At 38.9% G+C, this 1,153,433-nt stretch overlaps 6 protein-coding genes and 1 pseudogene across 15 annotated transcripts; 4 read left to right on the top strand and 3 right to left on the bottom strand.

Moving 5' to 3' along the window:
- Positions 1 to 62,299: 62,299 nt before the first annotated feature.
- BMT2 (base methyltransferase of 25S rRNA 2 homolog) lies at positions 62,300 to 155,807 on the top strand. Its single transcript, XM_030308259.1, has 5 exons — positions 62,300 to 62,527; positions 79,229 to 79,370; positions 99,490 to 99,660; positions 140,529 to 140,643; positions 152,569 to 155,807. Exons 1-5 carry the CDS (start codon positions 62,368 to 62,370, stop codon positions 153,196 to 153,198), a joined length of 1,218 nt encoding a protein of 405 aa, XP_030164119.1. The 5' UTR covers positions 62,300 to 62,367; the 3' UTR covers positions 153,199 to 155,807.
- Positions 155,808 to 181,464: 25,657 nt separating this feature from the next.
- On the top strand, positions 181,465 to 213,475 carry TMEM168 (transmembrane protein 168). The gene is made up of 5 exons (XM_030308258.2): positions 181,465 to 181,721; positions 186,487 to 187,743; positions 201,628 to 201,770; positions 204,556 to 204,830; positions 210,356 to 213,475. The coding sequence occupies exons 2-5, from the start codon at positions 186,616 to 186,618 to the stop codon at positions 210,901 to 210,903; spliced, it is 2,094 nt and encodes a 697-aa protein (XP_030164118.1). The 5' UTR covers positions 181,465 to 181,721; positions 186,487 to 186,615; the 3' UTR covers positions 210,904 to 213,475.
- Positions 213,476 to 310,003: 96,528 nt separating this feature from the next.
- On the top strand, positions 310,004 to 316,476 carry LOC115501786 (annotated as a pseudogene).
- A 135,705-nt stretch (positions 316,477 to 452,181) lies between these two features.
- Positions 452,182 to 465,938, bottom strand: LSMEM1 (leucine rich single-pass membrane protein 1). The gene is made up of 4 exons (XM_030308257.1): positions 462,867 to 465,938; positions 458,579 to 458,707; positions 456,717 to 456,845; positions 452,182 to 452,782 (listed from the first exon to the last, which is right to left on the bottom strand). The coding sequence occupies exons 2-4, from the start codon at positions 458,700 to 458,702 to the stop codon at positions 452,652 to 452,654; spliced, it is 384 nt and encodes a 127-aa protein (XP_030164117.1). The 5' UTR covers positions 458,703 to 458,707; positions 462,867 to 465,938; the 3' UTR covers positions 452,182 to 452,651.
- Positions 465,939 to 466,852: 914 nt separating this feature from the next.
- IFRD1 (interferon related developmental regulator 1) lies at positions 466,853 to 488,698 on the bottom strand. 2 transcript variants are annotated; one of them, XM_030308255.1, is made up of 12 exons: positions 488,364 to 488,695; positions 484,482 to 484,586; positions 484,244 to 484,328; positions 483,333 to 483,457; positions 481,582 to 481,739; positions 478,598 to 478,648; positions 478,338 to 478,516; positions 478,143 to 478,251; positions 473,478 to 473,612; positions 469,594 to 469,722; positions 469,104 to 469,199; positions 466,853 to 467,362 (listed from the first exon to the last, which is right to left on the bottom strand). In XM_030308255.1, exons 1-12 carry the CDS (start codon positions 488,452 to 488,454, stop codon positions 467,273 to 467,275), a joined length of 1,353 nt encoding a protein of 450 aa, XP_030164115.1. In that variant the 5' UTR covers positions 488,455 to 488,695; the 3' UTR covers positions 466,853 to 467,272. The 2 variants fall into 2 exon arrangements, with proteins under 2 accessions (XP_030164115.1, XP_030164116.1); XM_030308256.1 differs by lacking the exons at positions 466,853 to 467,362; positions 469,104 to 469,199; positions 469,594 to 469,722 and adding an exon at positions 471,380 to 472,518 and having other exon boundaries at positions 488,364 to 488,698.
- Positions 488,699 to 583,095: 94,397 nt separating this feature from the next.
- Positions 583,096 to 696,843, bottom strand: ZNF277 (zinc finger protein 277). Of its 3 annotated transcripts, none has more exons than XM_030308252.1 (12): positions 696,727 to 696,843; positions 628,601 to 628,802; positions 621,075 to 621,163; positions 620,712 to 620,794; positions 601,728 to 601,819; positions 598,292 to 598,402; positions 596,489 to 596,621; positions 589,520 to 589,587; positions 588,285 to 588,381; positions 586,508 to 586,550; positions 585,371 to 585,545; positions 583,096 to 583,436 (listed from the first exon to the last, which is right to left on the bottom strand). In XM_030308252.1, exons 1-12 carry the CDS (start codon positions 696,815 to 696,817, stop codon positions 583,250 to 583,252), a joined length of 1,371 nt encoding a protein of 456 aa, XP_030164112.1. In that variant the 5' UTR covers positions 696,818 to 696,843; the 3' UTR covers positions 583,096 to 583,249. The 3 variants fall into 3 exon arrangements, with proteins under 3 accessions (XP_030164112.1, XP_030164113.1, XP_030164114.1); XM_030308253.2 differs by having other exon boundaries at positions 628,601 to 628,798; positions 696,727 to 696,842; XM_030308254.1 differs by lacking the exon at positions 696,727 to 696,843 and adding an exon at positions 683,898 to 683,994.
- Positions 696,844 to 697,087: 244 nt separating this feature from the next.
- DOCK4 (dedicator of cytokinesis 4) lies at positions 697,088 to 1,130,790 on the top strand. 7 transcript variants are annotated; one of them, XM_030308246.1, is made up of 53 exons: positions 697,088 to 697,445; positions 881,146 to 881,229; positions 883,674 to 883,714; positions 885,698 to 885,753; positions 890,790 to 890,886; positions 895,614 to 895,762; positions 902,273 to 902,357; positions 910,072 to 910,223; positions 929,676 to 929,757; positions 930,831 to 930,891; positions 934,927 to 935,059; positions 938,859 to 938,947; positions 956,821 to 956,946; positions 966,498 to 966,622; positions 967,444 to 967,606; positions 973,386 to 973,492; positions 988,000 to 988,156; positions 993,072 to 993,169; positions 993,278 to 993,361; positions 993,538 to 993,638; positions 996,182 to 996,263; positions 997,591 to 997,761; positions 1,002,408 to 1,002,600; positions 1,014,614 to 1,014,741; positions 1,016,915 to 1,017,049; positions 1,038,052 to 1,038,150; positions 1,048,588 to 1,048,682; positions 1,058,010 to 1,058,085; positions 1,060,130 to 1,060,230; positions 1,061,800 to 1,061,858; positions 1,069,509 to 1,069,657; positions 1,071,370 to 1,071,455; positions 1,076,559 to 1,076,585; positions 1,076,730 to 1,076,825; positions 1,077,682 to 1,077,742; positions 1,081,657 to 1,081,750; positions 1,089,535 to 1,089,683; positions 1,091,387 to 1,091,473; positions 1,093,251 to 1,093,355; positions 1,098,977 to 1,099,118; positions 1,100,526 to 1,100,692; positions 1,103,338 to 1,103,424; positions 1,110,904 to 1,111,080; positions 1,112,265 to 1,112,348; positions 1,115,880 to 1,115,999; positions 1,116,330 to 1,116,451; positions 1,116,777 to 1,116,897; positions 1,117,932 to 1,118,013; positions 1,118,140 to 1,118,249; positions 1,119,949 to 1,120,021; positions 1,121,784 to 1,121,897; positions 1,124,647 to 1,124,708; positions 1,127,905 to 1,130,790. In XM_030308246.1, the coding sequence occupies exons 1-53, from the start codon at positions 697,409 to 697,411 to the stop codon at positions 1,128,334 to 1,128,336; spliced, it is 5,913 nt and encodes a 1,970-aa protein (XP_030164106.1). In that variant the 5' UTR covers positions 697,088 to 697,408; the 3' UTR covers positions 1,128,337 to 1,130,790. The 7 variants fall into 7 exon arrangements, with proteins under 7 accessions (XP_030164106.1, XP_030164104.1, XP_030164109.1 ...); XM_030308244.1 differs by having other exon boundaries at positions 1,117,851 to 1,118,013; XM_030308249.1 differs by lacking the exon at positions 883,674 to 883,714 and having other exon boundaries at positions 1,117,851 to 1,118,013.
- The last annotated feature ends 22,643 nt before the right edge of the window (positions 1,130,791 to 1,153,433 follow it).

Here is a 1,153,433-nt window from a genome sequence, read left to right as displayed (position 1 = left end):
CTTTTACTTGTGTCTCATTTTCTCTCTTTCTTTATGGGTATTTACTTTTGTTGATAGTACACTAAATATCATTCACAGTCTTCAAAGTGGTTTCATCTAGTCCCATCTCTTCATTTCTATTTAAATATATATATATATATATATATATATATATATATATATACTTATGTATGTATGTCAGAAACATAATTATTCTATTCCTTTGAAGTTCTCTTTTAGAGCCTATGTTAATTGTGCAGTCTCAACTGACTACCTAAAACATTCATATTTTTATCACATATAAGCAAACAATGCCTTTACAAATTAAGATTTCTAAGATTTAGGTTCTCCTTTTGCTGCTGCAAAGCTTCCATTATAATGACGTTTTTCAGAGTGTGGTCCCAGGACCAGTAGCATCGACATCCTCCAGGAATATTTTAGAAAATACAAATGGTCGCCCCCCCCCCCCAACCCCCACCCATACCTCAACCCCCTGCCCATACCTACTGCATCAGCAAATATAGGCCTGGTGTCCAGCAACCTGTGTTTGAATAACTCTCCGTGTGATTCTGATGTCTGAGAACCATTGCATCATACGGATTATTTTAAGGTCCTTGAGAGCATGAATAACGTCTTGTCATCTTTCTATCACTCCCGTGAGTATTCAGTACTATACCTGGCATGCATTAGGTACTCAGTAAATATTGCTTATATAAATGAATCCATTTATTAGTCGGTCATAGCTAGGGTTAGTTTGGCATTGTCTTCTCCTGACTTCTCTCTTCTTCACATTTGTCATCCACAAAATGGAGGTAATATTATGAAGAGGCTTGAGTGTGGACTGAACATGACTCTCACCGGGCTCTGTCACTGTTTTGTCAGCACAATGCTGTCATAGTGCCCAGTGTTACTTTTAAGTTCTCCACCATCAGTGGTTTCTCAGGATGCTGGGAAGCAACTTGCATACCAAGCAGGAAGACCACAAAGAAACTGCAGGAAATGGAGCTGTGCAGGGCACTGCATTGCACTTATATCATCACAGCATCTTATTTCCCTCCCTAATGTAAAACGGGAAGTTTGTCATCAAATAAGCATTCAGCAGTTTCTGACACATTGTACCCATAATATAAAGCCAGGAAGATGAACCATGATATCTGAAACTGTAGGTATAATTCCATGCTCCAGAAGTAGTATTTGCCTGACTTGAGAATTATGTAAAGAAAATAGTTCTTGATTGTTTTTTTTTTCTCAAAGAGCTTCTTTGTAAAGCTATGAAAAAATACAGTATTTTTATTTCTGTATTTCATGAAATATTCACAGATAATGACAGTTTTGCTGAAATTATGTAGCCAGCCATTCCTAACCTGGTGCCGTTATAATTAATGTTTATTTGAAAATCCTCAGAGAAGGACAGAAGATACGTCTCCAGTTTTGTAATGATCAGAGGTTATTCTCCTGGCTGCTCTTCCAAACACCTGGGCTAACACCTATGTAAATCAGTTAATGCTAATGTGTGCATATTAATGAAGGTCAAGCTTTACCATTCCCATAGCTAATTTTTTTAAAAACTAATTTCCTCCTTTTGACAGTATTATTACCAACAGATTCTTATCCTTGCAGATCCAAACATAACACTATAGAAACTTCCTCCATTATGCTTCTAATCCCTCATCTGTCTTATTTTAAGATACTCTCAATTGCTATTTAAGGTAGTTTGATCTGATATGATGTGAAAAGCCTGCTATAGCACAAACAACCTGGATTGTTCTGGGTTTCTTTTTTCCTTCAGAAAACCTGGGTTTCAATCCTTTAGCTACTATCAAAGGCAATCATTTTTGCTTGAAGTATAATTTCCACATCCATAAAGGAAAGATGATGGCTTGGTGAAAGCCAAATTTAAGAAGTCAGTTGCTATGGCTGCGATCAAAAAACAAAAACAAAAACAAAAAATCAGAGCAACAACCAGAAAATAACAAGTGTTGGCAAGGCTGTGGAAAAACTGAAACCCTTGTCCACTGTTAGTAGGAATGTAAAATGGTACAAACACTATGGAAAAGAGAATGGTGTTTCTTCAAAACCTTAGAACCAGAACTACCATATGATTCAGTAATCCCACATCTGGATATATTCCCAAAAGAATTAAAAACAGCATCTTGAAGAGATATTTGTCCAGCCACATTCATAACAGCATTATTCACAATAGTCAAACGGTCAGTCATTGGTAGATGAATGGATAAACAAAATGTGATACATACATACAGTGGAATATTATTCAGACTTTAAAAGAAAGTAAATTCCAACAAACATTACACATAGGTAGACCTTGAGAACATTATGCTAGGTGAAATAAGCCAGTCACAAAAAATATAAATATGGTATGATTTCACTTAAATGAGGTATCAAGAACAATCAAACTCAGAAACAGAAAGTGGAATGAATAGTTGTTGCCAGGTCCAAGGGTCGGGGTTGGGGGGGGGGGGCAAGAATTGGAGAGTTATTGTTTAATGGGTATAGAATTTCAGTTTTGCAAGATAAAAATGTTCTGGAGATTGGTTGCACAACACTATGGATAAACTTAACACTAGTGAACTGTACACTTAAAAATAGGTAAGAAATTAAAACAAAAAGGTACCACTGCACACCTATTGGAATGGGCAAAATCCAGAACACCAATTTGTCACACCACATGCTGGCGAGGATGTGGAACAGCAGTGGGGTAGTGCTCATTCACTGCTAATGGGAACACAAGTAGTACAGTCACTTTGGAAGACGGTTCAGTGGTTTCTTACAAAACAGAAATACATACTCTTACCATACAATCTGGCAATTGATCTCTTTGGTATTACCCAAAGGAATCAAAAACTTACGTCCACACAAAAACCTGTATGCGGATGTCTATAGAAGCTTTCTTCACAATTGCCCAAACCCAAAATTAACCAAGATATCCTAAACTGTGGTACATCCAGTCAATATAATATTATTCCTCATTAAAAAGAAATGAGCCACCAAGCCATAAAAAGAGACGGAGGAAGCTTAAGTGCATGTTAGTTAGAAGCCAAACTGAAAAGCTACTTACTATATGATTCCTACTACATAACATTCTGAAAAGGCAAAACCATTGGAGATGGTAAAAAGATCAGTGGCTGTCAGGGGCCAGGGGAGGAATAGATGAATAGGAGAAACATAGAAGACTTTTTAGAGCAATGAAACTATTCTGTGTGATATTATAACGGTGGAAATTCATCATTATAAATGACATAATAAATTAAAACGTACAACACCAAGAGTGAACCTTAATGTGAACTATGGACATTGGGTGATGAGGGTATGTCAATTGTGGTTCATCATTGTAACAAACGTACCCCTCTGGCAGTGTCAATAATGGGAAAGTCTATCCACCTGTGAGGGCAGGGGTATATGGGATCTCCCTGTACCTTCTTCCTAATTTTGCTGTGAATTTAAAATTCCTCCAAAAGATGAAGTCTTTAAACTAAAGAAGAAAAGTTAAGATAAATTTTATGTTATGTGTATTTTGTCACAATTAAAAATAAAAATATAAATCAGCTGCTTTATAAAACTTACCTCGTTGAAAGGATTCTGTATCAATTTGCTATGGGATTATTATTATTATTATCCCTCAGTGTTCTAATCCTCCTAAAAATGTAACAATAAAAGTTTCATATAAGTTTGTATCTATGTATAGTAGTTCATTTACCTGGAAAATGCACTGCAGCATTAGATATGTTACAAATCTGCTTTCATTCCAATTGTCCCCCAGACTCTACACTGGAGACCTGAGTGAGTGGAGTAATTCTGTGAAAAAGAACTTGTCTCCAGTAGCAGAGAAGGGCTCTTTCTCTACTCTGCTAGTCGTTTTTTTCCTGCCAGGCCGAGGGAGTACACGGTACACAGTACTCAGCCCTGAAAACCCCTGAGAAAAGGAGGAGAGGGCACTTGGAGGAAGCAGGCCCCACAACCATGTTGACAGATTATTTGCCACAGTCTTCTTCCTCATCTCCTCCCTTGGCTTCTTACAATCCCCTTCCTTTTCCCCAAAATCTTGACTGAAAGCTTTGTGAATATATAAACCAGGGTAAGGAAGTGGCTTTTTCTCAAGGCCCCGAAGGCTACTACTGTGACAGTTCAGCTGTTCTCGGGAGAATTCAACAAACAGCCAGTTAGAAGTAGTTTTTCTGCTGTTTTTTTTTCTTTTCCTTTTTTGCCCTCCTGGTCATAAAGGAAAAAGCAAAGTAGTAAATCAGGCTGGGTCTCTTTCTTTCACAGGTGGGCGAAATCGTAAAGGAGATCAAATTTATCCTCTGTTGCGCCAGTTACCACGACCCACCATCACCACAGCTGCTGGCACTTTCTCTGTGTTGGCCCCATTTTCAGAGAGGCTCTCCACCCACGAGGTCGGCCTCTCCTCACTGCTCCATGTAGTCTGCATACAAACTCCAGGTTCCGAACCTTTGCCACCTCCATCTCTCCTCCCTCTGCCCCAGAAATCAAAACGTCCTCTGTACTGCATCTCTCAGACTGATGACAAGCCAGCTAAACTGCCATACTGGTTTACACTAGGTGTTGATTGTGGACGATGACTCATCTCCAGAATAATTTCCATTTTAGAGCATCATTCAATGCCCAAACATGAGGTATTCGTAAACCTAACATGAGGCTCCCAGGCACTGTATTATATCTGCCAAATTAAGGGACCAGGCAGCCTTTCTAGTGCCTTTCAAATCATGTCAAGTGATTAGCAGCCTGCTCTGCTATGTGAAGAGCCATCTTTGCTCTTTAAACTTTGCTTATGCAGTTGTTCATTTAATAACCAGTCCCTAAGTCTGTGCTGCTACAGGTGCTGACAAGAGTTCTTCAAGCATTTCCTTGGCAGCCCTACATGCAGCCTTTTACTTAAATGCCCACAAAGACACAGAAAGAAGAAAGAAACTTATGACTACACTAATATTAAGATGGAAGCCAGCCTAACTCTCGTACGTGGGAAAGAACAATATTAATTCTAAAGCAGAGTGAGATTGGTAGAAACACCTTCTCAGAGAGAAGCACATAGCATTTCCCTCTTTCAATCCATGAAAAAGATGTCCCAAGACAAAGGAGGGGAAATAATAAATAGTGCATTGCTTTTGAGGCATGGAGCCTAACATAGAGTTTAGAGCACAGTCAAGATTTTACACAAGTCATTATGATTCACGATAAAAAGTGTTTTCACACTTAATGTTGCTTTTCCCCCCACATGGGTCTGGTTCTTCAGGCTTCTGCATACACAGCATTCGTATATCTCTGGGTTTAAAATATAGTGCTGTATTTGAACAGGCTTTAATTTCTCCATTTTTATATTATACTTTTTAGTTACTCCTTTAAGTAAAATGATAATAAATTCAACATATTATTGCAAAATTTACATAGATAATTGCCTCATTTATGCATTCTCTTTTTTGATTTCACAGCATTTCACAGCTGACTCACATCGAGTTTAAAGCATGTGAACGCTCCCAGAGCTTAGTTATTTTCCAATATTACCACTAAATATTCTACTTCCGTAACTGATTTTCATTGGTTTCTGCCAGTCCTAGATTTTTAAAATAGTATCTGAAGTGTAGAGCAGTTGTATAATCAATAAAATTCAAGTAAATTTGTTTTTCAAATGGAGAGCACCTAAAAAGTGTGGTGTAAGTAAAAAACAAAAGCTGACCTCTGTTCTCAAGCAAATTCCACATTCAAAAAAAAAAAACTGTCTTTATCTGGAAGCATTTGAATCAAATTAACAATTATTGGAGACGACAGTAAAATGACATGAAAATTACCTGAATTATTCCATCTGGAGAAAAGAAAACAGAAGACAGTCATAATTTTAAGATATAAAAGATTATGTTTAAATGTATACCCAATAGCAAACTTGTTCAAAAATTTATCCTCATTTATAGATGAAGAAACAGAAGTGTTCATCATTGATCCATGCAAGGAAAGGAATAGAAAGCTTTCTGAATTTGAGGGGGTTTTTTGTTTGTTCATTTTAGGTCTTGGCTCCAACCAGTATTCCACTTCTCCATTTCAAATATATCCCCAAATAAAAAGAATGCAAAAAGTAAGGACATGAACAGAGACCTCAGGTTAAAATGACAAAAGAATAAAACAGAACATATAAATGAGTAATTCAAGCATAGCTGTATTTTCAAGGAAAAAAATTGTAGAAAATAAATCATCATATGACTACAAAGAACTAAATGTTCAGCAGCTGATTCTAATACTATGGAAAAATTTATTTTTTACAGCACTATGTCTTTTATTAAACATTATGTGCCATAGCCCAGATGTGAATCTGACCTACCTTTTTTGCACAAGATAGCCCAAGAGAATGCTAGAAAAGCTAAATATCAGGATTATGCAGAGCCAAAATTAGCTGAGCATGGATAAAAGTATGAAAAGAAATACCCCCAATTGCTAACAGTGGTTGCCACTACAGGATGGAATTCGAGATGGGGAAAATTAGAATTTTAAATTTTATATCATGCATTTTCTGCTTAAATACATTTAATTGGTTATAAGGGTTATATATTACTTTTAAAATTTAAAAATTAATTATTGAAACTTTTGGCCAGATGTCAAATAATGCTGCTCGTCAGTTAAAGCAATTTCTGACCTAGAGAAACAGCACTTCCTAATGACCCACAAATTCCAATCCCTGACTCCTACCGCTACCCTCTCTCCCTTCAGTTGGACACACGCAGCCCCCACAGAAAAGTCTCAGAACTATTGCCAAGCAGTCTATGGAAGAGTGTAGAAAAGGAAGAGTTGCAGGTAGGTGGATTTTTTAGACAAGCCGTGTATTCGAAGTAAGGGAAAAACCTGTGGGAACTATAACCAGATCCTGAATCCAGATTCCCAAACAGAATTTCTGGCTTAAATGTTATCCCATATGCCCCAAGGTTTTCCTGGTTTGCTTGGGTTTTTGCACTTCAGTTTTACACCCCATAGAATTTTACCAAAAACATCGTCTTTTCGTTTTGCATCTTTAAAATACAGATGCCTCTTGAAAGAGAAAAATGCTACCCCCTATGCTATTAGCGGATACTGTATTATTAGTAGTAAATGTTAGCTTAATTTTATGACCTCAAAACAGCCAGCTGAAGTTAGCCTTGCTGAGTGGAGAACAGGCATGTGGTTTGTAAGCATATTGGCTATGGGAGACCTGGATATCGAATGGAAGAGGACTGGGGACAGCAGACAGCATGTAATTCTGGGAACCACAAAAGAGCCCCTGAAGTCATAAAGGAAGACGGGTCTTTTGAGCATGAACGGGGGAGGGGCAGAGAGAGAGGGAGACACAGAATCGGAAACAGGCTCCAGGCTCTGAGCCATCAGCCCAGAGCCTGACGCGGGGCTCGAACTCCTGGACCGCGAGATCGTGACCTGGCTGAAGTCGGACGCTTAACCGACTGCGCCACCCAGGCGCCCCGGAAGACGGGTCTTAAAGGAAGGTGGTAGATACCAAAATACTGTGGGCTACTTAAAAAAGCACCCAGTAAGAAAAAATAAACTCGTTTTTCTCCTTTTACCTGCTTCTCCTCTGTCCTCTCCTTCCCTCTTTACTTCAAATACTAAACAAGTATTAGTATCACAGGTGAGTTACATATAATGGCCCAAATAAATATTGGGAGAAGCTCTCTCCTCCATCCCTCCACCCCCAATGTCTCCCCACCACTTCCCACAGCCTAAATACTCAATAGTTTGTCCACTGTCCAGGACAAGACTTGCAAAACAGCTTATTGAAGCCTGTCAATCAGAAGTACATTTGTCAGTGCTATTTCTCTGGACTGAATGTTTGTGTACCCCCCAAATTCATGTTGAAATCTAATCTCCATTGTGATTTTATTTGGAGGTGGGGACTTTGGGAGGCAGTTAGGTCATAGGGATGGAGCCCTCATGAAAAGAACTAGTGTCCTAAAAAAAAGGGACCCCGGAGAGGTCCTTGTGCCTTTCCCCCACTGAGTTTACAGAGAGAAGACAACTGTGTATGAACTAGGAAGCAGGCCCTCACCAGACACCAAATCTTACACCTTGATCCTTGGATACTCCAGCCTCCGGAACTGTAAGAAATAAATTTCTGTTGTTGTAAGCCATCCAGCTTACAGTATTTTGTTACAGCAGCCTGAACAGACCAAGACAGGTATGAAATCTGCATTGGGGAGAAGGAAATTACACCCCAGAGAGGCACACCTGACCAATAATAGATAGCTGATTCTTTCGCCAAGATGGAAATGAAAGCCCAGGTGAAGAGCTGAATTGCCAGGGAACACCAGGGGTCGAGTGGGGGACTGGAAGAGAGAAGAGACTGGGGAGGAAAGAGGGGCACTGAGGTGGGGAAGGAAATGTTATCAAGTCTCTGTTGTATCCTGTACAATCTGAGTTCCCTTCCCAATTCCCTTCTAAATCCTCAGGAAAATATCCACTCCTCATAATTGGAATTAACCCCCTTTTTGCAGGTAAATTAACAGAGTTGAGTGAGGTAAATGTAGAGCAAAATAAAGGCTTCTTCTCAGGACCCCATTTACACGTATAAAAGTAGGTATGCTTTTGACAAAATAAAAATTGTTTTGATAGAGTGGTGACAATCTATTTTTTTTTCATTTCCACTGTTATTATCATGCTGTTATATAATACATACATATTTTGTTTCCAAGAAAGGACTTTAAGTTCAAGAATGTACATACCAGAGTGGGGAAGTTCCTGTAAATTCCCCTTTCCAGCCTGGCCGGAGTCACATTTCCTCTGCCATAGACTCATATTATGCCTCCCTGCAGGTTTTAGAGCTCTTCAGAATGCAAACCCCACACAGAATCAGGGCTTCAGAGATGAGCCTTCTGTGCATCCTGAAGACAAAGCGAGCCTGCCAGTAGCAGAGAAGGCTGTGCCATGGCTACAAAATTCAAGCAGCACAGCCAGTGGTAGAGAACTCACTATACAGGCCATCAAAAATGGTTGACAAAGCTAGCTAAATGAAGCAGTGACATTTACGAGCAGTGTTTCTTGGTTTTCCAGCATGGTTTCTCAGTTCAGGGCTTCTAATACTTTTAAAGAGGACTGTGAAGATAAGTGATATAGCATATAAATTGAGCACTCTGAAAAGCCCTCAATTCAATGCCATGTATCCTAGGGTTACCTAGGAAATATGTACTAAAAGGAGGGGGACCTATATAAATTCAGCATTTAAAAATAGATTTCGAGTATCATTAAACAATTTTTAAAAGTCTGTTTATTTTTGGCAGAGACAGAGAAAGAGTGTGTGCCCATAAATAGGGGAGGGCCAGAGAGAGAAAGAGAGAATCTGAAGCAGGCTCCATGCTGTCAGCGCAGAGCCCAATGCGGGGCTCAAACCCACGAACTGTAAGATAATGACCTGAGCCTAAGTCAGACGCTTAACCACTGAGCCACCCAGGCACCCCTCATTAAACAATTTTGATCACCAATTTGCACTTACTTCACTCATGATTTCCCAGCTACTTCACTTCTTTCTTCCTTTATCAATGCATTAAAACAACACAAACATTCTGCTGAAGCAAAAGTTAAAACATTCTTACGGGCAAGTGTTATTTCATGAAAACAAAATACAAAGGATCTGGGAAAAACAAAGTTTATATAGCTTCTTTTGGGTACACATTGGTTTCTCTTGTAGCCTTTCTGAACCTAACCTCAATTTTTCTTTCATAGTTTAATTAACACTATTATTTGGAAACTTCACTGTCCATCTAGCTTATTTAGGTGGTGGGGATGATAACTTGAGTCTCCTAATGGACCAACGATAAAAACATTTGGAGATCACAGGAGTTGTAGAGTAATTGTTAACCCAGAGCCAGATTGCCCAGATTCAGACCCCAGCTCTTCCCCTCATTCCCTGTGTGACTGTGGCCAAGTTACTTCACCTCTCTGTGTCTTAGTTTCCTCATTTATAAGGTCAGGATAATAAACACCTGCTTTATAGAGTTGGATAAATTGAGTAAATGCACTCAAAATGCTTAGGACATTGCCTAACATATAGGAAGCCCTCAGTAAATTTGTTAATATTGAAAGGATCAAATGAACTTTTGTGGCATGTTAGGATCCCTAGTAGCCTGGTTTATTTGAGGTTGTCATTGGAAGGTAGGAGATCAGTCTGCAGAAAAGAACTGCCTTCACTTTCTTGATCCTTGGAGGACAGTTCAGCTTATAAATGGAAAAATATAAAGGTTTTTCAAAAATAATAATGATTTTATAATAATAATGCACAAAAGTTATAATTTACTGATGAGTCAATAAGATTAAATTATCAGTGAACTCTAGAGGAAAGAAAAGGAACAGAAACTTCATTCTCTACTAACCATGTGGATTTTAGTGCTAGAATGACTTTTTTACTTGTTTGCATAACTATAGCAAGGGTATAAACTTTAAAAGATTTCTGGTCTTGCATAACTTTTGGTTCAACCACAGTTAAAGGAAACAAACAGAAATACATGAGGATACATGATTACAAACTGCAATGAGAAAATATCTATTTATATTTCAACGAGAAAAGAATAACTTTTTTTTTTTCCAACGTTTTTTATTTATTTTTGGGACAGAGAGACACAGAGCATGAACGGGGGAAGGGCAGAGAGAGAGGGAGACACAGAATCGGAAACAGGCTCCAGGCTCTGAGCCATCAGCCCAGAGCTTGACGCGGGGCTCGAACTCACGGACCGCGAGATCGTGACCTGGCTGAAGTCGGACGCTCAACCGACTGCGCCACCCAGGCGCCCCAAAGAATAACTTTTAACACTAGAAAAATCACTCATTGTACCTGAAAGTTGAATATCCTACATAAGTGAGATAGAACCTCACACCTGCAGGTAAGACAGAGTGGGCCAGAGAAGCTGATATTATACAATTACATAAAACGACACTTGGCAAACAGAGAAAAGCAAAGAATGACTGCAAATGTTCCCTGGCTGATAATTTGATACTGCAGTAGGAGTTAAATACAATTAAAGAGGAAAATTGGGAGGCATGTGAGGAGTTCCTGAAATAGAGCTATGGGTCAGAAATATGAAGTTGCTTTTTAAAAGCATCAGAAATTTTCCAAACAAGCTGGATTCCCAAGTATGCTTAATAACAACTTTGGATGCAATCATACTAGTACTTTAGCAAAGAGGACTCATCTCTTCAGCTTCAAGCTTTCTTGCTGTCTCCGAACAAACACAATGGACTTCTGAAGGGCATGACAAAACCAAAATGAATGGGAAAATTATAGAGGTTAAGAAATCTTGTGATGTTCATAGGACTATGTTTCAGGCTCTTTGATTTTCCCAGGGATACTCAATCTTTAGCCCATGTCTCTCACCTTAAGGGAAAGGAAAACAACAATCCTTCATTGAAGGACTCCTATGCAGGCCCAGTCAAGGAAGGGCAAGGATCTGCTTACAACAGGTGACTACCAATTCAGTATGTCTCCAACCCTCATGAGAATTTTGCCTTTGGGAACCTTTCCTTGCAAGGAATTGCTATTTCCAATTGATAACCAGTTTGAAATACATTATATATAATTGCAATATTTATTATTTATTTTTTAAAAATGATGAAAAAGCTGGAAGTAGTCAAGTTCAAATAGTCTAAACTATGCTCCCGAACTTCAAGTTGACTTGAATTAAATGATGCCTATGGAGTTTGAAATAGGAAGTACAAGTGCAGTATTAGAGTGGATTTTAGTTAAAATATCTCAATGAAATCTAAAAGTCAAATGTAAGCAAAATAACAAAACATCTAAATACTAGAGTAGTTTTCTCTTTAGTGTAATACCATGTTGATGTTTTAAATCTACATAGTATCTTTAGGTTTGTGAACTATTCATCAACACTCTGTTCTCTATAATGTTTTGCCTATTTTAACTTAAATTTATAAATGTAGTATTTTAGATTTAAAATTTTTCCACTGTCACATTTTTGCAATTCTTTTAATCTGTCATTGAAGTTGAGGAAACTTCAAAAATATTTTCACACCAATTGACACCTGGGAAGATGGCAGTGTAGGAGGACACTGGACTCACCTCGTCCTGTTGATTGCTTAGATTCCACCCACATCAGCCTAAATAACTCAGAAAACCGCCGGAAGACTAGCAGAACAGACTCCCCTGAGCCAAGCATAGACAAGAGGCTGACGGAATAGGGTAGGAAGGGCGGAGAGGTGGTGCATGCTACAGGGACTGGTAGGAGGGAGCTGGGGCGGTAGAGGGGCAGCAAAAGCGGAGGGGCTGGATTACGTGAGTTATGACAGCCAGCAGGACTTAATATCTAGAATGGTAAAAGTCAACAGCTCTGCTCTCGGAGAGCAAGGAGGGCGAGAGGACACCAGGAGACAGTCGTTGAGCCCGGGAAGACAGAGCTCAGCTCGGTGGGGGTACAAAGGCACTGGCCAGCACCATTTCCCTCTCCCATCCCCCAGCCAAAATTTAAAAAGGGAACCAATTCCCATCACTGAACTTGCTTGCACGGTGCAAATGCCCAACACTGTGCTTCTGTGGATCCATCCCTCCAGCGGGCCTGCCTCCCTCCTGGTGCTGCAGGGCCCCTCCCTCGGGGGACCACCTACAGCAAAGAGCTAAGCCTACCCCTCCTGCCCCTGTGCACCTTGCAGATCCACCCTGGCTGATACGCCAGATTCCATCGAAGCAGCACCACAAGCCTGGCAGTGTGCAAGCAGCCCAGACAGGGGCCACACCACTCCACAGTGAGTCCTGCCCCTGAGAGAGGGGAAGATAAGGTACACACCAGTCTGACTGTAGCCCCAGCAGTGGGCTGGAGGCAGACATCGGGTCTGACTGCAGACTCGCCCACCAACACAAGTTACTCTGGACAGCACAGGGGAAATACCCTGCAGTTTAGAGCCACCGGAGGGACTACCCAAAATGATGAAATAGAAGAATTCTCCTCAAAAGAAACTCCAGGAAATAGCGACAGCTAACAAATTGATCAAAAATGATTTAAGCAATATAACAGAACAAGAATTTAGAATAGTCATAAAATTATTTGCTGGGCTTGAAAAAAAGCATAGAGGACAGCAGAGAATCTATTACTACAGAGATCAAAAGACTAAGAAATAGTCATGAGAAGCTTAAAAAATGATATAAATGAGGTACAAAATAAAATGGAGATGACCACAGCAAGGATTGAAGAGGCAGAGGAGAGAATAGGTGAATTAGAAGATAAAATTATGGAAAAAGGAAGCTGAGAAAAAGAGAGATAAAAAAAATCCAGGAGTATGAGGGGAGAATTAGAGAACTAAGTGACGTAATCAAATGGAACAACATCCATATCATAGGAATTCCAGAAGAAGAGAGGGAGAAAGGGGTTGAAGGTGTACTTGAACAAATCATAGCTGAGAACTTCTCTGATCTGGGGAAGGAAAAAGGCATTGAAATCCAAGAGGCATAGAGAACTCCCTTCAGACATAACTTGAATTGATCTTCTGCAACATATCATAGTGAAACTGGCAAAATACAAGGATGAAGAGAAAATTCTGAAAGCAGCAAGGGATAAACAGCCTATAACTTACAAAGGTAGATATATAAGAGCAGTGGAAGACCTACCTACTGAAACTTGGCAGGCCAGAAAGGAATGGCAGAAAATCTTCAATGTGAAGAACAGAAAAAATATGCAGCCAAGAATCCTTTATCCAGCAAGTCTGTCATTCAGAATAGAAGGAGAGATAAAGGTCTTCCCAAACAAACAAAAACTGAAGGAATTCATCACAACTAAACCAGCCCTACAAGAGACCCTAATGGGGATTTTGTGAGTGAAATGTTGCAAGGACCACAAAGTACCAGAGACATCACTACAAGCATGAAACCTACAGACATCACAATGACTCTAAACCCATATCTTTCAATAATAACGCTGAATGTAAATGGACTAAATGCAACAACCAAAAGACATAGGGTATCAGAATGGATAAAAAAAAACAAGACCCATCTATTTTCTGTCTACAAGAGGCTCATTTTAGACCTGAGGACACCTTCAGATTGAAAGTGAGGGGATGGAGAACTATCATGCTACTGGATGTCAAAACAAAGCTGGAGTAGCCATACTTATATCAGACAAACTAGACTTTAAATTAAAGGCTGTAACAAGAGATGAAGAAGGGCATTATATAAGAATTACAGGGTCTATCCATCAGGAAGAGCTAACAATTATAAATGTCTATGCGCCGAATATGGGAGCCCCCAAATATATAAAACAATTAATCACAAACACAAGCAAACTTATTGATAACAATGTGGTAATTGCAGGGGACTTTAATACCCCACTTACAACAATGGATAGATCATCTAGACACAGGATCAATAAAGAAACAAGGGCCCTAATGATACATTGGATCAGATGGACTTGACAGATATATTTAGAATTGTGCATCCCAATGCAACAGAATATACTTTCTTCTCAAGTGAACATGGAACATTCTCCAAGATAGATCACACACTGGGTCACAAAACAGCCCTTCATAAGTATAAAAGAATTCAGATCATACCATGCATACTTTCAGACCACAGTGCTCTGAAACTTGAAATCAACCACAGGAAAATGTCTGGAAAACCTCCAAAAGCATGGAGGTTAAAGAACACCCTACTAACGAATGAATGGGTCAACCAGGCAATTAGAGAAGAAATTTAAAAATATACGGAAACAAATGAAAATGAAAATACAACAATCCAAATGCTTTGGATGCAGTGAAGGCAGTCCTGAGAGGAAAATACATTGCAATCCAGGCCTATCTCAAGAAACAAGAAAAATCCCAAATACAAAACCTAACAGCATACCTAAAGGAAATAGAAGCAGAACAGCAAAGACACCCCAAACCCAGCAGAAGAAGAGAAATAATAAAGATTAGAGCAGAAATAAACAATAAAGAATCTAAAAAAAAAACTGTAGAGCAGATCAACGAAACCAAGAGTTGGGTTTTTGAAAAAATAAACAAAATTGATAAACCTCTAGGCAGGCTTCTCAAAAAGAAAAGGGAGATGACCCAAATAGATAAAATCATGAATGAAAATGGAATTATTACAACCAATCCCTCAGAAATACAAGCAATTATCAGGGAATACGATGAAAAATTATATGGACAACCTAGACAGAAATGGACAAATTCCTAAGCACCCACACACTTCCCAAACTCAAACAGGAAGAAATAGAAAACATGAACAGACCCATAACCAGCGAAGAAATTGAATCATTTATCAAAAATCTCCCAACAAATAAGAGTCCAGGACCAGATGGTTTCCCTGGTGAATTGTACCAGGCATTTAAAGCAGAGATAATACCTATCCTTCTCAAGCTGTTCCTGAAAATAGAAAGGGAAAGAAAACTTCCAGACTCATTCTATGAAGCCACCATTACATTGATTCCCAAACCAGACAGAGACCCAGCAAAAAAAGAGAACTACAGGCCAATATCCCTGATGAATATGGATGCAAAAATTCTCAATAAGATACAAGCAATTCGAATTCAACAGCATATAAAAAGAATTACACAACATGATCAAGTGGGATTCATTCCTGGGCTGAAGGGCTGGTTCAACATTTGCAAATCAATCAATGTGATACATCATATTACTAAAAGAAAAGAACCATATGATCCTGTCAATTGATACAGAAAAAACATTTGACAAAATTCAGCATCCTTTCTTAATAAAAACCCTCAAGAGAGTCGGGATAGAAGGAACATACTTAAACATCATAAAAGCCATTTATGAAAAGCCTACAGCTAGTATCATCCTCAATGGGGAAAAACTGATCAGGAACAGGACAGGGATGTCCACTCTTACTGCTGTTGTTTATCATAGTGTTGGAAGTTCTAGCATCAGCAATCAGACAACAAAAGAAAATCAAACACATCAAAATTGGTAAAGATGAAGTCAAGCTTTCACTTTTTGCAGATGACATGATACTATACATGGAAAAGCCAATAGACTCCACCAAAAGTCTGCTAGAACTGCTACATGAATTCAGCAAAGCTGCAGGATATAAAATTAATGTACAGAAATCAGTTGCATTCTTATACACTATTAATGAAGCAACACAAAGACAAATAAAGAAACTGATCCCATTCACAATTGCACCAAGAAGCATAAAATACCTAGGAATAAACCTAACCAAAGATGAAAAAGAACTGTACGCTGAAAACTATAGAAAGCTTATGAAGGAAATTGAAGAAGATATAAAGAAATGGAAAAACATTCCGTGCTCATGGATTAGAAGAATAAATATTGTTAAAATGTCAATACGACCCAAAGCTATCTACAGATTCAATGCAATCCCAATCAAAATTGCACCAGCATTCTTCTCGAAGCTAGAACAAGCAATCCTAAAATCTGTACGGAACCACAAAAGACCCCAAATAGCCAAAGTAATTTTGAAAAAGAAGACCAAAGCAGGAGGCATCACAATTCCAGACTTTAGCCTCTACTACAAAGCTGTAATCATCAAAGCTGTAATCATCAAGACAACATAGTATTGGCACAAAAACAGACTCATAGACCAATGGAAAGGAGACTCCAGAATTGGACCCACAAAAGTATGGTCAACTAATCTTTGACAAAGCAGGAAAGAATATCCAGTGGAAAAAAGACAGTCTCTAACAAATGGTGCTGGGAGAACTGGACAGCAACATTCAGAAGGATGAAACTAGACCACTTTCTTACACCACTCACAAAAATAAACTCAAAATGGATAAAGGACTTGAATGTGAGCCAGGAAACCATCAAAACCCTAGAGGAGAAAGCGGGAAAAAACCTCTCTGACCTCAGCCACAGCAATTTCTTACTTGACACATCTCCAAAGGCAAGGGAATTAAAAGCAATAAGGAATTACAGAAAGAGCCTGAATGTCCATCAACTGATGAATGGATAAAGAAATTGTGGTTTATATACACAATGGAATACTACGTGGCAATGAGAAAGAATGAAATATGGCCTTTTGTAGCAACGTGGATGGAACTGGAGAGTGTTATGCTAAGTGAAATAAGTCATACAGAGAAAGACAGATACCATATGTTTTCACTCTTATGTGGATCCTGAGAAAATTAACAGAAGACCATGCGGGAGGGAAAGGAAAAGAAAAAGTTAGAGGGAGGGAGCCAAATCATAAGAGACTCTTAAAAACTGAGAACAATCTGAGGGTTGATGGGGGGTGGAAGGGAGGGGAAAGTGGGTGACGGGCATTGAGGAGGGCACCTGTTGGGATGAACACTGGGTGTTGTATAGAAACCAGTTTGACAATAAATTTCATAAAAAAAATTTTCACATCTTGAATGGTAGTATTGCTCTTATTAATAAAGGGTCTTTAATATAATTGATAACAGAATTATATTTTTGAGGACCCCAGGCCCAGAGTACAAAATGAGTACATTTACATTTTATGCAGTTCATTACAGAATTCGGGGAGAGCGAGTAAACACTTAATGAAAGCAACTAAAATAAGTTGACATAATGATTAGTAATAGTATACATTTATTCTATCCTATGGATCATAACTTTATTCTGAGCTAAATATTTTAAATTTAGAAACTTTTATGATTAATGTCATTTGGTCTAAATAAAATTTATCAGACCAAATTAAAGTATCAATATGATAAGAAACTTTAGTAACCAATATTTGGCTCATTGCAGCTATCAAATTATTTAATCATGAATGATTTAAACCAATTACAAAGAATATCTTTCAACCATACATTTCCCAAATACATGTGTTGAAAAATAATAGTAATTGTTCAATGTCTTACTAATATAGTTCATATATTACTTGGGATCACCATCAGTTCCTCCTCCTAGGCACTTATCAAAGTGTATACAGCAAATGATTATTTGCCAAAGTACTCAAGATTCCTGAGGGCAAATTTAATGTTTCCTCTTATCTCTAGGGGAAAATAACATACTCCATGCAGAGAACTCAAAACAGTAATTGTTTACAAAACAGTAAAAAAATAAAAGCTAAATTGTTTTAAATCCTACTAACAAATAGCATGAAATGCTAAAATGTGTGAATAGAATGTCTCCTTTTAAGTGCAAATTCTGCTAGACTTAGACAATGATGTCTCATCAAGCCTTGATATTTTACAAGTAAGAGCTCTCTCAAACCTGTGCAGCCAATAAGCTTCCATCTCTATGTATCCTACACCTTATATCCATTAGATCTGGGTCAGAGAAGATCAATGTGTACCAGATGCAGATGGACAACTCACACAGGTGCAGTTTTTAAGATAATTCTGATTGGTGCTATCCTGAGGGTATGGAAGGAAGAGGAGGTTGCACGGAGCACAAAACCAACTGACTGGACCTGCATGGCTCTCAGATGCTTTATGATGCCACTGAGTGCACAAGGGCACACACAGAGGAGCATGAACAGAGGGGGCAGTGATGTATGTGCAAGAGCTCATTGGCTGTTGCCATGGAGGCAGCCAGTAATGGTGTATAGGGAACAAACCGAAGGACATAAAAAGAGATGACTGTGCTACAAATACTGAGAAGGAAACCTGCAAAATCCTCTCCTCTTATTGGCTATTACTATGGAGATAGCCTTTAAAATCCCCTAGGAGATGGAAATTAGATTCTGATTTAAACACACACACACACACACACACACACACACACACACACACACTACTCATAGTGGGGAGTATCAGCATGAAAAATATTTAAGGTATTCTCCACAACACTTGCTGACATATAGCAAGAAAATCCTCCCTAGGCACAATATTGGCATTATTTAATAATGATTAAGAATATCATTTTTCCTGCCCTGGCATCCATTTCAAAAAGTTATCCAGCTCATCCAATTTTATGTCTAAGTTGTATGTCAGATTCCCATACCATTGGGTCCCATCAACAGGTCACCCTTTCAAGTAATGAATACAATCCCCTGCTGCACAGAAAGTGCTTAAAGACCTTGACACCTGATGTTTGGCAGAGAGACATATTTCAAGTTTTATCAGCTCCTTATAACTTGAGTAAATGTTTTTCAGTGCTGCATTATTAACAAGGATCCTTGGTACCCTGTTATGTTAAAATATTAGTTGAGCTTTAACCTGCCTCTCATGAAGCATAAAGGAAATCGTTGTTTCTTAAATTATTCTCTTCCGCTTCTTTTCGCATGATAGTAGTTTGCCCTGACTCAATTACCAGAATAACCATCATCTCTTGAATCCTTTTCAGTGTTTCCTTTGCTCTAAACTCCTGCTATGTGTGGTAGCTAAGCTACCTAAGACTTAGGGTTATCCATGTTCCAAAAAATATGTAGAAATATGTAACTCAGTCTAAGGAAAATGCATAGTATAGGAAAAAACATGCCTTTAAGGATATGGAAATTAATCACCATTAGTTATATACCAAGAAAAGTACCGAGCATATTAAAAAGTTGAATAGTTGTGTATGTAAAATAAAATACTTTTTTCTCCTTTTCAAGGTAACAGAATGAGAAAGAGCTAGGGTTTGAACCTTCTAGACACTAAATGTTGAGATAGAATTGTCTCAGTGGCTGAATTCTTTAGGAGGTATGAAACAGGTGTTATGAAGGGTACAGTTGAAGTGGCATAGAGGGTCATTGATTACTCTTTGCAAGGACTGTTCTAGTCACAGAATGGAGCTTGAGAGAGAGTCACAGGTAGCAAAACTCTCTGATTTACTCCTGGCAACATTATATGAAATTCTACAAGCAAGAGAGGCACATGCTTTTATTGCAAAAGTCAAAATATTAATAGAGGTATAAATTACTATGGAATGTTCTGAGTCACCACTCTAGCTGGGTGAAAGGATTATGTCTTCTGCCAGAGGAAGAGAGCGTTAGAGAAAGGCCAAAACAACCCTAGACAGTACACCAATTCCCTGCAAACAAACATTTAACACAAATCCTCCTGCCCTCCAAAGGCATAGCCAAACAAGCCAGCCTATGGGAACTTAACTGAGTCCTCATTACAAGTCAGGATGCTCTAGAATTATAGATTTTCTTGGCGAGGATCAGTCTGTATTTGGAAATGGTAAGGTTCTATCTATGCACTCGGTGTCAGAAGCAATCCTGAACTCAGTGTACCTTAACATTTGTCAAATACATCTCTGCAAGCTGCCTACACAACTGTATGACAAATAAAAGAATACCGGAACTATTAAGATGATAGATGTCATCAGTGAGACAGAAAGGTGTGCTTACGTGGTCTCCGAAATGTTCCACAGTACCTCACTTTTGCTTTCTTTAATGCTTAAAAATGTGGTTTAGACTTCAAGCATTACTGATTTGGTATTTTTAAGCAAATGGGAACTCTGGTTCCCTGTAAATATTAAATATTTGTATTTACAAAGATCTTTTTTTTTTTTAATTTTTTTTTTCAACGTTTATTTATTTTTGGGACAGAGAGAGACAGAGCATGAACGGGGGAGGGGCAGAGAGAGAGGGAGACACAGAATCGGAAACAGGCTCCAGGCTCTGAGCCATCAGCCCAGAGCCCGACGCGGGGCTCGAACTCCCGGACCGCGAGATCGTGACCTGGCTGAAGTCGGACGCTTAACTGACTGCGCCACCCAGGCGCCCCTACAAAGATCTTTTTATAGCAGGATTTGACCTGAACGTTTCACAGGATGTGAAGTACGGTATCTCATTCCTTTGACCCTAGGCAGTATCCTGAGAAATTCCATTTGCAGAATGATTTTCCTGAGGGGGTCTAATGCTCTTATTTTAGGTTATTACACACAGAGATCATTCATTTTTTTAAGTTAATTGATTTTTCATGCTACAATTTTAGTGCTACTATACAGATCTTAAGTTGCAAGGAAGGCCCTCTAAGGATTACTTCCTCTAAGTAACATACGTGAACTTCCTGTAATTAGCCAGCCAATGAATGTGAGCACCTAGACTTTGGCCTCCAGATACAAGGAGTCTGACTGTCTGCGGGAAATTGTGATGAAAATATAACATTTATTTGTACTTGATTATGTTATTTTTTAAAAACATTTACTCACATTAGGATATTATATTTCAGAAGTAAAAATAGTGAAGTGTCAACATTCCTACAAATATGTTCATCAAATTAGTAAGAAAAAACATAAGAACCACAATAGGTGAGAATGGGCATGAATGAATCAGCAGGTCACATGAGGTGATGGCTGAAAAAAATGTCCAACCTCACCTGAATTCAAACACGCAAAATAAAATGCAATAATATGTTAGCATATTATAGTTAGGTTGCCCAAAATAAATAATGATATATCTTAATGATGACAAAATTTAGAACTATAAATGAAAACCATCTACTTTAAATATTAGATAATTTTGATTAAACTTTAAATGACTATAAATACTTGGGCATAATTTGGGAGCATCTTCATTAATTTGTAACAATCATAAATGTTAATCCAATTTTTCTGTTCCCTTCTCATTTAAATAAAATGTTGTTTTTCTAAAGTTTGGAAAGTCCAGCGTTCCTCAATTGTTGGAGTTAAAATTGTATTGCACCTTTTTTTCATTTTAATAGTTACCTATGATCTCAGCCTACCTTTGACTTAGCAAGTGAAGTAATTCCCCCAAGGTCTAACTCCCTTGACTTCAGAGTTCTAACTTTTCCTTCCTTACAGTATTTGACAGAAAGAAACTGGGTTGAATATGTCCTACATTTCCCACTATAACTTCCATATGACAGCATTTTTCAAATCAGCAGAAAAATTTCCTCTTCTGACCATGTTTCTTTTTCATGCCCATCCTTCTCTGTTTTTGAAGCCAGGGCTGGTTTAAATCTAAATTTATAATGTATACTTAGGCTCACATTGCATTTTCCCTTGGTAATAGGAATAGCAGGCCTTAGCTCACCTATTAATCTACTTGTTTGGTGGTTGTTATTTAAAAAAACATGCCCTTGGCATTTTGGAACAGAGTATAACATAATTTAAACAGATACATAAGATTATTTCCTTCTCTATACCAACTAAACTGCCCTCACAGTTGTTCAAAAGCACAGATTTAATGTACCACAACATTTTCCTAATTCAGCGCTGCTAGAAAACAAATTATAATTTTCAGAAATTTCTTATTTCTTAATGATATGACATATTAAGCTTTTGATAAAAAAAATGTTTCATATCCAGAACTGATAAAATAAAATATTTGTGACCCCATACTACCTTACAAGATGCTTTCAGTAATTAAAATCAATCCTCTATATTTTCAGCAACTAAATTACTTTTTTAATGTTTATTTATTTTTGAAAGAGAGAGAGAGAGACAGAGCATGAGTGGGGGAAGGGCAGAGAGAGAGAGGGAGACACAAAATCCAAAGTAGGCTCCAGGCTCTGAGCTGTCAGCACCAAGCTGGACACAAGGCTTGAATTTATAAACTGCAAGATCATGACCTGAGCCTAAGTCCAATGCTTAACTGACTGAGCCACCCAGGTGCCCCTAAATTATTTTTTAAATTCCTATTTAGATAGCACCTAAGGGTAAAATTAAAGATTCTAAAAGTAGTAAGTAAATTTGATATATTTTTCTGCATTTTTGGTTTAAAGGTTTTTATTTTGATGGTTTATTTTTCAAGAAAAAAAATCTAGTTTTGTTATAATACAGGAAAAGTATCATGTCTCCAGCCTCATTTACTGCTAACCCTTCCCTGCCCACTATTATATGACCTGCCTGAAATGCTCTTTGGATTTTTTTCACATTTGGCAGATTCATATCATATTTTAGGACTAACTCGAAGATCCTGTATGAGACCATCAACAACTAGATTTGAATCACTCATTGCACTATCTGTAAACCCCTAAGTCTTTGTCCACACTTCTTTTTAAACACTTAGCATCATTTATGATATGTAGTTCATTTCACATATGTCCATATCTCTTTCTAGAGTATGAGATCCTTAGGGGGAGGGAGCTGGTACAAAATAAATGCCACATAGGCGTTTAATGAAAAACTAAATCAAACCAGTAGTATTGAGATTAGGAACACAGGCAGAACTATAAGACATAGAAGGAAAGTGAAATACTTCTTCCTTGAAACAGGAGGAAAGAAGTTGTACGTATTGCTCCTTCATGAAGGTATTTTCTTTATTTCAAAAGTAAGGTGGGGTGCCTGGGTGGCTCAGTTGGTTGAGTGTCCGACTTTGGCCTAGGTCATAATCTCACCGTTCCCAGAGTTCAAGCCCCATGTTGCGCTCTGTGCTGACAGATGGGAGCCTGGAGCCTGTTTCAGATTCTGCATCTTCCTCTCCCTCTCTGCCCTTCCCCCACTTATTCTCTGTCTTTCTGTCTGTCTGTCTCTCTCTCTCTCTCTCAAAAATAAATAAACATTTAAAAAAACAAAAACAAAGCAAAAAAAAAAACCCTACAAAATAAGGTAAAAAATCTTGGGAAGAAAACTGATTCCTCTGATTATGAATTTGTGTCCAAGGCACCATAGAGTTTGGCCAAACTGCGAATAGTTGTGAATAGATTTCACAAGATATTCTCGAAGAAAGCAAGAATAAACAAAGAAGAATATGACTGAGAAAATTAGAGAATATGTTTACTAATGAATTAAAATAAAAACTTAATCAAAATTAGAGAATAGTTCAATGGGGTGATTAACATCCCATCATCCATCATCAGACTAGGCTGTCCTGAGGAAGAACACACTCAGCTTAATCCTATTTCAGGAAAAGAGATGAGAAACAAGCGTCTATGAAATTTTGAATGTCTGCAATATCCAAATGTACAGGTATCTTTTTCTTCTTCAAAGGTACTGAGTATCGTCTTTATTGTGGCTGAAACTTGGGAGTGGGCTAGAAAGGTAATACAGTGATTTATAATAAGAAACATATACTAGGTTATTTGTCCCCATCTCTGGTACAGAGCTCCTAAAATTCTTGGAATTTCCTAAGTGTGGAGAACCTTACAGATGTCTTCTGTTATGTTAATGAGGAGGAAAGCTCCTAGGTAACATAAGTGTGATTCTGAGACCCAGTGAGTAGAGGGTTGGCCCTTTTAGTCCCCCTCCATCCTCCACCTCTGGGGAAGGGGGAGGAGCTGGAGACTGAGTTCAGTCACTAAAGGCCGATGATTTAGTCAGTCATGCCTATGTTATGAAGTCTCCATAAAAACCCAGAAGGACAGGGTTTGGAGAGCTTCCTGGTTGGTGAACAGGTGGAGATTTGGGGAGAGTAGGAGCCTGGAGGGGGCATGGAGGCTCTGTGCCTTTCCCGCATTCTTTGTCCTATGCCTCTCTTCCATTCAGCTCCTGAGTTACATCATTTTACAATAAACCCGTGATCTAAACCCGTGATCTAAACCCGTGATCTAGTAGCAAAATGTTTCTCTTAGTTTGTGAGCTGCTCTAGCAAATTAATAGAAACCAAGGAGGGGGTTGTGGGAACCTCTCATCCACAGCCAGTAGGTCTGAAGTACAGCCAGTAGGTCTGAAGTACTAATAAATAACCTGGGCCTGTGATCGGCATCCTGATTTGGAGGGGTTTGTTGGAACCTCCAATTTGTAGCCAGTTAGAAGCACATGTAACAGCTTAGGCTTGGGACTGGCCTCTGAAGTGGGGGTGATGGGGGAGGGGCAGTCTTGTAGGACTGAGCCTTAACTTGTGGAATCTGATGCTGTGTCCAGGTAGATAGTGTCAGAATTGAGTTGAACTGTAGGACACCCAGCTGTGTCCTGAGCTGGGGGGAACACCCTCCCCCCCACAAACACACATGTTCCAATTGGGTCCAGAAACCCAAAATGAGAAGATTCTGGGTTCTGATTAGTTCTTATTCCTCAAGCTAGTGAGAAGTCACTGTCCAATACAAGCAATTAAAAGAACTAAACAGATGCTTGGATCAGAGTAAGCAGAGTTTGAGTAAACACATATAGACTCTTGCTCCTGCTCTTCTTCAGGACCCTTCAGATAAATATTCCTTCTTCTGTAAACCAATCTGTCTTCAGATATGTGTTAGTATCATTCATTAGGCTCTAGCTCTCACATTTAATCATATTTCAATGTTTTTCTAGACCCAAATTCTAATTTGGACTAATAAAACACCCATAAATTTGCTGATTTAATCAATCATGTGAAGGTTTTAGTCATTTAGCTCTTAGAATTTCATACTATTTGTCCCAGTTATGAGATCATCTCACACTCTAGCCTTCAGTAGTACACTGCCTCTCATTCTCAGTGGATTACACTCGTTGTATCTGTACATGCCTAATGTTAGAACTCTTCACAAAGACTGCAATTGTCAAAAATAAGGTCTTCAGGCACTTCTCATAACCATTACCCACAATCAATTCCATTCTCCCTGAAGGGGAAGATTTTTGCAAAACTTGGCAATACGCAAGTTAGGCAGTCTGTTCAGCAATGAAGTGTAGGACATCCAGTCGCCATTTTTTTTCAATGTTTATTTTTGAGAGAGACAGAGAGACAGAGAAACACAGAGAGGGGGAGGGAGGGAGGGAGTGGGGGAGGGGCAGACAGAGAGGGAGACAGAGAATCCCAACCAGGCTCTGTGTTCTCAGCACAGAGCCCGATGTGTGGATCAAACTCACAAGTTGTGACATCATGACCTAAGCCAAAACCAAGAATTGAATTCTTAACTGACTTAGCACCCAGGCGCCCTAAGACATCCAGTCATCATTAACTGAGGAGTCTTACAGGATTTATTTGTTTAGTTTGGGCTTTCTAACCCTTGGAATTTTCTGATGCATCATGGGGACGCTGTTTTCTGGTGCTCCAGATAAGGTAGCAGGCTTTTTTATAATATATGAGCTATAAGATCTACTAAAGATAAGTTATCTTAAAAGCCTCTCGGGGCGCCTGGGTGGCGCAGTCGGTTAAGCGTCCGACTTCAGCCAGGTCACGATCTCGCGGTCCGTGAGTTCGAGCCCCGCTTCGGGCTCTGGGCTGATGGCTCAGAGCCTGGAGCCTGTTTCCGATTCTGTGTCTCCCTCTCTCTCTGCCCCTCGCCCGTTCATGCTCTGTCTCTCTCTGTCCCAAAAATAAAAATAAACGTTGAAAAAAAAAAAAAAACAAACCTCTGCATCATTTCCCTTGGAATCATCCTGACCCTCTCATTCTCCATAGCCACATACAATCTTCAGAAAATTGTAATGGCTCTGCCCTCAAAATATGTCAGGATCAGACCACCTTACACTCCTCCCTTACTCCCATGGTGGTGTGGGCACAGATCTAGGCCACCAGGAGCTCTTATGCCCTGAATTACAGCTGCCTCCCAACTGTTCTGTTTCTGTCCTTTCTATGCTATAGTCTCTCCACAACTCAAAAGCCAAAGAGATCATTTCATTTTTTTTAATTTTTAAAAAATTTTTTAAAATTTATTTATTTAAATCCAAGTTAGTTAACATACAGGGTACTATTGGTTTTAGGAGTAGAATCCAGTGATTCATCCCTTACATATGACACTCGGTGCTCATCCCAACAAGTGCTCTCCTTAATGCCCATCATGCATTTAGCCCATGTCCCCACCCACCTCCCTAGCAACCCTCAGTTTGTTCTCTGTATTTAAGAGTCTCTTATGGTTTGCCCTCCTCCCACAGAGATAATTTTAGAACATTTGTCTGCTCCCCTCTGCTCAAAACCTTACAGAGGTTCTCTATTTCACTCAGAGTAAAAGCCAAAGTCCTCACAGGGGCAGCAAGGCCCTAAGTGGTCCACTTCCCACTCTACCTCCCACGGGACCTCCCTGACTCCAGCTCACTTCTTCTAAACTACATTGGCCTCCTTGCTGTTCCTCAAATATACCGGCCATTCAGTCACTTGGGCCCTCCATGTAGCCTGTGCCATCCACATGCCATGATTTTGTACTTCCTTCAAGTCTATGTTTAGTATCACTTACTCCATCAGGCTACATGAATGCACTGTTTAAAACGGCTGATGGCTCAGAGCCTGGAGCCTGCTTCTGATTCTGTGTCTCCCTCTCTCTCTGCCCCTCCCCCGTTCATGCTCTGTCTCTCTCTGTCCCAAAAATAAATAAAAAACGTTGAAAAAAAAAATTAAAAAAAAAATGCTCCAATCAAAAGACATACAGTGACAGAATGAATAAGAAAAGAAGATCCATCTATATGCTGTTTACTAGACACCCACTTTAGACCTAAAGACACCTTCAGATTGAAAATAAGGGGATGGAGAACCATCTATCATGCTAATGGTCAACAAAGAAAGCCAGAGTAGGGGTGCCTGGGTAGCTCAGTCGGTTGAGTGTCTGACTTCGGCTCAGGCCATGATCTCATGGTCTGTGGGTTCAAGCCCCGTGTTGGGCTCTGTGCTGACAGCTCAGAACCTGGAGCCTGCTTTGGATTCTGTGTCTCCCTCTCTCGTTGCCCCTCCCCTGCTCAGGCTCTGTCTCTCTCCCTCTCTGTCAAAAATAAATAAACATTAAAAAAAATTAAAAAAAAAAAAAGAAACCCTGAGTAGCCATACTTATATCAGACAATCTAGACTTTAAAGTAAAGACTCTATCAAGAGATGCAGAAGGGCACTATATCATAATCAAGGGGTCTATCCACCAAGAAGACCTAACAATTGTAAACATTTATACGCCAAATGTGAGGGCACCCAAATATAAGAATCAATTAATCACAAACATACAGAAACTTATTGACAGTAATACCATAATAGTAGGAGATTCAACACCCCACTCACATCAATGGACAGATCATCTAATCAAAAAATCAACAAGGAAACAATGGCTTTGAATGACACACTGGACGAGATGGACTTAACAGATATATTCAGAACATTTCATCCTAAAGCAGCAGAATATACATTCTTCTCCAGTGCTCATGGAATGTTCTCCAGAATAGACCACATACTGAGACACAAATAAGCACTAAGTAAGTACAAAAAGATTGAGATCATACCGTGCATATTTTCAGACCACAACACTATGAAACTCGAAATCAACCACAAGAAAAAATTTGGAAAGGTAACAAATACTTGGAGACTGAAGCACATCTTACTAAAGAATTAATGGGCGGGGCTCCTGGGTGGCGCAGTCGGTTAAGCGTCCGACTTCAGCCAGGTCACGATCTCGCGGTCCGTGAGTTCGAGCCCCGCGTCAGGCTCTGGGCTGATGGCTCGGAGCCTGGAGCCTGTTTCCGATTCTGTGTCTCCCTCTCTCTCTGCCCCTCCCCCGTTCATGCTCTGTCTCTCTCTGTCCCAAAATAAATAAACGTTGAAAAAAAAAAAATTTTTAAAAAAAATAAAAAAAATAAAAAAAAAAAAAAAAGAATTAATGGGCTAACCAAGAAGTTAAAGAGGAAATTTAAAAAGGATATGGAAGTTGATGAAAATGATAACACCACAACCCAAAACCTCTGGGACGCAGCAAAGGCGGTCATAAGAGGAAAGTTTATAGCAATCCAGGCCTTCCTAAAGAAGGAAGAAAGATTTCAGATACACAACCTAACCTTACACCTTAAGGAGCTGGAAAAAGAATGGCAAATAAAACCCAAACCAGCAGAAGACAGGAAATAATAAAGATTAGAGCAGAAATTAATGCTATCGAAACCAAAAAAACAATAGAACAGGTTAGTGAAACCAGAAGCTGGTTCTTTGAAAGAATTAACAAAATTGATAAGCCACTAGCCAGTTTGATCAAAAAGAACAAGGAAAGGACCCAAATAAATAAAATCAAGAATGAAAGAGGAGAGATCATAACCAACACAACAGAAATAAACACAATAATAAGTGAATATTATGAGCAATTATATGCCAATAAAATGGGCAATCTGGAAGAAATGGACAAATTTCTAGAAACATATACACTACCAAAACTGAAACAGGAAGAAATAGAAAATTTGAACAGACCCATAACCAGTAAGGAAATCGAATTAGTAATAAAAAATCTGCCAAAAAAACAAGAGTCCAGGGCCAGATGGCTTTCCAGGGGAATTCTACCAAACATTTAAGGAAGAGCTAAGCTCTTCTTGAAGCTGTTCCAAAAAATAGAAATGGAAGGAAAACTTCCAAACCCCAAATAGCCAAAGCCATCTTGAAAAAGAAAACCAAAGGAGGAGGCATCACAATCCCAGACTTCACGCTATACTACAAAGCTGTAATCATCAAGACAGTATGGTACTGGCACAAGAACAGACATTCAGATCAATGGAACAGAATAGAGAACCCAGAAATCGACCCACAAATGTATGGCTAACTAATCTTTGACAGAGCAGGAAAGAATATCCAATGGAATGAAGACAGTCTCTTCAGCAAGTGGTGCTGGGGAAACTGGACAGCGACATGCAGAAGAATGAACCTGGATCACTTTCTTACACCATGCACAAAAATAAACTCAAAATGGATGAAAGACCTAAATGTAAGACAGGAAGCCATCAAAATCCTTGAGGAGAAAGCAGGCAAAAACCTCTTTGATCTTGCCAGCAGAAACTTCTTACTCAACATGTCTCTGGAGGCAAGGGAAACAAAAGCAAAAATGAACTACTGGGACCTCATCAAAATAAAAAAAGCTTCTGCAGAGCAAAGGAAACAATCAGCAAAACTAAAAGGCAACTGACAGACTGAGAGAAAAATGTTTGCAAATGACATCAGATAAAGGGTTAGTATCCAAAATCTATAAAGAACTTAGCAAACTCAACACCCAAAAAACAAATAATCCAGTGAAGAAATGGGCAAAAGACATGAATAGACACTTCTCCAAAGAAGACATCCAGATGGCCAACTGACACATGAAAAAATGCTCCACATCACTCATCATCAGGGAAATACAAATCAAAACCACAATGAGATACCACCTTACACCTGTCAGAATGGCTAACATTAACAACTCAGGCCACAACAAATGTTGGTGAGGATGCAGAGAAAGAGAATCTCTTTTGCATTGTTGGTGGCAATGCAAGCTGGTGCAGCCACTCTGGAAAACGGTATGGAAGTTTTTCAAAAAACTAAAAATAGCACTACCCTATGACCCAGCAATTGCACTACTAGGCATTTATCCACGGGATACAGGTGTGCTGTTTTGAAGGAACACATGCACCCCCATGTTTATAGCAGCACTATCAACAATAGCCAAAGTATGGAAAGAGCCCAAATGCCCATCGATGGGTGAATGGATAAAGAAAATCTGGTATATGTATACAATGGAGTATTGCTCGGCAATCAAAAAGAATGAACTCTTGCCATTTGCAACTATGTGGATGGAACTGGAGGGTATTATGCTAAGTGAAATGAGTCAGTCAGACAAAGACAAAAATCATATGACTTCACTCATATGAGGACTTTAAGAGACAAAACAGATGAACATAAGGGAAGGGAACAAAAATAATATAAAAACAGGGACGGGGACAAAACAGAAGAGACTCATAAATATGGAGAACAAACTGAGGGCTACTGGAGGGGTTGTGGGAGGTGGGATGGGCTAAATGGGTAAGGGGCACTAAGCAATCTACTCCTGAAATCATTGTTGCACTATATGCTAACTAATTTGGATGTAAATTTTAAAAAATAAAAAATAAAACAAGTTAAAAAAAAGAATTGCTAATAGGAAAATATTTCAGTCAGCAGAATCAGTTAAAGATTCAGAGTTCAGATGTATGTAATAGAAACATGACTACCGTGATTTACAAAGGAGTTATTTTTCTCATGTAAAGTAAGCAATCCTAGTTAGTTCCTTATTTCTTATGCCTTTTCCCTCGTGACCCCTAGCATGGGGTTCCTTACTCACAACCTTGAGAGGGTTGCTTCACTTTTAGGCACTAGCCACTTTGTGCCTTTCCTTTCCTGTGACACTTTGTGTCTAATGAGTTCTAATTACATCTCACCAGCCAGAGCTAGAACACATGGCCATTCATGGCTGCAAAATTGTGAAGTGTCCATAGTTTTAAGTGGACACATTGCAGCCCTATAACAGAAAATTGGACCTAACGCATGGAAATGCTTAGAAGCACATATGGCATAGAGTAAAAGGCATATACATATTAGCCATTACTATCACCTTTGCCTTTTATTTAAAATTTTTTTTAATGTTTATTTATTTATTTTTGACCACAAGCAGGGGAAAGACAGAGAGAGGGAGACACAGAATTCAAAGCAGGCTCCAGGCTCCAAGCTGTCAGCCCAGAGCCTGATGCGGAGCTCGAACCCCCAAACCAGGAGATCGTGACCTGAGCTGAAGTCAGACACTTAACCGACTGAGCAACACAGGCACCTTGTCTTTTATTTTTTAAATTCAGAAAATATTCTGTGAGTATTTAGCCAATAAGGTAATCAACATATTATAATATGACTACATTGAGTTAATGTAGTTAATATATTAAAACTTTCATTTTTAAATTAAAGGATGATTAAAGTAGTTAAAATGAATTTGCTCTAAAGAACACAATTGATGATAGGATCTTAGAATTTAATTATGCAAAATATGTACAAATTAAATGCTACTTTGTTCTGAATCAGGCTCAAATTTATCCAGATGAAATCATACTTATTCTAAGTATGGAGTTTCTAGTATTAGTACTTTCTAGTATTTAGTACTTCATTCTAAACATGGAGTTTATAAAATTAAAAACTCTGTCTATACTCCCAGTTTTCCAAATGACTTCCTAAATTAATTTGTCTAATAAATGACTAATAGGAAACTAAAGTAATCCATTTATTTAAAAATTAAGTTTCTCTATACCATAAAACTTAAAAAAGAATATCATGCGAAGTGCATTTTCCTTCTTCGCATCTACGTTACAGGCAAGGAAGTCGTTTATTTCTTGCTTCAGTGTACCATTCCTAACAAATTTCTCGGATGTCATTCGTATCTGTAAACATTTTAAATATAAAGAGCCTGTTGGTCTAGGCTGAGGGAAATTTTGGAAATAAGTTCACAGCCACAAATATTAAGTACCATTCCTTTATATTACAGATATATAGGATGACTTTAGCGGTACAGAGAAAATTGAAAAAGGCCACCACATGAAAAAAGTCATCATTTTGAATTCATTACTATCTGAAACTGATCTGAAACCATTTTCTATCTTAGGTCAAGTCTGTAGAATGGGAAGCAAATATTTGAGAAGGAAATCAGCAACACATCTCAGAAATCCTGTGAGAAAACATTCAAGAAAATGTTTATTTCAAAATACTATGTTACTATATTCTGGTGGGGAATGTTCCTTACAAAGTTCTACTTCCTGGCTTTCCAGGGACTAGGGTCACTTCCTAGTCGCTGGTTCTACCCAACTTTCTGGGTGCCACTCCTAAAACAACAGTCTTTATTTTCAGCATGGTCACTTGAGGCCTGAAAATTGCCGCTCCCCATTATAGACCTATTTGGTAGAGATTGACAGAGTTGTGTCTACGCTGTTTTCTGTTATGAGCTGGGTGCACAGTTTCTGCTCAATTTTTTTTTTCCTGTTGTCCATGATAAAAGCAAAAAGGTTTTTAAAAAAGGCTAAAACAAAAATTCAGAGTAAGGCTAATGACCCAATTACGTTATGTTATCAGACTTTAATCTTGAAATAATACATCAGAAACTCTGTAAAACTGGTAAACCTGTTACCTTTTCCCCAAAATGTTTGCAAAATCGCAGTGTTTCAATCATTGTTAAAAATCCTAAGACTTTCAGAGTTCAACCACAGTAACAATGCTGTAAATAGCCGTAAATCTTTTTCTCTTTTGTCCGGTACAGTCATTGCCTACATAACATATGCATATCTGGTCTTTCCATTCTGCTTGAGGTAGAAATAAACTTTTGCAAGATACTGTAATCATTTGACACTGAATTTTGTAGAGATTCACTAAATAATACATATGTCTATATCTCTACTATTTCCAATTAGGACATTTGCGTGTGTGTGTGTGTTTAAGGGTAAGGGAAAACTATTAGAAATAATAAGAGAATTCATAAACCCAATGGATTACATACTTAATATTAAAAATACATAGCTTTTTCAATATTCAAGTAATAACCAGGTAGAAAATATATGGGAATAAATGATTCCATTTATAAAAACAATAAAAAGAAAACATCTAACTATAAACTTACAGGAAATATACAGAACCTATGTGCCTAAAACTTTAAAATGATACTGGGGAATATATAAAAAGATATAAAGAAACTACAGTACACACATGCGCTTGTATACAGAGGAGACAATATTGTAAAGATACCATTTCTCCTGTAGATTACTCAATAAGTTAAATGCAATGACAAAACACCAAAAGAATTTCTTTTCTCAACTGGACAAAATTATGCTAAAGATCATCTGGAAAAGTATATATGCAAAGATAGGCAAATTCTAAAAGGGAAGAATGAAAGGAACTAGCCCTACTAACTCTTAAAGAAATAGTATATCTTCCATAATCAAACAGTTTGGAACTTGAGAAGAAATAGATCAATGGAAGAGACACAACAAATAGAGCACACTTATGGAATAGGATAGAAGTGTTAGCTAATGAGAAGGTGGTCATCACACTGCAGTATGTAAATGTATCAAATCAACACCACTTGTACCTCCTAAACTTAGACAATGCTGTATGTCAATTACATCTCAAAAGAATAGGGGATGGGGGCTAGGGGAGAGAGAGTATAATAGGTAAAGAGATTTCCTTTATGTTAAAACTGTGTTTCAAACTATTGTGGAAAAACTTCCATATGATGAAAACTAATATCATAACTATAAACAAAGTCAAACAATACATAAGGGAAAAATATCTGTAACGTGTAAAAATGGATTAATCTCCTTAATTTAGAAATATCTCCTGTAAATCAATAAGAACACGATGATCATTTGTGAGAAAGAAAGAAGAATTTTTTTATTCCAAAAGAGAGCAAGAAAATGGTGCCTACTCTGGAGTATGACCAAAAAAATAAAACACAAACAAAAACAGAAACCCTGGAATTCTGAGTGAAGATGTTTGGAGGGAAATCAGAAAGTGAGGCTTTCACTTTCCAGTTTGTATCTTTCTCTGCAGTACAGATTTTTCTATCTTCCAAGTATTTATTTAGTCAACATGTCAACATATTACCTAGGTGACGGAATTATATGCCAGTATTTATTTTCATTCTTTTATTCACCAATATTAAAAATAAAAGCCAAATTATTATTTTAACATTTTAAAGAAATTGTTCAATATCGTCTGTAATTTACTCTAGGATGCTCCAGTGTAGATAGTCAGATATATGGGTTTCAGTTTAATTTTACCCTACAAGCCAGTAATTATCATCCAAAGTATCCTCATCAGAAATATACACTTCATGTGTTGTTAGGTACTGTGAGTAGCTCTAACTAAAGCCTACAATCCAAAGGCTGTTACACCAGCCTTTCAAGTATCTTTAACTCCAATCAACACCAGAGGCTTTGTTAGAGGCAGAAGTGATTTTTCCACTGGTGAAATGAATGGTATTCAAGATTTCTAGCATTAGCTAAAAATATTATACAGATATTCCCATTTTTGAATGAATAGCCTAGTATTTATGCAACTCAATATCCTACACCTTTTAGAGTAAAGACTTGGTTTAGGATTATGAGTAAACTATTTGGCTGCCTAACGGAAGACTGTGTCACCTGGCTGCAACTAAAAGGTTAGCGTTTTTTTAACAACAAAATCAACAACAAAAATCCTACCTCTTTCATACTTTCTCTTTTATATTCTCAGATTTCCGTTGCCTAGTTGTCTTTGATCTCTGTGAAATCATCATATAAAATTAGGAACCCTTAAGATCTTGCTCTGATTGAGCCATTCCTGAATCATCCTTTTCTTTCTTTCTGTTCTTAACTATTCAAGTATAGTTGACATACAATGTTCTGTTAGTTTAGGTGATTCAACAATTCTGTACATTACTCACTGCTCACCGCAATAAGTATAGTCACAATCTGTCACCATACAATGTCACAATATTATTGACTAGTATTCCCTATGCTGTACTTTTCATCTCCATGATTTACTTACTTATTTATTTATTTTAACATTTGCTTATTTTTGAGAGAGAGAGAGAGAGAGAACAAGTGGGAGAGAGGCAGAGAGAGAGGGGGACAGAGAATCCGAAGTGGGTTCTGTGTGAAAGGCAGAGATCCCGTTGCAGGGCTCAAACTCCCGAACTGTGAGATCAAGTCACACACTTAACTGACTGAGCCACCCAGGAGCCCCATGATTAATTTATTTTATAACTTGAAGTTTGTACCTCCTAATTCCCTTCATCTATTTTGCACATCCCTCCACTCACTTCTGCTCTGGCACCACCAGTTTCTTCTCTGTATTTAAGAGTCTGGGTTTTTTTGTTATTTTATTTTTTAGGTTCCACTTACAGGTGAAATCATATGGTATTTGTCTTTCTCTGCCTGACTTATTTCACTTAGCATCATGGAGGTATCACAATCCCAGATTCCAAGATGTATTGCTATAATAATCAAAATAGTATGGTACTGGCACAAAAATAGACACATAGATTAATGGGACAGAATTAAAAGCCCAGAAATAAGCCCATCCTTATATGGTCAATTAATCTTCAACAAAGGAGACAAGCATGTGCAATGAGAAAAAGAGAGTCTCTTCAACAAATGGTGCTGGGAAAATTGGACAGTAATATGCACAAGAATGAAACTGAACCACCTTCTTCTACTATACACAAAAATAAACTCAAAATGGATTAAAGACCTATAGGTATGATCTGAAACCATGAAATTCCTAAAAGAAAACAGGCAGTAAGTTCAGACATAAGCTTTAGCAGCATCTTTATGGATATGCCTCCTCAGGCAAGGAAAACAAAGGCAAAAATTAACTATGGGGACTGCATCTGGAGCATCCCTTTCACATTTCATTCTTTGTATAATAATTTTGCTTCTAGCAGTAAAACTGTTTACTTCCTACCCTGTCTTTTTTTTCAACTCTACATGAATTGTCAAAGAATAAACAGATAGGTCCATAAATAGATGTGACTGTAAAGTGCATTCTTCTATCTTGAAACTAAAATAATTTTTCAGTTATGTACATTCAATGCTTTCTGATAATTGGCAAAGAACCTGAATGGTACTGCATTCCAATGAGTTACTGACTCTATAGCATCAGAAAGTAGAGTGATAATATGATATATGCCACCCAGAAAAAGCAAGGGTTATATTTTTCCAAAATTATGTATGAAATCTAACATCTGTTAGAGTCATGCAAGGTGCAAAATAACTTAGTTAAGATATACAATAACTTAGAAACATCTAAATACTGTTGAATGTTGTTGATTAAATTTTAAAAGAGCTTAGCATTTTCTTGTTTTCTTTGACCGTATATTTTCTCTGAGCTTCTTAGTACCCCTCTCTAAAAACTCAAGGTATTTCTGCTATCCAATCTGCACACTCAACGCAATCCCATTACTCATTCTTAGTTCTCATTTCTTACTCTCGGAGTGTAGTTTTTTCTTTATTAATTCAACTACCAGAAACAAACATTTAACATATGCAAACAGAGGGCTCTCTCTGAGTTTCTACATACATGGGACATGATACACTTAGAGAAATGATTATCGAAGAGGTGTGTTTACAATCGAATTGAAATGGAGAAACGAAAACAATCAATTTTAAAATATGTTTTTTCAGTTCTTTGGGGAATCTCTATGATCAGCCTCTATGAACCTTTCCTCATCCATAAAATAGGGATGCTAAACCATCCAATCTAAGGTCTAATTGAAGATTTACGTACTCGTTTATGACGAACCATGGTAATATATCACCAGATAATAATGTGGCCTAGCAATTTGTTAGCCAGCAAATGTATCTCCCCTTTCATGCTGCATATCTAAACTTGGGTTTTCAATAAACATATTTTCCTATAGGCCTATAAGGTCTAGTTATGAGATTTTTCCCACTATGGTTGCAGGTCTCTAGAAGAATGAAGCCATAATCTCTTTAATTATAAAATCACAACACATGTGATATGATGGACATTGTGAAGAACCCAATCAAACTACTGGAAAGTATTTAGGATTTTAAAGGCAAAATAAAGGCAAAAATAATAGCCATTCTCTGAAATTGCAAGTGTCCAATACATTTAAATGCCCACCTTTTCCCCATAGATTTTAAACTATTTCCTTTGTGTGGCTAAAACTGAATTAAAAACTGACAATAGATCAGCGTTATGCTACACCATATAATGAAACACTGAGTAAGTACAATATTATACATTGCTATTATAAAATTCTATAAAGTAAATTATACTGTTGGGCTATAGATTCTGATAAAATGTGTTTTTGTTTTGTTTTGGCTTCGTTTTGTTTTTTTGGCTTGTTTGTTTGTTTGCTTAGCAACACGAAAAACTAAAAACCCAGGAATGAGAGTGACAATTCCTCAGTAAACCCAGAAATGATAGTGACAAATCCTTGCTCTGTCTCATGTTTGGAGTTGCACGATGTCTACCTTTGAAGAGAAACTCAAGTGGCACATGTAACATCATATGAAGCCAAAGTAGGTTTGATGGTACATTTTGAAATACGATGACTGAGATACTGCATTTCACTATCAGCTTTGCCATCTCTCTTGAGAATTTTTTAATCATTCAAGAAATCCTAAAAATCAGCTCCTATCTTATTTATAAACATGAAAGATCTCAAAATAAAAAGAAGAGGAAGACAAAATTTAAGGAAAAATAGTAATCTCTGGTCAAAGAATTCTAAATAGCTATTAGCTATAAACCTTAGTAATTAACATCATAAGTTTAAAATGAATAGTCAAGATTTCAATATTGATGTATTAGACTGCTCAAGCTGCCATAACAGAGTACCACAGATGGGGTGACTTAAACAACGGAAATTAATTTCTCACAGAAATCTGTGATGAAGGTGCTGGCAAATTCATTTTCTGGTAACAGCTCTATTTCTAGCTTGCAAAATGATGCCTTCCCTATGTGTCCTCACATGGTCTTTCCTCTGTGTGGACGTGCAGAAAGAGGGAGACAGAGACAGAGAGGTCTAGTGTCTCTTCCTCTTCTTGTAAGGACACCAGTCCTATGGGATTAGGGCCCCACCCTTATGATCTCATTTAACTTTAATTACCTTCTTAAAGACCCTATCTTCAACTACAGTCACACTGGGGACTAGGGATTTAACATAAGAATTTTGTGGGGACAGAATTCAGTCCATAATACTTGATATCCATTGGAAATCCCTCGAAATATTGGTTTCTCTACTTCGGATCAAGTTAGAAATAATTGGCATAAGATGTTCATTAATTGTGACAATCACAAGTTTATTCTTATTAGTAGGAACATCTCCACATTCTTATATTATGATTTTATCCTTTATCTCCAGGAAAGACAATACAGGAGCATTATAACATGAACTTGTTGGCAAATTTATGTTGAAATGAGAATTTAGCTACTCCTTTCTTTAAATAATGTCAGCTTCCTCTACTAGGACCATGCCTTCCATAATTCTTGCTATTTCATGAAGAGAGATTACAAAAATATAGCACGTATAGGGAAATTTATCCTTATAATAATGGTAACAGTACTGTAATATCAGGTAGCTACTATCAGAATAAATCTCTTGTAAATATTAATTACAAATTCTGAAAAAATATACATACACACTATTTGAAGGCAATGTATAATGATCAAATGCAAGCAGGAACTAGGGAAGAATTCAACACTTGAAAGAAGAAGGAAACTCAATGAGATGCACATTTATACATTTCCCCCACTGAGGATATGAAGCAATTAGAACATAAACAGGAAGCCACAGTCTTACTTCCTTAAATATCACAGGGCAGAATTTGGGGCTTCCAAAGTAACTGGAAATTGAGAGGATAAATCCAGAAAAGGGAAGGCCATAGAAGGCCAAGCTCCAAAGTCTTGATACAAACTACCTTCAAACCCTTGGGTAGCCCTCAAATTACTTACATTTAGGACTGATAGAAGGAGACCAGGAAAAAAGCAACAGCTAAAAGTTATTTAAAAAAAAAAAAAAGTGAGCAAGGAATCCAGCTATTGCCTACCTCAAGAAAAATGGACTTTGGAGTTTGAGTCAAGTCAAAGTGAAATGCTTTGTAAACACCACAACTTTCCACTGAAATCCCAGAACAATCATGATCATTGATAAAAAGACTACTTTCTAGGAATAAATCATTATTCTAAGATTAAGAGCAAAGCTAATCCCTAAGATAATGGGCAAAATCTTCCCCAACAAAGTATAAAAATTAAGCCTCCACAAGTTCATGGTGATCAGCCAGTAACTTAACTTGTCTGGTCATCACACAAAAACCAACACTTCTCTGAAAACTATAACGAAATCAAGAGTCTTGGGGGTGCCTGGGTGGCTCAGTCAGTTAAGCGTCCAGCTTCACCTCAGGTCATGATTTCACAGCTCATGGGTTTGAGTCCTGCGTCGGGCCCTGTGCTGACAGCTCAGAGCCTGGAGCCTGCTTTGGATTCTGCGTCTCCCTCTCTCTCTCTGCTCCACCCCCACTCATGCTCTGTCTCTGTCTCTCAAAGATAAATAAAACGTTAAAAAAAGTTTTAATAAAAAAGAGTCTTTACAATGCATCATTCACAATATCCCATGTGCAATCATAAAGTATTAGACATGCCAAGAAATGAGAGTGAAACCCCTAGTCAAAAGAAAACAGACATAATAGAAAGAGATCTCATGTTGACCTAGATGTTAAAATGAGCAGACAAGGACTTTAAAGAAATAATTATGAAGATGTTCATGACTTAAGAAAAAGATGATCGGGGTGCCTGGGTGGCTCAATCATTTAAGCATCCAACTCTTGATTGAGGCTCAGGTCATGATCTCAGCGTTGTAAGATCAAGCCCCTTGACAGGCTCCATGCTGGGTGTGTTGTCTGCTTAATATTCTCTCTCTCTCTTTCTCTCTCTCAAACAAATGAAACAGATTCTCTCTCTCTACCTCTTCCCCTCTCTCTTGCTTGTGCTTTCTCTCTAAAATAATAATTAAAAAAAAGAGATGATCAGAATGAGTGAATAATGGACAAATCTCATCAGAGAAATGAAACTACATAAAAGAACTAAATGAAAATTTTAAAACAGGAAAGTACAATAGGCATATGAAAAAGCGCTCAACTTCATTAGTCATCTGGAAAATGCAAATTTCAAACACAATAAAATACTATTTCACATCTTTAGAATAGCTAAATTTAACAGATGACAATACTAAATATTGACAAGGATATAGAACGACTGGAACTTTCAGATATTGCCAGTAGGAGTATAAAATGATGCAGCTGGGGCGCCTGGGTGGCACAGTCGGTTAAGGGTCCGACTTCAGCCAGGTCACGATCTCACGGTCCGTGAGTTCGAGCCCCGCGTCAGGCTCTGGGCTGATGGCTCGGAGCCTGGAGCCTGTTTCCGATTCTGTGTCTCCCTCGCTCTCTGCCCCTCCCCCGTTCATGCTGTGTCTCTCTCTGTCTCAAAAATAAATAAACGTTAAAAAAAATTAAAAAAAAATAAATAAATAAATAAATAAATAAAATGATGCAGCTACTTTGGGAAAAATTTTTGGCAGTTTTTTATAAAGTAAAATGTATACCTATCCTATGGACTAGCAGTTCCATCCCTATGTATTTATTCAAAAGAAATTAAGATATATGTACACACAAATATTTGAAAGCAAACGTTAATGGCAGAAACAACTCAAATGACCATCAATAGGTGAATAAACTATGATCTATTTATACAACAGGATACTACTCAACAAAAATAAAAGAATATACTCTTGTACAACATATTGTACAATAATAACTATGAAAGACATTATGTCATTTTAAAGAAGCCAGACACAAAGGAGCACATACTGCTTGATTCCTTTCATAGAAGCTCAAGAACAAGCAAAAACATTCCTATAGTGATACAATCAAAACGTGAATTACATATGATTAAGTGGAGACCAACTAGAAGGGGCACAATGTATCTTTCTAGAGTGATGAAAGTGTTCCATATCTTGTTTGAATTAATGCTTACATGACTGTATTCATCTGTTGTAACTCACCAAATTGTAAGTATATTTTACTTCAATAAAGATGGTTATCAGAAAGTATCTACAGATACCTTATAAAATTTAAACTTCTCAGTACCATCAGAGAATATGGACCTATGGGGGGCGCCTGGGTGGCGCAGTCGGTTAAGCGTCCGACTTCAGCCAGGTCACGATCTCGCAGTCCGTGAGTTCGAGCCCCGCGTCAGGCTCTGGGCTGATGGCTCGGAGCCTGGAGCCTGTTTCCGATTCTGTGTCTCCCTCTCTCTCTGCCCCTCCCCCGTTCATGCTCTGTCTCTCTCTGTCCCAAAAATAAATAAACGTTGAAAAAAAAATTAAAAAAAAAGAATATGGACCTATGGCATATACTTATTCTCCATGAAAATGTATTACTGTATATAGTTTTCTATGCAATCCAATATAAATACCAAATGTAGAAAGCAATAAGGAAAAAACAAAACAAAACAAAAAAAGGAATAAGACATTTTCCAATCTTACAAAATAGTGTTTACTTGGGACAAGGAAACTACCAAAAATATTTTCTGTTCCTTGTTAAGATTCTTTTTGCCTTCAGGATTCAAATTTACATTCTAGGTAGGAGAGAATTCAAATTGGTTCACTCCTTTAGAATGGATTCTGTGCCTAGCTAAGCAGAATGAACTGCTCCAACACAGCATTTTATATTGCATATTCATTTATCCTGAAATCTTGTAAGTTAAAAAGCAAATACTGTAGTGACACGTTGAAAGCTAACATACCCTGATAGGAAAAGTTGTCACTAGAGATGCATGGCTTAAAAAAAATAAAAAAGATTGAGTTATCATAAAACAATGGCTCTCAACCCTACCTGTACATTGAATCAGCTAGGCAGATTTTAAAATACTGTATACTAAGCCTTATTAAAACAGAATATTCTCACTGAAATATGAACTTCATGAGGAAAGTTTTTGGGTTTTTTTTTTTTTTTTTTGTTTTTTTTTTTACTTTGTTCATTCTTATACTCCCAGAGCTTAGAAAAGAGCCTGGCACATAATAGTATTTGATGAATGAATAAATGAGTAACAAATTAGTTATTACAAGTCAAGGAACAATTTTGGTCTTGTACATAGTGGCAGAATTCCTCTAGATGATGCAGAGCACGGCAGTACAGAGCAGTTATTTCACAAAAAAGTTTGATAATTTGTATTAATTTTAGCTGAAAATTATTAATCATTTATCAAGCATCTCCTATGGTTCAGGAATTATGCTCAGATTAAGGGATATGAATGTGAATAAAACATAGTCCTGCATTTGAGAAGCTCCCAGTCTATTGGGGATTAGTGATAAAGAGAAAGTTTAGCATGTAAACATTCATTAATTTATTCATTAATTCATTACCCATTCATTAAGCTCTCACTACATGCCAAGCACATATGTGCCAGGGTCTATAGTAGCAAACAGCAAATGTGATACCTGTCCTCAAGGAGCTTACTGTCTAGTAAAGAGAAAGATAGTAAACTTAGAAATAACTTGTGATCATTATTATGAAGGAAATGACTATAACGTTGTAATAAAGAATTTTGGTCAGATGGAGGGCACGATTTTGTATTGAATGGTCATAAAATACCTCCTTAGGGAGGAAATATTTGTGTTGCAATGATGAGAAGAATGCAAAGTTCATAGGAGGTTTCCAGCAAATGAAATAACATGTTCAAAATACTCAAGGTTGGAAAAAAATTGACATGTTCAAGGGCCTGAAAGAATCCAATGGCTAGAGCATAAATGGAAAGTAGAAAAAGTTGAAAGTAGAATAATAAGAATAATTTAATAATAGGTGTTAAATTCACAGCCTGGTAGGTCATGGCAGAGAGTTTGGATTTTATTCTAAGTGCAATATGAATCTATTAAATGATTTTAATCAATAAAATGGCACGATACAACTTACATATGTAAGAGTATTCCCTTTTCCAAATGGAAAATAGATTTTCTAGCCTGTTTATTTCTTCTTACATTCATAATATTAAAATACAGTAACCCAATAGCTCATAAGTATACTTTTTATAGGAGGGAAAGTGATTGGCCCAGTTCAGGTGTCTGCTCCTGTTTTAATCAACTATGACTGGAAAGTGGGGAGTTGTTTGGAATAAATATGGCTTCTGAAGGCTATGTTGAGAAGCCAAACTAGGTGTATTAAAGTAATACTATGAAGACTATGACTTGCTGAATGAAGAGACACAAGCCACCCACAGGGCAGTTGGCAGGTAGCTTCCTCAGCATCCGAACTCCTACTTTGGGAAAGTGCAAAACTTGGGGTCATTTTGATGGAAGGTACAGTTTCAATACACTCATACAAGAGAAGTAAAGTCACAAGATTTGTAATTTACAAATGTCAGAAATGGGGATGGGCAGGGCTAGGAGGTAGTGCAGCTGCCATGACTGGGGAAAGGGCAGTCATCTGTTCCAGGTCATGAGTGAAAAGGAGGTACAGAGCAGGGGAGTAAAAACCTGTTGCTTACGAGGTGGTTCGGGCAGAGGTCACTAACTTTTGGGGGGCTTTATTCTAAATGGTTACTTTAAGAGGTGCTCAGGAAAAGCAAAGCAGGAACTTTCGGCGGAAATACTAAACTCGGATCCTATTTAAATGTTCAGACTCTGGCTGTGAGGAGGGCTGTCATTATGTAAAATGCTAAGGCAGCAACTCAGAAAAACAAAAGTTGTTTTTCAAAAGTTTCAAAAACTCAAAAAACAAAACAAAACAAAAACCGAGGTGTTTCTTATCACAGATCCATTTTTGTGCATCAGCGGTCAAACTCATAGAAGATAATTTTTTTTAGAATGTAGGCAGGCACCTCTCAAGCCATGAAGGTATGGAAAGATTTTTTTTTCAACACGGAAGTAATATGATCAAATTCATCATTTAAAAAGTAACTCTGTGGCCAAAATGAACAAATCAGGAGACTATAGATGCTGGAGAGGATGTGGAGAAACGGGAACCCTCTTGCACTGTTGGTGGGAATGCAAACTGGTGCAGCCGCTCTGGAAAACAGTGTGGAGGTTCCTCAAACAATTAAAAATAGACCTACTCTATGACCCAGCAGTAGCACTGCTAGGAATTTACCCAAGGGATACAGGAGTACTGATGCATAGGGGCACTTGTACCCCAATGTTCATAGCAGCACTCTCAACAATAGCCTAATTATGGAAAGAGCCTAAATGTCCATCAACTGATGAATGGATAAAGAAATTGTGGTTTATATACACAATGCAGTACTACGTGGCAATGAGAAAGAATGAAATATGGCCCTTTGTAGCAACGTGGATGGAACTGGAGAGTGTGATGCTAAGTGAAATAAGCCATACAGAGAAAGACAGATACCATATGTTTTCACTCTTATGTGGATCCTGAGAAAATTAACAGAAGACCATGCGGGAGGGGAAGGAAAAAAAAAAAAAAAAGGTTAGAGTGGGAGAGAGCCAAAGCATAAGAGACTCTTAAAAACTGAGAACAAACTGAGGGTTGATGGGGGGTGGGAGGGAGGGTAGGGTAGGTGATGGGTATTGAAGAGGGCATCTTTTGGGATGAGCACTGGGTGTTGTATGGAAGCCAATTTTACAATAAATTTCATATATTAAAAAAAATAATATAAATAAATAAATAAATAAATAAAAAGTAACTCTGGCAATGGTATAAAGAACAGATAGGAATAGAGACTAAACATAGTCAGAGAGGTAAGTCCAGTTAGGAAACCAATAAGAAAAATTCCAAGTAAAAAAATTAGAAGAACCTGGACTGGGACAGCAATAATAGTAGCAATGGAAAGGCATAGACAGATACCAGACACATTTCAGAGGTTGAATGGACCAGACATAGTTATAGGCAATGAGGAAATGTGAAAAAGAAAAGATTATCACAAGATTTCTAGCTTGAGCAATAGGGTAAATAGGATTGCTGATAGTTGAGACATGGAAAACAGGAAAAGAAACAAAAAAGTCTGAGGGGGGCCACACTGATCATGAGGAGTTACTGTAAATCTAATGACAGATTGAAAGCTCAGGAAAGAGTTGAGAAATCAATGTTTGAGAGGAACATAGATGATAGTTAGAACTTTAGGATTGCATGAGATCATTCAAGATGATCATGTAAAGTGAGAAAAGATACGTAGCTCCCTAGGAAAACTCTAGCAGAAGAGCTGGAACTAGGAGAAAAATAAAGAGCAATCCGAGACATATGGAAAGAATGAGATAAACATGATTTAGAAGTCAAGAAGGAGCTTTACAAGGAAGGAAATGATCACCAACATCGAATTCTATTGGGAGGAAAAGTCAGCTGAGGGCTGAAAAGCAGCTAATGTATTTGACAATCACATCATGGTTGACCTTCTCAGAGCAATTTCAGCAGAGTGGTGTGGGTGGATGGCAGAGTGCAGTAGATTGAGAAGCCACTGGAAGAAGAGGAAGTAGAAGCTGTACTTAAGATCTGCTCTTCTCAGAACTTGTGTAGAAACTACTAAATATGTCGGTATATAATGACTTATTCTAGTAAAACTTATTTTATCACAGTGTTGGGTTGGACTAAACCTAAATTATTGACAAAGCTCTCAGTTGAACCACAGACTCCTGACTCTCAGATATCCAGAGCTCACCTAATTTTTTGATAAATTAATCCCATGACCTTTTAGCGAGGTAGATCCAGTAGTATTATACCTCATCTCTATTTGCACTGGTTTTCACGGCATTGTTTTTAAAATGATTTCTTCCACCATCCTTCCTTTTTATTCCATCTCAGATCTCAGAAATGTGACCTTTTTGCAAGCCCATTAACGCTTTGCTCATTTTCTCCAGTTTCCTATCTGTTGGGGTAATTGCTTCCTACACAAAACCCAGTCTCCTATTAACTGGCTCATTACCTTAAGTTAAAAGTTCAGAAACTTCTTCAGACTGAAATCACTGCAGTGTCCTGAAAAGAAACTACTTTTGAAGATGCTGACACGTCTGTAAGCCAAGACATTTTTTGGATTAAATTCACTGTTTTACAGATTCAACTTATTCCTTTTCAGGTTTCTGTTTGCACCAGTTTTCTTCTCTCACTGCAATGGTACATTTATTACTCTCCAAGTCATAACAGTGGCAAACATACAGAGCAGTAGAATATAAAACCATTTAGTGTCGATCACAGCTCTGTCTGTGTTGATAGAGCTAATTTGGTTCAGAAAAGAAATACTATTAAAGTTCCTGTAGTTCTCTCTCCAGTTGAAGACAATTAGGTTTATAAACATTTATACTCATTATTTCCATGCTAACTAGTTTTATCTTTGCATTTTCTAGTCTTACCTCACTGATGCTGAATGTCCTAAAAAACCTTTACTTCTCTGGATCAGTGAGAAAAACCAAGAGATATGAAGGGGGGGGGGGGTTAAAAAAATGTAATAAAATAAATGATATGAATTCATTATACCTAATGAGTAATTTAAATTCTTCTTTGGTAGTATAGGTAAACATCTTCTCAAATATACTTTTAAAAGGATCTATGTAAGTTCAAGGTCATACATCACTCCAAATGGAATGGTATCTTCCAAAAAAGAATAAAATGCCCTAGTGTTCAACTGTCCTTACTGTCAACTTTTATTTAGCACATACTAGATTGGAGGGCACTGACATAGAGATATGGGCCTTGATTTGTGTCCTCAAGAACTATACCATGGGTTGAGAAGACAGGACATGCTATCCATAGGAAAGTAAATGATAATATTAAATAGCACATTTTCAGTGAGAAATGAGCAGTACAGATAGTAAGACCTATCAGATTTAAAAAGGAAAGAGCTACAAAATCAATATGGAATAATTAGAAAATTTTTCATGAAGGAAGTGCTCCTTGTGCTGGATCATGGAAGAAGTATAAGATGTGGGTTAGCAAAAGGCCTGGGGAAGGTATTAGAGGCAGAAGAGACAACTTGATGATCCAAAGGAGAGGGAAGAATTGCTTAAGATTTGTTAGACCAATATGGTTGGAAGAAGGCCTGGAAGTGTCTTTTGTGTTCTGGGGGAAGTTAGCACCGTGTAAAAAGTGAACATACCATATTGTAAGAAGCCCAACCTACTCATGTGGAGAAGTCAGGTAAAGAGCTGAGGCCATCTGCACCAAACTCCCAACTGAAATAGGCAGGACGAACTTGCCAGCAATGTAAGTTGAGGCCATCTTGGAAGCAGTCTTCCAGGACTGGCTGAGTTACTCACCTGATTGCATTGCTGAGCCCTGCCTGAGTTTCAGAACTTTGAGCAAATGAATGATTAATATTGTTTTAAATCATAAAATTTTGGTGTGAATTGTTCCAGACGGAAGCTGGTCTGGATCATCCAGCGGAAGAACCAAGCAGCACGCGGAGATCTTGGAAGGCGGGAGGTTTATTTGACACTGGCAGGCTTGGAGGAGATCACTCTCTAGAGGTCTGAGACCCGAGCACAAACACGGGGGACAATTTACAGTCTGTTACTTCTGCAATAGTAGTAATTTGGCACACATGGCAAGTGGGGTAGGAAGAACCCAGAAGGGGAGTCTTCGGGTGGGGACTGAAATTCCCCTATCAGTCCTTTCGGCCATCTTGTAACAATTTTTCCCTATCATTCCCTCCTTTGATGCCCCTTTAAACAGATCTAGGCTGTATTAGAGGGCATCATATTTATTTATTATGGGATGGTCCTTTCCCTTAGTTCTCTGACTTTGGTTGTGACTACTCCCTACTGGTCTCCGAGGAAGATGCAGGTGTCTCCTTTCTCGGCAGCGAGGAGGTCAAGGGCCCATCTGTTCTGGAGGGCAACTCCTGCCAGGGAACTTATTTGGCTCTGCAAAGACACTAGGGAGTTGACTACTCGTTCCATGTCTTCATTGAGTTCTCAGGACAGTTTACGATATAGTCCTACAGAAGAGCCTATGCCTCCTATGCTTGTCCCTATCCTTGTGGCTATTCCTGCTCCTAGGAGGACGGTAGCAACACCGCTCATTTAGCCTGGGCCTCAGGGCTAAAGGTTTACAAATGGGGACCAGATTAGAGGCAACCAATACCAACAAAACATCTTATCCATAAAAGGAAGGTGAGCACAAACAGTGCTGTTTCCCCAGCTTTCTGGGACAACCTCTGCCAATCCGATGGCAAGGAGTATTTTATCGGACTGACTACATTCCTTCCTAGTTGGGAAGGCTTCAACCCATCCAGAGTTTGTACAGACTATCACTTGGAGGTATGTAAGTCCTCGGCGTGGCTGGATATCTGTGAAGTCTATTTCGAGGTCCTCAAAGGGGGTAGCTCCTATTCTTTGGACTCCTGGTGGAGGCTGTGATGCGGATCAGGCATTATTCTTATGAGGGCATGGGGGACTTTAACATGCAGTTCTTGTCCCAGGGAGAGCTTATCTGCCTCTTTATTGAGTAGAATTGTTGCCGCTAATGCCCTAACACATGGCAACCATCCTGCTGCAACTGGGCCCAGTTTTTTTGACAGGTATGCCACTGGCTGCTGCCAGGGGCCAACAATCTGTGTGAGAACCCCAAAGGCAACCTTTCCCTTCCCATGCACAAAGAGGTTAGTATCTCTACATCTGGCAGGCCAAGGGTTGGTGCCTGCCCGAGGATATCATTTATTGCTAGGAAGGCGGCCTTTGTCTCTTCTGTCCAGACAGGGGGTTCTTGATCTAGCCCTAGCAAGAAATTATAGAGGGGTCTTGCTATTGCCGAGAATCCAGGAATCCAGATTCAGTAGAATCCCTCAGCCCCCAGGTATTCTCGTAGACCCCTCTTAGTTTTGGGCTGGGATAAGGAGGAGATGACCATCCTTCTCTCTGGCCCTAGTCTGATGCCCTGGGCCTGGTTCAGTCCATGCAAAGGCAAACAAGGGTCGGCTCTGGGGGGCCAAGTGGAGGCAGAAGAAGGCATCCTTTAAGTCTCGGCAGGTAAACCAGCTGGCAGAACCTGGGATCTGGCTGAGGATGGTGTACAGGTTCGGGACCACTGGGTGCAAGGAGACAGTCACTTTGTCGACAACTCGTATGTCTTAAACTGGTCGGTACCCTCCTCCCGGCTTCTTGACTGGCAAGAGAAGGGTGTTGCCTGCTTGTGGGAGGGGGTATTGCTGCTGTCTCTGAAGCTGAATCCCTGGGATTAACTCTACAAGAACAGAGTCCTGATTGTGGGCAAGTCTGGGGGTGTTGTCCTTGGCCCATACAGTGGGAACGGCAGTCTTGAATTCGGGCGGGTGGCTCAGTTGGGCCTGGGCACAGAAAAGACTGCATTCTTCTTGTCTTGGATCCAATTGGAGGCTGGTGCATCCCGTTAGCTCAAAGGTTATTTGGGCCCCCAGCTTTGAGAGTATATCCTGGCTGTGGAAAGAGATAGGGCACTCAGGTAGGTAGAGGAACTCATGTCGTACCACGTGGCCCCCGAGTTCACATTGAAGGGCTTGGCAGAAGGGCTGTTGCATTGCCTGTTTCCCTGTGGCCCTGAGGATGGTTGCAGTCTTCTCACTAAAGGGGGACCACAGGGGAGGTGACCACAGAATGTTCAGCCCCAGTGTTGACCATAAAAGTCATGGTTTGGGCCCCCTACTTTCATTTTGACCATGGGCTCATGGGGGCCAAGAAGAAGTGAGCCCAGTCCCCCTCAATCTGAATCTATTCCTACTAGGCCTATAAGGTCTTTTCCTCATAGGGTTCTTCTGCATATCGGCTGGGTTTCTGAGACTTTCCCCAGTTGGGACATTCATTCTTCCAATGTCCTTTCTATTGTCCTTGCAGTCCCTTGCTAAGGAGGTTGTGGGCTTCCTCCCTTTTGGCGGCTGGACCTTCCCCATCTTTTTGTCATCCTTTTCCTTCAGAGCAGCGGCGAGGAGGCTGGCCTTTTTTCTCATCTTTTTTTCGGCTTCCCTCTGGGCAGTGATCTCCCTGTTCATGCAGACCTTGTTAGCAACCTCAATCAACTGGGTGGTGTTCATTCCAGCAAAACCCTCAAGTTTTTGGAGCTTCCTTCTGATATCCAAGTGGCTTGGGCCACAAAAGAGGTGTTTACCATCTGTTGGCTTTCTTGTGCCTTGGGATCAAACGGGGTGTAAATGCGGTAAGCCTCGCATAGCCTCTCATGATAATATTCATGGGCTTCTTAGCCCCTGCTCAGATCCCCCAGAGGAGAGCCTCTTGGTACTGGCGAATGTGGACTTGTCCTTGGGCCACTTTGTCAAGGCGACTAAGACCCTAACCTGTCCCTGTTCATTGCAAGTAAATCGCACCCAAGGGGGAAGGGTTTGGGCAAACTCTAACCAGGAGTTGATATACGGGAACTGATCAGGGTGACCTGGGTCTATGGTGACAACACACCAGAAGCGGTGGACCTCTAAGGTTCCCTCAGAAGGACATCTAAGGTTCCCTCAGAGGGCATTCCTACACCAGAAGTGGGCCATTCCAACTCACATAGCGTCCTTAACCTGCCTGGGCTCATCTTAATTCCATAGTCTCCTGAAAATCCCTTTTTGAAGTTCTTGATCATAGTTTTGAGAGCTGTGGATTTGCTCTGTCCTGACCCTATAATGTTCCCATGAGACGGAGTGGCAAAAACAGACAGAGGGGTAGGGGAGCACCCTCTAATGAGGAGACCAGTCAGATGTGCGTCTGGCCGTGTCCTGAAGGAACTTTGGTGACGCTTAGCTATGGCAGTCTCAGCTTTGTGACTTATGATCGGAAACTATTCTGATGCCGCCATAGACTGTGTGCCGTTCACCACGGAATCACAGATGGGCCCACTCAGACTCTGTGGGCTTTTGGGGACCGTAAGGGCGCCCGCCCGTGAAGCCACAGATTCAGTCCCAACTGGAGGACAAGGTTGGGCTGCACATTCACTCACGCACTCAGACCAGATGTTAATACATTCCCTCCCTAGGAATCTACCTGTGAGACCTCTAAAAGGTCTCCAGGAGGTGATCAGGCTCCCCTTTCACCCTGACGGGTGGGTCTGACCGGGTCAGGGGCCAGGCCTTACCAGTATCTGAGGTCGGGTCCATATCCTCACCTACCAAGTCTCCCGAGTCCGGTGGGAACGGCACAGCGGGGCTGGCCTGAGATGACCGAGCAGGAGACTGCCGAATATCAGACAGCTCGCGCCTTCTCCGTTGCGATTCCTCATTCGGTCACCACCTTGCTGTTTTTCCAAACCGGTGGCAACAATGGGCCGGCGCGGTTTCCTGTTCAGGGAACCAAATGTTACAGTGAAAGGGTGGGCCTATGCCAGCTGACCCCATCTTGTTCTGTGTCCTCCACCTTGAGTGACTATGTCCCCGACATGACTCCTTTTCCAGGAAAATCACGGAAACCTCAGACCGCGCCTCCTCCCCTTGAGTAACCTCCTGCTCACCCTTTCAAACTTCCTGATCAAAACACGCCCAGCGACCTGCATAACAGGACTCCGACCCTTCCCCAGCCAATCGGCCGAGGCCATGACCCTTCCCCAGCCAATTGGCTGAGGCCACAGCCATTACCTCACCAACTGCCCCTAGGCCCCAATAAAACCTTTGTGCTTTTGAAACTCGCTCTCTTTCCCTGGTATCTCACCGCTGTGTCGGTGCAGGTAGGGGATTGAGCTCAAGCTAGCTCGGATAAAGGCTCTTTTGCTTTTGCATTGGACTCGGCTCCCTGGTGGTCTTTGGGGATCACGAATTCTGGGCATAACAACAGAACCTCGTCTGGATCACCTGGTGGAAGAACCAAGCGGCACTCGGAGACCTTGGAAGGCAGGAGAAGGTTTATTTCACACCGGCGGGCTCAGAGGAGAACACTCTCGAGAGGTCTGATCCCCAGCGCAAGCATGGGGGACAATTTATAGTCTGTGACTTCCGCATTAGTAGTAATTTGGCGCGCCGGGCAAGCGGTGTAGGAACAAGAACCCGGAAGGGGAGTCTTCAGGCGGGGACTTGAACTCCCCTATCAGTCCTGTCGGCCATCTTATAACATAATTTTTTCCTATCAGAATAACCCTTTTTTCTTGAAATAGGTTAATAGCATGTTATAAGCAAAGTTTACCTGTGAGGACCTCTTGCTTCACTATTATTCTCATTACCAACTTTGTCTTCTCTTCCACTTCCCCATAAATGTTTATCTTGAAATCCTTGTCATATGATAACTGGTTAATTAATTTATTTTTTAAGTTCAAAGTGTGCCTTTGGATGTTATTTATCTTTTAATAAAGAAAGATAGGAATATCTTTAAGATGCAAGTGCTGAAAAGGATGGAGGGTAGGGGCAGGTATGTGATAAAGAAGAAACAAAAGAAAATGTGTAAAATCACTATACAGGACCCCAAAACATCCCATTTAAGCTATATTGCTTCAGGTTACCTAGTTCACAAATTTTCTTTGCTTAATTTCTCTGCTTACAGTATGATGTCACTTACTGAAGTTTTTTTTTTTTAAGACTTTAATTTTAAGTAATGTTTACACTCGTTGTTGGGCTTGAACCTACAATCCTGAGATCAAGCGTCACATGCTCTACCAACTGAGCCAACCAGGTACCCCAGGTAGTTTTTTTTTTTTCAATTGATAAGAGTTAAATACTGTCTCATATGCCAGTTTATTATAGGCTAAAATCAACTTGGCAAATTTATTATAGGCTAAAATCAACTTGACAGATAAATATTTTTAAATAAGTAACAAAACCTTTCTCCATCTGATGCTCTTCCTCAAACATGTGAAGTGAATCAGAGAGTAAAACAAAAAAAGTATTATATTTCCCTTCAACTACTCTAGCACTAGTTCTCTTTAACTGGTATGAAACCCCAATGGGAAATTGTCTTTAAAAAATATATTCTTCTAAAATTAAGTAGAACATATATTAATTAAGCACAAAAATCTAAGTAATATTTTCAGTTATTATAATTACCAACTATTTGCAATTGCAACACATTAAGAATTTAAAATTTGCCTATCTTCTATTTTAGAGTCATGATAAGGGACTAATATTCAAAAATTATTTGTTATCTCTCTCTTTCACTTTTATATATCTTCTCAGTTGACAGACAGTCCTTGCTATTTTCACACTAAATTGATCACTTAGCTGATCTACGTAGCAAAAGAGGTAACCAGTCTGTATCAAATTTCCACTTACTTTATTTTACAAATAGTGAAAAATTAGAATTTCCCTGGTCTGCATCCTCTTACTAGTAACTGCAAACTTTATAAAAATATAAACAATGTCTTTTTTTTTTTCCCTCACTGAAGCCACAATACCTAGTGGAAGTTTTGGCATATAATAGATGCTGAACTTATTATATTCAACAGGTTTATTGAGATATAATAAATACATAATAAAATGCACACATTTAAAGGGAACCATTTGATAAATTTTGACAAATTTGGACTCATAAAACCATTACCAAAATCAAGATAATAAATATACATCCATTATCCTCAAAAGTTGCTCATGCCACTTTTTTAATCCCTCCTACCCACTTCTCCTTACCCCATCCCCATAACCTACTTATCTACATTTTATCACTATAGACTAATTTGCGTTTTCTAGGGTTTTATATAAGTACAGTCATACAGTATAGTATTGTTTTTTGTCTGACTTCTGACATTCAGCATTAATTATTTTGATATTAATTCATGTTGTCACATGAATCAGTAGTTTATTTCTTATTATTGCTGACTAGCATTCTATTGTATAGCTATGCCACAATTTGTTTATCAAACAAATGTATACACACACACACACACACACACACACACATGTTCTTTCATTATTCTTGTGTAATTTTTTTTTAATTTTTTTAACATTTATTTATTTTTGAGACAGGGGGAAACAGAGCATGAACGGGGGAGGGTCAGAGAGAGAAGGAGACACAGAATCTGCAATAGGCTCCAGGCTCTGAGCTGTCAGCACAGAGACCAACGCAGGGCTCAAACTCAAGGACAGCGAGATCATGACCTGATCCGAAGTCGGATGCTTAACTGACTGAGCCACTGAGGAGCCCCAATTCTTGGGTAATATTTAGGAGTGGGATGGCTGAATCATATGGTAGACATAAGTCTAACTTTTTAAGCAACTGCCAAACTGTTTTCCAAAGTGGTTGTACCACTTAACATTTGTACCTGCATTGTATGGGAGTTCTCCTACCTCTGTGTTCCAGCAAATACTTGGTATGGCCAATTTTTAAAATTTTAGACAGTGGCATAGGTGTGGTTGTATTTCATGTACTTTTAATTTGTTTTTCTCTAATGGCTAATGATATTAAGCACTTTTTCATGTGCTTTTTTGCCATCTGCACATCATTTTTAAGGAAGTGTTTCACATCTTGTTCCCCTTGGTGAAGGAGGAAAGTTGTTTGTTTTCTTATTATTCAGTTTTGAGAATTCTTTATATATTCTGGATACAAGCCCTTTATGAGACATATGATTTTAAATATTTTCTCCCACTCAGTGGCTTGTCTTTTTGATTCCCTTAGCAGTGTCTTTCAAAGAGCAGGCAATTTTAATTTTTGTGAATTCCAAGTTACTAATTTTTTCTATTGTGGACTGTACTTTATGTCATATCTAAAAAATATGTGCCTAACCCAAGGTCATAAAGGTTTTCTTCCAGAACTTTTACAGTTTTAAGTTTTATATTTAGGTCTATGTTCCATTGTGAGTCAATTTTCATATATGGCATGAGACATGGGCTGAAGGGTTTTGTTTTGTTTTTTGGCATAAAGATGTCCAATTGTTCCAGCATCATTTGTTGAGAAGACTATCTTTTCTCCATTAAATGTCTTTGCAATTTTGTGAAAAAATCAGTTGTTTGTACATGTGTGGGCCTATTTCTGAATGTTCTCTCCTCTTCCATTGATCTACTTGTTTATTTTTATGTCAGTACCACACCGTCTTGATTATTGTGGCTATATACTAAATCTTGAAATCTCCAACTTTGTTCTGCATTTTTAAAATTGTTTTGGATCTTTTGGTTTCTTTGTATCGTCATATGAGCTTTAGAATCAGCTTGTCAATTTCTACCAACAGTATCTTGTTCCAATTTTGACTGGGATTGCTTTGAATCTTTAGGTTCAATGTGGGAAGAACTCACATCTTAACAATATTGAGTCTTCTGACCTGTGGCTGAGCACATTTTTAGTGAATAAAAGAAAACAGGTTGGAAGTTCAATTCTGAGTAATTTTCAAAAGCTTTAGATAAATTGGAAATACTGAATTTATTACAATTTTATGGTAATGCAGATGATATGATTTCACACAGAAAAAGTTCTAAATACCCCACCAAAAAAACTGCTACAACTAAACAATGAATGCAGTACATTTGAAGGATACAAAATCAACATACAGAAAAGCAGTTGTGTTTCCATACACTAACAACAAAACATTTGAAAAAGAGATAATCAATCCCATTCACAATAGCTTCAAAAACAATAAAATATTTAGGAGGAACTTTTACCAAGGAGGTGAAAGATCTGTACACTGAAAACTGCAAGACTTTGATGAAAGAAACTGAAGAAGACACAAACAAATGGGAAGATATCCTGTGTTTTTGGATCAGAAGTATTAATATTGGTAAAATATCCATATTACCCAAAGCCATCTAGAAATTCAATGTAATCTCTATTAAAATTCTAATGACACTTTTCATGGAAATAGAAAAAAAAAAAAAAAAACAAGCCTAAATGTGAATAGACCCACAAAAAACCTCAAATAGCCAAAGCAATCCTGAAAAAAGAAGAACAAAACCAGAGACATCACACTTCCTATTTTCAAGCTATATTACAAAGTTTTAGTAATCAAAACAGTATGGTACTGGCATAAAAATAGATACATATACCAATGGAACAGAATTGAGAGTCAAGTAATAAATTTCCACACATATAGTCAACTAATATTTGACAATGGAGCCAAGAAGAGTCAATAGAAAAGAAGAGTCTCTTCAATAAATGGTATGGAAAAAGCTGGATAAGCACGTGCTAAAGAATAAAATTGGACCCCTCATGAAAATAACTCAAGATGCAAAGACCTAAATTTAAGATCCCAAACCATAGAACTCCTGGAAGAAAATAGAAAGAAAAAGTTCCTTGACCTCGGTCTCAGCAGTGATGTCTGCTGAGTGCTTTTGATATGGCATCAAAAGCACAAGGAACAAAAGCAAACCACATCAAAACTAAGTTCTGCACAAGAAAGCATCAACAAACTGAAAAACAACTGATGGAATGGGAGAAAATATTTGCAAATCATATATCTGCTGAGGGGTTAATATCCAAATACATAAGGAACTCATAATTCAATAGCAAAACAAAACAAAAACAAAAACTAACATCCAATGAAACAAACAAACAACCGAAAAGTAACATGCCGTTAAGAAATGGGCAGAGGTGCGCCTGGGTGGCTCAGTTTGTTAAGCCTCCCACTCTTTATCTCGGCTCAGGTCATAATCTCACAGTTTGTGAGCTCGGGCTCTGTGCTGATTGCATGAAGCCTGCTTGAGATTCTGTTTCTCCTTCTCTCTGCCCCTCCCCTACTTGTCCCCCCACAACCCTCAAAATAAATAAACTCTAAGAAGACATGCAAATGGACAACAGATATATGAAAAGCTTCTTAACATCACTAATCATCAGAAAAATGAAAATCAAAACTATAATATTAAAGGATATTGGTGGCTGCCAATTTCCAGAAAGACCAAAGGGGCACACTTGGAGACTACCCAGTCTAGATCAACACCTAAGTCAGACCCAGCGACTACTCTACCTGGTCCATCCCCACTGACTCTGTTTCTTGGCTTTCAGGGCAAATGTTGGACATTGAAAGATGGAATTTCAGTCGCTGTAATAACAAAAGACCCACACCTCCACAGTCTCCCTCAACAGACCAAAAGATTCCTTGTAGCTTCTGCTTCATTGTTTTGCACTTTTCTGAGTGCACTTTTCACCCCAGAGAATATAATTAGCAGAGTCTAAGTCTTTTATCTGAGCCTGCATATATACTAGGGGAAATCTCCCAGATGTAAACATGATGCTCAAAAGGAGCTGAGTAGCCTCTGTGTGGCAAGATACATCTCACAAAGTGTTCTCAAAAGTAAAGTGAGTCACAGAATTACAGTGGTTTGGGGGCTGAAAGGGATCTTTTAAATTGCTGGTGTTTTCCAAATTTTAGGCCAATACTCAATAGTGGACCATAAAAATCAATGTAGTATGCTCCACATTTTTAAAAACTAAAATAGAATTGAAAATATCACCACGTATTATTGCACTTAGCAAATGAAGGTATCCAATGAAGTATTGTCTGGTGGAAATTTTACCCTGATATGTAAGTATCTATATGTATATATTTATATGTATAGTATATGTTTAAGTATCCTGAGCCCCAATGTAAAATGTATTACTTAAAAAAATTATTTCTTATTGTGTGTCATGGTAAAAAAATAATTGAAAAACACTAGTCAAATCTAACATCACATTTTACATATGAAGAAGAAAAAATAAAGTTTAGAGAAATCAAGTGATTAATGTTCTGATGTTTAATGAAAAGTTGAAATCAGGATGTAGAAAATCTCTTAGTCTTATGCTTCATTATAAGAACAACATCTATCACCTGGAAAAATACTTCCCATTTTCTATGTAGATATCTTCCTACATTAGTCCTGCTGTGAAAATTAAATGAATTTAATTAATTAGTATATCACAAAAATATTGTAAATTTTACCATTGCCTTTGGAGTTAGGCATTAATTAATGTTTTTCACTTGCTGTAGTTAATACTAGTTTTAACATGATTCTGCATATTGACTTTAGAAAGAGAGGGTAATCTGTATTATTTTAAAGATTTTTACGTTGGCAAATATGTTAACAACACAGGGGAGACATTGGACTAGTAGCTATAAACAAATTATTTAAGAAAGTAATTCTATTTAAAATAAATTGAAGGAATTTTAAAGTTGTAATCCACCATACTGAATGAAATCTATCACTGAAAATATTTCTTTGCTTGCTAGTTCTACTATTTTAATTAATAGAAGTATTAATATTAAACTAACATTTATAAATGTACAATGGTATACATCAATAGTGCAAAGAGACTTGATGTATCTTTTTGATGTATCTTTTTGGAAGATAGAGATACACTCCAAGCTGGCCAAATCTTTGGCTCATGGCTATTTAGAAATAGAATTTTTATTTTTTATTTATATTTATAGTTATATATTTTTTTATTTTAGAGAGAGAAGGAATACAAGTGGGAGAAAGGGGCAGAGGGAGACAGAGAATCTTAAACAGCCTCCAGGCTGAGCATGGATGGACATTGGGCTCCATCCCACAACCTTTGGATCATGATCTGAGCTGAAATCAAGAGTTAGATGCTCAATGCACTGAACCACCCAGGCACCCCTAGAAATAGAATTTTTAGAAATTCAGTTAAAATGAAGACTGGAAAAATAAAACCTAATTTGGTAATAAAGAAGGTCAAAGAGGAGTAAATAATAATAGGGTATAGAATAAAAATAAATGATCAATGCTTTAGATAATTTAAAGACTCTCAATTTCTTCTGTGTAGTCTTCTCCTACCTACAGGAATATTCAGTAAATAATGAAAACTACACTATGTAAAATATACCCAGAATCTTTTATTCAGTAACTTGGGGCCGTCACCCAGATTTTGATATGGATTTTAAAATTGTACTTTTCATTACCAATTAATATTTTTTTAATTCTCACTGAAAATAGAATGTATTTTTACATGTTGACTCTTACTGCCTATAGGAATTTGTTTCCCTTATAAAGAATATAACTGCAAACAAACAAGACAGGTATTTTTCTTTCCAAAGACATTTTTCCTATACTGAGTGGTTCTTTGACATAGGAAGCTTACTATGATGCACCAAATGTGCATGGGGAAGAGTACAAAAGTTGGTCTGGTAAAGCAAAGAATGAGGATGAGAAATTTAGTTATTAGGGGTTTAGTGCAGTCATTAGAAATGTCTCTCCCTCCCAGACTGGTTCGTCCTGCTCAGTGAATACTGTTTTATTCCAACATCCCTTTTTCCAACAGCCATTTAAAATATTCATGAGAGGGGTGCCTGGGTGGTTCAGTCGGTTAAGCATCATACTCTTGATTTCTGCTCAGGTCAGTGCCTCAGGCCTTGCACTGAGTGTGGAGCCTGCTTGGGATTCTCTCTCCCTCTCTCTGCCCCTTTTCCCTCGAACATGTGCACATTCTCTCTCAAAAATAAAAAAGCATTAAAAAAATGAAAGAATTAAAAAAATAGGGTATTTACAGTAAGTGAAATCCTGTCATCACATGGGAAAGGAGGTACTAATATTTTCCTGCACATAGGATATGTTTGTTGAGTATGGCACCAAACATACTTCCTGCAAAGAATCCCTTTACCAGCAATTAGGACAGATATTTTATTTACATGGAAAATCCCATTACCATCCTTCTGCTACCTTAACAGATAGAAAACTTTTTCCAATATTACTAATCACACCAGAGGAAAGTTTTAAGCTTCCTTTTACATACTGTGGTTAGTCCTCTTAAGAAAAGTCAGTATTGGTCATATTGGCCTTAGCCCTATTTGAACCCATGAAAATTCAGAATAAAATCCAGCTTTCCAATTCCTATTTCTTGAGTTGCTTCTCAAGAAAGCATCAAACTGAGATGCCTGGGTGGCCCCGTTGGTTAAGCACTGGACTTCTGCTCAGGTCATGATCTCATGATTCATGGGTTCAAGCCCCATGTCGGGCTCTGTGCTTGACAGCCCAGAGCCTGGAGCCTGCTTTGGATTCTGTGTCTCCCTCTCTCTCTGCCCCTCCCCTACTCACACTCTGTCTCTCTCTCTCTCTCTTTCAAAAATAAATAAACATTAAAAAAAAAAGCATGAAACCAAAAACAAACTTAAAATATGGAGCTCTTTAATTTGCTTAAAAAGTGACAAGTGAAGAGTCTTGAATAAGTTCCTTTTACTTGCTCTTATATTAATATTTAATGTTAATATTATGCCAACCAGAATAGCTAGGTAAAAATAAAAAAAAAAAACAGCAGAAAAGTACCACATGTTTCTTTAAAACAAAGACCTCTAAAAAATCTCATTAATGATTTTGTAAATTGTAATACTTATATTCAGTAAGGGTGCAGTGAAATAGACATACATACTGTTGGAGGTGACAATAAAGTGCTACTATCTTTCAGAAAAGGCGATTTGACAATATACATTAAAAACTTCAATATATTTGACCCTTTGATTCAAAAATTTGACTTTTAGAAATTTAGCCTAGTGAAATGTACGATTAAAGAAATGGACAAACATTTGTGTACCAGGGTGTTCATCACAGCATTATTAGGAACACAGAAAAACAACACAAATATACTATAGCTGGTAATTGGTTACTAAAGTGAGAGGCTATTCATATACTAAATTACCTTACATCTATCAAGAAATATCCCATTTGAAATAAAGATACACAAGCAAAGAAAAAAAATGTTAACAGTTGTTTTCTCTCTCAGTGATGTGTTTCCAGGTGACTTTTACTCTCCCCTCCCCCCCCCCAGCTTTTTTGAGATATAATTGACACATAATATTATGTAAGTATCAGGTGTACAAGATCTTGACTTCATATGTTTATAGATTGCAAATGATTACCACTACCAAATCAACTACCATTTCCATCCCATTACATAGTGACCATTTCTTCTTTGTGAAGAGAACATTTATGATCTTTTCTCTTAGCAATTTTACTTTACTCCCTTCTGTGTTTTCCAATTATCCTTCAGTGTACATATTTACTTTTAAAAAGGACCTTAAAATTCATTTGCTACTAGTAGCAGGGAGGAGAGTTTTTTATTCCTTAAGGACAATTCAGAACAAATGAAATTTAATGTCCTCTTCACTATGGTTGTAACTTCTAAATATTTCCACCTCTTTTTGCCTCCTGTATATGTTAAATTATGGAAAGAGCCAAAACAGTGTGTCATTTAAAGCTTCCCTTTCTTCCCAAATGAAAACACTTCAGATAAGACCACCATATCCTCAAGTTATTAGGCATGTGTGTGTAATTTCATAATTATAATTAGTTATTTTGAAGTTCATCTGTATTTGATCTGCCTCTTCACTGTGCAGGTAGGGACACACCTTCCATCTTTATATTCCACCAATCTTCTCGGTTCATTTACCCCCTTCCTGTTCTTCCTTTGTTCTGGAGAATGTGTACAATGCTTTGCTCTTCAGGGTCTTCGTTATTCAGAGGTGGCATATAAAAGTTACATAACGCAAGCTTTATTTGTATTCGTAAAATCACTGGTCAAAAAGTTTTTGCAACAATTTATGAGAAACATCATGTAACCAACAACTTCAGTTCAGGGGTACCCTACAGCCTAACACAATCCAATAAGAGTTCTCAGCCTGTTGAGCAGCAGCCTCAGTACCACCTCGAGAACGAATACAGTCTACCACTCCCTGGAGAGCAGCATTTCACCTTTCTGGGACAGAGATCAGCAACCACACTCCCTATGAAGGTATAGGTTGCCAACCCCACTTAGGCACACTCCCCACAGACTAACCCACCCACTTAAAGGACAGGAGAACACCCAAGCCGGTTTTAAAAGCACTCAGTTTTGATGCAAATTAAATCAGGGCAGGCTTCCTGTGACACCTGGGGTCCCCACATAAGTTCTTGAGGGCATGTGCTGTGGGTTCTCCATCTTTCTTTCCCTTTACCCTATTATCTTCTATTGATTTTCTTGGGCCTCTCCTTTCCTCATTTTCTATTTCCTTCGCCCAGCTCTGGCACTAGAGGCATTAACTACTGCCGGCCCGTGAATTAAGTCACCACTTGGTAGACTTCTCGTGCCAATGAAAGCATCTCTGCTTGGGTCCCTCGAAGTGTAAAATTCCTGTGCGGTCGAGTCATCTCAAAAGCGCTTCCCAGAGCCAAAGACAATCTACAAGCGACAAAGTACAGCAGGGGTTCAGGTAGAGGACCCTAACCGCTTCTCGCTAGAACGCAATTCACTTGTGATGAACAGCTGGAAGACGTGAGAAGGCTGGGCAGCCTAACGTAGCCCGAACTACAACTCAGACGCGCAAGCGCGTGGCTGAGAGCGCCTGCGCACAGAGCCCGGCGAGGGGCGGGGAGCAGAGAGGGGCTTTTGGGCCCAGCGCTCCCACTGCCTCGGCTTCCCTTAGCCCACAAGCCCTGCCTCCTCCAGCTGCTTGCGGTCCCAAACAACCGGGTGCGCCGCCAGCGCTCTCCGTCAATTGGCCCTTGGCTTTTTCCGTTTCCGCCCAGCCCTCCACAGTCCACCAATCAGCTTGTGCGTTTGGGTAAGGGGCCACCTCCGAGGCCGACGCTTCGGTTCCTCTGCCTCCTCCGGCTGCTGCCTCCGCTGCTGCCTCCTCCTTCCCCACCTCCTCCGTCAGGCGGGCGTCTGCGGGGGCCCGAGGGGCGGCGGCGGCAGCGGCGGCAGCGACATGGAGCCGGAGGCCGGCGACCGAAGCAGTGCTGGCAGGCACAGGGCCGGGCCCCCGAGCACTCCGCCGCCCCGGGAGCAGGAGCGGAAGCTGGAGCAAGAGAAGCTCTCCGGGGTGGTGAAGAGCGTCCACCGGCGGCTTCGCAAGAAGTACCGGGAAGGTAAACAGCGAGCTTGAGCGAGGGGGGAGGGGAGGCCTCATCGCCCCCAGCCCCTTGTCACCTATCCCCTCCTCCAAGGGGCCACCATTACAACCTGAAGGAGCCGCACGTCAGCCCCTGCCAGTGTAGCTCTCCCAGGCCCGGACGCCCCCTTCTCGGTCGAGTCTTCAGTGGCGTCTGGCGCGCTCCTCCCGCCCCTTTTTCTTTTAGGGCCCTTCAGGAGAGTTCCAGGGCTGTGCAGGAACTGAATCCCCACCCCTTCCAATCCCTTGCCCCCAGTCGGGGTGCTGAGGTTGTTGTCATTACACACAGAGACGCGCACACCCCCAGGAGAGGTGGCCGCTAGGCACGAGAGAGATGAAGGTAAAACACGAAGGCAGGTAAAATCTGTTTGTGCAGACAGATTGAAAGAAGCCTGAGTTGCCACTCGCACCCTCGCGCTTAACCAGCCCGTTCGATTTGCTGCCCTCAAAGACCCCTCTCCTGTGGGTTTAGCCAGGCGGTGAGGGAGCTTCCTCGCATTGGCTTCCAGGGCTGCGAAGTCAGCAGGCCTTTCTAGCTGACTGGACTTCGCCTTGTTAGAAGGGGGAGGGGCGCCATCCATCCCCTTCAACCCCCGCCCCCCGCTCCCGCCATTCTTCAAAAGCTTGATCTTAGTGTTTTTTTTCGGTGAGGTAGGAAGAGATCTGGGACAGGTTCTCAAAATACTATTTGGCTTTGAATAGTCTATGTAACCGCCAAGCCTCCTAAGGACACAGATGCCAGTGAAGCTGGCCATCGCTGGGGACCTAGCCCTATGGAAGATCTTAAGCAGAAGAAGCCTTTAATAGCTCTTGCTTCTGCCTGAGGGGTGTTTATAGTTGGAGTGTACGGTTAGCCTTGGTGTTTTTAAATACAGGCTTTTTTACAGAGCTGTTTTATAAGATCGGCATTGAAAATTCTGGTTTTTCACACGCTCAGGAGAAATTTCTTCTCAGTATCAAAATGAGGGATAAGCTACTTGCCCTCACTTTAGCTGAATTGCAAACTGGAAAACCTGCAGTCTTCTGGTGTTTTATACTTCTTTAAATTTAGGATTAGACGCAAAATTATGACAGCGAAGGAACTGGCATATAACATCATGTTACTTTTGATTTACAAACACCTTTCAGTTACTCGAGAAGATTAAAAAGTGTCTTTTGTACCTTTGGATGTAGTTAATGTGTTTCATTTTTCAAACTTTAAATTCAAAGTTTTCCTCCCTTGGCAACTCAAGCCTAGCTTTTAAAATAACTGCTTGAATAGTCATCCTCAAAGATGGCCTATAGTTATTGTTCAGTAGCTAGCAATAGAAAGAGATTTATCAGACAGAGTTAAGATGTTGAAATTTGTTTTTTAAAAGAATGTTTTAACCCCCAACCCACAATTTATTCAATAAAATGAGTAGTTGTCATGGCAACCATTGCATCATTCTTGATTTTCAGAGAATGCACTTACATAATGGCATTCACTGTAGATTGGAAAAATCCACTGGAGAAATGAAATAAATGGACACACTTTTATCATGCTATTTTGTATGACTTTAAGCAAATACGTGTTTTTAAAGAAAAAATGACTAGCATATAATTGTTTCCATTTTTACCTTTTTATAATATTCATTTATTCATAAATGAATAGGTTTCACTTAAATCAATACACTACTAGTTTGTCATCATGTCTTTAAGTGCTGTTTATACTTGATTAGTTCCCACATGTTGAAACATGTCTTTAAACATGAATATTAACCAAGGGAATATTTGTTCATAATAAGAATTGGTAGTTGGAAGTTACCAGAGCTAGAATAGATACATGTAGTTCATAAATGAATGATCTAGTGTGCTTCTGGGCAGGTGAAGCCCTGATGGGCTGTAGATATTTGAGTGATACTGTTCTTTTAGCATTTTAATGCCCTGAATTCCATCAGCGATCCAGAATTCTCTAGGCTTTATTCCATTGATACACAAAGGCCCATCAGTGAACTAGCAAAGTAAAAGATCCTAACGAGCATGCCCTTTCTTCTTTAATTTCTGACATGTAGGTCAAATCTTAGTTGTGATTGAACAAAAATCTGTGAAAACGCCATCTGTGGGAAAGTCTAATTATGCACATAATCCCAAGGAAATAATTTTTAGTGTTTGCCTTTGAGGTTTTAGTATTGTTACAACACTGGTGGTCCACAGTCTGTAAACATATTTTGCAAGTTCATCTGCAAGTCACCTGTGGTAATGAAATAATAAATAGCGCTTAGGTGCTAGGTTAGGTTACAAAGGCTTATTTAATCAGTAACTGTAATACCAATAACTATGGAAACTATACTCCTTTTATAACAATATTCCTATCAGAAAATGGAGTGATAATTCCAGCTTAGAATATTGGAATGTTAGACTAGAAGACACCTTAGCATTTATCATGGATTCCCAGATATGACTGATCAGTAGATTCATCGGGGGTGCCTTTTGGAAAATTCCTGTCTTCATCTTGGATATATAGTTTCACAGTCCTTATCACTGAGGCCTGGAAATTTGTCAGCCAGATTTTGGAGTGGTGATTTAAACTAGTTCCTTCCTTTTACACTTGAGTGTGTCAAATCCCAAAAATATTAAAACAACTTGCTTGAAGTTTGGATAGTTCATCATTAGTACTGTACATATTTTATAGGAATAATAGTTTTTTCTTCCCAGTTGCACACCTAATGGTGACCCCAGATGTTGGTGGAATGGGAGAGAAAATGGAAAGCAGGAAGTAGCCCTAGAATTTGTGTTGGGTAAAAAAGATGTAAATTGATGATAATGGAGTAATCCATGGGATGGGTATGATTAGCTGAGTTGGAACTACATGATGTATGGGGCTTTAGGGGGAGAGATGTCAGGGAAGAAAATAAGTGGGGGTAGAATGAAGAAGGAGGCAAAACATTCACAGTAAGGACAGGAGTGAGCACTGGATAACAAGCGTAGGGTTGGATAATGTAGTTTTCACTTCCCTTATATCTGATACTCGAATTGAAAATGAAGCAGGAATAACAATGAAAGTAAGATTTTCCTGTTGTGGTAGAAAAAGATTTCTCTCCATCCTTCCCAATCCATTTATCTACCTGATGCTTGTTGATGGGGATGAGCAGGCTTGGGGTTTGAGGGGGTAGTGGATAAAATGATAGAGACTAGCAGGTGGATTTAGTGTACTCTTTCTTGTACTGCTTTTCCCTCTCTACTCCATTTACTGCTTGTCCTTGGTCACCACTTAGAGATCCTTTGCAGTTTTTTACACATTGAGAATTGGAGATAATTGTCAGTGTTCTAGGCCATGCTGATGTCTTAAGTAGTTACCAAGAGGAAATGTTAGGGAAATGTCCAGTAGTGGTGATGAGAAGGGGTGTTTCTGGTCTCAGCCTTAGAGATAGGGACAGTCTTTTAGACTGAGTTTATATAAATGGAAACATGCTTGCAGATATAGGTGTTTTCTGTCTTTGTTGTACAGAATTTTAAAAATTGACATCCATGTAAACTAGAAATATTTTAAATGTATCATAACAGTTGTAGACAGCTTCTTAATGAGAAACAACTAGTTTTGCTTTCCAAACAGGGACTTCATTGTTTAATCAGATGTGCCTGGTGAGTACATACCTAATTGAGAAGTGAAGTAGAGGCATGTATATTTTCAGTTGTCTTTGTATTTTTTTTTCCATAATCCTATTCTTAACGATGATTATTATTATGCTTGGCATCTTTTTCCAAACTTAAGGTATTTTTGTAAACATTCTGAGAGAATGCAGTTGTTAGAAATAAAAGTGTCATTTCCGTTCCATTTAGTTTTGATTTTTTAACCCATCTGTGAATGCTTTTAGCAAATTTCATCAATTTATTCACTCTCTGAATTTACTTATTCTTTATGCCAAAACAAGTTAAGTAGTTAATTACATAAACCCCATGAAGCTTACAAGTCAATCAGAGAAAAGTAAAAATACATATTAACCTGTTAACAGTGGTATTCTCAAGGTCATGGGGTTATGGATGATCTTTATTATAGTTTCCTATATTTAAAAAAATCAGTGTTATTAGTAGCAATGATGATATTATAAAACTAGTTAAAACAAGACAGATTCTTACTGACACTGAAACAGAAAAGAACACAGATAAGGTTCTGTCGACTAAGTCCAGAAAAAATTTGTTTCAAAGATCGATGGAGCGCCTGGGTGGCTCAGTCGGTTAAGCGTCCAACTGCGGCTCAGGTCACGATCTCACGGTCCGTGAGTTCGAGCCCCGCGTCGGGCTCTGGGCTGATGGCTCAGAGCCTGGAGCCTGCTTCTGATTCTGTGTCTCCCTTTCTCTCTGACCCTCCCCGGTTCATGCTCTGTCTCTCTCTGTCTCAAAAATAAATAAACGTTATTAACAAAGATTAACAGTTGTGAGCAGCATATTAAGAGTGAACAGCTAAATTGTCTAAATTACATGTTTAATTCTTATTGATTACTCAAATTCTTCATAGTTGGAGACAAAGGGTGAGCTAGAATAACAGTTTACAATAGGCTGAAAAGTACATTTGTGATTGTTATTCTTTAGCAAACCCCTCAAACGAGAGAATTGGCACGGAGGAAAAAACCTTTGAATTAGAAATAATTTTAAACTAACACTAAAAGGTCTAAAAATGAAAGAATGAATGTAATGTTAGTGTTTTTCCTGAAACAAAGTTTCGAAATTGTTTTTAAAATTGAGATAATAGACTTTTTAATTGAAATTTCCTAATTTTTTTTCTTCTATGGCCTTCAACATTTTTTTAAAATACTGACCAACTCCTTAACCCCAAGAAACTTTGAACAGGTTTTCTTTGTTTTACTTTTTTTAAGTGACGTTTTACTCTATTTTCTTTACATTTTTTTTCAGTCTCTCATTCTGATATAGAATTAGAAAGTGCTGCTTTGTGATAGAATCTTTGTTCAGTCAGCAAAATAAGGTGAAGACTGTCCACAGAAGGGCTTGTTAACTTTGTCCTAGGAGAGTTTGAACTGCCGTTCTAGCAGGGAGAAAAAAATGAAAAGAGTTTAATGAGTAGTAACACTAAAAGATTAAGAGACTATTGACTGATAAACAGTTCACTGAGATGCACATAGTAGGTTAGCTATTTAGTTTTGTTATTTTTATTCATCTTTGTAGTAAGGTATGTTTTTAGGGGTTTTGTTTTTGTTTTTGTTTTTGTTTTTTTTTACATTTCAAAAGGTACAGTAAAAATTAAGTAGGTCCTTTTGGTTGGTGTAGATCCTTTTGATTGTTTTGTGGAAAAAAACTACAATAACATATGCAGTGGATCTTAGCCTTGGTTCTGCATTGGTATCATCTGTGGAACTTCATGGAACATAGGCATCTGTATTATTTAAAAGCTCCATAGGTTATATCATGGACAGAGCAGTGAAGGAATGCTGATCTAAAGTATAAAGTACTATAGATTAGAGTAGGAAGGAATCTGGAAGAAAGGACTTCACCTAGGAGACTCTTAAACTAATCTGATTTAGAGTTACTAATAGCATAAATAACAGTAATCATGAAAACAGAGAAAGTTATATCAAAGACTTTTTGAAGGTCTGAGTGAGCAGTTTTAGTGAAAGTAAAAGGGAAGAGTCAGAGATGATGTCAAGGTTTGCTGTTTGGGAAAATATAAGTACCCATTTTCATCCATTTTAGAAATGTATGTATGTTGGGATGGGGGCAGAGAGAACAGAGTAGACAGGCAAGTTGAGAGAGATGGTGTAAGGGTTTAGTTTGGAATATATCCTTTGCAAGTGTAGGATTGGAAGCCCTCTTTGTGGAAATTGAAGTTTGAGGGCAGATGAACTGCCCAGCAGAGTGATGATAATTTATAAATGAGGACAGATCTTAAAAAACAACCAGGTGTGTCCAATTTTATGTAAGTAAATGCTCCTCTTTCTACCTTAAGCTCCAATACCACAGTTGTGCTTGCCTTTATTGTATTTGTCACTTATCAGTTCACTAACCTGTCTTTCCATTAAACTTCGTTCTTTGAGTAGGACTCTGCCTTTTGTCTTTGCATCCCAAGCACCCTGCCTTATAAATTTAAGACACACTCAAAAAGAAAGAAGCTAATATAGATATTTCCAGATAGTTGAGTTCAATCTTTTATATTCATTCATATTTTTAAATTGTAAATTTTGGGTACAATTTTTTGTAATGAATTTATTGTCTTATCTTCTTAAGTACTTAGATTAATTTTACCCTTTTAGGGGTGCCTGGGTGGCGCAGTCAGTTAAGCGTCCAAGGCTCAGGTCATGATCTCACAGTTTGAGCCCTGCATCACGCTCTACACTGGCAGTGCAGAGCCTGCTTGAGATTCTCTGTCCTCTCTCTGCCCCTTCCTCGTTCATGTGCGTACTCACTTCCTCTCAATAGAAATGAGATTTTTTTTTAAAAAATTGTTCAGACTATCATTGTGAACATCATATTTTTCTATAAGTCAAACTGGAGATAGCAGAGAATATAGATATTGTAAAGGGCCTTGCCCTTAACATTTGTTAAGTATTTGTTGCATCAACTTGCCTGATTTTACTATATGCTGTGAATTCTTTTTCTCTTCTTATTTGCTACTCCCCTTTCCCTACCCACTGATTCCCACATACCAGTGTTAACCAGAGATTAAAAAAAAAAGTTTTGCCCACAGAAATATGAGAACTAATAAGGATATTTTAATGTGTGTCTGTTTGTGTTAGTATTAGAAGATGGTAATAATTTTGTGTATTAGTGTATATTTACTTATATACTCTAACTTCATAGTTAAAAATTTTGCAACCCCAGTACCAATCTCATAAATTCTGGGGGTGAAATTTGTACAAGTTGCAAAATCCAAACATCTGAGAACCACTGATAGACAGCACTAATTTATTGTGCTTTAAGTGTAGGTATATTGATGCCTATTGCAAGGGTTATTTTAGAATAGATGGCTAATCACCATACCTTTAAAGGGGCATCTGAGTACACCCTGTTCTCATTTATACATAAATTCCTCTAATTAATACAGAAATTCCTAGTCTCATTTATACAGAAATTAGTTCTCAGAAGGTTGTTCGTAAGTCCTTTGTTTACACTAAATAAGTAAACTCTGTAATTGTACCCATACCAGTAAAGTTGTTTTACAAGGAAATAGTAGATGTTGATTCCATTGATTCTGACTCTTCTTAATTCTTTTCATCTCGTGTGTGGAGATGTATTGAAAGAGTTTTACATTTTGAATTAACTACTTTTATCATAAATATGTTTATAAAAAGAGAGTGCCCCAAACACAGGATACACTGTTGACTAAATTGTATTTTTAGGTACTGAGTTTTATCCATGCAATATTTTGTTTTTTAATGAAATTTGACTCTTCAGGTTGCCCCAAGCCTTGCTGACCTGTATATTATTTCACCAGACATTTGAGTTTACAGTCTTGCACAGACCTGTGGTTTTGAGCCATCGCTGTACAGTGACTTTGCTTGGGGAGCATTAAAATACATGACCAGTTCCCACTCCAGGTCATTTAAATTAAACTTCTGGTTGATTCCAGTGTGCAGCCAGAGTTGAAACCACTGCCAGAAATCTAACAATGCGGTTGTAGAGACTAAGAAACTGCATTTGACTGACAGAAGACCATTTGTTTGTGGCAAGTAGAGTCAGTGTACTTTGCTCTGGTGTCAAAGCTTTGTTCATATCTGTGAAAGTTCATAAATCAAAAATTTGTAAAGAGAGGCAAGGCGGTATGGTGGTTATAATTATAAGCATGGCTTTTGGCACTTGACTGCTAGGTTTGACGTATACCCTTGAGAAGTTTACTTAATCTCTCTGTACCTCAGTTTCCTTATCTGGTAGAGTAAAATATCTTCCTCAATGGGTTGGTATTAGAATTAAATGAGTTAATATTTGTAAAGTACTTAAAACGGTCTGTGCAACATAGGAAGCATTAAATGTGTTAAATACATCATTTAAGAAATACTAGAGGTGTATCATTAGCTACACTGCCTGGGTGCATTTAACAGCCATAACATTGAAGATTGGCTGGTTCCTGGAATTTCTTTTTTTTTTTTTTTTTTTATTTTTTTTTCAACGTTTATTTATTTTTGGGACAGAGAGAGACGGAGCATGAACGGGGGAGGGGCAAAGAGAGAGGGAGACCCAGAATCGGAAGCAGGCTCCAGGCTCTGGGCCATCATCAGCCCAGAGCCCGACGCGGGGCTCGAACTCACGGACCGCGAGATCGTGACCTGGCTGAAGTCGGACGCTTAACCGACTGCGCCACCCAGGCGCCCCTGGTTCCTGGAATTTCTACCTAGATTGCTCTGTAGTCTCTTGTTCAGTCAGAATGGCTGTAAAAACAAAGGTTTTTTTGGCCCCCCCCCCTTGCTTCTTATATTTCTATTTTTATGTGAAAATAAAAAAATAAAAATCATTTCCCTTAACAGAGAAATGACTAGTCATAGCATATTGGGTGTAAGATGCAGGTTTTCAGGTGGTTCCTGTGTTTGAATCTCAAGAACTGCTTCAACACCACACACTGTGGATGTTTTGTTCCACTTTGGGTGTGTCAGTATATCAGGTGCTCAGGAATGCTGAGAAGCTCCTTTAACTCTATTTTTGTGAAACAGTCTGGTCCTAAACACTTTGTTAGCCTTAGAATGGCTGTTGAACTTGTTTCCATTTGGTCATGACTTTATCTGTTTACCTCATGTTAAAGGAAATGATCTTGAAAGGTTCTTCGAACATGAATTTGGTAATCTGATCATTTATAGGTAGTGTGTCTTACTGCCCATATTTGGTAATATACCTAAGTAAAAATCAAATAAATTTTTAGTTCTGAATTTCTAAAAGTTCAAGATTAGTTTTGATACTCAAAGTAAATTGGTTTTGATTTTTTTAAAGAATTTGATGGCCCTCAGGTTTAATAAAATACATTTTTTTTAAATTTTGTTACTTTTACTGTGTTCATGGCACATAATTTTTTTAGATGAAACTTACTGAGCCACAATTTATGCACAATAAACTGCACACATTTGAAGTGTGTAATTCAGTGGATTTTGACAGATGTGTACACCTATGAAACATTACTGTAATCAACATTTAGGATGTTTTTGTTGTCTCCCAAATTTCCTCATGCTTCTTTGTAGTCACGTCTCTCTCTCTCTCTCTCTCTCTTCCAGGTCCACTGATCTTTTCTCACTGTAAATTTGTCTGCTTTTTTTTTTTTAGAGTTTTATGTACATGGAATCATGTGATGTGTTCTCTTTTGTATGCCATGTGAGAACCACAATAATGCAATGTGAATCTTTGGTATCATGGCTCACAAGGGTGAACCACTAAGAATAATGACAAGCTATTCTTGTTTTAAATTGGCCTCAGATTTATACCTAACTAAAGTTCTTCTGTGCTTATCTTTTTAAAGTGAAATTAGGAGTTATTGAGAAAATAATATTATTTCTAATGTAGTTGTAAATATCAGATGGTTGTGGCATGTAAAAATGCATTCACTTTAGCACCATCTAGTCATTTTTTTTTCACATAAAAATAACTCATCTATTTAGTGTTGTTACCAGTAATTTCTCCTTGAGTTTAGGGCTTTGCCTTTTTTTAAAAAATGTTTTAATGCTTATTTATTTTTGAGAGAGAGAGAGAGAGAGTGAGTGAGCAGAAGAGGAACAGAGAGAGAGGGAGATACAGAATTCGAAGCAGGCTCCAGGCTTTGAGCTGTCAGCACAGAGCCCGACGCGGGGCTCTAACCCACGAACTGTATGATCATGACCTAAGCTGAAGTCGGATGCTCAACCAACTGAGCCACCCGGGAACTTTTCCTAAAAAAGCTAGGACTTTTCCTAAAAAATAGATGGACTGTTATCAAAGAATTTAATGGAGTTGACTGCACTTCAAGCTGCAATTTTGCTTTAGACAATAGTGTAAAAAATATATATATAAATAAATCGTGTGTATGTATATATACATATATATGTATATATACATATATACACACACATACACGTAGATCTATATCTGCTTAAAACAGTGGTTAAAATTTCTGGAAAATTGACTTTGAATCTGTTGTTTTTCTAAGCCTCTTATAACTCTTTTTTTTTTTTATTTTTTTGTTTTTCAACGTTTTTCTATTTTTGGGACAGAGAGAGACAGAGCATGAACGGGCGAGGGGCAGAGAGAGAGGGAGACACAGAATCGGAAACAGGCTCCAGGCTCTGAGCCATCAGCCCAGAGCCCGACGCGGGGCTCGAACTCACGGACCGCGAGATTGTGACCTGGCTGAAGTCGGACGCTTAACCGACTGCGCCACCCAGGCGCCCCATCTCTTATTTTTGAGAACGCTCTTTTGAAGTATTCAAATTGTACTTCTTTTTCATCACTACTATCTGTTGACAGTTGTCAACTGTAGTTTGAATTTTACTCTGTGCATAATTTAATTTGTAATTTTGGGGTTTCCTGTATCTTTTGAGCATGGTGAAAATTCAAACATTTTCTCTCCCATTAATGGGGCACTATGACTAACCTCGAGAGTTTATATAAGTTCTAAATCAAAATGTCTTTTGAACTAATGAATTAATGTGCTATTAATTTTTTTCCTATTTAGTTGTTACTGGCTTCTCATAGAAAGTAGTAGCTTGTATTTTTCTTTAGTTGTGACATATAATGTTTGTGGAGGTGAATTTAGTCAATAATTAGGATACTGTCTTGATATTAGAACCAGTCTTCAAAATAACTTGGCTCACTGATTTCTATTATTGAACTTGGTTTGGCAACCTAAGTTGGCATCACTTGTGTTTTAAATTATTAATTAGTTTTTTTAAGTTTATTTATTTATTTTTGAGAGAACACACACACACACACACACACACACACACACACACACACACACACGTCCAAGTCGGGGAAGGGCAGAGAGAGGGAGGATCTGAAGCAGGCTATGGGCTGTCAGCACAGAGTGGGATGCAGGGCTCCGACTCAAGGAAACTGTGAGATCATGACTGAGCCCAAATCTGACGTTTAACTGACTGAGCCACCCCGCACCCTTATTAGTTAGTTTTTTAAAATTAATGTTTAAAAATTTTAAATATAAGGAGAATATAATAAATAGAAGTCATGTTAATATGAACTTTGTTCTAGAATCTTGTAAGACAAATTGATGACTTTATCTTTTAGATAAAGCAGAGTTTTTTGTGTTTTTTTTAATTTTTTTTTTAACGTTTATTTATTTTTGAGACAGAGAGAGACAGAGCATGAACAGGCGAGGGGCAGAGAGAGAGGGAGACACAGAATCGGAAGCAGGCTCCAGGCTGTGAGCCATCGGCCCATAGCCCGACGCGGGGCTCGAACTCGCGGACCGCGAGATCGTGACCTGAGCTGAAGTCGGACGCTTAACCGACTGAGCCACCCAGGCGCCCCTAGACAAAGCAGAGTTTTAAGTGATCTTTAAAACTATGTATTTGAACAAAAGATTACTGATTTCTTCTCTAAATTTATTATTTTAGTTTGACCATAAAATGTTCATTAACTATTAATTTCAAGTTAAACTGGAGGACATATATATATTTTTAATTGTGCTTTCTAAAAATAATTTTTGATTTCTCTGTATTTGGGCAAAATGAAATGTATATATTTATTGTAGATTTACCTCTCCTTCATTCCCTTCCTTTTTTTTAAAGATACATTCACATTTTTGTAGGATGTCTGTAACAAGTAGGCAAAAAAATAGATATTAATCACAGTGATTTTGAGTCATCACAAATGCCAATATCATTGTAAAATCATTTAAGATTAATTATTAGGGGTGCCTGGGTGGCTCAGTAGGTTGAGGGCTGGACTTTCGGGATTGGCTCAGGTCATGATCTCGTGGTTTCATGAGTTCGAGCACTGTGTTGGGGTCTTTGCTGACAGTGTGGAATCTGGGATTCTCTCTCTTCCTTTCTCTGCCCCTCCCCTGCTCACGTTGTCCCTGTCTCTCTCAAAAATAAATAAATAAATAAACTTAAAGACAAATTGTTGGGATGAGCGCTGGGTGTTGTATGTAAGCCAATTTGACAATCAATTATATTAAAAAACAAAAAATTTAAAAAAGACTAATTATTAATTCATTGAGAGCTCTGATTGAGCTTAAATACTTAAGCATTTCTGGTTCTGTTGACTGGATCTTTGATGTAGACCTCAGGAAGTTTGTAGTTCCTGATTTGCCTTTTGGTAGTGAAAAAGTATTATTCTTTTAAATAAGATAGTCTTTTAAATATTGGTTGACCTAATAACTAAATGATAACCAAAAATTCTTAGAATCAAGTTTTAACATATTTTTTATGTATGCAATTTGACCAAGTTAGCAGAAGAATTCTGAATATGTATACTGGGCACTGGTCACCCTTAATTGGTTTTGGCTTTTAGGATCCAAATCATAAATTATTTTGAAAATATTTTGCTTAAAGGAAAAATACCATTATTTTAATATTCTAAAAACAAAGAATGGGCTATTATGAAAAAAAAAGAACTAAATTTACCCATTCTATTTTTGTTTGATGACTTTATTTAAACAATAATAAGCTTTCAAGGGTATTCTAGAAAGTAGAATTTTCTCATAACTGGAGGCTATGTTTTTGTTCAACTTTGCAACCACCATTTAACATAGTGTATTCCTAATAGACAGGGTTTTATACATTCTTGTTGAATAAATACATGATTTAAAAGTTCTGGGTCCAGGATACCTTACATAGGATATGGGGAACACAGCACATTCTTATCTTAGAGCATCTTGTTACATATCTTCTTTCCTTTCTTTGATGCCTGTGCTAGCTCATTAGCCTTGTTATTCTGGGTAGCATTTGAAATAGGTTTTGTTTTGTTTTGTTTTGTTTTGTTTTCCAGCAAATCCAATGAAAGAATGAAGAATATAGAATATATACAATTGTGTTGTTTAATCTCAGTTATATATAAGTGTACTACTACACTTTACTAAACACACATCTGTTTGAGTGTCAGCGTACTTGGGGAGAGTTTAGAGACTTAAATGTTAATGAAGACATCGAGTTGAAAGTTTTCTGCAGACAGTTTGAGTTCAATAGGCTTGCAGACAAAATTTGAATCCTTCCTCTAAGCTTCATTGGAGCAGATAGTAAGGTTTAAAATTCTACAAGAAATTGATAATATTGGAACAAAATTTTGTTAAATGTGCAAAACTACAGGTCTTCTTAAAAGCTGAAGGGCAGTAGGTTTCTGTGTATAAACAGTTATCTTTGCATCTCATAGCTAATAAAATAATTGTAAAGTAAATTGAATTTCACAGTGTACAGTGACATAGATTTGTAGTAGATGCCTTTGGTGTCCCATATACCTTACCTTGGTCTTCAGCTGTGGTGGGCAAACCCTGTGAGCTCAGAGGAACACAGCCCTTACAAAGTCCCACTTTAAATGAGTGCTGCTTTCTTGTCTGCTCTGCACCTTTCTCCAACACTGCTGGAACCCATTAAGGATATCCCCTTATTCAGTGCCTAAATGAAAACTAAAAGTGCAGGTTCTTAACAACTCTCAGTTAATTGGGGATTGTAGCTGATGCATAAAACATCCTTGCCTCCTGTCTTTTAGGTGCCCAGTTCCAGAGGCTTTCTGTATGCTTCTCTTATCCCTAGGAGCAAACTCAATAATGCCCTCTGTATTACCACTTTTTCCTTCCTAGGTTCATTCTCCCTATTCCCTCCACTCCTGTTTCCTAGGATTCTCTCCCAAATAAACTGCTTTCCCAAAAACCCAGGTCTTTTCCCTACATTGTATCTTCTGTAGAATCTAAACTGAAAAGTTGTACAGAAAGGAAATCTGGGGGCACCTGGGTGGCTCATTGAGCGTCCAATTTTGGCTTGGGTCGTGATTTCGCGGTTTGCAGTTTGAGTTCGAGCCCTGCGACGGGCTCTGTGCTGACAGCTCAGAGCCCGGAGCCTGTCTTGGGATTCTGTGTCTCCCTCTCTCTCTCTGCCCCTCCCCTGTTTGCGCTGTCTCTCTCACTTTTTCTCAAAAATAAATTTAAAAATCTTTAAAAATTTAAATTAAAAGGTATCATTAAATGGGGTGCCTGGGTGGCTCAGTCGGTTAAGCGTCCGACTTGGGCTCAGGTCATGATCTCACAGTTCATGGGTTTGAGCCCCGTGTCAGGCTCTGTGCTGACAGCTCAGAGCCTGGAGCCTGCTTCAGATTCTGTGTCTCCCTCTGTCCCTCTGCCCCTCCCCTGCTCATGTTCTGTCCCCCCCCCCCCGAAATAAATAAACAGCAAAAAAAGTTTTTTTAATGTATCATTAATCAAAATATTTGTTTTAAAGGCTTTACTTCCTGTAGTTCTATTTATAGAGTTGGTAAATAACTACATCTGAAAGATGTTGCTAATACTGAGAAGTTTTTCTTTGAGAATTTGGGAAATAAATTTGCCTGCTTGTTTTTAGTGGACAGTTATTGCCAATCTACTATATAACAAATTGAAAGCTCTCATCACCTCACAAATATTACCAGTTAATGAATATATTGTTCTATAAGAACATAACCCCCAAGAAGAGAACTTTTCATTCCTTTGGGGTTTACAGTTGGTATTCAGACCTAGAAGGAGACTGTGATATATACACCTTTTTAACAGTGTGTGTGAGGGCATGTTTGTACCTTTCTTGCTATTTCTTAATTTGGTCAAACTAGAGGGCTAATAGTTTGATTTTCAACTCAGTCCTTGTTGGACTGTGCTTAAAATAAAGTGTTTCAAATTTTGACTAAGTCTTGATATATTTAAACTTATAATTATTTTTTCTTTGTTAAAAAAAAAAGCACTTCTTAAATACTAGAATCTCATAGTCTCACCTCTGGAGAGAATTTGGGTAGAATGATTATCTTCAAATTTGGTTGTTTTATTTATATTTTTCAGCCTATTCTGCCAAACAATTGCCTACATTTGAACATGAAGCAAGAGAACCTAAATCTTACCACTAAGGACATTGAGTGAAGCTACTTTGATAATTTTTGTTTACTCTTTTACCCTTACAATTATGTTAATGTCATCTATTTGGCATAGCATCCTCATACCATTCTTTATTGGAACTCATATTGCTGTTTCAGATTTCATATTAAAAGTGAGAACTTATTTAATGTTTTTATTTTTTTTTTTAATTTTTTTTTCAACGTTTTTATTTTATTTTTGGGACAGAGAGAGACAGAGCATGAACGGGGGAGGGGCAGAGAGAGAGGGAGACACAGAATCGGAAACAGGCTCCAGGCTCTGAGCCATCAGCCCAGAGCCCGACGCGGGGCTCGAACTCACGGACCGCGAGATCGTGACCTGGCTGAAGTCGGACGCTTAACCGACTGCGCCACCCAGGCGCCCCTTATTTAATGTTTTTAAAACGATAGTAGCAAGGGGTGCTTAGATGGCTCAGTAGGTTAAGCATCCAACTCTTGATTTTGACTCAGGTCATGATATCACAGTTGTGAAATCGAGTCCCACCTCTGCTTGCTGTCTTTCTCTCTCTCAAAAAAACAAAACAAAAACAAAAAAAAAACCCATAGTAGCCAGAAGTAATATCGTGGCTCAGTAATATACTCAGCTTATGAGGTGCCTGGGTGGTTCAGTCGGCTAAGCATCCATCTCTTGGTTTTGGCTCAGGTCACAATCTCACAGTTTGTGAGTTCAAGCTCCACATCGGGCTCTGTGCTGACAGCATGGAGCCTGCTTGGGATTCTCTCCCTCTCTCTCTCTGCCCCTCCCCTGCTCATGCTTGCTCTCGCTCTCTCTCAAAATAAATAAATAAACTTAAAAAATATATATATATAGTCAGCTTATAATGTTTATTCAGAACATTTTGTAAAGACTTAAAACTTCAGAGAGGCTTCTAAGGTAGTTTCTCTAGCAACATTTTTGCCCTATAATTATAATTTTTTAAAATACAATATGCCTAGAACACATCCAAGTGAAGAAATAAAAATATTTATCTTGCTTGGTAATTTATGGTGCCATCTCACCTATCAACCCTTTTTTTATTGATTGATTGATTCGCTTATTTTTGAGAGAGAGAGAAAGAGACAGAGTATGAATGAGGGAGGTGAAGAGAAAGAGGAAGACACAGAATCCAAAGCAGTCTCAGGTTCTGAGCTGTCCGCACAGAGCCTGACGCAGGGCTTCAACCCACGAGCTGTTAGATTATGACCTGAGTTTAACTCGGCCCAACCGACTGAGCCACCCAGGCACCCATACCCCTTTTTAATATAGGAAACTGATCAGTATGTAGAGATCCAAGAAAATAACAGGCAAGAAGCAGGCTTAAGTAACTTTGTGCAGCAAGGTCAAATTGCCCAAGGGTACCAGGATAATTAATGTTTGAATACCCAGCCATAATTGTCCCCTACCAGTGTGTTTTTGGTTTATAAACTGATAACTCCTACTTATGTGTGTTAGTTTCATTCAGCTTCACAAATCCATCTGTTTAAATTGGTGAAAATTTATTTGATTATCAAATCATCATAGTTAAAGTGATATATCTATTTGCATAAAGGAGCTTTTAAAATTCTAGTTTAAACTTGATGCAACTTGACTTTATAATTTTGCTTATATTCATCTTTAAGTAATTTTAGATTACGCAGAAACTTTTAAAAGCCTGAGACATTTGTAAGTGAAGTTAACTTAATTCGTCTTTTCCCTTGTTTTTAGTGGGAGATTTTGATAAGATCTGGCGAGAACATTGTGAGGATGAGGAAACACTTTGTGAATATGCTGTTGCAATGAAAAATTTGGCAGATAACCATTGGGCAAAAACTTGTGAGGGCGAAGGTCGTATTGAATGGTGTTGTAGGTGAGTGTTTTTATGAACTAACATATTTGGTTTCTACTATATCGTTTAAAGTCTGAAATCCAAGTAATGCTTTGTATAATTTACTGTACCAAAATAGGACTGTTTTAAAACAGATTATTTTTTTAAATAACTTCTCCCCCTTGCCACACTTTCTCTAAGTTTATATCATTCATCCCTTTTTAATCAAAATGTTTTTCTTTGACATAACTTGAAGTTTTGTTTTAGCCTTTCAAAATTGTAGCTTTAAAAAATAAAAATAAAAGTATAGCTTTAAATGCATCAAATATACTTAAACATCAATACATTTAAAATATGAGTTTTAACACTTAACTTCATTGATAAGTTATAGTATAGAAATTTCTTTTTATAATTCTCCATATTTGGATTCAAGTAAATGTGATTTTCTGTATTTTAAAATTTGAAAACCTCTTAAAAGTGTCAAAATCCTGAATTTTGGATATATAATTCAGAGTATTCCAGCACTTAAATTTACTTTGGATAATGCTTATTTTCTCATTGTATAAATTTAAGACATCAAAATGAAATACTCTTGGTCATTTCTCTCAAGGTAGTAAAATTATTGGAACGGATATATGTATTGATTGAATTTATAAATGAATTCTCAGAAAACAAAGCATTATCTTTCTGCATGGAAAATGAATTTATGATAATTTCTGGTTTATATTTCATTGCAGTTATTTTTTATCCAAAATTTCTGTTTTAATCTCATTTAAAAGTTATGTCATAATGCATATTTCATTCATTCAACAAATAATCCAGAGAAAAATGCATATTTAATTTAGTTATTTTATTTATTTATTTAATATTTTTTTTTATATATATATGAAATTTATTGACAAATTGGTTTCCATACAACACCCAGTGCTCATCCCAAAAGGTGCCCTCCTTAATACCCATCACCCACCCTCCCCTCCCTCCCACCCCCCATCAACCCTCAGTTTGTTCTCAGTTTTTAACAGTCTCTTATGCTTTGGCTCTCTCCCACTCTAACCTCTTTTTTTTTTTTTTTTCCTTCCCCTCCCCCATGGGTTCCTGTTAAGTTTCTCAGGATCCACATAAGAGTGAAACCATATGGTATCTGTCTTTCTCTGTATGGCTTATTTCACTTAGCATTACACTCTCCAGTTCCATCCACGTTGCTACAAAAGGCCATATTTCATTTTTTCTCATTGCCACATAGTATTCCATTGTGTATATATACCACAATTTCTTTATCCATTCATCAGTTGATGGACATTTAGGCTCTTTCCATAATTTGGCTCTTGTTGAGAGTGCTGCTATGAACATTGGGGTACAAGTGCCCCTATGCATCAGTACTCCTGTATCCCTTGGATAAATTCCTAGCAGTGCTATTGCTGGGTCATAGGGTAGGTCTATTTTTAATTTTCTGAGGAACCTCCACACTGCTTTCCAGAGCGGCTGCACCAATTTGCATTCCCACCAACAGTGCAAGAGGGTTCCCGTTTCTCCACATCCTCTCCAGCATCTATAGTCTCCTGATTTGTTCATTTTGGCCACTCTGACTGGCGTGAGGTGATACCTGAGTGTGGTTTTGATTTGTATTTCCCTGATAAGGAGCGACGCTGAACATCTTTTCATGTGCCTGTTGGCCATCTGGATGTCTTCTTTAGAGAAGTGTCTATTCATGTTTTCTGCCCATTTCTTCACTGGGTTATTTGTTTTTCGGGTGTGGAGTTTGGTGAGCTCTTTATAGATTTTAGATACTAGCCCTTTGTCCGATATGTCATTTGCAAATATCTTTTCCCATTCCGTTGGTTGCCTTTTAGTTTTGTTGGTTGTTTCCTTTGCTGTGCAGAAGCTTTTTATCTTCATAAGGTCCCAGTAATTCACTTTTGCTTTTAATTCCCTTGCCTTTGGGGATGTGTCGAGTAAGAGATTGCTACGGCTGAGGTCTGAGAGGTCTTTTCCTGCTTTCTCCTCTAAGGTTCTGATGGTTTCCTGTCTCACATTTAGGTCCTTTATCCATTTTGAGTTTATTTTTGTAAATGGTGTGAGAAAGTGGTCTAGTTTCAACCTTCTGCATGTTGCTGTCCAGTTCTCCCAGCACCATTTGTTAAAGAGGCTGTCTTTTTTCCATTGGATGTTCTTTCCTGCTTTGTCAAAGATGAGTTGGCCATACGTTTGTGGGTCTAGTTCTGGGGTTTCTATTCTATTCCATTGGTCTGTGTGTCTGTTTTTGTGCCAATACCATGCTGTCTTGATGATGACAGCTTTGTAGTAGAGGCTAAAGTCTGGGATTGTGATGCCTCCTGCTTTGGTCTTCTTCTTCAAAATTCCTTTGGCTATTCGGGGCCTTTTGTGGTTCCATATGAATTTTAGGATTGCTTGTTCTAATTTCGAGAAGAATGCTGGTGCAATTTTGATTGGGATTGCATTGAATGTGTAGATAGCTTTGGGTAGTATTGACATTTGACAATATTTATTTTTCCAATCCATGAGCAGGGAATGTCTTTCCATTTCTTTAAATCTTCTTCAATTACCTTCATAAGCTTTCTATAGTTTTCAGCATACAGATCCTTTACATCTTTGGTTAGATTTATTCCTAGGTATTTTATGCTTCTTGGTGCAATTGTGAATGGGATCATTTTCTTTATTTGTCTTTCTGTTGCTTCATTGTTAGTGTATAAGAATGCAACTGATTTCTGGACATTGATTTTGTATCCTGCAACTTTGCTGAATTCATGTATCAGTTCTAGCAGACTTTTGGTGGAGTCTATCGGATTTTCCATGTATAATATCATGTCATCTGCAAAAAGCGAAAGCTTGACTTCATCTTTGCCAATTTGGATGCCTTTGATTTCCTTTTGTTGTCTGATTGCTGATGCTAGAACTTCCAGCACTATGTTAAACAACAGCGGTGAGAGTGGGCATCCCTGTCGTGTTCCTGATCTCAGGGAAAAAGCTCTCAGTTTTTCCCCGTTGAGGATGATGTTAGCTGTGGGCTTTTCATAAATGGCTTTTATGATCTTTAAGTATGTTCCTTCTATCCCGACTTTCTCAAGGGTTTTTATTAAGAAAGGGTGCTGGATTTTGTCAAAGGCCTTTTCTGCATCGATTGACAGGATCATATGGTTCTTCTCTTTTTTTTTGTTAATGTGATGTATCACGTTGATTGATTTGCGAATGTTGAACCAGCCCTGCATCCCAGGAATGAATCCCACTTGATCATGGTGAATAATTCTTTTTATATGCTGTTGAATTCGATTTGCTAGTATCTTATTGAGAATTTTTGCATCCATATTCATCAGGGATATTGGCCTGTAGTTCTCTTTTTTTACTGGGTCTCTGTCTGGTTTAGGAATCAAAGTAATACTGGCTTCATAGAATGAGTCTGGAAGTTTTCCTTCCCTTTCTATTTCTTGGAATAGCTTGAGAAGGATAGGTATTATCTCTGCTTTAAATGTCTGGTAGAACTCCCCTGGGAAGCCATCTGGTCCTGGACTCTTATTTGTTGGGAGATTTTTGATAACCGATTCAATTTCTTCGCTGGTTATGGGTCTGTTCAAGCTTTCTATTTCCTCCTGATTGAGTTTTGGAAGAGTGTGGGTGTTCAGGAATGTGTCCATTTCTTCCAGGTTGTCCAATTTGTTGGCATATAATTTTTCATAGTATTCCCTGATAATTGTTTGTATCTCTGAGGGATTGGTTGTAATAATTCCATTTTCATTCATGATTTTGTCTATTTGGGTCATCTCCCTTTTCTTTTTGAGAAGCCTGGCTAGCGGTTTGTCAATTTTGTTTATTTTTTCAAAAAACCAACTCTTGGTTTCGTTGATCTGCTCTACAGTTTTTTTAGATTCTATATTGTTTATTTCTGCTCTGATCTTTATTATTTCTCTCCTTCTGCTGGGTTTAGGCTGCCTTTGCTGTTCTGCTTCTATTTCCTTTAGGTGTGCTGTTAGATTTTGTATTTGGGATTTTTCTTGTTTCTTGAGATAGGCCTGGATTGCAATGTATTTTCCTCTCAGGACTGCCTTTGCTGCGTCCCAAAGCGTTTGGATTGTTGTATTTTCATTTTCGTTTGTTTCCATATATTTTTTGATTTCTTCTCTAATTGCCTGGTTGACCCACTCATTCGTTAGTAGGGTGTTCTTTAACCTCCATGCTTTTGGAGGCTTTCCAGACTTTTTCCTGTGGTTGATTTCAAGCTTCATAGCATTGTGGTCTGAAAGTATGCATGGTATAATTTCAATTCTTGTAAACTTATGAAGGGCTGTTTTGTGTCCCAGTATTTGATCTATCTTGGAGAATGTTCCATGTACACTCGAGAAGAAAGTATATTCTGTTGCTTTGGGATGCACAGTTCTAAATATATCTGTCAAGTCCATCTGATCCAATGTCTCATTCAGGGCCCTTGTTTCTTTATTGACCGTGTGTCTAGATGATCTATCCATTTCTGTAAGTGGGGTGTTAAAGTCCCCAGCCATTACCACATTCTTATCAATAAGGTTGCTTATGTTTATGAGTAATTTTTTATATATTTGGGGGCTCCGGTATTCGGCGCATAGACATTTATAATTGTTAGCTCTTCCTGATGGATAGACCCTGTAACTATTATATAATGTCCTTCTTCATCTCTTGTTACGGCCTTTAATTTAAAGTCTAGTTTGTCTGATATAAGTATGGCTACTCCAGCTTTCTTTTGGCTTCCAGTAGCATGATAAATAGTTCTCCATCCCCTCACTCTCAATCTAAAGGTGTCCTCAGGTCTAAAATGAGTCTCTTGTAGACAGCAAATAGATGGGTCTTGTTTTTTTATCCATTCTGATACCCTATGTCTTTTGGTTGGCGCATTTAATCCATTTATATTCAATGTTATTATAGAAAGATACGGGTTTAGAGTCATTGTGATGTCTGTATGTTTTATGCTTGTAGTGATGTCTCTGGTACTTTGTCTCACAGGGTCCCCCTTAGGATCTCTTGTAGGGCTGGTTTAGTGGTGACAAATTCCTTCAGTTTTTGTTTGTTTGGGAAGACCTTTATCTCTCCTTCTATTCTAAATGACAGACTTGCTGGATAAAAGATTCTCGGCTGCATATTTTTTCTGTCTAGCACCCTGAAAATCTCGTGCCAATTCTTTCTGGCCTGCCAAGTTTCAAAAGAGAGATCAGTCACGAGTCTTATAGGTCTCCCTTTATATGTGAGGGCACGTTTACCCCTTGCTGGTTTCAGAATTTTCTCTTTATCCTTGTATTTTGCCAGTTTCACTATGATATGTCGTGCAGAAGATCGATTCAAGTTACGTCTGAAGGGAGTTCTCTGTGCCTCTTGGATTTCAATGCCTTTTTCCTTCCCCAGTTCAGGGAAGTTCTCAGCTATTATTTCTTCAAGTACCCCTTCAGCACCTTTCCCTCTCTCTTCCTCCTCTGGGATACCAATTATGCGTATATTATTTCTTTTTAGTGTATCACTTAGTTCTCTAATTTTCCCCTCATACTCCTGGATTTTTTTATCTCTCTTTTTCTCAGCTTCCTCTTTTTCCATAACTTTATCTTCTAGTTCACCTATCCTCTCCTCTGCCTCTTCCATCCGAGCCGTGGTGGTTTGCATTTTGTTTTGCATTTCATTTAAAGCGTTTTTCAGCTCCTCGTGACTGTTCCTTAGTCCCTTGATCTCTGTAGCAAGAGATTCTCTGCTGTCCTGTATACTGTTTTCCAGCCCAGCGATTAATTTTATGACTATTATTCTAAATTCACTTTCTGTTATATTATTTAAATCCTTTTTGATCAGCTCATTAGTTGTTGTTATTTCCTGGAGATTCTTCTGAGGGGAATTCTTCCGCTTGGTCATTTTGGATAGTCCCTGGTGTGGTGAGGACCTGCAGGGCACTTCCCCTGTGCTGTGGTGTATAACTGGAGTTGGTGGGCGGGGCCGCAGTCAGTCCTGATGTCTGCCCCCAGCCCACCGCTGGGGCCACAGTCAGACTGGTGTGTGCCTTCTCTTCCCCTCTCCTAGGGGCGGGATTCACTGTGGGGTGGCGTGGCCCGTCTGGGCTACTTGCACACTGCCAGGCTTGTGATGCTGGGGATCTGGCGTATTAGCTGGGGTGGGAAGGCAAGGTGCACGGCGGCAGGGGGGGCAGGCTTAGCTCGCTTCTCCTTAGGTGATCCACTTCAGGAGGGGCCCTGTGGCAGCCGGAGGGAGTCAGATCCGCTGCCGGAGGTTTGGCTCCGCAGAAGCACAGAGTTGGGTGTTTGCGCGGAGCGAGCAATTTCCCTGGCCGGAACCGGTTCCCTTTGGGATTTTGGCTGGGGGATGGGCGGGGGAGATGGCGCTGGCGAGCGCCTTTGTTCCCCGCCAAACTGAGCTCTGTCGTCCGGGGGCTCCGCAGCTCACCCTCCCTTTGTCCTCCGGCCTTCCCGCTTTCTGAGCAGAGCCGTTAACTTATGACCTCCCAGACGCTAAGTCGCGCTTGCTGTCGGAACACAGTCCGTCAGGCCCCTCCGCTTTTGCCAGCCAGACTCGGGGGCTCTGCTTGGCTGAGGAGCCGCCCCTCTGCCCCGGCTCCCTCCCGCCAGTCCGTGGAGCGCGCACCGCCTCGCCGCCCTTCCTACCCTCTTCCGTGGGCCTCTCGTCTGCACTTGGGTCTGGTGACTCTGTTCTGCTAATCCTCTGGCGGTTTTCTGGGTTATTTAGGCAGGTGTAGGTGGAATCTAAGTGATCAGCAGGACGCGCGGTGAGCCCAGCGTCCTCCTACGCCGCCATCTTCCTGTCCTTATTTAATGATTTTTAATGATTGTCCACAGTGTACTAGTCACATCACAGGCACTGGGAGTACAACAGTCAGCCAAACAAAATCCATGCTTTCATGGAGGTTACGTGCTCATGAGGGTTAGAGGCAAGAAACATTACATAAATTAAAGATATGCTGGGTCAGATAATGGTAAGTCTCATGAGAAAAACAAAGCAAGGAAAAATAAAACAATTTTAAGTATGGTAGACAGGGTAGGCCTCCCAGAAATGATGCGTGTAAAAAACATTAAAGAAGTGAGACAACAAGCCCTAGCAAGTCCAGGGGCCTTGAGGTAGGACTGTGCTGACATGTTTTTGAAACAGCAAGGAGACTAATGTGGCTAGAGCGAAACATGAGAAGAAGAGTGGTAGAAAATAAGATACTGACCAGCTAGATTTCGTAGGTTCTTGTAAACCATGGTTAAAGACACTGGCTTTTATTCTGTGTGAGATGAGTCACTGGATGTTTTAAGAAGAAGAGTAACAGGATTTTATTAACCTTTAAAGTGTGTCAGGAATTCTTAAGAATTAATTACTGTGTTAAGATAGACTATAGGAAGGGGAGTATGTAAATCAGGAAATCAGTTAGGAAGCTAATGTGATAATCAAGGTGCAAAGTTATAGTGAGGCAGTTTTCTTAGAGAGTGAGAAAGTGAATGGACAGAACAGTATAATAAAATTAATGCTCAAGTGAGTATAATGACTCAAGAGAAGAGGAAGGGAAAGAGTATGCATGTTGTAGTGATTATAGTGATACATAAGTAGGGAGTTGAAAATATGAGGTGAGTGAGGAGGAGTGAAAAGGTGTTATCAGTAGATTGCGGACCCCAAGAATTGTGGAGTTGGAGAAAGAAAGGAGCCAGAACAATAGGAAATAAGATTCTTGGAACTTAAATGTTTGGTGCTTTCTGCTTGGTTCTAGAGAGAAAATCTGTCTTTTAGAAAATATACATTTTCTCCCTCAAGCGAAGAAATGCAAAATGAAATGTATTACCGAACCAGTTATTTCCCTTGTAACATGGAGTAATGACATAATCCAATCAGGAAATCAGCACCATCTCTATTTAAAACCATCATTCTTGGCTTTTAGCAGCACTGCTTTAAAATTAGTATTCGGGTATACCAAGCAAGCTCTCAGACTGCTTCTTAAATGGACTTTGATGTGTGATATTCTCATAGGAGCATTTGCTTATACTTTCCGTAAATAATCTGTGCTCACACTTCTCTCTTCTTTTTCCTTAGATGTGTGGTTGCTATCAATAGTTATTGTATCTACATGTGTTTGAAAAAGGTCATTTTTAAGTCAAACTGCTGAAAGGGAACATTCGTAAGAATTTAGGTCAAACTGCAGGAAAAGAACAGTGGCAAATATTGTAAAATAAATTTACTATGGAAAGTAATCCCATGAGGAGTTTTATAATGTCTTTACTTTAAACTTAAAACTAGCTTGAGAGAAAAGGCTACAAAACAGTTTTGAATTTTGAAACTTGATTTATCTATAATTTTAACTTGAGTTTATATAATTCCTTTCTCTATTGACAATTCTAAGAAAGCAGTAGTACTTTGAGAGCTAAAGTGGGCTTTTAAAAGAGTTTGACAGAAGTTTCTGTTCAGTTAGTTATACTTAAAACTTCATAAGAATTTGGTATGTAAGGTAAGGCTTACTGACATTACCCTGCTAAGATTTTGTTGGCTGTTTAACTTGAAGAATTCCACGTATGATTTCCTTTAAAAAATAATTTGATTTATAGCATGAAATACTAAAAACATAACACAAAGGCATAGCTGTATGATTAATAAAAATATTTGCTTTTTCTAACTCTTTGTATACACAGAGAAACAAACACAGTTTCCTGGATTTGCAAGTAAATTGCAGATAACATGATATTTCATTCCCACACATCTCCTAAGAATAGGACATTCTTCAGCATAAGCATAATACCATCATCACATTAAGATAATTAACAGTAATTTCCTCATTTCCTAAAATACTTAGTTCAAAAATTCAGATTTTTTTTATTGTCCCCAAAATGTGCTTGTAATTTTTTTTTTTAATCAAATTAGGTCTCATGCATTGCATTTGGTGGTTGCATTTCTTTAGGTTCTTGGTTTTCTTTCCCACAACATTTAGTTTTTTTGAGAAATGACAGTTTATTTGAAAAATATCCCACATTCTATATTTTGTGGTTTTTGATTCAAGGTGGTTAATAGCACTGTTCAAATAATCTGTATGTCCTTACTTATTTTTCTTTTTGGCTTTTTGTTCTGTCAGTTACCAAGAGAGATTTTCAAGATACCATTTTTCTCAATTTTTGTATAATTACTTGGCTCATCTTTAGATTATTTAATTTTTCTCTTAAAGTTCTCTGAAATTTCATCTTTTTCTGAAGTAGAAAGATTTATAGGGTTGCCTGGATGGCTCAGTAGGTTAGACATCCAACTCTTGATTTCTACTTGGGTCAGGATCTCACGGTTCATGAGACTGATGTTCTCTCTCCTTCTCTGCTCCTCACCCTTGTGCACACTCTCTCAAATAAACTTAAAAAAAAAAATACTTATGGTAATTATTATAAAGTCCTTGTTTGCTTATTCCAATATATGGTTTATCAAGATCTGTTTCTTTTGGCTGTTTTTTCTTTTGATTATGGATCATTTTTTTTTCCTGCTTCATTATATGTCTGGTAATTTTTAAAAATATATACTAGCATTATGTTTAGAAGAGACGGACATGATATTAGTTTTTCCTAGAAAGGGCATGCTTTTTGTTTTGTTTTGTTTTTTCCCTCTAACAGGCAGCCAGTGAGACAGGGACACACTTTGATCCATCAGGGGTTAAACTGAGTTGAAGTTGGATTACATAGTTGCATTTCACTTGTGTCTTCAAATGCTTTGAGGGTGAGTCCTGTTTTATGTATATTACAGGCACAGTCCTCTAGCAAGACTCTGGGACCTAGGTCCACAGAAGACTGCAAAGAATTTTCTCTGCTTTTTAGTCCCACTCCAAGCCTCTAGTACTTCCCTTGCCTTTTTCATATTTGAAAATCAAGACCTATGGAGGGGGGTGGGGGTGGGATGCAGGAATAGAACAGGGAGAACAGTCTTTGCATTTGGGTTTCTTAAAGATTCCAGTCTGTCACACCATTCTAAGCAACCATTAAAAGCTCTGCTGGTTTCCCTTTAATCAAACAAAATCCTTCTACCCTGGAAGACATGATCCTTTGCTGCCTATACACCTTTTCAACAAATGTACAAAGTGCCTGTGATCTCATCTAGGCCTTTCTTTAGTTCCTTTATACCTTTTGTATCCTCAGCTCTCTTGATTTCTTTTTAATACATTGTTTTTTTAGAGTGTATAGTTCTTTTTCCCCCATAGCTACAGCATAACCAGGGGCCCTTTGTGATTTTCTATATCCTAATCCAAAACTAGTTTTGTGTCCTGTATTTTGGATTTATTTGATTGTTTTCTCATGGAGCCATTTATCTACTTTTCCAGTGTCCTTTATTTCTTATAAACTGATCTAAAGTGTTGAATCAGGTAACATTATTTTTGACAGAATATCTGTTAGGTGAAACTGCACACTTACTGCATTACATTAGCAAGTTCTTAATTGTCGGGTTACCTGCTAAATTTTGCCATTTGGTGTAGGTGGTCCTTCCATTGTAAACTTATATTTTCCCTTTGCAATTAGCAAGTAATATGTAGAGGGACATTTTGGCTTGTGGATCAATCCTGTCTCCTGACAGTCTGTCAGCTAACAGGTTTACTTCTGTTTATTAAATAAACTATTTCATTTGGGATTGCAGAGTGATTTTTAAAATTTTTTTTAACGTTTACTTATTTTTGAGAGAGAGAGAGAGAGAGAGAGAGACAGGGTGCGAGTGGGGAGGGATGGAGAGAAAGTGAGACACAGAATCTGAAGCAGGCTCCAGGCTCTGAGCTGTCAGCCCAGAGCCTGACCCAGGGCTCACAAACCATGAGATCAAGAGCAGAGCTGAAGTCTGGTGCTTAAATCGACTGAGCCACCCAGGTGCCCCACAGAATGATTTTTTCAAATTGTATCATTCTTTTTATTTATTAGCTTCTGTAAATAAAACCTTTTCTTTATGAACAGGGAATGATTACGTGTTCTTCAGAAAGGCTGGGTAGAAATAAACATATACGTATCCCTAATTCTTTCTGTTTAGTCATCAATTCTTAACAATAAGGAATTGGTGTAGTAATTCCAATTGTGATAAGTATGTTTTTTGGTTTGGGGGTTTTTATATCACAGTAGCCTCCTGCATTGTTATTTATTCATTCTTTCCATCAGTCTTTGTTTTTTTTTGAGGGGGAGTATGTTCAAATTATTCCATATTCCATATATAGCTGGCTTCTGTGTTCTGAAATCACTTTTGAGCACTTTGTTACTATGTAGTACAAAATAACCCTTTAGTTTTGCCACCCAAGACTTAGAATCAAACTATTTCTTCATAGGGCCTGTTTCTTTTAGTGAGAAATGGCATTTAGAAATTAAATTAAGATCTGGGCACTAGATGTGCTGCTAAAGGACTTAGTTCTGAATAACATTAATACATTTGCTTTGTCCTATAGTTCACATAAAATAGTTTGAAAATTACAATGTCAATTTTACTTCCAAACTTTACCTAGCAGTAAAACTGACTGGATGAAGTTTAAAGTATCTTTGTAGTTCTTCTGTCTTTAGAACATAAACCACTAAGGGTCAGGATACTGTGTTTAAAAGTTACTTGAAATAGTTCTTTTGTATATGGTTATGTTCACTTTCAGTTTTATGGGTTTCCCCCCGATTTTATTTTGTAAGAATATAAAACATTTGCATGGTTCAGAAGTCAAGACTTTATAAAAAGGTGTATTCAAAAAAGGTTCCCTTCCAATTTCTTCATTTGTTACTTGTTTTATCCAAGTAACAAATTATTTTCAGGTAACATTATTTTGTTGTTGATTTTTTGTTTGTTTGTTTTTTGCAGAATTAACCAAATTCACATACACATACATAACCACCCATTATCTGTATTCAAATGGGATATGGTATATGCTGTTTTATACCCTTCTTCTTTACTTAATATGTCATGGAGATCACTGTTGTATTAGTCAGGGTTCTTCACAGAATGGGTTCCTGTGTATATGGAGGCTGATAAATCTTAAGATTCGCAGTGGTGAGTTGACATGCTAGAGACACAGGAGAATCAGTGGTGTAGTTCCAGTCCTAAAACTGGCAGGCTTGAGGCCTAGGAAGAGCTGATGTTTCAGTTTGTCTGAAGGCAAGAAAAAAATCAGTGTCCCTGTTCAAAGGCAGTCAAGCAGGAGGAGTCTTTCATACTCTGGGGAGGAGGGTCAGCCTTTTTGTTCTATGCAGACCTTCAAGTGATTGGATGAGGCCCACCCCTATTATGAAGGACAGTCTGCTTTACTCATTTGACTTATTTAAATGTTACTCTCATTCAGAACCATCCTCACAGAATCACTCAGAATGTTTGACCAGATATCTAGGTACCCCTTGGCCCAGTCAAGTTGACAACATGAATTGACCAACTGCAAGTAAATAGATACCCTCTTCATTTTCGTAAGTTATTTACAAGTTTTTCCTGTTAAAAATAGTGTTGTAATGGATAACCTTGTGCATATTCATTTTGTACATTTGGCATTGTATCTTTGTAGATTCCTGGATGTGCAATTGCAGAGGAGAAGAGTAAACGTATATGTGATTTTGTTAGATTTTGTCAAATCACCCTCTTTAGAGGTTTTATCATTTTGTAGTTCCGTCAACAAAAAAATAATACCTATGTCTTCACAGTCTCACCTACCTTTAGAAGTTTTGCCAGTTTGATAAGGTGGGAACTGATATCTCTGTGTGGTTTTAATTTATGTTTCTCTTGTGAGTGAGGTTGAGTATGTTTTTATATATTTAAAAATTATTTGCCCCTTGTGAATTATGTTCATGTTTTTGACACTTTATTTCCACTGGTTTTGGTCCCTTTTATCTTGATTTTTTCATAGCTTTTTATGACTTACAGATATGTGCCCTTTGTCTTCATTAATACCTTTTGCCATGCAGGTTTTTGGTTTGCCATGTAGAAATCTTTGTTTTTACGTAATCACATATGTATCTCTTTTATTGCTTCCAGATTTCTCTTACCTTAGAAAAGCTTTCCTGATTCCCAGACTATAAGAATTCCTAATAGTAATGCACTCATTTACTCACTAGTTTTCTTATAGTACTTGAATGATATCATTTTCTACATTTAGATCTCTGACCTATTTGGAATTCAGTCTAGTGTTTGTTGGGAAGTATAGATCTAACTTTTCCCCCAATATAATTCCCGTTTCTCTAACGTCATTTATGAAAAGCACCACCTTTTCTACAGTGATTTGGCATGACACTTATATGCCATGTTAGCCAACTATATGCTATGGTTGGTTCTTTTTTAGGACTTTGTTATGTTTCATTGTCTGTATCATTTAATCTATGTTATTCTGTAACATCTTCCCCTGCGCCACCACTGCTCTTCTTTCTCAGGGTTTCTTGGTTCTTTCCTTTTTTTTTTTTTTTTTTCATGTGTATTTTAGAACCAACTGGTCTAACTAAACTTGCAAAACTTTGTATTTTTATTGGGATTTCATTAAATTTTTTAATAACTGGAGAAAACTGACATCTTTGTAATGTTGAATCATCATGCCCATGAAAAAGATATGTATTTTTCTATTTGTTCCAGTCTGCTTTTGAGTTGTTCAGTAGTGTTTTAAGGTTTTCTGAATACTGGTTTTCTGAATATGTGCATTTTCTTGTTACATTTATTCTTAGGTGTTTTATCATTTTGATCTGTTGTAAATGTAACCTTCACTTCTGTTATATATTCAGATATGCTATTGTTTATATATGCACATATATATGGAGGCTTTTGATTTTTGTATTTTTACATCTATTGGTATTGGTTTATGATTGATTCTTTTGGGTTGTCTAGGTAAACTCATCTGTGAATATACATTTTTCTTTCTTTCCAGTTTTTTTTATTTTTCTTTCTTTCCTTTTTTTTTTTTTTTGACTAATACTTTTTCTCTTGTCTGCTACATAGCTGTGTCTTATTCATTTAGCAATATGTGCATTGTGTTCCCGTTAAAAACGTGGCTGGCTTTTTGGCTGATATATATGTATAATTTTACTTTTAGGAAGTGTTCACCAATTCCTATTTTACTGAGTGTATTGTTTTGTTTGTTTTTTTTTTTAGGAATAGGTGTTGAATTGTGTTGAATGTCCTTTCAGCATCTGTGGAAATGTATATGAGTTTCCTCCTTAAATTTATGAATATATATGTGAATATATTAATGGATTTAAATTTCCAGGTGAAAGGGATTTTTTTGTTTTATTCTGTTATACTTTTATTGTGTTGTAATAGGATGATTTTTATCTGTTTTTCTGTGGCTCTTACTGTGGTTTTCTTCATGACATAGTATATGTATATGGTAGTTTTGTGAATATTCCATGTGCACTTGAAAAGAATTTATACTCTCTTTAGAGAGCAGAGTTTGTTATGTAGATAAGATAAACCTCGTTATACTCTTTTTGGTTTCTCTAACCTTACCTAATATTCATTCACTTGATTGAGTCATGTATTAAAGTTCTCTATTGTTAGTTGTGTCTGTTTCTCCATGAATCCAATGGAGTTTCTGCTTAGTGAAGATGGCTGCTATGATAAATGGCACATAAATATTCATAACTGTTATATCTTTGGAAATTGTGGTCTTCAGCATTATAAAGTTTTCCTTTTTTTATTCATTTAATGCTTTTCATTCATTACTAACTAGCCTCTTCATCAACATTTCTCAGCCATCTCATGGATGAACTTCATCTTCTAGTAAATCCTTTAAAACCAGCTTGCAACTATGATGTTCCCTAAGTTCTTACATACAAAAAGCTGTTTTTCTATAGTTTTGTTACAAAATGTGCAGCTTGGCTGGATAAAAATCGTTGACTCACACTTTCTTTCCTTCAGCTTCTGAAAAAAAATGTTTCTCTATTTTAGTCTTATTTTGTATCTTCTTTCCATTTTCTCCCTCCCCCCCCCCCGCACCCCTTCTCTCCCCTTTCCCTCTCTACTGAACCATTTGGTAGTCAGTTGCAGAAATCACAAGACTTTCATTCCTAAATATTTCAAGGTGTATCATTGCACTTAGTTGAGGTAAATTCTCTAGCTTTCTCTTTAGTTAAAGTTTTTATTTAAATTCTAGTTAGTTAACATAGAGTGTAATGTTAGTTTCAGTAGTAGAATTTACTGATTCATCACTTACATGTAACACACAGTGCTCATCACAACTGCCCTCCTTAATGCCTATAACCCATTTAGCCCATTACCCTGCTCACCTCCCCTCCAGCTACCCACAGTTTGTTCTCTGTAGTTAAGTGAAACAAGTCGGTCAGAGAAAGACAAATATGATTTGACTCATGTGAATCTCTATCTCTCTCTCCTTTTTTTTTTTTTATGACACAGACATCTTATAAAGGTTTATAGACTCTCAATTTGGATTTGTATGGTTTTTTTCTGATTAGATTTTTTAAAAATGTTTTTTATTTATTTCTGAGACAGAGAGAGACAGAGCATGAGTGGGGGAGGGACAGAGAGAGAGGAAGACAGAATCAGAAGCAGGCTCCAGGCTCTTAACTGTCAGCACAGAGCCCGACGTGAGGCTCAAACTCACAAACCGTGAGATCATGACCTGAGCCGAAGTCGGTCGCTCAAAAGACTGAGCCACCCAGGCACCCCTCTGATTAGATTTAAATGAAGCATATTAGCAAGAATATTACTTAGGTGATATTGTGTCCTTCTCAGTGTATTACATCAGGAGACACATGATAACTGTTCTGACCTGGGTTTTTTTCCCTTTCAAGTAGATTTATTTTTTTGGTGCAATTTTAGGTTCACAGTAATATTGAGCAGAAAGTACAGTTCCCATAAACACCCTGCCCACACACATGCCCAGTATCCTCCCTGTCAACATCCACCCAGAATGGTACATTATATTGTAATTGATGAACTTCTTTGACACATCATTATCATTTAAAGTCCATAGCTTACGTTAGGATTTGTTTTTGGTGGTGTATATTCTGTGGGTTTTGACAAATATATAATGACAAATATTCACCATTATAGTATCATGCAGATGGCTTCCTTGCCCTAAAAATCCTCTGCTTTGCTTGCACATCCCTTCTTTCCCCAGTCACAGACTCTTTTACTCTTTCCATAGTTTTGCCTTTTCTAGAATGTCATAGAGTTGGAATCATAGTATATAATCTTTTTATATTGACAGCTTTCACTTAATAGGCATTTAAGTTTCCTCCATGTCTTTTCATGGCTTGGTAGCTCATTTCTTTTTAGCACTGAGTAAGAATCTATTGTCTGGATGTACCACAATTTTTTTCTTTATTCACCTGCTGCAGGACAACTTATTGCTTCCAAATATTGGCAGTTATGACTAAAACTGCTGTAAGCATCCATGTGCAGGCTTTTGTGTTGAAGTGAGTTTTTATTTGTGTGTGTGTGCGCACGCGCGCACAAATACCAAGGAGTGTGATTGCTGGATTGTATGGTAAAAGTAGAGTTAATTTTGTAGGAAACGGCCAAATTGTCTCCAAAGTGATTTTATCATTTTGTATTCCCACCAACAATGAATGAAGAGTTCTTGTTGCTCCACATGTTCACCAGCAGTTGGTAGTGTTGATGTTATTAGTGTGTAGTAGTGTCGTGTTGCTATTTTAATTTGCATTTCCCTAATGATACATGACCTGGAGCATATTCCATAAGCTTATTTGCTGTCTGTATATCTTCTTTGGTGAGTTATCCATTTCTTTTGCCCATTTTTAAACTGGGTTGTTTGTTTTCCATTAAGTTTTCAGAATTCTTTGTATATTTCAGATAACAGTTCCTTCATCAGATAATTCTTTTGCAAATATTTCTCCCAGTCCATGTCTGTCTTCTCATTCTCTTCTCATTCTCTCCCATTCTCTTTTGCAGAGCATTTTTTTATTGTAATTAAGTCCAGCTTCTCAATTCTTTCTTTGATGGATCTTGACTTTGGTGTTGCATCCAAAGAGTCATTGCCAAGCCCAAGGTCACCTAGATTTTCTCCTAGGAAGTTTATAAAACTCTCCAAGAGTTTTATAGTTTCGTGTTTTACATTTATGTCTATAATCCATTTTAAGTGTTGTGAAAGGTGTGATGTCTGTTTAGGTTCATTTTTCTGGTATGTAGTTGTCGTTCCAGCACCATTTGGTGAAAAGACCATCTTTACTCCATTATATTGCCTTTGCTCTTTTATTGAAAAATCATTTGAGTATATCTGTGTGGGTCTACTGGGATGTTTTGTTCCATGTGTCTAGTTGTCTATTCTGTCACCAGCACCACCCTGTTCTGATCCTCTATATAAAGTAAGTCCAATAGTGGTCAGTCCTCCACTTTTGTTTTTCTTCAGAAATGTGTTGGCTATTTGGGTCTTTTGCCTCTCCATATAAACTTTAGAATTAGTTTGTTGGTCTCCACCAAATAATTTGGCTTGATTTTCATTGGGATTGTACAGACTCTATAGATCAGTTTGGGAAGAACTGACATTGTGGCAATATTGCATCTTCCTATCTATTTTCATGGAATATCTCTCCATTATTCATTCCTTTTTGTTCTCAGCTTTTTAATTTCAAATTTGAAATGTTCTTTCATATCTGCACTTGCTTTATTATATATAATTAATACCAAAATGTTACAGTTTTTTTCTCTTTTATAGCTGTTTTTGAGTCTATGTTTTTGATAATTTTCATCCACTGGTTTTAATTGTTTTTCTCTTCCCTTCTATTAGAACCTTGTTTGGTTTTTGTATTCATTGAGCATTTATTTTATGGGTTTGTCTATTCTGTTGGAGTGTCTGTAGGGGTTTGGGTGGCTTACTTGGTTCTTTAATTCTGAAGAACCTTGTTTGATTGCCACAAATACAAAAGTAAAGTGCCTTTAATATATATTGTCCTCTTTTGGTCTGACTTAACATTTTTTAGTATATAGTTTATAACATCTCAGTAGGCTCATTATCCTTAATTGCTTAATTTTTTTCCTTTTATCACCAAACCTCCAGAGATACCTCCATTTTTTCAAAGTGCCTCCTTTCTCCCCCAGAAGCAATATCTTTTCAAGGCTCTCCTTTTTGGTGGCATTTACTTTTTGTACACTTTTGTAATTAGCCCCAGCCCCAGGAAATCACTAAACTACTGTCATTAGATTAGATTTCTAAATACCACATCTTTACATTGGCCTTGGAGTCTTGTGGGATCTGAGGCTTGCTTATCAGTCCAGTGTCACCTAGCCACCTTTCCCCACTATATTTGTGTTGGCCTCAGGATCTTTTTACCTGTGAGTCCATCCATCGGTTTTCTTCTCAGCACCTTACGTTTCACATATCTTGAATGGATGTCCATCTCTGCAGGATCCTTGCTGTGTTTATCTACTGTGCCTTTGCTCATGCTATTCTGCCAGAAAAGCACTCACCTCCCACCTAGCATTCTTCCTTGATTATTCCTACTTATATTTCTAAAGTCAGCATATATTACTGACTCTGATTGGGTTATCAGCTGTATATTATCTTTATCAGTTGTATTTTCTTTATTATTGTATAGTTGTTGTCTTATTCACTAATCTGAGCTCCTTGAGAGCAGCAATCCCTTCTCCAATTTGTTTTCTCATCACAGATGTGCCTGGCACATGGGGGCTCTGTATTCTTAATACTTAATAAATAATTGATTTATAAAGAATGGGTTTCAACTCCTATATATAAGAATTAAAACTAAATCTACATAGGAAAATTAAAGAAATATTTTTTTTAAGAAGTCTTAATAGTAATTACTAAGAAAAAGTGAAGTTGAACTAATAGCATACTGTAAGTATGAGGAGAGATGGGCATTGTTCCCTTAGATCATAGTTCCACTTGCAGAAATCAGTTTAAAATTTTTTTTTTAACGTTTATTTATTTTTGAGACAGAGACAGAGCATGAACGGGGGAGGGTCAGAGAGAGGGAGACATAGAATCTGAAACAGGCTCCAGCCTCTGAGCTGTCAGCATAGAGCCCGACGTGGGGCTCGAACTCACGGACCATGAGATCATGACCTGAGCTGAAGTCAGCCGCTTAACCGACTGAGCCACACAGGCGCCCCGCAGAAACCAGTTTTAAATTAATTCTTCAATTCTTCTCTTGCCATATGTTTCTGGAAATTCACCAAGCAGAGTCTATGGAGAAAAATAGTTTAGCTTTGTTCAAAGTATGAGCTATATGTACTAATAATGTGTTGTAAGAATCTAAAAAGAAAATTTGTTTAGATTCCCTCCTCCTTCAAGTAGCTTGGTAATTGTATCATTTATTGTTTTCACATGTAAGCTATCACATTGTAAGCTCAAGGGCCTGAACTAGGTCTTGTTAGCCTTTCTTTACCTTAAGATTCCTGGCTTTAATAGCTAATAAATATTTGAGTTGATTCTATGGTTTATGTTAGTTTTTCCTGTTATATACCCAGGCATGGTGTCCTACTACTCTAAAATTGTATTCAGTTTGAAGAAAATTGTTTATAAGATTATGTCAGTCATCAGTTTCTGGTGCTGGATGGCAACTGATCTGTTCTAAACTATATGAGCTTAAAATGAAACATCTTCAAAAAATCTGCATTTTACTACTGTAAGAATTCAGACAAACAGGAACGGTCTCTTGATGGATAAGAATAATTTCCAGGTGTTACAAAAACCACCTTAATGTTCAAACTTCTGTTCTGTAAATGTTTACCTATATGATACAGTACCATTTTTACCTGAACTAGATTTGTATTTCCTTCCCTCAGAGCAAATAAGAATATCAATAATTCTTAATATGTTGACATCCTCACTTAGTTTTCATAAACCAACAGGGATCTAAGAAACAACTATTGGGGTATCTGTCTGCTACCAGCAGACCTGGCTCAGAATTAACTGTAACGACTGGTCTTTTTGTATGCTGTCACTGAATAGCAGAGTTACCTAAGATTTTCTAGAGGAACTTAAGTTTTAGTTAAGAATGCAGTTCAGCAAAACATATAGGCACATCTGTACCCTTGAAAACATACTTTTTACTTGTTAAATATAATCTGTGATTATGCTTTATTGTATGTGCAATGCTACAGGTACTCAAACTTACCTCTGTGTGACGTTTTCACAGTAAGAATTTGTAATTGAAAGTTTCCCGTTTTGAATAATAAAGGCTAATGTTTTTCCATTTTATTTTATATTCCTGCCTAGTATTTTAAAATATAACTTCATTTTGCTTTGTAGTGTATGCAGAGAATATTTCCAAAATGGTGGAAAGAGAAAAGCACTTGAAAAGGATGAAAAAAGAGCTGTACTTGCCACTAAGACCACTCCAGCCTTAAGTACACATGAGTCTTCTAAACTTGAAGGTCATTTAACCAACCTCAGCTTTACAAACCCTGAATTTATAACTGAGTAAGTACAGTTTTTCTATTTCAATTACTAACGTCATCCTGGATAGCTCTATTAATAATGTAAAATAGTGTAATGATTTACAAAAAGTAGTGGGCTGTTTGCTTGCTCCCCTGATAATAGATTAGGCTGAAAAATGCAGATTTATAATATTAGTAGGTAGAAAACTAGCATAAAATTTTAAGGGATATCAGGAGAACTAATGGTTCTATAGGAGATTGTGTTCAGGAAACATAAGAAAGAATTGTTTCTTAAATGTTGTAATAATTACTCTTATGGTAATAAAAGAATCAAAACAGCAACATCCATTTTAAACTATGTTTAATTTAAAGTGGCTGTCTCTTAACTGAAAAATCACAAGGAATAATGGAAGATTATTAATGGAACCAATTGCCATTATTCTATTGTTGATGTGAAAATTTGCCTGCCAGTAGTTTATGTGTGCATAGGTACAAATTTTATTTAATAAATACATGAATATGTTTCCAGTTTAATTGAGCTATAACATTGTGTAAGTTTAAGGTATACAACATGATTTGATATGTGTAAATATTTTGAAATGATTACAAGTTTGGTTAACATCCATCACCTCACAGTTACAATTTTTTTCTTGTGATGAGAACTTTTTAAATTCTTTTTGTTTACTTGTTTTATTTTTTTATTTTTTTAAATTTACATTCAAGTTAGTTAGCATATAGTGCAACAATGATTTCAGGAGTAGATTCCTTAGTGCCCCTCACCCATTTAGCCCATCCCCCCTCCCACAATCCCTCCCATAACCCTCAGTTTGTTCTCCATATTTATGAGTCTCTTCTGTTTTGTTCCCCTCCCTGTGTTTATATTATTTTTATTTCCCTTCCCTTATGTTCATCTGTTTTATCTCAAAGTCCTCATATAAGTGAAGTCATATGATTTTTGTCTTTCTCTGACTGTGATGAGAACTTTTAAGATTCATTCTCTTGGCACCTTTGAAATATATAGTACAGTGTTGTTAACTATAATCATCATGTTGTACCTTACATCCCCTTAACTTCTTATAACTGGAAGTTTGTATCTTTAACTCAATTTCTCTACCCCACCCCCTACTGCCATTTCTGACTACCAGTCACATCTCTGTTTCTATGGATTTGGTTTTTCTTAGATTCCATATATAAATCAGATCATACAGTATTTGTCTTTCTGTCCCTGACTTATTTCACTTAGCCAAATGGCCTCAGGGTCCATCCATGTTATAACAAATGGCAGAATTTCATTCTTTTTTATGATTAAATATACATATATGTATATATAATATACACACACACAAGTATTGTAATCCAATTAATTATTAGTAGTATTAAAATTATTTATACACCTTAGTACCAGAACAGATTTGTAGTATCAAGTAATACTTTATTAATTTCTTGAAAATACTGAACTTGAATAATTCTAGAAACATTTTTGATAGACACTGAAAGCTAACCATGAAAATAAAATTAAATCAACCTCTTAACCATTTAAATATGTAGTAGATATCAAACATAGCATTACCGCTGGTTACTTTGATTTTACATAATGTTGAAAATACTATAAGCAGTTTTATTTAAAATTTAACATACTTTTGATTAGTTCAGTAGGAAAGGATGAAGCATCTTCTTTTCAAAGATTACTATAAAGCTTACAAAGCTTAGTGACTTACTAAACATCCTGCAACTCAGGTGTTATGAACATTCTTGAATATTTTTAAAATGATGACATTGTAAAAAAAATATATAGTTATACTGCTATCAAAGACAGGTACATATAGAACATATCAATCCTAGAATTTCTGTATGGTTCTTTTTTTTTTTTTTTTTAAATAAGTAGGCTCCATGCCCAATGTGGGGCTTGACCTCATGATCCTGAGATTAAGAGTTGGATGCTTTACTGACTGAGCTACACAGCCGCCCCACTATATGGTTCTTTTTTTATAGTCTCTGTTTTACTGTTGAGATTTCCTTATTTGTTGAGTCACTGTCAGCATATTTTCCTTTAACTCTTTTAACATGTTTTCTTTTAATTCTTGGAACATTTTTATAATAGCCAATTTGAAGACTTTGCTCCAGCATTTGAGCTCACTCAGTCATTTTTTATTTAATGCTGTTTTTCTTGAGCATGGACCACACTTTCCTGTTTTTCTTTGTATATCTAGTAATTTTTTGTTAAAAACCACCCAATATATTTTTGATAATATATTGTGGAAACTCTTGGTTTGGATTTTCCCTCAAGGAGGGGGTGGCAGTAGTGGTGGTGGTAGTTTTTTACTAGTTTGCCTGGGCTGAATCTGTGGGATCTGATTTCCTTGCAGTTTGCCTAGTATTGTTATTTTTATTTTTTAGGCTGGTTTCCTAGAGTCTGTCTGCTTAGCTTAGTGATCAGTGATAGCACAGGTTATACTCCAGTGCCTCAAGCCAGTTAGGCCTCCTCCACCCTCTCCCAGTGGATGTGTGTTGATTGGGGCGTGCTTTTAACACTTAGGCAGTTTTCAAGTGTGCCTCACCATTTATTTTCCATCAGACCCTCTTGGGTCTCCTGTGCATGTTCACTTAGCCTCCAGGTCAGTCAAGACTATGTGGAGACCTTACCTAGCACCTCTATGCCTTTCTCATTTCCAGGATTTTGTGGGTTAAATTTCTGACAAGTTCTCCAGTCTGCAGCTCAGCCCAACCAAAACTGCAACCTGAGGCTAGCATACCTGCTGACTTTCTGTTTGTTTTCTACTTTTACTGACGGTGCTCTGTGTGGGTTTTTTACCCTTTGTTCCAATAAAGTTAGCTCCTTCCAGCTGTGAAGCTGCTCTTTTTCACAGCCAGCCCTATTCTTGAAGAACTTCCACACCAGCTGAGCAAGGGGTGAGGGTGAGAAGAGTGGTTTCAGGCAAGAGCACCACAAATCCTCATTGTTCTTAACCTAGGATCAGTTGGTTCTCACGAATAAACATTCTCCAACTGGTTTGCCTTTGTTTGAGTCCCAAAATGGTTGTTTTTGATGATTGTGTCCAGTTTTATAGTTGTTTCTTGAGGAGTAGATTTGCCAGCTCTACCCTGGCAAAGTCCAGAAATTCCTGTCTCTGGTTTAATTTTAATGGAGAGAAATTAGTTTGGTTTTAAGTATTTTAAAGAAAGTATCCAAATATGATTGTTACACGTCAGGATTTACTTAGTATTGAAATTAAACATTGAAATGAGTTAACTAGCATGACTAGGCTTAGACTTTCTTTATTCTAAAAACTCTGAACTCTGTTATATACCATCTGGCCCCAATATGTGTATGTAGACATTACTCTTCCTGCTTCTCTTACCATTTTTGCAGCCTTTATTCTAGTCATATGGAACTGTTTAAATTCCCCTCGTGGTACATGCTTGGTCTCAATTTCTGGTTGCAAGTACAGTGTATCCGCTTTCTGATAAACTATTGCTCTATTATATTAGGCTATATTTGAAGCATCTCCCCTTCCTGAATTTAACTTGAACTTCCCAGAATTGATACTCTTCGGTACTAATATTAAACCTTCTTTATAAATAACTCTATTAAAGTACTTATTATATTAAAGTCCCTACTTAATATTTCTCTTAACTACAAATGAAATAAGATCACATGTAAATTTGCATGTAATGAATGTTATAGATGTAGAAAAATTATTGCTCAATCCCAGTTACATTTAGGCACATTTCTTTCCAGTCTTTTTCATAGACATTGTTTTTTACACAATAGAGACCATGTAGTATAAAGAATTTTGCAAACTGCTCTTCCTATGCTATTAAAACACTCATTCTGCATTATGTTTCACACAAAAATCTGCCACTGTATATGTCCAAATATAAAGTGATTCTGAATACAAAATAATACTCTGTTTTCCCAGAATGAATCATAGTCTCGTCTCATCACCTTTCCTCTCCTCTCTCTTTTTCTTTCTTTCTCTCAGACAGGTAGATGAAATATTCAAAAGTCAAATGTTTATTTATTTATAGTTATTACTATATGGAAAGATACACATCCTTTACCATCCAAATCTATTTGGCTTCTGACTTTGGAAAGCAAGTTTAGATAGTAAGGGTTATCTTTTTCTCAGTCTCATCTCAAAATATGTATTCAGATCATTGTGATTTCTAGGTGCAGATAACAAGGACTAATGTAGCAAAAATACCTGTTTTTTTGTACTTATATTTCATGAAAACCAAATGTTTGTTACTGCTAGAGCCCCGTTTTAAGTCCTCTATATCTCAAATTTGAGATGTGATACCTTTTTAATCTGGATATAATGTGATTGCTGGAAATTTTATCCCAAGTCCCAGTTAACACCCATTCCTCCTAAGGTAGCTATGTCCCAACTGTCTTTTATCTTGTACATATATACTTGTAATTGATACAAAATAAGTACTTACTTTGCTGCCTTTTAAAAGTATTTATATTTTTTGAGAACATTCATCAAATAGACCATATTCTGGGCCATAAAACACCTTAACAAATTTTAAAAGGTAGACCATCATGGAAAGTATTTTCTCAGACTGTAGTAGCAGAAAGAGAGCCAGAAAATACCAAAACATTGATAAATAACACATTTCTAATTAGAAATTAGAAAATTTCAAAATATTGTACACCAAATGAAAATGAAAATGCATCCTAGCAAATTCATGGCATGTGGTGAAAGCGGGGCTTGGAGGGAAATTTATAGTATTGAGTACATTTATTTTTTTGAAAAAGATTAAAATCAGTTCTCTAAGTTTCTACCTCAGGAAACTAGCAAAACAAGAACAAAATAGATCCAAAGTAAGCAGAGGTAAAGAAAATTACAGCAGAAGTCAGTGAAATTGAGAATAGGAAAGTGGTTGAGAAAATCAGTGAAACTGAAAGCTGGTTTCTTTGAACATTAATAAAATTGATAAACCTCAGACCAAGCTAACCAAGAAAAACAAGAAGGAGAAACACAAATTACTAATATCAGAAATAAAAGAGCAGCCATCACTACTGATCTCATGGACAGTAAAAGGATAATATTATGAATATTATGAATAACCTGTGCCCACAGATTTGATAATTTAGATAAAATGGACCAATTCCTTGAAAGACACAGTCTACCAAAACTCACACAAGGGGAAATAGATAATCGGAATAAGTCTGTATATGTATTAAAGAAGTTGAATCAATAATGAACAGCCTTCCAAAACACAGAGCACAAGGCCCAGTTAGTTTCACTGGTGAAATCTACCAAACATTTAAGGAAAAAACTGATACCACTTCTCTTCTGTCTGTTCCAGAAGGTAGAATCAGAAGGAACACTTCCTAATTCATGCTGTGAGGCTGGCAGAATGTAGTTTAAGATGTTGAACCAAATTTCCTATTATCCGTTCTGAAGTGAAACTGACGTGTTCCTGACTGACTGTATAAAACATGATTAAATATTGACTGTATTATTATCTGTATTTGGGGGCTAAGTTATGCTTTAGTTGGCTTGTAATGGAAACAAACCTAAGGTGAGAAGGAAACTGGAGAACTCCTCTAGTTGATGATGTTGCTTTTTAATATGATCTTTATAAGAAAACATCTACCAATTAAAATTGTAAAACTAGGGGCGCCTGGGTGGCGCAGTCGGTTAAGCGTCCGACTTCAGCCAGGTCACGATCTCGCGGTCCGTGAGTTCGAGCCCCGCGTCGGGCTCTGGGCTGATGGCTCAGAGCCTGGAGCCTGTTTCCGATTCTGTGTCTCCCTCTCTCTCTGCCCCTCCCCCGTTCATGCTCTGTCTCTCTCTGTCCCAAAAATAAATAAACGTTGAAAAAAAAAATTAAAAAAAATAAAATAAAATTGTAAAACTATTTCGGTGTATAATTACGAAATCTGTACTAAATTTTTTGCCCCCCCCCCCCCATAATGTAGCTTGGTTTTATGTGAAGTTACATTGTGTGAAGTCGTTTTGAGATGGTTTTTCTTCAGTACTACTTTATTGCTCAAAGGAAAGAAACCAAGAGGGCTCAATAATGTAGACTTTGTAAGAACTCAAATGCCCTTTTTTGAAGGCTAATATGGTATAAAGAATCTTGCTTTATATACATTATCCTTTTGTTGAACATTTAGGTTTTCTTTCTTACATTTTATCTCAGAATTAAGCATCTTTTTGTGCTTAAATTGTTATGCTTTGGGGATGAATTCCCGGGAATGAATTGCTGGGTTAAGAGTACAAGTGACTCAAGGTGGTTGTACATATTACTGAATGACTTTCCAGAAAAATAATACTAAATCCATTACTTCTGGCAGTATGAGTGTCTGTGTTGCCAAGACTTATTAGCATGGAGTATTTTTATTTTTTTAATTCTCTATTAATGTGATGGAATAAAATGACATCCCATTGTGTTAATATGCATTTCTAACAGATACATAAAATAAAACACCAGGGAAAGGAAATTTACAAAATAAAAGAAAGTCATATTAAATCAGGAAAATAACATTCACTCCATGACATTCTAGTATTTGACATAGCAGAAACATGGCACACATGCTGCCATTATACTTTCCAAAATCCATGATAGATGAAGCTAAGTAGATCTTTCCTACAGATCCTATACTTGGCCTCAGAATCTTTTTCACACAGCACTTAAAAAGCCATTACCAACTAGTCAGTATGAGAGAAGAAACTCCTCTGCCATTTATGTCCATTACCCTTGCTGTACATAGGACCATAGTTTTGACTCTGCGTTTCTTAGCAGCTGGGGCCATCTGTAGGACCATGTCTTTGTTTCTTTTTTTGAGAATTACTGTTTATGTCATTTACTTGCTCAAGTAAATCTGAAGTATTTATCAATTTGTATGATCTCTTTTCACTACTCAGTAACTTGATATTTAGTTATTGGAGTAGGGACTTAACATGTTTTATGGGTGAAAGGAAAAGAAGGAAGAAAGGACATATTTAGAACAGTACAATCACGTTTGTATAATTATCTACTTGGAACTTTGTTAACTGGTGGAAAGCGGGATGGAAAAGGTGGTGTCACTGAGTGAAAGGAAAGACTGTAAAGACTATTAAATGATTGCTCCAAAACCAAGAATCTTACTATACGCCTTATCTCTATTCTGCCTTAGGAGGTAAGAAACTGGACATATTCTTAAAAGGTTTGTGACAGAGGGAATATAATACTAAAGAAGACCTAATTAGATCTATTAATACTGGTTTGGGGAGTTCAGTTTATCACAATTAAATAGTGATTTTGAATACCGTTTTGATATTCTTTTTTTTTCCCTTAAGTGTTAGTTTCTACTCAGTTTTTCCATTCACTTAGTTTATTTTCTTGAGCTTTTTATTTTTAATTTTTTTAAATGTTTATTTTGAGAACGAGAGAGAGAGCAGGGAGGGGCAGAGAGAGAGAGTGAGAGAGAGCATCACAAGCAGGCTCCACACTGTCAACACGGAGCCTGACGTGAGGCTCCATCTCACAAACCATGAGATCAAGACCTGAGCCAAAATCAAGAGCTGGACAGTTAACCAATGGTGCCACCCAGGTATCCCTGGGCTTTTTAATATTGAAGGTTATTTTAGTAAGTAAAAGGTTTTATAGTGGTAAAGGAGGAAGTTAAATGTCTTCTGAATGTAATTCAGTACATAAATTAAAAATTTTAAGTGTTTCATTTGTGGTTTTTAATAGTGTTTTGCTTTTAGTTTGAAATGTATTACATATCAAAGTACGTATACAATTACAAATTTGAACCTGAAAATAAAATTCATTATTTTACTGAAATATTAATAGAGCAAAATTATGATTATACATATCAGATCTGGAGTTTTAGTAATATTATCAAGTCCCATTTAAAGCCATGTATATTATAGTGTTTCTGAGCTGTTTCTATGGAAACAATGTGTATTACCAATTCCAAATTATAAAGTTTTCCTCCATAGATGTTCTTGGTTTAGAATAATGTATCTTGAAGATTATGAATAAGCTGACTGTAAATAACCCATGCTTATCAGTTGCTTCTTTCTAAAAAGTCAGAAAGATAGCTCCTTTCCCAATTTTAGCACTGGCTCAGAGAATAAACTTGAGAAAATATCTAACAATCCTGGGTCTCCTTTTCTTTATAAAAATAATAGTCTATAATCTTATAGCTATTTGAAAAAAAAGTGGGAAGAGCTATGTATAAAATCCCCAAAGCTCTGAGCTTTCAGATAATGATCCAAAGTGCTAGATGTTGAGAATGAAAGTAGTGAGGATTATATCAATTCAAAACATAATTTGGATAATAGTTCAGTTGACAAATCATCATGAGAATACCATGATCTAGAATTCTATAACCTGACTGTATGTAAAATAAAATGATGACTACAAAATGTTTTCTATCAAAATAAATTCTGTCTGGAGAGATTCTTAAAGTAAATGTGCTTCCTTCCTTACTAAAACATACAGCATTCAAAACAAATTTTTTCTGTTAACCTTAGTTTATAAGATTCTTAATGTAGTTCTGTATACTGTGTGTTTTCAGCTATTAAACATTAGCATCTATCTAAAACAAGTTATTATTTTAGTAACTGGAATTGAATCTAATGTGATCTAATAAAAATATATAAAGCTAATGAGATTTACATGTGAAATTTAAGAAAGATAATTTAGGAAATGGAGTTTTCATTTTTTAACTAGCAAATTACTATTTTCTAATGAATTACCTAAAACCCTTCCTGAAACAAATATCAATGAATGTTACTCATTTTATGGGAGTGTCAGAGGCATGTGCTGTCATGTACTTATGAGTCTTAATGGTAATTTGGTGGTTATTGACAATCAACTTCTTCCATATAACTTCTCCTTATCACTGCAATGTTATCTTTCAAAAATGAAGACTTCATGGGTGCCTGGGTTGCTCAGGAGGTGGTGTCCAACTCTTGATTTCGACTAAGGTCATGAACTCACAGTTTGTGAGTTTGAGCTCTGCATCAGGCTCTGGGCTGACAGCATGGAGCCTACTTACGATTCTCTCTCTCTCTCTGTCTCTTTCAAAATAAATAAACTTAGTTTTCGTCTTAATTCATGTGCTGTAAGAACATGTCATCTTCTCAGTGCATTTACTTGTGCCTTTCTCTTAGCAAGCAATACATTCACTTTCTCTGCCTGTCTCTTAAGTGCTGGTCCTGGGGCTCTCCACACTTAGCATATCCTGCCATGAAAGCTTAATTTACTCCCATAGCTTTGGTTAACATATGTATGCCGATGATTCCAAATCTGTATCTCCACTTCAGATCTCTTACCTGAACTTCATATATCTAGTTACATACTAGACATCTCTGTGTTTGTGCCTGTGAGATACCATGACTGAGCTAGTTTTCTCCCCTTTCCTGCTCTCTGAACCACCAAAATCTGTTCCTCTTCCAGTGCCCACTGTTTCATTAAACGTATCTGTATGCCCAAGCCAGAAACTTTAAGATGTGTTCTTGACTCCTTCCCTTCTCTGACTTCCCACATGTAGTTAGTCACCAAGTCTTACTCTCAGTTCTAAGTATCTTAGATACTCTCAGTATCTCAGCTCTCAATATTATGTCGGCCTCTTATCTCTACCATCATCTCTTAGCAGGGTTACTGCAGTAGTCTCCTACTTGCAGTTTTATTCCAATCCATTCTCCACAGTACAACATGAGAATTGTGTTGAAAAACACAAATCTGATAATACCAACTCTCTTACTTAAAATTTTTCAGTGATTTCCCTTTTCCCTTGAGATAAAGTTCAAACTGCTATTGTGACATAAAAAATCCTTCTTGATTGACTTTTATCTCCCTCATTTCTCAGTACTTTTTCTTTTTAACTCTACAACTAAATAATAGCAATCTCCCTTTTATTCATGTAGAGTTCCAGCTCCTGCCCTGTTGTTATTCCTTCCGCCTAGAAATTGTCTCACAACCCTTCATTCATGCCTATCACCTGAATAATTTACTGTTTATTCTTATAGTATTTTTTTCTTAAATTTTTTTTTAACATTTATTTATTTTTTTTTTTTTTTGAGAGACAGATACAGAGCACAAGGGGGGAGGGGCTGAGAGAGGGACACACACACAGAATCCAAAGGAGGCTCCAGGCTCTGAGCTGTCAGCACAGAGATTGACATGGTGCTCAATCTCAAAAACCACGAAATGTGACCTGAGCCAAAGTCGGATGCTTAACCATCTGAGCCACCCAGGCACCCCTTACAATCTTAAACATCCAGCTTTCTCAGGAAGAACTTCCTTTACTCCTAGACTGACTTGATATCGTCAACAAAGCCACGTAGTCCTCTAATAGAGCAGGTCTGAAAGTATGGTCCATGGATCTCTAGGAGTCTCTGAGGCTTTTTGGGAAGAGCTGTGAATTCAAAGTATTTCCACATTAATATACTTGCTTTTTTTCCTGTGGTCATTTGTACTGACAGTCCAAAAGCAATGGTGGATAAAACTGCTGACACCTTAGCACAAATCAAAACATTGGCACCAAACTATATTAATAGTCATTGTATTCTTTACTGTGCACTCACAATTTCAAAAAAGGCCACTTTCACTTAAGACTGTCATGGAGGGGTGGGTGCACCTGGGTGGCTCAGTCAGTTAAGAGTCAGACTCTTTACTTCAGCTCAAGTCCTGATCTCATGGTTCCTGAGATTGAGCCCACATCAGGCTCTGTTCTGAAAAGTACAGAGCCTGCTTGGGATTCTCTGTGCCCCTCCCCTGCTTGCACCCTCTCTCCCAAAAATAAATAAATAAACTTTAAGAAAAAAAAAAAAGATTGTCATTGATGCAGCAGTAAAAGTTACGAATTTTATGAAACAACTTCTGAGCAGTCATTGCAAATCGTCTGTTTAACATGCCATGTGATGAGAAGTAAACAAAAAGTGCTTTTGCTGCATACTAAAATAAAACCATGATGTCATGATGATGATCCAGCTATTTTCTTTCCAGCCAAACATTAGAAACTTGTAAAAAAAAGGAAAGGAAAACACTTCTCACTAAATTTTTTTAGGAAATTGGTTGTTTTTTTAAAAATAAGTATAAATGATTTTATTGTTGCTATTTTTATGAATAATTTTTAAAATTGTCAGCTATAGTTTCTAATATGGTTAATATCAATAATTATAACACACATTAACAATGATTCTTTGGGGTCTTCAGTAATTTTAAGAGTGCAAAGGGGTTCTGAGACTAAAACTTTGAAACCCCTGCTCTAACACATTGTATTTCCCTGATTCTGTTCATGGTTTCTTTCCTCTTAGACCACACTGTAAACTCTGAAAATAACATCCACACTGCTTTGTGGATAACTCAGCTCCTAGCATAGTGTCAAACACACATTAGGCCCCCAATAAGTATTCCATTAAATTAATGAATTCAACAAGCACGTGTTGATTATTATTATCTTGCATATTGTTGAAAATGTGAATCTAAAGGTAAGAAAGGAGTTCAGAAATCAGGAAATAGATGTAGAAGTCTAATCTGCAATTGGGATTTTTTTTGATTGGTGGAATGACACAGTGCCATTTGGGTATACAGAATATCACCAGAATCAGTCTGGAGAAAGATGGTAGAGTAAAAAGGGAAGAGAGGAAAACCTTAATTATGGAACTTTAGGGAATGCTCACATATAACAGGAATGAAAAGGAAGCTCCAATGAACATAAGAATTGAGAAGGATAACCATCAATAGGATGCTGATTAAGAGGATTGTTCATTGGAAGTTTATAATAGAGTAATGATACTCTAAGAGAAGCGTGAAAGCAAGTAGAAGGGTTAAAATAGGGTATCTTTAGGGAAATTCAGATCATTTCTACCCAAGTGACACAATACACATTTTGTACCTTAAGTCTACAGAGTAAATTTTTTATTATCTTGCATCACTGAAATAAGAACTCAACTGCATTTATTTTTAATGTGAATACAACAGCATTAACAAAATTGGGGAATGGAGAAGAGTAGCACTTGGCTAAAGCCAAGGAAGAGAAGTGTGTGTGTTTGTGTGTGTGTGTATGTGTGTAGTTGGGTGGGTTGAAGAATAAATCATGTTTTTAGTGCTACAACTTTAATCATCACCTCCTTCTTATCTTTAGAAGGATCACTTTCTTAATAAATAACCTCCTGTTTAGTACTTCTCCAAAAGAAATACTTTTCTTAAAGGCTCTGCTCTTATTTCCCATCATTTGTATATAAGTCTTTCTCGTCCATAATTTTTTCCCTTAGTGTCTTAAAATTACTAATCATACTCAGAGAATAGATTTTCCTTTAGTTATTGCCATCCTGTCTAGTTAATTAGGATAACTTGGTTTCTTGGTATTAAACTTCAGAGAACATTTACTAATTTTATATGGGGTGTTGGAGAGTGATGCTATTTATGTTTTGCCTTTTTTTAAAAATTAAATCACTTGCATTTTGATAAATATAACTCCTTCTTCATCACAGAATTTTGATATGGAAGTATCAAAATATTGCTGTAGTAACTGTCATGATTAAGGATAGTCCTATGCAGATTTTTAGTAGGGATGCAATACATATAATACCAGTTTTCAGAGATTTTAGATAAATCTAGATACATTTCATGCTAGAGTATACTGAACATAGATGGAGACATCTAACCAAGACAATGAAGAATCATACTCACTTATTAAACGAGAAAGTCAGGGGTGCCTGGGTGGCTCAGTCAGTTGAGCTTCCGACTTCAGCTCAGATCATTGTCTCACAGTTCGTGAATTCGAGCCCCAACTCAGAGCCTGGAGTCTGCTTCCAATTCTGTGTCTCCCTCTGTCTGTGCCCCTCCCCTGCTCGCACTCTGTCTCACAAAAAATAATAATTATTAAAAAAATGTTTTTAAATAAAAGGGAAAGTCAGTTAAGACATAGTTTAACTGGTGGAATGTTTGACCATTAATTTGTACTATAAATTTTACTTTGTTACCCTGCCTATCAGTAGGGTGACCTTGTGCCCTGGTTTGTCTTGTACAGTGCTGGTTTATGCTTATTAATAGTGCTTCCTTTTATTTCAGAAGTGTCCAAGTTTGGACTATATACTATATGATGATCCTACCTATTAAACACAGAGCCCACCATATAACCATAGCTTCATTAGAAATATACAGTAAGAAGGGATAGATTTAGACAGTAGACAAAAAAGATAAGTAAATGGACATCATGACTTAGCTGATGACTTCACTTCTCCCAAGAAGTGAGAGAATTGGGTAATTTTTTTTCATGGCTTAGAAGAACAAGCAAACAGAAAAGAGAAAGACTGTTGGAATTGAACACAGACATTCAGTCTGAAAATCTATAAGTGAAAGTCAAAGAAATACAGTGGAGTGATACATCATGTGGCCTCAGCAATCAGAACACCTGAGCAGGTATATTTCTAGTCATTCAAAAAAATATATGCTGAGTGTTACTGTATTTCTAGTTCTTTGTGCCAGGTAACATGGAAAATAGAAGAATAAAGGTAAGATTTAAAAAAAAAATAGCATAATACTAAAGGTGATAAATATGTAAAAGTACTAGGTGGTTTAGTTTACATTTAATTCTTCAACTGCATACGTTTGTATTTGTTACTCATGGTTGCTTAATAGTAAATGCATTAGTTTGCAAGTGTAAGGTGTTCTTACAGCAAAATCATAATTTTCAAAGTTTTGCTTTTAAATATTAATAATAGTCAAACTAATGGATTTGTTTGCATTTCAATTTAAACAAAGTTCTTTTTTGCTGAGTGCAGGGAAAAAAAGATCTTGTGCTTTTGAGAATCATTGTGCCATGTTTTATCATTTTCCCGTCCAGGAGTATTATTCAAAACAAGTTTTGACACATGGAAATCATATTACAGTAGCAAGGAAAAATATGTGGAACAGATTAATTTTACTTAGACTCCCAGTGTACTAAGTGACACTATGCCTATAGACCTATAACCTCTTTTATACAGGTAGTTCTTTTTAATCCATATAGAATTCCTGAAAAATGAGTCAAATGAAATCATATAAGAGTTGGACAGTTAGAAGAGGGTTTTTATTCCTGTTCTCTTAAAAAAGAAAATTCTTAATTATACCTCATGCTTTTAAGCAGAATTAGTGACAACATATTTCTAATATGTTACACATGTTCTTTAATAATTATAAAATTGAGTATACAGTTTAATTTTAGCTTCTCAATTATATATCCAGTTGATATAAAATTGAGAGGTTAAAAATTCACTAAGCAGGCTTAATGAATTTTATCTTTGTCTCAGTTGTACTAAGACTGATAACTTAGTTCCTTATCACTGGCATTTTAATTTTCCCACTATGTTTAAAATAATGGACGTGCAATAAATTGGATTTAATTGACAATGGCATATGTGGGGGGAAACATGAATACCAGATTTTAGATACCTTCATTTAGTGTTATTAACAGTCTCCCTACTTTACTTACAATTTCATTCTTTTGAGAAAGTATAATTGTAACATTGTTTGAAAGCCATGGTTTGGAGGGGGAAAAATGTATGGATAAATTTGAAGGTTGCTGTTAACTGTAAAACAAAGAAAGGAATTTTACAACTCTTCTGATAGCTAGTACTCATGTCTGGGCAGGATCTCTTGTTTGAGACCTAGAAGAAAGAATAGGGTTAGTGTCTTTTGGCTTCTTAAACCTTCTACCATGAAGTTTATGGGGAAGCTGCTATTTAAAGAGATACAATAAGAGCTGAAATTCTATAATCAGTATGAAAGCCTGCTTCTTCTTAGGTTTCAACCCATTCCTTTCTTGACCTCTTCTGTTTCACCAGGCAGCAGCTGTTGTAGCCACAGGTGGCTGACCATTTGAGCTCATTCCCTTCCTTCTCTGGCTCTCTCCATTCTCTGCTTCACTTGGCCTTGGGAGACTACCTACCTGTGGATCTGCCGGTCAGAGCCGGCTTCTCTTTTAGATTAGCCACAGTGTTGCACAGAATTCTGATTTCCTTGTTGAAGTGGTATTCTTCATGTAGTACTATATATTCTATTGGGTATGTTTCCCATTCTTCAGTTCAGCAGTACTTATAGGAAGATATGTGAAAATAATTCGTAAAACATTTTCATTACATAGCTATTACCAAAATTGTATTCCAGCTGTGTAAATTTAAGGATAACAACTTTGGCTTGTTTGTCATTGACACCCATGAAATACCTGGCACATAAATACTCAGTATATATTTGAATAAATGAAAGAAAAAATGTGGAAACTATTTAATATTCTAATGTAGAATGTTTGAGGGTAATTGCTTTACTTCTGGAGAATATTTTAAAATTAAGAGCATGGCCTTAAGAACTTGAGAGAGAAAATGTGAACTTCAGGTGGAAGGAAACCTGTTTGAAATATGTAAGTTATCAAAGAACCTTGGATTCTTGCCCACCTCAGTTTTCCAAAGTAGTTTTTAGACTTGAAAGATATAGTTACATGTGTTAATTTTTGTCTGAAGTAGCAGTGATAAAGGTTACCGCAGAGAACTTTTAAGCTATAAATGTGAGTATAGAATAGTCAGGTATTTCAAAATGACATTTTCTACCTCATTCAGTCACTAAGCGTTTCTAGGCAATGTTTATTTACTTTAAGAACCATTTGGAGAGCCTGGGTGGCTCAGACTGTTAAGTGTCCAACTTTGGCTCAGGTCATGGTCTCACGGTCCATGAGTTTTAGCCCCACGTCGGACTCTGTGCTGACAGCTCAGAGCCTGGAGCCTGCTTCAGATTGTGACTCCCTTGCTCTCTGCCCCTTGCCCACTTGCACTCTGTCTCTCTCGCTCTCAAAAATAAATACTAAAAAAAAATTTTTTTTAGTAAGAACCAGGTAAGAGGAAAAGCCTATTTCTCCCAAGATCTCAGTACCATTATAGATTAACTCTAGGTTGATCTGAATACATATTCTCAAAGGTAGAAACAAACATGAAAACCTGGGAAAGTCTTTAGTTTGACAGGATTCACAGAATTCAAGTAAATTAATCCACTCTGTCATAAAGTCACAAGAGAACCTGTGTCTAAGGCCAGGTTGGACTGTGGTTGAGAACTTAAAGTGTCAGAGAATTCTAAAAGCATTAAATTGTTTACTTAGTTACTGGCCCAAGAGGCATCATAATTTTTCTCACCGGTGTAATTTTGCAAACAGTTGTACTAGTTAGTGTATACAAACTTCATGAGCACAGATATTGCAACTCTTTCATTCTCTGCTATAATTCTGGGGCCTAGCACAGTAACCTTACATATAAAGGAGCTTAGTAAATCAGCGAATGAATGAATTCTCTGTTAGAATGGACTGTAGAATTAATTTTAACCAAACCCTCCAATAGTACCAATCCCATGATTAATTAAACTCTGACTTTAGAACATAGAAATGACTTAATTGAAATGGAGAATGGAAGTTAGAAATGGAAAATTAATAGTACAGTTGACCCTTGAACAATGTAAGTTTGCACTGCATTCGTCCACTTATATGCAGATTTGCATATATACTTACAGTATGATAAATGTATTTTCTTTATGATTTTCCTTAATTACATTTTCTATAGCTTACTTTATTATAAGAATACAGTATCTAATACATACGCAAAGTATGTGTTAATTGACTGTTGATTTTATCATTAAGGCTCTGGTCAACAGTAGGCTATTAGTAGTTAAGTTTAGGGAGAGTCCAAAGTTATATGTGGATTTCCAACTTCCAGGGGGGTTAGTACTCCTAACACCTGTGTTACTCAGGTGTTAACAGTATTCTGTTTCCTTTGTTTTCTTTTTATCCCTAGAATATCTTTTCACTTCTCTGTATCATTAAGATAATGTTGGCCCAAAGTATTTAGAGTAGGATGGAGCCATAAATGCAACAGATTATAGATGATCCCAAGAAAAACAATTAAAATGTTAGAAGTAGAGGTTTTAAAAAGGAGGTGGGAGGGAGGCACCTGGATGGTTCAGTCAGTTGAGCGCCCAACTTCGGCTCAGGTTATGATCTCACGGTTTGTGGGTTCGAGCCCCGTGTCGGGCTCTGTGCTGAGCATTCAGAGCCTGGAGCCGGCTTCAGATTCTGTGTCCCCACCTCTCTCTCTGCCCCTCCTCCATTCATGCTCTCTCTCTCTCTCTGTCTCTCAAAAGTGAATAAACATTAAAAAAAAATTTTTTTAAAGGAGATGGGAGGGAGGGCTTCATACCTTCAGAAAACATCAGTAATCTAATATCTTTGTACCACTTGACTTCTTACCTTTGTTAATATAAGAAAATGTATCCAGTTTTAGCCAACTTATATTTAAACACCTTGAATAAGGATGAGGTCGGTTTAAGTAATTGCCATGTAACTAGGGCCTCATACACAACAGTGAAGAGGAAGAAACAAAAAAGGAAGTGGAGAATTTTTAAAGCATAACAGATTAGAGACCTTAAATAAGAAGACAGAAGAAGAGTCAGATAATAACAAAATGTTATAGTGGGAGAAAAGACCAAGTAAAAAGCAATCACCAATTCCAGAAACATAGGCATATTTATTGCAGGGGCAGTCTTACACATCTATAAAAATTATTGATAATCATGATGAGTGGCCCTATTGTCAAGAAAAGACTGTGTTCATTAAGTCATTTTTAAGAAGATAGATAAATCTGTAATAACTCTCAAAAGATTTCCATTACATAAAAAACACATTCTTACTCAGGCACTAGATCCTTGCCCTTAAAGAATCACAAAGTTGTGAGTCATTAAAAAGTACTGAAGTGGAGACTGTCAATAAGTTGTTTGTCATAAATAATAACAGATGAAATAGTTGAAATAAACAGTATTTAAAAATATCTTAATTATAATAGCTTCCCTGTGATGTTAACTGATATCTCAAGACACAATCACTTAGAACAGGGTCATTAGTTAATATAAATCTGCATTTCAGTTAACTTTATAATTTTGAATTTTTCCAACTTTTTGCCAGAACTGATATAGTCATTTTTTGCTTTAGTATAGCTAAAAAGTATTTTTATTAAGATACAAATATCAGATCTGTTGGGATTTTTTTGTATTTCCCTTGTATTTGCATTTTTACATTATCTTCAATCTTTAGTTTCTTTGCCAGGAATTTTAATAAGGCACTCTTTCATGGGGCTTAGTTTAAAAGTAGTAATTCAGTCTGTTCACTTACCTGGGAGCAAGGAAACTCTGTGTGTTGTGGTATGCTGCTAGCCAACAAATAGTAGAGATGTGCTACTGTAATTCCTCCATGTTGTGGAACTCCTTTTCATCCCTCAATCCTACACAACCATAGGAAACTTGATCGCTAAACACAGACTCTGAGGGGCTGTGTATTAGAGTTTTCCAGAGGAACAGAGTGTGTGGGTGTATATATAGAGAGAGAGAATTTAAGGAATTGGCTTCTGTGGTTGTGGGGGCTAGCAAGTCCAAAACCTATAGGATAGTCCATGTAAGAGGTGATGTTGCAGCTTGAGTCTACAGGCAATCTAGAGGCAGAATTTCCTCTTCTTCAGGTAACCTTGGTCTTTTTTTTTTTTCTTTAAGTTTATTTACTATGAGAGATCATGTAAGCGTGCAGGGAAGGCTGGAGTTGGGGGGTGGGCAGAGAGAGAAGGAGAGAATCCCAAGCAGGCTCCGCACTGCCAGCATAGAGCCTGATGCAGGGCTCGATTTCATCAACCAGTAGATCATGACCTGAGGCGAAAAAATCTAGACCTTGACGCCCAGGACGCCCAATCGACTGAGCCACCCAGGTGCCCCTGGGTCTTTTTCTATTAAGGCCTTCAGCTTACTGTACAGAGAGTAACTTGCTTTACTCAGTCTGCCAATTTAAATGATAATGCCATCTATAAAACTAACTTCCAGTGATCTCTAGACTAGTGTTTAACCAAATACCTGGGTACCATGGCCTAGTCAAGGTAACACATAAAAATAATCATCACAGAGTGTCCGTGTCAGTTCATGTATCAGTAAAGTTTAATTTGTTATTATAGAAATAAAAATCACAGATCAACAGAAATTCTTATACTGGCTTCTTCTACGGACAGATGATTTTATATTTTCTCCAGTTTTAGGAACGCTGTAATGGATGTCCTTTACAAATAGCCTTAGTTGTTAATGCTCAAAGAAAATACTTATGAATGTTTCATTAAAGTGTATGAGCTTTCAGAAGTAAATCCCTAACATATAATAAAACCTCATTAATTTGAAATTCATGGTTATTAACATCTCATCAAAAATTTATCTTTGCTATAACTGGAAAAAGGATTTTTAAACAAATAAATAATGTAAGAAGTATTACAGTTTTAAACATTTAAAAATGGGAACTTCAGGGGTGCCTGGGTGGCTCAATCAGTTAAGCATCTGACTTTGGCTCAGGTCGTAATCTCACTGTTTGTGAGTTTGAGGCCTGCATCGGGCTCTGTGCTGACAGCTCAGAGCCTGGAGCCTGCTTCCTATTCTGTGTCTCATTCGCCCTTTGCCCCTCCCCCACTTGTGCTCTGTCTCTCTCTGTCTCTCAAAAAATAAATAAATGTAAAAAAAAAAATTAAAAATGGGAATTTATGGCTTTGTTTTAAATGTCTACAATAATTTTTAAGTCTGCAGTTCTTTAATGATTTTACCATCTCAAAATTACTGTTGCCTTTCATTTGCATGTATGTTTTTACATTGGTGCTCACAAGTGTGTGTGTGTGTGTGTGTGTGTGTGTGTGTGTGTGTGTGTGTATACGTATATACATTCACTGGCAGGGTAAATATAGTATCTGCTATGGTCTTTGTTTTTAAGAGATGTATTATAATTCATCAAATTCTTGCTTGATACCTTCTGTCATATTATCCTTAAAATTTATAATACCCACACACTTATAGATAGCATTGCCTGTTTTATCCCATCCATACCAAGCATCCCAGGGGTAACCTCCCTTTCCACTTGCTCTGGAGGCCCAGTGTTTGCTCACCTCCCACTCTGACACTGAGCAGCTCATCTCATTAGAGGTGCCATAGAGGTTAGAATAGGTTACTAGCAGTGTGTGCAGGTGTTTGCACATATTTTCTCAGCCTAGTTTCTTCTCTCGGGCTCTGGAAAGTGTCTCTGTGCAGTCAGGCTGGGCCACTGCATTCAGTTGTTTAATTTGTGAAGTAATATATTATCTTAATATTTTTTTATTTGAAGGTTACCTTTTCTCTAAATCACAAAAGACACCATATGTAGACCAGCACAGCTCAGAAATTTTATCATTTTCCTTTGTCATTAGTGTGACAGTCATGTATATAAACTTTTTTTGATCTCATTAAGTACAAAATAATATTTTTTATAATTTTTGCAGTATGCAACTTTGTTTTTTAGAAAGAAAGAGTGGGGGAGAGGGAGAGAGAGAGAATATTAAGCAGGCTGCACGCCCAGCATGGGGGAGCCCAACATGGGGCTCAGTCACACAACTGTGACATCATCACATGAGCCGAAATCAAGTCAGAAGCCCAATCAACCACGTCACCCCAGCACCCCACAGTCTACAACTTTAGGTGTATTATTTGTTTGTGTATGTTTTTTTTTCTTATTGCTAGTGTGGGTTAATATTAATTGACTTTTAGTTTACTTTTAGCATTTCCCTCATTTATATCATTTTTTTCATTTATACGTAAAAGTACCTACTCATAAGAACTTCACTGATGTGTAGTGGCCATTGTTACATGATTGCAGTGATCACCATGATGGCAACACAAAGTTGTCAGTAAGAGCAGGAAACTGGACATTCCTGTGAAGCCATGGCTGAGAGCTTTTCACGTCAGTCTTTCTACCCCTCTCTGATCTCTGTATAAGGAGTTTCTGGGTTATCTGTTCAGGTTTTTTTTAGATGTTTTGCTTAGAAACTAGATCTGCATGTCATTCCCATGAAAATTCTATACTCCTGTCTCCAGGCTCAAAAGTTTCCCAGAGAAGTTCTGTGAAATAGGTAATACATAATTCAAAATGGAGTTTGTCAACAAAATAAATTTGGGAAAACATTGAAATAAATTAAATTGACTTTGTTAATTATAGAGTTACTATACAGTTAAATGCCTGTACTCTAAAAAGAATATATTTCCCCCATTTGCTAACATACTGACAAAGGCACACTGTGGAAGACTATTTCATGAAATATACTTTGGGAAAAACCATCCCTTTAATTATTAACTCCATGAGCCAATGACACTTGTCTTCTCTTTTCCTTGTTAATGCTCAACTTCATCTATTTAGTGCAGATTATTTAGACCATAAACAACTTTTACTCACCACACTTAATCTCCCTCCAATACATTTTTTAATACTAAGTGGTAAGAATGTGTCGCTAAATAAATGATTTTCTGATCAGAGTCAGAAGTTGTCTATTTTATCTACTTTTTCTGCTGTTTCTTGAAATGATTGAGACAAAAGACAGTTGGAATTAATGATTCTCATGTGATCCAGGGTATTTAGTATTTATTTGTCAACTATAAGCTCTAAAAGTTGGCTTTAGAAAACTTCATACATTTTTGACTCATGAATTCAAGGCATGATAGTTATTTATACATTAACTCTAAGTCATTTTCATCTTGTGTTTTTCCCTTAAAAAGATAGGAGATAGAAATCTATTTTTCCCCTTCCCCTACTTCAAACCAGCAGGGTGAATAATGCCTCAATCATTGACTTCAACCATTTTAACCATAGAAACTTTTTTTTAGAAGAAACATTTCATGGTCTTATCGAAGTTGTAGCCTCCCAGTTTCTCCCATGTCTGCCTTTGTTGTCCTTTGATTGGACTCTAGAAAAACCTGCAGCTCTGTAGAAGGCACTTTGTGAAAACCACTGTTGTAAACTACACACTTGGGTAAATATTGCCAGGTTCTCTTAGGTAATGAATAAAAAATTTTACTTAAGAGTTTACATCTCCCTCTTAATATGTCTTGAGAAGTTTAAGATGCTGTTATTGATACAGGCAGCATGCCAGAGAGAAAATTATGTAGGAAATAAAATCCTGTATTTCCTTATTAAACTACTTAACCAAGCAAGGTGGGACTTGAGGGGGAAGGAGTAAAGAAATATGATCTTGTACTGTAACTGTTTTTGGAAAAGAGAACAAAGACCATATTGAATAAAAAACACAGAAAATTTAAATAGGAAGTCATTTGAACATGCTATACCATTCTGCATATATTAAGATTTTTCTTAACACTTTTCTATTGTGTAAAGAAGGAAAAACTATCAAATAAAGTTAAACTATGTATTCTTGAGTTCTAAAAATGTTTTCAAATAATGACATTTTTAGATTCCCTGTATACATTTTTATAAAGAAACCAAAAAATGGTAATTTACTGAGGAATGTAAATGAACATTTCAAAGCAGCATTAAGATGTAGAGGATGTGTAACAGGTAAGTTTTTTAGCCAGATTTTGTTTTCTAATCAGTGTTTAATTGCCTGACAGAATGTAAATGAAAAGAGGTAGTATAGATATGCTGAAAATAGAAACCAGTCTAACAGTATTTCAGTTGTTGAAAATAAGTTGTCCTTTAATAAGTCCTTTGATTCCTAATAACCTCTTGACCTGTTACATAGAAGTAAGAACTAATTATACTTTAATAATATGATCCAGGGATATAGGACTGTGTACTTGAGCTGTTGGGAGTCCAGAAATTTTTTTATAGGCAACTGAGGCAGCTTTCTGGAAAGAAAGGAGGCAGGAAAGTATGTGTTTGGTAACTTTTCTCTCTCATGAAGACCACCTGTGCTCCTTAAAATGGAATTCCATAAGATATCTTTTCATATTTATTTTTTAAAAAAAAAAAATTTTTTTCAACATTTATTTATTTTTGGGACAGAAAGAGACAGAGCATGAACGGGGGAGGGGCAGAGAGAGGGAGACACAGAATCGGAAACAGGCTCCAGGCTCTGAGCCATCAGCCCAGAGCCTGACGCGGGGCTCGAACTCCCGGACCGCCAGATCGTGACCTGGCTGAAGTCGGACGCTTAACCGACTGCGCCACCCAGGCGCCCCTTTTCATAGTTAAAGTAAATCTGCATTTTACTTAGTTTAATGGTTTTCTGTTCCTTACAACTAAACTATACCAGATCAAGGTAGTGATTCTGTAAACCCTTGTCTTCATTATCACTGCCTGTGTATGGAAACTCAGATGATCCAAGTGGAGCCTATGAACTACACTGAATTGTATCAAAATGTGCTTTGAGTGTCATATGTGTGTTGTTTGTAGAGGGATGGGGAGCCATGGATTTCATCAGATACTCAGACAAATCCATTACTCAAAAAGATAAGGAACTACTGGTAGAGAGCATGGAGGCCCTTGCCTCCTAAGTGAGAGTCCCTTTCTGTTCTGTCTCCATGTTGACGCAGTAACAGCCTTTGGTTTATTATCTTTGGATCTAACAGTGCCATAGTTATGCCAGTTTATATCCTGTATCTGGCATATTGAAAAGGCAGCTCCTTAGAGCTTTGCTGCCATTAGATATATAATCTGATAGATGTTTATAAAATTTGGCCCTTAAATAAAATTCACTAGGTAGTAATTTTTTTTCTAATAAGTCTTAATTTTTGTTCATTTAATTACTTCCAGCTGGAGGTTGATATAGACGATTTTATTCAGGCAAGAGAGTGGTACTTTATTCTCTCAAGAACTGATCTGAAGTTTAGAATGGCCTTTGAAGGTCATCTACTACAACCCTTTCATTTTACATAAGAAAACTGAGATGCAAAAATAATAACTAAAATTTCTAAGGTCATTTGTTAGTAAAACATGAGTAAAGGTGGTGTTCTGTTGGTTATCTGTTTGCAGATTCTTTTTTATTATACCAGACTTTTGATACTGTTCTTTTTTTTTTCTTTTTTCTTTTTTTTTTTTCTTTTAACTCAAGTACAGTTAACATACTGTGTTATATTAGTTTCAGATGTATAGTGTAGTTATTCAACACTTGGATACATTACTCAGTGCTCATCGTGATGTGTACTCTTAATTCCCTTCACCTATTTCACTCATCTTCCCACCCACCTCCCTGCTGGCAACCATCAAGGTATTCTGTATAGTTAAAAGAATGTGTTGCTTTCTTTTTTCTTTGTTCATTTTGTTACTTAAAATCCACATAGAAGTGAAATCATATGGTATTTCTCTGACTTATTTTGCTGAGCACTATACTCTAGATCCGTGCATCTTGTCACTAATGGCAAGATTTCATTGTTTTTGTTTTTTGCCTGTGAAATATTGTATATATACACCACATCTTCTTTATCCATTTATCTATTATGGACACTTTGGTTGCTTTCATATGTTGGCTGTTGTAAAGCTGCAATAAAAATAGGGGTCTTTTCAAATTAGTGTTTCATATTCAGTGGAATTACTGGATCATATGGTAGTTCTGCTTTTTAATTTTTAAAGAACTTCCCTACTATTTTCCACAGTGGCTGTTCCGTTTGCATTCCTACCAGCAGTGTGACAAGGGTTCTTTTTTCTCCACATCCTTGTCAACACTTATGTTGACAATACATTTGTATTTTTTATTTTAGCCATTCTGACAGGTGTGAGGTAGTATCTCATTGTAGTTTTGATTTGCATTTTCCTGATGATAAGTGATGTTGAGCATCTTTGTATGTATCTGTTGGCCATCTTCTTTGTCTTCTTTGGAGAAACATCTGTTCATGTCTTCTGCCCATTTTTAAATGGGCTATTTGATTTTTGGGTGTTGGGTTGTATAAATTCTTTATATATTTTGGATACTAACCCTTTATTGGATATGTCATTTGCAAATATCTTCTCCCATTCCATAGATTGCCTTTTAGCTTTGTTGTTTGTTTCCTTTGCTCCGCAGAAGCTTTTTATTTTGATGTAGTTCTAATACTTTATTTTTGCTTTTATTTCCCTTGCTTCAGAGGACCTATCTAGAAAAAAGTTGCTATGGCTAATGTCAGAGAAATTACTGCCTGTGCTCTTTTCTAGGATTTTTATGGTTTCAGATCTAGTGTATGGTGAAACCAGAAAGTGATCTGGTTTCATTCTTTTGCATGTAGCTGTCCAGTTTTCCCAACACCATTTGCTGAAGAGACTTTTTCCCATGGGATATTCTTTCCTGCTTTGTCAAACATTAATTAACCATATAATTGTGGGTTTGTTTGTAGATTTTCTATTCTGTTCCATTAATCTGCCTGTGCCAGTACCATACAGTTTTGATTAGTACAACTTTGTAATGTAACGTGAAGTCTGGAATTGTGATACTTCCAGCTTTGCCCCCGTTTTTTTCAAGATTATTTTGGCTATTTGCAGTCTTTGTGGTTTCATTTAATTTTAAGGTGCTTTGTTCTAGTTCTGTGAAAAATGCTGTGGTATTTTAATAGAGATTGCATTAAATATGTAGATTGCTTTGGATAGTTGGACATCTAAACAACATTTGCTCTTCTAATCCATGAGCATGGAATTCCCTTTGAGTCATCTTCAATTTTCTTTCATCCGTGTTTTATAATTTTCATAGTATAGGTCTTTCCCCTCCTTGGTTAGGTTTATCTCTAGGTATTATCTTTGGTGCAATTGTAAATGGGATTGTTTTCTTAATTTCTCTTTCTCCTACTTCTTTATTAGTGTATAGAAATGCAACAGATTTCTATACATTGACTTTATGTCCTGCAACCTTATATTTATCAGTTCTAATAGTTTTTTTAGTGGAGTCTTTATGGTTTTTTGTATATAGTATGTCATCTGCAAATAGTGCAAGTTCTACTTCTTCCTTATCAATTTGGATGCCTTTTATTCCCTTTTCTTGTGTGATTGTTGTGGCTAGAACTTCCAGTAGTATGTTGAATAAAAGTGAACATACCATTCAGTATGGTGTTTGCTGTGGGTTTTTCATAGGTGGCCTTTATTATGTGTAGGTATGTTGCCTCCAATCCCCCTTTGTTCAGGGTTTTTATCATGAATCAGTATTATACTTTGTCAGATGTTTTTTCTGTATCTACTGAAATGATCATATGTTTTTTACCCTTTCTGTTGATGTGATATATCTTATTGATTGATTTGTGAATATTGAACCACTCTTGCATCACAGGAATAAATCCCACTTGATCATAGTGAATGATTTTTTAATGTTTTGTTGGATTCATTTTGTTAATATTTTGTCAAGGATTTTTGCATCTGTGCTCATCAGAGATACTGGCCTATAGTTTTCTTTTTTTTGTAATGTCTCTATCTGGTTTTGGCATCAGGGTAATGACGGCTTCATAGAATGAATTTGGAAACTTCCTTCTCTTCAATTTTTTTTGCAGTAGTTTGAGAAGAATAATAGGTATTAACTCTTCTTTTATAGAATTCACCTGTGAAGCCATCTGATCCTGGACTTTAGTTTGTTGGTGTTTTTTGATTTACTGATTCAATTTTATTATTGATAATCAGTTCAAATTTTCCATTTCTTTGTGATTCAGTTTTAGGAGGTTATATGTTTCTAGGAATTGATCCATTTCTTCTAGGTTGTCCAGTTTGTTGGCATATAATTTTTTATAATCTTAAAATTGTTTGTATTTCTGTGATGTCAGAAGTTGTTTCTTCTTTTTTATTTCTGATTTGAGTCTTTTTTCTTTTTTCTTTTTTTTTTTTTTTTTTTTTTTTTTTTTTTTTTTTAATGAATCTGGCCAGAGGTTTATGTTTCCAAAGAACCAGGTCCTGGTTTCATTGATCTGTTCTTTTTTTGGTTCATATTTTGTTTATTTCTGCTCTAATCTTTATTATTTCCTTTCTTACACTGGTTTTGGGTTTTGTTCTTGTCCAGCTCCTTTAGGTGTAAGGGTAGATTGTTTGATATTTTTCTTGCTTTTTGAGGTAAGCCTGTATTGCTATACATTTCCCTTTCAGGAGAGCTTTTGCTACATCCCAAAGATTTTGGAGTGTTGTGTTTTCATTTTCATTTGTACCTGTGTATTTTTTTATTTCTTCTTTGAATTTTTGGTTAATCCATTCATTGTTCAGTAGCATGGTATTTAACTTCTCTATTTGTGTTCTTTCTTGAGTTTTTTGTTGTGATATCTAGTTTCATGGCTTGTGGTCAGAAAACATACATGGTATGACTTCAGTTCTTTTTGAATTTGTTGAGACTTGTTTTGTGGCCTAACGTGTGCTCTGTTCTGGAGAATATTCCATGTGCAGTTGAAGTGTGTATTCTGCTGTTTTAGGATGGAATGTTTTGAGTATATCTGTTAGATCCTTCTAGTCCAATGTATCATTCAAAGCCAGTGTTTCCTTGTTGATTTTCTGTTTGGATGATCTGTCCATTGATGTAAGTGGGGTGTTAAAGTACCCTACTATTATTGTATTACTTTTGATTACTTTCTTTATATTTGTTATTAGATGCTTTTATTTATTTGGGTGCTTTTATGTTGGGTGCATAAATATATACAATTGTTATGTCTTCTTATTGGATCACTCCCTTTTATAGTGTCTTTTCTTTCTTCTTCTTTTTTTTTTTTTTTTTTTTTTTGGTAATCTCTTGTTACAGTCTTTGTTTTAAAGTCTATTTTGTCCAATATAGATATTGCTACCCTGGCTTTCTTTCACTTCCATTTGCATGATAAATGCTTTTCCATCCCTTTGCTTTGGTCTACATGTGTCTTAAGGTCTGAAGTGAGTCTCTTATAGGCAGTAATAGATTGGTCTTGCTTTTTTATCCATTCTGTCACCCTCTGTCTTTTGATTGGAGCATTTAGTCCATTTACATTCAGAGTAATTATTGATAGGTATGTACTTATTGCCATTTTGTTACCTATTTTATGATTGTTTTTGTAGTTCTCTGCTTCTTGCTCTTTTCTGTTTTTTTTATGCTTTTCTTTAGTGATATACTTGTATTCCTTCCTTGTCTATTACTTGTTTTTGATTTGTGTTTACCATTACGTTAATATATAATATCTGCATACAGCAGTCTATATTAAGTTGTTGGTCACTTAAATTTGAACCTATTCCTTCCTTACCCCCTCACACATATGTTTTAAGTATATGGTGCCCTACTTTGTATCCTTTTACTTTGTGAATTCCTTGACTGATTTTTATAAATAATAATAACTTATGGGGGGGCACCTGGATGGCTTAGTCAGTTAAGAGTCTGACTCTTGAGCTCTGCTCAGGTCATGATCTCATGATTCATGAGTTCGAGCCTCACATCACTGTCAGTGCAGAGCCTGCTTAGGATTCTGTCTCTCTCTCTTTCTGCCCTTCCCCACTTGCATGTGTTTGTTCCCTCACTCTCAATAAATAAACTTAAGGAAAAAACACTTTAAGGGTGCCTGTGGCTCGGTCAGTAAGCATCTGACTTTGGCTCAGGTCTTCATCTCACGGTTCACGAGTTTGACCCCTGTGTCAGGCTCTGTGCTGACAGCTTGGAGCCTGGAGCCTGCTTGGATTCTGTGTCTCCCTCTCTACCCCTCCCCTACTCGTGCTCTCTCTCAAAAATAAATGAAACTATTAAAAAAGAAAAGAAAAAACACTTTAAAAATATACTTATTTGTATTGCTTTCATGCTTCTTAACTTTTCTTACTTCTACTTATAGTGTTTCCTTTCCACTCAGAAAGTCCTCTTTAACACTTGTAGGGCTGGTGTAGTGGTCATGAACTCCTTAAATATTTGTCTGTCTAGGAAACTCCATCTCTCCTTCCACTCTGAATGAAAGTCTTGCTGGATAGAGTATTAGAGTATTGTTGGCTGCAGGTTTTTTTCCTTTCAGCACTCTGAGTATATCATTGCTCCTTCGGGCCTTCAAAGTTTCTGCTGAAAAATGAGCTGACAGCCTTAGGCGGTTTCCCTTGTATGTAGCTGTTTGGGTTTTTTTTTGTTTTTTTTTTTTCTCTTGCTGCTTTTAAAATTCTCTCTTTATCACTGCTTTCTCCCATTTTAATTACCATGTGTCTTGATATGGACCATCTCCCTGAGTTGATTTTATTGGGGGCTTTCTGTGCCTCCTAGACTGGATTTCTGTTTCCTTTAACCAGTTTCAGGAAGTTTTTAGTTACTAGTTTTTCAAATAAATTTTCTGCCCCTTTTCTCTTTTTTTTTCTCCTTCTGGGATCCCTGTAATTCAAATGTTATTATGTTTGATGGTGTTGCTTAGTTCCCTGAGTCTTTCTCCTTTTTTTATTATTTTTTTTCTCTGTCCTTTTCAGCTTGTTTTCCATGACTCTTTTCTCCAAGTTGCTGATTCCTTCTTGTGTTTCCTCTAGTCTACCATTTGTTCCTCTAGTGATACTGTTACCTCTTTTACTCTTTGTCTTCATCTATGATGTGTAGTTAATTCATGTAATTTTTATACAACACAATATGGAATGTGCTGTTATTAGTAACTTCTCTGTTTGGGTAAACAATACAGTGATTGCTATATTAAAACATATATCAGTTTGAAAAATACTGCCATATACATATATGTGCTTATTCATGGAGTGGTATTTAATTTTTAAGTCTTGGATAAATCTAGGAAAGAGCCATTTCAGATATTTCTTATCTTTTTCTATGAAATGTGATAAGAGGCTTATCTTTTTTGTTTGCTTATTTTTAAAAACCAAAGTGAGTTTTAAAACAGTGTTAAAAGCATAAGAAACAAAAGTTAACACTGTGGACTTAAAAAGAGAACTAAATACAGTGAAATCAGAAGACATTTCTACAGGCACTTTGAATTTGAGATTCTGTGGAAAATCTGTACTTACTTAGAAACATACCAGGGGTGCCTGGGTGGCTCAGTCAAGTGTCTGCCTTTGGCTCAGGTCATGATCTCACAGTTGGTGGGTTCAAGCTCCATGTCAGACTCTGCACTGGTCGCTCAGAGTCTGGAGCCTGCTTCAGATTCTGTGTTCCCCCCTCTCTCTCTGCCCCTCCACTGCTTGTGCACGCTCTCTCTCAAAAAAAAAAACAAAAACAAAAACAAAAAACCTTTGTATTTGCCATACTTTCTGAGTAGGATGACAGTCACCCATCCTTTTACTTATTCTCTGCTCTCTCCCCATTTTCTCCTGAGAAAAGTCTGTTGATCCTGCAGGTCCCAGCAGGGTTTCCCCTTCTTTTTCACCAGTGTTCTTTTACTTTTATAACATTTGTACACTCCTCTAGAATGCATTTGTTGCATTATATTTTGCTATATATTGGCATGTGTCTTCTTCATTGCACTGAATTCCTTGGCTCTTACTCAACTTGTTATCTCATGTTCTTAACCAGAGGCACACTGGTACAATAGGTATTTATTAAAAGTTTGTCATATTATAGATGTGTAAACATTTAAAGCTGTTTTTTAAATGAAACCAAAGGTCCTTGGCTTTTTGTGTGTGTGTGAAAGTTTTGCAATCTCTTAAGTAATTTTAAATTTTTAAATTAATATTAAATGGTCTTCACAATGTATTTATGATTACGGCTGTTTAATATAAACTTTTTTAAATTGCATTCCAAAATTTATTCTGTCTGATTTTAAAACTTGAGGTTTTAGGTGACAATCCCCATATTTTCACATCAAAAATTAGAACATAATCATCTGGCAAAATTGTTCTGTATATTCTGTGAGTAAAAGGTAGCCTGAAGTATAGTTTGGATGCTAAGATACTGGAATTTCCAGATCCTTCAGCTTCAGTGAGGGAGAGTAATTCCATTGGTAAATACAGAAAAAAATAAAATAAAATCTTGTTATCTTGTTATACTGTTTAAGTATTTCTTTTGTTAAGTGACTTATTCTTTCTTTGGTTAGGCCAATTTTTCAAATTCTAGATATTTAACCACCACATTAACCACCACTTAACTTGGAAATAAAAGGGGCTTTCCTCCAAATAAATTTATACTATGAAAATTTGCCAACCTAGTAATAATGCTTGTTGTTGAATTTGGAAGTATTGGTGCTTCAGATATAGTGGTATCAGAAATAGGGATATCAGTATTTAGTCTTTATCAATAAAAATTACCTGATGTAAAAGTAGTGCTTAAAAGATTGATTTATTTTGGACCGTGTGATTAGTGATCCCATAAGAATTTATTAAGGGTAATTCTTAGAACAGGGGTAGCTATACATACTATTAACATGGAAGAATTGTCTGTTTCTCTTGTGGTAAAATTTTAATTAGTGATTTAAGAGAAAACTGCAAATCTGTCATTTATCTGTTTTTGGTGTTTTAACTATTGTGTTTGCAGAACATTTCTAGAATGCCCATAATCCAAAAAGGATAGTGCCTTACAAAAATGTACAACAGATAGTTTTTAAAATATGAAAGAATGATTGAGGTAAATCAAATGAATAAGGAATAATGTGGAAGTGTAGGCGAGGTTAACCTACTGAGAATTTCTGTATACTTGTTAGATGGGAGTTACAAATTTAGCTCATAATCACCATGCATTTTCTAGAAAGGAAGTACTCCACTTCTTCAAAATAATTTTCTTTCAGTGTGTCATCTGATAAATGAAATGAACCTTTCCAGGCCTAGTTTATTTCACACTTAACCCTTAGGTGGGTTTATTTAGTCCCTAAGTAGAATTCAGAAGGATAATTGGACTTGAATGAGAAAAAAATTCGTCTTTATTTTCAGTCACTTATAATTAAAATTTAGTAGTTTTCTTCTATTAATACGGGCAGCTAAACCCATATGACATTTTCACTCATAAAAATTAAAGATTTGGGTGTTACAGTTACCATATATACCTCAGAATATTGATTCTCATTACTTTAAAGTTACCATAGTTATTAGATTCACTGCTACATCCTCATTATTTAATTTTACTTAAGAAACATGTTACTATATCAGTCTTTTAAGTATTTTGATAAACATGTTTCAGTGTGTAATTTTATTGTATTCCTTTGTATTTCAGTTTACTTTATTTATTTAAAGCATTATTTTGAAAAGGTATCCATATACTTCACCAGATTGCTAAAGGGATTTATGATCCAGAAAGTATTTTAGAATCTCTGACTTAGAGAAAGAAACTACACAGGGTTGTGTGAGGTTAGATTCTTCCTTTCAAAACTCATATTCATTCAATAATTGGATTATTTGAATAGTCACTGAAATTCAACATAAATAATGTTAAATTCATAAATATTTTTTTGTAGAGAAGTTAATATTTATTTGAAAACATTATTTAGTAACAATAAGCATGCATTTCCAGGGAGTTCTTATAACTTGTGTTATTACAGCTAGCACAATAGTGTAGTTTTTTTATTTAATATATTTTAATTATTTAAGGAACAATTGATTCTGAAGTTCCCATATTATATGTATTGTACATACTAACATATAAGTAAGTAAAGTCTGTCAGTTAAGATCACTTAAGGTTGGCTGTCTAGCCTTTTTTGGTGAAGAAACTTCAGTCATTTAATAGATTATTCAGAGCCTACTTTTGCCCTTAGCACACCTGATGGTTTCACATATTATAGTACTGTCATATCCATTAATAATAATAAAATACTACTTGTGTTCATTGAAATATCTTTTATAACTGTTGGCTCTCACAAGCTGATTTTATGCCAACCACTTATACTAATTTTATCTGTTCGTATATTCTACTTTAAAAGTTATAGAGTATGGCTACCTGGATATTGTAATTAATCTCTCAACCTTGAAAACATTTTTTTATTACATGTTGGGTAAATCTTAAAAATGTCAAAGAACTGATAAAGCCAAAATGCTAATTCTGACAGGAACCCAGAAGTTATCAGAGCTCAACGTTGCCTTTGTCCTGAGAGTGTTTGTCCAAACTGGCAAACTTAAACTTTGGTTTTCATGCTCCAATGATACAGTTGAAGCTCCAAAAAGCTGATTTCTCAGTTTAAGGGTGATCCAGAGTAAATCTACCCCATTCGCCCAGAGTGTGACAGGCCCCAGCAAGTTGAAACTACAGGACATCCCTCCAAAGCATACTCATAGTCCAAATTTACATCCCTAGGGTAATCCAAAAATCTTCAGACCCTAAATTTATTTAATTGAAAGTGGCCCTACACTGGTGGTACACCTGGTTGCTGGACAGAAGCAAAAATAAATACCTTTGCTCAAAAATCTTCATATGTAATATAAGAAAAATAAACAGTTCAGAGTAAAAACTAAGTAGGGGAGCCTGAGTGGCTCAGCCCATGATCTCGCAGTTTATGGGATTGAGCCAAGTGTCAGTTCCGAGCCTGCTTGGGATTCTGTCTCTCCCTCTCTCTCTCTGTCCCTCCCCTGCTCGTGCATACCTGCACACTCTCAAAATAAACTTTAAAAACAAATGTTGAGGGGTGCCTGGGTGGCTCAGTGGGTTGAGTGTCTGACTCAATTTCTGCTTGGATCATGATCCCAGGGTCATGGGATTGAGCCCTGCCTCAGACTCTGCACTGAGTGTCGAGCCTGCTTTAAGATATTCTCCCTTTCTCTCCCTCTGTCTCTCTCTTTCTCTCTCTCTCTGGAGGCAATAAGAGACTGTTAAATACAAAGAATAAACTGAGGGTTGATGGGAATGGGGGGGTGGGGAAAATGGGTGATAAGCATTAAGGAGGACACTTTTTGGGATGAGCCCTGGGTGTTACATGTAAGTGATGAATCACTGGATTCTACTCCTGAAGCCAAGACTACACTGTATGTTAACTAACTTGAGAATAAACTTAAAAAAAAAAAAAAAAGATTCTCTCTCTCCCTCTCTCTGTCTCTCTCTGTCTCTATCTCTCTCTGTCTCTCTGTCTCTCTCCCTCTCTCCTTCTCCCCCACTCTCGGGCTCTCTGTGTGAAATAAAAAAAATAAAATAAATTTTTTAAAATGTTGGAAATTTTAGAGTATATTCATTTTTTTTTAAATATACCTGACACACAGTGTTACTTTAGTTTCAGGTGTATAGCATAGTGATTTGACAACTTTATACCTTATGCTATGATCGCAAATATGCCTACCACCTGTCACCATGCAATGCTATCACAATACCATTGACTGTATTCCCCATGCTATAGCTTCTTATCCCTGTGACTTACATTCCATAACTGGAAGCCTCTGTATCCCCACTGCCATTTCACTCATTTTACCCATTCCCCCTGCCTTCTCTGGCAACCATCAGTTTGCTCTCTGTATTTATGGGTCCATTTCTGTTTTTGTTTATTCATTTGCTTTTTAGATTCCACATATAAGTGAAATCATGTGGAATTCATCCTTCTCTGTCTGGCTTACTTCACTTAGCTTAATACCCTCTGGGTCCTTGCATAGTGTCACAAATGGCAAGGTTTCAATCTTTTTTATGGCTGAGTAATATTCCTGTGTGTGTGTGTGTGTGTGTGTGTGTGTGTGTGTGTGTGTGGTGTGTGTGTGTATGTATGTGTACACGCCACATCTTTATCCATTTATCTACCAATGGAAACGGAAAACGGGTTGCTTCCGTATTTTGGCTACTGTACATAATGCTGCAATAAACACAGGGGTGCATTTTTCTTTTCAAAAAATTATTTTCATATTTGGGTAAATATTCAGCAGTGGAACTACTGGATCATATGGTAGCTCTATTTTTAATTTTTTGAGGAATTTCCTTACTGTTTTCCACAAGGCTACACCAGTCTGCATTCCCACCAGCAGTGCACAAGGGTTCCTTTTTTCTCCACATCCTTGCCAACACTTGTTATTTCTTGTTTTTTTGATTCTAGCCATTTTGACAGGTGTTAATAATAGCTCACTGTGGTTTTGATTTGCATTTCTCTAATTAGTGATGTTGAGCATCTTCCAGATGTCTTTTGGTCATCTGTATGTCTTCTTTGGAAAAATGTCTCTTCAGATCCTCTGCCCGTTTTTTAATTGGATTATTTGTTTTTTGGTGTTGAGTTGTATGCTTGAGGAGATGTATCTCCAAAAATATTGCTTGGACCAATGTTAAAGAGTTTACTGCCCAGGTTTCCTTTGGAGAGTTTTATGGTTTCATGTCTCACATTTTAGTCTTTAATTAATTTTGAGTTTATTTTTGTGTATGGTGTAAGAAAGTTGTCCAGTTCTATTCTTTTGCATGTAGCTGTCTAGTTTTCCAAACATTTCTTAATGAGATGGTCTTTTTCCATTGCATATTTTTTGCTTTGTTGTAGATTAATTGACCATTTAAGCTCGGGTTGAGTTGATTTCTGAACTCTTTTTTCTTACATTGATCTATTGTCTGATTTTGTGCCAGTAGCATACTGTTTGATTACTACAGCTTTGTAGTATATCTTGAAATCTGGGATTATGATACCTTCAGCTTTTTCTTCCTTGTCAAGATTGTTTTGGTGATTCAGGGTCTTTTGTGGTTCCATACAAATTTAGTATTTTTTGTTCTAGTTTGAAAAATGCTTTTAGTATTTTGATAGGGGTTGCACTGAATTTGGTATTGCTTTGGGTAGTATGGATGTTTTAGCAGTATTCTTCCATGGTTATGGAGTATCTTTCCATTGATCTGTTTTATCTTCAGTTTCTTTCATCATTGTTTTATAGTTTTCAGAGGACAGGTCTTTCCCCTACTTGGTTAAGTTTATTTCTAGGTATTTTATAGTTTTTGTTGTGATGGTAAATGGGATAGTTTTTCTACTATTTTATTAATAGTGTAAGAAACATAACCAATTTCTGTGTATTAATTTTGTATCCTGAAACTTTACTGAATTCATTTATTCTAGTAGTTCTTTGGTATAGTATTCAGGGTTTTTTATTTATACTGTCATGTCATCTGCAAATAATGAGAATTTTGCTTCTTCCTTACCAATTTGGATGCTTTTTATTTCTTTTCCCTGTGTGATTGCCGTGGCTGGGACTTCCAGTACCATGTTGAATAAAAGTGGTGAGAGTGGACATCCTTGTCTCCTTCTTGATCTTAGAGGAAAGGCTTTCATTTTTTCTACCAATGAATATGATGTTAGCTCTGGGTTTTTCATATGTGACCTTTATTATGTTGAGGTTTTTCCCTCTAAACTGACTTTTTTGAGAGTTTTTATCACTAACAGATGTTGAATTTTGTCAGATGCTTTTTCTGCATCTATTGAGATAAGATTTTTATCCTTTTTGTTGATGCTCTGTATCATGTTGATTTGCTGACATTGGAGCATCCTTGCATCCCTGGAGTACTTCCCACTTGATCATGGTGAATGATCCTTTTAATGGATTGTTCAATGCAAAGATTTGCTAATATTCTGTTAAGGATATTTGCAGCTGTTTATCAAGAATGTTGGCCTATAGTTTTCTGTTTTTGTAGTGTCTTTGGTAATTCTGGCCTTGTAGAATGAATTTGGGAATCTTTCTTCCTCATCAGGTTTTTGGACTACTTGAAGAGGAATAGATACTAATTTTTCTTCAAATAATGGTAGACTTACTTCACTTGTGAATCCACATAGTCCTTGACTTTTGTTTATTGGGAGGTTTTTTTTTTATTGCTGACTGAATTTTGTTACTAGCAATCAATGTATTCAGATTTTCTATGTCTTGCTGATTCAACTTTGGAAGATTGTGTATTTCTAGGAATTTATCCATTTTTTTTGTAAGTTGTCCAGTTTTTGACATATAATTTTCCTAATATTGTCTTTTGTTTCTCTTTCATTTCTGATTTATTTGAATCCTCTTTTTCCTGGTAAGTCTGTCTGAAGGTTTATCAACTTCATTTATCTTTTCAAAGAATCACCTCTTGGTTTTATTGACGTTTTCTTTCGTTGGGTCTCTTTAATCTATTTCTGCTCCAATCTTTATTATTTCCTTCCTTTTACTAACCTTGGCCTTTGTTCTTTTTCTAGTTTCTTTAGGTAAAAGGTTAGATTGTTTCTTGTGGTATACCTGTGTCACTCTAAATGTCCTTTTAGAACTGCTTTCCCTGTATCCAGATTATGAACCATTGTATTCTTGTTTTCATTTTGCTCCATATACCTTTGATTTCTTTATCAACTCATTGGCTGTTTAGTAGCATGTTGTTTAATCTCCACTTGGGTTTTTTTTTTTTCCAGTTTTTTTCTTGTGATTGATTTCTAGTTTCATACCTTTGTGGTCACAAAAGATGCATGATATGATTTCAATGTTAAATTTATTGAGACTTGCATTATGGCCCAACACATGATCTGTCCTGGAGAATGTTTCCTGTATACTTGAAAAGAATGATTATTCTGTTGTTTTTAGATGAAGTGGTCTGTGTTTATCTGTTAAGTTCATTTGGTCTCATGTGTTACTCACAGAGGTTTTTTTTTGTTGATTTTCTGCCTGTTTGATGTATCCATTGGTGTAGGTAGGGTGTTAAAGTCCTATTGTTACTATATTATTCTCAGTTTTTCCATTTATATCTTCATATTTGCTTTATGTCTTTAGGTCCTCCAATGTTGAGAGCATAGATAATTACAATTGCTACATCCAGTTGTTGGATTGACCCCTTTATCATTAGATAGTACCTTTGTGTTTTGTTAGTCTCTGTTTTAAGGTCTACTTTGTCTAATACAAGTATTGGTACCATGGCCTTCCCCTCCCCCCCCCACCTTGCTTCCATTTGCATGGAATTTCTCTTCTCATCCTTTCACTTTCAGTCTGTGTGTAAATCTAAAGTGAGTCTCCTGAGGGCAGCGTATAGATACATCTTGTTTTTTCTCCATTCCACCATCCTTTATCTTTCAGTTGATGCATTTAGACCATTTACATTTAAAGTAATTATTATTGATAGGTGTCTCCTTATTGTCATTTAGTTAATTTTTTCCTGGTATTTCTAGTTCTCTCTGTTCCCTTCTTCTTCTCTTGGTCTATTTGTGACTGAAGACTTTCTGTAGTATTCTTGATTTTTTTCCCTTTATTTTTTGTGTAACTATCATAGATTTTGGGTTTGTGGTTACCGTAAGGTTCATATAAAGCATCCTAAGTGTTTAACAGTCTTAAGTTAATGGTCACTTAAGTTAGAACACATTTTAAAAGAACTTTTTACTACCCCCCACCACATTTTATATATATGTTGCCATATTTTACATATTTTTATTGATAATTTTCGTCTTATGACCTCTTCTTTTCCATTTAAAGTATTCCCTTTAACATTTCTTATAAGGCTAGTTTAGTGGTGATAAACTCCTTTAACTTTTGTTTGGGAGACTTTCTTTCTCCTTCAATTTTGAATGATAATCATGCTGGAAAGAGTATTCTTCATTGCAGGTTTTTTCCTTTCAGTTCTTTGAATATAAGGATTGCCTTATGGGGTTTTCATTATATATAACTTTTTGTTTCTCTCTTGCTTCTTTTCTCAGTCTTTAACCTCTAACATTTTAATTACCACATGTCACAGTATGGACCTCCTTTATGTAACCAGCAATGAAGCATGAAACTTTTAAAAACATTTATGCAAGAAAGAAGAATGTCACATAAGCAAATGTGTAGTACAAAACTATATTATTTAGGCATGTGGCCATAGGTTAAGACTGTAAAAGAAAATGAATGAAGAGTATGATTACCATGAAAATCAACATAGTGGCTACCATTACATGAAGGGCTGAGGGATGTCATCAGGGAGTGTCATGCTTCCAGGGTGTAGGCAATGTTTTATTTCTTGACCTGGATGGTAATTACTTGGATGTTGACTTTGTGATTATTTAAACTGTAAATATGCTTGATGCAAATAAAAAATTAAGGAGCTAAACCAAAGAATTTGAAATGAACTTAGAGCGTACTGATAATTAATAAGTCCATGGTACTGCTATTGGTGGTTGTTATCATAATGTTGAATTAACTTGAATGATTTAGAATACTCCATCCAGATAGAAAATTTAATTTACAAGAAGCACTTTTTAAGAGACTATCAGAAATGTTTTGCTATCCAGTTTACCAGAACCAACTATTATATAATTTAATATGAGGAAAATTCTACTTTTACTATGTTCAGGAAGATCACTAGTGGATGAGCCACAAAAAATTCCATCTGTGGCATTAACAGCTAACAATATTTACCACTTTTTGAGCACTTGCCATGTGGCAAATATTGGTCAAGTATTACAAATGTGTGATCTCATTTAATCTTGGAAATAACTCATTAGTGTGGGTACCCCATTAGTGTGTCCCCATATTACACATGTCAAGGGCAGAATCTGGTTTTGATCTTAATCTCTCTGATTCCAGAACTCTTGTTCTTAGTCCCTATAATCTTGAGGCTAGGGTTATCTAATACTGTATATATAATGTTACTATTGTTCTAGATTTTCATTTATTCTAACTTGTTATGATTTGGGTATTCAAGTTTTTATCAGTTTAGCAACAAACGTCAGCTAAATACCAGGTATTTCTGTGGCCACTATCTACTGGATCTTTTGCTCTGTTTAGCAGCTTGGAACCTGTGCCACAGGAGTTTACTGGCCTTACTTCCTTAAACCTAATGTATTGCACTATTTCAAGTATTACCAAACTGAATTCTCAACTTTACACATTTTTTGTGTTCTATGCATCACCCAATCTACATACTAATTTGTTTCCTGAGTGGCTGTAGTACATGAAATTACCTCTTGAGCCCTATGAGCAGCTCTTTTAACTGGTGGAGTTGCTAGCTATTCCTTTCAAGAACTAACATTCATCTGGAGGTCATTGTCAGAAGTATTGAGTTTTTCTACAGATACAGAAAATGAAGGGCCTCTTCAGTTAACTTCCTATTATAACCTTAGACCCTTATAGCTCTTCTTCACATGAGTTTTTAAAATTTATTGACAAAAATATTTTAATTAGTTCATATTGTTTTTATGTTGCTATACACTGCCATGTACTCTGTGAAATGGTGAGTATGGTCATTTCTATAAAATGTTAGGACATGAAGCTCTTGGTAAAAAAATGTAATCCCTAGTTCTTGCATTCCTTTTCTGGAAAAAAAAAAAAAGTCGACCTTGTTACTTTGACTTCTAGTACCTTTTTCAGCTTAACCTTCCGTCAATAGTTTAATGTCTCCCAGTGGATCCAAAGGAAAATGGTAGCCAAATGTCAGGAAGAGAACCTGTACAGGTTTTCTCTACCCTTACATTTCAAACCAAGATTCTATTTTTACCCAATTATTCTCCTATATTTTCTTTATTTTTCCAGTATGTTCTCATAAATCTTGTTAAGGAAATTGTATTATCACTGGAAATGGCATATTGTCTCCCGCTTAATTTTATTATTGCTTTACTGTCTGAACACTAGGAGTGTGGGCTTGGGTCCAATAAAAAATCCACTGTCTTCTTTATTCTTAATTGCTGCTACATAGATTGTTATAAAGTTGGTTGCCTTCAATGAGTATCATAGTTATTTCTGATTTCGTTTACCTTCTTTTTCTACCATTTTTTGGGCATGAGCACACAATTAAAATTTTTCCTTCAAAAAATATGATTTGTGATTTCCTCTTTGATCTCTTGTAATTTACAGAGACAAATTAAACTGAAGTCCAAGGATATTATTATTGACTAATGAGATTTGATTTGTGAAGGCATTCTTTATCTGTAAGGACAATTTTCAAAGAGTGGTCTCGGGATTTTAGACACTTGAGGATTTCTGTGGGTGAAAAATTATTTTTACAATAATACTAACTTTATTTATTCTTTCTCTCATGAGTATAAAGTAGGGTTTTCCAAACTATAGGGTGTGTGATGTTACAACAGCCTGAACACAAAAGCCCATATGAGAATTCATCTGTCTTCTATTATGCCAGGCATTAAAGAGACTTGAAAAAATGTGAAACATCTCTTCATTTTTTATTATCTTTCTAATCCAGATTTTTCATTTAAGGAGTATAATATACATTTTCAAAATCCTATTGCTTATGTTAAATAAATGAACTGTTTTTTCACTATTCAGTTTTCATATGGTATTATTGGTACCTACATCCCACATGTACGAAAGGTCTGTAGGTCCTCAGTTATGTTTAAATGTGTAAAAGGATCTTGAGACCAAAACTTAGTCAATGATTTACCTTATCTTTTTCTCAAATGTTTGAATTTTTTTCTTATATTTGGTTTTATCCTATAAAAGGCAAACTGAAAATAATCTATTTTTAGGTTGCTACAGACCTCAGGAAAGATCAGATTACTTGATGTTGGCAGCTGCTTTAACCCATTTCTGAAGTTTGAAGAATTTCTAACTGTTGGCATAGATATTGTACCTGCTGTAGAGGTATGCATACTTCTATTTTGTTTTGAGACTTGAAGATCTTACGCATATACTTACCGAGAAAAAAGCAATGTCCTTAGTGAAATAGCAAGTATGTTTCCTATGCACAAGTTGATAAATTTTTAGTCAAAAGCAAATTCGTATTCCATGAAAATTTTTGAGCATTTAGTTGACAAATATGGTACTGGTTAAAATAATACTGGCTTTTATTTTGTTTCCTGGTTGTCTATTTTTGTAATCAAGAGACTAGTAAATTGCAAAGATTTCCAGGTAGCTATAAGGTTTGGGCTTTTTGTATTTATCCTTTTTTGAAGTGTACTGTGATATGGAGCCATTATGGAATAATGTCCAGAGCAAGGACTTTGGAGACCATCAAAACTTTATTAAATCGCAGCTATTTGTACATAGATGAAACTAGTAAAATTGTTTTAAAATAGATTTTTTTTTCTTCATGACATAAGTTGTTTGCCATTTTACTTTTGATAAAGCATTACATACCAAAAATTGACAAATTGAATTTAAAAAAAAAAGTCTTAATGTTTATTTTTGACAGAGCTAGGGAGGGGCAGAGAGAGACACACAGAATCTGAAATAGGCTCCAAGCTCTGAGCTATCAACACAGCGCCCGACCTGGGGCTCAAACTCACAGACCATAAGATCATGCCCTGAGCCAAACTCGGAAGCTTAACCAACGGAGCCACCCATGTGCCCCACAAATTGCATTTTTAATGTTTTAAAGAGAGTATGTGTTACAGTGTAAACTGGGTTAGGGATTGGTTTTCAGTCTGCTATATGCCTAGCACCTAGGAATGCCTGGTACATGAAGTACTCATTAAATACTTCTTGAACAAAATAATGGAATCTTATGTTCCACCTGGGGTTCCATCTCTGAGCCTGTTTCCTCATCTGTATGGTGGAGTTAGTGATGGAGCACATTTCATAGCACCATTGTAATATGTACTTGAGAAGAAGTATTTAAAACACCTAGCACAGTGCCTGTTACCTAAGTGAGTGCTAGATGGTTGCCATTATTATTGAAAAGTTCCTGCATGGAGATTCAACTTTCATTTGAATTTTTTCTTGAATTTTTAATGAAGAAATGCTAATAAAACTTACCATTATCTCTACTTCTGAAAGGTGGACAAATGTTTGCTTTATGGTAAAACAGCTGTTCTTAGCTTATCACTGCAGAGAATTCCTGTGCCTTCAGGAGCTATACTGTTAAAATATATTGGGCTTTGTACATGGATTTTCTTCTTTCCTCAAGACACACATTAGAGATGTCCTTTAGGGACCCATTTGCTCTAAACCTTGGGCTTAAATACTAAATTTGTTTATAGATAGGGCTATAAACTTTCAACTGTATAGTCACTGGGGTAGGCAAAAGAACTAACTATACAGAAGTTCAGTAGTAGCATCAGGCTTCCACAGGTCCAGAATGCTATAACTAATTTTAAGATGAAGGGCCTTTTACTTCCAGTCAAGATGGAGTAACCTACCTCAAACAACACAAAGTGGACAAAATACGCACAATAATTTACAAGTCATTTGATACCAGGTAATAAAGGACAATGATCAGTGAGAGACAAAAATAAATGATTTGAGCCCTACTATTGTACCATCATTTGGCCTTTAGAGTTTCTAGGACATGACCCAGAGAAGGAATCCCAAGCAGGGCCCAAATGTTTCCCTGAGTTGTGGAGACAGAGCTGAGAGTCCTGGGGAGAATAAGGCAGCTAGGGTTCATAGGAAAGAGTACCAATTATATGAGAGCTGCTCAGAGGGAAAACTCCAGAGACCTGGAGGGCCAAGAGTCCTCCTTGAGTTCTCAGCTGAGTACTGATCAGTATATGACATGAATGAGAAAACTACAAGAGACGTTAAGTACCACTCGAAAAGGGTAGAGGTTTTAGTGCCTGGCACTCACATAGGGTGGAAATAGTACCTGTTTCCATCAGCCACACTGGAAACCTAAAAAATCACAGTGCATTGGGTAGAGTACAAAGAAGAGTCTTGCCTGAGTACCGGGAAATAATTAGCTTTAGACTGAATAATGGTCTAGTCCCACCTAACAAATCATAGAAGACCCCAAAGGATCAAAGTGTTTCCAGGTAATTTAACTGCATCCCAGAACAAAGCTCAAGAATATTTATAGCAGTACAATGCCATCCAGCACCCAGAAAGGGAAAAATCCACCATGTTGGACATCCAATAAAGAAATAGGCAGCCATAGGACCCATGGCGAGGAGATAAATCAACAGAGACCAACCCTGAACTGACAGAGATGTTAAAATTAGGAAACAAGGACATTAAAATAGACTCAGTATGACTGTATCCTATATGTACAAAAAGTTTAGAGACACAGAACATACTTTAAATACCAAATGTAACTTCTAGAGATAGATACTATCATACTCTGCCCTCTTGATCTCCTCTTGGCTCTGTAGGCTAAGGGATCATGTGTTCCTTGTACCATGGCAATGTAATAGTATAGTCCATATCACCCAGAAAGGAGCTCATACTCCCTGTCTGGCACCTCAGTTTTTGTGACTACTGTCAGAGTAAATCTCTGTATCACCTGGCTCTGGTGGCCAGTGAAACCTAACACTCATGGGTCCCACAGAACTGTTATCAATGAGGAAAGTTCCTAAACAGCTGTCACCCCTAGGGCACAGCAAGAGGCATCAGACCCAGGAGCTCAGTCTTACTGTGAAGGAAGATTATTAGCTAATCACCACGACTGCAGCCTGAGTGGCAGACTTCTAATTAAACACAAGATGGGGCTGACTATAATCCTTTCCAGAGATTTCTGAGGGTGGGCACTGTCTTTGAGCTCAGTCTCTGCTGTGCTAAGTGCCATGGTCTCCTGGAGGGGAGCTATACACACATCTGTTGTGCCAGTTTTTGCAGCTGCCTCCTGGGGAACACCCCTTGATCACCTGGCTCTGGGATGGGGGTAAAGGACTTGCATTCTTGGGTCCCATGAGACCCTGGCAGTTGGAGAGATTGTTCTTGGCAGGTTAGCAGGCTCCCACCCCGAGAGCACTGCACAGACAGCAGACTGAAGCACATTCCCCAATATTTCTGTGAAGGAGACCTCTTTGCTTCTTCTGGGGCTTTAGCCTGGAGACCTATTTCAGGTTTGGCACACATTTAATGTCAAACAGACCTGCTCTCAAGAAACATAGGCTGAGGATGCCATCTTGTATTCCCCCTCTGCCTTGCTCCACCTCACTACTGTCACCCAGAAAAGACCTTACACACTCATCTGGAGCCCTGATCTCTTTGCCACCCAGGGGATGCCTCCAGATTGCCTGGTTCTCAAGGCCAGAGGGGGCTTACATTTGTGGTCCCACAGGACTGTATATATTTGCATATTTTTAAAACCTGATGCCTGAAGGTCTGGCTTCTAGTCAGCCTGAATCTAGGTGCTGAGATCATCCCCCACCAAGACACTGACAGGTCTTAACACATCCTCAACTACTGGGAGCTATTAAAAATGTAATAGGCTGCTTGGACAAGCATAAAGGTTTGAAAGACAACCAAGATCTGAGGCAGGGTTGAATAACAAGTTTCATCTCCTAACAAGACCACCCCTTCAAGACTGGCTTCAAGAGGCTATCGTGTCATCTGCTATATAGAAACCAACAGAGTCAAGTAAAATGAACAAAGAGAGGAATACATTCCAAATGGAAAAAAAACAAGTTACAAGTACAGGAGGAAAAAATTAATGAAATGGAGATAAGTAATTTGGATTCATTGTCAGGTAAAGTAATGGTCATGAAGATGCTCACCAAACTGGGGAGAAGAATGAATTAACACAGTGAGAACTTCAACAAAGAGACGGAAAATATTAGAAGGTACCAAGTAGAAGTCACAGAGCTTTAGAATATAAATACTGAATTAAAAAATACACCAGAGGCATTCAACATGAGACTAGAAGTAGCAGAAGCATCAATCAACTTGAAGACAAGGCAGTGGAACTCACACATTCAGAGCAGCATAAAGAAAAAGAATGAAAAAAGGAGATAATATTAAAAGCAACAAGAGAAAAACAACTTACTACATACAAATGAACTCCCTTAAGTCAAGTCTATAAGCAGATTTTCCAGCAGGAACTTTGCAGGCCAGATGGGTGTAGCATTTTATATTCACGGGACTGAAAGAAAAAATATTGCCACCCAAGGACTTTACCTGGCAAAGTTACCATTCAGAAGTGGAGAAACTATTACAACACTGATGAAAAAAATTGGAGACGACACATACGTTGGGAGAGCAAATATTGTTTAAACATCTATACTACCAAGAGCAATCTACACATTTAACATAATCCCTGTCAAAATACCAACAGCATTTTTTCATGGAACTAGAACAAAGACCCCTAAAATTGTACAGAACCACAAAAGACCTGAATAGCTAAAGCAGTCTTGAAAAATAAAAATAAAACTGGAAGTATCACAATTCCAGCTTCAGGTTATAGTCGAAAGCTGTAGTAATCCAAACAGTGATGTACTGGCATATAAACATAGACACTCAGATCAACAGAATACAATAGAAAAACTAGAAATAAACCCACAATTATGTCAATTATTCTTTGACAAAGAAGGAATGAATATCCAATGGGAAAAAAAGTCTCTTCAGCAAATAACATTTGGAAAATTGGAAAATTACATGCAAAAGAATAAAACTAGACAACTTTCTCGTTATACACAAAAATAAACTCGAAATGGATTAAAAACCAAAATGTGATACCTGAAACCATAATTAAGTCCTAGAAAAGACTATAAGTAGTAATTTCTCTTATGACATCAGCCATAATAACATTTTTCTAGATTGGTCTCCTAAGGCAAGAGAAACAAAAGCAAAGGTAAACCATTAGGACTACATCAAAATATAAAGCTTCTGCACAGTGAAGGAAACAATCAACAAAACTAAAAGACAACCTACTGAATGTGAGAAGATATTTTGCAACAGACAAATTCCATTAATGGTTAGTACTCAAAATATAAAACTTATACAACTCAACACCCAAAAAATAACCCAGTCAAAAAATGTGCGAAAGGTATGAACAAACACTTCTCCAAGAAGACATACAGATGACCAACAGACACATCAAAAGATGCTCAACATCACTTACAAGGCAAATGCAAATCAAAACTACAATGAGCTATCACCTCACACCTGTCAGAATAAATTGTGGAAGCAGCCCAAGTGTCCATCAATAGGTGAATGGTCAAAGTGGTGTGTGTATGTTTGTGTGTATACATACACACACACACATACATACATACAATAGAATATTAGCCATAAAAAATGAAATCTTGCCACTTGCAACAGTGTGCATGGAGCTAGTCAGAGACAGACAGTGCTAATGCAAAATAAACCAGTCAGAGAAAGACAAGTACCATATGATCTCACTCTTATGTGGAATAAGAAACAAATGAGCAAAGGAGGAAAAAAAGAAAGAGAGAGAAAGCAACAAACCTAGAAACAGACTCTTAACCATAGAGAACTGACAGTTGTCAGAGAGGAGGTGGATAGATAGGCAAAATAGGTGATGGGGATTAAAGAGCCACTTATGAAAAAAATAAATCATTTTGGGGATAATTGAGGACATTTGGGTATGTACTGCATATTTAAAATCAACAGTAAATGTCTAGGTGTGAATGGGAAAAAAAAAAAAAAGGAGAAAGGGAGTTTTCCAGACCAACAAAGCTAAAGGAGTTCATCACCACTTACCTGGCCCTTGAAGTTATGTTAAAAGAACTTCTTTAAGCTGAAAATAAAGAGCACTAATTAGTATTTTTAAAATATGAAAGAATAAAGCTCACTGGAAAGGTTAACATATAGTAAACATAATAGTTTAGTCACTTATCAAGTATGAAGATTAAAAGACAAAAATGGTAAAAAAAAAAAAATAAGTGTGATTATAATAGTTAAAGGGCACACAAGATTTAAAGATACAAAATGTGGTGTGAAAATGTAAAACATGGGGATGAGTAATTATGTTAAGCTTCACAATGGGATCAACCTTAAGTTGTCAACTTAAAATAGACTCTTAGAGATCTGATTTGCTATATGTAATCTCATAGTAACCACAAAACAAAAATTTATACTAAATATACGAAAGAGAAAGAGAAAGGAAAATAAGCATACCACTAAGACAGTCATCAAACCACAAAGGAAGAGAGCAAGAGAAGAAACCAACAGAGTAGAACTACAGAAAACCAGAAAATAATTATCAAAATGGAAATAAGCACACACCTATCAATAATTACTTCAAATGTAAATGTACCAACTTCTCTAGTAAAAAGACAGATTGGCTGAATGGATAAAAAAAAAAAACACTCTAATAAAAGGCAGAGACTGTCAAATTGAGTAAGAAAATGAAACAACAAACAAAAACAATGGCCAAATATATTCTGTCTGTAAGAAATGCACTTCAGGGGTGCGTGGGTGGCTCATTTGCTTAAGCTTCCAGCTTTTGATTTCCACTTAGGTCATGATCTCATGGTTTGTGAGTTCAAGCCCTGCATTGGGCTCTGCTCTGGCAGTACAGAGCCTGTTTGGGATTCTCTCCCTTCCTCTCTCTCTCTCTCTGCCTTTCCCCCTGAGCTCTATCTCAAAATAAATAAAACTTTAAAAAATGCACTTATAAACATACAAATAGATTGAGAGGCTAAACAAAAAGAAAGTTCATGTGGCTACATTATAATCAGACAAAGCAAGTGACAGAGCAAAGATTATTACCAGCAATAAAGAGGTTATTTCAGAATAATAAAAAGGTCAACTCATCAAGAGTACAGAATAATCCTAAACATTCATGTACCTAAAAACAGCTTAAATACATAAACCAAAAACTGATAAAATAGCAAGGAGAAACAGACATTTATAAAATTATAGTGAGATATTAATACCCCGTCTCAATAATTGATATAAAAATTACAGCATCAAAGAAGAACCCATCAGGGAAATTAGAGTATATTTTGGAATGAAGAGAAATAAAAACTTAAGAGATCAGAATGCGTATGATGTCACTAAATCACTGAAGCACTACGTAGGGGAAAATTATAGCCCTGTACACCTTTATTAGAAAATAGCAAAGGTTTCAAAGCAATGACAACAAATTTCCAACCAGAAACAGACAAAAAGGGCACACTAAATTCCAAGTATGAGAAAGAAAACCAAGTTATCAGAGCAGAAATCAAGGAGATAGAAAACTTGGAGATAAACACCTTGGAAAATTGATAAAAGGAAAAGCTAGCTCTTTTTTTTTTTTTTCAACGTTTTTTATTTATTTTTGGGACAGAGAGAGACAGAGCATGAACGGGGGAGGGGCAGAGAGAGAGGGAGACACAGAATCGGAAACAGGCTCCAGGCTCCCAGCCATCAGCCCAGAGCCTGATGCGGGGCTCGAACTCACGGCCCGCGAGATCGTGACCTGGCTGAAGCCGGACGCTTAACCGACTGCGCCACCCAGGCGCCCCAAAGCTAGCTCTTTGAGAAGTGATAAACCACTAAAACCACACAGAAGTATGTTTCACTTTGAGAAGTGATAAACCACAAAATAGATAAACCACTAGCCATACTAAGAAAAAGAAGTTATATCATTACTGATTTTACCAATATTAAGAGGATAAAAAGGAGATATTGTTAACAATTTTATGCCAATAAATTCCACAACTTAAATGAAACGGAAAAATTCCCTGCAAGATATACTACCAAAGTTTATTCATGAAGAAATAAATAACCTGAACGGCCCTAAATGCATTAAAGAAATTTAAATAGACAGTTAAAAACTTGTCCAAAAAAGAAAATTTCAGGCCTACATCGCTTCACTGGTAAAATCAACTAACAGTAAGGAAGAAATACCAATTCTACACAAACTCTTTCATAAAATTGAAATGGATGGTATATTACCCAACGTCTTCTAAAAGGCCAGAGACTTTCTTTATGAACATACATGCAAAGTGTTCTATACAAAGTTATAGCATGTTGAATGCAACTATATTTCAAAGCAGGTAACGTATCATGACCAAGTTTTGTTTGCAAGATTGGTTTAACTTCAAAAAACTATTTTTTCACCTTAGCACACTAATAAAGATCTCAATAGACATAGGAAAAACATTTGATAAAAATCCAAACATTCTTTCCTTATGAAAACTCTCAGAAGGAATTCAACTGAATTCCGTCACCCTGGTAAAGGCTGTCTGAAAAACCTACAGCTAACATCATACTTAATAATAAAACAAAAATGCTTTCCCCACTAGAACAAGGAAAGAATATGTACCTTCGCCACTTCTATATAGCATTCTCTGTAAATTCTACCCAGTGCAATAGAGACAGAAAAAAAAAAGCAGTAATAGGCATCAAGATTGGAAAGAACTAAAACTGTATTTATTCATGCATGACATTGAACATATATTATTCTATGGAATCTAGAGAGAAGCCAATAGAAGAAATGAGTTTAGCAGAGTTGCAAGATAAAAGATCAATATACAAGAGTCAACTGTGTGTATACACACGCAAACTCACCTACACACACTAGCCACAATCAATTAGAAATTAAACATAATACCATCTACAATAGCATCAAAAATATGAAATACTTAACATATTTATATAAAATATTTCACATAAAGCTGATAAAAGATGGGAGAAAACCTATATATTGCAAACTATAAGTTATTTTAATGTTTTTAATGTTTAATTTTGAAAGAGAAAACAATTGGGGGAGGGGCAGAGAGAGAGACACACAGAATCTGAAGCAGGCTCCAAGCTCCAAGTTGTCAGCACAGAGCCAGCCCTGGGGCTCGAACTCATGAACTATGAGATCATGACCTGAGCCAAAGTGGGATGCTTAACTGACTGAGGCACCCAAGCGCCCCAAAAACTGTTCATTATTGAGAGAAATTAAAGAAGACCTAAGTAGAGAAATATACCATGTTTATTCATGGAAGAACTCAATATTGTAAATACGTCAGTTTTCTCAATACCTATTCATAGATTCAGGGCAATCTTGATCAAAATCCTAGCAGGCTTTTTTGTAAAAGTTGAGAAACTTACTCTAAAATTTGTGAGGAAATTCAAAGAACCTAGAATAGCTAAAACAACTTTTTAAAAGGACAGTGTTTGAGAGTAACACTACCTGACTTCAAAATTTTAAAGGTACAGTAATCAAAACACTGCAGTATTGGTGTCGAGAGTATCAGTGAAGTATAAGAGAGGGCCCACAAATAAGACCAAATTTATGGACTACTAATTTTCAACCCAGATGGAAAAGATAGCCTTTTCAACAAATGGTTGGAAGAACTGAATATCCATATACAAAAGAAAAAACTTTAGTCCATACCTCACACCATATACAAAAATAAACTCAGATTATGTACTTCAATGTGAAACATACAGCTATAGAAGTTTCAGAAGAAAACATTGAAAAAAAAAAACTTCCTAATGTTGGGTAAGGAAAAATTTCTTAGATATGACACCAAAAATAGTCCATTATTAAGGAATAAATTATAAATTGGTCTTCATCACAATGTAAAATGTTTCCTCTTCAAAGACATTGTTAAAAGAATAAAAGACAGCCACAATCTGAGAGTATTTTTTTAAATATGAAATTTATAGTCAAATTGGTTTCCATACAACAATCAACAAAACTAAAAGGCAACCAATGGAATGGGAAAAGATATTCGCAAATGACATATCGGACAAAGGGCTAGTATCCAAAATCTATAAAGAGCTCACCAAACTCCACACCTGAAAAACAAATAGTGAAGAAATGGGCAGAAGACACGAAGAGACACTTCTCTAAAGAAGACATCCAGATGGCCAACAGGCACATGAGAAGATGCTCAACATCGCTCCTCATCAGGGAAATACAAATCAAAACCACCCTCAGATATCACCTCACACCAGTCAGAGTGGCTAAAATGAACAAGTCAGGAGACTGTAGATGCTGGAGAGGATGTGGAGAAACGGGAACCCTCTTGCACTGTTGGTGGGAATGCAGACTGGTGCAGTCACTGTGGAAAACAGTGTGGAGGTTCATCAAAAAATTAAAAATAGATCTACCCTGTGAACCAACAATAGCACTGCTAGGAATTTACCTGAGAGTATTTTCAAGTCCTACATCTGATTAAGAACTCGTGTCCAGAATAAAGAACTCTCAGGACTAATAAAACAGGTTTGTTTGTTTTTTTTTTAATGTAAAGCAACCCAATTATTAAGTGAGCAAAAGATTTAAATAAACACTTGACCAAAGAAGATATCCAGATGGCAAATAAGTACATGTAAAGAAGATAAATATCACTACCTATTAAGAAAATGCAAGTTAAAACCACAGTATACCACTACACACCTCTGTTACAATGATTTTAAAGTGTAAAAGGCTAGCTATCCCAGCTGTTGGTGAGTATTTGGAGGAACTGGAATTCACATACACTCCTGGGGGGAATGAAAAACTGTTTACTTTTGAAAACAGTTTTGGAGTTTCTTTAAAAGTTAAACATACACCTACTAGTATATGATCCAGCCACGCCTTTCCTGGATACTTACTCCAGAGAAATGAAAGCATGTCCATTGAAAGTCAAACAGGAATATTCGTAGCAGCTTAAGTTAGAATAGCCAAAAGTTAGAAATAGCCCAGATGTACATCAACAGTATGTGAACAAACTGTGATATATTCTTAATGCAGTAGCATACCTTACAGCAATTAAAAAGGAACTGTCAATACATGTAAAACAGTGGATGAATCTCAAGAAAATCGTACTAGGTGAAAGAAGCGAGACAAATCAACAATACATTATGGTGTCTTATTCCATTTATATAAAATTCTATGAAATACAAACTATAGTGATAGAAATCACATGAATGATTGCCTAGTGGTGAAGAAGAACAGGAAGGGTACAAGGCAGGGATTATAAAGGCTCATGAGGAAGCTTTCAGGAGGTGTTAGGTCTATTCATTAACTTAATTGTGGAATGGTTTCATGAATGTTTAAATGTCAAAAACTTATCAATGAGTACCTTTTAAATATGCTTGTGCATCAGTTAATACTTGTTTGTACATCAGTTATACTTCAGTAAATAGCAAATCGAAGAAAAACATACATCTTTTTCTGTGTAATAGAACTTTACATCTCACTTTGCCTAATCTGTAGTGCACATACATGACCGGCTTGTCCAGCTACTAGCAAGAATAAGGCACTAAACTATTCTATGAAAAGGGCAACTAATTTTTATCTAATTTTAAATTTTTATTCTGGGTCATTTTCATGGAGTTGTAGTATTCAGCAAATTATGCAGTGCTGTTTATTCCCTTAGTTGTGGTGTTTCCCATGGTCATTGAAGTTAATTTTAATGTGTTGTTTTAAACCAGGTATTAACTTTTTGATAGAATAAGTGTAATAATTAAAATTACTTTTAAGATAGCTAATGGTTTCAAAGACATTTTTCATTATTTCAAAATTTTTGGTGTTCTTCTTTTACCAATTTATAATGCCCCTTTCTTTTATTATCCTCTTTGATGTCCTTGAGTCATCTTTATTTCATGGTATTTCTTGTTTAAAGTTTTTACATTGACCTGTTTTTCATAACTGTAAATGTTGAAGTGAATGTAAATATGATTAAGTTTAGATAAATCATTCCTGTAAACTCTTACGCAAATTAAATTTCAAATTGTTCAACAGAAATATTTAGTTTTTTTAATGATGAATACAAGTTCTCCAGGCTTGATTACTCTTCAAGATTATTGTGAGTAAAAGTTTAGGTTCAGTGTCTGTACAAGTGGAATAATTTAGAAGGGAAAGGTTCAAAAGTAAAGGTTGGATTATGTAGAAATGCTGTGAAATAGTTCGGTGTAAAATCTGTGTAATAGGATGGAAGTAATTTTCAAATTCTTAATGAGTCCTTTTTTCCCTTTCTGCAGAGTGTATATAAATGTGACTTCCTGAACTTGCAGCTTCAGCAGCCACTCCAGCTTGCACAGGATGCTATAGATGCCTTTTTAAAGCAGCTGAAAAACCCTATTGATTCTCTTCCTGGAGAACTTTTCCATGTGGTTGTTTTCTCTCTCCTTCTTTCTTATTTTCCATCACCTTACCAACGATGGATTTGCTGCAAGAAAGCCCATGAACTGTTAGTGTTAAATGGTTTATTGCTTATCATCACACCTGATTCCTCCCATCAGAACCGTCATGCTATGATGATGAAAAGCTGGAAGATTGCTATCGAGTCCCTGGGCTTTAAACGTTTCAAGTATTCAAAGTTTTCACATATGCATTTGATGGCATTTAGAAAAATCTCCCTAAAGACCACAAGTGACTTGGTTAGTAGGAACTACCCAGGAATGTTATATATTCCTCAAGATTTCAACAGTATAGAAGAGGAGGAATATTCTAACCCTTCCTGCTACGTTCGATCAGATATAGAAGATGAACAACTAGCATATGGTTTCACAGAGCTCCCTGATGCTCCATATGACTCAGATTCTGGAGAAAGTCAAGCCAGCTCTATTCCTTTCTATGAGCTAGAAGATCCCATATTACTTTTAAGTTAATATCAAAGTAAAAGGCCCTTTCAGTCCAGACTCCTAAACTAATTGCTTACACTAATCAGAAATACTAACACGAACTCAGTACTTAAAACCTGGTTTGCATAGAAAAAATGCAAAGGTTTACAGAGTTTGCTATTTTTTTCTACTTCTGGATTTTAAAATTTATTCTTATATAGAAAGCTTAAAGTTTCATGCAGAGTGACTCCTGTCATAGCAGAAACCACTGTTACTTTAGCATTTAGCACTAAGATATCATAGAAAGGTACCTTTTTTTCTTTAGTGCTATTGTGAAAAATGAAGCGTAACTTGCTATGTATTTTCCCTTTTTTAATCTTTTCAGTGTTGACTTTAAACCATTGCAATGAGAAAAGATACGTAGAAAGCTGTAGCTTGCACTTTGATGACTCACAAGTTAAATGTGACACAGATAGATTGTTTTAGTTGTTTTGTGATGCACTTACTCTCTTTTCTAGCTAAATTGTTATCTGTTACAGAAAGCCATTTTCTGTTCAGTTTTGTCTGATGACCAGCATTTCTTCAACTTTTTAGAATTCATCTTTTTTTTCTCTCTTTTGCTCATTTGGCAGCAGACACTTGGGGAAAGATTTCTAATCTTTCTAGTCCCCCAAGTATTTCTAATCCCCCAAGTATTCTAAATCCATTAGTACAAGACAATAAACACCATTGCCAAAGTAGAATGTTCATATCTTTCATATTGATTTAGGCCTTGGTGTTAAGTGTATCTAACTGTGAGAATTCACTCTTTTTTAAATTTAGGTTTCATTTCCACAATTTTCTATTTAAGCAAGGGACAATACTCAATCCTGACCTGAAACACCTTGGTGAAAGGGTTTGCACTTGTCAGAGTTTATGTTCTGTCTAGACCAGCCATGTTAGGGTCCTCACCTTTCCATTAAGGAGGTGTGCTGCACTACTAGTCTGGAATTACATAGAAAAATTTTACATTAACCCTCTGCTAGTGAGCTCATAACATGGTTTTGACCTTTCGGTATTCTAATTTCTATCAGAATTCTAGCAGAAAATTTTCTTTGAATACATAAACCATTAGTTGGCTGTGGGAATTTTCCCTTTCCACAATAAGTGACTTTCTGTGTTTCTGAATCAGAAGCAAGTGATTAAGGAGAAAATTATGTCCAAACAAGACAAGATTAGTTTAAATAGCTGAGAACATTTAGTCCACATTGTCTTGTCAGCCAGCAATTGTCATGTAAACTATCATTTTTAAGAGTGCCACTGTGTGGATTTTTTTTCAAGTGGTTGATACATTAAAATTACCTCATACTGAGGTTTTTGCACTGAAATATCACAGTTTCAGAATTCATGGTTAATGTTGTGTGTGTGTATGTTTGTGTGTATGTGTGTGTGTGTGTGTGTGTGTGTGTGTGTATTTTTAAAGGAAACTTGCATTTTCAATAGTTGATCCTAAATTTCATAAACTGCACTTCTTTGGTAAAACTGACGTTTTGTGCTTATTGTGAGTTGCCGTAGTTAACTTTGAATGTCAAACTTTATTTAGAAATACAAAATTTACCCTTTAAGATATAAATGATTGCGTATATATGCCCAATATTTCAAATTAAATTTCACATTCTAAATTAATGAAAGTTACAGGATTGTAATTAACCTACAAAGGTCAGTTGACTAAATGTAATATCGATTACTCAAATATGCGAGAAATAACATGAAATGTTTCATTTACTTTCAATAGCTTAAGAGTCAATAATTAGGATTGACTTTTCTTTCCAATTAAGCACTATGAGTCACATCTTGTAGCTCCCACAAAAGAAGGAAAAAAAAAAACAGCGTTAAGGTAACACAAAACTGTGTTTTGGTAGTACCTCTTTTACCATACTGCCCATTTCCTTTGGTTTGGCTAAATACTATCTTAAGGGCAAAGAAAACAATGTATCTCATTAAAGTGCTTTGAAAGTAAATGACAACAGTGGTTTTGAGAGGCTGGTGTAAGTATGACCTTGGAGTCAGCCTTTGTGTTACAGCTAAAATGTTGGTGCTATAAATTCCTCTGATTGTTTACAGATGTTGATTCTGCTTATGCTCCAAAGTGTGCATGATGTATTTTAAGTAGTACTTTAAAGAAAAGTCTGTTTATAAAACCTACTCCCACTTAGTATAAATTTGTTTGGATTTATAAATATCATTTGTTACTGTAAATTCAGCTTCAAATTAGGTTGGTACAGAATTTAAACTAATACATTTTCCACCAAAGCCAATTAACGTTTAAGTGTTAAAATATAAGCAGTCCTGCGGCTTGCTGCCAGATTGTATATGTAATGAGAGGAGACGTTAACAGAGCCTTCTAATACTGTATTGGTACTCCCAAGAATGATTTCATTTGGATACAAGTTTTAAGGGGTCTCCTGTCTCACAACAGGAGTCTCCAAAAGAATTTGGAGTTTCAAAAATAATCATTTGGTTAGATTCTTCAGGATCATGACTAGATCAAAAGTGGTTTATATCATAGTTGCCAAACAGTGGGAGGTGGCATACCTGAAAAATGTATGTTTGTGTTTGTTGTATTTTTTCACTTTTTGTGAACAAAGCACATTTATTAAAAATTTTAAATTTTCTAATATTCATTGTGTACTGCTTGTAACCGGAAAATTTTGTGGTCTTTGACCCATCTTACTAAATGATTTTGGAATTGGGATGCAGTTTAGAATCTGAATCACACCTGCAATTTTCCAGCTGCATTCATCTACCCAAATTTCTTAATTACATAAATTCATTCACCAAGATCCAGAAAGTCAATTGACTACCAGATTGATAAGCAGCATGACAATACATGACAAACAAGTATTAACAAGCATAAATTCTAGTTCATTTTATGTCTACTTTCCTTGAAAATTAATGATTATATGAGAGAGAAGTGTATTAGTTATTTTAGTGCAGCAAATGGCTTTCTCATGAGATCAAACAGTTCTTTATGGAACAAATGTTTGAAATCTACTACACAGTATGCTGAGGAAACATCAGGATTGGGGTGGTCACAGTCCCCTGTTTCTGTGGAATTTATGATCTAATGGAGAAGAAAAGCATTCTACATGGTGTTAATACCTCCATCTAGGAATGATTGCCTACTGATAGATCTTTGACCCTGCTCAAGTCCCTTAATTTGTTTACCAAAAATGGAATACAAGAAAGTTTTAAACACAACTGTATAACAAATTACAAACACAATGCAGATAAGAGGGCTATATTGTTCATCTCTCTAGAAAAGTGCAAACTACAAACCAATTCTCTGATGGTAAAGGGCAGGTAAAAAAAAGGGGGGGGGGAATCAAGCTTTTACTTCATTTCCCCACATTTTTCTGAGCACAATGCTACAATGGTATTCCTCTTCAAGGGCCCACACACTAACATTTGGTTCCTTTTAGGTGTTACAAATTGTTAGATGATAGCAAAGGTGGAGACAAAATCTTCTTAATTACTAGTCCAAAACACAATGTTTTTACAAAGAATGTTCATATTATGAAAATTTGATATTTCAGTAACCTCCATGATGGTTCACAATAAAAATTTCATATCCACAATCCACTACCAATGAAAAGTTCCCCAAGATTATTAGTGGTGGCCTATGTTACACAATACTCCATAAAAAAGCTACAACAGCTAACAATTTCATTAAGGAACTCTAAATATTATAGAAGGAAGGCAATATTGGGTTTTCTAAGTCCTATTTTTCTTATTGGAGGAATTCATAACTACATAATTGAGAAGACTTTATCCTAAACTTTGATTCGAATGTTTTATCCTAAATTTAACAATGAGTTCAGTAGTTTTGTATGCATTTTTTCAACTAGAAATCTAGTTACATCTGGCACTGTTGAGTGGTAACTTATGGTCAACATCAGCAGTGTTCGACTTATTTTGTATTTCCCTAACACTCGTTCAATGAATAGAAAGCTATTCTGCTTTTTGCAATATAAAACACTGGTTATTAATGTCACTGATGTTTATAGTAATCAGAAACATTGACAACTATTTTGTCATAGATTTTAACTATTTCTAAGATTGGATCCTTTGGTAGTACCAAGATCATACATATTTGTGTGTTTCCTAAAGTAAAATCCAAAGAATTCGGTCATAGATACTGGCTGCAGATTTGTTTCTTGAATTTGTTATAAATAATTAGAGGGCTATAAAACAAATTTGTTACTAGATTAGAATGCCCATGTAAACCATAAAAAATGGTACTGAGACTTGCTCAAAAGACAATGCCAATAGTATTTCCTAAACCCAGGCCTATATGCAGCTCTTTAGGGAGAAAAGCCAGGCGAATATACTTGCATACTTTGTGTATAGGTCTTAACTACTGAAGGCAGTCACAAACAAGTAAATCCTTTAGTAGTGCCTAATAGTCTATAGTTCTCTCAGCTGGTGTGGAGAAATCAGGTATCTAGAAGACTAAAATGATTTGTGGACACATTTTTTATAAAGCTATTGTAGAATCCACATTTAAGTCCTTTATATTTGTTCCCTACACCTACATCTACCAATCCTTTCTACAGCTAATGCTACACTTTAGCTATGCCTGTTGTACCCAGGAAGAAGGATACAAACGTGTCCAAGGCCAGTATTAATTTAGTTCTTCAAACTCCTGTAACACATGACTGGATGACAAGAGTCTACAGAGACAGGTTAAATGTAAAAAAATAAAGTCAACAAAAAGGACCAGTCTCCCAATTGCCATAGGCCTTTTCATTAGGAATCCAAGAATTAATGTGTTTGTCAAAGGCAAGGATGGATGAACCATCCCCTGGAAATAAGGTAGATGGATGATTTCTGGGAAGAGGAGAGGTAGGCAGACCAAATTCCTGGAGCCTTCCTGCAAGAAAAAAGATGCTTAAGGAAACAGACCTGAGACAAAAGAGGGGCTCTGTATGGCTTGGCTATAAAAAACAGACCCTGATGTTTTCTAAACTCACTGAAGCATTAGCACAGATTAACATTCCAGAGAGATTACTGTGGAAACAATAAGGACCTGGGAATTTCAGAGTAAGAAGAAAACATTTTGACAGGAAAGGTGATCTTTTGGAGCTTGTCTAACCACAAGTATTACCAAGACGGGGGACCCTGGTGGCCTGGAGAATGGTTCCAGCTGGAATGAGCAGCTCTGGAATGGGAGTTAGGAGGTGATAAATCATCTCTTTGCTAGTGACTGGACACACAAAAACTGCTAACATCAATTTTATACTTCAAAAAGTCAAAAGATATTTTTTTAATGAAATGAACAAATGTTTTTCTCCCTAAAAGTTCTCAAGTGTAAAAAAGGAACATTTTAACATCACTCGTGTAGAGATAATATTATGAACAAATATAGGTGGATGATAATAACTTCTATAATTTCACTTCCCAAAGAATGTGAAATTTAGAAGACAGCGAGCTCAGATCTTGTAAAAGCTCATTTTAGATTGTATACGGTATTACTTAGGAAATAGAGTTGTTTTTGAGTAATGAATTTTCACTGATCAACTGGACCTTATGGTCCCTTTTACTAACTATGAGGATTATTTGTGAAATAGCTAGTTCAAGTTAGCGATACAGTTTGTAGCAGTGATTAAAAGCCAAGTTTTTTTTACCATTCACTCAAATACAGATTCATTAGTTGAGGCCTAATTACTGCATATTACACTGGACTAGGTACTGTAAGGAATAGATGCCTGTTGTGCTCTTCAGGGCTGACAGTGTAACTTAAAAAAAAAAAAAAAAAAAAGGTAAGTGCATTAGCTTTAATAGGAGGCAACAAAAAATTGCACAATAGCATACTGCATGGCAGCATCTGGTGGTACCTATCAATGAAACCTGTTCACATGACCTTTTGGCACAATGTTCATAACCAATCTAGATGCAATTTACTCAAATATGGATATCCCTCATCATGCAAGTGCCAAATGGCAATAATGTTGCCCCTTCCCGCCACTCCAAGTCAGCTTCCAATATTGCTCTCCTTAACCTTCTATGATAAAGCCCCAGGGGAAGAGGGGTTGGGGTTTGGAGAACAATCCTGTACCCATCCTTGCACCAGCTAGTCCCTCTACCTGGAATTTCTTCCTTTTATATTGGATTTGTAGGACTAGTTCATTTTTGTTAAGATCTTGGCTTACACGTCACCTCCTCAAGGTGTCCTTCCCAGTCCACATAATCAAGTAGTCTCTTCACATCACTGTAAAGCCTCTGCATAACTAATTATCTGAAGGTTATCTTTTTCCTTGTCTGTATATATGGGCAAGTCCCTCATCTAGTCTATATCTTCAGCTTAGCAAAGTGCCTTGCAACAAAGCAGGTGATCAATAAATACTTGTAAACGAATTCATCTTACCTTATAAAATGCTACGGAGAGGACAGGGGACCATGGCTGATAGTTAGTTCATGAAGCTTATGGGGTGATCTGTTTCGGTTAGTTTATTAATGTATTCTCAAAATCACGATGTAGGTCAATTTATACTTTAAAGAAGTCTGAATTGGCTTATATAAAATGTTACTTACATCGATACGTAGTGATTATAGCCATATAATTTTTCTCCCCTCTACTTACTCCTATCCATTTAAATTTGTTCTATCTTAACCTCAGATACTACTTTCTTACCATGCCCCTGTCAGTACTATCCAATCCCTACCTCCCTCTCATTGCCAATGAAAGAATTTAAGTTTGTAGACAATCATTAGCTACTACATCTAAGGAAGATTGAACTTATTGACCTCTTTGGTTCCCCAAGAAATGAGGCACTCCAGCAGTTTCTTAGTTCATGTAAGGGAAACATTATTCCAACTACTTTCCAGATAGGTTCCTACCAGTAACTACTATGGGATTTTGGGCAAATTCTTCCCAGGACCTGTTTCTTAATCTACAAAATTCATTTGCAGGGTTACTCATAGATTTCTAAAGTATCTGTAAAACAAATAACACAATCTTGTCACATAGGATAATACAACACGTAGTTTCTATTTTTTTTTTTTTTTTAGCAAACAACCATCAATAATAACCCTGTTTCTATTTTCTTAGTCCTGACTATACTGTGCTTTCCATGCACACTGACCATTTCATCTCCACCATCACCACCAATTGAAAATCCGTGCTATCTACTCCTTCAGCTCATACTAAGTTAAATAGTGTTCAATTTTCTCATCTTTGATTTTCTTCCGAACGAATTCCCAGGAAAGGACATAAAAGGTACCCAAACCATTACAACCTACCCTGCAAGATTTCATTGGAAATTACAAAAGAAATCTCAACACAAGATTGTCTTGTCTCTCCAAAAGATGAATACAAATGGGTAACCACTGCTTCAGTATGTTTGATTCAGCTATCTTATTAATCATGAAAGAGTTTCCATGAAGGACAACAGTTAATATGAAGTAGTTATTGGTTCACAACCCTCTTGAGAGCTTTCTGGATGTAATCTGAAACAGGCCCTGGATGTGAAGGGCAGGGAGAGACCAGAGAAACAGGCCACTCCAGCCTGGTAGGTGGCAGTTTTAATAAGCAAAGAGAGCTTCTATATAAGGTTTGTTGTGGGCAGCAGAAAGACAAATGGATCCCTGCACTGGCTCATTACATCTTCAAAGCTTATAAAAGGCCTTAACTGGGTTCAGTCATGTGTATCATTCAGGTGTTCTCAATACCACATCCTTATGTCAAGGCTATGTCCTTGCAGCAGCCTCTGGGAGCTGGAAAGGCAAGCAGAACCCACATTCCAAGGACAGGGGAGGGTGGGAAGAGTCTCTGATCACCCAGACCCTGTTCATGGGTCAACTGGCAGTCATATTTTTTTGATGACCTTCTCCAACAGGAATATAACCCATTTTACTTAAGCGTAGGAAGAGATTAGGATTGTTTCATCAAGTGGGAAGAAAACCCTTGAAACATAGTACAGTTTCTCAAATTCTGACTTCTCTAGCTCCACAAAAGCACACCTCCTATTGCTTCTATCATATTCCAAGTTATGAATATAAGCTCTTCCATGGGAATACTTGTCTGAATCCATCCACTAAAGTCTGACATTACAGAGGCCTTCAACACAAGAACAGATTGGAGACTTGACAATAAGTCTAGAAAACTGTAACAATAGCAACAGAAAAGACACATTTTTTAAAAAATACCATTATTCTAAATAAAGTCCTTTCAATAGTCATGATAACAAGCATCATTTATTAAGCAACTATTATGTATAACCTGAGTTGCCTAATCAATGTGGATGTCTGAAGCAATATATGTTTTTGAAGCTAGTTCCACAAAAACTGGGCACAAAATTGAATAAAATATGCTTATGTTAAGTGTTTGTATTACACTGTTGTAGGTATTCTTTTATGTATTGAGTTCTGATCCCCAGCTAAATCAGATCATGCCTTCAGGAGGCTTCCATCTAGTAAGAAAAACAAAACAGATACACGAAAATTGTAATGGTAAAAAGAGGGATGTCACAAAGAAATTGAAAAGGGAGTCAAATAATTTCTCCTTTAAGAAGGCACGAGAACCAGAGTATTACAGGTGAGTTTTATCAACTTCTGGGAGAAGGTTTTTTCTACAATTTATTCCAAAGCATTGAAAAAAAAAAGAAAAAGAAAAAGGGAACTTCGAGCTAGAATTGATTCAAACTTGGAAAGCACAGAAAATCACAAGTTATACTAATTTTCTATCGGTGCTATAACAAATTGTCACAAATTTACTGGTTTTAAAAAATAAAACATTATCTTACAGTTTTGTAGGCCAGAAGTCTAACATGGATCTCACCGGGCTCAAGTCAAGGTGTTGTATTCCCTCTGGAGGCTTGAAGGAAAATTCCATTTCCTTGCCTTTTCCAGCAAAAGACTACCTGAATTCCTTGACTCATAGCTCCCTTCTCCATCTTTAGAACCAACTCAAGTCTTGCTCATAGCATAGCTCTGAATCTCCTTCGATAGTGAGCCTCTCTCCTCTGTCTCTCCAACTGCAGCTGGAAAAGGTTTTCCCCTTTTTAAGGACTCGTGATCAGAATGGGCCAATGAGAATAATCCAGGATTATCACCCTAGCAGAAGGTCTTTAACTTAAAGCACATGTGCAAACTCCTTTTACCAAGTGAGGTTGTCTAGTCACAGGATTCATGAATCAGGAAATCTTTGGAAGGCCAGTATTCTGCCAACCTCACAGGCAATTTCAGCTATAACTATTAATGCAAAACTAGTAAATAAAATACTGAGGGAAAGAACAACTAAAAATCATATATTGACACAATACAGTAATACCAAAAAGAGTTATTTTTCTTCCAAGGATGAATTCAGGCAAGTAATAATGTAAGTCACTCTATTCACCAATTAAAAAAAAAAAAAAAAGCAATGATTATCTGGATGCTAAGAAAAGCATTTCTTTTATTTTTCTATTATTATCTTTTTAATGTTTATTTATTTTTGAGAGAGAGACAGAGCATGAGCAGGGAAGGGGCATAGAGAGAGAGCACAAGACACAGAATCCAAAACAGGCTCCAGGCCCTGAGCTGTCAGCACAGAGCCAGACACAGGGCTTGAACCCATGAACCATGAGATCATGACCTGAGCCGAAGTCAGGTGCTCAACCGACTGAGCCACCCAGGTGCCTCAAGAAAAGCGTTTATTAAATCCAACACCCATTCATAAATAAACTCTTAGATTAATAGTTGAAAGAAAGCCTTCTTAACATGACAAAAGAATCTACCAGAAACCTATAGAAAACTTCATAATGAAAAAACACTAGAAGCCTTTCATTAAAGGCAAAAGAATAACAATGATGCATAGATGCAATATGACTATTTGATGTACAGACGTAGTGTAGTAAAATGAGATAAATAAGTGAGGTCTAATACTGGGGAGGAAGAGAGAAAACCCATTGTCTATACATATCATTGACTAAAATGTGTAAGAGAAATGACAAAACTACTAGAAAGTTTGGCAGGTTAGCTTTCCTATACATGATCAAAAAACCAATTAGCTATTACCATGGAAAAAATATCCCATTCATGGTTGCAAAAATAAGCAACAACACAAAAAAGTAGGAAAAATACTTAGCAATAAACTAAATATTTAAAATATATATATTGAGACCTATACAAAGAAAAGACTAAAACTTTACCAAAGAACATAAGACTAACTAGCTACAGACACTGCCAGATTCCTGATGGGAAGACTAAATATCAGAGATAAGTCTGTGATTTGGGGAGACATCAAGATTTAGAAAATGTAACCAAAATCCAAATAAGATTTTTGTATTGATTTGATAAGCTGATTAAAATTTCATAAGAAAAACGGGCAAGAAAATTTTAGAAAAAGAATAGAGAAGATATTGATATAAAAACATACAAGAAATAATATAAATAATATGGCATAGATGCAAAAAAGATTAATAGAGCAGAATATAAAGTACAGAAACTCTCCAGTGTACATACAGGTATTCAGTACAGAACAAAAGTGACATTTCAAATCAGCAGAGAAACAATGGACAAGTCGATTGTGCTGGTAATAGACAATTCGATAAATGATAATATGAACAAAACAGAGGAACAGTTAACATAAGGGAAAAAATAAAATGACAAGGGGCTCAACTTACTAGCAATGAGTAAAAAGAACAAATTAAAATAATAAGTACTATTTTTCATCCATCAGCTTAAGACAAGTAAAGAATGAGAATATAAACTATTGATATGGGTATGGGTATAGGAATATTCTCTTTCACTACTGGTAGAAATTTGTTACAAATTCATAAAGCCCTTTTGGTGAACAACTTACCAATATAAACATTCTGAATATGCACTTTATCCAGCAATTTCTAATCCATAAGCATATCATCATGTTTGCAAATTTTACATTTGCACTGAAGCATAAATCTAAAGCAAAAAACCGGAAAGTCTAAAAGTCCTTCAATAGAAAAATAGCCAACATGAAACATAGTACATTGATCCCATACAATTGTTTAAAATTTTTTTAACAAACCAAAAACTCCACAGGAATCTCTGTGTCCTGTCTTGAGCACATCTTTGAGTGCCAAGATAATTGCTAAAAACACAAAGCAAGTCAAATAACAGCAGAAGTAACATAACAACCAAAAGACAAAATTATACATTTGTATAAGAACTCCTACTGATACTCATGGAAAAAGGGTAAGATCAATGATTCACAAAATTTAGTATGATTGAGAATGACCAGAGGCGCCTGGATGGCTCAGTCGGTTGAGCGAGCAACTTTTGCTCAGGTCATGAGTGCGTTCGAGCTGGGGATCAGGCTCACTGCTATCAGCTCCGAGTCTGCTTTGGATCCTGTGTGCCCTTCTCTCTTTGCCCCTGCCCTGCTCATGCGCTCGCTCTCGCTCTCTCTCTTTCTCTCTCAAAAATGAATAAGTACTAAGAAAAAAAAAAAAAAAAGAATGACCAAAGGGCATCTTCCTAGGAGATACTTCCATGAGATTGTGATTCAGTACGTCCGGGCTGATGCCCAGGCACCTGCCATCTTTAACAATCTCCTAAGCGATTTCAGTTTGAGAATCTATGGCCAGAATCTTGAGAAATCAGGACTCAGAAGGATACAGTGTCTCAAAGGGTAATACTGCTTTTTTGCAGTCTCAGTAGTGGCTTTGGCAATGCCCTCACTGAAAGTGAACTTCTGAACTATACTACTCTGTATAGCGTAAATTGTTTGCATTGTGCAAATTAGTATAGTTTGTGCATTTTAAAGCAAAACAGCAACAAAGACAGGAAAATACAAAAAAAGAGAGGTATCTTTAGTCACCTAACATAAAATGTAGGAGAAATCTAAAGGAAAAAATATCGTCATTTGGGCAGTCAAGGAAGGTTCCTAGAGGGAGTGGTATTTGAAAGGGGCTTGGAAGGAAAAGTTAAAATTCGAACAAATAAAACTGAGGAAGAAGTATTCTAGGTAGAGGAATGATACAGGAACACACAAGGGGGAAATAAGGGCTTTCAATTAGGGAATATCTCCGTTTTCATAGAGTTTAGGGCACTGAAGAGAAATTATTAGGAATTAAGAGTTTCATAGTTAAGGCAGTGTTTTTGGACGATCTTGGTTATCAGGCTAAAGATTTTGACTCTGTAGTGAAAATCAGTGAAAGATTTTAAGCCTAAGCATTGTGTAATAGTAGAATGACGGCCTACGAAGGTTAACTGGATACCCAGATGCACTGAAGGGCAGAAACCGGAAGCTGGAGGCTATTATCCTTTCCAAAAGAAATCAGTATGAATTGTGGTAGAGACATGGAAACAGAGGAAAATGGAGCCAGGGCTATTGAGGAGAGAATACATGAGGGACGGGTGAGGAGAGGAGTTGGATCTGAGAGGAATGCATTCAGGCAAGTTTAAAAGGTGGCCAGATTTCAGGAGAGCTTTAAGGATAGGCTTGGGAATCAGCTGCAGAGAAGTCAAAATTAACATCAAGATCTAATTAAGGGTGCAGAGGAAAAGAGGACCAAAGTGAACTTTAGAAAAAAATCTATTCAGGAGGAACTAGACTAGTTGTTAAAACAATTCAAATAAAGCAAAGAGATATAGGATGAGAAATCACTGGTCTCTCAAACGAAGGGAGAAGAGATCTGGGTCAACCACACCACCACCTCTCCACCTCTACCCACACTGGTCTTAAATGTTTAGTTCATTTTTCTATTGGCTAGAGAAGTGCTTGCCAAACATAACAGTTAATCAGGATCATCTGGGAACAAGGACGTTAAAGAATATTAGTATGTAAGCAGTAACTGTGCAACTTAACATTCAGTAGGTTGTATGTGGCATCTCAAAATCCATGTATATAAATAGTTCTTAGCCAGATATAATTTGGGTTCTGGAATGAAAGGAAAGGTAGCGAACACTGAAAGGGAATAAATCCACATAAGTACAGAATAAATAATTTTCATAAAAAGACTACAAAATTCGGGGCGCCTGGGTGGCACAGTCGGTTAAGCGTCGGACTTCAGCCAGGTCATGATCTCGCGGTCCGTGAGTTCGAGCCCCGCATCAGGCTCTGGGCTGATGGCTCAGAGCCTGGAGCCTGTTTCCCATTCTGTGTCTCCCTCTCTCTCTGCCCCTCCCCCGTTCATGCTCTGTTTCTCTCTGTCCCAAAAATAAATAAACATTGAAAAAAAAATTAAAAAAAAAAAAAAGACTACAAAATTCAAAGAAAACTATTACATTCTTGGGATATGTGGGAAAGTAACCATTGGATAAGTAGGAGAAAGGCAAAGCTGAACTACATTTCTTCACTTATAAGAGTCAAAAATTATTGTTTTGTCTTTGTTTTTATAATTAGATGAGACAAAGATAAAAGAAAGGATATTATATTTTGAGTATTTGTAGCCTTCCTTCCCTCTGTTTCCTAACAAGGTTTCTGGCACTGTGCTGAGCTCTGGGTATTAATTAAGCAGCTGATCTGAAAAATTAGAGAAGGGGAAAACTGAATGAAGCCCTGAGAGGCTATACTGATCTGTATAAAAATGAAAATGGCTAACAACCAAGAACTTACTAAGTGTCCGGCATTGTTCCAAATACTTGACATATATTAACTCATTTAATCCTCATAGCAGCCCTGTGAATGCTACTTCCATTTTACACATGGGACAGAATTACAGATAGAATCCCACTCAGACAGTCTAGCCCCAGAACTCTCAGTCCTACCCGCTACCCTCTACTGCTTCTCATAAAAAATATCAAACAGCTAAGCCAAGGAGTGAGGCAGAGAGGACAATAAACCAGTGGAACATTTCGGATGAGATATTTTGGAAAAGTGTATGGGGAACAGAAAAATAAAAGATATCAAATAGCTTCTTAAAAATTAAATCCATAAGTTAAAAATATGAACTGATAGAGGATACTTTTGAAACTAACAGAAAATTTTGATTCACGGGTCCCTATTTTGAAAACATACCAGTTACTAAAAGAAACTCAAGAAAGAATAAAAATTTGAAAGACCAATGAGCATAGAATATGTTATGATATCAAAGAATTATCCTTCAAAAAACAAACCACCTCCAGATCCACATGCTTCAGGATTTAGTTCCTTCAAACTTAAAGAAAAGATGATTTCCACACCAAATAACCTGGTTATTGGTTATTTAGGTTATACCAAAACCTAAAAAGATAATACTACAAAACAAAACCATGTACACTTCCCACTAAAAAATATATCAATATCCAAAATAAAATCTTGAATATTGAATTTAATAGTTCACAAAAAGGTCAATCAGGATTTATTCCAGAATTATAAAGATAGATAAATAGTAGTAGTCAATATGAGGTTAACATATGAGTGCATCAGAGGTTAACATAGCATAGTGCATCAATGAAGGAAAACCATATGAACATCTCAAAAGACCCTTAAAAGGAATTTGAATTCAAAACCAATATGTGAAATAAAACACACAATGTTAAATAAGAATGAAAGAATATATTCTTTAAATATTCCCTTTAAAATAACCATCAAGATTATGCTTAATAGTGAAAATACTACAATTGTTTCCATTAATGTTAGGAACATGCTAACAAGACCTACTTTCACCACTTACTTAAACAAAAATTATTACACAATACTTTAAAGCTGCATTCAAAAGTAAAAGGTGTCACAAATGGAAAGCAAATAAATGATCATTATTTTTAGAAAAAAGTGGTTAATATTAAAAAATGTAGTGAGATGGCCAATTTTTTTAATGGAATATATCTCCTATAAAGTAATACTCAGAAGATATAAAACAAAATTCAAGAAGGCCTATTCAGCATATGTAATAATAGCCTCTTCCTACACTGAGTCCAGAGAAATAATAGGAAATATGTTTTAAATCATTAATATAAGTAGAGTTGCCCTGAACATTAGAAGGTCTCCCGAGAACTATAAGCCCTCTTTAAGTACAGAAAATTAGGAAAACTTTTTCATCCTCAAAGTCTAAGCCAGGAAGACTCTGAAACCACAGCAAGAAGCTGCTGGGGCCAAGCAAGACTTGGAGAAAGTCAACACCATGAAGGATGATGAATCTAACAAATGGAAGAACTTGGAAACTGGTGATATGGAATAAAGTAAGCATTTGTGGGGCACCCGACTGGCTCAATCTGTGTGAGCATCTGACTCTTGATCTCAGGTCATGAGTTTGAGCCTCACATTGGGCGTGGAGCCAACCTTTAAAAAAAAACAGCATTCGGGGCACCTGGGCGGCTTAGTCGGCTAAATGTCCAACTCTTGATTTCAGCGCAGGTCGTGATCACAGTTCATGGGTTCAAGCTCTGTGTCAGGCTCCGTGCTGACAGTGTGGAGTCTGCTTGGGATTCTTTCTCCCTCTCTCTCTGTCCCTTCTCCACTCTCTCTCTCTCAAAATAAATAAGCTTTTAAGAAAAATGAGCACTCAGAACACAAGTTAAAACATGTCTGTTTAATATCCTCAAAGGAGAAAAATGCCATAAAATAAGAAAGAGATCATTAAAGGATAACAGATTATTTGAAAGATTTTTTTAAAAGAAAGAAAAAAAGAAAAAACAGAGGCCTAGGAAAACTTTATAAAAATCGCTTAAGAAGTAAATTAGTAGCTGTAAAATTAAACTGAAGAATTCTTCCAGAAAAGAACACAAATAAAGATGTAAAAAAATATGAAAGAAACATGAATATTAGATATAGCTCAAATGTATCTTAGAAATAGGAGTTTCCATATAAGAGAATAGACAAAAAATGAAAGAAAGGAAACACTGAAAAAAATAATGAACTTTTTCCAGAATTTAAGAATGATTAGAATCCTTCAATAAAAAAAGGATTGCTAAATAAACATATAGGGTTTTCCTAAACATCAGCACACAAAATTCCAGATTTAGGATAAAGATAGTTTCCTAAAGCTAAGAGAGAAAACAATTTACCTACAAAACAATGGGAATCAAATTGGTGCTAGACTTTTTATCATCATCTTTAGATTACAAGAATCTATGTAATGAAAATGCATTATTTTCAAAACTTTGAAGAAATACTAGCAAGAAAAAAATGTAAAGACAAAGCTCTCTGCTGACAAAAATGTAGTTAACTCACTGACAGTGGGACCACAAAATGTTTCTTTCTGGTAAGAAAATCAGTGGTATGAATTAAGAGCCTTAAAAATGTTCATATTAGTTAACCTATCTAGGAATCTATTCCAAAAGGATGGTCAGAAATGTAATATACCACAAGTGCAATGAGCCAAAATTATAGAATTTGATGACAAAAATCAAAAACATTATACATTTTCCAAATTAAGGAAAAGGTTAACTAACTCATGGCTCAGCCATATGATGCAGTATTTGCCATTCTTAACACAGTGTAAATGCTAATGCAATAAGTGCAAAAGGGTTCAGACAATAATAATGACATTTATTATCTGATTTAAGAATTTGGGATGTAAGAAAAAAGTGTAGTTAAGCTCTGGCAAACATGGCTTGTTGTCATCCATCATTCTTTCTTCTTCTCAAAAAGAGAACTCTGATTTTTACACAGGCATATGGCCGCCCCAAAACTTACTACTTTTCCCAGATTCTATAAATACTAAATACTGGACAGTGTGATATAAGCTGAAGTGTTTCATGTAACTTCTGAGAAGTGTCATTAATGTAGGGGTGAGGGGAGTACATATGCCTCTTGTACTTCCTCCTTTCTGTTACTGGAATTCAGAAGCGACAGCCAGAAATTAAGCAGACATCTTGCACTGTGAGAAAGAAAACCATGTTCTGAGTGGAAGGGGAACAAGAGAGAAGGAATTAGGATCTTTGACACCAAGAAGCACCATATCTGCTCTAGAACACCTACTTCTAGACTTTTTATGTGAGAGAAATAAACTGGTATTAAGCCATGGTTATTCGGCTTTGTAATACATACATCCTAAAATCTGGGCTCTACCCTTAGAGTTTCTGATTCTGTAGATCTGGGGTGGGGCCTGATAATTTGGATTTCTAACTAGTTCCCAGGTGATGCTGATGCATCTGGTCTAGGGACCACACCTGTAGAACCACTACACAGATGGAGATAATAACCCAGTTGTCCTCAACCCTTGCTTTACATTAGAATCACTGGGGGGAGAGGCAAGGAGGAGGGCAGGGAAAGTCTTTAATAAAACACACCATCTACCTGGCACTCACTCCAGAGGAGACTGACTTAATTGATCTGGGTTGGGCCTGGGTATTGGTATAGATTAAAAATCTTCAAGATGATGCGGGGTAGCTCAACTGGGTAGCTCAGTTGCTTAAGTGTTAGACGTTGGCTCAGGTCACAATCTTGAGCCCTGCATCAGGCCGTCTGCTGTTAGCACGGAGCCTGCTTGGAATCCTCTGTCCTCCTCTATCTGCCCCTCCCCCATTGGTTCTCTCTGTCTCTCAAATATTTTAAAATTAAATTAAAAAAAAAAAAACTCTGTTTGGGGCACCTGGGTGGCTCAGTCGGTTGGGTGTCTGACGTCGGCTGGGATCATGATCTCATGGTTCTTGAGTTCGAGCCCTGCATCGGGCTCTGTGCTGACAGCTCAAAATCTGGTGCCTGCTTCGGTTTCTGTGTCTCCCTCTCTACTCCTCCTCTGCTGGCGCTCTGTCTCTATGTCTCTCAAAAATAAATAAGACATGACTACCCAGGGAAGATGGCAGTGTAGGATGACGCTGGGCTCACCTTGTCCTGCTGATCACTTAGATTCCACCCACATCTGCCTAAATAAGCCAGAAAACTGCTGGAAGACTAGCAGAACAGACTCTCCGGAGCCAAGTATAGACAAGAAGCTCACAGAAGAGGGTAGGAAGGGCAGAGAGGTGGTGTGCAATACACAGACTGGTGGGAGGGTGCCGGGGTGGTGGAGGGGCAGCCCGCCTGGCAAGGCAGAGCCCCCCGAAGTCTGGTTTGCAAAAGTGGAGGGGCCAGACTCCATGAGTTCTGACAACCAGCGGGACTTAACATCTGGAATGTTATAAGTCAACAGCTCTGCTCAGAGTGGGAGGGCAAGAGGACACCGGGTGGGAGAGGTGTTGAGCCCTGGAAGACAGAGCTCAGCTTGGTGGGGAACAAAGGCGCTGGCAAGCACCATCTCCCTCTCCAATCCCCCAGCCATAATCCCAAAGGGAACCAGTTCCCCTCACCAAACTTGCTTGCACCGCCCAAACACCCAACGCTGTGCTTCTGTGGATCCATCCCTCCAACAGGCCTGCCTCCCTCCTGGTGTTGCAGCACCTCCTCCCCACCTGCCCACCCCCCCCACCCCCCCCACCACCGCTGCAGGGGACCACCAATGGCAAAGCTAGCTAGGCCTGCACTTCCCGCCCCTGTGCACCTTGCAGATCCACCCTGGCTAATATGCCAGATTCCATCAAAGCAGCACCACAAGCCTGGCAGTGTGCAAGTATCCCAGAGTCCTACCCCTGGGAGAGGGGAAGATAAGGTACACACCAGTCTGACTGTGGCCCCGCCCACCGACACAAGTTACTCCATATAGCACAGGGTTTCCTGAAGTGCCCTGCAGTTTGGCGCCACCCCAGGGAAAACCCAAAATGACAAAGCTGAAGAAATCTCCTCAAACAAAACTCCAGGAAGTAGCGACAGCTAACAAATTGATCAAAAATGATTTAAGCAACATAACGGAACAAGAATTTAGAATAATAGTCATAAAATTAATCGCTGGATTTGAAAAAAGCGTAGAGGACAGCAGAGAATCTATTGCTACAGAGATTAAGGGACTGAAAAATAGTCATGAGGAGCTAACAAATGCTATAAATGAGGTGCAAAATAAAATGGAGGCGACCACAGCAAGGATTGAAGAGACAGAGGAGAGAATAGGTGAATTAGAAGACAAAATTATGGAAAGAGGAAGCTGAGAAAAAGAGAGATAAAAAAATCCAGGAGTATGAGGGGAGAATTAGAGAACTAAGTGATGCAATCAAACGGAAAAATATCCATATAATAGGAATTCCAGAAGGGGAAGAGAGAGAGAAAGGGGCTGAAGGTGTACTTGAACAAATCATAGCTGAGAACTTCCCTGATCTGGGGAAGGAAAAAGGCACTGAAATCCAAGAGGCACAGAGAACTCCCTTCAGACGTAACTTGAATCGATCTTCTGCATGACCTATCATAGTTAAACTGGCAAAATACAAGGATAAAGAGAAAATTCTGAAAGAAACTAGGGATAAACAGGCTGTAACTCACAAAGGGAGACCCATAAGACTAGTGGCAGACCTATCTACTGAAACTTGGCAGCTAGAAAGGAATGTCAAGAAATCTTCAATGCAATGAACAGAAAAAACATGCAGCCGAGAATCCTTTATCAAGCAAGTCTGTCATTCAGAATAGAAGGAGAGACAAAGGTTTTCCCAAACAAACAAAAACTGAAGGAATTCATCACCACTAAACCAGCTCTACAAGAGACTCTAAGGGGGATTCTGTGTCCTTACTTTGCAAGGACCACAAAGTACCAGAGACATCACTACAAGCATGAAACCTACATACATCACAATGACTCTAAACCCATATCTTTCAACAATAACACTGAATGTAAATGGACTAAATGCTCCAACCAAAAGACATAGGGTATCAGAATGGATAAAAAAACAAGACCCATCTATTTGCTGTCTACAAGAGACTCATTTTAGACCTGAGGACACCTTCAGATTGAAAGTGAGGGGATGGAGAACTATCTATCATGCTATTCGATGTCAAAACAAAGCTGGAGTAGCCATACCTACATCAGACAAACTAGACTTTAAATTAAAGGCTGTAACAAGAGATGAAGAAAGACATTGTACAATAATTACAGGGTCTATTCATCAGGAAGAGCTAACAATTATAAATGTCTATGCACCGAATATGGAAGCCCCCAAATATATAAAACAATTAATCACAAACATAAGCAAACTTATTGATAAGAATGTGGCACTTGCAGGGGACTTTAATACCCCACTCACAACAATGGATAGATCATCTAGACACGGGATCAATAAAGACACAAGGGCTCTGAATGACACATTGGCTCAGATGGACTTGACACATATATTTAGAACTCTGCATCCCAAAGCAACAGAATATACTTTCTTCTCGAGTGCACATGGAACATTCTCCAAGATAGATCACATACTGGGTCACAAAACAACCCTTAATAAGTATAAAAGAATTGAGATCATACCATGCACACTTTCAGACCACAATGTTATGAAACTTGAAATCAACCACAGGAAAAAGTCTGGAAAACCTCCAAAAGCATGGAGGTTAAAGAATACCCTACTAAAGAATGAGTGGGTCAACCAGGCAATTAGAGAAGAAATTAAAAAATATATGGAAACAAATGAAAATGAAAATACAACAATCCAAATGCTATGGGATGCAGTGAAGGCAGTCCTGAGAGGAAAATACATTGCAATCCAGGCCTATCTCAAGAAACAAGAAAAATCCCAAATACAAAATCTAACAGCACACCTAAAGGAAATAGAAGCAGAACAGCAAAGACACCCTAACCTAGAAGAAGAAGATAAATAATAAAGATCAGAGCAGAAATAAAAATATAGAATCTAAAAGAACTGTAGAGCAGATCAATGAAACCAAGAGTTGGTTTTTTGAAAAAAATTAACAAAATTGATAAACCTCTAGCCAGGCTTCTCAAAAAGAAAAGGGAGAGGATCAAAACAGATAAAATCATGAATGAAAATGGAATTATTGCAACCAATCCCTCAGAAATACAAGCAATTATCAGGGAATATGATGAAAAATTATATGCCAACAAACTGGACAACCTGGAAGAAATGGACAAATTCCTAAGCACCCACACACTTCCCAAACTCAAATAGGAAGAAATAGAAAACTTGAACAGACCCATAACCAGCAAAGAAATTGAATCAGTTATCAAAAATCTCCCAACAAATAAGAGCCCAGGACCAAATGGCTTCCCTGGGGAATTCTACCAGACGTTTAAAGCAGAGATAATACCTATCCTTCTCAAGCTGTTCTAGAAAATAGAAAGGGAAAGAAAACTTCCAGATTCATTCTATGAAGCCAACATTACATTGATTCCCAAACCAGACAGAGAGCCAGCAAAAAAAGAGAACTACAGGCCAATATCCCTAATGAATATGGATGCAAAAATTCTCAATAAGATACTAGCAAATCGAATTCAACAGCATATAAAAAGAAGTATTCACCATGATCAAGTGGGATTCATTCCTGGGCTGCAGGGCTGGTTCAACATTCACAAATCAATCAACATGATACATCACATTACTAAAAGAAAAGATAAGAACCATATGATTCTGTCAATCGATGCAGAAAAAGCATTTGACAAAATTCAGCATCCTTTCTTAATAAAAACCCTTGAGAAAGTCAGGATAGAAGGAACATACTTAAAGATCATAAAAGCCATTTATGAAAAGCCCACAGCTAGTATCATCCTCAATGGGGAAAAACTGAGCTCCTTCCCCCTGAGATCAGGAACACGACAGATGCCCACTCTCACTGCTGTTGTTTAACATAGTGTTGGAAGTTCTAGCATCAATAATCAGACACCAAAAGGAAATTAAAGGCATCAAAATTGGCAAAGAAGAAGTCAAGCTTTCAATTTTTGCAGATGACATGATATTATACATGGAAAACCCAATAGACTCCACCAAAAGTCTGCTAGAACTGATACATGAATTCAGCAAAGTCACAGGATACAAAATCAATGTACAGAAATCAGTTGCATTCTTATACACTAATAGTGAAGTAAAATAAAGACAAATAAAGAAACTGATCCCATTCACAATTGCACCAAGAAGCATAAAATACCTAGGAATAAACCTGTAAAAGATCTATATGCTGAAAACTATAGAAAGCTTATGAAGGAAATTGAAGAAGATATAAAGAAATGGAAAAACATTCCATGTTCATGGATTGGAAGAATAAATATTATTAAAATGTCAATATGACCCAAAGCTATCTACACATTCAATTCAGTCCCGATCAAAATTGCACAAGCATTCTTCTCAAAGCTAGAACAAGCAATCCTAAAATTTGTATGGAACCACAAAAGACCCCGAATAGCCAAGGTAATTTTGAAGAAGACCAAAGCGGGAGACATCACAATCCCAGACTTTAGCCTCTACTGCAAAGCTGTAATCATCAAGACAGCATGGTATTGGCACAAAAACAGACACATAGACCAATGGAAAGGAGACTCCAGAATTGGACGCACAAAAGTGTGGCCAACTAATCTTTGACAAAGCAGGAAAGAATATCCAATGGAAAAAAGACAGTCTCTAACAAATGGTGCTGGGAGAACTAGACAGCAACATGAAGAAGAATAAAACTAGACCACTTTCTTATACCATTCACAAAAATAAACTAAAAATGGATAAAGGACCTGAATGTGAGACAGGAAACTATCAAAACCCTAGAGGAGAAAGCAGGGAAAAAACCTCTCTGACCTCAGCCGTAGCAATTTCTTACTTGACACATCTCCAAAGGCGAGGGAATTAAAAGCAAAAATGAACTATTGGGACCTCATGAAGATAAAAAGCTTCTGCACCGCAAAGGAAGCAATCAACAAAACTAAAAGGCAACCAACGGAATGGGAAAAGGTATTTGCATTGACATATCGGACAAAGGGCTAGTATCCAAAATCTATAAAGAACTCACCAAACTCCACACCTGTAAAACAAATAATGAAGTGAAGAAGTGGGCAGAAAACATGAAGAGACACTTCTCTAAAGAAGACATCCAGATGGCCAACAGGCACATGAAGGAGGAGCTCAACATCGCTCCTCATCAGGGAAATACAAATCAAAACCACACTCAGATACCACCTCATGCCAGTCAGAGTGGCCAAAATGAACAAACCAGGAGACTATAGATGCTGGAGAGGATGTGGAGAAATGGGAACCCTCTTGCACTGTTGGTGGGAGTGCAAACTGGTGCAGCTGCTCTGGAAAACAGTGTGGAGATTCCTTAAACAATTAAAAATAGATCTATGCTATGACCCAGCAATAGCACTGCTAGGAATTTACCCAAGGGATACAAGAGTGCTGATGCATAGGGGCACTTGTACTCCAACATTTATAGCAGCACTTTCAACAATAGCCAAATTATGGAAAGAGCCTAAATGTCCATCCACTGATGAAGGATAAAGAAATTGTGGTTATGTACATAATAGAATACTACGTGGCAATGAGAAAGAATGAAATCTGTCCTTTGTCGCAACGTGGATGGAACTGGAGAGTGTTATGCTAAGTGAAATAAGTCCTACAGAGAAAGACAGATACCATATGTTTTCACTCTTATGTGGATCCTGAGAAACTTAACAGAAAACCATGGGGGAGGGGAAGGAAAAAAAAAAGGTTAGAGAGGGAGGGAACCAAAACATAAGAGACTCTTAAAAACTTAAAACAAACTGAGGGTTGATGGGGGATGGAAGGGAGGGGAGGGTGGGTGATGGGTATTGAGGAGGGCACCTGTGGGGATGAGCACGGGGTGTTGTATGGAATCCAATTTGACAATAAATTTCATGTTGAAAAAATAATAAAAATAAAATAAAATAAATGTTTTTAAAAATAAATAAATAAAACATTAAAAAGTACGTAAGTAAATGAATAAATACATACATAAATAAATGAATAAATATCTTCAAGATGATTCTAAGGTGTATGCCAGGCTGAACACTGTAACCCTTTCCTGCTGTTTACAGTAATAATGAGACTGAAATACCTGCCTTCACCCACAAAAGGAAATGATATTTAGAAAGCTGCACTTGATATCCTAGAACTTGAAGCCAAAAGACTGAAGTTTAAGTGCCTGCCCTGGGTCGGTGTAGTTTCTCTGGACCTTGTTTATTTTATGTATAACATGATGATGAAGATGGTTACTTCATTTAGATTTATAGAAATCAAATTATATGATAGAGGTGAAAGCACGTTGTAATCTCAAAGTGTTACAGAGATATATCAAGGGAGGAGACCCAGCAGATCATCTAGGGAGATGCTGAGTTTGTTCGACCCTGGAACAGGATTGAAGAATTGGAAGAAATAGGAGGAAAACAAGAGAAAACATAGGAAGAAATAATGTAGGACTTATCTGTGACTCTCTGCCACAGAGGACTGAGAAAGATACAACCATCCATTTCTCTGCCACAGGTGCCACCTTCCCTCCTTCCCTTGATTTTTAAAAGATATTTTCAACAGCTGTTCCTAGTCTGAAATAATTCCTCTGGGTGAAATTTTTGGCCTGGAGCACACAGACCTTGCCTGCATAGAAACAAGTGTTGGAGAATGGATGTTCCTGCTATTAGGATCATTACACCGCCATCAGTAACTGCAGCTTGAGATCTCCTGTCACTGAAATGGTACCCAGGTGGCTGCTTTATATCCAGGTGTTTGGCTGTGGATGTGCTAGATGTCAGGAACTGACCCTAATATTTATAATTTGGGGACAAATAGTACCCGGCAAAGGGGTGTTTAGTTCATGCTCTGGAGGGCCTCAGGTGCCAGGCTAAGGAGTTTGGACTTTATTCTGTAGCCCGTAGAAATCATTGGTTTTAATCTAAAAAGTGACACAGAATGGTGCTCTGAGAATATCAGTCAGTGTGATGGATTAGAGGCTGGGTGAGACTGACGTCAGGATGACAAACCACAGAGGTTACTGAAGTAATTCAGGGTTAGGACCTCAACTATGGTAGTGGCAGTGGACTTTGAAAAGAAATGATAAATGCAAGAAATGTAGTGAATGAAAACAAAAAACACTTGGCCTTCACAACTGTGAGGTTCTTTTTTAGTCAGTACTGGCAGCCTTCAACAACGGAAGACGGATGAGAGTTACTACCCTCTTGTTTACTAATAGGTCGTGTCCTATAGTGAAAGCAAGTCTCAGACTTCATGCAACTACACAGATAAATATGCATCAACAAGCAAGCACACACACACACACACACACACACACACAACACTACACAAAAAATATTTTGTGTCAAAGTACTAAACAGCGTTCTAGACCCAGGGAGCCATTCTGAAGGCTGTTAGGGTGCTATATTCAGAAGACTCTTCCACGTGCTACATTGAGGCAGGAACAGAAGTACCTGCTCAGTATGCTAGCCAGCCACATATCCTGAACACCTGTTCTTTCCACAATGAAAAATTATTTATAATCTTTTATGTTCATTAACATACCTCTAGTGCAGATTAACAGTGATGGTGGAAGCACTTGTGCAGCCAACGTTAGAGTGAAGATGCCTGATTAGTCTTTCAAATGCTAATTACCCACCCTGGAGTGTGCAGATTAAAGTTAACTCTCAAACACATACACATCTCACTGAAGTATTCTAAAGTATACCGACAAGATAACAAGCATCAAAGATAGTTTCAAGGTCACAAGGCTGTGGATCATCTTTGAGGAAGATGAAAAAGCAGTGTTTTAATGAGGAGTCTTAGTGCTAAGGAACAGGAAACAGCTGTGGCTGATTTAAGCAGAAAAGAAATTTATTAGAGGATACTGGGTAGCTCAGAGGGTTTCTTGAAACGAAGCCTTGGACCTGCATGGTCAGAGTCTACAACCAATAACAACAGAGCACTGAACTGATGGGAGAGGGCTCTAGAGTTGATGTAGGCACACAGGCATCTTGAATTACTGATGCCACTCATCCTGAACACTGGATGTCAACCACCAGAAACACTCTCCCTACTGCCTCGGGAGCCTCCCTTGCCACACTCCTCCAGTTACCCCGGAAGCACGGCTTTCTGTTTGCTTTTTTTTTTTTTTAATTATTTATTTATTTTGAGAGAACATGCAAGAAGGGGAGAGGCAGGAAAAGAGAGCGAGAGAGAGAATCCCAAAGCAGGCTCCATGCTGTCAGTCAAGAGCCCAACGTGGGGCTCAAACTCATGAACCGTGAGATCATGACCTGAGCGGAGATCAAGAGTATGATGCTCAAGCTACTGAGCCACCCAGGTGTGCCATGGTTGCCTTTTTGAGTCCATAGCTCCCAGCTGGTACACATGATTGGTAGAACAAGTATGTGGCATTTCAGTTTCAGCTACTACTAGACTCCTCAAGTGGGGAGTTCAGATGGTGGGAATGCAAAACAAAAAAACAATATATATATGTATAAATAAATCTCCACTAAAGGTAAACTGAGTTAGAAGTGATGGCAATGTATTCAAGAAGAAACATCTAGCAGGTAGTTGGCAATATGGACACTGTGGCAGGAGTTTTTTTTACCTCAAGACAGGGCGGGGGTTCATTGTCTTGCTACTTTGAAGAATGTAGAGGTGGACACAAAATGACCAGCAGCCAAAAGTTTACTGGAGTAGAAGATCAGAAAGGAAGAATAGTATGGAAACGCTCTGTGCAGTGAGGGGGACTTAGAAAGTAAATACCTGCGACTATAGGCAAGGGTTTTGGTCATCGCCGCCTTCCCTTCCCCCTCATTCCTTCTCAGGTCATGCTCTTACAGGCTAGACAACTCTAGGTGCTGGGTTGTCCATACCTAATTGGCTTGTTTCCATTGTATGAGGTGTGGTCGATGGCCATAGGCTTCCTTGTGGGTCACACATTTTATTGTCTAGATATTTTTAGTCAGGTCTTTTGTCAGGTTCCCGAGGGAAACCTGAGTGGGAGTAGACGGTGTCTGTTACATTCTTAAGAGGGACCTTAATGCCTGAGGCGATTTGTTGTAATTAGCCCCTCCCAGTATTGTTCCAAAATATGTGTTTTTCCCCACCTGGGGACCTCAGGTACTAACCTTTCCTTCACTGCCTATTGTATCATATCTTTCCCTATTAGAACACTTGTTCTCCAGAGAGCCAGAGTTACAGATTTGGGAGATGGCTAGCGATTGCATTTAGAGTTACACAGGAGTCTGGACACAATCTCACACTTTTCATTTGCATATGAGGAATCTGAGCCTGAGAGTGCTTCATCACTATAGATGTGCTGCCCACCTCGACCCCCAACATCTATTAAATAAAAATGAAGAAATTCACATTCTATTAGCAGATACAGGAACAGACGACACTAACAGAAAATAAGTGGGAGAGAACTAGTGATTGTTGAAGTCCTACTGTGTACTATTACTTTACAAATAGTTATGTACCAACTATGTATCAGGCACTACTACATTGGGTGGATTTAATGGTGAGTAAAACCGGACATGTCCCAGAGGAAATGAAAGCATGCTGGGGTGCAGACAACTGAGGGAGTGTTCTGTGATGTCAAGCCGGAGGTAAAAAAAGAGCCAGACTACAAAATTTGTTGAAGGATTACAGCCAGACTACAGAACTTGTTGAAGGATTCTGAGCTTTATCCTAAAGGATATAAAACATCTAAAGATTGTAAGGGATTTTTCTACATGTATCTTCTCATTTAATCCCTATGACAACCCTGTAAGGTGGATATTATTAGTATCCCATTAACACATGAGAAAACTGGGGTTCAGGGAGATTAACTGACCTAAGAGCTACAAGGAGTAGAAAATGATGGGAGGGAGAGAAGGCAGGCAGGAAGGGCTATTCTTAGGGAAGAGTAATTCATACTTTTTAAGGGCCTACCTTCTGCCAGAAAAAAATATATTGTTTCCCTGTACATTCACAACACCTTTGCAACGAAGGTTTAGTTACTATTTATTTAATCAGAGAAACTGAGGTTGCGCATAGAGAAGGGGAACCAGGATCCAAATCCCCAAACCGTCGGGTCCACAGCTGTTGTAAAGCGCTGCCTGTAAGAGGCCTGGGCGTTTTAATGGCTTTTAGGAAGAGAGGTTGGTGAAGGAAGAGAGGTTGGTGAACATGTAAGGGACAGGGGGACGAATGGGGGGAGAGGGGGGGAGCTCAGCGTTGTCGGTGGCGTAAAGACCCAGGCGGTGATTTAAAAGGAGTCTTAATTAGGAAAGGAGGCAAGAAGGGCTTTGAAGGCGAGCCTAAGGAGCTTGCCTTTTGCCGGTCAGCAGACACAAAGCCATGCATTATGCCAGATACTAAAGAACAGCAAAGCCTCCTGCGGTATTTACAGCCCACGTGTGGCCGTCCCGCCCGTCCGGCCCCAGTTTCGGTCCAGCCCGAGGCGGCGGCCTAGAGGCTTCATAGGCACGGTTTACATGATCCTTTGTGGTCTTCCCACTCCCGGTTCGCGGCCGATTCCAAGCCCCAGAAGGCGAAGGACGCTGGACTCGGCCAGCACCCTAGGTGGGGTGTGTGCGCCAGTGCAGGGCCGGACGCACCTGGGACGGCTGTGGCGCGGTGGGTTTGGGCGGGGAGGAGGGCCGGGCCTCAGGGAGGAAGCGCGCCGCCCGGTTTGACCCCGGCGGCGTTCCGTACCGTCGCGGATTCGGCGGCAGGAACATGGCGGCCGCGGTCCGGCCGGTAACGGAGAAAGTTTCCATCGAGACTGGCCTGTACTAGTGCGTGTGGCCTCAGGCCCTCGACCCCCCTCCCCCCGCTCCCGGCGTGCCACCTTCCCGCTCCGAGTCTCAGGCTCAGCCCCAAGGACCCTCCCTTTTCTGTGTTGGCCCCAGAGCCGACTCCGTGGGTTGAGAGAGCATTGGTGGCGGCGGCCGAGTCAGGTAGGGGGGTCCGGGTGAACAGCGGGGTGGCGAGACCTGAGCACAGACACCGCCCAGGGCTCTGCATAGTTCGAGCCCCAAGCTCCGCCCAGCCGGTCTCTTGGGGCCGGGATTGCCATTAACTGCCCCGGGAGTAGTTGACGGTGGGGGTCGGAGGATGGAAGGTGGGGTGTGCCTTTCCGTATCCTCCGTGATTAACCAGTCAGCTGGGTCCGCAGTTGTGGTTGCCTTCTCCCAAAGTAGAGGGGTGGTAGAGAACAGGCGGACTCTTTCTGGAAGAATTGCTGTTGCTGCCCCAGTACTGAGAGATTTAATATTTAAGGTGCCATTTTTCTCGTATTTAATGGGCCCAAAGAGTTAACATGAATTCATAGAAGCAAAGCTCTGTAATTCCCCGCCCCTGGCTGTTCAGTATGGTTCTTTTAGCTTTTGAAGCTTCCCCCTAGATGGGACAGAAATAGTTTCTGAGTCCAAAGCTGATGCAAATGTTAAAGTGTGGCTTTGACTCTAGTGAGCCATTCCCTAGAGGGAGGACATGGAAGAGAACTAACTGGTTTGGAGGAATTTGGGTGAATTCAGCGGATAGAGTAATTCCAAACATTTATGGAATCTCCCTTAGCTCTACTGCTTTTGAGCCGTGGGATATTGGACAACTTCTTTATTCTCTTTGTGTATTAGTAAGTGTCCAATAACTAGCATTGTTATTATAGTTATTTCTGTATTAGACTTTATTTCTTCAGGTATTTGTTGAATACCTACTTGATTCCAAATTTCTGCTAGACACGGGTACACAGTAGTAAAGACAAACTTTCAGAGACCTTGTGATCTAATAGGGAATGCAGATATTAAATGATCAGTATTCTGCTATTATAGAGGAAGTGCAGGGATCATATGAATGGGTCAGGGGTGATCTCAGTAAGAAAATGATTTAAGTGACACCTGAACAGTAGGAGTGAGCCAGGTGTGAGGACTGGGTTGGGGATAGGAGGAGGGAAAGGAGTATACTTGAAGAGGGAATAGCAGTGGTGTAGTACAGAACTGAAAGGTCAGTGTGGCTGGAATACACAGTTCAAGAGGAAGAGTGGTAAGAGATGAGGCAGGAAAGTTATTCACATCCAATATGGCGAGTATTATAAGGCATTTTAAGGAATGTAGACTTTATTGGTTAAGATGATGGGAAGCCATTGGCAGGTTTTACATAACAGAGTGACCTAACAAATTTTTGGTTTTAAAAGGGATGCTTCTTGGAGCAGGCAAGAGTAGATACAGGGAGATATTTAAGCATGAGACAATGGTGGCCAAAATTGGGATTTTGACTTTGGGGATGGAAAGAAGTAGAAACATTTAAGATGTGTATAGGAAGAAGGATAAGACTTGGTGAGGATTAAATATCGGCGGTGAAGGAGAGGAGGGTTAGAGTAGTATGTGGGTTTTATAAAATAGACTCTGGGAGTTATTAGTGAACTTCCTCTATGCAAATTGACTCTTCTCTGCTCCATTTTTATCTGTCTGTCAAGTAATTTCTCATTGAATCGACTAATGGCAGACAAGTTGAAAAGATTGTGATGCTTTGTTGCTTTACTCTCTGATTCAGCCAGCTTGTCTTTTGAAGAAGGTCAGAATGTGGAAAGACTGTGTAAACTAGCCATTTAAAAATATGCTGCCATGGTGATTTTGGTTGCGTATATTCTACGATATGGATTTATGGGTACAATTTACGTTTACCTTTTTTTCTAGGTTTTACTCTAAGAGCAAACAGAGTTGGTGCTTTTATTTCTATCACATAGATTAATACATGTGTGTAATTAGGGAGAGAGAATAATTGAAACATGGAAATAGATGAGATTGCTCATAGAAAGTATATAGTGAGAGAAAAGCCTAAACTTGGGATTGAATAGCCAAAGGATGGATTGAGAATGAAGAGTCTGCAAGAAGACCTAGAAGGAAAGATCAATGGGTTAGGAAGAAAATCTGGAGTTTAGTCTTTGAAAGCTAAAGGGCAGACAGGTTTCAGAAATTGAGAGGAGTCAGCAATGTCAAACGTTGTTTGAAAAAAGTGCAGGATAATAAGTGAAAAGTACGCACTGATTTTAGGAACTTACCGCTCATTTTAGAATTTGGCAGAGCAATTTGTTGTATAGTGGGAACCATTGTTTAGTGGTAGGAGAAGTGCAGCAATCAAATAACATCTGTCAAGAGGACAGAAGATTGAACTTGGAAGAGAAGATGGGGATGAGTGAGGATTGTTTTTATTGTTTCTGGTTTTTGGTATTTTTTTTTTTTAAGTAGTTTATTTTTGGGAGAGGGGGAGGGGCAGCGACAGGGGGAGAGAGAATCCCAAGCAGGCTCTGCACTGTCAGCATGGAGTCCCACGAGGTGCTCTATCCCATGAACCTGAGATCATGACCTGAGCTGAACTCAAGAGTCGGGCACTTAACTGGCTAAGCCACCCAGGCGCCCTGGTATTATTATTATTATTATTATTACTTTTTAATGTTCTTTTTATTTTTGAGAGAGAGAGAGAGAGAGACAGAGTACAGGCGAGGGAGGGGCAGAGAGAGAAGGAGACACAGAATCCGAAGCAGGCTCCAGGCTCTGAGCTGTCAGCACATAGCCACCGAGGGGCTCGAACCAACAAACCATGAGATCATGACCGAGCTGAAATCAAGAGTCAGACGCTGGACTAACTGAGCCAACCAGGCCCCCCACCCCAGTGTTATTTTTAAAAAGAGCTTTGTAGAGCCCCTGGGTAGCTCAGTGGGTTAAGCATCCGACTCTTGATTTCTGCTCAGGTCATGATCTCACAATTCATGGGTTCGACCCCTTCATCCGGCTCAGCGCTGACAGGGCTGAGTCTGCCTGGAATTCTCTCTCTGCCCCTCCCCTGTGCACATATACTCTCGCTGTCTCTCAAATAAACTCAGATATTTGCAAAGCTCTTTTAAGTGCTAATGGATAAGAATGGGAGTTTGGAGAGAGAGGAGACAAGTTCTGGAAGAGGTAGAGGGAAAAACATAATCTAATATGGCTGAAAGATTTACCCTTATATAGGGAAGGGACATCCTTCTTTTCTTGTATCAGGAGATGTAGGTTAGACATGGGTTTGTAGGGTTGGAAACCCAAGTAAGCTCTCTTCAGACACCTCTGTCGGAGGCAGTCATATAGTGAGAATGCAGTGAGAAATGGGTGTCAGAGATTTGACTAGAAGAAGAGAGGATGATAGTCACAGAATGGGAGAGTGATTTGAGTGGCATCCATTTAGCCTGGTGTGTGATTTTTTGTTTTTTTTCTCCAGCAGTGTTCAGTTGTCTAAGCCCAGACTGTACCATCAACTGAGGATATATATGCCAACATAGTCACTGAATGATTATATAACATACGGGAGTGATGTTAAAAAGATACAATGTATTCTAGATTTTTTTCAGTGTCTTAAGCTTAGGGGAAAAAAGGTAAAACCAAAATAAGGTTTTGTCCTTCCAAACAGAGGAAGACATTTTCTTTAGTGTGTATGGTATCATAAGTAAGAAATGATTGGATGAAAATGTAATTGAGGAAAATCAGAATACTTAAATAGGATTATCTGTAAAAAATATACTTGATGAAGTAGAATTAGTAAGAAGTGGAATTAGTAATAGTACTTGGAACATCCCAGAGACTGTAAGATTGTCACTCATTGACATTCTTCTCCAGCCAAATGGATAATTAACATTAATTCCAGGTTATCTTATGTTTCTGTCAGGTCTTTTAGTGTCCTATTAAGAAAGTATAAATAAACTGATCACAAACAAGTCATTTTTTTGAATTTTTATCCAGTTGAGTTCTCCATGGATATTTAATGTGACTGTGAACTGTTGAATGGATCAGTTCTTTTGAAACAGTATACTAGAAAATTTGAACAGTTATCCGGCAGATAGTTAAAGCATTTTTGACCACTGTCATGCTTTAAGTGCAACTTTTGGGGGGCACTCAAAGATTGAAATAATTATCTGGGTCCTTTAACAAATAATTGTTAACTTTTTAAAAGTAAAATTATAAGGTTTTTAATTTACAATAAATATTGGTTAGCATTCCAACTTTACAATTTTAACTAGAAAGTTCAGGAATTGGTTTGCTACAGAGATAGCATCTAGATTTAGAAAGGAGGTTTGATAATCCAAGTAATTTAGTGGAGACAAAACTACAGGGAAAATTACAGATTAACTTTAGGGACTAATTTTAATACTTTACTTCTAATAAGCATATTCGTTAATGTAAAGACTAAGATTTTATAGCATGTTAGAGTTGCCTTGTAAAAAGATGTAGAGGATTTTAGGCAGATAGTAATGGTTGCTATTATTGGGTATTAGTGCTTTTCAAATTAAAGATGAGGATGAAGTCCATCATTCTTTTTAGCTGCTGAGTAGCTTGTGATTGTGCCAAATCCATCTGCTACAACCTAAGCCAGGTTGAATATCTCATATTTGCCTGTAGTTGAAAAATCAAATATTGAAGCAAGAATGGCTTAGTCTCTGGAAAAACAGTTTCATTGGTGGTGATTTAGTCATACAGTCTTAGCATATGTTAAGTAGAAAGCACTGCCATTTTGGTTTGAATAAAGTGAATTTTTAAACCAGAGACAGTTACCGTTAAGATACATGCAAGTCAGATTTAAAACTGGGTTTCAGAAGAAACTGTATATTTGATTTATTATTTTTTACAAAGAAGATAGGTGGAAAAGGTGAATTATATAAAATTAACACTGACATATATATTTTTTTCATTTTAGATCACTGTAAACAAAAATTCCACCAGAGGAAATGCGGAAATAGGAGTTACGGATACATTGGATTTGCTGGATGAAATACAAGCAGATAATTTTTGAAACGTGGGGAGAAAGCCCAAATTGCCAGATTACATGTGTAAATCACTGCGTTACTGCTTTAGTCATTGTCTCTATTTAGCAATGACAAGACTGGAAGAAGTAAACAGAGAAGTGAATATGCATTCTTCAGTGCGTTATCTTGGCTATTTAGCCAGAATCAACTTACTGGTTGCTATATGCCTAGGTCTTTATGTAAGATGGGAAAAAACAGCAAATTCCTTAATTTTGGTAATTTTTATTCTTGGTCTTTTTGTTCTTGGAATTGCCAGCATACTCTATTATTATTTTTCAATGGAAGCGGCAAGTTTAAGTCTCTCCAATCTTTGGTTTGGATTCTTGCTTGGCCTCCTATGTTTTCTTGACAATTCATCCTTTAAAAATGATGTGAAAGAAGAATCAACCAAATATTTGCTTCTAACTTCCATAGTATTAAGGATATTATGCGCTTTGGTGGAGAGAATTTCTGGGTATGTCCGTCATCGACCCACTTTACTAACCACAGTTGAATTTCTGGAACTTGTTGGATTTGCTATTGCCAGCACAACTATGTTGGTGGAGAAGTCTTTGAGTGTCATTTTACTTGTCGTAGCTTTGGCCATGCTGATTATTGACCTGAGAATGAAGTCTTTCTTAGCTATTCCAAACTTAGTTATTTTTGCAGTCTTGTTGTTTTTCTCCTCATTGGAAACTCCCAAAAATCCAATTGCTTTTGCATGTTTTTTTATCTGCCTGATAACCGACCCTTTCCTTGACATCTATTTTAGCGGACTTTCAGTGACTGAAAGGTGGAAACCCTTTTTGTACCGTGGAAGAATATGCAGAAGACTTTCAGTTGTTTTCATTGGAATGATTGAGCTTACCTTTTTTATTCTTTCAGCATTTAAACTTAGAGACACTCACCTCTGGTATTTTGTAATACCAGGCTTTTCCATTTTTGGAATTTTCTGGATGATTTGCCATATTATTTTTCTCTTAACTCTTTGGGGATTCCATACCAAGTTAAATGACTGCCATAAAGTGTATTTTACCCACAGGGTGGATAACAATAGCCTTGATAGAATCATGGCATCCAAAGGGATGCGTCACTTTTGCTTAATTTCAGAACAGTTAGTTTTTTTTAGTCTTCTTGCAACAGCAATTTTAGGAGCAGTTTCCTGGCAGGTAAGTGTATATATAGTTTGGTTTATTATGTCAGTACCTATGATGTGTGGTTAAATGCTTCAAGAGCTAAATTATTAGAATTCAAAAGTCGTGTCCTTTTCAAAAGGAGACTCTTTTTCCTGGTGCTTATTTTTGTTCATGGAATTGAAGTACTGAATGAACAGACAGTATAATTTAGTTTGTTCTCTAGCAGAGAGGTACCAAGATGTTAGGAATACTCAGCAAGTGACATGCCTCCTACCTTCTAATTGTTTTTAAACACTGATAAAGATCTTTACAATATTAACATTTGAAGGGTGCTTAGAGATTGCACTTTAATCCTTTCATTTCACGCCTGAAGAAACTGAAAGCCATCGAAGACATATCCAGAGTCACTGGTACTAGCCTTAACCATGTTAACTAGCTCCTGGTCTTTTTACTACAACACATTTTTTTTTTTTTTATATGTATAAAGCCATTTCCTATTTAAGTAAAAGGTGATTAGCTATATAACATTCCTAAGAAAGAAAAAATGGGTTTCTTTTTTGCAGCCCATGATGTTAAAAAAAAAAAATAAAAAGGTCTTTTGTAGACAAGGATACTCAAATTGCATGGTTGGAGTTTATAATATTAACAAGCCTAGTCTTCCATTCTTTGAACATTTATTGACTGCAGTGTATGTCAGATACTCTACAGGTTGCTGAAGATCTCAAGGTCTCTGTCTGAAAGAAGTCACAATGTCTAATGGGAGAGGGAAGAGGCAGGCATATAAATGATTATTACAGCGAGAAATGCTGTAGTTTGAGTACATCAGATTAGGATGTAGGATAAAAAGGAAGGTCACCTGTACTTGGTGCAATTTTCTTCTTCGCTGCAGTTGCTACAGAGTGATTTTTGGATGTGAGTGTTTAAAGGGAGATGTAGAGACTTGCCTGGGCATGGTACTTTTTTGTCAAGTGTGGGCTAGGGCAGGGAGCCAGTGTGGATGTCAACTAAATGATAAAAACATTGTGGGTGTTGCCTGAGACCATCTTCCTCATTTGCCAGTGCAGGGGACTATTAGAACCATGATCGTGATGATGATGATGGAGGATAATGTCAGAAATTTCTAAAGAGTTCTACTTCCTTTCCCTACCCTCTATCAGGTTAGCTCCTTTTCCAGCCTTCCAGCGCTAACTACTTTGTTTTTGTTTTTGTTTTTGTTTTGAAGTCAGGCTCATTCATGCTTGACACCTTTCCAGATCATCAAATCCTGCTAACCAATTATTTTGTAAGTCACTGTACCTTTCTTGTTTTCTTATACCAGTGGTCTTCTTATATCAGTGGTATGTGTACCACTGGAGGTACGCAAAAGCTTTCCAAAGACTATGTCAGCAAAAATGATTTTGAGAGAATCAATTTCCATATTCTCTCCTTCCATTCTATTCATTTTTAAAGTTGAATTACTTGAGACTGCTTCTCAATTTAGGCGTGGAGTGGTATCTCTTTGTGGCTTTAATTTGCATGTCTCTAATGACTAATATGTTGAGCATCATTTAATGTATTAGTCATTCACTTGTCTTTGTTGTTGAAGTATCTATTCAAATCTTTTGCCCATTGTAAATTGAGTTATTTCTCTTATGATTGAGTTTTAAGGGTTCTTTTTATATTCTGCATACAAGTCCTTTTTTAAAAATATATGATTTGGAAATGTTTTCTCCCAGTGTGACTTATCTTTTTTTCTTAATGACACATTTTGAAGACTACAACTTTTAAATTTTATGAAGAACAATTTACCAGCTTTCTCTTTATGGACTGTGCTTTTAGTACTCTAAGAAGTCTTTGCTCAACCCTAGGTCACAAAGATTTTCTTCTATAAATTAGTTTTCTTTAGTGATTGTATTGTTTTAGCTTTGATATTTAGGTGCATGATCCATTTGGCAGTAATTTTTGTCTATGGTATGACGTAAGGATCTAATTTTTTTTTAATAGGGCTTTCTAATTATTCTAGGAAAAGACTATCCTTTCCTCTGTTGAAGTGCCTTGGTGCCTTTGTCCAAAATCAATGAAATATAAATGTAAGGCTTTATTTTTGAGCTCTCTTTTTTGTTCCATTGATCTGTGTGTGTGACCACCTACTAGTACTAGGCTGTCTCACAAGGTATTTTCTAATTTCCCTTAAAACTTACTCTTCGACCTTTGGGTTATTTAAAAATTGGTTGTCTGATATGGCGATATCTGAGGGATTTCCCACGTTTCTTGGTTATTAATTTCTAATTTAATTACATGTGATTGGAGAACATAGTTTGTATGATTTTAGTCTTTTGTTAAGACTTGTTTTGTGACCTGGCATGTGTTTGATTCTGGAGAAAACACCATGTTCACTTGAAAAGAATGAGTATTCTGCTGTTATTGGGTAGAGGGTTCTATAAATACTAGCTAGGTTAAGTTGGTTGTTATTCTTCTATATCTACATCTGTGTTGATTTTTTGTCTGATTCCATCAGTATTGAGAAAGGGATATTGAAAATCCTCGGTATAATTGCCAAACTGTGGGTTTATCTGTTCAATTCTGTCATTTCTTTATGTATTTCGGGATTCTGTTCTAAGGTATCTATATTCATCTTTAATTACTATATCTTCTTTATAGACCTTTTTATCATTATAATAAACAGCCTAGTTGAATAGTTACAATACAGACCTCATAGCTCATAAAACCTAAAATTTTAACTCTCTGGCTCTTTACAGAAAGTTTGCCAACTCCTGTTGTAGGCCAGTGCTTCTCAGCCTTTAACGTGCATTGAAATCATGTGGGGATATTGTTAAAATTCTGAAGATTGAAATTGATTTTGGGAAAGAGCTTGAAAAAATTAAAGGTGATGCAGAAACTCCTGATCAAAAGTATACCCATTGAGTAACAAGGTATTAATTTAGCTATTTAAGAGCAACATGCATCTACCTGAGTTTTGTCTGCATTCCCCAATTAGTTACTATTTGGTCACTGCTGCCTATGATGTAGGCATTGTGTCTTTGATGCAGTTAAATTTTTTAAACTTAAATTTAATTTAGTATTTTGTGTATAGATTTCCCAAACTGTGCTCTGTCCAGTGTTCTGTGAGATGTTAATGAGTATACTCAGAGAAAAAGTGTTAGAAGAAAGAGAAACATTTCCACACTTACTTGACTGTGAAAATCTTGCCTCTACCCTTCATTAAGAGGTACCCCCAACCATACCTATAAACCTCTGTGTGAAACAATTTAGGAACACTCCACTGGATTTATAGAAGTTCTAACCCTTTTGATTGATGAAAGCATCAGAAAATTATATAGTGAAAGGCAAAAAATTTGAGTTTTATAAGGCCAGGACCGCTTTTGGCATAACATCATTGTTAATCCAAGTAAATTTTAAGTCCTATATCAAATTCTTTAGATTTTAATTATTTTTTAAAAATTGACCTATGTTTAACATTCCTAAATGATATTGATATTGATAGCTTTGTAACAATATAATATAAACCCATTTTTTCATATCCTTTAGTGGATTTCCACTGAAAAAATAGTTCCATTGATTGGGTGGGGGCAGACCCAGTGTAGCAGGGAAAAAAAAAAAAAAAAAGGAAGAAACCTTTTGAGGAGATTGGTCAGCCAAAGATAGGATCAGTGAAAGTAGAGGTAGCTTGAAATCAAGTGTAGCTAGGAGCAAAAGATAAGCACCTGGACTAAGATGATAGTCTTCCCTTTAGCACAGCGATTTTCTCCTAAGATCTTGTTGAGAAGTAAAATTTAAAGAGATCTTGAAATAAGTTGATGAGATGTAGAGTTGAATAGTGTTCTGATGTGGTGGATAGTCTAAAAATGTTAAAAAGATATTGAGAGAATAAAGGGAGCAGATGAAAATGTAGGATGATGGGGTTTATTGAGTTAATGACCTAGGAGCATTTGGAATTTATAAAACAGTTTCTAGTAGGTTTATTTTTTAAAGCATATTTTTTAGGAGTCAAATCTATGGTTATTTTACTACTAGAGGAGTAAAACCAAACAAACAAAAACATGAGATTTAGCTTCCTAGTGGAGTACAATTGTAGCTTGGACCCTAATTTCCAAAAATGGGCTTGGCCACTTTCTTATTTTAAGCTTTTTTGCATGTTAGTTTTGGGTTCTGTTACTTTTACTTAGCTATAATATAAAAATTTTTCTGTTAAGGAAAAATTTGCATAGAGTATTATTCATCCTTTTTAGTGTATAATTCTGCAGTTTTGACCAATACATATAGTTGTGTGACCACCACTACCACAGTCAAAATATAGAGGAGTTCAGTTACCCCCCAAAATTCCCTTCTGCCCCTTTGTAGTCTGTCCCTTTCTCAACCCCCAGGAGTTGACAACCACTGATCTGTTTGCTCTCCTTAGACACTTTCCTTTCACAGAATGTCATATAATGAAATCATACAGTATATAGCTGTTTGAATTTAGCTCCTTTCACTTGGCATAATTCATATAGATTCATCTATGTTGTTTATATTTATTCCTTTGTATTGTATTATATTTATTCCTTTGTATTGCAGCAGTATTCCATTATATGGGTATCTCACAGTTTATTCATTACTCACTTGAGTGATGTTGAAATTCGTTTTTGGTTAATATAAAAGTTGCTGTAAACATTCATAGGGTTTTTTGTTAAACTAAATTTTTATTTTACTTGGTGTGGGATTGCTCGGTCATGTCATAAATGTGAATAATGGGGGTGCCATGGTGGCTTGGTCGGTTGAGCATCTGACTCTTGATTTTGGTCGGCTCAGATCATGATTTCACAGTTCATGATTTTGAGCCCCGCATCGGGCTCTCTGCTGTCAGTGCGGAGCCAGCCTCAGATCCTATGTCCCCCCCTCTCTCTGCCCCTCCCCTGCTCACGCACACATGCGTGCAGGCTCTCAAAAATAAATATTTAAAAAAATAAAATAAACATGGATTATGTTTAATAAATTATCAAAATGTTTTCACAGCAGCTGTACCATTTTGCATTCTCACCCGCAGTATATAGGAGTTCCAGTTGCTCCACATAATAACCGGTGCTTGGTATTGTCTGTCCGTTTTTTTTTTTTAACCATTCTAATAGGTGTGTGGTGGTAATTCATTGTGGTTTTATTTTCAGTTACCCCAGTAACTGCTGATGTTAAGTATCTTTCTTGTGCTTGCTTACTATACTATGTCTTCTTTGGTGAAGTACCTGTTAACATGTCTTGGCAGCTTTTAAAATTGTGGATTGCTTGTTTTAATAGTAAGTTCTGAGAATTCTTTATCTATTCTAGATAGAAGTCCATTATCATATATATGACTTGCAAATATTTCTCCCAGTGTGCGGCTTATCTTTTCTCTTAACATGTTTTCTGAAGAGCAGAAGTTCTAAATTTTGCCACAGTCCATTTTATCAGTTTTTTTCTTTTAAGAATCTTTTGATGTCATGTCTAAGAAATCTTTGACCTCACTTGAATAGAATCTTAGCTAATCCTACATGGGTAGCTTGGTTTTTTGTTTTTCCTTAGTTTTACTGAGTTTAATAACATTGTCAGAATGAGTCAGTAGTATCATTCTAAGTCATTTACATTAAAAATCTGGAATTTTACCATTAACTTCTGTTGTGTTCTATTCATAATCTCATTCTAACTTTAAAATGGAACATTACAGCTGATGTTTCCTGCAATTTGTATTATGTTCATTGAATGTGCTGTTTACTTTCCTCTTTTATCCTTTTTTAAAAAAAATAAGTCAATAAGACAGACTTACACAGTACCACAACATTTGGTGCTAGTATTATTGCTCAGCTATAGGCTTTTCAGAAATTGTGATAATTGATAATTCACATAAGGATAAAAGGGGAAGAAAGCATCCAGATACCCAAGGAAGTATACCCCATGGCTCACTCTTATGTTTAGAGATTCTCTCTCATTATCATTCACATGAGATTTTATGTGCCTTTCCTTACCAACCATTGTCATTTGCAGATTCCATGGGAGTTTGAAGCAACTTTTTGTAGAAGCCTTTTGACTCAAATCAGAAAAACCATAATCATAGTTGATTTCTCTATAGGAGAAACAATGGCAATCACTGGGTGTGACAGATGGAACAAGATCAGCCCCGCATTTAAGGAAGGGATGAAATCCACAGATGTAGCAGTTACATTTCTAGCAAGATGGCAGGATCAGCCATATTACTTCACTTGGCTTGGGGAGCAGGGAGTTTTCAAATCTGCCAAAACTAGAAGTGCACATGTTTCATAATTTTTTGTTTTGTTTCATTTCTCTTCCTAAAGTTTTGAGCTATTTTCATCTAGATGGCAAAGGGTGGGGGGGGGCACAAATTCTTTTTAGCTAGAAAGCATTCTTTTAATTTGATGTTTCATCATTTCTGCCAGAACATTGTGAAGCAGGAGTACTTTTTTTTTTTTCTAAAACACCAACAATGGTCCTAATTTTGTTTTTCTTGAAGTAAAAACAAAGTATTTCATCTTTCCCCTGGATGATATTCCAGCTTTGAAAAATCTTTAAAAATTTTAATGACCAGAGAGAATGTTTTCCATTTTAATAATAAGACTTACCATTTATTAACTGTTTTCTATGTGCTCTACACCATTCTGTGTACTTTGTGTGTTCATTTAATTCTCATGACACTCTGAGATAGGTACTGTTATGATTCCCATTTCATAGATAAGCATGATTGAGAGGTTAGGAAACTTCCTCAAGGCTGCAGAGCTGGTATGAATCCAGGCAATCTGCCTTCACAGCTCTTAACCACTTTACTTAGTTCCATATATTTTTAGAGTTGGAAATGAGCATAGAGATTATTTAATCTCTTTATTTTGCCCATGGGAAAAGTAAGATTCAGTAGACTGAGTTTGATTCCCATACCACTGTTGTTTCACCTTTATTAGGGTTGTAGTGAAAAAAAATGTCTATTTTTGCTGTTTCTATTTTGAGATACTCAAAAGAAGAAAAAACATAAGATTTCTAATGCATTTATAGAACTTTAACTCTACATCAATATCTCCTATCAGCAATAGTCATTTAGGTGAAAAAATAATCGTCTTTGAGATTTCTGTTGGCGTGCTCATAATGACTTCATTTCAATTTGAAAATGCTTCACTGCAAATTACAGCTACCATTTATTGTACTAGCCATATTTCACATATTTCTAATCTGTAGTATAAGCTCACAAAATAAATATTAGTCCCCTTTTATAGATTGAGACTCAAAGTTTAATTAATTTGTTCAGGTACACACAGATGGTACATGGCTGAGCTAGGATTGAACCAAAGTCTAACTCCAAAGCTTGAGCCCTTTCCACTAGACCCTATTGCCTCTGTATAAAGAAATCACTTGACTTTAAAACTGTGAAGTAGCTTTCCTAATGTTCTTAAAATTTCCTGTACTGAACACATTTTTGGAGGTTGCCTATTATTTCTTAAATATGGGTTTGTCACATTAAAAGGCATAATACCTCCATTAATATAGTGTTTCTTAGTTGGAATTCCATTTTCCTTAGATTTCCATGTATACTGTTTACTAAATCTGGTTTACTTAATGTGGCTGCTACAAAAATACCTCTAAACGTTAATTTTATCTCTTACGTAAATGCCATATTTTTAAAAATGAAATTCCAATATTGATATCTGTATATTGCATAAAGAGATTTGGTTCCTATTTTCTGAGAAATTTTATGATATGAAATGGTTGAATATTTTGACCATGACTTGAAAGCCTAGCTGAATAGAGAATAGCTAGTTACTACTTTTATACAGAGGATATTACTTACAGTTTATTGGTCTGCTAGTATGTTCAGATTCTTTCTGCTTTAAAATTTGAATCATGTCCTATAGTTTGATAGTGTCCATAGGGTGATTGGGAGAAACAAAGCCAGAAAAGTACCTACACTTAAAAGTTTTCATTGGGTAAGTTGATCATATTTATTACAGGGAGTTGTTTAAAATATAAGAATATACCAAGAGTCACAAATGCCTTTTAGGTTGAAGCTGTAAACGTTTGCATGCCAATAAAATTGAAGCTTTCTGAAAATGGCAAGTGGCTAAAACATCCTAAATATATTTTTCCTCCCCTTGGACATATTTGCCATCTGTGAAGACTGCTAATATTTTTGTGTTGCCAAACTGCTCACTTTTATTTGTGTATGTTATCTTGATAGTATATTTAATACTGTTTTTTTCTAAGCTTGCTTACTCAAAATAACCTAATAAAAATGTTTAATGATTTTTTTGTTAAATTTGACTTTTAAAAATTAATGACAGTATAAATTACCAGTTTTCTAAGATTATAAAAACAGATCATCTGTTGTATGCAAACCATCTGTGATCAGTAAACCTCTAAATATCTGCTTATTTAGTTCTATTATATTAAATGTTATCAGTGTTGTATAACTGACATGAGACTGTTGAATAACATCACTATCAGTTAACATTTTAATTGGAATTTTAAATTATTTAATAAGGCTTCCTACTTGAGGTATACACAGACTGGCAATTGAAGTTTATCATTACTGTAGTTCATTGTTAAATTATAAACTGTTCAATGCAATGCTTTTTTCTAACGGTAAAACTATATTTTAATTTCACAATAAAAATCTTAGATTTATAAAATTCTTCAAGGTAATTCAAAAGAAGTCAGTGATAACCATTGGTATTGTATACACATGAATATTTAAACAAAGGGTAGTCTCTACCCTTGACAAGATTTGATAAATAAGGCCAAACTTAAATATTCCTGGGCCAGCTTTCGGAAATGGAAATTTCCATTCTTTTTACTGTAGGAAATAGGAAAGATGCAGAGATAGCAAGTTAATAAGTAGCCTTAACTAAAGAAAAATGTTTTGATTAAACAAAATGAGAATTGAACAATTTTTTTTTTTTTTTTTTTTTTTTTTTTAGAGAGAGAGAGAGAGCTCCTGCAAGCCAGGGAGGGGGAAAGGGAGAGGGAGAGAGAGAATCTTAAGCCTGACATGGGGCCCTATCTCAGGAACCATGACATCATGACCTAAGCCAAAATCAAGAGTTGGACTTAAGAGCTTATCCAGCAAAGCCACCCAGGTGTCCCAAGTTAACATTTTTTGATGGTATAACATTCTCTTACAATTTGCAGTGTCAAAGTTTAGTTCCCAACTCTAGAATATCAAATTCCTTATTTATGAATTATCTTCAATATGTATTTCTGTATGTCCTGAAATTTCCTAGTAACTTAGTACAAAAAAGCTGCTTACACACCTGAAGTTCTCATCCTTCTAAAATCTATCCTGATTTTAGGAAAAATGTATAGGAAATTTTTTTTAAGAGGGTGATTTTTTTTTGTAATTCTCTTTTTTAAATCCTTTAATTATGTCTGTATAGTAAAATAAATAAATCAACATACCTGCAAGAATTTTGAGTCGACCAGTTTTATTTGGCCAGAACATTTTTTTTTTTAAGATTTTTTTTTAATGTTTATTTTTGAGAGAAAACTAGTGGGGAAGAAGCAGAGAGAGAGAGAGACAGACAGAATCTAAAGTGAGAGAGAGACAGAATCTAAAGCAGGCTCTGTATTGCCAGCACAAAGCTGGATGTGGTGCTCAAACCCATGACCCATGAGATCATGACCTGAGCTGAAGTCAGGCAACTGCCTGAGCCACCCAGGCGCCCCAAGCCAAAACATCTTTTAATATGTGCCTTAAATAAGTGAGACAAATGCCGTATGATTTCACTTACATGTGGAATCTAAACAAATCAACAAAACTACAAGACTCTTAAATATAGAGAAAAAATTGGTAGTTGCCACAGGGCAAGTGAATGGTGGGGGTATGGGCAAAATGGATGAAAGGGATTAAAAAGTACAAACTTCCAGTTATAAAATAAGTAAGTCACAGAGATGAAAAGTATAGCATGGAGAATATAAATAATATTGTGAAAATGTATGGTGATAGATGGTGACTACACTTACTCTGGTGAGCACTGAATAAAGTATAGAATTGTCAAACCACTGTGTTGTACACCTGAAACTAATATAACACTGTAGGTCAATTATATTTCAATAAATTTTTTAAATGCCTCTAAAAAAAAGAAAATGTATGCCTTTAGGCAGCAATGCACTTTCCTTTAGAATCTTTACCACTATTTATCACAGCTGCTTCACATAATCCTGAAGGTGTTTATGACCCTTGCTATAAATGGTAACATAGTGAATTAGTTTCTTATATTACCATCTTGATCAGAAAAGTATGAGTTACATAAAGTTAAAGGTAGAAATAATAAAGTTGTCATATATTGGTCATGTTATTTAGTAATTTTTTTATATGAATGGCTGACAAAATGTAGAAGTAATCCTTTGATCAATTAAACCCCTGTACACAAAAGATTTTTTGTTATACCGGAGCAACATATGCAGTAAATGTTTGGAAAATAAGAAAGAAATGAAATTATTAGTATTTGTAGATAAGATGACTACCTGGCAAACCGAAGAGCAAACTGAAAAATCAGGTGAAAATGCTGTGGTAATAGTTGTGAGAATTGTACTGCATCTTTAACATCATAAACTCTCTCATAAAAGGTTGATTTTGTTGACAGAATTATCATTAACCTAGCCAGTATAAAAACTATGTAAATTCTCTTGGAATTGTATAATATAAGTACTATAAGAAGAAATAAATGGTGTATAGTGAGAATATATATGTTTAATACTATTCAGGTAGCAAATAATAACATGTAAATATAAAAAAACAATCAGTATCCTAGAAGTCAGTAATCAGAAAATGCAATAGAAATCATTCCACTCATAGAACAACAAACATGTGGTGCCTGAGTGGCTCAGTTGGGTAAGCATCTGACTCTTGGTTTTGGCTCAGGTCATTATCTCGCAGTTTGTGGGTTCAAGCCCCATGTGGGGCTCTGCACTGACAGCACAGAGCCTGCTTGGGATTCTCTCTGCCTCTCTCTGCCTCTCCCCCTTGCTCATAAATGCTCTCCCTCTAAATTGATAAATAGGCTTAAAAAAAGAACAATAAACATAAAATGCCTAGAAATAGATTTAAAAGAAACTTTTGACATTTTTACAAAGAAATAGAAAACTCCAATGAAGGCTTTGAAAGAAGACATGAATAAATGAAAATACACGTCATACCTTCTGGGATAGTAATACTCAACACTGGGCCCTGTGGACATGTTAGTGGAGGAAAGTTTAAATTTGAACTGCACTTCTATTTCCATCAAGAGGAGCAAGTCAGTCTAGAACTTCAGAGGTGGGGTCTCTGGTAAATTACCTCCCATTTTAAGATGACACACTGAAGGAAAAGTGTGAAGCTGTGTACATTACAGGGTGCTCATGAATTTGTATCCTGACCTTGTGTTCTGTTAGTGATGGGACCTGGATTAAGTGGTCCAATCTGGATTAAGATATGTAGTTGTAATAGCCCCAGCTCCCTGGAAGGAACCAACAAAAATCCTCTTGGAGAAAGTGGATTATTCTAAGCCTGAAATTAGTCCTATAATTATATATGTGTGTGTATTTTTGCATACAGTGTTCTGCTCATAAATATAACCAGGGACACACACACGTGGTATCAAGAGCAAGAAACAGCAGGACCAACAGATGACCAAAAAGTCTTGTGATCATGGAATTCTCAAACACAGAAAACCATCATATTTACAAAGCTGGAAAAAGCAAAGATAGTACATAATGGTAGGAAGTTGGAAGCTATAAAATAGTGACAAGGCAGACTTAAAAATAGCAAGTTTTAGAATCCTAAAAATACCTGAAAATTCATTGCGCAAGACTAACGTTAGATAAAGCTGAAGTGAGCATTAGTGAATTCAAAGATACATTTCAGAAGAAGCTATGCAAGAAGGAGCACAAAAGGAAAATAGGGAACACACAGAAGAGTATGTCTCAAAAAAGGATACAATGAGAAGGTCTCTATTTTATTGGAGTCCCAAAAGAAAGGAGGAAATAAAGGCCAAAGGAAATATTTGAAAGGACAAAAAGACCAGTGGAACAGAAAAGTGTACAAAAACAAATCCCAGAGTACTTGATTTATGATAGAAACATCACTGTAGAATAGTGTGAAATGGTTGAGATTTTTTCAGTAATTCAGTGTACAGTTAGAAAAAAGTGAAGTTGATTATAATCAAACAAAAATCAATTACATTTGGGTTACAGGCCCAAAAATGCAAAGGTCAAGATAATAAAGCCTTTAAAGGGTAATGTAAAATAATCTTCTTGACCTTTGGGTGGAGAAAGATTTAACTTACACAAAATGACATTACAATTAAAAACATGCTAAGCAAAAAACAGCATTAAGGGGAGGAGGAAGGCATTTGCCATATATCCCAAAAAAGTCTTAACTAAAACATACTGAGAGCAAAACAAAGCTGTAAATAATAAAAAGGCAGTCCCATGGAAAAAGGGGCAAAATAGTTAACACTTCACCGAAGATGAAACTTAAATTATCAAAGGGATTTAAAATAATAGAGAACTCAATACTTATTCTGGTTTTATTACAATAGAAAATTAAAAGGAATCTAGCAATAGGGATTCAGCTAATTAAAATTTTATACATATGATAGTAATGCCATTTCTTCTTTACACATGATGTAGAATTTATTAATAGGCTTACAATATATTAGAAAGTTTACAGAACATTATCCTACTTTGGTAAAAAAAATGAATATATATATTGTGTGAAGTCCGATAATATTTTAAAAAGCATGTGTAGAGGACAGTACTTGCAGTGATTTTAATCACTTATCCTTTTACTTATTTGTGTTTTCTAATGTTTCTAAATTGAGCATGTACTATATTTTATGTAATTGAGAACACACAATGTACCAAAAATAGGGTATTACATCTGTTTTTTAATTATGGGAATCACCTATTTTTTATTAAAATTCTGATGGAATCAATCATCTATTAGCATTAGAAAAATGTGTGTTCATGCACAGAAGCACAGAACCGTATATAATATGTCCAGCAGCAACATAGAAAGAATGTGGAATAATATCAGTGTTGTAAAGCTGTAGATCAGGACTGAGTGACTGTCATCCTTCCATTTTCTTTTCACTTAAATGGGTCCTTTATTTATTTGTTTATTTTTTATATCAGTGACTACCCAATCTTGCCTCCTCTTTTTAATATTTCTTACTGCCTGCCTTTTTCTCTTCGGCTTTTAGGATGCTTAAATACCCTTTATATATGACATATTATGTATATGCATATTTGTAACATATGTAATATATATGAATATATTTTTAATATATATTACACTCTTTTTTTTACAGTTTTGTATTTACAGTCTAGAGCTTTTAAAAGGAAAACTTAAAAAGTTTAAATATAAGAATGGGGTTCATTTTGATAGCTTTAGAATCTTAAGTTTTCTGTAAGATTTTACTCTCTTAATTTTGGACTTTTCACAGGAAAAACAAGCCCTTTCTAAAGTAACTTTTCTGATAAAGTAATGGAGTATATTATTTGAAAGGCAGCTATGCTCAGCACTACCACCAATGCTTGAGTATGTTATTTGAAAAGTGGTTAAGAGCATGTGGTTTTTAACAGGAAGGGATTTGTTTTCTGGCTTTTTGTGTCATATCAAGAAGGTTACATTTGTGTTCTCTTTTTTAGTTTGGGTGGGATATTACCTGACAAATTAAAAAAATATGATGTGCCATATTTGCTTTGCCACAACTTCCAGGAAGCTTCAAGATTAATTTAGGTTTCATTGCTCATCCATATATACTTCTCTGCTTCAACTTCTAACTGTTTTTAGGCTATTGATTGTTCTTTTCATCTTTTTTGGAAATAGGGAAAATATATAAATATGCATGTATATAAATATATGTACATATGCACACACATAAGTGCAGTCACACACTGTATAAACATGCTGTTTTAAATTTCTTTTAGACAACAAATGGGATCTTCCTGAGCATGTTTCTGATAGTTTTACCATTGGAATCCATGGCTCATGGACTCTTCCATGAATTAGGTAACTGTTTAGGAGGAACATCTGTCGGATATGCTATTGTGATTCCTACCAACTTCTGCAGGTATAGTAATCTAGTATAATTTTCCTAATATTTGTATGAATATGAATATAAAATGTGATAGCTCATTTTTTCAAATGTGTAATATTTTCAAAATATAATACTCTTGCAGTTCTTTTTAATTTACCCCAAATGTTTAAAAACTTGTATTTATTCTGGGTAATGATATAATCTTCAGGGTCCAGTTAAAAAAAATTTTTTTATAAATGTGATTAGCTTATATTTGAGCTAAAAATGAGAAGATATGATTGTTCTAAGAAAAGGTCCTACCCTTTCTTGTTTAGAAGAATGTCCTGTGAAACAACATGGTGAAATTTAATAGAATGTATACTGGACCTGAGAGCCCTAAATTCTAGTTCTGTGTTACCCTAGGCAAATCACAACTTCTCTGAACTTCAGTGTCCTTATCTAAAATGCAAACAGTAATTCCTATTCTTCCCATCTTAGAGGAATGCTATGAAGAGCTAATGAGAATATGAATGCAGAACAGTATGCCCGTTGGAAACTGGCATACAAATACCAGGAATTCAGGAAATTGGCAATGAAGTTAAACATATTTGTTTGAGGGGTGCCTCAGTGACTCAGTCAGTTGAGTGTCTGATTTTGGCTCAAGTCATGATCTCACGATCCGTGAGTTCAATCCCCATGCCAGGCTCTGTGCTGACAGCTCTGAGTGTGGAGCCTGCTTTGGATTCTGTGTCTCCCTCTGTGTCTTTCCCTTCAGTGCATGCACACGCTCTCTCTCTTTCTCTCTCAAAAATAAGTAAGCATTAAAAAAATTTTTTAAACATACTTGATTGTAGTTTTATTCCAAACATAATTCTTGTCCCTAAATGTGTAGCAAATTGGTTTAATCTGTAAAAATTGCCACATTAAAATATTTTTCATAGTTAAGTACCTTGGAAATAGAAAAAAATAGTTCTTTGCTTTTTTTTTTAATGTTATTTATTTGTTTTGAGAGAGAGAGTGTGAGTGTGTGTGCAAGGAGGGGATGGGTAGAGAGAGCAGGAGAGAATCCCAAGCAGGTCCTGTGCTGTCAGCACAGAGCCTGACCTGGAGCTTAGTCTCACAAACCAGTGAGATCATTACCTGCGCCCATATCAAGAGTCAGACTCTTAACCAGGCACCCCTCTTTGCTGTTGATGCGTTTTGACCACCAAGTATTCTTCATACTTTCCATGGTGGCTTTTAGGGTGGGGTAGGGGGAAGACTTGAAATAAAAAATTGATTTCAAATATTTGACATAAAAACCAAAAATAGACTATTTGTAGTAAACATTTTCCTCCATGTTAAAGGCTTTATAAAATTGCAAATTCTTGGGGCGCCTGGGTGGCTCAGTTGGTCGAGCTTCCGACTTCGGCTCAGGTCATGATCTCACGGTCTGTGAGTTCGAGCCCTGCGTCGGGCTCTGTGCTGACAGCTCAGAGCCTGGAGCCTGCTTCGGATTCTGTGTCTCCCTCTCTCTCTGCCCCTCCCCCACTCATGCTCTGTCTCTCTCTGTCTCAAAAATAAATAAACATTTTAAAAAAATTGCAAATTCTTTGAGAAGTAAAAGAAATAGATTTAAAAGGGCCCCATAAAGAAGTGACAGCTCAGCAGAGAGAATATGTGGAAGTAGTAATTTGCACAGATTTTTATTCTAATTTTTGTTAATGTGTTGCTTATTCTTTTACTTTTTGATTGCTAAGTGTTACAAATACAAAATAAGAACAAAATGCCTTATTATTTTAATGAAAACTAGTGTTATTTGAATATTACTGATAATACCTGCAGCAAAATGTAAAGTTTTCAAAATTACTTAAATTCCTTTTCTGGGTGGGAGTGATGATTTTTTTTTTCCACTTCAATATTGATATTATTTTGATTCTTGTAGCCTTAAGACTTGGTTTATCATCTTTACTAGAGTACCATTTTATGTTTGTTCTAGGATCAGATCTGTCTTTAGTTAGTGTTCAGTAGTATAAGGCAATGGACCAAAATTTTAATAATTGTTTTAAAATGCCATTTACTAACAGATAATTTCTTCTGTCATTCATGTTCCTTAAGTTAGTAGAACTTGAATGCATTTTATAAAGACTGTCTTTTTTCAATATAGAAATAAAAAACATATTGCTTCCTTACTTTGTTAAAATTTTTTTCTCAAGGAAAAAAGTTATTTCATTATAGTTGCCATGTGGGTGTTCTTAAAACACAGGGTAAAATCAATATAATCTTGCTTTTAGAAAGTCTTATTCGGGGCGCCTGGGTGGCTCGGTCGGTTGAGCGTCCGACTTCAGCTCAGGTCACAATCTCACGGTCCGTGAGTTTGAGCCCCGCATCGGGCTCTGGGCTGATGGCTCAGAGCCTGGAGCCTGCTTCTGATTCTGTGTCTCCTTCTCTCTCTGCCCCTCCCCCATTCATGCTTTGTCTCTCTCTGTCTCAAAAATAAATAAAAATGTTAAAAAAAAAAAGTCTTATTCAATTATCAGTCATTTGGAAAAAGAATATGAGTATAGAACAAAGAATAGTATTATCAACATTTGGATATCTTTTCCTAGCTTTCAGTTTGGTGATTATTTTAATCGTTAAAAATGTAACTTTTAGAAACTAGCCTTTGATGTTCAAGCTTAATTCTTAGCACTGTAGGAACTTTAGAAAAGATGATAACTAAACGGCATGATTTTTAAAAATCGTGCCGTTTAGTTATCAGCAACTATTACGATTCTTAATTATAAATGAAGAATAAGAATGTAATATAGAATGAACATTCTTTAAACACCAAAATCATCTTTTTTTTTTTTTCCTTCAGTCCTGATGGTCAGCCAACACTTCTTCCACCAGAACATGTACAGGAGTTAAATTTGAGGTCTACTGGCATGCTCAATGCTATCCAAAGATTTTTTGCATATCATATGATTGAGACCTATGGATGTGACTATTCCACAAGTGGACTGTCCTTTGATACTCTTCATTCCAAACTGAAAGCTTTCCTTGAACTTCGGACTGTGGATGGACCTAGACATGATACATATGTTTTGTATTACAGTGGACACACCCACAGCACAGGAGAGTGGGCTCTTGCAGGTAAATGCACCTCTGGCAATTTCACTTTTAGGAAGATAGACCTATTTGTGGAAATATACCCTTCACACTCAAACATTAAATTTCCAAAATTCTTCATTTTCTACTTCACAGTTTACTAAGTATACATAGGACTTTTTTTTTCTTTAGCATACCTGTTTAGCATAATATTAATAATCTCTATAAAGGTTTTGAGAATTATGTCTTGTATTGATTAGAAGAAAAAAGATCTGCTTAATCTGAGACTTATTGTCAGTTTCCCTTTAACGTATTTTCAGAATTATTAAATACAGTTACATTTTTCAGAAGCTGATTAATTTGACTAGTAGTTCTAAGTCTTTAAATGTTATGGGAGCTGATTTCTAAGTCTTTAAATGTTAGTTCTGCACACATCCAGTTTTGTTTATGTTAGAAAGCTCACCAGGATTTTAAATAACAGGCTAGGCGATATGGTGGGAGTAGCACTTAGGTCAGGAGACCTTGGTTCTGGCCCTGATTTTGCCACAACAGTGTTATTTTTGACAAGTTACCTAACTTCCCTCAGTTTCAGTTTTGACATCTGTAAAATGAGGGAGTAATCCTAAATCTCCCTGCCAAGGGTAAAATGAGATCTATTTTATATGTAAATTTGTTCATTGGGCTTTCTAACTAGATTAGAGACCATGTAAGTCATGGGCTTTGTTTTATGAATTATTTGCACCTAGCACAGATCCTTGCATGTACTAGGGATCCTTAAGTAACTGATAGATGGATGAAATCATTGAATCAATCATGAAAAAGAGTAATTTTCTTATTTTATGTTAGTAATAGTTCTTCTAGAACTTAATTATATCCTGCTTTTTCTCATAAATATTATAGATGTTTTATACTAAGAACATGTACAAATAGTAAAATAGTGGGGCGCCTGGGTGGCTCAGTTGGTTGGGTGTCCAACTTCAGGTCAGGTCATGATCTCACTGCTCGTGGGTTCGAGCCCCGCATTGGGCTCTATGCTGACAGCTTGGAACCTGGAGCCTGCTTTGGCTTCTGTGTCTCCCTCTCTCTCTCTGCTCCTCCCCTGCTCGCTCTCTCTCACTCTCTCAAAAACAAATAAACAGTAAAAAAAAATTTTTTTTAAATAAAGTAGTAAAATAGACCTAACATAAGTAGAAACTGATGTTCAGATTCAGGACTTACATAAACAAGTATTGTGGAAGGACAAAGGCAGAGCTCCCAACACAACTCCAGAAGAAAGGGAACAAACTCAAGGTTTAAAATAGAGCTGATTTTAAACCATCATGGTCTTACTAATTTTATGCCAGATTTATAACCAGGGTTTTATCATAAAAGTATTGTTGTAATTTTTAGTTTTACAAGTAAATATTTAATAACTTAATGGCTGTCTAGGAGTAAAGGCAAAATTTATTGGGCACATTTGAAGCACAGTTACTATGCTTGGTACTTGATATACGTTAGATTTAATCTTTACTTGAAATACTTTGAGGTAAGTACTGTCACCTCTGTCACGTCGTTTTTCAAAGAATAAAATGAAAGCTTAAAGTTGTTACCTATCTCTGGTCATACAACTGGTAAGTGAAGGCACTATGATTCAAATCCAGACCTGCTTTGCCCATAAAATATGTTTTTCCCCATTGTACCATGTGCTGCCAGAGACAAAAACCATTAAGGTAGAGAAATTGCATGTTTTGGTTAAGTACGTATTTTTGTTAGCATCGTTCATCCATTTTTGAAATACTGTAGAAGAGGGTAGTCAGCATCAAAGTTAGTTGAATATAGTTTGTGCAGTATTTTACTTGACCTTTTAACTTTTTAGAACTCAATGTAGAAAACCCCTTTTTAACCTTTATGACTATTTTAATTCTAGGGAAAGTATAGCATTCTGTGTACTTTTCCTTAGAGCACAGGAGAAAAAGTTCTATTCAATTCAAAAATCTTGACAGAAATAGAATTTCAGAGTTAAAACTACAGATTGATTATTGAAAACTTATTGCAAGGCTTATAATAATAAACTCTTCCCAAATCAAATGAGGAAAAAGGCATAATATTGGTGGTCATGCATGTATCCTTAGTTATTTTTAAGTATTTTAAGAAAGTAATATTAAAAGTAAGCTTGTATGTGTACATGAAGGATTTATTAGTAAAAACATTTTTCAGAAAGTTTCTATTTTTCCTCTTAAATCTTTTAAAATGTATTTCAAGTATCTTTTATTTTTTAATTTTTTTTGATGTTTATTTTTGAGAGAGAGAGAGAGATAGAGACAGAGCAGTCGTGGGGGAGGGGCAGAGAGAGAGGGAGATACAGAACCCAAAGCAGGCTCCAGGCCCTGAGCTGTCAGCACAGAGCCTGACTTGGGGCTTGAACTCATGGACCACGAGATCATGACTTGAGCTAAAGTCGTATTTCAACTGACTAAACCACCCAGGTGCCCCTCAAGTATCTTTTAAAAGATGGCTTTAGAAATAAATTCTAGATGTTCAGTTTACTATTTATATCAGCTTTTTCTTTTCATAGAAAAAATTATAGACATCAAGATAACTAACATAGTCATCAGTGTTCTTAAATTCATTATGAATTAGCAATAATTTATGAAGACTTAAAAACTCTATGGTATGGCTTTATTTTAGTTAAATGTCTAGCAGTTACATTCTGGAATGGTATCTTTATAATATTTTTTAAATTATGTCAACAGTAAGTTAACCATTATAGAATTCCTTTCTTAGCCAAGATTTATTCTTGTATGTGTAACTTTCTTTGTTGGAGACATTATTGTAAAAAGTGGAAAAACACAATGGAGAAAGCACCACTTGAGATGGCTTTGCCTTCTCCAAGAGGGGTAGGTGTAGGTTCATCCCTAATTCGGCAACTTTATACTCTCTCAGCTTGAGGCACCAAGCGCATAGGTAACCAGGTCGAACCAGGAGCAGAGGCAGAGCCTTCTTTTCAGTCAGTTCCTGCCCTGGGCTGCCAGAGACATAGCCCTCAGAAGCAGATAGTACTCAAAAATAGTACTGAGCACCCCTGCTCTGAGGAAAATGCTTTAATCCATTCCAACCCACGTGACAAAGAACTTTAAGCCCTGAGAATGTATTAATAGTTGTCTTTCCAAAAACCTGTAAAATAGGAAACATCATGACTGGATTTTACCTGAGTTAGCAAGTTAAGAGCAGGTCCAGAACTAAATACCATTCTGAAAAAGAAAATTTGTGTTTGCCCTTATATCACATACCTTTACTCAAAGTGCTTCTTAGAATATGTAGTCTTCTTACATTTATGGGGTTTCATAATATGAACCTGATATTTTTGCCTCTTTGTTTGAGGGTAAAAAACAATTAATATAATGACCAGAGAGAAATAAATGGAAAAAAAAAGTAGGTAATCTGTAAAGCAGTTTATCACAGATAAACAAAGTCTTTAAAAAAACAGTCTCAATTACTTTAACCGCATTAGATGGTTGTTAGCTGAGATAAATGTAAGTACTTTGCATCTGGGCCAAAAGCCAGATGCAACATAGATCCTATTTACAGGAGAGAGTAGAGCAAAAACAAAACAGAAGAGAAATATTCATTGAAAAGGCTTTAATGCTCCTTTAAATCTCTTATTGATATCTAAAGAGCATGTATATAAGAGAATTAGTGTAGAATGTGCATTTTAGAATATTTATTGAAATAGTTGTAGAAGGCAAGTTAGACAATGATGTTTTGTGGCAGATGGAATTTGTATAATAGCTCTTGTAATCTGTATCATTCCCTGATCTCTAGAGAAATTGAATAGAACTGGCAATAATGAAAAGTTAGTATTTCACCATATAATAAAAGGTATCTTCTGGAGCTCTCTGTGAAATAACACATTAGTAATATGTGGAGGGCATATATTGAAATAGTGCCTCTGAAATGATAAGCAGGAGTAGGATATCAATTCATGAAACAGCTTTTTCATTGTCAGAAGTCTAAGATACAGCAGGCTGAAAAGAAGAGTATTAATGATACATAAAGAATTTGTTATGCCCTGGCTTCAGAGGTCATATTACTCATGGAGTCCAAATTCTAAAGGATTCCCGCTCTCTCCAGTGTTGTCGTTTTGTTAGTTTAGCAAAGAGGATGGTTGCTCTAGGTAGAAATACGTATCTGAGGTTGTTGGAGCTTGTGCTAGTAAATTATACCATGTTAACATTTTTTTCTAATCATAAAAGTGACATATACTTAATGTGAAAATTGTGAAAAATACAGGAAAGTGTAACAAAAAATCCAAACACCCAGCAATAACCACTGCAGCTATTTTTGTAGATAGACTTCCATGTCATGCTTTTTCTCCTAGTATCATATTTTCTCATTATTAAAATGTTTCTATAAGTACCATTTTATTATAAAACTCCCTCAGACTTTATTTCCATTCCCCTGGTTGTTTCAGATTTTACACTCTCTTAGCAGTGGGAGGAAGATCTTTATAAGTAATTTTTGTCCCCCTTTCTGCCCTTTCCTTAGGATAAATTGCTGGAATTTGAATGATTGTATTAATATTAATGTACCATTGAGACAGAGCCAGGAGTAGGGTGAGTGAGGATGGCAATTGCCTAGGGCACAAAACTTTAAGAAGATGCCAAAAATTAAATAGTCAAGATAGATAGTGTTTTAGAGCAATCTATCTAAAAATCAAAATTAACAAAAAAATCTATGTATAATGAACCAAATGTAAAAACTACTAGCTATAAGGCAAATTTGCTTAGACCTTTCTGGGTATGTACATATATATATTTAAATCCTGTGTTGTTTTTCAGGTATAAAATGAATTTAAAAATCCATTCTAAACACACTCTTGGTACAGGTAGGAAAAGCGTTTCTTTTTCCTTAGGTAGGTGCCTACATACACAGCAAGGTAACATTAATTTATCAGTGATGTAGAACAAGGGTCGACAGACTTTTTCTGTAAAGGGCCAGGTGTTTTTGGCTTAGTAGGTCCCAAGGTCCCTATAGTAACTGCTCAGCTCAGGCATTATAGAGCAAAAGCAGCCATAGACAGAATGTAAATGAATGTTATTTATGGAAATAATAATATGAAATTTAAGTCTCCTATGATTTGCACTGTCACAAACTTTTGTCTTTTGATTTTTAACCATGTAAAAATGTAAAATCAGTTCTTAGCTCTCAGGCCATACACACACAGGTGGCATACTGAATTCGCCCAGGAGCCATAATTTGCTGCCCCTGATGTAGAAGATTAGCTTTTAATTCTTATCACTAAATATTAATTTTATCACTAAATTTTAATTTTTTCACTAAATTGAACCTTAGAAAACAATTTTCTTAATTATAACATATCCCTTCTTTTAATGTAATAAGGATTTTTTTTTTACCTGAAGTTGAAAGGTAAAACTTTTTTTAAAAAAAAAGAAAAACTCCTCTAAAAGATACTTTAAAAGGAAGTTCCATCTATTTTTTTTTTGCCTACATATTTAATTTCAAGAACTTAAAAAATATATACCAAGAGGAGCCTTCAGAAATTATTCTGTTGAATTTTCTTTTGTTCACAGGTGGAGACATACTGCGCCTCGACACACTTTTAGAATGGTGGAGAGAAAAGAACGGTTCCTTCTGTTCTCGCCTTATTATCGTGTTAGACAGTGAGAATCCAACCCCTTGGGTGAAAGAAGTGAGAAAAATCAACGATCAGTACATTGCAGTGCAAGGAGCCGAGATGACAAAGACCATCGATATTGAAGAAGCTGACCCACCACAGCTGGGCGACTTCACAAAAGACTGGGTAGAATATAACTGCAACCCCAGTAATAACATCTGCTGGACCGAAAAGGGACGCACTGTGAAAGCGGTGTATGGTGTGTCAAAACGGTGGAGTGACTACACTCTGCACCTGCCAACGGGCAGTGACGTGGCCAAGCACTGGATGTTACACTTCCCTCGCATCACGTATCCACTGGTGCATTTGGCCAACTGGTTGTGTGGTCTGAACCTGTTCTGGATCTGCAAAACTTGTTTTCGGTGTTTGAAAAGATTAAAAATGAGTTGGTTTCTTCCTACTGTGCTGGACACAGGACAAGGCTTCAAACTTGTCAAATCTTAATCTGGAACCCAAAGTGGAATATTACTGAGAGTTCATACTACCGGTTATCACTAACTTGCCATTTTTTGTATATTATTTTTTTATTTGTGAAAAATATCTTGCTACTTCTGTAGCTTGTTTCACTTTGTCTTTTCTCAAGTAATTATGGTATATGTAAGATGTTGGGAATAAGCATTTTATCCTAAAGTATGTAAGGAGTCATAAATGCTGATGCTGTGTACATGCATAAGAGATGTTAAAAATAACAATGCACTTTGAGGAATGTTTGCATATGCCTCCGATCAGAAAGAAAACACTTGTCGATGCTCTGCAGTGGCCAGTGAAGAATTACTAATGCCTTATTTTCTAGGCATAGGTTAGAGAATGTAGACCAGTTTGTTTCCTATTATAAGAAAACTTTCAATTTGCTTACAAAAGATTATTTTTTTGTGAACAGTAGGCTTGGGTCCAAGACCATTTAAGAATTACAAGCTCTTAAAAAAGAATAAAGGAAGAAACGAGTGCACAAATGTACTTAGAGTCTACCACATTCAGATGTCTTGCTTGTGGCCTCTTACCAGTTTAGCAGTGAAGCCCAGATCACTGTTTAAGATCAAAACAGTCTTCATGGAGGTAACTGTAAGAAGCTAGATGCCTACAAATTGCTCCTTCCTGCACTACCGTGGGGGCTCCGAAAGCACTGGCAATTTTAAGAGTTTTTCTCAGGGTAACAGTGTTTTAATGAACAATGTTTCCAGCTACAAATTTCTTCCAAATAAATTGTCTTCCCTTTCAAAAAGTAAACATTTAAAAGAAATTTAGCAGTTTCTCACCGATTTAGGCTATTTTCATTTTTCAGAAATGATTCTGATCTCTGTGGAGTTAATGCTATGTCATGAAAAATTATTTTTCAAATCTTCCATTAGTGATGACATTTTTTTCTACTGAAAGTCAAAGGATTGGAAACAGATCATTTTTTTTTCTTGTATACATGTAATGTATTATGTTAAAAAAAAGTGTTCATGTTGGCAATTTTTGTTATGCATAATGGTATGGTCGTAATTTTTAAAACTTAATTCAGTGTTTTGTCTGATTAAAGCAGGCACTGATCAGGGTATCCCCTAAGAGGTAATTTACCTCCTATTCCCTTCCAAAAATTCTTACATTCTAAATTTTCATATCTGAGAAATAAGGGGGGAGTGGAATTAAATTAGGGGATAATCTAATCTTTGTTGTTTTAAGTAGTGTGACTTCTCAACATTGAAGCCATTTTTCCAGCCTCAGAGAGGGGAAATAATGCCTCTACCATTTTCTACCTGGTGACTTGAAAATTGAAGTTTTTGTTAGGTAGAAGTCACTTAGTGTCAGGGAACTCGTATACCACTATCTATGCAGCATTGTTACAGTCCGATTATTGCTGTGTTTAAAATAAGACTTTCCTAATGCTTTCAATAAAATTAAAAATTAATTTTTTCATGTAATGTGCAAAAACAGTTACTGAATAATTTTAATATATCAAAAGTGATAGTCATGAAAATATCCATATATTAGAGTTCATGGTTGGTAGCAGGTTGATTTGAAGTTTTCCAATATTTGGTTATATATTTGTATCAACATTATCCAAATGAAATAGTACAGCAGAAAAGACACGAGTTAAAATTATGAGCTTATAGTTACAAAACAACGTTAAATAAAATCTTTTAAATTTCCAGGCCAATATTAAGCAAATTAACTTTAATTAAAGCCTGTCTCTTCACTCTGAGAAAGCCAGATATAAAGGTGTATATTCTGCATTCTTTATAACATAATCTCAAGATGGTACTAAAAATCAGATTCAAAAGGTAGCCTACAGATGACTTTACAGCCACAAAGATAATATTTTGATAGATAATTCTCTGTGACCAAAAAAGTTCTGAGCTAGAAATGTGACTTGACCCAATTTGTTAAGCACAAAGTTACAGAATATCTACTTTGATGAATTCTTCTCCTCAAACAAAAAACTATAAAATGACAAGAGGTAACATCCTAAATGAAAGCCACCATTTTAGAACATCAAAGTAACTGACAGTATGGAGAAAGTATTTATAGGAGGGATAAATTGGTTACTTTAACCCAAAGATTAAAAACTAGATCTGACAATTAATAAAGCCAATTTTCTTATGGCTTTCATTTTATATACCATATGTTTACGAAGAAGTTACTTGGAGTGGTAGGAATTATTTTAGAGCAAAACCATACCATCCCACTAAAAGTTAACATGGAGATGTTTATCAACCTAACAATGACTCAGTTTGTCTCCTTATGTGATACATTGCTAAAACCACAAAAGCACTATCCCCTAAAAAATGTCTTTTAAAAGAGTGTATACTGTTCTTCCTCTTCCTATAATTTTCAGTTACGCTATTATTTCATTAAAAAATTTTCAGTTTGCTCTGACTAAACTCTTCTCTGAGATATTTGGATTTATCTTTGCATAGCTTTCTATCTTGCTCTTAATAAATACAAAATTGTACAGAAGACCATTTTTATGACCATTGTTTTCATAAGTGTATTAAAAATTGCATTGCTGATTAAAATGCATTTATATATTTAATGCGTTAGTGAGTAGATTTTTTAAAAGTAAAATCTTCATTAGAATCTATTTGTAACTATACATTTCGTTTGTAAATTTTGGTCTAAATATATTTGCTGTTTTGGGTACTGCCTTTTTATATGTATTCTTTCACATTTAGAGCTTAGGCTCCTCCAAAGTAATGTTCTACATTACCTTTCCACAGGTAATGTGACAGTTAACATTATGCCAGAAGAAAACAGTTTAATTTTAAGAATGTGGTTAGGTATATTTCATAGAAAATGCTCAAAGGAGTTTGATATGTCAGTACCTTTGGGGCGCCTGGGTGGCTCAGTCGTCTGAGCGTCCAACTTCAGCTCAGGTCATGATCTCACAGCTTGTGAGTTCGAGCCCCACGTTGGGCTCTGTACTGAGCTCAGAGCCTGGAGACTGCAGCCTGCTTTGGATTCTGTCTCCCTCTCTCTCTGCGCCTAACCCACTAGCATTCTGTCTCTCTCTCTCAAAAATAAACATTGAAAAATAAATAAAAGATATGTCAGTACTTTTGAACACCTCTATTGGAAACATACTAGATTATCCTCTCTTTTCAGGGAGAGGCTTATACATCTTGATATTTCTGGTACACAGTTAACCCAGAAGAGTGTCTTGCCCATAATAGGAGGTATTCAAGAAATATTTTTGAGCGAATTTAGAATCCTAAAGAGAAATTAGGATAACTTGATTGTATATTACTTAAGGTTCTTTATGATTTTAAGTGGATATTTTATCTAGGTCCTCATTAAGTTGATAATTACTAAAGACTATTACAGAATCAGTGAAAGGAAAACATCTCACATTTTCTAAAATATATTTTTTCTTACTAAATAAACTCTATGCCCAATATGGAGCTCAAACTCGTGACCCCAAAGTCAAAAGTCCCATGCTGCACTGACTGAGCCAGCCAAGTGCTCCAAACATTTCACATTTTTAAAGAGTAGTAAGTGTCAAGATCAGAAAAGGAGAAACTCAGGTTTGAATGAAAACATAACTGATGTCATAAAAAGATGGCTTTTTGTTGGTTAATTTTTATTAGGATTTTTATATGATTAAGATTGAATCTTTGATATCCCATTAGAAACATATAGATGGTCAGAGACTTCTCACAAATGGAAATTATTGAAAGAAAGTCTGATGAACAAAGAAGAAATTTGGCTCTGCTCATCAGTGACAATTAGACGATAAAGTCAGAAAAAAATGGCCTATAAACATAAACAGTTTCAGAACAAGCTAGGGAAACTACAAGTGTCTCAATTTTGGAGTATCTTCCCTATTCACTAGTTGCAATATATAGATACAAAGTATGAAACAAGTAGTAATTGCTATGAGCAACTATTTTATTGATAGTAATTTACATTTATGTGTATTAGGAAGTATTAGACCAAAGTTGATTCAAAATTGAAAACGATAGATTAATCACTAAGTTTTTAAATATTAATACATAAAAACAATTTTAATTGATTAAAAAAAATCAAACTGAGGGTCCCCTAGGTAGCTCAGTCAGTTAAGCGTCCCAACTCTTGGTTTTGGCTCCGGTAACGATCTCATGGCTCGTGGGTTGGAGCCCAGGGCGACTCTGCACTGATGGAATGGAGACTGGGATTCTCTCTGCCCTCTTTCCTAGCATGCTCGCTCACTCTCTCTCTCTCCCTCTTCCTCTCCCTCTCTCTCTCAAAAATAAACAAACATTAAAAAAAAAATCAAAGTGACCAGTCATCTTATGTGATGACCTCTCGGCATTTTATAAGTAGGAACTTAATTAGAATAAAACAATTTTAGTAAACTTTTGTTATTGCTTTTGATCTGTACCTAAAAATATTGATCTATCCCAAATCGAAGGTTTTAGTAGTGTGCCAAGGGTAGGGAAGAACATGGTATATCTCCCTAGACCTCAATGTTTACTACATGTAAAGTAAAAGTATTCTTATATTAAAACAAACCAATGTGTTGATAAGCAAAATTTACGTTACTTTTTAGTGTAAAACAGAAGACTTAAAAGCACTTTTTTTTTTGTAGTTGGCCATTTGTTCTTCCCACCACAGCACACTGAAGACTCTTTGGATATAATATTGGATGCTAATGACACTGTGTAGAGAATTTTTTTTAAGAAAAAAAATTCATCTTCTGGCTTAGAAATACCCACAGCACATGAATTTTCTCAAAACAGTGTTGTTTCTGTATATTTGGAATTTCAGATGGATGCTATTTTAATACAATTTTATAATAGACATTTCTAGGTTCTTTGGAGACTTTTTGTAAATTGATTCCTTCTACGTAAGTAGGTATTGGTAAATAAAATGGGGTTAGGGTTTTAATTTGTGATCCACATGCACTTACATTAATACCCATTCTCCCCTATTTCTTTTTACATAATTAAAAGAAGTACTCCTCTTTTTCCCCAACACCTAACCTTCGGATTCCTTTCTTCTTTTCTACATAAAGCAACTAATTCATCACTAACAATAACAATGACAATGACTGTCATCTGTTGAATTATTTTTATGTTTGAGGCACTGTGCAAAAGCACTTGTTTACAAGATTTCTTTAAGTCCTCACAACCACCTTTTATGAGTGATATACTTTTATAAACGAGGAAAGTGATGCAATGAACCTAAGTAACTTACCCCCAATGACACAATCATGGCTAAGAAATTGGGTCTCAGACTCAGCTTTGAGCCAGATTTTGTTCTGAGGATCCCCACATGCCAAGAAAAGGAAGGTTTTACTCTCAAGTATAAATATCCCAGACTTTCGAGAACTTTTTTTTTTTAATTTCAGTTAACATACAGTGTTATATTAGTTTCAAGTGCACAATATGATAATTCAACAGTCCCATACATGGCACCCTGTGCTCATCATGACAAGTGGCCTCCTTAATCCCTATCACCTACTGAACCACCCCCACCCTCATAACCATCAGATTGTTCTCTGTAATTAAGTCTGTTTCTTGTTTTGACTCTCTCCCCTCTGCCCTCCTCACCCCCCGCCTTTGTCTCTCATTTTTTTCCCCTTTGCTTGTTTTGTTTTTTAAATTCCGCATATGAGTGAAGTCATATGGTATTTGTCTTTCTCTGACTGACTTTGTTGAGTATTTTGTCAAGGGGCCAAACACCTGGCTACAAGCACATAAGTATACCCAAGAAGGGCAGCTGGTCAATATAAAGACCTTTGATTATTAATTGCACTAATATCAGCCTCACTTTTTAGCCCCTTCCTTAATTTCTCAGCAATTTCTGATGCTGAAGTCTTTCTGGGGTGACTCGGACTGATCAGAGGTTCCTCCTCAGAAGTATTTTCTGTGGGGCTACTAGGCCACAGCTTGCTCCTCTCTGCCTCCCAGTTCACACTCTTCTGTCCATTTTGTCTTCTGTACCGAAATCACTGGTCTGATGAAAGACCCCCCCTTCTCTACATCTTGATGTTATCATGTTCCTTTACTATTAATTGTTCCTTTACTGTTAATTTAATGGGAACTGGAGATGATATAAAGGCATGTGTTCACTATCTTGAATTTGAAGCGAATATAAATTTCACTTTTACTAAAACATGGTGAAATTGACTTCTGGTTAGGACATAAAATACAAAAGAACTCTGATCCACTGGAAACATGAGAAAAAATCCAGATAAAATAAACATACTCTTTATTGGAGCTATTGCAGAGTACTATATATAAGCAAGTCTCAATGAAATAAATCTTAGAGAGGAGTTCTTCATAAGTAAATACAGACTGAAGCATTTTTTATACCTGGGGCAAATGACCGTCTGGGTGCTGGTGATTTAGAAGTGGAACTGCCATAGAAAAGATTTTGCAGAAAAGAGGAAACTGGCTGAACTTTTGATAACATTGTGGGCTGGTGAAATGGGTCTGAAAGGGCATTAAAAGCTTGACCCAACAAGCATGCCCCCTTACCCTGGAATTTTTCCAAGAAACTGGCAGTGGAGGAGGGCTCAGAAACAAAGAGAGTGTATGTAGCTTTGCACATGACACTTCATTGCCAGAGTTGGAACCACATTTGAATCCAAACTAAAACTGAAATACAACTCTCATTCCAGTTCAAACATTAAAATGATCAAGTTGCTCAGTCTCTTGACAGAGAAAACAGATAAGGCAGATAGGGATTGGGCTTAACTGAAGGTGATCTCAGTCTAATTAAAGCTGCAGCCAAGCTCTAGCTCAACTGAACTTGTGGAGAATTCTGAAGGATAAGTTCCTCACCCTAATCACCAGTGAATGAAAGGCATGCACTCCCTCAACGAACATGAATTAACATTTTACTCTCCACTGTACTTTTATGGACAATACAGAATATATATTTAAAAATTATAAGACAGGAAGAGGGGAAGAATTGGATCCATTATCAAGAATAAGCAATCAACAGGAAGTTCTAGCCACAGCAATCAGACAATAAAAAGGAATAAAAGGCATCCAAATTGGTAAGGAAGAAGTAAAACTTTTACTATTTGCAGATGGCATGATACCATATATAGAAAACCCTCAAGACTCCACCAAAAAACTACTAGAACTGATAAATGAATTCAGTAAGGCCACAGGATACAAAATCAATAGAAATCAATTGCATTTCTGTACACTAATAATGAAGTAGCAGAGAGAGAAATTAAGAAACCAGTCTTGGGGTATCTGAGTGGCTCAGTCAGTTGAGTGTCTGACTCTTGATTTCAGCTCAGGTCATGACCTCATGGTTTGTGGGATTGAGCCCCACATCAGGCTCTGTGCTGAAAGCACAGAGTCTGCTTGGGATTCTCTCTCTCCCTCTCTCTCTGCCCCTCCCCCACCCATGCACATGCACATGTGCTCTCTCTCTCAAAACAAATAAACCTTAAAAAAAACCAAAACAGTTTCATTTATAATTGCACCAAAATGAATACCTAGGAAGACACTTAACCAAAGAGCTGAAAGACCTGACAATTACAAAACGCTGATGAAAGAAATTGAAGATGACACAAATAAATGGAAAGATATTTCATGCACATGAATTGGGAGAACAACTATTGTTTAAATGTCCAAACTACCCAAAACAATCTACACATTTAATGTAATACCTGTCAAAATACTAACAGCATTGTTCACAGAACTAGAATAAATAATCCTAAAGTATGGAACCATAAAAGACTTCAAATAGCCAAAGTAATCTTTAAAAAGAACAACAACAAGGGTGCCTGGGTGGCTCAGTTGGTTGAGCGTCCAACTTCGGCTCAGGTCATGATCTCACAGTTTGTGAGTTCAAGCCCTGCATCAGGCTCTGTGCTAATAGCTCAGAGCCTGGAGCCTGCTTCAGATTCTGTGTCTCCTCCACTTTCTGCCTCTCCCATGCTCATGCTCTGTCTCTCTCTGACTCTCAATAATAAATGTTAAAAAAAATTTTTTTAAAGAACAATAACAACAAAAAAGAGGGAAACAAACCATAAGAGTATCTTAATGATAGAGAACAAACAGAGTTGCTGGAGGGGAGGTGGGTTGGGGAATGGGCTAGATGGGTGACGGGTATTAAGGAGGGCACTTGTTATGATGAGTACTGGGTGTTGTATATAAGTCATGAACCATTGAGTTCTACTCTTGAAACCAATATTGCACTTTATGTTAACTAACTAGTATTTAAATAAAAATAGAAAAAAAATAACAAAACTTAAAGTATCAAAATCCCAGATATAAAGATATACTACAAAGCTGTAGTAATCAAGACAGTATTGTACTGGCACAAAATAGACACATTGATCAACAGAACAGGATAGGGAACCCAGAAATAAACCCACATTTATATGGTCAATTAATCTTTGCCAAAGCCTGAAAGAATATGCAATGGGAAAAAGACCCTCTCTTCAACAAATGATATTGGGAAAACTGGAGAGCTACATGGAAAAGAATTAAACTGGGCCACTATCTTTCACCATACACAAAAATAAACTCGAAATGGATTAAAAACCTAAATGTGAGACTTGAAACCATAAAAATCCTAGAAAAGAGCACAAGCAGTAATTTCTCTGACATCAGCCAGAACAATTAATTTTCTTGATGTGTCTCCTAAGGCAAGGGGAACAAAAGCAAAAATAAAATATTGGGACTACATCAAAATAAGTTTCTGCACAGTACAAGATATGATCAACAAAACAAAAAGGCAACCTACTGAATGGGAAAAGATATTTGCAACTGACATACCCAATAAAGGGCTAGTATCCAAATTACATAAAGAACTTATACAACTCAACACCAAAATGACAAATAATCTAGTTAAAAATGAGCAGATGAATAGACAATTCTCCAAAGACAACATACGGATGACCAACAGACACATAAAAAGATGCTCAACATTAGTTATCATCAAGGAAATGCAAATCAAAACCACACTGAGATATTACCTCATACCTATCAGAATGGTAGAATAAAAAACCCAGGAAACAAGTATTGGAGAGGATGTGGAGAAAAAGGAACTCTCATGCACTATTGGTGGGAATCCAAAGTGGAGCAGCCACTGTGGAAAACAGTACAGAGGTTTCTCAGAAAATTAAAAACAGAACTACAATATGATCCACTAATTCCACTACCGGGTATTTACCTAAAGAATATGAAAACATTGCTTCAAAAAGATATATGTGCTCCAGGGTTTATAGCAGCATTATTTACAATAGGCAAATTATGGAAGCAACCTAAGTGTCCATTGATAGATGAATGGATAAAGAAGATGTTGTGTACACACACACACACACACACACACACACACACACAGAGGAATATTATTCATCTACAAAAGGAATAAAATCTTGTTATTTGCAATAACATGGAGGGATCTAGAGGGTATAATGCTAAGTAAAATACATCAGTCAGAGAAAGATAAATACCATATAATTTTACTCACATGAAATTTAAGAAACAGGACAAATGAACAAAGTAAAAAAAAAAGACAAGAAAACAGACTCTTAACTATACAGAACCAACAGATGGTTACCAGAATAGGTGGGTAGGGGAACTGGTGAAATAGGTATAGGAGATTAAGAATACACTCATCATGATGAGCACTGAGTGATGTATACAATTGTTGAATCACTATATTTTATGCCTGAAACTAATACAACACTGTGTATTAATCTTACTGGAATTAAAATAATAAAAAAAATAGAAACAATAAAAGGGGGTAAATATTTTTTAAAAAGAGTACACAGTCAACAGACACTTATAGGTTACTGGAAGACAAGAATGTTTAAAAAATTAAAGTGTGTTGAGAAATTTATAGGAAATAATGGATACAATAGGCAAAGAGGAAATTTCAGAACCAAATAGATATTCTAGGACTGATAAATATATTAGAAACAAAAAAAATACCTGGATTGCACTCATGGTGGGGTGGACAGTCCCTGGCATGGGATATCATAACATGTCAGAACCTCAAAAATGAGTGATCTGGCATGTGTTAAGAAGGGTGCACCAGGGATAGGGGAGAGAGGATAATGGAGACAGGCTACACAGGAGAGATTTATCAATATAAAAATTATTAAGGATGATAGGAGCATATTTTTCTGTTGAAAAATGGAATTGCAAACATGGAAATGTGGAGAACTATAATAACCTTTAAGATGTTGGGTTGGAAGAGGAAGTAGTTGATAGAGAAATTAATAGAGATGTAAATATGTGTAAACATTTATATATGCATATTTTTCTACATATAATCCTTAGTTTTGTCTGTAAGAGAGCTTGAGATTACCAGTGTCCAAAAAGCAATGAATATACCTATATCCCATATTGTGGCTTCTGAATATCATTCTCCACTAAAAGAAACCCAGGGCTCTTTGGAGAAATAACATTACTTGTTGCAACTTTTGCTGGAGTAGCAAAAGAACAAGATAAGCCTGGAATATCTGTTAGTTCCAGAAAGCAATCAATACTCAAAAAATAAGAGGTAGCTGTTAAAAAGACACAAATGTCAGTTTAAGGTAACTCCCAATGGCCAGAGCTGAGACAGTTTGAACAATAGACAATGATAGTAACAGATTATATCCAAATGAGTAAAACAGGAAACTATGTGCCCATTCTGATATACATACATACATACATACATACATACATACATACATATATACATACATAAAAACTTTGATGAACAGGATAGTTATATTAAAACAAAGAGACATAATAAAAAAATTAATAGAGGAGATAGAATACTAAAAAAGAAACTGATTAATTCAAAAGAATGTAGGAAAGGAGAACAAAGAAACAAAGAACCAATAGGACAATAGAAAAAAAATACCAAGATACCAGATTTAAACTTAACATTATTGGAGCGCCTTGGTGGTTCAGTCAGTTAAGTGACTGACTTGGGCTGAGGTCATGATCTCACAGTCTATGAGTTTGAGCACCGCATCAGGCTCTGTGCTGAGAGCTCAAAGCTGGAGCCTGCTTCAGATTCTGTATCTTCCTCTCTCTCTCTGCCCCTCCCCATTCACACTCTGTCTCTCTCTCAAAAATGAATAAACATTAAAAAAAATTATAAAGTTAACATTATTGATAATTATACTAAATGTAAATGGACTAATTTCTTCACTTAAAAGTGAGAGACTGTCAAACTAAATCAGTTTCTCAGCCTCACCTCTATTGACATTTTGGACCACATAATTCTTTGTAATGCACCATGTGCATTACAGGATGTTTGATAGCATCCCTAACTTCTACCCACTAGGTGCGAGTATCATCACCCCTTTCCCTTCAGTTATGACAAAAAAACAAAATTGTCTCCAGATAGGGGTAAATTTGCCCTGGGGAACAAATTCTCTCCTGGTTGAGAACCACTTCACTAGATGAAAAACAAGATCCAACAATATGCTATTTACAAGAAGTATATGTTAAATACAAAGATACTAAAAGTTTTAAAGAAAAAGGATGGTGAAAAGATGCAAATATGAATCCTAAGAAAGCTGGTATGACTACGTTCATATCAGCCAATTCAGAATTGAAATCAAAGAGCATTTTCAGAAATAGAGATATTTCAACATGATCAAAAGACCTACCTATCCAAAGGGCTTAAATGTGCATGCACCTAATAACAAAGTTTCAAAATATATGAAGTGTAAAATGGCAGAGACAAACAAAAAGACAGATCATAATCCTATTTGGAGATTTAAACACTGCTCTCTCAGTAATTGCTAGAATAACTAGAGGAAAATCACTAAGGTTACATAAAGTTTGAAGAACACTTTTAAAAAATTTTACTTAAATGCTATTTTCAGAATAGTACACCCAATAACTGCAGAGTATACATTTTTTTTCAAGTGCACCCAGAATATTCACCAAGATAGACCGTATGCTGGACCAAAACACAAGTCTCATTAAAATGCAATGACTGCAGTCAAAATATTTTCTATGACCATAACAGAAATAAATTAAAAGTCAATTATAAAAAGCCATCTAGAAAAATCCCCCAATACTATAAAGTAACATACTTTTCAGTAACTCCTGGGTCAAAGTCACAAGGGAAATTTAAAAATGTTTTTATTATATGTCAAACTTCTTTAAAATACTTTGTTTTTTATACCCCTGCTTTGCTGGTACTTTAAACAAATTCTAGAGTAAAGCCAGCATTGAGGCAAGATTATTTACATTGTCCAAACACAGAATATAGAAATTTATTTTTTACAGGTCAAATGATATCTGGAAAGAGTTTGTCGGTTAATATATGTGGTAAAGGCATATTTTAGGTAACAACCAAACCACAGAACTTTCTCCAAGAATATAGAAGATATATAAGAAACTTGAAAACACTTTTCAAATCCAGGGTTCCTGGGATCCCTCTTGTAGAGAATTATAGAACCATGAAGAATAAAATCTCCACCACATGAGTGAACTCAGACCTTCCTCACAAAGAGCCATTCTCCCTATCTCTTGAAAGAAGACAATGTTTCAACAGAATACCTGGGCCGACTTTAGAAAATGATTCTTCCCCTTGCATACAGTTACCACCAAGAGATACAGTTTAGCTTATTCTGGAACTTAAATTTAGACATTCCTACCATAGGAATGACAGCTTTTTCGCTGAGATAAAAGGCTTTCAGGTAAGAATTTCAACAAAATCCATGATTGCTTTTGAAGCACTTGAACTACTTCGCCCCAGGTCTTTACATTTGACCCTTCTGGATAATGCATGAATGCAACCATTTAACTTTGGGGTCATAATTGCCAACACTTCCGCTGGTTGCACTTGCTACAGTAGATTAAAAAGCGATTTTTCAGGTCCAATAGGCTTTCCACAGTCAAAAACAGGGGTACATTAAAACCATTCAACTGCTTTGCTTGCATTTTTGGGCATACTTTAATTTTTTTTTTAATGTTTATTTATTTTTGAGACAGAGAGCATGTGAGCTGGGTAGTGGCAGAGAGAGAGGGAGACAGAGAATCTGAAGTAGGCTCCATGCTGTCAGCACAAAGCTTGACATGGGGCTTGAACCCATGAACCGTGCGATCATGACCTGAGCCAATAGTTAAGGCTCAAACGACTGAGCCACCCAGGTGCCCCACTTACACTTCATTTTTAACCTCCCACCTATAGGAATGGAAAGCTTGAGAAGTTAATAAGTGTTATATTTACATTCTGTCATTCAGAAGAGAGGTGGAAAATAAATTTTAAAATTTCAATGATCCTTTATTTTATAAGCCAAGAAATTGTTTTCTTTGAGTATAGTGGGTATTATGATTGTAGAAAATTGTGGTTAACACTAGATTTTTGCAAACGGGGGGTTTCTAACTAGAAATTATCTTGTAATTTCAGCTATGATGTTAAAAGGAATGATTTCAGTGATGGATCTTGATCAAGTAGAAATTTTATTTTTTAAAAATATTTATTTATTTTTGGGAGAGCACAAGTGGGGGAGGGGAAGAGAGAGGGAGACAGAGGATCCCAAGTGGGCTCTGTGCTGACAGGCTGATAGCAGTGAGCCTGATGTGGGACTCAAACTCATGAATTGTGAGATCATGACCTGAGCTGAAGTCGATGCTCAACTGACTGAGCCACCCAGGTGCCCCAAGTTGAAATTTAAAAAAATCTACATCTAGACTTTCATAATAAAATTTCAGAGGAAAAAAAAGAAATCTAAAGTAGTTACATTTTTTTTAAAAAAAAAGACTGTATCTTTAAAGAGGCAAAATGTATACAAACAGTCCGTTTCAGTAACAGCAACAAGAAAAATCAAAGAACAAAAGAATTATGTAATCAACATGCTGAGAGAAAATAATGACCAACATCCATACCCAGCAAAAATATCCTTTAGGACTGAAGATGAAGTAAGGGCATTACAGGCAAAAACTGAGAATTTGCTACCAGAATATCTTCAGGAAGGAAGGAAGTGTATTTTTTTTTGGGGGGGGGGGTGCAGAAGAAAAGGATACCAGTTAAAGGACTAACTGTAGAAGGAAAGAATTTCAAAGAAAGTCAAGAGGTCCCTGGGTAGCTCAGCCAGTTAAGTGTCCAACTCTTAATTTTGGCTCAGCTCCTCATCTCATGATCCTGGGATTGAGACCCGGGTCAGACTGAGCCTGCTTGAGATTCTCTCTTTCCCTCTCGCTCTGTCCCTTGCTGCACATTCTCTCTCAAAAATAAAATAAAATCTTCAAAGAAAGCCATATAGAAGTGTGTAAATCTAAATGAACACTATGTTAAGCAATAGTAAGTCTTGTGCAGTATAAAATACAGAGAAAATTAAAATAAAGAGCATATGCAAAAATAATAGCATACTGGTTGTGTTTTCCTGTGGGAGGGTTAAAATACTAATTAACTAGTAATTTCTAGGGTAAAAAGTTGCATAAATCTGTTCCCATAAAATAAGGACTATCTTCAGACTGATAAAAGGAAAAAATGGGATAAAAACCATCACTGACTCTAAAAGAAAGCAAAAAAGGGAGAAAAACAGAACATAAAATAGGCATGATATATAGAAAGAAAGTAGATTTAAAGCCACATTTACTGTTTTAAGACTTTTGAGGAGAGAATCTGGGAATATGACAGAAAAGAGAGGCATTGAGTTCAACAATATGCCTTGTTCTAAGACTTCCTTTGTACAAAGTTCCCGTAAAGTTTGAAAATCACCATTTCTTAAATATTTTGGGAGCCCAGAGCACCAGCAGGCCACTCTTGCCTATCCTTTTCATCACCACCACGAACCTGCAAGGTAGGGTTTTTTTATCCCCATTTTAGAGAGGAGGATTGCCTGAGGTTGCTCAAATAGTAAATGACAAAACAGGATTCAAACCAGTTCAAGTTCATCCCAACCTCAACACACTTCCCAAAAGACACAATTTTCACCATTTAATGAACATAGGTTAGTCATGTTATTTAAATATATCCTAAGTTCTTAATTGCCTAGAAGAAACAGATGGACAAAAGTTTTGCAACAAACCCCACTTTAAAAAAATTCCAATTCCTGAGATTTCTCAAGCTACAAATAAATAGATCCTTAAAACAAATGTGCCAAACTTAGGCTATAGTCCTGTGTGCAGCTACTCATATTCAAAGCATTTTGGAAATGCTATGCATCCTATATTTTTCCATTCTGTGCTCCACAATGCATATGCATTTTGGTTTCTATTTGGGTCTCCATTTAATTCTGCTAAGAATATGCATTCATTTCTTGTTAAAACTAGAGTTTTCATTTCTGAAATGATTTATACTAGAAGACAATGTAATTACATTAGAAGACATTTTAATTTGCAAATTCATTTCCAGCCAAGATTTGTCCAAAATAAAATCTAATTTATGCCAAAGAATATCAAACCTGCTAATCAATTCTCTTTTAATGACTTCCCAGGAAGAAACTGATGTTGGCTATGATTCTTTACACCGCAGTTATAGTCCAACCATATTGCTTTTTAAAAGTATTCAATCTATTTTTATACACTTTCAGAATTAGGAATGCTTCATCTATTTACCACAAAATGAGAACTTTGTTGCCCAAATGATACAAAAGGAAGATTTTGATCATTCTCCTTCAGGTCACTTATTTCCGGGTATATTCACTTTTATTTTCTTCACTTTTTTACTGCTTATTTCCTAATACCTTCTATACTGATCTGTTCACTGTATTTTAATATATAATATAATGCTGAAGTGACTGTAGCTTGTCCCAAGACTATTGTAAGAGAACAAGTTGGAGAAAGAAAAGTTGTCACTAGAAAAATAAACAGATGACACACTGGCCCTTAAACTCTGTTTCTAATGGAAAATCCCATGCAATAGATGAAATACTACCAGAAAACATGAACTGCCTCATTAACTTTATGCCCAAGTTATATCAGCAATTGATTTTTAATGCCTATGTTCATCATATGAGCTTCTACCATTCTTTATATATGTATTTTAAATTAGGCTTTATAAGATGAACTAGTTACATCATCATGTGTACTACATTATCTATATAAAGCATCTCAAAGAATAATTCACAAAGAAGCAAAAAAAAACTGATGAGCAGCGTTGTTTTGTGGGACAAATTACTCATTATGAAATGTTGAATGCGGCAGCTATAATTGATATTTTATTTGAAATGACCTTAAAAATTGGCAACATATCAGGAAGATACTTTTGGAAAATGAAGATACCATTGCTTTCTTTGATTGCATTTCTATGGTGTCTTTCAGCCAAGGTTTTTTCTGGCAATATCGCAGTGAGGCCATCTGCATCACTAGGTATTTGTCACTGATAGAAAGATAACGGATTTGGAAATTGTTGCATGTCAGAACAAAGCAGATTAAAGTGAGCTGAATATATTAATTTTCAAAGTGGATTAGGGAGATGCCAATTCCACAGACTTAATAATTCATTGGGCTTTGTAGAATTTCTTGTAATAATTTTTTTAAACAGTCATTTTTTTAAAAAAAGTAGAAAATGAGGTTTTAAACATGGTTTTGTAAGTTTGCTCTTACTGCCGGGCAAAACTGTTAAGGCTAGCTTTGCTGTTACTGGAACTAAGTTAAAAATAAATTTCCAGAAGCCAGATTGATTTGGGAGATATTTTTGAATTTACCACTAGAGAATAGCTTAACACTGACGAACAGCCAACCTCTGTTGAAAGCCTTGACATATGTTAACCCATTTAATCTTTTCAACAATCGTATGAAGGAGGTACTATTATTATCGATATTTTGGTGGGGAGTAAATGAGGCAGGGAGATAAGCTAACTTACATAGGTCACTCAGTAGGAAAAGGAGTGATTGAACCTGGGTGGTCTAGCTCTGAAGCCTGATTCTAACCACTGGCCTAGGCTGTTGCTCTTTAATTGAAGTGTTCAAATTGAGGGCAGAATGCTTTCTTTCATTAAAGGCAAAGAAGAATATGTGGGGAAATTCTAGTATATGCAGGAAACCTTGAAGAATCTGCAAAATGGAGCCAATCACAAACCCGATTAGTGGACTGTCAGTGGATTCTTCTCTCACAAAATACTCACCCTGTAGACTTTCAGCCTCTGACATTTGAATTCCTGGTCAGGACTGTGATCATCTCATTTAACCCTCATAATAACCCTACAGACCACAGTGGATTATCTTCATTTAAATTGACACATGACATGGACATTTTGCAAATGAGGGCAGAGGACACCACAGATATTCTAAAAATAACAAGGGTTTAATATATTTCTACATTCCTTTTAAATAGTTTCTTATGAAAACTTTTACCTTAAAAACTCAAGACCCCAGAGGTGCCTGGCTGGCTCAATTGGTAGAGCATGTGACTCTTGAGCTCGGGGTCAAGAGCCCAGGGTCAAGTTTGAGCCCCATATTGGGAGTAAAGTTCACTTAAAAATGAAATTAAGTTAAAATTAAGAAAAAAACTTGAGACCACAGATAGTAACATAAAGTTATTCTGATAAATAATTTTTTCTAACATGGATAATACAGGAGAAACATGGGATAATGATGTCAAGAAATGTGGAAATCGGGTTGGATCAGAGACTATTTTTCCAAGTCCAGGGAATCTGAAATTGCAGGAGTAGAATTACAAACCTCATCAGGAAAAGGAAAAGTCCTCAACTGGGCTGGTGACCTGGCAGGACAAACATTTTTAGCTGTATTACAGAAAAATTAGAAACAAGAGCTTGTATCCAGGGCCCTGTCCCCAGAGAAGTGCCCCTTACAGAGCAGCTCTCCATTCCTGGCGGTCTACTGTCTCCTGCACTCACCCTGAGGGCAGCACCACAGGCTGTGATCGCGGTCCCTTGGCCTTATCTCAGCATGACAAGCCCTTGCCTAATTAAATTTTGTCCTCATTCCCATTCTACTGTTTTGTGCAATCTAGTATTCCCTGTGACAGATTCCAGTCACAGTGGGCTGCCTGCCTTGATAGGACATTTTAATCCCCAATTATCAATGACTTTTTTTTTCTTGGTGGTGGTGGCTGTTAGCGCTCTGGTTATCATTATGTAAGACAGTTTATAATGCAAAATAATAAAATAATCATAAGCATCATCAGATGAAAAATCTTTTTGTATAGCGTAACATCTTTTCTGATATTCCAATTCTCTACCTCCATGATTCCTTCTTCCACTGGTTTTAAACCTGGTGTGTGGGGGGAGGGCAAATATCAAAGTCACCTAGGAAAAGTTTTAAAGAACCCATACTCACCTGCCCTTCCCTTCTGCAAGACTATATTACGTTGATAACCACCATTCTTGAAAAATACGTAGTACAGCCTGTATTTCCTATATTCCTCAAAACTCTTAAAGCTAAACAAGAATTTCAATATCCTTAGGAATTTATAGACCATTTTTCTTTATGACTGGGAGGAGGGTTCTATGCTTAAAAGCATTTATGTAACAAGCTTTCCTTAGCATAAGTAAAAACATCCTGTTTTATATTAAGTACGATCACATAACAAGACGTATCAGTATATATTTTTACAGCAATTTTAAAGATTCTCTCATACCGAAATTAACAAAGCTGCTGTTAGTTTTTAAAATCTTGTTCAAAGAGAAAAAAGTAATTAAAATCTCCTTCTTTTGATGTACCAAAGATTATTCAACAGTATTCTCTGAGGGTTTTAATAGTAAAATTATTTCCACTTTGCTTTTGTATTTTAAGTAGTCTTCCCACCCAGCACAGAGCCTAGTGTGGGGCTAGAACTCACGACTGTGAGATCAAGACCTGAGATGAAATCAAGAGTCAGATGCTTAACCAACTGAGCCACCCAGGTGGCCCATATTTCCACCTTGCTTTTAATTCAAGGATATCTTAGCTCTATTATTTTAGATACATACGTCCTTTGTCATTTCCTATATCTCCAACATGGCTTTTCCATCCAGAAATTGGAAGGTGCTACCATGCTTAGGCTGGTGGGCCTCAGTTGAATGACAAATGCAGGTGAGACTGAAGAAATGTTGTGTCTGTTTGCTCCAACTGTCATTTCTTTTTCCATTATCTCTTGCTATCTAATTTGAAATAGCCACCATTAAAATTGCACCTCTCTCCCCAGGTTAGACACTTAGGAAATTGTTGGGAATCTCTTTTATTAGTTGCGGCAGCTTTGTTTTATTTACTTATAACTTATACCCCATGTATCTCCAACATATTTGAGGTGGTAAACAATAAAATTAGGTCAATTATGGAAATGAAGAGTAACCCTTCCCTTTTTTCCTAATAATCCCTCCAAATAATAGAAAGTCCTAGTCAACTTTGATTCAACCTTTGTTAAAATTATAGGAAAACATAAGCCACAATAACATTTGATTATTTCATGTTGGAATATTCCAGTGATCTCAAGCACATAGGAAACAAAGACACTGGACAGGTAAGGGAAAGGTTTTACTGAGAATTAAATGAATATGTCAGTTATTAAATTTTTGTTGCTCAGCACCAAATCCACCCTTTTTACTGTGTTACATGATGTCAGAACGGGGACTTTGCAAGCCAAATTTCTGCTTTGCCAGCTGGCTCCCTCTTAAGCTCTGCCAACTATAGTGTGTGGGTGTGTCTGTGTAGGTAGTGATGTTTGTGTATATGTGGTGTATGTTTGCAATGATTGATGTGTATGTGGTGATGTGTGTGTGGTGTGTGTGTATGTGGTGGCTTATTTATATGTTTGGTAATGTGTGTGTGTGTGTGTGTGTGTGTGTGTGTGGTGTGTGTGTAGATGTATGTGGTATGTACATGTGGTGGTTATGTGGTGGCAGTAGTGATGTGTGTGTTTGTGTGGGGAGGTGATAGAGGGAGAGTGTAAGTTGGAAGGAGAAAGAAGGAACCACTTGCTTTCAGTGTGCTTTCTGCTTCTGGGAGCATCAACCCAGAAACACCTCCTCACCCCAAGATGACACTTCCTTTCCATGACATACACTTGCAAAACCCTAACAACACTTCCTATAACCACACTTCCTCAGAGATACCCAGGACCAGTTGCCTGGAGACTCTTTGGAAATCTGAGATTCAGCTCCATTTGGCTTCTTCACCAAGTCTTTAAGTTAAGTTTTAATACATCCACCTTTTTCCTTTGTTTACCTAGGCCTACAGGGGGAAGCTGCTTCCTATAGTTGCTTCCTCATTTTCTCTTTTTGGCTTTTTGTTCACTTAATTCACTTTATACCTTATTCTTCATGTATACTCTCAGTTAAATGGCTAGTGTGACTCCTGTTTCCTGACTTGATCTTAATGGACACAATGGATTCCAGCCATGTCTCTCATTATGTTCACTTACATGAAAGAGTATGCCTCCTAAGCCACTCATATACTTTTCCTGAGCAATTAATGCAAAGATGTTCCCATGATATCCATTTTTTTAAATAAAATGTTTCTTTTAACAAGGAAGCATGTAAAACAGTTTTATTCATTTTTTTGACTCTTGGTACTTATTGCAAAGATTGTAATTTATATCCTTTGAATGTATAAATGCATTGTGTTAGACCCATGACTGCATGAATCATGTATGGGTCAGAAAAGCCCCACACCGCTAGGCTAATTTTTATATTTGATAGCTTGGAAAATAAAATGAAGACAATGGTCCTAGCAGCTTAAACATTAAGCCTAACCAGAAGTCTGGTTTCTTTAGTAATTTGCTAACAGAGTATTTAAAAACCAAAGCTTTAAAAAGTTGGTAGAAAGATGGCTAGTTGTATAAAGAAAAAGGTAATTATGTCAAGAGTCAATGATTATATTTTATCATGAAGGTTTTCTGGCAAGCCATAGAAATAGCATTTCTTTTATGAATAAGTAACACAAAGTTCATCTTTTCTTCCAAAGATTAGTCCATGTATAATGGGAGGGCACAATTGCCTAGGCTCAGGAGTTTTTAGGACTAACAGGAAACACAGACCAAGAGTGCCAAAAATAGGACGATACAAAGGTCAGAATTTTAGGGTAGAAAAGACTCAGATTTTGAGTTCAAAAACAAAGTAGGGGACAAATTTGCTTTTTGAAAATGTAAACAAAATTGATAAACACCTAGCCGGGCTTCCCAAAAAGAAAAGAGAGAGGACCCAAGTAGATAAAATCATGAATGGAATGGATTATTACAATCAATTCATCAGAAATATAAGCAATTATCAGAGAATACTATGAAAATTTATATGCCAATAAACTGGGCAACCTGAGAGAAATGGACAAATTCCTAAACACCCACACACTCCCAAAACTCAAACAGGAAGAAATAGAAAATTTGAACAGACCCATAATTACTAAGGAAATTGAATCAGTTATCAAAAATCTCCCAACAAATAAGAGTCCTGGACCAGATGCCTTCCCAGGGGAATTCTACCAGCATTTAAAGCAGAGTTAATACCTATTCTTCTCAAGATGTTCCAAAATATAGAAATGGAAGGAAAACTTCTGGACTCGTTCTATGAAGCCAGTATTACTTTGATTCCCAAACCAGAGACCCCACAAAAAAGGAGAGCTACAGGCCAACATCCCTGATTAACATGGATGCAAAACTTCTCAATAAGATACTAGCAAATTGATTTCAACAACATATAAAAAGAATTATTCACCATGATCAAGTGGGATTCATTCCTGGGATGCAGGGCTGGTTCAATATTTACAAATCAATCAGTGTCACATTAGTAGAAGAAAGGATGAGAACCATATGATCCTGTCAATAGATTCAGAAAAAGCATTTGACTAAATACAACATCTTTTCTTAATAAAAATGCTCAAGAAAGTCAGGATAGAAGGAACATACTTAAAGATCATAAAAGCCATTTATGAAAAGCCCACAGCTACTATCATCCTCAATGGGGCAAAACTGATAGCTTTCCCCCTGAGATCAGGAACACGACAGGGATGTCCACTCTTACCTCTGTTGTTTAACATAGTGTTGGAAGTCCTAGCATCAGCAATCAGACAACAAAATGAAATCAAATGCATCAAATATTGGCAAAGAAGTCAAACTTTCACTTTCTGCAGATGACATGATACACTACATGGAAAACCTGAAACTCTCCACCAAAAGGCTGCTAGAACTGATACATGAGTTCAGCAAAGTTGCAGGGTACAAAATCAATGTATAGAATGGTTGCATTTTTATACACCAATAATGAAGCAACAGAGAGGAATCATGAAACTGATCCCATTTATAATTGCACCAAGAGACATAAAATAGCCAGGAATAAACCTAACCAAAGATGTAAAAGATCTATATGCTGAAAACTATAGAAAGCTTATGAAGGAAATTGAAGACACAAACAAATGGGAAAACATTCCATGCTCATGGACTGGAAGCATAAATACTGTTAAAATGTCAGTACTACCCAAAGAAAGCTACACATTCAATGCAATTCCAATCAAAATTGCACCAGCATTCTTCTCAAAGCTAGAATAAGGAATCCTAAAATTTGTATGCAACCACAAAAGACCCCAAATAGCCAAAGTAATATTGAAGAAGAAAACCAAAGCAGGAGGCACCACAATCCCAGACTTTAGCCTCTACTACAAAGCTGTAATCATCAAGACAGTATGGTATTGGCACAAAAACAGACACATAGACCAATGGACTAGACAACCCAGAACTGGACCCACAAATGTATGGCCATCTAATCTTTGACAAAGCAGGAAAGAGTATCCAATGGAAAAAAAGACAGTCTCTTTAGCAAATGTGGCTGGAAGAGCGGAAGAGCAACATGCAGAAAAATGAAACTAGACCACTTTCGTACACCATACACAAAGATAAACTCGAAATGGATGAAAGACCTAAATGTGAGACAGGAAACCATCAACACCCTGGAGGAGAAAGAAGGTAACAACCTCTTTGACCTCAGCTGCAGCATTTTCTTGGTCGACACATCTCCAAAGGCAACGGAATTAAACGCAAAAATGAACTATTGGGACATCATCAAGATAAAAAGCTTCTGTACCGCAAAGGAAAGAATCAACAAAACTAAAAGGCAACTGACAGAATGGGAAAAGATATCTGCAAATGACGTATCAGGTAAAGGGTTAGTATCCAAAATCTATAAGGAATTCACCAAACTCCACAACCAAAAATCAAATAATCCAGTGAGGAAATGGGCAGAATACATGAATAGATAATTTTCCAAAGAAGACATCCATATGGCCAACAGACACATGAAATGATGCTCAACGTCACTCCTCATCAGGGAAATACAAATCAAAACCAGATACTGCCTCACACCGGTCAGAGTGCCTAAAATGAACCAATTGGGAAACTAGATGCTGGTGAGGATGTGGAGAAACGGTAACCCTCTTGTATTGTTGGTGGGAATGCAAACTGGTACAGCCGCTCTGGAAAACAGCGTGGAGGTTCCTCAAAATATTAAAAATAGAACCACCCTATGACATAGCAATAACACTACTAGGAATTTATCCAAGGATACAGGAGTGCTGGTGCACAGGGGCACATGAACCCCTATGTTTATAGCAGCACTTTCAACAATAGCCAAATTATAGAAAGAGCCTAAATGTCCATCAACTGATGAATAGATAAAGAAGATGTGGTTTATATATACAACGGAATACTACTTGCCAATGGAAAGAATAAATTCATGCCATTAGCAGCAACGTGGATGGAACTGGAGGGTATTATGCTAAGTGAAATAGGTCAGTCAGAGAAGGACAGATATGTTTTCACTCATATGTGGATCTTGATAAACTTAACAGAAGACCATGGGGGGAGGGAGAGGGGGGTTACAAATAGAGAAGGAGGGAGGCAAACCATAAAAGACTCTTAGATACAGAGAACAAACTGAGGGTTAATGGGGGTGGGGTAGAGGGGAAAGTGAGTGATGGGTATTGAGGAGGCCACTTGTTGGGATGAGCACTGGGCATTGTATGTGAGCCAATTTGACAATAAATTATATTTTTAAAAATATATTTTAAAAAGGTTACCTTAACAGTGGAGGGAAGAAGACAGTAGAAGAACATATTCGAAGTGCTGGAGAAAAAAATTACCAGTCAAGAATTCTGTACCCAGAAAAGTTTGAGAAAACATATATCTGCCTAAAAAGAAATAATAAAGAAAGTCCTTCCTACTGATAGGGAATTACTTAGGATGGTAATCTGACTGTACAAAAAGAAACCAAGAGCACCGGAAATGGTAAATATGTGGATGACTGTATTTGGTACATATTTATGTTTTTTCTTTTAATTACTTTAAGGACATAAGCTTGTATAAAGCAGTAATTATAACCCTGTGTTGCTGAGTTTATAAACTAAATTGATCTCTATGACAATAATAGTACAAAGAAGGAGGAAGGAAAAGAAGCTGCAATGGAGCAAAATTACTTCATTTTATCAGAACTAAGTTTATATTCACCTGACAGAGAGAGTGATACATTATGACATATATAATCTTTAGCACAACCACTAAGAAAATAACTCCACAAGTATCATTAAAAAAATTGGCAGAGAAATGTAAATATCATACTATACGATATTTGACACAGAAGGCCACAAAGGAGGAACATATAAATAAGAAATACACAAAGCATCTAGAAGGCAAATTGCAAAATGAAGACATATTTCCAGCAAAAGCAATAATTACATTACTGTAATTACACTCTAATCAAAAGGCAGAGATTGTCAGGCTGGATATACAAAGCACCATCCTGTTATATACTATCTATGAGACAGCATACAGATTCCAAGACAAAAAATTTGAAAATAAAAGGATACCAAGGTAGATGGAATAGCTACATTAAGACAAAATGGACTTCAAGAATTCTTACCAGAGACAAAGATATTTTACAGCAAGGAGTCTATATATCATAAAAATAAAGCAATTTTTAATTTATACTTGCCTAACAAGAGTCTCAAATCAGAAGAAATAAAAACTGACAAAATCCAAAGGACAAATAGACAAACAACTATAGAGATTTCAGTGCCCCACTTTCAATAATGGATAGAATGAATAGACATAAAAATCAAAATGGATCTAAAAGATCTGAACAACACTATCAATCCATTTAGCCTGGTGTAGATGGTAATAAATTAAGATGCACATAACCACCCATATTCCACCCAACAGAGAAATACAGAGTCATTTCAGGTACACATGGAACACTCTCCAGGACAGACCATATGGAGAACTAGTATGTCCTCTGACTTCAATTAAATTTGATTATAAATCAATAGCACAAATAAATGAGAAATCTCCAAATACTTGGAAATTAAATAACATGTTTATAAATAATCTAGGAGGCTAAGAAGAAATCACAAGGCAAGTTAGAATTTTTTTGTGACCCAAATGGAAAAAAAAGCACACTTAAAAATGTATACGATGTGGTTAAGGAAGTACTTAAAAATAAACATATAGCTCTAACTTACCAAAATCTAAAAAGAAGTGTCAAAAATTAATAATGTAAGTTTCTTCTTTAAGAAGAACAAAGAGCAAATTAAACCCAAAACAAAGAGAAGAAAAGCAACGATGAGCAGGGAAATAATGAGGAAGGAAAATTTCTAAACTTATTCAAAGAGGTTAATTGTACCTTAATACCAATACCAAAGACTTTACAAGAAAGGAGAAAAACAGGGTAGCATAAACAGACACAAAAATTCCTGACAAAATACTAGAGATTAAATCTAGCAACATATAAAAAAGATGACCAGTGGGATTTATCCCAATAATGTAAACTTGGTCAACAAATGAAACCCAACTAATGTAGTATAGCACATTAATAGAATAAATGCAAAAACACATGCTTATCTCAATAGACAGAAAAGTCATTCATCAAAATCCAGCATCAATTCATGATAAAAACTTAAACTACAAGTAGATTTCTTCCTTAGCCTGATAGAGGGAGTCTACAAGATGTATTAATTGCCTCCTATTCACCCTATTGGTATGGGAGGGATTCTTACCCTAAGGTTCTGGGGATGACTGAACACACAACACCTGGTCTTGACAGATGACATCAATGGCAGTTTATTAGTCACATATGCTCACTGCCCCAGAGAGGAGGACACTCCATGCCATTAAAGGCCAAATAGTACAGTGGAGACCAGAGTGAATACCCAGGAGCTATTAAGAGGCAGGCTTTGTAGTATTAAAAGGGTGAGTTGCCTCAATGTGCCTGCAAGAGAATGTGATTGGCTTGTTTGAATAATTCCATGGGCTGGCAGGGAACTGAAAGCTGAGACATAAGCATGAACTCCACCTGTTCTGTTTGATAAGGAGGACTGTTTAGCTGTGGGACTTTATTCATGGGAACAGGACAGGAAGAAGAAGTTGTGGTTAGGCCATTTGAGGTCCTCCTAATTTTATAGGATAAGACAGCACATAATGCTGAAAATTTTAGTCTTTAAATCACAAACAAAACAAAACACAAAACCCCACAACTCTCCCCGCGCAAAAAAAACAAAACACAACCAGATAGCTAACATAATACTTCCCAGAGGAAGAATGAATGTTTTCTTCCTGAAATCAGGAAAAAAGGAAGGGTATCCATTTTTACTACTTCTATTCAACATGGTACAAGAGGTTTAGCCATCATAACAAGGCAAGAAGACAAGTTAAAGTCATTTAGATTAGAAAGGAAGATGTAAAACTGTTTTTATTTGCAAATGACATCATGTTATATGTAGAAAAACCTGAAGAATCTATACACATGCACACACAAACTACTAAAACTAATAAATCAGTGTAGCAAGTTTTCAGGATACAATATGCACACAAAAAAATTATATTTCTATATGCTAGCAATGAACAATCTGGAAACAAAATTAATTCATTCACAGTATCATCAAAAAGAGTAAGATAAAAATACTTAGGAACAAATTTAGCAAAAGGGACACATACCTGTATGCTATGAACTTTGCTAAAAGAAATTAAAGACCTAAATAAATGGAGACACATGTTTGTAGATTGGAAGACTGAAAATTGTTAAAACAGAAATTCTCCCCAAAATTATCTATAGAGTTGAATCAAGTCAATGTCAACCCTATCAAAAACTCAGCAAGGTTTTGTTTTTGTTGTTTTGTTGTTTTGTTTTGTAGGAATGGACAAGTAAATACTAAACTTGTATGTAAATGAAAAGAACCAAGAATAGCCAAAACAATTCTGAAGAAAAAAAGTGAGAGGCCTTACACTTTATTTCAAAGCTCATTGTAAAGTTACAGTGGTCACAACAGTATGGCGTCGATATGAGAATAGACAAATAGATCAGTACAACAGATGAGGAAGTTTAGAAATAAACTTTTGCCTTTATAGTCAACTGATTTTTGACAAAGTGCTAAGCAATTCAATAAGAAAAGTCTTCTCAGAAACAATGCACAAACAATTGGGTATTCACAGGCAAAATATCAGCTTAGACCCTTAGCTGACACCATACGGAAAAATAAACTCAAAATGGATCATAGATCTAAATATATGAGCTACAAATATAAAACTTCTAAAAGAAAACATAGGAGAAAGTCTTGTGACACTGAGTCAGCAAAGATATCTTAGACATAACAACCAAAGCATGATTCACAAAAGAAACAGTTGATAAATTAGACTTTAAATTTTTAAATTTAAAACTTTTCCTCTTTAAAAAGTATCATAATAACAAGATAAGCCACAAATTAGTAGAAAACATGTGCAAATCTCATATCTGATAAAGGGTTTATATTCAGTATATATAAAGAATCTTAAAACTCAATCATAAGTAACCCAATTTTAAAATGGGCAAAAGGTTTGAACAGACATTTTATTAAGAAAATATATGAGGGGCGCCTGGGTGGCGCAGTCGGTTAAGCGTCCGACTTCAGCCAGGTCACGATCGCGGTCCGTGAGTTCGAGCCCCGCGTCGGGCTCTGGGCTGATGGCTCGGAGCCTGGAGCCTGTTTCCGATTCTGTGTCTCCCTCTCTCTCTGCCCCTCCCCCGTTCATGCTCTGTCTCTCTCTGTCCCAAAAATAAATAAACGTTGAAAAAAAAAATTAAAAAAAAAAAAAGAAAATATATGAATAGCTAATAAGTCCAAGGATATTCAACAACTTGTCATTAAAAAAATGCGAAGTAAAGCCACAATGAGATACCACTCCACACCCATCAGAATGACTAAAAAGAAAAAGACTATGAATACCAAGTATTAGCAAGTATGTGAAGAATCTGGCATCCTTTCAGGTTGCTGACTGGAATGTAAAATGGCACAGCCACTTTGGAAAACATTTTGGCAATTACTTCAAAAGTTAAACAGTAACTTACTATTACCATAATTAACTTACAATTATGTAGCAATTTTGTCCCAGGTATCTACCCAAGAAAATGAAACCTATCAGTATAAAGACCTATACATTAATATTCATGGCAATATTATTCATAGTAGCCAAATAATGGAAACAATCCAAACTTCCACTGGCTAGTGAATGGATCAACACAGAATATTTTCATCAAGGATCCCTGTGTTGTCTTTTTATAACCACACTCCACTCCCTATGCTACTGTACCTCCTGCCCCACCTCCTTCTTCCATCCCCTGACTTCCCCCAACCACCATTAATGTATCTTCCATTTTTATTTGGTGATTTCAAAAGTGTCATATAATGGAATCATATACATAGTATGTAACCTTTTGGGATTGGCTTTTTTCTCACTCAGTATAATTCCCTGGTGATTCATCCAAGTTGCTGCCTATCTCAATAAGCCATTCTTCTTATTTCTGAGTGGTATCCCATGGTATGAGTGTACCACAGTTTAACCACTCAGTGAAGAACATTTGGTTATTTCCCAGGTTGTGGTTATTAGGAATAAAGCTGTTATAGACATTCATTTATAAGTTTTTAAATATTTATTTATTTATTTATTTAGAGAACAAGCAAGCAGGGGAAGGGCAGAGAGAGAGGAAGAGAGAGAATCCTAAGCAGACTCCACACTCTGTGCAGAGCCTGACAGGGGGTTCCATCCCACCACCCAGGGATCATGACCTGAGCTGAAATCAAGAGCTGGACACTTAACCAAATAAGCCACCCAGGATCCCCTAAGTTTTTATTTCTCTGAGATAAATGCACAAGAGTGCAACTGCTAGATTGTATGGTAGTTTTAGGTTTAGGTTTTTAAGAAACTGCCAAACTATTTTCCAGAGTGGCTGAGAATTATCTTTCAAAGAGTAGTTCTGCTTATTGTTAACACTGACCATACAAGAGAAAGAAAAGGAAAGCACATTTTTATTCTAGCTTAGGTCTTTTATAGGAATAGGAAACTAGAATCCTACTCAGACCCTCTTATCATAGCTTAATTAATGAGAAAAGGTGACTGTACCATATTATGAGATATCTGTGAAAGAAAAGCATTTTATTCATAAACACAAATGAGTATTTCATAAGTACTTTTAACATTGACCTAGGAGCTCAATATCGGTAGTACTTACATGGTATATTGATGTAATATTTGGCACTGAGCAGATTCTCAATGTTTAGCTCAACAATTTTTAAATCCAATATGGGAAACATATTCCATATAGTCCCAATATGTAAACCTATTTATCTTGGTTTACTTTTACTAAAGAACAAGCTTTCAGAAATCTAGATGCATTTTATCTTCCCCCAAAAAGATAAACTGTAGCATGTGAGGTTAAAAAATAAAAATTTCAGATTTCTGAATTTAGAAGGTTCTAAACCTTGAGACATAACATTCCCATTATGAAATCATTACTGCACAGAAAATAATGTTGGCCCACTATATTCTTCTGAAATCTGAAATCAACAGGAGTTATGTGCAGAAGACATTCATGTTCTACCTGCACAAGGCCACTCCCAACCTTGAAGCTTTTCAGTTCATTAAGTATTTATCCCTTATAAACCATATTTAAAAGTCATCGTGGGAATCAACCTGCAAGCACACTATTCAGTATTTTCTTTTTTCTCCACTTACCGGCTGTTGAGTTTCCCACCCATTCTAGTTTAGCATTTTTATGCTTTCTCTACACAATTCTATCCAGCCGCATCTAAATATCTGAATGCAGGGAGATCACAGCTTCAAAGACATTTGGTACAGGACAGGTCCCTAGAAATCCCATTATCACTGTGAGGTCTGCTGGATCCTTTTGTATAAAGATCACTTCCAATCCTTAATGACATTTCCACCATTGGTCTTCCCAGGTTAGACTGCTACACTGTTTTTCTTTGTTCCTATCATCCTCATCCATTATCAATAGTAATTTTCCCCTGTAACATTTGTATTAATTCACTATTGTCATCTGAACAAAAATTTTATTTACATTATTTTTTTCTAACTAGCCTACTAGTACTCCTTCCTTTTCCATAATTACACCTTTCATGGTGAGTTTTTATTTCTCATTAATGTGTTATAATAGTGGCTTAAGTGAAGGAGTTATAGCTTTTCCTTATATTCAACAAATATAACACATACTCACAGAGTGGCTACTATTTCCACTGTGATCTCTCTGCAAAGTCTGTGGTAATAAAAATGGATATCTTTCCTGCCCTAATGGAACCTACAGTCTAATGGTGGAGACAGTAAGCAGATCATCACACAGGTAATTAATTACAATGTTAGCAAGCATGTGGAAAAATATACTAGGAATGTATATATAAAGGGACTCATTGTGGTGTGGCAGGAATTATAGACTAGAAAGAATGACATTCATCGTAAGATGTGAAAATGATTCGGAGTTAGCAGAACCAAACGGAAGACAAAGGATATCACTTAAGTAAAAAGCTTTAGCATAGTTAAGAATGCACTGAAAGTCAATGGGCCTGGAACTCAGAGCCAAGAGTAAAAATCTGGGGAGGAGAATGGGAGCCAGATCATGCTGGGTTTTGTGGGCTCTAAGTTTCATTCAATTTGCAGGGAATTCGAAAAATTTTTAAGCAGGGAATTGTCCTGATCAGATGTGCAGTTTAAAAGGATCACTCTTAGAAAATGAAAAAAAAGTAACCATTCTAGCTTAGAATAGAGGAGAATAAAAGTAGATGAAGGGAGGCCAGTTAGAAGCCTTTTACGGATGCTCAGGAGAGAAATGAAGGAATTCGTGGATGAATGTGTTGGTACCAAAGAAGAAAAATACCTTAGAGGTAAAGCTAGTAAGATGTGGTTTTAGCCAGGGGTGCCTGGGTAGCTGAGTCAGGTAAGCATCCGACTTCAGTTCAGGTCATGATCTCATGGTTCGTGGGTTGGGAGCCCACATTGAGCTCCGTGCTGAGAGCTAAGAACCTGGAGCCTGCTTTGAATTCTGTGTCTCCCTCTCTGCCTCTCCCGCACTTGCACGCACGCTCTCTCTCTCTCAAAAATAAATAAACATTAAAAAAAATTTTAATGTGGTTTTAGCTAGAGTAATGGAGTGGCTTGGATAGATTTAGGGTTTATGGCTTCAGTTTGGGACATATTGACTATGGGCTAGAATGTGAATTCCATGAGGACAGGTTTTTTGCCTATTTTGTTCACTGCTGCATCCCAGTGCCTGGGGAGACATTCAAGGGGAGATGTTGAATAGGCAGATTAATTATATGGATTTGTAGCTCAGAAGAGAGGTTTGGGCTGGAATTTAAAATGTGGGAGTCAGCAGAATATAGATGCTTTCAGCAGCCAGAATATCAAGCTCCCCTGGGGAAAGCTGAAGAGTGGAAAAGGCAAGATCAAGGATTGGTGTCCAGCTGACTTGTCAACAGCTCTCTGCAACACTATGTGATTGCCAATTCATTTAGGGATCATTCTCATCATGTTGAGATGAGTGAGACCCAATGTAGTCCACGCTCTAAAGGGGGCGTGGAGGTGTTTAAGGTCACAGTGTCTCCCATATGCATTTAGGTTGGGCCTGTCCTATAGGAATACTAAGCTCTTTGTTCTGTGTTATTATTCCTCTCTCCCTACTCCCTTTTTCAGGAGAAATGGGTGGGAATAAATTAGACAAATAGTTACAGTCTAAAATGCAAAATGATTGCATGGCTGAATTGTCATGGAATTTAGATTTTCTGCTTTAACCCTTCCAACAATCAGGTCCCAAGTCAGGCCAGTAGGATGTACTTTTAGCCAGAAAGGCATTTCTATGTCCTTTATAACTGAGATATTTTCTCTACCTGTCTGCATGACAAAGTCCTTCTTTCTTCCAGTTTTTCTGGAAGAAGTCCTCTCTCCTATTTCTCCCTCTTCTTAATGCACCCAGAGCAGAAAGATGTTTGGCAATCTCCTACATACACTTGACATATCAGTTAACTAAATTTACTGTGTGTGTGTAGTGGGGTGCCTTTAGACATTTTCTGTTATTCTTTTTACATGACATAGGTGTCATCAGCATCTTTGATATACTACTCATCTAATGAGTTTTGAATGTCTGCATTTATACTTAATTTCTCCTTAAAAATTGTTTAATAAAATTACATCGTTACATAGGATGACCATTGGTAAAGATGTAACACTTCTAAAACCCAGACTGGTTAGAATTAGTTTAGAGCTACTTTCATTTTTAGCATTACTTATCTCCTATAGAAATTAATTTTAAAATGTAATTTGTTTATTCTATCCATGTCTCAATGTCATTTTCCAAGACAATGTACTTGTTAGAATGTAAACTGTCTCAGGTAACCAATATAAATTATCACTAAAATGGAGAAACCAGAATCCACTGAGAGTTAAAAAAAAAATAGAAAAGGAAAAAGAAACAACCCAGAGAAACTTCTGCTCAATGTCCACAATTAAGCTTTTTTTTTTAATAATCAAGAAAAAGGATTTTTTTTCAAAAGAAAGAGATTACAGATACATTCTGTTTAAGATCCTCTCATCAGTACATGACCTCCTAAAATTTTCTAGTTAATAAAGTTCATGAAATAAATGTGACTATTATCATAACTGATTTTATAACATTAGTTGAACAGATTTTAAATGTTCTCAAATACTATTAACATACTCATTACATGATCTTTAGAAAAATACTGTTAGTCTAATGAATGCATTGTTAGCCCAGCGAAATGCCAACAGGTTATTCTATAAAATGGGAGTAATGATGCTTACCTCCTAAGACTTCCATCTGAATTAAATAAATTAATATTTAGAAATCATTCAGAACAGCCTCTGACACATTGCAAGCCAAATTAGTATTGGCTGCGACTGCTGCTGTGACTACTTATAAAGGAGTTCATGTTTATCTGCATTTGAGATACCCTCAGGGTGAGGATTACAGCTATGTTGGCATTACAATTATTATTATTTTGGAATAGGTTACGTTGGTTACTAAGCAGAAATTCTGCATATAAATCAAATTATTTTTAAGGGACTAGAAGAGCCACTATTCAAAAAACTTCCTTAAGCACTTAATTGCTTTTCCAGGAATGCTGACGATGCCCCTAAGAAAGTTAAGTTTCTCTTCTGTCACAACATTCCTCCACCAGCTGTTTCTGTTTGCCTCTGTGACAGCCTGCTTGAGAATGGGTTCCAGTATGAGTTAGAAAGGAGTATGTGGCAAGACCAGAGGTGGCTAATGACCTTGGCTAATACATCTTTCAAGCCTGAAAATGGTTTACTTTTTCCATTATCAGTCATTCTTACCTTTCCTAACATGATCACATGCTAGTTCTCAGCCTCCTTTCCCACCCTTATGATTATTCCCTGTGCCCACTCGGAGTTTGTCCACCTGACCCTCAGCCAGTGTTTGTCCTGGCCCCCCACAATGCTTCCTGGACTATCAGGTCAGGCTGACCCCTGCACTGTATCTCTGAACTGCTCTACCCTCTTGCTTGACTCCACACTCTTTATTCAGACCCTATGGTAGGTCTGTCTGTTGCTGGCTGCACCCTAGCATGAAAGATAGTTGAGGAAATTGCTGTGGACCCACAGGTTTCTGTATCTTTGATGAGTTAGGAGTCCTAAACTCCTCATGCTTCCTGCCCTGGATCTTCTTCGCCTCCCCGAGCATTTTATATAAGAAATCCGAGGAGTGATGGACATGCTGGTGGGTAGTTATGAATTATTGCTACCCCCTGCAAAGTGGTTTTATCCCTCTACCTCTCTCCATGTAATATAATCTTCAGTGAAGAGCTGAGTTAGTTTCTTTTTGGGCTCCCATGATAAAAAGAGACCCAGCCAGAGTGAATTGACCAAGTTTTTCCAAAAAAATCAAGATGAAAAGCTCTCCAATGTGGTTCAATTCCCCATCATGCACACCAGGGCAAACACTGGGGAGCATAGCACACTGGCCGGGTTTTCTGCCTCACTGCAGTCACAAACTAAAACAAGTTAGATCCACAGCCCCACTTCTAGTAAGAGCTTTACTCACTCCCATGGAATGATCCAAACTTAAGGATTATTGATGCTTCTGAATCCACATAGACCTATAGCTGTTGAGCCAAATCTCAAGAAGCAAGTAGAGGTCTTTTCCTCTCTTCCACTGCTCTTTAGCTGCAAAATTACTAGAGCCCACTCAACTGGAAAGAACCTACCACTAATTTTCTAAAGTGATCCAACCAATGGAACATTCAGCAATAAAAAGTAATTACTGATACATGAACCGACATTGATGAATCTCAATGTAATTATGTTGAGTGGAAGCCAGACAAAATAAGAATATACACTGTACAATTCCACTTACATAAAATTCTAGAAAATGCAAACTAATCTATGGCACAGACAGTGGTCACATGAAGTTGTGGAGGGCCCACAGAAGGAAAAGGAAGAAAGGATAACAAGGTAATACAAGGAAGCTGTTGGAGTGATGGATATTTTCATTATTTTGACCTTGGTGCTGGTTTCATGGGTGTACGTATGTCAAAACTTACCAAATTGTCCATTTTAAATATGTACTATTGATTGTATGTTAATTTTACCTCAATAAGACTATTTAAAAAGTGTACATCCATACCCAGCAATTAATATGGTGTAGGATATTACTAAATTTCCTAATATTAAACGAACTCTATATTACTAGAATAAAACTAATGTGGTCATGATGTATTAGTTTTTAATGTGGTATTGGACTCTGTTTGCTAATATTTCATTTTTGCATTTATCTTCCATTTCTTTAAATAGCTATTTTATAGTTGAACTATTGCATTCATTTTCTCAATTCTTTATGATCTAGACCTATTGTTTGTTGTATTTTCTGAATTTCACTCATTAGGGCTTGTTTTCTTATGTCTGGTGACTTTACACTGAGAATTTTTATTTGTTTTAATCAAATATACTGGAATCCTGGGGCGCCTGGGTGGCGCAGTCGGTTAAGCGTCCGACTTCAGCCAGGTCACGATCGCGGTCCGTGAGTTCGAGCCCCGCGTCGGGCTCTGGGCTGATGGCTCAGAGCCTGGAGCCTGTTTCCGATTCTGTGTCTCCCTCTCTCTCTGCCCCTCTCCCGTTCATGCTCTGTCTCTCTCTGTCCCAAAAATAAATAAAAACGTGGAAAGAAAAAAAAAATTTTTTTAAATATACTGGAATCCTGAAGGCCTTGAGTAGGAGATGCTTCCCCGGGATCAGTATTTGCCAATGTCAGGCAACAGGGAGCACTTCCAATCCGGGACTACCTTATCTTTCAGACTGGGATTTTCCTGTTTGTGGGTTATATAAATTCAATGCAGAGTGTAAATTCAAACCCCAAAATCACAAATCACACATAACCCTCTTATCACAAATGGATACGGTTAAAAATTCTCAGAAGGGATGTCATTCTTCCTCTCAGCTTCTCTTCACTGCCTATCGGATTTTTTTTCTTACACATTATTCCATGGAGGTCATAGCCCTTTCAACAAGTTATGACTGTATATGCATCTCCAGTTATGTTTCCTTGTTCTTCATGGACATAGTCTTAGCTTTTCATTTCCTCAACAATTATAAATCTCAACACACAAGATTCTAGGTATCAGTGTTTGTTCTAGGGTAGTCAGGTTTCTATGTTCACTTTCTCCCCTGATGTCAACTCACTGTTTTGTTTTTTTCTTTTGGCTCTTGAGAATTTACTTTCTTGCAAACTCAGCCATTTTTAAAAGTATTTTTGTTGTTTAGGACCTATGTGTATTTCAGAAAAATGGCTTTTCAGAAGATTTTACCCATAATAATGCTAAACATGGATCCCCTACTCTTTCTTTGGCATGAAACTTTCCCACTAAAATGGACCTCTGTGTAAAATATAATCAGGTCAGAAAACCATCAGTAGATGAGTACAAGTTCCATCCACATTTCTTAAGGTTATGCCATTGGGCTTTGTAAGATCCTAAGGACCTTTAGATTTTGGTGAATACTCTTTCCATTATTTTCTGGACTGCTGATTGTGGCCAGTGGGGATGGCAGATACAAATATCAAATGCTGATGGTACTCTAGCATGTTACCAAGGATGAAAGTTGTGACGTTTATAGTTCTGTGATTCTCCCCTCTTGCTCAGTTAGGTACTGGTCATTAGGATTTGCACACTTTATTACTCATTCACTGCATCATGACTAGTGGCCATAATCACTACACCACTGAAACAATGAACTCTAACTCAGAGGATCACAGAAGTCCAGCTGGCTTTCTCACAGCAAAACATAACTTTTGCTTTAGCATCACTGTGATTTCTATGAAATATGAAATATTCCTAAGAGGATGAACCAGATAAATCAAGTTGAGCTAAATAGTTCTCATCAACCTGCTATGAAGGATGCAGATCATGTGTGAGAAGCAACCCTGCTGGTTCATAGGCCAAAGTTTTCATGTTCCACCTGTGGTGGAAAACCCAAGCCAGAGAGAGGATCAAGACAAAGATCAAGGTGCTTGGCATGGTGCGATTACTAAGGACCACTATTAAGAGCCACACCTGTTCTTAGTTAGTAGGTCTTGAATTTTTTTCAGCCATTCCCAATGACCTTTCCGTGTGTGTGTGAGCGTGTGCGTGTGTGTGTGTGTGTGTGTGTGTGTGTGTGTGTTTCCAGGCTAGATCTAACCAGAGACAGAATACTCCCATCTGGAAAAGAGGGGAATAAAACCAAGGAGAGAGGGCATGGGGCTTACTTACTTACTGCCTATGCCCTGACCCTGCCATTGCCACACTTCTCCTCCTCATGGCTGGCCTCTTCATCTAGTGGTACTCAAATTGATGTATGCGTTAAGACCACAGGGGAACTTGCTAAAAATATTCTTTAAAGGTCCTTGTCCCACTTTAAAATTAGTGAGAAACTGAGGGCGGGGTCTGGAGTGGTTAGTAAGTTTCTCAGGTGGCCACACAGGTGGTCCCAGCACCACACATTAAGCCACTCTTAGGTTCTGGGCTCTAGCATACTGGAATTACTCTTGGCCCTCTGCTATTTGTCCACCTTGTTTGCCTGACTTCCTACACATATCTGTTCAGACTGATCTATTTGGCTCCCCCCTCCATTTCCCCTCCAACCTTTATCTAACTGGGTGTAAGTCCTTGCTTCAGCGGCCCTGCTTTGGAGCCTGTCTTTTGCATGCAGGCTGGAACTGCCCCTGCAGCTGATCCTATCTGTGCTGGCTGAGGAATCCAGCTCCTGACCCAAAACCAATGTGTGATTTTTCAGGCCTGACCATAGGCAATTACAAAGTCTCCACCTGGCCGGCCTCATGAGGAAACATTGCCCTCTCCACTCCAGACTTGGTGTGCAGCCAATGCATTAATGCCTCTGAAGGGAGTTTCAGTCAAGGACTCAAGTCCCTGTAGCTGGCCAGGCTGCTATGTATATTTGCAGTTCTAGCTCAGGCACCCTTCAGCCAAGGTGACTTTGTGGAGGGCTCCTTATTGGAGGAGGACCTTGAAGACACTTTCCTCCTCTCTCAGACCAAGTACTCTGTACTCCTCCACTCCTAGTCCTCATTTCCACCGCTTCTTCCCCTGTAAAGGCACACTGTTCTATGAACAAAATGGAACCAGGGACAATCTTCACCTTCTCTGGTTTTAGCCTCTTACAAGGTGGCCATAAGTGATTAAAGCCTTCGCTATTTCTTCCATTTTGGCCTATAGCCTTAACTGGCTACACTAACACCTAACAGCTCAGTTGTCTCTTCAGTTTAGCTAAGCTCCTGATACTTGAGATCCTGAGCCAAAACAACTTACTTTCAGAAACTGAGAGATGATATAATTAATTTCTGGTGTGCCAGTTTTTAAGCTGCTAATTTGTTACACAGCATTAACTAGCTAATACTATTATTTTTCTCACTTACCTTCTTGTGTCCATTTTGACTTTGAACCATTTCAAAGTGTTTTTCACATCTATTATCCCACTTCTTCCTAAATACAATAGCAAACACTTAGCTATAGGAAACTTAACTTGGTGCCAGGCACTACATTAAGTATTTAACAGACACTGAGTAAATTGCCACAACGCTGAGATGGCTCCTTTTACTACCTCTGCTTCATAGAGGAGACTGATACACTAGATGCTAAATAACTTGCCCAAAATTACATATATACGAAGTGCAGTTAGGATGAAAATCCTAGCTCCTACAAGAAACTAGAGCACAGAGAAGAGATGCTATTTAGACAAGGTCACAAGCAGGCCAGTATTGGAGGCAAAACCAGGACTCTGGCCCTGATTCCCCTCCATGAGGCTGGGATAACTGCTAGGGACCATGAACAGACTTGGAAACCATTTGCAGCTTCCAGCTTGGCAGAGAGACCTGCCCAGAGGTTTGGCAGCAAACCACTCAGGTGGCAAAGTCTTCTGCACCTCTGTGTCTTCATCTATACCCCGGGGACAATAATCTGACTGATGACATGGATCAGGTCTTCTCATGTGTCTACTACACCAGACAAAACTCACTTCAGCATGACAGGAAAGACAGTAAGGAATAAAGTACACAAAACAGACATAGAGTTGGGACTATTCCAAGCAGTGTCTCCATGGGAAGATATGCCACATGGAGGTATGCTACAACTGCAAAGAGAAGGAAGATTTTAGGCGGGTGGTTTTCTGGAATGAAAAGTTCACTAACTTTAGACCTATGAAATGGGCATTCATGAGGATTCGGAGAAGCACTGAGCTAAAGCTGCCCAATGTGGTATAATAAGGAACTGTATTTACCCATGTATTTACAGGATACTGTTGGAAGTGGGGTGCTTAAACTATTTTAGAGAACAAAGACTAAAAACTCTTAAATTCTTTACAGCACTTGAAATGCTCTCTGTGGAAATGAATTTGACAGGGCTCTAAAGGGGAGTTTGCAGAAAATCAGATTCCTTGGGGCACCCGGGTGGCTCAGTCGGTGAAGTAGCTGACTTCAGCTTGGGTCATGACCTTGTAGTTTGTGAGTTTGAGCCCCACGTCAGGCTCTGTGCTGACAGCTCAGAGCCTGGAACCTGCTTCAGATTCTGTGTCTCCCTCTCTCTCTGCCCCTCCCCTGCTCACGCTCAGTCTCTGTCTCTCAAAAATAAATAAACATTAAAAAAATTTTTTTAAAAAGAAAGAAAATCAGATTCCTAGGTTTTTCTTGCACATCCTGATTGCATAAATTGTCTGTGGTCCTGGGAAGCTAGTTCTTAAAGCACCACCAAGTGATTTTGTTTTGGGGATCTCTGCTAATTATAGTCATTCACCTTATACATTTATCATTATCTATTAGTTATTAACAGATACCTTAAGGACTTCTGGTCCCCAAATAATTGAAATTTAGAAATGCTTTGTGAAATTTCTGACTACTAGTTGTTTTCACTGGAACTTTACTGATTTATCAGTACTGCAGTAACACCAGATTAGTAAAACATCATCTGCAACTTGTATTCTCCCATACTGCACAGAACTTATAATGAGGACAGAGCTCCTGCAACTTGAAGACTCAGCCCCAATGCAGGCTCTCAAAACAGTCCCTAATCAGTAGAATTTAAGAAATAAATGCATATACTACATTACATCTGGATGTTCTGGAAATGGTCCTTGTGCCAGGCTCATGCCTTGTGTCCCAAATCCAATAGCTAAAGCTATACATTCTTGTCCTGACACAACAGTCTTTCTAGGTTCATTTTCAATTTCATCAATGGTATTTTTTGTGTGTTCTGATCCCAAGGGCTGAAACTCCACCAGTGAGCCAGCCATGGATCTTTTGAGATTTTTGGCTTGACCTCTGACCTTTACAGCTACAAGTTTCCCCTTTCTTCACTGATTACCTTTTATCGTCCATCAAGGTAACTTTCTGAATCAAATGCCACACTCTGCTGGCTCTGACTATTCTCTATGGCCTTCCCCCACCCAGTTCAAGTTCTGACAGAGACTGTATATCTTACACTCTTGGAAATCCCCAAATATACAGGTTTTTTGAAACAGTATCTTTGGCATATTTAAGAGATATTAAATCTCTTTTGTTGTAATCGCTTACCAAACAAACACTTCTGAACATTTAAGAAATGAAATGAGCGGGGTGCCTGGGTGGCTCAGTGGCTTAAGTGTCCAGCTCATGATTTTGCCTCAGGATCATAGGACAGAGCCCTGCATTGGGCTCAGCACTATCAGTGTGGAGCCCACTTGGGATTCACGCTCTCCCTCTTTCTCTGCCCCAACCATGTGCTGTCTTTCTCTCTCTCAAAATAAATAAATAGACTTAAAAAAATAAAATAATCTACTAAAATCAAAACCCTCACATTTTTAACAGAATTTTAATATTCTCTTTTTAGGGGAAAGCCCTTTGTATCTTATTCAAATTCATGAAGAATGGATGACATTTAAGATGTCTCATTATGCTTGCAACATACAAATATACAGTTTCTTAAAATGGCTTCCTGTCAAGTACATATGATTTCTCTTTGTCTGCTGTTAATGTAATTGACTAAACACTAGATTCCACTGATTATGCTTTCCCTTGTAAACCACTTACTTTATAGGCATAAGCAGCTGTGTTTATGCTTCTGTGATTTTCGGGTTTCATTATGAAGTTTCATCATGTGATTCAAAAGCCATAGGCAGTATAAGCACCCAAGCAGCAGCTGGCAACTTTTTACCGATAAAAGGAATATTCCATCAACACTTACATACGTTGTATAGAAGGATACTCAGATGCATATGTAAAACCATCGCAACCACGTTAACAGTGAGATGTGAGCAGAAAGAAAACACTATTAACTTTACAGGCAATCATTGATCAACAGTCAAAGACCTGAATTTAAACAAGAACATAAGCACTTCCTCTCCTTCCCCTCTCTCAACCGAGAACTACAGAGTTTTGTTTTTTAACCTGGGAGTTTGGTGTTAAGTATTCAATAGGGGTGGAACAAGAGAGGTAGGCAGAGAGACAGTAGAAGGAGAAAGGCTGACAGAAAAAGCAGCCATCAAGAGTTTGAGGTGGGGGGGCCCATGCATGGTTCAGTCGGTTAAGCAACAGACTCTTGGTTTTGGCTCAGGTCATGATCTCACGGTTTGGTGAGTTCAAGCCCTGTGTCTGGCTCTGCACTGGCAGCATCGAGCCTGTTTGGGATTCTCTCTCCCTCTCCCTCTGCCCCTTCCCCAGACTCCTTGTTTCTGTCTCTCTCAAATAAATAAATAAACTTTAAAAGAAAAAGAGAGAGAGAGTTTGAGGAGAAAATTCATGCAGAGAAATATGGAAAGGAGTAGCAAGGAGAAATAGGGGAACTAAGGTACAGGAAACAGAGAAGCAAAGAGGCCCACAGAGCAGGTGTTTGTTATCCAAGCCTCTATGACACTTTATTACAGTTATTTATTTCTACAGCCTCACATAGAAGAATACTGGAGAAAGAGCTGGATTAAAACCAAGGTTCTGCCATCTATTATCAGTGTGACCTACACCAATTCCATGACCTCTTAGGTTTCAGTCTCCCCATCTGCAAATAAGAGCAGATAATACTTAGCCAGGTTTTGGTGAGGATTTAATGAGACAACAAAGCAGTATTGGTAGCAAAGTATAGTGGTTAAGAAGCCAGGCTTTGTGATCAGACTGCTTGGTTTGAATCTCAGACTCTAGCTGGACACCTTTAAGCAAGTTAACTAGTTGGTCTGTGCTTAGTTTCTTATCTTTAAAACAGTGATCATAAAAACAATCCCTAGGTGCATGTGGTGATAACGGAAGCTCACTGGAAAATACGTGTAAAACACAGCAAACAGGTGGAACAGCGCCCGGCATTTGGTTAGTACTCAATAAATACTGACTGCTAAGGATAAGAGTTGGTGCACAAATTATGGTGTTGATGATGTCTCCGTCAGACAAGGGGGGACACCACTTTCTTTTTTTATCCCTAGTATCTTGCTGGCATATCACAAGCACTTACCAAAAGTGTTTAATGTGATCAGAAATGATAGAAAGCATTTCAACTTTGTTTTATGCACTCTGGTATTAACACTTACTTTGCCTTGTGTAATACTGACTGGATGGTTATCCAGAATTTCAACTGGTCTTTTCTTTGAAAAGCGTTTAAGTGCATAAGAAATATATGAATATCTTCTCTTGGTTAAAAAAAAAGTCTTGATAATACTCAAAACTGCTTCCAAGTTCAAATTCTATCCCAGGTCCCTTCCCAAAGGCAAACATTTTATGGACTTTGAAAAGTATTTTTCCACACCTTGTATTTGACATACATGTATGAATTTACATCTATGGACTTGGGTCATTCAAGTTTCCACCAGAGAAACACAGCCTTTTCATGTCCATGGGATAACAGTGGTAGCCTCTCATTTCCGATATTACTAATTTGTGTCTTCTGTTTTTTTTCTTTGTTAGCAGGATAGAGTTTTATCAGTTTTATTGATCTTTTCCAAGAACCAACTTTGGTTTTATTGATTTTCTCTATTATTTTTGTTTTCAATTTAGTTGATTTATGCTGCAATGTTTATTATTTCTTCTGGTTGCTTTAGGTTTATATTACTTTTCTTTCTCTAGTTTCCTGAGGTGGACACTTACAGTATTATTTACATTATTACTTCCATTCTCATTACATTATTGCATTATTATTATTTATTATTATTTCTTGTGCACTAGTCACTCAACACTATATAATGCCCTCTAAGCAATGCTTTCATGGCATCCCACAAATTTTGATAAATTGTATTTTCATTTTTATTCAAGGTATTTTTAAAATTTCTCTTGAGCCTTCTTTAAGCCATGTTTAGAAGTCTGTTGTTTCATCTCCAAACTGGGGGATTTTCCAACTCTTTCTGAAATTGATTTCTAGTTTAATTTCATTACAGTCTAAGAGCATACGTCTTTCAAATTTGTTGAAGTGTGTTTTAACTGGCTTACCAGAATGTCGTCCATCTGGGTGAATGTTCCATGTGAGCTTGAGAAGAATGTGTGTTTTGCTGTTGTTGGATGAAGTATTCTATAAATGTCCACTGGATATACTGATTGATGGTACTGTTTACTTTAACTACATTTTTACCGATTTTCTGCCTGCTGGAACTGTCAACTACTGATAGAAGGGTGTTGATGTCTCCAACTATAATAGATTTATCTATTTCTCCTTGCAGTTCTATCCATTTTTACCTCATATTTTGATGTTCTGGTTATTAGGCAAGTAGATAGTAAGGACTTTTAAGTGTTCTTGAAGAACTGACCCTTCTTGATCATTATATAATGATGCTCTCTATCCCTGATAATTGCCCCTACTCTGAATTCTGCTTTGTCTGAGATTAATACAGATACTCCAGCTTTCTTTTGACCGGTGTTAGCTGTGGTATATCTTTCTCCGTTGCTTTGCTTTAAATTATCTTTTTATTTAAAGTGGTTTCTTGTAGACAATATTTAATCGGTCTTGTTTTTGTATCCACTCTGACAGTTTCTGTCTTTTAATTGATGTATTTAGACCATTCACCTTCAAAAAGATTATTGACAGATTAATACTGATCAGTTGTGTAACTGGTTTCTATTCATTGCACTTATTGCTGCCACTATTGTTGTTCTTGTTCTTTCTCTTCTTTCTTTTCTTCCTCCTCTTCCTTTCTCTTCCTCTTCTTCCTGTCTTTCTTTCCTAACTTCTATGGTTTCTGCTTTTAATTGAGCATGTTATATGATTCCCTTTTCTCTTTTAGCCTATCAATAACACTTCTTAAAATTTTTTTAGTGGCTACCCTAGAGTTTACGATATACATTTTCAATCCCAGCCCACTTTCAAATAATAATAGTATACTGCTTCATGGATAGTGTGGGTACTTTATAACGGAGAATGCTTAATCCCTCCTGTCTGTCATTTACTTCACATACTCATATACCATTACCATCAAATACATTGTTGCCATTATTATTCTGAACAAACTGTATTGTTAGATAACAGATGTCCTATGTAATTTTCCTTCTTTCTGAGCAACTTTTTTTTACCATTTGCAAGCCAAGTCGATGGGCAACAAATTCCCCCAATGTTCATTTGTCCAAGAAGGTCTTTATTCCTCCTTCACACTTGAAAGATGATTTCACTACATACAGACTTTAAGGTTGGTGGTTTTCAGCTTTATTAGGATAGCTCTAGAACAGACTTTCGCTAAAAGCGTGGGTCTAATTCTTAAGGCCTGGCCTTTCTGACATGTCATCAGGATGCCTGGGGTGACAGCATTTTTTCTGGGCTACAGCTATAATGCCTCCCCAAGTTGCTCAATCTTTAGAATCTTTGTTTAAATCTCTCCCTCATTGTAAATACTCTCTGTGTAGTCTCACCTCATGCATGTTTAGGACACATAAACTTCCATGCCCCTCCCCCACACTGCTCCCTACCCAATTCCTACCCCACACATTGCAGTGATTTTTATCTTCCCCAAATTGAATTTCTTCCAAGCAGGACTTCCACACTCTGCTTGGACTTTATCTCACTGTGCCACAGTTGATTAATTGTTGCCAGGCAGAAAGCCAGGGTGATTATGAGATATTATCTGATGAGTTTTCTTTTCAGGGATCACAGTTTTATGCTGTTCATTGTCCAATAACTGAAAGCAATGGCCTCATATACTTTGTGCAGTTATATGATTTCTTACAGCATGAAAACTAATCTAGTGCCAATTACTCTGTAATAGTTAGAAGCAGAAACGTTCCTTATTCAATCATCTATTCCCAGTACCTAGCACAGTTCTTGGCATTCAGAGGCAATCAACAGGAAATCAGTACATGAATTAATGTGTCCATCAGTGAATTCAGGGAAGGAAGAAAAGAGGGTGAAGGGGGGGGATTAATTTTGAGAGCATTTGGGAAACATTAACTGGACAGCACTGTACTTGAGCAAATTAAAAGTTTTAGTATGGGCTCTGACTCAAACTCAGAAGAATCAAGAGTCAGACTTAATATCTTTTGGGAAATAACATATTCCATAATGGTTGATTCTTTATTTGTCAAATAATATATATTGAAAATCCCGAGTCAAGATTTCTGGTTTAAAATTCATCTTACATATCATGTAATCAATAAACTAGCTCCAAGGTAAATGAAAGCAAAATGGACTTTATAATATTCTGATTTAGAAGAATCGTAAGATTTCAGTGTTCTACTGATAGGTATTTTTTTAATATTAGCAACTAATAGGCTTTTGAAATCTTTTCAGTTTTGAGGAAATCCTTTTCAGGGATTTTTAAAAACTGCTTTCTATTTCAGATATATGTTTCTGAGTATTATAATCAACCAATTAATTACGTCATTAAAATAGATTTATTATCACTACATGATGAAGTAATCACTTTACTTTTTTGAAATAGATTATAGAAGAAGCATTTAACCAGTCTTATATTTATCCATTTATTTTTTATTTATTTTTTATTTTTTAACGTTTTTATTTTTGAGACAGAGACAGAGCATGAGCAGGGGAGGGGCAGAGAGAGAGGGAGACACAGAACCTGAAGCAGGCTCCAGGCTCTGAGCTGTCGGCACAGAGCCCGGCGCGGGGCTCGAACTCACAGACTGTGAGATCATGACCTGAGCCGAAGTCGGACGCTCAACCGACTGAGCCACCCATGCGCCCCTCCATTTATTTTTTAAAAATATACTTAGCCAAGACATGTATAAAGCCTTAAGTTTTCTGTTTAAAATCATTTTATCTTCAGGCTCTCTATATAATATCAGATGGTTTTCTGTCTTCAAGTGAGAGTTCTAGGTACTACAGTTCATTTAAATAAAAGCCATTTCATTTTTTCTGGATTTAATTTGATTTCTCAATTATCAAGCTTTGTCTTTTACATTGAAAATGCGATCTTGCTAATATTTTCTGAAAATGAAATGTATAACCATATTACAGAAAAGTTTTAAATATGATACTGTTATAGAAGAGAATAGGCAGGATAACTTTTCTTATGCTCAAGCATAAGCTAGTGAACTATATTTAAGGATAATAAAAATATTTTATAATGAAGAAAATAAGGAAAATGAGAAAGAGATTTGCAGATAAGGAATCAGGATAGAAGGGTAAACACCTCACCTGACTTTAAAGTCTTCAAATACTTACCTGTTATAAAATCTTGGGGCCCTAGTAGTGGGAGAATTTGTCAAAATTTTTTTTTGCCTTGAATTGTCAAAAACTTTTTTGCCTTGAATGAGATTTTATTTTCAAGTGAAGATTGAAGGATACAGGGAAAAGTATCTTCACGTGGTCCTGAAAGAAATAAGAATTATTCATTGATAAAAAGTAGATTTCAAGGAGAGAGTATATAAAGAAGAATAGCCTGGGGGCACTTGAGTGGTACAATCAGTTAAGCGTCTGACTTTGGCTCAGGTCATGATCTCGGGGGTTGGTGAGTTCGAGCCCCAAGTCGGGCTCTGTGCTGACTGCTCAGAGCCTGGAGCCTGCTTCAGAATCTCTCTGTCCCTCCCCAACTCATGCTCTGTCTCTGTCTCTCAAAAAATAAACGTTAAAAAAAATTTTTTTGAAGAAGAATAGCCTGAAGAAGAGAAGGTTAAATAGGAATGTGCAATATCCTTTAAAGGTATGTATATGTGTTAGAAAAGCTCCAAAGATAGATACTAAGTGTACCAAGACAGAGTAAAAAGATGAGAGAAGCCTGACCTAGAGACCAGACGTTTCATAAAACTGATAGCACAGGTAAACTTACTGATGTTGACACTCACTGTCTTACCTAATAACATTGCAAAAGCACAAGCAGATGTTTGATTAAAGCACTGAAATAATGCATAGGCTGAGACAAAACAAAGAAAACTGAAGATGCAAGCAGAGTCCATGTGTTGGATGTATTTAAACCATCACAGCTTAATTTTTTAACCAAAAATGTCGAATACCAATATCGCAAACACAATATTTGCAAAAGCACAGTTGTTGTAATATAACTTGCCAAATGGGAGCAGCAGACTAGCTGTTTTTTGTTTGATTGTTTTAATATTGTTGCAGAAAAAGCATGAGTGGCTCTCTTTTGGCATGCTAATACATGGTGGTCTTTAATTTCTCCTCTTCCTGCTTATTCTTTTCTCTTTTGTTTACTACTGTTCTTTAGAGTCTCCAAAAGGAAAAAGAAAAGCAAAAGAAAGACAAAGACGTTTGATTTGATTGTCTAATGGAAGTCTTTTGCGGCTTAGAATCTATTTTCAAACAAAATTTAATCAAAATATTGTTACATCTGGGTAAAGAAGTTATAATGATTTCTATTGTCTCTTTATTCTTTCTTGAATTTTCCACATTTTTTACAATGCTCATATACTAACTCTGTAATCATAAGCAAACAAACAGATTTAAGGAACTCATGGGTCTATTTCATTCCAGTTAGGCACTTTTTTTGTTTCACTCTCCCTTTGATATTAGATCATCACACCCTTATGAAAATCTAATATTAATTTTAAAATTCTTTAGAGCATTCTAAATAAATTGCTTGTCTTAAATTTTACTCATTATAATCTGAGCACCTTTGGCAAACAGAGGATCAAACACAACAGTCTGTCCCAGGTTTGGGGGAGGAGGGACAAGAAGGCTTTATGCTAAAGAGGGATGGATACTTGTAAGGATCTTCCGAACATTTTAAGAATTCCAAAAATAACATGGATGGTGAAAAGGAGAGAGAAAACTGAGCTTAGAAAAATTCTGAGTAGAGTTGAAGTGGATTAAAGCTAATCAGCGGTTTTGTAAGACTTTACATAAGATATTTAGCATCCGAGGAATTAAGAAAATCAATTATATCCTGATATATTAATACAAGGTAAAGGAAAATGCTAAGTTGAAATAACTCTGGAATTTTCAGAACTTATTGTTATTTAATAAATAAATATATTTATATATTATAGAAATATTAAGGAATCAATAATAAAGGAAATCAATCAGGAGGGGAGACACAGACAGAAATGAAGATCATAGTTCTTGGTATACATATTACGTATGGTGGATTGTTTCTATGTTTATTCTACTTTTAATTAAGGAATATTTATTATTTTTTTCCTGAAAGAGACGGTGGATGATTTTGTCACTGGTGAATCACGGAAGTCTTACTATTAAGACAAAGAACATTGTCCTGGAGTTCTATGTGCTGTCTTTGAAAATGTGCTCACCAGAGAATCAACACAAATTTTCTATATCATATCCTTTCTATACTCCAAAGTTTGTTGAGCAGTGTACAATGTTAAATTGTGAATTTTTTCCTTTAGTAACTGAAATATTATTCAGGATGTGTTTTGTTGGTATTTTAAACAATGAATCAGACACAACATTCTTTTCTAAGAGTCTAATAGTTTAGCACTATTTTTTAGCACTTTTTCTAATCGTTTAGCATAATCTTTTAACTACTTGGATAGCAAATATACATGCAAATATACAATATACAAACACCACTGTTAATGATTTGACTGCTATGTTTCAGAGTAGCCCTGCTTATTAATACAAAAATACTAAATACAAAAATACCTAGATATAAAATAGCATATTCAGACCAGTACTTTCTAACCAAGGTTATTTACAGGTTCCATTAACTATGTGGTATACATGCACAACATTACTAACAATCTAGTAATGACACATAAACAGAAATTGAATTGCTGTTACTATCTCACCAGATACTTCACCCACTAATGCCTAGAAATCTGTGTAAGTCTTGATTTCTCCAACTCACCTATCCATCCCAGAAAGCTTCAAGTATGTTGAAAGGAAGCTCAGGATTAATGGGTTGAGATTTTTAATGGTTAAAGGCACATATAAATCCTATTTCACCTACATTTTGTGTTAAATTGGCTTCAAGATTGGGAAGGTGAATATGAATATGCCATTGTTTTGTGCTGGACTAAGTCTATTAATAGTAATGCTATTGGCTAGAAATGTCTGGGGGCACTCACTCACCTGGGCCTGAATGAGTTTCCCACAGACCTCTCCCCTTTCCAAATCAATGTTACAACTGGATCCACCCTTGTGGTTCTTATGCACACAATGGCCAGGGGATCTGGTTTTACTGGAGTTGAGGATAGCAGTCAAGAGTTTTGTGGGCTTACTCTTTATGGGCAAATTTAAAGCATGAGACAGATATTTAAAGTATAGGGAAAAGACAAGTAACCCAAATGGTCAATTACAAAAATCGACCAAGGTCGATTGGTTTATCTGATATAGCCATCTTTGAAGTAGATGCCTCTTTGAAATGCATGTGTCCACAATCAAAGCTTAAGTCAGGCACTTGTATTACAAGATCATAAGAACTATGATCTCTTTAGGGCTCTTCACAAATATTCCTGTTCTCTCGACTTGTGGATAAAGGATAAGAATGCACTTCCTCTTGAATTCAGGTGTGGTGAGATGACTTGCTTTGGTCAACCAAATAAGATTGGAAGTGATCAGGTGATATTTTGTCACATTACGGTCTTCATCTATCTGTCTTACTACTTTCTCTTTTTGGGGAGGAAGGAGGAGTGCCGTGTATTATTGGGCCCACTTAAACAATGCAGTAAGAACAGTTTAGTGTATTAATTTTTTTCTTTAATAATGAAAAATTTAAGGTTTTAAATTTTCCTCTAAGTTTTCACTGGGTCTCAAGTTTTTGTAAAGTGTAATGAAGCATTCTTTTCATTGCTTTCTAAAAGTTTGTAAATTTTCTTTTGATTTCTTCTTTGATGTAAGGTTTATCTAAGAATAAAATATTTATAAAGTTTCAAAAATTTTTTTAATGTTTATGTATTTATTTTTCAGGGAGAGAGAGAGAAAGCAAGTGTGTGAGCAGGGGAGGGGCAGAGAGAGAGAGAGAGAGACAGTATCCAAAGCAGTCTCCAGGCTGTGAGCTGTCAGCACAGAGTCCGACCTGGGGCTCGAACCCATGAACTGCAGGATCATGACCTGAGCCAAAGTCAGACGCTTAACCAACTGAGTCAGACGCTTAACCAACTGAGCCAACAGGTGCCCCGAAGAATAAAATATTTACTTTCCAAGAGTTATATTTTTGGTCACTCTTTTTAACATATTTCTGGTTTTATTGGATGATGAGAAAAGAATGTGAACTATATTTACTTCTTTAATAAGGTTTTCCTTACAGTTGTAGTATAATCAGTTTTTATAAATCCCTTCAGGAATACATGAGACAAAATTTAGTTTCTATTAAAGAGCTAGAATACAAGTACAGACTCTATCCACTACATCACATTTTAAAATTATATATTTCCAATCATGTATTAAAGTCTCACACTATAAATTTATTTTTAAAAAGGTCCCTCTGTATGTGATAGATTTTGCTTTATATATTTATCTATGTTGTTTGACTCACACAGAATTTTGACTGTGCATTTTACATAAATTGTATCTTTTTCATTACAAATTACCTCTATAGTTTTAGTGTTTTTACTCTTATTATCTTATATCTTATATTGTCTTTATCTTATATTGTCTACATTTTTTAGTTTATCGAGTATCTCTTTTTCCACTCCTATATTTTCAACACTTCTTTCGTATTTTAAATGTGTTTCCTGTAAAGAATTTACAACTAGGTTTACTTTTTAACTTAATCTGATCTTTGCTGCCCTTCAGTGGAGAAAGTCCACTTATATTTAGTGTGATGACATTTATTTTAGTTTTCTATCATATATTCTACTTATTATTTATTTTACATTGATTTTCTATTTTGTTTTTATTTTTTATCGGATTGATCAAGTTGTACCTCACTCATTTTTTTGTCTTATTAATTTGAAAGTTATTCTATTTATTTTATTTTATTTTATTAAATTATTTTCCTCTCCTCTGGTCTTATAAAAGGCACATACATCTTTACTACTATTTGAATACAAGATGCCACAAAGACGCTATTTTTTCTACTCCCCCAATAAAATGAGATCTTTAAATAATTTCATTTTTCCTTATTACTCTCCTCCCCCAATAGATAAGCACTTTGACTTCCCCAGCCCTACCCCTTCCTACTCTTTACTAACTCTTGAGTTTTGCTGATATAACTTACCACACTTAATTTTAAACTATTATTAGAATATCCCTTACTGTACATCTCTTCTGTGTCTATGGTTTTACTTATAATCATCTTATCCATTTGAATTTCAATTGAATAGGTAATGCTTATTTAATATATAAACAATTAGTGTTCATCACTGCATTCTTATGTCTTTGATTTCCCATATTTAGAATTTTGATGTATTCTATGGCATTTATTCTTTGTTTTTGTTAGTCTTGTTAATTTCCACTTGCATATCCTCAAATATCATTACTTTGCCTTGACAAGTGAATAATTTCTCAACTATATATAAGATTTTCAGATTGAAATTCTTTACTCTCAATAGTCCCCAGATACTATTCTACTGATTTTTAGCTTCTAGTGTTGCAGTTGAGAAGTTCAAAGGCAGTATAATTTTTCTTTACTTTATGGCTAGCCTGTTCTTTTTGACAGAAAGTTTTAAATATTTTCTATTTGTCTTTGAAACTCAGAAACTTTCTATGATATGTCTAAATATAGGTCTCTCCTTATCAATCTGGCCAGGAATGTGGCGAATATTTCAATCTAAAAATTCAGACCTTGGGTCACCTGGGTGGCTCAGTTAGTTGAGTGTCCAACTCCAGCTCAGGTCATGATCTTGCAGTTGATGAGTACGAGCCCTACATCAGGCTCTGTGCTGACAGCTCAGAGCCTGGAGCCTACTTTTGATTCTGTGTCTCCCTCTCTCTCTGTCTCTCCCCTGCTCATGCTCTGTCTCTCTCTGTCTCAAAAAGAAAAAATAAATAAATAAACATTAAAAATTCAGACCTGTAGCTCAGGGACAGTCTTCCTCTTTAGCTTTCATTGTAGCCTTATCTTCATTTACGGATTTACTTCTCACCTGGAACTACTATTATTTCCAGGTTTACTTTCCTAGAGATACTAATTCTCTTACCTTTTCTCTAATGATTTATATCTCATTATACTTTTGTTTGTGCTTTGAAATATATTGTGGGTCAAATTGTGTCCCCTAAAAGATATGTTGAAGTCTTAATCCCCAGGACCTATTAAATGTGGACTTATTTGGGAATGGGACCTATGTAGATGGGACCTTTGTAGATGTAAATAAGTGAAGATGAGGTGGGCCCTAAATCCAATGACTGATACTGTTAGTGGGAGAGAAAAATTTGGAGACTCGGAGACACAAAGTAGAAGAAAGCCATGCAATGATGGAGACAGAGATTGAACGTCAAAGACTGGAAGCAACCACCAAAAGCTAAGACGAGGCAAAAAAGGATTCTTCCCACAGAACCTCCAGTAAAAGTATGGTCCTGTTGATTTTTTGGACTTCTAAGCATCCAAAACTATAAGAGACTACATTTCCGTTGTTTTAAGCTTCCAATTTATTGTAATTTGTTACAGCTGCCCTAGGAAATTAATGCAAGATAATTCTCCTTCTGGATATTCAAGGTCACTAATTCAAGTCATTTTATTTACTAAATCACTTAATTAAAGAATTATGTTTTGTTACCATTTACAAAATCCAGAGAGTATTTTTTTTATGGTTTCCACTTGGATCTCCTTTAGTCATATTGATATTTTATAACTCAAGTTTCTAATGCATCTTATGTAACAGCTCCATTTCACTAAGCATTTGGTTTTTTGGCCCAATTTTCTTTTCTTTATACTAGGTTCCCTTAGATGTTATTTTTCTTTCTTTTTTTTTTTTTTAATTTTTTTTTTCAACGTTTATTTATTTTTGGGACAGAGAGAGACAGAGCATGAACAGAGGAGGGGCAGAGAGAGAGGGAGACACAGAATCGGAAACAGGCTCCAGGCTCTGAGCCATCAGCCCAGAGCCTGACGCGGGGCTCGAACTCACGGACCGCAAGATCGTGACCTGGCTGAAGTCGGACGCTTAACCGACTGCGCCACCCAGGCGCCCCAGATGTTATTTTTCTTAATTGATTGAGTTCAGGTTTGATCTGAAGGTACCCTAAGTGAATGGTGGCAGGCAAAGTGACCTCTACCCCTGTGGGCTGATGATCATGATGGAGTAGGCAAGGGGATGGTTCCCTGCTAAGGTACTGGTGATAACTTCTGCAGCTTAACATTCTTATATCCAAACTTACAAGGGCAGGATAGGTTTGGCTCATCCATTCAGCAACTGCTTAATCTCCTGGGAATCAGGAAGACATGGTAGGTTCATGATGGACTAATGTTTCTTTTTCTACAGAGGGCTTAGCTTCTTGAGGTCATGCTCTTCTCAGGGTCCTGTGGTTTTTGGTCCTTATCTAGGAGTCTATCCTGCTCTCTAGGTGCTTTCCCAGCCAAAAGGAAGAAAACTTCTCTTTCTTATACCCCAGCAGTATTATTTTGTACCCAAAGTATTTATACTGCTTTAGTTCTAAATTTTGAAGTAGTGAGAATAAATAGAGTCAAATAGACATATGGATATATAAGTTTAACAATAAATAACTTGCTACTTCTGGCATTCTAGAATGGTTATAAGCTAAAAACCTTGAACATGGAGCAAGGATAGGGAACAGGTTACAAAAGAACACAAACATCTCACTAGAAAATATATAGGAAAACGTAAGAGTATTTAAGCATCATTTGGTTAACTTGATGTTATCTTAAACTGTCTTATAAATTTGGCCTCTTGTTTAACATAAAATAATTTTAATTCTATACAAATTCAGTAGCCTCTTTAGAATAATATGATTTGTCACGGTGCTGGGTGGCTCAGTTGGTTAAGCATCCACTCTTGATTTTGGCCTAGGTCATGATCTCAGGGTTGTGAGATCAAGCTCCACATTGGGCTCTGCACCAAGCATGGAATCTGCTTAAGATTCTCTCTCTCCCTCTCTCTCTGCCCCTCCCCTGCTCTTTATTTCTCTCTCTGGAAGGAAGGAAGGAAGGAAGGAAGGAAGGAAGGAAGGAAGGAAGGGAGAAAAATATGATTTGAAAATAAATCTCTGGGGTTTATTAGCTGTGGTATTTATGACCTTGGTATATGGTTTCTTAGAAAACAGTTTTTGGAGATCCAAAATGGCAGAGAAGTAGGGGGATCCCTACTTCGTTCCCTCATCCCTCAAACACACCAGTGTTGATGCCAAAGGACTTTGAACTCCAATAGTTCAGGTAGCAAAGTGACAGAGATGCCTCCAGGTACCCACTGGGACAACCTGGCAGGCCATAGGTGCGTGATTGTGAACTGGGAAAGATAAAATGGGTGGTGAAGGAATGGAGGAGAGGGAGCCCCTTCTGCAGAGAGACAAAGGGAGGAGAAAGAGACTGGAGAAGTGTAGGACTGTATCTGCATGAGAGAAAAACCAAAGACTGAGATGGAGAAAGATCCAATCTCTAACTGTGGGGCTTTCCCCGGACTGGGGCCGATTGCCCTGTTCACACACCTGGGGAGGAGGGGAGCCAGCCCCGGGCTCAGTAACTAGTTCAGAGGTGCAATCCGTAGTGGGAGAAAGCAATCCCATCCCTGGAGTGCAGTGGGAAGAAGGTATATAACCGACCCAAGGACAAAGACTGTCTGTATTCGCCAGCCAGAGGCAATATATCAGCGGGGCAGAGCAGCACCTCCCCGAAAGTAGGGCGGATGGAGTGGGAACCTTAAAGACATTGAGGTTTAAGCCCCAGACGAGCACCAGGGAGGAGCAGGAGTCTGAGGAGTGGGACAAACCAACGTGTTCACACCCATGACACTGTGAGGACAGCCTGAACAGAGTGGTTTGGGACTCCCGATCCGTGGAGCAGAGACTGGCTGTTGCCATTTTTTTTCCCATCATCAACAAGGTGGGCCCTCAGGGAATGGAGAGTGGGCCCACGGTGGAGGTGGGACTTGCCTACACCAAACCATACCCTTCTGAGCCTGGGAACTGCATATCTACTGGAGGAGGATAGATGCTGATGAAGAAAACAGCCCCTCCCCCAGACCAGCTCTGCCACTGGTTCCAAGACACCCAGTGGTTTTGCATTGCCTGATTTAATTCTCAGACAATTGTTATTATAAATAAATATATATATTTCCCTTCCTTTTCTCCTTCTTATCTCTTCCCTCCTCTAGTCTGGTAATTCTGGTTGTTGGTTTGTTTAAGCAGACATATTTAATCTATTCTATTTATACCTGTTCTACACCTCCTTCTTTGTTTTCCTTTCTCTCTCTCTGGATTAAGCCATATAGTTTTTCTGCTGGTCAATTTTATTTTATTTTATTTTCCTTTTCCCTACCCCTGTCATTTCTCCCTGTGTATGACATAAGGCTTCTTCCATCAGCACCACCTCCGTTGTTTATTTGTATCTGGTGTTACTGTTTTTTTGATTTTGGTTTGTGTGTGTGTGTGTGTGTGTGTGTGTGTGTGTGTGTGTGGTTTGTTTGTTTGTTTTCCTTTCCAGGGCTACTTCAATGAAAAAACCAAAAGCACACCTGATGGAAGGTCCAAAACATCACTACAAGTAGGGATATAAAGTAACCAAAGTCACAAGAACAGAGAGCAAGTAACACACTCCAAAAAACACCTCCTGAAGGGCCAGTTCCTAGACGTGTATGACCCCTCTTTAATATAGTAGTGCTTGCAGGTGTAGGGCACACAGCAAGCTTTTAACACACATAAGAGACAGAAAACTAGCCTAAATGATTAAATGGAAGAATTCTCCTCAAAAGAAATTCCATGAAGAAATGACAGCTAAAGAATTGATCAAAACAGATATAAACAATATAATTGAACAAGAATTTAGAATAATAGTCATAGGATTAACTGCTGGGCATAGAAAACAGAAAGAAAAAAGCATAGAAGACAGCAGATATTGCTGCAGAGATCAAGGAACTAAAAAATAGTCATCATTAATTTTTAAATGTTGTAAATGAGGTGCAAAATAAACTAGAGGCAGTGACAGTGAGGACCAAAGAGGCAGAGGGGAGAATACGTGAAATAGAAGATAAATTTATGGAAAAAGATGAAGCTGAGAAAAAGAGAGATAAATAAATTCTGGACCACAAGGAGAGAATTAGAGAACTAAGTGATTCAATGAAATGGAATAATATCTGTATCATAGGAGTTTCAGAAGAAGAAGAGAGAAAGAAAGGGTAAGAAGGTGAACTTGAACAACTCATAGCTGAGAACTCCCCCAGTATGGGGAAGGAAATGGACATTGAAATCCAGGAGGCACAGAGAACTCCCTTCAGATGTAACTGGAATCGATCTTCTACACAACATATCATAGTGAAACTGGCAAAATACAAAGATAAAGAGAGAATTCTGAAGGCAACTAAAGACAAACAGGCCTTAACCTACAAGGGTAGACACATAAGGGTAGTTGCAGACCTATCTACTGAAATTTGGCAGACCAGAAAGAAGTGGCAGGAAATTTTCAATATGCTGAATAGGAAAAATATGCAGCCAAGAATCCTTTATCCAGCAAGCCTGTCATTCATAATAGAGAGAGAAAAGTTTTCCCAGACAAACAAAAACTGAAGGAATTCATCACCACTAAACCAGCCCTACAAGAGATCCTAAGGGGACTCTCTGAGCAGAATGCTGCAAAGACCACAAAGGACCAGAGACATCACCACAAGCATGAAACCTACAGATAACACAGTGACTCTAAACCCCTATCTTTCAATAATAACACTGAATGTAAATAGACTAAATACTCTGACCAAAAGATACAGAGTAGCAGAATGGATAGAAAAGGTAAGACCCATCTATTTGCTGTCTACATGAGACCCATTTTAGACCTGACGACACCTTCAGATTGAAAGTGAGGGGATGGAGATCCATCTATCATGCTACTGGAAGTCAAAAGAAAGCTGGAATGGCAATACTTATATCAGAAACTAGATTTTAAACTAAAGGCTATAACAAGAGATGAAGAAAGGCATTGTATAATAATTACAGGGTCTATCCATCAGGAAGAACTAACAATTATAAATGTTTATGCACCGAATACGGGAGCCCCCAAATATATAAAACAATTAATCACAAATATAAGCAAACTTATTGATAAGAAAGTGATAATTGCAGGGGACTTTAATACTCCACTTACAACAATGGACAGATGATCTAGATAGAAAATCAATAAAGAAACAATGGCCCTGAATGATACACTGGACCAGATGGACTTGACATATATTCAGAACTTTTCATCCTAAAGCAGCAGAATACACATTCTTCTTGAGTGCACTGGGAACATTTTCCAAGATAGATCACATACTGGGTCACAAAAAGGCCCTGAATAAATACAAAAGAATTGAGATCATACCATGTACACTTTCAGATCACAATGCTATGAAACTTGAAATCAACCACAGGAAAAGTTTGGAAAACCTCCAAATGCATGGAGGTTAAAGAACATCTTACTAAAGAATGAATGGGCCAACCAGGCAGTTAAATAAGAAATTAAGAAATATGTGGAAACAAAAGAAAATGAAAACACAACAGTCCAAACCTTTTGGGATGCAGCAAAGGCAGTCCTAACAGGAAAATACATTGCAATCCAGGCCTATCTCAAGAAACAAGAAAAATCTCAAATACAAAATCTAACACACCTAAAGGAACTAGAAGCAGAACAACAAAGAACCCAAGTCCATCAGAAGAAGAGAAATAATAAAGATCAGAGCAAAAATAAACAATATAGAATTAAAAAAAAAAAAAACAGTAGAACAGATCACTGAAACTAAGAGCTGGTTTTTGAAAAAATAAACAAAATTGATAAACCCGTAGCCAGACTTCTCAAAAAGAAAAGAGAGAGAACCCAAATAGATAAAATCATGAATGAAAGTGTTTATCACAACCAATCGCTCAGAAATATAAGCAATTATCAGAGAATACTATGAAAATTTATATGCCAACAAACTGGACAACCTGGAAGAAATGGACAAATTCTTAGATGCCCACACACTACCAATACTCAAATGGGAAGAAATAGAAAATTTGAACAGACCCATAACTAGTAAAGAAATTGAAACAGTTATCAAAAATCTCCCAAAAACTAAGAGTCCTGAGCCAGAAGGCTTCCCTGGGGAATTCCATCACACATTTAAAGCAGAGTTAATACCTATCCTTCTCAAGCTCTTCCAAAAAATAGAAATGGAAGGAAAACTTCTGGACTCATTCTATGAAGCCAGCATTACCTTGATTCCCTAACCAGAAACAGAGACTCCACAAAAAAGGAGAAGTATAGGCCAATATCCCTGATGAACATGGATGCAATAATTCTCAACGAGACACTAGCTAATCAAATTCAACAGCATATAAAAATAATTATTCACCATAATCAAGTGGGATTCATTCCTGGGCTGCAGGTTTGGTTCAGTTTTTACAAGTCAATCAATGTGATACATCACATTAATAAAAGAAGGGATAAAAACCATATGATCCTGTCAATAGATTCAGAAAGAGCATTTGACAAAATACAGCATCTTTTCTTGATAAAACTGCTTAAGAAAGTCAGGATAGAAGGAACATACCTAAACATCAGAAAAGCCATATATGAAAACCCCACAGCTAATATCATCCTCAATGGGGAAAAACTGAAAGCTTTCCCTCGGAGATAAGTAACACGACAAGGATGTCCACTCTCACCACTGTTGTTTAACGTAGTGTTGGAAGCCCTAGCATCAGCAATCACACAAAAAAATGAAATAAAAGGCATCAAAATTAGCAAAGAAGTAAAACTTTCACTTTTTGCAGACGACATGATACTCTACATGGAAAACCCGACAGACTCCACCAAAAGGCTGCTAGAACTGATACATGAATTCAGCAAAGTTGCAGGATACAAAATTAACGTACAAAAATCGGTTGCATTTGTATACACCAATAATGAAACAACAGAAAGAGAAATCAAGAAACTGATCCCATTCACAATTGCACCAAGAATCATAAAATACCTAGGAATAAACCTAACCAAGGATGTAAAAGATCTATAGAAAACTTATGAAGGAAATTGAAGAAGACACGAAGAAATAGAAAAACATTCCATGCTCATGGACTGGAAGCATAAATACTTTTAAAATGTCAATACTACGCAAAGCAATCTACACATTCTTTTTTTAAAAATATAATTCATTGTGAAATTGGTTTCCATACAACACCCAGTGCTCATCCCAACAAGTGCCCTCCTCCATGTTCAGTACAATTCCAGTCAAAATTGCACTAGCATTCTTCTCAAAGCTAGAACAAGAAATCCTAAAATTTTTATGGACCACAAAAGACCCTGAATAGCCAAAGTAATATTGAAGAAGAAAACCAAAGTGGGAGGCATCACAATCACAGACGTTAGCCTCTACTACAAAGCTGTAATTATCAATACAGTCTGGTATTGGCACAAAAACAGACACATAGACCAATGGAATAGAATAGAGAACCCAGAAATGGACCCACAAGTGTATGGCCAACTAATCTTTGACAAAGCAGGAAAGAGTATCCAGTGGAAAAAAGACAGTCTCTTTAACAAATGGCGCTGGGAGAACTGGACAGCAACGTGCAGAAGAATGAAACTAGACCACTTTCTTACACCACACACAAAGATCAACTCAAAATGGATGAAAGACCTAAATGTGAGACAGGAAACCATCAAAACCCTAGAGGAGAAAGCAGGCAACAACCTCTTTGACCTCAGCCGCAGCAATTTCTTGCTCGATACATCTCCAAAGGCAAAGGAATTAAAAGCAAAAATGAACTATTGGGACCTCATCAGGATAAAAACTTCTGCACTGCAAAGGAAACAATCAACAAAACTAAAAGGCAAACAATGGAATGGGGAAAGATATTTGCAAATGACATATCAGTTATATAAAGGGTTAGTATCCAAAATCTATAAAGAACTTATCCAATTCCACACCTGAAAAACAAATAATCCAGTGAAGAAATAGGCAGAGGATATGAATAGACACTTCTCCCAAGAAGATATCCAGATGGCCAACAGACAAATGAAAAGATGCTCAATGTCACTCATCATCAGGGAAATACAAATCAAAACCACAGATCCCACCTCATACCGGTCAGAGTGGCTCAAATTAACAACTCAGGAAACAACAGATGCTGGCAAGGATGTGGAGAAATGAGAACCCTCTTGCACTATTGATGGGAATACAAAGTGGTTCAGCCTCTCTGGAAAACAGTGTGGAGGTTCCTCAAAAAATTAGAAATAATCTATCCTATGACCCCGCAATAGCACTGCTAGGAATTTATCCAAAGGATACAGGAATGCTGATTCATAGGGGCACGTGTACCCCAATGTTTATAGCAGTGCTTTCAACAATAGCCAAATTATGAAAAGAGCTTAAATGCCCATCACCTGATGAACAGATAAAGAAGATGTGGTTTATATGCAAAATGGAATACTACTTGCCAATAAGAATGAAATCTTGCCATTTGTAGCAAGGTGGATGGAACTGGAAAGTATTATGCTGAGTGAAATAAGTGAGAGAAGGACAGATACCATGTTTTCACTGATATGTGGATCTTGAGAAACTTAACAGAAGACCATGGGGGAAGGGAAGGGGAAAAAATACAGAGAAGGAGGGAGGCAAACCGTAAGAGACTCTTCAATATAGAGAACAATCTGAAGATTTATGGGGGGTGGGGGAGAGGAGAAAATGGGTGACGGGCATTGAGGAGGGCTCTTGTTGGTATGAGCACTGGGTGTTGTATGTAAGCGATGTATCATGGGAATCTACCCCAAAAGCCAAGAGCACACTTTGCACCCTGTATGTTATAAAATAAAATAAATACAGAGAACTGAAGGTTTATGAGGGTGGGGGTGGGTTACATGGGTGATAGAAATTAAGGAGGAATGAGCACTGGGTGTCATATGTAAGAGATGGATTACTGGGTTTTACTCCTGAAGCCAAGACCACATGGTATGTTAACTAACTTGAGCTTTTAAAATATCTATGTCTTTATTTAAATATCTAGCACTCATGGATAAGATGATAGCTTAACACCCAGGGTAAACAAGTGAATTTTGTTCTTAAAAACTATGATTTCCTTTTAAAAGTAACTTTTCTTTTTTTAGTTGTATCAAGATAGCAAGTTTTCCTATTCCTTCCAACTTTCATCAAAGTAAAAAAATGTATTTCTAAAGATAATAAATTATTAACAACACTAGAAAACAATATGGAGGATCAAAACTGTTGAGAAACACCCGAAAAATGAAAAGTAGACAGGGTCAGATCTCTAGAGAAAAAAATAGGAAATGATAGCTCAAAACGAGCCCTAAAGAAAAGATTGCTGTGGCTATGGAGTTAGTTTTAGAAAAGCTTCAAGTTCAGAGTCAAAAGACCCAAGGGATGAAAAGGAGTCACTTTGTAAACTTCAAGGTGGCCAAGTGGGCAGCTGCAATTGAAACACTGTCCACTCCCCTGCTTGCCCTTGCTGAGCAGAGTATGTCTTCTGGCTGTGGGACTCTGTCTGTTCTGGGGTTTTTTGATGGTGGATGGAATGGGAACTAGCTAATAAATGATATCTTCCCACAGGCTAAAATAAGAATTATCCCTCTAGTATCAGCAAGGCAAAGCAGTACCCCAGTTAGTTTTACTGTTTTACTACTAATTTTACTGTTTAACACACCTCCAGGAAATGAGTCCCAGAAGATAAATCATGGCACACCCATATCAGCATTATGCCTTGCTTTCTCCCACAATTACCAGAAGCAAGCTAAATAGAATAGCCAGATTGTCAGACTGAAGGATGAGAGGCAGTAGCACTTATTCACGTTTCTATTGATTCTATGTGAAGTTTATCTGACTAGACTAACATGCCAGACCTCCTCTATACCAAATTGTCCTCACACTTTTCCCACAGCTTAGCTTATTGTTAACATATCTGCTCCAGGATTAGGAATTCCTATTTGTTTCTTGTTAATAGTATCTCTGTGAATCTTGTAAAATAGGACAAAGGGATATCAATATCAGTGTAATCTGAAGTTAGTACAGCCTAAAGATGTTAAGAATGATGCTACATCAAATAGTAGAGTTAAGAAGCAGTTAATTTTTGTCTCATTTTAAAGCAAGCTTGCTCAGAGGACATAACGAATCCAGACTGTTCCCATCTCTATAACCACCTCCAAAGAGGCGTATCAGTTCTGTCTATCTGTTACCATTTATATATATCTGGAGGATAGTGTTCTGTTTCTTTCTAGCAGGAAACTAATCTGGGTAATGCATTGCAGCAGTCCAGAAATGCTTGGGCACAGATCTTCAGCAGAGCTTTGTCTGACAAAGAGGTCTTTGCCCTCTCATAGGGAAATTGGTAGCCACAAAATCAATTAGGCATGCATGTTAAACATTTGACTTTATGCCCAATGGGAGCCCTAAAGGTCTCGCTGCAATCTTGTTATCAATCCTAACTGCAATGTGTCTACTGACCAGAAGACAAATATTATTTAAGACAAAGAACAAAAAGTAATAGAATCAAATTTTCAGTTTGAGTAATCCTAATTCCTGCTCTTTTGGTTTAGCAAATTCCTTTTTTGAATTAAAGACTTCCTTCTACTATAACCACAAAAATGATAAATGTACATAATCCTCTATCTCCACTATATCAACATGTTTGTCCAGTGCAATTCTCTAGATGCTTTCCCCATCTTGTTTCCAGTTCTTATCAAACGATCTTTTAAAAAGAAAATTTGTGTAAGGAGAGTAAGGAGATTGGGAGGGAAACTGTGAATCTTAAGAATTAGTAGTACAGGGGCACCTGGGTGGCTCAGTTGGTTAAGTGTCTGACTCTTGATTTCGGCTAAGGTCATGATCTCATGGTTCATGAGATCGAGTCCTGCTTTGGGCTCTGCACTGACAGTGTGGAACCTGCTTGGGATTCTCCCTGCCCTCCCCTGCTTCCTGTAGATATGCACTCTCTCTCTAAAAATAAATACATAAGCTTAAAAAAAACAGAATTAGCAGTATAAAGGAGGAAAATAAAACATAGTATGGCTACATTGCACATGTTAGAGATAAGTAATGCTCTGTGACGCATGATAATCATCTGGTAAATTTAGAATCTAATGACAAATTGTAAGTTTAATAAAAAACACTCTGTTAAATGGCTGTTTATTTATTGGCTCTCCAAATTCCATTTTTACTTTCCAGCAAGCACATCAATTTTTTTTTCACACTGTACCAGACTTTATTAAATGCATACTGGCCAGGAGGATGCTGTATCTTGATGACTTCTCCAGAGAGAGCTGTGATGACTTCAAAGAGTGTCTGAAAGGACAGGTCTGTGGTCTCCACTGGAGTGGCACCCGAGGTCATGAATGTCTACTCCTGCAGTTACGGCCACTGATGTAGGGAGCCATATTCTGATGTCTGGAGGATGCAAATGACTCTCACAAGAGGATACACGTGTGGCAGCGAAGGTTACTATAACAAAGTACCACAGACTGGGTGGCTTAAACAACACAAATTTACTTTCTCATAATTGTGAAGACTAGAAATCCGAAATCAAGGTGTTGGCAGGGTTGGTTTCTTCTAAAGTCCCCTCTCCTTGGCTTACAGATGACTATCTTTCCCATGTGCCTTCATCCGGTCTTCCTTCTGTATGTCTGGGTCCCAATCCCCTCTTTCTTTAAGGACATCAGTCATATTGGATTAGGGCCCAATCATACGATCTCATTTTACCTTACTTTCCTCTTTAAAGGCCCTATCTCCAAATACAATCATGTTCTGGGGTACTGGATGTCGGAAATTTGGGGGTGGGGTGGGAGACACAATTTAGCCTACAATAGTAGTCTTTTCCTCTTTAGTGGAGGGTGTTCAAACAGTGAAATCTGCTCCATGTTTCAAAATTTGCCAGAGTCAAGAAGATCATTTATTACAACATTTATAAGAGCTGGGAAGCTTGTACAAACAGAATTTGCATCAGGATTAACTCTAAAACTGACATGACATCAATTTCTCAATCCCTAACTCCCACTTCATCTTTTACGTTGGTATTACAAGGTTAGGAGAAGAAAACTATGTTAGCAGAAATAAAGACTAGTTGCTTTTCTTCATGTCCCCAAATTTTCCTTTACTTTCCTAGATTCTCAGTCTCAGGACACAAAGTCCTTTCCATGTTGGCTCCCTCAACTTCCCTTTTCCTACACTCCAAGTTCCTTTGTACCTTTATCCATCCTATCTCCTTCCCACCATCCCAGCACCACCTCCTCTACTGTGTCCTTGCTTCCACAGTCAATCTTAACATCCAAAACCTTTTCCATCAATGATTGTTTCCCATTGCCCCTGTCTCTCCCTCACCAGGGAGGGACCACACGTCTCTCTTCTTCACTGGGTATTTCTCTTCGGATTGCCAAAACAAGCTTGAAGTTCCAGTATTTTTCAAGTAAAACAAAACAATTTCCCAAATGATGTGCTATCCCATCTCTTCACTGACAGAGCTCCTGGGATAACCATATACTAGAATTCATTTGTCAGTCATCCTCCTTAGTCCTGGTTCAGAAACTGGCACTGTTAACATTTTCCTGAAGCACTTTCCTCCTGTGGTTTGTTCTGGCCCCACCTGTTCTCACTCTCCCTCCACAACTCAGCTCTACATCCAGCCCTCTTGCACTGTGGCCTCTCAATATGAGATCTCATCTGCTCCCATGGCTCCGATATAAACCTTTGCTTAAATATTTACTGAATCAATATAATGTGCTTTGACCTAGAATCCTGACCCACACTGCCAGCCATTTCCTATGCAGCTCCACCTGGATGTTCACCTGGCACCTTCAAAACAACATGAGCAACAGTGAATTGTTCATTTCCCCAATACCCACACCCATTTTTTAACAAAAAAAAAAATTGCAATTTTTTAAAAACCAAGAGAGAAATGTAACAGAAACCTATAGATTAAAGAGATTTCAGGGGCGCCTGGGTGGCGCAGTCGGTTAAGCGTCCGACTTCAGCCAGGTCACGATCTCGCGGTCCGTGAGTTCGAGCCCCGCGTCGGGCTCTGGGCTGATGGCTCAGAGCCTGGAGCCTGTTTCCGATGCTGTGTCTCCCTCTCTCTCTGCCCCTCCCCCGTTCATGCTCTGTCTCTCTCTGTCCCAAAAATAAATAAACGTTGAAAAAAAAAAAAAATTTAAAAAAAAAAAAAAAAAAAAAAAAAAAAAGAGATTTCAGACACATATCAACTTTGTGGATCTTATCTTGAATCTGATGCAAACAAATTGGGGAAAAAATTATATTACAATCAAGGAAATATGAACACTGACTAGATACATGATAATATTATGGAATCTTTGCTAGATTTGTTTAGGAGTGATGATGGTATTCAAATTACGTTTTAAAACAGCTTCTCTTGGGGCGCCTGGGTGGCTCAGTCGGTTAAGCGGCTGACTTTGGCTCAGGTCATGATTTCGTGGTCCGTGAGTAAGAGCCCCACGTGGGGCTCTGTGCTGACAGCTCAGAGCCTGGAGCCTGTTTCAGATTCTGTGTCTCCCTCTCTCTCTGCCCCTCCCCCGTTCATGCTCTGTCTCTCTCTGTCTCAAAAATAAATAAACGTTAAAACAGCTTCTCTTTTTGAAATATATAGTAAAATATTTATGGATGAAATTATGCGATACAGGAGATTTTTCTTTTAAAACCTCTGTCAGAAAAAGGAGTATGGGGAGGTGCCTGGGTGGCTCAGTTGGTTGAGCGTCCCACTTCGGCTCAGGTCATGATCTCGCAGTTCATGAGTTCAAGCCCCGCATCGGGCTCTGTGCTGACAGCTCAGAGCCTGCTTTGCATTCTATGTCTCCTGCTCTCTCTGCCCCTTCCCCGCTCATGCTGTGTCTCTGTCTCTCAAAAATGAATAAAGTTAAAAAAAAAAAAAGAAAGAAAAAGGAGTGTGGTTTCATAGATGAAATAAGACTAACCAAGAGTGGAGTTGGTGATGGTCACAAAGGAGTCCTGCACATAATTACCTTTACTTTGGTATTTGTTTCTCATAATAAAGAAGTTTTACAAGTCAAGAAAAGGTTTAAAAATGAAATTAAGTTAAAAAATTACACTCCCTTCTCACTCCCCTAATTTTCTTGGCAGAGCTTTCCTCCATTGTTTTTGTCATTTTGTTATTCTTCACCTTCTCCTCCCCGCCCCCACCCCTCAGCAAACATACAGGAAATGCATTCAACCCACTTTGCTTTCCCTCCCAAGCATACTTGTTATCTTCCTTCTCTGATTTATCTAATCACCACCCGGGTTCACAGGGACTCATTTTTTCCCCCCATCTATAATAAATTTCGGGCTCCTGAACCCTGGTATTCCCAAGAGCAAAGTTTATTCTAACCAGAATAAAATAATATTCTAATTCCACTTGTTTTCCCAGACCATTACCTACGGACTTATTTGAGAAAACAGAACCATCTATGGGGGACTTGCTACCTAGAATGAAGCAATTTTGACCTTGGAATTGGTGGCAGTGAGACTGGGGAAAGTTTGGAACTTGATTCGCCATTTGCATTCCAAACTTGAGTTCTACTTTTCTAATAACTGTTCAATAGGCAGAGACAGCTGAGTGTATTGGTTAAGAACCAAACAGCCTCCCAGCTCCAGGGCCTCAGTTGCCTAAGTGAAATAAGGAAATAGTTGCGCTTACTCCACAGGATCGTTATAAGGATTAAATGAGATAACACGTATAAACTGCTTAAAATTGTGCCTGGTGCATACTAAGTGCCATATAAAATCAGTAAAAAAACATAATTCCTTTGCTAAGTTAGCAAAACCTTCTGTTAATAGGAACTGCTACATCTCATTGGTTTTTTGAATGTTCACATTAAAAAAAAAAAAAAACAAAAAAACACTGGGTTGTGAGGTTTCTCCTAAGTTTCCAAAGATAGGTGCATGCCCAAGAGATGCCTAAGAAAATTTTTGAGAAACAAGAAAATCAGGACCGCTCTTAAAATTGTTTCCCTAAAAGTAATAAGTTAGGCTTTATTCGTGTTCAGTATTCAGAGAGACCCTGGAGTCCTTATTCCTTCCACTCATAAGTCCATCCATATGACAGGAAAATGTCTTAAAGAAGGAGTAAGCATCCTATAATGCAATGGAGGGTAATGGGGTGTAACTATGATATTCATCCTCATTCATTAGCTTTCAGGGTGATACAGTGTATTACAGCTATGTGTGCTGGGAAAGGGAGTTCACAGATTACATTCTATAATCTTGATGAAATAAACTTCACAAAATGAATAAACAGTTTAAAAAGATGTCTGCAAAGAAAACAGAGAATCAAGACAGCCCTAATAAGGTAAATGCAGGCCAACAGTAAGAAAATGGCAGACGTGATACTTCTATTCCTGGTATAAGCCCTTGGCAGCCATATTGCAAGGTAAGAACAATGATGATGAAATTACATTTTCACAAGAAGAAAGAGAAAGAAGAAAGAAAGAAAGAAACCAAGAATATTATTTGAAATATTAGAATATACATCTACACTTGTTGAGGATAAGCCTCTAACTTCTAAAACACACAGAGCTCCTATTTTGTCAGTCAATAAAGAAAAAATGCATCAGAGAAGATAGATAGATAGATAGATAGATTTATATCCAAGTTAGTTAACATACAGTGTAGTAATAGTTTCAGGAGAATTTAGTGACTTATCACTTACATATAACACCTAGTGCTCATCCCAACAAGTGCCCTCATTAATGCCCATAGAGAAGATATAGTCCTAACAGTAAATGGCTTCTTAGCTTGAAAAAATGTTTTGTAGGAAAACTATGTTAGGTAGAACTGCTACTTTGACTGAAGACATTTTTTTAAAAAAATGATTCTAGGTCAATATTAGTACTTCAGCAAAATAATAAAGTTACGAGTGAACATTGTACTAAAGCATACAGCAAGGTATTTAATTATATAAAAAACGAGACATTGAAATACAGTATCTTACTAATATTTTGTAAAGGGATGAGGAGCTGATAGTGAATTTTAAAATTGTAATCAGAAGTTCACTGGTTACCTCACATTTAAGAAGGCTACAAGATTTAAAGATAGTAGACATTTCTCTTTTACAGGGACAAATTTGTTGACCACCTCTGTGATGACAGGTGGCTGTTAAGTAGTATGCTGGCCATCAAGTGTTTTCAAACACATAAACACACCTAATCTGCTGGTCCCTTAAAGGTTAAAAAAAGAAACAAAAGAAAAAAGAAAGGACCCGATTTAAGGAAACTCTTTCAAAATAAATTGTGCTATACAAATAGTATTTTGAAAATGTTTTCCATGCTCTGCACTCTTTGAGGCAAAACAATGTAATTTATCACTGACAAATTTTTATATCTGAACATTTAAAAAAATTATAAACAGAACTTTATAATTTGTTTTTAAATCTTTCAAATAAAGAATTTCATTGGCTTTTGAACCCCCATTTAAAATATATAAAAATGCAAAACTATCTAATTTAGTTTACAAAAGCAAGTGATGGGCATAACAGATAAAAATTCACTAGTCAAGTTTCAACAAAAGCCTTTGGTTCACTATTGAAAAGAAGTGAAAGTGAGTTAGTCAGTACATCCAATGATGTGCTTCTTCCATCTAGATCTAGAGTTCTTTAGTCAGTGTTTTTCCAGCAAAACACCATCAAAATGAACTATCAAATAAACTATCAAATATCCAATGATGTGCTTCTTCCATCTAGATCTAGAGTTCTTTAGTCAGTGTTTTTCCAGCTAAAGCACCATCAAAATGAACTATCAAATAAACTGAAAGAGATCCAAGCCTTTAAAAATAAGGACGCATTTCAATTACACTACTCTCACTAAAAATATTAATATAATTTTAATCACAATATGATGACATAATATTTTATAAGAACAGTAAGATATTTTATACCATGAATATATATAAAGTATGTCTTAAAAATAGTTTATTTAAGAGAAAGACAGATACCATATGTTTTCACTCATATGTGGATCTTGAGAAACTTACAAACAGAGAGGGAGGGAGGCAAACCGTAAGAGACTCTTAAATACAGAGAACAAACTGAGGGCTGATGGGGGTGGAGGAGAGGGGAAAGTGGGTGATGGGCATTGAGGAGGGCACTTGTTGGGATGAACACTGGGTGTTGTATGTAAGCCAATTTGACAATAAATTATATTAAAAATAGTTTATTTCAAATTACTTCATCATTTAAAAATGTATATATTAGTAAATTATGTATGATGTCCATAATATTAGTAAAGCACATGTATATGTGTATATATATATATATATATATATATATATATATATATGTGTGACTGTGTGTCTGTGTGTGTGTATGTGTGATATCCAATTAATTAAAATCAAATTCCACTTCTGGCAAGACATTGTGAGAAGTTCCACAGACCCACTCCCTAGTGAAATAGGTGAAAATTGTTTTAAAACAAAATTTAAGTTGGGAAATGGTTTTAAGGGCATACAGCAAATAAAGAAACATTTATTCAGGATTTCCTATAACTTTGTAACAACAGAATTTATGATATTTGAATTAATACCTCTGTCTCCCCTATCTCCTCACAGCTCAGTGAGACAAAAACTACTCTCCAGATGGGTACATAGGGTTCCCTCTCCACCACATCCCAGCTAGAGGGCTATCATCTCAGGAGAAGCAGGATGTCAACATTTCTCATCCTTCCCCAGGTTACCTACTACTGAAGCTAAGCTCTGGATGACTAGTTGAGAGGTGAGGGTTCCCTTCTTCCACCTATTACCTGCTGGTGAGATATAGGCTCTATCTTGTGTGCAGCATGCTAGCAATACAAGAGCCAAGATCACCCTTGTCATGACTCATTTGTGGTTTTTAATCAGTGGTTCCAAGCCAGGAGAGGCAAGCTGAGAAGACCTGAAGCTATTGCCATCACCTCCATTAAGCAGTCAACTCCTACAGTGAAGGTATCAGTCTGAGAGAAACGCAAGAATGTCCGCATCCCCAGCTCAAGCTCTGACACAAGAGTTTGCTCAGAGTGGGAACTGGGATATAAAAGAGCTCCAAATCTCTTCCTAAAGTAACTGACTTCATTTATAACAGACTGCAGAGAAGTTAAAGCCTAAGCATCCTCTCAAAAACATTGAAGGTGGTGGTGAAAGGCAGTTGGGAAGAGGTTGATAGATTCATTAGAGATAAAAAGCTAAACTGCACATCACATAGTTTGTCAGAGAGAACAGACAGCTAGGGTGAGCTATCTGGGAGAAGCTCTCCTGGGCTCAGTAAAAATCTCAGCACTGACGTGGAGTATCCCTTCAAAGGAGCCTGAATTTGACTGGATCAGACAATGATGCAATTTATGCCCCAGGACACGTTGAAAATTTAGAGCAACCAGACAACAGTACTAGCAATTAGGAGATGGGTATGGTCAGAAAGAAGACAATCTAAGAGAACCATCCCAAAACCCAGGGTAACTATTGCCTTCTCAAGTCTGCACCTTCCCCCTCACCCCTCACCCTGTGGAACAACATCAGAGACTTCATACTGAGGGAGGAAATAGACTTCACTAAAAAAAAAAAAAAATCCAGCCAGCCACTAAACAAATAAGCAAGTAACAATAACAAGCCCTGGTGTTGGTGAGGGGGCTAGTATCCAGAATTGCTACAATATATTTTCTACAGTGTCTAGTTTCTAACAACAACAAAAAAATACATGATCAATATCTTCAAAAATGCATATGATACAAACTGCCTATAAGACCAACCAGATGTTGGAATCAACAGACAAAAACTTCAAAGTAGTTATTATAAATATGTTCCAAAACTAAAGCAAATTATGATTGATTAAGGAAGGTGGTGAATATGGAATAATATACAGAATTGTCAAATCACTATACTGTACTCCTAAAACTAATAGAACATTGTATGTCAATTATACTTCAATAATAAATATTCTTTAAAAAAAAGAAGTAAAGGAAGGCATGATAACAATGTTGCATCAAAAAGACAACACTAATAGGTTAAAAATTATTTTGAAAAAAAAAGAATCCACCAAATGGAGAGTATAGTTGAAAAGTACAGTAACCGAAGTGAAAAATTCACTATATATAATAAAAGAAACCTACAGACCAATATCTCTAATGAACGCAGTCAAAATTCATCAACAGAATATTAGCAAAATTGAAACTAAAAATATATAAGAAGAATTATACATCATGACCAAGTGGGATTTATACTGGGTAGGCAAGGCTGATTTAATAATTGAAAATCTATTGATGTAAGCCATCACCTCACACTATAAAGACTATCTACAAAAAACCTATAGCTAACATCATATTTGATGGTGAGGAACTAGAAACTTTCCTACTAAGATCAGGTTCAAGGCAAGATCTGGTTCAAAGTCACATCTTTTCAACATCATACCAAAATCCTTGCTGATGCAATAAGGCAAGAAAAGGAAATAAAAGGTATACAGATTTGGAAAGAAGACATGAAAATGCCTTTGATTATAGATGACATAATCATCTTGGTAGAAAACCCCAAAGAATTGACCAAAAAACTCTCAGAATCAGTAAGCAATTATAGCAAGGTTGTAGGATACACGATTAGTATACAAAAGTCAAATGTTTTCCTACATACCAAAAATAAAGTAGATTGTGAAATTTAAAACACATTATGATTTACATTAGTACCCCCCAAAATGAAATACTTCAGTATATATATAACAAAATATATATAAGATCTATATGATGAAAACTATCAAACTCTAATGAAATCAAAGAACGATATAAATGGAGAGATATTACATGTTCATGGGTAGGAAGACTCAATATTGTCAAGTCGTCAGTTCTTCCAAACTTGATCTGTATATTCACTGCAATCCCAGTTAAAATACTAACAAGTTTCTTTTAAGGGATATCAACAAAGTGATTCTAGATCTCATATGGGAAGGCAAAAAATCTATAAAAGCCAACAAAATATTGAAGAAGAGCAAAGTTGAAGGACTTATGCTATCCAACTTCAAAACTTACTATAAAGCTACAGTAATCAAGACAGCGTGGTACTGACTAAAGAATAAACAAATAGATCAATGGAATAGAATACAGAGCCTTTAAAAAGACATCCCATAAGGGTACTTGACTATTCTTTGGCAAAGGAGCAAAGGTAATACAATGAAACCAAGACAGTCTCTTCAATAAACAGTACCAGAACAAGTGACATCCACGTGCTCCAAAATGAATTTGGACAGAGACCTTACATCCCTCACAAAAATTAAGTCAAAATGGATTATAGACCCAAATTTAAAATGCAAAACTATAAAATTCCAAGACGAAACATAGAAGAAAACTTAGATGACTTTGAAATATGGTGATGCCTTTTAGATACAGTACCAAGGACATGATCCATGAAAGATTGATAAGTTGGACTTCATTTATGTATATAATTTATATATTTATACAATATATTCATAAAATGGGTTAATAGTCATTTTAACTAATTTAAAATGTGTATGGGCAAAAGATCTGAATATAGATTTCTCCAAATAAAATGGCCAATAAGCATATGAAAAAGACGTTCAATATCATCAGTAATATGATAAACACATACAAAACCACATACCATTTCACACCCACTAGGATGGTTAGAATTAAAAAGTCAGATAATACAAGTGTTTGTGAGAATGTGGAGAAGCTGAACTCTCATACACTACTAATGGAAATGTAAGATAGTGCAGCCAGTTTGGAAAACATTTCGGTAGTTCCTTCAACAATTATACATAAAGTTACCATTTGACCTAACAATTCTGCTACAGAGTATATGCCCAAAAGAGATGACAACTGTACATTCATACAGAACCTCAAACACTTTTGTTTATGACAGCACTATTCATGATAGCCAAAAGGTGGAAACAGTGCAAGTGTCCATCAGCTGATGAGTGGATAAATAAAATGTAATATATTCTTATGATGGAATATTATTCAGCCATGAAAGGAACAAAGTACTGATACATGCTATAATGTGGATGAATCTTGAAGATGTTATGTTAGGTGAAAGAATTCAGTCACAAAAGACAAAATATTATATGATTCTATTTATAACAAATGCCCAGTAGAGGCAAATCTATACTGACAAAATGTACATTAGTGGTTGCATATGGCTGGGAGAAGTGGGAAAACGGGATAATTAAAGAATATGAAGTTTCTTTGTGAGGTGATAAAATTGTTTCAAAATTGACTCTGAAAGTGATTGAAAATATACTACAAACTATTGAATTATACATCTTAATTGGATAAATTATATGGTTTGTGAATCATACCTTAATAAAATTGTTTTTTAATAAAAGAGTGGAAATTATGTTTCATAAATTTTGCTGCTGACAGCACACAATCAAAAAAGATTGAGACCACTTATTAGATGCTCTTGATGGATAGGTATAATAAAAATATAATCTAATTCTCGACAGCTCTATCACTCTTTACAAGTTATAAAGTAGCCTCACTCATAATTGTGGTTGTTAATGAGCCAGTACATGTTCTAGTCAAGAAAGGTGAAACTCCACAGATCAAATTGAAACCAATTCCAGTCTCATTATATACAAGAAATAAACAGAAATAAACAGTATAAACTCTAATCTCTTTCATTCTAATTTCCTTCATCAAATGCCAATCTTGGCCAGGCTGTTACAGATCAGTAAGACAGACTTGCCTATTATCAGTTTATTTGTGTTCTTATCAGTCAATAGTTGGGCTTCCCCAAGCCCCGCCCGTCCCAGCTCCGCCCTTTGTCCTTTGTTTACATTATGTGCACACTTTGTGGACAACACTATCCTAGCATAGAGGTTGGCAAACCCTTTCCACAGAGCAAGTTAGTAAATATTTTAGGCTTTCTGAACATCAGGTCTCTGTCTCAATCACTTAACTCGCTGTTACCTTGTAAAAGAAGCACTAATTTGTTAATGAATTAGCATAACCGTGTTCCATTAAACTTTAGAATGAACACAGAAATTTGAATTTCATATTCTTTTTAAGGGAAAAATTCGGGGGAAAATACTATTTTTCTTTTGATTACTTTCAACCATTTAAAAATATAAAAACATTCTTAGCCCATGAGCCTTACAGAAACAAGTGACTGGCCGAATCTGACCTATGAGTCATAATCTGCTGACCCCTGCCTTTGACTAAGACTGAATAGAGAAATAACTAAAAAGGAATTTCTCAAGTGATTTTTAAGGTTTAAATACATTAATTTTCCTCACATATCCCACTTAGGCCTCTGGGTGGAGATTGGGAAGAAGAAATCAAAAGCATTGCACTGTGATTTTAATATTTAAAACCTCTTAAAAAAATAAAACCTCTTAAATCTAATTATGTACAATTAAAAATAATTCCAGCATTGACTGAAAACATAAATATAAACAAACAAACAATCCCCCAAGCTGCTTGGTAATCTGCTTGACAAGCCTGTAAACTGAAAATTGATTCTCATCCTCTTCAACTGAGTGAATTTTATAGTCACTGTAATGTTGAAAACTAGACACGAGGGGAAAAGATTATCCAACCATTCCCAGGGGTCAATAGCAAACACTTTCTTCCCTTTCTCTCTCTCTCTCTCTCTTTGATTTATGATCATTCATAACCTTACACTTCCAATCACTGTGTTACAGAGGTTGTAGCTAAGTAACATAAAACTAATTGCTTTGAAAAAGGTGAAAAAGTCAACCCATCCAATTATAATTTTACTTTTTACAAAGCAGTTTGACTGAATTTTCAAAAATTAACTGACACGAATTATCCATCACACATACACGTAGCAGAGACCCAAACTTGTCTTTTGTTTCTGCCTATCCTGGTAGCTTTGCTTCTAGTTGAAAAACTATATTTCCTTCTAAGGTCTTGGAAATCAACACAGATTTTCTAATTAACACTTACTCTCAACTTTACACATACCTATCTAGATCTGAATGTATACTGCTAGAAGATAAAGTCTATCCTTCTGATAGTTTTACCACTGTAATAGTGTGAGGAAAGTCTAGGGACCATAACAATCTAGAAGAAAGACAATTTTAAGACAAATTTTGTTTACTCTTTTGGTTAACTTAATGTGATATGAACTGCACACATTTTCATTTAACGCAAAAAGATGAAATGTTACTCATGGTAGAAAAAAACATTAACACTAGATGAAACTGATATATTTTCCAAATACAATCCAATACAGCCATAAGAAGGGAAATCAGGGGCACCTGGGTGGCTCAGTTGGTTGAGCATCTGACTTCGGCTTAGGTCATGATCTCAAGGTTTGTGAATTCAAGCCCCACATCAGCTCGCAGCTGTCAGCACAGAGCCTTCTTTGGATCCTGTCCCCCCTCTCTCTGTGCCCCTACCCTGCTTGCACTCTCTCAATAATAAATAAACAAGTTTTTAAAAAGAAGGGAAATCGTATTGATACATACTGCAAGGCAATCAGATTATGAATCATGTCATATTTAGTTCCACTGAGGGACCCAGTACATTTACATTTCTTTGGTGTGATAATACCTATGCCTCTTTTCCATGCGTTTACTGAAGTGTATTTTCACTTTCCTGGTATCATTATCTTTTTCTATCTTCAGTTTTTCTCTAGGCCTTTTGGACAAATTTAGAACAGAATGTGTTGTAACCATGGTGAGTCAGGGGTATAATCAATGCAAAATGAATGATCAGAATGGGTTTTTTTTAATGCTTACAATAATCCCTTCAGTATATTGTGATATCTTTATGAAAATGGTTAATGAGATTTTAGAGCTAAATGACCCCCAGTGGGAAAAATGCAAAATAAAAATTTGATGGGTATAAGTAGATGAGTTAAATCCAAGCTTTTCTGGGCTTCAGAAAAACTAACAGGGTCTACTGAATTATGAATTTCTTCCCTAGGCAAGTCAGGCTCTGACTTTAGGAATTTCTATAAGAAAACAACAATCTTGCATTATTTTCAGTCTGAAGCCAAAATATTCTTTTGAATTTTGGTTTAAAAACTTATATAACATCCCTACAGCCACCAGATACCGAGCTCAGGGATGTTGCACAAATTTAATGTAGATACATTTTAAGTACTCCAACGCTGGCAAAAATACAAATGGGTGTACATTTTAGTAGTTAATTGAAACCATCTCCAACTGTTCTAAACATTTGGAAAAAGACCCAGTCTCTGTGATTTAGCCATCTAATATACAAATGCCTGGGTATTCACACCCTACATGTGTTCTCTCGACCCATGTGTTCGAGTCATTTATAGTTGCTAGCAGTGATGCACACATCATAGTCCTGATAATAAATCAAGGGAAATAAAACCATTTGATGATGGTGTAAAATTATTACCAAGAGCTCTCAAACTCTTTCTAAGCAGGGAAACTGTATTTTCAAACAAAATTATACATGGGATTCCCAGAGCAGAATGTAGATTTTTCAAAATAAGTGCTTACTGGGAGACCTGGGGGACTTAGTAGGTTAAGAATCTGATTCTTGATTTTGGCTCAGGTCATGATCTCATGGTCATGAAATCCAGCCCCTTGTCTGGCTCTGCAGTGACAGCCTGGAGCCCACTTGGGATTCTCTCTCTCCCTCTCTCTCTGCCCCTCCCTTGCTCTCTCTCTCTCTAGATAAATAAACTTAAAAAAATAAAAATAAATAAAAATAAGAATTTACTTTGTAAAGTACATAAGCAGGTAAGATAGAGTCTCTAAATTAGTATTTACCCACCAAGGCCCAGCCCACTAGCTGTTTTTATACAGCCCATCCATGAAGAATGGTTTTTATTTTTTTAAGTTGCTGTGCAGTATGAAAAGAAGAAGAACATTCCATGAGACATGAAAAATATAGGAAACTCAGATTTCAGTGTCCATAAAGTTTTACTGAAACACATTCATGGTCATTTTTTAATCTATTGTGTATGGCTGCTTTCACATTACAAGGGCAAATTTGAGTAGTTATGACAAACACTTTATTGCCAACCAAGCCAAAATATTTTTATCTGGCCCTTTGCAGAGAAAGTTTGCAAACCTCCTCTATAAAAGAAAATGTTTTAACTCATTTCCTAAAAAGATTTTACAACAATCTGCATTCCTCTTACACGTGGGTAAGTTCTCCACTGTGCCAGTTATAAATGTTCCTGAGAATTACTCATCCCATCTACTTGAGGGCAAGTTTCATCATTGGTAAGTTGGGTATGTGACTGCCCAGCTTTGGGCAGTTTGGCCCTGTGGAGAATTCTGAATGCCTAAAGAACTTACAATCTAGCTCAAGAGAAAACAAATGTTCCTGGGGCATCTGGGTGGCTCAGTCAGTTGGGTGTCTGACTTCGGCTCAGGTCATGATCTCACAGTTCGTGAGTTCGAGCACCATGTGGGGCTCTGTGCTGACAGCTCAGAGCCTGGAGCCTGCTTCATATTCTGTGTCTCCTTTTCTTTCTGCCCCCTCTCTACTCACGCTGTCTCTCTCAAAAATAAACAAACATTAAAAAAAGAGAGAGAGAGAAAACATGTTATATTCTACATTCAATCAAATGTGAAACAACTCTTTTCTGTGGTTTCTATCAGGAAACCCTCATACTAGGCTTATATGTAGAGAGCTAATCAAAGGAAGTGTGGGGAAAATGGAAGAGGGAGCTTCCATTACAGCAAAGGAAATAATTTCAAAATGAATATCAAACCTCATGTTCTTAAAGCATTCTACCTGTTGCTTGGCCCGTCCCTTTATTCTTCTCTGTGCTCTCCCTTTCCCAATTCTGTCTCTAATGCAGAGGCATCAGGTATTTTTCTTCTGCCTTACTGCTACTGACCCATGCCTTCAAAGCCCCATTTTTTCACTTCAACCAGCTTATCAAATGTTTGTTCTTTCCCTAAGAGAAACTTTGATGTCACTTAAGATAATACTGTGAAGGAAGGAAGGAAGGAAGGAAGGAAGGAAGGAAGGAAGGAAGGAAGGAAGGAAATGGAGGAAGGAAGGAAGAAATGAAGGAAGAAAAGGAAAACAGCATCTCAATTGGGAAAGGGAAGGGAGAAAACAAGCATCCTTAGTGACAGCATCATGAGCAAAGGTTTAGAGACAGGCATTGGGCGGTGAAGCAACAAGGTAAACAAAAATGGAGTTTGGATAATAGAAGTTAAATGAAGTTACACCTGTCAGAATGGCTAACATTAACAACTCAGGCAATAACGGATGTTGGCAAGGATATGGAGAAAGAGGATCTCTTTTGTGCTGCTGATGAGAATGCAAACTCGTGCAGCCACTCAGGAAAACAGTATGGAGGTTCCTCAAAAAACTAAAAATAGAACTACCTTACGACCCAGCTATTGCACTACTAGGCATTTATCCAAGGGATACAGGTGTACTGTTTCGAAGGGACACATGCACCCCCATGTTTATAGCAGCACTATCAACAATAGCCAAAGTATGGAAAGAGTCCAAATGTCTATCAATGGATGAATGGATAAAGAAGACGTGGTATATATATACAATGGAGTATTACTCAGCAGTCAAAAAGAATGAAATCTTACCATTTGCAACCACGTGGATGTAACTGGAGGGTATTATGCTAAGTGAAATGCTTAGTCAGTCAGAGAAAGACAAAAATCATATGACTTCACTCATATGAGGACATTAAGAGACAAAACAGATGAACATAAGTGAAGGGAAACAAAAATAATATAAAAACAGGGAGGGAGACAAAACAGAAGAGACTCATAAATATGGAGAACAAACTGAGGGTTATGGGAGGGGTTGTGGGAGGTGGGATGGGCTAAATGGGTCAGGGGCACTAAGGAATCTACTCCTGAAATCATTGTTGCACCATATGCTAACTAATTTGGATGTAAATTTTAAAAAATAATAAAAAAAATAAAACAAGGTAATAAAAAAAAAGAAGTTAAAGGAAGAAAGATCAAACAAGCAAGAAATTATGGCCCAAGGATATGGCAAAGAAGACAAAATTTAGCAAAGAAATAGAGAATCATTGTAAGTTTTTGAGCATAAGAGTGGCATGATGAAATGAGCACTTACTGAATGTGGATACTGAGGCTAGATTTAAGGGGACACACTTAAGAGTGTGATGAGAGAATAATGTAATAGTCTAAGCATAATATAATAAGAGTCTAAATGTCAGTGGGAGCAATGGCAATGGAGAGAAAAAATGACTATAAGGATTTTCTAGAGAAAAATTGATGTGACATAGCTTTGGGATTGGAGAGGAAAAGAGAAGATTATAAGATTTGGGCCTGGATGACTTGAAAAATGGTAGAGACATTATCAAACATATTACTATTTTTAAAATAAATGTATAATTTACAACTTTCCTACTTTCATAATGGAATCCAGTCTTCTTATAGAAAAGGCACATACATATATACACAGGGAAGTTAAATTAAAACAGAGATCTAAGTTAATAGGAAAAAAGAAAACTGAGGGTGATATAATCCTCTTCCTGAGTACTAAATTTAGCTCTGAACTCCCTTGCAGCTGAGGCAGGTGGCTTCACAGCTGTGACTATCTATATCATTCTTTCCAGAGACCATCTCCTGCCTGGTAATAAATTCTGGAAGAAATCACACTGATCTTTACTGAGTATTATACAGGCATGTCTCATTCTATTGTATTCCACTGTATTGCACTTCTCAGATACTGTGTGTATGTGCGTGTGTGTGTGTGTGTGTGTGTGTGTGTGTTTTACAGATATTGCATATGAAGGTTTGTAGCAACCCTCCATCAAAGCAAGTCTATCAGCACCATTTCTCCAATAGCATTTGCTTACTTTACATCTCTGTGTCACATTTTGGTAATCCCCCCCTGCCCCATATTTCAAAGCTTTTTCATCATTAATGTATTGTTATGGTGATCTGTAATCAGTGATCTTTTTAAAAAATATTTTTTAACATTTATTCATTTTTTGAGACAGAGAGTAAATGGGGGGCGAGGGCGGTGCAGAGAGCAAGGGAGACACAGAGTCCGAAGCAGGCTCCAGGCTCTGAACTGACAGCACAGAGCCCAACATGGGGCTCGAACTCATGGACAGTGAGATCATGACCTGAGCTGAAGTAGGATGCTTAACGAACTAAGCCACCCAGACGCCCCTGTGATCAAGTGACCTTTGAGGTGACTATTGTAATTGTTTTAGGGTGCCATGAACCATGCCCATATAAGACAGAAAACTTAATCAATAAAGGTTGTATGTGTTCTGACTACAGATGTGGTAGAAATAGCAAGAGAACTAGAATGAGAACTGGAGACTGAAGATGTGACTAATTTGCTGCAATGTCATGGTAACATTTTAACACATGAGGAGGTGCTTCTTATGGATGAGCAAAGAAAGTGGTTTCTTGATAGATTTTCCTCCTTGAAAACTCTCTGAAGGCTACTGAAATGACAACAAAGGATTAGAATATGACATGAACTTAGTTGATGAAGCAGCAACAGGACTGGAGGAGATTCCAATTTTGAAAGAAGTTCTACTGTGGGTAAAATGCTATCAAACAGCATCACAGACTACAGAGAAATTACTCATGAAAGCATCAATCAATGAGGCAGACTTCATTATTGTCTTATCTTAAGAGATTGCCACAGCCACCCCAACCTTCAGCAACCACCACCCTGATCCGTCAGTAGCCTCACACTGAGGCAAGACCCTCCACCAGTAAAAAAAATTATGACCTACTTAAAGCTCATTTGGTTAGTAGTTTTTAGCAATAAAGCATTTTTAAATTAAGGTTTGCACAATTTTTTAACATTGTTACTACACATTTAATAGATTATAGTGTAAACATAACTTTTTAAATTTATTTTTGAGAGACAGAGAGAGCATGAGCAGGGGAGGGGCAGATAGAGGGGACAGAGGATCTGAAGCAGGCTCTGCACTGACAGCAGAGAGCCTGACTTGGGACTTGAGCTCATAAACTGTAAGATCATGATCTGAGCTGAAGCCAGACGCTTCACCGACTGAGTCACTCAGATGTCCCTCAACATAACTTTTACATGAACCAGGAGACCAAAACTTCCATTTGACCCACTTTATTGTGATATTCACTTTATTGCAGTAGTCTGGAACCCAACCTGCAACATGTCTGGGATATGCCTGTAAGAGATATAGTCTCAGTAGTAGTTCCTTAAAAGCTATAGAAAAAGTTCTTTGTATGACTGATGAATTGATCAATACTTGAGAGCATCTATGGGTGCAGTCTTAAGTCATAGTGCTGTGAAGCCTTTTCTAAATGAAATGAGGTTGATGTGGATCAAGTTTGGGGGGGAGGGTAACAGTCTGCTCATGGCCAGGACATGGAGCTGGGCTGAGGTGGAGAGGCAAGTCATAGCATATCCCTTCTTGCACTAGAGATACTCAACCTGAATTTTGGAGCAGAAAGGGAGATACAAAGACCAGGTCCAAGACAGAAGGAATATGAGGACAAAGTCTAAGAGTGAAGCTAATTTGCCATGTTTCTTCAGGAATCTCTGGTCATTTCCCTGTCTTCTCTGGGGTCTCATTGACATAGAACAGACAGTCTGTTACCTTGACAGGATCCTCACCAGGTTAACCCAAACCACCTTTCATTGCAACAGGAAATTATCATACGTGTCCTCTTCCCAATCTGTTCCTTGGCATGTGGGACGTGAAGGAATGCCAAGGGTGTAAGTGTGGAGGGAGGGTAGACCTGGGCAGTCACATTCCCTACCCAGAGTTGGCCAGAGAGGAGCATGACCCCATGGGAAATCTTAGAATGAGAGTGTTCTACAGTCACAATTTACCTCTATTTCAATTGTTACCATTAAAATGTTTTTAAACACATCCCTTCAAAATTTTCAGAAAAATACAGCAAACCCTAGGCTGAAACAGAAAATGCTTGCCCTCAAATCACCCTGTCCTTTCTGTAACAGCACTTATCACACTGTAATTGCTTGTTTTCTTGTCTGTCTTTCTGGCTGAATAATAAATAAGTTTCAGAGGGCAAGACCGTGTAACCTCATTCCTCACTATATCTCTGGCACCTATCATTTGTGTTCAATAAATACTTGTTGAATAATGTTGAACAAAAGCCTTCCCACATGTCTCTCCTTTAGCTATTTCTACTGTTCTTAATCCTGACCCAATTTCTTCCTAGGCAAAGAGACTGTCTCTCATTCGGACTTCAGAGGCTTGAAGCTGGAGGTTTGGAATCAAAATTATTGTCTAGTATTTTGTTTTATTAATTTTTAGTAGAGTTGTATTAATAATAAGGGTATATATCAAATATTATTTTCTCTCTAATCTTCTCTATTTCCTATACCCTAGTTCTTTCAAAAGAAAATTCCTGTGCTTTGTGGAAATCCCTACTACCCTTTTGCCTAAATTTTAAAGAAAACTAATGACAACATGGCATTTACTGAATGTTTACTATATGCCAGCTTCTGTTCTAAACACTTCATAAGTACGAAACCATTTAAAACTCTCCCCAATTGGGAGGGGAGGGTGGGTGAGGAGGGTATTGAGGAGGGCACCTTTTGGGATGAGCACTGAGTGTTGTATGGAAACCAATTTGACAATAAATTTCATATATTGAAAAAATAAAAAAATTTAAAAAAATTTAAAAAAATTTAAAAAATTAAAAATTAAAAAAATTAAAGTCAATCATTTACTTAAATAAAAAAGCAATTTCCTAAGAAAAAATAAAAAAAATAAAACTCTCCCCAATTCTATGGGGTAGGTAGTTATTATCTGCATTTACAAATAAGGAAAAAGAGACAGAGAATAATTTATAATTTTTTTAATGTTTATTTCCAAAGGAGAGAGAGACAGAGCGTGAGTGGGGGAGGGACAGAGAGAGAGAGAGAGAGAGAGAGAGAGAGAGAGAGAGAGACAGATCTGAAGCAGGCTCCAGGCTCTGAACTGTCAGCACAGAGCCCGACATGGGGCTTGACCTCACAAACTGCGAGATCATGACCTGAGCCAAAGTCGGACGCTTCGGAGTTACCCAGGGGCCCTGAGACAGAGAATAATTTACAGAGATGCCTAAGATCCAGGGCTATACATACAGCTGTGCAGATTGTACACCACACAACTCTAGTGGGCGCCATTATATGCCCTATACTGCTGTATGCAGTTGCTTTGCCAAGACCACAGAGCTGGTAATCAGTGCAGATAAGATTCTAACCCAGGCACTCTGGCTCCAGCCCCTACCTTTTTTTTTTTTTTTTTCAATATATGAAGTTTATTGTCACATTGGTTTCCATACAACACCCAGTGCTCATCCCAAAAGGTGCCCTCCTCAATACCCATCACCCACCCTCCCCTCTCTCCCACCCCCCAACAACCCTCAGTTTGTTCTCAGTTTTCAAGAGTCTCTTATGCTTTGTCCAGCCCCTACCCTTAACCATTACACTAATCTAGGGCTTTTTCCTTTCACATAATTTGAGCGAGCCCCTGTGGGGTTATGCTTGGAGTTGGCAATATCCACCCCTCAAAGCTCACTACTGGTGAGTGTCTGATTCCGTCAAGGTCACTTCTTTTATATTATTTGGGGACTACTCATTATCATGCATATTGTTTTTATAATCTAGTTAAACAGAACCTCCAAGTAGCTAGACCAGGTAGAAGCTGAAGAAATAAGAGACTTTTTTTTCTTTTTTACCTTCCCTCATACCTTATAAAACCTTTTTTTTTCTTAACGCTAGCAGGACGCCTGAGGTCTCCTGTACGTTCTTAATGCCAGCGTAGCAGAGAATAAAAATAAGCAGAGTTAGACTGTTCCAGGCCAGTGGTTCTAAACATGTAGTTACACTAGCAGCAGCAGCATCACCCAGGAGCTAGGTAGAAATGCAGAATCTCAGGCCCACCCCCAATATACTGTATTTTAACAGGATCCCCACGTGATCGATGTACACCTCAGGTTTGAGAAGGACTACTCTTGTCTCTTATTTGCTGCACTGTGATATAATCCCTTGCCTTCACCTCTTAGGTTCTCCATGCCCCCCAAACCTGTGATACTATTCCGTTAACTGCAAGAGCCTCGTATTCGTATTACGTGGGATTGCACAAAAGCAGGCTGTTCCATATTTGTGTTGGTGTGGGGCAGACAGAGCAGACTAGCTGAAGGAAGCAAGACATAGAGGAAATCAAGAGCTTGGTAAAAGCAGGAACTCAAAGCAAAAGATGAGGAGGAGAAACACAGGCCCCCAAATTTCCAGTAATGTGGGAAGGGGCAGGGTTGCTGGTTCCATGTATGGTATGGGATGATAGCTATTGTTAAAGGAAAAATGACTGTTCCATGCCATTCATGTTAAAGGAAGAAACTCCTAAAAAGTCGGAGAGGAGGACTGGGAACAGGTATCTCTAAATTCACATTCAATTCTCTGTATGTTCTATATGTCAAACTTGGTTACTTCCTCATTCTAAGGAAAGGCATAAATATTTCTAGAAATAAATCTTTTTTCTGAGATTTCTGGTTTCAGTTAATCTGTATTTATAACTAAAGTCTCCATATAATGAAAATCCTAACTTGAATAATTTTAGTAAAGATCTTTCCATTAACTTCAATATAAACAAGGGCAGAAGCAGGACAAGTGAGTGACATATTTGTGCTACAGCCCAGGCAATGAATGGATGCCTCAAATGGATAATGAGATTATATTTGGCATATCAGCTCTAAATAACTTGAAAAAAATCTATTGGAGTAAACCTGAGTTTGTCAATCAGAAATTCTAAAACATTATGAGCTCGATCAAGACTCATTTTCATTAACTAATTTAAAATTTTTTTTAACATTTATTCATTTTTGAGAGACAAAGAGAGACAGAGCATGAGCGGGGAAGGGGCAGAGAGAGAGGGAGACACAGAATCCGAAGCAGGCTCCAGGCTCTGAGCTGTCAGCACAGAGCCCAACGCAGGGCTCGAACTCACAAACTGCGAGATCATGACCTGAGCCAAAGTCAGACGCTCAACCAACTGAGCCACCCAGGCGCCCCTTAACTAGTTTAAACAGTACCCTTCCTCCCACCCCCGTGGGGAATCAAGTGTCATAAACAGTGCAAGTTTAAGTTTACGTTGAAGAAATGTTTGTTTTGTAAACAATCTGCTTGATTTCCATTTCAGAAAACAGTACTGCACTTTCTTAAATAAACATACACTTGCTATATGATCTGGCCATCCCACTCTTAAGTATTTACCCAACATAACTGCAGGAAGATAGCCATACACAGATAGTACATAAATGTTCATAACAGATTTGCAAGAGCCTGAAGTTAGGAAAAAGCAAAAACAAAAATAAAAACCAAAAAAAACCCCACAAATGTCCATTAACAGGTGAATGAACAAACAAATCACACACTATCCATACAATGAAATACAACTCAACAATAAAAAGCAAAGAACTATTTATATACATTAACAACATGGATGGATCTCAAGTTAAAAAGAGTACCCACTACATCACTGTATTTTATAAAACTCTAGAAAATGCAAACTAACCTGTCATGACAGAAGGCACATTAGTGGCTGTCTGGGGAGCAGGGGCTTGGAAAGTGAACTACAAAGGGGCATCACTTTTGGGGTGATGGGTATATTTATTATCTCTATTGTGGTGATGGTTTAACAGTGTATATGTAAGTCAAAGCTCATAAAATTGTACACCATAAATATATACCATTTTTGTCAATGAACCCTCAGCAAAACTGTAAGAAAAACATGAAACCAAAAACTGTTTTAAAAACAATTATCAGCCATAAATTAATCACAAAAACACTAAGTGCTGAATATGTTCAACATTTTTAAAGCAAAAATGAACCACACCCTCCTATTTCATAGAAATCCTTCCAATCAATCTTACGTACCAATGGAGCCTGTTTTATTTCAGCATATTCCAATACTCAGTGGGTAGACCACTGTCATTTTGGATGCTAGAATGCTTTCTTTGTGTCTCCATAAATTTTTTATTGAAATGGGCCTGAGAACAGAGGTCGTTCTCTGTGGTTGTGAGAAAAGAGATGCCCCCGCTTAAATATGGCATTTTGTTTGCCAAAAGTCTGGTTGAGTGTATGCTACATGCATTGCAAGCTCATTTATCAAATAAGATAAATCTGTGAGAGCACTTTGTAAATTGTAAGACACTAGAGAGGCAGAAGTTGTTACTGCCACTGCTTCTGTTGCTATTAATTAACCAGGATGGTGACTGGTGATTATGAATTCATTTGATCAATACAATTTGCTAATTTAGCAGACTCAAAGGGCAGAGTGAACCAATTCATTAATAATAAAGTTAACATGAACTGATATAGGAGTAAATGAGGTATACATTCCGTAGGCACACACCGCAAATGGGTGTGACCAGAACTGCTTCTTTCTTCTCTAAAGGAGTTATAATATTTATACATATATACACAGGTATGTGTTTGGGAGGGTATGTACATATGGCAGCCCCAGGGATTATTAAGACTATAAAGAAATTATAAAGTTAGGTATAAGCTCTGGTCAATGAATGCCATAAACACCTAACAGGAGGTCAAATAAATGACTCTGAAATGAGAACCCCTCTCATTGGGGTGCCTGGGTGGCTCAGTTGGTAAGTGTTGGACTCTTAATTTCAGCTCAAGTCATGGTCTTATGGTTAGTGAGTCAAGTCCCAGGTCAGGCTCTGAGCACACAGCGCAGAGCCTGCTCGGGATTCTCTCTCTCCCTCTCTCTCTGCCCCTCCACCACTCTCACCCTTGCTCTCTCAAAAATAAATCATAAACTTAAAAAAAAAAAAAAAAACCACTCATACTTTTCCACACATTACAGAGTATCATCTTTTTATTTTATGATTTATTTATTTATTTATTTATTTTGAAATTTACATCCAAATTAGTTAGCATATAGTGCAACAATGATTCCAGGAGTAGATTTCTTAGTGCCCCTCACCCATTTAGCCCATCCCCCCTCCCACAACCCCTCCAGTAACCCTCAGTTTTTTCTCCAGACTCTTCTGTTTTGTCTCCCTCCCTGTTTCTATCATCTTAAGACAAAGATATCTCACAATCTCCTGTGTTATAGAAGCTTCTCTTTCTACCCCCTACATTTTACCTTTCCTGTTTTGTTCCTGACTTCCTCCCTTTAATTCCCTCCGGTCTGCTGTGCTCTTGTAGGATAAATCAAAAGTTCAATTTTCTCTGCCTCTTTCTCTTCCTAGGCCTTTTCTTTCCTGCAGGGATAATCTATGTCAGTCAAATCTTTACACATCTCCTCCTTTCACAAAGTTTTCTCAGAGCAATGTCACAATGCTAAGTTTTGCTGTTATTTGTTGTTTTTCTTGCTCATTTTGAGGACAGCACACACAAAAAGATCTTTGAGTGCTTCCTTATTTGCACATTCCAAAGAATTTGAAATGAAAACACATTTTTCTGCTTCTTAGCTGAAGCTTTAAAAACCTGGAATTATCCCTGACTCATGCCTCTCTTACATTTCTGAGCCTGGAGAAAGTCTGGGATTATCTTTCTTACACCTGATTCACCTTCTCAATTCACCATATAATGGATTAAAAAAAAAAAAAAACAATCACTATAGTAATAATTTAATTAGTGGAAGCCTTATAGACCCCAAATTATGAACAACATAACATGATGATATAAATGTTGGATTTAGATTTTAAATAGCGTGAATGTTTGTATGGGGAAAAGAGTAAATGACTGGATTATCTGGTAGCACTGGTAAGAACCACAATACCCTCTTAGCCTTATAAAGATAGAGACTCCTCTCCCACAAACCCGTTGGATTAGCAGTATCTCTTTGGCCAGCCATGCACACTGCTTGCCGTGCTGGGAACTGATGACTGAAGAGGTCATTGTGATTGAAGGAAGGATAACCCAGGGTCCTAGAGGACCTTCAGGATGCTGAGATCTTGGTCTCCATTAGCATGGACTGAGGAGCACCCAGCTGGAGAGACTGCAGGATATACCTCCCACACACAGGGGAACCCTCCCATGGATGGAAGGAACTAACAAAACTTCTATTTTTAACGTGAATGTCTACGTATATGACTGCTCTTTGTTGTAAGATGCAGCCAAAAGGTAAAACATCTGACGTGATAGCACCTGTCCACCATCAACACAATCCACAAACCAATCCAAGTCCATGTGATTTTCCTTCCAAATATTCATTTCATTATTTCTCATTACTGGTATCCAGCCCACGCCTTGGTTTTATTCATGTGCAGACTATATAGCTATCTTAAGAAAGGCCTGCCATGTGACATTCACTTTATACACATTTTTATTAATTCTCACAGTAGCATTGCAAACCAACAGTAAAGCTTTTACAAATGACAAATGGAGGAAAGCTATTATTTTTGTCTGCCTAACAACCCCTGTCTTTCCCTCATCATCTTTTGGGACATTGCTCCTTCCCCATCCATTTGCCCAGTACTAATGGTAGTGCCCTTGCCCCTCCTCCCAGGCATGTTTAGGTCAACTACGAAACCACACACTCCTGGCCAGAGGGATGGTCCAGGACTGCCCTGAAAACAATGACACAACAACAACAACAACTGGCACTATTTCACAACTGGCAACTATTTCAAATGTTGTAACTATTTTAAGGCACTCAATCCTCACAACAACCCTATGACATAGGTCCTAATATTTTGCTCATCTATCAGATGAGGACATGAGACACAGAAAGGTTAGGGAACCTGCCTAAGATCACAAGCTAGCTCATAAATTCTTTTCTCAGAATTTGATAACTGTAGCTAAGGGAAGAGTCTGTTCTTGCTGGTGAAGGAACTAGGAACAGGTGAGTGGGCACAGTCACCAGTACCCATCTTCATTACTCTATAGTGGAAACCACCCTGCACCCTGCTCTTCCTCATAAAGGAAAAGAGTTCCCACAGGTTTTAAATCTCTAGTTCCATTTCTTGAATACCACTGCCCCCAGCCCCAGCTGCCTCAGTTCTTGTTTTCCCAACAGTTGGCTACTCAGCTCTCCCTTAGCTTTGGAAGTCAATCCAGTAATTGTCCAGTTTTAAAAATTCTGTTTTTAAACCTAGATTTAATTTTCAATCACTTGCTAGCAAATGATTACTGACCAACTGCCTTGAAAACAATGACACAGAAAAAGGAGCCTCAGAGAGGCTAGGCTTTTCTGATTTGAAAGCACCTGTCTATCCTGCCTGACCACATACACTCCTCACTGACCTGCTGTCCAAAGAATCACCACTGCAGCTTCTTCCGCTCACCACTGCACAGGTAGCCTTTCTTGAATATTGTTTTCATCATTCTCCAATTTCGCCAATAGTTTCCCACATTTTCTGATGTATCAAATGCACTGCCTCTGCCCAGTTTTCGATGGCCTCCAAATCAGTCCTCACTTAAATTGGAAAACCTTCCTGCCATCTCCCACCCATCAAGGACCTAGCCCAACCCATGTCTTTCACACTTCTGTTATTCCTTCACTCAAGCCCTTTCAAATGACAAAATCAAACTCATTAATGACACAGTTCAAGTCTTGCTCCTTTCCAGAAATCCTGATTAATCATTAATAATTTCTTCAACCAAGAGTACTGAAACCACTTTGTTTGGAAGCTAATTTAACAAGGCAAGTGGAACCAGTGTATTTGTCTTCATATTTATAAATAGTTTTATTTCATTTGTTAGCTATTTCATGAAAATACTGCTGATTGGGAAGTATAAAATTGGAGTTATTTTAAAAAAGAACAACTGTAGAATAGATTCCATTTTAAGAAATTGTGAAGCTGACTTCCTCGATACTTTTTTCTTTCAGTGAAATGGCTCATGTTTTAGTTTCTGTTCAGTGAAAAACACACCAGAATTCAGATAAAAATCCAACTATGAAAAAACAGCACTATGACTTTCTCCAAACATCTATTTCTTAGCTGAAATATATTGCCTTTCCTACAAGGAAGGTGTTCAAAGCCCTTTCTCTGAGTAAGGTGAGTTGCTCCCCCTTATGGTCTTCAGGGAAGCTGGGTTTGCATCCCTCACATCCCAAAACAATTCACTCCTTAACACACTCAGGAATACTGCAATCCAATTAGTAGCAAATCACAAAGCCCGCTAATGCCAGGATCCACAACCATCATTGTCCTTCAAAATGCTATTTATATCTCCCTTCTTCTGAACTTCAGTCTATGTAATTTTTTTTTTCAGTAAAAGCTGCTTGGGTCCTTGACTTGGAACCATTTATATCGAACTTAAGATCTCCACTTTTCCTAGGTAACACTCTATCCAAGCCTTGTTTGACTTGTTCTCTAATCCCCACAACATCCAAAAGTGATTTTTAAAAGGTAAATCAATAAAAAATTTAGAAGATGATATAGGAAATACCCTCATGCCTCCAGGATAAGAAAATGACTTCTTCAACAGAATGTAAAAAGTACTAATATTAGGTAGAAGCTAGATGTGAGCAGTGGAAGGAACACCCCCAGGCAGAATCCCACGGCCTTGATGTGGGGGAGGGAATGATTATAGAGACAGGAGCGGAGGGGAGACAAGAAGAGTGATAAATAGGTTGCACATTAGAAACCTGGGACACAACATCCAGATCCTGCTGCTTCCAAGACCTTGGGGCTGACAGACCAAGAGCCACAGGTGCAGAGCATGGCTCTCCATCCCCACTGGAGAAAGACTGCCATGACAGTTCTGGTACAAATCTTGTCAATGGTTGAAAATTATTGGAAACAGCCTCCACTAGAAACCACCCCATTGTGTGCCACAGCTCCTCCCAGCCCAGAAAGTCCCAATAGTGTCCAATCCCCAAACAACCTCTGGGCTGGTACCGTGTTGGAAACCTGCCTGCTCTCCCACCTTGAGAGTGTACTTCTCCTTTAATAAACTGTTTTGTGCTTGCTACTTTCCTTCTGTCTTTATTCCACTGCAGAATCCTCGCATAAATCTTTACCTAGGGAATCCAAGAACTGAGACTTCCATTCATACAATGCAGACACTCCTACTGGTAACACTAACAGCAAAGGGAAAAACTGACAAATTTGATTTCATTGAAATTAAAAAGGTATGTTGATCAAAAGACACATTTAAGACAGTAAAAAGGCAAGCCACAGACTGGGAGAAGATATGGGGATACATATAACTACAAAGCAATAGGAAAAATCAGCCCATTAAAAAAAATGAGGAGGAGCCTTGAAACAGCACTACACACACACACACACACACACACACACACACACACAAGAAAAAAAGAAAAAAGAAAGAAATCCAAACAGAATGTTAAAAGTGACAAATTTCATTAGTAATCAGGGAAGTGCAAATAAAAATGCAATGAGATATTATTAATCACCTACTGAAAGAGTGAAAATTCAAGACTCAGAATAACGTTTGTATAACGAAGTCTCATATACCACTGGTTGAGGCATAAACTGTTACAACCATTTTGAGAAAAATCTGGCATTGTCTACAGAAGTTGGAATATTTATTCTACGACATAGCAATCCATTCCACTCCTTTTGATATCTATCTATATACACATACACACACACACACACACACACACACACACACACACACACACATGTGTTTGAGCCCCACATCGGGCTCTGTGCTGACAGCTCAGAGCCTAGAGCCTACATGAAATCCTGTGTCTCCCTTTCTCTCTGCACCTCCCCCATTTGTGCTCTGTCTCTCAATAAACAAATAAACAATAAAAATTGTTTTTAAATGCACTGTGGAGCAAAGAAGTCGGAAAGAGAGAATTGTATGATTGTATTTACATGAAGTTTAAAACTCAGGCAAAACTAAACCATAAAAGGTAAGGATAGTGGTTACTTTTAGATGAGAGAATTCATTGAGATATATAGTTATGATCTATGTAATTTTCAACGTGTTATATTAAACTTCAGTTAATAATATATTAAAAATTATTGGTACTAGCAGTTAAAAATCGTTGGATTTCTCGCAACATTTTCAATAGAACAATTTGGCTAAAACCAGGTTTAAAGTTTTTACAGAAAGTGAAAATAAGGAAGAAATAGAGATAGATAAATGTTGAAAAGAGGGGAGCAACCAGTACCAGATCACCCAAACATAAACAATGGACCAGCCTATCTATGTGCATATTAAATTTGTCTTTATTTTCACGTTAGTGACAATCTCCACAAAGTTGCTCTACTTCCTATTATTTAAATTAACCAACCATAGTTAACCATAAACTGAATAATGAACATTTATAGCCCTATCTACAGAGACAAGAAGCATTTTCAGTTTGAGAGAGAAATGGCCAATAATGAAGCAAAAATAATTTTGAGTTTGCATTAATAGTATATAACTTAAAAATTTGTTTTTAAAATAGTAAGTATTGAAAAGTGAGTTTTCATGATCAATACAGTTTATCTTAAGTTCCAATAGCAATATGTCTTCAGTATTCCTGTTCTGTTTTGCACATTCTGGGTAAGATGATTCAGCAACACTTACTGTAATTAAAAACTTAATATAAATATAGGAAATATACTCCATTATAAAAGTTAATGCAGAGGCAAATGGAACAAAATAAATTTTCATTAAAAAAAGTAATTAATAAGAACTTTGCTGTCCATGTTCCTAAGTCTGATTTCCTCATGAGAATTAGTTTTTCAGTCTTCCATTTTGGAACTTGCTTACTTTCTTTTTATATAACACAAAGAACCATTATCATTTAATTAAAACTATGCCATTAAATAAGTGACCTTTCACTTCATAAGACTTGGTGCTAAGTTTGATTCAAATTCCAAGTTTAAAGCACTCTTAGCTGGAGGCAGAGGTATATTTGTGAGTCTCAGATTCAGGGAGCTGGCTTTAATGCAGCTTTTTGTGAATTAATGTTTTCTGCCTAAGTCATGTACTCAGACTGCACATCTTTAGGAATGGTGCCCCTTGGGAGGGATTGCTGAAACCCTAAGCCACAAATTTGATTGAGAGTATTAAATCAATCCCATGGTCACAAAGCTATCCAAAATATTTTGAAATGTTGATCAAATTTTCAATTCCATACAATCATAATTTATGAAGGTATTCTCCAAATGAAAGTTAAATCCATTTTGGAAATATGCCAAAAGTGTAAACTTATTAACACAAACCTTTTTTTTTTTAATTGTTATGAGGTTGAGACTACTGGATCAAAGGACATGATAATTTTCCAAGCTATAATTATACAGTCAGGTTGCCTTCCAAAAATATGAATACTAGGTTCTTTTCTGTGTGCTAGATTCTTTTTTATTTGGATTTTTGACCTTTTTCTTTTTGGCATCTTGTTGGTGGTGGTGGAGAGGGAGAAAGAGAGAGAGAGCAAGGGAGAGGAGCAGAGAGAGAGAGAGAAAGAGAGTGCCTTAAGCGGGCTCCATGCTCAGCACAGAGCCCAACATAGGGGTCCATCCCACAACCCTGGGATCATGACCCGAGCTGAAATCAAGAGTCAGATGTTCAACTGACTGAGCCACCTAGGCACCCCTCTTTTTGGTATTTTAAATTATACTTACAATGTTAAGATGAAGCCATTGCCACAATACATTAATGTATTTATCTCTCAAACACGTGAAGCAAAGTGTCTCCAAAGCCCCCTGATAAGACTGCTACAGAGATGCTAAAATAGCCCTGATTCTTGTTCCTTCTGAAATCTGGTGAGCAAATTCTTCTAATATGTTCATCTTTTATTGGTCTGTTACTTGCAACCAACAACCTCTAACTGAAATACCTCCCTACATGTAGGACATTTGCAGATAATTCACCTTTCCATTTGGACCTTAAGCCACAAAGAGTAAAGATGAATTAAGACAGACCTAAGACAAGGGAGTAGTTAAGATGGTGGAGCAGCATGGAGACCCTGAGCTTGTACTGTCCCTGAAATGCAGCTAGACCAGCACCAAATAATTTTGAACACATGGATATTGATCTGAGGATTAATGCAACAGTCTGCATAACTTGAGCCACAAAACTCAGCAGGTACACAGTGTAGAGAGGTGAACTGGGGGAGAGAAAATCCATGGAGGGTAGGGAGGGGTTTTTTTTACAGAGAACAGAGAAAGAAAAAGGGGAGAGTGTGGTGCACTGGGATCATGCAAGAAAATCACTCCCCCTGAAAGTAGCTGGAGAGAAAGAGAGATAAAGAGTGAAACCATTCACAGGATACTGAACTAGAAATATGTTCCCCAAGACCATTGATTGGAAGAAAGGAGAAGGTTTCAATACCACCAGGATTCTATCAACATTGGAGCAGAGTGTTTGAAGTTTCAGAGTTCAGTGCCTGGGAGTGCTCTGGTGAGGAAGTAGGGAGAATCCCCAGGAGAAGTCCATGTGCCACATGGGAAGAAGCGGTTACCATGCTTGGAGTGCATTTGGTAGAGGTCATAGCGCCTCCCCACAGGCAAAGGTCCCAGTGACCCTGTGACCCTGGAGAGCAGCCATGTTTGTTGGTATTGAGACAAAGATGCCAGAGTGCAGGGAAATGTGGCACCAGCTGTGTTCTGTGATTTGCCTTATTCTTTGAACCTCTGCCACTACACTATCACATGAATATTTTCTGTGGCAAGCAGGCACCCAGCCACTGCTCAGTGAGACCAACCCTCAGAAAGTCAGCATGGGTCCAAGCTGCAGAGGTCTCTGAAGTGTGGGGTTTTGTAACACAATGCCATCTGAGATAAAACTGTGGAGGGAGCTGATGCCTGGCAGACAAACAGCTTAGACATGGGTAGGGTAGAGGCAGGGAGTGGACAGAAGCCTAAGACAAAGGAGGGGTGCTTGATAGCGGGTCAATAAGAGTGCAAACTTCCTGTGCCAGAGACTAGGGAGCCGGGCGAAGCCATTTCTACCTCTCCCCCAACCCCACACACAGGGGTCCACCCCAGTAAGCTAAGCTAGTGGAGAATGGAGCTGTTACACCAAGTCCCACCAAACTGCGCCCTCCAAGCATATCCCCCAGAAGATAAGCATAAGTCACTCCACCTGCTTAGTGTACAGACTATAGAGTGTTTCATAGTTTCATGAGGGAAAACTGGATGTAACTTCATTTGGGTTTTATTCTGTTGGGCTCACTTACTTGTTCGTTTTCTTTGCTTCTATTCTTGCTTACATTGTTTTCTTTTTTCTTTCTTTCTCTTCTCTCTTTTTCTTGGATACAGAAAAAGAAAAATTTGTTTTTGTTTTTTTACTTTATCTTTTATTTTAAAAAATTTTTTACTCTATTTCATTTCTTTTATTTTATTCAATTTTATTATTTAATTTTTCAATTTTTTTTCTTACTTTTTCTTTCCTTTCCATTTTTCTCTATTGTATCAAGCTTCTTTCAACAAGAAGACTGAAACACACCTAGTATCTAGCTTCCTTTATTTATTTTTTTGTTTTGTTTTAAATTTTTTAATTTTATCATTTTTTTTTTTTTTTGCTTCATCCAAAATGACAAAATGAAGGAATTCACCCCAAAAGAAAGAACAGGAAGGTATGACAGCCAGGGACATAATCAACACTGATATACTAAATGTCTGAACTAGAATTTAGAGCCATAATAATAAGAATACTAACTGGGGTTGAAAAAAACATAGAAAACACCTTTCTGTGGAGATCAAAGAAATAAACTCTAATCAGGTTGAAATTAAAAATGCTATAACTGAGGTGTAATCTCAAATGGATGCCACAATGGCAAGGACAGACAAAGCAGAGCAGTGAATCAGCAATATAAAAGATAAAATTATAAAGAATAATGAAGCAAAACAAAAGAGGGAAACAAAGACAAAAGATCATGGTATAAGACTTTGAGAGCTCAGTGACTTATTAAAAAGGAAGAACATCCAAAACATAGGAGTCCCAGAAGATGAAGAGAGAGAAAAATGGGCAGAAGGTTTATGTGAGCAATTAAACTGGAAAACTTTCCTATTCTGGGGAAGAACATCAAAACCCAAGAAGCACAGAGAACTTCCATTAGATTCAACAAAAACCTACCATCAGCAAGGCATATCAAAGTCAAATTCACAAAATACACAGACAAGGAAAGAATTATGAAAGCAGCAAGGGGAAAAAAAGTCCTTAACCTATAAAGGAAGAGAGATCAGGTTCACAGCAGATCTATCCACAGAAATTCGGCAGACCAGAAAGGAGTGGCAGTTTATATTCAACATGCTGTATTGTAAAAATATGCAGCTAAGAATTTTTTATCGAGCAAGGGTGTCATTCAAAATAGAAGAGATAGAGTTTCCCAGACCAAACAAAACAAAACAAAACAAAGCCAACAACAACAACAACAAAAACTGAAGGAGTTTAAGACCACTAAACCAGCTCTGCAGGAAATTTTAAGGGGGACTCTTTGAGTGTAGTAAAGATGAACAAAACAAAAAAGACCAAAAGCAATAAAGACTAGAAAGGACCAGAGAACATCACCAGAAACTCTACAGTTAACATAATGGCACCAAATTCATATATTTCAGTACTCACTCTAAATGTAAATTGACTAAAGGTTCCAATCAAAAGACATGGGGTATAAGAATGGATAAGAAAACAAGACCCATCTATATGCTGCTTACAAGAGAGTCATTTTATTTTATTTTATTTAACCAAATATGAAAGATTTAGTTTTAGAAGACTCCTCTGCAATAAAAATACCACTTGTTCGACTTGTCAGAAAATCATATTGTGTAAAAAGAAAAATTGTATGGACTATCTAAAAGTCAACACTGTGGCATAACCTATTGTTTTATTTATTTATTTATTTTGGATTTTTTTTATTAATATGAAATTTATTGTCAAATTGGTTTCCATACAGCACCCAGTGCTCATCCCAACAGGTGCTCTCCTCAATGCCCATCACCCACCCTCCCCTCCCTCCCACCCCCCATCAACCCTCAGTTTGTTCTCAGTTTTTAAGAGTCTATAAGAGACTCATTTTTTACCTAAAGACACCTGCAGATTGAAAGTAAGGGGATGGAGAATCGTCTATCATGCTAATGGTCGTCAAAAGAAAGCTGGAGTAACCATACTTACATCAAACAAACTAGATTTTAAAATAAAGACTGTAACAAGAGATGAAAAAGGGCATTATATCATAACTAAGGGATCTATCCACCAAGAAGATCTAAAAATTATGAATATTTATGCTCCCAATGAAGAGAACCCAAATATATAAATCAATTAATCACAAACATAAAGAAACTCATTGATCATAATACCATAATAATAGGGAACTTTAATGCCCCACTTACAACAATGGGCAGATCATCTAAACAGCAAATCAACAAGGAAACAATGGCTTTGAATGACATACTGGGCCAGATGGACTTAACAGATATATTCAGAACATTTCATCCTACAGCAAAAGAATACACATTCTCCTCGAGTGTACATAGGACATTCTCCAGAATAGATCACATACTGGGTCACAAATCAGCCTTCAACAAGTACAAAAAGGTCGAGATCACACCTTGCATATTTTCAGACCACAATGTTATGAAACTCGAAATCAACCACAAGAAAAAATTTGGAAAGACTATGAATACTTGGAGATTAAAGAACATCCTACTAAAGAATGAATGGGTTAACCAAGAAATTAAAAAGGAAATTAAAAAGAACATAGAAGTCAATAAAAATGAAAACACAACAGCCCGGAACCTCTGGAATGCCACATAGGTGGTCATAAGAAGGAAGTAAACAGCAATCCAGGCTTTCCTAAAGAAGGAAGAAAGGTCTCAAATACACAACCTAATCTTACACCTAAGAGAGCTGGAAAAAGAACAGTAAATAAAGCCCAAAACCAGCAGAAGAAGGGAAATAATAAAAATTAGAGCAGAAATCAATGATATCAGAAAACAAAACAAAACAAAACAAAAAATAATAGAACAGATCAAAAAAAAACGGGAACTGGTTCTTTGAAAGAATTAACAAAACTGATAAACCCCTAGTCAGACTGAACAAAACAAAAAAGGAAAGGACCCAACTAAAATTATGAATGAAAGAGGAGAGATCACAACCAACACTGCAGAAATACTAATAATAGTAAAAGACTATTATGAGCAATTATATGCCAACAAATTGGGCAATCTGGAAGAAATGGACAAATTCCTAGAAACATATAAAATACCAAAAATGAATCAGAAAGAAATAGAAATAGAAAAGAAATGGAAAATTTGAACAGACCCATAACCCGTAAAGAAATTGAATCAGTAAACAAAAATCTCCCAAAAAAAACAAGAGTCCAGGGACGGATGGCTTTCCAGGGGAGTGCTACCAAACATTTAAAGAAGAGTTAACACCCACTCTTTTTGAAGCTGTTCCAAAAAACAGAAATGAAAGAACAACTTCCAGACTCATTCTATAAAGCCAGCATTACCTTGATTCCAAAATCAGACAAATATCTCACTAAAAAGAACTACAGACCAATTTCCCTGATGAACATGGATGAAAAAAATTCTTTTAAAAAAATTTTTTTAATGTTTATTTATTTTTGACAGAGAGAGAGAGCATGAGTGGGGGAGGGATGGAGAGAGAGAGGGAGAGACACAGAATCCGAAGCAGGCTCCAGGCTCTGAACTCCGAGCTCCAAGCTGTCCTCACAGAGCCCGATGTGGGGCTTGAACTCACAGACTGCGAGATCATGACCTGAGCCGAAGTTGGACACTCAACCGACTGAGCCACCCAGGCGCCCCTGGATGAAAAAATTCTAAACAAGATACTAGCAAACTGGATCCAACAACATATTAAAAGAATTATTCACCACAATCAAGTGGGATTTATTCCTGGGATGCAGACCTCGTTCAATATCCACAAATCAATCAGTATGATATATCATATTAATAAAAGAAAAGATCAGAACTACATGATCCTCTCAACAGATGTAGAAAAGGAATTTGACAAAATACAGCACCTTTCTTGATAAAAACCCTCAAGAAAGTAAGGATAGAAGGAACATACCTCAACATACCCCAACATACCTCAACATCTCATATATGAAGACCCATAGCTAATATCCTCAATGGGGAAAAACTGAGAGCTTTCCCCCTAAGGTCAGGAACACACCAGGGATGTCCACTCTTATCACTGTCCACTGCTATTTAACATAGGGTTGAAAGTCTTAGCCTCAGCAATCATACAACAAAAAGAAATAAAAGGCACCAAAATGTACAAGGAAGAAGTCAAACTTATACTCTTCGTGGATGATATGTTGCTCTATGTGGATAACCTAAAAGATTCCACCAAAAAAAACCTGCTAGAACAGATACCAGAATTCAGCCAAGTCACAGTATATAAAATCAATGTACAGAAATCAGTTGGCTTTCCATACACCAATAATGAAGCAAATGAAAGAGAAAACAAGGAATTGATCCCATTTACAATTGCACCAAAAACCATAAAATACCAGGAATAAACCTAACTAAAGAGGTGAAAAATCTAAACACTGAAAACTATAGAAAGCTTATGAAAGAAATTGAAGAAGACACAAAAAAATGGAAAAACATTCCAAACTCTTAGATTGGAAGAACAACTATTGTTAAAATGTCAATACTACCCAAAGCAATCTACATATTCAATGCAATCCCTATCTATCAAAATAACACCAGCATTCTTCGCAGAGCTAAAACAAACAATTCTAAAATCTGTATGGAACCAGAAAAGACCCCAAATAGCCAAAGCAATCCTGAAAAAGAAAACCAAAGCTGGAAGCACCACAATTCTGGACTTCAATATGTATTACAAAGCTATAAACAAGACAGTATGGTACTGGCACAAAAACAGACAATTAGATCAATGAAACAGAAAAGAGAACCCAGAAACGGACACACAAATATATGGCTAACTAATCTTTGACAATCAGCAAAACTAAAAGGCAACTGATGGAATGGGAGAAGATATTTGCAAATGACATATCAGATAAAGGGTTTAGTATCCAAAATCTATAAAGAACTTATCAAACTCAACACCCCCCAAAAAAATAATCCAGTAGAGAAATGGGTAAAAGACATAGGCATTTTTCCAAAGAATACATTCAGATGGCTAACAAACACAGAAAAGATGCTCAACATCAGTCATTATCAGGGAAATACAAGTCAAAACCACAATGAGATACCACTTCACACCTGTCAGAATGGCTAAAATTAACAACTCAGGCAACAACAGATGTTGGTGAAGATGTGGAGAATGAGGGACCCTTTTGCACTACTGGTGGCAATGCAAACTGGTGCAGCCACTCTGGAAAACAGTATGGAGATTCCTTAAAAGTTAAAAATAGAACTACCCTATGACCCGACAATAGCACCACTAGGTATTTATCCAAAGGATACACATGTGCTGATTTGAAGGGGCACATGCACCCCAATGTTTACAGCAGTACTGTCAACAATAGCAAAGTATGGAAAGAGCCCAAATGTCCATCAACTGATGAATGGATAAAGAATATATGGTGTATGTACACACACACACACACACACACACACACACACACACACACTGGAATATTACTCAGCCACTAAAAAGAATGAAATCTTGCCATTTACAACAATGTGGATGGAACTAGAGTGTATTATGCTAAGCGAAATAAGTCAGAGAAAGACAAATATGTGATTTCACTCAAATGTGGAATTTAAGAAACAAAACAGAAGAATATAGCAGAAGGGAAGCAAAATTAAGATAAAAAACAGAGAGGGAAACAAACCATAAGAGACTCTTAAATACAAAGAACAAACTGAGGGTTGCTGGCAGGGTGTTGGATGGGGGGATGGGCTAAATGGGTGATGGACATTAAGGAGGGCACTTGTTAAACTCAGCACTGGGTGTTACATGTAAGTGATGAGTCACTAAATTATATTCCTGAAATCATTACTACGCTATATGTTAACTAACCTGGATTTAAATTTAAAAAAAAAGACAGATGTAAGAGAAGTGTGAGTAAGTAAATATTTGGCTATGTTATTCCATTTCTTTGAAGACTTGACTAAGTAGGGATGAATGGACTTGCAGGGTAATATCCTCAAAGAAACTGGCATTTCTGATCCAGATGTATAAAGGCTGGGAGGAGGCAATACTAAAAATAATAAATAAATAAGTAAGTAAGGATTTGGATTGTCTGAACATGAAAGAGATTGGGGTACTCCTTGAGTATAAAAGTAGTTTAAACATGATAAAAACAAATTAGTGTTTTATAGAGTAGGCACTAAAAGAATACAATCTGTCATCTTAAAAGGGACAAAATTTCAGAATGATCAAGGCAAATAGTATAGTAGAAATTTTCATTAGAGAAATAATTCAATAAATTTTTCTGTTTTCTCAGTAATAGTACATTTTTGGTCTCCCTTTGGCAATTATTTATCTTTATATATTCAAAGATTCATCATCATTTACTTGAAAATAAAAATAGATTTGACTATTGTTAAGCAGAAACACCCCCAAAATGGAGTCACTTGCTAAACCCCACCTTCATACCTAACTTAATTGCAGTTTCAGCCTGTCCCAGGAGTGGAATTTGAAACCAATCAGTGTGGAATTTCCTGATCAGCATTTGGGAGATAATCTGCTTGATAAGACCTCCTACGCTTTCCCCTAAGGGAAGGTGACCTTGCCTGAAACAATTCTGTCTTTTCTTTTGTTAGTAACTTTCTTGTCCTGCCCCATTTCTGCCTATAGAAGACTTCCATTTTTAGGTGCTTCTGGGAGCACCCTTCTGTTTGTTAAATGGAATGTTGCCTGATTCATGAATTGGTGAATAAATCCAAATAGGTCTTTAACTTCACTAGGTTGGTATTTGTTCATTAACACTGCACATAGATAATATGAAAAAGAAAGAAAAAGGTTAGAATATTTATGGAGGCTAAACTCACAGAGAATCTAGAGTCTTTGAGGCATGTTACCCCATTCCAAGGTGCTTTCTCCACACTAGCCCCTTGCTTAAATCCTTTCATGACCTCCCATTGCTCTTGTAATAAAACCCCAAATTCCAAGACCTTGATATGGTCTGGCCCCTATCTGCATCTCTAGGTTCACATCACACCATCCCTGTCTGACCCTCTACACTCCAACCATGCTGTTTTCTCTCAGATCCTCAATCACCTTGCTCCCTCTAACCACAGTGCCTTTATATATGCTCTCCTCCTTCCCAAGATCATCCTTCCTCCACATTACAATGCCCCATTCCCAAATTAACTTAGCATAGACATTATTGCTCAGGGAAGGCTTACCTGCTCCAGCAACCAGGATAAACTCTTTAGCTCCTCACCCTCATATCACTGTACTCAATCAGGCTGTAAGTATACAATTATTTTTGTAATTATTTGATTTCAATTCTTTTCTACTAGACTATAAGCCACATGAGAGTAGGGACTGCATCTGGTTTTACCTGCCCTTTTATCCCCTGCAACTAAAGCTAGCTGTGGTATAATGACTTGACAAATTAAGGAAGGAACCAGTTCCCTTGGTACCAATGTCAGGAGCAGAATCCTGGGCTGGCGACTGGAAGTTTGAGTTTGTCTAACTTGCTCATTTTTCCTGATACCCAGATATGGGGCTGAGAGAAATATGTGCAGGGCAGCCTTCCATGGGTTTGCAGTTCTGCAAAGATCAATAGGACCTGACATAGGTGTAGGTAGTGATAAGGAACCATAAGGCAAACTGAGGGCAAAGCACAAGCTAGCAAACCATCATCCCCTCACTCCCAGGTGGGATCTGTGTGAAATTCCTCAGGCACTCCTGGCTGCCCAAGAACAAAGGAAAGGGCAGAAAACAAATGGTTAAACTGATGGTCTCCATCAGTTTACAAGTATCTCATCAGTGGCCTAATCTCCAGGAACTCCCTACTGTCTTAATGATAATGCTTTGCTAGAGGGAAAATTTTAGCTTGACAATAGCTAGACCTCCAGAAATCTGGGAGTCTTCTTTAGCACGTGGAAATCTCTTTAAGAAACTTGAATTTATCTCCTTCCATAGTATATAACCAGTCATTCTTCACAACTCCAGTGCAGCTCTTTCTGCCCACAGGTCCTGTTCCAGTGCTTTAATAAAGTCACCTGTTTTGGACCAAATATGTCTCAGGAATTCTTTCTTAGCCATTGACTCTGGACCTCCATCACTCCAAAACCCCATTAGGTAGCATTCCATGCAGCCCTCTCTCCTCACAGGATTTAAGCAGATCCAGAGTGTTTGCTGGTAACATGTAGATGACCTTGAATTATTGCTTCTCATCTCTCAGAGAAAGCATTGATGGGCTAACAGGTACAAATCGAACATGCTTTGAACCTCTCTAGTGATACTGGAAGAAGGAAGGTGATGAGAAGCACTGTTTTGACATGCTTCTGTGTTCTAATTTCTTTAGGTTCAAGATCAAACATCTAAAAATATGACTACAGAACATGTACCCCAATGTTTACAACAGTACTTTCAACAATAGCCAAATTATCGAAAGAGCCTAAATGTCCATTAGCTGATGAATGGATAAAGAAGATGTGGTTTATATATACAATGGAATACTACTTGGCCATGAGAAAGAATGAAATCCTGCCATTTGCATCAATGTGGAGGGAACTGGAAGGTATTATGCCAAGTGAAATAAGTCAGTCAGACAAAGACATATATATGTTTTCACTCATGTGGACTTTGAGAAACTTAACAGAAGACCATGGGGGAAGGGAAGGGAAAAATAGTTACACAGAGGGAGGGAGGGAGGCAAACCATAAGAAACTCTTAAATACAGAGGACAAACTGATGGTTGATGGGCGGTGGGGGAGAGGGGGAAATAGGTGATGGGCATTGATGAGAGCACTTGTTGGGATGAACACTGGGTGTTGTATTTAAGCAATGAACCATGGGAATCTACCCCAAACCCAAGAGCATGCTTTATACCCTGTATGTTAGCCAATTTGATAATAAATTATATTTTTTAAAAAAACCAAGCTAAAACAATAAAATAAAATGCATACGCTTTCATATATATATACATATATATGTGTGTATGTATATATATATATATGTGTGTGTGTGTGTGTGTATGTGTGTGTGTGTGTATATATATATATGTGTGTGTGTGTGTGTGTGTGTGTGTGTGTGTATAGAATAGGTACAGAGACTGGTTCCAAGCAGGCCACCAAGAGCAAAGAAGACCACCAGTTTAAGGATGCATAAGTACCTTCTTTATCATAGAAAATTGGATTAGCAAATGGAAAGGAACAGAAGTGGAATGAAAAATGCTTGTTTTAAAAATAATAATGCACAATTTCCAGGCTGGGGAACATGTGGGGATTTGGGAGTGTGGCATACCTGGAGAGGGCATGTAAGCTCCATGCCCTTTCCCCCTGCGTCACCCTATGCATCTCTTCCACGTGGCTGTTCCTGACTTCTATCCTTTTCTAATAAACCAGAGATCTATCTTTTATGCTCTTGAATGCCTCAAAGTTGAAGAAGTCTAAGTTCATCTTATACATGACAGAACTGAGCCTTCTAGGATATTTTCATATCCCTAAGAAAATTTACATCTGTCAGATTCCAGAAATTCAAGCTACGTTGACTCAGTCTCAAGAAGACATCTTCTTCACGGATATGACTGATAATAAAAAAGCAGTTGCCATACCATTTTACATCACCACCAGCAGTTTATGGGTGGATCATTTCTCTGCACCATTACCAACATTTGGCAGTGATTCCTCATTGCCCACCTTCCCATCCACACTCCTGCCCACTGCCATCCACAAGTGACATACCTCTACCCCATAAGAATCCACAATGTTTACATGATCTACCCACTCAGACACGAAGTGAGACCAGGGCCTGCAAGATGCACAGGTCTCCATGGCTCTGGAGGAGACCAGTCTTTCTTCCCATCCTCGAAAGCTTCACAATTTGCAGGAAGCTCCTGATATTAGTGTAACTAGGACTCCTGAGAATCCTCAGACTTTCTGCTCATCTTCCAATGCCACCACAGCCACCTCATCAAGCAAATCAGGAGTGGGATCCAATAACCAAGAAGAACTAAGATAGCGCTTCACAGTCTGGGCCAGCCGCCAAGAATGCACCATAGATGAGAATGATACCCAGGTATCAAATGAAAGAACCAATGACAAAGGCAGATACATTGAAGATTATCATCAAAGAGTATGAAGACCGCTTCACCGAGATCCTCCCGGGAGCCTCTGAGCACATGGAGGTGATCTTTGGCCTTGCTGTGAAGAAAGTGGATCCCATCAACTTCTCCTATGACCACCTTCTTATCAAACTGGGCCTCATATATGATGTGGTTCCTAATGGTGAACAGGGCATGCCCAAGCCCAGCATCCTGGTACTTATCCTGGGTATGATCTTTGTGAAGGGCAACTGTGCCACTGAAGAAAATCTAGGAAGTTTTTAATTTGATATGGATGTATTCTGGAAGGAAGTACTTTGTCTTTAGGGAGCCCAGGAAGCTCATCACTGAAGATGTCATGAAGGAAAAGTACCAGGAATAACAATAGGTGTTTCTATAGTGATCCTACACAATTTGAATTCCTCTGGGGCCTAAGAGCCCACAACGAAACCACCAAGGTCAAAGTCCTCGAGTTTCTGGCCAGGATTCATGGGACTGACACAAATTCTTTCCCATGTCAATATGAGCAGGCTTTGCAAGATGAAGAATAGAAAGTCTGAGCCAGAATTTCAGCCAGGCCTGCCTCTACATCTGTGGCCACTGCACATTCTAGTGCCAAGACTAGTCATTGCTCTTGCCCCCAGTGAAGCCTGAGGCAGATTCTCCACTTCATTTGAAAAGGTCTGTTAGTGATCATAGAATTTAGGTCTGAGATAGGGCAGAAAGGAACACAGTACATAGTCCTATATCTCCTATTTGAAATGTGTAAATTGAAATTTTTTTTTGGAAAATTTGTACTTTTTATTTTTTGATGTATGTATTTTTCAAATATTGTTTCTTTCAATGTAGGTTCAATTAACTTCAAATTCTCCAAGGTTACGAATGATATTGGTCACACATTTAATGCTGTAATGAGCCTTAATGGGAAGAGTTTTATTTTGTAAAAGAAACTGTGAAACTATCCATCTTATTTTGTCATCTAGAATAAGAACATGGCATTGCCTTAGGCATTTCCTTGGAACTATGAAAAAATTCTGCTTTAAAATAGTTGCGATCAAAAGGAAAAATAGAGAAGAAAATCTAAAAGATGCTCAAATCTTGGCATTCCTATTCTTTTTTTATTTCTTATTCCATAAAGTTAAAGGATACATACATGGATTCACTTAGCTCTTTCAAGAATGTATAATAAATAGATCTTAATAAATTAGAACCCATGCTTACTGGGGGAAAAAAAACAATGCAGAATTTTATTTTCTTTTGCAAAAATCTTGACAAAACATTGAAAATACAATCATGAAAAGATATTAGGTTAAGATAAACACAGCAAGTTTTCCTGATTCAGTAAATACAATAGCAGTTAATGTTCTTCCACAGTACAGCTATTTAGGTAGAATGCATTTTAACAATTCCAGACAGTACCATTTATGCCTGCACCTTTCCAAACGTACCTAGCAATTTGCATGCAGCATTTTTTTTCAAAGAGCAAGGGAAAAATAAACTAGTAGCTAAAAACAGAAGAGAAAGCTGTTGGAGTCAATGAGAGTTTTGCATTTGAATAGTTGGGTGTGAATCTTTAAGTACTATACTGATGGAATATGAAAAGCTTCTTTCTTATTTTAAGTAAAGATAACTTAGGGGTGCCTGGGTGGCTCAGGCTGGTTGCATCAGACTTCAGCTCAGGTCATGATCTCAAAGTTTGTGGGTTCAAGCCCCACATCGGGCCCTGTGCTGACAGCTCAGACCCTGGAGCCTACTTTGGATTTTGTGTCTCCCTCTCTCTCTGCTCCTCCCATGCCCATTCTCTCCTCTCTCTCTCTCTCTCTCTCTCTCTCTCTCTCTTTCTCTCTCTCTCTCTCTCTCAGAAATAAACAAATTTTTTTTAAAAAAAGTAAAGATAACTTGGATTGCCAAATATTTTTTTTCTCCTTAAAGCCCAGAAATTTGATGCAAAATTTTCATTTGAATTTCAGGCAAAATTTCAATACCATTTTGCTTTAAAAATACAATCACCAGTCTATTTCTCCAATCTGCAAGGTAATAACATGGAAAGACTTCTCTGAACTTTCATCTCTATTACCAATAATGACTGGATCCTGCAGGATGTATCTATATGAATGGTTTTCATCCAATCCATGAAACCAGGTTGCAAATGTATAAAATTTGTATTTACTTTCTTCTCTCACTAGATCACGGGCTCTGTGAAGGCAGGGATTATCCGAGTCATGACTGTGCTTGGTACTCAAGGCCAGGTGTACAGCAGGCAGGCCATGTACCTCCTTGTTTAGTCAATGCACAAGCAACTGTTCATGCTGAGAAAAATTATTAAATGATTGAGGAAAAACCTCTTCTGTATCTTCTAGAAAGGAACTGTATATAAGTATTTAATATTTAGCACGTAGCATTCATTTGAATCAGTCCAAGTGCCTAAAATGAAATTCATCCCCTGCAATTCTCAGGGCTGAGATTTGCAGATGTCCAGAAGTAGCCTTGTGTGGGGAGTGAGAAGGGCAGGAGAGACTATGGACTGGAAAGAAGGACTCTCTACTTGGACAAGGAGCCGAAGGTTGTGATGGAAACACGCACACACACACACACACACACACACACACACACTGATGCTTTAAACCTAGTAGGTCCACACCGCTCAAACGAATACAGTTTCCAGAGCTGGATGATACCTGTTATAACCTGTCATTCAATACACCCTTAAAACTATTGTGAAAGACTCATTCTTCATTCCAAAATAACCTGGAACCAGGCTGATAGTGGATTATAAAATGAGATCCTGCCCTTGGGGGCTTATGTGCTAGTAAGTGGCAGTTTGGTGCAGAATTTAAGAAGCCCATGCCCCAAGCCAAGGTGACAAAACAACAAAAGTAGCAAATAACAAACAGTCAGCACTGTTAATAGGAAAGAATCCCAAACTCAGACCTTACATTTTGAGAAATATTATCTTAAACCAGAACAATCTAGAACAAAGTGAAAAGAGAAAAAGCCAGGAACCAACATGCTGTAGAATAGAAGAAGGAAACTGATGAAGAAAGGAGACAAAATTCTGAAAAACGAAACCAAAGCAAACTATTAACCGTACTTTGAGGTTACCAGGACGGTAGTGTGGCAATCCGTGAGAAAAATGAAAACATCCCAGGATGAATCCTTCTTCCCTACCATCAGAGAAGAGAGACTCAGCCCAGCTAAAAGAATCACACAGACTCTTCTGTCAGCAGAAGAAAAGCAAAGAGAATGTAAGGAACAATGTTTTAAGGATAACAATCTTGACAACACACACAGGCTTGACCGGATGGGAGAAAAATGAGAATAAGGGAAAGTCCTGAGGCCACAGAACCTGTGAATCAGATAAGAAAGAGCCCTCTCAGGAAAAAAAAATAGACCCCAAGTTACAGAGTGACCTTTGTGTGGTTTTGGAACATAATTTCAAGTTAAAAGAACACAGACTGGATATAGCTTTCCAGGCCTGAGTCTCCTTTCCTCCCCAGGCTCTCAGATCTTGGTGTGGGTGTATGTTTATCCCAAAAGATTGAAAAAAAAAAAAATAATTAAGCCTATTTCATTATAAGAATGAATTTTTTTGGAGTAGCTTAAATTCTTCTCATCTGTTACAGCACTTACTTGCCACAGGAATCAGCCTCTTCAGGACTGTTGAAGTCTGTAACATCCACAAAATGCTTATTAGTTGGCATATTTTACAAACCTATTAAAGAAAGAAAATGACACCTCAACTGTATTATGTGAATTGCTAACACTTCATTAATGATGCCTAAATGCAATGATCACTTAGTGAACAAAGATGTAAGAAATTTTTATCTCAAAAGTCATTACTGTTTTAAGTTATGAGTTTGTTTATGGTGACTAATTGTATACTTATTATTATACAAACTCTATTTCCACGGTACAAAAAGCTGTTTTACAATTACAAGCAATCTAACAAATGAATCTGAATAATTTGATGGTAATGTAAGCATCCAACTATTAGTCTTTTTATCAGGCTCATTGCTTCGTTGCAGTAAGAAACCTAATTGTTCAGAAATATACAGAAGAAATCTTTTACACTCATGGTTACTAATTTTTTCAAACAATACCAGGTTGAATTTTTCTACTAATAACTCAATAAAAGCAAAGTAAGCTGCTTTATTAATTGAAGCCAGGATTTTAGCGGCCAGGGGTTATGACTGGATGGTTTTAATAACTCTGCACTCCACTGCATTGTCAGAGGGTATTCATTTAATTCTATTACTTTAGAGTGTGCAAAACCTACACAAGGGACATTTTCTCTTGTTTTTCCACATTTCTTTCTTCTAGAAATGTGAACGTTGTTGGTGGTATTCTATAACTTTCCATTCTGGCAATTATTAAATCTCAAAGTTAAGGTCAAATCTGATGCTCCAAGTACTCCTTAATTCAAATTAGAATGTTTCATGTTGAGGTGGCTTCTTATTCTTTATAATACTAATAGAGAGAGAGAGTGTGTGTGTCAGAGAGAGAGAGAGAGAGAGAGAGAGAGAGAGAGAAAGAGAGAGAGAAACAAAGAAATAGAACCTTCTTGTATGAGACATCTGAAATTTGGAGGGTTGCTTAGACTTTGAAGATAAATTTCAAATACTATAAAGTCATGGAAAAGGTCAATATGTGTGTGTTGATATGGAAAGATCTTTAAGACAAACTGTTAACAAAGCAGTTTGCAAAACAGTATTATATCTTCCTGTTTGGATTTGAGTACCTTTAAAGAATATGAATCCTCTTGTATTAACCACCTGCTTACACCTCCTGGAAGTGTATATCCAAAACTGCTACTGGCAAGAGGACTGGAAATCAGCAGTATAAGTAAGATTCACCTCTCATCCCTAACACCCAGGTTCTCTGGGTCTTTCTACCCCTTTCTCTGCCCCATGTCAGTTGCCTTTACTTTCCCTCTTACTGTTCTCACATGCTAAATATTGGTAAGCCCCAGAGCCTATGCTAAGCTCCTTTCTCTTCATTCTCCATTACTCAGGACCATGGCTATCGATATCCTCAAAAGCTGATGACCCTCAAGTCAAAATTTCTATTCTTTATATATTTCAGGAAATGTTGAATCAGTTAGCAAATTAGCCACTTAATATGACCACATGGTTCAGTAATGGCATCTCAAACTTAATTTGACAAAACAAAAAAATAGAACTCTTGCTTTTATCACTTAGTCCTTTTCAACTGAACAAATTAAACCACTCTTCCCCCAGTTACATAAGCCAAAGTCCAGGAATTGTCCTTGATTTCTCTTGACTACACCCAATATTCAATTTATCAAGGATTCCTTCTAGCTTTGTTTTTAAATTCTCATTTACCTATCCATTTTCTTCTATCTCTTTGACTAGAGTTCATATCTAATCAACTATCATATGTCGTGTGAACTTCTTATCAGAGTCCCTCTCCTCATTTCCCTATAGTCCACTTCTCCCATGGTACCCACAATGACCCAACTTTTTCTCTTTCTCTGCTTAACATACTCCAATGGCTTCTCATTGCCTCTGGGACAAATCCTTACTTTTTACCCTGGCTAGAAAGCCCACAAGCCTGGCCTTTGCCTCGCTCTATGACTTCGTCTCAGATTGTTCCAGCCCTTTTCCAGTAAGTTCCATTCACACTGGCTTTATTTTGGTACTCAAATAGACCAAGCATATTTCTCCTCTTGCATATTTCCATTACTGTTTCTTCTTTCCAAAATCTCTTTTTTTTTTTCTTGTCATTCAAACATGTAACAAAGACTAGTACTCAGAAGTGGAATGTTATCCTAACAACATTAGGACACTGTGGTGGCAGGAAGATTGGACACAAAATGTGGTGACTCTTGCTATGCTGCAACAAAACTTTTGGTGACAGTGTCTCCTGTGATAATTTGGAAGATTAATCATACGCCTATCATGCCTACAGCTCCAAGGGAAGCAGCTAAAAAAAGCCAGGATATCACTACGCATTTGCAGCTCCATGCCACTTTTTGGCAAGTTATTACAAGAGTGAGATGACATCAGGCAAGGACTGGCCAGTGTGCAAGAGGTAAAAGAATAGGGTATCCATACATCCAGGGCTTGACAAGGTTGGAGAAGCATAACAGGGTCTGCAAATCCCAAACAAGAGGAGACAAGATTGGTTTTGCTGACATCATTTTTCAAAAACTTTATATGAATGCAAACAAAGGAAAAAAGCAGCGATTCTCAAGTGGGCACAGTTTGGCCCACCAAAGAACAGTTGGTGATGTCTGGAGACACTTTTGGTTCTTGCAAGTGAAAGAGAGGGAACTACTAGCATCTTCTGAGTTGAGTCCAGGGATGCTGTTCAACATCCTTCATGGACATGAAAGCTCCACGTGATACAGACTTAACCAAGACCTGAAACCATAAAACTCTTATGACAAGCATAGGGGAAAATTTCTTTGAAATTAGTCCTGGCAATCATTTTATGGATATGACACACAAAGCATAAGCAACAAAGCAAATATAAAGAAGGGAACTGCATCGAACTAAAAAACTTCTGCACGGAAAAAGAAACAATCAACAAAATGAAAAGGCAACCTAAAAATGGGAGAAAATATTTGTAAACCACATATCTGAGAAAAGGTTAAAGTCCAAAAGTAACTCATACAAGCCAATAGCAAAATCACCATCACCGTCATCATGGGTAAAGGACCTGAAGAGACATTTTCTCAAAAAGGAAATTCTATGGGCACCTGGATGGCTCAGTTGGTTAAGCATCCAACTCTTGATTCAGCTCAGGTTGTAGGAGCCCATGATGGGCTCCGTGCTGAGCGTGGAGGCTACTTAGGATTTTCTCTCTGTCTCTGTCTCTTTCTTTTGCCCCCTCCCTTGCTCACTCACTGTAAAATTAAAAAAAAAAGATATTCTAATGGCCAATAATTACATGAAAAGGTGCTCAACTCTATTAACCACTGGAAAAATGCAAATCAGAGCGACAATGTGACATCACCTTAAACCTGTTAGAATGACTAAAATCAAAAAAGAGAAGAGATAAAAAGGACTGGTGAGGATGTGAAGGAAAAGGAACCCTGTATACTGTTAGGAAGAATGTAAATTAGTACAGACATTATGGAAAAGAGTATGGAGCTTCCTCAAAAAACTAAAAATAGAACTACCATATGATCCAGCAAACCCACTTCTGGGTATACATCCAAATGAAACCCAATCACTATCTTGAAGAGATACCTACACCCCCATGTTCATGGTGGCATTATTTACAATAGCTAAGACATGGAATCAACCTAAATGTCTATCAACAGAAAAATGGATAAAGAAACACACACACACACACACAGGAATATTATTTGGCCATGAAAAAGAAGGAAATTCTGCAATTTGCAACATAAATGAACCCTGAGAGCATTATACTAATCGAAATAAGTCAGGGTAAGATAAATATTGTATGATCTCAACTGAACCACAGAGACAGAGGACAGTTGGTCGTTGCCAGGCATGGGGGATCGGGGTGGGGGAAATGGCTGAAGGTGGTCAAAAGGTACAACTTCCAATTATAAGATGAATTAACTCTGGGGATGTGAGGTATAAGATGGTGGCTATAGTTAACAATACTGTACTGTATGTTTGAAAGTTGATAAGGGAAAAGATTTTTTTTTTGATAAGAGAAAGATTTTTAAAGTTCTCACCACACACACAAAACTGCAACTCTGTGAGGTGATAGATGTGTTAACTAACCTTCACATGGTAATAATTTTGCAATATATACATATATCAAATAATTACAATGTGTATCTTGAATTTACACAGTGTTATGTCAATTATATCTCACCAAATCTGAACTTAACTGGTTCAAAATGCCAGTGGTGCTGAGATTGAGTAACCCTACATAAAGATGTGTGGCAAAGATCAGATGAGGTTGGCCTGCCTACCTAATAACAGGTGCAAGAACTGTGTGGCAATAGATTAGACTGAAACTAAAGATCCAGAAGTCTAAGCTTTCTAAGTCGTTTCAACAGAGCTCAGGAGAATCCCACAGGATTACATCTGATTTGTCAGGAATTGCATTTTCCACAATACCAAAAGATAGTTTCATATCCTGCAAAGTGGGTTTGTGGCAAAAACAGGACTATTTGCAACTCAGTTCATGCTTAATTAATGGTCAGGTGCCATTCGTGTGACACTGATGTAACAGGTATAAAAATTAATGTTTCCTTTAGACATTTTCCAAATACTTAAAATTGAACAGGCATGTTAGAATATTATACTTTGAGAGTTTATGTGATACACCTTTACATCAATCATGTACTCAAGGTCTTCTTATTCTGTTTTATCATTTTTGTCTAGGCTAATGCTATCATGAGGCAATGATTTCTAAATTTCTCCCCCCAAATTTATAATTACTAATTTTCACCTCACATTTCATATTAGGGTTAAAACTTTAGATAACAGGGGGTGCCTAGGTAGCTCAGTTGGTTAAGTGCCCAACTCTTGATTTCAGCTCAGGTCATGATCTCACAGTTCATGAGTTCAAGCCCCGCATTGGGCCCTGTGCTGACAGTATGGAGCCTGCTTAGGATTCTCTCCCTCCCTCCCTCTTTCTCTCTCTCTCTCTGCCCCTCTCCTGCTCATCCACTGGCTCTCTCTCTCTCTCTCTCTCTCACACACACACACACACACACACACACACACACACTAAACTTAAAAAAAACCTTTAGATAACAGAAGGAACATATTAATTTACAATTCATAATTTCAAAAGCTTTTTGAAAACTATATTTGCCTTTCCATGATCTTCATTCTCATCAAACTCCTTATTTTCATCTGTAATAGACTTGATGATGGCTTCTTTGAATATTAAGGTACAAATGTGACAAGGATTTAACCCAAGGCCATAGTTCAAATAATAAAAGGCTCTTTTCCTTTCTTTGCATAAATTCCACAGGAAAGCCCTAACACAGCACACATCCTGAAAAACATAAACATCATGAGAAAAGTGGTTAATCATTAGGCTTTTTAAAAACAAAATCAAAACAAACAGAAAAAGACACCAGGAAGGCTAGTGGAGCATAGGTGAAGGAGCCCCACTCCGGGATCTCACAGATCATCATTTTTGTCCCACGAGTTACATCAACTAAGAGGGCTGTACTAATTTGTAGTCATGCAGGTTGTGCCCTGGAAACTCAGGGGCACCATTCACATGGTCTAAACTTAGATCATGCAAACGATGCCTCTCAGTGTTGGTGTCCTTTACAATCTGATAGCCCTGGAGCCCAGATTAATGAATCAGTTCCCTGGATCTGAGGTTCCTCATCTGCAAAATGAGAGAAGTGGAACAGTACCTTTCAGGCTTCTCAAGCTACAGACTTAACAGTGACTTTTTCCATGTGTTTACATTCCTTACATTCATTAGCTCTGCTTATCTTTTTAGAAAAATGCATACATTGGTGACAAATTGTTAATAATGTTAATATGACACTTTGTCAATCTATTTCAAGTGAAGTTTTTAAAGGCACGGTTTATGAAGTCAATGTATAGTATCATGTTATTGATTATAATAATTTTTAACTTACTCAGGTCTCCCTAAATTTCGTTCTTATATCCCAAGGTGCACCATTTCCACTGACTTAAAAACTAGTCAGGGAGATACACAGTGGCACAGACACACATAAAATAGGAAGAAGTAATAACAATATCTAAAAAATAGCAAGCAGAGATGCTAAGGAAAAGAATCATAGGAATCATTATGAGCCATTTATTTTACTTTTAAAATTTGTCAACTGTTGGGTTCAGAATGTCCAAAGAAATAGCTTTGCTTCTCTCACTTGCCCTAAATCAATATAGAGAATGTCAAGAATATTTTTCCATAGTCTCTCTGTACATTTTATTGTCAAGGACAAAATGGATAATAAATGCATACAATATTCTGATTAATATTCATTTACATAACGTGTTCATAAATGGTTATAATTCAGTCAAAGTCACCACAGGACATGCTGAATTCTCACACATTTATGAAGTGAGAAAAAGCTGTTAAAATGAAAATGGGCCACTGGAGTAATCTAAAAGCAATTGATGGCAGTAAAGGGCCTACTACCTGAAACCAGACCAGAAGAGGTGGCTTTGGACATAGCTTGCACTGGAAGTGAAGATGGGCAGATAGAGAAGGGCTAGAGAAGAAAGTAGATGATTAATCTGAGTGGAAAATAGGCTTTAATAACTCTTTACTTCTTTGAATAGAAAACTAATAAAATGTTTGAGAAGGCTTTGACAAAGCTTAGTAAGATAAAATACAATTGTTTCCCCCTCAAAACTTAATACACTAACTGTTTGTATTCCCTGGGGAAGAAAGTGAAGCTTGTCAGGATTTTTGCCTCCTAGGCTAAAATGTTAGGTATCTATTGCTGAATAACTAATTACTGCAATACAAAGATCCTGGCCCGGGCTGAGGTTCAACTAGGGAAAGATCCACTTCCCTGCTCATGTGGTTGCTGGAAGCATTCACTTCCTTGCAGCTACATGATTCACAGAGACTTACTTGTTTAAAAACAGCAAATGAAGAGACAGAGAGAGAAAATCTACTGGCAAGACAGAATCTAGTAAAATGTAACACAGTCATTATAGTGACATTTCATTGTTTTACCCTATTCTAATGGCTAGAATCAAGTCGTGGGTCCTGCAAGAAAAGGTAATAACACCAGGAAATGGGGATCATGGGGACCACCTTAGAGTCCATTTGCCACAGTCTAGCCTCTGGCCATCAGAGATTCATATCTCTTCCACACGCAAAATACATTTTCCTCTTCCTAAGATTCCCAAGAGGCTCAATGCATTAAAGTACGAACACAAAGTCCAAACTCTCATCATCTAAATCAGGTCCAGGTACAGATTAGGCTCCTGGGTACAACCTATCAAGTACAGCTCCTGAGAAACAATTCTTCTCCATAGGTACATCTGTGAAACTAAAGTTATCTGTCCCAACATACCCAACATGCCATGGTGGGACAGGTGTAGGAAAACAGCTCTAGACATTCCCATTCATAAAGAGGGGGAAATGGGAGGTAAAAAAAAAGAGTTATTAGTCGATAGCAGTTCAAAAATCAGTCTAGCTAGACAAAAGTTGGGAGTTCCCTTATTTAGTTTCAACAATTCTCCATGGTCCAGTCATCTGGGATCTTGGTTCTGCCCTTTGAATCATCTTTCCTTTGTCATAAAGGATAGCAAATGTTTACAGCCAAGTAGCTTTATCAGTCTACTTGCTGACAGGAGAATGTTGGGAGTCTAACAGCCTCCTTTCATTTTGTACTCTCTCTTTCCACCTAAATGGAAGTGTTTCTGCTGAAATAATTTTCTCAAAAATTTTGTGTGTCTCTCATGGATTTCAATGGGGGCTCATTCCATAAGACAAAAGCTACACCCACAGATCTTTCCAAGATAACATTTTTTCTATCTTTGTCTCCCATTGAGATGCATGAACAACAAACTAAAGCCTCCTAGAGTCCCTGATCATTTCTCTACTGCTTGCTCATATCCAATTTTTCCACCACAAGGAAGTATTAGAAATTCCTCATCTCTGAGCCTGTTTCTTCCATTCTCTTTCTCCTAACTGGAATGTCTTTTGTCCACTTCTAACTGTTGGTGCACACATGCATTGGTTAAGCTGCTTAGTACTCAGGAGTGGAAGTCAGATCTGCTCTCAACTCAGCTGCCTGTCAAAATATTGGGTTCTACTCTACCTACACAGATTCTTTCTAACTTGGGATCTTAGCAAAAAATATAACTTTGGCCCATCTGCTGCAAGAGAGCTATCTATGGGAAGCTTTAGGAAAGATAACACAGAATCTGTTTTCCTCTAATTATATTCGATTTTATTCTTGATTCAATTCATATCTTTGGTTTCTGGTTCCTGACCTCAAGTGCAGCCCTGACCATGCTCCCAATTTGGCTTCCCCCTCACTAACTTTAGAATACTTATCAGAGCTCAATACTTGCTTCTAGCTCAAATCTGGGCCAGATCTGAAGATAGCGCCCCTCCCAGTTTTTCTCCTCCTAAAGTCTCCCACCTATGAAAACCAAAACTCATCTCTTTGGAGCATCATGTCAGCTTTATCTGCACTCTACCCTATGTAGAGAATTTACTAAATCATTCATTCACTCAACTAATGTATCCTGAGTCCTTACCTTCTGTTATCTGCTTGGTACACAGTGATGAACAAGACATGGCCTCTGTCCTGAGTGACTGACACTCTAGTGAGGGAGACAGATGTAAGCAGCTAACAACCAAATGTTTACAACATGCTACAGAGAAGATTTTCAAACAAAGGCTTTCCGGACTGAGGAAATTAAAATAGTTTGCTGTGTCTGAATCAGATGTGAAGTGCATAAAGTCTAAGTTAAACAATAAAGCTAGGAGAATTAAAGGTGGGTGACCAGTTACGAGCTCTTAATTTTTCAAATTGAAAGAAATCTGGATCTTTTGTGGGCGGTAAAAAGCCACCAAAATTTTTTTATATGAAAGAAAAAATTTTCATTTTTTTAGAGAGAGAGAGCCTAAGTGTGTGTGTGTGTGTGTGTGTGTGTGAGAGAGAGAGAGAGAGAGAGAGAGAGAGAGGTAATCTTAAGCAGACTCCATGCTCAGCACAGAGCTCAACGTGGGGCTCAATCCCATGACCCTGGGATCATGACCTGAGCCCAGATCAAGAGTCAGACACTTAACCGACTGAGCCGCTCAGGTGCCCCTGAGAGTAAAAACAGTTCTAAGTACCATTTGGGAAAGATAAGTTTGGTAGAAGACTGTCAAAAGCTAATATAACAGTCCAGGTGTAGAAATAAAGAAGGAATCAACTTAAGAAGCATTTTAGAGATTTAGTTGACAGAAGGTGATAGTCTCTGGATGAAGGAAAGGGGTGTCTGAAATAGTTCTGAGGTGTTTCTTTTAGGTAAATTCCTGAAAGATGAATCAAGATGAGGAACAGAGGAAGAGATGCAGACTTGAGGAGAAAGGCTCAGGAATGTGGGATCTTGTGTGAAATTGGATATAGCATCAGGGTTAGAGCTCAAGTTATTTACACCACTCTCTGCTTAACCCAAGAGGCAGATTTCTCTCCAAGTCAGGTTTTAGGAGATCTAGGAAGTGAATGATAGAAATAAAGTGAAATCTTCATTCATCCTCCAAGAGATGAACAACTTGGATTTAAGTGCATCTCTTTTGGCACACATAACATGGTTTTACTAAGTGGTAAAAATAAATAAAATAAAATAAAATAAAATAAAGTTAAATTAAATTAAATTAAATTAAATGCACTTTTAAGATCCCAGTGCTTTAATCAAGCTGATTGTTTATGAGTTATAAATGTAGAAAAACATCTTAGTATAGGAAGCACTTGATATTTCCAAATAATGCCTTTTTGTTAATTACTGCTTATGTACAGTGACCATAAAGTCTCTTGTGGAAACTTAATTTCATAAAGGAAACAGGTTGAAAATACAGCCCAATTCAGAGGGAAATGATGCACACTGCATGAGAATATGCTATTCTTGAAAATATTGGTGTGTGGAAGAAAGTTTCATATTTACAGCCAACACTAGAGCTATTCTGGAAATAAGAATATCATTTATACACTATAAATTAAGAATTTTATTGTTAAAGCATTATAACAACATTGCAGAAGATTTGAAAAATAGAGGGGGAAATATGTAATCTTATTATCCTTAAATAAGTTACAAACTATTTTATATGTCCTCTTTTGCTTTTCTCTACATAAATGTATAGGGTATAACAGCCTACACTCTATTTCATATTTTCACTTAGTATTCTATGTAAGGAATTTCTGTGTTTCCTTTCCCTATCATTTCCACTAGTCACACAATCTTCTAACAAGTAGGTCTACCCTAATTTACCTAGCATGATATTATTGCTGGGTATTTTTTTCTTCCAGTATGTTTGTCATTATAGAGAATACTGCAATGAACATCTTCCTCAACAAGATTTTCCCCCTTATTTTAGTTTAGCTTTGTAAGGTAAATTCAATAAATTGGCTTGCTAGTTAAAATGCATAAAAGTATGCATCTTTTTATGGGTCTTGATTTTTACTGCCACATTGTTCCTTAAGAAGGTGGCATTATTCATCATCCCACTTGCACAGTATAGGAGTACCATTTTCAGGGTGCCTGGGTGGCTCAGTGGGTTAAGCATCTGACTCTTGGTCTTGGCTCAGGTCATGATCTCATGACTTGTGAGATCAAGCCCTGCGTCAGGCTCAGCACTCACAGAGCCGAGCCTACTAAGGATTTTCTCTCTCCCTCTCTCTCTGCTCTTCCCCCACTTGTACTCTCTCTATTAAAAAAAAGCAAAAAAACCACAAAACCCCACCATTTTTATTATACCTTCTCAATCCTTTTCTTTAATCTGAGTGGAAAACAACTTATTTTGCCTTTTAAATTGCATTTTATGATTACTAGTAACCACCAACATCAATTTGTCTCATGCTTACTGTCTGTATTATGCCACTAGAAAGTAATCTTGAGCACAGGGATTTTATTTTTCTCACTGCTGTATCTCCAGCACCTAGAAAAGTATATTCAATAGATACCTGCTGAATGGAGAAACTGTGATACCACTCTTAACCCAGGTTTCTCCTATCACTTTCCTCTACTATTTATAGTTTCCTTAAAAAATTATTTAATAGACAAAAATATAATCTACATAATATGACAAACTTGTTTATTTTTCATTTGCTATTTAATTCATAAATGAGAGAACATTTTGGACTGCGAAAACCTCAGCAATATGCTTGAATTCCTCCTACACAGTTTAAAGATGCTATTCTAGGCTGGAGTGTCCAATCTATTCTTCCCAGTTCATATAAAATTGAGATTAAACATTAAAATACCAAGACATTAGACTGTGCATTCAATAAAATCTTTGGGCCTGATGCTGAATCTGGTGGAATGCTCCAAGCTGGACATCAAAGTCTGAGTCAGCATGAATCTGTGGGGCTAGAGAGTCTTCAAATCCAGTTTGTGTGTTATCGTGTATGAGTTTATTAAACAAGTCAACAGTTTTTGTCTTCAAACTTCATGTGGGAAGAAGAACCATGAAAATAGTTTTCTTGTGTGGCTGGCTAGAAATAACAGCTTTGGAAACAGAAAGCGGAGTCATATCCTAGCTCCATCACTGATCAGCTGTGTGACTTCTAATAAAGTATTTAATCCCCCTAAGCCTTAGTTTCCACATTTGTAAATGACAATAATATTATTTGCCTTCTGAGGCTGTGAGGACGGAATGGGATCCACAGGGAAAGTAACAGCACAGTGCCTTACATAATGGAGAAACTCAGTAAAGCAGTTAGTTCCCTCCCTCTGCTCCTTTCACCTTAAGGTAGTATAAGGATTTCAGAGGAGTCAATTTGAATCCTAGTTCCCTCACTACCAGCTGTGTGCCCTTAGGCATTTTATTTCTCACTCTGTGCTTCCATTAACCAGTAGTGCCAGTCTCCTAGGTTTCTCGTGAGGACCAAGGGAGATAATTCATATGCAGTGTTTAGCACTTTGCCTGACAGATGCTAAGGGCTTAGCAAAAGAGTTTATTATTAGTAGTAATAATATCAATGTAAGTAAAATGACAGTGGAGAACAGTGAAAAGGGCTAATTTCTCCTTAAGCTTATGATATTAGACACATATCTGATGTAAAACAAAAGAAAAATTCTGTTCTTAACAAAAGTCTCTCATTTACATATTTGAGAGTGATGTCATCACTTTAGGAAACACAGATGATGCTATGGTTGGTAGGATTTGTACCTTTCTTCATTTTCCAAATTCTCAACACACAGTGCATATGCCCTCTACAAGCTGAAAAATATTTACTTAACAAAAAAACATGAGGCAGCATAAAATATTCAGAAAAATGGTTTATCGTACTGCCTGATGCGAACCAAGCAGTGCATTGTTTCTGGCCTAGAGTATTTCATGTATTTTACATGATGTCCTGTATGGCTGCTGCAAACATATTGGCTGTCAGTCACCTTCAAATAAATGTGTTGTGATAAAAACCAGCACATTAGAGTGCTACAGTGTGCACGTTTTTGAAAATTCTAAGCAATAGCCCCCCAGGTTTACCTTTGGTATGGAGGCAATTTTGCAGCATTTAATTGCTGTATGGCTTTCTTGTGGAAATTCAGGTTTTAGAAAGCGACTGCCAGATGAAAATGTCTCACATAGAACAGAAAGATAAAAATGGTGTCAAAGTACTTAAGGTTTTTTTGGATTTGGTATTGTTTCAGTGTGTGTGTGTGTGTGTGTGTGTGTGCTTAAGTAGCAAACTTTAGGCTTAGTTTCAACTACAAAACATATTTTTTGGGGCGCCTGGGTCTCTACCTTGGTTAAGCGACTGACTCTTGATTTCGGCTCGCGTCATAATCTTGAAGTTTGTGAGATCAAGTCCCAAGTCGGGCTATGTGATGACAGCTCAGAGCCTGCTTGGGATTCTGTCTCCTCTCTCTGCCCTTCCTCTACTCTCTCTCTCTCTCTCTCTCAATCTCTCTCTCTCTCTCTCTCTCTCTCACACACACACACACACACACACACACACACACACACTAAGATAAACATTTAAAAACCCAGATATTCTTTCTGACCCTTTTCTAATGTCATCCATGACATCAGGTTTAAGTTGCATCAGTCTCTCCAATGCCACTGAGAACAGACCAGTCCAAAGACACACAAGCTGAAGCAAGCTTGCAGTTCTGTGATCACACTTACACAGACCCCTGCACACTGCAGCCCCAGCCTCGCTAGTCCAGGAGCTCAGTAGCAGGAAATTGCAGTCACATTCTTTTGTATTACAAACTAGCTTACAGTTCCTTCTTGAAACAGTGACACACACTTCCTACAGGAGCAGTACAGGTAGAAAAATCACAAGGCTACCTCCAGCAACGGGTGTTTATGGTAATGGGCTACACCACCCCAAATTATACAAAAACTCATTCTTAAAATCTCAACCACTGTTATTTTCAATATTGTTCAATGCTACAAGTTATGTGTCACAATTTTAAAGTCTTTAAATAGATCTCCATTTCCAGAAGGAAGATGTATTTCTTTCTGACACTACTGATTCTAAATATGCTTATTGTATCTAACAGAGGCATTGAAACACCCAAAGCACTGAACCAAACAAACCAGGCACAGCTCATTGTATTCATGGAGGATTAAAAACAAACAAACCTCTTCATTTGGTCTCACTCCATGATGTGGTGCTTGTGCAACAAGTCTATGGAAGTCTATGGAGTCTATGGAGTCTATGGAAGTCTATGGAGTCTATGGAAGTCTATGGAGTCTATGGAAGTCAGAAGACAGTGTAATGCTTTTAGCTGACTCTATCTGTTGTTCCAAACCCACAGTGAGACAAAAAATAGAGACCTATATTCAACTCAAACCTCCAGGCCCAACTTGGAGCCTCCCTGCTGGGAGTCACTCAAACACTCTGTGCCTCAATTTCCTCCCCAGCCCTCCCAGATAAGGTGAAATGAGCCAGGATAAACTCCTGAGATCCTTCTCATTGTTGACATTCTTTGGTTCTCTGACTTTGCTGGTACAGAAGTTCTGGGCAAGATTTTGGGGGCTTGGCCCAGAAAGCAACAATTCACTCTTTCTGTCTACCCAAAACAAACAAAAATATAGCAGAAATGAAACAAAATAAAATTTAAAAACAAATAATACAAAATGAAGTGTAGGAATATTTACTGATATTTATACCTAATATTTATAATAGTTTGTGGAGGTCATCAATTACCACCTACTTCCCGAATCTGTTTTTCCTCATTCATCACTCTCTTCCATTTCTCTGAAATACTTAACCATCTTTATTTTGTGTTCGTCTTTTGGGCAAGTGGGTCTTAGCCTTCCTCTGATTCTCCTCCCACCTTTATGACTGTTGTTGATTTTTGGTTTCTCTTCTTTTCTCCCATCTTTAACTGTGTATTTACCATAAAGTTCAACTCCATTTTCTCTACTCTTCTTTCTGCATGTGCGCTTGCGTGGAAAAAATTATACTTTCTTATCTATTAACCTACCTTTTTCCTGTTAAGGATTCTCCAATCCCTATGCACAGCACAGGTTTCTACCCCAATCACATATGTCTAAATGTCCAGAGGACAGATATCTTTATATCCTGACGTACATCAGTGTAATATTTTCTTCTCCATTTGCCAAGAAAAATTCAGTCTGAATCATGTCCCCACTTCTCTCATTTTCACTGATAACACTATTCTTATCTCAAGCCTCTACTAGAAAGCTTTGGCCACCTTTCTGTAATTCTGCTGTGGTTAAGGGGGTCAGGATGCCTGTGTTCACATTTCAAGGTGAACAAGTTATTCCACCTCTCTATGACTCAGTTTCCTCATTTGTAAGATGGGGATGATAAAAATACCTACCTCACAGGAGACGTGCAAGAGATAAAATTCTGCTGTATTGCAAAGTGTTTAGCACAGTGTCTGCCATATACTAAGTTCAGTAAAAAAAAAATAGCTAACCAAGCAAACAAAAACACTGAAGTATATTAATGCCAGGAGAAACAACAAGCCCTACAAGAAAGGAAATGTAATAATCGTACACTATGCGTGGGACATCTGTGAATGATAACTGTGTCCTAATGATGCAAATACTAAATAGGGACTTAACCAAAAACTGTGAAATAATTACATCGGGAGGACTGAGACGGGGCATTACATGCAGAGTACATGCAGCTGGGAGACTGAGTATGTGAGAGAGAGAGAGACAGAGACACAGAGGTTGCCTGTGTCTGAAAGAGATGATTTAAGAGAGCTAAATCATCATCTCCCAGGGTAGAAAGCCAATATCTAATGTTTATAAAAGAAACATAAAAAAATAGTGATATAAGCATGTTATTGAGAAATATACAGGTAAATTCCAGGAGAAATCATTAAATAGAAAGACTAGAAACAGGAATCAGGGTAGGGATGAGATATATCTAAAGGCTACTCTTTGTTCTTTAAAAATCTTATAGTAGTATTTTACTTAAACACTATATCCAAATATTACTTTGATAAAAATAGAAAATTTTATAGTAATTCATTAAATCATGGATTATGTGTTTAGAGGTCATATGAATCTTGAGAAAATGCTGATATGTGAAGAAGGTATTCTTTGTGCATTTTAATTGCCCACAGTGAACTTGTAGTCTAAACTAAAAACACAAACTGATTCAGAAAATGGTTAGGAAAATTCATGATAAATTTAGAAACAAGGCATAAAAAAATGTACGGAAATCTGACTGCTTAGCCTTTTTAGGTATCATGAAAAGCAATCATGATCTCTGAAAAATATCCCTTATCACTGTTAGGAACAGAAATCCAGATTTAAATCTGACCGGCAATTCAACAAGCAGTGTTTCTTCATGTGGTGGTTAGGCCCAAGATGGTTTTGGTAATAGTGTCCAAAATAATCTTTGCAAATAATCTTTTCTATTTAAGCATGACACTTACCATTTTTATTGTTTTATAATATTTCCATAAGATATCATTGCCACCAACACACTTGGAACAATACTTGGAAACCAATTATTTGTAAAGCATATTGAATCTCTTTCAATCTTTGATTGAAAGCACAACTTCAGTACACTTTAAAGATATCCTCTAAATATGTACTGCCTAATAAATTTAGATGGGTTTGTTATTCTTCCCTAAAAACACAATGAGATCAACAAAATTTACAGTAATTAGTAGAAAAGAGGAATTCAAAATCTCCAGTTAATTTTTAGTAATTAATGACTTAGAAGATGATTTGTTAAGATGGTTAGGTGAAGTTAAGATGGTTCAGAGGACTGGGAGAACTTTAACTGGAAAATGCCTTGGGACTGATCTTTGCTTTTTTATGATCTATTCCAATGAGCTTTTGAATATTAATCATATCTCAGAAGTCGAAAAACCCCATCTCTGCTATTGAGCTCTGAACAAGGAGGGTGGCTTTCTGAGGAGCAATACCACTAAGATCCTAAGCAAGTTCTGGTTGGCAAAATGGAGGGTTTCGTCATAGAAGATACTCAGAAACAGTTCTTAAAATATACATTCAAGCACTTGGTGTAGTTTTTGTTCTATCTCTTTAGTATCTTCAGGGGCGCCTGGGTGGCGCAGTCGGTTAAGCGTCCGACTTCAGCCAGGTCACGATCTCGCGGTCCGTGAGTTCGAGCCCCGCGTCAGGCTCTGGGCTGATGGCTCGGAGCCTGGAGCCTGTTTCCGATTCTGTGTCTCCCTCTCTCTCTGCCCCTCGCCCGTTCACGCTGTGTCTCTCTCTGTCCCAAAAATAAATAAAAAACGTTGAAAAAAAAAATTTAGTATCTTCAGGAGGAAGAAAATAAGTTAATCAGAAGAGTTATTCTGACCTGAACATGTGAATGAATGAAAATCATCCGGAGGCCCTCAAAAAGGTGAGTGCTTCTAAAATCAACACTGGGAGTGCCAACACAAGAAATACAACAGGACTTGATGTGATTTCTTTTCACACTTGAGTTATGAGGATGCCGGTGAGCACGTTTCCAGAAACAACCATGAAACAAGTTTGTGTGCTCAGATGTTTCTTTCTTTTCCCCTAAGAGATGGAGTTTTGAAGTATTACAATGAACTAAGAATCATTTTGCACTTTGCTTTCTTGCCTAAAAGTCACACCATCTTGGTTCCTAACTCTCCCCTTTGTCAGACAGTGAAACAGTATTAAAAGAACTCTAAATCTGCCTCTGTAATCCCCACATTAAAATTTGCATTTGTTTTAAATTCAGACTCATATTTAAAAAGCTTTTTTCAAGGTTTAAAAGAATGAAATTCATTAACAAGGTGATACATTCATACTTAATTCTCCAACCTGACTCCTCGAAGAAATTGTCTGTGAGCTTTCAAAAGTGCTCATCCTGGGTCATAGCCCCAGAGATTCCAATGTACAGCCAGGGTATTCAAACTTTTATAAGCTCCCCAGAACAGTGTAACATGCAACCTCGCATGAGAAACCCTGCCCTGGAGAACAGTGCTCTCAACGCTACAGAGTTTGTATGCTTATCACTCTCATTCCATTGTACACTCCTTGAGCCGGGTGGATAGGTTTGGCTTTCTGTCTATGACTTTGAATTCTGTTTTGTTTTATTCTTTGTAAAGGTGAACCCAATAGAATGATGCTGCATAAATCATTTAAGGAAGGCCTACAAATAACACATCTGTTTGTGATCCAGTCTCACTGGTTTTTCTGAATTACAAACCAAAAAACCCTATTTTGTACCCATAACAGCTCTTAGTTCTTAGGATATAGTTCTTAAGATAGTTAGGATAATAATAATCAACAAAACTCAATAATGAAAATCATAATATATACTTTGTACTTTTCATTCCAGAAATTCAATTCTATTTTCAAAGACCATCTTATTACTACCCCTAAGAAAGACTCTTTGACAAGATAGTCAGAAATTACCAGCTGAACCTAAGGAATGTCAGGGTTGGATATCTGGTATATTTCTACTTGGTTTAGAATGTCCAGTCCTTCCTAAAATTGGAAGGAAAGGGGGAGTTTATTGGCTTGGACATATTAATTTTTAGAATTTTATTTTCATCCTTATAATTACATAGGAGAGCCTTATTTTAAGAGCAATGAAAAGTCACTGAAGTCTCTTTAGTAATGACATGATTTCCCCATAGGAAAACTGGAAGAGCACCAAGTAGAAAAACATGAATACCATTTGGGCTACTGAATTTGAAATGTCTTTGAGACACCCAAGTAAACATGTCAGTCAGTGGCTGCTCTGTGAGAAGAGAAGGAAATTTGCAGGCTTCTACAAAGAGAAGGTAATAGAAATTATGGGCAAGGTGAAGGGGACTTGGGAAAGAGGAGAATGGGAAGAATGATGAACTCAGACAACTCAGCCATGACAAGAGAGCAACTGAAGTGTAAAAAGCTGCAATAAATACACTTCTAACCCAATCTCCGGCCATACTTCTATTTATTCCCTGTATAAAACTAGAAGTGGGATTATTAAGTTAAAGAGCATTTGAAGCCTCTTGATTCAGACTGACAGCTTTTCAGATATACCGACTTTCCTCTCCCCTCACCAGCACTACGATCTTGGTCAACTTGGTTGATAAAAATGTCATCCCCTGTCTCAGGCAACTGTTTGGAATAATTCACGTTATGAAGCCTAAATGGTGTTGCTACATAAATGCATCCAAGAGACTCCCAAATGCAGAAATGTATTTAAACTGGGACTATGTAGCAAACATCATAAATACCCAACAAACCTGCTGAATTAAATTGAAATCAAAACATGCTATTTGTTTTTCCCAGTTTCTTTTAAGTGCAGGTTCCGGTATCTGCTTTCCCAGCTATGTTAAGGTCCCAAGGCTGCTCAGCTGGTTGGTTCAGGCAGAGCACCTCTAAGAATCTGTCCTCCAGCAGCCACTACCAGCATGCTGCTCAGCGGGATGGAAACTCAAGACTGGTGTGTCCAAATTTAGCTTGGAACTTCACAATCATCTTATTAAATGCTTTTAATACTGCTTAGAAAATGTGTAAGCAAAGCCTAAGATATTTCTTTGCCAATCAATCAGTATAAATTCACATATAAATTTACTGATGCGTACTCGATTTTCTGGTTACCCCAAGATTAATGCATCACACTCCTGAATATACTGTGATTAACTTCAAAGCCTTCAGGGTTCGCTGTCTAATCTTAATGTGACTAGATCAGGGTTTATTCCAATTGACATCTTTCTGGTTGTAGTACATAAATTATTTTTCTTAAAGGAGATTGCAGCCTCTTGTATTTATATTTTTAATTGAGTCCTTTTGGGATAGTATAGACTGAAAAGAATGTTTTACATGGACCACGTTTTAAAACTGGTTCTTCCTCTGTTACCTGTGGATCCTGTTACTGTCGCCAGCTCCCTACTACTCTACTTAAAAGGTCAATATAACTCTTTGTGTAGAAACTGAGACCCTCCAATCTCCACTGAATCAAGGTGATTGGCTTGGCCTGTTTTGAACTTGTTCTAGTCACTATATGTTGCTTCAAGTTTCTACGTTCAAGTTACACATTTGCTTCTAGTTGCTTTCTTTGGGGAGTGGGTACAGACTTCTGCTTGGATTTGAATACTGACATCACCCCTCAAAACCCACATGATCCCAGGAAGATTCTTCAACCTCTCAGCTGCCTTAGTTTCTTCATTGGTACACAAGTGGTAAATACTACCTATCTCACATTAAGTATTAAAAATATGAATTACTGTCATTTTGCATGGCTGGGTTTTTTTTTAACGTTTATTTATTTATTTTGAGAGAGAGGGAGAGAGGCAGAGGGAGAGAGAGAGAATCCCAAGCAGGCTCTGCACTGTCAGTGCCTAGCCCAACATGGGGCTTGAACTCATAAACTGAACTGTGAGATCATAACCTGAGCGGGCGGAAAAGAGTCAGAGGTTTTACCCACCGAGCCACACAGGTGCCCCACCTGTTTTTGCCATTGCTTGCTGTTGTTACTGTTTGTTTTATGGGTGACGGTGGGGTGGTTGGTGAGCAGCGTACCACTTACAACTGTATGCAGTTTACAAAACAGCCACAAGAATAGTGACCCATCCTTTCTAATTTGTCAGCCTTGCTGACTGAGGAGCTGGGATCTTGGTGCACTCTGGCTTGCCAAAGCAAAAGCAAGGCTCATGGGACTCTCTGGCACTCATTTCCCAGAGACCATAAGTACAGCACATACCCAGGAGTCCTCTCTGAGTATACATACCAGTAAACACATGAATCTGGGCATATAAAATTCAGCTCCCTGCCCCCTACGAAATAGATAAGCGGTAGAATCCCCTCCCCCTCCCCCTCCCTCTTCTCTCTCTCCTCTCTCTCTCTCTCTCTCACACACACACACACACACACACACACACTCACACACAAACTCACACACACACACACATCTGGTCGGACAATCAAGAAGGAATTTGAGAGCAAGTCTGAGGTTGGCAGGCCATTCGGAAAATTAGTGCAACCATCTCTGGACACTTGGAGGGGTGGGGATGGGGGTGGGAGAACAAGTAGGAAACAGAAAATGATACATTTACGGAGGTGAAAAAGCATGAACAGTACATTTTTACATGTTTTTAACGTACCATTTCTAAAGCAGACATGACATTGGAAACAGCATCTAGGGTTATAACCATGATCTACAGGGCAGGAAGGGCTTTTCGGGGACTGGAACCACCTAGCTGGCCCAGCCTGCATCCCTCACATCACTGGGACCTCGACTCTGCAGCCCCTGGGGTCCGGTCTTCGTGGGTTACCTTAGTCAGGAGCGTGTGCTGGCTGACCAGGGCCCCAATGCTGGCAGAGCAAGGACTGCCTCACCCACTGCCAGTGAGCCTGCTAGACAGGAACAGGTGACTCATATCTGACGGGGACATCTGCCCGAGGCAAGTGGCAGTGGGGGTGCGAGGGAGTCATAAGAGCCCCTCCTGGGCACTTACATCAGCATCACAAAGGGACCAGCTCACCTGGGGAGGGGCAGAAACCAGGGTGGGGGACAGCGCCCCTCTGGGAGGCCATGGAGACCCCAAAGGGCAGGCTCTGCAGGCGCAACCTGAATTCTAAACCACGCAAACAAAAGCTCTTTACTTGAAGCACATCCATGCCAATATTGCCAGGTATAAGCCTTACTGCTGCCCCCATTCTATTAATAATAAAAGACAAAGCTGTGTTGTTCCACTTTCTATTTTTTTCCTTGCTAGAAACTCCCTCCACCCCTTCAGGGGAGACTTGTCAATGAAAGGCTTCTTACCCACATTGCTTTCCCTGACCCCGCCCTGTCTGATCACCTTGCCCACTCATACCTTTGGGAACCTCTTTGAATGTCACTTTTGTTTCCCGCCAGAGCCCTAATTGGAAGGCCCATATTTGCCTGAAATTCTTCCCTTTTGGTTATACAGTCTGAAATTCACCTACTACCACTAAGCTACCTATTTAAAATGCAAATACTTCTGCATGGGTAGGCAGTCTGATCTACCCAAATTAGAAATGTTCCATCAAGTTGGGTTTTCCTAAAAAGCCAAGAGGGCAGTTTCAGAGGGAAGTTGTACAGAGGAATCCGTGCATCTTGGTGGACCAAGGTACTTGGGGAGAACAGCCTTGCCCTCCTACAGCCATGCTGTGCAGGGAATTATAGTTACTTCAGAAAGCATGGGCATCCAAGGCTCCAGCAGAAGGAAAGGAGTCCCAGGCTCAAAGCCTCCTTTCTTGTCTCACCAGACCCAGATTGTGGATGTGGCTTCTATGGTCAGGAAAAGAAACCACAAGTTATGATACAAACACTAACCTGTTACAAAGATTGTGAGCCAAAAATAATTATTGAAAAGCAAATTAAGACCTCACCAAAATCTGCAAAACAAAGAACAAAGACTCCATTCACAATATGCAGTAAAACATGATAACCTGTACTCCACCTGCCCTTTCCACACCTTACACACACATACCAGGAATGCCCCTTCAGATCTTCTCTCACACATCACACTCCCCCAAACTCGCACCCCAACCCAGAAAGAACAGGTCTTTTTTTGTTTTCTTCATCTGTATTCTCTGACTGGTCTGGACGAAAAGAAATGTTGGTTTTCATTGTAATTCCTTGATAATAAACTTTTGTCTAAACTGTCAAGAAATAAATGTGTCACTAGAGAAGAAAAGAGAGATGAGAGAAAACAGACTTTATTTTCTGATAAGACAAGGGTGTTGATTGTCCTGTCTTCCTAATGTTCTATTTCTTTATGGTTGGTTGCTTTGCATTTTTTCTAAAACACAAGACACACATTCCAACCTCCTTGTTAACATCAGAACAGTTTCCATTTTCATTTGGAGAACTACACAGTGTTTGATTTTTACAGTCCAGGAAGCTAGTGACCATATAATCATCTTCAGTTCCTAAAATTAAGCAGAAAGATAAATAAGCAAAAACAGGGACTATATTTACTTGTGGATATATTCACAAAGTTCTAGAAGAGAGTGCGAATATGAAGACTTGTGGAATCAGCGGCAATGGCCCATGGGAACAAAATAGCTTTTAATCAGGATTTTTAAAAAACGCATTTTAGAAGGAAGTGACAGGGAATTCAGTCACTCCTGACTTGGAGTAAAAGACTGACTGAACTTCCTTTGGATTAAATAAGGCTGGCATTACTGGATGATCCTAGGACAAGGACCAGAACTGTACTTTCTAGAAGATCATGCCACGCTGGAAGGACATGATGGATGTTCTACCATTCCAAGCAGGTAAGGACAAGCAGGTACATAATGTGTAGGTGCAGTTTCTCAGGATGTTCCAAACTGAAATCCACATCAATGACTTCCTCTATTCTCCACTGTCAGCTACCTCACTCACCCAGGGATCATTTTGGAACACAATACCATCAGTATTCCAAATTACTTTTTTCTCCACTGCTTTTCCTTTGTCTGAATCTTCTTACTAATTATTTAGCTTAAAAAATATATTGTATTCAACTTGTAAACTACCTTATATATTCAGGAATGGGAAAAAATATCTGTTGAGAGACAGTAAGGTGGAGAGAAGAGTGAAAAGGAGAGAGAAGGAATAGAGAAGAAAAGAGAATGGTAGTTTTCTGTGTTGCCTTTGTCCTCCACTAACACACAGCACTTATCATCACCGTGCTCAGAGCACAACATGCCTGCGAGAAAGAGAAAGGAAAGAATTATCCTCAGCATAGTAATCTATTCACATAACTTCAGCTGTCATATTTCTGTGGAAGATCCCACAATGTTTATCTTCAGTCACAAGCTTTCTCCTGGTTTCCTATCTCCGCTTGTCTGTCTAGTAGATTATTTCCACTTGGAGGTTTTACTGTCACTTCAAAGCAACCATTTCTAAAATCATATTAACTGGCTTCATTCCCAAACCAGCTTCATTTTCTTGCAGTCGCATTTCTATTAATGGCAACAAAACTTTCTAAATGACTCAGCCTAACCCCCTAGCATCATCATTGGTGCCATCTTCCTCCTTCTTCTCACCTCCACGTCATTAATGTTTTCATCTTCCTGATGAATATATATATATATATATGTGTGTGTGTGTGTGTGTGTGTGTGTGTATGTGTATGTATATATATATTCTCTCTCTCTCTCTCTCTCTCTCTCTCTCTTTCTCTCTCTCTCTCTCTCCTCTATTCCTTCCTTTCCATTCTTAACCCCATTAGCCCTTTATCACTTCATGGGCACCTGGAGTTCTAAAGATAAACAACTGCACAGTTCTATCTGGGCTCGTCTTGATGCAGGATATTCTGAACTCAATGCAAAAAATTACCAAAGGGAATAAAGAAGAGGTAAAAACTGTCATGATGATGATAATAATGTTCCTTGAGCACTTACTATTTGTCACGTACTTCTTAAAAGCTCTTAACATAGATTAACACAGTTAAGTCTCACAATAAAACTCTACAAAATGGATACTATTTGTACTTTCCTCATAATAGGTAGAGAAACATGACAGTGGAAATAAAATGTACATGGTGTTCTGGGAGTTAGAAGACCTGAGTTCAAGGTTTCAAAATCATTTTGTAAAATCATTTGGCAAAACAGATAAATCTATAAATTCTTTTTCTTGGAAATAATCTAAGATTCTATTTCATAGCTGAGATGTGAAATTTAGTATGACATAGAAAGGGAACCCTGGAATTCTCCAAATTCTTTTCTGTTTCCAGGGTCATTCATAAAGAAACAATGATTCATTCATTCAAAACATTCTTGAGCACCCACCATGTACCATTACCAGCGAATGGTTGTTGTGTCATTACATTGAGCCTTCTCATTTGTATTAGCTTTTCCCTAATTATTGCTAAAGTCTTACCTGAGGCAGATAACAGGCCAAAGAAAAGAAGAGCTAAAAAAAGGAAAGGGATCTTCATAGCAAGTCCTCTCAGAAGCAACGAAGTGTCTCAAAAAAGATAAACCAAGGTAAACGGAGGTGATTTCAGGATCAGAATCCCTGTACTTCGAGACTTTCCTGGATGAGCTGGACCTAATATGACTTGGTCTTTCTTAGATTTGGGGGGATCCAACTCCTCATAACTCCTGTATACTTCCTATTTGTTTAATCATATTATGACATGCATAAGCCCTTATTACATCTTTATAACACTTTTTACTCATCCATGTCCCTCCTCACTGTCTCAGTGACCCACCAATAGGACTTAACTGGGAGGCCCTCTTATCACCTGAAAGATCACTTGAGGGCTCCCTTAAAGTTGGCACTGCCTTTCCTGATGCCCACAGTACTCCCTCCCTACAGGAGCAGTGCTTTCCCTTACATTACGTATCTCTTTTCCTAGTGTGGACATCATGTTCACCAGCGGTGCCTTGAATATTCTTATCAGGTTGTTAGTAAATCTGAATCTTCACAGCCCCCAATCCACCTCCTGTCCTGCAGAGTCCAGCAAGCATTGCTGAAGATCATCGTGTGATTATGCTAATGTTTCATGTTCACATCCTTTCAACAGGGCCCTGGTGGTGGCTTTCCCATTTAGAGGGACAACCACAAGGAAAGGGATTATATTTTCTCTGACCCTGTGCCTACACAGTATCGTAACATAGTAGTACTCAGAGAAATTTGTTGAACTGTTGAAATGACCTATTTACCTACTTTTTTTGTTAGTCTTTTTTTCACTCCTCTCACGCCACTGGAGCCCTTCATATCAGAACTAACTTTATCCCTCCCTTTTCATGAAGATAACTTAAAATTCCCCTCTTATTTCTCCCTTTACTGAAAGTACTGAGCCATCACTTGCCTATTCCTTCTCACATTCTATCCACATTAAAATATCTTTATCTCTACTTCTATCCTTTTTATCTTCTGTTTCACAAGAAATAATCACTTTCTCCTTCAAAATCGATGTCATCTTCCCAGGCTCTTTCCCTAATTCTTTTCTATCATCTCCCTCAATCCTAAATTTCACAATCCTCCACCTGTTATGTAGACCACAAATACTTACAGACTGATATCATCTTGGGTCACAATTGCTTTAAGTACTTCTAAAGATGGGTGGGGAAGTTATGTTTAATGTTGGGCATAGGTGGTTATTGCAACCCTTAGCACAACATAAGAATCTGTCACAAAAAATTAATGATGAATTCTTCAAGTTACAGTTATTATTTTTATCATATATTTTTCAAAAATAATATATACACAAGAGGTTAAAAATTAACATATTATAAAATTGGGTTGTGACAAATAAGATATAATTATAGGTAAACTAGATATGGGCCACAAATTGTGGTTGAATTTTGTGCAGTAAAAATAAAAGAAACTTGGGGCACGTGGGTGGCTCAGTCAGTTAAGTTCAGGTCATGATCTCACAGTTCACAAGTTCGAGCCCCATGTAGGGCTCTGTGCTGAGAGCTCAGAGCCTGGAACCTGCTTCTGATTCTGTGTCTCCCTTTCTCTCTGCCCCTCACCCACTTATTCATTCTCTCTCTCTCTCTCTCTCTCTCTCTCACTCACTCAAAGATAAATTAAAATATTAAAAAAGATTTTAAAAAGAGAGAGAGAAACTTGATAATTACAGAAGTCATCAGGACAAAGCAATCTCAAGAAAGAAGAACAAATCTAAAGCTATTACATTTTCTGATTTCAAATAATATTACAAAACTGGGTGGGGATGTGGTTTAAATAGGTGACAGGGATTAAGGAGTGAACTTGTTGTACACACTGGGTGATGCATGGAAATATTGAATCACTATATTGTACACCTGAAACTAATATTACACCAAATGCTAACTAACTAGAATTTGAATAAAAACAGAAACTATATTGCAAAGCTATAGTAATCAATACAGTATAATATTCGCATTAAAAACAGACACCTAGGGGTGCCTGGGTGGCTCAGTTAATTAAGCATCCAACTCCTGATTTCAGCTCAGATCATGATTTCACAGTTTGTGAATTTGAGCCACACATTGTGCTCTGCACTGACAGTGTGAGCCTGCTTGGGATTCTCTTTTTCCCTCTCTGCCTCTCCCCTGTCATGCCCTAACTCTCAAAATAAATAAGTAAACATTTAAAAACGTTTTTAAAAAACCATAAAGATCAATGGAACAGAATAGAAAACCCAGAAGTAAGACCATGAATATATGGTCACTTGATTTATGATAAAGGAGTCAAGAATATACATTGGGGAAAGAATAGTCTCTTTAAAAAATGGTGTTGAGAAAAGTGGACAGGTTCATACAAAAGAATGAAACTGGACCACTTTCTTTCACCATACACAAAAATTATTAAAAACAGATTTGCATGTAGTACCTGAAACCATAAAATTCCTAGAAGAAAACATAGGAGGAAAGCTCCTAGACATGGGTCTTGTTGATGATTTTCCAGATTTTAAAGCAAAAGCAAAGGCAACAAAAGTGAAAATAAGCAAGTGGCACTATATCAAACTAAAAAGCTTCTGCACAGCAAAGAATATTATCAACAAAATGAAAAGGCAACCCACCAAATGCAAGAGAATATTTTCAAATCATAAATCTGATAAGAGGTTAATATCCATAATACAAAGAACTCACATAATTCAAAAGAAAAAAAACAATTCAATTTAAAATGGGTAGTTGACTGGCTCAGTTGGTTAAATATGTGACTCTTCACTTCAGATGTGTGAGTTTGAGTCCCATATTGGATGCAGAGATTACTTAAAAGTAAAATCTTTAAAAAAAAAAAAAAAAAAAAAAACAACAACGGGCAGAAAATCTAAAAAGTCATCTTTCCAAAGGAACATATAGATGGCCAATGGGTCCAAGGAAAGGTGTTCAACATCACTAATTATCAGGGAAATGCCAATCAAAATCATGAAGAGAGATCATCTCACACTTGTTAGGATGGCTATTATCAAAGATAAGAAATAACAAGTGTTGGCAAGGATGTGGAGAAAAAGAAATCCTTATGCATTGTTGGTGGAAAGGTACATTGGTGTAGCCACTATGAAAAACATCATGAAGGTTCTTGAAAAAATTAAAAATTAAACTACCATATGATCCATCAATTCCACTTCTGGGCATTTTCCCAAAAAAACTAAAAACACTAACTTGAAAAGTTTATGTCACTCCATGTTTGTTGCAGTATTATTTACAATAGCCATGTGTCTGCATGTTCCTATTTACAATAGCAATCTAAGTGACCCTTGATGAATGAATGGATAAAGAAGATGTGGTGTATACATAAAATGGAATATTAGTCATACATTAAAAAAAAGGATATCTTGCCATTTGAGATAGCATGAAAGGACCTTGAAGGCATTATGCTGAGAAAAATAAGTCAGAGCAAGACAAACATCATATGACCTCACTTATATGTGGAGTCTAAAACAATACAAGAGCATAACCAAACCAAAAAACTGAACTCCTAGAGAAATCAGATTGGTGGTTGCCAGAGGTAGTTAGGGTGAAGGTGGTCAAAAGGTACAAATTTCCAGTTATACAATATATAAGTACTGGGGATGTGATGTAAAACTTGGAGACTACAGTTAATAATACTGAATTACATATTTCAAAGTTTCTAAGAGAGTAGATCTTGAAAGTTCCCATCACAAGAAAAATAATTGTAAATGTGTGGTGATGGATAGTAAGTAGATTTCTTATGGTGATTAGTTTGCAATATATACAAATATCAAATCATTATGTTGAACACCTGAAACATTATGTTATATGCCAAATATATTTCAATAATTTTTTTGTTTTAAAAAGCAATTCAGTAAAGGAAGGCTCTATGATGCCAAATAATATGTCCCATGTTTGCAACTAAGTATTTGACTCAGTCAAGTTTTAACATATGGAAAATCTTTAGGCTTTCAGAGTTAGAAATTCCCTTTAGAATTTAGTGAAATGCAGGCTCTGCCTAGAAAAAAAAGAGAAATCCACCTATGCACTTATCCATAAAAGTCCACGTATAATGCAAGAAGTTTTCACAGGCTCCCCCCATCCCCAGCCAATTCCTTAAGGATCCATGAATCCCAGGTTCAGGACCTCTGCTGTAGAAGAAACCAGATAAAACAGGAAATAAGAAATCTAAGAGATCAAAATTCTGGACAATACTAGAGACTCAGAAGATGGTCCACAAGCTAGACATCAAGGGATCATGAACCAGAAAACTCATTAAGACTGAAGGATAGGGCATGGCTATCATCTTACTCTCAAGATACCAATTTCACATAACCTATGACCACACAAAAAAATAATAATCCAAAAGATAAGAAGTGACAAAGATGCCCCACCTCCTTACCTCTTCCTTCTCCAAATAGACTATCCACCAGTCACAAGACAACAACAACAAATCTTTAATAATCAGAAAACCTTACTATCCTATTCAAAAATCCCCTTATACTTTCTAAGACATCAGCAAAATCCAGGGCATGACCATTCTGAGGCTTTGAGGGCAGGTAAACGGACTGTAGTTAAAGTCTATTAGAAGTTTCATAAAAAGATATAATGGTTGTTGACAAAGGGGAATGAAAGCAAATATATGGGCAGGTACTGCCACCAGGATAGGGGTAGAGACTAGATTTAACTTACAACTGTATTAGTTAGGATTAGTTAGGTTTAGCTATGAGAAATATAAATTTAAAATAACAGTGACTTAAACTTGTTAGAATTTAATATGTTTATTATTGACTTATTTTGAGAGAGGGAGCATGCACGCATGCACCTGAGTGGGGAAAGGACAGAGGGAGAGAGAGAATCCTAAGCAGGCTCCAGGCTCAGTGTGCACAGAGCCATATGCAACTCTCCATCTCATAACAGCGAGATCATGACCTGAACTAATATCAACAGTGGGAAGCTCTAATGACTGAGTCACCCAGGCATCCCAATTATTTTTTCTCTCATAAAGACTGGAGGTTAAAATAAACAACTATTCAGGGCTAAATGGTGTTTTCATGATTGCCCATCTCCTCCCGTCCTGTTAGTTTATCATACTTAAGACATGGACCCACAATGGCCACTCAAGCTTCAACTATCTGCATTCCAGTTAACAGGAAGGAAGAAGTATAAGGAAGGACATATTCCTTCTCTTTGAGGATACTTCCTGAAGGCTGCACATAATGCTTCCACTTATATCTCATTGACTAGAATATAGTCATATAGCCATACCTAACTGCAAGAGAGGCTGGGAAATTTAGTCTTGATTCTGGACAGTCATGTGCTCAGCTATAAATTAGCAGTTTTACTACTAAGCAGTAAGGGGATAATGTATATTGAAGTAACTAAGTTAAGACTACAGATACTTTACATGGAAAACCAGAAAGACTCCACCAAAAAAGCTGCTAGAACTGACACATGAATTCAGCAAAGTCACAGGATACAAAATCAATGTACAGAAATTGGTTGCATTTCTATACACCAATAATAAAACAAGAGAAAGAGAAATCAAGAAATTGATCCCATTTACAATTGCACCAAGAACCATAAAATACCTGGAATAAACATAGCCAAAGATGTAAAAGATCTGTATGCTGTAAACTATAGAAAACTTATGAATAAAATTGAAGAAGACACAAAGAAATGGAAAAACATTCCATGCTCATGGATTGGAAGAATAAATACTGTTAAAATGTCAATACCACCCAAAGCAATGTACACATTCAATACAATCCCAATCAAAATTGCACCAGCATTCTTCTCAAAACTAGAACAAACAATCCTAACATTTGTATGGAACCATAAAAGACCCTGAATAGCCAAAGTAATATTGAAAAAAGAAAAACAAAGTGGGAGGCATCACAATCACAGACGTTAGCCTCCACTACAAAGCTGTAATCATCAAGACAGTATGGTATTGGCACAAAAACAGACACATACACCAATGGAATAGAACAGACAACCTGGAATTGAACCCACAAAAGTATGGCCAACTAATCTTTGACAAAGCAAGAAAGAGTATTCAATGGAAAAAAGACAGTCTCTTTAGCAAATGTTGCTGGGAGAACTGGACAGCAACATGCAGAAGAATGAAACTAGACCACTTTCTTACACCACACACAAAAATAAACCCAAAATGGATGAAAGACCTAAATATGAGATAGGAAACCATCAAAACCTTAGAGGAGAGAGCAGGCAACAACCTCTTTGACCTCAGCCGCAGCAATTTCTTGCTTGACATGTCTCCAAAGGCAAGGGAATTAAAAGCAAAAATGAACTATTGGGACCTCATCAAGATAAATAGCTCCTGCACAGCAAAGGAAACAATCAACAAAACCAAAAGGCAGCCGATGGAATGGGAAAGATATCTGCAAATAATATATCAGATAAAAGGTTAGTATCCAAAATCTATCAAGAACTTACCAAACTCCACACCCGAAAAACAAATAATCCAGTGAAGAAATGGGCAGAAGACATGAATAGACACTTTTCCAAAGAAGACATCCAGATGCCCAACAGACATGAAACGATGCTCAACATCACTTACCATCAGGGAAATACAAATCAAAACCACACTGAGATACCACCTCACAAAGGTCAGAGTGGCTAAAATTAACAACTCAGGAAACAATAGAGAGTGGCGAGGATGTGGAGAAATGGGAACCCTCTTGCACTGTTGGTGGGAATGCAAACTGGTGCATTTGCTCTGGAAAACAGTGTGGAGGTTCCTCAAAAAATTAAAAATAGATCTACCCCATGACCCAACAATAGCACTGCTAGGAATTTACCCAAGGGATACAGGAGTGCTGATGCATAGTGGCACTTGTACCCCAATGTTTATAGCAGCAATTTCAACAATAGCCAAATTATGGAAAGAGCCTAAATGTCCATCAACTGATGAATGGATAAAGAAGATATGGTTTATATATACAATGAGATATTACTTGGCAATGAGAAAGAAAGAATGAAATCCTGCCATTTGCAGCAATGTGGGTGGAACTGGAGAGTATTATGCTAAGTGAAATAAGTCAAAGAAAGACAGATATCATATGTTTTCACTGATATGTGGATCTTGAGAAACTTAACAGAAGACCATGGGGGAAGAGAAGGGGAAAAATAGTTACAAACCAAGAGAGAGGGAGGCAAACCATAAGAGACTATTAAATACAGAGAACTGAGGGCTGATGGGGGGGGGGGGGGGGAAGGGGGAAATGGGTGATGGGCATTGAGGAGGGCACTTGTTGGAATGAGCACTGGGTGTTGTATGTAAGCAATGAATCACAGGAATCTACCCTCAAAACCAAAAGCACACTGTATGCACTGTATGTTAGCCAACTTGACAATAAATTATATTTTAAAAAAAAGTGAATGTCAGCTATGTCAGTCTCTACCATGCTATAAGATGCTTATCAATATTCTTCATCTCTCTACAATACAGAGATACCATGTCAACATGAAAACAAATGGGGAAAAATCAACACAGTGCTTGTCTGGGGATTTTAAGAAGCTTTATATTTATAATATTGGATTTTATATAAGCTTCTGGAGGGAAGAAGGGGTCATTCCCAAGGAAGCACATCCAAATCAGATGGGAGAAGACCATGAGGAGACAGAAGCATGGGACTTTATGTGTATCACAAGACTACATAAGTTAGGGTTCTGACAGGACAGAAGGATACATGAGCAAATACTTTTAATAGAACACAGCCAAATGTAGTGAAAGAAATATACAGAGTGTGCTTTGTCAGTCCTGTCTGGTTCTCATCCCTACACAGATTCTCCCTCTGCATCTGGCACTATAATCAGGCCCTCGTTTAACCAATAGAAGATTGTCTTGGATCTTGACATTTTCTAGTAAAAATATTCAGATCTACATTGGCACTAGGAGTCTTATTTTGATTATGCATTTGGAGAAGGAAGGAAGTAGAGTCTGTACAGTGCAGTGGCTAAAAGCACAGATTCTAGAGCCAGACTACATGAATTTGAACAATGAAATCTCCAACCATGTGATCTTGAACAAGTTATTAACCTCTGCATGCTTCAGGCTTCTTCTCTCTAAAATGAGGTTAATAAGAGAACATCCCATGTTATTTGAATCTGGTTGGTTCCTGAATTAAAACAGAAATTAAGATACTACCTAGTATCTACCTCATGGGGGTGTGGCGTAAACAAGCTAATGCAAGTAGGATGTTATACAACATGGAACATTTTAAGTGCTATGAAAGTGTTTGCTATTGTTCTTAGGGCTGTATTTTACCCACTAGATAAGAGTCTCAGCACCCCAACATGCATCCGCCCTCCGGTGTCGATCTGGTGGCAGGGGGCAAGGATAGCTCACATTCTGGGCCTTCCCAGCTGGCTCTGTCTTACTGCTATTAACTAGGTCCTACTCAATGGGTCCCTCTCTGAAAGGACACTAAAGACAGAGGACATTTTTGACCTTTAAGAAGAAGACAAATGACATGTTTCAGATCTTTAATAGGTAAAACAGTAAAGTAGAAAGTAAAAACTTCAATTAGAAAGAACAGGTTAAAAAATAAAACTGATGCACCCAAACAAATTAAAGGCTTACACAGGAAATCCCTTTGTGGTCAGGGACTATATCTATTCAATTCACCAATATACCAGAAGGTAGCACGGTGCTTAACATAAACATTTTAATACATTTTTCTTGACTAAATAAATAAATGGTGAATACCTTAAGAAGTTCTGGCAATTTACTTCAATACTATGATTTAAGTCACAAAGAAGTGAGTAGGAACTTCAGGCAGTTTCCTTGTGTTTTCTCAGAGCTAGTCCTGCTTCCAAAAGGGAAGATAGTAAAAGTCCAAGTTGTCCAAGTTGTATGGAGAATATAAACATATCCATCTCTACACTCCCCTCTTTGCTTGATATAGTTTATAATTTTAAGAAAAAATAAAGTAAATAAGTTAATAGCTCAGATCAATAAGGTAGAAAAACAATAAAATACCTCAAGAGAAAGAAAAAAAAGGAATTTATAAAAGATTAAATTTAAAAGAATGGAATAAAAAACATAAAGGATTAAAATTGGCCAATAAAATCAAATGATCACAATCTACAAAGTCCCATAAAATGGGTAACAGCTTTGAATCTTTTTCTAAGAATAAAAGAAGAAAAATAAACACTATGCATAATAAGAAAAGATACATCTATAGAGGACATTGTTTAAAGTCTAAAAGAATACTAAACTTTCTAATACTGATTAACTTGAAAATACAGATGAAATTATATAAGTTATATTATATATTATGTTATATATAATATACATTATCAGATTGAACCAAATAGGAGAAAAAAAGCATAAATATAACAATAATTATAAAAATAATTGCAAGTGTTGTCCAAGCTCTCGCCCAAAAATAGGCTCTGGTCCCAGATGGTTTTATAAGTTTTACTAAAGATATAAAGGGCAGGTAATTACTATGTAATGCAAATTCTTTCAGAGCATAGAAGGCATGCAAATCTTTCCATATTACTCTATAAGAATAGCATAGCTTCATATCAAAAATAAAGATAGCTCAAAAATAGAATATTATAATTTCATTTTTAAATATAATCATAAAATTTTAAATAAAATGTTATCTAATTGAATCCAGCAACTTATATTTTCAATAATATATCAGAACTATCAGGGACATTAGTCATCTTTCTGGCTTACTCAGTATCTGACAAACTTTCTGTTGTTCAGGGAATTCCTAATCTCCCATCAAAGAGGCTGCCCATGCCATGTATTTTCTTTCCCAGTTTCTCCTTAAGTTTAAGTAGGAGGTGACATGACCTAAGCTTTGCCCATCAGATACCACCACTGAAGACTTTGGGTTGGACGCAAGTGACATGAAGAAGTAGGGACTGCTTAGAATCCGTTTGTTGGGCAGTAGAATCTATATCCAAGTACATCCAAAAATGATGGGGCCAAAGGGCATGTCTGCTGTCCACCTTAGGTAACAAAAGTTAGGGTGTCAGTGGTCAGTTGTTTCTGCAGTATGTCTTTGCTGGACCAGTTCTTGAAAATAATGTGAGACTTTGTTCTGGACCATGTAGCCTACAAGACTGATTCTTTTAACTTTCCAGAGATTCCAGGAGTTTCTTGATAGCTTTTAATAACTTGCTTTTCTACTTAACTAGCATGAGTTGGTTTTGTTGCTTGTAACAACCATATACTAATATGTTGACAAAGGATAATTTATTCAAGGATACAAAGATAACTTAATAAATCTATTGATGTGATTCACTATATGAACAGATTAAAGAGGAAAAGCTAAAGATTATACAACCCAAGACCATTTGATGAAGTTCAGCACCTCTTATTTACTAAAAACAATATAACACAAAATCTTATCAAGCTAGAAATAGGATTTTTTTAAATTCATACAGAATATTTACCAAAAACAGAGAACAAGAATCATACTCAATGTAAACACATTGGAAGTACTTCCACTGATGTCTCTAACAAGATAGAAATGTCCAACCTCACCAGGGCTATGTATTTAGCCATGAACGTGAGATCCTGTCCAACACAATTGGACAACTAAATAAATGAGATAAATAATAGAAAAGTAGTCAAACTGTCATTCTTTGCAAAGGAATATGATTGCTTACTTAGAAATCAAGAGAAACCCACTGATAAACTGTTAGATTTTTTAAAGGGGTTTAGTAACACAGGCAGATATAAAATTGGTGTATAAAATTCTATAGCACTGTGACATACTAGTAATAACCAATTGTTTTAATATGGTAGAAAAACTACCATTTGTAATAGTAAAAGAAATGTAAAATATATAGGATGTCACCTATCAAAAATTTTCAATGTTTATATCCTTAAAGGATATAAAAATATATTCAAATAAACACAGAGTTCCAACTTTTCTTAAATTGTTTCTTCAAATTGGTCTTTTCATTTAATATAGTTTCATTCAAAATCCCAAAAGGAATTTTGTTTTGTATATAGGTTGACAAGCTGATTCTAAAATTCATCTGGAAGAAAAAGTACCCAGTAATATTGAAAATGTTTGCACAGGAAAAAGAATAAGAGAGGAATGATCCTAACACTTATTCAAATATACTATGGATCCTTGACAATAAAAACAGAGTTGAACTGGCACTGAGATATACAAAACCAAATCAAGGAAATAGACCAAAGGGTCCAGAAATTACTCTTCAGATATATGAAATGGAATACTCAATGAAACTGATGTCTAAAATCCGTGTAGAAATGATGAACTCTTCTAAATATGGTGTGATAGCTAACTATACTTTAAAGTGGGGGAGAATTGAATCACTTTTCCTACCAATAGTAAATATCTAAGCAAAAAGGGATTTAAAAAATGAGAAAAATTTTAAAATCTTAGGAAGGGAAGGGACTTCTTAAGCAAGACAAAAAACCCAGAAACTACAAATAAAAAGGCTGAAATTTTGGCCTACGCTGAAACTTAAAACTTCATATGGTAAAAGGTACCATGAAGAAAGTTTTAAAAGGGGGAAGCAAGGACAGACTATCAGAGAAAAATAATAAAGAACAGATGGGGATATATATCTATAATACATAAAGAGCACATACTCATGAAAAGAAACTTACACTTTTTCACTTATTATTCCATATACTTCTATACTGTTTCCATTCTCAGCAAGAAATTTTTCATATACTGTTTCATAATCAAAAAGCTAAAAAGAAATTTTAAGGTGGCAAATATATCACTCTTCACCAAGATTGTCCATCTCAGCTTTTCTATTTTAAAATATTTCAAGTTTGAGACTTCAAAATCTATAAAAATATTCCATCTACTCAATTATTTAAGTTTAAAATAATCTTAATTAGAATGAGAAAACTGCACAGTATATATGTCTGTTCTTTGTTGAAGCATTAACGAAGTAAAATAACATTACCATTACCTGCAGTCAAGATCAATTTGCAACTTGGGCTGCTTTAATATTCTTAAACTATAATTCACAAATTCTAATAAATAGCTTATAAACAGCAGTGCTAAATCATAAAAAAAAAACACTTAGGATACCAGAATAAATTCGTGGCATTGTCTCTTATTAATATGACTGTTTACCACAAAGACAATCTTGGAAACAAATTCCCACACACTTGGTGTTTTGAAATAACAGAAATCTATTTTCCCACAGTTCTGGAGGACAGAATCTGCAATCAAGGTGATGGCAGGGTTGATTCCTTCTGGAGGTTCTGGAGGAGGACATGTTCCATGACTCTCTTCTAGCTTCTTATGGCTACTGGAAATCCTTGGTATTCTTTGGCGTGTGGATACCCTCTAATCTCAGCCATTGTTTTCACATGGCCTTTTCATCCTTTTCTCTCCTCTGTATCTGTGTGTCTCTGGGACATCTTTTTTTTCTGTCTTTTATAAGAATATTTATTTTTGGCTTAAGGTCTAACCCAAATTTAAGATGATCTCATCTCAAGATACTTAACTTAATTACATCTATAAGACCCTATTTCCAAATAAGGTCACATTCACAGGTGCCAACCTTAGGACTAAGACATGTCTTCTGAAGATACATAGCTTAACCCAACTACAGGCATCAAGGCAGGATAGATCCCTGGGCTAAGAAGACTGGAGAAGGCTGAATGCATGAGATGGCACCTGAGCCTTGAAGTATGTCCAAGAATTTGAGAACTCAAGAAGAGAACACAGGACTTTAGAGAAGGAGGAAAATGTTAGAAATGTTGGGTCTGGAGGAAGGGCAGTGTCAGGAAGTAGTATTTCTCCGGGAGATAGTTAGAGGCTCTACTAGCTTACTAAGGATGTGTCAAATTATGTTTGGATACTTAGCAGAAAGCCAGAAAGGTTTTCTAAAACACAGAATTAACTAGGTATATTATTCATAATAAAGTTATTTGTGTCTAGAAATAACAAAATCTCCACGTGAGGGTTTTTTCTTTGAGATTTTTACTTCTATAAATTATTCTAAAATGTTTTAGATTATTATTAATGGGAAAAATGAATTTCCATGGAAAATTAGATAAAAACTGGTTGCACTGAAAGCCCATTGCTTGAGCTAGAAGGTTAGGGTTATACATTGCAATGATGCACTTGGTTAATTTGCATGAACAGTTCCATCTAATTAGCAGGTGCAGGCCAGTTGATAACCTTTTGGTAACTGGCAGTGGGAAGGAATATCAACTCTTAAATCTGTGGGAGACGTTGAGGGTGGTAGTTAAGGACAATAGTTATTAAACAGTCTTGCTTCAAATCTTGGCTCTGCTCTTGTTCCTTTACTGGCTATGTAATTTTAAGCAAGTTGCTTGATTTTCTAGTCTCTATAATAGGAGTAATAATACCTAAGTCATATGTTTGTTGAGAGGGTTAAATGAGATGATATGTTAGTTTCCATAACAAAAGACCATAAACTGGGTAGTTTAAAATAACAGGGAATTAGCATCTCATAGTTGTGGAGGCTAGAATTCCAAAATTAAGATGTTGGTCAGACCATGCCTTACTCTGAAACCTGTAGGAGAGAATCCTTCCTTGACTCTTCAAGCTTCTAATATTTGCTAGTAAGCCTTGGTGATCCTCGGTTCACAGATGCCTCACTCCAATTTCTGCCTCTATCATCACACGGCCATCTTCTCCCTGTATTGCTCTGCTCCTTCTGGAGAATCCCTGGCCTAAGGCCCACCTACTCCAGTATGACTTCATTTTGGCTAATTATATTTGTAACTACCCTACTTGCAAAGAAAGTCACATTTTAAGGCACTTAGGATTTCACCACATTTTTGTGGAGGCACAATTCAACCCATAAGAAATGGTATGTGAAAATCCCTTTGCTCTCAACAAATAATCAACATTTGCTACTGTCTTGGAGGCAGAAGAAGGCAACAATTTTGATATAAACTGACATTATATTATCTTAGACTTGGCAGACATTTGGTAAAGGTTGTTGATGAGATGGTTTTGTATGTATTTATATTTTTACTTTAGGAATTTAAATAAGCAGAAAGTATCTTTTTTTGTAAATTTTTTAATGTTTGTTTATTTTTGAGAGAGAGAAAGAGAGACCACAAGAGGGGGAGGAGCAGAGAGAGAGGGAGACACAGAATGTGAAGCAATCTCCAGGCCCTGAGCTGTCAGCACAGAGCCCAAAGCAGGGCTTGAACTCACAAGCCATGAGATAATGACCTGAGCCGAAGTCCGACGCTTAACCTACTGAGCCACCCAGGCGCTCCAACTGAAAAAGTATCCTTAAGTACAAGAAGTAGTCCTCTACTTCTCTTATGTGGTTCAGAGTTTACAAAGATATTTTACAAGAGTTTAAATGCCAGAGAATAAATAACATACTTTTTAAGCACAGTTCTAAAAATGTAAAGGCACATACAATGTTATAAAACTTGTTTATGTTTACAATAAAAAGAAAGCTGAAAAAATAATCTGACATAATCCCACCTTCCTTGAGGTAAGAAGAGGCTTCTTCACCTTCTTCAGTGACAATCTTTCTATTAATTCTTCTAGTAAATTTTTTATAGTCCTAACAGATTCTTCCATAAGCTACCCTTCCCCATGTTGCTATATACTCAGTAGTGCTCATTTTCCATTTCCCAAAATGAAAAGAACGCCATTCCTTGTAAACATTTTGATAGTGATTTTAAAATACAAAAATCAAGGGCACCTGGGTGGCTCAGTCGGTTAAGCGTCTGACTTCAGCTCAGGTCACAATTTCACAGTTCATGGGCTCGAGCCCCACGTTGGGCTCTGTGCTGACAGCTCAGAGCCTGAAGCCTGCTTCGGATTCTGTGTCTCCTTCTCTCTCTGACCCTGCCCCACTCCTGCTCTGTCTCTGTCTCTCAAAAATAAGTAAACATTTATATATCCAATGGAATACTACTTGGCAATGAGAAAGAATGAAATATGGCCTTTTGTAGCAACATGGATGGAACTGGAGAGTGTTATGCTAAGTGAAACAAGTCATACAGAGAAAGACAGATACCATATGTTTTCACTCTTATGTGGATCCTGAGAAACTTAACAGAAGACCATGTAGGAGGGGAAGAAAAAAAAGAGAGAGAGGGAGAGAGCCAAACCATAAGAGACTCTTAAAAATCAGAATAAACTGAGGGTTGATGGGGGTGGAACGGAGGGGAACGTGGGTGATGGGCATTGAGGAGGGCCCCTGTCGGGATGAGCACTGGGTGTTGTATGGAAACAAATTTGACAATAAATTTCATATTAAAAAAAGAAGAAAATCAAAAATAAATAAATAGGTAAACATTAAAAAAATAATAAATAAAATAAAAGAATCAATGGGAGAAGTGCCAAAATTGAATTAAGTCATAAGATTTATCAAGATGAAAATCTCCCATTCAGAATTAAATGGCTGTAAGCGTTCTAGAATCCGTTGTTAAATACAAAGTCACTTTAATTATCAGACTAGGAAATATATGTGAGGAAACTTTTGTATTGAAATCTTATTATATTTCCTTAAATGTACTACTTAATGTTATATCTGGGACAAACTGCAACTTTAGACCTGAAATTTTTTTCAAAACCAATAAATGGCAAGAGACAGACTGCAAAAATTTGGGAAAGGTACACTGATGAAAAAAAAAATGTTAAATGAGCAAATTTAACCATATATGCTGACCTTAAGCAAATACATAATGGAAAAAAGCAAATGAAACTAAGATGGAAGGTAATGTGAAAAAAGAAGAATTACTGTCTTCTGATAGGAACAAATTAAGCATAAGAACTCAAGTAGAGGAAGATGGCCCAAAAAGTCTGGGAAAACCTTTTCCTAGCAAGATACCTCTCACAGAATGGGAATTCTAGGAATGTTAAAGGGGAGAAAGCCAGGCAGAAGGGGCTGGAAGATGAGGAAAGTGGCATCAAGAAGGAAAAATCAAGAAGGAAAAATATTTACATTCATTGGTTTTAGCAATAGTTAAGATACTAAGGCCAGTAAGGAGAACTGAAGACTAGACTGAAAATGATTCACTCTGTTCAAAGGTAAAGAACATTTTCCCAAATGTACCCAGAAGTTTATCTTTATTTAATCTTTGATGTCTGATGGAAGTTGTCAACACACAGCAGAGTGCACTTAAGCCAGAGACTTGGCAGATCTGGGTTATAGGCTTGTTTCTGTCTCTTACCAGTTCTCTCTTCTCAGCTAAGCCACAAAAGCTCTCTGGTTTCCAATGCAGCCATTAATGATTTGTTTCTCTATGCATGATTCAGTGTGCAAATCTAAAATCTAAAATTGTACGACTCTGAGTTTATGGATTTGTCCTTTTAATGGAGATGGATTCTGTGAATAGATACACACATGCACGCACACACAAAGTGATAGTCAAAATATTTCACAACCAGTTCAGCACCAACTAATCATGACAGAGGCTGGATGCAAACAACCAATATGGCCAGACCAGTGCATGCCTCCTGTGTATCAGCTCTACAAGGAAAAAGATGAAAACATGGGTAAGCTGTTTTGAGTGTAAAGGTGGCTTGTTCATAAATTCAGTAAACCAAATCTATATTTGCACCCTAAAAATGCAATCCATGTGTAACTGTTCACCTGGTAGTATCCTTCCTGCATTGTAGACCTAGGGAGCAAGAGGAAATATATATAGCTTCCGGGAAGGGAGTGAAGGAGGGAGGGAGAAGCTTCTGCATTTCAGGATCGTGATTCCTACATGTAGCAAAGGTTCTGATTAGACCATAGCCAGAACTTGGAATCGCTTAGCAAGCAAATACTGGTTCCCAACCTCTGACCTATACAGGCACTAGGGAACCTCTTGGGGAAAAAAAAATCTTAAACCATAAATCAAATTCAGATGTTCAGATTCCAAAGACTCATCTGATGAACCAGGCAAGAATGAGGGGAGCTGAGAGAATCTCCCCTTAGAGAAGGAAGAGTCTGGCATGAGGCCAGATTTAGCTAGAAGAGCAGAATGGTTCCAGATGCAGCTAGGTTCCAGTGTACAGCTTCAAGGCATTGTCCTGGGAGTAAGAACATGGCCTCTGGACTCTTCTGATAGGGGCTTCTGAACTGCCTCCAGCATCACCTCCTTTGTAACCTTGGCAATTACTTAGCATCTCTAGACTTCAGTATCTTTACCTGTAAAACAGGGATGCTAAGTGTCACAGACCATGTATCATAGGGTGGCCATGAGGATAAATGGAGGTAATGCATATAAAGCCTTTGGAGAGAATTTAATGCATTTTAACCATTGTTACCCTGGAAGTCAAGGTACATTTGGAACAGGAAACATGAGTTGTTTGTGCATAAACTGAAAACCCAACAATGATAACAATGATAACTGCAACAATCATGAGAACAACCTCACTATATATTCTGTATCATTTAGGGAGCCTGCTTAGGGTGTCCTACCCCCATTCTACTCAGTCTTGTCCCTCCTTAAAAGTATTTTTCTTTTTCCTTCCAAGAAGGTAGCTTGGGGTTGGAGAATGTTTGGATTTCTCTCCCTCTGGGAGGAGAATGTGAAGCTTTTGATTTAAAGGCTGAAGCCCCCAGAGCTGGATTGTCTGAGGGAAAAGAGCTTCTAGCCTTGAGCGAGGAGGAAACGGCTGACCTGAGGGAGATGGAAAACAATGAAGGAGCAGAAAGGGGTGCTTGTTCCCCATTCCCATCAGCACTTCAACTTTTCTAATTAAACAAACTATCGTCAGAGAAGAACATCTTTATAAACAGGTTGAAGAACTGGTTGAGAGGTGATGACAGGGTTGGAAACAAGAACTATCTGGAAAACAGTTGAGGCTACATGGCACTACCTAGGGTCCAAGTCACAAGTCAAGGATGTCATAGATGAAGAAGGCCTGGATTAAGTTAGAAGATGGAAGGAGGATCAAGGTCATACAGAATCAGGTGCCAGATCAGCAACCCGAAACAAGACAGGAGACAGCTGTCCAACCCTAGGTGCATCTGGTCTGCTGGCTCCCCCAACAATGGAGCCAATGAAAGACTGACCCTATGAGAGGGGTCCAGCTCAAGTTGATTATTTTGGGTTTTTTCCTATGTCATGAATTGATATAAAAAATGCCCATTTAGCGGGCACTGGGGTGGCTCAGTCGGTTAAGCAGCCGACTCTTGATTTCAGCTCAGGTCATGATCTCATGGTTCGTGAGTTGGAGCCCCACATTGGACTCTGTGTTCACAGCATGGAGCCTGCTTCAGATCCTCTGTCTCCCTCTCTCTACCTCTGCCCCACTCATGCTCACTCTCTTTCTCTCTCAAAAATAAATGTGGAAAAAAAATTCTTTCAGATGCCATTTATAGCCAAAAGCCACTAAATTGTTAAAAATGTCATAAGTAAGTTCTCAGAATTAATAAGTCAACTATAAACAAGTGTATGCTCTTATCAAGAGTTAAATATGCAGTTTGGGTGAGGATTTGGGGCCATTAGATATATAATCACAAAGACACTTTTGTTTTTGGATGAGAGGATTCACTTTTGGTTTTGAAATGCAAAAATTGCCATTTTTATTTTTTCTAGTCTACTCTGTGTCCTTATGTGATACAAGTTCACAAGTAAAAGCAGTTACCATGGCAGCTAGAGACCTTCCTTTCATAAAAGATAAAAGTCAGTAGTAATGTTTTAGACCCATTGTTTTCAACTCTGTTCCTTCTATAGATGTGCCTTCCCCATTAATTTTACAGCATTAAGATGACCCACAACACACTTAAACCCTTTCCTTTGAATATCAAGATGACTCAGCCACCCTGTCCTGTAAATAATAAGGTTTCGACATTTACAGATTACTCCTGTCAACTAAAAAGCGGTTAAAGTGAAAATTACACAGCCCTGGCAGACATTCATGTGACCTAAGGTTTGGGTTTTTTTCTTAGGATTTATAACTCTGACAGTTAATTTTGTGGGCCTCCTTTAAAGCCTGTCATTTAGCACAAATTGACATTTAAGCAGCTTTTTAAAGCTCTAGTATAAAAACGTTAAAACAGCCTGAGTTTTTTTCCTATTAACATCACCTATTATTTATTATCACAGTCAGAGAAGTGAATCATCAATTTCTCCCTTTCAACATTTTTTTAGGAATTGGAGGCAGTGGGGAAGATAGGACATCCTCAGTCAATTTTATTTCCTTCTTTGAAAAGAAAAAAAAATAAGCTTCTTAGATTAACATTAAAATCTTTTGTACAAAAGACACCACAAAATGAAGAAAAGATACCACTGAGTGTTGTGGTGCATTTAACAGCAGAGGGTTAGTGTCCAGAATATATATAAATTTATATTATATAACGTATAATATATATATATACAATTTTACATACAATATAAAATAGTACATTATAAAATATATATATAATATGCAAATATATATTTCTACAAATTATTAGAAAAAATAAACAACTCAATAGGACAATGGGAAAGAATATACAAGTAGCAATTTACAAAAGAGAGTTTGAATGGCCACATAAAGGGGCGTCCGGATGGTTCAGTCGGTTAAGCGTCTGACTCCTGATTTCAGCTCAGGTCATGACCTCACTATTCATGAGTTCAAGCCCCACAATGGGCTCTGTGCTGACAGCATGGAGCCTGGAGCCTGCTCCAGACTCTGTGTCTCCCTCTCTCTCTGCTCCTCCCCTGCTCGTGCTGTGTCTCTGTCTCTCTCAAAAATAAATAAACATTAAAAAAATTTTTTTAACTGGTCTCTGCTCTCATGTTGGCTGGCCCCACCTCCAATCCAAAAGCCATACCACTTTCCAGCCAAATGTCTCCCAGGCTTGGGCTTGGAGGGTGTGTGCAGGCTGTGACTCTCATCAGTCCAAACATGAAGAGATGAACCTACGGCTTACCTGGGGCCAGCAGGAAGGAGGCAAACCAGTAGCTGAAGGTTCTAGAGAAATCTTGGCCTGTGGAGATCCTTGCCCCCCTACTCTTTTGGCCGACTGGGAAGCTACAGAGGAGCCAGGCAGGTGCTCAAGTCTCCCTGTCTTGAAAGATGGGAGAATGACACCCTTTGCTACTATTTTGTTTTCTTTTTAGGGATTGTATTTTCTTTTTAACTCCAAGAGCATAGAGCTTAGTTAACCTGAAGGGATGCACATTTATTACAAAGGGCCACAGATGGACTTCAGTCACATTAGTATAGAACTCAGTCTCCTGGGGCACCTGGGTGGCTCAGTGGGTTAAGTGTCTGACTTTGGCTCAGATCAAGAATCTCCCAGTTCCTGAGTTCGAGCCCCACAGTGGGCTCTGCACTTACAGTGTGAAGCCTGCTTGAGAGTCTCTCTCTCTCCCTCTCTCTCTCTGCCCCTCTCCCACTCACACTTTCTCTCTCATAATAAATAAATAAATTTTAAAATAAATAAATAAAAGTTTCAAATGCATAAAAAAAGAAGAAGAAGAACCCAGTCTTCTTGGAAAGAGAAAGAATAAGGCCCTGGATGACAAATGTGGGGAGGCAAAAAGGAACTTGCTACATGTAGTTCCCACTACGTCATCATGTACAAACATCATAAGGCAGCAACACTGGTCTTTCATTACAGGATGAGGTCTCTGCATGCTTACTTCTCCCACAACATTGTGATTCAGGAGAATGGGTCTCTTTCTTTGTTAACACTGTATTTATTTTTGACAGAGAGAGAGAGACAAACGGAGTGCAAGTGGGGGTGGGGCAGAGAGAGAGAGAGAGAGAGAGAGAGAGAGACAGAATCCTAAGCAGGCTCCAGGCTCTAAGCTGTCAGCACAGAGCCCAACATGGGGCTCGAACTCACAGACTGCAAGATCATGATCTGACACAAAGTCGATGCTTAACCAACTGAGCCGCCTGGGCACCCCTGGGTCTCTTCTTGAAATCAGAAATTGCTTGGGTGGAAAACATATCCACAAGATTTGGGTAAGGCAGACCATTACTTGTTCAGTATTTCAAGCTGAGAAAGATGAGTTAATTCTTGAGGGAAATAATTCTATGCTTGTGCTGAATTCAGGTGCTTCCATTCAAAAAGCCCTAATAGTTAAAAACAAGGATATCAGAAAGGTTTGGGATATTATCTGTCTCTGATAAAGGAACAATACAGTAGGCAGATTAATAACATCTGCGAGCTGCCCAGCTATGGAAACAATGAGATACGGAATGATACTTAAGACCTGTCTGTGACAAAGAGCACAGTTGAATTCATCTATCTTAAGAAAAAAAAAAAAAAAAAAGATGTGAGGGTAAAATAAAGGCATTTTGAGACCATTTTTTTCTAAATAATTCTTGGGTTAAAGCAAAAATCCAAAATTACGAACAAAATGAACAGCAGAGTCCTACACTTCACATCTGTGGCATTCAGCCAAAGCAATACTCAGCAGGAATGTACATTCTAAGTGCATTTATTAGAAAACAAGAAATACAGAAAATAAATGCATTAAACTTTCAACCTCATGATAATACAAAAACAACCAAACCAAACAAAAAATTAGGAGGAAATTGAAAAAGATAAAAACAGAAATAGACTGAATAGAAAATAACCCCAAAAGACAGACTGGATTAATTAAAATACAATTAGTTCTTTGAAAAGCCCAATAAACTACACAAGCCTCTGGTAATTCTGATGATAGAGAGGGAGAGAGAGAACACCAGAAATAAGAATTAAAACATAGCCAAAGGGGGGGCGCCTGGGTGGCGCAGTCGGTTAAGCGTCCGACTTCAGCCAGGTCACGATCTCAGCCAGGTCACGATCTCGCGGTCCGTGAGTTCGAGCCCCGCGTCAGGCTCTGGGCTGATGGCTCAGAGCCTGGAGCCTGTTTCCGATTCTGTGTCTCCCTCTCTCTCTGCCCCTCCCCCGTTCATGCTCTGTCTCTCTCTGTCCCAAAAATAAATAAACGTTGAAAAAAAAAAATAGCCAAAGGGGTTCCAGAGTGGCTCAGTCCGGTAAGCGTCCAAGTCTTAATTTCGGCTCAGGTCATGATCTCGCAATTGTGAGATCAAGCCCTGCATCGCGCTCTGCACTGACAACGGGGCGCGTGCTTGGGATTCTCTCTCTCCCTCTCTCTCTCTGCCCCTTACCTGCTCACGCTCAGGCGCACGCTCTCTCTCTCTCTCTCTCTCTCAAAATAAATAAACTTAAAAAAAATTTTTTTAAATAACCAAAGATACAGATAATATTTGTAAAATCCAAAAAGTTGTATCTAATACTTATACCATTAAACTTAAAATTCTAGAAAAAAAGAATTGTTTGGGACACATAAATTATCACAATAATATTAACGACAATGTAAAACTGAATAAACAGCCATAGAAAAACCTGAAAACCTAATTAAAAAAAAAAAAATCTACTCTTTAAAAAAGGTATCAGTCCCAGACCATTTTATGGGTGAATTCTACATAACCTTTAAAGGGCAGATTTTTTTTTGCATGCTTTATTTAAATTGTTTCAGGACGTAGAATAGATATAAAATTCTTACTTATTCTATAAGTCTGGTATAACACCAAATTGAGTAAAGACTGCCCCAAATACCCTTTTCTAAAACTCATATAATGAAAGTAAAAATATTTTTCTTTTCTTTTTTTTAATTTTAATGTTTATTTTTAAGAGGGAGAGAGAGACAATGTGAGCGGGCGGGGGGGGGGGGGGAGGAGCAGAGAGGAAGAGAGAGGGAGACACAGAATCTGAAGCAGGCTCCAGGCTCTGAGCTGTCAGCACAGAGCCTGACGCAGGGCTCAAACTCACAAACCACGAAATCATGACCTGAGCTGAAGTCAGAGGCTTAGCCGACTAAGCCACCCAGGCACCCCTAAAAATATTTTTCAAAAATTATAAGTCAAAACTGTATTACAGGAATGATATCTCATGACCAAGGAGAACTTCAAAAGTGGCTAAATTGTTAAACAGTGGGAAATGTATTCTTTATAAATAGAAAAACAAAATCTATATAACTCTTGCAACAGAGGTTGAAAAGGAGTTAAAAAAAATCTCAAACCTATTTCTGAAATAATCTCACTAATCCAGAAATAACATGAGACTAGGGTGCTTTGTAAGAAATTAATGTGTCTTGTTCTCACTCCTCTAGACACATTAGATAGGAATAAAAGATAGTTTCACCCCTTTTCAAGAGGATAGCCAAGCCATGGTCAGGTTTTCCTTACCCCACACTGGGATGGAGCTTTTGTGTCTCCAAGTTAGTAAAGGAGAAGTCAGCTCTCAAGTACTGGCTACCCTGGAGATAATGAGGCTCTGATAAGGAGATCTGGTTTAACCAAGGGATTTAAACTAGACTATACAAGAGAAGACAGAAAAGGCTTTTGACTTGTGGAATTTGAAAGGCATGAACGGCTCTACTGAAAACTCAAATGGGGAAAACACTGCCGTTTTTAAAGAGGTGATGATTTGAAGGGTGGGGAATGGCTTAAGTCAAATGGAATGTCACTCTGGCTCTGAGTTGGCAGGGATCCTGTTGTTGCAGGGATAGATGTCAAGGCTTGTAGAAGCTGAGCCAGCAGGACTGAAACCCTGGATGTTTGCTGAGGGTTCCAAGTGCTCTGCAACATACTGTGCACTCTCATGTGGTTTATGTGCACACGCACACACACTTGTGTGCATATACACACCCATGTGTGATGTTCTGGATTTGGCTTATCAGTTGTCATGATGAATGCATAGTTTTCATGAAATATTTTTAAGACTATGAGAACAAGAGAATTTTATCAGATGGCCGAATATAAGATTAACGTATGGAAGTGACTGGCTTTCCTGAATGCTGGCATTAACCAATCCGCAAAATAAAGAGAAAAATATTCACTGACACTAGCAACAAAACCTATTACACCTGTTGGAATAAACATCATAAAAAATTCCAACCTTATGAGAAAAATGGATTGGTAACACAAATTTCCAGCATATTTGAGAAGCTTAGTCCATGAGAAGACAGAAATGCATCTGATTTAACTGAGAGAGGTCCTCCAGTTGAAGGAATTGTCTATGTGTAGACAATTCTTAATGCTTAAAAACTAAGTCATGTGACGGGTATCCGGGTGGTTCAGTCGGTTAAGTGTCCAACTCTTGATTTCAGCTCAGGTCATGACCTCGTGTCTTGCGAGCTCAAGCCCCGTGTTGGGCTCTGTGCTGACAGCTCAGAGCTTGGAGCCTGCTCCAGATTCTATGTCTCCTTCTCTCTTTGTCCCTCACCCACTCATGCTCTGTCTCTGTTTCTCAAAAATGAATAAATGTTTAAAAAATTTTTTTTAAAATCTAAGTCATGTGAAATAGATATCCTTGACAAAATTAAGAGGGGGGAGTAATTTGGTGATTAAGTTTTAAGGCTTAAGTTCGTTTGGTGCTAAATGAAAAGTACTGGTCACTGTTATGTCCACTCTCCATTATTCCAACAGAGACTCAAGTGAGGGGTGTCAGATGAGAGTAAAGGTTAACTCAGTAGATCTCAAAATGTGGTCCTCAGATCAGCAGCATCAATATCAGGTAGGAACTTGTTAGCAATAAACTCTCAGCCCCCACTCCAGACCTACTGAATCAGAAAGTCCATGGATAGGGTCCAGCAACTGTGTTTCAACAAGCCCTTCATGTGATTCTGATCCCCAGTCCACAGTCAAGTTTAAGAACCATTATACTAAGGCAAGCAGTCATTCACATGCAACCAGTTAATGGATTTAATTTAACCAGCTATTTCTTGTTTATGTACCAGCAGAAAGGAGGAAACATGGCAGAAAGGAGAACTTAAGAAAGATTTTGCTATTTCTCAAATACGTTCATGTAAATAATATTTAATAGGGAGTACAGAAGTGAAAATACTCCTTTTATTTTAAAGAGAACAGCCCTATTTTGGTCTCTGTTACTTCTTAGGCTTCAGAGAATCAGTGGAAGGACCAGGACGAGTCTTCACAGTGACAAAGCAGGCAATTTTTGATTGGTTATGACTTGAGGAAGATGCTCCTGGCCTCAAACACGTGTACGACCAGAGGCCACATAACTAAAAGTCCACTATCAGAGACTAACTTTTTCCCCCGTAAGTGAAGCACTTCTCCGAGTGTTCTTAAAAATTCAAATCCCCTCTGGAGGAATACACTTAAATTGTCACCAATCTGAATCAACCATGAATTCCTTAAAAATAGGCTTTTCTTCTGAAACCAGGGGTCTAGAAAGCATACGCAGTAAGGCCCTGGTCTGTCTGGGTGGGAAATAAAGCTGATAGGAAAAGTGGAGGCATTAGTCTTTGGAAATAAATTTCCACCTTTTCGTCCACTATGTACTTAACATTCTTCAGAATCTAATTCTGGTGCACCATTAGATAACTCCTCTATCCCCTCAATGCCTCAGATTCTCAGATGTTTAAAGTCTCATAAGTTTAGAGTTTTAAAAGTACTTGGCAGTCTTTAAGCGTTAAATATGTGGAGAGGAAAAAAAATCACATCAGTGTATGGGAGATAATCATTCTGGCTAACTTCACTCATTACTCCTATTATTAGTGCCAATCTAAAGACCATCTAGAGTCCTTGGTGAGATTAGAGAAGTTATTTGCTGGCACCCAAGTATTGTCTCCTGGTGACAGCTTATTTTACCCAGTGAATGAAAAGGTTGATTAAGTTATAGCCAAATATTAATGGATGCTCAAAGCCCTGATTTATTATTGTGGAGACTGAAGCCATGCCAGGTGGAGACAAGTCTTATTTTTCAGTAACCTATACCACTCATACTGTTTGGTTTACATATGGTTGTTTTCTTCAATATTCCTTTAAGATGAGAAGAAAGAATTCCTTATATTTTGTTATAGAACTGAGTTAAGTGGTTAATTAATAACTTGGACAGCAGCTTTAAACCACTTTCCCTGCCACCTAATGAAGAATAAGATGTCTCAGGATTTTCTTTCTATTCTTGGCAGCAGAGCTGCTGAAGAGATAAACAACCAGAGCAGCTAACATAAATCACGCTCAAGGAGATAAACTGCCTGACCTTTTGGGGAACCATTTACACTTGTATAACACTGAAACCCAACGCACTCAAAACACTTGGGGGAGGTTACTAGGCACACACATTTTTAAGTATTTAATCTTACCACTCATTAAGCGAGGAAATAGGAAGAAAGAGTTATGAATATACTCTCCTGGACCTAATACCACAGTAGGGAGAAATCAAAGAAAGCCAAATCTTTTTACACCCTAGTTTCATTCATTCCTCTCTCTCATCTTTTCCCTTTGTAGGCAGTTTTCTTGGTGGCAAAGGTGCTCTTGGGCAGCAATTTTTTGTTCTCCATGGTCACCCACACAACACAAATCTTGTTCCTCAGAAGCTGGCACTACCATTTACCTGTTGCCCAAGGCTAAGTCCTAGAATCATCCTGGACTGGTCTCTTTTCTTGCCCCCCTCCTCAGCCCATCAGATCAGCCACATCCTACCTCCAATGCATATATGTCAAACCCAACCACTTCTCAACACCCCTCTCTACCCCAGCACCAACATCTCTCACCTGGATCCTGTTTCTTCCCTTGCTCCCTACAGTCCACTCATCACAGAGAGTCTGATTCACCTAAAATATGTCAGATTTTATGACTACCCTGTTTCAAACTCTCCAGCAACTTCTGAGTATAATTACAATAAATTTCAAATTCTATCACAGTTCCTAAGGTTCTGTCTCTTTATCCTCATCATGTTCTCCTTGTCCCCTCAGTGCAGATACACCAACTTCACGGGTCCTCTCTTGGGTCCCTCAAACATACCTAGCTTATTAACTTCCAAGAGTCCTCTCCCAGAAAGCTCATCATCTGGATCTTTGCCCAGCAGGCACCTTTTTATTATTCAAATCTCAGCATACATATTACCTCCTCAGAGAAGAATTTTCTGAAATGCCTGCCCATGCCATAGCTCAGTCATTTTATCACCTTATTTGTTTAAATTTTCTTTGGATCACTCATCATACATGATGTTTTCTTATTTATTAAATCTCTATCTCTCCATACTGGACTAGAAATTTCATGAAAGCAGGGACCTTGTTCCCTCATGCTTTAATTCCTAAAGCCCAGAGCAATGCCAAGGACAGAATGACATTTGATACATATTTGCTGAAGTAATGAATAAATGAATAAACCCTTCTGACTCAACCCCCCCATAAAAGTTTCAATCATATATGTAATGCTAAGAACAATCAATTCAACAAATATTTTTATGTGTCTACAAGTGCCAGGCACTGTTCTAGATGTTTTGTTGGAGCTGGCTTCCACATATCTACTAAAGTTGAATAAAACACAGTTTTGATCATAATAATATACCAGTTAAGTTCCACTTGAATAAAAGCCCAACTTGAGTAGCATAGGTTACTGACATGAATGTTGCCACTGGGCTGCCAAGGACACCACTAAAAAGCACAATCTTATCATTGCTTCTGTAGAAACAAATCACAGAATGTCTTTCCTTAGGATGGTCAAGCAGAAGTGCATCTACAGATATGCAGCAGTAAGGAGACAAAGTTCAAGTCCTTGGTCTGCCATTTACAATGCATGTAACTTTATATCTCTGTGCCTCAGTTATACATCGTTTAAAGCTAAGAATATCAACAACTTTCCTGCCTACTTCACAGAGCTAACCATCAAAGAAATACTGTAACTAAGAATACTGCATTCTGAAGACGTATGTGGTTTAAGATTATAAACATGTATATGTTCATAAAGGATAACAATGAAACAATTTATGAATTATATTTACCACTTAGACTCAATTAAGTCACATTCAATACAAACTATTACTCATGAGGAGTAAAAGTAGTTAGATCTTTCCAAACACATTTGTTTATAATAGATTTCCCCAACAGAGCCTCATTTCCAGGGCCCCTTCCTTGCACCTGTCCTTGTACATGAATCCACTACCTAAGAAGTCTCTAGCATTTGGGATGTCCATAGTTATGAGCAACGTCTCTTCCTAAAGAGAAAAAACTGAGAACATAGTCCAGTTATGACTGCAGTGACACACTTAGTGGCCTAAAATTCCCCAAATTATTCCTTGCTGAAACTAAATATAAACCACCAAGGGTGAGACCAGTCAGAGAGAATAAGTCATGCTGAATCCCCAGTGTTGGCACAACATGCATATAGGCCAGGATAGTCCCCTTTGATAGAACGTTATCTATGTATCTATGTAGTTCTTAGGTCTCTTTGGATGCTGTGTAGATGCTCATAATCAATAAACTTCTCCTCCCACATAGTTTTTCCAGCTACAGATTTGATAAAATGGAGAGAAGAGCCATCTTAAAAGTCTAACTTTAGTGACTTTTTGACAAATAATCCTAGACAAAACTTAACAATATATTTTTAAGTGCTTTCTCTTGACTATCTTACCTTGGAGGCTCAATCTACTGTTGCTCTGTCTTTCCAGTTGAAAGTCATTCGTATTTCATCAATTATTAGGCACCTATTTCATTTGACAATTTCTTGAGGCTCCTTCTTAATTATTTAAATACTCAGGAATATAAACTAAATAAACTTGTGTGAATGTCCAGCTTAAAAAGCCTTCTAGCAATTTTCTCAGATATGCAGTTTGAAGAATTGCACCATAAATGTGCCACAAATGTGTAAAGAGAACAAAAGTCTTCAAAGGGGAAAATAAAAGGTAATTCCAGTCTAAGTATCCATTAGAACTGCTTGAGAATATAATCTAGATATTAGGACTCACCCTTCTTTCTATCTTACGCAGTTCATCCCAAGTTCATCCTCTTTAGCCTCACTCCATCTAGACCTTGCAGGGGTCCTACAGTAATACTGGTTTCTGAGTGATCAGAGTGTACAAGGAGATTCTTGGTGAAAGGAGAGGATAACTTCAGAATCAAGAACCTCGGAGCCTGCCGAATGCTGCCCCATTATGGTTTTGCAGGAGGTTTCAGACGTCGTCTCAATTTTGGGTCTGTGTCCAAATTCCAGAGCCCGTGTTGGGTGTCTGTTGATCTAAACATCTATACAGATTGGCAATCCTATGTGGTCCAGAATATAATTCAGAACTATGCATGTGTGTGGTTGTGTGTGTGTCTGTATGTGTTTTAGGAAGGAGAACAAAAGGTTTTATTAGAAATTAAGAACCAATGATCTCCACTATCTGTGTTCTTCTGGTTCCTACATTCTTTCTAGTTTGACTCACTGCCTTGCTTCAAACTCAGTCTTCAGGGTGTACCCAGATATAGAAGCACAACCTCACTCTGGCCTGTTTGGACAGCTCATCTCATTCCAGTCATTGTCTATCTTTATCCATCATCCCCCTGGGCACCTTCCTAGCCTCCCACTTCTCCTGAGTCTACTTTCTTCTTTGCACATTTTGCTACAGCTTTTGTTCTTGATCCTAATGTCAATTGTCGATATGCAAATTCATGGCTCAACCACACATGCTTATCTTTGACCCAGTTCTTATGATCCTACTCACTGTAAACACTATTTTCTCTCACTGATTTTAAGTACATTATCCTAAACAGATTTCATTCACTCACCACTCAGATACTATGAAAGGAAAGAAAAGTATCCATTTAATAAAAATTTTAAGTTTTTGATACAATGTGCTCTGTGGCCTGTTGATTTGGTCAGGAAAAGGACTTTTCACTAAATGTTCGTGGTTTAGACATAACATAAACCAATCATGACAGGGGTTTTGCATTAGCTATCATGGTCCATAAATAAATGCTTGAAATTGGACAATAGACTTAAAAAATAAGGAGCCCTCAGGCCTAACAGGTAACTATTGGGAAAAGCCCAGTATATTACAGCACTAGAGTGAGGATTCAGATGACCTGAAAGTCCTACCTGTACAGATGAACTATTTCATCCAAAACTCAAGAGGAAATGTACCTTTAAATTCAGTAAAAGATCATACATCCTCATAGTCTGATTTCTGGCTTTCATATAATGTACAAATGGTGTTATATACTGCCATAACTAGTAACTTTCCTGAAGATAGCAGCCATGTTATTAGCCAATTAAAGTTGAATAATCTAAACTGCATATATAATATAGATTACCTGTATTTATAAATATAATAATTTTCTTATTTTAGATAATGTCCCTGTATGTTTTAAGCAGAACTCTCAGACTCCCAAGATTCCTGTCCCCTAGTTATTCAATCAGATGCTAATCTAGGTACTGTTATAAAGAGATTTTTAAGATGTAAAGCCCCAAATCAATTGACCTTTAGAGGCAGAGGCTATATGAACACTCCTGACCTCATTGCACAAGCCTGTAAAAGCAGCATTTTCTCTGGCTGGTAGTAAAGGGTGAAGTTCCAGAGATGTGAGCGTGAAAAATAATTTAATGCACCACTCCTGGCTTTGCAGGTGAAGGGGCTGCATACAAGGACAAGAGAGCAGCTTCTAAGAGGTATGAGAGACCCCCCCACCCCCACCCAACAGCCGGCAAAGAAATGGCAATCTGAGTCTCATAGCTGAAAGGAACTGAATTATGTCAACATCCTAAATGAATTTGGAAGTATATTCTTCCCCAGAGTCTCTAGATTAGAGATCTCCTTTTCCCACAGGCCAATCCCTTGATTTCTGCCTGTGAGACCCCAAGCAGAGAACTCACAGGAGCCCCTGTCATATTTCTGACCTGCCCAACTCTGCTAATAAATGGGTGTCATTTAAGCCACTAACTGTGGTAATTTGTTACACTGCAAGAGATAACTAATATTCTATCCTTCTGGGACCTTACATGCCATGCTTCTTTTGTATCTAATATTTTCGTGCAGCTTAACACAAAGACTCAAAATTTGGCTTACAAGGAGAGACAGCAAGGCCACCAGGTGACTTTCAAGACAGGTCTGTTGACCATTCTGAAGAATGATCATTGGTTGAGTTACAATGAACTATTGTAGGAAAAGGACTCACTTGGCTTCAATTACAAGTCTAAGTAGAAGAATCAGCAGAACCAGCTAACTAAAATGACTCTAACAATCATTTTCTAGACTGGAATGCATATTAGGAAGTTTTAACAGAGTTGTTGGATGAGATTAAATGCTCAATTTTTGAGCAAACAACTTTCTAATAAAAGCAAGTGATTGTGAAAACAAAGAGGCGGAACTGCATTGAATGATTCCATGGAAACATTCAGGTAAATTCATACCTACGGGCATGCCAAAGTAGGTTTCAACATTGTCACCCAGCACATCTCAACATTGCTCAACTGTGTTTACCTTTCCCCAACTTCCTGCCTTCCTCTCAAGAGAATAAACATAATTGGGTGATGAGGAAATTGGTGGTCTACAGGGACCACAAAGAAAGTGCATTAATCAGAATTCCACTGGAAAAGCAGTACAGAGCTGCTTCAGCTCATAGTCTGGAAATAGCTCAGCATGATTCTCCAATTAAAAATTAATCAAGTGAGTAAGACCCTGCAATACAAAACAGCAAAAGAAAATTAAACATCTCCCCAGGGGAAAGCCCACAAGTCATAAAAAATTAAAATGTAGAACTGTGAATATTTACAAATATAATTTACAAACTTAAGGTTGTTGATGACTCATGCCCAGGGCAAGATCACAGGTCCTTAGAGAGCTTGAAAACTTTTCAGGGGTCAAGACAACTTTCTCTCGCCTGAGTTTACACCAGAACCACCACCTGGAGGATGATGGGGGCAGTTAATAAAACAAAGACTCTCAGTACCCACCCCCAGAAGTGCTGACTCAGAAGGTCTGGAAAGCAGATGGTCTAGCTTTGGTAATTGTGACAAGCAATCTGAAGGGATTCTGATGGGCATCTAATCTGAGAATCACTGTAATAGCTGCCAGCTTCACAATTGTCTACAAGTCTGGGGCCCTCACAGTGTAACACACTGTTCATTGCTCTGCTGCTTACTCAGAAAGTGAACTTGTATTTGTAAACACTCAGATGCTTTCCAATTTTTTTCCCAGTTACAAATGAGATTATCCCAAACAGAACTAACTTTTGGATAAACATTGGTGAATAAACTTTTCCCATTGCTATGTCCTTCATTCATTCATTAATGCAACAAATAATAAAAAGCTATTATATGCGAGGCACTGTCCTGGAGATTCGACACCAAGTAAGTAAGAAAGAGCCCCTGCTCTCAGTCTAATGACAGCCTAATGTCATTAATAAGCAGATGTAATACAGTATGATGAATGACAGGATGGGAAAAATACAAGCATCAGAGAAAGAGTTGTTGGCAGGAGGAACAACACATTCAAAGCCTAGAGTTAAAAAGGAAGCCTAGTATGGTAGAAGAGAGTGTGTGTGTGGATAGATGTCTGGGTGTGTGGACATGCACAATGAGTGTTAGAGGGAATAATGAAAGATGATATTGGGGAGAAAATGGGGCCATATTATGCCTCCTTAAAAATAATCTCATCTTGGCAAAGCAGGTTGGTAAACTTGCCCAGAACCATTATCCAACAGACTCTATACACATCAAGATAAAAACAGTAAGACTACATACTATTACACGGGGTGTTTTAAACCCATTAAAGTCTTCTAACAGCTCAACACTTCCTGATATAGCAGTTCCTGTGTAAATTCAGAAAGAATTAGGACTTTTTTCCCCTTTTTCCATTTGCCTAACAGTGTTCAGGAAAAGTTGTCAGAGAAGATAATTGATCTACAAAGACAGTATTGTGCACATTGGCATAGTGCCAATAATGTCATGCTTCTAACTGACAGTATTCGTGGAGTTCAGAAGTCATGATCCAAGTGTCGATGAAAGAAAACAATGTCTTCTAAATTTTACATATTCTTGGGGGTGGGGGGAAGCACCAAATAGGGCTGCAATTCCCTTTGAGTGGCTTGTTCTGAATTTAGGAAGCCATCTCATCTCGTTCAAGATAATGCTCTTCTGGACTAGAATGGAGATTTGAGCTGTAGTTCTAGAAATAAATAATTTGGAATGGGAAAAAGATAAGGCATATCATCCAATATGTATAAATGGAAGAGAAAGTGTGAGAGTAAATGAAACATTTGATGTAGCAAGAAGGAAGTAATTGGTGTCACTCAAGGGAAGAACTGATGCTGATATGCAGACCAATAAAAGTGAAGACTCCAAGTGAATTGACGTAAGCAAGAGATCAAGCTTAGTCCATGAGCTGGAAATATTTCACTTGCTCTTCCAGAGCAAATTCAGTCTTCAAGCTTCTCTTCCTTTCTCTCTGTTCTGGTGGCTGACTTATATGAATTGCATCAATGGGCTATTATCTTCTAGTTTCCAATTTGGGTTCAGCCAAGGGAAGGCACTAGTAGAAGATCAAAGTAAGGTAGAGGAGAGTGAAACTAGGTATTTGATTGCTTGGCTATGGTTTGATTCTTTCTCTCTACCAAAGGCCACAGCATCTGTCAGACAGACTCACAGCTGCATTCTCTCTCTGGGGTTCTGGTAACTTCTATCTTATCTTGCTGTTTCAAGGCTAGGATGATATGGCTCCCTATTATTGTTAGCCCTGTAGTGCTTCATTCCTTGCTGGTTCACTTTGACCTGAAACTTTGTAAACAGTTCTTTCATTGAACTCCTCTCCATTACTCTAAGTGAGCCATTTATTTCCTGTCTATATCCTGACTGATACAACCTGCTATGGACTGCATGCTTTTTATATTGGCAATGGAGAGTTATCCTGACTCTCAGAGGCAGTTAAAACAATAACTATTGTTATTAACAGTTACATAGAAATTATAGTTCACATATGCTCTTTTCTCATTCTCTACCCATGAATATTAAAACTGAGACCTCACCTGCTCTATACATAATGAATATACATAAACATAATGAATGGAATAATAATATACATAATGAATCTAAATGTAGATATTTTCTACCAGGTCTAATATTCTTAAGAATCCAAGAGCCCAGGGGCACATGGCTGACTCAGCGAGAAGAGCATGCAACTCTTGATCTCAAGGTCATGAATTCAAATCTTCAAATGCTGGTATAGAGGTTACTTAAAAATAAATGAGCAAATAAATATGGGGCACCTGGGAGGCTCAGTTGGTTGCATGCCCAACTCTTGATTTTGGCTTAGATCATGATCCCAGAGTCATGGGATCAAGTCCCGTGTTGGGCTCCATGCTGAGCATGGAGCCTGCTTACGAGCCTCTCTCTCTGTCTCTGTCTCTCTCTGTCTCTGTCTCTCTCTCTCTCTCTGCACCCTCCAGCCCTTCCTCCCTTCTCAAGCTCTCTCTCTGTAAAATAAGATATAAATAAATAAATCTTTAAAAAAAGAATTCAAGAGCCCAAATGTTGTATAGTCTTTTAAAGTTGAATGAATTACAATCTCATTATATAAACCGGCTCTATTTCCTTCTTCTGAGCTCCAGGTTCTTCAAATTAGCTAACACTCATTTTTCAAGCTTTCATGCACACTCACCTTATACAGAGAGCCAAAGGGCTTAAATCATTGAATATAAAAAAATTAGATTTATGCAATCCAAATCTCCTTCTACTCTAGGTATAGCAAAAATAAAACAATTGACCCCCTCCCCCCTCTCTTAAATTGCACACAATAAAGACACTGTCTCCTTTCAGGAGAGGAACCATCATCACTGAAAGGGATATTCCAGATGTGAAAGAATGAAATTTATGACCTGAAGATATGACTTAGCATGAATAGAACCTCAACTTCCCACTGAGTGGCTTACCCCAAATTTAGCAAGCCAAGCTCACAAGTTCAAGATAAAACTTGTCTAACCAAGTTTCAGACAAAGCGTCTCTAGAATGGAATGAATATTTGAGCTATAGTTCTAGTAAGAAATAATTTAAGGGTAGGATGGAGAGATGAAGGAGACTGTCAATATGTACAACAGAGAGAAGAAAGGGGTGCCTGGATGGCTCAGTCAGTTAAGCTTCCGACTCTTGCTTTTGGCTCAGGTCATGATCTCATGGTTCATGATTTTGAGTCCCACAACGGGCACTGTGGTGACAGCATGGAGCCTACTTGGAATTCTCTCTCTCCTTCTCTCTGCTCCTCCTCCACTCATGTTCTCTCTCTCTCTCTCTCGCAAAAATAAACTTTAAAAAAAAAGAAAGAAGAGAAAGCATGAGAGTAAAAGAAACATAATTTTTCAATAAGGAAGTAATGAGTGACATTTGAGGGTGTATCTTATCAGGGGGACAGGTATGTACCAAACTATTATAATGAGGGGACAGAAAGGAAATGAAGACAGTGATCAAAGCTCACACACACAAAAAAAGTGGGTGAAAAGAAGGAAAAAGATCACTGTAGTGACAGATTTATCTATAGGACACTATCAGCTCATTTTGCAGAATTTTATTTTTAATTGATTCAATTATCATAATAAATAATGGTTTTTGACATCGACCTACTCATGATTAGCTCATGATGAATTTCCAAGCATTCAGAAGTATACTTATGAAAAGGAAAGAACTATAACTTGTGCTACTCTGCACTAGTGCCTGGCAAACAGATGCCCAGACCATGTGCCTCAAGTCAATCACTCGTTCAACCAAGTGACAGAAAGGGCTTAAGACCAAGAGAAGGTTTTTCATGTTAAAAGAGACCTGTGTACTTTTGAGAGAAAAAAAAAAAAATGCCAATGGATAGAAGAAAGCAACCATGTTAAAACACCTGGATTAAAAGAGAGACATAGGAAAATGTTCTGAGGGGCAATGGCCAAAATGACACAGGAGCCTTCCCAGGACCTCTCCCCACTTGTTTCTAGGAATTGTTTCCATGCCTTCTTCTCTTCATTGCCAACAATCTTCCTTCCCCTTCAACTTCCCAGTGCTTCCTTTCCATTTCTTCTTTTCCTCACTTCACTTCTCTTATCTAGCCACAATTTAAAAGTGAAATAAAAATAATGCTAACTCTTGTAAAATTATATTAAGTTTAATAACTAGTCTTAAGGTAAAAGCAGTCAAATTAAATGTTTTATATTTATCTCAAACTTCTTTTGTATTTTACTCTAGAATAAATGTTTTTCTTCTGTGCAAAAGGCAATATAAGAAAAACTTCATCCAAATTTAGACTCCTAGGAAAAGAATTTGATTTTTGGTAGACAAGGGTGCAGTTTGTGGTGGAAAGCATTATGATATAGTCATAGTAAAACATGTGCTCCAAAGTTCAGCAGACCTGCCCTGAAATCACAGAGCCACCATTTACTGACTGTGGGACTTGACAAGTTTCCTCATCTACAAAGCGGTGCTATTATCTTCCTCTATAAAGAGGCCCTAAATTTTAAAGGAGGGTATGGTAAAGTTTGAACCTAGTACCCAGCACAGAGTAAACACTCAATAATGGTAGCCAGTGCCATTATTAGCTACTTATATGTCCTAAACTTCTTGGACGGATGAATTAAGCCAAGAAAATATTCACCTAGACATTTAACTTCTTACAGCCTTAGTTTGGTAAATTTGCCACCCGCATTATTCTCATTACGCTCATCTAAGTTTAAAAAAAAAAGAAGAAAAGAAAGAAATCGAATCAAATCCACTCTGTTGCTAATAGGCACAGAATTAACTACTGATTGCAGTCAACTGCCCCAAGATGTAGCAGTGCTGGAGAAGCAAAAGGTGCATGTATTGATTTGACAGTTTGAGAGGCAAATAAGCACATCAATTTTAATTTAACTTCCCAAGCATGTAAGCTGTCACTCACGATCATTGTTATGCCAATTGTCTGGCATTAAATATTGTTATGATTTCTGACATCAAATCCATAGGAGAACACAGTTTTAGAGTGACATTTCAGTGGAAAATCCCCAGTACTTTCCCTCTGCAGTCTGGGCTGGTGAGGTTTAATTAAACAGCCAAATTACAAGCTGCCTCAGAAGATTTTGTAACAAAATTGCTGGCTGGCCTCTAGTGATAATGGTGCTACAGACCACTGCTTATTGTCACATGAGCTTACTTGGATATGAGAGGATTGGTCACTGATTCAGTAATAGAAGCCAAGACTTTTTATCGCTGTCATTTCTGCTGTTTACATTGACAATGAAAGAACGAGATTTAAAGTCTCAGTTGTTCTCACAAACATGCCCAAACATGGGAAAGCATGCATGGGGAAGTACCCATACTTAAAAGGTCACACATCTGAAAATCTACTAAAGGTCACATAATGTACAGTCTTAAGGAAATTGAATTCACTTCGAAACACTAATGAAAAATATCGTTTGGTCTGGGCTCAAGCAAGGCATTTTTGAGCCTCCCTGCCCCTGGTTGCCAGCTCAGTCCCAGATGCTTGTAGAACAAGAGAGGCCAGCCAGTTCTTCAGTTCTGCTCATGAGTAGGGATTTAAATGGGGCATCAGGCTCCCTGCTTCAGCAATAGATTGCTCCCCAGTGATTGCTCTGGATTTTTAGAGCTAGAAAAGCTTATCTGAGGATTCTATCATTCCTTTCCACCTAGTGACATGAGCTCACAATCTTCTCCTTTTTCTTAAGTTTACTTATTTATTTTGAGACAGACAGATAGACAATCCCAAGCAGACTTCACACTACCAGCACAGAGCCCAACTCAGGAATCAAATTCACAAACCATGAGATCATGACCTGAGCTGAAACCAAGAGCCAGATGCTAAACCAACTGAGCCACCCAGGCGCCCTTAGCTCATAACCTTCTAATTAATATATATTCTTCAGCACCTTTCTTTATTCTATTTCACATATCTCTCTTTAAGTCTTTTGATGCTTCAGTCTACTTTTTCAAACTAGTATCAGTCCTCTCTTGTCCCCTATTTGGTCCAACTCTGCCCTTCTTTTCTTTAGTCACAGTGCCAGCAGCTTATACCGCTCTAAAGTCTATAAGACTATATGAATAAGCAATCTCTGGTTCAGGTTAGAGTGTGAAAAAATAACCAAAAGCAGATTTCTTTGTATTATGGTTAATGGGTTTAATGGAACTCCTTTAAAATATGATATCTGAGGGGCGCCTGGGTGGCTCAGTCGGTTAAGCATCCGACTTCGGCTCAGGTCATGATCTCATGATCCGTGAGTTCAAGCCCCGCATCGGGCTCTGTGCTGACAGCTCAGAGCCTGGAGCCCGTTTCAGATTCTGTGTCTCCCTCTCTCTCTGCCCCTCCCCTGTTCATGCTCTGTCTCTCTCTGTCTCAAAAATAAATAGACATTAAAAAAAATAATAAAATAAAATATGATATCTGAAAGCTTCTTCTCCCACTATTACCACTCAGGAATGTCTAAGGTGGTATTATATCCTTCTATTTACTTGGCCTCTTGCCTTGCAAATCTTTAGGATTAAAATGTGAAGAAAAATCAATGGGATATATTATTACACCTCTTATTTTAAAAATTTATAATCATGACAGTGAGAATTGTCAAGATGGTCTAGAAAGAGAAAATTTTGTCCAAGAATCTTACTTCTAGTACCAAATCTTTCACCCAATATTCTAGTGAGAGTCACTCAATTATTCAAGCAATACATGTGAGATCATTGCATGATTTGCAATGCAAGCAATACATGTGAGATCTCACATGATTTCACAATGACCTTTGACTGACAATGAACATTAAATTACCGTAAAACTTTTACCCATTAGTAAAATAGTTGCCCATTTAGAGCTCCAATGCCAAAAGGTTCCTATTTCATTTTCTCTCATAGTCATGAATATGTCACAGAGACAGCTCTGGAGCTATACTGCCTTGGTTTGAAACCACCAACTCTTTTTAACTGTGCAACTGCAGGCAAGTTTCTTAACCTCACTGAGCCTCAAATTCCTTATCGGTAAAATAAAGATGGATAATAATAACATTACTGAATAGAGTTCTCATGAAGATTCAACAGTTAATATGTGTGATGTATGAGAACTCTGCCTAGAACAAATTAAGCATTCTATTAGGGTTGGATACTCTAGGATATCTGTACCACAAAGGTAGGAACTTGGTCTCAGTCCTGGGACAGTGCCCAGCATAGAGTACATGCTCAATAAATATTTGCTAAATGAATGAACTAGAACATTCAAGCACAAAAATAGTTCGTAAAAATCATTTTTATTGGGGTGCTTGGCTGGCTTAGTTGGTAGAGTGTATGACTCTTGATCTCAGGGTTGTGAGTGCGAGCCCCATGGTGGGAATAGAGATTGCTTAAAAATAAAATCTTTTTAAAAATTATTTTTATTATTTTTTGTTTGTTTACTTACTATTTATTAAACGCCTATTATGTACATTTTCCAAATACATTTCTGTTAACGTAATCCATACGAACAAGGACAGAAAGTAATGGAAATATAGACTCCACCAACATTGGTTATGGTGACAAGTTGCAAATTCTGCCTGCATCTATTAATACTATAAAGAAACTTGGTCTTTAAGCAACTGCCTGTGGTTCCAAGTTGCAGGCCTAATTAACCAAATAAGAAAACATGTATTTAAGATTTTCATTAGTTTTCACTCCTAATAAGTACAACCTAAATGCATTTCCCCCTATTCTTCCTTGAAATAAACTTGTAATAGATTATTTCTATCTTGCACAAGATTCTTGGGATATAAAATCTAGTTGGTACACCATGATTTGCTCAACTATTGGATAGTTCTACAGTCATATGTCAGTAAGTAAATAATTGTGTGCTGATCATATACAGTTGAGTCAGAAAATGTATACCAGTTCAAAAGCTCATAATTCTGGGGCGCCTGGGTGGCGCAGTCGGTTAAGCGTCCGACTTCAGCCAGGTCACGATCTCGCGGTCCGTGAGTTCGAGCCCCGCGTCAGGCTCTGGGCTGATGGCTCAGAGCCTGGAAGCTGTTTCTGATTCTGTGTCTCCCTCTCTCTCTGCCCCTCCCCCGTTCATGCTCTGTCTCTCTCTGTCCCAAAAATAAATAAACGTTGAAAAAAAAAATTTAAAAAAAAAAAAAAAAAAGCTCATAATTCTATATACCAGGTTAATTTAAGTATGCACCTTTAATCAGTTTGAATGTCCCTCCAAACTGTCAGTGTTTTCTATTCAAAAATATGTCAATTATTTCTCATGTTTTATTCACTCATTAGAGAAAATATTTGTTGAACACTCACAATGAGCTAGGCCCTCTACTACATATTGGGGATAAAACGCCAATATAGTACCTGCCATCGTGGGATTTATAATCTAGTTCAATTTATAGATGGTAGTTTCGTATTTGTATTTTAAATTTTGTTATTTTATCTCATAACATTATATAATTTAATTTACATTCTATTATCATAAGAATAGTAAAATGAAACCTTAATTAAAAACTTCAGTGTATTTGACAATAAATTTCATATATAAAAAAATAATAAAAATTTCAGTTTATTCAACCATCAATTATTTCAAATCATATCTGAAATTAGCACAAGCCAAAAGAAACTATTAGTTTTGATAACTCATAAGCCTGATTATCTGTGTCAAGATAGGCTCTTACAATAGAGCTCCCAACTATTTTTATATTTATGGATTTGAAAGGAAAGAAAAACTTAAAGTTGGATTAAATGTAACAAATTCACACAAACTGGAGGGAGGGCAAGTCTGGAGTTCATAGCATACAGACCTATAGTCACACTGCTGACTGGGAAGGGAGTAAAACGGGGCTGCAGGTATTAGGAAATGTTCATGAGTTCTTTAGCAAATAATTAATCATTTGTCATTAATATATTTATTTGTACTATTCAAATACTATAAACATAGTTTATAAATAAGCTTTTGAAAATAGCTTATTGGACTAAGGGGCTCCATTCAAATAAGCTACCCATTTTCTTTATTTACATGATTAATATTCATATCCAACACGTTTCTTTAAATGCAGAGTTATCTCCTCACTCCATTCTGCAGGTCAGAATTATCACCAATTCCAATGAAGTCTGTTAATGAGGTGTTTGTTTTTGCAAAGAGCGCTATTCAAACCATTACTATACATCCCAAGTAGTTTATAGAGATTTTTTTATTACACAGTCAAGTATATTTACAGGGACAACATGCCCTTGTCTCCTTACTATTTCTCTTTGCTTATTTACTCAATGATTTATGAAGTGAAATACACTATAAAAACTCTTAGTAATTATGGGAAATTACTAAGTTTCCTCTGTATAGTATTTCTCATTATACTGTAACAAGAGTTCACAGAGAAGTCATTTATGTAAATATAGATTAAGACTGTGTCCAGGTGATGACAAAAAGCTTGGTAAACCCAGTCTAATTTCAATTAGTTCAGAAAAAAAGAAAATTGCCCAATGTTTGGTTGATCATATAGGCCAATGATTGGAAATCTTTTGGGATCGAAGACCACTTTGAGAATTTAATGAAAGTTGTAGATCCTCTGACCAGAAGAACCAGGCAAAGTGAAGAACTTATGGGGGGCGGGGGGGGGGGGGGAAACACATGATTTTTCACTTTTCAACCAGTGTATGTGCATCATTAGTCTTCAAATGCCAACACCTCGTTTTCCAAGCTCTAAATGTTTCTACCAGTATATTTATTAAATAAGTTCAACCTGACCCACAAATTCCTAATTATAACTTGAAATTAAGGGCATGCCCCAGAGTTGCTTTACTCCCACTCTTACCTAAAAGCCTTTACAATTCTAATGCTTAGAATAGTAAGGCTCCCAAGATATCTCATCACTGAAGTTAGTGTTCTGAGACCCTCTTGGCCCTTCTCAGGGTGGAGACCTCATATTAGTGATTCTATCTCTCCTCTTTTGGAAGTCTGCAGGTCTCCCATGGTCACTGCTCCCCACCCCCTTCTTGAATCTGACCCAGCACCCCCCACCACTTTCCCTTCCACATGATCCTCTTGAATTCTCTAAAATCCCTACACAGTGAACACTGTACCTTCAACATCTTCTCTGAACATACCCTTCTCCTCTTTGCCTTAAATGAAACCAGGCTATCTTCTAAGGGCATTACTTCCCCAGTAATCTTGTCAAAGAGAGGATGTTCTTCTCTCACACATCCACAAAGAAAAGAGTTAGAAGGTAGATTTTCCTCCATGCTTTCCACAGCAATCTCAAATCATTTCCCCCTCACTTCTATTGCTTTGAAGCTCATGCCAGCCAGCTATGATAACCACTCTACGTCGTCAACGTTATCACCTCAACTCCAAGTTATTGTCCTCCTTTCCTTGACAAGATTAAATCCTGGATTCTACATTCTAGATCAGAGTCTTTTTTATCACCCTTACTTTTGTAATCATTCTTAGTGATGGTAACATCCACATGGATGACCTATCTTACATCTCAGTTTAACTGCCTCTACTGCAGGGACTGTTTCTTCCACACCATCTCAGCCAGCCATTCCCATAACCATATTTTGGGTACTGTCATTATCTTTTCCACAATCTCAGTTTCAAACATCCCATTTCTGGCCACTAACTTTCATTTCTTTGAGCTTACTTATTCCATTAACAACAACCTCTTCCACTGCTACAACGTTTAATCTTGGCCTTTTATCTTTTGCTGAAATACCCATCCCCTGTCTTCAATTACCTTTTTTTTCCAACCTTATATGCTATGCTCCACTGGCACTATCAATCCCTTGACACACTCTCTTTAAAGTATACTATTCTAACAAAACCCTGATTGAACATGAATATCCATTTTTCCTGTGTCTTGAGTGAGGCTAGAGATAATCACTTAAATTCATGAATACAAATCTTATATGGGCACATAACACTTCTTGGAATGTCTACTATGTTTCCCTAGTAAGCTCACTTTTCCACTCTCTAAGACAATTATTTCAAACTTCCTCCCCTCACCAAAACCTTCTGTACTGTAGACATTAGATGGAAACTCTCACATCCTCACCTCCATATGTAAAACCTACCTGTGTCAACATCTGTTTCTCCTCCTTTCTTCCCATTACAATGGAAAATTTGTCACTCTGCTCCTCAAAGGTTAATCTTTCCTTTAGGTTCTAGAACCCCTCACATCACTCTTGCAAGTTAGTCAGTGTGCCCCTCATAAATCATACAGATTGGTGAGGATGCTTACAGGCTCATGGATTCCAAATGCCAGAAGAAGGATTGTTCTGTCTAAACTATAATGTAATCCAAACCCCACTATACTTCCCTGAAGTATCATATCTGGATCTAATTATGGAACTACCCCAAGAAAAAATCATATGTACCAGCCATGCAGCAAACCTGGAAACCTTGTTTCTCCATCTCAGGCTAGATATCCATTTTGTATAGGAATTAGCAAAGAAGCCCTGGATCCCCTATGACATGGGGATTGAGGCACCAAGCTTTCCTCCTTGGAAGGGACATAAAGATTTTAACCAACCTTTATAATATCCTATTCTTACTTTATAGCAAGACCATTCGTTCATATACTTTCTAAATTCTGCTGATACTTGTTAAAATCAAGAATTTTAGAGCCAGTGAGGAGATTAGAAATTATTCATTCATTCCCATTTCAAAGGCTCAGCAAAGCAGAGTTGATTAGGCTAACATCACACATTAGAAAGTGAACACAGTATCAGAATCATGTTCTCTAAGACAAACTATTTCCACTATGCTAATTATAATTGTGGGCTCCATGGAGTAATAATATTACCCTCAAAGTACTGTTTTGTGAGCATTTGACTAAGACTATGAAATAGATTTATGGATTCACCTAGTGGGTTCCATGTGGATATCCACATTAGCAGACTAGAAACCATTCACCAGTGTGTAAAAGTAACAATCCAGGAGTGGACCAACTTCTTATATTACTTCTTCTGAACAGTAACCTCTATCATGTCCTGACTGTGAAAGAACTCCCAATTCTAGATAACTTCGGCCTTAGGAGTTGCATTTATATAGTTGGAAATATCTGGAGATGGTATGCCTCAGCCTCCTCTTTGTTTTTATGCAAACATGGGGAATTTTTACAAATTAATTTCATATTTTAAAAATTAATAAAATAAAATTAGTTTCATCTTATAGTTCATCATTCAGTCACCAATTAAACAAACACATACTGAGCACTTGCTACTGTTGAAAAGAGTGCTAGACACTGGATTTACAGACACAACTGTGATAAAGCTCCAACTCTCAGGAACTCAAGATCCCAAATAGAGGCCCCTGTAACACTGGTGTAGTGTTGCCACCTTGGAGGGTTAGCACAAGTAACATGCTATTAATAACAAAGCACTGAAGTTAGTGAAATAGTTACTTTGAAAGATTAGAAAGGATTCAGTTGTCCTTATAATAACTTTGTACTCATTTACCAGCATCATGACACCCATTCCTGAGTAGGAATAGAAGGGGTAGCATTATGATTCACAAACTGCAGATAATCCACATCTTATCTTGCCTTTGCTGTGGTCCATCATTTGGATAAATCCATGGGAGCATGTCAACAAATGAAATTCATCTATCATGGGTCAAAGTAGAAAAAAGGGTTGACTAGCTCTAGCATGGAAGTCAAGTGGGAAAGAGAGACATGCAAGACAGTCTGTTAAGTGCAACCATATGCCCCTGGTATATGCACGGGAAGCTTTGGGCATGCAGACAAAGAGAAAATGTCAGAGAAAATTGTACTGATAGGAGAGAGAGGTGTTAGGATTAGAGAAAACCATGCCAAGGCATAGCTAACAGGATAAGTCTGATCAGGAAGGGCAGAACCAGGAGCTGGGTTAGAACAGCGTGGGCAAGGCACAATTTTAGAATTCTTGATTCCATCAATCTCAGAATGAGGCAGGGATGAGAGTGTAGGCTATCTAGTTAAACTGGAGAGACCTAGCAAGATTCACAGTCCAGTATAGAGGCTGCAACTTCCAGAGATACAAGTCCAGCAGGGGCCAGGCAGTATGCACAGCATAGCCAAAACCTTGGTGGCACCATCAGAGTTCAAGATTCAGGTTCAGCGTTTGGACAGAAAATATGGAGAGAGGCTCTCTGCAGCCATCACAGGGCACAGGACCACAAAACAGCAGGGGCAGGACGTTAGTAAAATCAAGACAGGACTGTCTGATCTCTGTCCTAAGCTCCAATTTTGGTACACGGTAGGTAAGGGCTAGTAGGTATGTGCAACTCCACAGAGTCAAGGCGGGAGCAGAAAAAGAACACAGGGATATCCCTACCTGGGTATTTCCCTACCACTGAAAATCTCACGGTATGAAAAAGGAGAAAGAAACATGCAAGCAAACAAGCACCAGAGATTCTGTGATAGAAGTTTGTATAAGGTGCAGAACAGAGTGCAGAAAAGAGGGAGTGGCCAATTCAGCCTGGGGAGTTTGGGTAAATGTTTCAAAATGGAGGTGACCAATGAATAGACTTGGAAGATTAGCAGGGGCTTGCCTGGCAGACCTTGAAAGGAAGTAGCAATTGGGAAAGACACTACAAGCAAACGAAGCATGAGCAAGAGTTAACTGGACACATGGAGCAGTCTGGAATGTCCAGGGACAGCATGTGCATGAAACATCTAGTCAGAACTGATTGCAGAATTGGTGGAACCAGTGAGCCAGCCAGACCTGAAGAAAGTGCAGAATGGTGTGAGATTGGGGATAGGGCTTTACTGCGTAGATCACTAAAGGATTTTTTTAATTCTTATTTAACAGCCTTATTGATACATAATTCACATACAATATGATTTATTCATCTAAAATATAAAATTAATTGATTTTTAGTATATTTCTAGATACTTCAAACTATCACTAAAATTGTATTTTGTGTGTGTGTTTACCATGTAATTTGGGGGTTTTTTTAATGAAATTTATTGTCAAATTGGTTTCCATACAACACCCAGCGCTCATCCCAAAAAATGCCCTCTTCAATACCCATCACCCACCCTCCCTCCCTCCCGCCCCCCATCAACCCTCAGTTTGTTCTCAGTTTTTAAGAGTCTCTTATGCTTTGGCTCTCTCCCCCTCTAACCTCTTTTTTTTCCTTCCCCTCCCCCATGGGTTTCTGTTAAGTTTCTCAGGATCCACATAAGAGTGAAAACATAGGGTATCTGTCTCTCTCTGTATGGCTTATTTCACTTAGCATCACACTCTCCAGTTCCACCCACGTTGCTACAAAGGGCCATATTTCATTCTTTCTCATTGCCACGTAGTACTCCATTGTGTATATAAACCACAATTTCTTTATCCATTCATCAGTGGATGGACATTTAGGCTCTTTCCATAATTTGGCTATTGTTGAGAGTGCTGCTATAAACATTGGGGTACAAGTGCCCCTATGCATCAGTACTCCTGTATCCCTTGGGTAAATTCCTAGCAGTGCTACTGCTGGGTCATAGGGTAGGTCTATTTTTAATTGTTTGAGGAACCTCCACACTGTTTTCCAGAGTGGCTGCACCACTTTGCACTCCCACCAACAGTGCAAGAGGGTTCCCATTTCTCCACATCCTCTCCAGCATCTATAGTCTCCTGATTTGTTCATTTTGGCCACTCTGACTGGCGTGAGGTGATATTTGAGTGTGGTTTTGATTTGTATTTCCCTGATGAGGAGCGACGTTGAGCATCTTTTCATGTGCCTGTTGTCCATCTGGATGTCTTCTTTAGAGAAGTATCATGTTTTCTGCCCATTTCTTCACTGGATTATTTGTTTTTCGGGTATGGAGTTTGGTGAGCTCCTTATAGATTTTGGATACTAGCCCTTTGTCCGATATGTCATTTGCAAATATCTTTTCCCATTCCGTTGGTTGCCTTTTAGTTTTGTTGATTGTTTCCTTTGCTGTGCAGAAAGTTTTTATCTTCATGAGGTCCCAATAGTTCATTTTTGCTTTTAATTCCCTTGCCTTTGGGGATGTCTCAAGTAAGAAATTGCTACGACTGAGGTCAGAGAGGTCTTTTCCTGCTTTCTCCTCTAGGGTTTTGATGGTTTCCTGTCTCACATTCAGATCCTTTATCCATTTTGAGTTTATTTTTGTGAATGGTTTGAGAAAGTGGTCTAGTTCATTCCTGGGACGCAGGGCTGGTTCAACATTCACAAATCAATCAACGTGATACGTCACATTAATAAAAGAAAAGATAAGAACCACATGATCCTGTCAACCGATGCAGAAAAAGCATTTGACAAAATTCAGCAACATTTCTTAATAAAAACCCTCAAGAAAGTCGGGATAGAAGGAACATACTTAAACATCATAAAAGCCATTTATGAAAAGCCCACAGCTAACATCATCATCAGTGGGGAAAAACTGAGAGCTTTTTCCCTGAGATCAGGAACAAGACAGGGATGTCCACTCTCACCACTGTTGTTTAACATAGTGTTGGAAGTTCTAGCATCAGCAATCAGACAACAAAAGGAAATCAAAGGCATCCAAATTGGCAAAGATGAAGTTAAGCTTTCACTTTTTGCAGATGACATGATATTATACATGGAAAATCCGATAGGCTCCACCAAAAGTCTGCTAGAACTGATACATGAATTCAGCAAAGTTGCAGGATACAAAATCAATGTACAGAAATCAGTTGCATTCTTATACACTAATAATGAAGCAACAGAAAGACAAATAAAGAAACTGATCCCATTCACAATTGCACCAGGAAGCATAAAATACCTAGGAATAAATCTAAGCAAAGATGTAAAAGATCTGTATGCTGAAAACTATAGAAAGCTGATGAAGGAAATTGAAGAAGATATAAAGAAATGGAAAAACATTCCATGCTCATGGGTTGGAAGAATAAATATTGTCAAAATGTCAATACTACCCAAAGATATCTACACATTCAATCAAAATTGCACCAGCATTCTTCTCAAAGCTAGAACAAGCAATCCTAAAATCATATGGAACCACAAAAGGCCCCAAATAGCCAAAGTAATTTTGAAGAAGAAGACCAAAGCGGGAGGCATCACAATCCCAGACTTTAGCCTCTACTACAAAGCTGTAATCATCAAGACAGCATGGTATTGGCACAAAAACAGACACATAGACCAGTGGAATAGAACAGGAACCCCAGAACTAGACCCACAAAAGTATGGCCAACTAATCTTTGACAAAGCAGGAAAGAATATCCAATGGAAAAAAAGACAGTCTCTTTAACAAATGGTGCTGGGAGAACTGGACAGCAACATGCAGAAGGTTGAAACTATCACTACAATTTTAGAACATTTCATTACCTCAGAAAGGAACTCAGTACTCTGTAGCTATCAACCCGCATACCTTATGTCCTTCACTAACCTTAATCATCTGTTAGTCTATTTTCTGTCTCTATAAATTTGCCTATTCAGGACACTTTATAGGAAGTGGAATCATATAATATGTGGTCATCTGTGACTGGTTTCTTTCATTTAGTATTCTGTTTTCAAGGTTCATCCATGCTATAGCACATATCAGTATTTCATTACTTTTTATGCCCAAATAATATTCTATATTAAAGTGTGGATATACCACATTTTGTTGATTCATTCAGCTGTTCATGGACATTTGGGTTGTTTCCACCTTTTGGCAAATATGAATAATGCTACCATAACCACTTGTGTACAAGCTTCTTTCCGGACGTATGTTTTCATTTCTCCTGAGCATATACCTAGGAGTGGAAGTGCTGGATCATATGGTAACTCTACATTTAATCATTCAAGGAGCAGCTAGACTGTTTTCCAAAATGGTTGCAGCAGGGCGCCTGGGTGGCTCAGTCGGTTAAGCGGCCGACTTCGGCTCAGGTCATGATCTCACAGTCCTTGAGTTCAAGCCCCGCATCGGGCTCTGTGCTGACAGCTCAGAGCCTGGAGCCTGTTTCAGATTCTGTGTCTCCCTCGCTCTGACCCTCTCTGGTTCATGCTCTGTCTCTCTCTGTCTCAAAAATAAATAAACGTTAAAAAAATTTTTAAAAAAATTAAAAAAAATCATTTCATAATCCCACTAAGGTTGTATGAGGGTTTCAACCTTTTCACATCTTCATCAACACCTGTTATTATCATTATTTTTTACTACACCCACTCTACTAAAAGTCAAATGGTAAAAAATTTTTAAGTAGAGAATAAAAATTTTAGTTTCAGAAGGATAACTCTAACATCAAGATGGGAAAATAATTGAAATAAAGAGTAGGAGTAGAGATAAAGAATTCTAATAGTTATTGGCTGCTTAGGAAAGATAAATAAAAATGGTACTATTGCTCCAATACTTTCTCTACAGTATCAGAGTCTTGACTTCATGTTGTTTCTTTTAAGAATTTTTTTATCCTAATCATAACAATTATCATGAAAAAAATGGGGGTCACTTTTTGAAAATATGCCCCAAAGGAGCCAATACTTCCCTACCTACCAAGTTTCCAGCCTCTTCTCCAGCCTTCATATTGCACCCCACCCCCATCCCCATGATACTTCTGGGCACGACTAGAGGCAGTTTAGTTTAAAATGCACTGGCAATTCCCAAGGGTTAGGCAATTGATTGCCTCTAGAATGTGGGAAAGAAAGAGGAGAGGAATCTAACATTCCCTGGTTTCTGCCTGGGGTGACTGGCTAGTAAAATAGCTCTTGTTACTAAGATGCAAAAAGCAGACCAGGAGAGGAGAGTTAGGGACAGATGAAGCATTTGGATTTAAGCACGTTAATGTTGCTGTGTTGGAGGGTATCAAGGGGGAATGGCTTGGAGGTAGCTGGATAGAAGTCCCCAAGGTTGTAGTTCAAAACATCTGTTTCAAAAGCTTAAACAACATGGCACACAGAAGCTCAATATTTGCTAATTTAAAATGCCTAAAATACACTGTACAGCTGGCTTTTTGCCATGGTAAATTGAGTTTGAAATTAAGAAACTGTCCCAGGTACTCAAAGGAAATTTGGGGAGGTGTCTCAGTAAAAATTAAATTAACAGCTATGTATTTCCCCAGTTCTCTTCTGTTCTTTACTGGTGATTTACACCATGTTTCAAAATCCAAAACCAATTACAGACTTCCCCAGATACCTGAATTCATTCATTCACTCAGTCATTCGACAGAAACTTACTGAGTATGAGGTACTATTCAGGGGCTCAAGATGGCAGTTTTTGAACAAAATAGAAATGGCCTCTACCCTCGCACCACCTGCCCCCCCATTCCCTGCCATGGAGTAAACTCCATGGTTTTTCTCACTCAAAAGCTATTCATTTTTCTAGGAAAGGCAATCATCTAGCATCTGGAGTTGACCTAGTTAGGAAGATTTTAATTCCAGCATCAAATAATTTTATATATATATAATTATATATATATATAAATTATAATTATATATATAATTTTATATATATTTGAAGCATAATTGACATATAGCATTATATTCGTTTCAGGTGCACAACATAATGATTCAGAATACTTTTAATAACTGTTTAAACCACCTTAGAAGAACACCTTTAAATGCTTGGCAGTTCTCGTAGGATATTAAGTTTCATGAACAGCATTAAAAAAATGGTTACAAAATGGTTTAAATCTCCAAAGGATGTATTTTTAATTTTCTAAAGCAAGGTAAGAGGTGAAAAGCCTTGTTTAAAAAAATGAAATTCAGATAAATGTTACACACAAGACTATAAACACCACAGCAAAGTTTGCCCCTGGCTCAAAAAGAAAAAAAAAGGAGAGAGAGGGCAACATTGATGTTTGTAAGATTTTTCTTTTATATAATGGTGCAGTTTCAGTGATAAAAATCACTAAAACTCTAGGTTGTTCCATTAACACCTTTTTAATAAAGTAATAGCACTTTGCTAAATTTTTATTGAAGTACAATTTACATATAACAAAATTTGCTAACTCTGAGTATACAACTTAATGACTTTTTTTTTTAAGTTTATTTCTTTGAGACAGAGGGCCAGAGACAGAGTGTGTGAAGGAGGGGCAGAGAGAGAGGGAGGAAGAGGGAGGGAGGGAGGGAGGGAGGGAGGAAGAGAGAGAATCCCAGGAAGGCTCCACTCTGTCAATGTGGGGAATCTTTTTTTTTTTTTTTTTCCTTCAACGTTTTTATTTATTTTTGGGACAGAGAGAGACAGAGCATGAACGGGGGAGGGGCAGAGAGAGAGGGAGACACAGAATCGGAAACAGGCTCCAGGCCCTGAGCCATCAGCCCAGAGCCTGACGCGGGGCTCGAACTCACGGACCGCGAGATCGTGACCTGGCTGAAGTCGGACGCTTAACCGACTGCGCCACCCAGGCGCCCCAATGTGGGGAATCTTATGTGGGTGGGGCCTTGAACTCATGAACCCATGAGATCATGACCTGAGCCTGAATCAAGAGTTAGATACTCAGCCACCTGGGTGTCCCACAATTTGATGACTTTTGACACATGTATACAGTGATGTACCCTTCAAAAGAATCAAGATATAGATTAGTGCTGTCCAACAGAACTTTTGGCAATGATAGAAATATTCCGTATCTGCCCTTTTCAATATGGAAGCCACTGACCACAATGGCTATTCAATATTCAAAATGTGGCTTAGAGACTGAGTACATGAATTATTACCTTTATTTAATTTTAATTAATCTTAATTTAAATAACTACATGTTACAAGCGACTACATATTAGACAGTGCATGGCATTTCCATCACCCCAGAAAGTTCCCATGGCTATCATCTAGCAATGTTGCTCCAGTACCCTCTAGTTGACAAAGCCTAGCATTACACTAACTGGCAAAGAGAAATGTTTACAGTTTGCAGCTCCACTGTTAACATGGCCAAGAATAGGAGAGAAAATAAATGACTTATCTGAAAGGTGTATGTTTAATTGTAATGAATTCCAATTTATCCATTTTTTTCTTCATGCTTTTCACATCTTGCCCTAGCAAACTTTGACTAATGAAAGATTGTAAATATTTACTGTTATAGAGGTTTTATAGTTTTAAGCTCTTACACTTAGCCCTATTATCTAACTTCTGTTAAAAACTTTATACAGGGGCGCCTGGGTGGCGCAGTCGGTTAAGCGTCCGACTTCAGCCAGGTCACGATCTCACGGTCTGTGAGTTCGAGCCCCGCGTCGGGCTCTGGGCTGATGGCTCGGAGCCTGGAGCCTGTTTCCGATTCTGTGTCTCCCTCTCTCTCTGCCCCTCCCCCGTTCATGCTCTGTCTCTGTCTGTCCCAAAAATAAATTAAAAAACGTTGAAAAAAAAACAAAATTAAAAAAAAAAAAAAACAAAACTTTATACAGTGTGAGGTAAGGATAGAAGTTACTATTTTTGTATATGTGTATCCAATAGCTTCAGCATTTGTTGAAAAAAAACATCTTTTCTTCCCTCCAATGAATTATAATTAACACAGTTTTCAAAAATCACTTACCATGTATGTATAGATTTATTTCTGGACACTTTGGTTTCCAAGCCTATCCTTATACCAATTAAACTACCTTGATTATAAGTAGTTTCATAGTAAATCTTGAAAACAATTAAAATGAGTTCTCTAACTGTTCTTTTTCTTACTCAAGAGCTGTCCCATTTTGCTTACTCAAAATTTGGCTATTTTAGGTAATTACAATTCCATATAAATTTTAGGATCAGCTTGTCAATTTCTACTGTTTTTAAATTTCCTAGTGAGATATTTATTGGGATTTTATTAAATCTATAAATCAGTTTGGGGTTAATTGACATCTTAATTTATGCTACATCTTCCGATCCATGAACATGCCATACCTCTCCATTTATTCTAATCCTAAATCGTAAATCCTAAAATTCCTCAGCAGTGTTTTGTACTTTTCCTCAGTTAGTATTCTGGGCATTGGAAAAACTAAAAATTCTTACCCCTTCAGGTTCATCAGGGATTAAACTCTCCCCTGGCCTTCATCTATTTTGGACCTTTTCCACAACTGTAATAATTTTTTTTTATTTTAACAAGCTTTTACAATTATCTGCTTGGAATTTGTGGGACCACTTCACCTCTGTATTATTAACAAAATCAAAGTTGGTAACATTTTATTTCTTTCTCTTTCCTTTTTTATTTTTTTTAAGTAGGCTTCATACCCAACACAGGGCACAATGTGGGGCTTGAACTCACAACCCTGAGACCAAGAGTCAGAAGCTTAACTGACTGAACCACCCAGGTGTCCCAGTTTTGTTTCTAATTTTCCAGTCTTTTCATCTTCATTTATTTCTTTCTCTTTTTTAAGTTTTATTTAAGTAATCTCTATACCAAACATGGGGCTCAGACTTATGACCCCAAGATCAAGGGTTGAATGCTTTTCTGACTGAACCAGCCAGGTGCCCCTCCTTAACATTTTAATACAGAAATTAACCAATCTAGAATAAAAATTTGAGATTCTTTCTAGTCCAAGTTCTATCAACGTTTTCAGGGTTTAAGCTGTTGAATATTATCTATCATGTTATGATGTTTGCACTACTATAACCTCTTAGTGTTAGCTACAGTCTGAAATGGGAAGAAAATAAACAAAATAAACAGTTTCTACCAAAGTTCTTATATTATTTACAAATTACCCAGATCATAACTGACTCGCTGACCAGGAAACTGAAAAATTGTAGTGATACTCTTGAAATGCTAAATTATAAAGCATAGAAATATCATCACTGGGGGGCACCTGGGTGGTTCAGTTGGTTAAGCATCCCACTTTGACTCAGGTCATGATCTTGTGGTTTGTGAGTTAGAGACCCGCATCTGGCTGTCTGCTGTCAGCACCCAGCTGAGTTCAGAGCTTCTGTTCCCCTCTTTATCTGCCCCTCCCCTACATGCACGCACTCCCTCTCAAAAATAAACATTAAAAAATGAAAAGAAATATCTGCAGTGGAAGATGAGATATTGAGGAGAGAGGGGAGTCCAAATAAATATTTTGAAATGTTATCTGAACTGTTTTATTTCTTACTTCCAGTAGTTCCTCTTGCACTGAAATTCCTCTCCTCTGTTTCCCCATTCAGAGGGTAGCAAGAACAAAGAACAAATTGCCTTCAGGTTTGTGCTGTTACAGCAGAAATGAAGCTTGAAAGAAATGAGTTAACATACTCAGCTTTTGGGGTACAATTTAGACTCAAATATTCAGGCAGAGACAATATTCTTATTTAACTATTTCATTTTATTAAAAAACATTTGACTAGATAATATATGTACCTAGTACAATATTCATAAAGTACAAAAGAGTTTACAGTGAATAAGGTCTCCTTCATTCCATTCCCTCTTCCCCAGGAAGTTCCCTCTCATATTTTCTTCTATGACTTTCATAGTTTTATTTTTTACACTAAGGTTTGATTCATCTGAAAGGTATTTTTTTCAGCTTTACTGAGATATTACTGACATATAATTTATGTAAATTTAAGGTGTACAACATAATGATTTGACACATGTATATATTGCCAAATAATTACCACAATAAAGTTAGTTAACACATCCATCACCTCACATAATGATCTTTTTTTGTAGTGATAATATTTAAGATCTACTCTTCTAACTTCCAAGTATGTAATATAATACCTAATTATACATCTGCTGTACAGATCCTCAAAATCTATTCATCTTATAGCTCCAAGTTTATACCATTTGACCAACATCTCCCCCTTTCTCCCACCTGCCTAACCTCTCCCAAAGACCATTCCACTATTTCTGAGTTTGGCTTTTATACATTCTACATATAAGTGATACTATATAGGAGTTGTCTTTCTTGGATTGAGTTACTTCATTTAGCATAATGTTCTCCATCCATGTTGCTGCAAAAGTCAGGATTTCCTTCTTTTTATGGCTGAATAATATTACCGTGTGTGTGTGTGTGTGTGTGTGTGTGTGTGTAGCATTTTCTTTATCTTTTCATCCATTAGTGGACACAGAGGATGGTTCCATGTTTTAGCTATTGTAAATAATGCTGCAGTGAACATGAGGGTGCAGATGTCTCTTCAGGATACTGATATCATTTCCTTCAAAAATATACCCAGAAGTCAAATTGCTGGATCATATTGAGTTCTATTTTTAATTTTTTGCAGAACCTTCATACTGTTTTCCACAGTGGCTGTACCAATTTACATTCCCACCAACAGTGCATGAGGGAACCCTTGTTTCCACATCCTCACCAACGCCTGATATCTCTTGTCTTTTTGATGATAGTCATTCTAACAGGTGGGAGGTGGTATCTCCTTCAGGTTTAGGTTTGCATTTACCTAATTATTAGTGATGTTGAGCATCTTTTCATGTACTTGTTGGCCATCTGTATGTCTTTTTGGAAAAATGTCTTTTCGGTTCCTCTGTCCATTTTTTAATCAAATTGTTTTGTTGCTATTGAGTTGGAGGGGTTGTTTATGTTTTGGATATTAACCCCTTATCAGATAGATGGTGTGCAAATATTTTCTCCCATTCCATAGGTTGCCTTTTCATTTTTCTGAGTGTTTCCTTTGTTGTGAAAAAGCTTTTGGTTTTATATAGTCTCCCTTATTTGTGCCTTTATATTTTCAGTGTTAAATCCAAAGAGCAGTGCCAAACCAATTACAAGGAGATTTTTCCCTATGCTTTTCTTCCAGTAGTTCTACCATTTTCCCAATCTGACATTTAGGATTTTAACTCATTTTGAGTGAATTTTGGGGAGTGGTATAAGATAGGGTCTGGTTTCATTCTTGGCATGTAAACAGGAAGTTTTCCCAGCACCATTTATTGAAGAGATTCCTTTCCCCATTGAGTATTCTTGGCTTCCTTGTCAAATATTAGTTGACCATATATATTAGAATTTATTTCAGGGCTCTTTATTCTGTTCCATTGGTCTAGGTGCTTATTTTTAGGATAGATGACACTATCATGCTGTTTTGATTCCTACAACTCTTTAATAAAGTTTGAAATCAAGAAGTGTGATGCCTCCCACTTTGTTCTTTCTCAGGAATGATTTGGCTAGTTGGAATCTTTTATGGTTCCATACAAATTTCAGGATTGCTTATCCTATTTCTGTGAAAAATACCACTAGAATTTTGATAGACATTGTATCGAACCTATAGATAACTTTGGGTAGTGTGGACATTTTAGCAATATTAATTCTTCCAACTCAAGACACAGGCTATCTTTCCATTTATTTGTTTTCTTCAATTTCTTCCATCAGTGTCTTATAATTTTCAATGTACAGATCTTTCACTTCCTTGGTTAAATCTATTTTATTATTTTTGTTGCTATATAAACGGGATTGTTTCCTTATTTTTCAGATCATTTTAATGTATGGAAACACAATTGATTTTTCTATGTTGATTTTGTATCCCACAAATTTAGTGAAATCATTTATTAGTTCTAACAGTGTTTTGGTGGAGTCTTTAATATTTTCTATATATGAAATCATATCATCTGCAAAACAAGACAATATGCTTTTTCCTCTCTGATTTGGATGCCCTTTTTTTTTCTTGCCTAATTGCTCAGGCTAGAACTTCCAGTACTGTGTTGAATGGGAATGCTAAGATTAGATATCCTTGTTCTGTTCCTGATCTCAGCAGGAAAGCTTTCAACTTTTCACTATTAGCTATGATGTTAGCTGTGGTTTTGTAATAAAACATTTCAAATGAGATATACTTATTTTCCCCATTTTTATATCATGATTAATTTCATGTTGTTTTGTTTTTATGTGGTGAGCAAAGGGTAATTTTAACTTAGAAAACACTTTAATCGCTTCCTTTAGTCACTCAAAGAATACCTACTATATAGCAGGCAATACATTAAGTATTGGAAAATGGAGATGCTTATTTTGATAAAATTTTTACTCAAAATTTATTCTATGACATATTATCTCTGGAAATAAAAAAATTTGTCAACAACTTTACCTATGAGGAGGAAATTTTATTTTTACAGTCTACACTTCTTCACTTTTTGAATTTTGTATCCTACGTCTGTGTATTACTTACTCAAAAAGTTTGGTTTGTAAAAAACTATGTATCCCATAAATCCTCAAGAAAATAATTTATAACATGTAATGGGTTTTTATATCTCTTTAAAAGTTGTACATTGTAGGGGCGCCTGGGTGGCGCAGTCGGTTAAGCGTCCGACTTCGGCCAGGTCACGATCTTGCGGTCCGTGAGTTCGAGCCCGGCGTCAGGCTCTGGGCTGATGGCTCAGAGCCTGGAGCCTGTTTCCGATTCTGTGTCTCCCTCTCTCTCTGCCCCTCCCCCGTTCATGCTCTGTCTCTCTCTGTCCCAAAAATAAAATAAACGTTGAAAAAAAAAAAAAGTTGTACATTGTAGCAAGTTAACAAAGGCTAACAAACTTTTCTGTTTATTCATCTTAAATTTTTTAAAGAAATGAGCCTATTGTGTACTTTGATTTGCCAACCAGCAGAGTTCAGTATTGGTTACAGAGGATCTTATGACCCTTAAACTGTTCTTAATTAACCACCACAGCTCCAAGGGGAAGACTCTAGTGTGTAACATTCTCCTCTACTTGAAAATCAGCCTACTTGTACTTAGCATCAGTTCTTCCAAAGCTCCCCCATGGCTCTCCAGCAAGTACTACTTCCCATGTTAATGTAGCATCTCAATCCCTGTGTCGATAGAAATTATGAGGCCATTTTTCATCGAATCTCTATGCCCTGCAGCACTCACCTCCATCAATGAGAGCTGTAGCTAGGAGGAACTCAGCAAGGTACTGAGGAAATGAATCTTCTGTGAATACTAAATATATTCAGACTAAGCAATGAAAGAACACCTGATTAGCTACTGTTTCAGTTGCTTAAAATGAATTAAAATGTTGATCACACTCAGGTTCTAAGAGAAAAGAGAAGACAGGTAAAGTATCACACAAGACACTTGTTCTGAGGGTGGTATAAAGGGGTAGTCTAACACAGAGGGTTCAATGCCAAAGGCTTATTTGGTTTGTGATAAATCACAGAAAGGGGTTCAGATCTCACTGAAGTGTGTTGAGGATTGAAAGAAGTCAACTTGGATCAAAGAGACTATTTAAAGGATTGGATTAAGACAGTAAGAGTGGGATAGAAAGGACATAGCAACTATGTTACACATCAAGGAGAAAGATCTAAAATACAATGACCAGGGGTGCCTGGGTGGCTGTCAGTTAAGTGTCTGACTCTTGATTTCAGCTCAGGTCATGATCTCACAACTTGTGAGATCAAGCCCTGTGTCGACTGTGTACAATGACAGCACAGAGACTGTTTGCAAATCTCTCTCTCCCTCTCTCTCCACTTTTCTCTGTCTCAAAATAAAAAATTAAACTTAAAAAAATAAAATTAAAATGGCCAGTTAAAATAAAGAGACCTGAGAACTGACTGGTAGTTAAAGTATAGAGATTAAAAGCAGGACTCAGGAACCAGTGAATGCTGGCTATTACTAATAATTTTGGCTTAGTAATACTCAGAAATATCAGATATTAGTATTATTAACAATATTGTATGGGAACAATGAGACAGGGATGACTCCCAGGTTGCTGGATTGAATGCCTGGTAAACAGACATGCCTTGCACTGGGCTGAAAATACAGAAGGGAAACCAGGTGCAGGTGAGAGGAGGGAAAGATGAAAAGGATGCTGAGTTACAGGGGTCTGGGGGAGCAGCCAGCGAGAAAAATGCATGTGTGGCATATGTGACAACTGTGCTCAGGAGACGGGATAGGATCTAGAAACATAAATTTATGAGCGGTCACAAATAAATGGTAGTTGACACCATCAGAGTAAATGAGAAGGAGAGGACAAGGAGAAACATGTAGAATGTAGAAAAGGGTAAGAAGGAAGACCAGAGAATTTAAAGGGAAACCAGGAGGGGACAGTGACATAGAATAAAAGAGGAGTCTTTGAGACAGAAGTGTCTGATCAGGAGTTCCTTCCTCATCAGATCAATCCAAGAGAAGTTTTGCCTAGAAAAGCACGGGTTTTGAGGTCTTCTCTAGGACCTCAGGCCCTAAGTATCCAAGAGCAACCTCTGGGTACACCTGAAACCACCCACCAGCCTTCCTGGAACTCTCCGTGGCAGCAATGGCCTTGGACAGAAAAGTCCTCCTGTGTTCTATTAGCTCAGGTCAGCCAGGGTTCATGGCTTCCATGAAGGAGAGAAGAATTGATCCCACTGTTCAGCAGCTGGCCCAGGTCTGCTTCACGTCAATGGGAAAGGTTTTAGAAAGCATGGAATCCTTCAAGGCTCACAAAACAACCTGCCTGTTAACAAATGAATTTGAGATTATAGCTATATGTTGAAGTATAAAGTTGACACTCTCAAACTCCTCTACATTATAGTAGTAGAGTAATGCCTTATTTGTGTAAGTGAATTTTCTAGATAAAATTTACTGCTGTAGGAAGTAAACCTTTAATTATAGCCATTTGTTATGTATATCTCACTAAGATTTTCCTACTTTTCCAATACACAATATGCTGGACATAATATACTCTTGCTTGTAAACTCAAGATCGTTGTTATGATTATTATGTGCAATGGTAAAAGATGGAAAGGATGAGAAGTAGCATTTATTATGTACTAATTTTGCATTGTTGTGCATTTATTGCACCATGCACCTGATGTAAAATACTTAACGTTCTCAATGATCCTATCCATTAGGCAGTGTTATCTCCATTCTACAGATAAAGATACTCAGAATTAGAAGGTTAAGTTGTCCAAAATCAACTATATATTTTAGCCAGAATTTATATTTAGTTGTATCTGATTCTAAACCCTTCCTATTCCCCTTCCTATGCTTTTCCCTCCAACTTTTGGCAGTTGTTTCCTACAGCTATTTCTTGCTGGGGGCTCCCTCAAGGACTGTTTACCCCAATGACTAAACAGGCCAGGTTGTTGAGCTTTTACAAGAGGATTTACCTTCTCTCTTGTTACAAATGACCACTTTCAGTATATCAGCTTCAGCAGTAATCCCTCCCTGATCCTGGTATCTTTTTTTTTTCCTGAAACCTAGGCAACTTGCCAGAGAAATTCAAATTACTAATTTTATTAAATGAGTAACATAATTTAACACAATACTTAAGAATGGCTTCACATCTCTCCTGTGAATTCTGTTTTCATTCCTTCTTAGACACTTTTCTTTACTGTCAGATCTGTGTCTGTGTTCAAGAAAGGTAAAGTTAACCAAGTCTAACTTACCAGGCAAGTCTAAATATTAGATAAATTAATGGGGCACCTGGGTGGCTCAGTTGGTTGAGTATCTGACTCTTGGTTTCGGCTCAGTCATGATCTCACAGTTTGGTTCGTGAGTTCGAGCTCCACTTCCAGGTCCTCACTGACAGTGTGGGACCTGCTTGGGATTCTCTCTGTCTCCTTCCCTTTCTGCCCCTCCCCTGCTCATGTACTCTCTTTCTCTGAAAATTAATAAATAAATTTTTAAAACTTCAATGTTAGATTAATCACTTAGTGTGCCCAACAAGAATTCCCTGCAATCATTTGTCCATATGTGGGCCATAGTGATCGGTTCAGAAAAGGGCAGGTACCCAAGTCAAGCAGTCAGAGCCTTTCTTGGGCTCTCTCTGGCTAGAACTAGCAGGAAAGAGATGCCCCTGTCACTGGAGCTAATACAAGATGGATTCAGGGCTTTCAACCACTCTCTGGAGACAGCTCACTGCTGTAGTAGAGAATAATTGCCCCTCACAAAGAGAGCAGAGACAGACAATGGAGAGAAAGGGGATCCAGACAGCCTTAGTTTCTGGACCCAGTTACTCCTAGCTCTGCAACTGCCATGATCTTATAGACTTACAAATTTCCTCCCCTTTATCTCAAGCTAGTTATCCATGTGTTTCTGTCACACATTACTAACAGACTCTTGACCAATACGTGCAGGCATTAGTCAACAATGGCAGTTCTTAACTTAGCAAAAGTTGCACATTAGAAGCATCAAGAGAGGTTTTAAAATCCTAATGCCCAGGATGAATCCAAAACCAATTATATCAGGATTTCTAGGGCAAGGAACCAAGCATTAGTATTTTTATAAAGCTCCCTAAGGGAGTACAGTGTGGATCTAGGATAAGAATCATTGTTCTGGAACAGCTTTTATTCTATGTAGTCTACCAAAAACCAACAACAAAGGGTGAAGCTTTGGAAACATTTTCATTGAAGTAAAATCCAAAAGAACAATTGTCATTATTCCCTGTTTTATTCAAGGTATACTGAAAGTCATAATTGATGCAAGAATACTTTTTTAAAAAGTTGTGTGAAGTTTAAAAATAGAATGTGGAGAGACAAAGTTGTCACCTTTTGGAGAAAACATGATTTCCACATAGAAATACAAGAGACCTTATAGACAAACTGTTAGAATCAGAAAGGTGGCTGGATACAAAATCAACACATGTATGAGGTGTCAATTCTCTTCAAATATATATAATCAATGCAAATCCAAAAGGACTTCTCACAGAACCCGACCAGCTCAACCTAATATTCACTTAGAAAAATAAAAGATCAAGAAAAGCCAAAATGAGTTTAGAAAGTAACAAGTGGAGGACTTGCCTACCAGATAGAAATTTTTTTTCTCTTTTAAATTATATTTTACACACATGTGCCTGCACACACACTTATTTATACCATGTATATCTACTCACACTCCAGAGATGAAAGGAGTGTGCATTTACCAACACAGTAAATAACAAATTAAAAACAATAGAAAGGCTATAAATAGGTCAACACATATCCAAAAACATGATAGGTGACAGAGGTAGAATTACAAATCAGTGAGGGGAAAAAAAGGACTAGTCAGTAAATGGTACTTTATATGGGGGAAAAATAGATCTCTGCTCCCACAATACACAAAAGATAAATTCTAAAAGGTTTAAAACACTCAATTTAACAGCAAAACTTTTGAATTTTAGAAAAACAAATAGAAAGTGTTTTCGTGGTCTTAGGATTGGAAAGAATTTCTTAAAAAGGATTTAAAGTACAAATTACAAAGAAACTCACTGGTAAATGCAGCACCATTTAAATTTATAACTTTTATACAACACAACACCCAAAAGAGAGATAAGTCACAAAATGAGAGAAAATATTTGTACTGTGGAAAATCAACAAAAGATGAATATCCAGGCTATCTAAAGAACCCCTACAAATCAAGAGGAAACCCAACAGAAAAACAGGCAAAGGATGCCTTATATTTCTGTTTGTAACTGGATTGCTGTGGCTAAGACTCCCAGTATTATGTTAAATAACAATGGTAAGAGTGGACATCACTCTTGTTTCTGGCCATAGAGGAAAAGCTCTATTTCCCCATTGAGAATGATATCAGCTGTGGTTTTTTTATATATGACCTTTAATATGTTGATATGGTATGTTCCCCTAAACCTACTTTGTTGAGGGGTTTTTATCATGAATGGATTACTATGGGCAGAAGACATTAATAGGCATTTTTCCAAAGAAAACATACAGATGACCAACAGACACATGAAAAGATCAGCATCACTGATCATTAGAGAAATACAAATGAAAACTACAATAAGATATCACTTCACACCTGTCAGAATGGCTAAAAAGAACAATACAAGAAATAACAGGTGTTGGCAAGGATGTGAAGAAAGGGGAACCCTCCTGCACTGTTGGTGGGGATGAAAACCGGTACAGCCACTCTGAAAAACAGTATGCAGTTTCCTCAAAAAGTTAAAAATGGAACTACCCTATGATCCAGCAATTGTACTTCCAGGTATTTATCCAAAGAATACAAAAATACTAATTCAAAGGGATACATGCACCCCAATGTTTATTATAGTGTTATCTACTGTAGGAAATAAGTTTGAGAATTCTGTATGCTTGCACCAATGGGTTAACAAGGCTTAGGGCAGAAAGCCCCCACAGGGCAAAAGTGCCCAGGGTTAGCTAATGAAAAGGTAGCCTTGTTAGCCTTGAGGCAGTGTGCTCCAGCAATCTTAAACTTTGGAGATAACAGCTAGTTAGCTGTATCACCTACAGAGAAACACTGTCTATCTGGTTTCTGGTGCCAGTATATCACTGTGGTTTAATCTCAACTTCAAACATTACTCGCCCCCCAAACATTTTGCTTCTTACACACACAAGTTAATAGTCACTACCTTATTGTTTCCTTCTACACTTTCCACCACGTATGTAAAACCTTGAGAGCTCAATTACATACACAGTCAAAACCCCTGTTGAAGGCTTTTTTCTCCTCCTGGACATTAGCCTTTCTCATTTTCATTTCTGAGTCCGCTCTCTTGCTGGACAAGAGAGAACTCCAGATTCAAAGTCTGCAACAATCTATAATAGCCAAATTATGGAAACAGCCCAGTACCCATCAACTGACAAATGGATAAAGAAGATGTGGCATATATATCCATATAAAGAAGATTCCATATATATAATGGAATATTACTCAGCCATAAAAAAATTTTGCCATTTGTAATGACATGGATGGAGCTAGAGAGTATTATGCTAAGCAAAATAAGTCAGTCAGAGAAAGACAAATACCATAAAATTTCACTCATATGTGGAATTTAAGAAACAAAACAAATGAGCAGAGGGAAAGAGAGAGAGAGAGGCAAACCAAGAAACAGACTCTTAAGTATCCAGACCAAACTGATGGTTATCAGAAAGGTGGGGGTGGGGGTTAAATAGGTGATGGGGATTAAAGAGTGTACTTGCTGTGATGAACTCTGGGTGTTGTAGCTAAGTGTTGAATCACTAAATTGTACACCTGAAACTAATATTGCACTGTATGTTAACTAACTTGAATTGAAATAAAAGCTTTTAAAAAAGTGAAAAACAGGCAAAGTTTAGTGGGAATGGGCAAGTCACAGATGAAACTCCATCAACAAATGTATGAAAAATATAAGTTTAAAATGAGATATATATTACTCCCATCAAATTAACAAAAACTTTATAAAATGACAATCACAAATTTGGGGGAGAACATGAGAATAGGAAACTCTCATAAGCAAGTGGTAGCATAAATTGCCGAAACATTTTAAAACAATTTCCACTTGTCCTAAAACCCAATGATTCTATTAGGAATATAGATGCTAGAGATACTATAGCACACTTGGACCAAGAGATATGTGCAAGCATGTTCACTGCAGCATAATTTGTAATAGGGAAAAAAAAGAAGGGAGAGAGAAATGTAAACTTATAAATTATGGCATATTTATGCTGGAAACTATACAACAGTTAAATGAATGAATTAGAGCCACATACACCAATATAGATAAAACTCAAAAGCATACTATTCACCCTTAATAATAAAATATTTAACAAACTAAGAAGAAAAGTAAAGTTTTTCAAACCATTTCAACCCATGAAAAACCCACAGCTAACATTATATCTAGTCACGATTGATTGATGCTTTCCCTTTAAAATCAGGGACAATGGGGCGCCTGGGTGGCTCAGTCAGTTAAGCAGCGGACTTTGGCTCAGGTCATGATCTCGCGGTTCGTGAGTTCGAGCCCCGCGTCAGGCTCTGTGCTGATAGCTCGGAGCCTGGAGCCTGTTTCCGATTCTGTGGCTCCCTCTCTCTGACCCTCCCCCATTCATGCTCTGTCTCTCTCTGTCTCAAAAATAAATAAACATTAAAAAAAATAAAAAAATAAATAAATAAAATCAGGGACAAGAGGGCACCTGGGTGGCTCAGTCGGTTATGCGTCTGACTCATGATCTCAGCTCAGGTCTTAATCTCAGTGTCACGAGTTCAAGCCCCATGCTGGGCATAAAGCCTACTAAAATAAAATTAAGTAAAGGTAAAAGTAAAAGAAGTAAAAGAAAGAGTAAAAGTCAAGTAAAGTAAAATAAAATAATCAGGAAGATGACAAGATATCCATTCTTGCTATTTCTACTCAACATTATACTGTAGGTTCTGCCCAAGGAAATTATGCAGGAAGAGAAGGAATTGAAGGAAGAGAAGGAAGAGAAGGATGAGAAGGAAGAGAAGAAAGAGAAGGGAGGAAGGGAGAAAGGGAGGAAGGGAGGAAGGGAGGAAAGACGGATAGACAGGCAGGCATCCAGATTGGAAATAAAGAAGTAAAACTATCTCTACTCATAAATGACATGATCTTGAATATAGGAAATCCTAAGGAATCTGCTAAAATCAAGTAGGACCAATAAACAAATTTAGTGGGGTTGCAGGATACAATATCAACATACAAAAATCAACTGTTTTTATATGCACTTACAATGAACAATCTAAAATTAACAAAAAAATTTCATTTACAATAGCATCAAAAAGAATAAAATACCAAGTAATGAATTTAATAAAAGGAGTGTAAAATTTATAATCTGAAACTATAAAACATTCTTAAAATAAATTAAAGAAGATCTAAATGAACAGAAAACATCCCATGTTCATGGATTGGAAGATTCAACATTGTTAAGATGGCAATGGTCCCCAAACTGATATATAGATTCAATACTTACTAGAATCCCAACTGGCTTCTTTGCAGAAATTGAGATGCTGATTCTTAAATACATACGGAATTGCAAGGGACTCAGAGTAGCCAAAACAGTAATAAAAAGAAGAACAAAGTAGGATCACACTTCTCAACTTCAAAACTTACTACAAAGCAATGGTAATCAAGACAATGTGGTACTGACACAAGGAAAGACACATAGATCAATGGCATAGAATTGAGAGTCCAAAATAAATCCATATGTCTATAGTCAAATGATTTTTGGCAAGGATGCCAAGACCATTCAATAGGAACAGAATGATCCTTTCAACAAATTGTGCTGAACCAAGTGGATAGCCAAGTGCATAAGAATGAAGTCAACCCCTCCTTCACACCAAATACAAAAACTAATTCTAAATGGATCAAAGACATAAATATGAGACCATAGATTCTTAGGAGAAAACAGAGAGGAATCTTCATGACCTTCAATTATGCAACAGATTTTGAGTGGGGGGAAGGAATAAACAAACTGGATTTCATCAAAATTAAAAATATGTTTTAAAGGATACCATGAAGAAAGTGAAAAGACAAACTATAGAATTAGAGAAAATATTTGTAGTTCATATATTTGATAAGGAACTTGTATCCAAAATATACATATAACTCTTAACAGCTTAATAATAAAAAGGCAAATAGCCCAACTTAAAAATAGGCAAAGTATCTGAACAGACATCTCTCCAAGGAAGACATAAAAATAGCCAATAAACACACACACACACACACACACACACACACACACACACACACACAAAGATGCTCAACATCATTAGTCATCAGGAAAATGCATATCAAAATCTCAATGAGACACCCACTAGGATGGCTAACATAAAAGAGTTAGATAATAACAAGTGTTGGTGAGGATGTGAAGAAATCACAACTTTCATACAATAATGATGGAAATATAAAATGGTACAGACACTTTGGAAACAGTCTGAGACTTCCTCAAATGTTTAAATGTGGAGTTATCATATGACCCAACATTCTATTCTTAAGTTCATACCCATGAGAAGTGAAAACATATGTCCACACAAAAATGTGTTCATGAGTGTTTATAGCAGCATTATTTTTAATTGTCAAACGGTGGAAACAACTCAAATGTCCATCAATGAATGAATGGATTAACAAACTGTAGTATATCCATATAATTCAATTATATATGGCCATAAAAAGGAATTAAATGCTGATACATGCTACAACATTGATGACCCTTGAAAGCATTACACTAAGTAAAAGAAATTAGACATAAAAGATCATATATTATGGTTCCATTCCTATAAAATATGAATAGGGAAATCTAAGAAACATAAAGTATATTGGTGGTTGCTTAGGATTGGGGGTGAGACTCTCATGGCTAGAGAGTTCGGTTTTACTTGTCATTTAAAATAAAAACAACCACATCACTGATTGTTATAAAATACTACCATCAGGGGAGCCTGGGTAGCTCAGTCAGTTAAGTGTCCAACTTCGGCTCAGGTTATGATCTCATAGTTCACAAGTTTGAGCCCTGCTTTGGGCTCTGTGCTAACAGCTCAGAGCCTGGAGACTGTTTCAGATTCTGTGTCTTCCTCTCTTTCTGCCCCTCCCCTGCTCGCTCATTCATTCATTCATTCATTCATTCTCTGTCTCTCAAAAATAAAAAATTAAAAAAAAATTAAATAAATAAGTCATAAGGATGGAAAGTACAACATAGGGAATCTAGTGAAAAATACTGTAGGGACACCTGGGTGCTCAGTCAGTTATGTGTCAGACTCGATTTTGGCTCAGGTCATGATTTCACAGTTCATGGAATTGAGCCCTGTGTGGGGCATGCTTGGGATTCTCTCTCTGCCTCTCCCTGTGCCCTTCCCCTGCTCTCTCCCTCAATAAAAAGGAGAAAAAATATATATTGTAATTACATTATATGGTGGCAGGTGGTAACCACATTTACTGTGTTAAGTGTGGCATAAAATACAGAAGTGTCAAATCACTATGACGTATATCTGAAACTAATATAACATTGTATGCCAACTATACTTTGTGACAAAAAAAATTTAATGATAATAATTTAGGCAGGAAGATACATTTCAAGATAATGGGTTAGCTTTGGGAAAGATGAAAAAGAAGTGAGTAAAATTACAAAGGGGGCTTCAACCACGTCTGCAATACTGTATTAAATATTAAAGCCAAAGCAGAATAATTATGTAAAACCATAATGGTCTTCTTTAAAATTTTTAATCCTTTTTGTTAGCTTTAGCAAGAGCCAACTTACTAAAGCAGCAATTATTCTAATTGCTACATTGATATTGCCAAAGTTAATCTTAAGAGAAACAGAAAGTCTATGAGATGCCTCTACTTTGTATCTTTTAAACAAAAATACGGACCTGGGTCTACAGTTAATGAGGATTTGCTGTACTTTACATCTTTTGATCTTCTTAATCTCTCTTTCAAACTCTTTGCAGTCTCTACCCTACTTTACTAAAGTCCTCTGACCAAAAATAGGTGTAATATAATCTAACAAATGTCTAACCAATGGAGTGATTTTCATATTATTTTTATCCAGTCCAGATTCTGACACTTTTCTCCCACAAGTAACCTGGACTACACAGGCTCAGGCTCAGTCTGACGATATTCTGCTAGGTTCTCTGGGTTAATGCCGAGCCACAGACAACAACTGTGGTACCAGCATGCATTCTAATCAAAAAGCTGTAAGATTGATGGGGTGCCTGGGTGGCGCAGTCGGTTAAGCATCCGACTTCAGCCAGGTCACTATCTCGCGGTCCGTGAGTTCGAGCCCCACGTCAGGCTCTGGGCTGATGGCTCGGAGCCTGGAGCCTGTTTCCGATTCTGTGTCTCCCTCTCTCTCTGCCCCTCCCCCGTTCATGCTCTGTCTCTGTCTGTCCCCCAAAAAATAAATAAACGTTGAAAAAAAAAATTTAAAAAAAAAAGCTGTAAGATTGAGAATTTATTTTGCTAGATTTCTAGGTCCCGCAATATAGGAATTACAACCCTTCCAAGAGTATTTCAAGTGCCTCTTGCGAACAGAGTCAAAAATCCACTCCAGATATCCTGTCACTATAGTCCAATAGTTTTAACGGAGTTCTTCAAAACTTTGTCTCTTCTCTCCCTCCCTCTCCCTGCCCCTGATTTGTGTGCCATAGTTCTCAGACAGAAGCCACAAGGCCCTGGCAGAAGAGACCATCAGTAGATTACAGATAATGCCTGAAATGTCTTTGCAACAGATTTTCCCAGTTTCAAACTGATGAAAAAGGACAATTTTTTTTAACTGCATTGGATTTCCATACAAAACCCACAAATTTGCCAAGGGACAAATATTTAGAAGATAATATTTGCTTTTAATAGACAGGATTTAAAACTCTTTTTAGAGTGCCACTAAAGTGTTTTGTTTTTTTTTTTTAATTTTTTTTTTCAACGTTTATTTATTTTTGGGACAGAGAGAGACAGAGCATGAACGGGGGAGGGGCAGAGAGAGAGGGAGACACAGAATCGGAAACAGGCTCCAGGCTCTGAGCCATCAGCCCACGAACTCACGGGGCTCGAACTCACGGACCGCCAGATCGTGACCTGGCTGAAGTCGGACGCTTAACCGACTGCGCCACCCAGGCGCCCCTAAAGTGTTTTTGAAAGTGTTTCTTTCATGGCCAGTTTATATTTTACATGAATGAGTCCTTGTCTCTTTCCAGTGACCAGAAATAAACCCCGGGTCAATCTGGAAACATAGAGAATGGAGTCACTGGGAGTGATTTATGTCACCATAAATATAATAGATATGAATTGTCTCCCAATTATCTAATACACATATTTCAAAATAAATCCCATTTGAGCCAACCCCTCCTCTGCTCTTAAGAAGACTGAAAACACATTAAATATTTGTGGATTATCAAGGTATCCAGGTCCGTCTAGTCAAACATTCCCTTTTTAGGGATGGAGAAAGGCCCTGGGAATTAGCTCTTTCCTGTTAAGAATTTAGCCACCAGTATCATACTCAGGCAGATTACTTTAGCTGATTTAAGCTAAAACTCCAGAGAGGACATGGGCCCCGAGGGAGCTGGATGAGATGGGTATAATTTGGTGGGAGGAGAAAGGGAAAGAAGGCTCCGGAACAAACCTTCTGTACAGGCAGTCCTGTGTGGACATGAAAGTAATCCTCATCCATCCCACACCTTTATCTCTCTATTTATGGGCAAAATGACAGTCTCACTGCCAAGGCCTTCCCCACTCCCTAATTAGCTGTCACATTCCTGTGGCTTCCACAGCAGCTCGTACAGATTTCCTTTGTAGCAACTAAGCAACAACGTATGCTGCAGAGACTCTGGCCCTTCTCCCTTTCTGAAAATAAAATAACTTTTAGATGTTAAGATCTCTACTGAAATAATCTTTGATTTAAAAATTAAAACCAATATATATACATGGTATAAATAATAGGTCCTGAACTTCTCATGAAAAGCAAGCATTTCAGGATGCCTAGCTTGCTCAGTCAGTTAAGCCTCCAACTCTGAGTTTCAGCTCAGGTCATGATCTCATGGTTTATGGGTTCAAGACCCACATTGGGCTCTGCACTGATGGTGCAGAGCCTGCTTGGGATTGCCTCTCTCTCTCTCTCTCTCTCTCTCTCTCTCTCAATAAATAAACTTGAAAGAAAGAAGAAAAGCAAGCATCTCTCATCCAACCCCTTCTGATTTCCAGTCCTGTTCCACAGAGACCACCACTTGAAACCAATTCTGGTTTGAGTTATTCGGCTTATTACCTCAGTATCTTTAAAGAATGTTCACATACTGCTGTTTCTTGATCAACTGGAGGCCATGTGAATCTGTGGACTTCCTGCAGCAAGAAGGAAGGATTCAGCTCATACCAGTACCCACCTTCCCTCCTCTTGTGTCCCCATCTTTTACATTTAGGTCACTACCTGTACTGCTTCTATCGCTTATCTTTATAATTTGAAAGAATTAAATTGCCATCTCTTAACTCCATAGTTTGTAACATGAAAATATTAACACCTCTACCCTAATGTCCACCTCGTTTTCCCCTCCCCATCTATTGACACTACCTTTTTGCTTTTCTGCTGTTGAAGCTGATACCATTTATCTTTTGTTCTGTATCTGTTGTGTGCTCTATATTTTTAAAATGTGGTTGTTTCGAGTCAAGTGGTTGCAAAAGCAGGGTATCAGAGCAGGGTCGTTTTGCAATTGTGGTTTTGATTTAGAGGCAAATTTTGATGTCGTCATTTGGACACAGCTTTATCAAAAGGTAAGCATTCTCTATTTTTTTAAACAAAAATTAGAAATGTATACAATAGGCTTCCCTAAGCCTCATACCACCCCTGAACCTAAAAGGGTGGGAAGATCTATATGACTGCGGATTGCTTGATTTTGAGACCAATGCTTAGAGAGATGCCTATTGGGCCACCTCAAAATGTCATCAACCTTTTGCCTTCCCCTACAGTCATTTTGTCGCGGCCTATATCTAGAGGGGAATACTGGAAGATTCAATTATCTCCTGAATTTGGGACAGGGTAGGCAGCCAATCTAAATAAAAATAATAGCAAAAACTCACAAGAGAATATGTCTAGCAATGTTAATAGCCCTATGGGGAAATGTAGTAAAACTGAAAAGAAAAATGCTTTATAAAAACGAAACCTTGCCTGAAAAAGCCAGGGCTAAATCCCCTTGATAAAACATAAACTGTAAAAAAAAAAAAAAAAAAAAAAAAAAAATCCTATAATCTCTAGTTCATCTCTGGTCTCCTTAGAAAGCTACAGAAGAGTTTTTGCCCTCTTTTTCGCGCATACTAGCCTACCATCAATTTAAGTGACTTCCTAAAACTCAGTAAAAGTGCCAGAGTCGCCACCATAACCCAGTCCCATGAAGCTTGAAAATTAGTATAAGGTAAAAATCAGTCTTGGATCCTGCACCACACGTTTTCATTCTGAAAAACATCACTGTGCCATATTTTAATGAACACACAATTCTGTAACACAGTTTCCAAAGTGTGTATCATGGTGAAGCTTCAGTGTACTTGACAATTTGTTAATTCAACTGGCCTCCTCTAATGTTCATTACTGTTTTAGATAAAAATGTAGTTTCTCCTCAGAAATGAAAGAGAGTGGACACCCCCTTGTCAAGATATCCATCTACATATGAGTTGCCAGGATACTTTTGAGAAAGAATAGAAGAGGAAAAGGATATAAAACAAAGAGTACAGTAGTTGTTTAAACAAACAAACAAAACAAAACCTGTTTCAGCTGGGCTTGAACATTTGAGGCAGTAAATTTGCATAAGACCTCTCAAACAGAACCTGCTGCTGCCTCAGCTTAATCTTAAAAACAAAGATTCCCGCCTAAATCTCAGGTGCCTTAAGATCACCTTGGCCAGCCAAGTCAGCTACATCATTTGGGTTTTAGATCTTGCATCAAACAAGAATTGCTTAACAGGCAATTCCATGACAGTCTCAATAGGACAGTCAACATAGAACTCAAGTGGGAGATGATACAGCAAACTCCAATTAGACTAAATATTCAACAACACGAAAAAGGGAGCTTCTAGATCAGAAAAGCAGAAATGAAAATAAAGAGGAAACCGCTTTGAAGAAATGAAAGTCCGAGTGAGTGCTTGCAATGACACTGAGCTGCCATGAGGAGGCTGAGATCGAGACATAAGTGAGAATGTCATTCCCTTTTGCTGGGCTGTGCAAGGGAAGTTGACCACTTCCAGGCAGCTGCTGAGAAACAGATGGAGAGGCTGCAGAAGATCCTTGTGGGTGGTCAGGAACTTTCAAGGAAAACAGTTCCCTCTGGATATCAGTGATGGTTGGCCTCTAGGTCAGGTAAGGTACCTAAAGTACTAAGACCAATTGATGTGGGAATTAAGGTGAAAGTAATCCTCTTAGTGACCCCAATAAGCTGTATTATTCAAGAAAAAAAAATAAGGGCAAGCAGAAAGCTCTGGCATATTAACCAACATGTGTAAACCTTTTACAACCATATGAGTCCCCAAGGGACCCAGAAATGCATCCTCATTCTATCCTGATGCCACAGCTCAGGATTTTCTTTCCTTCTCAAAGGGTTGCTATGGGAATCCACCTTTCTTCTACTCTGAGTGAGATTAGATACTCAGGTTTAATTGAATAAACTTATTCTCTGCTATGTACAATCTTGCTTCTATTCTCTGTATTCAAAAAATTACCAAAAGCTTTTTTTTTTAATTTTTTTTTTACGTTTATTTATTTTTGAGACAGAGAGAGAAAGAGAGAAAGCAGGGGAAGGGCAGAAGGAGAGGGAGAGAGAGAATCCCAAGCAGGCTCTGCATTGTCAGAGCAGAGACCAATACCGGGCTCGAACCCATGAACCGTGAGATCATCACCTGTACTGAAATGAAGAATCTGACGCTTAACCAACTGAGCCACCCAGGCGCCCCTACCAAATGCTCTTACGTGCAAATTAACCCAACAAAGTCAGAGTGAAAACTGGAGGTTACAATGGAAGGAAAATATATAGGGATGCCTTTTATTCCCTCTTATAAAAAACTGAAAAGATGTTCACCCACACAGCTTCTTGCTACCTAACCACTTGAAGTTCCCATTCAGATCCCTCAAACTTCCAGAAGGAATGGGCAGAAACAATTTTTGGAAACAATCTGTCAAATATCCACTATATAGGTTTGTCTTTTGCAAATTTTAGTACTTCCATGTGTGATTATGGAATGAACATGGTGCAATGAAGTTGTGCAACATGGGGGCCCTGAATACCTCATACTCCAGCATTCATTTAATCATTCATTTAGCAAATACTTTTATTGAGCACCTACTCTATGCCAGGCTCTGTTCTAGAAACTAAGAATATAGTAACACAAATGGCAAAGTTGCTATATTAATGTATTTTACATTCCCATGGGACACAGAGACTATAAAAATATATATATAATTTCAAATAGTAAGTGCTGTAAGGAAAAACTAAAGTTAAGGAAAATTGCAGGTCAGTCCAGAAGACAAGCAGGTAAGACATTTCTAGTAATAACTAAGCAAAAACCAGAATGATATGAAGGAGCAAGCCAAAAGAAACATGAATTTTATTAGAAATTTGATGGAGGATCACCTGGCTGGCTCAGACAGTAGAGCATGAATCTTGATCTTGGAATTCTGATTCAAGGCCCATGTTGACATGCAGAATACTTAAAAAAAAAAATGATGATGAGGAGGAGGAGGTTTGATGGAAAGTCATTGCAGAGCTTTGAGCAAGTGAGTGAAATGGCTCACAGGTTTTTTTTTTTAATGTTTATTTTTGAGAGAGAGGTGGGGAGAGAGAGAGAGAGAGAGAGAGAGAGAGGCAAAAGGAGAAAGAGAGAGCCTCAACCAGGCTCTGCACTGTCACCAGAGAGCCCCATGTGGAGCTTGAACTCATGAGTCATGACCTGAACAATAATCAAGAATCAGACACTCAACAGACTGAGCCATCCAGGCACCTGACTCACAGTATTTTTTAAAGGTCACTCTGGCTGCTACAGGAATAGAGTTTAGAGGGTCAAGGGAGTTTGCAGGGAAAGGAGTGAAAATGACAATGACTCAGGAAAATGGGACAGAGTGAAGGAGATATATGGTCAGAATCAGGATATATTTTGAAAATCAAGTGTAGGGCAGATGGATTGAATGAAGAAAAAAGAGGGAACAAAGATGTCTATTAGGTGTGTGACCTCAGCAATTACATGGAAGGAAGTACCATATACTGTACTGGGGAATACGAGAAAGGAGCAAGTATTTGTGGGAGAAAGAGAATAGTCAGCAGTTTTGCCTAAGACATTTTAAGTTTGAGATGCCCATTAGACTTCTAAATAAAGATGTCAAAAGGCAGATGATACCCAAATCTGTAGCTTAAAGTAGAGGTTGGAACTGACTGGAGATACAAATTTAGAGATCATCAATCATGTGTAACATGTCAACATTAGAATGAAGTTTCCTACTCTATCTACTTGACCCATAAAGCTTTGTATTCTATTTACTTTCCTACTAAGAAAAAGTACCCAAGGCAAGTTTAAAGGCTTTCTGCAAAGAGTGAAGTTTACCAATGTCTGAAGATCTTCCAAAAGCCATCTTTTAAGGGACCATTCAGGGCTTTTCCAACTGACCCTGCTTTTTGAAAAGTGGAAACTGCCTATGCCCCCGATCTACTCATAATTTTAGAAACGCCTTTGGCAGAAGTGTCCTCAGCTCACCCGCTTACCTGACCATTCTTAGAGCTATGGCTCAGACGAGCTTGCACTGGTGCTGTGATTTACCTAGCTCCATTTGACCTCCTTTCCACTTTCTATTTAGTATCCACACAGAGAATAGATTTATTACAAGCATTCAGAGATCTTGCAAAGAAATCAAGGGCAAAAAATCAGCAAAGACTCAAAGAATCAGGAATGGGAAAATCATCAGGACTTTCCATCCTTCTTCCTTTGTGGTTCTTTGTGTTTACTTTGTTTTTCCTTCTCAGGGAAGGAAACTTTCTCATGATTTACTTTGTCCTTCCTTCCTTCTTTTCTGGTCCATATGGAGGGATATGGCCACCCCACAGATAAACCCAAGTCACTTGTGTAATTGACTACAACACTGACTTTGAATCTTTTCACCACTCACCACCCACACCTCAGGCCTTATATTCAAGTCATGTGCCCTGTGACTGAAGTTCCACCAAGGGGCAGAGTGCATTTATCTACACTGTAATGTTAGGTTCAACCACTGACTTATTAGGTCAACAGAAAGAGAGGTCAAAGCATGCCAGTTTCAAGCCTAGACTCTAAAGGCTTGCTGTATTTCCACTTGCACCCCTGTGCTGAGCCATTGCTATACATCTTAATCTGTTCAGGCTACTATAACAAAACACTATAAACTGAGTCACTTATAAACAATGCTAATTTATTTCTCACAGTTCTGGAGCCAAGGAAGTTCAAGAGCAAGACACCAGCAGATTCGGTATCTGGTGAGGACTCACTTCCTGGTGTGTAGGCCAGGTCTTTTTGCTGTGTCCTCGCACGATGGAAGGTGCAAGAGATCTGTCTGGGATGTCTTTAGTAGGAACACTAATCCCATTCACGAAGTCTCTACCCTCATGACCTACTCACCTTTCATAGCCCCTACCACCTAATACCATCTCCTAGAGGGTTCGAATATGAACACAGTGGGGAACACAAACAGTCACATCAGAGCACCAGGAGTACATGCCCAGCCTAAGCCACTGGTTCTGAGATGAGGAGTAAAGGTGCACATAGCAGAGCTGCTCATTAGGCCCAGATTAAATCAGTCAAACATAAGCATAAACAAACATTGATGGTCATATGACTATGGGATTTGTGACAGTTTTCCAGCATTATTTTTTCCAAAGTTAACTGATACATGGTGCAGTTTATAGTCATTCACAAAGACTTATCTGTGTCTGAATCCCAACTGTACTTTCTGAGGAAAGAGACTACAGTAGACTCAGTTTGGGTTAAGTGTCCACCCCTCTGGCTAGAAGACATAGTTAAGGCTATTAGGATAAATCTGGCTTCTGAGTGTCACCCCTATGGATCAGGAGATAGTTCTCAGATAAAAGTTGGGGGTAGGAGGGTTATTATGTACAGAGCAGGCACCCAAAAGGAGTCTATTCTATTTTCTGTACAAAGTGCTCCCTACAGCGAGAACTGCCTGAAGGTAAACGTTTCCTATGACAAAAATCGTCTCCTGCAAGAAAGTTTCACAAGAAACTTAACTTTGAAGAAAAAAAAAAGAAAATAGCACTGTTCCTTGAAAGGGAAAGATAGAGAGCAAATGGAGATGTTTAAATGCTCTTAATCACAGGATTGAGGTAGAATTTGATCAATGATTGGCAAGGAAATCAAGCTTGAAATGTAAGGGATAGCAAATATTTTCAGCACTGAAATTCACTTCTGGGAATCTCATGGCCACTGGCCATTAGACGTGGAGCTGAGTGTGGCAATGGATAAAGAGTTGTCTCTTAATGAAGAAAAGGAACCAGCGTATAAAGGTCAAGTTGAGATATAATCACAACCATTTCAAATTTAGTGAGTACAGAGGTGATGGTGGTCCTTTACTTGAGTGGTGAATTTTAAAGCAAAACTATTACACTATAAAAAAAATGGATTATTCAAATTAGCTTCACGGTAACAAGAAAATTAATTTGTAAGGCTCTAAGTTGTTTTTTGCCTTAAAGGATTCTGTTTCCTTTAATCACTTTTTGAGGAGATAAAAAGAGAACTTTTAGATTTTGAATATTCAAATAGAAATGTTTGTAGTCGGGGCACCTGGGTGACTTGGTTGAGTGTCCAACTCTTGGTTTCAGCTCAGGTCATGATCCCAGGGTCATGGGATCCAGCCCCACATCAGGCTCTGTGCTAAGTGTGGAGTCTGCTTGAGATTTTCTCTCTCCCCCCCTCTGCCCCTCTCATGCTCTCTCTCCAAAATAAATAATTTAAAAATGTTTATAATATGCACATAGCTTCATTTGCATCTAATATTTAAATAACTGTTATTTTCCATTATATGTCACTTCTAGTGAAGAAATGGCTGATTATTTTACCTACTTACATAAATATAAGCAAACAGCCATATATATACATATATTTTAAATACTATGATTAAACTCACTATGTGCTGATATTTAAATTGTACAAATAACACCAGATAATAAATCATAGGCAAATGGATGAATAGATCTTTGAATACATGATGTAACTCTGAAAGCAATGCAAGATACTTGCCAAGAACCAATGCTTTATGAATGATTCTCTATTGGGAGCAATAAATAACAATCACTAATGATAATGAGGGCATTTGGGAGGTACATGGTATCCCACCAAATATTTGTCAGGCAAGCAATAAAAATGTGCACGAAGAATCTAATTTAAAGAAAGAGTTGCAAGAAAATTGAGAAGAAATAAAAAGCTGTTCCAAATACTTTATAAGATATCATATTGGGACCAGAGTCACCTAGCAGAAGCAGCTGTTCAGAGAGGTTAGGTTTTAATGAAAGCCTGGGACACCTGGTTTTTAGCTTCCTTTTTTTTCCCCTCAGCAAAAATCCCAGAGGTAAAGCAATTCAAATGGCTGCTACCTACTCTGAAGGTGGATTAGTTCCTCACCCCTTGACCTACTGAATCTGATATCCCAAACTAGACTAAGAATCTCTATTTTTAATAGGCTCCCCCAGTGATTCTGTTGTGAACCAGGTTTGGAAACCAGTGTTCTGGAGGGGAAAATTAAAGCTATTGTTGACACATTCAGTCCTCTGTCTATAGCAGACCTCAGAATCCTCAGGAAACAGGAATTGCCTTTTTTAACAGTTCATCAGACACATAGGAGAAGATGTTTCTATTTTTCCACTGCTTTTTTTTAATTGTTGAAAAAGTGTCAAGTGAAAAAGTGGATCCATCCAAAGACAGGAGTGATTTGGGATTAAACTGGTACAGGGCCTGGACAAGTGACTCTTTAAATTATTCATTCGGGACGATGATATGACCACAGACATGGTTTCCCTCTTAAATGTTTTTGTAAAACCATGCTGGTGCTGTTTGGAGTTTGGAAAAAATATACACACCACACTAAATTCCTAACTCCTTCATTCTCTGTTTATTCACCTTTTAAATTATATAGCCCTAACTGCACCATGTTGCCTACCTAGGATTATGCTAATGACAAACTGCTAATAAGTGAAAAACTAAAAAGACCCATCTTCCTACAGGGCTTTCTGACGAGCAATCAAGTCCGCACTCACTTCAAGCCCCACTCCAGCTGCACGACTCCCAGCAGCCTCTGCAGCCCCCCAGGTGCCCTGCCAGCTCCAAGAAGGCTGGCCCTGGTGGAGAGCGCATAACTGAGGGGTGGACAAAGGCAAGCAGAGAAGTCCTGCTCTTTTGTAAGGCTCTCCACTGAATCTCCTGTTACAATTTGGATCTTTCTCTTAATGTGGGCCAAGTCATTAAAGTCTGAAAAACCTATACTTGGGGGCCTAATGATTTTTAGATTTCCAGCATGGTTCCAAGGATAAAATCTGTATCTCTGCAGTGCCTGCGTGGCTCAGTCAGTTGAGCATCCAACTCTTGACTTCAGCTCAGGTCATGATCTCATGGTTCTAGAGATTGAGCCCCATGTCAGGCTCTTTGCTGACAGAGTGGAGCCTGTTTGGGATTCTCTGTCGCCCTCTTTCTCTGTTCCTCCTCCTCTCACTCTCTCTCTCTCAAAAATAAACATTAAAAAAAAATGTCTATCTTTAGGGGCACCTGGGTGGCTCAGTCAGCTGACTGTCACACTCTTGATTTCTGCTCTGTAATTCCAGGGTCATGAGATTGTTGGGCGCACACTGAGCATGGAGCCTGCTTAAGATTCTCTCTCTCCCTCTGCCCCTCTCCCTTGCTTGCATGCACTCTCTCTTAAAGAAATTCTCTATCTCTGACACTTGTACAGTTTTTAAAGGTAACTAAGAACAAATCAAGACAAATTCAGGACACTGCAAAAGGAAGAGGACAAAAAGAGAAGCCTACAGAATATCCACTCCTGGATTTTATGGTGTGATGCAAATAAAATGGAGAGAGGTAGATCTATCATTTACATAACACACACACACACACACACACACACACACACACACACACAATTTATGTCAATGTGGGGGGCAGGATATATAGTAAGTGGGAGGTTGGGTGTATCCCAGGAAGAAAACAAGAAACGCCACTGGGAGCAGACCACCCACAGTTCTGTTCGTATGAGGAACAAGAAGCCACTTTCTAAAAGTCTTCCTCAAGGAGAGGGGAGTAAAATTATACAAACTTCATCCAAGAACATTAGGTCAGTTTAGGAAGGGAAAGGAGATTTAGGGACACTTGTTTGCCTGAGTTCCAGCAGATGAGCCTGAAATAAAAGAAATGAAAAATAAAAGATTTCACTAAATTTTCAGTTAGGAATAGAACATAAAAAAAAAAAAAAAAAGGTGTTCTGGAAAAAGTTAAAAAGGTCCTCTGACAGCCTGTATAACAGAATATACAGGAGCTCAGGATCCCTTCATATCCCACTTCAGAGGAATGTGGAGCTCATTAGAGCAGGGAGATCTAGCAGCCCAGGCATGAAGTTGGACCCACCTCTTTCTGGAATAGAAGAGAGGTAGGAGAGAATGACGGGCACCTGAGTTCCTCACTGGGTGACAGGTGACATTGCCACACCAGGGGAAGGAAGAGTCGGCAAGGTGACAGAGAGGGCTAGTTCCCAAGCACATGCAAAGCATCTCAGGGTCTTCCTGAACTAACTGTGAAGGTCTGAGAATCGTACGAGTTTCCACAATTATAGATGGGAGCAGAGCTAGACAAATACCTTTTTTCTCGTATGTTTTGGCCCCATTGTAACCTGCAGGAGGGCACAGCCTGGGAAATAGGAATCATCCCATTTTAAAAGAATGTGATGACATCATCAAAGGTAACTCATATCTTGAACTAGCATGTAGCATTACCAGTGAGTTAAAGGAGACATATCTATGAGTATGTATGTGCATATACACATATGTACACATATGCATTATGACTGAGCTTATGTGTACTTAAGTGTATATACTCTTCTACATACCTTCTTGGGCAGACATGACAGATCTTGCTGATGGATTTGATGACAATCCAAGAGGTAAATCGCGATGCCCTTTACCAAGAAAGGGATACCAGGAGAGGAGTCAGATTGGGTCAGTGTGGAGCTATAACAAGAGTTCAGTTCAGGACATGTTCTGAGATAGAAATGCGAGTGGATACACGATGCATTCAGAAGAGAGGTTGGGTAGAGATATCAAACTGGGTGTCACTGGCACTTAAAGTCATGGCCCTACACCTGTTGGGAGGAGCACTGGGTGTTGTATGGAAACCAATGTGACAATCAATTATATTCAATATTAAAATAAAATAAAATACAAATACAAATAAAAGTCATGGCCCTAGATGAACTCTCCCATGTGGAGAGGACAGGAGAGAAAAAAAAAAAAAAAAGCATCTGAGAATGGAGCCCAGGGGAACTCCAATTTTGTAGCTAGATAGATGCAGTGGAAGATTGAGAAACTAAGCTCTATGTTTAATTCAATAGAATTTCACAGTACTGTGTTTCTCCAACTTTAGTCCTTGGGATACACTGTGGAGAAGGGGTTTTCTGATCAAGTCATTGTGGGATAATGCCATATACAGAGCTCCCCCGGGGGACCTCAGAGTACCAGACTTACATCTGCAGATGAAAGATTCGAAGATGTCCTACAATGAACAGCTTGGTTTTATTTAACAGTATTTCTGAAGTCAGGGATTCTCAAACACAGTCCTCAGACGAGCGGCAAGACCATCACCTGAGAACTTGTTAGAAATGTAAGTTCTCATCCCCACTCACCTGTAAACGATCAGAAGCTCTGGCGGTGGGACCCTGCAACCTTCGTTATTATAGGCCTGCCAAGGGGACTCTGATGTGTGGTTTGAAGACCAGTCCTACTAAATACTGACCCTTTTCTATTTTTGGCAAATAATAGTGTTTTCCAAAGTGATTTTCATGGAAAATATTGTTATTGCAAACTCTAGTTTTTACATTCTTAGGTTAACAAACCTTAAAGTGAGGAATTACTATTGAGGATTAAATCCACGATCTCACCATTTACTTGTTTGTGGCTAAATCAACGTGCCAACAAGTATTTCAGTATTTCAAAAGGCTTTATTTGCCAAGAAGCAATGTGTGGTTATCTACTGATCTAAGATACATCTAAAAATATTTTTTTACACACAAAAAAGTGATCTTTTTTGCCTCCCTCAACAGGTGACATTATCTAGCCCTGCATTATCCAGTAACTTAGCCAGTAGACACATGTGGCTATTTACATTCAAATCGATTAACATTAAATAAATCAAAAATGCAGTGCCTGACACATTAGCCACATTTTAAGCACTATCCACACGTGGCCAGGGGCAGTGCAGATTAAAAAATGTATTGAATATCCCTGATTTAGACACTGAGTAATTCCTCCCTCCATTATCCTTCAGTGTCTCGCCGTCAACAGTGTAGCAAGGAGAGCCACTGCGACGCCTGTGATCCTCGTTTCTCCAGACAACATCCGTCCTCACAAAGAAGACAGAGCGGATGACGATGAGCACACGTAAGAACGTCAGCAGTGTGGTACTTTAGGCTCGAAAAGTTCCCCTCATTTTTCTGCGCAGAATTTTAGCTGTCTCCCACTCCTAGTCCGTAAAAGTTCTCCACCTGCCCAGGAAACCCTCTCCACTCCACTCCTGCACCACCACCGCTGCTACTGATGTAAAGTCTTGTCAACCTCAGCACCCAAGACACCCTAGTCATCCAGCACTTTGCAAACCCTCTTCCACGCTCAGGCACCCACACTTCCTGACGCTTTCTCATCCCCTTCCCAGCCTCCTTTGCAGGCTGCATGCAGTCATGTGACCTAAGCTCCACCAATCGGTGCACCTATGAGAGATTGCAATTTGGAAGAAAGCAATGCAGTTAGGAGGCAATACCCAAGGCCCTGCAGAACACTGTGCTGGCAAAGATGAGGGAGGGTGGCAGTAGAGACAGGTAGCTTTCAGAGGCCGCAGTGGCCATGATCTGGAGGCAGTGCGCCATGCCCAGTGTCAGCAAGATCCCAATCCTGGCTCAGCATGGCAGGAGGGCCTCCAGGGGACCAACCCATTGAGAATAACTCCTATCTTGTTCCTGGGTGTAAAACGGCCAGGTCCCATTCTCTGGTTTCTTGGAAGTCCTGTCAGTTACTTAGTATCTTTTAATACATTCCTTTTGAGCTGAAATTTTCAAGAGTGAATTTTGTTGCTTATAAATAGTGTCTGTAGCAGAAATTCCTACCAAAGTTGGAAAGAATTATCTCCACAGCATTTATTCATTGATTATATGACTTAGATTCTCTGCCAGAGAGGAGATAGCAACACTTGCAGGACTCATTCTCCAAGGCCTTCCAATTCAGGGAAAGAGAATGATCAGCAAACCAAGAAGAAGGCGGCCATGGCAAAGGTACAAATGTGGCATCATGGAGGCCTAAAGGACAGGGAAGAGGAGGACAAGTTGAGAGAGTCTTCAAGAAGCTGAACCTTGATTTGTAAAAGATAAACAGGTTGTGCACATGCAGGCAGGCAGTAGGACAAAGGCAAAGACAAAAGCATGATGAAGGTCAAAAAGGCTATGAGAGTCTTCCTTATGACAAAGTATGGGGTTGGGTGGGGACAAGAGAGAGTCTCAGCAACCAGGAAAAAAAGGCTAGATAACCTAATAATAACAGCTAACATCACCTGAGTGCTTACTGTGTGCACTTCTCTAAACAGCTTACATGGCATTAACTCATTCACTCCTCGATACCACCCCAGGAGGTGGATAACTCTATCACCCTTATTTTACAGAAGGAAAAAACTGTTTACAAAAACAAAAACTGAGGCAGAGTGGTAAGTGACTTGCCACGGGAGCAGCAGAGAAGGACTTTTACCCTCTGATTCAGCTCCCGAGTCCACATGTGTAAGCACTCCATGTCACTAAAGTCAGGTGAGAACCAGTTCAGAGAGGAATTTATGTCCCATCCTAAGGATCTCGGATGTGACTTTCTAGCAGCACTGGAAGATTTTAAGCAGATGAGTGGAATGATCAGACTTGTGTTTGAGGAAAATGCAAAGTGTTTACAGAGCGGAGGGCAGCAAGAGGGAGGGCAGCTAAGTAGGAGGAAGTTGCTCCACTCCCTACACTCACACCCACCCCCATACATACATTTACACACACACACACACACACACACACACACACACACACACCCCTCATCCTGGGGCCTGCCACACAAACCAAGACAACACAAAGGGGAGCTTTTGGGGATAGGATCCAAAACCAAGGAAGAAAGACTGACTATAAGCAGAAAAGTTCAAAATGGACCTATTTTGGAGCCATAGCTCCCAACTTAGCAGCTTTGTGACCCCCAATAAATTACTTAACCTCCTCAAGCTTCAGCATCTCTATAGAAGTACAGAAACAAGATGAAAATCCCTATTGCAAAACTCAGAGTAGAGTCACATGTGTCCCCAGAATTCAGATTTTCTGCATTTTAAGACAGTAACATGTTGTCCATACCATATATTATGCAACATACCCAACGAGGTCTGACACAGTCTCCTACAATCAAGTCCATTAATATTTCTGCAGCAAAACATATGAATATTCACACCAAGTAGGATAAATCGAAACTATAAATGGTCTCACGTAAGTTCAAAGTATGGTTTCTTATCAAAAGATTTCAAGTCATGTCCATTTCAAATAGAGTTGTGAAAACCTGGAGGTTTTCAAAGCTTTTGGGATTTCAGAATTGCAGATACTATTTGCTTCAGAGTTTCTGTAAGAATTAAATAAGTAATGCATATGAAAGCACTTAGTATCTGTTTTCCCTCACAAGTGACAACAAATGTGACCCAGTATCCCAGTTACTCAGCCCAAGTACCTCAACTCTGCCATTTCAAAAACCCACCAAAGCTGGAGAAATCTTCACTCTTGCTTTTGATCATGAATTCTAATATTTATGGTCTATCAGCCCTACCACCAATCACAATGCCCATTTCACCATTCTTCGTGGGAATCCTATCAAGTCTTCACGCCAAGTGTCCAAGTTCCTAAGGTGAGTGCTAGAGACTGGCCCTGCCCTCCCACTCCCCTGCGAAGATCTGTCTGCAGGGCCACCCTGGAAGGTGTGAAGCTGGGGAAAATCACACTGTGGGAGACCTTGCCCTGTATCCACAATATTTTTTAGGGCAAAATATTGTTAAAATCAACAAAAGTAATCGTGAAGTTAAAAGACGGGGGAAAGTGCCAGAAGAACACATTAAACCTCAGTAAGGCAATGGTGAGTGAGGAAATCTTTTTGGACTGTATACCATGGACCGCACGCAGCACTGCTGGGCCACCGGCCCCACCGTAAAGACAGCATAGTTTCTGCCTCCTCTTCTCCAACTCTCCCTTCTGTTCCCTTGCCTCGATCAGAGTTTCGCTGAATCATCATCACTATTACCGTCATGATCCTCGCATGATACAGCACTCTAAAATTTACTTGGGACTCTGACGTATATCACCTTACAATTGGGACCTATGTCTTTATCCTTCTCTTCGGCCAGGCACTGCCTCCTCAGCCAGCCAGCCTACTCACAGCAGGTAATTTCTGTGAAATGCTGGTTGTTCTGGTTAGCAGAGGCCCTGGAGACAAAACATCAAGCCACACATATCAGTCAAGACACCCACAGACCAAACCACCAGCGCCATTTTGTGTGTTTGCCTGGTCTGATTTGCAAGGCCACCATGGGCTGGAGATCAAGCCCATCATGTGGAGGAATGTTAACAGACTGTCGGCAAAGAAAAGGAGAGAGGCTGTGTATTGGCAGTTCCATTGCCATTACCAAGAATAATGATCCCTAAACCTTGACCGAGCATCAGACTTACCCTGGAAAATTCTCTAAATCCAGATTTCCAGGCTTCATCCCAAAAGATTCTGAGACCACAGATGTGAGGGGAAGGCTGAGAATCTGTACTTTATTATGCTCCCCAGATGATTCTGATACAAAGGCAGTCTTGGGAACCACTGACCTAGAAAATCAGGAAACACAAATTACAGAAAAATCACTTGAAACATACCAAATTCTAATTTCTGGCAACTACAAAGCCGGTGATCGCACTGGAGGCAGAAAGGAAATGGCCTTGGAATATTAATACAAACAGCTATAATAACTATTCACTTTGGATAACCTTTAGATAAATGACATGGAGTCTCTGCAAAGGAAGCACAAAATTTAAAGATGTAAAGCCTAAAATGAGGCAGAGTGACAAATGAATATTGGTTATCTAGAAGAGGCTTCTAGGCAGCTTATATGAAGGCTTGTTACTGGTTCTTCCCCTCAGTCTCTCTCTTTTTGCTCCCACTCCCCTCCCCAAGTGGAAGCTGCCTTCAGTTGCAGGATGACACTTCAGAAATCAAATGGAAACCGAAAAATTACTTCTCTGGTTAGCATCTGTGTGGCAATATGTTTACTGCCTCTATTCAGCCCTGAGCTACTGCCAGGGAAGCCAGAAAAGAGGGCAAGAGCTCTATTCATCTAATTACTCCAGCAGAAGAAAAATGTGTTAATTAACTGACCTTAATAATTCATATATATCCCAACCGAGGGATCATTAGACTTGCGCGAAAGGCCTGGCATCTGAATAAAGAATCCTCAGAATGATCTCAGGGACAGCCTCATTTTAGAGAGGTGATCTATTTTTGTTTTCTCAAGAACAAATCTACCACCTCCAAAATGATTGAAGAACCTTTCTGCAAATTATGGGTTTGCTGTAATACCTTGATTCCTCCAATTTCCTCAGCCCCTCCGGGGAATGTAAAATATTTTTAGAATCACAACAGCCTAACACATTAATTGGATTTCATTATGCTGGCTGCTGATTGGAACGCTATACAGTAAAGGGGAATGTGACTGTGTGTGTCCTCTACAGACTTTCAAATCAACAAGAGGAGGGACAACGGGTCCCGCTTTTCTGGGGGGTTAATACAATCATTCAAATCACAGCCTCCTACCAAATATGCTGCTGCATAGAAACCAGCCATGAAATTAGTTCAATGAGCCTCAGCTCGTGAAGCACTCTAAGAAAGAGAAGGGAAGCTGATAATCTCATTCTCGAAGATAGTGGAACACCCCCAAGCAGGTATATTATTGACATTTGGCTTTCTGGGGGCTTAGCAGGCAGGGGTGGAGACCCATCATAAGTCCACATAGAAAGGAAGGGGGAAATGAATCATTCTGCATTTGCGATTGGGACAAAGTCATTTTCCAAAAGCGTTTATTAAACAATATACCAACATCATAGACGGAGGAGCATATAGATGGAGGCTGGCAGTCTGTGTTGCAGAGGACAAACAGGGATGGTGAATAAAGAATGGCAGGAGGTTCTTCAGCGGGTCAGCAGGACACGGTGGTGATGACAAAGATGGCGACTGGCCATGGTGGCAGGGGAAGAAGAACACCTGCCCCTGGCAGCGACTTCAGCCCATCCGGCCAAGGCCAGCACTGCAGTGTGTGTGCTGCAGCTGAGCCCCAGAGCCAGCAGCAGGGCCAGGGGACACCTGCCTCACCAACCAAGGCGACCTTGCCAGAGGCCCAGCTGGAGGTGGGAATGGGCTGAGAGGATGCCAACACGCAGGACCCCTGTCCATGGGATCCTGAGTGTTGGAGTGTGTCGCCCCCCACGAAAATTCATGTTGAACTTCCAATGCCCAGTGGCTCAGAATGCGACCTTATTTGGAAATGTTGCAGATGTAATCAGTGAAGACAAGGTCATACTGGAGTCAGGTGGACCCCTAATCCAATATGACTGGTGTCTTTATAAAAAGAACACCACGTGAAGAGACAGACAGAGGCCTGAGAATGCCATGCGAGGATGGGGTTCTACTGCTACCAGCCAAGGAGCTGTCACAAGCAGTGGGACAGACCTGGAACAGATCCCTCCCTAGGGCCTTCAGAAGGAGCATGGCCGTGCTGACACCTTGATTTCAGACTCTGGCCTCAAAAACTGTGAAACAAGTTTCTGTTGTTCTGAGCCACCCAGTTTGTAATATTTAATTACAGAAGCCCTAGGAAACTAGCTAACGGGCCTGAGGAAGAAGGTTTAGAGTGGGTAGGAGAGGGATTGATCCTCTGGCACTAGAATCCAGCTGTCGTGGTCCAGAGCCCAGTTCGGGGATCTTGGACAACTTGCTAGCTCTTTGAACCAATTCCTCCATCTATAAAATAGGGTTGTGTAGACAGTGCCTGTCTGTAGCATTTTTATGACAGTTAAATGAGATAATGCTGGTCACATGGCTAGCCCTGTGCTGACACATATTAAGCAATCGATGAATGTGTGTTAGCTCCTGTTAAAGGGCTACACAATCAAATTAGCAAAGTGTGGGTGACAGTGGACAGCCATCTGTAATCTTTTTGCTCTTAGGCTTTACTCTGTACACTGCATGAACTGTGGTGTGCTTTTTCTAGCATGGCAGCTCAAATTATTTATCTACATGGCTGATCCACAGACATCACAACTCTCCTCAAATCCTTTCCCTATCACTGCCTCGCTAGACGACCCCTAGCTTGCAAATCTTCCATCAGTCCATGTCTCTGCATCTCCCTTCCTCCCTGCATCTCCATCCATCTCTCCCACAGCTTTCCCTCCTGGGAGGGTGCCTTTTCTTCTTTGCCCTTTCTGCTGGTTTCACCCACCTCCAGCTAGAAATCTTTCCTGCTCTCTAGCTGCTCTGCCTGGAGCAACCTCCCATTGTGGGCCCTCCCCCCTCCTTTTTTTAAGCCCCTTCTCATCCTACCTTCTCCTCAAAAACACATCCACATCCAATTATAGTGAATGGAAATAGGAGGCAGGTTCCCACTTACACCTAAACATCATCAACTACCTTCTAAACCCAACCCACCCACTGCTGATAAAAATAAATCTTTAAAAAATAGAATGAGTCAGTTGAATCCAATCTCTCTTCATTGAACCAGAAAGAGCTCTGTCTCCACATCCTGCACAGACACACGGCGTGTGCAAGATAGGGAGGTCTGTGCGGGTAACTGTTCATGAAAGAAAGCTGCTGGGAGGTACTCCGGGCCCCCTCACCTTCCCTGCCCTGCATCAGTGTCTACTAGATGCTCCCAGGAAAAAGGCAGAGGCAGAGAAGCCAGTAAGTCATCTGCAAACATACAGAAGGGAAGCCAAGTCACACAGGCAATCCCCTATTTTCTCCACCATGCTACTCACCATGAATCAACCTTTTGGGATCTCTACCCACCTGTTATAGAAGCATCATCCAAGATGTGGGCTGCATCAAGTGCAGCAGTGCACAGATTTGTGGTGAGAGAAGTTCTTCTCTTTACCCAACATCTTGCTATCAATTAACAAGTAGTAGTAGATGATTCTTATTTTTCTCTGACAGTACCTATTTCTTTTGGGGAATTATTCTTTTTCTGTTCCATATGAGTCTCATGATGCAATCAAGCAAAACCACACACACACAGTGACAAAACTGACCCCATCCCCCTGGTAACAGTGATTAGTCAAGGAATAAGCACATGATCTACGGTGGACTAACCAGAGTCCTCCCCTATGGTGGCATATACACACGGGGACAGAGAAGTGCCTTTTCCTACTGGAGTTGCTAAACAGGGTGTTTGCACGGGACTTTCATTATCTATCATCCTCGCCACATTCAGAGCCAGTCTGCAGGAGGTGGCCAACCTATAGAGCAAAGGTAGAGGTAAGAGACTGACAGAGATATACACAAAGACATAGCAACATCATTTGAGCCTCTGGATCCAGTCAATCTTCAAGCCATATCCCCCACCATCAGAATTACCACCACCAAGAGTTGCAGGAGCCCTTTTTTATTAAATTCACCTGGACTTGGAGTCCTACCTCTTGCAACTAGAAATGACATTGAGCCTCTGGCTTCTCGTGAAAATTGATCCATTTTCTCCCCAGATTTTACACACCAAGGGAGGGCTTGGTTCTTCCAAGTCAGACAAAAACTCCCCTCACCCCTTTACCCAGAGCAGGGGCCAGCTTACCTTACATTAACCAACGAAGAGGACCCACTCCAATGAATCTTCAATTAAAGATCTGGTTCCATGTGATTCCATTAAGCCTACAGCTGTCAATTTTTCAAACACAACACGACAAAACAAAGGCTCAGAGAAGGCACCCTATGGGGCACCTCGTTATACACCTGGAGGCAAATAGATGCATGAGGGGGAAGCCTATCATTCCATATGCCAGATACAGCTACATCTCTGTTCTAATTCAAGCCTTGCAACACAGGTACACAGTTTCCAATCTGATCTCTGCTATGTTGAGGCCTGTTGATTAAATTTCCACTCAGGTAATTCTGGGAGAAGAGTTGAAGGCAAGTGTGGAGGTAGGGGCACCTGGCAGAGCACAGGGAGGATATTAATAGTGGCCAGTTACCTGAAGAGTGTGTGAGAACGAGACGGACTTTTAAGGACCCCTCTCAGTAGGCTTCTCCCCCTACTGAAGACTCTGCCAAGGGTATGGGGAGTTCCGAGAACCAGGACATTTAGGAGACCCATCTCCTTTCTGCAATCCAAGAGGCACTTAGCCAGCCCATCTGTGCAAGGAAAGGAGGGGGGACTTGCAAGCTTTCAGGAGAATGAAAACTTGGATGCATTGCTTCCTATGGCTCAGAGGTAAGGGAAGGAGAAGTCCCCAGTCTTGTGCCTCAGCTCCTCCTGTTACCTCCCTGAGAGCTTGGACATGTTTGTTTTCCAGCCTCCAGGAACATCTTCTGAGGGCTTTATAGAGTCCCATTTACATCCCTGGCTTCACCCTAACTTAGCTTGCGGTTTGCCTGCCATCATCAGGAAAGCTCTGGGCAAAGGCAATTCGATGACTGTGTAGACAAGATGGCCCAGGGGTCTTGGGAAATTCTGCTTCGTGGGGAAAACACAGAAAGCACAAGCACACCCAGGGGAGGCATTTGTGCTCTGTTAATCCCCAAAACATCTTTACAAAGAAAAATTAAAGGCAAATTTAGACTAGAGTTAAGTAAAGGATATTACAAACAGAAAATGTTATGGGTGTGCTAGGAAAATGAACATTTGGAAGTTCCTTAACAAAGCCAGTCTGAGATCTGTGTATCGTGTGCTCTGAATTATCTGCCAGATAGCTCTGGGACTTTCGAAATTAAAACTGAAACGGGGGCGAAATACCCTAAGAGAAATAAACCTCAAAGATTTTTTTCATTTTATTAAAAAATAATCCACGTCCGTGTGGTATCTAAAACGGTACAGTGCAAGGGAATGGCTCAAAGTGACAGGTTTGTGATTGAAGGCATCTATGAAAAGAGTGATTCCCCAAAGTGCCTGGCAGGGGGAGCTGTGCAGAGGGCATTTTCCTAACCTGAGACTTGCCAGGCGGAGAAAGCCGTGGTTCCCAGTGCCCTGGAAACCCCATTCAGTCTTTTCCTCTCTCTTCAGGGTCTTCCCACGTTTGCCATTGGCCTCCACCTCCCATACTACTGACACAGCACTGGCCCTGCCACTGCCACTGCCACTGCCATTCTGAAGCCATTTAACATCCTTAGATAGTGAACCATCACCCCAAACCCAAAAGCCGAATTCATGACCATGCTCCCTTCCTCCTGTCCTGCCTACCTCCCAACCAAGTCTACTTCTTGGCTTTGTTTCTGATAATGGCACCTCTGTTCTCTCAGTCGCCTCCACTGAAACCACCGAGTTACTTTTTACTTTCCCTCCATTCACCCTCCCCCTAAACCTACTGTGGAGTAAAGAATTAACCTCATGCAAAGAGAGGTGTGACCTTTGCCTTCGGGGCCCAAAAAGTGATCTCTAGGCCCTTCAGCTGTCCTTCATGATGAGAATGTCTTTGTTTACCTGGGGACCCTCAGCCATAGCAGATACTCTAACGGCATGATTGCAGAGCACTAGATAGGAGGTGGGTTAGGAAGTATTTCCCAAAGACGGACACAACAATATCTTTTACCCCACATTCTCTTTGGATCCCTGAGCTGACGGTGTAAGGGATCCAACTATTCCAAGGCTGTCACGTCGTGAGGAAACGCAGATCACAACGAGAAGCCCTGGGTTGCTGCTCCAGTTCACAGCCTCTGCCAGGTGCCAGACAAGTAAGGGAAGACACTGCCAATGATTCCAGCCCCCAGCCATCAAGTTACCCCCAGCCACTCACGTCTTCTTGGCTGAGGTCCCAGACGTTGTGGGACAGAAGAGAACTGATTCCAATGTGTCCTTCCCAAATTCCTGATCTACAAATTCTGTGAGTGTAATAAAATGGCGGTATTATGCCACTAAGTCTTTAGCCAATTTGTTGCCTTACACCACTAACTGATACACTTTTCCAGCCACACAGGTCTGGGCTGGGCTTCCATTCTCTGGACTCCCATGGCATCTTGTACTTTTTTTATTCTACCTTTCCATACGGAATGGTCATTGCCGGCTTGCTCATCTGTACCCCACACCGGGCATCACGCCATGAAGTCAGAGACTGCATTTATCTCTATGTGTCTATATCTCCTCAGCATTCTGCAAGACGCCTAGCAATAAATAGGGAATAATAATCATCCAACAAATCCCCCAATAAGATGATGCCACAAGAGCACTAAAAGAGCTTTTGACGATTGGCCAAAAGCATCACACAACAGGAAAAAAACAGTCCAGAATATGCACCTGGTGAATCAGATGGATCATCTTCTTGTATGAAAGGAAGCACCCCAGGGGCACCTGGGTGGCTCAGTTGGTTAAGCGTCCGGCTTTAGCTCAGGTCATGACTTCAGCGTTCCTGGGTTCAAGCCCCGCGTCAGGCTCTGTACTGACAGCTCAGAGCCTGGAGCCTGCTTCAGATTCTTTGACTCCTACTCTCTTTGCCCCTCCCCCACTCACGCTCTGCCTCTCTCACTCTCAAAAATGAATAAATGTTAAAAAAAAAAAAAAAAAAACTTAAGAAAGGAAAAGAAAAGAAAGGAAGCACCTCAGATCAGTGTGAGGGTTGACAAGAGCCCAAGCCCAATTCCACCACAAAACCAGCTTTCAAGGTGTGAATTTTTCATAAAAGGAAGGCAAGTCTGCACCGGAAGATAGACCCAGATAGCAGAAAGGCTAAAGGGTCAGGGCTTTGATGCTGGGTGGAAAATTATACTGGGAGTTTAAACCACAAAGGGACCCAGAGAGAGAAACAATGCCTCGCTGACCTTTATCTAAGGCCTGAAATTAATTATTAATCATAGATCCTGACCCACATCTACTGAGCTGCATCCTATTTCAACAGAGGCCTTTATGGTGCTCAAAAGATTTAGGAAAAGGGCCAGGGTGTCACTCTGGGCAATAATGAAGGGATCAGGAAGATTCACTCCCCGGATTAGGAAAAATTAACGTTTGGCTAAACTGCCAAGATTTTATTTAGAAAAACTTGATGGGAATGAAAACGTGTGAATTCCCTGGCCAAGTAAAAACCAGCAAAAACAAGGAATATTATCTGATCTTATTTCCTAAATAGAAGTAGGAATAACGGATTACAAGAATGTTGGCGGCATATGAAATAATGACCTGCCAACACAATAGCAGTAAACAAAGCAGACAAGGGAGGTTAGGTAATAGAATGAAGATTTCTTTAAAAAGAAAATTGGAAGTTCAATTTAAAAAACTATTTCCAGGGTTGTGTAGGTGGCTCAGTCAGTTAAGCGTCCCACTCTTTACTTCGGCTCAGGCCAGGATCTCAAGGCTTGCATTGTCAGTGTGGAACCTGCTTGGGATTCTCTCTCTCTCAAAAATAAACAAATGTTTAAAAAAAAAACTATTTCAACAGTAGAGAATTGTATGTTTTGACATTTTTCTCTCTTCGATGCTCTGGGCTTTCTTTCTCAAAACCACTAATATGAAAAGGAAGGCGTTAATAAAATAACCAATTCTGACGAATGGCAGAGCGGCACGCTTGCCGAAAGATATCATAATCAGAGAGGACTGGGGCCTCATCGAGGTCCAGTTTGGTGCTTTAAAAATTCACATCCATGGGGGCGCCTGGGTGGCTCAGTCGGTTAAGCGTCTGACTTCAGCTCAGGTCATGATCTCGTGGTCCGTGAGTTCGAGCCCCGCGTCGGGCTCTGGGCTGATGGCTCAGAGCCTGGAGCCTGCTTCAGGTTCTGTGTCTCCCTAGCTCTCTGCCCCTCCCCCGCTCACCCTCTGTCTCTATCTCAAAAATAAATAAACTTTAAAAAAAATTTTTTTAATTCACATCCGTGTTTGTCTACAGGAGTCTTTCAAGCTGAGAACCATGTCTTTTCTCTTCCCTCAAGCTTGAAGAGTCAAAATTTTACTAGCTTTTTAAACATGTAATACATTCACATGATATAAAATTCTACAGGTACAAAAGGGTAGAAGCTGCAACTAAGTTTTCCTCTAAGAGTGCTTTTTAAATGCCCAGTTTTATTCCGGAAATTTAGAATCTCCGATGCCTTATTTCGGACCCACAGCAAGAATAGCATCAGGAGTCATTTTCTGTGTTTGTACCAAGAAAAGAAATCTATTCAATCGATTTGTAGTGTTATTATTACAGTCATTTTGTGTCTTAATTCAACTTTTCTGAATTTACTTTCCCTCCTCACCATATTTTGAGACTTATGACCATGGCAAAATCCTACCACCTAGTGGAAAAATTCTCCATCCTTTGCTCTGAATCCTTTTTACAATTTAGAACACATTAGCTGTTAGCCATTAGCTACGTATGTAGGTCACTTTGAAAACTTTAAAGGAATAAACTGTTCAGACACTTTTAATAAATGAAAGATGCTGTAGATTTTGGCCTCAGAGGCTTCAGCAATGTTTCCATTTCTGAGACAAACAATAGTTACTGGGACCTGCAGAGATCTACTTCCATTGTTGAGACTTTTTTCATTTTTATATTCATTCAGTGTTGATAACATCAAGATATAGGCACCACTGGATGACATCAGGCACAATATTAATCTCTTGGACATGTTAAGGACGGTAAATTCACCTCCACACCTGTCTAGCAGTCATTGAAATTGAGAAAGAAGCATGTCTTTCACAGACTTGAGGGAAAAGACATGTTTCTTTCTCAATTTGAATGACTCACAGACAGGTGAGTACATGTGAATTCACCATGCTTTCAGTAGATTTTGAGGTTGTATTTCACAATGGCTAGACGACAATTCTATGTGTATTCACAGACAGGGATTTTCCAATGCTTTATTTAGTTTGACTACCCCATCACAGGCAATAGTTTTGAAGGCACAAAAGGTGATGCAGAGATTATGTACTAAGGCTCCGACCAATACATCAGAGAAGAGAAGGGGAGGAGAAGAGAGAGAACAAAAATAGTTAAATTTTCCTGAAACTTCAGTCCATTCTAAATCGGCATGAGTTGACACTGAAAGAAAATAAGATCTTTTCTCTTTTCTCCTTCTTCCAGATGGAATCTTGGGTTCAGGTCATTCAATCACTTGCCTCAGACAGCAAAGAAAAAACAAACAAACACCTGCCAATAGGGACAAAGAAGTAATACTCCCAGAAGTTCAAGGTCCTACCTTACATTTGTGATGCCTTGTCTGTTCATCTGTTTGAATATCCAGGTGCCTGCAAATCTCTTTTGGCATTTGATTCACTCATTTTGGGATTCCTACACCATGAGAAAGAGTTGTCCCATCTCCCCAGACCATCTTCAACTTTCATATTTCACACTACAGAAGTCATTCACCTCAAGTCCACCCCCCCCCAACCCTATGAGTGTCCTTCATATAAATGTATGTCTTCCTTGGGGTGCCTGGGTGGCTCAGTCAGTTAAGCATCTGACTCTTGGTTTCAACTCAGGCCATGATCTCACAGTTCGTGAGTTTGAGTCCTGCATCAACTCTGTGCTGACAGTGTGGAGACTGCTTGGGATTCTCTCTCTCTACCTCTCTCTCTGTCCCTACCCTGCTCTTGCTCAGGCTCTCTCAAAATAAATGAATAAACTTTAAAAAATAATAAAAATAAATGTATGTCTTCCCTTTTCCTCCTATCTCCTCAGTCAAGGAAAATATTGGTTATCTCCTGTCAACTCCCTCTCTCCCTTTTAAAATGGAGGCTTGATATTTTCTGGATTATCTTGTCTTAATGAGGAGGTAAGTTCACAAATACTTTCTTGTCTCTTCAGCTCCCATTTCCATACCACACTCTTAGTCACCAACACCAATGTCCATATTCAGAATTTATGTTCTAAAAAGTCTGAGCCAAAACTAACATTATCTCTTCCTTCTCTCTTTCTTCCATCAAATTTGGTAATTGAATATCCATATTGATAACTACTTGGCATTCGCATTTTTTTTGGCATTCCCATTTATGAATAAACTTTAGCATTCAGATTCAGATATCTCCAGGAGGAGTTCAATGGAAGGATGGAGAATAAAGCAGTTGGGAGGCTTGACTGAGGAGTTTTAGAGTTTATGACTGGCTCATAATAAAACCCTTTCTCTGAGAACCACCCTGCAAAAGCCATGTTCATACAATATGGTCCCACACCCCAGTTCAGCCATATGTCAATAGACCAAAAATAGTCACCTGGTAAAAACTGAGCCACAGATTCTCCTAGAAACTTGGAATGGAGTTCAAAGAGATTCAGGTTGTTTCTGGAACTGAGGACATATAAACTTACAGGCTATCATCAAGTTTTTACACAGTAAAAGATTGATCTGCAGAGAAAGAAGAATGAAGCAGAGACAAAAGAACCAGACCAGAGAAACTTCCCATCTGTTCTTCCTCGTTCTTAGGTCCTCCTACTTCCTATTGGAAAACAACTTTAATGCTTCATGTGGTGTGTGGATCTGTTGGTGGTGAATTCTTTCAGGTTTGTATGTCTGAAAAAAAAAATGTATTTCTCTTGTTTTAAAAGTTATTTCTGCTGGGTACAGAACTTTGGGTTGACAGTTATTGTTGTTTTAATGTTGGTACTTCACCAGTATTGTTTCACTATCTTCTCACTTCTCACTTTGTTTCCCATGAGAAATCTGTCATCCTTATCTTTGTTCCTCTGTATTTAACATTTTTTATTACAGATTTTGAGCAATTGGATTACAATATGCTTTCTTCATGTTTCTTGTGCTTTGGTTTCACTGAGCTTCTTGGACCTGAAGATTTTTAATTTCCATCACATTTGGAAAACTGGGAGCCTGTATTTATTCAAATATTTTTTCTTCTCTCCTGTGGGGACTCCAGTCACACAAAACTTAGACTCCTTGGAATCAAGATATAGTTGATGTTCTGTTTACTTCTGCTGGTTTCTCTCTCTTTTTTTAATGTTCATTTATTTCTGAGAGAGAGACAGAGTGTGAGTGGGGAAGGGGCAGAGAGAGAGAGAGAGACACAGAATCTGAAACTCCAGGCTCTGAGCTATCAGCACAAAGCCCAATTCCAGGCTCAAACCCACAAACTGTGAGACCATGACCTGAGCTGAAGTCCCATGCTCAGCCAACTGAGCCACCCAGGCGCCCCTGCTGGTTTCTCTTTTTGTTGCATGTTTCATTTTAAATAATTTCAATGGTTTTGCCATCAAATTCACTGAAAGTTTCTTCTGCAATGTCTAATCTGCTGTTAATACATCCAGTGTATTTTTCATCTCACACCCTGTAGTTTTCATTCTAGAACCTTTAATTTGGGTCTTTTTTATGCTTTCCTTTTCTTCAGCTTTTTAAACATATGGAATACAATTCAAGGCAGGAAACTGGGACAATGGTAGGGCTTACCTTGTTTGTTTCCACTCTCTAGAGATAATAGTCCTTCAGGGCCTGATGCCCATTATCTTGACACCACAACTGCATATATCTTGGGGGACAAGGGAACGATAAATCCAGTCCTAGCTACTTTGTCTTGATCAGAAGCAGAAACCCCTTCTTCCATTGCCAAAGGCCTCTTGTTTGGCTTTTCCTTGGATTTCAGCATATACTAGCCAATGTCTTTTGAAAAAAATTCTCTTTTGGCCTAAGCAACAGTATCTGATACACTGAACAAGTAGAACTCGTGGAGTTTCATCATAACAACAACAACAACACCTGAAAACTATATTTAAATCTCTTCACTGGGAGGTAACCATTCTTCTCCTGATCTTGGAAAAAAACTCAGGGCAATCTATGTAGAAGTTTTCAATATTAGTACCCTCCCATGTATACATCACTCTAAGAAGGGACAAAGAAAGCTAATAGCAGAGGACATCTTACATCTCTAATATAGGTGATAGATTGGCAGGAAATTTGGGAAGTAAAAAATGAAAATAGGATATATAAATAAGTAGCTACAATGAATTTATGTAATATCATAGGCTACACACATCTATAATGTGTTTTTAATTTCTAATCATTCAGAGGAGCTATGGAGAATCACCATATTCACCCATAAAATTACCCTGAGTGCCAGAGGCAGAATTCCAAACCACATAAATCTTTGATCTGACCTAATACATGTGGCCCTCCTTACCACAACACAACCATTAAGACCAAAGAATAAGTTGACATGGAATCAAAGAATGTCAAGAAATAGACACAAAATCAATCAAGATTAAACTAAAGGTAAGTGCTAATTAAAATAATTCGGAAGTAAAACTCCACCTAAGAAACTGATAATGAACAGATGTAGGAAAGGATTAAAAAGAGGAAATGCCAAATATATTTTAAGAGAGGAGCCAATTATGAGAAAAGAGTATGGATGTAATTTGGATCATAACAATGGATGAGGGTTGGTGAACCATCCACAGATAAGCTAGGTCTCTTAAGATAAGGCAGCCAAGTGCTGCCTACACATCCATGACTCCTTGAACACCACACTCCATTTTAAGCACTTTATTTGCTGAGGAACAAATGAAAATTGGAAAGAATCCAAGGAAAACTAAAAGTGATCATAGAAGAGCAGTTTTTTTAGGACAATCTAAATTAATTAAAGATGGAAAATCTAGTTAAAAGACAGTGAAAGCAAAGAAGGATGCATGGATGAAATTTAGTCATAAAACCAGTGCACAAATCCAAACAGGAAGAGAGTATGACAAGAATAGGAGGACAAAAGCATTAAACCTAGAAAAACCTATAATACAAAGACAGTTGGGGTTTGGGGCAAACAAACAAAAAGGTGTGAATTACAGGGAGCACAGCCTAGCTTTGTGAAGGAGAGAGGACTTACTGGTCAGGTATCTTTTTTTCTAAACTTCTTGAGTCAGAAATGGAGCTGAACACTGAATAAAATGCAGGAACACAAAGACTTTCTTGTCTCCAACACAGTTACAGTCTCCAAATCAGTTTCATTGGCAGTGAACCCATGCAGTTGCACAGGACCCTGTGCAGGACCATCTTGAAATTCTCAATAATTTACAAAGGGCCTGAAATTTCATTTTGTGCTGGACCCCATAAATTAGAGAGCTGATCCTGCAATAAACTCCAGACTATAAAAAATTTTACCACTACTCACAAAATGTCTTTTCCCTCCACATCTAAAATTACAGATAAATCTAGAGAGAGACTAACGCAAGAACAAGGACCATCCATTCAACTCTTTGCTCTGCAAGACCTCCCCTTCTGTCATACCTGCCAAGTGAGCTTTCCCCAGTCTTCCTTCCCCAAAATAATAAGCACAAGGACAATGGATTCCTCCACAGAGGTCACTATGTGTTAATAAAGTCTTTCTTTGGTCAAGTGATACCTCTAACCTTTCCAGATTAAATCACATTTGTTCTTGCAGAATCCACACTCTGTTTCTGGTGAGTAAAGAACTACATTGGTAGAAGGGAGAGCAGGCCTACAAGGCCTAAGATATTAAAGATTCCTTATCCCAAAATAGTATTAATAAGTAAGAAGATGTAAGAAATACACATGCACATAAACATATTCTAATAGCTACAAACTTTGATTTATATATGCAAAAAGTCCCTCTCTGTGCCAGACACTGTCAGGCACTGGGGATTCAAGGATGAATAGAGCAAAGTTTCTAACCTTATGGCAGTTATTGTCCAGTCATATTAAATGTGTTCAGTTTATTTAAGTCCAGATACTGAACAGGCAGTTCATTCTTTATCTGAAGCACAGTAAAAAGATCTGGATTGAACAGATATATGGAAATCATCTATATATAAATGGCATATGAAACCATAAAATAAGCTAACCCAGAAATAGCACGTAGAGACAGAAGAACAGTGGGCAAAGCCCCAGGGAATGGCAACTTTCAAGAGGGAGGCAGAGCAAGAGGGGCCTTGAATGGAAATAGAATGGAAACCCCAGGAGTATAGAAGGAAAATCAGGAGAGTGTTGACACAGAGATCAAGGGAGTAAACAGTTTCATGAAAGGAATGATCAACAATGTCAATTCCAACAAGAAGGTCCACTAAGAAAAGGCTTGAGAAATGAGCATTGGATCTAGCAATGAGGTCATCTGTTATTAAACCTTAGCAAGGACAGTTTCCACATATAGGTAGAGGTGAATGTCCAGTTGCAGTGGACTATAAAGACCGGACGTGAGGTCCAACTATAAAAGACAACGGGCAGAGCCCACCATTTTGAGAGCTCCTTTGAGACAAAAAGGAGAGTCAGAAATAAGGCAGTGGCTAGAGGAGATATTGGGAGAAGTATTTATTAGGAAAGGAGAGACTTAAATGGGTATCAGCCAGAAGAGGAGCTAGCGGAAAGGGACAGACTGACTACAAAGAGCAAGCTCCCAGGTTAGAAAAAGAGACTGAGATCAAGGACAGAAGGCAGTGCAGTGCACACTGATCTGAATCTTGAGGAAAAGCCACAGACGGGGTGAGGTTGTAGGTAGGCCTGTAGAGAGACAAGACAGTCATTCAGAGAAACTCTCCTGATGGCTTCAGTATTCTCTCTGAAGGTAGGGCAAGCAACCAACCCAGTTTCCTGGGAACAGAAGGCTTTCTTAGGACAGTTGGTCAGCCTATTGTCTGCTCGAGGGCATGCCTTCCCTCCCCGCCAAACCTTTCCAGCTCTTATTCTCAGGGTCACAGAATTTGGGTTATGCCCCAAATGGTTATGCCTTTTGGCATAACTATGTGTGGTAATCATATCTTCCCACTTAGCAGTAAGCTCCATGAGGGTGGCATGTCTGCCTGGTGAAAAGACACTTACGGAGTTTGATAAATTCTTACTGCTTTGTAGAGAGATACTTCCCAAAAGACCTGAAATAAGGTTACCCTGTGCAGACCTTCCTAAAAGTGAGATCAGAGAATTTGCCAAAATTCAAAACAACTATGAACCCCTCACCAGAGCTAGGAGAAAATTCCTTGGCATCGAACCCTGCTGTCACCTTTTTGCTGTAAATAAGAAAAATAACAGCCACCCTCCTTAATTAAACATTTACCAAGTACTAGGCATCATTTTGTCCAATTATTACAGCAACCTTATTGGGTAGGATTATTCCCATTCTATAAGTAAATGACCAAGGCTCAGAAAAGGTAAGTAATTTAGCCAAGGTCACACAGCTGGTGAGCAGCAGAACCAGATTCAAAGGTAGGTCCTTCATCTCCAAACCACACACTCTTCACCTCCGTCTAGGTGGCCTTCTAGCCTAATAGCCACTTCGCCCAGACGTAAGCTCTCAACTGTTCTATGTCCAATATAACCATTCACTGTCCCTTGGATATCACACACTGGACTTTAGCTCTTGCCTTCTTTCCTCCCTTCAAAGTGACCTCCTTCCTCTGAAATAACCTACTGCCACCAGGTGTCCCTCCTCTCCTGTTAGTGAGCACCACTTTGTTCTAATTGCAAATCAAGCAATGCAAGCAAACTGGAAAGACTTCCTAGCTTAATTCAATTACGCAAATTCACATTATTGAGCAATATGCTTTCCCCTGAGGAAGCCCAGATGAAAGAGTCAAGAAAACACAAGTACATAATGGCAAGGCAAAATCTGCGTGGTTCAGATGAAGTTCTAGGTTCAAAGGAGGAACAGATTGCATCAAGTTGATGAAAGATTCCTTTGTGACTTCTACAAGTAATATGGAAAGAACCTAGGTTTTCTACCATCTGTACTGACGGTTTAAAAATAGGTCCTAGATTGTACCTCAAAGGCTACCTAATGTCTTTTCTTCCTTGTTTATTTCTGAGTCTATAAGAAACCATTTTTGAGCCCTTAGGTGATTCAGAAGCTGACCCCAACTCATCAATATTAAAGAAGTTTGGGAGAGCAAGGATGTGGAATAGAATTATAATTTACTCTGTGGTGATATTTAAAACCACTTCAGGACATGGAAAACCAGACATTTTTAGCATTTGAGGAGCCATAATTAAAGTATTAACTGCTTTTTCCATTGTTTGGCCCCTTCGTTGCTCCCTTTGTTCATCAGACAATAAATGCTCTGTGGCTGCAGCTCTCCACATTCAGAAAGAATATTCCTGATGGAACAAGCCTGTTACAATCCATGTCTTTGAGGATTCATGCATGAATAATGCATTATGCTTTGAAATTTAAAAAGGGACATGAGAGTCAGAGGAAGCCAAAAAAAAACAAAGAAAAATTAGGATCATGACTTCCTTTCCCACAGCCCATGCCTTCTTATGTATCAGGGAAGACAGAACAGCCCATGTCTTCCTCCATCTGGGAAGACTTCAAGCACCGCCGTCTTGCAAGTGGGCTCCTCACTTCATACCATGGCTGCTTTCTCTGCCCTTATTCACCTTCACATCCTACTGCCCCCATTCCTGGTCTGAAAGCAAATGTCTACAAAAAAGTCCTTAGTATTTTATTGGCAAGACCAACTTTGAAGGGAAGAAAGAAGAAAAGCAAAGCAAAGCAAAACAAAAAGAAACAAAGGTAGAAGTTTCCTGGGGTGCCTGGGTGGCTCAGTCGGTTAAGCGGCCGACTTCGGCTCCGGTCATGATCTCGTGGTCTGTGAGTTCGAGCCCCCACATCAGGCTCTGTGCTGACAGCTCAGAGCCTGGAGCCTGTTTCAGATTCTGTGTCGCCCTCTCTCTGACCCTCCCCTGTTCATGCTCTGTCTCTCCCTGTCTCAAAAATAAATAAAACGTTAAAAAAAATTTTTTTTTAAATAAAAAAGGTAGAAGTTTCCTGGAATTTCCTTCCAACCAGTTATGTGACTTCCTAGAGCTCCAGTTTGATTTCTTTTCGATGGTGGGGGACATTCAGGGGCAATACAAATTAACTCTTGCAAAGACAGAAAATTTAACTACACTTAAGACCAGTTTTACTGTCTTTGCAGTTTGAAGAGATGTATCACGCTGAATTAACAGAGTCACTACTCATTCCCCACCGCGTGTTTTTGTTCCTCAGGTGCTGAGGACAGAATTCATCATTCACCTCACTTCATTGGCCATGACTATCACTGGTTTCAGTTAATTGTTGAATATTTTGGTATTCTCTTTCTTTTTTTTTTATCTCACCACCTCTGTAGAGTTGTTTCTAAGTCACGTATAACTGTCACATCAAGGAGGAGGGACATCTGACCATTCCTCAGCATTAATGCTAATCCCTAGGGAACATCCATATTCTGTCAAAGGACCCATAAAATGTCTTCAGCTGAATCTACTGAAGACAGGAGGTTCTCATTCAAAATGAAGACAAGCTGGACTCTGACATAATGAGCGTGGATGGGGCAAGGGCAGGGCCATTCTCACGAGCAGCCGCCAGCAGCACTATCTCAAGCAAAAATCTAAAATCTGAATCCTTTGTGTCTTTAGATCAAGATCAAAGACACAACATTTCAATGTATGTGAAAAGACAAACTGCTGGACAGTCTACCAGCCTGTTCAGGTTTTCAAGTAAGCCCATAGGTCATGCTATCACAAAGCTGCTACTATGAGAATAATCCTCTTCTGATCTCCTGGGGCAGGAAGTGGCTTCTCCTCAGGTGCCTTACCTTTCAGGGTTCCTGAGTTCTTACTCACATCTGCTATCAGGAAAGCTTTCAAGGGCTCTTCAGAGCCCTTAAGAGGAATAGCCTCTTAACCTGGAGCCTAAGCCAAGTGCAGTTGAGAAGGTCCGAACACGGTGGGGGGTGGAGAGGAAGGAAATGAAAAGTACAAAGTGTTCTTCTGAAGACATTTGTGGGTCCTTTGACAAAAGGTCATTAGTGTTCCCTGGAGATTAAAAATATTATCCAGGAGCACCTGGGTGGCTCAGTCAGTTAAGCATCTCACTCCTGATTTCAGCTCAGGTCATGTGCTCACAGTTGTGAGATTGAGCCCCGAGTCAGGCTCCATGCTGAGTGTGGAGCCTGCTTGACATTCTCTCCCTCCCTCTCTCTCTCTGCCTCCCTCCCCTCCACCCTCTCTCACTCTCTCTCTCTCTCTCTGCCCATCTCCCACTCATGGTGTGTGTGTGTGTGTGTGTGTCTCCCCCAAAAGAAATTAATAAACACTTTAAAAAATATCATCCACAAATGATCATGTCCCCCTTTTAAAAGTACAATTTATTAGCGAATTATAAACACTACAGAGCCTGAATAACTTTTTATCAAATTTCCTCTTCTCACCGGAAGCAATACTCCTCTGTGTTACAGAGGAGCATCCTAAAAATCAGGGAAATTGAGGAAGTGAAGAGAGGTCAAGACAACACTGTTAGTCATGTGCAGGACCAGAATCCAAACCCAAGTTTACTCCAAATCCATGATCTACACAGCCACCAATCCAAACTGAGCGCCAGACCCATCACCACAGCAACTCTATAAACACGTGAGCTTCCTATCCCACTCCCTGCCTTCTAGATCCAAATCTCTGAGAGTAGAGTCCAAGAATCAGGGGCTTTTTAAAGCCTCCCAGGTGCTCTCTCAATGGACAAGCTGTGAACTGCTATCTCCTGTTTGTGGTGACAGGTCGATACTGGTTTCTTCCTCTTATTTGCACATTCTCCCCCCCCCCCCCGCCCCCACCATTTCCAGTGATTACAATTTACTTGTTCTGTAGACCAAATAGAAAACAAGAGAGTATTTTTAAGTATTTTTTTCAGGCTGAAGTAATCATCTAACCCATTTTTAAGAAATCAGTCTCCTCTTGTGATTAAAAAAAGAATGTAAAGAAACCAGCCAAGCCGTTAGCAATACAACGCATTAAATGCTTCCGTCTGTTTTCTCTGGCTATTCGTAATTTAAAAGTAAGAAATATGGGGGTGTTAACCAAACCTTTCAGTTCAGGGAACAAAGTTTCTTTAAGCAGTCTTAAATGCCAAGGCCTGCCAGAGTGACATTAGGACAGAGTATTAGAATCAGGTGCTGAAGTATCGCTATTATACGCAATCGACGTAGATTTATTTGAACAGTTGTTCCTCATAAAATCTTCACGCTTATCAAAATGCCCTCCATCCCCAACCAAAGGTAATGTCCCATCTGACTTCCCCAGGCTGGAAAATAATTGGTTCCTAACGTACCATATGACCTAGGTGAGAAGCCAATTTGCAGAAGGAACCGCACTTTGGCTCCTCTTGGGTCCTCTGCAGCACCGGCTCAGAGAAGCCCAGCACAGCCCACACTACTGGGTACGGCATATACTCTCAATTCCCACTTGTTCCAGGGAATCAAGTTTGTTCTCCCTTGCTTTTTCATCACGTCTTTAAACATCGTTTTCACCTTCAAAAAATTAGAATAATATCTCCATAATGTTTTCCCCATAATTTTTTTTTTTTTCTGACAAGATTTTACCGTCACCAAGAATAAGGGGAAGCACAGGTGCCAATAAGAATATTTTCATTTTTCCTCTGTTTCAAAAAATACACTTCCTGACTCTGTGAAAAGATAGCTCCTGGTCCTTTCTCTTTTTCACAGCTTCTTTTGCACAAACTCATTCACAAAAGAGATAGATTGCCAATCTTTTCTGATCTCTCTTTTGCTCATCCTCGACTGAATTTAAATTGGGGTCATTACGTTAAGGTGGAATAAAACTATTTTATACACCCTAACTCAGAGAGGTCCTGTTTCCACTGCAATTATCTTTCTAAGCAATAACAGTGGGATAGAACACAATGTTTTGTGCCATATTTCCGAAGACACCTCTGCATGACATGCACACCAATAGTCTTCCCTTTGCCACAGGTTATTTTTAGTAAAACAATTGTTTTGTGTTATTTTTAACCCTCCAGGTTTGCTTTGTTCTTACCCAAAAGCCTTGCTTTGGAGATTGGTGTCCACTGGAAGAATCTCGGACAGACGACCTTGGTCTTTTCCGGAGAAATCAGTAATGTGTGTCCGCTCAATTGCAGCTCAGCAGCCACACTGGGAAGCTGGGGCCTCCTGGTTCCAGGTTACTCTGTGCCCCAGTGGCCTCCAGGTGTGAACAGCAGTGTGTGGTGGGAAGGGCTGGGCCAGGCTCACCTGCAGGTGGTTGTCAATGTAGAACAATTTGAGGGGTATAGGAAGGTGAAATATAAAGTGCATGGCCCTGGGGGCAGAAGATGTGCATAATCCTTCCATCACAGTAGAGCCCACCGTCAGGAAAAAAAACTTCTCTCTTAGCCTCTTGTGAACACATATAGAGTCTAAAGAATGATACAAAATGTTCTTTTCCTATCATGGCAGGTCTCAGATCAGCTGTCTCTTCTGTTTCTTTTTGTCCTGCTTTGCCTCACATTAGTGTACCAGCTCCCTCCTGCCATTGAATCTTGTGGTCAGGTTATTAGTGCAGGACAGACAGATTTCTGGCTTCAACTCAGGTAGGCAAATGTGGATCCTTACGCTCTTCAGACTAGCTTATTTGGTAAACAATAAACCCTCCTGCGTTTATTGATCACCTCTTATAGCATAGTAAGTTTTTTGCTAAAAAGCTCTTACCTTATCAGATGGGCCAGATGAGATAAGGATGCTATGGTCTTAAACAGTGCAGCAGAAAAAAGTATTTTGGCTTTAAGTCCCAAAGATTTAATGTAGAGGTTTAACTGTAGTGGGTTATTTCCACTATACCATACTTACTACTTTTAACATTAGTAATAATTACAGTAACAGCTAGTAGTTACTTTCTTTCCGATAGCTTTAAGTCCTTTACCATCTCTTTTAAGCCTCCCAACGCTACTAAGAAATAGATTTTATAATTATCCAATTTTGTTGATAAAGAATCAGAGGTTAATTTTCCCAAACTCATGGTAAATAGTGGCAGCAGAATTTGAACCAGGAAGCTGGGCTCCCCAGCCCCTGTCCCAGCTGCCATATTTGACTGCTACGTAGGCACAGGGTACCAAGTTTCAGTAATGCAAGATGAATACGTTCTCAAGACCTTATGTCCAGCATGGTAATGACAATCAACAAAACTGTATTGTATACCTGAAATTTGTTAAGAGGATAGATTTTAAATATTCTCACCCCCCCCCCAAATCTGCCCCCAATACACAGATGGTGACTATACAGGTGATTAATATGTTAATTAGCTTAATTGCGGTGCTCATTGAACAATGCATACATATATCAAAACATCAAGTTGTATACCTTAAATACGTACAATTTTTATATGTCAATGATAGCTCAAGAAAGCTGTTGAAAAAGAAAGAAAAAACAGACAGTTTCATTTAAAAAATTCTCCAAATGTTAACATGTACCATGGTTATTTTATACACACACACACACACGCACACCTTTCTGAACCTTTTTGGGTTTGAAGACATGATGTCCCTTTGTCCTTAAATGCTTCCATGTATGTTTCTTAAAAACAGGCCAGTCTCTTACATAATCATGATATAATTATTAAAATCAGGAAATGATCATTGACATAATACTATTATCTAATCTACAAACCTTATTCAGATTTTGCTAGTTGTTCCAATAGAGCCTTTATGGCAAATTAAAATCCCTGTGCTGAAGGAAAAAAAAAAAAGCCTACATGTGGACAAATAGCCACCCAATGTTTCAAAACAGGGTCAATGAGGGGCGGGGCGGGGGGGCGCCTGGGTGGTTCATTCTGTTAAGCGTCTGACTTCGGCCAAGTCATGATCTCGGGGTTCATGAGTTCGAGCCCCATCTCTAGGCTCTGGGCTGACAGCTCAGAGCCTGGAGCCTGCTTCAGATTCTGTGTCTCCCTCTCTCTCTGCCCCTCCCCCACTCATGCTCTGTCTGTCTGTCTGTCTCTCTCTCTCTCAAAAAATGAATAAACATTTAAAAAAATTATAAAAAAAAAAAAAGAGGGTCAATGGAAATCGTTAATCTGTGAGTCCAAATATCAAGAGCTCTGGTGACTGGAGTTTTCCAGGCTGTGACCATGGCTCCATCCGTCTATGTTGTATAGACAGGACAGTGCAGATTCCAAAGAACAGAGCCACAAAAGACAGGTGAAATGATTTATGAGACCCTACTTCATGCTATGAAAATTATAAATTTATTGGAATGAAGATCATTTGTTACTGGGCACAAAATACACCCACTGTAAATTGAAAGAAAAAAAAGAAACATAACAAGTACAAACAGATTCCAGGAAAGAAATGGGCATATATATATATATATATATATGGTTTGCACACAGTACATATATATATGTGCATATATACATACACATATATATGTATATATATATATACATATATATATATATATAATGCTTATTTATTTTGAAAGAGAGTATGTGCATGAGTGTGAGTGGGTGAGGGACAGAGAGAGGGGGATAGAGACAGAATTTCAAGCTGTGCTCTCAGCACAGAGCCCCAGGCAGGACTCAATCTTATGACTGTGGGATCATGACCTGAGCCAAAATCAAGAGTCAAATGCTTAACCAACTGAGCCACCTATGCTCCCCAGAAATGGGTAAATTTTTAAAAAGTTGTTGCTTCACTTCTTCTGTCATTTCTGCAATAATGTTACAACAAATCCTGATAAATTATTTTGCTACAACCCATCAACAATTCAATAAGGATTTCCCAGTGAACACAAATTTTAGATTATTAACATAGCCTATATAGTATTTATCAATTTAAGAAAGTGAGTATCCAGGACAAACGTTTTTGAGTGCAAAAATGTGTAAGTAAAATGTCTTGTGTTATTTGATTATTTAGTGTTATAAAATGTATGTATGTGTATGTTTTTAACTTGGGGGTCAACTGACAGGTCTTTGACCAACCCAAAATGACAGAATCACAATGCATTCATCAATAAACTTGTGCAATATATTTGTATTATATAAAAGATTTTCTAACACTGTGATTTTTGTGGTCAATTATTTATTATTATTATTATTATTACTATTATTATTAGAGAGAGAGAGAGAGAGTGAAAATCCCAAATAGACTCCATGCTCAATGAAGAGTCCAACGCAGGGCTTGATCTCAAAACCCTGGAATCATGATCTGAGCCAAAATCAAGAGTCAGATGCTTAACTTACTGAGCCACCCAGGGGTCCCAAGATTCATTTACTTTTTTAAGCTTATTTATATCACGCCATGTCTTAGATCATAAACTGTATACATTACCTTTTGTGCTAAAACAGAGCAGGTTCCAAATATTCCAAATATACAATTTCCTACTATAGTTTAGTAACGACCACAAACCTATCAGGTTTCTTCAAAATTAATCAGCAGAACATTGAAGGAATTTTTTTTTCATGAGAAAGGAAGCCAACTAAGCTTATATAATTTATATATAACAATACATTCTGTTTGTTCCCAAATCGAACAGAAGTTCTTCTAAAGTAGATGGTTTGCACACAGTAAGAGCTCAATAAACATTAGTTGAATACATTAGTCTCTCTCTTTTGACCCCCACCCTACCATTACACATATAACTACTGCTAGCGAATACCAGAAGGCAACTAGCTCTGAAATCTACCCACCCCCTGTCCCTGGGGAAATAAGAGTCAAAGTTTAATCACCTGAGCAAATTTTCTTTTATTGAAAAGAGTTAACACCTGGTTCCCTTGAAAACAAATACTTCAATGAAACCATGAGGCTGTCACAGGAATTCATAAAGATGCACGAGGCACCATGAACCTCACTGGCACAGGGAACTTGTTCTGGTGATGAAAGCTCCTTTTGTAAGAGAAGTTGTGTGTACAGAGCCAAATTCTCTGGCTTACTATTGGTTCTCCTCCATAACAGCCACCCTTAACCCCAATAAAGCAGAAGGACACAGCATACAACGAGCCCTTTTTCTGGTTGCTATCCCCAAACCCCTTTGCCTTGGAGTCGCTCCCAACCCTACAGCATTAACTTGGCCCCAGGGTTGGGATCACTAACCAGATGGTCTGTTGCCTGCAGAAATGCGCATGCTCAGTTCATAAGCCCGTGCACACCCAATAAAGCGCCAAGCTCAGGTGCTGGCGGCTGCTTTTAGATGCCCATTTCTTTAGTTTTGTTCCGCGTCCAGTTGATTGAGTCGCTTTACGATCATGCTGTTGATTTTCTTAAGATCGTCTATGTCCTTTCCCTCAGCTGTTAGTCTTCTCGACACATCGTCCATCTTGTTTCCAGTTTGAACTTCAAAACAGAAAACAGACTGTGTTACATTGATAGCCAGTGTGTTCCGTCGGGACCCGCTAGTGCCTTGTGTTGGGGCTTAGCCAAGTGCTGAAAGGCCCCCTTGGCAAGTCCCGTGCTCCAATAACCCACGCAGCCCACAAGCCCGGGAGAGAAATCGCCGAAGACTAAAGCTGTCTACCAACGTGCATTACTTTTACAATTTATTGGGCCCAGCCTCGACTACCTTTGGCAGCTCCACACAGATTTTGGCTGAGAAACTTCACGGTGAGCCACCAAAGGAAACCACCAGCTAGTCTCATTGGGAGCTTATCAGAGAAGTGATTGTTACATCGTCTTCTTAGAGCGCTCTTCTCCAGAGGTTTTTGGCTCCTCATTGGGAAATGAGGTTTTCTGGGTTTCAGCCTATTTTGACATAGCTCTGCTGGTTCTGAATTACCAGCCCATAAATGAACATGTAGTAATTCCCCTCGGACCATCCTAAGAACAGAGACTGTATTTTCAAAATAAACAGAACTCTTGGCAATAAAGTAAGCTATGGAGGATACTCCATACTCATCAGAGGTTAAAATTTCCAGGAAATGCAGCAAAAAAATCCATACTTAATATTTGAGCTTCTTATTATTTCCATTTTAAGCAAGTTTTTTTCCCCCAACTAACGTTGCTGGTAGCATGCCACGAGGCTTAGTGGATAAACTGATATGGGAAAGTAAACTAGATAGAAGAGCTTCCCCTTCCAGGCTTGGGACAAATGGTTGCCCAGAAGCTGCTTCTTCCCCATGTCTGCAAAACTATGCTGGATGAATTATGGTCTAAGACATGAAGGAAGGATCTTAATTGAGATTAACTACAGAGCCAGGCAGGAAAATCACTTGCTTCTGGGGAAAAATGTGAAACTGAAGTAAATTCATAACACATAATATCCTTTCCCCTCTTGGGAAACTCCTAGTAGAACATAAGTCAAACAGAGAAGGAAGCAGCAGCCGGGCTGGCTTGAGTGTGTTCCACGATACACTGATTCCAAATTAAATTCCAAAAAAGAAAAAGAGTTCCATGTGCAAAAATGTTAGAGAAAAATTTTGCACTGATCTGCCTCTTGGAAACTCACAAGAAGTAAAAAAAAACAATTTGAGCATTATCTAACTCAGCAATTATCAAACTCATTTGACCATAGAATCCTTCTTCCCTCAGGCAACAACAACATCTCAGGAACCTAGTATTCTCTGGAATAGACTGCTTGGCCACTAGAATTTGTTACCAGAGGCATGTATAGTAATCTACTCTCGTAGCCCATTATTCCTTTTTAGGACAGAGATTATGACGAAAACATAAGGTCCAATGGTTTAATAAGAATGTAATCAAGTATAAAATAAGTCTTTTCCCTCTTACATAAAAATACCAGTTATAAAGAATACAGGTTCTTTCACGTCAGTGAAAAGACTACAAATTTGCACTAAATCCCACTGAGAGCAAAATGGTTTCTTTGTTAAAGATGAGCACAGGCCAAGTTCATTTCCAGAGGCCTGTGCCAACTTCACCCTGAGGTTGAGTTAAGGTTTGTCTGAAAACCACAGGAAGTCCTTGTTTTATTTCTTCAACATAGGCAATGGAGGGCAGGGAAGCTTTGGAGCCAGACAGGTCAGGGTTTGAATCTTGGTTCTGCCTCTGATTAGCAGGGTACACATGGAGAGGTACATTTCTAGGTCTTAGTCTCGCTTCAATAAAATAGAAATACTAAATACTATCTTAAGAGGTAAAGATGTAAGATAATGAATTTATGTATCTGGCACAGAACAATAGCACAAAGAAAGACATTCTTCTTGGGGCGCCTGGGTGGCTCAGTCGGTTGAGCGGCCGACTTCAGCTCAGGTCATGATCTCACGGTCCGTGAGTTCGAGCCCCGCGTCAGGCTCTGTGCTGACAGCTCAGAGCCTGGAGCCTGTTTCAGATTCTGTGTTGCCCTCTCTCTGACCCTCCCCTGTTCATGCTCTGTCTCTCCCTGTCTCAAAAATAAATAAAACGTTAAAAAATAAAAATTTAAAAAAAGACATTCTTCTTTGTTCATATCTTCTTTCTCTTTCCTCGTATGACTTTGCTCTCAACATAAAACACCAGCAGCAAATATAACATAAATCATACTTATACAACAGGGGTATAATGACAGTAATAAAGTGCATGCTCTTTGAAGTCAGGCAGGAGTGTCTTTGGGCCCTGATTCGGCACTTATTAGTTGTGGACCTCAGGCACGGTGATTAACCGAAGCCTCAGTGTCAGCATCGGTAAAACCAGAATAATAGTAGATTGTACGACCTAGAGTTGTTACGAGGTTGTGAGCAAACAGACATCAGGTGTTACTTAGCAGAGTGCCTGGGAAAATGAGTGCTCGATATATAGCACTTCTTAGCATCATTACCTTTAACCTCATTACCCGTCGCTCCACAGAAGAGAGAAGTTCCTTTGGGTGGCTCTCCTGCCGATAGGGATATCTAAAATTTCCTGCTAGTTTAACTCAGTCATTACCCCAGATGGGTGTGGCAGAATGATATTTGGAGCATTAATTTTTGTTGGTATAACATTTCAGAATTCAGAGTAATGCATGGGCTTTTTCTGGCCCTGAAGATTCAGGAACAACCCACATCCAATGGACAGTCAGAGACAAGGGCACCATTATTGTAAGGATAGTTCCCATTGAAGCTTTTAAGTTGGAGAGGGCATGGACTGGGCCAGAGAGAAGCAGTTAAATATCCCACCTCCCCACCTGCCCTGACCCCAGGTTTGGGGAAGTTTGGGGAAGAGAAGGGGTCTGAGGCTGTAAAAGAGCCACACCCCCTGCCCACCTGTCTCCCCCCATCATCACCACCACTACGTCCTTTAATCCTGAATGAATTTAAATTAAAGGCCTTCCAAAGACATGGGCTCCACTTCTCATTGAAGATTTTTGAAGGCTACAGGGCCTGCAAAGCAGGAAAGGGCAGAAGAAATAAATGATGGTTCTCAGGACCCAGGGGAAAAGGCATGGTTCAGGGCAGCAGGAAGCTGAAATAAATCCAGATAATGGCCCACAGAGGTTAGCTGAGAGAGAGAACTGATGGCTTGAGGGGAGAGGGCAACCCACAGAAGGAAAGGACAGCACCCTGCCCCTGCCAAAGCAGAGAGGAGAGTGGCCCTGAGGCCTGGGGGGTCTCGCCATGTGGGACAGCCCAGCCACCACTCAATGGCAGAGGTCAGGCCCAGGCTGAGAGCAGGGAGGGCAGGTCGTCATACAGCCCGGGGGAGTGTCAAACAGGAAAGAGGCGGCCTCATCACCTCCCCAACACAGCCTCTGGGACCTTGCACAAGCCCTCAGTGCTTCCAATAGATTTCTGGGAAGTGAGAAAACCTGGGAAGGAGTTTGAAACCTGAATGTGACTCTATGGTAGAGACCTGAATTAATGGAGCAATTACGTACTGGATTAAGAAAAACTAGAATCAACATTTGACAGCCAGGGACTCCCAAGTAAGAAAGGAAAGTTATAGAGACGCCTGGGTGGCTCAGTCAGTTCAGCATCTGACCCTTGATTTTGGCCTAGGTGGTGATCTCATGTCAGGCTCTGCTTTGTCAGCCTGGGATCCTATCTCTCCCTCTCTCCCTGCCCCTCCCCCACTAATGTGCTTGCGTTTGCTCGCTCTCTCACTCTCACTCTCTAAAAATAAATAAATAAACTTTAAAAAAAAAAAAAGAAAAGAAAATTATAGAAATATTTAATGTCCTTGTTCGTGAACTTGTGGCACTGTAGGCTTACGTCCCCAGAATCACAGGGTCAGGCACTTGCCGTCTGCCTTTCCAGTGTAGCAGTGATTGCCAAAAAGCATGGACTCCTCACAGGAGCAAAGTTAAACAACCAGCAACAAAGTAAGAGCATTTAAGAAACGAGAACGTGTCAGTGGTACTTACCTATTAGAAAGATCACGAAGGAAACCAGTGCCAGACTGACAATCAGCACAATTATCAGCCCCATAAAAAATAGACTGTGACTTCCGTTTCCTGAGTTAGTGCCAACGTCTGGGATTTTCTCCTGGAGAGCTAACATGAAACAAACAAAAATACCTATGACAAAAACTCCTCAGGATCCACCTTGCCAGCAGAACTGAAAAGTCCCCCACTATTAAAGACCCGAGTAAGGGATACACCCGTTTTTCCCTGTGATCACCCTGGAAAGTGACTTATGTCATAGGAATGTCTTTGGACTTATGTCTTTGGTGCTCTTTGTGAATTTTTTCCCTTCTTCATCCTTGGTAGTCAAAAAAATAAGCAGGGTTTAGCACTCTCCTTGGAAAGTTCTTTGAAGATGGTGTTAATACTGAAGAGGCAGGACGTGGGTTTTCTTTGGATGGGTGGGAGAAGATATGTGTGTTAAGCTTTCAGAGTGATGGAGACTGTATTGCCCTCTTTCTGAAGTGACAGGGGAGTAAAATACAGCTGGCTGGGACACCTATGCTGAGTGGAAGGCTGAATGCTCTAGGGTATCTCCCAGAAATGCCTTTCACCATAGGAGTAAGTTAAGCTGACATCCATTTAAATAGAAAAATGGCCCCGATGTATCTGGGTTTCTCAGAGCTGTCTTTGGGATGAACCTGCTTGGCAAACAAGGTTCTTTTAAATGTTGTGCAGTTACACTGAGACTGCAACTATGCTTATAAAGCAGCTAAAGCATGAAGTGTCTGCATTTGGCCATCATTTTGTAAGGCCTGTTTGCCTAGGAACACCCAAATTAAATTAAATAAGCACTATAGGAACTTGGGGTCATGGAGACCATTAACTTCCTTTCTGTATTTTCTCCTACTTTGCATCGGTCCCACACACTGTGCTACTTGATAATAGCTAGGTGGGTGGCTTAGGTCCTGGGCCGTGTAAATACATCATGCGTCACCCCGCAACAACTTTTGCTTCCTAATCAAAGCAATGGCATAAGCTGGTACCCAAATACCTATTCCTGCGGAGATTTGACTGCAGTAGAAGCAGATGAAAGTCTGAACCCATCAAAATGAAGAAAAAAGCAAGACCTCAGTTAGGATTTAGAAGGAGAATAATAGATATAAATTTGGAATTACCTGAGTTTAGAATGGGAATGGAACAAACGACTAGTAGAAAATTAAGGCCTGTGTTTGAAAGTCAGAGTTGAAGCTGGAAAAATGGGGCTCAGAATGATCTGAGAGAGCTCGTTCACAATATGTAGGGAACAAAGTACACATTTAGTATTTAAAGGATTTTTGTTTTGCCTTTCTCCTCCTTTTTTAACCCTTTAATTGGGACCATTTGTGATTTTTAAGTAGAAAATGAAGTTGACTTCATGCCCCCCCAAAATTTAATGACTTCTTGAAATCTAGATGAATGTGTGGAGTATTTTCTCAGCAATGCACTGCAAAGTAAGACTTCTCCAGGAAAGTGGGCACCACCGTGACCTGGCCGTGGTCTCTGGAAGGCGCAACAGCAGCCAAGAGGGATGAGCAAACCTCTTGGAAGACCAGCACTGCAGTTTCCCTGCCCTTTCCAGGGAGAAACACTCCACAGAAACTTCTCAGAACTCTTGAAGACACATTCCAAATCTTGCTTAGGACCCAAAGAAGCCCATAAGCCTGTCAAATATTAAGAGAACTAACACAAAAGTTGACTAATAATAAAAAGCATTTCCAGCACTGAGCTGTTCCTAATGCCCACCCTGCCACCCACCACACCCACAGGTCCAGATTAGCCTTTACTATTTTTAGGGGGCCCAGAAGCCAGGAAGAGCCAGAAAGCCTGGGAGGCACACATACGGAGCAGATGCTGGGAGCCAGCAGGACAGAGGGTCAGTCTGTTTAAGTCATTTATGGAATCCACAATATAAAGCTTTCGATCTTCAGGCATGCCTCGAGAGCTGGTGTCCTGGGAATGATTCATAGTTCCTGGAAGAAAACACTGACACTAAACAGAAGGCCGGCTCTGGGAGCCCCACTGCACAAGAATCAGAGGCCACAGGAAGCTGGACAGGCACGGAAAGAACCACCTACATGCATTATTTCCAGCTGAAGGTCTAGAAAAGCTGTGCTTGTCCAGAAGAAAATATTTCCCTTTGGGGACAACGTTGTCCCTATTCTTTTTGCTTGGCTTGCCAGGAAGCTCAGACTCAATTGTGACACCCAATTTGAGCCTTTTATACCCTGCTTATCTGAATATCCTCTTTCCTTCTCCTCAGATTTCTTAATTCTCGCTATTTTCCCTGAGCCTGCTTTTTAATTTTGTAATTTATTTTATTTCATTAATTTTTTTAAGTTTTTATTTATTCATTTTGAGAGAGAGAGAGAGCACATGAGCATGAGTTGGAGAGGGGCAGAGAATGGAGAGAGAGAATCCTAAGAAAGCTCTGTGCGGACAGGGTGGAGCCCGATTCAGGGCTCAAACTCATGAAGAGTGAAACCATGAAATCGTGACTCCGGCTGAAGTAGGTTGCTTAACTGATTGAGCTGCCCAAGCTCACTGAGGTGCCGCAAGAAAACTATCTTAAAATAAATTACAAAATTAGGGGCACCTGGGTGGCTCAGTCAGTTAAACATCTGACTTCAGCTCAGGTCATGATCTCACAGTTCATGGGTTCCAGCCCCGTGTCGGGCTCTGTGTTGACAGCTCAGAGCCTGGAGCCTGCTTCAGATTCTGTGTCTCCCTCTCTCTGCCCCTCCCCCACTTGTTCTCTGTCTCTGTCTCTCTCTCTTTCAAAAAATGAATAAAAATTGAAAAAATAAAATAGTTTTCTTTTATCACATTGTTTATATTCTGGTGAGATGCCTCAAATCCTTTGGACAAGAAAACTATGTATAAACATATGGAAAGGTAAAACTAAGCTAGTCGGCCTGTGGCCCAAAGACAGATTGTGAGAGGGCAAGAGAATATTACCGCAAACCATCCTAATTGCATGAGGCTTTAAAACATAACTGCGATTTTTACATTCTCGCTCAATATGGTATATATGAGTCTCCACCTTACATGCATTCTTTAGCCATTAGATGCTCTGCCAGCATCTAGACAGTCCTCAAGACAAAACTCTTCGCAGGCTAGGGTGTTATAAAGAGGAACCGTGCAGCGGGTTGGAGGCTAAACTCTGGGACGTCTGAGGGCTCTTTCCTCCGAATTTCCTTAGATTGAGGCCACTTCCATAGTAAAGAATTTTAAAACTGAGGTTGACATTTAAGGTAATATTTTCTGATGACAGCACTTCCAGCAAACCTGAAAAGCCCCAATGGGTTTATTTATAAAGTCTGTTTTATTAGGTCTCTTCTAGCACAACAGAGAACGTGTGCCCTTTTAATTACATGAAATAAAGGGCTCTAGGAAGACAAATTCAAATTACCATCAAAACTGTCTCTTTCATGGTGATCTCTCTTCATAAAATGAGTCCAATGGTGACATAGGGACTTTTTGATGTGAAAGGGACTGTAGACACGCTCTAGTCTGGCCTCCTCCTTCCCACAGAGGAGGAATGGATGCTCAGCTGGTGAATGCCCAACACCATACATTTACTTAGAGGCAGAGCTAGCCGGAAGCAGACCTCTTGCTTCAGAGTTCACTGTGTCTTCCCTTTCCTCTCCACATCCCTCCCTCACCCTCTTCTTCTTTTATTTTTTAATGCTTATTCATTTTTGAGAGACAGAGCCTGAGTGGGGGAGAGGCAGAGAGAGAGGGAGACACAGAATCCAAAGCAGGCTCCAGGCTTCAAGCTGTCAGCACAGAGCCTGATGCAGAGCTCGAACTCATGGACCGCGAGATCATGACCTGAGCTGAGGTCAGACACTTAACCAACTGAGCCACGCAGGTGCCTCCCTAACCCTCTTTCAAGACTTGGCTCAAACCTCATCTCTCGAAGAATCAACCTGCCTTTCCTTTGTGCTTTTGCTGGATGCGGTACCTTCTTCCATCAGAACACACATTCTATTTTACAACATTTACTGCTTATATCTTTGACTTTCCTGGTTGACTGAGAACTCCTCAGGGTTCTTCAAGTACTCAGTATCAAATGTATAAGCCATGACTTACGTTAAGTTGGAACAACTAAAATATTTTATTTATGATTTGAAGCTCACCATTTACAAAAGAATTTGAGGCAGTTAATAATAAATGCAATGACAGAAAGAAACTGAGGCTAAAAATCCTCATGTGATATCTATCTGGACTCTGGTAAAGTCAATAAACTTTGTGCCTTCATTTACATGAAGCAACACACTGTTTACTTCCTGTTAACATTAAAAATCTTTCCTTTAATAGCAGTTGCAAAATGAAGAAAGATAGAGTTAGGAGAAAACAAATTCAGAAAAAAAAAAAGTTGCGAACACCTACAGATCTGAAAAAGGATCAGCCATTTACTAAACAGGGTAAACTGCATCCTGAAACATTAAAAACCAGGAATTCCCCAGTCATACCTAAAACCCACTAGTACTTGTAAAAAATATGCTCCTGAAACCCTAAGAAAAACATGGACTAATTAAACTTTTTATCAGTCAAAGCTAATAACTAAACAAGGTGTTCCAGGTATCCTGAAATTTTAATTAACAAAAATATGTAATTCTCAGAGTATTTTAGATTAGACATCACTGAAGCATTGATATTGATATTACTGAATTCCAAATATACTTCATGGAATAGTCCTAAGGGAATGACATGAAGTGATCATTTTTTAAAAAGCAGCAGCAGCATATAAAATAAAGGAGTCTTAGAGATCAATCAAGTCTTATCCTTTCACAGATAAAATCATAAGTAATGACTGATGCATGGTCACAGATTCTACTCTTCCAGAAATGCTTTGTATTTTATCATCTCTTATACTTTATTATCCCGAGTACTAATATTTGATGAGCAATAAAGGTTTTTATGTCACATCATAGAATCATCATTCCAGCCATGGCTTCTATTTTAGGTGTGGTGACTGGCACGTGGTTCATTTTTGGATCTCTGACTCAGTGTCCTTAAGCCTTAGCTTCCCCTTTAGGAATGGAATTGCTATTGCTCAAATCTCATACTGGAGCTTAATCAACGGTTACAAAGTGGAGGAACAACTAGAAAATCATAGCCACAAACACTAACCTAGGAGCAGCGCAGCTAATTAAATCTCCAACTGATTAGCCTTGCTACTCACTGAAAAAGGTGATTCAGTGCAACAACAAATCCAAAATCACTGAGGCAACAACTTAGAGTAAGCTATGACGTGCCCTGAACGTAAATTTCTTCCTCAGGGTAAAGTCATAATATAAATAGGTGCCATTTTCATGTACTTTTAAATGAACTACAACATGCAAATGAAAAATAACTAGCAAAGAAAATGGGATTGGGTGTCTGTGGTTCATGGCCACCAAGAGCCTATAAATGACTCTGTGAGTAAATGGATCCAGGATCACATGGCCCTGAAGCCAGGACCCACTGTTGTTGACACCAGTTGTTGCTATCTCTGGCATCTCCATATAAGGGCACCTGGGAACAACCAGCAGGGCTGGAGAAGCCAAAGTGTTACTAAATTCTGCATCACAGTAGCTCAACCCTCCTCCCTAACTCTGGTGTGCAAATTTGCTCACTATTCTAAGATTGACCAAAGCAGTATCCTTTTAACGGGGCCTTTTCTAATCCCTTGCACTGAAACACGTAAGTAATTTCATTTTCCTCCAGCTTAGATCATGCTCACAGCTCTTTTTATCATTTAAGAATTCTTTAACCAGCTACAAATAAATATTCCGACAAAATAGTTGTCTATGAAAAATTGCTTTGCTCTTTATTTTTTCCCCTGGGTGCTCGATATCAAAGCACAGAAATGACACACCGGTATTGCTTGCCACAAAATCCAAATTGTTATAATAGGGTTTAATTCAAAGCTAATAGGAAGCTTTATTGAGTGAGTCATGGTAATTTGTTCTTTAATTCCATTTCAGAGTCAGTGCCTCTTCACATTCAGGAATTAATTTTTTAAATCAAGTCTAAATCATTTCTATCAAAAGTTGAAAGCACAGAGCACATGCAACAAAAAACATCCCAGCCTCAAGAATCATAATTCGGTGTCGGTAGAGTAATAGCATGCAAATTACTTACAAAAAATGTGAGCTTTGACTGCTAGGTTACCAGAAAAGAAAAGAAAGAAAAAAAAAAAAATACTATTCAGAAGCAACTACAGTAAAACTTTCTATGAATTCTGTAGTCCTGTCTTTGCCTTCCTTCAGCGAACGGGTGCTCCTACAAGGCCCATAAACCCCGGCATGATGTCGGTCTATATTTAGTGTTAATTTAGCCAAGCAGTGTAAGATTTCCAAATACTTTTTATGCAATGTCTAAGGTTTTTAGTGACTATATTACTGAAACTATGCTTTAAAAAGAAAAAGCCACCATGCCTTGATTCAATTGGTAACTGTTGAGGTTGTTATTGGACCGAAGTTAATGTCCTTATTTGGCTGATGGGACCGGGTAAGCGGACACATTTCTAGCACTTCTGCCACGGTATGCTCCCACATATAAATATCCAGTAGCGGACCGGAGCTGCCATTCTGACAGGACTCCAGACCAACCAGAGGACTGCAATAAAGAGCGACAGAGAAAGGTTGTGATACTAACTGGGATGATGGCACGTCAGAGAACTCCGAGTGCTTCCAGAAGCTACAAAATAAGATTGTGAGTGGGAGATTGTATGGCTACAGACCCGCTGCAGAAGAGAGAAGCACTGTGTCTCATCAACTTCCCTTTCTACTCAAAGCCTTTATTTATTCTGAGTTTTTATGCATCCGCTTTCTCAGAAATGCCAGACTTTCTCTCATGGGGTTCCCTCACAGGCACGCCAAGGAGCGTCTGCCCTCTGGTGTACATGAGAGGAGCTACAGTGAGGACTGCCATCCTGAGTCCCATTCGCAGGCTACAGGGACAAACTATCCTGGCAGGACACTAAGGGCTGGGCAGTAATCAGATACGCAGTCCTTTCCAAACCTACCTTCCATTGCACATCTAGATGGACACATTTATGGATCTTTGAAACAGTTTGTACGTCAATCAGAAAATGTTTGCTTCACGGAACTTTCTTTACATTTATATTTAGTATGGACTTCGGTCTACATTTAGGGGAAAGGAATGCCATTTCCTTAAACTTCATCTGTACCAGGGGACCAGTTCACGGAGGAAGCAATATAACTAGTAACTGTCTCCTCAGAGGTACATTATACATTAAAAAGCTATGCCAAATTTCTTGAAAAATGAAAATGTTTGTTTGCTGTTATATTATCAGCCTGTTTATAAATCTCCTAGCTACCTGATCAGTCTCAAACCATCAAACCTCTGAAGACACAGCAGCCTCGTTTTGAATATGTACTATGTATGTTTTTCTCACTCCTGTAACCTTACAACCCTATCAGTCCTCCTTCAGGGATGAGGAGAATGTAGCCTAAGCAATTCCTTACCCCAAAGTCTGAATTCAACCATATTTTACACCAGGGAAAGGGATGAAAAGTTCTTACGGCTTGTGATTAATTAGACTTCTGGAGAAGCAAGTGAAAGCAAAGAAAGATGACATACATACCTCATTTTATCTATTACATACTTGAAAGATCACATCAAGAGTTCAGTCATAAGAAGAAAATAGGTATTCTCACCTGAAATAATCTGGGGGCACTTTTAAGTATTTCTTGATTTTTATTTCACTTTATTTTACCATATCTAGATTCAACTCCCAGAAAATTCAGTAAATGCCATCACAGCCTTGAATCATGGATGCTGGTTGCTTCAAAATTAATGCTTGAGCCTCAAAACATTAAGAACTGAGTAGGCAGGGACCATTTTAAATTCCTTTAAACCAGCAAGAATCAATCAAGAACCAAGGAATGAACTGGTTCATATGATATGAACTATCACATACCATTTTGCTACTTTTGAGAAAACTCAATTATTTTTATACATTGAAGCCCCAGTAATCCTTGTCTAGCAACTATCCATAAATTTCATGAAATGTACCCATCCATAAATTTAATATACAGATTAACTCATTTCTCTCTTCTTCCTCCTAAAACCCCATTAAAAAGGCAGAATAGGAATTAAAATTAGAAAACCACAAGGATGAAAATTGGAAGAAATAATACTGAACAAGATTCCAACAAATGTATTGAATACGGAAAAGAGAGTGGTCGTTACCCGCATGTGTAGAACGGCAGAACTCAGGCGGGCTTAGGAATTGGAGGCAAGAATGAAGTATGGAGCTAAATCCAGGCAGGTGATTTCATAAAGATTGAAAAACTGCATTATAGAAATCTACCCCCCCCCCAATAAATGATTTAATAAATAAAGCCAGAGGCTCAATTCAGCGGTTCTAGTTATTTCATGGAGTTCCAGGACAAAGGGTGTATGTGTGGGTTTTGGGGGGGGGGGGGTGGGCAGAGGGTAGGTGAGGGAGGCTGGGAAGGGTCAGGGCCCACCAAAGCAGTTATCGCTGAATTTTACAACTCTAAAGTGCCTCCAATTAACAAAATGAAGAAATAAAAATTGCACATCACAACAGTTTTATTACAATAGAGCGAGGTCTTCAAAATTCTGAATTTGATTTTCTACCTAAAATTTTATATACCAAGCCATATTACCTTTCAGGCATGCGGTAGTCTCAAAGTAATTGAGCCTCTAGGCACCCATTCCTTCACTGAAGGAAGTGTTCTCTATCAAGTAATCTAAGAACAAAGACACAGGGTCCAGAAAACGTGGACTCCAACCCTAGAGAGGAAAACAAATCCCAGGATGATGAAGTCTCAGAAACAGTTGTATATATACATGAATAAGAGAGAAATTAGTTTAGACTGAAACAGGTATACGGTTGGGCTTTGACCCTATGAAAAATTGATCTTAAAAAGTTTTACATACTTGGGACTGTTTCGGAAGAATTAGTGATGTGATGTAAACGTAAAACCAACACAAAATGTTGAGAATGGAAAGGAAGCACAGGCAACTCATTCAGGAATGAACAGAGATTATGGTCACTAAAATCGAAAGATGCCAATTTAATGGAAAAATACCAGAATGAGAAAAAAGGAAAAATCATCTATCAAATAGGAAGCTGTCAGATGTCTAAACATAGTAAGCATATTACTTAGAAATCTGAAACCAAGGCCCTAGGAAAAACACCAAAGGCTGAAACGGCCCCTGTGAAACGGAAAAGGATGGAGCAGGGAGCTAACTTTCCCCCTTACAATCCCTGAGGTACCATTCAACTATGTATATACATCATTTTAATAAAAATTTTTATTTAAAAATAGTATACATATACGAAATTGAAAATTTACGGGCGATAACTACTTGTAATCATTTTTTCCAGGATTCTGACCTACTTGGGAGTACAAGAAGGTGGCAACAGCAAACTCCAGTTCTGGATTCCGAGGCAGTTTTCCTCTGCACCAGAACTGAGAGATGGGACTCACGCTTGCCGCAGCTACAGCAACTCTACAGGCCAGACAATACGGTTTCAACAAGAAGCTACATCACATGTCCCAGGAGTTGTTGAGAATGTCGGGGAGGAAGAGCCCTGGTTTGGGAAGAACACCTTCACGGATCTGGGCTCTTCTCTAGTGTACAGGTTACCCCACCCCTGAAGCCTCTTATTACTGTTTTCTGCACTAAACCCAAAGAAATCAGTAACTAGAATCCCAATGAGGCGCTAAGTACTATTCTACAGTGATATACCCAATGACATTGCTACATTCTTTCATCTATCTTCATGCTTCCAAATATACAAGTGAGTTTTGTCTCTCTCCCCCTATCTAGGTTGGTTATTTTGAACTTTGTACCTCAAACCCATAAATGTTTCTTCTACTAGAAAAGAAGCACTTTTAGTGTGAAAAGATCTTTATTTTAAAATGTAAGACTATAGCAGATAAAATGTGTTACTGCCCTCAGAGGTCAAGGTTGGCAGCTTTTCTGGCATATGCTGAACTCCTCATGAACTCCCACTAGCTTTGGTCTCAAAGACCAAATGGCCTCTCAGAGTAGCTCTAAGGTCTCATGCTTCGTCAACCCCAGTGACAGAACTAAAATGATTAGGTCCCATTTAATAATTAAAATATAGCAGAATTCTAAAAGAATTAGCTCCCAAAACTGTATCCAAAACTCACTTGTCTAGTATATTAAGTACTTTGTATATTTACAACATTATAATCAATATTTTTGGACAACTACAGTATAAGAAATTTAAACTTGGGTGATAGGTTTCCTCATTATGAAATCAAGTACAGTAACATATTTTTGCTCTTCATAAATAGAAATGACCAAACATTACAAATACTTTATTTATGTTTACTGATTATATTTAGAGAATATTCAATAACCAGAACTCACCATTTGCAATATTGTACATTAAATTATAACCCCTGCTACAAAAGCCATCTATGTTAACCCAAGATAAAAACTATCTCTAGTTTAAATACATTAGAAATTACAAAAAAAAAAAAAAAATTAGAAAGTGATCTTCAAGTGCCAAAAATCTAGAAGAATTCTCCAACATCTGCTCTCTTATCTCGACATTTGCTTCGAGCTTTTGTTCGAGCTTTGAAGGCTGCAGAATTATACAGATGCTGAAATGAAGGAAAGGAAAATACAAGTGAATCACTAAAGCTTAAAATATTCTTGTATTTTAACATTTTAAAATCATAACATTTTAAAATCATAAAAATGTTGTCAAATGTGTAATAGCTACATGCCTTCATTCATTACTGGAAACAATTACAAATGATAGAATAACTTTAGAAGGTTATTTGGCAGTACATATCAAAGAGTCATAATCCAGCCCTGTATTCCCATGTAAAGATTTCATCCAAGAAGGGATTCAAAAGAGAAATGTATGTAAAGATATTAATATTAAAATACCTAATCATCAATTATGTGGCTATAAAAATGACTAACTATAGTCTATAAAAATATAGTTAAGCACTTCCCACCCACTAGTATGGCTATAAAACAAAAAAAGCCAGAATAAAAAGTGTTGATAAGGATACAGAAATTGGAACTCTCATACACTACTGGTGGGAATGCAAAATGGTTCAGTCATTGTAGAAAACAGTTTGGCAGTTCCTTACAAAGTTAAACACAAAACTACCCTATGACCCAGCAACTCCACTCCTAGGTATATACCTAAAAGAACTGAGAACAGGTGCTCTAACAAAAATGTGTACACAAATGTTCACAGTAGCACTATTCACAATGGCCAAAAAGCAGAAACAAGCTAAAAGTTTATCAACTGATAAGTGGATAATCACGTGGTGTATCCACACAATGGAGTGTTATTCAGCCACAAAAAGTACTAAAACACTGGGACATGCTAGAATATGGATGAACATTGGTAACATGATGCTGAATGAAAAAAGTCACACAAAAGGTCACGTTTTAGGAATCTATTTACATGAAATATCCAGAATAGGTAAATGCATGGAGACAGAAAGCATATCAGTGGTTGCCAGCAGCTTGGGGGGGTAGGGAGGGATGAGAAGGGAATGTTTAATGGATATAAGTTTCCTTTTGCAGTGATGAAAATATTTTGAAACTAAACAGAGATGACAGTTGTACAACATTGTTGAGTATACTAAATGCCCTGAATTGTACACTTCATTTTTTTAATGTTTATTTATTTTGAGAGTGAGAGAGAAAGAGAGAGAGAATGCACACATGAATAGGGAAGGGGCAGAGGGAGAGACAGAATCCCAAGCAGGCTCCACACGGTCAGCACAGAGCCCAATGCGGGGCTCAAATTCATGAAAGCGTGAGATCATGACCTGAGCTGAAATCAAGTTAGACACTTAACCAACTGAGCCACCCAGGCGCCCCAGTGAATTCTACACTTTAAAATAGTTTATTTTAGGTTATGTGAATTTCACCTCAATAAAAACATAAAAATATAATTAAGGATTTTGGAAATGTTAAGTGAAATTACATTAATTAGTATTTAATGTTACAAACTCTCTGAGCACCTGTTTTCTCAGCTTGCAAAATGAATCTGGTACTTACTAAGTAGGCTTAGTTATCTGATACAAAGATACTGTGTACTTATTCATAACTATAAAAAGTTAACAGAATAAAAGAAAACAAGAAAGGAAAATAATTTCTGTGCTAATAGGATTATAGATAAAAATTATTCATTGTAACTCCTGATACTCTAAATAAAGTGTCTACAATTTTAATACAGCTATTCTGTGTCTGAAACATCATAAAGCACTACAAGCCCATAGACTTCGCTAAATACCTATCACCTGGTAGAATCAAAGCCTCGGTCTACTTTTCTTTGATGCATTGAGTTCTGATGGAAACAAAAACAAAACCTACCCTTTCAAAACGTGAAATCTTCATGGTTTTAAGTGTTGCAGCATCAAGCATCACTGGGGGTCCAAGTTCAAATACATTACGAAGGAATTCATTTGACTTTGGTAAAACAGAAAGGTAAATAAAATCAGGCTCATTATCAAATATCAGCTCTTTTTTACTACATAAAGTGAAATCTGATTAATAGAAGTTATGTGGAGCTTATAAATAAGTACTTGGGCCACTTATTTTCCTCTTTAGGAGACTAAGTTGTTTCCAATGCCTCGAATCCAAGAAAGTTACATAAGCAAAAGTCGTCTACAAAACTTACAGATGCTCCACCAAAAAGTTGCCTACTTATCAATTCTACTTTAAAAAAAATAAATGCAGCTCTGTATCATGCTGAAAGCATCTCCATATCCAACTAACTTCAAAAGCCCATTAAGTGAACTACATTCCAAAATGCTCCCTAACTTAAAAACAAACATACAGAAAAGAGGTCACTCACACTCACCTGCAAATGGTACTGCATTCCTGAACCAAGAACTTCCTTAAAGGTGTCATAGGTATGTTTTTTGACCCAGCAATCAATATACATACGTTCAGGACCAAATTTAACAGTTTCTGTTGGAAAATCCCGTTCCTAGCCAACAGAAGAACCAAAAATTTTAAGAGGAATTAAGATGGCTTCACAAGATCCTACAGAAACACAATTTCTAAAGACACATTTACAAGTAAACAATATGGTTTAAACTGATAACTCCGATACCTCCACCCCTGAGATGTGAACAGACTACAGAACTTGTCTATTTATAGTAGACTTAAAGGCACAACCAAGTTCGGATAAATACTATTGGCAAAACCATATTGTTGTGAATGTCTTTAAATTTCAATAACACTCAACAAACTTGAAGAAAAAAATCAGGTATCTATATTGGTCTACAAATACAGGGTGAGGTGGGGAGAGAGGAGCAGGGTGCTGCAAGACAAGTCAGAAGACAAGATGCCCCACACACCGGGAGTGAAACTGAGAAGAAGCGGGGGTCAACGGAAGGAAGGGAAGATAAATGGAACTGACATAACAGACCAACCAAAAAGTAGAGTACCAGCAACAAGAGGGCTCCAAGGGTCTCAGAGCAGACTTACTAAAAAAATGAGAGGTTAACAAATGGAGTTTAAGACTTCAGAGATGGAACGATTTTTCCAGAAGACAATTTCTAAAGTACAATCATGAGTGGGAAACTAGTGAATCAAGGAAATAAAGGAAATGGAAGTAAAGACCATTGAAACAAATACAGGAAAGGGCCCTCCAAATGTAGGGAGGAGTCACCCAGAACAGGGGCAGAACTTGGGATGAAAAAAAACGGGCTGCTCCATTCTTTGATGAATCATGATTATGAAAGAGTAACTAGGAAGAGAACAGCTGATCACCACAGGGACAGAACAAAGGAGATGGAACTTGACCACTCCAATCAGCTCCCCGACATCTACCTAGCCCCCTTCCTTCTCAGCAGACACATTATATAATGTGATAGAAAAGAACATGAAATCTAGACTTACATGGGTGTGCCACTCACTGGCTTGTCATTTTGGCAACTAATTTAACCCCTTTGGGTCTGTTCCCTTGCCTGTAAAGTGGAGCCTTCAATACCTATACCACAGAGTTATGAGAAGTGTAAGATAAAGCATGTCTGTGAAGCACAAACTGCCTGGTCTGTCACAACAACTGAAAAAACACCCAACAGGGTTCTACTATTTCAGCCTTTCTCATTTCAGAAACACTGAGACACCAGGAAAGAGCTCTGTCTAAACTCATCTGCATCATAACCTAATCCTCTCCTAAATCTCTCCGATTCAAGGCAAATCATACTCCTTACATCATACTCTCAATCTATCATCATACCCTCAAACTAAAATTATAAACTTGTATTTTAAAATGCTCCCTTCTCCACTGGTTCCTTCTCCCATAAAGGGAGCATCTAAAACACCCAGCATGTAAAACAAAACAACAAAACCCTCCCACGATCCAGTGATCAACCCTTTCCCCTTCCAGTTACAGCCACGTTTTTGAAAAGAACAGTCAAATGGGGCGCCTGGGTGGCTCAGTCGGTTAAGCGGCCGACTTCGGCTCCGGTCATGATCTCGCGGTCCGTGAGTTCGAGCCCCACGTCAGGCTCTGTGCTGGAGCTCAGAGCCTGGAGCCTGTTTCAGATTCTGTGTCTCCCTCTCTCTGACCCTCCCCGTTCATGCTCTGTCTCTCTCTGTCTCAAAAATAAATAAACGTTAAAAAAAAAAAATTAAAAAAAAAAAAGAACAGTCAAAACACAACATCTCCACTGCTTCACTTTCCAATCCCCTTCAGTCAAGGTTTCCTGACATCACTCTACTGAAGCTGCTCTTATAAAGGTCACCCACCAATGACCGAATGACAAATCCAATGGACACTTCCTTCACTCTCTCTCACTTGACCGATCTGCAGCATGTGGCCCTGTTGATGGCACAGTACAATGGGTTCAAATTCCAGCTGTGCTACTTACTGTTCTTTCTGCCTTTGGTCTCCATTTTTCCTTAAAAAAATAACTGTGTTGCTCAAGTGTTATAATGGAACAGAAATAAGAAAACTTTGTATCAAGGCACCTAACGTATTAAATGCTTGCTGATTAAGACACACATGAGCTTAAAGAAAGATTTCCAGATGAAAAGAAAGGATGGGCAGCAACAAGCACACCTAAAATGGAGAACTCTCCTCTACAGCAGTTTAATCAGCTTCATTTAAAAGATCCATCAAGGAAGCAGGGTCCTTCAGAGAAAGCTGGGTTCCAGTGAAAGTTAAGAAACAAGAACACTTAGCAAGGCTGTGAGGACAGACCTTTCTTCAGCAGGTACAGTGAAGCAGAGCTGGAGAAGAGGGAACCCAGGCAAAGGGCAGGGGAGGAAGGGAAATCCTGAGGTGGAGAGGGGAGGGTGGAGAAGGCCTAAGGGGAGAGCACTGCAGGGAAGAATTATGAGGCAAAGAAAGGGCTTTCACTTGTAGGAGGTGCTGGGCAGGGGTGGGGGGCACATGAGAGGCCTGTTAAGGCTGGTGTGCACTGCGATCTGGCTTGTGTCTTAGGACAATCAGTGCTGCGTGCTGTGGCTGCTCAGGCCGAGGGGCTTGTCAACAGGGTCTGCTCAAATCCTGCTGAGCCTTACAATCTTTGATCCAGAAAGGATGCATCAAGACAGAAAATCTGACATCAGGTCTAATCCAGAAAACATAGAACACACCATTATCTTATCTTTGGCGGTGACATTATCCAAATAGAGGAGTAGTTTGTAGTTATTCAAGAAAATGCCTTGCTTAATTTGGGGACACCACCGCACTAAAATTGTACGATCAAAAGGATCAATTTTTAACATAGACGTCTGCTCGAGCTTGGAGGCTTTTATTTTTCAGATTCTAAAAACCAGAGTAAATATAAAATATTACTATAATGTAATTAGAGTTAGCATTAACTGAAATGCATAGATCCCTGAAGATCTCTATACTAATTTATACCCTAAGTTTTACTTGGATTAAAATGAACAAAATTCTTAAGCAGGCTATGCATGAGAATCACTGGAATATTTCAAAACTGGACCTGAATGGGATCTTAGCATCTTTATTTTTTTTAATTACCATTCTAAATTTTCATATACACGCCAGGTTGAAGACTCTGGTGACACACTTATTCTTAAATGAGCTGCCCTATTGGATAGTAAGAACCTGAGATATTTATCCTTTATGTGCAAGAAATATTTCTTACCTGGTCAAACCAAAAAAAAAGGAATAAAAGAAAATGTTAATGACTTTGGTATTCTCCACAGTAAAACTGCCCTTAACCTGCAGTTCCTCTTAACTGTGCCTTCTATTCGAATCCCTGAAGGTTTCTAAATCAATTTATTTGCCAGGTAGATTGAAACAGGTTAGAAGACTGTAGAAGGTACTCAAGTATCGGATGATTTTAAAACATTACTTAAATGCTGGGTTTTGTTATTTTAGCACCTAGGCTTCCTAGGCAGAATACAAAGGTCTTTGCTTAAAAGTACTGACGGGTAGGCAATAATTCACTATTCACAGAGAACACTGTACTAAATATGTATGTGCTAAGCACCACTGTTTAAATGATGACAAGTACAACAAAGGGAAATACACTTTGTATTTTTTAAACTAAGAAAAAAGTACCTTTATGCATCAAAATGAAATTTGCCTTTGTTTAAAAAATATATATATGTTGTTAAAAATACCCTCCAGGCTTAAAATGAGGAAACTATTTTGATCAAAGGTGAAGTTCAACCAACAAAATGACCCAACTGCCAAGTTCAGCCTAAAACGATCTCATTCAAAATGAGTAGGCATTGTAGCATTGAGAGACCTACCTCCACTGCCCTCAGGATGTCTCTGAACACGGACCGCTGCTTTCTCTTGTCTACTTTGGCACGGTGCTTGTTTCCATCTGTAGCCAAAGCCCTAAGCATCTGAGTCAAAGACTCCATGTCTTCATAAAAAAAGTCCTGGTCAGGAAATACAATTTTAGTTTGTTATTGGGTTCCTTTCCCCCGCCGCCACCACCCCAACCTTTCCTAGCGCTAACAAAGAACAGTCCACTTTGGAAATCACCCAGCAGTGGTAAAAGGAGCACCACACATCTCGGAGCTCTTTAGAGATCTTGGCACACAGGCACACGTTCACACATTTATAGCATCATGCGAAAATTTTAATCCAGAAATGGTGACTACAAGATGATACACTACCACTAACCAATTAACATTCCCCTCCCAACTATATCCAGATACAGTCAACACATACTTATTGTGTTCCTACCGTATTCAAGACATTCCTGGGATTTCAAAGTTCAGTGGAAGTCAGATACCACAAATATCAACACAGCTTCTATCCTTTGGCTCTTCAGTCCCCAAAGCACACAATCCCAGAATTACAAATATTCTTATTCCCAAAGTACAAGCTATCAGTAACGCTTAAAACACCTAATTTCTTATTTACTCTTCATTTTTCAAATAAGCAAGCATTTAACTCAGGTGTACACCTCATGTACTTAAGTTACTCAAGCTAAGAAGATATTTTAATCCCTTCTGAAGAAAAGCCACAAAATGTATTACTATCTGCTACTGTCCTGATTTGACTGTGAGTTTCCTTGTTATAGTTTAACAATGGCTATACTTTTAAGAAGTATCTTTGAGTGTTTTTATTCCCTATGTACATTTTATAAACACATTAAAAAATGATTCAAAGTTATTTAGCTGACCAAAATTAGAGCAGACACTTAGAGAAGCCAGAAGGTAAACAATCTCCAGTTCCACTTATTAATGGCTGTTTAATATTTTTTGCATTAGCTATAATAATTATTTAACTTGTTCTATTAAAATAAGTAGATCTTGGGGCGCCTGGGTGGCGCAGTCGGTTAAGCGTCCGACTTCAGCCAGGTCACGATGTCGCGGTCCGTGAGTTCGAGCCCCGCGTCAGGCTCTGGGCTGATGGCTCGGAGCCTGGAGCCTGTTTCTGATTCTGTGTCTCCCTCTCTCTCTGCCCCTCCCCCATTCATGCTCTGTCTCTCTCTGTCCCAAAAATAAATAAACATTGAAAAAAAAAAAAAAAATAAGTAGATCTTATTCTGGATATTCTTCAAATTGTATATATAATTGTTTAAGCTTAAAAAGCATAAATGCAATTTCTTTTAAAGTCTAAAATTAAAAATTATTAAACTGGTAGAAATTTTATTCTTTAAAATTTATTATTACTGGTGGAAAATTACAACTGATACCCCAACTTTTAAGTACATATTTTCTTATTGTCAATATTTTAGAGATTGTGTATTATTAACTATTTCAACAAGTTTTCTTCAAATGTTCCAAATCAACCTCCTATGTCTGAGTAACTGGAACAATACCTTAAGATTTGCATCTAGAAAATCTACTACCAAAGCTGATGAGGTTTTATTAAAACAGATGAAAGTCATGTTTATCTCTATGTATATAAATTCCAATGAATGTGATGCTTTCATAAAGTTTTACTTGTAGAAACAAGTACATTTCAGACACTGGAAGTTTCCTACTCATTTCACTGGCTACTCATTCTGTTATAGTATTCTCAAAAGAAAAATGTATGGAAAATCTTACAATACATATAGGAAAATAAACGAAATTAAGAAAACTCTAGATATTAACTTAACTTGTTTTAAGAACTGAGAACCACTGCTAGTCTGACCCACCGGGGACATTCGGCTATGTCCAGGGACATTTTTGGTTGTCATACCTGAGGAAGGAGCATTTGCTACGGGCATCTAATGAGTACAGGCCAGAGATGTTGCTAAACATCCTAAAATGCACAGGACCGCACCCGCACCCTCTTTCCAACAGAAAATTACACAGCCCAACCTACCAACCATACAGACGTTAAGAAATCCCACTGTAATTGATCTCTGCAACCGATAAAACTCAATCTAGTTACGGTATCAATCACTGAGTTCAATATAGTACTAACTTGGAAAAAACAAATGTTAAATATTGTAGGGAAATGTCTCCGAAACATTTGGGCATTAAAAAGAAAGAAAATATAGAACAAAAACAGTCCATAAACAGCATCCGAAAGCCAACTTATTGGGGCTTAGGATAACTATATAGTAAACTATATATCCAGGGACAAATGAAAATTGGGACTCTTGGGGTACAAACAAACACTTTAACTCCTATCAAATATAAAAAGAAAATAGCAGAATCATGATCACACAAAGGTGTGTGTCTGTTTCTCTCCTGAAGCACTTCCTTTGTCAGGTTAAGCAGGGTATAAAAATGGGAGAATCAAGGAAGGTCTATGCTATATTTTGGTATGTCTTCCAGGGTCAGCATGTTATTTGGCTCCCAAGATCTGTAACTCTGCCTAGTGAACAGTCTTGGTCTTATTGTAAGTTATTCTAGAGAGCTCCTAAAAGGCCACTACTAGACCACTGCCAGAGAGGGGAAGTAATACTCAGTTTAATCAAGAGTTAACAGTAATAGCTACCACTTATACTGTACCTGTCGTGTTCTCAACAACCTTATGAGGTAATTACTATTTTATTCTGCGTTTTAAAGATACTGATACTGAGGCATAGAGAAGTTGCCCAAATTATCCAGCTAGTAAGGGTAGAAAAGAGACTTGAACCTGGGAGTGTGGCTCCAGAGCACACACCTACCTATGTGGTTACAGAGCAAATATGCATAATAAACTAGAGAGAGCTCTCACAATTTCTAATTCCCCATGGAAACTTCCATTAGCAAAGGCTCTGAATATTTCCATGCCATGCATTTGCTACTAAAACCACAATTTAAATCAGCCTATGTATTCATCAACACTTGGTTTAATTTTTTGAACGCCCTACATCTACTCCTACCCAATACCACAAACTCACTTTCAAAAAGCTTACTTAACAAAAGTAGCAAACAAAACACTAGGTTCTATTCTGTAACTCAGTTCATTTTTGACCTTAGATAGGGACTTATCCAAACATGTTTAATCTGACCTGAGTTCTAGCTCTCTCTATCTCCTACAATTTATCAAACCTGGAGAACAAAGAAGATATGTGAGTAATAATAAATGTATGTTTACACAATTATTTTAAAAAATCCAACATGTATAATTTAAATTGTATTATTACTTTACTTTTAAGATACACTTCAAAGGAAAAAGCAAAGAAATTACCATTTATAGCCAGTAGAGTAAAAGAAAATTAAAAAACTGGGACATCTGGCTTCTATGCCTTGAGGTTAAGGAGCCATTAAGTAGCTCAATAAAATTAAATTGATTGCTAAGCTTGAGTCCAATTTCTCCTAAGTACATTCGTTCGCTGACAGCATTAATAACTTCTTTCCATTCTACCTGCTAGCTTTCAAAAAAAAAAAAAGGCGGGGGGAGGTTAGAGGAAGCCTAACAAAGACACTTCCTAGATAGAAGTTTTAAGAGCCTAAAACATTGTTTTGGTTTTTTTTCCAGTTTATTTTTATTTATTTTTTGAGAGAGAGAGAGCAAGAAAGCAAGTGGGGGAGAGGCAGAGAGAGGAAGACAGAATCTAAAGCAGGCTCCGCAATGTCCGTGCAGAGCCCGATGCAGGGCTCAAACACACAAACCATGAGTGCAAGATCCGAACTGAAGTCAAGGTTAGATGCTTAACCAATTGAGCTACCCAGGCGCTCCAAGCCTAAACATTATTTTTAAACACAGGACTAGAATGAAATGTGAAGAACAAAGGCGACAGAGATATTATTAATCCTATTTGGAATTATTCACTATTAAATAACACATTTAATTCCAGAAAAGGTTTCATTCCAGAAGTATAGTTGTTGTCTTTACAATAAAGAGCACCTAGTAAGTAACCAAAGGTTCACAACAGGGGATACAAACTAGGGTGCCAAATATCCCAGTTAGCCAGAGGTGAGAGGTTTCCTGGAACACAGGGCTGTTAACGCTAACCTTAGAACAGTATCAGGCAATCCAGTAAAGCTGGTCACCTATCACAAAATACCTTTGACAGCCAAATTGAGTAACAACATGACGAGCAGACAGTGGATGGGGAACTACAAAGCACATGTCCCAGTCTAAAGGTCCATGCTTGTTTCCAGCTTTGGCTTAGAGAAGTTAAACAACAATGATTAAATTTATCTGATCCCAAACCTATGTTGACTTAGTATTTCATCCACTTGTCTGACATTTATTTTAAGGCATCCATGCCTGAATCACCTGAATGTGTCCTGTGCCTGAGAAATCCAAGCAGTTCCAAACAGATTGTAGTAAACAACTTTCTCCATGGTAAAAGTGCCCCTGAACTTGAGTTCTATAGACAGCGAGGGTAAGTGCAATAACGCTCAAATGTTGCTCTACCAACCCCTACTGGTTTATGCTCTTCCCTGCCAAGAAGCAGGGCAATCAATCACTTGGTTTTCAAGCTGGCTATACTCCGAAGTTATCATCTAACTCTTAATTATGAAGATAATGATAGAATCACAGTCCTTGTGATATAATCTTTTTTTCTCTATTCATCAAATACTTACACTCTCCATCCCTCTGGCCAATTCAAACATAAGTGCCAAAGATTCACCAGCAGCTATTCTCATGTTTACATCATCAGAAGACAGGAGGCTTGGAAGTTTATGGAAATGCCTAAAAAACAGTTAGTCGTTACTATGTGAACACAGCCAATCATGTCAATGTATGTTTTCATAAAATATGAAACAAAGAATACATACATCTCAAGCTTTTTCTTCACTTCACTGATCGGGCATATGGTCAATAATAATGTCCATGCGAGAAGCGAGCTGATGTGAAGCACTGTATTAGGGGTGCTGCAAATAACATTAGTGTCTTTCTCTTTGAGGTAGGACTTGGTGAAGACATTTTCCAAACATTCCAGAGTTGAATACAGCTCCTAATGCATAAGAACATTAAATAAGGTAACCATCTTAAATTTGAAACAAGCGAATAACTGGGTCAAAGGTTTTCTACTTACAGTAATGTCATCTGTAGCAATAAAACAGCAAACACCAAAGCAAGTTGCACACTAAAAAAAAAAGTAAATATAGACATTAATGTTTGTAATTTTCTTACTATTTCTGTATCTTCCTGCTTTTATAATTCAATGTGAAAATTTTAACTACATGACTATAATGTTCCCAAGCAGAGTATAAAAAGAGAGAATATAGAATCAAGAGTTAAGGGAAGTGGATTTCAGCTCAAACTATGCTACCAAACTGAGAGTATGGTTAAGTTCTTCTCTTTCTCTCAGTTCTTCCATTAATCCAGCAGAAAGTTTTCAAACTTCCAATTCCAACTCAAAGAAAGAGATGAAGTTTGCACATTGGAGATTAAGAAGTCTACTCTACTAAAAACGTTTAAAACACATTAAGTTTGTTACAAGGCTTTTAAAACCATTTATGTTCATTTGTTTTTACGTAGACTCTACTATGAAAGCTTCCAAAAGAAATCATTTTTCCAGAAATAAGCACAGTAGGAGCAGAAATCTCCTCCAGTTTAATAACTCTCCTTGAACTTCCGCTTAAAGAAGGATCTCATTAATTCAGATCCCATTGTTTTCCAAGTATACTGAAAAGCGGTCAGGAATCCTGTCACTGCCTTTTGTTAGGGGGGAAAAAGGAACGATATAGGACTACAAAGGTAAAGTTACTTAATAAAATGGACTTGGGGGGCGCCTGGGTGGCGCAGTCGGTTAAGAGTCCGACTTCAGCCAGGTCACGATCTCGCAGCCCGTGAGTTCGAGCCCCGCGTCAGTCTCTGGGCTGACGGCTCAGAGCCTGGAGCCTGTTTCCTGATTCTGTGTCTCCCTCTCTCTCTGCCCCTCCCCCGTTCATGCTCTGTCTCTCTCTGTCCCAAAAATAAATAAACATTGAAAAAAAAAATAAAAAAAATAAATAAATAAAATGGACTTGGAAGACAAAACATATGCAACCATGTGCTTGTAGCATAAATGGGAGCCATTAATTTTCAGAACACTGCTCTAACAGATCATATGAAAACAATTTATGACTTGTGACATTTTATTATTGTCCACTTCCCTTTTCTCCACGTTTTCATTAAAATTCTCATGTTGTTCCAAGTGCCACTAAAGCGTTAAGTCTTTAAAGTCACCATTCGCACACCCAGGTTTCAGTTAGTTTGGATCTGGTAGCATAAGGACACTTGTGGCATTAATCTGCTTTGTGTCACTATTTTATTTTCATTATTTCACCCTGGTAAAAATTGGACATTGCTAAAGTTAAAAAGTAATCTAGGTATTATTCTCAGTAACAAAAACTTTCAATCTGTAATCCCTTGTCCTGAGCAAGCAGCACAGGCCAAGCCCCATCTCTCCTTTCGCTGCCTCAAAGAGAAAAAAGGTATATTAACAATTAGAACTGCCTACATCCCTCTGCTAATATAAGAATTGTCAAGGAATTTTTTAATTCACGGCAAGCATCAAGCATATTTTTTAAAAAAATGACAACAAACTCAGGCATGATGAAAATTAAGACATTGTTACAAGTACCCACCTAACAGGGTTTTCTGTCAAACATTTCAAAAACACCTCTCCAGTCCTGCATGATTTAAAAGTTGCATGAAACTACCCAAAAAGGGGGCAAAGAATGTCAACAGCATAAGCCGATATAGCCATTTTGGGATCACTAAATGCTAGAAGAGCAGAGATTCCTAGGAAGTCACCAAAATTCTATTTCTTTGCCTCTGGGGGCAACAGCCTCACTATACCCGGCTTCCATACAGCTGGTAGACCAAGGAACTGGCCGCTAAAGGGATATGCTCTGGCCTGAGCATATGTTCTCTTTTTCTCCTTCCAGCCACCATAGCTGCCATATGGAGGACCTAAAGGTAGGGCAGAGCCACAGGGTGGATAACCAGGGTCTCTGACTACTTACTTACACAGTGACATGAGCAAGAAATAAACTTTTATTAAGCCACCAAGATTTCAGGGTTTATCTGATATAAAGATCAATGTCAATTACTTTAAGTAATATTAAAGAGAAAGCTTGAAAACTCACTCTTAAAAGTATTAAAAACTTGAACTGGTTCTCTTGTTAGGAAAACAGCTTAAGATTCAAATCTACTAAGATTAAATTCTTATGATGCATTAAGATTCTTAAGATCCATTAAGATCCAAATCTACTTTCTAAACTCAGAAAGATGTTTGTGATTAATCACTTAAGCATACCAAAAACAAACAAACAAAAAAACAATTTAAAGTCAACTGTTACAAGTGATAAATTTCAAACAATTAGAGAATGAAAGTTTTTCAAACCCGAAAACTAGATGAGGATCTCACAAGTTACAGATTCCTACATCAACCCAAATCCACCCATGGAAATAGAGCATTCAGCTTTTCACAAGGACTTGTCGGCCACACCAAGCCAATTTTTTTTAACACCTATTACATTTCTTAAGAGTAAAAAATAACCGCCCAATAAACACTGTTAGATCACTTCTTTAAGTTCCAACCAAAAGAATTTTTTTTAGTGTTTTATTATTTAATGTTTTATTCTTGAGAGAGAGCACAAGCAAGAGCAGGGGAGGGATGGAGAGAGAGGGGAACAGAAGAATCGAAGCAGGCTCTGCACTGACAGCAGCCAGCCCGATGTGGGGCTCAAACCCAAGTCGAGGTCAGACACTCAACAAACTAAGCCATGCAGGCACCCCTCAAAATTACTCTTCAATCATCCTAAGTAACTCAATATAGTATTCCCTAGTAGTGTATGACCTTCAATTTCAAAGGTGTAGAAATCTATCTGGGCTATTCTATGGCATCAAAGAAAATTTAAGAAAACAATTGTTATGCTAAGTCTGTTCACTCAAACTAAAAGACAAATGAAAATAAAATGTTAATTACAAACCTGCTAGTTTAAAAAGTCTAACTTTCCTAGATCATTCATCAGAGTAACTGGCTGTCACGCCTAGATAAATTTATAAACTAAAAAATCACATACTTACAGTTTGCCTAGCCTGGATACTAGCTGTTCCATCACAAATTATTTTCTTTAGGATTGGTCCAAGAGTTTTCAAAACTTCTTCACTTTCGATCCCAGGGCCCAACTGAATACACAGAACAGATGCTAGTGCTGCAGCCGCACGCTGCTCATCACTCTTACCTACAGAAAAAACAACGGTGCAACCGTGAAAAAAATTACTTTGAGAAGACTAACTTATTAAGATAGCCATTTCCCAAATCTGTACAATTCCAAAATATCATCTACCATTTACAAAACCCATAGTACGTTCCAAGTTTTGACCTGAGCAGCACCCTAGTGAGCTCAAACTCTGGGAACAGACCTCACTCAAATCCTAGATCCACCACTTACTAGCCAAATGACTTATTTTCAAAACATACTTCGTCAGCAGTAAAATGGAGATCAATACTTATCTTAAGCGAGTACTATAACAAAACATGTTCTGTTTTACAAAATGACGTGTTTCAGCTGATTTGACCTTCCAAACCTTTCATGTACTCACAGAACTGTGCTCAGGTAGCCCCTGCATTAATCTCTGAAGCATTTCAGATGTACACAGCCCGTGAGAAAGCCTTAACCTTCAGGGTCCCCCCCGCCCCATCCCAATTTTTTGAAAATAAACAAGGGATTAAAACCATACAAAAACTACAGACACCAAAGGGTTTGGGCAGATTTTACATGCAAATTACTACCTGACGAACAAAAAAATTATAAAATAAGCAGACTGGAATGGAATTTTTAGAAGTCATCTAATCCAACTATCATTATAAGAAAACAGTTTCAATGTAAACACTTCTATAAAAGCCTTTGTAACATCTCAGAAAAGTGGGCTCTGCTATCAACTATACCACTAAGAAGTTATATAACCTTAGACCAATCTCCCATTTCCTAGGCCTTTTATTCTGTACAATGAGAGAGGTGGAATGGATGAAAGGTTTCCAAATACCCATTCATTGACAAAGCTTTCACGTAAGGTAAAATGAGGAAAACAAAGACATAAAGCTAATAAAGCTCACTCAATTTAAAAGAGCATGTGGGCTTCCCACATTCTGGTGCTAAAAATATTTTGTTAACAAAGAGATAATGATGGAGAGTCATTATCCTCACAATGTCCTCACTTGGCAAAATAATTAAGCTGGCAGCCCCAAGTCTTTTTAATTTTGGTGGTTCCTAAAGCTGAAGTCTGGTGATACTAGATTTAATCTTTAATGTCTCTCTTCACTCTTAAAAGTTCTAGGATTACAACAATATGAATTCCAGAATCTCTACTACAAAGTTCTGGAATTCAAATATCCCAAGGAATATCCTGAAAATGATGTCATCTGCGGGTATGATTGATGTTTTAAGTGCATGCAAGGGAAAATGAGCTACGCGATTATAATACTTTTTTAATTTCAGAAAGATGAAGTGGGATGGTTTTTTTAATAATGGCTTTTGTTGACATCTGACACAAGCTTTCAAGGCTTTCTTCTTTGAGAATGGCAATCACTTCTTGCAATACAAAAAAAGGATGACAATCCACCACAATTCTAGTGTTAAGCTGCCTATTACATAAATAAAAACAAAGTTTCTAACAAGTCTCATTTTGAATTTGAATAAGCATAGTGTGTATTCCTTGACACCTAAAGTTAAAAGAGTGAGCCAGTTTTCTATTTCCATTAACAAAGGTTACTGCCAAGAGGTGGCAAATTCCTTTTTAGTTCTGTGACTCTGACTCAAAAATAAGGACAGTACCTTTTTTCAGGCAGCGTTCAATGCTGTCAGTCAAAGTCATTCTTCTTTCCAGAATAAATTCATAAAGCATTTTTGAAGCCAGTGCATTTTTAATACCTTCAAGAGCTGCCTGCCTGGTCTTCGCACTATTTAAAACAAAATCAAAGATCCAGCTGGAGTGTACCATAGGTCAATGACTTACAAAAACTCCACTAGTCCCCTCTACATTTCTATTGACACATTTGTAAATCATTTTCTTATGTAATTGTCATCAAGCTCTAACCATTTTTCAATAATTTAATTTTCATATACAATTCATCTTATTACACAAAGATTTTAAGCTGCTTTATATAACATTTTTCTGCTTATTCATCTAATAACCACAAGTTTAAATGACCATATAATATTTTATAGTTTCAATGTGCAAGACATGTTCTCTTGTAGTACATATTTAAGTAAAGTCACACTTTTTTTTTCTTTTAACACTTTTATTACAAAAGTCTAGAGTTCATGTTTGCATCTCCAGGGCTTTTTAATTCTGTGTGTTGTAAGTCAGCTTTAGAACTACTATGAAATAAGAAAATTTAGCTTTGCTATTTTTCATGTAGGCAACAAAATTAGTGGACAAGAGGCTTAAAGCCGGGTTTAGCTGTTCTTTCAAGCTGAAAATTAACTGTTAATCCAATGAATCCATTTCAATTATAATCAAATACAGTTATGTGCTATTATGCTAGTATAATGACTAATCCGAGTCCATCTAAAGTCTACTGGTATGTTCCTATCCACATTAGAAGTCCAAAGGAACAAAAAACATTAAAACATCCAAAGTAAACAAATCAAGATCAGAGAAGTTCAGAGAAGTGCATACAATATACATGGTGGCTGGCCAGAATCCCTGACATAGAATGAACAGACTTTCCAGTAGTTCCTACCTCTTATCCAGGGTCAGGTCAATGAATCCCTTCAATTTGTACTCTAAGTCTTCTTGAGTTCCTTCCTCATCAAGGACTTCTGGTCCTAAGAAATAATATAAACTAACCATTGTAATTTAAGTTAAAAAAAAAAAAAAAAAGCAGATGGGGAACAGTGATAGTATGCTTTAGCTGTAAGAATTCTTCCACCTAAAATATCCTTTATCTAAAGTTTCAAATTTAAATTTAAAACTCATACCATCTTCAGCAAAGCTGGAAGGATCGCTGTAACCACTGCAATGGCTCATTGTTTCAATCGATGCATCCTCATCACTAAAAGGTTGAACATTTCGATGCTGGCCACCTATTAGGTAAAAGAGGGTGAAAGGAGATGATTGTGTTGCCATATATACAAATATTTAAGTTGGGAATTTTAAAAATTTACTTAGGAAAAATCCATTAATAAAAACCCAACCTTACTTAGGTGAAGAGATGATTATACTACAAAAAACATACTAAAATATTCCTAAAATAAGTCAATTCACCTGTTTTTCAGACCACCAACTGTTTACAATCTACATCAATTTCAGAAATGTCAAAAACTGGTATTATGGACGAAAAAACTATTTCCAAACATGACATTAAATCATGAAGACGATGAAAATAGATCCAGAAAGAGTATGAGATCATAGATCATAAGAATAAGAAAAGTATATTTTTCAAGGAGAATGACTGAGCTTAGTGAACAAATATGACAGTAAACAAACATGGTAAATGGATTAATTTTTAGGTTACCTGCCACATGAGGAAGAATTAAGACATTAAGGGATGGTAGTTTTAAAGAAAACGAGTTAAGAGTTCCGGAAAACAGAAGTAAAATAGAAATTTTGGTATTTAATATAAAAGCCTGTTATATAGTTCACCTCTAAATAAAGGTTAACATATCCAACACTTTAAAAACATCAGGGCTGTTACTAGAAAAATCTTTTTTAAAACTAGGATCTCTCCTCAAATTAACTTAAAAAAAAAAATAAATCCATAGTTAAATGGGGTTTTTTTGGCAGGAATTTGATGTTAATAAAAGTACTGCCCAATCATGAATTACACTGAGCAGTGAATCAAACTACATCCCAAATTCTGCCCCCAAAATGACTCTAGGTCACCTGATTTCTTTGAGCCCAAGTTCCCTTATCAGTAAAATCAAAGACTGCACCAAACATCACCAGGTGCGTATGTTCAAGAAATGTACCACCTTAAGAAAAGTTGTTGTTGTTATTTAAATCCTCTCTAACTAAAACCGCTAAATTTAGGTTTTTTTCTAGGGTTTTTTTTTTTAACCAGAACAGAGATTTGCCTGATTTTTAAATCAATATAAGATAGCAAGCGGCCTTCAAATTTGCTTGCTATCCCAAAGGAATAAACTTTGCCAATCAAAGTAGGAAAGCATAAAGAATAAGCAGTGAAGCCAAGATACCATAACATATTAATCAGAGTCCTTACGGCAGGAATAAACAAACACATAAACAAGGATCTATGACTTCATTCTCTATTTCTGGATCTATCTTCATTGTCTTCATGATGTGAAGTCATGGCTACGGTTGAGAGTCGTCTGAATAATACTAACATTTATTCAACAATTCGTATTTTTTTCCTTCTCATATTCAGTCTATTTCTAAACTGCCAAGAAACGTATTCCTATACAACATTTACCCCACTTTCTCTAAGTTTCAATCAGTTTCCAAGACTCCAGGGAAAGAGAAGTTAAACAAAGAAAAACCAAGAAAAAGAACCGTGTATGAACGCCTGATATCTAGATCAAACTCACTCACCTTGTGTTCCCAAGTGATTTTAATTAAGTAGCACTCTAGACACATATAGTCCTTATTTCTTAGGGGGCTTACTTACAAGGTTTTGTTCACCAAAAAAAATGCTCTCTTCAAATTAAGTGCTATAACAAGTATGCATACTTGTCAATTTTATCAGCTTCCTAGAACTTTGCATGAACTTAGAAAGAATTTAAATGGACAACCAATTAAAGTGATAGAAAAGTTGGTTATCTTTTAGTTGTACATGTTAAAATCTCATCTGAATCCCATCTCTTCTAGGTGTCATTTAAAAATACCAATAAGTAAGTGGCTTATAAATTAGTACAAGTTTGTGACAACTTTCTATCTCTTCTATTCGATTATTATTTATTCACTTGAGTAATACATTCACATGGTATCAAATTAAGGTTTTAAAAAAGTAAATCCCACCTGCATACTCCATTTATCAGAGGTGAGCACAGTTAACAAGTTCTAGAGTAAATTTCCAAAGACACTCAAAGCCTGAACAGTTTTATAAACTAATCAAAGAATTCTTTCCAACTTCAACATGCTAAAATTCAGTGTTTAAATATACTTTTTTTTTCAACTGAAAATAATCAGGCTGATTAAAGATCAGGAAACAGCCTAGAGGTAAAATTTGAAAGGCAATCCCCCACTGCCACTTGAGGTTATTCTGTTAGTACCAGGAAGAAAGGAAGCTTAGACAGGAAGTTTCACAGGGAATAAAAGGTTTGTTTACGATTCAAGGAAGCCATTAGTAACATCGTTACAAATTTTAAATGACTTTGGCTTGCAGCTCTGCACCATTTATTCCATCAACAAAAGGCAAGCTTAAAGGAGAATAAAATAAGGGCCTTCCAGACAGAATTCAGATTTACTTCAGAGGAGGAAAAGGTTAACAACAGAAGAGTACAGAAGTATCCTCAACTGACACAGAGCAATCATATGCCACACCAAACTAATTTTGTACTTTACATCTTGATCAAAAATGAATTTCACGAATATCGAAGGGATACAATCAAAATAAAGAGCGATATGAAGAAAAAAATTGCACTTATAACAATCCATTCCTATTGTCAATTATTAAATATTTAATACACGAACACGAGTTTTCGTGCTACTATAAATCCTATATGAAAGCGCTTTAAATGCTAGTTTCCAATCATCCTTCTTGTTAACAAGAAAATTGGGCTATTCACTAATGAACAAAGGCATATCATTCTGTGGGTCGGATTTGCAACTCTATTGACAAATACATAACGGCTGGTAGTTCCGATGGAATAATGTCTGAGAATATTCCAGTATTTAACTTCAAAATCTCCATCAAAAAATTGACTTCACCCAGTTTAACTTGATACTCGACTTGAGTTCAGTGGTGTCTCGTAGGACTTTCCGCTTTGAAGTCCTTTATTCTTACCCCTATAGTTAGTAGCACAGAATCATTAATTCATTGAAGCATCTACCCATTCAGGAAAAGCTTCACCTTTGCTGTGAGAACACAAAAACCTAAACTTTTGGCCAACTGTAATCAGAGCTCCTCGCCACCCCGCCTATTCCAGCCTCAGAGCACAGAACCTATAGAACGCAGCACAAAGGAGAACGCGACTTCTGCCCCGGGGATGAGGTCGCCTGGACCGTCTGGCCACAAGAGGAGGAGGGGGCTCGGGATTTCTGCAGGTGCCAGTCAGGGGTAGGAATAGAGCCTAGGCTGGGACAGTGGCCCCAAGCCTCCTACGCCTGCGCCCAGCCAGATGGGACACGCGGGATGCCCAGGAAGGCAGCGGAACGGGATGCCACACGTGCGCCTCTGCGTCACGTCGGCCCCACAGCTCAGGGTCCAGGCCTCGTGACGCAAGAACCCGGCCAAACCCGCCGGACGTTTAGCATTCCCGAGAACTCCATGTTGGAGTCGGGGGGTCAAAGACGACCACTGACAGCCCAGACGCAAATCCTAACTCGGCCCCACCCTCCGTCAGGGCGAGCTCTGAAGAGCAAGCACCAGCTTCTGAAAACAGTGCCTCTCCCGCCCAGCAACCCTTCACCCCGGACTCCGACCCACTCTCAGACCCTAGGACCTATTCGCCCCCTCCCCGCCCCCACGGCCGGTGCCTGAGTTCGGCTCGAAAGCCAGATCCAAATCGCGCGAGGTACAGTCGCCAGGGCACGCTGGGAATTGTAGTTCGCCAGCCAACTAAAGCGCCCAGCCAACACACATGTCTAAAGGGAAGGAACTACAAATCCCAGGCTGCCCGAGGTTAAGAGACTCGCTAGTCCGGCCGGCAACTGGGATGCCGGCGACGGGGATACCCCCTTACCTGCTGTCGCCGCCGTCGCTGCAGCTGCCCCTGAGCCGCTGCCACCACTGCCACCGCGGTGGGGAGTATTCCGCTTCTTATTCTTCGGCATCGTGGGACGCCCGGTGCCGCCTAAACTCAGGGCTTAGCAAAGATCAGCCGATGGAGCTGCACTTTTTACTCGTGCGTCTGTGCGGAGGGCGGCTAAGAGGCGAGTCTTCAGCTAACAACAGAGGCGAGAAGCGGCGGGGGTAAGAGTGGGCGGTGGCAGCAGCAGAAATCCCGGTGAAGAGCTGTGATCGGAAACGATACATGTTTCTCTCTAGCGCGGGAGCTAAGGCGGGGCGGGCTGGGCCACGACGCCTTAAGTAGCAAGACCGCCGCCTGTCGTCACCATATGTGGGCAGGACTCGAACACCCAGTAACCAATCCGTATAGATCTCCCGACCAGAGTCCTACCTCCGGCGGCTGACGGATGCTGACTACCAATCCCATGTCGCAAGTCTTCCGGCAGCGCCCAGGGAGTGACTCTTAGCTACCGCATTTAATTCTGGGAAATGTAGTAGGCCTTTGGGGCCGGGGAGGGGTTCGCCTTCTGTCTCCTCCCAACCGGCTTGCCTCCCAACTCATGACCCCTCCCCTGCTTCCCAGCAGCCCCGCCTTGGAAGAGACTGAGTTGATCGCGGATGATGAGCAATGCAGCGAGTATGCATGATGACGACGGCCAGCTTCCAACTGGGAGCCACGCAATCAGCTTAGCTCATCTTTCTCCAGAGGCTTGAGTTCTTCTGTTTAACCTTTACCCTGCTTCTCTGCAGTCTCGCTCGGGCACAGCCATACCCCTGCTCGAGAACACCCCCAAGGTTTTAGTTGTTGGATTCGTTTAGCGATCACCAATATCTATCATTGAGCTGTGGTTCAGGGCTGTGTGCACCTCCAAAAAAGGTGTGCTTTAATTTACTTAGTCGTGTAGTTTGTGTATTTCTTCTATTACAGACTAGAAAGATCTGGCGATTCAGTGTCGCAGGAGTCGTATTTCTACACAAGAATGTGTCGTTTAACAATTATAGCTGCCTGGTCAGTCTGGTTTCTGAGAATGTAACAGCTGGTAAAACAAACATAAACTATAAATACCAATATTGCAGTGTTTTTTATTTTCCAAGGTGGTCCTAGATATGTCTTCCTTGTTACATTTGTTATTTATTTACGACCTGTTATTGTCATGCTTATGACAGACCGAACTCACTGACTCACCTCAATATAGGTGACTCATCCCCCACTGCACCTCTCCTGAGCTCCTCTTATTTTCAACTGCTTGTAGCACATTTCCACCAGAATGTTCCACCTGCACCTCAATCCAGTATCACTAAAACAAGAACTGTTTCCCTCTTCCTGTCTGCCCTTTGTGTGTTCACAGTACTACTATCCTCCCATATGTCCAAATTAAAAAACTCAACTTCATACATGGTTCCCCTCTCTCATTTAAATCTCTCATTTATTGTAAAGCCCAAAACAATGGGCTTTACAATAAAACTCAAATTCATGACCCATTCTCCAGTCACACGTGGCCTCAGTTCATACCTGGACACTTAAAGATCTTCCAGTTGTTTCACCAAGGTTTCGTGCATGATGATGCTGCCAGATTTATTTATGTATCCCTGTCTTACTAATTCACTAATTTAACAATTGTTCAAAAACATCCCTTGGTTCCATTACTAATATGTTAAATGCCAACCCTCTAAGCTTGGCCTGGACTCCCTTTCCAGCTCCATCTCTCACTGCTGCCCCATATACATCCTGTTCTTCAGCCACACTGCTCTTGCTGGTCATTTCCAGGACACAACTCTGCTCTCCTATCTCCATTTTCTCTTTCACATTGTTCCATGTTCTTGTAACGTCCTTCCTCCCACCTTCACCTTACAAAATTTTAGCCATCTTTCAAGGTGTAGCTCAAATCCCCCACCTCCTTCACGAAGCTTCTAACCAGAATTGTTTCTTCCTCCTCACAACTCTCAGCACTCTTTGTAATGCTCTGTTGCCACTAATTATATCACCACAGGCCACACAGCTTTTTCTAAGATGCTCTTCAAGGGGCAAGAATTCAAGGTAGCTTTCATTTTGCTTAACCCTGAAGCAGCAAGTAAACTACACAGACCTTGTAAACCAGATAAGGACGCAGGTTGGTGGACATAGCTCACACTAATTTCCCTTCCGATGACTACACATCTGAAGTCTGGTGGCCTGGGTGCACATTGAGTGAGATGACCCTAGGTTGGAGAAGCACAGAACTCCATAACTTTTATAAACCCAGACTCTCCATCATCTGGAAACAACTAATACTACACATAAGGCAATAATCTTGCTACAGTGTGAGTCCATTACCCAGGCTTGATGTCCAGGTTCCAGACCTTGAACTTGTACTTTGCCTGCATGTGAGGCATCTTCCTTTTATCTGCATCCATATTCAAGTCCACTTACAGGCTTTTCTTGGGCAGGCCCAGCCACATCATACACACACTTGTTTTACGTTTAGTGGTGAACACATCTGTCATAAAATTGCCAGGTCTCCAAGAACAAGAACCTTGTTTTCATTATTCCTACTCCTCATGGCATATAAAGAAGTGCTATCTTTGTAATTACAGTCAATGTCTGTTAAATGAATGGTTAAGAAATAATCATTGACTAGATTTCTCTAGTTCAAGAAAAGGGAGATATATTACATGCATGGAAGATAACTTTGAAATTACGAACTCCAAGAAGAACTTTTGATAAAATCATCTTAATATATTTTTATATCTATAGTTACCTCAGATATGTACAAATACCAAGAAGATTTAGTCACTGTCCTCATTACACAGTGGTCCTTAACATATTGGTTTTACAACATATTTAAAGAAATTATGAGACTCCATACAACATTAAGTGAGTCACCAAATGACTACAAATAGCAGGAAGAAAGGGGAACCCAGGACACAAGGGCTTTTTCCTAGCCAGGCTTTGCCTGTTTATTCAGGAAAGAACACCTTCCCTGGGGATTTCTACCTAGGTCTCACTGGCCAGACTTTTGTCACCTGACAGTCCCTGACCTAAAGGGAGTCTAGAAGACAAGGTTTTTTAGCTGGAGTTATTGACAATCAAAACTGCAGTTCGGGGCGCCTGGGTGGCGCAGTCGGTTAAGCGTCTGACTTCACCCAGGTCACGATCTCGCGGTCCGTGAGTTCGAGCCCTGTGTCAGGCTCTGGGCTGATGGCTCAGAGCCTGGAGCCTGCTTCCGATTCTGTGTCTCCCTCTCTCTCTGCCCCTCCCCCGTTCATGCTCTGTCTCTCTCTGTCCTAAAAATAAATAAACGTTGAAAAAAAAAAAATTCAAAACTGCAGTTCTGTCGATAAGAACGAAGGGGAGATCCTGGATGTAGAGTAGGCATCTAGCAGTGTGTTCTTCATGTACTATGAGACAAAGTCTTCCCATGTTCTAACAAGTATCACATATTTGTTACCAACTTGACATTATGTGCTGTCTCTCACCTCTTACCAGTAGTAAGATGTATCCTCCTCCTAAAAAAACACAACCTACTACTCAGTTTAACATTCTGTCTAACAGATATCACTATCATGGTAAGCATACTCATTGTTGTAAAAATAGATTTTAAATTAATCTGAATTTGTCGGCACACCTGAGAAGAGTTCTAAGCTCTCACGGGGTCTATATCCTGAGAAATATGGTTCAAGAACAATTAACACAAATAAGACTTGGGTATTCAAACCTCCCTTGAAGGCATAAACATAAAAGGTTTTCTTTGAATGTCTTTAGTCATGGCTTCCTTGGGATTCTTTGCATGGCATTAAGCAGAATTAAATGTCTCCCAGATCCAGCTAAGACTTATCATAACCTAGATCCTACCTATCTCTCCCAACTCACCTCTCAACACCTAACAACACAGTCCCTTCCCTTCTGCCACGTGGAACCCCTGGCAGGTCTCAGAGCTCATCATGCTCAAGCTTCCAAGCCTCTCCCACTCCTTGCCCACTATGGCACATTGCCTAAAGTGTCTTCTTTACCACCTCAGACTACAAAGTTTATCCCCCCCTTAAGACTGACAGCCCTCCCTCACCCCTGAGCTTCCACGATTGCCATTCAGATCTCAGCTTAAGTAACACATCCCTGAAGAGGCCTCCCCTACTCTCTGTTCTAAGGTAGCCCCCTTATCCCACCTACCACCACCCCACCTATGTTATTCTCCTAAAGCACATCTCACCACCTAAGGTTTCTCAAGTTCAGTTATTGTTTTCTCTTGTAGAGTGTTTTCTCTAGTACAATGTTAGCATTATAAGAAAAGAGATTTTGTTTTACTCACTGCTGTATCTTCAGTACTGGTACTTAGTAGATGTTCAATTAATGTTTACTGAACAAATAAATGGATAAATAACTGAATGTCACTCCCCTGCCTGAAACATCCTTCTCCACAATCTCCCTTCATCCTTTAAGTCACAGATCCTGGACCTCCCTCCCCTCCCCTGTCAGATTTAAATGTCTCTCTTCTATGTTCCTATAGTGCTGTTCCCTAGAACAGCAGTAATTATATGTATTATAATTCTTGATTACTTGTCTGTTTCCCCATCAGACACAAAATGGGCAAAGTCCAAGATCATCATTACTGAATCAGACACCAGAGCTTTACAAGCACGTGCAGCACCTTTGTGCAAATTAGAGGCCAGCGCACCCAGCTTGATGAGTAATAATGAGCTGGAATTTAACCCCCTCTCTCCCTTCATCAGGGAACAACCTATCCATCTGTACACAGCGGCCCTGGTAGACAGTAGTTGTTTAATTCGGTGAGGGAGTGAATTTCCTCTGTATCTGGGCAATTTTCTTAAAGAGAAAGAAACTAAAGTTGGGAAAGAATGACACTAACAATTATCAGAAGTCCACTCTGCTGTTGGTGCTTTTCTGGTTTTTTCCTTTTTTTTTTTTTTTTTTTACCACCTTATTGAGGTATGATTGACATACAAAAAGCTGTGCTTGTTTGATGGATACAACCTGACGAGTTTGGAAGTATGTATATGCTAGTGAAACCATCACCACAATCAATGCCATAAACATATCCATCACCTCCAAAAGTTTCCTCCTACCTTCTGTGTGTGTGTATGTGTGTGTAATAAGAACACTTAATTCTAGGTTCATTTCACATCTTATATACTTCTTACACTGTATGCATGACAGATCAGTTTTAACATTTTGTGGATAAAAAACTGGGCTCAGAGAGGTTTTGTCAGTTCCCCAACGTTGTACCATTATCAAATAGTTTGTGATTGAAACCCGGGCCCATCTGATTCCAAGGTTGTCCTTGGCTGACCTGGGCCACATGGGGCCCTGACTGCTTCTTCCCAGGAGCCACAGGTTATGTATGTTGTTCCGCTAGGACGGGCCTATGTGGGCACAGTCTTGCCTTGTTCAGCCTTTTTTTGGTGTCCTTTGACCCCTACTATTTCTGACTGCCTGTTTGTTTGGCAGATTTAGAGTTTTCTGATATTTCTAGGCAATAGCAGAATTGTATTATCAAATAGTAATGTTATTCAATCAAATAATTTTTTTATGTTTATTTTTTGAGAGAGAGAGAGCATGCAAGCAGGGGAGCGGCAGAGAGATGAGGGGAGACAGAGGATCTGAAGCAGTCTCCGTGATGAGAGCAGAGAGCCCGACGTGGGGCTCATCATGATCCACAAGATCATGACCTGAGCCAAAGGCCGACTGAGCCACCCAGACACCCCTCAATCAAATAATTTTTTAATGCATTATCACTTGTTATGTTTTAGGTTATGTTGCTTTCTTAACAGTTTTACAAGTTTTGTTTTATTGCCAGGAATGGTGATAATGCAACACGCTAAATACGAAGTCCCTGTTTCTTTCTTTTAAGAAGAGATACAGTGGCAAAATTAGTTAAAGCTCCTAAGTTTCCAAATATATTTTGTTTGCCTTTTTTTCTTTTTGTTATGTAGGAGACATTTCTTTGGTTTGTCAGTTTTGAAATTGCATACACTTAGTCTAATGAAATTTCTGAAAAAAATAAAAGATAATAAGGTTGTCAAAGGTCTTCTAAGAAGAGAATGTTGCTTATCTCACGAAGTTGTGCTAATATCAATAATACAGTATAAGGCTATGAGAAAAGAGGACAATGAGCTGTAAATACTACAATATACACATGCAGACCATGTTTATCACAGGTTGTATTGAAGGGGCTTTGCATGGCAACAGCATATGTATGGATTTTCTTTTCTTTGAAGAGAGAGCTATCATTGGACTTTTTCATTTGGATGTCCTCTGATACTTCATACCCAACATAATCAAAATCAATTTTTTTCTCTACTGACCCCTCTCTCCTAAAATCCTCAGTTAGTTCTCCTTACCCCACTTTCTCTGTGGTAGCACCAATCTTCTGGCCAAATAACCAGAGAATCTTAAATTAAAAAAAGACTTGAGGTCATCTACCTCAAACTCCTATCTCATCTAGGAAACACTTTGGCAACATGACCAAGATCCTGATCTCTAACTCAGTCTAGCGGATCTCTAACTCAGGGTTTGAGTCCTGGCCACACTCCCTACAATGGATTCGTGAGCAAATCACTTCCCCCTCTGTGCCTTGGTTTCAATGAGAATAATACTAGAACCTATTTCACAGACTTATAATGAGGAATATGTGAAATAATACATGTAGAGCACTTAGCCCGGTGCTAAGTAACACATAGTAAACAATAAATGTTAGTCTTTAACATTAGCAAGCAGATATTTATTCATCTTAAATTCTGCCAGTGCTAAGCATTGCACAACTTTCAAGACAGATCATTCCAGTATTGCCCAGTTATCATTTTAAGAAGTCTCATATTTCTTCAACATTCATCAGGTGTCTGCTATGTATAACATGCAATGCTAGAACCTGAGAACAAAGAGATGAGTGAGAACAGTTATCTGGCCTCTTGAAGTTCCTAATCTATCAAGAGTTCAGCACCAAGTGGCCTGTAGCTGTCCTGCCATCACAGCCCTGTTGGAGGTGATACTGTTACATTCCCCAGGGATTTGACCAATGAGATCCTTCATCTACCCCTGAGCAACTAGTCCACAGGCTCCCCAGGGAGGGCAATCCTCTCCTCTGCAGCAAACCACTTTGCCCTTGTGGACATCCATTTCCTTAGGTATAAAAGGGAGTAAATAATCCTGCCTATTATGTCACTGGATCGTTGTAAAAATAAAATGAGATCATTATGTAGTCTTTGTAATCTGTCCGGTATTCTATAAGGATGAGATACTCCATGTGTTAAGTGAAAGAAAGAAAGTCTTCTCTTCATGATGCAATTGTAGACAACAATCAGCAAGGGAAGATCTTCTGGCTAGGAGCTGGTAGACAGGGTAAGAGGAAGAACTGCACCAAGCCTCCAAAACAGGCTTCGCAACAAGGACAAGACTAGACTGAGTCAACAAGGCATCCGCATTGCTCCTGAAAATCTATTTGGTGGCCATCTATTTTGTTGGAAGGTCAACCAGGTTTTAGATCCAGACAGACCTAGAGTCAACAATGCTTATCTACCACTTACTAGTCTAGTTGGATGACCTTATGCAAGCTACTTACTCTAAGCCACAGCTTCCTCATTTGTAAATTAGATTCTCTCTCTTGGGAATTCAGAGTTAGAATTTAAAGACATTAAGCGCCTGGACTAGTCCTTTCAGCAGAGGGGATGTGATGTCAAGGAATGTAAATTAGCTGTCTATCATCATGAAAAAACAAGAAAGCCAGTTCCCATAGAGAAAAGAAACAGACAGGACTATAGAGAGAAGCAGGGACAAGAGATGGGCTTCTACTTTCAGACAGCAGAACTTCCTAAGATTCAGCTGAATTTGGGTTCCGGGATCACCCCTGAACTTTTTTTTTAATGTTTATTTTTGAGAGAGAGACAGCATGAGTGGGAGGGGGCAGAGAGAGAGAGAGGAAGACACAGAAACTGAGGCAGGTTCCAGGCTCTGAAATGACAGCACAGAGCCCAACGCGGGGCTTGAACTCATGAACAGTAAGATCATGATCTGAGCCAAAGTTGGACACTCAACCTACTGAACCATCTAGGCGCCCCTCCCCTGAACTTTTAAAATAAACCCTTTCTGGGGTGCCTGGGTGGCTCAGTTGGTTAAGCATCCCACTTCAGCTCAGGTCATGATTTTGCTGTCTGGTCCAAGTTCAAGCCCTGCATCAGGCTCTGTGCTGACAGCTCAGAGCATGGAGCCTGCTTTGAATTCTGTGTCTCCCTCTCTCTCAGCTCCTCCCCCACTCATGCTCTGTCTCTCTTTCTCTCTCTCTCTCTCTCTCTCTCTCTCTCTCAGGAATGAATAAACATTAAAAAATATTTTAAAAAGGCTGCAGAAACCTCTTACTCAACATGTCTCCGAAGGCAAGGGAAACAAAAGCAAAAATGAACTACTGGGACCTCATCAAAATAAAAAGCTTCTGCACAGCAAAGGGAACAATCAGCAAAACTAAAAGGCAACTGACAGAATGGGAGAAGATATTTGCAAACGACATATCAGATAAAGGGTTAGTATCCAAAATCTATAAGGAACTTATCAAACTCAACACCCAAAAAACAAATAATCCAGTGAAGAAATGGGCAAAAGACACGAATAGACACTTCTCCAAAGAAGACATCCAGATGGCCAACCGACACATGAAAAAGTGCTCAACATCACTCATCATTGGAAATACAAATCAAAACCACAAAGAGATACCACCTGACACCTGTCAGAATGGCTAACATTAACAAGTCAGGCAACAACAGATGTTGGTGAGGATGCGGAGAAAGAGGATCTCTTCTGCATTGTTGGTGGCAATGCAAGCTGGTGCAGCCACTCTCAAAAACAGTATGGAGGTTCCTCAAAAAACTAAAAATAGAACTACCCTACGACCCAGCAATTGCACTACTAGGTATTTATCCACGGGATACAGGTGTGCTGTTTTGAAGGGACACATGCACCCCAATGTTTATAGCAGCACTATCAACAATAGCCAAAGTATGAAAGAGCCCAAATGTCCATCGGTGGATGAATGCATAAAGAAGAACTGGAGTATTACTTGGCAATCAAAAAGAATGAAATCTTGCCATTTGCAACTACATGGATGGAACTGGAGGATATTATGCTAAGCGAAATTAGTCAGAGAAAGACAAATATCATATGACTTCACTCATATGAGGACTTTAAGAGACAAAACAGATGAACATGGGGAAGGGAAACAAAAATAATATAAAAGCAGGGAGGGGGGAAAAACAGAAGAGACTCATAAATATGGAGAACAAACAGAGGGTTACTGGAGGGGTTGTGGGAGGGGGAATGGGCTAAATGGGTAATGGGCACCAAGGAATCTACTCCTGAAATCATTGTTGCAGTATATGCTAACTAATTTGGATGTAAATTTAAAAAAATAAAATGAAAAAAAATAATAAAATTAAAAAATATTTTTAAAAAATAAAATAAAATAAACCCTTTATGCTTAAGTTATGTCTAGTCAGTTTCTATTTCTTGTAAGCTGGAGTAACTGATAGTTTCTTCTTGGCAATGCCCTGTTAACTTGAGTCTAATATTTCTTGGAGACCCAAGAAACTGTTCAGGCAGCTGCAAATGGGACTTGCAAAACCTATCTTCTGCTCTCAGATGAAAGGCAGTAGGAAGTAGGAACAGATTCTCCAACACTTTGGAGGCATGTTAGCATTTTTCTAAATTATGGAGAATGAGTGAACTGCCAAATTTCATTCATCATCAGTGATATTTATTGTGAATCAATCCAGCCAAAAGAATTCTAAAGAGCTAGTTTAAAAACCTAAACCAAACTAAACTGGCCATACTAGGTTTATCACATTGAAATATTTATATTAATTAGTTCTAAAATTATAATTATTTTATTAAAAATAAGAGAAAATTGGCTATTGAACACATTGATAAAAGACTAAAAGTTTTATTAATAAGATACATTTGGTAAATATTTTTTCATTCCATTCAAGAAAGGCTTTTGTAATTAATTTGTAACAGACACCATTGATTGCCTACCCCAAATTTATCCAACCCTCCCTCCTCATTCACAAAACCCCAATTTTGTCCATTTTTCCAGCCTCCTTCGAGCGGCCATTTGCTTCAGGGAAGGCTGGACCTAGCCTCAGCTGTAGGCATTGGGTCATGAATGATCCCATGATTGATTCCTCTTACACATGGTTGGTTTAGTCTTGGACACACAATATAATTATAACCAATGAGGTGTAAAGGGTGAGGGGTTTTGCAGAAAGACTTCTCCTTCCCAAGAGAAATACAAACAAAGAGATGGTTTTCTCTTTCTCGGGATGTTGTCATTTGTGATCAATGAGGGCAAACAAAGCTAATATACCAGGAACTACAAGACAGAAGGATTACAGAAACTGGATGAGATTTCTGAGACACTCAGTTACCAAGTGGCACAACGTACTACCTCTAGACTGCTCATTATGTGAGATAATAAAAGTCCTGAATATTTAAGTCAAGTTTAACTGGAGATTTCTGTGACTTGGGGCTGAAAGGATCCCAACTGATACTGTTATATCTAACAATCCCTTTAAAATGATGGTAGCTAAATAAATCAATAAATAAATAAATCATGATGGTAGCATTTGGCAATTTCTAACATTCTTTTTTTTTTTTTTTTTAATGGAGAGAGAGGGGCAGAGGGAGAGAGAGAGATTCTTAAGCAGGCTCCACGCTCAGCGTACAGCCCAACACCATGACCCTGGGATCATGACCTAAGCCAAAATAAAAAGTTGTACATTCAGCCAACTGAGTCTCCCAGGCACCCAGTTTCTAACATTCTTATATGTGCTTAAAAGTGAATTGAATAAAAAATAATCCCTCAACTGTTCCCCTACAACCCTTAAAAGTCCCCTATGTTCTGAGAAAGAAAATGTCTTTGAAATTCTCACTCCTGTCATCTGCTGTTTTGTACATAGAAGGTGTCAACATAGTGCCACTGCCCGCTTCATGCCACCTCCACAGAAGTCTGTCCAAGGACACCCGTTAAAACACTTTATTTGGAGAATTTCCTTTCCTTCACTCCCATTACTAGTAGATGTGAGTGTTTTCTGAGATTTTTTTCCCTAGTATCCTTTCCTTTCTCCATCTTTACCATTCCGAATTAACAGCGACTTTCCTTAAGGCAAATCCCATCACCATCTCCATGAAGGCTTTCCAAACCCCACCTCTGTCCCTACAGATGAACTGTCCCCTCCAATATGGTAAAAAGGGCATTTTCTGGAGTCAGACTCTTAGGATTTGAACCTTGGCACCACCATTTACCAGATGCAAGTACTGAATCTGTGTGCTTCAGTTTCCTCTTCTATAAAGTGGTACTAATCAATAATGCTTCTAGTGTTATTGGGAGAATTAAATGAGACAATGCACATTAGCATTTAGCACAAACCAGGCACATAGTAAATACTCTATAAATGTAATAATTATATGATTATTACAGAAAATCTGATTTCCATTGCACCAAATTCTCAGTATTTTTCTTTATCAGGCTTTGAGTTATTTGCATCTAATTCATTTTTGAAGCTTTAGCACCTCGTACTTGCCTGAAAAGTACTAGGCACTCTATGAACACTTTCTGATTCATTGACCATGTTACTGCCTGGCTCATAATCCTTCATTGGCTCCTGATTGTCTGTAGTATAAAATCCATCCACTTAACATGATTTACAAAACTTCTGATCTCTGGCTCTTACACGTCTATTCTGTTTCATCTTCTACATTCCAGCTAAGCAAGACCATCGTAATTCCCCAAACATTTCCTTTAACTGAGAATGTCTTCCCAGGCCCTTTCTCCAAACCTGGAAGATGTCTTTTGATATTCAAGACCCAAATCAAGTATCTTTTCCCACAAAGTCTTTCCTGACCATCTTATAGGTGGCCACCAAGTCCAGAAACACAGGCAAGTATGTAATAGTTTTGTTGGTATTATATTACATTATGGGATGAAATAATACATCTGCATTTCGAGACTTTGTGGGCACCCTGTAGCTAGAACTGATCCCTCCCTCCTATGTGCTGCTACGTTATCTTTGGTCTCTTTAATGAAGCACTGATCACCCAGGGTGCAACACACAGAGGCCCTGCCTTATTGATCTGCGCATCCCAACCACCCAATTCTGTGATTGACACAGGTGAGGCACTCAGCAACTATTTGTAAATAAACAAAATGTCAACAATTATTATAGATCATCTACGCGTTAGGCTAGGAAAACTGCTAACCACTGAATCATTGATAGTGCACATCCCTAACATGCAAATCCTGCCTGCAATCACTTTCATCCTTGTTGCTTCGGATAGTAAAGCAAAATGCTTGGCATGTGCCCTGGTGATTTCATACTGCATTGTTAATATTCAGCTTTCACTTGTGGTTAAAACATGTCTCCTTTGAACAAATACTTGCATGTTTTAAAAAGGAAAAAATTATCAACAGAATAAACTGAATAGAACATTTCAAAATTAATGATACATTAATATATGAATGTTCTTATTGATAGGAGAAAATTAAAATTTTACAAAGAGCTATTACCTAAACTGACCACATAAAAGTATTGCTGTCAAGGTCAACTTGAACTTACATTGGTTAATGGGGCTCATGTATATACTTGCAGTCAGATCATGTGGCATTTCAACTAGCGAACTAGTGGTCACCCACCCCCTCCACCTGCAGCAGATTTCCTCTGGATTATGGTAAAAATCTCAAGCCAGTCTCCTCTCAGCAAACTCTCTGATGAAATAGTATTTCTTAAAGATGACATTTGGGGGCGCCTGGGTGGCGCAGTCGGTTAAGCGTCCGACTTCAGCCAGGTCACGATCTCACGGTCCGGGGGTTCGAGCCCCGCGTCGGGCTCTGGGCTGATGGCTCAGAGCCTGGAGCCTGTTTCCGATTCTGTGTCTCCCTCTCTCTCTGTCCCTCCCCCGTTCATGCTCTGTCTCTCTCTGTCCCAAAAATAAATAAACGTTGAAAAAAAAAAAAAAAAGATGACATTTGGCCAGAAAAATCAACACTTAACATGACAGTTTCATGAGCTACTCTGTGAAGTGGAAGACAGCCTCCGGCTAGTGATGAAAACCACATTGTCAGATGCACGCTTTACAGTTGCACACTAGCTGGTCTAATGAGGGAACCCTTTAGAGGCTCTCTCTCTGCTTTAATAATGACTCATTGTCCTGGGAAACTTCACTGTCTATGATGGTAGAGTAGTTTATAATTTCATGGTCACTATGACAATTCGGAACCTTTAAGAGGCTCCAAATCTGGAAGAAGTTATATTTTCAATTTGATTTTGAGTAATGCAGTAATGCCAACATCACTCACTGAAATCTAAAGTAAAATTATTGTCATCCAATAAAGAACTACTCTGTTCATCATTGATCCAACCTATAAAAGTCAACTTGCAAAGTAAGCCATATGAATATGTATCCACGGCACAATAGCACCCCAAACTAAGACTGCCAAATTGGTACTTAAAACCCCTGAGATGAAGTTGATAAAACGATACAGGGTGATTCAAAAAGTATCGCACACTTCCCAAGTGGATTACTCAGTAACCAGGTAATATACAATCATGTACATGTTAAACTGTGGGTGACCTTTTAAGTGTCTACCCATAGGGAAAATATTAGGTTGTGACCACATGTTGTATTTGTTAAGTGTTCAATTCTTTTTGAATCATTCCATATAAAATTATGGTTATATTAATCTGAGGTCCAAAAATGGGATTAGATGGGCTGTGAAATCCCTAAAATTATATTTTATTCCATATTACAACTTGTCTCTATGTAATAACAGAGAATCAATAAAATTTCTCATTAACAGATTTTACATTAATATTAGTAATTACTTAATTTAGTCTCTTTTTAATGTTTACTTCTTTATTTTGAGAGAAAGAGAGAGAGAGAGTGCAAGGATGGGAGGGGCAGAGAGTGGAAGAGAGAGAATCCAAAGCAGGCTCTGCGCTGTCAGCATAGAGCCTTATGTGGGGCTCAAACTCACCAAGCGTGAGATCATGACCTGAGCCAAAATCAAGAGTACCATAACTGACTGAGCCACCCAGTCGCCCTTAAATTTAGTCTTTTTCTCTTTACATGAAGGTTCATTTTATTTTATGTGCTTTATTAGGTACCAAGACAGATTTTCCCTCTCTCTCTCTCTCTCTCTCTCTCCCCTCCCTTGCTTGTGCTCTCTCTTTCAAAATAAATAAATAAACTTTAAAAAATGTTGTCATATTAAGTACACTTCATTCAATACAATCCCTATCATAATACCAATTGTGTTTTTTCACAGAACTGGAACAAATAATCCTAAAATGTATATGGAATCTCAAAAGACTCCCAACAGGCAAAGCAATTTTGAGAAAGAATAAATCTGAGATATTATGCTTTTTGATTTCAAACTATACTACAAAGTTATACTAACCAAAACAGTATGGTACTGGCACAAAAACAGACTCACAGATAATGGAATAGAATAGACAACCCAGAAATAAACCCACATTTATATGGCCAATTAATCTATGACAAAGGAGGCAATAATATATAAGGCAGAAAAGGCAGTCTCCTCAACAAATGGTGTTGGGAAAACTGGACAGCATCATTCAAAAGAATGAAATTGGACCACTCTCTTACACCATATACAAAAACCAATTCAAAATGGATTAAAGACTTAAATATAATACCTGAAACCATAATATTCCTACAAGAAAACATACACAGTAAGTTCTTTGACAATGGTCATACCAATACTACTTTGGATATGTTTCCTCAGCCAAGAGCAACAAAAACAAAAATAAACAATTAGGACTACAACAAATTATAAAGCTTTTGCCCAGCAAAGAAAACCATTAATAAAAGGAAAAGTCAACCTACTAAATGGGAGAAGCTACTTACAAATGATACATCTGATCAGGGATCGATACGCCAAATATATAAAGAATTCAACTCAATAATACCAACAACAACAAAAACAACCTAGTTAAAAAATGGGCAGAGAATCTGCATAGGTATTTTTCACAGAAGGTATACTGATGGGCAAGAGGCACATGAAAAGATGTTCAACATCACTCATCATCAGGGAAATACAGATCGAAACCACAATGAGATACACTTCACATCTGTCAGAATGGTTATTATCTAAAAAGATAAGAAATACCAAGTCTTGGCAAGGATGTGTAAAAAAGAGAACTCTATTGCACTGTTGGTGGGAATGTAAATTGGTGAAGCTACTATGGAAAACAATATGGAGGTTCTTCAAAAAATTAAAAATAGAACTACCACTGATCCAGCAATCCCACTTCTGAGTATTTATCTGGAGAAAATGAAAACACTAATTCAAAAAAATACATAAATTCCTATATTCATTTCAGCATTATTTACAAGAGCCAAGATATGGAAGTACCCCAAGCGTCCATTGATAGATCATTGAATAAAGAAGATGTGGTATGTATTATGTATGTATGTATGTATGTGTGTGTGTATATTCCAATATTACTCCACCACAAAAATAATGAAATCTTGTCATTTGCATGTACATGGATGGACCTAGAAGATATTGTGATAATAAAGTAACTCAGATAGAGAAAGACAAATACCATGTGATTTCACTTATATGTGGTATCTAAAAAAAAAAAATGCATGGATATAGAGAACAAACCAGTGGTTACCAGAGAAGAAGAGAGTTGGGGGATGGGTGAAATAGGTGAAAGTGGATTAAGAGGTACAAACTCCCAGTTATAAAATAAATAAGTCAGAGGGATGATGATGTACAGCATTGGGAATACAGTCAATAATATTGCAATAACTTTGTATGGTCATAGAGGGTAATTAGACCTATTGAGGACATAATTTTATAATGTATAAAAATATCAAATCACTATGTTGTACACCTGAAACTAATATAATATTGTATATCAATTATATTTCAACTTCAAAAATAAAAAGTACACTTCAACCCTGGCTCCTGCAGCACCATTATCGTTATTCCTGCTGTAGGATCCAGGGTCACTGTTAGCCCACAGAGAATTTTTTCTAACTTATCCAAAATTTTAAAAGTCAGAGTGCCTGGGTGGCTCAGTCGGTTAAGTGTTGGACACTTGATTTTGGCTCAGGTCATGATCTCAGCGTTCATGAGTTTGAGCCCCACGTCAGGTTCTGTGCTGACAACTCAGAGCCTGGAGCCTGCTTGGGAATCTCTCTTTCCTTCTCTCTTTCTGCCCCTCCCCAGCTCATGCTCCGTCTCTCTCTCTCTCAAAAATAAATAAACATTAAAAGACTTTTTTTAAAAAACTGTATTTGATTCTAGGATCCACATTTTTTAACAATTTAACAACTCTGGAATTGATATTTCTTACAGTGCTATCCCCAGTTAGCAACTTAATAAATTTTATATAATGGATACATTTGCTAAGGGAAAAAAAAGGGGGGGGAAGTGAAATAATTCTAAATTCTATTTTTATATCTCACTCAGAATCACAGGTCATTTTCCACTAGAAAGAGGACACCTTGTAGATCTATCAAATCAAGCACTTTTCCTTGTCCACTTTTCAAGGAGTCATTCGACTAAAATAATTCCTCCTCAACCTCAAAGCACTTTGTTTATACTCCTCGTGTGGCCTCATGCTCTTCTGCTTTGTACTGTGATTGTATTTTGCTTCTCTTGCCTGTAAGCTCCCACAGGGTAGGGCCTGTGAACCTTTGTCTTCTCTGCTACGCAGGCAACGACACAGTCAAGTGGAAGCAGCCTGGGCTCTTGGAGACAGGCTGACCTGCATCCAGGTCTTGTCCTGCTGTCCACCAGCTCTATAATCGTGAGCAAGTAACTTAACCTCCCGGAGCCCCATTTCCTCACTTATAAAATGGAGAGAACACTTAACCCAGGGGATTGGAAAGAAGGCTTGAAAACGAGTTATGTTGTAAAGGACTGGCTTTTTGCAGGTTCTTTGCAACTGACTGTCCAGTATTTTTTTTCAGAGGTGGAATGAGTTCTGGAAACAGGCAGATTTACATCCAGGCTTGGTCACTAATTGTGTCCCCTAACTACCCATTACTTCTTTATGCCCTGGCTTCTAAGCGCCATGAAGGTCAGATGCTGTTTGTCTCATTCACTCTTTGTCCTTAGCATCTAACACAGAGGCTGCTGTTGTTGAATGGACCAGTGAATGAATAGAAAATGAAAAATCATTCCTCACGGCACTATTGTGAGAATTACAGAGAATGTAATGTATATAAAGTGCCCATCGCAGTTACAGTGCCTGGTAGACGGCAGGCACCAAAAACTGAGTTTTGATTTTCAAAACAAATAGACACACACAAAAGAAATAGGCTGTAAAAAATGCTGTGGACATTCATGCCTATGTATTTATCGTGTAATTACAGGAATAGGCAATAGAGGACATGGCTAAATGGCTCGCCTGATGACTAATACATTCTGTAAAATTGTGCTCATACCTCCAACACAACACTATTCTGGGAAGCAAGAGTCACTCATTTGTTTAGTAAACATTTATTGAGCACTTAGGATGTGGAGGACCCAAAAGAGATAAAATATTTATGAACAAGTGCATCTCTGTACTTGCTTTCCAAGAACCTGAGGTCTCAGGTGACTAGAGATCCCATGTAAAGTAGATTCAAAAAGATCCCAGTGAACATACAGGACACTTGCTAGCCCCTGTCCTCTTTATTTCAGATATTACCTTCATAACTGTGACCTTTCTGCTCCCACCCATTTAGACAGAGGGAGGTAGTGCCTGTGACCTTTGTCACAAATACAGATAGCATAGAAACTGTGAGTCTGGAGGTCAGGACGAGGGAGGTTCCTACTGTCCCAGATATTCCCCTCCCATCATTATAACTCCATGGGAAAGAGGGCTGTGTAGAAATAAAGTCTGGGTGGCGGGAGGGTAAATTGCAGCTGTGAGTCTAAAGATAAATGATTATACCTCACCTGTAACCTGGCTTCTTGGTGATCTCACCTAAAATATTCCATACTGATGTGTGTCATTCCTCTTCTCCGAGAATGATCGTAAAGTAGACTCCATCAGCCATACCGGAGTACTATTGGTCCAAGAGAAGGAAAAAGTCCAGGGCGGTCATGCTTAATTATCAATTTGAATTTTGTTGTCACCTATCTATATATTGAGATCCTTAATTCAAAATATAATGGGACACAGTATTAAAACAATGTTATAGGTCTTCATACAATCCTCTCTAGGCAAAAGGTTCTAGGCAGTAAACTTGAGGCCTAGCCTTAAGCTTCCTCAGCCTCCTGTGTGCCCTCTAAACCTTTAATGTAAGCAGATTTCTGGCTACAACAGGGAACACAGGACACAGCGAGTGGCAGCAACACTGCCTGAAAAATAATGAAAAGAAATTTTACTACGACCAAAAATGCAACAAAGAAAGAAGGGAGGGCAGACAGAAGGTAGGAGGGAAGGGAGAAGAAAGAGAAAGGCAAGAGATAATAAATTAATCTAACAAGGTCCAGCCATATCAAGGATTAATTATGTAAAACACTGAACTGAAGGAGCTCTAATGTACGGCCCTTATATCCCTACTGACCTTTGGGGGGCATCTGTATTAATTAGCTGAGGAATATGATGCTGAACCTATATGAAATGGGATGCTGGGAGAACCCTTTATTTCAGACACCAGACTACACGAGTGCCCAGGGTCACTTTTGGGGGGTACCAAGCTGCAAACAGGTGGTGAGAGTCTTCGACATCCTCCTTGGTCTCTTTATATAAAATACCTTCTAGGGGCACCTGGATGGTTCAATTGGTTAAGTGTCTGACTTTAGCTCAGGTCTTGATCTCAAGGTTTGTGAGTTCAAGCCCCATGTCAGGCTCTGTGCAGAGCCTGCTTCAGATCCTTGGTCTCCCTCTCTCTGCTCCTCCACGACTTGCACTCTCCCTCTCTCTTTCTCAAAAACAAACAAACAAAAAAAACCTTTTAGTCTACCCCTTCCACTTGGGCAACTCCAAATGGAAGACACAGAAGTGGCATAAACAGCAGATGGGAGGGAGTGTGTATGTGAGAGGGAGCTAGGGAGTTAGCCCCTTCCTGGACAGATGCTCAACAGTGTGTGTTCTGGGTACGCCAGACTTCTCTCGTCTTTCAAGGGCAACAAGGATCAAAACTCCTGTCATGTGTGACAAAGAGGGAATTTTTCTCTTAACAGGTTCTCCTTCCAGATACTTGTAAGAATCCTTGAGGAGTGCTCACTTGCTCTACATATCCGTTCTGGCCACTATCTGTCCCCAGCCAGGCTTCAGCTCAGCCTTCAGCAGGGCACCACTCCCTGTGTCCCAACCACCTTCCCCGGGCTGCTGCCCAGCTTCCCCTTTGCTTTACTGCAACCACAACTCATTCCCCTGCCTGAATCCCTCATGGCACTGTGAAGGTCAAATGGCTTACACCAACAGAAGAGAATTACAATATAGAAAACAGTATTTGCCCAAGAAAGAACTGGGCTCCCAAGTCCTCCTCCTGCACCACGTTACATCTGTCCCACATTTCTTAGTATTACCATTTTTTGCTTTCCTTGGTTCACAACCCCTTCTGTGGAATTATGGCACGCAGACCTAAATCCGTTCATCCAAAAGAAGTCCTTAGGCCTCCGCAGGTGCTGTCAACCCCACGACACCTCTGATTTGTATCTCCCAACATGGGACAGAGAGAGGGAAAGATTGAGAAAGTAAGAAGGAGCTGAGAGGAAAGGCGTTGAAAAATATCTGGTATGAAATATCAACGCTGGGCTCCATGGCTCAGAATCATCTCCTGATATCAACATTCTATCTTTATTTGTTAAATATATATAACAACTTTTATCCATCATAAGTGATCTTCTTAAAAGAAAAACTGAAGGACTGTCTGTTAAAATTTAACAAAGCTGAAATTTTTGTAACATGAAGCCATACGGTATGTCCTTTTATAGAAAAAGGCTAGGCTTGCCTTATCTCCAAAGAAAAAAGGAACATGGTGAGACTGCCTTGTTTATGGGGACTGCTAAAATAATAAAATGATTATTATGAGTCCCATTTTGGTGTGTCTGGGTGAGAATTTGTTAAAGCAGAAGGGGCATTATGGGAAAAACGCTTAGGAAGTGAAATTAGACATTTCATACATGGAGTAGCAGCTGCTCAGAGAGCAGAGAAACCCCCAGAAATCACTTCTCAGGTGTCGGTGCAGTAAACAACAATGAACACAGCTCTTCTCCCTGATGAGAGGATGGTTCGGGATGCTGTGACTGCAGATAACAGCACATTATATTCCAGATACTGGAACGCTTGAGTGATTAATTAGAGCCCAGAATGACCATTCTAGAGTGCAAACTGCCTCCGACTCAAGATTATCAAAAACAGAATTGAGAAGCGTAATCCCATGGTAGATGTAAACCAGGACCAAAATAAAAAGTGATGCTTGCTTATACAAGGAGGCTTTCTATAAGTATGAGATAATCCAAACACCAGCTTTTACTGGATAGCCACGTCTGAGATTAAACAAGTGTTTAAGGAAGAAAAGCCACAACTGGAATAAAAGCAAAGCAGAAAGAAAGAAAGAAAGAAAGAAAGAAAGAAAGAAAGAAAGAAAGAAAGAAAGAAAGAAGGAAAGAAAGAGGATTGGTAGTAAGTAAGAAAGTTCAGTAGAGGGGCGCCTGGGTGGCTCAGTCAGTTAAGTGTCCAACTTCAGTTCAGGTCATTATCTCACAGTTCATGGGTTGGAGTCCCGTGATGGGCTCTGTGCTGACAGCTCAGAGCCTGGAGCCTGCTTCAGATTCTGTGACTCTCTCTCTCTCTCTGTCCCTCCCCCACTCACACTCTGTCTCTCAAAAAAATAAATAAATAAATAAATATATGTTAAAAAATTTAAAAAAAGAAAAAGAATATTTGATTTCAGAATACAAAACCACTGGACCGTTCCCAGAGCCTTTGAATGGGCCCACACAGGGAAGGAGGGCTCAAGATTAAGCTTTCTTACCTTCAGAATAAGCTACCTTACGGGTAAGTGATAGCTTAAAGCCACTAACACTATTGCCCAATCTATTCCGGCCAGCCAAGCAAGAAACCCAGGAGTCATCTTTGTTCCTCTTATTTCCTCTTCAGTCACCAAGTCATGTCCATTTTACTTCCTGAAAACTTCTCAAATTCCTTTCTTTCTTCATTCTTAATGCCAATACCATGTATCTAGCCATCTCCTTACTTACTCTACTGCAAATAGCTTCCTAACAGGTTCCCTGTTCCTATTTACCTCTCAGAAATTCTTGACCTTAACACCCAGAAAACTCTTGCCTATTTAAAACGTAAATCTACATTACACACATCTAGTGAGTACACTTCATTAAAGCCCCAGTCAGGAGAAAGCTCTAAGCTTCCTTAGCATGACAAGCAAGACCTCCATGACCTCATCTTTGTACCTCTCCACCCTTGGTTCTTCAGAGTATCAACAACATATTGCCTCTATTTCCTTGTAAACACCTTGAAAGTGTTCGCATTGAGACTTTGGTTCCTGGCTGAGCTCTTAGCTTGGAAATACCTCCCTTCCTCATCTTCCTCTTTTCCACCCACCTCAAGGTACTCAGCACACTATGTTAAGAGGACTTGTACTTGGGGGTAGGGGCCAGGTCTAACTCATTTTCATATCTCTAGCACTCAGCAGAATTTGGTTCTCACTCGATTTTTTTTTTAAGTAGACTTCATGCCCAGGGTGGAGCCCCAAGTGGGGCTTGAACTCATGACCCTAAGATCAAGAACGAGCTGAGATCAAGAGTCAGATGCTAACTGACTGAATCACCCAGATGCCCCACTAGATTATTTTCAAGTGAACAAATTAATGACTGAATCAATCACTAGATGAGTCATTCTCTGTAGACAAAGTAGAGAGAGACAAGAGAATAGAGAATTTAGTTCTGGGCTATGCCCATTACTGTAGGTAAGAGAAAGAAAAGAAGGCAGTTAAGCATCAGCTATATCAGAAAAGTATAAGGATTAACAGGAGTTGTGTCATCTTCTATTTATCATTAAGTTATAGTTTTTACAGGGAATGTGTACTATTGAAATAATAAAGAAGCTTATTAGGGTACATGCTAAGCTGCTTAAAACAAAGAGACCCCAAAATAAAATGATTAAAATACAGTACAAGTTTATTTCTCTCTCACGTAGAGATGCACAGGTGATCAATGCAGGGCTGGTGGAACAGCACTGCAGTCCTCAGCATGCCAGCCCTGCCTCTTGACTGCCAGTTTCCAAGGCTGCTTCTAGTCAACAGTGAGAACGAAAGAGGAAGGACAGGACAAAGCAATAAGCTTCAGGGTGCCTGGGTGGCTCAGTCAGTTGAGCGTCTGACTTCTGCTCAGGTCATGATCTCGCAGTCTGTGAGTTCAAGCCCCTTGTTGGGTTTTGTGCTGACAGCTCAGAGCCCGGAGCCTTCTTCGGATTCTGTGTCTCCCTCTCTCTCTGCCCCTGCCCCGCTCATGCTCTGTCTCTCTCCCTCTCTGTCAAAAATAAATAAACATTAAAAAAAAAATTTTTTTTTAAAAAGCAGTAAGTTGCCCCCAGCTCCTGGCCAAATATCCATATCGGGCTGCAAGGGAGATGGGGAAATGCAGTCTCCAGCTGGGCATTGATATCCCCAGCGAAGATCAAAAAGAATGAAATCTTGCCATTTACAACCACATGGATGGAACTAGGGTGTATTATGCTAAGCAAAATAAGTCAGTCTGAGAAAGACAAATATATGATTTCACTCATATGTCGAATTTAAGAAACAAAACAGGTGAACAAAGAGGAAGGGAAGCAAAAATAAGATAAAGACAGAGAGGGAGACAAACCATAAGAGACTCTTAAATACAGAGAACAGACTGAGGGTTGCTGGAGGGGTGTTGGGTGGGAGGATGGGCCAAATAGTTGATGGGCAGTAAGGAGGCCCCTTGTTGGGATGAGCACTGGGTGTTACATGTAAGTGATGAATCACTAAATTCTATTCCTGAAATCATTATTACACTATAGGTTAACTAACTTGGATTTAAATTTTTAAAAAATGGAAAAAATACATGCCCAGCTAAAACTCTGGGGAGTTTTATTCATAAAAGGAAAAAAGGAGAAAGGAATATCAGGGACAACGGGTGGCCAGATGGAAAGTGTCCTGTTCTGTTTGCTTTCTACAAAACAGAGAAAAAGAGAATGTTTTAGTAAAGCAGTACAAGCAGAAGCCAGATTTCAAGGAACTAAGAGTTACTGGGCACTGGGCAAACGAAGAGAAAAAGTGCAGACCATTTATTCAAGGGTAACAGTAAAATGGAAGTAGAGAAATAGGGTGATGAGAGAGGACGTGAGAGTCAAACGAGATTTTGTTTTTGTTTTTCTTGGAGGAGGAATACCTGTGCTTGTTTGAAGGTGGTGGTAGAAGTAAAGATCAAAGATGCTGGAGAAGCCATACACCTAGCGATGGCCGCCATGCTAAGTCAGAAGCTGAGGGAAGGATGAGAGGCCGGGACAGAGACATGGACACTGAAGTGGAAGGAAGGCAGGTGGGAAGTGGACACTAGCCACCAGTTCACCAGCTCTCCCACTACAGAGTCCCAAGCCCCAGACTTTCCTGTCTCTAATCCTACCTAACCACATCCCCTAAAACATGACCCAGTCCCATTTTCTACTTTGCAAAGTCAATGAATCACCTAGACAAGAGTTTCAACAAAGATTTCAAGGGACACTGTGCCTCCTGCTCACCTCTTTATTTCACTGAGTTAATATTCTTAATTCAAATCAGACCGATTACCCTCTACATTCTCACAGCTAAGGATATAGAGGTGGACAAGACATAATCCTTGCCTTCATGGAATGTGACTTTGAGCACGACATGCACATTTCAAAAATAACCTTCTGAAGACAATGCCCATCGTTTGCTGCCCGACCCAGTTACTGCCGTATGAAATTTTCAGAGAGGGTAGGAGATGGGGCAACAGTATGACACGTGTGCACGTGACACAGAGTCACATTGAATATACACCTATCCTCTGGCAGCTAAAACAATACAAATGTAGATAATAAATCTGTATTCGCATCTACATAGAAAACGGAGATAACAAAGCAAGTCCATCTTGAACAGATGTTAATAGGTAAGCAAGCCTTTAGGTAGGACCTTAAGTGGCCACAAAGAGCCAGTGGTTTTACCACCTTGACTTTCCACCAGCTGCATAGGCTTCCCTCCTTCTGTCCTTCCCTTCTCATCACATTCTTGGCCCACTGTTTGCTTTCAATTCTCTTCAAGTTCTCCCACATATGATCACCTTCTGACTTTCCTTTAAACTCAGTGGGCCATTTCTAATCTCTGCCAGGCAGTAGAGGGTACAGGTTAAGAGGATACATGGACTCCTAAGTGAAAAGGCTTGAGTTACACTCTCGGTCCTCAGCAATTTAATAAACATACCTGAGCCTCTGTTTTCTCATCTGCAAATGAAGATAATACCTACCTGTGGCTTGCTTCTGAGAATTAAAAAGGATGTCTATGTAAAGTTCGCACAATGTCAGCACCTAGCCATCACCAAAAAGGGTTACTTGTTATTACGTGAGGATGTACCCAGATAAAGTAGCTGGCATCAGCCCAAAGCCTGACCAGTTCAGGCTGTTGCCCCAAGTTAAAAAAAAAAAAAAAAGTAATAAAAGAGCATTAAATACTGGGATGAATTACACATCCCTCCTGGAATGCCCTATTGCTATGTAGACATAGAATGAACCAGAAGCCAGAAGGAGAACAGTCCGGTTTTAACAGGAGTCAGCCTTGCTGGGCCTCTGGGGTTGGCCTTATTAGTAATAATAGGGAATGCTGAATCATCCCACCCAGGGGCGGGGCGGGGGTTGCAGGGGACTGACAGCTCTCCTGGCTGGCCTCCCAGGGGAGCATTCCAGGGCCTACTCGTCCACTCTGATCTCCTGACCCACCTGCACCTGACCTTTTCTTTGTCTCGCCCAATTTAGGCTCTCATCTCTTGCCCACTGATCAAACTGGTTATTTTCCTTCTCTGGGCACAAGCCTCCTGGCTTCAGTTCTTGAGCCACAGCCAAATGGGCAGGTGCTCTTACTGATACCTGGGAATTTCCACCTGTGAATCAGGGGATTCCCTGAGCAGAGAGAGGTGCTCTCTTCCTGAAAACACCATTCAAGTTTTTCTTTTATAAGAGTTAAGTGAGAGGGAGGAGGAAGCAAATAAAAAACGTGCTCATAGTAGAAATGGATGAAAATGAAGCCAAAGAAAACAATTAGAGATGTTTTCCAGAAGACAGAGGAACACAACTACTTTGTCAATTTCCTAATCTTATCTGTACAATCTAAGGGTGCTGCCAGAGTTGTAAAGATGGCTTGCCATCCATTCTCTGTTATAAGTTCTCCTGATACAAAGCATCAATTTTGGTAACTGACCCTTGCTCTGTGCTGTAGGAGTGTGAGATGAATGGTTTGTTCTGATTTTCAGGCTTCAGAGTGTCACAACAGTCTGCAGGTGTCCTGAGTTACAGAACTGGTCAACAACACTCTAAAAAAAAAAATCCACATGGGAAATGTATTTCAGCATCTTTGTTACTGAATAATCTGTATTGGCAAAAGTCCCTGCCCTTCCAAGTCTTCGGTATACTGCTCCCAGCCCCCATGTTTCCTCCTAAATCCCCACTTCCTATTTTCTCAGTTGTGAAATGCCAGGTGGTTAGAAGGAATGGTTAGAAGTCTGATACACAAGGACTGAGCGGTCACAAATGCCTCCTCTGTCCCCACTTCTCTTGCAACCCTGACCACAGTCCCTGCAAGTGACAGGAGGTGGGAGTGGCTGCCAGGTCCTAAGAGTACTAACCACCAACTCTACCATTTCCTTCCCTCTTGGGTTTCAATCTCTGAGAACTATCGCCTGTCCCCCCCCCCACCACACCCGTCAGGTGATGCAAATGTAGCCATTCCATCGTGGGGGGCAGGTACAACCTGGCGGTGACATCTTACTCCAATCCACACTGATCACCAAGGGTGGCTGTGGCATGGGTGAGTGCTTCCTGCCTCACTCCTCTATGCCTGACTCTCCAGAAAGGCTATCAGAGAGGATGCCTTCCCAGCAGAGAAAGGATGGCTCTCGTGTTAGGAAATACACACCCCCTGCTCTGCTCTCTCTGCTTCACACACAGGGCACTCTGTTGAGCCATTCACTGACCTCCAGATTGTTCTTATTGGTCAACACTCTAAAAGTGTTGCCACCTGCTCACCAGGTCCTAAAAGTTCTGACTTCAACATTTGTGCTAAAGACCAAGTCCTCAGTTTTCATTCTTACTCAAATTTGTTTGCAGACTAAATTTTTTTTCAGGCCCTGGGTCTGTGTGTTTGTATTAACTCTCCTGGTTGTTAATGAAATGAACTGATACAACTCGTTTTATTTACTTTGACTTTTGTTGTGAGGTATTATTGAGAAACAGCACAGAATCAAGGAAGGAGAACTGACAATTTTTTTTTAACTATTAACAGTCATACAACTTGTTTTTGTTAATGTTTTCTGATCATAAAACTATTGTATAATGATTTTACAAGACACGGAAAATCCAGGAAAGTTTAAATCACCAAGATAAAAAGCATAAAACCCTCACCACCCCATGGCAATAACAGTCCACATTTTCATAGATTTCCTTCCAAATTCTTTTCCCTACAGTTTTCAGTAGGACGAGGAAGCCTATTTTTATTAATAGCACCCTTCAATGAAGAACTAGGGTTTGCCAAGAGTGTGACACACATATTTGCGAGTGTTTCCAACAACTCTGAAATATAGGTGTTGCTGAACTTGTGGGAACCGAATCCTTTCTAGGACTAGGTGAGTTAATACTTTGCCTGCGTGAGGATTCAAATCTACATGTCTCACTCTCAGGGCAAAACCTTTTAAGAAGTGGATTCCTGGGGCGCCTGGGTGGCTCAGTCCGTTAAGCGGCCGACTTCGGCTCAGATCATGATCTCACGGTCTGTGAGTTCAAGCCCCGCATCAGGCTCTGTGCTGACAGCTAGGAGCCTGAAGCCCGTCTCAGATTCTGTGTCTCCCTCTCTCTCTGACCCTCCCCTGCTCATGCTCTGTCTCTCTGTCTCAAAAATAAATAAACGTTAAAAAAAAAATTAAAAAAAAAGAAGTGGATTCCCAACTGAAGCCTTTTAGTGGATCTTACGGAGAGAAGGAAATGCACAGAGAGGGATGTAGGAAGGCTGATGCTTTTCGTAGTCATATCTATCCAGTTTATTCTTAAATCAGACCTACTGAAAGAAATCTCTTCATCTGGATATAGCCATTTTCAAAGGCAGGTTGATTTCTACATGAATCCAAAATATCGCTGTTTGTCACTGTCCTCAGACTAGAAAGAAACAGAGAGAGAGCTCTGAAACATCTACAAAGCAGCTCAGCTGGGAGCATACCGAAAGATAAAGGAGAGTAAATCTTTGACGGTTTGGGCCACTTTCAACACAGCGTGAGCCTGGGCAGTGTCTTGGCTTCTAGGGACTTCCAGCTGCAGATAAAGTCATGGCAGCACTGTTCAGGACTATTGGCCAGACATAAATAAATGACAGTGGGGACAGAAAGGTAGTTGTAGTTCTGCTAAAAACATTTGGACTTGAATAAAAATATGTATTAAGCAATCCCTGCGTTAGCCGTCCCTGTACAAGATCTGGGGCATTGATAAGCACATAAATTAATAAGCACATAAATTAATAAGCACATAAACGGCTTCCCTGCCCACAAAGAGTTTCATTCAGTCAACCAATATTTATTGAGCACTTACTATGTGCCAGACACTATATAGAATGGATAAAGATCCCTGTCCTGTAGAACTGGCTGTTCAGTGGGAAAATTATGTTGAGACAATAATCGTAACTGAGACAAGTTGTGCAAATTCCAGAGTCCCATCATTTGGTTATGAAGTTCGGTCTTTACTGAGGAAGCTCATATACAGAGGGCTAAGAAGAAGAGGCATGGGGTCCCTCAGTCTGCTCTTCATTTTAAATTCATGTGTTTCCAGTATTAGGGTTTGCTTTTATTTTCCTTTAAATTTCATTGTATTATGATTTTTAAATAATTTTTTAATGTTTATTTATTTATTTTGAGAGAGATAGAGAGAGAGCAGGGGAAGGGCAGAGAGACAGGGAGACACATAATCCGAGCTGTCAACACAGAGCCTGACGCAGGGCTTAGACTCGCAAACCTTGAGATCTTGACCTGAGCTGAAATCAAGAGTCAGACGCTTAACGGACTGAGCCACCCAGGCGCCCCTAGTTTTATTATGATTTTTTAAATTTATAAAATGTCTCCACTGTTCACTGTATTTAAAGAAGTGTCCCCTCCATCTCCATCTACACAGGCCTTTTTCCTGCTTCATCTAGAAAACCATTTTTACTAATTTTTTTACTTATCCTTCCAAGAGCTGTTTTTGGCAGAAATAAGCAAACATTCTTATTTCTCCTCCTTTATTACACAAAAGACAGTATCCGATCTTTATCTTTCATCTAGTCTTTTGTTCTGAATCTTGTTTTTAGAGAGCTGTTTCTTTTTAAAGCTTTTTTCAACAGCTGCTCTGTTTTCTATTTTGCTTTATGTAATAAGTTCCCTATTGATGGATGTTTGGATTGTTTTTAATCTTTTGCGATTTTAAGTAATGTCACAATGAAAAACTCCCTGCACATAGTGTTTCTAATTTCTAGAGATTCTTGAAAGTAGAATTGCTAAGTCAACAGGTGAATCAAATGTAGCTTTTATTAGTTAATTCCAGATTATCCTCTCTAGAGACTGCACCATTTTGCTCTCCCAACAATTATGACAGCGACTGTCAACATCCTCACCGACAGAGGGTATCAGCAAACATTTTGAGTTTTGTTGATCAGAGAGGTGAACAGAACTTTTTTTTTTTGGTATAATTGACAATGTTACATTAGTTTCAGGTGTTACAAGGTAGCGATTAGACAAGTTTACACAGTATGCTATGCCAGCCAGGAGTGTTGTGGCTACATCAGTGAGTAGTAACAGTTTTAAATACTTTTAAAATTCATTTTCCTGTTAATATAAGCAAGACGGAGTAGCTTTTCAGATAGTTACAGGCCATTTCCTTTTCAAACTGTTTTTTAATTTTAACCACCTGTTCATATTTTTTTGTCCATTGTGCCTCCTTTTCAGGAAAAGTACTTTGGAAACTTTTTTGACTCTGGGGAGAAAAAAGGCCACTTTTAATGTGATCACAGTAAATGTATATATCAACTTGGGGAGAATTGGCATCTCCCTGATGCTACAGTGTCTAAGCCAAGAAGGCGGGATGTCTTCTTATTTGTTTGTCTCTATTTGTGTTTCACAGAGTGCTTTAAAGTTTTCTTCCTATCTGTTTTGCACATTTCTTTGCATTCCTTTGGTAAAACCACAACAGGATGCAGCTGAACGTGACTGCAGAAAAACCCATGATCATGCTGACTGGTCTTGCGTTAAATTTATTACCACAGACCTCAAGTGGTGCCTTCTCATTCCTAGCCAGTCACGCTGCCCTGTCCTTCCGCCTCCAGCTCCCCCAGACAGCTATTCACACCCTCTCCCTTCTCCACCCCCACCCTCATTCAGCTGATTGTCCTTCTTGTACCTCATGGAGAAAACAAATCGGAACAAAACAAAAAATCAGAAGAGAACTTTTGCAGTTTTCCCTTAGGATAAAAATGCCAGCCACCAAATTCAAATCTTTCATACATCCTTCCTCTGTGGGAAGAGGGTGGAGGGTAGGGATACAGATTAATAAGGGGGGGGGGGGGGAGGGAAGCAGACTTCCATTTAGATGTAAATGGGATAGTAGAAATCCAAGGGCAGCAGTCACTCAGTGGCCCACCCCAGAAGCCCAGACTGGTGAGAATTACATGGGCGAGGAGGCAGGGCAGTGGGGTCTCCATGGTAGCAGGACCTAAATAACACCAGCCCGGGGTCACCGCCCGCAGAAGAGCGGCAGGTACAGGTCTAAGACCATGAGCTGGTTTGCTCTCCTCCACTGGGCCCACAAGGGAAGGGTGGACCTTACTCAGAGGTGTGTGCTCCATCCTGGCCACGGCAGGTGGACTGGAGGATGCCTGGGAATGCCAGTTTCACAGCAAGAACGAAGGCCCCCTCGTCATTCCTATTAAAGTCTAGGTGAGGACTTGGTTGCCATGACTGAGGCCTCTTTGGAATCCATCTGATGGGGTTGAAGGCCTAGAGACTCAAAGTCACCCTGAGAAAACAAGACAAACACCAAGCAATTAATAAGCAAGACAGAATGATACAGCTTATTTATATTTACAAACTGATCCATCGACTAAATTATGCAGTAGCAGCAGTTCAGAAAGAGAACAGTATTTAATAAGGTGCTGATCACAGATTGCTGTGGATAAATACAAAAAGATGCTTGAGAATGGACAGATCTCGTAGCTGCAGCCATCTGGTCATGGATATCTTGATAAAAAGCAGCAGTCTAAAGCTGGATTTTTATCTCTGGCATAAGGATTGTTAGGGGCTTTTGCCACATAAACCTAGGAATGAGCAGGACAGAGGATGTACCTCCGTGACCAGCAGATACCTAATTGACATGTTTTTTTTTTTTTTAATTTTTTTTTTTCAACGTTTATTTATTTTTGGGACAGAGAGAGACAGAGCATGAACGGGGGAGGGGCAGAGAGAGAGGGAGACACAGAATCGGAAACAGGCTCCAGGCTCTGAGCCATCAGCCCAGAGCCTGACGCGGGGCTCGAACTCACGGACCGCGAGATCGTGACCTGGCTGAAGTCGGACGCTTAACCGACTGCGCCACCCAGGTGCCCCCTAATTGACATGTTTTTTAGGAAGGTCTCAATTTAGCCAGCAGAGGGCAAAAGAGCACAGAAACCATTCCAAGATTGACTTTCTGAGGAATGTTTGGAATAGAACTGTATAGGTCTCTCTGCAAAAATAAACAACAAAAGCCACCACAAGTGTGGTTCTTTTGAAAGAACATATTTAAAAACAGCATGTCTAAGGCAGTGACTGATTCCTGCCGACATTCGAACAAATTCTTGCTTTTTTAATAAAAAGTTAGATTTTCTTTAAATGATGCATTTCTTTATGGATCCTTAAATGCCTGATAAAAACATAGGACTATGTCTAAATAATTTAACCTAAATTTTAAGAAATACTTTTATCTGAAGATCCCACAGAAATAAAGTCTCTGAAACATTACCTCAGAAATGGGTTTTTCTTTTTCTTTTTTAAAAATTTAAATCCAAGTTAGTTGACATATAGTGTAATAACATAGTCTCAGGAGTAGAATTTTGTGACTCATAATTTACATACAATACCCAGGGCTCATCCCAACAAGTGCCCTCCTTTATGCCCATCACCCATTTAGCCCATCCCCCTACCCAACACCCCTCCAAAAACCCTCAGTTTGATCTCTGTATTTAAGAGTCTCTTATGGTTTGCCTCCCTCTCTGTTTTTATCTTATTAGAAATGTATTTCTTTAAAGAATGTGATGCTATGGTAAATGTGCCATGCAGTGACATTTGTTAAATAAACTAACAAGCATCAAAATGTTAAAGGGGTTGTTTATTAAAGACAATTATGTATTTAGCCTACATAGCCTGTATAGGGTAAGTAAGAATAGAGGTGGGAAGGCAGAGAGAAGAAATTGTCCTTTCCAACAGATAGAAGGCAAAAGCAGGCTTAGACCTCAGCCAGATCCTGAGGCCAGTGGTCATGTGTCTGTTCCTTCCAATAGCCATCAGTTCCTCCCTTGGTGCTGTTCACTTCTGTCATTGCAAAAAGTATATTTACTATTCAAATGCAACTTCAAGCCCATGGTTTCCAGACCCAGATAGAGAAATTACAACAAGGCTTCACCAGGCAGAAGGTTAAAATACTTATTCTGGGCATGGCAACTGAGTATCAAAGTCACTGGGCTGGGAAGTCTGAGAACCAAGGTTCTGGCTCGAAGGTGGACATTATCTGCGTAAAACACTGAATCTCTCTGATCTACAGTATCTTTCATCTACAAAATAAAGGTATGAGGCTAGGTGATCTCAAAGATCCCTACCAACTCACAGATCCTAAGATTCTGTTTATTTTGTCCCCATCTTATACTTCTCCATCTCAGTTGATATGTGAGTTGGTAAGACTATAGGATGCTAGCCTCTGCTCAAGAAAATATGTAATTTAATAAAGAGCTCTTAAAGACTCTGAGGAAAATAATCCCTACCAATAGAATTTCAGATCTGGAAGGAGGCTATAAGGAACTTTATCTGCTGAGTAGACAATTTTGGGGTCATTCAAAGCATACTTTTATTTTTTATTTTTAAAGATTTTCTTTTTTTTTAATGTTTATTTATTTGAGAGAGAGAGAGTGTGAGCAGGGGGGTGGGCAGAGAGAAGGAGACAGAATCTGAAGCAGGCTCCAGGCTCTGAGCTGTCAGCACAGAGCCCAATGTGGGGTTCAAACTCATGAACCACAAGATCATGGTTCTGATCTGAAGTTGATTTGCCAGCCAAATGCAACTGAGCCATTTAGGTGTCCCTTAAAGGTTTTATTCTTAAGTAATCTCTATACCTAATATTGGGCTCAAACTCACAACCCCAAGATCAAGAGTTGCATGCTCTGCTGATTGAGCCGGGCAGGTGGCTCCAAACCACACTTTTAGAGGCCAGCTTTAGGCTAGACATATAGTCTGCTTTTACACATCACAAGGCTTACTGACACATAATCATTAGGGCTCCCAGGTCACTGAGCAATCAAAGCACTAACCAAGGGAACCAATAGAAGGCAGGATGGCCAGTTCTAACACTCCTCCATGCAGTGGTGTGAGAAGCATTACCTCCTGTCCAAACTGGAAACCATCTGTCACAGCTAAAAATCATTCAGCTCTAAGTAACAGAATATTCAACCACAGAAGCTTAAACCACAAGGAACAAGAAGCTCAGAGCTAGGCCTCTCCAGGGATGGCCAGCAGATCAGCGGTTTCATTCACAGAATTAACACCTGATGGTTGCCAAGATGTCTGCCAGGTTCTAGGCAGCACAACCTCACCAAACAACTCTGTAAGCAGGGAGGGGTGAGCAGACACATGTAACTTTCTTCTCCTGCAGCTTTTGCTCTTATTAGGGAGGAAAATCTTTCCCCTCGCCTACTTACATCATTCAATGGTCAGAACTAGATTACATTTAGTTCTTAACAGTAATGGATGCCAGAAAGTGCCAAGATCAAAGTGCCAGCCAAATGTAAAAATCCTCCACAAAACACTAGCAAACCAATTTCAACAACAGCATAGTAAGTGGATCACATACCGTGATTAAGTGAGATTTATCCCTGGGAAGCAATGATGGCTGAACATACACAAATCAATAAGTGTGATACACCACATTAACAGAACTGAGAATAAAAATCATACGATCACCTCAATAGATGCAGAAAAAAGCATTTCTTTTATAAGGCACTAATCCCATTCACACGGGCTACACCCTCATGACCTCGTTACCTCCTAAAGATCCCACTCCAAATACCATCACACTGGGGATTAGGGCTTCAACATATGAAATGGGGGGGGGGGCGGGTAACAGACATTCACCACCCACCAAAAGAGTTTTAACATTTCATTTTCTACTCTATTGCTTAGCTTATTGTGTTTCTCTTGTTCTTCTGTGAAAAGAAGGGTCTCTGTGTTGAATAAACAGCCAGATTATTCCCAGGGAAGCGATTGGAGACATTTCCTTGGGAAGACTCTCTTGGCAGACAAACAAAATGCACACTGTATGTTTCTGCAGCAGCCCGACAGAGTGCAGCACAGCACTGCTCACACCCTCCTGGGGACGGAGCTGTACCAGATGTCAAATTAATTTCTTCTTTCTGAAATGTATAATACAGTTCATTCTGGGCTTCTGTCTGTTCAAGAATTTAGAGCCAGAATCTTAGACAAAGGGATTTTAATTGTATGCTGATAAAATGTCAAAACTATTGTGCATAAGATACACATGCATTAAAACAACAACAACAACAACAACAACAACAACAACAATGCCTCCTGGATTACAAGATAGATTTCCCCCTGTGAGTGGAATCCATTTTGTAACTCATCAGAAAATCTTCAACCTGCAAGCAAATTCTTATAAGCCATTTAGACCGTGTCTTTCTACTTTCTGGACTGCACAGTAATACAATGCACTAAAATGAGTGGTCTGCAAGTTTGGCTAACCTATTTTTAACTTTAAGTGGTAATTTTTACCTCCCTGTGAAAACCTTAATGATGAATAAGGGTCATTGTTTGAGAAAGTTGCTTATTCCGCAGAACACAGCTGTTATGCCTCATGTTAAAGCATGAAGAGCTGAATCAGAAGGTCACCTTCTCTAACAGTCTTTCTCGCTTTAAAAAGAAACACCCAAAGACAAGGAAGTGGCTTGATTTTCAAGGTCATCCGATGAAAGAAAAAGAGTTGCTCTAGGTTAAGGGAGAGCTTTTCAGCCAAAGCAAGGTCCCAGAATTGCACCCAGAATAGCCAGGGTGGGCTCTGGGGTTTACAGAACAATCGCTAGAATTACCTAGAAATACAGAATCATCTCCCAAAAGGGAAGTTTTCGTTTCTATGGGGTAAGACACATTCTTTGAGGGAGTGATTAATGAGGCAAGATGCAAAAGGTCCCAGGCATTTGTCAGTATCCTAAGTCTAGCATTTAAGCAACAGGCAAAAATGTATCTACACATTTCCATTTGAGGGGTTGGAGTGCCCTTTAGGCACCTGGCTTCCTCTGCAGTCCAACTGGCTCTTCTCCATTTCAACAAAACGGCTCATATATATCTCGGTTTATAAAAACCTGTTCAACAAGTATGAAGTTACACAACAGGAACAGACACCCCACTATTTTCATGATCAAATTACAAGTCTCTTAGCTGCCAGGAGCTCTTTCACATGCAGCCTGAAGCGGTGAAAACCCCTAATTCCTCTGTTAGAGCCTTCAGGGCCTGTGGCCTCCTTATTTTGGTCATTGGTGATTGCAAGTGAACCCGCAGGTCACACTAGGGGGCTCACCACTGCTTTCAAGGAACCCTGCGTCAGGCGTGGGGCAGGGGGAGAAGCTCCCTGGGTGCGAGCGTGTACTCCTGAGCCCATCAGAGCTTACAGCTAAGCACCTTGGAGCTAAGATGAGGTGTCACTGTCAACGCAAGAGTAATTGCTAGGTGTTTAAATAAACTTTTCTGAAGGTCATCATGCAAGCAGCAAATTACAAAAGTACTAGGAGTGCAGCTCAGTGGAGAATCACTATCAAGGGGATGGATCACAGGGGGCTTTACTGAAGGAGCAGCCAGCCTGCAATTAAAGGTTCTGGGGGGAGGGAGTGGCCAGTGAAAAGAGTGCTGTGAAAGCAGAGTGAGAAAGCTTGACCCGCGTCCCCCAGGGTTTGAAGAACATAAAAACCGGAACTGACTCTCTTCTGAAAGGCGTGAGCCAGCGCCGGGAAGAGAAGGGTGGTGGCAGCAAGCGGCACTTGTACAGCTGTGGACAGGGGCGCTCGTTTTCCAAACTGACGTCACACAGGCTCATCACACTGTCATCATCTTCATGGGGTCCCCAAAGGATGCCCGTTGGGACGAGGAGAGCCAGGCAAGGACCGGAGGGGGATTCGTAAGCAATCAGAGAGAACTGTACTTGAGGGGGGAAATCGTGTAATTGGATGGAAAGGGGAGAGGAGTCCAGAGAAAGTCCTCAGGAGAGAAAGCCCAGCATTCGGACCTCTCCATAACAAAGGGTATCTGCTCTCTAGGAGAGGCCTGTGTGCAGCTCCAGCTAAGTTCAAAGGCAGGCCGTTCTCCTCCCACCATCCTCTTGCACAATTAAACCGTGTGGGAGGCTGAGGTGTGGAGCAGAGAAGTGGATGGACAGACCCTCCCCCGCGCTGGTCTGTGGGGCCTCAGGTCAGCCCCGGGCTGAGCACGGAAGGTGGAGGTGGGGAGATGATGTAAAACTTCGACTTAGTCAAGATAGCAGTTTTTAATACCTGAAAACAGCACTCTTTTGACAACTGAAAGAGACCAGAAGCGCATGTCATTTGCCCAAGATGTCCGCAGGGCCAGAAAAGAAAATCCTACGTGGTGTTTGAGGGCAGCTCATTACACAAACTGGCTACATAAGTTTGACCAACCATCGCCAACAGATGAAAAAAAAAAGTCTACTGGCCCAGAGGCTTTGGATGTTTGGGGCGAGATAGAGAAGCCTTTTAACTATTATCAGAGGGTAAGAGCAAGGTGACATGAGATTGTCCCTGGAACTTCAAAGCAGGAAACATTAAAATGACAGCTTGGACACCTTAACCATCCTAAGACTAGACACAAGTATTTGCTGAGTATAGCCCAGGTTTTCTCCAGAAGCTAGCAGAAAGAACCTCCTTCCCTGGTTATCCCTTAACTACCTGGCCCTGTCACACCACACCTGGGGTCAAATATTTCATTTCAGGGGCCTCACTTTCAGAGGCAAGTGGCCCAAAAGTAATATGAGAATTTTAAACAAAAGAAGGAGATCCAAAGGCCTGATGAACAAGCACGTGGAAGGAACCTGGGGTGCTGAATCTGGAGACTTAAGGAGTCCACTTCGAGGGCTGTGGCCTGCATCGTGGTGGCAGTCATCGTGTGTACCTCTAGATGGCACACCTGCCACTTTGCACGCAGTTAGGGGGTGGATGGTTTTGTCTTCAGAACCTTTGTGTCAAAACCCCTCCCAGCTGTCTTTTAGGAGAGAGGGGTCATCTTAAGACCTAATAAGCAAGGCCATTCCCTGCTGGCGAGCTCCCTCTCCCTTGAAATGCCCAGTGTCAAGGAGAGAATTTTTCTTCACACACGGAATTGGAACTCAAGGCTGAGAAGCAGGCGAGGAATGGAACTGGATACCGTAGGACTCGTTTTCCTAGGTCTGCTTCTCAGGGAAGAAGAATGTTCAGAGTTGGCTCCTGGGGGGCAATAGGAGAGATTCTGGCTTCTAATACATAGGGAGGCTGGTCAGAAAGTAAGAAAAAAATCCTAGCAAATCTAAACAGGTCATATAGAATTCCATTTAATAACTTCAAGTTATTTTCAAGGCCCTCAAATTCCCATATTCCAATTTGGAATTGCCAAGGGGTGTGGGGGAGGGTTCTGGTCCCATGGCTCTTTGGGCATTGGGGTGAATAGTGGACACTAGCAGAGAAAAGGCTCTGAAGTGCCAGGCAGAACTGCTTGCTTTTCTCATCAGCCACTCAACCAACTTGGGATGTCATCACTGAAACCTATGGGACACAATGTTGAAATATGGAAAGAAAAGGATCAAAACTCTTTGGTGAGTAACATCTTAAATCTCACAGTCATCTAAGAACTCTTGTCCCCTACTTGGTCTCCTCCTTTTTCAAAGCATCTATAGTATATTTCAAGAGCATGCATGAAAATAAACAACAGTTTTTATGTCCTTCCAAAGAATCATTTTGAAACCTGAATGGTAAATTTATGATGGGGATTTAAAATCGACTATCCACCCTAATGTAATGCTAGTCTTTTGGTTCAAGGATGATGTGTACCGTCATTATCACAGGATCTTTGAACACTTTTATTTTTATTTGTAGTGGTGATGAGCTTAAACTAGTCCACTCAATACTCTCCTAACGAACACATTTTGCGAGGTAGCAGCTAAGCTTAGATGTGTAATCAATCCGTAGAGGGGAGCAAATACACATGTACAAAGAAACGATAAGTATAAATAATATTTATTGAATGCTTAATATGTGCCAAGCCCTGTTCTAGTATTTTATTCACATGCATCGTCTCATTTAATCAGCACAGGAGTCTAATAAGATATGAACCATGAGAAACTCCCTCTTATCCACAGGAAGTACATTCTAAGACTGCCAGTGGATGCCTAAAACCACAGATAGTACTGAACCCTGGATATACAATGTTTTGTCATATACATACACCTGTGATAAAGTTGAATTTACAATTTAGGCACAGTTACAGATTAATGACAATAACTAAAAATAAAGTAGAACAATTATAACAATATACTTAATAAGTTCTATGAATGTGGTCTCTCCCCACCCAATAGCTCATTGTACTCACCCTTCTTCTTGTGATAATATGAGATGATAAAATGCCTACCTGATAAGATGAAGTGAGGTGAACAACGTAGGCACTGTGACTTTCTGAGGCTACTCCTGACCTTCTGACGATTCATCAGAAAGGACCATCGGCTTCTGGACCACAAATGACTGCAAGTCACTGAAACGGCAAAAAATCAAAACCGCCGATAAGGGCAGACTACAGGATCATCATCTCTCCTTGCTATGGATGAGGAACCATCTCTGAGGCACAGAGTAGTTAAGTGACTATTCCAAAGCCAAACAGCTTACAAGTGTTGTCATTTGGATACTGCCCATCTGTGTCCGTTATTTTGTATCCATTCACACAATAACATAATAGTTCAACGCCCCTAATAATAGCACTTCCAGGACATGACTAATTTGCTCCCATATATGCAATTCTGCAATTTCTCCACACACCTCCCACCCAGCCTTTAGCCAATTTAAAACAGCTTAACACTAAGTGGGTCTGATTTAATGAAAATCTTAAGAATGAGTTCAAAGTTTCCAGTTAATATTTCTGAATGTACGCCTCTGTTGTGTTCGACATCTTAAAACTTTTTCTTAAGAATGGTTCGGTTATGCGATTTTTCCCTTTAAGACAAATGAAAAGTCTAGATATGTTCATATGTTACGGGCTGTAATTAATTTCACTGTTCAATTTCCTCTAAAGATAAGATACTTTTCCTGCCTTATAACACCCACTCTTCACTGCTGGTTTCAATCTTGGCAACATTTACATAAAATACTACACCAGTCTCCTCACTCTGCCCCCTGAGACCTCATTCCTCCCTGTCCATGTGACCCAGCATGGGCCAGTGGCAGGGGTTCTCACACGGTTTTAAATCATTTGGGACAAGTTATAGTTGAGACTCGGATTTCTGAAACAACAAACTGGACACACAAAAATAGGCTATTAGGGTCAGATTGCTGTACTTAGGAGAGAGAGGTTTATGTTTGAATAAAATGGAAGCTCAGTGGATCTTAATGTTTGTGGAGCCTAGGGCTAGAGTAAAAATATTGGTGAGGGTGTGGAGAAAAGGGAACCCTTGTGCACTGTTGGTGGGAATGTAAACTGGTGCAGCCAAGATGGAAAACAGTATGAAGGTTCCTCCACAGTTAGAATAGAACTACCATATATGATCCAGCATTTCCGCTTCTGGGTATTTATTTGAAGAAAATAAAAACCCGACTCAAAAAGACATATGCACCCCCATTTTCACTGCAGCGTTATTTACCGTAGCCAAGACATGGGAGCAACCTAAGTATCCATCAACGGATGAATAGATAAGGAAACTGTGATACTCCGCCATAAAGAGAAAGAAAACTTGCCATTTGTGACAATATGGATGGACCTAGAGGGTATTATGTTAACTGAAATAAGTCACAGAAACCCAAGTACCATATGATCTCACTAACACACGGAATCTAAAAAAATAAAAGAAAACTGAATCCACAGATACCAAGAACAGAGTGGTGGTTACCAGAGGCATGGGTGGGAGTAATGGGTGAGGTGAAAAGAAGGCACAAATCTCCAGTTATAGGTAAGTTATGGAATGCAATGTACAGCATGGTGACTACAGTTAACAATGCTGTATTGCCTATTTGAAAGTTCCTAAGTTGGTAGATCTTAAAGGTTCTCATCACAAGAAAAACAATTTATAACTATGTGTGGTGACGGATGTTAACTAGACTTATTGTGGTGATCGATTCACAATATATACAAATATTGAATCATTATGTTGCACCCCTGAAACTAATACAGTGTTATATCTCAATCATACCTCAGTAAAAGAAGAAAACACTTCTTTCAAAATGTTCTATGAAAATGAAACAGCAATACAACAATTATAATGAATGACTATTAAAAAGAATTTATTGTATCAAAGAAATTGTAACATAAAATGTTACCATCCCAACCCTTTAAAATTTTTCTTTAAATGTTTATTTATTTTTGAGAGGGGGGGAGGAGCAGACAGAGAGGGGGAGACACAGAATCCAAAGAATCCAAAGAAGGCTCCAGGCTCCAAGCTGTCAGCACAGAGCCTGATGCAGGGTTCCAACTCATGAATCGCAAGATCACGACCTGAGCCAAGTTGGGCACTTAACCGAATGAGCCACCCAGGCACCTGCATCTCAACCATTGTTTAATGTATTGTACGATATTATTAACTATATGCACCTTGTGCAACAGATCGCCAGAACTTTCTCATCATGCAAAGTTGAAACTCTACACCCATTGAATACGTTCCTTTTTGCCTTCCCCCCGTCCCTGGCAAATACCATTCCACTTTCTGTTTCTAAGAGTTTGATTACTTTAGATCTTCATATAAGTGAAATCATGCTCTATTTGTCTTTTTGTGACCGGTTTATTCCAGTTAGCGTCCTCAAATTTCATCCATGTTATAGCATGATTAGTGATATTTTAAGTTATTTTTGGAAATACTAAATCTCATTACATTGTTTTATAAAAATAAAATTATAATTTTTGCCAGCAGTGGAGGTGAGCCACTCAGATCTCACTTCAAAGAGAAAAATGGCCGAGAAGTGTGCCGTTATCAATGGCCTCTCACCACACCTTCAGGATTTGCCTCAGTGTGTGGCCAAGGATGTGCCATCCCAAGGGAGCTGTCAGTTAGAGGCTGTAAGGAAAGAAGATGAAGGCTAGCCATTTCTGCTCAATCTAAGACTCCCCTATAGGCAATCTTTGCACCAGACATCCCCACTGTGCTGGTCAAAACTTTCTCAGAAGTGTATTGAAGGCACAGGCCCTTCCTACCCAAACTTACTTCCTTTCCTCTCTTCTTTCACGGGTGTCAGACCTACATTACGGCCTGAAGGCTTTCTTGACCCACTCCTCCTCCCTTTTCCTTTTATCTTTAATAGACATTTCCCTCCAGATAAATCCCTTGTACTTCTGCCTTTGACGTCCGCTTCCTGAAAAACCCAAATTGGCACAATTTTCTAGCATTTAGTATCCATATTAGTTGGCAGTGTATAGAATTAGTATTTCATTTTATTCATGTCACATCTCGGCCCATATAAATACAATAAATACAATAAATAAATACAACATTTAAAATAACATGGACACTTGGCAGTGCTGAAAAATGGTATTTTGTTGTACGAGATTCTATTACATTCAAGATACCTGAGAGGAGGCATTCAAAAATTAATTAATTTGTCTTCTCTCTTTTTTGTTATTTCTTCTTTTTTCTTTTCTTAAGTTTATTCATTCATTTTCGAGAGAGAGAGAGAGAGAGAGAAAGGGGGAGGGGCAGAGAGAGAGGGAGAGAAAGAATCCCAAGCGGGCTCTATGCTGTCAGTGCAGAGCCCAACATGGGTCTCAAACTCACAAACTGTGAGATCATGACTTGAGCTCCAACCAAGAGTCAGCCGCTTAACCAACTGAGCCACCAGGCACCCCAATTTGTCTTCTCTTTACTAAACATTTCTGCTAGTCACATTCTCACACCAAAGCAGTATCTATCTCCAGTGTCCATAGTGGTAAAACACACAGACCTTCAGGGCATTCAGAATGCCAATGTCTATTATTTAAAAGTACTATGGACAAAATATGTGGATACAGATTTCTCTGGGTCCTGAACAGTATTAGCCCTGAAAATAGACATGTAATATCACAAGTTGTACTAGATGAGAGCCAAGATCTGGATCCCAATGATGGAGAACCTTGTGTATTTACCATGCTTGTGAAATACATGTGTCTAAAGCACAGGATTCAGGAAAGGAAACCACATTGCCTGGATCTAAAAATGGTGCTGGCACTTTAAAATGTGTGTCCAGACTTGTGGGGAAGATGGTGGGGTAGGAGGATCCTGGGCTCACCTCAACCCACAGATACACCTAGATAATACCCACATCAGTGCAGATAACCCAGAAAATAACCCAAAGACTGGCACAATAGACTCTGCAGCTAAATGTACAGAAGAGGCCACATCAAAGAGGGTAGAGATGCAATCGGGAGCAAACTGACCCAAGTGCACGACCACAGGAGGAAGAGATGCTGAAGGATCAGAGAGGGGAAAGGATCAGACCACACCCCTGGAATCCCAAGCACTGGACACCTGAAGTGGGCTAATCATTCCCCATAACATTTGGCTTTGAAAACCAAAGGGGCTTAACTTCTCAATTTCTTACAATGAATCGGGCTTAACACCTGGAACTTTAAACATCAGCACATTTGAATCTCAGAAAGTTGAGGGGTGATGGAAAACTAAGTAACTGCCTTCAAAGAGACAGCATAACAAACATCCCCACTGAGATACAGCACAGAAGCAGCAATTTGAAAGACAGCTGCGGTGATGGAGGGAGATTTGTTTGCTAATCTCAGGGCCCCTGCTGGAGGGACAGGGATATTTGGGAGACTTCCTTAAGAACAAAGTGGCTGGCAGGTGCCATTTCCATCACTCAGCCCCAAGCCTAGATACACAAATCAGCACAGCACAAACACTCCCTACCTACCTTGCTAACATTGTCCCCACCCTCGCACACTTCTGTGGATCTGCTCCCTCCAACCCGGCCCCCGCCCATAGCAGACCTGCCCAAACCTAGCTAACATCGCACACCCCACTCCAGCGCTCTCCTGCATCCACCCCATCCAGTAAACATGGAAGTATGCAAGTAGCCCCAGTAGGGGTCAGCATCACTCCAAAGTGACTCCTGCTGGGGGGGGGGGGTTGCGGAGAAAGGGAAGATAGCCACACACACCAGTCCAACTGTGGCTCTAGCAGTCGACCGGGGTCAGGCATTGGGTCTGACTGCTGGCCCTGCTTTCCACCAAAAGCTTTTCATACAGCAACACAGGAAAAGTGCCCTGTAGTTACGTGCTACTGCATCTTTGGCAAATGCCTGATCTGACTAAACTCAAGCCCATGGCAGCCCCAGACTTGTCCACTAACACCACAGGGACCAGACATTGTCCACGATAGGCAAAGACAATCACTACAGATGACTGGACTGAAGGAAAAAGTGACTCAGCTACAACAGCAGAGTGCATGCAACACACGTAGGCAAAATCCCTGAAATGCCGGGTTCTGGTAAACAGGGGATATTGCACTACAGGGCACGAAAGGACTTCTTCTTCATAGACCACTACTTTCAAGAAAAGGATACATAGTTGACTTTCCTAACACATAGAAACAGACATGGAGGGTTAGAAAAAATGAAGAGACAAAGGAATATGTCCCAAATGGAAGAATAGGACAAAATCACAGCAAGAGCCCTAAGTGAAATGGAAATAAATAATATGCCTGATAAAGAATACAAATTAATGACAATAAAGATACTCACTGGACTTGAGGAAAGAGTGGAGGATATCAGTCAAACTTAACATAGAGATAAAAAAGAACCAATCGGAGATGAAGAACATAATAAATGAAATTTAAAAAACATTAGATGGAATAAATAGTAGATTAGAGGAATCAGAAGAATGAATCAGCAATCTGGAGGACAGAGTAATGGAAAGAAACCAAGCTGAGAAGGTGAGAGAAAAAAATGTTATGTGTGGCTGTGCACTGCAGAAAAAGTTCTCAGACACTAGGCTGAGCGGATGTGCAAGGCTGCCTCTGTGAGAGAGCAGCAGCACAGTAGACTGCACATAGCCTTTATTTCATATTTCCTTAGATATAAGTATCAAGAATGTCAAAGCATGGAAAGAGAACACAAAGGATCTTTAGACATTAACCAGACATATACCTGGTGGCTATGTGAAGGCATGCCGCAAATACGTGTAGTTTCAAGGAATGTCCGGGAGTTACAGCAGGTTTTATATCTTAACTGTCCTTTGGGGGATCATGGAGCTCTGTATCTCATAGTGCTATCGCATTCAACAGCCTTGAGATCAGAACATTGCTGACATTTCAGCTATTGCTCCATTCACCTTCCAGGACTTACAATACCTTCTCTGGAAATAACTCCACAAGTATGCAAAATGAGAAGAGACTTAGGGAACTCAGAGACACCATCAAGTGTAATAACAGTATTATAGGGATCACAGAAGGAAAAGAGAGAGAAAAAGAGGAAGAAAATTTATTGGAAGATATAATAGCTGAAAATTTCCAAAATGTGGGGAAAGAAACTGAAATCCAGGTCCAGGAAGTACAGAAAGCCCCCAACAAATTCAATCTGAGGAGGTCTACACCACATAGTAATTAAAATGGCAAAACGTAGGGGTAAAGAGAATTTTAAAAGCAGCAAGAGAGGAGAACCTGGGGGACTTGGTCAGTTAAGCGTCCAACTCTTGATTTCAGCTCAGGTCGTGATCTTGTGGTTTGTGAGTTCAAGCCCTGCATCAGGCTCTGTGCTGACAGCATGGAGCCCACTTGGGATTCTCTATCTGCCTCTCTCTCTGCCTCTACTCTGCTCACACTCTCTCTGCTTCTCAAAATAAATAAATATACTTTAAATAATAATAATAATGATAATAAAAGTAATAAATAGATAATCAGAAATGCAAAACATGATGAGTTAGCAAAGATATTAAACATTTATTATAAATATTATAAATATTCATGAAGGTAGAGAAAAACAAGACCTTCATGAGGGGAGGAATGGAAGATATTAAAAAGGTCTAAATGAGACTTTTAGGGATGCAAAATACAATGTCTAGATGAAAAATATACTAGATGATATTAATAACAGGTATGATGCTGCAGAGGAAAAGATAGCTGAGCTTGAAGAAATAGCAGTAACACTATCCGTGATGGGCAGAATTCTAAGATGGACTCCCAAGATTTCATGCCCTGGTGCACAATTCTCATGTAATCCACAGAACCCTGGTGATTATGTTATGTTATATGACACAGATGATCCTAAGCAGAGAGATTATCCGGGCAGACCTAAGTACATGGGTTTTTTGAAAGCAGAGGGTGTCTCTGGCTAATCACAGAGGGGAAGTTACAGATCAAAGCAAGAAAAGTATTCAAAGCACTGTTACTGGCTTGACAATGGAGGATCACATGTGGTAAGACACATTGGCAGTCTTTATCTGATAAGATCAGCTATGAGCTGAAAGACAGCAGAGAAATGGGGACCTCAATTTTACAACCCCAAGAAAATGAATTTTGTCGACAACCAGTGAGCTTGGAAATGGATGCTGAACTTCACATGACAGCCTCATCCCCAGTCAACACCTTGCTTTCAGCCTTGTGAGATCCTGAAGAGAGACATGTTGTGCCAGACCCTGACTTCTACAACTATGAGTGAATAAACTGATGTCATTTTAAGCCTCAAAGGTTGTAGTAATTTGTTATATAGCAATAGAAAACTATCCATGAAGGAGAGAGAAAAAAGATTAACAAACACACAAGCATCAGTGACTGACTGTGAGCAATATAAGGGATTCCAGTATTTGTGTAATTAAAGTCCTAGAAGAAGGGGAAGGGCATATTTAAAGATGTAATAGACAAAGTGTGTATAACATATAGCCAAATTATGCCAAGTATATAATAAATGCAATTATTACTATGCAAAATTTACTTCTATTCAATAGTTTAGCCTGGGTGCCTCAGTCGGTTGAGTGTCTGACTTCAGCTTGGGTCATGATCTCATGCTTTGTGAATTCAAGCCCCACATTGGGCTGTCTGCTGTCAGCACAGAACCTACTTTGGGTCCTCTGTCCTCCCTCTCTCTTTCCCCCTCTCTCTGTCCCTCCATGCCCCCCCTCAAAAATAAATAAACATTTAAAAAAACTGGGTGAAGTAGAAATTAGTTTCCTATTTAATTTACTGAAAGAGAAATTACTATATAAAATGTATTGAACCTATAAAAAATAGTATGTAGATTTTATAGGCTCAATGCCTAAAAGTTGATCATGAAACTTGACCTGACACCAATCATTTTCTGGAAGATTATCAGCAGATTCCTGGCCTCACAGAGCCTCATTTCATTAATAAATGTCCAATATTAACTACTATGTAAAAACAAAATAATTTATTAAAATCAAGACTATCTGCTAAACAACCATTTCAAAAATGTAAAACTCCAGTGCCATTGTTGCAGGAAGCCTCTGTGATAATACCTAATGATCTCCACTATCTGATATTCATGCCCTTGCATACTCCTTCCCAGAATGGAATTACTGGCTCACTTGTAATGAATAGAATATGGCAGGAGTGATAACATGGTACTTTTGAGATTAAATTATAAGACTGTCTTCTGTTTTGGGTTCTCTCTCTTTCTCTCTCTCTCATCACTAGCCCACTAGAAAGCCAGTTGCCATGTTTTGAGGCAACCCTGTGGAAAAACCCAACTGGCAAGTGATTGAGGCCTGTCAACGAGCACATGTTTGGACTTTGGAGGGGATCCCAGTATTATCACCAGTTGAACTATTGGGTGAGACTACAACCCCAGCTGATAACTTGACTGCAACCTCCCAAGAGACCTGGAGCCAGAGGCACCACACCTAAGTACGCTTAAGCTGTGCTCAGATTCTTGACACACAGGAATTCTTTGAAGCCTCTATGGGTTGGGAAAATTTGTCACACAGCAGTAGATAATTGATGAAAATTAATTATTCAGCAGTTTAATCTTTTTCATAAAGAAATTCTGAAGATCTTTTTTAGATAATATAGGGGAAAATAATCCTACCTTCTACTTTGTGTACCATAGTATTTTCATGGATCTGTAAGCAAGTCAACATGTATCAGGTTATTACATGAACATTCAAAATCTGTAGTAATTTGAGACCATAATGTATTCAACTATTGTCACCAATGAGTAGTGTGATACAGAGAACAGAGTTTACCAGGAACCAAAGTAACATTTCCACCATTTAACTCTTGTTATCATTTTCTAATCTTAGAGAATTATTAGGTTCTTTTAAAAGTGTTCCAGAGAGATATCTTTAATTGCTGGTGTTATGTTCAAGTTAAACAACTTTCCACCCACACAAATGGGTAGAATTATATGACTCACTAATTCTCCCACTGAACAGAGCTCCACAAAACCTTTTGGTCATCTGGCTCAGCTAGCACCTTTGGGGTTAATAACCTAAGGCTCTCTGGGACCTAATAATTATATCAGACAAATATATATATATATATATATATATATATATATATATATAGCTCCTCCTAGCTAAGTAATATCGAGGCTAGAGACACGAGACAAAGAAGATGATGATGAAAATAGCATTGGTAGAGCAGTTTAATGTTTACAATATTATTTGTCATTCACAGTTTTATTTGTTTCTCACCAAAAATCCTGTGTACCTAGATGTTTTGATCATAAGCCCTTTTCACCATGCTTATTCTTTGTTCTGTATCTAGGACAGGGTTTGATAACTCTGGAATTCAAAGACATTTGACTCAAACAGAGTAACTGTTAATTCCAGAAGCCATGAAATGCCTGCATAAAAAGTAAATAGATCCATCATAATGAGAAAAATCCTATACCCTACTGTCTTCCCAACCTACTCTTGGCTTGAAATTTTTTCTGTTCCATATTGCTTAAGACTTTTTTTTTTTTTTTTTGAGAGAGAAGGTTTACTCTGGCTTAATGAGCCAAATTCTTTGAGCCAACAGCTACCTTCCCTACAAGCCCATAAACAAAATTGACCATATTTGTTACGGGAAAAGGCAGTCCAATGACATGGTAATGACTGCCTACTGTGGAATTTTCATCTCCTGCAGAAATTTATGGCCCCATTCACCACAGCATCATATGCCTCCTAGAAAAAGAAGCAATGAGTAGTTTATTCCTGTCTAGAAATTGATGTGTAGCCAGGGGTAACATGTGCACATTCACATCTGCCTAAAGCAGGGTGTAAAATGTGCCCATGAATCAAAGATTCTCTAGTATTTTTAAATCACAGAAAGTCAGAACTAGCTGCCAGAGGGAGGCTTTGGTAGATAGGCAGCACTTTGCTGAAATATGTGCCTTGATCTGTTGTTCCATTTCCTGGACTGGATGTTCTGCACAGGTCCTTTTGGCCCTAATGTTGTCATGCTTGTGGACCAGCTGAGTTCATTTAAGGAATCTTCCTAAGCTGTGCTAGTAATGTGTTGAATCCTTGATGTCATCTGATATTTTTCATGGGTGCTTTGGATGATGAGACACAGTATACATGGAAGAATATTACAATATAGCTATAGCAGGCAAGGAGTCATCAAACCTAGATAAAAAAAAAAAAAAGGAAACTGGTTGACTGAAAAAGAAAACATTACAAAATAACATGTTTGGCAAAGACCACTAGTGGAGTCCCAATTTCCCTTCCCCACTATTTCCTTTACATTAGAACTCCTGATATGAAACAGCCATCTGAAACAAAGATATTTCTCAGTAGTTCATCAGTAGATAAAGTCATTTGTTATGTTCTGGCCAATGAGATATAAGCTCTAGGGTTATGTCAATACCTTGGAAGAGTCCTGCTGGCTCAAATGCAGACAAGATGACAAGAGTGCAAGTAGCCATCCTGAACCACGAGGTGGAACTTACACTCCAAGGATGGCGGACCAACAATACGGAGGGGAAGGGATCCCTGACACCATGCATGCTACCTCCAAACTTCATTTACATGACAGAAAAATAAATAGTTATCTTGTTTACATCACTACCATTTTGGGTTTTCTGTCACTCACAGCAGAATTAATACTGGTGACAAAGCAAGAATATTTGTATCCCATTTTAATAAAGTTATTTAGGTGTGTAGGCATGTGTGTGTGTGTGTGTGTGTGTGTGTGTGTGTGTGTGTGTTAGGTCCAGCCACCCAGCATCCAGTATCCCATTTTAATATCATTCTGATTTCCTTTTAGTGAACTACCCCTCTACTGCTGTGTGATGCCATGGTGGCTGGTCATGAATACATTCTCTGTTTAATAGATCCAAGGGGGTCTCTAGAATCTCCTTTCATCAAGTCCTTCTTCTCACTCCCCTGTTTCAGTGAGAGTGTTTTAAAGCTCACTCCTAAGTACTCTCCATTTCTTGATGGTGCTCCTCCACAAAGGAATTTATCATCCCCATCAGCATCTGCTACAACTATAAACAGATGGTTCACAAAACACATCTCTAGCCTGAACCTGTCCTTTGAATTTTGTATGCAGGTTATCAGTCAGGACCCTGGCAGAAATGAGTGATACACTCAGATTGGCACAACTGGAGTGGGTAGACAGGATATGGGGAAATTAAAAGAGGTAATGCAGTGTTCTGGAACAAGCAAGAATGCAGCCAGACCCTGGAGAGACAGGATTTGGAGGGGAGGGCATCTCACAAGAGCTGTGATCTTTGGTTCTGGGATGCAGCCATCCCACAGCAACTTGGCAGGGGGGAAGCAAGGAAAACAAAGACCCACCTGACTCCACTTTCTCCTTTGATCTGCTAGTGTACCCCACTAGGCTAACCTGATCTGAAGCCAGAGGCAAAGGGAGTTTGTTGATGCAGCTCAGCTTCCCGGGGCTGCAAGCAGGGTGGAGAGGTCCAGATCATGTGTGACACAGCCCATCTAGCCAGTTGCCTACTTAACATCTTTTGCTGTCTCAAGGCACCTGAAATCCAGCCTTCCTCACAGCGCACCATTCATCCAGCCCCTTCCAGGATTTGGCCAACCTGCTCCTCTTTCATTGTTCCCAGGAAACGGCACCATTACCAATGTATTTCTGCAATCCAGAAACCTGGAAATTATTCCTGGACCCTCTCTTTCTCTGTCCATCCATACTCAGTCTATCACCAAGTCCAGGTACTTTTATGGAACCTAAATTCAGCAAAACAAAATCCATTTTCTCCTAGGACTTTGAGTCTTGAGAACAAAGGTGCCAGCAAGGAAGGAAGGCCAGGCCAGGACCAATCGATCCCTGTCTATTACAAGCTCTGTTCTTTGGCCTCTCTTCAAACTCATAGGACTCCTATATTCTTCCAGTATAGCCTCTTTTTTTGGTCAATTTAGTGTGAGTTATTTCTGCTGCTTGAACAACAGTCTTAATGAATAAAGGAAAATGTTTAATTAGGAGGCTGAGAAAGTACGTGCTCCTCAAACATCTCATCACTCTTTACAACTAACAGGATGTCTGAAACTATTCTCTATTTTTACATATCTTCTCCAAAGAGAGGCATTAATGGATAATTTTGTTAATTGAAAGAATGTAAAGTAGAGCTATGTATAATTCAATCATAGCATGGGCCCATATGTCAGCAATGGGCATCTCTCAGAGGATGGATTAGAGGTGATTTGTGTTTTCCTCTTTGGGTCTTTGGTCACCATGTTTTTCTACCATAAATACTTACTAGCTTTGTGGTTGGGTTTTACAAAGTAAGTGAACATCATCTTAAAAAACAAGCTAAATAAACTATAGTGTATTGATGCTGGAATAATAATAAAAATGCTTTAATATCAAGGCAAATAGCAAGAAAGCAGCTATTACAGAATCATATTAAAAGACAAAACTAAGGTTTGGATTTTGGATGGGTGTTTTAGTGATACACACACGCACACACTTGAACATACACACACACAGTGGCTGAGGTCACTCACTCAGTGTGTATCCAGTTATTGAGTGTCTGTTTGTACTGTCTTGCTTATACTTGAAACAAGTTAATTGTTTGACTAATAGATTGTACCTTCATTCTGTGTCTATATATAGCACAGAGCCTATACAGGTCTCACAAGTACAAATGAATGAAGACTTTCATTCTTGAAATACTTATGGTCTTGTGTGGAATTACACAGTGTGGCCCGTGAACCCCCTGTATCAGAGTCACCTCTGATGAAGACACCTAAGTTCCTCCCCAGGAACCAGAGAAGTTGACAAAGTGAAGATGAAATTTAAGCCTGATTTTTTTTTTAATATTTTGATTTTTAAAAAAATTTTATGTAATCAATTTTTTAAATTTACATCCAAGTTAGTTAGCATATAATGCAACAATAATTTCAGGGGTGGATTCCTTATTGTCCCTTACCCATTTAGCCCATCCCCCGTCCCACAACCCCTCCAGTAACCCTCTGTTTGTTCTCCATATTTAAGAGTCTATTACGTCTTGTCCCTCTCCCTGTTTTTATATTATTTTTGCTGCCCTTCCCTTATGTTCATCTGTTTTTTCCCTTAAAGTCCTCATATGAGTGAAGTCATATGATTTTTGTCTTTCTCTGACTAATTTTGCTTAGCATAATACCCTCTAGTTCCATCCACATAGTTGCAAATGGCAAGATTTCATTCTTTTTGGGGCACCTGGGTGGCTCGGTTGGTTAAGTGTCTGACTTCGGCTCAGGTCATGACCTTGCAGTTTGTGAGTTTGAGCCCCATGTCAGGCTCTGTGCTGACAGCTCAGAGCCTGGAGCCTGCTTTGGATTCTCTGTCTCCCTCTCTCTCTCTGCCCTTGCCCCACTCACACTCTGTCTCTCTCTGTCTCTGAAAAATAAACAAACGTTAAAAAAAAAAAAAGTTAAAAAAATAAATAAAAGATTTCATTCTTTTTGATTGCCAAGTAATACTGCATTGTATATATAAACCACATCTTCTTTATCCATTCATCCATCGATGGACATCTGGGCTCTTTCCATACTTTGGCTATTGTTGATAGTGCTGCTATAAACATGGGGGTACATGTGTCCCTTTGAAACAGCACACTTGCATCCCGTGGATAAATACCTAGTAGTGCAATTGCTGGGTCGTAGGGTAGTTCTATTTTCAATATTTTGAGGAACCTCCATACTGTTTTCCAGAGTGGCTGCACCAGCTTGCATTCCCACCAACAATGCAAAAGAGATCCTCTTTCTCCTCATCCTTGCCAACATCTGTTGTTGCCTGAGTTGTTAATGTTAGCCATTCTGACGGATGTGAGGTGGTATCTCATTGTGGAATATTTTGATTTTTTTTAATGTTTATTTATTTTTAAGAAACAGAGAGAAAGAGACAAAGCACGAGCAGGGAAGGGGCAGAGGGAGAGAGGGAGACACAGAAACCCAAGCAGGCTCCAGGTCTGAGCTGTCAGCACAAAGCCTGACACAGGGTTCGAACTCACCAACTGCAAGATCATGATCTGAGCCTAAGCTGGATGCTTAATCGACTGAGCCACCCAGACACCCCTAAGCCTGATTTTTAATGATATAAGGAGATAAAGAATTAACTGGCCAAAGAAACAAGAATCCGGCATTCTAGGTAGTATAAACAAAAAATATTTCAGAACATAATTCTAGAGCTTCCCAATTCAGTAACTTGTAAATAATGTGCCATAATAACAGTATTACAGACTTATACTTCTGCTACCAAGAAAGTGTCCGTGCTCAAGTTAAAAGCTGAACGCTGGCACTGTCCATGGCCTGAACAAGTAACTAACATATTTATGAATTGTCCTCCTGTTTATACTTCAAACAAGTTAATTGTTTGACTAACATACTGTACCTTCATTGTAAGTTACATGTGACCAATAATAAGCTGGACTTTTAGAGCAATCTTTGAGTTAGACACGTCCTATATTTTACCCCTGGAGCCAAGTTCAACAACACTATACTAATACTGCCTTTGAGTTCATAAAAGATCCAGAAAACTTACATGTAACTTGTCTTTTAAAAATCAGCAACTGAAGTATTAACAAAATGATTATTTCAAAATCATAACTCCCCAAGCTGCTTTTACTTTGCCTTAATTGTAGTTAACTCATTCATCCATTTATCTATTGACTGATATATTCAGTCATTCATTCCAATATTCATATACACAGAACACTGTATACATGTGTAAGAAATTGGAGATTCAATGGTAATTAAATCCTTTCCTCAAATAAAAAAGCTTACAGATAAGTTTACAGATAAAACGGATATGAGAGATAGCATGTGATAAGTGTCACAAAATTAAAACATACAAAGTACTAAGAGAGCTCCGAGGTGGGAAAGCTAGCTGCTACCTGGGTTTCACAGGACAGCTTTGCCATTTACAGGTCAGATAATGAGGGAATGAAGCTGACAGTCTCAACATCCAGATATGGGAGTGGAAGAATCAAATACATGCTTGGAGTCTGGGTAGCGATAATGGAAGCCAAGAGGAAGGACAGCTTTTGAGACAGGGAGTGATGAGTTCTATTTAGGGCTGAGTCTAATATGCTGCTGGGATATCTAAGAAGATATGAGAGCAGACAGTTGGGAAAACTAGTCTCTGGCTCTGGAGAAGGTATAGGGCTGAAGGTCACATGGTCAAGGTTGGAATCAAGGCTCACTAACAACTCAAAATGCGGCCTAAGTTGTGTTGTTAAGCCTCTTTGATCTTCAGCTTCTTCCTCTGCAAAGTGAAAATACTGTGTTAAAGCCAAGGTCCCCCAAGTGTGGTACACCACTTGATTTTAGGTGGTCCACACAGAAACTTCGTTTTACTATTTTGTATTTATTTTTTATGTGTTAAGAAATATTGCGTAAGAAAACCTTGATTTCACTGACGTTATTTCTTTGGCTAAGTGAAGAAAAAAAAGCATGTTGAATTTTAAGGAATATTATACAGGCAATAGTCTGACAAGGTGGAGATTATAAAGATAGTTTGCAAATGCTAAGTTTGGAAAGCCAGATTTTAGTTGTCTAGAGGTGCTTGATACTAAATAGTCCTAAATTCTCTAGCAAATCATAGGTTTGATGGTATTTTCATAGGTGGAAATGGAGGACTAGATAAGATTGTCATGAAAAGGGGGCTCAGGGCAGAGCCTGGAGGATCCTACAATGAAGGAATGATGACAGGAGGTGAGACTGGGATGTGGCAGTCCTGTCGGCAGCCTCAGATGGAGGTGAGGGGTGCTGCAAGCAAAGAAGAAGGCCAAGAGGAATGGCAAGGAGCTATGCTTCTGTTCTTAACTCTGAGAAGTGGGAAGCAGGGAGGTTGCCCTGTGTAGACGGAGCAGAAGGCTGGAGGAGACAGCCAGTTACTTGTACTTCACGTGCCGATGGAAGTACTCTGATCCTATGATTCAGTAAGCTGAGACTAAAGCATGGTGACATTAACTGCACCTCGTAGAACAACAAACTCAATCACATTCTGAATCAAACGTCCCACGCTCTGCGTCTGCACCTACTCTTTTAAGTGTGGGCAGTTCATTCCAACTGACATTTAACTGGTGTCTAACCAGTTCCAGACACTATTCAAGGTAGTGGGGATTTAGAAATGGATGAGATATATTTACTGCCTCAAAGAGCTCACAGTGTGGAAAGGAAGGCAGATATGTTTACAAATAAATTAGAATTCAGTGTGAAGCGTCTCATTATAAAAGTATGTGCAAGAAACAGCAGGAGGAGACAAGAGAAAGTGTAAAACTCTGCTTGGATGAGAATGGTAGAAGAGAAGGGGGGTAGTCAGGAAAGACTACCCATATACTGCATACATGACTCTAAGTCATAAAGGAAATTTTACATTTTCAGACACTCTAAGATTTGTTCATTCAAACAATATCTACTGAATGCCTATTATGTGCCAAGCACTATTCTAGACACTAGGGATAAACAGCAAACAAAAGTGATTTTAAAAATCCCTGTATTCATGGAATTTACAAGCTCATGAGGGAAAACAAGTGACAGATCAGCAAATAAATAGTTTGTGAGATGGTGGTCAAGTGCTAGGAGGAAAAATAAGACAGGAAAGGAGGACGAGAACGGCATGAGGTAGAGTGAGCTATTATTTTTAAAAGAATAGTCAGGAGGAAGTCTTAGTAAAAACAGGACCTTTGAGCAAATTCCTGAAGGAGGAAAGGAAGCAAGCCATGTGGATTAAGAGGAACAGTGTTCCGAGAAGAGGGAAGAGAAAACACAAAGGTTCTGAAGTGGAAGCATGCCTGGCATGTTTGGAAAAGCTTGGAGCAGAGTGAGTGGGCACCAAGGAGAACAGAAAATAGGTTGGAGAGTTAACATAGAGCTGAATCAGCTTTGAACAGAGTGACAGGCTTTAGAAACATCATCCAAGTATGTATGTCCAGTGGGCACTGGACTCTTTGAATCTGGAGTTGAGGTGAGAGGTCTGAGCTGGGGGTACATGGTGGATAGGTGGTATTTAAAGTCTTGAGCTTGCATGAGACCATCAAGGGAGTGAATGTAGATGGTGAATACAGGTCTGTGTTCTCCTAGAAGCCAGGAGGCCTCCAGTGTTTCGACATCATGACAATGAGGAGGAACCAGGAGAGAAACAAAAAGAAGAGAAGAAGGGGAAGTCAGGCGAGTGCAGCGTCCTTGAAGCCCAGTGAAGAATAGTTTCAAGAAGGAAGGAGTGATCACATATGTCAAATGGGTCAGATGTTGCTAAGGGGTCAAATAAAAGGAAGACTAGGAGTTTCCCATTGAATGAGCAGTGAATGTACACGTGCTTGTTGATCTCAATAAGACAAGTTTCCATAGACAGTGGGAGCAAAACCCCCTTCCTTAGGGGTTCAGGAAAGGAGAGTAGAACTGGAGCTGGGAAGCATAGACAACAAGAGCAACATCACTTCCAGGCATTCACCCATTTATTTATTAACCAGATATCTATTGAGCTCCTGCTACATGCTAGACATTGTGATGAGTGCTAAGGACACAGATGGCGAACAAAACAGACATAGCTATTCTGTCTTCAAGAATCTGAAAATCAGACCAGTAAGCAAGTGTTCACAATACATATAAAACTACAATGGCAGAGGCAGGTACAGGGTGTTTGGGAGGGTGTAGAAGGGAGACACCTACCACAGATATTTCCAGTGAGAGGTCAGAGAAGTTTTCCTATAGAAGTAACATCTAAGCTGAGACCTGAAGTGAAGAAATTAGCTAGATACAGGCAGAAAGTGTCCTGCCTTCTCAACAAAGCATGAGAGCCACTGTGCTTCCAAGTAATTTACATAGACCTGCAATTAAAAAGCCCAGATATTTACACAAGGGTTGATGCTTCCCAAGGCACTATCACGCATTATTTTATGTGACCTTTACAAAAATCTGGAGATGTAATCAGTGCTGTGCTATTATCACTGTATTACATGTGACCAAGTTGAGGTACAGAGAGATTAATTAAGTAGCTCCCTGTCTTAGTCTGGGCTGCTATAATAAAATATCATAAACTGGCTGGCTTATAACTACATAAGCCTATTTCTCACAGTTCCGGAGGCTGAGAAGTCAACATCAAGGCTCCGAAAAGATTAGGTGTGTGGTGATTCATAAATAGCTACCTTTTCACTGTATCCTCACTTGATAGAAGGGGCCAGGGATCTCTCTGGGGTCTCTTTTATAATTTTATAAGGGCACTGATCCCATACATGATTTAATCTCCCCCATGATTTAATCGAATTCCAACCCCACCCCCCTCCTAATACCATCACATTGAGAATTAGGGTTCAACATATGAATTCCGGGAGGACACAAATTTTCAGGCGATAGCATTCTCTGAGGTCATAAGACTGATACTCTCAGAACCAGGGAATGAACGTGATTGACACATAGTGAGCACTCACTATGTGCCTGACAATATTTTAATCACCTTACATGCGTTAACCTGTTTAGTCCTCACAAAAATCCCATCATCTCCATTTTACAGATAAGGAGACTAAACCACTAAGTTAAACCTTGCCCAAGTCTTCACAGCAAGTAAGTGGCAGAACCTAAATTCAAACTCACGTAGCCTGCCATAAGAGCACGCAGAAACACCCACCATACTCTACTGTCCTCTGAGAGGTATCAGCTGTTACTGAGCCATGAAGAAATGCATTTGTATATGGATCAAGGTGGGAAAGGTGCTCATTCCTGATATCCCTATTAGAATGATCAAATGACCTCTATGAAATGAAGTCTGTGACAATTTTGTACAATCTTGTTCAATTATGTGAAATTCCCATTATCATGGAAGGGACGGACGTCTTATTTCTGTGACTTGGGAATTGTCTTGAGGTTCCTCTAGCTTTCGTTGTCTTCCAGCACTCAGAAGCTCCCCAGAGCCTGCATAGCACGTACAGGGGACAGTCACATATCAAACACAACAGATGCAGGGATCCGACTGTTTGAGGAACACACCGGCAACGAGACATCTAAGTGAGGGTTGTTTTTTTTTCAAATCAGTTTCTTCAGGAGAAATCTGATGCTACTCTTGGTCAAAATGTCTTTGAAACTTCTCTTCCACTCAGTCACTATGGCACGTAGAAAATACTCATCCTTACAGCAAGGAATTTTGGAAAAGTTTAAAGGAATTTACAGCCAATTCTGTTGGTCAAGTTTTCATTTTTAACAGTTTTATTGAGATCTAATTTATATACCATAAAATCCACCAATTAGACATATGTCAATGATTTTTTATAAATCTATAGACTTGTGCAACCATCACCAAAACCCAGTTTTAGGATGTTTTCATCATCTCATAAAGCTCCCCAGTGCCCATTTAGATTTTATCCCCACTACCCTAGGCAACCACTGATCTTATTTCTATGCCTACATATTTTTGTTTTCTGATGTTTTTTTTAAATGGGATCATACGGCATGTGGTTCTTGTTCCTACGCCTTTCACTTAGCATTATGTTTTGAGGCTCATTCATGTTATAGCATGCATCAGTACTTTGTTTCAGTATATCACCGAACAGCGTTTCCTTGTATGGATATACCACATTTTGTTCTTCCATTCACCAGCTGATAGACATTTGAGTTGTTTTTAGTTTGGGGCTATTATGAACGCTATAAACCTTCACATGCATGTCTCTGTGTGGAATGGGGGTTTTTAAGCATATAATTCAGTGGTTCTTAGTATTGGCACAGAGTTGTACAGCACTGCCACTATCTAATTGCCGGACGTCTTCATCATCCCCAAAAGACACTCTGTACCCGGTTAGCAGTCACTTCTTATTCCTCCTTCCTTCTGTTCCCTGGAAACCATGAATCTACTTTCTATGTATTTTACCTATTCTGGGCATTTTATATAAAGGAATCACGCCATGTGGAGCTTTCCATGACTGGTTTCTTAGCATAATGTTTTCAAGATTCACCCACGTCATAGCACATATCAGTGCTTCAGTCATGCTTAGTGGCAAATACTGGATTCTGTGGACACCCCACACTTCATCCAGTCATGAACTGGTGCACATTGGGGTCGTTTCCCCTTTTTGGCTATTATTAATAATGCTGCTAGAAACATTTGTGCACAAGTTTTAGCACGGACGTGTGTTTTCAATTCTCATTTCTCTGGGGTATATATCTAGGGGTGGACTTGCTGGGTCATATGGGAACTCTATGTTCAACTTTGTAAGAAATTGCTTAACTGTTTCTCAAAGTGGCTATACCATTTTACATTCATTCAGCAATGCATGAGGGTTCCAGCTTTTCCACAGCCTCGTCAGCACTTGTTATTATCTTGTTTTTTTACTAGCCATCCTAGTGGGTATTGATGAGGTTTTGATAATATTGTTTGGGTAAAATTAAGTAAAACTAATACCACCAATAAGAACTAAAAAAGAATACCAGAGATTGACAGCAAAATAAAAAAGGAACTTCTGTGTGGCACACATAATGTGATTGTTAATAATTTCCAAGCAGGTGCTTCCTAAGACTCTAGAGTAGCAGTAGCATTATTTGCCTGAACATGGCTTTCATGTGGCTTTGAGAAGGACAACACTAATGTCTCCCCACATCTATCTGAGGAAGGAGGGGCTTGTGGATTTATACACTGCAGGTACAAGGGTCAATGAGTCTGACTTCTTTGGAGGACAATTTTGTTAGTAAGTTTCAGAAGCCTTAAAGAGAACAATTTCAGCTCTCAGAATGTGTCCTGAGAAAATAATCAGAGACACACAAAATTTATGCACAAAGATGTTCATCACAGTATTATTTATAAAGATAATTACTGAAGGCTTTAAATTCTTATATTTTATATCTTCTTCTTTGTTCTTGTATTTTTCAAATCTCCTATGGTTCCTTTATATAATCCAAACAATTCAGAATAAATGCCATTTCTTAAAAACCCTACTCAGTCTTCAGGGTCCAGTTCAAGGCTGCATCTTTCTTTATACCTTTTTCAATCTACCAGTGGTTCCTCCCTTCAGGCATTCCAGGTGCAGGTAGGGCTGGGTCTGAGGCAAAACACACTAAGAGAAGGGTTGCTCATAAAGACAGAGATACATCACAAAAAGTGACTTTTTAACCAGGTGTCTAACCATTTAAGAAACTGATCATACTTTTAGATATTCAAGAGTTAGTTTATTAATAAGAAAAATTTTCTTTGCCCCAATGGGTCTATGGAAATTCACTTTTAACAAGCCTAAAAGGGGTTAAGCATACTTTTGATGCCTCCTACTAGCATAGACTGGAAACATTCCTGGGTGAGTCTCCAGAGTAAACTGCTGGGTTACTCCAACAACTAAGGAGACAAAACTGTCAAATTCAGACAGTGATCCATGGCTGCATTTCAGAAAAAGGACTCATTTGTAGTGAGCTATCAAATAATGACTACTTCATAGTAATAACTATCCAACAACAGACTTGCAACTTTCCAGAAACTCCTTATTAAACCTTGGGGCGTTATAAGTACTTCATGATTTCCCTACCCAAATGAGTAGTTTCACTAACAAGTTTTAACTGATAAGGTAGAACTTTTGTCTCATCCAGGGAGAAAATCTGTGAAAAGAAATGAAATGTATATGTATGTATACATACATATGCATATTACTATAGAATTTAGCGTTGTTTTATCACCCACACTAAAATATCTAGGCAGGCAGCCAAAAACCTCAAAATATGCTTTCTTTTGGCCCAAATAAATAATAATAATGAATAACTTTAAAAAAGTTCATTATATTGAATTATAATCAGCAACATGTAAGTATGAGATTATTGTGTTATATATTTATGCACTGTTCAATCAACTACTTTAATTATAATTTTGGTTATGTTTTCTACAATAATAAAAGAAAAATATCACATATCACTAGTGGATTATAACAACAGGCATAATAATGTCAAGAAACACCCTTGAGTGTGAGTCCATAAAGAAAATTTACGTGTAGCATTGTCTAAGAACACTTTAGAAAGTATCACATCAATACATATTTTTTTAATTTTTTTTTTTTAATTTACATCCAAATTAGCACATAGTGCAACAATGATTTCAGGAGTAGATTCCTTAATGCCCTTTACCCATTTAGCCCATCCCCCCTCCCACAACCCCTCCAGCAACCCTCAGTTTGTTCTCCATATGTATGAGTCTCTTATGCTTTGTCCCCCGCCCTGTGTTTATATTATTTTTGTTTCCCTTCTCTTATGTTCATCTGTTTTGTCTCTTAAAGTCCTCATATGAGTGAAGTCATATGATTTTTGTCTTTCTCTGACTGACTAATTTCACTTAGCACAATACCCTCTAGTTCCATCCACGTGGTTGCAAATGGCAAGATTTCATTCTTTTTGATTGCTGAGTAATACTCCATTGTATATACATACACCACAGCTTCTTTATCCATTCATCCATCGTTGGACATTTGGGCTCTTTCCATACTTTGGTTATTATTGATAGTGCTGCTATAAACTTGGGGGTGCATGTGTCCCTTCGAAACAGCATACCTGTATCCCATGGATAAATGCTTAGTAGTGCAATGGCTGGATTGTAGGGTAGTTCGGTTTTTAGTTTTTTGAGGAACCCCCATACTGTTTTCGAGAGTGGCTGCACCAGCTTGCATTGCCACCAACAATGCAGAAGAGATCCTCTTTTTCCGCATCTTTGCCAACATCTGTTGTTGCCTGAGTTGTTAATGTTAGCCATTCTGACAGGTGTCAAGTGGTATCTCATTGTGGTTTTGATTTGTATTTCCCTGATGATGAGTGATGTGGAGCACTTTTTCATGTGTCAGTTGGCCACGTGGATGTCTTCTTTGGAGAAGTGTCTATTCATGTCTTTTGACCATTTCTTCACTGGATTATTTGTTTTTTGGGTGTTGAGTTGGATAAGTTCTTTATAGATTTTGGATACGAACCTTTATCTGATATGTCATTTGCAAATATCTTCTCCCATTCTGTCAGTTTTGCTGATTGTTTCCTTCGCTATGCAGAAGCTTTTTATTTTGATGAGGCCCCAGTAGTTCATTTTTGCTTTTGTTTCCCTTGCCTCTGGAGACATGTTGAGTAAGAAGTTGCTGCGGGCAAGATCAATGAGGTTTTGGCCTGCTTTCTCCTCAAGGATTTTGATGGCTTCCTGTCTTACATTTAGGTCTTTCATCCATTTTGAGTTTATTTTCATGCATGGTGTAAGAAAGTGGTCCACGTTCATTCTTCTGTATGTTGCTGTCCAGTTTTCCCAGCACCACTTGCTGAAGAGACTGTCTTTATTCCATTGGATATTCTTTCCTACTTTGTCAAAGATTAGTTGGCCATACATACATCAATATATATCTGAATGGGCTTATAATACTAGGCAAATGCACTAACAAACAAACCAAACATCCCCCTACTTGATGAAAATAGCAGTACAATGTCAGTTAGCAAAAAACTTTGCAACAGAGAGAGAGAGAGAGAGAGAGAGAAAAGGAGAGACAGAGAATCAGAGACAGAAACAATATGAGAGAGAACAGAGGGAATCTAAAAGATAAAATTTCAGGCATCAGGTCCTGGAACAAAATAATCTTAAAAATGTTCTCTTCACTACATACGCCTCATAGCTCTTATTTATATTAATGTACAGTAATCTGTATTGCTATATTGTCATTCATTTTCATTGATAATTGAAATTATTAAACTTCTTTTCTTAGCTATAAGCACAAATTGAGCACTACTAGTGAAATGTTAGCAAATCCAACATTGGGATGTCACATATCAGAGAAATGGCCCATTTCTGACAACCATATATCCACAGTGCTTGTATCAGGTGACTGTGTTTACAAAGGAAAAAAGTGTTCCAAAGGTCCTCTAACCAACAGTATAACGCTGTGTGTTGTGTACCACAGGCCTTCAGTAGATAAAGAGGGAGAAAGATTGGAGAATTTGCTAAGCACATGCACAGAAATCAAAGATCTTCCAGAAATCTTGTGTTTTTTGAAAAATGAAAAGAGACATAAAGGGTTATCCTTTTTGAATCCTGTACAGTCAACCAGATACAGGATTTAACTAATCTTAGAATGTGTTCCTCTTCTGAAATAGAGAAATAGACCTCATAATTACAATGCCATTCATACCACATTATACCGGGACAACTGATGAGTCAACGGACGGGGCTTCTATACTATTTGAGAAAGGCCACGTCAAACCTGACCCAGCTCTTCATGCTTTCCCTGCAACTGTGTCAAGGGACTGCTCTGTGGTCGGCTTGGCCCGGAAGGCAGGTGGGAGGAAAAGCAATTGCCATACCACCTGCTGTTTCTGCACAGAAGACCCCCCCACCCCTGCCCCAGGCTATAGGAGAGTCATCCAGGAAAAATACCCTACCCTCAGATCTGGGCATAAAGAAGGAGTGGGTGGCTATTCAAGGTCTTTCAGTTTGACTTACTGCACCACTAAAAGTAGTGTTCTCTTTTAAGGGATTAGGTGCTAAGAACGCTTAATTCTTTTATTACTTAAAAAAAAATTTAAGGTTATTTACTTATGTATTTTGAGAGAGAGAGCGTGTGCACGCACCAGCAGGGGAAGAGCAGAGAGAGAGGGAGACAGAGAATCCCAAGCAGGCCCCACATTGTAAGCTTGAATCCAGGAACCACGAGTTCATGACCTGAGCTGAAACCAAGAGTCTAACGCTTAACCAGCTGAGCCACTCAGGCGCTCAGTTCTGATGACTGCCAGAATTAAGACCTCTGATAATTAGGGAAATTGGGGTGAGCTGCTCCTGCTGGTACAATCCTGGAGTCCATCTACCAGAGATAACAGTATTAACGTAAGCTACTTGGTTCTAGCCTGAGGCTAGATTTGGGCATGTGGGACACAGACACTTCTGAAGGTCTCGTGTGGATGGACCAAAGTCTCTTGGGATGTGGCCTGCTTTGTTTCCACCTTCCCCTCAACTTAGTGTGACTGACTCTCATCATCTTTCTCATTAACGACTTCTCCATGTTCCCCCTTCAGCTTCCTGGCCCAGGAATAATCTTTAAACAATCAGGTATCTCAACTATCTGTAATAACTGTCTGTAATATATGCACTATATATTACAGTTGGAAGACCAAGTTGCAATGAAAATAGCTTAGCCAACATGAAGACTCCATGATCCTGAAAGCTATAATAAAATCATTCCTGAAATATTTAATGTACATTACTATTTGCTCGATACTGACCAAGATGCCAGGAATTCATCAGTCTATAAAAGAGATGAAATCCTTACAAGGGAAGAAAATAAAGTAGAAAAGAAGAATAAAGATAGGTGAGTGAATAGACTGCAGTAGTAAGGGAAGATTGCACTATGGAAGTGCTACATTTGAGCAAAAACTGGAAAGAGATGGGTGAGTCACACGGCACCCAGAAGAGTGTTCCAGACAGAAAGGCATCAAGTGCAAAGTCCCTGAGTATGGAGCATGTCTGGCATGTGCAAGGAGAAGCAGGGGGGCCCAGGTGCCAGACTCAGAGTAAGCAAGCAAAAGAAAGGCACAGAGAATAAGGCAATGGGGGTGGGGGCAGTGTATGAGGGTCTCATAGGGTCATGGAAGGACCCGGGTAGAATGGGGACTCACTGGAGCATTTCAAAGAGATAAAGGACCCTGTTAAGAGCATAATTCATAAGGTATTTTCTATTTATTCCACACAGTTTTTTCTTGTTTTCATTTTAGTATAAACACATTATGTAGTTATAATAAAGATTTTCACATAATTTGAGTGCTACTGACAGTAATATCAAATTAGAAATCTTTCTTGGGTAATTGAAGTTTTTAGGTTTTTCCTCTTAATTAGTTTGAACTTGAAGAAACCACTCTGCTCAGGCAGAAACAACTGGAATTTTCAAAAACTTCATAAAGCAATACTTAGATTGGAAATAAATTATGAAATCTGATATCATGTTTAAACATGATAATAGGATCTTTTTTTTTTTTCAACGTTTTTTTATTTATTTTTGGGACAGAGAGAGACAGAGCATGAACGGGGGAGGGGCAGAGAGAGAGGGAGACACAGCATCAGAAACAGGCTCCAGGCTCCGAGCCATCAGCCCAGAGCCCGACGCGGGGCTCAAACTCACGGAGCGCGAGATCGTGACCCGGCTGAAGTCGGACGCTTAACCGACTGCGCCACCCAGGCGCCCCTGATAATAGGATCTTTATTGCAGAAATAATAATATTTAAATATATCCTATAAATCAATACCATTCAATTGCCTTTTTCTTCATCTCTCAAAGCAATATCTAGATCTATGTAGTATTTCTTAAATTCTTCTCATTTCCAAATTTCCAATGCTAAGATATTATAAAGAAACTAGAAATAGTACACCTCCTGCAGTATCTTGCTTCAAAGGACTCAAAATCTTAGAACTTGCCCATGTCTTCTTGAAGTATGAATACCATTGGTTTCTTTTATATTGAGAGACCACAGGGCACCTGGGTGGGTCAGTTGGTTAAGCATCCAACTCCAGCTCAGGTCATGATCTCATGATTCGTGAGTTCGAGCCCAATGTTGGGCTCTCTGCTGACAGCTCAGAGCCTGGAAGCTGCTTCGGATTCTGTCTCTCTCTCTCTCTGCCCCTCCCCCACTACTACTCTCTCAAAAATAAATGAACATTAAAAAAAATTGTTTAATAAACTGAGAGACTACATAAATCACAATAAAATAAATTATAAAAATGCAGCACCTGTAATCCTGAAAAACTCAATCACTATTACAGAGATTGATAACGTGGTAAAAAAAAGGAACTCTGAAGTACATTGACACAGGTGAGGATGTGGTCAGTATAATGCATGCAGCAACAAACCATTATTCTTTCAAAGTATCTCAAATCATAACAGAACTGAAGAAATAAAGGCAAACAATTTGCCAGATCTGCTAAAACCACACAGGAAAACCCAAACCAACAATCTAAGGCAGATGGAGACAGATGCATAAGCCTGGGCAATAAAACCTTCTCTAAGAAGGTTACTAGGGAAAGAAAAATCTCAAGTCTCAGAAGAGAGGGTAATTAATCCAATAATTTTAATGAATTTGAGCTTCTTGCTCCAATGTTTCCAGAATATTCATGTGACTGTGATCTGGACAGTATGATCATTTATTTATAATATAGCAGCAAGGATCTGATATAAAATTATAATATTCCAAGAGTACTTTATTAAAATGCTTTTTTAAAAAAATGTTTATTGGGGCGCCTGGGTGGCGCAGTCGGTTGAGCGTCCGACTTCAGCCAGGTCACGATCTCGTGGTCCGTGAGTTCGAGCCCCGCGTCGGGCTCTGGGCTGATGGCTCAGAGCCTGGAGCCTGTTTCCGATGCTGTGTCTCCCTCTCTCTCTGCCCCTCCCCCGTTCATGCTCTGTCTCTCTCTGTCCCAAAAATAAATAAACGTTGAAAAAAAAAAATTAAAAAAAAAAAATAAAAAATAAATGTTTATTTATTTTAAGAGAGAGACAGTGGGGGAGAATCCCAAGCAGGCTCCATGCTGTCAGCGCAGAGACTGACACAGGGCTTGATCCCATGAACCAAGAGATCATGACGTGAGCCAAAATCAAGAGTAGGATACTTAACCAAATGAGGCACCCAGGTGCTTTATGTAGAGTAAGAATTTTATATTCTTATTAACCACTCACTTATTACTCATCTTAAAGCTAACTGGGTAAAAAAAAAATGGTTATTCGGAAGCAAGAGGAAAAAAGATAACTGAGGGAAGCCATCTATACAGAAAAAGGATTAGATGAAGTGAGCACTGATTGGATTGATTATCAAGATAGACCCATATTCATTCATAACCCCTATGCTTACTTCTCATAGCATGAGAATCACATTGTGTTGCAAAAGGCTTTTTATGTAATTGCCTCACCATTATACTATAAGCTTACAGATAAGGATGGTGACTACTCTGTTCTCCATTGTGTCTCCAACAATTACACAGGGTCTAACACACAGTAGATACTGGTAAATGATAACTGAAAAGGTGGATGGATGGAAGGAGAGAAGGATGGATGGAGGGAAGGATGGAGGGATGGATGGATAAATAGGTAGGTAAGCAGGTGGGTAGATTAGCTCATGCATCAGTGGTGTTAGGGAGCTATACATTCCTTGGCTACAGTAAATAGGAAAGTTTCTTCACATTCATGCGAAGTTGGACAGCCAATGCCACAGCCACAAACATTTCTCAGATACCATTAACCTCTCCACAACAGTTTGCTAAAGTTCCCAGTGTTTATTTAAAAGAAATTCCAAATATTAGAAGAGAAATCTTAGAAATCCAAACCTAAAAAGTGAAAAAAAATGTACCACCTTCTTTTAATTGGCAATACCTTTTAGAGTTAGCTCTGGTCAGGGTCAATGTAAAGGAAGCTTTTTTTTTTTTTCCTTTTTTGAGGTAATCTTGGATTTTATTCATTTTTTTATTTTTTGCTAATTATTTATTTCACTGTGACTTTGTCACACTGCTATTCAATAAATCAACTGAGTAGAGTAAGATTAACTGAGAAATAATTCACATACTATATGATTTATTCATTTAAAGTATACAACTTAGTGATTTTTAGTCTATTCACAGAATTATTCAACCACAATGAATTTTAGAACATTTTCATCATTCTAAAAAGAAATCCCATATCCATTTTTTCCTTTCCCCAGCAACTGGAAACCATACATCTACTTTCTATTTCTATACATTTCCTATTCTGCATGTTTCCTCTAAATGGAATCATACAATATATAGTCTTTTGTGACCAGACTCTCTCATTTGGCATAATGTTTTCAAGGTTCATTTATATTGTAGCATTTGAGATGTACTTAATTCCTTTTTATTGCTGAATAATAATCCCATTGCATGAATATATCGCATTTTGTTTATCCATTCATCAACTGATTGACATTTAGGTTGTTTCCATTTTTTGGCTATTAATCATGCTGCTATGAACATTTATGTACAAGTTTTTGTGTGGACATATGTTTTCATTTCTCTTGGGCATATAACTAGGAGCAAAGTTGCTGGGGCATATGACAACTCAATGTTTAACCTTTTGAAGAACTGCCAGACTCTTTCAAAGTAACTGCACCATTTTACATTCCCATTAGCAAGGGATGAAGATTCCAATTGCTCATTCATTCTTGTTTTCATCTGTTCTTTTTTTTTTTTTTAACAAGACAATCTTGTAAGGTAAAGTCTGACTCCTGGGCCCTCCTATTCCCTTTTCTATTAGATTCTCTCTCTTCCTCTCCCCTGCTTGCACCCATACACACACACACTCTGTATCTCATAAAATAAAATAAAATAAAATAAAATAAAATAAAATAAATAAAATAATTAAAAAATAAGAAAACCCTAAAGACTCCACCAAAAACTACTAAAACTGGGAAATGAATTCAAGAAGGTCACAGGATACAAAATCATTGTACAGAAATCCATTGCATTTCTATACACTAGTAAGAAACCAGCAGAAAGAAAAATTAAGAAAACAATCCCATTTACAATTGAACCAAAGAAAATAAACTTAACCAAGAAGGTGAAATACCTGTACTCTGAAAACTATAAAACAATGATGAAGGAAACTGAAGACAATACAAAAAAATGGAGAGACATCCCGTGTTCATGGTTTGGAAGAACAAATATTGTTAAAATGTTCATTCCTACTACTCCAAACAATCTACAGATTTAATGCAATCCTTATCAAAGTACCAACAGCACCTTTCACAGAATCAGAAAAAACAATCATAACATTTGTATGGAACCACAAAAGACCCTGAGTAGCCAAAGCAATCTTGAAAAATAAAAACAAAGCTGGAGGTATAACAATTCCAGTTTTCACATTATACTACCAAGTTGTAGTAATCAAAACCATATGGTAACAGCACAAAAATAGATACATAGATCAATGAAACAGAATAGAGAGACCTGAAACCATAAAAATCCTAGAAGAGAGCACAGGCAGTCATTTCTCTGACATCAGTTGTAACAACATTTTTCTAGATATGTCTCCTGAAGCAAGAGAACCAAAGTAAAAATAAAATACTGGGACTATATGAAAATAAAACACTTTTGCACAGCAAAAAAAACAATCAACAAACTAAAAGACAAGCTACTGAATGGGAGAAGATATTTGCAACTGTCATTTCTGATAAGGGGTTAGCATTCAAAATATATAAAGAACTTGTACAACTTAACATCCCCTGAAAACCAAACAACCCAATTAAAAATAGGCAGAAGACATGAACAGACATTTCTCCAAAGAAGACAACCAGATGACCAAGAGACATGTGAAAAGATGCTCAATACGATTCATCATCAGGGAAAGGCAAATCAAAACCACAATGATTATCACCTCACACCTGTCAGAATGGCTAAAATAAAAAACAAAAAAACCCACAAGGAACAACAAGTGTTGGAGGGGATATGGAGAAAAAGGAACCCTCATACACTGTTGGTGGGAATGCAAACTGGTGCCAGCCACTGTGGAAAACAGTATGGAGTTTCCTCCGAAAATTAAAAATAGAACTACCAGACATTCCAGTGGTCACACTAGTGGTTATTTACCAAAAGAATACAAAAACCTAATTTGAAAGGATATATGCCACCCCTATGTTTACTGTATTATTTACAATTGCCAAATTATGGAAACAGCCCAAGTGTCCAAAGATTGATGAATGGATAAAGAAGATGTGGTACATATATAAATGGAATATTACTCAGCCATAAAAAAGAACAAAATCTTGCCATTTTCAATGATACAGATGGAAGTAGAGAGTATAATGCTAAGTGAAAGAAATCAGAGAAAGTCAAATACCATATAATTTCATTCATGTGTGGAATTTAGGAAACAAAACAAATGAAGAATGGGGAAAAAAAAAAGAGAGAGAGAGAGACAGAAACAACCACAAAACAGACTCTTAACTCTAGAGAACAAAGAAATGGTTACCAGAGGGGAGATGGATGGGGGATGGGTGAATAGGTGAAGGGGATTAACAGTACACTTACCTTTTCTTTAAAGTTTATTTATTTATTTATTTATTTATTTATTTATTTATTTATTTTGACAGGGAGGGGTACAGAGAGAGGAAGAGAGAGAATCCCAAGCAGGCTCCACACTGTTAGCGCAGAGCCCGACATGGGGCTCAGTCTCATCACCCTGAGATTGTGACCTGAGCTGAAATCAAGAGTCGGACGCTTAACTTACTGAGCCACCCAGGTGCCCCAACAGTACACTTATCTTGATGAGCACTGAGTAATATATAGAATTGCTGAATCACTATACTGTTCTGAAACTTACATAACACTGTATGGTAACTATACTGGAATTAAAATTTAAATAAAAAATTGTATGTCCTGTGGTCAGGGGCATGCTGGATATCCCTTCCCATGAGAAAGACAAACTACTCCATCTTCACCAATTATCACAACGATGGATGCACAATGGCTGGTAGGTGTCTTTGGGTTCTAGAGGCATAGCGTTCTACAGCTAGCAATACTTGTATGGCCCATAGATTGAGTGTAGTGAACGACAGCTAGATTTGAGAGCTGTAGAATAGGAAAGGGCTCAGCAACAAGCCCAGACTGCAATGTAAGCAGCCCTCCTGTTTGAGTCACATGACTCAGTGAATCCCCTGGTGTTGTAGGTGGCAGTGGGAGGAAAATACGCTGTGCCAAGTTTGTGGCAAGCCCCATTGGAAGAATCACAACATAGGCTCTTGAGGTTTAGGAGCAAAGCCATGCCTTCTTAAAAAAAAAAACCCAAAAAAACAAAAAACAAAAAAACAAAACCCAAAAAACTGGTATGCTCCTGGGCACTGGTAGAGACAGAATGCCTGACATAGGACACCAAGTGACCAAGCGTCTAGAGCTGCCCATCCTAAGCCCCATTAAGACATAGTATTGGACTGGCCTAATAAGTATCCTTCACAAAATGGAAATGGTATGTACCAGACTGAGCATGAACAGGACCAGAGGGCATAAGCAAGTTGCATGAGAAAGGAGACCAGATGTCATGGTACCCACTACCCAGGATCCCTCCCTCAACTCACACTTATGGCTGCATGGGTGATTCTGTATGACTAACTGAAGAAAGAGGAGAAAGTAAGCTTGATTTATAGATGGGTCAGCTCAGTATTTGTAGGCAACCTGAAAATGGACAGCAGCTGCCCTTCAGCCTCACTCAGGGGTGGCCTTGCTAGACAGAGGCAAGGGGAAATTCTTCCAGTGGACAGAACTCTAGGTACATCTGGTTATTCATTTGGTGTAGTAAGAGCGATGCCTCAACATTAGACTATTTATGGATTTGCAGGTGGTAGCAAATAGGCCAGCCTCTGGTCAGGGGCCTGAAAGGAAAAATATCAGAAGATGGGGGATAAGGAGGTCTAGAAGAGGCATGTAGTTAGACATATGGGCAAGGGCATAAAGTATGAAGATTTGTGTATCAAATCTATGAAGATTTGTGGCTCAGTCAGTTAAGCTTCCGACTTCAGCTTAGGTCATGATCTCCTGGCTAGTGAATTTGAGCCCCACATCGGGCTCTGTGCTGACAGCTTGGAGCCTGGAGCCTGCTTCAGATTCTGTGGCTCCCTCTCCCTCTGCCCCTCCCCTGCTCATGCTCTCTCTCTCTCTCTCTCAAAAATAAATGAACGTTAAAAAAAAAAGATCTGTGTATCATCTGTTGGCATGTATCTGACAGTGTCTATAACAGAAAAGGCAATAAGCAGTCAAGTAGATAAAATAACCAGGCCAGTCAATGCCTGCCAGCCTTCATTATCAGCTATCCCAGTGCTGGCATATGAATGAAGTAGCCACAGAGGCAAAGACGGAGGCAACACCTGGGCCAATAGCATGGCCTCTCACTTACCAAGACCGATCTTACAACTTTGAATGTAGGAGAAAAGGCCCAAGGTTAACTGTCGCCATTGCCGAATATCCAGCAACAGAGACCACCACTGAACCTCTGATATGGCACCGTGCTCCCAAAGAGACTAACTAGCTAACCTAGATGGTTAGCAAATTACCTGCAGCAAACTGACTACATTGGGCCCCTTCAACTCGGGCAAAGGCCGGCAGTTCAGGAATATGCACGTATTCTGGGTATAGATTTGCCTTTCCCACCTATGGGCCCAGGCAACACTCTCAAGGGCTTACAGAGTATTCCAACCACTGGTATGAGATCTCACATAACATTGCATCAGGCCATGGGACCACTTAACAGCAAAGGAGGAGCAGGAGTTGGCCCATGATCATGGGACTGCAGCACATGCACATTCCTCAGAAGCTGCCGGCCTGAGAGATGTTGAAACAGCGTGCTGAAGGCACCAGGTCAAAGGCATGATTCTGTAAGGAGGGGGTGCCGATCTCTAGAATGCAGCATATTCACAGGATGAAAGACCTTTATATGCTCTGTCTCCAAGAGAAAGAATAGATGGACCCAGAAATAAGGGTGGAAGCAGGAGTGGACTCACACACCATCGTCTCAATGATCCTGCCACACAGAGATTTTGTGATTCCTGGGCTCTGCAGGGTTAGAAGACCTACCACTCCAAGCAGCCACACTTTTGCCAGGGGGTACAGGAAAAGTCTCACCCAGCCATCTTAAGCTCCCTGTGCCCAGGAACCATCAGGAAGAGGAGAACTTACCATCATGGCATGGCCTTTGATCATCAGGAGGAGGCAGGCCTATTGTCACACAATGAGGACAGGAAGGAACATGGGTGCAGCCCACTTGGGCACTTTTTGACATTCCCCTGCCCAGTTGTGATGGTACACAGGCATGTGTAGCAGCCCTGGCTTAAGAAGGGCATGGTGACCAAAACCTTACACTTCTTGGGATAAAGGTCTGGGTAGGTCGCAGCACCAGGTAGGCCACTGAGGCTGGGGCAAGGGGAACTTAGAATAGACAGTAAAAGAGGGAAGACAAGAGAAGTTTATCCACTCACCCCCCTCTTCCAGGTTCCCCTCAGGAAGGGAGGCTCAGGGAGCCATAGACGAATTGTGCCGCCAATGGGTTCAGAAATGAGGCTCCTGAGCTGGGAGATTATGATAGAGAGCCATATCACCCGCCTCCACTTCAGCAACCAGAGTCAGTTCGGCAGGCAGCCTCCAGCTGTCCCATTTTACAGCCGCCCACGGAGACCTAGTGAGGCAGGAGGATGAAGGCATGGCCTTTGCAGACCGGAAGAGGCAGTGTCAGCCCAGAGCTCCGCACGTGATTGGCTGTGGCTGGGCAGGCCCGCCAGCTGCTTCCACCCACCTCCCTCGCCAGGTGTGGGTCACTAGTAAGTCTTTGACAACCCAGACTCCATGTTAGCATCTGCTTCTGCAGAACCAACCTGAAACGAGGAGCCCAACAGTATTCCTTTAGAGTCCTCTTTTTCACCTTCTCCCATCAACTTTCTTCCTAAATATTAATTGCACCAGTTTTCTCTTCTTTTTTTTTTTTTTTTTTTTGGAACTTCTCCAAAACACTCTTTCTTAATGCTGGGGCCACACAGCCCCAAGTGGGTTCCAGGCTTCATGCCCACCGGGCAGAGAACCACCGGGTTCTGGGACATAAAGCCCTCCTCCACCCCTCCATCTCAAAGTGCATTTCTTCTTTTTCTTCTTCCGCAGTCACTGCCAATCCCCAGGGGAGGGAAAGCTCTGGACAAATATAACACTCACAGGTTATCTTTTTGGGCCAATCACATCTATCCTATCAATGTAAATTAGTGCTAATAGTTTAATAAAGTACACCCCAAGAGGTATTTGCATTTAAAAAAAGTGATTATCCAAAGAATGCTTCTCTAATGGAGAATTTCCGGCAGCAATTGTGTAATAATAAAGTTGAGCCTTCCCTGTATCTTTCCAAATGCACCATTACTTTGCCTGCCCTCAGCCCCTTGGCTCGCTGAAATACCAAAGAGCATTAAAACAACAAAAATAACAAATGACTGAGTCCTTATTACATGTTAGCCATTGGGTTGGGCCTTTTACATTCCTTTAAACCCCACACCAACTTCATTTTAGATAACTAGCCGAGGCTTGGAAAGCCTAAGTGGCTCCCCAAGGCATGCAGCTTGGAAGTGGTAGAGAGAAAATCCACTCAGCTATTTTGACTGCAAGTGCCCGGCCCACTGGAAGGGAAGGAAAGCCGCTCCCAGCTGGCACACGAGCGCGGTGCCATTAGCGACAGCTCAGCGGCACACCACAGAAATCATCACACACTTCGTTGTTGAGTTATGTCCAAAAGGCATTTTTCACCATTTAGGGTCTGAAATAAAATACCAGACTGTGAAGAAAATGTTTGGGTGGGACATTCTTAGATCAAATGTCTAAAATTTTCTGTTAATTTTCATACCAAGCTTTAAAGCAATAAGGAAGCCATCTATCTACATGTATGAGTGCTCTGAATTAGGGGAAAAAAAGCCCCATCCCCCTTTTGGGGGGCGGGGAGCTGCTATTTAGCCAATTTCACTCAGAGATCCAAATGTAGATATTAGTGATGGCCAGTTATTTTAGGGGTGAGCTCAGATGGAACAAAGATGCTATGGCCTCAGCCCTCCAAGGACCACAGTGCTTGAGCCCCAGTGAACGGGTTTGGTTCAGTGAATGACAGCTGATGTGATGGAGGCAAAGCATGTAGAAGCCGCCTTCCCTCTAGTACAACATTGTCTTTCTTCATGAGTACCAGTTCATCCAGTAGTAAGCAAGGGGACTGTGGAAAAATGGTATTACAACCATTTCAGTAGGTTCAGACCCCTGGTATCTCCTTGGTAAAAATGGCAGAGCTTTAGGGACAGGGTAGAGTGGCTATGACCATGGGAATAGTCAGAATATTTCAACTATTATCGTACAGTAAGGACTAAAGAGTCCAAGTAAAAGTGATCCCTGGAGGTCAGCAGCAGGACACCACAGCCTTGGAGTGGTCAGGGAGGCACTAAGCATATTTCCCAACAGGATAACAGTCCCTCCCCGAGAGGGGCTGCTGTCTGAGCCACTTGTAGCATCCACCTCTGTAGATGGGGAGAGGTAGAGGAAGGATGGGAGACATGCAGGACAGCCTCAGGCATGCAGAAGCCTTGGCCAGTTACAGGGCCCTTTCCCTCTAGCGCTGATCAAGCCTCCTTAGTGCCAAGGTGGCTGGCATGGTAAAAGGGCATTCAGAGAGCGTGAGCCAACTGATATGGAGTTTTAATGTTGTAATAATGCACATTGCTGTACTGGTAGCAGCTCTGGATGTGACGCATGGGTACATGATAGCTTCCTGAACAACTCTGGTGTTATGATCAGAAAAATCTCTGAGCTACTGGTCATTTCTTCCAGGGGCCAGTCTTCAGGAACTGCATGGATGCCTGGGGACTTGCTATACGCACTCAGCTAAAGTTCAAAATATGCCTCTGGACAGAAATACCCAGGGCAGATATAATCCAGCGCTAGGTCTTAATCTCTAAGTGAACCTGAACCTTGTCATGACCAGGAGATGCCTGTCATTATATCAGTTTCTTCTTATTGACAGAGTTAGTAAATAGATATCACCTCAGGTGCTTGATGCACTGTGTTGAGTAGGATTATAAAGTTATACCCAGTCTCTGAAAGAAAAAGTCCCATCAATAATGTAGTGGTGACATCCTCTAGATAGGGGTGTTTTGCTTTGTCTTGTTTTGTTTTAAGCTTTTTGTGTGTGTATCATGGCTACCCTTTGCCACCTAGTAAAGACTATGAACACCTTTTCAGAGTAATGCTTTTCAAAAAATAAAATTAAATACAAAGGAAACCAAATATGTCAAACACGGTTAACTAAAAGCACTAGAAAATATTTAAGATACAGTAATATATGTGCATTTTATTAAAGCATTCAACAAGAGCCAGTGGTGACCCGAGTAACTATTGAATTTTAACGTACCAATGAGTATAAATGATATTTTGAGATATCTACAACAGTTGAATGTGATATGAATGTATCTGTGGTTTCTGTCATCAAAAGCACTGCTGGGGCAGTTGGGTGGCTCAGTCGGTTAAGCGTCTGACTCTTGATCTCGGCTCAGGTCATGATTGCATGGTTCATGGGATCAAGCCCTGTGTCGGGCTCTGTGCTGACAGCACAGAGAGCCTGCTTGGGGTTCTCTCTCTCTCTCTCTCTCTCTCTCTCTCTCTCTGCAAATCCCCATGCTTGTGCGCTCTCTCTCTCAAAATAAATAAAGGTTAAAAAAAAAAAAAGCACTGTTAATTCTACAATGATGTGTTGCCTACATTCATAGTGGAAGGAAATGCCTTCATAGTGGAAGGAAACATTTCAGTTTAAGGTTGGTGAAAATAAAGACATCATTTTTACCCATTCGTGTTCAGAGACTCCTTGAATTCTAGCCATGGATCTGTTGGAGAGGGGAGATCCAGGGACCCCAGGTTTCTAACCTATAACTAAGACTGCAGCATAGACTCGACCTCTGATCTGTCATGTTGTTCTCTAACACATCCAGAACGGGTGGAGAAAAAGGACCAGGACCAGTCACTGAAGTCCAGAGTTGTGCACACCGGCATCTAAACCCTGTTTACCTAAATATACATCATCCCATGACTCTGAAGGGGGGTGGTGGTGGGGCACACAAGTGTCCTTCAGAAAAGTCTCCCTATTGTGTTAATTCTCTAGAAAGTTCAGGTTGCCCCAAGGTCCACAGAACAGAATTGCAGACACCAAGGATTCGGGCACTTGTGACCTGACAATTCCCTGTTGCGGTCTGGAAGTCTGGAAGTCATCGCCAACTGCTCTGGGTATGGTTGAGCCAGAAGAGAAGGGGACTCCAGATCTGCCCATCTGCTAGATCTGGCAGTAAGAGCACATGTCATGGAGAGGAATGGCTGACACACCCATCTTGACTGTGTTTGTGAGAGTTATACCTTCTTGCAGGTTGATGAATTTATTCTTATCTCCTGGTAAAAAGTAAGACTGAAAACAGACCATTTTCCAGACAAGGACCTTTATTTTTTTAAATTTTTTTTTTCAACGTTTATTTATTTTTGCGACAGAGAGAGACAGAGCATGAACGGGGGAGGGGCAGAGAGAGAGGGAGACACAGAATCGGAAACAGGCTCCAGGCTCTGAGCCATCAGCCCAGAGCCCGATGCGGGGCTCGAACTCACGGACCGCGAGATCGTGACCTGGCTGAAGTCGGACGCTGAACCGACTGCGCCACCCAGGCGCCCCTAGACAAGGACCTTTAAATAAAAAATCAGCAGTAGACTTTCACAGTGGCATGAGTGTGGTAAAATGGGATCAACACTTTTACAATATGATATAAAACTCACATTTGGTCACGACCATTTATTATATTGGAATTGTACCTATTATTTCAGAGGAGAAAAAAGGAAACAGCTTCCACCTGGGACATCAAATGATGTTGCTGTGAGAAAATGTCAAACCAGCTTTCTGCATAGTTGCCGATAAATGCTCAGAAATTTTGTTGGCTTTTATTAGGCCCCTCTGAAACTCCAGAAATTGTGGAAAATGACCACAGACCTTGACCTCTGAGCTGTCTGCCCAACATTTTATTCCTTGCCCTCAGGTTCGCTCTGAAATCACCTGCACAATAAAGTTCCATTTAGATCGTTCATTTGACTGTTCCCGTCTCTGTGCAGTGAGATAGCAAAGATTTACCCAGCGGTGTGGTGTTCAAGAATGCAAACCCCATTTGGCCTCCCAGCTCTGAGGACTCTGCATTAGTTATTAGCGACAGCCCTTAGAGGTCTATAATTGACTTGTGTGAGCTATGCTTTTGCCTATAGATCTGCTGACCGCCACTCCCCATCTAACAATTCCCAAGGATGGGACAAGGATAAGTCCCTTCATTTCTATTTAAAATATTGGAAGATAGAAGGGGCACTTGGGTGGCACTGTTGGTTAAGCGTCTGACTCTTGATTTCAGCTCAGGTTATGATCTCATTATTCATGGGTTCGAGCCCCATGTCAGGCTCTGTGCTGACAGCACAGATTCACTCTCTCTCCCTCTCTCTCTGCTCCTCCCCAGCTCGCACATGCGCACATGCATGTATGCTCACTTTCTCTCTCTCTCTCTCTCTCTCTCAAAAATAAATAAATAACATTTAAAACTTTGGAAGGCTGGGGCGCCTGGGTGGGCTCAGTCGGTTAAGCGTCTGACTTCAGCTCAGGTCATGATCTCACAGCTTGTGAGTTCCAGCCCCATGTCGGCTTCTATGCTGACAGCTCAGAACCTGGAGCTTGCTTCCGATTCTATGTCTCTTCTCTCTCTCTCTCTGCCCCTCCCCTGCTTGTGTTCTGTCTCTCTCTCTTTCTCTCTCTCCCTCTCTCTCTGTCTGTCGCTCTGAAAAGTAAACATTAAAAGAAAATTGTAAAACCTTGGAAGGCAGAAAAAATTCTGTCAGGTGGAATCCTTGGGGCCTAATAAGATTGGGACTTGCGGGGCGCCTGGGTGGCGCAGTCGGTTGAGCGTCCGACTTCAGCCAGGTCACGATCTCGCGGTCCGTGAGTTCGAGCCCCGCATCAGGCTCTGGGCTGATGGCTCAGAGCCTGGAGCCTGTTTCCGATTCTGTGTCTCCCTCTCTCTCTGCCCCTCCCCCATTCATGCTCTGTCTCTCTCTGTCCCAAAAATAAATAAACGTTGAAAAAAAAAAAATTAAAAAAAAAAAAAAAAAAAAAAGATTGGGACTTGCTCTTCCTCAATTAATCCCTGCCTAAATCACATTTCTCCTTGTACTCAGTCAACACTCGCCAAACTCAAAGTCTATAAAGAAATAAAGAAATGCACCTGAACTAAATGACTGAGATCAGTATGCAGTATATGGAGAAGTAGGCTGGGAGAAGATATTCCAGCTTAGTGATGATGATGCCATTTCTTAAGTACCTCCACATCCTAGAAACAATTATTTCTGAGCTTTATATTCTATACCATTGGTGCATAAGTCTGTCTTTATTCTAGTACCATGCTGCTTTGATTATTATAGCTTTGTGATATGTTTGGAGATTAAGAAGTGAGAGATCTCCAACTTTGTTCTTCTTTTCCAGGATTGTTTTGTCTATTTGGGTCCCCTGAGATTCCACGTGAATTTTAGGAAAGATTTTTTTTCTATTTCTGCAAAAAATACCATTAGGATTTTGACAGGAGTTGCATTGTGGAAACTGTTATACATTTTAAAAATATATTCTCATTTATTTCTCATTATACCCTGCAAGATCAGTACTATTATTATTTCCAAAATACACATAATAAAGTGGAGGCATGTGTATATTAAGTAACTTGCCTATGGTTATACATTTAATGAGAGAACCAGGTTTTGTACCCAGACAGCTAAACTCCAAATATCAGATTTCACCATCATCCGGAACAGCCTTCTCACTGAGGATTTGGGTAATCTAAAAAGTTTCTGCACTTCTATATAAAAAGCGAGGAAGAACCAGAAGGAACCAGCTACTTGTTCACCAACACCCATTCTCCCTTTCTTTAATAATAGAATCCCGAGTTTGGTTGGCCACATGTCCACCCGGCTGGTGACCACATGTCCCAGTAGACCTTGTAGTTAAGCGTGGCTTTTGTGAATAAGTTCTGTCCAGTGGGATGGCGGTGGAAGTGATTTGTGCACTTGCCAGATGTGTACCGATAAAGAAACACTCCTACACTCTGTGACTCTTCCCCTTCTTCCTCCTGACTGGGTTGGAAGCTCTGTGCAGAGAATGCCAAGCAGCCCTACCACCGTAGAGGACCTCAAGGCTGTGATGAGAGAGACAAACAGACCCTGAATTAAACCAGTGTATCCTTGGGTCTCTTTGTCACAGCAGTGTAGCCTCTATCTTAAATAATAGTCTTAGCTTTGGGGAAAGTTTCACTTGGAATTTTTGTGTTCTGGAGCATCTGGTTGGCTCAGTCAGTAAAACCTGCAACTCTTGATCAGGAGGTCATGCATTCAAGCCCTACGCTGGGCATGGAGCCTACTTCTTAAAAAAATGTGTAATTTCTGTGTTTAGGAAAATGAGGTTTCAAACATTTACCTGAGAATAGAAAAGCACTTGCTGGTACTTTTTTTTTTTTTTTTTTAACTTTCTTGGTAATTTTTAAGTTCTACTTCCCAATCTACTACCTTTTAACAAAGATGTTAGCACCAAGCTATAGAAACTAGGGCATGTGCTTTGAATTTGTTTTCCAGTAGTAATCACAAATGTTCATCTAGCTAAATTATTTTTACTTTGTTCCTAGGATCATCTGCTTTTGTCTGTGGGGTGTCTTTGTTGGAGTTGGCGATTGGGTCCCAGAACCCAGGACAGGACCTAGCCAACCAGATTATCCCAGCAGGGAGATGGCAGTCTGGAAACACCCACTCTGACAGCTTTGACTGACATTGTATATGCTATAGGATGGTTGGTGTTCTTCACAGAGAATGCCATGCTAGGGTCAGGACCTTGTATGTACAGGTATCACTAGCTGCTCTCCAGTGATTCACATGTAGTAGGAGTTCAAGAGATGGTGCCCTAAATTCACTGCCCAGATGTAAGTTTCATGTGATATCAGAGCTGTCCTTAGGGAGGGTAACGTTTAGAGCAGTTCATGTGAACAAAGACTTTAAAAGACTTTTTTTTAAGGAAAATTTCAAACATATTCATAAGTAGAGAGATTAGTACGATGAGCACCCATGTCTGTGAATGTTTTTATGTAGATGAAGTCAAGTTAAAAAGAACATCAAGGACAGCTTTGAAGAGGGAAAGAATTTGAGAAAGAACAGACAAAGGAGGTTGTGATAAAAGGGAGGAGTCCTGTGCAAAGGCTCTTTATAAGTTGAATGATAAGAGAAACAGGGCGACAGCACACTTTGCCCTAAAAACACTTCGGATCCCTCCCACAGAGTTTAAGAGGAAATCAGTCATAACAAAATAGCTAATATTTATTTTATGTTTCCTATGTGCCGAGTACTGTTTTACAAACTTATTAGGTAGCCATCTGTATTATTCCCCTATTACAGATGAGGAATTTGTGACTTTGAGACGTTAAAGTTAACTTTCTTAAAGTCATGGCTTTATGGCTGATAAATGTCAGAATGAAGACTTGAACCCAGGACCTTTTGACTCAAGAGTCTCTACTCCTAACAATATGTCTGTGTTTAAGTCTGGTCTATGGGTTTTTGACCCAATGCCACTTAGAGCACTTGTTAGAAAGGTAGATTCTTATTCCCACCCTAGACCTAGTGCGTTGGAAACCATGGTGCATGAGGTCTAGGCATAGGCATCTGAAACAAGAGTTTGTTTTAAATGTTTATTTATTTGGGGGGGGGGAGAGGAGAGAGAGAGAGAAAATGAATGGGGGGAGGGCCAGAGAGAGAGGGAGAGAGAAGGAATCCCAAGCAGGCTCATGCTGTCAGCACAGAGCCTGATGCTGGGCTTGAGCCCTCAAATCGTGAGACCATGACCTGAGCATGACCTTCTTAATTGACTGAGCCACCCAGGCGCCCATGAAACCAGATTTTTATGTCCATCTAAGTTTGAGAACTGTGGCATCACGACATGTTGATGTATAGTCTCCATCAGAGCTTCTCTGAAATTTTTTGATTCTACACCTTTATCTATAAGATGTTGAAAAGATATTCTCTCAGTATTCTCATTCTTTCTTCAAATTGTATGTATTCTTTATAAATTACTTATTATAATTTAATATACAGATACTGTTGTTCCAATGTATTATGTATACCATAAATATACACAAATGAAACATTTAAAATATCCCCCAAATGCATGCCTTCTTCCCTTCTTGTAAGAACACTGGTCTATAGTCCGTGAAATACAAATTTGTTATCCTATTTTATTTTATTTTATTTTTATTTATTTATTTATTTATTTATTTTAATTTTTTTTTTTCAACGTTTATTTATTTTTGGGACAGCGAGAGACAGAGCATGAATGGGGGAGGGGCAGAGAGAGAGGGAGACACAGAATCGGAATCAGGCTCCAGGATCTGAGACATCAGCCCAGAGCCCGACGCGGGGCTCGAACTCACGGACCGCGAGATCGTGACCCGGCTGAAGTCGGACGCTTAACCGACTGCGCCACCCAGGCGCCCCATATTTTTATTTATTTTTTAAAATTTTAATGTTTATTTATTTTTGAGAGAGACATAGACAGCGTGAGCAGCAGTGAAACAGAGAGAGAAGAAGACACAGAATCCGAAGCAGGCTCCAGGCTCCGAGCTGTCAGCACAGAGCCCGACGCAGGGTTCGAACCCACAAACTATGAGATCATGACCTGAGCCAAAGTCAGACGCCCAACTGACTGAGCCACCTAGGTGCCCTTTGTTATCCTATTTTATCATGCCATCTATATCAAGAGTCATAAATAGGAACTGGCCCTCAGACAGGAATTATAAATCAGGAAATTTCACATAAAAATACAGATTTCTGACTTCTTTTGAAAACAGCCGATATGGCCATGTGGGCCTGAGTTTGCCATGCTGTGATTGGCAAGGGCTGCTTAGGGATGGTGAGCTGGCCCCGAGCAGCGAGCCCCTTGCGGGGAGGGTGGGCAGGTGTGCCTCCAAGCACTGCAGTCTCTGCCTTGCCCACCTCCCCCGTATTAAATACAGACCTGGTGGACATTTGAACCTTTGATGTCAGATCTCCTGCCAAGACGTGAGGACTTTTATTCTACCCTAGCATGAAGATCGTCTTCATCTTGGTGTGCTGTATACTGCCAGGTAATTTTTACCCCCGACTTTGACTTTTAAAACCAATCATCTTGGCTTGGCCCATATGAATTTGCCATTTCTCTAGGTTTCAAATGCTAAAAATAAAGGAATTTTACAGGGTTCAAACTAATTATAAGTCTGCTTATTGAGTGCTCCCCAGTGAGAGTTTGTTTTGATAACACAGGTTATTTTGATGGCTGAGGTAATGAAATATACTACTGAAAGAAAAAACTTCCCCAACCAAGGCATTTATAAAACATGATTAACATTGTCACTGGTGATGAGGAAAACAAAGGCAAGAGAAACGTAGCTTAAATGAAATCTCCTTACAGCTTGCAGCCCACTGATAGACCTGAAACATTCAGAGTGTGACCTTCCCTCAAGGAACTCATGGCTGCCTTAGTGCATTAATGTTTTTGTTTTATTAAAGATGAAAAAGTAAACTTATCTTAACAGCAGCTAGTCGCTCAAGATCCTGAAAGCCTTGCTTTCAAACTCCTTAGAGACTTACACTATCCCTAACCCCCATTAACTTAAAAGTATATAACCAGTCACTCCTCACAATCCTGGTGCACAATCTTTCTGCCCATGGGTCCTGTCCCATGCTTTAGTAAAATCACCTTTGTGCACCAAAGACATCTCAAGAATTCTTTCTTAGCCTTTTACTCACAAACTCCATCAACTGGTTTCAAGGGAGATTTAAAATAACCACGATGTCACTTTCTGAGGAAAAGAATAGTGTGCAAAGATGAAAATTATCTTATACATTAACAAGCCAGATTCTTTCCAGAGCTGAAACCATTCATTGATTGTAAGGTAGGGACTTGAGAAGGCAAAAAAAAAAAAAAAAAAAAAAAAAGAAGGCAAAAAATTAGTGTCTCAGGAGGTCATTAGTTAGGGTGCCTGTGTGACTCAGCCAGTTAAGCTTCGGACTCTTGATTTTGGCTCAGATCATGATCTTGAGGTTCGTGGGATTGAGCCTCATGAGGGCTCCATGAGCCCCATGAGCATGAGGTCCATGCTGACAGTGCAGAGCCTGTTTGGGATTCTCTCTCTCCCTCTCTCTCTCTGCCCCTCCCCCACTCACGCACATGCATTCTCTCCCTCTCTCAAAATAAATAAATGAACTTAAGAAAAAAAAAGAATGCCATTGGTTAAACGAAACACTAAATTTCACCCTGAAGTTTGTGTTTCTCCATTTGTAACTGGGCTACTACAAGGTTGTCTTAAGCTCTGACTGCTTTTGGCACATCCAAAAAGAACACAGAATCAGCTCCAGAAGCCTTGACAACAGGTTTTTATCAAGAAATTGTTTTTCCTAGTCATAATGAATTTTATTAAAAGGAATAATTGCTTCAAAAAAGAACTGATAATGGTTAGAATTCCACACCGAACAATTTGTTAGAGACTAAAAGAGATCAAATTGTCTTGGTAAAATTTAGATCTGCAAATAATTGTCTAGGGAAATTGGATTTGACAAAAACAATGGTCACAAAGAAAAATGACAATGGCAGAAGTTATAATAGATACAACTGAAGGATGTATTAAATACTTCCTGTACAATTTACACAAAACAGAATTAAATTCTTTTAAAATAATTTAAGTAAAATAAAGGGAAGTATTACAGAAAAGTTTATAAGACAGAACAGGAAACTGATCAAGGAATTGACCTGGCTTAATGGAACTCATTGCAGAAAATGTATTACATCTGCATTCATAAACATGGAGTTCGAGGGACCATGGTCTAAACATCATCCACTTGGTGCAAATGGTCAGGGCTACACTCTGGGGAAAGACTGGTGGGAACTGGGGAAACTGCCCCAGTTCCCACCAGTAGGCAGCTTCCCAAACCCAATGGAACTAGGGCACATGTGTGGAGACAGCTTGGTTGATTCTGCTCAAACTTCATAGCATACCACTAAGACAGCTATGTCTGGGCACTACCTATTTTCCAACTACCTACCCCACATTGCCCTGATCTCCATTTAAACTGGGTGACTTCCCCAGACTGGGTTCCCTGGCTCACACCATTTTCCCTGCCTGGCAGGTCATCTTCCAGTGTCATAATCCATACCATTCCTTCATGACTCAGGTCTAGCTCCTCCTCATTACCTTCTGTGTGGCCTTCATCTCCCTGCAATCCAGACTTTGTCCCTCTGAATAAACTCCTACTAAAGTCACCAAAGACTCTCTGTTGCCAAATCCAACAGAAACTCTCAGATTGCATTCTCTGCCCATCACTTCCTCCTTCTGGTAACCATTTCTTTTCAAGTTTCCATGACACCCTGCCCAGTGAAGCTCCATCCAAGGGCAATGCCCAGAAAGGGATGCAGCTGTGGGCCATTATCAATTTACACCCAGGTCAGCTGGGGGAATGAGGGCCTCAATCCCATAGGAGGGAGCTGGGCAGTGTCTACCACATGCCTCAAACTCAGCAGGTCCAAAATAATATGCATTTTGTTCCGAACGTTCTACTTCCAAATTTTTCCTGATTTTTGTTGCCCTAGTTGAAGCCATCAGCTCCTGATCAGATTGATGTTCCAGCCTCCTTCTTGGTCTGCTTGGTCTACTCTAGTTCCTCCTTTCCACAGCCACTTTATTTCTTAAATGTTTTTCCCAGTTTTAATGAGAAAAATTGACATACATCACTGTATAATTTTAAGGCATATAGCATGATGGTTTGATTCACATATATTGTGAAGTGTTTACCACAATAGGTTCAATCAGCATCCATCATTTTATAGAATAAAAAGAAAAGAAAAAAGAAAAATTCTCCTTGTGATGAGAACTCTTAGGATTTACTCTTGACAATTTCCTATGTATCATACAGAAAAATGCTAACTATCGTTGTCATGTCGTACATTACATCTCTAGTACTTGTTTCATAACTGGAAGTTTTTACCTCTTGACCACTGTCCTCCAATTTTACATCGTGCCTCTTGTAATCACAAGTCTGATCTCTTTTTCTGAGTTTGTTTGTTTTAGATTCCACTTGCAAGAGAGATCACATGTTTATCTTTCTCTGACTTAACCCACTTAGCATAACGTCTTCAACATCCAACCATGTTACTGCAAATAGTAAGATTTCCTCCCATGCGCTTTTGGCTTTCTGATATTCCATTGTGTGTGTGTGTGTGTGTGTGTGTGTGTGTGTGTGTGACTATCTATCTATCTATCCTGCAACTTCTTGATTTATTCATTCATTGATGGACACTTGGCTATTATATGGACACTTGGCTATGATGTCTTGGCTATTATACATAATGCTGCTATGAACATGGCGATACAGATTTATTTTCAAGTTAGTATTTTAATTTCCTTTGGTATATTCCTAGAAGTGGAGTTGCTGTGTCATATGGTGGTTCTCTTTTTAATTTTTTTAAGGATTTTATTTTTAAGTAATCTCTATACCCAACATGGGCTGGAACTTACAACCCTGAGATCAAGAGTCACATGCTCCACTGACTGAGCCAGCCAGATGCCCCTTTCTTTAATTTTTTAAGGACCCTCCATACTGTTTTCCATAGTAGTTGTACGAGTTTACAGTCCCAACAGTGCATGAGGCTTTCCTTTCCTCCACATCCATACCAGCATTTGTTCTCTTATTCTTTTGATGATAGCCATTCTAACAGGTGATATGCCTACACATTATGAGGTGATATCTCATTGTGGTTTTAATTTGCATTTCCCTAATGACTGGTGATGTTGAGCATCTTTTCATGTGCCTATTGACCTTTTGTGTGTCTTCTTTGGGAAAATGTCCAGGTCCTTTGCCCATTACAAGCTTCATTTTTAATCTTTTTTTATTGTGGTAAAATATACATAACATAAAATTGACCATTTTGAATATTTTAAAGCATATAATTCAGTGGCATTAATTAAATTCACAATTTAAAAAATTTTTTTAATGTTTATTTATTTTAGAGACAGACAGAGCACAAGTGGAGGAGGGGCAGAGAGTGTGGGAGACACAATCTGAAGCAGGCTGCAGGCTCTGAGCTATCAGCACAGAGCCTGATGCAGGGCTTGAACTTACGAGCCATGAGATCATGACCTGAGCTGAAGTCAGACACTCAACTGACTGAGCCACCCAGGTGTCCCTTAAATTCACCATCTTGTGCAACCATCACCATTATCTATTTCCAGAACCTTTTCATTATCTAGACAGAAACTCTGTAATGATCAAACAGTAACTCTCCATGTCCCCTTCCTTCCAACCCCTGGTAACCTCCAGTCTACGGGTTGTCTCCCCAGGAATATTTTTAGGGAGGACAACCATGTGTCGTTGTCCATGAAAATATCCTCCAAGTCCTCTTCACCCTCCCTCTGGTGCTGAGAAGTCTGCCCACTCTCTGAGCCCTGCAGTCCCTCAGGAACTCCCACCTTCTCCCTGTGCACCACCGCACCAGCTTCTAGCACATGGCCTTCTAGATTCCACACAGCTGGCAGCAGAGTGCAGTCCAGCTTTTGTCTCAGGGCGAGCAGCCTCTTGGCATTCTTGTGAGCAAAATTTTCCATCTTAATCCCAGAAAAATGTGATGTCCCCACATATTTATCATCTAATTTTCTCCTCAGAGGCGAGAGTGGGGAGACACCAAATGCACATTTGCTTGTGGTACCAACACTCTTTCCGACTCACAGCCTGGACTTCCCCTAGTTCCTTTCTCATGGGGTGCTGAATTTGAAAGTGCACTGGCAGCAACCAAGTGAGGGTAGGACTATCAAGTGGAATGGGACAACACGTGGAGATGGTGAAACTGAGGCCTGGATGATAAGAAGACATTAATGTAAAGAGCCTGGGTAAGAATATATAGACAGAGAGCAGAACGTGTGTGAAAACAGTGAGGTGGGAAAAAAGGTGGTCTGTTCAAGGAGGCCTGGTTGACTGAAGAGTAGTGGGCGTGCAGGAGAACGGCAAGGGATGAGGTTGGAGATCCGGCTGGGGACAAATCATGAGGGCTGTGTCATCATGTATGAAATTTATACTTGATTCCATGTTCAACGGGAAATCATGTGTATTAGCTCAGACATTTTCACTGTATGTAATAGAAAACCCCACTGAAAGGGTTTAAGCAATAAAGGGAATTTATTGGCCCGAGTAACCAAAAGTCCGGAGGAAGACTGCCTTGAGGTGAGGGCTCTGGTTTCATCTGGCCTTTCCTCTTCTTTGAGAGTCCTTGGGCTAGTTTTTCTCAAGATTGCAAGTTGGTTTTGGCAGCAAGTAGGGTACCTATTTCTTTCTTTCTTTTCTTTTCTTTTTTCTTTTCACAAGGACAGGGAGTCTGTCTTCTGTTAGCCATTTAACAGAATCCCTCACTTCACTTTGATTGGATCAGCCTGGACCAGTCACAGTGAGCGCCTCTCTTCACAGCCCAGTTTCTGCAGTGAAGCTCCATTCCAGCCAGGACTTCCTCCTTCCTGAAGCTAGGGCTGGAGTCAATCCCAGCTGGCATGCTGCTACTCAGAGAGGGTGGAGTGGTTTCCCCCCAAATAATTTGGAAACAATTAGGAAGGAAAGAAAGGGGAAGTGGGTGCTGGGTAAGTAACCCCAAGAATCATTATACCATGGAAGGATTGTTAAAGATCACTCTCACTGCTATGAGGACCACAGACTGGAGGAGCCAGCAAGGAAGGACAGAGGCTAACTAGGAGACTGTTGCAGTGGGCCAGGCCGGGGGTGGCGGTGGTACAGACTGAGATGCATTTGGGGGATAGAACTGACCGGACTTCATGATGGATTGGGTGATGGAGGAAGTAGGTTTGATCAAACTGTGAGGGGGCTCAAGTGCCAGGCTTTGGATCTTATCTTTGTAGGCGATGATGGAAGCTGTTGGAGTGAGTTGTCTTTTGTAAGAGGAAGAGATTAAGAATTTTGGGGTTTTGTTGTCTTTCATTTTCTCTTCCTCCTTTAATTTTGTCTTTAGTTTTTACGATTTACCACAACACATTCATTTGCTCTTCTGTTTTCCAAATGATGAAAATACCAAAATCACAACCTATGATTTTATTAGATTGATTTGTTGCTTACCCAGGATCCAAGTCAACTGACTGAGGATTATTTTCAAAAAAACTTTTCTGTAGCCTAATTTTCTAAGCCTAAAAGAACTTAGCTTCACTTGAATCTTAGAGCAGTGTGAAATTAATATTAACTTAGCTGAATGTTTTCAGTTTGAATTAATATGCTTGCAATGTCATTCAGTCTCGCAAATTGCTATCATCAGGAATTGAACATGCTTTAGCTTTTCAAAGTATCAATTATAAAGCCTAAGAGTTCAACTGCAGCTCCCGGTTTAATCCTGTAGCTATCCATCATCTAAAGCTTTTTGAAATTGTTGAATTAAATTTCAAGGATGTAGGATGGCTATTTTTGCAGACCAAGCAAACAATAGCTGCTGTTTGATGCCCTTGATGGAAGTAGACTGGTGTGTTAATTTCTGCACATGAGTTCAGCAAAGCACTTACATTTTAAAGAATCCATTCTTGTTCTGATTCAAGTTCGAGTCAGTCCTTTCAAAAAGAATTGCTGCTATTCCTCTATTCATTAAAAAAGTTCACGACACATAAGGGAAGGGAAGCAAAAATAATATAAAAATGAGGAGGGGGACAAAACATAAATGAGACTCTTAAATACAGAGAACAAACTGAGGGTTGCTGAAGGGGTTTTGGGTGGGAGGATGGGCTAAATGGGTAAGGGGCACTAAGGAAGACACTTGTTGGGATGAGCACTGGATGTTATACATAGGGGATGAATCACTGGAATCTACTCCTGAAATCATTATTGCACTGTATGCTAATTAACTTGGATGCAAATTGAAAAAATAAGCAAATAAATAAAATTTAAAAAACAGTTCACGACTAGGCTGTGTCTCATTTTAAATCCCCATGTATTATTTTGTCCTTAAAATACAAAATACTTGGTGGAGTTTTTTTTTCTTTTGGACAAGTCCCCATCTCTCTGTTTCTCAGTTTTCTCATTATTTCTTTACCCTTGATGAGGATAAAAATTCCTGACTAGATAGCTCATAACATTGTTTTGAGGGTCAGGTCAGATGATACAGGGGAAAGTTGTGAGGATGGCTAAATTCTACATAAAATGTTTACTCGTGTGGTCATGCATCATCTATAGTTGTAGCAGTTACTGTTGGTGACTTTTTGCATTATGGCTTCCTCAGTCTTTGTGGGGGACACTAGACCAGAGTGTAAGGCAGGCCAGAAGTGCCAGGGAGTTTCTGCCCTGGGAGCAGTCTTAGATGGGTGACCAATGGGGGTCAGTGGATAAATATCTCAGCTTTTTTGCCCTTTGGTGGTAGGGGTGGCTGGAGGGCAGCTCTAAGTGTTCTATGTATTCCCCCCAGAGGTCCTCAGTAAGGTTGAGCTTCAGTTCCCATAGCAGTAACTTTTGCATTAATGCACACTTCTGTGTTCTTTCCATTTCATGTTTTACTTCCTAAACTGAGTTTACCTCTCAAATAAATCATCTGCACTCAAGTTGTTTGTTTTAAGGTCTGAGTTTGGTGGAACTCAACCTAAGATCCTAGTTCTAATGGTCTTTCAAAGAATATACATGCAGCTAGCTCACCAATGATAACCTAGAATTTTCTGGCTTTGTTGCCTAGCCTCAGTCCTGAGTTGGAACCAAGTCTATTTTTTGCCCTAAGAGTATTTACCGATAATTCTCTAGTGATTTCCTAGTAATCCTGACTATACCTACCATCCCTTGAGAGACTGTGTACCTTCGAGAGGGGCAGCTGGTACATGAGTCACACAGACAGAGATGAGATATTGCCTTTACTACTAATAAAGATGCTGTTGGAGAGCATGGCTTACAGTTGTGGGCCCTAACAATGAACTGCAAAGTTAGGCAGATTTATCCAGTCACAGACAGTGTTGGATAGCTGCAGGCCTCCAACTTCACAGGCGGAGGCTGCCACTCTAAAGTTTGCCTAATGGAGGAGCAGAACAGGATGTGTTCTCTCTGCAGACAGACAGATCCGAGAGAAAAAAGGAGGAGGAAGGGGTTGAATCATATGTGCCTAGTTCCTGTTCCAGTCAGAAAATTCATTCTCCTCCCTCACAGCAGTGACAGGGGGAAGAAAGAAACCAAGAAAGTTATTATAATGGGTTCCTTTTCTCATTGTAACAAGACGCTAGGGAAAGAAGTTCCTCTTTCCAACATTCACAGGGTTTTTTCCCTCTTAGCTCATTGGGCTTAACCATTAAGCTCAAGGCCATCCAAGAATGTGACCATCTCCTTGGCAGGAGATCAGCAGTCTATCCTAACAGTGCTGCTCCCACCACAAGCACATCCCCTGACTTTTCCCATCTGAATGGCTGAAGAGCATAGCTACGGCCCTCAGAAGGCGATTCATTGACTGAATTTCAGGGCCACGCTGAACCCCAGCTGAAAGCTCCCCATTTCATTTTGCAGCCCTAATTAAGTCTAAACATGTTGTTTGAACAGTCTATCAGAGGTTCTAAAAAGAGATTATATGACAATGTAAAGATATTTCAATAACAAAATTTCAGTAAAATATTGATGCCCCCCAATTTAAATATAATTCCTCTACCATTGTGAATTTCCCAGGGAGGAAAAAGTTCAAAGATGAGATTCTCTTGCATGCTTGAGTTAAAGACAAAGACATTAGAATATAAAACTCATCCTTCTGATGATTCTGATTCTGCTCGTTCTGAACTGGGGGGTTCTTCATGCCTTGGATAGCACTGTGGTTCTATCAGCAACCTGGACAAGGTCCCACTAGAACCATTAGCATGGCTTTTTTCAGAACCTCAAAAGTTAAATTATACACCAAGTTTCTGCTATGCCTCGCTTTTTTAAAGAGTATCAATCAAAACACTTAACACCAACATAGCTAAGCAAAAGAAAACAAATCAATACCAAGATCTTCAATTATCAACGAAAAATGATGCTCCCAGAACAGAACCCTGCAATTTCCATAGTGATCTTGATTTCAGCTTCAGCAGGAAGCTGAAGTCCTTGATCTGTAAATTTAAACTCAATTGGGAGGAATCTCCCCCAAAAGGTTAGCATTGGCAACATGCTTTACCATTCCTGCGGGAAGAACCGACTACTATTTCTCTCAGGTTGACACAGGTGACCGTGAGAGATCAGAATATGCCACCCCAATATTTGCCACTCTGGCATAAGGATTATTTTGAGCTGAAAGCAAATGAGAAAAAGTAGGCATAGGATGAGCTTTCTGTGGTATCCTGTCTACCTGAAAACAAGAAGGTAAATTCCCCTTATGAAGGTATCTCCTCCCTCCCCCCACCATTCTCGTTTCCACACCAGGAAGGGAATGACAACCTTATCACTAGAGATGAGATGGCATCTTGAAGGAGTCTACACAAACAAACCTTACCAAGTACCCCTTACCTATTATTAATTTCCATATATTTGCCTTCCTGCAATATCCTGCCCCTAGAAGCTCAAAGTCTTTTTCATTTGTCTTGACACTTCTCTCTTTTGTTTAAATGGTACAAGAGCACCCAAGCTTAGCTATTTCTTGTTTCTTTTTTCTTTCTAGGGAGTCCCCTCACTGTGTAAAACTTTTAATATCAAATAACTTTGTATTTTTTTCTCATATGAATCTGCCTTATTAGTTTGCAGAACCAGCTGAAGAACCCTAAGAGGGCAGAGAATTTCTCTTCCCTGTGATATTTGCATTCTTGCAAAGTTTAGAAATATGCAGTGATGGCAAGCCCTATCGAGAGTCTGCCTGGAGAGGTCTTTCTTACCCATCTTGCATCTTAAGAACTTTTTAACTTTTCATTTCCCTTTTGAGCCCTTCATCTCCAACATCTCCCACCTGATCCATGAGATGTGGGCTTTAAATAACCACATGCTTTCCACACTGGCTCCTGCTGTTGGGTCTTTGTTGTGGAATGACATGCCTAGAAAGCCTGTCTTGTAAGGGTAGTTTCCTCTTTATCCCATTGTTTCAACTGGGAAATATCCTCAGCAGATTCCTGAACTAAAGCTGCTATGGACATTTCTGCAGCTGACACTCTAGATTCAGCTGCCAATGACAAAACCCCCCAAATAACAATGGGAAGGTAGACATTTATTTCATTCACATAAATGTCTAGGTCAGTGTTCCCGGGCTGGTGTAGCCTCCAGTCAGGGATTCCTTTGACACTGCTGCTCTCAACAGTGTCAAATGCATGATTTGACCAGTCTGTCCTGTATGCAGACATCTTCGGCAAAAGGAGCAGGAAAGGATGAAAGGAAAGCAGAGGGTGCCATGTCTAGCATCTTAAGGCAGACTATTAGAAGCTGTCACAGTTGACTTTCCTGTTTACATCTCATTTACCACAATGTAGACACACAAGTATCCTGAGCTGCAAGAGAGGCTAGGAAATGGAGTCTTCATTCTAGGAAGCCATACACCCAACTAAACTTATTATTTAAGAAAGGGAGAATGAATACTGGGGGCAAATGGACTACCAGAAAAACTGCACTGGTGAAGACAGATACCGCTGCGGAGCCCTCAGCCGTCCATCCCTTGCTTTTGATTGGTCCAGGCCTCCAAGAGTATTTCCCTCCCCTCTGCCTTTGTCAGCAGTAGTGGGTATGTCCTGGCACTTGATTTCCCCTCTATACCTTTCAAGGAGGAAGAGCTGGGTTTGTCACAATATAACTTACCTCTTAAGTCAATTCATTTTCTTCCTTAATACTCCTTCTCTAATATAGGCCTAATATTTGTAGAATCTGATGCCTCCTTTTCTTTTTCTTTCTTTCTTTCTTTCTTTCTTTCTTTCTTTCTTTCTTTCTTTCTTTCTTTCTTTTTTCTTTTCTTTTTTCTTTTTTTTCCTTTCCTTTCTGTCCTGGACATGCACTTAACCTGACATTCTATTCTAGATTTTGTTTAATGGGGTCTTCTGTTTTGAGAGATAAATCACTAGGTTCTGGTTTGCCAAAAGCAACCATTGTTTAAAAAAAAACCTTGGCCCCTCACTCTCACCTTTCAGAGTTTGATAGTCAGCATGTATTTTCTCATTAGGCTAACAGCCAATCCAGGCTCAGATTCATTTATCACTGTTCTGCCTGGCTCTCTGATACGTTTCTTCTTTCTGGTTGGCTTTACTTAAGAGTCTTAATTCTCAAAACTTGTCAGGTGTGTTCCCTCTGGGCCTAGGGAGCACTGGTATCCCTATTTATAATTTTAGTGGCATCTGGAAACCCATTCAGCATTCCCTTGAATAGTTTACTTCCACCTGACTGACCCTTTCCTTTTGAACTGTCCAACCTTTCAGGGTACACTTGGCTTTAGTGTCTCAGTTTTTAAGAAGGAGATTTCAATGGTTCTTGCCAAAGAGTCTCTTCTTTGTGTAGCTCCAAGAGAGTACTTTGCCAATAGTGGTCTATCATCTTGCTCCCTCTGAGAGTCAGCACAGTTGGCTGAGATTTTGCTTCTATTGTTGTTTGATTTTTTTGGGACCAAGTTATTATTTCTGAGCTAAAAAAAAAAGTACCCTCCAAAACATCTTAGTCATTAAAAAAAAAATAACCTCTTATATGAATTAAACCTAAGTACATCATCTTTTCCCTTTTACCTGTCCTTCAATTTCATTTTTCCTTATATATCCATCTGATCTGTTCTCTAAGACCTCAACTTTATCTCCAAAAGAGCTTTCTCCTTCACACGCAAATTATTCTTAATTTTGTTCTTTCATTGCGCTTGTTCTAAGATTAAAACATATTCTAGAAACACTCTAGACATTCTCTGATTTCCTGAACAAATCTGATTCCTAGAGACATAAGGTTCTAGGCACAGACTAACTGTCTTATTAATCTTTGATTTTAAAACAATTTAAATCATGGGCATCTGCGTTGCTCAGTCGATTAAGCGTGTGACTCTTGGTTTTGGCTCAGGTCATGATCTCATGGTTCATGGGTTCGAGCCCTGTGTAGGGCTCTGCGCTGATGGTGCGGGGCTTGCTTGGGAGTCTTTCTCCTCTCTGCACCTCACCCACTCACTCAGTCTCTCTCAAAGTAAATAAATAAACATAAACTCAATTTAGATCAATTGCCGTCTTTAATTTAGGCATTTTCCATTATAATAAGGGCTTGCATTTGTCTGCTTGGTTTTTAATAAAAGCCTTGTACAGGTGTCTGCAAAGCTGGAGGCTTGGAAATCTAAAGCCATGGTCAGAGCCTATATAACTTACAAATCCAGTGAATTTTGGATCATATGGTAGGAGATTAGGCTTGAGACTCTGGACAGTCTATATTACTTCAAGATTAGTCTTTGGGCACTGCCTACACAGACTGGTACTAACAATTGAAAACTAGAACTTAAAACTCCAGTGCTCCATAGCACACATGCTGTGTAAAGAACCCACTGTAAAAGAAATGATAGAATTAGAAAAATCATCATTTTGCAGCCATTACAAAAAATAATAGGTAACAATTACCAATGAATATTAAACTGGTTAGATGAAAGACCGATGGGGAACTTTCTAAGAATCCACTGGCTGACAATACCTGAGTGGACTGTCCATTCTCACATCCCTAAACCTGGTACATGGATATTACGTGCCTGGTGTGATACAACAGGGATAGTACTTCTTATAAATTATCCTTGACAAAAAATAATTTGAACACAATGGAACTTCTTACATCTACCAGTCTACAGGAGAATGGGTGATAGAGGAAAAAAAACTTTATCAATAATTTGAACACTTCATTTGTGATTTGCGTGTCTTCCTTATTAAAAAAAATTTTTTTTAAAGTAATCTCTGCATCCAACATGGGGCTCAAACTCATGACCTTGCGATCAAGAGTCACATGCTCCGCCAACTGAGCCAACTAGGCACCCCGCATGTCCTCCTTATTATAGATAACCTAGTCTAATGAAATGAGATCATTTATAATGATTACATAGTAAAATGTTATAGCCAAAATACAAAAAGTCCTCACTTTATTTTTTAAAAAGTACTTTTGAAAAATTTTATTTCACCAGGGTCTAATCCTTTGCTGATGTTCAAATTTAAACAATTTTTCTGAGTCTGTCTCATAAGCGAAAAACATGAAAAGTTGCTTCTGTGGCATTTTCTTCTAGTTTTTCAAGCCCTCATGTAGTAGCAACTGGTTCAAAATACTGGTTTGTTTCAAAGCTTGCAGTTTAGATGTATCTTCGCTGATGATGGTGATATTTCCATTTTGTTCCTGAGCTGTCAGGTCACTTTCACTGTCAGACAGTGTACATAGTAGAATATCGTTTTCATAGGTTGGAAAATAATACCTGAAAACAACCAAAGACATGTTGAATAAATCCAGAAAAGTTTCTAGGCAAATGAACATACACGTTACTATAATTCTGCCAGGTTTCTTTGTCAACAGTTTCAACAGCATTTTGCAAAGGTGGTATGGGGAAATAACTTGTGAATTACTTTTACTTTGACCTCTACTGGATGACATCATTCTTGCTAGTATCCTTGCTAGCTGCCCATTTGGCCTGTGCTTCATATTCCACAGAAATTCACTACCTGAAAAGGCAGCTTACTCTAGAACCGAGCAGCTCTAGTTGCTAGGGATATCTCCACAGATAAGGCTAAAAATGACAACCCTTTCATTTTTACTCTAAGTCCCAGTTCCTCCCTAGAGGTTAACAAAATTCAAATATGGCTACTCTTTCGTACATTAATCCTTCATATATCTGATGAAAACAATTTCCCTTGACAGTGTGTGTGTGTGTGTGTGTGTGTGTGTGTGTGTCCTTCCCAACCTAATCATTACTGGTTCCTTCATTCTAGGTGAACAAAAATCAAACATCTACAGAATTTTAAGTCTATTATTCTGGTTCCTTTTCTGGACACATTTAGGAGTTAGCTCTGGTGTATCTCTAAAGATTTCAACTTACTTAATGAGAATTATAGGAACAGGGTCTCAGGTCAATCCAGAAATGACTTTGTCTTTCACAAATCTAGGATTTTTTAAAGATGAAAATCTAGTGCTTTTCGGCTAGTGTGTGGGGGCAGGGGTGGAGTGGGGAGGGGGTGGTGGTGCAGATTTAACATTCTCTGAGAGGAACCTCCAGGTAGCTAGAACCCTATAACCTCTCAGAGGTTCCCTCAGCTGAGGTTGTCCAGACTGATATGAGGACCAGCCCAGAAGGCTGAACTGGCAAAGGATACCTGGCAGTCTGATACCACCTATAGAGGTATAGATCTGTGGGCCAACTGCTTAACATTTATAAAGTACTGAGATGCAAAGTATATACCCAAAGCCCTAATAGTTGGATGTTCTTTGACACAGTAATGTTATTTCTAGGAGCTTATCTAAATGAAAAATTAGATCAGTGTGCAAAAATGCAGGCGTATGGATAGTCATTGCGTTACTATTTATAAGAACAAAATGCAAGAAGTAATCTCACTATCTAACAAATTAGGTAGATCTAGTGAATGGGATATTTGGCAACCCTAAAAAATGATGCAAAATGCTTACAACATTCTCTAACATAATTTTAAAAACTGATACTTCTATATCTACATCTTTATCTATCTTCATACCACAAAATCTGAAATAGGTGGTTACATTTATAAAAGGGGGATTACTTTAAAAATCAGGTTTAAAATATATATTTTTTATTTTTTATTAAAAAAATTTTTTTTTTTCAACGTTTATTTATTTTTGGGACAGAGAGAGACAGAGTATGAACGGGGGAGGGGCAGAGAGAGAGGGAGACACAGAATCAGAAATAGGCTCCGAGCCATCAGCCCAGAGCCCGACGCGGGGCTCAAACTCACGGACTGCGAGATCGTGACCTGGCTGAAGTCGGACGCTTAACCGACTGCGCCACCCAGGCGCCCCTAAAATATATATTTTTTAATGTTTATTTATTTTTGAAAGAGAGAGACAGAGTGCGAGTGGGAGAAGGGCAGAGGGAAAGGGAGACACAGAATCTGAAACAGGCTCCAGACTGAGCTGTTAGCACAGAGCTTGATGTGGGGCTTGAACTCACAGACCACAAGATCGTGACCTGAGCTGAAGTCGGACTCTTAACTGACTGAGCCACCCAGGCGCCCCTTAAAAATAAGGTTTTTGAAAATTTTTACTTTTTACAATAAACATACGTTTCTCTTTTATTTAACTGAATAAAGGAACAAATAAGGGCTATGGAGCAAAGAAGTACTGAAAACATAGGACATTAAGGATATTGAGCAAAGAATTACTCACTCTGGTTGATCCCATATCTTTCTTTCAGGAAGCAGTGATGTATGTTTAGTCTCTTCCATGTGAGTCCTTAACTCTGCTTTGGACTTGAATTTCACATGGCAACTATAACATCTACATTGGTGAATTTGCCTTCGAATGAAATTGACCAATTTTACTTGCTGATAGAAATTCAATCCTGAAAATGACAGTTTACAGAATCACTAGACAACTGGTCAGACCCATTTTTGCAAAAGAGCCACTTCCCTTTATTACCCAACCTGAAGAGGCAGTACAATTGTAAAGCATAATAATAGATACCAAATAACAACAGCCAATACTTACATAGGGCTTATGTGCTAAGCACTGTTCTAATCATTTTCCATGTATTAATTAATTAATACATTTAATTCTTGAAAAACTCTACCACACAGGTAGTACTACCATGTCCACATTATGTGTTAGGAAACTGTCCACAGCTACACAGTTTGTAAGTGGTTGAGGTAGGATTTGACATATATACATATCTGTAAGGACAGCAAAGTAACGTGACACTTTCCAGAGTCTAGGAAAATAGTCAGTGAGCTGAGGTGTGGGAGGTAAACTTTCTAATCTTCGAGCCATTAGCACGTCAGTAATTTACATCTTTATGCCCCTAATCTTTCTATCACAGTGACACTGAGGATGATGCAATTGGGTACATCTGTCTATGGTAAATAATCTAGCTACACTGTCAAACAGTGCAGTAGGTGTTTTGTATACATTCTCCACTCCCTGTAACAGTCTGTTGACCTGAGGCCTTATGTCACACAGCCATTAAGGGCTGGGGCTGGAATCTGAGCTCTGACTTCAAAATCCATGGTCTTCCCATCAGCCCCTTCCACTTTATGAAAGATACTAACCATTAACTTGTGTTTTATTTGAAGCATATTCATATATGTAGGAAAGAAGGAAGACCATATGAAACCAAAAACCATATTTGAACGTTACAGTTCAAAATGGTTGTGAATCACTGCTTCAGGCAGTCCTGCTGAGACCATCTGTGGAGAGACACATTTTGGCTGTGCACTCCCCAATCACGACTACTGAACGCAGGCATCGTTTACAGAATAGTGTATAAAAATGCAGCATCATGGAAAACAACTTCTGAATCAAACTTACCAAGTTCTGACTTTATTTTGAGGAGATCAAAATCGTGTGCTTCCTAAAAAAAGGAATGAATATCTGTGAGTATATAAATTATTTAATCTTTCAGGCTGAAGTTATAAACAGACAGCTTATTCATAGGAGTTTGAACACTGCTGAAACTCAGTCTCAGTTCATCATCTTCTGCTTCTGAAGTAGTCGAAATGTAACTGTTTCCCTCCCCACATCCAACTACTTTTTAAAGCACAGTCCAAACAAGTCATGCCAATCAGCTAAAACATTTTAATTATTCACAGTTTGTATCTACAGTTTTCACAATTTACTATGTATGCATTCTGCAGTCTGACAAAAGTGTCCCCAGTCTCTAGTAAGACGTGGCCCTACTTACCATACTGTGCGCCTGGACTCGAATTATGGATATAGGTCCTTTGCTACACAAGCAGATAGGTGATTTTGCAAATCTGCTTTTCATTTTATGCTGTCAAGTACACTGCTTAATGCAAATTTCTCTTCACTCACATCTTCCCACAAATTACATTTCTTTTGATTTTTACAATGCCGACTTATTTTATTCTGTTCCACTCCTGCAATCGTCCATCTGGGTAAATGTTTGAACTTAAAAGCTTACAGAGAGAATAAAGACCATCTAACTCCCTGTGAAGGCATTTAGTGTCACATCAGAGGCAGGATGATTAGGAACGCCATTGACTCTTTATCTCTGAAAGTGACTGAGCAGAGGCCGTGGACACGGGTCAAGGGTGTTGCAAAGGGAATTCCTACACAGGGTGGGGGGCTGAGACTTCCTTCAGTTCAAAGATTTTAGGATATTATGAATTAATTTTAAATGCTAGAAACTATACACACAATACTATCAGCAACCTGTTTCAGAGAAAATTACTCTCTGCTTTCATAGGGTAAACGCTCGTGGCCTTTTGAATACCTTCTAAGTTCTTACTTTACGGAATTGAGAACAGTGCGTCTGAATGAGAGTGGGGAGAAGGTGGGTGAAACAGGATGCTCTGCGTCACGGCTGGCAGAGACAGCCGGGGGAGGGTAGGGAGAGCATATGAGAATCATCCGGCAATATTTTTCTATTCTAATCACCCCTCTCCCCCCAAGTTGCGCTACCGTCCTGAATCATTAGATGTCCCCCTTCCCACCCCCACTGTGCAGCTTAGGATCAGAGGTGTTGGGAGTGTGTCGTCTCTCAGATACACTGGCATGAAAAAAAGGTTTAGAATTATTACCTTCAAGCTTAATTGTTACATAAAAATGGCATCCAGAAAAGAACACACAGGCTGGAAACGCCCTCACATCTCTTCCCTCCAAATTGTTGTAACTGAAGGAGCTGCACAGCCACACCATGCACCCTCTCTGCCGGTGTCCCCCATTTCATCGAGGGCTTTGTGAAGGGCAACCTTCTCCCTTCTGCTCTCCTTACCAGCACAGGAAGCAGTGGAAAAAGACTTAGAACCTGTCTATATCTTGAGCACTGTTAATCATGGATACAGGTCCTGCATTCTAAATGAGAATTATCTACAAAGATCTGAGAGGAAGGACAGCACGAATGGTCTGCGAACTCCTATGCTGACCTTTCACATAGGTCCAGTGCCCTGTACTCAACTGTCCTGAGTTCTGGTTCTCCTTGACGGATCTGGCGGTCTCTCGTTTTGCTTATCGCATTTTTAGGAACAGGATGACAGAAATTAAACATAGAAGCTGATAAGACTGCTACTGCTATCAGCCACCCTGCCAGAAGAAAACAAAATTCAGACGAATACAAGCATCTTACCTCCATGTGGACACATAATTTCTCAATTGTTTCTGCTTGCTTTTCACAAAACAGGCAGACAGCAGAGTCAGGGCGCTCTTCCCAATCAGACCAGTCGCTGTGTTAAAAAAGAAAATAGTAAATACGGAGATTCCCCTCACACAGTCACTTGGTATTAACTTTCTCCTCCCTAGGAAACCCTGCCAATCTCTTTCAACTCTGACATCGCTGTAAAGATTGTCACATCATATTATGACTTTTTGATACAGCTTTTGAAATTCAGAGCAGCACCATGAAATTAATATAAATAGCGAACAGGTGCTGCTCCATTTTCTTCTATCTGCTTCTCTTCTGAGCAGCTATTTCACTGCAGAATCAGGATAATGTCTTTCTGACACAGCCAGGTTTAATTTGCAAAGGAGGCCTATCAGAGATGCGATGCTCTCTCTCATTAGCCACAACCACTAAGTACACATGCTGTGAAGTGTAAGGCTGGGAGTATGTCTCTGCATGACAAATGGTGTGTTTTAAAAAGCAAATCGTACATCCTTCATGTGAGAAATGCTGATCATTCAAACGGGACAAGTGTTAAATCTGGTGGTAGACAGAGAAGTTAAAAATCATACAGGACCCATATTACCTACCATTCCTGCCGACCCACCACCCCCTGCATTTATTTTTGGAGATACTGCCAACTTCTCATTCCTGAGCCTGGAAAACTGAAATTCTCGGAGAGAAAAAAAGGCCAAACGGCTTTGAAGGAAAAGCGGATGAGTAACAGGGAATCCTTTTAGGTTGAAAAACACATGTCTCAAGGCTGTAACTCCAAGGAAAGGAGCTGTGAGTTTCCAGTGACTCGAGTTTTCAGTGACTCAATGGGATGAACATGGAACAAGGTTAACTTCACTTCCATTATATTCTCTAATCATATCACTTCAAGGTCTGGGCACCAACCAAGTGAGCAAAACACCAATAGAAGGTATTTTTCTCTGCACTATATTTTACCTGTGTGTCCAATTAACAGTTTTAAAGGCAAAAAACTATTTAGTTAGAGTAACAGTCGCTTTAATGATTTTTATGCTGAAGTTACTTTGAATTCAAGTTTTTGCACTAATACATGGAAGGATGGATGGCTTAAAAAGAAAGTCTTTTTTATTTCTATTCTCTCTTCAGAATGATCATTTTAAGCCAGCTGAAGAAATGTTTTCCTACTCTTAAAACAACCACAATTAATTAGCAGCAGTAACAAGTCTTACTCTTCCTGATGGTCTAGCAACTCCCGATCGTCTTCCAACTGAACTTCCTCCCACGATTTTCCAAGTTCCTTTGTGGGAAGAACAGAAGGATTAGAGAGCTGGAAGAAGCGGGGTGAAGAGGAGAAAGGAGAGAGAAAATAGACACAGAACTTAAAAAAAAAAACAACCATAAAAAAACCCCCACAGAAACTCATACTCGGTGGTCTTAAATCAATACACGTAGGATTTATTAAAACAGTTACTTCGGTGACAAGGAAGGATGTATCCTAAAACATTTTTAACGTTTTTCTTTTTGGAGAAGCAGCAGTATTTTTTCAATCAAATTCCTTTCTCTTAAATGTAAACCAACATTTCTTAACCCTGGATGTACATTAGAATCTCTTGGGGATCTTTTTAGAAATCCAAAAATATCTCTGGATGGGGACCCTGAAACACTGTCCTAGCTGGACTGTTTCTCCTTGAGGTCCCCTACAGTCTATTTTTCAAACAGCAGCACAGTGATCTTTCTAAAGGACACTTCCCTGTTTGTATAAACCCTCCCATGGCTTCTTAACCACACGGAGGACAAAATTCAGAGGCCGATCTCCACGTTCTGCCCTGGCTCCTTCTCCATCCCTTAGGGCCCACCACTTTTTCTCTGGCTCAGTTTGCTCCAGACACATCAGTCTTTTCGCTTGAACACAGCAGGCTCACCTCTACCCAGGTCCTGTACGTGTTGTATTCTCTGTCTGAACACTGCTCTCTCACATAACTGCAGGGTTCATTCATCCTGGCATCTGCTTAAATGTTACCATCTCTTTTTCTGACTACTCTGTTAAAACTACACCCCTTCTCCAAGTTACTTTTTATTCCCCTGTTATGTTTTTTATTTTCGTTAAAGCATTGATCACTACCTGAAATCAAGTTTGTGTTATCTATTTGTTTTCTTATTCGCTATTCGTTTTTTCCACCAGAATGCCCATGAGGACATGGACTTTGTTCACTGTTACATTTCCAGACCCAGGCATACAGTAAGTACTAGAAAGTATTTTTTAAATTAAATTATAACTGAAAAAAATCTAACAATTCAATGCCAATTTAGATTCTATCTCAAAAGGTTTTTGTAAGGTGATTAAATAAATTAGTTAATGTATGGGTATACCTCAGAAATATTGTAGGTTTGGTTCCAGACCATCAATATAAGGCAAGTCAAATGAACATTTGGTTTCCTAGTGCATATAAAAGTTATGTTTATATTATACTGTAGTAATTTATGTGTGCAAGCATTTTATCTAAAAAAATAATGTACATACCTTACTTAAGTACTCTGAGAATTACCAAAATGTGACCCCAAGACATGAAGTGAGCAAATGCTGTTGAAAAAATGGTGTTGATAGACTTGCTCAAAACAAAGTGGCCACAAATCTTCAATCTGTAAAAAATGCCTGTCTGCAAAGTGCAATAAAACGAAGAACGCCTGGATATAAATACATGGTACCAGGCAACAGTAAGTACTCAAGTATCTACTCAAATCTCTTTTATTTCTCACAGTTCATGGAGAAGCTCTACCCATTTAGGGCTGTGTCTGGCAAATTGAGTCATAGTTTCAGCAAAACTTTATGGAGCGTTGAGTAGAAATCATTTCTTTTGGCCCAACCATTTCTCTTTTCTATTCTTGAGTCATTCTCTTGTCTTTTCTTCTCTCTCCATCTAATTTTCCCACTATGCCATGCAAAAGCAGAGAGTACATTAAAGAGGGATGTAGGAACAATAATGGACACCTTTTCAAGCAGCTAAACTATAGTTACAGTCAAGATTGACCTGACCTGCCACAAATACAGACATCCTGGATAGATATTCCTCCTTTGGAAAAAAATAACCAAAATTTACTCTCAGTTATGAATATTTTTTTCTCTAAAAAGGTATTCATTTAACCAAAAACAAAGAACTATAAGGTCCATTATGATTTAGGAAAAAAGAAAATCTATCATTCATCAACTTAATGAGAGGTTTTGAAGCTGTCATTATCTATCAGCTAAATGATGCATAAACTCAGACATGCAGAGATTTACCATAATGTCATTAGAGATATTTAATTTGGAGTCTATAATGTATCTCCCAGAGTTGTCACGAAATGTCTGAACCTCATTATGGACACCAAGAATGGCCTCAAAACTGCCAATGGGATCTTTGTTAGTTGGAATTTTTGGTGATGAATTAAATCTTTCATGGATTACTTGGTCTCTCCGGACTTGTACTTTAAGGTCATTGCTGCAAGATATTAATTCAAGGAAGGGCCATCTATTACCATTTTCAGTGATATGGGCAAATGTTGTTGATCAATAAATGTTTTGGCCAAAGAGACATAAAATATCTTTCAGTATCAAACTTCCAAACTCAAAGCATTATTGTGCAATTTTCTCAGTATTTGGTAGAACACGTAGGAATTTTTCTAGGCAATACAGCACTAACTGTTTACCATTTGAGAGGAAAATGGAACTCCGTGATCGTTAGTGTAGTAGGTAACAAGTGATTTGCAGGTGACATTGGCCCAGACTTTCCTAGAATGCTCTGCCATGTACAGTCGAATATATATAGTTTATTATAGGAATAAGACCCAAAAAGAAGAAAAAAAAAAAAACAAAACAGAGCACAGAACTCCCTAATTAAGATTCTGTGCCTGCTAATGAATCATGTTAGGAAAGCAAGAATTAAAAAAAAAAAACAACAAAGTTTGGAAGGCATGTCAGTAAAGATGTTCAGAACACCCCCTCAACCTCCTGCATCAGATGGTTTATGATCAATGAGAGGGTGGACAAGAAAAACAAAAAAAAAATCCTCTTCACCCAGCACCCCCACCGTTCCACACACAAACTTCTATGTACTTACACAAAAAACCCATCATAAACAGAGAAAGAGGTGTCTTAAATGTTAATAATTTCAGTAGAGAGAACTATACCAAAACTATGAAAACAGGTTAAGAGCACAATTCTGTTACAAATGGCTCTGTATATTTTAAGAATAAAAAAATAGAAATCAAAAACGATAAAGCCACAGCAAAAACAGTTTCCTTTAGGAAAATCCAGGGCTTGAAACAGGAGTACCTTAGGAATAGGCAGCTGAAGGCTCAATGATGATGTACACAGTTCATTTCCCTCTGAGGCAGGGGAATCTGAATGTGAAACTGCCTGTGAAATTGTCCCCTTGGCCATCCCCCCTAGCCATTGAGCCCTTTTGTTTGTGAGAAAACAAAGAAAGAACCCGTAAGTAGGTAATCCAGAATATGCATAGGGACTTTTTATGTATTTGCAAGTCTGTTATTATTCAAAAACTGATATGAATTATTAAACATGGAAATCATCTCACCTAAGGAAGAAAAATGTATCTGTCAATTCGCTGAGCTCAGAGGAGAGCCAAAACCAGCCTCTGTCCTTAGCTCTCTCACCTTTGATGACTATCAGAGGGCATCTTGCCAGGAATATCCTGGATGCTGCCAGCACTGCTGGCCTGGAGATTCTGTTTGGAGCGGAGGTGAGCAACTCTGTGGGCCCATGACTCAATTACTGCATTAATGTGCTACAGGAGAGGTCCAAGCATTAACTTCACACACCCCATTCCGAGGTGCTGAAATTACGTGCTTACATGCCTGTCTCTCATACCAACCTTTAACTCTCTGGGAGTAGGGACTTAAATTAACCACCTTGTCCGTAATATTTTTCTTCCTCTTCCACCAGTGTCTGGTACCTGGAAGGCACTCAAATGTTTGTAGAATGTATAAAGCCAGTTAAAGTGACTCTTACAGGGAAGAGGATGTGAGAAATGGGTATGTAGACCCTGACGACTAATAACAATAGTTCTTCTCTTTTTGGCCCACTTTCCTCAGTCATGTAAGCCTCTTCCTCAGAGGAATACACAGTGAATGTCTCTCAGTATTGTTTTTCCCATCTTTGAAAATAAAGCAACGCCATTATTCATTGCTTAAACTCTTAGAAGAATTCATTCTTCATATTAAATATTTTTATGAAATATTAAATATTTTCAGTAATGGGGTCTAAAAGAAATCTAAAAGGATGCTGAGAAATCTCTGGGCCTCATTTTTCTCTAACTACACATTATTAATATTGGTAACAGTTGTTTATATACTCGTTCTATTTGTTATGATGCCTTTTATTTACTACAATACTCAGGATATTATTAAGGTTGATACTTCTGGTAAGCAATTCTCTATGTTAGGACACTTCTACATCTTTAGAGACTTTATTAGCTTCTTCAGTCATTTTTTTTTTTAATTTAAAAAAAATATTTATTTGCTTTTTTGAGAGAGAGAGAGAGTGTGAGTGTGGGAGGGGCAGAGAGAGAGGAAGACACAGAATCCGAAGCAGGCTCCAGGCTCTGAGCTGTCAGTACACAGCCTGATGCGGGGCTTGAACTCACAAATGGTGAGATCATGGCCTGAGCTGAAGTCGGATGCTTAACCTACTGAGCCACCCAGGCGCCCCTTCTTCAATCCTTTTCTGAGTTAAGTTTACATCATTCCAAAATGCTACAGCTAATCATAACATATTTTAGGTTTTGTGTAAAAAATTTTTTTTTCATGTATGTTTATTTTTGAGAGAGACAGAGAGCAAGCAGGGCAGGGGCAGACAGAAAGGGAGACATAGAAACTGAAGCAGGCTCCAGACTCTGAGCTGTCAGCAGAGGGCTTGAACTCACAAACCATGAGATCATGACCTGAACCCAAGTCAGAGGCTTCAGACTGAGCCACCAGGCGCCCCTAGGTTTTATTTTTTTAAATCATTCTTATTATTGTGGGCTATTTACCTCAGTGGGAAAGCATATAGGGCTAAGAAGGCTAAGGTTGTGGGTCAGAGCCCTTGAGGAGCCTGTTGAAATCAGCTTTTCTTTGACCTTGAATCACTTTCTAGTTTGGTACAAAAGAGAACAGGCAAGAAGGTGATCATTATGAGTTCATCACCATTACTTGACCAAAAACTCAACCAACAAAGTAAGAGGTAGGTACTAGTATTATTTCAACTGTAAACATTGAGGAAAAATTATAAAATGGATATACAGAGAGGTTAAGTATTCTAACTATGTGACCTTGGAAAAAGACCTGTGCCTAATCTCCTAATCTACAAAATGGTGATAAAGATAAAACCTGTGACATAGGGATATGCTTAAGAGTAAATGGCTTAATATAAATACCCAAGATGGTGCCTGGCACATATCAAGTACTCAAATGTTGCTAGTTAAAAGAAAAAAAATTACTGCTATTTATCACCATTTTTCTAAAGTGATTTAATTTTCATTTTATATATTATTAAAGTCTTTATATTCTCTTGAAACACTTCTCTTAGGCTATGATTCATGCCACATGACATCTGGGCAGTCAGTGGGCAGTAAAATCTAGCATGCTCATCTAGAGACAGCTGGTCCTTGTAGATAATTTCAGTTTTGACAGACACACTACTTGATGCCCAGAGAATAAGTATCATACTTTTCTAAAAGTGCCAGCAGAATTTGAGTGAGCAGTCCTTTTGAAGTCTCCTCTAAAAGGTAAATACCTCCAGCTATATAATGTTCCGCTAGTCCCAAGGTCTTGAATATCATTTTAAAAGATCCCCGGAAGGAAGTACTGTTAAATTGCTTCCACAGCTTTCTGCAATAGGTGGTATTTCTTAGGGCTAACACTGAGGTCTACTCCCCATTGGACTGGGCTGGCCCTGAAGCAGCGTTTGTTCTAGGAATGAATGACTGATTTCTAGAGAAGATTGAAGGACTCAGAGGGTGCCTTTGCCTTTAGCTAGTTGTAAAACATTTGTAGCAGATCATGGCAACCTCTCGGAGTCAATCTTCAAACACATGTCAAACTTGCTTCTCAAGGGGAATTTTACTTTAACGCTATAAGGTTTAGTTAGAACAGACAAAAATTCCACCCTCCAGCAGAGAGTTCCAACATATTTCAGGATATGCTTGTTTCTGCCCAACAGATAAAATGGTTGATTATAATCAGTTATGCCTTCTGTGGCTACTGAGTTTGATTCTAATTTCCTATTGCGAGGAAAAAAATAATTTCCATTTGCCTAAGAAACATGTCGGAAACAGAACTCTCTAGCTTTCTTCTAATTCTAGCGGAGAGTTCCTTAACTCCTTTCTTTAAAGGAGTGGATCCTCTCCTTTGTGATGTACAGCCCTCCCCCCCACCAATTCAGCAGACTAGGGCAGGGCGCTAGCACTCCCAGTCACTGTGTCATTCAGAATCCCCTCTCACATTTCCAAATACCCCCCCAGTGACGCGTGCTGCACCAGCTGAATATGTTCTCTTAACCAAAAAGGTCAGCAAGTGGTTTTGAGGTTTCTAAGGAAGGAAAGCTTTTAATATATTTAAAATCCTTGACATGATAACTCCATTATTACGTTCTATTAGCCAAACAAATAAAAGTCCTCTTGCCTAGTGAAATGATTTGGTTTCTCTAAAATTTCCATCAAAGATATGCTGGCCAAGGAGGATGATACTTTTTTTTCTTTATGGGGAAGGGAAGATTTTTTTAAAGGGGAAAGAGGAAAGAGTAAAAGATTGTTTTTTTTAAAGGGTTATCTAGCATAGCACACCTAGCACATCCAGCTGTCAAGAGATGTTTTTTGTAGAGAATATAGTCTCTGGACTCAAGGTAATAGATAATATCACAAATGGGAGAGAATACGTGGATATCCAAGTACCTTATATCTATTATTACTTTTTTTTGTTCAAGATCACTATGAATCCTACAGGCATGACATTTTTACTATGTAAAATTCTGGCAAATCAAAGACAAACCAAATCAAGTTGCGATTTATAAACTAACCATTTTAAAGCTAATCACTGCTTGAAAGTGTCCCTTGATTGCATTTTGACCTTTCTACTAATTGCTTGTTTAAATATTAGACAGCCCTTGGAAAGATATTTGTTCATGGAAATGCAAATTTTAAATTATGAAGAGAAAGGCTTACCAAATAATTGATGACATAAAATCGGTCATATTCTCTGTTCTTAGGATTGATCCTCCGATGCTGTTTTTTCCTCATATGATCTTTAAGCGTATTTTTGTCCCTGAAGGTCTTCTCACAGTATAAGCACTGCAAGCTAAAAGAAATGCACAAACATTGACAGATTACACAAGTCTCTTGGATAGTTGCTGCAATAGCCCTTTATTATTAAGTCTTACGATTACTCATTTTAGGTCACAAAGAATCTTCAACTGGGATATGACATCCTTGTTGGAACCCTCTCACTTTATTTCTTTGACTTTGTGGGATGCATGCGTGGTTTATTTTGTAGTTGGCTAAGTTAGCCAACTTGGCTATGCAGTTCAAACCATGACAAAGATAGCTAAGATCCAAAAATTATTTTAGTGTTTTCTAATCAAATGATTTCTTCTAAAAATGAAAACATAGGCATGTTCTTCAAATAATTATGCTGATTGATAACTAGCATTGGTTGCCTCCATTGAGTATAACAAATTAGCCCATGCGTAGATTTGCAAGGGTTAATTCCTACTTCCAGTACATATTTAACTATGGGACTTGGTCAAGTTACTTGCCCTCTCTGTTGTCATTCATTTTCTACTGAAAATGAACAGATTGCTAATAAAATATCTTCCTCATCTTACGTCTGACAGTTCATATGGCCTGTAACTTCTCCCTAGCAGTCTAGTTAGAGTTCTATTTCTTGGAGTCACACAGGTTATGTCTAATCTTCCTTGCACATGAAAACTCTCAAATGACTGAAATCAGTTCAAATTTTGAATTCTTGTGTCATCACTACTAAACACCCTTTTAACCATTTCTTGTGTCACAGAAATAACTATAGTTTATGGGATAAATAAACTAACTAGGGATATTCATTATGCTAATCTTGCTAGAAAATACATCTAGTATTATTTTATAAATGAAGGATCATTTAATATGAGTGAAAAGACTTGTTGTAGTGGAGTGCTGGTACCAGAATTTGAATTCAGAACTTTTAATAACAGATCTGTGTCAATTAATACATTTTTCTTAATGTTATTGCTTCAAATATTGTGGGCTGAGATTTTATTTGAAAACAAAACCCAAAAACCAAAAAAACCTAGGTTGTGAGAGAAAAATATTGGGCCCTGTTCTAGAAAGAAAGGTAGATAGATTTTTGAAAGCCATTTTAGTGACCCATAGAATTTCTTCCTTACTTTAACAAGCTAAGCTCTAGATACCCATGGTCACCAGAAAATGACCTTAGGAAAAGTGGAGTGTTATGATATATAAATGTGAATACATACTAAAAGGTAAAAGAATGGATATAGTACGTTATGTCTGATATAAAGCTGAGTAACATACAATTTGACAATATATTTACTAAATATGTGAAAACTTATACTGTAAAGCAAAAGAATTACGAATACAAAATTAAAAAATGGGGAGATACTAATGAGGAGATACATATAAAGATTCAAGGAAATTTATAATGTTTTATTTCTTTGGTTGGATGGAGAGAATACTCTTCTACCCTATATACTTTTTTATGGTATGTACATTGTTTGGTATATATGATACTTTTATTTAAAAAATGGTAAAAGGCAATATGATCTAGACAAAATGAACAACACTGTGATGCAAAACGTGAACTTTTCCAACATGAGAAATGAGAAAATTCCATTTTGTTAATTACTTCTTTTAGATTAATTTTTAAAAATTCCCAACAGACATTTAAAAAAATTCCCAACAGAATTGAAAATTAAAATAACTGCAGGATATGTTTCATGGAAAAAAAATACTTACTTGTCAAGCTTTTTCTGTAATGTGCACAGAAATTCATTGCAGTTTACAATGTTGTCTGGCAAGCCAATGTTGAAAGCATGTTCTCTGGCCATGTGGTTCAAAAGAACAGATCTAGGAAGAAATATGAGCAATTTATACTATTTATAAATCATCTAGTAAAAAATCAGATCAGGAATAGCATTTTCAAAATGATAACACTAATCAGAAGTACATGCAAAGGTTAAACACTAAAACACACTTTTGGGCTATGAAACAGTGATATGTTATAAAGTATTTAAGTACACATATAATCACATGAATTCTTTGTAAAGTGAGTCCAAATTTGTTCCATTATTTGCCAGTGGACAGGAATATACTCTATGTATGAATTAGTTTTCTCTCCTTTAAGTGAAAAAAAACGTGCTTTGCTGACTTTTCCAACTTATCATGGGAGGAGGAAGAGACAACTGCCAAAGGGAAATATGTCCTGCTATGCATGTCCTGGAATCAGAGACATTTAACTCACTATTGGACAGAGATCTGGAACCCACCATTCACACATCAATTATATGCAAGGGTTTTGACACACTGAATACACAGTCACCAGGCTGTTGAATAGTTTATGTGGAAAAGGAAAATTTTATGTAAATTTATCTAAGTTTTAGATAGCAAAAATGCTTATGTGTAAAAATATGTTATTCTATTGGGCCATTATCACAACTTTATTTTTATGTATGTTTGTATGTGATCTCTACATCCAACAGGGGGCTTGAACTCACGACACTGAGATCAAGAGTCACATGCTCTTCCAACTGAGCCAGCCAAGCACTCCCTTTATCACAACTTTAGTTCATAAAATAAAGGTGACAGTTTTGGGGAACTCATTAATACACAAACCATTGATAGACTATGCATACTGATACATTATACAGTTTATTTTATCTACTTTATTTAGACACTTAGCTGACCCAAAATAATTGTTTCTAGGATTATTATTTTTTTTCCTTTAGAAAATGAAATAAAGCATCCATCCCTATGAAAATGTTGTTTTTTTTTAACTATGTAGGGTCACATTTATTAATCTCATTGTTAATATGCTCTGTTTGTCTAAGTGCTTAACTATTGATAACTTTGAATAAAACTAGTATTTGGTGGAGTATTTCACAGTACCTTTTGGCACAGATTTTTCTCTATGCCAACTGACCTATATAAGAATCAAATCTTCATTAGTGATGTTCTAACATCAGTGTTTCAATCAAAACATTTTCTGAATTCTAGCAAGTACTTTATCTGTGTACCTATCCTCTCCTTTTCAGTGTTTTCCAGACAATAATGCTCAATAGAATAACATATTTTTACACATAAGCATTTTTGCTATGTAAAACTTAGATAAATTTACATAAAATTTTCCTTTTCCACATAACTTTGTGAGTTTGAGCCCCACATCGGGCTCTGTGTTGACAGCTCAGTGCCTGGGGCCTGCTTGGGATTCTGTGTCTCCCTTTTTCTGCTCTTCCTGTTCACATACAACACTCTCTCTCAAAAATAAAGATAAAAAAATTTTTTTTTAATGTTAAAAAAAATGATGTACATTTGTAGGGGCACCTGGGTGGCTCAGTCATTTGAGTGATGGACTCGTGATTTCAGCTGAGGTCATGATCTCACGTTTTCATGAGTTCAAGCCCGCAGAGCCCACGTCAAGCCCGTGTTGTGCTCTGGCACCAGCAGCACAGAGTGTGCTTGGGACTCTCTCTCTCTCCCTCTCAAAATAAATATTTAAACATTAAAAAAGTTTAGAAAATGATGTACTTCTGTAAATATTAACTGTTGTATAATGAGAAATCTGTCTGGCCTTTGTCCTTGATTCCTGGCATAGAGCTTCTAAAACCCCAGGAACTTACTATTTGTTATGCTAAGGAGGCAACTCACCATAGGTCCCCAGCTAGCTTCAGAATGGGGGCTGGTCAACAGAAAGACTAACAATGTGATTAAAAGATTGAGATTCTGAGCCAGTCAGACCTCTAGAGACGGAAGGGGTCTGGAGACTGGAGATGCGAGCAACGTAGAGATTAAATTCAATGACTGAATCAATCAAGCTTATAAAATGAAGCCTCATTAAAAACTCTGGGCACCAAAGCTCAGTGAAGATTCCTGGTTGGTGAATACCTTGATGAGCTGGGTGGGTGATGTGTCTTGATTCCTTGAGGAAAGGGCATAGAAATTCTGAGTTCAGGACCCTACCAGATTTTGCCCTATACATTTCTTCATTTGGCTGTTCCTGATCTCTTCACTTGGCTGTTCCTTTATAACAAAACTGCAATCTTAAGTATACCACTTTCTGAGGTTTGTGAGTCATTCTGGTAAATTACTGAACTATGCAAATTACTGGCGAGAATCTGAATTTTTAGTCAGTTGGTCAACTGAACTTGTGGCTGGTGTCTAAAGTAAAGGCAGTCTTGTTGGGAATGATGGATGCCCTTAAACCTGCAGAGTCTGATCCTAACTCTGGGCAGTTAATGTTAGAAATGAATTATAGAATGCCAGTTTGTGCTAAGGAATTAACAATACCCCAGTTTTTGTTTTTGGGTGTTTTTTTTTTTTTTTTTAGATCTTTATCATTAAAAAGTTTTTTGGTTTTTTTTTTAAAGTTTATTTATTTGTTTTGAGAGAGGACAGAGTGAGCATGAGCAGGGAAGGGCAGAGAGAGAGAGGGAGAGAGAGAATCCTAAGCAGCCTCTGTGCCGTCAGCAAAGAGCTCGATGAGGGCTGCATCTCACAAACCTTGGGACCATGACCTGAGCTGAAACCAAAAGTCAGATGCTTAACTGAGTGAGCCATCCAGGTGCCCCTAGATTTTTATCATTTCTAATATCCAAAAGTGAAAACATCAAAAACTGCTAAAGGTTTAGGGTTAACAATATAGAAGGGTGTGTCTGTAGTAGTTCATTGTACATGGTCTTGCCTGTCAGCCAATTTAAAAAGTCCTACAACATTAAACACAAATTTATTTTTGGCATTAAAAAAAAAAAGAGAGGCAAATCAAGAAATAGACTCTTAACTGTAGAGAACACACTGATGGTTACTGGAGGGGAGATGGGCAGTGGATAGGTTAAATGAATAATGGGTATTAAGGAGGGCACTTGTGATGAGCACTGGGTGTTGTATATGGGTGATGAATTACTATATTCTACACCTAAAACAAATATTTCACTGTACTGGAGACTAAAAAGTTGGAAGAAAGTAAAAGAAAAAAAATTTTTAAAGTTACTCCTCTTTTCTGCTTTAGAGCCACTATAGTCCATGGTTGATATTAGGCATATTAGAAAAAAAATTACTGGTAATATAGGAAAGGGTCTTGAGCCAACCTACAGAACTTAAATTACATAAGCATTATGGGTGTTTTGATGAGTTTTCAGATGAAAAACAATAATATTTAAAGAAATGCACAAAGGCAAACCTGTTCCCGAAAAACTCCTCATTGCAAAACATACAAATACCATGAAAATTGTTATCATTTCTTTCTTGCTGCTGTTGTTCCAGAATTTCTTTCTGTAAAACAGAAACAGATATTTGATATTATCTTTAATAAATGCACAGTTAGTTAATGAAAAATGTTTTAGTCTAGATGGGAGGAATCTGCAGTAGAAGCACAAAGGGAGTATATGAATTCTGATAATATTTCACATTTCTACATTTCTGTCCTTGTATCAAAACTCTAAGTCTATACTGTTAAATGCTAACAGAACACTCCATTTGGATAGCTATGCAGGAACCTCAAGGTCAACTGGGTCTCATTATCCTTCCCTACCCTGGCTTTCCTCCTGTTTTTATTAGTCAACTCCTGTCCTCACCCTCTTTCCCCCGACTGCCGCCCCCACCCCCCACCCCCCACCTCCTGAACAAAAATGTGGTAGCATTTTTGACTTGCTCCTTTTTGTACTTCTCAGTTTAGTCTGTAATCAAGTTCTGATCCATTTTTCACTTGAACTATCTTTGTATTACTTCTCTCCACCATTCACAATATGATCACCCAGAGTCTAGTTTTTAATCAGTCATTATGGGATTACTATAAATAAGTCTCCTAGAGGTCTCCCTGATCTCAATCCTTTTTTTAATCATATCCAGCCTTTTTTTGCTGCCAGAAAAACTTTCTTAAACAATGTTTTCATACACAATTATCTTGTTCTTCAACTCAAATATGTTTTGGTAGCATCTGTTCTAATCAGGGTGGTTCCACACACCATTTTTCCTTGAGGTCATTTTATTTCTCTTTGCTTTTTGCCTCTTACAAAATCTTACCTGTAATTAGGATTCCCATTTCTATCATGCAGCCGTTTCTACTACTGTAGAGTTAAAAGCTCAGACTCTGAAACACTGAGCAGACCTGGACTTGAACTCTGGCTCTCACTGGTACTCAATATTTTATTTAACTTCTTTAATCATCAATTTTCTCATTTTTGAGCTAAAAATGGAAATATCACATCACAAAATTGTTTATATGATTAAATCAGATAATTTATGTAAAGAGCTCAAATTGTTCATGGGTCATTAAATGCTGGATATGATTGTTATTCAGCCAACTTCAATTTCCACTGTTTGTTACCCATCATCTTTGTCAACTGTTTGCCTGCTTTGTCTTTTGAAGGGTTATGAAAACTTCTTTTTTTTTTTTTTTAATTTTTTTTTTCAACGTTTATTTATTTTTGGGACAGAGAGAGACAGAGCATGAACGGGGGAGGGGCAGAGAGAGAGGGAGACACAGAATGGGAAACAGGCTCCAGGCTCTGAGCCATCAGCCCAGAGCCTGATGCGGGGCTCGAACTCACGGACCGCGAGATCGTGACCTGGCTGAAGTCGGACACTTAACCGACTGCGCCACCCAGGCGCCCCAATGAAAACTTCTTGAAGTTAAAAGAAAGTCTTTATGCTGTTCTTATAATTGGCATACTACTCCCAGCTTCTCTAATATCATGGAGCTCAAAATAGTAAAGTTTATAAAGTTTATTGCTGAATCTATGAATATTTACAGAATAGCATCAAAATGAGCTCATATCTAGAAGCTTAATAGATTCCATGTGGCATTTCTGGAAATGTATCACCAAACATCTAGAACTACTAATTCACTTGAAGAAAAAAAATTAAGAAATTACCATGATAAAAATCAACTCAATGAACTGGTTTCAGCCATGATGGAATCATGTATATCCCACCTACCCTCCCCCTATAAAATAAGTGGCTTCATATATTTTATGTTTTCAGACATTGGATAATAGACAGTACAGGGTTGTGATCTGTAAAAGAAAAAAATAATACACTGCCAGTTTTATGCTGGGTGGTATTTTCCAAATTGCAACATAGTGAAGTTAAACCCAAATAAGATGCAGAGCTATCTCACTGGACGAAGGAAAAAAAAAAAAAAAAAAAAAAAAAAAAGACCGGAGTCAGGATACTAAAAAGCGAGTGTACCTTGTGGGACAAGGTACTAGCGAGGAGAGTTGAAGAGGAGCTGAAGAAACCTGAAATACTCTACTAGGATTCTTTGCATCTCTGTCCAAATACTGAGCTGTACATGTACCAAAGGACTCTATGAGTCCTGACGAAGTACTTTCCAGGGACTGGGAGGCTTACTGGAGATTCCAGAAGTTACAGCACTGGACTCTGCTGGAGTTCTGACATACAGAATGAAAAGATCTTGCTCAACACTTCAGGCATATACAGCAAATACAAAACAAACTTTTTAATTTTTTTCCCCCTAAAGTTTATTTTATTTTGAGAGAGCATGTGTGTGTGCACGAATGGGGGAGGGGCAGAAATCCAAGATCGAATCCCACAGGGCTCGAACTCCTGAGCCATGAGATCACGACGTGAGCTGAAATCAAGAGTCGCTTAACTGATGCTTAACCAACTGAGCCACCCAGGTGCCCCAAAACTTTTTAGGGTTATGAAAGTCACAGTTTTATGGTGGTAGCAAGTAGACAGATAAAAGCAAGAGAAATAAAAGGGCGAAGGCTGATGTATCAGAACATTTTAATTATTGCTTTTTGAATTTAAGTGAACTTTACATCAAAAATGAAATGGACAGTACAAGTCAAATAAAAGAGGTATCGGAAAAGGAAACTGAACTTTTACAAACATGCATTGTTTGACTGAATACAAAACAAAAAACACATTTCATAACCCTATGTCAACAACACTGTTAGCAGCAAAAACAAAAACCCAGCAAATAAAGATCCCTATCACTACTGGTGCATTAAGGCCAATCATGGACCTTCTCTGCCTGTTCCTGTTTTCAGTGCACAAGACCCATTAGTGCTCATTAAAAGTCACCATTCTGGCTCGTATTTCTCAAGCTTGTGATGATATAACTCAAATTTGGCTAAAGAAAAATCTTACTCAACTTAGTATCTCCTTGGTTTGGCTCAGCACAAGTACAGAAGACTTGTGAGTCTAAACCAGAGTGATGCTAAGCTATCTAACATTTACTTTGGCCAAATTTCAGTTTTATCAATTGACCGTGAATGGCAAAACCTCAGTATAAACACTAGAAGTGATAAAAATTGATTCTTATTAGGAGAGTCTAATTTACTCTTTGGTATGTTCGAGCGAGCACGGGATAGTCAGGACAGTCAGAAAACTCACTTTAAGAGCAAGTAACTAAATCCAGGCTGTTTTGTTCTGGAGCCCCTCCCTTAGCGTGAGGGCATGGGACTAGTATATCCATACAGTCTACAGGCACAATGAGAGAGACAAAGACTCTGGAGTATTCTTGGTATCCCTGGTCTTGCAGACCCCATACAACTCCTTTAATTTTTCCCCAGGTTCATTTCTTTAAGAGCTGCCTTTTGTGCACAGAACAAACTCTTTTTAAAACTCCTTTCCAGACATTCCTCCAGAGGCAGCTACTTAAACCATTTGTTGCCCCACCTCTGCTTTCTGTTGATTTCATGTGCATAAGACTTTTCTCATTTTAAAATGATCAAGTCTAGGAAGAGGAGAGAATCCAAAAGAAAAAGAATGAGTCCTCCTGTCCATTTTTCCAGTTTATGAAGCTCGTCTAGATTTGATAATATTAAAATGAGAAAAATCTCATGCACATGAAATCAACAGAAAGCAGAGGTCCATAAAGAAAAATAGTTTTTCTTTCCTTCTTTCTTCCTTCTTCCTTTGTAAAGCTTGGTATCTGATTAGTTGTAGCATATATTTTAACTCACTTTTGGACAAAAAAATATAATATTAACAGACAATCCATACAAAGCTTCACAAAGATGTGTAAATCAAAGCCTACCTGCTTTGTGGTTTTATTTTTCTAAAAAAAAAAATCTCATGCTGGGTAGATATTTATTCAGATTTTATTCATGGATTTATAGAATAAAGGGATGAAGAGAATGTAACAGATGTTATGTGTTTGAACTTCTCAAACTTATCTGATGAAATCAGATGAAATTTTCATTACAAAATAGGCTTGGATAAAAACCATAGTTGTAAGAATACAAGATCAGCTTATCTATTAGGCAAAGAGTCATAATAACAAGCTGTATTTTTGTCTAATTGGTTTAAAATGTCAAGAATGGTAGCGAAGAGGTCAGGGCAGAGTGTTTCATCTTTATTCATAAGCTAAAGACAGAGGAGACATTAATGAAACAACAGATATAGCAGATGGCACTCAATAGTCATGGTACTAACATACATACATAGGTAGAAAATGAAAATGCGAGTAAGGCTGAAAGTTATAAAAGTCAGCAATTCAGGAAAAAGCAATTTAGAAAAATCTCAATTTAGTTAAGTATTTGTGTACAGGAAAGCAGAAACTAATGCGTAGAATAACAAATCCAATGGAAATAGCATGCATTACCATAAGGAAGTAAAACTAAGGCTAATGTTATTAATTATAGATAATCAAAAACATTCTATAGGTACTGATACACTGGATTCACACAGAGTTTCCCATCTGCACAACTGCATGAGTGACTGTGAGAGAAAACAGCACACTCCAAAGGATCCTCCCCAAGTTAGTCCACAGCAGAAGCACGGTGGAACCTGTTAGGCATTCTCAGTTGGGGAGATCAGCCGAGCTCTTCCAATAGAGGACACAAAAAACATCCCTACTAAAGTTAGAGTGGTGGCCCAAAGCCTCCAAAGAAAGGCAGCAGTATCTTTTAGTCCTACTGCTTTCTATTTCCAGAACCATGGATTATCTCTGAGGTCTTGGGGATTATTTCATTTACACCTCCACCTTGGCCCAGTAAGCATTTCAGGCTGCTATGAAACAATGGAGCATAAAAATGAGAGTAAAATAAGGATAAAATATGGTAGGGTGGGCACGTAAATTGAAGACTAAAAGATAAAAAGAAGAAATATGTATGTACAAATATGCACATACACAAACTAATTCAAACCTAAAGGTAGATCCCAAATTTGGCTATCAGCTTTAGTAGAAAGGGTAAACAGATCAGAAGGTGGGGGCGGGGGGGGGGGGGAGTTGTGCAACAGAGTTTGTCTGGCTTTGTCCCCTATTCTTGGGAGGTAATGTCTAATCCCCTGGCATTTCTTGGGTGATTCATGTCCTTGTTATTCGGGGTGAGCCTTTAACAGCACCTGATACTTAATGCTAATGAGATAACTCAGGATGGAGGCTGTCATGCCAAAAAGTCCAACCACCTAGTGGGTTAGGGCTTTCAGCCACATGATCTCAGCCTCACCTCAGAAAGAGGGGGAGAACTGGAGGTTGAGTTCAGCTATGTGGTCAACCATTCAGTCAGTCATGCTTAATGAAGTTTCATATGCTAAGTGAAGTTGGTCAGTCAGAGAAAGACAAAAATCATATGACTTCACTCATATGAGGACTTTAAGAGACAAAACAGATGAACATAAGGGAAGGGAAGCAAGAATAGTGTGAAAACAGGGAGGGGGACAAAGCAGGAGAGACTTATAAATGTGGAGAGCAAACTGAAGGTTGCTGGGGGAGGGTAGTGGGCTGAATGGGTGGGGGGCATTGAGGAATCTACTCCTAAAGTCATTGCTTCACTGAGTGCTAACTAATTTGGATGTAAATTTTAAAAAATAGAAAATAAAGTTACAACAAACAAAAACCTCTGGACATCAAAGTTTGGGTAAGCTTTCCTAATTAGCAATACTCTGTGTATTGTCGCACACTGATGTGCTAGGAAGGCAAAAGGTCCCTGGAGATGAAAGCAACCTTGTGTTTAGGACTTTCCCAGATCTCTTCCTGTGTATTTTTCTGTCTGGCTCTGGTTTGTATCTATTTTTATAACAAAATTGTAATCATATGTATAGTGGTTTCCAGAGTTCTGGAAATTGTGGGGTAGAGGGAACCCCTGAATTTGTAAGCAGCTGGACAGGAGTAAAGGTGGCCAGGAGATCCCCCAACTTGCGGCTGCTGTTAAAATAAGGATAGTCTTGGGGGGGGGTGTCTGTGCTTTGTGAAGTTTGGCTTAACTCTGGGGAGCTAGAAGTCACTGACAATAAGTATACAATGTGATCTAATGGACAATATACTTAGAACAAATAGGCCAAACAACATGGACTATTTCTCATAATGATCCTCAAAACAAGCTCACTCCAAAGCACATTCCAAAGCACATTCCAAACTCAGTGAAGTGCAGAGGGACTGGGGGAGAGTTGTTGTGATGCAATATATAGATACCTGCTTCCTCCTGATTGGAGGTTGAAAGTTTAAGTCTATTTAGAAAACTATTGAACTCAAACAATTTCCCCTGAATGTGGTTTTTATAAATATTGGCTGGTAATAATCTTGGCTTTGTCTTTCCAGTAAAGCACCTGGAATGTTAACTTTCCTCAACTCTCGCTTGGATGCAGAGCCACAGACCTTAGAAGGTAATCAGGAGATATTTCAGTTGATTCCCTCATAGAAACTGCAGAGTCCTAAACATGGAGTGGAGCTTGCATGACAAGTCATTTAATTCTTTGTCGAAATGACTCGAGAACAGCCACACACTAGGTAAAAATTCCTCTAAAACAATCATTTTTAATCCCCACTCCCACCATCCCAACACTAGCTACTGGCCTCTAAAGTTGTATTCTGTTTATCATGGTCACAGAATTTTTAGCATGGATGAAATTTTAAATAAGGTGTTACCAGTTGCCTTGTCCCGATTGGGTGGGTGGGTGGAGGGTTGTCAGAAAATTACCCAAATAACACCTGGAAATGAGTCACGTAATTTGCTAGCATATCCTCCAAAGACAAACTTCTGGCAAAATGTATACCAAGATAACTAAATACAGGAATTTATTGATGTGCTTATCACTAATAACTTGGTTAAAAGATCAAGATTGGGTACCAAACAAGAATAGATTTTAGAATTTATTTATGACAACTAGTTAGTTCGGTCAGTTGTCTCTTCAAGCTATACCTCATTCAGTAAACAAATACATGCGTGTGTCTCTTTGAACTCTGTGAAAGAAAAGCATCTACTTTAACTAAAAGTGCCACTTAATCACTAAGATATTAATTAAAATAAAGCAGATGGAAAAGGAGGAGTTCTCCTCTGCTATTGTGCTTAGTATTAAGAAAGCCACAATGAGAAAATGCTGGAAAATCAAAAAAAGAAAAGAAAAAGAAATCATTCCTCACTTAGAATCCAAAACTTTATATACTTGCACCTGGAATTGTACACTTTATATATATTTTTAAGTTGATTTGTTTATTTTGATAGAAAAGAGAGCATGCACATGAGGGGTAAGGGCAAAGAGAGAGGGAGACAGAAAGAATCCTAAGCAGGCTCTGGACTGTCAGTGTGGGTCTCGAACTCACAAACTGTGAGATTATGACCTGAGCTGAAATCAAGAGTCAGACACTTAACCAACTGGGCCACACAGGCGCCCTAGAATTGTATACTTTAGAAGAGTGAATTGTATTTATGTGAATTATATCTCAATAAAGCTGTTATTTTTTTAAAGGAAAAGAAAAAAACCCTGAAGTCACAAGGCAACCAGACAAACTGAATTCCAAAAGGTGATAAACCTGTCTGAGGAGAGGCAGGGGCACACACATTACCTCCCCTTTGGCAGAACACAGGAGGAAAAGACAAGTAGAAGAAAACAGCTGAAATTTTATAGAATTTTTAAAGGCTAAGTCCCTGGGAACCCTAGACATAAAAGGGTCCAGCTCTTTTCCACGGGTTTCCTCCAAGTTCTCAGGAGAAAGACTGGGAGAAGGGGGGAAGAAATATGAACAACAGCCCATTGGTGGAGAGCAGGCACAAAACCCCACTTGCTTCCTGGGGACATTCTTTAGCATTCAAAGCAAAAGCCAGAAGCTGCCAGGGGAAGGACCCAAAGCCTGCATTGCTCCAAAGCAGAGGCTTGCCACTACCAGGGGAGAGGGCAGGAATGCTGAGAAATAAAATCTTGTATCTGAGTTCTTTCTGAGTGTGCAATAGTGCTTTGTGGTATATGAGCTGGATATGAAAACAGGACCAGGAGATCCTACCTTGCAGTGTGTCAAGCAAGTATGACAAAGCATTTTTCTTAGAAAATTCAAGAAAGTTATACGCATGTGTTAAAAGATTTAAATATTAAAAAAATAAACATTTAAGATATTTGAAATTTATGGAGATGAAGCTTATCCTCCTAAAAGATGGCATACGTCCAGCTGCAGCCCGATGGGATGACAGGGAAAGAAGGCTGACAAGGAGAGCTGCAGCACTGCCCCTTGGTCATTCTGTTCCCTAAGATGCCTGGGGACCAGCAAAGGTCCAGAGTGCATTTATTTTTTTTACTCATACGACGGGATTACAAAAGGTCATACAGTCAAGGAAAGAGATGATAACATGAGAATTTAGAGATCTTAGAGGAGTTAAAACTAAGAAAATAATCAATCCTGGAACAGTTTAGAATTTAGATTTTCTTAAGTTTCAGCCATCAGTACAAGTTCAGGGCAAAAAATGAAACAGTAGACAGTCAACAAAATAGAGGTTTAAAGAAAAGCATTAAATATTAAAAACTGCATCAGTCAGATGCAGAAAAAGGTCTGTACTGTTGATATAAATGAGTCACAAAGTACTTGCTTTCTTTTGAAGTGACTTGGTTACAATACCAGAACCCAGACTGCACACCAAATGGCAAAACCCCTAATACATATGGAACAATGATGAGCCTTTTCTTTTTAAGAGTGTGAACATTTGCAGCTTCTAAGTACAGCACTGGAGATTCTGGGCTGGCATTCCTTTGAGAAACTGACATCAAGACCTGGAGAATGGCACCTCAGCTATCTTTGGTGATTAAAAAAAAAAGAAAAGAAAGAAAGAGACCACGGAAGTTTGTGTTATCTACTTCCTGTTCTCCAATGCCTTCTACCACCAAGAAGTAAATGAACTGAAATTAACATATAGAAGGTTGGTTATTTATTTATTTATTTATTTATTTATTTATTTATTTATGGTGAAAACAGGTGACTTGGACACTCCAGTTGGCTAAAACAAATGCCATTTACTCAGCAAAATGTTTCCCAAATGTTAACTAAAGGTTTGATTTTATACTGGGCACTGCAACCTATGACTTCTTTTTGGTTATAATCTGGAATTCACAATCGTTTTAAATTTTTCCTACTCACCGAGAAAAGAGTTTTCAGTAAATTAATCTGTCAATATTAAGTTTTGAGTGTCTACACCATAGCTGATAGCTAAAGCTAATCCTCTACGGACACCAATTTTTCCCAAATCACTTTGGTCATGTGAATTCCAAAAGCATTTCCAAAGCATTCATTCACCTGCAGTGCCATTCTAGAGGCTCACCTCAGGTATCAGCTTCTCCAAAAACTCTTCCCTTCCTCTTCAGGAAAACCATGAGATTTCGGAGAACAGTATCGCAAGCAGAGCAAATAGCAAGTGCAAGTGCAAACAACATGAGATGCTGGACAGAGCTTGGTGTGTCTAAGGGACAGGGATGGAACATGGCCACTGTGGCTGGAAGCAGTGATCCAAGTGGGTGGGAGAAACAGGCACTAGACCCTTTGGGATCTTGGTAAGGAGTCTTGATTTTTATTCCAAATAAATTTGAAAGTATTGGAAAATTTCGGGGCGCCTGGGTGGCGCAGTCGGTTAAGCGTCCGACTTCAGCCAGGTCACGATCTCGCGGTCCGTGAGTTCGAGCCCCGCGTCAGGCTCTGGGCTGATGGCTCAGAGCCTGGAGCCTGTTTCCGATTCTGTGTCTCCCTCTCTCTCTGCCCCTCCCCCGTTCATGCTCTGTCTCTCTCTGTCCCAAAAATAAATAAACGTTGAAAAAAAAAATTGAAAAAAAAGAAAATATTGGAAAATTTCAATTATTAGAGTTACATGAGTTGAATGAGTGAACAGCATATGAACTACTGAAACAGTCTTCCAAATGTTTCAGACTCAGGAAGGATAAAGACTAACATCACCCTCTCTTGTTCTTTCTGCCTTTTCTCATATCTTCTGACAGTAAGCAGGGTATTTTCATTTTGATCTCACTCAGTTTCGGTAAAGGCTTATTTTTTCTATCACATCCTTTATCTAATATAAAAATTCAGTATAAGCAAATTAAAGTACAAAAATCTCAGTAAACTTCCACTAATTTAAGGATTTGAGAACAAGTTTGATTAACAAAATAAAATGGAAATGAATACATTTTGTGTAAAGATATTGATGTATAGTTTCAACTATGTTCAGAACAGAATCTGCCTGCAAGTTCCTTAAATATGTTAGAAGCCCTCTGAGTAGGGGTCAAGTAAAAAGCTACTCATTCTGCCCAAAGAATTCCTTTTTAAGTGTCAAAAAATGCCAGGTAGCTCCAGGAAAGACTAACCTGTCTGCCAGAATCTGATGACTTGAGCATTCTGAATTTATGTTAGCAATATACACATACAGGATACTATACTTTAACAAAAACACACCTCTGCACATGTAGGCAGGAGTAGCTGTATGAAAGCAAGGACTCTCAATGACACAATACCATTTCTTAAAACAGAACAATAAAATCCACTGTTCTCAGCATTTTATGAGAGCTGAAAGAAAGTTCCCTCTGACAATAATATCAAGGATCTTAATAAATAAATGAGAAAAGATATGTCAAAGACTAAAGCAAGACAGTAAAACATAAAAGCCAGAGAGAAATTTCTTAACTGGTTTATGATATATACTCCCACAAATCCACGAGGTTCGATGTGACTAATATTCCACCTTTTTGAAAGACATCAGCACCTCCTACCCCTTCTGAAACTGCAATGATAACAGCAACAACCATCTGTTTGCTACATAGGATAGAAAGACAGCATTTTTATTCTACTTAGAGTCGTACTGAAGTGTCTTCTGAAAAGAAAGGAAGAGAGAGGAGAGATAGAACATCTAGAAGAATTAGCTACTAGAGAAAAAAATTACATAAAGGTAACCGTTACACGGAACAGACCATTTCTATGAAAAACGGAAAAGCAGAAGTACAGAAGAAAAAAAATTGCAAGAGTTAAACACATGAGAATTAGAAAAGCCTCATTTCTATTTGTACTAAAGATATGAGGGAATCTAGCCTAGGCAAAAAGAGGAAGAATTAAAATGTGGAAAGGTGGCTACAGAAGACTGCAAAATGCCCACCTCTGACACTAAAAGAGGAGAGAGCTATGGCACGGATCAGCACAATGATAATACTTCCGTCAAAGGAAGTATTTTCTTGGATAAACTCAAGGTCAGGGATACCCCTATGTTTCTCTAAAGATAGGGGAAACTCTGAAAACACACCATCTTCAAGTTTGAAAAGAAAATGTAACAAGCTTAGGCCCAAAGGAGTAAGAAATCTACCACTGATTTAAGATAATAAAGAAATTGGATTTTCTTAAAAAAATCTTAGCAATAGAAACAAAACACTATTATTTATTTACATATGTATTTATATACCATTCTTCCAATTTTATTCGTTGTAACAAATGTCAGTTTAGAAAATGTCACTTCTGCTTCCAGAAGTAGGATCACATTGGATAAAGGATCCTGGTACAAGTGGAAAAAGAATGGCGCGTGGGGGTGGGGGTGGGAAATAGTAAAAGTCTGACTTGCCTCTCTTCCTTTTTCAGTCAGTAGATAACTGTGGCCTTGAACATTTCTCCCAGCATCTTTGGCCCTGTATTTTCTATCTAAACAAAAACAATGATATCATCTTACTGGTCTCACAGAGCCAATGTGTATAAAAAATGCCATGTAAATTTCAAGTTTTGTTGAAGGAGTTCAAAGTGGTAAACTTGAGAATTCAGTGTAGTATAGTTTCAGGCTGAGTTTTCATGTTTCCTGAACGGAAACATTAACTAATCTGAAGGTTAAAATCACTCAATGGTCATTTTTGCTAACTTGATCTATGTTGATTAAGAATGTTACAATTCAAAGGGAGATACCACATTATATTTGGGAAACTTATTCTAGATGCAATTAGAGGGCTTGTCCTTTCAAGGGTAGGAATTATGGAAGAAAGGTTTAAATGCAAAATGACTTTTTACTTTGAAGACACTATAGAAAGTAATTTAATACTTTACTAAAAATCTCTAAAATCTATAAAGAAAAATGGCACGAGTAAAAAAAATCTTAGGTGCAGACAAAGAATTTCATTTTGTTGTTTTATTGTGGGGGGAAAGTGGAATATATGAAGTAGCATTAAAAAAATTTTTTTTTAAATTTTTTTTGTAATTGTCGTAAAACATTTATAGTTGTCATGAATGACCGCTTAAGTTGACATTTATAATAGTGATTAAAAAAAAGAAACTTCCATGCAGTTAAATGGATATTTCCTCTTATCCTAATTTAATTAAAAGTTACATCTTACTACTGAGACCTATGAATGCCACATCTTCTCCCATAGGCAAATTGAAAAACTAGTGCTTTTTAATGCTAAAGTGTAACCCAGTGATTAAAGATGTCTGCCTTGATACTTTATATCCCTTTTAAAAATCAGGGACATCTGACTCTATGGTTTTATAGAAATATCTCACCAACACTTAAAGATTAAAATTAAGTTAACTCTTTATTTAAAAGTTTTTTTTTTTTTAATGTTTATTTATTTTTGAGAAAATGAGTGTGAGCAGGGGAGGGGCAGAGAGACTGGGAGACACAGAATCTGAAGCAGGTTCCAGGCTCTGCACTGTTAGCACAGAGCCAGATGCAGGCCTCGAACTCGTGAACCATGAGATCATGACCTGAGCTGAAGTCGGATGCTTAACCAACTGAGTCAGTCACCCAGGTGCCCCTTAAGTTAAACCTTTATGAATAAGGCTGAGAAGATACAAAGTAAACATGACAGTCCCAACCCTTAAGAAGCATCTATTCCTGTAAGGAAGATAGATTTTTAAACTAGCTATAATTGAAAAGCCAAATAAAATAGTGCATTAAAAGAGCTCAATCGAGATTATTAATTCTGACAGGTGGCATCTGGGAAGCTTTTGTGGCAATGTGGCATTTAAGCAGTATCTTGAGGGGTATGTTATTTATACAGGTGGACAGGTGGGGCTGGCATTACTGGGTGATGAAGCAGAGTCCTGAAAGTATCTAATACACTTAAGTAAATGTGAGACATGCAGTTTTTCACTAGAGGGCAGGGAATGTGGCCTATTTCACCCAATGCTATAGCAACAACATCCAGAACACTGTCTGCTGCAAGATAAATATTTATTCAATAAATTAATGAACTGACATTGGGCAACTGAAAGGTAAAAGACACTGACATACAGACTTAATCCAGAAAATCTTAAGAATATATAGATAATAAAGACCATTGCAGGTTTTAGCGGAAGAGAATAAAATGATCTGCTATATATTTTACTATTAAAGTTCTGGAGGTAATGCCAGTTGATTGGAGAGGTAAGTCCATTGGGAAGGTGAGATAAAAGTCATGAGGATTACAAACAAGGGTACGGATATGGGACTCAGAGGTAGAACTGACAGGAATTAAAGATGTTCCTAGAAATTTCCCAATTGAGTGATTAGGAGAATGGTGGTATCATTACATAAGAAAACAGGTAAATCACACACTTCAGTAGAGAAAGAAATAAGTTCAGCTTTAGGCACATTCAACTTACGGTGTTATTGGAAATCTATATGGAGAAGTTTAACATAAGGGCAGTTAGAATTGGGGTTCAGAGGTGAGCCAGGATGAAAGCTATAAACGAACTCAATCAAAAGGTATTTATTCTAACTGCCTACTCTACACCAGCACCAGTATTTGAGCTGTTAGTGTAGTGGTAGTAGTTATGAGAGTACACAACCTGGATGAGAGACAAGACCTTGAGAAACTTACATACACCCACTGAAGAGAAAAGAGGGTAGAGAGTCACTGGAGGACATTAAGGTAAAATGGTGAGATCAAAGGAACACTTTTAAAGAAGAAACTTAAGACATGAATGTATACAACCTATTAAATTCTCAAGAATCTTTCCTAATTCTGTAGTTCCCTTCTGAATACAAATAAAAAAATTCAAAGAAGTGATAAATAGGAATTAAGCCTTTCAAAATGAAAAATGGGAACACATGAAACTCACAAATGTTTCAAGGAACCAGTGGTCTAGAAGAAAATGAAAAAAGAAATATGGCTCTAGCCTTAAATCTGCTATGGTAACATGAAGTGAATCATTTAGACTATTTGTCTCTAGCTACTCACACAGAAATAAGAATTAAAAAAAAATGGAGTTTGGGGAAAAACACCAATATGAACTTAGCAATATATTGAGTACTACTGAAGGATACTTAAATATAAGACATAACTCCTGACCTCAAAGAAGTTACAAAGTCAATATGAACTCAAATCATGTGAGTATGAACTCAAATCCTATGAACTCAATAAAGAGTTCCAAATGAAAGAGTAAATATCAAAGAATAATCCACATACAAGTTACCATTAATGCAAATCAGGACAGCAAATGCCACACTAGTACTCTAGTTTGAGGGTCCTCCCTCATGGACTGGAGTTGAGATGCTACTGATACTAAGCTGAGTTCACTTAAACACAGCTTAGATTATATACCCATTACCATAAAGCAGCTTGACTAGTTTAAAGTATATTTTCCAGAAGTTAGATTGAAAGTCTGATGAATGAAGAGAAACTGTTTGGTAAAATACAATCAATAGCAAATAAGGAAAGACTAAATAAGGAAAAACTGTCAAGCTGTGGCAGAGTCGTTGACTTAACCTTCTGGGTGTATAATTCTATTAGGAGGAGTTCTTGGAGAAGAACAAGGGCATAAACCTCTTCAAGAGTTCCAATACTTGATAACAAAGCACCTTTCAGGAATGGTACACCAATGCATATTCTTAAAATTGGTTGAAAAAGTTCTTGTCCTTGGGGCACCTGGGTGGCTCAGTCAGTTAAGCATTGACTTCAGCTTAGGCCATGATCTCTGGGTTTGTGAGTTCGAGCCCTGCATAGGGCTCTGTGCTGACTGCTCACGGCCAAGAGCCTGCTTCAGATTGTCTCCCTCTCTCACTCTGCCCCTCCCCCGCTCCTGCTCTGTCTCTCTCTCTCTCTCTCAAGAATAAACATTAAAAAAAAATGAAAAAAAAAGTTCTTGTTCTTGATGGAATAAAGATGTATTATTACCTTTAATGAAAGCTGTTCCATTTGATCAGTTGGACTTCATCTGGAAATGCCTATTACTGATGTGTAGAGCTCATACATAAAAGAGAGATATTTTGTCATCAATGCAAACTCCTAAAGGAAGATCATCTACACCAACCTCATGTTTCCACACTATAGAGCATAAAATTGTGATGAAATGACTGACTGCAAATTTAGCCTGTCTTCCTGCTTTCTGGCAAATCTTTTCTTTTTGATCCTTTGGCCATGATTCCCAGTGACAGCCAATTGGAAATCTCTGCTTTCCCTAAACTCCATTGTTAGCCTCAATCCTTTACCTACCCTGACCTGTCAGACCATGAGCATCCACGATGGAGTAATTCACAGAGTCCAGAATAACAGTAAGACATACGGGAAGTTGAATAAATTACTACTAGACTGTCATGGCACCCCTTACAAAGGCATGTATCGGGCACACTTGGCTTAAAGTCCCAGCTCTGCTTCTTGTTCACTATGTCGTCCTGGGCAAATTAGTCTTTCTATGCCACAGTTTCCTCATCAACAGAACAGCATTTAATAGCTACTTCACAGGGTTATTATAAAGGACCTAAGGCAAGGCATGGCATATGGCTGGCACTCAGTAATGGTTAGCTTCTTTCCTATCTCCAAGTTGGTCTGCTCTTTGCCAGGATTTATCAGTTTTAAATGGATTTTTACATAGCTCCACTTCATTTTCAGAGACAGTGAGGAGACATCGATGGGTCTTTTCTATTACAAAGTAAATGTTCCTGGCACTGAAGGATTTCTACAATTTAATTACATCACATCTCTTTAAATCCATCCCATACTCCTCCTCCAAAAATCTTTCTACCATAGCCAGATTAGATTTAATCAATTTTCCCGACATCTTGAATATTTAGATCCATATGCACTTTTCTTCCCATTTCCACAACTCACTAATTATCCAAATCCATTTCATTGTTAAGACACAGTATTATTAGTGTTATTTGTCTACAACATTTATTGAGCACTTTCTATGTGGCAGATACTGTTTGTTCTAAGTGTATTACATGCATTATCTCAATCTTCACAGCCCAATAAGATATTCTATCATCTCCAGTACTGAGATAAGAACACATATTTGCTTTTCTCTCTAGACTGTATGCTTTTTTATGTCATGAACTGTGCCTTGCACTTAAAAACATTTTTTTTTTAATGTTTACTTATTTTTGAGAGAGAGAGAGAGACAGAGCATGAATGGGGGAGGGTCAGAGAGAGAGGGAGACACAGAATCCAAAGTAGTCTCCAGGCTCTGAGCTGTCAGTTATCAGCACAGAGCCTGATGAGGGGCTCAAACCCACGGACCGTGAGATTACGACTTGAGCCAAAGTCAGAAACTCAACCAACTGAGCCACCCAGGTGCCCCTCATTTTTTTCTTTGTATGATCATGTAGGTAAGGAGGAATTCAACAAATATATTCATATGTATGAACTGACTGCAGTTTCACATTTTGCTTAAGCTGCTATAATACTCACTTTTATCAAATCTATCACTTTGTCAGTCTATAAAGTGGTAAAAAGGTGTGCTGTTGTAATTTATAGTAAGAAACATATATTCGGTCTTTGTCCCTGCACATAGCTCCTAAAGTCCGAAGTGTTGAGACCTATAAAAAGTGTTTTTTGATATGTTAATGAGGTGACTTTTGGAAAGCACTAACCTAAGGATGAGGAATGGTGGTCAGTGGAGCCAACCATGTGATTACGGGATTGGAATTTTGGAGGGGAGACGGGATGGAGACTGAATTCAATCACCAATGGCCAATGAATTAATCAGACATATCTTAAGTAACAGAGCCTCCATAAAAAACCCAAAGGGACAAGGTTTGGAGAGCTTCCATGCTGATGAACCAGAACGCATCCATGTGCTGTCTTGCCAGGCCTCAAACTCTACAGGGATAGAAGCTCCTTTGCTTGGGACTTCATCCCACGTAGCTTTTCAGCTGGTTACTGATTCATATTCTTTGATATCCTTTGACATAAACAGGTAATCTAGTGAGTAAACTGATTTCCTAGAGTGAGCTCCTCTGGCAAATTAATCAACTCAAGGCAGCAGTGGTGGGCAGGGGGGAGGGTCATGGAAACCTCTGATTTATATAGTCAGTGGGTCAGAAGCACAGGTAACAACCTGGACTTATGACTGACATCTGAAGTAGAGGGCAGATTTGTGGGACCGAGCCCTTAACCTGTGGAATCCAATACTATCTCTCGGGAGATTGTGTCAGAATTGAGTTGAATTGTAGGACACTCAGCTGGTGTTGGAGAATTGATTAGTGATTTGGGGAAAAAAACCAAAAACAAACACATGTTGAAATTAGTGTCAGAATCTTAAAAGGTCACCTAAATTTTATAGATATAGTATTTCTAGGGGCTGTATCTATCTGTAGACATACAGTAAAGATTCTGTGTATGTGGTAATAGTGATGGGTGAAGCAGTAGGGTTTGATACAAAGAAATCTTTGGGGGGGGGCACCAGGATTATGTCAGTTAGATCAATCTTCATTAAAGCCACTGTGAGCAACAGTGAAAAAATGCAAAGCAATAAAAAATTATGAATAAGCACAAGCAAACAAAATCCATAAAATACGACAGTAAATTCATCCTTGTTTTGTAGATTTCTTAAGACATTACAATAGGGAAAGAAGAAAAACTTAGGAAGTCCTGTTTCCTTACTAGTTTGGTGCTATAGTAAAAGCCTAATTTTTCTTACATATAAATCGACATCTAACAATATCATCTCTCCTTATGTGAGAAATAATCATTTGGGATGTTTACAGAATATAATGTGCTTCAGGAGACTTTCTTTTTTTTTTTTTTTTTTTAATGTTTATTTATTATTGAGAGACAGAGAGAGAGACAGAGCATGAGCAGGGGAGGGGCAGAGATAGGAAGAGACACAGAATCCGAAGCTGGCTCCAGGCTCCGAGCTGTCAGCACAGAGCCCAAGGCGGGGCTCTAACTCACAAACTCAGATCATGACCTGAGCTGAAGTCAGAAGCTTAGCCGACTGAGCCACCCAGGTGCCCCATTCAGGAGACTTTCTTAAATCCTAGGACTATGGTAGATAGGATTTATTTTATTCTTAGATGTCCTGAGAATTTAGTAGGAACACTGAAATCACAGTTCTCTTTCATAACGTTATCTAGCCCAATCCAAAGACACTGGAACACTTAACAGGTAACTACTAAAGGAAGAGCAAGTCACTTTCAAGTAACAGTTGAGACTAAATCACAAATAATGGAAAACTGCATATTTTTAAGCAAAATTATTAACTTAAAAAAAATGAGCCAATTTCTGTTCAACTTACGAACATAAAATTTTTCACACTTCTATATAGTTACCTTTTTTTACAGACCAAAAATGCTGAGATATTCAAATAAGCTTGCTTATGATTAAGGCTGAAAATGAGAAAGGCTACTGTGATCAAACCATATGCTTAATTCATAAGGAGAATAAAAGAAGTGCCAGTGTATAGCACATTCCAGTGAGGAGGAGAAAAAAAAGTTAATTAATTCAACTCAATTTTAGCTGAGGGCATTTTTCCACAACTGCTGAACCCTAGCATGTGCCAGGCAGCTAAAATTACACTAAAATGTGTAAGCCCTGTTGTTATTTTAGAGATAATCCAGGAAGCAAAACAAAGCCAAAAATTCTCACTGCATTTTTAACATGAAATACTTTAATTTCCAATCAAGTGGATACTTTTCTTGTTTTAAGGTCTTTTTGTATTGTTTCTTTTGTGCATGAAAGTTTACAGGTTAAAAAGTGAAAACAAACAAAAAAAAATAACAAAAGTGATTTTGCATGTATTTCCGACACACTGTTCACTCTCTAAAATAATTCTTACCAGTCTTTGTTTCTGAAGTTCCTCTCTAAGTACTCTATCTTCTGGTAAAACATCACATAACAAAAAGTAATTGTCTTGTTCTTCTGTTGAGAGATTAGGAAAATAAATGAGAAATGATATTTATCATCTTTTCCCAGAAAGATTTATTCTTTTAAAAAACATATATACATATATATATGTATGTCTATTAGGATCTTTCTTCTGGTACACAGCTCTGCTTTAGCTTTATTGAAGTCGGGCAACATAAACAGAACAATTTAATTTTAGCTATCGTGAAAGTGAGAATTCTAATATAAGAAAGTAAGATTATCCTTTGAATTTTTGCATTGTAGGGAAAAGATAGTAGCTAAGATGTATACTTACCAAGTGGAGCTGTGGAATTGATTCTTATCACACTACAAAAATCTGTAACAGGCTGTTCAGTGAACCTTTTCCTCCAATATAAAATGTACCTTAGAATAATCAAAAAGAAAGGATGGTAAGAAGACTCAATATGCTACTTACTTTAGAATGATAGGGTTTGATAAGAACATTTAATTATCCCAAAACAATAAAATTGTTGACTGATAATTGCTAGAAAATTTGTAAATGGAAAGGCAGCAGAGCATTGTAGAAATATGAAATAAATATTCAATGAAATGAAATTACTCTGTAAAGGAATGGAAATGATTAAACTTTACTATTCCCAAATTCAATAAACAGATATATGGGAACATTAAAAATGATTTATTTTTATGTGATAAAGAAGTTTTTCTGAAATTGCATCTATGTTTATATGAATTTTAAGTGTAACAATGCTTAGACAGGCTTTATCACACATTTTCCAATACAATGAAAGCTGGGTGGTCATCTTATACACAAAAAGTGTGGGTTCAGCTTATCATGTCGGGTCACCAATTGTGGGTTCAGCTTTTGGCTTTGTCCAGCAAGGGTGAGAATGGCAGAAAGGACGGATTACTCAAGACTCCGCAAGAGAGCTGAGAGGGAGGCCAAGGGAAGTCTCCCTGAGCTGCTCTCAGGCTCCCATATTTATTAGGCATACATTATAGGGAAAACATTGTGCAATATGTCAGTGGCTACGTGCCAGTAAGAAAGTATAGAAAGCATGCAAAAAAACAAGGCATTCCTAAGACTACAAAAGAGCAGATGCTGAAAGCAGGGTGGAGAACAAGATAAGATATTCCACAGATAACTTGGTCTAAGGAATTCATGAGCACAAGCAGGACCCAACCCCTATATAGATGTTAACCAGATACTGGTCTGCATTAACTAGATACTGGTCCCCTGTTTTCAGCAGGGTGAGAAAGCAGTGTAATGTGTTCCCTATAATCTCCTTAACCAGGACATAGCTATTGGTTTCCCACAAAAAAGAACTGAAGGCAAAATAATAAGGCAATGAGAAGTCAGTCTAAATTCAACATATACATAACAAGACAGAGAAATTTCATTTGTGCCCACTGTCTGAAATGAGGCAGATGATTGGAAAAATAGCCAAGCTTATAATTCCTGTATCTGCTGAGCAGAATTAGAAGAAGCACATTGGCTAAATTTAAAAGCAAAGCATAACACCCAAACCTGCATTATCTGATGAAAGGAGGAGTAAGATGACAGGATTCAACAAGCTGTTCATCTTCCCATTTATCTAACAAGATTTCTATTGGCAACTGCAATCTCCTTATCAAATGGTACCAAGAAGAGAATGTGGTCTCCTTCATGTGGAGAAAGGCAATGGAAAGGTTGACTATATAGCTGACAGCTTATCAGGCTATATGGTTGATAGATAAAATACAATCCAAAACCCCAAACACTTAGAACAGAAAAAGAAAACCTGTGAAAAAGATGGAACTTACTGAAATAGATTTAGTAACAGACAGTAAACATTTGGACATTTCACTTTTAAAATGTTTATTTTGAGAGAGAGTGCATATTCACGCATGAGCGTGGGGAGGGGCTGAGAGAGAAGGAGAGAGAATCCCAAGCAGGCTCTGCACTGTCAGTGTGGAGCCTGATGGCAGGGCTTGAACTCTTGAACCATGAGATCATGACCTGAGCCAAAGTTGGAAGCTTAACTGACTGAGCCACCCAGGCACCCCTTAAATAGCTTGTTATAGCAACTAGCAACGTTTTGCACATAGTAGTAGGTTAACAAGAATTTTTTTTTTTTTTTACTGTTTATGCATTTTTGAGAGAGAGAGAGAGAGAGAGAGAGAGAGAGAGAGAGAGAGATAAAGCATGAACAGGAAGTGGGGCAGAGAGAGAGGGAAACAGAATCTGAAGCAGGCTCCTGGCTCTGAGCTGTCAGCACAGAGTCCAATGCAGGGCTTGTACTCGTGAGATCATGACCTGAACTGAAGTCAGATGCTTAACTGACTGAGCCACCCAGGTGCCCCAAGAAATGTTTTTAAGAGGTAGAAGAGCATTTAAAAATTCCTGTAAGGTTCTCTAAGTAGACTTCAACTCTCCATATTTTGTCTCTTTTTTATTCTTACTTCCCCTTTTCTTAACATTATTGTCCAGACCCCATGGTCCTCTACAGAAAGGGCATTCATGTACTCGAAAAAAAAAATTGGTGCCGGGATAGAGGTCTGAGAGAGAGAACTGTGACACATATAAATATAAACAGATGACAACACTGAGTATGGAATATATAAGGAAAAGAAGTAAAAGACTAATGTATGAAAATAAAACCACGTCTTTAGTTTTTTCTTCTCATGTACAACCATACTGAGTACCTGGTTGGTTAAGTAAGCAAGGAGAGAACTCTTTCCTTATAGAATAGTGCTAGACCTTATCTTAAGAGATCTGAAAATGACCTATCTGAGGCTCCAACTCAGCCTCAAGCCATAAATACTGACCCTATGTCTAGCGTGTTGGCTTCCATATTGGAAGTGTCAGATGCAGAAGGCAAGTGCGTATCAGATCCATCAACACATACAAAAAGAAGAAAAGTATCTACAAAAGGCTGAAACATTATTCTTTGGTCACTTGGGGCAGCTACAGCACTTACACAGCTACTCTTATTCTCATTTTTTTCCATTCCCCAGCGGCTGCTTAACCCCTCCTTGCCCCTTCCCCTGGACAAGGGGAGAGACAAAAAGGGAGAAATAAAAGGCAAGAGACTTAAGAAAATAAAAATGGCATTCGTAGCCATTTTTCTCATTCTCCCCTCAGCATATTTTCTATTGCAAAGTGGTGCCAGGGATGAAGGAGCACAGGAGAACCTCTACTCCTGTCAGGAACAGAAGATGTATTGTTCTTCCAAACTGTACTACACAGCCATCTATTTTCATGACAAATCAAATCCATACAGTGGAACTGGGTGCTGAGGTAACAGAGTTAAAAAAAAAAAAAAAAGCCAGGAAAGTCAAGTTTGATGTGAAGTTTCATCATGGCTACTGATACAATACAATACATGGAGAGGTTCTTCATTCCTGATTACATTCCACTGAAGGCTATCTGGGTGATATTGAATGCTAAGGCATCATTTAATCTGTCTCTTCTTCATTTTTTCTTATTTGTCTAATTTATTTAAAGCTAAAAACGCAATCACTCAATATTTTTTATTTATCTATCTATTAAATTTTTTTAAAAAATGTTTATTTTTGAGAGAGAGAGAGAGAGAGAGAGAGAGAGAAATGCGAGTGGGGGAGGGGCAAAGAGAGGGAGACACAGAATCCAAAGCACGCTCCAGGCTCTGAGCTGTCAGCACACAGCCTGATGTGGAGCTCGAACTCATGAGACATGAAATCATGACCGGACTGAAGTCGAACACAACCGACTGAGCCACCCAGGCACCACTGAAGTTACTCAATATTTAATTTTTTTTTAATGTTTATTTTTATTTTTGAGAGAGAGACATAGTGTGAACAGGGAAGGGGCAGAGAGACAGAGAGGGAGAGAGAGAGAGACAGACAGACAGACAGACAGAATCTGAAGCAGGCTCCAGGCTCTGAGTTGTCAGTGCAGAGCATGATGTGGAGCTTGAACCCATGAACCATGAGATCATGACCTGAGCCGAAGTCAGATGTTTAACCAACTGAGCCACCCAGGTGCCCCTGCAGTCAATATTTAAAGGCAGCCAAGAAATGATATGTGATATGAACCCCTTATTTGAAAAACAGTAATCAAAGCATCTCGTACTTCAGTGAAAAGCCATAAAAGTAATTATTAGGTCATCAGCAAATACTTTTTTCTTTTAAAAGAATTTCAGTCATGTTTCACTGAACTATCTCATGAAAAAATCCTAGTAATCTTGCTTGCCCAGCCTCTCACTGTAACTGGTGTGCTTACTGACAGGCATAAAGATTTGAGATATGGTTGTTAATTAAATAGCACTGAATTAGTGGAATTTAATATAGAAAGGGGCAAGAATTAAGGAGTTAGCATTTATCTTCTAGGAAGATTTTATTTACTGAATAAAGCTAGCAAATAGCTCAGTATAAATAACTATGGTAGATGGCTCAAAGGAAAGATTTTTTGTTTTAACATTTATTTATTTTTGAGAGAGAGAGAGAGAGAGTGCAAGCGGTGGGGGGGGGGGGGCAGAGAGAGAGAGGGAGACACAGAATCCAAAGCAGGCTCCAGGCTCTGAGCTGTCAGCACAGAGTCCGATGTGGGTCTTGAACCCAAGAACCGTGAGACCATGACCTGAGCCAAAGTCAGATGCTTAACTGACTGAGCCATGCAAGGGCCCCACAAAGGAGATTTTTACTTTTGTTTTACTCTGAGAAAGTTTTACTGTTAACTTTTTTCTGATCAAGAAGATGTTAAATATATTTAACATGAAAATTTATAGCTTCTTTCTTGTAAAGCACAAAATAAGTCTATCTCATCTATTATTTATCATCTTTATTACTCATTGTACTCAGAAGAAACAATTCCTGGGAAGTTATATATGTGTATATACATATATACACACATATACATAAATACATATACATATATATGTAAATACACACACGCACACACACCAGTGACTTTTCTGAAGTTAGGAAAAAGTCCTATGTTAAGAAGATTCCAACTTAACTCTTATCACAAATAGTCAATGTTTACATTGTTTTGGAGAGGAATTTTTAGTTTCCCTAAATAGTAGGAGGGTATTATCTAAAGGAGACTGGATATATTAAAAAATATTTAAAAGTAACAGAGTTTATTTACATACATTCTTAGTCAATTTGAACTAACCACAAGAGTGAAACTTATTAGGAGGACGGCTGACAAGGAAAATTTAGGTTTCCAAATTTAAAGTACATGTTAACCACACACTTTATTTAGAGAGCACTTATATATATCAGCTATGTATTTTTTCTTTTTCTATTTTTTTAAAGTTTATTTATTTTGAGAGAGAGACAAAGAGACAGAGGGGGAGGAGGCGCAGAGAGAAAGGGAGACAGAGGATGCCAAGCAGTCTCCATGGTGTCAGCATAGAGCCCAATGTGGGGCATGAACCCACGAACTGTGAGATCATGAACTGAGCTGAGAGCAAAAGTTGGACACTTAACTGACGGAGCCACCCAGGCGCACCTGTATCTTTTGCTTTTTAATTAAAGCACCTATTTTATTGCATAACTGCATTTAGAGGGCGACCGATTCCAACATTTAACTATTGACTTCTAAGTCTGAGACCTAGTAAATAATTTGATTTTCCTGTCCACACACTGATGAGATTAGTATCAATGATACAAAAGAGAGATTAGTACAAATTAGCTATCATACATAAGAACAAAGGGAAAATACAAACTCTGATTTAGATATTCCTCACAGATTTTAGGAGAAAGAAAACCTTAATGTTTCTCAATTATCACTGGTAGATCACCATATTTTTCTCCAATTCCTGGGGGAGAATTTGCATTTACATGATAAAGCAGAGTAAAAGAAGAGATGACATCAAAGAGAAGCTGAGTGGTTCAAGACTTAAAGATTATCTCAGGGCACCTGGTTGGCTCAGTTGGTTAAGAGTCCGACTCAAGATTTTGGCTCACTAAGCACCCCCACACTGGGTCAGCCCGGAGCTGCTGTCAGCTTGGGATTCTCTCTGTCCCTACTCTGCACTCAGGCATACTCAAGCGCTTTCTCCCTCTCTCTCAAATAAATAAACACAAAAAGAGAGTATTTCATTTGATAGTCTTGACAATGGTTGCTTGATAAGAATTTGAAAATTTCTAGCCCAAACAGTATCTAAAACAAAATCAACAGATCTGACTACATACAACTAGATATCATATATATAAGGAAGCTCCAAGAATACTCCCAGGACACACACACACACACACACACACACACACAAACACAAAAGCACAAATATTTTAACTGAAAATAAAGATTAATGAATGAGAATGAGAAGAATGAAGTTCTTCCTCTGAAATTGTGTAATAATTAGTTTATTCAACCAGCTGGTGGCATATATCATGCACATAATTCCCCTTTGCTATTCTGTTCTATCTCTGCTTCCCGACCAGGTAACACCAAAATCTATTCAAAAATTGCAATGCTGAGTGGCCATAATAATGCAGAAGGTACTCGACAGACATTCTGTATTGGTGCCAGGCAATTGAGAGGAACATGAAAGGTTAGAGAACAACACCCCTGTGGGCCTTCTGGCTATTCCAACTGGAAAACAAACTTATTCTCAAAGTTTAGAAGTGTTAAGGATTCTAAATTAAATTTTCTCAAAAGTTTTATTTCGCAAATGATAATTAGAGTTTCAGAACAGCATAAATGCCTATTGAAAACTCAAGCTATAGTTGCAGAAAACTAACATTTCAAATATATCTTTTGTAATAAAAATAGAATAAAATTTTTGGCTACCATCTATTGGATATAAAAGATGTCTCAGGTACTAGTTGGTGCTATATGAAGCACCTGTTTTATGTAACACTCAACAATCTTATGTGAGTCAGCATTTTCCCCTTTTACTGATGAGGAAACTGATGCTTAGAGTAGTTAAGTAGTTTGCTGGACATCACATGGTTAGGAAGTCACCTAAGTCTGCGTTCAACTCTAGGCCTGCTTGGTTTCATAGTCCACTCTCAATAATATAGGCTGCTGCTTTGCAAGACCCATCATAAGATAGAAACTGCTTGCTAGGAATGATGTGGTCTGGCAGATACAGAGTTCAGATGCAGAGATGTTACAACATCTGGGTTACTGCAGTGTTTTGTAGAGAAATCAGGGCAGAATATCTAAAAATGGTTCCTGGCCAGCTATAACAAAATGTATGCTTTTAGTAATTGTACAAAACCAGTTAACTATCATGATAGCATGTACATGGAAAACGCTTCCAAATGTCAACTTGGACTTCCAAGTGTCAACTAATAACAGCATGAACAAAACTACTTCACTCCATTTGCTTAAGAAAAGGCATTTCTCTTCTAAGAACTAGGAACTGGAAAAAAAATATGCTTATACTACTTGTCTGTTGGTATGGATATTCTAAGTCAGGTGCTCATAGATTAGAGTTTAGCTCACTTTGGGTCCTAGCTATATAGGTGAGGTTCCTACATTTCACACACGCCCAATGTTGGCAGTTCCTGAACCACTTATCTCTTTCTGTTCTTCATCCTCATCCTCTTCCCCTCAGTACCTCAGTCGACTGATGTCAAGCCTTTGGTTTATTGAGTGACCTCCCCCCGCCCCTACTTTTTTCCTGGTTTTTGTCAGAAAACCAGAAAAATGCTCATCACAGCACTTAAGCTGAGAGTTCTTTGGACAATATCCTTTTGGCTTCGCAGGCTCCAACCAAGGATCCCTGTTCCCAACAATGCTTGAAAAAGAATATGAATTTTCACATTTGCACAAGAATAATTTTATATATAAGCTTATATATAAGTTATGTCTTTCCTTTATGGAATACTGAATTTAATTCTCTTATGGCCAAAACCAAAACTTACCTTTGGAAATCAGCAACCAACTTGACATCAGCTATGACCATCTTATGTTCAATAATCATGTGCTTCAGAAGTTTGTCTTGTTCATCCATAGGAAAATGTTCTTCACAGAAAATACAAGGCACAGATGGAGAACCTTCTAAAGCGGTGGTGCCACCTGGACTTTCTGGCAGGGAAAGCGGCTCCAGGATACAATCCTTACTGTCTGGGAGAGAGAAAAAGAAAACACAAGGAAAAAAAAAAAAAAAAAAAGAAAAGAAAAGAAAAAAAAGAAAAAGCTGCAATCAGCTCTTTAGAAGGATGATTTCTTACCTCCTGCAGTAAAAGGAAAAATCCACAGTGCCACAGTGCCAGAGAACAAGATATTTTATTATCATTTTAAGTAGATTCTGCAACCTAGAGGCAGGGAGTTGTGCAAAGCAGCTCCAACTCCCCATTTGCCGGCTTGAATGGGGGAAACCCATTTGTCAGAGCAGCTGTTCAGGCATTCTTGGACACTGGCCAGCGGCAGCAATTCCGGGGGTACTTGCAAGGGGAAGGCTGCAACATGCTGGGTTAAGGTTCTATGGCCCAATTGTGACCTATGGCTGATAGTCATCACACTATGGGAAGTAAATGGTATATTCTGAGGCTCCAGATGATACCAGGCCAGTCTTTCAAGCTGCTTCCTGTTGCACCTGCAAACTCTTTCCTGTTTGATTATCTGTCACGTGCAAAGAAGACGGCTCTCACATTGGGTTGACATAGCATGTGCTGGGTGGCCCAGGTGGTAATTTTTGATGTTGATTTATGTCTACCATTCGCCTGTTACACAATTATGTATCTTAATTCAAGTTCTTATGAACAAAGAGATGAATGATCATTTACTAGACATACACGGTAAACATTTTTTTCTGTGTATATTATTCATTTTCCTAACATCACCTATGGTATCTTTGAGAGTTGAGCTGTGTAAGATCTATAGCTCTGAACTCATGCCTCAAACCACCGCCAGGTGTGTCAGGAGCCCTCTTCAATGCTCCAGGGGGAAAGACTGGATCGGTCACCTTTAGCTGGCAATTGAGTAGTTAGTAACTGGGCAACTAGCATAAGACATTTAGCATCTGAGGAAGGGCAGGAAACCTTCATAAAGAAAGACAGTTATACCACAGAAAAGCCTTTGGAATTATCTTACTGTTAATTTTATTTCTTGTTTTTATCTTACTTTAACTTGTTTCTAACGGCCTTCTTAATTGCATAATTCACTGAATCAGTTAATGTTGCACTGCTGACCATGGCCTGAGAACTGGACAAGCATTCATTCACTCACTTAACGAAAATCAGCTGAGTATTTACTGAGTGCTGGTCTTTTCTGCTTAACGTTGCATGACATGATTCTTATCATCAAGGCTAAAGTGATTGCAATTTGTTAGACGGTACAAATAAGTTTAAAGGATAAAGAGAGAGAGACGGAAAATGTATAGGGTCTATGGGAGCACGGGGACAGAAGAGTCAACTGAGCTGGAGTGGGAAGGTGTCCCAACGGACATGTCCTCTAATACATCACTCACGATACTCTGCTCATATTAAAGTATGCTAAATTAAATTTTTATGTTAGTTCCATAAAATTATTTAATACCAGAAAAGGTGGAAATAGGGTATACATGACAACGGAGAGAATCTTTAAAAACGTATAAGCACTTTAGAAGCACTATTAACAAAAGTGATGTTACCAACAATTATATTTATTAAATTACATAATGGAAGCAAGGAGTTCTGAACTTCTACAGTTCTTCAGTTGTAGGTTATATCCTTCAGTTGTAGGTTAAATTCTGTAGGAACTTAACTCTCATGCTAAAAATAAGACAGGGAAAGAGAAATAGGTAATAAACAAATGAAACTCTGTATTTTACATCCACTAGAACAGGACAACAAAAGACAGCATATATTCTAAATAGAGGTACCATTAGTAAACATTACATACCATCTAGAAAATAACAGGTACTGTCTTACACCCTTCTCCCCAAATTTGAATGATATGTGTAAATTCATTTTGCCTGATTGCAGAAAACAATGTATTAATCATCACCAATAGCAAGAGCTAACATTACTAGGTATCTGATATTTGTAAACTACCCTAGCAAAGGGCTTCAGGGCATTTTCTCAATTAATTCTCGCTACCTTATTCAGTTGGTACTATTATAACCCTCATCTTCCAGATCAGATTACTCAGAAAAGTTAAATCAAGTGGCCTAAACACACACAGCAAGTTAAGCCTAAATTAAAACACGACATTATTCTGCCTCTAGTTCCAAAAGGCATTTTCCCCAAATCTGTGTTTTTCTGTAATGTGTATATTCAGTGCCTTTTTGAATTGGTACGTATTTATAAGTCACGCTGAATCTATGCATTCTGCCAGTGTCCTGCCGTGTCCCTGATACTAGTTCCACCAGCAATTCTTACACAAATGTCAGTAGCCCACATCCTCCAAAAACCACTGGGTACAGTTTATCTCTGTCACTGTATTCTTTCCTAATGTTTCAGTACAAACTCTCTATTCTTCCGAGGTTCATTCCTCCTCCCTTTTGTATGTTCAAGGCCCAGTTTCTCTTTCTTCAAATTATTTCTAAGAGAATGAAACTAAATGTTCATACATGGTAGAACCAAACAGCGTGTGGTTACTGTAAAGGCATACAGGAACAAAATCCTAAGTATGCGAATTTCATGTATGAGGAACCTGTGGTTTAGGAGATACTAAGTCATATCTGGGAACTCGAGTTACTATGTAATTCAGAGAATAAAAATTTTAATAGAACATTTTTGGACAAGATTTTAGTCCTGACTCCTTAATCATTTAGCATCATGTTCAAATTTACGACAGCAGTGATCAAAAGAAGTAGTTTGTTTACCTATGTCTTTCTTTCCCCACTTCAGACTGTTAATCGCTGGAAGGCAAGATGAGTCCTGGTCATCTTTAATTACCTGGCATGCACACTGTGTTACTGCATCATGACTGCCACCGCCACTGTGGGTTAATTCTGTGCCAGGCACTGTTAAGCCCTTTACATGTACATTATTAACGCAATTAACCTTCACAATAACCCTATGACAGAGCTTCCATTTCTTTTCCTATTTTATAGTTGAAAAAACTGAGGCACTTAGAGACTAAGTGACTTTCCCCAGACAGCTAGTAAATGGTGGAGCGGGGATTTGAATCCAAGCGGTCTGGCTTAAGCATGAGCACTCTTACCCTACACATAACACTGAGGAAGTTGGACGTTTTCCTGTAGGAAGTAGAGCCACTCCTATGTTTACACTGATTTGGGGAGAATGGGTTGTGAGACATAAGTCTCCAGATGGGGAGACTGGCAGTTGGGAGACTACTGCAGTGTCCAGGTTGGAGGCAGCCATGTTAGCAGTGCTTGGAGGGAATGGAGAGAGGGGAGGATGCAGAGATTGCAGCGACAGTTCTTGATTACTGGTTGGCCAGAGGGAGTGAAGAAGCCTGGGATGCCTTTTAAGATTCCGGCAGGGGGGGCGCCTGGGTGGCGCAGTCGGTTAAGCGTCCGACTTCAGCCAGGTCACGATCTCACAGTCCGTGGGTTCGAGCCCCGCGTCGGGCTCTGGGCTGATGGCTCAGAGCCTGGAGCCTGTTTCCGATTCTGTGTCTCCCTCTCTCTCTGCCCCTGCCCCGTTCATGCTCTGTCTCTCTCTGTCCCAAAAATAAATAAAAAACGTTGAAAAAAAAAATTTAAAAAAAAAATATAAAAAAAAAAAAATAAAAAGATTCCGGCAGGGGAGGCTGTATGAATGACGGGCACCAATCACCACTTTAGGAATGCATGTGTAGAGGCACTTTTTTGTTCTGTGAGAAGGACAGATAATGAGTAAAGCTTTAGAAGAGCTCAGGTAATCTGCTCCAAAGTTAAACATTCCTGACATGGATTTTGGACAAGGGCAGGAGTGACTGGAGTCTCATGTGATGCATTTACGTTATTTTCTTTGTTTGCCAGCAACCCTCCTCCCCCAGTCCTCTTGAGGGTTTGACTCACTCCATCTCTCCATGCCCAACAATAGCAAATATCCCTATTACAATTAATTATTTACATGTATATCTGTGCCCCTCGGGTAGTATGGTAACACCTCAGGTCAAGGACTAAATCTTGTTTTCATATCTCTGGTGTACACTATAGTCCCTGAAACGTACATGGTATTTGATATGTGCTTGAAAAAATGAATAAGACCAGAGATACCTAAAACTAGAGTTATACCTTTGACTCAGCTTTCAGGTAAGTTCTATTTCAGGGAACACCTGTGGCTGTCTGTATTTAGGGGAACTTCTTCTGCCTCAGATTGAGAGCAGTCCAGAATAATTATAAGCAAATCTTTAGTACTGTGGGCCTTGGTATAATGAACCCACTGGTAATAAATAATGATGTAAAAATTATACTAAATTCTAATAACAAGTATTACTGAGTGTAATAAAAGTATGTGAGGTTTATTTAGGGATTTTTAACTTCCTTTTTTATTTTTCACCCATGCTTACCAGTAAACAGAGACAAGTTGCATTTGGAACGCAGAGTAAGTGATACCACTCTGGCAGAGGATGTTTCTATAGCAAAGGCCTGAACTCAAGTATATATTTTACTTTAGAGCAATGGTTTCCAAATCTGGAGTGCTTTTTAAAAAGTAATGATTTCAAGGCCTTATTGTTAGACTGACGAAATATAACTTTTACCGAGCAGTAATTCCTAAACTCAAGTCTGGGGATCAATGGTTCAAGGAATGATTCCAAAGGGATTGTGGACATCCTGATCATACATTAGAGTATGGGTATTTTGAACTCACAGCAAGTCTGTAAATCAGGAACAGGGCCTGGTGGCAAAGCTTACTTGATAGCGTATTCTGTCCTAAAAAGAGCCTCTCAAACTCTAAGCACTGTGTCAGCATAAACAACTTAGTATGATTTGTCTAACAGGTTGTTTATTTCTAGCTGTCATCATAAGAATCATAGTTACACCTTACCATGTGGTAAAAAAATAAATACAGAAATATAGATTTTTTTTTTTGCTACAGTGACCTTGAACTCAAAAAGGCAAAAGGAAATAAACTCTATCTAGCTCCTTTCAGCAAAGAGGCAAAGCATCTTGAAAATTCTGGCCCCATATCTGCTTCACACATTTGTTACAAATTAACAACAACAAATTATCTGCTCTAGTTCTCACTTTGAACAGCAACTCTGTTTAAATGAACTGTGAAAAATACCATCTCAAGAGAGCTGAATTTTTGAGGAGATCCTATGCTGATTGTGAACAATTTTATTGACTCTGGCTAAGATCCTCAAAGAACCACATTATTATTCTAAGATCATGCTTCTCAAACTTTTAACATGCTTATAATTCACCTGGAGACTTTGTTAAAGTGTAGATCCTGATTCAGGAGGTGTGGTGACTGGGGAAACATGCCAATCCAATCTCCTGTCGCTATGAGCATAATTGAAATATAGTCTCAGGTGCTGTGCTCTGAAATCCTACTTGCACTGAAGCCAAGCTTTCCACACGCTGCTCTCAGTAAATGATTAGAGCCAGCAGAAATGGTAACGCAGGCTCATTCCTGTGAGAGAGAGAATTTCACTGACATATGACAGTGGCTGAGGACTCTCAGCAGCTTGCCAGAACTGTGCTTACTTACAACTGTGTTGCTGTCTGAGACTACTCCACTGCCCTTCCTTCCCTCTTTCCTTCACAGGGGTCAGACCTACATTGCTACCTTCTCCAGCACTCTCTCCCTTTTCCGTCCTCTGGTGTCTTCTCCCCAAATCTCTTACATGTCAAATCCCATCTTGCTGTGTGCTTCTTGGAGGACATGAACTAACAAAGTAGGTCTAGGAGGTAAAAAGTCTTGAAATTCTGCATGTCTGAGTTTCCAGGTGATGTCAGTCTGCTTATCCACAATCATACTTTGAGTAGTAAGGTTCTATTTAGGGAACAAACCAGTCATGAATTCATATTTTATCTAAGTGTTAAAATGACAACCCTAGACTTTATAGTGTATCATTCCTGCCAAATAGATAAAAGCTGCTGGTGCTTTGAAGGATAAAGAAGAAGCTTCTGAGGTTTCTGTCCTCCTTAAGTCAAATGAGAAAGAAAAGCCCATATCAACAAATAATTGATGAGCAGGCTTTCAGCCTTCCTTCATGGGGAATTGGAGAACACCTCACACATCACTCCTCCTTTAAGGAAGTACCCACACTTTGCTGTGTACACCACCATAATATCACTGCTAAAACCCTGAAAAAAATATAAAGCGATAATTTGGTGATAAACTTGACCCAGATCAAATAAGTTTAGTTGTGACTCTTATCACACTCTGATAATCTAATTGATAATCATTATAAAAATTGGAATATGAAGATGGGCAGGGTTTTTGTAGTTTTTGTAGTTTTAACTTGCTATAAACAAGCTCCTAATTTCAAAAAAAAAAAAACCAAACCCATTTCCTTTACAGTTGTCCTTTATTATATTAGTGTAATTTCTTTGATGATAGCTTTCTTTAGTATCTTATCAACTCTGGATATTTTCACGCCTCTTCTCTAAGCTTTTGATTAGAACATATCTTTCCATAGGACTCCAATGCCTACTCAATGTCATTTATTGTATCTTAGTTTTATTCTGGAAGTAAAACTTAAGAAGTAACTTTTATTTCTAAGTTCTTGAGGGTACTTCTCACTTAAACTAAAAACATGGCTTTCTACTTCCTAAGTAAGTCTGTCCCTTAATTTCTAAGAGTGCGCCCCCTAACAGATGCATTTGGAAAATGGAAAAGATTGGTTTAGTCTTCTTAACCGCAATCTATCTCTAAAGCTCAGAGTAAGAACATAAGACTCTTATGTAAATACCCTTGGGCTAATAATTTATTATGTAAATTACTGTGGCCTGATATTTAAAAAATTAATTTACTATACAAGCACTAAGACTAGGGGAATACGGGAAAGGGAGATGAACTTAGGTGAGCATTGTTATACATTCTTGACACCACTGAGACTGCTGATGAAGGTGTGCTGAATTAGTACCCTCAAATATAGCTGGCAGGTTTGCCACAGCCTTTGGTATGGAAACAGGGTTATAAACACATTCAACCCTTAAACCTAATAAGCGCTTTGCCTAGAAATTTAAGGAGCTAATTTAACACAAGCAAAAAACTGTAAAAATGTTATTACAACATCACCTATAAAGCAAAGTAATAGAAACCACCTAGGCGTCATGCAAATGAAAAGCAGTTCTTTAAAATATGGCATGTATGTGCTGTGTATTATGCACGTGCTAAATGACAATTATGAAGACAATGGAGAAATATTGTAAAACATGTTTGAAATTTATTAAAAAGAGCTTAATCCACAATGAACTGCACACAATTCCTCACACACACACAAACATACATGTACATACACCCACATATAAGTACAAGGCTTGAAAGAAAATATACAAAAAGGAAAACTATGAGAGATTTTTCTCTACAACCAACTTTCCCTAACACTGAAAATTTTTGAAATAAAAAGCATGTCTTCTGACAAGTTACTCAATATGACTGTGACAGATAAAATTAAGAGAAAGAAATAAAGCAAGTATACTTTTATTTGGCTACTAAGTCTTGACATTTTAAGATGAAAAATTTTGATTACATTTATCATTTAAAAAGTGAGCACCTGCTATGCACAAAGTGTATGCTAGACACTATCAAAACTACAAAGATTATTAATATAGAATCCCTATCCTGAAGAAACTGTTAGTCTAGAGGAAAATATGAGACAACTATACAAATAATTATAATACTATTCAACATATGCAAAGTTGAGGGTTAAGGGATATGGAAGGAAAAAACCTCAAATCAGGATAAATGAAAGAGAATCTTCATGGAGTCTTCTTGAAATGGTAAAGAATTCCAGCAAGTATATATATAGATAGTTAAAAAATCAAAATAGTCCAATTAGTGCTAGAGTGTAGGTAGGAAAAGGCAGCAAGAGTAGATGGATCACATGTTGGTGCACCTTAATGCTGGTCCAAAGATTTATATTTAAATTTGGAAGTGGTGAGGAGATTCAGAAGGTCTTTAATTAAGGAAGTAATATAACATATAAGGTCAAAAAACAAATCTTAATAAAATGAAAATGCAACAAACTTACAGGATGCCGCAAAAAAATAGGACTAATAGGGAAGCTTAGAGCAGCAAATAAGTTAAAAGGAAGAAAGATCTCATAAACAACCTAACTCTGTAACTCAAGGAATTACTCAAAGAAGAACTAAGCTCAATGGTAGCATAAGGGAGGAAATAATAAAGAAGGACAGAATGAAATAAAGAATAGAAAAAAATTAACAAAATTAAGAGTTGTTTTGAAAAAGTAAACAAAATTGACACACCTTTAGCTAGACTAAGAAAAAAAGAGAAAAGACTCAAAATCAGGTATGAAAGAAGGGGAAATTATAACTGATACCACAGAAATACAAGGATCACAGGAAATGGCCATGAATAATAATATGCCAGCAAATTGGGTAACTTAGAAGAAATGGATAAATTCCTAGAAACATACAACCTGTCAAAACTGAACCATGAAGAAATAGAAAATCCGAATAGACTTATGAAGTGATTGAATCAGTAATAAAAAAAAACCTTCTAACAAAGAAAAGCTAAGGAACAGATAAATTCACAGGAGAATCTACCAAACATTTAAAGAAGATGTAGTGCTAATCCTTCTCCAAAACATAAAAGAGGAGGGAATACTCCCAAACCTGACCAAAATCAGACAAAGACATTACAAGAAAAATAAAATATCCCCAATGAATACACATGCAAAATCCTCAACAAAACACTATCCAAATTCAACAGTGCATTAAAAGGATTATACATCATAACCAAGTGGGACTTAACCCTGGGAGGCAAGAATGGTTCAGTATATGAATATCAAATCAATACAATACACCACATTAGCAGAATGAAAGATAAAAATCACATGATCATCTTAATAGATGCAGAAAAAGAATTGGACAAAATTCAACATCCTTTCATGATAAAAATACTCAACAAATTAGGAAAAGACAAACACTTCCCCAACATAAAGAAGACTATATGAAAAGCTCACAGTTAACAACATATTCGACTGTGAAAAACTGAAAACTTTCCCTCAAGATCAGTAAGAAGACAAGGATGCTCACTTTTGCCACTTCTATTTAACAGAATACTGGATGTTCTAGCAAGAGTAATTAGGCAAGAAAAAATAAAAGGCATCCAAATCAGAGAAAAAGTAAAACCATCTGTTTGCAGATGTCATGATTTTATATATAGTCTACCAAAGATTTTACACACACACACACACACACACACACACACACACACACACACACCATTGCTTATAACTAATAAACAAATTCAGGCAAGTTGCAGGATACAAAATCTATAAGCAAATATCAACTGTGTTTCCTGAAGACACAGACTAGACATAATGCCAAGATGGAGGTATTCACTTCAAAAGAAACAACAAGAAGAGGTCACAGCCAGGGATCTAATCAAAACAGATATAAGTAATATGCCTGAACCAGAATTTAAAACAACAATCATTAAGATAGTAGCTGGGCTTGAGACTAGCATAGAAAACACCAGGGAGTCCCTTACCTCAGAGATTAAAGACCTAAAAACTAGTGAGGCTGAAATAAAAAATGCTGCAACAGAGATGTAAAACTGACTGGATGTAATGACCACAAAAATGGAAGAATGAGAGGAATGAATAAGTGATATAGAAGATAAGACTATAGAAAATAATGAAGCTGAAAAGAAGAGGGAAAGAAAAATACTGGATAACAAATGTAGACTTGGGGAACTCACTGACTCCATAAAGCATAATAATATTCATATCACAGTAGTCCTAGAAAAAGGGAACGAAAAGAGGGTAGAAGCTTTATTTGAGCAAATTATAGCTGAAAACTTCCCTAATCTGGGGAAGGAAACAAATATCCAAACCCAGGAGGGACAGAGAACTCCCACCACAATCAATAAAGCAGGCCAACAGCAAGACATATCATAGTAAAATTTGCAAAATACAGAGGTAAGGAAAGAATTCTGAAAGCAGCAAGGAAAAAGAAATCCCTAACCTACAATGGAAGACAAAATAAGTATAGCAGCAGATCTGTCCGCAGAAACTTGGCAGGCCAGAAGGGAGTGGCATGATATATTCAACTTGCTAAATGGTAAAAATATGCAGCCAAAAATACTTACTCCAGCAAGGCTGTTATTCAAAATAGAAGGAGAGATGAAGAGTTTCCCAAACAAACAAAAACCAAAGAAGTTCATGACCACTAAACCAGCCCTTCAAGAAATATTAAAGGGGATTAATTGAGTGGAAAAGAAAGACTGAAAACAACAAAGACTAGAAAGGAACAGAGAAAATCTCCAGAAACACCAACTTTACAGGTAATACAATGACACTAAATTCATATCTATTAATTAATAAGCACCCTGAATGTAAATGGACTAAATGCTCCAATCAAAAGACACAGGGTATCAGACGGATAAAAAAACCCCAAGATCCGGGGCGCCTGGGTGGCACAGTCGGTTAAGCGTCCGACTTCAGCCAGGTCACGATCTCGCGATCCGTGAGTTCGAGCCCCGCGTCAGGCTCTGGGCTGATGGCTCAGAGCCTGGAGCCTGTTTCCGATTCTGTGTCTCCCTCTCTCTCTGCCCCTCCCCCGTTCATGCTCTGTCTCTCTCTGTCCCAAAAATAAATAAACGTTGAAAAAAAAAAAAAAAACCCAAGATCCATGTATATGTTGTTTAGAAGAGACTCATTTTGGACCTAAAGACATCTGCATGTTGAAAGTGAGGGGATGGAGAACCACTTATCATGCTAATGGACATCAAAAGAAAGCCAGAATAGCCATACTTAAATCAGACAAATTAGATTTTAAATCAAAGACTGTAACAAGAGATGAAGAAGGGCACTATAGCATAATAAAGGAGTCTATCCAACAAGAAGATCTAACAACTGTAAATATTTAAGCCCCCAACGTGAAACACCCAAATAAATGTCAATTAATAACAACATAAAGAGACTCATCAATAACAACACAATTAACAGTGGGGACTTTAACACCCCACTTACAGTAATGGACAGACCATCTAAGCAGAAAATTGAAAGCAAACAATGGCTTTGAATGACACACTGGACCAGATGGACTTAACAGATATATTAAGAATATTTCATCCTAAAGCAGGAGAATACACATTCTTTCTGAGTGCACATGGAACATTCTCCAGAACAGATCACACACTGGGTCAGGCCTCAACAAGTACAAAAACACTGGGATCATACCATACATACTTTCAGAAGACAATGCTATGAAACTTGAAGTCAACCACAAGAAAAAATTTGGAAAGATCACCAATACGTGGAAGTTAAAGAACACCCTACTAAAGAATAGGATAATCAGGAAATTAAAGAATAAATAAATACATCGAAGCAAATGAAAATGAAAACACGACAGTCTCTTCAGAAGAGAGAAGTATACAGCAATACAGGTCTACCACAAGACTTTTTCACCTCAAACATACAACCTAACCTTACACCTAAAGGAGCTAGAAAAGGGACAGTAAATGAAGCCTAAGGCCAGCAGAAGGGAAATAAACATTAGAGCAGAAATAAATGCTATAGAAACAACAACAAAAAAACCCCAGTAAAACAGATCAATGCAACTAGGAGCTTGTTCTTTGAAAGAATTAATAAATTGAAAACCCCCTAGCCAGATTTATCAACAAGAAAAAAGGACTCAAATAAAATCAAGAATGAAAGAGGAGAGATCACAACCAATACCACAGAAATATAAAGAACTGTAAGAGAAGGTTGTGAAAAATTATATGTCAACAAATTGGGCAAACTGGAAGAAATAGATAAATTCCTAGAAAGATATAAAATACCCAAACTGGGGCGCCTGGGTGGTTCAGTCAGTTAACCGTCCGACTTCGGCTCAGGTCATGATCTCACATTTGAGCCCCGCCTCAGGCTCTGTGCGGACAGCTCAGAGCCTGGAGCCTGCTTCAGATTCTGTGTCTCCCTCTCTCTCTGCTCCTCCCCTATTCGTGTTTGTCTCTCTCCCTCTCAAAAATAAATGAACATTAAAAAAATTAATAAAAAAATACCAAAATGTAAACAGGAAGAAATAGAAAATTTGAACAGACCCATAACCAGCAAAGAAATTAAATCAGTAAACAAAAACCTCCCAACAAACAAAAGTCCAGGGCCGGATGGCTTCCCAGGGGGAATTCTACCAAACTCTGAAAAAGAGTTAATGCTTATTCTTCTCAAACTGTTCCAAAAAAAGAGAAGTGAAAGGAAAGCTTCTAAACTTACCCTATGAAGCTAGCATTACCTTGATTCTAAAACCAAAGACCCCACTAAAAAGGAGAATTATAGGCTAATATCCCTGATGAACATGGACACAAAAATTCTCAACAAGATACTAGCAAATTGAATCCAATAATACACTAAAAGAATTATTCACCACAATTAAGTGGGATTTATTCCTCGGCTGCAAGCATGGTTTGATATTTGCAAATCAATGTTATATATCACATTAATAAAAGAAAGGATAAGGACAATATGATCCTCTCAATAGATGAAGAAACAGCACTTGACAAAGTAGAGTACCCTTTCTTGGTAAAAATCCCCAACAAAGTAGGGATAGAGGGAACATACCTAAACATTATAAAGGCCATATGTGAAAGACCCACAGCTAATATCATCCTCAATGGGGAAAAAGAGAGCTTTTCTTCTATACTCAGGAACAAGACAGAGATGTTCACTCTCCACTGTTAATTTACCATAATACTGGAAGTCCTAGCCTCAGCAATCAGACAACAAAAAGAAATAAAAGGCATCCAAACTGGCAAGGAACAAGTCAAACTTTCACTGTTTGCAGGCGACATGATACTCTCTGAAGAAAACATAAGAGTCCACCAAAAAATTGCTAGAATTGATATATGAATTCAGCAAAGTTTCAGGACACAAAATCAACATGCAGAAATCTGTTGCATTATATACACCAATAACGAAACAGCAAAAAGAGAAATCGTAATTGATCCTATTGACAACTGAACCAAAACCCATAGAATACCTGAGAATAAACCTAACCAAAGAGGTAAAAGATCTGTAGTCTGAACACTATAGAACACTTATGAAAGAAACTGAAGAGGACACAAAGAAATGGAAAAACATTAAAACATTCCATGCTCATGGGCTGGAAAAATACTGTTAAAATGTTTGTACTCAACCCAAAACATTCTACACATTTAATGCAATCCCTATCAAAATAACACCAGTATATTTCACAGAGCTAGAACAAACAATCCTAAAATTTGTATGGAACCACAAAAGACCCCAAATAGCCAAAGCAATCTTGAAAAAGAAAAGGAAAGCTGGAGGCATCATAATTCCAGACCAAGCTATATTACAAAGTTGTAGTCATCAAGACAGTATGGTACTGGCAGAAAAACAGACACATAGATCAATGGAACAGAATAGAAAACCTAGAAATGGACCCACAACTATATGGTCAATAATCTTCGACAAAGCAGAAAAGAATATCCAATGGAATAAAGGCAGTTTCTTCAACAGATGGTGTTGGGAAAAGTGGACATAACATACAAAAAAAAAAAAAAAAAAAAAAAAAAGAACCTGGACCACTTTTTACACCATACACAAAATAAATTGAAAATGGATGAAAGACCTAAATGTGGGACAGGAAACCACTGAAATCCTAGAGGAGAACACAGGCAGCAACGTCTTTGACCTCATCTGGAACAACTTCTTACTAAACATGTCACTGGAGGCAAGGAAAACAAAAGCAGAAATGAACCACTGGGACTACATCAGGATAGAAAGCTTCTGCATAGGGAAGGAAACAAAAAACAAAACTAAAGGGAACCTATGGAATGAAAGAAGATATTTGCAAATGTAATATCTGACAAAGGGTTAGTACCTGAAATCTATACAGAACTCAGGAAACTCATAATAAGTAATCCAGTGAAGAAATGGGCAGAAGACATTAATAGACACTTTTCCAAAGAAGACATCCAGATAGCTAAGAGACGCATGAAAAGATGCTCCCTCATCATTAGGGAAATACAAATCAAAACCATGATGAGATACCACCTCACACCTGTCAGAATGGCTAAAATAAACAACTCAGGAAATAACAGATATTGGCGAGGGTGTGGAGAAAGGGGAACCTTCTTGCACTGTTGGTGGGAATGCAAACTTGTGCAGCCATTCTGAAAAACAATATGGAGGTTTCTCAGAAAGTTAAAAATAGAACCACCCTATGACCCCCTATTGCACTACTAGGTATTTCTCAAAAGGATACAAAGATACAGATTCAAAGGGGTACATGCACCCTTATGTTTATAGCAGCATTATCAACAATAACCAAATTATGGAAAGAGCCCAAATATCTATCAACTGATGAATGGATAAGAAGATAAGGAAGATGTGTGTGTACACACACACACACACACACACACACACACACACTGGAATATTACTTAGCCATCAAAAAGAATGAAATCTTGCCATTTCTAACAACATGGATGGAGCTACAGTGTATTATGCTACGTGAAATAAGTCAGAGAAAAACAATACCATATGACTTCACTTATATGTGGAATTTAAGAAACAAAACAGATGAACATAGGGGAAGGAAAAAAAGAGGGAGGCAAACCATAAGAGACTCTTAAAGACAGAGAACAAACCGAAGGTTGTTGGAAGGTAGGTGGGTGGGGGATGGGTTAAATGGGTGATGGGCAATAAGGAGGGCACTTGTGATGAGTACTGCGTGTTATATGTAAGTGATGAATACCTAAATTCTACTCCTGAAACCAAAAAAATAAAAAATAAAAGACAAAATAAAATAAAAGTGACCTTTTAAACAAATTAACCAACGAACTTCATGAATGTTGGCAATGTTGACACTATAAGGAAGTATTTTTAAAGATCCTAATTTTTATATTTTCTCCATTACAAAAATATTTCTTAAAGTAAAAAAACTCAAAACTCACTTCCTCCAAGAAAATGGCTCAAAAAAAACAACAACGCACGAGCAAGAGTTAAATTCCACAAACCTGTAGTTACTACAGCAGTCTATTTTATAAAGAAACCTACTCTGAAGTCACCAAAGCAGTACCATTTTAGGTACATAACTTAAAGAATACTGGTGATATTTACATAATGATCATTATTGTGCCTGAAAAGTTAGCATTACGCTGGTTTAAATTATGTAAATTATAGATTATTTAGTTTGATCTTCCTAAAATTATGTAAACAAGGAGAAGCAGACATTATTATATATATTTCAAATTCAAAGAGGCTGACAATTAGAGGGAGGTTAGGACAAAGCTAATAGATTGGTGCCAGGATCAAAACTCAGATCTCCTGCTCTTGATCTAGGACTTGCCCACTACAAACTCCTAACATTCCTGCATTAGCTATACACTTCACTCCTGCTTGAGAACTGTAAATACTCACTAGGGCACTAAGCCTCAGTTTTAATGATTAAGTTACAGAGGCCAAGAACTTTTCCGTTCCTATGTCCTAATTCTACCAACTTTCAATTGTGAAGAAGAGAGCCAATTGGCTATCCTCTCCTTGAATGCAAATATCATACAGAGATTGGTCAAATTTTCTGCACAATCCACATCATATATAATAAACTTTCCTATAATGAAATAACTGGCACACTTGCTGATCATCTGAAATACACATTTCTGTTACATATTATAAAGGTTAGTGATAGTACAACACAAAGCCAACTTATACTTTACTAGTTGAGAAGATATTAATGTGCATCAATAAACACTTTTTTTAACTGAAAATAATTCATATAATTAAATAATAATTCATATTATTTATTATTTATTAATGAATGAATTAATGAAGATAATATAATGAATGAATTCTATTATGAATATAATAATTCATATAATTTATTTATTTATTTATTATTTATTATTGAAAATAATTCATATAATTAAAAGCATAGGAAAAGTGATCACAGTAAGAAATTATGTTATTTACAATCTCATGGCTGGCCACATATTTGTAGCTTTTAAAAATCTCCCCTAGGTAATCCTGGTAACAGTGAAGATTGAAAATCAGGGCTCTAAGGCACACTGGTAAATGATTATGTTAATGGTAGAATTTCAGCTACTGTATGTAATCTTCAACCCTTTTGCAACTTTATGAGTCTCTTCTTTAACTGCTAATATTTATGGAAGGGAGTATACCATATGCCTCTATTTTCCAAGTTGTATTTCACAAAATTTGACACATTTTTCTGCTCTCCTCCCCAAATTCCATGGTCAAATAAAAATCCTGTTTTGTTAAAAAAAAAAAAAAAAATCAGTTACGTTTCTACATACTAATTGTGAACCTTCTGAAAATGAAATTAATAAAATAGTTTCATTTAAAATAGTATCAAAAAGAGTAAAATATGTGGTGCATGGCTGGCTTAGTCATTAGAACATGTGCCTCTTGGGGCGCCTGGGTGGCGCAGTCGGTTAAGCGTCCGACTTCAGCCAGGTCACGATCTCGTGGTCCGTGAGTTCGAGCCCTGCGTCAGGCTCTGGGCTGATGGCTCGGAGCCTGGAGCCTGTTTCCGATTCTGTGTCTCCCTCTCTCTCTGCCCCTCCCCCGTTCATGCTCTGTCTCTCTCTGTCCCAAAAATAAATAAACGTTGAAAAAAAAAATTAAAAAAAAAAAAAAAAGAACATGTGCCTCTTGATCACAGGGTCATGAGTTCAAGCCCCAAGCTGGGTGTAGAGATTACTTAAAAAAATACAATATTAAAAAAAGAAAACAGTTAATAAAAAAGAAAAATACTTAGGAATAAACTTAAACGGGGCACCTGGGTGGCTCAGTGGGTTGGGCATCCTACTTTGGCTCAGGTCATGATCTCATGGCTCATGAGTTCAAGCCCCGTGTCAGGCTCTGTGCTGACAGCTTGGAGCCTGGAGCCTGTTCTGATTCTGTGTCTCCCTCTCTCTGCCCCTCCCCACCATGCTCTTTCTCTCTGTCTCTCAAAAATGAATAAACATTAAAAAAAATTAAAATACTTAACCAAAAAGGTAAAAGACTTGTACACTAAAATCTACAAAATAGTGAAAGAAATTGAGATACAAATAATTGGAAAGACAGCCTGTGTTCATGGACTGGAAGGCTTAAAATATCAAAATGCCCACATTACCCAAAGCAATCTACAGATTCAATACAATCTCTACTATCAAAACCCCAAAGGGATTTTTTCAGGAATAGAAAAAACAATCCTAAAATTCATATGGAGCCACAAAGGACTCTGAATAGCCAAAACAATTTTGAGAAACAAAGAGAAACAAAGCTAGAGGCATCACACTTCCTGACTGCAAAACATAACACAAAGCTATAGCAATCAAAACAGATGGAACTGGCATAAAGACAGATATACAGAGATCAAAGAACAGAACAGATAGCCCAGAACTAAACCCACACACACACAGTTAAATGATCTTTGACAAAGATGCCAAGACTACACAATAGGGGAAGAAGGATAGTATCTTTAACAATCACTTGTTAAAGAACACCAATGTTGTGTAAACTGGATATTTACAAGCAAAAGAATGAAATTTGACCTTACCTGATAGCACACACAAAAATCAACTCAAAATGGATTGAAGACTTAAATGTAGGACTTGAAACTATGAAAGTCCTAGAAGAAAACATAGGGAAAACCTTCATAATAACATTGGTCTTGGTAATGGTTTCTCGATACAATAAAAAGTCCAGTCAACAAAAGACACAATAGGCAAGTAGGATTACATCAAACTAAAAAGCTTCTGCATAGCAAAGGAAACAATCAACAAAATAATCTACAGAATGGAAGACAACACTTGCAAACCATTAATCTGATAGGGGGTTAAGAATCAAAATATGTAAGGAACTCATACAACTTAACAGCAAAAACAAATAACCAGATTAAAAAAATGAGTAAAGGACCTGAACCGACATTTATCCAAAGACATACAAACAGTCAACAGTATATGAAAAGTGCTCACTACCATTACCCAGGGAAATGCAAATCAAAACCACAATGAGGTATCACCTTATAGCTGTTAGAATGGCTATTACCAAGAAGACAAAAGATAAAAGTTGTCAAGGGGGTGGAGAAAAGGGAACCCTGTACACTGCTGGTGGGTATGTAAATTAGTACAGTCATTATGGAAAACAGGGTGGAGGTTCCCACAAAAATTAAAACTAGAACTACTACATGATCCAGCAATTCCACTTCAGGGTATTTATCCAAGAGAATTGAATTTGCACTCCCATGTTTATTAAAATATTATTCACAGTAGCCAAGAGGTGGAAACAACCTACAGGCCCATGAATGTATAAAGAAAATGTGGTATTGATATATAATGGAACATTATTCAGCCTTAAAAAAGGAGATTCTGTCATATGCCACAACACAGATAAACCTGGTGGACATTATGCTAGGTCAAATAAGCTAGTCACAAAAGGACAAATGCTGTATGATTCCACTTATGTGAGGTATCTAAAGTAGTTGAATTCATATAAGCAGAAGATAGAATGCTGGCTGTCAGGGGCTGGGGGAGGAGAAAATGGGGTGTAACTGTTCAATTGAGTACAGAGTTTTAGTCACACAAGGTAAAAAAGTTCTAGAGATCTGCTTTACAGCAATGTACATATACTTAAAAAATACTATGTATTTGGTTCCATTAACTCCTATTAACCAGTTCTGGACAAGTTACCGAACCTCTCCTACCCTGTTTCCATAAAATGGATTAACCATAATGCTCACCGATAGAACTGTTATAAGGATTAATTGAGGAAATTAATGTAAAGCACAGGGATATGATCAGCGAAGGTTAGTTCCTACTGTTACTATTGATAATAGGTATGGCTATAAGTTTAAGTATGGGCCTTATCTGCGTCCATGTGTATTAGAAGTTCCTAGGGATTAACTCAGAATATACATTTTATGGCCCTCACATAGACCTAAAGGATCAAATCATAGGAGAGTGGGGCACACGTTTTTCAAGCACAAGCTCACTTTCTAACTGTTTACTTTTAGGTCGTGATTATATTGTTGACATTCAGAGGCTTTTGCATTCTCTTGATCACTTTGTTATTTCTGTAGCACATTATAATAAAAGAAAATACAATGAGATTTTTAATAAAGAGATAAGGGAAGTTGCAGAAATTTTTACTGATAGCCTGAGTTTTCTGAACATGGAGATCTCTGGCCATACTGAAAGGCAAGAGCTTAGGGAAAAGTGTAAAAGATTAAGAACTACTACTATGGAAAAGGCAGTGTAGACACAAGATTAAAAAAAAATGACAGTAGACTGTCCTGAAGGCCCAGATGAGGTTAGCTAGCTGCCTTTGAGACACATATATGTTTCAGGAAAAGATTTGTGTTCTATGCTTAAAAGCGGCTGATTTTTCTTATAATATGTATGTTCTGGGTTGTCAAATCATGCGGCTCTACAAACACATACACATATATACATAATGGTAAGATTCTTAAGTAGAATATTTTAGATACATCTAACCCCGTGCTGTCCAAAGAACTTTCTGAGATGAAGGAAATATTCTATATCTTCTCTGTCTAATATGGTAGCCTTTAGCCACATGTTGCTATTGAGTATTGAAAATGTGGACAGTGAGACTGGGGAACTTTAATTTCGTTTAGTTTTAAGTTAAATTGCTGTAAGTGATTATTGCCTATCATATCAGACAGAGCAGATCTAATTAGTGCCAAGTTTTTACTGTTGGGTCCATAAGCACCTAGGTGATTCAAAGACTCAGGTCTGTGGAGTTCAATGTAAAACTGTATTCAAAATTATATGTATGTGAATTTTTCTGGGAAGGTCTTTTGATTTAATAGATTCTTAAATAATTCTGGGGACTCCAAACAAGTTTAAAAACCACATATCCTGTCAATATATTTCTATCGTTTAGTCTAACATTTTTATTTATGATGTGTGTGTGAATAGTGTCCTTATGTTGGGATTTCAAACAATTAAATAACTAACTAAACCACAATTCTGCAGGATTTAAATTATCTCACTTTGTAGTCAGAGCAGAAGGAGAAAGCCTGAAGGCAGAACAGGCATAATTATTTACGGTATAGTATAGAAACTACAGCCAAATTCCCTGGGAAAACTAGTTTTTAAAGCTGGTTATCATAGTGCCTAAAATCTCCACCATTAAAGTTAACCCTCTGGACTATGTGTTTCTGGAAGTAAAATGTTACCTTTTACATAAATACAGGAATTTACTACCAACTGACAACAGTCATTATGGGATTCTTTATCGACGGGGATACATATTCCAGGAAGTCTCTAATAGGACCAGATTACTACATCTTGTCTATAGTAAAGATTTGAGAAAAGGCAGCATGTTTTTCACATAGAATCAGGATTAACACCTCTCTTGCTCCTCAAAGATTTCTTTTTACATTCTTATTCTATGAAGAAAAAGTGTCTTAGGTGTTAAGCTCTATAGCATATTCTATCACCTAATTATTTCTAATGAAACAGGTATGTTCAGTTTATACACAACCATAATCAACAGCAAAGATGAGTCAGAAAAAGACTGGATGATAATATGCGGCAACCAGCCCACTGTAATGTTAGAGCTGTTACCACATCCAGTCTTTCTAGAAATACTCAGAAATTGCTTTCTTATACATCTTCAAAGCACTATCAAATCCCCCCAGGATGGGCTTAGAGGTTGATTATTTGTAGATCTACTCTTTTCGTCTAGAAAATTCTCAATTAGTTTAGGAGCTACTAAAATATGTAGCTTAGGAGCAAACCATAGTAGACTAGAGGTTGTAGAAATAGTTTGATTTCTAGTCTTACTATGGCTAATGAGAGAATACTGATTAAGCTCCTTTTCCTTATTATACTATAAAAACACTGCAGAGAAATTTTGGCTGCTGCCTCCCTTCCACGCTGCATTTCTCACTTTCAAAACTACCTAATAGTGAAAATGTGGTGATTTTCCTCTCAAGCAACTTTGGTGCAAAACTGGGAAACTAAACGGTATACTGGTTTCATCTCTTGGCTATAGGTTACATGTTTCTGGATTATACATGATACCTTCTTATCTACTCCATAAAGAGGAATTAGCAATGTCTACTTTAATAATGCAGTAGTAACAATGTTACTTATTGCTTGAAATGTTTCCAAATAGCAGCAGCTGTTTGAAATATTATAAATTCATGACATTTTAGGAGGAAATAATCCTAGGAAGATAAAGCAAATGGATAAAAACAAAGCCTTCCTTATTAATATGATAAATGATTAGTTTGTAGATTTAAATCAGACAAGATTTCTACTGTTAAAAATATCTTTCAAACATACATGGCTAAGTATTCAGTTCTGAAATATTTTAACTCTAATGTTTACTGCTAATGAGAGATTTAGAATCCAAAAGGAGTTGGAACGGAGGATAAATGACTATACTTTGCTATATGATTACTTTAAATATTTCTTCACACCTTCTACTACTTCTGTACATTATCAAAGATATTCTAGAGTATTTAAATATAAAGCTACTACAAATTCTTAGTTGATAGGGATAGGACCAGGAATGCTGGGGTTCTAAGTGGAATTCAATGAAATATGTAAATATATTTCATTCTAAGAAGTAATGGAAATAAATGGGAACTAAGTCCTCAATTTTTTTTTTTTATTTAAAAAAAATTTTTTTTTAACGTTTATTTATTTTTGAGACAGAGAGAGACAGAGCATGAACGAGGGAGGGTCAGAGAGAGAGGGAGACACAGAATCTGAAACAGGCTCCAGGCTCTGAGCAGTCAGCACAGAGCCCGATGCGGGGCTCGAACTCACGGACCGCGAGATCGTGACCTGAGCCAAAGTCAGACGCTTAACCGACTGAGCCACCCAGGCGCCCCATAAGTCCTCAATTTTATCCCCTTTCACCAGCAGAAGACAGTAGTCAGGGGTCAGACATTAGGCATTTGGGAATCTAAATATGGAAATAAACAAAAAAAGTCATTAACATTCTGACCTCAGTTAAAGGTAAATTTGATTAACAAGAATGACTTATTGCAAACAATGCTGGTGATCCTGACAGGAGGGCCAATGTAACAAAGACATTGTCAATGTCAAACAAAAGTCTTTTTGTCAGGAATGAAGAAAGGACAAATTGGTGAATGCTTGTTTGCTTATTTATTTACTTTAATGTTTATTTATTTATTTTGAGAGAGAGGGAGAGAGAGAGAGAGCACACGAAGGGGAGGGGCAGAGAGAGAGGGAGAGAAAGAAAGAATCCTAAGCAGGCTCTGCATTGCCAGCACAGAGCCTTGATGGCAGGCTTGATCCCATGAAGTGGAGATCATGACTTGAGCCAAAATCAAGCACCCTTGGTGAATGCTCTTATGTACTGAGATCTCGGGGGGGAGGGGGGTGGGGACATGGAATGAAGGAAGTACAGACTCTGGACTGAGAACGACTTGACTGGTGGGACACTTGGGTAGCTCAGTCAGTTAAGCATCAGACTTTTGATTTCGGCTCAGGTCACCATCTCATGCTTTATGGGATGGAGCCCTGTGACAAAGCAGAGCCTGCTTGGGATTCTCTTTCTCTCTCTCTCTCTCTCTCTCTCTGCCCCTTCCCTGCTTGTGCTCTCTCTCAAAAAAAACAAATAAACATAAAAAAAAATCTGACTGGATATTGGCCTGACTTATGCCAATAATAACAACAAACTGTCTCTAAATAAGTGGTGGCCAGGAGAAATTTCACAGTGCATCCATAGAGGTTGGGTTTAACCCACTTTAACTGATTTGATTTGACAGGCAATTACTTTGGAATTAGTATTCTAGTCAATATTTTAATGAAATGGGTTGGCAACTTGAAAACCATAAATCACCTATCTGATATTTCCTAATAAGTATAATTAGTGTTTCTGATAGAACCATAAATTTCTGATTTGTGAGACTAATATAGCTATCTCTCTACTTACAAACTTAAATAGCTATGTCATCTTTTTATTTTAGTATTTGATGTCTTAATTTATCAATTAAACATTTTTTAATAAATTGTTTTCATGAAAAAGGTTAAGAATGATAATCTTTTAGACACAGAAAAACACATTAATAAATATGGACTTTTCAAAAGTACCATATAACCATTGATTTAAACACTTATTTTAGAATGTTTGAATTCCTAAATATTTGAGATATATATTAGATATACTGAGATATATGTTAGACATTAAACATATATACTATAAATATATATTTATGTATATATAGATTTGAGATATATATGTACATCTATTTTAGATATCAATTAGTTCCTTGAAAAAAATTGGTTTTTGTCTTTCCACTCAATGGAAAATGTTCTGTTTTGTTGACAATTCTACAAATGCAATTCTCTCTTTATGTCCCAAACATATAAAGTCAAGTAGTTTCAAATCAGTATCTATGTTGAATGAATTTTTCATGCAGAGAAAAGTCATTGAGTATGTTTTCTGCTCTCTGGACAAACAATTCTGCTACCTTAAACAGAAAATACCACAACAGATTCTTAAATTGAGATAATATGCTAATTCTTTTTTGATCTTTGGGTGAAGTGTTAAAATTATCAATTGCTTAGTCTAACTTCTTTAGAAGAAAACCTATTATTAATACAATGGACCTTGGCCTTGATAGTATTTACTAGATTATTCAGCATTGGTTAAATCAGCTGAGATTCTATCTGCTGGATTTTAATTGTTAAAATAGTGAAAGACCTCTTTATAACAGCCTTCTCAGAAATAAAGCAGCTCTGTAATAGCAAGGCTCTAAGGGATTTGAATATGAAAAATTCATTGTATCACCCCATTTTTAGATTAAAAACAACAACAACAACAACAACAACAACAACAACAACAACCACCTCTATACCCAACGTGGGGCTTGAGCCTACAACCCCGGGATCAAGATTCTCAGGCTCTACTGACTGAGGCAGCCAGGCGCTCCTGTATTACCCCACTTTAAAAACATGTCTTCTTAGAAAGTAATTCTCTCTTCCAGCCCACTTTTAGGCAAAAGACCGTGCTAGATACTGAGGAACAAATGAAAAATAAGAGTGACCCTGTACTCAAGGAACCTTTCCACTAGGGAGGCTGGTCATGCTCAAAGACACATCTCACACAACTTAGAAAGTAAGGAACACCACAGGGAAGAAAAGAACAAACCAAGTAAGACACTGAAGCATTGAATTCATTTACTCAGTTCCAATCACATGCCAGACACCTGGGTAGTTGTTTGGCCTTTGAGGAATTTTACAAATCCTTTTTCCGCAAGTTACTTAGACCCTCCAGGATTTGGACTGCTTTTATAAAGACATAGTTATGAAGTCATTCAAATGTCTTCAGGACATTAAAAAAATATATAATTGCCATTTGTCCAATGACAACCTCTCTTGTATTTTCAGTGAAATTTAGTATGCATCCCATCTCCATGATACAACATAATCTACAAATATGTGACCACATCACAAAATCACTGGACTTCCAATACAAATCATGAGGGAATAAAATGATGCTAGACAATAAAACACAATGGATTTTAGTCCTAGCATTTCAGATATAGTAATAATTTTTCTGTTTTATGTCACAATTATAAAGATAAATCCAAAAAGTGATATAGTAAATCTTGTATCTCTAAAACACGGTGGAAATCAGTTAACATAAATGGTACATGTTGCAAATTACTCACGAAACAGCAAACTCTGAATTTTGTTGGCAGTTAATCTGACCAGCATGGGCTTCATTGGAATGTCCAAATGCAACATGAATACCTTTAGTTATTTGTATTTTCAGGCAGTGATTCTCAAGCCTGATAGCACATTATGAATCAGCTAGAGAGCTTTTGAAACACGATGATGTTTTTTACATGGAGATTCTAATGTAATTACTCTATGGTAACTAAGACATGTTTCTTGTTTTTTTGTTTTTGTTTTTTTCAAAGAAAGGCAGACAGCTACATGCAACGCCTTATTTGGATGTGTCTGGAGTCTTGTTTTTATAGAAGACATGTTTTATATGAAGCTACAAACTACTGTTCTAAGGAAAATCTGATGTGATCAAGTTTATGACTTTATTATTTAGTGTAAGTATAAAAAGCTAGACATTTTATTTTTTTTTTTAAATTTTTTTTTTCAACGTTTATTTATTTTTGGGACAGAGAGAGACAGAGCATGAACAGGGGAGGGGCAGAGAGAGAGGGAGACACAGAATCGGAAACAGGCTCCAGGCTCTGAGCCATCAGCCCAGAGCCTGACGCGGGGCTCGAACTCACAGACCGCGAGATCGTGACCTGGCTGAAGTCGGACGCTTAACCGACTGCGCCACCCAGGCGCCCCAAAGCTAGACATTTTAGAGAGAAAGAGTAAAAAATTGTTTCTGGTGTTGGGAAAAACATCTTTCTGATAGGTTTTAGAAAGCATATTTTGTGAAAATCAAATTGTGTAGATTGTAAGCTGACTAAAAAGAGAAAGGACTTTATTTTTGAAATGTAATCAAATTAAAGCCTTTACGGATACAATATGCTTCCATAATGTGAGTCGGCTTATACACATTTGATAAACTAAAGAATAATGTCAGTATAATACAGAAGTTGTATTGTGTTACTTGTTTTTTTTCTAGTAAAACAATGATTTGAGTCAATCAGGGCAAGCATTCTCATTATTTATTTATTTATTTATTTATTTATTTATTTATTTATTTAAAAAAAATTTTTTTTTCAACGTTTATTTATTTTTGGGACAGAGAGAGACAGAGCATGAACGGGGGAGGGGCAGAGAGAGAGGGAGACAGAATCGGAAACAGGCTCCAGGCTCCGAGCCGTCAGCCCAGAGCCTGACGCGGGGCTCGAACTCGCGGACCGCGACATCGTGACCTGGCTGAAGTCGGACGCTTAACCGACTGCGCCACCCAGGCGCCCCATCATTATTTATTTTTTTAAATATTTTTTTTTAATGTTTATGTATTTTTGAGAGAGGGAGAGACAGAGTGCAAACTGGGGCAGGGCAGAGAGAGAGAGGAAGACACAGAATCCGAAGCAGGCTCTAGGCTCTGAGCTGTCCGCACAGAGCCCGACACGGGGCTTGAACTCACAAACCGTGAGATCATGACCTGAGCCGAAGTTGGACACTCAACCGACTGAGCCACCCAGGTGCCCCAAGCATTCTCATTATTTAAAGAAAGTATAAGCAATATAGGAAGATCCTAAACAAAAATACTGAAAATTCTAGGAAGGAAGGGTTTAAAAACCTGCTACCTATGGGGTACCTGGCCGTTTAGTCTGTAGACAATGCAACTCTTGATCTTGAGGTTATGAGTTCAAGCCCCAGATTAGGTATAGAGATTAGTTAAAAAAAAAAAAAAGAAAATAAAATCTTTAAAAACAAGAAACAAAAAACTGCTACCCTTTCCACTTTGTTAAGTTGTTAAAGGAAGCTGAGGACACAGATGAGGAAGGTGCAAAGACATCTCTTCTTGTGTTTAAAAAACACCCGATTAACAAAGAGTCTTTTCAACAAATGATGTTAGAACGAGTGAATATCAATATGGAAAAAACTGAATCTAGACACAAATCTTCACATCTAGACACAAATCTAGACACATCCTTCACAAATTAACTCAAAATGTAGCAAAGAGCTCGTTGTAAAACAAGAAACTGTAAAACTCTTAGAAGATAACAACCTTTATGACCTTGAGTATGGTGATGCCTTTTTAGGTACAACAGCAAAGACATACTCCTTGAAAGAAATAAATGATAAGCTGAACTTTGTTAAAAGTAAAAACTTTTGTCCTGCAAGACAATACCAAGAAAATTAGAAGATAAGCCACAGACAGGGAGAAAAGATTTGCCAAAGACACATCTGCGCTGTCAGCATGGATCCCACTGTGGGGCTCAATCTCACACACTGTGAGATCATGACCTGTGCTGAAGTCAAGAGTCTGATGCTTAGTTGACTGAGCCACCCAGGTGCCCCAAGACATGAAGGAATCTTAAATGCATATTACCAAGTGAAGGAAGCCAATTTGTTTTTTTTTCTGCCTTTCCCAAGTTTTTACAAAGAAGCCCCTCTGAAAAGGCTGTATATGGCATTGATTCCAACTACATGATGTTCTGGAAAAGGCCAAAACAATGGAGATCATACAAAGGTAAGTGGTTACTAGGAGTGGGGACAGATGATTAGGTAGATCACAGAGGATTTTTAGGGCACTGAAGATACTCTGTACGGTAATGATGGATACATGTCATTATACATTTGCCCAAACTTTCAGAATATACAACACCAAGAGTAAACCCTAAGGTAAACTATGGACGTTAGGTGATTATGATATGTTAATGTTGGGTTAAAAAAATGTACCATTCTGGTGAGTGATGTTGATAATGGGAGAGACTATTCATGTGGGGGGTTGGTGGGAATATGGGAAATCTCTGTACCTCCTTTTCAATTTTGTTGTAAACCTAAAACTGCTCCAAGAAAAATAAAGTTTTAATAACAAAACACCTGACTGATAGAAATCTACACTGAGTCAGTAATTTAATTTTGATGAAATTGGTCTTCGTTAGGAGCAAATGTCACATTTTGAAGGAGGCAGCATGAATTCCAGAGTTCAAGGATGTAAAGAATCAACTGAACCTTGGTTTTGAATGTAAATCCAGTGGTGATTTAGCTTTGCTACTCTTTTCATTAGGACTGCTCTGGTTACAAAGTTCTGTTGGTTTTGAGTGATCTGTCTCCAACCCTATGTCCCTCATGAGATCTGTTATTTTTATTGTGTGATTTTGTAGAATGCAGTTTTTCAGGAATGAATATAAGGTTACTAGGGCAGAAGCACCTCTATTATTTGTGGACAGCAAAGTATTTTTAGGGTAGAATACACTGGGACTGACGAGGGCATCTACTGGCTAAGTCTGATAATACGGTTCAGCTTTTAGACTTTTATAAGCTCTTTAATAAAAGAAGGTGGGGCTGGGGAATCAGGGTACTCTAAACACTGAAAAAGTGCTTCCAGGATAGCGTATCACTGGTTACCAGCTAACAAAGACCTAGAATCAAAACCCCGCTTTAAAGATAAGAAAACTATGGGGCGCCTGGGTGGCGCAGTCGGTTAAGCGTCCGACTTCAGCCAGGTCACGATCTCGCAGTCCGTGAGTTCGAGCCCCGCGTCAGGCTCTGGGCTGATGGCTCAGAGCCTGGAGCCTGTTTCCGATTCTGTGTCTCCCTCTCTCTCTGCCCCTCCCCCGTTCATGCTCTGTCTCTCTCTGTCCCAAAAATAAATAAACGTTGAAAAAAAAAATTTTTTTTAAAGATAAGAAAACTATGACTTAAGAAAGCTTCTTTCTACTTCATTTGCATCCTAGCAAAGCTTTCCAAGCCTTCTTATACAGACCAATGCTCATTATGCCGAATGACTGCCTATTTTAACCGTTTTGGTATTACATTATAACTAAGTCAACAAGGAGGTTTTGTCTTTTCCCAATGCGGTTCCAGTTTTATTCTGAAAAACAATGAGGAAATAGTGTCTTTTTTTTTTCTTTAACCCAAGCTGCTTCATAACCAATTTTACTGAAATGGATCTATTCTCAAAATACTCAGATATAATATTGCCATATGTAGAGAGATAAAAATATCAAACGGAGAAAGATAGTCTAGTATTACTCAACAGTCCCAGTGTGTAAGATCTGGGGTAATGACTCATGGAATAAAACACTGATATCAAAGAAATGTAGTCTTTATAATGAAGAAACTCAATTTACATTAAAACAAAATGCTGAAGTGACTGTGTATCTTAAGTTATTAACTTGCAATCAATGAAACATAATCAGATGTTTACATAAACCAAATAAAACAGATATACAGTAATTATCTTTAAAAAATTGAGAGTGGGGCGCGTGGGAGACTCAGTCAGTTGAGATTTCGACTTCGGCTCAGGTCATCATCTCACAGTTCGTGGGTTCAGGCCCCATGTCAGGCTCTGTGCTGAGTCTGGAGCAGAACCTGGAGGCTGCTTCAGATATTGTGTCTCCTTCTCTTTCTGTCCTTCCCATGCTTGCACTCTGTCTCACTCTCTCAAAAATAAATAAGTGTAAAAAAAAAAGGTTTTTTTTTAATTAAAAAAAATTGAGAGTAATTCAAAATAAGCAAGCCAAGGAAAGATTATATGTACTGATAAAACAAGAGCAACCCATCCATAGCTTTGGTATGTTTTACTCTGATATAAAAGTATATGACTTCAGAAAATCTTCTGACTTTGGATTTGAATTCTGGATACACAAAAAAACAGTCAGAAACAATGAGTTATAAACTATTCTTTGTACTTCTCGCATGATAAAATCATTCCAAATTCCTAGTGTTCACCAAATGATCTTAGTGCGATAAAGTTCTATACAAAAAGAACAGAGAAAGGCAAAAACGCAACACACTGTAAATCCTTAAGGAAAATATAAATTTACTTTCATGTCAAATTGTCATGTGTAGGTACCTTTGACTTTCCAGAAATGGCACTCGACACCACTCAGACTTGGGTCTTACACTGGGCCAGCGTTAATAAAAATGCTTAGCTTTCCTAGGAAAGGAGAAGCGGAGTTCCTGCTGCTGGAGAATTTCAATCATCTGTAGGAGCATATAGGGAAATCTTGGGGGAGGATCTCGGTGAGGGGAAGCGGCTGCCACTGCTATTTTGAAAATGCAATGGGCTCAGATTTGTGGAATGAGGAAATGTCAACAGTGGAGAAAACTGTTGTCCTCTCTGCCTCGTAGGTTTGATGCCTCAAAACTCCTAGTCCTCTTCCAGTCAGCAAGCAAAGAAGTACATTAGCCAAAGAAGAATGGAAAAACAAGAAAGGGGAAAAATGAAGAGGACTTTTAGATTCAGGCAGGAGGAACGCAAAAAACAAATAAAAAACAGCCAGCAAAGCTACTCAAATATTAGCAATTATTAAAAGGGCTGTTCATGGCCCTTCTTCCCTTGCTTCTTTATTTCTCAATGTCTTCTCATTCTCAGCTCTGACTCTGTGAAGCTTTAAAGCATTTAAGAAATATGACTTTTTTGAGCAGAATGTAATTGTTTCAAAAGACCCTACAGTTAAAACAAAACAGGGCAAAGTCTGATTGATGAGACTGATAAAAAATGAGACCAGAATCAAAAGACACTAGGTTTTCCAAATCCCAGTACTCCACTGAACAATGATCACTGACTTTCTATGACAGCCACTAAATAAAATATAAGTTTTATTGCACAACATAATGCAAAATAAGTTATCTGGACTATATAAAATACACTAATGGGACGGTGGCATAATTCTATTCAACATATCTAAAAAGCTTAAGAATATATTAAGAGGATAGAGTAGTGGTCAGAGGAACCTATTGCAAAACTGAAAGGTGCTTCATTCTGAAAATCACCACTGGTTGTCATTTTTGCTGTGTTCTAAAGAAGTATTTACAAAGGAAGAGGAGGATATTGCTATAATTTGAGAAGCTTCATAACCACTCTCCCAGGTGAAAGCCACTGGGGTGAACAACTCGTACTCAAAGAAGAATAAAGAACATAAAGCTTATGAATATTAAAGACATAATTCCTACATATATAAAAATATATACATTTTTGGTGCAATAAGGGATTATTAGGAAACTTCAAGGATGAGTTCTTATTATTTCCAGTAACTTCGTAAGAGGAGACCAAGAACTATAAACAGCCAAGGGATAGTAAAAATAATTTAAAAAATATTTTAATGTTTATTTATTTTTGAGAGAGAGAGAGACAGACAGACAGACAGACAGAACATGAGCAGGGGAGGGGCAGAGAGAGAGGGAGACATAGAATTTTGAAGCAGGCTCCTGGCTCTGAGCTGTCAGCACAGAGCCTGATGTGGGGCTTGAACTCATGAACTGTGAGATCATGAGCTGAACCAAAGTTGGATGCTTAACTCAGTCACCCAGGCACCCCAAGCTAAGGGATATTTTAGAAAACAAGGAAAACACACCATTATTGGCACTGCTAGTTTTTGGTGAAGCAAATATTTTAGAAGTGCAATACAACTTAGGGTTCTCAACAAGGTTTTCAATGTTTCACACACCTAAATTTTATTACTATTTTCAAAAGCCAGTTTATGATATGCTGATGAGGTTTTCAAATATTAGAAATTATAGAACTTGTCGCAACTCTTACCCACTGTGTTAAAAAATTCTTCATGTTTTGGTTCATGATTTTATAGCCAGTGATACCCCTGGACCACTGTTATTGATCCACTGGTCAGACAGCAACTACACAGTCATCTTAGGAATTAAAAAATAAATGTAGAAATGTTAATAATAGGAGGCAAAGTTGTCTCTCTCTGGAAGGCAATGATAATACTGTTCACAGCTTCTACTTGTCCTGATCATTTAAATCAGTCAGTAACATATCTGCTTCCAGTAGATTCCTTCTATACCCTTCCCTCTCCCAGTGCTGACCCTTCTTTTCTATAGAGAGGCACTCAGTCCTGTTCTGGGGCTTTCATTTTTCTTCCTATTCAAAATATAAGGAACAGCTCTGAATTATCTTATGTACTTCTTGGTTGACTGATGAAATATTTTGATTAAAGGCCTCACTAAACTAATTTGAGGAAGCCATACAGTCTTCTAAAACAAAATTTCCACACTACAAAAATGAGTATACCGTTTATGGTAGAAATGAAGGTTAAAAAAACACAGATAAGACAACCATTCAGAAATAATCACAATTAACTTTATGATGATTTTCTTCATATTATCTCTACATACATTTTTTATTAAAAATCCAAAGTATACTTTCTTGATACATGCATTTTCACTTAATATGCCCCCATCTCTCCAGCTGCAAGAGCTCCTTATTTCCTTTCTAGAAAGGCATAACCTGAGGAGGCCCTATGACAAGTGTGACCTATTCCTGGGTAGGGATGCAGCCTTTGCTCAAAAGTTTCTTTTAACCAGAGGCAGACTGGGGCCCAGAGGAAACAATCTGCATTTTACTAAGGTCAGGGTATTTTTTTTTTTTAAATCTTACTGAATAATTTATTTAAACTTTCTTTCTGCCCTTGTCCCAACTCTTTCAAGCCTCAAGACATTTCTGTAATACTTTCATTATTAGACAGCAATCAAGAGCAATTATCCCTTTCAATTGACCTAGAGTTAACTATAAATAATTACTTAACACAAATTAAATTGCTGAGTTTGAGTAGGTGGTATAAACAATCTAGTGCTTGTAACCAGTGGTAAGTGAGACTTGGAGACCAATGATGTATCAATGAGTAAAGAGTGTAGTTTTTATAGTGTGACCCTTAGACCAGCAACATCAGTATCACTTGGAAATACATTAGAAATGCAAATTACTGGGCCCCAGTCTAGGACCAACCAAATGAGAAACTCTGGGAGTGGAGTCTAGAAGTCTGCATTTTAATAAGCCCTCCAGGTTAAGAACCACAGGCCTGGAGATCTAACATCGTAAGATCTTCTAGAGAAGTTCTTAAGTTGTTTCACAGGATTTGTGATTTGTAAGGTGCAAGGGGGACAGATGCAAAAAATAGGACTGGAAAGGAAGGCAGGTAACTGGTCAGGGAAAACTTGTTGCATCATAACCACGTTTGGACTTAGTAAAGTAATTCAGGTTTCCTCCTTGAGTGATTAGGACCAGATCTAATTAATCAAATTCTGCAGTAAGACCCACAGCAGGGTCACCAGGTGGTGCTTACATACACTGATCTTCAGAACCTGCTGCCCCAGCCTGCACGGTTGCCTAGAAAGGGTCACTGTAGCTTCTAAGATGTGGCATCTTCCTGTCTAATCCAGTCACCCTCAAACTCACGATATGCCTTATGTTTTCTAGCAAAAAGAGCTATTTTTATTGGTATTATCTTACCTCTAAACCTGGAGGTGAGACTCTAACAGAGAAATACCTTTTTTCTTTTTCAAGCAGGCCCCACAACCCAATGTGTGGCTTGAACTTGTGACCCTGAGATTAAGAGTCGCATGCTCTCTCAACTGAGCCAGCCATGTGTCCCGAGAACTACCTTTCTGAACAGAAGTAGTTCTGAAGAGAAGGGCCTGAACCTTCATGTAATCTGAGAACCCAGGAGACTGAATAAAAAAAATGTGTATATGCACACATATATTCCTCGGGGGAAAACGTTCACAGCTTTTACAATTCTTAAAGGTATCTGTGATGCTCATAAAAGCATAAAAACCAAACCAAACCCACAAAAAAGCCCACTTGTCCAGAAAGCAAATGGTGTCTATTTAAAATTTTTAAAAATGTGTATTCATTTTTCAGAGACGGAGAGTGACAGAATGTGAGAGGAGGAGGGGCAGAGAGCAAGGGAGACACAGAGTCTGAAGCAAGCTCCAGCCTCTGAGCTGTCAGCACAGAGCCTGACACAGGGCTCGAACCCATGGACCGTGAGATCATGACCTAAGCTGAAGTCGGAAGTTTAAACGACTGAGCCACCCAGGCACCCCAAAATGGTGCCTATTTAAAAGTGAGATGAACACTGTATAAATTGCTGATCTTCTGGAGCTGTGTGTTAGGCACACACACGTGGAAACTAATGCCATGTACTAAATAACGCTGAAGAGTAAGACAAATTTGAGGTGCTACACTGTCCCAATGTGATGATCTAATGTAAAAGCTGGGGCTTTCATAGTTGAGGGGCTTTTACTCTCTTCAAGGCCAGACTGATGAAGATGATAGTTTGTTTCCTAGCATTATGCTAGGAAATTTATATATAGTCTCTGATTTAATTATCAGAAGCATCCTATGACACAGGCAGTTTTGTTATTAAATAAGTGAGAGAATCATAAAGTTTTTTTAAAGTTTATTTATTTTGAAAGAAAGAGAGAGATGGACAGAGAGAGAGAGCATGCCAACAGGGGAAGGGCAGAGAGAGGCAGGGACAGAGAGAATCCCAAGCATAGGGCTCTATCCCATGAACCTCAAGATTGTGACCTGAGCTGAGCTCAAATGTCAGACTGAGCCACCCAGGCACCCCAAGAATCATAGACAGCGTTAAACTCATCTCATTGGGTCAGTGACAACTCTATAGTGGCAAGAGCTTCATTCATTAACTATACTGCCATAGCTAAATACCCATGCACTCCTGCTTCTGAGACCCCGCCATTCCCCTGATTCCTACAATTCCCCAAACCTCAAATAATCTGCAGGCTGCTTTGTTCAGAGGGCCTGTGTGTTACAAGCACAGGTCTCTATTGCCCCCAAGAGCAGTAAATCTAGCTTTTTTGTTTCAGATATTGAGTAGCCAGTGACTTCTTCCTTGACCAGAGGAAGATTATACAGGGTTATAAACCCATTAAGATTCAGGAGGTTGGAATCCAGGCAGTCTGACTCCGGATCTGAAGCTTTTAAAGTTATTATACTCTTCTCAAGCAAATATCTTAGTATTTGGATTATGATGATTTATATGGAGACCCTGATTTCCCCCGCTTTTTCTTGACCATAGGAATGTTATTTAAGTACAATATATGGTAACTTATTATTGTGTCTAATTTTATTCTTCTACAGATGCTGTGAATGTGTTAAGTCCCTAGAAAGTTAAGCGGTATTATCCAACAATTTTTACAACCCAAAATATTCATGTTTAAAACCTGAAACACATTTAAAATATAATAATTTCTTAAATGCTAAGCTACAAAGAGTTTCTAAATATAAATAACAACACATGTTTCTACTAATAAGACAAAACATATTTTAGAAAATATACTTTCTATATTGTTTACAAAACTCAGAGATGATCCTATGGCATACATTTTTTCTGTCATTAAACTACTTCCATTGATACATTTAACTTATTAGCGTTTAAGGTATTAATTTAGAAAATAAATCATGTACAGTAAATTTTTCATAAATAAAAAAACTGACACATAGACAGTCTCTTAAAAAACTTGAAACTAAAAATATTGTTTGCCATGGGAACTGAACGTCCAGGTTCTCTTGGTAATGACAATATACCCTATGATGTTCTCCTCTTGGCTTTCTTTCTGAGCTTTAATATGAAACTAAAAATTCTTGGCCAGTAGCTTGCCCATTTTAATATTCACAAATCTGGGCAAGCAGTCTATAAGCATGGCTCAATAATAATCTTTTTTTAAATTTTATTGCTTTTTAAAATGTCTCAGTAATTTGGAAAACAGAACATAAAGGGAGATGAACTCTACTGAGCCTGCAAAACTAGAAGGGCAGATTGTAGGAAGGAGGAGAGCTATGAAATGCAAGCAGGCTGAGAGCAGTGTACAGAACTCATTGTAGAGAAATGAGTTAGGCAACACTAAATTCTACAAAGAATGAGTACACCCTTGGTACTCATATGCTACAAGACACTGAACAGAAGAATAAATGTTTTGTAGAGGACAAGACTCTAAACTTTCAGCACAGTGTTTAAAAAACTAAATAGAATTCTAAGATGTGTATTGCTTCGGTATAAGTCAGAGGATGCTGTTTAGAAAAGAAATAAGTAACTTTAGTTTGAACAAAGGTAGTTCAGGTCACCTTGTTTAAAAAAGTTTTCTAATACAGAATATTCAAGTAAAAGCAAGCAGAATGACACAAGATCTTTGACTACAGGCTTTGATACCCAAGAGGATTAAACAAATGAGCACTGGTGTCTTTTAATGCAGAGAAGATTATGAAGAAACTCATGAAAATGGACACAATTCTAAAGGGACCACGAATGTTAAAGAATACAAGGGTGGAGTGGGGGGGCAGGTAAATGTTACATGTGGTAATAGAAGCATGAAAACAAATTGGACAAGAGATTAACATTAAAACACAAGATTCCGTTTCCATCTTCAACACAAGTTACCATTCTTTTCTCTAAGAAAAAGCAACACCTGGTTATCAATAAGGGCCTAAATGAAGCAAGCACTTTTCTTAATTTGAAAACAAAAAACAACCAGAAAGTAGACATGGCTAGGCATATGAAATGCCATCCATTACCTCTTTTTGGGAATTAGCATTTATTTTGCATTTTTATATAGGCAGAAAACCAGAGTTGGCTGGTAGGTAAGCATACTTTAGAAATGGTGAAATGAGACACAGTTGGTCTCCAGGTACATTATTACTAGTTTTGAAGGAAAATGTCAGAGCTGAAGCTTCATTCCAATCAGCCAAGCACCTGGTGGGAGCTGACATCAGATAGCCTACAGCACAGGGGAAGCCCAGGAGGAAATTCAAAGACTAATGCAGTGCCCAAAAAGGCATCTTTAAATTTTATGAAGCTACTGAATGCATGAAGTCTTTTGGTGGCTGGAATCTCCTACGCTGCATGAGAAACCTATAAGCAGGAGAAACCACGGGGGCAAGTTCTACCTAAAGACCATTGTTAGGGGTTATGGTAGCCTATCATCATCACAAGCTCTTATTTCTTTCTCATGCACATTCCTGTGACTGGATATGACCAACATTAATAATTCTACCAAATCCAGAAAGAAGACTAAAAGAAAAAAAATGTTGCAAATCTGTAATAAGTGAACCTCAGATGAAAAAAAAAAAAAAAACACACACACACTCATTCTATGCTGTAACCATGCATTGTGGAAACCCACCCCAGAACAGGTACAACTTTCTGACTCCATCACCTTTGCTCTCTTCCTAACATGCTTGCCCTTCTGATTTCATTCTCTTCTTGCCGCTGTTGTAGAAAACTGATGCATTCCTTATACTCTGAAATGTATTATGAAGATTAAAACTTATCTGGTAACTAAGGGTGATCCCTTCCTTTTTTTTCTTTTTTTCTTCTTTTTAACGTTTATTTATTTTTGAGACAGAGAGAGACAGAGCATGAATGGGGGAGGGTCAGAGAGAGAGAGGGAGACACAGAATCTGAAACAGGCTCCAGGTTCTGAGCTGTCAGCACAGAGCCCGACGCGGGGCTTGAACTCACCAACCGCGAGATCATGACCTGAGCCGAAGTCGGACGCTTAACCGACTGAGCCACCCAGGCGCCCCAATCCCTTCGTAATATTACTGCCCAAAAGCAAGACTGAGGGCTTTATTCAAGAATTATTTTCCTGTTTATTGACAGAAAAAAACCAGAAATGACCTAATATCCACCAGTTAAAGAATGATTAAATGAATTACAGATATTAAGTCACTAAAAATGTGTTTTGAGAGATTTAGCAGCATGAGAAAATACTCAGGAAAAATTATACAAAAGCATATATATGCTATGATCTCTATTCTTTAAAAAAGTATGTAACATATTTTTAAGCAAAAAGAACTACCAAAGAAGACAAAGCTAAGCTGGACGAGAGAAAGGAATTCCTTTTGTCCTCTTTGCCCTCTTTATCTTTAGCTATGCTAGAAGCCTTTAAGCCCATATATCAGGAAATTTGCTCAGATAGATGCATTTACCGATTTGGTAATTTTTTAAAAGACAGTTTTTTTCTTAATGTATCTGTAATTGCTTTGTATCTGTGTATTGCCGAATTCACATTATCTACTGGCTTGGTATCCGGGAATCACCAAGAAGTTATTCCTTTTCTCAGGAGGGACATACTAGAGGTAGAAGGTCCAAAGTAAGGACTGCTCACTTTGAGCTGTTACTTTTGTGCATGTGCTAGCACATTTAGATCTGTCCCTGCCCGTGTCTCTAATAAAAGCTCTGTACATTAAAATCTCTCTGAAAACATTGCCTTTTTCTTTCTCCTCTTTTAAATAAAAGTCCCTTTGGATACTATAAGCAAAACCATAAAAAGCAAACAAAGAAACAAACTCACTGAATAGTGTCTCTGGAATTAGAGTTCTTAAGTAACTTTTTTAGTGGTGGCTTAATTCAGAAAATGCATCCCTATCAAACTACAAAAAAAAAAAAAATCTTTGGGGATGTGTCTGTGGCTTAGTTTCCTTTTTGCAGATTTGAGGGTCATGATACTTTTTATTCCTAGACTTTATTCTTGTGTCAGTTAGAGTTGTGAGTGTTTCAAGCAGAAAACTGATTTTCCTTCTGAAATTTGGAATACAATGAAAACAAAACTCCATCAGTTGGCCTTTTATAATACACAGTAGAGTAACAAAACGATTTAGTTTAATACATGCAAAAATAGAAAAATTCATTTTATTTTATTATATTTGGGGATAATGCAACAAAATCAGAACATCTTCTGGTATGTTAAATGTCTCTCTAATTAAATCTAGCAGTTGAATGAATCAATTCATTAACAGTAAGCCTAGTTGATTATCTTATTAATACAGATGGTTAATATCAGGAAGGAAAGAATAAAAATTTCAAAAGTTAAAAAACCATTGCACAGTGACATCGGCATCAGAGGGAATACTGTTTGAAGCAAAGTGCTAACAACTTAGCTTTTTTTTCAAAGATTAAAATCAAAATCAATGTGTTAACTAGAAAGAAGAATATTTATATAGATTATTTTTTAATGCCACAGAGGCAAGCTGGTAGCATGGGATAAATATGTAGCTAAAAATGTTCATTTGGACCACAGAATTATTATTTTTGTGCCAAAACAGTAAAACATGGCAAAAACATTTTTAGCAGTTTTTTTAATTTTTATTTTTTTAACGTTTATTTGTTTTGTGAGAGATAAAGAAAGCTTGAACTGGGGAGGGGCAGAGACAGAGGAGAATCCCAAGGGGATGAAGGGGCTGGAAGTCACAAATCTTTGAGCCTATGACCTGAGCTCAAATCATGAGTCAGTTGCTTAACTGAATGAGCTACTCAGGCACCCCTAGAAGTTTATATATAAAGGCTATATAAGGTTTCCCCATAAATTGCCATTTTTTAAGAAGTTTTACTTATTTATTTTTGAGAGAGAGGAGAGAGAGTGTGACACAAGGGAGGGAGGGGCAGAGAGAGAATCCCAAGCAGCCTCTGTGCTGTTAGCGCAGAGCCACGCACGAGGCTAGAGGGTTGAACTCAGAAACCATGAGATCATGATTGGAGCCGAAATCAAGAGTTGGATCCTTAACGGACTGAACCACCAAGGCACCCTGCCAGTTTTACTTATTTATTTTTTTAAATTTCATATTTGAAAGTGTGCCCAGCTTGGTCAATAAGAATTAAATTTTTATTGTTTTAAATTAACTAATATTAATAGGAAAAGTGATTAAATACTTCATTTACTCATAAGCCACATATTTGGCAAATTTACCTTCAAAACAGGAGCACAGTGCTAGGAATAAGAAACAGGATGCTCAGATAAATTTGAATTTCAGATAAGCAATGAATACTGCTTTTAGTCTAAGTATGTCCCAAATACTGCACACTAGCACACTACTGTATAGAAGTATATCCTGTGCAATATTTGGAATATATACCAAAAAAATTAGCTGTTTATCTGAAATTCAAATATAACTGGGCCTCATCCTTTATTGTCATTTGTTTCTTCTGGTAATGCTAACAAGGAAGGAAGCAATAAAGCCTCTGTGTATTTAAATTAGATGCTAAAACTCATGCCCTTACCTCATGGGTGCCTTGCACTCTCTCAGAGCCTACAGATTGGCAACCCTCATGTCAAATCTAACTTTGTGATGTATTTTATTTAATATGTACAATATTTTAATTTCAATTAGCTACCATCATTAAAATGGAAAGGGTACACATTAAAAAAACTTCCAGATTCTGATAACACTGAGAGCTCATTCTCACATGTCAATAATCCAGATCTGGATGGCTGCTTTCCTCAGACAGGATTGGTATGTTCCTGTTTGCCACCATATTCACCACTCCCTATTATTCCAACATCAAGCTAAAGGAAGTAAAATATCAAAGTGGTCATTTTTCACCCGCTTGCACCGCTTCTGTTACCTGACAGGTCTCTTGTAGTTCTCTCAGAGTTTGTGGCCTGGGTTCTGCTCTATACTTTTTATGCTCAGTTCTATCCATCACAGATGTGAAGCCATGAACTGTGATATGGAGAGAAGATGAAATGCTGCTGAAGTCTATTTCCTTTACTAGGGTTTTCTTTTTCTGGAGAGAGAGTGTGTGAGTGTGTGAGCAGGAGTGGAGGGGTAGAGGAAGGTGGGGGGGGGCAGGGAGAGAGAGGGAGAGAGAAGGAGAGAGGGAGAGAGAGGAAAAGAGAGGGAGAGAGGGAGACAGGGAGAGAGGGAGACAGGGAGAGAGGGAGAGAGGGAGAGGAGGAGAGAGGGGGAGGGGGGGGAGAGAGAGAGAGAGAGAGAGAAAGAATGATTGAATCTTAAGTGGACTCCATCTCACAACCCTGAGATATGACCTGAGCTGAAATCAAGAGTCAGACGCTTAACTGAGTCACCAAGGTGCCCCTCTCTTATTAGTTTCTAAGTTTGATGAAGGTAGGAAGCTTGATGAACGTCTGTTTTGCGCGATCTTCTGGTTCTAACACTCAGCCCAGTGGCCAGCACCCAGTAGTTGTGGGGTGAATATTTGTTTAATAAATAAATGATCACCAAACAGGGAGAAGCAAAAATAACTATGATAACCAAAAACAAAAAAAGTAAAGCAAATAAGGAATATCTGATATACAATCAGTAGGTAAAACACATGTTCATTATGTTGACAGTCATCAAGAAACAATGTTTGTAGTCAGTGACTTATGTAATCCCCCTGAAAAATAACTACTCAACATAATAATCTTCAGAAACCTGGTAGGATCCTTATACAAAACATTGTATTGTTTTCTGAGATGTTGCCAGATAAATTAAAGGGCATTATATTCCATTACCCCATAGAAAGAACGTAGAATTTAAAAAAAATTCCCAATTCTAATCATACTCCCCTAGTATCTCAGAGTTTCGATGAGTGTGGAGATACAAAGAAAGAAGATTTTTGCCCCAAAGGTCTGAACAATTTGGTCCAAGAATTATGGCAATTATATATCTCAAGCAAGCACAAAAACACTCTATCCTATCCTCTAGCTTAACACTTCACTAATGGAGTTCCCTGGAGATTTTCTTAAAAATGGCTAACACATCCTTCCTCAACAGTAGAATCTTTCCAGATTCCTGGAATACAGTAACTTCATTTAAAGGAGGAATACAGTAACTTCATTTAAAGGATTTTTGTTATTTCTGCAGATAAGACATTAAAGAGATAATTTTGGGGTACAGCAATAGCTGAAGTTACTACAGCTGGGAGAACAGGACACAAAAATTTCAAATCAGTTTTCAAGAAAATCCCTAATTTGTTATGCCTACAACATGTAAAAAACTCCATTCATTCCAAAATATTTATTGAAAATCTACAGTATATTAGGCACCAAGCTAGGAGAAAAGACTAAAGAGATGAAAACATGGATCCTGCCCCCAAAGCACATGCAATTATGGCATTTGTTATAAACAATATGTGCAAGGTGTAAGGAAAATCCAGGGGAAGAAGAGCACCTAGGTCTGCCAATCAAAGTCTATGAAGGTACTGGAACTAAGACTTTAAGGGCAAATATGAATACTATATGGGAGGAGCAAACCTACTTGGGGACAACAGCGAGACAACGAACACTTCAAGGGGAAATATGGCAGAAAGGCAGAGACAGTATATTTAGAGAACGATGAATATTACTAATATTCAGGGATCTGACTGCAATAAGGAAGCAATAGCAATGGTTCTCGTGGAACACAGAGAGGGTCTGAAGTATCAACAGAAGCAAATGCCATGTATTTCTCAGGCACAAGTGGGTGATTAAGAGTCACTCTGCTGCTACTGTTTCCTTGGACTGAGAGACCCATGGAATCCTGACCAGATGAACATTACTCCTTGATTTCTGAATCTGTTTTGGCTGTTTTTGTTTTTGTTTTTTTTACAACGCCGGATGGCCTGGCTTTCAAATTGGACCTGTCAACAAGTGCAACTCCTTAGGTTCTGTTTCAACATCCTGGTTTACTGATAGCTCAGTTTCGGCAGTAACCGGCAATTTTAAATACCTTAACCTTTACGTTGCCTTTCCAGCTCAAAGTTTTGCCTGGATCTCAGAGTTCTGGGGCCTACCTATCTCTTACTTTACACGACAAAGTAAACTTGTCCTTTTTTGCAATTCTCTATTACATCTACTTCCTTTTTTTTTTTCTGTAAGTTACGGCCTCCAGAAGAATCTTGTTTTTAATGCCTGCATCTGAAGTGTTTTAGAATATAAAGGATGGCTTATTACAAGCTGAAAAAGCTCTCTTTAAAATTCTCCTTTCAAAAATACTTGTCATCATCCACACGTCAAGACGTAAGAAACAATAACAACAACAAAAAGCCCTAGGGGGGAAAACACATGTTTTTGTAGTCTAAGTCATTACCTGTTATCATACTCAGTGCCAATTACTTAGCTTTTGCTTATGCTCGTTAATAATGGATAAATAAGGACTAGGAAACATTTCTTTTCAGTAGCTGAAATCAGACACTCTCCACTGCCCTATTCTATCTTAACACAAATTAGTATTCAGCTAATATTTCTAATCCTGTTGGCAGAATCCATCAGAAACTGGATGTGGTGCTGTTGCCCTGCTACAGAGTACTGTTCACTTTGTAGGTCAGTGGTTCTCAAACTTCAGTATGCATCTGAGCACTTGGAAGACTTGTTAAACCAGAGGGCTGAGCTCCATCCCAACCTGCTGATTCAGTAGGTCTGGGGTGTGGCATGAAAATTTGCATTTCTAACAGTTCCCAGGTGATGCTGATGCAGCTGGGCAACCATGTTTTGAGAACCACTGTCCTACACCAACAAGGGGGTGTGAATGTAGGGAAGGAGGTGGTATCCCAATTAAGCTTTCTCATCCTTCTAAAAAGCGTCTCTAAATTAGACTGCAATTCTCCTCAGACAGTTTAGGAGGTTAAGTCTTGATCACGGGAAAGATTCCAAAGTATCAATTCCTTTTAAGGAAAGAAAATAATAAATGCAACTGTGTTTCATGGCTATTTTAACAGAGATGCTCTGTGGGAGAGCTTAAGATGTTGCAGTTTCATTAGCATGATCCAGTGTTGCTATGGGGACCAAGTGGAGCAGATCATCAGTACACAAGAAAATGAAAAGAGGGGAATTGGTGAATTAAAAACCAACCAACCAAACAAACAAACACCAAACATTTCAGAGATAATAAAGCCAAGTCATATAGTCCATTTTCTGGCATTTATATAAATTAAGGGATAAATTAAGGGATCAATTCTCCTTTAATAATGAGATACAGTCACATGTATCTCCATCTTTATTAGATGCATAATTCCTCTGTGATTCAGGGAAGGAAGCAAAAACAAAATCTTTTAAAAAGGAGGAGAAGCAAACGGCATTAGGGGTTTTTATCAAGCACAGTTACGCACGATGATCTTGAGGCTAGTGGCTATGGGAAAGCATTTTATCCAGGTGGATTCAATTCTGCACAGTATAGAGATGAAAGGCTTAGACACAAAGCTCTGGGGACTGAGAAAGGGAGAAGGTAGGTGGATGGTCTGCTCTCAGTCTCTCAAAAAATTGCAACTAAGAGCCAGAGACAAAGGAAGAACTTGAAATAAACATCAATCCTCCATCTAAACCATCTTGTACTTGCTACTAGGGTCCTTTCCTCAAGTCTGCTTTTATCACATCCTAAGATTAAAACCCTTGTATCTCTGTATTTTCTTTCTCAACAAATCTCAACTTTCTTGCTTGCTTTTCTAGTTTATATTTAACTGTCTATCCACTTTTATTTTCCTTTAAAAAAATTTTTTTTACATTTATTTATTTTTGAGAAAGAGAGACAGAGTGCGAACGGGGGAGGGGCAGAGAGAGAGGGAGACACAGAATCTGAAGCAGGCTCTCCAGGCTTTGAGCTGTCAGCACAGAGCTCGATGCGGGGCTCGAACCCTTGAACTGTGAGATCATGACCTGACCTGGAGTCGAAGTCAGATGCCCAACCGACTGAGCCACGCAGATGCCCCTCCAGTTTTCTTATTCAACTTCATTTCTCACAATCCTCACTACTTCCTTTTTTATATCAACCTGAGGAGGAATTCCTACTTGGAGCTTTCCTCTCCCTGTCAGACCCCACGTTTATTTGCTAAATGTAATGATTTTTAACTGTAATCCCAGATGCCTCAGATCCCAAGGTGTCCTACTGGGGATGAAGGGACAGCCAGAGCAGACTGCAGCTTGGCCTCCCACACTCTCTTTAACCAAAGAGGCCTGGATTTATAGGTTTTATATACTGGATTTTGTGTAAGGTAATTTGGAAAATAGTTTCATCACCTAAAAAAAAAATAAATAAATAAAAAAAACACATAACTTTGAGAAATATTGCTTTCTAAAATACCAAGTCATGTGCCACTCAACAAAATATTGTTACTGGTACTTTACATGTATATGTTCTGTCTAATAAATTATACTGGGTGCTCCTTATCTTTCTTTTCCCATTGAGCTCAGCTCAGTGCTGAAGAAAAGCAGTGCATTCTGTTGACTGATTCACTTTCAAATTCATTTTGCAAATGATCTGGTAAAATTCATATGGAGGTGAGTGACACAATGTACTGCCTCTCTGTGAGTAATCTCTCACATTTAAAAAAAACAGCTCTTGACAGAGGGTCGTATGTAATGCAAAAGAATAGATCAATAAAGATATTTTTTTTAATCAGCAGCAAACCCACAAGGATGGATTTTTGAGAAATAGAGGCCTTTCCAATGGCACTCAAAGCAGGCCATCTAAATTTGCAATTAATTTGTGAGATTCACCTAGTTTTGTGACATATTGCTAATTTCTCAATCCCATTCATGCCTTTTGGGTTTACACAACTTTTTTTGTATACTGATGCACAAATATATGAACTGGTCCATTTTGTTGAACTACATGCATTGCAAAGATCCATTATTTAAAGTTTTCTTATCTCATTATTTAAGAAATACACAGCTAATTAAACATTCATTGATATGATCATTTCCTTGGAATTACAACTTCGTTTGAAATACAAAAGGCTAGCTTATTGCAACTGAAGAGAAGACAAGGCCACCAAATGGAATACTGAACTGAGAATAAAGTGCCTTTGTCACCATAAGACTCTGTTGTTCTTAAGCATTTCCTTAAAAGGGTGAGTGAACAGAGTAGGGTAGCATGGTAATATTGTTCCTGGACCCAGTACAGACATACAGACATAGAGCTGTGTTTTGTTTAGTCACTGGGGGGGGGGGGGGGGGGGGGGGAGGGAAACAAAAGAAAAAAAAAAACCCAAACTCTTTTCTGGTAAAAAATTACATTATACATATATGCCCAAGTGTCTCTAGGAGAAAAACAATTTTGTCTGATTCCTGAAGTCTGTGAGAGTAGAACAGCAAACTCAGAATCTTCCTCACTTCTTTCCCTCTGTCTGCTCTTTCTTCTTCTGCTCTCACCTGGTATGAAAACTCTAATAAGAGAGAATGTGGTTGGCGCTTTAGCTAGCATTCTCTCTTACCTTTATGCTGCTGCACAGGCCCTCAGAGCCTACAGATCTCAAAACAATGTACAGACCAGCTGCTGTCAGTGCCTTGGGGTAGGGGTGAAGGGGTAACTGAAAAGAAGAAATGAGGACTTGAAGAATGAGCCAAATGACTGGGAGAAGAGTGGTCACTAACTCTTTGGAAAACCAGAAAAAGAAATAATTTTTTTAAAGGGAAGGCTAAAAAAGAAGAGTGTAGGAAAAAATTGTTTTGGACATTATAAATAGAAGCATTTATTCAAAAGATATATAATTTGAGCTCTTCTGTGCCAGTAACTAGGTAAAGTAGAAATAAAATAAGAGGATTTATGCTACTTTTTCTAGATAACAATGGATAGAGCACATTTTATTTCATTTGTGAAAACTGTTCACAATTGCCTTTTGAAATTTTTTCTAATCACATAAATAATTGCATATAATTTGGGAGACCTTATTAAATTATAAAAATTATGTTTAACATATACATCAAGGTTAGAGATAAAAAATATTTATTAGTGTTTCAGAAAACATATCAACTAATCACATGACCATAAATTCTAATCTAGATACTTTATTTATTTTTTTTTTTTACAGATTTTATTTGTTTAAGTAATCTCTGCCAACAATGTGGGGCTCTAACTCATGACCCTGAGATCGAGTTGCATGCTCTACCGACTGAGCGAGCCAGGCAACCCTAATCTAGGTATTTTAATAAAATTGGGCAACTAAGTGACATTATAAACAAAGAGATTGTTGGGTATCTTACCAGAAAGAGGTAATGAAGAAAAACATATACAATATTAACAACAACAACCAAAAAACCCCCAAACATCTGGTTAGGGAATATGCTTCTATTTTTTTTTTCTACTCTTTGTTTATACAATTCATTTCTAGAGTTTTTCTGTTTTAATTCGAAAGAAGGTGAAGTCACTGGGACCCAGAATGTCAATGGGTCCATCATGATGACAAGAAGTATATTATCATCTAAAATTACAACAACAGGGGTGCCTGGGTGGCGCAGTCGGTTAAGCGTCCGACTTCGGCCAGGTCACGATCTCGCGGTCCGTGAGTTCGAGCCCTGCGTCAGGCTCTGGGCTGATGGCTCGGAGCCTGGAGCCTGTTTCCGATTCTGTGTCTCCCTCTCTCTCTGCCCCTCCCCCGTTCATGCTCTGTCTCTCTCAGTCCCAAAAATAAATAAACGTTGAAAAAAAAAATTAAAAAAAAAAAATAATAAAATTACAACAACAGAAAAAAACCAACTTCGAACATCAAGAGGTTGCATAAACTGAGAACCTAGAAGGAAGAATGTTTGTTACGAGAAATGTGGATGAAATAGTCAGAAATATAAATATCCATACATTTAAATCAGGTTTAATACCTCACTTATTGTTGTAGGAAATATTTGCACAGAGAGACTCTTTGACAGTGTGTTTCAAAAATTGCCTTTTGGGTTCTATTTAAAAATATTAGATTGTACTTAATTTCTAATATGGAATGTGGATGACTGTCAGTGGAAGAGGATCTGTAGAATTTTTAGGGTTGACAAAACTTAGGTATTTATCATAGCACTCACAACCATTTCAGCTTTTTATTCTAAAACTTCCTGCCAACTGTACGCGTGTATGCTTCATTAATACTGACTCACCCAGAAATTCCTTTTCCCTCCTATACTTATGTGTCCGACTACAGAAGGAAGGGATTACTGAGCCCAAGTTTTGAAAGGCTATCAGGAACCTAGAAGGTTATTTAACTACTCAATCTCTAATCACCAGAAAAAGATTACAGATACCACCAGCCCGGATTAGTACCTAGGTCTAGTGTAGTAACCAAAGAATAGTATCTAAAAATAGCCCATTATGAAGCGATTTCAAGAGACTATTTATATGCTAAAATAGTTACTTCTGATATGTATCTTTCTTTTGATATACTCTGATATGGAAAAATCAGCAGGTAAGTAAAAAAATCTTGAAACAGGGGTGACTGAGTGGCTCAGTCAGTGAAGCGTCTGACTTCAGCTCAGGTCATGATCTCTCAGTGAGTTAGAGCCCCGTGTTGGGCTCTGGGCTGACAGCTCACAGCCTGGAACCTGCTTCGGATTCTGTGTCTCCCTCTCTCTCTACCCCTTGCCCATTCACATTATGTCTCGCTCTGTCTCTCAAAAATAAATAAACATTAAAAAAATTAAAAAAAAAATTCAAACAGAAGAACAAGGTTGAAGTTCTCACACTTAACAGATTTCACAACTTCCTGAAAAGAACTATGCTAATTAACACAGGATGGTACTAGCAAAAGACCAATATAGATCAATGGAATAGAATTGAGAATACATAAACTCTCACATTTATGGTGAACAGATTTTTGACAAGGACGCCAAGACAACTCCGTTGGGGCAACAAGTCTTTCCAACAAATGGTGCTAGAACAACTGGATATCCACATAGAAAAGAGAGCCGGATCACTTCCTTATATCATGCACAAAAAGTAACTAAAAGTACTATTCACTCAAAGCAGAGATATTTAAAATGATAGCACAAGAGGATTTTTGGTGAGATATAATGATAATGCACTAAGGGTAAGTAGATATAGGAGTTCTAGTAACAGTGTTGATTGTTAAAAACTAGTTGTGTCACTTCTGCATTTTGCTTTGTAGTTTGCTCATCTCCTAAATGTAGCTTAGGTGATAAAATGAGATCAAGCATTGAACAATGCTCTAGAAAATATGACTTGCTAATGATGTGGGAAGGACTGTGAGGGGAAGTTGGTGTAGTTAGTGGCTGTTCTAGGACAGTAGCCTACACTAGCTAAGAGGTGGAGAGAAAGAAGATGGAACCGGAGGTGCCTCAGTTTCAGCCCTGGACTTACAGCAGACAGATGTCTAATCTCATCCAAAAGGCAAGTGTCAAGTCAGGAGTAACACTCACATCTCTTACTAAGCATCTGAACATAAAATGTAAGAGCAAAGTGAAGTCCATAACACGAGAAAACAACAGGAGTTGGAAAGAAGAAAAAGAAATCTTCATGCACTCACTGTTGGTGGGAATGCAAACTGGGGCAGTCATTCTGGAAAACAATATGGAGGTTCCTCAAAAAGTTAAAAATAGGGGTGCCTGAGTGGCTCAGTCAGTTAAGCGTACTGCTCTTCATTTCAGCTAAGATCATGACCTCAGGGTCAGGGGATCGAGCCCCATGTCAGACTCCATGCTGCTCCTGGAGTCTAATTAAGATATTCTCTCTCTCTCTCTCATTCCCCTCCTCCCCAACTCATGCTCTCTTCTCCCCAGCTCACGTGCTCTTTCTCTCGCTCTAAAATAACTTAAAAAAAAAGTTAAAAACAGAACCATCCTATGAATTAGCAATCATATTACTGGGTATTTATCCAAAGAATATAAAAATACTAACTCAAAGGGATAAATGCACCCTTATGTTTATTGCAGCATTATTTACAATAGCGAAATTACGGAAGCAGCCCAAGTGTCCACTGATTGATGAGTGGATAAAGAACATGTGGTATACACATATACACAATGGAATATTATTCAGCCATAAAAAAATAATGGAATCTTGACATTTACAATGACATGGATAGAGACTATAATGCTAAGTGAACTAAGCCAGAGAAAGACAAACATCATATGATATCACTCATATGTAGAATTTAAGAAACAAAACAAATGAGCAAAAGGAAAAAAAAAAAGGAGAGAGAGGGAAACCAACAGAATTTTATAGAGAACAAACTGATGGTCACCAAAGGGGAAATGGGTGAGGGGGATGGGTGAGAAAGGTGATAGGGATTAGGGAGTGCATTTTTAAAAATGTTTTTATTTATTTTTGAGAGAGAGAGAGAAAGAAATGGAGGAAGAGAGTAGGGGAGGGGCAGAGAGAGAGGGAAGCAGAGGATCTGAAGTGAGCTCTGTGCTCATACTTCAACGAACCATGAGATCATGACCTGAGCTGAAGCTGGATGCTTAACCAGGTGAGCCCCCCAGGTACCCTGAGGAGTGCACTTGTGATGAGCACCAGGTGATGTATGGAAGTGGTGAATCGCTATATTGTACACCTGAAACTATATTAACTGGAATTCGAATAAAAACTTTAAAACACACACACACACACACACACACACACACACACACACGAGCAAAGTCTATCACAGTCACAATCCCCAAATGGGAAGTGACATCAGAAAATGATAATAGAAATGAAATGTTAAGAAGAGGAAGTGTTGGGTTACCTTTTGAGTGTTCACAAACAGAACATTTCATAGAAAAGGTGAAGATGATATCTAAACTAAGTCTTAAGGAATGAGTAGGGGGTTGTAAGGTAGAAAGGCAGGAAAAAGACATTATAGGTGGAGAGAACACAGGAGTTATGGTTAGACTGGTAAAAAGATGATGAATTCTCTCAAAATACGCAGAGATAATGGAAGTGGATTATTCAAGAAAAGTGAGGCTTTTAGAACAAGGAGCCATCACTCTTAAGATTACAAGGTATCCCAGTGACTACAGATAAAACTTTAGTGTGGTAACATAGCTGAGATAGGAACAGCATCATTAGATTCTTCACATGGACACTGCATAAGACATTTGATACACAACTGATATTCAGAATCAGGACTCAGGATCTTGAGAAAATGTCATCCCCGAGAGCAGTTACAATTCTTGTCTATCTCTTACGGTGCCTAGATTGTCACCAGCCACTACTACCATGTGCTACTGTCTGTGCACATACACATGCCTACACTTCCAGTAACTCAGAGAAGTGGCCTCAACTCTCAGTACTTTATCTGTAATATGGCTTTCAAATTAATTCATAGTGGGAAAATGAACTCAAAAAAGGAAGAGGCGCACTTAAAAATCCAGAGCATTATCCTACATGAATTTAAGTTTTAATCCACAAACTTTTTCAGGCTACTCTGTTCTAATCTCCAAATGGACATACTTTATTTGATTTCACAAGGTTTCTTCTTTTGTTTAGCTGATACCGTGTTCCTTTTCCTTGCAGTTCACATTGTCTGTCTTCTCTTGAGACCTTAATCCCAATTATACCAAACCCCAATTGTATCTTAATCCCCAGATCTCATTATTCACTTTAAATATCATCTGTTCCCTCTTTAATATATGACCCTTATGGGACAAAAGCTTGGAAATCACTGTAGTTAAGAGGGGAAAGTCCTTTTGGAGGGGGTGGCAGCCCACGGATGCTGTTGTTGTTCATCAAGGGAGCTAAGAGGAGAAAACAGCAGAATACTTTAAATTGATCCCAATCTTCTTTCCTAATGATGTGGAAACTACCATCATAATAGACCAGCCTTTTCTCACCCAAAATACCTATTTCAAGCAAATATACTTGGTATCAGGAAGGAAAACATAAAATAAGCTGTAGACTGACCAACTGAAAGATTCTCTGAATGAGGAAAATTCTATGGTTGTCTTGATCCCAACACAGAATATAAAAGTACCATGATGATATGTTTGCTTACTTTCAGAAATAAATTGAGTTGTTATTCATGTTAAAGAAAACTTAAAGAAAAGAAACAGTAAAAACATTCATAGGCAAGGAAATAATCTGTTACAAAAATAAATTATCAAAATAGAAAAAAGAATAGAGAATGGGGAGATGAATGGAGCCAAAAACAACCTGAAACATTGCAATCCATCATTAGAACCAGATGGCATTCATCAGACTTCAGAGGTACCTGAGCTAATCACCAAAAAATGCAGTTTATCATTAAAAAGAAGTACCCTAGTGGAAAATTAAGTACCTCTGAATATTGGATAAGGATGACCTTGGACTTTTATCAGTTGTGCTAAACCAGAATGAAGGATCTGCAGTAGATATGTATCTCAGTTTTCAGTAAGAGAAAAAAATACAGCAACAGACCAGCATTTTACCTTTCTGGTTAATCAGACTAAACTTCACTGCAATTAACATATCAACATTTAAAAATGTTTACAACAAATCAACATTTTTATTGCACATACACATAACACAATTTTAAATACACACAATCACCACCCCTCCCAAATGATGCGGGGTCTTGTTTGAAAATTCTTAGAAGACTGGAATAAAATCTGGAGCTTAAGGGGTGCCTGGGTGGCTCAGTCATTAAGAACCTGACTTTGGCTCAGGTCATCATCTCATGGTTCATGAGCTCGGGTCCTACGTCTGGTAAACTGGAGTCTCGAGTCTCGCATCTGGGTGAGCACGAGCCCCGCTTCGGGTAAAAAAAACAAACAAAAAAAACCAAACATAAGTCCTGCTTCCGGTGAACCCTCTTCTCCCCCTCCATCCCTCCCTCCCCCCCCTCTCTTTTCTCTGCCTTTCCTGGGATTCTCACTCTCCTCCTCTCTCTCTCTGCCCCTCGCTCACTGGTGCCCTCTCTCTCTTCTCAAAAAAAAAAAAAAAAAAAAATTAAAATCTGGAGCTTAATTATGAGTATCCTGCCATGAATCAAAACAAATATATAGCAATGCAGGGGTATATGGCCATTTTTAATTATGGAAAAGATAATTTTTCTTGGAAATAAAAATTTCTTAGAAATAATCAAGAAAAAAATAACAAAAAATTACTTTCATCTAGAGAATAAAATTTAAATTGCAGATTTCTTAAAAAAAATTTTTTTTTTTAAGAGAGAGACACAGAGTGTGAGCAGGGGAGGGGCAGAGAGAGAGAGAGAGGAGACACAGAATCTGAGCTGGCTCCCGGCTCTGAGTTGTCAGCACAGAGCCCAATGTGGGACTTGAACTTGTGAACTGCGAGATCGTGATCTGAGCCGAAGTTGGATGCTTAACCGACTGAGCCACCCAGGCACCCCTAAAAGTGCAGATTTCAAGTGAGCACTCAATGAATAGGCTCAAGTCCTCCATCTGTGCCCTTTTGATTATTCTCCTAATGTTGATCTCACAACTGAGGAGTAGTTACAAGCAAGGAAAAATGAAAACCCTCAGGTATCTGTGATTGAAAAACAGCAGATTAAATTAGTGGGGACAGGCAATGAGGAGTCTTGAGTGAGGATATACTCTCATTTTGGGCTTTTTCCTGGAGGCAAAGAGAAATCATAGCTGACTTTTGAGCCGGAAGGTTACATGAGAGTTTACACATTTCCGAAAGTCTTATTTACCCTGACATCCAGTTTGAACTGCTTAAGGAACATGCACTATTAACAAGAGCCTCTGTCCTGCCTCTACGTATGCATTGTCACATAAGAACTGCCACAAGGTCGTTCCTATCCAGCAAATCTGATTCATGTTACTCACTGACCTAAAACACTCCCCATCACGTAGGAGATAATCCAAGTTCTTTTGCCAGGTACACAAACTCCTTTTTAATAGAGCCCTGCCCCCTCTTCAGCTTTGCCTCCACCACATCATTTTAGGCTGTATGTACCTATAGGGCACCTCCAAGCCTTTCCTCATGCAGCTTCCTCTATCAAGAAGGTCTACTTTACCTGGCAAAGACCTTGGCCTACGTATCACCTCCTGGAGAAGCCTACCCGAACCTCCCTGATAGGTTAGAAGCACACATGACAGAGTGCTTCAATGTGATTCTTCCACTGCGCTTCTGCATTATTCTCCTCTTTTTTTTTTTTTTTTTAAATTTTTTTTTTTTTTCAACGTTTATTTATTTTTGGGACAGAGAGAGACAGAGCATGAACGGGGGAGGGGCAGAGAGAGAGGGAGACACAGAATCAGAAGCAGGCTCCAGGCTCTGAGCCATCAGCCCAGAGCCTGACGCGGGGCTCGAACTCCCGGACTGCGAGATCGTGACCTGGCTGAAGTCGGACGCTTAACCGACTGCGCCACCCAGGCGCCCCTGCATTATTCTCCTCTTAAGTAGCAAGTGTCTCCTTCAGGGCAGGGCCTGTGCCTTGTTCTTTCTGTGCCTTCAGGACTCAGCACATAATTAGTGTTCAATAAATGCTCGATGAAACACAGAGCCTAAGAAGATCAAAAGTGCCCTTTTTGATCAGTAAGGTGAATTGTCTGCGTGCTCTCTTATTTTTAATTAGGGACAGTCTACTAACTGCTTTTGCAGACCATTTGGCCTGAAGGAGAACAAAGATCCAAATCTTGAAACATCCACATTCTCGTAAATAAGGGCCTGAGCACTGGACAGTTTCTTGGTTCTTCTAAGATGGTTATGACACGTAATCTTGAATCCCATTTTATCTCTCACTACTTCTCTCTTTACTCTGGAGTGCTTTAACCAGTTTCTGAAGTCTCCCTGGATGACACCTGGCCCTTCCTCCCCCTCCCCCCATAAGCTCAGGTATACTATCCATCTACATGCCTGCCAGAGTCTTTCCTAGTCCTCTGGTCTCTCTCACTTCTCTTGTTTTTTTATTTTTTTAGAGACAGAGACAGACAGAGCGTGAGTTGGGGAGGGGCAGAGAGAGAGGGAGACAGAGAATCTGAAGCAGGCTCCAGGCTCTGAGCTGCCAGCACAGGGCCCAATGCAGGGCTCGAGCCCACAAACCGTGAGATCATGACCTGAGCCGAAGTTGGACACTTAACAGAGTGAGCCACCCAGGTGCCTAGGGTCTCTCTCACTTTTTCCATGAAGCCAACTATGACCACCCCTTTCAAGAAAATGTTTTGTTTATTCATTCCTCTATCCACTAATGGGAGCTTAGCATAATTACTGACATGTGTGTCTCTTCTCCAGCTAAGACTATAAGCTCAAAGAAGACAGAAACACAGAAGGACACAGTTGTGTCCTTTTAAAACATTTTCCAAAATGATTTATCCCTATGTCAACCCCAGCTCAAGTATTCTATAAATATTTAGATTAACTGGTAAGTGACTGAGTTTAAAGGCATACTCAGGATACAAAGGCACTAATCAGTAAATCCAAAGGTGGTCACTTCAAGCATATTAATATACCAATGCTTTAATCATATAACCTTTTACATTTTATAAAAATCATCTCTTAAACACCTCACTAGTAAACTGCCAGATAAGAAAGATTATTATTTCAATGTTAGTTATAAGAAAACAGAAGTTCAGGCAGTATAATTTATTTAAAGTCACCCATCTGAAACATGAACTGGATTCTTCTGTCTGTAAGTTTAGTGTTCTTTGCACTACACTATACTCTCAAACTCAGGAAGAGACCAAATTTCAGGGGCTGTATGTACAAAGGACAATAGCTATCAGTTAACAACAAAAGGACTTAGCATGTACTATGTAAAATCTGAAGTACCTAAATGATAAAAGATAAGGAAAGTAAAAAGTAACAGTGATGGAAAAGCCCCAGCATAAAAAAGACTACCAATTTTTTTTTTTTAATTTTTTTTTTTCAACGTTTATTTATTTTTGGGACAGAGAGAGACAGAGCATGAACGGGGGAGGGGCAGAGAGAGAGGGAGACACAGAATCGGAAACAGGCTCCAGGCTCTGAGCCATCAGCCCAGAGCCCGACGCGGGGCTCGAACTCCCGGACCGCGAGATCGTGACCTGGCTGAAGTCGGACGCTTAACCGACTGCGCCACCCAGGCGCCCCAAGACTACCAATTTTTAATAAGCTCTATCTGATTCCTCGGTGGTAACCTTCTACAAAGAGTTTAATATTCATGAGAACAAAGTCAATGTATAAGTCCCAATGTCCATAAAGTCCAGTAGTAGATACCATGTTCTACAGAGTGCTAGAGAGAGAGAGAGAGAGAGAGAGGGAGGGAGAGGCGGAGAGAGAAAGAGGACCTCTCCTCCCCAACTTGAAAACAAGCACTTACCTGTACACACACTCCTTGGCTGGATCAGAAAGAAGGCTATCTGGAAATAAGGGAATATCTTCAATATATGTAGTGGAGTGAATGGTAACTCTAGAGATACTCACCTGGAACCTCAGACTGTGACCTTATCTTGAATAAGGGTTTCTACAGATCCAATTAAGGTAAATATCTTGAGATGAGATCATCCTGGATGAGGGTAAGCTCTAAGTGCAATGACTGAAGTCTTTCTAAGAGACAGAAAAGGAGAAGACAAAGAGGCATGGGAAGAAGGCTGTATTAAGACAGAAGCAGAAATTGGAATTATGCTGCCACAAGCGAAGGAATGCCCTGATGCCGCCAGATTCTCCCTTAGAGCCGTCAGAGGGAGCCTGGCCCTGCTGACATCTTGATTTCAGCTTTCTGGCCTTCAGCACTGTGGCAGAATAAATTTCTGTTGTTTTAAGCCACCCAGTTTGTGGTAATTTGTTACAGGCGGCCTTTGAAAACTAAGTATATCAGTTGAACTATTTGAATTAAAATTTCTTTCTCCAGAAGCAGGTAAAGGGATTCTCCTAAGTAACTATATGATTAAGAAGTATATAGCTAATTCAATCTATGGTTCAAGAATGGCTTTACATAAAAGGCAACACTTAAGCTAATATTTTAAATATGAATAGGACTTAACCAGAAAGACAAAGGGAGGGAGTTTACATTTACAAGGAGGGTTACAATATTTATAAAATGTAACTTATGAAAGCTGTAACTTAAAAAAAAAAATGTTGCCCAGTAAGTATATGAAAGTGTGTTTGAGTTTCCACAAGTATGTGTGACTTTCACAGCAGAGTCCAAAGATCAGCTAATATTAATAATATTATACTAACTTTTGATATCTCTCTATACATAAGATGAATTCAGAATCTGATTAATGTATAATCACAAGAGGTAACAACAAACATGAAACTTCAGAAAAAGGTGGAAAGACGAAGAGAACAATTTCACTTATATGCTGCTTGCCTAAATCAGTTTACTCTGAAATCACATTTTAAGTGAGAATCCTAAAGAAATGGAGATTTGCCAGTTGGCTCTGAATACTGCTAACTAGAAGTGAATAACAATGGTCCAATGAATCATTTCTAAGCTATTTTAGAAAACCTTTCATTAAAAAATTCCTCTACATCACACTTGTGGATTTTACATCAAAGAGCTGCCTGGATTCATCATTTCATTAATAAACAGTAATTCAGAAACTCTGACATTTCTGACAATGATGCCACACATAGGCAATTAAAAAAAATCGCAACCAACCTACATTCTTCAAGTCAATGAAAGTTGATAGAGGAATGTAAATTAAATTTTTACAACCTTAAATAATGTATTAAATAGCTATGGTTACCTGACTTAATAAGAAGCACAGGCTTGAGTGCCCTGGAACAGTAGGTCAGAAATTGGTTACTTTAGGGACACATTCCTTTTCATTGTTCAATATTCGAATCTTAGTTCAAATGTACTGAGAAAGGGATACTAATATGAAAAAACAAAAGACACTGATTTGAAGAGTTCTCACATTGTGCTCAAGGGCTAAGTTTTATTTATATAAATACTTATTTCATTACTACCATAGACATTTTCAAAAGAACTCTGGCTTTCTGGATATAACGGGGGCGAGGGGATGCTCCTTAGAGGATGTTACATCTCCCTGAGGGAGAACAAATAGTGTTTTGTTTTGTTTGTTTTTTTTTAATCCTGTGCCTACTACTCTATGCTTATTTCCCTCCCTCCCCCCATTAAGTGCTTGAAGTAAAATAGGAAAGCTATAAAAATGAATGACAATGGTTATTATTATATACACTGGGTGACTGATCTCTTTTTGAAGAGGTTTACAGATGAACTCTTTGGGAAGTCTAAGCTCTTAATAAATACGATCTGCTTAAGAGGAAGATGACCCTGACTAGCATTTCCCAAATCAAATTCCATGGAAGACTAGTATCCCATGAAATGTTAATGTGTGCTATTTGAGAAAAAGATAGTGAGGTCAAATATTTGGGAAATGACAGTATAATATTTATCTCTTGGTCACAAAAATTAGCAACATTAAAGTCTTGAAGGAAACTATAAGTAGCTGAAAATTATTTGATCATGAAATTCTTTGTGTAAAAAGGTATTATAACATTCTTCTGTCTTATAATTAATTCTTTGGACTCCTGAAATATTGTCCCTAAAACCATGAACAGCATACTAAATTTACATTAGCCCCACCCACTTCAATCACATAGATGAATAAAAACAATGAGAACACAATTTTATATGAAATCTCTCAAAAGCAAGACAACAAAAAATGATTTTTTTCCAGTCCATTACTTAAAAGTTTAATTCATTTAGGCTGTAATAATGTGTAAATTTATATGGCTGGATGTGTTTGGAGTTTCAAGTAATGAAAACAGAATTGTGCTATTTATAGAAACAACTATAAATACTGATACCTAAAAATATCACATTAACAGGGGGGACATTACTAACATGATCTGTTCTGCCAATAATTTCTAAGATGTTTCACAAGGAAAAAGATCAAGAACAGGAATCTTTCTCTGGGGCATCACATTCCATGTCATCTAGGGGTCATGAGAAAGAAAGGGTGTTATTACCTTATACTTGAGAATTATATTACAACTGGTTGATTATTCAGGATTAATGAGCTCAGGGTTAGGAGTTCAGTGGCCATATGGGCAAATGTAATGAGGTGCCTGGAGCTAGGCCTCTGCCAACACTGCCAATCAGCACGGCAGGGGTCTCTAAATCCACTAGCAGTTTGGCTCTGCTCCAGCAGGGGACCACCTCAAGACAGTGGCCTCATCTCCATCTGGGTCTGGCATGCTAGTCATTGTCGGGCATGTGACTAATTTCTTGGAACCAAGCCTCAACTTGCACACCTTTTCCAGCAACTGAGTCCTCAACTGGTTGCCCTGATTCCATAAGCTGTCTGATCTGACCTCCATCCAGAATCCATGTTCCTTTTAACTTAGGTCTTTTAATGGCTTGTCCTTAAACTCCAGTTTATTTGTGATTGCGTTCTTGCTACTGATAAAGATTCTCTCCTTAACCAGACTCTGGCTTCCTGAAGGCTCCTCTGAATCCTTTTCTTCATTAGGCCTTGCTAGCCCAGGTTTTACAAGAATTCTCCTAAGTCAGTTTAGAGAGAATCCCCCATTCTCCCTATCTGATGAGGTTCCTCATCCTCTACTATCCTCTAGGTCATATCTCATTATCTGATATTTCACCCTGGCCTGCCTTTAGCAAGAATCTTGTTAAGTCTGTTTAGCCAGAATCCACCTGATCTTTCCTCTTAGTAATTTTCCACCCCCCTGCCCCCAACCTGCTCCTTGGCTAAAAATCCCCATCTTTCCTTGTATTTGGAATTGAGCACAGTTCTAGACCCGTTTAGACTTAATTGATGCCTATTTTATCATCTATGTGGCCTTCTCTGCCTGCAGTCTCTTCCTCATCACAGGGCCTAAACGGACACTCAACCTATCAATGGTAGAATCTTCATATATCACCTGCTGTGTCCCAGCATATTTTTGTAGTTTCAGGAATTTCTATCACCTGACTTCATTAACAGAGGCATATTATTAAATTCTAGTGTGAGTCTTCATGATCTTGTTTCTTTGGCAAATACCCACACTTCCTGACTCATCCTGCACTCTTCAGTACATTGTTAACCTGACTGAACTTTGATCTTGTCATTCTCTTCCCTCAAGACTGCAGAGTCAGGATCTAATGTCTGAGAGTAAATGATCCAGTTTGAACTTGCCTTTTCAAACTTCTTTTCACTGCTCCTATTTACCTACTATTCTCTCCAGGCAAAAAGAACTGACTTGTTATCTGCCATACATGCCCTTAGTTTTTCTATTGTACTCCCTCCCTTTGCCTAAGCATGTGATAAATGCTCTTCCTTCTTTATGTCCAAATCTTACTCAACTTCAAGACATAGTACCATCTGCTGGGCTTAATCTCTTTCTGACTCAACTCCATCTTGATCACTCTGATGGTCCTTAACATTTTCTACCTTGTCAAATAATTATTTATGTGCTTTTAAAAATGTTTGTTTATTTTTGAGGGGGGGGGGAGTGAGGGGCAAACCAAGAGGGAGACGGAATCCGAAGCAGGCTCTGAGCTGCCAGCCCAAAGCCCGATGTGGAGCTTGAACCCATGAACCGTGAGATCATGACCTGAGCCAAAGTCGGACGCTCAACCGACTGAGCAACCCAGGTGCCCCTATAGTTATTGATGTGTTTCTTATATCTTCCCTATTAAGCTGTAAGAGCCTCAATGACAAGAGCTATCTTGTTTTCATCACTGTATATCTACAGCATTTAGAAGAAGCTTGCACATATGCTTAATAAAATTTTCAGAATTAAGTCTCAGTACTATTAATAGCTCTTTTAGAGGCACCTGGGTGGCTCAGTCAGTTGAGCGTCTGTCTTTGGCTCAGGTCATGATCTCACAGTTCATGAGTTCAAGCCCTGCATCAGGCTCTTAGCTCTCAGTGCAGAGCCCACTTTGGATCCTGTCTCCCTTTCTCTCTGCCCCTCCCCTAGTCACACTCTCTCTCTCAAAAATAAATAAAACATTTAAAAAATAGCTCTTTTAGATTCACAAAAATGGAAAGGAGAGGGGAGAGAATGAGATGGGATGTGTCCTAATGATCTAGCCATACTCTCTTGGAGTAGAGACCCTAGAAGTCATCGATTGCAGTGGTTCTCCACAAATTTTCTACATTAATATATCTGGTTAACTCACGTGTGCAATGAGATCTTAAGGGAATATCCAGATATATTTCTTTTTTACACAGACTCTAGGATATGTGTAACTGGGTTCCCTAGCTACACCTACCTTCTCTTTCTTTTATTGATATTTGAAAGATGCAGTTGAAAGGATGCTAATATAAATGAATTATCTCATGAATTACTCATTACAAACCATGAGTGCAAATAACTTCTCTAAAATTAGAGAGTTAGAGGCAGAAGTAGGATTAAAACTCAGGTCTCTGCCTCCTTGTCTAGTGAGCTTTCCATGAAACAATACTATCTCTGATCACTGCTGCTAGAAAAAAATCCCAGTCTTAGTAGGTTATTAGCATTACTTTCCTTCATGTGGGTGCATACTTATAAAGCTTTCAAAAATCATTCACAAACTGGTTTTTAAAAAATTCCAATAAGCTTCCAGACTCTTTTTCATCTTTTTTTCCTACCCCTGCCCTCCTCCATTTGTGGAAATTAGATGTATGGTGCTTTAACAAAGAGAGCTTGATTGATGTTGTGTTACTGTTCAACAACAGTTCTTGCTATTAATTGCTTTATAATGATAATTGCATTTAGTAGTACAAGATATTCTCTTTTCTAATTGGCTATTACTGGTGAATAGCAGCTTGTTACATAACAGAAGATTGTGTTAAATAAATAACCACAATTACAATGCTGAGGTCCTTCGCTTAAAAAACAAATTGCTCTAAGTTTTTGGATAAAAACACTAAAACATTTTTTATAAGGCAGGGTCTCTATAATTACTTGGGGGAAGATTCGTCTTTCAGTTAAGAAAAAGCATGACATGAGGACAGTGTTAGGGAAACCAGGAGTCAGAACAGGCATTTCCTTTCTGTTAAAAATAAACACATTTAAAAGCTTTCAGCTCCTCAGTCAATACAAACAAACTGCAGATTGAAATGCATCAACTTCTTCCCACAGTGTGACATGGAAACAGAAAGGCCTCTCCAATTAGCTCTGATAAAATATAATTGCAAAGCCCCACCAACTACATTGAAATGTTCCCATAGATACAGCCAGGGGCTCTTCCTCATTTGTGCTGCATGGGACCCAGTCACCACTCAACCAACACCAAGTGCCATCACAGTGTGGCACTGTAGAAGATGTAGTGACACCAAGGTGTATGTGACAGTCCTTATCCTTAAAGGCTTCCATATAATAAAATCAGGAGTATGTCTCAATTCAAACTGTAATGTTGATTAGTTTGTAATTATTTAAAAGTTATGTCTAGACTTTTCTAGTAGCAGTTGTCATAATAATAATGAGCTTAAACAACCTGTGCAAGGTCACACAGGTTGTAACTGGCATTTACTTCTGAATCCACTTTTTTCCAATTCCAAAGACCCGCCACAGCTTCTTATGATACATCCTCAGCAACTGCTTCGCTCCTCCCTATATTCACTGCTTCACTCAACCTCCCAAAAAGGTAGGACTTAACTGCAGCATTTTTGTCTGTTTTTTAAATTTAACTGCAGCATTTTTATGATGAAATGGGAGACTCAGAGGTTCAATAATTTTCTGCATGTTCATAGTGCTACAAAGCAGCAAATTCACAATCAGAATCCAATATTTCAGACTTCGAATCCAGTTTTTCCTCCCACACATTTTTACTCAATGTATTAATTCAAAGGTACGAAAACATGGGAAAAGCCCAACAGTATCCCACATTGACTTATACCAGTTGAAATATTCTACCACTTCTCAACTGTTGATACCTCTTCCCCAAAAGGAAGCAAAGGTTTAAATCCTGTTTAATTTTAGAAACTTTACTTGGTTCCTAGAGCTAAGATGGCACCCAACTTCAGCTGACTAACTTACAAACAAATGACACAGGCACAAAGAGTAGTGGCTGAGTTGTAAACAAAGGCACAAGAGTGGTCAAATCCATCTCCACTTTTGGAAAAAGCTGCCCTGCTCACGTTTAGGTCAATGAGGTCAGTGGAAACATACATTTCAGGAAGAGACAGCAATTTGTTAAGATGCCTTCAGTGAAATACCAATCCATTTGGAGTTTATTAAATAAATCATAGCAAAACTGAACCCCAACTCTATGGCAAAGTTCCCCAAGAACAGGTAACAGTAACATTTAAAGATTCAATCATTGGAGATGGCAGTATACTATTTTGTATCTATTTACTCATGGATTTATGTGTAGGAGACAGTATAATTTTTATTACGTGAATCTGATCGATATTATCTTCAATTGTTCAAGATGGGAAGTGTATGGGTATGTGTTGTGGAGGAGGACAGCACTGTTCTTTTGCACGAATGGAAGGTCTTTGTCAACATAATGAGAAGCGTATGTAAATTCTATGTCTGATAGTCCAAGTAATCCCTCAACAGAAACCTGGTCATGAAATAGAACACAATAAGGTTGTAGCACTCAAAATCATCACCTGTATCACCTGTGGCACACGTGCCAACGATGTGCCCATACCTGTGTCTGAAATGAGTCACCATTTATTTAAGACCAGGCTACTGTATCATCATCTCACTCATCATTTCAACATTCCAGCAAGACAGATAGGATTTTACCCATTTTACACATGAGAAACTGAGGTTCAGAGGCTGATTACCTTGTCTATGGCTGGTAAGTAACCAGGATTTGATCTTACATTGGTCTGACTTCAATATGTACACACATCCTCTTTTTCCTATAGCACATTGCCTTCCTATAGGAACATTAGCATTGGAACATAATTAGGTCTAAGGGAAGTTTGTTTCAGACGTTATCCAATGGAATGTAGTTGCTATGAGACATCATTATAACAGTAAGTAGGATAAAAGTTCTGTTTCTGTTGCTGTGTGTCCTTGTGCAAGTCACTCTTGTACCAGTTTCTTGCACTAGTTGTAAATGGAAAGGGGAATATACAAGTATCCACTTCAGGGATGTTGTGAGGATGAAATGACCTAAGACTTGTGAAAGCATTTGAAACAGTACTTGGCACAGTTACTATTCAACAAATATTAGCAGCATCATTATTATAATATCTTCTTTTATAATTTCCTCTTAATATCCTGCAAGCTAAGCTAGTTCCCAAATATTTTTATAGGAAAATAAAGGATGTTCTGAAGGAGGTTTCTATAATTCTTTTTCTTCCGTGACATTCTCCAGCTTGTACCTTGCAAGGCCATCCCAGTATGCAAGATTATCTGAGCTTCTTGCTGACTCTGAACGTGGGTGTGTGTTTAGGGAGCTGGGGGTAAGGGGGCAGCACGGGGTAGGGGTGAGAAAGGGTATGAAGATAATATAAAAGGCTTTCAGAGAGCATAGTTGCAATACTAGTACAGAGCACAAGCAGACACCCTGACAACTCCCGGGAATGCAAGGGCAGCCTAAACAGGTATCACCAACACATTCCTAAGCTTCTCCCCGGTTACACCACAATTCAGACTGCTTCCTAAGTAAATACAGAATCAGAAAGCAGGCAGTTTCATTGTTCATTCAGGCATATCTTTATATTGAAAACAACTAATAGTTACTCAATTCCAAGCTGCTAAAGGGAAATGTGCTGGCATGTCATAAATACATAATTGAATGAAATAATCACAACTCTGCAAGGTAGGTATTATATTTTCATAAATGTAGCAGCATAGGCAATAGTCACACACAACTGATAAATACCAGAATTGACATTTAAATACAGTTTTTCCAAGATAGGGTCTAGTTCTCTCTCCACTGTCTTGTCAAATGTAGGAGACTGGATTTAAGCATTAATGCTAGAAATAAGATGACAAACTGTGGAAAACCAGATAACTGCCATGCAGATGATGGGACACCAATTTCAAGGTCTATGCAGCAGTTCATTAAGTTATGGGTTCAAGGTTATAAAGGACAGATGTAAAGTATTTTTTTAATTTAATCATTATCCATACACCACTAATACTTTACTTAAAAAAAGACTGGAAGGGCACCTGGGTGGCTCAGGTCATGATCTCACATTTTGTGGGTTTGAGCCTTGTGTTGGGCTCTGTGCTGACAGCCTGGAGCCTGGGGCCTGCTTTGGATTCTGTGTCTCCCTCTCTGCCTTTTCCCTGCTTGTGCTCTCTCTCTCAAAAATGGATGAACATTAAGAAAAGAAAAAAAAAAAAGAAAAGAAGAAGAAGATGACTGCAAAGTTATGTCAAAAGGCTAATTATGACTACCTGTGACAACATATCATCTTCATGATGATATATTCTGCATTTTCTAGTTGGGGTGCATAACTTTCATAAACCTAACATATACTCAGTTTTTTACTTGATTTCAATTCCTCTGCGTAAAATAGCTGCCATTCGAAGTACTCTGAACAAATTTCAGATACATTTTAACCATTAAACTGCTGGAGTGTTCACTTCATGCAACTCTGATAAGCACTGGCATAAAAGTAAAATAAGACAACTCTTACCCTCAAGAAGTTCACAGTCTACCAGGGTAGACAAAGCTACCAATAAATAACTACAGTCTGCTATGGTAAGTGTGATAATGAAGATGTGGGAAGGAAAGCAGGGTGACTGAAGATGAGGCTGGAAAAGTAGATTAGGATCTTAAATGCTATGCAGAGAATTGAGATCTCATTACATAAGCATTAGAGCCACACTGAAGATTTGAAGTGAAGACGCATTCATACATTTGTGTTTTGGAATATGCATTTAAGGAGGCAAAAGTCAAGAGTATGTGAGATCAACAGGAAGGTTTTGCAATCATCCAGGCTAGAATTCATTTCTTGTTAAACAATGATTAAACACTGACAGGGTTCCAAGACAGGCTTGGGTAGACAAAAGCAAACATGTCAAAGTTCTGGTCCCCAAGAACACAGTTTGGAGGATGGGGGTCACGGTAACTCAGCAGCAATGGTGAGGGTTAGAAATAGAAGAGTGGCTAAAGAGATGAAGAGAAAGAACAAATTCAAAAGATTATTTCAGGCACCGAAAAATAAGACCTAGTAACTGGTCAGGTTCAGGACCTGAGGGCAAGATAGGAATCAAGGATGCTCCCTAGGTTTCTAGCTAAGGCTTGATGCTACCTATCGAAATAGCAAATATAAGAATGAGGAGTTGACACCACCCGCTACCCCCATTCCTTCTAGAGATACTGCAAATGCGTTAACAAGGTCTCCAGAGGAAACACATTCTAAATCCAAAGTAGCATTCCCATGATTGTCATCTACTGAGCATGCATTTGCAGGGAAAAAAGTTAACTCTGGCAGACTGTAATATGGATGCACAGGTTAACCCTGTCACAAATCACCTCCGTCTCAAACATTTCCTAGAAGTATTGTCAATTAATAAACTATATGTACTATCTTACTGCCTCTAACTAAAAACAGCAAAAGAAAAAATACCAGTAATACATCCCAAAGTGTGAGAAATTGAGTCCATTTACCGTCTGTTGTAAACTTTAGAGGACAATATGAAATCCCAGTTACAGTTCAAATGTATGCAAAGCAGTGTTGTGCAAGATCGGGGGCTTTCCTGGTGAGGGACGGAGCCTCAGATCTCAGGTAAGGTGCTATCCCTGCCTGCACACCACTCAGAGATTCATTCTAGCAGAACTCTTCTGCTCCAGGATATTAAGTACACAGGTTGATATTTTAATTAGAACCATAGTGAAACCTCCTAAAAAAGGCAGTTTTCAGGAAATTAATGATTTTACAGGGAAAGATATTTTTGAGAACCTAAGTAAATGCTTAACAAAAAAATATGAATATAATTTCAGTATCATTGTTTCCAGCCGAAATTTGTATCACACTTTGCAGGCTTTGAAAACAATTTAGATAAAGTTACAGAATAATACATAGATTATTAAGGGGATTTTTAGTGACAGCCTTACAAGAAAGACATAAAACTCAACCATTAGCTCTCCCATTGACTGATAACAATTAGCGAGAATACTTGTCAATTATGAACCACAGTGAGGAATTTTTTTGTTACAAATACTTCAAATTCATTGCTGCTCCATACTGTCGTCGAAAAGAAATTGGAACCTAGAATTATGCTTTATAGCATTTACTTAATTCAATCCAATAGTCATTTAAATATTGGCCCTTGATTAATGATTTTCTCACTGTAGGTAAGCACAAGGGAAAGGACATTTATATATTACTAATAGGAGTGTATGCTGACGTCTTTCAAAGGGAAAAATCTGGTATCTATTAAAATTTTAAACCTGTGTTACCTTTGATCCTGCAATTCCTCAAGAAATTCGTTCTTTGCCAAAGGGGAAGGATATGTATATGAAGTTGCTCACTATAAATTACTGAAAAACTAAAGCCACAGTACATGTTCATTAATAGAGGAATGGTTAGAGTACGGTACATTTGTATTATGGAATACAACTGGTAGTCTTTAAAAAGAAAGAAGCAACAAATATACTGACATGGAAGAAATATACAGATCATTGGGAGAGAGGGGGGGTGCAGATCTTTGAGCTTACATACAATGATCTCTTTTTATTTTTCAAAATCAAAACAATACAGATGTGTGTCATCTAGGAATATGTCAGAAAGAACACACAACAAACTTTTAACAGTCATTATTTTGGGAATGGACTGTGTGGTGGAGGAACTTTCATTTAACTTACACACCTCTGAATGGCTTCAAATATTTATAATGAAAAAATTCATAATTTTAAATAACTAATGATATCTAATTGTCCAACAGTGTTTTTGGAAGAAACTCCCAATTTTCCTTTTTATGAGTTAATCTGTGGGATAAATTCACCAAGGATTTCATCTTTAAATGTTAAACAGGGAGCCCTCTGAACTTTGAGAATCTGGAAAACCTTAATAGTATCTTACCACCAAATAAGAGCCCCCAAATGAAATGGTCAGGTGTGGGCTTAAGTATTTCAAGTCAGGAGCCTATCAAAGATTTCTTTGGTAGAGGTATTAAAATAATTTCAGAGATAGGTAGTTCCACTGATGGGCAGTGGGAGGAGACTGCACTTTATCTCTGTGCTGAGATAAAAACTCAAAACTAAATGTCAATTTAATCGTGAAAACAAAAACAAAATAACCAAAAAAATCTCAAATAAGGCCAGAGAAACTTTAAGCCCCCAAACCATGTCAAATAGAAAAAGACAACTTGTTGGGGCACCTGGGTGACTTGGTGGGTGAAGCGTCCAACTTCAGCTCAGGTCATGATCTCAAGGTTGGCGAGTTCGAACCCCCGTGTCAGGCTCTGTGCTCACAGCTGGGAGCCTGGAGCCAGTTCTGTGTTTCTCTTTCTGCCCCTCCCCTGTTGGTGCTCTCTCTCTCTCAAAAATAAATTAACATTAAAAAAAAAAAAAAAAAAGAAAAAGACAACTTGTGTTAAATTACACAAGACAAAAAAGAAGGGAGGCGGGCGGGGATAGATGCACTAAAGGTAAACGAATAGGCCTAGGCATCCTCAAGACAATCAATCCCCCTGGCAGCTTTCAAAGTTTGGTTTATAATCTCTACAGTGGATCAGAGGGCAACTTCAAAGACAAGTAGCGTCAAAGTAGTTGCGATGATTTTCATAACCACCTTCAAATTTTCTCTGAAGCCATGACTGCAAAATACCATTTCCTTTCCTCTTTCTCGAAGAACTCAGCCTGGGTCCACATTCAATCCTGGCGATCGCCTGGGGCGGTCAAGAGCTACCAAAGAGGCTGTGAGAGATACTTTCTCTTCAGATGCCGCTCTTGCCAGCAATCGAATAAATCTGTAGAGTGGAGAGAAGTGACCAATCTGCAACCGGAAAACCGCCTGAATACAAGTAAAATATATCTCCCGAGGCCAAACCAAGCAAACCGAGGCGGAGGCAGGATACCGGAGAGGAGAGAGCTAATATCGGAGTTACAATCACACATGCGCGAACGTGACTTGACACACACCCACCCGGCAGCAAGCGCAAACCTGGGAGCTCCAAACCGAAGAAAAACGCTCAGGGAGCTTCTCTGGTCGCCGGGAAGCCCATTCCATCCCATTTTCTTTTCCCTACCCAGACAGCCGTCACCAAGTATCCGCTTCCGACCCCACACCGCCCCGCTGGGCCCCTCCCATGGATCCCTGGCGCTCAGGTGGCTTTAGAGCTGGCAGGCTCCTGGGGTTTGCCTGGCGGTCAGCTGCAATCCTGATCGGAGAGAGAGGGAAAAAGACCACTTACGGTTCAGTGGAACCGTACTCACCCACATAACTGACACTCCCAGATTCGCTATGGTTGCTCTTGCAGTCCTCCTCCCCTCGGGCAGCAGCCCCCTGGGTCTCGGGAGCAGCCATTACAAGGCAGACGAGAAAAGGGAGGGCAGCTGGGCGAGCCCGGAACCAATGGAAACGCGACTGGAGGCGAACCCCCCCATCACCGCGGGGTTCCTCCACGTCCACGCCTCGCCATCACGTTCTAGGCCAATAGAACACGGAGAGCGGCGCCTAATCCCCGCCCCCAACCGCTGATGCCACGCCCCCTTCCGGGATGGAGCGGCCCAGAACTACAATTCCCAGCGTGCTGTGGGGACTCTGGGACAGGGAGGGCTGGAAGAGGCGCTGGCGGGCGGGGGTGCGCCGGAGAGTACCCTGGCTTGTAGCTTAGTTCAGTGAATCAGAACAATGACTGCGCCGCCGGGTCCCCAAGAGCGCGTCGGAGGACTGTGAGCAGCCGCCGCCGGGAGAGCGGCGGGCGGCGCACCCTCAGCGGAGCGGTGTCACCGCCGGGCTCGGGAGCCTCCAGCGCAGACCTTGCTTAGCGCTCACAGCCCGAGCGGAGCCGCGGGGCTTCAGCGTTGCAGCCGCTACTCGGGAGCTGTGCATTGTTGTGAGACGGAGAAGGCGCGGGGATTACAAAGCCGGAAGACCCCGGACCCCCCTTTAGCCATGTGGATACCTACGGAGCACGAGAAATACGGCGTGGGTAAGTCTCCGCGGGGCGAACTTTTATTCCGCTCTGGCCCGAGCGGGTGCGCATTTCGCGTCCTTGCCCCTGCGCCCCTCTCGCTCTGCCGGGCTGGAAATGCCTAATCCTGGCATCGCGCTGCAGGTTTGGGGCTTTGCCGAGCCGGCTCCGGGCAGTGGGGTATGCGCTGGGGTCTCGCCCTTCACCGCCCCATCGGTGCTCCCCGCACCGGCTCCCGGAGTGCCGGGACGGCTGGGGGAGCGCGCGGCCAGCCCTCCTGCTGCGGGCTCTGCCTGCGGAGTTTGGAGTGGCGACGGGGCGTGTGTGAGTCAAGTTGAAGAGGAGGGTGAACGGCGTTCCGCTCCTCTCCCTCCTTATCTTTCTTCCCCAAAGAGGGCAGTGGGCTGCAACGATTCCCTGGGGTGGAGAGAGAGACAACAAGTACTGCGCAGAGAGAACACCCCCAAAACAGAAGGGGAGGGGGGCGCAAAACCTTCCCTCCGGCTCCCTTCGACATTCCCGGAGTGCGGAATGTGGCACTGTCCTCAAAGGAGCCGCTCTGACAGACCGAGCCTGACCCTAGCTTCCTTCCTCCCTCCTATCCCGGGTTTATGGGGTGTGAGTGTTTAGGGGCTGGGGGGATTGGTAAATTTCAACATCTGCGCCTCTTTGGTCTTTGGAGGGGAACGGGTATTTCAGCAATGCTTTTACTTCTGGCCACCCTCTCGGCCCGGGGTAAGAGCGTTGGGGGTTGGTGGAGGACAGCTGTGGAGTGATAATGGGGAAGGGGAAATCAGAAAGCCTTGGGTCTTCGAGGCGAGGAGACAGCTTTTAGGAAAGCACTACCCTGACACTGGCTTTCGGAGGAGAAGGAACAGGGTAATGCTCGCTGTTCTGTGCAAAGGTGAACAACAAAGGACATTAATGTTGACTGATGAATACAGGAGTCTCCCTTCCTTTCCCTCCTCCCATTTCAGGCTGATTACAGTTCCTGTTTTTGTTGTTTGATTTCAGCTGGGTCGCCCCTTGACAGTTACTCCTTTTAAGGTTGTGGCTATTAAGAAGCCAGGCTCTCTGACAAGCCTGCAGCGGCCAAATGCAATTATAACCTCTCAGAAGGTTTAACAGGGAGAAAGCATTTTGGATTTTACTAACAGTCTTTATTCCCTATAATGCCCCGTTCTGCTGATTGGTGTACTTTTTCTTTTTTTAATTGGGTACAGATCTAGTGATTTAGACGATGTGTAGGTATCTGCTTCTGTTCTAAATTAATTTCCCTGTAATTTAGACAATGTGGAAAGCCTTTCCAGGGAATCTTAGTCATACGAGATTTTTTTTTTTTAAACTTTGCATGGGGATAGGACTTTGGAGTCCACTGAAAGGACTGTAAGATTAAACAAAGTCGATGAAAGCTAATGAGCTTTCTTTCTGTTTGTGACTGTTCAGCAAGACAATAGTTTGTCCTGGACCCACCTTTGGGAAGGGGTTCCAGCCTTCCCTCTCTTGAAAGTGTGATGGGAACCTTTGCTAGGCACTGTCCTGGCAAGGAGTAGATGTTGGTGGTTGTTATTTTCCTTCTGTCCACTCTCCCCCACCTTTTTGGGTAGATTAACCCTTGCTGGGAAAGACATTGCCTTTGCTGAAATGGTGAGGAACTGGAGTGTCCCCTTGTCACTGGGTTTAACACTCATTGGAAGAAACACAGACCCATCCAGCAACACTGTCCCGCTTGGAGTCGATCCCAGATGTTGCTTTCTTCCAAGTGTTAAATTATACAGATTATGGATGGGATTTATTTTCTTGATTTCTTTATGTGCCAGGTCACAGCTGGGTGCTGGTATTGATTAGTTTTTCTCTCGCCTTTCTTTATAAGCCTTGGGCAGAGGCTTAAAACACACTCTGGGATTTCCTGGAATGGCAAACCGGATATTATCGGTCAAATGTTTTGGGCTGCAGCAGACACCTTGCTTTTGGGTGGTTGTAATTTGGTTGCAGAGTAGGGGGAGATGGGAGGGTGAGCTCAGCGTTGGGAAAAGGAGGTTGAGATGAGAAGTGAGGACAGAGGTGGGTCTGCTCATTTATACAATATCACACATACAGGAATGTTAACCATCTTTTATTATTAATTTTTGAGCATTTGGCTTATGGAATGCTTAGCTGTTTTTTAGAATCCATCTGTTAAGCGTGTGCATTTGTGTGTGTGTGTGTGTGTGTGTGTGTGTGTGTGTGGTGAAAATTTTGCTAGGATGCTTAAGTGTGGACTTTATTTCTCACCATGGAGAGCACTATTTGTAGCTGTCTATGCTGCAAGTTTTTTGTTTTTTTTTAAACCTTGGTTAGTGCATGTGCTTTCTTTTCTAGTTTTTATAAATTCGAAAGAAAAGATACTTTATAGACACAAATGTTTGGCTGATATCAGGTGTAGTAGTAATGTAATTCCTCATTCTATGAAATAAATTAGTCTTTGTAACTTGGAATACCTGAAGTTTTAATGCAAATTGTATATTTTTCCAATGATGCTTATCCACCATCAATTATATATGAGATAATTATGTGTCTTTATGTTTCAGTTTCAAGCAACATTGTAAATATGGGTAAACTTTCTTAAATGTCATGCGGTAGTAAGATGTATCAGAGATAGAAATTCCTTTTCAAACCTGACATGTGGGCACCCTCCCCGCCCAATTGGTGGATGGTTTTAAAACAATGTCTGCTTAATTTTATACCAAAGTGTTCTGATTCTAGGGAATTAGAAGATATAGTGATAAAGCTGTACTCCTGAGGGAGAGGAGACCTTGTCTCTTTAAAAACATATTAGTAGGCACACATATTTTATCTTGGGAAATTCTGGGTAGCTCTTGGCCCAGAGCTAGACAGTGCTGCCAGCTGGGTGACCTTAGGTAAGTCACTTAACGTTTCTGAGTCCCAGCCTCTTGGTCAAATGAGATCAAGTTCCTTCCCGATATTCTTTAGAGCTCTTCCAAACAAATGTGTCCTTTGGTTAGAAAGATACCTCTATGGTGTAGAGATTGTTATAAAGAAAGACACTTCTGTTGTGACACATCCCGCATGGTTTTTAACCAGGATCAAAGGTAAGCAAAAGCTACCTGGCAGGCTGCCAGAACCAAGGTGCTGGTTGTTCATTTTTCAATCTGTTTGATTTTCTCTCTCTAGTAAGAACTCCACGCGCAGTGCCAAAAACGTTCTTGGTAGCCCCCTCACAAATTTCCTTATGATCACTACCTGCTTCCCGCATGCCCTCATCAGACATCCCTCCCTTTCCTCCCTTAAAGGGGTGGGAATTAGTCACAGAGAAAGTTATGCTAGGACTGTTGCATATATATTTCTGTGTTCGTTTATTCAGCAGCCATTTCTGCACAGGGTTCCCAGGTGAGCTGGCATATCTCACTAAGCTGCAAACTGCACCTCTCAACCCCAGCCAGATGTTTTACATGTGTGCGCCTGGTTAAGCTTAGAGGGAGATTATGTGCTGGATTGATCAGTGCAGAAAATTCATGAGCCTGACAAGAAGCAAAACTCAGAACAAGCTGATCTGAAGGTTATGAGTGTCATTTTAAAAATGACGTATTTAGTACTTGTGTCATCGAGTCCTCAAAAGAATTCCTGTCCTCCATTTCTCTTGAAGTGTTCTGCTCTCATTCAAGTAGGAATCCCATTCCTTTTTAAAGCTCTATTTTAGAGGAAGCGATACCTTCTATTATTATATGGGATCTTTATGATACCTTTTCCTTGAAATGGGTGCTTTAATGGTAGCTTGTGTGGAAGAGTTGGAGTGAGTGTCCTGTCTTCTTAGCTGTTTTCAGTTTCTTAGGTATTAGTGTCTTAAAATGTTTCCTCTTTGTGGTACCATGGTGTATCCACGTAACATGTATGGATAAATAATGATATGCTGCCTGAAATTGTGACATTTAGAGTCTGGCACAGGATTCTATTTTTTTTTTTTAATTAATTTTTTTGAGGGTGGCGGGAAGGGCAGAGAGAGAAGGAGAATCTCCAGCTGTGGGGCTCGAACTCCTGAATCATGAGATGTGACCTGAGCTGAAATCAAGATTTGGTTGCTTAACCGACTGAGCCACCCAGGTGTCCCCAGGATTCTACACTTAAATGGAAGGTGAAGAGGAGTGATTGATATCCGTAGGCCAAGTACCATTGAAGAGCTGTGCAGGCAGCAGGATGGCAGCTGATGTCCTTGAGCTGGCGGCCGGCTGTGGGAATGGCATATACACATGTTTCCCTCTTCTGGTCATTCTACTAAGTGAAGATTATTTCACGAGGCCCTAGAAACACAGAGGTGCTGCCTTTCCTCTCTTTATTCTTGTTTTTTTTTTCTCTTTCCCAACCCCTCCCCCCCCCACCCCCTGCGCCACCCAGAGGTGGTATGGTAGATACTGCAAAGGAGATTATACAGATTTTGAGAAATTTTAGACTTTCTGGTCTCCAACTCTACTCTTAAGGAGACCACATTTTCAGAATTATCTTTGGATGTCTGGATTTCTAGCATAGTGACTTGATGCTGCAAGCATATATGGCAGAGTAACATCAAACTCTAAGGAAACCCAACCAAAATTCCATAACCATAACATATTAATACCATGTTTTATAGTTGAAAAAAATACAGTGAAGTTACTTTGTTTGGGTATAGTCTCTGAAACAGAATGGTAAGTTCCATTTAAGGGATGAGGAAGCATCTTCACAGAAATTGACTGATTCTATGTTGTGGCTTTCAATCTTGTTTCAGAAATATACTGAATAGAAGACAGTTTTATTAGTCCATATTATCATCCATAATAGGAAACACCTTTACTTTTTTCATCTAATGTAGATACATAAATACCATTAGCACCAGCCCACACACATACAGTGCAATATTTGCTCATATTCTGTGTGGTGTTCTATTCTTTATCATTAAAAAAACAAAACAAAACTCATCACTAGCTTGACTTAATGACTCCTTAATGGATCCTGACCTACAGTTTGAAAGGCATTTCTCTAGGTATCACATTTGTGGTACAGGAAGGACTGGAACTCAGACCTTGTTGGGTTTCTGCTCGAGTTCATTCATGACATTGGTTTTGTTGGTTTCTTAGCAGTTAGATATTTGTGCTTATTTTTGACTTAGAGTTTAATAATCATACTTTTTTCCTTCAACATAGTCAAAATCTGCCTTTTTATGTGCTGTTATTTTTAAAGATGTAACAAATATCCAAAGCTATCACATGCACTGTAGAAATCATCTCTCCGAGTTCATGTCTATCTTCCAATTAGGATCTTTTTGACAAGGGCTGGTATGAACTGCATAGTGGCCAATTTTGGATATTTTCTCCATAATTTCCTTTGAGAATGATCTCTGGCTACTATACCAAGAATAAATAGATTAAGTCTACTGAGATAAGTTGTCAATTGTGGGATTACCACCCATCATTTTCTGCCTTTTTTCATGTTGCTTGCTGATCATTATTAGAAGAAAAAAGGCAGGTTTTTATAAAAAAACTGAACTGGTAATGTATTTGGCCAGAGTACATATATAATAGTTAAGAATAAAGAAGTAAAGATCTCCAAACCTATTTCATCTGAGCAATTAATTTTTTTCTTTTGTCTTTTTTTCTTCCTAAGTAGACTCTATGTCTAGTGTGGGGTTTGAACCCACAACCCTGAGATCAAGAGTTGCATGCTTTACTGATTGACCCAGCTGCCCCTCATTTAAGATATTTAAATTTACTTGAGGAACAACTGTTTTTCTCTCTGACATTTATTTATTTATTTTATTTTTAAAATTTTTGTACATTTAAATTTTTCTTAAGTTTTTATTTAAATTCCAGTTAGTCAAGGGATGCCTGGGTGGCTCAGTTGGTTAAATGACTGTCTCTTGGTTTTGGCTTAGGTCATGATCTCACAGTTCCTGAGTTCGAGCCCCACATCAGGATCTGCACTGGTGGTGCAGAGCCTGCTTTTGATTCTCTCTCTCTTCCCTCCTCTTCCCTCCTCCTCCATTTGTGCTCCCTCTTTCTCTCTCTCTCAAAATAAGTAAACTTAAAAAAAATAAAATACGTTCCAGTTAGTTAACATACAATGTAATTTTAGTTTCAGGTGTCCACTGCCTCTGGCTTAAAAAAAAAGTGTCCTAAGATATCACTGGATACCTACTCATTAAATAAGAACCACCAAAAAAGGTGTTAATGTCTTTTGGTGATAAAGTTGCAGTAAAACTGATATGGGTTATCCTACTGGTTTTATTAAATACTAACCTGATCTTTTTGGTTATATATATATATATATATATATATATATATATATACACATATATATGTATATGTATATATGTAAATGTATATTATATATAAACATATAAATATATATAATATACATATATATTTATATGTTTATATATGTTAATATATATTATGTATATTATATATATATTTCCAAAAAGATCAGGTTAGTATTTAATATAACCAGCATGCATTTATGGAACACTTGATATACGTGAAGTATAGTTCTGAGAGCTTGTCATGTGTTGTCATGTAATCCTTGTGACAACTCTGCCAGAGAAAATTCAGTTATCACTCACATTTTGTAGGAGATTGAGTCACAGAGATTAAATAACTTGTCTAAAGTCACACAACAAATGGTGGAGCTAGAATTGGAACCCAGAAAGTATTACAGGGGAACTGCCCCATGACCCCCTGTGCCAGGATTGCCTCATACAACAATTAGTTGTAGGAGTTTGAATCTGTGATCCCACTCCTCAAAGTTTATATGAAAAAAAATCAATAGGAACAAAATTCTTTAAGTACGAAGTTATTCTTCACCACGTTGTTTGTGAAATAACATAGATGCCAGTTATTTATAGTTTAACCAGTTTTGGTTATTAGCACATCGGAGCATCATATACTCATGAAATTGGTCAATTTCATAAATAATACTGTTTCCCAAATACATTTCATGTATCAAATATTAAGTGACCAAAGAAATCAAAGTGAATATCGACTATGCCTGAAACTATAGAAGGTGTAGCACATAGAGAAGATAGAGTTAATGCACAGATGAGAATAATTCTTTTGTTAGAATACGGGGATTATCAGAAAATTCTTTTTTAAAATTAGCTTATTTATTTTAGAAAGCAAGGGTGAGGGGTAGAGGGAGAGAGAGAGAATCTTGAGCAGCCTCCATACTCGGTGCTGAGCCAGATGCAGGACTCCATCCCACGACCTTGGAATCATGACCTGAGCTGAAATCAAGAGTCGTATGCTCAACTGACTGAGCCACCCATGTGCCCCCAGCAAATTCTTTTTTAAAAAACTCCCTTTGTTGGAAATAGGAGCAGTATTAAAGTTTAAATCACACATATTGGTGCTTGTAGAAGAGGGGGCTGGCATAAAAATGAGAAAATTGAGGGTATTGCAGTAGATGAGTTTAGAGAGACATGCTGGAACCAGTTTAGCAATCCTTCCATGGTGAAATCTGGAAGGATCTAAGATGGTTAGAAGATAGGAAATAACAGGGCTTGGTAATTGGATGGGAGGAGTTAGGGAAAGGAAGAAGTTGATGTCCCCCCAGGTTTCTGGCTCCAACAACTGGGTAAACATAGGTGGTTTCAACAGATGAGACAATTTTGTAGGCAGCACAGGTTAATGATGTAAGATCAGGAGTTTCTTTGGCCACCTAGAGTTTGCCATGCCTGTCAAATGTTCAGGTGGCCATAGCTGGTGGGCAGAGTCTGGAGCAAAGGACGGAGGCTCTGGACTAACCAGTATGGTTAGAAAGTTATTCGGTTTATGAGTGATGACTGAAGTGGTCGACCTACATAAGACTTTATTAATTGTATTGACTTTGATTATGTAGTCTGCTTGTTCATTCTAAGTTTTAAGTGACCGCCCCTAAATTTCCAAAGAGCAGTCATCATGGAGCACTTTATTAATATGGGTACAGGGTATTCTAAAGGAAGAAATATTACCTGTCCAGGTAGAGTTGGTAGTAAACTAAATTTTATGGTCTCTTCTTGCTTCTCATTAGTGCCTTGCCTGGCTAAGGCATCAGTTATCTCTATTTCTGTGACATTTCTCTCCCAAGCAAATATCTCACACCAGATTGGGCATGTTTGTGAGATTTCACCAACAGGATGTTGAAGAACAGAATGAACAAATATTTCAATAAACAATGTTTACATATCCCTCAAACAGTATGTAAGTGTATGCGCTCATCCAAATATGGGAAAATGCTCAGATTTCCAAAACAATATATTAGTACATACAGATTTTGTGTGTGTGTGGTAAATATATAATACTTCCTACAAAGTATTATACTTCGTATACTTCTTGAAAGTATACCACTGTACTCCTGAAAACACGTGATTGGAGGTAAGGGATTCTAGCCTCAGACAGCATTGAGTTCCCTTCCCCGAATGTAGCCTGTCATAACTTCTCACTGAAACGTCAATAGGTAGACACAGGCAAACATTGAGAATATTAAAAATTACATCTGACAGAAAGTCTATTGCCAAAATTTGGGAGTAGTTTCCCTAAGGCAGGTGGAATTGGATTAAGAAAACTAGTTGGTCGGGCGCTTTGGTGGCTCAGTTGGTTGAGCGTCTGACTCTTGATTTCAGCTGAGGTCATGATCCGAGGGTCCTGGGATTGAGCCCTGTGTGGGGCTCTGTGTTGAGTGTGGAGCGTGCTTAAGATTCTGTCTCACTCTGATGCTCTCCCCTGCTCACACTAGCTCTCTCTCTTTCTCTCTCAAAAAAAGAAAATGAATTGGTGAGAGGAGAGTTTCCTTCATTAAGCAGAACACCTTCAGTGACCTGGGTAGGAAGATCTCTCATTGATCTCCCCACGTCACCAGCTAGAGGTCAGGTCAATACTTTCAACTTGGAGTGTTTCCTTTATCGCCTGGGACATCTATGGTTCTTCTCTTTCCACCCCATCTTTGTATTTCCATTGAGAGATAACCACTTCCAGAAACTACTAGGATGGGGTGGGTGGGTGGGTGGAAAGGAGTCTATGGAAAATGCTACTATACTTTGTCTTTGAGAAGTGTACTGTGGTCTGAGAAGAGTGATTTCATGGGTGCCCTTGAAGTGCTTCAGTAACAAAGCATGATGGATTTTGTAGTTTTGCCTACAGTCTCTTGGTGACAGAGAAGGAAGCAGTGTGAGAAGAGATGATCCTGTCTGAATTGCTGCAAACCATTGCACGTGGTACATGATGGCTTCTAGCTGGGAACTTAGAGCTGTGCACATCAACTAGATTTCGAAGAAAGGCCTATAAGGAGGACTCAGCACAGACTTTTCTTTTCAGCACTGTTCAAAGCACTGCAGGGAGGTTCAAGACCCAAGGCTGCATCAGTCAGTGATCACATTTGCATCCTACAGAAGAAGGAAAGCAACTAAATCTGGAAACAGGCATCTGTCACTTTGTAATAAACTAAAACATGACTGTTTCTCAGCTGGGGAGGAAGAGGGGCGAGCATGACATTCATATGGGGAGGCTGTTGGAAACTGCTAATACATGTGTGCATTATCCACCCATACTCATGTCCCCTGAAAGTGTGCCAGAAAGAGAAGCTTGGTGAGAGGGAGGTTGGTGGGAATGCTTCTGGATATGAAATTAACAGGTCTTCTTCTAGGTGAATTTGATAACCTTCCCTCCCCCGAGTTGTGAGCCATTTCATAAACCAAGCAATTTGTTTATTTTTATAAGAGTATTAATTGGACATTAGCCTAAAAATGTCTCCCTGGAATCTTTAGGCAGAAATGTAAAGATTTGGTTCTATATCTTTTTCTTTTCTCCAAAATACAGGATCTTATCTGTCACTGGTGACCAGAGGTGAACATGTTTCGTAAACATGGGTGTGCGTGGATGTGGGGCAACTTAAACATAGCCCCAGCCTGGGTCCTGGGGAGAGGAGAGTGTTGGTTATTCTTCTGAGGTTCCAAAGTTGGTGGGGCTTCTTTGATAGCAGACCTAAGAGGTTAGCTGTATTCTCAAAGAAACCGGGAAATCCAAACATGACTAGGTAGTTCTAGAAAGAATGAAGGTAGGAGAAATCACTGAGATTTTTCTCCAGCAATCTGGATGATAAACACTAAAAAAAGAGGAGCGTTCCTACAAAATTACACTCCCAGTTAAAGTTTTCCCTTTATTCAATTTGCTTTTTTAAGGAGAATTAGATGTGTATTAATTGCATTCTCCATTTCACTTAATACTCCCATCTGTAATTTATAGAAATTGATCCAGACAACCAGGCAAATATAGATATTTGCATTCTTGGCCCCACATTAGAAGGGGAAACATTATGTATAAATCATGTTAAAAATATGATGTGTTTTGAAATGGGAAAGTACTTAAGAGAATTGAAGAGGTGAGATACAAAATAACCTGGTGTTGTGCTGTTATAATCCATTGTTTCAGTTGAGAAATGGCATTGTTTGTTTTGACTTTGTATTTTTAATAACTTCCAAAATTGACATGAATTTCTTTTATAATCAGAGGTAATTATATATAGTCTTTTATAAGCTGACCATTATTTCCTGTATAGAGTTTCTTCTCAGGATTAGAGGTTAGACTGGTGGAAGTTGAGTCTGGAATGCATGAGTTTAGTTTGTCATCTATGTCCAGGAAGTACTCTGTTCTGGAATTTCAAAGTGGCTTTCCTTGGTATACCGTCCTGATTACTTGTGGTGTCGCTGCCCTGTTCAGTCTCCCTTAGCCACAGTGAATCTGTGCTTTCAGATGGCCTTGAGGTATATGTCTTTGAAAAAGAGCCCTAATCCTTCTTTGAAAAGGAGCTTCAAACGAACTCACTTATGATAAAAATGCCGTTCTCTCCATGACGTATTCGTTTAGAAAAGGGATGTTGGTGTCATTGCTCACTTCTCCATTGTTCTGTGAACTCTGTCCTGTGAGACTGTGGGCCCTGGGATAATTTATGCAAGAGACTTATCAACAGAGAGAGTCAACAATTCGAAGAGGTTTTATTTAGCAGTCAGGGGGATAATTGCTTATTCGTGGGTGTTTTGGATTGAATGTTTATGTCCCCCTAAAATTCATATATGGAAGCCGTAACCCTCATCATGGCTGTATTTGCAGTAAGGAGGTAATTAAGACTAAATAGGTCACAAGGGTGGTGCCCTGATTGGATAGGATGAGTGTTTTCTTAAGAAGATACCCTGGAGGGGCGCCTGGGTGGCGCAGTCGGTTAAGCGTCCGACTTCAGCCAGGTCACGATCTCGCGGTCCGGGAGTTCGAGCCCCGCGTCGGGCTCTGGGTTGATGGCTCAGAGCCTGGAGCCTGTTTCCGATTCTGTGTCTCCCTCTCTCTCTGCCCCTCCCCTGTTCATGCTCTGTCTCTCTCTGTCCCAAAAATAAATAAACGTTGAAAAAAACAAATTTAAAAAAAAGAAGATACCCTGGAGAGTTTGATTGCTCTCTCCACAGACCTGCACCTAAGAAGGGCCATCCATAAGCCAGGAAGAGATCTTTGACCAGAAACCCATCCTGCCACCCCTTGTTCTGGGACTTCTTGCTTCTAGAACATAGATGTGAAAATAAATGCCTGTCATTTAAACCACCTAGTCTATGGTATTTTGTTATGGCAGCCCGAGCTAATGTAATGGATCTGAACAGTTTGGGGCTCTAGGAAGAGGGACAAAGTGAACATGTTAAATCCTGGACCTCAGTGCATTGCCCTAGTCAGTGTAGGTCCTTTCCATGGCTGAGGTGGGACTCCCCTGGCCCACCCTCAGAAGCACAGACTTAATTGAGTCAGACTGTTTGGTGATGCTTATCTACTCCAAGCATATGTTTATTTGAATAATGGCATTTTTGTGAAGTTGCTCACATTGTCTTAAGTCATCAAATCACTTTGGGTGCCTGCAAAGCATCTAGAGAAGTAGGTTCTCGAGATGCTTCCTGTCTTCCTGCTACAATTATTTATCCAGAACTGACCATTTAGGTTAGTGTTTAAAATAGGTAGATGAGGTTTTACTGTATGGAAATGTGGTTGGAGACATCACTTTGGTGTACTTTGTTTTAGAAAGGCCTGGGTGTTGAATACCAGGTCCCTGAGGAACATAAAACAATATTTGGGGGATCCCCCCCCCCCTTTTCTGTCCTTCAGTAAGTTTTTCCTGATAGCAGATAGTACATCCCTCTAAGAGTTACTTGCTGAATATTTTTGTTTCCCTTAGTGGTAACTATAAAGGCATATCCTGTGACACATTGATGGAGAAACTTAAATTAGATGATTATTTATTGGGTATGCCTACTATGTATAATGTAGTGTACTAGCTTGATGGGGCATACAAAGAGGTATAGATCTGGATCCATGAACAGGCGAAGAAACTAGAAATGTATCATAGTTTTATCTCATTTAATTTATACATTTATTCACTGTAGGTGTATCTATTTTTTTAAAAAATTCAGTAAGGCAGTGCATAAACAAAAATCAGTGTGAAGGTTAAGAGAGATATTTCCCTTCAAGCTTTAAAATGAAGATAAGGACTTGGGTGGTGGTGTTACTCACTTGTGAGCCTGAGGAAACAACCCTGAGGAGGGAGTGTCTCATATCCTGGAAAACTCAGAACTTGTACAAAAGAATAGAAGTTTCATTTTAAGATACTCTGCATAGAAGTGAGTCACCAGCTGCCAAGATTGTCCAATATAAACACCTGAGTGGTGTTGCACTCTAAATAGCTGGAAAGCCTTTTTCCTCTTCCTACTGGGCATTTTCCATACCCACCCCCCCACCACTGTCCCGTATTCCTATCACCTCACCAGTGTTAAGTACTTTAGACAATGCACAACTTTTTTTTTTTTTGTAGTTTTCTTCTAAGATTGAAACTTAGAGGAAGAAAGATGGATTAAGTATCTCTTACTCTCTTTCAAGAGAATTTTATGGTGATAAATGTTTACATTATGGGAAACTAAGAGTGGATAAGGAGAGGAGAAAGTAACATGAATGCTTGTGGGCCTAGGTCTGTGTGATTGGCCCCATGCATGCACACTGAAGCCTTAGAGCAAATCTAGAGATGGTGAGTGATTTGTTCAAGGTGACCCAGCTGGTAAGTAGTAGAGCTGAGATTTGGACACACTGTGCAAGTCTGAAGCCCATGGCCCTGTCGTGGTACCACATTCATACATGCACACAGGCAGGCCTACAGTCAGAGTCTGGAGGCCTAGCCCCAGGCTTTGGGGTTCCATGGACAGTGGTGAAGAAATTGCTTGCCATTCTTTACTTTTTAAGTAAGGTGCTGGTATTAATACCAGGAATATGTGCAGTGAGCGCAGGTATCCCCAGCTTTGCAAAAGTTCGCCTTACACCACTTGACTTTCAGGACAGACCTATACTAGTACCTGTTTTTGCTAACCGAAAGAAATCCAAAGAGGATTTTACTTTTACGAAAAAAGGCGAAACGTGAAAAAGGCGCTCAGCATTTGTTTTCCCCAGAGTTGTTATACAGGCAGCGCACAGCCCCCTGGCTGCAACTGTGGCGCCACCAAGGGCCTTTCCCAGGAACTACGTTCAGCCTCTCCGCATCAAGCCGCCATAGCTCTGTGAGCGACTCCGTTTATTTCATGGATCCTTTAGCAAGGTGTGTCCTCATATATTAGGAAAGTCTAAGAGAGGTTATTTTTTTTTAAATCTTTTTAAATGTTTATTTATTTTTGAAACACACACACACACACACACACACACACACACACACACACAGTATGGGGAGGGGCAGAGAGAGAGGGAGACACAGAATCTGAAGCAGGCTCCAGGCTCTGAGCTGTCGGCACAGAGCCTGACGGGGCACTCGAACTCACGAGCTGTGAGACCATGACCAGAGCCAAAGTTGAACAATTAACCGACTGAGCCACCCAAGCACCCCAGAGAGGTTATTTTTTGAGTCTGTGAATGCTAAAAGTTTTTGCATGTAAATTAATGGTAATTGCTTCTTTGCCTTATGCCATTTCTGCTTAAGAAAGTTTTCATAGGAATGCCCTACTTTATGATAGCCCCGTCGTGTGCTGCCTGCCTACGGGTGGGGGCTATGGTAGAACACAGTGGTGCTGGAGAGGCCACTGGATGGGTCAGGGGTTGAGGATGGTGCCAGAAGGATATGGGGAAAAGGGGGTGGAGAGCCAAGGACCAGACCATGCTGTGTGACCGTAAAGGAATAGAAGTGTGTATCCATGAATGAGGGTGGACTTGGCCAAACCTGATGAGGAATAAGGAGGAACCCTGGAGTAAAATCCCAGGTTCTCAGTGACTGGGGGTGTTATGTCTGGGAGACTAGAAGGAGGAGAGGTAGAAGGGAGAGAGCATCAGCATTGATTCTAAGAACCATGGAAGCCCTGACGTGTGAGGCTTTTGGTTCTGATGCTGAAAGCCTTTGCTTTGCACGGACCTGGGCATCTCACTCTGCCTCGTCTGTGTTTGGGGAAGCCTCATTTTGCAGGGCCAAGCAGCTGTTGCCTTAAGGGACCTTGGTGTGCTGGATTGGTACCTCTTGTTTGAATTACTGCATTCACCTCTTAATTTGTTTCTTGGCCTATAGCCTCTTCTTTCTCTAGAACATGATCTGCAGTAAACTGCGAGCAATCTGTTTTGTAATTTGTTGGTGGGGTTTATCTGGAGAAACAATACCTGCAATGTCTCCTTTGCAGTTAGGGTAGAGTCCACAGTCATTTCATGGCTCACAAGGCCCTTCCTAAATTGGCCCCTGTCTCCATTCCGGTCTAGAGTCAGGTAGTTCTTCCTCCTATACCCTGGGCTCCATCCTTGGGAGCCACTGATAGATTCTCAGACTCTAGGTCCCCGTGCTTGCTGGAACTTGCCTTGCTCAACCATCCTCCTTCCCATTCTTTACTTGGAAAGCCTAAATGTGGTGTCTTTTCTCTAAGAGCTTCTATTTCCGACTCCTTGCTGTAATGAAAACACTTGTCCTCCATTCCACATGGATGTCTGTAGCTGCCTGTCTCAGGGCCCTTCCTATTGCTGTGTGACACTGTCTACCATTGCTAAGGCTCCTGAAGCCTTGGAAGCCAGAGATGCTGTGCTGTTCAGCTTTGACTTCCCTGCCTGCTAAATACAGAGCTAACTTTAACCAGGCTTAGTAAGTGATGGATCAGGGAATGAGTGGCGTCTTAGTCCATTCAGGCTGCTGTAACAAAATACCACAGATTAGGTAGCTTATAAACAACAGAAATGTGTTTCTTACTGTTCTGAAGGCTGGGAGCTCAAGAACAGAGTGCCGGCATGGTCAGATTCTGGTGAGACACTCTTCAGGATTGTGGACTCCTTGCTGTGTCCTTACATGTTGGAAGGGCCTGTGGAGCTCTGTGGTGTCTCGTTTATAAGAGCATTACTCCCATTCATGAAGCTTTACCCTCATGATGCAAGCATCTCCCAAACACCCCACATCCTAATACCATCACATTGGCTATTAGGATTTCAGTTTACAAATTGTTGGTGGGGGAGGGGCTCAGAGTTTCTTATCGTAGTGAATGGGTTCCTTGGAAGAGGGGGAGATCTCTAAGCTTAGTGCATTGCAGTTATTTGTTAAGTTTACATAGCAGGTTGTCCAGAATGTGTAAACTAGACTCTGAGAAGATGAAGCAACTAGACTGGCTGGGGAATCCCCCCAACATCCTAAAGTGCTGACCCAGAGGAAAAGGAGTATTTGTCAGAGAAGTGACCGGATTTGCCAAGAGCATATGAAACCACGTACATAAACTCTGAAACATACAGTATGGTTCTGTTTTGTGACCATATAAAATTGGCATTTAAAAATCCACATAGAGGGGCACCTGGGTGGCTCATTCGGTGGAGCATCTGACTCTTGATTTTGTCTCAAGTCATGATCCCAGGGTGGTGGGATCAAGCCCTATGTTTGACTCTGGGCTGAGCATGGAACCTGCTTGAGATATTCTCTCTTTCTCTCTCTCTCTCTCTCTCTCTCTCTCTCTCTCTCTCTCTCTCTCTTCCCCTCCCTCCCTCCTTCCCTCCCTCTCCCCCCCCCACCTTCTTTCCCTTGACCTCGCTCACTCTGTCTCTCTCTCTTAAGAAAGAAAATCCACATAGAGAATAAAAGCAAAAAAAATTGTGAGTGCTATGTCATGAAGACATCTGCTGGTAACCACCAAACTCTGAGAAGACAGGACTGGATTTTTTCTATTATTGTATTCTCTGCTTAGTATAATAATGACTACATAATTTATAATATACTTTATAATATGAAAAATAAAATAAATTTTATTTGAGTCAATGTGGGTAGGTCTAAATTTTTCATGGCCCATTTACAAGTGAAGTCTCTATGACAGCATATGGCTGCTGGACTCCATTTACATGCCGGAAGATACTCAGACACATCTGTTTGTCACATGGTGTGGCCACCATGTAATAGGCGATTGTCGAAGGTCTTCTGGCTAACACAATATCTTAGATATTTTTTAAAAGTTTTCATTTTGATTCCACTTCGTTAACATACGGTATCATATTAGTTTCAGGTGTATGATACCGTGATTCAACAGTTCCCTACATCACCTGGTGTTTATCGCCACAAGTGTACTTTGTAATCCCCATCACCTATTTAACCCATCCCTCCACCCACCTCCCCTCTGGTAAACATCAGTATGTTCTCTACAGTTAAGGACCTGTTTGTATCTAAGACACTTTTAGTGCTTTCTGCAAGTTTCAGGTCTTTTCCAACTTGTCATTGATCCCACTTGGCACCAAAAGTTTCATACTGTTGCTTTTTCAGAATAAGAGTATCCTGAGATTGCAAAGCTGTTATCAAAAGACAAAAAAACACAAAACTGCTACCAAGTATGCATTTAGCCTTTGGTGAGAAGCAGCACTGTCACTCTACTATAACCAAAAAATATAGGGATCTATGACATGTTGAGGAGATAGACTATACTTGTTGTTTATAGCTTCCCATTTTTTCCCCATGAGAACAGCCTTATTCATTAGAACATTTTATTAGAAGCCATCTGTCATGCCCTATGTATGGTATTGCAGGTTGTGCTCTGTACAAGGTGGCTGGATTTGGGGATGTTGTCTCTGAGAAGGATGCTCTCTTTCTGATTTGCACAGTAGTGTGATAAGAGCTAACAGGAACCCTGATTGTTGTCCTTAATGACCGCCTTGATACTGGTTAGATAAAATTGTAAAAATAGAAAACAAATTTATTGGGATAAAATGCTGTTTTTATTGGCTTTATATGTTGGGGTCCTATCCAAGAGTTCATTAAAAAAGAAACAAAAATAAGAAAACATTACTGTGAAAACTCAAGTTTAAAAACCACTCACTTGGCAAGAATGCCTTGGAACGAGACTAGAGCATTGCAGCTAAATTTCTGTTACAGCAAGCTTTGAAATTACTGTCCGAATCCTGTTGACGAGCTTTCTGCTTTTCGGGGTGGTGGAGAAGTCTTCTGGCTTGGGAGGTACGAATTGTGATGGAATCATTGCATTTTCTATGTGGTACAATTTGCACCATTTATATTGATGCAGTAAAGCTTTCATATCTGTAAAAAACCATTTGTTTGATACCATCATACCATAAAGAACCTAATTCGGAGAGCTAACGGGTTTATCTTATGACAACAAGAGCCTAGGGTTTTAATTTTGGTTGTTTGACAATAACTGTATGAACTGTATGAAAGTATTTCTCTCTTAGGGACTTCTTAGGGCCTCTCTGTAAATTTTTTTTTTTTTTCAACATTTCCATTTATTTTTGGGACAGAGAGAGACAGAGCATGAACGGGGGAGGGGCAGAGAGAGAGGGAGACACAGAATCGGAAACAGGCTCCAGGCTCCGAGCCATCAGCCCAGAGCCCGACGCGGGGCTCGAACTCACGGACGGCGAGATCGTGACCTGGCTGAAGTCGGACGCCCAACCGACTGCGCCACCCAGGCGCCCCGGGCCTCTCTGTAAAGTAAAGTTGGATGAAGTGATTTCCAATGATATCCTTGGGCACTTCTGACTAGATGTCAGTGAAACTGACTGGAATAGTCTGTATCTGAAATGTTTTAGTTTGTGTTCAGGTGGCTGAAGGTGAAGTGTATGAGATAGTCTTGGGGTCTCTTGTGCCAGACAGTTTACTGCTTTTTACAGCTTTATGCGTTACCTCAAAACTTTTGGCAATTTGCAGTGGGATTTGGTTATGTGAATTTTGGTAAGTGTTTGATAAATATCGCATTAAGCCACTCTATTTCCCTAAGTCTTTGTATCCCTAATAAGGCATTGCCAGGATTATTAATTTATTCAAATGAATAAACTAAACCCCATTGTCCATTTGTGAGTCACATTGTACCAATTCAAAGAAAACAAATTGGTTGAGGGGGTCAGATTTGCAAATCATTTATTATTTCTGAAAGACCTTTTTTTTTTCTTTTTTAGTTGTGACAAAAGAGCTCAGCGATGAAAATACATCACACTTAGCTGTCAAAAAGAAAAGAATCATCTTAGATCTCATTTCACATCCAAATTATAGCACTCTGAGACCACATTGTGCAAGACTGGTCAGATTCCACTGACTGGTTGAGATTACTTCCCTAATTGGAAAAAATTAGGACTATTCATCATTGTGACACAAGGCAAAATGTCATCATGGCATGACATCCTTATTTTCCACCTGAAAAATGGTGGTTTCTGTGAGGGAAACCAAACCCTCCTTTCCCCACTCTCCTTCCCATTTCCTGTCTGGCTCAAGTGGCTTGGAGTAGATCAGACAAAGAGTTGCAAAAAGCGGAGGGCACAGAAACAGGAACAAAGCTGTCGTTTGGTTTTATTCCACAGAAACAGGTGTGGAAATGAAAATAGGGTGGAGTAGAAGGAAGACCTCATAAGCTAAGGAATTCTATCCTTGCAGAGACATTTGAAGTTATTTGCATGTAGGTAATTGATGGAGATGAAGTCTTTTTAGGCATGGGGACATCAAAGTGACTGAATTCTGAATTTTCATTTTGTTCCTCCTAGATCCACTCAAAAGGGAAATGGTTTAATCAGTTTGCCAGGATTTTCTGAGGAGGATAATAATTTTCTAACTATAGAAGTAATTATGGTTGTAACACATGAATTATTTTGGTACCGAGTTTTGTAATTTCTTAACATTTTGGCATACTTAAAATTTATTTGGGCAATTGCACATTTTAAGCAGAATTTAAAAGAGAAAGGCAACTAAGTGATAAATGCTAGTCTGTCTCATGTTTGGCTTCTTAAAATACTTGTTCTCCCCCCGCCCCCGGTGTCATTATTAACTGTCTTTTTTTTTTTTAAAGAAAAGAGAAACAAACATGAATGTGTACAAAAATGTGTAATAAGGGACCTCCCTCTGACTTACCTTACATCTATTTTTTTTTTTTTTTGATAGCTGTGGCGTTTTTGCTGGGTGACTTCTGTTTCTCTGCTAAATAAGCCACATCTTCTGTAGGTCTCTGAAATTATGTCATCCTCCAGAATTCTTGCAGTACTCTAAAGGGGGTAGTGACATTTTTTGTGTTTTTCGAATTTCCAAAGGGGAAAACTATTGTGCCATATTTGGTGAACATTGGGTCCAAATCCTGCAGTTTTTCTGCAGGTGTCTCATTAAGCACAATGGGAAGATTCTTGCATTTACATTTCTACTTCAGTACTAATGTTAGTTTGAGGTCAAATTGTTAATGTAACCGTATTTTGTGATGATATAGACTATTACAGGCAGCTCCTCGTTTATAGATTAATAGTAAATGTGTACTGAATTGTCAGCCACCGTGCCAGGGTTGTGTACACATTTTGTTCTGTGCTCATGACAAACTACATGATACTATTTTCATGCCAGTCAACTGAGAAACTGAGGCACAGAAGTGTTACAGAACCTGCCTAAGATTTCAAGGCTAATAGGTTGTGGAACTCTGATGTGCTGTCACATTCCAAAGCCCAGTACCTTCACCACTACGTTAGGATGTCTCCCCAGTTGGGTCTTTGTTGCTCATTTGTTTGGGTTTGGGATTAGGTTGGTGGTGGTCGTGGTATGGGACTTGGGGGTGTCAATTGCCCTGAAGTTAAACTGTTGACCAAATCCATAGTTACAATGGCAGCACGTGTTACCTCTTTTGAAACCAGACAACTCCACCTGGATGAATGAGTGTAAGGTGTTTACTGACACAGAGCCAAGGCTAATGGTTCGACAGCCTCTGATTTTGAGACCTTTGCATCGGGTTGGGCCCTTGATGATCTGTTCCTTATTGAGAGTGTGCATGATGTCCCAGTGAGGTTTTCCAGCCCAGCCCATCACTGCCCCTGGGCTCATCAGAATTGAGTGTGGGCTGAGACTCAGCTGAACAGGGAGTGCTTTCAGGAGCCTGGTGTTGGAGCATCCCTAAATGTGCAGCTGGGACGGACACACCTACCAAAATGACCCTTTCCCTCAGCTGTAGCCAGTGATGGATGGTACCTCCCCATCATCATCTGCCAGGTGATGTACAAAAGATTGGATTCCACTTAGGAAAGTCAGTGTAGTACAGTGCACTCATAATGTGGGAAAGGGGAGTTATGAAAACAGATTGCACAACAGAAGAGACCTGGCACATCTTTGGATGGGGTGGGGGATAACACCATCCTGAAAGTAAAGTATTGTGGTCACATTGAGTGTGTCTTTTATTTCAAGTGACTTTTGCCCCAGGTAGCTCACTGAGGATGACCCATGCTCTGCCTCCATTGTGAAGCCATCGGGTCTGATAGAAAATGACTTGAGTGCTTAAATTAGAACTTTCCTGCATGTAGACTAATAATACCCTGTTCCATTGATATGGGGCTTTTTATTATTTGTAGCTTTTCTCACTTGTCCTCTTTGATTCTTTTAGCCTCTTAGGGGGTAGATAGGAGGAGATCGGTCCCATTTTAATGCTGAGACAGTTAAGGCACAGGGAATGAAGTGACTGGCAGAGCACAATGTGACAGGTCAGGACAGCCCAGCTCTGCTTGTTTGAAGGACGATCTCAATTTGTTCCTTTGTCTATGTATTTCCCCTAGCTGCAGAACTTTGACCATTTGCCACATGCTTTGTACACGTGCATGTCTGAGTAGTGGACTGGACGAGATCCTGATGGGTGGCCACCATGTTTAGACGGGAAGATCAGTGTGCCAGCCCATACTTTGTTGCTGTCTTCCCCAGACCAACCTCAGCCTCCACATTGTCAGTGCTGTGTGTACTGGTACCCTGTAGTTCAGTATTGTTGGTTTCCTATGGACTCCTTATTATTTTTAGAGCCCATGTCAGTTTTATTTAAACATTTTTGAAGTGTGGGAAGGGTGCTAAGCTTTAGTTTCTTGCTCTGTAAACAGGGATGATAACACCTGCCTTGCTTATTCACAGGGTAATCAGATCATTCTTGTGAAGCCATGGAAATTATAAAGGGCTTTACAAGAATAAAAAATTACTATGGGTGACCTTAAGGTCAAGATGGAAATCAACTCTAGTTGGAATAATTTGTCATGATACCGCCCATAAACCCTTCTTTCTAGGCCTGCTGGAAGCCCTTTGGAGGATTTGGGGGGTTCACACAGGTATATATGAAGAGGCAGAAAGATTTACAAAGACCCTTGGGAAAGGCCTAGCTCACACTTGTGGGAGCCTTTGTCCAAGGCATATGACTGTAAGAGCAGGGCTCTCCTGTCAGGAAGGAGTCACAAGCTGATCTGTAGGGAACCAGGTGTTTACAAGGTGGGTCAATGCCATGCTGCCTGGCACTAGCCCAATACAGATAGTAGCTTATACTTTTGCACAGAAAAAAAAAAAAAAAAAAAAGAAAGTCACTTTGGAGTCTATGTTTTATTTTAAACCTCAAGACAGATATTTCTTTTGTAATGCTCCTGTGTGAAGGTAAAGTGGAGAGAAAGTGCCTAGAGCAGTGTCCACGTGAAGTGCCCAGTGATCATGCAGGAGGGAGGGAAGGAGGGCTTGGGAAAACCTGACCCTGCCCAGATGTCTTAGCAGGTTACAGTCACTCATGCAGCTATATCTGTGCAGTATTTTCTGATGTATGAGTTCCTCCTTTGTGCCAGGTGCTGTGCTAGGTGATGGGTCAACATTGGGGAGGGTGGGGATTTTGGATCTCAGGAAGCTTAGAAATTTACTCCTCCATTAAGTATGTGTTAGGTACGCGTGTTAGGCAGTGCAATATGCCGTGGGTACAGGGATGAACAGTGAATGCCAAGGAGTTCAAACCTTCACGGAGAAGACAGAATGGATCACTGATTGTGTTCCTGGGAGAGGCACACAGAGGAAGGGCCCCGTATATCTGGGCAGGCCAAGCATGTCCTGGGAGCTAAGGCTATTTATAAAGAGTTGCGAAGTAATTGTTGGAGTTAAGTAGGTGGAAGAATTGGGGAAGCATGTTCTTGGTTAAAGAAAGTGTAAGTAAAGGCAGGTAAGCCTAATGGTGTGTGTGGAGTGGCTGGGGAGCTGGACTAGATTGCTGTTAAAAAATTGTTATCATAGTATTCCTACATGTGGCTGATGCATTACCTTATTCCAATTTAAGTCTTTGGCTCTCAATCCAACTGATCCCTTCACCTGTCACTCCCAGGAGTATTGGAAATGAGTTATTTTTGATGAATAGAGTGATTGGGAAGCCCTAGTGGTATTCATTGGACACAACTGCAAATGCTACCTGGCCTGCAGTGGAAAGGGCTCTTCCATCCTGAATGCCTATGGCTTCCTCTTTGAGAAACCCTCATAGACCGAATCCCATAATGTGACAAGGAGGTGAGCATGCATGCTGTTCAATTAAGGCAGGAAAGCCAAAGCCTCACAGTTGGTGAGCCATCGGTAGTGTCTGGAGTGCCTTTTCTATTAATATCTTTTGTTTGAAATTTCTTTTGCCGTTTCTGGTTTCCATGTTTTATTGCTATTCTGCCTTAATTCTAGATAATACCTTAGTCGATAGTGTCTTTGTTAAGAGGAAACACTTAATTCTCCTCCTATTCCCAAGTGGAGGAACAACATTAAAGAAACAGCCTGTCCTTTCTCTGTCCCTTCTGTCCCCCTCCCCCCCCTTCCTTACTTGATTGGCTGTTGGCTGGTTACTTGGAGAGAATGTATTTGGCTGGTCTGGCTCAGTCCCTCCTTAACAATGGTATCTGTTCTTGCAGAGTCTGCCTTCTGATTTGTGAGGTTAGTGGTGGTGTGGGAGGCCTGCATGTTTGTGACTTAAACTCAGTACAGGAGTGTTAGCTGGACCCTGTGTACAGTGATGTGGTTTGTGTACTGCACAAAGGGAGCAAGTGGTGGCTGGAAGCCTGCCAGAGCTCCCTTGTACCCAGCCAGCTGTGCTGGAACCCAAGCTGTTCCCTCTGCTCATTTGAACAAGAGCATTGTGTAGACCAGTGGCCACCATGTTGCACAACTCCAGAGGGCACTGTTTTGTTCTCATTGCGTTCTACGTCTGCTGTTCTAGATCTTACATGTTCTGCCTTGGTAGTGAGCAGGACGTGTTCACACCCAGCTGTGTTGGTCCTTGTGGGGATGGTTGCTAGCCGACATTTTTTTTTGATCCCCATTGGTTTGACAGTGGATGAAAGGGGTGTTATTTATTACTTTACCTGGCCTTCTAGTTTCCTTAGTGAAATGAGGCTTTGGTGCTCTGTGAGCTCTAGATTTTGTGTCTCATATGACATACATTTTGCACATGTTTGTGACTTAAAGTTCATAGCGTATGGGGCACCTGGGTGGCTCAGTCAGTTAAGCATTTGACTTTTGGTTTCGGCTCAGGTCACGATCTCACGCTTGGTAAGTTCGAGCACTGCATCAGGCTCTGTGCTGACAGCATGCAGCCTGCTTGGGCTTCTCTCTCTCTCTCTCTCTCTCTCTCTCTCTCTCTTCCTCTCTTCCTGTTTCTCTGCTCCTCCCCTGCTTGTGCTGTCTCTCAAAAACAAACAAACAAACAAACAAACAAACAAACTTAAAAAAAGTTCACAGCATTGACGAGTATGGAGTATGAAGCTGAAGGTTCTCTCCACCTCCCCTCTCTCTCCTTTTTGTAAGTTACCATTGCTGATGCTTTGGAGGAGAGTCTCTTAGATCCTTTTCTGTTCTGTTGCTGTGTGTGTTTTTAAAAATGGGATCATGGGGTACCTGGGTGACTCAGTTGGTTAAGCATCTAACTCTTGGTTTTTGACTTGGGTTCTGATCTCACGGTTTCATGATTTCAAACCCTGTGTGGAGCTCTGTGCTGGCAGTGTGGAGCCTGCTTACAAATTTTTCTTTCCCTCTGTCTCTCAGCTCTTCCCCCAGTCAGACTGTCTCTGTCTCTCTCAAAATAGGTAAACTTAAAAAAAATTTTTTTAAATAAAAATGTGATCACATTAAGTTTTCTAACTTTTTTGACATTGTATTTTTCCATAGAAGCATATTATAAATCTAGCTGTCTTTATAAAAGTTATATATTTTTAAAAAGATTTATTTAAAAATTATATGTAATACTAATTACCATAATACTTAAGTATGAGGCTCACTGTGTGTCTGCATTGCTCTAGGCCCTTACTATGACAGCCCTGTAGGGACAGGTACTTTTAGTACCATTTTTCAGCCCAAGAGAGTGAGGTGCAGAGATCACATAACCTGTTTAAGATCATGCAGAGCAAGAATGTAACATTGGTGTTTGAAGCTAGAATGTGTCATGGCTCCAGAATGCATATTCTTAGATCTACTTGATAGCATGTGGCATAACATTCAGAAGGTGCAAAAAGTTAGTGATCTGATGACAATTGAGGTTCCTGGCCATTTTCCTTAACTTCTCATCATCCCTGGGCAGCCCTCTGTCAGTTAATTGTGAGCCACTTGGGAATATATGCCCAGACTGCACTGTAGACCTGTTAACGCAGAAGGTGGTACATGGGCATATTTTTTTTTCTTTATACTAGCGAGATACAAATACATCTGTTGTCCATCCATTTTAATCCTGTAATCCTGCTTTCTATCACCCTTTATTTAGCTCCTGGCATCCCCCATTCTACTTTTTGCTCTCTGTGTTTGACTATTTTAGATATCACATGTAAGTAAAATCTTGGAGTATTTGTCATTCTGTGTTTCTCTTACTTAGCATAGTATCTTCTAAGTCCATTCATATTGTCAGTGACAGGATTTGCTTCTGTATTAAGGCTGGAAAATATTCCACTGTACGTATATGCCGCATTTTCTTTCTCCATCCCTGGTGGATGTTCAGGTTATTTTCACATCTTGGCTATTGTGAATAATTTACGTTTTCTTTTTAATAGATGTGTACTGTTACACAGTAGGAATGTATCATAATTTATTTAAACACCTCTGTGGTTTCCAGTATCATGCTATTCTAAACAATGCGACCTTCAAGATGTTTGTTTATTATATGCAAATATGAGCAGTCATGTAACTACACATGTAAATATCTCTGTACAGTATATTCCTGGAAGTACAATTGCTGTGTTAAAAGGGGTGCACATTTACACTTTTTGTAGATCTTGACAAATGATCTTCCTAGAAGTCTGTACTATTTTGTGCTCCTACCAATGTCCTAACTTCCTCAGTTCCTTGCTAGCATTGGATATTATTTCGAATAGTGTATTAATTTGTAAAATGATGTCCGTACCCCAAATGAGGGCAATCAGCAGCATTTGAAATTAGTTATCTTTAGCTTATCCAGTCTTGATAGGGTTCACTTGCTCAAGAAGAAGAGTTATGTGCAAGTTAGGCAGATACTCCCTCTTTTCTAAGAAATGTCTTCCATTCTTTTTCTTTAATAATGCAGTTACTATGAAGCATTTTTATCAGGTTCAGGAAAACACTCAGTCTCATCATCAACCCAAGAAGCTTTCTAGAGGGGCAAGCAGTTACTGATGTGGGAATCTGGACTCTGTGACCTCCAATTCATAAACCAGCCCACTGTGCAAGCCCTTCTTCCTGAGGTGGTGAAATCATGCATAGCCACCAAGTGCTGGGTGGTACCATGAGGAGTCCAGCTACTCAAACGAAGGGTGCCATCATTGGGACAGCGCCTCTTACCAACTGACAGTGAGCTCGTGCTGTCAGCATGGAGTTACCTTTGGGGCTTGCTTTTTTCTCATCGGTGCTGTCCCTTGAGAGGGGTGCACTGATTCCATTTCTGAGTGCTTGGGCTCCACAGGATCAATGCACCCTTACTTGCAAGGCTGGAAGAGCAGAATTTCTGTCTCATCCACCCGGCAGATCCTAGATTGTCTTGTGTGGTGTCAAGGGCTGTTGGCTAAAGGAAAGGGGGATTTTGAGCATCAGGGGATGCTGTGCCTCCATTTTCCTGAGGCCTCCGATCCTTGGAATGCTTGTTGGGAGGTTTGCCGGGGGCGAGGTTCCCCAGGAAGTTATGCAGCCTCCAGAGGGGTCTGGGTTGAGGTATGCTGGCTCCTTGCTGTGTTCTGCTGTTGCCCAACTTTGGGCTCAGTGGACACCATTTCCTTGGTATGGCCAGTTGTCCACATACTGAATGATGGGTTCCCGGTGCTGACAACTGCTCGGTGGTTGACTTTGAAGCTATCAAGTTTTAGTTTTCACTTTGCTATTTTGTTTTCTAGTCAGGTTCTGTTTTAGCCTTTGGACTTACTACGGAACAAGGAGCTGATGTTGTCCCCATCCCACTCCTTTTAAAACTGAACTGACAACTTGTCAGTTTACTGACAATGAGCCAGAAGTTTGTACAATAGGGAGAGTCTACACTGAAAGTGTTTATGTTTATCCTAAAGTAATGCGAGTGTACATTCAATATTCATTATACAGTTCACATGCCTGTTTCCCCGGCAAATGCCTGATTTTGACGGTTTTCAACAAAGCTATTCTAATCTCCTAAATCTTGACAACAGAACTGCCAGCTTTATTTCCATATTTCTAATTAAGCTAGCTTTTTGTGGAGTGTGGAAGAGCTGGTTTTGAGGTGACTTTATGTCAGTTAGAAAATCATGTTGTGATGCTAGAAAAAACTTCCTTTTGAGGCACTTGTGTTCTTCTTGAAGGACTTCTTTGTGTGCAACCTCTGGGTGTGTGCGTGTGTGTGTGTGTGTGTGTGTGTGTGTGTGTGTGTTTAAAAAAAATTGTTTAGGGGCATTTTCTGGAAACTCCCTAACAGGTAATGATACATTACCACTGTGTTACTTGATATCTGTAAGACAAGGTTCCTAGAGACTTCACTTAGAAGTTTTTCTCCTGTGGCCACTTTCATTTCTATTTCTGTTCCTAAATAAGTGCACTAACATTTTGAGCATTTCTTAACATAACTTCTGAGGACCTGGATAAACTCAAACACAGTTTTTAAAAATGTTCATTCTTTTTATCATCATTGGTTCATTTTATGTCTGAGGTTGCTGTGCTATCAGGTAACCTTTATAATAGATATTATCCTGATTTCTCGTGGGTTGGTTAACATAGTGAGATCTTCACCAAAGCTTCTCATCTGGCAGCCTGCTGTATTTGCACATGTATTTGGTGGGTGAGCGCTTCTGTGGTTCTCAATGAAGGATGAAAGGGTCGATTCAAGGGAAGTGTCATGGATGACAGATAGAAAAATTATTTGTAGTTTTTAGATCACTGTTCTTAAACGTGAGCAAAACCAGTCATTTGCATGTGACTGGCTGCTACCAGCAACCAAGTGATGTCATTGTCATTGTAGTTCCGGCAGCTTCTTCGTAAGGCTGGGCACTCGGTGTATGTGAAGTGTCTGGTGGTACTTGAGGGGTGATGTGAGGAGACCGTTTATTCTCAGTTCACCTCTTTGAGCGTTTCTCTGTGGCTTCCTCCCGGTGGGTATTTCTGTTCCTGGCTAAGTTGTAGAGGCTGGCAGCAGAGAAGTTGAAGAGGTTTACAAAGCGAGTCTTTGGAATGCGAAGGGAGATAGAGGTACTACTGCTGATTTTATGTCACAACTCCCTTCTCCCCTTGGGTCCCCCTTGCCCTCCTTGATTGTTTTCTGAGAAAGCCCTGGACTCATTTCAAATTATGGAGTGACTTAGGACCACTCAAAATTAGGACAAAAGGCATACCATAAGCCTTACTTGCTAAGTGCACGGGTGAGTGATCCGGCCAAAGTCCTGATTACATCCTGCAGCAGGGACACACGTGCTGCTGTAACACATTGTCTCATTTCATCCCTAACAGTGACCGAGGGAGATGAGGCCCGAAGCAGCCTTCAGAAGGGTCTTAGGGAATGAGAGAGTGCTTTTGGTGTCATAAGGCACTTTGGGATTCTTCTAATCTTGATGCTGGGTACTTAAAAGAGTTTGTTTATTGGATCGACCATGGCTCTGCAGCCTTTCTGCTAAATCCGTGAAAGTCCCAGGGGACGAGTGTTACAAGGTGTGTTGTGTGCATGAAGCATGCATGTGCCTGCACCCGCACACATGCAGCTGTGCTAAGCAGGTGACGACTGGCAGCCGTTCATGCCCAAGAGACTCCCCATGGTGTCTCCTTGGCATGAAGCACAGCATTGCTGTAAAGCAAACCTAATGCCGTGTTGATAAAGATCTAGATTTCCCCAAAGGGTCACTTTTCTTAACTTTATAAAAGGGCTTTATTTCAAGTTTTTGTGAAAAGAAATCAATATTTCCCTATTGATTCCCTATGCATATCATCTGTGAATTGACTTCCAAAGAAATTGGTTGACAAATGTGTAAGAAGATGTTTTATTTAACAACAATAGCCACTATTACATGAGCAGTTCTATTTGTCAGGCACCAGGGTAAGTGCTTTTAAATGCTTTATTAGCTTGTCTACTTCTCACAATAACCTTGTGAGGTAGATGTTGTTATTATCATCCCTATATTTTAGAAGAGCTATGTGAGGTTTGGAAAGATTACCTGCTCAAGGTCACACAACTATAGTAATGGGTGATACCAGACTCAGTGCCCAGGGCTTTCTGACTCCTGAACATAAACTCTGAGATTCCTCAGCCTGTGCTGATTGTGTCCTGATGTCTGTAACAGCAGAACAGGCACCACTTTGCAGGGGTAACACAGGTTCCCAGTGTCTCTGCCTCACGACTTGGTCTGGCTGTGATTGCGTGCCCAGGAGCTGAATTGTCGGACAGGGATGACTGGAATTGGAAGTTGGTTGGTTGACAGGAGAATTATTTTTCCTCCTACCCTCATCCCTTCACTATCCCTGTTAACCTAGGGCAACTTAGGATACAAAAGGATGACCTTACTGAAGATCTTATTAAAAGGCTGCTCATACCTAGATGATCAACATTTGTGCGGCGCTTTCTTTAAAAACAAATACAAACAACTGCACTCACTGAACTTGTTTTATTTTATGTGCAGTCTCAATGCTGAATACAGTACTCTCAGCAAATGCACTTGGTTAAGAGAAGTAGGTACTCAGGAGACAGCTTACTATAATGAGTCAGTTTCTACATTGTTACTGAGCAGGACTTGGTGGTTAGAAGACTCTGGGGGGTAAAAATTGCCGTAATTAAAATACAGTAATTGGCAGGTTAGTGCAAAAAGGTTTTTCTGTTTTGATTCCAGAAAAGCCAAATAAGGGCATTGTATGTATGAGATTTTTTTTTTCCAGTACATTTTTTTCAGTGCCAACAAATAGCCATTAAGAATTTCGTATCGTTATTTATAATGGGAAGGTAAAAGGAGAGGTCACACAGACACAGCTGCATGATTCCTGCACGAGGGAAGAACAAAGCTGCTAACCTTGTGTTGTCTTTGGAGTCAGGGCCAAGTAGAACGCTGTGGGTCAAGGGGCGATCTTTAGACGGGGGTTCACAGACCCATAGGCTTCTAATGAGTACGAGGTGGTGGTCTGGGTGGATTTCAGGGAATAATTCCCAGATCTCAACTTTCGTGTATATTCTTTCTTTACTACCTTTAGGTCTTCTCCCACGGATGGTAGAAAGGCCAGTCTCCCATGCATTCCTAATCTTAAGAGGGTACTCTTCAGACCCTGCGCTAGAAAATCTCCTGGACTCCAAACAAAGAGATGATTGAAATAGCGGTGTTGGTGTTGATGAAAATTAATGACTCTAATGACAGGATAACAAATACTTTTGCAATTCAGGTGGCATTCACTTCTTTATTTTCCGCAAATTGAAAGAGGGCTTAATTGAGTTGTCAGTTGATCATTAAAAATAATTTTGATGATAGATCACCCTGAGATTGTTTCTGGCGTATGTTCCAGGAGGAATTCAAACTATTGAGGAAAATTATTACAACACATTTAAATTTCCATGTAGTTATTTGTGTGAACAAGTTTTCTTAGCCTTTAGATTAATAAAGGGGGAGGGGCAGATAAGAATAAATTGATGAAGAATTGTGTCTCATTTTCATCTACAAATGCATAATTTAATTGGAAAAAGTCATTCATTTATCTTCTTAAGAGGTGTGTTTCTAAAACAACTAATTTTTATTTTTAATAATAATTTATGAAACATGTAATATTTATGGTTTTGTCAGTTGTCTACAACTAAAAATAGAAATCCAGACCCCCCCCCCCAAAATGAGAGTCTTATGGCCACAGGAAACTAAAGAAATTCACATTTATGTTTTCATGTATGTAAATCTAAAAAGGCCTTGGGGCGCCTGGGTGGCGCAGTCGGTTAAGGGTCCGACTTCAGCCAGGTCACGATCTCGCGGTCCGTGAGTTCGAGCCCCGCGTCAGGCTCTGGGCTGATGGCTCGGAGCCTGGAGCCTGTTTCCGATTCTGTGTCTCCCTCTCTCTCTGCCCCTCCCCCGTTCATGCTCTGTGTCTCTCTGTCCCAAAAATAAATAAACGTTGAAAAAAAAAAATTTAAAAAAAAAAAAAAAGGCCTTATGACCATAAAATAATTTCTGTGTAAGTTTTTAAAGTTTCCTGTGTCCATAAGATATTTACACATATATAACATTTTTCTGTGAATTATGCGTATGTGTTATTTATACTTTATTTGCAGAAATATACATTAGGATGGTTAATAAAACTTTGAAATATACAAATATTTTGCATTAAGACAAAATTCTGTGGGGGAACTGGAATGGAACTACAGAAATCAAAGAGAAGAAGGAACAAAGTAAATTTCTTTTTCTCAAGAGCTTTTTCAGTTTTTTTTAATGAATAATGATACATAGCAAATAGTTCTGGTGTTTTGATTTAGTTGAAATCATTGTAGAGAATCGTGTTACATTTTAGTTTTCAAACGTCATTATATGATACCTTGGAAATTAGATCTTCTTAACTATTTAAACTTGAGATGAAAAACTTCAGCTGTCAACTGAAACATGGGTGAGGGGAAGCATAGTTGTAATTCTTTTAGTAGGTGTGCAAGCACAAACACTGGGGAAAACTTGAAGACACAGCATCCTCTAGTGACAACCAGGTACCATTCATCAGATAATACAATATGGATTGTATATGTGACAGAGAGCCCTGAAATCAGGAGGTCTCTGGAGACTTTTGGGGACACATGAAGAAAGGTGTTGGGAAGAGCATCTTCTATCCTAAGGTGGTGGAGGAGAACTTTTAATTAAAATAGTTAATAATTATTATTACTTAAAAGTCTGCCTTTATTCCCTATAATCATGGTTTCTTTCATACATGTGGAGGTGTGTGTGTGTGTGTGTGCGCGCGTGCATGTGTGTGTGTGATGTTTGGGTGTGATAGTGAAGAGAAGGTTTTGGGTCCTTTTGCTAGACAAAGGTAAAAATCACTGAGCCTGTGATTCTGTACAAGGTGGCTCTCACATGCATTTCCATGATGGAGGGTTAGCAGCTCATTATTAGATTGAGCAGTGAGTTGGATGGGCTTCTGGCTCGTCAAAGCCATTGGGAGAGAAGAGACAAAGCTAGAAAAAAACCTGTGTTTCAAGGATCACAGAAGTCTTTTCCAGATGATGTGTGCATGTGTGAGAAACTTGTTTTCAGACAGTAGGAGCCATCTTAGATTGTGTACTAACATCTGGTGGGTAGATACCACAGACTCTGATAGCCAAATGACAAGTGGAAGGTTTTCAGTTGGTCAGGGTGGGAGTTGGCAGATGGTATGGTCCTGGCCATGGTTCAAACCACACTTGGCAGGCCGAGACAGGGCAGAACGCAGGTGGAGAATGAAGAGGGAATTGGTGTGTGGTGGAGGGAAAGAGGAGGGAAGGTACGGAGGAGGGAAAGGCCTGCACTGGAAGGACCAGAGTGGTCCTCTCTGAGGCATGCCTGTGGGACACCTACCGGGATCCAGTCCCCGAGTTGACAGGACGCGTAGATACCCTACTTACTCCGTTAACTTACTTTGGTAACTGCATTGTTGGACATAATACTGCTCATGTATACTTTCTTGGGGGCCATTTCCCACGTGGAATTGCCAATGAACACGTCTTGCTGTGGGGTTTAGCTGCACCAGCGCCTGACCTTGGGCATTTCCGAGCTTTCCTTCAGCAGGCATAGCTGTGACTGGGGTCTCCAGCAGGTCTCTGTAGTGTGTTCAGAGTGTTTGGTAGCCTTTGGGAGCAGATGATTCCTAAATATTGCCCAACTAATAACTATTTAGAAAGCCACGCTAGATCCCAGTGGAACCCTTTTGAACTAACTGCTGACTGCCTTTAAAAGAGCAGCGCAGGCTTCAAAGCCACTTCTGTTTTGCTCTGTTATTAATCTCTTTAGGAAATGATTCCTTTGGGAACCAGGATAAGAGGACCTGCTGCCTACAAAACAGCTGCCTGGCCACTAAGTCTTTAGAAAGAGACAATGGAAAATAATCTAGTACAACAAGGTCTATTGTCCAGAAGTGACATTTTCCTCCTTCTCTCGAGTTGAAACATGGAAAAGTAATTATAAATTGGGGGCTGGGGAGGCACCAGCCCTTATTGCTGTTTCTCTCTCACACAATGCACAAGGGATATCATGCTTTTTAGCAGTTTGTTTCCTCCCTGGTGTTTGGACAGAATGCCTGTAAAACCTGACACTAAATTAATCAGGCAAATGTATAGAATGTCAGAGGGATTACATTGGATTCTGGGTAATCATTGGTTGGCCTTTGAGTTGTTGACATGCCAGATGTCTTTGGTATCAGTGAAATGATAAATGTCCATGTGATCAGACTGGTTGTCATGAAGGGCTCACAGGAGCTAATTAAACTTCTTTCTAGTTATCAGGTTTTGTTCATATCTGAGACTGTGTCTTTTGGACAAAGGTGTACCTATGGGGGTCCTTTGAGACAACAGGCTGTTGTTTTTACCTATGCATCTATAGCAAAAAACAAGATTTAACACTTCATGGTTGAAAATGTGGGAAAAAAATGTAAAGAAACATCTATCTATAATGTCATTACCAGAAATAACCTACTGTTATTCTTTACATTTGTGTCTCTACATTTTTAAGTGTATTTGATTCATTCTTTTTAATGACAGTATCATATAATATTTACCATTCGGTATTACGGTTTTTCCACTTAATGATAGATGGCAAGCTAATTAATTTATCTCTAGTACAGAAGATAAACACTTGAAAATGTGAATTACTATAATTTTAGGTAATTAGTGTAGTCTAGCTTTAGAGGAGGAATTGCCCTGATTTTTACCTCTGTTTCTTATGCTGGCGGTGAGTATCTAAAAGTCACTTGTGTTTTTCATACAATGGAAATGAGAAATACCTGGCCTTCATCTGAGATTAGATGCCCCAAACAGGTGACTTTTCACTAGAGATAGAGGGCAAGCTGTCCCAGAAATTTGGGAAAACTTCTTACAACAAAATAGTGCAGGACCTAAGAGAGCCTAGCACATTAAAGTGAGCCCACGAAAACGAGATAAAGCCTCTGGCTTCTCTTTTTCTAGGAGTGTTTCTCTCTTTTTTTGTGGACGTTTCCTTTGGCCAGTGAGTATCCTTTGGCCAGCTTTCTACATGGAGGACATTTTCTTTAAATTGCTGTAAAGAATCCCAAATTTCACAGCACTATATACTTTCTGGAATATTTGCTTTAAGTTTCATTTGGACAGTGTCCTGGGCTGAATTGTCCCCTAGAAATTCATATGTTGAAGTCCTAACTAACCCTCAGTACCTTAGAATGTTGACTGCATTTGAAGACTGAGACCTTACACAGGTGGTAAAGTTAAAATCAGGCCTTTAGGGTGGGCCCTCAGCCTCTCTGACTGGCGTCCTTAGAAGAAGAAATTTGGACATACAAAGAGACACCAGTGGGGTGAGTGTAAAGAGGAATGAGCACGTGAAGACACAGTAAGAAGACAGCCGTCTGCAAACTAAGAAGAGACCTCAGGAGAAACTAACACTGCAGACACCTTGATCCTGGGCTTCCAGCCTCCCGAACCGTGAGAAAATCAGTTTCTGTGGTTTGACCCATTCACTCTGTGCTGTTTTGTTTTGGCAGCCCTAACAAACTAATAAGGCAGCAGAAGAGTCATTTGACGTATTTGGGGTATGTTTTCCAACTACAACAATATGGCAAACTTTTCCATGGGGGGTGTGAAGAAATCACGTTAGGAGGGTAGGGCATGGGATAAGCGGAGGTGAGCACCTAGCTGGGATGCAGGTTTTTGGGAAAGTTCTAGTTACCGGATCTAGTGGTTGGTTCATTGTGTTCCTTTATATTATTAGGCTTTCTAACTTACATTATTTAATATTACGTGATTTTCCATGGATCAATATTATGTTAAAGGTTAAGGAAAGACACTAAATATGAAACAAGGAGAAAAACCCTTACTTACATGGATCATATTTAGTGAAATAAAATAAGACATTGTTAAAATTTTTTATTACTATCATTTACTTAGTTTCTTTTTTCAAAATCTAGTTTAAGCAGATTGTAATTGTATTAATTAGTTATTTCTTTATGGGAAATATGCTAATTACTTTTCCATTTAAGGGGAAAATTAATATCAGAAGTGAGCCAGTCAGCCTTGCCAATGTGATAAGAAAATGCAAAAGCTTATGACATTGAAGCGTGATCCTGAAATATCTGTGCTGCAAGGAGGGTCAGGAGTATTGCTGAAAGGTTTTCTAATATTTAGAATTGAAAATATTTACCATGCTCTGGAGAGTAAATTGTGGGTATTTGGTGGAAGTGGGTCTAATCTACGTTCATGTCAGTTTAGCCTATGTGTGTATGTGTGCGGGTATACGTGTGTGTGCTGTGTGTGTGTGTGTGTGCAAGTGTGCGCACCTGTGTGCTGTGATGATGGAGATTTTTCACATTGATAGATCACATTAAAATTTTTTTTTTCCATTTTATTTATTTTAGTGAGAGAGAGAACATGAGCTGGGGAAGAGGGGCAGAGGAATAGAGAATCCTCAGCAGAGAGAATCCTCAGCAGAGAGAATCCTCAGCAGAAAGAATCCTCTGTGCTGAGCACAGAGCCTGATGTGGGGCCCAATTTCATGACCCTGGGATTATGACCTGAGCCGAAATCAAGAGTCGGACGCTTAACCAACTGAGCCACCCAGGCACCCTCATAAATCACATTTGAAATGCATGGCAGTGGTTGGAAGATACGATGTCTGTCTAGATCATTGTGCTAGAAAAACATTCTTCTAAGCACACGTGGTACTGCTTCTCATTGTATACTGTCCTCTGAGGCAGTAGCTGACAATATTACTGTGCATCTCAGTATTTTGATAATTATTCATAGGGAGCACTTGGCTTTCAAATTCTGGTTTTAAAACTTCTTAGATTACTTGAGCTTTTGGATGCCTAAGACTTCCCTTTTTAGCATCTAGTTAAGAATATTTCTTGGCGTGGGGCGCCTGGGTGGCTCAGTCGGTTGAACGTCCGACTTCGGCTCAGGTCATGATCTCACGGTCCATGAGTTCGAGCCCCGCGTCGGGCTCTCTGCTGACAGCTCAGAGCCTGGAGCCTGTTTCCAATTCTGTGTCTCCCTCTCTCTCTGACCCTCCCCCATCCATGCTCTGTCTCTCTCTGTCTCAAAAATAAATAAACATTAAAAAAAAAAAAGAATATTTCTTGGGGTGCCTGGGTGGCTTAGCCGGTTGAGTGACTGACTTCAGCTCATCTCATGATTTCATGGTTATTGGGTTTGAGTCCTGTGTTGGGCTCTGCACTGGCAGTGCGGAACCTGCTTCTGAGTCTCTCCCCCTCCATAACCTGTGTTCTTTCTCAAAATAAATAAACTTAAAAAATTTTCTTAAGAAAATATTTGCTAAATGTGTTAAGTGTCTTTTCTCTCTTCGAGTATTCTGAATATAGCTTGACATGTTGTGTAAATAATCAAGGTCATCGTCATGAAAGCAATTCTTGTTCTGGAATGTAACGATGTCTTGGGAGCTATTGAGTTAAGTATAGTTTACCCCTACAATACACCCTAAATATATATGATTTTTGAATGTTTTCCTTGCCTTTTATACTTTCTTCCTCTATTTTGTTGTCACATCATCGCTTATAATTTGCTTTGCTGCTTTGTAGCCCCTTGCCTCCTTATAATTTGCTGTGTCTGCTTGGCTTGTGGGAATGGGGATTATAATAATTGAACTTATAGTGGTTGTGTGTAAATTAGCTGCCTAAGAGAGCGAAAGAAGCTGTACTTCAGGAAAAAGTACAAATGGAGTGCGTGATGTCTACTTGAGTTGTACTATTCAAATTAATATACTGCTATGGGGTGCCTGTTGTAGGTGAGCCCCACCCAGTGCTGGCGCTGGTGAGCGCCATGAATATTGGCTGGCAAATCACACAAGTGATTTGTCTTCCTCCTCTCTTGTCAGCTATGACCACTTTTGCAGCTGAGAAATAAAAGTTTGTGCTTCTCTCAGTTTTGATTTGTACTTTCAAATAGAGGTCCTAAGTCTTCTCAAAGGCTGCAAGGGAAAGGCGAGGCTAGTCCACAGATGCATAATTGAGGCTCCTGTGCCTAATTCTACATCCCTTAGCTACCAGCATGATATGTTTCAAAAATTTCTTCGTGAAGTCAACCACAGAACATTTTATAATCCCCTTACCTACCCTGCCCCACCCCAAAAGTGCTTCCTTTAAAAGAGCAGATATTTGGTTTGTAAAATTCTCAATTTAATCCTTCAGAGACTTAAGTGATGTTTTTGTAAGTGGCATTTCAATTTCAGTTTATAAAATTTCATCCTTTTAGCTTTGTTACTACTGATTTTGCTTGGAAAACAATAGCTTTGGAGCAGTAGTGATAAAACAGATGTATGTGTATCTTCCTGAAAGGGCCACCCAGGGTGCTGATTTTTTTTTTTTTTTCCCCCTTAGGATTGCCATGCTTAACTTGCGATTTTGCATGGACTTCTGACCCAAACTGGGACAACAGATATACCTTGATTTTCCTCCTCAGTGATTTACAACATCAGCTATAGTCAGCACTTACCTTGCCTAATTCCTTGTGTTGCTTAACTATGTTTATAGAGGAATTTCTGTATATATGCTGGCATTTTGCCCAAAATGAAGAGTCACTTTCTCCAGAGACTTTGACTTACACAGATCCAAACAATACATCCAGGTGAAAGCACAGATACCAGAATGGGTATGAGAGATGAAAAGACATTTTAAAGTTGATCAGTACTTGATATTTTACTAGTAAGTACCAGATAGCTTTTATTAACACATGAAGAGAATATTTTTAAATACTCATGAATAATAGTGTTATTCCGCCAGAAAATGTGATGTGTGGTGGAGTCAATGATTCAAAAATGATACAGTTTTCTACTTTTGATATAGATGAATCATGCTCATGACTGTATTATGCATCGAAACCAATAGGTTTTAAAGTGTAGGGCAGTTGTTCAAGGTATGGAGGGTGAGGAAGGGGGGTGAGATTTATTGTCATAGGAGAAAGTCAAGAAGTTTTAATTTTATAGTGATGAAATTAGAAGGCTTAAAAAGATCTGAGAGATTATTAGTACCTCTTACCCGTCTTCAAAGCCCAGAGTAGTTAATTGAATTTCTTAAGTTTACTCAAGTTGTACTTGAATTAGCAATTGGGGAAATAGTAAAAAGGCCCAGAGGCCTTAAAATGAATCATAAAGGATGATTACTAAGAGTGACTTAAAACAGTTTTGATGATTCTTTGAATATATATGACCCATCTCACCAGAGTGTCTGTCTTAGCTGTTCTTTATTTTGCCATGAGCATTTTAAATTAATAGGCTGATTTTCTAATGTTTGTTATGGCATTAGCAGATTCTATAATCAATGAGTATTTTTTTGGCCATGGCTTTTCTTGTCTTTCACAAGATTTTACTTTTCTTATAAACGTGGGACTGGCCACTGGACAGCTGTGCACTGGGAAGTTATTGGCAACCTTGGTCTAGACTGAATTCAGGCTATGTGGCCGCTGGCCAGAAGCTTGACCAGGTTAACTACTTGACCACCTGCTTCTGTTTTTCTGTTTCACTTGCAAATGGAGGTGGTTCTTATTCTGGCATTAACATCAGTTCAAAAAAAAAAAAAATCCTTGGAAGACCTTGGAAAGGGGAGACAGATGAATGACCGGGGTTCCTGGTTTTGTTCCCTGAAGAAGAACAACTTTTAATTGAGATCCTGCAACTTTGCTTCAGCTATAGGCCATTAGGCTGAATGAAATTTTGTCTGCAAAACTTTTTGTAGTTGAGAACTGTTGGAGATGTGTGCGATGGGAACCTTGAAAATTGTAAACCACTTCACATATTAGATTTCAAAAGATAGAATTATCAGAATTTATTCTTCCAATTAACTAGTGTGACCTAAGAGAAGTTACTTTAAATAGTTAATCTCTTTTTCAGTAATACTGCCATTATTGGAAACAGGAATTTATTATGGCCTTATAAGGTAAAAAAAAATTGTTTTTAGCTTTAAGGGTTGTAGCTGGTTGTTACACCTGATTATCTTGAGAGATTTGTGATTTGAATTTAAAGTCAAACCCGCTCTTAAAGGGTTTGATTTGAAATGTATTGGAGGCTCTGAAGGCATCTATCTCAGTGACAAGATAGGACCGAAGTTATGTAAGTCTTCCTGAGTGGTTGCTTCGAAGAAAATAGAACAAAACACTTAATCTTGACAAGGTTTTTTTTTTTTTTCTTTAATGGCTTAGTTTTATTAGTTAGATCATCTTAGAATTTTTCTTTAACGTTTATTTATTTTTGAGACAGTGAGAGGCAGAGCATGAACGGGGGAGGGTCAGAGAGAGAGGGAGACACAGAATCTGAAACAGGTTCCAGGCTCTGAGTGGTCAGCACAGAGCCCGACTCGGGGCTCGAACTCACTGACCGCGAGATCATGACCTGAGCCGAAGTCGGACGCTTAACCGACTGAGCCATTCAGGTGCCCCTTAGAATTTTTTTTTTAACGTATATTTATTTTTGAGAGACAGAAATAGAGCACGAGTGGGGGAGGGGCAGGGAGAGAGGGAGACACAGAATCCGAAGCAGGCTGCAGGCGCTGAGCTGTCAAGCAGAGCCTGACGCGGGGCTCGAACCCACAAACCGCAAAATCATGACCTGACTTGGACGCTTAACCAACTGAGCCACCTAGGTGCCCCAGCTAGATCATCTTAGGCTTCCAATATGCCTTTTCATCTCTCAAGATACCTGGTTCAGGTTGTGCAGTGGACAGCGGTGTTTAAGGGTCTCCCTTTCTTTGCTTTGTAAAGACGTGATACTAAAAAAGAAGCAGTAGCCTGGCATATGATTTTCCTCTTGGGAAGAGAGAGAAGATCTGACACAAATGGTAGGGAGGAATGGCCTCTTTCTTTATTCTTCAGTAGCAGCAGCGATACTATAGGTTGTGCCTATGCTACAGGGACCAGAAGGTGGCATTTAATTCGAGGAGGGGTCACAAGGCATTCCAATGCTTGGAAGAGGGTGAAGAAGTTGAAAAGAATGTTTAAGTAGTAGTTGGTTAAGATCATCTTTGAATTTTGGAATGATTTCTAGGTGCTCTGATTTGCTTTGGTGTACTTCTAATGGAATTTAACCTTATGCTTAATTCAGTTTCTCAGAGAAAGTTACAAACTTCTTTATTTTCCTCATGTCATGTTAAGAAATGCACTTGATATTTAAATATCTAGATAAGAAAATAGAGTAGTAGTTCTCATATTGGAGTATATTATAACCCAGCGAAAGAAGTCCACTTTATAGGCATGTAGTGGACAGTTTTTGTTCCTAGTTATAGATTGAAAGCCAAGTTGATACCTTGCTTAATATTAGTATTAATTAGAGTTTCTGCTGATGTTAGTACTTAAAGATTTTTTTTACTCCTTAATGGATAGTTCTGTGTCCCATAAGGTTTTAATAATGTGTTTATCACCAATAAGTGACATTTTCCCAATAGTCTATATAGTGGAGCTCAGGCAGATCCTAGTTTATATTCTGGCTTTGCCAGTTAGTAGATATTTGAGCCTTAGCTTCCTTATCCATATAAAGGAATAACAGTACCCCCCCTCAGGATGGCCATGCTTATTAAGTGAGGTAAAACGTGTGATGCATTTAGCACAATGGCTGGCATGGCACACTAAGTGCTTTGGAAAGGTTTTTTAAATTAATTGTAAATATTGAGCATGAATCAGGCTCTCTGGACGGTTTTAAGATTGGTTTGGTGAGATGAATATGCATCTGTTTGACTTTAGATAGAGCACATAGGCTCAGAGTATATTTGTACAAATGAAGTAATGTACACTTAGTATAGTTCCTGGCATAGGTGGGTAAGTAATCCAGACAGGTTACAGAACAACTATGATTATTGTTATTTATTCCGTTTTCAAAAAGTGTGCCGAATGCATACCTTATTTTTTTTAATGTTCATTTATTTTGAGAGAGTGAGAGAGTGCCTGTGTGCATGCCCACACAGGTGAGCAGGCAAGGGGGAGGGAGAGAGAGAGAGAGAGAAAGAGAGAGAGAGAGAGAGAGAGAGAGAGAGAGAGAGAGAGAGAGAGAATCCCAAGCAGGCTCCATGCTCAGTAAAGAGCCTGATGTGGGGCTTGATCTCATGACCATGAGATCACAACCTGAGCTGAAATCTAGTCTGCTCCTAACCGACTGAGCCACTCAGGTGCCCCTACTTTATTGATATACCTATATATATATACTGTAAAACAATAATAAAATAATTATTAATATGGCTATACATAGGCTATAAAAACAATAAAAGTATATATTTAAAAAACACTAAGTGCTTTATAACCAGTAAAGATGTGCAGGGTAATCTTAATGTGATCAGAATATAAACTCCTTCAAGGCAGAATCTTTGTGTATTTTGTTTGTTGCTGTCTCCTCAGACACTAAAAAGTGTCTGACACATCATAGATGCTCAAAAAATTTGGATGAATGGATAAATGTGTGCTAACCTAATTTCAGAACATGTACTTGTCCAGCCTTTTGCAGTCCTAACTGATTGTGAATTTTTCCATAGCATAGTGATTATGAATTCTGGCCCCAGACAACTTCAGCTCATATCTACTTACTGGCTGAGGACCTTGGGCATTATTTACTTCTGTATGCCTCAGTTTCCTCATTTCTATAATGGGGTGTAACTGTACCTACCTCCTTTGCTTATTAGGAGTATCAAACTAATGAATATTTGTACAGCACTAAGAGGAGTGCCTTGCCTCTATTAAATTCTGTGTAAATGTTAAATGATTAAATAAATATTGAATAAATAAAAAAGGCTTCTCTTTGGCTCCCACTGATTATGTTCACTGAGTGGATGTACAACCCAGAGACTGACCTTGGCCGACATTGACATGATTTGGCAGGTTCAAGGAGAAGAGCTAGGTCAAATTCCTCTTCCAGAAGTTACGCTTGGCAAGTTGGAAAATTAAGCCAATTAGCTGTTGAGAAAGGTGGTTTACAACCCAGAGAGGAGGGTGGCCATTAGAGGATGTGTGCTACAAGGGATGCCATTGTCTAGGGCAGCGGTGAGAGTGGAGCATGTTGTACAGAGAAACAGAGGAAGTGGAGAGGTGTGGGGGGGGGGGGGGGGGGGGGCCATGTTAGGGTGGCTGCATATATGTAGCATGCATTTCCTGTTCCTCCCACCACACATCTTTTTGTATTATAGCTTGAGTGAAGCTCTGTTCCTGGTGAGACAAAGGACCTGGGGTGATTAGTCATGCACAGCAACTAGCTTGGCATGTCTTAATTTGTTTCCCTTTATTTTTAATTTTTTAAAAATGTTTGTCTATTGAGTGACAGAGAGAGAGATAGCATGTAGGAGTGAAGAGAGGAGGGGCAGAGAGAGAGGGAGAGAGAAAATCCCAAACAGGCTTCACACTGTGAGCACAGAGCCTGACTCCGGGCTCAATCTCTTGAACGGTGAGATCATGACCTGAGCCGAAATGAGAGTTGGAGGTGTAACTGACTGAGCCACCCAACTGCCCCAATTTGTTTCCCTTTAGTAAATGTTTTTTGTTTGTTTGTTTGTTTAGAAAAATAACCACCTGTTTTAGGATGTGGCAGTAGAGGCAGCAGCTACAAGGAAGGACAAATTCACATTTGCCTCCAACACACTCAGGCAGTGTTAGGTTGCTTACAATGTAACAAACACAGAAATCTGTTAGAAAGCACTATTGACCTCTTTGGTGAAGAGTTAAGTATCCCTGGATAATTCAATAGTACTTGAGAACATCGTGTGTTACGATGTAAGTGACTAGATCAATAAGAAAAGGTTAAATTGTGTTCACTATGGCTTAAAAAATCTAAGGTAGAGAAGCATTCAGTTTGTTTTGGGAAGGTTTCCTTTCACATTGAGTAAATTTTAAATCAGATGAAGTTTGGACATTGTATGAATCAGATTTCTTTTATTTCCAAGTGATAAAAACCCATCTTGAAAATGTCGACTCATGTAACCAGTGGTTCAGAAATATGGCTGGCTTGGAGCAAAGCGGTACTCAGGTGGTTACAAGGAATTTCTTCGGACTCTGTTGCTTTTGCTGCAAGTCTCCATGGTTGGGTCTTTTGGATAAAAAGAGAAGAAGCCTTCCTTCCATTATCTGTCTACAAAATTAAGTGAAAGCATACAGGACCTGCTGGGGTCACATGTCTACTTGTAGATATACCACTGTACCAAGGAGGATGTTGGTTGTGATTGGTCTGGTCTGGGTCACATGCTTCCTCTGAGGCAAGGGGGCTGTTTTATTATGAGTGACAGCCCCACCAGGATGTGCTGAGTGGAGGAGGGGAAGCTCTCTAGGGGAGGACTGTTGGCAGGAGAGAGACTTCCACTCCAGGGAAATGAATGGCAGAGTGTTTGTTATTCAGGAAACCACTCCTCCAGAGCTCTCCTCTCTTCATGCCAGATAAATGAGGTTTCACACTATTTGGAGTTACTTGCTGTCTTTGGGAACATGCAAAATAAAAATTGTTATGCATTAAAAAAAACCCGTACTTACACTATCATTTTCTTAAATCATTTATTTTTAAATAAAAATTTAAAAACATCTATAATGGAAATTGAACCTTTTTTTTTTTTTCTAGCTTTTAAACCACCATGGTAGTAATGATATAGTCCATTTCTGCCCTCCAAATCTTAAGAGGAAAGTTGAAACCAATCTGGATAGGGACTAGCAACTTTGATTTCAGGAGTCTTTAGTTAGGATGCTCAGGATGAAGGCTTTTTATCATCCTTTACTTACAGTCACAGTGGAAAGAGATTCTTGGCATAAAGGTCCTCTAGCTTTGTTATGCCACATTAACCAAGATGTGTAAATGTCATAAGTGAACTATTGATATTGCCTAAGTGGTCCAGAGAGATTGTTTGAGAGCTCGAGTTGTTAGGCCCAGGAGAGCCTAACCTACCTTCTTTCATAAATAAAGCATCCCTTATATCACGTAAATTAGCCCAATCTCCTCTAGACAGTCAGCATGGACTGCATTTTGTTTTACCCTAAAAGGCTTTGCTGCATGAGATTCAAATGCAGAATTAATAAGCTGCTTTTGTGTTTCACAGGTTGGTACTATGATAAAGACAGATCCTGGGATCAAAGCAAAATCCTCTGACTACCCTTTCTAGTCTAATTAGAATTTGTTGGAAGTAAAACCTTCCATTAGATTTTCCATGCTAGATGTGAAAGATATGCTTAGCTTTCCTTCCTGTGACTGTGTGCCCAGCTAGATTGTTTTGTGCTGTTGGCTACCAGGTTACGTGGTGGAGTGGAAGAACTGGATTCTGCAACAGACGGATGTCCCATTCTGGTTTCTAAATAAGAGAGATTTTCTAACTGCAAATTCACTAGTTCACAGAAATCTTTTTTCAACCTTTTTATTATATATTGGGCTTAGATGGGTAGTAATAAATATGTTCAGTATTGTAGAAATATTCATGTATGGGGTATATTTCAAGAGTAACTATCACCAGATAGACCTCCTAACAGGAAAGGAGACAATGGGCAATATGCCCCTGGAAGCCTTTTCTGTACGTGTCCACTTTCAAGGCCAATTTTTAATTATCAAAATCATATGATTCACTTTCATTGTTAATTATTTCTGTCTGCTGACAAATGTTAGTTACATATCTGTATTAGAGTACAGGAAGGGCAAGATCATACTTGATCCTGATGATGGGCCGTGGGTCTGGCCTTACAGAACTCGAGTACACATTAGCACATGAAAATATTTGCCAAGCCTGCATTCTCAGGAGAAAGTTGTGTAACGTAAATGGATAGATGTGGTGATAGGTTCTTTATTAGAGGCTATACCCAAGTACAAGTAATTTGTTTAGAAAGATAAATGTATAGAAAGCTAAAGTTTAACAAATTATTGTTCCCTGAAGAAACGCTGTTTTCTTTTTCCTTTTATTATTATTTCTTTTATTTTAGAGAGAGAGTGTGTGAGCCGGGGAGAGGGACAGAGGGAGAGAGTCTTAAGCAGGCTCCACACTCAGCGCAGCCCAACCGTGGGATCGTGACCTCAGCCGAAATCAAGGGTTGGATGCTTAACTGACTGAGCCACCCAGGCGCCCTGAAGCCTTCTATTTTCTTTCCTACCTTGGCCACTGACCTGTTGGTGGGGAGATGATGTGCCTGTTGAAGAAGACCACTCAGTGGGGTTGAGAAGACTTCTAAGTAACCTCTGACTACATGTTCAGATTCTTGATGATTTACTAGGAGATGAAGTAGTTTTCAGAGAAACGGAACAGGCTGGTAGACTTCCTTTGTCCTATCTGCTCCTTTTCACTTTGCTGATACAGATTCCACACCTCCCTTGGGGCTTGCCTCTACTCCTTTTCTCCAAAGAAAACTTTCCGCAGTAATTTTGTGGAGCCTGGAGTGGTCTTTGGTGTCTGAATTCCCGTAGTGTTCTAACGCTTTAAGAGCTAGAGATCACACCATCTTGTTTGGTTCTCTGGTACTGTGTGAATGTCCATTGGCCTCCCCAATGATCTTATCCCACCAATTCAATCTGTGGAGTGTTTTCAAAAGAAATAGTGGATCATCTCACTTGATGTTCACAAGAGCCCTTTGGGAGAAGTACAGCAGGAGCTTATATTGGCAGATGAACTGAGGCACAGAGACCTGGCTCCTGGAGTCACATTTATGGAACATCTGCTCTGAATGTAATTGCCCTGTGATGGATGGATGCCAGTAAAGGTGATGCGCAGTCCTTGTGATATAGAAGCTTTCAGTCAAGTCAAGAAGAGAAGTTGGGCACTATTATGTAAAATAGGTGACTGTTCATTTTGTGGAGAATGGGAAGGGAGGATTGTTTGGTGGGATAAGGAAGACTTCTAGGGGAGAAGGGGGTCCTACACATGCTGGATTTCAACATATGCATGACTTTGACAGATATAGGACATCACTGTCAGGGAGATAACAGGGCAAAAGAAATAAGGAGGTAGAAGCCATGTTTTGAGAAGAGGAAGTAGGACTATTTGACCAGAAGGAAAGGTTTGTCTAAAGAAGAAAACAGGTCAGAAACTCTGGTTGGGATCAGATGTTGGAGGATCTAGCAACCAAGGATCTTGGTTGGGCCCAGAACACGTTTGAGGGAGAGAGCAATGTGATAAAAGATGGGGTGGTGGTGATTCAGCAGTGAGCTAGTGGGATGGGGAGAATGGTTAAGAGGCTGTTTCAGAGATCTACCTGCTAAGTAGTTGGACAGGGGTGATGGGAAGGGATGGTGATGTGAGAGGGATAGAGAAGGAGGGAGGGCAGTCTCTGTTGTGTGACGGGATGGGGGTTGGGTGTGTAATCTGTAGAGTGGCATAGATTTGGAAAGATATTGGAGCTTCATTCCAAGAAAAGATACCATACTTCCTGGAAGGACATGTTTGTGGTGATGTATGCGTAGGTAGAACACCAAAGGGTTCGGTTATACTCATGGACCTTAATTGTGTCTTTCTCTTTGGCTTCTGTAACATCCTCCATAGTATCCAGCACAGAGCAGGCCATTTTACCAATACATAGTGACTTCAGGAATGAGATTCTTTTAGTTAGTTTGTGGTAACAACTTACATAAAGCTGGGCTGACTCTTAAGTGTAAACCTTACACCATGGTTATAGTGAATGAGAACATACCAGGACTATTTTAAAAAGTTAGGGAAACATGATTTTTTAAGCAGTGGCAGGAGCTAGGGAGACGTCCCTTTATAACTAAATTGTTGAGATGCTAATTAAAAATAGTTTTCAGCCATTTATTACAAAAGACTCCTTACAGACTTTTATTGGACAAACCTTTGGACTTTGCCGAGTTTAGGAAAAGTGATAGTTTCTTAGAAATTTTCAGGATTTGGCAGTTAGCCTTGATAGATTTCTTATATATGAATAAGTAGGATTCAGCATTTTAACAGATTGCCAACTATTATTTTGAAATGTAAACGTATACGTGTTTATTCATATGGAGGAGTATAACTGGTCACCTGCAGGTCATTTTTTAAAATCTTACAAAACTTGTTAATTGGATCAACAGTATCATCCATTGTCTTTAGGAGTCCCAAAGATAACCAGAAAAGCATAACAGAACCTAAAGGTATAACTTATCCAAGTATATTAAGTACTAAGCTTACTATTGTATCTGTGTTTCTACTTCACTTGTTCACAAAGTACTTATTGAGTTCCTACTATGTACTAAACTGTAGGTACTGGGGGCACAGAGGTAAGCAGACCTCTCAGCACCAAGTCCACCCAAGTTTCTAGCTAGAAACTTGGGAACTACCCTTGTCCAGTGGTTCCAAAGTGTGTTCCTGAGACCAGCATCATCAGTATCAACTGAGAACTTGAAGGTGAGGCCCAGCTCTCCCTAGTGATTCTGATAAAGGCTCTTCAGGCTGAGAACCATAGATTTTTTTTTTTTATTAATTTATTTATTTTGAGAGAGAGAGAGAATTCAGCGGAGGGGCAGAGAGAGGAAAGAGAGGGAGAATCTCAAGCAGGCTCTGAGCTGAGTCACTGTTGAGCCCAATGCCCGGCTCTATCCCACAAACCATGAGATCATGACCTGAGCCAAATTTAAGAGTCAAGACATTGAACCAACTGAGCCACCCAGGTGCCCTGAATCATAGACTCTTAATCAGGGCTTCCATGAAGAGAACTGTATGTTAGTGTTGTTAGTTTATTTTTAATTCTTGTTTTAAAGTTTGTTTGTTTATTCTGAGAGAGAGAGAGAGAGAGAGAGAGAGAGAGAGAGAGAGAGAGAGAGAGAGAAAATATATCCCAAGCAGGCTCCCCACTGTCAGCTCAGAGCCTGATGTGGGGCGTGATGTAAAGAACTGTGTGACCACGACCTGAGGCAAAACCAAGAGTTGGATGCTCAACCACCTGAGCTACCCAGGTGCCCCTCCTTTTAATTCTTTGTATTTTACTTTGCTCACTTAACATTTTGAGAAATAGTCCTGGGCCTCAACAGACTGCAAAAATGATGTATGGCGCAGAAAAGATTAGTTAGGAATCCTTTTGGCCTGCATACCTTTCTTTTTTCCTTCTTGCTTTTTTCTCTCTTCTGCATCAGTTCGTGAAATCCTGTGAATTCTACTGTTGAGGTACCTCTCAAATCTTTTCTTTCTTTTGTATCCCTGATGTTATTAATTTAGCTTGAGGCTCATTTCCTTCTTTAGGTATTGGAATCACAGCCTGAGTGTCCTGCTTCAACAGGCTTACTGCTCTCCTAACTCATCCTCACCACCATAGTCAGAGGAATCCCTTCTAGGTATGAATCATGTAACTTCTTATTGGTCACATGGGATCAAGTCCTCATTCTTTAGAATGGCTTACAAGAAGTATTCACAGTCTAGACTTTGTCTGCATTTTCAAGTTCCTCTCACTGTCCTTTAACCTTAGCAGAAATTATTCTACAGTCTCTTTCTACCCTGATAATCTCCACCTTTGTGCTGACTGTTCCTCCACCTGGACTAGCCCACCCTTTTTTCCTTGCCTGGAGAACTTGTGTTCACACTAAAGTTCTATAGCTAGGTGTTCTTTAGCAACCCAGGCTGTGCCAGCGGCTCTGTTCTCTGAGCTGTTGGATTTTTCCTTCAAATATTCATTCCAAAAATTAGTTGACTACAGACTTCATATTTTAAAAATCTTTGGTACCCAATGAAGACCTTTCAAGCAGATTACTTAGGTTCGTAGTTGATACAGGAGGGTGCTTCTCTGGCCTTAAAATGTTCATACCTCTGGGGAGCAAGCCAACAGCTGGTACAGAACCTGATATGCCATCATTCAGCGTAGGGAGACGGAGATGATGTCTCCAGTGGCTGCCACAAGGAGAGTGTGGGATGGGCACTCTGTAATCACTCTCGTTGTCTAGTTGCCAGACTTCTGGGGGCCAAAACACATTTGAGGTATTGTGGTTTGAGTTCCTGTCTCAAATGATGGGAAATGGAGATGACTGGGGCTCAACCACAGTGAATAACTTTTAAAACATTTGTGCCCAACCTCCCAATATAAAAGTCATACATAGTCATTATCAGAATCTAGGGAGATAGGAGAAAAGTTGGAGGGGAAAAATTATATGTTGCTCTATCGCCTAATGAAAATAGCTGTTATTATTTTTTACTTTTTCCATGTTATTATTTTTCACTTTTCAAATTTCACTATTTTTCAAATTTACATGTAATGGAATGGAAATTTCCAATTTCCAAATAAATTTCTTGATTATATTACAAACTTCTTACTAAAGATTCTTTTAAAAAAATGTTTCTTTATTTTTGAGAGTGAGAGAATGAGGGTGGGGAGGTGCAGAGAGAGAGGGAGACAGAGAATCCAAAACAGGCTTGGAGCTGTCAGCACAGAGCCTGACACGGGGCTCAAACTCACAAACCGTGAGATCATAACCTAAGTCAAAGTCGGATGCTTAACCAACTGAGCCACTCAGGTGCCCCATAATAGATTTTTAATACATGTTTTAATGGCTACATGAAATTTCATTGAATGAATGTGTCCTGCTTACTTATGTCATTCCACTGTAATGGAATGTTAAGGTTGTTGCCCATTTTCTTTCTGTGTAAATAAAACTACATTATCTTGAATAGTGTGTGTGTGTGTGTGTGTGTGTGTGTGTGTGTGAATAGTCTTTAAATAATCTCTCTAGTTAAGTATATAATTAAGGATGTCAGTAATTACTCTTGAACTCCATTTTTTACTTTTTTATTTTAATTCCAGTTAACATACAGTGTGATACTAGTTTCAGGTGTATGAGATAGTGATTCATCACTTCAGTACATCACTTGGTGCTCATCCCAAGTGTACTCCTTAATCCCCACCAAATACTGAATACATTCCCCCACCCACCTCCCCTCTGGTAACCATCAGTTTGGTCTGTGTAATTAATGAACTCTTTCTATTTTGCGATCAAACATTTTTTGAGAAATAGAACAAGGCTGGGTAATTCTTCCCTTAAACAGTAACATTATCTGCTATTTGTGAAGACTACATCATGTAAAGTAACATGTAAACATTTTAGAGTCTCTATTATAAAATGTTATGCTTGTGAGATAAGAGAGGAACATACTTGGGCTCTGGCTCATTAATAAAGTGTGGTTGTAATTAGGCAAATATTAAAAAAATGAGTACAGTTTATAATTCTTTGATGACTTCAGACAGAAAATGTAAGTCCAGATGTAATTTTCTTTTCATTACCTTCTAAGAAACTCAGACATTTTTATAGATTGTTGATGAAATATCTCATAATTGCCTGGTAAGTTCCAAGTGTACAATTGTTTTAGATTGAGAGAATGGGGGAGGATGGAAGGGAAGAGAGATTAATGGTTTTTCTTGTATGTGCTAGACCTAGTGAGAGGGAACCCTTTCCTGGGAAAGGGTTTCCCCACCATCCTGAGAAGGTGGCACTGAGATGTCCATTATGGATAGAGACGAAGATGCCAAACAGATCTGGATCTGTTAGCCTCCAAAGTCCCTCTACTTTTTGTTACACCGGGTGCCTCAGGGGCCATGTGTCCTATGGACAAAAAACTGGGCTCTGATTTTTGTGTGGAGTGATGTCATTACACTAGAGCTGGTCTGTTCACCTGTGGCTCTTTACACTTAAATCCAAATAAATTGAAATAAAAATTAAAATTCAGTTTCTCTGCCACACTATCATGTTTCAAGTGCTTGATAATCATATGTCGCTAGGGGTTACCGCATTGGATAGTGCAGACATAGAGCGTTTCCATTATCACAGAAAGTTCTCTTGGTCAATACTGGTCTGGAGGCTGCCTCTGGCAAAACCTTTATGGGCTCCTATCCACTTCTTAAGAGAATCACTGATAAATCTATAAATACTTCTTGGGGACTTTGACTTACACTTGCTCTTAGCCACTCACACACTCACACCTTTCTGAACTCTGGAATCCATGCTGTCCACAGTCGGGGGCCTCCTGACTGGAAGAGGGAGAAGGCTTGCATAACCCACTGGTTGGGAATTGCAGCTTAACCATAATACTAGTAGATATGGAGTATTATCTAAAAAACATTTAAAAAAAATAGCTCAGACCATGAGAAGGGTAGTGATTTCTATTTCTTTTGCATGATAAGTTCCAGACTGTTGATCTGCCAGGTACAGATTATTATTTTAAATTCAATTAATATTTTCTCAACACAAAGTCTTAATTCAGTTGAGGAAGGATAAACCAAATTGGGGAGGCATTAGTGAGAATTGAAATTCAGGATGTACTTGGGTGAATTTTGAACATAGTAAAATTAAAATCCTTAGTAATCTGTCTTCAGGAAATTTTTGTGACACAGGCAGTCGACATTTTAAAGGGCTTAAAAGGGGTTTTAACCTAGTGTCTATGTATTTTATTACTATGATGTTTAAAAGTAGTAGGACCAAAGAGAGCATTTTTCCCAGGTAGGCAATGTTACATAAACACAAAAGTACTTTACCGTGTATCTCTAAGAAGCCATGTAACCTCCCTGAGCTTTGTCAATTTCCTTATCCAATTCTTCATCAATAAATTGGGATAATACCATTTGCCTTGCCTATCAGAGACATTGGCGACTCAAATGAAATCATGTATATAGTTGTGTTTGGCAAACAACCAGTGCTGTGCACATGCTACTATGGCATCGTTTCATGGGTCCCCTCTTTTCTGAACCTTTTTTGAAATCTGAACAACAGCAAGGTATTGCCTGAGGCCCAGCTCTCCAAGCGCATTCTCTGTTGTTCTGTATCTCTCACATGCGCTCACAGTGAAGGACCTTATTCTTATTAGAGGGTCTGTAGTGATATGATTTACATGATGAAAAATAGTTTGTTGGAGGAGGAGGAATCTTGGTGCCATGAGCTGTCTTCCTTTTATGAACTCGTTCACCCTGAGCCAATATTCCTGGGAGATGAGAGAGCCTTTATCTCATGGAGGAATAAATACCAGTCTCCGTCTTAGCACTTCTTTAGCAGAGAACAGTTGTCTTGATATATAGTAGACAATGCTCTATGCATCAGCTGCCTTCTTTATTCATGAAAGGGGGAAGTTATCTAACACTTTTTACCAGTTAAGTCTAGAAGGACATTGTGACAAATGTAGAACATCATTGTAGAATTTCATGTTAATCTGCATTTCAGAAAGCAAGCATGAAGACAAAAGAGTCGTTCAAACAATATCTAAGCAGTATGGAGATGTCGTTCTTAGCTGGGAAAGTAGCAGACTCTTGATTAGTGATTATTGTAATTCTCAAATGTGTACTTTGTTCAGGTATGGTGTCATTTATCTGACCTAAGGAAAGGTTACTTATCCTTTTTATCTAAAAAAATACTAAAAATATGCCACATCATTAGATTATTTTGACAGGAGGTTTGTCATCTGTATCAAATGGTTCATTTTTATTATTTCCAGTTTTTAAAAAATGTTTGTTTTTGAGAGAGAGTGTGCAGGGAAGCACAAGTTGGGGAGGGGCAGAGAGAGAGGGAGGGAAAATCCCAAGCAGGCTCTGCACTGTCAGCACAGAGCCCAACTTGGGGCTCCATCCGGTGAACTGTGAGATCATGACCTGAGCTGAGATCAAGAGCCTGAAGCTTAACCTACTGAGCCAGCCAGGCTTCCCTGTCACTACTAGTTTTTACCCTGGATGCTGATGCCACTGAGATGCAGATGCTCTCAGTCCTGCAAAGGACCTAGTTTGCTGCCTCGCACACATTGCTTGCTGATTTCAGTGACTGGGGTTGGTAGAAGTTGGAGGGTGATCTCTTTGTTTTGCTAGGACAATGTGTCCTTCACACACACCCCCATTCTATATTGGAACTGGCAATTAATTTTGCAGTTGGAATAATGTTATAAATAATGGGTTGGTTCCCAGAATGGGCCACCAAACTAAATTACCCATAATATGGCTTTGCTGAGAGAGAAACATATGTGCTGGGATCTGAAGATGTTCTCAAACATTGACTTAGAGCTAAATTTTACACAGTAATTCCCCAATTCTACACAATAAGTTCCCAATAATGTAAGTTGGGAACTTTTTATTCGTTTTTTAAATATAACTTCCAAATAACTATCCTATCTGTTAAACTTTATTTCTGGCTTCTTAGTGTAGGGACTTCCTCCTTTCATAGGAACTTTAACCTGAAAGCTAAAACACATAAAAATTTAGCAACTGGTAGAAGCTGAGCTAAATTTAATGTTGTCTGCTTATTTTGCTAAAAAAGCACTGTGGCTTTAATTTCTTTTCTTTTGATTAAATGCAATTTTAAAATGGTCTCATTTTATTGATTCACACTGTTTTTCCTTTGTTGTAAGAATTCCTTAACGCAGCAAGTCAGTACGTAGTGGTGGTAACAAAGGCATAAGTCTAAGAATTTATTGTGCTATATCCTGCAAAGGTAAATAAAATTTGTTGTAAAATACTGTTCAAGTATAAGACAATAATATAAATATTTCCCATCTGTCATTCCAAATTCTGTTGTCTTTAAATTGCTGTTGAAACTGATATTGGTATCTTGTGTGATTACTGGCCTTATCTGTGGCATGTTTTTGAAATGGTTAAACACAAAAATATGTTTAAATTCTTATTATATCATGGACTCTTTAAACAGTTGTCCTCACAGGATCTTAGTTGGGATAAATGTTGATGTTTTCATATTTTAGTTAAGGACTTAGGACATATCCTTTGGCTTGGTGGATGTAAACTGAAAATACTCGGAAGAGCCCATCTTTGGTATGTTTCGAGTGATGGATGAGTTTTTTGTGATTTAAAATCTTTGGCAGGGTCATCAGGAGGGCATATGCCCTTTTTGTTTATTTTTAGTTGAACTGAGGAAACAGAACCTTCTCATACTGCAAACTAAGAAATGCTACACACATTGCCTTCCTGTTGGAATCTGTGGCTTGCACCCCGTCACACTGCAGAGCTGTGTCTTTAGGAGGCATGCTGTGTGGCATGTGGGGCCAATTATCATCACCATGACTATTTCATTTGATGGGAAAATCTGTAGTAAATCAAGAATATTAAGTCTATTTGTTAATATTGAAATCTTTAGAAGGCAGCTGTGCTGAAACTGTTAACTGCTTATATTTGTACAAGTTGGTTAAATGTGAATCCTGTCTGTCATGGAATGATCTTATTGTCCATTTTCTGAGGTTGTTACTTACATAGTAAATGGAAGAGTCATTTTTTCTTGAGCCTTTTTTTTTTAAAAGTGAAGTTGAGCATGTGCCTTTATATAAATAGAGCATTTGAGAAAATGGCATTTATTATTCCTTTGTATGTCTTCTAATGGATTTTAGTTTTTCTATCTCAGATACAACTAGCATCTCGTCACTGCATCTTATCCTGAATCAGCTGGAATTCATTTTCTAACATACTAGCAGCAGTTTGGTGCTCTACTTAAGGATAGGAGGCTCTGCATTCTGCATCCGTGTGTGCCTGCTGTGTCTGCCCATCATGCTTGATCTATAGCCAGACACAGGTTCCTTTTCAGTAATAGATATGCGTAGGTTGTTGGGTCACAGAAACCTTTATGTTAACTTATACCTTTTTCCTTTACCTCTCTACTTCTTGCTGAACTTCCCTCATTATTGAAAAAAGACATTCATTGGATAAAAACAAAAACAGCAAAGCTCTTTATAAGAAGAGCATTCAGTGACCCTCAATAACACAACTTTATGTTTGCTGCATTTAACCTCTGCATAAGAATGAGATTCCAGAAAGGATGCTCCACTATAGTGTATGACTCAGGGATGCATATTGATGAGGAGCTGCAGACATAAGGGTGTCCATCTGAATCTCGAACACGCCTGCGTTCCCATGGAACTGAAATGGATCCTCGTGCAACTGTCTTTTACCCTAGTCATGTGACAGTTGTGGTAAAGTGTGGATGCTGTTGAATCACTCCCCTTTTTACTACTAAGTAACATCTACTGTATTTTGAGTGAGTACCTAGCATGCATTATTTTATTCACTTCCTGCAATTCTCTAAGGTAGATCTTATTGCTGTTATACACATGAGGAAGCTAAGGTTGCAGAGGCTAATATAGCTACTAATATGGGCTGCCATCTCAGGGTCACATGCTACAGCCCCAGGCTTTAACCACTAAACTGCCCTGGCTGTAGGTACACATCTTTCCTGTGGTAAAACTGCTTTAGAGAAGGGTATTGCATCACCCCTCCTAGGAACTGGCCCCAGGTGAAGTAAAAGCATATAGATTTAAGTTACTCTCCCCATAGTTGAATGTCACTTATTTTATATGTGCTGTGCTTAGCGGAGATAAGGAAGCAATGCTCCCGGCCCCCTGCCCCGCGTAACCCTGGAAGACCAATCTTGGAGGGTATGTGTGACTTGAAACAGGGAACCTTGACAGTCTGTCAGCATCCCCACTGCGCCTGGGGCCAAGTGGTTGTCTTGTAATTAAGTTGTGGAGATGCTGTGGTCTTGCTAATGTTTTAGAAGGAAGTGGCCAGGAAACAGTGTCTGAATGTTTGGAAGCCCTGAGAAGGAGCTGTCGTCACACGTGGGGGCTTGGAAGCTCCTGGAGAAGTCACCCTAGGGCTGAGAGTGGTGGGGAGTGCCGGTGCATAGGGTCTGGAGCTGTGTCAGAGACTAGGAGCACGGGCCAAGCAAGAGGTGAGCTGAGCAAATGTTGGAAAAGTACCTCAGGGAAGATCTGTGAGTGGCAACTAGGATGCTGGACACTCCAACATCTGGAGGTTTGCAGGGGGAGCAGGGATGAGTTGGTGTTGAGATCGTGGGCTTTGTTTTCATCTTTGAAGGAAATAATTCACAGTGCTACATAAGCGGGTAAAGCAAGGCAAGGTTATCCCTCAGGTGAGGGGTAGAGGCTGAGAACCAATGAACTCAAAGAGTCTGGAACTGGGTATCCGTGGAGAAGGACTCATTCATGAAGTAAAAATAATTGAATCATTTGAGACCCGTTACTCATAAATTACCTAATTATTGGGTAATTTGTCCCCTGATAGTTCTGCCAACTATATCAAAATAGTATGCATTTACCACTGGATTTGTAATATGCAGTGGACATTTTGGGAGATGCTTGGTCATAAAGGTAATGTTAGAGTCCTAGGAGGAGAAATTCCTCAGGCAGGGAAGTATTTCAGAGCTCTGGAGTGTGCCATAGGTTCAAATCCAGATTTAGGCTCTTACTGGTTTTGTTATTTTAGGCAAGTTACTTAACTTCTCTAAGTCCACATTTTCTTTTCTAAAACGTCGGACGGTGATAACACACCGAGTGCTTTTGTGAGCATTAGATAGTGCGTATGAAGTACTTCACGCCTTGTTTGGTCCAGGGTCAATGTTTAGCAAATGTCAGCAGCTGTACCATCTCTCTCCCATCCTCCCTGTCTTTTGATCACTTGGCAACTATACCTGGCCCAGACTCTTTGTCTGGGGGCTGCCTTTGGGTCATATTTCACAAGCCTTTCATTACTGGCCTATCGATGAGACCAGCAGATCTGGGGCTTGACTTGGAAGCTCGTCCTGTTTATCAATAGTTTTCATCTTTTTTCCAGTTGTACTGAGCCCAGAAAGGAGACGTGTTAGAAATAATATCTTCTTCTTTTTTTAAAATAAACTTTATGTTTTTAATGTTTTATTTACTTTTGAAAGACAGAGAGAGAGCAAGAGTGGAGGAGGGGCAGAGAAAGAGGGGGGCACAGAATCCAAAGCACGCTGCAGACTCCGAGCTGTCAGCACGGAGCCTGACGTGAAGCATGAACCCACGACCACGAGATTGTGACCTGAGCTGAAGTTGGACACTTAACCGACTGAGCCACCCAGGCGCCCCAGAAATAGTATCTTCTATGAGGGACACATTTCTTTTCAAGGCTTTAGGTGAACTTCTGTTCTCATGTCCATGATAGAACAGTTGGTTATCTTTTTGACAGCCTTTTATTTTCTGTGAAATAAGGATACATTGTATAACGTTCATAACGTTCTCTCCTTTTCTTTTAAATTTCTTCATGTTTTATTTTAATCTACAGAGACTTTAAGAAGACCCTATATTCTCATATACAGAGAGGTTGTCAGACCCGTGTTGGCGTGGTAACAGAAAAGTTACGACATGTGCTCTGAATCTGTCCTCTGGAAGCCCCAGTTGCCAAAAACAGCCTATGGGCTCAGTGCTTGAACATAGCAGCAGTGGTATATTCACTGGGAAGCAGGGACTCTGTCATGACAAAGGGACGGCATTAACACTGTCTTGCAAATCCTGGTAGTGCATCATCTCTTATTCTGTAGATGTTAATGAATCGTAAGTCCCTGTTGACTGGCAGGAAGAATTGCCCTGGAGAGTCTCTATACCCATATGCTAAAAAGAGAAGTACTAGCAAATAGCACTTATTAGTACTTTGGAAAAAAATTCAGTAAGTGGTGTTCAAATAATCAGGAACAGAGCAAGACAAAGCAGTAGGGCTTAGTTGAGAGCCTGGTCCCTGCAGCCAAACGGTTTGGATTGAACCAAGTTCTGCAACCTTGTAGTTACACATTCTCAAGCTAGCCATTCAACCTAAGCATGATATTTTCGATCCTCATAACCACATAAAATCACTTATACTTTTTATTCAATTCTGAGGCATTCTACCTCTCTGTACACACTTCAATGTCGGAAAATTATACGTGTCTTGAAATCAATGGATCCATTTAATGTTGTCGCCTCTCCCCCAAGAAGGCTCTACTTAATTGATGTTGCAATTAAAAAAAACACAAAAACTGTTGTCTTTTCTCAAGGAAGCATGATGACTCATGGGTCCACACACATGTGCTGAATCTGTACCCTGTTTGAGAAGTATTAAACTGGTGGCTGGGAATGAGGGCGATGCCCGACCTATCCGTTGAAGGCAGAAGCCGCATGCTCAGTGGCCAGAGCCTTCACCTGAGTCCCAGGGAGCTGAACTTTGGGGCTACAAAGGCTTCCTTGCATTCACAAAACATGCGAGTTTCTTACCCATGCGGATCAGTAGGTATGTGTCTCCTCATCACTGAATTGAATTTGACATTGGATTTGCATTAACGTGAACTTAGAGGTAATTCCTTTAAGAAGGCTGAACGTTTTAGAATCCGGGAAAAATAACTGTGGCAGGAATTTGTAACCAGGGAGCCTATGAACAGAATTCCAAGGTCTCTGAACTTGGATGAGGGAAAATAAATCTTCGTTGTCACTAATCCCTAGCCAAAATTAGCTTTCCCTTCAATGATGAATGTCGACAACAAATCAGGGTAGTAGTTAGCATTGGAAATTACAGTACTTGTGAAATGTGACAGTAAATCCTGTTATTCAGTGTCTTAGTAAAGAAGAACAAATTCTGGGGTACCTGGGTGGCTCAGTTGGTTAAGCGTCCGACTTTGGCTCAGGTCATGATCTCGTGGTCTGTGAGTTTGAGCCTTGCATCGGGCTCTGTGCTAACAGCTCAGAGCCTGGAGCCTGCTTCGGATTCTGTCTCTGTCTCTCTGCCCCTCCCCTGCTTGTGTGCACGCGCTCTCTCTCTCTCTCTCTCTCTCTCTCTCTCTCTCAAATATAAAATAAAAGAAACATTTAAAAAATTTAAAAAATAAAGAGCAAATAGGACTGTTTCAGAATTTGTTTTTTTAATTTTTTGATAACTATATGTCAATAGATTTGTGTTCCTTTGTAATCCTATGTTTTTTATGTTTTTAAAAACAACATTCTGAGGGGTGCTTGGGTGGTTCAGTCGGTTGAGAGTCTGACTTCGGCTCAGGTCATGATCTGACAGTTCATGGGTTTTGAGCCTCGCAGATGGCTCTGTGCTAATAGCTGGGAGCCTGGGGCTTGCTTTGGATTCTCTGTTTCCCGTCACCGCCCCCCCCCCCGCCCCTCCCTCACTTGCGCGCTCTCTCAAAAAAAGTAAATAAATAAATGCTTAAAAAACAAACATCATTCTCAGAAGAGATTGATGGGCTTCCCCAGATTGCCAGGGGTGGTCCAGAGTAAAAAAGTTAAGAACCCTGTTTTCTGGTATTTTGCCTCTATGTTAGTTCCAATTCTCAGCCATTCTTCTGTTTTCTTCTCCAACATGTCCCTTTGCCTGCACTCTGGACAGCTGAGATGTGGACTTTGGAAGGTTGAGTATTTATTGTGTTGCTGGCATCCTCCTATATTTTTGACTCTGGAAATGAAATTTGTTTGACTCTTTTGTCTGCGGTTTACACATCTTAAAAGAGGAGACTGTCTTTAGCTTTTCTGCCTCTTCAGTACGATGCTGTCTACATAAACTTGCAGTGAAAGGTGTTGGTCCAGTGACAGTTTATTGGAAAGCTGGATGCTGTGAAAACAAGACACAGAAAGCAGAGGACATTTAGGGAGTGTGGAGGAGAGGGAGAAAGAGCATGTGCGTGTACAAAGCGATAATATGAGGCCCGAGGGGAGAGCTGGTGGGGGCTGTGAAATGAGACGGGGAAATAGTACATCGGGTGGAATAATAAGGAGATGGAGAAGTAATTAAATTGAGGCTTTCCAGCCTACTCCTGATGGAAGCTTCTCCTTATCAAAATCTACTTTTGCTCCTGGGAACTGTCTCTATGTAGTTAAGGATGGATTCTTCACCCGTGTCTTCAATCACTTAAATTCAGTATGGAGTTTTCATGACTCCAGGCTTTCTGTGAAGGCTCCCTTACCTCCCAGGTAACTCCCTTATTTTAGTTCGAGTTGTTGCCAGAATCTTCTGATGTGGTGTGTCCAGGCTTTATATCGAAAACAGAGAAGCGGGAAAACTATTGATTTGTAGGAAATAGTGTCTACCTTTGAGGATTTGGAAGAGTTGGGCAAAGGGTAAAAACCAGTTTAAAAGAAAATATTTTTAGGTAAAACATCCAATAACAGAATGTTGAAACTTTGTTAGGCCAAAAGGGAAGTGTTACAGGTAAAGTGGATGCAGAACAGAATTTAAAGTGATAAGTACGCACTGATAGATCTTTAAATGGCTATGTTGAAATAGTCTAGGGTATTAAAAGAATTATTCTGGTAATAGTAGAACCTAGGTTTGGGTTGCCTCGAGAGCACCCAAAACATGTTTTACTTACCATTTGGGAAAGACATGTTTTTTTTTTAATGTTTATTTTGAGAGAGAGAGAGTGTGTGCATGTGCATGTGCACGCATGAACGAGAGGGGAGGGGCAGAGAGGGAAAGAGAGAATCCCAAGCAGGCTCTGCAGTGTAAGTGCAGAGCCCCACATTGGGCTTGATCTCATGAACCGTGAGATCATGACCTGAGCTGAAATCAAGAGTAGGACGCTTAACCAACTGAGCTCCCCAGGGGCTCCCAAAGACAGTTTTAATGAATGGTTGGATTTATGTGGATCATAGTCTCTAAAAAACCAATAACTTACTGCTTATATGTGTATGTTTCTTTAAACAAATTTTTTTTTAAGTTTATTTTTGAGAGAGAGAATGAGAGTGCTAGCAGAGGACGAGCAGAGAGAGAAGGAGAAATAGAATCTGAAGCAGGCTCCAGGAACTGTCAGTGCAGAGCCTGACGTGAGGCTCGAACTCACGAGCCATGAGATCATGACCTGAGCCGAAGTCAGACACTTAACCAGCTGAGCCACCTAGGCACCCCCATATATGTGTATGTTTCTAATGACAACACTGAATTCAGATTGAGGGTAATCTGAACTAGGGACAAGACAATATATATAAACGCCATTAGACAGGAACTATATTACCTTCAAATACTTTTAATAACTAGATCTACTATAACAAACTCTTGTCTAGTATGTTAGTAAGGGTTCTATTCTAATAAATAAATACGATATCTTAGTCATATGCCCTTTGTAGGTAGAAGTGTTTATAAAATGCTTTGGGGTTTTCAAGAATGTCTCTTAAATATTCGGAAAATCATTTTTATTTGCATTATTGGTTTCCCTATCATATCTTTTCTTTAGAGACAATGTTAAAATTTTGGATAATGTTAAACTTACCTAAGTTATCACATGTTACTGAAAAACATAAGATGGGGTGAAGGTATACACAAGGCTGTTGAGAACATTAGTTCTCAAATAGTCTTTCTGTATCAAAGTTTTTTGTCACACGGACCACAGACCAACTTAGGAAGGTATGCAGTTCTTGCCTTTTATCTGGCACTCCCGAAATCAGGGTAATGGAGAAGTGGAGGTGGGGGGAAGGGGGCTCAGTGTTGCCAGTTTATTAAGGAAAGCGTGGGTAAACCCTTTGCAGGATGACCAAGCTCTCGGGACCTCTGTAGCCTTGGTCTGGAGACTTTGAAACTCCTTTCCATGCCAGCCTTAACAAACAAACAAACAAAAAATCCAAACTTATTTCATAAAGTGTAGTGAAGCATTTAAACTCCAGCCACTTCCCAAAACTGAAGCTTTGTGTAAAGTCACCTTGGGTTTCTGCTACAAAAACTGATGTATGTCACCGGTATTTGATCAGCATGCCCCATTGTGATTTTAGACATTGGATCTTCACATTTGCTGCATCCATGTCTGGCTGTGGGAGGCACATTTTGTCCTGTTAGAATATGGTAACTTCCAGTCTACTTCTATCATTTTCTATATTGGAAATAAACATTTGAGCACATTCTAATGAAGTAATACGCAGTTTAAGAGAAGTTAGAGGACATTGAATAATAGATGCTCATGAATGTGTTTTTGCATACTTGATCTCATACCTTCCTCTCCCCATTTGTATTTTTTCTTCCAGTTCACTAAGTTCTGTGACTTGTAAGTTGTGACCTGGACTTGTGATTTTAGAGGAGAAGTCAGATGACAATAAGCATTTTCTTGCAATAAGCATGCAAATCTTGTTTCTAAAATCATCCCTGGAGTGTGTGTATGTCTAGTGGAATGCAAAGCTTCCTAGAGAAAGGATGAAATTAGGTGAGCCTGAAGGAAGTATAAAAATCCTGTTTAATGACCCTGTTAGGTTTTTTTATATAGATTAAGGTTATTAAATGCGGGATGGTAAGCCCGCCTGGAATATCTCACCCTGTGAGTAGCCGGTTTTGGCACTATAAACCGGGAAGACTTCTTTTGTGTCTCTGCGTATATAGTATTGTGTTATTGCAAGCCCTAAGGCCCTTTTCCTGAACAACATATGCTTACATGTGGCTCAGTTTTATGTGAGCCAAACCAATTTCAGTCTAGTATGGGAGTTTATTAGTGTATGCGTGCGTGTGTGTGTGTGTTGTTCAAGAGAGATTTTCGGACCTGGGTAATGAGACAGGGCCAGTTAAAGCAAAGCATTACTTAGAGATGTGGTTCAGTGATCACAGCCGAACTGCAAATACTTATGTTTATAAAAAGCCCTCATTACAGACCTTGAGTAGGCAAATGTCTTCTATTTGCACTTGCCTTTCTTTTCTACAGGGCTTTCCTGATGCCATTCCCTCTTCTCTCGGGGACTGTTAACCTGTATCCCTCCCCACCTTGCCCAATCCCTGCCCTGGCACCTTTAGCCTTCCTCCTTTACCCATGTAAATCTTGTTTATACCCCCTAGGGAGCTGCCCTTACAGAGGTACAAGAAAAATTCTGCCTTCATAGCTTACAAAGTGTGGCACTTTAAAAAGTTGTAACAAGCAAGAGGTGTTTCATAACCCAGTAGAAAAAAGCTCTCTAGTGATGAAATCCAGGTCTATGGAAAAGGAGGTCATTGTGGGTTGGGATCCCTCTTCTCACACCTTTATGCTTTCCCTGTCCTGATAAGTTCCTTGATGTTTGCAGGCATCCCAAGGAGAGGGAGCCTACATGCTTCAGAGGTATGGCATTTTGGTGTAGGGTGTGATTACGGGATACCTCTGATGGAAAGACGGTTGTAAAACCACCAGTGTATTTTCTCAGCTGTGCCAGAAATCTGGGTAAAATGAACATTAGACTATTAGTTTTGGCGTCATGATGCTGAACCACAAAGCCCTGTGGCCACTGCCCTGGCTACTTGCTGACCCGGTATCCTGGAGAGACCCTGGTCCTCCTAGACCTGACTCAGGCTGCAGCTGTGAGCTGCAGGCTTGGTGCCATCCGCATGGGCAAATGCAGGAAATGCCAAATGGCCTGGCAAGTTATACTGTGGCCTTTGGATCCTCTCTGAGCCATATGGTGCTAAAATGTCAAACTGTTCCCGAGTGTGGGCCATGATTGAGGAAGCTAGATAGAGACTGCACATTTCAGAGAAAGGATCCGCTGGGGCTTTTACTCCCCAACCGCTTTATCACTTTGTTACTTTCACCAACGTTTATTAAGTAGTGTTTGGTTGATAGTGGGCTACTTAGGTTGTGGGAGATACCAAAATACACAATAAAATAATCAGATGTTAATTTTTGGCGAGGATTCTATCTCCCGTGGTTCGTATAAATTGCACTTAAGGAACTGTCAGTAGAGGGAGGTGAAATGTATGGGTGATTTACGCATAGATTTTAATGGGAAGAAACTGTCTTAGAAACTGAGGAAAAATGAAGAAACTAAGTCTCCCAAAAAGATTGTTAACATCCTTAGGTTGTGGTGGCAGAGATCTTACCTGAGACTATGCCTTGTCTCCGTTTCCATTTCAGCTTCTTTGTGCTATCTTCTGGCAATTGCCCTTGTTGATGGATTGACATAATGCCTTGAGAAGTTTACAGTATGTGTAGGAAAAGAAAACATAACAGAGACTTACAGATGATCCTAATCAAAACATCTACAAGTGCTAAGTGACTGAGGCCAAAGGGAATGTGGGAGTCCAAAGGGAGAGAGAAGAGGCTGAGTGATGTGGTTCAGATGAGGTTAGTCCTGGCAGGCTTCCGAGAGGAGATGGCCGGGCTTGGGTTTGGCCCATGTAGCTCTCCTCAGTCCCAATCTCTGGGCCTTTACGGAAACATGATTTTCTCATAGCACAGGATATCTGACTGGTTGGAAAGAACAGGAGAAAAAAGATGTTTGTACAGAGAGTTTTCCCCCCTGATAGGTTAGGGAGTCTCAGACATTTACATGTGTCACCAAATGCAGAGAATGAAACACATATGTCAGTCTCAATTGAAACCTATGAAAAAGACAAGTCATTTCATGTCCTGGATAGAGATGCTGTAGCTTGAGAGATTTTTTGACTCTTATGAATCTTTGCTGTCTTTTCAATTTCAATAACTCCTTCCTGTTTTGGTTTATAAATACTCAAAAAAATTGTTTTCATTGTACTTATCCATACTTGACCATATGTAAGCTCAGCTGTTTGAAGCATTCTAGACAGCCTGTGTATGTGGCAGTGTTGTGCCGTTTCTGGGATGGGGTCTCCGGAGTCAGCCTCTTCCTGTTGCCCCTGGCTGTGGAGACCTCATCTGTGACTGGTATTTAACCCCAAGCTGGGCAGTCCTATGGGGAATTGCTTCGGGTGGCCCAGACAAGGTGTTCTTTTTCTTTCTTTAAAACTTTTTATTTTGAACTAATTTTAGAATGACAGAAAAATGTCAAAACTTGTACAGAGTCTCCTCACATCTCTCATTCATTATGTCCCCTCAAATGTTAACATCTTTTTTTTAAATATATAAATATTTATTTATTTTGAGAGAGAAAGAGAGAGAGAGAGTTGGCGGGGGGGCGGTGGGGTTAGGGACAGAGGGAGAGAGAGAATCCCAAGCAGGCTCTGTGCTGTCAGTGCAGAGCCCGGCACAGGGCTAGATCTCACAAACTGTGAAATCATGACCGGAGCCGAAGTCCAGAGTCGGACGCTTAACAGACTGAGCCACCAAGGCACCCCCCCCCCCAAATGTTAACATCTTATAGAACCATGTAATTGTCACCCCTACGTATCCACCGTCAAAGAAAGCCTCACATTCGTCCACAAGAAGAGGCATGTAAGAATCTGCTTTGTTGTTGTGTGCATAATGCAAAGTAAGTAATAACAAACAAATGGAAAAGTCCCTGTGTGATTTGTGTGTGATGGAATGTCACGTAATAATAGAAATAAATAAATGTCAGGCGCACCATTTGAGGGAGTAAAACCAAGGTGTAGAAGGGTGTCCACACCTTATGATACCATTCACCTCAGTAGGGACTTTGAATAAAGCCTCACCTTAAGGCAACCAGAGCGGTACTAGATGCTGTATATGCGTGTGAAGTAACAGTGTAAGCACTAGCACATGCATGTGAATGATTACACATAAAATCCAGGATCCTGGTTACTTCTCTGAAGTGTGAAGAATATGTGTGAGCTGTCTGTTGTACTTGTGACACTTAATTTTTTAAACTCAATGGCAGGAACTCTGTGGATCACTGTTCATTTTCTGAACTTTGTCAATGACTAAAATGTTTAACCTAAAACTTAGGTAACAATAATGATGCCAAAGCCCATCCTGGCCATTCGGTGGAGATGCGCTCGTGATGATTGTTCCTGAGGGAGCAGTGCACCCTCAGAGTTGGAAGGCAAAGGAGAGAGGCAGCAGTTGATTTATTGGCTTTTCTACGTGGGTGAGACGTTCACCACGTCTGTAGTTTTCTGTGTCACGTGACCGTTTCCATGACTGGCGTTACAAGCCTAGTCTAACATGTAGAAAAAAAAATTAAGAGCTTGGAGCTTTTCAGGGAAGCAGAGTTGTCTGCTGCTCTGTACTCTGCCAGGGCTGATGGCCTGGGAGCCCACTCACGAGCCGTGTGGACTTGCGTGAGGTGTTCAGCCTTCGGTGGTGCAGTTTTGTCATCTGCAAAAGGGGCATAATAATACGGATGTTTTCAGGACCGAGTCAATGCATGTGGAACCTGTAGAGCCTGTTTTCTTCTCTCCCATCTGGTTCGAGACTCCTTTTATTTGATTTCCAGAGGATTGGATTACCAGATTCCTTAAATTTGAATTAGCTACCTGTCCTTAAGAATTGGGTGACAGTTCCATTTAAAAAGCATGTATTACTGGCTGCTCTTGAACAGGTAGAATGTATAGTGACCCTGGTCCCCGTTGGCAACACTCCTGTTAACTGTAGGTAGACAGGTACCCGGCTGAGTGTAGTTCTAGCACTCCCTTATGTCTCCTGGACACCGAGGCAGCCCGTTTAGTGCCATCTGTTGTCTAACAGCCACTCTGCCCGGTGACATCACCTGCCTGGCCCCCATTGGCATTTGAGTTTGCAGCCTCCATTTGAAAAGGTCTGTAGTGATGCAAATAGGGAATTGGATTACGTCCCAGTAATTGGGGCTCTCCAGAGAAACAGAACCAGTAGGAGATTTTATAAATACTCTCTTCATATTATACCCCATATATATATATATATATATATATATATGGAACCCCATATATATTATAACATATATACCATATATATACCAAATATAACATATTATACTCCATATATATATGTCATATATATAACATATATATATGGAACATATATATATATGGAAACCCTTGGGCAGCAGGTGATGCCACTATCTCGAGGCAGAATTTCTTCTTTAGGGAAATTTCCGTGTTTGCTCTGAAGGCATTTCAACTCATTGGATGAAACCCTACTCACATTATCAACAGCAATTGTCCCTTTACCTGAGTCATTAAATATACTTATCAGCATGAATGTAAAAAAAAATCAAAGAGTAATTGTCTTAACCTAAAGTCAGCTGCTTGAAGATTGACCACATTAACAAAATACCTTCACAGCAATACCTAGGTTAGTATTTGGTAGAATAACTGGGTACGATAGCCTAGCCAAGTTGACACAGGAAACTAACCATCACAGAGTACATCCTTTTGAGCAGTCTTGTAATATATATGTGGCACCTATATAGTTTTTTCTGTTCTTTATACTAGAGGATTGTGGTAGCATTTAGGATTTTTGAAGGGGTTGAATGTTAAAAACTGCGGGAACCCTTGAACTTTGCAAAGAAAGCTGCTGTGTCTGGGCTGGGATCTGTGAGGCAGTAGATTGGTGATCGATGATGCAGGATGCTTCCTCGGGTGGGGGATGACAGGGAAGCTGGGTTTGGTAGTCCTGATCATGCCATTCAGAGTTGGGAATGGTCATGAGTAGACTCTTATGGGAGTTTAAAGGAAGACAGGGCATTTAGGAGGAACTAGATTTGTTCACCAGCTGTAGAGCCTCTTGCAAACCAGGTGTACAGGTGTGTGTTCTTGCTGCTCAAGGTCAGGTATTAATACGGGTCCTGCATACATATCACTACCATTTGCCTCATGTGGCTTTTTGTGCATTGGAAGGATGCCAACAGGGCTTAAAAGGAATTCTCCCAAAGCCTTCTTTGTTTGTCAGAGATTTGTGTAGAGCTGCTATAGAGAGGCTGAACCGCAAGACAAAAGCAGTCCTTCCATGTGTGTGTCTCTGCTTTTTTTTTTTTCTTCTTCTTCTTTTTTTCAATGCATCGGGTAAGATGATTTTGAGCTCGGTTTTTTTATTTTTGTTGGTGGCGGAGTAGGGACTTTGAATAAAGTCTCAATACTCCATTTCTACATGTCTTTACAGAATTCACAATTACTTAAAAACACTAATATATGTGTTTTATTTCCTTGAAAAAATAAACTGGCTAGAAAATCTGAAATTAATCTTAAGGAAGGACACAAAAACCTCAGAAACTCAGCCCTAGAGTTTAATCTCAAAAAGTATGTCTTTTTGTGGAACGTCCTGAGATACTGCAGAGCAAACATGTAAGAACAGAGTCTGGGCTCTGGTGTGGTCTGAACATTGCTGTATCAGAGTGAGGGGCAGTGTCTAGTGAGGGAGGTGGGGGATGGGGGCACCAAGATGTCTACATTTCAGTGTTTCTTGTACTAGGTGAGAGCACAGAGCCTTGTATTATTGGTTGGTTTGTTATTCGAACTGATCTTCTACTTTTGTCCTTCAATGGAACCTTGCGGATTCGCCCTTGGTTTTTCTTGGGAGAATTCTAGCTGAGTTAGTGTTTATTCTTGGACTCGATCGCAAGCTTTTGGGAGAGAACAGCAGTGAATCTGGGCTTGGGAGCTATGGTGTCCTATCTTGGCTCAGTTGGTCCCTTAGTTTTACAGCCTTAAGGCAATCACTGGGGTCCCTTTTCCTTCATCTCAACCACAAGGGTTTGAGTGGGATGGTAACTAAAATTCTAGGTACACTGTATTTTACTTTCTCTATAAACTTGTCTTGGCAAAACTTGCATGCAGCTTGAGTGGAGACTCTCATGGTCCCTTGATTCCTCTGCTTTTTTCCCCAGCTAACATCCTCTCTGTATTCAGTGCTGCCCAGAGTCTGTCACATCAACGGCTTCTGTCAATGTTTTGGCCGTCTTGCTCTCTTCAAACCCCAGGCTCTGCCATCACCTTCTTCCTCCTCAGTCATTACCACTGCCCTTTCGGCAATCTTTATTGGTTCTCTTAGTTGTGTGGCCTTGACTTTATTATATTTTTCAGGGAAGCTTTTAATTATCACTGTTGATCTGTAAAGCACTTACTATTTTATCACACCTGGCTACGGAAAGTGTCAGCCTGCCACTGAATTTGTTAATTTGATACTTTGCCAGCTCCCTCTCAGTTTAGGTTAAACAAGAGAAATCCCGTTCTCTCATGTTCTAAGGTTAGACTTAGGTATTATTCTTTTCCTAAACTATGTCTTTTCCACAAATTGTTCCTTATATTTCACAAATGGTAGTCTTGATGAAACTGCTACATAAAAAACAAAACAAAACAATGGGAGTGACTCCTGTTGGGATTACTGGTTATTGGTACCAGAAAAGCTTTTTTTCTTGCAGCAGACTGCCTTGCTTTGGGGATTAATAATGTTTAGGGGTGTCTGGGTGGCTCAGTCAGGTGAGCATCCGACTCTTGATTTTGGCTCAGGTCATGATCCTGGGGTCATGGGATCAAGCCCCACACTCAGCGTGGAGCCTACTTAAAATTCTCTCTCTCCCTATCTCTCTCCCTTCCTCCGTCTCTCCCTCTCCCTCCCCCTCCCCCACCATCCCTCTCCCCACTTGCACTTTCTCTCTCCCTAAAATAAAAAATAATATTTTTGTTCAAAGGAATCATTCCTTTCGGGGTGTATTTTTATGCTTCCTGCTCACCAGGCAGGAGGTAACTTCTTTTGTCATTTGAGAGGTGGCCAGACTCCGTGCCATGAGCAGTTGATTTGGCTCCATTCCATTAGCAGAGGCCCTGGGGTTGAATGTGCATAGTTTGGTTGCGGGAGCTGCTGCTGTGGGTGCCAGCGGCTTCTTGCAGGAGTGGCCAGCTGGGGCAGAGTTGGCTGTGGACAGGGGTGCTGTGAGGCGTGCTGCGGCGTCTCCTCTCACAACCTGGGCCTGTGATAAGCTCTTCTAATCTGTTTGGAGTCAGGAACCGGTCCTGTTCTCTTCCAGTAGGGTATTCTGCCATTCTGGTGTTCATACTTGGTCTCCGCCTGCTACCCGAATATGTAAATTGTAAAATTCCCTCGGCCAGTGCTTTCTCGATCATTCTACTTCAGCTCTACCAAAGATAGTAGCCCATGTTCTCTATCCACAGTCAAAGTAAGGGTAATAATTGTCCTCCTGTGTTATATTCAGGCCAAACCACTGAGAACATACTATGTGCCTTTCTGGACAAAAGATTTTTTAGGAGGATGTTGACAAATTGGAGTGGATCCAGAAGTGGGCAGGTTTTAGAAACCATGCCCTATGGAGGTTGATTGTAGGGAAGGAATTATTTAGTCGCGTGGTAGATGATAATGGCTAACAATTTACCAAATGTTGATTGTGTGCCAAAACTGGGCAAAGGGCTTTGTGTGTGTTATTCCATATAATGCACACAGAAAGAGCCTGTGAGGCAGGTATTGTTTTTAGCCCCACTTTACACATGAAACTACTGAGGGACAAGGATCTTCACTCAGGTCAGGGTCAACCACCTAGTACATGGGGGGACTGCTGTGGGACCCAGAGTGACCAGTGATTGTAAGATGCATCATTATTTTATTTGTATTTATAAACAATTATAAGAAAAATTGCTGTTATGAGACACAATTTATGGTAAGGCCCCCTCTGCTTTTATAATTGTTAAAATGTGAAGAAAGCGTGTCTTAGATGGAAAAATGTTGTTCTGTGTTCTTCTAGATTTGGGACCGAAGGACCAAGCTGTGGGAAGACTTTAGTTCAAGGAAATGGTTTCTGCCTTGTCAGAGCAGCTGAGAAATGTAACCTCCTGCGTCAGAGGGCTTGACACATAGCAGGGGCTCAGTGTAAAGTTCCCCATCATGTAAGCGTCGACACTGGCCAGAGGATTTTTCCTGGATGATGTAAAGGGGTTTAGGCGATTGGGTAGAAGGTGAAATAAATGAACTTGTAGTACCACCCTTTCAGATCCTCACTTTTTTTTTTTTTAATGAAATACAAAGGGTACCACGTAGCAATCACAAAAAATAGAAAATGTGCTTAGCAATTATTTGTGCCAATCATCCACAGAAGCATGTGACCCATGCTTCTTTCTTCCTTTTCTTTCTCTTCCTTTTTTTTTTTCCTCCCTGTCATTCAAAAGCATGGCTGGTAATACTCTATTTTATTTTACTTTTCTCTCGGGTTAAATCCAGACCTTCTGGCTCACAATCGGAGGCTTGCTCCACTTGCACCCACCTCATCTTCCCTGCTGTTGGTTTCCCCTCCAGATCTCATAGCTGATTCCCATTGTGCTTCCTGTTGAAAAGGAATTACGAGCTATCATAAATGAAAACTCTTAGCACCGTGTCTGCATACACATCAGCCTTCTGGGAAATGTCGGTGCTCTCCGTTTTCTCATTTCTCCAATTATCCATTCATCTCTGCTTTTCAAAACCCTATTCATCCTTCAAAACTCCATTTACATTGGATCTCCAAAGAGACTTGCATGACCACATAAACTAGTGATAATTTGTGTCTTCTAGACTCCTAGAGTATTTTGTTTGTATCATTCTGATGGTATTTACAACATTTGACCTTGAACTCTAATTATTTGTATGTGGTCTTTTGTCCTCTGGTCTTTTTGTCTTGTAGACTCCTAGAATATTTTGTTTATATCATTCTGGTGGTATTTACAACATTTGACCTTGAACTCTAATTATTTGTATCTGTCTTTTGTCCTCTACCTGATTATAAACTCTGAGGGTGGAGACCAATCCTCTCCACATAGTCCTCCCACAGAGGGCTTGCCACATAGCAGGTGTTACATACATACACTTGTGAGTAAGTGAATGAATTAGTGAATTTTGTAGCAGAGTTATCTTTTCATAAATGTCTAGATTAAGCTAATAAAAATTATTCTGTGTTCCCTGAGTGTACTGTACTTTTATGTGGGACTGTGAATCGTGGCATGATTTTAGGCTGAGTGATTTTTACAAGACAGACTAGGACTGCAGACGAGAAATAAACCACAGAAAGAACAATCTACAAGCAGATAATGGCTTTTTGTTTGTTGGTAGTTCTTCATTGTTTCTATACTTAACAAATTTTAAAACATTTATGTTAGAAATAAAATGAAACAAGTTTTTTTCCCTCAATTTCCTTATAGACTTAAAATTTTGCAAGCTACTGATTTGTGTTATGAACGATAGTGAGGTAAAAATTTATGAAAGCATGTTTAGTTTATAGTTAGTTTGGGCCAATCTTTGGAAATTGGCCCAAACAATTCTCCTTTCAACCTGTGGCAATGGTGTATGACAGGAGAAATCTGATTAGTTCTTGATTGTTTTGCTTAATCCTTAGTTTTCTCCTTTCAGCTGAAGATGTAGATGAGTATCTGGGGGCAGGTGGCTTGGAACTGGGATGAACGTGGAAGGGAATGGACGAAGGTGGTTGGGGGTAGTTTGGTGGGAGGAATGTTTAGAATTTTATGTCACCCTTGGAAAAGAGAGAGAAAAAGCTTCTGGGTCTATTTTTCTTTTAAGTTTTTGATGGTTGAATTTCTAGTCTAGATGTTCTGTAATTGGTTACATAATAGTCTGCATGCAGCTTAACCAAGACAGCAATCGAGTGGATGGAATACTGAAGCTTGGGTTGATGGCTTTCTGTTGATTAAAGGACATAAATTAAGAACATGCTTTAGGGAATAGAATTTAATAGATAAGTTTGGCTATAATTGGCTATTGGAATAAGTTTAATGTGTCCTGTGTAATTTTCCCATTCCGAAAAAATTTTTTCCCGAGTACCTACTATATGTTTGGTGCTGTTTAGGGAAGAAGAGAGAGAGAGATTGAGATTTTAATGCCCTAGTTTTGACAAAAGCATAAAGAAGGAGAGAAAGGGAAAGCTTAGATACTAAAAAGTCATTTACTTTCATGGTTTTAGCTATTTTTAAATGACTTAAAGTTCACTGCATCTTTATCAATAAGCTTGGATCATATTTACTTGAAAAATATACTGGTTTTTAGTTTACCAGTATAAAAGAATCAATTTAAAGAGCCCTACTCAGAATAAGAATGTCTTAGTTAAAGCAAATTGTGTCTTAGTTAGAGCAAAATTGATTGACCAAGGATTTAGAAAGAGTAAATTATATGGAAAGGACTTTATTGATTAAGGATTGTATTTGCATTTAAATTTTATTTGTGTGATATCTTTTAAGGGCGAAATAAATTTTATAGCAATCAGGGGTGAATAGTGATTAATAAAATTACTGAAGTAAATATATTTTTTTATCATGACATAATACTGCTGCTCTGAGAAATGGAGTACAGTTCATTGAATCATCGGCCAGGTCTTTTCTTTTCTTTCTTTCTTTTTTTTTTTTTTAATTAAAGACGATAACACACATGAAGGTTTTTTGAAATATATACCTTGATATGCTTATTACTTTAAAATCTATCTTTTTGGCCTTAGATGTATTTTCTACTATAACTTATTAAAGTTGCTTTGAATTATCAGTACAAACGCTGCTACAGTTCATTGGGTTTACATCTGACATCTTGGGAACAGATTACTTTGTGACTTTAGGAATTTGGTGGTTTTCCATAGTGGATTTACCTCTCCCTCAAGCTGTTGGTGTCAGTGGAAGCTTTCTGTGAGTGAGTGAGGAGGAATGTTGTTATTGGAGTAAACCCATTCTATTAATCTCCTTTGTCTTGAGACTAAATTCTAAAGGGTATGGGACTTGGTCTAATTAAAATTAAAATGATTCTGAAGCACTTTAAGGGAGTGAAGAATTAAAAGTAGTGTGAGTAGTATGAATAGTGCATTTATATTTTTCCAAAGACCAAGTTGACATCACTCAGAATAGGGGCTATTTTACTTTGAAAGCCAAATCCTAGCTTCCACTATGGTGCAAGTTTCAACAAATAATAACCTGGCAACATGTGATACATTCTGATATTTTCTTTTCCATTCTGTTCCATTCCTGTGCACTCCATCCATTCAAAAAATTGATCTCATAAACCATTTTAGGAACCATTAATGAGACATAACTCACAATTTGTGAGACTCCAATCCAAAATGATGATTTTCCACAGAATCAATCTTTGTCCTTTAGAAGCATGCATTCAGGCAGCCTTTTTATACCATATTCTTTGTCATTCAGTCAGAGAGGTCCAAAATTCAAAGATGTAATGATAAGATTAAACAAGAAAACACGGCTTATATACTTGAGGAGGTTTAAGAGAACACTTATAACAAAAACATTTGGAGAATGGCAGGATAAACTCTGCCTGCACCAGCCGTGGATTCCATTTTGGTTTCTACCTGGCTACAAAGAACTATACCTGGACATGCTTCTACATTTCAGAGACTCAGTGACTCCAGTAGGTACACACATGACCATATCACCCTCGCCTGTCACCTCCTCTCCTTCCAAGTCTTGTTATTTTTTTTAAATGTTTTTATTGTTTATTTTTGAGAGAGAGCGCGTGTGTATGCGTGAGTGGGTGAGGGGCAGAGAAAGGGAGGGACAGAGGATCCTAAGTGGGCTCTGCACTGACAACAGTGAGCCAGATGTGGGACTTGAACCCACGAACTGTGAGATGATGAGCTGAGCCGAAGTCGGATGCTCAACTGACTGAGCCACCCAGGCGCCCTGTCCCCCTCCAACTCTTGAAAGGAGAGTTAGGACCTGTAGCCCCATTCTCATTAGGTTGGAATGAAGACCTGGAAGTCTCAGGAGAACTTCAGTGTTAGCTATGTAGGTAATTCTGGAGTTGATGGGTGTGTGGTGATTCTGGAATTTGGAATTCTAAATGCTAAGAAACCTGAATACTAAATAGATTCGTCCATTTCACTTCACATGATCAGTTGAAACTTGGGAGTGAAACTTGGCACTTCTGACAGTCAGGATTAGTTTATGTGGGTCTCATGCTTAATGAATTCTGCAAGGAGAATGGGTCTGTCAAGCCATGGGGTCCAAGTGCCTAAGAAGAAGTATAAACGGGGAGTACATTTCCCTGAGGCCAGGCAATATTCTGCTCATCCTTTACTAACTGTTCTCCATGTATTCCATGCTACCTCCTACTTTGTAACCAAGGACATTGAATGCAGCTGGAAGGGCAAGACTGAAGGCCTTTAAAATTGTTTTTCCCTTAAAGCATTTATCCATACGCCTTGCTGTGTGTATGCATGCCTGTGGTCTGTAGCTTCCTCCTTTAAGGTCCTTTCAGGGGAGGGATGCCATCAATCTTCGTGCTGTTTCTAGATACCATCTCCGTGTGAATGTTTGTTGATTCTATTTTTAACATTGCATCCTTTGTAGGAGCTGCCACCAGGCTGGGATGACCACATGTCCTGTCCCCCCCCCCCCCCCCCCCGCCTTTTCCTGGTTAAGGTCCGTTCTTTTGTTCGCGATAGCTAGAAACCCCTTTGGGATGGCAATCTGCTTAACTGTGCTGAAACAAATTTCAAGTAAGACTGTGCCTTTGAAACTGTGTGGTTTAAGCCTCTTCAAGAATTCCTGTAGTTAAGACAAAACAACCACAGAGAAAATGACCTCTGGTTCTGAAGCGGGGGGGCCAATTTACATGGGGTTAAGGGATCGTATCAAAGTGAAACTAAACTAAACACGAGGACAGTCTACTGTTTTCCTAATGGTCTGAGAAGCTGCCAACCTGCACTCCCACATCCCTTTCATCTTAGCCCTCACTACAGATAGTAATAAATGCTTCAGAAGTGAGATTTTTTTGACGCTTTCAGGCCCACAATGATAATAAGCGGATGAAGGCCCCTTATGTCTGAGTTTGTCTTCTGCCTCCTGCCAGGCATCAGCTTTCTTTCCAGGGATGGAATTTAAAAGCGTCTCCCCCTTCTCCCATACCAGTGTATCAGTTTGAAACCAAGCAGTTTGTTATGACCATACTTGGTTTTTTTTCCCCTTTCTCCTTTCTTGGGTCACTTGGGTCATGTCTTTTTCTCCTGTCATATCTCTTACTTGCCCTGTAACATCTGTGCCATATGATTTTTTGTGTCTTCCTCTTTAGCTAGTATGGTACTTGGTTCGTTATAAGCACCTGATAAATGCCCGTAACAAAAAATAAGTGAATGAATAAATAATGTCTATATCACATTTTAATTGTTTCTTGCATTGCACCATGCATGCATTTGTTCGTTCGTTTACTCAAAAAACGTTATTGAGAGGCACTGTCCTAAGGATTGAGGCTATGAAGAGCTAAAGGCAGTTATTAACTTTCAGAAAGCCCATAGTTTATGAGATGTAAAGGTTCTTGGCTTCTTCTTTGTCTTATAAAAGCTGTGGACAATTAAGTACCTCATGAGGTGGATGATTCACTCTGATATTAGTCCATTAAGTTAACATCCCTGTATCCTGCTGGAGTCGCTGGCCTCTCTGGGTAGACAGGAGATCACATTACTGCATATATTTGATGCTCTGGTTGTTGTAGACCCATTGGTCAATCAGGGGTCCAGGACATTTGAAAACAATCTCAGGAGCTGTAGGGAGAGCTGATCCCATCCAGCACATGGCATATAATTCATACTCAGAGTTTTAGATTAATTCAGAGAGCAGAAGACAGCTCAAAACTACAAGTAGCAGGATCACATTTGTTAGTTTTAAGACATATTTATGGGAGATGGCATGGCATTTCCTTGATAACATGGGGTTTTTCACTATTATAAGCCTGTGTATTTCAAAGCTAACTTGACGTTGGGAGAAATGGCTCTATTTATTGTCTAAAATACTGGAAGTCAAATGGATTTATTTTTGGTAACTTTTACTGATGTAATGACTTGACATAAAATAAAGACTCTGTTCCAGAGATTGTGAATTACTGCCCATGTGAATTCAACTTTGCAGTGCCATTAATATTTTACTGCCACAGTGAACAAAGCTGTTAAATCTGAATCAAGAATTATTGGCTCCTTTTGGTAGGACATCACTGTATTTTTACTCACTTCCTGTACATTTTACTTCCCCCCCTGAAATTAACAACTTAAAACATGGCCTAAATATGTTTTGAGAGTATAGACCTTTGAGAAAGAGCAAGATTATATCAAAAAAAAATTTTTAAAATTGGAGTATGTTACGTGAGATTCCTTTAGCTTTTGTATATAATTTGGGCTAGTGTTTTTGATATCTTTCATCACTGGCTTACTTCTCCTTCCCCAGAGAAAAATCCACTTGCTTCACTTAGAAAACCGACAAACCTTGTTTATATTAGCTAGCAAAAGGTGTGCGTGGGAGGAGGAGAAATATAACCTAGATATCTTAAACAAAATGTAAATAGAAGTGTTAAGAGACCACCTGTCATTGGTGGAGCATGGCAGGTGTGTGCCCATGAACTTGAAGACTTTGCGCCTGTAGCATGGCACTATGGACCTTTAAGGTCTGGTGCCACTGCTTTCCCACGGATATGTTGTACTATCGTCACACTCCCATCCCCCTTGCTGTCAGGTCTCTGAGCCTGGGGTGCTGTCCTAGGCCTGTGGCTTCCTGGAATGCTCTTTCGTCTAGTTTTGCCAGGTGACGTCCTCCTCAACCTTCAAGCTCTGCTCAGATTTCACTTCTTGGAGGAAGCCTCCTATGACCTTTCCAGGCAGAGTCAAGTGCTTCCACGTCTAGGTGCAATGAAGGCCTTGCTCATTTGGATCAGGATCCCGAGGGACTCAACCCTGAGGGAATGGCTTTGTTGAAAGCCAAAGACTGTGAATATATTCAGACATTTGCATTTGCATTTTCTTCCATTATAAAAGGTGTGATATAGAGAATTGCGTGATGACTTAAGTGACATGGGTCATAGTCTTACAGTCTGCTGCTAGTTTGAGGAACTTTGGGGAAATCACAACCTCAGAAAAGAGCAATATTTCCCAGCCTGTTGACAGGTATCTACCTATGGATGAGCTAAAAATCTGCTAGAAGCCTTTGTTGTTGTTACTGTTGTTGTTTTAGCTTCTAATCTTGAAATGATTAAAATTCTAGACTCACGGAAGCTTACTCACACATGAAGAGTTCCATGTACCCTTCACCCAGCTCCCCCAAAGAGGATGCCTTATTTAGCTGTAATAGAGCATCCAAACTAGATCATTGATGTGGGCATATTACTGTTAACTAGACTGCATACGTTGTTCAGTTTGTACGTGCACTAGTGTATATGTGTATAGTTTGATGCAGTTTAACCCCATGTATGGATTCACGTAATCACCACCACAATCAGGATAAGACTGTTCTGCCACCACAAAGGACTCCCTTCTGGTACTCCTTTTAAGTGCACCCATGTCTGCACTGTGTCTGCCCTGCTAACTTCTTGTCTGTCCTCCATTTCCATAATCTTGTCATTTTGAGAACGGTGTACAAGTAGAATCATGCTGCATATAATCTTTTGAGATGTTTTCTTTTCCTAAGCATAATGCCTTAAGATCTGTTGAAGCTGTTGCTTCTATCAATAGTTCTTTTATTGCCGAGTCCTGATCCATAGTATATAAACCAGTTTATTTAACCATTCATTCCACTGAAAAACATTTGGGTTGCTTACAGTATGGGGCTATAATGATTAAAGCTGTTGTGAATGTTTATAAACAGGTTTTTGTGTGCATATAAGTTTTTGTTTCTCTGGGATAATGCCTATGAGTACAGTTACTAGGTCATGTGGTAAGTGCATGTTTAGTTTTACAAGAAACTGCCAAATTGCTTTCCAGAGTGACTATACCATTTGACATTTTCATTGCATCCCAGTGATGTATGAGAAGGCTCAGTTTTTTGTTTTGCTTTTTTATTTTTTGAAAGTTTATTTATTTATTATGAGACAGAGCGTGCATGCACAAGTGGGGGAGGGGCAGAGAGAAAGGGAGAGAGAGAGAGAGAGAGAGAGAGAGAGAGAGAGAATCCCAAGTAGAACCCGATGCAGGGCTTGAACCCACGAACCATGAGATTGTGACCTGAGCCAAAGTCAGATGCCCAACTGACTGAGCCACCCAGGCGCCCCCATTGGGCTCAGTTGTTTTTTTTTTAAATTTTTTTTTTCAACGCTTATTTATTTTTGGGACAGAGAGAGACAGAGCATGAACGGGGGAGGGGCAGAGAGAGAGGGAGACACAGAATCGGAAACAGGCTCCAGGCTCCGAGCCATCAGCCCAGAGCCTGACGCTGGGCTCGAACTCACGGACCGCAAGATCGTGACCTGGCTGAAGTCGGACGCTTAACCGACTGCGCCACCCAGGCGCCCCTGGGGCTCAGTTTTTAAGGTAATAGTACCTTAACCCTGACAAAGTCATCTGAGGTACAGGATTCAGAATCTGCTAGGACTGGAAAAGGAGACTACTGGTGTCTTCCCTTGCCAACAAATATGAAGGGGCTGTCTAAATTATGTGTTTATGGTGCTATTTGTCTAAATGAATGTTTTTAAATAAGGAAACCATAACTGTAGATGCTCTTTGCAAAGGCACTTTTGCACATACTATTGGTTATGTAATATTGGTTTACTTTGTTGTTGCTTTTTGGTGTTGTCATTGGCAAACATTTAGTGTGACACTGCTGGTATAAGACACCGAGGGGGGACACCCTGATCTGATAGGCGGATATAAACTTGGGGGTGATGAAGCTGGTGTGTAACTGACAGCTCTTCCCCATTTTAACTGCAGATATTTGCGCTTTAGCTTCGTCTTTAATTTGGATATGATAATAGCTAATTTGCTGGGCTGTTGGGCCTGAATAAGGTAATAACATAGCTTCCTGGATTATAGTAGATACTTAGGAGATCTCTGTCTTTGAGGATTTTAATGTTAGGTCTTTTTCATTAATTTTCGTGTTGATTAAAATTGCTTCTGTTTTCATGGATCCTAGTTTTACAAAAGAGAGAAAAATCCATTGCTATTTATTTGTTTATCCATTATTTCTTTCTTTGTTATTTAAGTATTCTTTAATAAGAATAGTGATGATGAACATCCCATTTATTGGTAACATTAGGTGTAATGCCATTGTCTCATCTATACTCCATAGCAGATCCACGAGTAAGTATGCTTATAATACCCTTTTTTCAGATGAGGGAAACCAAGGCTTAGAGAGGCTAATTAACTTGATGAAGACTGGTATATCTTGGAATTGTAACCAAACTGTCTTGTCTCTAGTGCTCTAGTCATTATTCTACATCCCTTCTTCAAATGCACTTCCTTGCATGGTACAGGTGATAACTGAAGTGCCTTAGTTGCTAAATTTATTGTGAGCCAACCTACTGAGAGGTACTTTTGAACTCTGTCCAGAAGTCAATGTAAGCATTGACTATGTAAGCAACCACACATAATTCAGAAAGAAAGGATCTGACTAACCTTAGTATGTTTTAAATAACTGGTTTGGATTTTTGAGAGGCAAGATGATTACTCTAAATGACATGATAGAGAAGGCCTGGGGTCACCCTGTGGGGGAGGGAGAAAAGCATTGTCTCTGAAACATATGATTTTTTTTCCCCACACGCTGTAATTTAAATCGTAAGGATATTATAGAAAGTCGTAGATATTACGACTCAAGTGAACTCACCCATCTCTTCATCAGGGATGTAACTTTTATTAAAGTGTATAGTTCATTATTGTTTATAATTTCAATTTTGGTGGAGCTATGGAATCTCAGATTTGTGGTTTTCACAGAGAAGCCCCAGTTTAACTAGTGCTTTATATGCTTACACACGAAGCTTCCTTTTGAAAATGTGGTGATATTTGGGAAACCAATCGCATTTTTGGTATGAGTATCTCATCTCGGTCTGTTTATTTCTTATCACTTTTCTGCACACTAACAGATTCAAATACAGCCTATGTTTTAGAAACTTAAGCAGGCTATAGTTAGGAAAGTGATTAAAAAAAAAAAGAAACTAAAGTATACATGAAGTTTATCCATAAGTGTATCACTTTAAAGAATGTAGGTTTGTTCCTGGAATTAAAAACAAAGATATTGAACAAGTGTTTTCTTGTTTGTTTAATGATATTTAATGAATAGCTCCTATGGGCCAGGCACTGTGCTAGGCAGTTGATAATACATTATTTTATTCTTAAAATGGTCTTATGACGTAGTTGGTGATATTGTCTCCATTTTATAAATAAGAAAATGAGGTTTCCCAAGTCACGTGGCCAGTGAGTAGCTAGACCTCTCTTCGCTTACTGCTCTTCTGTTTCCAGCCCGTGATCTTCCCTCTCTTAGACTGGAGGAAGGAAAAATAGGGCTGGGCTCTGTTCCTTGGCCAGAAGAGGTGTTGTGCTGGAACTATCCTTTAGTGTGACTGTGAGGTCATGGGTAGAATACTTGTCATTTTATTTCTTATTGAAGTATAAATGGCAACGTTTTTCCATGTGAACCATTTCTCACTCGTTACATATAAGAAGTTGTAGAGAGTGCTGGTTTATGATGTCACTTTAGATGTTTTCTCCATGGTCCAGAAAACTAAAAACCTTATTCTCATGATAAACTCCTGATTATAATTAGCACAAGGACAGAGCAGTAGGGGTGCCACCTAACTATAGAAGATAATAGAAGAAATAGAAAAAAATAGAAGATTCCTTCTATCTAGATACTGTGGATAGATTCCTTCTATCTAGATACATTCCTTCTATTGTGGTTTGGAACGTAGTTTTTAGTTTTGAAAGTAGATTTCCCTCCTTATTACAGCTGATTTGGGGTGAATGAAAATTTAGTTTACCTGCCTTGAATTCTAGCAGATGGACGTAGTAAAAAGATAGTTCAAGGTCATACTGGATCCAGAATGTAAAATTTACCATGAGTATTCCAGGGTTAAGAGGTTTCCTATCTTGACCTTGATAGCAGAAATTCCAAGTGTGATTTGCTTGAATTAAAGAAATGATTGATGGAAACTGGATTTAGTTAACGAGGTCTTTATTTTGACTTTAAGTCAAAGGTTTGTTCATGGTACTTTTTGCAAAGACATCCATCCTTTCGTGTTACTCTTTTGTGATGCTGATTTTTTTATTGCGTATGAGAGAATTATAAGTGATCTTGCTTTTGACTTTATCATTAGAGAAATAGAGGGTTTATTGTGTGTTTAATTACTTAAAGACAAAAACCTAGTCTTTATAATGAAATGGAAGATAAAGTACATAGCAAATAACACACAAAAAGTATCAAACAAAATATAAAAAATAAATGTCCATATTTCTGTCATCTCAATGAATGCATTTGGGCTAAACATTAGAGGGTTCAAATTCAGATTGAGTTTTTAAAAATCCAACTAAAAGCTGTTTATAAGAGATAGTCTTGCAACATGGTGACCCACCTCTAAAGTAGTCAAATTCGTAGAAATAGAAAGTAGAATGGTGGTTTCCAGGAGTCGGGGGGAACAGGGAAGGCAGAGCTGCTGTTTAATGGGTAGGGAGTTTCAGATTTGCACGATGTAAAAGTCCCCGTTTTGCAACAGTGTGAGTATACTGCACACTACTGAACTGGACACGTACAAATGGTTGAGATGGTACATTTTATGTTTTGGTTTTGCCACATTTAAAAAACATCATTTAAAAAACTTAAAATGACAGGCTAAGATCTGTTAACAATGGCAAGTATGACATTATTAATATCAGACAAAGCAGAATTTAATTAATATTGTTTGCAACATTTTTTTTTTTGCACTCAGGAATAAATGCAAATCAAATACTAATAGAACTGCATGGAGAAATTGATCAAAGTATTTTTGCGGTGGAGAACTTTCATAGTCTATATTCAAATGGAAGGGAACTGCCATCTGTTTTAAATAGGAGATCAATTATCATTTTGCACCAGGAATGTCATCAGTGACTTTTGTGGGAGCAGCTTCTGTGGACAGATGTGGTCAGAAACCCATTCCTCACACAGAAGAATAACAAGGAACCAGAAGGAGGGGACCCACAGATCCTAAAATACCTGTATGTTGGTCTCTGAGTCTTTCTGCTTAGAGTTATTTTCTCTGCTGATTGTTTGCAAATGCAGTCTAATTTGTGAAAGGTAGAAGTCTTCAAACAGTGTTTTCTGTTTTCTCTCATTCAAGTGGATGAAGGGTTCCTGCATAAGGATGATGGAATAATAGAGGTGGGAAGCTTGGCAGAGAAGGTTCTGAAAATTCAAAGGAAAGAAAGAACCTAAGGTCAAGAGGTTAGTGACTGTGGACACAGGACTTTGCCCCCTGTGGATTTGTAGGAGACTATGCTAAGCACCTTGTCAGTGGAGAGTGGGTGTAGATCTTCTTAAGAATGTCTAGGAACCTGTGCTCAACAGAAAAAAGAGAATCCATTGCGGGGCATCTGGATGGCTCAGTTGGTTAAAGTGACTGACTTCGGCTCAGGTCAGGACCTCATGGTCCCTGAGTTTGAGCCCCATGCTGGGCTCTGTGCTGACAGCTTAGAGCTGGAGCCTGCTTCAGATTCTGTGTCTCCCTCTCTCTGCTCCTCCCCCGCTCATGCTCTCTCTCTCTCAAAAAATAAACATTTAAAAAAATTTAAAAAAAAAAGGAATCCATCAAATCTAGTCACACACAGCATGAAGTCCTTCTACTGTCCCCAGAAGGGAGAAGACTGCTCAGAATTTAGAGACTCTTTATTGAGAGGTTCAGAAGATACCATATTTAATGTAGAAATACTATTTGAGACAGGAAGGAAGCATGAGATTTGGAGTCAGGTGAACGTAGGTTCAAATCCCAGCTTTGCCATTTTCTGTGTTATGTGATGTTGGACAAGTTACTTAATCTTGCAGTTTGATTATGAGGATATAACATACATAAGATATACAGCATGGTGTCTGACATATAGTAGGTAGTCAGTAAGTGAGAGCTGCTAGTTCCTAAATGCATCCTCTATAAGCTGACTGTCTGAAACCAAGGCCATCGTGGAGTGGTGCTGGAATCGGAACCCAGGTTGTCTGACTTGAGAACCTATACTTGGTCACTGCCCTGCACTGCTTCGCTATCAAAGGGCTGCATTTCTTGTGTAGGATGAAGTTGCTCGGACCTGGCATGCATGCTGCCATAGACGCTACATTCCAGGAAGTATCCGGTTCTTGGGCCAGCCTTCATGTGTCTGAGGTGCCTGAGGGCCTGCCGCATGGTAGATTGTAAAGCCATCCTGAGATCTTGAGACCATGTTGGGTTTTTCACTTTGGAAGGCTGTTAAGTTCTCTCTCCCCAGTTTTTTCCCTGTCCTCAGGCATTTCTACCCTCCCCTGCACCTCTGAACCTAGAGCTTAAGTCGCGGGGACAGAGGCTAAGGCTCCAGGCTCCAGTGGGAGTCAGGTAGAGGCTTCTGGCAAAGCCTCTGGAGTCCTGCTGTTCATTCAATTCCCTGTTTTCCTCTGCCCTTTTTCCCCCTTTGTTTTTTCTGCCATGGCTTCCTTTTCTTGTCTTGGAGCGGAATTCCTATCTCCTCTCCTGCCCTGGGTCCTTGATGGGATGACATAACTCCTTGGCTGTTGTCTAAGGATGTTTTTACTGCCAACAGTTGTTGGAAACAGTGAACCTGAGTGACTAGCTCTGGCCCTGTTGTTGTCTCTTTTTCACATAGATGCAGTCTCATTAGGAAAAGGTGAAGATGGGGGCGCCTGGGTGGCGCAGTCGGTTAAGCGTCCGACTTCAGCCAGGTCACGATCTCGCGGTCCGTGAGTTCGAGCCCCGCGTCGGGCTCTGGGCTGATGGCTCAGAGCCTGGACCCTGTTTCCGATTCTGTGTCTCCCTCTCTCTCTGCCCCTCCCCCGTTCATGCTCTGTCTCTCTCTGTCCCAAAAATAAATAAACGTTGAAAAAAAAAAATTTAAAAAAAAAAAAAAAAAAAAAAAGGTGAAGATGTATGAGGGCTGTTTGTGGGCACTGCGCATTTAGATTTCTAGGGAAGGGCACATCCACATTGAGGGGGAAGTGAAGATTTTGTGCATCTTCTGGGTTAGTCATTGAAAAGTCAGGTTGCAAATCCATGCACACAGCAGATGTAAAGTTTGGGAAGCAGTGAGGGAGGTGGAGTGAACTGGCAGCTACCCCAGTTTTGTTGCCTCCTTGCCACTGTGTGTTGGGCCAAACCCATGTTGTTTCATGGGATAAGGACAGGCCCTGGACTGAGGTTCTAGGAGTTAGAAAAGAAGATGGTCTTGCCTCTCAGTCCGCATCACAGAGAGGAGAAAGCTGGGAAAGGGTATGAGAGAAGTCTTACTGGCCACCCAACTGCGAGACTTAGGATCCAGGCTTTTTTGCGATTATTTCTATATATAATATAGAGCCATTGAGTAATTGTTATTCTGGTTTTACATAAAGTGTGAATTTTATGTAAATTTGATAGAATATTTGGGCACACTGAGGGGCCAAAATGTTCTTCTGAAATTACTCTGAAATCTCACTTGTTTATTCTAGCCACCATCTTGCCTCTGTGCCTGACTCTCTCTCTCCTCTCACCCCTCTCCCCCTCCCTCCCTCCCTCTCTCTCTCTGAATGATTTTCATTTGAAGCAGTCCAATGAAGTCTGGTTAAGTGTGTCAATAAATTGCTCGATAATTCCCATAAATTCTCTAAAATTTAAGAAGGGGAAAATTGAATATGGTGTAAGTAAGCTCCAGGGATTTTGAGAGAAACGATCCCTTCAATCTTGGTTCTGTGGTTCTGTTGTCATTCTTTTGTAAATAAGAGATCTGCAAGCAGATCAGAGATTTGTGTGGAAAATGGGTGATTTGATGAGGGCGGCAAGAGTTTCTTTATATAATAGATCTGTCTCTTGTGCTGAAAATCTTACATGGATTTTTCTGACTGTGGAGGAAGAGCCCGTACCTACTTAATATGGTGTGAGAATAAATTTTAAAGGTGGTCAGATTGGAGAGAGGCTTTTAATAAGTGCAGTGATGTCTTCGTTTGGATGTCCATGAGTCAAAGCAAAAGAAGAAGCAGGTCATGAAAGCCTGGTCTTGGACCTAAGCTTCTATTTTGAGTAAAAGCCATATATATAATCAGTTCTGCTATAATGCAACTTCTGTGTTCCTAAAAATCACCATGCTGCACAAAATTGCATAATAGAAACCACAGCACTTAGGGACAAAATAGGGTTAGGGACCCAACATTCAAAAATGTGTTCAGTGACCCATTAATAGAAAAGGAACAAAATAAAAATGGTAGCATGGTTTTACACATAAATGGCTAAGAAATACACAAATTCTACAATAAATGTGGCACTTTCACTTGAAAAAGGCCTGATGTTGCTTGTGAAGGTGGGTTTCAGAGGGCCACAGCTTGTGAGTTAACTGTGACATGGTGGACTCTGGCTGTGGGAAGCCATCACAGGGAAGCCATCGGTGGCTTGTCTGTCTGGTAGACTTATATGTCATATAACCATAGAGACAGTAGGTTAATAGTTGCCAGGGCCTTGGGGGAAGCAGCATATGGGGAATGACTGCTAATGGGGGTGGGGTTTCCCCTTGGGGTGATGAAAAAGTTCTGGAACTGGATAGGGGTGGTGGTTGCAACAACATTGTGAGTCTGCTTCGTGCTACTGAATCGCACACTTTAAAATCGTTAAAATGTAGGGGCGCCTGGGTAGCTCAGTTGCTTGAGCATTCGACTCTTGACTTTGGCTCAGGTCATGATCTCATGGTTCATGGGATCGAGCCCCACATGGGACTGTGCGCTGACAGCACAGAGCCTGCTTGAGATTCTCTCTCTCCCTCTCTCTCTGCCCCTCCCCTGCTCGCATACACATGTGCACTCTCTCTCAAAATAAATAAATTTTAAAAAATAAAATAGTTAAACTGTAAACTTTGTGTAATATGTATTTTACCACACACACACACAAAGCGTATGTTGAATTTGTGTCCTGGGAAGAGTGCTGTGCTTGGTACTACAGGGGACACAGTAAGAAGTGCAGCAAGGTACCGTGTCAAAGGATTGTTGCACCTTAGTTGGGAGCTGAGGTAAATGGAACAATAGTTAGGTTATAAGACAGAATGGAAATGTGTGATGGCGGAGGTGAGAACAATAGGCTTCAAGTGTCCCAAGAGGGAGTGTACCTGTCCTTTGGGAGAAATCCAGAAGGCTTTCCTCCAGGCAGTAGCACATAAGATGGTCTCGTTGGGTCTGAACTGAGTGTCATGTAGGAAGCTCTAAAAATACCTGTTCTCAGGCCTGGCCGTGTTCAAAGTAAATCAAAGTCTTTGAAAGGAGGGGCTTAGCAATAGGTATTTTTGAATAGAATCCCCAGGTGATTCTCACTGGCAGCCAGGGGTGAAAACCACAGGTCTGAGGAACTATTGAATATTGACAGGTGCGTTCTGTGCAGAGGAAATAATAGAAGCAAATGTCCAGCTGGGAGAACCTAAGTTCTTTTTGATGAGTCAGAGGGTATGTGTGCAGGAGATAGAGGCAGAAGAGACAGTTTAGGCAATCTCACAGTCTCTTTAATGCCAGGGTAGGAATCTGCGGTTAATTTTGTCCTCAGTGGGGAGCACTCATAGGATTTTGATGGGGGCAGGAGGGATAGATATCTGTACTTGCTCTTTAGATAAGTGACTCTGGCAAGATTTTGAGATAAAAATTATCTGCTGCGTAGATCGCTGGAGATAGGGAGGCCTATTAGGAATGAGTTTTAATGATCTAAACCAGAGGTTCTCAGAGTGGAGTCTGCAGGCTCCTCGGTGTCTTCCTAAGATTCTTTTGGGAGAGGGTCTGCAAAGACAAAGCTATTTTCAGAATACTAAGATGTTACTTGCTTTTTTCGCTGGGTTTGGCATTTGTGTTAATGGTACAAAAGCAATGCTCGGGAAATCTTTTGGTGCCTTAGCGGAAATCAAGGCCATGGCACAATCCGTACTCATATTTTCCACCGCCTTGCCCCTGCAGAAAAAAATACCATTTTCACTTAAGAATGCCCTTGATGTAGCAATAAAAATCTCAACCCTTGGGTTCACGTCTTTGTTATATTTTGTGTGACAGAATGGGAAGCACTCATAAAACACTTGGGCATACTAGAGAATGTCGGTTGTCTTGAGGAGGGGCACTTGCACAAATGTTTGGGTTGCAAGCTCAACCAGTTGCTTTTTTCAGGGAAACACCATTTTTTCATGAAAGACTAATAGACGTATTATAGTCTTTCAGATTTGGATATTTGGCAGACATTTTCTTGGAAATGAACACTAGCCTGTCACTTCAAGGCATTTGACAGCAGTTATTGCCAATGATAAAATTACCCCTTTCAAGAAAAAAATGTGAATTTTGAAAAATTTGTCTTTACCACGGTGAATTTACTAGTGTACCAATACTTTAAAAGTTTTCTGATGCGATATTTTGGTACTGTGTAATGAAATACATCAACATTTGGAAAATCTGCATTACTAAGTGAACCAATATTTTTCAATATTAGTCATTGGGAGTTACCTTGCCATGAGGGCTTGACCAAGATGGCTAGTTTGTTCATGACCTCATTTAGGACACGCAAGGAGGTAGGTCAGATTTTCAGCATTTGGCACCTGCTTGGGGGATGGTCAGTTGAAAACCACAACAGCGGACAGATGTTTTGAGCTCAATGAACTTAGAAGGCAGTAATACTTTTGTTTTATGTTTTTTTAATGCTATGTTATTTTAAAGCAACAGCTTTATCGAGATAAAATTAATATACCACCCAATTTATTTAAAGTGTACATTTCGGTTGTTTTTAGTGTATTAATAGAGTTGTGCAGCCATCAACACAATCAATTTCAGAACATTTTCATCACTGCCTCCCCCCACCAAAACAAACCTCCATGCGCACTAGCATAGTCATATCCATTTCCTCCCAAACCCCCAGCTCTAGGCAACTAGTCACTTATTTTGTGTCTCTAGATTTGCCTATCGTGGGAATTTCATGTAAGTAGATACACTATGTTGTCTTTTGTTTTGGGCTTCATATACTTAGTGTGATGTGTTCAAGGTTCATCTATGTTAACATGAATCAGTACATCATAACTTGTTGCAGCTGAATAATATTGCACTACATAGATTATACCATCTTTTTTCCTATCAAGTGTGCAGAAGTGTGTGTGTGTGTGTGTGTGTGTTTATGTTTGCAAAGGATTTTAAAATTTTTAATGCCAGTGCAGTTAACATACAGTGTTATAGTAGTTTCGGGTGTGCAATATAGTGATTCAGCAATTCTGTACATTGCTCAGTGCTCCTCATGGTAAGTATGCTATTCACCATTTCACCCATCTCCCCCCACTTTACCTCCCCAGCAATAGTACTTATAATGATATAGGGAAGTTAAGTGAGGGTCCTGGTTGTGGGGAGGGTAAAAAAACCCCGATGTTTTGCCTTTGGCTGAGTCCTGACATGAAGTTTTCTTAACTCCTTCAAATGTGTTGAGAACAAACTAAGCTTACCGAAGCTTTCTGTTTTGGGAAGACTTGTATGGAGTTAGATATAGAGAAATCAATTTTCAAAGATTTTTTTTTCCTTCTTTTACTTACCTTAATGGTCATAATATCCTTTTTTGCCTCCTTTTTAAAATCATTTTTGGTGCCAAAGTTAATCACCTAGGGGCTGCTGACCTCATTGTCAGAAGCCTTGGACTTTGCACAGCCACCCTGTGCTCCCCAGCCTGGCGTTTACAAGGGTCACTCAAGACTCCCCTTCCTGGTCTCAGATACTGGTCTTTGTATTTGAGAACTCAGGAACAAATCTCTTTGGTTTTTAAACTGCTAGAACTGGCCAACACCCCACTTCTGCCTCGGGAATTCACTAATAATGGCTCCTTTCACTGTAGCCTCTGACCTAATTTGTTGCTGTTTTTTATTTGCAAGCTCGTTTTTATTGAATATGCAATTGTGTAATTTTCCTTTTCCTATTGCTAATCCCCTACTGCCTTCCAGGGATCCTCCTTTGCAGAAAATCTGTGGTTTGCTGAGTTTAAATCAGCTCCCTTGCAGTGATCACCCACCAGGTCCTTAGGACGGTGTTAAATGCCAGGTGATTGGACACAAAAGCCAGTGAGGTGGAAAGGTGAAAGACAGGCAGGCTGGTAGCTGGAGCTGAAAAAAACAGGAAGACTTATGAGAAGGATATGCCTACAGGGCTTGGTGCAGTTCTGTGGGTATAAGCGCCCTGGCTGTTCTTCCCTTGAAATCTAGTAAAATCCGTATTGCTCATTCACAGTTTATTCAGAGAGAGGAATCTTCTTGATGAATGTGGAACAATCATCCAGGTTGGAGCTGAGGATAAATATAAAGGCCCTGGGAAAGTATTATGAATATCATGTAGACCATTCATCTCTCCTTTTCATGAGTGAAGAAGCCGGTACAGTAGTTCCCCATTCTCCACAGGGGATATGTTTCAAGATCCCCAGTGGATGATTGAAACAGTGGGTAGTACTGAGCCCTGTATATACTATGCTTTTTCTGGGGTACCTGGGTGGCTCAGTTGGTTAAACCTCCCACTCTTGATTTCAGCTAAGGTCGTGATCTTGCAGTTGATGAGATTCATTGCCACGCTGATCTCTGCGCTGAGAGCATGGAGCCTGCTTGGCATTCTCTCTGTTTCTCTTTCTCTCTCTCTTTCTGCCCCTCCCTTGCTCATGCTCTCTTTCTCAAAAATAAATAAATGAACATTTAAAAATGAGGAAAGGCTCGGTGACTGTGTTAAGCGTCCGACTCTTGATTTTGGCTCAGGCCAAGGTCTCACAGTCATGAGATTGGGCTCTGTGCTAGGCGCAGAGCCTGCTTAAGATTCTCTCTCTCCCTCTCCCTGTGTTCCTCCCCTGAGCACACACATGCACACTCTTTCTCATAAAAGAAATAAAATTTAAAAAAAATTCACTGAAAAATGGCAAAAGATGGCTACATATGTAAAATAAAAGTTGCTGGCTGGAATTAAAATACAGTGACTGCAAATGATTAGCAAAAATGCCCCACATAGGTGGGAGTTCAGTATATGGTAAATGATCTGAGTTTAAACCGATGAGTTTCAATGAATTTGTAAAATTAAAGTGTTTTCCTCCACCTGATAAAGATACCCCCTGAAATCAGAACTCTCACAGATGTCCTAAGGACAAGCAGACAGAAATCACGGGAACTAAGGGAGTCCCTCATCCCCTCCCCACAGAAAGCAGCGTCTTCATGTCCAGTGCTTGCACCTCAGGCCATTACTTCCCAGGCTGAGGTGGCTGTGTCTTCTCCAGTGTTCTCACAACCCCTCCTTTAGTGTCATGTTTCCTACCTGCATGCTGTCAAGAACCACCTATTGAGCTGTAGCAGGGCCAGGTGCCCCAGAAATGATAAGCTGAAAGGGCCAGTTCCTCCTGTTCCTAGATGACATCCCCTACTGTAGATGCTTCTCAGAAATGACTACACCGTTTTCTGAGGTGGCTCCCCTGAATATTCTGTACTGCGCTATGGAAAGACCCGAGGGTGGATGCCAAAAGGGTGAGAGGGACTTGCAGGAGAGGAACAGATGGGACATAGGTGAGAATTCTCTGCTGAGGTGTGGGTGCATCTGGATGGGGAAGATGCAGGCATGTGTCTGTGCCTTTCACCATGGAGAGGTAGGTCAAACTAACCCTGTGGGGCAGCTCCTTGTACAGCACGTGAGCTGCATGCCGCCTCCGGCTGACCACCTGTCCAGTTTCCCCCAGTGGTGGATGCTGTGTACATAGTGTGAGTGTCGGAAAGATGGCAGTGGGAAGTACCTGATTTGAAAGGGTGGAATGAGGAAGTCACACCAAGCAGAGATGAAGTTGCCCCTGAACACAGGGCCTCCATCTTCTTGGCTGAGAGATTTCTGGATGACCCCCACTATGTGCGATGGTTGTGAGGTGTGACCTTTTCCGTGCCCCATCTGCTGATGAAAGCGGCCTGAAGACCCTGTTTGCCACATGCTCGTCCCTGGACAGGCCCAATGTCAGGGCCCCAAAACGGATAATAACACAAAAATGTTCCCTACCCCATTTAAGTTATTAGTATCTCAGCATATTACAGTCTCATCATGTCTTTGAAGACTGAGACACTGAGATGGATGGGTGGGACTCAATGCACAGAATGTGGAATGTGTGTGGATAGACATATGAGGTGCATGCCACTGCAAAAACCAGTACGAGATACTCATTTCCTTGGACTTTTATTCTAATCATAATTGAGGTCTGTGTTAACAATGTTTTGGGTCAAGATACTTTAGTATTTAAAGGGTTTTTTTGTTTTTTTTTGTTTTTTACCTTTATTGGCATTATCTGTGTGTGTGTGTATTTTACGTTTTAATGAAATGAAACCAATCAGTATCAGGAGACTTGGAGGTTTGTATTCATGTTCGGCAGTTCTTTGGCTTCTCTGGGAGGGTATCCACAGATGACTTTGCTTCTGGATGCAATGCTGGGTTTAAAGATGATTTTACTGTAGCTTAACAGAAAAATGGTCCTATGTATAGAAGTACACCCTGGTTGCTCACAAATACGTAGCATTTGTTCAATAACTAGCCTCCCTAAACTTTCTTAAAACCCGAGGACCTTCCTTTTTTGCTGAGACACAGTATCCCTAAAAATCAATACATTCTTATTTTTAGTTCACTAGTTTTACCTTGAGAGAGCAGGTGGGCCAGGAGTTTCTATCATGAGGGTTGGTACCATTTATGTGACAGTTGGATTGCTTGACTTTATATAGCATTTTCTTCAAAAGAAGTCTTGATTTTTATATTTTAAAAAATTTTCCTCCTCTGTGTGTCATTTGGAGCTGCAGAGAAATTGAGTTGGCCAGGGGTCTACCCCTCAGTGCTGCTTCAATCCTAATTGGAGGAAAGATGTGTGATCAGCAGGGATCTTTGATCTTGTGTTTATGGCGGTTTGAGAACAGCCCCCCTATTTCTCACTCCTGTTTTTCATTTGCTTGGGGAAATGGCAGTGAGAGGCGAGCTGTTTGGAGCTACTGCTGGAGTGCTCGTGGGTGCCAGTCTGCCCATTCTGCTGTACTGGGGAAACCCTAGCCTCCTAGTCATGCAACTGGGAAGTCACCATGTGGCCTAAAGGAAAGAAACTTCTCTTGTCGAGAGAAATCCTTCAAGAGAGGCAAAGCGCTTTCTTCTCATATCAATCTTTTGAAATGGAATTAGAACTGGGATATATTTTGTTTACTTTTCTCCTCCCTCAATAAATAAAACTGAGGTAAACACTGAAAGTGATTGGTCACCTTTACATCCCTGGTCCTTAGCAGCATTTAGAAATAAGGAGTCTGGCTTTATTTACTGCAAATTAAAATCCCCTACATTCTACTGGAGTATGTCCGTAAGAGGCAGGATTATTGCATCCATTTTCATGGTTTCTTTAACAATTGTTGGATTTTCATTGGCATTGAAATGCAATCACGTGGGCATTTTGACATTTGTCTGCAATAAACAGAAAGAATGTAATTAAAGGTCAGCTCCTGAAATGGGTTTTTAGTGTATTTTCATATCTGTGGAAACCTACATGTTTGGCTAGTGTGCTTTACATGACTTAAGTTTTTAAATGCCCTTTTAATTATCTAAGTTTCACTGGGGTCTGCAAATTAAGGGAGTATAAATAAATGTCTTGTTGCCAAGAGAGTGATCTAACAGTATCCTCAGTGGTCTAATAATAACTAGTGTAATTAATGCTGTAAAATATTCTCATTTATTAACTGAGGTAGAAATGTCAATTCAGAGGGAGAGTGGGTGTCTCCTTGACTTGCACTATCAAACTTAGAGACATAGGAGGCTTCAAATGAGGGATTTGTTGATTTCCATCACTTTCTGTTCAGTTTCCTAGAAGGATATGTATCACTCCAGAGTTGGGCGTGACACCTAAGGTATTATGGAATGAACATGAATTTAGATATTCAGGATGGTATCCTTTTTTTTTAGAGAGTAGCATTTATTTTTGTAAGTTCCTCAGAATTCAGACTAGCTTGCAGTGAAATCATATCACTGTATCTAAGCATGTAATTTCAGAAATGTTTGTATTATACTAGTCTTAGAATTTTACAATTAATTACACTTAGAACATTAGTGTGTATGTGTTTTTTTAAAAAAAAGAAAAGCTAAGACACTTTATTTGCTTCATTGCCCTATATATGACGCTTCTCCATATTCTGAAATAGTCCTTCCTGTTGCAGTTAAAGACTGTATAATTGATAATTTCTTTTTTATTTGCAGTCTTGCCTCTACCAAATTCAGGACCTGACATTCAGAGCCCTTGCTGTATGGCTTTAAAAGGGTCTTATTTCCTTGGCCACAGGAAATGAGGACATGACCAACCTGGGCAACTGGCTACTTGCCAAATAGTCTACTCCTTGCCACCCTGAGATCTTGGCCCATTCCTGTAATGATTTCTGCATTCTTCCTGTACCTTCAGTTGTCAGAATTCCACCCAGCCATCCTAGGCTTCTTCCATGAAGGCTTTCTTGATACCTTGATTAAATAAACTATAACTTTCCTTTTATGGTATGTATCGTGACTTCCCCCAAAGAGTAGCTGTATCAGCTGGCTAGGGCTACCATAACAAAATACCACAGAGTGGGTGACTTAAACTACAGAAATTTATTTTCTCGCAGTTTGGGAGGCTGGAAGTCCAAGATCAAGATGTCAGCAGGTTTAGTTTCTCCTGAGGCCTCTTTTTTTGACTAGCAGACTTATGTTTGTGTCCTCACATGGCCTTTTCCTGTACACATACCTCCCTGCTATCTCTTCCTCTTCTTAGAAGGACGCCAGTCAAATTGGATAAGGGCCCACCCATATGACCTCATTTAAGCTTAATATCCTCTTTGAAGGCTTTCTCCAAATATAGTCATATTCTAAGGTACTGGGGGTTAGTACTTCAACATATGAATTGGTTGGGGAGCGGAGGGAACCAATTCTGTCCCAGACAGAGGCTATTTATATGTGTCTTCTCTTTCCTTTCCCTTATTTGATTGTGAAGTATTTGAACATAGAGTCTTGTATAAATGGGCTTATCAGGTCTTAGTTTAATGCCTCATATATAATAAAGAGTCAATAAATATCTGTTGAATTTAATTTTAATTAAATTAACTCTTTAAAAGTTTAGTATAGTTATTAGGCTTTTATGGAAATGATCGATGACCAATACATGATACTTAAAATTTCTTTATGGATTTAGCCAAATGTTGCCAAGTAATTTATAAAACAAAACATTGCCAGAACAATGGCTGGCAAAAGCTGGCAAACAGCTTTTATCAGAAACCTGCCTAAAAGAAAGGGACATTTACTGCGTACAGGACTTGTATCCATCTACACCTGATGGTACCATGTTCTTTTAGGTTCCATGGTTCAGAAATACACCTCCCAGCGCTGTACCTGAATGTTGGGTTGTCTTCTCTGGCTGAAGACTGCATACATATCTTAATCTGTCCAGGCTGCTCTAACAAAATACCAGAAACTGGGTGGTTTATAAACAACAGACATTTATCGCTCACATTCTGGAGGCCGGGGAAGTCCAAGACCAAGGTGCTGGCAGATTAGGCGTCTGGTGACACCCACTTTCTGGTTCATAGACAATTGTCTTCTCACTGTCCTCACATGGTGGGAGGAGCAAGGGCGTTTTCCCTGGCCTCGTTTTATAAGGGCGCTGATCTCATTCATTACGACTCACTCTCCTGACCTAATCACCTCCTGATACCATCACCTTGGGGATTAGGATTCAATATTTGAATTCTGCAGGGACACAAACATTCAGACCATAGCAGTTGGGAACTGCCAGATGGAATCTGCTGCAGAGTCCATTGTCCATTATGTGTTTTCCCATCCTTCATATAACCATAAAGCTTATAAGAAACTTACTTGAGAATTTGGTGGCTTTATGATTTTGCATCAAGGAGGCTTACTACAACATTTTAAACTTTGCTATGGTTATTCAAGTTAATGCATACATTTATAATATTTGCATTTTAACTTTGCTTTCATGGTGATTAAAAAAAACATTTTTAGATAACTATACACTAGTAAGAGTTGTAAAAGTAATTCATAGAGATTCTATATATCCATTACCCAGCTTCTCTCATGGTTAGTTGGTATCCACTTTTTTTTTTAATGTATGTTTTATATTAGAAGAGTTTTAGATTTTCACATTAATTTTTCAGTTTGTTTTTCTAAAGTTATTGTTATGTTCTTTATTGTAATTTTTCATACCTTAGAGAAAAGTTGAAAATATGTAAAAGCTAGGAAATAAGGAAAAACAACACTTTTGAGTTAACCTAAACTTGTTTCAGATCACCATGCAAGGTGATAGAGACTAGGAGGTTTTATTCTTGGATATAAAATCAGAATAATGTCCTCAATATGATTTCTGACATGTTTCTGATAATGACGAATATTTTTCCATTTTTTAATGATACCAGAAGATTATTAAAATAATCTCTAGGGGATAATCTTAAATGGTGCTTTAATCCCTTTCTTCATTCCTAATGGTTATTCTTGAACCTACCACCTCCAACATTATTGATAACACCCTTGTTTAGTAAATAAGCCCATTTACTGCTTATTATTGATATCACACCATTTAGCATGGGTTAATTATATACTACCTTATCTTTTTCCAAACTTACTTTTTAGTCTGTTCTCCCCATCAGATTATAAGCATTTTAAAACTTCTGCCTTCTACTTTTTATTTTCTTTCTGTATTCCTTAGCAGAAATTTAAAGCACAGGAGGTCATTTGGATATTTTTCTCCTAACAAGTAGTATTTTATACTTGTTCATTCTAAATTATGCTGTCTAGTGTAAGGCGGAAAAGCCGATTTCTATTTTTCTTTTAAGAGAGAAGTAAATTCCTTTTTTTGTTTGTTTATTTATTTATTTGAGAGAGAGAGTTTGAAGGGGGAGAAGTGTAGAGAGAATCCCAAGCAGGCTCCATATTGTTAGCATAGAGTCTGACATGGGCTCCATGTCACAAACCATGAGATCATGACCTGAGCCGAAATCAAGAGTCCGATGCTTAACCGACTGAGCCACCCAGGTGCCCCAAAGAAGATTTTTTCTGATGACTGATTCTCAGAGTTTGGTAGCAGTCAAGGTTAATTTTTAGTTTTGGTGCTTCCTTTGCAATCAGAGAGCCATATTTCGCAAGTGATGGCCTGCAATTATGTGCAAAAAAGCTGTCAAGGTCCTGAGTTGGGAATTCCCCCCCCCACTTCTTCTTGTAGTGCCCTACTCTAATGATTAGTTTGCGAACGTGGGGCGCATGACTGGTTAATGAGGCATTCTGTTTCAGTGGTGTACTTAAAAGTAATTCAGTAATAATTGCTACATGTTATGATTCATATTCCAGAACACACAGTAGCAATAACACATCTGTTGTGGAAGTACCATTATAAGATGGAGAGAGCATTAACCTACCTAACCCTTGTTCTCTAATGACCACGATTCTAGGAAAAAATACAGATTGAATTTTCCTGAGGAACCCACCTACAACAGTGGCAGAGAGAGGAGAGGAGAGCATGGGATGCTGGAGATTGGATTTAGGCAGTCTTTGAAGAGCTGGGTCCCAAAGGAATAGGTAGGACTGGGTCCTGGGTTTCAGAAAAAGGGAAAGATTTTTTGGGCTGTTCTTAGGGTAAGAGCGGTCATGGGTTTATCATGTTGTAATACTATTATGGATCATCTTTTACCAATCTACCCTGCCCTAAGACTGAACCTCTGATTTTTGGGGTGGTCTTTTTTTTTTTTAAGTTTGTTTCTTTGTTGAGAGAGAGAGAGAGAGATTGAAAGATTGAGAGAGTGAGAAAGCAGGGTAGGGGCAGAGAGACAGGGAGAGAGAGAATCTCAAGCAAGTTCTGCACTATTGTTGCAGAGCCTGATGTAGGGCTTGAACTCATGAACTGTGAAATCATGACCTGAGCCACAATCAACTGATTTTGAGTTGCCCAACCAACTGAGCCATCCAGATATCTCAAATCTTTGGTTTAAAAAAGGGCCAAGACCAAATATTCTGCAGGTCTGACTCTCCTGGCTAAATAGGCCTCCTGCTGAGGCCAAAGGATGGTCCTTTGGTTTTTACTTCTTGGCTCCCAGGAGCCTGAGGCTCGGACTAAAAAGGGAGGAATGTGGTGCTGTGAATTTGTCATTATGACTTCTCTGGGTTCAAGCTCTCATTCATTTTTCAATACCTCTGCACCTATAGTCTTGTTAGAAAAATTCCACCTTGCTCTTTGCATTTGCTCTCCAAGTTTAGGAATTTTGATCTGGCAATTTAAAAAACTAATTGTGCTGTTTTCCTAAAACACTGTGGGGGAAAATGGGTATAATTTGTTTGTTAAAAAAGTCCAGGGTTCTATGTAAATTGAATTGATTTTGTAGATACGTTAGCACTCAAAGTGTTTGGAATGTTTAATGGCACTTTTCTAAATGTTTGATATACATTAACTCAGTTATTCTTCATAACATTTCATAAAGTTGGTACCTTTCCCAAAGCCAGACAGCTACAAAATGGCAGGGTTGGGGTTTGAACCCTGGAAGTTTGCTCAGGAATCTTGTCTCTTAACCACTATGCTATGCCTGCTTTCAGACATCACAGTGTTTCTAGCTTTCTTTTTTTTCCTCACCCACATACTAGTTTCTCATTCACTTGGTCACTAGTCTTGCATTTATTGAGACCTGCTATCAATTAGATGTCGTGGTCAAGGGTATTTCCTTTCCTCAAAAATCTCAGCCAGGCAGTGGGAGACAGGTAACTATGCCCCAGAATAAGGAGTTTGGGAGTAGAAGGAGCGATCCACTCTATTTGGGAGCGTGTGTGTGTGTGTGTATCTCAGGAAAGGCTTCAGAACATCAGCTTTTAAAGGAAGGGCAAGGGATAAGGCCTGAACAAAGACCTTAAGAAAAATTGGTCAGCAGGTATACAATGTAGAAATTTCAGGAATGAACTGTAGATCTATTTGAGGGCAAAAGGAAAAATGATTGTAATTGCCACTGTGGGAAAGGCAAAAAATATGGTTGGATGGTGAGGTATTCGAGCTAAAAAATACCAAGGGAGAGGGGTTCTTAGGGATTTCATTGTGCAGAAAATCATAACAACAATAAATACCAAATTCAACTGAGAGAATTGCTTTGGGAAGTTGGCACTGGGTCATGACTTTTCCAGGGCTGATTGGTAGCCTTTGTAATAAGCTATTTTATTGGTGCCATTTGTCTTTTGACATAAAAGTACTTGATGCTAAGCAACCATGTGTAAAAATCAAGCCTCTCTTCTTTATAGCACATACTTCACCCCTCTGGGGACCAGAGCTGTGGTGTCATAGGCAGGGTCACCATGATCTTGATTCAAAAGACATTTTGAGGGTTATATTATGGATGAGTTTCTTAACTAGCATGTGAAATATATAGTAAACCAGCATGACCTTATCCTGGGATAGTAGAGTTGAATTTATACTGGACTGTCTTCTTGTGATAAAATTGCTTGTTAATTCTGAGTAGATGACATTTCTTAGTGGGTTGTTGACTATAATTCTCATCTTTAGAAGTGGTGCCAAAAGTGGAAATCTTCTCACTGTGTCACTCCACCCAGTCCTTTTGTGCACACCCAAATTCAGTTCCTAGGAGACTCTTAGAATAGATGAATGGCTATTCCATAGAAACATCTTAGTATTGCTTTGTTCACTTGGTTATTTAAGTCTGAATTCAAAGATCAGAGTTTGGAATATAAATCATTCTTTAAGGAAAGAATTTATTTTAAATGCTTCCCTTAGCCCTGTAAACAGTGGAAGAGAGAGAGAGAGAGAGAAGGAAAGAGGTAGGGAGAAATCATGAGTTTTCACTAATCACAATTTCTGACCTCATCTTTGCCTTTGGTGAACATTTGGATGTCTACAATGTGCTGGGCTTGAGGATACAGGACTGAATGTCGCAGAGTTCTTGAATTCACTGAGCTCAGATTCTCATGGGGAGAGATAGATGTGAACAAACAATTCCATTGCGCTTTTATATATGCAATCCTTGATGTCAAGTGGGAGTCAAGAGGAAGGAAAAGCTATATCTTTTCATGACAAGGCTTTCTGAGGGGATGGGAGTGAAGGTGGGGCCCTTGGGCTGAATCTTAAGAAAGAAGCAGTTCTTCAGGCAGGCTCTTGGGGGAAGAAGGGGGTGTTCTCAACCTTAAGTAAAAAATGAGAGCATCCAGGGCACCTGGGTGGCTCAGTCAGTAGAGAGTCTGACTCTCGATTTAGGCTCAGTTCATGATCTCACAGTTTCATGAGTTCAAGCCCTGGGCTGGGCTGTGTGCTGACAGCACGGAGCCTGTTTGAGATTCTCTCTGCCCCTCCCTTGCTCACATTCTCTCTGTCTACCTACCTACCTACCTACCTACCTACCTACCTACCTACCTACATACATCATACATAACTTAAAAAAAAATTGGAGCATCCATGCCCACTTGCCTCTGTTGGAGGACAAATTGACTTTCAATAGCTACTCTGTATCTTCTTGTCAAAGGGAATAGATAGCCTGATATACTGTTAAGCCTGTGTCCAAACCCATGTCAATCCCATATTGAATCTCAGGGGAGTGCCAGAGATCTCAAAAAAAACATGCTGTAGATAGAGCCAAGAGCACTCTGTAGTTAGATAACTAACTTATCTTTGGGTAGAATTACATGTAATTTTTCCTTGGAGATAGTAACTTTGTGAAGCAATTATTAAAATTAGCTAATACCTGAATGGTAACTATGCCAAAATATATGAAATGCTTCATGCATAATATTCCTTATTCACAGTTGGAAGGAAGTATGATGTTTGGCATATGTAGGTTTGAAACACAGCTCATTTTCATTGCCAGAATTTATTTTTGTTAAACTATTTGTGGAGTCTAAAAATAAAGATATGGCTGTAAAATTATAATAGCCTAGAATTAAAAGGATAAAATACTATTTGTGAGTCCTCGTTGTGCAAATATTTATCAGTGTTTATTTTGTGCAATAATTCCATGAAAATAAAACCTGTTCATTGTTTTTTCATTGATTCTTAATTTTATACCTTACCTATAATCATGTCAGTAGTAATATATTAATTGGCTCAATGCAACCAAATGTATTTCTAAGTATGAGCGAAGGGGGAGTTTTATCTTCTCTTTTGTCCATCTAGCCTGTTGTCTATTTAATTGCATCTATTACTTTTCTTTTAGGCACATGCTGTGGGGTTTCTGGGCCAACTTCATACTTGGCTGATTTGAAAGGCAAGTTTCTCTGATTGATGTAAGGTCTGTGCACCTAAAAGAAAGTAGTGTTTGTTCATGAATTAGGTCAATCGATCTATCACTTTTAATGAAGGCCCACCGTGTGCAGTGATGGTTGATTAGTGGTGAACAGAACTGTCCCCTTTCTTGAGCTCATGGAACTGAGAGTGAAGTACTGCAGACAGGCAGTGAATGAGCAAAAAAACAAGTAAGTACATAGTTATCAGTTGTGTTCAGGAACACAATAACCTGTGTTTTCCTGTTAAAGAGAATAAGGGGTTACTGTTAAAGAGAGGCATGTGTGTGTGTGTGGGGGGGGGTCCTACCAAAGACCTGGTATCAGAGCTGCTGTCTGCTGATATTTCAGTGCACTGTTATTTATTTGCCCTTCTAGGCTGTAAATGGTGACAGTTTTAGAACTTTTAATCTGCACTTCTTTTTTAGGTGTTGTAAAGTGTTTCTGGGACTATTTAAAGTTCGGTATATGTTAATTTGGATCTAGTATTTATCTTCAAATTGTGTGATATATGCATGCATATGTATATATTGACTACGTACCACTAAAGGAAATTATATATAATGTAATTATATGTAATTTAATTGTTATATATATGTAATTTATAGAGTAAAAACATAAAATTTCCCTTAGCAGTTGAATAATTTATTTTCAGAGAATTGGAGCAAAGGGAGGTGGATTATCTTTGATGTGGATTAGTTTTTAGTGCTTATGCCTTTTGATTTTGCCATTTACACATAGTCAAGTCATTTTTAATCACTGCAGTGTGGAAACATTGGAGACACAGGGGGGAAGAAGAGACAATATTTCCTGAGAGGGCATACTATTGGTATGGAATATTTAAAGCCCTGGTTGTATAACAGAATTTCAGTGCTGAAATAGACAGCGGAATGCCTCGAATCCCACTGAGGCATGTCTGTTTCCTGTGGGCAAACGTCTGGTGTCCTGAACTTCGTTAGGACTGGAGCCTATTCTGGCATTCTGTGTTTCCTCCTGCATCTCAGCCTGACGACTCAAGCAAGTTATTAAAAAGCTGTTCTCAGCTTAGGTGGTACCTATTGACCTTGGATTAATAGGCCCAGAACTTTTAAAATGTTATGTCCATGTATTCACCTGTGTGATGACTACAAACAGTAGTGATGGGAATAACAAAAGCATTTAATGACTAAGCTTGTCGCTATAAAAATAATGTTCAAAACATGTTTAGCCTACAGAGGGCTCATGGAGCAATCTGAATCCTCATTCCTTTACCTAGAGCTTTTAAACCTTCCAGTATGTTCAGACCTTTCCCTGGGATGTGGAACCCATCTTTCTTCCAGCCAAAGAGGTTGAAGAATCCTTAATTTGATGGTTTGATGACTTAGTACCAGAACTCTTATACTATGTGTTCTGTTGGGGTTGGTTACTCGGCTTCTATTGACTCAATTTCTCTTTTCCTTTGGACAAGAATTTGCTCTAGTTGTGGTCACCAGGTCCTGTGTTCCATTCCCATGCCCTGCCTGGGAGCATTCCATCTGATAAGCATTTCATTTATTCTGTATTGGTATTGTGTATCGGTATTCTGTATTCTGCTTTCTATAGACAGACAGTCACCCCCATTTCCTGGGACTGAATACTATCCTATGAGACCCTGCTAATCTCCCTCTCTTACACAGACTACTTACTTATCTGTTGTGATACCAGTCACCTTTCTGTTCGTGCATTCCACAATGCTATGCCCTGTGGTCCGTTGGGAATGTTCAGTTGCTCATCTCTGTGCTGGCATGTCTTAGGTCTTTCTTGGTCTTCTCACTGGTACTTTACTAATCAGCTACATCTTGGTATTTGGGTTTGGCCAGCACCAAATCTCATTCAGTCTAGAGTACCTCACAAACAATTTAATGTTGTCGTGGCTACTGAGTGGAATTCAAAAGCATTAGAATTGCTTGTGTCTGAATAAACATTTATTTATTTATTGAATACCAACTGTATATAAGGCAATGCTTGGTGTTGTGACAAAGAGGCAAGTGAAGAGTGATCCCAATTTCTAGAGCCACATAATCAGTTGAGAGAATTAGTACATGATACACATGTGATGGATAAGATAATGCCACCCTCCAATTACACATACAGAGACATAATTTTATTTAATTGTAGAACTTGCCTCAGAGAAACCTAATTATACCCATGCATTTTCACTTCTGGATACACCTAAATTCATGAAACTTGCTTGTTCAATCTTGTTTCATGGTTTGTTTCTTAAAATTTCTTGGATTTATTTTGTCCCTCTCTATAGCAGTGAACTTTATAAAAGTATTTCAAATTATTATGCATGTTTTAGAAAGAATGAGGCCATTTGTTGTTGGAGTTACTACTGCAACAGTTAGGAGAAAAAAAGGACTTCTGTGAACTGTTTGCTGAATTCTCCATCCATGGGATTCATAGAGCCACATAATTGCAAGAAATGTCTTGGGTCACATACTTATATATTCTGTCTCTTAAGAGATTAAAATGTTGAGGTTTGACTCCCTTTTTGTCCTATTCACCATTTCTCCTTTGATTTTAAAGTAAGTCTAAACTAAGTATTTCTTATAGCAGTTGAAATCCCTTACCTTCCCACATTGCTTCTCTCCTAAGCCTTTTATATTCCTTTCGTGACTGCAAGTCTTTGTCCATTTCTGGATAATTCAATATAATTCTCCTAGCTTATTGTATTGCCTTCTTTGATTCCAACTTGCCCATGCTCTATATAAGATAGGACTAAATTCTGTCCTATACAATTGGAATCCTGATCAACAGTAAGTAGAAGGATTTTTTTTTCAGAATTGCAAATTATTCTTTAGCTGTAAAAAGTTCACAGTAAATTTCCTGTTAAGATCATTGAAATACACAGTGAAGAGTTGGTGATTTTTCAGTTTCAGAACTTTGTTGCTGAATCTGCCATTTTCTATCCTACACATTTTTTAATCCTTACATATACGTTTTATTTTAATAGACAGTTGCTGTGTTTTGGTTTCTTTCAAGTTAGCTACAACTAAGCTGGTCTCATTTACAAAGTGTCCTTTTCTAAGCTGTAAAATAGATAAAGATTAGAGATTTCCCAGGTGTCAACTCAGCATCTTTGGAAGATGTTTTGACCTAAAACTATCTCCATCTGATATGGCTCTCAGTTGAGGAGGAATGGACCTCGCTGAGATGGAGTTTTATTTCTCATGTCTGCCTTCATCTATTTAACTTGTCACTGTGTCACAGAAGAAAATGCCCTGTGGCTCATTCCTGAGCCTTGATCTGATAATTTTGTATTTTTCCCCCTTGTGATAACTATTAATTTAACCTATAACAAACTAATGTCATTCAAGGAGAAAATTATTTTAGTGGAAGTAAATGAATTACACTTATTTTACAGAAAGATGGCATAAATACGCTTTTAAAAGAACCTGTTGATGTATATTTTTATATAAATATTTCCCAGTCAGTTGCCGATATTTCAGTATGTTTTTCTACCTACTTCAGGTAAATGAAACAGTCTTTTTTTTTTTTCAATGTGTATTTATTTATTTTGACAAGGAAAGAGACAGCACAAGCTGGGAAGGGACAGAAAGAGGGAGAGGGAGAATCCCAAGCAGGCTCCGCACTGTGAGTACAGTATGTTTTTCTAAGGTAGAAACTGAATTTATAGTTTTTAAATTTCAAAAATAACCATTTTTGATGGTTCTGTGTTTTTTATTTTTATGTATATTCCTGGAGCCATTAATTTTTTTTTTTTTAAGACCAGCTTTATAAAGCTTATTTCATACTAGGTGGGTATAGGAGATTCTGTTCCTTAAAAATTAGGATCAAAGTCACTGGATTTTTTGTACTAGTCTTGGAGGTGATATAGTAATAAGAGTTTCCTTAAGAACGGCAGGTTTGCTTCTACCGTGTTTCTCATTTTAAAAAAAAAGGATCTTTGCAAGCTACCAGTTCTACTGCGGCGATGTTTAAACACAGAAAATACACTTGCTTCTTAAAATTATTGGTCCACATGAATCAGTCAGGAGATGACTACTGCTGGAGTCCAAAGTGGAAACATTAATATAATGTTTCTTTCCTCTTTTGAAATGTGTGATGACTTTTATTTATTTTTATTTATTTTTTAATGTTTATTTATTTGAGAGAGAGATTGAGATTGTGAGTGGGGGAGGGCAGAGAGAGGGAGACACAGAATCTGAAGCAATCTCCAGGCTCTGAGCTTTTAGCCCAGAGCTGGACAAGGGGCTCGAACCCATAAACCATGAGATCATGACCTGAACCAAAGTTGGATTCTTAACCGACTGAGCCACCCAGGCATTCCGAAATGTATGACGACTTTTAATCTGTAATATTAAGTGGTAGGTTATTTCTGTGAAGATTAATGATGATTTGTAGACCAGCTTAAGTGATAATTTTAACAAGTTCGTTGCCTGGAGAGAATTCATCACAGTGTTAGTAAGAACAGTGATTTGTGAGGAGTAGGAGGTGGAAGGGGGCTTTGAGAGAAAGCATATATGATCAGAACTGCTTAATGTTTATTTATGACCAGGTGACCATTAAGCAACTGCTGGATAATATTGTACCCACTTACATCCTTTGAAACAGCAATGTAACTACCTGCCTGTTTAAGAATGCAGGAACATACCTTCACCACGTTTGGCTTATTTTCTTTTCTGTCCTCTGTTGTAATTATCTCTGCATGTGCCCAATCTTCCATAATAATGCCAATATGTGAAAAGATAGAAATGGTGAATCCTTTGTCATTAAACTGGAGTTTGATTCCTCAGGACACTGAGTTTCTAGGCTGGTAGGGATTTCAGCATTCTATCCCAGCTTCTCCCAAACGCTTACTGAGAGAGCAGTACCTCTCTGACATCCTGAGGCGTGTGGGGGTGTAATTTACTGGTGCCCGGAGCCTGCTGTCTGTGTATGTTATTCCATCTTCTTGGGGAAGGAGGACAGTGCAATTTCAAAAGTAGAATAGTGATTATGGCTTTCTGATCCACTGCTGCCTGTTGGGCATGTTAAAAAAGAAAAGGCAGTGAAGTTTAATGCAAATTGTGGTCTTTTTGAGGCAGGGTCATCTTTAGCTGTTTCACAGTGCAGTAGCCTTTGGAGAAACTGTTTTTCACTTGAAATGCTTTCAGATGTTGTTTTCAAGAGACTCAACGGTTGGGGCCCAAAGTCCTTGTGCAGGTCCAAGGACAAGCTGGAGCCCAGGTTCTTCTTGTTTAGGTGGAGTGAGGCTGTCACTCCCTTGGGTAGAGTTCTGGGATCCTTGACATCAAAAGTGTGCACATGTCAGATCTGCAGAGAGCTGTTTTGTAGGCACATAATTGGATTTCAACATCTTTATCTGTTGGAAAGTGTAAAATATCTCAGAGTGTTGTTGAGGGGATTAAAAAATGAAATGTGAAAACCCTAGAATAGTACTTCCTACATGGGAGACCATAAATCACAGACCAGTGTAGCATGCATATATGCTGTAGTGGATGAAGAGGAGGCAGAATGTGAATACGGATAGTGTGTTAGGCAAGAAATAGTTCATGCAGCCCCTGGCATCTTCATCCATTAAACAGAGTTATTGCACAAGCGGTCTTGGTGCGGATGTCGTGTGAGCAGACCTGAAAGTGGGCCTTGCCTCTATTGATGACACACAACAACCTTCAGCAGTCAGCTTGTGGAGTGCTCCCCTGCGTGTTGGGTTATTGTGAGAGTCAGAACAGCACAGCTGAGAGAATGCAATGCGGCTGGCGGAGGTGGTCAGAAAGGGAGACAGGTAGGTTGAATAGGTTGCTCCACTGATACTCTGAAAGAGACAATAAGCTTAGGAAGTGGACTTTACAGCTTTGATGCTTTTTGGTTCTTGATGCCTTGCGAAGGCACAGGGAGGATTTTGAGTGTTATTTAGGCACTCTTATTTGTTTCCAATCTCAGGAGGCTGTGTATTGTTAATGGTGGGCTTAAATGGGTATAGTCTTCTTCTCCAGGTGATGAAGGACCCGAGAAACACCCTTGTGAATCTCTTCTGCTTTCTTCAGGGCTGGAGAGTTGGCGGGTGTGGAGATTGCCCTATTGATCATCTGTAGCACGGGTGTGAAATTCAAGTAAATCTAATCTACAGCTCTGGAAAGGAGGAAAAGTGATGGATCTCAAGTTCCAAAGATCAACCTACTAGCGCAGCCCTGTCCAATAGGCCAGTCACACATATTATCAGAAAAAAATTTTTTTAATGTTTGTTTGTTTTTGAGAGAGACAGAGACAGTGTGTGAGTGGGGTTGGGGCAGAGAGAGACACAGAATCTGAGGCAGGCTCCAGGCTCTGAGCTGCCAGCACAGCCCCATGCAGGGCTCAAACTCACAAGCCATGAGATCATGACCTGAGTCGAAGTCAGATGCTTCCCCGACTGAACCACCCAGGCGCCCCAGTTTTAAATTTTCTGGTAGCCACACTAAAAAGTTACCAAAAGTCATAAAAGTAAAAAAGATGAAATTAATTCTGGTCATATTTTATTTAACTCAGTATATCCCCCCAAATATCCTTTTAATGTGTAACAGCATAAAAATTGAGATGTTCTGTATTCTTTTTTTTAGAAGCAAGTGTGTCTTTTACATTGAAAATGTTTAAAAAGCACTATTGAGCACTTACTAAGTATCATTGTAAGCTCTTTAATTGCATTACTATGTTTAATCCTTTCAGTTACCCTATGTGGTAGACACTGGTATTATTCCCATTTTGTAGATGTAGAAACTGAGAGAGGTTAAGGAATCTTCCTAAGGTCACGGAGCATCTCATTAGCAGAGCCAGGATAGTCTTCGGCCATCCAGGTCCGCATTGTGTGATGTTAACCATGAGGATATCATCCTGCCTCTTTTAACACAGACCTTGGAGGTAGGAAACTGAATGATCTCAATGGGTGGAAATTTGCCATTGAAAAGAGGGATTGATGCTGGAAACTGACATCGTCTAAACTGGCATCTTGGAACTCAAAAGATGAAATAGCTTACCAGAACCCTGGTGTGGTGAGCTGCCTGTCTGCACCACAGAATGTAGAACTGAGAATCCTGAGGGTTTCCTCTTTGTCTGATTTTTCTTCCTTCTTGCCCAGGGTTTAGCTTGCATTGTTAATTCATTGAAATCGTGTCCTTTCGGGATTTTTTTTTCTCCAGGGATGGTGGCGATAGTGGTGGAATGTTCCAGTCCTCCTGAGGGCTTTCGGTTTCCCTTTCCCGGTGCTGTTGACCACATAAACTGTGACAAAAGACCATTCTAATCTTTGAATGATATTTAACCTTCATGTGCTTCACACTTAACATTTAATGAGGTTGGGCAGGATGGCCTCGGTTCAGCATAAACCCTGTCAGGGTCAGTTACATGTGACTCTCGAGCTGGGTTTTATTGACATTTTACGTGCCAGCGTTGATTGGGGAGATTGCGCCTGTTACCACATCCTTATTCCTGATTCTAATGGGGAAGCTGGCATTTGCCAGATTTGGGGCAACCACTGTTTTAATAAGAGGGACCTGTGTGTGTTAACACTGCTGCATCCCCACAGCCTTGACTTTGGTAAGGAGAAACAGCGATTGAATGACTATTGAATGAATGAATTTTAGTGCTCTCAGTTCCATTTTTTTAAATTCTGTTTCATTGACTCTGATATTGTAGAAAACACAACTTCCCTCAAACTTACTTATTTAATACAAAACCATAATTTTAAAAATAAAAAAAGAAAAGAGACAAGATAAACATGAATTTTAAATTCAGAATTATACACATTTTGTCTACCTTTTTTTTATTTTTTCCTGTTTCTGGAGAATTTTAAGGTGCATCCTAGATATGATGTCATTTTTTGTGTTTTTCTGGAGAATTTTAAGGCAAATCCTAGATATGATGTCATTTTACCTCAAAATTCTTCACTATGCATTTCTAACTGAGAAGGACTATTTAAAATTTTTTTAATGTTTATTTATTTTTGAGAGAGGGGCAGAGAGAGAGGGAGACACAGAATCAGGTGCCAGACTCTGAGCTGTCAGCACAGAGCCCAACGTGGGACTCGAACTCGTGAAATGTGATATCATGACCTGAGCCAAGGTCAGATGCTGAACCGACTGAGCCACCCACGCATCCCCAGGACTATTTTTAAAAACTAATTATCATTTAATCATTACACCTAACATAATCAACAGTTACTTCAAGAGTTAGTATTAACAGCTAGTCCATTTCTGGTGATCCCACAGATGTGTTTTATAGATGATGTTCCCTGCCTGGCTCCAATTTAGGATTTAAACACAGTTCACATTTTGCAATGATTATTGGGTCTCTTAGGTCTTTTATTTATTATTGTCCTTCCCTCCCCTGCTGCTGTTTCCCACCCCCACCCCCATGCCATTGGCTTGTTGACAAAATGAACTCACTTGTAGGTTCAGATGTGTTTTATTGCTGATGGCTTTCTTGCGGTGTATATTACCCTTTCACCTGTTCCTCTAGAACCTGTAGATTGGATATTTGATCTAGAGATGTAATTAGATTCAGGCTTGTTTGTTTCTTTATTCCTTTGGCAAGAAGATCTCTTTAGTGGTACTGTTCACTTTTACCTTCCTTCAACAAGGACCTGATGTCTGGCTGCCCCTCTTGGAGTGGGTTTACTCAAGATACTCAAGATACACAAGATCAGGGGGCACCTGGGTGGCTCAGTTGGATGAGCGCCCAACTCTTGATTTCGGCTCAGGTCATGATCTCATGGTTTGTGAGATCAAGCCCCGTGTCCGGCTCTGTGCTGACAGCACAGAGCCTGCTTGGGATTCTGTCTCTCCTTCTCTCTTTGCCCCTCTCCTGCTCATGATCAGTCTCTCTCTCAAAATAAATAACTAAATAAACTTAAAAAAAAAAAAAGTGGTTCCCTGCTTCACTGATGTTAGGCTTGGTAACTGACTTACTTTGACCAATGGAATCAAATCCAGATGTGACACAAGCACTGCTGGGCTAGCCCTCTTGTATCTCTGCTATCGCCATCAGAAACGCTTCCCTTGGTTTGCTGCCCCTTCACATTGGGCCCCAGAAGAAGTATTTGTGGAATAGACCTAAATCTACTCTACAGGGAGGACCCAAGCCCACGTAGGCATGCAACATTGCCTAGGACGCTCCCAATCAGCATCCTAGAGAATGAAAATGAATAAAAATTATTTGAAGCCACTGGGTTATGGGATGGTATGTTATATAGCAACAGCCGACTGATGCAGTCATAAAGAAAAAGTTAGAGATGTTTAAATTGCCTCTGTTTAAGGCAGTTACACTTTTTTTTTTTGTGCGATCATTCTTTTATTTTTTATTTTTATTTATTTATTTATTTATTTTATATATATGAAATTTATTGACAAATTGGTTTCCATACAACACCCAGTGCTCATCCCAAAAGGTGCCCTCCTCAATACCCATCACCCACCCTCCCCTCCCTCCCACCCCCCATCAACCCTCAGTTTGTTCTCAGTTTTTTTTTTTTTTTTTTTTTTAATTTTTTTTTCAACGTTTTTTATTTATTTTTGGGACAGAGAGAGACAGAGCATGAACGGGGGAGGGGCAGAGAGAGAGGGAGACACAGAATGGGAAACAGGCTCCAGGCTCTGAGCCATCAGCCCAGAGCCCGACGCGGGGCTCGAACTCACGGACCGCGAGATCGTGACCTGGCTGAAGTCGGACGCTTAACCGACTGCGCCACCCAGGCGCCCCTGTTCTCAGTTTTTAACAGTCTCTTATGCTTTGGCTCTCTCCCACTCTAACCTCTTTTTTTTTTTTTTTTTTCCTTCCCCTCCCCCATGGGTTCCTGTTAAGTTTCTCAGGATCCACATAAGAGTGAAACCATATGGTATCTGTCTTTCTCTGTATGGCTTATTTCACTTAGCATTACACTCTCCAGTTCCATCCACGTTGCTACAAAAGGCCATATTTCATTTTTTCTCATTGCCACATAGTATTCCATTGTGTATATATACCACAATTTCTTTATCCATTCATCAGTTGATGGACATTTAGGCTCTTTCCATAATTTGGCTATTGTTGAGAGTGCTGCTATGAACATTGGGGTACAAGTGCCCCTATGCATCAGTACTCCTGTATCCCTTGGGTAAATTCCTAGCAGTGCTATTGCTGGGTCATAGGGTAGGTCTATTTTTAATTTTCTGAGGAACCTCCACACTGCTTTCCAGAGCGGCAAGGCAGTTACACTTTGAATAAAATTTCTATCATAAGGTATGAAAATATTTTGAAGTTTAGCATTTGAAAAGATTAACTTTCAACTGACTGGAAAATTCATTTATATGGAAAACAGCCCCAAACCACTATTAACAGTGTGATGCATAGTTCTTATGAGTTGTGTGTCCAGAAAAAGAGAACAAGCACTTTCTTTAAATAAAGTCTGCTTAGCTTCGCTGAACAGTTGTACCAGACCCTGAGTTAATACACGTTCATCAGGTTTCACACTGCTGACTAGCAGTAAGAAACAGTCACATGATGCTGTGGGCTGAGAACATGTTTTCTTCACATCCCACAAATAAACCAGTGCAGGAAATTTCAAGACCTGAATAATGAAAATGAAAGAAAATCCTCATTTTCATAGAAAACCCTCCTTTATGTCTGCACAGAGTGAAGTAACAGATTCAGAATGAATGTCAAATCCCAGGGACATGACTTGCTACCATTTTATTCTACCACTTAGGAAACACTTCCCATGTGTGGCAGGCTTTGTGCTGAGTATTTCACCATTATCATTTCAAGCGATAACCTAAGAAGTATGTATTATTACCATATGCACTTTATTTTTTTATGTTTATTTATTTGAGAGAGCGCACATGCAGGAGCTGGAGAGGGAGAGGGGGAGAGAGAGAGGGAGAGAGAGAGAGAGAGAGAGAGAGAGAGAGAGAGAGAGAAACCCAAGCAGGCCCCACGCTCAGCACAGAGCCCAACACGGGGCTTGATCCCACAAACCATGAGATCATAACTTGAACATAAATCAAGAGTTAGACGCTCAACTGACTGAGCCCCCCAGGTACCCCTTATGCACTTGAGAGAATGAAGAAGCTAAAACATAACCAGCATGAGTAGCCTGACAAAGCCATAGAGCTAAGAAGTGTTCAGGCAGGGATTTGGAGCCAGGCTGTCTTACTCTAGACCGGTTCTCTTGCTCGTATCCTATACCGTGAAAAAATATGCCTAATATCTTCATTGTGACGTCAGAAATTGCCATGTAGATATTACCACAAAGCCATCTTCCAATCTTTTCTCCTCAAATGGAAGATATCTAACATGGTAACATTTAAAGAAATACTTCATGACTCCTTCTTAACGCCCAATGCTTACATATAATCAAACCATCAGGATGCTCACAGAGCAATTTCAAAAACCCTTCAGAAATCAGTAAACAAAATTAGAGATTAAAAAGCCATACCTTACTTTTCAAAGACTGGTGGGATGTATGAAAAAGACACAAGGCTTAAAGTGGCTGGGAGTGGCCTAGGCATGCCTACGTGGGCTTGGGTCCTCCCTGTGGAGTAGACTTAGGTCTATTCCACAAATACTTCTGGGGCCCAACGTGAAGGGGCAGCAAACCAAGGGAAGCGTTTCTTTTTTTTTTTTTTTTTTTTAATTTTTTTTTTCAATGTTTATTTATTTTTTTTGGGACAGAGAGAGACAGAGCATGAACGGGGGAGGGGCAGAGAGAGAGGGAGACACAGAATCGGAAACAGGCTCCAGGCTTTGAAGCCATCAGCCCAGAGCCTGACGCGGGGCTCGAACTCCCGGACCGCGAGATCGTGACCTGGCTGAAGTCGGACGCTTAACCGACTGCGCCACCCAGGCGCCCCCCAAGGGAAGCGTTTCTGATGGCGACAGCAGAGATACAAGAGGGCTAGCCCAGCGGTGCTTGTGTCACATCTGGATTTGATTCCATTGGTCAAAGTAAGTCAGTTACTGAGCTTAACATCAGTGGATCAGGGAAAGAATACCCCTTTCATGAAGGTGGAGAGGGAAAAACTTTGCCCATCAGTAGTCTAATTTATCATAATAACCAGGATCATTGGTACGATCACCTAACATGGTTTGATGTTATATATAGTTATTATTTTTTACCTTTGAAAACTCTGCCATAAATCCTACCTTTCAACCTGTTTGTTCTGTACACAGATAACCAAGTTTTTTTAGAATCATATTTATGTAAGGAGAAATAAACTTTACCTGAGGATTTGAGACCTTCTTTTGGGAATTGAAACATTTTCCTGGATGTTCGGATACTTGGTAACCTTTTTCTTTACTTTTCTCTGTACAGTTAGTCTCAAAAAGGATCCCTACTGTCCCCAGGAATTTGACTTCTGTGAGTAAGGGGTTAACTCAGCACCTAAATGTAAACCTCTAGGAAATAGAAGTTAATTCCATTTGTCATAGTAACTAGGTCATGTAGTACACTAGTAAGTCTAGAATTGTCAGATTCTAATCTTTTATCTTCAGCCAGCTCACAGAACTTCCAGGGTCCAATGACTTAATCTCTGGGTGCTTGTAAATGAAACCAGGGGAGATGATAGATGTGAAAGCCAGAGACAGTTGTGGGGGTATTCACATATCAAATACAGTTATTTTCAAATACTTTACAGTTTTGTTAATAGAAAGTTCTAATTTCTAATCATTCTGCCTAAGCTACTTTGAAATCTACCTTAGTGCAGTGGATGGAGAAAGGGTTTATTAAAAAGATTAGTGTTATGAACCTATAAAAAAAAGTACATCATAAAAATTAGAACATTTATTTTGGTATATAATCAATGCTAATTATAATTGGTACTAATTTGAAGTGTGCTTAATCTGTTCACAAAGCAGACCCAGTGGACTTCAAATTGACAATTTCCATAATGAATTGAAAGTAACAAAGTGGTTTTTATTTAAATAAATTCCACAATAAATGCTATTTCCTTAATTCAAATTTATTTCTAACTAAATCATCTGAGTAGGATTTTTACCATGTTTACAAAATTATTTATTTTTCAGATGCATGAAAAACACTGCTTATGTCAGATAGTTGCTTTTAATTTGAAATGTCTCAGGAAGTGATATGGTGGTTAGTATTATTCTCTCCCTTCTCTCTCTCTCTCTCTCTCTCCTTTTTATTATTTATTTATTTTTTTATTCAGAGCCTTAAATGTGCTAAATGTATCTAATCTACGAGTAGGAGAGAGAGGTGGAGTTGCTACTATCCTTAAGTGCCTTCCCATCTCCATTAGTTGAATGTTTAATTTAACAATACATTCTTGGCAGGATTTTCCAGTCTCTTAGAAGGAAGAAAAACCAATTTTGTAATAAACTACAGTTATGATGTTTGATTCAATGGGAGATGCCAGCCTGCTGAGGGATTTCCAGTTCTGTCATCTCCCAGTAGAGGGAGGAAAAAGTAGCTTTTGTACCACAGAGCTCACCACCCATATTTCTACACATTCTTCCTTTCCCCTTGACTTTCCTGATGAATTATCAACTTCCTTACCTGGCATGTTCTTGATCTTCTGGACCACAGATGAAGGTGTAGTGGTGACTGTTATTCCTGCTACTGATATTAGTATAATTGATGAGAATTTCAGGGTCAGACATGATGTATTTCCCATTTCACAAAGCATGGTTCCATTAGCCTAGATTTCCTCTCACTCCAGTCATGAAATAGGTTTTTAAAAGACGTTTTTCATGTTTCTGTATTTCATTCCTAGTGCTCTTATTGCTACTTCCTGCTACTATTTATTGAGTGTTTATTTCATGCCAGAGACATGCCATAAAGTCTCCATGTATAATTTCATTTAATTCCCACGTCCCTCTGCAATAGATGTTGTTAGGATACCCATTTGACACATGAGGATTCTGAAACCCAGGGAGGATCACCAATTTGCCCTATTTGTTACATGGCTGGTAAGAGAGGCAGCAAGGGCTCCAAGCCAAGTCCATCTTCCTGTGGAGCCTGTACTTGTGAGCACTATGCTGAGTGCCCCATTGCTCTGTAATCTGCCTCCTTTCGTCTTGGCATTTGGAACTAGGGTACCTTAGATAGTTTTTCCTCCTTTCCTTCTCAAGGCCCAAGTTCAATTAGCATCTTTCTTTTGACCCCTTAAAGAAAACAGCCATTAGTTATTTATTTAATACACGTGTACTAAACATCAGCTGTGTGAAGAGTGCTTACGGCGTTAGGAAATGGAGCTCTGAAGATTTGTTTGTTTCTGTTAGGGTCTACAAAACATTTGAGGTAGCTGATAAAATATATACACAATAAGAAAAGGATAAAAATAAGTCTCGGAGATCAGCCAGATAAAATGACTTCCCTCAAGCGGGCTGTCTGGAAGAGCCCCATGTTAGGGTCAAGCTTTGATGTCCTTTATTTGTCTACCTGGTCCGTTGTGCAGGGCGTAATGAATACTCCTGGGGGCACTTTGCATCTCAGACTTCCCTGGAGGACTCTGCCCTCACGCTGAGCCCTGGATCCAGGCCATCTTGATTCATGACCACAATGACCAGCATCTCCTAAAGATTTCACAGTGTGCAGAATATTTTCACAGGGGTTGTCTTATTTGTTCCCTACACCCCTGAGAAGTAGTGGTCATGTGGAAACTGAGTCATGTAGTACAGCCTGCCCACATTCGGTGAAGCTCTTCAAACCTCACTGCTTCCTTGAACTGTCCGCCGGACTTCATTCCTCCCTGACGCAGGGTTCTTCCTGTTTCAGTTCTTCTTGCAAAGGCTGTTGATGACACCACCATTCCCCTTCATGTCTCGGCATTTCTGTTAGTGGCAGACCCTCCAGAAACCTACCACAGTGGTCATTTGTGTCCTGTTACAGTTTCTTCAATATTGTTGAACAGCAGCTAGAACAGTGACTTAAATCTGCCTTATCGTTTCTCACACTCTGTCAGCCATACAGTGTAAGTTTTTAATGACGTAAATATAAATGTTGAAACCTCAAAATCCCTCACTATCTGCACCAGTTCCTAGTTTATAGTTTTCAGGTGATCATGGACTTTGTGGAGCCTGAGGAAAATGACGGAAGGTGTGTTCTGGGACACTGGTCATCTCAAATAGTTGGATACATTCATTGTGTAAATATTCCTGGAACAGAGGAACTGTGTTATCTGTGCCAAACAGAGGTGAAAACAAAAGTCTACCCTAAGGTCTGTCTTCATTTCAGCCGAATGGGACGTGGTGGTCCTTCAAGTTGTCACAAGTCCGTGGCTGATTGTAACTTCTTCTTGAGCAATCTAAGCTGGCACAGGAAATCTGAGAGATGACTGAAGGGTGCGTCAGGGAGCAAAATTTTCTGAAACATCTTTTAAACACGGAAGTGGCAGATATGCAACATTTCCTTATGGATCTTAGAAAACATCCTAAGTGGAAAAGGAACCTCAAAAAATTTATTTAAAAAAAAAAAGCATTTTCGGTTCCTTTGAGTTTTGTTAACATTTACCCTTTGAAGTAGAGTTGCCAGATTTAGCAAATAAAAAGTACAGGACACCCAGTTAAATTTTAATTTCAGATAAACAATGAAAAAGAATGTGTATAAGTCTGTTCCCTGCAATGTTTGAGGAGTACTTATACTAAAAACTTCTGTGTTACTTTTCTGAAATCTGTGTATAACTGGGCATTCTGTATTTTATCCGGAAATCCCATTTTCTTTTTTTTTTAATTTTTTTTCAACGTTTTTTATTTATTTTGGGGACAGAGAGAGACAGAGCATGAACGGGGGAGGGGCAGAGAGAGAGGGAGACACAGAATGGGAAACAGGCTCCAGGCTCCGAGCCATCAGCCCAGAGCCCGACGCGGGGCTCGAACTCACGGACCGCGAGATCGTGACCTGGCTGAAGTCGGACGCTTAACCGACTGCGCCACCCAGGCGCCCCCGGAAATCCCATTTTCAAGAAAGTTTATTGATCCACAGTTAGGTCAGTTAAGAGTGTTATTTTTTAAATGTAAATGATGTGTATGAAAATCAATTGGTCTAACTTTAGCTCTTCTGATAGAAACTTAATATTAGGGGCGCCTGGGTGGCTTAGTTGGTTAAGCGTCAGATTCTTGGTTTTGTCTCAGGTCATGATCTCATGGTTCATGGGTTCAAGCCCTGCATTGGGCTCTGTGTTGACAGTGTGGAGCTTGCTTGGGATTCTCTCTCTCCCCCTCTCCCCCTCTCCCCCTCTCTCCCTCTCTCCCTCTCTCTCCCTTCCCTGCTTATTCATTCTCTCTCTCAAAATAACTAAAAAAACGTATTTTTTTTTTTTAAAAAAGGAGAAACTTAATTTTAATTAGCTAAGGAAGCCCAGGAGTTTAAAAACTGACCTATCTGAAGTCAGTGCAACTAAATTAGACTTAAAAAGGAGGTAAGGAATCCTAGAAATAGGAAAGTAGGATTTATTGTTAATATTCAGTCAATATCTGTTTTCCTTCACTTCCATTTCCCCCACTGCTCCTAATTCTGCCCCCTGGAGGCTATAGAAAATAATAAGGATGGTATTACTAATGATCTCCAGCCCCTGTTGAGATCACTTATGTGCCAGACACTCTTACAGTGTTTGTTTTAGTTTATTTAATCTTCATGACAGACTTTTGAGATAGGTACTTTTATGATTTCTGTTTGTTATCAGTTAGGAAACTAAAGCACAGGGAAGCTAATTAGCTTAACCAAGGACACATCTCTTTGTCAACCCTTGAAGTGTTTTCTCTTTTGTGGTCTTAAAGTTTCTACTGAACTTTTTTTCTTTCTTGTAGGACAAAGTGTCTGGACTCCTTTCTACCCTCGTTCAGCTCTGGGCCAGCTGTGGTTTGTCAGTGCCCTTGAATGTATTATGGCTCAAATTTAAAAGTACATTTTATGTGTAATATAATTTATAAGTAGGGTACATTGGGACTTTTAATGGCCTTTTTACTGGATGCTGTGCCCCAGGATTATATGAATTTTTATTTTATTGTATTATTTGGTGGTAAATGTGCTTTTTCGGGGATGGTAAACATACTTTTAACAGATTGAGCTTTTCTTCAGGTAAAACTTCTAGGTTCCTGATCTAAACAAAATGCAAGCAAGTCAAGTCTTCTTCAGTTTCTGTGCAGTTTTTTTTTTTAAACAAATGCATAGGAATTCACTTGGATTTGTTTAATTTTTAGTAATTATTTCATTTTACCTCATTCTTCCCGCCTGCTATCTTGTCATAGAATAAAACATAATGATGGTAATGATACGTGTTTAGAACAGAGATCCAAGCTCTGCAGGAAAGTGCATGTATGACTAAGTATTTCCTGTGTGTGTCCTTACTTGGACATTTCTAGTCTCTGCCTGTCTTTTCAGTTGGCTTAAGTGGACAGGCAATAGGGTCATATCAGTGTGTTAGGTACTATTTGTCCATCTTGTCTCAGGGAAGAAGGTTGGAGCCACGTTATAGCATTTTTCTTCGTTATAACCTGACGGACTCTTAAATCACCTTCCTTTGATAATCCACAATGATCCTGCCTAGTTAGGTATATTATCCCTAAATCACCACATCGTTCTGGCCCTGCGAGTAGTTGTTAAGTTTCTCCCAAAGTAGTAAGACTGTTATTCCTAATAGTTTGATCTTAATAATAAAAGTAGCCATGAGTTAATAAGAGGAAGAAGTATTTACCTGGAGAATTGTAAACCATTACTATTTCATGTAAGAAAATATGCAGCTCTTGTGTTCAAGCCCCGGGTCGAGCTCTCTGCTATCAGGGCAGAGCCCACTTCCTCTATCCCCCTCTCTCTGCGCCTCCCCTGCTCACGCTCTCTCTCTCTCTCTCTCTCACAAATAAATAAACATTAAAAAAAATAGAAAATATGCAGCTCTAATGGTATTAGATAAGCTGGGGACAGAATGTGAGAAAAAAGGCACTCTTTTTTTTTTTTTAAGGAAAGCTCAGATTTAGATCAACTGAGAAAGAATCTTCTACCATCTCTTAAAACTGGAAGAGAGATAAAATTATGTTCATATACCCGAAAGCCCTAAAATTTCAAGAAGGATCAAATACACTTCGATGTCATGAGTTGATTGTCTTTCAATATACCATTAGTAGAGAACAGCTTTCTGTATTTGTCAACATTATCAATAATTAGTGTAATGTCTGTGTAGATGTGCTCAATAAATATAATAGTCATAATTTCACTCACTTTGGCTTATGCTTTTAATGAATAACTACCACAATGTGATTAACGTTTATTCTGAGTCTGTTTGACAGTTTTTAACTACCTTTCATCATTAAGTTTATTGATTACAGTTATTTCCCAAAGGTATTAAAAAGAATACTACTTGATAAAAATTTGAGAGCGTTATGGAGAAAATTATAAGTATTAGTCATTGATTTCCAGTACCAACATCCAGCCTAAAATGTTGCATTGATACTACAGACAAATAGCTGGAAGGATAAAAAATACACATATACACACATATATAAATAAATTACAGGTGCTCTTTGAAGGCAGTCTCTTACACACCATGATTTAAAACATGTTACTATGATACATGGTGCCACAATTCATTATGGAACACTTATAAGTGATTTATTAATGAAAGATTTTTTTCTAAATACTCATTCCATCATTCTTTAGCGCAAAGTATAAACGATTCATAATTCTGTTTTATAAACAACATATTTTTAAAGGACATGTTAGTTTGTGTAAATATTTAAAATATGTGTATAGTATCAGAAGTATAAAAGGAAAACAGTTCTAATTTGGTTTCCTTTTATATGATTTGTTTTTCCCATTGTGTAGGTGTGAATACTATTCCATTTTTGTTCTTAATGCTCTGAATGATCTCAAATATGTTGGGTTTTTTTTGCTGGTAAGATATTTAGCAACCTCTGTACCATTTTCACTTTTTGCATGACTTAATTGACCGTTTAATTGGCCATGTTGGGGATGGAGGAAAGATTTATCCCCCAAGTTACTTTAATCAGAAAAGCGTATTGCTTTTGGGTTTTGAACTTCTGACTACTGAGCGACCTTAATCTTATTTGTTGGATATTGGTTGGCATTTAGTGGCTCTTTGCCCATCCCATTGACTTGTCTCTCCCTTTTTTTCATCTTGGCTTCACAGTGAATAAAATCAAACATGTCAGGGTGCCTGGGTGGCTCAATCAGTTGAGGGTCTGCCTCACGATTTTGGCTTACGTCATGATCTCACCATCGTGAAACTGAGTCCTCCTTGGGCTCTGTGTGGAGTGTGGAACCTGCTTGGGATTCTCTCCTTTTCCCTCTCTCTCAGCCCCTCCCCTGCTTGTTCTCTCTCTCTCTCTCTCTCTCTCTCTCTCTCTCTCTCTCTCTCTCTCTCTTTTTCTCTCCTTCTCTGTCTCTTTCTCCTCTTCTCTCTCTCTTTCAAAATAAAAAAATAAACTAAAAAATTTTTTTTCTATAGGCAACATGCCCAACTACTTCACATACACATCTTGACACTTCTGTTTAACAGATCCCTTGGGGAAAAGAATCTCCAAATGAGACTCTCTTTGTTTTATGCTATGGAAATAATAACTTGTGCTTGTCAACCTTTAAGAAATACTATATTTAGTTATCTCATAATTGAATGTAGTATTTTTTCCTAAAAAACAAAACGTGTGTATAATGTTTAGCTTTTACCTATATTTTTTGACAGAGAAATGAGACTTATGACCGAATGAGCAGTTAGTTCTAAACTTCAATTTTAAATGAAAAATGAATTAAAAATAATCACATTTTGTTTTATAAAACCGAACATACTTTACCTAGAATTTAAGGCTCATTTATAATCATACAGGAATAATAATCAAACTCTCCAATAAGATGAGTGTTTGGGGAAATGTGAATTAAACCAGCCACCTGGAGAATGGCCAAATATTGCAAAACATATTTTGAAAATATCAAGTGGGCCTTAGGGTGGAATTTTCTGTAAATATTCAAAAAAAGCCAGATGTTTTTGATCATCAAATAATCTGTGGAAGGGTGCCAAGGTGTCCTAAGCTTTCCTCATCTGTCTTTTTTTTTAAATAACCTATTTAATATAAAAATGAGTTCCAAAAATGTAAACTATTTTTTGCCAAGTCTAGTTTGTCTTTATGAACTCTGATTTTCCAGATCCTAAATGAATGAAGAATCTGATTTCAAAATATTTTAAAGACCCTCCATTCTCTTCCCTAGTTAGCTCAAATCAGCAAGTGTATGTTACGTACATAATGTGAACGAGATGCTATGTTTGTTTCCAAGGGATATAAAAGTACATAAATCACACTGTTCACCTCAAGTTACTGCGAACTGTTCTAACAAAATAGTTTCATGTAGTATGTGTTCTAGAGTTCCTTAAATGAATATCTAAGAATACTGTATTTTTGGCATATAATTCAAGAAATGCCTTAGGAATTTTTACTCACTGTGACAGATTGTAGAAGAATATAGGAAAAGTGTCACATGTGACACTTCCCTTTGACAAAGTAATTTTATGATACAGCTTCAGAAAGAAGATAAAATAACCGATAATGTAAGGATATGAGTAAGTAAAAATTGTATTATCCAGGAGTTCAAAGAAAATCAACTTAAGAAATCAGTAGTCATTGCATTTATTTGGGTACTTCATTTGAACTGGAAGAGTTTATTCCTGGTATACTATTCATTTCTCTAGGGATCTTTCTTTCTTTCTTTCTTTTTGTTTTTATTTTATTTTATTTTATTTTATTTTATTTATTTTTTAAAATTTTTTTTCAATGTTTATTTTTTTGGGACAGAGAGAGACAGAGCATGAACGGGGGAGGGGCAGAGAGAGAGGGAGACACAGAATCAGAAACAGGCTCCAGGCTCTGAGCTATCAGCCCAGAGCCCGACGCGGGGCTCAAACTCACGGACCGCGAGATCGTGACCTGGCTGAAGTCGGACGCTTAACCGACTGCGCCACCCAGGCGCCCCATCTTTCTTTTTGTTTTTAATAAAGGCAAAGATTTGACCCACTAACATTTACGTACTCAAAAGTTTCATTGTGGTGATGGGTGTGTATGCAGGAGGGTGGTTGAATCTATGTAGAAGTACTTTGTAATGAACATCTTTAGTTCCGAAATTAAAGTTGTCATACCACTTTTTGGAGTGCGCTGAAATTCCATTGTTTGCTGCCAAATTTGGCAACCAGTTATATTTAGTGATACAGTATTTGGTGAGCTGTGTCTGCATTTCCTGTTAAATTATATAAATCTTTAGGGGACAGACTTTGTCTTAGTATTAACCTTTCTTACTGATCTCCAAGTTCTCCTCTATTCTGTACTTCCCCTGTAAGCTGTCCACTACACCACCGTCAGCGCTGTTCCATCCCAAATAGGGAACTGCATGTGAGTCTTCAGTAACTCTGTACTGTCTACAGAAAACATTTCTTAGTAACAGCAAAAGCCTGTATTCCAGGTTGGCCTCCTTTTCCGCCCCTACAAAAATTCTTTTCATGAGAAGGCTCTGCATTTTCTGTGTGGTTGTCTGCTGTATTTTCTACCAGAATGTTCCTTTCCCCCTTTTCTCTAGTGGGTGAATTCTTTCTTGTCATGTGGGGTCCTGATTCAACTATTAGCTCTTCAGTATCTTTCCTTGGCCCCACTGTTAGAATTTTATTCCATGGTCTGTGTTCTCATATTTATTATAGCATGTTGTAGATAGTTTATCAGCCAGAGTGTAATCAGGGACAGTCACCACACTAGTTATTTGAACAGTGATACTTTAATGTAAAGAATTGTTAACTAGGTATAAAGGTGTTACCAAGGAAACTGACAAGGTGAGAGGAGAACGCTGAAGTACCAGGAAGGTTGCAGCTGTAGGGGAGAGGCTAGGTTATTAAAATTTAGCAACTACAGAATTGAAACAGACTGAGGAGAGGGTGGTGCTCTTGCCGAGTTCAGAACAGGGTCCCTGTGTGCCTGGGATCCAGCAGCCAGCCAGCTGGTGCTGAGATGATAATGACTTTTTAACTGAGCGTGAGAGATAATTAAATATCTTCCCTGTGTTTGACTATGAGCTTTTTGATATTGGAATTGTATCTAATGTATCTATTATCCCCAAATCCCCCAATGTCTAAAATCTAAATCTTTTCATAACTCATTTTAGAGTAAAAGCTAATCTATCCTGCTGATAATAATATTCATACACGGTGCTGCAGAAATATTGATCTTGAATGGACATCTGTCTGGGAAGGTTAGTAAAACATGATGATTAACCCAGCTTACTTTTTGAAACATGGAAAAATACTGAATTACACAATGCATCTGGCCCCATGGTTTCAGATAAGGGATCTGGATCGCAAAGGCATATATAATGGCCTATATATTATATGTAATGTCTTGTGGAGGTGTTAGCAAAGATTCAATGAAAAAGAAATAGACTGTTGACTGACTTACTACTGTTATATTATTTTTCAAGCTGGTAATTTGGTCACAGATAGTTTGTTTCACACACGAGAATTTCTAAAGAGGTAATAAATTTATGAGCTCCTTGTAGTTCCTGAGTGTATAGAATTATTATGGTTTATTAAAGCTTTGCAAATGAAGATGGTAGCCCTTTTGTTAGAGCCTTTGAGAAAGAAAATGGAAGATATTTCAAATTCCAAATAACTAAATGGTGTTGTAGCAGGTTATGAGTCAGGAATTAATTTTCATATTGGTTTATAATCAAGGAAGTTGAGCAGGATGAAGAAGTATGCATTTGCTTCAGATTCTGAGAGTCGAATTCCACTAAAACTGTAAACATGTAGAAAGAGGAGTCATTTGGGTTTTCATCAATCTAATCTTTTTAACTAGTACTTCGGAGGTGAGTCTCGACCCTTCCTTTGACAGGATTCAGATGGGAACTCCGCGCTAGGTTTATTTCTGTCTGTATTACATACTGCTTCTAGTGCATTTTCCTCAAGCTAGCATACTTGTAGTTTTTTCTGCTATGGGCAGGGACATGCCAGTATGAAGATAAGAATTTGGCAGGTAATTGTGAATAAAAATACATTCTATGTGTAGAAAGTATTTAAGAGAATTTGAACTACTTGAATTCCTTTGAGAAGACTGAAGACTACTCTGTGAATGTAATGCTCTTACAATTTGTATTAACATTCCTAGTGAATTAGAATCCTTCTGGAGTTGATTCCAGTTAAAGAAATAATAGAAGTATGACCATTTTTTAAATTGTTTTTGCTTTTGGTTGCGAGAATAATAAAGATTCACAATTTAGATCTTGGAGGGTCATGCAAATTTCAAACTATCCTTAATGATGCTAGGGAATTCTTATATTTCCCCTTCAGTCAACACTTATTGATTTTTCTGACATATGTAAGTACGTTCTGTGAGGCAGGGGCTGCGGAAGATATAATAGGTAGAAATTCTTGACCTGAAGGTACTTCAAACTACTTTTGGGGAAGAAAATAAAAACGAACGAGAACAAAATAGTACTGATGAAGTAAATAATACTGGTTGAGGACAATAGAAAAAAATTGTGTAAGAGCAATCACATTCATTGCCAGTGTCAGATACCAGCAAAATTGCCAGATATTTTAGGAGGAGGGTACCATTGTGGGCTGTGGTAAAGTCACATCATGACCAATGTTACCATTTCAAAAACAAAATGACTTTGTAGAACAAATAGTTTTTTCCTTTGTCATATAACCCAAAGCGCTGTTGGTTTGGTTGAAAGAAATTCAGTGCAGTGAACCATCTTCTACCCAGTGCTTCAAGTATTTGTCTGCATGAGGTAAGCATTAATAGTTACTCAAAAGAAAATTCAAAGAAATGTGGACCATCCAGCTAAATCCTCTTCCTCCCTTCCTAGTAAAAAAAAAACAAAAAAACAGAAAAACAAAAAAAAAAACCTTCAGGCAATTGCCATTTTTGCTTTGCTATTTTTCCTGTTCCCTCTTCTTTGCCTGTTTGACTGTTTCCAGTAAGTAATTTCTTTCCCCGTGGAGTTTTCTGCTTCCTCCCACTAATGTGGCTACTCTTAACCTGTGCTCTGACACTAGCCCACACGTGATTCTGTCATCACACATCTCCCACCACTAATGGTGATGATGGATGATGATGACGGTGATGATGACGACAGTGGTGGTGGTGGTGGTGATGATGTCCTCGTCTTAGTTCACGCTGCTATAACCACTTACCATAGACTGGGTGGCTCAAACGACAAGTATTTATTTCTCACACTTCTGGGAGCTGGAGGACTGAGACCAGCTTGCCAGAATGGTTAGGTTCCTGGTGAGAGCCCTCTTCCTGGTTTACAGAGGCTGTCTCTTGCCATGTCTTCACACGGTGGAAAGAGAGCTCATTAGCTCTCTGGCTTCTGCTTACAAGGGCACTCATCCTAGTCAAAAGACTGGCAGATACTATTTTCCCCATTTTACAGATAAGAGAATTATAGAGGTTTAGCTGTTTTGCTTAGTCTTCCAACAAGAGGTGAACTGATTTCGAAATGTTGGTTTTACTGTAGAGCCATACCTTTTAACAACCACACTGTGCTGCTTTTCTCATTAGACTGAGAGCCCCTTGGAACCAAGAATTGTGTCTTTCGTTAATAATTGGCCAAGTGGCTGCCTGAACGGGAAGATGAGCAAAGTGTGAATTATAAAAGTATTTAGCCTACATAACCAAACATAACACATTCTTCTCAGGAGAAGAGCATCGAGCCATTGTCCAGCACATGACAAAAGTTCATTGTTTTATTCATTGCCTGTCAGTATTCATGTCAGGCAGCAGATAATCATTAGGTGTTCAGAATAGCTGGTCGTTGTTATTGAAAGTACTCAAGAGTGCATTTTATTTTATTTTATTTTGTTATTTTATTCTTTCAAGAATGCATTTTAAATGTCAGGCACATTCACTGCTCTGAAGGAGACACATTTTGTGTAAGTGTGGAATTAGAGATAGAAGTTGGGAATCATCCTGATGGGATGAGATGATATGATATGATATGATATGATATGATATGATATGATATGATATGATATGACATGACATGATATATTATTCCTCTTTTTTGTTTTCAGCTGTTTCATTGGGGTACTTTCACGTTAGGTCATCAGAGAAGTGACCCTCTCGTGTAACACTGGGAGAGTAATGCAGATATAGAGATCCTGCATCTATCAGAGGGCAAGAAGGATCTTGGGACCATTAACTCAACCAGAGTGTAATTGCCCACAACGTTCAGGGCACGGTGGGAGGTACTTGGGGATGTATGGATGAGTAGGACTCTCTAGAAAGGTGAGTCTCCTTCAGGCCATTGTGGGGATTCCTTTCAGGGAAAGTTTCTTTCTTGGGAGGCATGTTTTTCTTTAGGTTGCCTTATGGGCTTCCCCTTGCTTAAGATGAAGGTAATAATTATAATAATAATTTGTATGTATTTGTAACATGTCTGGAACGGTTCCAGGCACTTTACGTGAATTATTTTAAAAACATTTCACAATAAACTTATGGGATAGATAGTATTACCTTATTCTATAGGTGAGGAAACTGAGGCTTAGCGAGGTTAAAAACTTGCCCATGTTCACATACCTAAAGGGATGGACCTGAAATTCCTACTCACAGCCAGTGCTCTTAAGCACTCTGCTACCCTGCCTTGCTATGTAACCCAAGCAACCTGGGGAAAAAAAGAACTGTCAGGGTCATGGCATGGTCATCTAACATCATTTGATCTTTTCAAGGACTCATTGAAGGACATAGACACCCGTCCCATTTTACGGTTAAGAAACTGACCCAGAGGGGTTGTAAGACTGAAGTCACACTGTTCTTACGAATCAGCAGTACTGTGTTTGAATAGTAAAAGTCGAGTTCTCCTTGTCTGACTCCTCAATAGCAATTAAACAAACAGGAATAACGTATCATGCAGGAACAGAGATCATTGTATTTTCCTTCAGTTCATTTTTCCTTTCCCTCATGGTGTGGGACATGGATGGTTTTCTTGGCTCTCTATGTACATAATTATGTATCTGCTTAGAGATGACATCTAAGTGCAGTGATTCATGAGCTGAGACTAGATGTAGTTGCACTGTCGCCTGGGTCCTCCATATCTTTCACCAAAAATGCTGATAATTAAGCTGCTGGTGGTAGCGGACAGCCGGAGTTGTGATAGGTGTCTGCTGTAGTTTTCCACAGCAGTGATGTGGCAGGGCTTTAAGACTTTCCAAAGATTTCAAGTGGTGGCCTTTGAAGGCATGTTTTGTACCTCTATCCTTCTCTGGGGAGTTTTCTACTTTCCCTTAGGTACTGGAGGCGAGTCAAACCTATCAGTTCTACAGGAGTTGTCAGGAAACCTGTCCCTGCCTGTTTCCTGCAAGTAATGTGAGTAATGCTGCTTCGAAGCAGGCCCCAGGACATTACCATGTCATTTACACTTTTTTCCCCTTTGTAGCCCTCTGGTTATCGCGGAGTGAGAATGCAAAAGACTTTATTTTCTCTCTCAGTATATTTTCCATTCCTTTAAGACTTAGCTGAAGTACCTCCTCTGGGAATACCTCCCGGGTTGACTCATTCCCATACCCTCTCTCCTGCCTATTCAGAATGCCTCTGTTGCTCTGGCCAACCCTTCAGGAAGGTGCACTCCCTCCATGGCCTTTCTGGCCAGGTTCTCCACATTAGGATTTTGGAATGTTTTGTTTGGTATCGTGGCAGTATCCGGTTTGATTCCAGGAATAGGAAATTTTTTTTTTTCTTTTAAAGTTGCATATTTATTTTTTCCTGGTCATAAATTTAATAGTGTTCATTGTGTAAGATTTGTAAAAGAGATAAAAAGAAAGTATGTGAAATCACCCGTGAATTCACTACCTGTAGATAACCAGAGTTAAGTATCTTGGGCCATTTGCTTTTACTCTCAGGTGTGAGAGGCAGTGTGTGCTTATTCTGGGCATCTGATGTTCATCATTTTGGACATCTGGGTAGTGCCATGACACTCCCTTAAGTCTTTTTATTTATGTTTTTAATCCTTTGTCAGAAGCCTCATTTTGGATGCCTGGTATCATATCACCTGGTGATGGCAGTGGCTGTTCCTTAGTGATTCCATGGCCAGTGTTTGATCTCAGAACAGTTTATGTGATAAGTTGGAGGGAAAATAGTATCATGACACAAAAGTATGGAGACACTTTAGTTTTGGAGTGTACCCGGGAGATGATCTAGTCCAGTGGCTCCAAATCCAGCTGTGCATGAGAATATCTGGGGAACTTGTTAAACTGTTATCATCCTGGGCCAATTGAAACAGAGTCTCAGCGCTAGAGCCTGGGAATAATAAGCCCCCTAGGAGGTTTCTCCAGGCAGCCCAGCACCATTTAGTGGACTAGAATTTGAGAGCCAGTTCACTGAGCTTATTCATCAAATATCTGTTGAGAGATCACTGGGAGCCCTGCACTTTGCTAGGCTTTGGGAATACAGTGACGTCCAGGGTAGACATGGTATTCTCCCTTATAGTGTTCATGTTTTACTAGGGAAGACAGTGAAATACCAAGTAAGCAACAATAATCATTATATCATAGTAAGTAGTTTCAGAGTAAGGCACCGAGAGAGAATACTTTTAGATACAACGGTCAGGGGTATCCTCTCAGAGAAAGACACAGTTGGAGGCTAAGAAAGAGCCATATGTACAGAGTGTGGGAAACGTCCCTAGGCTGAGGCATGCCACACACGGGACCCTGATGTGAGCAAAAGCTCAGCATGTTGTAGGAATGAGCCAGCGGTATATGTGCAATGTGGTGAGAGAAGGGAGAGTGCAGAGATGGGTTCCAGGCTGTTCTCACTAGGTACTCAAGTCCCCGTTCTGGTGACTGGTAGAATGAAGGCCAGAACCTACTATGCGGTTGCACGCCCAATCAATGCTTTCTCTGCTGCTGGGTTAGTCAGCTTCGCCTGCTATAGCACAGCATTACGGCCTGGGCGGGGGGGGGCTTCGATAACAAGTTTATCGTTTCACATTTCTGAAGGCTGGAAATCCAAGATCAAGGTTTTAGCAGCGTTGGTGTTTCCTGGGGCCTGAGGTTTCTTCTGGCAGATGACCACCTTCTTGCTGCATCCTCACATGGCCTTACCTGTACTTGTGTGTCCCTGGTGTCCCTGTATGTCTCCTGGTTCCATTTTCTTAAGATACCCTAATCACCTCACTTTAACTTAATTGCCTCTTTAAAAGCCCTGTCTTCAAATACAGTCACATTTTGAGATACGAGAGATTGGGCCTTCAGCATAGGAATTTGGGGCAGGGCACAGTTAACCCCTAAGAGCTGCCTTCCCGTAGTTGACAGAATGCCCCATTTGTCATAGGAGCCAGTCTAACAAAGCAAAGCACCTGTTTATCACCTGGTTACTAGGGCCAAGAGGGAATTCTGTATTATGACAGTAAATTAAATAATTAATTCAGGTTTTTAAATTGAAACACATTAATACAGATGGAGGGGTGGGAAGTGGTGTGGAACTGACTTTATGAGATTTTTGCTCCATTGGTTGGGACTTTTTGCAGTTTTAAAACCTTTCCTTTCCAGCGAATTCTGTATCTGCTAGGGGTTTTTTTTTTCCCCCTTTCAAGTTTATTTATTTATTTGGGGGGGGGGCAGGGAAAGAGAGGGAGGGAGAGGGAGAGAGAGAATCCCAAGCAGGCTCTGCGTCATGAGCATGGAACTTGATGTGGGACTCGAACGTAAGAACTGTGAAATCACAACCTGAGTTGAAGTTGGACACTTAACTGACTGAGCCACCCAGGTGCCCCAAGGGTTTTTTTTGATACAGATAATAGAAACCACCATAGCTGGTTTAAGTGGGATTTATTATGTGATATTAGCTGTTTTATAGACTATTTGAAAAGATGCAGAAACGTGCTGTAGGCTAAATTTCCATGGACATTTTCTAGAACTACCCCACAGGACTAGGCTGACAAGAGAATGCCACCAACTCCAGAGCCACATTGCCTCTGCTGTGACCCACACAGCACCCACACCTCTGTATCACCTGTGCCAGAAAAATGTGTGTCCCGGGCCTGTCTTTGTTTCTTCATATAGTTCACTTCTAAATCAAAGCTCACAGCTGAGTGCTGGAACCTGGTCTCATGGCTGCACTCAAGCTGTGAGGGAGGATTCACAGTATGGGGAGGTGTCAGAGATGGCCCCCTCCTCTTAAAAAAGACGAGGAAGAACATTTTGGGTGCCCACAAATGAAAATATGACAGATACTCTCTAAATCCACTTTTTCCAAGATACACTGACATTTGACATCTCCTAGTCATACCACGGCAAAGTTGTACCACGTGAGCAGGGACTGTGTTCATTGTTACCTCTCTGAGAGGGTGCGTGCAAGTGAGATACAAAAAATAAAAAGTAGGAGATAAGGCAGGAAATCGTAAAGAGTCCCGTTAGTAAACGCCCTTCATTTTTGCAGTTGCGTTATGGGAGATAAAGGAAGGCCAGAAGCTTGTGAAAGAAAGGCTGATGTGTGGCAAACACAGACCTGGCGTTTGAGAGCCTTGGAGCTTCTGTCTTGAGGCTCCTCTTGAACTGGTTTGGTCACAGTGGAAGGTATTGTAGATGTGTCCACCTCTGGAATTCATTTTAAACTGGGGGATCCTCTTTGCTCTATATCTTTTCGGTGGATTCTACTCATTTTCTGCATGTAACCTTTCTGTCTTTGGGTGGGGGTGGGAGGTCTAGTGTGTGCAGATGGCACATCCACACCTGAGTGTACCCATGATGTAAAGGCAGGGAGAGCTGTTGCACTATCAGGAAGGGCACAGCTAAAATCATACAATACGTATTTCTGTGTATGCATGCATTTGCAAATAGAATTGTTTAAAGTCAACCCTCACGCATCTCTCATGGTATCACCGTTTTTGGTGCTGAAGATACAGCAGAGATGAGGATATATTAGCACTTCTTGGTGGTCATTACAATATATTCATTAAGAAGTGCTGTGTAAAGCGTTAACTAAATATACACACATTGGCAACTGCCTTCGCTTTGGAATCAGAAGATTTAAGAATTAGTCTTGTTTTTACTGGAGTCAGAAGAGCTCCTTCAGAATGTCTTGTGAATGTTTATGGTTCTTTTTCCCACTTTGATGACTTCCTTTGTGTGCTTCTTTTGTTTTGAAACTTATTTTGGTTTACACAAAGTGAATTTCAAGGGCAGGAGGAATGGATATTCATTGTGCTTTTCTTTCAACTTGTGTACGTTTAAAACTTTAAAAAATATGGTGGTCATAATGATCAATATTAGTAGGGCAGAATACATATTTGGAGTGTCTTATCAGTAAATATTTATTAGGTGAGTGAGGAAATGAATGAATGATTAAAAAAATACAAACCTATCTTGGAGCCACATCTGGATTCAGGTGTCTGCTCTGCTACTTACTAGTTGTATTATCATGATCTCTCTAATCCTCAACTTCCTCATCTTTACACTGTATAATTTTAGGTACTGCATATGCCTGTTTTAAGGATTAAGTAAGATAGTGTTTGTAAAAAATGTGAAATGATGCTGGTCTGGCCTCAGTCTGCGTTTCTATCATGACTTTATTCCCTTCTGGGAGAATCCCAGTGAATATTAACATAACAAAGACACTGGGAAGTTCTCCAACAAAAGAACCTGTTGACATTTTGAAAATTATGTACCCCATTTTTCGTTTGAGTGGAACATGATTAACATGTTTCTAGAATATTTTCCACAAAATAAAATTTGGGAAAGGCTACTGTGAATCGAAGTTACTTACATTCATAAATCTTTTTTTTTTTAAAAGAAAACGTTGGTGTATTTCTTTTTAAGACTTTCAAAAGTGGCCAAAGAGAGCTAATAAAGAATTTGCATTGGGGGGGGGGGCAGAGGGGTGGGGCGCACCTGGGTGTCTCGAGCATCTGACTTTTGATTTCAGCTCCGGTCGTGATCCCAGAGTCGTGGGTTCGAGGCCTGTATCCCTGTGTGCCTAAGATTCTCTCCCTGCCTCTGCCCCCACCCCCCATTCACATGATCTCCCTCTCCCTTGAAAATAAAGTCAAGTAAAATAAGTTAAAAGAATTTTGTGGGTGCTGAACTGTCTTTGGTATCACATGGAAGGATGGGGGTGGTAGCAAGCAGGTGACATGAAGGCTAGTGTGTTGTAGGCCCAGAGCCCCCCCTCTCCGCCTGGGTATCTGTCTTGAGTTACCTCATGAACCAAAACCTGGCCCTCAGGGACAGTCTTTTCCAGTGTGGCTGTTATTCTCTTCGTGACTGTGAAGGTCTGTGATTTAATTCTGCAACTGCCTGGTCTGGTCGTGTGAAGGAAACTCTGCAGTCCTCGAGGGCATTGAGCAAGCCAGGCAGGGCAGGATGCAGCTGTTTTCCAAAGGGTGGATGGCAGTCCTTTTTGTCCGGGAGGCTGTAGCCTTGAATCCATCCAAAGTGGTCATTATGGGAAAGGCTGATTTATACATGTGTGATCATCATCACTTGGTGGGAAAGTCACCCGAAGATGATGGGGAGAGGTGTGGGGAGGGAAAAGTGAGTAGTTTTCAACTCCATCCTTTCTCTTTTATATTGGAAAGTTCGTTTGTGTGAAATAAAGGAACGCACAAAGGGAAAACATGGTGAAGTAGGACATGAGGGATTATTCGCAGTTATCTCAATACATTTTAAGCTGATAAACTCAAGCCATTCTTTTCCTGTTAGATTTTGCTTTTGGCCTTTAAATGGCTCAAAAATCAAGGATGAAAGCTCATCCATTCTTTTTCTTGGTAGTTCCTCCTTGAAGGAGTTGGAAATAAAATCGATTCTCCCTTGGAGCTGGCAGCCCTTTTAGCCACCAGTGACCTTGGATATGCTATCAATTCTTTCCATTACACCAAAGGAATTTTCTAAGGTTTCTCTTAAGAATTTCTTTCATGTTTTCTGTTGGCTCTTAAATGTATTCTCTTCTTATTTGGAGTTGGTGTAGACTCTGACAGCAGTAGTAGTGAGTGGTTATATCTGTACAGCGTACTGCGAGGGAGGTGAGTAAATGCCAGTATCTGAAAAGGAAGATTTCTCAAAGTTTTAGACACAGCCATTGGAAAGTGTCCGCATTTCCACTTCTAGAGCTCGTTATCCCTGTCCCATGGCTGTCATTTTATTTTCTTTTGATGTGTCCATGTTTATGTTAATTTTTATATTAATCAAAAAAATTATTGCTTTAGTCAACCATCCCTATTAAATTTGGTGGAGAGACTTCTTTGAAGAGACAGGGTTGGTTCGTCAGGGATGTATATCTAAAATTCTCTTTGATTATGTTCTATCCAGAGTTGGTAAAATAATTGTAAGTCACTTTCGCCGTTAAATGAAAATGAAGGAAAATATAGAATGATGATGATCATCATACATTGGTTTGATAGGTGAAAGGGAGTAAGTTCCTAAATTCTGCCATGATGATTTTATATTCATTGAATTGAAGAAATCCTGAAATGCTGCAGCATAATTTTATAAATAGGAAATGATTACATGCGTTTAAGAACATTATTGTGATTTCTGCCTTTGAATGTCCTGAATGGTTGAAACAAGGTTACCCTCCTGAGTCTACTGAAACAGAGGCCAGATCAGAGGTAGAAAGCTCTGATCTCCTTACAGTGGAGCTTAACCTTTTGCCCAAGTCAGCTTTTCCCTCAGTTTTAATCTATGACTTGAGAGCTTTTCTTCTCTTCTGTGAATCTTAGCTCCCTGTCTTTACTTGTTAAAAGGACAATGGGATCCTTGCAAATGCGGGAAGAGGAAGCGGAAGTAGGCTTTGACCTCTGTCAGTGTACAGAGGCTTCTTTTTCTTTCCTCTCCTCTCCCTTTCTTCTGTCCAGCTTACTTCATTGTCTTCTTGCTCATTATCTCACCATGTCCTCTGTAAGACAGCAAACAAAATTGTAATCAAGGCTCTTGCCTGACTGAAGCTCTGAGAATCGGTTACATGAAGCCTTTACTCAGGGGACTCAGTATTTAATGTGTTCATGATTGGGTTAATGAAACAGGGAGCAGGTGACAAATTTAGTTTATGGAAGCCCCATGCATGATAGTAGGTATTTGAAAGGGCGTAAAAGACATAGCAGAGATCCTAATCAAGTAGGGTGGCTTAGATGAAAGGTCACCAATGAAGTGTAATCTGAATTATGCTTGGGTAATTTGTAGTATGAAAATAATTTAGGCATATTATATTATGTCATCACTTCTTATTGCTTTGGAGCCTTCATGAAAAAGAAAAGGCAGTATTTGCTATTCCTTATAACAGAGGTTTTGATGATTTATAAAAAAAAAAAAAAATTACCTGGACTGCATATTATAAAAATACATTTACCATGGTAGGAATGAAGATAGAGGAACGTCAACAGGGGTGTGGGAGCAGAGATAAGATGCCATTACTGGTACTGGAATTCTTTCTATCCAAGTACCTTTCCAGACATTTTCCAGATATTTTTACTTTATGTAGTTCATACAGTGGCTTATTTCTACTAGTAAAACTCCATTGATAGAAAGTGAGTCTGCAATCCCAAAATAAGTGTTTTTATTCTTTTTAAGCATAATATAAAGCACTTATAAAAATGTTCTTATAGGAAGAGATAAAAGTAAAATAAACTTGACATTTAATATTCATTAATACTATATAACCCCTTTAGTCATATAATATAGTAATAGCACTTTCTTGAGAGCAGTGTTTAAATACAGTTCATTGCTTTTAATCTTAGCTTATTTCTTTGTGACATAGCTATTTGAGGACTGATTTCTAAGTATTTTATTATCCTTGGCCTCACTGCTTTTTTTTTTTAATTTTAATTTATATACAGTATTGCACCCATTTTAAAGTATTCACTTAGATGCGTTTTGGACTAAGTTTTTTATGATATTTGAGTTTAATAGCTGATCTCTAATACTACAAAATGTAGTTAGATCATAGTTCACTATTAAAAATAATGGGTATAAAATACATATTTCAAATAGTTTTCTTCATTATTTCAGACTTGTGTTGCATGATTTGTTTAGCACTTTTATTTTTCAGATCGAGTTACATCTTTCATTTTTACCTGGGACATATGGTTGATTAAATCCACAAAAGTGTCAGTTTTACCATTTTTTGTTTGTGTGCATGTGTTTGTTATTAGTGTTACCCTTAATCTCTGTTTTCATCTCAAGAATCTTTTTAAGCGTTTGCCCATTTGTAAATGAATTCATTTATGCTGGGATAATCTTGTTTGTAAATCCACTTAGCCAGGCCCAGGTGCTTTGCTGTCATTCACACCATGCTAAAAGTGAAGCACTTCATGGGCCCTTCCCCCTGGGGGGAGTCCCCCCTCTCCTCTCTGGATGCCTCACAGTTCCAGCACCATATGACTTACTGCACCTGGGACAGTTTGGACTACACACATCAGGAGAACTTAATTTTATTCTTAAGGTAGAAAAATGATATATACGTATTTTGTATACACACACACAGAAATTCTAACCTGTTCTTCTGTGCCTCAGTGGCTCATCTTGTAGACCTAAGTCTGTCAGTGGTTGTCAGTTTGTTTACCATAAAGCCACGTAACCCTTTTTAAAAATAACTTATTACTGGGGCACCTGGGTGGCGCAGTTGGTTAAGCGTCCGACTTCAGCCAGGTCACGATCTCGCGGTCCGTGAGTTCGAGCCCCGCGTCAGGCTCTGGGCTGATGGCTCAGAGCCTGGAGCCTGTTTCTGATTCTGTGTCTCCCTCTCTCTCTGCCCCTCCCCCGTTCATGCTCTGTCTCTCTCTGTCTCAAAAATAAATAAAGGTTAATAAAAAAAAAAAATTTAAAAATAACTTATTACAGAGAGGCCAATTATGTAAAAATAAGTAAAGCTGCTGCTGTTGAAACAGTGTTGAAGAGCTGGAATCTCATCTGCCTTATTCCTTTCCCACCTGCTGCCCGCCTGCCTCCCCAGCCAAAGCTAGCAGAACACACTTGGATTCAAGAGAGGAGGGAAAACATTTTCTCAGATCTCACCATCACGTCTCATTGTGCTTCTCCTTCGCCGTCTCTTGCATTTTAGCTTATGGACACTGACGTTCTTGTCAACAACCATTTCCCTCTTTGCCTTTCTTTCAGAAGAGCTTGGAGCCAGTTCCATCTTTTGTACTAAACATACGGTGTGAAGTTCCATCTGTTCCATCTTTTGCAATATATGGAAATGCGTAGAATACATTTGGGACATCAGGCCCACTCCTGGCTTTCTCTTCCTTTCATCCTTATATATGCTTTTGCTTCATGTTTCTTTACTTTATATTTTCTTTTTATATTAAACAAATGAAATTTATTTTAACTTCCCATAATATACATAGCTTAAATTATTTTAATCCTTCTTGGAATAAGTTCAAGGGTTTTGACAATATCGCCTATTTTGTTGTCCAAAAATTAGCTGCAATGTTTTTGGAAGAGAAGTTCTGAATAAATTTTAAATGAGCCAATTCAAATGTAGTGAATGACTTACATAAAAGATTTTGGGAGCAGAGGCAGGTAAATCCAATGATATATGAAAGTCTTTTTTCTACCCACAAGAACTGGAAAATACGTAGTTGTATTTATTATTTTGTAGAATTTTTTGGCCACTGATTGCTAGCTGAGAGGCTAGTTGACAAAAGAGGAACATCTGGGCTCTCTGGTTTTAACTTGAAAGTCAGTTTATAAATGTGTGACCTCTGTGTTGTTTTTGGCCACAAGGTCAGAATTTTATTTTATTTTATTTTTTTAAATGTTTATTTATTTTTGAGACAGAGTGAGACAGAGCATGAATGGGGGAGGGGCAGAGAGAGAGGGAGACACAGAATCTGAAGCAGGCTCCAGGCTCTGAGCCCTCAGCACAGAGCCCGATGCGGGGCTCGAACTCACAGACCGTGAGATCATGACCTGAGCCGAAGTCGGACACCTAACTGACGGAGCCACCCAGGCGCCCCATCGAGGTCAGAATTTTAATGCTGGGATTACCGACTGGGGATTCTTTCCTCTGGAAATTGGGGTGAGTTGTTGTAAGACACACGGAGACTTATGAAGGTATACAGTGATGGATCTCATCATTTTTGAATTGGAAAGCAGTATTAAGTAAGTTCTATCCAGGGAATTTATAGTTTTGCAGTTCCAGACCTAAATGCTGGGGGAGTCATAATTTTGTGACCCCGTTCAGAAATTGGGGTATTCATTTTCTGAACCTCACTATTCTGAATATGTTAATTTGTTCATCAGTCCCTGGGTCTTCAGAGGAGTGCTTCCTATGAAGAGCTTTGAGACTTCACATTGAGGATGCTGGCAAAGCTCAGATGATGACCCCCTGAACGTGTGTTGTTTGCCTCTCCAGCAACCAGTTCCCATTTTCATTTTCAATTTGCACTCCTCTACCCCTCCTCTAGGTGCTTGGGTCAGGTTCCATCCCAAATGATTGACTCTTGGTGTGAGGATTACAATACGGCTGACAATGCCTTTACCTTGGACTTTCTTCCTACAGGTTCTGATAGACGTGATTGGGTAGATTTAGTAATTGCATGCATACCATTGAGTGGGAAAGCAAGGAAAATTCTAAATAAACTGTCAAAACAAATTTTCATACTGTGTAGCATAAATTGAGTATGGGTGAGTGTTTACAGAGAGCCCTTTATTATTATGATGTTGGTGACACTGTCATTGTTAATTATCATTAACAATCTGGGTGATGCCTTGGGTTGTACTAGCTAGTGGTACTTTCCTCCCTGAGAGGGGTCAGGATTACTTCTTGGACTTTTGAGTAATAGGGATTAGAATGGGGATGAAATGAGTGGAATGATTTCTTTCTTCTTGTAGAAAAATGTGTTTAAAGATACGCACATGGAGTAAGTCATAAAAATGAGATGAACAAGGGTGTTTTTACTTGCCTGTTTTTAGTCTTGTGGTACGGTCTGCAGCAGTGAGTTCTGACTATCGCACCTTGCTTGTCCTTCCCTTGAACTTCAAACCCTTGAACTTGATCTGGGAAGTAAGATATAAATAGCACCCTGGGGTCTTGCATGTGGCCAAATATTGTACTATAATTAGTAAGGTTTATGGCCTGCCATTGCCTTTGCAGAATGATGGCTGGTCAGTAAGAATCGGTGCTTTTATTAGCTCTAGGCTTTGAATGATTAAAAGAATTGAATCTCATTATATAGGAGTCCTTTGAAATAACAATAATTGAAATGAATAAACACCAGGTAGGGGGCTTTTTAACTCCTTTTTAACTCCTGTCTGTTTCGTGAGATAGAGAGCAGAACAAGGAATTGGAATCATATGGGTCTGTTCTGTCAACTGATTCTAAAATGGACAGACTGTATATGTTGTATAAATTATGTACGTTGCATTGGGCCTTAGTTTGTAAAACTATAAAATGAGATTGATGAAGGGAGGGATGAAGAGCTTAATAATATTGGAGGGGACTGTGAAATCACTGCAAGGACATATCAAAGGAGAGTGGTGAAAGGGGGTGGGTATATAAGCCCAGCTGCTTCTATGAGGAAAGAACAACCATGATTGCTAGTGGGTAAGTGGGAAGCAGTGAAGCTTTTTGTAGAACAGTTCGGGGCTGAGACTAGGGCATTAATACCGAACGTAGAGGTACAGATGGTAAATTGATACGTTGGAAACAGGTCTGGTGATCTATCACTGGAAAAAGATAGCCTTATAGTGGATTTCAAAGAAATCTAGCACGGGAATCGGTAATACATTATGTGCCCCAAAAGGGAGAAGAAATGGAAAATAAGAAAGAATGTTGAAAGTTCAAAATTCTTCTGAACACAACATGTATTTATAGAGCTTTCTTTAAGAGGAATATTAGGGTTTGGATATTAAAAGTGAGCTTAAGAATGTATATCTACATATATGTACTTCTATATAATTATGTCTCTATATATACATACTTAAGAATATAGAGCCATAAATACGCATATAGATTTATAGGGATCTGCCTAGCTAGACCCTTTCTTAGGTTTTAACTAAAAGTAAGCCTTATGAGAAATAAATTATAATAGTCTTAGGAATATGTAAGAGTATTGTTTTTGGTCTTTTAAAAAATGCTTGAATATTTTTCGTAGCAATATCAAATCATCTCATGTAATAACCTATCGTTTGAACAGCCCCTGAGGTTGTCTCCTTCATGCTCTCAAGTTTTTATTGAAAAAACATTTGCAGCCAGGTGCAAATTAAATTTTTTTTACTATTAGAAAATGTCATGCTTTTGTCTGATCTTTTCCTGACCTATTAATGGCTTCTCTAAAAATGATTGCAATCATTTTTTGATATCTTATATCAGAAATTAACATCAAAAAGTATGGAGCCTGCGTAGTTTCCTAACTTCTTCTTCACTCTTCCTGGCTCCTCTTAATAAAAGAAGTCATTTAAAAAGAATCTCTAATTTAGTGTCATTGATATTTCCCTTCATGAAAGTATAATGTGTATGCAGAAACTTCAAGGCTTCTTTTAATCTGGTGCCATTAAATTTACCTTCTATCGTATGAGTAAAGCCTGCTGCTGAAGTGTCCTACCTCACCTCTCTGAGAGTTTTTAACCTTCCATCCTGAAGGCGATGAGGAATTCCAGACTCATTCATGAAGACTTTCCTCAACTCCCACCCACTCTCCTTCTATTCCATTGCCCTACCTTCCTAAACCTTAAAAATGACACTTAGTTTTTTATTGTACACTAGTTGTTCTGTGGGTCAGCATAGTAATGTATAGTACAGCAATATTATCAAGCACTTATATATATATATATAATACTTATATATACTTATATATATAATACTATTAAAATTTAAATTTAATTTTTTTATTTATGTATGTATTTATATATTTTTTATTTTTTAAAAAAATTTATATATTTCAAGAGAGAGAGAGAGAGAGAGAGGTCGTGTGTGAGTGAGGGAGGACCAAAGAGAGAGGGAGAGAGAGAATCCCAAGCAGGCTCTGAACTTTTAGAATGGAACCTGACACAGGGTTTGAGCCCACAGACTGCGAGATCATGACCTGAATCGAAAGCAAGAGTTGGATGCTTAACTGACTGAACCACCCAGGTACCCCCATGTAATACTATCTTTTTTAAAAACTGTGGTCAGTGGCCTTATTTTACTCTTAGAATTTCCCCAATGGTCTGTCTTGGCACAGGATGGATTTTTACAATTCACTGATTCATCAGTATAATGCCATAATCGGAGATTACTAATTTTGAAATACTGAGGTAAAATCAACCCATAGATGTTCTAGCTTCAGAATTTGGATTTTAGTAATACTTGGCAATCTGAATTTGTCTTGACAACCTGAAATTTTACCTAGATTTTTAAATTTGTGAAAAATCAGAATGGAGATGAACAGTTTCTTATTGCGAAAAAAGTATGCACTTGAAACTGGAGCTTTCTTTTCTTTCTTTTTTTTCTTTCTTTCTTTCTTTCTTTCTTTCTTTCTTTCTTTCTTTGTTTTAAACACTTGGCTTTTGTTTAAGAAGTATTGTCAGTACTACTTTTATAAGTCACTCATATCAATGACTATATTTAATTTTCTACATAAATAGTTGTTTTATAATATGGACGGCCAGCTGGAGTCTAATACCCAATATTTGTTTCTAGACCAGTGTAATGTTACACAGTTGACTGTTGGATAGTGCAGAGGTTAGGGGCACTGTTTCTCTCATGCAACCCCAAATCCACATAATAACTTTTCTGATTTCCTCAAAACTTAACTAATAGCCTATTTTTGGCCTTACAAATAACATTGTCGATAAACACATATTTTGTACGTTATATGTATTATATACTGTATTTTTACAATAAAGTAAGCTAGAGAAAAGAAGATGTTATTAAGAATATCATAAAGAAGAGAAAATACATTTAGAATGATGTACTGTATTTATGGGAAAAGTCTGTTTGTCAGTGGACCCACACAGTTCAAATTGTGTTATTAAAGGGTCAAGTATATGACATATGTGGATTAAACAGAATACTAAAAGGCTTTTGGGAAAGTAGACACCAAGTTTAGGATGGTTCTGATTTATGTACACTTCATTTAAAGTCAGGGAATAGACAGAGTGGCCTTAGCATTGGATGGTAACAGAGCTACCATCATAGTCCACGTTCCTTTTGTCTCAGTTGGAGGCCTCCCTTAAAATTTAAACAAAAACAACGCTGGTCCAAAGATAACCAATACTCTGAAGACTTAGGAGCGGCTCCTTTAAATTCTGGGGGGAAATGCCAGATCATATTTATGAAGGTAGTTCTCTCATTTTATAAGGAATGCTGAAACAGACACAATGACCAGTAAAAGGAGAGGAACATAATGATTTTTGAGTTCTTCCTCTGTATGAGACATTATGCTAAGTGCTGAGGAAAAATCATCTTGCATCCTTCAAATAAAAGGTTTAAGGATGCTTATAATATAGACGAAGATATGAAACTCTAAGGGGTTTCATCTCTTGCCCTGGATCACAAAATTAGTCGTGGTTAGGCTAATGTTGAGATTTAGATCTGTAGGCCTCTAAACACCACACTCTTTCCAGCATATCTGGCTTCATCTCACTGTAATTAATTTTGAAGCTCTGTTTTAAGTAGGTAAATGTTTAGTGTTGTTATATTCTCTGACTGAATTGCCTCTTTTTATCATTAGGAAATGACGTCATCCATGCTAAATTTTTGTGCTCTGAAATCTACTTTGTCTGATACTAATATAGGTACTCCAGCTTACTTTTGGTTAATCTTGCTTTGTTAAATTTAACTTGCGCCTTTATATGTGAATTGGTTTTCCTTTAGCAGCATGTCATTAGGTCTTGATTTTTTGTGTGTGCGTATTTACTTATTTTGAGAGAGAGAGAGAGAGAGCATAAATGGAGGTGGAACAGAGAGACAGAATCCCAAGCAGGCTCCTCACTGTTGGTGCAGAGCCCAATACAGGGTTTGAACTCACAAATTGTGAGATTGTGAACTGAGCCAAATTCAAGAGTTGGACGCTTAACCAACTGAACCACCCAGGTGCCCCAGGTCTTGATTTTTTTAATCTGGTAATCCCTGCTTTTTAATTGGATGTTTAGACCATTTGCATTTAATGTAATTACTGATATGTTTAGATTTTTTAACTATCATCTTGCTGTATGTGTTCTGTTTGTCTTACTGAGTATTCCTTTTCCTCTTTTCTGTCTTCTTTGGGATTGACTATTTTTTTATAATTGTATTTTATCTTTTCTATTGGCTTATCAACTTTTGTTGTTGACAACCAAACTTTTGTTGTTGATTATTTTTTAATGGCTACTTTAAGTTTTTAGTATACATCTTTAACTTAAAGTTTACCTTCAAGTAATGTACCACCTCACATGTAGAATAAGAACTTAAGATAGTATACTTCTGTTACTTTCCTTCAGACCTTTGTGCTATTGCCATACATTTTATTCATACATACATTTTAATGTTTTAATTTTAACGTTTATTTATATTTGAGAGAGAGAGAGAGAGAGAGAGGCACTGCGTGAGCAGGAAAGTGGCAGAGAGAGATGGAGACAGAATCTGAAGCAGGCTCCAGGCTCTGAGCTGTCAGCACAGAGCCTGACGTGGGGCTCGAACCCATGAATTGTGAGGTCATGACCTGAGCTGGTCCGATGTTCAAACGCTTGAGCCACTCAGGCGCCCCTGCCTTTTCTTTCTTTGTTTCTTTCTTTCTTCTTCTTCCTTTTTTTTTTTTTAAACCACTCATTAAAGTTCCTAGAATCTAGCAAATAACAAGTATATAAGGCCCCACCCAAAAAACAACAACAACAAAAAAAACCCAAAAAAGGACAAGCTTAAATGAGATGTAGGTTTTCAGTTGACACGTTCTGTTTATTTTAAGTACAGTTGTTATTCAAGAGACAGAGTGTTGAACAACCATCTCCCTGAACAGTAGTTCCATATGCCATGAATGTAAACTTAAAAGTGGTAGCTTAAAGGGAACTTGCTTTCTTTCTACTCCATGGAAGAAATGCTGTTATTTTCTTAACTTCACATTATAAGGCCTGAATTTTAATATCCTTCCCCCACCCTCTTTTTAACTTTTGGCAAACGGCAGTTGACCTATATTCCCTCATCTTTTAAATGGTAACATTTGCGATGGCAGTGCTTTTGATGTCTGTTAGGGCTTTTTTGGTCAACAGTGCTCTCTTGAACAAAATGGCATGCTTTCACCAGCCTATCAGATTTAGAGACATGGCTTCTGAAACTACTGGTTCTTACTCTGTTATGGAAAGTAGTATGTTTCAGGGTAAAAAAAAAAAAATGCTCCTGTTTGTTTGATAAATATTATTGACTGGTTATTATCTTTTAGGCAAGGGCTAAGTTTTGGGTGTGTGGATGAAAAAAAAAAAAAGGCTTGATCCTTGTTCTCTGTTGATAACCATTTAGTATCAAATGATCATTATAACACATTGTGATAATTATTTGTTTGTTTAATAAGTATTTACTGAGAATCTGCTGTGTGTCACATACTCTTCCAGTAGGTATATTCATAGCAGTGAACAGTTCTAAGCGCTCATGGAAGTAATATTTTAATGAGGCTATGAGGGAGTGGGGAGTACAGGAAATGCCATAAGGTAAGTTAGAATAATGGGATAGATCTTGACAGTGGGAAGGTACTATTTTTATCTACTAGTTGGGAATGCCTTTGTTTGTAAGGTGATAGTTGAGCAGAGACCTTAAGTAAGAAGATTATGCAGTTGTCTGAGGGAAGGGTGTTTTAGAGCCATGTACAAAACTAGAAAATGGGGTTGTGCTTGAGTGTAACTGAAGAATCATAGAGAGACTGGAGTGGCCAGTGGAATGAGCAAGCAGAGAATTTCGGGAGATAAGTTTATGAAGATGGAGAGGAGATGGGGTTGGGGTGAGAAACCGTATCACCTGGCCCTTTATTAGCATGGTGTGAAGGATGGTAAAGCCCCTGGTGGATTCTGAGTAGAGGTGAAGCTTGAGGAATTCTGGTATTAGAAGTGTCCCACTGATTGCTGCCCTGTGAAGCAGGGAGGAAATTTGGGGGTGATGTGGGGTGGTTAGAAGCTGTTTAAACAGTCCAGGTGAGATTCTGAAGAGCTCAGGCTCAGATGGGGGAAGTTGTGTGATGACAGTGGTCAATTCGGGTTATATTTTGAAGAACTCATCCTTGTGTTTGCTGAAGGACTGGATGTACAGTGTGAAGAAAGAAGAGAATCAAGGATGGCCGTAATGTTTTTGGCCTTGTGCTAGTAGAAGAGAGCTATGTTTAGTGGGGTGTTTAGGAATGGGGTAGGACCAGAGAAGGGGCAAGTGGTATGAAAGAATTGGATTTTGGATGTGGTATGTTTGAGGTACATATTAGACCCAAACCGAGATAAAAGGTAGATGCTTGGATGCATGAGTGAGAGGAGAAGTTTGGGCTAGAGAAAAAATTTGTTATGGGATGTTATGATGAAGGTAGAAGGACCAAATTCATGTGCTTTGAGCACTAGAAAAAAATATTATTTAACATTGTCTAAAAAAGAACAAACTTTATGCAAATGAAGAATCTGAAGCCTAGGGAAATAGAATGGGGTGCCCAAGGGTGCACAGGTTGTTGGTGAAACCCATGTGACTGAGTTCATCATCTGTTTCTAACCTAGCACGCAGTTTGCCGTTCGTGAAGCTGTAGTGATAGAACGGGAGAAATCCCACCTACGAAAAAGCAAAGACAGTAAACCGTGGTGGTGGGTGGTGTTTAAGATCACAAACTCTGGAGCGTACTTCCTAGGTTCCAATCACTGTGTGATCTTACCTAAATGACCTAGCTTCTCTGGGCTTCAGTTTCCTTATTTGTAAGTGGGGTTGATAATAATACTTACCTCATAGAGGAATTGAGAAGATTAATTGACATGCATGACATTAATTGACACAATATATGTAAAGCACTTCAATAAAACCTTTTAAATAGTGCCATCCAAGTGAATCTTCAGCTCTGATAATATTAATAATAACAACAATAATTACTATTAATTTTTTTTTCTAATTAGTTACACCAAGTCTGCTTTTTAACCTGAGTGTCTGTGGCTCAAGTGCAAAATAATGTAGCCTGCTAAATGTCGTCTAAGATTCTTATTTCAGGATGGATGCTAAGAACTTTTTTTTAAAGTTTATTTATTTTTGAGAGAGAAGAAGAGAGGATGTGTGCATGTGCTTGAGGGGCAGAGAGAGAGAGAGAGAGAGGGAGAGGGAGAGGGAGAGGAAGAGGGAGAGGAAGGGAGAGAGAGAGAATCCCAAGCAGGCTCCATGCTGTCTGTGCAGAGCCTGACGCCTGACTCATTTTCTCAAAACTGTGATCTTACGACCTGAGCTGATATCAAGAGCTGGATGCTTGCTTAACTGACCGAGCCACCCAGGTACCCCATGGAAGGTAAGAACTTTTGTTAAAACTCCTGGGAGACCCAGACTTGGCTTGACATCTAGGGGTATTCAAATATTATGTACAAGCCATGTTGAAATCAAATATTCTCATATCCTTTCTCTTTACAGTTGTCTGTTCTCTCCCTGATATTTGGATCTACTGGTGCTTGTAACTGGTTGATAACAAACTGCTCTTCTGCATTATTTTGTTCTTTAAATTGACTGTGTTCTGTGAGAATGGCTTATCTGCCTATTTGTTAAACATTGATGATTTCCTGACACCTCATTTTCTCCATTGATGGCTTTTTTGAATAATGCCTTTTTGATAGAGATCTTAATCTTTAACATTTTAGGCAATGTCTTGATTATCTACACTGTAACCTCTCATTGGAGTGTTATTAGGTTATCATTGCATCATTGTGTACAGATCAAAACAAGTAAGTTCCTGTTTTTAAGACCCTATCCTTTGTGATTAAGAGTTAGTTTGTAGCAGTTTCTTGAGGGTAGAAGAATTAAATATGACTTACCAGTAAAACTTATATTTTTCAGGAGGATAATGAGATTATTGCTAAGGATTTTTTTTTTTTTTATTAAAAAGATTTAATGACAGTTTTGGTCAAGACATGTACAAGTCTCTATTTCGTTGGATAGATGACGATGTCTGCTTATTTCCTTCCTATGCCTGACATACTGAGGGTCAAGTAAGGTGAGCTAATAGAGCCATTATTGTCCATAGATGATTGGTTATTCATATAGCAAGCAGTGGGACAGCATTCATTTTATTTTGTATAGATTGTGCATTATCAACTAAATACCTCCCTCCCCCCAGGCCCTGATGTGTTTGCTCTAGTTTTTGTCACCTGGCATTTATGGAATTTTTACTTAGCACATATTCATCTTCTACCCTTTTCCCATGTAACAAGTTTTATATACCTTTGCTGTCTTGGATGTGAGTTTTATCAGTAGTGTTTGGTAACTTCTTGATCCTTTTTCAATGTCTGTGGTCCAGTAACCACTTTTTTTGACGTGATCCTCCTGTTCTAAGACAAATAAGGCCTGAGGGTGGAGCATAGTGTGTTTATCTCCTGGTCATTGATTCCTTTGGACTACAGTGATGTATGTTCCAGTGAATGTCCTTGGGGCGGAGGAGGGTCACTAAAATGAGAGATAAACATCCTCCGAGATTATTACTCTTTATCACCTTGCAGCCATTTGCTTGCATTCCATTAGGGGCTAGAGAATCTTTACATTGGCAGTGTGCTCCTCTATGAGCCCACAGGCTGGCACTCTTGACCCAATGGGCTCTCCAAAAGTAGGTTATATGGTACAAAGACGGGTAGTCTGGGGTCCAAGTTAATGTTTTCTCTTTGCCATTGAATCATAGAATCTTAGGGTTGAGAGGGTCACTGAAATCATGGAGGTCTGGTTCTTCATTTTTACTGACAAGGAAAGGAAACTCCTAAATGGGAAGTGTCCTTGCCAAATTGAAAGTTCATAGAAATACAGGAACTATAACTAAAATGTCTTTTGAGTCCTGTATTATGCCCATGGTGAAATGGAACAAGAAGCATAGTATTAGAGTAGAAAGAGCATTGGGCTTGCAATTTGAAGATGGGGTTTTAATGTTCAGGTCTATTGTTACATAGTAGTTGTGATTTAGAATAATTAACTTTTTGTTTCTTGAAATTGTTCATTATCCATTGAACGATGGATTTGTCATTGACCCTCCTTTTACCTAAAATTCGTTGTCTATTCATATACTTTGAATTATGCCATATTTTGATACTTAAAATTTGCTCAAGGTTGTGAATTGTTGAAACATATTGACTAATATGGAAATAAACTCTGACCCCATTTTCTTCTCTTCTCCCACTTCCTGGAGGTCAGAGGAAATATATTTTTTAATGTCTATAATTGTATATTCTTATCTACTTTGACAGCTACACCTCAGGGTCTCACCTCTCCTGAAAAGAATTATAATAATTGGGCATTCTGTGACCTTCCTGTCACAATAGATGGGTGCTTGAGACTGCAAGGATTTTATCGGCAGTGTTCATCAGTGTTTCCCTGTAAAATCTAAGGAAAATAGTTCATAAGATGTCTCAACTAATGGTTTCAGCTTGGGGTTGCATCTCAGGCTGAACTGGGTATGTTATCACTGTCTTACTAAAAAATAATACTTGGTTTTTGTTAAATTGTAAAAAATAAAATAATAATTACTTCTAAATTTGCCACCCAGAGATAACTGCTTTAAGCATTGTATATACTTTGTCTTTTAAAATGCGCGTTTATAGAATCTAATACATATAATTGCACATAATTAATGCATATATGTATAATAACTGGATATACTGTTGTAGAACATGATCCTTTCACTGAATGTTACTTCTTGATCAATTTCTTGATCAATTTCTCATGTAGTTAAATTTCCTTCTGTAACATCATTCTTAATGCTAGTGTTCCTTTGTATGGAACACCATGATTTGTTTAAACAAACCCCCATTATTGAACATTTTAAACCAAAAGCACAGAGTCTACCTGTGGCATAATTTCCCCTGTTTGTGTCACTTAAATTTGATGATGTTTTTATTTAGAATTCTAGTCACAATATAAGATTTGATAGCAAATAACTAGAAATTTAACTTCTGTCACTTGAGAATCCTGTTGGAGGATTTCTATCTTATCACATATTGTTATTTCATATTGATCTCATTAAATTTTCTCCGTGAAATATTTTGACCTCGCTTTAAATAGGGTTAGCATATATATGTATATAGAGAGTATTTTCTCAGCTACGGGGCTCCATACAAGATGGCTTCAAGCTGTGCCTAACTCACTCATACTTTATTAATGAAAACAGCAGTATGTATAAGGTAGTTGTAGTAGAATACACCTGATGTATGGTGAGGGCTAAAAATTCAAATGCTTATTGGCGCACGAGTGGGAAGGACCAGGTGAAAATAATAGGAGTAATTGGTTATGTTTTTCATCTAAAGGGGTCAGTTGTTAGTTAAATTAAGTTGCCAATCTGGGAAATAAGGATCCAGAGTAACAGAATTTTCTTATTTTTCAAGAAAAGCTGGAAATTAAACTAATTTATGCAAAAACTCCTCATTCTTAAATGTTGGCTGTAATTGTTGTAAAACATAGTGGTGAGGAAGGGTGCCTGGGCGGCTCAGTTAGTTGAGCATCCAGCTCTGGCTCTTGATTTCAGCTTAGGTCGTGATCTTGCGCTTTGTGAGATTGAGCCCTGCATTGGGCCCTATGCTGACAGTGCAGAGCCTCCTTGGGATTCTCTCTCTTCCCCCATCCCCCACTCACTCTCATAATGCTCTCTCTCTCTCTCACAAAATAAGTAAACTTAAAAAAAATAAAGATCCTCATAAAAACAAAACAGTGCTAAGGAAACAGGAGAACTCTGTGGATTGCATGTAGTCCACAATTGTTAGATATAGAGGTAACCTGGGGGGCAAGTCTTCAGCTCTTTGGGAATCAGGAAATTCTTTGTAAAGAGAAAGTTTTACCTTCTACACTCATTTTTCCAGGGTTACTTTAAAGATGGGTATGATAAATAAAAACCAGAAGATTTCAAGTAGGAAATTACTTTAAAGGAAAAGAAAGAATGACAGTTTAAAACTAGATTTATGCATTTCTAAGACTCCCAAATGAAATTCTCTTTAAAATCTTCAATTTTCTGCATGGCATAGTAAGTGCTTGACAAGTCAACCTTATCAGCAGGAATTGTGGCAGGGCTTCTTATAGTGTATGTAATCAGTAAATATCTTTTCACTGAAATAATAATGTGAGAGTTGGAGACAGTTCTGATACCACTTACACTACTTAAGTGTGGAATGCATTTGAAGTGCATGTTTCAATCTGGATGACGATTCTGGGGGATCTCAGAGATTCACTGAGCCTGAAGCAATAGAATATGTCCTGGTATATGAAAGTTAATACTCCTAGCTTCTCTGTTCTGCTTCCCCTGTTTAAATCCCTTTCCTGTTATTTAGTCTTTGTGGTGCAGAGACTAAACCACCTCTCAGAGGAGAAGGACTAGCCTAAAGTGGACATGAATACCTCTGTGTGGGAGAACTTGTTGATAGGCACCATTTCTGAAGCCCAGAAGGTCATTTGATTGGTCCAATTGGTCTATAATATGTTGCTTTAAAAAAAAAAAATTCCCCACTCAATGAAGTAGACATTGTCCTGTTTATTGTCACACAACATTAGAGGTGGTAACTAAGGAGCAGGGACTAAAGTCAACTCTAGCTGGTAGGAAAGTTACGTCCTTTCCATAAAACCCAACAGGGTTTGACTTAATTCCCTGATTGAGGATTACCCAGATTCGGCTTGGATTTTACATTGTTGTTACTGTGTCATCTGGAAGAGAAGTATGGTCCCACTGGTATTGGTTTTCAGGATACATACTCAGTGGCTGTATAAGGTGTAGCCTGTCCAGAAAACACTTGAAGTTCCACAGCCAGTGGTGGTGCTAGAGTGACAATACTGCCATCTACAAGCTGTTTGTTCTTGGCTTCACTTGACATATCGATCTTCGGTCATCGTCCATTTGTCTGGCATGGTGACATTAGTATTTATCACTACTAAGCCTCTTCTGTTGCTCCTCCCTACAAAGTTTTTGAAGTGTCAAAAGTCCCCAAAATAGAGATGATCTGTCTATATGCCTGCTAATTAATTTTTCAAAAGGACTTTGATCTCACCTCCATTTTCTTCTCTGTGCATTTGTAACAAGTAATGACTTCACAACATTTCTAAACTAAGGGACATACTCCTTTTGTAAAATACAAAGAATGTAGAAAAACACAAAAGAAGACAGTTACAAATTATCCCCAAATTATCATACCTGCCAGAAATAAAATATTATTTGTGGAGAATTAGCCTCTGCAAATTTATGACTAGAAGAATGAATGAGTGGATAGGTAGGTAGGTATGAATGGTGTGTTCATGTTGTGCATGCTGTTTTAGAATATAAAGCAATACATGTAATAAAATGAAACTGGAGGGATTTTTGAACTTCTGAATAAGTATCTTCATCATAAAAACATTCATATGTAAAATAATGCCTCCAAGGTAAGGAGAAGAGTTAAGAACCATTAAGTTGGGGTCATCATGTTACAACTACCATGCACGCATTAGAATGGCTTGAATTAAAATACTGAAAATACAAAGCTTATATGAGGGTATGGAACAACTGGAAGTCTCCTCTACTCTTGGAGGGAATGTAAAGTGATACAGAAGCTGTAGGAAATTGTTTCTTATAAAATTAAGATGTTAGGGGGCACCTGGGTGACTCATTCAGGTAATCCTCCATCTTCCTCTCAGGTCATGATCTCAAAGTTCATGAATTCAAACCCCCAAGTCAACCTCTGTGCTGACAGCTCAGAGCCTGGAGCCTGCTTCTGGTTCTCTGTTTTCTTCCCTCTCTCTCTCTCTCTCTCTCTGCCCCTCCCCCACTCATACGCTGTCTCTGTCTCTCTCAAAAATAAATAAAATTTAAAAAAAATTAAATAAAATTAAGATCTTAGGATTCAGTAATCCACTGATATTAACTCCCAAGAAATGAAACCTAGTGCCTACAAAAAGGTTTGTGCAAGAATGTTCATAAGTGTTTAGAAACAATTGCCATTAACAAAATGTGGGACATCCATACAATAGAATTGTATCCATTAATAAAAAAGGAAGGGACTGTAAAGGTACACAGCAACAAGGTTGACTCTCATAGACATTATATTGAGCAAAGAAGACAGACACAAAAGTACATATATTATATCCATTTATATTATGTTCAAGAGCAAGTAAAATTGGTCTCTGGTGAGGGAAGTCAGAACAGTGGTTCCCTATGACGTGATTGGTTGTCTAGGATGATGTCTGTTGTGTTCCGTATCTTCGTTGGGGTATTGGTGAAACAAGTATATGTATTTGTCAAAACCCATCAAATTGTACACTTAAGGTCTATGCACTTTATTATGTATGATTATACCTCAACTTAAAAATTTTTTTAAACAAAGTAAATTTAAGCATTTTATATATTAGGGATTATCTTCCTGTGAAAAAACAAGAAGAATGAACAAACTGGTGCTTCCTCCCACTGCCCCTTATGTTGCTTGAATTCGTTTTTCTTTTTTCAGGTTTTAGAGCATTCATACTCTGATCTGCAATCATAATCCCCTAGTTGTTTAGTCTTAGTTCTATATTTAAACAGATTCTGTGCTCACCACAGGTCCTTTTGCCACAGTTTTTCCATTTCTGAATTCTTTATTTTGATTCATCTCTTGTTTATACAGATTTCATGGTCAAGTAGTTTTTTTGGTTTGTTTATTCTCAGGGAATACTCATGAATTGTCTATTTCCTGAGTTTTTAAATGTTTGCAAATGCCTCTGTTTTGCTTTTATACTTGAACTGCAAATTAGCTGTATTTAATAATATAATATTCTTGGGTCATATGTTTCCTTTTGTAAACACTTGGCCCCACTATCTCCTGACATTGAACATTATTATGAAGGTATCTGTAGTCAGCCTAGTTTTATTGTCTTTCTGCCTCTAGTAGGCAACTTGCTTTTTATACTTGATGCCTGAACATTTTTTTTATTCTTTTATTTCAACAACTTAAGCTACTGCTTGAATTCTTTTCCATTATGTATAAATTGTCCCTGGCATGAGAATGCCCTTTTGATCTGCAGGTTTGCTTCTTCCTTTATTTTGGAGAGGTTTTGGTGTGTTATAATTTTTTGTACTCCAGTTTTATTATTTAAAAAAAAAAAAATCCCAGGGGTGCTTCGGTGGCTCAGTCTGTTAAGCATCCAACTCTTGATTTTGGCTCCAGTCATGATCTCATGGTTTGTGAGATTGAGTCCCGTGTTGGGCCCTGTGCTGACAGCATGTAACCTGCTTGGGTTTCTCTCATTTCTCTCTCTCTCTCTGCCCCCTGCCCATGCTCACATGCCTGCGCACTTTCTCTCTCTCTCTCTCTCTCTCTCTCTCTCTCTCTCTCTCTCTCAAACTAAATAAATACAACTTAAAAAAAGTAAATCTAGTATAATTAATATCCAGTGTTGTATTTGTTTCAGGTTATAGTGTATCGATTCAACAATTCGAATGCAATCCCCAGCAGTCTGTTTTCTCTCTTTCTCTCTTTCCGTGATTAGGACTCCGTCCCGCCCCAGCACCCACAATTCTTTTCTCCCTTGAATTAACTCTCCATAGTTTCTACCTTCCATGATGTGGCTGATTTTCTCCCTTTAGATGTGCAGTTCTAAGTCCTCAAAATGATTTCTTGGGTGTTCAGAATGATGTGATGTTTTTGTTTGTTTGTTTGTTTAAGTTGTGTTTGAGGAATGAGGCAAACATAGGGTCCCCCTACTACTCCGCCACCTTAACTCCTCTGGTGATTCAACAGTTCTATACATGACTTAGTGCTCATCACAGTAAATGTACTCTTAATTCCCTTCACCTCTTTTAGCCCTCTCACCACCCCTCCCCGCTGTGGTAACTATTAGTTTGTTCTCTATGTAGAGAACAAAGAATCTATTTGTTTTTTTGATTGTCTCTTTTTTCTTTGTTTACTAAATTCCATATGTGAGTGAAATCATATGGTATTTGTCTTTCTCTGGCTTTATTTTACTTAGCATTATACCCTCTAGATCCATCCATGTTGTTGCAAATGGCAAAATTTCTTTAGGAGTGAGGATGAAGTAATAGTCCTGAAGTAAGATTACTGTAGGACTGAGTAATATTTCATTGTGTGTATGTCCGTGTAAACACATACATCCATACACCACCTCTTCTGTATCCATTCATCTATAGATGGACACTTGGGTTGCTTTTATAATTTGACTGTTATAAATAATGCTGCAATAAACATAGAAGTGCATGTATCTTTTCAAGTTGGTGTTTTCATATTCTTTGGGTAAATACCCAGTAGTGGAATAACTAGATCATATGGTAATTGTATTTTTAATTTTTTGAGAAAACTCCATGCTGTGTTTCATACTGGCTACACCAGTTTGCATTCCCACCAACAATGGATCACAGTTCCTTTTAATTTGTGGTCTGGTTTTTGAATATGAATGCTTCTTTTCTCTTTGCCGCATGTGTGTGTGTGTGTGTGTGTGTGTGTGTGTTACTTCAAGAACATCAATCATCCTTACATTTGATTATCTTGATTCTCCATGTGTCACCTTCTCTCTACTTCACTTAATGTTTTTGTCTTTTCCTGCCACATTCAGCAGGATTATCTCTAACCTTTACTCTGTGCCATTAGATTTTCATCTTTTACCCTTTGCTGTTTCTAATTTGTTTACTAGCTACCCAGTGTTGTTTTGTTTTCTGTGCCTCTCCTTATTTCTCCTATCTTGCTTTCATTTTGGCATTTTGTTCTATCATCTAGTCTTTGAGTACTTGTGTTGCAGACTTCGTAGTTATAGGAAGTTTTTATGAATGTGAAACCCTCACTGAAAGTCCGGTTTCTAGGGTGATGTCCCTTACAGTCTTAGTTCCACATCTGTAGTTTGCACATGAGACCTTTTTCTTGAATTTTTTTGTTTTAGTATAGCCTGTAAGTTGCCCCTATTTCATCTCACTCATGCATAATGGAGACCACTCTCCACAGTATCTGTTTGTTCTGATCAAATGGATATGAATGTACCTGATCCTGTTTCTACTTTATCCAAGACTAAATTGACTTTCAAATTGCTATGTACAATTTGAGGGCTGGCTGTCAGCCTTGCTGCAGTACTCATAATCCAAGGGCATGAGAGTAGGGAGAGTGGGGGTCAGCTGGACCGGAGTACAGTCTTTGCTGGAGGATCTGGACCTGGGATGACTAATGATCCTGGTATGTCTGGAGCTCTCCTAGATTTAGCATTCAAAATGCCAAATCCCAGGAAAACCTCTTAGTCCACCAAGCCGGGATGGTTGGTCACCTTACTGGGATATTCTCTTTTCTACATATATTTTTATTAAGTTTATTTATTTTTTAAGAGAGAAAGAGACGAAGAGAGAGAGAGAGCATGAGCAGGGGAGGGGCACAGAGAGAGGGGGCAGAGGATTCGAAGCAGGCTCCATGCTGACAGCAGAGAGCCCAATCATCAGAGAGCCTGATGAAGGGCTCAAACTCATGAACCACGAGATCCTGACCTGAGCCCAAACTGCACCCCTTCTACGCATTTTTTAATAACCTAAGCCTGCACCTCTGCTGGTTGACTTGCCCCTAACTCTGCTTACTATTTTGGAATGTGGCAAGCCTGGGGCACCTGGGAAGTACAGGATTCTACTGTCAAACATTTTTTCTTTTTTTAAGGACTTCCAATTGAGCTTCTCTCCAAGTGAGAGCATTTAAGTGAGAGTGTTCGGGATTCAGTCAATCCATTCCTTTTGTTCATTACCACTTCTTGGGACGAATAACATGGGCAGGACTCAGAGCTCTGCTGGGTCTTGTTTCTTTCTATCAGGGATCCTGTTTCAAAAGATGGCACACACACAGCTTCCTTTTTCCTTGTTTAATCACTTTATTTAAAAAAAATTTTTTTTAATGTTTTATTATTTTTGACAAGGAACAGGGTGTGATCGGAGGAGGGGCAGAGAGAGAGAGAGAGAGAGAGGGAGACACAGATTGTGAAGTAGGCTCCAGGTTCTCAGCTGTCAGCACAGAGCCAGACTCAGGGCTCGAACTCACTAACGGTGAGATCATGACCTGAGCCGAAGTCGGAGGCTTAACCAACCGAGCTACTCAGGCGCCCCTCCATGTTTAATCACTTTAAAAAGATTCTTAAAATTTCTCATTAGCCGTTTGAGGAAGTATGTTCAGCAGTCTTGTTTGGTTCCTCTATTGTTACCCAGTCCATTATAAAACTTTGGTTCTCTCAGTTGGCCACTTGACTTAGCCTTGTATCTTCTTTGTCCTTCTCCCTTCCTGCTCCCACACACACACATGACTCAGCTTCTCTCTCTCCCTTCCTCTCTGTCTCTCTCTCTCTTCCCGCCTTGTAGTGAGTGAAAATATTAGGCTCTTAAATAAAAAATAAAAGTTTGAGAGGGAGCTTAGAACCCACACCCAATCAAAAGCACAATAGATTAGCCTGGGAATTGAAAATGTGCTCCTTTATTGCACGATTTATAAATTTAGATGCTATCATCGAAACTTCTATTTCTAGGGATTGCGTCACACTGAGTACTATATTTAACACTGAAACATTAATGCTGATGCAGATTTTATGTTGAGTTTACTTGTTCTCTTTAAAGATTGAATTTTTTTTTTAAGTGTAAAGAAGTTTTTGATCCCCCAACATTGAAATATAATGGCTAAGATTTCCAAGGACTGTGTTATTTGTGAACATTAGGAACCAGTGCCAGCTACCTGTCCTTGTCCTCTGCAGAGCTGCCTTAATAATCCTGTGTCCACACAAGCTGGTCAAGCAGTCATGACCCATACAGTCAAGAAAAAGAAGCCCCGTCTTAACGGATAGGGTGAGGAAAACAGTGATAACCCTGTGCCTGATACATCCTAAAAGAGGGTATGTTTTGGAGTTTTTGAATGAAGATGAGAAAACGCGTGTATATTTCAGAAAGAAATTTAAGGCATACCTGGAAAAGTGTTGGTGAATTCATTAGCAGGATGTATGTAGCATGTACATCAGGATAAAAGGTGTTGGCCTTTATCCTCTCAAAGGTGTTCTGTTTTTTTTGCTGTTGTTGTTGTTTTGGTTTTGTTTTTTTATATTGTTTGGCTTCCTTTTGTTTTAAGGAATGGGATTGGTAGTATTCAAAATCCATTTGTAAATTTGAAGTTTTGTGCTTTTTCATCATTTTCTCAAATCCTCAAATGGTAGACCACAAGAGAAATGGTCGTTAAAAACATTTTTTTTAATGTTTTATTTACTTTTGAGAGAGAGAGAGAGAGAGAGAGAGGCAGAGTACGAGCGGGGGAGGGGCAGAGAGGGAGGGAGATACAGAGTCTGAAGCAGGCTCCAGGCTCCGAGCTGTCAGCACAGAGCCCAAAACGGGGCTTGAACCCACAAGCTGTGAGATCATGACCTGAGCTGAAGTCGGACGCTTAACGACTGAGCCACCCAGGTGCCCCTGAAATGGTCATTTTTATATTTGCTTTTGTTAGCCTGTTTTTTTCTACTCTAGAAAGATAAAGAAGTTTGTTTGCCCTCTCTTTGAATTCTCTTGTATTTGTCTGTCTGTATATTATATTTCTTCTGGAATTATTTGCCTTATATTGAGCTTTCCAGGAATACATGCAATAGAAAAATTGGTTTAAAATTATACCTTAACATCTCATTGGATTGTTTACTCAGATTTATGACTGCTGAAATAGATGCATTTAGTTAGAAACAACTAAAGTTAGAAACAATTGCAGAGAGTTTTATTTGCATTGTTTACCTAAATAAATGAGTGCTATAACACTTCCCTTCTTCTTTCCTTTGGGGATATTATAATAAAAGATTTTGTTTCTCTTGGAGATAAGAGTGTTTTCTCCTCATGGAAAGCAAAATATATTGGAGAAAATTGTTCAACTGATACTTAAATGTTCATTTGAAACTACGAATGAAAGGCAGTACATTTATTTTCATCCCGTGTCTACCTTTCCTTCCTTTCTAGGTAAGGGCGGGGGGGGGGGGCACTGGGCAGGGGGAATGAGACAGTAAAAGTATCATATGTAGGCTCTCAAATCTGTGGCTGGAAACACAGTCTAGTCTACCTTCCAGTCACAGCCTTACTTGCTGTTTTATATGGCGTTCACATAACGCACAGGAATCTGACTGCAACACAGTATCGTGTAGTGAGGAATTCAGAATAAGATCCTTCCTGAGGACCTTGGTGTCTTGCAGTGAATACCAAAAGGCCCTTTTTAAGAGTGAAGCAAGCAGCCCCCAAAATGGAAGCCAAGAACAGCCTTCATGTGAGACCTCACTGTCGAAATATGTGAGAGATTGATTTAGAAATTTAATTAGCCTCGTTGTATAAATAACTTCTTGATTGTATTTGGTGTTTGTAGCCATTCCCTTAGGATTTTCATTTTAACGTAGGCAGCACCTGAAGCCTCATCACCCATCACATATTTTAGCTGATGGTGCGATACTTCGAGTTTCTCTGTTTGAATAGATATTTTTGTACACTCTCTTCCTAAATATTTCATCATTTTAATGCAGTCAAGATTTGGTCAGAATAGCAAAATACTGACTTTTCCTGCAAGATGATGTACACATTGTCACCCATCACACTTTTCTTGCTGTCAATATTTTTTTTAGGCTTGCCATGACCTACTTAAGGGTCTCATGACAAGATTACAAATCGTGGTGAAGTTGCTACTGCCGATTGCAGTGAGTTCAGCATTGGCACTTTTGTTTCCCAGTCTTGTTCCTGTGGAGATCATGGCCAGCCTTGTCGTGCAAACCCACTGCCTTCTTTTTTAGGTAGACATGCTTTTTGCTGTGAATCTCCGGAAGGAATGCCATTTGATTTGATTTGAATTTCTAGCGTATGCTGTATGTATCTCCTAGCCTTTTGACCATCTTAGTGGTATGCTCACCTCACCTTAATTCTGATTTGTCAGCCTGTCCTTTCTAAGTCTGTCTTTCGAGGGTTAATCTAATAGTTTCAAAAATGTTCTTGGAGTGAAGCAAGAAATTGCCCTGCAGCAATGAGATTAATTTGAAGAGGCTTGAAATGATGAAACACACATAGCAAATTCTCTTTGAAAAGAAGTGTGTCCCTGGGTTAGAGCCCAAGACAGGCAACAGGGGGGAGTGGTGTAAGAGGCTCTGACTTGATTATAGGCTGTAAAGCAGTGTGCCCAAGGGGAGGTTATGAATACTGGGCCGGGTGGGAAACATTTGTAGGAAGTTGTAGGAAGGTATCATCTATCTTTAACAGTATGGAACTTATATGAAGAAGGACAGAAGTCAGGGAGAGGGGGAAGGTGGGAAGGAAGATGGAGACAAGCAGAACCGTGAAGAATCAGAGAGGGGTGCCATAATAATGGGGGGGCACCTGGGTGGCTCAGTCAGTTGAGTGTCTGACTCCTGATTTCAGCTCGGGTCACGATCTCACGGTTCGTGGGATCGAGCCCCATGTTGGGCTCTGTGCTAACAGTGTGGAGCCTGCTTGGGATTCTCTCCCTCCCTCTCTCTCTGCCCCTCCCCTGCTCATGCTCTCTCTCTCTCTCAAAATAAATAAATAAGCTTAAGAAGAAGAAGAAGAATAGAGTAGAATTAAAGTTTCCTAAAGACAAACCCTTTGGCATCCTACCTTAAGTAGCTGAGAGAGTGATACTCCGGCACCACTGAAGATCAGCAGGCAGGAAAGGGAGTCAAGTGACTTCATGAAGGATGACCCCTTAGTTGGTCAGCAGTGAATTGAGTGAAGGTCACCCTTGCTTGCTGGGGATCTGTTATGGACACAATATTTGTATTGTGCCAAAATTCATATGTTGAAATCTAACCCCGTTGGGATAGTGTATGGAGGTGGGGACTTTGGAGGTCGTTAGGTCATGAGGGTGGAGCCTTCATGAATGAGATGAGTGCCCTTAGAAGAAGAGGCCAGAGAGCCAGCTTGTTCTTTCTGGAAGAGAGCTCTCACCAGAACCTACCCTGCCCACACCCTGGCATCAGACTTGCTTCCTCCAGAACTCTGAGAAGTACATTTTTGTTGTTTATAAGCCACTCAGTCTATGGAATTTTGTTATAGCAGCCTGAACTGAGACAGGAACTGAAACAGCCCCTCTTTTCCACAGGCTTGGATCCAGTGTCATCCTTACTTGGCTTTTTCATGGTTGCTGGTGTCCCTTATTTTACGGCATAGTTGTTGGTAGGTCATGGCCATGGTTGCATAACGTCTCTGCTATTCATGTAATGTTCCTGCTCTTTCCCCCTTAGCTCTATTCTGGCTTGGTGGCACTAAATGAAGGGGACAGACAGGCATGGGTTCATGCCTGTGATGAACTACCGTGATGAACTACCAGTCACAAGAGAGTATAAGCCAGTGACTTCGCCCTTAAAGTGCTCTGGCCCTTGCCCTACATTGTGTCCATGAGTATTTGCAAGTATGTGGCCGCTATTCTTGGCTACATGCGTCACTTTCCCCAAATTCAAACTAGCCTAAAATGTTCATTAACTTGAGAAATCTGAGGTGCTGACTGTTGCTGGATCAGCTACTGGCTCCAGGAGTTCCTTGTACTAACAGAGCTCTCTTCATCCCTCTGGGAAGGTTTCTTCTCCAGCAAGTTCTTTCTGTGTGGCTCTAGCCTTTCACACCTCTTGGAGCTCAAAGTCCCACAAGATGAAAGCTCCTCTTTCTCATCAGCTCTGGCTGAAGTCAGAGGGAAGAATCTGCCAGATCTTGCTCAGTGCCTGGCTGGAGGGGATTTAAGCTGTATGGAGCCTTTTGCCTCTAAGCTACAGGGATTGCGAGGGAAATGGTTAGAAAAGATAAAAGCGCTTTGCACAGGGTAGGTTCACCTTGTTAATGTTTCATGATTTTTGTAATTTCAAGGTGACTTGGAAACTGTGAATTCACCCTTGAGCCGCAATAATTGAGGCAGCATTAACACTGCCAAGTGGATTAGGTATGGTTGGCTCCGGAAAGGGATTGTATTTGTTCAGATGGTTTTGTGTGTCTCAGATTTGAGCATTCACTGTTCAGAAGCATCCTGAGCTCACATCCCAGCCCGCTCAGTCTTGATGTGTGTTCTCCTTAGGAAACAGATACCTGGAACTCGCAGTTCCACGCCCATATGTTAGTGTGGGCTTAAAAGGGCATCTTTTCTGCAAAATCAAAGTCCTGGTCCTCTGTTGGTCTGTATGAATCTGAAGCCAGAATTTGAATTAGACACCTGACATGCCAGTAGCAAAGTTCTTAATATCGGTAATGTTTTTCCTGCAGAGGTAGTGGTCTCCAGCTTAACTGCTTTGCTTTCTATTAAAAAGCAGATTCTTCAGGGCGCCAGGGTGGCTTAGTCGATTGAGCATCTGACTTTTGATTTCGGTCAGGTCACCGTCCCAGGGTTGTGGGATTAAGCCCCACATTTGGCTCTGTACTGAGTGTGGAGCCTGCTTAAGACTCTCTCTCTCTCTCTCTCTCTCTCTCTCTCTCTCTGCATCTCTCTCCGCACCAGCCTCCCCCACCCCACCTGCTCACATGTGCTCTCTCTCTCAAATAAAAAAAAATATTTTTTAATTCAAAAAATTTTCAAAGAAGAAAGAAAATTATTCAAGCCATTTTGAACCAGAAAGTTACATTGGTAATGATTTAGACATCCAGATAGTTTTTGAAATATTACAGCTATTTAATTGTCATGAATGTTTAGAAAAACAATGAATTGTGACACTGTTTAGTTTCAGCCATATTTCTTAAAAATAATTTCTTTCTGTGATGCATCAGTAGTTTACCCTTGTACTTCCAAGGATTAAATGGGATGAAATTGGTTCATAATAGTATCTCCTGTCAACGCAAGCAAACAAACCACCCAGTGAGTGCAATTACCATCTTCATTAACACTGCTGTCTGTTGGAACTAATGAATTTCCATGTTAAGTTCAAAAGTGACTCCTGGCTGACATTTTAGATTATCCAAATGAAAGTGACAAGTTCTATCCTTCATGTTAGCATGGAAGTTCAAGGGTTAACAACAGTTCCCATCCAATGTCGATTTGACTTTGCAACAGATACTGCAGATACCAAGTGCTGGTCCAGTGCTGAAAATGAATGATGACATTTTATGAATTATTTTTCCGTGTTTATTTTTACTCCTGGAGGCTGCTTAGGATTTTCATTTGTACACAACAGATTCATATCCAGGACCTACCTTCAAAAGAAGCAGTTCTGCATTGCATAATTTGAGAGGTCCGAATGGTGTTCCTACCTCCTTTTGGAGCCTAGTGAATCAGAGGTGCTGGGTGGGAGGTCAGGAGGGTAGATGTGTATTCTTCCCACCGAAGCCTGTAACTGAAACGATGATTTTCCGTGAGACTGGCCATTGAGCCTCTCTGCTTGCACATTCATAATGATTAGCTTATCAGATTTGCTTCAGATCTCATGGGCCCTGGTGAGACACAGAAGCAAGGGGATGAGCAGGCACATTTCCAAGCTGGGTGCCACCAACTCAGTGACAGATTGTTCAAGGGCAGCTGGAAGGAGCCGGATGCCAAGAGATAAAGGAGGGAAGACTCAGAATGTACCTTGCTTGTATTGTAACACTGTAGGAACAGCTTTGCTGGCTCTCCGATGTACACAGGGAGTTGGTTGAAAATCCTAGCCCCGGCATTATTATTTTTAAACAATTGGGAATCTGAAAAAAAAAAAAACATTCACAAGCACACAAGCAGGATGGAGTTGTAGTATTGTTTAGTGTGGAATGTGTGTCCTCTGTGCCGAGAGAGGAATGGACGAAGGGAACAGGGTGAGGCAGCTCGAGCCTTTTCATGCCGGAGAGTGGAACACGGCCATGACTGGCCATGCAGAGGGTGATCAGAGATGTTCATTCTCCTGGGAACTGCCATTTTAGAAAGGTTCTTTCAGTGCGAGATCCTAAACACAGACAAAAGAATTTTGTGCAGGGGAAAAGCTTTCCTCCTGGGTTGAAATTTTTCCCATTGATTTCAGCCACGTGGTGATTCTTTAAATGAAGGTCTTTTTAAGGTATTAGTAGGCAATTGCAGTCCAGCTACTGCGTTCTGCTGAGATCATGCCAGTGAGATAAGGTAGTTCTGTGCTGAGATTGGATTGGGGCGGGGGGGGGGGAGGGTTAGTTTTCAAACAAACACCCTTTGGTACTTTTGATGCAAGCTCTCGGCCTCCGCTCTGCCAACAAAATGCTTTTGCTCTTGGGAGAGTTGTATGTTTTCATAGAGGTCTGTGAAGTTGCTGGAGCCCATTTCTTATTTTTGCTGCTGCCTATCAGGTTCTCACCCTAAGAGTCTCAGCCCTTGGAGAGTTTGGACCTGGACCATACTCCTCTGTTGGGACCTTCTTCAAGTTAATCTTTAAAAAAGTTGATTCCCCAATTCCATTGCCCTCTCTTCCCTCTGGGACCATACATTGTGCTGTAGTGATACCTACTTGTGGGTCCCTGAGTGGCTCCCTGTTCCTTTCCCCTTGCCTCTACAATCCTTTCCATCAGTTAAAACTCAAGTCAGGTGTTGTGCTTGTTTTGGAGGCGTTATCATCCGTCTCCCAGATCTGTCAGTAAGCATCTTCTCTGTACTGCTCGGTTCATACCTTGAGTAGCATCCTCAAACTGCATCATAACTACTGGGCCACACGTGTCCATCCTTCCCTAGACTGCGAGTGTGGGGAAAGTACTGTGATTTATCCACCACATGTCTCAGCCTCTCTGCCTGGCACTCAGATGACCATTGAAAGGGAATTGGGTCTTGTGAAGCAAGTCAAATAACATTTGAATAAAAAGTCAATTTTTTTTCCCCTCCCTTCCTGAGATTATGTGTTTTTTAGCCCCCTAAACTCAAAGCTCTTTGGTCCAGCACAGGTTCCCAGCACATGAGTGTCCTTTTTGTTTTTTAATGTTTATGTACTTATTTTGAGAGAGAGTACACGAGCAGGATAGGGGCAGAGAGAGAGGGAGAGAGAGAATCCCAAGCAGGCTCTGCACTGCCAGCGCAGAGCCTGACGCGGGCCTGGAACTCATGAAACGCAAGGTGACCTGAGCCTAAATCAAGAGTCAGATGCCCAACCAAACTGAGCCACCCAGATGCCCCCTGTTTTTTTTTTTTTTTTTTTAAGTACATTTTATCTTCTGCTTTGACCAAAGTACTAGAAGCCACAGGGGTTTAGTTTATTATTTGCTTATCAATTTGCTACAAATTATTTTCTATTTAGTTAACAGAAATTAGAATCCATAAAGACATGAGTAAAGCCTGCCCGTGTACAAAATTCTTTTGTCTGTGTTTAGGATCTCGTACTTTAGAGCTCTATGAAAGCATCAGATGTTCCAGCAGATTTGTGGGTTGAAATATCTCGTTTATGATTTTCAGCAGTTGCCCCCAAATTAGACAATGCTAGGGAGTAGCAAGTGAGGTCATCTAAACTCATTCTGTCCTCAGCTGGCACAGCTGAACTGCTTCCGAGGTAAAACTCTACCCTGAGCAACACCGTTTCCAGCGAGAGCTGATCTTCCACCTTCGCCCCCTTGTGATCTTTTTGACGCTCTTTAACTTGAACTTCTGTTGCACTTCTGCCATCAATTCACAGTGCTCTGGAATTGTGATGACTCAGATAGTTGTAGTCAAAGGAATTGGGTTTTAGAGCAGGGACGGGGAAACCTGTTCTGCAAGTGGCCAGATGGTAAATGTCAGAGGCCCTGGGTGCCCTACAGTCTGTGTTGCCTCAGTCTGTGTCGTATGTCGTGCAAAGCAGACGTAGACAAGGTGAGCTTGGTTGAGTCTGGTTATGGTTCAGTAAAAGTTGACGGACGCTGAAATGTGAACCTCAAAAAATTTTCCCATGTCACAAATTACAGCTCTTTTTTAGATTTTAGTCCCAGTGTTTCCAAATATAAAAACCTTTCTTACCTCATAGGCCTTATAGAACCAAGTGGTGGGCTGGATGTGGCAGATAGTGAATGTTGTGCTGACCGCTGTTCTAGGGGACAGTTGTAAAGGTGGTATTGGGGCCTTTATGAAGCACCTCTTACGTGTTAGATAATGTACTGAGTGTTAGACAAAGTTCCGGGAACTTAAAGTTGGGTGGGAAAGACTGATACTTGTACACATACAGGGGGTGAGTTTAGAGGGGTTTGCTCTGGGTATAATGGGGGCACCAAAGCAGGCACCCACCTGATTCTTGTGGGTAGGGAGATAGCTGTGTGCACAGGAGTAGGCAGGGAAGGCTGCCTGGTGGAGGTGACATCCTCTTAATTGAATTCAAAATGATTTACAAAAGAGTATGCGGGGAACGAAGCTGAAGGCTGTTCACAGTAGAGAGGCACATATGAGACAATAGGACTTAAGAAACATCATGAGTGAGAGGAACTGCAGGATCTGGTGTTGCTGATACAGTTTAAAGATTGTAAGGGAGGAGGCCCCCAAATAAGGGGGTACTGGGCTGGGCCACAAAGGATGCCAAACTCTCCCTCGGCAGTCATGAGGGTGGGCACTGAAGGCTTTTACAGGGAAGAGACATGACCAGCTCCACCTGCGGTGGGTCTTGCTGGCACCCGCACCTGCACAGAGGGAGACTCAGAGGCGCTGAGGCAAGAGGGAGCATGAGGGTGCCTGAGAGAGGAGTTTGTCACAGTGATGGAGTCGGTTATCCTCTCCTTGGCTGCTCTGATAATTCAGCACTTTGAACTAAGTCCAAAAGGCCAAGAAATACCCAAAATAGCCCACATAAACAGTGTGTTGCCACCATCCACACAATACAGATCAGAAGCTGGGTCTGTATTTATTGCTTGTCCTCAGCCAGGGTGTCTCTCAGCTTTCAGTGATCTCACCATCGTATAGAGTGGACTTGGAAGCTCAGTGACAGGGAAGGGAACTCAGTGAGAAGAAGGTAGAAACAGCTTTTTTATCCACGACCCGATCGCTGTCCCCCAGCACAGTGCCAGCGCACGGGAGGCGCTGAGTGAACCCTGAGAATTTGGCTTATATCAGCATCTGGAGGACATCTGTACTGTCATCGCCGTCACCAAATACTTTAGGTCGGTCTTCAGCATTTCTGTTGATGAGTGCTTTCGCAATGACCAGCTGTGTTATGCAAACCAAGTTTCTAAACTTGGAAATTTGGTTATTTTGTAAATGTATTTAGTAGCATGAAATAATGAGGAAGAAGTTGTATCACTTGGCTAATTTTGTGAAAGATTTTGTATCACTTTGCTAATTTTACATTACACATGGCTAAGTACAACAGGTCTTGATAGCAACACTGCTCCTGAGAGCCCAACGCATGAAAAGAACCAATGTCTGTCAAGGAAGAGTAGAGGAGAAATGTTGAGCAGAGGCATGGCATGGCCTGTCTTAAATGTTGGAAGATTCACTCTGGCTGCCATTAGGGAGAATTGACTGAACACCAAGGCTTTAGAAGCAGGGACGGCTTTGGAAGGTGGTTGCAATAATCCAGGGTAGCGATGATGGGGATTTTACCAGGCTGGTATTAGCAGAGGGGAAAGAGGTGGTGGACCAACTCTAGATGTACTTCGCAAGTAGGCAGCAGGATTCGTTGGTGGGTTGGTGAAAGGATGTAAGAGGAGAGAGGCAAGGATGACTTCTCGGAAGATCTGAGCAGCTAGAAAGGGCAGTGCGCTTTCCTGAGATGGAGGGCTGAGAATATAACAGGGTTGAGACAGGGGGGTTGGGTCAGGTGGGAAAAGGAGATTAAGAGTTCAGTTTAATGGAGGTATCAAGGAGAAAGTTGAGGGTACTAATCTGGAATTCAAGGGAGAAGTCTCAACTAGATTCCCAGTCCATTTGGGAATCATCAGTATTCAGATGATATTGAAGGCCAGCAGGCTGAGAAAGACCTTGTGACACCTTAATTATATACCTATTAAATTTTAAGGCAAATTGATTATCTTTATGAAGTCATTTGATTAGAAAATTGAAAGCATTGTATCCTTGATCATGTCTTTTCAAAGATAGATACTCTTCCTTGAAAAGCAAGTCAAGGTTAGCCAACATGTACATGATAAATACTGTCTTGTCTCTGAAAGGCATAAACAAAGTGGTTTAGGAAGGAAAGATGTTGACCATCATATGACTGACGAAGCAAGGTGAAAAGACTCTCTTTGGTACTGGTATTACTTGGTCTCCCTGCTAGCAATTAGCAGCATTAAATATCAAAGCTTTAGTTTTTAATGACATGAAGAAAGCTATGCTGTAGATTAAGAGTAAGTCTGACTTCAAGAATTATTTTTATTAATTCCTTAAAGACATAGTATGAACTGACAAGTTGAGGATTTTCCTTGCAGGTGTTTGAGTTGCAGAAATAATGCGGTATGAGTTAATGTACTACCACCATTCAGGGATCGAGAACAAAATGCCTGTCTTTCATTAGTATTCTAGTGGTTGGGTTCCAGGAACAAAGTTTAGGGAAGCAAAAAAGAACCCTTTACCACTACCGATTTCAAGCATGGTGGAAAGCACAGTAACCTAACATTTCTGTTTTCTGATCTGGAAGGCATGATGTTGTCTGATACGGTACTTTCTTACTGAGGTTTTGCCCCATGAGAAGCAGATGACGTATCTTTATGAATGGGAGTGTAACTTTGCCCCATTGCTTGGCCTGATTTTCTTGATGCTTTTTACGACTTGAATGGAAGTCAACAAGGAATCTTTAAGGGGGAAACACAGGGGCCCTTGCCAAAGTTCTCTGCATTAACTATGCACCAAGTACATCTTACAGCTTTCCTGCTTCCACTTCTGTATGCTTCCCTCACTTTTATGGAGCAACTCGGGAAATCGTGTCATGAAGGCTACTTAGAAAGCTTTCTATTTTACTAGAAGGTATACTTGAATCTTTGGGAGCAGTTTGCAGACTTTTGGTTTCTAGTGTTTAGTAGGCATTTGCATCCAGGAAATCACAGAGACTAGGCATTAACTAAGCATTTCATCAGGAAACATTCCTTAATGTTAACTACTTGCCCGGTGACTACAGCAGTCTTGCTGCAGGCGGAAGCAATGAGGGCAGCATGCGTCCCGGATGCCCGGGTGTGCCCATCACGGTGCCGAACACCCTCCACACTCGCTGGGAACCCCTTCTATCTTCACCCTACCCTGTGGAACAGATACTGTTATTACCCCAATTTTACAGTTTGAGGAAACTTGCCAAAGCGAGGTTAATAGCTTGCTTGAGGGCACACGGTTAATAAGTAGCAGAAATGGGATTTTTAACCCACCTATGCGGAAGTGCAGGTGATTCTCTTCTCCACAGCTGAGGTATCTGTTCCCTTCTGTAATTACAGCTGGGACATCCATCAGCCGAGTGGGATTTGAACACTCCCAGGTACCATTCTCAAGCTTTGTGACTTGTCTGGGCCCAACTTTCCTCCTCATAGAATACAGGTAATAATACCTCCTGCAGGGAGTTCCTGAGAGGAATGATTGTTATATGTTTGTAGGTTCTCCTGGCTCAGGACAGAGAATGGTACCCAGTCTATGGTGGATGTCTAATAAACATTTACTGAGTGGGTGATTATAATTTGCTAAGCACATACTATAGCATCCCCTGGGAGAAACCCAGGTGGGACAGAGGAGAGATGGATGCATGTTAAGAGAGAAAGGTAAAATTGTTACTTGTCAGTGTTTCTCGTGCTATCGTGATACAGAATACTGCTAAGTAAATAGTGCCCCTGCCGATGGCTAGCAGGCTTTCTCAGCTTACAATTTTGATGTTACTTAGGAGCATAAAAAATCAAGTGAATGTTTTATAGACAAAGCATTTTGTGTGCCCTTAACATGATGTTGGGCTTTCTGGGGCTTGCTCTAGCCTGCTCTGTAGTCTGGTGTGTAGTCCATTGGTTCAATAGCCGTCATCTTATTTCAACTGGGCAAACAGAGAGAGGGTACTCTGCAGGATACCCGTATGGAAGAGCCTTGGTTTGAATTAGTGAAACATTAGAGGAAGCCTGAATGCCCATTGATAACAGAATGCTTCGGTAAATTATGGTCCTTCACACTGTGAATCTCAGGCATTACATTGTTATCAGGAATTTACATAATATCATGTCGTTGAATGCAAAAGCAAGTCATGGAGGAATATGTATTAGGTGAGCCTGAATTTGTGGAAACACAATAAATTAAAGTTTAACAGTAATGAATAAAAAATACTATGTGAGAGGGAGAAGGAGAAAGCGTGAGAGGGAGGGAAAGAGAGAGCGAGAGCAAGAGAGAATGAACTCTTAATTCCAGTGAGTGGGAGTGAGAAAAAGTGGCTGGAGAAGGGGTAGACATTCCTTTGCTACTTTAGATAGTTTTGTGATGTTTTAGTGTTTTTTCCAGTAAACATGCATTAGTCGATATTCTAAAAATTAATAAAGAAAATTTTAGGGGCGCCTGGGTGGCTAAGTTGGTTAAACGGCTGACTCTTGATTTCAGCTCAGGTCATGCATGATTTGGGAGTTCGGGCCCCATGTCAGGCTGTGGGCTCACAGCTCAGAGACTGCTTTGGAGCCTCTTTCTCCCTCTTTCTATTCCTCCCTGGCTCTCTCTCAAAAATAAATAATAAATGTTAAATTAAAAAAAATTTTTTTTTAAAAGAAAAAGGCTTAGTCCTTTTTTAATTAAAAATTTTTTTTTTTTGTAGAGTCATGTCTGACAGGTAGGAATGGTTGGAGACTCTTTTGAGGAAATATTAGACCAGAACTCCCGGTGCAGTAAGTAAATGAAAAGGCATAGCTTTTAAGGAAACTGTTACAGATGGGAGGAAAATTACTGAGTAGATTTGGGTGAATTTATGGAAATGATGGGATCCTTTGTGGATGACAGACTCACAGAGTGGATTAGCCTAACCTGTCTGTTGGAGGATGTTAGACTTCCTCCTGTACTGCCAGTAGCCTAAGGAATTTTTATTCAGCTTACAGTTGAGAACACTGTATGAAATTCACACACTACTTCTTCCTTTTTTTGAGCTACTCAAAGGATAAACAGGATTGATGTTTTTACTTATTTTTTCATTTGTATCTGCCCTTTTTGTTGTTGTTGTGGGTATAGGCCCTTTGAGAACAGATATATTTATAACATTTTATATCTCTGGGACTCACCTTACCTATATACAACATGGCCAATAACTAACCAGTAATTTTCTGAACAAAGAACAAGGATTTGCTGAAGTCCGTGCTCTAAAGCTCATGATACTCATTTGAGCAGTTTATGGATTCTTTTTTTAAGTCCATATCTAAAGGGCTGATTTCTGAACTGAAACACTTTAGAAGAGAAATATTATAATGGCTCTGGGCATCACCTTTTGTCTTCCCAGTGCAATCTGACGTTAGTCTCCCAGTGTGGGCAGGACGTGGTAATGGGCTCATCTCCCATCCTCATTTGCCCCACCTTAGATCTAGTTGTTGGTGAGAGCCTTTGCGACTCAGCTCACAGTCCATCCATCCTGGGCTCTGGGTCATCCACTCCATAGCCTCTGAGGACCTGGTAGGAGTGTGATTCTGTATTTTCAACTGCCTTCTTCTGCCCTCTCCAGAGGGAGAGACTGTCTTGAGGGGAGGCATGAAAGCTAGCTAATTCAGACCCAACTGATTAACTATACCAGGCTACCATTTTCACTCTACTTTGTTATGATTGCTGCCCCTCCCAGAGTACCATGGAGCAGTGGGATAGACCTCTTTGCTTTGAAATTTCCAAACTCCCTTCAAGGAATCTCTCTGCAACCTCTCTCTCTATTCATGGGTCTTGACCCTAGTAGGATACCAGACAGGCCCTATGTTTGTTATGCCACCCTTTGGCTTACCCCTTTTGTCCTCCTATCCCTTTCTAGAATAGAAAAGCTCTTCTTTCAATGGTGGGAATGCCTTCTGTATCTTTATGTTCTGTATCTTAGAGCAATGACTTGAGTCCTCCAGGTTCTAGTTCTTGACATTTGAAGGACAGCCAATGAGTTTAGAAGATGCTTATCCCAGCAAAGCAGCCAGTCTTTGGCTAATGAAAGCCTTGGTTTTCACAACTATTGACTGGAAAATGAGCAAATTTGTTTGGGAAGTAGGAGACTGAGCATCTCCCCCTTTGCTCTGTTGTCCCTTGGAAACAAAACTCCTTCCCCAATGGGAGGAGGGCTTAGAGGCACAGGCAATCACTGGGAATGAGAAATACAGATGATAATGTGTAAACATACTGTCCAGCTATAGAATCAAATGTGTACCTATGAATCCAAGAGACCTCCACCTCCCCTACCCCAAATTTCCTGATGTTAAAACTTACTCATGATCCTATTCTGTTAAGTGGTGAGTGTGTGGAAGAAGAGTGGGGCTCTAGAGAGAGCAGTGTGCTTTTTGATTATAGGAGCCAATTCTAACTCCTTAAAACTGCACTATTTTCCAGACCCTTGAGTCTTTTGGACCTAAATCTGGAGATAACATTTATCTAAGCTGGGCCATTGTGATTACCAGCTATCACACCTTCTCATTATGTTCTAGCTCCCTGACTCTTATTGCCTAGCTTTTGTCCATTTGTTAAATTCTTTTTAAAAATTTTGCTTGTGAGGTACAAGTGGCTCTTTGGCATAGAAAGCAAAATCTATTTCAGCCTGTTTTCTGAGCCCTGTGATCTTACAAGGCCTTTGGGTTTGGGATTCTGAAGTTTTCATCATTTAAGCCAGAGACTTCAATAAATGATTGACATCTACCCATTTTCAAAAACAAATGTCAATTCAGAAATTTATTTTTCACAAGGCCACTAGGTACAAGCTGCAGACTAAATAAAGAACATCAGGGATTCAAACTAAGCCGGTTTTGGGGGGGGGGGGGGGGTTGTTTGTTAAAAACAAACAGAAGGACTGCCACAGCCAGGCAATTGTGTGAAGCTGAACTTTTTCACCTTGGGAGTTTGCGATTGATGCACATTAAGTCCCTTGAGATATCTTACATCTAGCAGGACCCCACTTGTCTTTGGGAAACTGACAGAATGATCTATTATTTCTATGTATGGATCATGAACTAAAAAAGGTTCAATCTTAAGGCAAAGAAAGGGAAATAATAGCTTGATGGAGGGAAGGGTGGGTACATTTTAACCCATCTGTTTTGATGAGATCTTGGATAATATGTCCTCCTTGCCTGGTGGGTTTGTCAGAACTGGGGCAGCTGGTGGGGAGGAGATGATGGAGAGGCACTTAGGGACTTATTTTGTATCTGTTTCACAGCTTAAAACACAGTATAGGAAAGTTTCCCCTGTAATGTTTGGTATTTTTAACTGTGCAGCTCCAATTGTAGATTGGAATTTCCTGACATAGCATAGCTTAGTTCTATTATCTTCTAGGTAAACAAACAAACAAACAAACAAATGACCTTCTTGAACATCCACGGTTTTAAGAACTCCAAGGAAAATGCAGAATTCTTAAAAACTGCATTCTCTAGTAGGCTACTCCAGATTCATTGAAAGGGTTCAAAAAGCCACAAATATTTCGCACACAAAAAGACCCTCTAACTTCGTGATTGAAAAAACTTGCAAGAAGCATGTTCATCTGTTAACTGATACTTCATTCAGCTGGAAGAGCTGGAGTGAGGGGAAAGGACAGGGACATTTATTGATATGGTTTACAGTTTTGTATTTGAATTTTATGAGAAGTTGATAAGTTCAGAACTTTTAAGCATATTATTTTGGATTCTTGGTAGTCTGTTCATTTATATGAAGAAAGAAGATAAGAAGATAGGAAGATCCATGCATTTATATGAAGAAATAGCTGCATTACTCACTTATATGGGTTGCTTTTATACTTTAAGAATCCACTCTATTTACCTATATTTATTATTAATAGTGAAACTTATAGAAAATTGTCAGTGTTTTATAAGGCATAATTAACATACGGCTGCCACCAGAGGCTATAAAAGCGGATACGTTTAATGATAGTCACTAATAAAAGAAGAAAGAGTCACATCTTCTTACATGGACTTTTCCTGTAGGTGTGATTTCTAGGGCTGCTTAGGCATTCGAGGTCCTAATTCTTCTTTTTGTCAAATGGAATTATCTTTAAATTCCCACACACTGATGGAATTACACATTCCATGGTCATTTGAATTTTTGTATGTTGAGGTTATTTTGGGCAGTTGGAGATGGTCTTCCAAAAAAATAAATTTTCTGTGTTGCCTGAAATTTTTTTCTCTTTCTAATCTTATTATCTTTGAGCGAGCACTTGTTATTTCACACTGCACTGGCTAGAATATTAAAGGCAGTCACTTTGTATGTAAGCCCCAAGGGCATTCACATTGTCAGATTTAGTTCATGACCAGACTGAGTCACCTCCAGTGATACTCGGAAAAATAAAAACAAATGCAAAATTATTCAGACCAAGGAATTGCAATAGATGGATTGTTCCTAATTAACATATTGTGAAATAAATGACTGGTTTTGGCTGTAACACCAGACCTGTTGTCTGTTTTTAAAGTTATTTTGGAAAACTTATCTAGTTTATTTGGTGAGTTTGATTGTATAAGGGGAAAGAATAAATGTTTACAAAGTATTTTTTTTCTTAATTTTTTTTAATGTTTATTTATTTTTGAGAGAGAGAGAGAGACAGAGTGCAAGCAGGGGAGGGGAGAGAGAGAGGGAGACACAGAATCCAAAGCAGACTCCAGGCCCCAAACCGTCAGCACAGAGCCCGACACGGGGCTTGAACTCACAAACCCTGAGATTGTGACCTGAGCCGAAGTTGGATGCCTAACCAAGCCACCCAGGCGCCCCACAAAGATTTTTAACCCTAGCCCAGCACAGTGATTTTCATTCTTGATTTAAAAAAAAAAAATGAGGTGTATTTGCATGGGAGGAATATGGCTGGTGGTGGGGTGGGGAGGGGTGTAGTTTTTAAAAGTTTCTTTTAAATAGTGCAACAATTTGCTAACAAAGAATCAAAGTATTTCAATTCTTATGGACAACATCTGGGATCAATAGCCAAAATTTACAGTGAGAGAAAAGGGTTGGAAGCAGTTGCTTCATTAGTTTATAAAATTGGAGAAAACACTCTCCCTAGAGAAACTTGGTGCCCTCTAAAAACCCTGAGGAAGGATTTAAAAGTTCATTTATAATTGATAAGTGCTGAATTGGTAATGTTCATTTTTATCCTGGTTCCCTGATTTGGCCATTATAGTTTCATGAGTTTTGCCTTAACTTGTCATTAAAATCTCAAAGATAAACTGGCAGCATTTCTTTTTAATATCTTTTAATTTTAAAAATAGTAATTGAGGGGGAACAGAAAGGCTTCTTAGAAAATTTATAAAGTGGAAATAATAGGGTTAGATGAATTTTTTGGAGAAAATAAGCCACACGAATACCAGGTTTACAAATAACCTATAACGTTGTGATTTTTTTTTTTAACTTTAATGTTTATTTTTGAGAGAGAGAGGGAGAGCACGGACAGTGGAGGGGGAAGAGAGAGGGGGATACACAGAATCTGAAACAGGCTCCAGGCTCTGAGCTGTCAGCACAGAGCCCAACACGGGGCTCAAACCCATGAACTGTGGGATTGTGACCCGAGCCGAAGTCAGACGCTTAATCAAGTGAGCCACCCAGGCGCCCCTGTATAATGCTGTGATTATCCCTTTAAGGCTTTTGTAATCCTGCCACTTCGCAAATCTAAAGAGTAGCTGGGGTGGACACCTATCAGACCCTAGATGACATAGGCGTGCATTTCTCAGCTCCCACTGGTCAGTTAATTGTTGTGTCTGCACCGGGTATTGAGGTAGAAATGGACTTGAAAGAGAGAGGTGGTCTTAATGTAAGTATGTTCCTCTGGGGAGAAGGGAAATGACAGAAGAAAAGCAAGATGTATTCATAATTATGCGATTTGTGTTGGGGGCACTGAGCAGCGTAGCTGGATCACCAGGCCGTGGCAAGTGTAGTGTGGTGCCTTCTCTAGGATGGAGGTTTTCTAGGAGACCAGGATGAGAAACTTGTTATCAGGAAGGAGTTAACTTATGTCCATTGTCTCTCCACACTGGCTAGTACCTCTCCACCCCCCCCCCCAAAGCTTACCTACTCTACTGAAATCTCTCCCATCCCCTAATTTTCATTGTATGCGAACTTATAATTGAAGCTGCTTAATCGATTAAGTAGGCTATTATGTGGTAGCTTGAGAATCTACTCATTGATTCTAAATAACCAAATATATAACATTTCTAAAATGTAAATCACCTGTAAGTTAGAGATTCACTGTAGTTTGTAGTCATTGTCTTATTTTAAGTTAGATTTTAGCAATCAATTCTAATACAGCATGGGAAAGAATTAATAGGCAGTGGTAGCTGCTGTGAACATGAGGGAAGCCTAAGACCTTGACTAAAAATGAGGATTATGGCACCCAGTTATTAGGAAGTATTATGGTACACGGTTACGAGGAAAGTGTTCTCCAGAGAAATCGAACCAGTGGGATTCTATGTGATTTATGATTTATTATATATTACATATATAACATTAATACACGATTATAAGGAATTGGCTCATGTTGTTATGGAGGCAGAGAAGTCCCATAATGCAAATTTCTGAGAACTGGAGGTCCTAGCTGAGGCCAGGAGAAGACTGATGTTCCAGCTTGGCAGTCAGGCAGAGAGGTTGAATTCTTCCTTCTTCCTTTATTCTATCAGGCCCTCAGTGGGTGATGCCCACCCACATTGAGGAGGGTAATATGTTTTACTCAACTCACCAATTTAAATGCCAATCAATCTCTTCCAAAAACACCCTCACAGACAGACCCACAAATAATGTTTAATCTAGGCACCCTGAGTCCCAGTCAAGTTGATAAATAAAATTAGCCATCATAGAAAGCTCGATTCCTTCCATGAAATAAATTGAAATTTTACCGTGATTCTCTTATTAGTCACCAATAAACATAGTAAAGATAAAAGAGTTGAATTCAAACCTGCAGATGGCTATAGTTAATGATAGGGCCCATCCAGTTTTCCTTGAAAATGTTGGGTTGAAACAGTAAATACACACACACACACACACACACACACACACACACACACACACACACACACAGACACACACACACACATTCATTGTTTAAGGGAGTAGTACCTGAAGAGGTCATGCATTGTACTGAAAATTGGGCCAAAATATTATTTATTTTTCACTTTCTAAAACAAATGAAGGTTAAAGTTTTATTTTGTTTGATATGACTAGGTCATCTCAAGGATACCTCTGGTAGCTGTGAGGTTAATTTTATGTCTTATGCTTAAAAAATAAAGACTAAAGTCAGGATATTGTGCCTACTTCAAAAAGGATCCATTGTAGGTTTTGACTGCAATTAAGATAATTCAGCTGTGTCTGGATAACCCTATGAAAAAACATCAGAGTTAAATGGCTAAGGTTGCAGGCAAGAATCATCAATGTATGCTATAGAAAGTATGATGAAAATAGTATATTTGCATAGTAATTTGTTAATTACGAAGGAAAAACTAGTAGCTCTGTAGTCGGAAAACCACTTTACCCCAGTGATTAAGGTTAATTAACATCACCAGGAATGAGATACATTGCCATTGTATATACCTCCTGATAAGGTACACTGAGCAGAGCACATCGTCACTTCTGTGGTATTCTTGCCAAAATTGCCTATCCTACATTTAATCATGAGGAAACATCAGACCTAAATTTAAAGACATTGTGCAAAATAACTGGGCAGTATTCTTAAAAACATCAAGGTCATGAAAGACAGAAACTAAGATAATGTCAAATAGGAGGAGACTAACAAGATAACAGTGAAATGTAATGTGGAATCCTGGGTTGGATCCTTAACCTAGAAAAGACATTAGTTGGAGAGTTGGTGGAATTTGCAGATGATCGGTAGAATAGTTGATAGCATTGTATCAATATGGACTTCGTGGATTTGCTAAGTGTACTGTATTTATTTAAGATTTTAATGTTTGATGCAGTGAAGTTAAGGATGTATCCATTTTTGTAAGTTTCCTATAAATCTGAAATTATTTTAAAATTAGAAGTTAAAAAAAATAAGCAGTAGGCATTTTTTTCCACACGAGAATAAATAGAACTACAAGTGTGTCCCTGTGTGTACATTTAAGTCACTGGGGAGGGGCACCTGGCTGGGTCAGTGGGTGGGGTTGCAACTCTTGATTTTAGGATTGTGAGTTCAAGCTCCACATTAAGTGTGGAGATTACTTAAAAATAAAAATCTTAGGGGCTCCTGGGTGGCTCAGTCAGTTGAGCATCTGACTCTTGGTTTCAGCTCAGGCCGTGATCTCATGGTTTCATGGGTTCCAGCCCCACGTCAGGCTCTGCGCTGACAGCACGGAGCCTGCTTGGGATTCCGTCTCCCTCTCTCTCTGTGCCCCTTCTCTGCTCGTGCGCACTCCCTCACTCTCTCTCTCCCTCCCTCTCTCAAAATAAATAAATAAATAAAATTTTAAAAATTAAAAAAATAAATAAAAATCTTTAAAAAATAAAAATGAAAAAAGTCACCAGGGACATAAAATAACTGTATTTTGTAGGAGCCAAAAGATAGAGGAAAATTCTTTCTCATGATTTAGGAACTCCATGAGGCAGGTGCCAAGTGTTATCTTCAGCATTGTATTTCTAGTGCCTACCGTGAAGCTGGCACATAGAAGGTGGCTGTTGGCTGAATAAATGAGTACATTGCACACCTTGGTGATTTCATTCCAGTGTATATTCAAGGAATACTTTCTGAGTACACACTGGGTGTCAGACATTGTGCTAGGTGTTGGGAACATAAAGGAGCTGCAAAACTAGAGGTAATGAGTTTAACTAGGATGTAGGTAGGAGGAGTGCCTAGAGTAAGCCTTCCTTGAGGAGGATCCTTGAGTGTTTTTGAAGAACGCCTGATAGGGAAAGGCAACAGGAAGCCAGAATCCCAAGTAGAAGGAAAAGCATTTGCTCAGTCGTAGATAAGAGCTTCAGTGTGACTGGTGAATGTGGTTTATAAAAGACAAGGTTGGTTGGAAAAATGTGTAGGAGCTGGATTTGGGGCGGGCGGGGGGGGGGGGGGGGACCTTTGGACTTTGTTTTATTTCTCCATTGACCTGTTTACTGGCTTCGCATTTTCTAAAGAAATTGTCTGTAGCTGGTTTTCAGTGGCCAAAACCAGTCAGAACTAGTGTTTGTTCAAAACTGGGGATGGGCTTCGTTATCAGAGTAGAAAGAGAAGGTACTAAATAGGAATGTAGAGTTTGGTTCTCTTCAGATGGAAGTTGTACAATTTGCACAACATTGGGAATGAAAGCCCAACTTCAAATTGGAGAAGAAAAAAAAAAAAAACGTCTGGAGGAAAAATTAGAAATATGCAGGCTTCACTGTGTGAAGTGAATGTTCATAGATGAGACAGGACTGGATATTAGTTTGGACAGAACATTGGAAGAGGCTGCGAGGACAAGCTGGGCTCTCCCCACTGTGGGACAGCCTGGGAGTCATTCTGCCATGGTGCAGAAGGCAGAGATGCTGGGGCCCAGGAATGCACTTCGCTTCTCCTGGGCTGTGTTGTGACTGAGTATTTAGTACTTGGGGAGAGAAACCAGAGTGGGGGGAAAAGGCACAGAAGGATAGAACAGTGTATTTTTTTTTTTCTTTCTTCCCTCCTAGCACAAGATGACAACAAAAAAATATCAGGAAATTTAATCCTGTGTTTCAGAAACTCTCCTAAATAACATAATTTCCATATTAACTGCTTCACACTGGAAAGAGGCACTATATATATATATATATATATATATATATACACACACACACACACACACACACACACATACACCCTATATAATCTATCTTTATACACCACATACTTGGTGATAGATTTAATGTTTGTTTGGAAAATGGTATTTTGCTTCTTAGTGAAAATTCTTCACTCGGATCATGAGGAAAGCAATGCGTACTTTCTGTTACTTAATTCCACTTTGTGACCTGACGGGCGAATTGTAATTTTTCCCTCCTGATGCTCTCTGTTATTCCTCAGACAAATATTGTGACGCAGAGTGAGTGTTTAAAGCTGAATCTCCTTCCAATCCTAGCCCTGCATTTTAGGAAAATCCCTCTTGACTCTGTTATTTTCCTTACCAGTCTCATTTGCCAAAGAAATCCTGTTTTATCAACTTTTTTCTTTCTCAAATGGCTGAGCCTGAATCTTTCTAAGTTTGACTTGTTAATAATGATTTCCAAGAAGCTATAATAACAGAAAGAATTTTTGACTTACTACTGAAAATGGAAACCTTATTTTTGCCTATGACAGATTCAGGTTCAGCCTCCAAATTACTGGGTAGCAATGATGATGAAAATATAATACCCTATGTTCTTTACATTTTATAGTCTTACAAATCTCATTCTCATAAATTTGTTTGATCCTTGTGACATCTCTGTGTGCAAGGCCAGACAGGTGATGTCATCCCAGGATGGCAAATGGAAGGACCGAGGACCACGTGGTTCATAAGCATGGAACTAAGCCCCAGGCCTCCAGTCTCTATTTAACTTTGTCTCCTTTTCCTACGTGCTGGGATGCCTTTGAGATAATTGTTTAAACTCTGTCTCTTCCCTCCTCCTGGCTGGCACTTGGCCAAAACCATAACCTTTTCTATCATCTTAAGTTGTTTTTAAAAGTACTGATAGGCGGATGTAATAATTAGTTCAGAGTTTTATTGTTTGACCTTTAATTGTTCTTGTAGCCACTTAGGCAAATGCCTTTGCATTTGTAACATTAAAACCAAGGTGAAGAATACGTTTGTGACTCTGGAGAATAAAAACGGTTCGTTTACTGCCGCAGTGACAATGTCTTCAAATAAATCTTCATGTGGAATAATTCCCTCCTAATATCATTGATTTGTTACCTTGTTTGTCTCTTTTCCTCTTCTTTATCTCTAAAATGGGAAGTGGAAACACCTACATCATAGAAGATTAAAAATAATACATAAAGAATTTAGCAAAACCCTTAACACAAAGTAGTAATTTTAATAAGGTTACTTTCCTTATCCCTTGAAAATAAATTTTGGAAGACATAAATTCTGAATGGGTAAAGCTTTGAAACTGGTAGCAGGTTGGGCTTTCTGGAAAGCAAACTCTGAGCTGGAGATGAGTTTGCATGATGTTACTCAGGGAGTGCTCTCAGGATTCACACCCATGGACAGGAGTAGAAGGAAGCAGGACAAGGCACAAGAAGAAGTTGACCTGTGATGCAAGCCTGGTGACAGCCTTCGTCGCTTGAGCTAGTTGTACCGAGTTATAGCATGAGGATCTGGCCTTCTGACTCCCACCCGGGCAGTCACTAGATGCAAGCCACCCTGGGAGGAGGGCGTGACCTTGGGCAAAGCAGCTCTTTACAGCTGAGACAGTTCCGGAAGGGGGCTGGCAGCCAAGGGCTGCCTGCCCTAATGCTCTTAGCAGCTGGACGGATAAGTCATGCATTTCTGAAGAGGGATCTTGGTATTGCAGCAGCCACCACCACACTTTATGTTTACCTTGAATCCAAATGGCAGTGGTTCAAGCAGAAGGAAGTTCCCTATCCTCTTCACAGTCAAGGACAGCAATACATTTTCAGGTGATACTTGTGAAGTGTCAGAAATGAATATGTTTTATTCAATACGCTTGTGATTTTTCACTCAGTCCAGAAGGGAGTCATGGGACGTGCTCAAGTCCTGACCATAGTAACTGTGGCATATGAATGGATTCCTGCTTGTAAGTGTGCCTGTGCTTGTGCTCTCAGGTGTGGCTGCAAGGTGTACTGGGGGCGTGACCCACTTCCAGAACAGACCCAGATCCCAAGGTCATGGCAAGTCTGAGGATGAGAAGGAGCACAGCATTTCTTTCATTTTCTTAGTTCATTTCCAGCATCAAAGCAGCATTCAGGAGCTCCCAGTTTATCTCCCCATCCCACATTCATTTAAATTTTTTCGTCATTCTTTCTGAGCCACCTGCTTCCACAGCCCTGCTGTCATACTGATAGCCAGGTACCTATAGAAATCTCCAAGTGATGACCATCTGCCCTCAAGCCCTATTCCAGACAGCTATTAAGAAAGAAGAGTCTTGGCTTCGAGTAGTATTCTGCTTTTCCCCACCACATTTGTTCTCTCCCTACAGGCGGATATTGTACATGTGCACAGAAGGTAGCCCCTTGTTTTCCTCTGTAGTTCACCATTTTATGAAATAGAGTCCCTGGAAAGAATTTCTCATTAATACCCTTTCCCTTTTCTCTTTGCTCCAGCTCTTATCCAGGTTCTTCAGAAGTCCACCAATGACACTCAAAACTAATCAACCTAACTATAGATATATCCATGGCAAGCTAGAGCTGAATGTACAATGTGAGATGCATGCAGACATAGGCAAGAACCAGTTCTAAATGTGCTCTTTGCAAGAGTTTGTTTAGCATGCCTGCACAGTCCGTGCCTGCTTCATCATTGCCTTCTAACTGTTACTGCTGTGTGTCAAAATCATACAACTACTCACATCAATATGGTTTTTTTTGTTTGTTTGTTTGTTTGTTTTGGTTTCTGGTGCAATCATAGCACATGTTTTTGTGGCAAAAAACAAGCAGTTTCATTTTTGTATCAAATAGGATTCTTGGGCTAATCTCAGAACTTGAGACCAACAATACCATGTTCTGTGTTGTAAATAGTCAGATCACAGGTGACCTTTCAGACCACAATCTGTTCATGAGTCAGAGATACTATTACTAGAAAGACGAAGCCAAAACTCTGACTTTGAGAGATGAGTTTCTTTCCTTTATGTCAGAAGGGACAAAGCATTTTCATTATTATTATTATTATTCTTTTACGTTACATTCCATTCATCTTAGATTGTCAGCCCATAAAGGGCAAGGGCAGCCTTTGCCAGACTTGAATTGAATTGTGGCAAGTAGAATCATTGTAAATATTGTTTTGACAATGATGATGAAGAATTTGTTATTGTCTGCGAGGTAGACCTACTTCATTGACTTCAAGTAGTTTTTTAATTACTTTTTTTTTCCGTTTTTGCTTTGAAAAGTTGCAGGACTCTGTGATTGAGTTTCTCTGTGCTGTTTAAAAGTTTTAAGTAATGAATTTGTTGTTTGCATGGAAAAACAGTATCATTGAAACTAAGGTATGGGTCTCTACTTCACAGAATGATTTTGCTTTCTTTCTACCTTCTTCACAGAAAATACTTATGAGTCTCTATGAGGTTGTTTCTCACAGCCATTTAATTTCAAATGAATTGTTAATAGGTATTAAACTGATTATCATTATATGAAGGAATAACATGAATGATAAAAGACACCTATTTATGGTATGGCTTTCAAGATGGCTATGCTCTACACTTAAGATTTTCATCTTAGGTAAAAATTTTAAAATCCTTGACTCTAACTTAGGTGTATATGCATATTTGTTAATCCAAATTAATTTTTTACGTAATAGCAAATGGGGAGAGATGAACACAACACCATATTTGGAGCCAAGGAAATCCAAGGAAATCAAACCGAATAGTTGAAATATAAAAATTTTCCTGATGCCACATGCAGAAACGGAAACACACACACACACACACACACACACACACACACACACACACAGACAAGAAACCCTGCAAAACCTTAAACCCAAAGGTGACTGAATCAAAGGTAACTGGTGGCATTGTGGACATTGTGTTGAGGAAGGACAACCAGGGAGGCATCCCAGAAGGCTTTACAGTGGCCCTGTTGAGGGATACAGAGAAATCCACCTTGTAATAGCAGGATGAAGCAGGACTGTCAATAGACTACTATTTTAGACTAACATTTCAGAATGGGTGATTGGGAGAGAGAAAAGAGCTGGATTTGGTTAGAGGATGGCAGGATAACGGGTTCAGTTGGAAGTATGCTCAGTTTTAGGTGCTTAGATATGGGAACAGAGATCTACAGTTTCTAAGTTTGTGTCGGATTCTGTGGGCACAGATCAGAACTGGAGAGAGACTTGGCAAACCATTTGTCAGCAGGTGATTCTAGAAGGCTTGGCTCTCTCTCCAAAAAGGAAGAATGTATATGGATAGGAAGGAAAAAGTACAGTTTAAATAATTGAAGTATTCATTAAATGACTAGAATGTACCTAGTGTGTAGTAAATTATTTCTGATAGGTGCTTTATTTAATCCTCCACTACCTTTTACAATTCCTTTATTGTTACCCCCATTTGCCTGAACAGGTAATGAATGCAGATTTTGAGAGGTGCATTTACTAAAATGAAAAAGCTAATAAGTGTTTAAGATCTGGGTTCAAACTCATGTCTCACAATAACAAACTTGATGCTATTTGCCTACACCCCAGCTTTTATGCCTCAGCATCTTGGGCATAGAATGCTGGATGACACCAACATTTAGGAGAGCTAAGAAAGGAAGTTCTATAGAAGAAGGCTGGGGAGTGTGAGAGACCCAGTTCAACAGAGGATAGACTCCTGAAGGCGATATGCAAAGTCACAGTTAGGGGACTGGTGACTTCAGTAGCGCAGTTTCAGAGCACAGTGAGGGCTGGATTGAGTGGGGTGAAGTGTGAAGGGAGGGGAAGAAATGAAGTGCATGGATGGTACTACTGTGTTCAAGAAGGTGCTGAGGGCTAGGAGAGAACATGCAGCCTTGGGAGTTACGAGGGCATTTGTGAGTAGTAGGAGCTATATACAGAGCTGTGCTGGGGATTCTGTGTGCTTAGATCTCTAAGCGGAGCAGTGTGGAACCACCAGGATTTGTGAGCAGTCGAGGTAACTTCATGAATGAAGAAAGGCAATTCTGGATGCAAGCTTCTTCTGAAGTCTTTTAAAGTGTTATCAGTCTACTGTCTCTTCAGTTGTTGATCTCTTGTAAGAGCTCTCTGAAAGTTACTTGAGATAATCTGTCAAGATATACAGACCCTTGATTATTTTTTGAGCAAACATCTTCTAGTACCTCAGTATGAGGTCATATGGTATTTATGGTTATAGTTAGAAAATGACATCATGGGGGCACCTGGGTGGCTCAGTTAGTTAAGTGTCAGACTCTTGGTTTTGGCTCAGGTCGCGATCTCACGGTTCATGAGATTAAACACTGTTGTCAGCACGGAGCCTGCTTGGGATTCTGTCTTTTCCTCTCTCTGTGCCCCTCCCCAACTCGGGTATGCACACACTCTCTCTCTCAAAAATAAATGAACTTTAAAAAAAAGAAAAAAAATGACATCATGAATTAGTGCTTGTCTAAAATGTTCTAACTTGGTTACTATACCATTATTTTCATCCATCTCATGTACCATGGGTTATGTTTTCTGTCCTGTGTTTTGATCTCTACTGTTAATTTTGTTTGGAGATTACAGAAGAGTTTTAGACCTCTCTAAAAGCCCATTACTTATGGCATGTTCTGATTTTTGACAGATTCATGTGTTTCTTCAAGCTTTTAAAGTACATTCACAACAGTAGCAATAATTTATTTTGGGGATTGGGGTTGTATCTAAATCTCACTGTCTAAGACAGAATTATAAAATGGATTTCCAAAATTGTGGTCTTTTAAAAACCATGCAGTCAAAGCATTTACTATCATTTTTTAAAACGTGAATTGCAAGTTCAATATGGTGCTCATAGTATTTAACAGAACATGTCTCTTCTTTTTTCATGTTTTGGAGTGCATTTTTTTTCTATTTCTCCATCCTTATCTCCTTTTTGACTCAGGCATTGCTCTCCTGGGGGGAATCACTGTGCTTCAACCTGTCTGTAGATCCTCAAGGTACCCAGAGGTGACTAACCCATACATACTTTCTCTCTGGTTTTAACATCCTAGTCCTGTCCAGCCCTGTGAAATGTTTCAGAAATCAGTCTCTAATCACTAGGTAAGGCTAAATGGTGACACCCTACTTACCCCTGGACACACACACCTGATTCCAGGAGAGTTAAGCCATATGGGGATTGTCATCGTGGCTCTGTGTTTAATGCTAGGAGAGGAGTCCAGTCATAGCTAAATAAAATGTTACTATCCATTACTACTCAAGAGACTGCTTTCATGCCACATACTTGGTTAAGCTCTGGAGACATGCTAGTATAGTAAGCAAATAGATGCAATCGCTTCTCTTGAGGAGTTTATAGTCTAGGGAAAAGAAATCTCTTTTAAGCAACATCATAGAAATGTAAACCAAGCTTCACAGCAAGAAAGATAGGCATTCGTCATTTGTTATTGAAAACATATTTTTTGAGTAACTATCACGGGCGAGGTGTCTGGATGAAGAGTGAATATAGCAGTAACAATGGCACAGGTCTTTCCAGGGCTCTTCAGGAAATATCTTTGTCACACAGGTTATTGAGTGCTAGTGTTGATATTTTGTATTGTTTTAGTAAATTCCCTATCTTTGAAATTCGTATTTGTAACACTTATTTGACCTGGAAGTTGGTAAAGTATATAAGACTGACTCTCTTCAAAAATATGTAACATTTAAACATGACAGCAGGTTTTAGCTCTCCAAGTGTACTTCCTCTTCACATTCATTTTTCCTAGTCGGTAACATTTAATAGTAAGCAGTATAACTGGCTGTAACCAATATGATTATCTTCATATATTCTATAACATTTCTTGCAGTTATTGCCAGCTTTCGAGGAACGGTACCATATGGCCTGTCATTGGAAATTGGAGATACAGTTCAGATCCTGGAGAAGTGTGATGGTAAGTGGGCTAGTTACCCCACTGTGGTTTGAAGCTATATACCCAACCTCCTCACCACTGGACAGTTCGTAATGTTTACAAATTCTGTCCTCCTATTGATTTCTGGAATTTTTCCAGTGGTCACAGTGAACCATTTTTGACAAAGTTTGTTTCTTGCAATGTCTGGCTTATGGAAAAGCATGATTTGCTATTTTTAAGCTGATTTTATTGTTCCTGATATTATGTCTTTATATTCATTAGGTGCCAACATAGAAAGCAGTTGAGGCTACTGTATTTGTGGGAGTTCATGATTCAGTGCCAAACTAGAAGGTCTTTGTCAGAATCTCAAGTGTCTTGTAGGTGCCCAGGACAGGAAGAAACATACATCCAGAGCAGAAATGGCTTCTGCAAGGTTAGGTAATCAGAGGCCTTGGGGAAGGCTTGAGCCAAGGCCAACTCTGCTCTGGTCCTGCAATCCTCTCTCCACCCCTAAATTTGAACTAAAGTTATTCAATGCATTTGAAATGTTTGTGGAATATACTATAAGAATTTTATGATTATTATTGATTTATGCAGCATGTTAACTCATTAAATCAAGATACTTAATATGTCCTCAGATGTTTCCATTCCTGTAAATGGACTTGAACTCTAGTATTTAAAAAGATCCCAGTTGAAATGACTACTCTTTTTTTCTTGTTAATAAAATGGCCACATTTTAAAGCCCTTCTAGTATATCCCAAAATACTCATTTTCTTCTGAAATGCTGTCTTCAGTAGGAATTTATAATATGATAACATCCATGAAACTGTATTCCCCAAAACAGAACTATTAAGTTCACTTATAACCTGGCATTAAATGGTGTTGATACATGAACATTTATTCTGCCCACTGTAAATGAAATCTTTAAGAATACAGGTTGTCTAGGTGGCTCAGTCGGTTGAGCATCCGACTTCGGCTCAGGTCATGATCTCACAGCTTGCGTGTTTGAGCCCTATGTCAGGCTGTGTGCTGACAGCTCAGAGCTGGAGCCTGCTTCAGATTCTGTGTCTCCCTCTCTCTCTGCCCCTGCCCTGCTTGCTCACACTCTGTCTCTCTCAAAAATCAATAAATCTTTAAAAATTTAAAGAAAATATATAATAAGGTCTTCCTTGTTATTGCCAGATGCATTTTGTCTATGTTTACTTTGTGTACAGGTAAATATAAAATCTGTTTTGGAATGGTGCATAAAAATGGGCTTCATAGCTAACAGGAGCTCCTTTGTAACCTAAAAACCTTTCTCTGTGATGTAATTGGACAGAGACCTCTGTATGAGATTTTTGCAGTTCTCAAAAAGTTTTGATTTCTGTTAGAATAATTATTTAACATTGGATATATTTCTTGGGTATGTCTTTCAGGGATATAATAAATCCTGAGATACACAGTTTCTCCTCAATTCATTCTGCTTGCTTCAGACTGATTTTAAAGCTGTTAAGTATGACATTTTACAGTATATCCATTTCAGAAAACTTATGAGGAACAAAAATATTTAAATACAAGTTCAAATATTTCCTTTTAAAAATTCAGTTTGTTAAAAGGTCCAATTCAACAGAATATTTGTTACATGGTAAAATAATTTCTTACCAAGAAACAAAATGGTTCTGTGCTTGAGGAAATTCTAAGTTGAAAATAATACATTTATAGGGGGCTGTCTATTTACCATATATATTCATATATATATGCTCTGTGCTTGTTTTAAGCAGTGAAAAGATATGTTACTCTTTAGGGATAGTGCTATACAATTGATACAGAATTGCTTGGAGGTTAAGTCATAGGCATTCTATAGAATAAAAATTAGGGTCAGATCATTACTAGAACATTTTGCTGATAAGAGTGCCCATCACTGTTATTAATGGATGATAACTGATTTCCCACTTCTTATGCTATCAGACTGATCCTAACCCTAGATGATGGGCTGAAGGATGTGAAAATTCACTCTATGACTGTTGGCTGAGCCCTATTGTTTGGTGATAGGGTCTGGACCTTGTAGTCAGGCAAAGACAAATTGGAAACATATTAAATCTTTTGCAGATTCTTGAATTTCCCTGAGACATAGTGTATAGCCTTTTTTAAAAGTAGAGAAACTATACTCAGGTAAATTAACCTGCCCTAAATAAAATAATAAGTAGCAAAGCCAGAATTTAAGCCCAATCCTTTGATTCCAAACCCTGTACTTCTATTATGCATGTTTCTATTTTTCATATAAATTTCCATTACAATTTTTAGAATACTTGTATTAATAGAATACTTAAACTAGTAGTCTCTTGAGCTATAGTCTAGCTTATTTCCAACCCCCATCTTTTCATACATAGAATATTTACATATAGGGTAAAATTCTATCAGTAAAGGACAGACTGATTTGTAATCACTTTTCTTGAAAACATTACAATGGTTTAATCAAAATAATGACCATGATTATTTCTCCACAGGCTGGTACAGAGGATTTGCTTTAAAAAACCCAAATGTCAAGGTAAAAAATATTACTCCTAACCATAATTATGGAATTTTTTTAAAGTTATTTTACTTTATTTCATTTTACAATTGTAATTACAGTTGGAACTCTTAGTTGAAATGCCAAATGGCAATTCAGATTTTCATAATTTTGAAAATTCCTTTGAACTCGGATTATCATTAAGACATGCTACTCAAGTGGTAATCCAACATAGCTCTTGCAATTTGTACTGAGAAGACCTTAATAAGCTCATTATATATAAACAAAATCTTTTTGAAGTGTTAGTTTAGCAGAGGGCAAAATTAAAATTCAAGGGGAAATTAAAATTCAGGGTAAATGGATATTCCAAAAGAAATATCAATTAGAGGTATTTAATCTTTAAGTTTTCTGTGGTATCATTTGTAAAATAGTGGTGTGGAGAAACACGTTTATTTCAGAAACCTTGTCCCTTTTGGGTTTGGACAGGTGAAACATGGGGAAACCATATTATAAAGAGGTTCCCCTTCTTACCATTCCAGACAGAAGCTAAGACTCCTTGTCCTTTATATGTTTATATACATCCTCAGGAATTATAATAGGAAGTAGTATGATTTTTGTTTTACCTCTCATTTGTATACTTTATGACTTTGGAACTAATCCTTACTATTATCTGTGACTCTGCTTTAACTTCTCAATCCTTTAGCCATGCTTCGTACATTCTGTAATACTCTCTTACATGTCATGTTCACTTGTTGGTTTAATTCTGGCTTTATTAGGATTTTAGATAAGAAATTGTATAATTTCTTATTCTCAAAATATAATGTAAGTAATCGAAATTCTTCTGCCTTCTGCTTAACTATACCTTTTTCTGGATCATCCAGCTGTGTGTAATAACTGTATTTTTATTTATTTTTGGTCATTCTAAAGGAAAGCCTGAGGGGCAAAAGAGTATAGAAATTTCATATTTTTAATATTTTAGTCCTTATTTAAAGTTATTTTTGGTCATCTGCAAGGCACATGCAAATATAGGACTTACTTCTGCCACTCTTCTAACCTCAAGTTCTGACTTTTTCTTATTAATTATAATTACTCTGTTTGTTAATCCTACCATTTTGAGTTAATTTAAATTTTGAAGGAAAAATATATTTTTAACATGTATATCTCTTTATTACTGTTGTATGTACAGAATTTGCTTATTAAATTTTATGTTATCCTTGGATCCACAATGGTGATAACATATTCAAATGGCATTTGCTTTCCTAAATATTTAATTGAATTTGTCATTTGATTATACATCAAAAATCATTCAGAGGATATTGTCATTTAATGGACAATAAAATTGATGCTAATTTTTTTTTATGTTGCTTCTTTCAACATCCCATTTAGAACAAAGGAACAATTGCCTTGTCCTGTCTTTTCTCTACAATAAAAAGCTTTAAGCTAGCGTGTGTCTTTTGTTTAATTTTTGTTCCATCAGAATGCAGCCTGCTGATTAACTCCTGCTATGTTTTCATCAGAGATCTTCCATAACACATAATATATGTATTGTCTCCCGATTCACGGTGATTTTTTTGTGCGTCTGTATTTAAAAATAGCCACGAGTGTTTTAGAGAGAAGTAAAAGAACAACTACCAAAACAATCAAAGAACCCTCTTTGAAAATCATGCAATATTAAAAAAAAATTTAATTCAGTCTAACATGCTTTGTATTCTATGCAGAATTCCTGAAAATTTTTAAATAACTCTGTTTTGTAAAGAATAGATTTTTGAGTGAGATTTAATTTTTTTTTTTGTTTTGTTACTATATTTGCTTCAGACAATCCCTGAATTTGTAAACTAGTCAGTGGCGGAAAATAAAAGGAATGGGTCCAGTGTGATAGAGATGTTGTTTTTTCCTATTTCTGATATCGCTCTGGCTGTATGACTGTAGTGTATGCCTATGACTTGTGAACACCCTCTCCACTCCCCCCTCCCCCCCCTTATCCATCCACTAGCACCATAACCTTCATGTTTTCTCTTCCAGGGTATCTTTCCTTCCAGCTACGTTCATTTGAAAAATGCCTGTGTGAAGAACAAAGGGTAAGAAAGGAGTTTTATTAATGGAGGATTTTCACAGAACCATTGCTTATTTTAGAATTTGAAAGGCTTAGTAATTGTCTTGAAAAATGAACTATAGGAGATCATGCCATTGTCTGTGTTGTCTGGTGAGGGCGGTTGGTGGAGACAATTTAATGCAGTCCGTCTATGTGTGCTAGACCTGAAGAGACTCTGAGGGCACCAGAGGTCTCTCATTGTCCACAGATCATGGAATCAGCCTAATTGTAAGCACAAGGAGTGGGTTCTTTTGGTTTTCTGCTATATAGAAAAGCATGTCAGTCAACCCCTGGAGTGCTGAGTCATGTCTCAAACCCTGGGAATTTCCTAGATTTACCATTGATTATAAGCACCCAAGTCTGACTGTTTTTCCCTAAATGGGGATAATACCATGTTTTCGTGTCACCTCTTCACAAAGCCACTCTTCTATTTTAGGGAATGGAATTTCTGTACTTTGAGCTCATTGATCACCTAAGATTTCTCATATATTTTAAAAGTCTTTCCAGTCTGCAAAAGTTCTTGAAGTAGCTGTCAGGATAGCAGGGTCATTCCAATAAAATACCATAGTATAAAACGGTAGAACTTCCTTATTTAACTGCTTATCTTGAGCAGGTGATTCATTGTAAGTGGACTGTGGATTTGGATCCAAACATTTGCTGCCAGTGCCATAAGAAATATGCCCTGGATCACTGAATGATTGTCATTTTATGACAAAAGAAAGAAGACAGATTCAACTGCAAAAATTACATTTTTCTTCAAATAGAAAAAAATAGCAATTTATTTGAATTACTAAAGCACATTTTAAAGTATAGTAAATGAGATCTTCAAATTTGAGTTTTACCAAGAAAGTTCCAAGGATGCTATTTAAATGGATGATTCTTATATCTACTGTCTGTAAAGGTAGAGTATTGATCTTAGTTCAGTGAAATAATCTCTGCAGGTGGCTGAGAATCTATGGTATAAATACATTCAGAGTTTCCTATATGGATAAAACTTAGAGTCTAGGAGATCCTTATACTATATGTCTTGTATGTATATGTCTGTTACTTTTTTTTAAGTTTATTTATTTATTTTGAGAGAGAGAGAGAGAGGCAGAGAGACAGAGGGAAAGAGAAACTCCCAAGCGGGTTCTGCGCTGTCATTGCAGAGCCTGAAACAGGGCTCTATCCCACAACACTGGGATCATGACCTGAGCTGAAATCAAGAGTCGCGTCTCAACCAACTGCACCACCCAGACACCCCTATATGTCTGCTACTTTAAGCCATATTACTATCATTAGTAGTAGCAGTAGTAATTATTTAAAATAGATTAAAAATGTAATTCTAATATTAATATTTACCACTACTACTGTTTTTTTTTTTTTTAGAAAGTTACCCTTTTTTTGGTCTTTTAATGTTTATTTTATTCTTGAGGGAGAGCCCACGCAAGTGGGGGAGGGGTAGAAGGAGGAGGACAGAGGGTCTGAAGTGGGCTCTGTGCTGACAGCAGCAAGCCCAATGCGGGATTTGAATTCATGTACCGCAAAATCATGACCTGAGGTGAAGTCGGATGCTCAATTGACTGAGCCACCCAGGGGCCCCTACTACTACTGTTTGAATAAATGTGTGTCCTTTGGGAATGTTGTGCAGCTGTAACCCACCAGAAATGAGTCAAGCAGAGTTATCAGTCCTTTTGGAACCCTCCCGCCAGGCTCACTTTGATGCTGTCCAGCTCCCCTCAAGTAAACCAGAGGAACCTCTAGAAGATATTTAAACCATAAGCTTACTCTTTGTTCTGACATTTCTGCTCTAGTGATCTGGGCTGGACAAGGTGGAACCCCCAAGGTCTCTACCCTGACCCTTAAAGTGTCCACCTGGGCAAACCCATGCAAGCAGTTTTCCTTGTTGCCTTTGTCCCAAGCCCAGCCCTATGCCTTCAACTCTCCAGAGCAAAGGGCCACTCAGCCCACACCTTACACTCTGACCAAGGGAAAGAGAGGATGTTAGCAAAGATGATATCAGTCATCACTTGACCCGTTGGAAGTCCTACCTCTCAAAGCAGATTGGGTGGGACATTATCAAAATAAATTCCTTCTTTTATTTATAAATTTTTGTCGTAGGCAGTAACTGGTGTGTATCTGACCCCCTTCCCTGAGCCTGAGGAAGTTTAAGCATGTATAAAGTTGTCTCAAAATTTAGTTGTGTAAGTTTAAGACTTGGTTGTGGGTTCTCTGTGTGATACAGGGCATAATGAGCATTAAATAGCAGAGAACACTGAGGGTAGGGCCCACAATGATTTTCAAAAGAAGAAGAAGAATTTGTTACTGGAATTGATTGAGACCCTAGATTCTAGGACTATTAACTGGAAGAAAAACTTTAGTCTGAAAAACATTTGAGAACACATATTGCTAGATGATTGCTTTCCCAAAGAACTTGTTTAGGATTTTGATGTTACCTCTCTTACTGCAAGATTAGCAGCTTGGGGTGCCTGCCTGGGTGGCTCAGTTGGTTAAGCATCTGACTCTTGACTTTGGCTCAGGGCATGATCTCCTGGTTCATGAATTTGAGCCCTGCATCGGGCTCTGCGCTGACAGCCTGCTTGGGATTCTTTCTCTCCTCTCTCTGCCCTCCACTTCCCCTCACTTTCAAAATAAATAATAAACTTTAAGGAAAGAAAAAAAAAGAAAGATTAGCAGCCTGATGGCCCACTGGAATGAAATTGCTACAAAGTATATCTCAGAGTAACTAAGCAAAATGTAATTTCAGGGGCAACTACTTATGACTACTGGAACATTGATTTTTGCTTTTGGTGTAATTAAGAGGAAACAGCTGCCTCGTTGAAAACGGAGATTTTGTGGAGCTTCTTAAAAATTTACATTTTGGTGGAACAAACCCCAAATCAACTTCTCACAGACTGAATTGCCTTTACATTCAGTCCTGGGTTTCAGAGCTATGTAGGGCTGATGGGGGTCCTTAAATTAAATTATAGTTGATGAACAGCGAGGCCACTTCTGTATTGTTTAATTGCTGCTTGAGGTCATGCCACTTTTTAAACGTTAACTGGGTTGTCGGTTGTCCTGGAAATTCATCGTTCCCTTCTTGACCTTACATCTGATCATTTTATAATCTGTGTCTCCAAATATTCATCATTTAAATTGCAACAGCTGCTTCAGAAGCAAAATACATGAGCTACCATTTGCAAATGCCACATGTTGACCTGAGAAAAGGTTCTGGATATGTCGCAGTTCATATACTACTGTTTACTTTTATTTCTAGGTTTAAATCCCGGTTTTCCATTTTCAGCTGTGTTTCCTTAAGGTCTAGAAAGAAGGGAAATATTAACAGAGCAAGTATTTTAACAGCACTATGAAATGAGGAAACAAGGCTCTCTTGGTAAAGATTTTAGTTTTCTTACTTGCTGTCAAGAAGACTTTACAAAAGACAATTATACACCCTTTGGATATAACATCACAAAGGAGCTACAGACCAGTTATTATCCTCATGCTAAGAAGTAATTTTCCCTTGATCATCTAGACAACCTGGTTCCCTGTCTTAAGATGTTGTTACCTTCTACATATTAGATATTGTCCTTGAAAAAATACATACTCGGGGCGCCTGGGTGGCGCAGTCGGTTAAGCGTCCGACTTCAGCCAGGTCACGATCTCGCGGTCTGTGAGTTCGAGCCCCGCGTCAGGCTCCGGGCTGATGGCTCGGAGCCTGGAGCCTGTTTCCGATTCTGTGTCTCCCTCTCACTCTGCCCCTCCCCCGTTCATGCTCTGTCTCTCTCTGTCCCAAAAATAAATAAACATTGAAAAAAAAAATTAAAAAAAAAAGAAAAAATACATACTCAATGTTAAGAAACTAATCCATCACATAGCAGGTAACACTCTTTTGAAAAGTTGTAATAATAGCCACTTAGGCATTTTCACTTGAAACAATTTGAAAAAAGAAACTTGAGGTGAAGAGAAAGGTTGTTATATGTCAAAGATAGACACAGAGGGTAAATGAAACCTTCTAGGTTTTTTTTTTTTTTTTTGTCCCTATCTTCATGTATCTTCTCAACATCAGAACCACTGTATATATCCTAGTAGATGTTGGTATGAATGTTTTCCAGTATGGTTGTGACTTGTGGAGAAAAAACAGGAAGAATATATTACCCTAATCAGAGAGAAGAACATTGTGCAATGGATGTTCGAACATTTATGATTTCAGAAGCTCTTAAGCTCTATGATGCATGATAATATTATTAATATACTAATATTTTTTCATGGTCCCACTTACAGATAATAAAAATGAAGTGTTAATAAGGTCAAGTGAGTGTTCAGGGGCGTCTGGGTGGCTCACTCGGTTGAGCATCAGACTTCGGCTCAGGTCATGATCTTACAGTTTGTGAGTTCGAGCCCCGCATTGGGCTCTCTGCTGTCAGCACAGAGCCTGCCTCAGATCCTCTATCTCCCTCTGTCTCCCTCTGTCTCTCTGCCCCTCCCCTACTCACACACTCTCCCAGAAATTAATAAACATTAAAAAGAAGAGCAAGGGAGTGTTTAATCTGTACCTCAGTGTGTAGATATTTATAACACTAAGTCACTTTGCATGTTTGGAAACATAATATCCTGATCATTGAACAAGTGTGTCATTGTCTTTGAGTCCTATGGTCATAATGCTTAGAAAGCAAAAGCCATCTCATAGTTGATGCGAGCTTGGTGACCTCATGTTACATGAAGGCTTTTGGGTTTGGGGAGGTTAAATGAGTTGTTCAGCGGTCAAATTGTGGCTGGAGCAGAACTCTTCTGTTAATGTTGCTTCCTACCACACTCTTCAAAGTTGACGTTGATGAAGTGGGTGGTCATTTTGGTATTGCAGTGCCATAACCCACATGACATCCCTCACACAGGTCTATGATAAGATCCTGATTACTGTGTGCAGAACCCAAAACAATTAGGCAGTTTCCTTTTCTAGTTTTATCTTTTAGAGGATTTAAAATAAAATTATTGTCAATGATAACGACCTGCATACTTTGTTTTTCTTTTTTAATTTCACAGACAATTTGAAATGGTTATTCCCACTGAAGACTCTGTTATAACAGAAATGACATCGACATTAAGAGACTGGGGAACCATGTGGAAACAGCTCTATGTGGTAACTTTTTAATGGCATAGTTTTTCGGATAGAGAATTGTTTTAAGGATACTTGAACAAGGGTAAGCACTGACTAATAATTGAGCACCTGCTCTGAGGCACTTGTACTCCTTCAGAAATTGGAGATACAGAGCCTTACAAGACATAGTCTTGTTGTAATCTGTGTGTCCACTAATCATGTGTTTTGTGAGTTCTTATTCAAACTGTAGGAATGTAAAACATGATTTTTCTGGCATCTAATCAAATAGAATGGTTTACATGGAACTTGTGTTAGGCTTTCTGAGTATTTTTGATCTTCAAAGAAAAAGAAATTCCTTTTCAGTGCAATTGGAGTATTGGTGGCATTTTATTCTAATTTTCTGTAAATGATTCAAGTGTACTGAAAATGATAGACTCCTTAGGCAGAATGAACAAGAATATTCTAAATATATAAGGGAAAGGAATGTTTCTTGAAAACAAGGGAGGGGGTCCATGTTTGGGGGTTATGTTTTTATGTACGTATTTACTTATTTTAACAAATTGTCTTTATTGAGAGCTTAACTGTGTTGCAAACCCTGTACAAGTACTCTATATGCACTATCTCATTTAATCCATACAACCACTCAAGGAAATTGTGACCATGATCATTCCCAGCTTACTAATGAGAAAAATGAGGCAGAGAGTGAAGTACAGTACTTGCTCTGAGCCAAGCAGCTGGAAAATGGCCGAGTGTGGATTCTTAGGTGAATCTAGGGCTCTCACTTTGGATCTCTGAACATGTCTGAGGAAGATGAATGCTATTTCTCCTTTTATTTTCAAAGACATTTATAGAACAGCTTAATCATTTGAGGGGATGTGTTCAAAATACAAAGGTGTACTTAGCCTGACAAAATGATTTGAAACAGCTTGTCAAAGGGAAAATCCAAATTAGTGAAGGACATTGGCACAGAATGACAGTTTTTATTGTCTGTTACATATAAAATGCAATAGGATATTTCACTGAAGCAAGAAAATCTTAAAAATAAAACCCCTTTTGATGTTGGATTTCTCTGACCATGCCCTCCTAGAGCTGGTGGCTTTAGGACTCACTACTAAAATCCACAGGGCAGTCTGAGATGAAATGCCAGTCTAAGCTTTGCTGGAATGAGGTAAATGCAAAGTCAAGATAACTGAACTCAGGGGCTCTGTGCTGAGAGGCAGCAAAGGAAATGCAGATCTCCCTTTAAGGTTTTTTTTTTTTTTTTTTTTTTTTTAATAGGAAGAATATAAAATCCAAGTATTATTTCACTGAACATAACATTGTACATAATATTAACGTGGAAATGAAACTATCTGAAATGTTCAGGTCATTGCATCATTTAAATACCCAATGTATGAGTTATAAAAATAATGGCAGTGTAAGTGTCATCCATTTGTGGAGCTAGAGCACCAGCACTTTCCCTTTTATGAGGCTGCTTGTGGGGAACAAAGTTGAATTTCCTCTTGATTCTGCCTTATCTAGCTATTTTTACCTGGTTTTCAGGTTGCAGGCATCTATTTTGGGGACATACTTGATTGGCTTGAAAAAATCTCTGTGTTGTAAGCTCTAGGAGTAACCTTCCACCTTTTTAATGTCCTGAGTAATGGAGATGGAGAGAAAGTTATTTAAAAGTTCCCCCAGATACTGGCATGGTAGTCTGTTATGTTAGGAACAAATATGAAGTTTAACCTGGAGAAAGCAGATTTTTGACCTTGAACATGAGGTTGACTTGGCTATTTATGTTGGGCCTTTTGGTTTCTCTCTTCCTGATAAGAGTGTTTCAAGCCCAGTGTTTTAGTTCAGATTCATCATACTTGAGCATCCATGTTCTTTTCCAGTGTTTTTTAAGGCACCCGGATTCTCCACTGGAAGATGTTTGATGAGGATAATAATATCTTGTAAATTGTAAGCAGTTTATGAGATAGACTTAATAGTAGTAGAACATTTAGCTTAAAAGCTCATGGTAAATACTTAAGAAGTGCTAGTTGCTCTTTTTAATATCATTGGTAAGAGCCTAAATAATATTCTTTAAAACATCACTTAATAAAATATCAGGAACGTAACCACAAAAAGCTTAGGAGAAATACAGCAGCCATCTTTTACTAAGTACTTCTGTGCAGGCCTTTGTCTCAATATTTTATATCTTTTTTCCCTGGGGCTCTGCCAGATTGTTTTTATTCCCGAATCTTATCAGAGATAACCTATTCAGGGTCCCACTCTAACTGGTGAAACTTGAGTCTGAAGGTAGATCTGCTGCCCCAGAACCTATGCTCTTTTAATTTTGAGGCAAATGAGAACTTCCCCATTCCTAAAACACGACAATACCCACAGTTCAGTTTTGGCTACATTTCTGATGCATTGCAGGAACTTACAGATAATCTTTTGTTCCAGGTGTTTAATATTTTACCCTACCCTTTTCATTTACTGTTAAATCAAGAGGATTTTTGATGTTTCTAAATAGTCTTCATAACTGTCCAGTTTTTCAAGAATCATCATTTTATGACTAGCTGCCAGACCAGATAGGTACTGGTTCCACACATTAGGAGAGCAGCTTTGCTGCTCAGGGCTGAGGTATGTCCGTTTTCCTAAAGGGAGAGCTGACCAGCTGGTTTTCATTTTTCTGAGGGAACCAGCTTCCTTCTCATCTTAGCGTTCTCTTAAACTTAGGTACTAAAGGGGACATCATTAGAAAATTAAGCCCATCCTACTGCACGACTACAAAACACCTTCCCCAAGAGCAGGGAAGGTGACTCTCGCCCTGTGACAGTCACTTCAAGAGGGAGCTGCCTCTCCATTTTCCTGCACAAGACTTGACTTATTATATATCTTCCTTATGTACTTTCTTTGACTCTAGTGGACCTTTCCTCGTGACCACTGACATCCTCAAGGTTTTCCTGATCTTCCCTGATTGTTTCCCATGACCTAAACAGAATCTACCTCTCAGGATCCACAGTATATGACCTCCTATAAATCACATTATTTTTTCATTCATTCTCCAGCGGCTGGGGCTGCCCAAGACAGACACGGTGTCTGTGGTTGGGAGCTTACACCACGTGGAAAACACAGACACTGAGCAGTGAATTACTAGAAGATTGCATTACAGTGTCCCTTTAATGACTTGTATGGGTGTGTATTACATGAGTAAAGAGTGAGAATAGAAGAGCAAGCTCAATGGAGTGCTTTAGGAGTTAGGAGTGTGATTATTTGTATCTCAGAAGACCAGGGATAGTATTATGGAGAATGCTTCGTGTTTCGCCAGCACATTTGTTTAGCCTGCACAGTGCATTAAAACACTTTAAGTCAGCAAGTATTGATAAGGCAGAAGACATGTCATGATTTTTTTTAAATAAAATTAGAAAAATGTGTTCTGACTGAGCCTCTGTACCTACCCATCACACAGAACTTTGATATTTCTAGAAGTTTATCATTGTAGAGAACTTCAGATATATGAAAATCTCAATACTTTAATGTCCTGTATTGATGTTTGAGTAGAAAGTTAAAGCATAGCTTCTGGTTAAGAAAGATGAAGGGCAGATACTGAGAAATGGTTTTTGCCCTAAGCACATGGGTAAGAGATGTAGAGTAGCTTTTGGTAAAGACACAATATTTGTAGAGGGCTTATTCTGGATCAAGCCATATTAATAACGGCCAACGTTTACGTGATATTTATTCTAAGCCAGGCATTATTCTCACAGTTTTAGTATATGAACTCATTAATCTTTACTGTGACCCTACCAGGTAGTTATTATGATACTCCTTCTACAGATAAGAAAATACACACAAAGAGGTTAATTGCCAAAGGTTTTTCAGCCAGAAAATGGCAAAGCTGGAATGCAGGTTAATGAGTTGGGATCCCGAATCTGTGCTCTGTGTCACTGTGCTGTACTGCTCTCTTCAAAATCATTGTCTCCAATCCACAAAACAACCTTACGGGGAGATCATACTGTCTCTCTTTCACAGATGACAAAACACACTCGCAAGGCCTATAAAACTAGTAAGTAGCAAACCAGGATTTGAAGCCAGGAGTTTAACCCGTCTTCCTTACATTAAGCCGCCTTGCTTAATGAATTTCTCAGGGGAGAATATCTTTAATCTACATGAATGTTTAACAAGTAAGAGGGAAAACACTATTTTTTTTTTTTTAGAGGTCTGACTAGTGACCAGAGAGTAGCAGTGAATGAGTCTGAGAGCCCTCGGTGTACCCAGCTTATGATGGGAAATACAGTAAACATTAAGAGCAACATGCAAGAAATAATTAGGAAACAGTATTTTCCTCTGAATTGGCCTTAATTGTATGCAGCCAGTTCAGAGAAGGGGGATGAGAACATGGGCAAAAGTTATCAGGGAAGATTCCTGACAGAAGTGGAATTCAGGTGGAGCCTTGAAGGACATAGCATTGGGAGAGAGCTACAGAAAGGATAGTTTGAGATGGAAGGGGAGACAGGGTGTTTAGACTCCGGGTACAGAGGTGTAGTGAGGACGCTGTCTGTGCTGGGGAGTCTTAGAAGTGAGGTACACTCTTGGGCAGAAGAGCAGCATCGTGAACCTAGATGAAAGCGTGTAGAGTGGCAAATGTAATTGACAACACGAGGGGAGAGGTGTCTGTTGACAGAGAATCTGTCAAGCGCAGAGAGGGTAATAAGCAGGAATTAGCCTTCCCTTTCCTCCACGGCTACCTCACAACTCACTATGGGGACTGACCACCGATTCCACATTTTTGTCCTTCCCAGAGAAATGAAGGCGATCTCTTCCACCGGCTGTGGCACATCATGAATGAAATCCTGGATCTGCGGCGGCAGGTGCTGGTGGGCCATCTGACCCATGACCGGATGAAGGATGTGAAGCGCCACATTACTGCCCGCCTGGACTGGGGCAATGAGTGAGTACTGTCCATCACGGGGGATGGAGGGTGTCTCTGGTGACAGATGCCACTTAGTTGTGAGCCACTACTTGGTAATATCTCCAGAAAACACCATATGGGGCTTTTTCAGCTTTTTTCCATTTGTGTGCTTAGTGCAGACTGTCACTGGTAGAGCTGAGCACCGCATCCTCTAGGGCTGGTAAGGGCGACAGGAAGTTGTTTGTTCTCTAGTGCCCTGTGAGGTCAGATGGCATGCATGTGCTCACAGAATATGAAATGTTTACAGGGATCAACCAGATATGGCTTCTGCTAAATAGGTCTTATTTAAAAATAGGCTTTGGGTTTGGCATGTGTATTTGCTTTTAATATATACCACTTCCGTACCATGGTAATATGTCACCAGAGTAATCTGGAGGGAGACACTAATGCTAACAGCTCCCATTAAAAGTCTTAAAACAGGTGCACCGGTGGGGCATTCATTATTGCCCTAATTCTGCCTGTGTGTATATATTAGGCTCTTTGAGGAGCTGCTTGGGAGAACTCCGTAAAAAGCAGACCAAGATTTACTTTTAAATAAAACTCTAAGTGACTAATCTAAAATAACAGCCAAGCACTGTGGTAAATCTCATCACTTAAAGCTCTAATCAAGGCTCATGTTATGAATGTTAATATGTGAGTGAGAAATTAGAATAAGCTTTGACTGTGATCCTAGGCTTGTTGAAAGAAGTTAAAAGATCCCTCAATGTCATATTTGGTCATGTCCTCCTTCCTTTCCTCTCCCCAAGTCCCCATTTGCTGTTTGGACCTTGAAAGGATCTTAGGACTACAGAATGAAAGAAAGGCAGGCAGAAAAGGAGAAAATGGCCGGGCATATACCACAGATAAATTTGCTTCTTACTGAATCTGGAAAAACTGATTTGAAACTAGTGTGCTTTTTTCTCTGAGCATAGGAAATTATTTTATCAGAAGCCACTTTTTCTTAATTATTCTTTTTTATTTTTACTTTTAATTTTCAAATTTTATTTAAAACCGAGTTATTTAACATATAGTGTAATAATGATTTCAGGAGTAGAATTCATCTATTCACTGCTTACATATAACACCCAGTGCTTATCCCGAGTACCCTCCTTCATGCCCATCACCCATTTAGCCCATCCCCCACCCAACACGCCTCCAGCAACCCTCAGTTTGTTCTCCATGTTTAAGAGTCTCTTATGGTTTGCCTCCCTCTGTTTTTATCTTATTTTCCCTTCCCTTCCCCTATGTTCATCTGTTTTGTTTCTTAAATTCCACATCTGAGTGAAATCACATAATATTCACCTTTCTCTGGCTGGCTGACTTATTTCGCTTAGCATTAATATACTCTGGCTCCATCCATGTTGTTGCAAATGGCAAGATTTCATTCTTTTTGATTGCTGAGTGGTATTCCAATATATATATATATACACATATATACATACACACCACATCTTCTTTATCCATTCATCAGTTGATGGACATTTGGGTTCTTTCCATAATTTGGCTATTGTCAGTAGTGCTGCTATAAACATTGGGGTGCATGTGCCCTTTTGAATCAGCACTCCTGTATCCTTTGCGTAAATACATAGTAGTGCAATTGCTGGCTCATAGGGTAGTTCTATTTGTAATTTTTTGAGGAAACTCCATACTGTTTTCCAGAATGACTGCACCAGTTTGCATTCCTACCAGGAGTGCAAAAGTGTTCCCCTTTCTCCTTGCCAACATCTTTTTAAAAAATGTTTATTTATTTATTTTGAGAGAGAGCATGCATGCACAGTGGAGGAGGGGCAGAGAGAGAGAATCCTAAGCAGGTTCCACGCTGTCAGCGCAGAGCCCGACTAGGGGCTTGATCCCACGATCCTGGGATCATGACCTGAAGCTGAAACCAGGAGTCAGACACTCAACTGACTGAGCCACCCAGGCACCCCTCAGAATTCACTTTTGATTCTGCCAAGATATGACCTAATATAGGTATGAACATATGAACCTGCTAACACATTTTAAATCTCATTCTCACCCAGAGTCCTTCTGCTGTTTTGTTGAGCAAGATGTGCCATTCAGCCTTTTTACAGATGACCAGTATGGTAGCCCTAATTTATTTATCTCTAGGAGATTCATTCCTGTGGGGTGTAAACAACCCGAGGTATGGAATGGCAACAAGACACTGAACTAGGAACGCTGCTTTTTTAAGACGTGAGGCAAATTCCTGAGCCCTTCTTGACTTTACTTTCTTCATCCATGGAAGGAGTAGGTTGAACTCGATAAGGTCCAAGGGTCTTTTCGCTCCAGGGCAACATGATTCCAAACACACAACGTTTCCTGAGGAACAGAGCTTGGCAGCCATTTGTGCTGAGCCTTCAGTCTTGTGTTGTGAGATGAGGCAGCCTGGGCAGGGTAGATCTAATGGTTGCTGGAAGGGGACCCATACTGTCTATCATGTGTTTCTTTTTTTATTTTGAAAAAAACTTTGAGTTTTCACTGAATTATATTGGCTCTTAGTCATTATGGTGGTCTAAGTTTAAAAAGTAGTTTGTAAATAGGAAGAAAGTTGGATGAAGTAGTTTATCAAAAATAACTTGGAAATATAGAACAGGCAAGAAGATGATACTTTTTCAGTTTTAGGAAGAAAGATGATGACAGAGGGAAAAACATTAATTATGACTGAATCATGACTCAGTTTTGACTCACGTAAGTTCCAGCTTGTACTTTGGGCAGTTCTGTGGCTAATTTATGGTAAGTTGGTAAAACATGGATGCATGAAAACGAGCAATATAATTTATATAGCTCATCCTCAAATTCATGAATTTTCTGAGGTCTCATTTTATTTTCTTTGAGCAGTTATTTAAAAACAATTTACAGTGCACAGATTGTGCATTTACCTTATTCTTATAAGTATAAATTAGTTTTCTTATTGAATAGTGCTAAATGAAAAGCAAATTCAGATAATTCTATTCAATGTTAAACTCGATCATACTGTCCTACAAAATTATATGTCAGCATGTAGATCTCTGGATGAACACAAGTTAAGAATGTTCGATCTTGGTGGACAGCCTCTCGTTTGCTGTCCTGCCTGCCACTCCCTTGTGGTATATTCAGTAAACTTCTGTCTCCTTTTAGGAAAAACAAAAAAGAATGTTCAATCTCAAGTTATCTATCACACTGCTGAAGAGTGGTAAAGGGAAGCCTTTAGGATATGGGATGCTTGAGAAGAGGAGGAGGAGATACTCATTTTATTCCCTAACAGGGCCATGAAAAGAAGTGTTCTCACCTGGAGGCATCAGAGTTAAAATAATGGTACCTGTTTTTGTTCCCCATAGCATCCTGTGCTGTCCTTTGACTTTCCTGCTAAGATCATATGGGAGGGAGAATCCATTCATCCTTCTTTCCTGATGTCCAGGAACAATTTAATGACTGCATTGATATAGAACTTGACCCTCCCCTCCCCACTCTGGCTTCCTGTATTCTGAGAGTTCTTTTTCCATTTTCTCCCTTCCCACTTTGCCTCATTTCTTTTTATTGTTTTTAAAGTTTTTTTTAAATGTTTATGAGAGAGAGAGAGAGAGCGAAAGCATGAGTAGGGGGGGGGCAGAGAGAGAGGGAGACAGAGAACTCGAAGCAGGTTCCATGCTGTCCGTGCAAAGCCCAACATGGAGCTCGAACCCAAGAACTGTGAGCTCATGACCTGAGCCAAAGTTGGACACTCAACCGACTGAGCCACCTAGGCACTCCCTTCTTAGAGGTTTTAAAGCCCTACCCTGATCCTGTTCTCTGAGCTAAGAAACCAAACAGTGGGAGAATTACTCTTTTAAAAAAAAATTTTTTTTAACATTTATTTATTATTGAGAGACAGAGAGACACAGAGCACGAGCAGGGAAGGGGCAGAGAGAGGGGGAGACACAGAATCTGAAGCAGGCTCCAGGCTCTGAGCTGTCAGCACAGAGCCCGACAATGAGGCTCGAACTCATAAACTGCGAGATCATGACCGGAGCTGAAGTCGGATGCTCAACCGACTGAGCCACCCGGGCTCCCCGGAGAATTATTCTAAGGATATACCTAGGAATTAACAAAACAAAATAGAAACAGATAAAACTCTATTCACATAGCTGGGACTCCAGGAAGCCAGAAGTTCAACATCCAAGCCTTATGAGAGAAAGAGACTTGCAGGTTACAGACTTCTGGGGCCCAAAGCCCAGGAGGTTTCTGGACTTCATACCTGCTCCAGAACCTGTGCAGCTCGAGTTGGTCTTTATTCATTCTATAGTGATGTAGATCAGCTGCTCTTCACATATCTTTTCTTCCTCATGTCACATGGCTGATGCTCTGAATTTCTAGGTCCAAATACTCAAAGAAGGAATCTCATTGAAAGCCAGTATCTATTATTCCTCTTTAGACTGAGCATTTTATACCAGCCTCTTAAAGCTACTGGCCAGCCCAAGGATTATTTGCCTGCAGGTCAGGCGCCTATGTGTCGGCCAGTCAGGTGTTGCTTGGGAAGGGGAGATGGTCAGATGACTAGACAGCCTCAGGTCTTCTGCGTGCCTCCCAGTAAAGAATACGGGTGGGACAGTTTCTCATAGGAGTTGTGGGTGAGGTAGGTGGCATGATTCATATGTGGTCATAAATCTTCTTTCCTTTGCTAGATAATCTTCCCCCAGCAATACTGACCTGGTGTCAAACGATGCCTTAACATTGTAGTGCAGTGGTTCTCTCTTGGGAGCGGGTAGAGAATGGGAAAGAGACCCTATCAGAACCCCTGGTGAGGTCTACCAAGGGGGCTGTGTTAGTATGCTAGGGCCGCCATAACAAAATACCATAGACTGGGTGGCCTAAACCACACATGTATTTCCTCACAATTCTGGATGCTAGAAGTCCATGTTTAAGGTGCCAGCAATTTCAGCTTCTGGTGAGGGCTTTCTTGCCGGCTTGCAGACAGCTGCCTTCTTGCTGTGTCCTCACATGACCTATCCTCTGTACCTGCCTAGAGAGAGAAATCTGTGTATTCTTCTTATGAGAACACCAGTCCTATTGGATTAGGACCCCACCCTTGGGACCTCATGTAACATGCGTTACCTCTTTATAGTCCATGTCTCCAAATATAGTCATTATGGGGTTGGTCTTATTGGACTCCTACAAAAACATTTTGGGAGGACATATTCAGTCCATAACAGGGAGACATGGTTATTTTAAGAATCAATCATAGTGCTGTTTGTGATTTGAAAGTTCAACAAAAATTAGAGAATGGGAGTGTGTTTTTTAAGTTCCTCAAAGAGAAACATAATTGAAAAAAAATCAAACTTTTTGTCATGTCTAAGACAACTAGTGCCATCAAGAAGGTCACAGATGTATAATCTTGAGAACAACTGTCCCTCAGGGTAGCTGGGTCAGTGCCTGGTTTGAAGTTAGTGCAGAACTAATAAATTCTACTCATGAAACCTCCATTGACTTTTGGGGGAAGGTACAGAATTTCAGGATTTTTCCCTTTTTTTTTTTCTTTTTTTAACCCACAAGTGAGAAGCTGTGGTTTCGTAACTGGAAAAGCCATGGCGGAAGGCATCCATGTTAGAATAATGTTGTGAAAGGGACAGAGATCAAATTATCCTCCAAGAATTACATGTGAGACCTGGAATGGGGTAACTGATGGGAGCCTAGGGGAGACACAGTATCTTGACCTTGATCTCGAGGGCATTGCAAAGCCATCATGGTACCTTTGGGATGGTCATGGTTGGTTAAGTAGAGGAATAGAATGATAGACCGTTGATATCAGTGTAGTAAAGTGGTGTCCCTGGGGACCAGTATGTTAACCGAGGTCACCAGAGGGAAACCGGCAGTTTTACTTCCTTTCCTCTCTCTTTGGTAGGACATCACAAATCCTTGGTCCTGCTGAGGCTGGATGTATAATCTTAGAACACTTCTCAGCAGTAAGCCATGTGCGGTCACCTAACACAAGAGATCAAACTGTTTCGCCGCCCCAGGCCTAAAACTATGAGTTTCTCCTAATAACTGACCCTAGAACTCGCTGTGACTGAGGACTGCACGCGTGTTGCCAGAGATCCACATTAGAAATATGTTAGCTCTGGATATGACTAGGTATTTTAGTGCCGAGTATAGTCCTAAAGGCCAACCTCCCCTCTTCTCAACTCCAGTTTCTAGAACAAAATTATGCCTTGTTCTTGTTTCTATCCCAGTCCAAGGTGGAATGGTTCCTGTGGTGATAGTTTGTGGGGTGCTCATGGCTCCCCACCACACAGCATCAAGGCCTCTGGTGCCAGTCCATTCCCCTGATATACCTGCCTTTGTCATCTTGTGTTTCTCAAATTATGTCCAGGGACCCATTTAGCTATGCTAGATACTCCATCAGCGGTAAAAGTTAATACAAGGTGAAAAGTATGAGAGAAAGAAGCATGGTGGGTGACATATCTAATTTCAGGGTGATACAGTAAAGATGATGATTTTTTAAATATTTTCTGTAGAAATGACATTTCCCCCAAACTTTTGCAATGTGTTTTCTAGGCAACTGGGACTGGACCTGGTGCCTAGGAAGGAGTATGCGATGGTGGATCCAGAGGACATCAGCATTACAGAGCTCTACCGATTGGTAGGTACAGGAAACCTTGGCTCATAACCTCACTGCTAATTTTGTGGTTTCCATGGCACTCTTCGTACTTGATTGATTTTGTAAGAACAGGATGTTCCAAGTTCAATTTGGAGCAAGTAGAGAATTGAGAGCTGAGGTGACCATGCCCCAAGTTAAAAAACCGAGGTACTTTCCCTGTTTGAGAATCACATGATGTGCTCTGCTGAGCTCTCAACATTTAAATACTGGGAAGTAAAACTAAAGAAGTTTTAAGTTCTTTTGCACATCTCTGTAGGTTTCATTAATCTAGTGAAATGCCTACAAGTCATACATATTTATCTGTGTGTTTCACAACAGGGCTGTGACTAATGACATCCAGTTATTGATCCCCAACATGTTACCCCACTCGGTCCTCCCGTTACCACTATGCCCAAATACCATAGAAAGTGTCTCCTCCATTGTCTGCAACTGCTGGTGTCACCCCCACCCCTCCTAGACCCTAATCCATCTTAAGTGCTAAAGTCTGGTAATAATCCTAAGATATTTGATCATATTGTCCATCATGGAATCACCTGTGACTTGAGTTTTCTTCTAGTTACATGGTAGGTTAAGGTTCACTTATTTACTTGGCATCTAGATTCCCCAAATCTAGTCCAATCTACCTTGTATTTAACCTTGTATTCTTTTTTTTTTCAGTGTTTATTTATTTATTTTGAGAGAGAGTGAGAGAGAGAGGGCATTTTTTATTCATTTATACATAGAACATTTGTTCATTTATACATAGAGCATTATTTGCATTTTGAAAATGTTTATTTTGAGAGAGAGAGATAGAGGGGAGGGGCAGAGAGAGAGAGAGAGAGAGAGAGAGAGAGAGAAGCCCAAGCAGGCTCCACACCATCAACGCAGAGCCTGATGTGGGGCTTGAACCCCTGAACCATGAGATCATGACCTGAGCTGAAATCAAGAGTTGGATGTCCAACCGACCGAGCCTCCCTGGCACCCCTAGCCTTTTATTCTTAATACTTGCATAAAAAATTAACTAATCTCTTGATATTAACTAGGCCCTTTTAAAACCCCCAATAAAAGAAAAATGTGTTTGGGAAGGGCTTTCAAAGGCCAAAGCTCCATGCATCTTACAGTGATGCTCAAAGGAGTACCTTTTGCAAGATCCTGCCTCTTTTGGATAGCTTCCCAAGCTTACAATATTCTTCATAGAATACTGGGATTTTCTTCGCCTGAGATTATCTGTATCTGAAAAATGAGAGGAAAAATCATCAGTAAGCCCATTAGGGCTAATGTCTGATCATAGAAAGCAATTCTTGTGCCACTTTTTTTCCTTAGTCACTCATCTGTTTGGATTATCTACACTTTATTATATCAGTTGGAATTAGTTCTCTTTTTTTGTAGAGAATTTCCTTCACATTGAGCTTCTTGAGAGTGATGTCTCATGTGGCACACCTTTGTGCCAAAGGTGGTACACCTTGACCTTTGCGAGTCAAGAAGCAGGAAGTTTGGGGGCGCCTGGGTGGCGCAGTCGGTTAAGCGTCCGACTTCAGCCAGGTCACGATCTCGCGGTCCGTGAGTTCGAGCCCCGCGTCGGGCTCTGGGCTGATGGCTCGGAGCCTGGAGCCTGTTTCCGATTCTGTGTCTCCCTCTCTCTCTGCCCCTCCCCGTTCATGCTCTGTCTCTCTCTGTCCCAAAAATAAATAAACGTTGAAAAAAAAAAAAATTAAAAAAAAAAAAAAAAAAAAGAAGCAGGAAGTTTGTGGCATCAGTGCTAAGCAGAATATTGGGTACATAGCAAAAACACAGTTAAAGGTTAATTGGAGGGAGGCAGCGAAAGAGGAAGGAGACAAAATAAGAGTTTTCCAAGGTAAAATTATCACTAATTCTTAGCTTGTATAACAAATAAAATGAGTTTAATTGATTTGCCAGTCATATCCTTTAATGAGACATCTTTATTTTAGTTGTTTTATTTAACTCATTAAGCATCAAATTTGTCTCTCACTTCTGTTTTTTAATCTCACTCAATTTGAAGTTTCTTCAGAGTGGGCACTGTCTTATACTTCATCTGTTATGCCCAAGATAGTCTTGTACAGTGCTTTGTACTTAATAAGCAATCACTCACACTATTTTTGAGGTTGTTATGGTATTATGAAAAGACCAGTGGGTATAGATCCAAAAAAGTAGATGTGAATTTTTTCTCTTCCCTTTACCAGATCTGTGGTCTTGAGCTGATTGCTTAGTCTCTCTCTCAAAACTTCAATTTCTTCGTCTATTAAGTAAGGAAATAATTCTTGCCATATTTGTTATGAAGATTAAATAAGAAATGAATGTAAAATACCTTTCCTTGGCAGTTAATGTTGCCAGAGCACCTAAGCATTTAGTTGATTTTCATGCTTCGTTCACCTTTATTTCATCCTTATTAGGCAAAGTGGCAAGAATAATTGATACCTTATATGGTAAATGTTAAGACTAGATCTGGCTGTGGCCAATGAAATAAATAATAGAAGCTTCGACATAATACAAATTTCTTTCTTTCTCACAATATACAAGCCAACAGGCAGGAAGTTCTGGGCTTGTATGTGCTTTCATGGTGTCAAAAGTGATACAGGCTCTTATTTTTCTGTTATAAAGTACTTGGCTTCCGTCATCAAGGATACTTGAATGTATAATATGGCTGCAAGAGCTGTAGCCATTACGTCCACTCTCCAGCAGTAGAAAAGAGGTAGGTTCTGCTCAGTTCAACAACTTGAAGGGAGCTTTGCTGGAAATTCCACACAACATTTGCAGTTCCATTTCACTGGCCAGATCATACTAGTCACATCTCCACATTTTGCTAGGAATATCAAATATTTGATAAGCAACTAATAATGTCTTAGGCAAATACATTTTATTTTTTCTAGTTTGATTCTCTGTGTGTGTGTAATTGTATCTTTGTTCCTTTCATTTTGTGTCTTCTACGGGATGGCAAATTGACTTCTTCTCTTTCAAAATTCTAATTTGTTAGTGGTGGTGCCAGGAGTGCTATGTTGATAGGACCCTAGGGTCTTACCTGGACTGGGATGGACCAGCAATGACTGCCACAGGTGGAAGAGACTGCTGCTGATGAGCAGTGACCACCATTCGAGGGTGTTTTTCATTTTTAATACCTCAAAACCTAGCCCAAACTCTTCATTTGTGATTTTACATGAAATTTCTCCCAGTAGTGGTTGTATTTTACTGTTTCTAAAGCAAACAATAGCCCAAGAAAAATGCAAATTATTATAAACTTCAGAAGGACATGTTACCTTCAAGCTTCAGGTTTCTGTTTATATCCTGGTGTAGCAATACTTCACATTTTCCATAGCACTGGTCTTTTCCTGCAGGTAACATAGAGTGAGTGACTTCCTTACCAGGAAGAATTTTGCAGGTATCACCACCAAACCCTTTTTGTTGTTGTTGTTGTTGTTGTTGTTGTTGTTTATTGTCTCTTAGGGATCAAGGGCCTTGGCATACAGTAGAGGTTGTTTTTTGTCTTTTAAATGTCTTCTCCATGTTCTATTTGAAACACAAGTGTTTGCACCTTACTAAATCCATACATTATCATTGGGTGGGGGGGGGGAGTCTTGCTTTAGGTTTTTGATAGCCCATTAGCAGACCCTTCTCACCCGATTGTGTTCATCTAAGCAGTTAACACATGCTAAACCTCACAGTGTTAACATATGTCCACTTGGAACTTTTGGTTTTCCGCCAAAGGCCAGATCTCAATACTTCTATAAATAAAGAGAACCGTAGCTAGATTCTCTGGTTATCTGTGCATGCAGAGTATCTTTTTATGAACCTTTCTTGGTTTTATAAGATCATGTTAGCTGCTTGCTTTGTGATCCTTAGTGTATAGACCAATGGTTCTCAGAGAGCAGGGGACATTTGTCAATGTCTGGAGACATTTTTGGTTGTCACAAATGGAGATGAGGTGGGATGGGGGTGAGGAGAGGTGCTGGTGGGTAGAGGTCAGAAAAAGCTGCTAAACATCCCACAAAACCCAGGACAGCCCCACAACACAGAAATATCCTGCCCAAATTATCAGTAATGCTGAAGTTGAAAAACCATGGTATAGACCATTCACCCAGTAATTTATACATTATATGAGGACACAAAATTTGCATACCTTAAATAAATCTTTGGAATGAATCTTTTTCTTTCCTAATCAAAAATCTGGTTAAACTGTAAGCACATTTAGAGTAACTGATAGGTGCCTTTTAACCATAAATTATTTCTGAGATGGATTTTTGTCTGTTTATTACAACTGCCAAATTATCGCCCTTGATGTGTGAACATGCCTTTTTAATTTTGTTTTTGTAATACTGTTTTCACAGAGATATTTTTAGCATTTCTCCATAGTAGTGAGTTTCCAAGAGATAAATAATCATAACCTACTTAAGTCCAAATCTCTTCCAGACCTGGAACAGTGGTGGGTGAAGGGAGGGGGGACTTTAGTGCAATTTGTGAGGACACATGTCACATGTGCATAATCAGGGTGGAAGCAGGCAGGCTTATTACAAGCATGCATGCAAAGATCCAAGGTTGCAAGGCAGTAACTGCACAGAAGATGCAACAATGCATTTTTCAGTCAGCTGTGATTTGCATGTCTTAGCATATGATCTCAATCAATAGTTTTCAACCCTCATTGCACATTAGAATCACCCGGGGAGCTTTTAAAACTATCACTCTCTTGGCTCCCCCATCCCCTAGAAATTCTAATTTAATTGTTCTGGGATAGGTCCTATGCATAAGTATTTTTTAAAAGCTCTCTTGGTGATTCTAAAGTGCAGCCAAGGTTGAGAACCACTGATCTAGATATATTGAATTCCTTGCATGAGTAAAGGAGCTTTCTCCCCCTCCCCCCCTGCCAGGGCTTAGTTTTTAGTGAATGTCATGACTGATGCTAGGAACTCTGTGCTATTTGAAGACCAGACAACTCCTTGAGGTCCTTTATTTAAATAAGGTTTTTTTATGCCTGTTTTTCCCACTCTAGTCTTTGGTAGTCATTCATTTGTTCACGGTACTTGGTGCGGTATTACCCTGAACTTTTAAGTATACCAGTAGATAGTTAGCATTTTTCAGAAAATAAAAAGGCTCTCTGTGAGTTAAAGAGATGTAGTTATGTGAATGTATGATGCTTCTTTTGATCTGTTGAAAAAGAATTTTGAAAGAGCAATATAGAGCAGCCTTCTCAGAAAACAATGCTTATGCCTTTTTTTTTTTTTTTTACTGATAGAATATTTCTCTGCAGGAAGCTTTTTCTAGCAATTATGACTAACACATAACACAATGCTGAGGTGCACTTTACAAGAAAGTGTACTTAACTTCACTTTCACAGAGAGACGTCCATTGTACCTGTTGAGTATACAGTGATTACAGATGCATTTGGTTAATTGGGTTTTTAAACTGTTTACTTTTTGAGTAGTTCAAATTAAAGATAAAAGCATGAAAAAATCATGGTAATTTCATTGTTACATTTACAACTGTAAGTTTAGATGGCATATTTTTCCTTTCAAATGTTGGTCAGTCAGCACTTATTGAACTAAGAAACATAAAAGGATAACTAATGTACAGAATTAGGTACCTTAACCATAAGCAAAGGATATTACCTCATTACTATGGAGTTAATTCCTGAGCTATTTTTTTTTTTTTTGTCAGGTCACCCAAAAGAGGTGGTCATTAGTAAGTCTTTGTTAGGAAAGCAAAAGTCCTCCACATTCTTAGCACCTGTTCTGTGAATACACAAGTGTTTGTGTATGTTTTCCCCATGCTCTTACCCTGAATCAGTTCTCCTCAAAGGTGGTCCATGAACTAGCTGGACCATGAACTGTTTGTAGTTGGTCCAAGTACAAAAATGGTGAGTAAAGGTTTAGAAACAAAAAGTATCTGTTTATAGTAGATTGAGGGGAGAACAAGCTGGTTTTTTTCTCTACATAGTCTGAGAAGCACTGTCCTAGATGGTTCTTCGGCCCGGCTCATTCTTCGGCTCTTGGCCAAAGTATCACTGTCTCAAGACGCCTCCTCTGACTGCCCGGATGCAAAGGCAGATTGCTTCCTTATAGATGTTCATGATAATCTGGTTCTTCCCTCCCATTCGTCACAGTGTATTTTTCCATCTGTATGTGGGATGATTTTGCTGATGTCTGTTCCCTCTGGTAGATAAGATCTGTGAAGGTAGGGGCTATTTCTGGTTTTCCTCATCAGTGTGTTCCCAGTGCTTGGCACATAATAGACATTTAACAAGTATGTGTTGCCTGAATGATCACCCGCATGTTCTCTTCACCCCTGAAACCACGGGTGAATCCTTTCCTCCTTTATTTCGTATTATTTCCCACTTCTGATTCTGCCTCCCAAGTGTAGCCCATGTAGCCATATTGAGGGCAGAAATGAGATGGATATGGATGCTGCTCTTCCCCTTAGACATCTCCCTGACTTTCCCAGTCTGCCTCCACATAGCTCCACTGCAAGTTAGAAATATCTTCTGGCTCTAGTGATCGAATATCGCTTGCCACAGCCTGTCTCAGAAAACTACCACAATTTTGCAATTGAGTATACATAAGAGGACTTTGAACTATGACAGATGTGAAGTGACAGCTGCGTTGTTCAACTGCCATCAGTGAAATGACCAGACAGATTTAGTCTGGTTTTCAAAAAGAATTTGTTAATGTTTATTTATTTTTGAGGAGGGTGGGTCAGAGAGAGAGAGGGAAACACAGAATCTGGAGCAGGCTCCAGGCCCTGAGCTGTCAGCACAGAACCTGATGCGGGGCTCGAACTCACAGACTGCAAGATCATGACCTGAGCCAAGGTCAGACACTTAACTGACTGAGCCACCCAGGCACTTCTAGTCTGCCGTTTTAAAGATGACTAGTAATTTGTTCTCACCTTGGAAGCTGATAAGGGAACAGTAGAATCTTTTGAACTTCTTACTTCATAGATCTACTCAATAAGTTGGTATCTTTTTTTTTTCTTTTTTTTGGTAAAGCTTATTTATTTTGAGAGAGCAAGAAAGTGCAAGTGGGGGAGGGGCAGACAGGGGAGAGGGAGAGAGAGAGACAGAGAGACAGAGAGACAGAGAGAGAGAGGGAGAGAGAGAGGGAGAGGGAGAATCCCAAGCAGGCTCCACAATGTCAGCCCAAAACCCATTGTGGGGCTTGAACCCACAATCCATGAGATCATGACCTGAGCCAAAGTCGGAGTCTTAACTAACTGAGCCACCTAGGTGCCCCAAGTTGGTATCCTTTTAACATTAATGATTAAAAACCAAATTATTCAACGTTTATTTATTTTTGGGACAGAGAGAGACAGAGCATGAACGGGGGAGGGGCAGAGAGAGAGGGAGACACAGAATCGGAAACAGGCTCCAGGCTCTGAGCCATCAGCCCAGAGCCTGACGCGGGGCTCGAACTCCCGGACCGCGAGATCGTGACCTGGCTGAAGTCGGACGCTTAACCGACTGCGCCACCCAGGCGCCCCCAAAAACCAAATTATTAAAGCAAGATTCCTTAATGGTCTGGAAACTTCACGGTTTTTTTTTTTAGGAGTTGGAGGAAAATTTGGAATGTAACATCCAAATAGATGCCAAACCCACAGGAAAAAAAAAATGATGGCACAGGACAACTTAATCATACTGTAGCTATCTAGTTTTTGGGTCACATTGTTTTCTTCAGTCCATGCTTATCATGTTCTTGTTGTTGGGGATGTCCTTCAGATGGAGCACCGACATCGGAAGAAAGATACTCCAGTACAGGCCAGCAATCACCACCTCTTTGTGCAAATGAAGAGCCTCATGTGTTCTAACCTGGGAGAGGAGCTTGAGGTCATCTTCTCTCTGTTTGACAGTAAAGAGAATCGGCCAATCAGGTAACGGCACATGAAAACCTGCCTTGAATGTTTTAATGTTGGAATGGTGAGTATTTGTAATTGGCAAGCTTTGGGATATATGACGTTGCATACTTTAACTCTGTCAGCCACAATTTTCTCATTTGTAGAACTGTGTGAATTTCTAAGCTTGCCTACCCTCTGGAGGTTCCCATGAAAGTTAGATGTGTGATGCCTATAGAAGTTCTTTGAAAAACTCAAAAAGGCTCTAGAACCATGATAATTATTACTAAATGAAAGTATGGCATTGATATCAGGTCTGTTATTTGAGTTACTTGGTACTGATAATGCGAGGAACACGTAATCTTAACTATGTTTTATTATCAGGCTCAACGAGTTTTATTTTTGAAAATTTCACTAAACAATTACATTATTCTTATCCTATCTGTATCGGGTAATATTGAGAAAGACGTAAATACTTGGAAGCCTTCCCATTAGAGTTTTAGAGCTGTGAAATAGTAAACAGTTTCACATACTTTTTTTTTCTTTCTAAGTTCTCAGAGTCTTTTCTGAGGGCAAGTTTTCAATATATAGCAGAAACCTATAGTGAATATTTTGGTTGTCTTTCAAAGGCCTCAACCCTTGTTGAGACTTTTTTGTGTTTTGAAATCTTTTAGATTTGTTTAAAAGCTGAACACAATGCACCCCATCTTTTACCTTAAAAATTTTAATTTATAATTTAAATCGTATCACACAAATCATACATAATGACCCAAGTTTACCATATTTTTTAAAAATTATGCTTACTAAATAAATGCTGACAGTTTTAAGTAACTCTGAGCCACATATATTGTTTTATAAACACACAGTAATTCTGGAGTATTTTTTCCTGGTTAAAAAATATTTTTTTCCTAAGCAATATGTGTGAAGTTTACTTTTAATGCATTTATAGCCATAAAATCTTTGGTGAATTATTTTATATGTTAATCATTACCTACTAGTAAGAGGACTTTTCTGGACAGAGGACTATATCCATACAATTTAAAGATAGCATTTTGGGGTAGAAAGGACAGAGTTTATGAGATGTGTAAATAACTGTGATAATAGTTTCAAAATCTGCTTTACATACTTTTGGAGGAAATGAATCAGTGAGTTAGAAAACTTTTCCCCCTTCACAAACCAGCAGTACTAAAAAGGGAAGAAAAAAAGTCTTGAAAAACAGATCCAAGTTACGGCTTAGCACTTGCTTTAGAAATAGGGAAGATTATTTAGAGATAATACTTGCTAACATATTGAAGTCTGTCTTAGCTTGGTTTTTCCAGGTAGTTTAACAAGTTCCTCATGACATTGTATAATATGTTGTCTCTAAAATAGTTAACAAACAGTGAGAATGTAAAAGGGAGGCATGAGGTCACTCTTTTGCTCAGGCTTATTAGGCTAAGGTTTTGAGGACTACAAATTCCCCTTGGCCACTGATGTTCACATTGCATTACTATAGGAAGTGCATTAATTTAATTTAAGATTAATATTGGCTGGTCTCGTGGTTTCGTCGGGAATCGACAGAATTCCCCTTGTTTTGTTCCTGTTTACTTGGTGAAAGTAGGAAAATAACCTGGGTACAGGAGCCTCAGAATATGTTTTTGCAGTCCCCAAGTTCAGACCAGGAGCTGGACCTTTTTCTTAGTCTGTGACGTGTGCCGGCCTCCCCCTTCTCCCTCTGCCCATTCTTCCTCTTCCCCTCCCCTTTCTTCTGTCACACGCACGCCTCTAATAAACCACCTGAGAGGTAATGACCCTAGAAGAAATCAAGCCTAAATCCTTCTTCATTGCTTCTACTTACTGAGTTTGGCTGTTGGCTCTCACCTCCCAAATTCATAATCACCGTAAAGATGATCTGCAAAGAAATGAGTAAGAATGAAAATATGTGCTTAGTAGGTGTTAAAACAGTCTCACGTTTATTTGCTTGGCTTTCCGAGGCCTTGGGCAGCGTAGTGATTGTTCTTTTAAGGAGCTTCTAAAACCTTGCTGTGAGTGGCTTCGGTTCCATTGATGGCACAGGGCAATATCACCATTAACTCTTGAAGAGGCCTTAGGGTGCACAGATCTGAAGACTGGACGTGATTGTGGTCTTCCCAGTTGACTGCTGCTTCCCTGACCTCTTCACTCACCTCTGTCTTTTCCTTCATCTTGAAACCGGTGACAGGTCTGGCTTCCTTCATTGCTCCCAGCATAGCTAATGAGTGTAAAGTATTCACATCTTCTCAGGAAAGGGTATCAGAAAGGTAAGATATGACTGTGAGACTTCCTTGTGTTTCTTCTTAGGCCCAACAATGGATGCAGTATGGGATGTATGGTATTTTAAAATCAACATGCATGTCTTGTAAAGCTTCCTTTTTTTTTTTTTTTTTTTTTTTAATAAAATTTCAGACGTGAAACAGTAGAATAGTATCGTACACGTGTACCTGCCTTCAGGCTGGGTCTTGTTTTAACCACACCTCTTTCTGGTCCTCTTCTTTGCCCCCAGATTACTTGGAGGCAAGTCCTCGACATCCTTTTATTTTTGTATGTAAATATTTTGGGGTATAGCCCTAAAAAGCAGAACTCTAAAGAAACTACTAAGAAATGAATATTCCCTTATCATCAGATATCCATATCCAGGCAGTATTCAGTATTCCCATATTGACTCATAAATATAGTTTTACAAATTCCAAATAAGGAGGTTGTAACTTATAAGATCCATATAAAATCCATATATCGTAGCTGGTTGTTAAGTTTCACAAGTCTCATTTCACCTTTTTTTTCCCCCCTCTCTCTTTCCCTCTTAGATTTTTTTGTATTTCTCTTTTGAGGAAACTAGGTCATTTGATTTTTATTTTTCCTTTTCTGAGTTCAAAGTCCAGCCCAAGTAATGAAAGCCCATAGACAAAAGATGGTATGTTTAAGTGAATGCTTTTGTTGTTAAAGAAGATCATTAGTGCTCTAATTTACAAAAAATAAAACACATTTTAAGTGTAATCTGACAGCATTATCCTGACTATTAATCACAGGAAGTTACCTTGTCCCGGTGTAACTAGAGTGACTGACATGTACAAAGCCTGGAGAGGAGTGATGATGAGAGGTAGATGTTTATTTCTGCCACAAGGCGGACAACTGGTTAGGACTTTTTTTTTTTCTTTTTTTGTTTTAACTTTCCTCCTCCAAGAAGCAAACAGCCAGCATTTATTGAACACTATCCATTTTCCAGACTTCTTTCTAAATGCTTTAAAAATATTACCAGCACTGATTTTATAGGGAGTGAACCAAGGCACAGACAGGGTAGGTAACTGGTCTAAGCTTATAGACCCGGCAGGAGGCAAAGCTGAGCTTCAAGCTGGCAGTCTGTCTGTCCCATTCTACCCTTTGGGCCTCAGTCCTCCAGGGCTTCAGTATTTACCTGAAAGTTTCCATAGTTGAGCAGGATTTTACTGGCCAGAGTTAGAACTCCAGAGACTGATAGTATTAATAATAGGTTGTTATAAATACTGATAATGATAATACTAGATCTAGGCAGAGGGCCTCACCAATACTCTGTGCTCCAGAAATTGGTTTTCTGAATTGAGTCCTCAAAATACTTGAAGAAAAGCGAAGTAGCATTGGCTCACCCCGTATGCCAGTGATAAAAGTCATAGCGGTACTTGGAGACGTCAAATGCAAAAGGAGACAACGTGTGAAAATGGTCCCCTTCTGGTTCGCTCAGTGGAACAATGGCACACATGGTATCTCCTCAAAACCGAAGGGTACATTTTCCAAAACCAATCTTAAATTGTCACTGAAGTTGGGCCATACTTAGGAAGCCGGTTAATTTTACCTGAAGGGACCCCAGAATGTTAGGCGTCTGATGCATGTGGCATCCAACTCTTGCTGTAAGCATCCGTAAAGATTTTGTCTACTTCTGCCACCATCTTGCTAACGTACACCGACCCTGTACTTCTTTTCCAGTTTCCCTTCCTCATTTGTCTGTGTGACAGCACCGACCCGGAGAAGCCTGCAGATAAAGCTGCATTGGACTATCAGCAAATAGAACACACTTTTATTTAGTTGAGTTTTGTACAGTCCTGACATGATATAGCACTGTAAAACATAATTAGTAAAAAAAAAAAAAAAAAAAAAGAGTTTGAAAAATCTAGTTTTATATGAGTAAAATGCTTTTGGAGTGAATCTATCTGGTTGAAAGTTTGTCATTTCCCCAGTCCACGGGGGGATAGCTGGAAAAGTCAGGGAGTCATTTCCCTAGATATTATCTGTAACTTTATTTTATTTTCTTCTTCTCTATTTATTTAACAAAACACTCATATAATGCTTATGATGTGCCAGGCACTGTTCTAAGCTCTTTTAAAAATATCTGTTTATCCCTTGTAACAACTCTCTAAGGTAGGGACTTTTAATATCCCCATTTTTTTATGGATGAGGAAAGTGAGGCCCCGGGGTACTAAGTAACTTGTGCGAGGCGACACAGCTGGTATTTTAACTTGTAGCCTCATCAGGTGTCAGTACTCTTAACCGCTATTGTCATCTTCTTCAGTATTTATCATATTCTCTTTTCTTTTTCAACCAAGGTTTACTCACCAGTGTGTAGTAAGGGGTGTGTTGAGGGTTTGGTTCTTTTTTTAAGAACCTGGAATGGGAGAGGGGCGCCTGGGTGGCGCAGTCGGTTAAGCGTCCGACTTCAGCCAGGTCACGATCTCGCGGTCCGTGAGTTCGAGCCCCGCGTCGGGCTCTGGGCTGATGGCTCAGAGCCTGGAGCCTGTTTCCGATTCTGTGTCTCCCTCTCTCTCTGCCCCTCCCCTGTTCATGCTCTGTCTCTCTCTGTCCCAAAAAATAAATAAACGTTGAAAAAAAAAATTAAAAAAAAAGAACCTGGAATGGGAGAGACTTGAGCTCCATCGACAGGAAGGATCCCCTAACAAAGGAGAGGTTACACTCAGGGGAGAGGGGAAGTAATTGCTGGATCAGTGTCCCTTTGGAGGCATCAGGAGACTGGTTTGAGACTGCAGGTGGGGAAATGATCCATGGACCAGTGACAGGGAGAAAGGAAAGGGTATGGATGTGCATAAACTGAACTGCAGGATTGGGAATATCAGGATATACATATATATACACACATAAATATATTTATATATAAATACAAATATACATATATAAATTTACATGTATATATATATATGTATATGTATATATAAAGAAATCAAACCACTTAACATTATATGCTGCAAATGTGTCTCCTCTGGCTGGCATTTGAAATTGGGTGTTGAACAGTTTGGTGACAGAAATACTCCTAGCGTTTATGTTTTCCGTAGGCTGTACAGCGATGCATATGTGTACTCATTCATACCTTCCCTGTATGGACATGTGTCACTTAATCTATAACAGACTATAAATCACATGGGCCAATGAATATGACATAGCTCACTGGCTGACTACTTCCCTTTGTAACTTTCATTACTTTGTTTACTGATGTACTGTAAGGCTTCATTAATTAAAGCTGTAAATTTGTTTCAGGACTAATCTATTACTGTATTTCATTCTCATCAGAGAATATATTTAATAGGGTCTCAGTGCCACACATGGGTACTTAGCTTAGTACAAGACTGCTCATGCATGCACACTGCTGGCATGGGCTTTTACTTGAGAAAATAGCGGCAGAGTAGTACTTCTGGAAAGTCTTACTCTGATGACTAAATTCCAAGTCTTCTCATAGTAATGAAATTAAGATAAAATTTACTTTCTGTTGGTACCTTGTTCACATTCTTTCCTGAAGTTCTGTATTTTTCCTACAATCATACATGTAAACTCTCCATTTTCCTTGAAATGCTTCACTCCATGTAAAATTTATACTGCCCACAGTCACCTTCTTTTTTAGTATATCATTCTAATTCTGTCACTTAAGAAAAAGGTAAGTAGTGAATATTATTGGTGAAGCACAGGTTTCTTATATGGATTCATATAGGACTATGAAATAGGTCTGAATTTATGTTCATCCTCAAGACACATATCTTCCTGTATAGTGGTGAAGGCACCACTATATGGTATGTAAGTGGCTCAGTTCTGGTGTCGGAGGGTCTGGGTCCAAATCCTGGGTTTTTAATTCTGTAGCTGCATCAACCTGGGTAAGTTAGTTCGTGTCTCTTATGGTTGTTAACTGTCTGCTAAATGAAGATGATAATAGCACTTTCCTCTTGGGACTATTTGAGGATTAAATGAGATAATAGATATACTTCTTAGCATAATGCTTGGCACTTGTAATTGGTCAGTAAATATTGGCTATAAAGATTATGATTTTCAAAAACCCAAATAGGAAATACAGTTTAACATAACCAGAAATGATACATGGTGTTTGGTCTTGAATTCTTGACATTTTACAAAGAATTCTTGTTGATTTTTTTTAGGTACATACTGTTATGGTTAGGTAAGATTCAGAGAGACTTAATAGTTAAACAGGTAGAATGGCATCAGGGATGTGATTTGCTTTAAAATACTTCACATAGGGTGGGGGGGGGGTGGGGGGCTTGAAAAATAAAGAAAGAATAAAGGGATAGGTGGAATTAGTGTGATGAAATTTAGTGGTTGTGGATTCCCTGTGGTAGGTATATGGGTTCTTGGTTTAACTTTTAGCAGTATAGTGTGTATTGTTAATAAATCATCTGCTTCAGATGTTTTATGCCTGTAGGCAAAAAAGCAATGAGAGCAAGCATGTTTTACAGTCTCTTTGAAGAAGACTGGTTTATTAGTCTGGTCTAGTCGCTAGTTGTGTGAATAGTCTGGATTCCATTCTGCCTAGAATAATATTCCTACGTTTACATGAACTGAAAATAATATTCTTCATAATATATTTGACAAAACTTCGGAGGAAATGTTTTCCTGCGGTCTAAGACATTCAGTATTCTATAACACGTGTATCATAATATTACCTTTAAAGTATAACCTTTGACTTATATATAAAGCAAAATAGCAGCTTTTAGAAGATTAATAAGGATTCTGTGAGAGGAAGTACCTTATATGCTCAAGGAAAGTCCTGTGTCTTCGTTAGGATCAGCTTCTCAGAAACTCGGAATTAGTACTGGTTTGCCCTCTCAAAGGTGAGGAAATGGAACAGTTCTGTGAAACCTTCTGTGAATGGCATGTTCCTTCTAACCGTTTACCTGTTCATTCATTCACTCGTTACACAAGTACATGGGAGGAACTGTTGTGCGCCAGCAGTATGGGATGATTCAAAGGAGCAAGTGGCAGAAGGGATTCAGGATGCAAGTGAAGGACTCTACTTTGAGAGGAAAGGCACTCCTTCTGACGTGGAAGGAAGAGAGGTGAGGGCAGAAAATGGACAGAAGATGTTGAGATGGAAAGGAGCGACTGGGTTTGTGGCCTTGACCTTTTATAGGTAACGTTGGAAAATAATGTCCGCTATCATTGGGGAGCAAAAGAGAGGATGAAAGGAAATTGGGGGCTGGAAGTGAGTTACAGGAACAAGGTAGGTGGACTCTGAGCAGAAGTGTGATAGGAAACGAGATGGAGAGGAGTAATTGAATTGTTGAGTGTGGTGAGACCCCTCCAAAGAGAGACATCTGAAAGGGGTAGTGCATGCTTGCTCCCAGGTTACCCAGCTTTTGCCAGAGGTGTTCAGGAAGTAGGGATCAGAAGCAGGTGATGGGAGTTGGTGACTGAAACCTCAGAGTTGGAAAAGAATGAGCAGATTGGGAATCTAGCATAATGATGAGGAAAATAAAAAAAAATTAAAACTGTAGCTTCCGATAGGTCTCTTCAGAGGCAGATGTGATCTAATACTAGCCGTTTCATTTTTTAAAGGAAATTAAAGAAGTGGAGTTTTGTTTTGTTTTGTTTTGTTTTGTTTTGTTTTGTTTTGTTTTGAAAAATTCAGTTACCGGGAAAATTTTTCAAGAGCTTCCAGAAGGCAGCTGTCAAAGAGCATAGTTATTCAGCCCAGACTAGGAAAAATGTTAATATTTTTGTGTATGTATTGTAGTACATAACACAGTTAGGAGAGCAGATGAGATTTTTTTAATTCTCTGAGCACTGTGCTAGAATTTCTCATTTCATACATCATTTACAACTTATTATAGTGTGATCACATAAGTTCAGCATTTATATTTTTGTCATAAATTAGGAGCATGTATGGTTGTGAATGTTAAAAGAGAGCTGGCATAGATCTCTTCTTAGAGTCTTATGGTATAAAGCTAACTCAAAATTGTAACCTCTCCGAAGCAAAGCAACAATGTCGAGAGAAAAAGTCTGGCCATACGTGCAGGGGGCACAACTCTGCTTGAGAACAAAAATAGATGAAGAAGGCGTTCAGCGATTCTCCTTGGACTGTGGCAATATCAACTATTCCATACAGCCCAGAGCGTTTCCTGCTGTGTCTAGACATGTTGGCACACATTTCACTGTGGGTGTCTGTACATCAGTGACCCGCAGTGACCTTCCCTGGGGCCTCCTCTTTAAAGGCACCACTTTCCACTCTGCCTCTTCTTTTCCATCATTTAATTCTTCCAGCAGGTGCGTGAACATTGGGACTGTTGTCACTTTGGAGTCGATCAGATTTCGTGGTTTGCTTCCCTTTGGTCATACTTCTGTGTCACATATTAACAACAACAACAATAATTGCTTTAGAGATGTGGTGATGTCTTTAATAGGAGACATTTTAAGAAATGGACCAGGAAGAAGATCTAAAAACAAAAGAAGCAAAGAAATAACTTCATTCAAGCCGAGAACACCCAGGTAGAAGCGCTCCATCCACTTTTTCCCTGTAGTATTTTAAGAGCTGTACGATATCAATTATTTTTCAAATTGCAGATTAATACAGTATTATAATAATAAGCGGCTGGAAATTCAAGGTGGCAGAAAAGTGGAAGCTCATAGAGTCATTGGATTGACAACTGGCTTTCTCATTCGCTTTAGCTCTCTGCACTTATCCTGGCTACTTGTCTCTTCTTACTTAAGCCTTGCCATGTCATAGAATGCAACCAGAAGGTCCTTTTACCCTGATTCCTGTGTTTTAATGGTTTTTTGAGAAAAAGAGAGAGAGAGAGTGAGAGCGCATCAGCAGAGAAGGGGCAGAGAAAGAGGGGAAAGAGAGAATCTCAAGCAGGCTCCACGCTGGGTGTGATCTCACAAACCATGAGATCATGACATGAGCAGAAATCAAGAATTGGATTCTTAACTGACTGAGCCGCCCAGGCGCCCCTCCTGTGTTTTAAAAGATGACCAGATTGGTGTTCTTTTCATCAGGATTCTGGTCATTTCATCAGGATTCTGCCCTGTGTTTGCTGCTTGTAGAGAATTCAGATTTAGTTGTCCTAAGTTCCCCACTGAAGAGGTTAGGGTCACACATAGCACTCCACCTGTCAAGGACTTCTTTGGTATTCAGTGCCATTTCTGTTGTAGGAAAGTGGTACGCTGATAAAGGAATTAGAAATGATACGGCACCTCTTGGCTCCGATTCTGAAGAAGAGACTTGATCTTCTCAGCTTCTTTTTGTGCCCACAGGGCGGCCAGTGATATGGTTAAAGGAAGCTTACAAGTCTTTTATTGTCATTGAGGCAAAACATTATAAGATCATTCCATTATTGTCTTCATTTTTGCTGCCATCCTTCTATTCCAGTGGGGATGTGCTTATGAGTAAGAAGGAGAAGTCAAGGTGTTGAGGAATGTTGATGGACATGTTACTCTGTATTAATCAGAAGTACATTCTCAGACCTGTACTTATGGGAGCATCATTTGCAAAATCTGTCATGCTAAAACATCGGAATTAAAAATGGCAGATACATATGCAGTGTCTTTTCCTAAGTATTTCTGTTTAGAGGCTTTTAACCACAAGTTAAACACAGACTGTGTCTTCTTTTTGTTTCCATTGAGCATGGATGGATTTCACACTTGCTGTTGAATCACTGATGTTCATTCATTGAACAAACAATTACTGCTGTTTTCATCAGAGCCAGGCATTGACCTGGGCATTGAGGACACATCAATGAATAACACAGAAAAAATAATTCCTGCCCTTCCAGAACTCAGATTCTAATGCTATTGAGCTTTAAGTCAAGAACTATTTTAAAAGATAGTTTCTGTGCCACCTCTTTGCATTGTAACCGATATGCTGTTTCCATTTGAGAAGAATATTTGCAGTGTCTAACATGATGCTTTCTAACCTTTTTAGTGCCCTCAGCTTCTTCTCAAAATTATAGAAACTGCAAACCTCTACAGAAATTAATATACCTATTCTCATACACATTAACGTTTGTGTATCAGTTAAAAATTTTTTTTTGTTTATTTTTGACAGAGCATGCATGTGGGAGGGGCAGAGAGAGAGGGAGACCCAGAATCTGAAGCAGGATCCAGGCTCCGAGCTGTCAGCACAGAGCTTGACGTGGGGCTCAAACTCGCCGACTGCGAGATATGACCTGAGCTGAAGTCAGATACTCAACCGACTGAGCCACACAGGCGTCCTTGTATATCAGTTTAGAGACTTTGTAGCTGCCTGTTTAAAATAATAATAATAATAATAATAATAATAATAATAATAATAATAATAATTTGACCTTTAAAAAGTTCCAAAAGCATGTAACATCTGGCTAATACATAGTACTTAATAATCATTTAGGAAGTTTTCAGTTTTGGGGCGCCTCGGTGGCTCAGTCTGTTAAATGTCCGACTTCAGGTCATGATTTCACAGTTGTGGGTTCGAGCACCACATCAGGTCCTGTGCTGATAGAGCCTGGAGACTTCTTTGGATTCTAAGTCTCCCTCTCTCTCCGCCTCTCCTCCACTCTCATTCTGTCTCTCTCTTTCAAAAATAAGTAAACATTAAAAAAATTTTTATTTAGGAAGTTTTCAGTTTTTAAACTTGCAATGAATCCAATCTGTCAGTAAACTGATGAAATTTGATTTTTGCTTATTTTCTTTTAAAACATAGAACATCTTGGGGTGCCTGGGTGGCTCAGTCTGTTGAGCGTCCAACTTCCGCTCACGTCATGATCTCCCAGTTTATGAGTTCGAGCCTCACAGTGGGCTTGCTGCCCTCAGCCTGTCAGCCCTGATCCCACTTCCCATCCTCTGTCCCCCTCTTTCTGCCCTTCCCCCACTTGGGTTCTCCCCCCAAAAATAAATAAATATTAAAAAATAATAAAATAAAAAATAGAACACCTTTCTAATTAATATATGCATGCAAGATGTGTTGTACTTACTGGTTTTGCAGGGCTTGACTTATTTCAAGTTTTGTTATTTATTCTGTTTTCATTTAATACTTCCTTGCAAGGAACTGCATGCTTCAGCCCAGAGTACTTAAGCTTGGGTTTGCTTTATTTTCAAGATTCCTTATTACAAATGCTTTCCCTAACAAAAAGATCAGAATAATTACTGTACATAGACCAGTGTTTTTTCCCTCATGAAGTATCAAAGGTAGAGTATTTACAATGATCAAGTTATGTAAATTCCCAGAAGAATAAGCATAAGCTCTTCTGCCTACGTAGCCCTTCTTATTTCTTGGTTCTTATTTGTGTTGATCAGATCCTATCATTGCCTACTTTTCATTACTTCTTTGAGGAACTTGTTTTCTACTGAAATTCTTAATGAATTCTCTAGAGATAGATACAAGCAAGTATTTTCCCGAGTGACTCAACCAGTGTAGCTATTTCTAAGAATTTTACTTGTAATCAACATTGGGATTTCTGGGGTCTCAAATCTTTTGAACTGTTTGAAATTTTTACTGTTTTTGTCAAATCAACAATCAACCCAGATCATTTTTTAAAATTTTTTTTTTTTCAACGTTTATTTATTTTTGGGACAGAGAGAGACAGAGCATGAACGGGGGAGGGGCAGAGAGAGAGGGAGACACAGAATCGGAAACAGGCTCCAGGCTCTGAGCCATCAGCCCAGAGCCTGACGCGGGGCTCGAACTCACGGACCGCGAGATCGTGACCTGGCTGAAGTCGGACGCTTAACCGACTGCGCCACCCAGGCGCCCCAACCCAGATCATTTTTTAAAACTTCCTCAGTCAATGATGAATAGCACAATGCCTGTGAAACAGCAGGTGATCTGTACATCACTTATTTATAACTTTTAAAAAGCAGTGAATTTCTTTTTTGATTGAGTTTTACTTTTCTAGAGAGAGTTTCAATTCAGATAGCTGTATTCTCTGCAATGAAAACTAACATGAAATGCTTTTAAATCATCTTAAGTAGTAAGAAGGAATCAGCTTGATGTTCCAAATTGGCAATAGAATTGAGTGTAGTTTAAAAAATTATGTCTTCTTGTATCATCCAACTAAAACCAAATCCTTTGCTGTCCTGACAAAGCCATCACATTCGTTGGTTGCTTAGTCCTTCGCCCTCAAATATTTGTAAAGCGAATCTGGGCATGGACATTAATTGTAAAAAAAAGAAAACTCAGAATCTGCTCTTGAGGTAAAGTCCGGGAACCTTGGTATTGAGGATCATTCTCTTTCCATTTCCCTTTAATCAGAAGAGCTCATGACCCTAATGTTGCTTTAGTTTTAAAATTAGAAAGCACATTAATAGCTTTATCTAGGAAGTCTTGCTTGAGAAGTTGCTTTCATTCATTGCCAAGGAAAAACTCTGTCCCTTGTCTGGTCATGTGGTTGGGAGAAGAAAGGGGAAAAGTCTTTGACTTGAAGATACCAGGCCTGTGTTGCCTGTTTTCTGATATGTATGACTCATAAAAGATAGCCAGCCATTCTAACTCATTAGGGCCTGGGGCACTTGGGTCAAAACAGTGGTTCTTAAACATGTCTGGGCTTTTAAACATACAGGAGCTTTTAGGTCCATCCTGACCTAGTAATTCAGGATCTCCAGGGAAGGGCCTGGCTTTTACACAGCTCCCCAAAGCATGTTGTGCACACCCAGGTTAGGAGCCCCTGGATGACAAGGCCAGCAAGTTCCTCTGTTTCCCACTGGACATTCCTTTCACCTTTCCCCTGTGCCACAGTGAGCACCGAAGCTCTTGGTCCAGTGGCCCCCCGCGGGGCAGCCAGCACACCTTCCACCTGCTCCCCAGAGTCTTGCCTGAACTGCAGCAGCTCCTGGAGGGGTGGGGGCGTTAGTCCCCATTTAGGAAGCTGCTTGAGGCTTCCTGTTTTGAGTTGTCCACTGCCACTTGTTCTAGGATAGAGCACAGTAACGGTTGCCCTCGGATTGTCAGAAGCATCTTACCCTGTTGGTCAGTCAGAAAGCATTTGAGAAAATGCTGGAGAAGCAGTGACACAGAAGCCTGAAATCACTGTATATTTGATGTTCTTGCCTTTTGGATAGAGGCTCTGGAGCCAGCAGGGCAGAACCATTCCCTCATCTCTTCTCACTCTTTTCTTTTTTCTCTTTTCTTTTCTTTTCTTTTCTTTTCTTCTCTCTCTCTCTCTCTCTCTCTCCTTTCCTTTCCTTTCCTTTCCTTTCCTTTCCTTTCCTTTCCTTTCCTTTCCTTTCCTTTCCTTGAAAAAAGAAAATTAATGTTTGTTTTTGAGAGAGATACAGAGACAGAGTGTGAGTGGGGGAGGCAGAATCTGAACTAGACTCCAGGCTCTGAGCTGTCAGCACAGAACCCAACACGGGGCTTGAACTCACAGGCTGTGAGATAATGATCTGAGCTGAAGTTGGGCCCTTAACCAACTGAGCCACCCAGGTATTGCCCTCTTTCTTTCTTTCTTTCTTTCTTTCTTTCTTTCTTTCTTTCTTTCTTTCTTTCTTTCTTTCTTTCTTCTTTTCCTTTCCTTTCCTTTCCTTTCCTTTCCTTTCCTTTCCTTTCCTTTCCTTAAATGTTTATTTTTGAGACAGAGTGTGTGCACGTGAGCAGGGGAGAGGCAGAGAGAGAGAGAGAAGGAGAGAGAGAATCCCAAGCAGGTTCTGCACCCCCGATGTGGGACTTGAACTCACGAGTTGTGAGATCATGACTTGAGCCCAAGTCAAGAGTTGGACACTCAACCAATTGAACCACCCAGGCACCCCTCACTCGTCTCTTTCTGTCTTTTAGCTCCCACTATTTCCTCTCTGGCTCCTGGTGCATCTCCCTTCACTTCTTATGGTAGAGTAGATGATAATTGTTATTTCTACACACAGCACAGTGCACTTTAAGACAAGTGCTTTTGCATTTTCAAAGGTACCAGATGGAGTATTTTTTGGTCAAATGGTTTCATAAAGTATGAGTGTTGAAGAATCAGACAGTACAGGGTTTTATTTTTCTGATTAGCTTACCAGAACATGACCATCTAAATGTTTTCTGTCTTTGGTTACTGTTACTCTTGGAGATCATCCATTTATTTCAGTGATTTAACTGTTCGGCGTGAGTTTAGAAATATTCTTCATAATTTTTTGTATCTTGATCAGAATCCTAATCTTTCACATTACATGTTTCAACCAAAGATACTACCTGGTCATACATTTTTGGATGAAATATGGGTTGTGTAACTTGCATACCCGGAATCACTAGGCAGTTTTGCTTTTTTAGAAGAGGGGAGTGATATGGAGGTAAACATGAATGCGTACAGAAAAATAGAAAAATCTCCTTGGCATTGGCCATTCCTGGCTTTAAGTATGTTGCTCTTTGAAGGCAACTGATTATCCAAGGAACACCCTATGAGAGAGCCACTTGATTATTCAGAGGGTTGGGAGCACCCTCCCACACCTGGCCTGCAGGCCTCCAAGACCCTAGGCCTTCCTACAGAAAGGCCTTCCTACAGAAGGGCGATTGCTTCTCAGTGGATATGATAGGCAGAGGAGCAGGAAGACAAGAGCATCCTATCTTGCTGAGAATGGGAACAGAAGCCATCAGAGGGCTTCAGACCCCTACTGTAGACCCCATATATTTTGATCACTGGTAAGTACTTTTCTACCAAACCATGTTATTGAAATACACTCTTCATTATCAGAGGTCTCATAGAATATTCAGAACGCATTAGCACAGGTGAGCAGGTTCACAGCCATAAACTCCCGAAACATGGATACATTTCTTCCTCTATTTGTTTTCAGTTTCGTGCGTTGTCGTTATTATTTTTTATTTTACTGAAAATATTCACAATAAAAAGTCTCCATTCACATGACATGGTTAGTCTTGCTCTTCTTTGTTCCAAATAATCTGTTCTTTTAAAGATGGCATAGCATTGTGGTTAAGAGCTGAGACCCTGGAGTTGGGCCCTGAATATTGATTTCCTTGCTCCACACTTGCTGACCATGCACGTTTGGCCAATTTGCTTCCTATCTCCAAGCCCCAGATTTCTCCTGTATAAAGCAGGGATGGAGGCAGTTCCTATCATATAGGGTGATTGTTAGAATTAAGTAAGAAAATCCATGTGAAGTGTAAGTCATGGTGCCTAGCACAGGGTATATATTTATTTATACTATTTTTCCCCTGGCGCCATGCTGGGGGTGCTTAGATACATTCTTACTTCATTATCTAGCTTTCCTTAAATTCTTGTTAGAAGAAGGCAAGTCATAAATAATAAATAGGATTTTTTATTCTTTATTTCCAAAGAAAGATTTTGTCATTGTTGATTTATAATATGGAATGATTTGTAATGGCTCACACACGGAATTCAGGTGGACACTAAATTTCTCTGGCAGTGAAATTTCCTCTGGGAGAACATGGCAGTATATGGAAAAGTCAAATGAGGATATTTTTCCCTGCTGGTAATATCAAGTCTCATTTCTCAGTGTTTCTGGAAGTGTTTCTATTTGCTTATTCATTCTTTGATGATGAAAAAGGACGCAGTATTCTCATTTGGAAGTATATGATGTCACTGTAGATTTTTCCATTACTATATATTTAATATAATAAAGGTATAAAATGTACATGGGAACAAGGTTAAAATCATGATCTAGAATCTGGGGGTACCATGAAGGTAATTCAGTGACTCACATCTGGTGGGGAGGCACCACTGATTGAAATGTCTCTTTGGAGAATTTTGTACATGTCTCTACCACAAAATAAAGGGCATTATGGGGAAGAGAGGGAAAGTTGGGAAGGGAGATAAAGCTCCCCAATTATTTGGATTTTGTTGTATTTTTTCCTAAAAGATTGTATTTGTTCAGTGTTTAATTAAACACTGAGGAAGTACCAAATCATTGGCCACCAGCTGGGGATGTAAAGGTTCATGGTGATCCCCTTATACTCTGGTTACTCATAATGTAATAGAAAGAAATACACAAACCTCTTATGATTAAGAAAAAAACGTGAATATATATAATGGAGGTATTCACATCTTATCATAGGACACTTTTAAACTCACAAAAACTAGTTGTGTTTTCTCATCAGAGATAACCACTGTTTTACTTAAAATAGAGTCTTGAAAATGCCTTTGTGCATGGCCACCAAAGTTTGTGAGAGAATTGTAGAAGGTGTTCCAAGGTGGAATGTGAGTGACTTATTCGGTTCCCAGCCTTGAAGACATACGTTTTGGTTTTCTCCACACATGGGATCAGGGGTATTTGTTTGTAATCCAAAGATTCTGGAATGTGTTGCTCTAGGTCTTTGGTTTACTCTGAAACCATTTACTGATTAAACAGTTGCTGTATTACCAAAGCTGAAGAGAAATTCATTTGAGTTTGTGTAAGAATTTGTCACTAAGTGAATAAAAAAGTTTTTTTTTTTTTTTTTAGTTGGCCACAAAGGTTTTCTTTTTCCTTTAATAGAAGTCTTAAAAAAAAAATGCACGGGTTATTTTTCCATAGTACCCATCATCAGTCTATTTTTATCTCCCCCTTAAGGCATGCTTAAGCTATGGGATATGTCATTGGCTTAGTACATATTGATATTCTTTCTGAAACAGGATATGATATAGTATAATACTTGCATAATCAGGATTCTGTCTAGACTGGTGAAATTAAAATAGTGACAGAGCAAGAGGAATCTCTTTCTGAAATAGAATACTTGAGGAAACACTGCTTTACCAGAATATTGATGAAGCTTGGAAATAAGGAGTGGTATTTTATATCCGTATTAAAGTTAAGGTTTTAATATCTAGAATGCCTTGTTGACTTTTGTATATTAACCTTATTTTATACTCATCATTTTAGACTCACCTGTCAGAAGATAAAAGGAAATTTGTTTTAAACATTCCAGTAGAAATAAAGAAGAGCTTCAAACATAAGTGCATCTAAAAAAAACAAACAAAAAACACATATGAACTGGCACATGCTCTCTTTGATACACAAGAGGGGATAATGGTCACAGTGCTTGTGTTTTGGGCTGAGATATAATGTATAAACTTTCTTTGATGGCTACGAAGCAAAACCAAATAGCATTCTTAAATCTCCAGAGTTTTGACTAAAGCCAAGTTCTTAAATCATTTTGGAATGTTGCGTTTGTTTAGTAAAATAATTTAGTTTTCTAGGTATGTTTCATTGAACAACCTAGTAAGGAACCATTTTAAGCCAGAGACAGCTCTGAAATCTGCTAAATCAGATTTTCATTTCTTTCATTCCTTTGAGGCCAGGAAGGGTTTGGGGAGAGTGACCCTGTATTCTGGAGACGAGGCTTGACTGAATCAGTGGGTGTCTCAAGCAGATGAATGACTTCTCCCTTATCTCAATATTCTGGAAATATTTGCTCAATATTTTTCTATAAAGCAGAGACAAGGTTTACATAGCATTTAAATAAAGTGCAAAGGTTTTAAATTAACATGTGGTATAGAATCCATCCTAAGCCACAGGCCAGCTCTGTGATCTTGGGCAAAACTATTTACTATTTCTCAGTTTTCCCATCTATAAAATGGGTATAGTAATAGTACTGTTTTTATAAGGGCATAGTGAGGATTAAATGAATTAATCCCTGTAAAGTCCTTAGCAGAGCAGCCACCAAATGGCAAATTCATGCAAAAACAGTATACCTAATATGATTAAGTATAATTCACTTGTCCTAAGATGCAGTTTTACACATTTCCTTTTAGCATGTCTTAATCTTGAAATAACAGTGAATTTCCTTCCACTGTGAAGAAAGCTGACAGCCTCCTCCTTGAATTATCATGACAATTGGATAAGATTAATGTAATTTTGCACCCCCAGTTGGACCTGTCATCCCCACTCTCTCTTTCAGAATCATAGCATATGGGAACTTGAGCTTCACTTGAGAACCTTACAGCAATTTATATTCTCTTCATCAGACCTTACAGCCACCACTCTAGAAAACAAAACAAAACAAAAACAAACCCATAGGTAATAGGTATGGAAATGATCCCATAGCAATGGTCATTGGTTCCCTTTTCTCATATGAGAGGTCAGGAATAGGCATAGCATAAAAAAAAAAAAAAAAAAAAAAGGTAAACGAGGTAGCTGAATCTATTACGTGCATCTATCTAGATTTAAATCGCAAAAGAGAATAAAGCTGTTCCAAAACAGCCATAAATTCAAATCCATATGCTTCCTTAGAGATGTGGTTATGGCTTTCACTTCTCCCTTTGTATAAGGAAGGGAGATTTTGGGTGACAGAGCCATTATTTAAGGCAAAGATCGAGTGATGAAAACGCATAGAGTTGGTAGTTCTGCGCCTCACCAATGCTCGACACTCCCTTTCCCTGCTCATTCCCTAGGCGGAAACTACACTAACCAAGGCCACACTATGTGCTAACACCACATTCTGTGGATGTTGGCTGCGTGTTTTCTGCCTGAGGCAGGCAGCCATTTGATTCTTTCATAGGCACCAGGATATTGAAATTCAGAAGCTCAGGGTAGCTGGTATTCATTTTTCTTGGATTGATATTCTTTCTATTTTATTTATTTATTTATTTATTTATTTATTTATTTATTTATTTATTTAAATATAAACAGGGTAGCATTACCTTGGATCTAAGTGATATCCACAAGTATTTATTGACTTGAATTAGTGGCTGATCAGTAGCATTTGTGTTTGCATTAGATTTGGGGACCCTGTATATTCAGATGTGAGTTCTGTGGGGGGTTTGAGTTCTCCTGTTCCTTTGTGAACCAAAGCAAATTCAGATTTCATTTCTTGGGCCTTCTCTTTGTGTTTTGGATTATAGACTTATAAGAGCATAAAATATTATGCTTATACTATATGCCTTATAATGGATGGTTACCACTGAGAATGGTGTATGATGTTTATTAAATACTATCACACAAAACATGAAAAACAGTCCTCTTAGGTATGAACTCAGTTAGGTCCTGTTTTTTCCCTTAGTGCACTTGTTTTTACTTTATAGAATAATGATATCACTGATATGAAAACCTATTCTTTTAAAAGTTAATTTTTTGTTTGCATATATATTTATGTTTTCTGCTTTTGCAGTTGCAGTTTGCCTGTATTATCAGAAATGAAGCAAATGTTTATTGTCCTGGGCATGCTCCTAATTTACATAAGCAATTTTGGCATCAAATGAAGGACTTAATAACTTTTGAGTTTAACTCCTTAGATGAAGAAGCAATTAGAAGAGTGATGAGTCCTTAGATATTAAATAATCTTCAGAATATTAAACTTTTTTTCTCTTATAGTGAGAGATTTTTCTTGAGGCTGAATAGAAATGGACTTCCCAAAGCCCCAGATAAACCAGAACGACATTGCTCTCTCTTTGTGGTAGGTGGATCTTGTTTCATCTAGGAAGCAGATTCTTGCATTTGTGCTTTGTTACTTAAGGGAAATGAATTATTGTGAGAGAAAATAGTGACTCTGCCTAAACTTTGTAAATAACACATAAAGTACATTCGTGCTAGGAATTCTTAACACCACCATTGACAGACACACCTCTGTTCCTTTGGTGCATGTTAGAGCCTGTTAGATTCAGCGTGGCATATGGTATTTAGAATATACTTAGTAAATGTTTAAAGAATGAGTGAGTGAGAGATTAAAATAAGAATGGACTTTTTAAAAAAGCTATTATAGTAGACTTACAGTGTAAAGTTCATTGTAGTGGTATTTTTACTTATTTTTTTTTAAGTTTTTACTTAAATTCCAGTTGGTTAACATACAATGCAATATTAGTTTCAGGTGTACAAGGTAGTGATTCAACACTTCCATAAAACACCCGGTGCTCATCACAACGAGTGCACAACTAATCCCCATCATTTCTTTCACCCATTCCTCACCCACCTCCCTTCTGGTAACTATCTGTTTGTTCTCTTTAGTTAAAGAGTTTCTTTCTTGGTTTGCCTCTCTTTTTTTTCTCCTTTGCTCATTTGTTTTGTTTCTTAAATTCCACATATGAGTGAAATCCTATGGTATTTGTCTTTCTCTGACTTATTTTACTTAGCATTATACTCTCTAGCTCCATCCATGTCCTTGCAAATGGCAAGATTTCATTCTTTTTTATAGCTGAGTAATACTCCATTGTATATATACCACATCTTCTTTATCCATTCATCTGTTGATGGACACTTGGGCTGTTTTCATAATTTGGCTATTGTAGAATGAGCTTTTTTTTTTTTTTTAAAGCATTATTTGACATCAATAGACTTACAATGTCAAGGTGATTGTAGTGGTAGTTTTACAATGGCATTTGAATTATATGCTTCTGCAAAATTCCATTAAGAATGTTGACATTATCTTGGTCTTTCTTCTGTTATTTGTGAAAATAATGTGCTATTACCTTTAAGTGCTTTTGCATAAATTATGAGTTTTAAAATAATCACACTTTTTTTTTCTTTTGGTAGGATTTGGGTAGCAGCGAACTAAGAAGGGACATCTATATCACTGTGCACATTATCCGAATTGGTAAGTCCAACACTTCTCAGTGTGATAGGGACACAGCAGCGGCAAGAAATGCTGAACAGTCTCTGTGGTGATGTGATTTCTTTGCTATCTGGATGAGAAAGAAGCGAAAGCCAGTTTGGAATCCAAGAACCACCGAATTTGGGACTTGTTCCCTTGCCTCCCCAAACTCACATACAACCTCTTCATGCATCATAAATAGATTTTGTTCTCTTTCCATAGAAGTCATTAGGTCGTCGTCGTGCTTCATTTTGTTTTATTGGACTCCCTAAACATATTTGATTCAAAATTTGGTGTTTGTCTTTTTAAATTCTAATTCCTGTTAACAGCATAAATTGAACTTTTCGGATCTGGATTTCCTACAAGTTTATGAAGATTTTATACTAATTGGCATTTTCAAAAGTGTAGAATGCCACAGAGCATTATTGCAGAAAGTGCTACAAGAAAAGGGTTATGAAATACTGAATGCTGTATATTTTTTCCACTTGTGTAATATCATCAGCTCATAAAAGGGTCTGAGAAGCCCTACAGGGAAAAATTGAAATGCCTCTCTAACTTGGTTGGCCCAAGATTTCTCCATATTTGATTTGACTGTGGAAACATTTATATAATGTAACATTTACTAACATCTTGCAGAGCCCACTTTGGGTGTTCTACACTGAACTTGCACAACAGACCCAGAATATTTTCACTCATTTTTACTCATAAAATGTCTCCAAAAGCAGGTATTTTATGGCAGAGGAACTAGGTAAAACAAGGCATTGTGTAGTCTACACAGTGTTTCTATTAAAAGCCAACCAGCTGATACTGGGAATTGGTTCCCACTTCTTCCCTAACTCTGGTATATTATCTGCTCGGGAATGCTGCTGCAGGATAATAATACATCACTGTGCAATCCTGCATAGTGATCTTCATTTTTATAGTCTTTTATCTTATGAATATGATAACCACATTGTGCATTGAGAGAGACTATAAAACATGTTGCCGTTCCAACATAGATTTTCTTTATATTTTTCTCATAAAAATGAGTTCTGAAAACCCATTTTCATTTTATGCTATTTTTTTTTTTTTAATTTGAGGGGCAGTTGAAACAAAAAGAAAGAAAACTGTTTTTGGTTTTAATTTTCTTTCTATAAGTGAGTATATGGGGGGGGGAGGAATTGTAAAGAATCTCTTTTAAATGTTGGAAAAATTGGGATGCATGCTGCAGTGGATTTATGAGATCAAGCTTTGTGTGTGCCCAGGATGGCAGGGGTGCAGTCTATGCAGTCTATTAGGTAATTTTTCGTGTGTGTGTGTGTGTGTGTGTGTGTGTGTGTGTGTGTGTTTCAAATGCGTCATGCCAGTTATTAATGTAAAATGTGGTTTTGGATATTTTCATAGAAACATTGCATTGGAGTATAACTCTCTACAGTATTGAGAGAAACCGTAAACTCCTTTTGCTTTCCGAACTTTTTAAAAGTTATCTACAGGTTGTTGGTGGTAGAAACACATGTGGCAGATGGACTCCAGGTCCTACTTGCCGGTGGCCTGGGTGGCTCTGCTGCTGAGGGAGCCACTTCTGTCGTACCGGTGACACAGCTGTCTTTTGAACACAGGGTGTTGGATCAGTGATTGCATGTTTTGCTAAGATTTTTTTATGATCGTTAAGTCGTCAGAATGAATGTTGAATGAGAAACTACCTGCACCCCTTGCCCCCGCCCTGAGCTTTGGCCAAATTAATGCTTCACTGAGATTCCTGCATAAACTGCCTGATGGTTGGGCACATTTACTACTAGTGTGACATCTTGAGACCGAGAAGGAATAATAAAGGTAAGAAACGCTGCGAAAGGGCAAGACTTCATCTGCTGCAGTGAAATTGAAGAGTGGAGGATTCTGGTCTGTCAGGGAGAAATACTTCTTACTTTTTCTAGAATGTCCCTTGTACCTGCTTTAGTAAGAACAGGGCACGCTGACCGTCACTGGCTGCAGAGAACAAGAGCGATAGCACCTCGCCTCGGAATTTAAGCCCAGATCTTTGGTTAGAAGAGGAGGAAAAAAGAGAGAAATAAATAGCTTTAGATCCTCCTGCCGTCCATCCCGCTTAAGGTTTTTCCATCGCCGTGTTTCTCCTTTTGGCTTTTAGCTGGTTCCCAAAACTGTTTACTAAATATTGCTAAATATTTTTACCTTCCCCACGCCTGCCTGCCTTTCTGCCTAGAGAATTTTCCTAGAAATCTGACCGGAACTGTGAACTTTGATTAATTCTAGAGTTGGAATCACCAGGGCTGGCATCAAGTAGCGTTTTTGGTGCAGGACTGAGAGAAAAGTTTTAGTATCCAGAGCTGTGGTGCCTGCAGAGCCAGAAAAGACAACTTGAAATTGAGTGTCTGAGGACATGAGTGATGTAGAGGCTCAGCAGTGAGGGTGTAAGGCAGTCAGAGAAAGTGGCCCAAACCTCACCGATGCTCCTCAGGTGGTGAGAGAGCACTTCCTGCATCCCCCCTTACTTGGCTGTCCTCACCAGGCACCCACAGATTTTTCTTTTGTGCAGTTCTAGCCACAGTGGGTCAGAAAATTGGGGCGATATGCCTACCCTGAATCAACGTCTAGGAATTTACAGCTGGAGGAGTCTGTGTGGGAATAATCATGTTGAGAGTTTCAGGGGTTTTGTTGTTGTTTGTTACCACTAAACCCCTTGTGTGATGTTAAGTAACTTTGAAACACTCCACCCAGAAATCTTATAATCCCTGTGTCGGCTTGTGTTAACAAAGGGTATGATTGAGTAAGAAAAGAATTTGTAAATCATGATACCGGTAAAGATGGGACTATATATTTTATCCTAATCTAATCTGTAATAATATTCAAAATAGAGGTAAACTAGACTTTTTTTTCCCCATTTAACAAGTGAACAGAGTTTTAAATTTATTTGCCAGTTTTGTAAGTAAAAGTATGACTTGTTGATAAATTCAAATAGGACCTTATAAAGTGTTTGGTTTATCAGTGTAATTTATATGAAAACGTGGGTTGAAATTTAGCTACGTATTACAGCATCAGATCATGAAAACACGATTCTTTGAATTTTGCACATCTAAAAAGCAACTTATTTTGACCATGTTGTAGTTTTTCCATGCTACTTGTAAGCATTTCCCTAAAAATGATGCATTGCTAAGGTAGTTTTACTTTATTACTAGTCAATGGAAGCCAAGTTGGATATCCCCCCTCCTTTTTTTTTTTTTTTTTTTTTTTTTTTCTTTTAACATTGGATTTGGGAAGTGTTGGAGTCCTCTAGATGTCCTGTGGGAGAATTTTGCTCAGATGGAAAACAACTTATATATCTGTTGCCAAACATCTGGAAACATATTTGCATATTTTTTTTATTATTTTCCCTCACATTAACTTGTTATATTTCAGCTTCAGTATACTTTCTGCTTTCTGTCCTCAGACTAATCCACTGGTAAATTAAATACAATAACAAATTAAAGCAGTATCTCAATAATATACTTAAAAATATATAACAATTTAAACAAGTTGCAACTGTGTTGGAGTGACAGCCATCCTGGGAGATTGCAGCCATTGGCTGAGTTCTAATCAGCCTGAGCCCTGGGTCAGGAAAGGGCATGCATGTTCTTTTGATCATCCGTGCTTCCTTGTTATATCTTCAGGGTATCTAAACTGCTTCTTTTCAAAGGTGAAATATTTAAAATAGTTCTTTAAACGCGGACCTTTTTAAAAATTTTCTCTTAGATGGAATGGATACCATTATTGCATTTATTGACCTGAACTTCCTGGGTCGCCTAAACAAATCCTCAGGGGGAGGGTTCCCAAACATGGGACCAGCGCCAATCTTCATGTTTCAAAGATGACAGTTGGTTCCCAGAGTTACAGCTGTGAGCCCGAGGTCACTCAGTGAGGTGCTTGGCAGGGAGAGTCACGGACTGAAGCAACATCCTCTGTGTCCTTTTAATTGCCCGGTTGTGTTTTATCTGGCCGATGTATCTATTTAAGATGCACCAGTCAAATGGCTCCATGAGCTGTGTTTGCTTTTCAATTGAACAGGTCGAATGGGGGCAGGAGAAAAAAAGAATGCCTGTAGCGTCCAGTACCGGCGACCCTTTGGCTGTGCGGTCCTTAGTATTGCCGACCTGCTGACAGGAGAGACGAAAGATGACCTCATCCTAAAAGTGTACATGTAAGAAGCACGAATGCAGCGGGGCCTGGGGCGGGTGCAGAGGCACATGTGGCTCTTGTGTGGCAGATGCTACTCCATTTCCGTAATGGAGGGGCAAGGGATGGGTTGAGTTTAGGAGCCACTCCTCGAAAACAGTCTGTAAACTCGCTACAAGTGAGCCCACAAATCGCCATTCACCAGTCAGAGGAATCACGAAATCAAGACTCCAAGAACCCAGATAGATTATCAACTGGGGAGACCATCTACTTCACAGAGCACCTCCTGTGAATTTAAAAACCTGACCAGTCCTTACCCTCAGAGTGTTAGTTTGTTCTTGGAAAATGGACATAGTTTTTAACATAAACTCATTAGAATCGGGAACAGAAAGCTCAGGTAGATGATTTCTCTTCTCTTTCACATAGTATTAGTTTGCTAGGTCTGCCCAACAAAGTACCGTGAAGACCGAGGCTTAAACAGCAGAAGTTTTTTGTCTCACAGTTCTGGAGGCTGCAAGTCCTAGATCCAGGTGTTGGCAGGGTTGATAACTTCTGAGGGCTAGGAGGGACAAATCTATTCCATGCCTCTCTCTCTTACTTTCTGGTGGCTGCTGGCAGGTTTTGGTGTTCGGTGATGTGTAGCTGCACTGCCCAATCACTTCCTTCATCTCTGTGTCCACATTTCCCCTTTTTATAAGGACGTACTTACACTGGGTTGGGTCCTACCTAGTGACCTAATTTTAACTGGATTACCTGTATAAACTCCCTATTTCCAAATAAGATCACATTCGGAGGGCTTAGGACATCAATATTCTTTTTTGAGGGGAGAGAGACAGTTCAACTCACAGCACTCCACTAAGAAAATCACTTAATGTATCCCAAATCCTAAGTTAGTTGATTTTTTTTTTTAAATGCACATGGTTTCAGATCACCCCACCCTGAGCATCTCCCCACACTTTTAGAAATTGAGAGTTGATCTACAGGGATGTCCTCACCCCCTGGGGGTGGGGGTAGGTAGGGCAGTGAGCGTGGGGTTTCCTCATTCCTGGTTTGAGGACCAAACTGCTGGCCATATCCATGAATGATTGTGCTTCAGTTTCCGTTCTATCTGTGGAGTTGATATACCCAATGTATGCCAGTAGTTTTCGTAGGTTAATACAAGTGGCCGACTGCCTGTGGGATATAGACTTCAAATTGCTTTTTGAGGACTGCTGGAGGGTTTCATGGATTTATCTGTTCTCCACCCAGTGCCCCCAGGACCTATGCTACACATTTGCTAATTAGTTGAGAAAGATTTGTCTGTAGCCTGTGGTTTAGGAACAGAAACTCTGTCTCTTTAAAGAAGGATAAAACATGTGACCTTGATTTTAAACTTGAAAACTTAGGGTGAAACAAGTGGGTAGTAAAGCTCACTACTCTTTTTATCACGTGGCAGCCCTCAATTTTGGCGGCTGGGATTAAATCCTTGATACTTTGAATCTTTGATACCTATGAATCTTTTCCCAAACCCTCCTGGGGATCATACAATACAATGCATTTGAAATAATTCTAATGCTAATGACCACTATTTACTGTGTGCTTACTATGTGCAGGGAACTGTGTTAAGTATTTTCCATGTATCCCGTCACGTTATCCTGATGACATACCTGTGAAGCAGATGCTTTGGCTCTGTGCTCCACATAAGGGGACAGAGAGGCTAGATAATGCCCAAAGTCACCAGGCTCATGAGAGTGGGATCCAGATTTGAAATCAGGACTGTCTGACTCCAGAACTTGAGCTGTCACGTACCGAGCCCTATGCTTTCGGGTGTTATTTCACACCACTGTCTAGTAATGTGATAATGATGCTATTGTGTGGCATTGCTTTTTAAGAAAATAAAATTCTCACAATCACAGTCTCATCATTTCTGAGCAGTCTTCCCAGGTGTGGGTAGCAAGCACTATATTTATCTTGCCATTGAGAACGCTGGGGACCGACAGTTGCATGCATCAGCCTTGATTATGCAGCTAGCTGAAGAAGACCCAGGCGTTCCAACTCTGCCTATGAGAGATGCTCACTCTCATAAAAATAAATTGTATTGCTTTTTGTGGTTGTTATTGTCTGTGTTTTTATAAGCATCAAATAAGGTTTTAGGTTATTCTTGCTGGTAGAGAGATCCCCTTAAAAATGCCACGTCAGCAAATTATGAATCTGTTGCAGGAGGAATGCTAGCCAATCAAAACACTCACTGTAGATTAAGAAGAAAGTGTGATTATAGTAAAACATTTTTAAGGAAGTGCCTGTTAGAAATAATTTGGAAGAAATCTCTATTTGTTAATGTGACTGAATCCCTAACCCATCTGGGACTTAAATATAGAAGAGTAACAAATACCTCATCTGAGCCTGGAAGATATTTCAGTCACATACTTGAGCTTTGATTTTACTTGGAGTTTTATAGGTGAAAAGCATGAATTCTGGAGTCACTTAACTAATAGGAAGCAAGCCATCTTTCTTCCTTCCACACTGACCTGAAATAAGAAAACTAGAGACAGGATCTGCTCAATGGCAATTTGATGTCTTACAGCTGGACAGGTGGAATGGTTTCATTTCATCTTAATTTCCCAGCCTTCTAAGATTCATTGTTCTGTTTGGTACCCTATTGTTAAGTGGCTTGAAAATGACCTCTGTCATGTTCATCCTGGAAAAGCCTATGGGGATAAATTAAATAAATATGTAAGCAAATTGTGAGTGTCAGCTACAGACAAAGATCACAAGGAATATAAATCTGTGGAACATTTTGATTGATAGTGTATAGAAGTTTGATATTCAGGACCCTTGGGAGGGAGCATTTGTGGCTATCAAAAAAAATACTAGTGATTTCTAAGCATATTCAGATGAGGGAGGCTGTCCCCAGCCTAATGGCAGTAAGAAGGGGTAACCAACCTTGACATTTAGGAATCATGAGGAGTTGCCAGTCAGAGGGCCATCCATCCATTCACTGATGCAGCTCATGCTCTTTAAGCACCCACGGTGTTCAAAGTCCTGAGGGGACACACATTTACAGGATCTATTCCTCAAGAACCTTCAAAGTTTTCTAGGTGAGCTACAGCATGCGAACAAATAGGACATAAACTAGGAAGTGACAAGAGCTGAAAGAGCAAGGTAGAGATGGCTGTTAAAGTAAGAAGATGGAACGATGCCTTTTAGCCCAGAAGAAGAAAAGCTGGAGGACTTTAATTACCCTTCCATGCAAGGGTATTTTTAATCACCCCAGTGCAACCTGTGTTAACCTCAGTTGCATTTTGCTTGATTTGTTGCACTTTGATGCTAGCCAAATTTAGTTATGTTACAGTGGGTGGAAACTCACTAATGAGAACTAACAGTCATTGAGCATTTACTGTATGCCAGGCATTATCCTAAGCCCAAGCTTATTCAATTGTTGTATGTTGCCCCCCATTTCACAGATGAAGAAATCTAGGCACAGGGAGGGTAAATAACTTGCCCAAAGACATAACTCAGTTAATAGTGAGGGTTTGAGTCTTAGTCTGCCCTGCCTTCCACTGTGTACATTGTTCTTGAGATTTTGTGGTGAGAGGGACTGTCATCATTTGTGAGTTTATAACAACCACTTCTGGCTTAAAGTAGGTGGTCACGCATTTACCAGATACGGGCACCCTGCTCATCATGGGGCAATTATGCTAAAACTGACTGGTTGTTGGGAACTCCCCAGGAGATTTAAGGAAGTTCATTATGGTGGTCATTCCAAAAAGAGCAGGGGTACTGTTAAGATCTTTGTTTGATCTCATCCATCATCCAAGCTTAACAGAGTGTTAATGTTTTCATAGGTGTAACACAGAGAGCGAGTGGTACCAAATCCACGAGAACATCATCAAAAAGCTGAACGCACGTTACAATTTGACAGGCTCCAACGCAGGTGAGTGTGGGGGGCTGGCTGACTCTACCTCCACTTTTCATTTCAGGCCTTTTATTTTATTTATCTTTGTAAGAAGGAAGCAAACTGCCTTTTGTTTATGTCTGCATTCACTTCGTAACTTTAAAAAATGTCTAGTCAACAATCTCGTATGTCTCCCTGTGCTTTGATAGGCTTGTAGCTATAACTCTCTTTAAAAAGTGTATCCTGTTCTGGTTTGAAACAAAGCAGAGTACCTGAATTTGTTTAAAAATACTAAGTCTTGAGGCCTCTTAGTTGTTCCCAGTTATTAAAAACCAAATGACAGATAGGGTTGGGTTCCTGACTGTTGTGTGGAATAGGTTTGATGGATGGAAATTGGTCAGTAAGGTCCAAGAAAAACATGCTTCACTGCCTATAGCTGGGAGCATCATTATGCACTGGAGAATAAATATTCAGGTTCATGCATTGAAATTGAATAAGAGGGTAAATGAAACTGCAGTGGCATATGCAGAAAAATGTATGCATGCTTATTAAGGGAACAAATATATAGCATTGCAAGTTGTGTATAATATGTGGTACATAGTCTTATCCTAATAAATTCATAGAGTATATTACATAGCATATAGTGACATCTTTAAGTTTGCTCAGTGGACAAAAACTTGGTGAACATTCTTTGTTCCCTGTCCCCGCTTCAAACCATGTGGCAACAAAATAAAGTACGTAGCTATATGCTTTCAGTGATGTCAAAAAACTTCAAATTAGGTAATCTATTATTTGAACTGAATGCATTGTTTTTAAGACTGGCTTTTAAAGTAATTGGGATATAGATATTTATGTTCTAGTCCAACTTGCCTGGTAATATAGAAGATCACAGTCTAAACTCAGACCACCTTTTTCTCAGACCTGTGCATATCTTGTTAGGCCAAACTGACCCACAAAGAAAAAGTAACTGCAGACAGAAACTTTCTGGTTCAGGGACAGCCCTAAGTGTTCACAAGTCACACCTATGGCAGCATTCAGGCTGTAGTGAGTGGTGAGGTCAGTTTTCCCCTCCTTTTCTCAAGAGTTGGGGAGGTAACTTGGGTTTTATCTCATTCACATAATGTCATACATCGACCACTAAATAAACAATAGACCTGGAGCCCATGAGGGCAGAGTCCCTAAAGGATCAGGAGGAGATAGTAGAATATATCATGAAGTTCTATACTTCAGAAACTGGTATGTATACTTGTCTTCACTTTTTCTGTGACCAGTTGTGTATGGACCAAATGATTTAATTTAAATGTACCTCACAACGAACAATCCTAAAATTTGTATGGAACCACAAAAGACCCTGAATAGCCAAAGTAATGCTGAAAAAGAAAAACAAAGCTAGAGGCATCACAGTCCCAGACTTCAAGCTACAATACAAAGCTGTAGTCATCAAGACATTATGGTACTGGCACAAAAGCAGACACATAAATCAATGGAATGGAAGAGAAAACCAAGAAATAGACCCCAACTCTATGGTCAATGAAATCTTTGATATAGCAGGAAAGAATATCCAATGGAAAAAGATAGTCTCTTCAACAAATGGTGTTGGGAAAACTGGAAAGCAACATGCAGAAGAATGAAACTGAACCACTCTCTGATGCCATACACAAATATAAATTGAAAACGGATGAAAGACCTAAATATGAGACAGGAAACCATCAAAATCCTAGAGGAGGACACAGGCAGCAACCTCTGTGACCTCTGCTGGAGTAATGTCTTACTAGACATGTCTCCAGAGGCAAGGGAAACAAAAGCAAAAATGAACTATTGGGACCTCACCAAGATAGACAAGCTTCTACACAGTAAAGGAAATAATCAACAAACCTAAAAGGCAGATGGGAGAGATATTTGCAACTCTGATATCTGATAAAGTGTTGGTATCCAAAATCTATAAAGAACTTATCATACTCAACACCTAAAAAACAAATGATCCAATGAAATGGGCAGAAGACATGAATAGACATTTTTCCAAAGAAGACATCCGGATCCCTAACAGACACATGAAGAGATGCTTAGCATCAAACATCATCAGGGAAATAAAATCAAAACCACAATGAGATACCACCTCACACCTGTCAGAACAGCTAAAATTAACAACACAGGGAATAACAAGTGTTGGCAAGGATGCAGAGAAAGAGGAATCCCCTTACACTTTTGGTGCGAATGCAGACTGGTGCAGCCACTCTGGAAAACAATATGTAGGTTCCTCAAAAAGTTAAAAATAAAACTACCCTATGACCCAGAAATTGCATTGCTAGGTATATACCCAAAAGATACAAAAATACAGTTTTGAAGGAGTACATGTGCCTGATATTTATAGCAGTATTATCAATAATAACTATGGAAAGAGCCCAAGTATCCATCAACTGGTGAATGGATAAAGAAGATGTGAAGTGTGTGTATGTGTGTGTGTGCACGCGCGCACACACACACACACACATATATGTATATATATAATGGGATATTATATATATTGGGACATATAATGGGATATTACTCAGCCATCAAAAAGAATGAAATCTTGCCATTTACAAGAACATGAATGGAACTAGAGTGTATTATGCTAAGCAACACATATCAGTCAAAGAAAGACAAATACTATATTTCATTATTGTGTGGAATTTAATAAACAAAACAGACGAGTGCATGAGAAAGCGGAGAGAAGAGAGAGAAACAAAGTACAAGAGACTCTCAACAATAGAGAACAAACTGAGGGTTATTGGACAAGGATGACTGGTGATGGGCTAGATGGGTGATGGGTGTATTAAGGAGGGCACTTGTAATGAGCACTGGGTGTTGTAAGTAAGGGATGAATCACTGAATTCTACTCATGAAATCAATATTGCACTGGATGTTAACTAACTAGAATTGAAATAAAAATTCGAAAAAGGAGGGGCGCCTGGGTGGCGCAGTCGGTTAAGCGTCCGACTTCAGCCAGGTCACGATCTCGCACTCCGTGAGTTCGAGCCCCGCGTCGGGCTCTGGGCTGATGGCTCAGAGCCTGTTTCTGATTCTGTGTCTCCCTCTCTCTCTGCCCCTCCCCTGTTCATACTCTGTCTCTCTCTGTCCCAAAAATAAATAAACGTTGAAAAAAAAAATTAAAAAAAAATTCGAAAAAGGAAAAAAAGATGAAAGGCTTTCTAATGAAAAACTGTAAATTAGAGATTATTAAACCCTAGGACATTGTGATAGTTAATTTTGTGTCAACTTGGCTAGGCCATAGTACCTAGATATTTAGTCAAACATTATTCTAGGTGTTCCCTGAAGTTATTTTTAAGTGAAATTAATGTTTAAATTAGCGGACTTTGAACAAAGCAGGTTGTCCTCTGTAATGTGGGTGTGCCTTATCCAATCATTTGAAGTTCCTGCTAGAAAAAAGCTGACCTACCCATGGAGGAAGAGGGACTTTTGCCTCCGAACTGCATTCCCACTTGAACTGCAGTATCAACTCTTCCCTCAGTCTCCAGCCTGCCCCTCCTACTGTGCAAATCTCGGACAAGCCAACCTCTGCAATTGCTTGAGCCACTTCTCTCTCTCATCTCCTCTTGGTTCTGTTTCTGTGGCTGATTAAGACATTCACGGTTCCATTTTTTACAAACATCTTTTCTAGTCTTTATGGCTAGATTTTCAGGGTAATTTTGGGGGGTGGTGTGTATTGTCACTAACTGCATACGTATAATTGTGTATTCTTTTATTGCTTTAAAAAATTTGATTAGGACATTTTCATCTTCCTTGTTAATACAAAGTTTTAATAAATGTCATTTAAGCAGCTCCAAACAAGCAAACAAACACTCAGTAAGATTTCAGAGATACCACTTTTTTAAAGTTGGGGCACCTGGGTGGCTCAGTTGGTTGGGCAACTGACTTCGGCTCAGGTCATGATCTCGCAGTTTGTGAGTTCGAGCCCCGCGTCAGGCTCTGTGCTGACAGCTCAGAGCCTGGAACCTTCTTCAGATTCTGTGTCTCTGCTCTCTCTGCTCCTCCCTTGCTCACGCTCTGAGTCTCTCTGTCTCTCAATAATAAATAAACGTTAAAAAAAAAATTTAAGCTAATCTTGCCAAATTTATTGGTAGACTTCTAGGCAAATCCTAGTTAGTTTTGTTCTAAACCTTTTGGGTTTCATGATACCATGGACTATTTTTTATCATTAAATACCCTGTAGACCTGTGCTATCCAGTTCGTTGGGCACTAGCCACACGTGGCTATTGAGCACTAGATATGAGGCTTATTGCACTGGGATCGAGCTGTGCTGTCATTATAAAAATACATACTGGATTTCAAAAACTTCATACTTAAAAAAAACATAAAATATCCCATCAATAATTTTTCCCATCAGTAATTTTATATTGATTACATGTTGAAAGACAACATCGTGGAGACATTGGGTTAAATAAAATACATTACTAAAACTAATTTTGTTTCTTTTTACTTTTTTTTTACCGTAGCTACTAGAAAAGTTTTAATATAAATTGGTGGCTCAAATTGTATTTCTATTAGACAGTGCTGTCGTGGACTTGATTTAAATGTTTGTTTTGTTTTGTTTTTTCAGTTCTTTTCATGCCTCACAAACATGATTCATTATGCCTTGCTCCTTTCCTGCTGTGGGTATTTAATGGTACACATTTTTAGCCATTATGTATCTTGTGGTTTCTGCCCACAAGGGAGAGTCCCTCTACTCCTAATTTCCCTTCATTGACCTCCTGTGTGAATAGACACATATGAAACTAGCCCCAGCTTGCAGTTTTTCCCATGGATTGCCTTACTGTCCCTGCTGTCACAGATGCAGTCTTGAGTAAGCAGGATGTGTTGATCTGCTCCAGTAGATTTCTTTGCCAACTCCTTATGGACTCCGAACCCTTTCCTCTTTCCAGTGTGCCTTTATGCGAACAAAATTCCTCAGTTCTTACATTATTTGAAAATATCATTGTCCAGACTCTGATGTGATTCCCAGTTGCCTCTAGGATCGTGGTAAAGGTCTCAGTGGTGGGCTTTGATTTATACCTCCAGATAGATTCCTAACATAACTGATTCTGTATCCTATGAGGTCAGGGTTCCACTAAAGCCAAACTGCACATTTCTCTCTGCATATATATGAGAGTCATTTTATAGAGAGTGTAGCCTTTAAGAGCTTTGCCTCTGGAAATAAGATGCCCTAGGTTTGAATCCCAGTTTTACTGGGATAATAGTAATAGCACCTTCTAAGGGCTTTCAGAGGGATTGAAAGAGAAAACATATGCAAAGCATGTAACACAACACTTGATGCATATAAGTATCTGTTCATTGTTAGCTATTATTGTTTTCCCTCTTTGGAGTCATCATTGGGTCACCTTGTTTCATTTTCTCAAAACGGATCCTGATTTGATCTCCTTAATGAAGACTTTGAGAGTAACACAGTTGGATTATTGATAGGTTGGATCATTGAACTGGTCTTTTCCATTTATCTCTGCTGATTTGATTGCTAATATCTCTTCCCAGGTCTTTTAAATTTAATTGTTTTCCTTGTGATAACATAGATTAGCTCCAGGAAGGAAGGGCAGCACATCTTTTTCCTTGCAAAGTTCTAGGTGCTTAGACGTGCTCCCCATATTCCACATGCTTTGTCAATTTTATTGACCTATGGATCACTTACCCTTGCTGGAATCCTGAGTGAGACTACCAGTAAGTGACATCGAAACCACCTTATTCCCTGAATGCTACCTTTTCTCTTTACAACCAACATACTGAAATGAAAAACTACTTGTTGCATCTTTGGAAAGAGTGAAAGAAACCATTGTACTGTAGAGCCCTATGTAAAAGGTTCCAGCCTTGGCAGAATCCATCCTCCATTTTGTTGCCTACTGTAATATGTAGATTGACTTCTACTGTAGAGCCCTGTTTTCCTGTTCTTATGATCACCTTTCCCCATTCTTCTTTTCAGTCTGAGCCCCAGCCAGCTGCCAGTAGCCAGCATCTGTCTGCCTTCTATTGCTCTGGTCTTGCCACTGAAGTTTCTAGCCTTCAGTCTTGGTGGATCATTGCTTGATGTCACCTTGGTCTATTCCCCTTCTTGTAGAAAGACAATTATGAGAAGAGAGGTATTCAGGAGCTGTTTGGCTTTATTATTGGAAGGAAGGCTCTCTAATGACTTCCTTAAACATAGTGGAGGAAGCAAGGGTATACAAAATTGAAATTGGAGATTGGGATGCCTAACATTCAAACTATCCCAGTGGGTCGATATATTGACTTCCATTGTTTTCTCCTCTGACTATGGGATTGGTGATTGAATGGAAGCAGTACAGTCAGAGGTTTTCAAGAGAACTGATTTTATTCAACAAAGTATGGGGTTTTTTCCTGCTTTCCTCCCACTATTCCTTGGTTATTGGTACTTAAAAGAGAAAAAAGAATAACATTGAAATTGGTTTTGGAAACACATTCTACCGCCTAATTTCCAGGTCCTTTATGCTTCATTGATGTCTTCCTATCTCTTAGAATTGTAATCTTGTCTATTTAATAAATAAAGGGATTTGTCTAGTTAACTGACTCCACCCCCCACCCACCCCCCTGCCCCTTACCTAAAACTTACCTTGCAAAGGTACATTAACCACTATCTTTGTTGAGTTTCGAAACTGGGAGAAAATTGGAAGAGATCCATTTAACTTTAAGGAGAAAAAAAAAAAATCTATGGTTAGATTTAGTTAGCTTGAGTAATTTGAAATTTCCAAAATTGTGCTCTGTGGGAATTTTAAAATCCAAAAGTAATATTGTAAGAATTTGAAATTCTAAAAATAGTCATGAAAATGAGCCTGGTTTTGGTTTGCTGAGCAAATGGTTATTATAAATGTCACCTCCGATAGATGTTAGCAATTGAATCCTAGGAATGTGAACTAAGACTGAGCCACTGTGATTTACTGAGGCAAATTCAGTTCTGTGACTTGAAGTAAATTGTGTAAAAATCATTGGCTCTGGTTCAATGTGTCCTGAGAGAAACGTCAAAATCTTTTCCTATTATCTGAGTATTTATGAAATCCTATTTCCTATAGTTTGCACATGTAGTTTACAACTAGAAGAAATCATATTGACTAATCAGGTCACTTTCTGCAGTCTTTTTTTTTTCTTTTTTTGCCTTAGCAAGGTGAGCATCCGTGGTTGCATTCCTGCCAATTGTACATTGTAACCCCAACAGCAGATTAAAAGGAATTACCTAGATGAGGAGCCCATCTAGAGGCTCTGGATGGAGGGAGTGCAGTTTAATTCTGTGCAGGAAGTGAACATTGTTCTTTGTTTGGCTGAAGTGAAAAGAGACTTTTGACAGTTAGATTGCATTTTTGGGGTTGAGCATCCTCCCCTTACAGAGCAATGCAGCCATTTAACTCCATATTATTGAAGTATAATTCTCGAGAACTCTTTTGATGCTTTGAATTTTGAACACTGCATTTAGAAAATTTGCTTTCTAATATTGTTAAAAGAAGCTGGTACTTACTGGCATCATCGTTTGGCTGGAAATGCAGTATGTGACCTTTTTCTGCACCTTTGATATTCCCTAATTGTTAAACCATGCTCTCTTTTTTATTCTAAAGTTTTTTTTTTTTAATTTTCAACTACATTTACTTCCAGAAAAGTTACATGATTAGTAGGAAGCATTCCTAATTTCTCAAAGGTTAGCATTTTACTACATTTGCTTTATCCTTCACTCCCTCACAGTCACTCATTCTCTCTCTTTCTCTCTTTCTAGTTATTTAGTATTACTGAATTGGTATAATCCCTAAGGTTGCTTCAGTGCCTTTAATGTTTGTAAATATGTGTGTGTACATACACAGTATACATACAATACACACACACAAATATATATACATATATCATACACACAACACATACATTTTTCCCCCTGAACTGTTTGAGAACAAAGTATAGGCACGATTCCTCTCTACCTCTGCTTACTGTATGACATGGGACCATAACTAAAATACAATGATCAAATCAGGAAATTAACATTGATGTAACGTGCTTATCTATAGGTCTTACTCCTATTTTGGCAGTTTTTTTGATGGCCTTTATAACAAAAGAAACCCAGGCTGTACTGCACGCGTTTGTGCTAGCTTTTCAGTTTAATCTAAACTTTAAACCATTTACACTTTAAACCATTCTCTTTGAATGACCGTGAAGAAAAAAAAAAAAAAAGAGCTCAAAATATGGTATTAAATGATGCTCTAAGATGTTTTTAGGAGCAGCTGGGTAGTTCAGTCAGTTTAGTGTTCGACTCTTGATTTCGGCTCAGGTCATGATCTCGTGGTCGTGTGGTTGAGCTGCGTGTCTGTCAGCACAGAGCCTGCTTGGGGTTCTCTCTCTCCCTCTTTTTTGCCCCTTCCCAAGATGCTTTCTCTCTCTCTCTCACTCCCTCTCAAAATAAATAAATTTAAAAAATACATTTTTAACGCTTCATGCTATATTTAAGAAAAACAAAGTATAAACTAATAGAAGTACTGATTAGAGCTTGATTTTATTCTCTAAATTACCTGTATTTTGCTAACTTAGATATAATCACTAGCAATATTGTTAGGAAAATTTGCTATTTAGAAAAAATTTGCAGTTTATAAAGGCAAGTATTTGAATAAATTAAAAAAATCAAAAGTTATACTCAAATATGAGTATGCATAAGTATACATATAAACAAAATTTTTTTTAATGTTTACTTATTTTTGAGAGAGAAAGGGAGTGTGAGTGGGGGAGGGTCAGAGAAAGGGGAAGACACAGAGTCTGAAGCAGGCTCCAAGCTCCAAGCTGTCAGCACAGACTCCATTGCAGGCTTGCAAACCATGAGATCATGACCTGAGCTGAAGTCAGATGCTTAACTGACTGAGACACCTAGGTGCCCCGAGTATACATTTTTTAAAAAGTAGCTTTCAGCCACTGGCTTATTATGTGCTTCGTGTTTTGAAAAAAAATTACAATAATAATAATTATTGCATAATAGTAAAAAACAAACCACTTTTCCACCTTGACCGAATCCTCGGTATATACCATTGAAATGTTGATATCCAAAAATCATAAAATAAGGATGGAAATTTCAAGGTGAAATTTTCCAATGTTAAGAAGGAAATGTGAATTCCCTCTGAATGGTCTCATCCATTCCTATAATTACAGCTTCCAGTATATGCCAGTGGGCCACTCTCCATCCCTCATTTTTGGTCAGTAATTTTCTTTTCTGGATAAAACTCAATGAAAATAAAAAATTTCAGACGTCTCTTAAGTGTTTTAGGTTGATGTTCGATAACTTATTATGTATTCCTTTAGTCTTATTTTTGCTATAACTGTGAGCAATGGGCTAACCACTTCTTTAAAGAAGACATTGAAGTCTTCCCAAAACCAGAAATAGCATATCTGTGGGCTAGCAATTATAATTACAAGAGTATTTGCACATACTTATCCCATTTACATGTTAGAACACAGGCCTCCCAATGGACAGGGTTACCAATTCAGAGATCACAGGGAGTTGATTTTCAGGTGAGCCTATAGTCAAACCCTTTGATTATCCTCAATGGTGTCAAAATTGCATCGTCTGAGAGTTAAGTTGATTTAAAGAAATAGCAATAGGCACATTCACAAACTGTCTAATACTGATTAAAAGTCAGAAGTAGAGGTGTGACTACTAAGAGAGAAGAGTGATTTTCTTTTACTTTATCTTTTTCTTTTCTTTTCTTTTCTTTTCTTTTCTTTTCTTTTCTTTCTTCTTTCTTTCTCTTTCTTTCTTTCTTTCTTTCTTTCTTTCTTTCTTTCTTTCTTTCACTTTAAGTTAGCTTTGAAAGTACTTCTGAAAGAATAGATACATCCTCAAATTTGAGCATTGGCAGTGTTAATGGTACCTTGTCTAGATTTTCAAGATGGCAGTGTTAACTGACAGTTGTCCTTTGGGTAATCTGGTTCTGCTGGCAGAGGATTGAAGCAGCTAGGCCCCTCCATCATGTCATTAATGATTCAGTAGACTTCTAGTGCTGTCACACGCCCATTTTATTTCTTTCTCTAATCTGGCTCATTTTGACGCTCTAGTGTCTTTCTAGTGCTTCTGGCTTTTGCTCCATTGACTCATTTTCCAACAGTGCTATCTCACTTGACAGCACTCTTACTAGATATTTGGCTTCCTTTCTTTCCTCTACTCCAGAGACCGTGAGATAGATCCTGTCTCTGACCTCTCTGTGTGAATACCTCGCTTGATCCCACCAGGATTTTATTACTTGCTGCAGCCAGGATCTACTCCTGGAAGTTCTCTCTGGCTTTGAGTTGGACCCACATTAGATAAATGCCTGTAGTGTATTTATTTTAAAAGCCAATTATCTTACCTCATAGACCCCACATATAATATCCTAATACGCAAAGCAAAACTCTGATGATAGATTTTGTAAATCAAGCACATGAGAGGGAATAGAAGTAAAAATTCTTGCTCTGATAATAATGAGGTCTGAAATATTTCATAAATAAGCAGATTTGACTGAAGATGATTTTATGACAGAATCTAATAATACTCTCTTTTGCAAGTTTTGCTGCTACCTCATGATGGTTGTGATTTGGTAGTTCATGTTTAGAAGTCCTAGCAATTATGTTTTAGCCTTAGCCCCTACCTCCCAAACACAAAGGATGAAAATACTGTCAAGAGATAGTGTCTTTAGAGTTTTGCTACAGAAGAGCAGCATGAGGAGCTGCATAGACCCACCCCAAACTGAAACAGCTGCAACTGGTAAGGATCATATATTTAAAGAGTGCTAAAATCAGAACATTTTTCTAAGAGCATACAGCATGTAAAGAGATACTTATTCAAGAGTCCTACTAAATCTTGATAAGAACAGAGAGAGTTGGTGACCCTGTGCCACTACCCACTTCCTCCTTTCCACCTGCCCCTGTTCAGCATGATGGAAGTTCACCTCCAGGCACGTGTGGCTGAGAAGATGGGGCTGCTTCTTCCCTGAGCTCTCAGTCAAGGGATACAGTGTCTGATTGAAGGGTGATGGCTCCTTGCATTTTTCAACTCCCTTAGCTCTGAGATGCAGAGGCTAAATTTCCAGCCAAAGTGGCTGAGAGCTAGGGGGCCTCCCTTCTACCCAGCCCCCATTCATAGGGCAGTGGCTCTGCCTGAGGTACAACAGGCCAGGAATATTGGGGCAGCAGTTGCCCTTGCCCAGCTTGCTCATTGGATGGAGGTGCTGCATGAAGATAGACAAGTTGAGAAAATCGGAGTTACTGCCCCAGTAAACTTGAACCTTGCCCCTTGAACCTTGTCCATGAAGCAAGAGCGTGACTCTAAAGAATAGACTACTGTACGCACCTCCAACTCTGGAATAAGGGGTCAAAGATTTAGCCCAGGAAGAGAGGCAGCCCATAAGGAGAGAAAATTAAGAAGCTCTTCTGTAAGGAAATGACTTTATTTGAAACAGAGTATTCAGGAATTTAAGCCTGTGGGAATTCTTGAGAATTCAAGAAAAAAGTGTAGATTTTAGAAAAGGGTGGGACTTTTTTTTTGAAAAAAAAAAAAAAAAAGAATGAAGAAAAATGAACAGAACCTTAGAAAAATATACCATCAGTGCATCAACATAAAAAAAAAATGGGGATACCAGGAGAGAAGAGAGAGAGAAAGGAGGAAGAAAAGTATTGGGAGATATACTGGCAGAAAACTTCCCAGATTTGATGAAAAATATTTATTTGTACATCTAGGGAGCTCATTGACTTCAAGTATGATAAGTAGGAAGAGATCCACACCCAAATATATCATAGTAAAAATGCTGAAAGCCAATGACAGAATTCTTGAAAGCAGCAAGAGAAAAACTACTCATCATATACAGGGGAACCCCAAGGAGATTACTACCTGATTTCTCATAAAATACAGTGGAGGTCAGAAGGCAGTGATAACATATTAAAAGTGCTGAAAGTTTTTTAAAAAACAAAAAAGTCCACCAAAGTGTCAACCAGGAATCTTATACCCAGCAAAACTACCTTTCAAAACTGTAGGCAAAATAACGACATTCCAAGACAAAAATAAGTTTTTGCTAACAAATGTGCTTTGTAAGAAATACTGAAGTTCTTCAGGCTGAAAGCAAGTGACCATGATCCAAATCCTCATGAAAAATAAAAAACACCGCTGAAGGTTAATTATGCATTTATAAAAGACAGTATTGATGACTGTTTATCCTCCTTTCTTTTCTTTTTTTAAAAACTCACAGCAGTTGTTTTTTTTTAAGTTTATTTATTTATTTATTCATTTATTTTGAGAGAGAGAGAGAGCATGAGCAGGGTACGGATGGAGAGAGAGAGAGAGAGCGAGCGAGCCAGTGAATCCTAAACAAGCTCTGAGCCATCAGCATAGAGCCCAACACAGGGCTCAAACTCATGAACTGTGAGATCATGAGCTGAGCCAAAATCAAGAGTCAGATCCTTAACTGACTGAGCCACCCAGGAACCTCTTTCCTGCTTTACTCCTTTCTTTTTTTAGCTAAACTTCCCAACCCAGTACACAGCCCCATTTTCTATAGTTTCTCAGGTCAGATACTCAGGAGTCTACCATGATTCCTTATTTTCCCTCATTCCCTCACATGTAATATACCGTAAAGACATGCATTCTTTTATGGCAACATATAGCTTCTTTATCACTTTTTCCATCTTGGTTGCAACCATATCAGAATGACCCTCCATTATTTCTTGCCTTCATATCTGTAATGGCCTTCAGTTGTGCTCATCAGTTCCGCTTTTTACCTTCCCAGCCCTATTTTCCAAAGAACACTAAGAAAACTTTCTTAAAACACAAATTCTCCAGTGACTTCTTGTTGCATTTAGAATAACAATAATTAATTATGGCCTCCAGGACTACTGCTTATTTTTCTGGCTTCCCATGTGCTATTAGGAATTTCCCCATCTTCACGTATGTCTGTTTGTACACCATTGTCTACTTGTATTGATCATTTGTGTCTATGTCAGATCTCCAGTAATTGAATATTGTACATGATAGACAGATTTGCCCCCAAGGCCTCCATAGAACTTCATCATTCAAATATCCAGAAGATTTACAATACTTGGCTTAAACTAGTGGTAAGTGGGTGTGCCTTTTGAAAGGAATATCGTCTTTGTGTATGGCACTTAGGGAATGTTGAACATTTTTTTGATGGAAGGTAATTTGTTGATATTCATCGTAGGGAGGAACAAGAACAGAAACAGTGATGTTGTGTAATAATAGTCGAGGCATTGGTAACAGCAGCTAACATTGTTGAGCATGTTCTTTGTGCCGGGTATCACCCAAAGTATTTTATGGAGTTGGTATCACTATTAACTTGATTTTACAGATGTGGAAACCAAAGCACAGAGAAGTTAACATTTGACAGAGTCATGAAGCTCTATGATATATTTCTTAACTTTCACACTTAATCATAACATGTATTTATCAAATGTATTTGTCATTTTTTATTTTTGCTTTGCTGTAAATTCACAGCTACAAGTTATTTGGTTCATTGGTGGCAAATGGCTGATATAGTCTAAAATTAATTTTGCCTGCTACTTACAAATCATGCTGTGCTTGGCATTTTTATATAAAAGTGCAGAATTTCATGAATTTAAAAGGAACCATCTTAAGGATTGAGTTAACTTCAATTCCTGTGAAATTAGAGCTACCAAATAATCAACCACATTTGATTCTACAGAAAGTAAGCCTTTCTTTCCTACACTACTGCTCTGTATGCTGAGCATGAGAAATAGGTTATTTTGTGACAGACTCTAGATTAATTAATTTCTATGCCTTTGTTTAAAATTAGATATCATATCATTATAATTGGCTCTTAAACATCTAGGCAGATAAAAATGTTCAGTTTAATGATCGCTTCTTTTAATAAGAGGAACAGTTCTCCCTTAGCAATTTCATTTTTGGTATGTATATTAAGGACTGGAAAAAAGTGATTGTAAAACATTATTTATATATTTTGTAAAATTAAAAATCTAACCTAATTCTTCAGCTTATTGGTTGTCATAAATTCCTGTTTGTTTTTTTTTAATCTTCCCTGAACTTTCAAATTCCCTCAGTAATTTTTTCTTATTTTAATATTGCTAGCATATGCTTAGCCCATTCTGCTTTATGTTTTATTTATATGTGCATGTTTTATGTTCCGTATCGTATATATCCTTATATCCCACCTTCCACCTTCCTCTCAAACTGGAAGTTCTCTCCATACCCAAGTGGGCAGGTTGAATTGTGGTTGGAATAAAATAGTGTACAAATAAAATTTTATTTTTTAATGTAATTAAAAAATTTTTATTTGAGTATAATCGGTATACAGTGTTACATTAGTTTCCAGTGCACAGCACATAAAATTTTAGAAGTGGCCCTAGCTCCAGAGATAGCAAGTAAGATGAGGCTAGAGAAGTTGGCTAACTAGGAAAAGAAGAGAAAAAAATACAGCTCTGTGAACATACCCTGTGTCATAAATGACCACTCCTGAAAGGATAGGGCTAATCCTCAGGATTAGCCCAATTTCTAATTGGAATGGGTGAATATTTGATGAGTCTCTCCCTTGTAGTGATGAGTAGTTTCTTCATCTTAGTGCATTATTTCTTATTGTTCTGGTGACTCCATCCTGTTGATTTTTGTCATGATAATTAAGGGACACAATAAAAATAGGATCTAGAGTTTCCTTGACTGAAAAATAATTAGTATTGCAAAAGCTCTTTGTGTGTTAGGCCTTTTGGATTCTTGCTATATCATGTTTTTTCTTTGTCTTATTGAAAGTATACCCACGCTTGAATGTTTCATGTTGAGTGTTTTGGGTATTTTTTTTCTTTTTAATTTTTTTTATGGAAACTGAGTTGGTGATTCAGGAAGAGCCAAGTACATTATGGTGAAGCCCTCAGTTCATTTGGCCTTTCCAATTCTTGACTATCAGTGAGCTCTTTAGTCTGAAGAAATTGAGTCACCTCAAAATGATAGTACCTTCCCCTCTCCTCCAAATTGGTTTCACTGGGCAAGACAAATGAAATCATTACACCTTGGCCTTTAATCTATAACTACTAAACCTCCAGAATGAAAACTGCCATACCTTCTAACCAAATTTTAGGATGTGTTCAACTCTTAAATGCAAGGTTTTCCTTCTCCCTCATAGTATTTTGTTTGTTTTCCTCTGTTATTTTCTCATTCCCTTCCCTTATCTACTAGCTGGCTCCTCCCTGTTTTCCCCTGAATGGGTCCACTCTACCCTTTTGCATTCCTCTCATCTCTGTAGCGCCTACTGATTAGAGTACATTGATGTATTTCTCTTTTCGTATTTATATCCATGTTCTTCCCTAACACATATTGTTTTTCTATCTTGGATTTTATTTTCTTTGTTTTTTGGTTTTTTTTTTTGTTTGTTTGTTTGTTTTTTTAACCCATCTTGGATTTTCTTAAGCATTATCTCTGACTGAATGCTTTTTTTCTTTCATTGTTTTATCTTGTTAAGTATTGTTTATGTTAAAAAAAAAAAAAAAAAAGAAAAAGAAAAATCACTGTTGGTTAAATGAATTCTGGCTCCAGTAGGGCAAAACCAGAATCCTAGTCACTTTCTTTCTTCTAGCCCCTACACTGAATAGCATGATGTCTTTGCTTCTCATTTCCCTTCAGATTTTTTTCTTACTTTACACATTATGTTGCCAGTGTCTCTGATTAGATCCTTTGATGAGAAGTCCTAGTAAATTGATCTTCACTTGCAAAAAATCGTAGGACCTCAAGAATTTTCTTAAGTCCATCTGACTCTCTGTGTGAAAGCATAGCTTATAGTACCCCAGATTTGAAGTGTTCTCCCCAGCATGAGGAACTGTTCTTAGGTACCATGTCTGGCATGCACTGCCCTTCTACATATATCAGCTTCTGATGATGTTAATGGTGATGGTGTGGGTGAGTATTTTGGAGGCAAAAGGACAGAAGTGGGAAGAGAACAGAAACACCAGTAATGAGGTGGGGGTAGTGGGAGAGTGTGAGTCAGGAAGAAATAGCTGCTGGGACAGATGGATTACAACACATGTTAGTTTGTTTTCATTTTCCTGCCTTTGGGTTTTAAAAGGAGCCAATAGCACCACATAAAAGTATCCCAAAGCTACACAAACTGTGTCGCCATCAAACCATCCAGACCAGTTATTCCCCCCTCCTTCATTCCTTGTGATTATCGAGGGACAGGTGCTCCTCCATTCTGTTGCCTTCAGTCTCCCAACTCAGATGGAGTGGGGCGGGGAGGGAGATAAAGGATAGATTGGTAAAAATGGCTTGAAGATTTAGTTAAAGTTCCTGAGTACCTGCCACATTTAACCAAATTCTGACAACAACTCTCTGACACATTCTCTTAGACCCACACACCAGAAAGTGTGAGGACATAATGATGCAGTACTGTCCTGCCGTTCATCTCTTAAATCTTTGCCCCTTGGGTATACCTCATCAGACTGGAACCCCAGGGAAGGCTCCATCTTCTCTATGAGCCTATTTTTTTTTTAAACAAAATTTCCTGATGTTTTAACCACTTTATGGAAAACCAAGCAAACAAACTAACAAAACACTTCTTCTGTTGTTCTTACTGTTGAAGGAGAATGAAAGGAAAATCCTAATGTAGATATGTGGTAAATAAGCTTTGCATTTCTTTTTGATTCCAGCATGAATGTTGTCATGCTTATGGTTCATGTTTGCGAGAGCATTGTAGTACTGTAAATGATGAATGGGGAATGGTAACTTGCACATGGTAAGTAATGATATAGGTAGAGAATCTTTGGAGTATAGATTTATCATCCTCTTAACTCCACCATCCAGATTCATTTTAAAATTGTGTGCAGGTTAATTATGACTGGAAGTTTTAAAAATAAGTCCCCTTTGATTGGCTTCATTTTCTATCACTAATGTAAGTAAGGAACCCCCTTCCCTTTTTTTCCTTTCCTTTCCTTTCCTTTCCTTTCCTTTCCTTTCCTTTCCTTTCCTTTCCTTTCCTTTCTTTTCCTTTCCTTTCCTTTCCTTCTTTATTTGTCTTTCTTATTTAAAATAATAGAAAAACAGTAGGGAATTAAAAAACAGAAAGAGAAGTAGCATCTCAGAAATATACAAACATATTCACAAAAATACAGCATTAATTTCCTTTCTGTACTTCTTGCCTGGGAGTTGGGGGAATAAGTTACGAGAAATGTGTCATTCATCTTTTATATATCCCACTGTAGTAATGTCACTGTAATTGGCTTTTTTTTTTTTAAAGATAATTTTACTACTTTACTGACTAAATGCCTTTTTGTTTGTGGCCTGCATCCTGCTAAATTCTTCTCAGTAGAAAATAATGCCATTAAGAGTTTCTAATGTGTATAGTATTAATATAATCTTACTTTCATTATAATAACCTTTGTTACTTAAGTTTTAAGAAAATCTCTGAATATCCTTAAAATCCTTGAATTATTATATGACTTTAGATTTGTGTACACCTTAATGATATTGTTAACTTCATAGGTTTTATAGAGTTAAAAGAAATTAGAATTCCCATTTTGAGATCAGTGTCCTCTAGGGCTAGGTAGCAGTCATCAGTTGCTGGCATGAGTATCGGAGTGGGGTCATTTCATCTGGTAGGGGGCTGGAAAAGAGGGTGTAGGGGCCAGAAGTCACACTTCTTAATGTTATGTTCAAATTTTTTCCAGTTGCTATGAACCTTTTTAAACAGGGGAAAAGGGAAAACCCAAATAGTCAAGTTGGAAAAGTGTTCTCTAGAAATTACTCCTATAGATTCTGTTGATTTTGTCTGAATATTAACCTTTTGTTTTAACAATGCCTTCATAGTTGTGGGCTTGTTGAAGCAAGCTCAGATTTCCATTCATGCTATTTCTGTCCTTCTATTTTTTACTCTGTTATCTCTCATTTATTTTAGGTTTAGCAGTTTCCCTACAGCTATTGCATGGAGACATTGAACAAATCAGAAGAGAATACTCATCAGTATTTTCTCATGGAGTGTCTATAACGAGAAAGTTGGGTTTTTCTAATATTATTATGCCTGGTAAGTGATGTGGGATGGACCGAGGGTTGACATATGGGTGTTATGTCTGTTTTTGACACTTGAGAAATTTTTCAAATTTGTCAGTTTCAAAGAGTTCAAATGGACCATGCTAAAGAAGGAAATGAGGTGTATGATAATAAATAAGCAAAAGTTTTTAAAAATATCTTGACATTTTTATTAGCGTGGGTAACTTGTAGGACCATGTTGCATTCTTTATGACCATGATAAGAAGGAAAACTGAAATAGTATCCAGAAAATACTTCCTTTGGTAGAAAATGTTAGTGAAGTCACTAAGGGGAAGTCCTTACAGGTTTTGATAAGAATAATTATTGGGCAGCAGCTTCACCTTCCTAAAGGATTTTTCTACCCAAGATATATATATGTAAATCAGCAGCCATATACAAATACCAAATGTTTTTTGCCACCTTTCCTAGTTCTCTTTGAGATGTATTTTTCAGGTCTCTTTTAGCAATGTAAAAGGACAAAAAAAGTAGGGGTGGGGGAGGGTTCATTTCTACGTGGAGAAGGTAGCAGTTAATGAGAATCACACTATCCAAGTAAATGCCAGATAGTAGTATTTCTCAGTGCCCCTGATCCCACCCTCCACAACCAAGAGAAAAGTAGACCAAATGAAATAATCTCAAACTGTTGACAGTATTTTTAGAAATTATATCCTGTAAATCTCTGTTTAAATCCCACGTGTGGAAACAAGTGCAGGAAGTTGCATCTGACAGGGCCTTTGGCACAGCTGTAAGAGGGCTGCTAGGACTGCCGTGGATAAAGACCTAATGTGATAGAGAAAGTGCCTGGCATTGCCCTGTTGCAGCATCTTGTGATGTCTCTGTGCAAACCTATTCCTGCGGGGAAGGCTAACAGAGAGCCTGGAAAGTTTCCTGAGGTGACCTGACCTGGCTTAAGGACCCGTTCTGCTTGAGCATCGCATGCTACTCTTGTTGAAAATGACTGTGTATATAGAACTGTTGACTTGGTGGCCTGTGATTCAGTTGCTCCTGCACCCCTTCATTATTTCCTTCAGTTGCTATAAATAACTGGTATTTTCCTTTGTAACAAAAAAAGAAAAAAATTCATGCCACTGGGAAGCAAATTGATGGGCAAATCTAATATAAAAAACATATTTTCAGACAGAATGCAGACAGCTGCTGGAAGAATTCCTCAGCTTGGTCTCTGGGCAGTATCATTGAGAAGTGGAAAAATATAAAGCAACATGACACTTCACCAGCTGAATAATTGTCTGGGATGTGCTGTGCTCATGCCGCCTTTGTCTGGCTTTAATGATGGAAATGAACTTTCTCTGGAATAAGGCTCGCTCCTGTCCCTTTGCTGTACTACATTATAGCGGCATTGGTCCCCCTGCCCAGGGGATCAGTCCTCTTGGACACAAGTCCGCATGCCAGTGATGCCAAGAGATGATTTTTAAAGCACCTGCTTCTTTTTCTTTTCTCCTTTTTCTTGGGTGGCTGCTTAATCTTCCAAATTCGATGAAGAAGGGAGAGGTGTGTATATTTACACAAACAGCTGAAAGCAGCTTTAAAACTGAGTGGAATTTTTTTTTTTTACATTGCCAAACATGTGTTCATTGTTTTGTTTCCCTTTGTTATTTTCAGAATGTTGACTTGTCAGTTAATTCTCACTGGTGGCTCTAATGAAAACTTGAGCTGAATTCTTCAATGAGACAATGTAGGAGAACAACATTTCTAATGTCAATGTTGCACTGACAGTCTGCTGGCATGATTTTTTTTCTTTTCATTGTCTAGACTCATCTTTCAGAATTGATTTGTGTTCTGCTAGGGGTCAGGACAGGTGAGGCCCATGCTTATCCCCACAGGACAAGGTCATCAACATAGTCGCTGCCTCTCTACAGAAGGAGTTATCTGAGGTCTTGACACTGATGGGAGCATACACAAAACTTCTGCTGAGGATCATAGGATGTAATCAGTGCCAGACTCTTTTTGGAACGGGGAAAACACAGAAGCAGAAACTCTCGCCTTGGTCTGGCTATTGTAGGGGCACGTCTCTAAGATGTCACCTAGTGTGAAGAGGTGATCTGGCCATGTGCTTTCAAGCTGCATGACCCTTCCCTGTTGTTAAGCGTTGGCCATCCAGCACTTTGTTTCTTATGGTGTCCAGTTTTCAAAGAATAGAAGTCACTTTCTTTGAAGCTCCATCACTGCTACGTACAAACCAAATAATTCTGCAGAAAGTTCCACGGTCTGGTCTCTGGGCCCATGATGGGGAGAGCAGCAAAAATATTTCAATCAGTGCTCTCCAGTAGAAATGTAATTAGAGAGCCATAAATGCAATTTTAACTTTTCTAGTAGCCACTTTCAAAAGAGTAAGAGCAAAGAGTTGAAATTCATTGTAATAATATGTTTTATTTAACCCACCACATCCAAAATATTATCATTTCAATAGGTAATTCATATAAAAAATTTTTAATGAGTTATTTCACACTTTCTTTTTTACTCTCCATCCCTGAAGGCTGGTGAATATTGTACATTTATAGCACGTTTATTTCCAGCCAAGTCACATTTCAAGTACTCAGCTGCCACATGTGGCAGTGGTTACAGTATTGGACAGCCTGCCTCTAAATGTCTTAACAGACTGTGCAGAGTAGGACCTGGGCCACTGCTGAATATCGGGAAGGACTAAGTTTCCATCCACCAGACATTTTGGAGCAAAGCTAGCTGATGTGTCAGGAATGTCATGGAAGGTCAAGCTGTGCCTCCCCCAGCCTGAAGGCCCATTCTGACTGAGTTTATGGTTCTTTTAGGCAACATGATCATTGCTTTCATCATTGCCTCGTGACTTTGTCTTCCCCATTTGTGCATTGTTCCCTTGGAAACTTGTTCTCATGTATCAACTGATTAAGCTGTCATTGTTTGTTAGGGTAAATTCAGTCTTCGTAGGAGATCTTTGAAGCTCCTAACCCTGAAAGGAATTGAGTAAAAGTTGTGGAGTGATGGGAAAGGGAGGGGTTGAAATTTGGAAGGTAGAGGCTCACTTTGAAAACAATTAGCAGAACCCAGGTTTCAAATGGCTGCCAGTGGTAGTAGCTTTGATCTTCATCTCAAGATTTATTTAAGTTTATTTTTCAAGTGTCATTCAGAGTAAGTCTCCTTTTTCTTTGGGTGTTAGGTGATAGATCACATAAGTCAAATTTCTGTTTGGTCAAAGCTGACTAGATAATGATTTGCACACTGGGGTAAGAGGAATGTTGTGCATATGTTTGCCTCGTGTTTAAGGGGATATGAAGTTCTGTTCTTTCAAGTATAAATGTTATTCTTTATCACTTACTGACAGAGACATATCAGTAGATGGGACTGCCTGAGATAAGCCTTCTTTTGGCAAAAGCAGGTGGGAACCAGTGTGATATAATTTGAACTTCCTTAAAAATACATCCTAAATCGGGGCGCCTGGGTGGCACAGTCGGTTAAGCGTCCGACTTCAGCCAGGTCACGATCTCGCGGTCCGTGAGTTCGAGCCCCGCGTCGGGCTCTGGGCTGATGGCTCAGAGCCTGGAGCCTGTTTCCGATTCTGTGTCTCCCTCTCTCTCTGCCCCTCCCCCGTTCATGCTCTGTCTCTCTCTGTCCCAAAAATAAATAAACGTTGAAAAAAAAAAATACATCCTAAATCTAACCAAAGCTCACCACCCCTCACTCCAAGTCACTGGACCTCCACGCATGTAACCACTTGCCTGAGACCTGAACCCCATGATCATGCTAGAGGAGGGGGTTGTGGACTTTCAACCAATGAATTCCACGGCGATGCAAGAGGTGGAGGTTAAGGATCATCCGGGTTATACTGAGGTGGGATTCCAGCCCCAAATCAGAATGGTGGAGGAGCTGGCACCTCCAAAAGTTTGAGGCTTACAGGCCCCATTACACAAGGGTGTAGGACTTTCCCCAGCTGGCCCTACCAGGTATCCTTGTCCTAGAATATCGTGGGCATCAGGGAACCACAGCCCATCTCTACTCCTGTCTTTATGCAACACTGTTCTGGCAAGACTATCATGGATGCTATTATAGCATTTGCCATTATTTTCTTAGTAGTCAGCAAAAATTGAAAAGCTACCCCCCCAAAAAGTTCAATACCTCATAATACTCTCCTAAAATAAGGCAAAACAAAAATGAGAATGACACAAAAAGGAGAAAAAAACATTGATAGGTTTCACCGAAGATGCACCATATGTGAGAAATCCAAAGTTCAGTTTTCAGCCCATCCATAAATTTTCCCTTTCTGTTGTCTGCTTTGATTTCCAGTTACCTGGGTTCCTGTCCTGTCCTTGCCCTCACGCATGAAGATATCATTAAGTGATAGAATCTTGGGTATAGTTGGCATACATAATACATGGTAATACATAATACAATATGTATGGGTTTTTTATAGCTGCTCTTACAAATCACCACAAGAGGGGTGGCTTAAAACACCACAAAAGTCTTATCTTGCAGTTATGGAGATCAGAACTACGCACAGGTCTGGCTGGGCTAGAATCCAGGTCTTTCGGCAGGGCCGCATTTCTTCTGATGACTGTAAGGGAGAATTCATTTCCTTGCCTTCTCCAGCTTCCGGAGATTGCCTGCACTCCTTGCCTCATGGCCCCCACATCATTCCTATGTCTGCTTCCCTCATCATACCGCCTTCTCTGTCTCTGGCCCTCCTGCCTCCATTTCCCTCTTTTACATTTTTTTTTAATGTTTTTAGTTTTGAGAGAGAGAGTGCCAGTGAGAGAGGGGCAGAGAGAGAGACACACACACATACAGAATCCAAAGCAGGCTCCAGGCTCTGAGCTGTCAGCACTGAGCCTGACACGGGGCTCAAACTTGGGAACCGCAAGTCATGGACCTGAGCCAAAGTCGGTCGCTTAACTGACTGAGCCTCCCAGGTGCCCCTCCCTCTTTCTCTTATAAGGACCCTTATAATTCTTTTGAGCCTACCCTGATAATCCAAGAAGGTCTCCCATCTCAAGATCCTTAACTTAATTAATAATCACCGCAAAGTCCCTTTTCTCTGTGTAAGGTAACATATTCACAGGTTCCCAGATTAGAACCTGGACATCTCTTTGGGGTACAGGAGGTGTCCTTATTCTGCCTGCCACACACTTGAAGGGCCATGCACCCCAGCCATATATCCAGTGCATGGATTCTCCCTCAGGTTCCTAGTGATGGTTTTCTGGCACATAACTTGAATATTGATAATGACCCGAGAACACAGATCTCAAAATGACCTCTTGGTGTTGGACTAGTTTCTATCTATTGGGTTGAGTTTTTCTGCTTGAAACCTCAACATCTTTAAATTCACTTAATTCTCTTGTCACCCTCATCCCTCCGCTGATGGGCTCTGAGTCCTTTCTCTGTATTGTTTATGGTCCAGATGATGCCATTTGTGTCTGTCCCTGTCCTGTGAAGATGGTGTCTCGAACTGAAATCAGTGCCTCAAGTCTGATCTGACCAACACACAGCAGAGTAGGACTGACACCTTCCTTTCTTAAGGCACTGATCTTCTGGCGAAGAAAGCTGAATTACACTAGGTTATTTGATGGCCATTGTCACCCTGTTAAATTACATTTTTTCATGCTGAAAATACTTGATTTTAATGTAAACTTAGAATATGCTGGACATTTCTTAATATTTATACACCTATTTTCTTATCTGTAAGGTGGAAAAATAGGGCCTTCTTTTAACCTTGATGTGAGAATTTAATGAGCTGTTCTCTGTATAGCACTTGGCGAAGGATGGAAATACCATCTATCTACTACCACCACCGTCATCATCATTGTCATAATCTCAGTCCATGAAATACCCCTCGTCTCAGACACTTGTCGATTTGTTTTTAACGGAAGGGCAGGAACTTTTCCAGTTCCATAAATATTAACAAGTATCCAGCCCAGCTAAGGCACTTGGCTAGCCTGTGGCTGAGTGCAGTAGTTTACTTGATGTGGCGAGCTTGGGCTTTATCCATGGCATTCCCAGCATAGAATCAAAGATCAGGGTTTCAGCTAATAATGGAAACCTCTTGGCTGTTGAGGTCAAGCCATAAGTCGATCCCGTTTGACTGTAATCACTGAACTCTTTTGAATTTGTTCCCATTGTTGTGGCCTTATATTTATCTGTCTACAGTGATATTTTGCGAAGCCTTCACGTGCAAAGCCAGTGGGCCTACTAAACAGAGACAGGTGTTATGCACATCAAATTTACAGAGTATTAAATTTGAGAGGTGCAAGGTGTTAATAAACATTGTCAGGAAAATAGCTTTTCACACTAGTGCTATGACTCCATTTCATACTCACTTTATGGTTTCTCTCTTAATTACCCAAGATGCTTTCTTAACAGCATTTGGGCTTATTAGTTTTCTCCAGAGCTGACCTCAGGTGTATTGATTTTAATTAGCACGTTTCAGCTTTATCCTTCTGCACGTTTTGGCAAGATACGGTACGTTGCAGTACTGGAACATAGCAAGCTGCAGAATTCCTGGGGAGACATACGTAGAATGTCATCCAGGAGAAATGTTCTCCTTGTTGTGTATTCCCTTTTCAGAGAAATCTTATTTGAGGCTAAAAGGTTTGCAAAAGAGGAAAAGGTTGCAGGGATAATGACCATTAAAGACCAGAAAAGTAAAGCATGTGCCTGAAGTGTTTGAATTTATGAATGTATGTATTTCAGAAGTTCTTCCGTAAGTCACAGAAACAGTGTAACATAACAAAGTAGTCTTGTCCCTCCTACCACCTCTTTTCCCCTGCCTCTGTCTTTACCCCACCCCCATTTTAATAACTCAAAAACTTGAGGCCTGGAGGTTATATTACCCCATCTAGATGGATACCACACAGAGCAAACAGTAGAGAGAAAGAGACTTGAGTCCAGATCTTTTATTCTAATCTTCCTGTTTACCCTACATCCTTTAGGCTTATCTGAATTCACAATCGCTTCTGAATTCAGAAGAAATAGAAGAATCCAGCTATGGTATAAGCTAAACAGGCTTTATGGATTGGTTTGGGAAGCTCATGCCATTTTCAACTTTTCTTCTTTGCCAAAATATACCATAGCTTACTCACATCTCTCATCTTCTCAGTGACGTCTTTTCTCATGAAACACCCGCTTTCCCTGTGCCCCTTCTTAGTCTTATTATCCGCAGAACTTCCTGTTATTATGCAACATACTATATATTTGGCTTCTGTATTAAAGACCTCCCTGTTACTGGAATCTAAACTCTGTGGGAAAAGGATTTTTGCTTTGTTCACTGCTGGGTCTCCTAGGCCTAGAATAATATCTGGCATGTAGTGGGTACATGGATAAAGAATTTCATAGCTCTGGAAACACATTAATCTCTCCACCACCCCTATTCATCCTTTAGGCCTAGCCTACAGACTGGGGAAAACAGGTCACCTTACAAACCTCCCTCATCCCTTCTTGCTTTTGATAAAGTCAGAGTTGCCCTTCCTCCCAAGAGATGAGAGTGGAAGTCTCCTTCGCAGGAAACACTTCTTCTTGGTTTTGCAGGACAGCTAAGCCCCGTGTGGTTTGGACTAGCTAATTACTCATTATGAGAAATTCCTAAAGTAGAAACCCCTGTAGCCATACTTCCCATCAACCACTGTATGTTTTAGTCTGTCTGTGAGCAGAGCTACTCATTATGTGTCACCTACTCCAAGAAGCAAAGGAATTTTGCTATTGTTAACAGACATATTTTGCTCTAATCTGCCTCGATTTGAGTGTTGCTTTTTTATCTGCCGAATCTGTTAGTGGGGGAACTATCGTCAAGAATTTTTTCCCAAACATAGTGTTGAAATAGCACATGTGCAGACCAGCAGCATATCAGGCCTATTTTGATTTTGTTCAGATTGGTTGATTTAGAGGCTGGAGTTTGTGAATGCACTATTCATTTTGTAATGGTATTGTTAAATCATTAAAATGCACTTTTATTAAGGGTGTGTGTGTGTGTGTGTGTGTGTAGTAGTAGTCTTTTAAGTAGCAAACTTAAAATATTTACTCGGCCACTTTGTAAAAAATAAAAAAAAAAAAAGAGAGGTGGTTCAAACAAAAACCTACAAAGCACACAGATATAATTTTAAATGTGTTGAAATATATTGGTTTTCTCCTGGAATTCCAAGTTCATTGCCTCCCCAAATTGATTTGTATGAGAGAACTAGAAATTCATAAGCCAGAGACCACTGTATCAGTTATTTCCAATGTGTTTTCTACATACTCTTTATAAAGGGTGGTTGAGATTTCATCCTTTATGGGACTTACTTATTTTCTCTATTTCATGTCCCGTCTGTTTCCTGGTCAGTCCAGGTCACTGGCAAATGATGCCATCATCAAAAGTTTGTCTTAATGGAGGAAGGTGACCAGTCACACTGGTATTCCCCCATGGATTTGAAAGTTAGGGTACTTTCTTGTACACACTGCTGTCAGGAAGTCTTAAAAATCTCCCAGTTTTATGAGCTTACTTGTGTGGTTATGTTTCTTCTAGTGATCTGCTTTTTTTTGTGGAAAGGTTTTTTTACTAGGAAAAAATGTATATATTGCTTTTGATTCTTCTAATGTTTGAAAGCTATATTAAGTAAAAGTGAATTCAACGTTGCCAAACTTACCAGTATTTATCTTCAAAAACTTTCTGGTAACATTGTGTTTACTTCTTTCTCACTCACTGTTTACCCGTAATCTAATTCTCATAGGAAAGGTAAAACCATGCTGTCAGTGTGTTTGCCTAAGTTTGGTCATTGGCATCAAATTTCTTTTTTCTTGTGGCAGTAAGTTTTATAAATAACCAATTGAGAAAAAAAATTGGTGTATGTGTTCATAGAATATGGCAGTTTGGATCTTATTTGTTTTATAGCTTGATGGTAAGGAACAGTAAGCCAACTTTGTCTTGCATAACTGAATTATTCTACATCTGTGTTCATAAAGTCTAACCTGGATTCTTGCAGCAGTGAGATCATTTTGTCTGTGAATTTAGAAAAAGATTTAAATTGTAACTCTACCCTTTTCAGTCCTGTCATTTTATTCCATGTGGGTATTTCTTCTACTCTAAGTGTTGTGTCTATGAAGTATTGAGACTGGCTTCTTTGAGCCACCCTGCTAGGCTGTCATTTTGTAATCACACCTCATAAATGAAATGAGGGAAATATTGAAAAATGGTGAGACTTGACAACACCTTCATTCTTCTTCCCTGTATTCACCTCCTAAATGTACATTTTCAGTGTCGCTACTTCAGACCAGCAGAGGCTGGCTTTTACTTTTCTTGGGTATTAGCAATGAGGGTGGGGGCCCTTTTATAAAAGTGTAAATATAATATATTTTACTTTTATATGTATGTTATAGCAGTTCATTTTATGAACTAAAGTTTTTCTTGATAGAGTACTTTATTATACTTACAAGATATATATATATATATATATATCATATACGTATAAAATATATATGTATGTATGTGTATGTATAAATATATATGTATATATTTATACATACACACACATGTACACTCACTCACAGAAACATTTATCTCTAAAAACATGGTTTTAATTTTCCTACTAGGTGAAATGAGGAATGATTTATACATCACTATAGAAAGGGGTGAATTTGAAAAAGGAGGGAAGAGCGTGGCCAGAAATGTGGAAGTCACTATGTTCATTGTGGAGAGTAGTGGCCAGATCTTAAAGGTACGTGGATAGTGGGTACTTTCTGGTAAAACAATTCCACATCATTGTTCGGGGTTCATCTTTAATGTGATTGGTTAACTTCTGATTTACAGTCTTTTCCACCTTATGGTTCTTCTCCACCCCAGGGTAGTTTTCTGTCCTTTTTTATTAAATCACTGAAATACCTTCCAGAAGAGACAGTAGAAGAACAGAAAGGCTTTTATAGTTTGATTGTTTAAGGAATCATGGCAGTAATTTCCTCGGAGCAGCTATTCCTTAAATGTTGCATTTTTAGTATCACCCCACTCTTCCCCTTTCATCTGTCATACTTTTGGAGATGAACACTTTGTCTTGGGCGACTGGTTAAAAAAAATAAAAACTACCACATTGAATCCTGTCTGTTTTCATTTTGGTCAAGACAGGGCTTGAGGAATGGGGTGCTGTTGATGATTGGGGTGATAGGAGCAGGTCCTTAATGGAAGGAGTGTTTCGCGTGAGCCTCAGGGAGGCCGTGTGCATTTCTCAGGGAGGCACCGAACAGGCTTGTGACTGCAGCAGGCTGAGGACTTTGCCGCATAGTTGAACTCCAAATTGGGCGTGCAATTGCCCATCTTGCACTTGTCACAGAGGTCCACCCCTGGCTCCGGAGGCCTTGGGAGATGTGCACGGGGATTAAGTGGACACACCTGCTAACAGATGCAAGTGTAGAACAGCGAGGGCCCAGGGAGGGCCACATGAAGTGCTGTTTGGGGAGCAGGCAGATAGAGCAAAGCAATTGCTCTGCTGTTTTTCAAATAATCTTTCATTGAAGCTGTCTTTAACCTGCATGTTTCCTTTGTTAGGATTTTATCTCCTTCGGCTCTGGAGAGCCGCCAGCTAGTGAGTACCACTCCTTTGTGCTTTATCATAACAACAGTCCCAGGTGGTCCGAACTGCTGAAACTTCCTATTCCTGTGGATAAATTCAGGGGCGCACACATCCGCTTTGAATTTCGGCATTGTTCCAGTAAGTGTTTTCTTGGGCCTGGCTCTCTTGTGTGGGGGTAGTGTCCTTACTGAGCTATAGTGACCACGTGGGCTACTCTGCAGAAAGTATGACAAACCAGAGACCCTGGAGAGGGAGAAATGAAGGGGAGTGGAGTCCTGAAAGGTGAGTGGGCTCACTTCTTCTCAAAGAACCAGTAACGTCTGTGGAAACACACAGGAAGGACAAGGAAGGAAAAAATACCTGTGGAAGTCTACAGGGTTCTTCTTAAGGTGTTCATTTTCATAAAAATGAGTTGATCACTTTCATAGTCTAGAAAGATTAGAAAGGGGAGACACGGCATTAAAAACGTGTCTGGCTTATGGTGCTTGGGGCAGTCCTGACCCACCTGCTGCTTCTCCAGCAGAGAGCTCATCCAGCTCTCAGACACCTCCGGGGAACCCAGGAGGAGTTTTCTAGGCCTGTAAAGTGCCTAGGAAAGCCTCTGATTGGCTCAGATATATATCTGATTTGCATATACCTGCATCACAGTGCAGTCTCAGACAGTATTCTAATGACAGGCTAGTAATGTCAGTCCGAATAGGCCTTAGAGATGACATGAAGTAATCGCTTCATTTTACAGTTTTAAAAAACCCAAGATGTAGAGATGTTATAGGTTTTGCCCATGTGAACATTGCTATCCCTAAAATTGTCATTTCTTGACATCTCTATTTTAATTCTCCTCTCAAGCCCCTACTCCTGGCCCGCTCCAGTCCCCAGTCCAGGGATCTTCTGGTATCCCTGTGTCCCTGAAATGTGTCTTAGATACTACCAGAAGTGTACATTGTGACTGGAGAAGGTTCTGGTGAATCTTGCTTCAGGAACAGTGTAATACATGGTAGGTACAAAAGAGTCACATTATTGGAGAAGCAGCAGACTCCTCTTTAGTCTGGAATGAATGGGGGCATTGCCAATAGATGAGCGGTGACTTCACCTGGGCGCTGTGTAGTGCACCAGGATTCAGAGAGAAGAGAAGGACTGTCCCCTGCAGGGATGATGGCATGTTTTTGGAATTGGCTCAGGAAGCTGCAGTAATTTTGCTTTTGTGGACGTTTTAGAATGTAGGGAGTTGACTAGCAAGGTCTTAACATTCTTCTAAATTCCCAGAGGAGTGTCATGGAAAGGACTTGGAGGGGGAAAGCATAAAGCACTTGGAATGGTGCCATAGCATTCCTTCCCCAATCCCTGTTACCAGTTCTCAGTTGAGCCTCATAGGAGCTTTGAACTTTAAGGTAAGAAAACAATAGAGGAAAGTAAAGATGAACTGAGAAAAAAGGGAGAAAGCATTTGGAGAAATTTAGACAGAGAACTTGGAAAATGAAATAAAGGCTATTTTCAGTAAAACATATTACATCTGTCCTCTTGTCCTTGTACTTCAAACATAGTTCAGTGTTTTTTTTTTAAATATTGATTGTTAAAATTCAGAAGAAATGGCACAAGCATGAAGAAGAAAAATCCCCATAATCCCATCAACTATGAATAATCAGGCAATCATTTTATCACATGAGCTTCCAGATATTTCTCTGTATACATACATTTATTTAAAAAGTATTTTTTAGGGGCGCCTGGGTGGCTTGGTCGGTTGAACGTCCGACTTCGGCTCAGGTCATGATCTCACGGTCCATGGGTTCGAGCCCCGCGTCAGGCTCTATGCTGACAGCTCAGAGCCTGGAGCCTGTTTCCGATTCTGTGTCTCCCTCTCTCTCTGCCCCTCCCCTGTTCATGCTCTGTTTCTCTCTGTCTCAAAAATAAATAAACGTTAAAAAAATTTTTTTTTAAATAAAAATAAAAAAAATAAATAAAAAGTATTTTTTATTCATGACATGCATGTTTACTGAATACCTACTATGTGTCAAGCACGTTACTGGGCATTGGAGATACATGAGTGAACATCGCAGAATACCTCCTCTCATAGAGCTTTTGTGCTAAAAAGGGGAGACAGACAATATCTGAGCAAATAAATACATACTATACCAGGTACTGATAAGTGCAGTAAAGAAGATTATATTGGATTTAGGTGCTGGAAAGTGATGATGCTGTATTGTTATTTTACAAAGGCTGATCAGAAAGGAGCTCTCTAATAAGGAGATGTATCAGCAGCAACCTAAAAGAAATAAAGGCATGAGCCCTTGGGTATCTGGGGAAAGAATATTACAGGCAGAGAGAACAGTGAATACAAAACGCTTAAGGTTGAAACCTGCTTGGCATTTTCAAGGAATAGCAAGGAGGCCAGAATGAGCAGCTGGGAGAGTTTGGAGATGAGGCCAGAGACAGAGGAGGGGAGCCAGATCCCATATTGTCTTCTAAGTCATGGGGAAGACTTGGGACTTTGTTTGCAGGGAGGAGAGCCATTAGAGGATTTAGATTAAGGATAAGCCTGGCTGCTTTGAGATGAGAGGTTGTAGGTGGGAATAGAAAGCCATGTAGGAGGCTTTTGCAGTCCCCCAAGTAAGAGGTTAAAGTGGTTTGCATTAGGACGGTAGTAGGCCAGTTCTTTTTTGCAGATTTATTGATAGACTAGATGTGAAGGAAGGGGAAAAGTCAAGGATGACCCTGAAGATTTTGGCCTAAGAATGAAGTGATCATTTAATGAAGTGGGGGAAGGCAACAGGAAGGATCTTTTTGGAGAGCAAAACCCAAATATTACATATTAAATCTGAGAAGTCTTTTAGACATTAAAGATGTCAGATAGACAGTTGAATGAGGTCCAAGCTGGAGACAAACTTGAGGACAACACAGGGCCCATTGTTGTGCTGTAAATACTTAATAACCAGCACTTGGCCTGGGGGAGAGGAGAGCCCTGAATTATAGTATTTGCTGATTTCCATCAAGTAAATGCTCCCACCATGGCTAAATTCAAGCTACCAACATGACCATCACTGAACTTGGAGTTGAGGATAGATGCACACTGTCATCTCCTGTGAGCCAGTACAGGCCAGCTCCAACATATCACCAATGCCCATGATTTTCAGAGCCATGAGACTGGATGCAATTGGATTCCTAACGAGTAAATTTAGATAGCAGAGGCAAGTTCAAGGGTGGATTTCTGGGGTACTTTCACATTTAGATCTTGAGAGAATGAGAAGAAGCCATTAAGGAAATTAAGAGGGAGTAGCCAGTGAGGTAGAAGGAGAATCCAGAAATAGAATCCAGGAAGTTAATTGAAGAAAGATTTTCAAGAGGGGAATTGATCTGATATGTCAGGTGCCAATGATAATTAAGTTGAGGACAGAGGAATTACCACCCCGTTTGGCATCATGGAAGTCATTGAATCTGACAAGTGGTTTTAGTGGATTTGTGGTGATGAAAGTCTGGCAGGAGTGAGTCCAAGATTGAGATAGAGGAAAGGAAGGGCAGGCAGTAAGTACAGACAAATCTTTTCAGAAGCTTTGCTAGAAAGAATTCAAGAGAGCAGAGATATGAGATAGTAACATAGTAACTATAATGCAACTGGGGTCACAGGAGGGTTGTTGTTGTTTTCTTTTTAAGATAGAGTTCTAAAGCATATTTGGTGGAAATGATCTGGTAGAGATGGAAAACTGATGATGTAGAAGAGAGATGGGACAAATGTAGGAGGAGTTCCCTTGCATAAAGGGAGCATGGGGTCCAGCGCTCTGGGTTGAGTGGACGATGGAGGCATGGTGCCGGAGAGCCGAAGCAGGTGCATTCCTCGGTGGAACATGTGGGAGTCCTCTCTGCATCCGCTCAGAGTGAGGGAAGGGCTGAGGTATGGGAGGCTTGAGAAGGGAAGAGGATGGATGAAATCACCATCTAGAAAAGTGAAAAAGTGAGTTGGGTAGAAATATGTGGAAGGTTTTCCCAGCTAAGTGTCCATCTGCGGTTAATGTGCATTAATTTAAGTGAGATCGGTCTGGCATAGGTGTAAGTGCAAGTTGGGTTTCGACCCACAATATTATAATGGGAAGTGTGGAGGAGTAGCTCGTTGAGGGGATCCTAAGTGATTAGAAGGGTGGGGTGTAGAAATGGGAAGTGAGAGCTGATGAGCGCGGAGAGAGGGTCAGTCAATCTGAGGTCCCTCGGCACAATTGTTGGAGTTGGGGTATTAGAAAAAATGAATTGGCAAAATTAGGAGGTAGAATTGATAAACTTAGGGTCCTCATTAGTGAAAGGGGATCATATTGTGCCTAATAATCCATTCAATTTATTAATGCTAATCTAGTAACTTGGGACAGAAGACCATGTACTTTAAACTTTGCTATTTAGTTGTTTTTTTTTTTTATAACAAGGCATATTTGAGGAAACTATTGCTGTGTTTCTTAACCTTTGCTAATTTTATTCATTCACAGAATCTTTTAAGCCTTCCAAATTGAATACCAAAAACCACACCAAAAAGATAGTGACATAAACTTAGGAAATTACTTCTCAGTATGTGTTCTCCCCTAAATCATGAGTTCCATAGCCAGTTTTCTCATTGATGTAGAAATCTCATCCTAGAGATCTTCACTGTGCTTTTCATTTCACTTTTAAAAACATTGATATTTTCCCAGTTTCTTTATGGGGTTGAAATTAATAACTTTAAAAGAAAATCCTTTGCTATAATCACATTTTCAGGGGGGCCCCCATGCTAGAGGCCAAAACTGGAGAGGCAAAATGACTATTCTCTGTGTGGTGCCCCACTCCCCTGTGGCTGAATGCCAGAAGCAATCATGAGGAAATGATGTATTACTAAAGCCTCTTGTCTGAACTTCAGGGTCACCATATCTCACTCCTCTAGCTCTAATCCTCATTCCAAAGCTGGACTCTTCCATCAAGTATAACTCTCCACTTGCACACATGAGTGGGAAAGAATAACCATCCAGCCCCCAATAGGCTGCAAGGCCCTGGAACTCTTCCCTACACATCCAAATACAAGGAGACAGTCCAGTTGAACCAACCAGTTTCTTTGAATGTTTTATCCATTTTTGGAGAAATGGAAGCTTGTTGGAAAAAATTGGAATGGTACTCAAGATGTAGAGCAGGTTACCCAACATCATGTGATCTCATTTTCCCTCAGTTTCCTTCTCTACAAATAATTGCCAATGATACTTGACCTTTCCAGCCATTGTAATTCTTCATTGGGCATCTGAAAACCTCATTGCCTCATTTCCATCTTCCAGAATACTCCTGCAATAAGCTCTTCTTAAACTATAGATTGTAATTCATTTTGTTTTCCAGCACGTCCAAGATCCCAAGGAGGTAGCTTCCATAGGGCTGTCTTCACACAAGTGGACATAGGGAAGGTTCTTTTATAGACCAAGGCAGAGCTTAGAAACTACCTTTGCCCAAGTAGTAAGCAAAACACTGAACTTCACATTCATTCACTCACTTCTTCATTTATTTAACATATACGTACTGAGAATCTACTATGTTCTTGGTACTTGTTGAGATACCAAGCTCAGAATAAAATAAAATAGAAGGATCCTGCCCTCAGTGCTGCTTACACCTGGGGATAGAGGGGAGGATGTGATGAGAAAAAATAGGCAATCCAGAAATTTTTTTAAAACATAATTTCAGAGAGTGAGTCCCATGAAGAAAATTAGTCAAGCCGCATAGTTTGGAGATTATGGGGCAGGAATATGGGTTGGAAGGTGGCTACTGTAGATAGAGGTCTCCTAAGAAAAGCTGTTTACTGTTGTGTATAGGGAGCTGCTGAATGTGGATTGTATTTCTGGATGATCACACTTGTTGGCAATCTGTGAATTCGAACACAGTTCTGTAAATAGGTGCTTAAAGAAGCAAATAATTCTTTTTTTTCTCACAGCAAAGGAGAAAGGAGAGAAGAAATTGTTTGGTTTCTCCTTCGTCCCCCTGATGCAGGAAGATGGTAGGACTCTTCCAGATGGCACTCATGAGCTCATCGTGCATAAGGTATTGTCAGTCAGATGTTGACTATGGGCCTGAATTATTAATTCATTATCTTATTACCACTCTGGAAAAGAGAAAAAAATGACTGAAAAGAATACTCTTTTGGAAGATTGCTAGCAAGGAGCGTATCTTTTGTAAGGCATTGTCTCTGTATTCTGTGTGATCCTAAAACCTCTTTTCAAGATGATTTATATCTTTTTTAATTTAGGTGTACATATGTGGGTAAGTCTATGTGTTGACATTAAAGTCCTTTCTGTTGCCCTGAGAGGATTAAATAACCTTACAAATAAGTTTTTAAAATTTTCCGTTGCATACATGCTTTCGGATCTAGATCTATATACCCTCAGAGTGAATTTAGCAGGGTCATCATTACGTGTTTCTTATCCTCTGCTCTCACCAAGCAAGTAGAGAATCGGCAGTTCTTTGTCGTAACAACTTTAGTGGTTGTTACTTTCTATTCTCTGCGTCAAGAATTGTCATAAAAGCTTTGGGAACAAAGTATACAGCAATAGGCAATAAAAAGAAAATTCACAAAACAAGAGCTCATTAGAAGTTATCCAAAAATACTAGTAATGAAGAAGTATAGAATAGAAATACTAGTAACTATAAAACAAAGGATTAAAAGATACAGTTTTCTCCAAAATATTTCTCCTTTGCCTTTCTCTGTCTCTGTGATCACATGACTTTCCAGACTAATCAGTTAATACCTGGGCTAACTGGTTCTGCCCACCTGCGTCTCGTCTCCAGGTTTCATCCCATCAGGGTGACCTATCTAAGGTGTACGTCTGACCAGGCCACTTCCCAATTTAACTCCCCTGAAAAACTCCTGACTTCATAGAAAATAAATCATAGGCTTCTCAGAATTGTGCAAGGCTTCCCAACCCCCTACTGCTTCACCTCTCAACATTCCTGGATTTGATGCCATGGCCACATCCAGCTCCTTCTAGTTCCTTCCCCCACTAGCTGTTGGTTCTCTCTGCTTTGCCTCTGCCAGTGGCACTCCTGGAGTCTTCTCTTCCTCTCCCTCTCCCTGTGGTTAACTCCTGCTCATCCTTGGATGCTCACCTTGACCACAACCTTTATCAGAAGAATGGTCATCACTCTCTGCCCCTACTCCCTGTGTTTCTAGCTGGTCAACTTCCCTCCTCTGAGTTCTCAGGGTTTCTGCACACATCTCTTACCATTGTACTCATAATATTGTCCCATAATTGTCTGATGCTCCCTCAGTTTACTCCAATAGATTTATGAGTCCCTCAAGAATGACAACTTGGGTCACAGGGGTTCTGGCACATGGTAGATGTGCAACAAAGATTTATTGAATGAATGAAGGAGTACAAACAAAAACTTTCTTCACGTTTGGATTATTGCTAATAAAATGAGGGATGATGCACAACAACCTGGCAGCCTCCCCTGGTATGTGCATGCATGCGTATGTGCATATTTCGTTAATCATTCATTTTCTAGTTATTTGTTCAATGAATTTACTGACCACAAACTACAAGTCAGTCGCTATTCTAGGTACTGGAAATATAGCGGCTAACAAAATAGTTTAAGTCCCTTGTGTTTCTGTCCCTTCTATTCCCTCTACTTTGAAAAGTGACTTAAAGAAGCTTACAGTGTTAAATACAAAGATGGGGCACTGGGTGGCTCGGTCAGTTAAGAGTCTGGCTCTTGATTTCGGCTCAGGTCATGATCTCAGGGTTTGTGAGTTTGAGCCCCCCTAGATCTCCGTGCTGGCAGTGTAGGAGCCTGCTTGGGATTCTCTCTCTCTCCCTCTCTCTGTCCTTCCCCTGCTTGCTCTCTCTCTCTCTCTCTCAAAATAAATAAATAAACTTAAAAATTGAAAAAGTAAAATAAAATACTGAGACAAAATATTTTAAATTTTTTTTAATGTTTATTTCCTTTTGAGAGAGAGAGAGAGAGAGACAGAGTGTGAGTGGGCAAAGGGCAGAGAGAGGGAGACACAGAATCTGCAACAGGCTCCAGGCTCTAAGCTGTCAGCACAGAGCCTGATGCAGGGCTCAAACTCAGAAACGGTGAAATCCTGACCTGAGCCAAAGTCGTACACTTAACTGACTGAGCCACCCAGGTGCCCCCAAAGACAAAATATTTTATTTTATTTTTTATTTTTATTTTTTTAATTGAATATCTTTTAATTTATTCTTTTAAATTTACATCCAAATTAGTATATAGTGCTACGAAGATTTCAGGAGTAGATTCCTTAGTGCCTCTGAGCCTCTGACCGATTTAGCCCATCCCCTCTCCCACAACCCCTCCAGTAACCCTCAGTTTATTCTCCATATTTATGAGTCTCTTCTGTTTTGTCCCCCTCCCTGTTTTTATATTATTTTTATTTCCCTTCCCTTATGTTCATCTGTTTTGTCTCTTAAAGTCCTCATATGAGGGAAGTCATATGATTTTTGTCTTTCTCTGACTAATTTCACTTAGCATAATACCCTCCAGTTCCATCCACGTAGTTGCAAATGGCAAGATTTCATTCTTTTTGATTGCCAAGTAATACTCCAGTGTGTGTGTGTGTGTGTGTGTGTGTGTATGTATGTATATATATATATATATACACACACATGTATATATACGTGTGTGTGTGTGTGTGTGTGTGTGTGTGTGTATACATCTTCTGTATCCATTCATCCATCAATGCACATTTGGGCTCTTTCCATACTTTGGCTATTGTTGATAGTGCTGCTATAAACATTGGGGTGCGTATGTCCCTTCGAAATAGCACACCTGTATCCCTTAGATAAATACCTAGTAGTGCAATTGCTGGGTCGTAGGGTAGTTCTATTTTTAACTTTTTGAGGGACCTCCAGACTGTTTTCCAGAGTGGCTTCACAAGTTTGCATTCCCACCAGCAGTGCAAAAGAGATCCTCTTTCTCCGCATCCTCGCCAACATCTGTTGTTGCCTGAGTTGCTAGTGTTAGCCATTCTGACAGGTGTGAGGTGGTATCTCATTGTGGTTTTGATTTTTATTTCCCTGATGATGAGTGATGTGGAGCATTTTTTTATGTGTCAGTTGGCCATCTGGATGTCTTCTTTGGAGAAGTGTCTATTCATGTCTTTTGCCCATTTCTTCACTGGATTTTTTGTTTTTTGGGTGTTGATAGATATGAACCCTTTATCTGACGTGTTGTTTGCAAATATCTTCTCCCATTCTGTCGGTTGCCTTTTAGTTTTGCTGATTGTTTCCTTCTCTGTGCAGAAGCTTTTTATTTTGATGAGGTCCCAGTAGTTCATTTTTGCTTTTGTTTCCCTTGCCTCCAGAGATATGTTGAGTAAGAAGTTGCTGCGGCCAAGATCAAAGAGGTTTTTGCTTGCTTTCTCCTCGAGGATTTTGATGGTGTCCTGTCTTACATTTAGGTCTTTCATCCATTTTGAGTTTATTTTTGTGTATGGTGTAAGAAAGTGGTCCATGTTCATTCTTCTGTATGTGGCTGTCCAGTTTTCCCAGCACCACTTGCTGAAGAGACTGTCTTTATTCCATTGGATATTTTTTCCTGCTTTGTCAAAGATGAGTTGGTCATACATTTGTGGGACCATTTCTGGGTTCTCTATTCTGTTCCATTGATCTGAGTGTCTGTTCTTGTGCCAGTACCATGATGTCTTGATGATTACAGCTTTCTAGTATAGCTTGAAGTCTGGGATTGTGACGGCTCCTGCTTTGGTTTTCTTTTTCAAGATTGTTTTGGCTATTTGGGGTCTTTTCTGGTTCCATACAAATTTTAGGATTATTTGTTCTAGCTCTGTGAAGAATGCTCGTGTTATTTTGATAGGGATTGCATTGAATATGTAGATTGCTTTGGGTAGTATCGACATTTTAACAATATTTCTTCTTCCTATCCAGGAGCAGGGAATATTTTTCCATTTTTTTGTGTCTTCTTCGATTTCTTTCATAAGATTTCTATAGTTTACAGTGTATAGATTTTTCACCTCTTTGGTTAGATTTATTCCTAGGTATTTTATGTTTTTTGTGGTGCAGTTGTAAATGGGATCGATTCCTTCATTTCTCTTTCTATTGTCTTCATTATTGGTGTATAGGAATGCAACTGATTTCTGTGCATTGATTTTATATCCTGCAACTTTGTTGAATTCACAGATCAGTTCTAGCAGTTTTTTGGTGGAATCTTTTGGATTTTCCATATACAGTATGATGTCACCTGTGAAGAGTGAAAGTTTGACCTCCTTCTGGCCGATTTGGATGCCTTTTATTTCTCTGTGTTTTCTGATTGCTGAGGCTAAGCCTTCCAATACTGTATTGAATAACAGTGGTGAGAGTGGACATCCCTGTCATGTTCCTGAAGCTTTCAGTTTGTCCCCATTGAGGATGATGTTAGTGTTGGGTCTTTTATATATGGCTTTTATGATCTCGAGGTACAATCCTTCTGTCTCTAGTTTCTTGAGGGTTTTTATCAAGAAATGATGCTGTATTTTGTCAAATGCTTTCTCTGCATCTGTTGAGAGGATCATATGATTCTTGTCCTTTCTTTAATTGATGTGATAAATCACATTGATTGTTTTGGGGATATTGAACCAGCCCTGCATCCCAGGTATAAATCCCACTTGGTCATGGTGAATAATTTTTTTAATGTATTGTTGGATCTGGTTGGCTAATATCTTGTTGAGAATTTTTGCATTCGTGTTCACCAGGGAAATTTGTCTATAGTTCTCCTTTTTAGTGGCGTCTTGGTTTGGTTTTGGAATCACGGTGATGCTGGCTTCATAGAAAGAGTTTGGAAATTTTCCTTCCATTTAGAAGTCAGTAAAACAAATAGAGTTCAATGTACTAGAACGAAAATGATCTGTTTATCTCACCATTAGGTGAGAGGTGCTTTATGTAAGATATATGACAGGCAATGTCTTTAGCTACAGTTTTCCAAAAAGCATAATGGTACTTTGTATGAGTGTTGGTGATATTGCCTCTGTGTAACATTAAATCTTGACCCAGAAAAGGCAGGGCTAAGGTCGTTAAAACTGAGCTTCCAGCTTCCTAATAATATATAAAAGAATGGATCACTTTCATATGGCATATCAAGTATGGGCTTTCACACCTACGGGTCAGACAGTGTTTTGGGGCAGGTGCTAAGTGTCCAGTCAAGTCCAGGTTGACTCCTCTAAATGAGTATGAATAATACCAAGATTCATAGTTGATTTTTAGAGACATCATTACACCTAAAATGCCAGGTGGACAGGGAGTGGAGCTTGCTTCTCCGCAGAAGCATTGAGGAGCTCAACTGGTACCGACTTCCAGACAGAGAACCACTTTTTTTCTGATACCAGTTGCCTGTCATGGACCTGCTGGCAAGGGCAAAACTTTTCTCAGAAGTAGAGCTTTGAATCTGCTCAAGCCCTTATACAAATTTTCATGGGCGTGTTTAGAATTCCGATCCATAAGGCATAGGAAAATTCATTTATTTGAGCTTGAGCAATTTAAAAGACAGGTGTTCCCAGTGATCTTCCTCGACCACAAAGGAGGCCCAGGATGATGTCTGTAAGTTGTCTAATTTTGGGCAGACCTACTTTGAGTAGACCCATCAGGAAGCATTAGTTCCATAGAAGAACCATAAGTAGCTATGTTGTCTTATGATTAGGGTAATTCAATGTTGCTTATTTGAAGAGGTGTGGGATACTTGCCAACTCTAACAACTTTTGTTTTTAGTCTAGTTGATGCCATGGTTTTCTTTTTCATAGTACTGAGCCAGCAAGTTCACTTTCAGCCTGAGGCCACTTGGAGTTTATGATTGTAAAACCATATTATGAGCATAATGCTTATCCTTCTCCCATGGCAGGAGGGCACACAGCATGCTGATAATTGCAGTCTTGAATTTACTATTTTAGAAAAAGTAGAAAAGATAGGAGGAGGAGGAGATTTCAAATCATTGAATAAAAAAAATAGCCCATTTAATAAGTAGTGATGAGATGACCACGATGGGTGTTTTGGAGCAAAAGAGCTACCTTGCTTCTTCTAACAAAGCAAGTTTCAGATTAAAGGTAAAAAAAAAAAAAAAAAAAAAAAAAAAAAAAAAAAAAAAAGCCTTAAAAATATGACTGAACATTTTATAATATTCAGGTAAGGAGGGCTTTCCTAATAATGGCTCACAGGTTAGAAATCAACTACAGAAAAAAAGTTGTCAGTTTGTATAAAATTTAAAACTTCTTTGTTGATGAAACCATCGTAGTCAAGGCGGAGAGAGACATGAGAAGCTCTGACAGTGGGAACACAGCTTAGAAAGGGTGGCTGTTCCCAATTCACCGTGAATTCTTCCAGATCAGCCCCCATGAGAGCTGTTGGCAAGACTGCACCATTCTGCCTGTCACACCACTTCCCTCTACTTAGCAGAGAAGACAGAAGCTGTCGGACAGGATCTTGCCTCACTTCCTGTGCTGTCTCCTTTACCACCTGCAGGCTTATCTGCCTCCTTCCCTTCCCTCCTGCATCCTGTCTCAGATGACGGGACAAGGCTCCTTCTCTCCAAGGGTCATTCTTCCACCTGCTTCCTTCAGGATCTTCCTCCCTCCTGACTCCCTGGAGACTCTGCTCCTCCCAATGTCCCCTCTTCCTCCTGCAACTGTGTCTGCTTCCTTTCTTCTGGCAGTATTCTCTCAGGTTAATAAACCTGCTCAAGCCTATTTCTTAAAAACAAAAGCAAGACTTTTTAAATAGCCCCACAGTCCTCCTTCCCTTCCCACCATGGTCTGTGTGCATGAAAGGCCAGTCTTCCTTCACTGTCTCCACCTTCCTGCATTCCATTTGTTCCTCACGCTGCTTCTGTCCCCACAGCTCAAATGAAGTTTCTCCCTCGAAGTCACTAGTGCCATCCTGGGTCACATAACTCTTGTTTTATCACTCACTGTGAGAGAAATTTAAAATGCAACACCTGTAAAATTCAAAAAATTAAAAGTAAGCTGATAAGTTTAGCATAAAAGCATGCCATGCTGAACAGAAAAAGAAAAAGAAGGCTAAGGTAACTTAATAGGTGGACTTGGTCTTAACACTGAAGGTTATTAATGTGATGTCCAGAAAGCCCCTTCATTCTAACAGATTATACCAGCATATCTTCATTCTTCCCACAGTGGCTAAAGCCACTGGCCGCTTTCAGAATCTTTCCTTACTTGCCTTCCTTGTAACCTGTAACACTATTGATTACCCTTCCTAAAAACCCACATTCCTTGGTCTGCTTTACAGTGTTCTCCTGAGCTCCATCCTTCTTCTCCTTTGAGGACCTCTCTCTCTTTATCCACCCTTTACATGTGAGTGTTATCACAGCTTTCATCCTTGGCCAACGTGTGTGACTTCTATAATCTAAAACCGTCTCAGGCTATTCCATGGGTTAGCTCACCACGTCTCTGCTGATAGGAGCCACACTGGATTTCCAGCCCATAGCTTTTACCAGCCTACCAACCATCTACATCTGGCTTCGCCAGGGACGCCTCAAACTCAGCAGGTCCCAAACTGAGCTTTCCTCCTGCCCCCACTCATGCCGGCTATGGACAGAAACCCACAGTTTTCCTTGGCTTTTCACATGCATCCTCCATATATAAATAGATGGTTGCAGAACTTCTCAGCTCTACCTCTTTGGCTGTACTTAATCTAGGGAATTGAAACCAGAGGTGAGTATTGGAATCACCTTGGGATTTTCCTAATTGAGAGGTTTAAGGCAGTTCTGAGGCTTTTTGTTTTTAAGTTTATTTATTTATTTTGAGAGAGACAGAGTGTGGCGGGGGGTGGGGAGAGAGGGAGAGAGAGAGAATCCCAAGTAGGCCCCATGCTGCCAGTGCACAGCCCGACGTGGGGCTTGAACTCATGAAACTGTGAGATCGTGTCCTGAGCCAAAACTAAGAGTGAAATGCTTAATTGACTGAGCCACTCAGTGCCTCCTGAGGCCTTTTTGCATTGAAAATTCCCATGCTCCAGCCTTACTAAAGTGCATATAGTTGTCACAATATACTTGTACCATAAAAAAAACAAAAGGTTGTTTATAAGATATTTTAGACTCACAGAAGAATTGCAAAAAATAGTACTGAAAATTCCCATATACCCTTCACCTAGCTTCTCCTTATTTAACATCTTACATAACCTTAGCATATTTACTGAAACTAAGTTAACCTTTGTGCTATTGCACTTAATCGCCATGGCTCCATAGTCTCACGTGTGTGCTTTTATTCTCCCAGTGCCTTTATATCTACCATTTCTTCTACATAAAATGTCACTCCCTCATTTGCTTGGCGAGCCTCTGATTCTGTTTGACTGAAGTCAAACAGCCCCTCTTCCATGAGCCCTGATTTCCCTTCCCCAGCAGGGCTGGAACCCAGCGGCCCTAGTCACAACTTTGTCATGGGTCTTAATGGTGCAGAGGCCAGATGCATAATTCCCTCAAGGACAGGGACTTTGTTTATTTCTTTGGTACATTCTTAATACCAAATTAAAGGACTGGCAAATAGGAATTTAATCAATTTTTAATAATATCCTTCAGGATGGCTAATTATACTGAAAGAGTCCCTAAAGAAGGTATTTTGCTGCCACAACTATTTAAATCTGGTTATGATTAACGGGTAAAATATAGTGCCAATTGGATTGTCTAACTCACTGTATTTTTTAAATTTAATTCTTTACTTTCTGTAGATTACAGACCCTTAAGTTGATTAACGCACTCTGGATTTCAGTATGTGTTTATTTCTGCATAAATTATACATATGTTCATCGCTCCATCACATAGCTTATATTATTGCAGATACCCTGTTTCTGGAACACTGCTCAGGACTGACCAGTGCAGCTCTCTTTCACACAGCTAAAATGGTGGGTCAAACAAATAGTCTCTGGCACAATGCACCATTCATTGCTCTATCAACTGGCTTCAGCCCTGGCCCGAGGAATAGTCTGTGAGCCAAGCTGTGTCATCTTAAAGCAGATTGAGACCACCACCGCTTCCCAGAACCTGCTTTTAGTTCTTCTGGGAGAGTCTGAGCACATTTGTCCTGTCAGGTCCGATTTTAATCTCAAGTGTAGTCAAGGAGAGGGCTGGTTCTTACTTCTTCTTGTCTAATTTGTAATAAATTAACTTCATGCCTTTTTGAGATGAGTCGCACAGATCCCAGCCTATCGAAGCAAACACAGAGAATTGTCCTTTACTGTGACAATGACATTGTTTTGTTCCTGTAATCCAGCAGCAGCCTCAAGAGGCCGTGGTCATGTTGCCTCGTTTCTCCCAGAAAGAGTGGCTCAGTTAATTGTCCCCTCGTCTATTATCATATATCCATAACACAGGTAATACATTAGCTGTGTCTGTCACAAGGGAACAGGGACAACAGGGTCTTATTATTCTCATGTCCTCATTGCCTTGTTCCATGCCTGCATAGGATTTGATAGAAAAAAGTTGTCCTTGTGCCCAAACCAAAACAGTTGTTGCGCGAGCGTCCCCAGAAGGCGAGCGATTCATATTTCACCCCTCATCTAGTGTAGACGTATAACTGGACTGTACCATGGTGACAAAACCACTTTTCAATACATGTGGTACAGCTTGGTGGGAAGCTGCAGCTTTCTGGTGGTCAGCCTCAGACTCAAGAGCATTGCAACACCCAACCATGGCTGTTGTACCAGTATTTCCAATTAACACACGGGCAGTGCCACACCATACAGCTTCATTTCTGTGAGCTAATTGACTCTTAGGGGAGGTGGGGGAGGGGGATTGCTCATACCCATTTGTTTTCTCCATTCCATACCCTGGCTTGGAATTGCCCTCCCAGCACAGATACTTCTCCCCACTGGCTGTAGAAGGCCCAAGGAATTTACTGCTTATTCTTCGTCACTACCTGGCTTTTGGTAATGAACTGTGCATTTCCTTATGAAAGGCTGGACAACCTTTATGGCTTCAGCTCTAAAGGTTGACACCTGCCCCTGCCCTATAGGCCCACCTTCTAGAACCCCGTTTCTATTCACTGCTTCTCAATCCAGTTTCTCTTCAGTAGATTCTATTTCATCAAGTAAACGAAAAGATGATCTCTCACTCACATGTTGTATTCCCAAGCTCTTGTATCATGCCTTACCTGCTCCTGGCTGGCCTTGCTCCCCACTGCATCCAGGTCAAGTGATCCTACATGCTCCATGTGGTTTCAGAACAGAGCCTAGTCATCTCGCTCTTGGCCTCATAGGTTTATATGACATGAAACCATTTCAGCGGCACAGACAACTCGAAGCTGCCTCCCAGAGTATCTCCCACAAATACACCTTTTTTTTTTTTTTTAAAGTGAACGTTTTGGTCTTCCCTAGCCTTACCCACCATTCAGTATGTTACCTATGAATCAATGTGTACTTCATTATAGCAAAGTTCAAGACTTGGTTAAAACACCATCTGAAGGAGGCAGTGTTCTATAGTAGTTATGAACAGAAATTGTGGTTCTGATGATGTGACTTTGGGCAAATCACAAAGCTTCTCAGGTTACAGTGTCCTGCCTCATGAGGTTGTTACAAGAATAAGAAAATGCATTAAAGTGCTTTGCGGTGCCTGATATGTAGTAAACCCTCGTAAATGGTAATTTCTGGGATGGCTTTTGAAATCTCCAGTGTTTGTATGATGTGTTAAGGATGCATGCTGAGAACCTCAGAGAACAACAAAAGATTTGCTCTGAAATTGTTCTGTGCAGTTTCTCAAGGCCACTTAAGTTCTTCAGGAATAGATTAAAACCTCCAACTCTAACCCCATACCTAGCATTATCTCCTTTGACTCCTACTGGACAAAAATAATCGGTGTCGAACCCCTGGCAAATGTTATCATCAAAAGGTTCATAGAGACCAAAGAGTGATTCTCTGCTTTACTTTACTGAATTACTCCACCTCCCCTTCCCCTACCACACACACGCACACACGCACGCACGCACGCCTGGCATTTTTAGCAGAAGGTCTTGAAATAACTTTTGTGTCCTAGTATTTATGTTAATTCTTGTATTTGTACTTGACTGAGCGTGATGGAGTTTAGCTATAAAAACTGTCAGGTGTCACACCTCAGACACACCTGCTGAGGTCTTGACCCCCCAGTGCTGGGGAGAAGTGAAGTGAACCAGGGCTAGCGACACTGATCCAGCCACAATGATTGGCCCAGGAGAAGGCAGTCAAATCTTGTATTCACAGTGCTCCCTAAGCACATGACACAGTCATTGTATCATCAATCACAGAAGTGGTCGTCCATGACTACCGGCGGAGCTAGATGAGCGCATCAAGCAGGAATTCTAAGATGGTGCCAGAAGTGTTCACAAGCTAGGCAATCATTCGATGGGTGGGGGGATAAGAGCTTTATAGGGGCAGAATTCCTGTGAACAGATGGAGCTTGGCAGACTAGGGCCGGCTCTAGCTCCTGAGGGGGAGGCCTAGAAATAGCTGGACAGTATGTCCGCTGAGTTTGTACGAGACTTTAGTCACAGTAGGAAGTGGTGGTTAGACAGATGGAGCACAAGTCAGGCCAAGGATGGCAGACCAGAGCATGTTCCTGACCCCACAGACCAGACCAGACCCAGGCAGGAAATAGGGGCAGTGGGATGCGCTGTGACTCATGCTATGACTTGCTGTGTTCCAAGCCCTGACACCAAGAATAAGACGGGAGGGGATGGCATTCTAGGCTTCCAGAACATTATTTTGCCTAAGCACTTTTTCTGAAGACATTTGAAGTGTTCACTTTGTTATGATTCTCTAAACTGTGTATGTGTGTTTCATGCGCTCTGCTGTCTCTATGAAATATCTCACAGTAATAAAAGAAAGCATTTGGAGTTATAACGTTGGAAGGGTATTATAGAGGTTGTTTATTGTGTTTATAGGTACTCCTGTTACTGGGCAGGTTTGCTAGTAAGAACATCTTGTAATCTGATTCTGTTTCTCTGAACTTGTTAGGTCTTTCTTAAAGATTTATTATTTTAAAATTTAGAAATATTTTATGAACCACACACAGTATTCTAGAATACTGAAGGATTTTGTGCTTAACCTCCTTCCTGTGACCAGGACACTAGCCTTGAAGATGTTTAAAGAAATTTTAAGGAATAAAACTCATATGAGTTTTAAAGTTTATACTCAGAATAACCTAAGTTATGCCAGTTCTATATCTGTTCAAATATTTTTTTCAGATTTGTAATCAAAAATCACTTTCATCATTACAAAGAAGTATAGAGATAACTCAAAATAAAATATAAACATTATACTCTCGTTACCTGGATGATGTTAACTATTAGTCCTCTAGTGTGTATCCTTCTAGATATTTTTCTGCATGAATTTTTATACCTAAATGACATTATAGGGCAATTTTACATTTATAATAAAATGGAGAGGAGGATGTAAATTTCTTATTTACACATGAATAACCTCTCCCATTATCAAAGTCACTCACCAGAACAGCACATTTTTACCAAGGATGAACCTACTTTGACATATCATAAATACCCCAACTCCGTAGTTTACCTGAAGATTCACCCTTGGTAGAGTACATTCTGTAGGTTTGATAAAGAAATAATGCCATATGGCCATTGTAATATGATACTGCCCAGGTGTGCCTGGGTGGCTCAGTCAGTTGTGTGTCCTACTATTGATTTTGGCTTAGGTCATGATCCCAGGGTTGTGGGATCAAGCCTCACGTTGGACTCCATGCTGAACATGGAGTCTGCTTATGATTCTGTCTCTCAAATAAAAAATGAAAATAAAAATAATTAAATTAAAAATATAATAATATCATACTACCCTAAAACTCCTCTGTGCTCTGCCTACTCATCCCTGCTCCAGCAGCCTCTGGAAACCACTGATCTTTTGACTGTCTGCATAGTTGTGCCTTTTCCAGAATGTCATATATTTGGAATCATACAGCATGTAACCTTCTCAGATTGACTTCTTTCACTTGGTAATGTGCTTTTAAGGTTCCTCCATGTCTTTCCATGGATTGATAGCTAATTTCTATTTAGCACTGAATAATATCCCATTGTCTGGGTGTACCACAGTTTGTCCATTCACCTACTGAAGGATATCTTAGTTGCTTCATAATATTTATACTTTGTAATCTACTTTTTCAGTTAATGGTTTTGCAATCACTGATTTTTTTATCTGATCTGGAGCTTAAGTCAATGTCTAAACTGAAAAAAAAAATCCTTTTCAGCACACTGGTCCAATTCTGGGACCATATGTTGCACTTGGCTTATGTGTTAGTCTAGAACAATCCCTATTTTTATGACATCAGACTTGAAGAGACAAAGCCAGACATCCTGCAGAAGTTGCTGCCTTCTAGTTGCTGCCCTATAGTATTGTTCAACATGTTATTCTGTTCCTTATATTTACTATGAAGTGGAATCTGTAGTTGTGGTAGATTCAAGTTCAACATCTGTAGTAAAAATACACTGTAGATTATGATACGTTCCATTGTACTGTCCTGCAGTGGTATAATGACAACCTCATCCCCCCACGTGTGTGTGGTTGTATTTGTCCTCTTGCCACTGAGAAGTAGTCTTTGTGTTGCTACATGGCCATCATATTAATATCCAATTCCTTTTTTTTTTTTTTTTACAAGGAAGCTTTACACCCAACGTGGGGCTCAAACTCATGACTCATAACCCCCTCAAACTCATGTAATCAAGAGTTAGCACCCCAAGTGACCAATTCTTTATCCAACAATTTTCCTGATGATTTAAACATTAAGTGACAGCCCTTGACTAAAGAAAGAATTGCATTAGGGGGCACCTGGGTGGGTCAGTTGGTTGAACTCCTGACTCTTGATTTTGGCTCAGGTCATGATCCTAGAGTCATGGGATCAAGCCCCATGTTGGGCTCTGTGCTGAGTCTGGAGCTTGCTTAAGATTCTCTCTCTTTCTCCCTCTGCCATCTCCCCTGCTCAAGTTCTCTCTCTCTCTTTCTCTCTCTCATTCTAAAATTAAAAAATAAAAAAAAATTGCATTAGGGATATGAAACTATATTTTCTAAATCCATAATTCTATTTACACTTGTTAGCTCACATTTTCTGTAGAGATTTCTGTCACATGGTGGGACTGTTAGATTACCCAGAAAAAGTTTCTTTTAAATTGCCAGTTTTCAAAGTAAGAAGCTGTATAATAGCCTCACATGACATGTTGGAATGTTTTAAAATCCTGTGGTCACTACAAATATGATTTCTTGAGCACTTCCTCTGTATCAGGCACTGTGTGAAAGGCTTTATGGAACCTAATTCCTAGGACAATACACCAAGGTTTTAGAGATAAAAGTGGCAATCTTGCATGGTAACATAATGTGTTAGAATTACTCCTGTGAGAAGTAACGGAACTGGGATTTGAACCCAAATCAGTCTAAGCCCACAATCCGTGCTTAATTCCCTCTCTACGTTTTTGTTGTATTTTACTTAAGAGCCAAATTCTATTTGTGATGCTGTTTGGAACGTTTCCCAGTTTATCAACAGTAGAAATGAAAATTATGCTTAATAATTTTCATGAGGTCTCTTACCCTTCCTTTTTTTTATTTTGTTCTTAATATTTTTAACAGTGTGAAGAAAACACAAATCTTCAGGATACTACCCGCTACCTCAAACTTCCCTTTTCCAAGGGCATCCTCCTTGGAAATAATCATCAAGCCATGAAGGCCACAAAGGAGTCTTTTTGGATAACATCTTTTCTCTGTTCCACAAAACTCACACAGAATGGTAACGTATAACACTGTTTTATTTGAAAGCCCTTGTACTTAAGTACTCATGTGATTTTTGGTAGGCATATTTAATAAACACCAATGTTATATTTAAGAACTTGGCACTAGAAAAATTGTCAGTCCTTCTGTTGGTGATTTCCAGTAAAATGGAAACATTTGTGACCCAATGGTCTGTTAAATGCATGTAATTTAAGAACCTCAAAATTATCCCAGCATCTAAACCCAAGTGTACAACCCTTCAAAACCCAGCTGCTTTTAAAAAAGAAGAAAGAAACAGAGACAAAGACTACCACTACCTTAATCTCGCTTGTTTTATAGTTCCATAAACAAGGCTAATTGCAGGCTTTGGAATAAAGGCTGTTTTTTGTTTAATTAGATGGATATTGCTTTTCTATTCTAAAATACTTTTTATGTCAGTGATTGTTTAGCAAGTTATGATTAATAAAACAAGCTCTTCTCCTTGGAAAATTGTCGTGAAAACATCATCTGCAATGAAGGAAGGAAATGAAACATTTCTGAGTTCTGCATGTTTGCTGTGTAAGGCTTCTGGCTGGCATCCTGAATGCCGTATTAATAAGTCAGATTCATTATGATGAGGAGAATTACTTCATAATCAGGTATTGAATCTCATAAAATGTTACTGTGCCTAAACATTTGTAAGTTCTCCTAGTTCTTTCTTCTGTATCATAGAACAGCATGTGTAGTAGCAAGTGTATTTCTTCTCTTAGAGCATGGCCTCAGAAAAGCAGCAAAATGTAGCACTATGATGTTGGCTTCTTTTAAGAGACTTCTCAACTTCTCTTGCAGTGCTGCTATATTTATTTAGGACTTTGGCAAATGATTCTTTCACATTTGTATTGGTTTTTGTTCCTCCTCTTCCAAAAATATTTTTGGAGAAATGTTTTTAAAAAAACAACTGCGTATTTTCAGTAAATTTGGTTGAAGAGAGTTAAGAAATGTCAAGATGTTATCCATATTCAGGGATTGGTTATTTTAATTAAATAAAAACTTCACAGACATAACTCTGTAATGTTCATAAAGCTTTCACCAAAACTCAGTTGATTTTTAGGGTGCCAGTCTAGAGATTATGAAGATAAGAAAATCAACCTGCTTTGACTCACTTAGATAGAGATTTTATTTATCCTATGTGGATTAGTTGTGTGTGTGTTTTACAGCCCGGGTTCACATTTAACTGATTGCCTCTGGTGGAGTAATTTCAGGTTGTATTAGTTATCTTTTGTTCTTGTAACAATTACTGTAAATTTGTTGGCTTACAACAACAAAAATGTATCATTGAGCAATTCTGAAGGTCACAAACGTGAAATCCTTTTCATTGGACTAAAATCATGGTGTCAGCAGAACCACACTTCTGGAAGCTCTAGGGGAGAATCCTTTTGCTCACCTTTTTTAGCTTCTAGGGGCCACCTGTATTCCTTGACTCGTGGCCTCTCCTTCACAACAAGCAGCATAGCATCTTTATATCTTTCTGACTCTGACCATCTTCCCTCTGTTAAGGATCCTTGTGATTACATTGGGCCCACTAGATATTCCAGGATAACCCCCTATTTTATGACCTTTAACTTAATCACATCTGTGAAATCTCTCTTGTTGTATAAGATGAACATATTCATAGGTACCAGCTATTATAACATTGACATCTCTGGGGCCATTATTCGGCCAACCACATAGATAATCCTAACAATAGCTTATCTGCTGTCAAAATATTTGGCCCTGCAGACTTAATTTGTTGTTGTTCTCCAGTTTAGGATGTTAGACAGAATTGTGGACATAAGACAGAACCAAATCCTAAAAATTAGAAGTTGCTACTTTGTAAAAGCAGACAACATTTTCAGGTAGATATGGATAAATAAAGCCATTCACCAAATCATTATATTAAACATTTCATTATATGGAAGATAATGCTTGGCTCATTTTTGGACACTAATAAGTACTTAATTGTTGGTTTGACTTTGATTACCCTTGTGAATGTAACAGAGCTCAGAATGAACCGGGAAATAAATACTGTATTTCAAATAGATGGGAAGGAGGAAGGAAATTAGTTGATCTTTCTGAAATTTACATGCTAGGCACATATTTCTGTGTGGAAGTCATCCAGTTCCAAATTGGAATTAAATTGCTTTGTATTCATTTTACTCAAATTGGAAAACATACAAATCCATTTCCAGTACAATTGGGTATTTAGCAAGTGATACGGTCTCTAGCAACAGTCTCCTATAGCAGCTTTGCATTCCAGGATCCCTGAGGTGTGCCTTTCTGCACATGCTCTGTAGTCCAGTGGTGTTCGCGGGCAGCCTACCAAGGCTGGGAGCGCCCTGTCGCAAGTCTGTGACTGCCAGATCAAGCAGACATTTTAAGATTCTTGAGAGTAGGGGTCAGGGAAGAAATTATTGTACTTCTTTGTTATCTTCCTTGGGCTGTTAAACACAACTTAAAAAAAAAGGCTAAAAATAAAAAACAGTGCTTAAATTTAGCCTAACAGCTGTACGGTTGCTGACTTCCCCAAATCTCCTTCTCCCTCAAATAGTGGGTAGTTCATTCACTCTCTTCCTGAGAGTGTGATTTAAAAAAAAAAAAAAATAGGGATTATGTCATCCACCTGTTTTCTAGCTCTTGGTAGACTAGGCATACAGCATACTCTTAAGTGCTTTTTGAATAGAACGTTTAAAATACACATTTTCAGTAGTAGGTCATAGTTCCTGATTTGCAACTAACGATTCTTCAGATAGCTAAAATAGAGACCCTAAGAGATAACAATTTTGACTTAATTCTGAGCGGTTTGTACACACGATTAATTACATCCAGATGAACCTACTGCTTTATTCCCCCTTTTCTTCCATTATGAGCAGACTAGAGAGTCATCAGATTTCTTGTAGGACAGGTGAATAGCCCCATCCCGATCTGATTGTCTGGAACTGTCATCTGTTCTCCACCTCTGCTGATGGCAGTGCTGTTCCTGATATCTCACAGCTGCCTCTGGGGATGCCTCTTTCTGGCCTGCAGAGCCACCTTCTTCCTCTGCACACACTCCATTCCTCAACACTGGACCATGCCCTGGGCACCCCTGCAACAGCCTAGCTCCGAGCGGCAGGCAAGAGAGCAGGGAGCTGGACGGAGTAAGAGGTGGAATGGAGGTTGAGTTGGAAGTGAGGAGTGAGGTGCAGGGAAAATGCACTGGGGAACTGTAAGAGAAGGTGCCCGGGAAGGGAGGTATCCTGAAGTTAGATGCAGGAAGTAGGAAGTAAATGGGAGGGAGGCAACCAATAGATGGGAGAAGAATGCACCTGCTACGTCTGCTCTGGCAGGTCTCACTCTATTGGACTATCTACTATTCTATATATAACCAATCATTTTTTAAAAGGCACCAGCCATACCTCCAGGATGTCTGAGTTGGACATGAATATTGAACATTTTCAAAATATCATAAATATCTTTTTCAAAGTCATTATTTTTAAAATTCCCTCATTTTTAATTCTAAACCACCCCCTGTTTGTTGTAGATAAACATTTCCTTTTAGTACTAAATTTCTCACTATTAAGTCCTTTGTGAACTTTTTCTCTTGACTCTAGCTTTGGTGAAAGTTGTATCTCTTTCCTCTTAAGATTCATACACTTTTTCTCATCTCTTTTTACTACATCACATTTTCTTTTTCATCACAACTGCTTCTTCCTTGGTTTCCTGTGTGTGTGTGTGTGTGTGTGTGTGTGTGTATCCTTTTGGTTTTTGTTTCCATGTTGGTCTTTTTTGTCTCTCAGCAAGTCCCATTTGGGTTTCTCTTGAAACGAATGCTTTCAACTGGATTTCTCACTGTTAAGCCTGGAAAATCCCTCTTAGCTGCTTCCTTGGCTGTCCTAGTCTTGCAGCCCCACTGAGCCCTGGGAAGCCAGCCCTGCCAGGTTCCTCTGCTTTTTGGGCTTCCTGCATACACAAGCCTTGTTAGTTCTTACTGCTCTCATTGGACTCCAGACACGACTGTCTCCTTGCTCCCTCTGGGGACTAGTGAAGCTGGATACCATGTTCAGGAACCTTTCTAACTTCTGCCCAGGAAAGCTGGGGGAAGAATTTTTACCCTCACCAGGTAAAGAGGTTCTCAGAGGACCCTGCTAGACTCGGGCCAATATGTTGTCGGTTTAGGAAGGGGCGGAAATTGAAGAGCTGGGTCCTTCCAGATAGAAGATGACCATGGAATCCAGGAACTGGCCCTCTCAGGTCCATGGGCTCATTAGATGATCCGACAGTTGACTAGACCTTTCATCATTGTGCAAGGGACCTTCTAGTCCTGCCAGATCTGGGTCACATTTGTCAAAGAAGACCTTTATTGCCAGGTAGAATTGGTTGCTAGGGAGAGTGCTGTGGGGGGCACAAATATGAGGAAAGCAGATTCCTGACCCTCAAGAAATTCCCATTTTAATGGGAAGAGGCAGGAAATGATTCAACAAATATTTATCTACTGCCTGCTGTGTACCTGCTCTATACTGGGTGCTGGGATACCATAGGACCAAACTCAACATTTTTTTTCTTAGAGTTTACAATCTAGTAGGGGTAAAGACAAATAAACAATTGTAATAGTGAGGTCAGTGCCACTCTGAGGTGAGGGACAGTTAGCTCAGTCTAGAAGTTTCAGGAAAGACTTCTTAGATGAAGCAACAGCTGATCTGGGAACTGAAGGTAGAGTAGGAGTTTGTAAGTCAAGAGCCATTGAGAAGGGATAAATAATTAGAATATGCTGTAGTGAATGCCATCTTAGCTAGTCAGGGTCTAGGGGGGAACCTGAAGCTTGGGTGACCAAGAGGGGTAGGCAACGTGTTGAAGAATCTAGCTCTGCCGGTGGAAAATGTTCATTTGAGGGACTGTTCTCTACCAAAGCAGCTAACCTTCATTTTCTGTTTGGAAAGGTGATATGCTTGATCTCTTGAAATGGAGAACTCACCCTGACAAGATCACAGGCTGTCTCTCTAAATTGAAAGAAATCGATGGCTCAGAGATAGTAAAGGTATATGTTATTGTGTTGTCCCTCTCTTGGAAATTCATGAAATAGGGACTGTTTGGAGGGTAAGGACAGATGATTTTTTATTTATCAATTTACTTCTTTATCTAACAGTTTCTGCAAGATACACTGGATACCTTATTTGGAATTTTAGATGAAAATTCCCAAAAATACGGGTCTAAAGTGTTTGATTCTTTGGTGAGTTTAAATTCACTTTAATCATAGCTTAACAATTTTGTCTCTCATTCTTGACTTTCATAAGGCTGTTTTTGAAATACTCATTCAATAGTGCACGAGTCACTTAAAAAGAACCAAAAAATGTATATATGTCTTGATTTGCATTAAGTTTTACAAAGCTCAATTTTCTTTTTTAGGTTCACATAATAAATTTGCTGCAAGATAGCAAATTTCATCATTTTAAACCTGTAATGGACACTTATATTGAGAGTCACTTTGCTGGGGCACTTGCATACAGGTAAGGCCTTTATCTTGTAATTGGTTTAGAAGCAGTTTCTTCTGAGCTTTGCTAGGCAGAACCATTAGGATAAGAAAATTTAAGAAGAAGGGTTAGAAGAAATAAAGCACAACAACTGAAGTGTCTCTTGAGTCAATATCTTCCTTTCTCACACATCTTTTTTTAATGGCTGCAACTTATTTTGATTAAAAGAAAAAAAACTTTCTGAATTCTCTTCCTAAAACCTAAAATATAAAGTTTTTTTCTTCATGTCTCTATTTCACTTGATACTCTGTGGTCCAAAATATGTGGTTATTTCAGCTCAAGCCCATTTAATCACCACATGCCTGGCTGATTCTGGAAGTCTTTAAGAAAGAGATGTGAAGGGAAAGCAGCATTTGCTATCATATCTTTTTAAACTCATTCATTCATTCACTCATTCGTTTGTTAATATTTACTGAGTGCCTACTGCATGCCTAATGCATGCTGATTAATGTGAAGACCTGGTTCCTGGCCACAAGCAGTGCAGCCATGGACTCTACCCTCTGATATCAGCTGCCGTTTTAACTGCTCTTCCTTTCCTATCAGCTCAAATTATGCAAGCAAGGCTAAAGTGAACGAGTAATGACAAGCCATAGCTCGTACCTGCCTCCATGCAGCCTAGCTGATAATTGCCAGAAGGCAACAGCTTCTTTCTGTGCTATGTATAACATCTTCCCGGCCTTTGGCCCTGCTTATGCACAGCCCTGGAATGTTCCCCAAAGTTCTTTCTCCCCATTCTAATACTGTCATTGCTATTCTGCCCACGTTTTTACCTTATTGTACCTTAAGCACCTATGGCTGTGCACATGCATAATCATGTATTCCCAGCTGTGTGTTAAAAAACACTGAATCATGTTTTTGCCCTTTTCCCCCCATCATGTGATAGATAAAAGATAATAAGTAATCAAATAAGCATTCGATCCTCTTACCTTGGGTACTCCCTAAAAGGCACGTGAAGATTTATACCTCCAGCTTTTAAATGAAGGGAGTTTTTATTGAAGACTTGACCCTCTGTCAACAGGATTTTTAGAGACGGTGAATGAAATATCAGGGATAGTTGGAAACATCGGCCTGGCTCTGCCACTTGGCCTAACATGTGGGGCCCTAATATGAGGGCACTTGCCACTTGCAACTGAAATTAGCATTGGAAGCTAGAGAGGAAGGGTGTAATTTCTAACACTGGATGTTGGCCAGGAGAGCAGGATAGTCATTCCTAAGAAGACAGATGTTGCCTATGCAGTCTTCTTGGGCTGTGGATGGTCAGAAACTCACTGATATGTTATCTTCAAAAGAACATTCCTGGTAGCACCTGCCTGGTGGCCCATCCATGTATTCTTCCCTGAGTGAGAGAAAAGAGGAGCATTTTTAAAAGCTTGCTCTGTTTTCCAGAAACCAAGAACTGAGCAGAGTTAAAGGTAGCAAACCTGCAATCTTGAAAATTGGCTTTTTTTTTTTTAATTCAATTTTTGTTCCTTAAGAAAAAGAAAAGAAAACTTGGCCTTTTTTGAAATTCTCTTACAAAGGCATACTGGGGGGCGCCTGGGTGGCTCAGTCGGTTAAGCGTCCGACTTCAGCCAGGTCACGATCTCGCGGTCCGTGAGTTCGAGCCCCGCGTCGGGCTGTGCTGACAGCTCGGAGCCTGGAGCCTGTTTCAGATTCTGTGTCTCCCTCTCTCTGACCCTCCCCTGTTCATGCTCTGTCTCTCTCTGTCTCAAAAATAAATAAACGTTAAAAAAAAAATTTAAAAAAAAAAAAACAAAAAAAAAACAAAGGCATACTGGGATGGGAAGTTTTGTTCTTCCCAGAGGTCAGAGAATTGGCTTTGTAAACCCATGGGAATGTGATTCGGAGTAGGGAGATGTTCCCTTATCCTTTGCCACACCCCCCCCCCTTTTTTTAAATGTTTATTTGAGAGAGAGAGAGAGAGAGAGAGAGAGAGAGAGAGAGCGCATGCGCATGTGTGAGTGAGTGGGGGAGGGGCAGCACAGAGCTGTCAGCACAGAGCCCAACGCAGGGTTCGAATCCACGAACCATTAGATCATGACCTGAGCTGAAGTTGGACATTAAACCGAGTGAGCCACCCAGGTGCCCCTTGCCACACTCCCTTTAGCCTCCAACTGAATACTTCATCCAGCTGTTCACATGGTCACAGGTCATGGGGGAAGAAATCCCAGTTAACACTTGTTCAAGGTTGACCATGACAGCCTACTTCAACGCACTTTCTTGGCCAGAGACCTTTTCTCTGATACTTGTGTTTACCCGTTGGGAAGCTTTGCCGGAAACAGCAGGGCCAATGGGATATGTCCGTATTGAGGGAATCTCAATGGGAGGAAGTGTTTCTCTCTTAAGTTTCAAAAAGGGGTAGTGATGTTGATGTACAGATGCCTATTAAGCATTTCAACAGAAAAATATGAGAAGTGAAGGGAAAAGAATCCTCCTTATGATAAAAATGTTTGATTTCTTGGCTTTTAACTGAGAGCTAGACCAATTCTACCTTCTGTGTATTTCTCCCTGTATTTTAGAGATCTCATCAAAGTTCTCAAGTGGTATGTGGACAGGATAACAGAAGCAGAACGGCAAGAGCACATCCAGGAGGTGTTGAAGGTAATGACGTGGTGTCAATAACAGATAATGTAGTCTACCAGGGCTGTTGCACCATGATGCCTCAACTAATTGGTTTCTTCTACACAGACAGTAATTGATGATGAAGTATTGCCAGCATTTCAGTTCTTCTACACAGACAGTAATTGGTGATGATATATTACCAGCATTCCAATTCAAGGATCTTAATCGGTTTATGCTCCTCCAGAGCTGATGAAATTTGAAAGAAACTTTGCCAGGCTCGCCCACTGGATCCTGCCTGGGATTGAATTCTGAGCTCCAGGATACTTGGAGTGAAGTCTAGGAGTGGCAGGAGCGAGGTTTTATGAAAGAAGACCACAGATTAGCAATTAAGCTTGAAGTTCCTGCACCCTGGCAGAGGCCATTTGTGAACCCTTTGTCTTAAATTTTGAGATAGAATACGGTAGCTTAGCAGGGATCACAGTGAGGAAACCTGAGGTTTTACTGGGTCTCATGGTTTAATGCTGCCCACATCTCTGGGCGTTTGTGCTCAGTTGTAAACGGAGATGCTAATACTTTACTTGCAAACATGTTCATAAAGACTACAGATCTTTTTTTTTTTTCATAATTTTTGTTAATGTTTATTTGTGAGAAAGAGAGAAAGACACAGCACAAGCAGGAGAGGGGCAGAGAGAGAAGGAGACACAGAATCCTAAGCAGGTTCCAGGCTCTGAGCTCTTAACACAGAGCCCAGTGTGGGGCTCGAACCCACAAACAATGAGATCATGACCTCAGCTGAAGTTGGGTGCTCAACCAACTGAGCCACCAAGGCGCCCCAAGAATACACATTCTTAAAGGGATTGTTCAATAGCTGCTCTGAGAATCCTCCGATTTCCTGTTTGCTGAGTACCACTCTATTTGATGCAGCAGAAAAAAAAGTAGACAGGTATACATTTTTAAAAGCAAGTATTTTACTAATTATAAATTAATCACCTTGGTGTGATTGAAGGTAAGACACCAAGTGGCAAGAGTACCTGCCAGCAAAGCACAATAAATTTTCCGAAATAGACCAGCATCTCTCTGTTAACTAAATTAATAAACTATCTGAGGATCAAAAGCATTTAAGGTTCATACCTCTTGAGAATGACATAGAATTTTTAAATTATCTATACATTTTCTCTCATTAGCGTCAGCAAAAAAAAAGGCTCTTCTTCTACAAGTAAATACTGTTCAAAAATCTCAGGGGGTCTTAAGTGTTTTTAAATCAATAATTCAAAAATCTAATGATGTCCCCTGGTTTTTATGCCGTGTCATTGTTAAATACTCTTGGTTTCCTTTGAAACTAACTTTTACAAAATTTCGTTTGAAGGCACAAGAATATATTTTTAAGTACATAGTTCAATCTCGAAGGCTGTTTTCCCTTGCCACCGGTGGACAAAACGAAGAGGAATTTCGCTGCTGCATTCAGGAGCTTCTTATGTCGGTCCGTTTCTTTCTTTCTCAAGAGAGCAAAGGGTCAGGAGCATTATCTCAATCACAGGTAATTTTTTTCCATCTCTGCTGAATAAAACAGAAATGAGTCCAGTTTATTTGTTTTTACATAGCAGTGTAAGTGAATCCATAGCTCCAGTTCCTATTTGTAGCGTCAGCAATTTTGCAGACTTTTAAAGAGTCCCCTAGCTCCCGCGAACCCGCAGAGCAGAAGTTAGGCTGGCTTTCCTCCGCCTACTCTCTCTTCATGGGGCGGCTGTTGGTCTACAGCAGGCTGGGTTCAGTTCTGAGTAGACACGATGTCACCATCGGCCTTGGGGAAGGAAGTTCACTGGAGCCGATCTGGTTCTGTTGTTTACGCCAAGCCTTGCACTGCATTTTAATCTGGCAACTTGAGACTCATTATATCGCACTTGGCTAAACTGCATGTTGCTTGGTTTTATTTAACTTGACCCTAATCGTCCGGGGACTGATCTTATATGACCAGTGCTGAGGGGCGGTTGCCTAATGCTATTACCTGGAGTAGCTCTACGTGTTTTGTTTCAGAACAGGATTTATCCATTTTCCAAATAGCGTGGCCTTGAATGTGTTCTCAGCGATCATTCTCAGTATCTTACTCTACATTTTCTTAGTCCTTCTTGTACATTTTTAGTTTCTAGTGACTTGAGTAAAAACTTGTCAGATGGAGAAGCAGCCTCTTTGCTGCCATCCCCTGGAGACTAAAAATTTATAATCACTGAGTATTGGGACATAAAGTGGAAGATAGAAGACAAAACTAGATCCATCTGAGTATTCTTATAAGTTGGTGCCATTTGACATTTGGAAAGCTTTACATTTAATGGCAAAACACCAGAAATGTACCAACCCCCCAGTAATAGTACTGTGCTTTTTCTGACTTTTGGGAGACTATTCTTGTTAATCTCTTCTTTGCACAAATGGACTGATCTTACATCTGGGCAAGGGTACAATTCAGCCTCTTTTAATGACATTTTGGCCTCTGGTGCCAATGGTACAATCACTGTGCTTGAGGAACTTGCCACATCCCTCAAAGTCCAGTTGCCCGCTCGCCAAACCCTCTTTTCAGCAGTTGATATTTGAAAGGATAATCCAACAAGCCAATCGTGTATTCGTTTAGATCAAAGTTCTTAAAAGCTCACTACTTTTATAAAAGCTGTTGTATTTGAGACTATCTGCCTTAAACCTTTACCGGTTTCAGGGACAAAACTTAGCTGATTCACATCTGAAAAAATATTCTCTTACTTTTAAGATTAATCTTAAGTCACAGTTTCTCAGTGCAATGCCTTCCTAGGGACTCAAGAGGTTTATTCCTTCTCTAAAGTTAGAGAAATCTTTTTCCTTAGTTATGTTTCCGCTGCATCCTGGTAGTCACCCCAAGACGTGGGCCACTGTGGAGCAGCACGGTGAAGAGTGGGTTTCCTTTTATGTTTAACATACTGATTTGCACTGCTCTTGATTCTCTAATCCCCAATCAAGACAGTGAAACAACTTTAGTACCTCCAAAGAACCATGTTTGATTTTTCTCTTTTTTTTTTGCCCTTAGTTTTTTATTGACACAATATATAAAATGTATGTAAAGTTTCTGAATATCTTAATAAACTACTGAAGTCATTCTATTATTTTGTGTACAATCCTATACTTGTAAATTTTGATGTGATAATTTCACTTTGATGCTAAGGGAATTCATATAAAATGACGAAGTGGTTAGTTTTTTTTGTTTTTGTTTTTGTTTTTTTAAGCAAAGTGGACTTTTGTCCTCTGTGTTTTGGGAGAAAGAGGAATACTGTACACTTTTTCCCACTGTAGGTTTCCTTTTGACCCCACACCTTCTTAGCTCTCCCTTCTATGAAGGAAGGTGTTATTGATCTAACCCAGTGTGTGACATTTACATTGCTGCATAACAAATAACCATGGGCTTCATGGCTTTAAGTAACATCCAATTATTAGCTCACAGTCCTATAGATCAGAAGTTTGGTTGGAATTTTTGCTTGGGGTCTCCTACAGCCAGTATCAAGGCATTGGCCTTGGTGGCTTCTTTGGAGACTCTGGGGAGGAATTCCCTTTCCAAATCTTCCAGGCCTTTGGCAGGAATCAGTTTCCTGGTGTTTCTAAGACTGAGATTCCCATTTGCTTTCTGGCTATCAGCAAGGGGTTGGGGATGGAACGGGTTCTCTCAGCTTCTAGAGACCATACACATTCCTTGGTATTCTTCAAATACCATTCTCAAAGCCAGCAACGAAAAGTCATATCCTTCTCATGCTTCCAATCTCTCTGAGTTCTCCTACCATGAGCTAGAGAAAACTTATGCTTTAAATGCTCATGTGTAGGGATGCCTGGGTGGCTCAGTTGTTAATCATCCGACTTTGGCTTGGGTCATGATCTCGTGGTTCGTGGGTTTGAGTTCCACATCAGGCGCTGTGCTGACAGCTCAGAACCTGGAGCCTACTTAGCATTCTGTGTCTCCCTCTCTCTCTGCTCCTCCCCTGCTCACGTGCTTTCGTTCACTCTCTCTCTCCCTCTCTCTCTCTCAAAAAAAATAAACATTAAAAAAAAAATTAGGTGCTCATGTGATTAGGTCAGGCCCATATGGATAATCTCCATATTTTAAGATCAACTCATTAGTAACCTTCATTATAGCTGCACAATTCCTTTTGCCATGTAACAACATAGTCATGGGAACAACACCAGGAGACAAAGGTCTTAGGAGTCATCTTCAAATTCTGCCTATCCTGTCCAGAGCCAAGGATATCCAATGGTTTGAATTTTACTCTTAGGCTGTCTTAAAGACAAAACTCAGTTTCTATTTTGCAGTTTTGCCTGTGGGCTACAACTCAGGGCCATTTCTGTCTTCTGAAGGCAGAACAGCCATCCCAGAAAACCTTTCTGCTAGATCAGTTTACAATGCCCCACAGGCCTGGCCATCCTGGTTCCACCGGGATGATCATTTAGTTATCCTGGCCTAAGCCCAGCTCACTAATGGCTCTGTCTTTGGGAGCCCTGCCCCAACAGGATTGCCCACTCACTCAGCTCTTGGAGCTGTGGCTCTTGGTTTCTCCTTCCACAGACAGATGCCTCCACGAGAACCCCATGAGAAGAAGAATGTCAGAAGGAGTTGAGACCCAAGACTCTGCCCTAAATTCCTAATAATTGTCTTTCTCTATTTGTCTTGGCTCTCAGGAAGGTCAAAAGAAAATTATGCTTTTCTTTTTATTTGCACTAAAAAATCCTTAGCTTACATATCTTGGTACAACTGTCTTTATGCCCTTATCACAGGTTCTTGTTCCTTTATCCTTTTTTAATACATGTATCTTCACTGTGCACACATTCAAATACTTTTTTGAAGTAAAGAGCTAGATATGAAGAATTAATGGGTAAATGAAAAGATTCCTGAGGAAAATCGATGTAGTTGACTTTTCAGTTATGAGAAAGCTGGGCTCATTTTATTGTATCTTATTTTTTTAACTTCATCTGTATGACTCAGCTCTCTGCAGAGTGAAATGAAGGTTATATAAATACAGTCTTTAACAGAGAATACCAAGTCATTAATTTTAAATGTATTCAAATAAACCTATCATGTTTAAGAGTCGAGGAGAACATAGCTGTTGATTGTAGCACCTGAAGCATTTTGATGGTTCTGGCATCAGAAACAGGTCTTGGCTGTTCTAGATATTTTTGCTGCTGCTGTATAGATAAATTCCAAAACACACGAATTTGAATTTGAGTCTGTGTTTGAATCATCAGCCCATGTAGACTCGACCTACTTTCTTTTGGTGTCAGATCTCATTGGTAAGCCAGCTAGCTCTTGAGTATCAGCATATTAGAAACATGTGCCTTCTTCCCCTACTTGGTAGACTTAAGGCTGGTCGACTCTTCCTTCCATTGCCCTCCTTTTGTGGAATTTAAAAGACTCGGCTTGTTTTGATGTACAATCCTAGTCCAATTTGTGCCCCTTAGGATTTGATATTAGCATCTTTTTTTTCCTTAAAAAATGATTATCCAGTTTCTTTACTTATATAAAGAATATTGTTCTTAGTACGCAGTTCTGGGGTTACAGTAAATCTGAAAGCAACCTAAAGGTTTGTTATAATGATCTTTTCATTTTACAGGTGATAAACTAAAACCCAAGGGGCTAAAATGACTTGACCAAGGTCATAGAGTTGATTAGAGACAAAGCCAGTAGTACATATAATCTGGATCTTCTGATTCCCTGTCTTGTTTTTTTTTTCTTTAACCGTAACTTCATTCCTTTGGGGAGTCCACGTGTTTGGTTTCTTCAAGGTAAATGAGATTTATATGAGCACTTCAGAAAGCTTCTCAAAAGAGAAATGAAATAGAAGTTACTGCATTCCAGGTCTTGGTGGAGCATTCTTTCCATTTGATCGTCCTGCATTTTGCTGATTCTGTGGGATTTTTTGCCAATCATTTTGCTAATGTCAGTGATTTTCCACAGTTTCTCACTTTTATTATATGGCACCCTTGCACATTTTAAAACATTGTTCTATTTTGCCACACTTTTTTTTTTTTTTAATTTCAGTCGTTTAGCTTAGGTACCAGATACATTTTACATTCATTTTTTTAGCATTCAAAATTATTTGTCATAGTCTTAAACTCAATGACATTTTACAGCAAATTTCTCAGGGTGTATCTTGGAGTTGATATAAATTTCTTCCTTTTAAGGCTGTATTTCTGAGCTCCTTCCCAGCTGTGTACTCAGAGCTGTTGAAGCTCTTTGATGTCAGAGAAGTGGCCAACTTGGTGCAGGACACCCTGGGCAGCCTGCCTACCATCGTGCACGTGGACGACTCCCTGCAGGCCGTGAAACTGCAGTGCATCGGCAAAACCGTGGAAAGCCAGCTTTATACCAATCCAGGTAGGGTGGTGAGTCTCTTGAATGAAACCTTGTCTCTGGAAAGCTGTCACTTACTTCCGGTAGTCACAGGTCAGCAGAAGCAATTAGAAAGAGGAAACACAATTACTGTCTCAAAAGCATTGTGTATTTGGATGGTAGAATAAATGTATTAAGTAGCCAAATAGAACAGTCTGGCTATTAAAGCTTTATTTCTAGAAAGAATGAAAACCCTAATGATTAAATTACTGATTCTAATCACAAACTAGTTGGGACGTCAGGTATGCTTATTTTCTTGCCTAAGAGATTTCATTTTTTTCTTCAACAAAATTTAACATTTTATTTTGGGGATGCTTACAGGGACCTGATAGGATTCTTCTTTGTCTCTTTTGTTCTTAAAATTGTCCCTTCAATTTGTGTTCTGAATCTGAGTGAAAATTTTGATGTATTATCAGTTTTTATTTTATCCTAATAGCACGTGACCAATTACTAAATTGATTTTGTCATATCTGTTATTAAATCCCATTGCCTTTTTTCTTCTAGTTTTTCCTGAAATAAATTACCAAACTCATTTTAAAGTTTAAGAAGTTTCTGTACTATCAGCAAATAAACTTTTCAAAATTGATTCTATTGAGAGTTATCTTTCCACATGAATGCATATGTGGGTATAATATTTTTGAAATAGGGTTTCAAATATAGATAATAAAACTTTTATTACATATTTTATTGTAAAACATTTTAAACATGCAAGAATAAAATAGTATCAGATGAGTAAATCATTAATAAATCTCTTTTTTTTTTTTATCGTGCTACAAGATATAGCTCTAGTTCATTCTTGTTTACACTGTGGGATGATATTCCACTATGAATGAATTTATCATGGTTAATTTATTTTTTTCTCCTATTGATAGACTATTTGTTTTTGGTTTTTGGTTTTGTGTTTTGTTTTTTTCTCCAGAAATAACACTTAAGTAAATAAAAGAAAATTCAAACCTTCTCATTTCTCCCCAGGAAAACACATCTCATCCTGGAGAAAAGATATTTCTTGCAGTGCTTTTCAAACTTTATTCCTCAGACCCATAGAGGTTCTTCTGCAGTGATCAGGGTCTCCTCTGGGGTTGGGAACAGGGCGGTGGAGTGGAGGGGTAGAGGTCCAAACCAGGTACCTGGTATGACTAGACTACCAATTATGCTTTTTCCAAATGAAGAAAAGTTCATCCCATCTCAGAGGAATTGGTAGTTTCTGCCACATTTCTCCCTCACTGACCAGATAATTCTTTGTTCGAATAGAATCTGATACCAAAAGGGCAATACAGATAATGAAAATTGTTCTCAAACGGAAGGACATTATTTGAGAGGACTGTGTTCATTACATGCCTCTCCGGGATGTGTTCTGTCTGTGGACTCAGTGCCGTGTTGATTACTGATGCTTAGTTGGCAGTATAGAAACCAGGACTAAAAAAATACAAAGAGAAGTTGTTTCGATCCAGGAGGAAAGATATGGGTCTTTGTGGGAGGTGGTGAGATTATTTCTTGGGGTGGGGGGTGGAAGGACCCAGGAGACCCAGGAAATGTAGACCTTGGAGGGTCTGTGCTGGTGACCTTGGAGAGAGGCTCACAGCCAGTGTTGGGAGGTTGGTGACTGTCACTGTGATGCAGAGGGGGAAGAGGAGAAGACGAAACCTGCCTCTTTTGTTATGTGAGGCACTCCCCATGGAAGATGATTATGGAGAAACAACCTTCGAGAAGCAAAAGCAACTCCCGATCAGTGGAATACTTAGAAGCACATGGATGCTAGTAAGAGGAAAGATTTCCATCACTGCCCCAGGGGGTTGAAGTTTGGCTTGATGTTGAGTGATTCACCATTGGAGAAGACAGAAACTTACCACGTATAAATGGCAATGCACTTTGAGAAAAAGGCTGTCTTCATGGAAAAAAATAGCACGCTTACCTGAGAACTTCCCAAGACACAAACTATACTCTATTTAAATTACCTGGGACCCCACACTGATGGTAGGGAAACCTCGAAAGTATTTCTAGTAACTCCGAAATTCTAAATCGGAAACTATGGACTTAGTCTATGGACATAGACTTTGTATATGACAGTTCAGTAGGGCAGAAGTACCAAATTCTTCTCCTTGGACTAAATTTAAGGTGTCCACAGAGCTGCATTCCTTTGTGGAGGGTCGAGGAGAGAATCTGTTTTCTTGCCTCGTACAGTTTCTAGGGGTCACCTGCACTCCTGGGCTTTTGGTCCCTTCCTCCGTCTTTGAAGCCTGCAGTGTAGCATCTCCAGATTTCTCTCTGACTCAATTTTCTTGCCTCTTTCACCTAAGAGGACCCATGTGCTTACATTGGCCCATCCAGATAATCCAAGATAATCTCATCATCTCAAGATCCTTAATTTAATCACTTCTGTAAAGTTTGCCATTACATATTCACAGGTTCTGGGAATTAAGACATGGACATCTTTGGGAGACCACAACTCCGTCCACTCCATATGGGTAAAACAGACTCAAAACCAAGGCAATAGCTCAGCTGCATATGAGGAAAAAAAACAAAACAAAACAAAAAAAACACTTTGAAATCTAGGAGGTTTTTTTTTTTTTTTTTTAATTTATTGAAAGTTTAAAAAATGAAACTCAGGGGTGCCTAGGTGGCTCAGTTAGTTAAGCATCTGACTTTGGCTCAGGTCATGATCTCACAGTTTGCGTTGGGCTCTATGCTGACAGCTTGGAGCCTGGAGCCTGCTTCAGATTCTGTGTCTTCCTCTCTCCTTCCCCCTCACTGTTCACACTCTGTCTCTCTCTCTGTCAAAAATAAATAAAAATTAAAAAAAAATTTTTTAAATGAAACTCAGAAGTGCTGCACTTGTGTGAGTACACATACATCTTGGCCAGAAGGACGTTACAAAAGATACTTTCCTGATTTAAAATTAAAATCTACAATAGGACAAGGTAAAGTGCAGATGAGGACATTACAGGGTGTTAACAGGATACACATTCAATCAAAGATAAAGTGCTTAGTTCTTGACCATTCTTCAGATCATAGAGTATGGCAAAGACCGTTGCTACTCTGAGCTTAGTTCTAATCGGCAAAGAAATGGCTAGTAAGATAGAAGTGAGAAGAATCTGAGAATGTGACCTTATTTTCTGAGAGTTCATAGTATCCAAAGAAGGAGTCCAGAGTACAGTTGGGCCACACTTTCTTTTTTTTTTTTTTTTTTTTTTTTTTTTTTTTTTTTTTTTTTTTTTTAATTTTTTTTTCAACATTTATTTATTTTTGGGACAGAGAGAGACAGAGCATGAACAGGGGAGGGGCAGAGAGAGAGGGAGACACAGAATCGGAAACAGGCTCCAGGCTCTGAGCCATGAGCCCAGAGCCTGACGCGGGGCTCGAACTCACGGACCGCGAGATCGTGACCTGGCTGAAGTCGGACGCTTAACCGACTGCGCCACCCAGGCGCCCCTGGGCCACACTTTTGAGAAAATAAATTTCAAAACATTTTGGAAAAAAAGACCTTAAATGTTACAAACTCCCCAGAAAAGACAAAAAATTCTCACAGTTTTCTTTGTGCTAGAATCCTGCCTTAGAGTTCTCCAGAGAAACGGACCCAATAGAGGCTATGTGTGTGTGTGTGTGTACAAGGTTTCTTGTATGGGATGAGCTCAGATTATGCTGGCTGAGAATTCTGCTGTTGGTCAGCTGGAGACCTGAGGGAGCCAGTGGTGGAAGTTGCACTTCGAGTCTGAAGGTCGGAAAAGACTGACGTCTCTGCTAAAAGACGGGCAAAGAGAGCACGTTCTCCCTTATGCCTCCTTTGGTTCTATTCAGGCTTCAGCGCATTGGTTGAGGCCCACCCGCATTGAGCAGGGCAATCTGCTTTACTCAGGCTCCCAATTCAAATGTAACACCTAGGATATTGTTTAACCAAATTTCTGGGCACCCCACAGCACACTCAAGTTGACCCATAAAAACGATCACAAATCCCAAGGAGAAAAAAAGCAGAGGATGCATGCATAGGTATCAGAATGATTATAGAATACTCCTGATTGAGCTTAGATTAAAAATTAATACAGAAAAGAGATGGAAAGAGGGGACACCATAGTCAATACCAAAGACGGGTATGAGAAAACATCACGGGAAGAGTCAAGCCAGGTTGAGTTAAGGGTCCACAGACAGCCTCAGAGCTGGAGCCGTTTCATAACCAGGCAGAATTAGCCCTGTTAGTCACACCCCAAGTTCAGAGTCGAGGGCATATGGCCAAACCTGAAGGCCATAGCTAAGATTTGCAACCTACATAGATTGGCATTTGACATCTAAGTCATCTGGGGTCTAAGCAGACATATTTAATGTGTAAAAATTGAACAACTCATTTTTCCCTCTCTCTTCACAAATCTTCCTGTTTCCTGAGGGCCAGGAAAGGGTCTAAGTTTTGGAGAGGACCACTTTGGCAATAGCAGGAAGAGTAGAGCTGACGTATAGAGGTTGGGGAAGAAGGTGGAAGTGCCCCTAAAATCATAGTTTACCCTAAGTTTTATTTGTGTGAAAATCAATGTAAATGGCAAGACCCAATTTAAACTGTGTTCTTACCTTTCTGCTGAAATCTTTAAATTGACTGGCGTGAGTAAGCACATTACATGGGAATGGTTGAAAGCTGTATCTTCTCGTTTCTTACACATCACCTGTTCACATCTGCAATGGTTTTCGGGGGGGTGGGTGGGGGGGCAACGGGCTGGGATGTGTGCCTTGTATCCACTGCTACAAGCAGCTGACCAATCTGCGTTGACATATGGGAGTAGCTGTGTTCCTCTGCTGGCTCAGGGCGATCAGTGGCAGAGAGAGTCACTGCAAGCCAGACTGTGACAATGTGCTGTCTCACTTCCTGTTTAAGCCAGGTTAAAACATGGAGACACAGGGGGCTCCATTTCCGCTGCTTCTCCTATCCAGTAGACTCATGGGGCAGTTCATTCATTTATTCAACAAATGAGTATTGCAGCCAGACCCCATGCCAGGTATGATGCTAGAGATATTGTAGCTAGTGAAACATCCAGCCCCTGCCCTCAGTCTGCTGCTAGTTTACCATGAAAGCTGACTTTGAACAAGGAGTTATGATTTGATAAGATGCAGCAGTTGTGACCTGGGGAGGGAAGGAGGTCCTGTGTAGTAGGGAGGCATGAGTGAGCTTGGGGTTCATCCCACCCACACCACCTCAGTTTGTGGTCCATGTGCCGACACCACCCTCACAGTTGTATTTCTCTAGGCAACTGGATATCTCCTCTGGGCTCCAAACCTGAGTAGCCGTCTGTCCTCAGCTTCTCTACGCAGATGTCGCAGAAGCTCCTCAAACCCCTTTTCCCTCTCAGTCTGTTCCTTCTGTCTCAGTATATGGCAGCACCAACCCCTGGAGCTCTGAGCTGTCCGTGAAACCTTCCTCTTCCTTCTGCCCTTCATCTCCACCTCTCCAGAGACTATTCTTGGGCCTCTGCGGCGGCCCGTATCTGTGCCTCCCCCTGACCAGACACAGGTCCATCCCACACTGCCGCCTTGCCTGCATGCCCTCAGGCATGTCCAGACTTGCTTCCCTCTCCTTTTGCCCATCCATCTGTGCAGCCAGAGTTCCCTTCCAGAAACTCACACCCGACGATGTCATTCCCACCTCCCTTGCTCACATCCACTGATTGTGCTCTGTTTTGAGGACACAGAAGAGGATTGATCTTGCAGGCCCTGTCGCCTCACCCTCCCCACCTGCCTGGTCCCATCTCCTTGTGCTTCACTCTAGTGGAACCCACACTTTCCTGCTCCTCTCTGATCTTAGGTGATCCTTGTTCACCCTGCTGGGCTCAGCAACTCGCATCTTCTGAATCATCTCCAGTCTGCCCTGCTCACTCAGTTCTCGCTCTCATAGTCTCCTTCTCATGCCTGTTTTGCTTTCTGCTTCTTGGATCACATGTTAGGGCTGTAACTGAAAAAAGAATTGGATTTTAATTGTTTAAAGTCTGTCTTCATCCCTTGCTCCACAAGGAAAACCTCAGAGTACAGGGACTTTATCTGTCCTCATCACAATGATATTTCCAGCTCCCAGCACTGTGTCTGGTGCATAGTAGGTGCTCAGTAGAGGTTTCATGAATGAATACTATGTTCTGGGTCACACATTAGGAATCAGGATAGAGCAGCAATCGGTATTGAATAAATGATATGCATAAAAAAATCTTACTGGAAAAGCAACCTCTGAGCTAAGGATGAGCATGAATATGACAACAGAACAGCTTGGGCTGTGGGAAGCCCAGACCAGAAGCAGAACACAGTTGATAAAAGTAACAAGTGGGCATAGCATCTGTTGAGCCTTAGAAAGGGCGCCCCGTGGTGGAGGCATCCAGGGTGGGAATAAATCTGGGGAGTGAGCTCTAAAAACCACACTCAGAGATCATCTCTAGGCCTCTACTGTTGTTTTCCCTCTGTGATCCTGACATTGTCTGCATGAGAATGTAGCCCCTGTGTTGTCTGCCCTTCTTTCCATTCAGGGTCTGCCTTCCAGGGTGTGAAAGGCTCATTTGCAAGTTTTGTTGCTATCTGTGACATTAGCATTTCAGTTATTGGTGGCTCCCAGCATTTAATAGCTGCTTCTCCTCCTTCCTAGCCCCACACCCATTGGGAATTACTAATGGGAGCTGGCTTTATCCACTCACGTGTGTACTGGCAAAATAAAAAGTAAATGAGAGTCACTCCTTTATACACTCCACGAGATACATAACACAGTGAGCTGTGTCTGAGATGTAGAATGTGAGGGTGTCGACACTTTCAAGGACAGAAACTGCATAACAGGTTCTTTTGCTAAATGTATGGGAAGTGAGTGTTTGTTCAACTGCAGGTTTTCTTTTTTTCTTGGGTCCTGCTTGATGAGTCCAAGTGTTTCCTTTTAAAGGTAAGAATTAGCATTTTAACCAGTCAGCGAGTTTGGCATTTCCCCACCAATTGTATCATTTGCATTGGCTGACATTGCCCTAGTATGGAGAAAAAGCAAATCTGCAATGTAGGTAGTCCTATATTTCTTTTTATGCACAACCACACACGAATTATTTGTCTACCTGCCTCGCTTTTTTGCAGTTGGTATTCTCTTAACAGTTGGTTGCAAATTGAATTTTTAGAAATCAAATTGTGCTACCTGCAGGAACATACCAGATAAGCTTTATCTTCTGTTCTAATTAATCATCACGAGGCAGTGACTCCTGTCATGTAATTTGTTAGTTTCTTTTTCTTGGTTCTTTTTGTCAAGTAATTGATTTATAAATAAGTATTTAAGTTTCCTGGTAAGGCTTAAAGGCTTTAAAGGAAGCCTGCAGTGCATTATTTTACAAGTTTGGAGTTTAATGTTCTGTGTTGCTGAAAGTGAAGAATGGCTATGCCTTGTGTGGTTTGTTGTGATGGTAAACCTATGGCACCAAACCTGCTTGTGTTGATAAACCAATCATGCAAACACTGATAATGGTGCTTTCCCAGCTGTGAATATTTTGCATGCTCTCTGATTTTTATTAGGATAAAGAATCATATTCTTTATGACATATGATATATCTTATACTGACTAGGAAAGAATCCACTACAGTGCTGAATTGAGTTGATGAAGTTGGCCATCCCTGCCTTAATTTTGCTCTTGGGGAGAAAGCTTTCAATCTTTCACTGTTAACTATTACGTTAGCTAAAGGTAGGCATTATAATGCTCGTTATCAATTTGAGAAAATTATCTTCTATTCTTAGCTTCCTGACACTTTTTATCATGAATGGATGCTGAGTTTTGCTCATTTTCTCTACATATGTTAATATGTTGAATTAATGTTGATTGACTTTCAGATATTATACCAAATTTGCCTTAATGATAAATCCTATTTGATCATAGGATATGATCATTTATTTGATCATTTATATATATATAAAACTAGATAACTAGATTTATTTTGCTAAAATTTTATAAAGATTTTTGCATCTATGTTCATGAGAGATAGCAATCTATAGTTTTCTTGTAATATCTTTGACTAATTTTGGCATCAATAATACTGGCCTCAAAGAGTTAGTTGTGTTCCCTGTTTATTTTCTGGGAGAATTTTTGTAGACTTTGATTTGATTTTTTTCCATAATGCTTTATAGAATTCATAGAAGCCATCTGGGCCTGGAATTTTTCTTGTGGGAAGTTTCTGATCTATGAGTTCAATTTCTTTACTAAGTATAGAGTTATTTAGGTTGTCCATTGTTTCTTGAGTTAGTTAAGTTGAATTATTTGTGCAACTATTTATAAGATACATGAGTTTTAATAAATCAGGAATAATCTTTCGAAATTGCTGCAGAGGTGACATCATTTAGAAAACCAAGACGATCAGGGCACCTGGGTGGCTCAGTCGGTTAAGCATCTGACTTTGGCTCAGGTCACGATCTTGCAGTTTGTGAGTTCAAGTCCCACGTCTGGCTTTGTGCTGACAGCTCAGAGCCTGGAGCCTGCTTCAAATTCTGTGTCTCCCTCTCTCTCACCCCTCCCGCACTCACACTCTGTCTCTGTCTCTCTCTCTCTCTAAAATAAACAAACATTTTAAAAAATTAAAAAAGAAAAAGAAAATCAAGCAGATCAGGGAAAGGAGCTAGGGCATTTGCAAGTGGGCATATCCATAAATAATATGACAATTACAGTCTTAACAATAGTTTTTTGCTTATGACATCCTGTTGAAAAGTAAACACTTGGGGCACCTGGGTGGCTCAGTCGGTTGAGCGGCTGACTTCGGCTCAGGTCACGATCTCGCGGTCCGTGAGTTCGAGCCCCGCGTCGGGCTCTGTGCTGACAGCTCAGAGCCTGGAGCCTGTTTCGGATTCTGTGTCTCCCTCTCTCTGACCCTCCCCCGTTCATGCTCTGTCTCTCTCTGTCTCAAAAATAAATAAACGTTAAAAAAAAAAAAAAAGTAAACACTCAGGACAATAAGCATACTTGTTACTTTTTCAAAAGATTGAAATATATACTGCATAAGTCAGTTACGTTACTGTTTCAAATACTTATTTAATGACAAATTAGGGATAAATATAAGACTTCCAATTGATAGAGAAATGATCCTTATACAGTCAAAATTCTTTATTTATGGATTTCCTTATTAAAATGTGTTTGTGACCTCAAAATCAATACTTGTGACCCTCTCACGTTCATTCGTGGACTTGCACAAAGCAGTGAAATATTTGAGTAGCAGAATACACAGATTCCCAGCTGAGCTCAAACACTGCAATGCTCTGCATTCCCTTCCACTCTCATGCTCGTCCAACTAGAGGATGGAGCAGTAGGGGGCAGTGCAGCTCAGTGCAAGAAGCTCATCTCCGGGGCCAGCTGCTAGAGTTTGAATCCCAACTCTGGCCCTTCTTCGTGGGGTAGCCTCAGGCAAGTCACTTAGCACCTCTAAACCTCGTGTTCTCTTTTATCAAATAAAGAAAATAGAATCTACCTGGATGAGTTGTTTTTAGGATTTAATATTGTTACCTATGTGGGATATGCATCCTATATTATACACACATATACTTCCCCTAGGAGAAATGATTAGTTATTTGCCATTTCATGGTTTTCCAGTGACTTGTTCCAACTTAAAACTACCATGAATAACAAGAATCGATTGTACTTACTTTTCTCCCCTGGTGAAAGTATACAAGTATGATTTTCAGATGTTTAACAAACCTTGCTTTTAAGATAAACACTACCTGGTCATGAAGTAATAATATGTATTTTACATATTGCTAGAAATGATCTGCCAAAGGTGTGAAAAGGGTTTTTGTATCTGTGGTCGGTAAGGGAATTTTTAATTTTTTTAATGTTTATTTATTTTTGAGAGAGATAGAAACAGAGTGTGAGCAGGGGAGGGGCAGAGAGAGGAGGAGACACAGAATCCGAAGCAGGCTCCAGGCTCTGAGCTGTCAGCACAGAGCCCGACATGGGGCTCAAACTCACGGACCACAAGATCACGACCTGAGCTAAAGTCGGCTGCCTAACCAAATGAGCCACCCAGGTGCCCCAAGGAATTTTTTTTTAAATGTGTAATCTCCCAAGTTTATGAGCCTGGGAGAAGAGATGACAAGGCATAAATCTCAACAGTTTTGACAAAGATGAGTGGCAGCTGACAGCAGACGAGAGAAGGCTGATGCACACAGGTGTGTGGTGTTGGAGTGGTGCCAAGAACAGGCTACTTTACACCACAGATCCGCAGACGGCACGGAGCTGTTTCAGAAAGGATCAAGAATTGAAAATAGCAGGTATTCAGGAGCACCTGACTGGCTTAGTCAGAAGAGCAGGTGACTCATGATCTCAAGGTCGTGAGTTCGAGCCCCATGTTGGATACAGAGATTATGAAAAATAAATAAACTTTACAAAAAACGAAGAAAAATAAAAAGAAAATACAAGGTATCTGAAAATTAAGGGTGCTAGAAATAAAAAAAAATTGAATAAAAAGTCCTTAGACAGAATAGTCAATGTAGCCAAAAATGGAAAGCTTACCCTCTAAAGAAAGTGAATGAGATGTGCCTAGATTCAGGAGTTCAGAGCCTGCTAAATTTGAGAATGAGGCTCCACACCATAAACAGGGCCTCACAATTAAACAAAGAGACCCTCACCTGCCCCTTCTTTTCCTGATTTCAAGTTACTAGAAGATGATGGTTTCATGCTCCCCAGAGAGGAGTTTGGCAGATTCCTCTGTAGAGAAACTGACAAGCCCAAGAAAAGGCATCTTGGATTCTGAAATTTGAGGGTCCCCTGATGAAACATCTGGATGCCTTCCCTCCTTGCTGTGAAGCTTCACCAGTTTACAAGCTTGCCGAGGCACTGTTGTGGGTCCCCCCCACCCAGTTAGCATGTTAGTGACTTGCTTGTAAAGACAGACAGCAATCAACAGATACTGTACGAAAACCTTAAATGTGAAAGCAGAAGCCAAAATGAACAAACAGAAAAAAGAACTTGAAAGAAAAAGATAATTCAAGGAGAAAAAGAAATCACAAAATTGTCTCCCAACTAACCCAGAAAGAGAAAATAGTGCATCCGTGAAACAAGAATGAAACCTTCTGTAAAAAGAAATAAAGAAGGAATAATAAACAGGAAAGGCTGCATAATAAAAATTCAATACCTCTTTGAAAATTATTGGGAATTTCATCATGGGAGCAGCCGAGCATGAAACCAAGTGTGGGGCCCTTCTGAGCACAAGGAGCTGTGTGGTGGCCCAGGTGGAAATAAGAACGAACTCTTGGAGATTAAATATAGGGTAGCAAAAACAAGAAAATTGAATAGAAGAGTTGGAAGATAAAGAAGTTGGGCAAAAAGATGGGAAAAAAAAATCAAGAAAAGATATTTTAAGAGATTCGTGATGTCAGTGTAGTCAGAGTTCCAGACTGAGGACAGAAGAAATAGAGAAAAGGAAATAATGCTGGAAGTACTTCAAGGCAAGATCCCAGCGCTGAAGGACATGAGTTTTTGTAGGTTTCAACGGCCAAAGCAAGGCACGTGGTCATGAAAATTTGAATTACCAGGAATAATTTCCTGAAAGCTTTTAAAGAGAGATAAACAAAAGTAAAACAAAAACTTGGTCATGTGCAAAGCACTGGAAATCAGAATGGCAGCAAATGCAAAATGTTAATTTAGCCAGAAATTGTGACAAAAAAATTTTTTTTTTCCGAGACTGGGGAGAAGACAAGAGGGTAAGAAAAGCTAAATTTTCACCTACTATAGTAAGAAGTCACTGGATGGTCAGTCTCAATGAAAAATCAGAAAATGGCCAGATAAGCATGCCATTTAGATATTTGGAGGTAAAACAGACAATTTAAAAAAATAACCTATTTTCAGTATAAGAGTCAAAGACTTCTTGAGTGCAGGAATCATGGATTAGGGAAATGGACTACTTTTTTTCCAATACCAATTATGTAGCTTTTCACTATGTGTTAATCGTTTAACCAGTACAGTTAGAGTAGGTATGGGTGTGTACAAGGTTGGCATGGGCCTCCATAGATGTGACACTAATGCTTCTGTTCTCTCCAGATTCCAGGTACATTCTCCTGCCTGTCGTGTTACATCACCTCCACATGCACCTGCAAGAACAGAAGGACCTGATCATGTGTGCACGAATCCTTAGCAACGTATTTTGTCTCATCAAGAAAAATAGCTCAGTGAGTAAATACAGATCATAGTATGTAGTTCCCATCAAATGGCTTCTGGAAATAAAAACTCTCAAGTTTTCAGAGAAACCACACTGAAGAATAACCCTCTGAGACTCTCACTTTTATTTCCAGCTGGGTTGGACATTTTGCTATTCTTCTGAAATATTTTTTTTAACCTTGTGAGATTGCTGTAACCCCAAATAACCTCCTCAACTTGTATTTCAAGAAAGAACTGAATACCCAGTGAGAAAAATTAGAAATCTCAAAGCCTCCCACATGTGTCTTTAATCTTGATATGATGAATACTCTGTGGCAAGAATAAATTACTGCCTGTAAAGTGAAGTCTTTTGGGGCCCGTTCTGTGGAAGGCTGCATGGTAATGCTCAGAGCTTGGCCATGGCCCTTGGGCCCATGGCCCTTGGGTCCCACAGAAATCGTAGAAGCAGAGGAAGGGCCCAGGAGACCAAGGATGTCTTGCACTACAGTCATTACCCAGCCCCAACAATAATACTGAATTGTCAGGGGCTTTGGGAATTCCTGTGGATGTACCTGAGTCTTGGTGCTGTATAGTCGCATTAGAAGATACAGGGCAAATAGCAAAAAATCACATGCTTACTTAGAAATGAGGACAATTCTTTGGATACTCATGTTCATGGCTCATGGGACTGATGTTAAATCCACATGGAAAGGGTGTCCTGTTCTAGTTCTGTCAGCCTGCAGCCGTGAATTGGCATTTGCTCATCTTTGACAGCTTGTACAGAGCAGTGCTGAGACTCCTGTGCCTCTGCCTCCCTGCCATACACTATATAGTTTCCCCATTGTTGTCTCTGTTACCTAGGATCGCCTTCTGAAGGGCTCAGCAGTGAGCTGGCTTGGGACCCGAGTGGACGTAATTGAGAGAGGGCCCCGCACCGTGGGAACAAAGTTGACACTTGAGAGGAGAAGGGCAGAAACTCTGTGTATAAAAGTGTAGTAAGATCTGCATGGGGAGGGACGACTGATTTTTCCACATCCCCGTGATCCCAGGCCCCAAGGGTGATCTGGGACTGGGTCGAAGAGTGACAACAGGGAGAGAATGATAGTTTTGCTTTAAAACTTTTCTATGTCATTCAGTAAAGAATAGCTATGCTGTGCCTAGTTAGAATGTTTTTATAAACCATAATTCTGCTAAGTGAGATAGTTCACTGCAGAAAACTGAAAACAAGTATCAGCAGTAGTGGAAAAGATTTTTTTTTAATTTCTCCTGTCTACTTCAGTTTGGAAGTTGCAGTCAGCTTTTGGACTTATCTGATAAGGAATTCAGAACAGAAACTCTGCCCTGGAGGGGAAACTATGGTAGTTTTATCGGAAGTGTAAGAAAGTTTATCATAAAACCGTGGCCAAAAAGCTCTTTCAGATTCACACTTTGTAAAAGTTTTTGTTTGTGTGTTTGGAAGACAGTCTCCTTGGTAGAGAGCCTGAGTACACAGAGTTTTGTCTTGTGCAGTTGTAATCAGAATCCAACTCTACTGCATACAGTCAGAGAAGAGCAACTTGGGTTTCTCTCTCAAGTCCTGGGGGCTTGGATAGTATTAATTCTCCTTTAGGGAAGCAGTCCACTGTGGCCATTGACATGAGGTTCAGTCTGGAGCTCATGGTATTCATCTATACTGAATGTTGTGCAGTCTACACCTGTAGAGCTTTTTAAAAATCATTTTTATAGGAATAGTTGTTTGCACTTAAATGGAATTTTAGAAAATAACTGTGCAGCTCAAGAAGAGTGTATGTAAGCACAGTCTAAAATAAAAAGAATTAAGGACTTGGGGAAACAAGAGGGACTTTCAGTGAGGAATCAGACCTAGAAAGGCATCTGACTTGGCCACATCACACACTGTGTTAGTGCACAGCTAGTGCTCTGGAGTAGTTTGATGCTTTCCAGGACATCACCCCACCTTGTCATTGGCACCACTCAGGCACAACTGCACAGCCTAGCTGGGTTCTCTTGGGTAAGCTGTTAAGTTCTCTGTGCCTTTGTTGTCTATAAAAGAAGGCCATTTACTAAGGTGACATAGGTGAGGTCCAGGTCTGTCAAGTTATCCAGTTCTCTTTTTGATGTGGTTTTTTTCCCCCCTTTTCCGTTACAGAGAGATTAATACACATATTCAGCCACAATTGCCTGAACTCCTTATTTCTTTCTTTTAAGGAAAAATCTGTGTTGGAGGAAATCGATGTGATAGTGGCCAGCCTGCTGGACATCTTGCTGAGAACCATATTGGAGATCACCAGTCGACCTCAGTCATCTGGCTCCGCGATGCGGCTCCAGTTCCAGGATGTCACTGTAAGATCCTAAAGCAAATGACACGTGGAACAGAACATAGTTGTGCTTGTAAAGGCTTCAGTCCCTTTGAGGGTGGGTTATGATAGGAATCTGGGAAATCTGGCCTTGGGGGAGTGTCCTGTGTGCATTTCAAATATAGATGAGGCTGCTTTCATTTTGCCAGGGAATAAGAAGCATTGTTTGTGAAAAGATCATGGATTAAAATATGTTTAATTGCAGAAAGCTGCATTTGTTAATAGCTCTCACTTTGACCAATTTAAATTGCCCTGTGATTCTGTGTCCCCAGTCCCCTCGATGTTTCATTCTCTTTTCATCCATCAAATTGCTTGAGGAAGTAAGAATAGTGAAACCGAGGAACAGGAGTCAGGGATCCTGAGTTTTAATTCTGGATTTTACACTGTGAATAGTAAGGATCTTAATTTGGGGAGGCTTCAGTTTCCTCAGCTATGAGATGAGAAAGTTTGACTTGGTAATTTCTAAGTAACCTTCAGTATTCACTGTTTTATGAGTCCACTGTAATATAATTTATAAAATATTAAGAAATAACCTATTTGATAGCTTATGTATATGTATATATTTTCATGTGTGTGTGTCTATAGAGATGATGGATGCATGGATAGATTTCTATTTAAAACTCAAATTCACCCCAATGTTTATAGCAGCACTCTCAACAATAGCCAAATTATGGAAAGAGCCTAAATGTCCATCAACTGATGAATGGATAAAGAAATTGTGGTTTATATACACAATGGGGTACTACATGGCAATGAGAAAGAATGAAATATGGCCCTTTGTAGCAACGTGGATGGAACTGGAGAAAGTTATGCTAAGTGAAATAAGCCATACAGAGAAAGACAGATACTGTATGTTTTCACTCTTATGTGGATCCTGAGAAACTTAACAGGAACCCATGGGGGAGGGGAAGGGAAAAAAAAAAAAAAGAGGTTAGAGTGGGAGAGAGCCAAAGCATAAGAGACAGTTAAAAACTGAGAACAAACTGAGGGTTGATGGGGGGTGGGAGGGAGGGGAGGGTGGGTGATGGGTATTGAGGAGGGCACCTTTTGGGATGAGCACTGGGTGTTGTATGGAAACCAATTTGACAATAAATTTCGTATATTGAAAAAAAATAAAAAAATAGAAATAAAAATAAAATTAAAAAAAAAATAAAACGCAAATTCAGTTGACCAAGAATGTTGTTTTTTTTTTTAGGTCTGTTGAAGAATAGTCTTCAAAACATCAGAAATGGCAGTAGATGCAGTAGTTTTCAAAAAATTGACAAAAATGTCAGCTTTTAGCCATTATTTTTATAAATCCTCCATTATAGAACCTTGTCTTAAGACTGTTGCCTAGCCCTTGATGAAATTAATTTTTACTTTTACTTAAAAAGATAAAAAGTCTGCCCTGACTCTCCTACCAAGTTCTCCTGACTGTTTCAGGATGGCCACCTTACGTTAAATTTTATTTTCTCTGCTTTCAGAGCTGAGATTCACCTAAGGAAACCAAGCTGTGAGTTTGGGAAATAAAGTTAAACTCTTTCTTTTAACAAACTAAGTTTAAGATAGTATGAAAAACTTCCTAATACATGCACTAGCTGTACTGCCTCATTTAAACAAATAGGAGCAAGTGATTGTTTTCTCAGTTTCATGTGGAAAATAGTACCTACCTCATAGCGTTAGCTTAGCGTATTACTTCGTGTATCACCAAGTGCACTACTTGGTCCATAGTAGAGGCTCAAAACGTGTTGCTTAATACTACTGGAGTTTATTTTTGGTTTGAATGTTTGGGTTTTTTTTTTTTTTTTTAATGTCTATTTATTTTGAGAGAGAGACAGAACACAATAGGAAAGGGGCAGTGAGAGAAGGAGACCCAGAAATCCGAAGCAGCCTCCAGGCTCTGAGCTGTCAGCACAGAGCCTGACGGGGGGCTCCAACTCCAGAATCGCATGATCGTGACCTGTGCCAAAGTTGGCCACTTAACTGACTGAGCCACCCAGATGCCTGGCTTGGGGTTTTTTATATTGAATTTTTTTTATTTTGTTCTTTCATGTTGTTTCTTTTTTTAATATGTTTATTTTGAGAGAGAGTTTGTACACATGTATATGGTTGTGTGTGTGCAGGGAGGGGCAAAGAGAGAGAGGGACAAAGAGAATCCCATGCAGGCTCCACGCCATCAGCGCAGAGCCCCACATAGGGCTCAGTCCCATAAACCATGGGATCATGACCTGAGCCAAAATCAAGAGACACTTAACCGGCTGACATGTGTCCCTTCTTTCATGTTTTTTTTTTTTTAATTAACCTTTTTTATTCTGTGATAATTGTAGAATCACATGCAGTTGTAAGAATTATTACAGAGTTGTAAGAGTTGTAAGAAATACTACAGAGCTTTTACCCAGTTTCCACAGTGGTAACATTTTAGAGAACTATAGGACAGTATCACAGCTAGGATATTGACATTGATATAGTCAAGACACAGAATATTTCCATCACCCTACGGATCCCTCATGTTGCTTTTTTATAGCCAAACCCACTTCCTTCCCATTTCCACCTCTTCCTTAACCCTGATAATCACAAATCTTCTCCATTTTTATAATTTTGGCATTTCCAGCATGTTGTAGAAATATAATCATTTATACATGTAATCATGTAATAGGCTTTTTTTCTAACTCCACATAATTCTCTGGAGATTCATCCAGGTTATTATATATATATATATATATATATATATATATATATGTGTGTGTGTGTGTGTGTGTGTGTGTGTGTACACACACATAAATACATAAATATATAAACATTTGGTTCTTTATTATTGCTCAGTATTGCTCAGGTGAAGGACACCTGGGTTGTTTTCACATTTTGGCTATTATGAACAGAGCTGCTATAAATGTTTCTGTGCCGGTTTTTATGTAAACATAAGTCTTCGTTTCTCTAGGATAAATTCCTAGAAGCATTGTTCTTGAATTGTATAGTAGTTGCATGTTTGGTATTTAAAGAAACTGCCAAACTGTTTTCCATAGTGACGGTATCATTTTACATTCTCATATATGCAATGTATGAATGATCCAATTTCTCAGCATCCTCTTCAACATTTGGTGTTGCCATTTTTTTGTTGTTGTTGGGTGATGTATTCTGTTAGATAGGTAGTAATATCTTACTGTGATTTTAATTTGCATTCCCCTAATGGCTAATGATGCTGAACATTTTTTCTTAGATTTGTCTCCTATATATCCTCTTCTGTGAAATGCTTCTTCATGTCTTTTTCCCATTTTCTAACTGGATTGTTTTTGACTGTTGAATTTTGAGGGTTCTTTGTATATTTTAGATACTAGTCCTTTATTGAGAATGTGGTTTATATTTTTTCCCTTTCTATAGCTTGTTTCCTCATCCTCTTAACAAGGTCTTCTGCAAAAAAAATTTAATATTGATGAAGTTCACTTTGTCAGTTTTTCCTTGTATGGATCATTCTTGTGATGTCAAGTCTAAGCATAATTTTATCTAGCCCTATATCCTAAAGTTTATCTCCTAGGTTTTCTTCCTAAAAGTTTTAGTTTTATATTTTACATTTAAGTCTTTGAACCGTTTTGAGTTACTTTTTGCATAAGCTGTGCCAGATAATTCTAACATTCTTTTATCTCAGTGTTGACACTGATTCAGTCCTTTTTCATTCAATTTGAGATCTCCCTGGTTCTTGTTATGATAAGTGACTTTCAGCTGAAGTCTGGACATCTTGATTTTACAAGACTCTGCATCTTACTTAAACTTATTGTTTCAGCTGGCTTTATGGGATACCACTTGGCAGCAGAAGGGGGTGGTGTTATGTCATTATGGCCTGACATAGAAATTTGCATTCCCCATATTGTCTTCAACACTGACCATTGAGCGGGAAAGCACCTGGTCCCTATTTGGCTTTATCTCAGAGAGGTATTAGGGCATCTGTGCACAGCTTCGTGAGAGTGCCAGTCTCAGCTCTGCATTGCTGTGGGTGAGCCCACAGTTTTTTATGGTGTTCAGCTGGACTGGATCAGTTATGACTGAAAGTTTTGTCCTGGTAAACTGCCCCTTTCCTGATCCTTTGGCCAAAGAGTGTAGGCTTTTTTGGGGGATTTTTGTTTGTAATTGTTGGTGTTTCAGGGTGGCCAGCTTCTCCAACTCCAGGTGTGGGATATCTGAAACAGAAAGAAATCCCAGAGAACTAAATATTATGTCCCTCAGGTCCCAAAGTCCCTGGTCAGACTGCTCTCTTTTCTCCACCTTCAGACTCTTCTTCTGTTTTATATGTGATAGCAAGGTTTTTATTTATTTATTTTTATTTATTTTTTTTAATGAAATTTATTGTCAAATTGGTTTCCATACAATACCCAGTGCTCATCCCAACAGGTGCCCTCCTCAGTGCCCATCACCCACCCTTCCCTCCCTCCCACCCCCCATCAACCCTCAGTTTATTCTCAGGTTTTTTTTAATTTTATTTATTTATTTATTTTAATATGAAATTTACTATCAGATTGGTTTCCATACAACACCCAGTGCTCATCCCAACAGGTGCTCTCCTCAATGCCCATCACCCACCTTCCCCTCCCTCCCATCCCCCATCAACCCTCAGTTTGTTCTCAGTTTTTAAGAGTCTCTTATGCTTTGGCTCCCTCCCTCTCTAACTTTTTTTTTTCTTCCCCTCCCCCATAGTCTTCTGTTAAGTTTCTCAGGATCCATATAAGAGTGAAAACATATGGTATCTGTCTTTCTCTGTATGACTTATTTCACTTAGCGTAACACCCTACAGTTCCATCCATGTTGCTACAAAAGGCCATATTTCATTCTTTCTCATTGCCACATAGTACTCCATTGTGTGTATAAACCACACCTTCTTTATCCATTTATCAGTTGATGGACATTTAGGCTCTTTCCATAATTTGGCTATTGGTTGAAAGTGCTGCTATAAACATTGGGGTACAAGTGCCCCAATGCATCAGCACTCGTGTATCCCTTGGGTAAATTCCTAGCAGTGCTATTTCTGGGTCATAGGGTAGATCTATTTTTAATTTTTTGAGGAACCTCCACACTGTTTTCCAGAGTGGCTGCACCAGTTTGCACTCCCACCAACAGTGCAAGAGGGTTCCCGTTTCTGCACATCCTCGCCAGCATCTATAGTCTCCTGATTTGTCCATTTTAGCCGCTCTGACTGGCGTGAGGTGGTATCTGAGTGTGGTTTTGATTTGTTTTTCCCTGATGAGGAGCGACGTTGAGCATCTTTTCATGTGCCTGTTGGCCATCTGGATGTCTTCTTTAGAGAAGTGTCTATTCATGTCTTCTGCCCATTTCTTCACTCGATTATTTGTTTTTCAGGTGTGGAGTTTGGTGGGTTCTTTATAGATTTTGGATACTGGCCTTTGTCCGATATGTCATTTGCAAATATCTTTTCCCATTCCATTGGTTGCCTTTTAGTTTTGTTGATTGTTTCCTTTGCAGTGCAGAAGCTTTTTATCTTGATGAGGTCCTAATAGTTCATTTTGCTTTTAACACCCTTGCCTTTGGGGATGTGTCAAGTAAGAAATTTCTGTGGCTGAGGTCAGAAAGGTTTTTTCCTGCTTTCTCCTCTAGGGTTTTGATGGTTTCCTGTCTCACATTCAGGTCTTTCATCCATTTTGAGTTTATTTTTGTGAATGGTGTAAGAAAGTGGTCTGGTTTCATTCTTCTGCTTTCCAGTTCTCCCAGCACCATTTGTTAAAGAGACTGTCTTTTTTCCATTGGATATTCTTTCCTGCTTTGTCAAAGATTAGTTGGCCATACTTTTGTAGATCCAATTCTGGAGTCTCTACTCCATTCCATTGGTCTATGTGTCTGTTTTTGTGCCAATACCATGCTGTCTTGATGATTACAGCTTTGTAGTAGAGGCTAAAGTCTGATAGCAAGGCTTTTAAAGTCACAGTTAGCAGGAGGGACAGGTAAAAGTGTATCCACGCCATCTTCTCCAAAGCAGAAGAAAGTTCTCCTTCATTATGGTTTTGATGGCAACATTTTAACTGCTGCCTGGCAATACAGCTCTAACATGGTTTTAAAATTGTAATAGCCCAGCCAGCAAATAAAATCAGAGCAAACTCTGAAGGTGGATAAAGACTGCCTGAAGTCAAAAGATAAAACACCTTTTCAGAGTGTTCGGTATCTTCAGGCTGGGTTGTCAGTGACAAATCTCTCTGGGATATGCATGGCCTTCAGGCCTTCACACTGTGATAACCAGTGTGCGTTAAGAGATTTGAAGGCCCTGAATCAAGTTTGCAGATGAAGTTGGGAGAAGAGCAGACAGGATGATCATCCATTGTTGTAAATTTTAGGAAATTCACGTGAAGAGAAATTTCCTGAGCATCGCCATGTGGCACCCCCTCCACTTTCCAAAAAAACCCAAACTCTCTCAAGGTATGTCGATTGAGATTTGCTAGGAAACCTGCACTTTAATTATTTAGCACCTTTGATTTTATGCCTGAAGACGTTTTTTTGAGGGTACTCAGCCGATCTGATGTGAATCCTACTTTGCCACTTCCTCCCCTGCGTGCTCTTGGGCAACTTACTAATACCTCTCCACTTCTGTTACCTTATCTTTAAAACAAAATCATTGCACATTTCTTAAAGTTAGTGTGAGGATTTCATCAGATCTGTTGACTGTTTAAACAGTATCAGTAAACATGAGCCATGAGTTACTGTGGCGGCAACAATAGTCACAGTAGTGTTATTATTACTGCTGAATAATGAGGGTGTTATAGGTAATGCTATTACAAGTAATTCTGTGGTGAGACACACGAGCTGGTCATTCACAGGGTCAGTTCTCTGTGGGCACGGAGGACTTCGTTTCTTCACCATTTTCTCCTGGACAACATGGCTCTCTGAATAATAGGGTGTGTTTACATGGCAGTCCTACATTGAACACTTTTCAGTCTTCGCAGTAAAAGTGCCCACAATAAGTGGACGTACTGTGGGTAAAGGCAGGTCCCACAGCGTGTCGTGAAGTGTTCAGTTCTCTTCCAAGTAGCTTAGCTGTCACGCTGCCCCCCCCCCCCCACGACGTGAACAGGAGGACTGGCTTCTGCTGTATCATAATTCGAGATAACAGGAGCCTTATTTTTACTGTTTAAAAGGATTGTACTTTTTGTTCTTCTACCAACTGTTCTTGAAACTTGAAAATGCTTTCTCTTACTGGAAAGAAAAAAAAACACCATTGTAATTGGTTCTTTTCAAAAATCTAGTTGTATGTGGAAGCAGATTTTATAAAGCAGTATACATGGCCATTTGCTCACACCCTCAAGTAATTGGACTCTAGGGTTCCTTACAATTTATAAATGCTTCTTTTCTTTGCACATAATTTGGTTTAGCACCATCTGTAGTGCAGGTGACCCAACTCAGCATAGGCCATGTCTAAGAAAGATACTCTGATGGACTTAGCTGAAGTTTTCATGCCCTGTGGGCGTGTGGTCAGGGGATGGGAAGATTTTCAGGAGAATTGAGTAAGAAATTTCTGGAAAAAAATAGTGCATAGGTATAATAGAAGATTTCATGAAGACTATTGTTGTAGCCCTCTAATACTCTTGTTATTCACAATTATTAATAGAAATATCCTTTGTACTCAATGTAAATAAGGTAGACGTAAACCACTGAGACACATAGAGTTTTAAAGCCAATTTATACGTGAATAATTCCCAGCATCCTGATGTTGGCTAACATTGGTTTTTATTTATCATTTTAACAAATTGCTGACTCTTCGTTTTCAGACAGAGACTTCAAATATTTTAAAAACAAAAAATCACATTATGGACAAAAGTACATGAGTAAGATATTGGACATCTAAGCTTTTTTTCTGAGTATGGTCAATACACAATGTTAGGTTTGTTTCAGATGTACAACTTAGTGATTGGGCAGATTTATACCAGGGTAGCTACCGTCTGTACTATTCCATTACTCTTACAATATCACTGACTGTATTCCTTATACTCTGCCTTTTACTCCTATGATTTACTCATACCATGACTGGAGGCCTGTATCTTCCTCTCCTCTTCACCCATTTTGCCCAGCCTTTCACCCCCTGCCCCCTCTGGCAGCCTTCAGTTCTCTGTATTTATAGGTCTGACTCTGCTTTTTGTGTATTTATTCAAGTTTTAAAGATTCTATTTGTAAGTGAAATCATTCAGTATTTCTCTTCCTCAGTCTGGCTTCTTTCATTTACCATAATAACCTCTAGGTCCATCCATGTTGTCTCAAACGGCACAATCTCACCCTTTTTTTAAGGTTGCATAATATACCACATTTTCCTTATCCATTGGTCCCTCAATAGACACTTATATTGCCTCCATGTCTTGACTATTGTAAATTGTAAATAATGCTGCAGTAAACACAAGGGTACCTATATCCTTTCGAATCAGTGTTTCATTTTCTTTGGGAAAATACCCGATAGTGGAATTACTGAGTCATATGGTCTTTCTGTTTTTAATTTTTTGAGGAACCTCCATACTGTTTTCCACAGTGGCTGTACCAATATGCATTCCCACCAACACTACATGAGGGTTCCTTTTCCTCCACCTCCTCTCCAGCACTTGTTGTTTCTTGTCTTTTGGATTTTAGGCATTCAAACAGGTGTGAAGCGATATCTTATTGTGGCTTCAATTTGCATTTTCTTGATGATGAGTGATGTGGAGAATCTTTTCATGAATTCGTTGGCCATCTGTATGTCTTCTTGGAAAAATGTTTATTCAGGTTCTCTGCCTGTTTTTAAACCACACTGTTTAGGGGGTTTTTGGTGTTATTTTTATATTTTGGATGTTAATTAAATGCCTTGTTGGGTATATCATTTGCAAATATCTTCTTCCATTCAATATGTTGTCTTTTTGTTCTATTGGTGGTTTCCTTTGTTTTACAAAAGCATTTTATTTTGATGTAGTCCCAGTAATTTACTTTTTTAAATATATTATTTTTTTAATGATTATTTATTTATTTTTGAGAGAGAGAGAGCAGGGGAGGGGCAGAGAGAGAAGGAGAGAGAGAGAGTCCCAAGGAGGCTCCATGCTGTCAGCCAGCGCAGAACCCAATGCAGGACTCAAATTGATGAACCATGAGGTTATGACATGACCTGAGCTGAAATCAAGAGCCTGATACTTAACCAACTGAACCACCCAGGCACCCCTCCCCCAATAGTTTATTTAGCTTTTGTTTTCCTTGCCTTAGGAGATATACCTAGAAAAATGTTGCTGTGGCCAATGGACACCAAGGCTTCTTACAGGTTAAATGTGCTTGGAGTTCCTAAATAGATTAAATGGATGAATAAAATGACATTGCACAGTAGATATTGGGGTTAACAACACATCGTAAATGTGCCACAGATCAGATACCACGGTAAGCTGTTTGCAGTCTGCACCAGATGTGATATATGCAGATACTGACCTGTATCCCTGTGTACACTGACTATAAAGACTTAAATAAAGTCTTGTTTTTTGAATAATTTCTCTTCTTATTACTAAAATTATTGCAAGTATATGTAATTCTTTCAACTTCAAGGTATATTACTATTCACAGGATGGTATGTTTTAGGAATAAATGTTTTAGGAATAAACATTTTAAAGGTATTACTCTAGTAGCTATATTAGAGATAGTGTAGGTAGGATGTAGAAAAACTAAGAGATAAGAAATTAAATGGGTTTCTACTACCTAGATTTGCGTGGGTTTTTTTTAATTTTTTTTTTTGTTTTTTTCAACGTTTATTTATTTTTGGGACAGAGAGAGACAGAGCATGAATGGGGGAGGGGCAGAGAGAGAGGGAGACACAGAATCAGAAACAGGCTCCAGGCTCTGAGCCATCAGCCCAGAGCCTGATGCGGGGCTCAAACTCCCGGACCGCGAGATCGTGACCTGGCTGAAGTCGGACGCTTAACCGACTGCGCCACCCAGGCGCCCCTAGATTTGCGTTTTTAAGTTGAGATTTAATAGGTTAAAACATTGGACACTGGTTATCAACTGACAGATTCATATGTGTCTATTTATATTTGAAATATAACCTCAAACTTGAGTACATTATCTCTGTAAAATCAAATCAGTCTGAGCAGTAGGAGTAAGAACCAGAGATACTTGGGTTCATATCCCAGTTTCACCATTTTCTCACCATGAAACCTGGGATAAATATCTTAACCTTAGCAGATCATAATGTAAAATGAAATTAATAGTGTTCACCCAACAAGGGTCTAGTAGGGAATGCATTTGATAATGTAATCAAACCTATACATAGTGCCATTCCATAAATTGATAGTGTTGTCATAATGTCTTTTTTAAGTTTTGTTAAGGTGTAGTTGACATTTAAAAAATGTACATGTTTAAAGTATACAATTTGATAAGTTTTGATATATATTATACTTGTAAGCCATTATCACAATCAATATAATTGACATGTCCATCACTCTCAAAAGTTTCCTGGTACCCCTCTTTATTTCCTCCATCTTGCTTCTCCATACTACCTCATCCCCAGGCAACCACTGACTTTTCTGTTACTACAGATAAGTTTGCATTTCTGGAATTTTATGAACGGAATCATACATTACATAGTCATTGTTGTTTTTGCAGGGGAATGTGGCATTTTGACTTCTTTCCCTCAATATAATTATTTGAGTTTCACAATATCCTGACTACCATAGCTTTATAATTTTTGAAGTCAACTAGTATAAGTCCTTCAACTTTATTCTTTTTGTAAGGTGTTGTGACTATTTCAAGTTCTTTGCATTTCCATATGAATTTTAAAATCAGCTTGTCACTTTCTAAAGGCCCACTGTGATATTGATTGTGATTATACTGAATCTTTGTATCAATTCGATGCAAATCCATATCTGAACAATATTAAACCTTGCAATCCATGAACATAGTATATCTTTGTATTTATTTAGGCGGTCTTTAATTTTTCTCATCAGTATTTTATGATTTTCAGTGTGCAGATCTTACCATATTTTTATCATGTATATGACTAAGTACTTCTGTGTTTCAGTGGTATTATAAATTATGTTATGTTAAATTTCAGTTTCTGATGACTCATTTCTCATACATAGAAGTAAAATTGGTTTTGGTAAATTTATGATCCTTTATTCTCAGACATTGATTAATTCACTTAAGTAGTTATAGTGGCTCTTATAGATTCAATAGCATTTTTTCTGTCCATTTTTTTATCCCTTTCCACTCTATATGCCTTATTACTCATTCTTGCTTTATAGCACTGGCTAGAACCTTTAGTGCAGTGTTGATAAAAGTAGTGAACTGTTTAAGCTTCTGAAAAGTCTTTGTTTTGTCTTTCTTTTTGAAAGATTTTTGGTGAGTAAAAAGTTCTCTATTGATATTTGTTTTTGTTCTTTCAGTACGCTAAAGGTGTTACTCCATGGTCTTCTAGCTTGTATTATTTCTTTTTTATTTTTTAATTTTATTTTTTAAAATTTACATCGAAATTAGTTAGCATATAGTGCAACAATTATTTCAGGAGTAGAATCCTTAATGCTCCTTATCCATTTAGCCCATTCCCCTTCCCATGCCCCCTCCAATGACCCTCTGTTCTCCATATTTTATGAGTCTCTTCTGTTTTGTTCCCCTCCCTGTTTTTATATTATTTTTGTTTCCCTTCCCTTATGTTCATCTGTTTTGTCTCTTAAAGTCCTCATATGAGGGAAGTCATATGATTTTTGTCTTTCTGTGACCAATTTCACTTAGCATAATACCCTCCAGTTCCATCCACATAGTTGCAAATGGCAAGATTTCATTCTTTTTGATTGCCAGGTAATACTCTAGTGTGTGTGTGTGTGTGTGTGTGTGTGTGTGTGTGTGTGTGTGTGTGTATACACCACATCTTCTTTATCCATTCATCCATCAATGGACATTTGGGCTCTTTCCATACTTTGGCTATTGTTGATAGTGCTGTTATAAACATTGGGGTGCATGTGTCCCTTCGAAACAGCACACCTGTCTCCCTTAGATAAATACCTAGTAGTGCAATTGCTGGGTCGTAGGGTAGTTCTATTTTTAATTTTTTGAGGGACCTCCAGACTGTTTTCTAGAGTAGCTGCACCAGTTTGCATTCCCACCAGCAGCGCAAAAGAGACCCTCTTTCTCCGCATCCTCGCCAACATCTGTTGTTGCCTGAGTTGTTAATGTTAGCCATTCTGACAGGTGTGAGGTGGTATCTCATTGTGGTTTTTATTTGTATTTCCCTGATGATGAGTGACGTTGAGCACTTTTTCATGTGTCGGTTGGCCATCTGGATGTCTTCTTTAGAGAAGTGTCTATTCATGTCTTTTGCCCGTTTCTTCACTGGATTATTTGTTTTTTTGGTGTTGAGTTTGATCAGTTCTTTATAGATTTTGGATACTAACCTTGTATCTGATATGTTGTTTGCAAATATCTGTTCCCATTCTGTCAGTTGCCTTTTAGTTTTGCTGATTGTTTCCTTCTCTGTGCAGAAGCTTTTTATTTTGATGAGGTCCCAGTAGTTCATTTTTGCTTTTGTTTCCCTTGCCTCCAGAGATGTGTTGAGTAAGAAGTTGCAGCGGCCAAGGTCAAAGGTTTTTGCCTGCTTTCTCCTCGAGGATTTTGATGGCTTTCTGTCTTACATTTAGGTCTTTCATCCATTTTGAGTTTATTTTTGTGTATGGTATAAGAAAGTGGTCCAGGTTCATTCATCTGCATGTCACTGTCCTGTTTTCCCAGCACCACTTGCTGAAGAGACTGTCTTTATTCCATTGGATATTCTTTCCTGCTTTGTCAAAGATTAGTTGGCCATACATTTGTGGGTCCATTTCTGGATTCTTTATTCTGTTCCATTGATCTGAGTGTCTGTTCTTGTGCCAGTACCATACTGTCTTGATGATTACAGCTTTCTAGTATAGCTTGAAGTCCGGGATTGTGATGCCTCCTGCCTTGGTTTTCTTTTTCAAGATTGCTTTGGCTATTCGGGGTCTTTTCTGCTTCTATACAAATTTTAGGTTATTTTTTCCAGCTCTGTGAAGAATGTTGGTGTTATTTTGATAGAGATTGCATTATATATGTAGATTGCTTTGGGTAGTATCGACATTTTAACAATATTTCTTTTTCCTATCTAGGAGCATGGAATATTTTTCCATTTTTTGGTGTCTTGTTCAATTTCTCTCATAAGCTTTCTATAGCTTTCAGTGTATAGATCTTTCACCTCTTTGGTTAAATTTATTCCTAGGTATTTTATGTTTTTTGGTGCAATTTTAAATGGAATTGATTCCTTGATTTCTCTTTCTGTTGCTTCATTTTTGGTGTATAGGAATGCAGCCAATTTCTGTGCGTTGATTTTATATCCTGCAACTTTGCTGAATTCATGGATCAGATCTAGTAGCAGTTTTTTGGTGGAATCTTTTGGGTTTTCCATATAGAGTATCATGTCATCTGCGAAGAGTGAAAGTTTGACCTCCTCCCAGCCGATTTGGATGCCTTTTATTTCTTTGTGTTGTCTGATTGCAGAGGCTAAGACTTCCAATACTGTGTTGAATAACAGTGGTGAGAGTGGACATCCCTGTCTTGTTCCTGACCTTAGGGGGAAAGCTCTCAGTTTTTCCCCATTGAGGATGTTATTAACTTTGGGTTGTTCATATATGGCTTTTATGATTTTGAGGTATGATCCTTCTATCCCTACTTTCTTGAGGGTTTTTTTCAAGAAAAGATGTTGTATTTTGTCAAATGCTTTCTCTGCATCTATTGAGAGGATCATATGGTTCTTGTCCTTTCTTTTATTGATGTGATGAGTCACGTTAGTTGTTTTGTGGATATTGAACCAGTCCTGCATCCCAGGTATAAATCCCATTTGGTCATGGTGAATAATTTTTTTAATGTATTGTTGGATCCAGTTGGCTAATATCTTATTGAGGATTTTTGCATCCATGTTCATCAGGGAAATTGGTCTATAGTTCTTTTATTGGGGTCTCTGTCTGGTTTTGCAGTCAAGGTGATGTTGGCTTCATAGAATGTGTTTGGAATTTTTCCCTCCATTTCTATTTTTTGGAACAGCTTCAATAGAATAGGTGTTAACTCTTCCTTAAATGTTTGGTAGAATTCCCCTGGAATGCCGTCTGACCCTGGACTCTTGTTTTTTTGGCAGATTTTTGATTACTAATTCGATTTCCTTATTGGTTGTGGGTATGTTCAAATTTTCTATTTCTTCTTGTTTCAGTTTTGGTAGTGTATATGTTTCTAGGAATTTGTCCATTTCTTCCAGATTGCCCATTTTATTGGCATATAATTGCTCATAATATTCTCTTATTATTGTTTGTATTTCTGCTGTGTTGGTTGTGATCTCTCCTCTTTCATTCTTGATTTTATTTATTTGGGTCCTTTTTCTTTTTGATCAAACTGGCTAGTGGTTTATCAATTTTGTTAATTCTTTCAAAGAACCAGTTTCTGGTTTCATTGATCTGTTCTCTGTTTTTTTGGTTTCAATAGCATTAATTTCTGCTCTAATCTTTATTCTTTCCTGTCTTCTGCTGGTTTTGGGTTTTATTTGCCATTCTTTTTCCAGCTCCTTAAGGCGTAAGGTTAGGTTGTGTATCTGAGATCTTTCTTCCTTCTTTAGAAAGGCCTGGATTGCTATATACTTTCCTCTTATGACTGCTTTTGCTGCGTCCCAGAGGTTTTGGGTTGTGGTGTTATCATTTTCATTGGCTTCCATATACTTTTTAACTTCCTCTTTAACTGCTTGGTTAGCCCACTCATTGTTTAGTAGGATGTTCTTCAGTCTCCAAGTATTTGTTACCTTTCCAAATTTTTTCTTGTGGTTGATTTCGCGTTTCATAGCATTGTGATCTGAATATGCACGGTATGATCTCGATCTTTTTGTACTTGCTAAGGGCTGATTTGTGTCCCAGTATATGGTCTATTCTGGTGAATGTTCCACGGGCACTGGAGAAGAATGTATATTCTTTAGGATGAAATGTTCTGAATATATCTGTTAAGTCCATCTGCCAGTGTGTCATTCAAAGCCATGTTTCCTTGTTGATTTTTTTATTAGATGATCTGTCCATTGCTGTGAGTGTGGTGTTGAAGTCTCCTACTATTATGGTATTACTATCAATGAGTTTCTTTATGTTTGTGATAAATTGATTTATATATTTGGATGCTTTCACATTTGGTGCATAATTGTTTACAACTGTTACTTCTTCTTCGTGTGTAGACTCCTTGATTATGATATAATGCCCTTCTGCATCTCTTGATACAGTCTTTATTTTAAAGTCTAGTTTGTCTGATATAAGTATGGCTACTCCAGCTTTCTTTTGTTGACCATTAGCATGATAGATGGTTCTCCAATAGCTTACTCTGAATCTGAAGGTGTCTTTAGATCTAAAGTGGGTCTCTTGTAAACAGCATATAGATGGATCTTGTTTTCTTATCCATTCTGTTACCCTATGTCTATTGATTGGAGCATTGAGTCCATTGATGTTTACAGTGAGTACTGAAAGATATGAATTTATGTATGTATGTATGTATTTATATATTCATCTTTTCTCCCCTCAGAGAGTGCCCCTTAAACTTTCTTGCAGGGATGGTTTAGTGGTCACAAACTCCTTTAATTTTTGTTTGTCTGGGAAACTTTTTATCTCTCCTTCTGTTTTGAATGACAGCCTTACTGGATAAAGAATTCTTGGCTGCATATTTTTCTGATTCATCACATTGAATATATCCTGCCACTCCTTTCTGGCCTGCCAAGTTTCTGTGGATAGGTCTGGTGCAAACCTGATCTGTCTTCCCCTGTAGGCTAAGGACTTTTTTTCCCTTGCTGCTTTCATGATTTTCTCCTTGCCTTAGTATTTTGTGAATTTGACTATATGCCTTGTTGATGATCAGTTTTTGTTGAATCAAATGGGTTTTTGTTGAATCTCTGTGCTTCCTGGATTTTGATGTCTGTGCCTTTCCCCACGTTAGGAAAGTTTTCTACTATGATTTGCTCACATAACACTTCTACCCCTATTTCTCTCTCTTCCTCTTCTGGGACCCCTATGATTCTGATGTTGTTCCCTTTTAAAGAGTCACTGATTTCTCTAATTCTTAAATCATGCTCTTTTGCCTTAATCTCCCTCTTTTTTTGTGCTTCATTATTCTCCATAAGTTTGTCCTCTGTATCGCTGATTCTCTGTTCTGCCTCATCCATTCTTGCTGCTGTGGCATCCATTCGTGATTGCAGCTCAGTTATAGCATTTTTTATTTCATCCTGACTAGTTTTTACTTGTTTTATTTCTGCAGAAAGGGATTCTAATCTGTTTTCGACTCCAGCTAGTATTCTTATTATCGTGATTCTAAATTCTGGTTCAGACATCTTGCTTGTATCTGTGTTGGTTAAATGCCTGGATGGCGTTTCTTCCTGCTCTTTCTTTTTGAGTGAATTCCTTCGTTCATCATTTTGAAGGGAGAAAAGGAATGAATGAAGTAGAAAAAGTTAAAATTTAAAAAAACATTAAAATTAAAAAAAATATTAAAATTAAAAAATTAAAAATACGCACACAAAAAATCAAATGATGCTAGATCCTAGGTGTGTTTTGGTCTGGGTGTTGAAAGTGGCTTGATAGATTAGAGAAAAAAGGGGGAGAAAAAAGAAAAAAAAAAGAAATCGTTTAAAAATTTGAAAAAATGAATAATACGCTGAAGTAAACTAAAATGAAATGATGGAAGTAAGGTAGAATTTGAAAAAAGTTACACAAAAGTACAGAATATAGTAGAAAAAATTAAAAATATTTTTAATAAAAATTAAAAAAATGAATTTTTTCTCTTTCTGTATTCAAGAAAAAGAAAAGAAACAGAAAAGAGAAAAAAGAAAAAGAAAAAAAGGAAATTGTTTGAAATTTGAAAAAGTGAATACACTGAAGTAGACTAAAATAAATGATGGAAGTAAAATAGAATTTGGAAATATTACACAAAAGTAAAAAATATAGTAAAATATTCTTAATAAAAATTGAAAATAAGAATGAATTTTTTCTCTTTCTGTATTCAAGAAAAAGAAAAGTGAAAAAGAGAAAAAAGAAAAAAGGAAGAAAGAAAGAAAATTGAACACATGGACCTGCTAACAGATTGAAATACGACTGAAATTACTGTTTTTCCCTAGAAGTCAGACTATGAAGGGCTTTATTGTCCATAAACTAAGCAGGCAGTGAGACTTGTGTTCTTGAAGAGCTAGGTTGGCCCAGTTGGGCAGGACTTAGTGTAACGGCTCCGTTCTTCACTAGATGGCACTGCTAGCCTACTGGGGTGGAGTGTTGTGGCCTTCGTAGGTGTGTATGTGCATGCGTGGGAGTGGTGAAAATGGCGTCACCCAGCTACCTACTCTCTAGTATCAGAACTCTGTTCTCCCCAATCAGCGATTGCCCACCGATCCTTTGTCTTCAGCTTTCATCCACTCCCCACTTTTACTCTGTCCGTGACCAAGCCCTAGGTAGGACCTATCTCCTAAGTTTTGTCTCAGATACGGCTGTTTTCCCTGGCACCTTACTTCTGAGGGACTGTGGCTTTGACCCGTTCCACCCCTGTGCAGAGGGTCTTACAGGGCAATGGCCGAATGCTGGCTGCACCCAGGAACATTCGTGGGACCATGCTGCTGCCGGTGCCCCGAGACTGCAGCCAGGTGCCAGCTGCCCCAGAAAAAGTTAATGAGATAGTTTAGCAGCACTGTTTCAAGGATTATGGAAAATCACAACCCACATCTGGCACCAGACTTCACCCTTAACGACCTTGTTCCAGCACCAGCGAATGTGGCCATTTTCTGGGGTCTGCTGGGACCAGGTGGCCTCAACAGTCTCTACCAAAGTTCCTTTCAGCAGTGGAACTGCTTTTCCCCGTGTGGCCCAAGAACCTCCTGGACCCCGCTCTGCTCCTGGGGGTTTGCCCTTCCCACCAGAGCTGCCAGGTATTGAACTGCAGAGTTGCAGACTCTGCGCTCCCCTTGTTTACAGTCTTAATGGAATTTAAACCCTCTCTTTCTCCTTTCTCCATTTTTAGTTTAGTCCCTGCGGCTGTTTCCAATTTTCGACTTTTTCTCCAGCTGCTTTTGGGGAGGGGTCCTTTTCCCATATTCCCCCCTGTCCCCATCTCCGTCCTCTCTCCACCCGCAAAGCATTTCCCTGTCCTCCGTGGTTTCTCTCTCCCCATGTTCACCTCTACGCGCCACATACTGCTGAGTTCTGTGGTTCAGGTTGTGCAGATGGTTATGTTAATCCTCAGATCAGTTTTCTAGGTGTGCAGGATGGTTTAGTGTTGGTCTGGCTGTAATTCATGGACGTAAGACACACAGAAAACTTCCATGCTGTTCCGCCATCTTGGTTCCCTCCTAGCTTGTATTATTTCTAAAGAGATTTATCTCATCCCTATCTTTGTTTCTCTATATATAACGTGTCTTTTTTTCACTGACTGTTAAGATTTTCTCTTTATCCCTGGCTATCAGCAGTTTTATTGTAATTTACTTTTGTGTATTTTCTTTCATGTTTCTTGTGAATAGGAACTATTGACCTTTTTTGATACATAGGTTTATAGTTTTCATAGAATCTGAAAATTTTCACCTTTATTCTTCAATTACTTTTTCTACTCCCTCCTCTTTGAGATCTGTAATTACATATATATCATGCTACTGGAAGTTATCCTATAGTTCACTGATGCTTTTTCTTTGTTGTTGTGGGTTTTTTTTAATTTTTTTTAAATGTTTTTATTTATATTGAAGGAGGGGGGGTGGAGGAGCAGAGAGGGAGACACAGAATCCAATGCAGGCTCCAGGCTCTGAACTGTCAGCACAGAGCCCGATGCGGGGCTCAAACTCACGAACTGTGAGATCATGACCTGAGCCGAGGTCGGACGCTTAACCTACTGAGCCACCCAGGCACCCCTGTTGTAGTTTTACTTTTGGAGAATTTCTAATTCAAGTTCAGTAATCTTACCCTCTGCAAATGTCTAATCTGCCAGTGGTCCTATTAAGTAAATTTTCATGTCACGCATTATAGTCTTCATCTCTAGAAGTTCAATTTGAATCTATTTGATATCTTTCATGTCTGAAATTAACATGTTCAAACTTTACTCTAGTTTCCTGAATATATAGAATATAGTAACAATAACTATTTTAATGCCCTTTACTGTTAATTCTGTTATTTATGTTTTACCTGGATCTGTTTTTATTGATTTTTTTTCTCCTCATTTGCATCATTATTTTCCTGCTATTTATTTATATGCTTGGTAATTTTTCTTGAATGCCAGAGATTGTGAATTTTATGCTTTTGAAAAGTGGATTTTTTTTTAATTCCTAAAAATAGCTTTGAATGTTGCTTTAGCATGAGGTTAAATTTCTTAGGAACTGTTTGATTATTTAACACCTTGCTTATGAACTTCTTTAGGTAGGATCAGAGCAGCATTTATTCTAGGAGTAATTTTTCCCTGCCACTGAGAAAAGATCATTTTTAGTATTCTAATTGATTCCCTAATAATGGCGAGGTCTTTCCAGTCTTGCTGGTGAGAAAAGGCACTATTCCCAGCCCTTTATGAGCACCAGGTACTGTTCTCTCAGTCCTTTGGGATATTTTCCTAGCTTTGGGTTGTTTCCTCACACACATGCACTAAAATATTAATCATTGTGCCCCTGAATTTTCTATTTCTTGTGTTAAGTACCAAGAATGTCTTTGTTCATTAACACAGTATTATATTGTGCTTAGAAGATAGATTTCTGCTAGCCCTTATTAGTTAGTTTCTTAAATATTTGCCCTAATAAGCATGCAGGAATAATTATCTGTCATACTTGTGTGTGACAATTATTTATTCTCATGCAAGAAGCCAGCCTGCATCTTTGGCCACCCTGTGCTGTCATTAAGTAGCATCCTCAGGCCTCCCATGGCAGCTGGTAGGGATATGTTTGACTGTCCTGACTTAGCTGCCTCTGTTGGAAAATCCCAATTTCTGAGAGGTTTTAGTCTCTAATTTTATATGTGAGCCTATAGTCTCTTTCCATGTACACACACACACACACACACACACACACACACACACACACCAATTCCCAATTAAGGTACATTTTTATAAATTTAGAGTCATTACTGATTGCCACTCCTGTTGTGTTCATTGTGTTTTAAATGTTATTGTTCTCATTAAAAGTAGATCATTTTTTGCTGAGCAAAAAAGGTTGCATCAAAGCACAGATACTTTAAATCAGATTTACTTTGGGAAATGCAAGTGATAGCAATTTTATGGGTCTTCAAACCTATGGATGCTACTTTTTTTCATTATTAATTTTTAAAAATTGACTTTTTAGGAGTCAATCACATAGCACCCAAGCAGCAAAGAGTTACAAACTATTTTTATTTTTTATTTTTTTAATGACAGACTATTTTTAAAAGGAGTTTGGAACCAACATTGTAATGTATGGCTTTTTTATACCCTGAAAATCAGCAGACCAGCACTCAGATGAGTTGGAAGAGATTATGTGAATTCAAAAATGAGCATGAAGTTACTGGAAGAGCTTTGGAGTCAGAAAGATGTAGAGATAACTCTAGCTCTTTCACTTTTTAGTGATGTGACTTTGGACAAGTCTTTTAGCCCACTGAACCTACAATTTATCTTCTTTGAATAAATATTATACCCCCTCATAGCATTGATAATGAGGTTCAAATGACAATGAATGAAGGTATAGTAAATTCTCAGTAAATGGCCTTGCCTTTTTTAAGTGTGTGAGGTTGGTTTCCTAGTGAAAAGCTTCCACCCAAGTTAAAAAAAAAAAAAAATCTACTCCCAATTTGAAAATGCATGTATACCAAGTAAAGGGTATTCATCAGAGGGAGAAATTTTGACCATAATATTATGGTTAGTTTAGATTAAAAAGACTTCACAGAGTGACTTTAGATCCTCATGGGTTTTTTAAAAAAAACACTTAAAAACTGTTCTATTTGAGGGCAGTTCAAGGTAAGTTACTGATGTTCATTTTTGCTCTCATTAAAAACTATGTTGTTGTTGTTTTTTTCTTTACATTAGGGTGAGTTTGTTGCTTGTCTCCTGTCCCTATTACGACAAATGACAGATAGACATTATCAACAACTTCTTGATAGTTTCAATACAAAGGAAGAGTTAAGGGTAAGTGACATTTTTTTTTTTTAATTTCCTGTATCATTTTAGCTTTCCTTGTTCACATTCATCATTGTTCAAATAGTTCCTTGACAGTTGTTTTACCTGTTTCTGTTAAATCTGTGCTATTTTTTCTCACCTTCATCCACATGTCTGACTATCTTGGCTCTTTAAGATTTTCAACCACTCAAGCAAAGCAAATTAACTTTTATTTTATACAAGGACATAGGCTTTGAAATACCTGTCAGCAAAATCCAGTAAACTAGAAACACAATCACAGACCTAATGAGACAAAAGCAAATAGAGTAACTCTAGTTAGGTAGACTTAGGAATATTGGCCTTATAGATGATAAGGAAGAATATATAAACCTATTATCTGATTTCATCACTCTAAAACCACAATGAGGAGTTCTGGCTACAACGTTCTGACTAGAGAAGCAGAGTTGTGTTTGATATTCTCTATGAGCTACAGTCTGATCACTATGCTGTGCTAGTGTGACAGGCTGACATTCAATAGAAAATATTGATGCCAGGTTTATAAAAATTCACACTTTGCTGAGATTTATGGAGCTTCAATACTTCCATCATGGTGTTCACTAAAAGCTTAGAAGTTGATTGTCCTCAGTTGGAGGAATGACCTGTCATCTGTTCTTATTTACTTTTATCTCTCTTCTGTCTCTTGAGTTTTCCAGGCATCTTCATAGGTAAGCCATCATAATGGAAGGAGTATTGACATGCCAGGTGGTGGAGAATTAGAGGACCGTAGAACAGTCGCGCTGCAATGTTGGCGTGACCAGAAGCCTTCGCAGCACCTCAGGGGGAGATTTGTAGATTTTTAAAATATATATCATGCACAGGAATCATTTACCTTTGATTTTTAACTGCCTGGAAGATGTTGCATGACCTCAGAAAAATCCTTTAGTTACCTTGCGGCAGATGACAGGCTGAATCATGAAACAAAGAGAATAGATTTGGGCAGATGTAATCTTTCTAGCAGTCAGTCACTTGGCATATACCTGTGCCTAACAATCTGTTTTTCATGATTACTTTCAATCTTGAGTTTAGAATTAAAAACAGATAAAGGACTTTAGATGATACCCACTCTAGATACAGAAATCCATGTGGCTAAAAAGGAAGATAATTGTGCAGTTATTAACATTCTTCAGAAGTTGAGTATGTAGCACTATTAAGGAGCTATTAGGCTTTACATAAGAGGTCTATGACTTCATGTTTCAAACTTTCACATAAGAAAGGATACTTACTTTTACAGAGCCTAGGAATTAAAAAAATAGCCGAGAAGCATGCATTGAAAACCATGGTGAATTTAATCTAGGTATTGAGTTTTATGCCTTATTATTCACATTAATAACAATAGAGCAAATGGAAGTAATGAATAAAGTATTTTGTATGGCCTTTCCTCATTTCAGTCATCCACACACCTTTTCAAAATTTCCTACTTCAAAATTAACTAGGCCTTCAGGCCAGGAAAATTATTTCATGCTCTTAATTACTTCATCTGTCCTTCAAGAAATACTGATTGAAAAATTCAGGCATGCTAAGCCCTACTAGTTTTATTATGTAGCCAGGAACAAATTGTCCAGTCCCTGTAGGGGGAGAAATCAGGCAGGTAATAGACATTGACCCCACAGTGCTCCAGAGCATCTAGGAATTCCTGCCAGGCCAAACTCATGACATGAGGAAAAGTCCCCAAGGGAGCTCTCAGCTGAGAGCTAAGAGATGAGTAAGAGTGTGCTGTACCTGTCTTTGGTTAGATCTCTCACCTAAAGTGTCCCCAGAATGTGCTGACATAGCATACTCCCTGCACTCACAGTTATTCAAATCTGGAATGCTTTAGTTTATTTGTTTGGGTGAATCCCCAACCCCTAGCCACTAGATTATAAGCTCCTTGGTGTCTGAAGCTTTGACTGGTTCACTGCTGTATCCTCAGATCTCAGAACATGCTCACCACATTTTAGGCACTCAAGAAACATTTGTTGATTGTTTGATAGAATATAGACTATGAGGAAGAGAGGTATAAGATACAGTGCTCTGAGAATGTGTGTGGACTTTATGTTGAGAACATCTGGAAGCTGTGGAGGGTTTTAAGAAAGAAAGGAGAGCCATGATCCCATTTCAGTTAAGAAAAACCTGCTTGGTTGCACTATTGAAAATGAATTAGCCAAAGACAAACAGGAAGCAGAACTATGTAAAGTATCTGAGGCAGAATAGTCTGTGCTAGTGATGACTGTGGCCTGAAAGAGAGGTGATCATGATGGTAGATTCTAGAGTCATTTAGGAAGTTCAGTTGACAGGTGTTGGTAACTGATTTCATAAAAAAAAAAAAAAAAAAAAAAAAAAAAAAAAAGATGAAGGAGTGAGAAGAGGTGAAGGAGAGAGAAGAGTTGAAGATGAATCGATGAATCCCAGGCTCTCTGACAACAGGCCAGATGTGGGTGCCACTCACTGCATGGGGAACCAAGGAGGTATGGGTGTACAGGTTTGGGAGCAAACATAATTCAGTTTCAGCTTGAGTTTGGTCACTTGAGGGACATTAAAATGAATGTTTTATAAACAGTGTCTGAAGTTCAAGAGACAGAGCTAGGCTGCAGTTGTAGATTTGGGAATTATCAGCTAGTGAATAGTAATTGATAGGGAAGTAAATGTGAACATAGAAGAAGAGTGTAGAGCATGTAATTGAAGAGCTCTAAATAGAATCCTAAGCATGAAGGGGGGAGAAGTGGTGAACAGTACTGGCTACTGCAGGGCGGTGAGGTGGGATCATAAAAGGGTCTGTTCCTATTGTTGATGAACTTGATGAGCAATTTCAATACAGTGGTGAGGGTGGAAACCAAGCTGTCATGAATTGCAGAATGAAAAAATGAAAAAGATACAGTAGATGCATGCCGTGTTTCAAGAAAGGGAGGACAGGTGTGTACTAAAGGGGAACTTTGGATGTCGTAGAAATATTTATTTTGGAGGAGACTTAAGCATGTTTGAATATGGATGATTAGAGCTGGTGGAGGAGAAGCCGAAGACATAAGGAAGAAGTGCAAGGGTGGTGAGGTTCCCTGCAAAGGCAGCAGGAGGGGACAGAAGTATCTGTGACTAGGAGGAAGATCACCTTTCCAGTGTAAGAATGAAAGGGGAGTAACTGGAGTGAAGGCAAGCTAAAAGTCATTTTTTTTATTTTATTTATTTATTTTTTTTTACTAAAGGCTAATTAGTCTTCCGGTTTTACTCTGCATTTTAAAAGTTCAGATGTCACCTTTTAACAGATTTTTCTTGTTCTCAGTTTTCTTAAAACCCAAATATCCCTATTTATGCTACTGAAATCTAAATTACAAGATCTTTTAAAAATAGTAACACTGGTCCACTGTCCCTTATGCCAAGTCCTTAATATTAAGTGCATTTTAGAAATTAGAATCTTTTGACATTTCAGAAAGGTAATCTATATGGTGCACATACTATATATGGGTATAGCCACTCTAATAAAAAAATCTTAATATTTGTGCAGTTAAAAAAAATTCAGTCTAGGTGAGGTTAAATAAAGACTAAATAGTTCAGGTCAGGTTTTGCTGCCAAATGGATTATCACCAACATTTTAGACCACTTTGAGCTTTGGCTATTGTGGTAAAGAGCTGAGAACCTCAAACAGTAAACACTTATATAATTGTAAATCTTAGTACATGCAAGGTACTGTTCTAAAAGGTTGATTAATATTAACTCCCTGAATCCTCAGAAGAACCCCCTGAGGTTGGCACTATTACTATTTTATTACAAATGACAGTTACTTGATTCAACAAACATATATTGTGCACAGTGGCTAGACATTAGGGATATCAAGACGAGCAAAACAGTCTTTGCTAGTCTTGCTAGTCTTTGCTAGTCTTAATGCTTTCATGTTATTAACAGCATCTAAATCATTAAGTTATAATTGAGTGGGATGTATATAAACAACAGTGATGATGGCTGATATTACCTCCTCACCACCACCCCCACTGCTATGGGCCAGATGCAGCGCTAAAGACTTTTCCTACAGTGCCTCATTTTACTCCCGGCCAACCAACCCCCCAACTCCTCCCCCCGCCCCCCCCCCAAGGAAGTAACTGAGAGGGCCTGGAATTCCATTAACATCTGAACTCTTGTTCACACAGCTCAACTCACCTTTTCCCTAAACTCTAATGACATTTGTTAGAAACCAAAATCTTCGCTATCAAATTGCATAAAATTTCATTTGTCCACTCTTTAAAAGTAATAAGGCAATTCCAGTCATGGAGATGAAAGGCCAAGTTAATGGAAAGAGTTATTTGAGGGTTTTGTATCTACCTTTAGATTAGAAATGGAATATATAATACATAAGGGAGGGTAGAGCTTAGTAAAGTGATAGTCAATGGAAAATTATAACTGCTATTGGGATTAGACAGGAAGAATCCCATTTAACCTACTAGTTAAAAGTGATCAAAGTATATGTCTGCCTCCCTTCCACATACATGTTTTCTGATGCCCAGAGGGAGCTACTGTTAACACATAAGGTTGTATCCTCATAGATTATTTTTTATGGTATATACACACGTATTTTTAATGGAATATAGCATTCATACTAGTTGCACTTTTCCACATAGTAATATGTCCTGAACATTATAGAGCTTGTTACATCTTTTATTCTTCTGAATCTCATTGTATGGATGCTAAATAATGTAATCATTCCCCTTTTGTTGGGTATTCAGGATGTTTCTGATTTTTGCCAATGGAAAGGGTATAGTGGTGAACATCATGATAACACATCTCTCTGTGCTTGTGGCCTTATTGCTGCAGAATGAATTCCTGAAGTAGAACTGCGATATGTGCACTTTAAATCTTCATTAATACTGACAGATTAGATGTTGAAACATTCAGGTTAACATTTTTGTTGTTCTTTATTCCTAGCATCACTGCTTTTTTTTCTTTACTCTTATCAATTCAAAGAAAGATTTGGCCTAGCATTTCACAGTGGTTCTCTAAATGAAAACAAATTTGAAAGTCTGTAGTTCTCGTATTTACTAAGACTATTGGTGTTTTTACTCCATTCTTGCTTGAAGAATCAGGACCTCTCCAGGGTGATTCTTGGGGTAGCTTCTGACATTTTGAACAGTATGCCATTTCTTCTCCTTGGTCCTCGGGTGCTATGTGTGAGTGGTATAAGTAACAATGTCAAGAGAACTGTGTAGGACCAAGGACCCAAGGACTGGTACTCTGCATTATTTAGTTCTTTCCTTCTGTAGAATGGCATTATTTTAGAAATGAACAAAAGCAAGACTAGGAAGTGATTAGGTTTTTTTTTTTTTTTCTCCTTCTGTAGTCAATAGCGTTTTATTATACACCCACCTTCTACTGAGGACTGAAGTTTTGTCCATATCCATGGTATTTCTGGTACATAGAGAGCAGTGAGTTTCCTGTTCTTTGTTGATTATGACTTTTCAAATAGAACTGTGGGGATCTTGCTTAAATGTGATATTATACATGTTCTGGAAGTTAAGTACAGCACTATTAAAACCTTTCATTGTCTCTCATATACTGGCCCACTAGCTTTCCAAAATTATATCTGATCACATCACAGTCCAACTTTAAAGCCCTGAGGACTTCACATTCCCTGTGGGACAAGACCCAGCCTTTGCCAACATCATCCCTGTCTTCAGTCTACCTTACATTCTCAGTATCCTCTACCCTCTACTCTCTTCCAAACACATCTCACTCTAGCCACTTAAAATTACTTGGGTTTAATTCCTCCGAATCTTTTTCTGTTTCTTTTCTTTTCTTTTTTTTTTTAATTTACCTGAAATGCCTATTCCACCACTACTTATTTTGTACCCCTATTAATCCCTTCCCTGATTTTGACTCATTCTGTAAAATCCAGACTAGGAATCTCTTTCTTTATGAAGCATTCACAGAATACAGTGCCTACCACCCCCTCTTCGTGATAACATCCAACATTGCTTTGTAATTGTTGTCTCCTTGACTCCTTGATGACTGTGCTCTGTGAGAATAGGGACCATGTCTTTGTGTCCTAAGCACAGAGCCTGGAATATTATATCTTTGTTCGTTGAAACAACCCTCTCAGTAAATGTCTGCACACCTCACAAACCATCTTTTTCCATATGATTATTTCAGCTTATAGTCTTTATTATAGAAAAATAATTCTATAGCTCTTGAAGACTGAAGACCACTTGGGAGTTATTTTTACATAATGTGCTTATTCAACTTTAAGGGTATGAATTTCACTGTGATAATGATTATTAACACCCTTTATTTGAATTCAAACTCCATATCAAGGGTGAAATTTGAAATTTGTGGCAAATTTTTAAAATAATATTCGACTCTACTTTAAATCGTAAGTAAAGGAAATGTGTTCCTAGAAGGCTCTGTCCCTGTTCATTGCTTTTGACACAAGGAGACTGTGTGCTGGTCTATCTACCTGGTGATGCTTTATTTTCTTGAGTTCTTAATTCACGTTTCATGATCTCAGAGTTCTGTCTCCTGTCTCTCACTAATTCTGTTTCGTAAACTTAATTTCTATCCTGTGCTGTTCACATACCACAGTCTTATGTGTAAACACAAAACAATTTTTTGTATGACGCAGTCAGAAAATGAATGTAAAATACATTTAATCTTCTCCCACATCTGCATGAGACCCCTAACGGCCTTCTCATCGCCCTCAGGGTAAATTTCCACGTTCCTTACCATGAAGAAAGAATGATATTTATTTACCTTTTATTTATCTTTCTTCTGTGTATTTATCTTTGATTGGTCCCTATCTATCATCTGTCTGTCAGCTTTTGATTTTTCCCTTCTTATCTTTCACCCCCATTGCTTGCCACTCCCCACTACAGTCCAGACAGCCGTGTTGTCTCTTGGCTTTCAAGCTTGGTGCTCTTCCCTCTACCTGGACTACTTGGTCCTCACACTTCCCTCGTTGGTAGCGCACACATGTTGTCTGTGGTTTTTAGATACACATTCATCCCGCCCACCAAACCGTAAGCTCCATGAAGGCGGGTGTCACATTCAGCTGATTGTGGTATGACATATCGCAGGCCCTCTGGAACTACTCTTTCATGAATCAATAACAGAATGTATCTTACCCCACTAGGTGTAACCCAGCATCTAACACAGTGCCTGGTGCTTTAGAAAGCACCCAATATTTATGGATGAATAAATGTTAGTGATAATTTTGAAAATCACAAAAAAATTGCTCTTGCTTTCTTGTCTTTTGAGAATGGAACTTTTTATCGTTTTGGTTTTCATATGAACTTCCTTTCTTAAACCTCTTGCACTGCAGAAAACGTGCTTCTGTAACGTACCACCTCCCTGTTTCTTTTTTTTTTATTTTGACCTTGATTTGAATAAAACGGGCAATGCAGTTAAGTTACCATGTTGTGCTATTTGAAAGAAACTGCTCCCAGGCTACCAATTTTCAAACAGTGGCATATGAAACCCTTATTTCTTGCTATCCAAACAAGAATATTATTGTACCAATGTTCTTTTTTTAAATTATGGGAAAGATCTGTTAGTTATTGTCATGTGTGCAAAATAACTTCACATATCTATGCAAAAGTACTTATTCTGTGAAATGATCAGAGCCGAAAAGTATTTAGGGAAATACCGCTGTATTTGGGGAGGGCAGGCAGGAGGGTGGTGTCAAAGAATCTAGCGTTCAGATGTTAGTGCTTTAAGTACTGGGACTGAGTTTGAAATGATACCTGTTACGTGGCAGTTGACAATAAATACTTACTGAACTAAATTACATGTAAGTGCTACAGTGGAAGGTATTCATGTTACCATCTGATGAAACATTGGCCTAAAATTTAGAAATAAGGAAACATTTTTGTCTATTATATGAATAGATAAGTGATCATATTAACTTTTTTAAATCACCCCTAACCACAAGGGACCTTAAAGGTCCCACATTTTCCAAGGATGAGAACTCACTTCCAGGCAGATCAAATAAATTGCCAACGTCATCGAGTTAGTTTGTTGCCGATCCAGGATTAAAATCGAGATTTTCTGATTGTTAATGTAATGTTCTTGTATTTTGATTGTAAGATTTCCACAATGAATGTGTTTGGCTCTATGAAGGTAGGTGAAGCTTGCGTGGATACCATAGAGAGCTATTTGAGATGCCAAAAAGTTCTCTCAGGGCAAGTAAAGATTTCTGTCAATACATGAGCATTGGCACTATGTCACATGCTGCCACACTTTTTATTTTGTGAGATAACTGGGAACAAGAAAATGAGATGGCACAGAAACAAGTTGTCTGTCCCCAGCTCCTATACCTGGAATACCTTTCCCTTCGTCCCCAGCACTGCGAAAGAACAACCAAAGTTGCCAGCCCAGGAGGTAGATACCCTGCCTCCTGTAGCCACTTTTTCAGTCACTTTTTTCTCTGTGCAACCGAAATCCCTCTCTCCTACCTTCCCCCCTACAGACACCCAAGCACGAAGGGTGCTACCTCCATTTTCCAATTGTCTAAAAGTTTTGAGGAGAAAAGATGAAATTTCTTTTTTTTTTTTTTTTTCAACGTTTTATTTATTTTTGGGACAGAGAGAGACAGAGCATGAACGGGGGAGGGGCAGAGAGAGAGGGAGACACAGAATCGGAAACAGGCTCCAGGCTCTGAGCCATCAGCCCAGAGCCTGACGCGGGGCTCGAACTCACGGACCGCGAGATCGTGACCTGGCTGAAGTCGGACGCTTAACCGACTGCGCCACCCAGGCGCCCCTGAAATTTCAATGTTATAGAAATTATTTCAACATTCCTAAGTAATTGTAGACTGTGAGATGTGACTTCTCACCTTCATGATTTTTTTTCTATCTAAGCAAGTGCAACAAGATAGGAAACTGAAGTAGGATCAAATTCTTTGAAAGGTAAATGCAAACATCCATTTTTGGAGGGATTATAATATATTCATGTCTGGGACACCCAAAAGAATAAATTGAAAAACTTTTTGGAATAAGTTTTAGAAATGCATCAAAAAGGGCTTCTCACAGTTTTAGTATGCTAATGACCTACTTTCTCAAGAGAGGGCTAGAATGTGAAGTGTTTCCCCAAATGATCTGACCTGCCATGGAATGCATTTGGGAAACTCTTCCTACATAAGAAAAATCTGGCCATTTAAAGAAAAGTGACCTACTGGGCGCATTTCCACATGGTACATACTACATATCAGTCTATGTGTGTTGATGCCAAAGAAGCTAAAATAAATCCTTGTCAAAATATTTATGGGCTTGATCAAAGCTGTTAGAGTATGTTAAAAAAGCACACACACATACACACAGCCACCAGATGTTCCTTATATTTTCAGATTCTAGCTATCTCCTCATCATATCAATGACAACTGTAATCTTATATTCAAGCAGCTTACACGTTTAACATAGTGTGTTGTTGGGTTTCATATATAAAACTCCTGTGTTTGTTTTTTTGTTTGTTTGTTTTAAGCATCACCATACTGTTGACTTCAATCAGATTGGCAGCGAGATGTATTTTCCTAGCATTGCTTAAGGTTACCAAGAAATCTTGGTTTTCTAGTTAATAAGTCTAAATAAAAGCTAGATTGAGCCAATTTCTTTCTGATTGGGCACGCTTTATGTCACTCATTACATGTAGTGTGTTATCTCCTAGAGTTGCCTTTAAGTATAAAATGCTGCAACATTTGGGATCCTATTACTTGTAATGTTTTAAGAAGAGGTATTTCTGTGTCTGGAAATAGCCTCCTGTCAAGAGTGTTTCCAGGTGATGGGTTTAAGGATAACATCTTAGTAAATACCACTGCCCTCTGGCATGACATCTCTGTGAAGAATTCTTTGACACTCATAGCTACTAAGCACTCACCACTGGGCTCGGCCTAGCACACATCCTTATTTGAGTGTATTCCGCATAGCATGCTCAGATTCTGTAAACCTACATGCATACTATTAATACTATATCTTCAGAATGCCCTCTAAGAAACATGGGTGTTTGCTGAAAATTCTTTTTAATGAATATAACTTTCTATATTTTGACACTTAAAAGGAAGGATTGTTGATAGTTCTCTCGATATGAGAAGTTCTGATGTTTAAGACTATAATAAAAGAAGAGAACATATTTGCCTGCTAAGCCAGTCTTCCCCTTTATTTATAAAACCTAAATGCTTAGAGCTTGTGAAGAGGAATGAAAAGCCATTCCCACCATTTATGAGAAAGAAAAGAGAACATTTGGGAAGAGTAGCAAACCACTTGGGTGTTGAGAATGGGAAGGGCGATGATTCTTTCTCCTGGTGAACTATGAAAACATGGCTCCCTTCTCTGTAGTTTCTTTGGAAATGGTAACAACAGTGCTGTGTGTGTGTGCGTGCGTGTGCGTGTGCGTGTGTGTGTGTGTGTGTGTGTTGACAGTTACAATAACTCAGTAAAATGGTCTATTTCCTTCCTATCCAAGGATTTTCTGCTGCAGATATTTACTGTGTTCCGAATATTGATACGCCCAGAGATGTTTCCAAAGGACTGGACTGTTATGCGCTTGGTGGCTAACAAGTAAGACATTTAAATTGATGACAATTGCAGCTCATTGGAGAGGAGGCACAAAATGATTTTTTTTTTTTAGTCTGATCTCAAATTTGAAAGCTTCAAATACAGGGATTCTTGTCCTTTGTCTCTGAATTAACTTGTCTCACTTTTTAAAAAGTATTACTATTCGTTTTAAATAGGTGATAAATGAACATAGTTCAAAAATCAAGTAATATAACAAGAGTATACACTGAAAAATCTCACTCCCACCTTCCATATTTATTCCTTACCCCCAGCCTGTAATAACCACTTTTATTTGTTTCTTGCATGACCTTCCAGTGTTCTTTTCTGCCTGGCAGGTGCGTAATACGGCACGTTGCTTTTTCCCCTAAAACATCCTGGCAGTCTTTCCACATTAATACTTAGAAAGCCCCTCATTTGTTTATGTTTCTTTTTTCTTTGGTAGTTGTATCATGTTCTATTGAGTAGATGTACCATTGTTTATTTAACGAGCCCTGTTGCTGGCCACTTGAGTCATTTCTAATCTTTCTTCATTCATTTTAACTCAGCGGAATGCATTAAGTGTCTACCATGTACTCAGCACTGGGAATAAGATAGGACCCCTGAGTTGGATACATGAAGATTGAAGTTTCTTTTATACAGCCAACTGAGAAGGCTGGTAGACTACTGAAAATAATGCTCTCAGCAAAATTCAGAACTAGAGAAGACATTTGGGGAGATATTGACATAAAGATGAATCTCTGGAAGTTGATAAAATTGGCTTGTATTAGGCACATCCAGGGGGAAAAAATCAAACATTTGACGTCAGTACTAGAAGTAATAGGAGCCAGGAAAAGAGATTAGAGGGCAGCCAGAAAGGCAGGAGCTGTCCCAGAGAATACAGTGTCATGGCTTTATCTGCTGTCATGCTTCCTGTCTCTGTCATCTCAGGATACAGAATGAAGGTGAAGTTCTTCAGGAAACTGGCTGATCTTTACTTCCACACTTGTCATTTACCCTGTTTCTTGAACATTCTTTCTTTCGAGTCTACGTTTGCCTGCTTCTCCTTCCTCCTCTTGTCCAGCCCCGAACACCTTCACATTCAGGATAACAGTTGAATTCTCCAGGTGTCTAGCCATAGGCCAGAGATACCATATGTCTTCCCCAGATGCCAGGTATGATGGTGGTAAGAGCCACAGTAATATAGGGTTTGATTTTGATAAGATGTGCCTAATATGGCTTCTGCTGCAGTCTACATTTATAGATGTGGAGGTGTTAAAATGATGTGTTAAAAACTTGTGAAGTAACAAATAGTATAATATGGCATATTATATTTTACATAAGTACAGAAGAAGCTTTTCCATTTTGAAGACTAATTGAGATTCCTGAAATAGCTCTCTTTAGAATTTAGCATATTTAGTTTGATATCTGTGAGTAGAATCACATATCTTTTTGTCTGGATGTCCGGAAGCCACAGATTTAAATGGGAACTATTTGTCATGTATCTGGCCTTATTACCAAAGATCTACATGCTGGGTACATGCAGAGGGCTATGAAGTAGTCCAGGGAGCTATCTGGGAAGAGGTCCAGGCTGCTGACATCATCATCATGCAGCATCATCATTTGGTCATCATGTCTGCCCTGTGTGCACAGGGATATTTTGCCTTGAATTAGAATATTTAATGGCAGAAATTCAAACCAAAGATAAATTTGACATTTTGTTCCTTATGCACACAGGCTCTGCTTGAGCTTCCTGAAAATCGTGACCACAATGTGACTTTTTTAAAGTAAACACTGTCTCTCTCTACTTCACCTAAAAGTCTACACGCCGTTTATGAAGACTTCATGGTCACACAAATGGGTAACAGACTTAGAAGTATAGATTCTGCTTTTGAGTAAACACACAATGTTCAATATTTTTATCTGGTGCTAATCAAACAGGAGCACAGTTACTTTGAGATGAGCTCTGTGTAATGCATTTAAACAGAAGATACTCCAAAAGCAAATCCAAGGAAAAGGCCATCAGCCTTTGCTAAATGCGATGACATCATGCCCTTGCCACCCAAGTCAGTGCTGATAAGAAGTGAGCACTGTTTTTCCACTGGTGATGGCAAGTCCGATCTAATTTGTAGAGAGGGCTCCAGGGTCTGGTAGAACTCCTGCAGAGTTGAAACAGACACTGCTCTTTGCCATTTTGCTTCCCTCTCTTCTCCCCATTCAACTACCCTAGCCATTTCCCGTTCAAATTATGAAGCCATATGAGATTTTCCTTGCCTTATGAGTGCAATATGTTCCAGAAATAAGCCTTCAGCTCTTCCTGCTTTATCCATACAGGTATTAGCCATGTAATATTGGTAGAAAACTAAATTTCTGAAAGATGTTAAGGATATTTAAAATATGTTGAAGAACGTACACTGGAAAGAAAACGTTATCGCTTTGCTAACTGTGTAGAAGCAAGTTGGAGGAGCTAGGTCTACATCTCTCAGGTTGACCACCTTTCTTCCATGGTGCTACCTTCCTTAGATGGTTTGATCAGGGCTCCTCAAAGAGGCATTTTGACCCAAACTCCCACTTTTACTACCCACTATGTGCTTCATACATGCCAAATTGATAGTAACTAGCTGAGAAGTCACACTGCCCTACCCTCGAACTCAAAATATGCCTTCTTTTATGTGCCGATCCTTTCTTCCTGTGTGTTCAAGTAAGTTAAATGCCTTTAACTTTCATCTACAAACTATATTGTCCCAAACCATGTAGCTTCCCTGCTTTATGTGAAGTCCTACCAAAAGCTATGACCAGACTCTTGGTGATTAGTACGGTCTTGTGTGGTTTATTTCCACCCGAATGTCTAATATTAGGTAACAACACAGTAACTGCATCCAGGCTAAATTTCACAAGGATAAGACATGTGACTCTCTAGCTTGTGTGCAAAGCTGTATTGTGCCCACTGTTAAGTTCTTGGTAGATGTTTCTGATGAGAACAACTGCTCAATTTGAGAAAGAAGGAACATAAGGGAGATGAAAATTAAGTACCAAAAATACAGGACACTTTGAGACAAGCTTCTTTCCACCCCCTTCCCATACACATTGCAAAATACAGTACAAAAATAAAGTCACAGTTTTATACATTTTCAAAGAGATAAATCTTATAACAGACTTGCTGCTGAGGAAAGTAAAACCTTCTGGCCTACGAGTTGAAATTTCAGGTCCTTAATTTATTTATTTTGTGTACATGGTGGCTTCAAACCTAGGGTACATTTTCTTTTGTGCTTTTTCTCATCAAACCCTGAATTATTTAGTTGACTATTACTATTAGCTAATTTAGCTTTCATATGAGATCTATGTAGTGAATAGGTGATTTATGGAATCAAAGATTCTTAGGGGAGGTCATTCATTTCCTGACCCATCCATTTAGCAAATCTTTTTTGTTGCCTACAGTATAAAATAAATTCCATAAAAATAGAGCACAGTTATTTGAAGATGTTTATGAAAGGAACTTTGCTCTGTACTGGGATTGGAGAGCTCTTTCATTAGGAAGTCAAACTTGAGCTGAAAGCTAAAGCAGGAATTAACAGGTAGACAGCAAAGGAAGAATCTTCTTACCAGCAGGAATAGCATATACAAAGGCCCTGTGGTCAGGATGAATGTGGCACATTTAAATGCACCAAAGGACTGTTACTATGGCTGAAACATGAGCAGAGAAGGAACCAGTAAAGATGAGTTGGGAAGATGAAGACAGGGCCCAAATATTAGGGAGTAGAGAAACATGAAAGAAACCAAGAAGAAGCAGTTAGTAGCTTAATACAGCAGTGCAGGTAAGAGACGCTGATGGCTTGAACAGGTGGATAGCAGTGAAGGTAGTAAGAAGAACAATTTTGAAGATAGAGATAACATAACTTACAGGTGACTGGATGTGGGTGGAAGAGAAAAAATGGAAGATGGCCTTTAGAATTTTGGCTTGAACAAAAGGATGGATGGTGGTGCCATTCACTTTGGTGGGAAATACTGAGAGGAACAGCTTTGGTGGGGGGGAGGTGAAGAATCTTACGCTAAACAAGTTTGAGATGCTCTTAGATATCCAAGTGGAAACATAGAAGAGGAAGCTACCCATGCTTATATGGAGCTGAGGGAAGGGGTTAGAGCTGATGATGTGCATTTGAGGGTCACCAGCATATGGATGGTATTTGAAGCCATGGAACTGAATGAGAGCACCCGGAAAGGAGTGTAGACTGGAAGGGGGAAGAGTGCTTAGAACAGAGCTGTAGAGGATACTGCTATTAAAGGTCAAGGTATGGAGAAGCATCCAGCAAAAGAGACTGAAAAGGAGGAGCCTGTGATTTAAAGTGAGAACCAGCAGACTACAGTGTCCTGTGGAGTAAGTATTTCATGAAGGAAGGAATACCAAGAGCTGCTGGGAGGTTGAAGATGATGAAGACTGGCAGTTGACCCGGGATTTGGCAGTGCGGTGTAGAGATTGATGACCTTGACATGTGCTGCTGCAGTGGACCGATAGAGAAAGCCTTATCAGAGTGAATTCGAGAACGGGTAGGAATTGAGAAAGTGAAAACAATAAATATAAGCCGCTCTCTAGAAGTTTTGCTGTGAAAGGGAGCAGAGAAATGGGACTATATCTGGAAGGAATTAGGAGACTAGGACCCTTTTTAAAACATGGAACTATATAGTATTTTGGCTTATAGCTAGGGCTGGCCCGGCAAAGACAGAAATACTGTTGATACTAAAGAAAACAGGAATAAGTGAAGGAACAACTTGGGTAGGCAAGTGGGGATATCGAGAACTGCCTGTTCCCTCTCCACAGTCAGCTTGCACTGGAAATGACACCAGCCATGTAGGCAGTGCTTTTTGTGGTAAGACTTTCTCAACAAAAGAAGCTCTGATCTCATGCACACAAAGAAATCCTGACCTTAGCTAGGAGCATTGGCATAGTAACAGGAGGGAAGACAGGGTATGTGATAGTGATGATGAAAAAGTTGGATGGTAGGGCAGCTGATCTGTTAAGCACCCGCCAACACCACTACCACTGCTTTTTGTTCGTACTGGTGGTGTTTTTCTTTTAGAGTTATAATCCTTAAACAATTTTCCTGTCCAGGGGAGAGAGAAGATACTGATTTTTGCCAAAACTATCTATTAGTAAGATGAATGTGCCACACTCAAATAGTTATGGCAAATATTTACACAAGAACTTCCCACGTGGTCCCTATCCTGGTGAGTTGGGAGGAGCTGGCAGGAAGAATGAATACATGAAAGGAAAGGTTTCCTTAAGATCTGAGCCTAACAGGCCAAAACTGAGGCTGCTGACATGTGAGTGACTTTCTGCCACTGCTGCTCAGTGGAGAAGGTCAAGGGAGTTGTTAAAATCCCTCTCTTTCAATCCTTGTTCCATTCTTCCTCATCCACACTGGATGCTTCCTTGACTAAAAGCAAAAGCACTTGGCTTCCTGCTTCCTTGTTTTGGCTTATGTTGTGCCCTCCACTTGGAGTGTCTTTGCTTCTGTTCTTTAAAATATCTTTCAAAGGGGTGTAAGAGGTTTTACAAGCTTCTCATTTTAGAATTACCTACTACAGCAACCAAGGATAACAAAGCATAGGTTTAAATATAGTTGTGAGGCTACAATAGAACTTATTGTTTGGGGCACCTGGGTGGTGCAGTCGGTTAAGCGTCCGACTTCAGCCAGGTCACGATCTCGCGGTCCGGGAGTTCGAGCCCCGCCTCAGGCTCTGGGCTGATGGCTCGGAGCCTGGAGCCTGTTTCTGATTCTGTGTCTCCCTCTCTCTCTGCCCCTCCCCCGTTCATGCTCTGTCTCTCTCTGTCCCAAAAATAAATAAACGTTGAAAAAAAAAAAAAAAAAAAAGAACTTATTGTGGACTAGACCCTTGGTGAAACAGTGGTTAACAAGGCCAAATTCCCTAAACATCACTGCTCTCCAAGTCCAACCCGTCTGTCTTGTCTTCTCTCTGCAACACAGTCCCCAAAATGAAACAGGGTAATCAGGTGCATGAGAATCATCTGGCTGGGCCCCACCTTGAACTCACCAGGCCATGGGTGGTGGTAAGGCCCTGAAGTCTTATAAATACTTGAGGTGATTATCATGCGCTCTGAAGTTTGAGAATCACTAGCTTGGATCAGTCCCCTTGATGGCCTTCCAGGATTTTCATCTGCCCCAAGTGTCTTTGCGTTGATCCCTTCTGCCCCCGTTAACACACCAGATTGTAGGGAAGTTACCTCCACGAATAGATTTCCTGAGGTTTTCTGTGTGTAAACATTAGTGTTGTTGATATCTAGTTTATCCACAAAGGGGCTTCTCCCAGTCCAGGTATCATTTGTGGAGGTGGGCTTTTGCTTGAGCACATTATCATCTTGGAGTAGTTTTCAAACTGACAAATTCTGAGAAATGGGATTTCTATAGCAAGGAGAGAGTGTTACTTAAAAAATACTTTCAAAATGCTAGAATCAGGTGGCAACTGAAAATCTTGAAGCCATAACTTTGACTTCCTGTGCACTATTTCCTCTTTTATGTGTAAATTTTATTGTGCTGTGCCCACAGATTACAGCTGTCAGAAATGATCCTTGTGGCTGCGTTTCTGTGGCAGATATCAGTAATTTGACCATTTGTAGTAACAGATTGCAAACCTTTCTTGGCTATTGAATTGGAGTGCTAAGATTTGAAATGTCCTTAATATTCAGAAACTGAGTCATGAGTAAAAGAATAAAGCCAAAGGAGCCACATGATTTTGGATAAATTGGAACAAGTAAAGAAAGATCCCTAAACACCACAGGTATCAACTGTAATGAAGGAGCAATAATGCATAAATGCCTTCAGCTGGCTTGGGGACCTGTGTGCCAGGATACTGACTCAGTGCTGAGTTACCATAAAAAGCTCTCAGAGCTGCCTCTGTGTCTTGGGCTGAATGTTATAAGCATAAATGAAAGGCATTTGAAGTAGACTCATTTTAGGTCTTTCTAGCCCAGAGGAGTCTTACTTTTGGAGATCTTACTCTCAGCATATCAAATATATTAAATAGATCCACAAACCACATTTTACTGAAGAAAAAAACAATTTTTACATTTTGCTTTTTAAACTACTAGCCTACGAGTAAATTATTTAACTCCAATTGGTTGTGATTTCTCAGCATTTCTGTACAGTTGGGAATTCTTGTGAAGATTTTAAAAGTAACCTATACTTTTTTTCAATACAGTAGAAGTTACTGAAATGTGAAATTGAACATTTAATGAAATCAGTAATGTTGCATTCTCTGGAAGTGTAATTAACCTTTTTTAGTTTTTATTTTGCAGTTTAAAATTTTGATCCCATTCTATTTTTTCAGGTCTCAGTATTTTCCAAAGCCCTTCAATAGCATTCCGTTTTCTGATAATTAAGCTTTAGTTTCATAAAATAAGTTTTGGATAGACTACTTTCTTTGGACATTTTAATGATTTCTTCAGTTGTCATCATTACTTTTGCTAGTGGCTACTGAAAATTGCCACTTTGTGCTATTTTCAGGTGATTTCTGTCTTTGATAGGAAATTCACTGATGATACCCTGCTGTTTTGGGGGTTGAAGACACCATAGGACTTTGCAATTTCATAGGCTTTGCTTATACTTAACTTTCCTAGTAAGGTTCGTTGAAAGATGTAATTGACATATGTAAAATGAACATGCATGTACCACAGTGCTTGCTCATGGTAGAGCAGGTACCCAAGGCATGGTGGTTTTCTGCTCTTTCCCTTTCTTTACCCTGAGCTTCACATTCAGTCATCCAACCCCTTAGTCTCATTAATACTCTCCTATCCCAGGAGAAGGCTCTAATAGTGAGTTTTCCAGCACATAACAGTAATGAGCCTTTATGTCTCTCAAAGACTGCAAATACTCTTCTGGTTAGTAAATATCCTTCTAATCTATGTTTCACCAATAGGATAATCAAGGTGTGAAGTTGATGGGGTGTTGTTTCATTTTATTTGGGGTCATACAGCTCTACTCTTCGATTCCAAATCCTGTGGTGAGAACTGGAGTCCGATCACATCACAAACTCCCATCAGGCATGCATCTCAGCAAAGGCCAAGGAGGTTTCCGATTGTCAACCATGTATATATACCATTTGTGTATGGTATTTTGGGGAGTGGCCTATCTCGTTTCAGCATAATTCTGTATGTAATATGAAATCAACTGGATATGTATTCAGTTTTGGATGTCAACTACTATAGCTGTAAAAAGGAGCAGGTTTTGAACAAATTGCGTAAGTCTAGAGTTAACCAAGAATGCTCACCAAACCCTTCCCTTTTACTCTCCCCAGCAAGCTACACGTGGCTGCATGTGACTCCTTGTCAGGCTTCCCCTACTTTCTCTAGCCCTGAGATGCCCCGTTCTCTGAATTGCTCTAACAGCCCCTGGCAGTTTCATACAGCGTAGTGCTGGGTTATAGACAATTTCACAGTCTGTAATTGTTTCTGTAGTGGCATTCTGTCACCAAGAGAGAGGGAGTCTGCCTTCAGGAGCTCTTGCATGCCCCCTAATACCTGGAACAGGGGAAACAGAGAAGACCTATAATAAATATTCAATATATTCTTTCATTTTATCTATTTCTTCTTTAGGCTCCATTTCTTTTTCTGCATTTTTTTTTTAAAGTGTGGCTTTCTCCCATGTTCATCAAACATGGAATATTATATTTGAAGTAATCATTTTGCTTTCTCCAGAAATTAATAATACCATAAAACATCAGGAGATTAATGTATTTCTGCCTGAGTTGTATGAATTCATAGATCTTTGTATCATTTTACAAAGAACTTAAGTGATTGATTTTTTTTTCTTTTTTTACCTGGTGTCCCTTTTCTCTGTTTCAAATATGAATTATCTAATATTGTCCCACATTGGGGGCACCTGGCTGGCTCAGTCAGTAGACCAGGGGACTCTTGATCTCGAGGTCATAATTTCAAGTTCCATGTTGGACGTAGAGATTACTTTTTAAAAAATTAAATTAAGGGGCCCCTGGGTGGTTCTGCCGGTTAAGGGTCCGACTTTGACTCAGGTCATGATCTCTCGGTTCATGAGTTCAAGCTCCGCATTGGGCTCTGTGCTGACAGCTTGGAGCCTGAAACCTGCTTCACATTCTGTGACTCCCTATCTTTCTGCCCCTCCGCCATTCGCTGTCACTCTCTAAAAAATAAATAAACATTAAAAAAAATTAAATTAAAAAAAAAGGTACATGGTATTCAAATAATATTGTTCCACACGCTTTCTATAGGGTTTCTTTTATCTTAATTGCTTTTTTCTTATCTAATAAATGATTTTCACTAATGCAAAGTTTTGACCTTAAAATGTTCTTTTTTTTTATCACTAGTGTTATTATTACAACAGTTCTATACCTGTCTGATGCACTTCGTAAGAATTTCTTAAATGAAAACTTTGATTATAAGGTAAGTATCAATCTGGATGACTATCCTGCCTGAGCTGAAATCTTTTACCTTGTACTTGAGGAAATTATCTAATTTATTTTCTTGCTCTTAACAATAGGAAAATAAATTTATTCCACCTCCCCTATACCCTAAATTTATCTTGAGCCATTGTAGTTTTCATTATGAATAATATTCGAAGAGTTTTCATTATATTTGTCAACAAGTTAGGGCTTTTATCCTGCTTGTCAACCTACTGGAAATCCTAGTGCTTAAGAGGAAGTAGTTCCGTGTTGTTACTATAAATTTTCATTCGTCTTTCCTGTATGGTCCTTATGTGTGACAAAGGGAACTTAGAACATACGTTTTTAAGACATTTTTTAAAATAGACTTTATATGAAGAAAATGTTTACAAAGTCAACACTTCAGTTCCTTTACTTCTCCATCTTCACATTTTTTTAGAATGAATTAAAAAATACATTGAAAGATAGGTAAAATTCTTTAAGGCAGAACTGTCTATACATCTATAATTTGTTATGCCTAACAATTCATGATAGATTATTTTTTAAATGGGAAATGATAAATGGTAAACCAAGATGGGCAGTGGCTATTTTGGCTTCCCTTCTTATTGATATTTTATATTTTTGGCATCTTTATTTCTTATTCTTTCTAATTAACATTTTTCATATTAAACATTTAAGAAAAGGTCCACATTTGGATAATTACAAGGTGTTTTAAAAACCACAAATGCAGTAAAGACCTTTGGAATTGAAAGGTTGCCTAATATATCTTTATATCATATCATACAATAATAAATAGATCAAAATATCATGATCACAGCTCTACCTTTTTTTATGTTTGTTTATTTTTGAGAGACAGAGACAGAGACAGAGACAGAGAGAGAGACAGAACATGAGTGGGGGAGAGGCAGAGAGAGAGGGAGACACAGGGTCTGAAGCAGGCTCGAGGCTCCAAGCTGTTAGCACAGAGCCTGATGCAGGGCTTGAGCTCACGAATTGTGAGATCATGACCTGAGCCAAGGTCAGACAATCAGCCAACTGAGCCACCCAGGTGCCCACAACACTCCTTTTTAATACTCAAGTTGTTTCTGCTATTTTATTCTTATAAATTTCTCTATGTACCTTCTTACAAAATCAAACTTGGTGTATGTCTCTAGTTTTGTTTTTTGTTTTTTGTTTTTGGATAAACATCTGTAAGTGGAATTGTTGAGTTAAAGGTTGTACCAGTTATATTTGATTGCTTATATGTATGTCAACCTGGAATTATCGACTAAATTAATATTTTGTGAAGCATCTGTTCTTGACTTTTGTTCATTATTTTGCTTAGTTTTATCATATTCTTTTTTGTTTGTAAGAGCTCTTTATATATAAAAGATATCTATGGTGTTTCTCCTACTTATTTCTAATTGTACTTGGTGTCAGTGGAGAAGTAGTGTCCTTTCATTATGTCATGTGTTTGGGTTAAGTTTATTTTGGGGAATTTTATTCTGATCTCATTCTGATGCTGTTTTTAATGTAAGAAAACTTAGACAAAGATTTGTCTGGGCAGGGAATTTTTATATACTGTCTGAATTTAAAGTTGTTAGCATATCCAGAGAAGTGTACGCCTTTTTTTTTTTTTAATTCTCCATTAAAAGGAGTTCCAAAAATGAATTCTTACAGGAATAAAGTAACCCAACTTATACCGCAGCTTCCGTGGAGATAGTCAGACATATTATAAGAGAAATGAAACACCTACCATTTAACATATACCAGAGAGCTTATGAAACCTAGGATACGGCATTGGCACAGTGTATAAATAGATAGTGTTTATTTGCTTTACTTCTTTGTTCCAGCAAATTTCAAGCATATATACAAGTAGAGAGAGTAGTGTAATGAACCCCCATATACCCATATCCAGCTTCAACTATTATCAACACAGGGTCAATCTGATTTCAACTATGCCCACATTCCTTACCACTGTTGAAGCAAAGCAAAGATAGAATGTCGCTTAACCTGTACATATTTTTGTAACACTATAGTATTTAAATATTTTGTTCTCGTTCTAGATTTGGGATTCCTACTTTTACCTCGCAGTCATTTTTATAAACCAATTGTGTCTACAGTTAGAGATGTTCACACCTTCCAAAAAGAAAAAGGTGTTAGAAAAGTAAGTAGTAGTGTATCACTGGGTGCAATTATGAGGCAAATCAAATGTTGTGCCTTTAAAAGGGTGTTTAGTTCAAGTGATTCTTAAATCATGTCCATAACTGGAAACAACAATGGAGAGGCAATGAACAAGAGGACAAGAATCAGTCTTTTCTGGAAATTTTGAACTTACTTACTGTCCTCAGTCTTTCAGGAATCAGTGTACTATAGAAGCAAATACTAGGTATTTATCCAAAGGATACAAAAATGCTGATTTGAGGGGGCACATGCACCCCAATGTTTATTGCAGTGCTATCAACAATAGCCAAAGTATGGAAAGAGCCCAAATCTCCATCGACTGATAAATGGATAAAGAAGGTGTGGTGTGTGTATGTGTGTGTGTGTGTGTGTGTGTGTGTGTGTGTGTGTGTGTATATATATATATATATATATATATATATAATGGAATTTTAGTCCACAATCAAGAAGAGTTAGATCTTGCTATTTGTAACAACATGGATGGAACTACAGTGTATTGTTCTAAGGGAAAGAAGTCAGTCAGAGGAAGATATCATATGATTTCACTCGTGTGGAATTTAAGATACAAAACAGATGAACATAAGGGAAGGGAAGCAAAAATAATATAAAAACAGAGAGGGAGACAGACCATAAAAGACTCTTAAATACAGAGAATAAACAGAGGGTTGCTGGTGGGGTGTTGAGGGGGGTGGGGGTATGGGCAAGTGAAAGAGGGGCGTTGAGGAGACACTTGTTGGGATGAACACTGGGTATTATATGTAAGTGATGAGTCACTAAATTCTGTTCCTGAAATCATTAGTAGACGATAGGTTAACCAACTTGGATTTAAATTAAAAAAAAAAAAAAAAAAAGTGTAGGTTAAAGAAATGCCTAAAAATATAGGTGAAATCAAGAAAAATGTTTGTTGAAAATAATGACATTTACCTTACATATTTATTAAAAGAGTAATAAAGTGGGGAATAAATAAAATTAAAAATTAAAAAAAGAATCAAATAAATTAGGGGACAGATCTTTTTTATTAAAGGATTTATACAAGAATTTACATTAGAAGCATTACAACACCTACATTAAACATCTTTAATTAAAAACATAGTGTCTTTGGGACACCTGGGTGGCTCAGTCAGTTAAGTGTCTGACTCTTAACTTCGGCTCAGGTCATGATCTCACATTTTGTGGGTTTGAACCCTGTGTGAGGCTCTATGCTGGCAGTGTGGAACCTACTTGGGATTCTCTCTCTCTGCCCCTCACCTGCTCAAATACCCTGTCTCTCTTTCTTTCTCTCAAAATAAATAAACTTTAAAACAAACAAAAAACATTGTGTCTTTTATTTTTATTTTTTTAAGATTTTATTTTTTAAGTACTCTCCATACTCAACATGGGGCTTGAACTCACAACACCGAGATCAAGAGTCACATGCTTCACCAGCTGAGCCAGCCAGCCACCCCCCAACATAGTGTCTTTTAATTCACATTGATAGTTTATATCTTAAAGAGACACAAATGCCTTTTGTTCTGAAGGCTTTGTATCAGGTTTGCTTTTTGTTTTATTTCAGGTATGGTGACATGCGCGTCACAATGGGTTGTGAAATTTTCAGTATGTGGCAAAACCTAGGTAAGTAATGGAAAGAGAAGCCACCTCCATTGTAGTTGATCACTGTACTTTTAAGTGTGCAAATGAAGGACAATTTACCAATGATGGCGTTTGAAACCAAGTGTCTATATCAATAGTTATCATAGAAAGTAATTGATATTTTGGAATTGAATATGGTTATAACTAATTTTTTAAATTGGTACCTGTCTGAAAAATCAACTTACCTTTGTGTGTTTCATTATTCATGAACGATAAATTTTATAATCTACCAATGCTCCAATAATACATTTTTAGCAATGAGCTAATCTTTCAGAATTTGGGATTGTAACAACTCAAAATTTCTAGAACTCCGAATTGAGGCTATGAATCATAACAAATTTAGAATTAACTTGATGAAGCATTGGCTTGTGCACCAGTACTCTTAAAAACTTGACAGCATGGATCTATATCATAAAGAGTATAGCCGAAGGATTTTAAAGCATCTGCAGTTGCTAAGATACTATTAGATTCCGTTTTGTTATGACACAGCAGATAGAGCGTATTACTATAGTAAATTGTTGACCCTGACCTGGTTGCATGGAAAAGAATAATATTTGGAAAATAAATTGTTTTACAATCTCATTGGCATATGGTTTCTTTATAGAGATCCAACTTATTTAATTTTGTATGCTAATTGTGCAAGTTTATAGTATTCATTTACTATTACTGCATTGTAAATTTCTCCTTGCAATTCATTAAAGTGATGGGCTTATTTGAATTGAATATGTAATGATCTAAAAGTATCTTTTCTCTTGGGCTCATCCAAGCACAACTTGGAAATGGCAGGATTTGTTTTCTGTAAATGAAAATAGAACCATTATCATTTTACTTCATGTACAGAATGATTTTTGACCAGGATCTGTATATATACATAGTGATATTCATAGCAATTTGAGGAAGCCTTTTTACATATAATTGAACCCCCTGTTCAGTGCTTGCTGGTGATTTCAGCAAATAAGTGAGTTAGCATCTTGAAAGCAATCTCCACCTGTCTAAGGCCAGCTAGAAGTCTATGATGTATCTTTAGATTCAGCTCAAAAAATAGCATCAGTTTGTCTTACTTGATGAGTACCCCTCTCAGTCTTTATGTTTTGTTAATTCTTTGTGGTGTTTTTCAAAAGCAGATAAAGCCCTGTACTGCCCATATTGCATTTGGCATTAATTTAACAAGATGTTTTCCAAAGAATGCTGCATTGGAATGCTGTTGTGGTTGATTAAATCCTTGTCAGAGCTCAAATGATGAAACCAGGACAGATTCGTTTGAGTTACCAGAATGTTAGAAAACATGGCAGATTTCCCTTTTAGATGAATATTAGCCTTGCTAATGGTTATGTGGTTGTTTCCACATAAATCTTTACTCAAGCCAGGATAGCTATGCACTTAGGGCCATGACCATGGGCTTGTTAAATAAAGCTGGTGCCTTTAGTCTCCCTAATGATCTCATGATATACTTGATAAACTTTCCCCAGCTATTTTGTCCTTAAAACAAAAATATTTCTACCTCTCTGGTTTTTGTGTTAAATTATTTCTTTGTTTCGCTCAAAAATCTAGACAATGTGGAAAATCTCTGGAACATATGGATCCCCCCAACACATGATCATGTCAGTAGTCTTTAGAACATCGGTACTCAAATGGACCTGGAGCCCCAGCAGCATCACTGGGAGCTTGTGAGAGATGCAAATGACCTGGCTCCACCCCAGACCTACTGAAACGGAATCACTGGGAGTGGACACAACTGTGTTTTAATAGGTTCTCCAGATGATTCTTGACTAAGGATCGGAAAGCACTGCTTTAGATACTATCCCCTTTCTTTGTTTTCCCAGCCCTAAAGACTAGCTCTAGCTTAGTTCTAGCAGTCTGTTAGAAAAGGCTCATTATACTCAATACAAATTCCCAGCATGACATAGTTCAAATACAAGATGAGGGTAACTTTTCACCTCATTCCTTTGTTTTTGTATTATTTCCCTGGAGTTGTGTCCTGACTTTTCTAAGACTTCCAAAACATAAGGTGAATTTTAAAGGTCACTGCTATTGTACAACAACTAGACTTGGGAAATGTTTAGAAGTGTTAAAGCCTCTCTTGCGACATGAATTTTTACAAAATGATAAGAAAAATTAAGGATTCGAAGTGCTATTTTAACACCCCTTAGAAACCTTAATTCAGCTTGTTACTTAGCAATCTGAAAATATATTTATTACAATTTGGTTTATGGAAGATGTCACATTGAGTGTTTAGAATGCTAAAGATTTTATTCAGATAATTATAGATGCCCATTTCTTAATGGAACAGGCCAACAAATTCAATGTAACATAATTCATAAAGCCCTGGCTATGTGCAAGTTATTTGGAGAGATATAACAAAACTGGTCCATGTCTGTACAGAGCTTAGTTTTAAAATGTTACATTTTAAACCTTTTGTCCAGTTTCTGTGAGACAAGAAAAATCTTGATAAAAACCAATCACCATGTTTTAGTAAAGCAAGTAAGCTTTATGATTTTATCAATCAAGATCCTCAGTAATTTTTAGTAGATATAAAAAACGCTAACTATTAGAAAGTAAATTGCAGAAAGGAAATAATACTCAGAGTAATTAATACATTTTTGGCCATTTGAAACTACCCAGTTAGTCTAATACAGAAACAAAATTTTACTGAACAATTATTATTATTATTATTATTATTATTATTATTATTATTATTTTAGACAGAGGGAGAGCTGGGGAGAGGGATGAAAAGAGACAATCTTAAGCAGGCTCCATGCTGAGCATGGAGCCTGATGAGGGGCTTGATCTCATGACCCTGGGATCATGACCTGAGCCCAAATCAAGAGTCACATGTTCAACCAGCTGAGCCACCCAGGCACCCCTGAACAATATTTTTCAATCAGATTTTGGTCATTAATATTTACCTAGAAGTGTGGAAACTCTTTCATATGCTAGGAACAAGTTGGTTCTTCCATTCTGTTGAGGACAAGGAATAAAGGGCACATGTAATTTTGTCTGCTTTTAAGCACAAAGCTGTACGATTTCCGAATCTGATCATTATATCCCTAGATTTACCTATGAACAATGGACCATATAGCGATTATAGGTTTAATTTTTTGAGGAAATGCCATACTGTATTCCACAGTGACTGTACTATTTTACATTCCCACTAACAGTACACATGAGTTCCATTGTCTCCACATCCTTGCCAACGCTTGTTCTTTTCTCTCTTTTTCTCTCTTTTTGAGAATAGCCGTCCTAAGGTGTGTGAGGTGGTATCTCCCTGTGGTTTTGATAAAGTACTTTTGAAGAGTAAAGACCAAGTAGTGAAAAGCGAATACCTTTTCTTAAATGTGTTCATTTCCAAGTGGAAGGACTAAAAATGTTCTGTCAAGACAAGGGGAAAGAGAAGGGGGAAGGCATAAATCCCCGCCCCCCAATTTTATACATTAGCACTATATTTACAAGAATAGTCTACAAAGAAAGAAGCTAGTCTTGACTACTGTGTCCCACCTTTGGCATTCATCATGCTTCAAGGTTAAGTTGTTTCTTGCTATTTTTAGTTGAACTAACATTCTTACTAAATATAAAGTGGGCTCTTTTTTCCACATTTGCAAACACAGCGTCTTGTAACTGCTGTAGAAAAATCAATACTTCCCTAACAGGCTGTTCTGTGCCCATAAATATAAAACTCCAGCAGCCCAAGTAGCAGATGCCCTAAATACTTCAAAACAAGACCATGTGGCTGACAATTAGAGATGGGGAAAGTATACTAAATCTTCAGTTTAAAAAGAAATCATTTAAATAAAGTTTATTTTGCTGTTGTCATACATAGCTCAAAATTTTGCTTTGCTGATTGGGGAGGATTTAGGTTTACTATAGTGGAGAGCCTGTTCAGGTTTGCATAGGGTCTGTGTTCCCAGACTATGTGTTCAGCAAATAAGGCTACCTTCATGCATTCCTGTATAGTGATTTAAATGTAGGTGTGGCCTGTCTACTGTCAGTAGAAAATCAGGCTACAAAATAGACTGTATGGACTTAGTTGGATTGTGATTAGAAGAAACCAACTATAAATGACATGTTTTAGGACCATCAGAGAAAGTTTAATTTAGGCTGAGTTTTAGATTAAGGAATTATTGTTTGCCTTTGTTAGGTGTGGTAAAGGCATTGTAATTCTGTGTGTGTGTGTGTGTGTGTGTGTGTGTGTGTGTGTGTGTGTGTGTAAATAATAATGTCCTACCTTAAAGATGCTTACTGATTTGCATACAAGTAGAATGATATATCTCAGACTTGCTTTAAAGTACCCTAGAGGGGGGAAAATAGTTGCGGTGATAGACGAAACAGGATTGGCAAAAATGTAGATAATTGTATGGAGCACCTGGGTGGCTCAGTCGGTTAAACGTCCGACTTCAGCTCAGGGCATGATCTCACAGTTCATGGTTCGAACCCTGCGTCAGGCTCTGTGCTGATAGCTCAGAGTCTAAAGCCTGCTTCAGATTCTGTGTCTCCCTCTCTCTCTCTGCCACTCCCCCACTTATGCTCTGTCTCTCACCATCTCTCAAATAAACATCGAAAACAAGTTTCTTTTACATGTAGGTAATTGTTGAAGCTAGATGATGTGTATGTGGGGATTTGCTTTACTATTCTTTATAATTTTATGTATATTTAAGTTTTTTCATAGTAAAAAACAATGTTTTATTGAAGTATAATTAACATACAGTCATGTTAGCTTCAGGTATACAGCATAGTGATTCAGCAATTCTGTACATTACTCAGTGCTCCCCAGGATAAATGTGGTCATCATCTGTCACCAAACAATGCATAGTAAAAATTTTTTCAAAGAAGCAAATCAGGTTATAAAATGTCTATAAATAGAAGACTTTTTTTTTTAAAGGAGATTCAAAAATACTCGGGCAAACAGTGATAAATAAAGTAAGTGCATGCTAATGCTGTTCTTGATTAGAGAGGGCCAAAGGATGCCAGGCCCAGGAAAGATTAAAAAGGAAGATGATAATGTTGCAGCTCTGAATCTCATTTCACCAAGCCAGGGAGGACTATTCGGGCTGGCAGGGAATTTGGTTTTATTTTGTCGTTCTTGCCATTTCTATTACCCCTCCTCCACACATACCCAAAGGCTGTGCAAAGATTTGGTATCTTACACAGTCTCAAAACCGTGGGGAAGCCCTCCTGGTTATTGGTTACATGATGCATATATGGTCCCTTCAGTCCATGGCTCTGTGAGGGTATAGCATCCATGGTAGACCTGGAACCTCTGAGGCCATCCCCTAGGGGCAGAGTCATGGAATGGGTGTAAGGCCTGCTAATCTCAGGATGGGCTGGAAGTCTCCTTCCCTGTTTCTCTTTCTTCCCCTCTTTTGCCAGAATATCTTGAATAAGCATTGAGTAGGTTAGGCTTTTCCAAATGACAGTATGAGTTTTTGAGTTCAGGTTCCTTCTGCTTTCTGCCCTGATAAAAATAACTGAGGAAAGCAATCCCAAAAGCTGGCAGCTAGTTCCCTGCTTGAAATGTGTGTATTGGGAGGATGGGGGAGATACAGGGAGAAGAACCAGGGATTGACACTTCTCTATATTCTGCCACAGTGAGCTTGTTCAGTCTTGAAAGGACTCATTCTTTTGGAGGAAAGTGTACAAGGTTAGATTAATAAGGAAGTTTCTTCTGATGAATAAGAAGGAGGTGTTCTTGCTTGAATGAGGAGAACTAAGGAGTCCCTTGGGAAAGATAAAATGGTACCTGGATCACAAAGAAAGGTAGGAGAGCAAAAGGAATTATAAGCCAAGTTTATTCCTCACACATAATGGGTATGAATAAGTAATTAAGAGATGGTGAGAAACAAATTACTTTTAATGAAACCTGAAAGAGAAAGGAAAAGACTGTGTGGTTTCAGTGTTGGAAAGGATAGGGACTTTCAGATAGGCTGGGGGGTGTGGCTTGTGTCCTGCTAATGTCCCTAGCATGGAGGAAAAGGGATGGGGAGCCACATGGTGAAGATTGCTGAACTGTTTCTAGGCACCTTCCAATCGCAAAACGCAGTGATTTTACAAACACCTGCTTGGGTTTGCCTGTCTTTGATCTCATCCATCATTTTTCCCCCCCAGTCTCCAAATGTTTCCTTTCATTTTCTTTTAAAAACCCCTCTAAAGCCAATATAAATTTAAAGTCCATATTTGCACCCCGGATTTATATATATCCAAGCTCTTCGGCCACACTCATGCCTTCTAGTACAGAAAACAAAATAGAGGAAATGATAATTAATGCAAAGGTATGTAACTCCAAAATGTGCAAGTAACTCTGAATGGTATGAATTTGTGTATATTTGACCCTTGCATAAAAAAAGACCAAAGGTAGAAAAGAATAAGGGGAAACTATCTTCTTGCATGAAGCCAGCTCCCTTCTGCTTGGCTTCCTAACCTGTTCTATGGGTTTTATTAAATGATTGCTTTCAGTGTCACATGCTTCAGATGCTAAAAGTTAGTGCTTATTATCAAAATGAAACTCTGAGATTTAACATAGATGATTAGTGTAATGAACTGAAGTCAACACTCTTTTGCTAGATGAAATCATCTGTGTCCACCCCACCCTCTACCTTCCTTTCCTCGGAAGTATCAGTACCATACCTTTGTGTACTTTGGTAATTATACCATTTTGAGTTCACTGTCGTTACACTGTAATCTTTTTAGAAAATTGTTACATTCTTTTTTTTTTTGAACTACCATTTACTTTTTTGTTTAGGCTGTGTGTTTATTATGTTTAAAAACATAAGAAAAATTATATGCATGGACCACTTTTTTCATATATAAAAAGTGCCTATTATTTTAACCACCCAGAGATAATAACCTTTGTGGTTAACATTAGGGGATAAATCTTCTTGACTACTTACCACTACACACACACACACACACACACACACACACACACACACACACACACACATGTTTCGTCTTTTTAACGAAGGAAATACCCATCCATACTGTATTTTACCTTGCTTTTTCTTTTTTAAAATTTTTTAACATTCATTTATTTTTGTGAGAGAGAGAGCGAGCGAGCAGGGAGGGGGCAGAGAGACAGAGAGAGAATCTGAAGCCGACTCCTGAGCCATCAGTACAGAGCCCGATGCAGGGCTTGAACTCACGAGCCCTGAGATCATGACCCGAGCTGAAGTCGGACACTTAACCGATTGAGCCACCTAGGCACCCTATGCCTTGCTTTTTCGGTTAATCGCATTGAGAAACTTGGCCTGTTATCCTTCCTAACCCTCATTTTTAGTGACTGCATAAAAAATTCAATGTGTGACTATATAATAGTATACATAACCAATTCCTGATGATTTAACTTTTGGTGTCATTTTAATTCATTTTTCATTTGTGGTGTAATTTTTAATGGTATCTTACAGCTTTTTTTAACTGTGAAAAAGTAAATCCCTAGTTTTTTAATATAAAATGATGGAGAAATATTAATCAACATATGGAAATTTACTGTTTATATATCTGCTTAGGGAAATATATTCTTGCCTGGAGAGAGAACTCTAATTGCATGTACTCCTAGCAATCATTTTAAATAAATTGAATAATATAAATTTTCTGAAATCTTAAGATTGATATACTGAAACTTGAATGTTTGATTCAATTTAGGAGAGCACAAGCTTCATTTTATCCCTGCCTTGATTGGCCCTTTCCTAGAAGTGACCTTGATACCACAGCCAGATCTCCGGAATGTCATGATTCCTATTTTTCATGACATGATGGACTGGGAGCAGAGACGGACCGGCAATTTTAAACAGGTAGGTAGACACGCTTCTCAGAAAGAGTCTCAGTTCTGCTTGAACTTCTCTGAGCTACCAGATTCCACTCTGAGTTGGGAAATAAGTATCGAACAGGCTTTCAAGGGACCTAGATTCCAGCCTTGCCTGCCTTCTCCCTTTCATATGGCCTTGGTCACCTCTCCAGTTCGTGTTCCCCCGAGCCCCTGTGGAAGCCCTAAAATCCCTTTCAGCTGAAAAATTCTGCAACTTCCAAGTCTTTGTTAAAGAGCTGGCAGAGATTCTTTTTGTTCCCAGTTGGCCACAACACAGAGGAATTGGAAGGTTAACGATTCTTAAAATCATTGGCCTCTCAGTGGTTCACACATTGCATTTGGTGAATGGCTTAGCTTTGACCATTTGGTGCACAGAATGTTTTATTGCTTTTTGCTCGAAGCATTGAGAATTAATTTAAACAGGAAGGCAGTGGAAATTCTTGCAAAGGAGATTCTGAAGAGACGAGCCTATCATTTCTCGTTGACTAGGTTCTGCTAGGTCTGCTCCAGTTTTGGAAAGAATAGATGTTTTTATTACAAAATCAGATCACGTAAGAAATCAGCTGATTTGCAGTGCCAGGTTACTCAAGTTAGAGACGGTAGGCTTCCCTTCTGTGGGCGCTGTCCCGCACTAACTTGTACACGCTCACCTGTGTGGAGGATCTGGCGCCCCCTTCATGCTTCTCCCAGTGAAGCCTCTCTCAAATTTTAGAAATGATTGTCAAGGGTCTGAGCAAGCTGAATGCATACGCAGCACCCTCCCACTGCCAGAAGCATGGCCTTCTCCTGTATCCATATCTACGTTTCTTTTCAAGAAAGCTAATCACTGAACAAAAGGCTATTTTAAAATTGTTCTCGTGTTGGGGGGGGACCCCACTGTCCTTTCCTTTTGTCTTCATACCCTTATTAGAATTTGATTCAAAGGAATAACTGAGCTTAGTCCTTTGACAATGTCACATATCCCTCCCAATCTGTCATTGCTTACCTCTCTCTGGCCATGCAGGGGTGTTTCATTTTCTGTCTCTGCTGCCTCAGACAGATGAAGGGGCTATTTCTGCTTTTTCTGATACTCAAGGCCTAAAGGATTTACATTCTCGAAGATATAAATGTTTTGACTACAGTTTTTCAGGAAATATGTCCTTTCTCTCTCATGTAGCTTATTGCTGACTTAGAATATTTCTATGGATGTACCATCTGTACATGGATAAGGCAAGTTCTCATCTTGAGCAGAGAGATTTAGGGCAACCTCGAACTGTTTTGAGAAAGAAAAAAAAAACATGAAACACATCAAAGATTTAAATTAACGTCTGTGGGTATGTTACTCTGCTAATGTTCTTACACATATAGTGATTTTTTTAAAAAAATAAATAAATAAGTAGGACTTGCCAGTTTTTATAGCTCTTAAAAAAATTCACATGTTTAAGTGGGGCTGCAAGCATTTGTGTTTGAGTCAACAAATAGATAGATGTCTTTGGTGGCAGCAAACGCTACCCTGCCGGGAGTTTGAAGTTGTGCTACTCTATCTAAATCAGCCCCTAGAATTCCAAGGGGATATCTGCTATTAACCGCAGCTTATGATAATGTTGCTTTCACAAAATTCACTGCCTTTTCCCTTGCAGACTTGAGTATGTTTCAGTTTGCCTAGAAATCCCACTTTGTGAAGGGAAAGAAAGGGAGTAATATTTGGGTATGTTTCAGGTGGAAGCTAAGCTAATTGACAAACTGGACAGCCTGATGTCAGAAGGCAAAGGTGATGAAACATACCGTGAGCTCTTCAACAGTATGTGAGTAATATGTTTATCTCATGTTGATTCCATCCAGAGGATTTTGTGTCCGCGTTTAGCGGCTGAGAGCTGCAAAGACAGCTTGGGTCTCGCAGGAATGCTTTGTCTTTGTGGAGTGTGAAATAAAGGATAATTGCCGAACTCTGGCAAATGGATCTTATTGTGTTGATGATTAGACACGTCTCCTTATTTTAATCTCTGATGAGGTCAGGTCACATGTGTTATGTAACAAATCTCACTCTTTTCAAGCCCCAGAATTAAAACCAGGCTGCAAGATAATGATTTTAAGTAGGGTTAACGGTGGGGGTGGTGGGAGGGGCGGGGCGTGGGAAATGGTGTGATTCTCGAGTTCCTGTGCAATGCTTTCCAAAGCAAGATATCCTTGGCTGATTTGTTGTTGGCGAAACTAACATAGTTGGCATGTTTTTCAATACTTGATTTAATTCATCGATACCCATTGCTCACCCACCATTATTAATTGCTTTCTGAATGTTTCTTATTAGAATATCACAGAAGCAAGTCATTTTTAGTAAATTCTCTAATTTGGATTTGAATGGAGGCTAAATACCACAAGAGTGCTGTAAGGAGACTTTGAAGTTGTCCTTATGGACAGAAGGGCAGAATGTGACCAAGTGCAGGATGAATTGCTTATACCAAGGTTTCATCCACTGTGTGAGATGGCCAGAGAGGATATGTGAGAGTGTTTTAGTATTTTAGGAGTTTAATTCTAACACTTGTTTTCTCTACATTTTCTGTGGATCTCAGTCATTTTCAGTCCTAGAATATTGATAAAGTGCTTCTATTTGAAGGAAGGACTACCTCATTGTGCTTGGAGAATGTTTGCACTTCTTTCAGAAGTGCAAAAATAATTCAGCGATACCTTTTCTATTACAAAATATACTCTTACTTGTATTTGTGCCTAAGTGTCACGTAAAACTATTAATGCTTTTGGGGCACCTAGGTGGCTCATTCGGTTAAGCGTCTTGATTTCAGCTCAGGTCTTGATCTCAGGTTTGTGAGGTCAAGCCCCACATTGGGTTCTGCACTAGGCATGAAGCCTACTTAAAAAAAAAAAAAAAAAAAAAAACTATTAATGCTTTAAAACTGATAGCCAAATGCAAAGTTGTATAATTCATTTTATGATTAATTTAGAAAAGTAGATATATTAGTATACAGGTTTACAAAGTATTATTAGTGACTGATAGATTTAAACTTGCCTGACTGAAAATCATCCCTGAAGCTTTTAAGAAAATTACATTCAAAGGAAAAGCCAAGAAGGGGTATACAGATTTCCTAGGATGGTGGTGGGTGATGATAAAATATATTCTTTCTGCTGATTCCTAAACAAAACCATTTTCTTCTGATACTATAATTAAACTGGAACTTTTAGTAATTATTCACCAAGCCCTCATTCATTCTAGTGTACAAAGCGTCTGTATTTCATGACAGCTGGAGTTTAGCAAGAATTCTGATTAAAACCTCATCCAGTGTAATAAATTGCCTTTGAAAACTGCTCTCATTTCAGTTACTAGTCCTTGGTTTGAACAAAGAACTAAAATGAGAAAGCAGTAAGTGAAATGAATCTCTTGAGATTTGTGATTAATTATGTATAATAAATTCACAAGATTAATAAATACATCATTTTATAGTGCCTCTTATCTACTTTAATAAAGGCCTATAGCATGCAATTTGGATTGCTTGTGTATAAATGTAGCTTTGAAATAGAAGATGTACCTTGACATTAGAATCAAACTAGTAATTAATATATTAAGCGTCTATAGTTAGGACTGTTTCAAGGTGCCTGATTCATTCAATGGAGATTATTTCTCTTTTATGATTTTTAGCACATTATTAGAAATGTTGCTATAAATATTTTTCTTTCATGCCTTTATATTCAGCATATTGGGATTAAATAAAACCTAAAAGTAATAATTAAATATCATTACCACCTGAGCTCAGAAAAGAAAGTGAAAATCTAGCTGTATTTCAGGAAACAATAAAATGCTTTTTTGGCAATAGAAATCACAAAGACTTAGTATAAGCACCTTGAGTCACTGCACACGTTATGAATTAGGAACATAATGATACAGGCTCTCATTTGCTCTCTGTAATTAATATCTGAAACTTCATAAAATTTGCTTGGAAGCTGAATGTAGCTCACTGCTTCCTTAAAATGTAATAGTTGCCCAGATAGCCTCCTTAGAAGGAGACTTGACCTTTGTGTAGCAGTTTCCTTCCCAAGAGCTCACTTTGCCTTTCATCAACCCTAATGTTATCTTCATTTACCCATACTACATTTTTTTGAAATAAGTAGGAGTCAGGATTTATTATTTTTGATAATGCTGAAATTGTAGGACATAGACACCAATAGTGATATATCCCGAATAGAGTATCAGAACTAAATTCTAATTCCCTTGGCTCCACTTGGTTCACCCATTGGGTTTCGTTTATCGAGCAGCTCCCTGTGCCAGGTACTCTGCTAGGGCTGGGGGCACTGCAGTGACTATGCTGTAGGAGTGCACAGTAGGGTTTCCAGAAGAGATACCATCACTCTCACTTCTTCCTCATATGTTGCTCTAAATAATTAAATAAGTCTCCAGATTCTTTGAGGGTCTTTATTTAGTGATTTAGTTTTAGTTTAATTTTAGTTTAGAGACAGAGCATTAGCTATGCAATACATATTTTAGGCATCTAACACTTTGGGTTAAGAAGAGTGTGGACAGGGGCGCCTGGGTGGCTCAGTTGGTTAAGCATCCGACTTTGGCTCAGGTCATGATCTCTCAGTTTGTGAGTTCGAGCCCCACATTGGGCTCTGTGCTGGAAGCTCAGAGCCTGGAGCCTGCTTTGGATTCTGTGTCTCTCTCTCTCTCTGCCCCTCCCCCGCTCACACTTGTCTGTCTCTCTCTCTCAAAAATAAATAAACATTTAAAAAAATTTTTAAAAAGAAGAGCGTGGACAGACACAGATGTTTTATGTAGGCTTGATGGCCTCCATACAATTGCATTATGATAGAGAAGTAGATTTAGGGTCAAATCCTACCTCCCCTGTTGATGTTCTTTCATAGGGTAAGAGCCTATTGAGCATAATGTCATCCTACAGGACTGTGGTCTATTGTGCTCTCCAGTGTTATGAAGGCCCATTGCCTATCAATTAGCAATAAAAAAAAAACACCCTTCACTGTTATCAGAGGACTCCCCTGTATACTCAACATGGGCCCATGTGCATGATTATAGACCAAATAAAAATACCCAGTCTCACCCAAGTTATCTAGAAAGACTCGTCTCTTCTTGCTGATAGGTGCTCCTTCTCAGTTTGTATCAGGTAAACTGGGAGAACAAGCTTCTGGACAGAAAGAACAAGGCTGGCTGCAGATGAATTGGGTTCTAGGCTTGGTTCTAACCTCTGGGTCTGGAATTAGTCAAGGGAGTGGGATCTGCAGGGCTGTGCCTCTTCTTACAAGAGGGTTATGTAGCTCTGAGTTCTCACTGCATCAAGAGGCTGTGCAAATTAATGAAATTCATGCCCACAAAAGAAGTCTCTATGTATTTTTAGGATTATTACTTAACTTGAGTTGTTTTTCAGCCCGTAAAGTATATGAGGTGTGGGCTGTCACTTGGGGAAATTTCTACATCATCCTGCATTACTTTGGCATTCATTTGACTACTTGGTTCAATACCAGTTTGGCATTTAAGCTCAAAACAGGTGCTGTTCAGAGGTTATTTTGTTTTGTTTTGTTTTGTTTTGTTTTGTTTTGTTTTGTTTTGTTTTTAAAGAAAACACATTTTAAACAAACTAGGGACCTTTCCTGGGGGATTAGTGAGGACAGGCTCCATCCCTTCATGTGCTACTTCTCTCCCTCCCTCCCCCAACTTAATCTAGGAAGCAGTTCAGAATAAACCAGAAAAACAAATGGTCAGGGCTGAACAGGCAACAGATGAGAAGACAAGACAGAAGGCTGGGCACTGGAATGGCAATAGCAAGAAGGGGGAAGGAAAATTGAGAGACAACATAGCATAGGAAGGGAAGGGAAGGGAAGGGAAGGGAAGGGAAGGGAAGGGAAGGGAAGGGAAGGAAGGAAGGAAGGAAGGAAGGAAGGAAGGAAGGAAGGAAGGAAGGAAGGAAGGAAGGAAAGAAAGAAGGAAGGAAAGAAGGAAGGGAAAGGAGAGGAGAGGAAAGGAAAGGAAGGAAGAAAGGAAAGAAAAAGCAAGCAAGCAAGCAGGCTTTGGCAGAATAGCTTTTTTCTTTAACATTTATTTTTCCTCTAAGCACAATATGTGATTGGGTTAGATTGCACTTGTGAGAAATGTTTTCTCTCTCAGTTATTCCTGAAACCAAGATGAAAGGGAAACAAGATTTTTTAGACAGAAATGATTATTAAATTCGGAGGGGAAGGGAATGACCCTCACGTTGCCATGCCTATGTTCTTACTTTTATCTTTTGGGGGAAGTTCAGTCATAAAGCCTTTGCCAAGTGTATGCTTAATTTGCCAAGGGGCAGGAGTGAAAGTCAAACCTATCCTAATTATTGTGATTATTATTATTATTTTGTGTTTACATAGTGCCTGTGCTCCAAGGTGCTTAAGATTAGGGGAAATGTAGGAGGAGAGATGAGGTTTGGCACTTGTCATCGATCTGCTGTAACTACCACATAGACAATCCTCTGTGATTAATGACAAAATGAATGAAACTGTTGAGTGAGTGCACAGATAGTACAATATGTATTGAGTGGGCAAATGTGAAGGGAAGGGAAAAAACGCAAAACGTCATACCGTCTGTACAAGGATTTTCCTCTAGCAGTTGCATTGCAGTAAAATTGCCTGGATGAAGATGCATTCCACTGAGAGGTAGGAAAACATTCTTATGTGAATAAACCAAGATCTTATTTTAAAGGAAACTTAGAGGTACTCCTGTTTTCGCTTTTCATAGTGTTATTTGCTGTGGTAAGGCTCAAGCCTCTGTTAGTGTAAGAAAGAAGCTAGAGGGAAATGTCTTTGATCTGTGAGGTGCTTGTATATTTTGAAAATATGATTATATGCATGTGCTCGTATTTTATGACTTGGATAATCTGAAAATCAATTTGCTTTGTCAATGCTTCCTGGATTAGAATTCCACTATTTGGTCCCTATCCTAGGTAAGACATTGTTTGCAAATCGTGCTACTTGTGAGATGTTGCAGTGGTTGCTAAGGCATTTAAGGTACTGATGAAAGTAAAATGGTTGTCATGGTGACTGATAAAAATAAATGTTGAAAATGCCCTGGGTTCTTTCTTTTCCAGTCTACTAAAGAAAATTGAGCGGGAAACATGGAGGGAGAGTGGCGTTTCATTAATTGCCACTGTAACTCGTCTAATGGAAAGGTTGTTAGATTACAGGTAAGCGAAGTCCCATGTTTCCCAGATGCGCTATGCTCCAGGTAGAAAATCAAAGAGTTAGAATACAGTCAACTTTCCGCTTGAGTTAATCACTCAAAGAGTTGATAATCAGACCACAGAACCTTGTGCAATAAGGTGATGGACTTCTAACTAGCTGGTTCTAAGTTTTTGATTTTTTTCCCCCTTTTTCCTCCCTTTTGTTTTGGCTGACAGTTCTTTCAAAGTCTTAGTGAATTGAGAAGGTTCTCAGAGTCTCATTAGTAAAGGAATCTTTTTTGGTGTTTAGACTCAGCCGTAGAACCAGGAGATCCATCGATTTTAGGCTGAAGACAGTATAACAGAGAATTGTACAGTCCTGCTTTCTTATGAAAGTCGGGCGGTGTGTGAAATGCACACTGTTATCTTTCATAGATGTAATTTTTTTGATTTTTAAATTATCTAAACTGTTAACGCATGGTGTTTTTCTTTTACAAAGGGGAACCCTCATTCTCATTGTTGATGGCCAGGCATCCAGCTGTTTCTCAACCCACTGGAGGGAGGTGTATAAGAACACATCTTCACTCCTTTTTCTCCTAGGGCACCCTGTCTATTGAGAGGGAGCATAGTGCTTCTGCAAAGTGAAATTCTCAGCAGAAACTGGTGCTCAGAAGTGTCTGAGCTTCCAACCTCGCCTAAGATCATGCAGCCTGGGGCGTTCTCCTGGTCCCCAGAGCCTCTGTCTCAAGGGCAACTCAATGGCAACTTGCAAATTGCCTCCGGGCTCTGACAGTACTTTTCCCAACCCCTTTAAAAGAAGAAACTGTGTTTTCCCCTAGGAAGGAAGTTCCGAGTTCTGACTATTGCTTTTTGTTTTTAGGGACTGCATGAAAATGGGAGAGGTAGATGGCAAAAAGATTGGCTGCACAGTTAGCCTTCTGGTTAGTAAACTATTCCCCCTTTTCCCCTTATATCCTAATGTTTGTTTTTTCATCGAAATGTTGTTTTGTTTGTTCTTAGTTTGCAGTGTGCTTTTATCTGGATGTTTCTCAGAAGAGTTTAGAAAGTGTTTCCAAAAGAAGCACAGCAAGCTTCAGGTTCAATTTAGTCCCAGAAAATTCTCAGCTGCGAACATCGCAGAATGCTCCCACCACATCCCCTACAGCACTGTGAGATCAGAGTGATACCCTGTGTTGTCCTGTGGCCCTACTTTACCATCCAGAAGTTTCTGGTTGCTTTCCTAGAAAAAGGCACAGTATCCCCAGATAAAGGTATCTTTACTTCCATGTAGATGGTTTCTTCCTGTCCTCCTCCTTATATTCATTTCACATTTTAATGAATATTAGTCATTTCTTCTGTGACCAAAGACAGTTTGTGTTCAACGCACTAATTTTCACTCTCTAGCTTGTTTGCAAATTAAGTTTCTAATACCACTGTTGTTAAGGTTTGAATTATAAGTAGGATGACAGGATAATTTGTCACCCAAACAGGACATTTTTTAAGAGTAAAACAAATATTATGTAATAAGGGAAACAGGCTAAACCGGAATTGGAATACTAAATTGTATTAAAATATCCTCACCACTAACTATTAAATAGGGTGATATTCTCACCACAGAGCTAAAGAATATCCAGACAGAGACATTCTTTTTTATATATTTTGATATAGGGTATAGTGAGGCTTTTGATAGTTTCCCTTCATCACATTTGAAATACAGTAATATGTGACTGCCTCCAGTTCTAAATTTGTGAGTTCCATGGCTTCTTTTTCTTATGTTGCAGAACAGACAAAACCTCACCAGCTAGTCTAAGTCCTTGTACAGACATTCCTGTCCTGACTCTGATTGCTTGAATCACTCATGTGCCAGGCTGTTCTCTCTTTGCCAGCACCTTGGAAATGTTTTTTGCCTCCACTCTCGCTCTGTCTTGTTCTAGCTCACTGGCTTTAGTCTTTCCATTCTGTTTTGTTCATTCCCCCTAAAGTCTATCTTCAACACTCAGGACTTGTGCTGTCTTAGGACTGCCTTGTTACTGGTTCCCCTCCTCTGTTTTCTCCCTGCACTGGCCTTCGCCTCTGCACATCTGCCTGCATCCTTCTTTACATTACCCACTGCTCGTTCCTCACTTTGAATTCGTGTATTGCATCTCCACCTCCAGTATCAGTCACTAAAAATAGTGAGACTCAAGAGTCCTCTCTCAGGCCACATCTTGTTGTGCACTTTCTTCCACAGCTTTCTTTTGTCCTCAGACTCAACAGTGACCTCCGGCCATTAGGCCAGACTCTTGAGGTCAGCCCACTTACCGCTCCTCTGAGCTCTCATTTCTAACCTTCAGCATAGTCATCCCTACTTTTAAGTCTCCTCTGTGTGTTACCCCAGTGTCTTGCCTGCTATTGCCAGCCGTTGCCACGTTTGAGATCCTCAGCCTGAACTGCTTCTGTTTTCCTCTCTGTGCATCAGTGTTTGGGAAGAAGAGCCAAGTGCTCTGTAAGCTTTCAGTCTTCTTAGCTCGTCTCTTTAACCCCAGCTTTTCAGCAATACTGGTCACAAAGTCTCATAAATAACCTCAAAGGACAACTTTTACCTTTTTCCAGAAGAATCTCCTTCCCTTGTGTCCATCTTCTTCCACAGTGTCTTCTGTGTGGAGGTGAACAGGTACACGCACAGACTCTAGGTTCATGTCCTCAACTGGCAGAATGGAAGAGATTGTTTCCCTGGATGAAGGAGTGAATGCTCTGCCCAAAATGTGTGTAGCCCCCAGTAGGAATGAGCCAGAGATTTAATAAAATCAGGGGCCCCAGCAGGATTTAGCTGACACAGAGAATGTAGCCTGCTGGCTTTGCACTGACTAAGAACAGCCTCTATAGAAAATGTTAACATTTTGAAAGCAGTTCTAATTTCAAACTAGCACAAGAATGCTTATTATCAGAGTACCAAACGCGTAACTTTGAAGCTAATCTTTTTAGCTTCTAGTCCATATGGAAAGTGCTTGATGCTTTGTAGCGGTAATATAGTTCTCTTCAGCTACTCACTTCGTCTTAGAGATTTTTCTCAACTCTTTGGAAAGATTATTTCCAGACTGTCTTCCAGAGAACTCTGGCTTCCTTCACAAGATTGAAGTTAAAAGTGTAGTGTTAAATTGGTAAAAATGCGTAATCTTTGACATGACTAATACTAGGAAATGTAATTATTATTTTGTTCTTTGTGTCACAAGTTTTGCCAGACATATATGAAAAATTCTCATCTACTGACTGGAGAAATTTCTTCTTCTTTTTCTGCTTTTTCTTCTCTTCTTTTTCTTCTTCTTCTTCTTCTTCTTCTTCTTCTTCTTCTTCTTCCTCCTCCTCCTCCTCCTCCTCCTCCTCCTCCTCCTCCTCCTCTTCTTCTTGTTCTTCTTCTTCCTCTCCCTCCCCCTCCCTCTCTTCCTCCTCTTCTTCTTTAAGGAGAATGATTCATTTATAGAGCGATCACTTATTTTGTTCTCAAAGAAAGCTTCTTCTTACCAGAAAGCTATTAGAGCAAATCATCCCTTAATAATTTAAAAAACCCGCTGTGAGGTTGTTAGACTTGTGTTGATGGTACACCAATTCCTGCTAATTAAAATGGTTTGGGTTATAAGACGAGAGATGCGAATCGCATTATTTACTTAGTTTTTTAAAGAATGCCAAGATCTATAGGAGACAAGAGGAAAAGGAGGAGGATAATGGTATAAATTGGAAGGAAAAAATTTTATGATACATTCAACTAAATGTCAGTGCCTCAAGGTTGTAAGAGTTCTCCTATTGAAGAATAGACACCTATTAGGTAGTGGACAGAAAGTACATTTGACAGAAGGTCCTCGGGCTTTAAGCCAAGTACAATTTAAGCAGCCACATTGGCTAGCTTGGTTCATCGCCAGAGCCCTGTCTCGCTAATCAGTTTCAAAGATTTTCACAATTCCTGGCCTTTCCCCCTTAAAGAAAACCCATCACTCCTTCAGGTCAACAGATTTATCCCCTTATCACTGTTCATTTTCCTTCTTGCCCATACAAGCTAAGATCAGTCAACAATAGTGATAGTGGTTCAGAAGACTCGAACAGGGATTTTGTAATGTACAGTGATCTGCTAACAAAAAGTGCCCCATTTAGTCTTACAGCATGCTGCTTGTGCTGGAATCTAATGCTGTGTACATTTGTTTCCAAGTTTACTAAGTTCAGGGAGGGCTAGTGTACTTTGTACAGTGCACCGAAGGAAGACATGTGGATGTTTATAGCTTATACCTTTCAAAAGCCAACATAATGTGTCCGGGTATACTGAAACTGTAACACAAGTAGGAAACGCAGACTAATACCTTAAAAATAAAGAGCATTTTCATTGACCCTCTTTTACATAATTCCTCAGGAGAAGAAAAATGCTTTTACATCATTTTTATTCATCCTTACCAAAGATGTTAGAAAACATTTTTTTTCTGTAGAGTAAAATATGTTTGAAATCTAAAATTAGCTATCCTTTGAATATCGATGGTCAAATTTAATAAGCAGATTAATTTGTTATATATTTTAAATATTTTTTTAGTTGAATAGGCAGTAGAACCATCAAAAACAATATAGAGGGTACAAAAGAAATGTGAATCAATGGTAGTAACACCCCCCCAAGACTTACCAGCTTATCCAGTAATTGCTAGGTAATGTTTACCACAGAGAGTGTTGCATTAAAACTATAACACTGGGCCTCCTTACTTAATTTTTAACAAGACATTTATATGGAAAAATGCATCCACTGTCTTGGTTTAAGACACAGACCTTCTACAGAGTGAAAGGCAGCTGTTTGCAGGCCTGACTGTTGAAGAACTATCCACACTTGTTTTCTTTTGTACAGAACTTCTATAAGACTGAACTGAACAAGGAAGAGATGTATATACGCTACATCCACAAACTCTATGATCTGCATCTCAAAGCCCAAAACTTCACAGGTAATTCTGTCTTTTGGCTCAGGCTGGGGGAAGTGGGCTGGACACTGGTGTGTTATACATGGAAACTCCTTTGCTTTTTAGAATCCGAGCTGAGGACTCAAGCATTTTCACTTTAAAAGGGACCTTTTTAATTGGATCGGTATTTCTAAGCACTCCATTTTAATTTGTTTATTGGCTTTTTTTACTATATCTTTTGGTATCGTTTTTTAGAGATTGCTTTTGGGGTTACAAAATACATACCTAACTTGTCAGAGTCTACTTAGAGTTGGTATTTTAGCCATTTCAAATTAAGTAACGTTATGTTGTGGTTGTCCTATGTAGTATCATGTGTGCATCTGTGGAAAACCCTATTGGATAATGCCTTAATTTTTACTTTGAACGGTCATAGTTCTTTTTAAAAATTTAAGAACATTAAATAGTCTATCATATTTGCTTATATATTTACTGTTTTTGTTGTTCTTTCTTCATTCATGGAGGTTCTCACTTTCCCCCGTTACCATTTTCATTCATCCTAAAGAACTTGTCTTCATATTTCTTTTTAAGTACATCTAGTGGTGAAGAATTCTCTTCATTTTCCTTCATCTGGAATGTCTTTATTTTACCTTTATCCCTGAAGGATATGTTTGCTGGATATTAAATTCTAGGTGGACAGTTGTTTTGTTTCAGGACTTTAAAAATGTTGCTCTACTGTCTTCTGGCCTGCATGGTTTTCAGTGAGAGGTCTGCAGTCATTTGTATTCTTTCCCTGTAAATAATGTATAATATTCTCTGGTTGCTTTCAGGACATTATCATTGGTTTCCACTAATTTCTTTAGGATGTATATGGGCATGGCTTTCTTTATCCTGTTTGGGTCCACTGAGTTTCTTGAATTTGTAAACTTATTTCATCCTCCAAATTTGGGAAGTTTTCAGGCATTATTTCCTCAAATATATTTTCTGCACCACTCTTTCTCTTTTGGGACCCCAGTAGACATAAATGTTAGGGCTTTGGGTATTGTTCCATAAGCTCTTGGGGCTCTGCTCATGTGTTTTTCAATTTGTCTTCTTTCTTGTTTAAATTAGATAATTTCTGTTGATCCATTTCCAAGTCCATTGACTCTTTTCTGCCATTTCTATTCAGCTACTGAGCCTTCCAGTAAAAGTTTAATTTTTGTTTAATTTTTGCTTTTTTGTGGGTTTTTTTTTTGTTCTTTTTATTTTGTTTTGTAGCTTCAGTTTCGTTGTAGAGAACTTGTATCTTTCTCTTCAAGAGTGTTCACTTTTACTTTAAGGAGCATGGTTACAGTAGCTGCTTCATAGTATTTATCTGTAAATCCAACATCTGAATCTTGGGGTTGGCATCTGTTAATTAATTGCCTTTTCCCTTTGAGATGTGTTTAGTTATCCTGTTTCTTTGAATGTCAAGTAATTTTGGGTTCTATCGCAAACATTTTGAATATTATGATACTCTGGGTTCTGTTAAAATCTTCTGGAGAAGATCGACTTTTTTTATTTCAGCAGACAATCGGTCCAGTTAGATATGAACCTCAAGTCCTGAACCACCTTCTGAAGGTTGTGATTCTGATGTTGGTATAGTTTCTAATGCCTCTACAGTACTATTCTGGTCTCACCCACATGTGTGTCACCCAGGAAGAGCCTGGGAACTGACCAGAGGTCTGTCAGAATCTTGATTATGTTGATTCTGATCTGTTGAATGTACGTGCTTCTTGGGGCACTGTACAACAAATATAAAAATGCCTTTCTCTACATGCCTCCTCTCTGTGATGGTCCTCACATTTCCTACCTCACAGAGATTCCTTTTCCTGGCACTCTTGCTTGATTGGAACCAATTAGTCAAAGCCAAGCCTTGACCCTCTACACACTGTAATGCACTTCGTACAGTCTGTCTTCCTGGGGACGAGGCAGTGAATGTAAAAAAAATAACCCATCAAAGCCACTGCTGCCACTGTGTTTGTCCTCACTGTCCCCACTGCAGGTGTGCACTGTGTTCCTGGGATTCAGAGGAGGGTAGAAGGCTCAAAAGTACTCCATCCCACAGGAAGATCCTTTCCTCAATCCTCTGACCAGAAGACCTTTGCTTGGGTTTTTTCTGCACATTTCCATTTGTAGTTCCAGGAGACAGGACAAGCTAAGCCAGGAGATTAAGAAAGGCTAACAAAAACAAAAACAAAACAAACAAACAAAACCCACACTATTTTACTGTCATTCTTTGAATATTGATTTTCTTACTTTGCCCACCCCCTTTTATTTACTTGTCAGAATCCTCCAAAACTTGCCTTATATATTGAGCCTAGGTTTTTAGTTACAATCAGGGAAAAGTACGACACAAGGTGCCTACTACATCACAAGCAGTATAAGAACCCTTTAACTGGATTTAGGAACTTAAATTTTAGTCCTTTGCCACACTGTTCTTCCCAGGAACTCCTGATTTGTGGCCCCTCCTTCAGCTTTAAAAGAATGCAATCCCGAGGTGCCTGGGTGGCTCAGTCAGTTGAGCATCCGACTCTTGGTTTCACCTCCAGGTCGTGATCTCATGATTCATGAGTTCGAGCCCCGTGTCGGGCTCCATGCTGACTGTGCAGAGCCTGCTTTGGATTTTCTCTCCCCCTCTGTTTGCCCCTCCCCCACTCACTCATGCATGCGCATGCTTTCTCTCAAAATAATAAACTTAAAAAAAAGCAAAAGAAAGAAATCCTTTCTGTAATGGTGAGTGTGTTGCCAGCATTTAAATAATGCCTACAGTTTCACTCTATCAATTAATAGAAGGTCTGTGTTTACTCAGTTTACTGAGTGTGGAGACTTTGATGTTATCTTTGGTAACTCTCAGCCTCCCTCGAGTAACCATTCACCCATTCACGATGTTCTATTGATTTCCCGTCCTAACAGTCTCTCAAAACCATTTCCTCTTCATTGTTCACCCTCACCCCACTGCCTGAGTTAGGGCTTCATCGGCTCACACCCGGACTGTTTCTTAATTATCACCAGAGTTATTCTCTAGAGCAGGGGGGTGGGGGGCAGAAAACTACTGCAGACCAACCACCTGATTTTCTAAAGAAAGTTCTATTAGAACTCAGCCATACTCAGTTACTTGGATATTGTCTGTGGCTGCTTATGTGCTACAAAAGGCAGAACTGAGTAGTTGCAACAAAGACCATGTGGCCTGCAAGCTAGATTATAAGTTATTTGCTGTCTGGCCCTTTAACAATTTCACCAACCCTTTCTCTAGATGTAACTGTTTTCAATTGATGTCTTCTACAAAAAAACAAGTTTAAGCTCTTTACTCAAGGTCCATCGTAATAAAACCAACACCTGTCTATTCAGTCTCATTTTCCCACTTGTACATTCCTTGTCTTCATCCTTAAGGACGTGTTCCTTTACCATCTTTTCCTGGAATTTTTTTCCTTTTCTTTTCCTCAGCCCCTCCATGCTCCACCACCCCTCTCCCATGGGCTGAGTTGATGATTCCAACTCTTTTCCCAGTGCATTTTTTTTTCAGATATCCATTAAAGCACTTATCACATTATTTTTATTAATAGTTACATAAGGTGTGTGTGCGTGTGTGTGTGTGTACGTACGTACCTAGATAGGTCGGTAAGTAGGTAGAGATATCCAGTTGAAAGGTGAATTCCTTGAGGACAGAGATGATGTTTTCTTCTTCTTAGTCTTCTCAGTTTAGTGTGCAGCACTGTGAGGGTTAAAAAAATGCATCACCGATAAATTTACTCAAATTTAACACCTGCAGAGATTTTTCTTCTTCAGTATCAGTAATTCCTGAGTCACTGAGGAAGCCCCAGTCTTTCTTCACACAGATGTGCTGATGGTTTTGATTAAATAGACTAAGATTTTGCAGGTATGCTGTCTGAGAGTTTCAGTGACCATTTTTAGAGTAGTTAGTAGCCATATTTTGAGAGAAATGGTAAAGCTAGTTTTTATTAGCTATGAAAACCACCTAGTGGACTTGTTTTAAAGTCCATTTAAAAAAGAAATGAGGGAGGGAACTGAGGACAAGCTTTTCCAGCTACGTACTAGACATAGTTTGGTTCTCCAAAACAGAGTCCAGATCTGATTCTATTTTAGAAATGGGAAAATTGTTTTTCTTTAATTTGTTCACTGAACTTGCAGGTTTTATGTTCCCCGAAGTCATAAGAAAGAAGTCCTTCCCCCATGCAACATTTTATTCATCACTTCTCTGTGTTCATTTTTGTGTATCCTTGAAGAAAGTGAAAATAATGGGAAAACTTTTCTAACTTTTCTCTTTGTAAGATTCTGTTGAAATGGCCTAACCCTTTGCAGCCTTTTGTGACCGTACTCTCCATTCCTAATTCATATCTAGTTTTCTCTTATGTTTTTTTGTCACATATGGTTGTCCTCACTGTATATTTGTCAAGGGGATGGCCCCTGTTTAATTATGCAGTGATGCCTTTTGTTCAAAATTATAAATACTTTTTAAAAGATCGCTGGAAATTTTAGATGTGATTCATTCTTCCCTCTTCAATGCATGATACTGTCTTCTAAAGATGCAGAAGAATAACTATACAACATATTACAATAAAACATCTACAGTTTGCTAATGTATTTAAAATCAGCCTCGGTAGTCTCCTGTGTTGCTTACGCTTCAAAGGTATATACGTTTTCTTTCATGAAAATTTTCTATAGCTTCCTTTACACACACCATTTACCCCAGATAGACATCATCATTTTCCTGAAGCAGATTCCGAAACAGGTGTAATTTATTTTCACTTCTTTCCGTGTCACCATTCAGTCATTTGTCAGCCTCTCCTGATGGCTTGCCAAACCTGCATGTATTCTGGGACTTCCCAATGGCATACCCACACCTGATTTTCTGCCCATGCCCTGGACTGTCCCAGGGCAAGCATGATTTGGAAAGCAATTTAGGGACTAAAAAGCCATCATTGCCCACCCCTCCCCTGCTTTTAAATTTTTTTTATTGTGATAAAATGTAGGTAACATAAAATTTACCATCTTTTTTAAAATAATTTTTTAAATGTTTTATTGTATTTGAGAGAGAGACAGACAGAGAGTGAGTTGGGGGGGGGCAGAGAGAGAGGGGGGCAGACAGAGGATCCAAAGCAGGCTCCGCACTGACAGCAGTGAGCTCGATGTGGGGCTTGAAGTCACAAACCACAAGATCATGACCTGAGCCGAGGTTAGATGCTGAACCGACTGAGTCACTCAGGCGCCCCTAAAATTTTCCATCTTAACCATTTTGAAGTTTACAATCCAGTGGCATTAAGTATGTTCCCATCTTTGTGCTGCCATCACCATTCTCTATCTCCAGACCTTTTTTGTTTGCACACACGGACACTTTGTAACCATTAAATAACTTCCATTTTCCCCCGCACCCCCTCCTCCCCCAGTCCCTGGCATCCACCATTCAACTTTCCATCTCTATGAATTTGACCTTCATTGCCCTTTAAGTCACTCCCCATGGGCAGCTGAAAAGCTTCAACTGCGGGAACGGGTTCACTCGGTCCTTCTCATCCTTTTCACTATAAAAGGATTAATTGCAAGGATATTTTTTGAATGCTCAGGTGTTGGGGAGACACAAAAGAAATATGAGAGACAAAGTGATAATTCCTGAGCTGTATATTAAGAGAAAATAGGAGTTATTCACCAGTGCAGGGGAAGAGCTTGAAGGAATAGTCTGTGAGGGACTGCAGGCGTCAGTCCATGTGGCCAGTGAAGGGAACCATGGATGGTTGACATGATAGGAGCAAAGTGTGTAGACAGAGGAACAAAGACACGCATAGGGCTTTCTTAGGTGCTTGGCGTTTATTATAAGGATAGGTGGGTGATTAAAGATGAGGAAATCATCTCAGGAAGTCTCAGAGAAAACTGGAAAGCTATTCAGATACAGCACAGATCTGACAATCATTATTATTATCATTCTTGTCCCATAAAAAAGCAGTCTTCCGTGGCAACCTACATTGTGTTGGTGATTCAGCTGTTTCTGCGTCTGCCAGTTAACCCACATCCTTTAGCTGGTGCTCTCTCTGTCCGTGTCACATTCAACTTCCACAAGAATGTGGCCAGTGCCCATTAACAGAAGGTACCTCCATTCCTGTTTGGACAGCTTTCTTGTACGAGCTGACAGTTGGGTCAAGGGGCTCCAACCATGAAGGCTGGAGGCTTCCCAGGAGAAACAGTGGCAAGTTCCTTCTTACTTGTACTATGTGGAGGGACAATGGGAGATGTGAGCTGAGAGGCTGGGAGGGACCAGATCATGGCCAGCCTCCTCTGTGGCTTTCAGAGGCATACATTTATTGTTAGCTACTGACAGTTACTGGCTACTGTGTATCAGGGGAACCATGTGATCCTTCCCCTTAAAAAATCATATTGATAACAGTGTGCAAACTGAACAGAGAGGAATGTGATTCTTCGTTGGTCAGGAAAGCTTCTGCAGTCACCCCTGAAAGCCAGGAGACTGAGGTCACCAAAGATAATTAAAAAGAAAAAATGCCAGAGCCTATGCCTCACAGGACTTCCACATGTAAGAGGCAAAAGAAAAGTGATAGGGACCCAAGCCTTCCTTATTACAACTACATTTTACACACTGAGATGGCCAAGTCATAGTAGTAAGACCACATGCTACTTTAGAGCTTTATGTGTAGTTACTCTTCAGGCAAGTCAGTGAAGACCAATAATGACTATTGATACTGTGTTAAAAGTTACTATTACATCTTTTAAGAAACATACGGGGGTGGTAATTAAATTGATTAATAACATAAAGGTTTGTCCATTTTATTCAATTTAATAAATGAATTGGCTATTACAACGTTAGAGGGAAAGAACAGTTATCGTGGTCCTTTGCCAGTGGCAGTGGAACCCCATCTGTTTGGTCATATTTAAGACTCATGAAGAGACCTGCAGAATGGCAAGTATTCTATTAAGTGCACTACCTGTCAACTGTTCTGAAGCCTACAGGTCACCGTTTTCATGTGTGTATACAGAATATCACCCTTTACATGTTTTTTTCAAGAAATCCCATATCAAACATGTAATGTCTTCAGTAGCCATTACTGAAGATTTGTGGGGCCAACTGGGGGTCATACCATATAACATGTAACAGTCCTCTCTCTCTGTCTCTCTTGTGTCTCTCTCTGTCTCTATCTCTCTTACACACACACACACACACACACACACACACTTCATACTAACACTTCTGCCCTTTCTAATCCCTCTTATGTTGCTTGATTTTTTTTCTTCTTTGCACTTAGCTCCTCTCTGGCTTCTTTGCCCTAAATTCTGCCAACACCCTGACCCTATCCTTGAACTCCATTTTCAAATTTTAAAGCCTTCTGTTATCAAGAAGAATTGAGTTACCATTTGTTGTTTCCTAAGCATGCCCTTTGAAAGATGCCCATGGTCTCACCCCAAGGGATTTGCCAGTGAACTTCCTTAGCAATCAAAGGCATGTCTATTTCTTTGAACCATCTCCAATAAGATTTTCTTAACCATTTTTATTAAGCCAGCAGCATACAGGCATTGCAGAAAAAAGGAGGGATAGGAAGAGAAGGCAAGAAAGAGAAAGAAAGAAGTGGGGGAGGGAATGAATACAGGGAGCCAAAAGAGGAAGTACAAATCTCTGATAATTCTATCTTCCAAGGGGAAGCCATCACCTTCTTTTGCATATATTCTGAACATTTTCTTCATTATCATGAAATTCAGAAAATATTTTTTCCATTTTGTTCTAAACCAGCCCCATTCAAGGGGAAGTTGTTTGGGGCCCTGTCTCAATCATTGCCTTCCCACTTGGCTTGCAGAGGCTGCCTATACTCTCCTGTTATACGATGAGCTGTTGGAATGGTCTGACAGGCCCCTTCGAGAGTTCCTGACCTACCCCATGCAAACAGAATGGCAGCGCAAGGAACACCTGCATCTTGCCATCATCCAGAACTTTGACCGAGGCAAAGTAAGTAGCCCTACCCACCTGTGGCCTCACCCAACGTGGTTGTGTTGCTGTCATGTTGCCTTTCATTTCTAGTTTTCTGATGCCCACGTCCTCAAGCCAGGCACCCTCAAATTTTAATATGCATTGAAAACACCCAAGAGTTTGTTAACATGCAGTTTGTTAAGATTTCCAGGTCCCACCTCTAGACATTCTGATTAGGTATGTCTGGCCTGGGGCAGGGGATTTTGTAACTTTGACAAGGACTCAAGGAGATTCCAATGTGTACGAATTTGGGGCCATGCCTTGAGAAACACTGATCTGGAGGTATTTTATTCTCTAAAAAAACATGTTACCACCCCTCACCTGCCTTCCCAAATTGGTATGTGTTCTGCCCCATCCCACTTGTTTTGTTTAAAGAATTTTACGGCCTCCCATTGTATACTTAGAGATGCCATGGTGTCCTGAAAAACCTCACTGACCTAATGATGTCCTTTAGCACATCACCTCACTCCACCCCGTCTCCCTCTTCAAGGGCTTGCAGTACCCTTTAAAAAACACTTATGAATCTGACCACAGTTGTTTATTGACTTGAACATTTGGATGCTTTGGTGATATGTGTCTTAGATTTAAATCTATCTTCCAAATTGCCAAGGTTAAACAGAAGACTAAAACACGGCTGTCATTCTTGTACAAAATATAATTGCATAATTTCATGCAAGGGAATTGCCTATCTTCCTGTGTCTTCTCTTTCCTATCTTCCTTTATTATTTATCTAAATATACTGACATATCATTTGTTACATTAATAGCAAGGAAATGCCTTTGTATCCTCCTTCAGTGGAGTTTCCATCTGTAGGATAAGCTGTTATAAAATCTCTGTCCGCTTATCTTGGCCCTTCCAAGGGGTTTGTGCTAGATGTGACATTACAGACTGTGGCCCCTGGGTCAGATGGCTCACTGCCTATTTCTGTACCATCCACATTCTAAGAATTGCTTTTACATTTTTAAGTGTTTGAAAAGTACCATAAGAAAAAGAATATCTGACAGGTGAAAATTACATGAAATTCACATTTCAGTGTCCATAGATGATTGCTTTATTAGAACACAGACAGGCTTATTCATTGTGGCTGCTTTCGTGCTTTAACAGTGGAGTTGAGTAGTTGTGACAAAGACTGTGTGGCCCACAAAGCCTGAATTATTTACTGTCTGGCCTTTTGCAGAAAGTTTGCTGACACTTGGGCTAGACGAAAGAATTTTTGCTTTTCTGCTGGAAATTAACCAGCTGGGTTAGATCCTCACAATTTACAAGTGCAATTGAGCCAAGCAAGGAATCCAGCTTGCCAGCTGTGGATAATTGGGCCTTAGGGGTCAGTAGTAATTCCCTCCTTAGCACGGAGGGCCTATTTATTCATCTACTTGGCCATTGTGGAACTGTAGTTATTTCAAGATGATGACTCTGAAATGACACCAGAAAATGATTCTGCACCATATGTTAATGCCTGTTCTGGTGGATCATATTTTCTTACTTCCTAAAGAGTTTTAATAATTTGCATGTTAATTGCATGCTGTTTTCAAGCTTAAAGTTGCAGTGATACTATTAAAGGTAAGTTATAAAGATTAAGAAGTAAGGCTGGATGATCTGAAAGCAGTTACACCTTGACCTCTGGGTGGAAATAAGTAAATGTTGTGGGATCACAAGCATTTATATCATGTATTTGTCCACAGTGTTGGGAGAATGGCATCATCTTGTGCCGGAAGATTGCAGAGCAGTACGAGAGTTACTATGACTACAGAAACCTGAGCAAGATGAGGGTAAGGTGCCCGGATGCATCCTAACCAGGCTATGGCATCCTTTTTTGATTAGCTTTCCAGTATCCTTCTATGAAATTAACTTTGTGATCATCTCGACATGTCTTGCAGAAAGCTTTTTTAAGTCTTTCCTCTGAAACATACTCAGCTATTTATACAGAGAAATAGCAGATGCTTTTGATTAGTGCACAAAAGTGAGCCCTTGATCCATGCACAAACATCAGGTCTGAAATATGCAATCAAATCTATGATTAATTCTTTTAGTTTACTGACGAAAATCTCCACACTGTTCAAGAGCTTCTCACTTGTACACAGATCTCTGTAACAATATACTATTGTTAGTCCCATAATCTGCACAGCAAAACAGTAGAAATGGCTAGCTGACCCATTTGTACATATTTGAGGGCTAAATTGTATAGGTGTCCACTCTAGCCTCAGCAATATGTTTTATTTGCTACACCTAAACCAAGGTCTTAGTACCCAAGAGCCCAAGGAGTTCAATATTCTGTGTCCCTGAACGAAATGTTTTGTCCCTTCTGTTCTTTTCCGATTCACACAGGTCCCTCTTGCACTGTTAAATCCTTATTCTTCAGAGTCATGAGTGTTTTGTGTCATCTTGTAACACCTCAGCTCTTCAGGGTTTCTAAAATGGGAAGCAGATTATGATGTTCCCTTTTAATTCTGAGGTAGCAGTTGAAGAGATGATATTGTAAACCTTTAACAGCCTGCAAAATCCCATACCCCACAAGTAACTCACTCAACCTGCAGAAACCGGCCCTGTACTACTGGTGTAGTATTTCATGTCGGTAGTTCATCACTATTTCTCCTAACATGAAGACCAAAGAGAAAAAACCTTGTTTTAACTTCAGTCCATCATGCTGGCTGGCTCTGGCAGGCACTGCAGTTTGATAGAAAAACGTCGCTGTGCTTCTCTTGGCATACTGTCCCTGTAACAGAAGTGAGGTTACAATGTTTACCCAGGAGAGCCCTTGGGTATCATAGTCACTAAGATTTTTATAAACCCAAAGCATTACACTTCATGCCAACTGCTCTTTGGGGTGCTGTTACTGGGGGGCAGAGGGAGGGGGGAAGTTTTCAAGTGCAATATTAGTCTTTCTCTATAAACCCTGGGGATGATATCATGGAAGGAAAACTATAAGCTTTATGTGCTTCATAGTTCCAACATTGTCAGAGACACACTTAAGAGCTTTCAGCCCAGATAGCACTTTGCACTATGGGTCTCCTTTGGTTTGGTTTATCCCTGTCCAACCTGTGCAAGGTTGCACCTTCCAAATGTCCTGAATTACTGTGACCAAGGAGAACCAGATCCACAGGTGAGTACATCCAGCGTGAGAGTTCTCCAGGAAGGTTTGGCCTCTAGTAGTTCATTTTTTTTTTTTAATTCATGTCACTTGTTATTTAATTGTGAAGATAATATTTTCTTGATGGACCTTGTGCTTAGAAATTATTTTCTCTCATGAGAACATGTAATAATATTTGATTCTTAAAAGCAGGGTCAGAAAGCTATAGCCTATGGGCCTTGCACAACTGAGGAGTTGTGATAGACCATATGGCCTGCAAAGCCTAGAATATTTATTCTCTGTCCATTTACAGCATAAGTTTGCTGATCCCTGCCTTAAAGCATAAAAAGGGAGTGAAATCTTCTTTTCTGCAAACGATAGAGAAGTTCTCCTTTATATAGAAGAAACACCCTCTTTTATAAACAAGTAGAGCTGAAAGACGAGATAAAATTATTAGAACCTCTCCTTTGCTTTGCTAGATGATGGAAGCCTCTTTGTATGACAAAATCATGGACCAGCAACGCCTTGAACCAGAGTTCTTCAGAGTTGGATTTTATGGGAAAAAATTTCCATTTTTCTTAAGAGTAAGTTAATACACTAATTTGCTTTTATACTTCCAATATAGATACCCCAGTCAAGAAAATCAAGATGTTAATGACATTTTGTCCTTTTAGGACCATAATATCAAGAGATTCTTGTTTAACTTTTTAGTTTGTAGACAGTGTACTAAATCTAGACTACCTTGTTTTGAATAACTCACCAAATTATCAAACATTTCTTTGATTTTTCATCCTAAATTTCTAAGGTGACTATATTTTATGAGTAGTCTTTGCTAATTATAGTTGTTCCCCTGTGTGATTGACATTTACTGCTCTGTTTAGTCTGTGATTTCCACGTAGCTTGCACTAGAGAAAAATGGCGGGGCACTGCAGATGACCATAAACCCTGCAGTCCTATGTCCTCTAGAAACTCCCTCCAGAATCATGGGAAGAGCCCAGTTACCGCTTTTGTGAAAAGGGTAAATGTCACTCAACCAAGAGATCCCATTTATTGCTAGGATAAACTCTTTCCATCAAGGAAAATCTTCCAGATATTCCAAGGTACCTAGTGGATCATAAAATATTTGACTCTATTCTTACCATGGTTCACATTGTGCCAAGTTGTATCTTACGTGCTTGAAGACTTATTTAATACTTGAGTGCATAACATATACTCACTTACATAAAAACATTGGTTGGGAGAGGAAAGGTTCCTCCCCCAGGCAACTGAGAAGTATCTGGAATAATTTGTAGATTGAGTGAATTCATTACAAACTTTAAATCCTCGCATACAAATACTTTGGTATTTGTGTTGCCCTGAATCTTGCTTTAACTACCAGCACATATGAATGAACATAGGATAGGGGTACTTGAAGGATAATGGAGAGGAGAAAGATTGGATTTCATTGTTTGCTTAATAATCATTAACTTATCTGCCTTTTATAATCAAAGTTTTATATGTATTTATTTATTCATTTACTTATATATAAAGTTTATATATATACATAGACACCAAATAGAGATATAGGTATAGATTCCAAAATATCCAAGCACCATAGGCAAAAATTCATTTTAGTATTACATGGAACAAACACGGAAAGGACAGGTTGATTGAAATGACCGATTATTTTGGTGCCACGCAGACGCAAGTAAAATCTCCTTGTCGGGTTCAAAAGGAACCAACGTGATGGTGTACGTGGTCCAAAGGCTGACTCTGCAGATGGACCTATGGGCAGAGGAAAGCTTGATTCTGGGTCAAAAACAGAGACAGGTTTAGAATACTTCCTGACTTTGAAAGACTGTTTTAAAGGTGGACATACTAAGCACAGGACTGTGATCAGCACCCCGCTGCCAAGTGCAGGTAGCCCGCATCCAGGTAGTGAGCGGAAGTGTGGACATTCTAGAATTGTGAGCAGTGCAGGGGCTGGAGACCCCACAGGAGGGTCCAGACATGACTCTGGTGCCACAGACCCCCTTCTTCTCTCAGCTCAAAATCAAGTGAAGTAAAAGATTACATTTTCTTCCACATCCTACTCAGGGCTAATCAATCCATTACATACAGTGGGTACAGAGTTTACAGATCATAATATTTTAGATGGCCTTCAAAAGTGTTTTCATTTCTTTTAAAGATCAGAAGGGAAAAATGAACTGTTTTCATGGAAGAAAATGTTATATATTAAATTGTATATTATACATTAGATTATTAGGTATATATTTGTCCTCATACCAAATCAGTCTCTCAGTATGATTTTTGATACTGTTTTATAGAGAAAGAGGCCCACAAAAGTCATATTGTGGCCCTGATCAAATTCTGTGTGCAGGTAACAAGTACACTCAATGTGTATCTAGTAAATAAAACTGTGATAAATAAAAGTGTAAAGTTTAAAAAAAAACAGAAGTAGTTTAGGAGCCACGATTTTAAATTTTTTTTTTCAACGTTTTTTTATTTATTTTTGGGACAGAGAGAGACACAGCATGAACGGGGGAGGGGCAGAGAGAGAGGGAGACACAGAATCGGAAACAGGCTCCAGGCTCCGAGCCATAAGCCCGGAGCCTGACGCGGGGCTCGAACTCACGGACCGCGAGATCGTGACCTGGCTGAAGTCGGACGTTTAACCGACTGCGCCACCCAGGCGCCCCTGGAGCCACGATTTTAAAAGGACTTTAGCAAATTAGAATACTGAATTGGCTAATAGAATAAATTTTATTAGGAAGTTAATTAGAATAAATCAACCTATGTTATTAGTCTTTTCAAAACAGCTTTTCTTGGAGCACCTGGGTGGCTCAGTCACTTGAGTGTCCAACTTCAGCGCAGGTCATGATCTCACAGGTTGTGAGTTCAAGCCCCACATCGGGCTCTGTGCTGACAGCTCAGAGCCAGGAGCCTGCTTTGGATTCTGTGTCTCCCTCTCTCTCTACCACTTGCCCACTTGTACTCTTGTGTCTGTCTCTCAAAAATAAATAAGGACTTAAAAAAAAATTTTTTTTTAAAAACAAAACAAAAAAACAGGTTTTCTAGGTATAGATGATATTTTCTTCAAAATGAAAGAGAAGGGTTACCCTCTATTGGTTTCTAAAAGGCACCACACCCTTCAGAATCATGGGGCTGGACCTCTTTTTAAGAAATCAGATTCCAGTCTGTCCTTCAATTTAAAAACATGCAAATTTCAACATTAAAAATTTCCTCTTCATGGGGGTGCCTGGGTGGCTCAGTTGGTTAAGCATCCAACTTTGGCTCATGTCATGATCTCGTGGTTCATGAGTTTGAGCCCTGTGTCGGGCTCTGTGGTGACAGCACGGAGCCTGGAGCCTACTTTGGATTCTGTGTCTCCCTGTCTCTCTACCCCTCTCTCACTCATGGTCTGTCTGTCTGTCTGTCTGTCTCTCTCTCTCTCCCTCTCAAAAATAAATAAACATTAAAAAAATTTTTTTACATAAATAAAAATTTCCTCTTTGTGATCATTTTCAAGATAATTTTTCAAGTTGAAATAAGTTAATACATTTATATAAGTGTACGATTTAAGTAGTTTTTACCCTCTTGGAAAATGGGTTCTTTATTGACAATTTCTTTATGCACAGAATATCTCTGCATAGTGATTTGGAAAGAATAACTGAGATCAAGGATGAGAGAGACATTTGCTTTTCATTGTATGTCCTGTACTGTTTGGGATTTTTTTTCCTTTTTTTTTTAACCATTGGTGTGTATTTCCTTTTCAAAAGAAAAAGACAATGAAAAAAAAATTTTTTTTTAAGTATTAACAAAGGTAACCTAGCAATGCGACTCCTGGGTATATACTCAAGAGAAAATATATGTCTACACAAAGACCTATACACAAATGTTCATAGCAGCATTATTCATTATTGCATAAAAGTGGAAGCAGCCCAAACGTCCGTTAGCCTATAGATAGAAAAACATACGGTATATTCATACAATGGAATATTGAGCAGTAAGAAGGGAATAAAATACTGTTACATGATACAAAGTGGTTCAGCCACTTTGTAGCATATATTAAGTAGAAGAAGCCAGTCACAAAACACTACATGTTGTATGATTCCATTTATATGAAATGTCCAGAATAGGCAAATCCACAGAAACAGAAAGCAGATGAGTGGTTGCCAGGGGCTGGGGTGGGGGATAGGGGTGCAGGGGCAGAGGAAACAAGGAGTGACTGCTAATGGATATGAGTTTCTCTACAAGGTAATGAAAATGTTCTCAAATTCAACAGTGGTGATAGTTGCTCTGTGCATATACTAAAAACCTTCAAAAGGGTGTATTTTATGGTATGTGAACTATATCTCAAAGCTGTGATGAAAAAAGTATTGATCGGAGAAATGTTTAATTCTTTTTTATTTCCTGACAACTCCAATATCAGATGCCAAGTTTATTTTTATTTCAGAATGACTTTTTAACACCATTAAATGATTATATGCTTAGAATAACCCCTGATTTTACAACCTGCTCTAAGATTTAAGCATTGCTTTAAAAATGTTGCAGTTATTAGAACAGTCAGATACTTACTTTGGGACTTCTGTAATAAGCAGGAATATTTATCATATGTATAGTCTTATTTTATCAAGCAAATTTATTATCTTTTGAATAGAATGTTAAAAAAATAGTATCAGAAAGTATACTTTGTTTTATCTAGAAAGTTTTAAATATGGGATTGTTAGTGCGGGGGGGGGGGGAGGGGGGGTCCTGATTTCTAGGTAGTCTGTCTTAGCCTGTATTACCAAAGGATTGTGATTTATTTGGAGGTTTGTGAAGAATTGTGGCAGGTTTTCAGAGCCCATTCCCTGCTCTTTTTTTCTGCTTGCCTCCACCTGCCTTTTCTCAGCTGCAACCCTGAGGCCCCTGCCCCCTGCCCCCTGGTTTCTGACTTCTTCCAGGTGACTCAGAGTTCTTCCTTAGGGCATTTGTGTAATTATAAGAATCTCTGAGAACCTTGGGCCTTAGCTCCCCAAGACCATGAACCATGCCCTCTTTCTCTTAAAGATCTTTAGGGCATGTCACCTACAACCTTTCGTGGTCCCCATAGCTGCCAGGAGTTTTTTCTGGATGTGTCAGCCATGTTCAGTGGAGACAGAGCTCAGGCCTTGGTCTCACACCTGAGTTTGAATCTAATACACATCGCCAAAGTACATAAAGATCTTGATCCGTGGTTCCCAATTATAAAATGGGGCAGGATGTGGGAATGACCCCCTCACGTTTGTTGGGGTTAAATAAGATATATGCAGAGTACCTAGTCAGTGACTGTTTTCAACAGTTGTAACTTCATTATTACTCACCTGTCAGGAAGAGTTCCTCATATCTAACCTGACTTCAAAGGTGCTTTCCAGAAACCTGCCCATCTTTCCAGCTCTTTAGACTACCTCAAGGATAACCTTCACCATTTTTTGCCTGAATGAGAGACAGTCCCAGCCCACAGAGTGCATCTATATCTTGTAAAAGAAAACAAACAAAAAACAAAACAAAACAAAATAACGTCCAACATTTAGCAAGGCCCTAAAAATCCTAAGTCTTATCTTGGGCCAGTTAACAAGACTCTCGGCTACAGGAAGCCAAGCCCAGTTTGTTACGGCAGGGAAGTTTCCCATTCCGGCCCTGCTGAGAGCAGGAATACAGACGGTGATAGTCTTCCTTTTTTCCATGTAGGAATCCAGTGTTGAGGATCCGGTGTTGATCTCTGTGGCCTTTATAAAAAAAATGCATTAACGCGCATTTTTGGAGATTGCATTTACTTTCTTTTCCTCCAAATTGAGAATTCACCCACCAAACTCTGATATCCAGCTTATCAAAAAAAAAAAAAAAAAAATCTTTAACACATGTGCTCATTAGCATTCAGAGAGAACATGATTGCTTTGTTTTATACTTCGGTGCTCTGAGAATCAGATGCCTCTTTGCACCTCATGCACACAAGCTTGGCACATACTACTGAGTCTTATCAAAAGCAGTAGAAAGTGAAGCTCATGATCCTTGCCCTGCATTTTTCATATCTGGGCAAATTTTTCAGACTGTGTCAGTGTTTTGGATTTGTTGTTGTTGTGACAGTCTATTGATGTGAGGCGTATGCTCCCTTACTGCCAGTGCCCTATTTTTTGGCTTCTCTCTGTAATTAATGCACTCGACTATATGGCTCTAATTTCTTTTTTTTTTATTTCTCCTGCAGAATAAGGAGTTTGTGTGTCGAGGGCATGACTACGAAAGGCTGGAGGCCTTCCAACAGAGAATGCTGAATGAGTTCCCCCACGCCATCGCTATGCAGCACGCCAATCAGCCTGATGAGACCATCTTCCAGGCGGAAGCTCAGTGTATCCACACCTAGGAGGGGCTGCAGTGAGTGCAGTTAGAGCCGCTGGCCGTTAGCCGCAGCGCATTTTCGTGCAAGGCTGTTCAGCCTCTGGCCCCCTCTGCCATAGCCATGTTCTCACTCTCTCTCCTTCTCATCACCTTGATGTCAGCTTAGCTCCTTCTGAGCAGAATGTTCTGGTTATTATCACAATGTCAGTTGAAAGGAAATCCCTTAAGGATTCTGGTAAAGAATTTTTTCCTTTCAATTAAAACTTTTCTGTGTCTCAAACCTGCTTTTAAAGCTCCTTTTAGTGATCTCCCTTAGAATAATTTTCCTCCAACATATCCTGTGGAAACTGCTTCAGTTCGAGGAAATGATAGTGTTATATTTACTGGCACATATCATTCACCCCCTTTTCCTGTGATACTTTTATTCTGGAAGGAAGGAAACAAGGTACCTTAGTGTCTTTGGGGGAACTCTTAGCCATGGCATCCTGGACAGCCTTTAGTGATGGCTGTGTAATTGAAACTCCCATTGTCTAAATATAAGCAATCCAAATGAAATTACACAGGCATTAGAGACAAAGGGAATTCACCCCAGCACTCCTGTGTGATGGCTTCTGTCTTCCTGAAACTTATGTTCATAAAGAAGACAAGAAACTCCCACTGATAATTATGGATACCATTTCAAAGTAGAAAATAAAATGCAATAGAAGCAAGAAATTCCATAAGGGAAAAGATTTTGCTGTCCTTCTTAGGATGAAAAGAGAAGAAGGTGTAAAACATACAAGTAAATATGATACCCCTCTAATGTAATTTTTTAAATATCAACTACACCAACAACACTCTGCTTATCAGTAGAAGATTTGGGAGAGTGATAGCTTAAGTGTGGGAAGGCTGGAGACACAGAGCATCACACAGGTAAATAAAAATCACTGTCACAACGGGTTCCTGTCTTTGGTCATGGTTGCATGGGTATTTATACATTATTATACAAACAAATTAAGAGGGGACATGCATAGACTAAGGATAAGAGTGTCTCTTAAACAAGGATTACAGTTAATGTAATTCTAAGTACCTAAGATCCAACCCAAAGCCCCCCACCCCCACAAAAAAAAAAAAAAAAAAAAAAAAAAGGAGGAAAGAAAACAGACAAATCAGTGATAAATAAATTCACAAGTTATAGACATTTTAAACAGATACTTTGTCAGAATCACCTACCTAAAACTAGTTCAAGGCCTGCAGTTTGAGAAATGATTTGTTGTCAACTGAGTTCTTGGCACCTTCCTAGCAATTTTTAAAATGATTTCGAACCAATGGAAACACCAGATTGTTACCCATCCTCTTCTCTCTGCCACAGCTCAGCTCAAGCCAGATTTCCACCGAGTTTGCCAAGTTGGGTTTCCTCCTTGACTTTTTAATCCTAGATTTACAGATATATGCTGTTACTCCCATTCCGGAGAGCCAGGAGGTCCTGCAGAGAGAGGGTGTTCCGGACAACATCAAAAGTTTCTATAAAGTGAATCATATCTGGAAATTCCGCTATGACAGACCATTTCACAAGGGCACCAAAGATAAAGAGAATGAATTCAAGGTATCGTGCAGTTCTATTACATGTGGTTTCCTGTGAGAATCTTGGGACAAGCCACTCGATAAATATTTACTCAGAATAGAGTCAGGTGATAGAACCAGAAGGGAGGAGAAATCATTTAGTCTTGTTGATCTCAAATTCTTCTGTGTATCAGATTGAGTCAGAAATCAGAGTCAGGAATCCTGACTCAGTAGGTCTGAGAGGAAGCCCTGGAAGCAGCTTTTTTTGTGACCGTGCCGATAGTCCTCAGACCAGCCTCGGAGATGTCATGATGGAGCTCAGCCCTCTCATTCATTCATATGGAACCAACTGTGGGGACCTCAGAATATTTGTTCTGAGATACCACAGACCACAGTGAGTGAAGAATGCTTAATCAATAGGGGAAAAGAAGATTCGGAGACTGGGAGCAGCAGGAAATTTCTGTGTGATCTTCTGCTTTTTCTTGTTAGAATGATGTGTCATTAGGACTTGTGAGAAGACACAGGATAAAAGCAAACCATAGACTCCTTGCATGTGCCAGTCCGTCGTGAGTAGTTGCAATATGCCTTACCGTCCAGAGCTCCCTCTGGCTGTCTCTCAGCTCCACAGGGGGAAAGGGGCAGGATGGTCCCACAGACACATTATAGTCTCCTCTTTCCTTGACACTGACAAGGCAAGACCAGATAGATCTCTGTTAGTCACTATTTCCCCCCATACAAAGAATGCAAAACAAACCTATTACTGTGGGTTATTTGGCTTGGCTCCTTTCATCACAGAGTGTCTCTTTAAGCTGGGAAACATTCTCCTGATACTGTTAGCAATGACTGTCTGATGTTAATTCCCCTTGTGGCCTCTGCCTAAGTGCCAGTTCTCAGTGTGCCCAGCAGTAGCTCCAGGAATTAGGCATGGCCATTCTGCAGTGTTATGATGGCCCTCAACACAGCCGTCCTCTGTGCAAAGAGGTCTGATGGCTTAAATATCAAGGCAAAGAAACTATGGGAAGACAGAACTGGGAGGTTCCTGAAAAGATCCATGAGCATTTTCTAGTCCTTTTGGATACTTCAATTTTTGTTAGCATCTCCCCAAACCAATTAGTGATCGTTGGTTTATGCTATGGTTTTCACTGCAGTTGTTTACACTGAACAAGTCAGAGATCCCCTGGAGGCAGGCAGCTGACTTGCTCAGAGTCACGTTCTCATTACCCATACACCCTACACCTTCTGGTATCTTCTCCTTTGCATTTTCTGCTGCACCACCTTTCCTCATGGCTATCACTTTAAGTATTTATCCATGGTATAGCAGTCCTCCTAGAAAATGATGATAAATCTGGCTCCTGCTTCCTGTGCCGACAGCCCTTGGCATCTGGCTCCAAACTGCCCCTCCGGAAGCCTCATCTGCGCCACAGCCCGCCCACTCACCCTCCTCTCAGCTCCTGCAACATTGAACTTCTCTTCTTCATCTCCTGCCATGCCCTTTTCGCAAGCAATCGGGGCCTCAGCGCAGGCTGCTTCCTGCTGCCTGCAGCGCTCCCCCCCCCCCCTTCCTCCGCCTGGCAAACTCCTACTCACTCTTCAGCATTCCACTCACGTGTCACCTCCTCTGAAAAGTGCTGTCCTCCTCCCACAGAATGAGGTGCCTGCCTCCTTCCTTCTGCTTCCCCCAGCACTTCCAGCATGCCTTTCTCTTTGCCCCGAGCCCTTCCATACCTGCTTACCTCCTTGTCACCACCAGAAGGCTTCCAGCCACTGTCACAGGGACTCTGCCCAGTCGGTTTCAGTAGATCTTGGCTGACACAAAGAAATCCTCCTGTTTTTGTTGTTGTTGAATATGTGGCATTCTTTCAGGGATTTTGTAAAGTGTATCATTCTCTTGAGAATATACTTTGTTTAAATAAGAAAAATGAGGCATGGGTACAGAAACATAGTTGACGAAGGTGAAATCTGTCATCCAACAGCTGCTCTTATCAAGGCGGCCATGCCTTCCTGTGTCATGGGGATGCTCTTCCTGACCAGGGGAAGCCTCCGCTCTTTAAATACAGATCCTCTTGGGTGGTGGCAGTTCAAACGTGCATGAGGAAGTGTGGCACGGTGAGGAAGTCAGAAGGTCTAGTAGGTGGGGTCTGTGCTGGCTCTACAGGTGACTAGAATATACCTCTGAGCAGGTCACGTTGCCTCCTTGATGCTTAGCGTCTTCATCTTTAAAATAGAAAGATGGAGCTCCATGATTCCTCCTGGGCCTTTCCTCCTTTGGGATGTTGTTATTCGGATCCTGTGTTGACTAGCTGATACTATTACCCCTTCCAGATAGAAATGACAAGCCCCAAGACCTGAAGGAGTGAAGAGAGTTTAAATTGGAATTTGAAAGAAATTGCAAAGGAAATAATGGGATGGCCTGTTACTCTATTTTAAGCTTGTTGTCTGAAGTAGATCATTTATTGCACACAGGAAAAAGTGTCAGACAACATAGAATGGAATTATTAACCTAGCTTCAGCTATACCTTACGTGGTAACTTCTTGAGTGTGAAGGGATTGCCCACGTGCTAGAATGAATACTAAGGAAAAGCTTCCAGAAATCAGCAAACCTGACCAAATTGATGGCAAACATTAGCCATAGCTCAGTAACTAGAAAGAAGGGACACTTGGGGATTTAATTTGTTTTGTATTCCGTAGAGTCTCTGGGTGGAGAGAACATCATTATACTTGGTGCAGAGTTTACCTGGAATTTCCCGCTGGTTTGAAGTGGAAAAGCGTGAAGTGGTAAGGATCAGAGCTTATTCTCAAGTACTTTCCCACCACAGTTGCTCACTGGGAGTCCCGCCATATGTCAGGTGCTTCTGCTGTTGACTCCAAGTCCATGGAAGCACATGTAAGTTAGTGAGTGTTTATGGTATTGACCGCTGTGACCAAGGCTTTAGGGGAACATTACTGTTTTCCTAGTCTGGCCGGTTGGAGGGATTCTCCAAAAAATAACTACGACTGCAGCATGTAAACAACTCAGGCCCTCGAGTTAGGGGAGCTGGTATTTGAACTACTGCAGGCTAGTGGGGAGGGGTTCTCTACCTTATCTTATTTAATCACCAGACCCAAACTATGAGGTATGTATTTCTATCCCTATTGTTACAGGTCTTAACAAGAAGTTAAAAGCCTTTGCCAGAGGTCTCATGTTAAGATGTTGGAAAAGGATAGACTCAAACCCAGATATTCCTGCCTCAAAAGCCAGTTACATCCAACTCTTTTAGCTCAGTTTCCTTACAGGCAGCCTGAGGCTAGTACAGAGCCCCAGCACTGTATCTGACGCACTGGAAGTCCGTGCTGTTACCTTTGGCAGTGGAACAGAGGCTGCTGAATTGGTCTCACTGAGCAGTCCTGGATGAACACCTGCTAGAGACCCTTGGGTGTCATTATAGAACCTGGAAACTGCAGCACCCGGGTCCCCTTCAGGTTGTAAACCATGCCCCAGCTCCAGCCCCCAGTTCTGGGTGCTGACAGCAGCTACGTCCAGGGTGAAACCTCTCCCTGCTGCCTGTGCTGTTCTTCAGGCTGGCTGAGCCTTGATGGCAGCCCTGCACCCAAGCAGCGTCCCTTCTCCCTCCTTTGGGACATCTGTCCTGGCTGAGGCCAGCCCTCTGGTGGCCGGAGTCCTCTAGCTGATAGAAGACGTGGCAGTTGTGAAGACATCATTTAACCCCTTTCTTAGGTAACAGGCTCATTCCGTCAGTGGGTAAATAAAAGCAGCTTTTGCCCAAATGGTCTTCCAAGAATGCCTCGTCCTGCCTGAAATCTCACTAAGCATTGAAACCACTCAGCTTATCATGCTCATTGAAGCTAAGGATGTAGTGGCATTTTCCTTTTACAGTGCTAAAAATTTCATATGGCTTCCTAGACAAATGGAACTCAGTTTATCAGACTGCCTCAGTGCTGTTGTATTCTTGTAGGTTCTGAGTCCAGGGTCCCCACTGATGTACCTTGGTGCCTTCCATAGAAGAGGAGAGGTCGCCCAACAGTGTCAGAAAGTCTTAGCCTTATGCTTCCCGCTGAATGGCATGGGCCCAGCCCACATCGCTGTTCTTAGTCGTCTACCCTGCATTAATGATTCAGAGAGCCATTTCAGCTACTTACTACCCAGAGGGTTAAATTCTCTGAGGTCTCACCAGTGGCCCTAACCTTTGAAGTATTACCCCCTCACACACACACACACACACACACACACACACACACACACACACACTCTCTACTCATAGAAAGTACCATGCTGATAATGATTAAAGAAGCATTACTAAGCACAACCTTTCAAACATCAGCTGCTTACTTTATTAGAATATATAATCTTACATTCTGTCAAACAGAACAAATTTAATTGGGCTACTTTGTTCTCTGAACACAGCCCACTCATGACAACCTTATGTCTTTCTCTTGTTCCCATTGCCTGGTATGTCCTCACCCTCTATTAAAGTTGCTGGTTTACTACTTTACTTTAATTCATAGTGTATGAGGCCCTTGAGATCAGAGGCAGTAGGTACTAAATACATATATGCCAACCTGAACTGAAATTCCTTATGTACGTTGTCAAAATCTGAAAGATTCTGAAAAACCAAAAGGTGTTGTCATAAGTTCAGCTCCAAAACTCAATTGGTAATAAACCTAACCTGATCTGCTGTTAGGACCATTTACGATCTTTATTTCACAAAGTATGAATATTCATATGTTTTACTTCAGAAATATTAAGGCATTGGTTAAAAATAATCTTCCCGGACCCTGCTTGAGGGTTACGTAATAAACTATCTGTGCCTTATATTATGTTTCTAAAATCTGAAATTTTCTGAATTGTGAACCATCTGGTGCCAAAGGTTTCTGATGGGATTGTGGGCCTTTATTCTCTAACACATAGCCCCAGAGTTTATTATCCCATTCTTGCAAAGATAGCAAAGCCTTTGAAGTACTGTTTTCTCAGTAATTGTTTTTATTGTTTTGAGAACAAATAAAAAAATAGGTACTTTCCCCCATTAATAAGTAAGCTCATTTAAAAAATTTTAAACAAGATAAACCACAAAAGAAATTTGTGATGACTTTTTAAACTCCAACTAAAGATAATGAGAATATTTTCACATCTCACATTATATCCATCAGAAAATCACGTGGCTCTCCTTTCAAAATATATGCGGAATCCAGCCACTCTTCACCAGCCCCTACTCATAGCGCCATCTAGTGTCTGATTTCTGCAGTAGTGTCTTAAGTGGTCACATGCTTCTACCCTAACCCCTTGCAGTCACTTCTGTGTACAGCATCCGGTGTCCCTTTTAAATTTATTTTTTTTTTTTCTTTCCACGTTTTGATTTATTTTTGGGACAGAGAGAGACAGAGCATGAACGGGAGAGGGTCAGAGAGAGAGGGAGACACAGAATCGGAAACAGGCTCCAGGCTCTGAGCCATCAGCCCAGAGCCTGACGCGGGGCTCGAACTCCCGGACCGCGAGATCGTGACCTGGCTGAAGTCGGACGCTTAACCGACTGCGCCACCCAGGCGCCCCTGTCCCTTTTAAATTTAAGTTGTATCATACAAAAATAAATACATAACAAACCTGATGTACCCATCATTTTACTTAAACAGCTGTCAAAAAGGCCAATTTTGTCTCATCAGCTCCATCCTCTTTTACACTGGATTATTTTGAAGTAAATGTGACATTATATCATCTCATCTATAAATAATTCAGTATGTGTATTAACAAAAAAAACATAACCACAATAACGAAAAAACATAACCACAATATCATACGTTATCCCGTCTTAAAAAATGAACAGTAATTCCTTGACGTAAAATAACCAGCGTTTACACTTCACCAAGAGTCTGTTTCTTTTATGAGTTTTTGTTTATTTGTTGTCTTTTGTTGTTTGAATTCAGATCCACATCAGGGCCATACATCGCACTTGGCTGAAATGTCTCCTAAGGTCTCTTTTGATTTATAGGTTCTCCCTGAATTGCTCTTTTTCCCCTTGCAATTTGCAGCCTGCGAACCAGTGGGGTAATTTAACATGTTTCTTTGCCCCTATATTTTTTGTAAATTGGCAGTTAGATCTAGAGACTTGATAAGATGCTGTTGTTATTATTGGTTTTTGTTTATTATTTTTTTTTGCAAGAGTACTTCCTAGGTGGTGTTATGCTTCTGGTTGTCTCTTTTTTGTTGTTACATTGGAAGCCACTGATGATCATGGCCCCAGCCTACTGAGTGTCGCAAAATGGTAAAATACTTTATCACTCCTTTTTTGTTTATTCATTGGAACACTTCTGTAATGAGAAACATTCCCTCATCAACTATATGATTACCATGAGATATAGCAAAGGAAGGATGACACCCTACAGAAGCGACCAGAGAAGTTTTTTGTTTGGTTGGCTTTGTTTTATGTATCATTCGTAACTCGTGGATTTAAGCATACTGGGTTTTTTGTGTTTTTTTTTTTTTTAACTCATTGTAATTGTTACTCTTACTGATTTTCAAGTTGCTCCATTTTGCCCTTTGGGAACCTCTTCAAATTGACTTTTGAGTCTTTTTTACAGTATCCAAGTATTCGTTGTTACTGAGCTAACACATAGGACTGGATTGTCAAATCAGATGTGGGAATCAGCATCAAGCTTTACTAATAACTTTAAGGCAATCAAGAGGCTCATATGAAGCAGAGAGACATCTGAGACCTCAGGCCTTGGCCTCCAGGTCCTTCTTTCTCACATCAATAATAATTTGGAACAGATGGAGTCTCTAAGTGAAATTCACGGGATCCCTCATACACAGGGTACATTTAAATTATGAAATTCACATTATGAAATACTCCATTTTATACTGCAGACAGTTATGAAACTTACCTGGGACATTATGTAGGGAATCCTATATCATGGCTTATCAGTTTTATTACTGAAAGCAATCCTTAGCTGGGGACACAGATACCATCTCCTCCTTCTGGCAATTAGTCTTGGACTGTTTACTTGAAGGTTCAGTTGACAAGGGGATAAGACCAGATCACCTGCCTTCCTTTCTGTTCCCCAAGCATATTCCTCCATTAGAGACAGTGAATGAATCACAGGCCAGCTGCTTTACTGCCTTCCTCCCAGCCACCTTCCTGGCTTACTGGGATAACTAGGTTCTCCATTTCTCCAATGACTCCTGTTTCTTTTTGGTGGTAAACAGCATTTAAAGATCACAATCCAGGGACAAGAGGAAAATAATCTTTCAATGAATGTTTTTTACACATTGTTTTTCACATACTTCTTTTGACCATCTCCCTAGAATAATTTCCCTAGAAATGAATTGGTCTATCAAAGAGTCCACAATTTAACTTTTGATTCATGGGCCAACAATGGCAGTATCAACTTCTGTCTTGTCTGGTGGGGATAACTGTTCTTGAGAATACCCATTTTCCCACCATCCTCTCCAACACTGGGGGTTATGTTATTTTAATCTTTCCTAATAATAAACCAAAAATGATCATACTAGGGTTTGTTTGGTTTTTTTTTTTTTTTGGCATTTGTTGAATGCAAGTAAAGATGATATTTTTTCATATATTTATTTTGTGAATTATAGCCTTTGGTTTTCTTTAGTATTTGAGAAATAACAATAATTTATCAGGAATATATATGGAAATATTTCCCCAAGTTACTGTTTGTCTTTTGCCTGTGCTTGTTGCAATTTGTTTTTGAATTTTTTCATATTAATAGCATTTGAACTTCTAAAGATGAGCATGAATTTTTTTCCCCATTAGCCAAAACACAATATTTTTCATCTTAACCATTTTTAAGCATACAGTACAATAGTGTTAACTATGTGTGCATTATTATGCAACAGATCAGTTTTATCTTGCAAAACTAAAACTATATCCGTTGAATATTTCCCCTTTCTCCCCTCCCCAGCCCCTAGCAACCAGTGTTCCATTTTCTAAGATGTCTGACTTTTTACCTTTTAGTCCATCAGAATTCTCAGACTTTTCCTTTATGATTTAGGTTTTATGATTATAAAACAAAGGCTTATTGTCCTAGACAGTAAATACTTATTTACCAGCACTCTGTAAAGAAACACAACATTGCCAATAGCACCCTAGAAGGTTCCCATGTATTCCTTCACAGTCACAAGTCACTCACTTTCCATTACAGGTCACCACTATCCTCACTTACCTGGTATCTATTCCCTTCCTTGGTTGGTCACCTAAGTTTATGATTCTCTAAAACAAGTCAGTTTAGTTTAGCCTGGTTTTGAACTTGATGTAACAGTATCATAGTGTATATATTCTCTTGTAACTTGGTTCTGTCACTCAGTATTATTTGTCACAGTGTTATTACATGTGACTGAAGTTTGTTTTCACTGCTGTATACTCTTCCATTGTGTGAACATACCACAATATGTTTATGCATTCTTTTATCAATGGACATAGGGATTTTGGAGACATTTAGGACAATTTTTGTACGTTTATTCACACACATGTACATACATCTCTTATTTGACTTTTTTTCTCAAACATACACTTGCATAGAATTGCAAGACCATAAAATATAATAAAGATATCTTTAACTTCAGCGTTTAATGCCAAACTGTTCTCCAAAGCGATTGAAACAATTTGAACTTCCAACAGCAGAAATTGAGAGATTCTAGTACTCTCATTCTCACCCTCATTTGCTCTTGTCATATTTATTTTTGCCATTTTGGTGAATGGTTAGTACTATATTATTGTGGTACTGTTTTTCACTTTTTTGATCACAAATGAGGTTCAACACCTTTTCAAATATTTATTGACCACTTGGTCTTCTTCCTTTGTAAATATAGTGCCTGTTTAAGTCTTTTGCCTATTTTTACTGAGTTGTTTGCCTCTTCCTTATTGGTTTATAAGAGTTCTATATATATTCTGAACAGGTATACTTATATCATTTTGATGTTTTTATTAATGCTTCCAAAAAAATGTACTTTGAGATCAGAATCACTTCTTACTCATTTTCATATAATTCTCCTGATGCTCCTCATCACACATTAGTGGTCAGAAATGAGATATAATTCCCCAATCCCTGCCCGCAAGACCTGAGTAAGATCTTACTGTAAGTTGAAGGGAGTTCTGCCCTAACTCATGGATTGTGCAAGAACAAACTGCTGTTGGGTCTGACTGATTGTAGGTGGGTTGTGGCATGGTGTATCGAAGGCTACTGAATGCAACTTACAATGCTTAATAAAAATCTTTATTCTTTTATTATAAAAAAAAGAGTTCTATATATATTCTGGACAGAGGCTCTTTGATGGTTTTCTAGGTTATAAATACTTTCTACTTTCTGGCTTATCTTTCCTTACTAGTCTCTCTTGATGAATGTATAATATTAATTTTTACATTGTCAAATTATTCTCATACTTTGCAGTGTTGTTTTATGATGATGTAAGTGAACTTTAAAAGTCCAGTTTGTTTCCTTAACTGAAAAAAAGACCACAATATTTAAATGTGTTTATTGTAAGATTGAATTACTTTATAGCTAAGAGCTTGGCAGACCTTCTCTTCAAAGACAATGTCAATGACAATAATGGCTCCAATGTTAAATATTTGAAGAACATTTTCATAATTTTCAGTTCGGTCCCCCATATAAGCTAGAATTTTTAAGTCATTATAATTCTTTTTGGCTCTCCTTCAAAAAATAGATCCTGCAGCATATATGATTAACTTATTTTCTATAACTCCCAACTGAGTACCATCCTGTGCCACCTTATGGTGCTGTTATATATGCATATGGGGTCCATATGGGCATATGTCCCATCTTCCCAAGTGGGTTGAAAGCGTCTTGACATCAGAGGATTTGTAAATGCATCTTTGTATCTCCTGTGGTGCTTTGCATTAAGTAAGCATTTAGAAATGTGATAATAATATGCAGGGCCCCTGAATATTTAGCCCTTCAGGAGAAAAGATAAGTGAGTTTTAACAGGCATGAGATGCTTAGATTTTCTTTGCGGGTTACATTGATTGTTGCAGTGCTAATATGGGATTGATGATTGCTGATTATCCAAATCACATTTCAACCAATCAGTATAATCACCTTCACTTTCCAGACCTTCGAATGAACAGCTAATTTGTCTTCCACATCCTGTCTGTTCTACTGTATGGCCCCTGGTAGAGATATTGATGGGAGCCGAGGGGGAGCACAAATCATTCAGAACATGGATGATGTACTTTCTTCTTGAGTGTCACAAAATCCAATATATATTTATGCCCATTTGCTTCTCAGGTGGAAATGAGTCCTCTGGAAAATGCAATCGAAGTGTTGGAAAATAAGAATCAGCAGCTGAAGACTCTGATTAGTCAGTGTCAGACAAGACAGATGCAGAATATTAATCCCTTGACCATGTGCCTGAATGGAGTTATAGATGCTGCGGTTAATGGTGGAGTTTCCAGGTATCAAGAGGTGAGGATTAGGTATCATTTGAAAGTTTTTAAATGTGATTTCTTGGGGCTTCAGAGGTTTTTTTTCAAAATATGTGTGCATATCCACAAACTAACATAGGGCTACAATTGACACAGAGCTCTTTGTTAAACAGAGCAAACATATAGTCATTTGTGATGCACACTGACTCCATTTTTCCAATATATGACATTTTTGAGGATAAAACTGTGTGTGTGTGTGTGTTCTTGGATGAATAAAGTAGTAAGGGTATCAGGATTATTTAATAAATGTCTACCTAAAACCATTTCCCTGTGCAAAGAGGTTCACAGGCATAGAAAAGTTTGATCTTCTTTAGTAGGTACTTTAAACAGACTTTTCATCTCCCCTCTTGGTTTTAAACAGAAAGTCACATGGGGTGCCTGGGTGGCGCAGTCGGTTAAGCGTCCGACTTCAGCCAGGTCACGATCTCGCGGTCCGTGAGTTCGAGCCCCGCGTCAGGCTCTGGGCTGATGGCTCAGAGCCTGGAGCCTGTTTCCAATTCTGTGTCTCCCTCTCTCTCTGCCCCTCCCCCGTTCATGCTCTGTCTCTCTCTGTCCCAAAAATAAATAAACGTTGAAAAAAAAAAAATTAAAAAAAAATAAAAATAAAAAAAATAAATAAATAAAAATAAAAATAAAAAAAAAAACAGAAAGTCACAGTAGCTTACAAGGTGAGGAGGCTGTCATTTTGGTCATACTGAATCTTAAAGCACTTCGTTTTAGGATACAAAGCTTATTGATTTGATTTGCTGTTTGCTTAGTTTACCAAAGATTCTTATTTATACAATCCCTGCTCTTCCTTGAACAATCCTTTTCTTTTGTTCTCTTTCTGACCAGCTGCCTTCAGTACGAGTCATTCCTTCTGCCCCAGAAATGTGGTTCACAATGGTGTTTCTTTAAAGACGCCAGGTCCATGGGTCACCTGGGTGGCTCAGTCAGTTAAGCGTCTGACTCTTGATTTTGGCTCAGGTCATGGTCTTGCAGTTCATGAATTTGAGCCCTCCAATTCTCTCTTGGGATTCTCTCTCCCTTTCTCTCTGCCCCTCCCCTCCACAAAATAAATAAATTAAAAAAAAAAAAAAAAAAAGATGCCAGGTCTTTAGAAGCAACTATGTCTTTCACTTTCTTTTTAACTCTCCTGAAGTAAACTATCCCTTCTCTTTCTAGGCATTTTTTGTCAAAGAATATATCTTAAGTCACCCTGAAGATGGAGAGAAAATTGCACGGTTAAGAGAACTGATGCTTGAGCAGGTAGGTGGGGACAGAAGCCAGTCAACTCTCTCTCCTGCCGAGATATGTGTGCATGGTTACCCAGGGACCCATCTACGTGGTTCTCTCCATCAGTGTTCTAACAGAAGCGGTCAGTCAAGGGTTATAGATTCATCTGTAATGTATTCAAAATTGCTAATTTTTACTTTAACTTTCCACTTTGATGCAAAAGTAAATTTAACAGTGAGTAAACTATGGCAGCCCCTTATAACAAGCAACCTCATGTAGTCTCTTAGAATAGTGCTTGAATGTTCTCTCCCTAAAGACTTGCTGCAGGCTTGATGCCAACTTTTCACTCAAAATTTTGGACTCAGATAAGTCTGGGCCAGCTCAAAACAAATGAATAGATAAATGAATGAGTGAATGAAAGCATGAGATTCTGCCTTAAATGTTATAGTAAGGGAGCAATCAATAGACTTTCCTTTAAAACAGTATCATGTTTTGCAGACTAAGTCTATAGGTCATATGGTATGGACAAAACTAGATTCAACCCTATCATTTTCTACTCCAAGGAAGCATAGTTTATTTTTATTTAGTGCCATCAAGTACAAAGAACTAGAGTCATCTCTTGCCTGCTGCATTCCTGTTGCTGGCTCTTGGCCTGAAAATGGTTTGAAAACCTCTGAGGTAGGAGGCATAATGGTTATTCCATAAAAAATGGAATACATATGATAAAACGTGACCAGAGCATCTCTTTCTACTTGATAATACCAAATTAATTAACAAATAAGGCATTCCCTTTTGGATTAGAAAATGATGAGGTTGTATCTGATTCTAGTCCATATTTTATGCTCTGCAGGCTTAATCCACAGAACTTAATACTAGGGAGAAAGAAGTGACCACAGACAGGGACTGTGGCTGGAAGAGGGCCAGGTATGCAGCATCTGGAAAAGAGAAAGGAATTACTTTAAGTTGACCTGCAAAGAAATAGAGAATAAGTTCCTACTGTGGTTCTGGGGATGATGTCGATACCAGAAGTGAGCAGGTTAGGTTATCCAATTCTTAGGATCATGGAGTAAGTGTAGCCTTTGTTGATACTCAAAAATCTGTATTTAACCTGAGCACAATCTCTTGTGAGTGGTTTGCCTCACTGCAGGACTTTTACTTGCTGTATTCAGTCTGACTGAATTCATTCCCAAGAATTATAATTAAAAGGGCCAAGAAGGCTCTCAAGAAAAATAAAATCAGGGAGCACCTAGGTGACTCAGTTGGTTAAGTGTCCGACTTCGGCTCAGGTCATGATCTCACAGTCCATGGGTTTGAGCCCTGCATCAGGCTCTGTACTGACAGCTCAGAGTCTGGAGGCTGCTTCGGATTCTGTGTCTCCCTCTCTCTGTGTCCCTCCCCCAATCACACTCTGTCTGTCTGTCTGTCTGTCTCTCTCTCTCTCTCTTTCTCTCTCTCTCTCAAAAATGAATAAACATAAAAAAAAAAAGGAAAGAAAAAGAAAACCAGGAACCTTTGTTTCCTCCACATCCTGCCTGATTATGTTCATAGGGCCTTGTGGAAAGAGCCTTGTTGGGGGAAACTTTAGGTCTCTGTCACAGGACAATCAGTACAGGTGACTGCAGTGTGACCTTGGGCAAGTCATATCACCTTTGCCAGACTATAGTAGAAGGGATTTAGGTTAGTGAGGGCACCATGCTCCTCTGGACCTCTGTGAGGTGGTTCAGATAAAAACTATGTAGTAGACTCAGGGACATACTGCCCCATTGGCTCTTCCAGAAAGGACTTGTTGCCCCAGCTGATGGGAGTGGTGGCCGTCAACAGATACCTTTGGCTCTCAGGTCCTTCAGCTATTGCCTCAGCTACAGAGCACTGCCTGCCCCAAGATGACCATCTTCCTGGATGGCCCACATCCCATGACTGAGGAGGAGATATACAGCCTGGCCATTTGGGCCCAACAGAGCACAACTCTGACAGCCTGTTTGAGGCCCAGAGCCCCCCTGGTGTCAGCATAGGCTGACGTGACTGCCCTGTGCCTTGGTTGCTTTTCCGTCAAGTCCTGCTTCTGCCCCTCCCTCACACAGACAGTGATTCCAGGTGACTCCCCAGTAAACATCCTAATCTCCATGCCAGAGTCTACTTCTGGGAGAACCCAACCTTCAACCTGATTTGGACAAAAGAGAGGTCGCCTAACAGCATGTGTTTAAAATGGAGACTGGAGGGGCGCCTGGGTGGCTCAGTCGGTTGGGCGTCCGACTTCAGCTCAGGTCATGATCTGGCGGTCCGTGAGTTCGAGCCCCGCGTCGGGCTCTGGGCTGATGGCTCAGAGCCCGGGGCCTGCTTCCGATTCTGTGTCTCCCTCTCTCTCTGCCCCTCCCCCGTTCATGCTCTGTCTCTCTCTGTCCCTAAAATAAATAAACGTTTAAAAAAAAAAAATTAAAAAATAATAATAATAAATAAAATAAAATGGAGACTGGATTCCTACCCAACATACAGTTGACCCTTGAGGTCAACTCTTCCATGTCCTTCCATCCCTCATCAGACTCTTCCTTTATGTGTCAGACATACATTCCACTCTTACTACTCCTTTTAAAGGTGTCATTGGTGTTTAAGGTATTTTTATCTTTATGATACACTAGCTGTGGGTAGGAGCTGCCATAGTCCTGTCCCCATAGAGAAGGTTCTGGAAGCTCTAACCCACCAGGCTCAGTCCTGAGCTTTCAGTTTTGAATCTTCCCAAGCCATGAAGATAAAAACCATGTGGTAATGGTGTGATTTGCTTTCCTCTCAGTCAGTGCAGTTTGCTCTTTTGACCACTGTAGTATGGGGCATTTTTTAAAATGTGAAAGACAGCTGATACTCAAATCAAAGGAATTAAGCACTATTAATAGCTGAAGAACAAAAGAAACTGGAATGTTTATGTCCATCTCTTGTGGGTCCACACAGCAAGAAACTTTTTAAGTAGGAGCTGCTCCAATTATTGCATTATAATAAGTGAATGAGAATAATAGCTTTTAACAAAAACAAAAAGCGTAGCAACTATTATAGAATTCGTGTTCCTGTTTTACTTCTGTGTCCCCCTCTACAAATTTGGGAATTCTGGGGGAGGGGTGGATGGGAACAGAAGAACCTGATGGAAGAGAGAAGGGTAATGTGGAAAAGGGGGTGCCGTCCAGGAAAGAGATCCCTCAGGGAGAAGTACCTGATCCCACTAATAGGGAGCCGCTCCTTCCCAATCCTGACCAGTCCAGAAGGGGGCCAAAGGGACACATACTTGCTTAAGAGGGTTGTTGTTACAGATCTCAGATACATGGGAAAGAAACTTAGGGTACCAGGGAAATGAAGTCTTTGGAATGAGAAAGACCTAAGTTTGAATCCCCGTTTGTCTTTTAGCACCTGCAAGAGCTTTCTGATCCTCACCCGTAAGTGAAGGATTGTTCCCGTCTCGTAGGATTGAGAGGATTCACAGTAACGCATACAGAATGCATGGTACAGTGCTTGACCCCTTAGCAAGCACTTGGTAGAGTTACCTATTGACGTGAGTTTCTTCCTTATCTTATTATCAAGGCACAGATTTTGGAATTTGGTTTGGCCGTGCATGAGAAGTTTGTACCTCAAGATATGAGACCCTTACACAAAAAGCTGGTGGACCAGTTCTTTGTGATGAAGTCAAGTTTAGGGATACAGGTACGTACACAGAGTGTCCATAGGGGGCAGTCTGACCACTGCCATTTGCTTTTCATTAGAGGGACGATGAAGTATCCAATAGTGACATCTTTTGGTTTTTCTACCAAACTGCATCATTTTACCAGGGAGTCCTCCAATATTAAAATTGGATTATCTTCTGTGTGCCGTGTTCAGCTTTTATGAAAACCCAAAAAGTAAGGGCGAGAAAGCTTAATAATAATGAAACTTAACATTTATAACCTTTTAGCCTTGTCACAGTATACTAAAATACCTCACGAGTTACTTTGCCCATGTAATTACTCTTAAATATGTGCTTTACTACATCTCTAGGAGTTCTCTGCTTGTATACAAGCCAGTCCAGTCCATTTTCCTAATGGAAGCCCTCGTGTGTGTAGAAACTCAGCACCTGCTTCGATGAGCCCAGATGGTACCAGGGTAATTCCTAGACGCAGGTAAGTCATATTCTGAATTATCTTATAATTTGGCATCCCCACAAGATGATCTGGAATGATTCTCTCATTCTTTATGGCACAATTTGTCAAATACGCTATTTCTTAATGAAATAATTAACCCGCAAGGCAGCTGCAGACATCTGCCACTGGTAAAACAGCAACAGCATGAGAAATAAATAAACTCAAACATTTGATTATATTGAGGCAAACAGGAGACAACAAAATGGAATGTATATTTTTTTCCTTTGGTTTTATACCATGCCAGCATGTGATGAAGTGCAATTCAGAGACTGAGTTAATGACCATTTTTTTTCCCCCAAAACAGCCCATTAAGTTACCCAGCTGTCAACCGATATTCTTCCTCCTCACTGTCCTCCCAAGCTTCTGCTGAAGTAAGCAATATTACAGGGCAATCAGAAAGCTCTGATGAAGTCTTTAACATGCAGGTACTTGATTAGCTTTTTAATCGTCTGGTCGTGTGTATTCCTTTTCTGTCTCAATCGTGAGAGTTTCCGTTCACTCTGCTGTGCTAATGAACAGATCTGCGAGCAAGAACTTGAGTTAAGGACAAACCTTTAAACACTCTTACTGCTTTGTTGGTCTCTGGAGTCTACAAAGATAGTCCTCTCAAAACCGCCCATCTACTCTCAGAAGACATGAGCAAGAATGGGAAAGGCCGGGCAAGCTGTACAGGGTTAGCTTTGGAACTTACCACTTCATTTGGGGACTCTTGGAACATGTCACCACATGCTAGCTGCCTCTTAGCATTGCTAAGTGGCCTTTTTGCTTCACAATACATGGTTGAGAGGTCCATTATAACATCTCTCTACCTAGGTACATGTCAACAAATTTTCATAATCAAAATATTTTTACCAAAGGAAAAAACATACAGTTTATAAGGACATGAGTCAGTGTAACTCTTGCAACACAGAATTTTATTCAGACACTGCTAATAGGGCATTCATAACAATTTAGTAGAACAAGCTGAAATTTTCCTTACCACTGTCTTTAGAAAAGGAGCATAATACATATTGCAAAACTCATGCCTTGAACACAGTTTTGGAGAAAACAAGAAGGAGTGTTTTCTGCCTTTTACAGGCGCTCACCTCTTGACGTGCCCGAGGCTGGGAGTCTTGCTGCTTGCACTTTAGTCCAGGAGTGTGCTGCTGCCTGGTCCTGAGTCCTAGTATGTCGCCAAAACCAGCACGAATGTGTTCCCTTGGCAGGAGTCAAAATCTCGATTTTTTTTCTTTTTAGACTGTTTTGTTTGTTTTTAAATCTTGGATTCTTGATTAATTCAGACAGGCTTCCTTGTTGATCTGAGATTTTTTTAGATTTCTAAATGGCTTTTCCTTTTTGTCTTTTTTTTTTTTTTTTTTTGGCTACTTGAAAAAAAAAGGGCAGTGATTTTGTTTTAAATATGTCAGTGTTGTCCGAAGCCTCCAAGCAGTGTGTGATAACAGCTCCCATGTATTTCCAGCCAAGTCCATCTACCTCAAGCTTGAGTTCTACTCACTCTGCTTCGCCTAACGTGACAAGTTCTGCCCCATCGAGTGCCAGAGGTCAGTGCCAGGACGTGGGGTAGACTGAGGGTGCCCGCGGAACCTGCTGCCCCCCGCACACAAGCCCCGTCCTCCAGACTGTTCCAGCTCCACCCCCTGATGATCCTTCCTTTCTTCTCTTCCCAGCTTCCCCTTTGCTGTCTGACAAACACAAACATTCCAGAGAAAACTCTTGCCTGTCTCCAAGAGAGAGACCATGCAGTGCCATCTATCCAACACCTGGGGAAACTTCTCAGGTAGTCCTTGTGGGACGGAGATACTTAGAAAACAAGCAAATGCCTGGAATTGCTTACATGTCTCTGCAGAGAAACGCCGTACCTGCCAGAGGCAACCGGATGGGCTGTGTTAGATAACAAGTCTTTCTGAGTGAAGAGTGAACCTCTGTCCCATGCCCATTGCTCGCAATTTCTGTTGGAGCCATATTTCCTATACAGATACAAGGGTTGTTGCTTGAGCAGTAAAGCTGAGCAGAAAATGGGAAATGATCTCACCCTCCTTGACCTGACCCTGTAGTTCACTGCTGCTATTTAAATGTTACAAGGGGTAATTAGGTGGATGAGTTGGAGTGTCTGTGTTTGCATGTGTGCATAGCAGAAATTCGGAGCAGCTTTTTATGTTAGCAAAGGACTGTTCAGAGGAGCATGATCTATCCAGCAGCCTCTCTTTTGACCTCTACCTAGTTTGAGAAAGCTTCAGACTAGGTACCCAGGAGTGCAGGGCCAATTTCTGTTCACCTTTGCCATTCTTCTGTACTACATTGAGGGAGAAGCAGTTGAGTGCCCAGGCTTTCCCTGTATGCCTCGGGAGTAAAGCACTGTGGCCCTCACGTCCTGCCTGGCCTTGGTTTTGAAGTGGTCCCTCTTGGTCCCGGTGAGGGCAGGGCCAAAGGCCTGGCCCTCCGGGCACTTCAAGGGCCGTGAAGGGTGGTTCCAAAGGTGAAGATTGTTGGGTAACCCTGGGTTTTACCAATGCTTTGGGAATAATTTAGGAGTAGAGAACTATACTTATTTATGTTCCAGCTAATTTTTCTGTTTTTCTACACCATCCTGGCAGAAGTCTGTAACTGCATCTGGAAATGGATGAGAGCGAGTGGGATGTGGCTTGATTGGTTTATCTTTGCTGATTGTATAATCTTCCCGAAAGCCCCAGGATACCTCATCTGCACAACACTGATGTCTCGCAGAAATTCTCTCTGAGTGCGTTTGGCTGAACTAGCTCCCCAGTTTTATTTCCCTTTGTCACTTGGTGTTGCGAGGGAATTTCACACTCTGTTCCATCGGCTCCAGGAGTGTGTGTTGCCAGCATGGGGGACTCTGAAAGCCTTCCTTGATTAGCCTCCCACTTTTCCACTTTTGGTAAAATGTGAAGCAGTGTGTAGTAACCAAAAGCTCAATGCTACACATTGATGTGGTGCATCTCCTTTTAAGGACTCGCACTTTTTCTTTTTTTCTTTTTTTTTTTTTACTATATTAGGTAGAACCATGTAAAAGTGACATTTTTGTGGGTTAAAAATTGTAGAATATTGTCCATTTCCCATGTTTTTAACCTCGGACTGAAAACATGTCCATTCACTAGAGATTTTTTGAGCTAATAATTCTTTTTTCATTCTTATTTGCATTTCATATTGCCAGTCTAGCATTTGTATTTATAAAGAGCACCATAGCTTTAGTGCTCCTTACTGTTTTTCCCTCCTTATTATTATGAAAATGTATTTACCATTTACATTTAAAATTGAATACAAACTTTTTAAACTTAAAGTTCTTCTCCCCTTTTTTCCTTAAATATAATCGAATTCTTGGTTCGTAGGCTCATCATATACCATGTAAAAATTATTTTGAACAAAAAGTTTCAGTAATGAGACAATCATCTCATTTTCTAGAAGGTCTCACATGACAGCAAATTGCACCATAAAAATAGACTCTTATACCTTTGCAGAGGCTGCTGTTTAATCATATTGGAGATGGGGCCTTGCCACGCAGTGACCCAAATCTTTCTGCACCTGAGAAAGGTGGGTATAAAGCCAGCCCCTTCATCAGTCCTGAAATGTGGAAGGGTGTGTTTTGTCCTCATTTCCTCCAGTCTCCCGTGTGTTTGTGTGGAAGGCAGATCTTCAGATCTTTAATGATCAGGACTAATTTGCCCCTTAGGGGATTAATGAAAGACAGCCATTGATGATGCATTCTTTCAAAACTGTTTCCTTGTGGGACTGAACAGCAGAACCTGAGCAAGTTAGGAACTCCTCTGTTTAATGGCTTCTGGTGTCATGTCACCAAGGCAATTCCTGTGTTCCCTGAAACAGAGTTGCCAATTAGGTACTTGTTTAGCACAGGGAAAATAGCACCTTCCCAGATTGATTGCCTGGTCCCCCCCCCCCCCCCCGGCCCTTTGTTTCCTTTACAAAGCTCACTCTGCCAGTTCTTCTGTTGTTTGTGGGGACTCACATACTATTTAAGAATTGCAATCCAGTGCATAATGGAGTGTGCCCTGCCTCAAGGTCACACACAAAATGAGAAACACATGCATAGCAGTTAATAGCCAATTAGCATCAGTCTGTGCAACACAGCAGAAGACGAACAGCAGATTAAATGTGATTTCCTCCACTGTGCAGGTGGGGGCTTGCGGTAGGTCCCCCACTTGCCTCTCTCAGGGTCAGGCCTCAACAATCAAGTGGTCCCATAAGCCAACGCATCAAGAGTCACTAATGAAAGGTTCCCGTAAAGTGCACTTTAATTGTCCTCATTAAGAACTAAACTGTATTGTCATTTGAGTACACGGGTAGATTAACATTAAAACTTTCCTTGGGAGATTGAAATCAGTGAGAAGAGAGCCAAAATTATTTTAAAACACAAATTTTGCTTTAACGTTACAAGTCAGATATTAATCTTTGCCAGGAGAGCTTATTATTTTTCTCACCACTTCTACCAAAGAAAACCACAAAGCAAATTTAAAACCGAGCAGAGAAAAATTATTTTAGGAGCGGTAATTCCATGCCATTAAATGAATGTGGTCATTTAGAGTAAAAGGTTGGAATCCTACATGTGTCCACCAGATGGCAGCATCTGTCCAGGGAGCAAGCCGCAGGAACTCTGAAGTCTTGCTTCTGTAAACCTTTCATAGCAGCTATTTATAATCTTGTGTGTCTTGCCCTTGTTCCTAACAGGGTTGTTCCATATTTCTACATCTTACTGAAGCATGGAACAGGCAAATTACAAGAAAGTAATGATAGTGTCAGCATTCCAAATTACTTTTTTCAGGACATACTTCGGTATAATCCATTGATTTCAGTAACAAGAGTTCTTTTCTCAAAGAGTTGGTCATCAGGATGGTGTAGCATTGTAATTCTGCCAGGTAGTTGAAATATTAGCCTTTCGCTGCCTTCCCCCTTTTTGGATGCCACTTGTCCACAAATTTACACTAAAACCCAAGTTTTAAAATAGTTTAGTGACTACATCCTCCATCTGTTATCCAGCATCTAAACACATTTGTAATTCTCAACAAGATTCTATGCTCTTGTAGAGATTTGTAGTTCTGTTGGACTGCTTGAGGGGAAATAAACAGACATGCTACCACCCAATTAAATGTCAACTATAACTGTGAGGTAAGCAATTAAATAAAGGCCTAGTATTTAGGAGGTTTCCTGTTATTGTTGCTGTTGTTGTTTTTAATCCAGCTGATTTTTTCATTCTGGATAATTTGACTTTCTTCTAAGATCGCAAGTGTCGGAGGGGCAAAGTGGTCCATGTGTTTTTAGCTGTGTTATTCCCTTCCAGCTGTGAATCCCACCCCTAGCAGCTGGAGCCTGGACAGTGGGAAAGAAGCCAAGAACATGTCGGATAGTGGGAAAATTCTCTCTCCCCCTGTCCCTCCAAGACCCACACAAACTGGTGGGTATTTGAAGCATTTGAACAATCACTTTTATAAAAGCACTTTTATGACTACTCCAACTTGTCGTGAATTCCTCAGAGAAAAGTGGGCATTGGATGTCTGAGGTAAAAACCTTAGTAGCTGCATAATTCATTTACAATGTTTTTCCCCTCTTTCCTGAACTTCTCACTATACTAAGTCAAACAGCCCTCCATTCCTTATCAACTCCATACACAGATTTTGTAGAATGTTCTCCTGCTCGGCACCATCCTCGGAATTTGGGGAGGTGCCCTAACCTTGACCAGCCAGTAGTATTTTCTCTGTCCTTTGCTTGAACCACCTCATTCCTGTCAAGCTCTGTGAAGTCAGCCACTTGACTCTTACTCAGGACTGATGCCAGGGTTTCACGTTGCCCCTAAATAGGAATTGACTACCAGTAACTTAATAGGCTTGTGGGGAACAACTGACCTCACCTCCGTTGCTGTCCCTTGCATAGAGAAGTCTGTATTCAAGAGGGAGATTTCTTAACGGGTTAATTCAGGGTGATGCATCCCCTCCGGTGATGGTTTAAGAAGCAAGTTCTTAGGCCTAACCTCAGACCTACTGAATCAGGAGATCACCATTTTTGGAGTAAAGCCCTGGAATTGGTATTTTACCAAAGCTTTCTAGATTTGGAGAAAATTTTTAAGAATGTTTTTTTTCGTGAGTTGATAGCAATAACAGGCACCCTTTCCAACTGAATAAGCCGTTTGCTCAGTGAACTTGATACGGTACAGCCTTTAAGACCTGCTCTGCTGACTTTACCCATGCTGGTGATGGGGAGAGTCTTTTCAACGGTCACATATGTCTAGAGTAGTTTTGAAGCTTTACAAATACAACTGGCCTAAATAGGACATTTCCTTCATGGATTTTTCTGGGTTGATCACTCATGTTTCATTTGCTGTATAGTAGCATCTCATCTTTCTGTTTTCTTTTTTAACTAAGCAACTTTCTCTGTCTTTTTAAAATACACTGTGTGCTACCCAGTGTATTCTATACTTGCCAAAACTAAAAGTCACCAACAGGTTTCGAAAGGCTTGGGAGATTTTTAGACACAGTAGGAAGTATCTAGGCTTAATTGGTAATCTGCATTAGAATACCATTGTCATGCTGGACAGCGGAAAATGCATCAATCAAGTAATTGGTATCTTATTCATGATGTACATATAGTCAAGCATTCTCCAGTTTAAATTTGGATGTGTCATGATGTTGGAAAGCATTTTCAAAGGAACAGTAATATTGGTAGTTAAGTTCCTAGGCCCATTCAAACTCGTAAGTAGGCAAGGATACTGACCAACTATTTTAGGCCTCTGTGGGAGAATGCCTTTCTAGAGAAACATCTCTGGATATGCCGTGGCTGCGAGGGCTGCTGTGGAGTCCACCGTGGTGGGGCCACTGAATGCCTGGGTCAAGACGAAGCAGATGGTCAGCTACAGTAAACCTGGACTTGTGCCACACACAGCAGTGGAAGAAATACAATTCCCAGTCAGGATCTGTTTCTCCAAGCATACGTGATTTTCTCCCATCATCAACACCCACCGGGGACAGGATAGGAAATCTAAATGCTGGTGCTGGAACGTGGCAAGTGCCGGTGGCATGCCCTTAGTGTGCAGGGCAGAGCAACAGTGGGCCAGTCTCTCTGGTCCCCCAGCACCCAGAGCACACAGGTGACTCACCTCTCCCGATTGAACCTGGCAGGACCACCCTCCCTTCTGCACTGATTGCTTTCCTGGTCCGTCCTCCTGTCATCATCCGTGGTCACTGTTGGGGGATCTGTAACTGTCTGTCTTTGTTTCCTTCAGCCTCTCTCTAGTTTTCTTAAGCGTTGCAAACCTCACTTTGACAGCTGGGAGAATGGCAGCTTATCACAGACCAAGAAACCCTGAACTCACTGAAACCTCTGTAGGTGGAATTGGGAAATCTGTCTCACACTCACCGCATTGACTGCATCACAGCAGCTCTCCGTGTGTGTGCTTATGCCTCAGGGGGCTGAATTTGACCTACAAGCACACGGAGCAGTGCCATCACCCGTCCTGAATCCCAGGTGTAGGGTTGAAAGTCTAGTGGGAGAAACAAAGAGAGAACACTTCTTTGCCATAATGATGAAATTCATAGAGTACCACTTGCACTCCCGCCCCCCGCCCCTGCCAACTTCCACCCCACAGGTGCAAAGAGAAGACCTGAGTAGGAGCATTAGGGAGGTAAACAGAAAACTTCTCATTTCCTGTCTGGACGTGGCCAAGTGTCTTCTGTTTTGGGAGTATTGGGATATGAAAGTGGAGGCTGGTGTGAATTTATTCTCATGGACCCTTTCTAAGTTGCCTGGATGCCCTGGGTCTACCCATTGCTGCCCGGGTCAGAGTCAGCAGCTATTTTCCAAAGATTCTCTTCAGCACCTCACACCTAAAAGCACCTTTTGAAATAGACTGGGCAGTGGAAAAGCATCTGGACTTTGCAGAAATGGAACATGGGCCCAGTTCGAGCCTCTGTCACTTCTGTAGAGCATCATGTATGCTCTGGTGACTTTTCACTAATTCTCTCCTGGCTTGGTGCTGCCATCCTTTGTGAGGAATCTATTTTGGAAAGGTGTCACTTTCTCCCTTACCCCCTTTGCCTAGGAGGGCCTCGGGCACTGGGCCATCTGTAGGAGTTTGTACACAGAGGGCATTTTCAGATTGTCACCTTTCTGGTTTTTCTGGTTTTTGAAAGGATTTCTCTCTCTGTTTACAGCTTCACCAGCAAGACATACAACATCAGTATCCCCCTCGCCTGCTGGGAGATCTCCACTGAAGGTACAGACTCTGACTTAAGCTAGAGACTGGCCCCACATTCCTTCTTTCCTTAGGACTCCTCCCGTGTATCACTGAAGTGCTTTCATTGGTATAGACCAGACAAAGAATATCTAAAGAAGGGGTGGAGGAAGATTGGAAAGAAAATACTAGACTTTGCTTTCAGAGAGCTGCCTCCATGAATGAAACCGTTGTTTTTATATTAGCCTCATTCCCCAAGTCGGGAAAGTGAGAATGTACAGACTAGAGTCTGTGTATACACTGAACTAGGAAAGAAATATGGTCTCAGTGTATTTCCTAGGATGTTTTCAGTCTGCTCCTTTGGTTTAAGGGACATCAGAAAAAAAGAAAAGGAAAAATAACTTGAAAAACTTGATAAGGAAGACCTAGTAAATGGTCTCCTGTACCTTTTTGCTTCTATCAGCCTCACCCATTTTGACAAAGTCAAACCCAACTTCTTCTCTTTTAATATTTTATTCTAAGGTTTTCATTTACAGTAGAGATATATACTTGATAATAAAAAAAGACAGTAAAATGAATTCAAAAATTTCTAGGAAACAAATTGAAAAGCTTTAAAGATGAGACGTTTAAATTGATATGTAAACATAGGCTATTTAACATCTGTAAACATACAAAATCCCTCATGAAGATAAAGAATAATATTTGGTCTCTATCCAAATTGAATCAGATTGGCTGCAAGGATTGTCAATACCTACAGACATTGGTGTTCAGAGCTGCTGCACCAGAGGCAAATACAAGGTTGAAGTGACTGTGAAAAGAATGACTTTGTGTCTGAGTGAGGATTTACATGCTCCATGTCCTTTTTGTTGAGGTATTTCTAGCTAATGTGAAAGAAAAAGACAAATTAGCTTCTAAAAACATAGGGGCAGGTCGTGATCCAATGCATCTGGGTGCTAAGGATAGTTGCTGATAGAAGCTGAGAATCTGGAAAACAAAAGCCCCAAAATGGAGAAAATTGCAAGGAAGTGTGATTTCATTTGCATTGCCAACGTTTCTGATGTAGAAATTTGCTGGAGAGTGCAAATTATTTGCTAGGGTTTTTTTTTTTTTTGTTTTTGTTTTTTTTTTTTTGGTCATTCTGCAATGCAGCTGTTAATCATAAGGTACATGTGACTGCATTCTCTCTGGAAGCCACGGACCATCACGTTGACGTGATGGGAAAGAAAGCAACATGATATTTCCACATCTTACATGTACCCTTACTCACAAGGAGCTCCCACATATTGCTAATGCAATTAACATCTGCATTTTCCAACTTGCTTTTGCAGAGTAGTAATAACATGGTAAGTCACAGAGGTTGATTCTGTAAAAAGAACCTAAGGGATGAGAATGTTCAGGTAGCTACAAAACACTCCTATATAGGAAGGTGGTGTATACTCCCTCTGCAGAGCTGGTGAGGTTCTTATTGGCCAGGTATAGCTTTCTAGCCATATCTCTACAAAAGGGGTTTGAAAAGACAACGGAACGTTTGTGTTGTAACTCCTGCGTTATGTTAGGGGACACACTGCTACCCAGTTATGACCTTTGCGATGCATAGACTGTAGTTTGCTGCCTTAACTTAGTTTTTTTCCAGCAATTAAGTGATGGAGTTAATCCTCTGGAGAAGGCTGAGCTTACCTGCCTTATTTTGAACTTGTGGTCTAATTTTTGATAACAAGCAGTGCATTTGGATCTCTTAATTGGTGATGCTTAATTTTAGGCTCCTGCTAATGAACACATTCGTGTCTACCAGCATTAGTTGAGAGACCAAGGTGAAGTTAGTCTAGGATAACATTTGGCAAAAATGTGTCCCATACAACATTAGTTATGGACCATTATGTGATAAACAGAAAAAAAATGGTCTGTGGTCAGATACGTGTAGAAAACACTGGGCGGCAAAGTCCTTTCGTTTTCTTTATTAGAAAACTTTAACATGCTACTATGCTTTAAATGTACTCAAGGAGTGCATAGTATGTGTTATTTCCCAGCAGAACCCTCCTTTCACAGAGTATCACTTAGGACTCATTTTCCATAGGACACCTGATAGGGAAGTAGCAAATCCAGATGGCAACAGGGTAGACAGCTGACATGAATGAGCGAAGGAGGCTGGTAGAACAGTGTGGCGAAGGCTACCGTAAACTGAAGAGTTCGTGCCCCGTCTCAAGGGGAAAGCCCCTCATCAGCTTCAAAAATTAAGAGAAAGCAAGCCATTGTTGCTAGAACTTCCAGGGTTTTTGGGTTTTTTTTAATCAAATGCCAAAAAATGTGGGGGTTTTTGAGAAATCTTCCTCTTTAAAAAAATTAGCAACCAAGTCAGGGTTTTAGAAAACACTCCAGATGCAACAAGTCCTGTGTCCAACTCTCGAGCCTGAGAGCTACGCAAGGGCAGCTCCAGGTCAAGGGTCTGGGGTGGGAGCAAACTCAAACACGGGCCAACTGTGCCTGCCTCCTCCTCTGGAGGCCTTAGCTGGGAGGCCTGTCCCCGCTCCGACTGCCCTGGCTGCTGTCCTCCAGTTCTGAGCCGGTCCCTGCTGAGCTGGAAAGGGAAGATAGTAATGCCAGAGCCTTCCGTTGCTGGTTCCCTGTCTTCCAAATCACAGGACTAATTATATGCCTCTGAATTTTCTTCCTGATTACATTTGTCCTCTTTCTATCCTGAAAATGGGCAGTGAGGTAAGCTTGGATGAATGTTTTCTGTGCTGAGAATAACACCACCTCAAATCTGAGTCTGGGGGTTTGCCGTAGGCCAAGAAGGGCTGCCATCACCAACCACCACAGCTTGGGAGGCTTAAACAAGAGAAATCTATTTTCTCACAGTTCCTGGAGGCTACAGGATCCCCAAACAGCCGTCACCAGGCTTGGTTTCTCCTGAGGCCGCTCTCCTTGGCTGGCACATGGCCCCCTTCTCGCTCTGCCTTAACGTGACCTTTCCCCTGTGTGGCCAAATGTCCCCTTCTTATAAGGATACCAGGCAGGCCTACCCCGAAGGCCTAATTTTAAGGCCACCTTAAAGACCTTAAAGGCCACCTTTAAAAGACACCGCCTTTAAAGACCCTGAGCCCAGATGCGGTGACATTCTGAGTATTGGGGATTAGGGCTTGAGTTCAGGGGCCTGGGAGGGTTCCTCATGCAGCCCGGCACGGTGTTCAGGATGGCCGTGACTTTTCTCTCCTCTGCCTTTCCCCTTGCATTTGGGCAGGGCTCGGTGCAGTCCTTCACTCCCTCTCCAGTGGAGTATCACTCCCCGGGACTGATCTCCAACTCCCCCGTCCTGTCGGGCAGCTACAGCAGCGGCATCTCTTCTCTCAGCCGGTGTAGCACCTCGGAAACCTCAGGCTTCGAAAATCAGGTGAACGAACAGTCGGCGCCGGCGGCGGGGCCGGGCTACGGCGGGCCGGAGGAGCCGGTGCGCAAGGAGAGCAAAACGCCGCCGCCCTACAGCGTGTACGAGCGGACTCTGCGGCGGCCCGTCCCGCTACCTCACAGCCTCTCCATCCCGGTCACGGCCGAGCCGCCCGCGCTGCCCCCCAAGCCCCTGGCGGCGCGGCCCGGCCACCTGGAGAACGGGACCCGGAGGACTGAGCCCGGCCCGCGGCCCCGGCCCCTGCCTCGCAAGGTCTCGCAGTTGTGAGTCCCTCTGCTAGTCCCCTGCCAGGAGGCCCGGCCGTTTACAAGAGAATAGGCGGTAGGACCAGGAGATGTTTAGTGTAGGCACTTTAATAACTTACCCAGATTCGTCTTTCAGTGAATGGAATTAAAACCTGCTTATTAATATGTTGCACAATATTAAATGTTACTGATCTAAAACGCCGGATGTTACATGGAGTATGGCTGACTTTCCTTAAAACGTTTCTCGTTTGGAAGTGGTAAATAGTGCTGAAGACTTCTTTTGTATCTTTTTATGTTCCCTTTTTAATCTTAAAACCAATACGAGATTGTCCAACAATAGGGCGCGTGATGTTGTACACTTTTTACTGAATACTTGATACTCCGAGAAAGCTTATTAAGTCGATGCACATCCTAACATGACGGTCCTTACTTTAGAAGACTTCTTCTGTATATAAGGGGAGGTTTCTCTCTCTTTCCATGAGAAGACTGATCCTTGCACTTCAACAGAATCACAAGTTAGCAGGCTCATTAGACAATACACTTAAGGGGTTGCAAGAAATAAGGCTGCAAGTTGTTTTGTTCTTGAAACAAAAGAGTTCTTTAAGGTTGCTTTTGACATTGACCACTGTCTGCTTTCTTCAAACTCTGCTTTGTGAATTGGTTGGTGAATCCTTTAGCACCCTGACATCATGGTATCTACTGTATTTCTTTAAAAGGTGCAATTTACTTTGAGAGTTCCAATCGGCTAGATTAAGCAAAAGACCCCAGGAGAAATGTTTACTTGAATCTTGCGCAAGCTTCCTTACTTGATCGTTTCCTCTGCAGCATATTTGTCACTGAAGAAACGCAGATGTTCACGTGTTAAATGGGCACAAATTAATGTGTCCCATTAACAAGAATTCAGGAATCAATACAGGACAGTATTAAATCAATAGCGTAAATGAAGAAAAAAACCTTAGAGAAAATATATTAGCATGATTAAATGGCAAAAGGACTTTCAAAAGGCAAGGGCATTAACTTTTAATCCTGCACCAAATAGAAAATTCTTCACAACTCTCCAAGCTCCTACCGGAGCTTGTCTTCTTAGTTGATCCTGTCTTTGCTGATGGGTGAGATGGCTGTAGACCCCGCTGGCTTGAGGACCGACACACAGCATCTCAGATCTAGGTAGGGATGCTTGATGCCCCAGTTGCAGACATGTGGAAAAAGCACCTTGTATTTAGTAATGTATTTTATAGCCTTGTTTTTTTCTTTACTGACTGTTTATAACACTCAATAAATATGAACCGTATTTTAAATCACACTGTTAAATATTTTCCCTCTTTTGTTGGGAAGCTCATTTTAGTTTAACCCCATTTGTTTTTGTTGATAGCTTACCTGGAAGGCAGTGACCACTTTTTTATATTCTCTTAATGAAACCATTCAGCAGGTATACGCTGTTGAGGCTGGTTATAGAGGTTTTCTATAATAAATGTTCAAGTATTTTTGTACATAACTGGTTAATTTTAATAAGAGATACCATTATGTGTAAAAAAAAAAAGTAAAAATAAAAGCAAACAGTTGTGGATGCAGTATGATTGTTATAATTATGCCAAATACTTTATGTATGGAAAAAGAATATTTGTACATATGTGCTTTTAACAATAATTCTGCCATATTGACTTTACAATTTTGAATGTCAGAAAAATTAATATATGTTAAATATTTATGTTTAGTGAAAGTATTCATAATTGAGAAAAGGAACATCCGAATTTTAGCTTTGTATCTTGCAAGTTTTGCAGTTGGAAATTTCTGGAACTAGCTTTTGCCTTGATGATAACACTTTGTGTTTGTAATCACATCCTTAAATACACATACACACACACACATAGGAAGCTCCATATTCCTGTTGCTTTAAAGAAGTAAAGCCTTCCATTTAAATAAGTTGACATGCATATAAGATAACAAAGCTTCTTTGATTTCCTTTTCCTTTGTAATTTAATAGATTGTTGACTAGTGCTTGGGCACAGTATAAATCAGTGTTATTTGCTCTTGAAGCCCTTTTTTAAAAAGTTTTTCTGGCAATGAACAGTTCAATTTATCATGTGCGTGTATTTCTGAAGCAGCTATATAGCAGAACATTTCAAAAGATTCTGTTAGCTCAGATGTTCATGTTGGTTGCTGCTGAATGGTAAATATTAATAAAATTACCTGATTAATCTTAATATAACTGTCTTTATTACTGTCATCAGTGTATCTTTACCTGAAATAGAAGCTTTGTGATCTCTTGTCATATCGTGAAATTTTGGACTTCTTTGTTGATAGATCCTATTTTGTTGTTGTTGTTCCCTGCTTGATGCACTTCTCCCTACAAAGCATATTTATACATTAGAGAAAAAAAGTTAAAAGATAATGGTATTGGTTACTACCAGTAGAGAAATGAGATTTACCTGGGTGATAGACTGTTAATTGACTTATCCAGAGCCATTTTTAAAAATCAAACCAGAGGCACCTTAGTGGCTCAGTTGGTTGAACATCCTTCTGACTCTTGGATTTCGGCTCAGGTCATGATCCCAGGGTCGTGGGAGTGGGATTGAGCCCCGCATCAGGCTTTGCACTGAGTGTGGTGCCTACTTAAGATTCTCTCTCCCCCTGACCATCTCCTCTCCCCTACTTGTGCACACCGTGTGCTCTTACTTTCTCTCTAAAAAAAAAAAAAAAAAAAAAAAAAAACAAGTTTGTCTGCATGGGAAAACTTGACATAAGACAGGTAACTGCAAGACATACAAAGGAATAGCCACCTTTGCCAGCTGTGACAAACTCTATCCACAGGCCAGCTTTTCTCCCTGATTTTCATTAAAAAAAACGGGAAACATTTGACAAACACTGTAAAACCCATCAACTACAAGATTGCTGTTAATAAAAGCTGGCTTTAATTTTGTGAAATCTGTCTATGCTGTGTTAGGGTTACAACATTTATGTAGCTCAGTGCTAAGCAAGCTGTTGTCTAAAGCCTCTGTCCCATTAAATACCAAATACCATTTAAAGGCCATAGTCAATGTCCTCCTGATTGTTTCTCAACATTAACTAAGTCATTTTAGAGCATTTTCGATCATTTTCATTACAACAGACCCCATAAGTATTTCGATTCCACAAGCATAATTACGATATGAATAGCTCTGCTTCCTACCTAAGTAGTCTTGTCTCTGGATTGTTATTGATTGTTCTACAAAACACAAGGAAGAGAATAACAAGTTGCACAGCTTTGCCTTTATTTGATCTTTACATATTAAAATGTGGCTGCACCAAAATGAACTCCTAGTTATTGATTGAAATAAGCCTTGCCCTCATTATATAAGAATACCATTTAAAACAGGCTTGAAAATTGGCTAAATACCAATTCCCTTACATGACTATTGTTATTTTTACACCTTCCTTTCATCTTTCTACATGTATTTATTGCATAGTTTTTCTACACTGTTGAGTGTGGTTTCCCAAGTATCATCAACATAATCTGTTAATACAGGACAGACTCAGTGCCGCTAGGGAGAGCACTGCCTCATTAGAGCTTTGGTTCTGTCTCAGGGAGGGAAGGGCGGGATCAGCTTTTACTGAAATTTTGGAGTTTTGTTTAAGGTGGGACTTTCAACGAGCATTGTTTAAGACTGGATACATATCATGATATAATTGCTCAGGGTGTTTTTTTTTTAATGTTTGTTTATTTTTGAGAGAGAGAATCCTGAGCAGCCTCTATACTGTCAGCACAGAGCCCAACTTGGAGCTTGATCCCACAAACTATGAGATCGTGACCTGGGCTGAAATCAAGAGTCAGACACTTAACTGACTGAGCCACCCAGGCACCCGTGTTCAGGTGTGAAGGATATAATGAGGCAAGAATTTTGGGTTGAGGGGCTCAAAAAGCCTTAGGATATGAGCTATCAGTTGATGATTTCTATTGATGAATTAATAGGATCCGTTGAAAAGTTCCTGTTATGAATAAATTTATGTGCCTCGCCAAGAGGTTCTTGGTAAACTTATGCTAATGAACATTGGAATATGGAGTCATATTCATGTAGACAAAATCTGTATGAGGTAGTTTTAATTCTCAACATCAATGTTTTATACAGTTACAACCACACTATACCTGGATAAATTATCCTTATTTTATGTTTATTTGTATATAACATGCATGTAAAAGCAAAATATATATTCCATAATTTATTTAGCCATTCTCCTATTAATTGACATTATATTGTTTCCAACCTGTTCCTCCTACAAATAACACCATTGTGACTATTCTTACATACAGCTTTTTCCATGTGTTGGATTATTTCCTTACAATGTATTCCTACACTGAAATTGCAAAGGCAGAGGAATGATGATTTCTGTAGTTCTTTTGCATATTGGCAAATTTATTCCCAAAACTGTCGTACCAATTTTAATGCCACCAGCAATATCTTTCCGAGATTGGATATTGATGCAGTGTTTTGTGCTATGTGGGAAGAAAATATTGCTGCCTTACCGAAAATTTGAAAAAAATGTTAGTAAGTCTTTTACAGCATCTGTGCTAAGGAAATTGATATCCTTACAAAGGAAATGAAAAGGAGAGATGAGAGAAACAGGAAATAACAAGCTAATGGTAATACTCATATGGCACCTACTGAAAATACTTCATCCTACAGAAGAGATTGCTAGGAAGATTATCTGTATGGAATACTAGAAAATCCTTAGCATTTTGAACACAAGTTTATCCAGAGTTTACCCCTGTCATTCACAATCAGTGAAAGAATCAAAAAGCTAGAAGTAAGGACAGTGACCTGAATAACCATAATAAATGCTACAGTCTGCTGAATAAACTGTCCTGTCCACAAGAAGATTAAGCTGATTAAGTCTGGGGTGTTTGAACTTACTGAAGAGTAAGTTCTTAGTTTCAAGAGTGTTGAAGGGTGGAGGAGACGGATTTCTAGAATGCTATGCAGTGACAAAAATGAAGTTAATGCCAGAGAGAACAAATTTTATAAAAGCAAATGTAATCATAGTGCACTATGTGGGTCTGCTACATATAATATTTGCATAGCCATGGAGAGATAAAACTCATGTATTGATCTCATCCAAAATTATAATATAATTAGATTGGAAGGATGAGGGTAAGAAGTTGTCTGTGTGGAGAATAAAATAAAGGGATGTCTATAAAGGAACATCACTAGTGAAGGGGAGGAAAAAATTTTCCTTAGTCCAAGGTTCTTCTAGCTGGGCTAAGAATTAAATCTACATGAGACATATTAACAGGAGAAACAAACTTACTTTCCCTATGATCCAAAAGTTTATTCCCCAAAATAGTATAAGAGAGCAAAAATTGTCATTGTCCAGGTGGTAGGAATATATGGCATCTCGCTCCCACAAATGTGAGATACCTCCAGGCACAGACTCGCTAATCTGTGATACCAGGCAGGCACTACTGGAATGGGACTTTCCAGCACTAACACGCAATGAAGGTTGAGATGACAAATGTCCTTTGTGGGCTGGGGGATCTCTCATAACAAATTCCTAAGAGCTGGCACAGCTGGACAAAGAGAGTCCTGCTTATAACTGCATGTCTCAGATCCCCATTCTATTTGGTCACCAAAGCACATCCAGGTAAGTGCACCCTCCAGATAGTGGAGAACACAGAGAATATTCTCACTGGTCACAAACCAAGCCCTTAGACACTGAAGATGAAAGGAAAACCTCATCCAGTTTCTCTTACATGCACTTTAACAGCTTTAGCTCAGCCTTGAGTCTCCTAATACACAGGAGGAATGTGCCATAGGGCTGAAGATTGTGTGCTGTGCAGTGCATTTCACTGCACAGAACTTTTTTTTGAGGTTGCCAGGTGACCTAGTGTCAATCTAACCCATTCCGTGACAAACATCCTACCACAGGAAACTGGGTTAGGTGGCGACTGCTCTAAAAGCTTTTAAGCGCTTGATTCGTGCCCACCACCCTTGCAGCTTTGGCTTCCAAGATGTCCCATAGCAACAGTTTTTACCTCATGTGCACTTTAACCCACAACAAAGTTTGTCTAAATAGACACTGGTTTGACGAGAACCACTGAATTCGCCCATGAGGGTAGTCTGAACAGTAGGCTTAGAGGGTCCGTTCCTGTGTTCTCCCTGTGGGGTGTGTGTGTGTGTGTGTGTGTGTGCGCTTAATGACAAATGGCATAAAAGGCAAAGAAAAACAAAGACCATCTCTGGGAGGAAATGGATCAGTAACCCAAGAGTACTCTACCAAATTTTTATCAAGAGCCATGAAGCCCAAGGAACTAGTTCCAGTTCTTTTATCTGCTAAGTTTAGAATACAACTCTCACCCCTCTTTTTCCATTGGACCCCACAGACAGAGATTTCAGGAAGGCCAACATAAGAAGTCTTACCTTCTGTCGATTTTGTGTCCTATGTTCCAAGATCTCAAAGCTGTAGAATCTTCAGAACAAATGTCCAGTGGAAGTTTGTCCTGCTGACAGCTTCAAGTGAAGGAAGGAAGAAATTTCCTTGGTCCAGGGTTCTTCTGGCTTAGGATTAAATTCATGTGAGATAGATTAACAGGAGAAAATAAACCAAAGTTTAATAACATGAGCACAGAGGCCCAATTATGAAATTGAGACCTAAAGAACATGACCAGTGGCAGGCAGTTTTTTATACTTCTAGACAGACAATCTGTGAGGAATTGACAGGACAAAGAAAACTTACCTTTGGGAGTTTCAGCTGGTAAAAATTCTAAACGGAATTTGGGACTGGGGTAGTAAATTAGTAAAAAGTAATAAGCTTTGTCTATACAGTTTTCTTGGCTCTGAAGTTCTGTCTTTAGTGATAAGGATATCTCTACCTCCTGGTACAGGAAGGGTACCTTTTTTATGGGAGATTGCCACTTTCAGGGAAACAGGACAGTCTGAGTGTCCCTTAGGCTGTCTCTGAATAAGTTTTATTTAAAATATTCGTATGCCTGGGGCACCCGGGTGGCTCAGTCGGTTGAACATCTGACTTCGGCCAGGTCATGATCTCATGGTTCATGAGTTCGAGCCCTGCGTTCAACTCTGTGCTGACAGCTCAGAGCCTGGAGCCTGCTTCGGGTTCTGTGTCTCCTCTCTCTCTGCCCTTCTGCCACTCATGCTCTGTCTCTGTCTCTCTCTGTCTCTCTCTGTCTCTCAAAAGTAAATAATGTAAAAAATTAAAAAATAACTTTTAAAATTGAAATAATTGTTGGGGCTCCTGGGTGGCTTAGTCAGTTGAGTGTCTGACTCTTGATTTTGGCTCAGGTCATGATTGCACGGTTCCTGAGATCCAGGCCTACACTGTCAGCGCAGATCCTGCTTGGGATTCTCTCTCCCTGCCTTTCTCTGCCCCTTTCTGCTTGTGTGTCCATGCTCTCTCTCTCTCTCAAATAAACAAACCTAGTAAAACAAAACAAATAAATAAAATTGAAATAATGGTCTCTGGGAAGTGAAAATGGGAACAGAAATATTGTAGGGGACTCCTGTTTTTCATGGCAGCTTTGTAGAACCGTCTGCATGTATGACTGTGCTACATTTTAAGAGACTGAAAATATGAATTCTGAAACATTCAGATACCACCACACTGGTTTCACCTTCCCTAGCTTATGTTTTCCCCACCTTCTATGACAGTACTGATTACAATCCAGAGCATCTGAGAAGCCCTATGGAGTTTGTAACCAGGCTTCTACTTAAAGGAATGTGGGCAGCAGGCAGCAGGAGTGAAGGGGAGGAGTTCTGGACCGTATGAAGCTCCTGCTGGAGCCGAAGTGATTGGCAGGAAGCAAGTACGTTTTCATCACGTGGATAAGTCGTTTGCAATAGGTTAAAGGGCAGGCCCTCCTTGTTCTTAACAGCAACACTAAGCAGCCAAGAGCAACAATTTTTAGACCATTCTAAAAGGATTCTGCTAGTTTTACCAGTTTACAATTCCTTCTATGTCAGTAATGTCAGTTTTCTTATTCACATAAAGCACACATAGGTCTGGCTGTAACTTACTTGGGAACAACGGTCAATAGTCCCAGGTTTAATTCCCTCCACGAGGGGGAAACCCAGTAACACACTAGTGAGGTTAAGTGGGCCTCGGGACCTATAATGAAGAAGTTTGGTGGAGGGTCTCCTGTCATACCCCCTGTCCCTCCCATCATGATAGCTCAACCTCTCGCCCAGTCACCCACAACCTACCCAAAGTTATTCCCAACCCGAGGGAAAAGATGTTCTCATCAGGATCAAGCTCTCCACCCAGGAGCTGATACCATCTTACCTCCCTCTCTGAACCCTTCCACACCAGTGAGGAAGTGAGGGAGAATCTGGTGGTGACCTTTGACCCCATTTTCCACAGGGATCTGATGCCTGTCCCTGAAAACAAGAACAAATACAACCGAATACCTAACTCAGACAGCAGGCTGACTTTTCTGTCTTCTCACCTTTTTATTCCTTTTGGTAAGGCAACGTTCTAAGCCCAAGAATCTACAAAAAGTTGGCCAACTTCACAGTATTAAATTTCAAAACTTATGTAAACCAGAGTGAGATATAGCCAAGATAAAAAAAACAGACAAAAAGAAAAAAAAAAAAAACATTTGTACTAAGTCTGACAATGGTAATATCTTTGTAAAGAATTCATACACATTGATTTTCAAAATTAATAATGGGGCGCCTGGGTGGCTCAGTCGGTTAAGTGTCCAATTTCACCTCAGGTCATGATCTCACAGTGTGTGGGTTCAAGCCCCATGTCAGGCTCTGTACTGACAGCTCAAGGCCTGGAGCCTCCTTCAGACTCTGTGCCTCCCTCTCTCTCTGCCCCTCCTCTGCTAGTGCTCTGTCTCTCTCTGTCTCTTAAAAATAAATACAAATGTTACAAATTTTTAAAAATAAAAAATAGGGGCACCTGGGTGGCTCAGTCGGTTGAGCATCTGACTTCGGCTCAGGCCATGATCTCGCGGTTTGTGAGTTCGAGCCCCACGTCAGGCTCTGTGCTGACAGCTCAGAGCCTGGAGCCTGCTTCCGATTCTGTGTCTCCCTCTCTCTCTGCCCCTCCCTGCTCATGCTCGTCTCTGTCTCAAAAATAATAAAAATGTTTTACAAAAATTTTTAAAAATAAAAAATAAAAAATAATGAAGACACTATTAAGCGGTGTATGTATCAGAAGAAAGGGAGAAACTATGTTAACAGGCAAGTAATAGGTAATTTACAAAAGTGAGCCATAAACAAACAAACTGGGAAATTAACAAAACTACTAATCGAAGAAAAATAAATGACAACAACAATAAAGTAACATTTATTGCTTACGAATTAGCTACATGTATAAAATGACAGCACTGATTTCTGGAAAGAATATGGTAAAAGTTGTATCCATTGATACAACCGATGGCACTAAGGATAACCTTTTCAAATTTTTTTTAACATTTCATTTATTTTTGATACAGAAAGAGACCATGAGCCAGGGTGGGGCAGAGAGAGAGAGGGACACAGAATCAAAGCAAGCTCCAGGTTCTGAGCTGCCAGCATAGAGCCCGACGCAGGGCTTGAACTCACAAGCCACAAGATCATAACTTAAGCCGAAATCAGATGCTCACCGACTGAGCCACCCAGGGCACCCCCACCCCAGGATAACCTCTTCAAATACAATTTGGTAATATGGATCAAGAGTCTAAAAAATGGTCACGTCCTTTGAGCCATAACTTCATTACTAGAAATCTATGATAAAAAAAAAAAAAAAATCCAAATGGGACATACATACATGGAGAAACAAGAGGCAAAAATATCAAGTCATAGAGATATTAGTATAGAGCTAGTCACAGAAAATGAACACATCCAATCAGTGGAATGGTACACACTAATTTTTAAAATGTTTTTGAAGACCAGTAACAAAGGGGAAACCCTAATAGTGTACAAAATGAAAAATAGTGTGCATATACTTTCAACCTTTGATTACAGGAATTTCTTCTTCTTTAATGTTTAAAAATTTATATATAGTTGACAGTTTTCCATTAGTTTCAGGTATACAACATAGTGATTCAATATCTCTATACATCATGCTATGCTCACACTGTATACCAAAGTATAGCTACCATCTGTTACCATACATCACTATTACAATACTGTTTACTATATTTCCTGTGCTGTACCTTTTATTCCCACAATTTGTTCATTCTATAGCTAGATGCCTGTATCTCCCTCTCCTCTTCACTCCTTTTTGCCCATCCCCCCCCCACCTCTCCTCTGGCAACCATCACTTTGTTCTATATATTTATGGGTCTTTTTTTTTTTTTTTTTTTTTTACTTTTTAGCTTCCACAAATAAGTGAAATCAGATGGTATTTGTCTCTGTCTGACTTATTTCACTTAGCATAATACCCTCTGGGTTCATCCATATTGTCACAAATGGCAAGATTTCATTCTTTTTTATGGCCGAGTAATATTACATTGTGTATAGATAGCATATCTTCTTTACCCATTCATCTTCGAATGGGACACTTAGGTTTCTTCCATATCTCTGGTATTGGTAAAAAATGTTGCAACGAACATAGGGGTGGGTATATCTTTTCAAATTAGTATTTTTGTTTCCTTTTAGTAAATACCCAGTAGTAGAATTACCAGATGTATGGCATTTCTATTTTTAATTTTTTTGAGGAACCACTCTGCTGTTTTCCACAGTGTCTGAACCATTTACGTTCCTACCAACTGAACACTTTTTTACGTGCATACTTTTAAGCAATTCACCAAACTGATAAAGGTTGTTAAGTAGTGAAATTATGGATAACAATTGTCTTTATTTTTAATTTTCCAATTTTTTGAGTTATTATTCATAATGTACAAGAAAAAAAGGACAGTATAAGAAGGCCAAGGGGAAACCAATTCACATTATTTTCTAGACATGGGGAATCCTGGGCAAGGAGACACAGGAGAGCCTCAGACGTGGATCTGGTGAACTTTGCTAATCTTCTCACAACTGAATAGGGTGGGCTGATCCTTCTACCCCAAGGAACAGACTACTTCCTCCCCTCAGTGGTTCTGAGGCCCCTGTGAATGAACTACAGCTAGGACCTGTGGGGATGTAATGTAATGGAGTGGGGAAAAATAGAGCTAAGAGGTAAGAATAAGGGGTTGGCCCACAATGGAATCATAGGTCCAACATCAAAGTAAAAGGATGGCAGGAGGAAGAACTGGAGAAAAAAGGCTGAGTGTAAGCAGGGGAGGCCAAGTGCTTGAGGAGAGGAGCAGGAGATCCAGAACAACAGACTAAAAACAGAAAGACAGTGCTTTGAGGTGTGTGCTTGGGAAGAGTGGAAAACGTGCAGGCGTAGACTAAGGTAATTTCCCAAATGCCAATGTTGCTCCATTATAAAGATTTCACACATTTTTCATGAAAAGAGAAGCAAGAACAATAGGATATTGTTATCTATGTTGGCTTAGATTTACAACTGTCCAAACTTGGGGAGAACTTTATTCTGTCTTCTTACAGGGTGTTGCAGTGTTCTCGGTTTTTGTGCAGTTATGATAGGTGAGAAAGTTATCCCCACTCCTTGCTCTGGATGATGCTTGTGCCGGGTGGGGGACTAGGGCCCAGGGCCATCCAGTACTCTTGAGGAAGTAAGATGGGACAATTACAGAAACTACTTCTGATACTCTTCCATGCACTAGTCAAACCATTTCACAGGAATGAGTGGATTAGTTATCAGCTTGGCCTCAGTATTTAGTAGGATGTTGTTTCTTAGTAGTAATATTTTGTAGTTTAGTTTCAACCTGTTGTACTCTTTCCTCTTAGCTGTGATTTTACAAAAGTTTTAGTCTAAAGGTCTGAGGTTCATTTTGAACCATGAGCCTTGAGTGTTTGATTACTGTAGAATTTAAGTCAGATATACTAGAGCAAGCTGATGAGTAGGTAATGACATCAGAAACTCTTTTTCTTTTCTCCCATATTCCTATTACTGGCTTTTAAAGAATATTCCTACATTCTTTAAGCTGGTAGAAGGCTATATGTTATTCAGCTCTGAGTTGTCAGCACAGAGCCCAACATGGGGCTTGAACTCACAAACTGCAAGATCATGACCTGACCCAAAGTCAGACACTTAACCGACTGAGCCACCCCAGTGCCCCTAAAAAATGTTTATTTAGGACCTACTACAAATGTATAGGCCTACAAAGAAATACAATCATCTCCCTTTGCTAGGAATTTATTGTTAACTGAGAAAAATGAAGATATGTATTTTGACTAGTGAATAGCATCATAAGAAATGTCATTATAGACACGAGTAAGTGATTGCTCACCAAATTAGTGGCACAGCCCATAAATGCAGATTTCATATACTATATATCCCATTCAACAAATAGGTTCAAACGCCATGCTTCTCTTGCTGTTAGGCTGATTTTCTTGAAAACACTGGAACTAAGTTTGTCTGAGGCTGATGATCCTGAAGCCCTGTTTTGGGGTTCCTTATTTTTAGAAAAGGACACTTAGGTAAATGTCATGAATCTATGACACACTTGACTATGACATAAGGGGGTAATACTCCAAGTGTGGTCTTGGGACATAGAAACTAACAAGACAATGTTTCCACCTTGGAGGAGGTTCTGGACTAATGGAAAGGAAGAGAAATAGACCAGCATTTAAACACAGGGTGATTCTGCTATTAGGCAAACTATCTACCAACACTCCTCTTGACCCAAAAATTGCACTTCTAAAAACCTATTCCAAAAAAATATCCCTAACAGAAATATGCACAATTATTTATGCATAATCATTTCAATACTGATTACAATAATGAAAAATTTTAGATGTTCTGACTGGCTAACAGTAGGGAATAGAATAAAATTTCCATACATTGTAACTCTCAATAGGTTTTAAAAGGTTTTATGTATAGGTCTATTTATTGACATGGAAAGATATTTACAACACGCTAACTAAAATTTTTTTATGATATAAAATAGCATGTATAGTATAAACTCATTATCAAATAATTATATGCCCATATATATACATATATACATATATGTGTATATATATATATATATATATATATTATATATATATATATATACTTAAAGATATTCTAGAATATATGCCAAAAGTTTAGTTTTTATTAGATCCAAGGGATTATACATTTAGGTTGTTTTTTTTTTTTTCTCTTTTTGCTTATATGTATTTTTAATTTTTCTATGATTTCTTTATTTCTGTAAATAAATAAATAACTAGCCAAACAGATGGATAACTAATAAGGCATGATAAGGACTATTACAGAATCATGAAGAGAATATGATGGTAGTGCTAAGGCATTTAACGTAGGCTGGGGGGTAATGGGGTGAAATGGGTAGAAAGGCATCAGAGAGGTGGTAACCCTTGATCAAAGACTTGAGAACAACCAAGAATGAATGACAGGGAAAAGACATTCCAGGCAGAGAGACCTGTACAAACAGAGACCCAGGAGTCAGTAGTGTTTAGGGGCTGGTAAGTTGGCTCTGACTGCAGGAGCATTAGGGGGCAGACAGAGACATGTTGGTAAAGAGGTGGGCAGGTAATGAAGGGCACAGTTTGCCATGCCAGGGAGTTCAGACTTTTCCTAGTGGTACTAAGAAGCCTCTAAAGGATTTTTAAATAGGGGGAAGTCTAGCTCAAACTTACATTTTAGAATGATTGCTGTAAAATTGCTCACAGTGTTTTGTAAGGGGGACGGACTATAAGAAACAGCCAGAGGCTCCTATGGGTTTGCACTAAGTACAATCTGACTAAAGGCAGACATGTAGAGAAATAGGAAAGACAAATATAAGACATCTATTTGCAGTGGAAATAATAGAATGCATCTGGGAGAGAAGTAGTTGGCCTATGGAGTGGGAGAAGATGTTCCGGAGAATGGGAATGGTATCCAGAGGACATAAAAGGGATTTTTCTTGAATAGGAGGAAGGCTCCCGGCTCCTGGTGCTGAATACAAACCAGCATTTTGAGGGATATGGTGGGGCTTTAAAGAGTTCACTCCTAGTGGCCATGTTTCATCCCTGTAGTGGGAGAATTATTTGCTGAGAATAAGGACAGTGAGCTGGTAAATTAGGCCTGAGGAAAGCTGTGAAGTTTGGGCCAACTTTGTTAGAGTTGGTGATGTCTAAACATATTTAAGTATTAGTGGGCAGTGTGGAGGGCCAGTTATGATGTGATTGGAGATCACAAATTTGTGATGACATCAGTTGCAATTTTATGATTTTCTCCAAGAGCAGCCAGGACGGTAGGTGAAAGTTGCCCTCATCCTGGTTCATTAAACTTGAGGGCTAGCAGGGCATGAAGGACCAGGTGGCAAAGACACATGTAAAGTAATAGGCCTTTGGGCTAGGTCAGGCAGGGAGGGAAGTCAAAACTTGTGGGTTTCTGATAGACTTGGAAGGTGACTGGAGGTATGGACAAAGCCAAAGAGGGGATGTGGAGAAAGTGAGAGCTGGAAGGAGAGGAAGGTGGGCCAAGAATTTGGTACTGATGATTATCAGATTGAGCAGTTTAGAGGGTACAGGGGAAGTGGGGGGTGGTTCATGTCAAGGGGACGTGAAAGTCATAAATCAAAACACAGGACTGTATATAACCATATGTCCGCTGTAATACAGTTAACTTCATTGGCCCTTGATACAATTCTTTGCAACACACACATACACACATACACACACACACACACACACACACTTTTATTTTAGCTGTTACATTATTTGTAGACTAACATATATGTAATTATTATGGCTCACTCACTGACCCACACTGTAAAGATGGCAATTTGTCATTATTTTGTACCTTTTCTCATGCTTGTCTTCATGCTCCAGCACTGTTTCACTGACCAGTCATCACCTCAAATATGACCCCCCCACACACAAAATGTTGGCATCCCATTAAAAACAGCAATGAGAAGATGAAAACGTTTGTTGCCTTAAAAAAAAAAAAGAGTCCAAAGAGGCTTAGTTCCATGGCCTTGGGAACCCCATCAAATGTAATGATCCAAGGAACAGCTGGTGAAACAGACATATGGATTAAAAGCAGGTTATGGTGCTGGTCAGGTGTGAATGGATCCTGAGTAGCAGAGGTGGTCACCAAAGCGCTGAAAGGTTGGATTTTACATTAAGCCCTTTTCATAGTTTCTACCATGAGCAGTGTCCAGGTCATTTGTGTCACATTTGGAATTACTAGCATAAATGCCAAGATAACATTTTTTTTTTTCATGTAACCACTGGCTATAAATTGTAGTGTTAATTAGACAAGACAGCACTGGAAAGAATTAAAGGCTCCTATTTTCCTTATCAATTACAACCAGGCCAATCTCCCTGAAGCTGTTCAGAAGACAGACTATGAAAAAGAAGCACTATTGTTATTCTGACCTATGGGTTTCCCTGGCCTCAGGGACTCATTATCCATTCATCCAACCATTATTATGCGCCTATTATATGTTCATAAATACCCTTTCAGAGTTCCTTTTTTAAATTTTAGAAGGAGAACTCACTAACCCTCAGGGCTTCATTGGTGTTGTACAAAGGACAAATCTTAAACCCCAAGTAACTGGAATTGTTATAAAGTTACCAAAGGGTTTACGGCTGAGATGTGACAGCTTTCTGGTAAGGAGGTCAGGCAAGTGGGGCTGGCATGGCGCTAGGCCCACCTACCACCTACCAGGTCAGACCTGCTGCTGGGGCTGCTGGTCAACAGTGGAGGCTAACAGCTGAGCACAATCTGGATAAAGAAAAGCACATGGCCCAAATCTTATAGGCATCCCCAGTCATGGCTTAGGCATGAGACATCCATGCAGCAAGCTCAGGGTGAACAGACAAGGGATCCCCACAGGAGAGCATGGGAACTCTAAGGGGAGACCAGGGGGCATTGGATGCTCAAGCACCTTGCAGGCAATTGCATTGGTGTCTATGAAATCTCAAGGAGAGCCGAATGCCAGCCTCTAGACTAAGGTCCAAGGCAGCAGGATCCCACCCATGAGTCAGGGTAGGGAGCAGAGAGAAGCTTAATTCTGTCAACTGACATTTACATGGAGGACTTAGGCTTAAACAAAGACCCAGGAGTCCTTTAATACAATAGAATAGGTAGGAAGAGAAGTGATCTGTATCAGAGAGCAATTCAGAAGTCCATAGCCATCCCTGGGATACCACATCTCAGATAAAAGATGAGCTGGAATGTTGAGGACACAATTCCAGAGCCTCATGCAGAGTGTTGAGCAACCTCATACCAGGTCAGGTTAATTAGTAAAGTCTGATATCTGGAGGTGAGAGGTAGAGCAGGTGGAAATTTTAATAACTATTTTCTACTTCCAATATTATTAACTATACAACTGAAGAAGACATAAGTTTTACCTAAGATGGGAGGCGGGGCATGGGAAATATGTTGTATTGGTGTCTTTATCAACAGGTAGGTGGAGAAGGCAAAAAGGAGAAATGTGGAGTTGGGTAGTTGGGGACAATGGTCAGCTGCCTGATGATACTAATAGGGACTTGGGTTCTTTCTAGATTTCTATTAGCCCATCCTTAGTACATTTGGTTTCTTCTTCCTGAGTGTTGCCTCATGAACACAAGATGACTGCTGCAGTTTCAGACATCACAAACACAGATTGTAAAAACAACAACAACAAAAAAGGTACAAGGGGCACTAACATTTCTCATCTTTTATTACAAGAAAAAGCTTTCCTGATACTTCAGGATGTACTACAGACACCAGTACATCTCACTGGCCAGAGCTGAATCGCATAGCTCCCCCTAGCTAGAAGGTAAACATTTTTACCTGGGGTTGAACACATTGCTGCCTTGAATAAAACTGGATTTCTAACAGCAAGCAAAGAAGGGCAATGGTTGGTCGAGAGGCATTGAAATGTCTGCTAGAGAGTCTAGAGTGCCGTATCAACTGTGTGACAGAGGATGATAGAACGAGCATATAAAGTACAGGAGGCTTGCAGCACCAGAGTGGTAGGAGTGGACAAGAGTTGCCTGTGGGGGACAGGGTGAAGGGTGGGATTGTGGATAAATGTTTAAGGAAATACTGAGCATGAATTCTGTGGCAGGGCTTTGGAAGGAGGAAGCAGAATGAGCCAAAACAGGATACAGCAAAGTGTTGGGAATGGAGGAGAACTTCGGGGAGAAATAAGAGATGAAGTTGGAACCATTACAAAAGATGACCAATCAAGCAGGGCCATGGTTGCTCTTTTGGGGAAAAAATGTACAAGCCCATGCTAGAACAACACAAACAATTTCAGGATATTTTCGCTATTAAAAACATTAGCCAAAAAGCAGTTAATTACCCTTGGTGGCTGCTAGAATATGAACTAACATAATTGAGTGCTTGCTGTAACACAGACACTTTTCATCCTTCTCATCTTTATGGAGAAACAAAAGCATGGAAAAGTTAAGTCACTTACTCAAAGTCACAGAGCCAGTACATAGCAAAGCCTGAGTTACCAACTCAGAGTCCCCACACTCTTCCTTCTCATGTGTGGTGTAACTGCCTTTTTTTCTCTGTAAGGAGCAAACAGGAAGAGATTCCCTGTTAAATAGGACATCCTTCTTTGAATTGCATTGCAGCCAAGACTGAGGTCATTATGGGAAAACTGATAGATGTTCACACATCAGCAGTCCCGTTTTGGTGGACATTGCTTCACCCCTAATATCCATTTTCTCATTCCTTTAGTACTAGAACTCATTTATTTTAGTTGTGCTCATAGCAAAGACATTTCCCAGCCTCCCTTTTAGCTAGGAGTGACCATACGACTAAAGTCAGGCCAATGGGATGGGATCCTAAGTGATGCATGCAAATTCTGGGGCAACTCTAACCTAAAGACAAGCTGCTTGCCCTGGACCACAGCCTTTCCCCTTTACTGCCAGTTGCAAATAGGAAGCACTGTAGCAGGGGCCTTGGGTCTAGAAATGGAATCCACACATTTAGAACAAAGATTACTAGTCATGGATCAAAGCCATTTACCCATCCTAGAACAGGTGGATTATAATGTGGGAAGAAAAGTAAAACTTCTATCAAATTTCATCCATGGTACTTAAGCAACTTAAACTAACCAGCACATGTGGAATTTAAATTAGAGACTGATGCAAGTAAAATTCAACCATGTTTGCCAGGGGCTTCTTGTTGGATATTTGTACTGCAGTAAGCAGCCATAAGTGGAATGGAATAAATCAAAGCAGACACTTTGCATATTTTTACATATACAGGAAAGATTATTTTCAATGAGTCTTCTTTGTGTGTGTGTGTGTGTGTGTGTGTGTGTGCATGTGTTGAGAATACTTTAACTCTAGGAATATATGATGCCTTAAAAATAGTTCTGAAGATTATACTTCCCAAAAAAAAATCTAGGCTGATATAATTCATACCTCAAACCATCTAGACCAAACATACAGTTAAATGTGACAGCAAATCAGATATTTATATGTGAATTTGACTTGATATTGAATCTCTGTCACCTAGCCCAGAGGATTTTATCTAAAACATTCTTTTAAAGAAGACACAAAAATTTAACAAATAGTCTATGCAGCAGAGTTTTGTCTTTTGAGAGGAATAATAACCCAGAATTTAATCGCTATGCTCAGTGAGGGGAAACCTCCACTGTGGGCAGTATTGGTGGGAGGCAGTACTCAGTCTCCCACTGTAGAAGACAAGAGCACTGGAGTCTTTCTGTGTGCTCCCTGGCGGCCAGAGTTCTTTAGCTGTATACGTCACCTCAAGATCACGAGTCTTGTTCTAGTGATGAGAAGACAAAGGATCAATTGCAATTTATTCCAGAACTCCCCCCAAAGTGGTGCAATCTACCAATCATACACCAGTCCCCCTAACCATTCACTGTGCCCTCTCTAATTTCCAAATACTGATCAACAGCTGTTCTAGGGCTTTAACCCCTTTTTGACTCCCTTGTCTTAACTAAACTCTGATACCTCTGAGGATCCCTCCCCTGCAAGCTGCAGCCCTCTCAACTGGATAATGTTTTCTGTCTTATACTCCACGCACCTGGAGTTGGCTTAGGTGTTCTCCTTAGTCCCTCACAATTTACTCCAGTAAGAGTCCAACCTCAACATTTTATAAACCTTCCTCCAAGGTCTCAAATGACTTCCTTCTTGCCAAACCTGTGGATATTTCTCTGTCTTCACTTTACTCAATCTCCTCCAGCACTCAAAACACAACTGACCATGACAGCAAAAGAACAAGCAACAGAATTAAAAACAGGCAAGTTGGCCTTCACCAAAATTGAACACTTCAGTGCTTCTTTTTTTTTTTATATATATATATGAAATTTATTGACAAACTGGTTTCCATACAACACCCAGTGCTCATCCCAAAAGGTGCCCTCCTCAATACCTATCACCCACCCTCCCCTCCCTCCCACCCCCCATCAACCCTCAGTTTGTTCTGTTTTTAAGAGTCTCTTATGCTTTGGCTCTCTCCCACTCTAACCTCTTTTTTTTTTTTTTCCTTCCCCTCCCCCATGGGTTCCTGTTAAGTTTCTCAGGATCCACATAAGAGTGAAACCATGTGGTATCTGTCTTTCTCTGTATGGCTTATTTCACTTAGCATTACACTCTCCAGTTCCATCCACGTTGCTACAAAAGGCCATATTTCATTTTTTCTCATTGCCACATAGTACTCCATTAACACTTCAGTGCTGCTAAGGGCACCACTGGGAGGGTGGAAAGACACAGAATGAGAGAAAATACTTATAAATCATCTATGTGATGGGGCGCCTGGGTGGCTCAGTCAGTTGAGCATCCGACTTAGGCTCAGTTCATGATCTTGTGGTTTGTGAGTTTGAGCCCCGCGTCGAGCTCTGTGCTGACAACTCAGAGCCTGGAGCCTGCTTCAGATTCTGTGTTTCCCTCTCTCTCCGCCCCTCCCCTGTTCACGCTCTGTCTCTCAATAATAAATAAATGTTAAAAAAATTTTTTTTAAAAATCATCTATCTGGTAAGAGACTTAGGACAAATAAAAAACTCCTACAACTCAATAATAAAAGACCAGTGGCCCAATTAAAAAAATGGCAAAGGATTTCAATAGACAGTTCTCCAAAGAAAATATAAAAATGGCCAATAAGCACATGAAAAGATACCAACATCATTAGTTTTCAGAGAAATGCAAATCAAAACCACAATGGGATACCACTTGACACCAACTAGAATAACCATAATCAAAAAAGATGGATAATACCCAATGTTGGGGAACATGTGGGGAAAATGAAACCCTTGCTCATTGCTGCTAGTGGGAATATAAAATAGTGAAGCCACCTTGAAAACAGTCTGACAGCTAATCAAACAGTTGAATACTGTTACGTTATGACCCATCAATTCCATTCCCAAGTATATATCCAAGAGAACTGAAAACATACATCCACACAAGACTCACACATCAATGTTTATAGCAGCATTACTCAGAATTTCCAAAAAACAAAGCAACCCAAATGTTCATCAACTAATTAGTAACAGAAACAAAACATGGTATATCTATGTGATCAAATATTATTTAGCAATAAATAGGAATAAAGTAATGATAATACTTTATGATAATACAAGATAAATGTTGAAAACATGATAACTAATGATAATACAAGATAAAGTTGAAAACATAAATCAAAGAAGCCAGTCACAAAGGACCACATATGATAGAGTTCCATTTATATGGAATATCCAGAATATGTAAATTCATAGAGATAAAGTGTAGATCAGTAGTTTCCAGAGGCTGGGAGAAGAGAAAATAAGGAGTGACTGATAGTGGACATGGGGTTTCCATTTTGGAAGGATAAAAATATTCTGGAATTACATAGTAGTAATGGGTGTTCAAGTCTCTGAATTGTATACTTTAAAAGGACAAACTTTATGATATATGAATTATATCTCACTCAAGCTATTTTTTTTAAAGCCACAGGTGACCACTCTTGAAGCACTCTGGCACCCAGAATACAACATTCTCCCTGTTTGCTCTCACTCTGGCTGCTCTTTCTCAGTCTTCTTTGCAGATCCCCCATCCCTTGCCAGGCCTTTAGAATGAGTTTCCAAGCTCATCCCAAGCCCTCCTCTCTTTCTTCCCACTCTCCCTAAATAGCCTCACTCCATTCCCACGGTTTTATGAAGCAGTTTTATACTAACCCCCACATTTCTTCTCTGAGTTCAAGATTGCTCTAACAAATACACTACTTGTTATCTCTGGTTGAATATTTATTAAATATCTCAGGTTTAGGTTGTCCAAACCCAAAGTCTTAAAGCACACTATTTGTACAAACTATATGTATGTATGTATGTATGTATACAAACTATACTAGGAGCAAAACTATAATTTAGGGGAATTTCTAGGAGTTAGAGTAGGTGATCACAGGGGAGGGAAAACAGGGGGATATAACAACTCCATAGGAATAAACAAGATGTGGACAGAAGGCATTCCAACGTCAATCTCTGCTCTTAAAATCCTTGACTGAATGCATGAGTGTTGGGTTGTATCTGATAGGACCATATGCATTGAGAGAGCATAGGTAAACAACCCAGATAAGGTATAGCCATCGGTATGCCATATCCCAAAATAAAGTGCATGATAAAGCCACCATCTCTCTTACCCCAAGGGAAGACCCAGAGAAATGTGAAGTTTTAAGGCAAAAATTCAGCCTGGACCAAGTCCGATATTTGTTTGCAAGCAAGCTCTTGTGATATAACTGTTCGTTGTAACTCTGGTGTCTGGGAGCAGACTCTGGCAAAGAGATTTGGGTGCAGGGTTTGTATTGGGGAACACAGGAATAACACTGTGATGAGGGAGGGGAGCAAGGCGAGGTAGAGGGAGAAGCGGAACTAAGATGCCCTGCCAAAGAGCCTCGGCTGACCCCATAGGGAACTCTGAGGGAGCTCTTGTAATGGAAAGTGAAGCAATTCCTGGGCAGCAGGGAGAAGAGCACACCTGTGAGCCACTCTTACCCATACCCCACCCCCACTCCTGCTGCTGGAGAAATGAACACCTCAGTCCTGAACAGGACCAGAGTCAGGCATGGCAGCTCCCCTGCTCTATGTTCATTTGTACCGCTGTCATGATGACACCATGTCACCACAGCTGTCACCAGCCATCACAGCCAAGCAAGTACTTCAAGCGTGAGAATTCTTTGATGTGAAGCTATTTATTAACTGCACAAAAGAGAAAGGGGCCTAATTACCCCCTTTGGTTTGGAAGAAGAATGGCATTGTTTCCATCCCCACCAACCGGCTTTGGAAAATTGTTTTCTGGTCATCAAGCTGTAAGTAGTTTGAGAGATACTCGATCACTAGCAATACTGATGGATGGACTGGAAGTTCTGTGTGGGGTGGACGGAAGGGCCTGTACCACACAGGGTTAATATTTCATGTGTGATGAGTCAAATGTTCCACCAAAGAAGAGAAACGACAACAGATGGTGAGGTCAGCTTGTTAGCTGTATTTATCTAATTAAAGGCTTTACACATATTGTCAGGTAAAAATCAGCTGTCAAAAAGTCCACCTGGTCATAATTGATCATCATTAATAAGTCTGTCCTAGCCCCTGCTGCCAAAATCTTAGTTATGATCACATAATCTCAATTAATTAAGAAAACAACTCAAATAACTGAGCTTGGCATTGCTTTCCCAAACTGGAATAAAATGATGACTGACAGCAAGGAGGGAAACAGACCATGTTTGTCACATGAATCTGTCTTCACTCTAAAGCCAGGTACCATTACAAATCAGGGAGCTAGTCGGCCTCCCCCCTTGGAATGAATCTGATTATGACATGTGCATGGTGAGTGCAGCAAAATATTGATAAAAACAAATGAGTCTGGGGTTCCTCATTGGCCTTTGAAACCAAATTTAGTTTGGGGCATTCTCTTGACCTTTAGTTGAGACATCTTCATCTAAAATATCAATTTACATATATCTGTTGAATGAAATTAGTCTTGACTTGCCAAAGCCAGTTCTCTTTTCCTTTACTTCACAGAGGTCAAGAAGACTGATGATGCATTTTCATTTGAAAAGAATTGCAGGAGACAATGGACTGTATTTCATTACTTTTTTAAAGTATCAAATAATTGGTGAAATCCAACCCTTTGCTATAGCTTCTCTACCCTCTTCCGTGACCCATACGTGCATTTCAAAGCACTTTACTAGTGCAATAGAGCAAAACCAGAACACATGTATCTGTTCATCCTGCCAATACTGTGGGCTATTTATTTGCTTATGTAGCACATCCTTTAGTGTTTTAAATACATCCTGATATGTTTTAAACATTCTATTAAAATGTGCAGTTTCTCAGGAGTATGCCAACAGAATTGTTCTTAAACACTACTTAGGCAGTTGAGGCAAATCGGAGAGACATTAATGCAAACTAGCAAGGGAGCTTCACTTGTCAATGGATATGTAGTCCACCAAAACGTCCAGGCATCAAGAAACTGAAAAGAAGAGAAAAGGGACCTCATTAAGGATAATGTGGCTAGAAACATGATCCAGTTTCTAAGGTAGGCAAAACTCCCTTTGAAGTCAGAGTTTTACGTACCTAAGAAAAAAAGGATTTAGTCCCCAAGGAATATTATATGAAATAATGTTAGCTTAAATTAGCTCTCAGTAAGTAGAGAGTGGATATGCCTATAATTGGCTTTGTCCTATAAAATCACACCAACTTAGAGCTTATAGCTCCATAGATTATATTTTCTCGTAAAGCAGTTTTCTCAGCTTCTGGGTATATTTTAACCCCATCAGGATAGTTTTGATATTCCCAATGAAAGTTTCACTAGAAGTGATGGATGATTTTAAGTAAAATATCAAGGTTTACCTAACACTTTCCAAAAAGGACTTCAAAGATGTAACATATTCAACAATTCTTCCTGCTGCTTTTATTTTTATTTTTTGTTTTTTTTTTTTTATTTATTTTTAGAGAGAACAAGCAGAGGGGAGGGGCAGAGGGAAAGGGGGGAGAGAGAGAGAGACAGAGACAGAGAATGAGAATGAGAATCTTAAGCAGGCTCCATGCTCAGTGCAGAGCCTTACATGGGGTTCAATCCTACAACACCGGGATCATGACTTGAGCAGAAATCAAGAGTCAGATGCTCAACTGCCTGAACCACCTAGGCACCCCTGCTGCTTATAATTATTATTTTGGTCTTTATGTGGGAGCAAATTTGAAATGTTCAAGCAGCCTAGCTGTCTTATTTGACCACAATCAATGTTATATCTTGAGAATTAAAATATTGAACTCTTGGCCTTTTTATTTTTCTTTGTAATTTTCAGTAGTGGGGTGTTTCAAAGGGAAATGCAATGATGATAATAGATGTCTGACATTACTGCATTTAGAAATCACTACTTTGACTTATTAATTGTGATCTTGGAAGTTTATGATATTACTAATTCCAACTTTGTAAAGACACAAATTTGGATTCTGTGAGCTTCAAGTCTCCCAGCTAGTATATGAACCTACAGTTCACTCCCATGCAAAATTCCTATCTCAGGTCAACTTTTTGCTTTCTGTATTTGTAATTAATGTATATCTAATACTTGCTTATCAATTCCTCTTTTCCAAGTACTGTGATAAAACTTTCTATTACTTGGTCATCTTAATAATGACTAGAGGTATCTTCTCTGTTCATTAAGGCTCCTTTTCTCTGAGATTTACCTTCTATCTGTAGAGAAAAACCTCTCATTTCTACCACCTGTGACTGACCAATGACTATTCAGAGCGGGGGGTGGACAGTTGATCCAAACCAAACAATCAAGACTCTGCCAGCAATTATCAAAAGTCTCTAAGCCTTAATGTAGACCTGTAGGACAGCACTGCATGTGGAAAAGCTGAGAAAGCTCACCTACAGAGAAGTATGACACTAATGGACTCAGTATAAAAAGACCATGTGGCCACCAAGATTGAGAGAGACAAAGACATAGAGAGAAACAGAGTGGCTGCTTGATGGCTTTCCTAGGATGAATTCCTTCAGACTTGACTACACTTCTTGCCCTTGGACATTATGAAATAGCTCTGTTGAAACTTAAGATAAATTGCAAATTTTTCTTATGCTAGTTTGAGGTGGATTTCTATGATTCACAGACACAAGAGCCTGGTTCTCCAAGCAGGAGGTTACATGTCCCCAACTGCGGAGGCCAGAAAGCCAGAGTGTCAGCATACCATGT

Source organism: Lynx canadensis, chromosome A2, assembly GCF_007474595.2.
Source record: "Lynx canadensis isolate LIC74 chromosome A2, mLynCan4.pri.v2, whole genome shotgun sequence".
Taxonomy (NCBI): domain Eukaryota; kingdom Metazoa; phylum Chordata; class Mammalia; order Carnivora; family Felidae; genus Lynx; species Lynx canadensis.
The sequence above is the reverse complement of the archived record's forward strand: the minus strand, read 5'-3'. Positions and strand labels throughout refer to the sequence as shown.

Bases quoted from the DNA above. Each gene is read 5' to 3' on its own strand.
- LSMEM1 (XM_030308257.1), bottom strand. From the start codon at position 458,702: ATGAATCATTCCCAGGACACCAGCTCTCGAGGCATGCCTGAAGATCGA. The intron at 456,846-458,578 runs GTATGTGTGCCT...GTTTCATGTTAG, and splicing joins TGGCTCCCAGCATCTGCTCC to CTCTCCAGGAGAAAATCCCA. The intron at 452,783-456,716 runs GTAAGTACCACT...TCTGTTTTGAAG, and splicing joins CTTCGTGATCTTTCTAATAG to TTCAAACTGGAAACAAGATG.
- IFRD1 (XM_030308255.1), bottom strand. From the start codon at position 488,454: ATGCCGAAGAATAAGAAGCGGAATACTCCCCACCGCGGTGGCAGTGGT. The intron at 483,458-484,243 runs GTAGGAACTACT...TGTTTTAAATAG, and splicing joins GACCTGACCCTGGATAAGAG to TGCGAAGACCAGGCAGGCAG. The intron at 478,649-481,581 runs GTAAGTATGTGA...TTTTTTTTTTAG, and splicing joins GTATCCAGGCTAGGCAAACT to TGTGCAACTTGCTTTGGTGT.
- BMT2 (XM_030308259.1), top strand. From the start codon at position 62,368: ATGGAGCCGGAGGCCGGCGACCGAAGCAGTGCTGGCAGGCACAGGGCC. The intron at 99,661-140,528 runs GTAAGTACAGTT...ATCTATTTTTAG, and splicing joins AACCCTGAATTTATAACTGA to GTTGCTACAGACCTCAGGAA. The intron at 140,644-152,568 runs GTATGCATACTT...CCCTTTCTGCAG, and splicing joins ATATTGTACCTGCTGTAGAG to AGTGTATATAAATGTGACTT.
- TMEM168 (XM_030308258.2), top strand. From the start codon at position 186,616: ATGTGTAAATCACTGCGTTACTGCTTTAGTCATTGTCTCTATTTAGCA. The intron at 187,744-201,627 runs GTAAGTGTATAT...AATTTCTTTTAG, and splicing joins TAGGAGCAGTTTCCTGGCAG to ACAACAAATGGGATCTTCCT. The intron at 201,771-204,555 runs GTATAGTAATCT...TTTTTCCTTCAG, and splicing joins ATTCCTACCAACTTCTGCAG to TCCTGATGGTCAGCCAACAC.
- ZNF277 (XM_030308252.1), bottom strand. From the start codon at position 696,817: ATGGCTGCTCCCGAGACCCAGGGGGCTGCTGCCCGAGGGGAGGAGGAC. The intron at 589,588-596,488 runs GTAAGCCTTTCT...CTTCCCACAAAG, and splicing joins TTTATGTCATCAATTATTTG to GAACTTGGAAAATCGTGGGA. The intron at 586,551-588,284 runs GTAAGATGCTTG...TCCTTTTTTTAG, and splicing joins AATTATGTGTCCACATGGAG to GAAGCACACGATTTTGATCT.
- DOCK4 (XM_030308244.1), top strand. From the start codon at position 697,409: ATGTGGATACCTACGGAGCACGAGAAATACGGCGTGG. The intron at 885,754-890,789 runs GTAAGAAAGGAG...TTAATTTCACAG, and splicing joins GCCTGTGTGAAGAACAAAGG to ACAATTTGAAATGGTTATTC. The intron at 1,081,751-1,089,534 runs GTAATTCTGTCT...CTTGGCTTGCAG, and splicing joins CAAAGCCCAAAACTTCACAG to AGGCTGCCTATACTCTCCTG.